General features: G+C 34.5%; 117 protein-coding genes, 6 long non-coding RNA genes and 2 other non-coding genes across 169 annotated transcripts in view; 69 read left to right on the top strand and 56 right to left on the bottom strand.

The window, feature by feature from the left end:
- The first annotated feature begins 3,843 nt into the window (after positions 1-3,843).
- LOC149728730 (atypical kinase COQ8B, mitochondrial-like) lies at positions 3,844-9,743 on the top strand. The gene is made up of 12 exons (XM_089889061.1): positions 3,844-4,086; positions 4,344-4,791; positions 5,150-5,227; positions 5,535-5,654; positions 5,853-5,938; positions 6,214-6,303; positions 6,509-6,641; positions 6,928-7,021; positions 7,461-7,602; positions 8,019-8,126; positions 8,519-8,671; positions 9,098-9,743. Exons 1-12 carry the CDS (start codon positions 3,943-3,945, stop codon positions 9,383-9,385), a joined length of 1,884 nt encoding a protein of 627 aa, XP_089745187.1. The 5' UTR covers positions 3,844-3,942; the 3' UTR covers positions 9,386-9,743.
- A 2,270-nt stretch (positions 9,744-12,013) lies between these two features.
- On the top strand, positions 12,014-14,990 carry LOC149728729 (NXPE family member 4-like). Its single transcript, XM_089889066.1, has 3 exons — positions 12,014-12,784; positions 13,123-13,225; positions 13,272-14,990. Exons 1-3 carry the CDS (start codon positions 12,057-12,059, stop codon positions 14,142-14,144), a joined length of 1,704 nt encoding a protein of 567 aa, XP_089745192.1. The 5' UTR covers positions 12,014-12,056; the 3' UTR covers positions 14,145-14,990.
- A 1,159-nt stretch (positions 14,991-16,149) lies between these two features.
- Positions 16,150-29,684, top strand: LOC149728728 (uncharacterized). Its single transcript, XM_089889057.1, has 7 exons — positions 16,150-18,111; positions 18,695-18,846; positions 18,969-19,121; positions 21,175-21,725; positions 23,362-23,447; positions 23,538-25,903; positions 28,658-29,684. The coding sequence occupies exons 1-7, from the start codon at positions 16,178-16,180 to the stop codon at positions 28,894-28,896; spliced, it is 5,481 nt and encodes a 1,826-aa protein (XP_089745183.1). The 5' UTR covers positions 16,150-16,177; the 3' UTR covers positions 28,897-29,684.
- A 230-nt stretch (positions 29,685-29,914) lies between these two features.
- Positions 29,915-38,936, bottom strand: LOC149728727 (cytochrome P450 2B11-like). Its single transcript, XM_089889062.1, has 10 exons — positions 37,060-38,936; positions 36,557-36,718; positions 34,791-34,907; positions 34,228-34,348; positions 33,570-33,816; positions 33,103-33,270; positions 32,544-32,733; positions 32,094-32,231; positions 31,105-31,197; positions 29,915-30,479 (listed from the first exon to the last, which is right to left on the bottom strand). The coding sequence occupies exons 1-10, from the start codon at positions 37,280-37,282 to the stop codon at positions 30,361-30,363; spliced, it is 1,578 nt and encodes a 525-aa protein (XP_089745188.1). The 5' UTR covers positions 37,283-38,936; the 3' UTR covers positions 29,915-30,360.
- A 4,647-nt stretch (positions 38,937-43,583) lies between these two features.
- On the top strand, positions 43,584-59,105 carry LOC149728726 (striatin-3-like). Of its 2 annotated transcripts, XM_089889059.1 has the most exons (18): positions 43,584-43,742; positions 44,863-44,976; positions 46,222-46,325; positions 46,890-46,957; positions 48,064-48,139; positions 48,262-48,417; positions 49,795-49,963; positions 50,054-50,141; positions 51,185-51,286; positions 52,890-52,988; positions 53,691-53,812; positions 54,381-54,604; positions 55,199-55,320; positions 55,828-55,992; positions 56,422-56,553; positions 56,779-56,871; positions 57,152-57,238; positions 57,820-59,105. In XM_089889059.1, exons 1-18 carry the CDS (start codon positions 43,692-43,694, stop codon positions 57,987-57,989), a joined length of 2,142 nt encoding a protein of 713 aa, XP_089745185.1. In that variant the 5' UTR covers positions 43,584-43,691; the 3' UTR covers positions 57,990-59,105. The 2 variants fall into 2 exon arrangements, with proteins under 2 accessions (XP_089745185.1, XP_089745186.1); XM_089889060.1 differs by lacking the exon at positions 56,422-56,553.
- A 4,338-nt stretch (positions 59,106-63,443) lies between these two features.
- LOC149728725 (uncharacterized) lies at positions 63,444-73,505 on the top strand. Its single transcript, XM_089889065.1, has 9 exons — positions 63,444-63,605; positions 64,146-64,255; positions 67,238-67,325; positions 68,889-69,053; positions 70,043-70,117; positions 70,615-70,761; positions 71,123-71,331; positions 71,806-71,847; positions 72,197-73,505. Exons 1-9 carry the CDS (start codon positions 63,581-63,583, stop codon positions 72,248-72,250), a joined length of 915 nt encoding a protein of 304 aa, XP_089745191.1. The 5' UTR covers positions 63,444-63,580; the 3' UTR covers positions 72,251-73,505.
- On the bottom strand, positions 72,284-78,447 carry LOC149728724 (tetraspanin-18B-like). 2 transcript variants are annotated; one of them, XM_089889063.1, is made up of 9 exons: positions 78,238-78,443; positions 77,762-77,888; positions 77,216-77,286; positions 76,899-76,973; positions 76,424-76,519; positions 75,749-75,991; positions 75,258-75,353; positions 74,642-74,713; positions 72,284-74,244 (listed from the first exon to the last, which is right to left on the bottom strand). In XM_089889063.1, exons 1-9 carry the CDS (start codon positions 78,307-78,309, stop codon positions 74,158-74,160), a joined length of 939 nt encoding a protein of 312 aa, XP_089745189.1. In that variant the 5' UTR covers positions 78,310-78,443; the 3' UTR covers positions 72,284-74,157. The 2 variants fall into 2 exon arrangements, with proteins under 2 accessions (XP_089745189.1, XP_089745190.1); XM_089889064.1 differs by lacking the exon at positions 76,424-76,519 and having other exon boundaries at positions 78,238-78,447.
- A 1,503-nt stretch (positions 78,448-79,950) lies between these two features.
- LOC149728723 (uncharacterized) lies at positions 79,951-88,120 on the top strand. The gene is made up of 7 exons (XM_089888290.1): positions 79,951-80,290; positions 80,754-80,915; positions 81,782-81,927; positions 83,795-84,052; positions 84,674-84,847; positions 85,176-85,394; positions 87,158-88,120. The coding sequence occupies exons 1-7, from the start codon at positions 79,983-79,985 to the stop codon at positions 87,316-87,318; spliced, it is 1,428 nt and encodes a 475-aa protein (XP_089744416.1). The 5' UTR covers positions 79,951-79,982; the 3' UTR covers positions 87,319-88,120.
- A 2,171-nt stretch (positions 88,121-90,291) lies between these two features.
- Positions 90,292-94,912, top strand: LOC149728722 (uncharacterized). The gene is made up of 14 exons (XM_089888286.1): positions 90,292-90,467; positions 90,836-90,889; positions 90,957-91,008; positions 91,060-91,181; positions 91,265-91,397; positions 91,616-91,707; positions 91,776-91,935; positions 92,140-92,306; positions 92,710-92,871; positions 93,136-93,288; positions 93,539-93,663; positions 93,896-93,993; positions 94,206-94,392; positions 94,723-94,912. Exons 1-14 carry the CDS (start codon positions 90,363-90,365, stop codon positions 94,865-94,867), a joined length of 1,755 nt encoding a protein of 584 aa, XP_089744412.1. The 5' UTR covers positions 90,292-90,362; the 3' UTR covers positions 94,868-94,912.
- Positions 94,913-95,720: 808 nt separating this feature from the next.
- LOC149728721 (malectin-B-like) lies at positions 95,721-100,020 on the top strand. The gene is made up of 5 exons (XM_089888306.1): positions 95,721-96,344; positions 96,807-97,011; positions 97,242-97,418; positions 98,026-98,083; positions 99,219-100,020. The coding sequence occupies exons 1-5, from the start codon at positions 96,217-96,219 to the stop codon at positions 99,494-99,496; spliced, it is 846 nt and encodes a 281-aa protein (XP_089744432.1). The 5' UTR covers positions 95,721-96,216; the 3' UTR covers positions 99,497-100,020.
- A 9-nt stretch (positions 100,021-100,029) lies between these two features.
- On the bottom strand, positions 100,030-104,721 carry LOC149728720 (retinaldehyde-binding protein 1-like). Its single transcript, XM_089888303.1, has 9 exons — positions 104,491-104,721; positions 104,028-104,135; positions 103,378-103,454; positions 102,160-102,299; positions 101,884-101,999; positions 101,419-101,640; positions 101,095-101,205; positions 100,583-100,717; positions 100,030-100,201 (listed from the first exon to the last, which is right to left on the bottom strand). Exons 1-9 carry the CDS (start codon positions 104,491-104,493, stop codon positions 100,172-100,174), a joined length of 942 nt encoding a protein of 313 aa, XP_089744429.1. The 5' UTR covers positions 104,494-104,721; the 3' UTR covers positions 100,030-100,171.
- Positions 104,722-105,703: 982 nt separating this feature from the next.
- LOC149728719 (uncharacterized) lies at positions 105,704-126,222 on the top strand. Of its 4 annotated transcripts, none has more exons than XM_089888277.1 (42): positions 105,707-105,982; positions 106,530-106,676; positions 107,031-107,173; positions 107,735-107,832; positions 107,986-108,083; positions 108,550-108,666; positions 108,986-109,101; positions 109,635-109,709; positions 110,130-110,280; positions 110,738-110,832; positions 111,188-111,256; positions 111,553-111,707; positions 111,991-112,154; positions 112,702-112,831; positions 113,187-113,254; positions 113,522-113,664; positions 113,933-114,077; positions 114,422-114,530; positions 114,984-115,085; positions 115,296-115,387; positions 115,934-115,984; positions 116,264-116,413; positions 116,486-116,914; positions 117,327-117,371; positions 117,436-117,648; positions 118,255-118,356; positions 118,799-118,882; positions 119,107-119,238; positions 119,631-119,705; positions 119,992-120,198; positions 120,616-120,738; positions 121,204-121,305; positions 121,496-121,564; positions 121,942-122,206; positions 122,506-122,631; positions 122,866-122,948; positions 123,056-123,137; positions 123,545-123,663; positions 124,024-124,077; positions 124,713-124,860; positions 125,236-125,321; positions 125,781-126,222. In XM_089888277.1, the coding sequence occupies exons 1-42, from the start codon at positions 105,881-105,883 to the stop codon at positions 125,955-125,957; spliced, it is 5,241 nt and encodes a 1,746-aa protein (XP_089744403.1). In that variant the 5' UTR covers positions 105,707-105,880; the 3' UTR covers positions 125,958-126,222. The 4 variants fall into 4 exon arrangements, with proteins under 4 accessions (XP_089744405.1, XP_089744403.1, XP_089744402.1 ...); XM_089888276.1 differs by having other exon boundaries at positions 105,709-105,982; positions 113,184-113,254; XM_089888279.1 differs by lacking the exon at positions 125,236-125,321 and having other exon boundaries at positions 105,704-105,982; positions 113,184-113,254.
- Positions 126,223-127,333: 1,111 nt separating this feature from the next.
- LOC149728718 (putative methyltransferase-like protein 24) lies at positions 127,334-132,219 on the bottom strand. The gene is made up of 7 exons (XM_089888300.1): positions 132,029-132,219; positions 131,710-131,736; positions 130,223-130,293; positions 129,659-129,863; positions 129,333-129,446; positions 128,746-128,840; positions 127,334-128,161 (listed from the first exon to the last, which is right to left on the bottom strand). The coding sequence occupies exons 1-7, from the start codon at positions 132,153-132,155 to the stop codon at positions 127,838-127,840; spliced, it is 963 nt and encodes a 320-aa protein (XP_089744426.1). The 5' UTR covers positions 132,156-132,219; the 3' UTR covers positions 127,334-127,837.
- A 4,577-nt stretch (positions 132,220-136,796) lies between these two features.
- On the top strand, positions 136,797-140,534 carry LOC149728717 (uncharacterized). The gene is made up of 3 exons (XM_089888316.1): positions 136,797-137,170; positions 137,658-137,796; positions 139,132-140,534. Exons 1-2 carry the CDS (start codon positions 136,836-136,838, stop codon positions 137,782-137,784), a joined length of 462 nt encoding a protein of 153 aa, XP_089744442.1. The 5' UTR covers positions 136,797-136,835; the 3' UTR covers positions 137,785-137,796; positions 139,132-140,534.
- A 577-nt stretch (positions 140,535-141,111) lies between these two features.
- LOC149728716 (protein C19orf12 homolog) lies at positions 141,112-142,772 on the bottom strand. The gene is made up of 2 exons (XM_089888319.1): positions 142,447-142,772; positions 141,112-141,966 (listed from the first exon to the last, which is right to left on the bottom strand). The coding sequence occupies exons 1-2, from the start codon at positions 142,604-142,606 to the stop codon at positions 141,713-141,715; spliced, it is 414 nt and encodes a 137-aa protein (XP_089744445.1). The 5' UTR covers positions 142,607-142,772; the 3' UTR covers positions 141,112-141,712.
- An 803-nt stretch (positions 142,773-143,575) lies between these two features.
- Positions 143,576-144,281, top strand: LOC149728715 (activated RNA polymerase II transcriptional coactivator p15-like). Its single transcript, XM_089888321.1, has one exon. The coding sequence runs from the start codon at positions 143,636-143,638 to the stop codon at positions 144,005-144,007; it is 372 nt and encodes a 123-aa protein (XP_089744447.1). The 5' UTR covers positions 143,576-143,635; the 3' UTR covers positions 144,008-144,281.
- LOC149728714 (large ribosomal subunit protein mL66-like) lies at positions 144,280-146,769 on the top strand. The gene is made up of 5 exons (XM_089888313.1): positions 144,280-144,434; positions 144,807-144,838; positions 145,258-145,362; positions 145,818-145,941; positions 146,492-146,769. Exons 1-5 carry the CDS (start codon positions 144,326-144,328, stop codon positions 146,701-146,703), a joined length of 582 nt encoding a protein of 193 aa, XP_089744439.1. The 5' UTR covers positions 144,280-144,325; the 3' UTR covers positions 146,704-146,769.
- Positions 146,770-148,101: 1,332 nt separating this feature from the next.
- Positions 148,102-148,787, top strand: LOC149728713 (U6 snRNA-associated Sm-like protein LSm3). Its single transcript, XM_089888322.1, has one exon. The coding sequence runs from the start codon at positions 148,148-148,150 to the stop codon at positions 148,463-148,465; it is 318 nt and encodes a 105-aa protein (XP_089744448.1). The 5' UTR covers positions 148,102-148,147; the 3' UTR covers positions 148,466-148,787.
- On the top strand, positions 148,785-190,991 carry LOC149728712 (lysosomal-trafficking regulator-like). 3 transcript variants are annotated; one of them, XM_089888268.1, is made up of 65 exons: positions 148,785-148,919; positions 149,407-149,501; positions 150,035-150,109; positions 150,644-150,731; positions 152,109-152,196; positions 154,328-154,468; positions 154,681-154,796; positions 155,114-155,456; positions 155,770-155,933; positions 156,165-156,276; positions 156,591-157,416; positions 157,799-158,068; positions 158,246-158,356; positions 158,727-160,407; positions 160,822-160,970; positions 161,417-161,652; positions 162,201-162,422; positions 162,797-162,982; positions 163,646-163,755; positions 164,147-164,375; positions 164,815-164,922; positions 165,587-165,728; positions 166,086-166,215; positions 166,356-166,552; positions 167,062-167,215; positions 167,496-167,681; positions 168,364-168,593; positions 168,814-169,021; positions 169,324-169,443; positions 169,625-169,721; positions 170,030-170,161; positions 170,488-170,646; positions 170,954-171,097; positions 171,735-171,935; positions 172,222-172,484; positions 172,800-173,014; positions 173,593-173,896; positions 174,203-174,334; positions 174,756-174,836; positions 174,955-175,074; positions 175,736-175,815; positions 176,248-176,358; positions 176,626-176,760; positions 177,516-177,680; positions 177,872-177,949; positions 178,354-178,510; positions 178,970-179,113; positions 179,977-180,165; positions 180,625-180,813; positions 181,073-181,212; positions 181,882-182,100; positions 182,789-182,933; positions 183,279-183,431; positions 183,750-183,994; positions 184,562-184,717; positions 184,998-185,203; positions 185,599-185,702; positions 185,831-185,944; positions 187,146-187,326; positions 187,672-187,784; positions 187,899-188,170; positions 188,372-188,540; positions 188,938-189,175; positions 189,589-189,820; positions 190,026-190,991. In XM_089888268.1, exons 2-65 carry the CDS (start codon positions 149,467-149,469, stop codon positions 190,168-190,170), a joined length of 12,585 nt encoding a protein of 4,194 aa, XP_089744394.1. In that variant the 5' UTR covers positions 148,785-148,919; positions 149,407-149,466; the 3' UTR covers positions 190,171-190,991. The 3 variants fall into 3 exon arrangements, with proteins under 3 accessions (XP_089744394.1, XP_089744391.1, XP_089744393.1); XM_089888265.1 differs by having other exon boundaries at positions 155,755-155,933; XM_089888267.1 differs by having other exon boundaries at positions 149,383-149,501; positions 155,755-155,933.
- Positions 190,992-192,230: 1,239 nt separating this feature from the next.
- LOC149728711 (inactive tyrosine-protein kinase 7-like) lies at positions 192,231-219,745 on the top strand. The gene is made up of 23 exons (XM_089888280.1): positions 192,231-192,429; positions 192,898-193,069; positions 193,529-193,665; positions 197,826-197,928; positions 199,080-199,279; positions 205,699-205,858; positions 209,039-209,187; positions 210,378-210,509; positions 211,023-211,163; positions 212,408-212,553; positions 212,821-212,953; positions 213,437-213,565; positions 213,827-214,068; positions 214,439-214,640; positions 214,904-215,039; positions 215,431-215,495; positions 215,789-215,941; positions 216,219-216,330; positions 216,770-216,917; positions 217,365-217,433; positions 217,718-217,869; positions 218,339-218,517; positions 218,793-219,745. The coding sequence occupies exons 1-23, from the start codon at positions 192,390-192,392 to the stop codon at positions 219,047-219,049; spliced, it is 3,357 nt and encodes a 1,118-aa protein (XP_089744406.1). The 5' UTR covers positions 192,231-192,389; the 3' UTR covers positions 219,050-219,745.
- Positions 219,746-220,653: 908 nt separating this feature from the next.
- On the top strand, positions 220,654-229,174 carry LOC149728710 (uncharacterized). Of its 2 annotated transcripts, none has more exons than XM_089888285.1 (12): positions 220,654-220,869; positions 222,201-222,304; positions 222,659-222,828; positions 223,053-223,158; positions 223,693-223,793; positions 224,881-225,075; positions 225,904-226,025; positions 226,350-226,622; positions 226,925-227,070; positions 227,338-227,462; positions 228,087-228,185; positions 228,589-229,174. In XM_089888285.1, exons 1-12 carry the CDS (start codon positions 220,803-220,805, stop codon positions 228,905-228,907), a joined length of 1,827 nt encoding a protein of 608 aa, XP_089744411.1. In that variant the 5' UTR covers positions 220,654-220,802; the 3' UTR covers positions 228,908-229,174. The 2 variants fall into 2 exon arrangements, with proteins under 2 accessions (XP_089744411.1, XP_089744410.1); XM_089888284.1 differs by lacking the exon at positions 220,654-220,869 and adding an exon at positions 221,598-221,935.
- A 296-nt stretch (positions 229,175-229,470) lies between these two features.
- On the top strand, positions 229,471-271,384 carry LOC149728705 (AP-1 complex subunit beta-1-like). The gene is made up of 23 exons (XM_089888282.1): positions 229,471-230,169; positions 230,514-230,649; positions 231,249-231,362; positions 231,817-231,948; positions 232,198-232,394; positions 233,198-233,264; positions 233,841-233,995; positions 234,156-234,276; positions 234,649-234,744; positions 235,493-235,608; positions 235,982-236,147; positions 236,835-236,933; positions 237,389-237,466; positions 238,100-238,281; positions 238,560-238,617; positions 238,990-239,121; positions 239,793-239,954; positions 241,581-241,726; positions 268,514-268,640; positions 269,163-269,247; positions 270,019-270,117; positions 270,480-270,637; positions 270,831-271,384. The coding sequence occupies exons 1-23, from the start codon at positions 230,027-230,029 to the stop codon at positions 270,903-270,905; spliced, it is 2,844 nt and encodes a 947-aa protein (XP_089744408.1). The 5' UTR covers positions 229,471-230,026; the 3' UTR covers positions 270,906-271,384.
- LOC149728709 (uncharacterized) lies at positions 246,536-252,899 on the bottom strand. Of its 2 annotated transcripts, XM_089888298.1 has the most exons (10): positions 252,667-252,899; positions 252,168-252,319; positions 250,725-250,911; positions 249,920-250,098; positions 249,578-249,743; positions 249,157-249,188; positions 248,786-248,893; positions 248,369-248,522; positions 247,648-247,732; positions 247,045-247,128 (listed from the first exon to the last, which is right to left on the bottom strand). In XM_089888298.1, exons 1-9 carry the CDS (start codon positions 252,725-252,727, stop codon positions 247,650-247,652), a joined length of 1,122 nt encoding a protein of 373 aa, XP_089744424.1. In that variant the 5' UTR covers positions 252,728-252,899; the 3' UTR covers positions 247,045-247,128; positions 247,648-247,649. The 2 variants fall into 2 exon arrangements, with proteins under 2 accessions (XP_089744423.1, XP_089744424.1); XM_089888297.1 differs by lacking the exon at positions 247,648-247,732 and having other exon boundaries at positions 246,536-247,128; positions 252,667-252,898.
- Positions 253,691-258,268, bottom strand: LOC149728708 (uncharacterized; the record flags this gene model as incomplete). The annotated part of the gene is made up of 10 exons (XM_089888305.1): positions 253,691-254,167; positions 254,471-254,609; positions 255,077-255,235; positions 255,294-255,325; positions 255,546-255,731; positions 255,991-256,209; positions 256,760-256,925; positions 257,304-257,443; positions 257,697-257,713; positions 257,946-258,268. Coding segments are annotated over 10 exons (1,458 nt in total), but the record flags the coding sequence as incomplete, so codon positions are not given.
- LOC149728707 (uncharacterized) lies at positions 258,470-260,485 on the bottom strand. The gene is made up of 3 exons (XM_089888318.1): positions 260,186-260,485; positions 259,485-259,639; positions 258,470-258,860 (listed from the first exon to the last, which is right to left on the bottom strand). Exons 1-3 carry the CDS (start codon positions 260,247-260,249, stop codon positions 258,663-258,665), a joined length of 417 nt encoding a protein of 138 aa, XP_089744444.1. The 5' UTR covers positions 260,250-260,485; the 3' UTR covers positions 258,470-258,662.
- Positions 261,849-266,924, bottom strand: LOC149728706 (uncharacterized). Of its 2 annotated transcripts, none has more exons than XM_089888293.1 (9): positions 266,769-266,924; positions 266,162-266,304; positions 265,714-265,882; positions 265,056-265,397; positions 264,569-264,745; positions 264,024-264,055; positions 263,472-263,636; positions 262,956-263,055; positions 261,849-262,681 (listed from the first exon to the last, which is right to left on the bottom strand). In XM_089888293.1, exons 1-9 carry the CDS (start codon positions 266,839-266,841, stop codon positions 262,602-262,604), a joined length of 1,281 nt encoding a protein of 426 aa, XP_089744419.1. In that variant the 5' UTR covers positions 266,842-266,924; the 3' UTR covers positions 261,849-262,601. The 2 variants fall into 2 exon arrangements, with proteins under 2 accessions (XP_089744419.1, XP_089744420.1); XM_089888294.1 differs by having other exon boundaries at positions 261,849-262,535.
- Positions 271,385-271,652: 268 nt separating the features above from the next.
- On the bottom strand, positions 271,653-277,900 carry LOC149728704 (alpha-(1,6)-fucosyltransferase-like). The gene is made up of 9 exons (XM_089888289.1): positions 277,719-277,900; positions 276,781-276,872; positions 276,129-276,321; positions 275,431-275,536; positions 274,920-275,157; positions 274,238-274,496; positions 273,395-273,574; positions 272,374-272,521; positions 271,653-272,109 (listed from the first exon to the last, which is right to left on the bottom strand). The coding sequence occupies exons 1-9, from the start codon at positions 277,808-277,810 to the stop codon at positions 271,786-271,788; spliced, it is 1,632 nt and encodes a 543-aa protein (XP_089744415.1). The 5' UTR covers positions 277,811-277,900; the 3' UTR covers positions 271,653-271,785.
- A 1,091-nt stretch (positions 277,901-278,991) lies between these two features.
- Positions 278,992-296,221, top strand: LOC149728701 (uncharacterized). Of its 5 annotated transcripts, XR_016386024.1 has the most exons (3): positions 279,048-280,175; positions 285,686-285,741; positions 285,913-286,054. XR_016386024.1 is itself a non-coding variant. In XM_089888310.1 (2 exons), exon 2 carries the CDS (start codon positions 295,380-295,382, stop codon positions 296,076-296,078), a length of 699 nt encoding a protein of 232 aa, XP_089744436.1. In that variant the 5' UTR covers positions 279,245-280,175; positions 294,202-295,379; the 3' UTR covers positions 296,079-296,221. The 5 variants fall into 5 exon arrangements, 1 of the variants encoding a protein (XP_089744436.1); XR_016386022.1 differs by lacking the exon at positions 285,913-286,054 and having other exon boundaries at positions 278,992-280,175; positions 285,686-285,890; XR_016386023.1 differs by lacking the exons at positions 285,686-285,741; positions 285,913-286,054 and adding an exon at positions 280,433-280,606 and having other exon boundaries at positions 278,992-280,175.
- On the bottom strand, positions 280,849-286,770 carry LOC149728703 (uncharacterized). Its single transcript, XM_089888281.1, has 8 exons — positions 286,632-286,770; positions 285,674-286,136; positions 284,845-284,964; positions 284,684-284,747; positions 284,027-284,159; positions 283,204-283,567; positions 282,566-282,910; positions 280,849-282,379 (listed from the first exon to the last, which is right to left on the bottom strand). Exons 1-8 carry the CDS (start codon positions 286,693-286,695, stop codon positions 280,849-280,851), a joined length of 3,084 nt encoding a protein of 1,027 aa, XP_089744407.1. The 5' UTR covers positions 286,696-286,770.
- On the bottom strand, positions 289,723-294,202 carry LOC149728702 (cytochrome P450 2U1-like). Of its 2 annotated transcripts, none has more exons than XM_089888296.1 (9): positions 293,246-294,202; positions 292,857-293,002; positions 292,360-292,462; positions 292,001-292,110; positions 291,753-291,874; positions 291,284-291,405; positions 290,840-290,984; positions 290,401-290,561; positions 289,723-290,168 (listed from the first exon to the last, which is right to left on the bottom strand). In XM_089888296.1, the coding sequence occupies exons 1-9, from the start codon at positions 293,531-293,533 to the stop codon at positions 289,833-289,835; spliced, it is 1,533 nt and encodes a 510-aa protein (XP_089744422.1). In that variant the 5' UTR covers positions 293,534-294,202; the 3' UTR covers positions 289,723-289,832. The 2 variants fall into 2 exon arrangements, with proteins under 2 accessions (XP_089744422.1, XP_089744421.1); XM_089888295.1 differs by lacking the exon at positions 293,246-294,202 and having other exon boundaries at positions 289,723-289,751; positions 289,822-290,168; positions 292,857-293,205.
- Positions 296,222-296,362: 141 nt separating the features above from the next.
- On the top strand, positions 296,363-297,782 carry LOC149728700 (arylalkylamine N-acetyltransferase-like 2). Its single transcript, XM_089888312.1, has one exon. It carries the CDS (start codon positions 296,770-296,772, stop codon positions 297,436-297,438), a length of 669 nt encoding a protein of 222 aa, XP_089744438.1. The 5' UTR covers positions 296,363-296,769; the 3' UTR covers positions 297,439-297,782.
- A 141-nt stretch (positions 297,783-297,923) lies between these two features.
- LOC149728699 (uncharacterized) lies at positions 297,924-299,927 on the top strand. Its single transcript, XM_089888308.1, has one exon. It carries the CDS (start codon positions 298,711-298,713, stop codon positions 299,413-299,415), a length of 705 nt encoding a protein of 234 aa, XP_089744434.1. The 5' UTR covers positions 297,924-298,710; the 3' UTR covers positions 299,416-299,927.
- Positions 299,928-300,354: 427 nt separating this feature from the next.
- On the bottom strand, positions 300,355-301,988 carry LOC149728698 (uncharacterized). Its single transcript, XM_089888311.1, has one exon. It carries the CDS (start codon positions 301,231-301,233, stop codon positions 300,541-300,543), a length of 693 nt encoding a protein of 230 aa, XP_089744437.1. The 5' UTR covers positions 301,234-301,988; the 3' UTR covers positions 300,355-300,540.
- Positions 301,989-302,307: 319 nt separating this feature from the next.
- Positions 302,308-303,783, top strand: LOC149728697 (uncharacterized). Its single transcript, XM_089888307.1, has one exon. The coding sequence runs from the start codon at positions 302,456-302,458 to the stop codon at positions 303,188-303,190; it is 735 nt and encodes a 244-aa protein (XP_089744433.1). The 5' UTR covers positions 302,308-302,455; the 3' UTR covers positions 303,191-303,783.
- Positions 303,784-304,826: 1,043 nt separating this feature from the next.
- LOC149728696 (uncharacterized) lies at positions 304,827-306,518 on the top strand. The gene has a single exon (XM_089888309.1). The coding sequence runs from the start codon at positions 305,291-305,293 to the stop codon at positions 305,990-305,992; it is 702 nt and encodes a 233-aa protein (XP_089744435.1). The 5' UTR covers positions 304,827-305,290; the 3' UTR covers positions 305,993-306,518.
- Positions 306,519-307,297: 779 nt separating this feature from the next.
- Positions 307,298-316,495, top strand: LOC149728695 (myosin-6-like). The gene is made up of 38 exons (XM_089888275.1): positions 307,298-307,321; positions 307,694-307,828; positions 307,895-308,001; positions 308,081-308,224; positions 308,287-308,443; positions 308,680-308,707; positions 308,783-308,879; positions 308,960-309,052; positions 309,120-309,183; positions 309,255-309,353; positions 309,605-309,708; positions 309,777-309,915; positions 310,022-310,140; positions 310,220-310,369; positions 310,435-310,605; positions 310,685-310,858; positions 310,916-311,048; positions 311,121-311,226; positions 311,293-311,466; positions 311,550-311,673; positions 311,742-311,878; positions 311,951-312,206; positions 312,272-312,514; positions 312,577-312,753; positions 312,831-313,211; positions 313,278-313,415; positions 313,478-313,712; positions 313,780-313,928; positions 313,990-314,156; positions 314,212-314,395; positions 314,474-314,639; positions 314,713-314,953; positions 315,024-315,216; positions 315,275-315,604; positions 315,684-315,854; positions 315,927-316,127; positions 316,192-316,332; positions 316,405-316,495. Exons 2-37 carry the CDS (start codon positions 307,735-307,737, stop codon positions 316,330-316,332), a joined length of 5,787 nt encoding a protein of 1,928 aa, XP_089744401.1. The 5' UTR covers positions 307,298-307,321; positions 307,694-307,734; the 3' UTR covers positions 316,405-316,495.
- Positions 316,496-317,361: 866 nt separating this feature from the next.
- On the top strand, positions 317,362-323,188 carry LOC149728694 (trichoplein keratin filament-binding protein-like). The gene is made up of 11 exons (XM_089888291.1): positions 317,362-317,617; positions 317,765-317,932; positions 318,167-318,209; positions 318,455-318,580; positions 319,130-319,279; positions 319,485-319,624; positions 320,105-320,279; positions 321,129-321,272; positions 321,459-321,622; positions 321,953-322,118; positions 322,286-323,188. Exons 1-11 carry the CDS (start codon positions 317,427-317,429, stop codon positions 322,319-322,321), a joined length of 1,503 nt encoding a protein of 500 aa, XP_089744417.1. The 5' UTR covers positions 317,362-317,426; the 3' UTR covers positions 322,322-323,188.
- Positions 323,032-329,625, bottom strand: LOC149728693 (CD63 antigen-like). The gene is made up of 8 exons (XM_089888302.1): positions 329,478-329,625; positions 329,048-329,257; positions 327,720-327,794; positions 326,962-327,060; positions 325,157-325,397; positions 324,566-324,708; positions 323,914-323,997; positions 323,032-323,349 (listed from the first exon to the last, which is right to left on the bottom strand). Exons 1-8 carry the CDS (start codon positions 329,529-329,531, stop codon positions 323,302-323,304), a joined length of 954 nt encoding a protein of 317 aa, XP_089744428.1. The 5' UTR covers positions 329,532-329,625; the 3' UTR covers positions 323,032-323,301.
- A 2,817-nt stretch (positions 329,626-332,442) lies between these two features.
- LOC149728692 (peroxisomal reductase activating PPAR-gamma-like) lies at positions 332,443-335,439 on the top strand. Its single transcript, XM_089888304.1, has 3 exons — positions 332,443-333,070; positions 334,017-334,179; positions 334,740-335,439. The coding sequence occupies exons 1-3, from the start codon at positions 332,561-332,563 to the stop codon at positions 334,946-334,948; spliced, it is 882 nt and encodes a 293-aa protein (XP_089744430.1). The 5' UTR covers positions 332,443-332,560; the 3' UTR covers positions 334,949-335,439.
- Positions 335,440-335,454: 15 nt separating this feature from the next.
- Positions 335,455-344,733, top strand: LOC149728691 (tetratricopeptide repeat protein 8-like). The gene is made up of 12 exons (XM_089888292.1): positions 335,455-335,607; positions 335,941-336,061; positions 336,627-336,731; positions 338,903-339,015; positions 339,418-339,507; positions 340,175-340,219; positions 340,949-341,122; positions 341,813-341,924; positions 342,347-342,485; positions 342,774-342,945; positions 343,670-343,876; positions 344,255-344,733. Exons 1-12 carry the CDS (start codon positions 335,506-335,508, stop codon positions 344,369-344,371), a joined length of 1,497 nt encoding a protein of 498 aa, XP_089744418.1. The 5' UTR covers positions 335,455-335,505; the 3' UTR covers positions 344,372-344,733.
- A 486-nt stretch (positions 344,734-345,219) lies between these two features.
- LOC149728690 (uncharacterized) lies at positions 345,220-353,463 on the bottom strand. The gene is made up of 12 exons (XM_089888287.1): positions 352,571-353,463; positions 351,873-351,981; positions 350,672-350,810; positions 350,082-350,214; positions 349,414-349,592; positions 348,805-348,878; positions 348,370-348,502; positions 347,620-347,729; positions 347,060-347,253; positions 346,410-346,559; positions 346,031-346,233; positions 345,220-345,690 (listed from the first exon to the last, which is right to left on the bottom strand). The coding sequence occupies exons 1-12, from the start codon at positions 352,718-352,720 to the stop codon at positions 345,579-345,581; spliced, it is 1,686 nt and encodes a 561-aa protein (XP_089744413.1). The 5' UTR covers positions 352,721-353,463; the 3' UTR covers positions 345,220-345,578.
- Positions 353,464-354,044: 581 nt separating this feature from the next.
- LOC149728687 (unconventional myosin-XVIIIa-like) lies at positions 354,045-400,243 on the top strand. Of its 6 annotated transcripts, XM_089888269.1 has the most exons (48): positions 354,045-354,302; positions 355,321-355,414; positions 356,842-357,079; positions 357,798-357,913; positions 358,425-358,539; positions 360,429-360,615; positions 361,216-361,282; positions 367,909-367,950; positions 368,128-368,793; positions 369,247-369,388; positions 370,116-370,225; positions 370,553-370,732; positions 371,151-371,358; positions 371,771-371,913; positions 372,262-372,362; positions 372,681-372,895; positions 373,267-373,457; positions 373,772-373,872; positions 374,338-374,533; positions 375,061-375,253; positions 375,585-375,744; positions 376,092-376,278; positions 376,703-376,862; positions 377,314-377,498; positions 378,049-378,177; positions 378,515-378,658; positions 379,166-379,255; positions 379,829-379,940; positions 380,243-380,365; positions 380,895-381,022; positions 381,395-381,549; positions 381,935-382,058; positions 382,420-382,518; positions 382,811-383,023; positions 383,676-383,930; positions 384,355-384,468; positions 384,767-384,967; positions 385,304-385,384; positions 385,826-385,882; positions 386,120-386,305; positions 386,724-386,810; positions 387,017-387,165; positions 387,382-388,966; positions 389,156-394,763; positions 394,902-394,994; positions 395,194-395,349; positions 395,729-395,861; positions 396,183-400,243. In XM_089888269.1, exons 1-43 carry the CDS (start codon positions 354,178-354,180, stop codon positions 388,958-388,960), a joined length of 8,148 nt encoding a protein of 2,715 aa, XP_089744395.1. In that variant the 5' UTR covers positions 354,045-354,177; the 3' UTR covers positions 388,961-388,966; positions 389,156-394,763; positions 394,902-394,994; positions 395,194-395,349; positions 395,729-395,861; positions 396,183-400,243. The 6 variants fall into 6 exon arrangements, with proteins under 6 accessions (XP_089744395.1, XP_089744397.1, XP_089744399.1 ...); XM_089888271.1 differs by lacking the exon at positions 368,128-368,793 and having other exon boundaries at positions 354,064-354,302; XM_089888273.1 differs by lacking the exon at positions 387,382-388,966 and having other exon boundaries at positions 354,068-354,302.
- LOC149728689 (voltage-gated delayed rectifier potassium channel KCNH1-like) lies at positions 389,814-398,486 on the bottom strand. The gene is made up of 14 exons (XM_089888283.1): positions 398,358-398,486; positions 396,987-397,152; positions 396,637-396,728; positions 396,154-396,278; positions 395,740-395,853; positions 395,190-395,427; positions 394,649-394,750; positions 394,279-394,428; positions 393,713-393,912; positions 392,765-393,017; positions 392,189-392,385; positions 391,679-391,786; positions 391,375-391,442; positions 389,814-390,966 (listed from the first exon to the last, which is right to left on the bottom strand). Exons 1-14 carry the CDS (start codon positions 398,467-398,469, stop codon positions 390,357-390,359), a joined length of 2,535 nt encoding a protein of 844 aa, XP_089744409.1. The 5' UTR covers positions 398,470-398,486; the 3' UTR covers positions 389,814-390,356.
- On the top strand, positions 399,646-400,243 carry LOC149728688 (uncharacterized). The gene has a single exon (XM_089888320.1). It carries the CDS (start codon positions 399,646-399,648, stop codon positions 400,033-400,035), a length of 390 nt encoding a protein of 129 aa, XP_089744446.1. The 3' UTR covers positions 400,036-400,243.
- Positions 400,244-400,327: 84 nt separating this feature from the next.
- LOC149728686 (nuclear cap-binding protein subunit 3-like) lies at positions 400,328-407,789 on the top strand. Its single transcript, XM_089888288.1, has 11 exons — positions 400,328-400,528; positions 400,994-401,204; positions 401,714-401,792; positions 402,357-402,502; positions 402,976-403,029; positions 403,517-403,563; positions 403,871-404,091; positions 404,460-404,668; positions 405,046-405,151; positions 406,318-406,416; positions 406,985-407,789. The coding sequence occupies exons 1-11, from the start codon at positions 400,328-400,330 to the stop codon at positions 407,271-407,273; spliced, it is 1,662 nt and encodes a 553-aa protein (XP_089744414.1). The 3' UTR covers positions 407,274-407,789.
- Positions 407,790-408,444: 655 nt separating this feature from the next.
- LOC149728685 (synaptojanin-2-binding protein-like) lies at positions 408,445-412,069 on the top strand. The gene is made up of 4 exons (XM_089888317.1): positions 408,445-408,604; positions 409,142-409,278; positions 409,652-409,765; positions 411,481-412,069. Exons 1-4 carry the CDS (start codon positions 408,547-408,549, stop codon positions 411,595-411,597), a joined length of 426 nt encoding a protein of 141 aa, XP_089744443.1. The 5' UTR covers positions 408,445-408,546; the 3' UTR covers positions 411,598-412,069.
- A 196-nt stretch (positions 412,070-412,265) lies between these two features.
- On the top strand, positions 412,266-415,713 carry LOC149728684 (haloacid dehalogenase-like hydrolase domain-containing protein 2). Its single transcript, XM_089888315.1, has 3 exons — positions 412,266-413,794; positions 414,115-414,252; positions 415,171-415,713. Exons 1-3 carry the CDS (start codon positions 413,610-413,612, stop codon positions 415,379-415,381), a joined length of 534 nt encoding a protein of 177 aa, XP_089744441.1. The 5' UTR covers positions 412,266-413,609; the 3' UTR covers positions 415,382-415,713.
- A 13-nt stretch (positions 415,714-415,726) lies between these two features.
- LOC149728683 (methylthioribose-1-phosphate isomerase-like) lies at positions 415,727-422,836 on the top strand. Its single transcript, XM_089888299.1, has 6 exons — positions 415,727-415,861; positions 416,386-416,618; positions 417,200-417,369; positions 418,112-418,288; positions 422,112-422,336; positions 422,583-422,836. Exons 1-6 carry the CDS (start codon positions 415,730-415,732, stop codon positions 422,711-422,713), a joined length of 1,068 nt encoding a protein of 355 aa, XP_089744425.1. The 5' UTR covers positions 415,727-415,729; the 3' UTR covers positions 422,714-422,836.
- A 2,833-nt stretch (positions 422,837-425,669) lies between these two features.
- Positions 425,670-439,322, bottom strand: LOC149728682 (glycogen [starch] synthase, muscle-like). Its single transcript, XM_089889331.1, has 16 exons — positions 439,128-439,322; positions 438,171-438,352; positions 437,506-437,544; positions 436,581-436,733; positions 436,192-436,377; positions 434,422-434,566; positions 433,860-433,977; positions 431,173-431,293; positions 430,234-430,400; positions 429,849-429,985; positions 429,000-429,182; positions 428,532-428,689; positions 427,806-427,907; positions 427,130-427,207; positions 426,682-426,780; positions 425,670-426,259 (listed from the first exon to the last, which is right to left on the bottom strand). Exons 1-16 carry the CDS (start codon positions 439,186-439,188, stop codon positions 426,119-426,121), a joined length of 2,070 nt encoding a protein of 689 aa, XP_089745457.1. The 5' UTR covers positions 439,189-439,322; the 3' UTR covers positions 425,670-426,118.
- A 2,704-nt stretch (positions 439,323-442,026) lies between these two features.
- LOC149728681 (sodium/hydrogen exchanger 9B2-like) lies at positions 442,027-460,275 on the bottom strand. The gene is made up of 13 exons (XM_089889330.1): positions 460,138-460,275; positions 459,479-459,736; positions 458,563-458,754; positions 458,041-458,186; positions 454,205-454,332; positions 452,354-452,490; positions 451,152-451,328; positions 449,703-449,830; positions 448,871-449,011; positions 446,574-446,670; positions 444,222-444,370; positions 443,280-443,357; positions 442,027-443,095 (listed from the first exon to the last, which is right to left on the bottom strand). Exons 2-13 carry the CDS (start codon positions 459,732-459,734, stop codon positions 442,628-442,630), a joined length of 2,097 nt encoding a protein of 698 aa, XP_089745456.1. The 5' UTR covers positions 459,735-459,736; positions 460,138-460,275; the 3' UTR covers positions 442,027-442,627.
- Positions 460,276-460,666: 391 nt separating this feature from the next.
- LOC149728680 (uncharacterized) lies at positions 460,667-462,102 on the top strand. The gene is made up of 2 exons (XR_016386083.1): positions 460,667-461,590; positions 461,729-462,102. It is a non-coding gene; the product is annotated as an uncharacterized LOC149728680 (long non-coding RNA).
- Positions 462,103-462,579: 477 nt separating this feature from the next.
- LOC149728679 (uncharacterized) lies at positions 462,580-469,055 on the top strand. Of its 2 annotated transcripts, XM_089888415.1 has the most exons (9): positions 462,581-462,904; positions 463,896-464,057; positions 464,602-464,793; positions 465,136-465,373; positions 465,785-465,901; positions 466,592-466,730; positions 467,307-467,413; positions 468,281-468,405; positions 468,722-469,055. In XM_089888415.1, exons 1-9 carry the CDS (start codon positions 462,719-462,721, stop codon positions 468,725-468,727), a joined length of 1,272 nt encoding a protein of 423 aa, XP_089744541.1. In that variant the 5' UTR covers positions 462,581-462,718; the 3' UTR covers positions 468,728-469,055. The 2 variants fall into 2 exon arrangements, with proteins under 2 accessions (XP_089744540.1, XP_089744541.1); XM_089888414.1 differs by lacking the exon at positions 468,722-469,055 and having other exon boundaries at positions 462,580-462,904; positions 468,281-468,420.
- Positions 469,056-469,537: 482 nt separating this feature from the next.
- Positions 469,538-474,959, bottom strand: LOC149728678 (peptidyl-prolyl cis-trans isomerase FKBP4-like). The gene is made up of 9 exons (XM_089888409.1): positions 474,788-474,959; positions 474,205-474,349; positions 473,369-473,532; positions 473,091-473,256; positions 472,449-472,708; positions 471,177-471,380; positions 470,749-470,850; positions 469,893-470,027; positions 469,538-469,808 (listed from the first exon to the last, which is right to left on the bottom strand). Exons 1-9 carry the CDS (start codon positions 474,860-474,862, stop codon positions 469,647-469,649), a joined length of 1,413 nt encoding a protein of 470 aa, XP_089744535.1. The 5' UTR covers positions 474,863-474,959; the 3' UTR covers positions 469,538-469,646.
- An 884-nt stretch (positions 474,960-475,843) lies between these two features.
- LOC149728677 (uncharacterized) lies at positions 475,844-477,961 on the bottom strand. Its single transcript, XM_089888419.1, has one exon. The coding sequence runs from the start codon at positions 477,494-477,496 to the stop codon at positions 476,393-476,395; it is 1,104 nt and encodes a 367-aa protein (XP_089744545.1). The 5' UTR covers positions 477,497-477,961; the 3' UTR covers positions 475,844-476,392.
- A 491-nt stretch (positions 477,962-478,452) lies between these two features.
- LOC149728676 (proton-coupled folate transporter-like) lies at positions 478,453-487,087 on the bottom strand. The gene is made up of 12 exons (XM_089888406.1): positions 486,882-487,087; positions 486,332-486,432; positions 484,576-484,737; positions 483,493-483,618; positions 483,107-483,312; positions 482,413-482,550; positions 481,906-482,052; positions 481,302-481,474; positions 480,314-480,482; positions 479,695-479,778; positions 479,185-479,341; positions 478,453-479,100 (listed from the first exon to the last, which is right to left on the bottom strand). Exons 1-12 carry the CDS (start codon positions 487,008-487,010, stop codon positions 479,025-479,027), a joined length of 1,668 nt encoding a protein of 555 aa, XP_089744532.1. The 5' UTR covers positions 487,011-487,087; the 3' UTR covers positions 478,453-479,024.
- A 5,247-nt stretch (positions 487,088-492,334) lies between these two features.
- Positions 492,335-502,967, bottom strand: LOC149728675 (synaptosomal-associated protein 25-like). Its single transcript, XM_089888421.1, has 7 exons — positions 502,775-502,967; positions 502,469-502,510; positions 501,544-501,592; positions 498,729-498,846; positions 498,283-498,420; positions 495,497-495,641; positions 492,335-493,401 (listed from the first exon to the last, which is right to left on the bottom strand). Exons 1-7 carry the CDS (start codon positions 502,841-502,843, stop codon positions 493,336-493,338), a joined length of 627 nt encoding a protein of 208 aa, XP_089744547.1. The 5' UTR covers positions 502,844-502,967; the 3' UTR covers positions 492,335-493,335.
- Positions 502,968-504,226: 1,259 nt separating this feature from the next.
- LOC149728674 (uncharacterized) lies at positions 504,227-529,113 on the bottom strand. 2 transcript variants are annotated; one of them, XM_089888397.1, is made up of 40 exons: positions 528,962-529,113; positions 528,360-528,434; positions 527,718-527,878; positions 526,690-526,789; positions 526,007-526,142; positions 525,163-525,477; positions 524,554-524,600; positions 524,022-524,078; positions 523,746-523,808; positions 522,538-522,700; positions 521,646-521,782; positions 521,164-521,286; positions 520,667-520,827; positions 520,165-520,305; positions 518,990-519,098; positions 517,920-518,135; positions 517,236-517,299; positions 516,846-516,977; positions 515,843-515,955; positions 515,269-515,507; positions 514,509-514,730; positions 513,737-514,199; positions 513,348-513,453; positions 512,702-512,883; positions 511,993-512,451; positions 511,693-511,818; positions 511,205-511,330; positions 510,433-510,473; positions 509,925-510,115; positions 509,418-509,612; positions 508,919-509,086; positions 508,791-508,859; positions 508,278-508,429; positions 507,675-507,821; positions 507,341-507,493; positions 506,969-507,163; positions 506,504-506,634; positions 505,943-506,076; positions 505,142-505,261; positions 504,227-504,492 (listed from the first exon to the last, which is right to left on the bottom strand). In XM_089888397.1, exons 1-40 carry the CDS (start codon positions 529,031-529,033, stop codon positions 504,326-504,328), a joined length of 6,171 nt encoding a protein of 2,056 aa, XP_089744523.1. In that variant the 5' UTR covers positions 529,034-529,113; the 3' UTR covers positions 504,227-504,325. The 2 variants fall into 2 exon arrangements, with proteins under 2 accessions (XP_089744523.1, XP_089744524.1); XM_089888398.1 differs by having other exon boundaries at positions 508,919-509,083.
- A 497-nt stretch (positions 529,114-529,610) lies between these two features.
- Positions 529,611-535,180, bottom strand: LOC149728673 (bifunctional peptidase and (3S)-lysyl hydroxylase JMJD7-like). Its single transcript, XM_089888416.1, has 7 exons — positions 534,901-535,180; positions 532,387-532,544; positions 531,640-531,809; positions 531,169-531,317; positions 530,668-530,838; positions 530,270-530,402; positions 529,611-529,935 (listed from the first exon to the last, which is right to left on the bottom strand). Exons 1-7 carry the CDS (start codon positions 535,143-535,145, stop codon positions 529,750-529,752), a joined length of 1,212 nt encoding a protein of 403 aa, XP_089744542.1. The 5' UTR covers positions 535,146-535,180; the 3' UTR covers positions 529,611-529,749.
- Positions 535,181-536,037: 857 nt separating this feature from the next.
- Positions 536,038-567,994, bottom strand: LOC149728670 (uncharacterized). Of its 5 annotated transcripts, none has more exons than XM_089888402.1 (16): positions 567,853-567,994; positions 564,531-565,078; positions 555,565-555,643; positions 550,732-553,460; positions 550,222-550,489; positions 548,413-548,931; positions 547,692-547,774; positions 542,863-542,946; positions 542,518-542,593; positions 542,113-542,218; positions 541,764-541,855; positions 540,781-540,848; positions 540,288-540,439; positions 539,583-539,694; positions 538,940-539,091; positions 536,038-536,742 (listed from the first exon to the last, which is right to left on the bottom strand). In XM_089888402.1, exons 2-16 carry the CDS (start codon positions 564,654-564,656, stop codon positions 536,517-536,519), a joined length of 4,872 nt encoding a protein of 1,623 aa, XP_089744528.1. In that variant the 5' UTR covers positions 564,657-565,078; positions 567,853-567,994; the 3' UTR covers positions 536,038-536,516. The 5 variants fall into 5 exon arrangements, with proteins under 5 accessions (XP_089744528.1, XP_089744525.1, XP_089744529.1 ...); XM_089888399.1 differs by lacking the exon at positions 567,853-567,994 and adding an exon at positions 565,207-565,353; XM_089888401.1 differs by lacking the exons at positions 536,038-536,742; positions 567,853-567,994 and adding exons at positions 536,918-537,228; positions 565,207-565,354.
- Positions 540,192-540,263, top strand: Trnat-cgu (transfer RNA threonine (anticodon CGU)). Its single transcript has one exon. It is a non-coding gene; the product is annotated as a tRNA-Thr (tRNA).
- On the top strand, positions 557,585-559,331 carry LOC149728671 (uncharacterized). 2 transcript variants are annotated; one of them, XM_089888418.1, is made up of 3 exons: positions 557,585-557,838; positions 558,183-558,455; positions 558,541-558,703. In XM_089888418.1, the coding sequence occupies exons 1-3, from the start codon at positions 557,722-557,724 to the stop codon at positions 558,568-558,570; spliced, it is 420 nt and encodes a 139-aa protein (XP_089744544.1). In that variant the 5' UTR covers positions 557,585-557,721; the 3' UTR covers positions 558,571-558,703. The 2 variants fall into 2 exon arrangements, with proteins under 2 accessions (XP_089744544.1, XP_089744543.1); XM_089888417.1 differs by having other exon boundaries at positions 558,183-559,331.
- Positions 567,995-575,243: 7,249 nt separating the features above from the next.
- On the bottom strand, positions 575,244-579,049 carry LOC149728669 (serine/threonine-protein phosphatase 4 catalytic subunit). Its single transcript, XM_089888420.1, has 7 exons — positions 578,885-579,049; positions 578,374-578,526; positions 577,803-577,865; positions 577,522-577,683; positions 577,041-577,116; positions 576,349-576,538; positions 575,244-576,112 (listed from the first exon to the last, which is right to left on the bottom strand). The coding sequence occupies exons 1-7, from the start codon at positions 579,032-579,034 to the stop codon at positions 575,983-575,985; spliced, it is 924 nt and encodes a 307-aa protein (XP_089744546.1). The 5' UTR covers positions 579,035-579,049; the 3' UTR covers positions 575,244-575,982.
- Positions 579,050-579,055: 6 nt separating this feature from the next.
- LOC149728668 (T-complex protein 1 subunit gamma-like) lies at positions 579,056-581,060 on the bottom strand. Its single transcript, XM_089888407.1, has one exon. The coding sequence runs from the start codon at positions 580,970-580,972 to the stop codon at positions 579,341-579,343; it is 1,632 nt and encodes a 543-aa protein (XP_089744533.1). The 5' UTR covers positions 580,973-581,060; the 3' UTR covers positions 579,056-579,340.
- A 1,388-nt stretch (positions 581,061-582,448) lies between these two features.
- Positions 582,449-587,657, bottom strand: LOC149728667 (monocarboxylate transporter 2-like). The gene is made up of 8 exons (XM_089888413.1): positions 587,358-587,657; positions 586,746-586,889; positions 586,173-586,336; positions 585,543-585,753; positions 584,905-585,031; positions 584,181-584,319; positions 583,512-583,725; positions 582,449-582,908 (listed from the first exon to the last, which is right to left on the bottom strand). Exons 1-8 carry the CDS (start codon positions 587,545-587,547, stop codon positions 582,763-582,765), a joined length of 1,335 nt encoding a protein of 444 aa, XP_089744539.1. The 5' UTR covers positions 587,548-587,657; the 3' UTR covers positions 582,449-582,762.
- Positions 587,658-588,857: 1,200 nt separating this feature from the next.
- LOC149728666 (ankyrin repeat and SAM domain-containing protein 3-like) lies at positions 588,858-600,464 on the top strand. Its single transcript, XM_089888408.1, has 14 exons — positions 588,858-589,152; positions 589,382-589,487; positions 590,207-590,405; positions 590,815-590,936; positions 591,550-591,631; positions 591,862-591,997; positions 595,984-596,133; positions 596,526-596,590; positions 597,078-597,202; positions 597,807-597,948; positions 598,716-598,888; positions 599,133-599,193; positions 599,640-599,707; positions 600,213-600,464. The coding sequence occupies exons 1-14, from the start codon at positions 589,080-589,082 to the stop codon at positions 600,301-600,303; spliced, it is 1,593 nt and encodes a 530-aa protein (XP_089744534.1). The 5' UTR covers positions 588,858-589,079; the 3' UTR covers positions 600,304-600,464.
- Positions 600,465-602,659: 2,195 nt separating this feature from the next.
- LOC149728665 (uncharacterized) lies at positions 602,660-623,950 on the bottom strand. Its single transcript, XM_089888405.1, has 14 exons — positions 623,689-623,950; positions 623,032-623,268; positions 622,610-622,764; positions 621,923-622,089; positions 621,103-621,276; positions 620,622-620,798; positions 607,232-607,465; positions 606,771-606,937; positions 606,446-606,543; positions 606,158-606,272; positions 605,103-605,214; positions 604,349-604,642; positions 604,020-604,082; positions 602,660-603,901 (listed from the first exon to the last, which is right to left on the bottom strand). Exons 1-14 carry the CDS (start codon positions 623,827-623,829, stop codon positions 603,777-603,779), a joined length of 2,259 nt encoding a protein of 752 aa, XP_089744531.1. The 5' UTR covers positions 623,830-623,950; the 3' UTR covers positions 602,660-603,776.
- Positions 623,951-631,520: 7,570 nt separating this feature from the next.
- On the bottom strand, positions 631,521-638,976 carry LOC149728664 (large ribosomal subunit protein mL39-like). Of its 2 annotated transcripts, none has more exons than XM_089888410.1 (11): positions 638,758-638,976; positions 638,132-638,200; positions 637,025-637,149; positions 636,417-636,501; positions 635,365-635,474; positions 634,809-634,946; positions 634,307-634,406; positions 633,588-633,768; positions 632,721-632,868; positions 632,037-632,153; positions 631,521-631,724 (listed from the first exon to the last, which is right to left on the bottom strand). In XM_089888410.1, the coding sequence occupies exons 1-11, from the start codon at positions 638,873-638,875 to the stop codon at positions 631,545-631,547; spliced, it is 1,371 nt and encodes a 456-aa protein (XP_089744536.1). In that variant the 5' UTR covers positions 638,876-638,976; the 3' UTR covers positions 631,521-631,544. The 2 variants fall into 2 exon arrangements, with proteins under 2 accessions (XP_089744536.1, XP_089744537.1); XM_089888411.1 differs by having other exon boundaries at positions 634,809-634,919; positions 638,758-638,951.
- Positions 638,977-640,535: 1,559 nt separating this feature from the next.
- Positions 640,536-643,476, top strand: LOC149728663 (uncharacterized). Its single transcript, XM_089888809.1, has 9 exons — positions 640,536-640,680; positions 641,227-641,303; positions 641,739-641,798; positions 642,102-642,167; positions 642,288-642,353; positions 642,483-642,548; positions 642,805-642,861; positions 642,921-642,992; positions 643,322-643,476. The coding sequence occupies exons 2-9, from the start codon at positions 641,235-641,237 to the stop codon at positions 643,322-643,324; spliced, it is 459 nt and encodes a 152-aa protein (XP_089744935.1). The 5' UTR covers positions 640,536-640,680; positions 641,227-641,234; the 3' UTR covers positions 643,325-643,476.
- LOC149728662 (uncharacterized) lies at positions 643,373-646,747 on the top strand. Its single transcript, XM_089888801.1, has 9 exons — positions 643,373-643,577; positions 643,955-644,011; positions 644,267-644,317; positions 644,385-644,438; positions 644,607-644,672; positions 644,940-645,023; positions 645,248-645,313; positions 645,399-645,518; positions 645,840-646,747. Exons 1-9 carry the CDS (start codon positions 643,500-643,502, stop codon positions 646,473-646,475), a joined length of 1,212 nt encoding a protein of 403 aa, XP_089744927.1. The 5' UTR covers positions 643,373-643,499; the 3' UTR covers positions 646,476-646,747.
- A 796-nt stretch (positions 646,748-647,543) lies between these two features.
- Positions 647,544-661,796, top strand: LOC149728659 (uncharacterized). The gene is made up of 11 exons (XM_089888798.1): positions 647,544-647,741; positions 655,157-655,268; positions 655,579-655,685; positions 656,971-657,087; positions 657,495-657,714; positions 658,373-658,468; positions 658,887-659,484; positions 659,861-659,961; positions 660,398-660,577; positions 661,059-661,200; positions 661,378-661,796. Exons 1-11 carry the CDS (start codon positions 647,679-647,681, stop codon positions 661,466-661,468), a joined length of 1,827 nt encoding a protein of 608 aa, XP_089744924.1. The 5' UTR covers positions 647,544-647,678; the 3' UTR covers positions 661,469-661,796.
- LOC149728661 (uncharacterized) lies at positions 648,662-649,699 on the bottom strand. Its single transcript, XR_016386056.1, has 2 exons — positions 649,081-649,699; positions 648,662-648,794 (listed from the first exon to the last, which is right to left on the bottom strand). It is a non-coding gene; the product is annotated as an uncharacterized LOC149728661 (long non-coding RNA).
- On the bottom strand, positions 651,300-652,837 carry LOC149728660 (uncharacterized). The gene is made up of 4 exons (XM_089888808.1): positions 652,693-652,837; positions 652,471-652,630; positions 652,203-652,413; positions 651,300-652,143 (listed from the first exon to the last, which is right to left on the bottom strand). Exons 1-4 carry the CDS (start codon positions 652,835-652,837, stop codon positions 651,937-651,939), a joined length of 723 nt encoding a protein of 240 aa, XP_089744934.1. The 3' UTR covers positions 651,300-651,936.
- Positions 661,797-662,616: 820 nt separating the features above from the next.
- Positions 662,617-697,171, top strand: LOC149728658 (low-density lipoprotein receptor-related protein 6-like). 3 transcript variants are annotated; one of them, XM_089888792.1, is made up of 31 exons: positions 662,617-662,817; positions 663,912-664,081; positions 664,481-664,710; positions 665,578-665,775; positions 666,119-666,441; positions 675,977-676,108; positions 676,926-677,126; positions 678,606-678,774; positions 679,966-680,099; positions 680,173-680,308; positions 681,036-681,246; positions 684,419-684,652; positions 685,216-685,442; positions 685,830-686,020; positions 686,449-686,593; positions 687,245-687,441; positions 687,845-688,017; positions 688,237-688,446; positions 688,948-689,078; positions 689,517-689,666; positions 690,146-690,290; positions 690,510-690,633; positions 690,979-691,098; positions 691,577-691,747; positions 692,274-692,399; positions 692,869-692,952; positions 693,433-693,537; positions 694,087-694,190; positions 694,525-694,872; positions 695,176-695,294; positions 695,518-697,171. In XM_089888792.1, exons 1-31 carry the CDS (start codon positions 662,757-662,759, stop codon positions 696,194-696,196), a joined length of 5,748 nt encoding a protein of 1,915 aa, XP_089744918.1. In that variant the 5' UTR covers positions 662,617-662,756; the 3' UTR covers positions 696,197-697,171. The 3 variants fall into 3 exon arrangements, with proteins under 3 accessions (XP_089744918.1, XP_089744917.1, XP_089744919.1); XM_089888791.1 differs by having other exon boundaries at positions 695,515-697,171; XM_089888793.1 differs by lacking the exon at positions 693,433-693,537 and having other exon boundaries at positions 695,515-697,171.
- A 331-nt stretch (positions 697,172-697,502) lies between these two features.
- On the top strand, positions 697,503-710,375 carry LOC149728657 (TBC1 domain family member 5-like). Its single transcript, XM_089888796.1, has 15 exons — positions 697,503-698,027; positions 699,033-699,197; positions 699,762-699,829; positions 700,495-700,686; positions 700,862-700,912; positions 701,829-701,958; positions 702,235-702,368; positions 703,104-703,246; positions 703,929-704,035; positions 705,272-705,408; positions 706,310-706,365; positions 707,102-707,169; positions 707,679-707,888; positions 708,262-708,435; positions 708,635-710,375. Exons 1-14 carry the CDS (start codon positions 697,809-697,811, stop codon positions 708,433-708,435), a joined length of 1,854 nt encoding a protein of 617 aa, XP_089744922.1. The 5' UTR covers positions 697,503-697,808; the 3' UTR covers positions 708,635-710,375.
- A 1,034-nt stretch (positions 710,376-711,409) lies between these two features.
- On the bottom strand, positions 711,410-717,761 carry LOC149728656 (b(0,+)-type amino acid transporter 1-like). The gene is made up of 7 exons (XM_089888800.1): positions 715,782-717,761; positions 714,978-715,336; positions 714,752-714,919; positions 714,194-714,341; positions 713,396-713,583; positions 712,784-712,990; positions 711,410-712,489 (listed from the first exon to the last, which is right to left on the bottom strand). The coding sequence occupies exons 1-7, from the start codon at positions 715,915-715,917 to the stop codon at positions 712,253-712,255; spliced, it is 1,443 nt and encodes a 480-aa protein (XP_089744926.1). The 5' UTR covers positions 715,918-717,761; the 3' UTR covers positions 711,410-712,252.
- A 94-nt stretch (positions 717,762-717,855) lies between these two features.
- Positions 717,856-720,173, top strand: LOC149728655 (3-oxo-5-alpha-steroid 4-dehydrogenase 1-like). Its single transcript, XM_089888804.1, has 3 exons — positions 717,856-718,146; positions 718,589-718,801; positions 719,435-720,173. Exons 1-3 carry the CDS (start codon positions 717,940-717,942, stop codon positions 719,819-719,821), a joined length of 807 nt encoding a protein of 268 aa, XP_089744930.1. The 5' UTR covers positions 717,856-717,939; the 3' UTR covers positions 719,822-720,173.
- Positions 720,174-724,101: 3,928 nt separating this feature from the next.
- LOC149728654 (copine-3-like) lies at positions 724,102-732,219 on the top strand. The gene is made up of 12 exons (XM_089888799.1): positions 724,102-724,300; positions 726,258-726,437; positions 726,959-727,027; positions 727,252-727,407; positions 727,775-727,864; positions 728,317-728,496; positions 728,783-728,842; positions 728,913-729,046; positions 729,370-729,476; positions 729,958-730,091; positions 730,786-731,025; positions 731,342-732,219. The coding sequence occupies exons 1-12, from the start codon at positions 724,172-724,174 to the stop codon at positions 731,498-731,500; spliced, it is 1,638 nt and encodes a 545-aa protein (XP_089744925.1). The 5' UTR covers positions 724,102-724,171; the 3' UTR covers positions 731,501-732,219.
- Positions 732,220-733,272: 1,053 nt separating this feature from the next.
- On the top strand, positions 733,273-752,871 carry LOC149728653 (SEC14-like protein 5). Of its 2 annotated transcripts, XM_089888794.1 has the most exons (20): positions 733,273-733,432; positions 734,221-734,370; positions 735,521-735,652; positions 737,239-737,367; positions 738,362-738,517; positions 739,218-739,290; positions 740,671-740,786; positions 743,013-743,120; positions 743,545-743,626; positions 744,175-744,263; positions 744,925-744,995; positions 745,195-745,221; positions 746,237-746,424; positions 748,167-748,285; positions 748,842-748,973; positions 749,445-749,547; positions 750,321-750,406; positions 751,089-751,172; positions 751,949-752,112; positions 752,398-752,871. In XM_089888794.1, the coding sequence occupies exons 1-20, from the start codon at positions 733,370-733,372 to the stop codon at positions 752,474-752,476; spliced, it is 2,151 nt and encodes a 716-aa protein (XP_089744920.1). In that variant the 5' UTR covers positions 733,273-733,369; the 3' UTR covers positions 752,477-752,871. The 2 variants fall into 2 exon arrangements, with proteins under 2 accessions (XP_089744920.1, XP_089744921.1); XM_089888795.1 differs by lacking the exon at positions 745,195-745,221.
- A 2,003-nt stretch (positions 752,872-754,874) lies between these two features.
- LOC149728652 (alpha-tocopherol transfer protein-like) lies at positions 754,875-756,796 on the bottom strand. Its single transcript, XM_089888803.1, has 2 exons — positions 755,998-756,796; positions 754,875-755,170 (listed from the first exon to the last, which is right to left on the bottom strand). The coding sequence occupies exons 1-2, from the start codon at positions 756,666-756,668 to the stop codon at positions 754,999-755,001; spliced, it is 843 nt and encodes a 280-aa protein (XP_089744929.1). The 5' UTR covers positions 756,669-756,796; the 3' UTR covers positions 754,875-754,998.
- Positions 756,797-758,901: 2,105 nt separating this feature from the next.
- LOC149728651 (protein kish-A-like) lies at positions 758,902-760,356 on the top strand. Its single transcript, XM_089888810.1, has 3 exons — positions 758,902-759,056; positions 759,210-759,354; positions 760,153-760,356. Exons 1-3 carry the CDS (start codon positions 759,054-759,056, stop codon positions 760,221-760,223), a joined length of 219 nt encoding a protein of 72 aa, XP_089744936.1. The 5' UTR covers positions 758,902-759,053; the 3' UTR covers positions 760,224-760,356.
- A 329-nt stretch (positions 760,357-760,685) lies between these two features.
- On the bottom strand, positions 760,686-763,670 carry LOC149728650 (proteasome subunit alpha type-7-like). The gene is made up of 6 exons (XM_089888805.1): positions 763,532-763,670; positions 763,074-763,200; positions 762,825-762,949; positions 762,226-762,348; positions 761,537-761,719; positions 760,686-760,924 (listed from the first exon to the last, which is right to left on the bottom strand). Exons 1-6 carry the CDS (start codon positions 763,628-763,630, stop codon positions 760,823-760,825), a joined length of 759 nt encoding a protein of 252 aa, XP_089744931.1. The 5' UTR covers positions 763,631-763,670; the 3' UTR covers positions 760,686-760,822.
- LOC149728649 (cytochrome c oxidase assembly protein COX18, mitochondrial-like) lies at positions 763,653-765,853 on the bottom strand. Its single transcript, XM_089888802.1, has one exon. The coding sequence runs from the start codon at positions 764,764-764,766 to the stop codon at positions 763,708-763,710; it is 1,059 nt and encodes a 352-aa protein (XP_089744928.1). The 5' UTR covers positions 764,767-765,853; the 3' UTR covers positions 763,653-763,707.
- A 2,859-nt stretch (positions 765,854-768,712) lies between these two features.
- On the bottom strand, positions 768,713-777,866 carry LOC149728648 (mediator of RNA polymerase II transcription subunit 6-like). The gene is made up of 8 exons (XM_089888768.1): positions 777,728-777,866; positions 777,070-777,162; positions 775,653-775,815; positions 772,289-772,380; positions 770,364-770,446; positions 770,104-770,143; positions 769,676-769,851; positions 768,713-769,177 (listed from the first exon to the last, which is right to left on the bottom strand). The coding sequence occupies exons 2-8, from the start codon at positions 777,092-777,094 to the stop codon at positions 769,004-769,006; spliced, it is 753 nt and encodes a 250-aa protein (XP_089744894.1). The 5' UTR covers positions 777,095-777,162; positions 777,728-777,866; the 3' UTR covers positions 768,713-769,003.
- A 130-nt stretch (positions 777,867-777,996) lies between these two features.
- LOC149728647 (uncharacterized) lies at positions 777,997-781,028 on the top strand. The gene is made up of 8 exons (XM_089888753.1): positions 777,997-778,177; positions 778,760-778,912; positions 778,980-779,147; positions 779,226-779,447; positions 779,520-779,716; positions 779,797-780,044; positions 780,260-780,366; positions 780,444-781,028. Exons 1-8 carry the CDS (start codon positions 778,138-778,140, stop codon positions 780,848-780,850), a joined length of 1,542 nt encoding a protein of 513 aa, XP_089744879.1. The 5' UTR covers positions 777,997-778,137; the 3' UTR covers positions 780,851-781,028.
- A 2,906-nt stretch (positions 781,029-783,934) lies between these two features.
- LOC149728646 (uncharacterized) lies at positions 783,935-786,305 on the top strand. The gene is made up of 6 exons (XM_089888763.1): positions 783,935-784,186; positions 784,280-784,438; positions 784,723-784,833; positions 784,918-785,078; positions 785,162-785,309; positions 785,679-786,305. Exons 1-6 carry the CDS (start codon positions 784,123-784,125, stop codon positions 786,044-786,046), a joined length of 1,011 nt encoding a protein of 336 aa, XP_089744889.1. The 5' UTR covers positions 783,935-784,122; the 3' UTR covers positions 786,047-786,305.
- Positions 786,300-812,971, bottom strand: LOC149728645 (WD repeat-containing protein 64-like). 2 transcript variants are annotated; one of them, XM_089888744.1, is made up of 29 exons: positions 809,754-812,971; positions 808,856-808,986; positions 808,462-808,564; positions 807,889-807,995; positions 807,285-807,314; positions 806,966-807,019; positions 805,908-806,070; positions 804,821-804,929; positions 804,323-804,463; positions 803,982-804,058; positions 803,394-803,578; positions 802,615-802,699; positions 801,762-801,916; positions 801,087-801,210; positions 800,210-800,328; positions 799,242-799,388; positions 798,604-798,693; positions 798,464-798,508; positions 797,567-797,700; positions 796,468-796,666; positions 795,698-795,760; positions 795,008-795,156; positions 794,532-794,650; positions 793,908-794,097; positions 793,044-793,250; positions 792,328-792,463; positions 791,713-791,784; positions 790,351-790,506; positions 786,300-787,046 (listed from the first exon to the last, which is right to left on the bottom strand). In XM_089888744.1, the coding sequence occupies exons 1-29, from the start codon at positions 809,905-809,907 to the stop codon at positions 786,987-786,989; spliced, it is 3,504 nt and encodes a 1,167-aa protein (XP_089744870.1). In that variant the 5' UTR covers positions 809,908-812,971; the 3' UTR covers positions 786,300-786,986. The 2 variants fall into 2 exon arrangements, with proteins under 2 accessions (XP_089744870.1, XP_089744871.1); XM_089888745.1 differs by having other exon boundaries at positions 800,216-800,328.
- A 495-nt stretch (positions 812,972-813,466) lies between these two features.
- LOC149728644 (RNA-binding protein 4B-like) lies at positions 813,467-818,097 on the bottom strand. Of its 2 annotated transcripts, none has more exons than XM_089888761.1 (5): positions 817,861-818,096; positions 816,423-816,543; positions 815,677-815,866; positions 814,769-814,925; positions 813,467-814,168 (listed from the first exon to the last, which is right to left on the bottom strand). In XM_089888761.1, the coding sequence occupies exons 1-5, from the start codon at positions 818,016-818,018 to the stop codon at positions 813,784-813,786; spliced, it is 1,011 nt and encodes a 336-aa protein (XP_089744887.1). In that variant the 5' UTR covers positions 818,019-818,096; the 3' UTR covers positions 813,467-813,783. The 2 variants fall into 2 exon arrangements, with proteins under 2 accessions (XP_089744887.1, XP_089744888.1); XM_089888762.1 differs by lacking the exon at positions 813,467-814,168 and adding an exon at positions 814,185-814,670 and having other exon boundaries at positions 817,861-818,097.
- A 570-nt stretch (positions 818,098-818,667) lies between these two features.
- Positions 818,668-823,426, bottom strand: LOC149728643 (complement component C6-like). The gene is made up of 11 exons (XM_089888752.1): positions 823,268-823,426; positions 822,782-823,006; positions 822,581-822,725; positions 822,144-822,297; positions 821,772-821,910; positions 821,310-821,421; positions 820,053-820,188; positions 819,591-819,781; positions 819,404-819,526; positions 819,147-819,310; positions 818,668-819,017 (listed from the first exon to the last, which is right to left on the bottom strand). The coding sequence occupies exons 1-11, from the start codon at positions 823,370-823,372 to the stop codon at positions 818,802-818,804; spliced, it is 1,710 nt and encodes a 569-aa protein (XP_089744878.1). The 5' UTR covers positions 823,373-823,426; the 3' UTR covers positions 818,668-818,801.
- A 2,286-nt stretch (positions 823,427-825,712) lies between these two features.
- Positions 825,713-829,098, bottom strand: LOC149728642 (complement component C6-like). Of its 2 annotated transcripts, XM_089888754.1 has the most exons (10): positions 828,830-829,073; positions 828,684-828,751; positions 828,239-828,392; positions 827,788-827,926; positions 827,476-827,587; positions 826,968-827,103; positions 826,535-826,725; positions 826,348-826,470; positions 826,091-826,254; positions 825,713-826,004 (listed from the first exon to the last, which is right to left on the bottom strand). In XM_089888754.1, the coding sequence occupies exons 1-10, from the start codon at positions 828,883-828,885 to the stop codon at positions 825,789-825,791; spliced, it is 1,359 nt and encodes a 452-aa protein (XP_089744880.1). In that variant the 5' UTR covers positions 828,886-829,073; the 3' UTR covers positions 825,713-825,788. The 2 variants fall into 2 exon arrangements, with proteins under 2 accessions (XP_089744880.1, XP_089744882.1); XM_089888756.1 differs by lacking the exon at positions 826,091-826,254 and having other exon boundaries at positions 828,830-829,098.
- A 592-nt stretch (positions 829,099-829,690) lies between these two features.
- On the top strand, positions 829,691-833,109 carry LOC149728641 (uncharacterized). Its single transcript, XR_016386054.1, has 3 exons — positions 829,691-829,837; positions 830,689-831,609; positions 831,850-833,109. It is a non-coding gene; the product is annotated as an uncharacterized LOC149728641 (long non-coding RNA).
- On the bottom strand, positions 830,657-840,420 carry LOC149728640 (thrombospondin type-1 domain-containing protein 7A-like). The gene is made up of 22 exons (XM_089888746.1): positions 840,266-840,420; positions 839,652-839,816; positions 839,408-839,572; positions 838,879-839,043; positions 838,377-838,541; positions 837,845-838,009; positions 837,134-837,298; positions 836,913-837,077; positions 836,669-836,833; positions 836,441-836,605; positions 836,194-836,358; positions 835,661-835,825; positions 835,178-835,402; positions 834,336-834,480; positions 833,957-834,104; positions 833,635-833,755; positions 833,115-833,226; positions 832,798-832,921; positions 832,245-832,435; positions 831,671-831,787; positions 831,378-831,541; positions 830,657-830,969 (listed from the first exon to the last, which is right to left on the bottom strand). The coding sequence occupies exons 1-22, from the start codon at positions 840,377-840,379 to the stop codon at positions 830,754-830,756; spliced, it is 3,492 nt and encodes a 1,163-aa protein (XP_089744872.1). The 5' UTR covers positions 840,380-840,420; the 3' UTR covers positions 830,657-830,753.
- Positions 840,421-841,213: 793 nt separating this feature from the next.
- LOC149728639 (complement component C6-like) lies at positions 841,214-845,720 on the bottom strand. Its single transcript, XM_089888751.1, has 11 exons — positions 845,533-845,720; positions 845,247-845,471; positions 844,938-845,082; positions 844,616-844,763; positions 843,927-844,065; positions 843,449-843,560; positions 843,240-843,375; positions 842,699-842,889; positions 842,041-842,172; positions 841,699-841,862; positions 841,214-841,522 (listed from the first exon to the last, which is right to left on the bottom strand). The coding sequence occupies exons 1-11, from the start codon at positions 845,647-845,649 to the stop codon at positions 841,307-841,309; spliced, it is 1,725 nt and encodes a 574-aa protein (XP_089744877.1). The 5' UTR covers positions 845,650-845,720; the 3' UTR covers positions 841,214-841,306.
- Positions 845,721-847,519: 1,799 nt separating this feature from the next.
- LOC149728638 (lipoyl amidotransferase LIPT1, mitochondrial-like) lies at positions 847,520-849,753 on the top strand. The gene is made up of 3 exons (XM_089888765.1): positions 847,520-848,167; positions 848,432-848,645; positions 849,063-849,753. Exons 1-3 carry the CDS (start codon positions 847,927-847,929, stop codon positions 849,571-849,573), a joined length of 966 nt encoding a protein of 321 aa, XP_089744891.1. The 5' UTR covers positions 847,520-847,926; the 3' UTR covers positions 849,574-849,753.
- A 263-nt stretch (positions 849,754-850,016) lies between these two features.
- Positions 850,017-861,749, bottom strand: LOC149728637 (protein Smaug homolog 2-like). Its single transcript, XM_089888750.1, has 15 exons — positions 861,544-861,749; positions 861,036-861,213; positions 860,465-860,634; positions 859,881-860,040; positions 859,405-859,506; positions 858,635-858,793; positions 857,986-858,095; positions 854,946-855,032; positions 853,883-854,066; positions 853,202-853,287; positions 852,498-852,601; positions 851,732-851,882; positions 851,229-851,320; positions 850,960-851,054; positions 850,017-850,741 (listed from the first exon to the last, which is right to left on the bottom strand). The coding sequence occupies exons 1-15, from the start codon at positions 861,559-861,561 to the stop codon at positions 850,713-850,715; spliced, it is 1,725 nt and encodes a 574-aa protein (XP_089744876.1). The 5' UTR covers positions 861,562-861,749; the 3' UTR covers positions 850,017-850,712.
- A 1,857-nt stretch (positions 861,750-863,606) lies between these two features.
- Positions 863,607-866,565, top strand: LOC149728636 (uncharacterized). Its single transcript, XM_089888766.1, has 6 exons — positions 863,607-863,881; positions 864,145-864,344; positions 864,559-864,712; positions 865,358-865,587; positions 865,866-866,103; positions 866,299-866,565. The coding sequence occupies exons 1-6, from the start codon at positions 863,833-863,835 to the stop codon at positions 866,379-866,381; spliced, it is 954 nt and encodes a 317-aa protein (XP_089744892.1). The 5' UTR covers positions 863,607-863,832; the 3' UTR covers positions 866,382-866,565.
- Positions 866,566-866,921: 356 nt separating this feature from the next.
- On the bottom strand, positions 866,922-872,008 carry LOC149728634 (phospholipase B1, membrane-associated-like). The gene is made up of 13 exons (XM_089888757.1): positions 871,767-872,008; positions 871,347-871,408; positions 871,213-871,291; positions 870,546-870,604; positions 870,372-870,483; positions 870,190-870,304; positions 869,868-869,919; positions 869,659-869,805; positions 869,090-869,269; positions 868,767-868,871; positions 868,598-868,693; positions 867,953-868,015; positions 866,922-867,782 (listed from the first exon to the last, which is right to left on the bottom strand). Exons 1-13 carry the CDS (start codon positions 871,822-871,824, stop codon positions 867,573-867,575), a joined length of 1,338 nt encoding a protein of 445 aa, XP_089744883.1. The 5' UTR covers positions 871,825-872,008; the 3' UTR covers positions 866,922-867,572.
- Positions 869,356-869,428, bottom strand: Trnaf-gaa (transfer RNA phenylalanine (anticodon GAA)). Its single transcript has one exon. It is a non-coding gene; the product is annotated as a tRNA-Phe (tRNA).
- A 42-nt stretch (positions 872,009-872,050) lies between the features above and the next one.
- LOC149728633 (uncharacterized) lies at positions 872,051-878,470 on the top strand. 2 transcript variants are annotated; one of them, XR_016386052.1, is made up of 3 exons: positions 872,051-873,480; positions 874,381-874,421; positions 874,475-874,568. XR_016386052.1 is itself a non-coding variant. In XM_089888743.1 (2 exons), exons 1-2 carry the CDS (start codon positions 874,334-874,336, stop codon positions 877,894-877,896), a joined length of 3,510 nt encoding a protein of 1,169 aa, XP_089744869.1. In that variant the 5' UTR covers positions 873,501-874,333; the 3' UTR covers positions 877,897-878,470. The 2 variants fall into 2 exon arrangements, 1 of the variants encoding a protein (XP_089744869.1); XM_089888743.1 differs by lacking the exon at positions 872,051-873,480 and having other exon boundaries at positions 873,501-874,421; positions 874,475-878,470.
- A 109-nt stretch (positions 878,471-878,579) lies between these two features.
- On the top strand, positions 878,580-887,029 carry LOC149728631 (uncharacterized). The gene has a single exon (XM_089888748.1). The coding sequence runs from the start codon at positions 878,997-878,999 to the stop codon at positions 882,486-882,488; it is 3,492 nt and encodes a 1,163-aa protein (XP_089744874.1). The 5' UTR covers positions 878,580-878,996; the 3' UTR covers positions 882,489-887,029.
- Positions 882,377-886,255, bottom strand: LOC149728632 (uncharacterized). The gene is made up of 9 exons (XM_089888764.1): positions 886,138-886,255; positions 885,795-885,879; positions 885,347-885,525; positions 884,329-884,482; positions 883,949-884,099; positions 883,656-883,740; positions 883,433-883,504; positions 883,027-883,168; positions 882,377-882,821 (listed from the first exon to the last, which is right to left on the bottom strand). The coding sequence occupies exons 1-9, from the start codon at positions 886,189-886,191 to the stop codon at positions 882,739-882,741; spliced, it is 1,005 nt and encodes a 334-aa protein (XP_089744890.1). The 5' UTR covers positions 886,192-886,255; the 3' UTR covers positions 882,377-882,738.
- Positions 886,918-896,356, top strand: LOC149728630 (beta-1,4-glucuronyltransferase 1-like). Of its 3 annotated transcripts, none has more exons than XM_089888759.1 (14): positions 886,918-887,080; positions 887,671-887,734; positions 887,927-888,034; positions 888,541-888,657; positions 888,936-889,092; positions 889,284-889,453; positions 889,823-889,915; positions 890,481-890,609; positions 891,485-891,634; positions 892,188-892,261; positions 893,047-894,509; positions 894,845-895,019; positions 895,129-895,204; positions 895,409-896,356. In XM_089888759.1, the coding sequence occupies exons 1-11, from the start codon at positions 886,926-886,928 to the stop codon at positions 893,111-893,113; spliced, it is 1,284 nt and encodes a 427-aa protein (XP_089744885.1). In that variant the 5' UTR covers positions 886,918-886,925; the 3' UTR covers positions 893,114-894,509; positions 894,845-895,019; positions 895,129-895,204; positions 895,409-896,356. The 3 variants fall into 3 exon arrangements, with proteins under 3 accessions (XP_089744885.1, XP_089744884.1, XP_089744886.1); XM_089888758.1 differs by having other exon boundaries at positions 893,047-894,789; XM_089888760.1 differs by lacking the exons at positions 893,047-894,509; positions 894,845-895,019; positions 895,129-895,204; positions 895,409-896,356 and adding an exon at positions 892,506-892,861.
- Positions 896,357-896,945: 589 nt separating this feature from the next.
- Positions 896,946-899,735, top strand: LOC149728629 (uncharacterized). Its single transcript, XR_016386053.1, has 4 exons — positions 896,946-897,706; positions 897,771-897,828; positions 897,881-897,917; positions 898,248-899,735. It is a non-coding gene; the product is annotated as an uncharacterized LOC149728629 (long non-coding RNA).
- A 134-nt stretch (positions 899,736-899,869) lies between these two features.
- LOC149728628 (uncharacterized) lies at positions 899,870-905,559 on the bottom strand. The gene is made up of 14 exons (XM_089888749.1): positions 904,848-905,559; positions 904,044-904,231; positions 903,875-903,976; positions 903,352-903,483; positions 903,007-903,203; positions 902,522-902,671; positions 902,178-902,382; positions 901,672-901,922; positions 901,506-901,602; positions 901,324-901,438; positions 901,115-901,266; positions 900,882-900,987; positions 900,697-900,784; positions 899,870-900,520 (listed from the first exon to the last, which is right to left on the bottom strand). The coding sequence occupies exons 1-14, from the start codon at positions 904,954-904,956 to the stop codon at positions 900,469-900,471; spliced, it is 1,944 nt and encodes a 647-aa protein (XP_089744875.1). The 5' UTR covers positions 904,957-905,559; the 3' UTR covers positions 899,870-900,468.
- Positions 905,560-906,831: 1,272 nt separating this feature from the next.
- On the top strand, positions 906,832-907,570 carry LOC149728627 (putative histone H1.6). The gene has a single exon (XM_089888769.1). The coding sequence runs from the start codon at positions 906,841-906,843 to the stop codon at positions 907,396-907,398; it is 558 nt and encodes a 185-aa protein (XP_089744895.1). The 5' UTR covers positions 906,832-906,840; the 3' UTR covers positions 907,399-907,570.
- A 1,212-nt stretch (positions 907,571-908,782) lies between these two features.
- Positions 908,783-910,432, top strand: LOC149728626 (late histone H2B.L4-like). Its single transcript, XM_089889003.1, has one exon. It carries the CDS (start codon positions 908,960-908,962, stop codon positions 909,326-909,328), a length of 369 nt encoding a protein of 122 aa, XP_089745129.1. The 5' UTR covers positions 908,783-908,959; the 3' UTR covers positions 909,329-910,432.
- A 101-nt stretch (positions 910,433-910,533) lies between these two features.
- Positions 910,534-912,911, top strand: LOC149728625 (zinc transporter 7-like). The gene has a single exon (XM_089888983.1). It carries the CDS (start codon positions 910,603-910,605, stop codon positions 911,740-911,742), a length of 1,140 nt encoding a protein of 379 aa, XP_089745109.1. The 5' UTR covers positions 910,534-910,602; the 3' UTR covers positions 911,743-912,911.
- On the top strand, positions 912,878-919,996 carry LOC149728624 (Golgi resident protein GCP60-like). Its single transcript, XM_089888982.1, has 9 exons — positions 912,878-913,043; positions 913,230-913,377; positions 914,082-914,222; positions 914,418-914,555; positions 914,772-914,859; positions 917,031-917,202; positions 917,842-917,988; positions 918,510-918,644; positions 919,022-919,996. Exons 1-9 carry the CDS (start codon positions 912,878-912,880, stop codon positions 919,228-919,230), a joined length of 1,344 nt encoding a protein of 447 aa, XP_089745108.1. The 3' UTR covers positions 919,231-919,996.
- Positions 919,997-920,133: 137 nt separating this feature from the next.
- LOC149728623 (uncharacterized) lies at positions 920,134-924,139 on the top strand. 2 transcript variants are annotated; one of them, XM_089888991.1, is made up of 9 exons: positions 920,134-920,406; positions 920,478-920,588; positions 920,707-920,767; positions 920,945-921,518; positions 922,012-922,393; positions 922,451-922,566; positions 922,639-922,845; positions 923,085-923,247; positions 923,315-924,139. In XM_089888991.1, exons 4-9 carry the CDS (start codon positions 921,473-921,475, stop codon positions 923,406-923,408), a joined length of 1,008 nt encoding a protein of 335 aa, XP_089745117.1. In that variant the 5' UTR covers positions 920,134-920,406; positions 920,478-920,588; positions 920,707-920,767; positions 920,945-921,472; the 3' UTR covers positions 923,409-924,139. The 2 variants fall into 2 exon arrangements, with proteins under 2 accessions (XP_089745117.1, XP_089745118.1); XM_089888992.1 differs by lacking the exon at positions 920,134-920,406 and having other exon boundaries at positions 920,450-920,588; positions 920,698-920,767.
- Positions 923,881-927,890, top strand: LOC149728622 (HAUS augmin-like complex subunit 1). Of its 4 annotated transcripts, none has more exons than XM_089888998.1 (7): positions 923,881-924,043; positions 924,533-924,707; positions 924,989-925,256; positions 925,874-925,990; positions 926,606-926,750; positions 927,301-927,407; positions 927,487-927,890. In XM_089888998.1, exons 1-6 carry the CDS (start codon positions 923,978-923,980, stop codon positions 927,397-927,399), a joined length of 870 nt encoding a protein of 289 aa, XP_089745124.1. In that variant the 5' UTR covers positions 923,881-923,977; the 3' UTR covers positions 927,400-927,407; positions 927,487-927,890. The 4 variants fall into 4 exon arrangements, with proteins under 4 accessions (XP_089745124.1, XP_089745123.1, XP_089745122.1 ...); XM_089888997.1 differs by having other exon boundaries at positions 927,474-927,890; XM_089888996.1 differs by having other exon boundaries at positions 923,898-924,043; positions 924,530-924,707.
- A 26-nt stretch (positions 927,891-927,916) lies between these two features.
- LOC149728621 (ultra-long-chain fatty acid omega-hydroxylase-like) lies at positions 927,917-932,462 on the bottom strand. The gene is made up of 11 exons (XM_089888980.1): positions 932,158-932,462; positions 931,729-931,873; positions 931,259-931,391; positions 931,032-931,193; positions 930,570-930,729; positions 929,772-929,921; positions 929,081-929,271; positions 928,862-929,015; positions 928,505-928,606; positions 928,145-928,227; positions 927,917-928,085 (listed from the first exon to the last, which is right to left on the bottom strand). Exons 1-11 carry the CDS (start codon positions 932,344-932,346, stop codon positions 927,917-927,919), a joined length of 1,638 nt encoding a protein of 545 aa, XP_089745106.1. The 5' UTR covers positions 932,347-932,462.
- Positions 932,463-933,042: 580 nt separating this feature from the next.
- LOC149728620 (actin-1-like) lies at positions 933,043-935,916 on the top strand. Its single transcript, XM_089888989.1, has 6 exons — positions 933,043-933,434; positions 934,056-934,274; positions 934,336-934,606; positions 934,673-934,794; positions 934,850-935,033; positions 935,362-935,916. The coding sequence occupies exons 1-6, from the start codon at positions 933,312-933,314 to the stop codon at positions 935,565-935,567; spliced, it is 1,125 nt and encodes a 374-aa protein (XP_089745115.1). The 5' UTR covers positions 933,043-933,311; the 3' UTR covers positions 935,568-935,916.
- Positions 935,917-936,277: 361 nt separating this feature from the next.
- LOC149728619 (actin, non-muscle 6.2) lies at positions 936,278-938,073 on the bottom strand. The gene is made up of 6 exons (XM_089888986.1): positions 937,871-938,073; positions 937,599-937,814; positions 937,245-937,515; positions 937,042-937,169; positions 936,774-936,957; positions 936,278-936,710 (listed from the first exon to the last, which is right to left on the bottom strand). Exons 1-6 carry the CDS (start codon positions 937,991-937,993, stop codon positions 936,505-936,507), a joined length of 1,128 nt encoding a protein of 375 aa, XP_089745112.1. The 5' UTR covers positions 937,994-938,073; the 3' UTR covers positions 936,278-936,504.
- Positions 938,074-939,812: 1,739 nt separating this feature from the next.
- Positions 939,813-941,420, bottom strand: LOC149728618 (actin, cytoplasmic-like). Its single transcript, XM_089888985.1, has 6 exons — positions 941,212-941,420; positions 940,916-941,131; positions 940,579-940,849; positions 940,380-940,507; positions 940,121-940,304; positions 939,813-940,051 (listed from the first exon to the last, which is right to left on the bottom strand). Exons 1-6 carry the CDS (start codon positions 941,332-941,334, stop codon positions 939,846-939,848), a joined length of 1,128 nt encoding a protein of 375 aa, XP_089745111.1. The 5' UTR covers positions 941,335-941,420; the 3' UTR covers positions 939,813-939,845.
- Positions 941,421-942,091: 671 nt separating this feature from the next.
- Positions 942,092-944,007, bottom strand: LOC149728617 (actin-3-like). The gene is made up of 6 exons (XM_089888990.1): positions 943,755-944,007; positions 943,471-943,680; positions 943,138-943,411; positions 942,965-943,080; positions 942,532-942,718; positions 942,092-942,436 (listed from the first exon to the last, which is right to left on the bottom strand). Exons 1-6 carry the CDS (start codon positions 943,878-943,880, stop codon positions 942,228-942,230), a joined length of 1,122 nt encoding a protein of 373 aa, XP_089745116.1. The 5' UTR covers positions 943,881-944,007; the 3' UTR covers positions 942,092-942,227.
- Positions 944,008-944,356: 349 nt separating this feature from the next.
- LOC149728616 (actin, cytoplasmic-like) lies at positions 944,357-946,735 on the bottom strand. The gene is made up of 6 exons (XM_089888987.1): positions 946,441-946,735; positions 946,105-946,320; positions 945,764-946,034; positions 945,564-945,691; positions 945,132-945,315; positions 944,357-945,075 (listed from the first exon to the last, which is right to left on the bottom strand). Exons 1-6 carry the CDS (start codon positions 946,561-946,563, stop codon positions 944,870-944,872), a joined length of 1,128 nt encoding a protein of 375 aa, XP_089745113.1. The 5' UTR covers positions 946,564-946,735; the 3' UTR covers positions 944,357-944,869.
- Positions 946,736-948,051: 1,316 nt separating this feature from the next.
- LOC149728615 (actin, alpha skeletal muscle-like) lies at positions 948,052-949,055 on the bottom strand. The gene is made up of 2 exons (XM_089889004.1): positions 948,924-949,055; positions 948,052-948,865 (listed from the first exon to the last, which is right to left on the bottom strand). The coding sequence occupies exons 1-2, from the start codon at positions 949,033-949,035 to the stop codon at positions 948,645-948,647; spliced, it is 333 nt and encodes a 110-aa protein (XP_089745130.1). The 5' UTR covers positions 949,036-949,055; the 3' UTR covers positions 948,052-948,644.
- On the bottom strand, positions 949,055-950,176 carry LOC149728614 (histone H3). Its single transcript, XM_089888999.1, has one exon. It carries the CDS (start codon positions 950,090-950,092, stop codon positions 949,682-949,684), a length of 411 nt encoding a protein of 136 aa, XP_089745125.1. The 5' UTR covers positions 950,093-950,176; the 3' UTR covers positions 949,055-949,681.
- A 6,632-nt stretch (positions 950,177-956,808) lies between these two features.
- Positions 956,809-959,134, top strand: LOC149728613 (actin, cytoplasmic). Its single transcript, XM_089888984.1, has 6 exons — positions 956,809-957,262; positions 957,338-957,553; positions 957,673-957,943; positions 958,019-958,146; positions 958,228-958,411; positions 958,482-959,134. The coding sequence occupies exons 1-6, from the start codon at positions 957,140-957,142 to the stop codon at positions 958,685-958,687; spliced, it is 1,128 nt and encodes a 375-aa protein (XP_089745110.1). The 5' UTR covers positions 956,809-957,139; the 3' UTR covers positions 958,688-959,134.
- A 1,488-nt stretch (positions 959,135-960,622) lies between these two features.
- On the top strand, positions 960,623-961,396 carry LOC149728612 (histone H3). The gene has a single exon (XM_089889002.1). The coding sequence runs from the start codon at positions 960,715-960,717 to the stop codon at positions 961,123-961,125; it is 411 nt and encodes a 136-aa protein (XP_089745128.1). The 5' UTR covers positions 960,623-960,714; the 3' UTR covers positions 961,126-961,396.
- Positions 961,397-961,539: 143 nt separating this feature from the next.
- LOC149728611 (polyphosphatidylinositol phosphatase SYNJ1-like) lies at positions 961,540-980,685 on the top strand. 2 transcript variants are annotated; one of them, XM_089888978.1, is made up of 27 exons: positions 961,540-961,902; positions 962,299-962,385; positions 962,451-962,584; positions 964,397-964,521; positions 965,008-965,122; positions 966,077-966,187; positions 967,258-967,403; positions 967,737-967,833; positions 968,306-968,411; positions 969,095-969,237; positions 969,750-969,902; positions 970,470-970,638; positions 971,143-971,276; positions 971,910-972,033; positions 972,400-972,560; positions 973,108-973,209; positions 973,699-973,784; positions 974,104-974,244; positions 974,764-974,956; positions 975,309-975,476; positions 975,994-976,140; positions 976,211-976,302; positions 976,852-977,049; positions 977,750-977,868; positions 978,960-979,287; positions 979,366-979,405; positions 979,516-980,685. In XM_089888978.1, exons 1-27 carry the CDS (start codon positions 961,782-961,784, stop codon positions 980,014-980,016), a joined length of 4,041 nt encoding a protein of 1,346 aa, XP_089745104.1. In that variant the 5' UTR covers positions 961,540-961,781; the 3' UTR covers positions 980,017-980,685. The 2 variants fall into 2 exon arrangements, with proteins under 2 accessions (XP_089745104.1, XP_089745103.1); XM_089888977.1 differs by having other exon boundaries at positions 978,960-979,405.
- A 618-nt stretch (positions 980,686-981,303) lies between these two features.
- On the top strand, positions 981,304-1,003,358 carry LOC149728610 (uncharacterized). 2 transcript variants are annotated; one of them, XM_089888976.1, is made up of 28 exons: positions 981,304-981,444; positions 981,576-981,620; positions 983,917-984,094; positions 984,726-984,981; positions 986,528-986,704; positions 987,128-987,321; positions 987,722-987,849; positions 988,403-988,539; positions 989,363-989,527; positions 989,780-989,908; positions 990,225-990,426; positions 991,181-991,236; positions 991,349-991,624; positions 992,347-992,539; positions 993,526-993,643; positions 994,249-994,461; positions 994,711-994,845; positions 995,660-995,840; positions 996,379-996,587; positions 997,270-997,390; positions 997,889-998,088; positions 998,350-998,489; positions 999,198-999,291; positions 999,964-1,000,138; positions 1,000,720-1,000,893; positions 1,001,144-1,001,319; positions 1,001,895-1,002,158; positions 1,002,558-1,003,358. In XM_089888976.1, exons 1-28 carry the CDS (start codon positions 981,417-981,419, stop codon positions 1,002,769-1,002,771), a joined length of 4,578 nt encoding a protein of 1,525 aa, XP_089745102.1. In that variant the 5' UTR covers positions 981,304-981,416; the 3' UTR covers positions 1,002,772-1,003,358. The 2 variants fall into 2 exon arrangements, with proteins under 2 accessions (XP_089745102.1, XP_089745101.1); XM_089888975.1 differs by having other exon boundaries at positions 1,001,144-1,001,328.
- A 334-nt stretch (positions 1,003,359-1,003,692) lies between these two features.
- LOC149728609 (prostaglandin reductase 1-like) lies at positions 1,003,693-1,008,802 on the top strand. 2 transcript variants are annotated; one of them, XM_089888993.1, is made up of 9 exons: positions 1,003,693-1,003,915; positions 1,005,199-1,005,244; positions 1,005,304-1,005,354; positions 1,005,844-1,006,002; positions 1,006,476-1,006,593; positions 1,006,883-1,007,038; positions 1,007,275-1,007,380; positions 1,007,458-1,007,576; positions 1,008,154-1,008,802. In XM_089888993.1, the coding sequence occupies exons 1-9, from the start codon at positions 1,003,807-1,003,809 to the stop codon at positions 1,008,262-1,008,264; spliced, it is 975 nt and encodes a 324-aa protein (XP_089745119.1). In that variant the 5' UTR covers positions 1,003,693-1,003,806; the 3' UTR covers positions 1,008,265-1,008,802. The 2 variants fall into 2 exon arrangements, with proteins under 2 accessions (XP_089745119.1, XP_089745120.1); XM_089888994.1 differs by lacking the exon at positions 1,003,693-1,003,915 and adding an exon at positions 1,004,434-1,004,867.
- A 590-nt stretch (positions 1,008,803-1,009,392) lies between these two features.
- LOC149728608 (guanine nucleotide-binding protein G(q) subunit alpha-like) lies at positions 1,009,393-1,020,877 on the bottom strand. Its single transcript, XM_089888981.1, has 6 exons — positions 1,020,617-1,020,877; positions 1,015,749-1,015,866; positions 1,015,363-1,015,507; positions 1,014,636-1,014,729; positions 1,012,880-1,013,049; positions 1,009,393-1,010,528 (listed from the first exon to the last, which is right to left on the bottom strand). Exons 1-6 carry the CDS (start codon positions 1,020,806-1,020,808, stop codon positions 1,009,871-1,009,873), a joined length of 1,377 nt encoding a protein of 458 aa, XP_089745107.1. The 5' UTR covers positions 1,020,809-1,020,877; the 3' UTR covers positions 1,009,393-1,009,870.
- LOC149728607 (uncharacterized) lies at positions 1,010,885-1,025,697 on the top strand. Its single transcript, XR_016386064.1, has 4 exons — positions 1,010,885-1,011,072; positions 1,012,888-1,013,060; positions 1,024,788-1,024,915; positions 1,025,593-1,025,697. It is a non-coding gene; the product is annotated as an uncharacterized LOC149728607 (long non-coding RNA).
- A 49-nt stretch (positions 1,025,698-1,025,746) lies between these two features.
- Positions 1,025,747-1,036,548, top strand: part of LOC149728605 (uncharacterized) — a 24,948-nt gene continuing 14,146 nt past the window's right edge. Inside the window, exon 1 of the long non-coding RNA XR_016386063.1 lies at positions 1,025,747-1,027,836. This is a non-coding gene — a long non-coding RNA (uncharacterized LOC149728605). The remainder of the gene's footprint in view (positions 1,027,837-1,036,548) is intronic.

Here is a 1,036,548-nt window from a genome sequence, read left to right as displayed (position 1 = left end):
ATAACTGTACCCACACAACCCTACGAGAGCGCTGTGCAATGATGAAAACACGATCAGTAAACATGGGATATTATGTGCAAACGTTATCCATCTTACCCTGCGCAAAATCGGAAACGCGGTCTTAGTGATAGTATAAATGCTAGGTTAATTTGATCATCATTTGCTGCAGGTGCATAATTGTTTACAAGGCTGTCGTTAAAACTGGACATGACACTGATACGTTGTAGCTTGCTTGTCCGTGTATTTCTACTCTGTCCGGTGACATCATCACTGCATGATCACGTGGGCACTCGCATGACGTCACAATGCTTCTGACTTCGTCATCGCGCAGAACTCGCGGCCAAATTAGAAAGTTGGTTATCTGGCCACTTAACAGTTTACGTTAAACAAGTTAGTAAGTATAAAAATAAAGTTTATCACAACCTTGCAGAAGTAGCTTGTTTGTTGAAAAATGGGTGATAGAATGACAGACTTGGCCAAAAACATGATCGTTAACCCAAACATACATGAATTTAAAAGAAAGTGATTCATAAAGAATGGCTGAACTTTCCAGAACTTTTTACCTGAAAGCCTGTCTTGGATCCAATCTCCCAGCATTGATTTCGTCTTGTTCTTGGCCCAACAACAAATCCCCTCCCCCTAATGCATAAGAGCCATTGTACCTGGTATCCACTTCTTTTACTCCGTTAATGTAAACGAGTATTTTTCCCAACTGAGAAGAGAAGGCGGTACAAATGTGAACCTATTGAACATACACCGATTGTAATATTCGTAGATTAATTATGGAGTTATGAATTATTGTAAGACATAAACTTAAAGGTTACATGATTATCGTCATATTGATTTGTGGAGCATTTACGCTCACAAAACGCTGCGGTTTACTGCTGGTGTAAATCTAATAAAGCAAAGATACTGTTTTTATGCTCGTTTGACCCAAACCTTTCTTGTTTGATTTAATTGTGACACAGGGAAATCACCCACTTTAACACCACCCAATTTGAAACGAATCCTTGTGGTGCTAAGAAGTCGGATTGTCAGTTCGTTGTTATGGTGTAGGTTTGCGTAGCTTGCCAGCACGGCCGTGTGGTAGTTTTCTGTCTGTAGCCACATGCATACAGTCGCAGACGTAAGCATTGGAAAGTATGCCCGATAGCGAACATAGTCCGTAATTTGCATATCACGTGGGAAATTGAAGTGAGTTACTGAACAAGCTGTAATGAACAAGGGTCATAAAACACGGGCAAGAATGTAGCACGTTGACATTACCTTTAGGAATAGTGTTTCTAGTTTCCTCTTTGGGTGATATCGTATTTTTTTCCAGCCAGTCGCTCAACACCGCCGTATTGTTTAGGCGATCTATAAAAAAAGATCAAACGTCGGAAATGGGTTCGTTAACTTCCCCAATACCTACTTTGCAAGGACTGCACAAGTTGTGTGAGATTTTCGAGTTGTTCTTGGAAGAGTAAACGCTTCGTCTCGACCATTACCAGCTGATCTGTATATTTAGTCATTCAAGTTAGGCGTTACAGCATGGAGTTTTAGTTAAACATCTTACTCTTTATTTGATTCAACTCCGATCTGAAGATTTGTGAAGCAGGAGTTCTTCTTCCCACTGTAGTTGTCTCGGGCGTGGCTGCAATATTAAGGTGGGTATGCGTTTGGGATTTACTTAATCTTTTGGCGATTTTTGCGACTTTGAGAATTACAATTGAGTTTATGGAAACCTGGCTTAAAAGTGTCTCGCAACTTCAACAATGCGTTCAAGTAGAATTAATATATTCATTAAATTTAAAAGACTGCGTTTCGTTAGGTTCCAGCATAACTCGTACCATAATGGTATTTCATTTTCTTCGCGAGTCTTGTGTCAAGTTACCGCTATTTAATTTTTTTAATTTGCAAGCCAAACTTCATCAAGCGGTTACAATGAGTAAAATAATCTTTGCTTGTCGTCTATGACTCTTAAATTACCTGGCTCTTGATAAAAGACATATTTGTTCTTTTTCTGTGCGCCTACTAGCGCCACAAACTGTTCATTGATAAGTTGCTGCTGATCTGAAACGAAGACGTTATTATAAACATAAATGAATATTGAACGCTCTACTTACTTGTTCTTTCGGTGCCCTTTTCTCGAATCGCTTTACAAATCTAATAAAATTTAAATGGCGTCATATAAGAAGGGAAATTTTATTTTTCAAACCTCAGTTAGTTGAAGAACAGACATCGCTCCTATGGCAGCCATTACAGAAAGAAATACCAACTTCCATAAACTGTCGCTGTTTGATGCAATTGCTTTAGAAATAGATGGTGACGCTGGAGCTGCTAAAAAAATATAGTTGTTAGATTACATATAGTAAAAGCCCTTAGAATTACCAGCAGCAGGATCAAGTGATTTCGCTGCATTTTGCGGGGGTTTTGTTTTTGAATCCCCGCCTTCACCCTCCTTGGTCTCCCCTCCAATTCCAGTAATAGTTTCGATGTTTCCCTTTATAGCGACAATTGAATCCGTTGTCTCCTGAATCCGTCCAGCTGCCTTTCCCAACTTTTTAACTCCTTTCTTTGCACGGAGGAAGACAGATTTCTTTCGTTCTGAGGAACAGCCATTTTCAAGATCCTGGATTCCATTCTCGCAGTCTAAAATCGGCAACGACCGCCAAGCTTGTCTGCTGATCCTCTGTTTACTGTTATAAAAATACGATTCGTACGAGCGTATTGAGGTATTGTCTGTCATGCCCAATGCAGATCACAAATGTTCAGTATTCCGAGAAATCGTACAGGTATTGCCCAATCACTAGGCCTGCAATTTTTTGAACTGGTTTCTGTAAAAAATGCGAACCGAACTCAAAACGGGAACAGTCAAAGAACCACACGCCCAATGTAACCGTGTTTGTGCCAACCAAGCAGCAAATAAAGCAGGTACATTAAATTTTAAAACTAACCGCAAAAAGTCGCCCTGTGACCAAGGCCAATTCCCGCGCAAAATGAAAACGCCGCAATGTTTTCTTCTGGTGTCAAGTCATCGACTCGCTGATTAATAATTAAGTTGCAACTTAGACCCAATCAAGCAAAATGCGGCTGCTTGGGCTCGTTACACTATTTAGGTCTGTATATATAGAATTGGCCGCAAATGCAGGAAAAGTAATATCACATGTTGCTTAATAATTAATACAACTCTGAAACATTTATACCGCATGAACAAAAACTCAAGTTTTGTGGTCAATCATGCACCCTTTTAAACTAAAGGAAGCTACCTAATAACCCGCATTTGTGTCGTATATTGGCTACTTGGCGTTTATCTACGTACAAATCAAAATATGTGACAGCAAGTAATAACTGGGAACTGCAAAATGAGCAATTATACATCGCTGTGCTATTTGTTAACATTTTATTGGAGGCATTTTATTCATCAACTAATAGCCTAATTGCTTCCCTATATATGGTAGGGTGGGGGAGATGGGTCACTTTTTCATTCTAATTTCTCGTCTTATTTAGTAGTAAATAAAGAACATTCTAAGATTTATAAAACCGTATCCTTATGACTCACATAGACCGTTGTTAATTGTTTAAACCACGAACAGGATACCCGTCTTCCCCCACCCTACTATATGTCTATTCTATTTCACATTGCTGTTTGTGCGGATAGGCAACTTATTGGCTTTTAAGAAGATCGGGTACACGGGTTTCAATACTAAAACTAAAATGTTTGGACGTGCACCAAAGACTCTGACATGTTCTATGGTCCCAAATGTTAATAGCGATTCCAGTAAAAGTCCCGTTAGTGGCCGCTAAAAGTATCGCTATGTATACTTTATACTAGGATCATCTTGGGGACTGTGTTTATATTCGTACACTTACTTACTTTAACTGCAGTCGTATGATACGAATGCTATATAGTATTCACAGGTTGTATTTTTAGGTAGTCATAATTATAACTTGAACTAAACAATGCAACGTGTTTCTGATCTAATTTGGATGAGCCGAGGAGTGATCAAAATTGGTCAAACATGCGCTCAAAACACATGTAATGAAATCGGTTTTGCATTACGGGCCAGTAGTGTTACTGGACCCTTAATGGAACAATGTGAAAAGGTGAGAGGGTTCTTGTATTATTCTCCAGAGCATTATTAACATTTTTTGTTATTCTCTTTTAAATTTTAATACAATGCCTAATTAAAAGTGAAAGAGACCTCACACATCTGAATGCTATATAGGCGTTATATATACAATATACATATGTCATATATAAATAATGGTTTTTGTTTTGTTTAAAATCATGCAATTCGATTAAAAATAATTTTAATCACTTTGCTTTTATTATACTTCTTCACAATTGTGTTATTTCTCAGGCAACTGGAGTGTGTAATGTATCTGAATTTGACGAAACATTTGACAAAAACATTTTTGATGAAGAAGAAGTCTTCTCAGAACTTGTCGGAGCAACAGAAGTCAATGTAACACCAACAACAACTGAGCCACTTAACGGCAAAAGTCCAACTCGACAGTACCACACAAGCGCTCACCCTTTCTTAAGACACAACTTCATGGTTCATAAAACCAACCCACGAACTTTAAGCAGGAGTTGCTTGTTGTCTCCACATAACAGGCATCTTCATACATCTAACAGTTTACGTGCGTTTACTGCTGATGAATTAGCAGCCATCGCAAAAGTACATCGAGTTAGGAATGTAGAGAAAAAAACAAAGAAACCGGATTCAAAGATGGACAATATAACTTCGGAGTCGAAAGAGCGAAGGGTTCCGACATCAAGGCTTGGCCGGTTGGCTTCTTTTGGGGGTAATATTTTGGTTGTCTTGTGGCATTATTTTGGCATGCTTAGTGCATGTCTTGAAGCTACGCAATTATAAATGTTGTTATTGGGAAAAACTTGGGCTGTCTGATTGCATTTATGAAAATGTTTTTTTGGGGTGACATTCTTAAAATGTAGTTATAACCATCATTGTCAAACATTAGGAACCTTGTTTACTTTGCTTTGCATATTTTTTAGACACCTAACAGCAGAGTAATGAGTATTTTTACTTAGGCATAAAACTGTGATACTAAAGCCTATGATATCTTGCTTGTTTTTGACTGCTTTGTACCAGTCTGTTATTGAATGTTAATAACTTTTTAAAGTCAAACATATTTATCTCAGGTCTAGCAGCGAGCATGGCGATTGGCTCCTTATCTGATGCTGCAAAGAAATCAATTGGAGTATCAGAACAGCAATCAAGTAGGTGTTTCTATATGTTTTTTTATATATATTTTCTAAATTTCTATATCAGTGAAGTTCATTTTTCTAAATGAGGCTTATTTTCGTTCAATTTAATGTAAATATGTTTTTACTGGAAATGTCTTTTACAACTGTTGTTTTGTTGCTATATCTTGTTTTTTCTTTTCAAATATTTGTAAATTTTCGCTACCGTAATCGTAGAGACAAATAAAATTATTATTATTATTAGGTTTACACCTTAACTGTTTGTTACCCCATGCTGTAAGTGAGTGTTTATAAATCCTCAGTTATTTTCATATCATTACAGACAAAAGCTCCCTGGCTGCTTCAGTAGTGTTGACTGAAGCAAACATGGAGAAAATCGTGGCAACACTGTGTAAAGTACGAGGTGCTGCACTTAAGCTTGGCCAGATGTTAAGCATACAAGGTAAAGCAACAACAAAAATCAGGCACCGTGGTTCAGTGGTTAGGCACTTGCATCGCTACTAAAGGATTCCGGGTTCAAATCCTACATAGAATAGAAGCTGCTCAGTCTAGCACTGTTTGCATACATTAGTATTCAGTTATTTTGTTGAAAAAAAAATTTTGTTTTAGATGAGCAATTTTAAAGAAAACTTTGTTTTAGATGTTTCTGTTGTTGACCCAAAACTAATTGAAGTTTTTGATCGAGTGCGTCAAAGTGCAGACTATATGCCAGCCTCCCAAATGAAGGTAATTTAGATTGCTGTGTACTGCATATCATGATTTGTTTTGATATGATGACACACGTTATAACTCATAACAGGATGGAAAATGTGTGCGATAATACACAAAAATACGAAAAAATGACCAAAGCGAAATGTAAATCTGCAATCTTAAATTGTGACTTTATTAGATTCTACTTTTATTATAACATGTTTTTATCACAATCACCAATTTACATTGTAGTTTTTTTACTTGGTTTGTGCTTACCAATAAATTTATTATATTTTCCTATTTTTTTATAGAAAGTTTTAGTTGAAGAATTTGGTTCTGATTGGAGAAGCCTTGTGAAGGAGTTTGACGAGAAACCTTTTGCTGCTGCATCAATTGGACAGGTGGCTTTGATGTGTATGTATATTGTTAATAAGGACTTATAGTACCATGGGGTAAGATGAGACCTGATCATTTTTTAAACAATTAACAATGGGAGTCGTAAGGATATAGTTTTATAATTCTTTAAATGTTCTTTGTTTACTACCAAATAGGGCGAGAAAATAGAATTAAAAGGTGTTCTATCTTCCTCCACTCTGTATCATATAGGTTCATCGGGCGGTGCTGCACAATGGGAAAGAAGTTGCAATGAAAATTCAATATCCAGGTGTTGCTGATAGCATTAACAGTGACATTGACAATCTGGTTTCACTTCTTAAACTCTGGAATATATTCCCAGAACGTGAGTAAGCTGTACTGTGTTTTTTCTAGGGATGTTCTGAGCCCGAACTCAAAAGCTCATGCTTTTTTTCTCTATTTTGACGCTCGCTGCTTGTCCGAAAAATTGAGCCGAGTGTCAAGCCTTATGCTATAATTTGCTATTGATATAATGTTGCACGCGAAATCGAAAAATAATAAAAGTGAAAAATAAGCAACTAAAAAGGGTAAACACTGTTGAAAATTTTCAAAATTTTGGGCTGTTTTGGAGTTAATTTTTAGATTTACATAATACTTGATGTTTAACACAGAGCTATACATTGATAAATTTATTGATGTTTCTCGTCGTGAGTTGGCATGGGAGTGTGATTACCAACGTGAAGCAGAATTCATGAAAATGTTCAGGTATAAGTTCATATATTATTGCATTAACTAAATATACATAAAGTTTATTTACTAGTGTCACACCATATACTGTCAACGCCTGTTATAAATGTTGCTATAATAAAGCAAATGTTAACAGCTGAGTGATGGCAATTGCATATGTGTTAATTTGTTGATGTCAAGTTAGTTCATACCTGATAACTGTTATTATTTTTTTTTATTGTAGTGATACACTCATACTGACACCACTTTATAGCCAAATACATAAATTTGAATTATTTTCTACTTTCAACGTAATAGTTTTGTGGTGCCTCACAGCTAGGGGTACTTGGTTCAAAGCTTGATGCTGCTACAAATTTTATCATACTTGTCTTTTGTAAATTACAATCATAAATTTTGTTATAAAATAAAAATCTAGCCATACAATTTTTGTCAAAACGTTTTCTCTTTTTTTTCCCAGAGAAGTACTTGCTGATGAAGAAATGTATGGAGTTCCTGAAATTACACCTCAACTCAGTGGAAAACGTGTGTTAACAACAGAGCTTATTACAGGGATTCCTATCGACCAAGTTGGCAACCTCAGCCAGGATGAACGTAACTATGTAAGAATGGAAATATTTCATTTTTATAAATTTGTGAGAAAGTTTAAAATGCCTGAACAAAAGTTTATAGTGGGAAATTCCCACTGGGAATTTAGGCCTTAGTCTTTTTTTAAACATAATAAGTTAAGTCTTTTGTAGTGTTTTTTCTTTATTTAAGCTTTAGGCACTTTAAGCTCTAATTAAATAGTTAGTGGCAGCGGTGCACACATACGGTAATAAACGGGAACAGAACCAAGTTACACCTGTGTAACAAGCAAGGAAAAATATAAAAGGGTTACTTGCAATCTTAATACCCCCTGGATGCGCCACTGGTTGCGTAATTACATTCCTATATGGCTCATTGTATTTAAAAGCAATTTTTTTTTAAATTAAACAATTTTTTTTTTGAAAATATAAAAAACAGTGTTGCCCACCAGGTTGCTGCAGCAGTGTTGCGATTGGTTTTACGTGAAATATTTGAACTACGTTGCATGCAAACTGATCCTAACTGGGCCAACTTCTTCTACAATGAAGAGCAGCAAAAGGTGAATGGTCATGGGTATAAAATGTCTGTAGTGTGATATGTACATGTAGGTAGACGTACTATGTATGCATGAATGTAACTTGCTTTATCCCCTCATGGTTTGAAAATGACAGTCGTTATAACACGAGTGTTCTGTTTCATACACCGCGTTCCTGCCTACCAGTTAACACATATATAACTTTGTCAGTCATTAGTTGTTTTTTTGTATTGTTGTATAACAGTTTAGACAACCCATTAGTGACCACTGGGTCAAAGCAATTGGCGCTAAGTGTCTTGTCGTTGCCCTGTGACGATGAAAAGTTATATTTAATAGTTTACATATCATAACTTAAAATTTCCATGTATGTATAGTATAACATAACATGTGTCTAAGATTTTCGTATATTCCTGTAGTTATGGTTGCTTGACTTTGGAGCAAGTAGATCCTACTCGAAACAATTCGTGGATGAATATATTGATGTAGTTAAAGGAGCAGCAGATGGCGACAGAGAGCTCGTTTTAGAGAAATCTAAAAAGCTAGGATTTTTAACAGGATATGAACCACAAGTATGTTTTACTCTTAGCTGTTACCATTTGGAATATCTTGGGATTTTACTTTTTTTAAAATGGCACTTCTTCTACAGGCATAACATAATAATTTTTCAGCTGCTGATTTGGATTGAAAAATCGCCATGTATTTCCAAGGTTTTGTCTGCTATTTGGCAAGACTTTATCAGGGAACGTAATGCACACATGTAATGTTTCATTACATTCTCTGATGAAATCTTACCGGATAACAGGCTACACAACAGAAATATACCACGTTTTTCACACCAAGTAAGCCGTTAAAAGATTATTTACATACATTATGCCTGGTAGCAGAAGTAACACAATAATTTAAAATAAGAAAAGTTTATACTCCCAATTCAAACTTGAAATTTTTCATACCAGATGACCAGTTGAAGTTTTTTAAAACATCTGTCTACCCTCCAGGTGATGAACGATGCTCATGTGGATGCTATTATGATCCTCGGGGAGCCGTTCGCATCGGATGATGTATTCGACTTCAGCACTCAAAACACCTCCAGTCGAATCATGAATATCATCCCAGTTTTTATGAAACATCGTCTCTCCCCGCCTCCGGAAGAAACTTATTCTTTACATCGAAAGCTTTCAGGAGCATTTCTTATTGCGACCAAGCTCAAAGCTAAATTTGCCTGCCAGAAAATGTTTTTTGACATTTATGAAAAATACTGGCAAGAAAATGTAAAAACATCATAGCATATGTTAGGATAGCATTTTCTAAACAGATATAAAAAAAGATCATTTTTGTTTCTGACTTTGCATATCATTACCACTCAAAAAATATACAATATCCAAAATTATACAAAAAGTTCTAATAATATACATTTTTAATCTTATATAAAGTACCATGTTATAGAAATCTGAAACACAATTTCTTTAATTTCGTTTAATACTACATGTAAGGGGCAATATCAGATTTAATAAAATAAATTGGTAATCCATTTTTCCTTAAAATCAATGCAAATATGTTTAATGTGCTGACTTCATTTTTCTTATTTGTTGTTTTCTTTCTTCCTCTCTACCATGCAAAAATAAAATCAATATAAAAGATAAATTTTGCAAATATATTAGAAAGGCTAACGATTAGGGACTAGTATTGTTTTGCTGTTTTTGCGTTTGTATTATAGAGTAGAGTGGGGAAAGATGGGACAACTTTTAGTTCTATTTTCTCGTTCCATTTTGTAGTAAACAAAGAACTTTGATGAATTATAAAACCGTATCCTCACCCATAAAAAAGTAAAATTCGTAAATGTACAAGAGGTCACACGGGTCATAACACTGTGGTAACACAGTCACGGGCGAGGATAAAACAATCAATTCCGTGCAAACTTATAACTCCGAAACGTGTGTTTAAATACTGTGTTATTTATATGTATTGACACTACTGATAACACGTTCAAGGCTCGATGCTGCTATCATTGTGGGCGTATGTGTCCTTGAGCAAGACACTTCACGGCAATTGCTCCAAACCAGTGGTTACTAATGGGTTGTCTAATTTATCAGAAATACATAAAAAAAGAGAAAAAATCCAAAAAAAATAATTACCTACAAAGTAACATACATGGTAACTCGTAAGCTGGCACGAGGTGTTAAACCCGTGTGATAACGACTGTCGTTTTCCGGCCACGCGAGGATAAAGTAAGTTACATTCATTCATTCATTCATTCATTCACATTCCTTACCTGCTTGTAATATAACATTCTAACACAATGAGCAAGGACAAATTCCCTATTTTTTCTCACTATACGTAGTTTAAAATAATATTTATAAAAAGCTATTCGTTTTATTTCTTTTGCCAATGATGTATAGTTAAGGTAGCGTTTATAAAAGAAGGGGGTGTAGCATTAACTCGTGTTTTATATTTTATTACACGAAGGCGTATAGCGTATTATATACACTGTATTAACCAAAACCTATATGGCACTAATCCATGTTACACTTTCGTGTACCAGTTACACAACGTTTCGTTCCGTGTCTTTTTGGAGTAATAAAACAAAATATAGTAGGGTGGGGAAAGACGGGACACCTTTTCATTCTATTTTCTTGTCCAATTTGGTGGGAAGCATATAAAATTTAAAGAATCACGAAACCTTGTCCCTCCGACTCCCATTTACCGATGTTAAGTATATAAAACACGATCAGGATGTTTAGATATCATGTGCTAAAGGTGTCCCATCTTTCCCCACCCTACTGTATAAAATTTAAATTCGCTTTCTGTTCTACTAAAAGGAAATAATCTGCAAAGTGGAAATCTTTCTTTAAATGCTTTCGATTTTAACCTTCGATTTTATTTTACGAAATACATTTGCGCGTTATTTTGAGTGAAAAAGTTCCACAATAATATTAAAACTTACAAATGCAGGTGAAGAAATGAACAAATTCATAGTTTAGAAATGGACAAACCGATAAGTTCTGACACATTCTTGATGTTAAGCATACAAACTTGCGGAAACTCCCCTTCAGTAACGCATTCCCTCAAGAAAACTGTAAAACGTGATGGGGACTAGGAAGTGTCGTAATGTTGGGACTAGAGAGGCGATAGTTCTTTATTCAACTAGTTTAATACAATTTGCGACTTTTTGATTAATGTAGTATAGATGCTAAATATTAATGCAACATATAACACCAGTTTTGCAGAGTAAATATAAAAAAAACAGACAGCGGATAAACAGTATAGGGCCTTCATGTTCACAAAATTTTAAATTATATATATCAACAGCAATGTTGGATATAAAGTAGGGTGGGGTAAGACGGGACATCTTTAACTCATAACATTCAAATATTCTAATCGTGTTTTAAACAATTAACAACAGTCTATGGGAGTCGCGAGAACACGGTTATATAATTCTTTGTTTACTACCAAATGGGACGAGGAAATAGAATAAAAAGTGTCGTATCTTTCACACCCTGTTATAATAGATTTTCAGGGCTAAATACCTCTTAAGCAGGTCCAGAGCCGACATTTTTAAACTAAAACCATGGGCACGCCATTTAATGGACGTTAATTACTTCAATCCAGTGTCACTAATAAATTGTTACATTCGTTTTACTTGTACGCTGATACAATTAAGGTGTGATGTGGAATATGGGATTTTTGTAAACCTATATCTTTATTCAAATAAATATGAGCCTGGCGATGTCATTAAGCGAAATATATACCTTATATTTTACAATTGGTTGGACTTGTTTTTTGTCCGTTACATTTTTACAACAGCGGATTCTTACTGTATTTTTTCACACAAAAACCGTTCGAGAGCAGCAGAACTGAGACAGATTCGCGAACTTTGGTTTATTATACATTTACATAAGTAATAAGTAGTATATTGAATAACGTTTAATTTAGTTTTTGCAGTCGGTCAAGAAAAGCATGTCATATAGGCCTTCAAAATATTGTTTATTTTTGATCGTACTGTTATGCACGGCGTGTACTTTTCTATTACAAAAGCAATGGCAAAAACCAACAACAGAACGACTGTTTTATCCCAAACCTAGAAAATACTTGGCCAGATTTAAAACTGTATTCCCAAACGATTCGGCTTGGTTTGGGCTTGCTTATACAAACCAGTATGGCCTACCGTACAGTGACTTTCATAACTTGACATTCCAACAAAACCTTCAAGACTGGAGAGTTTGTTTTCCTGAACTGACGTCTTCTTTATCGGACATACAAAAGCGAAACACGACCTTCACTTTGAATACTTTAAAAAACTCTAGAGTTGTCATCGTAGATAAAAGAACGGAATACAAAATCGGGGATATACTGAATGCTCGAATTGATGCCTATGAATGGAACGAAAACAAAAGTTCGATTGGAGGCGATTTGTTTCTTGCTAGATTAATTTATGGAAATGACACCTTATACCCTGATGGAGTATCTGGTATAGTTACCGATCATCGAAATGGAACGTACAGTATTAGAGCCCCACTGTTGATTTCGGGCAAAGCACGACTTGAAGTAAAACTCATGATACCGCTTGAAGGAATAGCCGAACTTGTTAGATGTACAAGCCTACGAAAGTATCTTGACACCCAATACATTGCCAAGTTCGAAACGGAAGAACAGACGGAGTGTAACGTAGACTTGAGGTTTACAAGGTAAGTGTAGATTCTATACGCCATAAGACACACATAACCTAAGCGTTTTAGCATATACCACCGTATTTCTATTCACCTATATAATATGACCTAATAGTAGGGTAGGGTAAGATGGTACAAGTATTTATTCTCTTTCTAATCCCATTCGGTATATACAAAGAATATTTAAAGAATTATATAACCGCAGCCCAGAAGCGACTGCCATGTGACCTTTATCTTATTTAATTCCTCCTCCGTTTTTTTGCATTCTTGCGTTCTTATTCATTCAAAACAGACTAACTATCGTTTACGCCTACGGTATAGAAGTGTACCTCGTATTTACGTCGGCCATTTTTTAGCTTGATCGCCGACGAGATTTGCGACTACAGCAATCCACGTAACCAGGAACCTTGGTTTTGCGTTAAACCACCGTCGGGAAAATGTCATAAGATCGTTAATGAAGTGTTCAAAAAATTCCACCGGAGTTTGACATGTCAATTGTTCGGAGTTTGACATGTCAATTGAAAAATGCAATGAACCTTTGCTTAGAAAACTTGGATGCAACCAGACTATTCAATCACCAGGTTTGAACATTACAGTAAGCCCAGGTATTGAAGAACCAAAGCCACCTTTACCGCTGTGCAAAACTAGTTTAAATGGAATGACGCAATCAAGACCCAGTGGGTATTTTGTTAGTGGTACATGGAAGTCGACATTTTGTAAAAATGTTGTCAAGTCATTTGAAGAGGCAAGACCTTGTCTTGAGCACAAAGAGATCTATTTTCTCGGCGACTCAACAACTCGGCAGTACTATTACCTGTTTACTACCAAGATGGGGTCGACTGTAACAGAGCCACCGTATAACCAGGGGTATTGGCACGAACCAAAAACGTTTTTGAAAGACAAAATTCGGATATATTATCGACCACATGGACCACCATTGCAAAATAATGGACCACCGCACACCAAACCTTACGTGACTGATGTAGTGGATGAAATTGCGCCCGGAGAGCATGAAGTAGTTATAGTTTTTAACCTAGGACTACATATTATATACTACGAGCCATCTTTATTCATTCATCGTATGCGGGGAATCCGAGACGCTATGCTAGGGCTTAACAAACGACGGACCAATGTTCGATTTATTTATCGAAGTCAACGAGCCTTGAATCCAAGCTATGGCCAAACCAACGGCTGGCTTGCTTACCGATACGATGTCCTTACTCGAGAGATATTCAAAGAGGTAAAAAATTTCTTTTATTTTGATGTTTGGGACATGTCGGTAGTTTGGCCGCTCAACGAATTCCATCCTGAACAACCTTATTTAAAACAAGAAGGACTTTACTTGTGCAATTTTATATGTAACGATTTAACTCTATAGCCTGTATGCCAATTCATTAATGTCGGTTTATATGTAGGCCTATATGTGTATGACCTTGGATTTATATAGAACAGCGTAATGGAAATACCTTTGTATATGAACATTTTTATCTTATACTGTAAGTATATTGTTCATTAAAAGGGACAAAAAACATTTTTTATATAATTGGTGTACGAATAGTCTTTGATGTGCTGAATCTAACGGTATTTATTCTTTCGTTAAAAACATTTTCGCAACCCGCGTGATGTCGCTAAAGAACTGAGAATTTTTCTATGGACATATAATATGACTTTATTTCCCAATTAATGTAGTTTAGCAAACCAATATTTGCTAAATTTGGAAAAGGACCAAGCAAAGCATAGCCTACAGCCTTACAACAGTATGCGTATATTGACAACTTCATTTACAATGTTAATTATTATTATATATTCATTACACTCTATCCGTAAGCCGAGAACAATAGCTCGATTCTTGTTCAAAAGTTAAGAATCTTTAGCACCTACTGTTTACATGTTTAACATTTGTGTTCTTCTAACGGTGCCAGCCACAAAATATACAGAGAAACCGCTTATAGGAATTTGCTAATTACAAAAGTATGTACGGTCAAACAAGGTTAAACTAAAACACGAACAGATTTCTGAAGCTATGTTGCGTTATGTTACTAAAGTTGTAGTTTTAAACCCTTGACCTATGCGCCATTATCGTTATTATGACGTTGTACAGTATCTTTTTTTAGTTTCTATTAGCATTTAATACTTGCATGCTAAATTAGTAACTATATATGTAGTGTTAAATCGATCAAACAATTTAGTATATGCTTTAAAAATACACAGTTTTTATGCAGTAGCAATGTCGCTTTAAAATCCACATGGGAAAAGTGTGATTACAAAGTGCGCAGTATATATAGTTAATTGCTATATAATGTAACCTTAGTCTGTAAAGCCACAATTCCTATCACATGTTTATGCGACATACATTAGCTGTGAGTCTGGCGGCTAATGGGTTACAGTCTGTCACACAAATCAGATTAGGAAAACTGGAAAGGCTCATGAGAGAGTTATAAATGGGACTACTTTATACAGTAAATACCAGTCGAATAAAGCAGGGAAATTTAAACAGTAACCAAAGCATAATTTTTTTAGTTAACCATAACTGCGTGTGTAATGGTTTATCATAGTTACTTACAGAAGTAATATTTGACAATTCAATGCTAGAAAATGCATTTCCAGACGTCCAATTAGGAATTACCGATTTTTATAGTTTGTGTATGTTTTTTGTATTAAAATGTGGGTTATTAGAATGAGACGACGTGTTGCTGTAGAATATTTTAAGTGGAAAGCTACAGCGTATTGTTTAGAGACTTGCCGTTTTTATAATGGGGAGTAAATAACTTCTTATACTATATGCGCAAAAGTTTTATTTTTTCGTTTATGTTTTCATAAGTTGCATGCGTAGAAAAGTACACTTTACATGCCTATGTTTACAGTTGTGAACCCTAAATTTCGTGTTAATGATCATAGAAAATCGTACAATTATTAGCGAACCGGACATTTACACCCCTGCAGTCAATTTTCGGTATGAAGTATTAGTTTATAAAAACCCGAAACCACAATGTTAATAACAGGATGTCTCTGGCAGTTACGCGGTTTAAAATCCCCTAATTATCGCCGGAGAATTTACAACCGAATTATTATGTCAAGGAGCATACACTATGTTTTGCGGATTTTGTAAACGACTGTCTACAAACAATCGTTAGAGACACAGGTGTTGCGTGACGCATCTTTGGAGTAGGTACGGTTATAATTTATCGACAAAAATAAACAAAAATGTATTTTAACATATTTTCAAAATCCATGTTTAGATTTTAACCACGCTGTTAGTTGCTTAAAATACGATCAGGATATTTGGTATTATGTGCTAAAATGGTGTCTCCCTTCCCCCCTACTACTATTCTGCATTTAACAGCGGCAATAACTGTTTCTACATTTTGTATTGGCAATAGGCATACTCATGTTTGTAAATAGGAAACTCACATGTCGAATTTAAATTTGTCTGGCGCCTTATTAAAGACAAAGTTTTGGGAGAAGCTTCCAGAAAATCTCAACACGCTGCCGTTGCTGCAGGTTTTGCTTGACTTTGGTCTAATTGACTTGCGAACTTTGTGGGAGGTAAATCTAAAACCAACGGCGTCGCAAAAATTAGAAAATCTGTTCAAAAGGTTGGATCTTTTGACGAATGATCAGTTTTATGTGAGTTATAAGAAAGGAGCTTCGTTTCGCCGCATTGTAGATGAGAAAGAGGTGGCTGCGAGCGTGGAATCGATTAATTGGGCGCATTTACACGCCGTGGCGCTGATTATAACCACCCTCGAACGCGAGCATGGTGATTTCAATTCTGTTATTTGTGAGTTACTTGTTGAACTAAGGCAAGCGAAGTCGTTTATGGTAGGGCGAGAATCCACACAATTACTGCGGCAGTCGGGCGTCTCTCTGCAAGACACGTGTTCTTTCTCCGAGAAGCTGAAGGCGAAATATACGCCCCTCTGCAGGCCAGGTCGCTGTGCATCGAAAGTAGAAGCGAGCGGAATGAGATCGACAAGGGCAGAACGAGCCGTGAATAGCTGTAATTTTTACGCTCATTACGGATTGAGATCGAGCCGTGATATCAGTGCCAGAAGTTGCAATGTTCAGGGTCGTTGTGTTGTGACAGTTGATAAGGACTTTGAAGATTTATCTGGATATCAGTTGGCACCCTGCGGCGACCAGGCGAAGATACAAAGAGATAACGTCAGTTTGAAAGAATTTACAGTCTGCAAACAAACTGAAGCCGACCTCGGCTCGCTGCTACGTGCAAATGGCACAAAGACAAAACAGAGCTTAGGCAAGATTACAACGTTCTGGAAAAGCTCAAGCACTGACAACAAACTTAGTATGTTAGAGCCTCAGAAGAGAAACGCAGGCGCACTGGGCGGACGCGGGCTTAAAGCAGGGAGAACTCGGGTTACGGTAACCGAAGGCGAATTCGCGGACGTTTTAGCTTCGAATTGTACAGGACTGACAGAGCTGGAGAAATTGCGGAATTTTTCGGCTTCAAATGAAGACCTGGATTTTTCGTGCGACGACGATGATGAATTGTCCTCATTAACGTCATCGTCCTCCCTTTCATCGGAGGTCTTGGAGGCGTGGCTGTGTGAAGAGGACTCGCTCTCTCTCAAAGTGGTAGAAGACGAGACTTGTGGAGTAAACTCAATTAGTGTTGTCCGAAAAAGTGACAAAAAATTAAGAGCTCCAGAAACTAAAATTAAAAGAGTTTCGGAAACTAAAATCAAAATGGAGATGGATTGCGACAGAGATATTTCTAACGAGAATATAGCTCGGGAAAAGCAGGAGCATCACGGTAACGGCGACAGTAAAGCAATAGAAGAAACCGATCTTACATGGGCAGCTCAGAAATCAGTTTTCTGGACCCTGAAACATGAAATTTTAAATTCGACTGCAAAGTTTTTAAAAATTATGACACCTTTGCGGAAGTTCCAGTTTTTCACGAACCAGCAACTCGAAGAACTTGGGAAAACTGGCAACAATAACCCGGAAATGTTGTTCAGCGCCATTGGGGAGCGTATTGACTCAGACCGAAATGCGATGGCCGTTTTTCTTCTCGGGCTTCGAAACCTTAACCCCCAACTTGTGGAGCAAATTCACCAGCGCGTATTTTCCAGTGTTGCCAACGCAAAGGTGAAGCCTCTCAGTGTTTCCGGATTAAAAAGTCCAAATTCTTTAAACACTGAACTTGAAGCTCCCAGCACCTATAATAACCACAACCCCCAAAAGTTCCAGCCTTCCAGTGTTTCCAGCTCGAAAGCAGATTCACTACCTGGCAACACGAAAAATCACTTCAATGCGAACGTAACTGTATCTGAATCCAATGACACGGGACACGAAACGAAAACTACAAGCCAGAACCAAAGGTAATGTTATACTATAGTTTAACAATTTTACTGTTTGAGATAAAAATGCTCATACACAAACCGTATCATTTTTTTGATATAAAACAAAATGTCTGCGTATGAGCTTTATAACCTCATGCAGTCCGTGACAGTTTAAAGTATTCAGTGTTTTATCCATTACCGAATCTATGCTTCGTTTTAAAGTTGGCTTTTTATTCATTTATTTTTAACGTGTTTTGAGAAGCGTGTGACGTTTCGTAAACAATCTTGATACAAATTTGGCAATCGTATTATATACTTATTTAGAAGCGGGGTTTATAATAGAATTATCATGGCAATACTATGGGGTAAATCGTAGATGGATGGTTACGGTTAGAACATAATATCTCATATTTTCGAATCGTTTTTCAACAATTACCAACGTTCTTTTAGAGTGGCGAGGCTTCGGTTGTACAATTCTGTAAATATTCTTTGTTCGACACCAAATGGGCCGATAAAAGAGAATAAAACCGTTAAAAGCCGATAAAAGAGAATAAAACCATCTTACTCCAACCTACTATATCTGTATTTTTGTAAGTATAATCTCCAAAAAATATTTTTATAGACCACGTGATTTCTCTCGTTTTGGCAACATACCTACGTCATCACCGTACTCTCGTCGCCCATTCACAATAAACTCCGCCCTTAACCATGATCACGTGATGGACATCAAACGAAACTACATTGTCCCGCGGTCGAGCCCCTACTTTTCAAAAGGTGAGAAAATCAAGTTATTTTTTATTTTTTTAATATTTAAGACGGTTGGCTAACATATATGTCGATCGAATAGTGCGTCGAATAAATTTAATTTGTTTATTCTGTAAAAATCTACTCTATAGCTTCAAGGCAGACCCAAAATTACAACCAATTCCGCGTGGCCGACCCATTTTCGTCCACCAAGTACAACCGCAGTGTGGCGCCGAAGAGCACAGATTGGAAAAGTTTTCCAAAAAAAAGTATTGAAAAGGAAAAGGTCAAACCTCCGAAAAAAGGTGAGAAAATAGAAATTACATTTATACGCAAAACCAAATGTATACAAAACCAATTTCCGTCCATTTTTTTTTAATCACATTTATTCAGTTTCTCTCGCTTCTTAAATGCGTTTAAAGTTTCCAGAAAATGCGAAACTGAATCTGTTTAGAAAGCCACATTTCGTATCATAAAAACCTGGTTATTTGACGCAAGGCGAAACGCTGTCGGTTAATCTGAAACACAATCCATTTAATTGTTTTGGAAGTAGTATAGCTAGCACGCAGCGTGAAAACCTATTTAAAAATATGATATTCAAATAGCCTGATCGTGTTTTAAACAATTAACAACGATTCATAGAAGTAGTGAGGATACGGTTTTATAACTTTTAAATGTTCTTTGTTTACTACCAAATGGGACGAAAAAAATTAAAGGTGACCCGCCTTCTCCACCCTACTATATCATAGTATACTGAAGTATACTATGACTATATCGTAATTTAAAATGGCGCCCTTTAAAACATAAGTGTGATATAACATATGTTTTGAGCATATTCTCTGATTTGCTCGCTTATTCAGCAAATGGCATCTAATACCTTTAATCGCCTTTAAATAATCAATATACGGTCTAAAACACCCCACCGATTCGATTGCGTAAAGTAGGAGTACGTATTTGTTATAGGCAGACTGCAGTAGTCGACACGACAGAAAAAAAACACATTTTATACTGTTTTATAAACTAAATGTTTAAAGTTGTTTAATTCTTGGCTATATTATTCTATTACCTGGCATCAGTATATCTATATGTATTAGCAGAATAGATAGCACAGTGGGTAAAATAAGATATGTTTTTCATTCCGTCTTCTTTTTCTTTTTGGTTTAGCAACCAAAGAATATATACATAATTATTAAACTGTATTTTTACAACTCTAAAAGAGCGATTTGTTTTTTGTTTAAAACACCTTCAGAAACTACGCAATTTAGGTGCTAACAGTATTACCCCACAGTATTATGTAGTAGCATAGTATACTGAAGTGACTCACTTCAGCAGTATACTATATGGTAGTAGGGTGGACGGTGGAAGGAGACGGAACACCTTTATCACATAATATATAAATATCATGTAGATGGTTTAAACAATTAACAACGGTCTATGGAAGCCGTGAGGATACGGTTTTATAAATCTTTGAATGTTCTTTTTTACTGACAAACAGGAAGAGAAAATAGAACGAAAAGGTGTCCTATCTTCTTCCACCCTACTATATATATACATTATAACTACCTTCCATTAGCGCACTAAGATTTAACGTCAGTTTCTCTTCAGTTTTACAACATCTGCCAACCAAACAATAAATAATATAGACAATCATATAACTAAAAATAACTCTCAGTTTATCTAAAATCATAGCTCTGTCATTAGGCGATCAGATGTCTAGGCCATCGTTTATTCGTAAGATCATATCGCAACAAGGCAAACTGATGCTCCGTTTCGCGTGCCCAATAATTGCGTATGTTCCGACCTTCTTATCTAAATTGAATCATTTTATTAAAAAACTTGTCCGTGTTTGTTTGCGGTCAGCGCATACGCTACCCGCTTTGATTGCTAGGTGTATAATATTTTTTCGCGGTGTAAACTGCAAAGTAGTGGAGGTCGTTTGTGAACCAACTACCGCATACGGGAAGTTGATAAGCCAACGACGTGTTCAGTTTATGTTGTTGCCGTAAAACGACACCGGCTCGTTAAGTCGTTATAACACCGGGGAAATTGCGAAGTCTATATATCGACGTCTCTTATTTAAATCCAGACACGTTATACGTAATTTAAAGATAAATCTAAATTCAAAAATGAATGTGTTATTTATTGTCGTATGGTAGGGCAACGACAGTCGGTTTATAATATGGGTGATTTTTTATACAACTTGTGCCCGTTTACCAGTTACCACGTATATGTATCTTTGTAAGTGATCATTTTAGAGGAGGGAATTTTCTCGGTGTTTAGCTGACTATTTAGATAATCCACAAGGAACCTTTTATTTAAAAAAATGCAGCTTTAATGTTTTCTTAACTTTCTTCTTAGTCGGAAAATCGAAGGATGACACGATAGAACGCCCTAAGTCGAATATTTCGTCGCTTCGTCGTACCGCCTCTTGCCGTACAGTGCATGATGACGTAACGAATAACGACGCCGATGACGTCACAGTTCCTGAACCCGAAAGAGATGACGTCATGAAAATGAATGAAAACACTTCGTGCGCTCTCTCGCCCTCTTCCGACGATAAAGACGTTGTACATACACTTGCTCAGAAGTTTCAAGACCACTTTACCGATGCTGACGCATCATGTGACGTTACGGGCTGTGATGACGTCACTGAGTCATTTAAAGACACAAATGTGAATCCTTTCGTTAACGAACTGATTTGTGCTTGCATTATAAGCACTAGGTCAGCGTGGCTAATCCGAAAATGTCCGAACATTCCGGAACGGCTGGTGATGTTTTCGGATTCTCTGGTCGGTTTAAACAGTAGCGATTGTAATGACGTCATAAACAATTGCCCATTGACGTCACAATGGTTGAAGACAATTTGCAAGAAAAAAATGCCAGATGAAAATGAACTGCAACTAAATAAGGTAAGGTTTCTGGTGTATAGATTAACGAGGTAAATAGTTCTTTAGGGTAATATGAGATCCTGTAGATATACCCCATATTTTCTGATCATTTCTGATGATTTAGGCCTTTTAGGGTATCGGGGCCACGGTTACATAATTCTGAAAATATCATCTGTTTACTACAAATGGCACGAAAAACATGTCCCATCTTACCCCAACCCTACTATATATAAATAATAGGTTAATTCATATTTGTCGAAGTAAACTGGACTTTTGTTTTTATTATAGTCATGAGAATAAGGTTGTATAATTTTGTAAATATTTTTTGCTTACTACCAAATCGGAAGATAAAAGAGAATGAAACATTTGACCATCTTACCCCACCAACTATGTACGTTACGGCTGGATTTATACGACCAGAACTTGAAGACACATAAAATAACGCAGATAACAGAGCAAAAAATCAAACATAATTTTAGAAAGCGGTTATACCAATTATGGCTAAGAGCGAATCTAAAAAGTTATGCACGGTTATATAACTTTAACTATTGTACATTTTTGTTTATGCAACAAACACACGTTTTTAACAACGATTGCGAACAGATTAAACCTTTCATGTTATCCCCGTGACAGGAATGTTAAAACACAAAAATAAACAGCAATTTGGGAAAATGTTACGCCATTTTATGCACGACGAGATTTTCCTATGATGTTATGCTAACGTTTAAGATTTAAAAACGTAATAATAATATTTGTATATAGGCAAGTTTATGTTTGTTCCGCTATTTAAAACTGATTTTGGACAATGTACAACAAAATATTTTTACCATAAAATGTAAAATCACCATATGAATCCAATGACTAAAAATTCTAAATTATTATCTGTTTAATAAAACTAATAAAATACATCGGATAACTCGGACACACAATTAGTAAACATGAGACTTATGTGCTAATGGTATGCTTCTATTATATTACCCCCACAGTACTATAAAGAGGCATGCGCATACCCATATGTAATGATTGAAAGGCATGCGTAAGGGCATGACATGGCCAATCCGATTAGCGATGTTTTGTTTATTGCTTTCTTAAACAAGCTATTTCGAATATCCAATTGAACTAGTTTAACCCATTGAATTGGCAATGCCCCGTCGTTTTTGCTTCTTTTTTAATTAGCAGAATAAAGAATAAATTCGGAATTTTAAAGTGTTTTGGATTTTAAAACGTTTAGCTTTTGAGTTGAGTGTTTAAAATTATTCCTTTTGCACTGAAGTTCTTAACATTTCTGCTTATTTTTTTTAGTTCGATCCGTATACCGACTGTTAAAATTACATGGTATTAATTTAAATGACTTATATAAAAACGAAAGCTACCTTTTAAAGATTATCTACTACTGGTGTCACCTCCGGCGGCATTAAAGTTTAGAAAATTAAATCGACTTTACATTTTTCTTTTACGGTTTATCTTTACTTTACATTTTCTTTATTAGGTAAAGAGAAATCAAGTGTAGAAAGTAAATTTCTCCACTACATAATTATTGTTTTTTAAATTTGATAAGTTACAATTTCGAATAGCTTATAAAGTAGTCGACATATGCAATCTTTTAATCGGGTCGTTAAGCGGACAAAGTATTTATAATTTTTTTTATCTTTCCAAGAAATCAGAGGACATTTCAAACAGTAAGAAGACAGATCTGAATAACAATGCTGGAACTGCGGCAACGAAAGCTTCTTTATCTGACAGGTGATATTTAAAAAGTGGCTGTCGAGTTCGTTTGTTTACATACTAATTTACTTGGTTTTTGGTGATAGTTTAATTTTAAATCAATTTTAGTGCTATGGAAATGGAGGCAACTTCGCTAAATTATGACACCATAAACTGTGTGAAAAAAACAAACACGGAAGAACGTTTGAATACTTCAGTGACGGCTTTGACAGACCGGACAAGCCACATAACACACCAAGACAGTAAATGTATTCAAACCGCTGGTAATTATGACGTGCCCGGCCCATCAAATGGCCATATTGACGTGGTGCAATGCGCACTTGAAGGTAACGACGCCGCTTCTGTACATGACAGTCTCTCAAGTTATGACGCCATTTTGGTTGCCCCAGGCGACGAGCAAAAGAAAAAAGAATTCGAAAACGAGAACGCTGAAGAAATCTCTGCAAGATTCAATGCAGATATTCAAAACAACGCAGCAGATACTGTACTAGAGGCCAAAGCAGACGACCCGATGGTAAAGAGATCGCTGTCTCAGTTACTGATCAAGAAGACAGATAACAACAGATCAAAATTGGAAGATATTAAATTAAATACTTATAAATCGAAGTCCCCGTCAAATAAACCAACAAGGAAGGGCTCTTTTGTCAGTCACGTTTTGTTCCCGATTTCTACAAGAAAAAACTCAAAGCTTAGAAATTCTAAAGCCGAAAAGAGCACCGAGTGTAAAGCAGAGTCTAAAACAGACACGAAAGTAGTCAAAACTACTCCAAAGCCAGAGGAAAATGTTTCAGAGAACTTGACAGCTTTGGGAGTAGAAGATTCGGCGAAAGCTGAAGAGGAAGAATTGGTTAAAAATGTAGTTCCAAAAGAAGATCAACTTGAAGCTGCAACAGAAGAAGAGGACGAATGCTTTGAAAATCCTAGCTCAAGTGAAAGTGAGACCGTGAGCGATGAAATTAAAGATAATTCTAAAGATTCTGATCAACTGCATAAAGGTATTGCAGAGATTAGGTACTGTACAAACAGACAACCGAGCTTGGTTAAAGCGCCATTAGTCGCAATACTGTCGAACGGCGGCGGTGCTGTGAACTCAAGCAACAAAAAGAAAAGAGCACGAGTATCTTTTAGCGAATTGCCGCCGTTAGAGATAGAGGTAGGCCGGGCAAATTTAGAAACCGAGCCGTTATCAACTTCTTTAAAAGTTCAACCTTTACCAGCTGGTAGTACCGACACATCTGAAGCAGCAGATTCGTGTCAAAAACGACCTGTTACCCCGCTTCCCGCGTCACTTAATGACAGCCCGTGGTTTGTGCCCTCTGCTGGTCAAAATCAGGTGAAGAGTAAAAGATGCATAACTCCATCTCCGTCCAATGAGATCGATCAGATTAATGAGCTTTTAATGGATATACTGGAAGAGATAGAAGCGGAGAATATTTCCCTAAACCGCTGCCTGGCAGACCTTGTAACGGAAAAGCTACTAACTTCGGAAATGGCGAAATCCGTCACCCCAACATACAGAGAAAATAGCGACTGTGTGGAGAATGATCTTTCGGAGGCAGACCGCGAAAGAGCAGTGGAGAAACTGCTGGACGTTTTAACGAACTTAGGGCTTATTACTTTAACGAAATGTCGGAATTTAATATTAGGCCGACTCTGCCAGCTCTCCACCTACGAAGCGTTTGAAAACGCCCAGAAAGCCGCCGCGGCGCTTAAAGTGGACAATGACGTCACCAATGACGTAAGCAACTCAATTTTCGTTGAAGCACCGTCAGCGGAAAAACTGAAACCAACCGCAAGCGGTAGAAACCCATCAAGTGAAGATTCCGAACTTTCCGCCACCGAATCCGACGAAGACTTTCACGGGTTACGTCACAAGTTAGGACGTCATCCTAATGACGTCACTGCTGATGCGATAAAAGAAGTAGACGAAGAGGGGCAAGATGGCTCAGACCCGGTGGCACCTAGCTTGGAGAAAAAAGACGTAAAGTCTGTACTCCCCCTTCTTATAGACAATTCGGCGATCGAACCGAAAAACGTGTGGTCAATTTTAAGCTCGCAATCGGAAACTGAACAAAAACAGAAACTTAAGTTTTACTTGCACAAGTTGAATGATGAGAAGCTGAAATCCCTTTTCCTCATCCCGGACCTTGTCTGGTTGGAAGAGCTAATGGCGTCTGATGACGTCCAGTCATCCGCGCATCTCCGGAGGCAGCAGGTGAAGATTTCTCGCGCATCTTCTGTGAGAATACCTGTCGCCAAACCCGGAAGTACAGCTTCCGTTTCCCACGCTGTTAGTTTAATTAACGAACGGTACGCCCCGGTGACGTCACAAACAGAGCGTTGTCAAGACAACAAATTGAAACGAACTGCATCGGCAAGAGTGCCGAACAAGAAGTACAATGACGTCAGGTTGCCATGGGAGACGACCGAAGAAGAGACGAGTGCGATCCGGGAGCAAGGGATGCCTAATGCAAGTATGTATAGTTTTTAAAGTATTTTCCGTGATATCAGAAGTTAAAATGAAATCGGTAAAAGAAAAATGATAACTAAAGGCATGAAGTAAACGATTCACATCGTTTTAAAGCGTTTATTTCAACTCCTGACACCACAAAAAATGGTGAAACGTTTAAAATACAATTGTGTCATTTATACTTTAATGTTTGTAATGAAAACTGACCAAGGTTTGTAATGAACCTGACCAGAAATCGTGTTTTATACACGGTTGTTAAAAGTAGTTATTGCTTTTTGTAAAGCGATGAAAAGAGCTGGCTCAAGTTTTTGTTCATTTCTCCCGTGTATTATATTATATGGCCGGTTGGGGAAGACGGATCATGCTTTCATTCTCTTTTATCGTCTTATTTGGTAGCAGACAAGGCATATTAATTTACAGAAGCACATAAATTCAAGACTAAAAATATCGTCATAAATTGTTAAAAACCTGATTAGGAAACATCCTATAGATATTATGTGTTAATGGTATATCCAGCATCTTAACCCACAATACTATACTGCCTATAACGTTATATTTCCAGCTAATTACGCAGAGGAATTTCAAGGTTGTTTATCTTTAAGAAGCGTAAATGATGTCGGTGTAGGTCGCGACCTACTTTAGTCAGTTTATATTTCGTTCAATTTAAGTAGCCCAAAGCGCTTTAACTTTTCTATGAACTGACTGAACCAATTACATTAAAAATTTATTTTTTTACGAAAATCCACATTAGTTCACAATCAACTTTTTTGACCCGTCATTTTCTGATTGATTGAAATATTATTATGGAGTGTTGGCTGCAGCCGCAGTTTGCAGCTTTGCAATTCTCATTATGCTTCAGATTAAGCTAAATCTCTTAAAAATAGATAAGTGTCACTCAAAACTTGTATATCAAACTAATGATGGATTTAATGCATTTTTCATTTTTTATTTCATCTGTTAACTTAAGTATAATAAATGAAATGAAATCACATTCGCGAAACAGAAAAATAACAGCCAGAATTTTGTTTTTGGATTCGTAATGCGTATAAGGTTTTTTGAAACACCCTAAAGTTTACCCTTTAACTAAAAATTAGGTGTTTTAAGATTATTTTTACATGTCTGGTAAGATAGATAAACAGTTAGCGTAAAATATGCTGGTTTTACTTTTAAACTAAAAATTAGGAGTTTTAAGATTATTTTTACAATTGTCTGGTAAGATAGATAAACAGTTAGCGTAAAATATGCTGGTTTTCCTTTTAAATGTTTTTTAACAACGCTCTTTTAGAATAAACCTTTTTGTTAACACCCTATAGCGACAAATCGTTTAGCGTGTAAGTGTTCATTCATAAAAATGTCAAATATATTGTTGTTGCCCAACGGGACACGTTTAGCACATAATATCCAAATATCCAAATATCCAAATATCCAAATCATGTTTAAAACAGTTAACAACGGTCTATGGCAGTCGTGAAGATACGGTTTTTTAATTCTTTGAATGTTCTTTGTTTGCTTCCATATCGGACGAGAAAACAGAATAAAAATGTGTCCCATATTTCCCCACCCCACTATACTTGAACCTGTTTTTCAATTATAACGCCAAGTTTGAATTGGTATTATTTTTTACATTATACAAGTTTAACAATTTGCCGCGCCATAGTGGTATTTATCTTAAATTAACAAATTGGACGATTTGGTTCAATATGGTCAGGTCATACGGTAAAGCCCATTTTTATCGCCTGTAAGTGACGATTAAACATATTTAAACAACGGTTAATCGGAACATGTTGGTATATTATAATACAATACAAGATACAGTTCGCATATTTCCTGTGTTGGGATTTTTAACATAAAAGTTGCGACGTAATAATATAATATTCACCACAACATACAAGTTGTTGTTTGTACAATTAAACGTCCCACTACAAGACCCAACCTTCGTAATTACTGTGACACCTGTACCATTAAATATCACCGTATGCCACCACATTACACGTGCAAGCTCATATCGCTGTTAATTAAATTCACCGCTAACCGTAAAGTTTACGGCCGAAAGAACTGTAGTAGAATAAAAAGAAATGTCCAGTAGTAGGCCCTAGCAATAATTATACACCACGAGCTTATAAATTTTCTTTATTAAAATTCAAACGCAATTTAATGCTACGTACTCGCTCAATTTAGAAACTTACGTTTCAGAAGTGGTATAAGTTCATCTGCGCATGCGCTTACGTCATTCTAATGACGTCATCAAGTAGTTAATTATTGTTGTCGCTTGTAGCTTAAATGTTCATACTAGATTTGGTACTGCTTCGATACGCCCGGGGTGGTACTTGACATACAAACCTATGGGCCTTTGATTTTGGTATCAATTACACAAAATGTGCGCGTTATAGGAAACACAATATAATTATGTACTCAAGTTGCAAAATAACATTCCGAAGTTTGTTTGATATATAGGAACACCTTCGTAATTTGCTTGTAATTTAGGCGTAATATATGCTGGCCGCAAAACCGTCGCTAAGTTTTTAGCCATATATGCTCCGCTGAAAACTCATTAAAAGTTTTTTAACTGTTAAAATGGGTGCGTTTAATGAAAACATTGTGTACAAATAAATTATAAAACATAAATTTACGTAAAATAGTTTGTATACACATTTCCTTTCTCATTTATAATTTTAGTTTAAATATTAAAAGTAATTTAAAATAAATTGATATTCTTTTTTTTTAATTAAAATACCTAAAAAAAAGTTTGTGTTTTTAGGCACATCATTGGATGAATGGTGCAGAGCTAACCATCTTTGCGACCAATCAGCAACGTCGTTGCGCTTGAACGGTTTCAAAGACCTTGAAGAGGTGTCACGCATCAGTGAAGACGGCATCGAAGACCTAAAAGGGTTGTCCTGGATACAAAAAGCCAAACTCTGGGTCGCAGTTGAAAATTTACGCCATGTTGGATTGCGCACGAGTTTAAATTGTAACGAGACAATATACATAATGTAGATTGTGGGTATAGTGGGTTGGGGTAAGATGGTTTATTGTCCCATTTGGTGGTGGATAAAAAATACTTACAGAATAAAATATTTTTTACAGAGTATAGACTCTCGTTTTTTTTCGGCCACGCGAGGATAAGGTTACATTCAGAAGTATATAACTGTATCCTCGCGAGTTGTAAAAGGGTATTGTTATAAGTGTTAAAAACACGAATAAGAAATACGGGATAATATGTGCTAATGATATCCATCTTACTTCACACTAAGTTCTGTTCCAAAACCTTTAATTTGTTTGCAACATTTACAAATTTTATTCTTGAGCTTATACGAGTTTTAAGAGACATTTTATTTTAAACAATCTATCTTCGTACTTCTTTGAAACTGCAGCCTAACGTTTAAGCTGAATAAAAACCCCACAAACATTAGGTTATAAATGCACCTAAAAGTTTTATATTGTATATTCTACAATAATTTTTATTCCGAGTTGCTTTGTAAATCTATTATCTCTTTGTACATTAGTAAGAATAATATTTTTGTTTTTCCATTTTTTTCGGCCATTTTGAATTTTTTAGGCTAGAATGATGTATAATGTTTTTTTTAAGCTCTTGAAGTATATTACAGAGCATTTTTGGAAGTGAATTTTACGAATGTTCCAATTAATGGAGGAATTTTGAATTAGCACTTGTTGGGTTTTAACATAAATACCGTGTTGTAACTTTGGGTTACGGTACCTCTACACACTATATATAAATTGTTATTGTTTTATTTAAATAAATGTTATTGTAACTCTCGCCTAAATTTGACTCCAGTGTATACTCTTGCCCCGTGTTTTACATCCATAAATTTCTTTCTTAAGTTTCCTATCTCAAATTTTCTACCGTTAAAACTCTACAATATATTTTATATGGGTTGGGCCCTACAGCAAGGCAGGGCAACATGGGATTTATAGGTCCAAGTTGTCCCATATTACCCCACATGCCATACACTACGTATTTCTCTTTCGAACAGCTATTGAGTAACTATGTCCATTCAACTAGTTCAAGGTATATTGTAATCTATTAAGGTAATCGACACGTAACGAATAGTTGTAGTAAATTACACATTTACAGTTGATATACACTTTAAAACAGTATTTATAAAAAAAATGTAACCGGCTACAACAATAACTATTTGAATAAAACATAAAACAAAGCACCAAAGTCTAAAACAAACGTTAAAAAAAGCTTACTTATATGGGATTAGAATCTTGAAAAACGTTTTTTTTGTAATAAATTAATTACATTTTTCAGTGTTGCCGGTTAAAATAGCGGTTTTGTTTGGAACTATGCACGTGTGGTTAAAATGCAGTGGACAACACTGCGGAAAAATTACAATAATATGAACTACCGCTACCCGTCACCGAAATAAAAATACGATCACTTTGAGTTCGGGTGCTAAGTACAGGGCGCTGAAGTGGGACGTGTCACGTGGGAAATCACTGAGATGGAACGAAAGTTGGACGACACCGCACCCGCATAAGAAATGGCTTACATTCTGCAAGTAAACCGAACTGGTGTTTCACTTCAGGAAGCATTTCTGGTGAAGCTGTTTCATCTAAACAATTTGAATGTAAATTAATCAGATTTGTATAGTATGATGGGGTAAGATGGATACCGTTAGCACTTGATGTCCCATATTTGTCAAACATGTTTTTAACAATTTTTTTTAGACCCGTGAGAGTATGGTTATAAAGTTCTGTAAATATTCTACTAAATGGGAAGATGCAAGAAAATGAAAATACGGACCATCTTCCCCCAATACCATATGAGCAAGTACAGCTATATATTTTGTCAGGTAAGTTTAAGTCTATAAATCGGACAGATATCATAATAAAAAAAGCTGCACTGTCAATTTATTACAATACCGACGTTTTGACGACCTATATAAACGTCGTTTTCATCAGGATAAATGGCACTAAAAGCTCAAAAAGTAGACAGTGTAATATATAGTAGGATAGGGAAGACAGGTCACTTTTAGAACAAGAAAAGCAATATTCGGATCATGTTTTAAACAAATAACAATTAACAGTCCATGAGGTCATCGTAAGGATAAGGTATTATAATTCTATAATTGTTCTTATCAAATGGGACGGGAAATTAGAATGAAAAGGTTTCCCAGCATGTTCCCCTATCCTACTATATACATTATATTTTGGTTATGTAAATATAGGAAACATTACCTGGAGGTAGTAGCTCTACGCGTTGTAGTAACGTAGCAACTACGATGAATAGATTAGCTCTTGCTAACGATTCTCCAGCACACGATCTCTTACCTAAATATAGTGTTTTGATTAAACTCAGAAAAATTGAATTATAGTATGTGGGGGAGGATGGAACACATTTTTATTCTTATTTATCGTCCCATTTAGTAGTAAACAAAGAACATTCAAGAAAAATTAAAGTACGTTCTATAATGCAGTTTACTCATGGGTTGTTAAAGTAATAATTATTTCCGAAGTGTAAAATTTGCGAAGGCAAGTGTGATAATTGCGAATGCGTGTAAATTTCCTCTTCGTGCTCAATTACGTTTGCGTGTTTAACTGGTTTAGAAAACGAAACATACAATGTAAGCGGGTTTTGTTGCAGTTTTTACCGCGAGCGTCTTTTAACGACCATCGTTTTGCTGCTTATTTCCTTCTTTAAATTGTTTTAATTAGTTTAATCTTCGCTGCTGTATTTGAAGAGATAAATGCAATTTGTGTTTTGTGCTTATATGTTATACGCTGGATTTAAAATTTGTCAAAGTAAAGAAAAGGTCTGATTATTGGGTAAGTAGTAATTACGCAGTACATACGTATGGCTATTTTATAACGTATAGTATGCCTTTAAAGTTCACGAGATTTGCCCAGACATGTACACTGTGGTAAAATAAGTGCTATAGAATAAATGGTTTCAAAATATTAGAGTGGGGAAAGACGTGAAACCTTTTCATTTTATTTCTCGTCCCATTTGGTAGTAAACAATAAAGAACATTCAAAAAGTTATTTAACCGTGTTCTCACGACTCCCCATAGATTGTTGTTAATTGTTTAAAACACGACCAGGATATTTGGATGTTATGTACTAAAGATCTCTCATCTCCCTCAACAGTTTAATTTATTGTATAACTGTTTTTTACACGAAATGCGGAAATATGACTCCTTTAAAATGGAGTGTGTATTAGAACTTACCGATTCCGAAGGGAAAAAAGTGTTGCAGGAGTTCTTTCCGAAAACTGCCGTCTTTTTTAATCCAACGATCGGGGTTAAATTTCTCTGCATCCGGAAACACTTTTTCGTTCCGGTTTATAAACCAATTGTTGTAAATGACTGAAACAAAACATGAAAAAATGAATTAAACAGTAATTCGAAAATAGTTTTTTAAAGTTTAAAAGAGATCTTTTAGCAACTGCTTGTTTTGTAACCTTTAAAGTCCGACGTTTGGTTTGCTATACGATGAGACACCATCTTTAAGATTACAAATAACTTTTTGAAAATCTTTAGACCTGTAACATTCCTTGCGCAACATGATATATAAATATATGGAATTTTCTTATCGCATTTTATTTTAGTTGTATCTAGTCGAAAATTTGCGCAAACTAACATTTAGTGCAAAACATTAGTCTCTGTATTTTTACCCACCTTCTGTCCCAGCTTTTATGTTGTAGCCGTGAATCGTAGTGTCCCTTGCTGTAGCGTGCGCCACCAACGGCAGTACAGTGCCTATACGCATGCACTCATGCATAACAGCATCAACACGCCGAAGCTTGGATCGATCAGACATGCTTATTTCACGTGTAGGTCCAACATTATCCATAATTTCTCGATAGCACTGAAAATAAGAACAATATATACAATATAGTGTAGAGTGACCGCTATAGCACCTAAATACCCTATTTAGTGAATGCGTTTTAAACAATTAAAAACGTGTCGTGGGGCTACGGTTATATATAGTACGGTGAGGAAAGATGGGACACATTTTCTTTATATTTACTCGTTCTATTTGGTAATAAAAAAAGAACACTCTAATAATTATGAACCCGAGTCCTATATTTTTTAAAACACGTTGCGGATTTTTGGATATTTTCTGTTAAAGAATCCGTCTTCCCTAAAAAAAAGGGAATTCATTTGCCCATTCGAAAACAAAGAACTCAAAACTATACTCCCAACTGCCACCTCGCGACAGGGTAAATTCGCTTACCAAATCTTGTTCCTTTTTGTTTAGAACAAGTAGCAGGACCGCCCAGTTAAAAACGATTCCTGTCGAATGTGCTCCCGCAACGATAAGATCCTGGATGACATCTGGAAGACTACTGATGTCATTTGAATCTTCCGAATCCTGGATTTTCAACTTGTCTTCTTTTTTCGCCTTTAAACGTAAGAATTTTAAAATGATTTATTTAAAACGGTTTGGAACGAAAATTGAAAAACATATATAAGTCAATATATTTTCACAGTTTTTTTGGACATAATTGAAAGTTTTTTAAATGTTTGATTCTATTTTATTCTAACTAGACGGCAGTCGTGTAGGAAACAGAACACCCGCGTTATAACGACTGTCGTTTTTCAGCCACGCGAGGATAAAGTAAGTTACATTTATTCGTCCATTGACTATATGATACAAGCGCCTAAACACTATAAGTCCGAGATATATTATATCATTCGTACCTTTATCCACGCGTCAACAAAGTCCCTTGTGACGTCACTTTCGTATGACTTTGCATGGTCATCTACACGCTCTGTCATAAAGGCGTGCAACGTCTCCAGCTTGTTGTGGAAAGTTTCCAAACTAAATCCCGCAAGGTGTCGCAAGCTGCTTGGTAGAACGTCAAACACGCTTGCCTTGGCTAAGAAATCAACTAGCCACACCACAGTATTCATAACGTACAGTAGGTACGGGTTGCTATAATCATACCTAAATAATTGTGAATTAAATTAAAATTTAATCGATTTCTTTTTTTATATAGTACTGTGAGGGAAGATGGGACACCTTTAGCGCATAATATCCAAATATCCCGAATACGGTTTATAGACGAGAATATAAAACGATAAGGTGTCCCATCTTCCACCATTGTACTATATATAAAATAGTAATTTGGGGTAAGATTGTCCACGTTTTTATTCCTTTTCTTTCCCTATTTGATAGACTATGGGAAATAAGGAATATTATGTGCTAACGGTATTTATTTATACCCCACAGTAATATGTATAACGAAGGTTATACCCATTACAATACTTATCTTATAAAATGCCACCTGGCTGGTGTTTTAAAAAATAATTTCAATTTCAAATTTGCAAAAAAATAAAGTACTAAAAACATTCCCACCTTTTGCCAAACAAAATGGACCAAATGGTGTTCATTGGAGCGCGACGAAGCATGTCACGTGGTTCAAAATTAACTTTTCCGTCCTGGCTGGAATCCAACATACACTTCAATAAACATTGTGCTGTGAAAATTAACAATCATTTTAAACGATATTAAATGAACGTATTAAAAATAAAAATACGACTACTGGTATATAGAAGGTTGGGGTAAGATGGTTCATATTTTCTTTATCTTTTTTCCTCCCATTTGATAAATGGGACAACTTTTTTTTGATAAAATGGGACACTTTTCGTACACAATGTCTAAATATCCTCAGCGTGTTTTAAACAATTAACAACACTATTTTATAGTCTTGATTATACGGCTATAGATTTTTTTAAATGTTCTTTGTTTACTATCAAATGAAACAAGAAAAAGCGTGAAAATGTGTCCTATCTTCCCCTCTCTATTATATAACATTTATATACTATATGCTACACACAATTTGTATTACCTGTTACATATATAGCAATTAAAAGCGATTTTTGACATGCTTTTTTCTAACAGTTTAAACTTTAACTTACTTTCCTCGTGTATTTTTCCTTCCATAAGCGACCTTCCCATACCGATATTACGCAATATAGTAAGCGTTCGTCTCCTGGTGTTAACCCACTTGAACGAATACGGCAGCACCGATAAACCTAAAACAAAAAAGTAATTCTGGGCTTAAAAACTTTCGAAAAAAATATGTATATTGCATTCTATATGAACGAGATCCTATAATACGCACGTCAAGGGGCCAGGGATATACGACAGAGTTGACAATTATCCCAAAACCTGTGTATAGACGTTCGTGCCGAACAGAAAATCGTTTGCAGTTGCAAAAATACAGTTGCTGGCGTGTGTAGTGCGTGACGTCAAATCACGAAATGTGTGGTTTTAAAAAATAAACTCAGTTAAATACACATGTTTATAATGGTGTTTCTTTTTCTTAAAAAATAGTATTACATGTATAGTAGGGCAGGGAGAGGTGGAATCCCATATAGACCGTTGTGAATTATTTAAAATTCGATCACGATATTTGAATATTGAGTACCTAAGATGTCCCATCTTACCCCGCAGTACTATATATCATCGCAATCGCAATATTTTCTAGCTTTTACAGTCAGAAGAGTCGTAACGTAACCAAAAAGGTTTGACGTGGTAATAGCAATTACAGTAAAACCGCACTTAAATAGAACATTAAAGCCATGGTGTACAGGAAATCTCGTTTTAAGACAATCCTTTAAAATTTCGGTTCAGTGTTTTTAATTAATGCTGTGGTTTATTAGATCAATGCTGTTCTTGTGTATTAACCGTATCGTGCCGGATAAGCTGGAATAATGAATTAGAATCTATGCTACAGGGCTTTTTAATAAGTCGTTCGTTTTAAATTTATGTAGGACTATCAAGCACTAAATCAAAGCTTTTTTTACACCGGTGTTGTGATATAAAAAGTATCTAAAATTAAACGAGCTTTACCATTGTAGAATGTACTAAGTTTTCCGCGTAATTAAGCTACACATGTACAAGTACAACGAAATAGTGATCCTTATTAGAAGCTGATTTAAACGAAATTACACTACCACTTCTGATGTACATATCCTGAGAAAATGTACAACAATAAAGATTCGTGATGACGTCACACTAAACCGTTATTTGCGAACAGTACGTCATTGCTGCAACCACCAAGTAGCTTATGGCTTTTTCGACGTATTGCAACTACGGCAATTTTAGGCAATATTTTATGCATAGAACTATATGAACACGTTTGCAGCAATCGTAAACGTATACACACTTTAAAAACTTAAATTTACCATACTTTTTAGTTAAAACTGTTAAAATTAAGCCAAAACTCTTTATTTGGCAATAATGTATAATAGGACGAGAGAAGGTGGGACACCTTTCATGCTATTTCCTCGTCCCATTTGGTAGTAAACAAAAAACATTCACAGAATTTTTAAATCGTATCCTTACGACTCCCATAGACCGTTGGTTATTTTTTAAAACACGATTAGGATATTTGGACAATATGTGCTAAAAGGTTTCAATACAGAGTGTGTACATTATGATTCGTTGCAGATTTGTTTAAAATGGGATAACATTGTTTACATTGAAAGTGTAGGCGTAGTGTTAACCGCAGGTCGAGCAACCCCGGAAAATTTTTCAACAAAGGTTAGCAAAAAGTCAATTTACCCCCCACGTATATGATTTAATCAATATAAACAACGGATATTGCTACAACACGCGTACCACCAGCAGGACATATGTCATTCGTATTGTTCATTAAACATTTTTTTACTGTATTTACCTCTGAACATTTTATTGAAGCAATATCTCCACTGGCATCGGCTGTCAAAATCCGGTGATTTTCCCAGCATAGCGAGTCTCACTGTTGCTGTGTCTCCCAAAACAACGGAAGTCCCAGCTCCGAGTGTAAACTGGTACACATTCCCGTATTTTTTACTCCATTCTGAAACAGCGGTAATTTATAATAAGTGCATTCTATTCAATTCTACATAGGTGAGGTACTACGGGGAGACACGTCATGATACATGTGACCAAAGCTAAATTTGGTTCACATAAGTATATAGAACCGTGGGGTAAGATGGGAAACCGTCAGCACACAATATCCCATATTTCTTGTTTAAGCTTTTAACAATTAACAACGATATTTTAAAATCGCGAGAACGCAGTTATTTAATTTTGAAAATATTCTTCGTTTGCTAACAACGACAAAAGAGACTAAAAACATGGGTCACCTTACCCCAAACTATACAGTAGGTATAAAAATATATTCTTAAACCAACTTACCCCCAAACACAATATGGGCGGGCTTTCTTATCAGACTTGGAAAAGTTCCTAAAATCGGGTAACCTTTTGGCCCAGGAGGAGAGCGAAAATTTTGACTTCTTTTTTTCCTCTTGGAGTTATCGTCCACCATCTTGACCGCTAGGAGCGCCAGAGCGGATATGACGATCCACCAGGTAATTGTGACGTCATTCATAGCACTGATTATCATATTTCCGTAATACATTTCTAAACCTTCAGAATTTGAATGTTTTAGAGAAAATCCGGGGGTTGTAAAACATCAAAATGATTACACAATCTTTGTCAGCGCTGATATAAGAACAAGTTAATCGACTACACGCACGCAGGGTTTATTTTTGTCCATAATTTTTAATTAAAAGGGTCCCAGTCATGTCAGAAGCGACCAAATCGGGCAATAGATCATTTTCATTTCAGCTGCGATGGGCTTGCTAATTAGCATTTAGAAGCAGTAGCAGCATGACATGCATGTATCTTATGTTCTGATGGCACGGCACATGACGGCACTTAAAAGTTTGTGCAGTTACTTGCCACTGTACATTAAAATATACTCAAGCTACTTATTTCGGGCGAGCTGTTTTTGCAAACCGTATATGACTAATTATAAATCGTGACTGCTAAATTTAATCGCTCTAAATATGGTATTTTATACAATATATCGTGCAGTACCTCGAATACAAATTCCTTAAATACAAAATTGCCTGTAAAATATTTTCTTATTCGACATTTTTCTACATTTTCCGTTTTCGCTTCCGCAAAACTTCCAACTGAAGGCGACGAGCCCACCTTTTATGTAGGTCTCCGTATTTTGAGTTAGCAAACAATAGATTAGTGATGACGCAATTGCTTACGTCATTGATAAAAAGTGCCCCTTTGATATCAAGATATGGGTACACAACAAACAGCGACAATCGAAAAAAAACAAAAACGCGGAAGCCGAAAGTATAGCTGCTTGATATGTGCCAGAAAAGAAAGAGTTTGGTTCATAATGGCATATCACGGGCTATGGTCACGACCCCAGACGATGCAAATTTGTTGCTTATATAAGACAGCGAAATATAATGCACATGTCAATTAATGCAGCCACTTGGTAAATAATATAATGACTAATCACTCTTCACTGGGTTCGCATTTTACTCTCTTTCTTTCTCTTAAGCGCTTCTTGCCAACGCATTATGACGTAGCTTTGCATGGAAATGCAAGAGCTCTCGGTTATGACGTCGATCTAACCTAGAGCAACAGTTCGCCGAAAACGCGAGTTAACATGTTTAATTACAAAACAACGTTATTCCGAGTAACATAATATACCATAACAAAAAAATACTGAGCAGCACGACACCTGTAATACGCTATCGGTAACCAACACAAAAAAAAACAGAAAGCGACAAAATTGACCACTACTGTTAGAATTCTGGCTATAGTTTATAACTGTATAGCAAAACCCTTTCTTAAGGGTATTGCATATAACGTTGTGTGTTAATGGTACTCACCTTTTAAAATCTATACTAATTCTTCAATATCTAAAAATCTGTGCTTATCCCTATAAATCGACTATATTCGACCTGCAGAAACGTTCACCTAATTCTAACACTTCGCATTCGCGCTGACGTGTTTTAACCCAATTCCTTACCGGAACGTACATCCGATGACGTCAGAGCTTTCGAAAACCAGGGGTCTGGGGGTGTACAGTGATAACAAACATAGCGGAGGCGTATCCTCTACGGCAATATTTACACTAATTAAAACGATAACAAACTTTCAGTTATCGCTAAGTGTATACCGACAGCTGAGTCTAAAAAAACCGTTCCCAAACTAAAAAAAACGATATTTTTCGATACTTATCAGAAAAAAACCCATAGAAAGTATAATTTCACTTAAGTAAACATTACATTTTTTACATGCGTTTTTTTGTCTGTAAAAAAAACAGCTGGATCAATGTGTAAAAAAATACAAAATTGCCCGATGCACTAAGTCCTGCCTCTGTAACTTTTCCGCTACTGTGTGTCTTCCCACGTGGCTGCCGCTGTATGCCTACCAACGAATTGCATCATATGTTAAAGCCTTTGTGCATTTACATCCGTGAAGTGATGTTGCACAGCATAAAAAACGTAGGACGCCGCTTGATTGGTGCGCGACTATATACCTATTCGTACAGAGCATAATAAAATAGTCACAACACATAACCCACGCTTATTTTCGACTGGATACCGGCACTTCTGTAAATTACCGCTACGCAACTTTTGCCCCTGACGCTGCTGACCAACTGCACAGTTTGATACGTTTATTTACGCACGTGTATCCACGTTCAACGTATGACGTATTAAATTGTATATATACTGCAAGCTATGACGTACATGGAAACCACAACTATACTATTAGCGGAAACGATTATGCAACGATGGTCGTGGCTATTCATTAGAATTGTTTATATCGAACAGTATAAACAGCACCTGCTGTTCGCAGTCGAGGGTATCTACAGCCTTCTTTATCTAATCAAGTAGTCGTAGCTTATGAAGGCCGACACATGCAGAGCCACACCATCACGTTCTCTCAGTAATATTGTGTCACTGTAGCACACATAGTGACGTTGCAAATATGCTCAGGAAATAAAGTGAACGCAGCCAAGAGCCGCGTGATTTTATACATAAGATACATGGTCTATGCATGAATATAGATTTGGTTTGTCACGATTAGAAATTAGGCCATGTTTCTGCTCTATGCGTAAGCAATGCGTCGGCTGACATCGTTTTGTTTCCTTTAACTTATTTTAAAACTTATTCTAAAAACGCCTAAAATCTTAGACTGTATGCAGGTAAAAAAAAAACAACAACCAAAAACATAAACCTCACGCAAAAAAATATATTCTTACAGATTGAACATATATACAAGATTCTCTGCTTTTCCTGTCAAGCCTACTTAGAGTATAAGAGGCGCAATATACACTCTGCAAGCAATTGCCCTTGCATATCGCAATCTCGCCATATACGTAACAAACTTTTATATTTAGCTGTGAAATGTTATGCAGTCGTTTTAAAGGACGTGACAACGTTTAATACTTTGGTCTGTCATGTCTAAATTTGTACTGCCAAGTGCCAACAATCCTTTATTTTTATTGGTTCGTCTTAATGCCAGTAATTAACACATTTTATTTGTTTGACAATGTAAAAACGTATATGTGCACTTAGTTTTATATGTTTCGATAAATTTTAATATCGCCCATTTAAATGGGTGTAGGGTTTAAAAACAAACAGATAATTAGTTTAGGTTGCAAACTTCTAAACACTATATAGACTATTTTCTTTCCATTCTCTCGTCCCATTTGGCAATAAAATAAAGTTTTTACAGAATCATAGATCCTTGTGTTTTAGGTGCTAACGGTATCCCATCTTACCCCACTGTACTATATCTACATTTAGTGTCTCGTTTAATGGTAAAACCACAAACGTACTTTATTCGTTGTGTTTCACAGCTGTCATTTTGCGCCACCAGCTACCTGTCTTGTGTTTCATGCTAAAAAAACATAATAAATAAAAGGATATTGTGTTTTTCTTTTGTGTGCCTTTGTTATATATTTTGCACTAGACTCAAGCTATGCTTAAAGTATAACCAATGTCATAGGTTTATTTAATCTTTTAAATTTACACTTTATCAGAGGTAAAATAGGTAACAATAATTTGAATTTTGTACGCGCCTAAAATTGGCTCCCCAAACTGTAACCGCTTGTGATGGACAATTAATTTTTATCGCTGGCGGCAGCAATAAGCAAAGGGTGTCAGTCAAAATTTTGTTTAACGAAGATTTTGTATTTTTGTTTTACTGTTTTTGAGTTTTCTTTTATTTAAAGTACCAGATAAAGTTCAGAAGACCGTCAAAACTGCTAAACGGTATGCTATAATACTTAGCACATGTAATAAAAATAAGCTGTAAAATTAACGACGTTTTAGAGTTGTATAATCGGAGCGGTGTACCTCGTCCTCAGTCAACCTGACGTTTTACCGGTATTTTGATATCTTTCTTTAGGTGACGCAGCACGATTTCGCGCATTTTCAAAGTTAATTTTCGACACGAACGCCCAAGTTTAAAAAAAAATAGACAGCGGGTATCAGTGAGACCAAAGGAAGATTTTGAAACCAAATTTTAGGTGGCCACCAGCTAAAGGATTACCTTGAAACTATACTAAAGTGCAGTAAAGCGCTCGTAGTAGTCGGCTGCGTTTACCGGTGCAATTTAAAACAGACAGGGGACTATTATTCTAATAAACTACTACTGTTTAAAAAGGTGGAGGAGTAAAATCAGTACAATGGTTTTGTAATCTTTTAAGGCTCATTTTCAACTCCTGCTAAGTAATTTAAAGTTGAAAAGTATAAGTTATGCCTGTATTTACAGTAAATTCATAGCCATTAAAACACTTTATTAATTTTCGATTTATAAATCCTGGAAAGATTAGTAGCTGTATCGTTGTATCCTATCTATAGGTTAACTGTCACCAGTATATATATATATGTATGTTTTTGTAGTTATTTTTGATGAACTTGTTTGATGGCGCTTTCTTTATTGGTGTTTTGCATAAGGAGATAGAAAAAAATAGCCTGCAAACAAAGTATTGAAGTTTCCGCCAAAATGCTTAAGTTTAAAAAAAAACTTCTCGCTAAGGTCACGTATAACCAATATTGTTAATTAAAGCCCTAATGAATTGTAATTTGTTTTTAAAAGTTGCCAACAATTTGGAGACTAAATTCGTTTAATTATTGTGTGTACTATTTAAGTTATGTCACATAATTACTCAATTATAATTCAAAACAGAACTTTGTCTATATTCTAACCATATAAAAGGTATTAGTTTCATTTTACCAGCTAAGGACAAACCCAATTATTGGTAAAATGAATTTAGGTCGCTATCTTAAATTTGTAAAAACTTACGTTTCAAAAAAATATAAAAGGGGGTGACTCAGTCTCACATTTTTGACCCTAGACAGTCTGTAAAATATACATGGGACTATACAAAGAAGACGGAAATTTTTTTCCGATAGAGGCGGTAATTATTTAAATTAAAAAATACGAAAAAACGAACAAAACAGCACTACAAAGTGTTAATAAGTGTAAAACAAATTAATTAAATAATAAAAATACCTTTCTAAATACATAAAACACTAGTAAGAACATATTTCCCACATTAGGTCGGTTATATACGCTCTTTCGTTTGTGTTTACTGTCGTCGAGTCTGTGGTGTAGCGGTTTGCGTGCGGTCGTAATCTCTCTTTGTTTCATTTTTACCGGGTTCGAGTCCCGCACAGTGGAATACTTTTTTTATATTTTTTTTCAAGTTTTTTTTTGTTTGACAAGTTTGGGGTTAGGAGTTGGGGGTTAGGGGTTAGGGGTTAGTGTTAGGGGTTAGTGTTAGGGGTTAGTGTTAGGGGTTAGTGTTAGGGGTTAGTGTTAGGGGTTAGGTGTTAGAGGTTAGGGGTTAGTGTTAGGGGTTAGGTGTTTATATTAGGGGTTAGGGGTTTATATCTTATGTGTATAAACCGTGAAACTAACTGCTCCCCATAAAATAGAGAAACGAATTTGTCATCGCCTCCTAGCGGAAAATTTTTTCCGTCTTCTCTGTATAGCTCCATGTGTAAAATATGGTAGTTCCTGATAAGAAATCATGTGGAGAAGACAGATATTTTTCACTTGCTTAAATAATTGTTAAATCTTGGCGTAAAAATTATGTACATTTCAATATCCAAGCCACATTAAGAAATCTTACTCAGTTTAATAAAGATTTATTTCGTGGGTTGACATATATTAATATCCAAGTTTCCGGATCGTGTTTTAAACAACTAACAACGATCTATGGGAGTTGTGAGTATACGTTTTATAATTCTTTAAATGTTTATTTGTTTACTAGCAAATAGGATGAGAAAATAGAATGAAAAGGTGTCCCATCTTCTCCCACCCTACTATATTAATCAGAGTGCGTGTGACATACTGATAGTTTGTAAACAAAATATTGTGAACCTGTCATACTTTGCAGACCTGCAGTGTGCCTATAGTATAACCTATGAGACATTTTACTAAGCTCACAATTTTATGATTCATAGAATCATAACAGTACAACACTATTCATGTTTGCTTATGCATCTTCAGCATATACATCTGTCTGCATTTAATATATAAAACAGATGAAGTATTATTTTGAATATATCAACTATGTTTGCCATTATTAATGTAAACAAAAAAAAACGTATATATATATATATATTTCAAAATATTTTATTCTCATATTACAATTAAAATGTTTTATCGGTATAAAGATAACTTATACATATATATGGTATTAAAACATTTTTGTGAAAATAAGTTAGAAGAAACAGCTGTACTATATGCCTATCTTTTTATAAATGTTATTAAAAGTACAAGAAGTTAGTAATGTTTTTTATAACCTAGACAGTTTTTTTGCTGCTGTTACCTTAACATTTCATCTACCATACAGTGAGAATTCATATTTCTGAATTCCATAAACATATTTCCCCCTTTTTTACCAGAAAACAACTAGAAAAATTGTAGCATAAATATTGATATTGAATTCTTAGTGAATTTGTTTCCACTGTACTTGATACAACTGCTTTACAATGATGGAAATGGACAATGGAGATTCTGGTGGAAATCAGCAAAATAAACCAGTAAGATTATTGTTTTATTTATTGCTTAAGGTTCTAGTTATTATGTATGCAATCTTGAATAAGGAAAAAAATTGTTTTTTTTTCACAAGAAAATAAGGTCTGCCTATTAAAACATAGATTGTATATGGAGCTGTGGCTCAGTGGTTAGGCACATGCATCTTAATTGAAGGAAAAATAGATAGTTACACCATTGATGGTGTATTTGTCCTTGGGCAAGACACTTAATGAACATTGCTTCAACCTGGTGGTCACTAATGAAGTATAGCAACCTGCCTGTTGGGGTAATAGTTGTCTAACTTTAGCCTAAAAGTCCCATGGCATACCATGCTGTTGGACCTCAACCATGTAGAACAGAATAGAATTAAAGCTTTATAGTATTTATGGGTATATCTTGTTTGTAGTAGAGAAAAATGATGTTTTATCACAAAAAATGAAGCCCCTAAACTGATGTTTTATCACAAAAAAAAGTTTTGAAAAAGTTAAAGTTTACACCGCTTCATAGTATTTGTGGTTATGGTTATATCTTGTTTTCAGTAGAGAAATTGCTGTTTTATCACAAAAAAGGAAGTCCCCAAACTGATATTTAATCACAAAATAAGTTTTAAAAGTAAAAGTTACTTAATATTGAAAGTGTAGCGCAGTAACTCCACACCATTCGTTGAAAATGTACTCAAGCCTATGTTCAAGAGCATATATAACCTTTAGCTGGCGTGGTAGTGTGTTTGAATGGGCACTTGTCAAAACATTCTCTTTTGTGTGGAAAGCAGGCTTTTGTAACGGTTACTTCAAGTTCAGTTTCTGTTGTTTAAAAATGCCTACATTGAACAGATAACATAGGATATTTAGGATGTGGAATATGATTTCACTATCCTATTTCTGTGTGTTAAATGACCCTTTAAATCATTTGCAAAGTGGAAATACAATGCATTTGTTTCATTTATTGCCATATAATGAATTATGGCCTTTTAATTGAATATTTAGAAATGTTTTAAATTTTGGCAACAAGTTTACATCAGACTTTGATCTCACACATTTTTGTTGTTTGTTTTTTTCTAAATATTATCAAATTTGGTAAAAGGTTTGTTTCTTATACACGGTATCCCGTTTGTTACCTTTCTAGGCCGAGACGAAGTCTCCATACTCGATGCCAGGCATTCTACACTTTATACAGCATGAATGGTCAAGGTTTGAAATGGAACGCGCACAATGGGACGTGGAGAGAGCTGAATTGCAGGTGGGTTGTTTAATGTTAGTAAAACTAAAAGTTTAAATATTCAAATCGAAATTCTGTCTCAATAATTCAAACAAAACCTTCATTTAATTAAATGGACAAAGATACAAAAATGGTGTTGAATCTAAAAGCCTAAAGCACTCAAATGAAAACTGCAGTTTAGATCAAACAATTTAAAATACTGGTAAAACTGATAGCTCAAAGATACAAATATGGGCGTTATAACTGATAGTCCAAACTTCTAAAGCATTCAAATCAAAACCTTTAAGTAAATCGTACAATTAAAAAATATTGGTGAAACTGGTAATATATATATATATGTATTGGTGAACCTGTGTATTTTAGTTCTTGTACAGCTGGGTAAAATTTAATATTGTTATTTAAGTAATTTAATCTTGTTTTACACAACACTTTTATCCAGGTATATATATAGCTATGCTTATTTATACATGAAGTTTGTAAAAACAGGCTAGAACTACTGTAGAACCAATCAGCTGTACTGTTGTATAGTATTAATAGTTAATACATCAAATGTTGGATTATTGTAAAGTTTTCTGATATTCTGAACACAAAGTAGCACCCAGAACATTGGTCCCCTATATTTGGAGAAAGTGACTGATTTATAGGCTATTAACAGTTCAGCGGGGCTTAAGTTTGTTCAAAACATCTCCAACCTTCTTGCTGTACTACCGCAAACAAATCCACGTGTTCTTACTCATTTCCCTTCATGGTTTGGGAATTGCCGCAGCTTTTTCACATTTCCCTTTTAAAGCTGTTGTCGATTAAGTTAATAAAATAAATCTGTATTTCCTATCCCACACTCTACACACGGGATCTGGGGTTCCAGGTGCATAGGGATAATGAAATGGATAAGCTTAAGCTAATATAAATGTATCTGGTATAAAATGTATAAAAAAAAAATTTGTATACGTATTTTTATACAAGTATTTTATGTGTCACACAAAGCCAGGGTATGCTATTTGGTAATTACTTGTATGTTATGCGTTTTATATTTACTTTCATATTATCCATATGAGAATAAGATTTTGGCTGATTGATACCAACCTTAGCAGCATAAATGATATAAGTTCAAAACATACCATATATGTATCCTATTACTTTCCAACTTAAAAGCATTATTATTCTGTTTTAAATACTTTATTGCAAAAGTTATACAATATCCCTACATTGGTATTGGTTTTTACATTATTGGCTCTTATCATTAAAGTTTGTTTACGTTTTCTTTAGGCACGCATTGCGTTTCTGCAAGGTGAAAGAAAAGGGCAGGAGAATTTAAAAAGAGATTTAATTCGAAGAATCAAAATGTTAGAATTTGCTCTAAAGCAAGAAAGGTAAGACACAAACATAAATATTGTAAAGTTCTTTTAAAAGTCCATTTTGTGTTATGCAATTAAAACTGGATTTAAATTAAAACCTATTAAAATCGACAATCAGGATTTGAAATTCAGATAAAATGATGGCAGCTCATAAAAACTGGCCTAACCAAAATGAAACGGCAGTAAATTTTATCATAAACCATCGCAAATTGAAATACCCAAATATGTGTCTGTGTAGGGCAACATAAAAAGTGGGAATTTGTTATATTGTGGAAGCTGGCAGCAGTTTTAGCTTCAAGCTTCCTTGAAAATTGAAGCATGAACTATACCAAACACATCAGAAATATTCTGAAATCTTGGCTAAGTTTTGCAACTCAATTAATCAAAATAGTTGGATGCTTTTACTTTAGTGAAGAATTTTGAAAACTTAGTTTTAAGTTGCCTGATTTTCAAGACCTATAAAAGCATCTATGTAAATTTTTCTTTTGGTTGAGAATTTGTTTAAAGACAAATTTAAATACACATAAACATACACAGCGTTTTTTTAGTTTTACTTTATATTATTTTTGTCATTGACAGAGCCAAAGTGCACAAGCTCAAATTTGGAACAGACATTAGCATGGAACAAAAGCATAATGAGACTAACGGTAAGTGGGAATTAACAGTTGTCCTTTTATCTTGACCCACTTTACCAAAGTAACTGCTTATCCTTTTCCCCATTAGTGCACTGTCTATTGGAATGCATGCATAAACATATTGAAGCATCTAGTGGAGGTTTTATAAAACTTAGATTTGTGTGTATTAAAAAATATTTCTTAATTATATATATATATATATTTCCTAATGCAGCTAATTAAAGTTATTCTTTTAAATTAAAAATCTAGGTTTTTATAGAGTTCTAGTTTTCTTCAACATAAATTTTCCATAAAATGGATTCCATAAAAACATGTTGGCTTATTAAGATTTTCTGGTATCCTGCTACTGTAATTAAAATACCTGTTTGTAACAATTACCAGTACATTTTTATAGTCACAAGGATATAATTTTATATTTCTGTAAATATTCTTTGTTCACTACCAAACTTGACAATAAAAATAAAAAATGGACCATCTTACCCCAGCCCACTTTTTGTATATATGTATTTTAAAATCACATTTATAAATATATATATACATTTTATTTTACCAGTCAATTGGTCCGACATGATTATAAATGTTATAATAAACAGACCTAACCCTTAAAGCTAATGAATAATTAAAGAAATACTGTGGCTAGCAATCAATAACCAAATTCTAAATTACCTGCACCTACCTAAAGTGTAGACTATTAATAAAGATTCATATGCACCCAATGCATTACTAAGGATTTTAAAGTTAAATTATATGTATTAAATGGGAATAAAGTCATATTCTGTGCTCTAATTGATGTCCAGATAGTACTTACTAAGCTAAGTATATAAATCCAATTGCGAGTTATCAAAAAAAAAAAATTGTTTGCTGTTTTTATGTTTTGTTTGCTGTAATAAATGAATGCTTGCTTAAGTGACAAATATTAGTTACGATGCATCAAAAAAATACTATTTGAATTGAAAAATAAACCACAATGTAGTAGGTAACCTATTCCAATCGAATGGCGACCCACTTGTTGGGTTGCTAACCAGTATCCACAGAAAAAAAACAGCATAATACCAGTTTAATGATATTATATATCTTTATAATATGATATTATATATCTTTTTACTTTTATTTTTCAGAGGAATCAAAAACGAATGAAATGCAAACAACAAACGCTCATATGTCGTGGCGTCATGGCAGGCAACTTCTGCGACAGTAAGTTATTTATTTTCGTACATTTCGACCCTTTGAACTGCTGTGCAGACTCTATCTCGTTCGCGGACCCCAGTTCGGGAGCCACTGTTGTATTCTATGTGTTAAACAATCTTTTAAACCAGATACTTGCAAGAGGTTGGCTACAGCGAGACAATCCTGGATGTTCGGTCTCAAAGAGTCCGTGCTCTGCTCGGCAATAACTATGAGGTGCCGAAACCAACTGAAAATGACAATCAAGTAGTAAATGGAGATCTATCAGATGAAGAAGTACAGCAAAAGTAAGAAAAAATAAGTTTTTATTGTAGTTTATTAATTTTTATAATTTCTATAAAAGGCAAGATACAAATTGGCAGGCTATTTTTGTACATCGCTTTATTTTATTCTATTAAAATTTTATAATGTCAAAATAAAAGTCTGTAGAATAAGTTATTTTATTATTATGACCAAAATTATTTTTCAACCGATTTTATTTTTTTGAATAATAGCAAATATAAAAATAGTTTTTAAATGTTAAAAAAAGATTAAAATATCAAATTACCATTATGTATAATAGAGGTTCTTTTATTATTTGACTGAAATTATTTTTGTACTGAATTTATTAACAATTCTTTATTCAACCCGAGTAGTTGGAATTGTTGCTTCTTATTTCTGTTAACTCTTTCATGAAAGCAAACAGAATCTCCCTTAAGCTCACATTTGTTAACCATTAACTGAGATGTCTAGAAATTTCTAATATGGTTGAGTGATCCAAATCATTTGGACTTTTTATAGAGTTTTATAATTTACAATATTTTTTTCGAAATTTGGGGCTAAAAAAATTATAATACAAATCATCAGACATAAAACAGAATCAACACTTAAAATATTTTGTAAATCCATCTACCTTTTTTTCTACAAAATTAGAATATATTCTTTCACACCACTGTAGTTTTTCATCTCTCGAGAAAAACCTATGCCCTATCTTACGCTCATTGCAAAATAAATTATTAAACATAACAGTTTACTCGTAGTTAAAAAGAAGATTATATACCCAAACAGCTTACCAACCATATTTTCACACAATAATTAAAAGTCTTTTACATTCTGTTAGTGAGGCCAATCCCATAGTTAAAAAAACATATGTGAAAATTTTAGCATACAGGGGCAAAGTGGGTCTGGTCACCCCATTATTATTAATCCTCTTTAATGGCAGTAAAAAATTAGGGTGTAGTTTCTATTCTATGTTGGTATGGTCCTACAGTCTGGCTTGCCACCGGCACCAGAGGTTTAGGCCAAAGTTAGCACATTACCACGACACCTATGGTGTTAACCCATTTAGTGACCACTGGTTTGAGGCATTTTTCGTCAAGTGTCTTGCCCAAGGAGACATACTCCTATCAATATTGAACCTCGTATCCTTCAGTTACAATGAAAAAACACCTAACCAGCTACTAAAACTTGAAAATAATGGTTTAACCTAAATTCCCACCAAAATAATAACAAATATTCAGGAGGTCCAAAACCCCCCTACCCTTTTTTTATTAAAAAATAAGGCATGAAATAACCCTGTATCGCCACACATTTAGTTTTTGCACGCTACAAAAAATGTTTTAAAATTCGGTTATAGTAAATTTTGAAATTGTCTATAATTTCAAACATTTCTTTTTTCTACCCAGGTCAGCAGGTTTTGTTTTAGCCAGTCACGGTTCGGGAAAATCAACTGAAAACATCTTTAAGGATTTTAACTTCCTAAACGCAGCAGATAACGATGAAGATGAAGATGTTAGCATGCAGGAAGAGGACACAACAGATGGAGGGGATCAACAGCGAAAATCAAGAGCTAAAGTAAAACAACATTGAATAAATAAAAAAAATTCAAAAAGATAAAAAAATATTTTGCCCAAAAATTAAAAAACAATTCTTTGGTTTTTTTAGGATGATTTTGATGAGGTGGATGGTTTCGGTGACGCAGAGATGGCTCTTGCTGAGTTTGACTTTCTAAATCCACCTGACAGTGAACCAGGTATGTTTACCATATTCGTCGGGTTTAAAACTTTAGACAAAACCTAAAAAGTTCAAAACATTCCGGACAAAATAGTAATATTTTTAAATAAAGTTACACTCGCAGTTTTTAAATATAGGGAGTCCCATTACCCTTTTTGGGGGGGAAATACAGTATAATTGGCCCTGCTTGTTTGGTAGACAATACTAATAGCAGGGTAAAAGCTGTTTTAGATGTTAGACTGGTATGGTAAAGCATTGTGTTTATAATTTAAAAATGAACTGTATTCTAACTTAAGTCTGTAATACTTTACTGTTGAGTCATAAAGTTGAGTCATAATTTTATAGCATTTACCAAAAACTAGCATGTTGCATTTCGTTTCTTGCATCGAAGCCAAACCCTACAGTTGGCAATTTTCTGAGAACCGCAAATGTGGTACTGAAATGTCACGTCTCAAAAGAGCTATTAATGATTGAATATCATATGCGTTTGGCTATATCCCCATCTTCTTATATGGGGATACTATATCCTTTGCACCAAAAAGCCCTTTGAAATGTCCAATTCAAAACAAGACGAATGGTACTCCCCTAATTAAGTCACCAAAATAACTTCTTAAATCCAATTTCATTTTGAGTGAATGACAGTCAGTAATGAAGCTTGTTTTGGTAGCAGAGCTAATATATTTTCTCTAGAAATTCCTGTATAGTGCGAGAAATTGGTTTAACTACTTATATATTCTAATGCTAGGGTAATACAATTACAATTGGCAATATATACGCTTTTCGGTATTTAATTCTTTATACATTTTATAAAAGCAACAGCTTTAAAAATTTGCGTTAAAATTGGCAAATATTGTTTCAAAATTGATTATTTTTGAGCAGGTGTCTTTTTATGTGATTAGGATATAACGTCAATATGAAAAATGATATAAAACAAAATGTATATAGGACAGAAAAAATTATATATAACAGTTAACAATATTTTTTTCATTTTATTTCTATTTAATTCAAAATAATAATAAAAAAAGTTTAAATTTGTATTTTAAATTTCATATTTCTGAGCAGATGATATGAAATTGGATTGGTCAGTTGATCAGAACAAACTAAACGCGATGAAGGAACAGTTTCGACAGGAGAAGAGACAGACAAAGAAAAAGGAACTAAAACGTAAGTGGACACTTAAGTATATCACCTTAAGGGCATGAATTCTATTCAGAATCTTAACTACAATGGGTTTTAAATACTACATTACTATGTGTAATGTGTATAATTTTTTATGTGCGTAAATCCAATTAAAGAGTTTGCTTATATTAGTATGGAGTACTTTAGGACAAGGTAGATGCCGTTAGCACATACTTTCCCAAATTTCCTTATCTTCTTTTTAGCACATAATATTCCAACTTTCCCTAACAATTAACAATTTTATTTTGGAGTTGTGAGGATACAATTAGATAATTCTGTGAATACTCTTTAGTTACTATACTAAATTAAACAAAAAATAGACATGACATACTACACAAGCCCCACAGAAACATGACATCATTGCCCCCAATCAAAAAACATTCAAAGAAATATAAAACTGCATCCCAAGGACTCCCACAGACCGTTGTTAATTGTTTAAAACACCATCAGGATATTTGGATATTATGTGCAAAAGGTGTCCCATCTTCCCCCACCCTACTATATTTATTTTCCATTTACAAAATGTGAGGAATTTTCAATCTCTTATTTTGATTATAAGGTTTTGCCCTTTATGTGTGTAGTGTATAAAAACGATACTGTAAAGTTATTATGCCTACAAACACTATACAAATGTATGCAATATAACACCAGACCTGTGTATTGAAAACAATGTAACTTGAACTTGCTGATGTCCCAAAATTGTAGTCCGTGTCTACGTCTGTTTACTTGTCTGGTCTGCAAATCAATTATTTATGGGGCCTAAACATTGTCTTAGCAATTTCCTTTGAAAAATTGCATCGCTTTATAAAGCATTTCATGCACTCAATTCCAGCTGTAAAAATGGATTAAAAAAGCATCTTCCTCCATTCATTGACAAAATCATTATTTTACTTATGTTACAATATTTGGTTATTGAAATAGGTAACCAATATATCACGTTTCACGTAGCAGCTAATCTCCAATGTTACAAGAATATATACATCAATGCTGTTTTCTTAAGTCAGCGGTAATTTTTATCCTTAAATTGTAACCCGAAAGGGTTTTCCATATTATTTGGTTAGGTTGTTCCCTACAGTGGTTCTTCAAGTCTTTCATATATTACTGTAAACTATCGGTTGAAATTCTCTTCTTTTTACATTGTTTTATGCCTAATATTTGGGTGGCACCAAAAAAAATGGGAAAAGTTTTCTAAGTGAACAAAACCCTGCATAAAACAAGTGAACAATAAGAATAATGTGAATACAAGTGTTCTGTTGGTGTTTCAGAGCATTTTAACCAGAGTGTTTGTATATATGTAGTAGGGTGGTGGGAGATTGGAAGACCTTTTCATTCTATTTTCTCATCCCATTTGGTAGTAAACAAAGAACGTTCAAAGGATTTCAAACTGTATCCTCACGACTTCCATCGACCGTTGTTAATTGTTTAAAACACGATCAGGATAATTGGATATCATGCGCTAAAGGTGCCCCATCTTCCCCCACCCTACTATATATATATACTGTAATGGGTGAAAATAAAAATGTTTTTATTCTTAGTGTAAGCTTTTTTGGTAGGGTGTGTGTTTTACAATACTTGTTTCACTTTACAGGCCCTATAAAGAAAGATCTTCAAAATATGCTTGACACTCTACGTGGGTCTGAACTCAACCGTGCAACTGAGGATGTAGACATTCATATTCCAGATGAAGGTATGCAATAATTACTTTTCCTAAATATAATTCAATTGTAATAAATTTCGAAAATCTGACCCTTATCTGGTGCTCATAGAGTTGGAAGTTTCTTGTGTAAAGAAATACAGTAAGGATCTGGTGCTACGAAAACTTAACAGACAAAAATTAAGTCCAACCAATTGTATAATTAAAGATATAGTAGGATGGGGGAAGATGGGACACCTTGAGCACGTAGTATCCAAATATCCTGTCCGCGTTTTAAACAATTATTAATGGTCTATGAAAGTTGTAAGGACATAGTTTTATAATTTTTAGAATGTTTTTTGTTTACTAATAAATGGGATAAGAAAATGAAATGAAAAGGTGTCCCATCTTCCCCCACCCTACTATATATATATGCTTGTTCTCAATCACAGCAGAACATTTGAAAAACATTTAAAATTAACCAGAGACTGATTACCTAACATAAATATAAACTTTAACTGTGAGATTTTGTTAGAATTGTTAAGGGTATTTATAGGATATACTAATTTTTCATGTCAGAACATCATTTTTTACATGTTATGCCTGTCAGCAATAGCAGCTTTTGGGGTAATAGGCTAACCCTGGCCAAAATCTCTGATCCCATGGCATGCCACGGTGTATGACCTCACCCATACAAACAACAACAATAGCAAAATGTTAAGTATAAATTTCAATAACACCAATGTTTTTGTTCAGAAAACCTCCCCTTTACAGTAGGAGGGACACATATTGGAGATGAATCTATTGAAAACGCTCTCGGTCTTGGGGCCCTCGCTGGATTGACAGTCGCTAATGAAGCTGACCCTCTGTCTTACGATGTACGTGTTTAGTTATTTCTGGGATTTGGAATAACGGTCCAAATGTGGACTAAATCCTAGGTCCTTGACAATGACCTCACCCACAAAGAATTAAAATAATAAAATAAAATAAAAATCTCTAGTTATTTAAATACTGCTGGTAATGCATTGAAAATGAGACAGTTGGGTTAAGATGGGTACTGTTAGAATATAATTTCCATATATCCCGAACTTGTTTTGAATAATTAGCATCGCTTTTTTAAGGGTTGTGAGGATATGGTTACATAAATCTGTAAATATTCTTTGTTTAATACCAAACGGGAGGATAAAAAAGTAAAACCATGGACCATGATTGGTTCCTAACCCAAGATAGTACACGTGTGTAGAAAATATTGAAAAAGTGTAAAACTGGCAGCCGAAAGTATGACGTAATCCTAGTAAAAAAAATAAATAGTATATGAAAATATTGAATAGTTTAAAACAGGGGTGCTAAAAGTACGGCATCACCCTTGTTTAAAAGCAGACACCCTAAACGTTAACTATTATTCTATCTAATCATGAATAAAAGCTATTATTATTTATTTTCCAGATCTCAGCCACCAAAGAATCGTACCGGAAGACATGGAATCCAAAATACACGCTCCGGAGTCACTTTGATGGCATCCGAGCGATCAGGTTCCTCCCTAACGAGTCCTCTGTGATCACAGCATCTGAGGATCACACCATGAAGCTCTGGAACCTCAATAAACCTCTTCCGAGCAAGAAGACACAAGCGTTGGATGTTGAACCTATCTATAGCTTCAGAGGACACTCGTACGTAAAACTTTAAAAAAAATAAGTGTTATTGTTTTTTTTTGTATTAAAATATATATTGTTATTTTTGTCAAAAAAGTTTGTTACAAAGGCATCCTCTGGGGTGGCAGGGTGGGTAAACCTTACTTGGAATTTTCTGCTCTGATCTATAATCAGTAAACATTAAAACGAATGAGCTAGATTCGTCCACTTTTTTAAAAGAAAACAAACTTACATTTGTCAACTTTTTTAAAAAATATTTCATTTTTTTTTTGACATAAGTGACTAACCTGGGGTGGCAGGGTCGGTAGACCTACTCTGGATTTTTTGCACTTTTTTATAAATTGTAAACATTAAAATAGAAATACTAGTTAACCGTGTTTGACACATCTAAATATGTCATTTCATCTTACCCCACTATATATTATTTTTAGGTGTTTTTTTTCATTTTTTTCCCATTTTCATTATTTAAATAATAATTATAACATTTTCCTATTTTTGTTAAAACATTTTACAACATTATAAAAATGAAATATCAAGTATTTTATATCATTGTGTTCTGCTTATACTATATCCCAGGGGCTATCAATTTAATTAAACCTGTTATCATTACAGTGGTGCTGTTCTCAGCCTGGAAATTGATACTGAGGGGAGTTCATGTTTTAGTGGAGGTTTAGATTCCACTGTTAGAGTATGGAGTATACCAAGTGTGGAAATAGATGCTTATGATACTTATGGTAATTATTTCTTCTTGTTGCTGATTCTGTTGTATGGTTTTAGTTGTTGGATTTTTTTTGTAGGTCTCTATTCTTGTTTTTACCACTGTTGTATGGTTTTATTTGTAGAATGAATTATTTTTTAAAACTTTGTATTAGCATTTTGAGTTTGGCGCTGTGACTCAGTGGTTAAGCGCTTGCATCTGAACAAAAGACATACTGATAGGTGTATGTGTCCTTGGGCAAAAAAATTTATATACATTTCTCCAACCCATAAGTAACTAATTGGCTGTAGCACCCTGGGAGTTTTTTGGGGGGAGGGGGCAATAGGCAACTTTGGCATAAATCTCTGGACCTGTTATTAAACTAAATAAAAAAATGGGAAAAAAGGATTGAATCCTAAATTGTACACTCAGTCTGGAGCGTTTTAACTAAATTATGAAATGTAATGCCACACTGTATAAAAACTTCCAAAATATTTGTAAACTTTCCTAATTTAATGAATAATCTCTCATTTTTCCATCTCAGATCCATCCGTCTCCCAAAAGATCCTCGTCGGACACACGGATGCGGTTTGGTCTCTCTCCTACTCCGGCACTCGTCAGCAATTATTGTCTGCATCATCTGATTGTTCAGTGAGGTTGTGGAACCCAACATCAGCTGATCCTCTCGTGCAAACATACACTACTGATGGTAAGTCTTGTTTAAACTGGTTTCTTTTTCTTGCGGTTTTGACTGGTTTAAACTGGTTTAAACTGATTTTCTACTGGTTTAAACTGGTTTTCTACTGAATTAAACTTGTTTCTACTCGATTAAATTGTTTTTTTTTACTAGGTTTCACTGGTTTTTACTGTTTTTTTTATTGTTTTTCACTGGTTTAAACTGTTATTTCTCATATCTTCTTATTATAATTAATTTTGTCTGTACTTTTATATACAAAGACATTGATAAATTCATTATGAGTTAAATACCCACTTCCAACCACACCCTCACACCCAGAGCAATGTTTTTTATCAATGACTGCTAATTCAGACATGCCATTAGTCACCACCATGTTAATTACTGTCAATGCCTTACCTAACTGCGCAAGCTCACCACAAAAAAACACCCCTTCAACCCCAGGCACACCGACATCTGTCTGTTTCGTTCATTGCGACTCCAACCATGTAGTAGTATCCCACACTGATGGGAAAGTGAATTTGTACGATCTTGAAACTGGACAAATATCTCTCGTCCTTACAGAGGGAGATGGAAGTATGTGGAAATTTATATTAATATATTTTTCATGTTACTTATTCTTTTTTCTCCCCTATTCTGCCTTCTTGGGGGGAAAAAGTACTTTTCAGCTGATTCGGTATATAAAACCTTAATTTTATTTTAAAATTTATTTCTCTGCCATTGGGAAGACTGTTATGACTGTCAATAAAACATTAGTGTAAAAATATTATTTGATTATATTTTTTTTATTTATTTCTTCAGGTAGCATCAACTGTGTTGTGAGCCATCCAACAATGCCTGTTACCATGACGGCACACGATGATAAACACATTAAATTCTATGACAACACATCAGGTATTTAAATATTATTTTAATCAAATACTAAATTATTATGTTTGGGTTTACGAAAAAAATATTTGAAAAATATGAACTATTAAAATATAATAATAAAACTTATATCTAGGTCTTGGATATGGTAATCTAATTTAAAAAGAGCTGTTTAATCAAAAAAATACATACAAATCACTGTTGTTGAGATGTTTTTTATGTGCTTGGATGTGTTTATTTTCCTCGATATTTCATTTTTAGTTTTTCCATGATATTTTATTAACCATATTTTTTCTTATAAACACAGGCAAACTAATTCACTCTATGGTGGCCCATCTGGATTCAGTGACCAGTTTATCTGTTGATCCTAATGGTCTATACTTGTTGTCTGGAAGTAAGTTAGTGTTTTACTTGGTTACTGTACATGGGCGTCATGTTTTTTTAAGTTTAGAAAAATCTTGCGACATTTCTAAAATGCAGTTATACCTATAGCATAGAAAACTTCATTGATCAATGTAGTGAACGCAATATACTTATACTCTGCTTGTAGTAAAGACATGTAGCAGTAGAATAAATCCTATTTTAAAGTGTACAACTGGGTACTAAAACACAATAACACCCCTGTTTAAAAATTAAGGGGACATGTCACTCCAAGCACCCCTACTGTTACGCCTATGCTACTGTGTTACTATAGCTTTTTCTTATATGCAAACTATTAACGGCAGTCAAAGCATGAAATGTGTTTTTAATAAAAGTAGGAATTTAAGGCCTAATTTTAGGGATTAATATTAATATTGAAATATTGTGTGCACATTCACTGTGCACTGTTAGTACATTGTGATTGTGCTACTGTAAGCTATTTTCTGAGTGTTGGGGCAATGGGCTAAAAATCCCATTTTTTCAAACAAGGACCTCACCTACATGGAATAGAATAGCAGCTACATAATGCATTTACTAATTTTTTTTTTACCCCAGGTCATGACAGTTCAATTCGTTTATGGAACCTGGATAGCAAGACCTGTATTCAGGAGCTTACTTCTCATAGGAAAAAGTTTGACGAATCAATTTACTCTGTGGCATTCCATCCTAGTGCCACGTATATTGCGAGTGCAGGAGCGGATGCCTTGGCCAAGGTTTTCGTTTAATATTCACGTGATTACTGCTCGTGAAGTAATTTTCGTGAAACAATGCTCATGAAATCTTTTTCGTGAGACACTGCTCATGAAGTCACTTTCGTGAAACACTGCTCATGAAGTCACTTTCGTGAAACACAGCTCATGAAGTATCTTTTGTGAGACCTTACGAAAAGACTCTGTTTTCAGCGAGTGGTACTTTTTCACATAATTTCTGGCTCACGAACTTACATGATAAAGCATTTGATTGCAAGAATCACATGATCATATTATTAGTTTGAGCTTTTGGGTAACCACCCCAAAAATCATGTAAGACTAGATTTGATATTTAACAGCTATGCTGTGTATTTTTAAGCGCATATGGCAGCCTGCACCATTAATGCAGAGATTTAATTATCAACTCAAAACGTACACTGTTGTACCCACATGCTAATAATGCAGTCTATAATTGTGCGCCCACATCGGTTTCCAACACCTGGTGACATGTACTCAAAAATCCATGCGATTGTGAAATAATTCTCCTAAATTTGTACTTTTTGCACCGATCGTTTTTTGGTGCGTTTTCAGTTTGACGGTGTAACAAACCTGTTGTTCGCGTTACACTACAGTGTTGTTTTCTCTTAGTTGGTTCAAAGAATTTTTTTGAAGCAGTTTCATAAAAGTTCTGGTTTTACATGTACAATTCAAGTGGCAACAAAACTCGTTTTTTTTTCTCTGAAAGTGATTTTTCAAAAACGCTCCCCAATAATCAGTTAAATTAGCCTGGCTTTTTGTAGCCTCAGCATATATAAGGTTCTCAAATATATCCTTGCTTACATAGTTGGGAATTGTTTAAATTTGATTTGGCTGTATATCTGTTTTTAAATCTCACAAAAATTCATGGTTTTTCAACGTTTTCTACGTTTTACAAAAAAAATCAGTTTCTGTCTGCAGTTATTTCAGGCCGAAAAGCATTTACTTTATTGAAACCTCTATATGTGCTTGCGTAATGTCATACTACTGCCGTTTTGCTGCATTGGTGTCTAATGTAACAAGAAGAAATTTTATTTGGTCGTCAAAACCTTGCTGCACGGTTTTGAAGTATTAGTATTGTGGCTTTTGAGATAATAAATGGTATATGTCACTTTAGTTGTGTTAATATGTTACGTCTTGTTTGTTGGGGCAATAGCCGGAAATAATATATTTAGTACTGTTGTAAGAGTAGATGGGATACCGTTAGCACGTAAATCCCATATTTCCTGATCGCGATTTGAACAATCTTACCCCACCATATAATATAGTCCGATTTAAAAAAAATGTTGTAGAAATAAACATTCAACGTATTACGATGCCGAAGTATAGCGCTTGAGTCATTGCCGAAGAATTAGAAACATTCTACTTCATCTTTCTTTTCACTGTTAAAATATGGTAAACACTGTTTCAGTGAGCATTTTGTCAAAATGCGACGTGATGTCAGAAGTCTTGTTTGCCTGGAGTTGGTGTGTTGTTATTTTGCTGATCTCGCGCTTTTCTTCGGAATTCTGAATGTTTCAGTTTTAACTCTAAATTAGATACCTAGATCGGTTGTTTCTTTTGCTGGGCGACAGTTAATTGATATTATGTTGTGTTTTCTTAGTTTTGATTAAGATTTATAAATTTTATACTTTGCCCCACTATATGGGTTAAAATGTTTCTTTTAGGGCAGATGTGAGATGTGCTCACGTGCATATTTATAATTACGGTAAACTTACAGTAACGGCAGATGTAGTTTTACGTTTTAATAAGTATTAAAAGCTAGAAAGTATTAAAAATGCTGTTTGTTTTATATAAATAAATACCTAAATAACATTAGTGCTCTTATTTTAGCCGGAATTTCAATATTTATTCAGGTTACAATAAATATATGGTATTGCTTTCTGGTGTGTTATATTTAAATTATTATTAATTTTTAAAAGTTTTTTTTGAAAAGAATAAAACTGTATTAAAAATGTCACATGATCAAATATATATACCACATATTCTATTCTATATGGGTGAGGTCCTACAGCCTGCCGAGGCTGGGACACCATTTAACCTAGGATTTAGGTCAGAGTTGCCCCATTACCCTGATGGCCTGATTTCAGTCAGAGTTCACTAATTACCTAATATTACTCTGTTATGTTTGTACATTATTTTTATGGTATTGATATGACTATATCTCACTTGCAAGTAAATTGTAAGAAGAAATTTATTTAGGTTTAATCTTGAATTTAGTTAAAACGTTTTGTACTTAGGGCAGTTATTTGTAAACTGAAGTAATTTTGTTTGTTGAATTAGGCTTCTGTGCTATTTGTTACCTGCTTGGTAATGTAAAACATTTTAATTGTTTAACTGAAATTATGTAATTGTGTTATGCAAATTGTGTATAAAGTATAATATGTTTGTCAAGTTTGTGAAGCAATTCATATGTGTACTGTGTGTATATATATATATATTCACTCTTCATTTCCATATTATTTTATAGAGTCCAAATATTTAGTAGTAACAGTATTACCTCTACACAGAATTGATCTGTCTTGTTTCTCCCCTGATATTGGCAGATTTATACAAAGTAAACTAGTTTAACCTTTTTACTTGGCTGTAAACCCCAAATAAATGTGATATTTAGGGTTTCTAATATTGGAAAAGAATGATATAATCTGTGTTAAACTTTGGCTTTCTTTAAAAACTTTGGCATTATGGGGGTTTAACCAAAACAATTTTGCACACTTTTTTTATAATTTTATATTGCTATAATTTATAGTAAGACTGCCACAATAATACACCAAGAGTTACTGTGTCGTTAAACCAACAGTCCAACGTTATAATTGCAAATGCAAATTTTTGCTTTTTAACCATACAAGGTAGTCAAATATTTGCTTCAAATTAGCAATAAATGAAACATTCTCTGTGTAAAACAATGGGTTTAAATATTTTCGCATTCTTATCAGTAAAAGTTTCTAAGTTTAAGTTTTCCTCTACCCAGCTGTCTACAGCTTACCTTATATGCCCTTGGATTAGTTTGAGATTTGTTTCACATTTTTCATATTGTCCAAACCAATTCCTCGTTATTTGCTAAGCCTTACACTCGTAACGGGTGGCAACTCTGAGAGATTAGTATTGGGTTAGGTTGCTTTGCAGGTTTCTTAAATTACGGTTGGCCTTTACTTACAAAACATCAATTTTAAGCTGTTTGCTTTGATTGAGGAAAAAGAACTATTTTTAATAACCAAAAAAACTTCCTAAAAACTTCCAACTTAGTTCAATAAAATTATTCTATGTTTTGAGATACACAATAAAAATTTCCAAAAATATTTTTTTTGTGCTATATAATTTTGTTTGCAATTTTTTAAGCACCTATAGCAAATTCTCACTTTATAAGTCATGCGTAAATCATTCTAATTCTTGTGTGTAAGCCACCATGTTATAATTACCATGTTCTATGGTTACTGTTCAGTGAGCATGAGTTACGACCTGGTCTCACCTCAACAGCTTTGTTATACGTTCTTATGTTACACAGTAAACATACGAACATGTCTGTTTATGCCATTTGGCTGCTATCAACATATTATGTATATATTACAATAAAAAATAATTTTTTAAAATTCACTTTATTTATCAATCAAGTTATACTTTGCACTGTTGCAAAATAAAAACATTTTTTTCACTAGATTTTTTAATATTTTTTGGTAATTTTGACATTTTGCGCATGTATGATATATGAATATACCTTTTGTTGCACAGACCAGGTTATACTTTAATTAAATTGCGAGGATAATCCTGGCTTAGTGCAACGTCATAGCGTGTTACTTACCTCAAGTTCGTAAACAATTTACGCGAGCGAGGCGTCAGGCCACCTGTCAATCAAATCAGAATGCTAAATATTTTATAAAGCGTTTTTTTGGGGGGAAAAAAGAAATATAAAACAGTGTAATCAGTTTAAAAACACTGTAACAAGGTGAATTAGGTTGATTTTTTCTTTGTCTTTGTTTTTTTTTTTTGTCGATTTTTTTAGGGTATTTCGGTTTATTTATTTTAATGTAATTATCGAGTAAAATAGCATGTTATAGTAAAATTAGTAACTTTTTAGATAAAATTTTAGAATTCCTAGCATGCTAAATGCCACAGGGGCATCACTGCATGCAAGGGTTGTTCTATTTCTTAACCAATTGCCCCCAACAATGCAGTTATATCCTTTTGAGCGTTCTATTTTTGTACCAGTCCTATTCAGGGATTAAGTTTTAAGTGTCCGCTCAGGTCATGTGACTCCCTTAGCGTGTACTCTCAAGTACACCCTACGTTAAAGGGGTTGCCTCTAAAACTTCAGAGTTCTTGAGTTAGTTTCGCATGATAAACTGCAAATATTTCGACCGTTTGATCTTTCCGCACCTCATTTAGTCCCGATTGCCAAACCTGATTAGTTGTTTTAAAACAAACTATCACTTCTCATATGTTGGGGTCAGGCCCTGTACAAGCTTAAAACACAATACATTTGTAAGTGATATTTCCCTGTATGTTTGTTCAACAACAAGCCAACGATCGCTCCACGAAACAATGCTTGTATTGTCACATTCTTGCGTCCCCTTTCAAACCACGAGGCGTGACATTTCTCATTCCGTGTTCAAACCTATTGTCCACTGCTCCTTTCAAAGATGCATTTACCCTTTTCATACCCACAACCATGTATCTCATCATTATAATATTGAGAAAGGTGTTTATTATTACTCGGCATTCAAATAGTCCAAAAATGACTCTATTTCACACATCGTACGTTTGAAAGCGCTATGTCTTTCCAAGACTTGTAATAACCCTGTATGTCAGAGCATGATTAGTTTGTGTATTATTAGTCTTATGCTCGAGGCAAAGGCAGTATCTACAATGTTTATATGTACAGATATCTATAGCAAGTTTAACATTGTCAAACTGGTTCATACGTCAGGCTGCGATTCTTTTCTCCTTACCACCCACCCACTATATTCTTATAGAGAGCAGGAATGAATTAATCAGTGACTTACGTTACACAAACAGTGTTCTGTTACCCCTTCTACCAGGCCGAATGTAAATGATTTTTAAACTGCTTATTTGGTATAAAAAACCGGAATATTTCCGACGTTTCGTTCTGTTACTTCTGCTACCAAGCATAATGTAAATAATCTTTCAATGGCTCATTTGGAATAAAAAACAAAGCGTATTTTTAATGTTTTGTAACATTCTGTTACTTCTGCTATCAGGCATAATGTATTTCCAACAATTCCTCGGAAATAAGCTACGTTTTTTTATATCAAATGAGCCATTGAAAGATTATTTACACAAACATTGTCCAACATGATTGTGGTATTTACTTTGCCGGAGCAATGACTTTACCCAAGAACTTGCGGTCGCTTAATATTAACTCAAGAGTTCAATTACAAGGCTTAGGCAAACTTAATCTTTCAGCAGAAATTTTCATATATAAATATGTCAATCTTTTTTTATCCTTTTTTCTTTAGGCTTATGTGTGTAGCACGCAGGAGACTTTTAGTTGCTGCTAACTGAAAATTTTTATTTTGCAGATTAATTACTAAGAAATGTGTTTGTAATATGGGTTAAGAAAACTCTGCTTTAAGATGGTGTATTTTTATCTTGTAGTAGGTGAGGATTTTTTAGAATTTGTAATTTATTATAGCCTATCCCAGTAGCCTATATAGTTTTTATTTAAATATATGATTTTTAATTAAAACATGCAAAAAACTTTTGGGTAAGATGGATACTGTTAGCACTTTTCCACTTCTATATTTCCTAATTGTGTATAACCTTTAGCAGATAGTTTTTCAAAATTTTTCGAGTCGTGAAGATACAGTAATATATATTTTTAACTATTCTTTGTTTACTACCAAATCGGACGATAAAAGACCATCTTGCCCCAAACCTACTACATATATATATTTTATTTTACACTTATAGTTCACATAATTATTAATATATATGATTGTAAAATAAAAATTGCTACTGTAATATAAAATAAATTACTGTAAAAATTTTTTTTTAAATAATAAAAAAAGTAGGCTATTTTATTTTACAATTATATTGTGTTACAAAATTAATATAGCCTATACAACTTAAAAACAAATTCCCTTCTACGAACACCTTTTTGTGTTTAGCTAATTAAATTTTTTTGTAAAATTTCTTTAGCTGGAGTTTTGCTCCTCACATCCAGTATACATGGTTGTCCCAACTGTTCCAATGAATGTGAAGCCGGTTTTATAAACTGTGTATCGTGTACGTGTGCCCCGTCATGCGAGGTGAGCAAAAATTTGGCCAATTTTTGGATTACAATTATTAATAGGCCCATAAGTTTTTAATGGGCGTATAGGTTTTTTAATTTAACATTATATAAGTTTTTACTAATGTTTTATACATGTTTGTCCATAATTTGTTGCAATTGCAGTTGGTTTGCTCTTAATTCTGGGCTTTTTTAAAAAAAATTAATATAATCATTGTAAAATTAATGAATTTACTGTTATACGCAATGTTTTATCTTTAAAACTTAAATTTAGAGGAGTCAATATGTAAGGCCTGTGAATATAATTTATTGTTTTATAGCTAGTACTCATAAAACGTTGGCATGGGCAAATATTTATACAAAACTTTATGGTTGTATAATCATTAATCGCTTGTCTTTTGGCAAATAACCTTTCATCTCATAAGATTAGGCCGAACAAATGGGCAAGTCTTAGTAGGATAATAGTATAATATACAAATCTCTTTAGCTGGCAAAGGCTCAAGGGGAGTATGAGGTGTTTATTGAGACCTACATGCAGAACTCTGATTATTACATTGTTTTTTGGGGCAATTGCTGCAAATTGGTGAATAAAGTAAAAGGCGTAAATCATAGGGTACACATTTTTAATTAATTTCTAACAAAATTTGGAGTGATATTTTTCGTAACAAATAAGAAAATTAATTGATTAATGTGGCAAATGCAATATACTTTGACTCTGCTTGTTTGTATAGACACCTAACAGCAGGGTAAAAGAGACATTGTAAAAATGCAGTAACACTTATAGTCTTCAAACATGGGAACATATTTCACAAACATATTTTGATCTGCCAATAATTTTGGATTGATACACAACTAGCACTCATGGAACATTTTTCACATATCTTAGTTATGAGACCCAGTTATTATCCAGATATATCTCCCATACCTACACTCAGTTGCCTGCATAGTAATTTTCTATGTGATAACCGAATAATTATGAAAATTGGCATGCAGCCTGAAATGTGACACCTTGTTTTAGTTGTTATCATGTTCAATGCGAAAGGGTTTAAAATAAGTTGGTAAAAAATGTTTTGCTTAAAATTTAAAAAATTATAGAAAAAATGAAATTAAGTTGAAAAAGTTTAAATATAAAATAAAATTAAAATTATTGGAATTTTAAATTTTTGCAGGCTAGTGAACTACTACAATTTTTTCCAATTTTGTATTTCTTTCTTCCTTAACAGCTATCATTTAATCAATACATCATTATAAGTTTAACATGTACTACAACATAAATGTTAGAATTTACAGTATATTCCTTTGAAAATCCACGCACATAATGTAATGGAAATTCACCGCTTCCCTTCTTACTTAAATTGCACGTATTTCTCCTGGTACCAAGATGTCTAGGGAATTTGTAAATATATATATTTAGGTCCATTTCCAACCCTCCCAAGGGTGCCTACTTTGCAGAATAATCCCACTTTGCAAAGTCAATGCCTTTCGTGGAAAAGTTCAAGGTCTTTCCACGCTTGAACCGCGAATTAAAATGTCCGATATTTCCCAAGTGATCGCACTAAAAGGTCGGGCAATATCAAATTCCCGTACAAGTCTTGTCGACATTGATTTCTTCACCGGACTTTGTGACTTGAAAGTTGAACAAACAACTCGAGTTATCTCCAAGTGGGGTCAGATCACTTAAACATAATTGTAAGATGGTAGTTAAAGGTATCATATGTCACCGGACGTTATCTCAACCTTCTGTCCAACTCTGTGCCCGATCGAGCGATCTATAGAAAGCGTATCTAATCCCTTCTCCACAACTGCATTAAGTGGTAAACAGTGTACAATTACTTTAGATAACACAGCTGTGGATCTTGCCCATATTATACTTAATTGCCAAAAGCAATATTCTGCAGGGTATTGAATTCGTTTACCCTGAATTTGGGATTTTGCAACAAAATGCAACAAAAAAAATTATCAGAAAACAAATTTCACTTTTTTTAGAATTTTTTCTAATTTTTTGTAAATACTTCAGGTTTTCAATTTTTCAAAAATATACAACTTTAAAATTTTAAAGTTTGTTTAACCCCTTATCATTAGGACCATGGTTTGTTGAAAACCACACTTCCTATGCTTATCAGTTTATTCTCGTGCCATGCTAAATATAGCATTGCCAGAGCATTCAGCCCAAGGCTTAAAAGTTAACAAACACTGGTGTTGCTAACTAAGGCTTACAAAACCTCTAAATACCAACTCCTTTTAATCTTGCCAAGAATTTCTTAAACCAGTACAAAACATGCTCTGTACTGCTTAAACTTGTAATTGTTTAAACTAAAAAATGGTGTCTTTGTTTCATATTTTAAAGCAAACTCATAATTCAGTTATTGCCTGCAATTAATTAAACTTGAAAAATCTGTGTCTTCTTTTTCTAATTTAAACTCGGAATTTAGTTATTATGAATAGGCTAAACATCTCTTCTGTTAAAAATAATTATTATACCAACATTTCGTCTGCTAAAAAAATTTTTTATGGCATTGTAATAAGAGACTGTATCTGTCAGTCGTCAAGTGTAATTCTGCTGTTGGTAAAGATTTATGTTGGTTTAATATTAATAAGCATAGTTTATTGAACTTTTAGTTGGGTTTTCCAAAATTTTTATTTAGGTTTTACATGACTTTTTATGTAGGATTTTCATATTTTATTCTCATATTTTATTACTACAGCATAGCGAATGTCTTTTTACTCATTTTTGCTTTTTTTTTATAAACCATTAGCTTTTTATTTTATGAAGGTTTTCTAAATTATGAGCAAGTGTTGAAATTTGTTGAACATTTCCCCACTTAATAAAATCTCTCTGTGTAAACCTATCATCAAAGCACAAACGAAAATCTCCCAAGAGACTTTACTTCCCAACAGAAAACAATCTAAGTCCATTTCCAAAGCCATAGTCTGTAGTGTAGATATACATTTGGCAAACCGTGTGCATTTCCAATTTAAAAATTAACATTCTTCTTTCCAGCTCCTGCAATGTACACCCCCAAGAGAATGCGTCTTAAAAGCAACTGAATGCCATTCTCTCCCCTGCCCAAAGATGCCATCTTGCATAGGTAATTACTATCAATACCCATATGGTTCAACTCAGTGTCTCATTACCCTGTAATCTTCCATATCAAAGAAAGTATGCTGCTGGGATATTTTTACCAGATAATGGCTTTGAAAGTTGATTAGGACAAGTTTAAATGTCGTCTCTTTCAAGGTTATGTTTAACTCATGATGGTAAAGGCTTGTTTCGGAACATGACAACTAATTCTGATTAATTCAGCTGTTATATGGCCTATATATCTGGCAGGGTTTCAATTCCCAATTACACAAGTACAGCAGACACGCCTGGCTCACTTAGGGTTCGTCATATAAACAAATTACTTTGGTAGCTGTCTCTTGGCCCACGTTTTGTAAACAAACAAGCGGGAGGTATTTCTCTCTTTGATCCTCAAATTTAATGGCGCGTAACTATTGCTATTATTGGTTAATTGACCGTTACGTTGTCCTTGTGTGAGTGTGGAACATACTGTTGTTTATGCACAGTTTATACAGCAAACAAATTACTGCAAACTCAATTTACTTAAAACACTTTAAAAATTCATTATCATCGCATAGACTTTGCACTAAGTTTCGGACCAATTTTGAAAATTTGAAAATTTTACCAATTTCTGGCGACCAAGTAACTTTATCTGTGCCATTAGCCTATTATGTAGTTTTTAAAATTACAAGCCCAAAAGTAATCTGTACAATTTAACTTAATGCTACATTTCGACATGAGTAGAAGTAATGATGTTCTGTAATGCCTTGTACGTGAAAAAATACCAGTTCAACCCAGTTTTTACCAGTTGGGAAGCTGTAAACTAGCCAAGATGAATTGCCTATTATATAACCTTTGACCTTGCAGTGATAAATTCAAATATAAAAGTCAAAAAGAGGTGTTTTTGTAAAATGACACTTTTTTAGTAAATTTGTTCTTTTACCAGTTTTAACAGTTTTAATTAAAAAAAATGTTTTTGTTTAACTAACACTTTTGCAGTTTAATTTGTTCGTTTAACATTTTTTCCTCATTTTTTTATAAACTGTAATCCATAAAATTCACTTCGACTTAAAAAAAAATTGTCGTAACGTTATCCACTACTGTAGCAGAATAATTACTGGGAACTAAAATATTGAAGTTATTTAAAAAATGCGTATTTAATACTTGTATCCTGAAAAATGGGAGTGTGGCAAATTGCTAGCAGGTTGAGCTTACACAGCAATTATGCCGCGGTGTAAATTTCCTGGTCTGACTATTAAAGTTGAAAATTAAATTGCATGATTTGTATATATGGGACATATGGTTAAGAATTACGATGTAAATATATGAATTGTTTATCGCAAATGTTTAAATTTGTTGTATAAACTAAAATAATCTGATAATATTTGGTAAATGGACAGTTGTTTTTGTGTCAATCTGAATTTATTAAGGTCAAATACATTATCAAAATTTTAGGCGAAAATAAATCTATAGCAAAGGCATTTTCTAAATCTGGTTTATATATATACAAATAAATTTATGTACATTAAAAGAAAAATTTATATATATATATAATATATCATTTAGTATTTTTAACAATAACGATTTTTAGACACGTCAAAAGTGTGCGCTGGTTCTCCATTAAGAAGTGATGAAGACTCTGTGATCCAGTGTGGATCCTCCAATGTCATGTGTCCTCCAAGGTACACGTGTACTCCTGTTTCCGGACACTCAATCTCTGTCTGCTGCATGGATGCTTTCGACGGAAAAGCACAAGGTAATTAAGAAGTTGAGAACTTACTTTAAATGATCTGCTGCATAGTTTCTAAAGTGCAAAAACCAGAACCCCTTTTAATTTCGGATAAATTCTAGGGGGAAATTTCTAAGATACACTTACAAATTTAAAAGCATATTCGTAAATCATAAAGAACCTGATAAATTAAACAGTTTGTTCATTTTGCTCTGTTCATTTAATCATTTGTATAGACAAGTATTCAGGATTAAAACTGGATGCTAAAACATATGATGTCACCCCTGTTTTAAAAGCTGGGTTTGCATGGCAATTGTGCTTTAAAAATTAAAATTATTGTGCTTTTAATGTGTAAAAATTTGTGTCAAACTGTATTCTGGTGTTAACATTTTGCATTTAAAATTTTTTTTTTTTTTTTAAATTTTTTTTAAAGTTTTGCCAATGCCGCCTAATTTAAAAAAAAAAAAAAAAGTTTAGCAATGCATGTTTTTATAAAAAAAGTGCTGTGTTTGGATTTGGTCGTAAAAACAAGTTATTTCTTTTAAACCTGACACTAAGCTTAAGTGCAAATTGCAAGTTACTTCACAGCATGCTTAGTGTCACTTTGAACATCCTCTATTGTTTGCACTGCGTTATACGCGCTCAACGGCTAACCACGTACTTAAACCTGACACTGATCGTAAGTAAAACGTGACACGAGGTTCAGGTTCACAAAATACACGCAGACTTGAGTAATTTTGCCTCGTCAGCGAAAAGATTTTCAAACTGCAAATAACACACAAAAATGTTTTTTTTCTTCTTTTATAATTAAATGTGGAAATAAATGTTTAAAACAAACAAATATAGCCAAAAAATTATTTTTGTTTAGTGTTTGCTGTGTTTTTTTGTTATATATAAAAAAAATTTTGATTTTAAGTTAAAAAAATCATAAACATTTTTTTAAATTAACCTTACCATTTTGTAAAGTTACAATAGTAAAAAAATAATTTTTTTAGCATTTTTTTTTAATTTTTTAGTTCCACCATTTCCAGAGATGAACATTTTCACCCCAATCTTATCAAGTGTCCCACCTGAAGACACAGATGAAGAATGTAAGTGTTTTTATAACAACTTACCACTTAAATAAATCCCCCTCAACCCAAATACTATGCTCTAAATACAGAATAAAACACACAAAAGTGATTTATTACTTTAAATGAAAATAAATTGTTTTTTTTAAATCAATTACTAATAAAGAGTTATAGTTTGGTGGGGTCAGATGGATACCGTTATCATTTAATATCCAATATTTTTCAAACATAATTTTAACAATTAACAACTATTCTTTAGAGTCATCAGGATATGGTTATATAATTTGGTAATAAATTCCTTATACATATATTATACAATTTGTTGGACTTGATTTTTGTCTGTTATGTGCTTCGTAGCTCTGGTTCCTGACTAAAATTCTGTAAATATTCTTTGTTTATAACCAAATAAAACAACAACAAAAAAAACGATTAAAAACCGGTCCCATCTCACCCCATTTTTTTCTCAATTTATTTATTTCATATTTTTAACATCTTTTTACAACATGTGATTCATCTAGCATGGGGCGAATGCATGGAATGTCCCCTTGACCCGTGCCAGGTTGCCTCATGCCCAGATTTCCCCGAAGCGATGTGCGTAACTAACGACTGTGACTGCTCTTCATGGTTTATTGATCACAATCAACAGAAAGTAGATTGCTACAAAAGTGAGTGGAAAAAAAGATGGTTCATTTTTTGGTATAAAAGTTGTGCAGAATTTGTTTCACTTTTTTGTAAGGAAATTTTTACCCATTAGTTGTGTAACTTGTAAAAAAGTTATGTTTTAGCACTCCCGTTTTAAACGTAAACCAGTTTAACCCTGCTTTTAATTGTCTTTATAAACAAGCAGGTCAAAATTATATTGCATTTGCCTCATTAATCAATGAGGTTTCTTATGTTTGACGACTATGAGTGTAACTATGACTAAACAATGTCACTTCAGATTTTCTTTAAAAAAATTGTTAAAAAATAAAAACTCTAGATTTTGTTCAAAAAATTAGAAAATGACTCCATGCATTTTTTACCCAGGTGATCCAGAAATGAATTTACCCCCAAATTTCAACCCCGAAATGTTTTTCACAACGACGACAAAATACCTTGCCCCCACCCCTACCCCACTGAACTCAAATTTCCCTGAAGATGGGGCCAAAGAAGGGGTAATGAGTGACGTGGTGATGTTACTTATCGTGGCATCGTGTGTGGTGTTTTTATGTGGAATCGCCATAATAATATACAGGGTAAAAATATTTATTGAAATAAAAACTGTTTGTTTAGATTTTACAGATTTTTATATTATAAAAATTGAATTTTAATTTTTCAAAATTTAGTTTTTTTTTCAAACTAAATTGATTTTTTTAACTTTTTGGTTAAAGTGTTGTTTAAAATTGCAAAATTCTTGATTTTTTAAAGAACCCAAAATTAAAGACTTATATAGTTTAACCTAAAAATGCATGAAAAATGCATTGTTTTTATGTTACACTGTGTGCAGTAAAGTCTGTAATGGTTCTTGGTTGTGCATTTTTTGGTTTTTAAGTTTAACTTTATATTTTATGCATGTTTAAATTCGCATGTGTCTTGGGCAAGGCTGCAGATTAAAATTTAAATTTTCTGTAATTTAAAAAAAATTACATAATGAGCACAAAGTTATAAAATATATCCAAAAACAGTTTTTTCTTTATAAACAAATATTTAATACAATATATTTGATATAGGTCGTGATAAGAAGATGGAAACAAAAGAGCATGCACAATCAGGTGTGTTAACATTTTACCAAAAAATGCCTCTGCAAATTTTGGTACAATACACTGGTTTTGAAACTTTTTTGATACGACAGTACAAGTGTTTGGAAAGTCACTGCACTGTTCTAATATCATTCATATTTACTGAGGGTGAGGGCCTGTATTGTTGCTAGTGGGAGTCCCTTTCAACATCATTTATAATTGTCATTCATATTTACCTCCTTGATGATTTATACTGAAACATCTCTGTTATAAATATGTAAATGCACAGTGACTTTCCAACACCCTGATAATGTAGTGTGGCACAAAACTCGTTTCTGTTTATTTTTCTACTTCAAAATTTTTATAATATTTCTATGTTCAGGAGAACGAGCAGTTAAAGTCGTTGAAAAATGGCGAGAAACCTCAGATCGCGTGAAAGGTGTTCCCCTTTACCCCAATCAGTCACGCATGACCGCACAACCACTGGAGCATGACATACGCCCCAAAACCCCGCTGCTCACTTTCCAGTGTTTCCAGGTGCCTTTCTCCGGGAACACTGTCTTTTTATTCTTCTTATTTTCGTCCTGTTATAAAAACGAGGTGTTCCACCGGTTTGTTACGTATTTTTATCGTTTTTTTTTATTTTGTTTTTTTATATGTGCGCTTATCAGTTCGGCTTTTTTCAAAATTTTTTTTCAAGAAAAGTTCTCGTGATATAACAAGCACGACAACTCGTACTCAATAGTTCCTTTATGTGCGTTATAGCTTGGTTTTCTAACAATCCCTAACTCTAGATAAATTTGTTCCCTCCTGAAATTCAACCCATGTAGCGAAAACAAAATTTTTTTAGTAATATTGAAAAATTATCCTGAAAAATTAATTTAAAAAAAAATATCCTGAAAATTATTTTTTTCTCCTTAAAAGGTGGTAAATTTTAAATTTTGGTGCTAACTCATGGAAAAAATTTCCTACACAATCATTGTACAATTTTTCACTTTGCGTTATTTTACACAAAAACGTAATTTTTCGATTGTTTTTATTAGGATTTGTAGAATTTTGTCAGCTGTATTACATAAGAAGCATGATTTACGTTACACTAGAGTTAAAAAACAAGCCTTACAGAATTTTTATACCTTTTTACGACAATTTTTCTATAAGTACCAGCATTGCAGTGCTTTATAAATAACTCTTATACTCTTAATGCAACTTAAATTTTGATAATTAATTAAGTTTTTAGCCTTAAATATTATCAACTTTATTGCCTTCCCAAATCAGAGCACCAGAAACTTAAGTTGTAACGTAGCACTTTTAGAGCATGTTAATGGTGTATTTATGTTCTGGTGTACCCTCGCCTTTTTCCAATTCGAGCAAATTTTATATTGTTTCTATGTATCCAACTTTTAGCTGGTGCTTCCGGACAAATCTGGATTTTTTCTGTAATTTCTCGTTTTTTTTCTTACTTTTTTAAACAGCAATTGAAAATTCGTATTATTCTTTTTCCAACTTAAAAAAAGCAATTGATAAATTGATACCTTTTGATTTTCAACAGATTTTTAGTTAATTTTTTATGGCAAAAATATTATCTTAAAACGATGTACAAGCATAGGCCAAGACGTTTTATGTTCATTTAGTTTTGCGTTGTTGTTCCTGTATATCTGCACTGTCAACAATAGAAAACTAACACACAAAGATTTTGTTTGAATTTTAGTATCAAGTTAAAATACATTATAGTTATATACATAGATTAAAAAGGTTAATTGTAACATACTTGGTAACTCGTAAGCTGGCATGAGATGCATGAACATCCGTGTTACAACGACTGTCGTTTTCCGGCCACGCGAGGATAAATTAAGTTACATTCATTCATAATTTATAGGCTTTTTTGCATGATGTAAAGTTTAATTTACAGATATATAAGCTCTTTTAAACAATGTAATAGGCTATATAAGTGGTAAAATATGTTATAAAAACTGCTGAAAAATAACAACTGATTCGGCCATACTTTACCAAGGAAGTTACAAAAATGCAGGTATGTAGTTTGCTGGTATGTTTTTATTTTTGGACTTTTGCTATAATATACAATCGGTTTTCACGAGCAAGTAATAGCGTCGAATATTACAATATTCCCTGTATGTATAATATATATATAGTCGGGTGGGAGAAGACAGGGCACCTTTAGCACGCAATATCCAAATACCGTGTTTTCAACAATTACCAACGGTCTATCAGAGCCGTGGGGATACGATTATATAATTCTCCTAATGTTCTTTGTTTACTAACAAATTGGACGAGAAAATAGAATGAAAAGGTGTCCCATCTCCCCCCTCCCTACTATGTCGCTGTTCAAGTAACTTGTCTCATCTGGCGTCGTAAATGTCTCGCAGTATCAATACCTTTGTACAAACAGCATGTGATGATCAGTCCAAATACCTGGTATAAAAAAGAAGATTTTTCAATACAACTATTATAAGCACGAATATCCTTGCAAAGCAGTCGGGTAAAAGCATAGTATACTGAAGTGATAACTATGGTAAACGTCTGAGTGTTGGAGTAATGGGCCAACTATGGCCTACATCTCAACCAGCACCCATATAGAAAAGTATATAAGATAGAATAGCTTAATTTGCTAGTATTGCGCAACATTAATTGTAAAGCCCATATACGAACAAAAAGAAAAACAAAAATTCAAAAACAATCACCCACAAACTTACATACGTGATAACTCGTAAGCAGGCATGAGGTGTATGAAACAGCACAACCGTGTTATACTGACTGCCGTTGCCCCGCCATGCGAGAACAAAACCAGATTCATTCATTCACAATTTACCTCAATAACCAATATTCCTATTACAAGACATCCAAGAATCCAAAAGTAAACTCCTGACTTCTTGGCACACCCCTATAATACAAATCAATACGTTTTTATTGTATAAGAATGTGGTGTTATATTGCCTACCGATGCCATTTAGGCGAAATATATAGTCTTTTAGTACATCAAATTGGTTGCGGACTTGATTTTTGTCTGTTACGTTTTCGTGGTACCAGATTCTTACTGTATTTTTTTAAATAATCGTTTAACTATGAGCACCAGATCAGGGTCAGCTTTCGTGGGTTTAGTATCCAAATATCCTGATTGTGTTTTAAACAACGGTCTATAGAAGTCGCGAGCATACGGTTTTACAATTCCGTGAATGTTCTTCGTTTAATACTAAAGGGGACGATAAAGTAGAATGAAAAGGTGTCCCATCTTTCCCCAGCCTACTATGACAGTTTCTATTCACTGTGAGTCAGACGAGTGCTCTAAAGTTATACATATAGTAAATATAATTATAACCCGTGTAAAGTATATAGATAGATTACTTATGTTCCCAATATTGGTTAATGCAGAAATAAACTCAGCAGCTAAATACAACATACACCATGATTACAACATGCTCCTATACCTCAGTGTAAAGATATTCAACAAATATGTCTGGCGTATTCGGGTTCCACTGTAAACATTTTTCCAAGTCTAAAGTGGCATCGGCCGCTTCTATTAGCTGTAATGTAAAACGTGTTTGAAGAACTGGTGTACCTTGTTATAGGCTACCTGGTATATATATATAGTTGTATACTAAGATTATTTTTTCGTTTGGAAATTTGTCGTTCAGAATAAACGAATGTGTGTAATTTATTCTTTTTGTGGCAGACAACTACAGTCGTTTTAACATGTATTTTTTCATACACCTCGTGCTCAATTACAAGTTAACACGTATATTAGTCTTTGAGTATTTATTTTTTAAAGACTTTCTATTACCACTATATTGAAACAACTGCTGTTAAAAGTGTTTTACCCAGAAAGCAAACACGTTTACAGCCGTAGCAGCGTCGAGTCTCGAACGCATATACCTTCTGGCCTATAGGCAATAAAACCTAACCCTAAAGTTATACATACCGATGTCTTTAAACAGCATGCACTGGGTATGTATTGCTCTCTCGCAACCAGAAGCCATTCTCGTTCCTCATTCAACGGAGAACTGACGATTCCGTCAAGATATTTTGTTTTTTGTTTGTTTTCGATTGAATCGTTCATGTTCGTTTGTTGTCGGTTAAACGACGTTGAAGTGTTAGGGTCATGCTGTTTCACCCAGTTGCTATTTTGCCAGTCTTCTGGGCCGTTTATTCCGCAGCATTTCCACTAAAGAGTTAAACTATTTAAATTAGTTATAAATGAACATTTTCTTCTTTTTTTTGTGACTGATAATTTGCACAAGCTATTAGTGACCACTGGGTTGAAGCAATTGACATTGAGTATCTTGTCCATATAGGACACACACGCTCATTCATTCAATTAGACAAAGGGTATATAGTAAAAAATATAGGTTGATCGTTACTATATTTCGTCTGTTTCAGTGCATTCATTTAATGTACACCTTTTCGTTCTATTTTCTATTCCCATTAACAATTGACATTGCTTTTATTTTAAAATCGCGAAAATATATACGGTTATATAATTCAGCGAATGGATTTTGTTTACTTCCATTTAAAGTGGGACAATGAAAATGAACACATGGGCCATCTTACCCAACCTAATATGTTGTTATAATTATATGCCTGGTGTATATTATACCACAGTTTGTAGTGTGTCCCAGTTATCAGTAGTAATTCTATGTTCTTTCATATTTCCATATCTTTCTCTCAACGAAACGTCCATGTAGGCAGTTACCTACAATTAAAACGCCAGGGTTAATTTCGTGTTTTTCCATTTCATTTATATATGAGAGAGTGGGGAAGATGGGACACCTACTCGTTCTATTTTCTCGGCCCATTTAGTAGTAAACAAAAATCATTCATAGAATTATAAAACCGCATCCTCACGACTCAGATCGTTGTTAATTGTTCAAAACCCAAGCAGGATATTTAAATCTTCTGGGCAAAAGTTGCCCCATCTTTTCCCACCCTACTATATGATTTTTTATTGCTACATAATTCGTATAGGTATATTTTATATTAATATACCTCTGGGTTATAGGCAGCAGGGCGCTAACCACTTTTCCGTTAAATTTACTTCATATATTAATTTTGGATGGTAAATCATAAATTACCTTTGGATAGTAAATAAACGCCATGATCCCTGCAGTGATCTCTGCAACGAAAACCCCCAGAACGACAAAGAAAAACTGAAACAAAAAAAGTGAAATTTTTAAAACAATTCCTAATAAAAATGGGGCATTTGATTCTGATAGTAGGGCGGGGAAGTGTTTTAAACGATTAACAACGGTCTATGGGAGTCGTGAGGATACAGTTTTTACAATCCCTTGAATTGTCTTTGTTTACTACCAAATGGAACGAGAAAATAGAACGAAAGGGTCTTCTCCCGCCCTACTATATATTTATATATATATATAGTTTTATGTGCTACCATTAAAAGTAGGCATTTGCTTTCAGTCAGTGCACCGCAGCAACCAAGTACTCCAAGAAGAAAAAGCAGACCTGAAAACAATAAAGTAATTAAACAGTTATAATTTAAAATGCATAACATTTTTTTTAACAAATTAATAACCCTATCCAACCCCGTGGCACAGTAATTAGTGAGCATGCCTCTAATCCAGAGACCTCCAATCCAGAGGCTATGCGGTTTCATGGCTCGTCTCTGCTACTATTGTGGGCGTATGTGCGCTTTTGCGAGACACTAACCGAAAACTGCTCCAACCCAGTGGCCACTAACGGGTTGTCTAAATTGTCAGACATACAAGAATAAACAAACACCCACAAAGTTACATACGTGGCAATTGTAAGCGGGCCGGAGGTGTATGAAACAAAACACCCGTGTTATAACGACTGTCGTTTTTCAGCCACGCCAGAATAAAGCAAGCTACATTCACCAACAAGATTGTGCAATACGAACGTTTAGGTATTTATTTGGTATTCATATTTTTTTAAAACCTATTAACAAACAATTCTTTACCTCCGACAAACAAAAGCAACCACACCCCAGAAAATATCGCCGAATTCGAAACTGATAATATTTGCCGAAAGCTTGCTCCGTCCACAACTATCCAAACACCAACGCTGAGTAATGCCCCTCCGCCGATCTATGAAATATGCTGTTTATATGAAACAGAGAAACTGTTTCATTCCATCTTATCATTCCATTTGGTGGTAAAACAAATTCAATAAATTATAAAACCGTATCCTCACGACTCCCATATACCGTTGTTACCTGTTATAAACACGATCAGGATACTTGGTTGATACGTTTTAAAGGTGCACCATATTCCCAACCCTACTCTACATTCATTTATTTATTTATTCAACATATAGGCAACAAGATGTCTCGTATGTAAGAAATAGAACTCAGGACGATCACGTTTAAGAATACGGATCACGTTTAAGAATAATCTTATAAAGTAGCCTACATTCGGTTGAATTCAAATAACTTACCGAAAAAAGTAGATTAAACAGAAACATAATGTATTTGATAATCGGAAAGCAGCTTTTACCAGCAGCAGCCATTGCCTAAATAATATATCTGTGTAACTAATTACATAAAAATCAGCCAAGTTAGGTCTCGCTAAGGAACGGAACAGGCCCATAACATGCTATACAACTACCGCTAAGAGTCTAGTGTCGGCTAATTCTAAACACTATACAACAAAACACCAATTTCCAATCACCTATTCTTTCTGAAAAAGGCACTCGCACGATATTCTCTGACCTGAAATAATTTGCGCACAATTAGTTATCTTGTCTAGATATCGACCAATGTGTGATTAATTAAATAACTTGATTAAGTTACGTTCAACCAATATTCTGAACGTTGTATATACTATTTTTACATTCCAAATCAATTTATTGTCGGTAGCGGATCCATTTCCATCTATCCTTGTAGAATATCGTCTTGTCACGGCATCTTAGTTGTCTTATATAGTGTCCGTATATTAAAATGAAAAAATATGGTCTTGTATAGTAGGGTGGGCGAAGTTGGGACCTTTAGCACATAATATTCAAATATCCTAATCGTGTTTTAAACAATTAACAACCTTTTATGAAAGTTGTGAGGATACGGTTTTATAACTCTTAAAATATCTTTTAAAACTCTATATGATTATAAAAAAAAATGTTTTTTGCATACAATATACATTAAATCTAATCTTTACCGCTTTAAAGCTGATCTCAACCGTAATTTATTGCACATATTTTAGCATTTACAACCCGTTGAAATATTTTTATTCACGTTGCAAAAATTGAGCAAGGATGTACAGGCCAGCCAACAAGTAACTATAGCATCGTCTGGTGCTGAATTTTCATATTTTTCTTTCCGCCAGATGACGTGCTTGAGTATTTGGAAGAGATTTCTTATTTTGCATGAGTGTTGAAAACCTAGTATGCAGTGCGGTTACACAATGTATGTTTACCAGGCTTGCATAAAGTCATAGCTAATATGGTTAATAGGTAAAGTTTGCTAAAACTGCTGAGCTTCGAGTATTATGTGAATGATAATACTGTTTGTGTTGTTTTCTAGAAATTGACAAATTTGTTTTGTACCAACAGTACAGTATATTAGCGTTGAAATTTATAAACATGAATGGCTATTTTTTATTTGGGATTATGCTTTTAATCAAGTTATTGCTCGTGTGAATGACCTATAGTGAAAGTATTCTTAACACTAAATATTAATATATTATCATTCTAAAGTTTTATTTCTGTTTTGTATGCTTTACCCTTTTAACAAAGATGCTTATCAGATTTACCCCAATATGTAATATGGTGCTCATTTATTAAAAAAATCGAAAACAACTAATTACATCAGTTATATTTAATGCGACAGATGCGCTAGCTTTTTGGCAACGAGTTGTTTAATGTCTGTTAAAGTACTAGAATTGGCTCAATTTTTCTTTCTCGTCAATTGATGTGGATTTTGATTGATAACTCATTTACCCTCTAAATAAGTGGAATTTACCCCCAGGGGTAAATTTACCCCAGTTTAAGAAATGCTGCAGTCTAATCCATATACCAAAAAACCTCTAACCCCTATAGCCATTAAGGAACCATTAGCCCCTTCCCTAACTAACAACCCCTTACTACCAACCTCCAACACTTCCCACCAGCGTAATACATTAACATACCCCAGGATTTTTTCATATTGCCCAATTAAACAATTTGTTTTTGTCATAGACTCTTCCGAAATGTTAGCAACACCTTTTAATATATGGCATGTGGCTGGAGTGGTTTTAGTCTTGGCAAAATCCCTGGAAGCAGGACTGTTGCCAGATAGAGGAAGCAATTCGAATAGCTCTGTCGGATTATTCACCCCAAATCAGCATGGCGAATGCAAGATGCTGCAGACCAATCTTTTCCTGCTCGATCTGGCTTGTGTTTTGAAGAAAAAGGCCAGGGCAACCGCTCACGAGTTGACCTCCCCCTCACTGGCTGCTTGTAAAAGAGTCTGCTGTGAATGGTCAGAGGGGCCATGTGACTTGGTGTATTGGAATAGGTAAGTTGTAAGTATCAATGCTCGATACTGATATCATTATGTGTCTTGGGCAAGACACTTATGGCAATTGCTTCAACCCAGTGGCCACTAATCAGCTGTCCAAATTGTCAGCCACACATAAAAAAATAAAAAATTTCCCAAAAAATATTCACCCACAAAGTAACAAACTTCGTAACTCGTAAGCTGGCACGAGGTGTTTGAATAGAACACCCTTGTTTAACGACTGTCGTTTTCCGGCCCCGCGACGATAAAGTAAGTTACATTCATTCAGGTAAAATGGGTTTTTGAAATTGTCAGCCAAACATAAAAAGTACATAACAAAATATCACCCACAAAGTTACCTCATGGAAATTTGTAATGAAACAAAATGTGTTACAGAGACCATTTCTCACTATGCAAGGTTAAAAAAGTTACATTCATTCATTCATTCAGCACACCTTAATTAAAATTTGTATTTTTCCAGGTACCACAAGTGCGTTGTGATGAACTATTACGTGCTAAGCTTGTGTCCGCTCATGTCACCAACTCTAACCTACCCAGGAAGCTACACTTTCACTTTACTGTTGAGCATCACCCAGAGAGTTTCACCTGCACTTAAGCAGCATTTGCTGTTAAAAGGATACAGGTACTTAATGATGGCATACTTTTAATTTTTTCTTTGTAACTTTGGCAGAAACACGACAAGATTTAATTTTTTGTTTCTTTTAAAACTTGTAGTAGCCAAATTGGTTGCACAGCTAAAAAAGTAAAAATATTCATATTAAATATCATTCATATTTCATACTACTGTGAAAATGTTGAATAAGATAATATTAGCTCTGCCTTTAAAGTGCGATGCTAATTTTAGTTGTAAGACACAATGTTTGCATTTTACACAAGACTGTTAATATTTGCAGAAATGATTATTAAGTTTGTTTTCTTATAATTATAATGTAAGTGCAATGCCATTAGCTTCTAAGTAGCTTTATTCCCATGGGGGTAATGGAAAACTATGGCCTGATTTTTATGTCCCATGGTGTGCCACACTGTAGGGCCTTACCTATGTAAAATAGCTTTATACAAATTGGAATATTGTTTTATTTTGTACAATATATAACAAACAACAAAACAAGTGCGCAAAATTACAAACTATTACTCGTTTATGTGCGTTATTAAAATCAAATAAAAGGTATTAAAACCAGTGTGCCAACTTATACTTGCATTTGTATTGTATGCTAATTGGCCAATTCTGGCCTGCATTCCAAGACCTCACTCATACAGAGTGTATAGTAACTTTTGCTGATTTTGCTATATTAAAAATGCAATAACATATGCAAAATAACCCTTTAAAAAGATATATATATAAACCTTTTACCTAAAAAACAACATTTTTTAAGTTTTGAGTTAGGTTTTTACGTTTAATTTTTTTTTTAACTGTTAAATCTGTTTTTTTTTTACTTTAAATCATTTTTTAACATTTAAATCAGTATTTAATTTTGAATCTGTTTTCAGTTCTCGAATTGCTGAATTCCTGGGATGTGGAGCTAATTCCTTTGTATGTAACAACTGGCAATGTATTGAGAAGGGACAAGTATGTGATGGTATTCAGCATTGTGTTGATAATTCTGATGAAAATCAATGTCCCCAAATTATTGTAGGTAAGTGGCTGTGTTAAAGTAGTATTTCACAACCAGCAGTGTGTGTAAATGTTTTTTCTGGATCTAAAGTATTTCTTTCTGCCAAGCTAATTTTATTTTTGTTATGAATCATATGGAATTATTGTAGTACTAATATTGAAATATAGCATAGTGTTCAAAAAGTAGTACCTCTTCTGTAATATATAGTGTTTATTTAACAATGGATAACAAGGGACGTTTTTCCACAAATTTTACAAAGTCTAAAATATCCTCACATTCCGTTTTTTGTGCCAACAAATATTCCTGTTCTGTCATTATTGATCGGTTTTTCTGCTGTTTCTAATCAATAAAAGAATTAACGCAGGTTATTTTTAAGATGTTGCATAACAGAGGCATCTTAAGTACTTTTCAGAGGATTTAAAGCGATTCTGCGTTTTAAATCCTGATTAATTTTAGTGTAGTAATAAAGTAAATTCTTTTTCATTTTTTTTCAGATATATATATATATATATATATATATATGTAGTTTTTAATTTTTTTCAGACATTTTATAAATTATTACATATTTTTATTACTTTAATGTTTAATAATGAAATAAATGGATTTTTAGAAATATTTTTGTCCAGACATTTTATATTCAGTAACAAAAACTGTTTTGTTTTTTACTCTATTAGTTTAAAAGTTAGTTTATTTCAATATTTTAATAGCTTATAGCTTCAATGGTTTTACTTGTTAGTTTTCCGAATTTTTATTCTATATTTTTACGCCAAAACATGGTTTTATGTTTGCCATTTAAATTCGTTATCTTGTGTTTGTATATTAGCTTATTAGTTTTGATTTCCATTCTACTTGGGTGATGTCCTACAACATGAAATGTAATAGGACCTGAGATTTGTACCAGAATTGGCCTGTTAAGCTTGCATGTTTATTCATGAATTGTGTAGGCTACTGTCTAGACTAGTAGAGATATGATCTGCTTTGGTATTGGAGCGTAACCATATTTACAGCTAAATACCTGAAAACTATTTAACCATGACAAAGCATGGCGTGTACCAGACAACGCTTAAGAGTAACCACCCAACTGTATCCGAACATTTTACTTTTAATGCATTTCTTATTGAACTTTTACTGCAAAGTTGAAATTGGACTTTGAACCAAAATCAATAAGAATTTAATCAACGTGTAATTAGCTGAATGAATCAGCAATTGTAGTTTTAATTTTAAATTGTGTTTTGCTCCACTTGGGGTATTATAATTTTAAAAAGAGTTTCCACACTGTTATAGTTAATTAGTTATGTTCTTATGTAACCATCTATTATTTAATTGCAGGCAAAAAACATAGTATTTAAATCATGTGATCAAAATACTATTTCATACATGGTCATACGCCACAGTATGAGACAGTTTTTTTGGTCTTTATAATTCTTTAAATTCTTATTCTCTTTGAGTGAAATAAAATAATAAAAATTTATGTTCAGGCAATATGTAAAACTAATAAGCTGCACTAACGGTTTTGTAAAAGTTCTAAAAATTAACCACAAAAAACCTGTATAAAAAGAACTATTTTTACCTTACACATTTCTTTTACCCGCTTTGCAATGCATCGCCCCGCTTTGGATGCATCGACTTTGATATTTAAAACTAATATGCTACGTCACTGTTTTAAAAAAAAATTCTTTTAATTAATCCAGCAAAAATTATAAAAAGAACTATATATATATATTTTTTTTTATTCACACATTTTTTTACCGCGTCGCAAGGTGACACATGCATTGACTTTAAAATTTAAAACTAATAAGCTGCATTACAATTTTTAAAAAAAATGTTTTAATTAATCTAGCAAAAAATATAAAAAGAAACAATTTTAATTCAGACATTCCTTTAACAGCTTCGCAAGGGGATAAATGCATCGACTTCAAGGGAAACTTTGTTGATAATGGTGCTGAGTACACACCTTTCGGGAAAGCAGACGAATGCCAGATGTGTATTTGCGGCAACAACAGCCAACCCTCCTACTGTTATTCCCCCACATGCAACAGCAGGATGTTGACGGATTGCGAGGGCCCAAACCCAGATATTTGCTGTCGTTGTGACAAATCGGGACGAAATCACCCAGATGAACCAACGGACTCGGAAGAAAATGACAGTATGTTGGTTAAACCAAAAAAAAAATTAAAAAAAAAATATTTTTTTTTTAATTAAACCCCCCCCCCCTTTTTTTTCTGGTTGCGCCACTGGTTGTAGTAGTTAGTATATGGCTTATGTAGTAGATATTGTTCGCTGTATTGGGTATGTTTGTTGTTTAACTGGTATACTGTGTGTTATTTAACTGGTATAGTGTCAGTGTGTGCTGTTTAGCTGGTATATTGTGTCTTGTTCAACTGGTATACTGTGTGTTGTTTATCTGGTATACTGTTTGTTGTTTATCTGGTACACTATGTGTTGTTTATATGGTATACTGTATGTTGTTTAGCTGGTATACTGTGAGTTGTTTAGCTGGTATACTGTTTGTTGTTTAACTGGTATACTGTGTGTTGTTTATCTGATACACTGTCTTTTGTATATCTATTATACTGTGCTGTTTATCTGGTATACTGTGTCTTGTTTATCTGTTACACTGTGTGTTGTTTATCTAGTTTTAAAAGTAACCAGCTACATTTCCAACTACAATCTAACAATTAAAAAGTCTATACATTATTTAATACATTGCAAAAACTGCATCATTTTACTTAAAATACACATAACTCATTACCAATATTTTTAATAGTGTTCGTCAACCTATCTGGAACTCAACGTCTTATAGTGAGTTGTATGTCCGTGCTTGTGGTCGTCACTCTTTTGCTCTTTTTCTCTCGGAATCTGATGCACAGAGCACGAGGTGCAATTATCCCGAGTCGACATAGAAGAGATAGATCCCATAACACATGGATGTCACAACAGTGTAAGTGAATAAATGATTGTAACTTACTTTATCCTTGTGTAGCCGGGAAACGACACTCGTTATAACTCGAGCATTCTGTTTTATACACCTCGTGCCAGCTTATAAGTTACCAAGTATGTTACTTTGTGTTTTTTTTCATTTGTGTGGCTGATAATTTGGACAACCCATTACTGGCCACTGGGTTGAAGCAATTTCCAGTAAGTATCTTTCCCAAGGACGCATACTCCCACAATGGATGCTATTCTATCTTCTTATCCCATCTTAGATGCTATTGTATCTCATCTTACCCCACAGTAATATAATATCCAATAAACTTATTTACACACAGCACTTCCACCTACAAGAGCCTTCATGGGACGTTATTGTAGCAGCAGTGATCGTATGAGTTTTGTTGATCCCAACGATAGCGAAGACATGTCTGAACCCCCACCCTCGTACAGTTCGTTGAAACCAGCCACCCGGAACGAACGTGGATCAAGGTCTTCAAGCGGGGAATCACCCCCCTCGTACAACGCAAGCATCACCTTACCACCAGCGAGTCCAGAAGGTAAGTTGAACGAATTAGAGTATAACCCAAAAAAATAAGTTTAAAAATTTATTTCGCATAACTAATGTTTGTGATAATAGTAGTAGGTTGGGGTAAAATGGTACATACAGATTTATTGATAATGTGAGACATTTGCGACGCCAGATGAGGCGAGTAACTTAAACAGTGATATAGTAGGGTGGGGGAAGATGGATTGTATTTTCATACTATTTTATCGTCCCATTTGGAATCAAACAACGAATATTTAAAGATTTATAAACTGTAGCCTCACAAGTCTAAAAAAAGCGTTGTTGATTGTTTAAAACACGATCAGGAATGAATATAACTTGCTTTATTTTTGCATGGCCAGAAAGTAACAATTAGGTTTAGGATGTTCTGTTTCACTTCGTGCCGGCTCACAAGCTACTATGTATTGTTTAAAACACGAATGTAACTATGTGGGTGATCTATTTATGTATGGCTTACAATTTGGATAACCCATTAGTGACCACTGGGTCGGTGCAATTTCCGTGAAGTGTCTTGCCCAGAACACATACCCATAATGTCAGGAACCAAGAGAATGAATGCCATGTTTATAATAGCATTTTCACACTTATGTCATCATCTCATAATTTATTAATGGGTTTAAACTTCTGTGTAAAATACTCAATAACAATGTATATGCCTTGCTCTGTGTTTTTAGATTTATTGATCAAATTAGATTGACTGACAGTTGTTATAACACAGGTTTACTGTTTCATACACCTCGTGTTAGCATACGAGTTATTATGTATGTTATTCTTTAGGTGTTTTTTTTGGGGAGGATTTTTTTATGTGTGGCTGATAATTTGGACAAGCCATTAGTGACCACTGGGTTGGAGCAATTGCCGTTAAATGTCTTGCCCAAGAACACATATGCCCACAAATGATAGCAGCGACGAGCCTTTAACCCATTACCTCTGGGTTACAGGCAGGAGCGCTAACCACTTTGCCACGGCGCCGGTAATCCTATATTTCCTGATCATGTTTTAACAATTAACAACGCAGCTATGCCTATATATTTCTGTAAATATTCTTCATTCACTACTAAATGGCCCGTTAGGAAAGAGGATGACCTGACCCATCTTAACCAACAATACCAGCATACACTTTCGCATTATTCTGATTAGCCTAAAACATTTATAAGCCTCAGAAAAAGCCTTCCAGTCGGTAGCGAGAATTCAGTTAGAATTTATAATATTTACTTCTGGCAGCTTCTTAAACTTTAATATTTCATGAACTGTCCGGCTCTGTGTGTGCTGGGGTCGTAACTGAAGGTTACTGTTTGATGCTCGATACTGACCGTTATAAACAAACAGAGACAATAACGGCAATTGCTCCAACCAAGTGATCCCTTATGGGTTGTCCAGATTGTCAGCCATACATTGAAAAAAATTAAAACATAATAATTATTAATTGCCCACAATATGAAATACCTGGTAACTCGTAAGCTGGCGCGAGGTGTATGAAACAGAACATACGTGTTATAAATAACGACAGTCGTTTTCCCGCCATACGAGGCTGAACTCATCACCATAACTATGGTAAAGTGAGGGAAGACAGGGCACCTTTACACATAATATCCAAATATTGTGATCGTTTTAACAATTAGTTACGTTCTATTGGGGTCGTGAGGATACGGTTTTATAATTCGTTGAATGTTCTTTGTTTACTACCAATTACAACGAGAAAATAGATTGGATGTCCCATATCCCCTACCCTACTATATAATCAATTTCCCCCAGCTACGTCATCGTCGAGTGCGAACAACCGCGACGACCAGGTCACGCAGTCAACCGTGTCCGAACACGTGATACAATCCGAGCCAATCAGGAACGAGGAACCAATCAGCCCCGTCAGTACAACTTCATGCAGTCCACTACTCGTCGAAGAACACGACCAGTGACGTCATCACGACGTTAGAAACGATTTCGTGACGTCAGAAACAATACGTGACGTCATCCAGGTTTAGTTTGTCTGGTTTCCCCATTTTCGTTGTTAAATTTATTGTTTAAAATTTCGGCAACTGATATACCGGGTTTTTGACCCTGCTGTATTTAAATAGATGCGTTCATTTTATCAGTGTTTTTTATCGCCCGATACTTTGTTTCGCCATTTTTGATCTGTTTTTGATCAAAATATGGTCTTCAAAGATTTATCTAGCAATTGTATCACACGTCGCATAGGTTCTTTAACACGCGTATGTGTCGCTTTAAACTAGTTTAAACCAGTTTAAACCAGTTACAGGCGGCGCGTAATTGTGGTTTAACCTTCAGGAGTTCGTTTGTTGAAGCGTTAAGATTCGCGGTTCTTACTGTAATTTCAGTTGCGATTTCTTGGTTTACGCTGCGTGGTATAAAGACCTGTGTAATAGTATTACTAAGTATGAAACGCGTGTTAAGAAAAAAAAGAGTATATTTATTCTTTTTTTATACTGTGAATTGAGTCGTGCTGTTTTTTTAGCACAAAGCTCTGTTGCGTAAAATATCACTAACGATAAAAAATCACCTAACGAATTTTGTAAGAAGTAATTGACGTTCGTTTACGGTTTACAGTTATTTCCTAATTGCCACCATTTTTATTTCCCACTTGTTTTGTTTTCTCGCACTTTTTGCTTAAAGCGTTCATTGTACATTCCTGTTAATTGTGAAGTTTTAAAGCCGCTGCAGAGAGAAGCTTATTAATAAAACTATAAACTGCAAAATAAAGGTCTTTAACAGTGGAGTTTTACACAAATACACCTATCTCATGACTTATTAATGCGTTTAAGTTCTATGTCAATATGCAAAACACGCAACAACAGTTTATATGCTTCATTTGCACGAAATTCAAGCTGTTTTTTGGATTTTTTTGGCAAAATTAGTTCGATTATGTAAACAAAAACACGCAGTTCCATTAACAACAAAACGAAATAACAGTGTAAGCTATATGCCGCTGTTTTTTTTTTTTATTGTACAAGTTAGTTTGATGATGTAGACAAAAACATGCGAATCACTAAAAAAACAGCAAATTTCTACATTCCAATTTGTTACTGTTACTTTACATCAAAAACCGTCTTGAAACGTCTAACGCTAATTATTGATTTTAATTTTCACGGAACTCGTCTGCAGTGAAATCAATAATGTACACACTGTCGTAACGTCCGACATGCGTTGTACAAAAACAACTCATTGATTAAACCGAAGTCCAATGACCTATAGACCTAACACGATTCCTTAGCCAACGGAAAGACATGGCGTATAGTTTCATTAATGCATTTTTAGATACAGTTAAAATTACTTAGCCTCGCATGGCGGGGTAAAAACAGTCATTATAACACGGATGTTCTGCTTCATATACGACTTACCACGTATGTAACTTTGTGGGCGAATATTTTTTTTTTTTACATTCTTGGCTGACAATTTGTGCGACGCATAAGGAAACATTGGGTTAGAGCAATTACGAGCGTCGAGAGTTAACGACATGTAGTACTATGGTTTAAGATGGAATAAACCGTTAACATAGAGATCACATATTTCCTGATCGTGTTTTTAACAAGTAAAAAACATATTTTAGAGTCGACTATGATTATTTAATTCTGTAACTATTCTTTGTTTACCACCAAATGGGGCGCGAAAAGAGAATGAAAACATGTTTCATCTTATACCCCATTTTACTATATAAACAGAGTCGTGTTTATGAAAAAAGTGTCAAGTGTAGAACAAACTCGTATATACACGTTATGAAATTTTCATGAAGTACTTCACTGTAACTTAGAGCTTAGGTGTAGCGAGAAAAACAACGAAAATCGATCAAGCATTAGATATGCAAGTGTTACAGTGGTGGTTACGCGTTCAGCCGCGGGTCGAATTTCAACATAACGTCATTTGTGGTTCGAGTCGTGGTTTAACAGCATTATACATAACAAATATACTGTTACTGCCAGGCTTATTTGTGCTTTTATTTTGGCTAACCGATGTTTCGACTTCCTACGTCGTCGACATCAGGATGAAATTACAAATGATGGGAAGAGGGGAAACCTTTTTATTCTATCTTTCGTCCCATTTGGTAGTAAACAAAGAATATTCAAAAAATTATAAAACCGTATCCTTAAGACTCCCATAGACCGTTGATAGTTGTTTAAAACACGATCAGGATATTTGGATATTATGTAAAAAAGGTGTCCTATCTCCCCCCACTGCACTATACAATATTATGTTATATGCAAAACATGTTATTGTAGTTTTATATATCTCGATGCGTTGAAATGTATTCCTGTTAAGATTTATCTCGAATTGACCCTTTACTATTACTGGGAAAACGACATACGTTTGTTTAGGCTAAAACTTCAAATCGTTTAACAAGAGAGCATAGCTCTAATAACTGGGCACGCGTAACTTCAGGTCTGGTCTGGGTGTTAAATTGTAAACATTCACTAGTTAATCAATCAAAAAATGTTCGTTAGTTTGGAAACGGAAGTTAGGCGGTTTTTATGCTGTGTTAACACATTTAACTAAATATAATAATACAACTTATAATTATATAATTAATTGTACGATGTTTACCAAAAAATAACGAAGTGTTTTTATAATGCAGCACTTTTTAAACAAGTACTTCTATAAAACTTCTAACATTAATTAACACTTTTTTCTAATTTTTGCGCGAGTATACACAACAAAAGATTATACGGCGTGGGATTTTTGGATTAAGCTGGAATTTTGCGGTATTCCCCAAGGCGCAAACCGAATAGAATAGCGTTAGTGTTTCAGCTAAACGAAACGTTGCAATTTCTTGATTATACAGCATGTATGGCTGTTTTAGAATATACTCCGGACTTGGCTGCGAAAATATTATTGTTATACATCCTTAGGGCGTCTCCTACCAAAAACAATTACCTTATACATCGTACGCAGCAGGAATAAGACGCTTTTAACTTTATTTCGTACTCAGTTTTAGCTAGGCAGAGAAATAATGTTTAGATACGTTATCCTAATGCTTTGCATTTTGCATTATATCAACTGCCATACATTGGACATGGGAACATGTTCGTGTTCTTGCCGCGAAGATGGAAACGGAGTGAGTATGAATGAATCAGTCTAACTTATACCCTCGTGTGCACGGGAACACGGAATTCGTTATAAAGCAGGATAGGGGAAGATGGGACACCTTTTCATTTTATATTTTAATTATAATTGGTAGTATACAAAGAACACAAAAAATTATAAAACCGTATCCTCACGTCTCCCATAGTCCGTTGTTAATTGTTTAAAACACGATCAGAATATTTGGATATTACATGCAAAAGGTGCCCCATCTTTCCCCACATTACTATAACACGAATGTGCTGTTTCTTACACCTCCTCCCGCTTGAAAGTTACTGCGTATGTAAAATCAACTTGGTTTGCTTGTGACGTCATAAGTGGTTTATTTGATTCTGTCTCCAGCGTGTGTCATCGTCACGTGGTGCAGCAGGACCGCCGGGAAAAGCGGGGCCGCGGGTAAGTATTGTGACGTCAAAGAAAGCAATGTGACGTCATAGAAAATTGTATTACTACCTGATTTTAGGGCGAACAAGGGGCCAGAGGACTGCCTGGAGCTGTCGGGCCGCACGGACCAGGTAAGAAAGAACGAAACTTGCAGATAAATTTAAAAAAACACATTTTTTCAGGTTTTGTGCCCAGTTTGGGCAGCCCGACAAACCCGGCTTCAACCTGCACACGAGTAAAACGATCGGGTATTTCTGACGATGGTGTCTACTCTTTAAAATCGCCAGGCGGTACCATATACCAAGTAAATAATAAGATTTATATTAACATAGCTTTCATAACATTTCCCAAGAAAACATAACCGTCATTACATTTTCCAAACTACAGACCTATTGCGATATGACGTCATCAGACGATAAAGCTTGGACGCTAGTGGGCAGTATACACGAGAATAATATTTTGGGAAACTGTACGGTCGGTGATAAGTGGTCAAGTGAAGAAGGGAATGTGAATTATACGGGTCAGTAAAGTCACTTGTTTGTTGCCGTGGTACAGTGGTTAGCGCGCCTGTCAATAACCCAGAGGTTATTGGTTTCGAGGCTCGTGGCTAGCTGCTACCATTGTAAGCGGACACGAGGTGTATGAAACAGAACATCGGTGTTTAACGACCGCCGTTTTCCCACCACGCGAAGATAAAGTATGTTCATTATTCTCATCCTTACTAAAAATGTTATAAAGGTCTTACATCATGGGAGAGCATGACGTCATTCGGAAACGTTGAATCAGTGACGTCACAAGATTTCAAAAATCCTGGTTATTTTAATATTGAGGTATGTTTAAAGTTTCATTAATAATGGTAAAAAAACTTAATAATATTTGACGAACTTTAAATTATCAGTCAAGGAACATCATGATATGGCATGTGCCAAACGAGACGCCTCTTAACCAACTTAAACAGCACTCAAGGTTTCAATATAAGACAACCAACAACTTTTTGGATGCACATACCACTTTACATGGTTTGTTCAAGCATGGATACCCCATGCGGAAAGTACCAGGTGAGGCGTACATGGCGGTTTTTAATTGTTGTTTGTATTTGAAACAATCAACCACAAAGTTACATACTTGGTATCTCGTAAGCGGACACGATGGATGGGTGATGTGTATAACGGAACATCGGTGTTATAAGTTTATAACGACTGTAATTTTAAAGCAAGAAAAAAACATGTCCCATATTACCCCCATCTTAATATAATTTCTAGACAAACATGTGAATGTTGTTGAAAACTTTATGGCGAGCGTCATCAACTCGACAGACCGCATGGTGGCGGCAATTCCACGCTTTTACAGATACAGATATGATTGTAGAGGTACAAGAGGAACGTGTATAACTGACGGAGGACGCGATCTTTTTGACACCGGCAACAGGGTACGATATAGTCGATTATAACATCAATCGTCCGGCACAGTGGTTAACGCCCCTGTCTCTATCCTGGAGGTTACTGGTTCAAGGCTCGTTGCCGTTACCGCTGTGGGCGTATATGCCCTTGGGCAACAGCAATTGCTCCAACCGAGTGGTTGTCTAAATTGTCAGTTATACAAAAAAACAACCACCCACAATTTACATACGCGGTAACTCGTATGCTGTATGGAACAGAACATCCGTGTTATAACCTATAACGACTGTCGTTTTAGATTTAAATCGTTGTTTAAATAATATGATCTTCGTTATCGCTTTCAAAGAGAAAAATAAAATGTATGTGTATATAGCATACTATAGGGTAAATTGTGATTAAGTCGTGAGGATACGGTTTACACTTTTACATCTTCAGATCCAATACTCCATCAATGGCGGAAGGTTATCTCCGTATTTGTCTTACGGAGAAAAATATCTGCCGGACGGAGTGGAGATTTTGTCTTGGAACGAAGGTCATCCCTTTGTAGCTTTGGTGTGGATAAAAGACACTACATTGATCACCTCTTTCAAGTTAAAGGTATGAATGAATGTCTGGTGCTGTGGCACAGTGTTTAGCGCCCCTGCCTCTAGCCCAGAAGTTACGGATTCAAGGCTCGTCAACAATGAGTTGTGTAAATTGTGAGCCGTACAAAAAAAAAACAAGTACGAATAAAGTTACTTATGTGGTAAGTTGGTAACTCGTAAACGGGCACGAGGTGTGTGAAAAATAACATTTATGTTATTACGACTGTCTATTTTCTGAGATAAAGAAGTCACATGCAAGATAATGGTGCCTGTGCAGGTAACAAGCAATATGGGAGCCGATGGCCAAGGAAATGTGACCACTATAAGAGGTTCGCTGCAGACCAACAGGTTGTATTTATCATACATTGCCAACCAAGTCAGTGGAACTAGAGACCCAAGTGGAGCACAAGTGTTTTTTCACGTTTATGACGTAAGGCATGACGTCAGAAATATCCACGTTTATGGCATAATAAGGCATGACGTCGAAACCCACATTTCCTGATCGTGTTTTGAACAATTAACAAGGCTGTTGTAGAGTCGCGGGGCTATACTGTTATATAATTCTGTAAATGTTCCTTGTTTACTACCAAATGGGACAAAAAAATAAAATGAAAAAAACGTCTCATCTTACCCCGCCATACACTTTGTTTTTCTGTTCACTGACGTATGTTACATCATAGAGAACGAACACGTGGCAGTCCAACCCACCGACACGTTTTTCAACAACTCTCTGGCAGACCAGAAATACTCATAACCTGAACAATGAATATCTGTTGAGTGGATCGTTACGGAATATAGTTGTCGGGTAAGGACTCTAATGTATTTTTGCCTTAAAATTTTCAAAATGTTTTTAATTTTGTTCCGAGTAACAAAATTTCCAAAATGGCGCAAATTGTTACCGGAAGGAAATTTTGTTTAGAAAATTTGATTCTCGTAATGAGTTGTAGAAAATGTATGTTCCGATTTTTTTCGAATTGTTATTACGGAAGACAACACTGACGCTATTATCAATCAAGTGAAATAATTCACTGTCACAGATACGTATTGTTGTCAAAAAGTTCTGGTAGAGTGATAACACAACCTGAAATTACAGCAGCACTTCGCGTTCTGGCAAACCGACTCGAAACCGTTGACGGTAATTATTGACTTTATATATGATATGTGGGGGTTAGAGGTTCAAGGCTTCTCGCCACCACCATTGTAAACGTATGTGTTCTTAAGCAAGACACCTAACGTTAACTTAAATCCTCATATGTACTTTTCTAAAACTTTTGTATATGACTATCGCTTTCCCGCCACGCGAGAAAAAAGCAAGTTACATTCATTCGTCCATTTGTTACGTCATAGTGGACGCCGAAAGATCGTGCAGCAATGAAAACGAAACTCTGGCAGTTCCCGTTAGTTTTATAAAGGGGGAATCGTCTTTTAACAATTCGATCCCACTAAGTATACGAAGCTCGTTCATACCTGGTTTCGTCCATTTTCTAGCCTACAGTAACCTGGGCTTTCCAAGCGCATTGTGCCCCGGTGTTAAGTAAGTATGTGTGGACAACTGATGTGCATACGATATATAAAGTACTGTAGGGTAAGATGGAATACCATGCACTTAATGCCATCTTTCCTAATCGTTTTTTACCCATTATCTTTGAGTGGCGGGGCTACTGTTATATAATTCTGTAAATGTTCTTTGTTTACTATCAAATGGCTCAAGAAAATAGATTACAAAACCATCTTACCCCTCCCTACTATTAATTAACGGTTATATAACTCTAGTACCTCTTTTACTGCCAAATGAGACGAGGAAAGAGAATGAAAACATCTCCCATCTTACCCCACCCTACTATACTTTTGATATTTTTGGCAGATCTATTGGATGTCGCCCGTCAGCCATGTGCGTCGGAGGGTTGAACACATTCGCGTATAAGGGGAATCCCCACGAATGTGGGGACTTTGGCTCCAGAGGCCAAAGTGACGTCACAGATACGTTATTGGTTTTCTATGACGGATAAATGCTTTGTATTTCAAGGGTATTGCTAATAAAGTAAATACTTGAATACCGACTATGCTTTAGCAGTGAGTATAACGTTAAATATAGGGTAACAAAGATGAATGGATTAAAGCCAGTGTTGCCAGATGAATAACAAGTGGGCCAGTGTTGCACGATAAAATACAAGTTTGTCCATGGTTACCGGAAGAAAAGCTCTAGCGATGTTTTTAATTTGGCACTTGTTGGCGCCGTAGCACAATGGTTATAGCGCACGCGCTTCAAACCAACAGTTTAAGCGTTCAAGGCTCGTTTCTGCTAATCGGCTACCATTGTGGGTGTATGTGTCCTTGGGTAAGCCAATTGACGACAAATTCATTTATCAACACTGAAAACAAGTTTCAGGCCAACAAAACGTCTTCATTTGTAGCTATATAAGGGACACGGCGATTTCACACCAAACGGACACGTTGAATTGCTATTTGACACCTATGCGAGTGCATTTTAAACTAACATTTCACTTCACAGCACATTTAAAATACTAGAGATGTTAGGACTTCAACTGTGCAATGCCACCTGGAATCTAAAATATCTATCGGTATCAGAGTCTGATGTATATGCATTGGTAAACAGAAATATTGAAGAGATTTGATGATGGTTTACAAGACAGATCTAATGAGTTAATGAAACAAAATTTCAGTTCCCTAATATGTCATTTTATGTACAACATATTACTAAATCATGAGATATTTAATATTTAGGAATACGCCTAGCTGCTAGCACTTGACCAAATGCAAGCGTCCCTGATAGCATCTGTTTTTGCGTTGGTGATTTATATGAATTTGATTGATGGTTCGATTGTTTTGCTTCGACGCGAGACGTATGATGCCACGCGAACACTTGTAACTCAGCATGTGCATTTCTTATAACTGCTGTTTCGCCGGTAACGTATGTAGCATGATAGTTTAAAGCAGTTCTAAAGACAGAATAATAACTTTTTCTGTTTTGTAGAGTAATTGAATGTGTATATCTTGCGGTAATTAAAATTCAAAAGTTAGTTTTTTTCGTATTTTTCAGTCGTTTTTTTAAATATGTTTCCAAAGGGTTGCATTGGCAGTGTAAGACTTTCTTTAAAAGTACCACCACTAATAAAAATCTTGATGAAATTGTAATTTGAATTTCTAGGTGTTTACAGTCTAAATCCAAAAAGAAAGTCTTTTTTTTTGTATAATTGATTTTCGCAGTTATGTCTCAAAACAGCTTATGCTCATTTTAAGTGAATAGAATAAGTTTGCCAACGATTTTGTAGCGCTTATATATGCCAAAAAATTACATGGTACGTTTCTATACAAAAATATATTTCATTTCAGCAGAATGGCGGTAGACATTTTATTGTTGTTGACACTAATTTGCACAATTTCTAGTGTGTCTGCATCAGAAGTTGTGTATGCTGTTAACTGTGGAGGTGACAGCCATGTTGACTCATTTGGAATCAATTATTTGTGAGTTTAAATTGGTAAAACTCATCCTGAAAAAATCCTTGGTGCTAGTGAAGAATCCCCCCACCTTATTTGCTAAAGACTAACCCCTATAACCACTAACCCCCGAACCATCAACCCCTAACCACCAACCTTTTACACTTCTCACCAGCCTATTCTGCTACTGGAGGATTCTTCACAAGTGCCAAATCCTTTTAAATAGTTGTTATTTTAGAAGAAGTTTCACCATTATTATAACAGTTATAGATACTAGTGAGGAATCCTCTCGTACATAAAACCTATTAGGCTAGTGCAAAGTTAGAGTTTGGTGGTTAGGGGTGCTTTTTGGAGGGTCAGGGGCTAGTGGTTATATTATTATGTTCAGCAGTTAAAAGCTAAGTTATACACGTATATAAAATTTTTATATTTTTTTATATATTATATATATTTAGATTTGTCAACATAAAAATGTATTTTATACCACAGAGGTGATCCTTTACAAGTTGGGACAAAAAGCGATTACGGGCGTCGACAAACTGTCACAAGAGCACCACCGAGTGACAATATCTTGTACCAAACGGAGCGTTGGCATGACTCAACATTTTCTTACAACATCCCAGTACAAAAGGACGGAGATTATGTTTTGGTCTTAAAGTTTGCAGAAGTATATTTTTATGGACCCAACCTGAAGGTATTTAAATCAATAAATCTTTTTTTTTAATTTGAAATCAATTTTTTTTTCCAGAAACGTGACTAGTTTTACATAGAACCATAATTAATCAACAATTTTTAAAGAAGTTTTTAAAGTATATATATATATATATATATGTTTTAAACAAAAAAATACCAAAAAATCAATCTGTCACCCCTAACTTTCGCCTATGCATTGTCCCCACTAATTTTAGATCTTTTTTCCCCCAGGTTTTCAACGTTCAACTAAACGACCATTCCATTGTTCAAGACCTTGATATTTTTAACCTCGTGGGCCACAGCACAGCATATGATGAAATTATTCCACTTTCAATTAAGAAAGGAAAACTTAGCGTAACTGGAGAGTTTTCTACATTCAATGGGGTTCTGAAACTTGATTTTATGAAGGTATTTCTATAGCTGTTTTGTAAAGGTGTGCGACCGGTGCCGTAGCACAGTTGCTTAGCCTGGCTCTAATCCAGAGAGGTATTGAGTTCAAGGCTCTTCGCTGCTACCATTGCTGGCCTATGTGTCCTCGGGCAAGACACTGAACCCCAGCGGTCTCCAAATGTGTTGTTCATGGTAATAGGCAAACCCTCACCTAGATGTCAGGACCCATGCCGTGCTACACTGTAAGAACTCACACAAGCAGAATAGATAGATTTTTATAAATATAACCAGCTTGGTTTTGGTCCAGTTTTCACCCATTTGTCTCCTTGTCATCTCCAATGTTTTGTGTTCTAATTGTTCCCATCAACCCTATGTTTTTCAAAAACAGGTAGATAAAACCATGTCCTATTCGAATTAGACATGTTATAGTATTGGTAGCGCCAGAATGTCTAATTTATCTAAACACATACGTTTTTCAGGCAAATTGCAAACTAAATAAAATCTGGATTGATAAAAAAATAGAAATCTAAATCTTTATTGTGAACTAAAATTTGCGAAATTTATACATTTTTATCAGTCTATATTAATTTTATTATTATTAAAAAAATTATTTTTGTCTACCCAGGGCGCTGCAGACAACCCGAAGATATGTGCCTTCTATCTGATGAAGGGTACAGTGGCAGGTATGCTTGTTTTATTGAATAAATATAACTTATTTATCCTTGTGTGGCAGGGCAATGATAGTCGTTATAACACAGGTGTTCTGTTTCATACTTCTCGTGCCAGTTTACAATTACCATGTATGTTACTTTGTGGGTGTTTATTATATATATTTTTTTATTAAAAAAATGAACACATAGGGCAATAATAAAGTCAGAAAAGTATATATTTTATAAAATACCGTATTTGTTACTTTTTGTCACACTATATATATATTTAGCTGCATTAGTTTACAATTAATCAATTATAATAATGCAATGCTTATACCCATAAAGCTCTAGCCTATTGCAGTAAAAGGTTTATTCATACTAGAAGAAGTATTATTTGCTTCACAAAGCTCATTATTTATTCATAAATTATACTTCTCTTTATGCATATGTGATGTATGGCCTATTTTCACAAAAATACAAAGACTCGAATTTTAAATTTTTTCAGCCAAAATATTAATTATTTATTAGTCTAGGAAGCCAAAAATTAGATTAGAATCAGTTTCGGTATATTTAGCGCTAGAATATGCATAACAAGCTGTTATATGTGGTTATTTTGGCTCTTATTTCTTTTAAAGTTCGTATCTAAGTTAATTGAAATTAAGTTTATTTAAGGCACACTAAACAGAAAAATCAGTATCAATTTTGGTAACAAGTAAGTTTTTTCGACGTCCGGTGCCACAGCTCAGTGGTTTAGGCGCTTGCATCTAACCAAAGGGTACCTGGTTCGATGCTCAACTGCGACATTCACACTGATCGGTGTATGTGTTCTTGGGCAAGACACTTAACAGACATTGCTCCAACCCAGCGTTCACTAATGCGTTGTCAAAATTACCAGTCATACAGAGAGAAACAATTACCCACAAAGTTGCACATGACTTGCAGCCCAACGACACATATGTCCACAATGGTGCCAGACTGCCAGTGTTGATCCTCAAACCTGAGTCCTTTTGGCTAAAGCTAAACTAACCATTTACAAACTTACATACGTGGCTAATAAACATGCACGAGGTGTATGAAGGACTGTCATATTCATAACAACAGCAGTTATTTTTATTTATTTGTTTTTTTAAATTTAAATTTTATAAATATTATATTTTATTGTTTGAAGATGTCCCAAAACTCCCGGAGTTAAAACATCGGCCGACATCCCAAGACGAGGAAACAGGGGAAGAGGAAGAGCCAGTTGAAGATGACGAGAGTGAAGACACTGAAGATCAACCGGAGCAGAGAAAGACCTCCAAAACTCAATCGAGCCGGAAGAGCAAATTGAAATCCGGACCTCCAGCTGCTGATCCTTATGCGGAGGATAGTGGAAGCTTAGTGATGCCAATTATGGTCGCTTTTGGCCTTTTCATTCCAACCGTCCTTTGTCTATGCAGGCTCTAAATGAATCTGGGCATCACTGAAAAGTTTTCGAAACGCAGCCGTGTTTTAATTCGATTGGTCACGCTACTTGGTCACTAATACCTTGAATTGCAAATTTTAATCCAGTTCCGTTTTTTGCACAATCCTAAATGTTCAAGAAAATAGTTCGTTGCGCCCACCGTAGTTATTTTTGTTCGTAACTGATACTGAATTTTGCTATCTTCAATTTGATTTTACTTTAAAACAGAGTCCTTTTTCAAAAAAATTACAAATTTCTTATTTTTCGATACCCATAATTTTGGTATAATCAAGGTCCAAAACACGTCCAGCTTATTTTTTTTCAAAAAATCATTTCCATTTATAGCTTCCAGCAAATTAGGACTGGTGTTAAAAATCTATTATGGCTGCTATTCCGAATGTTACTGTGTTTAACGCTGTTTAAAACAGGTCTTGTCCCCTGTTTTTCTACATGGTGTGTTTTTTACAATGTCTTTGTAATCGGAAAATTGTAGAAGCATTGCGTTAAAACTTGTTGAAAACGAAAATTTCGCGTGTTTTGTGGTACATACAGGATAACATTTATTTTCAGGAATGTGTGTATATATCGAGACGACAAATACGAATACTGATGTGTACAGACAACGTGTAGGGTGGAAATAACGCTTGAAACCAGGTATATTAATCAAATCTTTCCAATTACAATGCCGTATCCTCGTCTTCGTCCTCCTATAGGTAAGAAAACCTTCATTAATTTTTCTTCATATAAATTTAAAGTTGTTTTTACGCCTTTTGCTATAACGTTACATATTTGGAATGACTTCGGCTCGCATTGCAGTCGAAGGATATTTGGTTCGATACTGCCACCATCGTGGGTAAGACTACTAATTAAAATTCCTTACTTCAACCCAGTGATTACTCCTAAACTGTCCAAATTGTCAGCCGTACAGAAAAAAAATAATTACGTACAAAGTTGCATACGTGGTAACTCGTAAGCTGGCTCGGGATGTATGAAACAAAACACCCGTGTTATAACAACTATTATTGTCTACCACGCGATAATAAATAAAATTCATAAGATATTTTTATATGAATTTAATTCCTTTTTACCGTTTTCGGTCCTAACACCATTTCTGCAACAGCTTTTCCATCGTAGGCAGAACCGCTACCCCCAAGTTCTTCTGGCAAGATATCTTTACGGAATTCGTTGTAGAACGGTTCAAGATCCTCACCGAGTACGTGGATCTGATTGAAAGATGTAAATGTCTTTAAAGTGTAAGTTTTAATTTCTAATTTATAGCCGGGTGGGGGCGTGATGGGACATAGACCGTTGGTAGTTGTTTAAACCACGATCAGGATATTTGGATTTTATAGTAGGGTGTGGGAAGATGGAATAACTTTTCATTCTAATTTCTCGTTCAATTTGCTACACAAAATTTCTGGAGCCCTTTTTGGCCGTTTTGGTTTACCCTAAGCACAGTCAATGCTTCGGCAACGTTATATACCACATGTAGGCTATTTAAGTGACTCGCGTTCTGCTAACGGTATATAAGCAACCGTTATTCCACGGCCGGTTTTAATACATCAGCCAATTGCTACACAAATATTTCTAAAGCCTTTACCCTTTCAAAGAGTTTTGCTTTCAGAAAAGGTTGAATGATACCGAAAGCCTTGGCAAAAAACCACGGCTGTCGAATGCAGTGAATGCCTTTGAAACGACATGGAAAAGATCCCTGAGGAAAAACAAAGAGGTTAGAATATCAACACAGTTATTTATTAGGAACTTTTAATAACCTAAAAAGTTGTAACTCTTAGCGCCGACAAGGTGTATGAAACACAACACCTGTGTTATATAACCACTGTACTTGCCCCAATACGCGAGGGCCAATAAGTTACATTTATTCATAAATTCATCTGTAGAAATTAAAATCAATTTCTGCACTTACCTGCAACATATCGATCATTTGACGATATTCATTAATTCCAACAGCGGACACATGGTTGAGTGTGTAGCCACTAAAATCTTCAACGAGACAAACCCCATTAATTTGAGTTTCCTCACTTTCCAGCAGTTTCTCGAGTACGTATACGAAACCTTGCATGACTTCAGTGAATGGAAGATCTTCAGGGTCCCAGCCATCCAAACGGAAGAAGAGAATTACTCTACCCTGTTAGAATATTGGGAAGATATTATGAGACCGCACACGTGGGTAGTATGAATGTATAAATAAATTATAAAAAGTCATATTTCCCTGATCTAACTGTTGTTGATGCCATAAATAAAGTATGGGGCGTTTAAGTAAATGAAAATATTGATGTAACTTAATTATTTTCGCGTAGTCGAGCCTCGAGCCTCGATTACGTATCTTTCCGGCCTAGGGACGAACGCTCTATAACCACTGCGCCCTTACCTGGGAGTCCCGGGTAGGTAAAACGCCTGGTCGTCCTTTTTCCATCCATTGGCGAACGTCCTTCGCTTTCACGTCACTCACTACGTCTGGGTGCTTGATGCTGTACTTTACGTAACCTTCGCGTGAAAAATAACAAACTAAACCGTATACCCTATTTATGTAGTATATGTTGGGGTAATATATAGCCTATACCTTAGATTGATATTTTGCTACAGTACCAAAATTAGAGTTTAATTTTGTATTGTTGTGGGTCATGTATTTCAACGTCATAATTACCTTTCATGAGTTGATAAGCCTTCTCGGAGTCGAATTTTCTCGCTCGCAAAAACTTGATAAGTTCGGCATCACCGGTGCTTGCGAACCGGGTTCGAACCCCGGTCGCCTCACTTTTGTTTTCTTCTGTCGCTTCTTGAAATCTGTTTACAAACATAAAGATAAAAGTTATCCTGGTTAAACGAATAATATAACTGCGTTTTCGGCCGGCGATGTGGCACAGTGGTTAGTCCGCCTGACTCAAGACCAAATAAGAGTTTGGGTTCAATGCTCGACGCTGCTTTCATTGTAGGCGTATGTGTCCTTGGGAAAAATACCTTATCACAAGTGTATTAAACACATTACCGATCGGTAAGTGTATAATCTTCTGTGCACGAGTTATTTTAAAATATATACGTACACAACTCATAACCGCAGCAATGGTTACATTCCCCTTTTTTGTCCTATATTTGGAAGTAAACAAAAAAATTGAATTATATGACCGTATCCTCGCGGCGCTATAAAAGCATTGTTAATTGAGAAAAAAACACAATCAGGAAATATGACATATTATGTGATAACGGTATCTATCTTAACCCATATATTATACATTGTTTTTTTGCTAGAATTTATGAAGCGCTTTATCAATCGGATCAATATATCCCAGCTTTTGCTGGTGATTGCTCGTTTGAAAACTAAGCAGATAACGTTGCTATTTCAATTTCGACTTAATCGTTTTTTTCGAAATCAGCATTCCGTTTTATGACGTTACAGAATCCTCTTATGACATCACAAGCACAGCATTAGCGGGACGCTTCACATCACTTAATTAAAATCTGTGATTTGGTGCTAAAACCGTTATAAATAGAGTATAGACCGCCGTGTGAAATAAAACGATCCCAAACCCGGGATTAATAGTCTCGAAGCTTGTTGTTGCCAATGTGACGTATTTATTTAGGCAATATACATCGCAAAACATCATAAGCAGGATGGGGGAAGATGGGACATCTTTAAACTTTATTTTCTCGTCCCTTTTAACAAAGAACATTCAAATAATACGAATTTCAATACGAAATTTCTCTTACAGATATACGATGATTTCATGTACAATATAAAACTCTGAAACTGATTCCTTTTTTTCTAGTTTTGTTAAACCGTCAATGAAGATAAACTATTAATAACCACTGGGCCGCAATAATGACTCTTTTATATTCATATTCTTTCACACAAACCAGCACGAACCTTGTTTCGATGATTTCCCTAAGTTTTGCGACTTCTGCCTGTCTTCGTTCCGGAGTCTCATTCAATTCCCGTTCGGCCTTAAAATTGAATAAAGAATGCGTTTAACTTATTTATCTTCACAACAACCGTCGTTATAACACGAGTGTTTTTGGTTAAAACAGACAACGTGGCTTTTGGTTAAAACAGAAACACGAGTATAATTGGTAAAGTGGGCGCTAAACCTTACTCGGTGGATCGTTTGTATTTCATTTAGGTGACTTTTCTATACAATACTATAAGCCTAGTTGCGAATACATCAAAAATATAGTTTTTTTTTAATTATTTTCCGGCTTAATATAAAACTTGGATAATGCCATGCAATAGTTTGCTGCAAGTTGTTGTGTAGAATATTTTACGAATGCTTATACATGATTCCTGGGCAAGACACTTAATTGCAATTGCTCCAACCCAGTGGGCACTAATTGGTTGTCAAAATTATCCGCCACACATACAAAAATGAAAAAAAAAAACTCAAAACAATTACTTACAAAGTAACATACTTAACTCGCAAGCTGACGAGGTCCTAAAACAGAACACCCGTGTTATAACGACTGTCGTTTTTCGGCCGCGCTAGAATAAAGTAAGTTCCATTCGTATATCATAACGTTTACCTTTTTAACTGTATGGATTGGAATAGGGTGATTGCCACAGATTGGACCATGATCCTTTGGGGTAAAACTGGCTTCTTGCGAGACAGAAATACGGCGAAAAGTTCCAGCCTGTACATACAGAACAGTTGTTTAATATATAACCACTCATACGCTTGCACTTCGTAATTCTCAATATTTATTCTTATGGTTTATTTTTGCAAAACAGTTATTTACAAATCCTCTAGTAGTGATTATTTTTGGTATAGGGTTTTTTAAAGTAAATCATACTTATTACGTAAAAGTTTTACAATTTTAGGGCGCGTTGTTAAAAATCGGTTATAAAACAATGTTAACATTTATTGAATAAAAGACGTGGCTGTTAAACCATAGTATACTAACTTGTTTAGTATACTCTGTTCAAACAAAACCGCTGCTGCTATTGTTATACTTTCACCAAATTATTCCTATTGAAAACAAGCCTTACCATTGCAGATGTCGTCTGTGTAAGTCTTCAGATGGTTGCAGGGAATTGAATGGGAACATATGGAGTTTTAATATCAACAACCAACCAACGTTCTTCTTTATGTGTGCATGCGATCCTCGCGCATGTTCATACAATTAATCCAAATTATTGTTTTCATGGGTCGACGCATTGAACCACAAATGATGCTTGCGCGTTGACGTTAATTCAGGTCACATGTCGATCGAAAGCGGATCGGAGAAATCTTAGATAAAAGAGTCGGATTATGAATTTAACATCTCAGCCCTTTAATTGCGTTTTTAATTTCCGAAATGGCTACTGGATAATTTTCGTTTTGTGTTTGTGTTATCTACATGCATTTCGACGGTGGGGACAATTACTTTCGTGCTTGTTCAAATGTAGGCCTACGGTGGGAGTCCATTGTTGTACAGGCCTCCACACACTACTTAGTACAAGTTGATTAATCTATTGGCATGTCTTTATTACTTCGTACACCACAATATTTCATATAATCGCATTTAGCATTGCTCATTGTATAATATAATGTGGAGGTAGATAGGACGCCTTTTTGTTGTTATTGTTTTTTCTCGTCGAATTTGGTAGAAAACAAAAAAAAAACATTTAAAGAAATATAAAACTGTATCCTCACGACTCTCATAAGACCGCTGTTAATTGTTTAAAATACGATTCGGATATTTATTGGATATTATGCCTATGGGGTAAATGTGTTCCGTCTTCTGAACTATACATTGCCTACATGCGACCACAGATCGTTGTTTTTTAATTTTTTCAACTAACCAACACGGTCGTGAAGATTCAGTAACCGTGGAATTCATGTTTACTATAATTTATCACTACCCTCGTATGTCTTTAATCCCAGCAGCAATCGACCACTAGTATACTTCTGCTCATATATATATAAGCAATGGTTAAACCACAGAATAACAAGTATTTTTAAAATAACTCACAAAATAACAAATAATTTGACGTTTTGCAATTTATATTTGCACTACGCGTCGCTTTCATCTAACTAATATTATTTTTCAAATTAAATTGTAGGCCTGTTAAAAGATTTCTATGTTTCTCTTTGCATCAGTGATTTAAGTGCGGAAAATTTAAAAACCTGATAAAAGCTTTGTGCGGATTTGTTTTGTTGTTGTGAGTGCTTTTGTTTCACGTTTTTGCTGCTCGCACATGTATAAATACTGTATAAATACATTAACGTTTCTTCACAGCTGTTATTACACAGTTTGAGAGATTATTTCTTGCATTCGGGCACGAGGTGCATAAAACAGAACACCCGTGTTATAACGACTGTCGTTGTCCCGTCATGCGAGAATAAACATTCAATCATTCTTTCAGTGTATTAGGTTTTTTAAACTGTAATTCAAATATGACTGCAGTTCCAATACCGCGTACATATTCCACTTTAAGTAACGAAGATGAAGAATGCAGCAGAACAAGTGATTTATTTCCAATGGAAACTATTAAAAAGGTATGTTCTTTTGAACTCACCAAATTTGTTTAATTCCAATTTCGTTTTTTGTTGTCTATATCCAATATTAATTTATGCATTTACAGACTCTGCATTAGTACATCAAGTTTATAAAACAAATCCTAAAAATAAAAGAATTTTCTAAATATGCATCGGTGCTAGTAAAGAAGCCCCCCTACGTTATCTGCTAACCACTAACCAATATAACCACTAATTTATCCCTATAACCCCTAACTACCAATCCATAACACTTTCCACCAACCTAATCTGTATAATGTACTAGGGGATTGTTCTTTCGCAGGTTTCCGTCTTTTTTCTGTCAGACAGGCATTGTCGAATTTTAACCTTCATGTGCGTTGAAGTTAGTCTTCATGGGGCATCGTGTTGTCTTAGTTCAGCCTTTACGAGCGCCTTATTAAACAGGCAGACTGCTTCAGACATTTTCAGACTTTTTGAACAAACTCCATTCTCATCCTTACTCACTAGTGCTAATTTTATTCCATAAATTTCATATGACCTATGTTATATATTAATATATATATAACAGAATTTGGACTTCACCACACCTGCCGATGTTAGAACCCAACTTTCTCGTATAAGCAACCAAGCTTACGTGGAAAGTTCAAATTTTCTGCAAGTATTTCTTCGAGTTCGACCATTTACTAACAAGGAATTAAAACTAAATGAGGACCAGGTATTTTATGCGAATGAATGCAAAAGAAAAAATGTGTGGTTAAAAGAAAATAAATGCAAAAATGATATGATAAAGGGCGTATCCAGGAATTTCTAAAGAGGGTTTCCATTTTATTGTGAAACATTTTTATAAGACATGTGAAAACTAATTGAGTGGCACAATCGCGCTTAGTTATTGCCCTTTTTTTTAAATGCAGTTAGTATACCCATTAGTAACCCATGGTTGTCTTACATTAGGAACTTAATGTTTAGACATAGGCACCTGTAACATATTGCCTATGGTTTAAAATGCAAATTTCCATTTATAAATAATGATAAATTTACAGCTTTTTTTTAATGATCCTGTTTTTTTCAGCAATGCATGTCAATAAGTGAGGATAACCACACACTGACGTTAAACGCTCCTAAACAATCAAGCATGTTTAAATCTTCAACAAGAATTGGCGAAGAGACAACACACAATTTTTCATTCACCAAAATCTTTGGTCCTACTGTACAGTGAGTGAAAAATTAATAGTTCTGTATTATGACACACTCTGTCTGTATCAGAAAGTGAAATACTGAAAGAAAGTGAAAGTGAAATCAGAAATCAGAAAGTGAAAATCAGAAATCAGAAAGTATCAGAAAGTGAAAATGTCTGTATCAGAAAATGAAATACTGACAGTGCAGAAGAACTCTTGAACGCAAAATAATCAGAGTTTAAATAGAAGAATGTAACCTAATCACTTTTTATCATTTAGTTAAAACGCTGTACATTTTAAGATTCAATCACGTTTTGTAGTTTTTTTGTTTTAAAATATTTATTTAGTTATGTAGTACTCTGGTCAACATGCATGATTACAGCTTAATAAGCACTAGTTAACCTACAGGTGCAGTCAAACATAATGACACTGCCATTTTTCTGCACTACATTAATCAGTAATCATTGGCATTACATTTGTTTTTAAAGAAAGCATGTGTAAATATCCCTGCCTTTCCTACTTTCTAAATGTTTGGCAGCTATAGGTGTATTCATACTTCAGAGTCTTCTTACTGGTTTTAAATTGTTTGCTTTTTTAGGCAAAAAGAATTTTTCGACCACACCGCTTTGAAAATTGTGGAGGATTTTATTAATGGACAAGATGCCTTGATTTTTACATATGGAGTTACAAATGCAGGTAATGTAAATAAAGAGACTTGCAACCTTTTTCAACTTTAACTTACCTTTGGAAAAAATGAAATAACACCTTTTCTACACAACAAATCCTTAAAAAATATTTTGCAAAAACGATTAGATTTTTTTATACTAATATCTTGAATTCGTTTTTCAGGAAAATCCTACACGATTCAAGGCACTCCTGGTAATGAAGGTGTCATGCCACGATCTGTAGATGTTATATTTAATAGTGTTGGAGAAAAAATAGAAGAGGTACTTCTAAAGTATTTACTACAAATTAAAAAAAATCCATTGCATGTAGTTTGATGCCGTGGCACAGTGGTAAGCGTCTGCCTAACCAAGAGGTTATAGGTTCAAGGCTTGTCGCTGCTACCGTTGTGGACTGTGGGCCTATGTATCCTTGGGCAAGACAATTAATGGCAATTGCTCTAACTCAGTGGTCACTAATGGGTTGTCTAAATTGTCAGTCATACGTAAAAACATCATCCTGTAAAAATACAGGGTGACTCTTAGGCTGCTACTAGCTGTATGAAACAATACCTGTGTTAAACGACTGCCATTTTCCGGCCACGCACAGATAAATCAAGTCACATTCATTCATTCAAATGCCGCACAGTTTTAATTTGGAAAATATAAAAAAGGATTTTTTTATGTAATGTTTTGCCTGCCAATATTACATTATAAATACCAATAATATAATTTATTTTGTTTCTTTCAGAACTCAATGATTCAGTTACGAAACGCAAACACAGTCACTGTTGTAACTGATGCAGAAAAAAAGAGATTGTTAGAGGAGAAAGAGAAACTGATGCACGTTGCAGAACATCTCAGAGAGGTTTCTGTTTTAAAAAAGAATATTTAAAAAAATTTAAAAAAAAGCAAAAATTTAAAAGAAAAAAAAGATCTAATTTTTGTTACCTGTAGCTGTTTTACTAAATTATTTTTTTTTCGCTGATGCATTTAATTGAGTATTTTTCTGTTTGCTGGTGCGTCCAATGTAAAACTGTTGCAAACTTTCAAATATATTGCTAAAATATCCCAATAAAGTTGAGGTTACTAAGCAGTAAGTACCCAATAAGATTGTATGGGTCATATTAGCAGTTATTTTCACCCTATACTTGCAACTCTGATCCAAGATCTCTGGTTCTACGTAGGTAAAAGATGCCATATCAAAAGACAGCCTTGACAGTGAACAAACCACTAGCTCAGCAAACTCTACAATGATGTGTGGGTCAGCTGATAATACAATGAACAAGGATACTAAATCAAGGTTGGTATTTATATATGGTTTCTGGTTGGTCCTATTCTCCAAGTATAGTAGGGTAGTCCCAGGCGCCATGGGTCAGTGGTTTAGGTGCCTGCATCGTAACCAAAGTGTCCCTGGTTCGGTGCTCGATGAAGAAACTAATACTGATCCGCGTATGTGTCCTTGGGCAAGACACTTAAAAGAACGTTGCTCCAACCCACCGGTCACTAATGGCTTGTTCAAGTTATAAGCCATATCAAATAAAAATCATACACAAAGTTGAAAAGTGTGGTAACTCGTAAGCACACGAGGATAAAAAAATAGTGCGAAAAATACGTCTCTGACTGCGAAGCGGTGTAGTGGCATCGGTCCCATGAAAGACTTAAATAGGCTTCCCGAGTGTTTGGGTAATGGGCCAAATCTGGCCTAAATCCCAGGTCTTTGACAAGGACCTCACCCACAAAGAATAAAAAAAAAAATAGTAGTAGTGCTAAAGCGAATGATGCCAACAGTCTTAGAAATCCAGTCATTTTAATGTTTTATTACATTTCTTGAAGGTTGTCCTTCCTGGACTTCACAGACAACATAGGAGACGATAGCATTGTGGATGTTACACCTCAGGGGCCAGTTAAGTGAGTACTTTTTTACAATTATTTCTCAAATTAATATTTTTTTAAAGTATTTATTTACAATTATTTCTCAATTTATTATTTTTTTTGTAAAAGAGGACAAAAATGTTGTTTAATACCTCATTTTATGCAGATTTTGGCAACATGAAAGTAATACTAAATTTTACAAGTTTTTTTTTGTTTTTTTTTTCGAATTTATTTTCTTTAAACTATATAACCTGTGTTTGACAATGTAAAATATTCTGTATCAAAACATTTAATCAATTCTCGGCAACTCGTTTTAAAGGCCGCTTTATTTTACTTTGGAAAAGTGTTTTGCTTGCTTTAGCGTAAAATTTCCTGAATTTCACGGCCTTTATTTGATCGTATTATAATTCTGGTAGAAATTTCTAGATTTTTTTATTTGTAATTTATATTTTACAGATTTGTCATTTTTGTTTCATTTATTGAAATATACAAGGATTTTATTTACGACTTGCTTCAGCCCCTTGCAAAGGGAAAAGTTACAAAACGTCCAGCTTTGAAACTTGCCGAAGATAAAGTCCCCTTTATAAAAGGTGTACGAGAAGTCCAGGTTAGTGGAAACCTGCACTTTTGTTTGTTGGAAAAACAACAAGTCCTCTGTGGCATGAACCAGGCTTTTGTGGCATAAACCAGTGTTCTCTAAGCAGCGTACCATGGCTCATACCAGTATTTTATGGCACAAACCAGTGTGCTATCGTGTATATCAGTGTTATGTGGCAAAAAACATGGTGTCGTGATTCGTGACTCAAACCAGTGTGCTTGGCAATTTGCCATATACCAGTTTTCTGTGGCTTACAAAACAGTGCCATATCACAAGTCAGTATGCCATGACAAAATGACACCCGCTTGAAGTAACCCTACATAAGAATACAACACCCAATGTTTCTACATAAGAATACAACACCCAATATTTCTACATAAGAATACAACACCCAATATTTCTACATAAGAATACAACACCCAATGTTTCTACATAAGAATACAACACCCAATATTTTAACATCCAGGTTAACTCTAGAGAGGAAGTGTTCAAGTTGATAACAGTGGGCAGGGAACATCTACATATAGCTGAAACAAAATTGAACCACAATTCCAGCAGAAGGTTTAATTTTTGACATAAAACTGGTTAAAATATCTAAATTACAAAATTTTCATTATTATTAGCTTTCCTATACTAAAAGAAATAAATTACCCAAAAAATACGCAAATCTGACCCTATCTGGTGCTCATAGAGTTGAATAGTTCTTGTGTTAAGAAATACAGTAAGGATCTGGTGCTACGAAAAGGTAACAGACAAAAAAAATCAAGTCCAACCAACTGTATAATAAAAAAAAAATACTTAAATGGCATGGTCAGTCTTTTATTCAAATAGAATCTAAGAGAATAAAGTTAAAGCAAATTCTATATTATGGTAATTATTTCTCTTTATAATAAAAATGAATTTGTTCTATTTCTAGCCATTGTATTCTTACAATCAAAACAGTATGTATGGCTGACCATAGCACTGGACGGGCGAGAGTTTCTCAGTAAGTTTGAGTTAAAAAAAAGCAATTTTAATACTTTTATATATAATATATTTTTGTGACATAATTTTAAGTGTAATTTAAATAATTTTGAGTCTTTTTCACTGTATAGTTATTTATATACCCTTATTGTTCAGTATAAAACTTTTATTTTATATTTTATTCAACAAAATCCTCAATTTGACTAAATTTCACCCATTTTCATTCATTCATTTTTAAATTTCTTACTCAAAAACTAAATTCCATTTACCCAAACTCATTCATTCATTTCTTATTTAATTTACTCGAATTCACCCTAGAATCTCGTTTTGCGACCTCGCGGGTTCCGAGCGTCTCGGAAAAACCGACACACTCGGAGAAAGAATAAAGGAAGCAGGAAAGATAAATAACTCTCTTCTTACACTTGGAAAATGCATTGAAACAATCAGGCATAATCAGCAACTAAAATGCCCAGGTACTCTAAACCTAAATCACCGATTTTTGTATTATTTTTGTAAAATCAAGATTAGTTAAAAAAAGAGGTTCCAATTTTTTCCGTAAGTGTTTAATTTTGTGTAAATATGTCTCATTAAAACAAGATTTCAGGTGTAAAAATGGGAAAAGTATTTTTGTAAAACGCTACTTACCACTTTTAAATACTATTGATAGTTTTTTGTTTTTAAACACTTTCGAACCCCTTTTCTTAAAAAAAGAAGAAAAAAAATTATTTTTTTTAATCGTAAATTTTTTTTTTCCAGAAAACCAGCGTCTCGTACCTTACCGCGAATCACGTTTGACGCGATTGTTCCAGAAATTCTTGGTCGGCAGGGGCAGAGCGTGCATGATAGTCAATATCAACCAGGTTGCATCACTTTTTGACGAGACAGCGCAAGTTTTGAAATTTTCAGCCGTAGCTTCCGAGGTATTTAGCGTGTACGGTGCTGGAAAATTCCAAATTATTTTAAAAATTTAAAAATATTTTTTCTAATTATTTATAAATTATATGCTGGAGAAATTCAAAATTTCAAAATATTTTCAAATTTAGAAATCCAAAATATTTTTTCTAACAAAATTCAAAATCAATGTAATACCCTGTTGATGTCTCTCTCGATATAGCAAAAGCTTATGTGTTCCAAAAACTTATACCTTGCTGTTAGGTGCCTATACAAACAAGCAGAGCCAAAATATACTTAATTTTCCACATCAATGAGGTTCCCTATGTTTGACAACTATGAAAATGTAACTGTATTTTAGCAATGTCACCCCAAATTTTGTCCAAAATAAAAAAAAAACGTTCTGCCTTTACATCTTAGGTCAAAATATACCAATTGGCAGAGGCCAGAGCCGAAGTATACTAATTTCATCTTATAAATCGATGAGGTTCCGGTTCCCTATGTTTGACAAAATGTGTTCCCTTTGTTTTCTCAATGTCACCCCAAATTAAGAAACATTACGCCTTTGCACTTTAGGTTAAAATCGTGAAACCTGTACCTGTGCGTCGTTCCGTACGCCACTCAAAGGCCCCAGGCGACCGTGGAACCCCACAGAGAAACCATCGCGTTACGATTGGTTGGGAACCAATACACAATACAATTCAAGGTGATTAATTGTTTTTGTTTGTTTTTTTACTTTTTTTTAATTTAAACAAATAAAATAATTTACCGAATTAATTTATTCGTCAATAATTTTAATTTCTTGTTTTTTTATTTAAACAAATAAATACAGAAAGAATTTTTTTTAAATATTTTTAAATTTTTAATGTAATTTATTGTTTGTTTATTTTAACTTTTTTTTAAATTTTAACAAATATTTTGTCTAATAACTTTTTAGCAGATAATTTTAATTTATTACTCTTATACCTTAAAACTGACGTTCGAACAACATTTTTTTGTAGTTTTTATTGAGAAATATGTTCAATTATTACTGGCAACATGAATTTGTTTTATTTCAGAAGAGGAAGAAGATAGTTCCGATGACGAAGAATTATCCCAAGAAGATGTTGCGTTCTGGGAGGAAAAAGTTGTATGTATTGGGGGGGTGACCTCAGAAAGATAAGGAAACTTTTCTCCAAAAAAAAAAATATAAATCTATTTTGAAATTAAAACATTTTCTTTGTTAAAAAAAGACAAAAAGGGCCTTGGTTACAAATAGGACATTTCTAAGAAACGAGTACAAAATTATTTTCTAAATTTATTTTTGTTTAAATATCAACACACTAAAAAATATGGACAGTACAGTATCCCTGCATATAAAATACAGTAAACGACGATTAAGATGCCATGTCTTTAGGAAAAGCTCGTCAAACTGATCAATGCATTAAAAGAAGCGCTCAAAAAGGCAAATAAAAAGATATACACCATCGAAGCTGAAGTCCGCAGGGAGTTAGCTGAGGAAATGAGATGTCAGTTTGTGGATACTGATGAAAAGTGGGAGTAAGTGTTTAATTTTATATTTTTTTGTTGTGGTTTTAGTTCGGTAATATGGTTATAAATGTAGGAATTTGTGTCATTAAAACAAGACTAGTTAAAAAAGAGCTACCAATTTTTTTGTAAGTGTATAATTTTTTTGTGCTTTTTTAAAAAATGTGTATTTATTCTGTAGGACCTTACACACAAAATTTAATGGAATTAAAAAACTAACTTTTTTTGGTTTTTACCAATCTGGTCCTCGTTTTTTCGATTTTTTGATCTTCATCTCCAGAGAGCGTTTGGAGGAGAGTGTTAAGATGGTGGAAGATGCGGGGGAGCGGAAGTTGGCTCGCTCTGTTGAGATAGCTAACGATATCATCCGGAGGTTGAGGGAGGAGCGAGATGATGCGAGAGATCAGTTGGAAGAATTGGAAGAAGTGAGTGACGAATATGGGCATGGGAGGGTTATAACAAGAATAATTGTTCAAAAAAACAAAACAAAAAACAAGAATAAGTTGTTCAAAAAAACACAAAAAAACAAGAACAATTTGTTAAAACAGCAAAAACACAAAAACAACTTGTTCAACTTCAAACAACAAAAAATAAAAACAATTTGTTCAAACATCAAAAAATAAAAACAATTTGTTTAAACAACAAAAAAAAACAAGCACAATTTGTTCAAACAACAAAAAATAAAACAATTTGTTCAAACATCAAAAAAACAAAAAAAACAATTTTTTCAAACAGCAAAAAATGTATATTTTTATTTTGATAAAAACAGAATGCAGGCGAAGAACGGAAAAAGGTTGTTGAAGATTTGAACGAAAAATTATCCAAAACAGAAGTAGAACTGGGTGTTTTACAAATGAATGTCAAACAAAAGGATGAAGGCATGTAAAAAAAATACTTTTGTTTTTATTTTTTAGAAATAATGTTTATTTTGATTCACAATGACACTTTTTGATAGGTTTTAGAAATTTTAAAGTAAGTTTTAATTTAGTAATTACAATTTTTGAAGGAGTCTACTTCATACACCCATTTGTAACAATTAGTTCCTTCTGTTTTGAGATTTTTTATTCAATATGGGTAAGGTTCTACAGCGTGGCACGCCATGGAACCTAAGATTTAGCCAGAGTTACTTGGGCCCATTACCTGACACCTAGGGTACTATAACCCATCAGTGACCACTGGGTTTGAGTAATGGGTATTGTCAGAAAAAATACGGCTAGCAGTATCGAGCATTGAACCCGGTACCGTTTGGTTACAATGCCAAGGTCTAACCACTGAGCCATGGCGCCAAAACATTTTGTTATTACTTTTTCTAATTATTCTATTTTTCGCAGAAATCCAACAGTTAAAAATGAAAGTGCAAAGAAGCAGAAGGTCTTCTACCGTTGCTGGAAGAGAGGAATTTATTTCAAATTTACAGCAAGAAAATAAAGATGGTGAGAGATAATAAAACGACGACACTGAGGGGCCTTGGTTTTGCTCGGAAGTTGGCCTATCACCCCAACACCCTATATTTTAAGACTTACAAAAGCGAAAAAATTGTGATTACATTTTAGGGCCTACAAAAACAACAATTTTTGTTGTTTAACATTTAAAAAATAACTTTAAGGCCTACATTTTGCTAAATTAACATCATTTTTCTTCAGGTCGTGAAATAATTAAAGAACAAATATCTGAGATGGAAGAAATGAGAACAACCATTGAAAATTATGGAGAAGAACAAGCAAACTTAAAACAGGTTACAATTTTAAATTTTTACAGTGAAAATTTTAGAAACTGTGTTATGTTATGTAGAACAAAATTTCTTATTTTTTTAAAAATAGTATTAAATGTTAAACACCTTTTTTAAGTCTAAAACAGCATTTTCCCTTTTTTGCTAGGTGTTTACAAAGTATTAGATCTAAAGTATATTGCATTCACCACATTAATCAATGAGGTTCCCAATGTTTGACTACTATTTGGGTAATTTAATTTACCAATGTCACCCCAGATTTTGTTAAAAAAGACGTTTTTTTGCCTATGCACAGTTGTATGCAAATATTTTTAAAACGGCGTATCTGATACAAAAAACAAAGTGTATTTTCGACAAAAAGACGCAGTGTATTTCCAACAAAAAAACGTAGTGTATTTCCAACAGAAAAATGTAGTGTATTTCCGCCAAAAAAACCTAGTGTATTTTCAAAGCTTTTTATACCAAATGAGCCATTGATTGATTATTTGCATTATGCCTTGTAGCAGAAGTAACATAACGGTTATATGCAAATTTGAAAATCTAATTTTTCAGGAAAACGAAAGGATTAGTAAAGATTTATTGCTTCAGAAATCGACCAATGAGGTTAGTTTGTTTGTCCGTTGTCCCTCATGCTCACTGTCGAGTTGCCATGAATAATAGCGTTACGCATACCATTGATAGTTTATTGGTTAAGATTTTCAGTTTATCTGTTCTTAATATTCTGCTCATGCTGAAAAAAGTGAAGCATTCTGCTTTTAACTATAAGTGAAAAAGTGAATTGTAAAACTGCATTTTCAAAAAGTAATTTAAAATCTGCATTTCAAAAAAAAAAAATTTTAAAACTATGTTTCAAAAAAAAATAATTAAAAACTGCATTTTTAGAATTTGAAAACAGAAATTAAAAAATTGCAATCAGAAAATGAGTCTCAGCAGTTGCAATTAACCGAGTTTTCTACTTTGAAAGAAGAAAATGAGAAATTGAAAAACTCAGCTGAACTTAATGTGCAAGAATTAAAGAATGAAATTGCAGAGGTTTGTGATCTAAATATAATAGGTGTTTACTAATTTTTATGAATTTACTCCAAATTTTATAATAATTTACAGTTATCGACCAAAAATCGAGATTTGACGACCACCTTGGAAGAAGCTGTAACCTGCGTTGAAATGAAAACTTCCGAAGTTGACAAGCTCACTTTGGATGCCGTGGCACTCACAACTGAAGTCACGGCACTGAAGTTAGAGGTCGCAGAGTCGGTGGCAAGTGCCACGACACTCGAAACTAAGATCACAGCACTTAAAACCAAAGTCACCGAAACTGAAACAAATACCATGGCGCTAACAAATGAGGTCACGGCACTTAAGACCGAGGTCACAGAGTCAGTGGCAAATGCGGTAGAGTTGTCACAAAAGCTTGACACCTCCTCTAAGGATGTTGAAGAAAGGACAAAACTTGTAGAGGACTTGGAGCAAAAAGTTAAAACTCTGGAAAACGAGATGATAATAAAGATCAAAGAGACGGAAGACAAACTTGAGGTGGGTGGGATCTTTAGTGATGCAAGAAATAGGCGCTAAAGTTTTTAAAATGCAGTGGGGGCAAGTAAATTGGATGGGCTTTTCTGTGAAAAAGTGTAACTTGTTAGTCAATTTTTTTGCAGTGCAGAAAATTTAACATTAGGCTTTCCCGTCCTGCTGCTCAAGGTCTGACAGCTATAAAATTAGGGTCAATTTTTTATAATAGTAGAAAGTGTGTAATTCTGATGCAGTTTGGAGATGCCAAACCTTTTAAAATGCAGGGGAGGCAGAGATAGTTAGATTTTCATTTGCGTTCTGATTATTAATTCTAAATTTTAATTTTTTTTACTTTGTCGAAAATTCCAGGGTTGCTAACTTACTTATTCTATTTTCATTTTTTTTTTAACTGTAACTTAATTTTTCGAATTTTTAGGGCGAGAAAAAAGAGGAATTAAAAGAATTGTTGAAGCAACATAAGGTATTTGTTTATTTAACTTAAAAAAAATAGTTAAAAAAAAATGACTTTAATATTTTTGTCACAGGTTGAACTTTCAAGTTTAAATGCGAAAATCGCCGAAGCTGAAAATGAAAAAAAGACAATGTCCGGTGATGCGGAAATGTCGGCAAAACTAGAAAAACAGTTGATCGCTGAGGTGGAACGACTTCAAAAAGAAATGGAGGCACTGAAGCGTGAAAAAGACAATTCGAAAAAAGTTGTTGAAAAAAGGACATCGGATACTTTTCAACTTAATCAGGTTTTATTAAATTGTTTAGTTTTTATTACAAATCTGAAAATCATTATTTTTCGAATAATTGTCTTCAATTGTTTTTGTTTGTGCTTATTTTTGCAGTTTTTATTTTGACATTTTCACAACCCAAAAAGGGCCAATGGTTTGGAGTCTATAAACTTGTATTCTCTGATCGAGAGGTGAGTTTTCAAACCCATACCCTCTGGTTCAGAGGCGAGTTTCGAACCCGTACCCTCTGGTCCAGAGGGGAGTTTTTGAACCCATACCCTCTGGTCCAGAGGGCAGTTTCAAACCCATACCCTCTGGTCTAGTGGCGAGTTTCGAACCCTACCCTCTGGTCTAGAGACGAGTTTCGAACCCATACCCTCTGGTCTAGAAACGAGTTTCGAACCCATACCCTCTGGTCTAGTGGCGAGTTTCGAACCCATACCCTCTGGTCTAGAGACGAGTTTCGAACCCATACCCTTTGGTCTAGAGACGAGTTTCGAACCCATACCCTCTGGTCTAGAGACGAGTTTCGAACCCATACCCTCTGGTCTAGAAACGAGTTTCTCAACTACTTATTCTCTACATTAAAACATGTGTTTTTACACCATGTAAATTCCCACAAAGACGATGCATATTCTTGAGATGGAGCGAGATGACTTAATGAAGACAGTAAATGAATTAAAACAAGAATTAACCAAAGTTAAACATGAGAAAACTCAACTGGAGGTAACGACTGATGTGAAACTAAAATTGTAAAAAAACTAAAAAATTTATATTCATTAAATTAGCTATTTTTCGAAAATTAAGTTTTTAAAAAACTTTTTAATTGCATTTTATTTTGCAATCTTTTTTAGCCTGCCAATTTAAAATTTTAATTCCTTTTTTTATGTGTACCTTACTAAATATTTGATAATAAAATACTGTTTAAGTGATATTTTTCATAACTCTGGCCCTAATCTAGCACTCATATTAATAGACGATTTTCGTAGCATTATAACATAATACACCAAGTGCTGCTAAATTTGTAGCCAACAAAAATCGAGTCCAATTAATGTTATACTAAAGTAAAAAAATGTTGAGGCCCTAAGGCTTTCCACACTGTTAGACCTCACCCGAACAGAATAGCATCAATATTCCTTTTTATGTAATTTTTGAATTTTGTTTAAAGGAAAAACTTCCCAAGTTAAACGTAGCTGAAGCCACGGAACTCGATAAAATGAAAAATGCATTAATTGAGATGGACAAAGTACAGGTGAAATAATAAAACTTGTAAAAATGATTTTGTCATGTCATTTTTTCCAAATTTTTATTATTAAGTTGTGCTAAAAATTTAAAAGTTGTAAAATAAAATAAAAATAATTTAAAAATATGTAATAAATTTCTTTAAAAAAATTACAATTTTTAGTTTAAAAATATTTTTTTAAAAAATTAAAAAGTTAAAATTTTGTGGAAATATTTAATAAATTTCTTTTATAGAGTGAGCAGCAAACGATGCTTGAAAAATACGAAGCAGAAAAAGTTGAAATTGAAAGTTTGACGAAAGAGCTACGGGAGAAACTTGTAATGCTCCAGAATGAGATGGTGGAATTGAATGGGGAAAATAAGCAGGTATTTTATATTCTAATATATCCATATAAATAAACTGTGAAAAATACAGCTTATGCCCACTTTATAAGTTACCACATATGCAATTTTTTGTTTTTTTTTAGTTTATAGTTTTAAAAACAATTTTTTTTTCTAGCAAAAATGGTCGTATATATTACTGTGGGGTAAGATGGGATACCGTTAGCACAAAATATCCCATATTTCCTAATCATATTTTTAACAATTAACAAGTACATTTAGAGTAGTGAGGATACGGTTATATAATTCTGTAAGTATTTATTGTTTACCACCAAGTGAGACGATAAAAGAGAATGAAAACGTGAACCGTCTTACCCCAACCTACTATATAAAATTTTGGGATTTTCACCATAGAGTTAATTTTTTTATTTCTTTAGCTGTCTGACCAAAGAGATGAATTTGAACAAATGAAGACAAAATATGAAAACGAGATTAAAACTCTTAAAAATGAGGTGAATACAACTTTCTATATTTATGTAGTTATTATTTGTGATATATTTTTGATTATATCCAACAAAAACCCCAAACTTAAAGAAAAAATTATATATAATGTTAGCATACTGTCTCATGTAGGTCTAATACTGCTAATAGGGTCCAGCAAATACATTTATTCTTCTGAATTAAAATGAATGACAAATTTTTTTAAAAGTGTAAATTCCTCTTAAAAAAAACACCAAAAAAGTAAAAAAAAAATTAGGTTTAAAAAGAATTTTAGGTCGAAAAAAAAATTTTTTTTAGGTTGAAAAATTAACAAGTTCAACAAACGAGGCAAAACAGGTGAACTCTGACCTCAAGCAAGCGACCTCTGACCTAAAACATAGAAATCAGAAGATTGAAGCTATGGAATATGAGATTTCTATGTTAGAAGAAAAAGTTAAAGTTCTGGAAACTTCCAAAACTAAATTAAAAGATCAGGAAAATGAAATTCAAGCTTTGAAAAATGAGGTATGGTGTTATTGCAGTTATAGTAGGGTGGGAGAAGATGGGACATCTTTCATTCTATTTTCTTGTCACATTTGGTAGTAAACAAAGAATTATAAAACTGTATCCTTACAACTCCCATAGACCGTTGTTAATTGTTTAAAACAATGAAAGTAACTTGCTTTATCTTCAAATGGCAGGGCAATGACAGTCGTTATACACGGGTGTTCTGTTTTATACACTTTGTGTCCGCTTACGAGTTACCATCTATGTATCTTTGTAGGTGATTTAACAGCCTAAACAAGCCAGCTTAAATGTCAGGTCCCATGGCATGCCACGCTGTAGGAGCTCACTTAGAATAGAATTTCATTATTTTTAGTATTTTTATCCATTAAAGGTAATTTACCCATTTATATAATAATTACAAAATTAACACCATAGGTGAAAGAAGCAAATGAAACGAAAGAAAAAGAATTACAAAAGTTCCGCGAAGGAAGAGACAGAATCGCCGCTGCTTTAGAAACACAAATAAATACGCAAAAGTCGTGTAATACTGCTCTAAAGGTTTGTAATATATTACTGTGGGGTGAAATGGGACACCTTTTTATTCTATTTGCTTGTCCTATTTGGTAGTAAACAAAGAAAATTCAAAGAAATATAAAACCGTATCCTCACTGCTCCCATAGACCGTTGATAATTGTTTAAAACACGATCAGGATACTTCGATATTATGTGCTAAAGCTGTCCCGTTTTCTCCAACTCTACTATTTAGTACTGTGGGGTAAAACGGATATCGTCAGCACAAAATATCCGATATTTCCTAATTGTGTTTTTAACCATCAACAAAGCTCTTTTGGAGTTGTGAGGATACGGTTATAAATTTCTGTAAATATTATTTGTTTACTAATTGCTGCCAAATGTTTTTTTTAACTAAATGGTAATTTTAACATTGCAACTTTTTTCTGTTAATTTTTATATTACTAATTTAATTGGTTTAGAATTTCTTTGTTTATTTATTATAATTCACAGACCAAACTGGATGAACAAATCTTACAAAATGTTCAATTGAAAAGCAGCAACTCGAAACTTGAAGCTGAACTCCAAGTTTTACAGAGAAATACAAATACATTGGTAAGCATATGCGTCCAGTGGCGCAGCCAAAAAAATTTAAGGTTGTTTTCAAACGAAATTTAAGGTTGTTTTCAATAAAGGGGCAAAAATGTCTTTTAACAACCCCTTTTCATATCACTTTTTATTTTTAATAATATTTAAAGTTTTTTGAAATTCCATATAATTTTTGTTATGTTTTTTTCTTTACCAGCGAAAAAGTTCTTCTACTTCTGCGTTGCTACGTCCCGTGAAGCAAGAATTAATGTCTCCCCCACGACAGGTGATTTTGCTTATATTATAACGAGTTTAACGCTGCTACCATTGTGGGCGTTTTTCCTTGGGCAAGACATTTTTTATAATTTTTTTCGATAAGTTGTCTAAATTGTCGGCCAGTCGAAAACAGAACAATAAAAGAATGTCATCTACAATATATAAGCAGGCACGAAGTGAATGAAACAGAACATTCGTGTTATAACGACTGTCGTTGCCCCGCCACGCGAGAATAAATAAGGTACAGACAAGGTAACTTGTAAGCTGGCATAAGGTGTGTGAAACAGAACACCCGTGTTATAACGACTGTGGTTTTTTTTAGACAACTGTGGTTTACATTCTGTTTTTTCATTTCAAAATTATTAAATTTTATTTTTTAACTTACAGCTCATCCATTCTAACACTGCATTGGACACTGTACCTGAATCACCTGCGTTTGTTGTGATGCATGAGATGAGCACGAACATGACTCCGGTGAATGCAGCTCGTGATGGTCACGTGAATCAAACTCACGCAGATCACGGGAGCAAGGAATCACAAAATGATGCGGAAACCGTGATATCTCATGATGCAACAACAGCTCATGATGATCACGTGAATAATGTATCACAAGGCGATCACGAGATTACAACTGAAGAAAGCAAGGATGAAAGTAACTCAAAAAAATTTGATTAACGAAAAAATTCAGTAACAAAAAATTTTTAAAAATCCAAAAATTATCAACAGAATAATTGTTACAACAAAAATCTGAACAAAACGAAAAGCAACAACCAAACGCTCAACAAAAATCAACAAAAACAATTGTCAAAAAAAAGTCAACGAAAATATTTATTACCAAAACAATTGTCAAAAAAGTAAAGAAAAGTAACAAAACAATTCTCAAAAAAAATAAAAATTAACAAAAACATTTATCAACAAACAATTTTCAACAAAAAAAAAATGTTTTTCCAGATAACACCGGTCGTAAAACTCGTCAATCGAACAGGAAGACAGTGGTAAAGAAATCTTCATCTCGGAGGAAACGAGGAGCTGCAGCTCCACGCCCATCAACCCCCATCCCATCTGATGTCCTGGAGGGTAAAACTTAATATCATCTCCAAAATAAATTTGAAATTTAAAATATAAATAAAAATATTTAGTTTTTAAACCATAAAAAATATTTAACAGGCAATAAATTTAAAAAATCCATCTTAAAAAATTGTTATAATAAAAGAAAAAAAAAATTTGAAAAGGAAAAATAAAAAGAAGTATATAACACAACTCCTTTTATATAATGACTGCAATTTTTGTCATTATGTATTTCATTACCAGACGCACCAGTTGAAAACCACCCACCAAAAACTCGTCGCAAGCGAACAACGAGAACCAAGTCCTCAGAAATCCCACAAATTAAAGTTTGTTAATTTTTATATTCAATGTGTTTGCTAGCAACATTTTTTATTATAAATTTTAAACAATAACAAAATGGTTAAATTTAAAATTTTTGTAATGTTATCCTCAGTGTGAAGCGAGTGATGGGATTGAAAATGACGACACGCTTACTAACGAAGTTTTAGATGATTCTGGAATGCTTAGAGCTACAGGTCATATAACATTATTATTATTGCTTACTTAAAAAGTTTTCGCTTTAGTTTTGGATTTTTTGGGCTAGACAACGATTATCTGTTTGAAATAAGAATGTGATAACTTATGTTTTTGGGGCCAGGCCACAAGTTAAGCTTTCTTCAAAGGGCTAGGCTAATTAGGCTTTTTGGAGGACTGGGCCATAAATTAAGCTTTTAAAGGGGGCCAAGAGATAATTTATTTTTTTTAACCCAAGACCTACCTTACTAAGCCCTTGGCCCCTACCTGTTTGACTAATTTTTGCAACTGGATTTTTTTTAAATTTTACTTAATTTATTTAAATGAAAAATTGTAAATTTTTGCACAGGAAAAATTTTCTATTTTTTATATTTGCAAGTTATTGTTTTTTTACATTATTACCACACAGGTCAACATAGAGGATTTCCTGAGTCAACAATGGAGATGGATGTGACTCCTAAACTGAAGAAGACCGGAACAAGAGGAAGGAAGAGGACACTAAAGTCGAAAGAAGATGACCCAAAATCTGTGAGTTAAATAAAATATAGTTTTCATTTTTTTGATTTTTTGTTAGTTTTAGTTAATAACATTTTTTTTGTTACTTTTATTTTATGACCTTTTTTGTTTGTTTTATTTTATAAATTTGTTTTTGTAGGTTTTATTTTTTTTAAATTTATTTTTGTTTGTTGTTTTTTTATGGATTTTTTGTTGGTTTTATATGTTAAAATTTTTTGTTCAGCATAAAATTTGTTGTTTTCATTTAAAAAAAAACTTTTGTATAAAAACTAAAACCACATTGAATTAAAAACAAAAGGAAAAAACAATTTTTTTTTTCCTATTTTTTTGTTTATTTATTTAAAAATTTTTAATTTAGTTTCACATTTTAAGTTGCAGTCCAAAATCAGTCGCACACGCAAAGCATTTGACAAAATATTTGATTCCGTAAGAATGCATGTCATGGTGTAGTTAATCATTTAACATAGAAACCACATTAATTGTAGTTTACTCATTTTCATAAAAAAAGTAGAAATAATTTCGTAAATTTTGATATAATTTTTTTTTCTTTTGTACTTTATAATAACTAATTTTTTACCATTTAAAAATAAAATTTCAAAAAACACACATAATGTATGTTGCATGCAGTAGTACATGTAGTATTATTTAATCTTTTGATTATTTTTAAGAATGGTCCTACTGTTAGAGCTAACTTTGGTTTTTATTGAAATTGATGTCATTTTTTTGCCAGAATTTATATTTAAATGCAGCTGCATGAATGCTTGCTAATATGCGATATATAAAATAACTAATATTTTAATTTAATAATATAATTGCCCTACTCCTACTGCCCTAAATTGATTTGTAAAGGTTGAAGTGGTTTTACCATTGCTTATAAAAATTACTTGAAATTTTAACTCCAAGTTTAACTTAAAACCAACTTTTGAATTTTTGATTAAAATTTTTTATTTATTTGTAGATTTTTTTTAATAATTTAGTTTACTTTATTTCAATTTTGTGATAAATTCTTTTCTATTAATTAAAAAAAAAATTGACCCCGAATTTTTGACCTTTAACCCCAGGATGCGACCACTGAAGCGGAACCCGCTCACACAAGAACGCGTCGTCGTGGTAAGGTGGCGCAAGAGAGCATTGATGACGAAACTAATGGGAAACCGACAAACATGTCACGCATGGGTGACCTTTTGAAAAATTCACCCGTTGGGCAAGGTATGGGTTAGGGGGTAATTTTGTTTTTGGAAGAGGTGTATTTTACACTTTTCGGTTGATTAAAATTCTTAAGGTATTAACGGGAACATTTATGTAACTATAATTTTTGGGGTATTTAAAAAACCTAGAACAATTTTGGGTGATTACAAATTTTAGGGGTTTTTAAAAAAAAAAATTTTGGGCTTATTAAAATTTTTTAAACAATGATTGTTTACAGAAATAATTAACAGTAGCCCCACGACTCTCAAATAGCGTTGATTAAATCGTTAAAAACAAGATCAAGAAATATGGGTTTCAGGCGCTAACGGTATCCATCTTACCCCACATTAGTATTTACTGTATATATATTTCTATAAAAAATGTGTTTTTTTGCAGTTTTTAAAAGATTTGAGGCGGCCATTTCCCCATCCAGGGCACCAACCATTAGTAGTCCATGTACTGCACTTAATTATAATGAACCTGTAAGTCAATTTATATTCCGTGAATCTGGCCTTGATTTTGGGCAAGTTATAATCATCCGCCACATCGGTAGTATGCCTTACTCTAGCTAAGAGGTAACAGGTTCAAGGCTTGAGTCTGCTACCCTTGTGGTTGTATGTGTTCTTAGGCAAGAAAATTAACGGCAATTGCTCCAACCCGGTGGTCACTTATGGGTTGTTTAAATTGTCAGCCATACAGTATAAAAAAATAACCCATAAAGTTACATAGGTGGTAACTCGTAAGCAGGCACAAGGTATGAATCAGAACACCGGTTTTATAACGACTGTCTTAGCTCTACACTTGTATTAAGTAATTCATCCATTCATTTTTTTACTAAAAAAGGACTCATTTTATTTTAATAACTTTTTTGGTAACTTTAGTTTTTGAATTATTTTGTTTGTATTATTTGCATTTTTAATATTTTTTTATTTTTACTACAGAATCGCCAATCAACCAGACGCCCAAGAAAAATCCACGCAGAAGATATTTCTCTACCCCTTGAATGCACCCCTACCGATACAGGGGTTATTGGGGCTATAGGAAGAGGGGTAGGGGTCCTCTCGCAAACCCAAAATGTGGAGCGTGGTGGCTCGAGACGGCTAAGAAAACGAAAATAACAATTTTTAAAACAAAAATAAAAAACATTTTGAGTGGGGGAAATCAAAAATTTCAGCTAAAGTATTTTTAGTTTTAAAAATTCCGTTTTTTTTCTAAAAATCAAGTATTTATAAAAAAAAATAATCTTATTCAAAGCATGCATATTGCCAGGTCTTTCATTTTGAGTTGTGCACATTCTACTGCCCTATCTTTCTCTGTGCTTTGCAAGTTACTGCGCATATACATGTATTGCTGTACATATGTTTAACAAAGAACTGTAATCTATCGTGTGGTGTATTTCGTAGAGCGTGTTCCCAGTGGTTAGCGTGTCCGTTTACCTAATAGGGTATAGGTTCGAGACTCGACTCTGCTACCATTATGGACGTATGTGTCTTTGGGCAAGACACATAACAGCAATTGCTTCAACCTAGTAGTCCCTAATGGGTTGTCTAAATTTTAAGCCATAGAAAAAATAAAATACTCACCAAGTTATATACGTGGTAACATAAGCGAGCACAATGTGTATGAAACAAAACACCTAAGTATACAATGGAATAATATATATGGTAACTCACAAGCATTAGTTTAAGTGTAAACTACAGCGTCATATATAATAGGTTGGGAAAAGACGGGACACCTTGAGCACATAATATCCAAATAGCCTGATCGTGTTTTAAACAATTAACATCGGTCTATGGGAGTCCTGAGGATATAGTTTTATAATTCTCTAAATGTTCGTTGTTTACTACTACCAAATGAGACAAGAAATAGCATGAAATGGTGTACCATCTTCCTCTACCCTATTAATTCCCACTCTGTTACGCTCCAGTTAAGTCACTCCTACTGGCAAAGCGCTTCAAGCAACCATTCGTCTCCACGTTGATTGCAATCAACGTCTTAATTGTGTAAGTTTAGTTTCAGTTTTTTTGTAGTTCTCTCAGTTTAGCAGTACAGCTGCCATGCAGTTAGTTACTCAGTAAGTTTTGTATGCTGATGTATTTAGTCAATAACCGCTCTAAATTTTATAAAGAAGTAACCTTTCTGTTAAGTTAACTGTTGTAAGATTTATATGTTGTGTTCATTTATTAAAAACTAAACACTTACGTTTCTATTAGAAGTTTAACTTGATAATAATTAAACATAAATGGCTCGTTTGTCTGCTAGGTGTAGCGACCTCGCTTATTTTCTTTTAATTAAATGTAAACATGTTTTTAATGGAACCTGAGGTGTATGAACACCTGTGTCATAACGACTGTCGTTTTTCGGCCCCGCGAGAACAAAGCAAGTTACATTCATTCATTCACATATGCTGGCGTATAGTTTTGGTAAGACCTAGCCTATACCACTACATATGTAAACGTTTATTGCAAATATTTATTTAGAAAATAATTTCAAATTTCTATATAAAGAAAAGTTTATTGTGAAGATGCACGTGTATTTTGTATTACATAAAACACACATACGGGTGAAATGCACAGTTATTACAAAATATTTTGTATAAGGACATGGAAAATTTATAAAACGTTTTTAGAGACACTTTGTCTAGAATTCAAATTGGGCGAGACCAAAAAACACTGATTGTTTGAAATGATTTTCTTAAATTTCACCACCGCAAATGCAACGTGCAAAAACAAGGCTAAATTAGTAATTTTATGTATAGTAGTGTGGGGAAGATGAGACACTTTTTTTTCTTGTCCTATTTGGTGTAAACAAAAAAAATTCAAAGAATTATAAAACTGAGTCCTCACGACTCCCATAGACTGTTGTTAACTGTTTAAAACACGATTAGAATGGGATATTATGTCCCAAGGGTTTCCCATCTTCCCCCACCCCACTATATATGTATATATATATTTGTTTTAGGTTTCCTTATACTGAGTACATTACATTATTGAGCAATTTAAGACACTGGGCACGAGTTCGCGACTTTAACGTTAACTTGTGAAATCTCATATAGAGCCGCCCTATGACTATAAATCAAATATGGTCTCACGCCGTTCTCTGCTGTTAAACTTGGGTTATGATGTATGTTCTGTAAGTATCTCACGTTATCCGTCATGTTGAACGTTTTATAACCCAGGTTGCTCAAGTGCGACATCTGACGGTAGACTCTGCGACATCTATTCAACCACTTGGGTTCAGCAATGGGACCGGGGATGTGAATTTCCAATACGAATTGGCGCACGCACTGGTGTAAGTCTGTATCCAGCATTTCTTGCATGAGCTGCGGAAAATATTAAGGTGTGTAAAAATTGAATTTTGTGAATCTGGCTTTGATCTAGACGATTCTTGTATCGAAGTAACGTCAAGTGATACGTGACAAGACTAGAACGAATAATATAGTGGAGTGGGGGAGGACGGGACACCTTTTCTATTTTCTCATCCCATTTGGCAGTAAACAAGAAAAATTCAAAGAATTATAAAACCTTATCCTCACGACTCCCATAGACCGTTGTTAATTGTTTAAACCATAATCAGGATATTTGGTTATTATGTGCTAAAGGTGTTCCGTCTTCCCCCACCCTACTATTTCGAAATATAGTATCTTAATGTTGTCTCCGCGGACGCCAGACGAAGCGTTAAAAACAATAAAATGTAAGGAAAAAAAAGCAAGGCAAAAAAATATATAGACGAAAAAAACAACACAAAAAAAACAATAAAATGTACCCCACTATAAGTAATAGGCCAACTCTGGCCTATACGTCTCACGCCAACTAGCAGGTAATACGACCTCTTTATATGAAATAGATTACCAATGCACTTTTACTACTATATTACAATTAAACAGTGTCATCTTAAATATCTCACCATGTCTTCGAACCCGCCACCCATAGGAGCGTCCGTATCTACCTTTAAAATATCGATGATTCTACCAGAGTGGCCTAACTCTTTCAGGAGGGTTTCTGTGGTAAGTGGGCATATATTGTAGATTGGGGATTGACCAGGTTTTTTAATATTTAATAGGGTGGGACACACTTTTATTGTATTTTCTTGTCCTATTTGGAATAAACAAATAATTTTCGAAGAATTATAAAATCGTATCCTTACGACTCTTTCAGACCGTTGTTATTGTTTAAAACACAATCAGGATATTTGTATATTATGTGCTAAATGGTGTCCCGTCTTCTCTCACCCTTCTATAGGCTGGGATATATTTACAGATATATAACCGTATCTTCACGAATCTATAAGAGTGCTGTTAATTGTTAAAAACACGATTAGCAATACATAAAAATATCAAAAAAAGTTCAACCTTTAAAAGTTACATATGGGGTAACTTGTCAGTGGGCTCGAGATGCATGAAACAAAATGACTTTTTTAAATTTACTTACGTTTGCCTCACCATGTGAGAAAAACTAAGTTACATCTATTCGTATTTTACCAAACATACTTACTAAGCGAACGCATTTTCCATCCGTTTTCATCTTTTTCAATATCCCACTGCGAGATTCCGATTTTATGGAAAGTCACTCCGGATGGAAAAACTTTACCGTCTTCCCAATTCATGCCTGTCAATCAAATTTGTAATTAAAATTGCTTTATCCTCGCGTGGCCGTAAAACGACAGTCCTTAAACACGCGTGTTCTGTTTCCATACTCGCGCCAGTTTACGAGTACGAGTTACCAAGTATGTTATACATTGTGATTTGTAAGTGATTATTTTTTTTTGGATTTTATCAAATTTGCCGTACAGTTTCATTCATTTATTCAATAATACTTACTTGGGTCAAATGAATGCACTTCGCAACCCATTTTTGCCAAGGCGTCGTCAAAGCTTAAATCGTCTCCAACACCAAACGAATAGACAAGACATTTGTAGTTGGGGTCAGTGGTTAACGGCCAATGCTTGCTTTCCAAACAAATTTCATACGAACCGTCTCCAACGCCATTGTCGCCTCCAATGCGTTTTGGGTTCTCGCATTTATACTGCAGATAAAATGGAAAAAATACATCATCTATTTTAAATGCATAATAATAACATAAAACCCGATGGTAAAACGACTGTCGTTTTACTGTTGATTCCTTTCTCTTCCTTTCTTAAATAGTATGAACTTCGCTATCGTTTTCGAAGATATAAATAAAATCTATAGTAGGGTGGGGGAATACGGGACACCTTTAGTACATGTGATAATACGGCTTCATAATTCTTTTAAATGTTTCTTCGTTTACTACCAAAAGGGACAAGAAAATAAAATGAAAAAGTGTCCCATCTTCCCCCCACCCTACTATATGTTCTTTGCTATCGTTTTCGAAGAGATAAATGAAAATTGTTATGGGTTACAGACCTGCATCGTATGTGCGAATTCCCATAAACGATCAGATTCTTCAAGTGGGGACGCAAGACCGGGTATTCCGTCTGTTATATAATGAATATCAATGAAATAAAGTGCTCAAGGTATATACAATAAATTTAGTCCTGTATTTGTGCATCACTGTTTATTTTATTCTCTTTAATTGTCTCATTTGGTAGTAATCAAAAAATGTTCACAAATTAAAACTGTATCCCCACGACTCTAAAACGGCATTGTTAAATGTGAAAAACGTGATGGTATGGGATATTATCTGTTAACGGTATCTATCTTAGTATAGTTCTGTTTTAATTATAAGCGTATATATGTAGGCCTATATAGAGAATACTCTATAGCCTTTAACGCTATATTGTTAAGCTAAACCAGCCGTTTCCGTCACAGTTTACATAGATATTTGAACTTTACCGCAGTACAGTTTAAACATATATGTTCTATTAACCCATCGTTGTTGCGTAAAAAGACAATTGAACGGCAATTTGTGTTCAAAATAACACAGTAGGTATAGAAAAAATGTTTTTTGGTAAATTACAGAAAAACTTTGGTCTAAAGACAAACTTAAAAGTTGAAAATGGTAAAAAATGTGTTATTTAATTGTTTTCTGTATTAAAAAAAGTCAATAAATGGGATTAGAAGCTGTTGATTTGTGACATTTTAGTCATTCAATGAGGGTAAGTTTAAATTTTTTAAAAAATGTTTGGTGAGGTAAACAGAAGCTGTTTTACGCCTTTTCACAAAAGGAAACACATAAACAAAACCTAACAAGCTCGTTTAAACGCATTGTCTAAGTCAGCGCTTTTGGTCGATTTTGGACACACAAGGACTACTTGGTGTTTATACTGACTTGGTACCCAGAGTCGTATAACACAGAGTAGTCCAACTGCCGTCTCAGTTTACATAGGGTACAGTTACCCAGAGCCATAGAAATACCGAGTAGTCCAACCCATTGTTACGTAAAAGACAAATTGAATGGCAAGTGGGTTTAAAATAACACAGTAGGTATAGGAAAATGCATGTTTTTCGGTAAATTACAGAAGACCTTGGGCTTAAAAACAAATTTGAAGGTTAAAAAGTGTTAAAAACCTGTGTTGTTTGTTTTCTGTATCAAAAAAAGTTAAAAAATAGAACTAGAAGCGAATGATTTGTGACATTTTAGTCATTTAATAAGGGCAAATTTATATATATTTTCCAAAAAATGTTTGGTAAGGTAAATAGAAGCTGTTTTACGCCTTCCCACAAAAGGAAAACACAAACAAAACCTAACAAGCTCGTTTAAACGCATTGCCAAAGTCACCCAAGACTAATTTGTGTTTATACGGCTCTGGGTACAGTTACCCAAAGTTAGTATAGTTAGTAAGGTCTATACTAACTTTGCAGTTACCTAACCATATACACTTTACTATATTGCAATAATAGCTATTGTTACATCACTGTCTTAATTCGAATACGCAAATGTATACACTTACCTTGATACTTTTCGTGAAACAACGCATCTGAAAAAAGTAAAACGGTTTTAGTTGCAGAAAAGAGCGCTTAAAATAGGTGTTATAGCTGTATACAAGTTTTAAGAAAACTTCATAAAAATAAAAACAATAATTTGAGAATAACGTCATACTATATTAATGTCATTATACAGTACAACATTTTATATTTTGGTCTCTAGCTGCCATGCTATGCTTGCAAAATGCAATTATGTGAGACCTGGTCAAAAGGTCAAAAGTTTGAATAAAGTCCAGCAGTAAAAGAGTTAAACAAAAAAACAATAAAATTCTAAATTTAAATTACGTTTTGTTTGGATGAGAAACATTAGAGTGGCTTCTAAATTAAAGCAAATGAAGACAGCCATAACGAGCAACGCGACTACACCTTTCAGCAATACACTTCGTTGGTTTCGCAACATCCTGAGTAGCATTCACAATTTTTGGTTATCAAATTTAACTACACCTAAGAACTAAAACATAATTTCAAATGCCAATTCCTTCACGTATTATAAATATCTTGCGTTTAAGTAGTTTCAGGCTAAATGGATGCCCGCGTACCAGCCAGCACTATTATTATACCGGACGCTGCTGTTAAGACACATTTCCCTTTAGCTGGCTTAGTGAACACGCACTGCTGGTTTGAACCAAAGTTAGTTTAAACTATACCAACAGTCTTTATCATTTCAAACCAGTCAATCAGAGCTCGTATTCAAACAACAGTTTTTTGTATGCTTCTTGTAGGCTACTCGTATGCTATATATATATATGTACAAAACGCACTGTGGCCGAGCATATGTCACAAAATCTGTATACACAGTCTGCCTTTCCTAACCAGAAGTTTTAAATTACCTAACAGTAAGATACAAGACCCTGTAGCATCGTGCTAGTACAGTAACACTTTTTGACAGTTTATGCTTAGTACTTTGCATCACGTCGGTCGTTTTCATGCTAACATAGGAAATAAACAAAAACGAGCTGTAAATTACTACTTTTCGTGAAAAACGTGTAATTTTAAAAACCGCTAAACACAAGACTAAATAGGTCGCTACCTTTTGCTTTGTAGTGTTAGGAGTAATGAACTTGGATTTTCACCAAACTAAACGCACAAAACAATTTTAACTGAAAACCGTACTAAACAATTTCAGAACGAAATCCAATATCAACGCAAATTTCAAGCAAAATAACTTTATCCACGAATCACAGAAAATACAATCGAACAAAGCTAAGATATCGATTTGATTAAAAGCCAGCCAGCGAACAAATCGATATTAACCGTAGTCATAACCTATATCATGCCTTTCTATAGCCCGAGGAGAATTTAATGAATAGTTAAAATTGTTGAAGTCGAGCAGGCGGGCGATTTTGAATTCTGTAATCCACGTGTTCCGCAGCTGTAAATTATTGGCGCTGAATCATCAAAACTGTCGCCAATGTGAAAACACCATAAATGATGATACAATTACGTGTCACGGCGAAACATTAAATGCTGGCGGGTGCCGGGACACCATTAGCACAGCAGAATATATTTGAGTGGGAAAAGATGGGACACCTTTTTATTCTGGATTGTCTCGCTCCATTTGGTAGAAAACAAAGAATATTCAAAAAATCATAAACTTTATCCCTATAAGACTCCCATGGAATGTTGTTAGTTGTTTAAAACACAATCATGCTGTTTTGATATATGTGCTAAAGGTGTCTCATCTACCCCACCCTACTATATCAAACTATCCTGATCGTATTTTACACAATTAGCAACGGTCTATATACTCTATAGGAGTCGTGAGGATACGGTTTCACAATTCTTTGAATGATTTTTGTTTACTACCAAATGGGACGAGAAAATAGAATAAAAAGGTGTCTTATGTTCCCCACCCTACTGTATATGCCTTCTGGTATATTTTCTTCGAGTAGCTGTAGTCTTATCTCTTATTGTTTACTCTTTAATAGGTCTGACCACTGTAGCCTACATGCATTGCTAGTAAAATCAGTATAGTTCCAAAACTACAACATAAGCCGCGTCCACTCATAAATTATTACCGAGTAGTCAAATATATGCTGCAAACAATAGCTATTTGTGTTGGCTACTAAGCTTTAATAAACTATTACCAATTAGCCGAACGTGTGCTACACACTACTGTTTGCTTTGGCCACTGAGCTATCCAAAGGTAGCTAAAGTACCTTAACTGTTTGCAGTCAGTTTGAAAAAGTCCTAAACATTCAAATCTCACGACGAAACGCTCTTGAAGTTAAGTAGTTCTATATGAGAGCACAGTACCAACCAATGCGCTATACATACTGTGCCCGTAACACTAAGTATGACCAGTTTAGGCATTAGAAATAATATAAAAGTATGATAACCAAAGGTGTCGCAGCGTTTGAAGATGGTTTGTTTATAACTTATAGAAACTATTTGTTTATACCTCGCTATATATACATACATTGCAACTGTCAATTAATGTTGTAAGCTGTAAGCCTGCATTTAAACGTCTACACTCTACAACATAATAGACCAACAGTACATAATATAAGGAAACAACCAAATTTTAACAGTATATACAGTCCACTATTCAGTACATGCAATGTTTGTACACCATAATACTATCAGATTAAATAGCCCCAGGCGGGTCTGAAATTCACCATGCGTGCCTGCAAAAGTGCTTTGCAAAAGTACAATTTTCTGTATTTTACTATACTACTAGTAAGTCTACTCTACGTATAAATTAAGCCAATCTAAGGGAAATTACTTCTTTCCTAAGCCCCACGAAATACCCTATGTGCAATGAGCCTGATCAGCAGGTATGAACAAAATCCTATAGGTAGCATTGGCACAATCCGCTTGGTACGAGACCGCTTACGCGGTCTGTGTTGCACAATAGTATACTGGAGTGGCTTTAGTATACTATGGTCTTACACGCAAAGCAAGAATAAATTATTAGTTTCTTAACACAAATGTTTATTGTTAGGCCATGGGCTATGCATAATTAATAACAAAGTTGCGTATTTTATATTTGACTTTGGGCTACAATGAAATTATGTAACGCTCTATAGCAAATTTGTTTCGCATTAATCAAAAGTACGTAGGCGGTTCTGTGAGTACGAATGGTTGAATATACCTTGTTTATCCTCGTGTGGTGGGGCAATAATAGTCGTAACACAGATGGTACACCTCTACACGTTTACTGAGCTACCACGTATGATAACTTTGCGGGTTATCAATATTTTTTTCATTTTTTGTATCGTAGGAATGAAAATTAGACACCTCATACGCACACAGGGTTGAAGAAATTGCCGTTAAATGTTTCGCGGAAGGATACACACACCGGCCACAATGGTAGCAACATCGAGCCTCGCATCCAAGAATTCTTGAGCTGGAACTAGAGGCGCGAACCACGTTGCTAATTCGATAATGTTGAATGAATGAATGAATGAATGAATGAATGAATGAATGAATGAATGAATGAATGTAACTTACTTTATCCACGTGTGGCCGGAAAATGACAGTCGTTATCACACGGGTTTAACGCTTACGAATTACCATGTATGTTACCTTGTGGATGATTATTATTATTATTTTTTTTTATGTATGACTGATAATTTAGACAACCCATTAGTGACCACTGGGTTGGAGCAATTGCCGTTAAGTGTCTTGCCCAAGGACATATACGCCCACAATGGTAGCAGCGTCGAGCGTCGAGCCTTGAACCCATTCCCTCTGGGTTACAGGTCCGCGCGATAACCACTATACCACGGCGCCAATGTTTACAAAATCCATTATGAAATTAATTAACCGCTTTAAAGGCATTAATTAGATATTGCTTTAACTTAAAGTTTAAGGTGGCTTATTTCTAAAACTACTGGAATGTAACTCTATTTTTCTCCCCAAATAAAAACTAAACTAATTCTTAGCTCGTATCCGTTTTAGTATTCTCACGTGACAGTGATTCCCCGTTTTGAGAATTTGTCGTTCAAGTGACATCATTTTTCACGTCATTCATCGTGATGTGGAATGTCGTATAATGTATATATGACTACAAACATTAATTGCATGTATTTTATTCAATTCAAATCACGCTCAGATATTGGTATCACAGAAATTACATAAATTATTATAAGGGGATTTTTATTACTAGTTTTGATGATTTTTCAAACAGTATACATTATACTGTAAGTATGTAACAATAACAACATGTGCCTAAGTCTTAAGACATAGGTCGCAATAAGTCAGTGCCTCTTTGTCTGATTGTCGCTAAACCACGTAAAATAAACAGACAGCTATTTAAAATAGTTGTGGTTCTGGTACAAACTAATTTATTTTAATTATTTATATTTTTAAGTTGCAATTGTGGAAGCATTTTTTGTGGTATATAAATATTCTAAATGAATATAGTACAGTTTAGCCAGAAGAAAAAAATGTTTTTTAAGTGTTTACATAATACATGGTAGTATTGCATTCTTTGTTTTGAATGGTAATACTGCCGCTGGTGACCAGTGAAAATTTTGGTCTCAAAATGTTCCTTACGTCTCCCTGATACTCGCTGTATAATTTTTTTTAAAAAGAACTTGGGCAATCGTGTCGAAAATTAACTTTGAGAATGCACGAAAACATGCTGCGTCACAGTAATTCGCCTGACTTGCGTAAGGTTAACGATATATATTACGTCACAATAGCGAATGTTACGTCACAGTAGTGACATATTACGAACGTTACAGCACGTTATAATCTTGTTTTTCGCACTGTTTTCTGCTAGGGAAAACCCCAAACCCTAACCCCTACTTTTAACCCGCATTTTCAAAGTTAATTTTCGACACGAACGCCCGAGTTTTAAAAAAAAAAAATTATACAGCGGGTATCAGGAAGACGTAAGGAACATTTTGAGACCAAAATTTTCACTGGTCACCAGCGGCAGTATTACCGTTTTGAATATCTTCCGCAAAATATTTCAGAAACATTAATATTATATATATCTGTAATTGTAATAAGTCTTGTGAATCTGGCCCTGATCTAGTGCTCCTGAATGATTCTTCAATGTATAAATATGCTTTATAAAAACATATTACTTAACGATTAACGCTATATTTTTTAAAAATGCAGGTATATATTAATCGTTAAAATGGTGACTATAAAAGTGAGCTTCCTTTATTTAATAACCATTGTCTTTGCTTCTCTATACTTCTGCACTGCTGCAGACGAAACAAAAGAACAACCAGAACAACCAGAACAGCCAGCAGTTGAAAACACAATCACTGAAGTAAAACCAGAAGAGAACGAACCAAAAAACGCGACAAAAGTTGAAAATGTTATTCCCAGCGTCCATAACCACACCTTAGACAAAGTTCCAGGTTTTTTTAACATGGAGAATAATTATCCGATGCTAAAACGAGGATTTTATGTCATGTTGGTGGCAATGTCACTAATGATGGTGTATATGGTGGTGAAATATTACAGGTGAGACTAGCTTGTTTGCTTTTTCTGCTATCTTGTTTATTTGGTATTTTTTTCCTTTTTTTGTGATAACTTGATTTTTCTGGTACCTTGTTTTTTATGATAGTTTTTTTTTGCATTTTTGTAATATTTCTTTTTTTTAAATAATTTTTTGCCTTTTTGTGAAATTTTGTTGTACGTCAGGGAAGGATTCTGTATTGGTACCAGTAGTGTTTTAATAGACGCAATTTGTTAGTTCAAAAGTACAGTATAAATGTCATTTGTTTATTTTTTCATTCTGTTAGTAAACAAAGAACATTTAAAGAATTAAAAACTATTCCTATAACTCTCATAGACTGCTGTAAATTGTTTAAAACCTAATCAGGATATTTGGATATTATGTTCTAAAGGTGTTCCGTCTTTCCCCACGTACTATATAACCTAAGACAACTATTTGTCAAATATTATCGCTAAATAATTTGATTCATGCTAATTTTTGTAATTTTTTTAGAACCAAAAAACGCAAAACTAAACGCTATGGACTCCTTGGTTCAAAAAACGAAAATATTGAGTTAAATGCTCTTCAAAGTGATTCTGAAGACGACTATACGGTGTTTGAGGCAAAAACCTTTCATTGAAATGATGTTCATGTGAGTTAAAAATTTATATTTTTATAGGCCTATGTATTTTTATTATTTTTTTATTGATCCTTTTTTATTGTGACGTGACATGAGATATAAATTTGATTTAATATTGCGGTGTAGGAGTTTCACTTATTTATTCTCACGCATTGCCGACTAAATGTTACAACATAGGTTGTCCTATTTTCATAGACCTTATGGAGTTGCCATATGTACATATATACAATTTTGCGAGTGAATTTTATGTGGGGCTGTAAATTGAAAATTGACAATAACCTATAAATTATTAACAACTGAAGCAATTAACATTAAAAACCTGTATCTTTTAATTCAAAATCAAGAGCTCTAACTACTGTGTCATGGCACTGAACTAAATAAAATATTTGTAGTTTAGTTTTGCTTTAAAAAAAAACACTAAAAAAAACTAAAATGACAATTGTATATAAGTGCTGCTTTCGCATTAAATGCAGTATGCGTTGAAATATTCAAAAACAAGTAAATTTGTATTTATCATATTCATATAAAGTCGCATGTAATTCTAGGGCAGTAGGATATGTAATTTGTACCAAACTACATAGCATTGTTATGGACATTGCTTAAGATTTTTTCCTGAATAAGTTAAAACGTCTTCAGTAGAGTGATGTTGTCTTTCCCTTTGTTATGTCATATTATGCATTATGAGCTATGAGGTATAACACAATAAGAAATATGAGTCACAAGTTGTTGATTGCCCTGCTCTGAGCATTACGTAATAGTGGTGATATAATTATCAGTAATTATCACTGTATGGTGTAATAGGAAGGGTGTAGTGCAATGACGTGTACACAAGATGTATCTTACATTGCATTAACCTGTCTTGGTCTATTTAATTGTATTATAAGTGGTCATTATGGTTTAATACAACAGTGACATTTTTAAAAGGAATTTTTATTTTTCAGTTTTTGTGAATGGCTTTGTTTTTTTTTGTCAGTCACATTGTGCAGAATATTAGAACAGCATTGAAATTTTACTTGGAAAATATATGAAACAATAAGTGAACTTCTAAATTTCTTAATATAACATTGTAAGGCTTTTAAAAAATAATCACTTCATGTTTAAAACATTAAAAACTACTTTAAGTTTAAAACACCTAAAAAATGTTTTAATTTATAAATATAGTAGGGGGGCGGGGAGAGATTGGGATTATTTTACAACACCCGTCTGTTATTTATTGTTAAAACACTATCAAAATAATTGGATATTATTTACTAAAGTGCCATCGTCCCCCCACCATGCTATATTAAAAACCAGGCTCATTTTTTTTTAAATTCTATTTTAAAGCAGTTTTTATAATTTTTTTTACAGTTTTATGGGTGTACAAAGAAGCAGAAAGTGAGGAAAATCACACTGATAACACACAACATTGTTTTCGTCATTGGAGAAAAACATTTTACTGCAGTCATAAATTGTCTCATTTTATCTATGCCAGAGTCTAGGCTTAGTTTTGGTCTTTTTGTTGTCGTATTTTGTGTAATTTTTAATACAATTTCTTCCTATTATGTAACTTGGGCAATTTAGAACAATATGTATATATATATATATACACTATGCTAAAACCTGTATGGCAAATTGTGGGGTAAAAGATTGAAAAGTACATTTTTGTTTTATTTAATATGAACCAGTGGCGAAAAAGCTTAACCTCAGCTGGGCAAAAGCAGTTCATATCACTTTTTTCATGCTTTAATAATTCATAATTTGTTAACTGATAACATTTTTTGAAAAAAACTTTTTTTATCAGTGTGGCCTATTTTGCCCTGTGGATGTAAAACACTGCTGGTAAAAAGTTTTACAAATGTATTTTTTGTTTATCAAGTATGGTATTCATTGATGTATTCATCATGCATGGCATATGTTTTTAAACCTACATGCATGTTTTAACACACAAGGTTAGTTAACAGTTTGCAATAGTTGTCTCGTAATTTAACCGCACTGTGTAGATGTAATTGTGGAAACTTTTTTACAACAAAAGTTCCCTATTGTGCACCAGTTATTATATTGATTATAAACTTATGTATAATGGATGTTACTGTTTATTTTAATGTGTTTATCATTTTTTTATGGTCAAGTATAGCTTAGCATATACCAATATTGAAACAGTAAGCTTGGTTAAAATTAAAATGTAAAACTCTGTAGAATGAATTTGGTTTTCTTAGATTTACCCAATTTTCTGTTTTTTTTTTATGTTGATTTACCCATTTTTCACAAAAATTAATATAACAGGTATAAGCTTAAAATACAAAAAAACTTTAGACTGTCTAATAAAGGTTGCTTTTTTTATTTCATACTGACGGACTGAACAACTAAAACATTGTTCCGGTATCTCATTAAACACTTCAGAAATAGGCGCCAAACATTTTAAAATGCAGGGGAGGCAGGGATAGTAAGACGCACATTCCTATGCTAAAAATCAAACTTATTGGTTGAAGTGTTTAATGATCATAAAATACATAAAATTCCAGGGTATGCCTGTCTACCCTGCCACCCCAGATTTGACGCCTATTACATTAAATTTCCCTGAAGAAAATTTCAGTTGTCACAGTTTAATCTAAATTCTATTTTTTGTTAAACTCTTATTTCAAGTTCTGGTCAAAATCCTTCCCTTCTGTATATTAATCTGTTGTTTGTTTTAGAAATAAAGTGATAATTATGTTGTTTATTCCTACCCACCCATATATTGTGCAGATGTTTAAATAAATGTTTCATTTAAATCGATGTTGTGTTTCTTACATAGGGTTGAGCTCTTTAAAAGGTGTTTATTAATACATATATATATTTTTTTCATATGTATATATAAATGTTCCTGTTTTCCCATTGATAGCTGAAAAATATTACAATTATGTATATGACAGAGAGTGTTAATTTATTTAATCTTACAAAAATAATACTTTTATCAAATTATTTTATATACTTATGTGCAATTTTATTATTAAAACTAAACCTTTTTTTATTAAAAGGTTTAGTTTTAATAAAAATAATAGCTTTAAACTGGGTATCCTATGCCTGGTTACTAGGCAAGCGTTGTAACTATTATGATGTTGTATATTTTGACTTTTATATACATGTTGTGTAATCATTTAATGTTACTAATAATAGATTGGCAATCAAGACCTATATTATAATAGAGGTTTACAAAGAACTGCTTTCTAAGCATAAAACTAATAAATTGTATTTAATTCAGCCTTATAATATGAGCTATTTTTTTCATCTAAAGTTTATAATAATACAACAAACAACCTGTTAAACTCTTAATCTTCCGCCAAATACAATGTACTTCAAAAACTGATATTTAAATAAAGTATCTATTTTATTTTTTATTAACTCAATACAAGTCACATAAAAAAGGTTTATCCAAACTATAACACCAATAGTTTAACACCAACTGGTCACTCTAACAACAGTGGCCAAGTTCTTATAGAACCTTGTTAATGCAAGATTGAAGCAACATGATTTAAATAAATGTTAGTAAAAAAGAAAGGATATTAGTGCATATAGTAGGGTGGAAGAAGACCGGACACTTTTAGCACATAATATTCAAATATCTTAATCGTGTTTTAAACAAATAACAACGGTCTATGGGAGTCGTGAGGATATGGTTTATAATTCTTGAACTGTTCTTTGTTTACTATCAAATGGGACAAGAAAATAGAATAAAAGGGTGTCCCATCTTCCCCCACCCTACTATATATGTGTGTGTGTGTACATGTATTAATGTGTTCATAGGCTAATATAATAATTATGTTCCAATCTCTGCAAAACACAAGTGAATATAAAAAAAATGATTTTAAACCAGTAGCACAGGTAGGAAGAAAAAATTATCATTCCAATATTTTTCAATTAATTTGACATCCACACAGAAAAGGAGGAATATTTATCATTTCGATAATTTTTAGTTTATTTGATATCCAGCTTTACTAGTAAGGTATTCTTGCATTGAGCTTAAGATTTGCCCTTGTAAAGCAGCACTGCCCTGAACAAATGCAATCAAAGCAATAGCATCTTGCGGTTCAAACCCAGATATGATGCTTGTAACCAAGTTAGCTAAGTCTTGCTTCTGTGTTGCTGGTAGGGCCAGTATAACTTCATGTAATGGTTTGAATGACTTTGCTGTCGCTGCACCTATAGCACCACCAGCAGCGGCTCCTGTGAATTAGATAATAAGAATTAGTCAGGTTATTCTCGCGGGCCGAGGCAACTACAGTCGTCAAAACATGGGTATTGTTTCACACCTTATATATAACTTTGTTGATGGTTGTCCTTTAGGTGCTATTTCTTTCTATTTTACTGACAATTTGTGCAACCCTTATGAGCACTGGGTTGGAGCAAATCCCTTGAAGTGTCTTGCCCAAGGACACATACGCACACACAATGCTGGCAGTGTTAAACCTTGAAAATGCATTATCCAAAACCTCCAGGATATACAACCATATTGTGAGTCTGTTAAATGTATGAATGGTGCATAGTTGCCATATTTATTCTTATTTAGAACTTTAAATAAGCTTAACTGAAAATATATAAGCATTATGGGTCCGATTAAATTAAAAGCTCTTAAAGGTTTAGGCCTGCCACGTTAAACGTATACAATTTAGGTATTCGCATTTTAAGTAATAAAATCACATTTACCAGCTGCAATTCCAACTGGTCCACCAACTATTCCACCAATAAAAGCACCCGCGCCAGCCATAAGGCCTCCACGCGCGGATTGCGTAACCGTAACTCTTAGGTTTTGTTCCCTTGATAAAGAGCTCAGTAGTTGCATAACGTCATCCACACGCAGTGGCATTTTTCTGTATAATAGTCGATAAAACTCTCCAAAACTAGAACGGAATAATGCTCTACAAGACGTAGCTTTATTGCTTGGAATAAGAAACAGCGTCGACTGGTGTGTTATGGAAACTCTGCTTCCCTATTACTTCGAAACTTCCGCATTCTTTAATTTTATTAGGGAATTTACCGACAAAACACCGCGGGGAATGCCCCATAAATGATACCAGAAATTAAAAAAATGTGCAAGGGGTCGGTGGTTTAGTTTTAAAAAATGTGTATTTGCTAAAAAATAAAAAAGGTGATGTTTTTTATATTGAAAATTGTGTGACTGTAAAATTTACGCCTAATTTGTCCAATATTTCGGCTCTAATAAGTTGTAGCTGGCGATGAAAACAAATTTGGTTAAATATGTATTCTTAGGCTAATTACTCTATTCAAGTGGCACCATACAGTTTCCAGTTAGATACACTTTTAGGCCTACAAAGTTAAAAAATATATATCTCAATAAAACCACTATACCGTTAAGGAGAAACGTTCACTGTACATGCTTTGGTCACGTGGTATGCAAGACAGCAACTTTTTTCGTCAGATCAAAAATTATAATTCATTGCGATTTGCTGTCTGTTTAGTCAAGTGCAAAACGTCTTACGAGGTATTTTAGACTTTAAAAATCTACGCAAGAAATAGTTGTACTTTAAGTCGTATTAGAAAATGGAGGCCTGCTATTTCTCAAAGTGTATATATCTGTAGTAAACTCTAGATTAGCATAACAGTGCGTTTTAATTTTATTTCCCTACAACAGGGAATAGAGGCCTATAGAGTCGTTTAGGCCAGTATTTATACACTTTATGCTAACAAAAAATGTAAGACCAAAGTCAATACGTTGGACGGTTGGAGTTAAGAGATTAGAGATACATGCTTAGCATTTTATGTGGTATCTGGATTAATTAAACCAAAGTCTAAAACTAGCACTAATTTTGTGAACTCATTTTCTTGTTTATTTAAAGGTTTAAATTTCGCTACAAAACATAGAATTTTTGTAAAAATGCCTAAGAAAGAGGATCTCACTTCGTCAGATTCTGACTCCGAGAATGAGAAGAAATTGAAAGCGAAACTCCGTAAGGATCAATCACGGAAGCGGAAATCGGAGCCGGAGGTTCAGAACTCTGGAAAGAGGAGCAATGTTCCAACTCCGGAGGTGGGAGGCAATTCAAACGAGAAGATCCACCTCGGGAAGATGAAGTTCATTGATGTGCGGACTTTTAAAGACAAGATCTTGATTGACATCCGGGAGCATTATCAGAAAGATGGAGAAATTAAACCAGGAAAAAAAGGCATCAGTTTATCGACAGAGCAATGGGAGAAACTGAAGATGTCTATGGAAGAAGTGGATTCAAGGATTCAGCAGTTTTGTTGAGATAACTCAAGTTTTTTTTAGTGAAAAGTTCCAATTTTTGTTCTTGACTTTTTGTGTATTGCTTGGTCTTGTAATCTATGTTGAAAATATGGTAAAAATATTTAATTTAAATTTTCATATTTTTTTCTTGACGATTGTGTACTGTTTTGTAATCTGTGTTTAAAATGTGGTGGAATTTTTTGTTCTTATCCTTATCCCACTTCTAAAGTGTTTTTTTTTGTGAAATACTGATAACTGCCATTTCAGAACTTTGTTTTTTTAAACTTTCATTTAGGTTTGAATAACTTTGGTCTGGGCTAGCATGTAAAAGAAACTCAGATGGCTTCTTCATTTGGAAAAATACTGGCTCTGTCCAAACATGTTCTGCTTCCAAAAGTCAACTTGAATAATATGCTGTTTTTCAGCCCGTCACGTAGTTACAGGCAAAGTAAAAACAAAAGATTTTGAAGCATGAAATTTTATTATTTTTTTGTCTTATTATTGATTTTTTTTTTCGGCCCCGAGTCAAACTTGTGAGAGCCTGGCTCTTGCCCAGAGGTTACTGGTTCAAGGCTCATTACTGCTACCTCTGTGAGCGTGTGTGTCCCTGGGCAAGACACTCAAGGGGTTGTCTAGTTGTCAGCAATAAATTACTAAAAAAAAAAATCCCTAAATATGAAATTTGCTACAAAGTTGCATATGTGGAATGTGGTAACTTTTAAACAGACACAAGGTGTGTGAAATAGAACACCTGCGCTATGACCACTGTTGCCCTACCAATTGTGGATGAATAAGTTACATTCACTATTTTGTTTTACAGTCGAAGTGAAAGAAGATGGAAATGTTACAACTGTGAGTTTTAATATTATTGCGTCATGTATATTTTACCTTCTGCTATGATATATTTTTCTTTTATATTCTGCTATGATATATTTTCCTTGCCCAAAAAACCTGTTTGGAACAGATTAAATTTAAACTAATTTTGACAGATACCTGCTATAACACTTACAAAGTAATAACTCTCTTCGATTACGGTAGCGAAGATTTAAAAATATTTTAAATGAAAAGACAGATTACAGCGACAAAACAACAATTGTAAAACACGCTTACAGTTTAAAACATATTTACATTTAGCTGGAAGAAAATAAGCGTGGTCGCTACACCTAGCAGACAAATAGCATAATTATTGTCAATTCCTGAAATTCACAACTTACATCTGAGCCTGTTTATCGTAAAAAGTGTGTTGCTGATTACGCAATATAACTTTACAGATCAGTGGAAAAGTTTTCGAGGAAAAAGTTACAAACTATGCGCAACGCCTTAATCAGAATGATCTTTGTCCGTTAAGAAGCAGGGGAATCCATATAACACCTTATGTAAGTTTGAAAATATTCGTCTATACTTTGGTATGCAAGTTTTGTTTGTTATATCTCTGTTCATTTAGTTTAGGTAAAGTAGCATATTTTTTTTTATGGCATATTAACGTAATGGTTACCCGTAAATATTCACAAAGTTTATCAAATTAGTCTAAACTACTGAGGTTGCCCTGAAACATTACTAATGTGTCATAAGAATATATAACATAGAGATAATTCATTCATTGTGGACATTTAATTTAGTTATATATTTATTTGGAAAAATACTGGCCCTTTCAAGACATTTTCTGCTTTTAAAAGTCAAGCTAAATAATATACTGTTCCACATTCCGACACGTAGGTACAGACATTTTATTAATTTAGATTATAATGTGATACCAAATAAAAGATGTTTTCACACTGTTTCACTAAAAAAACATTAAAACAATTATCACCAACTAACCTGAAATTTTCAGGATGTTTTGATATTGAACCAATTTATAACCAGTGAGGGTGATATTTTAAGCCAAGCTGAAACTGGTTTGTCAAGAAAAGAATATTTTAAAGTAATCGCTTGCGTGAAAATGGCCCAAAGAGCAAGTAAGATTGTATACACTATACACTCTACATGCAATTTTTTAAGGATTGATTTTCCAACATAAAAATTTAAAATATATGATATAGATTGTATTAAAACTAAGTTTGGTAACCATAGCTTATTCTCATGGCAGATGGAATATTGGCTTAAATAAAATCTATGACTATATTTATTCAAGATGATTTTATGATTAGTTCTAAATCTAATTGGTAGATCTGGGTTTACTAAATATACGTTAATTCATTGGGTGTTTCTAAACATTCCTAAAGCTTTTCTGGATACGTTTTCTGTAAAATTGCAAGTAGTTTTAGTTCTCATAGGGTATTGCACTGTCGTCTGTCGGTGTATAGTACTAGAGATAAAATGGCATTAGCACATAAATCCCACATTTCCTGTTGTGTTTTTAACAATTAAACACCACTCTTAAGGAGTCATGGGGCTACTGTATAATTTTGTAAATATTATCTGTTTACTGTGGAATGGGTTATGAAAAGAAAATGAAAACATTGATCATCTTGTTAATACTTACTATATTTTTTTTCTTTCTAATAGACATGCTTCCTGGTTCTGAGCGCCAAGTTGACATGCATGGCACAGAAGTTCCAAAACTGAACAGATATTTGACCAGGTATCAAATTGGAAGTCGGACGCCAATCAAAAGTAGAGGACTGTGGTATCGAAAGCGATATTTTAAAGTTGGTGATGCCAGATCTGTAAGAGATGCACCACGTGTATCACGCAAGCCACTGACAGATAATTTATAATACATTTCGTTTCATACTTTTCATTGTATTCCATTTTCGCTAAAAAAATTAAACCGAGCTAAACTAGTTTTCTTAGTAAAATGTTTATGTAGTGCTTGTATGTGTGTATTAATATCCTTTCGTGGTAAAGCAGTATTGTTTAACCCCTGGCTTACATTTACGAGCATCACAAATTAGTAATTTAGAAACCATTTTGACTGTTTTTTAGTTTTGTTTTGTTACAAGCTTGATCAAAAGTTGTGTAGAATCATAGATACCTAAAATGGTAGAATGTAGCTTCAGAAGTTAGGACAGCATAGTCTAATTTGTTTTGTTTAAAAAGGCTACTGAAAAGGGTTAAGAAACAAAAGGCACTGCAGAGTGTAGATAAAATGGCCTTTGAAACTTGGATGGAATGGGAGGATTAAAAAATAGGGCTGTTGAAATTTTAATATTGTATGGTCAAACAAAGACATATATACATATTTCGTTGGGTCAAGTAAAACTAATCGTTTAAGATCTGGAACATCTCAGATCACGTTTCTCATTAAAAACGCTGACTCATAAAGAACCCGGCAGACGGCGGCATGGCGCTTCTGCATTATGACTCGTCAAGTAAAACAAACAAAAGTCGTGCTTGAGAGCGCTTAGCCATTCGCGGTTTCTTAAAGTGCTGCGAAATTCAAAGAAAATCGTGCAAACCAAGTTTTGGAATGATCGTATTGCGTGTTAGAGCTGGGTAAGTTGGGCAAATGCAATACTTTATTGTGTAAGTTAAGTTACGTAAAGTTAGTCATGGACTTAGGATAGAATTTAGAAACTAACGTTAGAAGCTGTTAACACATTCGTACCAATTTAGCTCTCCCGCTAATCCTGGCTACGTTGCAGGCACAAACATTTCTAGATATCTTAAATATTGCATAATATATGCAGCAAAAAAGATTGTGTAGTTTTATGTTTTGGTAGTGTAATTACGGATTTTAAGTTGCCGTATACTGTTTAGTGTTTATTCCATATATATACATGTGTCTTCAGCACTTTGGTGCTAAAGTAATCAATCCAATAAAAGTTCCTGTGTTAACAATGTAAGTTGTAGCTTGTAATAGTTTTATGATCCTACAAAAGATCATTGCAATAAAATGGACTTTATTTATGTCAGTGTTAAGACCCTCAAATGTGTATTGGTTAATTTATAGATGTTGCAGTTAAGCCTGTGTTTTTTACAATTAATGTACACAGGCACAAACCAACAAGAACAATATCAAGTATAGCTAACTGTGACTTTCTACTATCTTTATGTTTACCAATAGTTATCAAAAAAGCTATATAGGCCTAAGTTGACACATTTCGCAAAACCTCAAACCAAGTACTAATTAGTAATTAAATTTATATAATATTCAAACTTTTTCTGTTTTTAAGCATTGAGTATTATAGTGTGTAGCAGTGTAGGAAATTGTGATAAAAAATGGCGGATGATGAAGACCAACAACAAGCGCCAGCGAGTCAAACTGTTGAAGAGCCTTTGGATTTAATTCGCTTGAGTTTAGACGAGCGTGTGTACGTCAAAATGCGCAACGAGCGCGAGTTGCGCGGACGACTGCACGCGTATGATCAGCATTTGAACATGGTGCTGGGAGAGGTGGAAGAAACGGTCACGGCTGTCGAAATTGACGAGGAAACTTACGAAGAGATCTATAAGCAGACCAAGAGGACTATCCCAATGCTCTTTGTCAGAGGAGACGGTGTCATCTTGGTCTCCCCTCCACTAAGAGCTGGAGCATAGAGAGGCAGAGTGGCCATGAAAAGATTTGGAAAAAAATCGAACTCATCGGGAATTTTGAAATTTTCAAAAATGGTGCTCTGAATCGTTACGGACATTGTAAAATAATGTAAAAAAAAGAAAAAAACCTATTAACAAGGGAACTTATTTCATTGTTGTTGTGTCCTTTTTTGAGTAAATTTAAAAAAATACTAAAACAGTGTACTAATCTTATTTTTATTGTGCATTTTAATTTACATAATCATTGAAATATGTTCCAAAACAGCACAACAATTAAAACAATCATAAATATAAACCATTCTTTTTATTTTCAAACTGTTTTAGATTGAATAGTTTAGTTTTGACCCTTTTGGCATTCAAATGAAATATTGCTGTAAAATTTTATATAAAATGCTAAACTTTAGCAGCTTAAATTTCACCTTTTTTGAATGTGGTTTGCTTTAGATCAGTCTAAAAGGTAAGTGCATCAATGTATTGTGTTTTCTGCCTTTTAATGTATTTTTTTATAAAATTTTGTGGTAACTGGTAAAATGCTACCCTTTTAATTATAAGCTTTTTCTTATTTTTTAACTGCAATTAAAAATTAACTTAAATTTATTTTTGCAAAGGTAGCAATTGTTTTAATTTGCAATGGTTTGTTTTAACGCAAGGGCAATTACTTATCCCCATAAGCCCAAACCTTTTAAAATCCATGAAAAAAAAGCAGACATAGTTAGACACCCATTACTATAAATGTCAACTTATTAGTCCTAGTGTTTACTGAATACTGCAGTTAAAAATCCACAGTTGGCCTATGAAACTGACCACACTTTTTAGTCCTAATGTTTACTAATTAATGCTGTGTGGAAAATCCAGGGTTGGCTTGCCTACCCTGCCACCCCAGGTTTGGCGCCTATGCTTATCATATGCTTTTAAACCAGACTTGCCAAATTGCTCTTTTGCAGCCTTGTGCATCATATACCGTGTTTACTCATCTCTGCAACCACCACAAGTGCCCTAATGTCATGTCTGCCTCACAGCAAAACCTCAGCCACACATGGTATAACTCACATCTTGTTTTTGCATTTTTTAAGCACTACCGTTTTCAAATTTTGAGTCAAATCACAATATCTTGAATTCAAATTTTGCAAAAAAAACTTAAATATTGCTCTTATTTAAATTGCAAGCAATAGTTGTGTTTTGGCTTGTGTTTTATAGACATAAAAATTAAATTGCACTTTTTAATTAATATATTCCAAAAACCATGCTGTAATAGGATTATTGACTTATATATAGTAGTGTGGGGAAAGATGGGACACCCTTTCATTTTTTATTTTTTCATCCTGTTTGCCAGTAAACAAAGAAGACTTAAAGGATTATAAAGGTGTATCTACTCCCATAGACCGTTGGTAATTGTTTAAAGCAAGATCAGGATATTTAGATATTATGCCTAAAAATGTCCCATCTTTCCCCATCCCACTATACATATTTTTGATAATTGCCTTTTATTTGCAATCAATAGTTATAGTTTATCTTAACACCATAGTTGTATTTATTGTTTTTTCTGCATGTTTTACCAAAATCTCTTCACAGTGACGACGAAATTATTTACGCTGGTGATTGGGCTTCAGTACAGCTTCTGAAAAGAGTAGGCAGCCAAAGAAATGAGTAAGTGTCATGGTTATTCTTTGTAACTATTCTGCAGTGCCGTGACAAGCACATGGGACAGTGGTATGATATAAACCAGGGGTTACAGGTTTAAGGCTCGGTTCTGTCACCATTGTGGGCATGTTTGTCTGGCGAAAATTACAGAGGTTTCCTATGGGGTGTGTAAATTAACAGCCATATATTAAAAAATAAGAAAAAATCACGAACATTTTTACCTACAAGTAATTCATAAACGGGTAGGGGTATATGCAATAGAAAAAATCTGTGTTATAATGACTGTCATTACCCAGCCAAACATGGATAAACTAGGCACATATAGTAGGGTGGGGAAAGACGGTACACCTTTAGCACATAATATCCAAATATCCTCATTATGTTTTAAACAATTAACTACGTTCTGTGGAGGTGGTAAGAATACATTTTTTTATTTCTTTAAATTTGTTTTTGTTTACTACCAAATGGGACGAGAAAATTTAAGGAAAAGGTGTCCCATCTTCCCTACCCTACTATGCATTTATTTATTCAATCTTTTAGGAGCCTCAATGAAAATTCTTCTCTTGTTTACCTTCTGCAAGGTGATGGTTCAAATTTTCTAAGAATTTTACTTCAGTTATCAAGGAAGGTTGGTTTGCATATTATTTATTTTCCATTTTATAATCAATTCAATATATATGGTAAGGTGGGGAATGATGGGACACATTTTCCCGTCCCATTTGCCAGTAAACAAAAAACATTCAAAGAATTCTCTCATAGACCATTGTTAATTGTTTAAAACACGATCAGGATATTTGGATATTATGTGCTAAAGATGTCCCAACTTACCCCACCCCTACTATATCGTTTTTCTTGTTCAATAAGGATACAAAAGTAATATAAGAATTTCAATAAAATTTATGGGTTTTTCCCTAATATAATAATGCTGGATTTAAAATTTAACATGTCTATGTAATGCAAAATCATTTTTATCTGTTTTTTGAATGTATATATCATATGTATTTACTATTTAGTATATATAAATACAACTATTTTTTCTTTGTATTAAAAAGCTGTCGTATCAAAAACGTTTAGCTTAAATTTTTAACATAATTGATAAAACAATATATATATATTTATACCTTTTTTAATTCTTTCTAAAATTTTTACTATAGCACATTTAACATTATATCAAGAAATACTTAATTCTTTGAAGTCCTGAATTAATAAACAGCACGATCTAATCCATATCTCATGACTGCCCTGTGTAGTAAGTCTGTTCCCCCCCCGATTTATAATCATTTCCTCTTCAAGATGAGTCATTGCTTCTGTGCTGCATAACCACAACAAGTACTTTATTCACGGCAGAGTATAACTCAATGTAGAATCGCTAGCATACCAGTTCAGCAACTATAAAATCTTTAGATAGTTTTCAGACAGCAAATTTTGGATTTTTAAAAAATAGGTGTTTAGAAATCATGCATTTTATGATTTGTACTCTATTTACCGCGAAGTATAACAAAGTTTTTAGGTAGTTTTTGGATAGCAAATTTGTATATTTTTCCAAAATAAGAAATCATGCTTTATTAAGATACTGTTTATTTCTGTAGTTAAAGGAGCAATAAGCATGTTTTGTTATTTTTTATAAATGTTCAGATATTTTGTGCTAGTCATACGCTTCTATTTGTTTTTTGATGCTTTTTGACAACGATTTGTAATATGTCTCGTCTTTGATAATTTTACACTAATGACCTAGTTTTTTTAAATTATAATCTAAACAGGTTTTTGATATTTAAAAAAATTATTAATTGAAAAATAAGTTTTAATTTAAATCAAATAATATCTTTTACCTGTTTTACAAGTTTTGAGTTACCGCACTTAAAAAAATAAATTTAAATTTTGTCTCAAATGTAATATCTTTTAACACATTTAAGTTCGGAGTTGCCGCGTTCGCCGTACATTTAAATACCATGCAGTATTCAAAGTCCTAAGAATTGAGTTCATTTACGGTTATTTCCTGTTACAGGGTTACGTCTGTTCCGAACAAATCTGTGACTTGTGCTGTTCCATCTTGGTGGCCTTAGTTGCAATCCACCCCAACGACTTCAGTAAACGTGAGTAGTTCATTTTATTCTATGTGGGTGAGGTCCTTTAACGTGGCACGTCATGGGTCTTAGGATTTAGGCCATTACCCCAATGTGAACAGTTTAAATTTAATGTTTTTCGAATAAACCTTGAGAAATTGTTGTATTTATGGTATGTAAGACCTTGTGGTCGTTAAAGTTCGGCTATGTTTACTATATACTAGAATCACTTTGGTATTTAAAGTACAGGAAACTGTTATGAGAAGGTTTATGTTTTTATTATGAATTTTTACAACAGTATTCTGTTACTAATATAAATATACCTACTGCCGTCATGGCACAGTGATTTGAGAAAAAGTGTTTTTTTTTAATATGGGTTCAAGGCCCGATGCTGCCACCATTTTGGGTGTATGTGTCTTTGTAAAAGACGCTTAGCAGTCATTGCCCCAACCAACTAGCCAATAATTTGTTCAGAAATTTTTTTTTTTTTTTAATTTGCAAATGTGGTAACTCGCAAGCAGGCACAAGGTGAATGAAACAGAAAACCTGACAAAAAAATAAGTTGCCATGCAAATAAAAACAAGTTACATTCATTCCTAAAAGTAAAATACACCCAGTTATTAAAAGTAAACAGTGCTGTATCAATAACAATGCACTAACTAACTTTTAAGCCTACTGATTAACTAGCACACTATATTCTGCCATATGTGTTTGATCACATATAATGCGAACAAATTATTGTCCCGTAAATATGTTTGCTATGTGTTTATTTGCATTATGCAGTATTAGTTAGTGAGCAGCTCAGTTTGTTTTTCTGTTTGCATTAAAAAGTGAAATTGAATTGAAATTTAAAAGTTAAAGTATGAGTATACAGTAATGCTGTACAAAAAAATATTTGTAAACGAAAAAATTTGTGGCTTGTGTAAAATCCATATTGAATCATGTTACAAAATCTAAAAAAAAATATGCATTGTTTTTCTTAGAGTAATAAATACTAGGCTATATTTGATGTAAAAGTCAAAAAACAAATTTAATTTTTTTAAATTTCCAAAGATGTTACAAAAACTAATTTAAAATTTAAGCATTGATTTTTTTAGAGCAATACTAGGTTTCATTTGATATAAAAATCAAAAGACAAGTTTGAAATATTACAAAATTTATAATTTATTGCTGAAATATCACATTAAAATTGGGGTTCGCAACACTCTATATGAATGAGGGGTTTGGGGCTTATTAGCACTTCTGCAACCACTGCTTGCAGGCAAACTTTCAAAATGACTGCAAGATTTATTAATTTGCGCACACTGTGGCTTTGCCATGTACTTTACGTGCGTATATAAACAATATAAGTAAATATGAATACACGATGAAGGCAATGATTAAGTGCATTTAAATACACTAATTACACTTGTGCATTTAAATATAGGTTGCAGGTTTTTGAACTTGCAGTATAACATTAGTATAGTACATTGTGCATGTATGGTCCTAAGACTAGTATATCATATGAGACTGTTAACATTTAATGATAAATTCTTTTTTATTATGAGCAAACCACAGTACATGTAGTGTGTGGTATGCGGAAGGGCAACTGTGTATAAAAAACTTGTGCCAGTTTATTATGATATGATAGCAAAACTCAGTATAACTATTGTAAATAAGCTATATAGCAGAAGGCATAGTAAAGCAGAGCAACTTTACTTCTTATAGCCTTTTTTTTTTGAAAAGGAGATAAAATAATTTTTTGAAAAACAGTTAAACAAATATTTTTGTAAAGCTTTTAAAAAAAAGTTTTAAAAGTAGTAAAAAATGTGTATGTTGTTTAATTTATACAAAACTAAATAAATATTTTATAAACCAAACTGCAAAACTTGTTTGAGTCTGAATGTACAGTTCCTTAAACAAATAGTAAAATGTGTTTTATTAATATATCTTATATACAGTAGGGTGGAGGAAGATAGGACACCTTTTAATTCTATTTTCTCTTCAAGTTTGGTAGTAATCATCGAATATTATAAGAAGACTCCCATAGACTGTTCCTAATTGTTTAAAACACGATCAGGATGTTTTGATATTATGTGCTAAAGGTGTCCCACTCTGTATATGTATATATTTAAAATGTGATATATTTAACTGCCTTGTTTAATTTTTGTTTTTTTATTAGACAAAGGAACTTTAACGTTCACGTATATTGATGACATCACAAAGTACTCGGACGTGACCACCCCATCTAGTGACCACGATATCGTAGCTTTTTATAACAATATACGGCGACAAAGTGCTAAGAAAACATCAGAAGGAAAAGGTAAAAAATTTAATTTTCAGAATTTATGATTAAAGAATTATTTTTTTAACTATGTTTATAAAAGCTTTTTTTTTCCTCCAATTAAAAGTTTTTCTTTATGATTATGATATAATTATTTTTTAACTTGCTTTGAAACAATTTTAACTTGTGCGGCCCTAAAAATGTTTAAACAAATTTTAAAATGTTAAAAAAATGAAATCAAATTTTCACAGGTGTAAAAGCAAGTTGGGACAAAAGAAAAAAGAAGTTACGTCACCTTACAGGGCGATGGTATGAAGCTTTATCAACAGATTGTGATTCTTCTGATGGTCAAAGCAACAACAGTAGTGTGAGTTTGACATTTTATATTTTCTGCTAATTTTTGCGAAATTGTTGAATTTATTGTATTTAAAACATTTTGGTCGCAAAATTTTTGTCATATTGGTTGCGAAAGCTCTGTTTACTATATTCCCGTCCCATCTGGTAGTAAACGAAGAGTGTTTAAAGAATTATATAACTGTAGCTTTGTGACCCTAAATGAGCTTTGTTACTCCTTTTAAACCTGATCAGAAAAAATGGGATTTAGGTGCTAACTACCCATCTTCCCCCACAGTACTATATACATTCTATCTCAAACTTAACCCAATAATTCCCTTCACTCTTCAGGTAAAAAAATTGCCCCTTCTCTCCAACATGATGAGCACTGAAAATTCTAACAACTTCTTATTCCACCCCTCCACCACACCTGAACCCCCGAAAAATGACCCCAGCCCCTCAGAAAACAAGGACCCACCCCCTAACCTGGAAAATCAAACGACAGAATCTTCAAATAAGCCATTTCAAGGGCCTTTTGAACTTGCCACAGTTTTATTGGATTTATTGGAAAGCTCATTTTGCTCAATGCATCAACGGTCACTACATGGGAAATCCCCAAGTCAAGATGGGTATTCCCCCATGTCGGTAGCCATGCAGCTTGTATCAGCAATCACCGCACTACAGCAAACTAAAGGTGAATATTTTTCTTTTTATATTTTTTAGTTCAAAAGTTTGAAACTGCATCACATTTGATCATTTACCTTAAACGCAAGTGTACATTTTGAAATTCATGTTTTTTCAATTTTACATAGAGGCACATTTCAACTGATTTCCAGTGTTTTCCAAAATTTTAAGTCATTTGAAACAACCTAATGTTTTTAGTATTTTACATTTGTCTCTAAACTAAAGTGTATACCAAATTTATCAAGTGTTTTCCTAATATTTTTTGTCTTCGCAAAATTTACAGTGTTTCCTGAATATTTTTTAAACAGGTTCATTACCAGCAGATCCTTGCAAATACAGTTCTGCGGAAAATGACAAATTTATGTCGCAAATCTCCTATGAGGACACCAGGTGGACCCCAGAATCGCTGAGTCACCTACAGCGACTCGTTCTCCGCACAGTATTGGTGCTGTGTCATGTTTCACTGTTAGAAGGCCAAAATTTACAGGTTGGAAAAATTATGCGTTAAAATTAATTGTACTTCATTTGACAATGAGCATGAGGTATATGGTTTTCGACAGTGAGCACAAGGTGAGTATGAGGTGTATGAACGCACAACTTTTGTTTGTGTATAAGAAGACATTTATTTTATAACTCGACAGTGAGCATAATGTGTTTAAGTGCACACAGAGCAAGTTACATTCGTTTACATCAGTGATAACATTCCACCTCCACACAGGAAATGATGAAAAACCAAGCAATTGAATCTTTAATGTCAGTTGCACAGGATATTTTAAAGGAAGGGGGAATGGTTCCCCATGGAACACTACCACTTAGAAAGAAATCTTTAGGTAAGTCCTGTATTAAAATTTTTTAAATTGTTTATTTTTTACTTATTCACTCTTTTTTTGTTTTAGGTTGGGGTAAGATGGTTTATGTTTCACTTTTTTATCATCCTATTTGGTGGTAAACAAAGAATATTTATAGAGTTTTATAAAGGTATCTTCACAACTATAAAAGAGCGTTGTTAATTGTTCAAAACAAGATTGTGCTAACAGTATCCATCTTACCCCACATTACTATATAGTTTATCTTTAAGCATAGTACAGAAAAAATTCCAATTACTTTTCAGTGACAGTCAAAAAATTAAAATGTAAAATTTCAGTAACAGTCGCCACAGATGGCAACCTGAGTGACCAAAGCATTCCTTGCCCCGAAACGCAACAACCCCCACCAACTATACCCTCAGTTTCTGTTGATGAAGTCCCTTTATTTCTCAACCAATTCACTACGAAAAACATGAACAAAAACACCGGATACACCTTAAACCCACCGCAAGAGGACTCAGTGATTCCAGTTTCTTTATCATTCGTCGCTGAAATTATGAAAGGGCTATTCAGCCTTCTAACGAGTTGTTTAAAACAATCCATGGGGCCAGTTTCCCCGAAACAGCTCACGGAAGTGATCATGTTATTCCACGAGTTTGATGCTTGTAACGGGTTCTCTGTGTTTTCCAAACTCCTTATGAGGTTAAACTCTATCAGTGAAAGGCTTTTTCCTTCAACTGAACCCATAAGCAGGACTTTAAAAACCTGCACGTTGTCCCCCGTTCACTCTCCAACTAAAACCAGACCTAAACAGTTCGGTCTCTCCCCGAAACTGCCCACAGCAAAACAGTTCTTCGAAAAAGACAATCCAGTTCGTATTCTATTCAACGACTTATTAGGTTCTTTCGAAAAACTAATAACTTCTGTTCAAAAATCGAAAGTCGAGTACGTGCATAGGGTCACATGCTCCCGTCGAACGCACAGGTCATGTGACCTCCATAAACTAGTCCCGTCGCATCATGATATTTTAGGCGAAGAATCAAAACTCAGGATGAAAGTCTCACGCCCCAACACAAATAGTGATCTACAAAGCAAACCACAAGTAATCTACCCACTGAAACCTGATTATTCAACTACCAAACATGCTAGAACGACAAGTGGCAGGTAAGAATATTAACATATTAAACTTTATTTTGTTTTTAAGGCTACAGTAACAAAAAAATGTTTTTGTTTTAATATTTTTTTATTTTTTCAGCCCTTTGTTGTTTTACAGCATTTTTAAAGTTTTTTTTTGTTATTTTGCAGCACAATTTTTTAGGTAGTTTTCTAAATAACTTATAACAGTTTTTATATGCCTAAGTTTGTTTCTTTAGCAGTAAAATAAAGATTTCTAGTGTTAGTTTTCGTATCTAATGTAAAGAATTTTTAGGAAATGTGTCAAATTTTAAGATTTTTTACCATAATCCCGCATATTTTTAATTTGGCACCTCATTGGTGAAAAATGCTGCTTTAAAAATATTGAATAAAACTAAATTCTCTTCCTCAGGCACGAAGAACCGACTTGTATTATCGCAACCTGTGTCCAATTCCTGGTAAACACTCTTGTCAACCTAAGCCCCAATTCCTCATGTGTCCGACATACGCTTCGGACACTGGATAAAGTTGGTGTGTGTCAGTGTCAAGCTGTCACCCTAATAGTTACACCTCTTCTTACACACTTGGAGTGCTGGAGCGATAAAATGCAAAACGCTATGCTGGGATACGTGGGCAAAATTTTGCTCTACCATTTTATGGAGAATAAAACAACACCCAATAGGTGAGTATGAATGTAACTCATTTATTCTCAAAACGACGACATGGTTATCAGCGAGTGCATAGGTGCCTAACTTTTGAAATGTTAAGGTACCCATGGCCTGCCATGCTGCCGAACCTCACCCACATAGAATAGAACATACAATTGTCCATTATCTAATATATTTATTTATTTTCACAGTGAAAATCTCTCGTCTTTTTTCATCAACATACCAACGGCATGGTTGTTGAAACCGATATCGTTATCTACTGATCCGTTAAAACTAGCGAACAAGAAAGGCAAAAACTGGAGGTAATCTCTATTTAAAGTTTGGACTGCAATATTATATGAATGTAACTTGCTTTACCCTCGTGTGCCCGAAAAAGACAGTCGTTATAACACGGGTGTTCTGTTGCATACACTTTGTGCCAGCTTACAAGTTACCATGTATACTACTTTTTGGGTGATTATTTTTTTAGATTTTTTCATTGTTTTTTATGTATGGCCAATAATTTGGGCAACCTATAAAATGACCTCTGGGTTGAAGTAATTGCCATTAAGTGTCGTGCCCAAGGACACATATGCCATTTATTAGATCTTAATTTGCCATTCCTTAGGTCTTTGCACCCCATAGAATGTAATGCATGACAAAGGACACAAATAAAAACTTTTTTTATTTCAGACGCTCGCTTCCCATCGATGTATCTTCCTCATCAGAGTCCTCTGCATCCGAGATCTCAGCAGAAGAATCTTTCTTCTTGTACAATCTCTCGCATCCCTGGTTGTGTCTTGTGATGTACAGGAAGCTCCTCGCATCTTCTGATCCGGATCTATCTCTTAAAGTCGCTCTTCACCTCCAAACCCTCTCCCCGCATCTCCCGGAGGACTCAAAGATGTCCCTCTCTTCCCTAGTCCTCCTACCCATCCTCTGCTCTTCCTCTGGGATCAAATACAGCCTCATGCGCAAGGAGCTCTGCTCTACAGGCGAAATCTTCCGGGAAGAGATCCTCTCCATAATCCTCTGCATCCTCCTCCGGTATCTCGAGTCCTCCGACCCCTGCCGAGCGATCTTCCTACGACACGGAGGACTTAAAGCGGTGAACAAAATCCTTTCTCATCCTAAACACTCTTCCCAAGATGCGGATTTTTCTGACCACATCCGGGATCTGGTCTTTCACCTCGGACGTGCGTATCTGACATCAGTGACTATTCTCTCCCCGGACGTATCTGTTGCAGTATTCTCCTATTACAAGAAGCCACCCCCGTTACTGAAACAACACAGCACGGAACCCACATCCGATAATTCAGTAGCCGGCCCAATGAAGACATTTCTTCGCGGTTTTTCTTGGGGAAGTGAAAAATTCCGCACAGACGCGCAAGAACGCTCCACAAGTCTTGGCTCTTTAAGGCAGAAACAGGAAAACAAATCGCAAATAAATCGTGACAACCAGTTAACCTACACCTCAACGAGCATCGACGAGCTTTCAGTCTACTATACCGAGCTCCGTAAATTCGTGCGCGTCGCTCTAGCGCTTTCAGGTGCCTCCACAAACGACCGTGCAAAAGAAAAGGCCAAAAAATCAAAGAATTTTAACTTTGCTCGCGCTTTAAGCGGCGAATCAACTGACTCTGACCCTGAGTTTCGATCACGCCCTCGTACCCGAAATCTCTCTGAAACGTCAGGGTATAGATCCACCAGCCCTGAGTCCCTCAATCATTCAATCTCCAACGAAATTCGCTCAATTAGCAGTAGAAGTAATAACTCCACGCTCAGTTACATTTCTGATAGCGTCTCACTTCCAAGCGACACCGATACCTTTGCCTGGCAGCAGTTAGTCAACTACTGGCAAGTCCTAGGCCTCTCTGTGCCCATGGATAACCAGATCAGCACTTCATTTGTAGAACTGAACGGTTTCGAGGTGGCCCTCAAACTTCTAACTATGATTTCAACCAGTTTAAACGAGTATTACCTCTCGGAAATGAATTTTACTTTCGCAACGCAAGATAACACGGCTGCAGGCAGCGTTTTGGATAAAAGCATCTCGTCTTCTTCTTTAGAGAGTCCAACATCCAATGATAATCCGCTCACTGCTCCCAAAACTCCTCCGAAAGTCTTCTTCGCAGAGGAGCACTCCCAAGAGGAAGAGATGCCTTTTTCCTCAAGCCCAAAAGATGTTGATCTTCAGGAGCCATCAACTCTCACTCACTCACATCCGACGATCGATGTATCTTCAGTTGATGATCTTCCGGATGTTCCGGACTTTGGAGACGCAGCAACGGACTTGAAACTGGTCGAAATGAAACTGAACCTCTTCTGCTCTTGTTTAAGAGTTTGTCTGTTCTGTTCAAGGAGAACTGACCAGGTAAAAAAATTCACCACATACATACATTTTTTAGTTTTTTGCCATGTTTTTTGCCAGTTTTATAGAATGAATGTAACATGTTTTTTTATGTGGTAGGGCAATGACAGTCATTACAACACAGGTGTTCTGTTTCATACACTTCGTGCCAGCTTATGAGTTACCACATATGTAACTTTGTGCATGCTGACTTTTATGATATATTTTTTGCTGACGATTTAATTTAGACAAACAATAAGGGACTACTGGGTGAGAGCAATTGTGTTAACTGTCTTGCCCCAGAACACACGTGTTAACTGTCTTGCCCCAAGACACTGCAGCGATGAGCCTTAAACCTGTAACCTCTTGGTTAAAAAAAACTTTATTTTAATTTAATTCACTCAAAGTTCAGAAATATTGAAAATACCATTTTTTTAGTTTGAGATTGATGTTGATGACATCATCAGCTCGTTACGACCGACTTTAACCGGAAAACTCTCGTCCACGTATTTCGGAACCCAACTTTTCAGCTCCATGTTTCAAGCTGCTATCAGTCCTGTGTCAGAATCAGCAGATGTTTTGCCAAAGTTGGTCAACTTGTTTGTTTTTTTGTTTTTTTAAATAATTCTGTTGCTTTTTTGAATATTTCTTTTTAAGTTTAAAAAATTGAATAATTTTTTATTGATATGATATAAAATTAGATATAGTAGGTTTGGGGAAGATGGTACACCTTTGGTACATAATATTCAAATATCCTGATTGTGTTTTAAACAATTTACAACTGTCTATCGGTTTTATAATTCTTTGAATTATGCTACCAAATGGTACAAGAAAATAGAATGAAAAGGTATACAATCTTCCCCCACCCTACTATATATATATATATATGAAAACCAGACTCTGATGTTCAGTGTCGCATTTAAAAAAAATTCTTTGAAACAATCAAGTCCAATGCACACGAATATGAATTTTAAAGATACTTTTCACAATAATACCCAAAACTTGTATGAAACTTACATTATTTTATACACAGGTTAACCACTGTCCTACAAGGCCTACAACGTGTAATTACCAGCGGTGGGTCAACCACAAGAAGCCGTACGTCCACTTGTCACAGTCGTAGCAATTCAGCGTCAATTGCCATCAACCTTATGGAGGAAATAAACAACCTCGATGACGACAATGATTACGACTCGGAATCGGACGATTCTACCACCGGAGGGTATGAGGGAGACTCCGAACATGGATTGAATAAAACACCTATTGCTGGTAAGTTTATTGTAGTGTTTTTTGAATTTTTTTTGGTTTTTATCTCATAATATTGAGTTTAAACTAAGTTTGAATTTTAAACCTTTTTTGCTTATAAGTTTATTATAGTGTTTTTATTTTTTGTTTTTCAGAGTTTTTCGTTCTAGATCATTAGGTTTACAATTAATTTTTTTTTTCTTTTTTTAGGTTTTGGAGTGTTTTTATTAACTTTTTTATGTCGCTTCTCAGAGTTTTTTTTTTCTAGAATCTAGATCATTAAGTTTACAATTAAATTTGAGTTTTTTGCTTTTCTAATGTAACAGTATGTGTAGTGTGTACCCTTACTGTCATTTCAAGTTATCAATTTGCATGTAAGTGTGACTAAATGTCACTTATTTATCCTCGCATGGCAGGTCAACAGCAATCTTTAGAACACAGAAGTAACTTTTATTCAATTAAAAATTTGTTTGGTCTTTATTTCACAAGTGTAATTTTAAATTATTATTTTTTAATTTTTTGTTTTTAACTCAAGTATAAAATAAATTTTAACCGATTTTAAATATTTTTAGTTCCTTTCAAAAGATGGCTTGATCTTCCTCAAACGGATGGGTTAAGGGGGTTTCCCAACCCCTCATTTATGCGGAATAACCTTGAGTTCACCCCCGGCCCCCTACTTCACCCTGAACTGCTCTTATTGGCGGTAGAACTGCTCGGCAGCAAGGCAGACCATCAAAACAGAAATCACGCCGATTCAGATTTGGAAATTCTGAAAGAAAAATTTGCTGCTAACGGTATGTTTAGTTTTTTGGTCTTTTGTTTCACTTTAAATTGGCGTAAGGAGCTAACTCTTGTCCTCTGGCTAAGCATAGGTCCTATGCAAGCCTTGCCAAATAGAATAGAATTAATGTATTTTCATATATTGTCAACGTTTTTTTTGGAATGACAGCATTTTTGAATTAGGTGCACGCTTTATTATTAGGCTACAGTGACTCTTAAAGATGCAAACATTCTATTCTGTAAGAATGAGGTCCTACCTTAATGCCTGTTAGAGGATCTAGGATTTAGCAATTTAGACCAAAGTTGTCCCATCACTCCAACACCTGTAGTTCTACACTTTAACGATTGGCAAGATTTTTCCATAAAAATCATATTTTTTAAATTTCAGCTGAACCGTTACGGTCCGTTGATTCTGACGTCCGAGATTGTTTGATTGATTCGGTTGGCCGAGCACTGACGCGCTTGGCTAATTTCTCGAAACAAAATTTAGACAAAATGGCCAAAAGTGATTTTGCATCTGCTTGTATTGAAAATTTAAGTGACGTGCTAAGCAGTGATAAACTGCATTGGAAAGGTAGGGTCGAAAACTTAAATTACTTTTTTAATTATGTACAGTAGGGTGGGGGAAGATGGGACACTTTTTCATTCTATTTTCTCGTCCCATTTAGTGGTAAACAAAGAACATTCAAAGAATTACAAAACCGTATCCTAACGACTCTCATAAACCAGTTTTAATTGTTTAAAACACGATCAGGATATTTGGATATTATGATTTAAAGGTGTTCCATCTTTCCCCGCAGTACTATATAAATAGTCCTTGCCAATTTGAATCTGCAACACTAGTTTGTTTGTTCAAAACCAATCTGTTCTCCAATTATCATAATTTTCAAATCATAAAAAAAAAAATTTAAACTATTTTTTTTATAGTGTATAAAATTTTTTGATCTAAATCTACAATACAAATTTTTCTGTTCATAACCGAACTGTTTTCAATTTATCGTAATTTATAGTTTACTTTGTAAATTAGATATAGTAGGGTGGGGGAAGATGGAACACCTTTTTATTCTATTTTCTCGTCCCATTTGGTAGTAAACAAAGAACATTCAAAAAATTATAAAACCGTATTCTCGCAACTCCCATAGACCGTTGGTAGTTGTTTAAAACAGGATATTTGACATAATGTGCTAAAGGTATCCCATCTTACCCCATATTACCACATAGCATATATACTTTACAGGACACCGAGATATCATATTCTCATTATGTATGACGCTAACCAAGCATTACATGACTTCTAAACATCTGCGGTTGATTCTGTCATTGTTTAACTCATCAAGTCCACCATTGGTAAGTTCTTTGATGTTTCGCTACTTATACCTCATGCTTGTGTCAAGTTTGTGTGTGTATATGCGCCAGACACACGTGTGTATTTATACACCTCATGCTCACTGTCTAGTTACAACATGAGTGTCTTTTTTTACACATCATACTTACTGTCCATTTATAACTAAAATACAAGTCTACCACTAGTGAATTTGTGGTAATAATCATTTTTTATACACTTCATGCTAATGAAGTTCATATTAAATTCTAAACATTCATGATATTTCTAAAGTTAAAAGTTTTAAATTTAATATTTTCTTATACTTTGTCCGAAAATAATATCAAAACTTTTTTTTAAATTATAAATATTTAAAAAAATATCAAAAATATTTTTTTTAAATTATGTTTTTTTCAGCAAGAACTTCTGACTTGCCTCCTGGACCTGGTCGAGCAGCAAGAGTTCGGACCCAATTTCTGCCTCACTTTCTCTTGGAAGAACGTGAGGATCGAGGAGCCAACATCCGGACTCCCATCCGATTCAGAGTCGGACTCTGAGAGTTTAAGTTTGGATGAAATTGTCCACACGATGTCCTCCCAGAGGAGTTTGACAGTTTGGAGGGTGGCACCCTTGCATATGCAACTTGGTGGGTGGAATTTATGAATGAATGTAACTTACTTTATCCTCGTGTGGCCGGAAAACGGCAGTTGTTAAACAGGGGAGTTCTGTTTCATACACCTCGTGCCAACTTACGAGTTACCATGTATGTTACTTTGTGGGTGATTTTTTTTTGTCATTTTTATATTGTATGGCTGAAAATTTAGAAAACCCATTAGTGACCACTGGGTTGGAGCAATTGATGTACAAAATTATAGAAATTATAACACGGCAAATTTTATTCTATGTGGGTAAGGTCCTTATTAAGGACTTAGGATTTAAACCAGATTTGGCCCATTTTCTATAAAAGTTTGGGCTTGGTGGGTGATTTTTAGAGCAGAACCTTTTTTTAGTTCATAAGTAAAATTTTTGAATTTTATAGTTTAAAAAAAAAAAAAAATTGTCGAAAAACTTTTATTTTTGAACAGAGAATCATATTATGTGGCCACCACTTGATTCTGGTGTAACGATATCTCTATGGTTACGAGTTGGGATGCTTAATCCACACAACTGCGGTTGCTATACCAACAGCTGGAGTAAGTTTAGGTTATACATATAGTGGTGGGGGAAGATGGGACACCTTTTTATGCTATTTTTTCGTCCCATTTTGTAGTAAACAAAGAACATTGAAAGAATTATGAAACCGTATCCTCTCGAATTCCATATAGACCACTGTTAATTCTTTAAAACACGATCAGGATATTTGTATATTATGTGCTAAAGGTGTCCCATATTCCCCCACTACAATATATATGTAATAAAATGTTACAAGGCCTATGTGTATTTAAACAAATTTAATTTTTTTGTTATATGCTGATATAGTAGGTAGGGGTAAGATGGTTTATGTTTTCGTTCTCTTTTATTCCCCATTTCGTAGTAAACAAAGAATATTTATAGAGTTATATAACTATATCCTCACTACTATAAAAAATCATTGGAAATTGTTAAAACTAGATTAGGAAATACGAGATAGTATGTGCTAATGGTATCCACCTAACCCCACAGTACTTCAATGAAATAACTGACACAAAAACTGGCTTTCACAAGGTAGTTTGTAACTTTGGCAATTACCACTGTAAAACTGAACTTAATCTTACGGAATTTTAAAAAATTAAGTTTTACTAAATTTCCAAAGAATTTTCTTTTTTTTAAATAAATTATATATATATATATTTTTTAATTGACCATTCGATGTTCCAGCTGAGGGTCATGTGATCATGGTGGAATCGGAAGAGCGTGACCAAGTCTCGTCACAGTCGAGTCCGTACGTCCACTTGGTGTCCATCGGCAGCAAACAAACAATGTTACAAGTATGGATGGAAAACTCAACCCTAATATTCAGGTTTGTACCAGTTTGGGTAAAAGTGGTTTAAACTGGTTAAAAGTGGTTTGAACTGGTTAAAAGTGGTTTAAACTGGTTAAAATTGGTTTAAACTAGGTAAAAGTGGTTGAAACTGTTTAAAAGTGGTTTAAACTGTTTAAAAGTGGTTTAAACTGGTTAAAAATGGTTTAAACTGGTTAAAAGTGGTTTAAGTCAGTTAAAAATGGTTCAGATTTAAGTATCTATCATATTTTAAAAAAACTAAACTGGTTTGAGCAATAAAAGTATTTTTTTTGTTTTTTGAAAAACCCAAAAAATGTTTTAACATTCTGTTTTGTAAGATTTCTATTAGCGCTGTAATGTTATATCTATGTCCAGGGTATGTGTGGATCCAAATGACGAGAAACCAGTAGGTGTCCTCGCTCAAACGGAATGTGCAAATTTTCTACAACCCAACCAATGGCAACATCTAACTATGACGTACACAGAAAGCAGAATGCCTGACAAGGTAGTTATCAGATTTTGAGCAGTGTTTCCTAACCTTTTTAAAAATAGTTGAGCAGTGTTTCCCAACAAATTATTCAAGCAAAATATTTTTGCCGTTATTAAAGTTTCAATAAAGTTAAAAAAAGTGACCTTATTTTTCAGGCAATTCTTGGTAAAGTTCACCTCATTCTTGATTGCTTCATTGAAACGGACGTTATTCTCGAGTTTAATCTCCCGCAAGTCGCAACAAAGTCTGGTTTATCCTCGTGGAGACAAACGAACCCCAACCCTCAACTTGCAATGCAGAAAGCCACATTTTTTCTCGGACATTATGACAAACTTCATGTTAATTATACTAAGTAAGTTATTTATTACTGTGGGGTAAGATGGGAAACCGGTAGCACCTAAAGCCAATTTTTTTTTATCGTGTTTTTAACAATTTGTTTCAGTATTATTGTACTGTATGGTAAGATGGACACCGTTAGCACCTAAAACCCATATTTTCTGATCCCGTTTTTGGGGTAAGATGGATACCGTTAGCACCTAAATCCCATATTTTTTTTATCGCTTTTTCATATCAATTAACAACGCTCTTTTAAAGGACCGGGGTTACGCTATATAATTCTGTAAATATTCTTTGTTTACTGTCAAATGGTTCGAGAAAATAGAATGGAAATGTCCCATCTTACACCCTACTATATCCTAGATAAACCCACAATGGCTCAGTGGTTAAAGGCTTGCATTGTAACCGAAGGATACCGGCTTCAATGCTCGACGCTGCTACCAATAGTAAATTTTACTTTTATTACAATTTTTTTTTAAAAAATTTATAAAACTATATTTTTGCTGACCTAAGCATTTTCTTCAGATCTGATGACATCACAATGACATCATCAACGATATCTGTCGGCAACATAATGATTTTTAACTTAGCGACGTTTTCATGCCAGTCAGCATTCGCTATTGAGCAACTGGGTTCTGACGCTTGCTGTTTTACCGACTGTTTGACTGACAGTTTAAAGGTAGCTATAACAGTGTCGTTTAAATTGTTCTTTTTTGTTTTTTTTTAAATTTTTTTTTTTTTCGGTGAAAACTTAAATTTTTTTAAATTAAAATTTTAGACACAAAATAAAGATTTTTTGACTTGCCAAATTTTACAATAAAAAAACGAACTTTTTAAACACCATATTTGCCTAGGTGTAACATAGTGTACATTTTTAAATTGTATTTTTAAAAAATTAGGTTTGTTTTTACGAAAAAAGTTATGTTTAAAAAAAATTATTTTATTTAATTTTTTTTCAGACCAACCCCAGCATAGATTCTAGGATAAGGTTCGTTAACAGCGATGCCAACCCCAAAATAACCCCAGAAAGAGGGGTAACCCCCTCACCCCGACTATTTAAACTCTTACCCCAAACTTTTAACTCGGACCTTATCAACGATGAAGTTATTACCGGAGAAATCAGACCAGATTTTAAAACATTACAGGTAAGTTGTTTGTATTTATTTGTTGTTGTGACAAAGTGCTTACCACATCTGCCTATAACCAACGATTTTGGGTTCAAAGCTCACCGCTGCCACCATTAAGGGCATAGTTGTCCTTGGGCCAGACAATTAAGGGTACATGCAGTGTTAGGACGACTGGTTTAGATAATTTGTGCTTCTCTTTATAGTTGAAGAATAATTAAAACAATTGCTTTAGATGTTTTATTATATATAGTAGGGTGGGGGAAGATGGGACACCTTTTCAATCTATTTTCTCCTCCAATTTGGTAGTAAACAAACATTTAACGATTTTTTATAAAACTTTATCCTCACGACTCCCATAGACCGTTGTTAATTGTTTAAAACATGATCATGATATTTAGTTATTATGTGTCAAAGGTGTCCCATCTTCCCCCACCCTACAATATAGTACTGTGACTGTGGGGAAAGATGGATAGCCCTTAGCACATATTATCCTACAAACATATTTCCTATTCATGTTTTTAACAAGTAACAACTTTAACTTTTGGCCCTAAGGATATGGTTTATATAATTCTGTTTAATATTCTTTGTTTACTACCAAATGGGATATAAATGAGAATGAAACATAAACCATCTTACCCCAACTCTACTTTAATTTTTTTTAAATTCTTTTTTTTTTTAAATTTTAAATTTTATTTTCTAGGATGCATTAGTGTTAACATACACCCCATGTGAGCCAATGATATTCCATCGTCATTCTGTTGCCGCCCCTGCCACGCCCACAAAGAAGCGGAAATTATTCCGTCGAGCAACCCCAGACTCGTTAAACTTGACCCCTGACCCTTCACCCCTCGTGCACTCTAGCGAGAAAGTAAAAGTGCGCAAGCCGCACAAGGAGCACATCGTGCCCAATGTGTACTCAGGCCTTAACAGGTAAAAATGTGTTTTTTTGTTGGGGTTCTGGAATTTAAGGGAAAGTCGGCCCAATACCCCAAGTATACCCCTAAAACATATTTTTTTAAATAATTTTTTTTTTTAAATATAGATTTTTTTTATTAAATTTAAGAAACTATTGTTTTAGAAAGCTTCAAAAAAATACATATTTTTTAAATTAATAATTTTTTTTAGCCTAAAATGTATTTTTTTCTCACAGAGCATTAAGCCAGGTTGGAGGCATCCATGTTTTTTTACTCTTGTATCCCAAAGTGATTGAAATTACATCTTCACTGAGTCATTTGTCCTCCGATGCACGTGAGGAGCTTCAAGTCCTCGCTCTTCGTTCGTTGCTCCATCTGCGCGCTAGCGACACCAAGAGGAGACGAGAATTTCTTACGAGCGGTGTTTCCTCAATGTTGCAGAAGGTATGCGTTTTTTTAACTAAACTTTTGAATAAAATTTTTAACATTTTCAATTTTTTGCGAAGCGTATTAAAAATTGTTGCATCTTTTTTAAATTAAAAAAAAAAATAAAGTATTACGTTGCATAAAAGTTTTACTATAAGCTTTTTTCTAGATTATTTGCATTTTTTTCTTTAGTACTATACTAAAATGCTGTACAAAATATATTTAAATAAACCACATTTTTTATTTAGATTGTAAATGTTAACAATTTTATAAAAAAACTTTTATAATTTTTTTTATAAAATCAAAATTTTTCCCACCAGGTAATGACAAAGAGTGATTGCGTGGTTGGATACCGGACACTTGAGGAGCTAATGAACTCTGTTTGTTCAGAAACCGTGATTCAAAGTTACGCATCAGTTAACGACAAAGTAGAATTTCAGGTAAAATATTTTTATCATTTTTTTAAATAAACTAATTTTTTTTTATGGTTTTAAGTTTTAATTGTTTTTTTTGTATTTGTTGTAACTATTTATTTCAAAAATGTTTGATTTTGTTTTAAAAAATAACAAAATGTTAAAAAATATTAAAAACTTGTGCTAAAATTGAGTTTTTAAATTCCAGATCAACCTAGAAAATTCCGGTTTAATCCATGACCACGAACTACTAACCACTTTCATCCTGGATTGGAAAATTTGGCACAAAGCAAAAAATCTTGAAGGTAAGTGCAAAGAAACTTCTTAAACTTTTCCGTCAAAAAAGAAGTTTTACATAATCTTTTTGATTTTACAATTTCTTTGCTTTGCATATAGAAGTGAAACATTATAAAACGGTTTTATAACAGCAAAATTCGTTAAAAGTTATCTTATTTTCTAATAAAGTACTCAAAATACAAATCCTTTTTTTGTTAAAAAAATTTAATAAAATCCCAAAATTTCTGTTTATTTTAAAAATATTCCTAAAAATACCAAAAAAATAACTTAAAAATATAACTATACCCATATTTTATGTATCCGTATAACATTGCAGGTGAAGAAGACTTCAGTGTATGGACATTATTGCTTCAATCATTGGAAAGCCTTATAAGAGATGATCATATTTATCAATGGTTTAATATAAAAGCTCTTCTGCGTGCTAAGATGGTCGAAAAATTATTAAACAGTAAGAAAATATGATTTTTTTGTAATAACTTTAAAGTGAATGAATAATCATTAAAATTATTGAAAATATTTTTAAGAAAATTGTATAAAAAATGTGTAGTAATTAAAATACATGTAGTAATTATTAAAAATAAATTTATTAATATTATACATGTATTTTTTTAATGAAAATTATTGAAAAATATATAAATGTATTTAAAAAAAAAAAAAAAGTTAAAAATAATACACATGTAAATTAAAACAAAAATTATTAATTTTTTATACATGTAATTATAAAATAAAATTATCCAAAAAAGTATTTAAATTTTTACCCAAATTTTACCCCAGATATTCAAGAAATGTTAAACGCTGATGTCACCCCGTTTCCACCCCCACAACTTATGATTTCTATGGTTTCGGTGATCCGAGGGGTCATAGGGTCACCACCGGACGTCAGTATTTTATCGGCAATTTGCGATTTTCTTATTGCAGTTCATGCACCTGCAGGTAGGAACGTAACATCAAAGTCAAAAAATGACTTTAAAAATTATTGTCCAATTTTTTTTAGTTTTTGTCCAAATTTTTATAAAACAATATTTTAAAAAAGTTTTTCGTCAAACTTTTTTTTAGTTTTTGTCAAAATTTATTAAAAAGAAAATTTTTTTTCGAATGTTTTTTAAAAATTTACTGTACATGTCATTTTTTTGTATTTAAATAAAGTAAAGTTATTGTGTTGTTTATAGCAAAAAAAATGTTCTCTTCAGTAAAGGACAATTTTAACACCACAACTTAATTTATATTTCTTTTATTCCAGCAACTTTTGTTTGCCATTCCACCACCAGTTTCTACTTCAGTTTAACAAACCGGAAATTTCCCGTTTCACCCAGAAAGCCACAAAATGTAGGATCAAAATTCGGCCGCTCGTTAGAGAATTTAAGAAAGTTTCAAAATAATCAAGGTATTTTGTTTTTACATTTATATATTTTTCTTGTTTTTTAATGTTTTTAATTTTAATTCAGAATTGACTGCTGTGTAAAAAATGTACCATTAATTTTTTTATAATGTAAAAATATGAATCCAAAACCATTAATCCTAATATTTGAACACAATGGGTATAACTGCATTTTAGCAATTTCACCCCAGATTTTACTAAAAATTAAAAAAAAGGGGCTAAAAAATTTTAATTACATGCTACTTTAAAATTTTTAAAAACAGTGTACACTGTGAAAAATAAAAAAATATGAAAAAAACGTTTTTAAGATTTTACTAAAAATTAAAAAAAAATTTTTAAGTGTCATATTTTTAAATTTTTTGAAAAATATGAAAAACCTGGTTCCTAATATACCAATCTCACCCTAAATTTTACTAACTTTCTAACGTAACACCTTTACCCTCAGATGAGAACATTAAATGACATTCCTAATGTTTGACAACTTTTTTATAACAACATTTTAACACTGTCTCCCCAGATTTTACTAAAAATTTAAAAATATGACACTTAAAAATTGTTTTAAAAAATGAAAAACCTGATTCTTAACTTACCAATCTCACCCTAAATTTTACTAAAAATTAAAATCATAACCCCTATACCCCAGATGAGAACATAAGTTTGTCGGTTATCAGTGGGTTTACGAACAAATCAACTTTCGGAAGAATAAACAGTACACCAACTGGGCCCCGAAATTTTTCCCTAAATTTGCCAACAGTATCAAGTCCAGATGAAAACGATGACTCAGCAGCGATTCCGCTGACGTCATCAAACGAGGAGAATAGTTCCGAAGTTTTTGATGACGAAGGTAAGTTTAAAATATCCCGTGAATTTTATTTTAGCAAAATATTTTCTCATTGAAATGATTTTGTTTTTTATATTCTGTATTTTTAAATTCAAGCATTTTTTTACCCTGGGTGTCAGGGTAATAGGCCAATTTTGGCCTAAATCTCAGGTTCCATTACACGCCATGCTGTAGGACCTCATCCACTTAAAATAGAATGTAAAAGTTAATACTTTACACAGGTTATAAAATTATTTCAAAAATTACCCTAATTTTTTCTCATCATATCTAACTCATCTTTTTACCCCAGAACCCCAAGCCCCACGTCACCACCTGACCCCTATCCCTGAACTTGACGGGAAATCCCCTGTCCGCCCCACCACCCTCGAAATTTCCCCCGCCGAATCAGATTCAAGTTTTTTGATCGTCACTAACGATGGTGACATTACAATGACGACCGCCAATGAAACGACGCCGCAACAACCCACCCACCCCCCCTTAGTTGAAATGGATAGCTGGGAAAACTTACCGCGCCCGAACGAGTCAGATTTTCAAAGCTCTCCAAATTTTGAAGTAAGTTGTACCAAAAAATGTAACCAAAAGTTTTACCCCTAAATTTTACCCATAAAATTAGCTTCATAAAAAATTTCACCTCAATTTTTTTATCCCAAATTTTGATCCTTAAATATTACCCAAAAATGTAACCATAAATTTTACCCCAAGTATTACAGTTTTACAAAATTTTACCTAAAATTTAATCCCAAATTCTACCTAAAAAATAAATTTCTCTTTAATTTTACTTAAAAATTTTCCCATACAATCGGCCTTAAAAAACATTAGAACAAATTTAAATTTTATTCCAAAAATTTTTCAAAAACTTCACTTTAGGTGAAAGAGGAGGAGCCAAGTCCGGATGGTCTCTCGTTGCTCGTTCGTGAGGCTCTCAACATCCTCTTCATCTCAACAATGACGATGAGGGACACGGATGTCCCTCTGCTCTTCAAGGAGTCCCTCACATCCGAGATGTTGATTGTGATGCTCCATCATGTTGATCCGGATGTGAGGACTTCCGTGCTCCGGATGCTCGCTGCATACTGCTCCAGGTGAGGGTGCTAGTGGGAAAAAATCTCGCAAAAAAAATGAAAAAAAGTGAATTTCGCTTTTAAAACAAATAAAAAAAACAGTAAAACAATCAATTTCATGTATAATTCGTTTTTCTTTTAAACAAAACAAACTGTGAAAAAAAGAGAATTTCACTTTTAAAACAAATAAAAAAACAGTAAAACAATGAATTTCATGGATAATTCGTTTTTCTTTTAAACAAAACAAACTGTATGTGGTTACCGTCCTGCCTCCAACTCAGAGGTAAAGGGTTTAAGGCTAGTCCCTGCTACCATTGTGGGTGTATGTGTCCTTGGGCAAGACACTTAACGGCAATTGCTCCAACCCAGTGGTCACTAATGGCTTGTCCAAATTATCAGCCCACATAAAAAAATGAAACTCCCCCAAAAATAATCACCCACAAAGTAACATACATGGTAACTCGTAAGCTGGCACGAGGTCTATAAAACAGAACACCCGTGTTATAACAACTGTCGTTTTCCGGCCACGCGAGGATAAACTAAGTTACATTTATTCATTATAATCTGTTCCCACACGCCTAACCAATCTTTTCTACCAGGTGCTCAACTGAGCAACAAAACAGCTTTATGCGAATGAAAGGATTTCATTTGGTTGCAAACCAGCTGCACCAGCACCCTACAACACGCCCAATTTCCGAGGCGTGCTTCTATTTTCTTCTCGGCCACCCAGTGGCCATAGATGAGCCACTTCCTTTGCCCCTAGATGGGGTCAGTGAGCACCACGGCCCTCTGCTGCCCTCTCCTGACCCGTTTTCTAACCACGCTGTAATAATTATTCTCGCCGTGCTCGAAAAAAGCTTCTGCGATGGTCCGGACCTCTGCTACCACCTTGTGGCCAGACTGGTATGTAAAAAAAATAGTTCAAAAAGTTTCAATGGTAAAATTTAAAAAAAATGAATATTTTTGAAAACCTGATTTTTTGATATTTAAATTTATTGAACGTTTATCAAAATCTGATAAAAAAAATGATAAAAAATTGTGAAATCATTTTTTTTTAGTATTTTTAATTTAATCATTTTTTTTCTCAAAATAAAATCCAAAAAAAAACAATTGCCCCTATACTACAATAATCACACAGAATATAATTTATTGGTATTTCAAATCCTTTATAACCTTTTTTTTAAGTAACCATATTTTTCAATTTTTCAGAACGAATTATTTGAATGTATGGGCCCTGTAGCTGATGTGATGTTAGATAATGGTCTTACACTCGCGCTGTGTAACTTGTTGTCTGCTATTGGGCACGACACACAGGGACATTTATCCTACAATGATAAACAGGTATGTAAAATGTGAAATTGACAAAAAGATAATAATATAGTAGGGTGGGGAAAGATAGGGATATTTTCAATCTATTTTCCTTCAATTTGGTAGTAAACAGAGAGCAAGAGAAAGAAAAGGCAACAAAATAAAATTCACGAAACAGTATAAATTATTTAATTTTTAGTTGTATTTAATTAAAACAAATTAAAATGAAATTGAAAGAAAAAGTGCGTAAAACCACCTCCACAGTAATATTTCATACCCATTTTATGACGTTTTTTTTTTATTTTATAATTTTTTTCCATTTTATGACATTTTTTCATTCTATGATATTTTATTTCAATTTATAATATTTTTTCTATTTATGATATTTCATTTTAATTTTATGATATTGTTTTTCAATGTTATGACAATTTTTTCCTTATTTTACTACATTCAGATATTATACGATGTACTTGAAGACTTCATGGGATCAGTTGCTGTTAAATCATGCGTTATATCCGGTTCTGGACATTTTCAGGTAATTTACTCTGTTTCTATTCCAGTAGTGAGTAGTCTATCGGTTTGCTGCTTGCATTGTAACCGAAGGATTCCAGGTTCAATGCTCAATTGAGGTAACAGAATAATTCTTTCATCAGGTTTTTGAAGACTTATTGATACTGTTATACACTGAGGAAAAACAAGCTTCAAAACTATATGGGGAAAACTCCGACCAAGTTATTGCTGTTAAAAATCTCACGCACAACTTGCTAATAAAGGTACGTAGCGTGTTTTTGTCAAAATTTTTAATATTTTTTTTTATTTAAAAGTTTTGCTAAGAATTTATTTTTACTTTGAAAATAACTTTTTTTTTTGATCTGTTTTTATATAGGCATTTTAAACTTTTTTTTACTGTAACCTGTGTTTTTAGTAGACATTATACTACGAGCTAAACATGCAAATTTACTGATTATACAAAAACTTTTAACTATTTAAAAACAATTTTATATTTTTCCTTGATTTTACACAAACTTTTGAAAGAAACTATTATATTTTTTTTTCATTCTGAAAACTTTTTGTCATAACATTCACTTCTTTTTACTTGTTTTAAATGCTTGTTTTATGTGTTTTTACTTGTCTTTTTTTTTTCTTTTTTTTTTAATATAGAAGGGTGGGGGAAGATGGGACACCTTTTCAATCTATTTTCTTTTCCAATTTGGTAGTAAACAAACATTTAACGATTTTTTATAAAACTTTATCCTCACGACTCCCATAGACCGTTGTTAACTGTTTAAAACACGATCAGGATATCTAGTTATTATGTGTCAAAGGTGTCCCATCTTCCCCCACCCTACTATATTTGTTTTATTTCCTTATTTTTTTATTCAATTTATATGCTTGCTTTTTTATTTTTTTTTACTATATTTGTTTTAATTTCAGGTATTGGACTCTATAGTGCACTCTAGTGGTGGCGGGAAATCTCACAGCATCAAAGGCTGGTCGGAGACTACCAGCGTAAAGTAAGCAGTAAATAAATTTCTCACATTTTTTCAGACAGAGTATTTTTTACTTTTATTCCCGGGAATTCTGTTTATTAATATCAACAATATAGTATAGCCTTTCTAGCATAAAATAAGCAGCATATTTCTTTGTATAAAATCTAACCACACAAAAAGCGGGATCTGGTGCTACGAAATACAGAACAGACAAAAATCCAATCCAACCAATTGGTGTAGTCAGTCTCTTATTAAAAAAAAGATTCTGACTGTATTTTATTACACAAGAATCGTCCTACTAATTTATTACAGTCAAATAGAAAGCATATATATATATATATATATTAAATTTCACCAAAGTATATCTTACCTGTTAATAAAAGAATTTATTATTACAATAATTTTACCCAATAATTTTTTTTACAGTTTTTCCCCTAAATACCCCTTAACCCACAGAGACCCATCTGATGACCAGTCACCCGTATCGTCAGGGTTCCACTCACCCATATACAGCCCCTCCTCGGACCACAGCTCAGGGAAACCCCCTTTACCCATGTCACCCAACAGGTAAAAAATATTTATTTTTTTTCGGATTTTTTTGTGGTAGTTTTTTAATACAGTCTTAATATAGCTTTATTTGAACGTAAATGACTCTTAATTTGGTGTGCCTCAAATTAATTTAAAATTGGGCCTCAAAAATTATTTTTTTATTTTTTAACTTTAAAAAAAAAGTTCTTTAAAAAATATTTGTTTAAATTTTTGCATTTTTTTTAACTATGTTCTTTTACCTAACTTTCGAATATTATACATCCCCTAAAAATGTATTTTTTCCAGTTATAAACAGCATCGTAGAGTAGCAAGCCTTGGTCATGATGTTTCAACCTATATTCCATCGCCAAGTTTATCCCGTGCACGGTCTCACCAATTCCCATCACGTGCTAACTTCGTGCCAAGTGATAGAAACACTTCGTGAGTTTTTCGTGAATTTTTTTTTAACAGTATTTTTTTCAAGAAATTTTCTGGCATGAGATGTATAACTTAACAGTGAGCACAAGGTGTATAACTCGACAGTGAGCACGAGGTGTATAACTCGACAGCGAGCACGAGGTGTATAACTCGACAGCGAGTATGAGGTGTATAACTCGACAGTGAGCATGAGTTGTATAACTCGACAGTGAGCATGAGGTGTATAACTCGACAGTGAGCATGAGGTGTATAACTCGACAGTGAGCACGAGGTGTATAACTCGACAGTGAGCACAAGGTGTATAACTCGACAATGAGCATGAGGTGTATAACTCGACAATGAGCACGAGTTGTATAACTCTACAGTGAGCACAAGGTGTATAACTCGACAATGAGCATGATGTGTATAACTCTACAATGAGCACGAGTTGTATAACTCGACAGTGAGCATGAGGTGTATAACTCGACAGTAAGCACGCGGTGTATAACTCTACAATGAGCACGAGGTGTATAACTCGACAGTGAGCACACGGTGTATAACTAGACAGTGAGCACAAGGTGTATAACTCGACAGTGAGCACGAGGTGTATAACTCGACAGTGAACACGAGGTGTTTAACTCGACAGTGAGCATAAGGTGTATTAGTACAGCACTAAAGGCATATAACTCGACAATGCGCATGAGGTGTATATCTCTCCAATAAGCCACTCGACAGCGAGCATGAGACCCTGCATCCTCACATATATCTTCCGGACACAGATCAGGATTCCGACCTCGTTCCGGAGGGTTAAGATCGCGCTCGTTCAAGGGGAACCAACGCCGTCGAATCAATGAAGCGGAAACAGCTCACCGGCTCCAGCGTGTGGTGGTTATCGCCACCGACCGAGTTGTATTTACCGACGGACATTCCACTGGGGGGCAGAAGTAAGTTAAAATTTTATTTTGCCAATATTTTTGTTTTAAAAAACATTTTTTCTAAAAAATTATATAAATATGTTTTTTTCGTAAAATTTGTACCTTTTTGTTTTATTTTTTAGTATAAAAATTTCAATTTGAAAATCCCATTTAACTATTTGTTTTAAAATTTTATGTAAACTATTTAATTTTTTTCTCAGTTCTGGTAAACTAAGAACCTATGGACCTGTACAGTGTTTTGGGAATCAGGAAATTAATGGAGAAGTTAAACAACAAAGGTTAGTGCCAGTGTGGTCTATTTATAATTTCAATAAACAATTTTTTAGTATCAGTTTGTAACTTTGTCCATAAAAAAAAAGATAAAATTAAAAAAAAGGAAAAAAAATTATTCTTATACAATATGTGTTCTTGGGCAAAACACTTGACGGATATTGCTACAACCCAGTGGTTACTAATGGGTTGTAGCACCCTAGGTGTTTGGGTAATGGGCCAACTCTATGGCATGCTTCACAACCCCACCCTCCTAGAATAGGATACAAATTAATATTTCAAAAAAAAGGAAAAAAAATCATAAATTTTTAAACTTAGAAAAATAGTTTTATAAATATTTCTCATAAAACTGAAATTTGATTAAAAAAGAACATAATTTTTTTTTACAATATTTTTTTTCGTGATTCTAAAGGTCCTTTGGTCAGCTGCTGTATGACATCATAATAGATTGGTTGTTAGTTGTGATAGAAGCGTCGGAATCTCACCACAAGAGGCATCGTGCACAATCGCAGCTCTCGTTGGCGTGGGAACGAATTTTAGGAATTGCGCAAAACACGATAACTAAACAGGTTCCAAATTTAAAAAATAAAAAAAATGTAAAACAAAGTTAAACTTGGGTAATTTTATTTTTTACTATTTTCTTTTCTTTTAAACCTATATATAGTAGGTTAGGGTAAGATGGTTCATGTTTTGATTCCCTTTTATCGTCTCATTTGGTACTAAACGAAAAATATTTACAAAAACAGTTTAATGGCAATATTTTTTACTAAAAGAGCGTTGCTAATTGTTTAAAACATGTTTAGGAAATACGAGATATTATGTGCTAAAGGTATCCATCTTACCATACTATATATTTTATTTGCAAACAATTTAAAAAAAATTTTTTTTCTTACGATTTACTAAAAAATAACCTAAAATAAAAAAAAACAACTTCAACAAAAAAAAATATTTTTTTTAAATTTACCTAAAAAATGTTTTAACGAATATGAACCAATCAGAAAACAGTAACCAATTTCTTGTCCAATCAGGGCTCAAGGCTTCTCACCCATTACCTGTCTCCCAACCAATCAAATCTCTCCGATAGAACGTACCCTCTTCATATACAGGACCACGCTAAGATAGAAACAATATTAATGCAGATTTTACCACCTACCACTAAAGAAGGGATGAAAGTGGGTTGAAAATAATGTTTTTGGTATTTATGGTGTTTGTGGTGTTATGATATTTTGTGATCTTTTGTGATATTGTGTGTTATTTTAGGAATGTTATGTGTCGTTTAAGTGTATTTTGGTATTTATTTTTCGGTATTTTTAAATTTTTGTGATATTTTGTGTTATTTTAGGATTGTTTTGTGGTATATAAGTGTTTTTTTAAGGATTTATGAGTTTTTGTGTTACTTTAGTGTTATTTTAGGGATGTGTTCTTTTTTTTTTAAGTGATTTTTTGTGTTTTTATTAATAGAGTGGAATTTACACCCAACACCCCGTACTTTACCACATAATGTGTGAAACATGGGGTGGAATTTACACCCAACACCCCGTACTTTACCACATATTGTGTGAAATAGGGGTGGAATTTACACCCAACACCCCGTACTTTACCACATATTGTGTGAAACATGGGGTGGAATTTACACCCAACACCCCGTACTTTACCACATACTGTGTGAAACATGGGGTGGAATTTACACCCAACACCTCGTACTTTACCACATAATGTGTGAAACATGGGGTGGAATTTACACCCAACACCCCGTACTTTACCACATATTGTGTGAAACATGGGGTGGAATTTACACCCAACACCCCGTACTTTACCACATATTGTGTGAAACATGGGGTGGAATTTACACCCAACACCTCGTACTTTACCACATAATGTGTGAAACATGGGTCGGAATTTACACCCAACACCCCGTACTTTACCACATAATGTGTGAAACATGGGGTGGAATTTACACCCAACAGCCCGTACTTTACCACATAATGCATAAAACATGGAGTAAAATTTACACCCAAAACCCAAATTTTCCTAGGTCACAGTCTACCTCCATCACCTGCTCCTATGCACCAAACAACAGCTTGACAGCTCGCAGCGCCAAGAGGTGAAAAAAATGGTGAAAAACGTGAATAAAATTGGGCACAGAATGTCGTCTGATTTCAGGAGGGCACTTCATGATTCTACATCTGATTTAACGCCTTCTAATTCTCTTGATGACATGCTGGTATGTGGAAAGGTTCTATTCTATCTGTATGATTGAATGAATGAGTGTAACTTGCTTATTCTCGCCTGGAGGGAAAAGGATAGTCGTTATTACAGGGTGTTCTGTAGCTGGGAATTTAGACAACCCCTCAGTGACCACTGGGTTGAAGCAATTGCCGTTAAGTGTCTTGCCCAATGACATATAAGCCCACAATGGTAGCAGCGACGAGCCTGAGAACCCATGAGCTCTGGGTTAGAGGCAGACGTAACATCCACTTAGCTACGGAGCCAGTTTTATTTTGGTGTTCTATGGCAAGACACACTATAAAACCTGGAATTAAGTCAAACCTTGAATTAAAAAAAAATTGGCTAATTTTTTTAAAAAATGATGAAAAATTTAAAACCATTTTTCAAAGCTTACATAATAACCCCTGCCCCCCCAAAAAAACAATTCTAAAAAATTAGTTTTAATATTTTGCAGGAGAAATTTGACCACGACGTGAGTCAGCAAAAAGTTGATTGGCGAAAACATAACGCGACTCAATATGAGATGCTGGTCAGTCGTACGATACGCTTGGGTGAACACGTGTCGCGTCATGCTATGGATGTAACACAGCAAGTTGTTTTGCAACAAAACCATCAACGTAAACAACTCATTGCAAGAATGAAGGTAAGGAAAACATTTTTTAGTGTTTTTTTTTTAATTTAAATGTTTTAAAAGTAATTTTAAATGATTTAGAAAAAAAAAATTTATAATTTAAAAAATTTTTATAATTTTCTTTTTAAATTATACTTAAATAAAATTAATATTTTTGTTTTTTATTTATTTACACAAACATTTTTTTAACTTCTACAATAAGAATGTGTTCATTCAATTTCTACTAAAAAAAAACAATTTTTTATGAAAAGTTTATGGATTTTTTTTCCAGGACATTATCGCAAATGATTTAATCGTTCGGAAAAAATGGACAAATTTATTGGAACAACTTGCCCACGAGAGGGCAGTATGGTACAACCCAAAACAGTTTCCAAAATCTTGGCAGCTTGATCCAACAGAGGGACCATATAGGTGTGTTATAACTCGACAGTGAGCATGAGGTGTGTGGATACACCATGTGTGTCTGGTGTATCAGAAGACACCCGTGTTATAACTCGACAGTGAGCATGAGGTGTATAAATACACCATGTGTGTCTGGTGTATAAGAAGACACACGTGTTATAACTTTACAGTGAGCATAAAGTGTATGAATACACCATGTGTGTCTGGTGTATAAAAAGACACCCGTGTTATAACTCGACAGTGAGCATGAGGTGTATGAATACACCATGTGTGTCTGGTGTATAAAAAGACACCCATGTTATAACTCGACAATGAGCGTGAGGTGTATAAACACCATTTGTGTCTGGTGTATAAAAACACTCATGTTATAACTCGACAGTGAGCATGAGGTTTATGAATACACCATGTGTGTCTGGTGTATAAGAAGACACCCGTGTTATAACTCGACAGTGAGCATGAGGTTTGTGAATATACCATTTGTGTCTGGTGTATAAGAAGACACACATGTTATAACTTGACAGTAAGCATGAAGTGTTTGAATACATCATTTGTGTTTGGTGTAAAAGAAGACACCCATGTTATAACTCAACAATGAGCATAAGGTGCATTAATATACCATCCACATCTAGTGCATATATCCCCACCCAGCACTCTTAACCTACGTTGTATCCAATCTAGAGAGCGTCGTCGTTTACAAAGATGTCACATTAACATCGACAAACGTTTCATGCTAAACCGATCTCGGAGCCCTCTAGCGACACCTAAAGGCAAACCAATCGCCATGGAAACCGTTAACGGCAAACGCAGCAAAGCTATGAACGTGGTGCATAAAAGACCGCTGGCGTTTATTTTCGAAGATGATTCACATTCTTCTGACTCGGTGACAATTAGGACGAGGTATGTTTTATTTTGGGGGGGTTTAGAAATGGAAATTTGGTGATTTGAACTACTTTCTAACTTGACAGTAAGCATGAGGTGTATGGATACATCATGTGTGTCTGGTGTATAAGAAGACACCCATGTTATAACTTGACAGTGAGCATGAGGTTTATGAACACACCATGTGTGTCTGGTGTATAAGAAGACACCCATGTTATAACTTGACAGTGAGCATGAGGTGTATGAACACACCATGTGTGTCTGGTGTATAAGAAAACACCCATGTTATAACTCGACAGTGAGCATGAGGTGTATGAATACATCATGTGTGTCTGGTGTATAAGAAGACACCCGTGTTATGACTCGACAGTGAGCATGAAGTGTATGAATACACCATGTGTGTCTGGTGTATCAGAAGACACCCGTGTTATAACTTGACAGTGAGCATGAGGTGTATAAATACACCATGTGTGTTTGGTGTACAGAAAGAAACCCACGTTATAACTCGACAGTGAGCATGAGGTATATAAACTTCAACTAATATACAACTAATAAATTTTGTTTTCCCCCATTTTCTGTATTATTAAACACATTTAAAGAAAAGTTTCTGGAAAAATTTAGCAAACTTTTTATCATTTTTAAAAAGTGTACACAGAAAAAAGTTTCCACAGAAAAATTAATCTGGTTCTTTCATGTTTTGACTCAGATTACAAACGAATGAGCGTATCAGCATGGTACAATGTTGTACTAATGTTACAAGTGCTTGTGAAACAACGGGTGAAATATTAATTGGTGAAAACAATATTTACTTTGTTGGAGATGCTGCTATCACAGATCCATCTCATACACAGGTAAGGAAACATTTTTTGAAATGGTAAAAAAAAATTTTTTAATTTTTTTATAAGTGTTAAAATGTGTTGTATTTGGTTAAAACTTGTATTTTTTTCATAAAAATATTTGCTAAATTTCACTTTTAAAATCTTCTAAAATTTAATAAACGGGGTAGATGGTAAACAAAGAACATTTAAAGAATTAAATAACCGTATTTTCACAACTACCATAGACCGTTGTTAATTGTTTAAAATACGATCAGGATATTTGGATATTATGTGCTAAAAGTGTCCCGTATTTCCCCACCCTACTAAAACAATTTTTGCCAGTTTTGCGAAAAATGTAAAAAAATGTTTGTGTTTCAGGCAATTTTTGGCGAGAGAGAGGTTCTATCTTTATCGTGGCAACATCGTGACATCGTGGAATACCACAAACGATGGTGGCAACTACGTGACACGGCACTCGAGATGTTTCTAATGAACGGGAAGACGTATTTGCTTGCTTTTAACACTGCATTGGTAAAAGAATGTGTGAAACTTAATTTATCCTCCCGTGGCCTGTGGACATATTTTTTGTTTTATACACCTCGTGCCAGCTTACGAGTTAACATGTATGCTACTTTGTGCCTTTGTGGGTAATTTATTTTTCTGTATGGCTGACAATATCCCAACCCATAAGTGACCACTGGGTTGTTATACTGTAAGACCTCGTCCAAATTGTCAGCTGTACAAAAATAGTCAATTTTTTGTCACAAAATAAAAATAATAAAAATTTTAAAGCATGACTTTCACTCTTGTTAATATTTTTTACACACAAAAATCCAAAAAATATTTTAGGAAAGAGATTTAATTGAAGAAGAATTGAACAAACTAAACCCCCCAAACCTATCTCCCACTGAAGACGTCCCCACGCTTACAAAATCCTGGTGCTGCGGAAAAATAAATAATTTTGAATATTTGACTAAACTGAATAAAGCTGCGGGTCGATCGTTTAACGATTTAATGCAATACCCGGTCATGCCATTCGTTTTATCGGACTACACAAGTCAGATTTTGGATTTAGAAAACCCCGGTGTTTTTAGGTAAGATAATGTTATTTTTGCTACATAAAGGTGGCTGTACACAGTATCCGGCTTGCGAATTCGCTTGCGAAGTCGTATGCAAACCCATTACCGAGTTCCGCATGCAGCAGCGAAATCCGGATAGGACAAACAAAACGGACGAAATCCGGATACTGTGTACAGCCACCTTAAATTGCTTTTTAGTACATTGTTTTGTTTATTTATGTATCTTAAAAAAATTTAAGAGTAAATTAAAAGATTTTTCGAAGAAAAACATAAAATATATATAGTAGGGTAGGGGAAGATGAGACACCGTTAGCACATAATATCCAAATAACCTAATTGTGTTTTAAACAATTGACAATGATCTATGAGAGTCATAAAGATACGATTTTATAATTATTTGAATGTTCTTTGTTTACTACTAAATGGGACAAGAAAATAAAAAAGGTGTCCCATCTTCTCCCTCCCTACTATACAAAAACAAAAAAAAATTCTCTCCCAAAATAAAAAAATGTTTTTACTACATTAAAATAAACTAACCTCACTGTGATATGTTTTTTAAACATTTTTTAACAATTTTTCCAGAAAACTCGAAAAACCGATATCTGTACAAGACTCAAGCAGGGAGCAACACTTTCAGGAAAGGTATAAATTCCTGGAAGATGATTATAAGAATTGTTCGGAGGATGAAAGGGAATTAAAAACTCCTCCTTTTCATTATGGATCACATTACTCAAACAGGTTTCATGAAATTTTTAATTTTTTTTTGTTTTTTTTTAATTTTTTTTGGAAAAATTAAACATATTCTGTAAGCATTTTGTGTATATAGGCAAAGAAACACCAAATAAAACCCAAATAAGTGTTTTTTGTTCATAAAATGATAGTTTATCTCGACAGTTATTAAAAAAAAAACTGAAGTAAACAAAACTAAATTAATAAAAAAGAAAATTAAAAAGTAAAAACACCTGAAAAAAATTACTAAAATATTAAAAAAATATACAAACTCACTATCTCACTCTAGTGGAACCGTTCTCCACTTCCTGGTCCGTCTTCCCCCGTTTACGCAAATGTTCCTGGAATACCAAGATTCCTCGTTCGATATTCCCGACCGCACTTTCCACTCGATGGCGACAACGTACCGTCTTTCCTCGTTCGCTTCAACCACCGATGTTAAAGAACTAATCCCAGAATTTTTCTTTTTTCCCGAGTTTTTGTGCAACTTGGAAGGTAGGTGTAAAAGTTTTTGTACCATTTTTATATTTGTTTACGATTTTTTTTTTATAATTTTTTAATTTTTTTTTTTAATTGTTTGTTTTGGTATCGTACTTTTTATATAGTAGGGTGGGGGAAGATGGGACACTTTTTCATTCTATTTTCTCGTCTCTTTTAGTATTAAACAAAGAACATTCAAATATTTATAAAACCGTATCCTTACTACTCCCATAGACCCTTGTTAACTGTTTAAAACTTGATCAGAATATTTAGATATTATGTGCTAAAGGTGTCCCATGTTCCTCCTATATAAAGTTATATTAAACTTAAAATCTCAATACAAAATTTCTACTTACCATTAAATCGTTGGTACAATGTATTTTTTACATTTTCATAAAAGTTAATTTTAGGTTTTGATTTTGGTCTGCGTCAATGTGGTGTCCGCGTCAATCATGTTACGTTACCTCTATGGTGTAGAGAGGACCCTCGATTGTTTGTGCTTATACATAGACAAGTAAGTACTATATACGAAAAAAACAGAATTTAATTTAGAATTCGAAAAACTAAAATTAAAAAAATAAATATTTTTTTGCACTTACTTTTGTAAAGTAACAGCCTAACAAAATTTGTGTTATATAACAGGCACTTGAAAGTGATTACATAACAGCACATCTCCATTTTTGGATAGACCTTGTTTTTGGATACAAACAAACTGGTCAAGCTGCGTTGGATTCTGTCAATGTTTTTCACCCTGCAGTAAGTAAAAACATTTTTAATTTTTAATTTTTTAGTATTTTTTTAGAAAAATATTTAATAAAAAAAATAGTTTTACATGTGTTTAAAAAAGTTATGTTAAAAAAATGTCTATTTTTAAAATGGGGTTAAAAAAATTGTCCAACATGTTCTAATTCTTCTCTAAAAAAACTTTAAAAAAATGGTCTCTCAAAAAAATGTCTTAACTTTTTTTTAAACATACTTTGAGATGGACATATCTACTCTAAAAAAAACTTTTAAAAAATAGTCTTCAAAAAAATAGTTTTTCAACTTTAATTTAGACTAGAGGTCGACCGATATATCGGTTCACCGATATTATCGGCCGATATTTACGTTCCACCGATAATCGGTATCGGTAAAAAAGCGCCGATATTTCACCGATATATTAATAGTTCGTGCGAAGCGACGTGCGTCCTACTTGACCTTTACGTGTGTTCGTAGTTTAACGTCCACGTGCCTCGTACTTTAGCCTTCACGTGCGTGCTAGTTTAACGTCCACGTGCGTCATAGTTTGACCTTTACGTGCGTCGTATTTATGCGTGGTAGTTTGACCTTTACGTGCGTCGGAGTTTGACCTTTACGTGCGTCGTAGTTTGACCTTTACGTGCGTCGTAGTTTGACCTTTACGTGCGTCGTAGTTTGACCTTTACGTGCGTCGTAGTTTGACCTTTACGTGCGTCGTAGTTTGACCTTTACGTGCGTCGTAGTTTGACCTTTACGTGCGTCGTAGTTTAACGTCCACGTGTGTCATAGTTTAACGTCCACGTGCGTTGTAGTTTAGCGTTCATGTGCGTCCTAGTTTCGTACAAAAGCAACACCTTCCTAAGAACATGCATGTTTCCTAAAAACATGTAGACCAACCAATTTTTCTCTATAACTTGCAATATCTTGAATACAGGCATTACTTTTGATTAAAACTGATCATTTCATATGTTTCGCTATAGTGACAAATATCGGTATCGGTAAAAGCTAAAAATATCGGTATCGGTGGAAAAAAGTGATATCGGTCGGTCTCTAATTTAGACATACTTTGGGATAAACATATCTTACTTAGAAAATCTTTCGTAAAATGGTCCCAAAATGTTTTCAAAACTTTGTTTTAGACATACTTTGGGATGGACATATCTTTCTTAAAATAACTTTTGTAAAATGGTCCCAAAATGTTTTCAAAACTTTGTTTTAGACTTACTTTGGGATGGACATATCTTCCGTAGAAGACCCAGTGAAACGTACAGCGCTTGAAACGATGGTTAAAACTTACGGACAAACCCCGAAAATGTTGTTTACGAGCCCCCACCCCCCTCGCTATGTGTTTGGTGATGTCACAATCAACCCGACAACATTATCTGCGAATACTGGAAATAGTGAGTGTGTTTTAGTAATTTTATTCACTTTTTTTTGTTTACATATTCATACTAATGGAAAATGGGCTAGTATTTTACATTTGTGTATTTTTTGGATAAAAACTTTGTTTGTGTTAATTTTTTGTTTATTGTTTAAACAGAACTTTTTTATTCTTGTGGTTTAAATCAATTAAAGGATATTTTTTAATAAATGCTTTTGTTTGTTGTTTTTAATTAATACGACTTTTTATTCTTGTTTTTTTAGCTAATTTTATCTTCTTTTACCAATAATAAAATTTTTGTATAAAACTAAAAAATGATTGTAAAATATTAAATTTAATTTCGTAAAAATTGTTTGCTCCACAGAGAACCCTAGTGGTGGTTTCAACTTCACGGGCGACATGCTTCAGTCGTCGTTCTTTGATACTTTACGTGGCACACAGGATAACCGAGTAATTAAAAGACCCAAGAATTCAAAGGTACAACTGAAAAAAAAATCGTTTTTTGCCAAAAAAAATTTTCCCCCAAATTTTTTTTTTCTAAAAATTTTTTCCCCAATTTTTTGTTTTGATAAAAACAAATTTTTTTTTCAGCTACCTCGTCCATTGCCCTCGGTCAAAGGGTTAATGTGGGGTGAATATGTTGGGTCACCATCTGCCCCCGAACCCACTGTATTTCTCCACAAATTAGTCACTGGTCCAATCGGTAGCCTCGTGTCTCTACAAACAAATGACGTTTGTGCTCTCGCTCCAAAAATGAGTCTTCTCGTAGTTTACACACGAGATAAAACTGCTCGCGCGGCTTCTGCTACAAAACAAATTGATATTAACTGGTCTGCGCTTGTTACGTACGATAAACCAGACAAGTAAGTTTTTTCCTTTTTTTTTGTTTTTTAAAAAAAAACATTTTTTCTGTTTTTTTTTACTGGGTATTTAAAATACTGGTAAAATTTAATTTTTTGACATGCTTTTTAATAATTAAAATTTTATCGTAATAATATTTTTTTATGTTATGTACTGAGTCTGTTATAGGTTTTTCATTCTAAAACCAGTTTCCACTATTCCAGTATAATCCGGTTGAAACTGAAACACAACACACCAGGTGTTAACATAGCAAGGTTCAACGCTGATTCCGCAGTCACATGTTGTGTTACTGCACCCGATTCGCGAGCCATTATTTTCGGAACAAAATCCGGGGAGATAAAAGCACACAGATGTAACCCAATGCCTGATAAGGTAATATTAACTTATAGTAGGGTGGGGGAAGATGGGACAACTTTAGCATGTGATATTTAAATATCTTGACCGTGTTTTAAACGATTAACAAGGTCTATGGGAGTCGGGATGATACGGTTTTATAATTTTCTGAATGTTTTTTGTTTACTATCAAATGGGGTGAGAAAATTATATGAAAAGTTGTCCGATCTTTTCCCACATTTTCGCCAAATCATCTACCATACATAAAAAAACAAAAAATAAAAACCGAAAAAGCAATCACTTACAAAGTTACAGGTAACTTGTAAATGGGCACGAGGTGTATGAAACAGAACATTCGTGTTATTAAAACTGACGTTGCCCTTCTAGCGCGAGGCTAAATAACTTGCATCCATTTATTCAATATATTTTAACACAGGCGTGCGACCTTGAAATTCTGCCCTCTGTCGCCTTACACTGCCATTCTTCAAAAATCACATGTCTCTCCGTGTGTGGGACGTATCGCATATTCGTGTCTGGGTCGCAGGACGGGACAGCGGTCATATGGGATTTAGACGCTCTCTCCTACGTCAGGTCGCTAACTGGGCACGCTAGTGACGTCACAGCGCTGACGATCAGCCGGACATCAGGAGATATTTGTACAGTTTGCGATTCAGGTAAAATTTGCCAATTTTTAGTACTTGCAATTTAAAAAACTAAATTATATGAAAAATGTTTTTTTATTCTGTAATTTATTTTCTGCCATGTTTTTTTTTCACAAATTGCAATAAAGTTTTATAATAATTAAATGCAAGATGTACATACAGGTTCATTTATTCTAAATCTACAGTTACATGTTATAGTAGGGCGGGGGAAGATGGGACACCCTTTTATTTTATTTTCTCGTCCCATTAGGTAGTAAACAAAGAACACTCAAATAATCATAAAACTATATCCTCACGACTTCCAATAGATTGTTGTCAATTGTTTAAAACAGGATCAGGTTATTTTGATATTATGTGCTAAAGGTGTCCCTTCCCCCACCCTACTATACAAAAGTGCCCAAACAACGACGCGTGTTATATAACAGGTAACGACAACGGCAGCCACATTCGTCTATGGACTATCAACGGTAGCCTGGTCGCCGCGCAAGATTGTAAGCTTCGTGTACGCTGCGTTGCGTTCAGTTCAGCTCCAGAAGGCACTTCAGTAAACGTATTAGCTGGAGGATTGGAAAATGGGACGGTTCGTCTGTGGTCGTCGTGGGATCTTGCGCACGTACGTGATGTTACGACTCAGAGCGTTCATAACCCGATCGTGAGGTGAGAATTTAACTTATTTGTCAACGCGTGGCTGGAAATTTTGTTATAACACGGGTGTTCTGTTTCATACACCTCGTGCCTGCTTGTGAGTTACCACATATGTAATTTATTTATTCTCGCATGGCATGGCATGGCAATGACAATCATCAAGAGATTGTATTTAATAAAATTTAATATATTTAATCCTTTTTTTCTTTTTTTTTAGTATTGCATTCACACATAACAGCATGGTGCTCTATGCTGCCACCGAGCGGGGTTTCTTGGTAGGGTGGTGTAGGAAGGATAAAGAAAGGGAGAAACAACCTCTCCTCATCACTTTTCTCGACTCAAAAGCTCCTCCTCTCACGTGATAAACCCAGTGAAGCACAACGACAAAGAAATCGCAAAAAAATGACGCAAAAAAGACACTTTTTGCGTTTCGCTTAAATAGCATCTCGGGCTTTATCTGTTTTCAGTTATTTACTAGTTCAAGCTTTCTGCCGTTGACCGGCATCTTTTCAATGGACGCTCTGACGCTGATTATTTATCAACTGTCGGTAATTTTAGAATTTCGTTTTTATACCCATCGCGTTTTTTTCCTTTTACTTCTCATATACATATTGCTCGTTTTGCAAATCGATTTTTTGCAAGTTAAGTTCTCACTGCAATTGCCTGGAGAAATACACCGTTTAGTATTCGTTAGAAAAACGATAACTGTAAATTACAAATTTTGTGAAATTTTACCATAAGTGTACTAAGGTGTGGAAGATGGGACACCTTTTCGTTCTATTTTCTCATCTTATTTGATCGCAAACAAAAAACATTCAAAGAATTATAAAACCATATCCTTACGACTTCCATAGACCGTTGTTAGATGTTTAAAACACGGTCAGGATATTTGGATATTATGAACTAAAGATCCCATCTTCCCCAACTCTACTACATTGATAGTTGCCATTTTAAAACGGCACTAAAAACCTGACGAAACATTAGTACAACGTTCATTATTAACTGCAATAACGGTTCAACATTTAACGGTAATTTTTTGCTTTTCTTTTTTGTAGAAAGTTCTCTGCACATATTTCGTTACTACTTTCCCAGTTATTGTCTTGCCTTGGTGATTTTAATGACATTCGCCTTTGATTGTGCAATACCCAAGATAGCATAATACAATGATACAAAATTTACTGTCCGGTTGTCGCTTTTTTTCTGGTCTTCAAGTTTCGTAGATTAAAAACATGTGATTTCGACCCTTCAGAAATTTCTCTGCGATTGGGGGGAAACTATTCACAATAAAAGGATAGGCCTTTAACAGCTTTTAAAGACCGTGGGAGGCTGTAAGAAAATAATGATATAGTAGGATGGGGGGGAGATGGGACACCTTTTCATTCTATTTTCTCGTACATTTTGGTAGCAAACAAAAAACATTCAAGGAATTTTAAAACCTTGTCCTCGCGACTTTCATAGACCATTGTTAATTGTTTAAAATACGATCAGGATATTTAGATATTATGTGCTAAAGGTGTCCCATCTCCCCCCACCCCACTATATGTTTTATTATCAAACCTGTAGTTTGGCTTATTAATTTTGATATTAATATAGTTCTGTTATTCGATATAGTAGCGTGAAGGCAGACGGGACACCTTTGGCTTTAGCACATAATGTCCTGATCATATTTCAAACTACTAACAGCGGGAGTCGTGAGAATGCGTTTTTATAATTCTTTGAATGTTCTTTGTTTGCCACCAAATGGGATAAGAAAATTGAATGAAATTGTGTCCCATTTCCCCCACCCTACTATATAAATGGTTACAAAACCAAACCGAATTGCGCATTGTAACCATTAGGTTTCATTCTGTAACATGTTTACCAATAATATTTAATCAAACACAGCCATAATGAATAGCTATAGCCAAATAAAGTTTTACTTTTTGAACTAAATGCGCAACAAACGAGACCTCATCTTTTCTAAATGCCTTTTTCTCCCGTCCGATTTTGTTTGTTGTTTTTGGATGAATTGTCTCAAATGGACGGAAACCTCCGTCGAGCAAGGAGTTAGGGTATAATACATGTTCTCATTTGGTGTGTTTTCTACGTTCTATACTTAATGTAAATTAAATTACGGTCGAAGTACGTCTACATGTGCGCCAAGTTCTGTGTTATATTTGCGCTATTGTGATTATGTTTTTAATTTTGAGTGTTATTTTGCTACAGTAAAATAAGGCAAAAAAAAATAAAAAATGGTTTTAATCTCTTTGGTTAAAATGGTATGACAACTAGAATGACTATAAACTAATATAGAGTAGTTTGTATAGACAAATTTTTAGAGACTTTTTAGACTTCTACTCTTTACGAAGTGAACGATTTTATAACACTGGTTTGTAGTATATTCTACTAACTTCAGTAACTTGACTAATAATTTCAGCAGCTAAAAAAAAACCTTTTTTTAGATGAAGTCACAGGTTTTATAATTTAAAATTATTTTTTCTCGATTTATTTCAAGTTGGTGTTATAATTCTACCAAGAAGATATTTTATTTTTGCAAAGAAAAAGTTGACTTGTATATGGATAGTTAATACTTACTTCCAAAATGCTGGAAAAGGAAATCATTGCTTTATGTTTTCTACTTGGTAATTTACATTGTTTTTATAGTTTTTTAATACAATATGTTTTCATGCACTTATGCGTTGTTGCTATTTTTACTATGCAAATAATTTGTAGACATAAAGTTTACTCTGTCTGTACAAAAACATTGATGTTTACACTGCGGTAATTTTGCAAAGCTGTAAAAAATGAAAAGTCTTCATTTTTCTTTTATTTAGAACCATTCATGCTTTAACAAAGTACAATACTAAAAATTAAAGCATTTTTTATTATTTTTAGTTTTCATTCTTTCTGGGTGCCACACTGTTTCATTAATAACCATTCTTTAATACATTACACTAGTTATTCTCGAAAAATTTTTAACATATTTTATTCTTTTTATTACATGCAGTTTTTTATACCATTGGGGACACCACTTTTTCATTGATAGCCATTCTTTATTACATTACACTACCCATTCTTTAAAAAATACAGCATCTTTTTATTTCGTGCAGTTTTTATACTTTCTGGGTGCAACACTTTCCAATTCAAGCCTCGTCCGCGGTCACAGGATGCAACTAATGATAGAAATGCAGTCCTAAGGTGTGGAATACTGGGTCCTGAAGCTAGCAATTACAGAATATCATGGATAATGAATGCAGCTGCCATTATCAACAATGACAGAAGGTTACCAATATAAATTTGCTTCTAATCTTTGATTTGGGCTATTTTTTCTGGGTCAATCAAATTGTAAATTAATATGCTATTTTTTTAAATTCAATATTAAACTAAAACAGATTTTAAACATAAACTGCTACATTTCTAATATAGCCTATTATGCTTAATTTCTTTTAACTATATTTCTATTCTATGACTGCACGGTCTGCGGCCGTTACATGCTATGGGCCTGTGATTTATGCAATGGTTAGCCTATTAATTATTTTTAACAACTTAGACTAACATTTTATTCTTTATTAAGTAGCTTGGATTATCAAAATTATTTATGATTGTATTCACCCATCACCCCCCAAAATTAATCACTCATAAGTAACATACATGGTAACTCGTAAGCTGGCACGAGTGTATGAACACCTCATACACCTGTGTTATAACGACTGTCGTTTTTTCATTCATTCTATTACGCAGATACCAAAATGGTAACAACTTATATTTCCGTCCAATAAATAAAGAGGAGGACAGTGGAAAGTTTCAGTGTGTTGCAACAAATAAGAATAACTCACTTCATGAGGAAATATCAGATCCTGCTCAGTTTAACATAAAATGTAAGTAGACTGATCCTTTTTGAAAATTAGAGGTTATAATATATGTGTATATATATATATATATATATATATATATATATATTTAAAAATTTCGTGCTTTTTTAGTTTTTGTTTGAAAAATGCTTAAACATTTAATTGCTGGTATGTGTTGTGTTCTGCAAAACGTGTTTCAATTTTGTTGATTTGATATGGACCAATATAAATATATAATATATAAATGCATTCTGGGTTCAGTGTACATACAGTACTATTTAATGTAAATTTTTCAGTTTTTTTTGTGCCACAGACAAAGCATTCACTAATTTAGTGAGTTATTTTACACTCAAGGTGCTATGAAATTAGTTTGCAAGGTTGACAAAGAGCGTAAGGTAAAAACGAAGACCTTAACCTTATCAAGGATAAAAAGTGATGATAGGCACAACAAATAAGTCAACTTTCACAGTTTTTGATCAGTTGTGTAAGGTTAAGGTATTCATAAACAGTTTAAGTTTTCCTGTGACACTTGATTGTATCTTCTTTATTTGAAATAACAGGAAGTACTTAAGCTGTTTGGGGAAGCAATTAAATATTGGTATCACTGCTCAAGTACTTATCAAATAACAGCTTAATCAGCAGCAAAATTTGTACAAAGTTGAAGGTATTTAGTATTTACAGTTTTTGAATAGTTTACAAAAAGAAAAAGAGTTTTAGCAATTGTATAACTGGAATTTGAAGTAATTGTAAAGCTAGTTTTTGAAAATGAATTTTTAAATTGTCATTTTGCTTTTCAGACTTTACATTCGTTAGTTAGTTATGCAACTTAGGTAAGCACAAAGCAATCAGCAAGACCAGGAGACCAAACTAAGACAGCTAAATCTGTTCCACCCCTCTTATCTTTTGAGTCAGTGCCCTCACAAGTATGGCCCAAAGCGCTGGCGCCATAGAAAAGAGGTCCTCAGAAATAAATCAGATTTAGTTTATTTCCTCAGCGCTAAAAGATTTAGCGTTTTTGTAGAAAAAATTATTGTTGAAATTTAGAATATTTGTAAAAATGTATACTGTCTCTGCGACGCAGACTGACCTATACCTATAACCCGTTTTTAAAGCCATATTTTCGTGTTGACAGATGTTTTTTAACATTGATTTAACTCTGCGTTAAAACTCGTATCCGATCCAATAGTTTGCGGTAAATTCGTTGAAGACAAACGGTCGTCGTGTGTACAGTCGTCAAGCAATACTGTGTTCGTTAGCTTATTGTACTCGCAAAGCTTGTACTTCGTACTGTACAAACGAATAGCTCGAGTAATATTTTACACACGCCAGTAAGGATACATTATACGCAGCAGCAAGGTCATACATTCGTTTCTAAATATACAAGGTCGTATTTTACCGCGACGGTAAGTTATTGTTTTGTATTCCTAAAGAGAATGTATAGTAGGGTGGGGGAAGATGGAAGGCCTTTTCATTCTGTTTTCTCTTCCAGTTTGGTAGTAAACAAAGAACGTTCAAGGAAATATAAAACTGTATCCTCACAACTTCTATAGACAGTTGGTAATTGTTTAAAACGGAACAAGAATGTTTGGAGATTATTTGCTAAATGTGTCCCGTCTTCTCCCACCCTACTATATCTAATTTTAAGTTTGTGTAGAGTGTAAAATAGATGACTACGCTCAAGTCAAAAGAGCAAACATTACAGTTTAGACAGTCTAATTTATGGATAGGTTTCCTCTAATGTGGTTTATGAAAACGCGGTCGGCCATACTGGTATCTAGTTTCAGTTATTTATTTAAAGTTTACACATGAACAACGCTTCTAAATTTTAAATGAAGTGGTTTCACCACAACTGCTTCGTGAAGTTTAAGTTCTAGAACACAAATTGACAACGAAATTGCCTAGATTGCGAAAATACGAAAAGCCGAAAATACATCCTGTCGACGAAGTAACCGGTTTGTGTGTTTTCCAAACCCGCACGCCCGCTTAGACAGATAAGGTCTATGAGCTAAAACTGTTTGGCATTTTCAGCGACAAGTAATTGGTTATTGGGAAAATAGAACCCGCCTTGCAAAATTTAGGACCGTACTTTTCTGCCTCTCGTGCAATGTCAAGTTGAGGTTATCGTGATAGCTTAATCGACTTACAACGAAAAAGCATTCGCTGTATGCTGCTGGGTGTTTGATTACGATCAGTGCACAGGATTACGGTGTGGAAACTAAAGCGGTAAACAACATCTGAGATAGCACTGTTCATGAAGCCCATGCCCTAAAGTCGCATGTGTACCCAAGCACCTTTCGCACTTGAAAAGCTTTCAAACACTTGACTGTACTGTAATAAATAGCCAGGTGTGAAAATTGATTATCATTTTCCGTGCCTTTACATTTAAATAGCTCGTCAGACGTGCTAATTAATGCAATCTGGAAAACGTGATTACAGACTTGTTGTTGTATGCACAACTACAAAGTTCAGTTTTGTCAAACATTACATTTCTGCTGCGGTCCTGCTGTTACGTGCACAGTAACAGACTGTGTAACAGCAGTCTCGACAGCAAACTTACTAGAATACAGACATTCTAAAATCTCTCTGAGAAAAGTTGGCAAAGCGGGGTATATGAAAGTCCTAATTTTAGTAAATCTAACTTGCCCTAATCTTACGCATTCAACTATAAAATTGAGATGCTTTATGTAAGGTTTTAAAATAGTTCGTTTCACGTCAGAGAATTATTTATTTCCAGCAAATGAAAGCTGTTTATAAAAAAGCAACAACCCTTCTAAATACACGTCATTTACGTTACTGTTTACACACCCTAAAATGGTTACACAAATATTTGCGTTTTTCCCTAACCAAAATGTTTTTTCCCTCCCGTTTTCGCAATAGATCGACAGTTCGTGGTCAAAGCTACCGGTGTTAAGTTTTACGTTGATGCGTTTGCTAGCTGTCTATCAGAATGCACATACACTCGCATTGCGTTGATGCGATTATCTAAAGGACCAAGCGTGGCTTTGATGTTGGTACAACGACAGCTTCAGTGCCAAAAACAGACGACCGTGAATTAAATCCAAATCCCGACGCCGAGACCTATGAGCCTTTGCTTTAAAGTGGGCTGCATGATTCTGTACCATGTCCTATATATAAGCACGTCGCGGCGTGGTCGTTTTATGCAATTAGGTTCTTATAAACTGGCGGTATACCTATCCCCGCAGTCACGTGTGTTTGATACTATTCCCAGTACCCCTGAGAGCAGAAACTAACCGAGCTTCATACCTGCGCCTTATACTTTGTTTTTCACCCGCTACCCACAGTAATCGTTCACCCTGTCCAACTATATTTACCCCAAACAACCACGAACCCACACCCCACCCCTAGTTATCTTAAATTATCCATATCCCTTTTGCTTCCAAAATAAGTCAATGGGGCGACAGCCACAGGAATTACGAAGTCATCTCGATGCTCGATCACTCTACTTAATCGTGTGTCCTAATTGTTTTTTTTTTCAATTTAACGTTGTTACTATATAGTCTATATAGTACTGTGGTGTAAGATGGATACCGTATGGACATAATATCCCATGTTTTATTATCGTGTTTTTAACAGCTAACAAAGCCATTTTAGAGTAGTGAGGATACGGTTATATATTTTTTGTTAATACTATTTGTATTTGTTTACTAATTTTCGTTTTTTTTTTGTGGTAACAGAACACTTTAAACTATTTGGATCTGTTTCTGGAAAATAAACGTTTTTTTTTTAATTATGCAGAAATTGGTACAAAAATCGTTTATATGTTATTGTAAATTAGTAAAACTTAAAGAAATTTTGCATACTTGACCTTCTAAAATTGATTTTATCTTTGAATCGGTAATTACGAAAACATCGCTTTTATTATAAACGGAATTTTATCTAAAACTCAATCTTTAACTTCCAATTATACCACCCGTATAGTGAAAATCCGTCATATAGATCACTTATAGGAAATTTCTTAGTAATTCTGCGCTATTTCCCAGCCGTATTTGGATTTGATTCGCGCGGGACGAAAATTCAAAGCTACTTTGGCGCAGCTTTAAAAATTCGCACCTAGCTAATTAACCGCGCTTCAATCGTAGCTTGTCGACCGTGAATGAAGTTTTCAAGACAGCTGTGTTGTTACCACAAACACTTCAAGATTTCGCTAAATTTGCCTTTTTTTTCAGGGATCGAGGCCGGCTCTGTAGAACTGCGTGTGCCACAACTGAAAACCGAAATCCTAAACAACACGAAAGTTATGCTAAAATGCAATATTGACGGCAACCCAAAGTAAAAATTTAAAATATTTTATAAATATATTTATATAATATTTTTTAAGAGATTCCTATATTTTATGATTGTGTTTTGAACAATTAACCACACTCTTATAGAGCCGCGTCGCTACAGTATATAATTCTGTTATTAATCTTGGTTTACTACCAAATCGGACAAGAAAAAAAGAAAAAATGTCTCCCTATATTACTCAACATATATAACTTTATTTTTTGTTTTTTCACGCTGTTACCAGAGTCGGAGTAGTATATATATAAGGAAAGATTACCCAAACAGAAGTACAAACCAATGGATAAAGCGTTACAAATCATATGTAAAACCCTTATTTTGCCTTATAAGTACAAAACTATAAATGCGTTCTAAACGTCGAATGTCGTTTTTGACCAATACCAAACAACGCGATAAATGTCCATATCTTCAGCAGGAATAAACCGTTAACGTGACTGTTTTCCAACGCCGGCGGTTCAATAAAATGCAGTTTAATATGAGCTAACAGCTTAGCTGTTATTTGGCCACGGCATGAAAACTGACACCGAACGCGGCTCGGTATTCTCTGAGCTGATTACGTCTACGATGGTCCCTGGGCCGGAGACCGCATTTTGATTGGCGTTTCTGAGCACTGCGATAGCTTTTAGAATTTAAGGACAATTGCTTCTTTGAAGTGGACTATCTCCGCCGGACGGTTAGATAGGGCTATAGTTTGTGCAGTTGCATTTTTAATTCCCATTTATTTTAGTTCATATAATGCTGCTGATACAGTGGGTTGGGGCAAAATGGGACACGTTTTAATCTATTTTCTCGTTCAAATTGGTAAAGGACAAGGATTATTTCAAGAATTATATAACCGTATCCACACGACTCAAAAATAGCGTTGTTAACACGATCAGGAAATAACTAAATCCCATGTTCCCGGTGCGCCTGTCGTGTAGGACCTCACTCATACGAATAGATTACTAGCTTGATTTCAAAGTTAAACGTCTATATATTAAACGAAAACGGTCGTGAAATTTGTTAACTTGTCCAAAAACTGTCTAAACTGCCTAAAACTTCTTAAAACTGCCTAAAAACTGTGTAAAATTGTTTTAAAAGAGATCTTCTGTCATTTTTATGATCTTAAAGTAACCATTCTCACTTCGGTTCGTTTCTAGGCCTGCCAACTACACATGGTCGGTGAACGGGACCGTGCTCGGTAACAAATTAACCGGTGTGGAAATAAGAAACCGTCGACTCATCATTACGTCAGCAGTTCTAAGAGCCAACGACGGCCTATATACTTGTTGTGCTCTGTCACATCCACAAGGAAAAAGATGCACACCAAAAGGACAGGGTTTTCCTTTGCGTGTAATCGGTAAGTCGAAACAATATTTGAACTGAAACAAAAAAAACTCTTTTCAAAAAAAAAGTGTTTAAAACGATTTTGTTTATATAATTTGCTCGGATTTTTGGCGTGTTTTTTTTCTCTTGTGTGTATTTTTAACGGATTTATTGATACCATTTTCTTGTTGAATACAGTAAGGTGGGGGAAGATGGGACATCTTTTAACTCTATTTTATCGTCTCATGTAGTAGTAAACAAAGAACTTTCGAAGAATTATAAAACTATATCCTTACGAATTCCATAGACCGTTGGTAATTGTTTAAACACGATCAGGATATTTGGATATTATGTGCTAAAAGTGTCCCATCTCCCCCCACCCTACTATATATAAATTCTAGAACCAGAATGTTAGGGTAATGGGCTAACTCTGCCTAAATCCCATGTCCCCTAACGTGCCTCGCCATGGGACCTCACCCATACAGAATAGAAAATCAGAAAATAAATGACCTATTTTGCGATGTATTTTATTATTTTCATTCTCATTCACGCGTACATGTTCTGACTAGTTATTTTAACCTAATTAGTTTGTTCCGTTGACACGCAGTTATACCTCGCGCGGGTTTTGAAATTAAATTCCACAGAGGCGAAACGCGTTTCATCGCTCTGCGTTTCTGAGTCACTATTTCGTTTGTGACGTCATAACGGCTCCCTGTCGCGTCATAATCATGGACTCGCAATGAACTCTATTTACCGACAGTGTTTCCGGACATTTTTACAATTAAAAAAATAATGCTTTCGTCGCTATTTCAGTTTTTTTCAAATTAGTGTTTCCAGATTATTTTTTTAAATTTTAATCTGGCAACACTGGGTAAGATGTTTGATGTTGTAGATTAGCAGTCTTAGTAAACAGCTCGGCGACATCAGTTCAATTAAAGGCAGGCGGAGACCTGAGTGTACCTAGCTTGTTATGCCCTTGTTCCATATCCTGGTAGCAATCACCTATGTTCAAACGCCCAACAGTTCCTTAACCTTAATTTGGTATCTTCTTTCCGCACTGGTACGCCTTATCTTACATGAAAATGAAATTAATACTATTTCTGGGCATTTTGTTTATTTTGTTTAACTACCGAAATCAATGTTTTAACTGTTTTGTTTAGTAGTAGGGTGGGGGAAGATGGGACACCTCAGGACTCTTATAGTAGACCGTTGTTAATCGTTTAAAACCCGATCAGGATATTTAGATTTTAAGTGCTAAAGGTGTCCCGTCTTATCCCACCCTACCCATCATACAATATTGAGTCGTAATGTCACATATTTTATCCGCTAAAGTCAAAAAAACGTTAAGAAAACATTAATTTAGTTTTTTCACAAATATGTCGAAAAACGAATCCTTTTTATTCCCTAAATGAGGACACAATATTGTAATCCAATTTCGTCTGCTCAACGGTTAGCATTCTGTGCTCGACACTGCCACGCGGCCTAATCCCGTCTGTGACGACACAATAAACCGGTAGACAAACACATAGTACAGTACTACACGTAAACCCTCCACAATTTTGCCTCGCCCCTTAGAAGCAAATATCAAATTACAAACTGTACCGGGTGCCTCCATTTAACCTTAGAACGGGAAACGTTTGGCTTGTGTTGTTCTGTATTTGTTTATTAATAAAGTAAACAGTTTTTATTGCATTATATTTTGAACGGTTATAATATACGGCGTGTAAAAATGTTTACTGAATTGTTTTTACACTGTATATAAATATACGAGTATGTAAATAACACAAGTCTTATAGTAGGACGGACGACCTTTATAGCACATTATAACCAAGTATTTTGATCGTTTTTTTTTAAACAAAGAACAACGGTCTATGGGAGTCGTTAGGATATAGTTATTTAATTTTTTGAATGTTTTTTGTTTTTACCAAATGGGGCGAGAAAATATAATAAAAAAGTGCCCTATCTCCCCCCCACCCTAATAGGCTATATGTAAAAATATTTTTTAAGCACTTAAAGCACGGAACAGCTGTTTTTATTGTGATTTCTCTAATTTCCGCATGTTTTTCCAATCACTGAAACCTAACCCAAACACCGTGTTCACTTATCGAGTTAATATGTTGTTTTTATTTGGTCGTGTAACGACGTCCAGTTACCCCTTAAACCGATAAGCACCCAAACCAAACATGATAAATTGTACACGGTCCAATAAATTTTTGATCGTTCCGGATTTACATAAATATCTCTCGAACCGTAAAGCGACAAAAAACAGGTTCCGCTCAGATAGTTTTTGAGATTACTTCGTAATGTGACTAAACCCTTCCAGATTTCATTTTCTAGCTTCCGTGTTATGTTTCAACGCCTGCAGAAAAAGTTAAAGAAACTGTTTAAACAGCTGGGAGTTAGGTTCACACTGTTGAGTTGTACTTTCACTACTGTCAATTGGTTTCCTTTTGGACAAGATCTTTAGAGATTGTATTGTACAAACCAAATGATAGCGCTTTAGATAACATTCCGTTCAAAAGACTCAAGAAAAGGCTGTGACCACACGCATGATTACATTAGCTTGTGTTGTATTGTTTACATAGCACAACCTAAACGGAACCACCGATAGAACACCTGTGTTCTCTGTCTTGTAAACACAACAGAAAACTTTGCTTCGTTGCCTAAAACCGGCTCAGGTTTTTACAAATGTTAATATAGTATGGTGGGGAAGAAGGGACATCTTTTTATTCTTTTTTTTCGTCCCATTTGGTAGTAAACAAATGACATTTAAAGATTTTTAAACCGTATCCCCACTACTCCCATAGACCGTTGTTAATTGTTTAAAACACGATCAGGATCTTTGGAAATTATTTGCTAAAGGTGTCCTGTCTTTCCCCACCCTACTATATAGTAGATTGGGTAAAATAGTTCATTTCATTCTCCTTTATCGTCCGATTTGATTTTAACCAATAATATTCACAGAGTTGTATAGCAGGGTGGGGGAAGATGGGACACCTTTTCGTTTAGTTTTCTCTTTCCATTTGGTTGTAAACAAAGGACATTCAATGAATTATAAAACCGTTTCCTCACGACTTCCACAGACCGTTGTTAATTGTTTAAAACACGACCAAGCTATTTGGATAATGGATATTATGTATTAAAGGTGTCCCATCTTCCCCCACCCTACTATATAAACACTCACGGCATTAAAAAGGCGCTGTTAATTGCTTACGATGTATTATGTGCTAACGGTATCCATCTAACCCCAACTTACTATATAGCCTAATACAAACAAATATCGCTTTAGCTTTTTATATTTGCCTAAAACTTGACTGCTGGTCTGCCACTTATTTTGAATTGGATTACGGTCTAGATTTCTTACCCCATTTATCCACAACAGTAGTACTCGCATAATATTTACGATTTTCAGTTTTCAGACTTTGTACCAAGATAAACGCCACCATATAAAGTTAGATTTACTATTTACTTTGGTTTACATATTCATGCGTTTTTTAATTTTGAAATTTTACTCAGTAAATAGAATCAATATAATATAGGTATAGTAAAAGAGAAAATTAAATATACTTTTGGCAAATGCGGTCGTGGATATCAAAGTTTTGTGTTGTTTTATATAAATTTATTTGTTATTTCGGAATTTCGTTTTGTCGCAAACGAATCCAGATAAAAAATGAATTTTTATTTTAAAACGGTGAGCATTGGTGCAATTTAACCAGTTTTCAGGCCACCCCCTCGGTGCAAACTGTCAAAGGTACAATTTCCTACACAATTTGTCTAGGCTGTGTTTCGAGTGCTGCTCTTTCAGCTAACTTGGTGGTTTGTAATTAAGCTCTACCAAACTTAACCTGTGAGTTAAGTTTCTCTTGCCGGCGGTCCCCAGCGGAGTCGACACCAAAATCGTCCAAGCACGCGAAACCACGCCGGCCAGTAGGTCGCGCAGGCCGTTTTAACTCCCATAGAGTAGAAATAGGATATTGCTTCGGCGTGGGATCCTAGCTGGGCCGCCTGGCGGTAATCTATACAGTTTCCCGTGTGGGAAAGCGATCAATCGACAGTATTCACACCCCGCCATCTGCTGAAGTGGCTATCACTCAAAACAGACGTTTTGTCTGCTGTCGAAACAGATTTCGGTTCGGCGCTTGGATGAGGGATTTAAATTTGTAGCAGATTGTGTGTTTAGCTGGACCAGTTTATCTAGAGCAAGAAAATGATGTATTTTTTAACCCAGGGCAAAAAGATTATTCAGTTTTCCAAACAAAGTCATATTTTATAATTGCAATTCGCATTTACACCCAACTTTTTTCATGGTTTCTTGACCAGCAGACGTTTCCTTCATTTACCTGTTAACAACCACACAACCGGTCGTGCTTTTAAGTATTTTCTGCTGTTCTTGTGTGATTTCAAATTCAGCAAAGCGTGACGGTGCAACCATTATTCAGTAAGTGCTGGTTCCGGCTAATGTACGCTCAATAAGGGCCTTTCATACGACGAATGGTCAATCACTCACAAGCATTGTACTTCATGCAGTCAGCACCCATGTACAAATTCATTGCTCGGCAATGAAGCGTCACGGCCACTTTGTCCTTTCAATCTCCGATTTTTGTGGTTTAAAAATGTTTCTGCATGAAGCGGTAAACTGTTCACTGCCCTAGCCGCCAAAAATCGTTATCTCGGTACCGTATCTGTAACGTGTGTTGCTACTGTCAGTTATAACTACACAGAAGAATGTATTTCGGCAGTTTAATTTCATTACAGCAAAGGCCCTTTTCGCTCAACCCAAAATTGGCACATCATTTCGAGACTAATTTGGGGCGAAACTGTCTTAAACTAAAGTCTAAACTTTAGCGTAAAAGCTCAAGTTACCCACAACGTATTTTCTCGAACCACTGCCATTATTGTACTGTACGCAATTAGCAATCTCGGATTGCGTTAGCACGTTTAGGACGCATACGCCCCATTACCCCTTTCACTACTATGGTAAAAATGTTTCGATTTCAAAGGACTTTGTAGCATTGAGGTTCATGGTTCATTTCGCTCACTTCGAAAAACCAAACGACTACCTAGTTTACAGTTACCTATCACCGTGTATTTGGATACCCATAGAAAACGAAAGTGGCAGCGCGCATGATAGATTAGATGCCCATTCATCTCACTATTTATATTTTACAATAACCTCCACAGTAGTATGCATCTTGCATGCACAGCAAAACAATTTTGACGTCATTTTCGTTTCAAATGTCAAAACCAAACATAAAACACCCTACAAAATTATCTTCTTATGACGTAAAAAACGGACAATCATCCGAACGTTGCAATTTCGGGTAATGTTACCGCGTCTAGACGACTGGACCACCGTAAAACGAGCAGTTTCGTTACAAGTAGGGTAAACATCCTATTCATATCGTCTTTATTTGTCTTTTTGGTGTTTGTTCTGTGTGTCTGGCATTACTGTTTACACAGAAATGTCTTTTTCTAATTTTGTACGTCTGGCATCACTGTTTACACAGATATAAAGCTACCATTTCTCTGTAAACACATAAACGTATTTTTTTTCGAATACACGTTTAAAATCTTTTGGGTGCATACGACTAAACTTGGCCTTGAAATAACTGGTTTTATTGGTTATTATAGTTTAAAGCATGAATTTGTGACAATTATGGGAAGGCCTAACCGTTTCTAAACTAACTAAACGCTTAACAAGCGACAAAAGTACAGCTATACTGTACCACCGATTTCGGATATCGAAGCCAAACCATAATTATTGTACACTATTCGCAGAAATTCACAAAACCGAGCATTTCTCGATCAAATATTTCGCTTGTTTTTGCCTCCATCGTCTTAGCGGGCAAGACGTGCCAATTATAACGGTTAGCAATTTGTAGGCACACTCGAACGACACTTATGTCCAGAGTGCTTCTCCGGCGAAGTCGAAAAATTGTACTGAGATTAGATTTACTGGAAACCAGTAACGTGTAGGATAAAGTGTATATGGACCTGCTGCACGATTTTACGCTTTTTGTTTTTTCGCTTTCCCTGCTGCACGTTTTTACGCGAATGTTGTAATTTTGAAATATCTGTCTGTCTGTAATCGCAAATTAAACTTTGCAATAGTTCATACAACTTGGTAATCGCATTTTGTTAAAGTAATTAGAAGATTTAGTTTTGTAATTGGATCGTGTAAAAAGGTGGGGGAAGACGGGATATCTTTGGCACATAATATCCAAATATCCAGAACGCGTTTTAAACAACAAGAGATCACAGATCTAATGCATGAGCACGGTATAAACTAATTAGCATACGGAATAATGTATAATGAATTCCTCACGACTCGTTGTTAATTGTTGTTAATTGTTAAAAACACGATTATAAAATATGAAATAGTAAGTTTTTGCCATCTTACCCTACATAACTATATATCACATCCAATATTAAAAAAACAAACTTTTTCCACAGATCGCCGTATACCAGTTCTAATCAAGGGACCTGAAAGCCAGACCGTAAAAAAGAACTCGGATGTGACGTTTTCCTGCAACTGGGAGGCTGACCCCTCACCCGTGATCACGTGGTATTATGATGACGTACGCAGTTCACGACCCCTCGCCAACCGAACGAGGTACGTCACACTTAACCTTTGTGTGCGTATCCGTGTATTTTAACGCCATTTGCTAGAAATACTATCTTGAACATCTGGTTTGTGGTTTTACATTTACTTTTCCTATATATGCTGAATCTTCGTTTATACTAATATAGTACTGTGGTCTGTGGGGTAAGATGAGATATTGTTATAGCAACTAAAACCCATATTTCCTGATCGTATTTTCAACAGTTTAAAACGCTATTTTATAGTCGTGAGGATACGGCTAATACTTCTGTAAATAACCTTTGTTTACTCCAAATGGCATATTTTGCATTAATCGTCGCCTTATATTTCGTCGTATACGAACAAAGTGAGTTTTACAAACAGTTTAGAAACCACGTTGTTTCCAACTCGCAATTACTGGTCCCGCAAAACCAGAAACTTGTTGCACCAACAAAACTACTCTGGCAACTTCACCCTTGTTGCTAAGAATTCCTGTGGTTGGGCCCGGAAAAAACGCGTCAGCCGTCAGCAGTTGTTGTTTTGCTTACACCTGAACGACCCTTGTATTGACGCACACGTCTTACCATCAAAGGGTATAGTAGGGTTGGGGAAGACGGGACACCTAGCACATAGTATCTGAACATATCTTTACCGTGTTTTAAACAATTAACAACGGTCTACGGGAATTGTAAGGATATATACGGTTTTACTTTGAATGTTCTTTGTTTACTGTCAAATGGGACGAGAATATAGAATAAAAAGACGTTCCATCTTCATCTATAGTTTTTAATATATAATTATAACAGTTTCCGGCAATGATTGAAAGCTCATGAATTTTCAAAGCGCGTAGTTTTTACACCCTGACAGTTTTCTGTATGTCACTCAACACTTAGCAATTTCCGTAAACCACTTTTATCCGAGCCACATTGGATATTTTTTATTCCTTTTCCAACACTTTCTTTGGAGTTTCAGTGTACCATGTTATATTTATAGGCTATTAAACGAATATTCTTTAAGCTATAAACTTCAGTAGCCCCCCTAAAATTTCTTCATTTACGTATAGTAGCAGACCTGGCGGTCGTTTTTTTTTACTGGGTGGTATTCATTATTTCTTGTCTCAGTTCCAAACATTACGTCACCGGGATGACGTTTATAGTTTAAAATGTTATCATGTTAGTAGTAACTTGTGGGGTAATGCAAACTCCGGCCTAAATCTCATTTCCCATGGCATGCCTCGCCGTATGACCTCGCCCACATAGAATAGCAATACTTTGTACCGTATACGTTGTTTACAATAAGAAACACATCCAGTTTAAACAGAACCACCAACCTAGGTATTAATAGTACATACACACACATTAAAAAAGCACCCAACAAAATCGTGTCCGGGTAACCCAAAAACCTTGACCTGGTCTCGCCCCGGAAGGGTAGTGTACGGTTGGTCTGTAATGTTCGTATTGCCTTACAAAGTGCTTCTGCATTCCAATGTCCCATGAAACGTAGCTAGCTATTGTTTTGTTATCAAGTCCAAAGACCTTAACCAAACAGAGCAAATACTGCTTGAAAATGTCCTCTGTTGCCAGCAGTGCGTACATAATTACCAACGATTTGCTATGTAACACAAGCCATTTTACCGGCAGTTAAAATTAGATACGTTTTAAGTTTTGATATTGACTGTATTCTAGAAGTGTTGATATTTTTACACATATTTGTGCAAATACAACATACATTGGACCTTAAATTACTGACTTTTATAAATCTAAACTAGTTTTATAAAAGTTACACTGGAAATAAAAATGATATGAAAGTATTTTTGAAGACTTCAATCTGCAAATCACTGAGTGAATGTGCATTTTGCAGCACACGCAGTTAATAATAATTTAGTCGTTTAAGTGTAACCCTACCCGGTAATAACCCCTAATCTGGTTAACATTCCATTTTTGGGCTGATTCGATGCTTTGCTTGACATAACTTGGATAAAGCAGCCATCCACACCTTCTTAATATGTGGCATTCGTAATCTATGTTTTGTCTACACTATGCCAGTTATGAATGTAAACAACATTTCAGAAATGCGTCATATGGCATATGTGCCAGTTTTGGCACGTTTGGTAAATTATATGGTTATAGTCCCAGACTGAATAGGTAATTAGCAATTAACATGTGCCTATTTTTACACTTCTGGTAACTATGTAGCAAGCAAAATGACATTAGTTTATTTGTTTTTAATTATAGAAAGTATAGAAAACTGAGAAAATTGCCCCAGACTAAATAGGTACTTCGCAATTATAAATGCCCATAAAAAGTCAACTGGCGTGCAAATACAGCCTTAGTCATAACATTTTTCAGCGTGTAAAACTACCAAACTTGTTGTTAGCATTTTACCCTTTTTTTTTAAAATGGTAAATTGCGAATCCCACAGCAAAAACTAAATGTACAGTATTCGTTAAATCCAAAAAATTCATATTCCAGTCTAGTTCAGTCTATCATTTTTCTTTTACCCGGTTCCAGAGACCTTTGAAGGCAATTCACCATTACCATTGACTGTCAAACAATTTATTATGACACTATTATACGGCCCTTTGGGTTTATTGTGACATCACAGACATATTATTGTCACGTCATGGCATTGCGAAAGGGCTGAAAGGAAGACTCCCCAACAAGAAATAACAAACTTTACGCTCGAAATATTGCTATATTAAGATTTTTTGATTTGCTGGCTTCACCAATGGGCCTTCAAATGCTTGAATAATAATATATTACCCAACGACCGATTTACAGTCGTTTTTTTAACCGAATTTCCCAGAATATAACTGGAAAAAGTGTTTAAAAAAATCTGCCCGATAAAAGGCCTGGCGAGAAGCTATATCTAGAACTCCTTAATTCATGATTTTAAACATTCGTTTTGCTACGAAACTCCTGCCTTCCAAATAGAGATTTTAACTGCTTTAATCTGTACAAAATAATCGACGCGTCAATGGCTTCTATATCGTATGTAATGTACAAGTTATAAAACAATCGCCATTATGACGCAACAGCAAATAATGGGCTGACTCTTGGGATAACGGAGCTTCCTAAAATTAATAGCATTTTTCGAATATTTACTTTATTCAATTAATCAAACACTTCCAAAAATAAAAACTTCTCCTTTGTTTACACCATGCAGAATCAGATACACTTAAATATATGTATTGAAAATACATTGTTTTTTTAGGTCACAATCATCTGAATGTAGAAAGCGTTGCATCTTCTCGAACGGTACCATGCTGCTACGAAACGTACGCGAAAAGCAGGTCGGGACATATTACTGTAAAGCTGGGAATTCCGACGATTCTGTTGCGTCTGCAACCTTGAAATTAGCAGGTAAATTTTCATTTATCTCACAAACCTATACACATGTATCGTAGGCCGTAGGCGTAGGGTATTATACGGAAAGATGCATGCCGTCAGAACATAATATCCCATTTTTCCATAATCCTGTTTTTTACCGATTAACAACACTATTATGGAGTCTATAGCGTGCGGTTGTATATAGTAGGGCGGGGGAAGATGGGACACCTTTTTATTCTATTTTCCCGTCCTATTTTATAGTAAACAAAAAAACATTCAAAGAATTATAAACCGAATTCTCACAACTCCCATATACCGTTGTTAATTGTTTAAAACACAATCAGGATGTTTGGATAATACGTGCTAAAGGTGTTCCATCTTACCCCATCCTACTATATATATGTTTGCAATTATTCCCTGTTTACTACCAAATAGGACGATAAAAAAGAATGTAAATATAAACCATCTTACCCCACCCTACTATATAGCCTCCTTTGTACCTTAATATCAGTTTCACATAATTATGTCGCAAATTCGAACAATTCCTAACCCAAACGCATATCCAACAGTCCTATTCAGCATCCTGCTTAATACAGTAATGATAGATCTATTTTGATTGACAGCTAACAGTTCAAAGAAAATAATTCTCAAAACCTTAACCCCAAAACCTACTACTGTATAGGCTAGTCTCAAAATTACAAACCTGTTATTGTAGATTAGGGTCCATCTATACAAAAGTAATGTAATTCTATAAACCACACAGGCTTACCTATGATTATTCTGCTTTTAAAACATATTAACGTTATCCTTTGTATGTAATTCTATTACCCCACAATGTATAATTTACACCATGGGTGGTTTTTAACATTTTTTAGTCGCGTTTTTGTTGAAGCCCATAAGAGCCATGGCTATTTTTCTAAAGGACTTTGTTTTGTACATATTAAACCACATTTGAGATCCAGTGTTGCATATATAGTTCTGTTGGGTGAGATGGATACCGTTAGCACATATTATCCCATATTTTCTTTTTGTGTCTTAATTAAAAAGCTGTTTGTTACCAAAGGGGACAACAGAAGAGGATCAAACCATGGATCATTTTACCCCAACCTGCTATAATTCTAAATTAATTGTTTTATTAAATGGTGTACCACGCTTACAGACCTCTTCCATATAGAATAGTATTTAGCCATTCATTATCACACTCATACCAACTTTTTCTACAGCTATTCAACAATTTGGTCGCCAGACCATCGAAAAATATTTTACTGAAGGCGAAAATTTTGAGTTCACCTGTCAGCCTCCAGAAGCATCTCCAACTGCTGAACTAGAGTGGTACCACAATGGCAGAAAAATAGGTATGTCTTGTTCACTTCCTATTGTTTTGTAAGTTACTGTCTAATGCCTAAGTTCTTGCACGGCCTACTAGAGATATCTCTAGTAGGCCGTGGTTCTTGTAAATCCAAGCTACAGCAAAATATACAGCAAAAGTGTTGGACAAAAATTGCGAGTTACATATTTCGTAAATTGAGAACTGTATTTAGTCCACTAATTGTACATTTAATACTGTTTATTCAATATTTTACCTGCTATTATTATTGAATTTGTCAAATATTAAAAATGAAATTAAGTTTTTTAAAGTTTAACAGCAATATTGTTTATGAAAAAAATATTGTAATATTAAAACCTAAATAATATGCAGTACAATATTAAAAATGTAAAAAATAAATATGTATTTGGTATTCAGCTTCTACAGAATTGTAATGGACAAAAATCTATCCAAACTTGATTCAAATAAAAAAATAATAATTATATACAAGTTATATAATGAATATTAATAGTTACATTACGTTTATGTTTTTATACTTAAGGTGCTGGTCCTGGCCATGTATTCAGAACAGCGAACATTCTTGTTATTGACGAGCCTCGTGCTTCGGATGAAGGGACATACACGTGCATGGCTAGCAATATGGCTGGCAGCGTCAACATGACACTTGTTCTAACATTAGCTGGTAAGAATTTGTGCTAACAAGATATATGGAATTTTATGTGCTATTAGTGTTCGTTTTGCCCGACCAGTACTATATGTTTTTCCATTTTACATTAATAATGGCCAACTTTGAAAATCCTTTTTTAATGTTTAAATTATGTTGTATTTTACCGCAATAAAATAACATTTTTAAATTTAAAGATTAGTCTTTAAAAAATAGGTTATGCCCGGTAGCAACAGAAGAAGGAATATTTATTATTTAAGTATACGATTTTAACGCATAAATTAAAATCTCTTATATAGATAGATAGCCTATTGGTTGAGTCAAAATTCCTTTCTCTATTCTAATGTACACAAAAATATCCCATATAACCATAACTAATTATTTGGAACAAATACGTCTCCATTTACGTACTAAATCTATGTATTAACATTCTATGTATAACACATTGCAAGTCTCCTTTTTAAAAAATGTCAATCCAAAACAGAATTATGTAATTTTCAATCAATATATCACTAGTTACGTTGACGTGGCTTCATTTTTAACCATCGTTTTCCAGTCTAACAAATGCCAACCGTGCATATTTAGTCTAATTTGATGTTTCTGTATTGCTTTTAAGTATTTTATTAAGTACGGGTTAAGCTACATGATTTATATGTAGATTAATAGTAATGGGTTATGGTATACTTGTGTTGTTTTTGTTGTTGTTTTTGGGTTATTACATCGTATGCGGCTAAGTTTTAATAACTCATGTTGGGCAAACGATAAGATTTGTATATGTAAGATAAAAATGATAATTGTTACACGCAGATGAAGCACAGAGCAGCAATGCACAATGTCTATGTGAGCGTATGACAAACGCAGCGAATTTTGAATTTTACAAAGTCAATGTTTTGTCTTTTACATGACTGAGTCTGTTCCTGATCGTTACTAGGAAACACTTGCTTTGTTTCTTTAAATAATATTTGACCAGGGGTATAGGATCAGGAGATAATTCAATGTTTTGTTTTTTCCACCCTTTTTAACGAGTCTGCTTCTGAGCGTCATTTAGGAAACACTCGGTTTTTCTCTCTTAATAATATATGACCAGGGGATATAGGGTCAAGTTATATAAAATTTGAAGCTTGCTACTGTTATTGTGTGAACACGTGCCCTTAGTAAAAAAACATAACTGTAATTGCTCCAAATCAGTAAACACTAACACGCTGTTGTTAAAAATTTTACTTAAAAAAAAAATTAACATTTAAAATCTTTTTTTTTTACAGTTGATCCCTCAATAGCGCCCCTGCCCGACAAAAACGTTAACGAAGGATATAATCTGTCATGGAATTGTCCAGCGCATGGCGTACCTGACTTGAACATTGCTTGGTATAAAGATGGGATACCAATCGCTGAATCCCCTCCAAAAGTGGTAAGTTCACAAAGTATATAATAGGTTTTGGTAAGATGGTCCAATTTTCATTCTATTTTAGTCCTTATGGATATTATATAGTGTGCTGACTACTAATACTTATGTACTCTGTATATATTTTTTCAATTCATATCTATTTTATTAAACACAGTCAAATGAACATTTTGCATACAATCAAATTAACATTCTGTATTGTTAATGACCAAAAAGTGTATTGTTAGTGACCAAAAAGTAAATTCAGGCAAATTACACATGTTGTATTTACAGATGATACAAGGCCCAGCACTTCTTATACACGACGTACAGTTATCAGATCATGGTAGATACTCTTGCAGTGCTTCCAACACTGTGGGTTCATCGCAAACAGCCCATTCAAACACTGCACTTCTCACTGTAAACGGTAAACACTGAATTAAATAAAAGATTTCCAATTATTATGTACTTTACAAAATTTTTTAAGTTATTTTTAAATTGTAAAAATGTAGGGGTTAGGTGTGCCTTCCTGTAGCCTAGAGGATACAGGTTTGAGGCTCTATGTTGCTACCATTTTGGGCGTATGTGTTTTGGGGCAAGATACTTAACGACAATTACTCCAACCCAGTGGTCCATTATGGGTTGTCCAAATTCTCAGCCAAATCCAACAACAACAAAAATCACCCACAAAGTTACATATGTTTAACTTATAGGCATGGGGTGTATAAAACAAAACACCTGTGTTGTCTCATAGCAAATATCTTCGTGAGTATGTGTTTTCTAAATTGTCAGTAATACATTAAAAAATAAAAACCTCTAAAAAAACTTGTTGCCCACAAAGTTACATATATGTTAAAATTTAATGTAAACAATACTTTACAATTTAAGAATGTCATTTTTATTGTTTCAGAGCGTTTTAAGTTTGTTAATAAGCTAAGCGACACTTGCATAACTACGGGAGTGAAACAACAGTTCAAGTGTGGTGTGACAGGGAGTGTAGCTACCCGGATTCAATGGACAAAATTAAACGGCACAAAACGTGAGTTACATGTTATATTGTATAGGTTTACATAGAGTTAAATAAATTTACATTTTTCTGTTTTAAGTTGTAGATCAATTTGTATGATTTATGGTCATTAAATTACTTTTAAAAAATCAACAATGAATAAACCACCGAAAATAGTAAAAAAAAACCTTTCAAACCAGTCTAAAGAAATAAATGTTCCTATACAAAATTTTTAGAAATTTTTTTAACTTAAAAAAAATCTATTGTCAAGTACTAATCAAGGGTATTCCCCAGCCACCCACGTATCCTCAGCCCCAGGGTATTCCACCCTCGTCCTCGATTCACCCAGCGAAGCAGACACTGGTACCTATGTATGTACAGCGTCTGATACTAGCTCCGGGAATTCCCTAACCCAAGAAATGAGGGTGACTGTTGTGCAGCCCCCGGAAATACTTCACCCACCCAATAACTTGACCCTGTTCGAGGGTGAAAAGGCGGTGTTCGACTGTGGGGTTGGACCAGGGTTGGCAAAAATGGTAAGTGGTTAAAATAAATTTATAAAAAGTTAAAAATGGCCTTAGAATCAATTTTGTCAAAGTTAAATTATGTCAGAATTAAAAACATTGTTGATTTTGGGTTTAACATAATTAAATTCTATTAAAATAAGTCAAAACAGAATGCGGTCTGATTTTTTTTCATTCCAATCGTACTTCACATTAACCAGCAAATGTTGAATGAGGTCATAAATAAATGACCAAATTAATAAACGTTCTAGTTTATACATCTACCAAGAGTGTTGTTAGTTCCCCCCTACAAAAAAAATTATCAAAATTTGTTCCTATGTTAGATCAGTTCTATAAAACTTTTTTTATTTATTCAAGTTTTTTAATTTTTTTTAACCTTTAGTTTGACATGGAATGGCGGTTCCACCACTTGACGATGAGCCGTCATGATATTCCTACCCGGGGAAACCCCATCAGGGTATTTCCCAACGGGTCGCTGGTGATCCCTCGGGCACGCATGGACGATTCTGGGTTATACACTTGCGAATATCGGATTTGCGATTTCTGGGTGAGAAGACAAGCGGAATTGACAGTGGTTAAAGAGGGTAAGTTTTTTGACAGAAATATTTGTAAGACCAAAGATTGGGACCTATAGGTTTATTCAGATAAAAAAATGAGTTAAATTTGTAAAATCTGGTTAATTCAGATAATAAAACAATGAAATTTAGTAAAATTATTTAGTTTTAATATTAAAGCAATAAAACCAAGACAAGATTTTGAATATTCGAATAAATAATATTTTACAGCTTTTTAAACTTTATTTCAAAGTTTTTTGACATTTTTTTTTTAAATCGAATTTTTCGTGTAGGTCCAGGTACTATAGAAGACCCTACAGTTCCAGAAGACAAGACAAACGCAACACAGATGATACAAACTATTGCATTGTCAGTTAGTGGCGGGGTGGCTTATATTCTGGTTACAGTAGCTCTCATTATATACTGCAGGTAATTTTAAAGCTGAAAATAAAAGACTCAAATTCAAATAAAAAAAAAAAACTGAAAATTTAAAGCGTAATTTGTGTTGTTTAATATTTTTTAAGTTTGTGTTAGTGGCTAGTCAAAAAATATATATATTGTGTAAAAAAATATATACCATCTTACCCCAAAGTATTATAATATAGTACTGTGGGGTAAGATGGGACACCTTTAGCACCTGATATCTAAATATTTTTATCGTGTTTTAAACAATTAAGAACAGTATATGTGAATCGTGAGGATATGGTTTATAATTCTTTGAATAATCTTTGTTTACTACTAAATGGGACGAGAAAAGAGAAAAAAAAAGGTGTACCATCTTTCCCCACCCTGTTGTACTAAAAATATTTTTACACAACAGAGGGCGACATAAGAGCAGTGGAAAAAACAGCAGCCATGTTGAAGAAGAAATGAAAATGCTTAACGGTAATTTAAAAATACAATTACATCGTTATTTTGACATTGTTAAATCTTTTGTATTATACCTTAAATTTCTAAGTTAAGCATAAGGTTTTGGCCCGCTATTGGCGAACGATATTCTGTGAAAGTACAAAAGAGAAACGATGTTCCGTAAAATACTAATTATGTGAAAAGACAAGCGAAATAATATTAAATGTAAAGTAACTTACTTTATCCTCGCACCTGTGTTTTACGACTGTCGTTTTCCGGTCACGCGAGGATAAAGAAAGTTACGTTCATAAATCCGACTTTTGTTTCAGGTTCGACGTGCAATGGTGACGGCCGCATGCGTAGTAACCATGACGACGAGTTAGTAGCAAATGGGGTATCTATGAACGAGTTGTCGCGCTTGAGTGACGACGTAGTTTACTTACAATACCCAGCAGAAAACGTGGAACCTCTTACTGTGATTGGTGGGATTTTTTTATGAATGGATTTTATGAATTTTATTTAAATTACTCGATTTATTGTAATATAGTAGGGTGGGGGGAGATGGGACACCTACTTATTCTGTTATCTCGACCCATTTGGTAGTAAACAAAGAACATTCAAAGAATTATAAAAACGTATCCTCACGACTCCCATAGATCGTTGTTAATTGTTTAAAACACGATTAGGATATTTGGATATTATGTGCTAAAGTTGTCCCATCCTATACATATATAATTAATCCTATACTTTACTTTACAGGAAAGGGAAAATTTGGTGAAATATTTCTCTCAAAAGCTCCTGGTATCTTCCCCGACCTTGAAGAGGATATTTTAGTAATGGTGAAGTCATTCGATACTGTCAGCAATTCAAGGTACTTTACCCTAATGTGTGTTATTTTACCAATGATAGTTTTCAGAATCCCGCTATTTAAGGTGTTACAACAATTTTTAGTGTTTTGAGTAGGGTGGAAAATTGAATTAAAAAGCGTTGTCCACCTTGCCTCTCGTTCTATCTTTTCCCTTGTTCCAACTTGCCCCCTGTTTTATCTTGCCCCTCTGTATCTTGTTCATGACATAAATAAATGTCATTTGTTTATTCAACTTTATAAAAACAAGCTTTGAGAAATTAGCAAATAAGAGCTATAGTTAATTAAAAAGGAAGTGCATTTAAAATGCAGTCAATTTTTGTTGGAATTTGGAGAAAAAAATTAGAAAATCGAAAAAAAGCTAATTTTTTCTTAATCATTGGCTTGTTCTCCTAGTCCTAGGCATTGATTTTTATAATAGTTTCCAATAATAATTTTTATCCAGTGTTGTACCAAAACTAAGGGCTGAGTTTAATCGTGAGATAAACACGCTACACCGAGCGAATCACGACCATGTTGTAAAACTCTTGGCAATCAGTTCATCAGGAAATCCTCATATACCAGAACTTCTCATAACGGAATATCTTGAATGGGTGGGTGAATCTTTTGTTTTCACTAAAAATTTCATGTTTTATATATTTTTTCCAGTTTTGCTGGCTAAAATTGGCCAGTTTTAAAAGTTAGAAAAGAACTAAAAATTAAATTTTAAAGAAAAGTATGTCCTCAGAACGATTTACTGGTAGACAAAATCGCTAAAAAGCTATTTAGTTTTGAAAGATAAACAGGATATCCCCCATAGAATAAATTTGTTAAGCTATAGGGCTACCTCCATATAAAACAGAATATTTTTTATTGAGGTCCCTTTTAGACAGTTTTCATTTATTTATTGTAAATTTTATTATGTTAAAATAAATACTTTTTTTTGTCTAAATATTAGAACATTTTTTGGCGTTCTTTTTCTGTGGTTATACCATTTTAACCTATTATAATTTTGCGCACCGTTTTTTTTTAATGTTATTTCATGTTGTTTTGTATTCCAGGGAATACTTAAGCTGTGTCTCCAAGCTTCAAAAGAAGGAAAAATCCCGAAGTTTACAAAAACTCACAAAGTAAGCATAAACATGTCCACAATTTGATATTAAGAAAATAATCAAAAATAGCTGAAATCTACACAAAACGGTTAATTAGTGATATATAGTAGATTGTGGTAAGTTAGTCCATGTTTTCGTTTACAGAATTGTAAAACCGTATCCTCACAATTCTAAAAGAGCGTTTATCATTTCTTAGAAGCATGATCAGAAATATGTGCTTTAACATGCTAACGGTATCCATTTCACCCCAAAGTACAAAACATAAAACATTTAAATATTAACACGTTTGTTTGTATTTTCAGATGAATATGTGTTGCCAGTTAGCCAGTGGGCTGGACCATTTACATAAGCTGGGGTTGCTTCATAATGACGTAGCAACTCGTAATATTGTTGTGAGCTCACATCTGCTGATCAAGATTTCAATGTTGGGTTTGTCGAGTGAAGGTTTTGAGAAGTAAGTGATTTGTGGTGTTTGAAAGTAATGCAGGACGTCAGAAAGTATCGAATAACGTCAGATAAAAATAAATGACGTCAGAGGGTAATATAGGACGTCAGATAAAATGAATAACGTCAGATAAAAATAAATGACGTCAGAGGGTAATATAGGACGTCAGATAAAATGAATAACGTCAGATAAGAATGAATGGCGTTAAAGGTTAATGAATGACGTCAAAGGGTAATAAATGACGTCAAAAAGTATCGAATAACGTCAGAAAGTAACGAATGACGTTAAACGATAATGAATGACGTCAGAGAGTAACGATTGACATCAGAAAGTAACAAATAACGTCAAAAAGTAATGAATGACGCCAGGTCAGTAAATAATGACTTCAGTGGGTAACGTGTGACGACTTAGTTTAACGAATGACGTCACAAAGTAACGAATGACGTCAGTGGGTGTTTAACAACAGTCACTTTCACAGCGAATACGTTGAACTTGATGGGAAAACGGTCCCACTGCGTTGGTCGTCACCTGAGGCGCTGTTGGACGGCACAGCGACGCCAAAGACTGACGTTTTTATGTTCGGTGTCACGTGTTGGGAGATTTTCACGCTAGGGGAATTCCCACACAGCGATCTGTCGAATGACGCACTTTTAAAAGGTGATTTTCGTATTTTTACATTTGTTGGGGAAGATGGGACACCTTTAGCACATATTAATCAAATGTCTTGATCGTGTTTTAAACAAATAACGATAGTCTATGGGAGTCGTGAGGATATGGTTTTATAATTCTTTGAATGTTTTTTGTTTACTTCCAAATTGGACGAGAAAAAAAAAGGTGTTCTATCTTTCCCTACCCTACTATGTTACAGCAAAAAAGAGATTTTTCAAAACGGATAAATTGTAAAATATATAAAATCCTTTTCAAAATTTTAGCTATTCGATCGAATCAAACACCAACGCTACCGGCGCTAGAGAGCACGAAGCGGATTACGTCACTCATAAACAAGTGCTGCCATGCGTCGCCTAGCAACAGACCGGAAATGAAACAAATAAGTAAGAAATTACAATCCATCACAGGTGGCGAAGTAAAACAAAACGGGGCAAATGGAATTATTAAAACAAACGCAATTGTGACGGCAGACGAAGATGACGTCATTAACAATGACGAATTTTCAGCCGACGAGAGATAATGTATCCTCACACGTTTTGGTGCAAATCATAAAAATCGCATTTTTTGGGGGATGCGTTTCAGCGTGTTGAGATTTTTATCTGTAGGGTTGTTTTTTCTCCGTTACGATGTAACAGAGTACACTGTGACGTAATAAACGCTTCGCCGGTCGGGCAAGTCGGTCTACTTTGCATTACGCGAACATTGTTTTGAACTTAGAGTCGATATTTATTTTTTGTGTCGCTGTTTTTAGCAAATATATTGAATAAAGTCGTTTTTTCACGCGTTTTATACAATCGTCCATTTTTGTGCACTAAGCACTTTTTGTGCACAGGTTTTAATAAATTGAAAGTGTATTTTAAATGCATTAAGTACGATTTAAGCGACTGTCATTCACAAAAATTCGCTCTTGTATTAAGGTATTATTTTTTCTGTTGATTAAAATAGCACATCCGAAAAAATGCGTGCTCAACCATATTTTTCTACGTGCTCAACTATTTTTTTTGTTTTTCTTAAATCATATAAAAGATTTTCTCTATTCTCTCGTTTCCCAAGCTTTTATCGATGTCAACCGTACGTTTTTACCTCGCTTGCTTCCCCTGTAAAGTTTTCTACCTGTCCGTGTCAACCGGTGCCATTCCCGCTTTACCTATATGTATGTTTTAACGCGTTGTGAAAATTCAAAATGGCGCCGAAATAAAATTCTAATCAATTCGTATTTTATTGATTTCTGTAAAGGGACCAGGGTTCGAACCCGAACTGGTGTACAAAAACGCGCGCCTGTGTGTACTTGCTTATTCTCGTCACAGAGGATGTCAGCTTATTGAAAACTTTTATCCGGATATTACGTCATGCGTCAAAGGGGCGAATTTCAATCGGATGAATCGAAATGAAATTTGAGACCAGAGTATACACACATAAAGCTGATGTAACAAATTGTAGATATTTGTAGATATATAGTTAGGAATTGCATGCTATGATGTACCGACTCGAAAAAGAAAGGCTGTATTACCGGTTAAAGAGAATATTTATTTGTAAAAACTAGGAAATTAAAAAAAAACTACACAGAGTGCAGATAGTTGATATAGTAGGATGGGGGAAGACGGGACACGTTTAGCGCATAAAATTCAAAAATTCTGATCGTGTTTTAAACTATTAACAACAGCCTATGGGAGTTGTGAAGATACGGTTTTATGATTTATGTGTTTTTAAAAAATATTTCTTGTTTACTACCAATTTTTCCCCAGCCTACTATATATATAACTACTATATATATAGTCAGAAATAATTTGCTCCGATCGACTTTGAATAAAAAGGCTATTTTTAGCGACTAGACAGATTATTTACTTGTAAAAATTAAGTAATAAAAAACATCCTTTTTAGTATAGAGTGCTGTGAGGGTATTTGGCAAACTCTGGCTTGAATGTATGATGTTCCTTGTCGTAGGACCTCACTCATATGAAATAGAATATACTAGGTGGGGTAAGATGGGACACCATTTCACTCCATTTTCATGCCCAAATTGGTGGTAAACAAAAAAATCAAAAAATTATAAAACCGTACTCTCACACCTCCCACAGAGCGTTGTTAATTGTTTAAAACAGGATCAGATTATTTGGATATTATGTGCTAAAGGTGTCCGGTCTTTCCTCACCCCACTATATTTATTTTGGAAAAATTGAATGATAAGTTCGTTGCAAAGAAAGCTACAAGCTATTTAATTAAACACGCCTAAAACAGGTTACGATAAAAAAAGAGTTTTTCATTGTATAAAAATGATAACTTTCTGCAAATGTTTTATTTTCATTTGCGTTGTCTTTGGTCTTGGAGATGTTACTACAGGTAATATATCTATATTTTTTAGTTTGTTTATATTGTGTTGGTGACATAACTAATGTAATGGTATAGCATTATCAATATATATATATATATAACATGATGGGGAAAGATGGGACACCTTTTCATTTTATTATATAAATAAAGAACATTTAAAGAATTATAAAACCGTATCTTGAAGACTCTCACAGAGTGTTGTTAATTGTTTAAAACACGATCAGGGTATTTGGACATTATGTGCTAAAGGTGTCCCATCTACCCCCACCCTACTATATTCATTCTCTTTTGTCGCCCCATATGCAAACAAAGAATATTTACAGAGTTATATAACTATATTCTCACTAAACCGGTGCTGTAAAATAGCATAGGCATGTAGTGACTGACTAAAAATAGCTGGCAACATTAGGTCCAGCATAACAAATTGTTAAAATGTTAAAAACACGATCAGGAAATACGGGATATTGTGCGCTAACGGTATCCATCTTGTCCCACACTAATATAATATAATCTTTCTTGTTTTGCGCATACTTTATTGCAACATTTATAGTTAATTACCAAGAACATAATCGTAGTAGCGGTACCGAGCTTCGAATCTGGAACCTTTTGGTTACAAACAGGAACTGGAATTAGTAATTTCTGCGCGGCGTTGAAAGTTAATCATCTAAAACCCGCTTAAAGCGAACACGGCGAAATTTTGTAGCTGTAATCATTATAGTAAAACGCTAACGTTGATTACTGCTTTATTTAACTGTGTCGCAGGTTATTGGGTGTTCTGTGTACAATTGTGTTTAAATGCGAGGTAAAGATTGAGACTTCGAGAATGGTGATTAGAATGTTATACAGATATTAGTAGGACAGCGCCCACGGTATTCGCGACAGACTTATTTCTATATGCATATTATGAATGTATGCCTCGATGAGTATTTAAGATACAGAGGAAAAAGGAAAGTGCAAAAACAGAGTATACGATATATGATTTTAACTTTTCTCGTTAAATGAATGAATATAACTTGCTTTATCAACGCGTGGCAGGAAAAGACAGCAGTCGTCTGCTTAGTATACGAGTTACCAAGTATGTTACTTTGTGGGTGATTAATTCCTTTTTTATGTATGGCTGATAATTTAGACAACCCATTAAGGGTCGTGTCTTGCACAAGAACACATGCACCCACAATGATAGCAGGGACGAGCCCTCTTTATTACAGAGGCAGCAGGCGCGCTTACCACTTTTCCACAGCTCCGGATTTTGAGTCATTTTTATTAATTGCTGTGTGGCTTACCCGAGAATAAATATAAGTTTAATAATTATTAAATATTATTTTGTTTATTTTTTTAAGGCCGACTTCGACCCAGAATGCAAATGGCTAACGTAAGAGGAAATTCAGTACCTGCCGAAATCAATGCTGGCAGTTTGGGCGAATCGGAGATTGGCGGAAATGAGGTATTCCTAAAAATATATATAGTAGGGTGGGGAAAGATACCTTTAGCACATAATATCCAAATGTCCTGATTGTTTTTTAAACAATTAACAACGGTCTGATCTTAACTATGTATATTAGGGTGGGGGGAGATTGGACACCTTTTAGTTCTACTTTCTCGTTCCATTTGTAGTAAACAAAGAACATTCAAAGAATTATAAAACCGTATCCGCACGACTCCCATAGAGCGTTGCTAATTGTTTAAAACGCGATCAGAATATTTGGACATTTTGTGCTGAAGGTGACCGTCTTCCTCTACCCTATTATAAATTACACATAAAAAGAACAATACTTTTTCACAGCTAAATATTTTATAGGTCGAACTAGAGTCTTGTCCATACACCCCAAGTTTTATGTGCGACGACCGTTTAGCATGCATTGATGAAGTTTATGAATGCGACAATTTCACCGACTGTAGCGATGGCAGCGATGAAAAGGAAACTTGTCAATATTTTGACTGCGGCGATGGAAACTATTTAAGTTACAGGTACGTGAAACTATCTTGCATGCTTTATTCTGCTTTATTCTCGCGTGGCAGGAAAACGGCAGTCGTTAAACACGGGTGTTCTGTTTCATACACCTCGTGCCAGCATACGAGTTACCTGTTACTTTGTGGTGATTATGTCGTTTTGCATTTAATTTCTTTCTAATTTAAATACCTGATCTTCGCTGTCGTTTTTGAAAAAATAAATAAAAAGTTATGTTGCATAGATTTGTGTGCGATGGACAGTTTGATTGCCCCAACAGCTACGACGAAGACGAGTCGCATGGACATTGTAAAATCGCTCGATGTGCCGATGATGGAGTCATGCAAGAGGTAAAGCGACTATTGTATGCATGTAACTCAGCTGGGTAAAATCTTTCTCGTGTGCATTGTGTGTAGGATCTCGACCATTTAGAATAGGCCTCTATCATCAAAATAGCATGTAGTATGGTGTGGGAGATGGAATACCTTTTTATTTTGTTTTCTTGTCCCATTTGGTAGTAACCAAAGAACATTCAAAGAATTATGAAACCTTAACCTTACGACTGCCATAGAACGTTGTTAATTGTTTGAAACACGATCAGGATATTTGGATATTCTGCGCTAAATATGCCGTATCTTCCCCTACCCTACTATAATATCATATAAAACAACATTGGTGAATATATTAGATATTATGTGCGAGTTTTAACAAATAAAAACGTCCATTAAAAGTGGTGAGGATACCGTTATATATCTGTATATAATTAAACTTTATTTATTTACTACCAAATTACACGATAAAAGAGAATGAAAACATGGACCATCTTACCCCAACCTACTATAATTTATTTTTATAACAAAATATAAATTCATAACAAAATACAGGCAAGAGGTCCCCGCGTATGCGATGGTGTACCAGATTGCCAGGACCGATACAACAGCGATGAATGTAATTGCTCGTTCACATTCGTATGTGATAATATGAGGTGATTTTACTATAGTGAATGTTAATTTAAAAAGTTGTTTCTAACGTTTTACGATTTCGGAGCACACGACAGTTACCATTGTGAATGAACGTAACTTACTTGACCTCGCGTGGCTGAAAACGACCGTCGTTATCACACGGGTTTCACACCTCGTGCCAGCTTACGAGTTACCATGTATGTTACTTTGTGGGTGATTATTATTTTTATTATTTTTACATTTTTATGTATGGCTGATAGTTTGGACAATCCATTAGTGACCACTGAGTTGGAGCAATTGCCGTTAAGTGTCTTGCCCATGGATACATAGGCTCACAATGGTAGCCGCGTCGAGCCCATTACCTCTGGGTTACAGGCAGGCGCGCTAACCACTATACCACGGCGCCGGATTGTGGTCGTATGTATTTGTTCTTGGGCAAGACCCTTAAAGGCGATTCTTAAATCTCATTTATTCAGCAAAGCCCGTTCGATATAGCATACAAACAGACAGTGATTTTCCAGAATGCATTGCTGTATGCGTAATTATCCAATTGATATTTTTATTAATGCCAAAGCCATATTAACAGGGTGTATGTGCGGTAATGTAGTTTAAAGTAAGTGAATACAAGACGCTAAACGACAATTTCTTCAGACCAGCGGTCACTAATGGGTTGTTCATTTGTCAGCTATACATAAAAATAAAAAAGTCCAAAAAATATAATGGGACATACGTGGTAACTCGTTTAAGCAAGCACGAGGTGAATGAATGACTGCGGTTGCACCACCACCACGCAAGAACAAGTATAAACTAAAACTGCATTCATACACTGCCATAACTAAATGTATAAAACATGTCCTAATTTTTATATAGTAGGGTGGGGGAAAACGGGACATCTTTTAATTCTATTTTCTCGTTATTTGGTATAGTAAACAAAGAACACTCAAAGAATTATAAAACCGTAACCTTACGACTTCCATAGACCGTTGTTAATTGTTTAAAACACGAAGAGAGTGTTTAGGAATAATGTGCTGAAGGTGTCCCATCTTCCCCCACAGTACTATACGTGTGAATAAAATCGTGTTGCCAGTTTTTATTTGTGTTCCCCCACAGATGTATTCACAACAACCACCGCTGTGATGGAGACGACAACTGTGGCGATAATTCTGATGAGCAACACTGCCCAACTTTTATTTGCGATAACGGCAACACTATTCTTAAGGGTCGTTTATGTGACGGTGTGGACGGATGCGGAGACTCGTCAGACGAATGCAATTGCTCCGACTCCTTTTTCTGCGCCAACAACAGGCAAAAATCGATATTTTTTTGTGGTGCTAGTAAAGAATCTTTCTCTATGTTATTTGCTAACCACTAACCCGTATAACTATACCAATTCATATATAACCCCATTATATACCCACTAAAACTTAACTTCTAACCCCTATAACCATCACTAAACCAGTGGTTCTTAAACTTTGTTGTATGCCTTACCATTTTAACAAAGATGCTTATCAGATTTACCCTCAATATATAACATGGTGCTCATTTATTAAAAAGCGCTAAAAGCTAATTACCTCAGGTATATTTATGCAATGAATGCGCTAGCTTTTTAGCAACGAATTGTTTAATGTCTGTTAAAGTACCAGAATTGGCTTAATTTTTCTGTCCTGATGTGGATTTTGATTGGTAGCTCATTTACCCTCTAAATACGAGGAATTTGCGCCCAGAAGTAAATTTACCCCAGTTTAAGAAACGCTGCTCCAGACACTAACATTCTATGTTATAACCCCCAACTACCAACCTCTAACACTTTACACAGCCTATACAATCAGTAACGTGCCAGATTCGCAAGCGGGCACGAGGTGTATAAAACAGAACACCCGTGTTATAACGACCGTCATTTTCCACGCGATGACAAAGCAAACATATAGTAGGATGGGGGAAGATGGGACACCTTTAGCACAGAATATCTAAATATCCTGATTGTGTTTTAAACAATTAACAATGGTCTATGGGAGTCGTGAAGATACGGTTTCATAATTCTTTGAATTTTCTTTGTTTACTACTAAATAGGACGAGAAAATAGAATGAAAAGGTGTCCCATCCTCCCCCACCCTACTATACATATTCATTCAGGTGTACACTGAATCATTTTAAATGTGACGGCAGCGACAACTGTGGAGACGCAAGCGACGAATGCGAGTGCCCTAACACCTTCGTCTGTGGAAATGGAAGGTGTATACGGGATTACCTTGTTGGTGGGACCATAGTTTTGTTTATTTTTTTTTAATTGTAACTTTGGTTCATTATTTTTAACTGGATATGGTTTTTTTAAAGTGATATAATTTTGTTTGTTTGTCAATTTTGGTTTCCTTTTTTTTAACTTATATGGTTATGGTTTAAATATATAAATTTATGTTTTTTTTGTTGTTTTTTTTTGCGGTATATTTACAAGAATAATACCGTGTGTATAAAACGAGTATTTTTTAAATATTTTTTTTCCTTGTCATTGACTCCAAGTTAATTTTGTCTTTTTTTAATTATTTTTATTATTTGATGTTTTTTATTATTTTTTTTTACAGGAAATGACGTGGACGACTGCTGGGATAACAGTGACGAAATAGTCCCGACGACGACCACACCCTACGTCACTATGACGTCATCGATTCGTGAAACGTCACAAGCAGTCAAAGCTATCAAAACTATGACGTCACAGAAAATGAGGTCGTTTTACAAATGCAAGAATAACAAAACTATTTCGTCCGAACTTTTATGTAACGGAAATGACGATTGTGGTGACGTATCTGCTTCGGACGAATGCGAATGTACCGACACAATTTATTGTTTGACTTCAGGTTTGTACCTATAGAAACATATTCTGTAAATATAACTGGGCGGGGAAAGACGGGACACCTTTAGCACAATATTCAAATATTCTAACTGTGTTTTAAGCACTTATCAACCGTCTATGGGAGACGTAAGGATACGGTTTTGTAATTCTTTGAATATTTTTTGTATACTACCAAATATGAAGAGAAAATAGAATGAAAGCTGTCCCATCTCCCCCCACCTTACTATACTATATGAAACAGAACACCCTTTATATAATTATACTATCTTCCCGCCCGCGAAGCTAGTTATATTCAATTATGTCTAGGAAAATGTACAATCAATGCGTCAACGTGTGAGGAAAACACGAAAAAGTGCGACCTTGACTCCGAGTTCAGATGTTCTAATGGCGATTGTTTACCGAAGAACGTTCTATGCGATAAAGTGGTGAACTGTTCCGACAAATCGGATGAGGTTGGTGAATATTCAGATACAAGGTGTTCGGAAAGTCACCGTTCTAATATTTTTTATATAGTACTGTGGAGGAAGATGGGGCACCTTTAGAACATAATATCCAAATAACCTGATCATGTTTTAAACAATTAACAAAGGTATATTGGAGTCTTTGGGATACGACTTAATAATTCTTTGAATGTTCTTTGTTTACTAACAAATGGGACGAGAAAATAGAATGAAAAGGTGTCCCATCTCCCCCCACCCTGCTTTATGTATTTATTACAGATGGGCTGCGGTTACACGTATTGTAGCAGCAATGGCATAGAAATCAGTGTTGACCAAATCTGCAACGGGGTGATGGATTGCCCGGATAACTCTGACGAATGCGAATGCGATGGAAACACTTTCAAGTTTGTAGTTTTTGTATCTCATTATTTATATATGGAGCATTATCGATGTTGCATCTTCAGCTTAAAATATAATATAGTAGGGTGGGGGGAGTTGGGACACATTTTAACTCTATTTTCTCCTCCAATATGGTAGTAAACAAGGAACTTTCAAAGAATTATAAAACTATATGCTCAAGAGTCCCATAGACCGTTGTTAACTGTTTAAAACACGATTAGGATATTCGGATATTATGCGCCGAAGGTGTCCCATCTTCCCCTATCCTACTATACAAATCCCTTTTACTGATTAGTGCGTGTTTACAGTATAGTGGGGTAATATAGGACATGTCCTCATTATCATTTACGTCCCCTTTGGTAGTAAACAACGAATATTTACAACATTGTATAACCATATAGACATGCGTCTCTAAAAGCGGGTTGTTATTGTTCAAAACACGATTGGAAAATATGGGACTTACTGTAGCTGCTTACGGTATTCCATCTTACCCCACAGTACTACATTGACCTTTTTATTGTGGCGGGTCCGGAAAGGGAAATAGTAGCTACCACCGGATTACAGAAATACCCCTATTTTTCAATTCCTTTCAAGTTATGTAAATTCGCAATTTCGTAAATCTGTCACAGGTGCAACAACGGAAAGTGCATTCAGGCGTCGGAAATTTGCACCGGATATGACGCATGTGGTGACTGCAGTGCTGAACGTAAATGCCAGGTCAACGAAAGGTGAGAACTTTCAAACAATAAACCATGTAGATGCATTAAACTGTCCTGAACCTAAATTTCGATTATGTACTTAACAAATTATATACAGTATAGGGTGGGGAAGACTGGAAAACCTTTTTTTATAATTTTTCATCCCATTTGGTAGTGAACAAAGAATATTTAAAGAATTATAAAACTGTATTCTCACGACTCCTATAGATCGTTGTTATTAATTGTTTAAAACTCGATCAGGATATTTGGATATTATGTTTTCATGCTGTCATTTCTAACACAATACTTTAATCTAAAGGATGGTCCTAAGTTTGAGAAACGTTTTTATAAGTCGTCTTTATAAGACCTTTTTATAAGAAATGTTTAAAAGCTAGATCTCTTATGAACCGCTCACTTACTGTCTTCAACACAGTTCCGAAGCGGTCCACCCTGTTTTTAATTGCGACGATGGCAGTTGCATACGTGAGTCCCTACGTTGCCAAGGAAAGTCCTTCTGCTCGAACGGTGAAGACTTATTTAACTGCCCTTCTACACCACCAACAACAACGAGTAGAAATGCTGTTGCACAGACGCCAGTGAGAGAATCTGTACATGGACTTATGCAAACTACTGATTCATCCACACAAAGAACAGTTGCTGGCGATGGTGGATCTGCTAACACTGTTCGTTCTGTTAATATGGGTATCTTTGTTGTTGCACAGGTCTGCCTTGTATACTTAATGGTGTCATAGCAGCCTTAACGTGTTTGTGCGATGCTTTTTTTACTGTTTAAAGATAGTGTGTTCTGTGTTACTAGTAGCAAATGTTAAAACCCAAGTCCAAAAATAATGTCTTGTACATACATCGTGTCGCTTTAAATCTTTATATATTTGCTTATAATCGTATTGCAAACTATGTAGTTTTCTGTGATATATAAATATACTTTGTCGATTTTTGGAACTTTTTGTCTTTCTGTAAAGTATAGTACAAATAAACGAGAATTTTGTGCAGCGTTTTAAGGTGCTTATTTTGTTTGTATAGCATGTACGTCGTATTGCAGCAGCAATCGGAATTCATATATATATAAAATGCAAGTTTTGCAAAAGCAATCACCCTGCTATCTCTGCTCCCCTTTGCAAAAGAAAAAACTGCGAGCGATACGAAAACAAGGGTCATGGGTCACGAGTTAAATTGTCACACATGACTAATCACTCAGTAAAGAATTTTGTTGAGATTCCGGTTTTGGTTTTTAAGGTTTGGATTGATTTTGAATGAATTAATTAAATGTAACTTTCTTTAACCTTGCGTGGCTGGAAAACGACAGTCGTTATAACACAGGTGTTCATACACCTCGTGCCAGCTTACGAGTTACCATGTATGTTACTTTGTGGGTGATTATTTTGGCCCATTTTGTTTGTAATACACGTTTTGATTGTAATAACCCATTTTGACAACTAATAAAGGCTTAAAAGTATGGTATTGCGTGTAGGTTTGCTTTTTATTTGCGTGTAAAGTAATGGTTTTTGTAAACGCATGTTATATAAGTCTACTATTCTTAACACGGCTTTAACAGTCATGCGTTATCTGACACTTTTTAAAGTAACTTTTAGTTTTACCCTTACGGTGTTTATTTGCTAATTGTCTTTGTTTTTTAGTTAATTTGTTCTTCGTTACTGTATTAGAAAAGGTAAATTAATGCATATTATGTAAAAAATTTAGACCTTGATTTTTTGCATGTTCATTATTTTACAAAAATTGATTTTTAACTTTTTTCCAGAAGTAATTTTTCGAGTTACAATTTTTTGTTTCATTTTTCCAGAAAATTATATATTTCGAATTACAAATTTATTTTTGTCAAGTCGAATTTCAACATGAGTGACTCAAGGTACTTTACAACGACCAAGAAAGGTGAAATCTTCGAACTGAAGGCGGATTTAAACAGCGACAAAAAAGAAAAAAAGAAGGAAGCTGTGAAAAAAGTCATTGCCAGTATGACAGTGGGAAAAGATGTGAGGTAAATGTGAAATGTTCGTTACAAGTTTATTTATTGGCTTTAGGAATGTCTTATTCATAAATTTGAAAATTTGTATCAATTAAAGACAATTATTACCAGTATTTCATATTTTGAAGGTCGCAGGCATTTGTTAAAATTTTGCATTTAAAATACATACATTTCCAAGCGTCAGTAAGAAATTAAATTTTTTGAGAGAATGCAGATTTGGTTCATTGTTTAATTAATTGGTGTTCTTGCAAAACTAGTATAATATGCCTAACCAATATAGTTACCATTTTAACTGGCTGATATTTAAAGTTACAGTTTTAGTTTGTTTGAAAATAAATTCCAATATGTTTTCACAGTGCTCTGTTCCCTGATGTTATCAACTGCATGCAAACGGACAACCTTGAATTGAAGAAGCTTGTGTATTTGTACCTCATGAATTATGCTAAGAGTCAACCAGATATGGCTATCATGGCTGTCAACACATTTGTGAAGGTGAAAAAGAAAATCTAATATTTATATATGTTTTAAATTGCTCTACTCTTACGGAAAATAGCGAAATAATTCTTATAGAAATTTGTGTATTGATTTGCGAAGATTTTTGGTAAACTGCTCTTTAAAAAAGTTCCTAAACTTAAGAAACAGCGAAAAAAAGTCTCTAAACAGCAGAAAATTTGTATTAAAAACATTGTTACACTATAACAACCAGTGAAGTTTGAAAGGATGTAGTTTTCTCTTTACGCACCAAATTTGGTGAAACTTAAATTCATAGAATAAAAGTAGAGTAGCCTACCTTTTATACTGAGGAAGACGGGGAAAGTTGGGCACACAAGCCTATCAGACAAATCTTGTCGGTTATAACTTATATTGTTCACTCATTAATGCAGTACAGAAAATTTTAGGGGGTGGCTGCCACCCTGCCACCCCAGGTTTGATGCCTATGATTAAATGGACAGAAAGACCATTAAAAGAAGTAATATCACAATATTTTAGCTTAGTAAAACTGGAAGTTTCATACAGTTTTTCTTTGTTTGTATAGCAACAGTAATAGCAAAGTGGTTGTTATTTTAATTGTATTGATTTTCAACCCACAGGACTGCGATGACCCTAATCCATTGATCCGAGCACTTGCTGTTAGGACCATGGGATGCATAAGAGTTGATAAAATAACAGAATATTTGTGTGAACCACTTAGAAAATGCCTTAAGGTGAAATATCTAGGCCACAAAAATTAACCATTCTGTTGCTTAATATATTGTAGATATACCTGATAAATCACAAACAAGCTTTTTATTTGACATTTTTGTTTGTTTATGTAAAATTTTCTTTGTTTCTTTTATTATTATCTACATAAATATTTCCATATTTTATGCAAAACTATTTTAAAATATCGAGTAAGTGTTATCCTTCTGGCTTTACTTATTTGTATAGACACCTAACAGGTAAATAAAAGATCTTTTAGATATAAAACGATGGTCTTACGTCTGATATCTATGAAGCAGGGTCAGATAACACAACAATAAAAAATATTTTACCACAAGAAATCTATTTTCAATAGCACAAGTAATCAAACACAAATTTTAAAATAAATTGTTAAAAAAAAATTTTTTTTGTTTATGCTTTCATAATTTTTTTCTAATTTAAAGTTTAAATATTGTATAGGACGAAGACCCTTATGTAAGAAAGACAGCAGCAGTTTGTGTTGCAAAGCTTTATGACATAAACAATCAGATGGTTGAAGAACAAGGTTTCCTTGATGCTTTGAAGGACCTGTTATCGGATTCCAACCCAATGGTACAATTTTTTATTCTTTTTTTTAATAACTAGTTCATTTTTGATTAATTATTTTTATATAGTAGGGTGTGGGAAGACGAGACACATAATATTCAAATATTCTCATCGTGTTTTAAACAATTAACAGCGGTCTATGGGAGTTGTAAGGATGCGGTTTTATAATTTTTTTAAATGTTCTTTGTTAACTGCCAAATGGGATAAGAAAATAGTTTTGTTTATAGATTCCTAACTCTTCCACACAAAACTCAGGTCGTGGCAAACGCTGTTGCTTCACTCTCGGAAATCGGAGAGAGCTCGACACGGGCAGCAGACCTGGTTAACTTCATGAACACACAAACAATCAATAAGCTGTTGACTGCTCTCAATGAATGCACGGAGTGGGGCCAGATATTTATACTTGATGCGCTTGCTAACTACAACCCAGAAGACACAAGAGAAGCACAAAGGTTCGTGGGAATCATAGATGTCACTTTTGTTAGATTTTTTAACAAAATCCGACGTGAAATTATTAAAACCTGGGGTGACATTAATAAAATTTAAAAAATCTGGGGTGGCATTGTTAAAATCTTAGGTAAAATTATTAAAAAAATTCTTGGCTGATATTATTAAAAAAATAAACAATCTGGGCTGACATTGATGATTAAAATCTTGGGTAAAATTATTAAAAAATTCTTGGGTAAAATTATTAAAAAATTCTTGGGTGACATTATTAAATTTTTTAAAAATCTGTGGTGACATTTATGTAAAATGCGTCAAACATATTGAACTTCATTGATTAATGTGTTGAATACTGTTTAACTTTAGGCCTGATTGTTGCTTGTTTGTATAGACAATTAACAGTAGGGTAAACGCTGTATTAAGGTGGCTGTACACAGTATCCGGCATGCGAATTTGCTTGCAAAGTTGTATACCAACCCATTACCGAGTTCCGCATGCGGCAGCGAAATCCGGACAAAACAGACGAATTCCGGATACTGTATAGCCACCTTTATTGTGCAAAACTGCATTACTTGCGGTAACATGCCAGCATTTCTTACTGAATCCCTATGTATAGTTAAGTGGTACACAAATATGGGTTCTATACTGGTAATGTGGCTATAATTGTACCCTACTTAACTGTTACAGGGAGTAGTCAAAACCAATCATATTTTTCATGGTTTTTCAGCCCTTTAATTTACAGCATACATAAAATTGCTATCTGTTTGCATTTTCTTTATTTATTCACTAAATGTATTTTCAACTTTTTTAGCATTTCTGAGAGAGTAACACCACGCCTCCAACATGCAAATTCTGCTGTTGTGCTTTCTGCTGTTAAAGTGAGTGTTTATTTACATTTTCCCAACATTTAGGTTTGTACCATTGATGTGTCTAGTATTTAACAAAGATGTGCTGTAATGTTATTTTTAATATGCCAATTCTGCCCATTGTTGTTGTAGAAATTTTTGGTAATTTTTTTGGCTGCATATTCAGGTGCCAATAAGAATGCTTTGCTGGCACTGGCAGACAATACGAAAAAAAAATTCATCCAAAGTTACATACATGGCAACTTGTAAGTGGGCAAGAATTCTGTAAAACAGGACAAAAAAACTGAACAGAATACCTGTATTATGGACAGAACACCTGTGTTATTATAGAAACCGAACACCTGTATTATAACGACTGTCCTTGCCCAAGCCACACATGATAAACAACAAGTTAAATTAATTAATTTATTTATTTATGAAACAGACCAAAAAAAAACAGAACAGAACATATGTATTATTATAGAAACAGAACACCTGTGTTATAACGACTTTCCTTGCCCAAGCCACACATGCTAAACAACAAGTTAAATTCATTCATTTGTTTATTCACTCAGATTATAATAATAAAAAACGTCATTCCTAACCTAGGTTTGCATGAAGTTGCTCGAACTGATGGATTCGGACAAAGATTATCAAGGCACCTTGTTGAAGAAGTTGGCTCCACCACTGGTGACTCTTCTATCTGCTGAACCAGAGATACAATATGTGGCGTTAAGGAATATAAATCTCATCGTGCAAAAACGGTATTTAAATAAATGAATGAATGTTTTGTAAAAATAAACCAAAAAGTATGACTGAAATATTTTTGTACAGTAAATTTTTTTATTGAACTTATTTTACTTATAAAATTGTATATTATATATATATAATGTTTTTTTATAAAATTTTCCGATTTTATTTTAGCCCAACAGTTTTAAAACACGAGATGAAAGTATTTTTCGTGAAATACAACGATCCAATTTATGTAAAACTTGAAAAACTTGACATCATGATTCGACTCGCTTCGCAATCTAATATTGCTCAGGTACAGTGATGCCATTGCAGTGTTGCGCGTAAAATTTTTACAGATTATTCTAAAAATTTTATACTTTAAATTTTACCAAAACTTTGAAATAAATTTTGTAGGACATTCGTTTTTAAACTAATTATTTTCTATTTCCTTTTTTTACATTAATTACTAATTATTTTCTATTTCAAAACATAAAGTAACAGTAACAGCTCAATATCCCTGTGTTTAAAATTTGGTCTACCCTAATCGATAGTATTTAAACTATTTATTTGAATTTAATATAAAAATTTTCAAAAAAAATATTAAAAACATTTTTATTTTTCAAAAAAAATTGTCAAAAAAAATATTGAAATTTTTTCATAATTTTTATTGCTGTTTTCATTTCAGGTTCTTGCCGAGCTAAAGGAATATGCGCAGGAGGTTGATGTTGATTTTGTTCGAAAATCTGTTCGTGCTATTGGCAGATGTGCAATCAAAGTTGAGGTAAATGAGCATACTTGTTTATATTGTAATGTATTTCCATAGTACTGTGCTCGGGGTTGCACTCTAAACTGTATCCCAGAGGTACAATACCTTAATCGTTATTATATTTCCTTGTCTGCTTGCATTATTTGACAGGGAGCATGAGTTGTAAGATCATATACTGATTCCGTGTGTGTATTAGGAGACACCCATGTTATAACCTAACAGCGAGCATGAGGTGTATGAATACATCATGTGTGTATGGTGTATTAGAATACACCCATGTTATAAATCGACAGTGAGCATGAGGTGTAGCCTGTGTAGGAAAACCCTTTGTGTGTCTGTTTCACTACAGAATCAGGGGTACAACAAATACACCATGTGTAGCGCATCAGGGGTACAAATGCACCATGTGTATCTTCTGTCATGTGTTTAAGAACAGGCCCACATGTGAAAACTCACATTGTTTAACTTAACAGTGAGTATGAGGTCTTTATATGGCATGGGTGTGTGGTTTATAAGAAAAAACGCTAGTATTGCAAGTTATAACCTGACAGTGAGAATGAGGTGTTTAAATTCACTATGTGTCTGGTGTATAAGAAGACCCCCATGGTATAAATAACCAAACAGTGAGCATGGGTTGTACAGATACACCATGAGTCTCTGCACTCTCTGGTGTAGGAAGGCACCCATATTTTAAAGTAGAGTATAAATATAATCAAACACATAATACACCGCATGCACATTCTAATAACCCTACTATACCCAGCAATCATCGGAGCGATGTGTGAGCACCCTACTTGATCTAATTCAAACCAAGGTCAACTATGTGGTACAAGAAGCCATTGTTGTGATCAAGGATATTTTCCGTAAATACCCAAACAAGTAAGTAAACAAAAGCAAAATACACAAGTGTGAATTATTAATTACACCTTTTTTAAGTAGTTTTCCCAACATGTATCGTACAAATTATTATAATTCTGTTTGTAAATTTACACATGCACAAAAAAAGGGCTTTTTTTATAAAGGCAATGACAGTCCGTTACAACATGGTTGTCTCATTTCAGTCACTTTCGCTTACAAGTTTTTTTTAATAACTAACAATCTGGACAACCAATAAGTGACCACTGGGTTGGAAAAAAGTATTAATTTTAACCCAAAACAGTGGTAGCACCGAGTCTTGACCCGGTACCCTTTAATTTAGATGCAATCACTTTACCCCTAAACCTCACACTTACCCATGTCCTACCTTCCCCAGATACGAAAGCATTATCGCCAACCTGTGTGAAAACCTGGACACTCTTGATGAGCCAGAGGCCCGCGCATCTATGATATGGATAGTGGGGGAATATGCAGAGAGAATCGACAATGCTGACGAGTTGCTTGAAAGTTTCCTGGAAGGTTTCCATGATGAAAATACACAGGTAAAATGATTACGAATTAAGGGGTTTCATTTTTGGTTAATATTGAGAATCGTTTTGAAGATTACTTGTTTCATATAGCTGGAAAATGTGTTAAAGTTTTTTAGGGGGGCAGATGTGTAAAAAATCATTTCAATTTTTGGGCTAATGTGTATAAATATTTTTTTGTGTAGATTTTACCACTTCATATTAAAAAAAAAGAATTCTTAAATCCAAATTGTCTTTTATTTATGTGTATGTTATAACTAATAGGTCAACTCCGCCCTGTGTCTCAGGTCTCATAGCATGTAACAGTGTAGCATCTTCCATATGAATAAAATGTTCTATTCTATTTTATGTGGGCGAGGTCCCGTAGCGTGGCACGCCATGGGTCCAGGATTTAGGCCAGGATTTGCCCATTACCCCAAAACCCAGGGTGCTACCACATAGACCTCGCCAGTTAGGATGTGTAGAATATGTTAATATTGGGGTAATTTTTTTCTGGCATAAATTACAGTTACCCATGCATGCCTTGCTGCCGCCCCTCACCCATTCTATCCTATGTGGGTAAGGGCCCGCGGCGTGGCATGCCATGGGTCATAGGCTTTAGACCAGGGTTGGCCCATTACCCCAAACCACCTATATGGAATATATTATTATTATTATTAACATAGCATTAGTACACATAGTATATTGCTTTTTTTCATACAGGTTCAGCTCCAATTATTGACAGCCATTGTGAAACTTTTCTTAAAGAAGCCAACTGAAACCCAAGAACTTGTTCAATCTGTACTTAGTCTGGCTACACAGGTAAAAAATTGCTAATTTCAAATAAATATATATATATATATATATATATATATATATATTAAATTTGTATACGCTTCTGTAGTTTTTTTGATTAAAGTAATTTGGACAAAAACTCTTATTCGATGTAAATACATTAAATTTTCTTTCTTTTTTACAGATTACAGTGTTATCGGTAGCAGCTACCCGTATATAGTTGGGTGGGGGAAGATGGGACACATTTTTATTCTATTTTCTCTACCCATTTGTAGTAAACAAAGAACATTCAAAGAATTATAAAACCATATCCTCAAGACTCCCATAGACCGTTGTTAATTGTTTAAAACACGATCAGGCTATTTGAATTTTATGTGCTCAAAGTGTTCCATTTTCTCCCACCCTACTATATACAGTATTGTGTGCCTACCCCAGCAATATATCTAATATATCAATATTTTTTATATATTTTTTTATCACAGGACAGCGACAACCCTGACTTGCGAGACAGAGGGTATATTTACTGGAGACTTCTCTCTACAGACCCTGCAGCTGCTAAGGTAGAATTAATCCATGGTTACTGAATTACTCTTGTTACTGTCCACTGTCCTGCCCTAATTTTCCCCACAAATTTTAGTATTTTTAGATATATATATATCTGTTTTTAAAAAATATTTTTTTTGGAAAATCTTTTTTTACTAAAATAAGCAAGAGGGTCACAGTGTCAGAAAACGGCAAAATTAAGTTCTGAAATAGAAAATATGTATGAATAGATGGCACTTACTTATTTATTCATTTACATTCATTACAACACTGATCCATGTTTTCATACACCTTGTATGTAACTTTCTTGGTGATTATATTTTTCCCTGTATGGGTAATAATTTGGACAAGCCATTAGTGACAACTGATTGGTGGAAATACAGTTAAGTGTCTTGCCCTAGACACATACACAACAATGGTAGCAGCATTGAGCATTGAACCCGGCACCCTTTACTCACAATTCAATCGCTTAACCACTGAGCCACAGTCCTAAATCACCCAAAGTAACATACATGGTAACTCGTAAGCTGGCACAGGTGTATATAAAAACAGTACACCCGTGGAATAACGACTGTCATTTTCCAGCCACGCGAGGATAAAGCAATCTACATTCATTCATTCAATAACTATAACTGACAAACTATTTTCAGGACGTAGTTCTTGCTGAAAAGCCTCTGATTTCCGAAGAGACCGACCTGATTGAGCCCACCCTTCTAGATGAGTTGATATGTCATATAGCATCACTTGCTTCTGTATATCATAAACCACCAAGCTCATTTATTGAGGGCGAACGTGGCGTAGCAGCCATGCGCAAGTCACTTCATAAAGCAATGTAAGTTTTTAACTTTAAATAAATTTCAAAACTTTGGCTGTAAGTTATAGCCACGAAACACGTAGAATGCTATTTCTTCGTACTTTCCCCAATATTTATTGAATATTTCGGAAAAACTGTGAGTCACGGCCCCTTACCCTAGCTACGCCACTGTTACAGTGTAGGAAATATCAAATATTTTATAAAAGTTGTGGTGTTACACAACTGCCTGATTTTAATAACAATGCTTTTTATTTTTATATTATTTATATTAATTTTTATTGTATTTCTATATTTAGGACCCCAGAAGGTGGCGCTGTGGAGGCAGATGTGGCTTCACCCACCCAAGCACCCCAGGTATTATTTTTAACAGTTGTTGATAAACGATAAAACGTCGTTAAACTGACAATTCGTTACTGTAAACGTAAAATTGTGAAAATTAGTTGCAAAACTTTCATGTTAGAGTTCCTATTTTATAATGGTCACGCCTTTTATCCAAAACATTATTTCTTTCTATTTTATTAAAAAGCGTGTTTTAACAACTGTTTTTTTTACCGTTACTACCCGTCTTTTCGCTTTTATAAACTCTCCTGTTTTTCTATACTGGACAGAAGAGACGAAATAAATTTTATTTCATCTTTTTTTGCAATTTTTTTGTTGTCGATTTTTTTCCTATTTTTGTATTTTATTCCATTTTTTTGTTGCAACAGTTATAATTTGTTTTCAAAGGTTATTCCTGCCCAAGACGCGATGGTCAGTGACCTGCTTGGGTTAGACCTGGGCCCCGCTATCGTACAAACCCCAATGGCTGCCCCGATCGCTTCCAACCCCATGGACCAACTTGGGGGGCTTGACTACCTGGTGGGTGACGTTTATTTATCAATTTATATTATTTAGGGTGTGGTGGGGAAGATGGGACACCATTTCATCCTATATCCTCGTCTTATCTGGTAGTAAACAAAGATCGTTCAAAAATTTATAAAAGCCTATGGTCATGTCTTCCATAAACCGTTGTTAACTGTTTAAAACACGATCAAGATATTTAGATATTATGTACTAAAGGTGTTCCATCTTTCCCAACTCTAATATATATATACGTTATACTTTCGTTATATTGTATCGGTGTAATATTATTTAATTTTGAGTTTTATTCGCCAAACATTAGAAACCTTATTGATTAATTTTAACGGCAGAATATAAAAAAATAGTTTTTTTTTTATTCTTTTTTAATTGTTTAAATCACTTTACAGCATAGATAAGTATCCAAAAAACTGTTTTTATCTATATTTCATTTCTTTAACATACTATCTTTTAGCACAAGAAACACAAAAAACAGATTTTAACACTATATTAACTAATTATAAACAAAAAAAATGTTATTACTTATATTTCAACACACCAATTTTTTAGCAAAATAATTAAAAAGCGGTTTTTAACACTATATTCAACTAACAACTTTTAACACAAAAATAAAACAGCAATATTAGACTGTTTTAATCCAAACTTTCCTAACATACTATTTTTTCTTTTAGATGGGTGGGCCCACCCCAATGATGGGGGGTCCAGCCCCAGGAGCCCCAATGGCGAACCCCATGACCAACCCCATGGGGGCACCACCAGCGCAAGGTATGGACAATTCACTTCTGGGTTTAGATTTTTCGCAGCCCGGAGGGTCCTATGCAGCTCCCAAGCAGGTTAGAAAAAGAAATATGTCCAAAAAACAAAACAATTTTTGTTTTATGTCAATTTTAAGGTAAAAGCAGGTTAGGATTAAAATTATGTTTAAAATATAGAAAAAAAAAGGATTTTTTGATTTATTTTTTTGGGGTAAAATATTCCCCTTTTTAAAAGTTGCTGTTTTTCGATGGAAATATATTAAAAAATGCTTTTGGTGCGAAAAGTGCAAAATTATCTATGTATATATATATATATATATATATATATAGATACAATCATACAAAGACTTTAATGGTTAAATGCAGAGAACGCAGTGTAGTTAACAAACAGTTCTGCCCATTCTGTCACACAAATATCAAAATATAAATATTGAGATAATTTTTTTTTTAAATCAGGTCCCTTAAATTATACCTTGAATTTAAAACAACACATTTTTTAAAAACCCCAATCTTAACTTGAATTTCAAGTATGCGATTTTGACCCCTTATTCTCAAAATAACTCTTGTATCTTCACACTGAATTAGCCGAAAGTTTTTAATTTCCTACAAAAGCCGCATGTTTAGCCACAAGCCACGTGTTTTGCCTCAAGTAACCTTTTTTTACCCTCAAGCTATTTTTTAAAAGTTACGCTCGGTTTTCTCCCACTTCATGTTTCATTACCGGCATTTATTAAATAAACAAAGCTGGGTAAAAGTTATTAATTCATTGCATGATATTTTTAATGGTATGTGTTGAAAAATTAATTTTTTTTACATTTTTTAAACTTTTTGCCAAAGTTAAAAAATTATGTTTGCCCATTGTAGTAAATTTTTTATTCGAAAAAAGCATGATTTTTTCCAAATATATATATAATTTAAATTTCCATATATATATATATAAATGGAAAATATATAAATAATAATTGTTTTTAGTCTTTTTCCAAAAAGCGATAAAATTGTGATACAAAAATGACAAAATTGTGTTACAAATTTTGGTACAATTTTTAAAAATATATAAATATAAAATATTATAATAATAAAGTTTAAAAATCCAAGTGAATTTTTTTCTTCATTTTTGCATCTCAAATATTGTCCATTTTTGCCAAGAGCGTTTTGCATTGTATATTTTGTTTGTTGTGGTCGCATTTATAACGCATTTGTACAAATGTTCTGAGTATCCTTAGGCAATTATTTCTGAATTTCCATTTCTTAACCCCTTACTTCTACCTAGGCTTGTATTACATTGCATTTTAAAGTTGAAAGTTTAATTTGTAGTTAAAATAAAATAATGTACTTAAAATGCATTTTTTCTGTGTAGTAATTAATTGTTTAACTGAAATAAGTACGCTAATATAAAAACTATTTCCACAAAATGTTTTTATGACTAAATTTAACCTGAAAAATGCATTAATATTTAAAATTAACAAAAAAGAAACGCGCGAATAATTCAATGATTTATTTGCACAGTTTATTTCCGCACTTTAACTTTCCCATAGCAATTCATAAATTTGCCCTATGCCACAGTGAATTTCTTGATCTATATATAAAACCTTTTTCTGCTTCCACTAAATGTGCCACGCACTTTACCTTTTCCATTTAAACTACATTAATTTGCCATGTGCCATCGTGAATTTCGTGATCTATATATAAATCCTTTTCCCTCAGATCTGGCTTGCTGCAACTGCTGCCAAAGGTTTGGAACTCAAAGGAACTTTCCAACGAAGACAGAAAGAAATCTTCATGGACCTCACTTTCACCAACAGAGCCATGCAGCCAATGACTGGATTTGCAATTCAATTTAACAAGAACAGGTTAGTGAGTCTGGAAGTTAAAAGTAAAAATTAAAAAAAAATCTGAAAAGATAAAAAAATCTAAAAAGATAAAAAAAATGTGTTTTTTACACAAACTTTTTAAATTACGCGAGCTTTTCTTGCATAAAAATGGTGAAGTTTTTAGTTTAAAAACTCGCTTTTGTTTGCTACTGATATAAGATTAGGTATTTACTCCATTTTTAGTGAATTTTTAATAAATTGCTTTTGAAGATCAGTATTTTTATTAGTAGTAACTCCGCCCAATTTTGTGGTATATAAAATGCAACAAAATACCCATATTTTCTAATCGTGTTTTTAACAAATTAAAACGATTTTTTAAAGTCATGAGGATATGGTTGTTTAATTCTGTAAATATATCTACTTTACCCTACAGTAATACTGCCTTTGATAAAAAACATGTCTGTAGTTTCATTTAAACTTTGTTTGCTATTGTTTACAATGAGTTCCTTAATGAATTCGCATGTACGCCAAATTTGCGAATCTAATTTCTTGAAAGCACGTTGAACGTGTATTGCTTTGTACACGTACTTGTCAATTGTTTAGGCTTATCTAGTCATGGGCAAGGACAGTTTAGAATATCTTAAAATTTTTGGAAAAAAAAATTAAAAAAAAAATTAGCAAAATTGAGAAAAGCATGTTTTAGGTGTATTGGTTTGTGCACGTATGTTTTAATTGTTTAGGCTTATCTGATTATGGGCGTTTGGCACCACCATGCACTACAAAGACATTTAAACTCGCAGTTTGTGGTTTTGAGTTGTAAATATATTTGCAGATAAACGTGTTGGTTAGGTTTTATTGGTTAACCGACATACTTTTAGTTTATAAATATGTTGAAACTAGTTTTAAGCCATAGGATATTTAATTAATTTGAGAACTTTTTTAGATGCACACCCTTTTTGGGTTAAAGGCTATGCAAAATTTGTATTTATTTTTTTGTTCGCCTTTTAAGGATGTACACCATTTAAAATGCTTTTTTTAAAGCTTAAACAATTTTAAGTTTTTTATTTTATTAGAATTGTTTAATTTAACTGTAATTGTTCAGTTTTGTGTTCAGTCTTTTTGGCCATTTTTTAGCTTGTACACTATATTTATTTAAGTTAAATGCTTTTTAGAAAGTTTTAATTTGTAACTTTTTAGAATTGTTTAATTTACTGTAATTGTTCGGTTGTTTTTAATTTTTGACTGCTTTGGTTTTTGTAAATTAGTTCTAAGTCAGTTACCACACACTTACGCTTGCATAGGAACTTAAATACCAAGCCAAAGCACCGGTATATACTTATCTCTTGTAGAACCAATTTCCGACTGTCTGTTGTCCCCACCCTACCATTAAATGTAAACCAGTAATAATATGAACACCTTTACTTTCATGCCACCAAATTTTGGTCGCAATTTTTTCTCGAAAATGATATTTCGCATCAAATTTTGGTCACAATTCTCTCAAAAACAACATTTGCTATCAAATTTTGGTCACAAATTTTCTCAAGAATGATATTTTTGTAAAAGTGTCCTATTATTTAGTAGGAAGTGTCGCATACCGAAACTGTGTTGGAATTCATAAAGCATGGTTTTGTAATTAATTAGTATCTCTAGCTGTTTAATAATGTATGTTATCCAGTTTTAACCTGGTTAAACCAGTTTTTAGGTTGACATTTATAGTAAGGTGGGGAAAGATGTAACGCCTGTTCATTCTGTTGTCTCGTCCCATTTGGAAGTAAAAAAAGAACATTTAAAAAATTAGAAAACCTAATCCCTACGACTCCGATAGACCGTTGTTAATTGTTTAAAACTTGATCAGGATATTTGAATATTATGTGCTAAAGGTGTTTCATCTTCCCCCACCCTACTATAACTATGTGAAAAACAATCTGATATACAGACTATGTTTTAAAAAATCTTGCTTTATAGTAACATGCCTGTGGTTTTTAAGTAACTGTTAAACACAGTAATTTGACCTATGTTTTATGTACCTAATATATATATATATATATATATATATACCTATTTTTTCAAATATTTAAACTTTATAAATTTCTTGCCTATGTTTAGATACATTGCAGAAAAACTTGACATACCACTTATTAAAATGCCGGAGTCTCGATTTTAAAAGGTCATTCATAATAATCACTTTAAATTTTGCCCACTGTAATTATAATAAAGCATCATGAATCATCAGATCTAATTATAAAAGTAAAAATCCTCAGAATTGGGCTATTTTAAGTGGTTTTATAACTCAGCTTTGATTCCTAGTACAGTCAGTGACATTTTAACTACCTCGCCCTTAAATATTATGATTATGAATCACAGAATATATATTTAATTCTTTAACTATTTCATGTCTGACGTCTGAAATTGCATATATTTCGGCTGCAATTTTTGTGTTTAAATAACTGTTTACTTCCTAAAAGTAAAAACTGTATTGGAAATTGGAAATATTTTTTATTTTAATTTTGCCATATAATTATTGGGTGTCTGCGCCTGAAATTGCAAAAATATTTTGACTGCTATTTTTGTGTTTAAATAACTGTTTAATCTCTTTGATTTACCAATTAACATTCAAAAATGTATTAGAAATTGTTAAGATTTATTATTTCAATTTTGCCAACCAATTCACCAAGTGTATGCTTTCTGAAATTTATTTGGCAACTGTTATTTTTGTTTAAAATATTTCAGTTGTTATTTTTGTGCTTAAAAACCTGTTTAATCTCCTAGGCTTACTTATAAAAGTGCAAAACTGTAATAGAAACAAAAATTGTTAAAAACTGTAAAGGCCTATATTGAAAATTGTAAATAAAAAATTTACATATAAATATTGAAAATTTGTAAAGTAAATTAGGACTGTTTTGTTGAGTTGTGATAAAACATAGTTTTAATTAACGAATAGCCTTGGGTTAAAAGAAATGTTAAAAAAATTTCTTTTTGCATTTTTGTTGTGAGCGTTCTGCAATGGTAATCACCTATTCTGTATGTGCGACAAAAAATCCCAAAATTTCCCTATTCGTGACTTTTTGTTCCGAAAGTCATTTAGTTCTGTATTGAATACACAATGTTGGTTTTGGATAAAGTTTATATTTACCCACAGAACATGTTTTAAGCTCTAAGTTTCATCTATGCTACAATATATAGTTTCTCGTAAATAGACCTTGTGGTCAGGTATTTCCAGATTTTAATTTTTGATAATTTATTTGGCATTTAATGTAATCAGGACCAGACATCAGAAACTCTATGCTACCGTATATGTACAAGACAGCACCCTGTCCCAATTTGAACTTAACGAAAATAACTTTTTATAGCTTCTATAAATATTTACAAACTGCCGCAGAAGCGTAACTAAAATATGTGCAGTTATATTTTCTTTTGTTAAATTTTTGGTTACGCATCGCATAATTTAAAGGTTCTTATCCTTTTTGTAAAAAATAGGTCAAAAAATAACTAAAACATGTGCAGTTATCTTTTTTTATCTTTTTATTTTGTTAAATTTTCAATAAAAATTCAAACTTGAAGCTTTTAATTTCCGAATCTAATTAATTTTTTTATATAAGTATTGAAAATATGATCTAACTTTTATAAAAACATTTAAACTCAAAAGGCTTTATAATTCTTTATCAACAACCAAAATTTAAATGAAAATTATTGTATGTAATGCTTATATATGATTAAACTTTTATAAAAACAACCAAAAAGCTTGACCTTTCAGTGTATGTAATGTATTATTTGATTTAACTTTTATAGAAAAAACCCGACCATTTTAAATGAACTAGTGTACAATATAGGCCTTATAAGTGTATGATGTCATTATATACTTTTAACTTCCAGCCCGTTAACCCAGTGATCCCACATCCAGCTTACTGATTCACCTCATACTTTCAGTCTAGTGGTTTTTTCAGACAATCATTTGATTATTCATTTTAAAGGCGTAATCCTTTGGCTTTTTTCATTTATTTGTATTTCCGTACGCGGACTGCGCTGTGTCTGGAATGACGAAATACCAGACCACCCAACCACTAGGTGTGCCAGACACGCCACGTAATTACTAGGTGTCAATCAAATATGCCGCTATTTAATTACAACTCCATTTTGTACAGTTTATACGGGAAATCAAAAGTTTGGAATTTTTTATAAAAAAAATATTTTTTTTGTTTAATACTGTGGGGTAAGATGGATACTGTTAGCATATAGTATCCCGTTTTTCCTAATCAGGTTTTTAACGATTAATAGCGCACTTTTATAACTGTAATGATACAGTTATATATATATATATATTCTTTTTAGTTGCTTTTGCTCAAAAAAAAAAAAATTTGTAGCATAGGAAATTTGTCATTTTTATATATTTAAGCATATAAAACTTGCCCTAAAGCGGTTCTATACAAACGAATGCATATGAAAGCCAATATGCTGCTATTTCATAAAGGTCCAAAAGTAATAAAATAAATAATAATAAAAAAAATTACTTTTTTATGGTGTTAATGTAAGAGATAGGGTTAATTTATTACACCTAGCGTGATAAGAGCTCATATACAAACACGCTTTTATGAAAAAAGACATAAATTAAAAAGAAGTTTTAATATTTCCTAATTTTAAACAGTTTACACTTCATTTAATTGAATTTTCTGCATTTTGTGTTTACAGCACTGAAATAAATTTTCAGTTTTATATCTGAACTTAAATAACCTTAAATCTAATTGCTACTCTAATTGTTGCCTCGTACTTTTCCAAGCAAATAATTAAATTGTCTTGTCATTTTTCGGATACCCTTTGCCTAAGACTTGATTTACGAAAAATATCAAAACATTTTAACTTGTAAAAAGCGTTTATTTTTTAATATGAGCAAAAATAGCAGCAAAACGGTAGCGCACAATTTTTGGTTCAAAAGCAAAAGTATATGATTGTATTTACAATTATTTTAGCAGCATATGTGCAGAGAAAAACATACAAACGCCCAACAAATACCTGCTAAAATTTTAAAAATTACATAAAAAACAAACAGTTTACAACAGACACACATGGTAACAGCTACAAACAAATAAATTATTGGATTTTGTGAAATTGGCAGTGTGTGGTTTTTTTTTAACAGTTTAATTGTTAAAAACGTCTTTAAAATAAATCTAACCACAAAAAAAGCGTTTTAAATCTTTAATCAAAAAGCCTTACTTAAAAAATAAAATTGTCAAAATTTTAAAATGTCAAAAAATCGTGAAAAAATATACAAACTCACAAAAACAAAAAAAATCAAATGCTTTTATTTGTGTTTAGATTCTATTTTTAAGAATAAGCAAAAATTTTTGATTTTTACAGTAAAATTTGGAACCGAAATTGTGGTGGTAATCGCCGCATACTTGCGCACATGATTTTCATTTTCATGCAGTGACGCACACATATTGGCACTGTAGAAAAACAGTTAAATTTAAATTTTATTGTAATAAACTATGCTAATTTTAAGACAGCCTCCTTAAATATTATTCAGCAAATCCAAATAATTGTAAATTTTTTTTTAAATTTTTTTGTAAAATTTTTTATTAAAATATTTTAGCATGAAAAAACGTCAGCCTAAAAACACTCTTATCTTAATATTTACCAAAATACAGATAAGTTTGAAGCAAATGTTAGCCCCCAATATAAAGCAATTATATTTTTTTATTAAAAAATTTTCATAAAAGTGAATTAATTTATGACCAAATAAATAACATGTCCATTTGATTTAATATTTTATTAAATTCCGCTTGTCAGGTGACTTAATTAAATCAAATGTGATATAGTACTGTACAAATTAGTGCTGTGAAATTTTACGCGGCATTAACAAACAGATCAGCCTCAGGGTCTATTAAATCTCGGTGCAGGTCACCGCGGCCAGCCTTGTAGAGCCTCATGCGTGTTAGAAGGAAGCTGCAATGTTAGGTTCTTACCCCTATACTAATTTAATAGCCTCGTTTGTAAATATACTTCTGCACATCTCCTTGGCTGTCCTACATTTGTTGCGACATTGCCTCACTAGATAAAATGGCAGAAGATATGGTTTTGTTTTTTTGAAATGTTTTTTCAAAACATTTTTTTTTTCGTTTAGTTGAAATATTTTTGTTTTCACTTCGCGCATTTTGTTGCATGGGTTTCGAGATTATGTCATTTACCTCCAATGTTGGTCTGTTTTTTTGCATATGTATGCCTGACTCTTGATATACAATAGAATAGAGGAAGATGGGACACTTTTTCATTCTATTTTCTCGTCCCATTTGATAGTAAACAAAGAACATTCAAAAATTATGAAACCGTATCCTCACAACTCCCATAGACCGTTGTTAATTGTTTCAAACATGATCAGGATATTTGGATATTATGTGCTAAAGTTGTCCCACCTTCCCCCACGGTACTATACAGTGTAGAACTGTAGCTATTTTAAGGCCTTCAGAATACTTGTCATTCAACTATGTAGTTGATGTGTTATAAGTGCTGTGTTGTTTTTCTGGTATTTAGTGCATTTCTCATTAAATGTTAGAAACTTAATCAATCATTCCCGTTCTGTGGCAGCCTCTGATTACAGTAACCACCAGCCAGTACCAGTTTAAACCAGTTTAAACCAGTTTTAACCAGTTTTTCGCAGCGATTTTTTCACCCATGCGTTATACTTACATTTTGGGCATTTGATTTTCGGAAGGCAGAATGATAGCAAGTTGACTTTTTTGGGGCAACGGCAGTAGCGTACCCCACCTCTGCACCCTTTGCTTATTCTCATGCCACTGCTATTTGTAGTAACAGCACCAGACCTTGATACTGGTTCATTTGACTATCAAAATAGGAAAATTGCGTTGTAAAAATATTTAATTTGGTAAAAATTTTGTTCCGAAAAAGAGAAATATTATTAATATATTAACAGAATTTATTTCGTAAAAAATTCTGTTAACGTTTAATTTCGTAAAAACTATGTTTCGAAATAAAAAGTAGGATATTTCAGGTAAACTGAATTTATTTAACAATTTTCTGACGTAAAATTGGATTTTTGTATATATTTATATAAATAATATAGAGTTTGTAAATTTATTTATTTACCTCCAAGCCATATTCTTCAGTGAGCATATTATCTAATGCCGGACATTCAAGTTCATTACAGTAACTTTGTGGTAGGGTCCCATTTTCAAATGTACATCTCATTTGATTCTAAAATAAATTAAAATTTATATAAATAACAAAAAAACAATTATTACCAAAAAATGTAACAAAATTTACGCAATTTTTGTTAAAACTTTTATTTTAGAAAAAAAACAAATAAATAAAAAAAAATTAAATTTTTTAAAAATTAAAAAAAATTAAAGAAAAATTACGAAAAGAAATTTAAAATTTGCTAATTTAAAAAATGTAAGAAAAATTGTTGTTGAAATTTTGGACAAAAATATAGGAACACTTATTACACATGTACTCACATGAATGCAGTTTACGTCCGTATGGTTCATTCCTGTAAAAAAACATATTTTTTAAACCCCTATTATATATATATGTGTATGTAATAACACGTCCAAGATATTTTCTACATAAAAAACAGACCATTAAAAAATTCTATATCTTTTATTTTAAAAGTCAGATTTTTTTATTCAAAACGGTAACATTTTTTATTAAAAAAAAACGAAACATTTAAAAACTCCTGAATTTTTTATTCTAAAAAACAAATATATTTTCAGAAAGTCCAATTTTTTATTCTATATAATTATAATCAAACAGTCAAATTTTTTTTTCCAAATAACGAAATATTCACAAATTTCGATTTTTTAATTAAAAATTTTATTAATTTTTTAAAAAAAATATAGAAACAGTAAAGCATAGAAAAGAAGTTGTAAAAATACGTACCGTAGTAGTTGACGGCCATTTGCGTCTTCTGCATGTTGCAATTGGTCGATACGCAAACCAACTCAACCATGACCAATTGTGACGGGTATGACTCTGATGCCATCAAGTGGTGAGAAGTCACACCCGTTAATTCGCCGAGAAAACCAGACGTATGTAAATCCCACATCTGAAAAAAAAATTGATAATTTTTATTAAAAATTTGGTAAAAAGATAAAGTAAAAACTAAAGGGAAATGAACTAATTCTGCATCATGATAATATTTTTTTGTAATACTTCATACTTTTATATATTTTTTTTTTTTTTTTGTATACATGATTTTATGTATATGTATTATATCCTCACCTGCACTTTTTGGCCATGGTCCAAAAGAACATTCCTGAAGCTAAAATAAATTCTTTCCCTTGCTCTTGTATTAAATGGATGTATAATCCAGCATTTTGCTGCTGTGTTTGTAATATTGGCTTCTCTCGTTGGAGGGTAAACGAACTGGTTTTGTGTCGTTGTCAAAATATCACAACCACCTTAAAAAATGGGGTTAAAAAATAGTTTTTGTTATTATTTTAAGAAAATTTTTAAAAATATTTGTGAAAGTCTTATGAACAGTCAAAAAATTAGTCAAAACGAGACACTGGAGTTCTGGTATTATGTTAATGCATTTTCTCAATTTAGGATTCAAAATTTGTTTTTTGGGCTTACAGAAACATTTTTTTGTATACTAGGCTAATACTTTTTTATATTGTGTGTTGCTAGTTTTCATTACTTTAATAATATATTATTTTTTTATAAAAGTTTAAAATTTCTGAACTAAACACTTAACAAAGTTGTATTGTTGATAATTAAATGGCAGTTAAATATGACTTAATAAAAAAAATCCAAAGTGACACCAACCCACATAAAATTAATATAGTAGGTTGGGGGGAAGATGGGACGCCTTTTGCACATAATATCCAAATATCTTGATTGTGTTTTAAACAATGCACAACAGTCTATGAAAGTCATTAGAATACGGTTTTATATTTCTTTGAATGTTCTTTGTTTACTACCAAATGGGGCAAGAAAATTGAATGAAAAGGTGTCCCATATTCCCCCTCCCTACTATACATAAAATTAAACCCAAAAAAATGATTAAAAAAAACTGTTTACTTACTATAGTAATGCATTAGAAACTCAGGTGGATTCCTTGAGCGAATTGGAACATATATTATAATTGTCATAGCATTTTGTTTCACAATTTCAAAGTCACCCAATGGACCATATAGGTATTGCACCGTTTTGCTTGTTCTGTTGTAATATGTAATAAGCATTACAGGTGAGTGTACAGTGGCGTTGAAATTCTGAAATAAAAACATTAGGCTTATAATATTGACTTAACAAGGATATAGTTTTGATACACTATATGTATTTTTTTTATATACACATGTAAAATTTTGAATATATATATATATTAATTTTCAAAAATCGGTGTAAATTTATTTAAAATAAGGAAATTGATTTATATTGTTTTATATTATACTGTATTGTTTTTGGACTTTTTTTAGTTTGGTACTGTTTTTGTAGGCCTAATGGCTTATATACCTAAATCTTATCAAAAAATACCTATTTGTAACAAATGCATTTTTCTATATAGGCTATATACCTTATCTTCAGTACTTTGCAGTAAATTATTTGTAAAATGAGATTTTAAGTTCCCATTTTCCGATTTTATATCTTGTTGTGATATATTAGAAAGAGATTGGCATACAAGTCTGCCTAAAGCGCTCAGTGCCAGCGTGTACTTGTTTTGCTATTTCCGTATCATAAACCACCATAATACTTAAACGCAGGGACATTCTTCTATATTGTGTACAGTCAACAGTGTTTTAGTGTGTAATTAAAACACAGTGTAATAAGCTTTAGAAGTATTTGAACAGCGGTGTTTTCAGCTCCTAAATGTATTTTGTTTTGCTCTTCAAGTTTTTTAGGCTCACTTTGTTTTTAGTTGCTTTTACTGTCATCAAATTCGTTCAAATCATTTTGCAGCATAGGAAAACCGTATAATGTATTTTGTTTTAATCTTGAACAGTCTTGTAGCAGTTTTGTAGGCTCTCTTTGTTTTTAGTTGCTTCTTCTGCTGTCAAATTTGTTCAAACCATTTTGCAGCATAAAAAGCATATTTGTATATGTTTGGGCATATAACAATGCCCTAAAGCAGTTCTATACAAACGAAGTGTTCTATATTCCAATATTGTACAGGTCATGTCTTTATGCACACTTTTGTTATATTAGAAGTTTAACTTTATATTAACAATTTAAACATAAATGTTTTAAATAACTGGCGTGTATTGTATTTCCTGATGTTTGTTAAACTTATTTTTCTGAAAAGTTTTTGCAAAACCAAATACGTAAAAATACGTAAAAACTTTACATATCAAATACGTAAAAAATTTTGCAAAAAAATTTTATTGAAAAACAGTCCGGATTAAAAATTTCCATAATATTCTAGTTTAAAAAAAAGTTGCATAATAATATGTATTTTTCTATAATAACTAAAAATATCTATAATATACATTTTCTTTAACATTTCTGAAAATTTCTATAATACATATATCACCTTAAAAGCCATAATAAAGTTTGATGGGTTAGGGTTAGCTTGTATATACCAAGCCCTGCCCCTGTTGTCGCTTCGTTCACGATTGGTTATCAGTCTGTTTGTCTGGAATATTGTGCCTCGTTGCGTTCGACATACATTATTCGGTGCACAGACTGTAATACAAAAAAATAGTAAAAATTTTTAACAATTTTGTAAAAGGTTTATATTTTATGGTAAATTAAGTGTATTTTTTTGTGAAATATTTTTTGTGTGTAAAGTTTTTTTGTGAAAATTTTTTCATTAAAAAAATTATTTTGCAAAAAAAGTTTTATTTAAAACAATAAATATATTATAGATTTTTTAGTTTAATTTTGTTTAAAAAGTTAGCAAATAAATTTTATATTTTATTTTTAATTTTTTTTGCAAAAAAGTTTCGGTTATGAAGAATATTATATTTCGGAATTTTTAGTTTAATTTTGTTTAAAAAGTAAGCACAAAGGTTATTGCTTGTCAAACTTACTTGATTCAACGTTTTTAAACATGACAACAAACAAAACGCATGCTACCAATTGTATCTTCATTTTGGCAATCCTGTACTACCCTTTAAAAAAAGCACCCTACCAAAATCGCTGTCAAAAATAAGAAATTTGAAATATTGCTTAAAAAATTGACACCGTACCAAAAATCGCTGTCTAAAAAAAGAAATGTGAAAAATTGCTGTAAAAATTTGCACCCTACCAAAAATCACCCTTAAAACAATTTGAATCTACAATCTACACTCTACCAAAAATCGTTGTCAAAATTAACAAATTTGAAATACTGCTACTTAAAAACCTACACCCTACCAAAAATCGCTGTCAAAAAAATTGAAATACTGCTAATTAAAAATGTTCACCCCATCGAAATAGGCTGTTAAAAAAAATTAAAATTTTGCTACTTAAAAATCTAAACCCTACCAAAAATCGCTGTCAAAAAAATGTGAAAAATTGCTACTTTTCACATTCACACGCTTTGTAAAAAAATTGAAATACTGCTAATTAAAAATGTACACCCTATCAAAATATGCTGTTAAAAAAATTTAAAATTTTGCTACTAAAAAATCTAAACCCTACCAAAAATCGCTGTCAAAAAAATGTGAAATAATGCTACTTTTCACATTAACACGCTCTGTCCCACCATGTGTGCCTAGCTAAATATTAATGCAAGTAAATAAGTAAAGGCTTAATCTTATCAAGCACCTAAGGCTACTAATGTGACATCATCACTAAAGAACTTTTTTCTTTACTAAACTACTTGAGTGAAACTTAATCTGCTTATTATTTCGTGCCTTTACTTAAAACAGTAGGCTTATTTATAAGCACATTAAATAATTTTTAAAAATGTTATCAGATTTCCTATTTACAAAATACTAAGATTTTATTACATAATTATAAACACCTGTCACTGGCTGTGTTTTAATGAATAGCTTCAAATTCTGCCAGCTTTGAAGTGTATGAACATAAATATCTGAAAAAGTTTGCAAATCTATCGTAATTGTTCAAATTTTAATTCAATTTAATAAATTTTTACCAATTTTAAATACAACAGCTCAAGTTACTCAAGTTACAGAAATATTAGTTTTTTGATAAATTTTTTTTTATATGTATAATAAATGCAATACCAGATTGGAAAATGCAACACTTTACAAACAATTTAAAACAACGAAATCCTATTGTGTGAATTTAAATATTAAGAATATTGTACAAAAGTCCACTTAAGGGGATAAGGTCACTACCATAAAAATATTTTCGCAAAAAAAACACATTTAATTTGCAAAGCTGCATATTATTAAAACATGAAAATAGTTATATACATTAATATTTTTCAATAAATTATTTTGATTTTTCCTCTTTAAATGCAGAAGTAAACAATATGATTGAGTTTTCTTTTAGCAATTCCTTACTCTCACGCAAAAATTGACCTCTGGCACATTTTTCCAAGCACCACAAACAGATAACATGAGCTACGGCAGCGTCGGCGAACTAAAAATACAAAAAAAAGTTAAAAATTCAAGTTAAAAATTCCCCGCCCTACTATACCAAAATTTAAACTTTTGTAAATTAACATACAGTAGGGTGGGGAAAGATGGGACACTTTTTAGCTCTATTTTCACGTACCATTCAGTAGTAAACGAAGAACATTCAAAGAATTTTAAAACTATATCCCTACGACTTTCATAGACCGTTCTTAATTGTTTTAAACAAGATCAGAATACTTAGATATTATGTGCTAAAGATGTCCCATCTTCCCCCACCCTATTATAAATTACGGAAAATCTGCTTTACCTTTTTTACACCCAACATTGCAAAATCTTCTTGTATTTCTGCAACCTGGTTTTAGTGCTTTTGTTATTGAACTAGGACCTATTCTTGCGTCTAGATCAAGACCAGGAATTTGGAGGCCAGCAACTGCAGGAGGTTGTGACTAAAATAAATGAATAAATGTAACTTACTTTATCCTCGCGTGGCGGGGAAACGACAGTCGTTACAACACGGGTGTTCATACACCTTGTGCTAGCTTATGAGTTACCATGTATGTTACCAAAATATTATTCATTTAAAAATAGTTTTAATTTATTTGTATTTTGTTTATGTTGAGACAATTTCTAGCAATAAGTTAAACTGAATATTTTGGCGCATATTCTATTACCTCTGCTACAAGGCATAATGTTAATATTTATTTAGCCGCTCATCTGGTAAAAAAATCAAAATATATCTTGAATTTTGCATTTGCATGTACAATTCAAAATATCAAAAAAATTTTGATAAAGTTTAAAAATGATTTTAGAAAATATTAAAAAATGTGGTAGTTTACTTTGGGTTTCTAAATTTTGATTTTTTAAAAAATCTAATATTTTTGTTAAAAAAAGTACAATTTTTTGTTAGTATCACCTCAACAATAGTTCTTAAGAAATGTGCATAGCCAGGACAGGATGATGTTAAGTAATCATTTTCTTCTGCTTCCAAAACTGCTATTATTGGAGGTAGAAACTGTCTGTTTTTGCAGTTCGCTTCAGTGTTGTTCAAATTAAACCGGCACGCTCTTTCTGCCTGTGGTTTAATGAATGTCAGTTATAATCTGGCAACACTGGAATGAAAATTGCCTTACCTCAATGCATTGAACCTCACTTTCAGTCATTCCTGAAATTAAGTAACATTTAAATAAAAATTTGTTTGCTTTTAGAAAAATAAAGAATAAAAACTAGGGAAAAAACAAAAATTGATGTCTTACAGTTCAAAAATATTTTCCCGACTTTTTTCTAAAAAACATTTTGTTCAAAAAAATCTTAATATTAGTTGTAACAAATTTATAATAAGTTGTGGCAGTTTTAAGCTATCCAAACAGCACAAAAACACAAACCATTTGCCACAAATTGGAAATTTGAGTTAGTGCATCCAACTTCTGCAGGGCAATCCAAGTCCACTATAACTGTTGTATAAGCTCGATGCCCATCTGGTAGAACCATAGGCCTGTCCCCTTTCACCACAGTTGCAATAGAGTAGTCTGAAGATGTATCTTCAGCAGTCCCAACCAGAATTTCATTTCCTGTAAATTAAATATAACTTTTTTATTAAAATTTAAAAAAAATTAAAAAAAAATTTTAATTTTTTTTAAGCGATTAAAAAAATAATTTATTTTTACATAGTTTAATAGTTAATAAGTTGTATTATGCCAAAAAATGTAGTTTAGCACTTTGTTTACTACTAAATGGGACAGGAAAATAGAAAGAAAAAATCCCTCGTCTTCCCCTACCCTACTATATATATACATATATTTTTATTTTTCGTTCCAAATTAAAACGTACCATTCAATAAATTGGTGACTGTTACAGTATTATTCAATCCAAGCTGTGTATTGGTCAGTGCCATATAGGTTTCCACTACCATGGTTGTTGTTAGTAATGTTGTTGGTATGTGTGGGACTACTATCCAGCATTTCTTGTCAGTTTGTTGCATGTTTCTAGTGGAGGATTGGCTGGGACTTTGTAGGGAAATTTTGTCTCCAATTAGAAGCCCACAACCCACTGAAAAAAGTTGTTTTTTTAAAGAATTTTTTAGGAATTTTTTAAAGTTTAGAAAATCTTTTGGGAATTTTTTCTGTCAAATTTGATTTTAAGACTATTTCATTTAAAATCAAATTTTGTTTTTAGAATCCATCTGCTTTTTTTTGTTAGGTAAAATTTTCTTAGAATTATAAAATTGGTCTTGTGGCCATTTGTTCTGTTCTATATAGGTGAGGTTCTGTGGCAAGGCATGCCAGGGGACCTGGGATTTAGAGTTGGTTCAATACCTAATATTTTTAACGGAAAGCAAGTAGTGCCATGACTTAGTAAAAAAAGTCATAAAAACACACTAAAAATTGCTTTTATACACATATAAAAAAAGATATAAAAACACACTGAAAAGAAGTAATAAAACATGCTAAATTTTTGCTAAAAAGAGGTTAAGAACCACTTTAAAAAAACAAACCTAAAAATATAAAAAAAGTTCTGTAAATTAATTGTTCCAACAGTGCCCAATTTCCTATAAACAAAAGTAAAACTTTTAGTTCAAAAATTCATAACAAAAACTTACTGTAAAACTCAGCATCATAATCCACTAAGACACTCCTGATTGAAAATATAACGACCGAAGTAACGTCATTGAACACAAACATACGATCTTCTAGCCCGCTCACATATATATTCTGCCCTCTGTTTGGGAGGACTAGCAATAAGTTGTTGGTGTAGCCGTCATGAACCTTGAATTTTGGAGTTTTTTTAAGGAATATATGGTAGGGTGGGGAAAGATGGGACACCTTAACACATATTATCCAAATATTTTGATCGTGTTTTAAACAATTAACAACGGTCTATGGGAGTCGTGAGAATACGTTTTTTTAATTCTTTGATTGTTCTTTGTTTACTACCAAATGGGACAAGAAAATAGAATGAAAAGTTGTCCCATCTTCCCCAACCTATTATATAATGTTTTTATTGTGTTAAGCTACAATTGTTGTAAATTTTACATTTCTTATTGCTATTGAAATTATTCTTTATGCTGTTTAAGTTTTTGTTTACAAATCTCTTTTTTTATAATTTTTGATTTTTTAGGATTTTGGTAATTTTTTTTTTCTTACTGTGATATTTTTTAAAAACAGAACAATTGTAGTTGGGCCATCAGGGCTTTGTATCTTCCTTATATTGTATGGTGTTGTTGGGCCTTTATGTAATAGATAACCGCGCTTGGAAATACACACAGCTGTTGTGCATTCAGTACCTACAGGAACATAAATACGTCGCATTTTAATACAGATTTTTTTTAGGCATATATATATATTATTATTTTTAGGTATATTATCAAAAAATAGGTATATATAGGTTAAATATTTAAGTGTAATGCGAAAGTTGTAAAATTTTTTTCTTTTTTTTAACATAAAAATGAAAGATTTTGGTTATATATCGCAATGATTATATTTCTATATAAAATTAGGCTGTCAGAGTTTAAAATTTTTAGGTATAATGTCACTTACCTCTGTAAGCTCTTCGACTGTTGTGAAGAGTTGCATGAAATAAAATGTTTGCAATTTAGTTTTAAGTTAAGGTAGCTAGTTAAATTGTTTTTTTGCTACAGTTTTTTTAAAGTTAAAATGATTTTCTTTTACGATTTTTTTAAATGTTGAAATGTTTTTCTGCTCCCAATTTTTCAGATTTTGTCATAAAATTTTAAAACAATTTATAAGATAATTCATTTAATTTTTATTTTCAATTGAAATGTTTACCTGGGGTTGTCATTTTCTGTGTCACCCAATGCTGGAGGTTCTGTGTTGGGGGGTGGGGGTGGGGATGCCCCGCTATCGGGAAGGATTGGGGGTGGGACTAATGTGGGAGGTGGCGGAACCTCGTTGTCAGGTATAGGGGGTGGGGGTACGAGGGTTGGGGGTTTATGGGTGGGGTTGGGGGTGGGTTGGTTATTATAATTGGGGGGTTCGTAGGGGATGGGGCAGTTAATATAATTGGGGGGTTTGTGGGGGGTGGGGCAGTTAATATAATTGGGGGGTTTGTAGGGGGTGGGGCTGTTAATATAATTGGGGGGTTCGTAGGGGGTGGGTTAGTTAATATAATTGGGGGGTTCGTAGGGGGTGGGGCAGTTAATATTATTGGGGGGTTTGTGGGGGGTGGGGCTGTTAATATAATTGGGGGGTTTGTGGGGGCCGGCTCGGTTTGTGGGTCAGTGGGTAATATAATCGTCGTTGGTTGGGGTGTTGTGGGGGGAGGTAGGGTTGTTGTCGTCGTTGTTGTTGGTTCCATTGTTGTTACGATAAATGTTGTTGGAGGTCTTGTTTGTGGAGGTATATACGGTGTTGTGGGAATGTAGTATCTTCTTGTTGTTGCTGTTGTAGTTGTTGTTGTAGCTTGTCGGGATTCTGTGCCCGGCACCGCGTATGCTGGAACAAAAATTGAGAATTTAAATTTAGCATACTTTGTTTTATTTATTTTTAAACCTTACCGTAATAAAGTAAGTTGAAATCCACTCTCCTGCGTGGAATAAAAGATACAAAAACCACAACTTTAGTAACATCAGATTTAACGAGCGTAAATCTGCGCTGGTTTCTTCGCAAACGTTCTACTGAATTTGGACGATTTTTATGAAAACTCGTGATTGTAACTCCAGCTCCTGGGCTGGCATGATAATTCTAAATAAAAAAGAAATTATTAAAAATTACTTACTGCTGTTGTGCAACGTTTTTATACCAGAGGAGCCTTAAAAGTTTATTACATTATGCCCGGTAGCAGAAGTTAGGGAATAGATAATTTTAAAACAAAAATAAATTTAAAAAAAAGTTTTTTGGACAATTTTATGTATAATATGTTTTAGAAAAAATATTTTTTTAGGAAATTTTAAAGTTTGTTAAATGAAGATCTATTTCAAATGCAATTGTTTGTTTTATTTAGTTGTACAAGTTTTAAAAAGCTTCACATTATAAAAAACAAAATGCTTTATTTCAGCACCGTAAAACATATAGTGTTTTTTGTAATTCCAAATTTGTATCTGTTGTAACATAAAGTAGGGCGGGGGATGGGACACCTTTAACACATAATATCCAAATATCCTGATCGTGTTTTAAACAATTCACAACGGTCTATGGGAGTCGTGAAGATACGGTTTTACAATTCTTTGAATGTTCTTTGTTTACTACCAAATGGGACGAGAAAATAGGATGAAAACGTGTCCCATTTTTCCTCGTCCTACTATATATATTATACACTATTGTACACTGCATATTTTAACATCAGAGAATAAAATTTTTCATACCTACCGAAAATCTTAAGAAAATATGTTTTGGTCTTTTAAGTGCAGGTTGAATATACCATGATCTGCCGTAGTTAAATCTACGCTCATATGGTGTTACTGTTCGGTATGACTGTTGTATCAGATCATGGGTTCGGGTGCATTGAGTATTGTGGCGGCAAACTGTGCGGTAAAATAACTTTGATTAAACTGTGCGGTAAAATAGCTTTGGTTAAACTTTGGGGTAAACGTACTTAGATAAAACTGGGGGGGGGTAAAATAATTTTGGTTAAGCTTTTGGGTAAAATGACTTAATTTAAACTGTGGGACAAAATAACTTTGATCAAACTGTGCAGTAAAACAACTTTGGGTAAACTGTGCATTCAGTTTGATATTTTAAAGTAATGTTAAATTATACAAACTTTTTTATGATAATTCTTATGCCTAAATTTCCCAATTACTATACAGTTACATAGGTATTGCATTTGCTCCACACTTTATTACAGTTAAAATTTCTAGTCCTTTATTATTGTAATTTAACTATACATATATACAGTTTTAATGCTGTGAGTATAATTTAATATACATTTAAATATAAAAGTTTTGGTGCTATACATTACCAATACACACACATATATATATATACAACAATAAAAAGATTAAAAATTATATATTTATATAGATATATATGTATATATAGTTGCAAAAATAAAGCATTCATTTACTTACGAGCATACGCGGTCTGCAGTAAACTTCCAATTAAAACAAATAACACTGTAAACTTAACATACATTTCTGCCCACAGTTGTATAATAACTGGGCCAGCAGATATTTTCACTCTTATATACCACCTGTTGTAAAACTGAACAATTATATTTGCATTTCAGCGAGGTACACCCAGTTTAATTTTAGCCATGTTTTATAAACTGGGTTTTTGTCCGAAATTCGAACCGTTTTTTTTACGTACAATCTCATTCATCGCCCTAAGGCAGCTAAATTATTGCAGCGATTTAAATTTTAGTTTCGGCAACTATTCAACAAGGTTTACCGCATGGCGTTACAGTGGGACTTTTGTGCGGTAATTTTTTACCCAGAGCCTGAAATTTTCTTGTTGTAATTTACTAAATTGGTAACTTATACCTTTTTTCACGGAGTCTGTCTAAAAATTTATAAATTTAAAAAAATTCTGACCCAACGTTATTTTGCTAGTGCGTTAATATAACTGATACTATGACACTCACACACACATATATATATATATATATGTGAACATTTGTAATTAGACCAAGCATGTAATTTGAAAAGGAACTCATTAACTAAAAGTGTAAAATTACAAGGAATTTGAAATAGAATTCTTGGTTAAATTACCTAAAATTAAATTTAATTGTCAGCTTTTTGGATAGCCCTTTTTCTTTGATCAGAAGTTGTAATTTAATTAAAATTAATATAAAACTACATTTTAAAACATTTTACTTAACGTTTGTTTCGCAAAAACTATTTTTGCAAATTAAAAATAAAAAATTCTAATATTTTAAATTATATATATATATATATATTTAATTGATGTATTTAAGACATATATACTGTAAAACAGAGTATTTTTTGAATATCTTTCCATATTTGAGACTTTCAGTTTTGTTTTCTTATTGTGGTTGATTGTTCTTCCCTGGGGCTGATCTATTCGTTCGTGATCGCTTGTCTATGATGTCATAATGAACTATTCTCCTTTCACGATAAAACAATAACTCGTTTCGTGGAAATGTTTCAAAATGTGATTTGTTTTTTTTGTGAAAATTCTGAGGTTTTTTCCTAAACAAAAGTTATTTTGCATGTTAGAGATTTGTGGAAACATTTGGATTGAGTTTCTGTTCTGGTTGTGTATATTATGTAAAACTGGGTTATGTATATGATATATTGAAGTTCTTTATTTTTCTATATAAAGTAGAGTGGTGGGAGACGGGATACATTTAGCCCATAATATCCAAATATCATAACCGTGTTTTATGTCAATTAACAACGGTTTATGAAAGTCGTAAGCATATGGTTTTACAATTTTTTGAATGTAATTTGTTCACTACCAAATAGAACGAAAGGGTGTCCCGTCTTCCCCACCCCACTATATTTAAAATTTGGGTTATATATAATATGTGTGGAAATTCTGCATTGGATTACTGGTTATGTGTATTAATCGGTATTATAAATATATTTTATGTCAAAATTTTGTACTTGGCTGTAAATAATAGTGTTATAGGTAAGAGGTTTAAATTCATCCGTCTTTTTTTGTTGGTAATAATTTAAATAGTGATTTGTTTCTTATTTTGACAAAATAAATAATATATATCAGTTTAGGAGCAAAAATCTTTGTTCTTGTATGTAAAAAAAATGTAAAATATTAGTTAGAAACCTTTATTTAATCATAGAAGATTTGCCAATATTTAAAACGAGTAAACTTGTTTTGTTTAGGGTGGTAAAGGTACTTTTCATATTTTTCTTTTCTCATTTTTTTTATTTGCGTATTTTTGTTTTGTGTGCATACAAGAAAACCAGCGGGAAAGAAGCAAGCAAATTACGAACATAAAAAGCATGAAAAGTAGTTTGAAATTGAGGCGCATAAATACTTTGAACTAAAACATGAAAAAATTAGGTGTTTTTTTGCAGCACTTGTAACCAGTGGCAGTGGACCTTTAAACGTTCCATACCTTGGCACCATGAATAAAAAAAAAGCTGTAACACTGTGTTAGTAAATGCAAAAATTAAAGCCAGAAAAATGTTCATTGTTAAACGTTAGATAGATATTCGCATTGTTATTTATTCTTTTTAAATAACGCATTCAAAATGTTTGTTTTGTCTATGAATTGAAAAAGATTTCAAAAACTAAAGTTTGAAAAATGTCATGATTAGAAAATGGTAAAACCATGTTGAATTAAATAAATTATTAAGGTAAAAAAAAAAATGAACCTTTTTCATATATATATAATTGAAATGAGAAAAGCGGAAAGTTAAGCAAAAAAAGAATGCCGGTTGCATATAGAAAGGATTTTAGTCACCACGTAGCAGAATTTCCTGCACCGCCTTCGAACTGCAATGAATAATGATAAAGCAAAAGAATAATTTTAATGACGTGGTGGTTTGGTTTGTACAGAACTTAGGCAAACACTCTGCTTTGTACAGAACTGCAGTACCGCATCTTTATCACATAACAATAGTAATGGCAGGCGTTGGTAACTGCAAATAGTTAAAATCGAATCAAAACTAGGATTTGGACATTTCAAGCAGATATAGACACAACTGTTATACACATATATATTGTATATTCTTTGTGGGTGAGGTCCTTGTCAAGGACCTAGGACTTGGGCCAGATTTAGTCTATTACCAAAATTATATATATACATATTACAATTATTTTTGAAGTTTTAATACCAAGTTATTACCATTTAGTTTGCAATCGTAGGCCTAAAAATCCTATATTTTAACTTTATGAAACTTGAAAGTAACTTACGTCCATAGCAATTTCTTCTGTTACAGTAGTATTGATATGATTGACACCCTGCGTACCAATTTCTTTCCTCTGTGTCTAATTCTGGTTCAGGAAGGCTGTTCTAATAACAAAAATCGCAAAATTTAACAACACAATTTCACAGGCCCTATTCATCTAATAATTTTTGCATTTTTTTTGTATTCAAATTTTTTGGCAGTTAAACAGCACCTTATGTTAGACTTTTAAAATGAAAAAACAAAAAGTTTATTTTACATCTTTATAAAAATCAAATTTTGTATATAGTACTGTGGGGGAAGATGGGTAACCTTTAACACATAATATCTAAATATCCTGAACCTGTTTTGAACAATTAACAACAGTCTATGGAAGTTGTGAGGATACGGTTTCATAATTCTTTAAATGTTCTTTGTTTACTACCAAATGGGACAAGAAAAACCGAATAAAAAGGTGTCCCATCTTTCCCCACATGACTATATAATTCTTAAATTGTCGCTAATTTTATAAAAAATAACTTACAACAGTGGTTGAGAGTTGGTTTAAAACTTCTTGGTAAGCAGGACATGTAGTTGAACTGAGCTGGTCAACTGTAGCTGTTGCTAGCGCTAGTTCTGGTGGTAGAATGACCTGGTTTTCGCACGTTGTTGTCATGTTTCCTATGTTGTAGTTACAGTATTGTTCTCTCTGTATAAAAAATAGGAATTTGGATAACTATTCTTATAGTGTGACTTACCAGTTAAGATTTTTAGTAAATTTTACCAAAAATTTAATTGGCCAAAAAATGTAAACGCAAAAAAAAAAGATTTTTTTCTAGGTGTATATAAAATAAATTTGAGCATTTGTGTGTAAATTATAATTTTTCATAATCTGTATACACATTAAGAAGTGTGGCAGTTGCATGCAAATTACCGTTTTATTTAAATATGGGAGTAACAATAGGACAAAAACAAAGACATTGTTTTTTGCTAACTAGGATATTTGTGTATACATTATAAAGTTTTATGCAAATTGGAATTTTCCAAATGATGTATATAAAATTTGCATATGGGTTTATATCCAAATTTGACTTACCCGAACACAGTTAACGTCTGCTTCTCCCATTGCTGTAAAAAAGGAATAAAAAAACATTACTATTTGAATACAATCTGGACTACTGTGATTTTTTTTTTAAATAAAAACATTTTTAAATAAAAAAATATTTTTTTAATAAATGTAAGCAGATCACAGAAAATGTATAACAAATAGACAGTTTGTTTTTCAAGATAAAAAAAACAATTTAAATTTACATTTATAAAAAATCTGTTAAATGTCTGTGCCAAATCCCATGCCGCTGACATAGGACCTCAACCATATAGAATATAAAATAAATGTTTTTATTGTTTAATATACATAATTAAGCACGTAACAGAACCACAGTCAGTGGCTGACATCAAAGAGATAGAAAAAATTATAAAAAAAAATAAAAAAAAATTAAAAATGTTAACAAAATTTTAAGTTATTTTAAAAATGTTTGAGGCACAAATTATTAAAAGTTGGAAGTAATTTTCTTTAGAAAAAAAAATTATAAAAATTCACTAATTTATTTTTTGTCACTTCTCATAAAATTCAACCCTTACCAGTTGTAGTCATTGTAAATTGTGCTTGGTCACATCCTGCATCATTGTCACATAAGAGATCAACTAATATCATGCTTGATACTACGGTACCATCATCTAAACCTGCTGGTCTGTTGTGCCTATTCACCCACACAAGAGCCATTGGGGTGTCGTTAGTGGCGCCCATAATTGTGTTATCTAAAAAAAATTTTTTTTTAGATTCAAGATTGTATTAAATTTAGAGAATGTGATTTTTAAGAATTTTAAAGCAGGAATTTTTTAGTAGAAAAAAATTAGTGCATAATATTTCGTTTTAAAATTTGGGAAAAGCAGTTTCAGAATTCAGAATTTTTTTAATGCAGTTTGTAGTTATAGTAAGGTATTCAAAAAACTGTAAGAAGTACACTAGAAAAATATTAATGTCTCAAGACCCAAAAAATATTTTAATCATTTTAAAGCTTAAAAAAATGAGAATTATTTTGAAATTTTTTTTCTTGTCACAATTTACCTGTAAATACACTTGTTACATTAATTGCTGTGTCCGCTCTCAAGTTTATGTTGTTCAAAGTCACAAAAGTCTTATGTACTTCCATAGCTGCAGTCTGTCCAACCCTCGTATTGTAATAAGTAGGGAAGTTGTAATAGCTCTGAAACATCTGGTCCCAAGTTGAAAGTTGTACTGTTTCATTTCGCATTGTGGGTAAAATGATCCAGCACCTTGGAGGGGTCACTACTTGGGGCTGGACACCCCAGTATTGGTCCCATGCCGATTGGTATTGTGTTGAACGAGCTTCGACGGGTTTGGGAACTTGTACAGTGACGCTTTTTCCTTTCGCCACTTCGCAATCCACTGTGAAAAAAATTTTATTAGTTTTAATTTAAAAAAAAATACAGTATATAAAAACGAAGAGAAATTTTTTGGTATAGAATGATCCACTGTAAAATATTTAAAAAAATAAATTTAAAAATAGAAAAAAAATTTAATTAAAAAAAATACAGTATAGATTACTTAAAGAGAAGATTTGCAGTATACAATAAGTTTTGGTTGTTTTCGGTTATTTTTCCATTACATTTTTATAAATTGGGACAAGAATATAGAAAAATGTGTCCCATCTTCCCCCAACCTACTATATATACTGTTCTATAAGGTGGCACATAGCACTTACTAAAATAGTCAATGTCATATTGTATGTTATCCCATAACATAACATGGAAAGAGACTTGTTCAGTGTCTTCCAATGTAATGACTCTGTCTTGTGACGTAATAATCGAATAATAATTGTTGTATTTGCCAATTGTTTGGATTTGAAAGTACGTTATACCAGGGTGAAAATTCTGAAAACAATTTAAATTAAAATTTACAATAATTTTTAAATAAAATTTAAAATAATTATTTTGGATAATTTTTTGCCTGTAAAAATTAATATTGAAATTGTAGGTACATTATTTATAGCTAAATTTACTATTATTTTATTTTTAAACAATTGGACTAAAAATACAATTATATATATACTCAAAACTTGCTATAGCATAAAATTACAAAAAAAATCCCAAAATTAAAAAAAAAATTACTCTTCAAAAAAATTTACTCTTCAAAAAATTACTAAAAATTACCTGAATATTTTTCAAGTAAATTGTGATTGTTGTTCTTCCAGTTAAACTCCTAATAGCTCTAATACTGCTATATAGTGTGTTGTATCCTCTGTAATAGATAGAAGCTCTTCTGTCTGTACACGTGACTGAGTTGCATACAGTACCTAAAAATTTAACATTATAAAATTAATCTATGTGGTGAATATAAATTATATATATAAATATTGATATATTTTTTAAGGTAGTCCAAAAAAAACGTTTTTTTCTCAAAGTTTTTTTTATTTAAAATCATGGTTTAGAAAAAAAAAATTCTATGAAATCTTGTTTTAAAATCATACATAAAGTTTCTACTGTATAAAATTGTTATAGGCTTTTAAAAAAAAATTTTTTAGGTATAGTACTAACTACTAATGGTTAATTAACGTGTATAATAAGGGGGGAAGATGGGGCACATTTTCCATCTATTTTCTCATCCCATTTGGTAGTAAACAAAGAACATTTAAAGAATTATAAAACCGTATCCTCACAGCTCCCATAGACTGCTGTTATTGTTTAAAACACGATCAGGATATTATGTCCTAAAAGTGTCCCATCTTACCCCACACTACTATTCAAAGATTAGACTTACTTGCTTTGACTTGTGCATTGAACTGCAACACAACTAATGCAGAAATAAATGCAAGTTTTACAATAGCACTCATATTTTTGAGTAATTTAAAAATATCCTAAAAAAGTTGAAATACGATCTGTAAAACACAAATTCATGAGTAAGACAAAAACGATTTTTATCAATTTCAAATTGAAACCGCAATTCTGCTTTTATATACACTATTTTAAAACTACTCTGTTTTCGGTTATATATATATATATATAAATATTAAATTATAATCTGTAAAACAAAAATTTAACTAGAAGTTTTTAGCTTTAATAAATCCAAAGTCAGTTCTGTCTTTATATAGCACTCACATGGGTAGTTTTGAAATATCAAAAAATTGAAACAAAATCTTTTAAAACAAGTTCCTGTTTAAAAACGAAACAGCCAATGCTGTCTTTATATAAAGTTTTTATCTTCATAGTGCAATCTGTAATCATTACCTTATACCATAAAATATCTGTGCTCAGTGGTACTTCCAAGTGTCATTCCTAGATGGTACATCCACATTATATAAGGCACCACTTTTCACCAAGTTTCTGATTCATAATTCTATTACCGTACCAGACCGTCCTGCATGTCGTTTTCGGCGGCGGCGACGTCACACTTTTGGAGAATGGTGCTGCTTTTTAGCCCCTGGCTATTCGTTAGTAGAAAGTTGACTGGTTCTATGCGTCAGTTACGATGTACCTCATCATCTTGTATGTCATACGTTACAAAAATAATACATAATCCCGCGAAAGCGTCAATTGGTTTTCAATTTCATCTCTAAATATATACACCTGGTGTACATTTATAGGAGAGGTTTAAATAAGACATATAATACGTAACTTAAGCTGAATTCTTGGAATATATTTTACTACTATTAGAATCAAGCTATTAAACAATTTTTTCTTTTTGTGCTCTTTGTAATATTTATAATTTTTCGGAATTTCGTAAGAATAAATTTTACACAGATTTCGAAACTTATTTTTAAATATAAATTTTATGTATTTTGGTTTCAATTAAATAACTCAATCGGTTTTTTTCAACAATTCTAAGTTCAAAACAGATCATAATATATTTCATTATTTTTATATTTTTCAAGAATTTTAGTTAAAAACGGTTCATAATATATTTCATAATTTTTATATTTTTCAAGAATTTTGGTTCAAAACAGATTGTAATATATTTCATAATTTAAAAAATTTTTTTAAGAAATTTCAGTTCAAAACAGATCGTAATTGAAAATGTGTCATTTTTAACGTCTTATAATTAAGGGGCGTTTCTAAAACGTTTAAAGTTTTTTATCATTCTTGATTTCCGACTACTTTACGCGCTCGAGGCAATCAGGTGCCTGGTATCATGTGTGATGTCATAATACCAACTGTTTACGCTACGCGATCCACGATTTGCCGACAAATTGCTTTGGAAATTTTTACCTGCGACTGACACTGCAAAGACCAAAAACCACAGAAAAATCCCGTATTTTGCATCATAACATTCCACAGGATATAATTGGTCATTTATTCAAATAATTTTTGTTGACACATTCAAACACTTTATTTTAGTTCCCTTGAATATTTTTTGGGGGGGGGATATTTTCTTAAAAATTTTTTTTGAAAATTTTTTAAAAAAAACTTTGGAAAATATTGTCAAATAAATTATTTTTAAAAATTGTTCTAAAAAAAATTTGGAAAATATTTTGAAAAAAAATATTTACTTTTTTTTGTTGTTTACAGTTTCGGTCTTGCCCCCAACATACCCCTCAACGTACCCATGGTTCATCAAAATCAAAGTTTTGATGTTTCTTTGCCACTAAACTCAAACGGAGCTGTTCAAAAGATGGAACCACTCAATAACCTACAGGTGCAACAGCATGTTTTTGTGGATCAATTTTACCGCAGCTTTTGACTGTTGTTTTGTGGATAAAATTTACCGCACACTTTTGCTTTTAATTACCGGGTTTTCCACACTTAAAAGTATTTTTCTATTTTCCAAAGATTAATTATTTTCTGCGCCCACTAATTTCAGAAAATTTTTGCTCAGTTTTTTAAACTTGGAATTTTCACATTACAAAATATGTTTTTTGTATTTTGTAAAGCTACTTATTTTAACCTTTCTATAACACTGTTTCTTAATTTAGTTTTATGGAAAATAACGCTTTTAATTTAGTGGTATGGAAATTAACGCCCTAACGCAATGGTTTTGAACCTTTTTATAGCTACGCATTTATAAAAGTTTGCTGGACTTGTGGGTTGTGACAAACCGGCCATATACAAATATATTATCAATATTTTTTATCAAATTTTTTACCTGATTCAAAAATTAAAAATATTCTAGATTACAAATAAAACTCACTCAAAACCTAAACCATATCCAATATTTCAGGTTGCTGTGAAAAACAACTTTGATGTGTTTTACTTTTCAACATTGGTCCCAACCCATATATTGTTCTTGGAGCAAGGAGAAATGGGTAATTGGTTTGTTCTAAACATAGTAGACTGGGGAAAATGGTACGAGTTTTCATTCTATTGCTTTTCCCATTCTATAGTAAACAAAAAAATTCAAAGAATTCTAAAACCGTATTCCTACGTCTCCCATGGACCGTTGTTAATTGTTTAAAATACGATCAGGATATTTGGATATTATGTGCTAAAGGTGTCCCGTCTTCCCCGCCCTACTATATTTACTGTAATAAACAAAGAAAAAAAACAACACTAATTATAAAAATTGGTTAACTGTGAAATAAAACCCTGACCTGTCCGCAATTTAACTAAACCCATATAGAATAACAACAATAACTAACGTGCCATGCTTTTTACTTATGGTACACTCGTAATTTTATATTGTATGGCTTATTTAGGTTGATTTGTGTGCTATCCTACAAGAGTAGACACGTATGGCAAAAATATTAGAGAATTAATAAATATTGACCACTGTCTATACATTCTATTCTATAAAGAAGAGGCACGCCACCGGGCCCAAGATTTTGGCCACAGTTGGCCCATTATCCTGACACTGAAACATACGTTAACCCAACAAAATTTCATTTATTTTGAACTAGTTATCATATGTTATGAGTTATGACCAGTGTCTGTACATTCTATTCTATGAAGGCCAGGCACGCCAGCGGGCCCAAGATTTTGGCCTAAGTTGGCCCATTACCCCAACACCCACGTATGTTATCCGCTTATCTCAAGAAATTTCTATATTTTCAAGTTCTTTATCATCTTTTTTCAAATAGATCGCAAAGTTTTCCTCACGACATGGAAGGACATCCCACCAACACACGAGAAGTCGTTTTCGCTCGATAACTTGGGTTCCGTGCCCAACATCAACACTTGTAAGAGGAAAAATAAAATAAAATTACTTCAGAACCATAGAAAACTCAAGTAAAACAAAATTTTACAATAAAAGCAAATTTATGACAATTTTTAGCCAGAATAAAACGCAAGTATAGGAATTTTTTTACGTACAAAAAATGGTTGGTAAAAAAACATAAGAAATATTGGTATGATTAGTTGATAATATTTTTTTAAACTGCTTTATATATTGGCGGTAAGGTTTTATCTGCCAAATGATAAAACTACACTATTTTTAGCCAGTTCTTGGAAATAATAGACCAGGAGCAGCAAAACAAATAACAAAATTATTTTCATGGTGAATTTTTTTATAAAAAAACGATTTTTTTTTTCTCGCGTTTAGCCGTCATAATTGATAAGTTGAAATCAAACAATGTCTTCATGATCGCAAAGCGCACGGTTGAAGGCAAAGATATGGTCTACTTATCATTGCAACTACCCCGGGATATATGGGTACTTATGGAGCTTAAAGTCACACCAGGGGTTCCCACAACATACAATGTAAGTTTTTTTTTTTGTTTTTGTTTAATTTTTTAACAATAAACTACGTTTTTTTTATGAAATTTTTATGTTTTTTTACAATTGTTGAAACTTTCAAATTTGAAAAAAAAAAAATAATTTTGAATTTTTTGCAATTTTTCATTTTGTTTAATGTTTCTATGTTTTGTTTAATGCAATATTTTGTTCTCGCTAGATGGCGTACAAGTGCAGACAGGTTCAAGTGTCACCATTGATTCATGCCAGCATTGACGCAATCTGCCGCAACTAATTATATATGATTTCCATGTTCTATCATGTGAGGTTCATTGACCCAATATACAGAGGTTACTCTAGGTCATAATTTACTAATGAACGTAAATAAACAAACACCAAAACTGCTGCTTAGTTTTAAAAAAGTCCAATTTTTAGTTGATGGTAAAATTATAAAAAAATGAAATTATTAATTTTTTTTCCAAAAAAAATGTTGAAAAATTTCCCTAGCATGATCATTTCACAGTTTAACCTGTTCCTATATACTAAGGGTGGCTTCATACATTATTACATTAATCCCCCAAGCAAATATATGGGGTTTCCAAATCATACGACGTCATTTTCTGTGTAGCGCATTTCCTATTATTACGTCACAATTCATTTTTCGAATCGCCAAGTCTCTAGCGCCAAGTACCGACGCATGGTGGACCAATTTAGTCACTTGTCTCGTCAAAGTAATATAGCGCTTATTACGTGTAATAAATATATCCATATATACATACGTGTGTTGCTATTCGTTGCAGGTACATATAGTAGGGCGGGGGAAGATGGGACACCTTTTCATGTTATTTTCTCGTCCCATTTGGTAGTAAACAAAGAACATTCAAAGAATTATAAAACCGTATCCTCACAACTCCCATAGACCGTTGTTAATTGTTTAAAACACGATCAAGGTATTTAGATATGATGTACTAAAGGTGTCCCATATTTCCCCACCATACTTTATATACATACAGTATTTCTGCCCACAAAAGCGCTATAAATGTTGGAAATTATATAAATTTTTTTAATATTGATAAAATAATGCGCGAACGTTATACGCTCTAAGCGGCAAAATTGTTTAAAACAATGAAAAGGGTATTTTACGCAAATCAAACAGTATAGAAAAAGAAACAGTTTTAAAATGGATAGCGCGCTGGAGTTACAATGTCCCTCACTTTATAAGCGGGGTACAAACCAGCCCGTCCGGTTCTCATATTCCGCCCGCCATACATGTAACCTTTATTCACTTTCGGGTTGACTTTTATTCTGTCCCCTACTCTAAGATCAATTTCGCATTCTTTGCGGTCGACAAACTTTTGGCAAATTCCGATGTGATTCATAATAGCTTTTTGGTATCTTGTACTCTGCCCGATGTATAAGTACGTATTGTCCAAACTGACAGCTTCGAATGTAGTGTCTCGGTCTAACGCTTGTCGCAATTCGTACACCATTTGACCAATCTAGGTGGATAGAACAAGAATGTAATTCTAATTAAAGGTATACAGGGTGGGGGAGATGGGACAACTTTTCGTTCTGTTTTCTCGTCCAATTTGGTAGTAAACAAAGAAAGTTCAAGGAGTTATAAAACCGTATCCTTACGACTCCTATACATATAGACCGTTGTTAATTATTCAAAACACGATCAAGATATTTAGATATTATGTGCTCAAGGTCCCCCGTGTTATCCCACAGAACTATACCCAAGCATTTAAAATAGCACGTACGTTCGACGAAAATGTCCCAACAAAATAGTCGCAGTCTCTGAGCAGATAAACATCGTGTAGAAGGTACTTTACTGTTTCTTCCTCCCTTCGTTTCGCTGCGTGAAACGACGCGTTCGGCAAACCGCTGATGAATTGGTATTCAGGATATCTGGATGAATATGCATTAACTTTTCCACGTGTTTGTATATGTAATAAATGAATGTAACTTGTTTATCCTCGCGTGGCCGGAAAACGACAGTCGTTATAACACCGGTGTTCATACATCTCGTGCCAGCTTACAAGTTACCATGTATGTTACTTCGTGAGTGATTATTTTGTGGTGGACATTTTTGTATTTTTTCATGTTTATCTGTTAATTTGGACAACCCATTAGTGACCACCGGGTTGGAGCAACTGCCGTTAAGTATTGCCGCAGCATGCTCCCACAATGATAGCAGCGACGAGCCTTGAACTCGTTATCTCTGTGTTAGAGGAAGCTACAAAGTTAAGTTACATATGTGGTAACTCGTAGCGGGCACGAAGTGTTACCGGCGCCGTGGAAAAGTGGTTAGCGCGCCTGCCTGTAACTCAGGGATAATGGGTTCAAGCCCCGTCGCTGTTACCATTGTGGGCGTATGTGTCCTTGGGCAAGACACTTAACGACAATTGCTCCAACCCAGTGGTTACTGATGGCTTGTCCAAATTACCAGCCATACATAAAAAAGGTGAAAAAATTCAAAAAAAATAATCACCTACAAAGTAACATACATGGTAACTCGTAAGCTGGCACGAGGTGATAAACCCGATAACGACTGTCTTTTTCCGGCCACACGAGGATAAATTAAGTTACATTCATACATTCATTCATTCACACTCGTGTTATAACAACTGATGTTGCCCTGCCACGCAAAGAAAAATGTATCTAAATCATTCATTTTAATAAATCCCCCCTTATTTTAGATCCAGCAGCATTCCTTGATTATTGAAAACAATTAATGTGGATTAAATATCCAAACAACAACAGTAATTTGAACACCCATACTTTTCGTTCGCTTCTAGGGTCACATTTACTTCATCTGTGGCGAGATAAATTCGTTTTTTGAAACTTTTGTTCGGATTTTTTTCGGCGTAACGGTCAAACCAGTTCTTCGCATGCACCATGTATCTTGATAAATCGACGTAGGCAGCTTCACTAATCTTATCCGTACGTCTAATATGAACGCTGAGGAAAATATACAGGAATTACCTAAACGAAATAGTAGGGTGGGAAAGATGGGACATTTTCTCGTCCCATTTGGTGGTAAACAAACAGCATTCAAAGAATTATAAAACCGTATCCTCACGACTCACATGAACCGTTGTTAATTATTTAGAACACGATCAGGATGTTTGGATATTATTTTCTAAAGGTGTCCCGTCTTCCCCACACTACTATTTAACACAGGTGTTTTGTTTCATGCAACCCTGCCCGTTACGAGTTACATATGCAACTTTAATTTTCAAATTGTTTAAAAGTTAATGGGGGGTAAGATGGGATACCGTTAGCACCTAAGTCCCATATTTCCTGATTGTGTTTTAAACACTTAACACTTCTACAGTCGTGAGGATACGGTTATATAGTAGGGTTGGGGTGGGACACCTTAAGCACATATTATCTAAATATCTTAATCGTGTTTTTTCAGTTAAGAACGTTCTATGGGAGTCGTGAGAATATAGCTTTATAATTCTTTGAATGTTCTTTGTTTACCACTAAATGGAACGAGGAAATGGATTTAAAAGGTGTCCCATCTTTCCCCACCCTACTGTATAACTATGTAAATACTCTTTGTTTACTACCAAATGGGACATAAAAAGTATCATTTTACCCCAAACTACTATACCCTACCCGACTATTGGATGATCAAAGCCGATTTCCTTTTTGCAAGTTTTTAAGTCGTTTAGCAGCCATTCTTGAGGGCGCATAAGGTAGCTTTGAACTTGTCCTATCCACCATAACATGGGTTTAGAATGTACTGCTTCAATGCGTGGCAAAAAGTTGGCGGGTACAGTCCATGGTGAAAACGGTGTGTGTCTATCCCTGGGTTTCTGGATAACTAATTTGACAATTTCAGCGTCTTCTGAAGTCGAGTTTTTCTCGCCTTTGCCTGAAAAAGATTTTTATTTAAGTTGTATAGCATTGTTTATTGCGAATTGTATGCGTATACATATCAAAGGGAAAAATGTATGATTTTTCTAAGCGTCAAACATATATAACATATAGTATTGTGGGGTAAGATCGGTATCGTTAGAACAGAATATCCAATTATCCTGATCACAATTTAAACAATTAACAACGGTCTATGGGAGTCATGAGGATACAGTTATAATTCTTTGAATTTTCTTTGTTTACTACCAAATTGGACGAAAAATAGATTGAAAAGCTGTCCCATCTTCTTCCCGCCCTACTATACTACCACACCTTAAAACTGTTCGCAAAAATTTAACTACATTTTAGTACAGCAGCTTTTACAAAAATACACAATAGTACAGTTTAGATATGAACAAAAAAAAATAATCAAAAAACATACTTTTCCATTCTATTGCTTGTTCAAAACCAGTCGCATTTATACAAGTATCGCTTATATTTCGAAAAGTCTTTGGAATTCCTGGGTACGCTCTTATATTCCCCCATTTAACTTGCATAACCCTATTGGTACCGATAGCTACAAACAGACAGATTCCATAATGGTGGAAAAGGCAGCCGAATCCGCACGTTCTTCGCAGGTCACAGTGCAACTTTTTCGCTGTCCTGCAATCTGGCGGGTTCTATAAAAATACAATATCTCTAGGCCGTACACAGCGATTAATTAAGTTAATATCAATTTTAAATTGGTAAAAAAAGTTACCGATAGAAATAGAGTAGGGTGGGGTAATTTGGTAAACTGTCCCAACTTGCCCCGCCATGCTATATGCCTATCGAAATTTTTAAGAGTGAATAAATTAATTCAAACATGTTGCACAGTCAAGAAATTCAGGCATGCTACTAAATGCTTTATCATATACTTGCTGAATTCGGATTTTTTTGATAAAAAATTATACCTGAGTTTTTCGAATGAGTTCTTGCGCTAACTTGTTCAGTTTTTTTATTTCATTGTTGTTTGTGTCTATGTTCTTTTGCATCGTTATCAAATCGTTCACAAGTGAGCTAAAGATATTTTGTTATTATAAAAACAGTATATAATAGGGTGGGGGGAGACGGGACATCTTTAGCACATAATATTCAAATATTCTGATCGTGTTTTAAACAATTAACAACATTCTATAGGAGTAGTGAGGATACGGTTTTATAATTCTTTAAATGTTCTTTGTTTACTACCAAATGGGACGAGGTAATGGAATGAAAAAGTGTTCCATCTTTCCCCCACCCTACTTTATATTTGAAAACGGAATCTTGTCCGGTTCGTCTGTTTCATAACTCGTCAATAGAGAATATTTGTCTGGCGCCGTAACACAGTGGTTAGTGCGCCTGCCTAACTGAGGGGGTAATGGTTCAAGCCTCGTCGCCGCTAGCATTGTGGGCGGATTTGCTCCGTTACACATGTGGTAAGTTGTAGACGGGGACTGGATTTGTGAAACAGATCACCCGTGTTATAACGACCGCCGGTACCCCCACGCGAGGATAAAAAAGTTACATTTATTCACTCCTGTATATCTATAGGCGTATTTCTTCGCTTTAAAATGGTACCGCATAGCATACACTAAGCCAGTACTGTCAAATATAAATTAACATTTCTTACTTTTCCAACGGATTTAAATGTCGCTTTAGCGTTGAAAGAAGATCTCCCAGTTTTTCAGGATTTTGTTTTATTTTTGTCAGATCTTGACTAAGAAGTTCCTGTAATTGCAGTGCTTTCGACAACGAACTGTACAATAAACCAGTCGCCCCTCTCCATAAGAGCCCGCCTTTGCTGTTTTCTGCTGGCGGCTGTCCTTTAAAATGGGACACGTGAATTTAAATTACGTGAGATGAGAAAAATTATATATATTAGGGTGGGAGAAGACGGGACACTTTAAGCACATAATATAAAAGATTCTAGTCGTGTTTTAAACAATTAACAACGGTCTATGGGAGTCTATAATTTTTTAATATTCTTTGTTTACTACCAAATGGGATGAGAAAATAAAATGAAAAGTGTCCCATATTTTCCCACCATATACTATAGTAGGTCGGGGCAGGATTAGAAATGTTTTATTCTTTTTTTGTCCCATTTGATAGTTAACATATTAACAAAATTATATAACCGTACCTACGTGGAAAAGGGGCATTGGTAATTGTTCTATAACTCAAACTGTATTTCTATTTTAAATGTATGCATAAAAAATTAAGCCTATAATTGCCAAACTACGTTTTAATATATAGGGTACAGAAAATTTAAACGTTCAGTTAACCTGATAAATTACTGTTAACGGCCGTTTCGTTTTCTGACGCATATGGAAACACGTGAAATTTGCCCACGACATAAAGGCGTTGTTTTTCGAACCTATAAAACAACATGTAAAAATTAAAATTAAATTGACAGTCAGTTCATTTTTTTGACTTGTAATAACATTAAATTTATTGAAACATTTACAGTCTCAATAAATTTACAGTCTCAATTTTCTCGTCCCATTTATTTTTTAAACAACATGTTTTATAACACTTTATAATAAAAGTATAATAATAAAAATGTTTAAAAACACGAAAAAAAAATTATTATAAAAAATTACTTTTTTTAACAAAATAGCAATTTAAGTAGAAAGAGTAGGGTGGGGGAAGATGGTACATTTTTTATTCTCTTTTCCTAACCCATTTGGTAGTAAACAAAAAACATTCAAATAATTATTAAACCGCATCTTCACGACTCCCATAGACCGTTGTTAATTGTTTGAAATATGATCAGAAAATTTGTATATTTATGTGCTACAGTTATCCCGTCTTCCCCATCCTACTATGTTACTACTATAGCGCCGTGGCATAGTGGTTAGCGCGCCTGCCTGTAACCCAGAGGTAATTGGTTTAAGGCTCGACGCTGCTACCATTGTGGGCGTATGTGTCCTTGGGCAAGACACTTAAGGACAATTGCTCCAACCCAGTGGTCACTAATGGGCTGTTCAAATTATCAGCCACACATAAAAAAATCTAAAAAAAAGTAATCACCCACAAAGTAACATACATGGTAACTCGTAAGCTGGCACGAAGTGTTAAACCCTTGTAATAACGACTGTCGTTTTCGGCCACGCGAGGATAAAGTAAGTTACATTCATTCATTCATTATGGCTTGTTGCAACACCAAAGAAAATGTTTCATTGTCAACACAGTAAATTTACATATAAGCAAAAATACAAACCAAACGTTAACGGTTGTTTGTCGGATGTACAGTAGTGCAAAACTGGCCACCATTAGCACAGAAAAGATATTTTTGAATGTAGTTCCAGCCATAGGACATATAAGATTGATTGGTTCTGAAAACTAACTAAAATAAAGCTTAGAGACCTATATACATTCTGTAAAAAATATCCTAGCTAGTTAATGTATTCTCATAACAGTTAATATATATAGCAGGGTAGGGGAAAATGGTACACTTTTCATTCTATTTTCTTGTTTTATTCGGTAGTCAACAAAGAACATTTAAAAGAATATAAAACCGTATCCCCACGACTCCTATATACACCGTTGTTAACTGTTTATAACACGATCGGGATATTTGGATAAAATGCTAAAGGTGCCCTGTCTTCCCTAACCCAACATACATAAATTCTAAAAATATTTTTCTGTAAAACGTATGCGTATAACTGCAGAGCCATATAACTGCGCATAACTATGTAGGAACCAGCATAATGGCTGGGTTATGTGTATAGATAGCTCATCAGTTTGTAATAGCCAAGCCTACGGCAATATAAGTAGATGGTCAAATCTCAAAGATCTATATAGAGCTTAAACCATACTTTTGTAGTTCGTACGCATTACCACTTCAATGTATTTTAAACAACACTGAAATTGACACGATGCTTAGCAGTGTAATTAGTTTTTTTTAGCGTAAATCAAGTTTGAAAACCCACATGATAATATGCATGACCTGCAATAACCCCGAATACACGCGATGCCTACGTGATCAAGGCGTGCTACTGAACTGATGTCCGATTTACACGCACCGCTGAATTAAATCTGCGTCATGGTACTGGTTTAACCGCTTAATATTCTAGTAAAACTCGATTTTAAAATATATGTTAGAAATAGGAATTGTCAAGTTTTTAAATTAAAATCCCACATTAGAAATTTGAAGGGGCGAATTTGAAATTAGAAAGCGCCCTTTAAATCTACGTATGCGTTCACAAATTTTGCAACACTTACGAATGCACAACAAATTGGTAAAAATAAAAACATAACTTGCTGAAAATATAACATCTAACGTAATTTCGCGTCTATGTAATTAGTGTTTTAGCAGTATTTTTTTGACAAGGCAGCTTGAAATACTCTGTTGGTCATACAGTAGGGTGGGGGAAGATGGGACACCTTTTTCCTGTATTTTCTCGTCCCATTTATTAGTAAACAAAGAACATTCAAAGAATTATAAAACTATACCCTCACGACTCCTATAGACTGTTGTAAGTTGTTTAAAACACGATTAGGATACTTAGATATTATGTACCAAAGGTGTCCCATCTTCCCTCACTCCACTATACATTAGACAAAAAAAACCTCAAAATTAATTACGCAAAAACTTACATCAGTGGTAACTCGTAAGCGGCACAAAGTGTGTATAACAGAACACCCGTGTTATAACGACTGTCATTGCCTACCACGCGAGGATAAATTTCCTATATTATACATTTATTTGTATACGGACTTACTCTATAGTTAAACCTGTGCGACTAGGCGTATCGCACCAATCTACGAAAAGCCCTGCGGATAGAAATTCCTAGGGCAAATAAAGAACCACAATTCCACCGTTAGCACATAAATTCCATAATTCTATGTTTTTAACAATTGACATAGCTCTATTAGAGTAGCGGGGCTACGGTTATATAACTCTGGAAATGTCCTGTGTTTTTACCAAATGTGACGAGAAAAGATATTAAAGATAGGTCGAAGAAAACAGAATTAGTTAAAAAAAATTTGTATATGTCCATTTTTTCGAATTTTCGCCATGTTTCGTACAATTTTTAATTACATGGACATAAAGAAAACATAAACAAAAAAATTAAATAAATTTAAACATGACACACGAATTTTCAAAAAAAATTGACACAACATAGATTAATATAAAGCAAATATTCGCATTTTTAATACAAGCCTGCTAACAAAAGCACGCTGGTGTTCTCAATGTTTTCGTCAGATCGTTTATTCGTCTAATAATAAACCGAATTTTTGATGTACATGTTTGTAGTGAATTCCTTCTTTCTTATTATTGTTACGCGCCGCTCCTAATCAACATCCCTACGTTTCTCTCGTATTTCCTAATTTGCCACGGTACTTAGTTTGCATGTGTTACTTGCCATTTGTACTGCAGTTAAGTTAGAGTGCGCGTTTAAGTTGACTTTAACTCTCTTTTTGTTTGTTTTTTTTTAGGTTGCTATGAATCGTTTTAAGTTTGTTTAAACTTTAAACCGGATTTAATAAACTGCTAATGAATCGTTTCAGTGTTGAGCACATACGTTAGGGAAATCTGATGATGGTCGCCGATGTTGCAGAAATCTGGTTCTCCTAGAAAACTGGTTCCCACAGGCTATTTATAACTTATTTTATGAGGAATCTAGAACTCTGGTTCCAACTAAAATAACACTTGTTGGATGCGACATTTTTCGTAAGTTTATGTTTTAGAATTTATCTTTTTAATAGTAATTTAAGCTGTATTTTAACTTAACTTATACATTATGACGTATAACCAGTGGCCACTACCGTTAACACGTCGTCAACAACAAAAAAGGGGACAAAACCTACATTTTCACATTAAATAGAATAAACTACATAAAAACGTGTATATATATAATTAGTTCCAAGCCAGGTTTAAATATTTTTGATAAAATGTACCGTGTCTACGCATGTGCCGATGAGAACCAGATTTTCGCGACACTGGACCAGTCTGAGTCTACTATGCAGAAATTCTAGGACGGTGCTCGTACTATCTGAACTTTGGTGTAAAATCGACCCCTTTCTTCGTTACCCAACAGCATTCCACGAAATATAAACATTCGGGATTTTTTTAAACTTGTCAAATAAAATGTTCTAATACAAGTTTTCAAGATTTCTCTTCTTTTTTGGGGTAATTTCCCGATTTTATTTGCAATTCAGATTAACATATAAAGTATATACACGTATAAATTAACATAAGTATCACATTATTAGAACTGCGACTAAATTAATTTACATTCGAAACATTAAAAACATTTAAATGCCCCCTTGAAGAGCACTCTTCTAAAGCACGTTTTTGTTTTTTTGGTAAAATAACTTGTTCAGTTTTAATATTTGCGAAAAAATCAAAACTGTTGCTCTTCTGTTTGCTCCGATGCTTTTGCTCCATCTTCCTCATTGGAGGAGCGATCTTGCTCCGACTTCCGGCACTGCACGACGCTGACGACTTTCCCTCTTCTTTTCGGAGATGCGAAAAAGTTTTTGAACTTTTTATAAGTGATGTCAGAATACAGTAAAGGATTCAACGCACTGTTAATAGGCAGGAGTATGACAGCGCTGAATGCATACGCTTGGTTTGGTATCTCTACCCCACCGAGTTGTAGAAAACTCATGATGCAGATTGGTATCCAACAAGCAAAATCTGTCAAAACCAGCCGAGTTACTCTCATTTGCATCTTTTGTAGTTGATTCGAGCGATGTCGTCTAATAGTCGGAGATGAAGTAGCTTTGGAAATGACTAAGTACGCGACGCAGATGTAGACAAACATGAAAAAGTTAAACAGAATGATTATGACTGAATAACCCCAACCAGGCTCGCCCGGGGAGACAAAAAACTTTGGCAAGCAGACACTGTTGTCGCTGAAATAGCCAAAGTATCCCTTTATTTTAACATCTGGGTAGTTTTGGTCAATATAACTTTCCATGGCAAGCCAAGATAAGGAGGCAGGAGGTGCCTGAGTTGTGTTTTGTGCAACGTAAAGTCGCTGTACAAAAGTTTCCATGGTCGTTTTGTTTTGAGTGTCGAACTTTGTCAGTTTCGTGGGCATCCATACAGCAGAACTGAAGTAGTCCGAAAGAGCTGGGTATCGCGGAATTGTGCCAAGAAAAACAGATAACACCCAAGCCACTCCAATGCATATAGTTGGGAATTTTGTCGATGTTCTCTTTGTTTTTAAAGGGTTTAGAATCGAGCATAAGCGTAACGTAGCAAGAAAAGCTAGAATGAAGATTGTTGCTTCACTAGATACTAGCGCGAGGCTCCCTAAACTTGAGCATTGCTGGCTTGTGCGCCAAGATTTGTCAAATCTGCAGTAATTCCCTGAAAACTGGAGGCCTTTTGCTCCCAATATAATTAAATAAATTCCCATAAGACCGTCAGCAACAGATAGGTTGATCAGTAGAATGTAATTTATCTTTGTTATCGGATTGAGGGATTTAAAGTTCCGTAAAATTTTAGCTGCGTAGATAAAAGTAGCGCTGTTGCCAACTATTGCAGCTATTCCAAAAATCCAGGTCGTAGCGCGAAAAATGGCGGAGCCCAGTAGATCTTTTCGGGACGAGAAGACGTTTTCGTCCAGCTCTTTAGGGCATTCGTCGCTCATATCAGTACAGTCGGCTATCCCGTCCATTTTTTTGGACATTGGGACCGAAAATGGGGTACCGTTTTCGCAGAAAAACCGATCAGTGCAGTTTGTTTCATCCGACTTGTCGTCGCATTGAGAAACCCCGTCACAGAGCAAGTTTTTATCGATGCTAATGGAATCTCCGCTCTGGCAATAGTGTCGGGCAGGGCAGCCTAGTTCTTCGGAGTCAATTCGAGGAACACAGTCGCTCCATTTTCCGTCACATATCGCCTTAACATCAAAGTAAAGAATTCTGTAAAAATATAAAAAGTTAAAAACATTATATACTTAAAAAAAATCGCGAAAATAAATAAAAAGTGTTAAAACATACCTTAAAACTGCAAAAACACAACTTTAAAAAAAAAAATTATTATTATAAAAGTTGTTCAAATATAGTAATTTATTATTTTTTTAATAAAAAAATAATTTGTTAACTTACAAAGTATTGCAAAGAAATTCGAACGGTCCGTTTCTAGAATTAAACATCGTCCTTATGTTGCAAAACGGGGCGGTTACATTGCAGCTTCCATCACATTCGTCGGACAAGTCAAAACACTCAGGCCTGCCGTCGCACATCACGGCTTGTATGAGACTGTTATTGTTTACGTCCCCAGGACAAGCAGTCATTTTCATAGTGCTCATATAATGTGTTGCGCAGTCTATTTCATCTATTTGATTTGGGCATTGAGGTGTACCATCGCATACTAGGTTTGTAGTTAAGCAGTTTCCATCTCCACAGTCGAACATGCCGGTTTCGCAAGCACAACTGTCCGAGTTCTGTATGCTGAATGTAAAAATATGTTTGTTACAAAAACTGTTGTGGAGCATGGTAGGAATTTTATTGCAATGATTCGTAACTTAACTTGGATTTAAAAATGATTTTTTACCCGAAAATAGAAAAATAATTGTAATTTTTTTTTGATTTTTACTATTTCTAAGAAAATAGGTTTCAACATTTTTAATTTTTTTTTTTAATTGTTGAAATTATTATGACATATTAAAAACTTTCAATGCACAGTAGGACCTCGTCCATATAGAATTATACACATTTTACTGTTTTTATAATTTATAAACTACCTGTTATTGTTGTTATTATGAAGACACACAGAGTTGCATTTTTTCTCAGCTGCAGTTTCCTCGAAACAAAAACACTCGTCCGACATATCGTAACAGTCGATAATTCCGTCACACTGCTGCTTTGACGATATTATCAACTTTTGGTCTAGGCAGGTGAAACACGTACATGTCCCATTTGTGTGGCACTTGTCAGCGTGGTCGCGGCACCTGACAACGGTGTCGAATGCTTGTTCTTGTGGCAGGACACATGTTTCGAAATGTTTTCCTAAAACGCATTTAAAACCGTGCCAGTCTCGAATTTCATCTGTGCCGTCGTCACAATTTCTTCTCATGTCACATACGTTAGAGTCGTCGATACATTTGCCTGTGTTTAAAAAATATTTAAATTTGAAAACTGAGCTATACTGCCACAGCCAATAATTTAAAGTTAAAACTGAATAAATTTGACAGTTCTATTTTGTATGGGTGAGGTCCTGCTTCAATACACACCAGGAAACCTTGGATTAAGACCAGCTTTGCAATTGTTTTTTAAGTTTCCCATGCTTTTTTTACTTGCTAATGTTAACTTTGAGATAGAATTGATTTTAAAATCTATTCTATCTCAATTAAATTATTGATTTAAAAGTACAAAAATTTTTTTTAAGAAAGTTTAAAAAAAAATATATAAAACCAACAATTTTTCCTCTTGTCATAATTGTTATTAATACAAAATAAAAACTCATTTTATTGCAATCTTTAAAGAAAACTGAAAGTTTGAGGTAATTTGGGCCTTTTTCCCCACTATACTATATAAGCCACATGGCGCATATCCTAGATTACTTACCATTGTCGCAGCCAAAATAACCCGATTTACAAGTAAGATCTGAATTACATGCTGACTCTGGCCAACATGCACCTGAACAGTTCACTTCATCTGAGCCATCAGCGCAGTCTATAAGTGTATCACATACTTGTTCCTGTGAAAAAGTTTGGTAATTTACTATTTTTTTAAAAAAACTTTATTTTTATGTGACGGAGCACGCTGCGGATTTTTGTTTAAAACCTTTTTTTTTACATGGCCGCTTTTTTTTAAAAAATTTATTTTCATGTGGCGAAGCAACAGCAGTCGTTATAACCTAGTTGTTATGTTTCATACACCCTGTGCAAGATACAGAGTAGCCTATACAACTTTGTGTCTAATTATTTATTTATTCCTTTTTTTATAGTGTATGGCTTACAATTTAGACAACCCATAAGAGGGACCATTAGGTTAAATCAAACACTTTTTTTCTAATTTAAAAGGTAGTTTTAACAATCTTTTTTCTTCAATTTTTTCTAAAACACTGAGCCTGTGTTTGCAAATTTTTGGAAAAATATACAAGAAAAACTGTATATTTTTACAAATTTTGCAGCGTTATGCGTAGTATTGTACTGTGCAGTGAAACTATATAAAATCATAATGCCTACCAATGATGCTAACGAATATTACAGCCAGCCTAACCTGTAATATGCATTCCCCATTTGAACACGCTGTATACCCCAGGTTGCAGGTATCATTCTGACACCTGAAAAAAAATGTTAAACTTAAAATATTTTTTAAAATTTTCTTTAAAATTTCACAAATTAAAAAATCAAAAAAAAATTTTTAAAACAAAATTTTACCGGAACGGCGGAAAACAATTCCCACTGCAATATTTTTCATCGCTCCCATCCCCACAATCGTTGCCTCCTCGACAAACTACATGTTCGTGAACACATTCTCCATCATCGCACATCCAATAACTGTACAAAAATAAATGCGTTTAAAATGCAATCTGATTAATTATATATATATGCATAAATCTTGTACCAGATTAAAATGTGAATTAAATCAGAGTTGGTGGAATTAGAAAAAAAAATCATTTTTTGAACCAATACTGCTAAAAATTGTAACTGTACAAGAATACATGCGTTTATATAAAAAAATCTTAAATTTAATTAAAACATTAATTAGGGCTATATAAATCAAAGTTGTAAAAAAGCAGTATATACTGTTAAAAAAAGGAAATTCAAAACACAAATGTAATTTTAAGATATAGAAAAAACATTTAGCATTTTATCGATACAGTTTAAGTTTTATATCCAACAATACTGGAAAAAGTTGCATTGTTACTGTAAAAATGCAATATTATAAAAATAGGTAAATTCAAAATAAAAAAAAATAAATTTAAGATATAAATAAAAAATGTTCCTTTTTAGGTTAATTTTTAGTTTTATATCCATATTTTAAAACTACTAATATTTCTGTATAGGGTACAGCCCAGTATAGAGACAAACTATTCAGTCAATTAAAATAAAACAGAACATGTTCTACTTTAATAATCTGGGACTACGAAAACGTAACCACTCTGGTGCTACGAAAACGTGTTACTGTACTTTACTATACAAGAATCGTTTAACTATATGAACATCAGGGTCAGATTCACGGACATTATTACAAGTCATATCTTACTTTGTTTTGCAGTTGTTTCTAAAGCAGAGCTCGTCTGGGTAACAAGTTATGTTTGGATTATCGTGGATGTAAGTTTGAGTCTCCCAAAACATCATACAGTCCGATAAAAAGCTGACGCACTGCCCGTTCTCGCATTGCTGGTATTGAGATTGACATGTAGTTTGGTTCAAGCATTTATTTTCTGGCCAGCATTCTCGTTCTGCTGCATATCGAGTGATAAGTGCTTTAACTTGTTCCAGGTGGTTTCTGTACATCGATTCGTTCAAGTTCTGTACGTAGTTCGTGTATGTTTCGTTTCCGTTTCTTAACAGGGTAGTCGGACATACATCTTGTTTGTGGTGGCACAGTCTGTCGCAGCACATGCGGAAATTGTTTTTGCATCTGCCCACAGTGTCGCAATTCGAGTCACTGCTTGAATTGCATTTGTATAACGCGCAGTCTAGATGGTGAGTGTCTTGCTGACCTGTTAGGAAAATACATTTAAACTAATTTGCTGCTGCTACTGTTTGCTGCTGCTACGGTTCTAAAACAGACATACAAAGAAACGCATGGCACATTGTTTAGCATGACGTTATTAGCCCAAAGGATGCAGGCTTTATTATTTGACACAGCTGAAATTGTGGACGTGCGTGTCCTTGTCCGAGACACTTAACGACACTAGCTCTTAACCCATGATCCCTTATGGGTTGTGTATATTGTCAGCCATACAATAAAAAGTCCAAAAAAATATTCCCCACAAAACAAAGTTATATATAAAATTATTTTATTTGTAAGTGAGTATGAGGTGTATGAAACATGACACTGGTGTTAACGACTGTTGTTGCCCACCACGCACAAATAAATAAATTTAATTTATTCATTCAACACTAAACCTTTAAATAGAGGCAGAAATACTGCTAACTTTAAAGTATTTTGAACATTATTTTTTAATTAACTTCTATAGGTCTTATTTATTTACCGAAACACGTCGAAATGCATATGATCCACAGCACAAAAATGCATATATAGCTTGATAAAGCCATTGAAGCACTATACTGTTATTTTGACTAAACAACTATCTGGTCTGTTCCCTTCCTGTTGTATGTCTATACTGGTACAGGCCAAAGTTTTTCTTTCATATCATGACCGGATTCTATATGTTAGACCTGACCAACAGGACTGATAATTAATTAAAGATAATTACACCCTGTATGGAAGTGACAAGCTATAGGGGCCTGAAAAGACTTTAATATAATTTATTAATCATTTTAACCACACTTTAGGGCTTAATAAAATTAAATTTGCTGGTGCATATTTTCTTAAGCTTTAATATTTATAAACAATAATAGTAATATAATTCCTAATTACTTTTATGTAGATTACCTTAATTACCTTTTTTCCTATTTTTAAAAGCTGTCATACCAATGTGATGGAACTTTCGGTACTACTCGCGTTTTGAAGACCGTGGCGTTTTCCCTTGAATTTATTAACATTTCCGGTATTTTTCTAAGTCATTCAGGAAACCGTTTCAGTTTATTTTTCCGACTACCTTATCAAGGTAACTACAGCCGACAATTGTAACTAATCATAAGAGTAACGTGTAATTATCCCATATTACAGGCACATGGGCGGTCATTTAAAACCGACATTTCGCCCTATTTAAGCAATATTTGGAACTGGTCCCCATGTTTCTTAATCCGAAACCGATAATTGTATTTAAAGAGTGAACGTTTAGATTAATTTTGTCAACTAATAAGAAACTCTCCGTTGATTTACATGTAAACTGGTTAAATGGCCTAATACCGAGGACATGTTACTGACAGGAAATGTAAAAATGTAGTGAACACGATCAAATGAAGAATGTATTTCTGTTTCTCTTCAAAGCAATAAAGATAAATAGTTTAAAAGTAATCAGATTTTTAAACCTTTTATGGATTTATACACATTAAAAATTTATTTTAACCTAATTGATTGTATATATTTTGTTCATTGAAAGTTATTTTTTTTGCAAGGACCACACTTTTTTCCATTTATTTTAAACATATTTTAACTGTGAAGTGCATTTTAAGAATCGACAGTGTTTTGTTTTATTGCTAAATCTTGCTTTTCTTTGTTATTTTGCATTTCTTCCTATGTTTTGCTACAGTAACAAAGAGAAAATAAAGAGTTAATATTATTATACTAGATTGGTGCGACAACAGTTTTGTTAAAACAGACAGAAACGAATATAATGAGTTCAGTAATCCATATATGTAGACGATTAAATATAATCCGATTAACCAAAATCTTTTGTAATGGGCACCTTGTCTTAAGGCCTGTAAAACATCCCAAGTTTTCTTAGCCACAAAAAAATCATTTTGCAATAAAATTGTAAAACTGATCATTGGGTAAAATGCTCATAATATTCCGTAGAAACAGTTTGGAACAATTTACAATGCTCTTAAGAAGTGAGAATTGTGTTTATAAATATATTCTCATTTCAAATAATATGCTTTGTTTACAACCAATTTGGACGACAAAATAGAATGGAAACATGGACCATCTTGCCCCAACCCACATTATATAAACCAAAACTTATAAACAAAATCGAAAGCAAAACACCTACCCAACTGCTACATCTTTAACTCCAATCTAGGACTTTAAAACTTGGCAGATGTTCTTTAAAAATGACATTTTTTGGATAAAGGCTTTTTTTGTAAGCGACGTCAAAACTCTGGTTGGTTTAATATGAAAATCTGTCGGAAATGAAATATTTATTGTTATAATACGCCTGGCAACAATAATTTATTCATTTTTATTAAAGCACGTCACCAAACCCCTATTATCATATTTAGTTCAGTGTAAAACTTTTCCAGTCTTTCACACTAATATTTGGCCTACCATGAGTTTTCGATTCTTTAAATTGCGTCGTAGAAACATTTGATGCCATGAGACTTCGGGCGATTAAAACACTCACTGGGTGAACGTAGCACGAAAGCTCTAGAGTACTTAAAATCAGAAGTAGAAAAACCTGCGCCAAATATAACATCCAGAGTTAGTTACTGTATCGGTAAAAATAAGGTATTTAACTTATACTAAACATTATACTGATGGTACATGCTACATCATGCAACATAACTAGGACTACTAAATCATTTGCAACAGTGGTGTATAGTGCATCAAACTAATACTGTTGCGGAAAATGCAGTTTTTTAAAAATACAATTTATTCGAATTTTGCCACCGAAGAATAATTCTCTTGCCAAAGAGTTTTTATACGACAAGCGTTTAGCTTAGTAACTGATGTATTTTCTTTATAGTTTGATATAGAAATAAAAGTTTCAAGGTGATCTTTCTGTCACATGCTACTTTAGTTAAAACGTCGCAGAGCCAGTCAAATAGTTTAATCCAGGCCCTAGGGCGTAATTGTACGTCGCCGGCTGCAGACGTATCAGCGTAAATCTTATTTAGATATTTGATTCAGACCATTGTTGAACGTCAAAATGTCTTCAGATTGGTTGCGTGAATCGTTGTCCCTATTGTCACGATCTACATTGTAATTATCAACTTTTTTTATTTATTGTGTTGTGAAAAAAAACAATACTCGTGATTCGACTTCGCCTTTAAGAAGCGCAGAGACTGAAGTAAAATCATTATTCAATAAAACTGAGTTTTCCTGCTTACATCTAAGTTGTGAGATTCGGCGAAGTTAGAGGATATAGAACTTGTCCGTATTAACGCGAAGCTTTCATTATCACCTATTTCACATACTCAGTGTGTACATCCCATCTGTATATATATGTTTATATAGAGACTCTACTGTATAGCAACAACAACAGAATTCCGACTACACTGTGAGTTGTTTATAATCGCTGGAACATTCTAGTCGGACATATATATTTTCAATTCCCCCGTTCTAACATAAATCTTGTACCTTAGACGGAAACTTGATCAGCATTTTGCCGAGGGTTTAGCAACTAATCTTTATATATACATTGTTTATTTGAGATATGGATTTATTTATACAGTGCAATATGTGGAAGGTTACTTAAATAATGCATTAAATAATAAATGAAGATGACACGATAACACTGAACTTTATCTGCTGTTTATGAATCTCCCTGTAAAAGATATAGTAAAACAAGTTAATTAAGGAAAAATGTACTAAATGCTACCATAATTTTTAAACACCTTGGGTATTATTACTGAGTTCCTTTATTTGTACGTGGAAGAACCACAGCTTCGAAGGGAAAGGGCAAAAAACCAAAACCAGTGATTCCATCGTCTATCGGAAGAAGAGGTTCGCTATCGGGATCAGGACGGACCTCGAACCTTTTGATGATGTTGGCAAGGAAGAGGAAAATCTCAATTCTTGCTAACTTCTCACCAAGACAGGATCTGCAGCCGATTCCAAACGGAATCACTTTTCTGGAAGGAATGAACTTTCCCTCTTCGTCGATATGGCGATAAATGTTGAACTCGCTCGGATTTTTCCAGGTATTTGGATCGTGGTGCACAGCGTGGATGTTCGTAAATACCTGATAAAAATTACATCAAAATTGGGATTTTTTATTAGAAATAATCTTCCATTAAATCCCATTAACCTGATAACGCCTTTCCGGATCCCAGACGAAGAGTTAGTGAAAAAAACTACTATTTTTACTGAAAGATTCATTTCTAATATTACGGTATGCAGGGTAGCAGCATACACAGATATCAGTCATGTTACATAAATGTCACTCATGCATAACATATGTATGTTATACTTGCCACTGTATCTTTGGGTATACAGTATCCACAAATATCCACATTCTTCGTAGTTTGGTGTTGAATACCTAGTGGTATAAGGGTCATACAGCGGTAAAGTTCTTGTATAAAGGCTTGGAGTAATGGAAGCTCATCCTTGTGGCCCAACCTTGGAAATTCTTCACCTGAATAATAAGTTTGCCAGTCATACATTACTATGTGCGTAATTATTTTTTTGGAATTTTTCTTTTTTTTTATGTTGGCTAATAATTTGGACAACCCATTAGTGACCACTGGGTTAAAGCAATTGCCGTTAAGTGTCTTACCTAAGGACACATATGCCAACAATGGTAGCAGCGACGAGGCTTGAACTTATTACCTCTGGGTTACAGGCAAGCATGCTAACCACTTTGCCACGACACCGGAAGTTTGTAAATAAAATGTAAGCAGTGAATGAGCTCACCTGTTGCATTGACTATTTCTTGATGAAGTTTCTCTTGTATTTCTGGGTAATTGATAAGTGCAATCACCCCCCACAGTATCGTGCTTGTGCTTGTTTCTGTACCAGCATAAAAAAGATCAGCCACGCACACCCTGAGAGATTCTTCCTAAAATGAAATTTCAAACAGTTTTAAATTTCTGCTGGTTAATTTTTTTGTGGTCATCTTTTATTATTATTAAAAGCTAAAAGAATAAAACAACAGGTACTTCAAGCAATTAGTTGTAAAAAAATAATAATCTGCACAGTTCTCCCAAATCTTTCAAGTATCAACAACAGCATGTCTTTGGGTGTTTCTGGTTTATTCTACACATTACATGTTTGCAAGTCTTAAGACCACATATTCACATGTATGTCTTAACTCCACGTACAGCAGGAATGGGATTTCGAAATATTGTACCAACTTACATGGAACCAAGAGTTTTCAGGAGAGTATTTTTTCATCTCAACAAAAAAAGCATCGATATAATCTTTGGGATTATTTACATCAAGGTTATTCTTGTGTTCTTCAATCTCTTTACGGCAAAAATCTGAAACACCACACGTAACTGTTTAAATTTTAAAGCAGATTAGGGAAAGGGACATATTTAGCACATATTATCCAAATATTCTGATCATGTTTCAAACAATTAACAACGGTCTACGGGAGTCGTGGGGATATGGTTTCATAATTCTTGGAATGTTCTTTGTTTACTACTAAATAGAACAAGAAAATTGATTGTGTTTTAAACAATTAACAACAGTCTATGAGAGTCGTGAGGATACGGTTTTATAATTCTTTGAATGTTTTTTGTTTACTACTAAACGGGGCAAGAAAATAGAATTTAAAGGTGTCCCATCCGACTATATCAAAAGTCAAACAAAGAAAACCTCTCACCATATTGTTCACGGTGATCAGCGATAAACTGCTTGCAAGCGTTTTTGAATGGAGGAATATGACGAAGAAATGAAAAATAAATCAAAACTAGAAAATACTTCTTCGTTTCTTTATCACCAAAACTAAACACAGGAATTAATGATATCTGTTCCCGGACACTTTGGTAGTTAATTTTAACTAAAAACCCACCCGCCACTCGTAAAAAATGTTACAAGTATTCAATACATATACTTTAAGTTATGTTTAACTTTTCAAAGATTAGTTGAATGTAGCGCTGGAATTCTTTATCGTTTGGATGAAACTTTTTCCCGGTGACAATACTCGCGATAACATTTCCCACAGTTGTTCCAACCAACATCTGTGGATAATTGGTTGCAACCTTTATTCTCTAAACTAAATGCCACCACTGTGGATGTATGTGCAGGAAACAATACAGTTTTCCTTCTCCACGTGGATAGTTTATTACATTCTTTCATTTATTATTTTATATTGAATTAATGAACCAATGAAGTAATTTATGTTTAATCGATGTCATTTTGCTGTTGGTTAATTTTAATTAATCCAACCTTTATTATCGACCACTTAAAAAAAGGAACTATATACGCACTCTTAGGTTTGTTGGTTTTCCATCCAATTTTTGAAGAGACAGAACAAGTTCTTGTGCAACTTCTGATACCCGTTCCTCCAAGGCAAGACCTCCAATGCCCAACCTTTAACAAACCAACATTAAAAAAATAAATATTATTATTGATGTTGGGGTATAATGGGCCAATTCTGGCATAAATCCCAGGTCCCATGGCATTCCTTGCTGTGGGACTTCACTTTAGCAATATAGAATAAAATGTACATATACTATGTAGGGCTATAATGGGCTAATTCTGGTCTAATTCACCGGTTCCATGGCATTCCTTGCTGTGGGAATTTACTTTAGCAATATAGAATAAAATGTGCATATACTATGTTGGGCGAATTCTGGCATAAATCCCAGGTCCCATGGCATACCTTTCTGTGGGACTTTACCAATATAAAATAAAATGTGCATATGCTATGTTGGGCTATAATAGGCTAATTCTGGTATAATTCCCAGACCACTTAAACACTCACCCACGTAATGCTTTTCCAGTAAAATGTCGAACCTGCATAAATTTCTTATGTCCCGCTGCAAAACCAAACCCGTAGCCATTGCTGTGGGCTTCGATTACTTTAATCCTTGGTCGTGTCTGAAACGCTGGGCCTTGTTTGACCAAAGCCTATATGGCAAGTTTTTTGTTACATATAGTAGGATGGGGTAATACGGGACACCCTTAGCAAATAATACCCAAATATTCTGAACGTGTGTTAAATAATTAACAACAGTCTATGGGAATCATGAGAATACGGATTTATATTTATTTGAATGTTCTTTGTTTACTACCAAATGGGACAAGAACGAAAACGTGTCCCGTCTTCCCCTACCCGACTATAATCGTAATCCCGTCTTCCCCTAAACCCACCTCGTAAATAGATTCATAATCGTTTAAAACAACCGAATCCCTTCCCCCGAACCTCACAGACATTATAGGTCCATACTTCTCACGTGACCACCGCATGATCACCTTATGCGCAGATTTACCGAGAAAGGGTAAAGCGCCTAGAACGGGTATTCCCCTTACCCCAGGTGGGTACCGTGGGTGGGGCAACTTCCACCAGTAATAATACACAAACAAAACAAGGGTAAAAACCCCGGTTAAACAGAAAGTGACGTAATTAGAGGTCAACGACCCCAAAAATGCGGGAAGCATATTTTTGAATACTGTTGAAAACAAACGCAATATTTTAAACTAGCGACTAAAACCCGCACAGTCACAAAATCTCTCTTATCAGCAGCACACACGGATAAATACTTCTTGAAAAATGGCAGCAAAAAACTCTCAATAACACTGACAACTTCTTTGCTAGACTGGACAGTATATTAATAATTAGACAATCGAGGTTTTTAAGAGTTTTCTTAAACTCTCCAACGCATTTTTGCGGTTCAAAAGGGACTTGGAAATTAAGTGAAAACGTTCATAATTACTCTTGCGCTTCCAAACAAAATCCCGCAACTTACTCTACATAATTAGAAAACATTACAAACTTATCAAAAAATAATTTCCAACTTTTGTTACTGAACGATTTTTAAAACATCTAAAAAATAAGGTCTGTTGTGCCTTGAAAAATCGTGCACGATTTGCGAAAAGACAAAACACTGTGACGTAACAATGCAGCTGTCATGTAGCCTACAATTGTAACAATAGCGTGTTTCCCCTATTCGATGTCACGATTGTAATTTATTTCGTCCCGAAAAAATAGTGAATCACTGACGTCATTTCCGTTTCAAAACACAAAACCTTGTTTCGCTTTAAAGCCCTCGTCTGGTTGAAAGTTTATTGGTTTGTAAATGCACGATGACACACATCTAACAATTTAGGTTTTACTTTGTTACGAAGCGTTGATCTTCTGCATTACGTAGATACCGAAACAGGAACAAAACCTTTTGCAGATGCCGAACCTCCGAATACTGTTTGCTGTGTTTCATATCGTCGACTGTCAAAACCTGAACATAAATAACCATGTGATTTATTTGGCTGCTTGTGCGTTCTATAATTTAACTAAATATAATTGAAATATTTACGAATTATTGAAAGTGAAGGGTGTTTTATTTGCAAGGATGCACAATATAGTAGAGTGGGGCAAAACCAGAACCTTAAATTCTTAGTTACGTATCCATGAACTTGATCACACTATAATTTTGTTTCAAGGTTTATACTATATGCAATAATAAAGCTGGAACACAAAGCTTAGCCAATCCTAGGCAAATGACGACGAAAAAAAAACGTTTTCTTAATTACTTCAGGTCTGTTTAGATCCGGCCAAGTTCACGGTTGTAGTAAGGGGTTAACTAATATTATGCTAATTATTTTGGTACGTGGTTACTCATTAGAGTTTAACTCTCTTGTATATACTAATAAATGCAACTGTCTCGATTTTCGTTGCCGTTTGGGAGAACCGCCGCCATCTTAATACAATATCCATGCAACGCCAATTGTAAAAACATAACTTTTGTGTGTTGTTCTATTTACGAAGTTGTATATTGACTCGGAAACGTTGTTACTGGTTAAAGAGAAGTGAAATTTATTAGGCAGCCTACATGTTATATTGTTTCACGTTTCGAAATACAGTGTAGGTAAGTTGTCATGCATGACGAGGGAGAGAAAACAGGAGCTAAACTACAATGTTAGTGAACTATATGCTTCAATGGAGTAGTGTTATGTCTGCGCGTCAGCTTATTGCGTGTAGTCAGTTTGTGAAAGCAACCGATTTAGTCGACAGTGAATATAGTCTTAAGGGCATCAAATATGGACTTAATAGAATGAGTAATATATCTTGCATTATGGCCATTAAAAAAACAAATCTAGGTTCGTATTACGTTGTTTTTTACCCCCTTGAGCGTAATTAAGGTGTTACGCTATATTCAGAGATACCAACATATAGGCTGTAGTAAGGTTCAACCACCTACAACTCAAATTTGCGTTACACCACTTTACAAATTTGAGGTTGCGTTCTGTACTTGGCTTTGCTTATAAAACAGTTTAGGGATCTGTTACTATGACTTTTAATTCGACTTTGACAAAATTCAGCAATTTCGAATTTCGACGAATTGGAGTCAAATGCTCAGAAGAGGTTCAGGAATTTGTTTCTGCACATTTTGTAGCACGGTCAGTTTTGTTAAAGGCGGCTAAAGCGCCTCTTGCAGAAGCTGTTGCTATAACTGCTGAAAGAACAAGATACTTTCTGAAACAGAACGCTTCGATCGGGGTATATGAAAAAGAACTTGGCAATTTGGTTGCTGTTTCTTTGGGTTCAACCCGAATTAAAGAAAAAGGGGAAAATAAAGTTGAGGACACTCCCTTTGAAACCACTTTCGAATGGACAGCACAAATTTTAAGGATGCTTAAATATTTGGAAGGTGACAACATTTTTGAAGAACTGGGGGCAAAGAAAATATTTACGCCTCATTTGCTTACGGTCCACCCAAATTATGCAAAACAAGGACTAGGAACATTTTTGTCGGAGAAAAAGAATAGTTTGGGTGTAGAACTAGGTTGTGATTATTCAGTAAACAACCCGAGTGGTGAGTATGCTATTGCAATATTTACCAAGTTAGGTTTTACTTTGTTACGAAGCGTTGATCTTCTGCATTACGTAGATACCGAAACAAGAACAAAACCTTTTGCAGATGCCGAACCTCCGAATACTGTTTGCTGTGTTTCATATCGTCGACTGTCAAAACCTGAACATAAATAACCATGTGATTTATTTGGCTGCGCGCATGTCGTATAATTTAAATAAATATAGTAGGGTGGAGAAAGATGGGACACCTTTAGCACATAACATCCCAATATCCTGATCGTGCTTTAAACAATTAACAACGGTCTATGGGAGTCGTGGGGATAGGGTTTAATAATTCTTTGAATATTCTTGGTATACTGCTAAGTGGGAGAAAAAAATACAATGAAAAGGTGTCCCATCTTCCCCCACCCTACTCTATAATTGAAATATTTACGTGTATCGAAATTGAACGCTGTTTTATATTCGCAATATATGCACCAAGAATGTGAATAACCTGGTCGTATATCTCTAGTAGGCGGTGACTAATATGATTTCCAATTTCCTGCGACAGTGAGTTACTTTAAAATGTCTAAATTAACGATGAAAGATATATAACCTAGGAAATGTACTAGTTTTCAGTGAATTAACAACAAGAGTTTATGATTATACACCAGGTCGTCTATGTATATACTATTATCGCATTGAAATGGATTCAAGGCATGAATCACATTTAGTTAACTGTGCAAGTGACAACTGCTCTAAAAGCCTTGTTAGAACTGGGAAAATGATATCATAACCAAGTCGAGTACATTTCATATAATGTAGCAAACAGACAAGTGCAATAACCAACTGTATTCGAGTTGCAACAAGTTACCTGCTTAGTAAAATGGCCTACAATGTCTTATCTCAATCTAGCAACGTGACAATTAATTTCAGGCGATTATCAATGAATGACGTCATGATGGTTCAAGATTTCGTCGCGGCTTATTTTTCGCCCAAAGAGAAATTGACCGGTGCTCTTCGTGTTCCGCTTTCTCAAGTGATCAAAATCGACAGGCACCGTGTACCGAAACTTCTGGAACATGATGCTTCCTTGGGAGCTTTTGACACAGAGAAAAATAAGTTGGTTGCGGTTATACTGAATTCAGTACAAGTTAAATACGAAACCCATCAAACTGCAGATATGATATATCCATGGCAAAGTATCATTGCACGGTTAGTGGATGAGATAACCAGGAATCAATTTCAAGACTTAGGAGTAAACACAGTTCTTACTACTTCCATGCTGGCAGTCGACTCTGCATACGCTATGCAAGGTTTAGGCACTAATTTGTACATTGCTTCGCAAAATCTTGCTTTAAAGTGCGGTTATGATGTCTTAACGGCATTAACTAGTTCGAATCACTCATTTAAAATCGGGAAGAAACTTAACTACACCGTTTTAAGAAGCATTCACCTTCCTGAATACTTAGATAAAGCTAGCGGAGGAAAACCGTTTGTAAATGCGTCCCCGCCGCATAATCGGTTTAGTTTTTGCTATAAACGTATGTTTTGAGCTAATTTCTTCTATTCGTGGCATGAATTTTTAGTTTTACAATATCATGACGATGGAGCCTAATGATTAGGCCAATACTTCATCAAACAGCATTTATTAGCTCTCATCGATGAATGCAGTTTAATTAAGTATTGTGTTCAGCCTTATACGTTGCACAAATGACAATATACTAAAACAACAAAATGGCATATGCAAATATTGCTCACAATCCTATACGTGGTTAAAATACGTTTATTAAACGTATCCGCTTTTGCAAACACAGGGTATATTGTAGAGTGGGGGAAGATGGGACACATTTAGCACATAATATCCAAATATCCTGATATTGTTTTAAATTTAAAACTTTAATAACGGTCTATAGGAGTTGTGAGGATACAGTTTAATAATTCTTTGAATGTTTTTTGTTTCATACCAAATGGGACGAGAAAACAGAATAAAAAGGTGTTCCATCTTCTCCCACCCTTTATATGTTACTTTGTACGTTTAATTAACTGTCACCTGGTACGTTTCATTAATAAGCATTCTCGGTTGCGTGATATTTCTCATGTACTTTGCCGTGTTTTGTGCGACATCATTTAATGCCTACAGAATCTATCTACCGTTATAAAAAGAAATAAACCATCTTACAGTGTTCTGAAAGCTTGTCTGTATCACATATCAAAAAAAAATGCTCTACTCTAAATAATAAGGTCCAGGGCAGAGTTGATGTTTAAATAGACTTTGATATACCATAGTACCAAAGCGTTAGTGTAATATGTTGATACATAGCAGTGACGGTTTTTAAAATCGACTGTTTTGTTTTTGTAAATTTCGTGGCGTCACTGGGTTGCCCGCAGTCGAAAGCGCCAAGCACAACGTCTAGACTAAGTAAATACTGTTTAGACAGTTTTACCAAACAAAGAGAGTATGGTATTGCATTTTTTTACTCGTACAAATCTGCAAAAGTACAGTTTTAAATAGGCGCTTTTTACGGTACGGTTTGCCGACTTATTGCTACTGCTATACAGGCAGATTTTGTATATCGTTTATTTGCACGACTGTACTTGGCACTATTGTTTATACTTTAGTAATATGCTCTAAGACCTATTTCCGGTCTGTGCAGAGTACAAACTCTCTCGCGCTGTTTTGACATGCTAGACTAGTATACTATATTCAGTTTTTGGATCGTGTAGGGCGTAGGCTATAGTTTAAGTTAATCGTTACAATATTTTTGCTAATAGACTAGGCCTTGGGCTGTCAGTGTTTTTAAGTGGAACGCATAACTGTCAAAGTATGATAAATTTGGGAGAGTACCACATAAAAGAGGCAAAGTTTTCCTTTAGAAGTTTAACCATGAATGACTTGGCTGAAGCTCAACAGTTAATTGCATCGCAGTATTCTACAAGAGAGCAACTTAGAATGGCTTTAAAAGTTCCACACGCTGAGCTGATTGCTGTGGACAAGCAAAGAATCAAAAGCAATCTACAGCATAAGAATGCTTCAGTAGGAGCATTTGAATATGCGACTGGTAGATTAGTGGGTGTCCAAATGAACACGTTGCTTATGCAGACAGCTGATGGTACGGAACAAAAAGATGATGAAGAAATGATTAAAGTTGATGCAACGTTTCCTTGGCGTACACCGCTGAAACGGTTAATGAAAAAACTATGCGACGAAAATTTGTTTGAGTTGTACAAGACTGATCGATTGGTCCGGGTTTATATGCTAACTGTACATGAAGATTTTACGAGACTTGGACTGGCAAAACAGTTGATTATAAAAAGCGAAACGTTGGCAAAACACCTCGGATATAATCTTATTGTTACTAAACCCACTTCTGCGTATTCGAAAAAAATATTCATGAATCTTAAATACACTCTCAAGTTTTCATTAGACATCCAAGAATACGTGGATGACGTCACTGGGGAAAACCCCTTTAAAACTATGACGCACCCACACAATGTTCTTACGCTTTGGCATCGGCGACTACTTAATTAGTCTTCAAGCACACAAAACTGCAAAATTATATATTTATGTGTTTTATTTAGCGTTAATTATATTATATACTATATACAATACCCAGGCACTATTTTACAATAAAGATACACCCAATCAAATTGTGATTTTCTATTGATACTGGACCATAAAATGCTCCTATAGTAGGGTGGGTTAAGGCGGGCGAGATGTTTTCAATCTCTTTTCTCATACCATTTGGTAGTAAACAAAAAATATTTGCGGAGTTATATAAACGTGAGTATAACTGCTCTCAAATAGAATTGGTTCAAAATACGATCAGAAAATATGGGATAATATGTGCTAACGGTATCCCATTTTACCCCACAGCACTAATCAATCAGTTAATAAAAAATCCACAATACACAAACCTAGTTAAAATTATATTGCAATAAATACCAGAAAACAAATTCGGCTTTAACGCAATGGTTATAATTTAGGTTTAACAAAACGACGATAATATACACAAATAAAATCATTTAAAGGATTAGCATTTTTTTAAATGTTCTTCTCCAGTAGATGTAGCATGCGTAGTATATAGCTGCGTACCATTTGTACATGATATTGTCATGCTGATATTAAGGTTATCGGAACAAATAGCCTATACTATCTGTTTTATAAAATTGGTCAGGCTTAGCTGGCAGAAATATATAATATAATATTTTTTGAAAAAAAATGTTAAACATGTAACATGTTACACATGATTTTTTTATATGTGATACAGGCAAGCTCTCAGAACACTAGATGGTTTGTTGGAAGTTCATTAACATAACGGTAGATAGATTGTGTAGACTAGTGAAAAAAAGTAAGCGTATTTAGGCCTAATGTGGTACCAAAGTAGTCGCAAAGGAATGAGCTATATTAGTATTTTCGAGATGACACTCTTATATATAGTACTGTGGGGGAAGATGGGACACCTTTAACACATAATATCCAAATATTCTGATCGTGTTTTAAACAATTAACAATGGTTTATGGAAGTCGTGAGGATACGGTTTTATAATTCTTTGAATGTTCTTTGTTTACTACCAAATGTGACGAGAAAATGGAATGAAAAGGTGTCCCATCTTCTCCCATCCTACTATATATATATATTTTGTGTTTTAAACACTAATCCAGAAGTCGCCGATGACATAGAGAGAGAATGTTATGTGGGTACGTCATAGCTTTAAAGGGGTTTTCCCCTGTGACGTCATCCACATACTCTTGGACGTCCAAAGAAAACGTAAAAGAGTAATTGAGATTCTTCACCAGTTTTGTTGAATATGCAGAAGTAGGTTTAGTGACAATGATGCTGTATCCAATGTATTTTGCGAGTTTTTCGCTGTTCATAGTTAACTGCTGTCCTAATCCTAGTCTTGTGAAGTCTTCGTGGACAGTTAACATATGCAACCAAAATAGCCGGTCAGTTCCAAAGAACTGAAACAGATCCACGCAGTACAGTTTTGTCATTAATCTTCTGATTGAAGATCTCCAGGGATATTTAGCATCCAGTTTAACCATTTCCGGATCTGTTTTGTTAATATCTGCTTGCGTGACGAGCTTGTTCATTTGAAGGCCAACCAATCTCCCAGTTTTACTTTCAAATGCTCCGACTGTGGCATTTTGCTTAATGGAACTCTCCACTCTATAACTATCAATAGCATTCAACTCATTACGTGGAACATTTAAAGCAAGTCTAAGCTGCTCCCTTGGTGAATAATGTGTCAAAACCAGCTGTTGAGCTTCAACGAAATCATCCATAGTTAAAATTCTGAAGTAAAAGTTTGCCTTTTTTGTTTGATACTCTTCAAAAGTCACCATATTTTGACAAACCTTTAAAATTTTACAACTTAGAGAAAGAGTATATAGCAGTTATTACCGGTTTATTGATAATTTACCTCAAAAATATAATAGTTACAAAGATAAACTATATAGTCATGCGCAACTGTGAATTCCTATGATCACCTTAATTTACAAAAAGAACATAACGCTTGTAGGTAAATTATGAATGAATTCTAAAACCGTATTGCCTTAACATAATAATCGAACGTCATTAAAAACGTAGCTAGAACGAAAATCGTATAAAATGATGTAATTTAAAACACGTCGGCGTCGCTAGACAAGAGCATGATAAATAACACGCAGGCGAAAATGATGTTTATTCATGAAACGTACCAACTGACAGTTCAATAAACGTATGAAACGATATACCTTGTGTTTAAAAAGCGGATGCACGTTTGATACGAATTTTAAAAACATAACTTCTATGTGTTGTTTTGTTTACGAATTCGCATATTGACTGGAAAACGTTGTTATTTGTTAAAAAAGAGTGAATTTTATTATTAGGTATATATACATGTTATATTGTTTCGAGTTTCAATATAAACTGTAGATACGTTGTCCTGCGTGGCGAGTGAAAGAAAAAGGAAGCTAAACTACGATGTTAGTAAGTGACCTATGCTTTATCAATTTACTACGCGGTAAACTTATTTCAGCTTAGTCGTGTCTCATAAAAATCTTTTAAAATCTTAAAACCCATTGACCCTGAACGAGGTTACGCTTGAAAGTTACATTCAAGCAAAGAGATTCAAGTAAATACACTTCAATGGAGAAGTGTTGTGTCTGCGCGTCAGTTTAGTTTTAGTGCTTTTAGTCAGTTCGTCAAAGTAACCGACTTTAAGCAGACAGTGTATATAATCTTAACCAGAGTCCGTATATGAACATGTGTTTATTCGCATGTTGGACTCTGATCTTAAAGATATTAAATGTAAGCTTGATAGAATGAGTATTATCTCTTGCATTGTTGCCATTGAAAACAATTCTCGGTTTGTATTACATTGTTTTTAATTTTTATGCTGTTTTACTTTTGAGCATTGCCCAATGGAACCGTTCCCCTCGGATTTGAGCGTAATTAAGACGTGACGTTATGTTTAAAGAAACCAACAGGAGGAGTATGGGGTGTGAGTGCACATCACTGCGGTTACACAAAGTGTTAAATCTATTTAACGTTGTATTTGTTAATTGAAATTGTACTTTATACAGCATGAAGTGTATGAAAGCATTAACTGCTCATAAAATGAGAAACCAAGTTTTCTTTTCTACAAAAAATTGGAGTAATTTTCTTGTGCGGCAACTAACAGAAGAAAACATTGTGCAAACGCAAGCGTTGGTTACTAATCACTTTTCCAAACAAGACGAAATGAGAAAAGCATTGGGAATCTCTTTAGATATTGCCACTGAGTTTGATCGAATAAAAACTAAAGAATTAATTCAAAATGGAGCCTCACTTGGTATTTTTGAAAAGAGTTCTAATAGACTGGTCGGTGCTGCTTTAAGCAAAATAGAGGCCAGATCTAACTACAGCCGTGGTTTTTCAGTGATAAATGAACACCATAACAACAGCAAATGGATCAAGCCAATATTAGACGTGCACAAGTCACTTGGTGAAAATGTCTTTGGTGAGCTAAAAGCTGAAAAAATGTTGGTAGGCCGCATTCTAGTAGTTGACTCGGCGTATGCCCAACTTGGTATTGCAACTTTAATAATTCAAGCTCATATAAATTTTGCATCAGAGTTGGACTGTGATCTAGTCCTTGGATACGTAACTTCGAACTTTTCTGCTAAAATAGCAAGAAAGGGTGGATTTAAGGTTATAAGAAGCTTAGATCTTTTGCAATATGTTGACGAAGCAACTGGGCAAAAACCTTTTGTTAATGCTAAACCTCCGCACAACATGGTTCATTTGTGTTATTACCGAGTTCCAAAAGCAGCTTTGTGATTGTATATGTTTAGTAGGGTGGGGGAAGATGGGACACCTTTAGCACATGATATCCAAACATCCTGATCGTCTTTTAAACAATTAACAACGATTTAGGGGAGTCGTGAGGATACGGTTTTATAATTCTTTGCATTTTCTTTGTTTACTACCAAATTGGGTGAGAAAATAAAATGAAAAGGTATCCCAACTTCCCCCAACCTACTATATCTTTTGTTATAAATTTCAAGACGACAATTATTTAATTACGTAGGACATACTATACTGTATATGAAATAGGCGCATATTCTACAAGTCGAATGGTAGTGTTACGTTTGATAACGGTGGTTTGGTCCGGGATGCTGCTTTAACGGGCAATCGCGGGGCCTAACTGCCGTAGTCTGTTATAAGGTACACTGATTACAACTGAACTATAAAGACCAAAACAACTCAACTATAATAAAAACTGCATAAAAAATTAAAAATGAATGAAATTAAAATATACATTAAACTGTTACACCACATAAACAACAACTAGATACGACAACAACAACTCGATAAAGACAACCACCCAATACGGCTTTTCTAAACGATAAACCAGTTCGTTCAAAATCATATAGCCACTTCCCAACGATGCAATAAAACAATAATTACCAACACAATAGACAAGAACTCCCCGGATGCACGCAAAACTAGAAAGAGGAGAAGCGCGACACGTGACACGCAGCAATTAATTAGACCAACGGCAATAAAGGAACACGCGGAAACGTTAAAATAAGTGCAGGAAACAAGTCGTCCGTGAAAAACATGCTCGTCAATTTGCCTATTCTTGGTTAGTGGTATAAGCAGACAGGACGTACATAAAATAACTTTGAAGAAGAACCGTCATAAGAGGATAAAGGTACATGATACTAAGACCTGATTGTTTTGTGTTTCTGTGACAAATATTACAGACCAGTTCGGTTTAGTTCAATATTTGATCTTACAGATTAGTTTGTACCGCGTTGATCCTACAGGTACAGTTATAGCCGCCATGCCTATATACATCAGACCCTGTTTATGCAATCCACGAGAAGAAGCTGAAATCCGTGGATTTAGTGTTAGTGTGTAATTGACACTTATACACATTTTGGAGCCCTATATATGGTTTATATTGCTGTATCTTTAGGATAAATAGTAGGGTGGGAGAAAATGGGACACCTTTAGCGCATATTATCCAAGTATCCTGATCCTGGAGTCGTGAGAATATAGTTCTATGATTCTTTGTTTACTGCCGAGTGGGACGAGAAATGTTTCTACGCTGGATTGACGTTGTTGCGTGTTTGCTGCCGCTGGTCGGTTGTTTACCTTCAGCGCACTAACTGCGCGTTTTTTCTTGCTTGGTTTGGTTAGTTCTCGTTGTACTGTGTTGACGAAAGGTTGTTTTACTGTTTTTGTTGCAGTTGTATTCAGTCGATCAGTGGCGTTTGTGTTGAGCTGTTAGCAGACATAAGATGTTATATAACTTCTTAAGTCTTTCTTTAACGTAAATGAGTTTTTATTTTAAAATTCAGTGTCGCCTTTGGCAGGCATTCAGTGTCGCCTTTGGCAGGTAAGGGTAAACGTAGCATTACTAGTATCGGGACCTCCTAATACAGCATATCTAGTTTTAAAAAGCAGTTTACATGTCAACAACTCGTAGAAAATCGCTGAGACGCATGATGAAAAAAAAACGCACTGGTCAAAACAATTCTATACAGGAAAGTTCATATATACGTCACACTACACGTATACAAAATATGTAGTGATAAAACTCATAACACATACTCGCCATTGGGTTCCAGACCAGAGTCGTAGAAACACCGAGTAGTACAACTGCCGCCATCTTGTTTCCAAAATCTTACAAAGCGGTGACTTTCGCAATGAATTTAAACGATCTTTTTAGGTTTTGTTTACAATTTCCTTTTGTTGAAAGGCGGAAAACAGCTTATATTTACCTTATCAATCATTCTTTGCTCTCTCTGGTCAAATGGAAAATGTTTAAACTACTTTTAACTGTATCATATGCAGGTGTTTGGTCAGATATAAACCAAAGTAAAAATTAAAACAAAACACGGTGCTTAATTTAAGTAAAAAGCTTTAAAAATGAGATACCCGGCAAATATTCTTCAGAAAGGTTGGAGTAATTTTACAATTCAGCGACTAACAAAAGCAAATGTCCTTGAAACGCAAGCATTGGTCGCTAACCACTATTCACCAGGCGATGAAACAAGAAAAGCATTGGGAATTTGTTCAGAGAAGGCTGTTCAGTTGGACCGTTTAAAAGCTAAACAACTTGTGCAGACCGGATTTTCGGTTGGAATTTTTGAAAAGAACTCTTGTAGACTTGTAGGTGCCGCATTAAACAAGCTAGAAGTTCAATCAGATTACAGCCAAGGCGTTTCGATAATAAATGATGATCCTAACAACAAATGGAAAAAGCCAATAGGAGATGTGCTACAGAAACTTATGGGGGGAAATATCTTCAGTGAGCTTGGAGTTCAAAAAATTCTGATGGGTCGCATTCTGGTTGTGGACTCTGCGTATGCTCGGCTCGGCTTGGCAACTTTGCTAATGCAAGTGTACATGGACTTGGCAAAGGAATTAAAATGCGATGTTGCTCTGGGATATGTAACATCAAATGCCTCTGCGAATTTAGCAAAAAAAATTGGCTTTAAGATCATAAGAAGCATAGATCTTTTGCAATATGTTGACGAAGCAACTGGTCAAAAACCTTTTGTTAATGCTAAACCCCCGCACAACATGGTTCATTTGTGTTATTACCGAGTTGCAAAGGCAGCTTTGTGATTGCGTTATCTTTTGGTATAAGTTCGTATAGTAGGATGGGGGGAGACGGGACATCTTTAGCACATAATACCCAAACATACTGATCGTGTTTTAAACAATTACCAACGGTGTATGGGAGTCATAAGTTTACGGTTTTATAAATCTGTGAATGTTTTTTGTTTACTACTAAATGAGACGGAGAAACAGAATAAAAAGGTGTCCCATTTTCTCCCACCCTATTATACGTGAATCGGTTAAAAGTAACATTCAATAATTCGACATATAGTAGGGTGGGGGAAGATGGGACACATTTTCATTCAATTTTGTAATCTCATTTGGTAGTAAACATAAAACATTCAAAGAATAATAAAACCGTATCTCCACGACCCCCACAGACTGTTGTTTATTGTTAAAACATGACCAGGATATTTGAATATTATGTGCTAAAGGTGTCCCATCTTTCCCTACCCTACGATATGTTGGTAAATTGAAAAAAAGATAATAAAAAACGTCAAGATAATTTGTTTTTTATTTGTATGTCTTTCAGGATAGGTGAGTGTGGCTTCGAGTATCGGTTGAAAAACGTTCCGGGGCAAAATATTACGAAATACCTTTTGCACCGATTCAATGTACATTTCTACCATCTGTACTGTTGTCGTCGCTATGTCTGATTACGCCAGACATCCTGTGTTAGTAAGTTAAGTAAAATAAACCTATTAAACTAATCTAAATTAGGTTTGTTAGCAGTACTTGCCTATTCTAGGCTACCAATAACATACTTATAGTTCGGCTGAATTTATATTAAAAACTAAAGTTTCAACTTGTAAACATGGTGTCTGGAACGTTTTCAACCGAGGGTCGTAAGAATTTTGGACCGGGTGGTCATTGTATTTGTTCCGACCTACTTCGCATGCGTAGTAGCGTCTTGGCGCATGCGCAATAGCGCCCGATACAAATATATCAATCCGAACGAATATATCACGACACCGAAAAATAATTTACACATAACAAATGACAGACCACCTAAACCATTTGTCTAACTTAACACTCGTCAGTCTTGTTATAATTTAAAATCACTTACTGCTAAACAAATTTGTAAAATAGCACAAACTCTGTTTTTTAGTTTTATTAGAACGTTTATAACATTTTTTAGATATCAAAAGTATAAAAAAGTATAAGAAAATGTGTCCCATCTTCCCCCACCCTACTGTATATATTTTAATCATTGATATTGTTTTATTCAAAGCTTCGCTGGATACTGGCCGTCGATGGTGTTGATAGTTACAGCTGGCATGGAACTGCAGCTGCGTTTTCACTTCGTAGGTGATAATGAGTTGACTTTATAAACAGGTAAACCGAAGCGTTTGAATCACAATTGTTTTGTGCAGTCTCAGCAGCAGGAACTAGAACTACATCTGCAGAGATCAGTGTTGCTATATATAGTAGGGTAGAGGGGAAGATGGGACACTTTTAGCACATAATATCCAAATATCTTGATCGTGTTTTAAATAAAAAACAACGAACTATATGGGAGTCGTGAGGATACGGTTTTATAAATCTTTGCATTTTCTTTGTTTACGACCAAATGGGAGGAGAAAATAGAATGAAAAGGTGTCCCATCTTCCTCCACCCTACTATACCTCTTAACAATAAGTGCATTTTACATAGGCGTTTAATTAATGACCGTCGTTGTATACAATATTTTAACAACTTTCATCTTAGATTTTCTAACTTGTTAGCAATCCCACAATTACTTTGCCAAGATGTCGTTCGATTACGAAGCATGCCAAGATGCAGCCCAGTACCTCCGATTGAGCCGAGAAAAAATCATTGAAAACCAGACTCAAAAACCGGACGGTAAGTTCGTTAGGTTTTTCTGTATAGTTTGAAAGAGTATTCTGTGTAAACGAAAACTAAATTTAGGCAAGAAGTATGTTTGGTTCCCGGACAAAGCTGAGGCTTATGTGAAAGGAGAACTAATCAAGACCGAGAAAGGAAAATGCACGATCAAGTCAATCGCTGAAGGAAAGGTACAGCACGAAAATGTGACATAGGATAAGAAAGTTACATAAAATCTTGCGGGGTTTTTAAATACTGCCTACTTTCCAGGAAATGACAGTGAAAGAAGACGACCTTCAAGAGATGAACCCGCCTCGATATGAGAAATGCGAAGACATGGCCGGCATGACCTTCCTTAACGAAGCCAGCGTTCTTAACAATCTTCGATCCCGATACGAATCTTTCATGATCTACGTACGTCTACTAATAAATGTGTATCACCTTAACGTATTTCTTACACGATCTTATTTTATTAGACGTATTCTGGTCTCTTCTGCGTGACTGTTAACCCGTACAAGATGTTGCCCGTGTACGCTCCATACGTGATTGCTGCTTACAAGGGAAAGCGACGAACTGAGATGCCTCCCCATCTTTATTCCATCGCTGATAACGCTTACACGGAGATGTTGATGAGTAAGTGTAAACTATACAGAACAGTTTTATCAGAAATGAAATTATAAAATCGATTTAACAAGAACTTATATGACTGTATTTGAAAACCGAAACTGTGTTATTGTTTTTACTTTATTCTTTTTAAAAAAAATAAAATAATTGCGTTATCATATGCTAAAAGGTAATAAGTAAGGGTAGTTCAAATCTTTATTACCAATGTTTTATCTTCAAATAATAAACGCAAATTTATTTTTCAGACCGAGAAAACCAATCCATGCTGATCACGTAAGTATTTTGACGCTGGCTTACGCATGTTATAATTATAGGAATAATTAAACATAACACTAACGTGTATTACAGAGGAGAGTCTGGTGCTGGTAAGACTGTGAACACGAAGAAAGTTATTCAGTATTTCGCTTTGGTTGCCGCATATGGAGCTTCTCAAGATGACGGCAAGGTAAAATTTGCATCAAATATAAGTTCGATAAAGTATACTGGCCTCAGCTTAAAATAAAAACAATTTGAATACATTCATAGGGAACACTTGAAGATCAAATCGTTCAATGTAACCCAGCTATGGAGGCTTTCGGTAATGCTAAGACTGTAAGAAACGACAACTCTTCCCGATTCGTAAGTAGAACCTAAAATGTTGTTGGTTTCACCAAAAGATGTGTTTAATAACATATTAATCTTCCAGGGTAAGTTTATTCGAATTCACTTCGGCAGCACTGGGCTTCTTGCGTCAGGAGATATTGAACATTGTAAGTTATTATCTTAGTTTAATATCTTACCTGAGAATATAAAATTTCTTACGTCTCTTGTTACAATGCAGACCTGCTTGAAAAATCCCGTGTGATCTACCAACAAGAGGGTGAAAGAAACTACCACATCTTTTACCAGATCATTTCCGGATCCAAACCAGAACTTATCGGTAAGTGTTGTCTAATGTTGGGTGGCGGAAGATGGGACACATCTTCGTTCCATTTTCTTGTCCCATTTGGTAGTAAACAAATTACTGTCAAAAAATTGAAACATAAAACCGTGTATCTTCACGACTTCCATAGACCGTTGTTAATTGTTTAAAACACGATTAGGATGTTATATGCTAAAGGTTTCCCTCAACGTACTATATATACACAATCGGTGTTTATATGACTTGTAACATATTCACACGCTCCACAGATCAACTGCTGGTAACCAAGGATCCATACGATTACAAATCCATTTCTCAGGGTGTCGTGTCTGTCGATAACTTGGATGATGGTGCAGAATTGTTGCTTACAGACGTAAGTACAAACATAAGCAAATACATTCATACATTGCAGAGAATCTTATTTATTCACTTATTGTATAGGATGCTTTCCGTGTACTCGGTTTCAACCAAGAAGAGATCACCGGAATTTACCGAATCATGGCTGGTATTATGCACCAACAGAATATGAAGTTCAAGAACAAACAACGAGAGGAACAAGCTGAACCTGACGGCACTGAAGGTTATACTTAAAACCAAATTTTCGTATATATTAAATTATTTCAAGTTGACTTTTTCCGATAAATCATTGAAACGATTCTTTAAACTTATATACATTTTTACTGCAGATGCCGACAAAGTTGCTTATCTCTTCGGTTTGAACTCTGCCGACTTCATCAAATACATTTGTCACCCTCGTGTAAAGGTCGGAAACGAATATGTTACCAAGGGGCAATCTTGTAACCAGGTAAAGTACAAAAACAACATTGAAAAGTGTGTTTTAATACCAATTCAAAGTTTGTTTTAACAAATAAAACTATGTACAGGTGAGCTATGGTATGGGAGCTCTCAGCAAAGGTTTGTTCGGTCGTCACTTTGATTGGTTGGTCAAACTTATCAACCAAACTCTGAGCACCAAACTACCAAGAAGTTTCTTTATCGGTGTGCTGGATATTGCTGGTTTTGAAATTTTCGATGTAAGTAAAATAATCTCAGTTAAAGGAAAGGATTGAAACTTACATCAACCAAACACTATACACAGAGCAACAGCTTCGAGCAACTCTGCATCAACTTCACGAACGAAAAGCTTCAACAATTCTTCAACCATCACATGTTCGTATTGGAACAAGAAGAATACAAGAAAGAAGGAATTGATTGGGTTTTCATCGATTTCGGAATGGACTTGGCCGCTTGCATTGAACTCATCGAAAAGGTTAATTTTAATTTTCAAATAAAAATTAAACCAAGAATATGGATTCGAAATATACTAATATTTGTTTATGTAATTTTAGCCACTTGGAATTATGTCTATTCTTGAGGAAGAATGCATGTTTCCGAAAGCATCTGATGATACATTCAAAGATAAGTTGTACCAAAACCATCTTGGCAAAAGCAAAGCTTTCGGAAAGCCAGTAAAGAAGACAAAATACGAAGCCCACTTCGAACTTTACCATTATGCGGGAACCGTAAGTCCAAATATAAACTTACTAATCTCGGTTTATTTGAAAACAAATTAATTGCAGGTGGCATACAACATTTGCGGGTGGTTAGAAAAAAACAAGGATCCACTTAACAACAGTGTCGTCGATCTTTATAAGAAGGCATCATTGAAACTGATGCAAACTATCTGGGAAGGATATATTAGCCCAGAGGAAGGTTAGTTTATCATCCCATTTACATTGATAACATCACTGGATAGGATTAAACAATGAATAATTGATTTTACAGCTGCAAGTGGTGGCGGCAAAGGAGGAAAGAGAAAGAAGGGCGGCTCCTTCATGACTGTATCATCTCTTCACAGACAGTCGCTTAACAGTCTCATGACCAATCTACGGTTAGTCCTTAATACATAACTCATACCAAAGAAAGTAAGTGCGTAACATTTACATTACAATTTTAGATCGACTGCACCACATTTCGTGCGTTGTCTTATTCCTAATGAACGAAAATGCCCGGGAGAGATGGAATCTCACTTGGTACTTCACCAGCTCCGTTGCAACGGTGTACTGGAAGGTATTCGTATCTGCAGAAAAGGTTTCCCAAACAGAGTTCCGTACGGAGACTTCAAGCAGAGGTACAAAAAACATTTAATCCCTCTGTTATTGTTTGCACTAATCTACTTTAATTTGTTCTATATACCAATGATAATGTTCACAGATACCGAATCTTGAACCCCAATGCCGCTCCAGAAGGTCAATTCATGGATAGTAAGAAAGCATCGGAGAAGTTACTCGGTAGTATTGACATCGACCATGAGTCGTACAAGCTTGGTCATACGAAGGTATGGTTTGTTTAACAATGACTGTGATTTGCAAATACCTGAGCAAAATGACAACATAATTCATCCAGGTTTTCTTCCGAGCTGGTATGATTGGTAGACTGGAAGAGCTGAGAGACAACAAGCTGGCATCTATCTTCAAACTTCTCCAAGCTCGCATGAGAGGAATGCTTATGAGAAAAGAATACCAGAAGATGATTGAAAGAAGGTAAAATATATATGAGTTTCAGATTAGTTTAATTATAAACCAATACGCCCATTAACAAACTCTCGTCTGCAGACAAGCATGTCGAATCATCCAATCCAACTTACGAGCATTCTTCGGAATGGCGAACTGCGAGTGGATGAAGCTTATGTTCAAGATCAAACCCCTTCTGAAGACTGCCGAATCTGCTAAGGAACTTGAAGAAATGGAGAAAGAGTTTGCTGAAACTAAAGTCAACTTGGAAAAAGAAACCAAGCGAAGAAAGGAATTGGAAGAGATGCAAGTCTCCTTTATTCAAGAAAAGAATGATCTTGTTATGCAATTGCAAGCGGTAAGTGTATTTCCATAGCTGCGTAACCTTTAATAAAGCGAATTTTTATCATGTTTATATTGCAGCAACAAGACCAAATCGATGACGGTGAGGATCGATGTGATCAACTCATCAAAACCAAAGTTGAATTGGACGGAAAGATCAAAGAACTGACTGAAAGATTAGAAGATGAAGAAGAGCTCAATAATGAGTTGGTATCAAAGAAGAGAAAACTTGAAGATGAATGTTCAGAGTTGAAAAAGGATATCGATGATCTTGAGATAACTTTGGCTAAAGTTGAAAAGGAGAAGCACGCAACTGAGAACAAGGTAAGGAGTTTTTGTTATTAGTTTTAAAAACAATTTAACAATTTATTTTTATCTTCCTTTAGCTTAAAAATCTTCAAGAAGAGTTAGCAACACAAGATGAACAGATCGCTAAGCTCCAAAAAGAAAAGAAAGCTTTACAGGAGGCCCATCAACAAACCCTTGATGACCTACAATCAGAGGAGGACAAAGTCAACAGCTTGACCAAACAAAAAGCTAAACTTGAACAACAAGTTGACGATGTAAGTAATTTAACCATTCAATTGAAAACAAATCCATTGCTAGAATAAAACAATCTAATCTAAACGTTGTGTTTTAGTTGGAGGCTTCTCTTGAACAAGAAAAGAAACTTCGCATGGAGCTTGAGCGAACTAAGAGAAAGTTGGAGGGTGATCTTCGTCTTACTCAAGAAACCGTTATGGATCTTGAGAATGATAAGCAACGTCTTGAGGAGAAACTTAAGAAACAAGAATTCGAGTACAGTCAGCTCGCCACTAAGCTTGAAGATGAGCAAGCTCTTGTGTCTCAACTTCAAAAGAAGATCAAGGAGCTTCAAGCAAGAATTGAAGAGCTCGAAGAGGAATTGGAAGCAGAAAGAGCAGCTCGTGCTAAGGTTGAGAAGCAAAGAGCTGATCTCTCTAGAGAATTGGAAGAATTGAGCGAACGACTTGAAGAAGCTGGAGGTGCAACTGCTGCTCAGGTTTGTTTTGGCAAAATATTCCTAATTGTTTGCAAAATTTGATTTTAATATTACAAATGTTAACAGATTGAGTTGAACAAACGACGTGAGGCCGAATTCGCTAAATTGCGACGAGAACTTGAAGAATCGAACTTGGGACATGAAGCTACCGTTTCAACTTTGAGAAAGAAAAATGCTGACACCTCATCTGAAATGAGCGAACAGGTATTTTCGTAAAGTTATGTCTTGTTTTGTTGATCTTTACCTATGTATTTTACAATTTTAAGATCGACAACCTGCAACGAGTCAAACAAAAGCTTGAGAAAGAAAAGAGTGAAATGAAGATGGAAATTGATGACCTCGCCTCTAACGTGGAGAGCGTCACTAAAGCTAAGCTTAACTACGAGAAGATGGCTAGGAACCTTGAGGAGCAGTTAAATGAAACAAAGATGAAGAACGACAACTTTACCAAGGAGGTTAACGAGTTGAACGCAGCTAAAGCTCGTCTCTCCTCTGAGAACGGTGGGTTTAATATATGTACTAATATTTATTTTTAACGAATATGTTGCTATAACAAATGAATGTTCAGGTGAATTCGGTCGACAACTAGAGGAACGTGAGCACTTGATGGCGCAACTTACTCGAAGCAAAAACAGCTCGTCTCAGCAAATTGATGAGTTGAAACGAGTTGTTGAAGAAGAGACCAAAGCTAAAGCTGCATTGGCGCACGCTGTTCAGGTATAATAATTGTACCTCTTGGTTTGATATAAATATATAAAATGCTGACATTGCCAATTAGGCTTCTCGGCACGACAACGACCTCTTGCGGGAACAATACGAAGAAGAACAAGAAGCTAAAGCTGAACTTCAAAGAGCGTTATCTAAAGCAAACGCTGAAGTTGCTCAATGGAGAAACAAATATGAAACTGATGCGATCCAACGAACCGAAGAACTGGAAGAAGCAAAGTAAGTTAAGATGAGAATATAACGTGAAGCAAGCCTAATTCAATATAATTACCAGGAAAAAGCTTGCCATTCGTCTTCAAGAGGCCGAAGAACAGGTAGAAGCAATGCAAGCCAAAGCATCCAGTCTCGATAAGACCAAGAACAGACTGCAGAGCGAACTTGAAGATTTGACCATCGATTTGGAAAAATCGAACTCAGCTGCTGCTGCTTTGGATAAAAAGCAACGAAACTTTGACAAGGTGAGTAGTTTGAACACGAAAAGTCGTCAGCCATTATACGACATACATTTAACCGTCCGTGTATATTATCTCTGTTAGATTCTTGCCGAACACAAACAAAAAGCAGAAGAGATTCAAGTTGAGCTCGAACAATCACAAAAGGAAGCCAGAAGTCTTTCAACTGAATTGTTCAAAATGAAGAACGCTTATGAAGAATCTCTTGACGCTCTAGAAACCGTAAAGAGAGAAAACAAGAACTTGCAAGGTTAGCAATACTTAAAAAAAACCTATACTGTTAGGATAAGTTCATTATATGTAAACAATGTTTAATTATACAGAGGAAATTGCTGACCTCACCGATCAACTTGGAGAAGGAGGCAAGAGCATTCATGAACTCGAGAAAGCAAAGCGAACACTCGAACATGAACGAAACGAGATGCAGTCTGCGCTTGAAGAGGCAGAAGGAGCTATTGAAGGTGAAGAATCAAAGGTTCTTCGTCTCCAGGTTGAGTTGGCACAAATTAAACAAGAATTTGAACGACGACTTGCTGAAAAGGAAGAAGAAGTTGACAACCAGCGGTAAGTTAGTCACAATTTAAACTAAAACAGGTAAAGTTTTCTTTTTGTAACAATGTTGTTCTTCTTATAGTCGCAACCAACAGCGATCAATTGAATCAATGCAAACCACTCTTGATTCCGAAAGCAAGGCCAGACAAGAAGCTGTGAGGATCAAGAAGAAGATGGAGGGTGATCTTAATGATCTTGAAATCCAACTTGGTCACGCCAACCGACAAGCATCTGAAGCGCAAAAACAAGCCAAGTCTATTCAGTCCCACGTTAAGGTAAACATACGACATTAACTTTTATGTAATCGATTTTACCAATGCAATTTATTTTCAGGATCTTGAAATGCAAGTGGATGAAGCTCAACGTCATGCTGAAGATCTTCAAGAGCAATCGGCTGTAATTGAACGACGAGGAAACCTTCTTACTGCTGAGATTGAAGAGCTCAGATCTGCTCTTGAACAAGCAGAACGGGGACGAAAGTTGGCCGAGACCGAACTTCTTGAAAGCAGCGAACGTTCTAACCTTCTTCACACACAAAACACCGCTCTTATCAACCAGAAGCGAAAGTTGGAAGGAGAACTTCAAACCATGCAAGGAGAGGTTGAGGAATCAGTTCAAGAACAAAGGAATGCTGAAGACAAAGCCAAAAAGGCGATCGTTGATGTAAGTATACGCATCGTAACTCACTGTGTAGCTTATATATAAGACGAGTAAATGAATTTGAACTTTATTTTTTACATAGGCTGCAACCATGGCGGAAGAATTGAAGAAGGAGCAAGATCTGTCCTCTCATTTGGAGCGAATGAAGAAGAACATGGAACAAACCGTTAAAGATCTTCAACAACGACTTGATGAAGCTGAAAACATCGCACTCAAGGGTGGCAAGAAACAAGTGCAAAAACTTGAGACCAGAGTAAGTTTCACTACATCATAATACGCGGTGTGTCTATAAACGAATATTGTTCATAACGTTTTATTAAATTAGATTCGGGAACTTGAGAATGAACTTGATTCGGAACAACGTCGCAATGGTGACTCAGTGAAAAGCCAACGAAAAATTGAGCGACGATTGAAGGAAGTGTCGTACCAAGGTGAAGAAGACAAGAAGAACTTGACACGCATCCAGGATCTTGTTGATAAACTCCAGATCAAAGTGAAAACATACAAGAGACAAGCTGAAGAAGCGGTAAGTTGAAGACATTAGACATGCGATCTTTTTTAATATCTTAATTCATGATTGTTCGTTATAGGAGGAACAAGCCAACACAAACTTGAGCAAATACCGCAAACTCCAGCACGAATTAGACGATGCAGAAGAGCGAGCGGAAATGGCGGAATCACAACTTAACAAGATGAGATCCAAGGCTCGTGATACAAAGGGATCTAACTAGGTAAATAATTTCGCAACGTTTTAAAATAGTTTCTAACTACTAAACTGTTTCTAACTACTAAACTTTTTTTAGGACGACTCCGCATGATCATAACGGCACAGTTTAACTTATTTTTTGTGTGTGTATGATGTGTGAAGGCAAATAAAATGAAAAACCAATCAAACCTGCGTGAGTTTATGGTAAAACGCATTAGAGATTTGAGACATATGTTTAATAATAGAGAGCAAGCTGGAATAGTCGCACAGGCCCATGAGCTGCCTATTACTAGATAATACACAGATGCAGTCAGAGTATTAAAATACTGGTCGAATGCTATTCAAGAGTAAAACAAGCAACTACAATCCCAAAACTTTAAGCACTGACGCGCGTGTTGTGAAATGTTTTTTGGGGGAAACTTTTTAATCTTAGTATTGGTAAAAAAAACTTTTTTAAGAGTGACTTGCAAATATTTGAGACTCCAAAAATAAACCTTGGGCGGTGTAAACTGTTTATCATGCTTACTGCAGAGTGTGTAGACTTATCGCGTCTTGTGCGCTGTAAGCATTTTTTGTGGCCCGAGGTAGCCTTGTCGCCGCGTGTCCTTCTTTCCATGTGTTACGTGCTGCATTGTTCATTGCATTATAGTAGTAGTCCCCGAAATGTTTAAGATTTCTATGGTGGCAGTTAATACAAATTTTCGCGAATTTATTTGTTTTGATAAATAAAGATAAATCAAAGCATAAACAAGTTTCTGCACATTTAGACGTGTAAAAAGTTATGTAGTAGATAATACATTTTAAATAAAGAAACGAAGTTGTCTATTTTGTTTGTAACTGTTATGTGGGATGGGATACTAGTGGGCACTAGTGAAGAATCCTCCGATACATATCAAAATATGCTGGTGTGAAAAGTGTTAGGGCTTGGTGGTTAGGGGGTTAGTGGTTGTAGAGGTTAGGAGTTAGTGGTGCATAAAACTGAACACTCGTGTTTAACGACTGTCGTTTTCCGGCCACCAAGGTCGACAAGGATAAGGCAAGTTACATTTACGTTTATTCATAATTAACAACTTGTAATTCTCAGAATCTGTATTGTGTCAGACTAATTTTGACAATCAAATGGCGTTGCCTACTTTACCGTCATGCTGGTCACATAAGCACCAACACATAGAGAAACAGATGGCCAGAATGCACGAACAACAGCAGAGGTTCAGAGATCAATGGGAGAGTGCAACCAACTACTACAAGGGGCAAACTGAAACAAATCGAATCAGAAATGCACTAACATCAGATGCAGCTTATAGGAAAAGGTATTTTATGTAAATAGTAGGGTGAGGAAAGATGGGACACCTTTAGCATATAATTCTTTGAATATGACAAATTTACCTTGCCTGCCATTTTAGTCACAAAATAAAACATAAACATAAAAGAAATAATAAATTGATATTACATTACAGCATGAAGACGTATGCATCGCTAGACGAGCGCACACGAAAGATCGCATCTATCCAACGGAGGAGGGAAAAACTAAAAGCATTGTTAGATAAAGAAAGAAATGAGTATGAGGCTGAACTAAGAGGTTTATCTATTGGAAACTATTCAAGACTACAAGATATTAAAAACAAGTAAATTAGATAAAAACTTTATTTTTTCCTGAATGACAAAAATAAATTTTTGTTTTTTTTTAAATGTGTGCAGTTATGATAATTTTAAACACACGTTCACACGTCGTGCACAAGTGAATAAAATTTCCCTAAAAAATTTTAAGTTTACCTCAAATTTAAATAAATTTATATATATATATAGCAGGGCGAGGGAAGACGGGGCACCAATAATGTTTTAAACGTTTTACTTTACAGAACTGAAAATTTAAAATCTGCTAGAGAAGAAAAGAGACAGCAGGTAACAAAACAATTTAGGATCTACTGGTGTAGCCCAACTAATTTCAACTTAATCATATTCAAGCAAATAAATTGATACTCAATTACAGTCTGGTGAATGTAATGTGCTAGAAATTTCTGCAACACTAATGCAATGTATAATTGGTCAGTTAAGTTTAGCCTGCCTGAAGTGTATCGTTGTTAGGCATAGTATAGTGTTCATATTTAAATTATGTGTTTGCTTCTCAAGATAAAATGTTTTTTCAGCTTGCAGAGGAGAAATTGTACGAACACTGGCGTCAAAATAACGAGCATTTACGAAAAGTACAAACTGATCTACATAGAGATCATGTTAAGGAAGCATGGGGCGACCAAACTGAACGAAAAATAAGAGTAAGTCATGTTTATTGGTCTGTGTTCATGTCTAGACTAGAGGTAATGGGTTCAAAGCTCATTGGTGCCACCATTGTGGGTGTATGTGTCTTTGCGCAAAACTCTTAATTAAACACCAACAGATATCCATTTTTCTACCGATACCGATATTTGACGGTATTGCAAAACATATGAAATGATCAGTTTTAATCAAAACTGATACCTGTGTTTAAAATATAGTAAGTTATAATAGAGAAAAAATGGTGGGTCACTGGGTCTGAATGTTCTTGTTAGGTAACATCATACTTGTTGTACCAGGTTGCTTAACTACCGTCTGGTTATCCCCTATTGGTTTAACTGAAATTCTCAGCCATGTATTTAATAATGTAAAAATTCTCATACAAAAATTTAAATATTTAGTAAATCGTAAGCAGTCAGGGGGTGTTTGAAACAGAACACACATGTTATAATGACTGTCATTACCCTACCACGCGAGAATAATTAAGTTCCATTCATTTGTTCAACTGCCTCAAGCAAAAAAACAAATCATTTTGTATTCTGTTAATGCAGGAAAAGAAAAAAGAAGAAGTCAAGGATCAAAAGTTTGCGAATCAATACGAACAAGCGAGGGTCAAAGCTATGGAGAACATACGAAGGAAAGAAGAGCAAAGGATCAAAGAAGAGAAAGATAGAGCAAAAATATTGAAGCAGCAAATGGCTGTGCGTGTTTAAAAAAATGTCAAAGTATTTATAGTATTTATATATTTAATTATTGTTTTTTTTGGTAAAATTTTATAAATTCAGCTGTTGTTTTTTTCGTGAAATATTTATTTATTTTTATTAATAAATATTTTATTCGCAAATGGTTTTATTGTAATAATATTTAAAACTTAAAACAAATCTTTAAAGTTAATATATTGAATAGGATTTAAAGGCACGGGAAAAAGCTGCTGCTTCATTAAAGAGAGAAGAAGAGGAAATAATGAAGGAGGAGTGGGAGCTGGAGAAACTTCAGGAGGAGAGGAGGAAAATGGAAGAGCAGAGAAAAAAGAGTGAATTACAAAGGTGGGAAAACTTATCATCATTTACATTTCTAGACTAAAACGGCATAGTTGTGATAACGACTAACGTTTGTCTTTTATTATTAAATAATTTAAAATGGAAATTAAAGTTAAAAAACAAAATTTTCATAAAGTGTTAATAAAAAAAACTTTTTATAAATTAAAAAAAATAAAACTTTTATGGAATTGTAAAGCGGAAAAATACAAAAAAATGTTTTGTTTTTTTCTTTGATTTCTGCATCACCAGTTCTGCCCTCAACTCGATTTTTTATAAATTACAATTTAAATACTTTTTTAAGTAAAAATATTTAAATAAAACTTTTATGGAATTATCAAGGAAGAAAAAACTAACAAATTCTTTCTTAGATTTCTACATCACCAGTTCTGTGCTAAGTTCAAATTTTTATAAATTTTATTAAAATATTTTTGAAGTAAAATTCAAGTGAAAAATGGAAAAATACCAAAAAATTGTTATTTTTCTTAGATTCCTGCATCACCAGTTCCGTGCTCAGCTCCGGAGGAGAGCTCAGCAGATCCAGGAAGAGCTTCAATTGGATCGAGAGATCCTCAGGAAATTGGAGGTTGAGGAGCAAAGAAATAAAGAGATTCAAACTGCTCGTCAGATGAAAGCAAAAGAAGACGTTAAATGGATGAAAGAAGTAAGTCGTCTTTTTTTATCTTTTTAAATTTATTTTTAGAAAATGGAGGTTTTATATGTGTGATGTTACATTTTTCACCTTAAAGTGTTAGATTGTATTGTATAGGCATCAAGGCATGTACTGGTCTTAAATAGGTCAAAAAACTTTGCATGCCAGGATACTTTTTATTCAGTTGATTTTAGCTTAATTTATTTCATTTAGCCCAATTTGGATTTTATTTTTTTTTTGGTCCAATTTGAGTATTTTTTTATTTGAGTTTAATTTGGCTTATACATTTTTTTTGTTTACTTCACTCTGGCTTTTTTTTTATTTAGTTCAATTTGACTACATTTTTTTCATTTGGGTCAAATTTGGCTTGTAATTAGAAAATATCAGGTATTTTCATATTGTGGGTGTATCATGGTTATTGGTTAATTTTTAAACTTAAAAATATACTTATTTTGTTCAACATTTTACATTTAAGTATCCTTTACTTTTGATTAGATGAATTTCTGTAATTTACAACTTTTATAATATGATATAGACTATAGTAGGGTGGGGGAAGATGGGACACCTTATTATTTTCTCGTCCCATTCAGTAGTAAACAAGGAAAATTCAAAAAATTATAAGACCATATCCTCTCTCGACTCACAAAGACCGTTTTTAATTTTTCAGGGTATTTGGATATTATGTGCTAAAGTTGTCCCATCTTTCCCCACCCTACTATATTATTATTTTTTACAATATTTTAGGTAAAATTTTAATTTGTAAGTTTAATTTGTAAAAATTTTTGTAATTTGTGTTTCTTAATTAAAGGCTGTTTATGGCATTCTATATTATCTGTATTCTCATTATGTTTAATGTTTTAGGTTCTGGAGCAGCAGTTAAAGTTGGAGAAAGAAAGAGAAGCTGAACTTGATCTTATTTATCGGGAGGAGGGGAGAAGAGTGTGGGAGCAGAGGGAGAAAGAGTGGGAGAGGGAGAGAATGGCAAGAGAGAAACTAATGGCAGAGGTGGGATGAGGAGAAAGTTCTTGATTAAAAGTTTTCAAATTGTTTTATTTTTAAGGTTGTTTTTTTTTATTGAATTTTTGTGATTTCTTTACGTTTTTTCGTTTTTTTCCCGTAAAAAATAAAATTTACGTATTTTTTCCAAATTGTTTCATTTTTATTTTTTTTAATTTTTTAAAAACTCTTCAGGTTTTGGGTGAAAGAGCAGGTCAGATCCAGGAGCGTGCGGAGCAGAATCGGCTGCAGCAGCAGGAAGTCCTTCAGGAGCGAGAGGAGCTGATTGAGATGATGGATGAGGTTCATAAAACTGCGAGGTTGGATAAAGAAGAGGAGGAGAGACGGAAGAAAATGATGTGAGTGGATTTTTGTTGAATTTGTGTAAAAAAAAATTATTTATGTAAAAAGTATTAATTTTAATAATAAATATTATTAATTAAAAAATATGTGTTTTTTGTAGTTGTTAATTACTTTGACCCCAATTATTTGTGCTGCTGTACCCATATTATAATGGTACTCGTGCGGCTGACACTCGCCTATGGAAAATGAGTTTGTCCACCCCGTTAAAAAGAGTTTTGTTTTAGCCTTTTTAACAATTTTCTCTATTTTTACGGATTTTTCACAAGTTTTACACTTTTTACTCTTGCAGATTTTTTACAAATATTTTAACTTTTTTACTCATGCAGAACCGAGCAACTACGGGGTCAAATAAGTGAGCGTCAACGGGATATAGACACGAGGAGGGAGCAGGAGGAACAAGAGAAAGAAAGAGTGAAACGATTGGAGCAGGATTATGAGGAAATAATGCGAGAGGAAGAAGAGAGAATGAGGCAGATGGGTTTCACAGAAAGGGTAAGTTGTTTTTTTTTTAAAAAAAAGCATTATATATATATTTAAAAAAATTAAATATAATTTCAAATAAAAAAAGCAGAATTTAAATTAAATGAATCAAAATTAAAAATAAACGGATTTAAAAAAATCACGATTTTTGTATTTTCAACAAAAATTAAAAAATGCAGCGTCGTCCACGGTCGAGCCGCGCAGGGTGGGAATAATTGCTGAGTCATGCTATTTTCCATATATGGAGGTCTGCTGAGCAATGGTTTGCGAGTAGAACTTAAATTATGACGAGGATAAACTGAAGTAGTTTTTGTTGTTCTACTTTCGGTGCTTTTTTCCATGTGTACCTAATGGTCATTCTCTCTACTGTGAAAATGCATTGCAACCGTGTTTTTTACTGTGCTGTCGTTGCTACCAGGCATAGCGTAATGTATAGTAGGGTGGAGGAAGATAGGACACCTTTTTGTTCTATTTTCTCGACCCATTTGGTAGCAAACAAAGAAAATTGAAAGAATTATAGAACCATATCTTCACGACTCCCGTAGACCAGTTTTAATTGTTTAAAACACAATAAAAAGGTGTTATAGTCTAAAGGTGTCCCGTCTCACCCCATCCTACTATATAAATGGCTCTTCTGGTAAAGTTTAGATTTTTCAGTAAATTCGGGTAAATTTACTTTTTTTACTATAACAGCTATTTTTAAAATAATGTAGTTCTTGAATTTTCAATTAAATTCATAAGTTTACTCTAAATTTTGCTATCGAGCTTTGCTCTTTTTGTTTGCCATATCTAATAAAAAGACCTTACATATAAAAACACTGTTATGATAGAAATACCTTTATCTTTCTAGATTAGGAGCTAAAACTACAATAAAATTTATTATACTCCTAAAAATATGCGGCTGTTCACAGCGAATATGCCTAAATTTCGAGGTTACGACAATTTATTTATTCAAATATGATTTTCAAAGCGAGACGATAACGAATCAAAATTATAACCACATAAACAGAAAAACAAAAAATTCTACCATTTTTTTATACGCTGGCAATTCTGCACACGATGCGTCATGTTTGCCAAAGAAAGAATAAAATTTGAATCTAAAAATTATACACCGTTTTTGGGAATACCCCATACCGAGACAGTTTTCACGAAAGTTTGTGATCGTTTTCACATTTGCTTTTCACGGCGTGAGAAATCAGTCAAGTGCTTTCCGTAGTGAACAAGCCGCGACCATTGCAATTATCTGAAAGAGAAAAAAAAACATGTTAATTTTAATGGTTCGTGTATAACACAAAAGTATGGCATTTTAAGTACAACTTATAAAACAAGTATTTTCTTATACACCTAGTGCCCAGGGGCGTATAGCAAGGGGGGTCACAATGGTCCGGACCCCCTCTTTGAATATTATTTTTTTTTTAAATTGTTGTAAAATTAGAATCCCTCTCCTTAAAAAATAGTAAAGCAGTCATATTATTGTAGTTTAAAACCAATCTTACGCGTTTCCTATTATGTGCCCTATTATTTATGTTAGTCAGGGTATGTTTTCAAGCACGTTACGTTTTATACGCGTCCATATTCTAAGCAAAAACTTGCCCCCTCCTTTTTTTAAAAAAAATTCCTGGATACGCCCCTGCTAGTGCACACAGTCAATTTAGCAATTATTCCCTGTGTTAAAGCAATGACTGTCAAGTGTTGTACACACATAAGACACCCGCAACAGTGGCAATATTGAAATGATGATACGAGCGCTCTATAGCCATTATTCGCCTGACTTCAAAAAGCTGTGTTTATACGTGGTAACATTTACCTCAATAAGTGCAATTCCCAAGCCAACTGCTCCAATGATGATCATGTATTGCTTTGTAAATTCATCAATACTTGCAGTACAGCCCTGTAAAGTAACATGATCTCATTACAACACTTTAAATAGTTAAACACATTTTCAACTCAAATCAAAGGCCTAATTAACCGTTCATATTTTATGTAATGAATGAATGAATGAATTTTAGTTATTTATTCTAGCATGGCCGATTAAAGTTGAAAGTTTTAACATATAGGTATCCTATTTCAAACGCACCTCGTGTCCACTTATCCGTTACTATATAGTAGGGTGGGGTAAAATGGGAAACTTTTTCATTCGATATTCTCGTCATTTTTGGTATTAAAAAAGAACATTCAAAAACTTATAAAAACCGTAACCTTACAACTCCCATAGACCGTTGTTAATTGTTCAAAACACGTTCAGGATATTTGTGTGCTACAAGTCTCCCATCTTCCCCACCCTACTATATTTATTCTCGCATGGCGGGAAAAGTGAAACTTTTAACATAAGGAACATATTTCATACGCATTGTTGAAAACTTTAGGGAACATATTTCATACGCCTCGTGTCCACTTATGCGTTATAGTGGCCACAGTGTCTTAGTTAGGACTGGTAAATGCTTACTGTTCACAATTACCTTCATATTGAGATAGTCCTTAAGTTCGGTCTTTGGTAACTTGTTGTTCTTGCATTGTGTAAGGTTTTTGTACACGTCGTTTACTCTCACGCAGCAACTGTCTGGCCACGTCCCGTTTAAAAACATCGGCGGGGCAACGGTACCTAAAAAAAAAATTTAGCTTTAGAAAGTAAAATTTACCCCTTCTGTAAAACGTCACAAAACCGCTGGTATTTTTTGTGGAAAAAAGTATATACAGTAGGGTGGGGAAAGATGGGACACCTTTAGCACATAATATCTAAAATATCCTGATCGTGTTTTAAACAATTAACAACGGTCAATGGGAGTCGTGAGGATACGGTTTTATAATTCTTTGAATGTTCTTTGTGTACTACCAAATGGGATAAGAAACAGAATGAAAAGGTGTCCCATCTTTCCCCATCCTACTATATATTCACACAGTTTTAGGGGCTAAATTAATTACAAGACTACAAAAGTTACTCTAAATTAAAGGTGTCCCATCTTTCCCCAACCTAATTCAAACAGTTCTCGGGGCTGAATTAATTTCAACCCTGCAAAACATACTCTAAATTAAATATTTTCACCGTCTACCTGGCATAGCTGCCGTCGTCGCATTCATATTATTGCTGTTGTTCATTGCTTTTGGGTCAGGCTGTACTGAAGCAAGGCCAGTCATCGGTGCCATGGCGGTCGTTGCAGCTTGAATGGCAGCTGTGGTCGCCATAGTTTGGTTGCTTAAAGGCGCCGCCGTTGTTACAACGGGACTAGTTGTGGGTGTAACTGGGTTGTAATTCTTGTAGTCTTCTGGGCCAGTATATCCGCAACATGAGAACTGGGATATAGTGAATGTATGTAACTTTATCCTTGCATGCTTAGTAAAACTATATTAATAATATATAGTAGGGTGGGGGGAGATGGGACACCGTCCTTAGCACATAATATTTAAATATCCTGATCGTGTTTTAACAATAAACAACGGTCTATGGGAGTGAGGATACAGTTTTATAATTCTTTGAATGTTCTTTGTTCACCACCGAATGCGACGAGAAAAAGTATGAAAATGTGTTTTGGCACGTGCTTAGTTGGTGCCTCTTTTTAGTTGCTTAAAGCAGTTACGCGCTTTCGAGGCTCTCTTTTGATGGTCCTTTATTTGCGGTAACTGCAATTTGGCGTGTATAGTCGCTAACAGTTCTACATAGGAAAATGCATCACGCCTTCATTACGGTTACTTGAAAATGAAATAAAAACGATTCGTGGCTATGACGAAAAGAAGAAGTTCGCTGTAGCGGGAATTAATAGGAGACGTGGCTGTGACGTAGAACTATGATGCAACGGAAGATATTCGCTGTAGCGTTAATCAATAGAACAGAACGGAAGGAAGTATTATTAAACAAAACAGCTACGCCACTGCGGCAGTAACAGTTAAAACACTCATTTACATTTAATTGGAAGAAAATAAGCGCGGTCGCTACACCTAGCAAACAAACGAGCCAGATATCTAACTTTCATAACTCGGTGCCCACTCACGAGTTACCAGACGTACAAAAATACAGATTTTCGTGCAATTTTCTTTATATATATGCCATGGCCTACTTAATACACTGTGTCAATCATTGAGAAGTCCATGCTGCATATGTACCACTATAGCCTAACAAAGGCGTATTAAAATATCTATCCTCCATAAACATATACATCCTCTATTCGCATGTACCCATTGATAAAGTGCATAAGATTAGTACGTGGGCAGTTTAAATACACATCAAATTTCCGTGCAACGCCCCCGCTTAACCGTTTTCGTATTTAAAAAAAACAGACAGATATACACGCAGTCATTCGGGTTTTATGCAATCATTTTTCAGTTACGCTTTTGTGGTAACGTGTGTTTGTAAAAAAACGAATTTAAACTAATCCATAAACAGAACGCAGTGGAGTGGTTTGATTCGTTATAAACGGGAATGGCTGCGTATCAATCCTTTTTCTGTAAATTGGACAGAAGTAAAATGAGAGACACGTTTTCGTTCTCTTTCTCGTCTCATTTAGTCATAAACAATGAATGTTCAAGTATTCCAAAACTGTAGCCCCGAGACTCTAAAAGAGCGTTGTTAATTGTTATAAACACAATCAAGAAGCATGGGATTTATGTGCTAACGGCCCATCTTTACTGCGCCGATATATATAGTACTGTGGGGGAAGATGGGACACCTTTATCACATAATATCCAAATATTCGGATCGTGTTTTAAACAATTAACAACGGTCTATGAGAGTCGTGCGGATACGGTTTTTTAATTCTTTGAATGTTCTTTGTCTACTAGCAAATGGGACAAGAAAATAGATTAAAAAGGTGTCCCATCTTCCCCCACCCTACTAGATATATATATTTATATATTGGCTTACCGTCTGTTGTATTGTGTCGACAATTGCTGCTGAAGTTGGATCAGGGCCATACCCACGGACCAAGATACCCAATTGAGTGTTAATTGCGTTGGTAAATCCCTGCGTACAATATTAATAAAAGAAAATGCTATTTTTTAATGAAATTGAAAGGTTCTAGTTTAGGACTAATTAATTTATAGCGGTGATAAAAAACTTTATAACGTTTACACGTATAAAAACAGCATTTCGACAATTTTCGACAACAAACAGTAAAAGTAAAGTGGCAGTAAATGTTGTTTATTAAACGAATTGTTAATCTATACATTACCGCATAGCGGAAATAAAACGTACTGATATAGTAGGGTGGGGGAAGATGGGACACTTTTTCTTTAGTTTTCTCTGTCCATTTGGTAGTAAACAAAGAACATTCAAGGAAATATAAAACTGTATCCTCACAACTTCTATATAGACTGTTGTTAATTGTTTAAAACACGATCAGGCTATTTGGATATTATGTGTTAAAGGTGTCCCATCTTCCCCCACCCTACTATACATAATAAAACACGAATTTAATTATCATTAAAAATACGATGGGACTCCACTACAATTAAAGGGCATATTATAAGATTTTGGTCACGTTATTGAGCTAGTTAAAGGTTAATTCAAATTTGACTATAAAAGTCACGAATTTTCACACGTTATCATGACCTCTGCTTAAATTGCGGTATATGAGTATTTGTATTGAATGAACATAGTACATCTTATGTGTAATATTTTACCTGGCTTCCGTACACTAACGCAGCAACTGCGATTCCAATTTGAGCCAGAAGAAGTATTAGCAAGCACAAGAAATACTGTAAAATAGAAAACTTGTAATGCTGTAGTAAGGCCCTTGTTGTAGCCATTCCTATTAAAACATTTTATTCTTTTGTTTTTTTAACTTACGTCATTTTTGTTTTTTTTTGAGTTAATGTGCTTTTTTATGTATATAGTAGGGTGGGGAAGATGGGACACCTTTTCATTCTATGTTCTCATCCCATTTGTTAGTAAACAAAAAACATTCAAAGATTTATGAAACCGTATCCTTACGACTTTCATAGACCGTTGTTAATTGTTCAAAACACGATCAGGATATTTGAATATTATGTGCTAAAGGTGTCCCATCTCCCCCCACCCTACTGTATAACTTTTAAACCCAGTTTTTAGCGTATGCAGTGTATATACCCCGTTCTTTTTAATGCTTGAAGAAGGTTCACTTCTATAGTATTGTTTTATTTATTCAAGCAAAATCATGGCCTCACTAAGTAGGACCTGAGTAATGAACTTTGTGTATTACGTAAGTTAGGTCTAGGAAATACCCATCAACTATGACGTCACAAGGAAAGAAGTTTCAGCGGCCTTATATAAGAAGAATTATTTCTTGGACTATATTTAGTTTCAGTGTTCAGTCCAGGCACGGTGCATAAGCCAGGCAAAACCAAATCCCATCTAATCTCTAAAAGCCCGTCAATGCATATCATTCAGCGGTCCTATAGTACCAATGCTAACTGATAATAATGTACAAACGCGGCTATTTGCGGTTTTAAAGAGCATTTTTGGAATGGTTTTACTAAATTTGTCAATTAAAAGCATAAGATAAAAGACCTAAGACCAAAATTTAAGGACAGTTTTTACAATAATTAGTGTATAAACCTTAACGGATATTGACGGTTGCTATTTCTATCGCAAACTTGGGGTTATGAACGTACAGATTTTGTAATTTAATTCTATGTGGTGACGCCCGTAGCGTGGCACGTCGTGGGATCTGTAGTTAAGCTAGAATTGGCCCATCACCCTACAGTACTACATTGTGAATTAATGAATGTAACTTACTTTATCCTCGCGTGGCCGGAAAACGACAGTCGTTATAACACGGGTGTTGATACACCTCGTGCCCGCTTACGAGTTACCATGTATGTTACTTAGTGGGTGATTATTATTTTTTTGGCTTTTTCATTATATATATATATATGGCTGATAACTTGGACAACCCATTAGTGACCACTGGGTTGGAGAATTGCCGTTAAGTGTCTTGCCCAAGGAAACATATTGTAATACTATTACTCACCATTGTAAGCATGCATCGGCTTTCTGACACCGCTCCACAGCAACCAACAAACGCAATGAATGTAACAAAAGCTCCAAGAGCTATAAGTACAACGGCTACTATACCAAGTTGAGTTTGTGAAGCAGTTGTTGCCACGGAAGACAGAATATTCTTTACCGTTGGATTTAGTTGTATAAGCAGTCCACCCACGAACATAGCGATACCGCATATCTGTAAAAATGTGTGTGCAATTTTAATATTGATTAAATAAATAAATAAATGAATGAATGAATGAACGGGTGTAAGTTAAACATAATGAAATCCTTTTTTAGCTAGTGATGTACACTGTACAGTATTTAACAGTGACTATTTAGTATTGTATTTTGTGGACAATCTTTGTACGTCAATAAACGTAAGAGTGAAACTAATTTGTTTTCAAGCCGAGGTTTACCATGCATATAACATTGAAAGTAATTAGACAGATCTTCGTTCCTTTTTCCCCCATAATGAAACACACTTGTTGGTCAGTATAGCTTAATTAAAAAACCTAAAATCACTGTTAAAGTAATTAAATTACTGTTATATAATTCGGTAAATATTCTTTATCTCCTACCGAATTGTAGGAAATAAAGAATAAAATGTCTTATCTTACCCCAACCTACTATATAGTTATACTATCTGTTCTGTAGTAATTACTTTACTCGTGCTTTCCGCTGCCACTAAACATCGACTAAAATTTATCAGCTTCAAAATTCCCCGTGCGTCATTGCAACGCATTCCTGGTAAATGCGTAATTTCCGGTCGGCATTGTCTAACGATTTTGTAAACGTTTTCTATGCCTTTATAATACGGTGTATAAAACCCGCCCTAAAAAGGGATCAGGAGAAACTTTTTTAATAAAAAGGTGTCCCGTTTCGCCCCCCTCTATTATATCCTTATTGTCTATCCAGTTCCATTACAAAAATACCGTATTAATTAACACGGTGAAGAGATCGGATTTACCAGTAAAATGACTGCGTTATAACAGAACTAGGTTAAATATTATTTAAAGCGTGACGTTTAGGACCCATATATGCAAAGAGATTTAATCTAAGCTACTATATTGCATACATTTCCGGCATCGTTCTATTTAACTACGTTTACCAAGTAATGTTTTGTTGCCTGTGCGTGGATAACTAATAGCACAATCATAAACATTAGTGGGAGTATTGTAAAGGTATTTCTTCGAAAATATACAACAACTATAAAACCAAGCCACGTTTTATTGCTATATGTTTTTTTTGTTTTAATATTTGATATATAGTTGGGTGGAAAAGGCGGGAAACCTTTGGCACAAAATATCTAAATATCCTGATCGTGTTTTAAATAATTAAGAACGGTTTGGGGGTCGTGAGGATACGATTTTACAATTCTTTAAATGTTCCTTGTTTAAGTTAAAATGAAAAGTGCCCCATTTCTCCCACCTTATACTATATATTTGCTCCTAGAATCCTATATTCAAATACTACTTTTTTTACCAAAAAATAGACAAATTCTGGTCTAATTCTTCATAACTGCCTGCTTTTTAACGGTATGTACGTCTCCTTTACTGATTCAGCAGTTTTCAAATTTCCTCTGTACCACACACGCACACATACTATCATAAACCAACTGGTAGTAAACGAACAGCTTGGCACGAATAACTGCGTATATACCGGACACAATGGTTGCAACACGGAAGCTAAGCAACTTGTCCACGCCTGGCACGCTTATAAAACATTCTAATTTCGCAGCTTTTAATATAGTAGGGAGGGGGAGATGGGACAACTTTTCATTCTATTTTCTCGTCCAATGTGGTAGTAAACAAAGAACATTCAAGGAATCATAAAACCGAATATCCTCCAGACTTCCATATACCGTTGTTATTGTTTAAAACACGATCAGGATATTGTGAAATTAGGTGCTAAAAGGGTCCCATCTTACCCCGCAGTACTATAATATTAAATAATTCAAATTCGAACTAATTGCGAAAAACTGTTTTTTTATATTTTGATTAATTATGCGTATTATTTCCTAAACCAAGTCATGCAGCCTTTTTTACGACATTCATTTTGCTGATTAATCTGTTTCTGATGCAGACGAGGAAGCTCGATCGCCCACGCGCAAATTGACGTCACGGAAATGACGTCAGAGGGCTACGTGCTTATGTAAATAAACCTGTACCGTCAGCGAGTTTCGCACCTTTGATTTTTATTGTTTGTCTATTTTAACTGAAATTAATTCCCGAAACATTCCGAAATTATCCGAAGATTTTAAACTAAATGTGACGCAGCGCACAAATGACGTTCGGTCTAAAATTAAGTTCGTTTTCGCATAAAATTTGGTCTGGTCGCCCTGCATTTACTATATTCTTTCGACCTAACTGACTTAGATTTTCAAATTTGTGTAAAATTCTACCTCATCAAATCAGCTAATACTATACCATATCAGCAAAATACTCTCGATAGCTTTTCTACACACATGCAGATGGCTGTACAGAGCGCTTACACCAGCGAAAGCAACACTTAGACCCCAAACAATGTTCCGGAATGCAAACCGAACTCTGTTCACCTATTTTGCATAATTCATATACTGTGATCGCCCACTTAGCGCCTGTATTTCGTTTACTTTTTTAATAGCCTAACCCACAAAAGCAATAAAAAATTCATCGTCTAAACTGCGAAAATCACGTCCCTACAAACAGACTATCATGTCTGTCATTTGGGCTGTTTTTGCGCCAGTCACCTATAGATTTACGTGTTGTTGGGATGAGTAACGGTGGATGTAAACACTATATTGTCATTGCTTTTGTTACGCAACAGTCATAACTATGTTTACGTTTCCACTGTCGGCTGAATCATTTTGTACTAACATGACACTTCTCTGTTTCCGTTTTAAGTCTATTTATGGTCGAACCTAAAGAGACTTTAATGGGATTATCAGTAATTTAATAAAACTACGCGGATGATACTTTTATGTAAAAAACACCAGTTTTAATAGATTAGGGTAGGATAGGACATTTTGTGGGGTAAGATAGTACGTCTTTATTTCCTGTTCTCGCTCCCCTTTGCCAGTTAACAAAGAATAATTAAATAATTTTAACCGCATTTACACATCTAAAAAACGTTGTTAATGTTCAAAACACGATCAGATTCAGAAAATACGGGATTCGTGCGCTAACGGTATCCCGTCTTACCCCACTCAACTACAGATTAATTGCGTATTGGTTTCTTAGTTTTGTATATACCTATTGAAATTGCGCAAATGTATGATTTCGCAATAATTTATTAGTAAACCAAATACATACTACAGATAGGACTTTGATAAATAGCATCTATCCAAAGGGGATTTGTTAGAAACGTCATGCGTACTGTATACTGGGATTACCTTGGTTGCGCATAGGAATTCCGACAGAATGATAACTATTTACTAAAATCACAATATTTGGGTAGGTTCTAGAAATCTAGATAAAGTGTAGCTGCATTTGCGTGATATACATAACATGCGTGTTTAAATATGATTTTCGAATTGATTACACTGCTTCTGGCCACAACTGTAGTCTTGTACTGGCTTAAACAAAGTAAAAGAAAATCGTTAAATGGAAAAGTTGTTCTGATAACTGGCGCGAGCTCCGGTATTGGCAAATCCTGTGCTTTTGAGTTTTATGCGCGCGGTGCGAAGGTTCTGTTATGTTCAAGAAACTGTGAAAAGCTTGAAGCTGTTAAAAAAGAACTTTTGAATGTCCGGAGAAACTGCCACAACTCTGAAGTTCATAAACTCGATATTTCGGACTTCGAAACTGTGGATTTACGCGTCCAAAACATCGTCAAAAATTTCGGGGACCGAGTTGACGTTTTAGTTAACAATGCTGGGGTCGGTTACAGAGGAAAGATAGATTCCACATCGGTTCAGGTTTTTCATGAAATCATGAAAACCAATTTCACGGGACAAGTAGCAATCACGAAAGCTGTTCTGCCGTTTATGAAGGAAAACGGGGGAACTGTAGTTGGAATTGGGTCTGTACAGGTAAGTTGAATGAATGAATGTAACTGGCTTTATCCTCGCCTGGCCGGAAAACGACAGTCATTATAACATGGGTGTTCTGTTTCATACACCCCGTTACGAGTTACCATGTGTGTTACTTTGAAGGTGATCGTATTTTTAGATTTTTTTCTATGGCTGATATTCTAGACAACCCATTAGTGACCACTTGGTTGCCAGACATATTGTTTTGACAAAACTGCCTTATTATTACATTTAAAGGTTATTGTGGCTTGTAGCCACACTATATCAGCATTTGAGTGTGCAATATTTACTTGCCCCAGTGCTTATTACCCATTAAATTTGAAAAAAAAATTTCCGGCGTAGTGGTTAGCGCGCCTGCCTGTAACCATTAGGTAATGAGTTCAAGGCTCGTCGCTGCTACCATTGTGGGCGTATGTGTCCTTGGGCAAGACACTTAAGGACAATTGCTTCAACCCAGTGGTCACTAATGGGTTGTCCAAATTATCAGCCATACATAAAAAAAAGAAAAAATCCAAAAAAAAAAAAATAATTACCCACAAAGTAACCACATGGTAACTCGTAAGCTGGCACGAGGTGTTAAACCCGTGTTATAACGACTGTCGTTTTCCGGTCACGCGAGGATAAAGTAAGTTACATTCATTCATTACATTCAAAAAAGCATATATATCTATATATTTACAAAACATGATATGTATTGACAATAAAGCGTTATATATTATTGAAATGACTGAAAAGCGGGTAGACTATAGTCACTATATTTCTAAATTAATTGTATTTATAATCAGGTCTTCTTTACCATGTAATAATGAACTAAAAAGTGTGTATCCCGAAAAATTCAACCCTAAAACATTAATTTGCAAAAAATAGTTGTTGAAAAGCTGCATTTATTTTCTCAAAACCTTAGAACATATTATTCTTAAAGTAACTTCTTTTTCCTAATCACCAGGCTAAAATATCTATCCCATTTCGAGCGCCTTACTCCGCAGCAAAACATGCCGGCCAAGCGTTTTACGATTGTTTACGCTCGGAAATGCATAAAGACAACATTAATGTGTTGGTTGTGAATCCTGGTTACGTTAATACAAACTTATCTCTGAATGCTTTGCAAGGTTAGGATTTATATATATGTATATTTTAATACACTGTATGGTCTGTATCTCAAAAAAAAAAAATCGTAACTTTGTTCTACAAAGGTTTGAATGCATAACTGTGTTGACTGACTAAAACATGACCCATTTCTGTTAAAATTTTCTATTGCCATGAGCCTATTACTCAGTAGTTAGGCCCTCACATCATAATCAAATAATGGCTGGTTCATTTTTGAACATGTATATACAGCATGCAAAAAAAACCATCAACAAAATATATATTAGGGTGGGAGAAGTCGTGACACCTTTAGTAGGGCCTACAGTATATATATACTATTCATTTATCCTGATCGTATTTTAAACGATTAACAACTGTCTATGGAAGTGTTTAGGTATATGGTTTTATTATTTTTGAATGTTCTTTGTTTACTACCAAATGGGTGGAGTAAATAGAATTAAAAGGTGCCCCATCTTTCCCCACCTTACTATAAAAAAAAATTTTGAGTTTTTATGTATATATATATATAATATAATATATTATATATTTATTTTTAGTAAATATTTTAAATTTCATTTTCTAGGTGATGGTAGTGTGTATGGTAAAACAGATGAAACCACTGCCAAGGGTTTAGATCCTGATTACTTGGCACAGCAAATTGTAGATGCTGTCGAACTCGGAAAAACTGAAATTACCCCTGCTCCTTTCCACCACATACTAGCAATATGGATCCGTTTAATTTTTCCAAAACTTTATTTTTGGATCATGAAAAAACGGGCAAAAAAATGTTAATTTGAAAATTTGAAATTGTGCTTTGTTGTTTGTTTATAAAAAATGTTTATTAAAAAGTAATTTTTATTTGTGTTAGCTTAAATTTAATTGTGTTTTGTGTGACTTTTTTTTGTATTCTCATGTACTTTTTTGTATCAGCTTAAATGTCTTGATGTTACTTTATTATACCAATTAAAAACATAAGGCCTATACTATCAAGTATACAGGCGTCAAACCCAGGGTGGCGGGGTGGGTAGGCCAACCCTTAAATTTCTGCAGCGCTAAACAGCAGCTAAAATTATTCTTTGTAATTCAAGACCCTAACTGTGCAATTTTAAAGAATTTTCAATTGCAAAATTATTTTTGATTTATAATTAAAAATTCGAACCATTTTTCAATTTTCTTATTCCCAGTGTTCCTAATATTTTATAAACAGTGATGCAATTATGAAATTTAAATCGGTCAATAAATTAATCTTTATTCTTAAATTAATTTCGACTTTTTCCCCATAGGTTTCTAATAACAGGAAACCACAAATCGTGCTGTAATTTTAACTGCTGACAATAATATTTCAAGCCATGGATTTAATGTTCATGGCGCTCAGTTATTTTAAACGGCGTAAATTTGAGGAGAGTGCAGAGTTATGTACTAAAATCTTGGAGAAAAATCCTTACGACCAGGTAAGGGATTGGTCTGACTTGAACCTTATTTGTGTATCAAGTACTATATAAAAGGAAATTAAGTTAGCTTAATTCAAAGTGTCAATTTACTATATTATATTTATATATATATAAGTGTTTTTAAGAAAATTGCATCGGTATTGAGTGTAAGTGTTTTTAGAACTTTTATGTTATATTCAAATTAATAGAAAACTTCAAAACAATAAAACGGTACTTGGTGTATCTTTTATAAAACAGTTTACTTTATTAGTATGCCCTTATAGGCAGCATGGGCCTTAAAAGCTTGATTCTGGGCCATCTTATTTCAACTCACTATGTACATATCCCTCACAGGCAGCATGGGCATTGAAGGCTCGCTCACTCACCGAGCAAGTTTACATTGACGAGGTTGAAGCAGAGGAACAAGGGATCGCTGAGAGCGTTATGGATGACGTTTCTGTTGCGCAAGTATCTCGTAAGTTATCTAGAAAGTAACTTTGTGGGTGATTCAATGAATAAAACTTGTTTACACTCGCGTGGCAGGGCAACGACAGTCATTTTTATAACACTGGTGTTCTGTTTCATATACCTCGTCTAGAACTACCACGTAGTAACTTTGTGGGTGATTATTTCTTTTCGTATTTTTTTTATGTATGGCTGATAATTTGGACAAGCCATTGGTGACCACTGGCTTGGAGCAATTGTCGTTACGTGTCTTGCCCAAGGACACATACTATATACCCACGATGGTAGCAGCAACGAGCCTTGAACTTGTAACTTCTGGTTAGAGGCAGGCACGCTAACCATTGTGCCAGGGCACCAGACAGTGAATAAGTTTTTTATCCTATATTTGTGATACCTTAAAACATCCGTTAGTATTAACTGGGTTTAAAAAATTATTGTTAAAAAGCTCAAAGAGGCCCACATCGAAATAGTACAAGCATTGGGCCTTGAACTGTGTATCCTTGGCTTTGGTTAACAAAGCACAATACTTGTATTCTTAACACTATGTACCTTTTTACTGATAAATTTCCTTATAGGCCCAGGTACAAGCTTGCGTGCTGTGACCGGTGCTTCAGGTCCCAGTCCAGCAGTAAGACCCGTGTCACAATCTGGTCGTCCTCTCAGTGGATTTGTAAGACCAGGTGAGTGGTGTTTCTAATTTAGTAGAGTGGGGAAGATCTCAAACTTTTTCATTTTATTTTCTTGTCCCATTTGGTAGTAAACAAAAAACATTTAACGAATTATAAAACCATATTCTTATGACTCCCATAGACCATTGTTAAATGTTTAAAACACGGTCAGGTTATTTGTATAATATGTGCTACAGGTGTTCCATCTTACCCCACCCTACTATATTTTATTTTAGTTATTTCAATTTACCATCTTCTAATAATAATCTTAAAAATGCCGTTCCAAAAATCTAAGTGATTTGCCAACCTTTTATAAATTAGTAGCCTAATCTATTTTAAGATTTTGCCTTTTTGATTTTTTCTTACACATATATATTACTTAGGCACGGTACTTTAATTTTACACTCCTATAATAAAAGCTGAAAACATAAAAATCTGACTTTTAAAAATCCGACGCTTATGTTATGTATTACCCAGACACTTTATTACAATTTTACACTCTTGTAATAAAAAAGTAAAAACATATTTTAAAAATCTGACTCTTTTGCCAATCTTTTATACAGGATTGTAAAAGTTGTAAATCCGGACGGTGATTGTTTAATTTTATTGAAAATCCGGACGTAATATCTAATATGTTTTACGTGCGTCTGTCACCCAAGCTACCAAATCTTGTTATAAAGCGTATTACTGACTATCACCACGACACCACAGTATAATGCGGGCGCCTGGGCGATAGAAACCGTTGTTAAAGCTGCGATCTAATGTTTTTTGTTCGTCGCGTGTTCGTAATAATCAGCTAACGAAGTCGCTCGAGGAACAAACATTGCCGTGCTGCAATTTGACATTTTGCGCTTAATTGTTACGTCACATGTCTTATTGCAACATAACTATTAACTATGACGTTTCATTACGTAACAATCGGGAGGAATGCTCACTGCCCAACGAACCACGAGATCGAAACATCACGTATGAGCGTCACATTTTTACGCTCTGCGCGGGCGTAGGAAATAAAGGAAGACCCATGCGGTAGCATACATTCTACACCTAACAAACGAAGCAATCGTTGTGAATTTATTCTCGTGAAAATGGCCGTAATGAAACTCCGGTTCTCGTGCGGTGCCAACGAACGATGTTTTTTGGCTTCTGTCCGAGCTCGGCCGGGAAGATACTTTACTTTGTAATATCATATTACAATTTGCGTTGGTTCCAATTTACTGATAGCGTCGCTCCTCGCTCTAATATTTGCACCAATTAAAATTCACATAAACCCAATTTACCTACATTAATTAAAGTTTAAACTATTCTTGGTTTGTTTTTTAAAATTTTAATAGTTTATCAAAGGTATTATGACGTAATCATCGTTACATTTTTAATCCACGATGAACGTGCGTAAAACTTTTCATTTGTTTCTACCGATTTAGATACGTCGTTTTAATAAATGTAATATCATTTTAAATTCACCACATAATGGTTCCATGTGACATGATTTGTGACAAAATTAGTATAGTAGGTGTTGGGAAAATGCTTTTTTTTTAATGTTTGCACGAACCGTTTCGTCATTTTAGCTATTCGCCGTGTTCTCGCAATGTAACCGATGCGGTTAAAATAGAGCGCACGTTTATGTCGTCAATAATTACGGAACAAAGAAACCAAAGAGTATATTGTCGGCCGAACGTAAGAAAGTTGATTTTAATATAAATAGGATTTATTTCTACTAAAAAAATCCGGACGTTTTTCGACGATCCGGACGGTGACATTATCACTGAAAAAGGGGTATTTTTACAAGCCTGCTTTTATAAATTACAAAATTAGTAGTCTGTTTTAAAATCTTACTCTTTTGAATTTTTCTAACGCATAAGTATTACCCAGACACTTTATTACAATTTTACACTCTTGTAATAAAAAAGTAAAAACATGTTCTAAAATCTGACTCTTTTGCCAATCTTTTATAAATTACAAAATTAGTAGTCTGTTTTAAAATCTTACTCTTTTGAATTTTTCTAACGCATAAGTATTATTCAGACACTTTATTACAATTTTACACTCTTGTAATAAAAAGCTAAAAAATATTCTAAAATTTGACTCTTTTGCCAATCTTTTATAAATTACAAAATTAGTAGTCTGTTTTAAAATCTTACTTTTTTTGAATTTTTCGTACGCTTATCGGCTTATGTATTTCTCAGGCACACAGTCAGGTAGACCAGGTACAATGGAACAAGCTTTAAGGACACCACGAACTGCACACACTGCGCGACCTGTGACCAGTGCCAGCGGACGCTTTGTGCGACTCGGAACAGTAAGTTTTTTTCATACAATTTTTTATTTTAAATTAAAGTTTTTTTTATTCATAATGTACATTAAAAACTATATATTTTAGTGTTTCTGTTTATAACATTAAATGTTTTTAATGTACTTTAAAAGCTATAAATTCTGGTTACATTTAGTTTTTACCCACTAAAAACTCTATTTTATTGTATTTTATTAAGCTTCATTAAAACAAGATGCAGCAAATAGAAAAAGCACTGTATTACAAATTTTTTCATGCATTTTGTTTTACTATTTTTATTGAATACATATATATATATGTTTATTTTTTATAATGTTGTTTAAGTTTCACTCTCCAAAAATGTCTCGATAAAATATATTGTTCGAAACTTTTTTGCCGAATTTTTGGATATTAAAAAAAATCTTTATCCAGGCATCCATGTTATCAAGTCCTGATGGCCCATTTATCAACGTATCAAGGTTGAACTACAGTAAATATGCAGCAAGACCCAACCTTGCAAAGGTTAGATGTCTTACTGAATAAAATAATTCACTTCAACAATGGGGCAACTCTGGTCTAAATCCCAGGTCCCATGGCGTGCCTTGCTGTAGGACATCTAAAAACGTTCATTTAATATAACCGAACTAGGTAGATATGTATATATAGTAATTTTTAAATGGTTTAGTGCAGAGTCCGTATATAAACTTATTTCATGTCGCCCATAGAAATCACATAGCACACAGCAAATGGGGCTAAATTGATCATAGACATAATATAAATATGAACGTATATAGCTAAGTCTAATATATTTTATGTTTTTAATACAAATACAGGATGCAGATTAAAGAAAATCAAATTTTCAAGTAGATGTGTAGATTTATTAAAGCCCAAAAGTGACTTGAAGTTTTTGAGTTTTATAAATAAACTGCGACTTAGCAGAAAAATCTGTTTAAAAATTCCCGTTGCTAGGGTAAACAATTGGCGAAATTAGCCCCATTTGGTTGCCCTGTAAGATTTCTATGGTGATGAAATAACTCATGTTTATATACGGACTCTGGTTTAGTGTTTAGTAATTTTTTTTTGGTTTAATGTATAGTAAAGTTAGGCATACTTTAGCACATTTTGCTTGGAATAAAATTTTCAAACAATCAATGTAGTTTTTGTAAATTTATGTTTAATTTTATTCCAGGTTCTGTTTGAATACATATTTCATCATGAAAATGATGTAAGAAATGTAAGTTTATTGAAGTAATTTGATATAATATGGGTAGCTTAGAAAACAAATATACAAGACCTGGCAGGAACAGGTTTTGTACACAATGTACGACAATATATATCTAATCAGTTTACATGCACAATGTATATAGGATGGGGTAAGATGGGACACTTTTTAACCTTATTTTCTCGTCCTATTTAGTAGTAAACAAAGAACATTCAAAGAAATATGAAACTGTTTCCTCATGTCTCTCATAGACCGTTGTTAATTGTTTAAAACACGATCAGGATATCTGGATAATATGTGCTAGAGGTGTCCCATCTTCCCCCACCCTACTATGTATATATATCAAAACATTATTTATACACGATGTTACAATATATATAGGCCTATATATATAAACAAAGAACAATCAAAAAATCATAAAACTGTATTCTTACGACTCCCATAGACTATTGTTATTTGTTTTAAAACACGATTTGAATATTATGTGCTAAAGGTGTCCCATCTTACCCCACACTACTATATATATTTATACATATTATTCATATATAAATATCCTGATCGTGTTTTAAACAATTAACAACGGTCTATGAGAGTCATGAGGATACAGTTTTATAATTCTTTGATTATTCTGTGTTTACTACCAAATTGGACGAGAAAATAGAATGAAAAGTTGTTCCATCTTCCCCTACCCTACTATATCAAGTTTTACTAAAAACAGCGGTAACTTAACTTATGATACAGGCCTTAGAACTGGCAGCGCTTGCCACTGAACAAGCTCAGTTTAAAGACTGGTGGTGGAAAGTACAGCTGGGGAAATGTTATCATAGATTAGGGATGTTCCGTGACGCAGAACAACAATATAAGTCTGCATTGAAGCAGCAAGTAATGCTGGATACTGTACTACTGCTGGGAAAAGTAAGTTAAATGGTTTTGATTTGGTGTAAATTTAAATGCAATAACTTGTATAATGTACTTTAAATTCTATGTTAATTTTGATAACCGTTTTTTTGGTATTGGTGTAAACGTTTAAATTTCTGCTGGAAAAGAAGTTTTATTGTTTGGATTTGGTGTAATTTTGAAAAGTATTCAAAAAGTGGAGGTTGAACTAATTTGTTAGGATAAGTCAATTTAAAATCTAAGTTAATTTTGATTCTTTGATATATAGTTATCTTTTTATTTACTTTAAAATCTATTTTAATATAGATAACTATTTTTTGGTGGCTATATATATACATGTTTAAATGTAATTAAATTTTTGGGTAAAATGGGTCAACTCTGACTTAAATCTAACGTTTCATGGTGTGCCCACATTGCAGACCTCACCCACATATAATACTAGAACATAATGGAATGAAATAATACATTTTTTTCACTTTACAATAAAATTTATCAAAATCAGACTGTTTCAAAAACAAACAAAAAAGAGATTTTTTGCATATAATAAATGTAACTTTTAAATTACCCATTTTTTTACCAGTTTAGAACAAAAAGTTTAAAAATTGTCGCTAAAAATTATGATCTTCTATTTAACATTAAATGAATTGTAGAAGTTATATTTTAGGTACTAAAACAGAATATAGAAGTTAAAATAAAACGCTATTGTAGGTATACCAACGCATGGACCAACCATTGCAATCTATTGCAACTTACAAACAAGGTTTGGAAAAATTCCCAGACGACAGATCACTGCTTGTTGCCATTGCAAGGGTGCATGATGGTAAATATATGTAAGATTTTATTAATAATACTGTTGTATTTGTACTGTACTGACTTTTAAAATATATATATATATATTTTGTTTTAGTAGGAATATGTCTTGTCTAAATGACAGGTATATGTTAAAGAAAAAGAAACGAGCTTGTACAAATTTGTGGTAACTTTATGAAAATGAAAGTTAGAAAATTTCTTTGTAGTAATATAAATAAATATAAATTGCTAAAATGCATTAGGAACTATGCAAATTTGTTACAACTTTTTTTAGTTTATGTTTTAATTTAGAACAGTTTGAAATTAAAAAAAAAAAATATATATATATATATAACAAAACAATTTTAAAAAATTGATCAAAAGTTATTAATTTTTAAATTAAAATTTATTTTTTTAAATTAAAAAAAATTAAAACGTATTTTTTATGTACAGAAATGGGTCAGCTCGATGACGCCACTAAGTGGTATAAAGATGTGTTGGAAACTGATGGAGTCAACGTGGAAGCAATCGCTTCAATTGCTGCAAATTATTTTTACACAGATCAACCGGAAATTTCAATAAGATTATATCGGTAAGTCGGCACATATTTTTTTCGGGTTTTTGTTTAATCTTTTTTTTTTAAAAAGACGTTTTTTAATACATGACATTTTTTAAACCAGCACAGTCGAATAGAAAAATACAAAATAAAAAAAACATTACATTAAAGATTATTAAAATAAACTCTTTTTTAAAACAACATCCAGAACTTTTGTAAAAAAAATTTAAAAAATGAATTTTTCTAAAATTGTGACTTTTTGCAAATTTTAGTTTTTTTTTAAAACTTATTTCAAAAAGCAATTCAGATATATTTCTTTTTTAGCCGTTTGCTTCAGATGGGCATACACAATGTTGAATTGTTCAATAACCTCGGCTTGTGTTGCTACTTTGCCCAGCAATATGACATGACAATGAATTGTTTTGATCGAGCGTTGTCATTGGCTGAGGATGAACAGCTAGGAGACGTGTGGTACAATATATCGCATGTTGCGCTGGTGAGATAAAATAACATTTTTATGTATATAGTAGTGTGGGGTAAGATGGGACACTGTTTGGTAAGATAAAATAACATGTTTATATATACAGTAGTGTGGGGTAATATGGGACACTGTTTGGTAAGATAAAATAACATTTTTTATGTATACAGTAGTGTGGGGTAAAATGGGACAATGTTTGGTGAGATAAAAACAAACTTAAGTATAGGACTGTGCGATAAGAAAAAAAATTTTTTTTATATATAAAATACGTGGGGTAAGATGGGACTGTTAGTACCCATCCCATATTTCCTGATCGTGTTTTAAACAACACTTTTTAAGAATCGCAAGGAAACGGTTATATAATTCTGGAAAAATTCTTTGTTTATTACTAAATGGGCTGAGGAAAGAGAATAAAACCGTGTCCCATCTTACCCTCCCCCACTAGATATATATATGATTTTTTGTGCTGTGATGTTTTTTTTAAATTTATTAAATTTTTAAATTAAATTTATGAAAATGCAAACTTTAAAATTCAAGCTGCTCTAAACCAATGAATATGGACTTTTAATGCTATGCCAAATACCCTTAAGTTTAATTTTAGATTTTAAAAGATCAAACATTTTTAAATAACAACCTTTTTAAAAGCTGCTGCCCGACTAAAACATTGGTAACCATGTTTTTAGTAAGGCTTATTTTTACAAAAATATAAATAAATTGACAAAAAAAATCAAAATTTCTCCAGGGCATTGGAGACAACAATCTCGCTTACCAGTGTTTGCGTCTCGCTATCGCTGCAGATAATGGCCACACGGAGGCGTACAATAACCTGGCAGTTCTGGAACTCCGCAGAGGTGACGTTGAACGAGCGAAAAGTTTGTTGAGGTCCGCTGCAGAGTTGGCACCACATGCATACGAACATCATTACAATCTGGCAACACTGGCTGAAAATGTAAGTTTTTATTGGTCAACACTGGTAAATTTTCAGCAAGAAAAGGACCATGGGACCTGAGATTTAGACCAGAATTGGCCCATTACCCTAAAAATAGGACATTTTATTATGTCGATCAATAAATAAATTACCAGAATACTCACCATGGGACCTGAGATTTAGGCCAGAGTTGGCATATTACCCCGAAAATTGGTGACATAGTCTCAGCCATACATAAAAAAAGAGAAAAAATTCAAAAATTAATCACCCACAAAGTAACGTACATGGTAACTCATAAGCTGGCGCGAGGTGTATGAACGCCCGTGTTATAACGACTGTCGTTTTCCGGCCACACAAGGATAAAGTAAGTTACATTCATTTATATTAACTTTTTTACAGGCTGGTGATCTCCAGACAAGTTATTCCTCAGTTCTAAAGTCAGTTGCTGCATTTCCTGATCATATGGACTCAAAAAACCTTCTCAAAACATTGAAACAGCATTTTGAGAGTTTGTGAGTCATTGGCCACTCTTCACTGCACTTTATGATGTCATAATGCACTGCGTGATGTCACAGTTCTGTTTCAGCAAGCACCAGTTGAAGAAAATTTAATGCAATTTTATTTTTGTTTATTTTTATATTTAAAACTGAAATCTTCATATAAAAAGTAAATTCACAAATACACTGTGTGCGCGTGTGGTTTGGACACTGTTTAACTTTGTTATATGATTTCAATTTTTTTGGTGCTGCACCTTATTTGACCAAGTTAAATTTATTTTTTTACATTTCAGAAATTTGTATCTGTAAAATTTGGTAGTTTTTTTATATTTTCAATTGCAATACATGTATATTAAATATATTATGTAAGAAATGTGGTAACTAGTCTTATTTTATTCAAGCAAGACACTATAATAGTTTACTTGCTGGGCAAAAAAATAGGTGTAACAGCTTTTGGTGCGTGACTATTTTATTACAAGACTAATACCAATACATTATATTATTTCTAAGGGAAATTGTTGCATTATTTTGTGTTGTTTCTAGCGGTGTGGCAGATTGGTTAGCGAGCCCGCCTTTTACCCTTAACTATGTATCCTTTGGAAAGATATATATATTATATATATATATGGTAACATGTAAGTTGGCATGAGGGGTATGAAACAGAACATCCATGTTATGTCGTTTTCCGGGTAAGCAAGGATAAAGCAAGTTACAGTTATTTTGTTTAACCTTTGCAGGGCACTACAGATAAAACTGATGTTTATTTTTTATAGGCTGTATAGGTTTAACTTACTCAGGGTATATCAACCCTGAACTAACCTAATTTGACTGCAGCCTTTTTCCTTAGTTGAGTAAAATGAATACATATTTATAAATTTAATTTTTTTTCATAAAAAGTTTATTTTATTTATTAAATGACAAACGAATATAAAATCTCCACACAAAACAATTTCCGCATATATGACCTATATCTCACTTGCCTATTAATATGCTACAAAATCAAAGTTTTTCAGTACGTCATGACAAAAAAGCATTTTTTTCTATAATGTAGTATAAAAACGCTAAAAAAAACATGTGTAGCAAAATCGATGCTTTTTAGTGGGTCATGACAAAAAAATTCAACTTTCAATCAATTTTTCTATATTCTAATAAGAAATGGCTAAAAAAAACACATTCTCAGTAAAAAAAAACACAGTAACAAAAAAGTTTAAGCTGTATTTTAGGATCTACAACAGCAATGGTGAATTCACTTTCAAAGATCTGTGTTTTTCGGTTCGAGGGAAGAAAAATTGAACGAGATTTCGGAGCATTGACGACAGGTTTGGTTTCGTTCCATGTCTGTGTAAAAAAACAACTTATTTTATTCCGTTAAGGTACTTCTGCTACCAGGCATTGCTCGGCGCCATGGCACAGTTGTTTAGAGCGTCGGCCTCTAACCCAGAGGTAATGAGTTCAAGGCTCATCGCTGCTACCATTGTAGGTTTATGTTTCCTTGGCCAGGCCCCTAAGGGCAATTGCTCAATGGGTTGTCCAAATTGTCAGTCACACATAAAAAAAAGAAAAAAAAATCACCCACAAAGTAACATACATGGTAACTTATAAGCTGGCGCAAGGTGTATGAAACAGGACACCGGTGTTATAACAACTGTTATTTTAAATATTTAAAAGTGCAAAATACCTTTGATAGTACGTTGTTTGTCCCATAGCTATGTTAACAAGCTGTGACCCAATAAGTTGACATTCCCACAAAAAAGCGAATATGCAAAGAATATTCAGGTCCAGTATCATAGATTCATACGTCAGCATGTCAATTAAAAGCCAGTTCTCGCTGTTGGGATAAGCAGTCCACATGTAGCTCAAAGTAAGATAACAAAATGTGAACTATGGAAAAAATAAATAGATTAATACACAGACATAACATTTTCGTAAAATTTGTAATTTTTTGAACAAAAATAACAAAATACTTTTTTTTTACAATACAGTAATTTTTAATTTACTGTAATTAAGTAGTTTTTAATTTACAGTAATTTTTAGTTTAACTGCAAACAAAATATTACCTGTAGGACCATGACGTTTATAATGAATATTACAAATGCACGATGGTTATTTCTTGCAATGCAATTCATAAGGAACAAACAATGGTGGTCGAGATCTTCAACCAATTTTTCACAAAGACGACAATATTTACTTCGTTTCGTCTTGATAAGCTGAAAGGTGTTTAAATTAAAAATAATTGGAATTAGTTTTATCTTCGAAAAGACTCGTCGCTGCTACCATTGTAGGCATACGTGTGTTTAACGGCAATTTCTCAAACCCAGTGGTCACTAATTGCTTGTCCAAATTTGTTGGCCAAAAAAAAAAAACACCCACAAAGTTACATACGAGGTATGGTGTAAGCTAGCATGAGGTGTGTGAAACAAAACGCGCGTGTTATAACGCTGTCGTTTCCTGGTCAATCGAAAATAAAAATAACAATTTAAATTGTAAAAACTTAACACCCAATAGACGATTTCCGGCCACGCGAGGATAAAGCAAGTTACATTTATTCAGTTTTTTTACATTCATGGTAACTCGTAAGCAGACACGAGGTGTATGAAACAGAACACTGGTGTTATACGACTGTCGTTTTTACATTTATTTATTCCCAGCTTAAACTAAAAAAAAACAATAAACTAAAAAAAACAATAAAAAAACAAAAACACTGTACCTCTGTGTAAGGGCAGAAGTCTCCCTCCTTACAATGACCCAGTGCTATATCTAGAACACTAAGCTCCACATTTCGCTCCCTGGAGTTGCTGGTGACAACACCGGGGTCCCCTCGTGTGAGATGATAAAGGTTGTAGAGGCAAGACATGGCCAACGATGTTATGAAAAAGAACGTGAACACACACGGCCAGAAATGTAAGTTTTGTTAAGAAATTTTTTTTAGTTAAAATAATTTAAATTTTTTTTTATGGTTATATAAGTAATTATGTACTGTAGAGTAAGATTTTTTAGGATTTTTATAGTTTTAATTAATTTAAAAATTATTGTTAATAGTTAATACTAACAATAAAATAAAAATTTATAACAAAAAAAAAAATTGAAAAAATTATAACAAAAATTAAAAATTTTTAAAGAAAAAGAAAAACAGTGGATTACTAACTTTTTCACCCCACCGGTAAACTGTTACACAAAACCAGAGTTGAAAATTAATTAACAAAAACCTAAATTATTTAAAACACACATTACGGTTTAAATGGACAATTGTCAAACAGCAAAGGATATACATAATAAAAATACTACTGGAGATAATGCAATGAAATATTCCTCCAGCAAACGCACCAAGGAAAACTGGGTTCGGCCATTTAGAGGGGTGGTGTATTCTGTGAGATTGCCTGTTAAAAAAATGTGATATTAATATTTAGTCTTTAAAAACATTTTTTTTTAGGGAGTAGAGCTTTTTGGGATGTATTCTATAAAACTGGCTGTTTAGAAAATGGTATATTATTATTTAGTCTAAAAACAATTTTTTTTGGGGGGGAGGGGTACAGACACAGTAGGCCTTTTTTGGGATGTAATATGTAAAACTGCCTGTTTAGAAAGTATGACATTAATATTTAGTAAAAAAAATTTTTATGGAGTAGATACAGTAGTTTTTTGGGAGGTATTCTGTAAAACTGGCTGTTTAGAAAATATGATATTAATATTTAAACTTGAAAAAAATCTTAATTTTTTTTCAGGAATAGGATACAATTAACCTTTTTTTGCAGTGTGTTGAAATTATGAATACGTTAATTAATACATTTTATCTGAAACTTTGGTAAACCAGTTTTTATTTTAACAAAGCAGTCACAAAATGCATTGTGAACCAGTGTAGTAGGGTGACCACTGCTAAAACGTCCCATTTTTTTTACATTTAACTTTACATAAAATCAGAAAAAAAAACTTTAAACAGAATGTTTTTATTTAAATTATAACTTTTTTTTTCTTAATCTTAACAGTAATAATTTTATTTTTAATTAAAAATACATTTACCTTCTTACAAATGTAACAAGTAATATAAACATGAGAAGAGAAAAGTAACCTCCGTTTCCATTCAAACATAAAGATAGAATGAAGGTGATAGCTGCCCATGTGAATGGAAGAAATAGTAGGGTGTACCACGTCACTAAAAAAAAGTATTTTAAATTTTGAACCATGTCACCAAAAAAAAGTATTTTAAAACAAAATTTAATTTGTAATAATGTAAAATTTGACCAAAATTGAATTAATTTTAATTTACAATTTAACCATAAACTGATAGGTTTCAGGTAAAAATTATTTAATTTGTAAAAAATGTAGAATTTAACAAAAATGTTAACATAAAATATAACAAGCCCGATAGGTTTAGATAAATATTTTTTAATTTCTAGCAAAATCTGGGGTGATATTGTTAAAATGGCCAAAGAAAGACCTGGAAAATTGACTTACTGACAGGTCCCTTGGGTGGCAAGCGTGGAGGTTGTTTTGCATAATATTCCAATTCTTTAATAATATGAGCGTGCCTAAATTAAAAAATAAACTTTAAAATTAAATTTTGAAAAAATTAAAGTTTAAATTATAGCTGTTTATAATGCTTTTTTTATAAAACCAAAAAATGTGGCACAAAGATGAAATACTTTTATACAATAAGCACCTGCCTTTATTTAAAAAAAAAAGTTAACTTAAAATTATGACTGTTTTATAATGCTTTTTATTACCAAAAAGATGATATTATAAAACCCAAAAATGTTGGACAAAAAATTAAAATTTTAATTAAGTAATTTAACACTAACAAATCCAAATGATATTTCTATAATTAGGTATTCATGAACCCGCATATGTCAGCTACTTTCTACTTTGCGATAATACTGAAGAGAGGATAAGCAAGTGACATTTATTGAAACAAATACTAATTTATTATTTAAAGAAAAAAAAAACAATTATATATATATATATATATATATATATAATTGTTTTTATCACTTAAAAATATTTTTTTTTATTATTTAAAAAAACATTAATATTAAATATAGTATTTCTATGCTCATATATCCGCACCTGTCCGTTACTTCTTGTTTCGCGATATTTATTGGGGTATTCCCCTCTTTATCCTTGGCATGAACGATCCCACAACCCCCGGCCTTCACCAACTTCCACACGATGTCACTGTTGCCCAACTTGACGACCATGTGAAGAGGGGTTGTACCCTTGTGGTTGGCATGACGCGGGTCACAGCGCTGTCACAAAATATTTATAACCTCTTTCACGAAAATTGATAAAATATAAATTTTGGGGATTTGTACAATATTTTTATTTTTGTTCAACATAATTCAAAATCCATTTTCAAAAAAATTACTTGTTAGAAATAAATTACTTTCTAGAAATTTATAAATTTTCTGATACAACATTATTTTTTAAAAATGATTCTTACAGTAGGGTAACAGGTTAATTTGGGCATAAATTTAGGTCAATGTAATTGTAATTGGCCCACTTTGCCCTGGTATGCTTACCCTTCAAAACTTTTCCTAAATACGAAAACAGAAATGACGAAATAATGAAATTACATAACTCTTTAAAAATGACTCCTAAAAAAAGTTGAAAAAAATCTAATTTTTACAGTTTACTCTACATACTTATTTCCAAACACGAAAACAGAAATGCTTTAAAATTTTAACAGGACTCCTTACAAAAATGTAAATATAAATATTTTTTGCAGATTTACTTACAGATTTCCTCAGCAAGTAATCGATCATGACGTTGTGCCTTTGAAAGCAACATACATGAAGCGGGGAATCTCCGTTATTATCAACCACGTCATAGTTTAGCTGAGTTTGTGTCGCAAGGTAATGCATTGCAGCTCTGGGTGTTTTAACATTGGATATTAGAGATATCGGGTTTAATCCTTTTTGATGTTGAATAATCATATTTAAAAATAATCATATTTTGTACATTAACAGGATTTTCTTTAAAAATACATATGAAACAATTACACAACAAATTCAAATTTGATTCATACAGAATTTAATAGAACAACTGATTTAAGAATTTAAAAACTAATTTTTGCATAGAACATTTAAACTAGAAAATTAAAATTTGATTTATACAGAATTTAATAGAAAAACTAATTTATGCGGAATTTAAAAACTAATTTTTGTATAGAATGTTTAAACTTACATTTTGTATAGTAACTTTACTATAGTCCATATTATATGTATTATAAAATTATAGCATAGTTTATTTTATTTTTTTGATTTTCCCATTTTGTTTAAGTTTTTTTATATTAAGTTTAACGCCTATGATACTTTTAATAACGTACATTGATCCACCCATGGCTGCGAAATGCATGCAACCTCGACCCTGCTTATCCACTGCTGTACAATCGGCACGAGATGAAATCAGCATGTGAATTACGTCGATCGTGCCTCGACGACATGCATAATGTAGTGGAGTTTCCCCTAAAATGAGAAGTTTTAATATTAGCAAATTATAAATATTTTTTTTCATAAGACCAATTGGTAAAAATAATGTTTCTATTCGATTTTGGTTCAGTTCTTTTTAGAGAAACTACAATTTAGGCTAGATTTGACCTATTACCCAAACACACAGATTACTTATAGCCTATATAATATATATATATATATATATATATATATATATAAGTATGAATGGATAAATCTGTTGTAACTTATCTATTTAAATTTGTTATGTTAACAGTACATACAAAATGCTGCAGTTTAAGTGTGTAGATAGTTTCATAGTTAAACTACCCTTCAGTGACCACCGGGTTGAACTGTCAGTTAAGTGTCCTACTTCCTTAAGAGTACTTACGTCAGCCAACCTTATTGTTTGAGAAACAGCTCAACTTTTTCTTAGTAGGACAAATAAAGTATTTAAAAAAAATCGATATACATACTTCAAACTGTTTGAATTTGAGCTGTTATAGGTTCTAAATGGTTATTTAACAATAAAAGTATATTTTATATATTAATTATATATATAACATAAAACATTATTATACTTTTATACGCACTTAAAATTTGTATAATGAGGCTACATTTTTTTTGACAATAAAGGTCTGTATTGTATACATTCGAAACATAAGAACAAAAATGCAATAAGCAAGCATAAAATTACATGAAATTTTTGTTTTTAAACACTAAATATAAATTTCAACTAGAAACTGTTATCCAGCACTGTGGCTCAGTGGTTAGGGACTTGTATCGTAACCCAAAGAAGCCGGGTTCAATGCCCGACACTTAGTTAAGACATTTAATGGACATTGCTTCAACCTAGTTTCACAAATGGGCTGTAAGAATAATGCATGTAACTTGCTTTATCTTTGCGTGTACGGGAAACGACAGTCGTTATAAAACGGGTTTTCATACACCTCGTGCTAAGCACTTTTCCATGGCCCAGTCTAATGGGCTAACTCTGGCCTAAAACTTAGGTTCCATAGCGTGCTATCGATCTAATTTACATATAAAAAAGAAATAAAAACATGGGTTTTTAGTTGTTACCAAATGAGCTCCTTGCATCAACCTCTGCCCCATTATCAAGAAACAATTGAACGATGTTGGTTTTGCCTTTCAAGCAAATGTGATGCAATGGTGTCATGTCATTCCAACCCTTTAAAACAACAAACAAGATTGTATCATTCGAGAACATTTTCATAGATGGTATCATATTTTTGGGATTTGTACAATATTTTTCTGATTTGTATAAAATTTTCGTAATTGGAAAACATTTTCGTAAATTTTATAATATTTGTGTAATTTTTCTAATATTTTCGTGTGACTTTTTAACCACAAACTATCTGTTTGTTAACTTCTAACGTTTCTGTATTGGGTACAACAAAAAATAACAACGTAAAATTGCCAAAATTGTATAAACGCAACACCAACTTAGATTTTAACTAGCCTATAAACTAGTTGAAATTTTAAACTGTTGCACTGAAGAGCACAAATATTTTGCAAAAAAAAACAACTTTTATGCTATCCTATTAAATCTGGAACATGCATAAATGTAACTTCTTTATTCTCGCAACTGCAGGCAATATATGTGTGCCCATTGGCCTATTTAATTTAACTGACTTCATACTCCTTACGAGTTACCAAGTTTAATATAATATATGCAACTTTCTGAGAAATTTTTTTATAATTTTTGCATTTTTTAAACATGACTGACAATTCGTGCAACCCATATAATTCACTCTTACAGTCATTTGTAGAGTCTTTGGATCTTTTGCAACAATATCCATGCACATATTGACATTGCATTGATCAATCGCGTAGAATAATCCATTGTACATTGGATGTGAAGGTCCAACATCTGGAGCAGCAACAAATTCTTGCCGAGGGTAAGACATGAAATTGGCCTAATTTTGCAACCTAAATCCAAAAGCTGGTAAAGTACATGATAATAAAAGAAATATTTAGTTCTTAATAGAACAGTAGAGCGTAGGGGAAGATGGGACACTTTTTCATTCTATTTTCTCAGCCCATTTAGTATGAAAACAAAGAACCGTATCCTCACGATTCACATGACCTTATAATAAAGATTAAAACACAATTGTGGTATTTGGATATTATTTGCCAAAGGTGTCTCGTCTTCCCCACCCTACTCTATATTTATGTGATGCATTACATGCATTACAGCTATAGTAACATCGTAGTTGGTAAACCACTTTGGTTTATATCTTATTTTACACAAAAATCCAAACACATATTTAAAACCTACTAATAATAATACATGCAAGACAAGCAAGGAAATAAACACTTTGTTTGGGTTTAATAGCGAATTAGTGATTACAGGATTAAAACAACTCTTCAAGTGCTTTACCCAAGGGCACTCTCGCCGGCTGCATTTACTTCAGCGTAGCCTGAAGTGTTGTCTGTTTAGTTATATACAGTATCAGTGGCAAGATCGGCAATAACCGTCGGCCTTCGACTGTAGCGTCGTGTATAGTGCATACAGTAAGCTTAAATATAAATATATACTTGGGTAATCAATGTTAAGTTATAAAATAAAGAGCAGCTAAATTATTACATGGACATAGTTTAAATTTTCGTAACCGCAAAATTACGTTATTATGCATTCTTGTCTAGAATTAAAAATAGAATTATGTCAAAAATCTGTCATGCGTAACCTAGTACACAGAGTTTTTTTAATAAAAAACAAAATATAAATTTAGATGTTCTATTATATTTTTTTAAGTAATGTTTGTACAAATATTTATTTTGCTTTTAACAATTTTAAATACGTGGTCATATAAATAACATATAAATAAAAAAAATATTAAGATATTTTCTGTGTAGCACTGCACTAACACGGCTTTCTATAATTTTGCCAGAATGTTATGCATTACAAACATAGCGATTGTCCCGAGTGAACCCAATGAACTTTAATTAGTTGAGTTTTATGGTGTATTGAAGATTCAAGTTCAGTATTGTCCTTGTTGAATGGAGCGTAGATGGCTAATTCAATAAAGCCAGAGATTCTAGTTAGAACAAATTAAGACGTTTTATTAGCAAAAACGCATAAAACGTAAAAAATTAGAACTTCAGTTAAAAATATGTTAAATTTATCATTTTTTACGAGTTTAAAATATTTATTTGGCAGTCACAGTAACTGTTTCCATTCGTTATTAGAGCTTTTGTGCTTTGTTTAGCAGTTGTTTTCATGCTTGGTTTTATTGGCTACCAATTGGACGAGAAAATAGAATGAAAAAGTGTCCCATCTTTTCCCACCATACTATAACAATAACTTTAATAATTAAACAATTTATTTAGCAGATGTGATAGTTCTAAATAGAAAAGTTCAAAAATGTTTGGACGGAAAAAGAACAAAGATGAGCGGCGTGAGAAGAAACGTCACAAACCCGGAATGACACAAGCGGAGATAACTAAACTGGAAGAAGTTGGAATAAGAAGAGGATTTTTCAGCAAAAAGTATGAACATGTGGAATACTGAAATTTAAATATTAGGACATGAATAGGGAACTGCAAGTGTAAAGATTGTGTTTATGATGGAAAAATTATTCGAAAAAAATAGTTCGATATAAACAAGATTAAAAACAATTTTTTTTTAATATGGATTACAGACAGAAATATGACAAAATATGGCTTGTAAGACAAACAAAACTTGTTTGTTAGAAACAGAAATTTTCTGTGACTGACATCAAATATCTAAAACTGACAACAATTGTCCATGGCAGTCAAAAAGTCAAAACTTGGCTTTTTTGACAATACATACGAAAAACCTAAAAATTATCTCCTGTGCAAAAATCAACTTCCCAATCTGGAACTTATATATTGGCAGAAATTTTTGTTCCACTCTATCAGTTCATGAATTATGTATATAGTAGCTTCGGGAAAGATGGGACGCCTTTAGCACACAATATCAAAATATCCTGATCAGGTTTAAAACAATTAACAACAGTCTATAGTAGGCATGAGAATACGGTTTTATAATTCTTTTAATTTTCACTGTTAACTACCAAATGGGACGAGAAAATAGAATAAACAGGTGTCCCGTCTTCCCCCACCCCATTATATACATTATGCATTATTTATATTTGAAGCTTAGCTCAAGAGAATCAACCTGTTAGGGTAAATTTTTCTGCCTTTAGTTATATTATAATTTGATTAGGTTTGATACGTTAAAGAATTAATTTACTTTAACACTGTTTAGTGTGGTACCAATTTAAATGGGAGTACTATAAATTTTTTTACGCAATTCAAAAAATTTTTCACCTAATTAAAAATTTGACTCTTTCAACTTTTTTTTTACGTAACACTGTTTAGTGTGATAGCATTTCAAACAGGTAGCAATACTATAAAAAATTTCATGCAATTTTTTTACCCAATTTAAATTTTTTTCCTAATTTAGTTATATTCAGACATGTTGTGCACTAAGATTTTGGAATACGATATAAAGGTATAATTATTATTTGACACTTGGTTTCAGATCTGGTTCCAAAAAAGATGAACCCATCCAGAAACGAGACATTTCTCGTCCACTCTCCCTTTATGCACCTGGTGAAACCTCATCTGAACAACCAGTAAGAAATCTAAAAAATAATCATATTTTATAATTTAATATTAAAAATATTAATTTAAAAAATTTAATAAAAAAGATAAACTTATTTTTTTTCATTGTATATATATTAATACTTTAAAAATAGACCGCAAAAGAAAAAGCTGATGGTGTTATTCTTATTCACTTTTTTGTGGGTGAGGTCCCTACAGCATAGCACGTTATGGGGGTTGAGATTTAGGCCAGAGTTGGCTCATTACTTTAGCGTGCAACAACCTATTTGAAATTCAAGGGCCACTGGGTTGAAACAAAGTTAGTATAGACCAAGTTAGGAAACGGCGCTCGTGTCCGCCATTACGGAGCCCACAGAGCGTGAATCGCCTATACAAATGCATGGTCGGCATGTGTTCATTTAGTTCTTGTAAGCGATACAAAGCTAAAAAACACGTATAGCGGTTGTTTTAACATATAAAATATAATTTCTAATATAAATCTTGTTATATAATATTAAATCTAGGATTTAATGTGGAGTAAATTAGTATTTTGACTGGTTTTCGGCGTACAGTGTGGTTTAACAGGGTACTTTACGTTGGCGATTAAGACTAGCAGCAATCAGCTTAGTTTACATAATAATATATGATCATACCTACGAACCTACAGAGCCATTCTTTACTACATTTATTATCCAACATTGGTGGACATGCAGCTCCAAACTGCTTAAGTACTAGCAGATAAGGTGTTCGCGTTTTCCGATTTCATAAAGACCCGGAACGCAGAAAAGGTAGCTTACTAATTCAAGCAAAGGAACAAAAATAGTAACTCAGTATTGTTTTCCTCAATGTCACTTCGATATTAGGCAAATTTTACAAAGATACCTTAAGTTTCGTTGCCGGGTATACGCGTTGAGTTTGTGAGCCAAAAAGTAAAATCACGGCAATTTACATGCAAAACTGCAGCTAGATACACCAGTTTATGGTAATGTTATGCGTTTTTATATTTTAAACACGTTCTTTTATGTTTTTGGTTAGTAAACTTGATATTTTCTGTTTTTTTACTCTTGAATCAATTGAGTGTTCAATAAAAGTTTATTATTTTTGTGAGGTTTATTATTGTGATAAGGTATAACATTAGTAGAAAGCCATTTTTACGCGCAGAAGTGCTTGGTTTTTAAAAAATCGCAATATTTAAACGAAAAACAGCACCCAGCAATGATAAAATGCTATGCCGTGGGCTCCGTAATGGTGGCGACTATGACGTCATAGACGCGAGACAATGGATAACAAGACTCGTTGTTTTACAATCCGTTTCCTAACTTGGTCTATACTAACTTTGGGTTGAAATAATGTCTAGGTCAAGCCATTGAACCCACTCTAGACTAACTACTCGCAAGTCACAACACCATACAAACAGTTATTAAAATGTATTTTTAGCCTTTTTTCTTTTTTTTTTCAGGCACCGTCAGTTTTACAGCGCGCCACCATATATGGAGATGTGGTGCAGGCTCAGCCCCCGCGTCGTGCTTCATCGGGCACTCCACCCTCCTCGCCCCCTATTTCACCCCCACCCACGTTACCCCACCCTCTAACGAAACAAAACACAGAGGGTAACATGAAATTCCCTGTCCCCCCTTACAGAAGACGTATATCAGGCCAGCTCAATGCCCAGCCATATGATTCGCCAAGAAATCCAGGTACAATTTTGAAAATTTGCAGTAACCATGTCTGTCTAGTGTCATTGTCAAAATGCTAGATTATTTCAGTCTGCTATATTTCCAATACACATACCACGCATGGTAGATATCTATTCTTCATGTTGTGTTGTCATTAGTGCCAGTAATGCTGCACAGGGCGCTTTGCAGTTGATTTAATACTCAATAGACAGTTTTTACAGTTAGTGCCAGTGTAATTGATAAAAAAATGGAGAAGACTATATTTAACAAAACAAGTAATGCTATTGCTAACACCATTTTATTTCCCCAAAAATTTTGCTTTTGAGATTTTTAACTTTTTGCGCAAAAATGCAAATTTTTATATTATTTTGGTTTCGGTTAATAGCTTTCCAAAGTATAAAAAAGTAAAAAAACATATGTTGTAACTATTGCAACAATTTATTTTTTTACCCAGCTGTTCATTCTTTTTATTTCGATTTTAGTTAGCAGCTGAACAACCTGTTGTAAACATATAGTAGGGCGGGGGAAAATGGGACACCTTTTCATTCTACTTTATCAGCCCATTTGGTAGTAAACATAGAACTCTCAAAGAATTATAAAACAGTATCCTCACTACTCCCATAGACCGTTGTTAATTGTTTAAAACACGATCAGGATATTTGTATGTTAAGTGCTAAAGCTGTTTTATCTTCACTATTATATATTGTAACATATTGGAGCAATTTCTATTTTTATCCAGCTGTACCTGATGGATATTCCGTTCCACGGAAAGCAGAATTGGCAGATTCAACTCGTCCAGTTGTATTTGCCCCTCCTGCTGTTAAACCAAAACCTAAACCTAGAAATCGAAGAATTGTAAGTCAATTTATTCAATATTGCAGCAAAAAAATGTTATTTTTATTTCAAATTTCATAAAAAATGTTATTTTTGAATATTTTTATTTTTAAGTTTTTGTTATGAATTTACTTTTTAAATGTGTTTAAATGTATTTTAGGCTGACAGTAACAATCCAAATAAGACCTGGTCTCTTAACTTTTTATTGTCCCTACCCCATTTCAGAAACAGTCAACAGGCTACAACTCAATAAAATCTAAAATATTTTAATTATTACCATGCGTATTTCATTCACTAGTTTCAGAAATTAGCCTATGGCCCATTAACAATGTGTTAATACATGAATTTTTTTTATTTATCTAATCTATTGAAGTCAATAATAATTTTATATCACTGTTTTGTCTTCAATACCTACATGGGGGGTAATAGACCAATCCTGGCCTTAATCCCATGGCATGCCACGCTGCAAAACCTCACCCACGTAAAATAGAATACCATCATAAATAATCCTGAAATGACCTCTTTTTCCAAGGTTACACTCAAGAAAAGGGAAGCGGGGGATTTTGGCGTTTCTCTTCGTAGATCTGCTGTCATAGAAATGATTGACGGACAAGAAGTCACACGAACTGTGTATTTTGCGGAACCTGGTAGGTGGTATTGAATATTATGTTTGCAATGTACATTTGTTTTTGTACTTGTTAAAATTTGTTAAAATATGCTTTTATTAATAGTTATTTATATTTTTGTAAAACAAATTGTTAAACCGTTTATTGTTTTGTATACTTGTAAATTTAACTTACTGGTAAACCTACTACAATATTTACCTAATGCAAACTACAATATATGCTACAAAGTTTGAACCATTGTTTGCAAATTCAACCCAATACTATGTAAAGAGATGATAGTTTTTTTTTATATTAAACTAAAAAACACTGCAATTTATCAAAACAATAACTTAATTATTTTAAATTTAAGAATATTTTAATTGCTAAAGGTTTGAAACATAAAAATAAAATTTAATTACTGAAAAATTAATTATTGTAATTTAAAAATGGCCCATTTCTTTAACAGTTACATAGTCTATCCATTAGTTATATTGAATGTATTATATTATTGAATATAATATGTGTATTTAATTATATTATTGAGTTGTTGAAATGATTAACTCATGGAAGCAAATAGAGATAAGAGGATATGTTTACTCATCTAAAATAGAGTCATTTGTATGCGTGCTTAATTACAATTGGACTTATAAACGCATTTTGTTGTCTAGCCTATACCATTGGCTGAGTAAATATAAAAGAACAATCTGCTCAGTGGTGCAGCCGGTGCGTTTAAATGGTGACTGTTATGTAGATATTTCTGTCTAGTCAAAGTTACACCATTTTATGTATATAATACATTATATTTGATTCGTAGTTTGTTTTATCGACTGCCATTCCCCTTTTCATACAATTATTATAATATGACCTAATTATATGTATCGTTATAACAATTGTGTTTATATGGGTTTATGTCCTGTTGTATCTACAGGTATTATAATATATTGTGCATGCAATATGATGCATTAACCTTATTATTATCTTTTATGCAAAAAACACTATACTTTAAATTAAAACTATTATATTATTAAAAAGATGTTTCTTAATTGGTCGAAACAAATGAAACACTGGTGCAAGAGTTTATCGTGGATAATGTAACGATTATTTACGTCAGTAGCTGTTGCTGTCTGGCATAATATATGTTTTTTAACGATTTGATCTAGTTCTATTTTTCACACCACCACGCAAACGCATAAAGTTGGCTGTACACAGTATCCGGCATGCGAATTCCTTGCAAAGTCATATGCAAACCCATTACCGAGTTCCGCATGCGGCAGCGAAATTCGCACAAAACAGACAAAACAGACGAATTCCGGATACTGTGTACAGTCACCTTTTACACACAGTATTTGTTGGAAGTTTAGCTGATATTAAGCTGTAAGCCTATAATTCATAGCCAAGAGCTTAATTGAGGGTTTTTCGCTGTTTGGCCACAGAAGTGCTTTTTACTTAGATGGGAATGGAGTTAGGAATTTATATTGTTATTTTAACATTCTTAAGGATTTTTGAAAGCAAACATTACAATGATATGATGCTGTCATATTTGTTCCCGAAAATTTAATTGAATCAATAAAAGTTGTGCTACAGTAGTGTAACATGGGCATAGTTTTTTCAGTAAATTAAATTAGTTAGTCTATAACTGTACGACACACCTTGGGGTATTGGTGTTTTTAAAAATATGTGTAGTCTAATGTAGAGTGTAGACACCAATTTTCTTTACAGTTTTACTTGTTACATGTACAAAGTCACCAGTGTTTTTACTTTTTATACATTGAACAGTTTTTTGCTATCTGTATAACATGGGTTATCACAGTTATCAATATTTTGAAAAAGCAAAATTTAAATAAAAATAAAAAATTTCAATATTTATTTAAAAACCATGTTTAAAAAGTAAAATACAAGTTTTACCTTTTTTTAAATATCTTCCTCTTCAGGAGCATCAATGCAGGCATCTGATGCGGGAGAGGAGTCGTCCACTCGTTTGTTCCCCGGAGATCGTTTGATCGAGATCGATGGCATCAATGTGGAGATCGCTACGAGGGATGAGATCATTTCTCGCATCCGGAACGCAGGGAACAGCGTGAAGCTAGTTGTTCAAGGGGACCTGGATGCGGGGGAAGAGTAAGTCATCTTTTACGAAACACTTTCATATTTTTAATTTTTTCTAATTTTTTTTCTGTGGCGATTTATTTAATATGTTAGAAATATATAGTTTTTCATATTTTCACTTTTTTCTAATTTCTCTTACTTTAGTTCCTGTTTTTATTTATTTAATGTATATTCTTAAAACAGTATTTTTTTCATTTTTGAGTGCAGTACAAATACTTTGTTTAACAATCGTGACTAAGGTCACAAAAAACAAAAGTTGCTGCTGCAATAGATTTTATTTTAGTAATCGCAAAAAATCATATTTTGAACATATTTTGCTGCTGTTTTGCATTCGCAAAGTGGTTATTTAACATAAAAATCCTATTAGGGTAAACTATTATTGTTTTATAAAATAAAATAAAAAATATTTTATAAAATAACACACCTAATGCTATATAGTCAAATGGTGTAATAAAAAACAGAAAACATAAACTTTCAGTTTCTTAATTTTTTTTACCCACAAAAGCTGTTTGCGATAAAATGTTTTAAGCTGGCTAGGGTGTTGTCCTTTTTTACCCTAAGTACCCGTTGTTTTTTATTACCCCACTTTACTATATTTGTTTTTGCCTACAGAAAAGATGGCGCTTACAGTATACCAAGACCAAAGCAAGCAAGCATGAAGAAGGCAAAACATGTTAAGGTAAATATAAAACTACTCTGCATAGTACTTTATTAAAAACAAATATATATATATATATAACTGAAGGGAGTAATAAAAAATAATAAAAAAATAAAATTCACCAAATATTATGTATTGGTCCAAAAACCGCTAAAAAAATTTTTATACAGTTTTTTTTTTTAACTTGTTTTAGAGATTTTTTTAAATGTAAAAACAAAATGCTACATATCTCTGTTAAGCTTGTTATTTGTAAAGAAACCTTTTGTAAAACAATGTGTCACATCATGCCCCGCCTATGTTATTCATGTTACAACACTATAGCATTGTTGGCCTATTTACACTCATTGTTTTGTTGTCATGGAAGAATCTATGTATTTTATTGTATCATAAAATCACATTGATAAAAATGTCTTTGAAAAGGACTGTGTCATATTTTCTGAGATATTTTTGGACGAATTTGAATATTTGCGCTGTTTTCTAGATGGTTAATATATAGTAGGGTCCAGGGTGGGGGGAGATGGGATACATTTCCATTTTATTTTATTTTCTTATTTAGTAGTAAACAAAAAACTTCAAGGAATTATAAAACTGTGTCCTCACGACTCCTATAGACTGTTGTTAATTGTTTAAAACACGATCAGGATATTTGAATAACATGTCCTAAAGCCAAAGGTGTCTCATTTTCCCTCAACCTGCTATTTATTGCATTGTGCATACAAAATGCAAACAGTTTGGTGTGATAATGATTAGAGGAGGATTATTCTACTGCTTTAAAATAGCAATCACTTTCGTTTTCTGTTACTTCTGCTACCAGGCATAATGTGAAATATTCTGAGCGGCTTATCTGGTATAAAAAAGGTTTTTTATTTTTAATGTTTCGACTGTCATTCGGCAAGATTTAATTCCTGTTTAAAAGTCTTGCCAAAAAGCAGACCTGATGATAAAAATAAAATAAAATGTCAATTTTTTTCAAAATATATAAAAAAAAATTAGTAAAATATCCTGTTAAAATGGGGGCGCTTACCCTATGGAAAGGCCTATAGTGCATTAGTGGTCCTGCTATTAACTACAAGCCTAGATTTACTATTTTCAAGTTGTTTTCTGTAAAACAGCCATAAAAATTGCATTTGGACTGTAGAACTTTTTTTGTGCCTTATTTCTACTTCTTGTTGTTAAAAAATCCGTAAACTATTTCTTGTTGTTAAAAAAATCCATAAAACAGCCATAAAAATTGCCTTTGGACTGTAGAACTTTTTTTGTGCCATTTTTGTGCCTTATTTCTACTTCCTGTTGTTAAAAAATGATGATACTTTATGTTTAAGCCATAATGTTGGACCAAGTAACTGAAAATACCAATTATATATATTATACCTTGTTAAACCGGATACTCCTTAAGTTTAGCTTGTATATTCTTAGACCCGTCCACAATAATATCTTCTTGTTTTAAATACATTTATTTATAAGTATATGCCAGTACTAGTTTGTTAAATAATAATATTTTTGTTGAAGTATTTTTAATTTACTTATGAACTGTAGTGTAGCCTAGTGTCTTAAAAATCAAATTTGTAATTACTAAATTGTATCAGGACTCAGTAGTAATTATAGCATAGCTATAGCAGTATAATATACCTTTGCTACTACACTGGTATTTTGTAATACCCTGTTTGGCTGTTTGTATAGTATATTTACCATTATAAAAGTGCATGTTGCTTTGCCACAATTATGTCAAACATAGCCATTCAGTAGTTAACGCAATACAAGGTAGTATAGTGGGGTAAGATGGGACGTTCTTTCTATTACTTTTGGTAGTAAACAAAGAATATTTACCTAATTATATACCCGTAACTATATTTTTTCCTATTCTTAATTGTTAAGAACATGATCACAAAATATTGGATTTATTTTCCAACGATTTCCCATCTTTCCCCAAAGTACTATATATATTTTTAATTGTTAAAAACAAAAAATAACACAATCTGGAAGTTTTGAATTTAGGTACTAACGATTTCCCATCTTACCCCACAGTACTATATTTATTCTTATTCTTAATTGTTAAGAACATGATCACAAAATATTGGATTTAGGTCTTAACGATTTCCCATCTTACCCCACAGTAACATATTTATTCTTAAATGTTAAAAACAAAAAACACGATCAGAAAGTATTGGATTTAGGTGCTAACGATTTCCCATCTTGCTCCACAGTACTATATATACACAATACAGTTCCCATGCACTTGACTGTTATTGAATTATCAAACGACCGTCACACAATGCATTATGACGCATGAATCGTATACACGTGGGAGCGTTTCCGTCCCTATGGCATATTGTCCGGTCCGCGTGTTAGTTGCCGCAGCAACGCCATAGTTCTATTTCTGTAACTCACTTCGCGACGTATCGAGCGCGTCTTGTAATCTGTCATTCCTACAAAAGGGGCTTACCCGCTCGGGAATTTCGATTTCGTGACGTAATTTGGGGATTTTTAAGACAAATGTAAAAGTGGGATTTTTTGTTTTAGTAATTTCAGACCTGTATGAATTTAATTTTTCTTGACGTAATTTAGGGTTTTTAAGACCAGGTTAAAAGTTGAATTTTTTTGAGTGTTTTAGTAATTTTGGACGTTTTTTAATTTCAATTTTATTACACTAATACTTAGCTGTCTGTGTGCTGCGTGACTCACGAAAATATAGGAAATATAGGCTGCGCGACTCACGAAAATATAGGAAGGTTCCTACTAACGTATATAGTACTGTGGGGTAAGATGGGATACCGTTGGCATTTAAATCCCAGATTTAGTCATTGTGTTTTTAACACAAAAAATCTTTACAGTCGTTAGGATACGGTTTTACAATTCTTTAAATGTCCTTTGTTTAAATGTTACTACCAAAACGTTTCTTTAAACGTCACTACCAAAACAAGACCCTACTATATCATAGGACGTTTATGTATGAAACTTACCAATGCAATACACTGTGTTTCGTTTCTCGTGGCTCACAACGCCATGTAGCGGCCGAATAATTCTACTCAAGCCGCCATTTGTTATAGCGATCTAGCTACGAAAAGAACTCATTCAAACTATAGCACCCACATATAGTAGTAATATGAGAAAAATATAGTATAGTGGGGGTAAAATGGCACATATTTTCATTTTTTTTATCCCATTCGCCAGTAAAACAAGAATTTTTATAAAATTAAATAACCGTATCCTCACGACTGTAAAGAAAATTCGTGTTAAAACACCATGACAAAATCTGAGACTTAAATGCCAACGGTATTCCATCTTACCCCACAGTACTATATACGTTAGAGTTGGCTTATTACATTTTCGTAGTATTACGCAGCTGTATTTATAAATATAATTGGTACATTAACACGCAGTATATCAAGGCCTACACATAACAATAAATTGCGCGATCAGACATTAAGTGTCAACAGTTAGATTCTAAGATACCACGAAATCCAGGGCGCAATTTCTTGTTTATTCTTTATTCATATCCTATTGTCAACATATTAAATTGAAATTCTAACATAAATCCAGGCCCATTTTTTTGTTTTTCTTCACAAACATAGCATTCTACACTGGCGTTCTAGCAGGGCTTAAATAGGCGAACTTTTATGCTGTATAAAAAAACTTTTCGTAAACAGAATTTGACACCGTCTGCATATACTTTGTGCCTATCCTTTCTCATTGTTACGCGTGCGCTACGTCACAATGTATTGGCTGCTGCCGGGAAGTGGTTATGACTCAATCACCTAACGATCAAAAAGACCAAACCTGGCCAAGAAACGCCGCGACAATCTTTGTATCTTTTGCCGCGACTAGTATGACGTCATAATCAAAGCCACCCGTCGGACAGAGTGTTATATGACGTCACACATATCTGTGTTTGTAGGACGACAGTTGTCTTCGCCAGTGTTGCCAGGTTCCCAAATCCACTGTCGCGAGCATTCCGCCATAAAATAAACTGGCAACACTGCGATTTTTGCCCGATGCGGCTGCTAGGTAGCGAGATGACGTATGTAGCCAGTCACAATATTTTCCTTCAGTATGTAACAAGGAAGTGACGGTCACAGCACGGCAGAACAGCAACATTGTTATAACTATTGCTAACCCGTACCTTACTGCCTAGAATACATGAAGTTATCTTTATTTGGCGCATACTATTATATGGACACTTTATTGGTCCGTGTTACGAAAATAAAGTTTTTCGCGGACCGTAATGGTTTAAAATTTTAACACTTTAGTCAGAAAAAATGGTAAAAGGTTTTTTGCGTCTTTGTTATTTTAGCCAAAAGTGTGTATGTTAAATTTAAGATAGAAAATGTTGCAGGCAGTTAGTGCTCATGCAACGAGTTTTTCCATCATATTCTCGCCGTGTGATGTGTCTCATTGTGAAACGCAGCTATTTTTGTAATTGCAGCTTAACATGCAGGTATTATGAGTGAATGTACTGTTACAGTTGCAATTAAAAAAGGTCGCCAAAAATATTCGTTTTTCAAATCGAGTACCGGAAATAGTTCAACCGCAACTTTCGCGTCTGTCGCTTTATCTGCCCATTATGACGAAATGCAGCGCACTGTGACGTCATAATAGCCGTTATCTCAAGTGCGAAGATGATAATGACATCAAACGGTAGCCGCGTTTTCCTAATGAAGGACTTTTCCAGTCAGGTCCCTGACTTCCTCATACCGACAACCATTGTGTATACAACTTTTTGTCGGAAGGAAGCAGTAGCAGCAAAGCGTTTGTTTCACGTTTTCACCGCCTAATTATATAAAAAGGTCAGGACGTGTCTGACCAAAATACGGTAGAATTTGGATGTTTACCGTTAGCACTTAAACCCCATGTTTTCTGATTGTCTTTTAAACAATTGACAACGCTGTTTTAGAGTCGCGAGGTTACGGTTATATAATTCTGTAAATATGCTTTGTTTACTACCAAATTAGCTGGGAAAAGATAATAAAAAAGTGTCCTATCTTACCCCGCGCTATTATTTGTATTTGCCATCACCATTCAAACGTTTTACATTAAACAAGTGATTAACATTGCATTATGTACGTCGTGTTTTCCACGTTGGTATTTCCTTATACTTTGATTGACATTTTAAAAATCCCGCCAAAATTCACGTATTTGATTGACGTTTAGTTATTTTTGAACTGCTCCAATGTGTTACTGTGACGTAACGATGCCCTATTCTTGTTCAAAATGGCGCTACTAAGCGGCAGTACACGCTATCCGCCTTGGTGAATGTTATAATACACCTAATTGTTACCTACATCTGTTAGGGATTAAGTAACTTGGCGGGCCGGCGCGTTTGGTAAAGCACTCAACAATGTTTAGGATGCTGATTAACAAGCAGAGCTATTGTTAGTTCTTTTGTTAACTACCCCCAATGGATGTTACAACAGATAGAATGTTTTGCTATTGTGTTTTGTAGGTAATCGGTCAGCGACGTTTTGTACTAGTTAAACACTTTTCTTGGGTGCGTTAGTTTTGTAGGTAATCGGTCAGCAGGCGTTTTTTATCGTTTTCTACTAGTTTAGGCTCTATTTTTAGTGCGTTACAGATTTAGTTTGGTAAAAAAGTGTTAGAGGTTGGAGGTAGTTACGGTCAGTGATTGATGTAGGTACTCGGTCGGCGGGCGTTTTGTAAATATCTTAGGTACTATTTTTCGGTACGTTACAGAATAGGTTGTTAAACAGTGTTAAAGGTTGGTAGTTCGGGGTTATTGTAGAATGTAGATAATCGGTCGCGGACGTTTTTTAACGTTTTGTAATAGTTTAGGCTCCATTTTTTACAGGTTAGGTTGGTAAAAAGTGTTAAGGGGTAAGTACTGGGAGGGGGTTAGTGCTTAGAGGAGTAGTGCCATTATTTTATTTGGTAGGTAATCGGTCGCGGGTTTTTTTTTACCGTTTTCAACTAGCTTAGCACCATTTTTCGGTACGTTACAGATTGGTTTGGTAAAAATGTTAAACATTAGTAGTTACGTTTAGCGGTTAGCAGATATACCGTAGGCCGTAAGGAAAGGATTCTTCAGTTGCGACCGAGTTTATATACCGTGATTACATGTGCCAGTGTGTAGATTAATTGCAGTCTATTTTAGAGCTGAAAATATTTGCAAGGGGCCTTGTTTATTGTTTTACCATGCACTGTATACTTCATATTAATGTGTTGTTTTTAGAATAGAATTACTTATATGTGCTAAGTGCTTACGTTTGGATAAAACTTACTATGTTTGGAAGTCGCTTTTCCTTTTGGGAGCAAAAGGTATAAACTTTTTAGAATATTTTTTAATTTAAACTATATTTTGGAATGTAAATTTTAAATCATTTTGTTGATATTTTTTCTGTATTGGTCACACTGTATGGGCCTACTTGGGAATAAATATTATTTGGACTTTTCAAACATTAATATATAGTAGGGTGGGAAAGATGGGACACCTTTAGCACATATTATCGAAATATCCTGATCGTGTTTTAAACAGTTACCAACGGTCTATGGGAGTCGTGAGGATACGGTTTAATAATTCTTTGTTAACTACCAAATTAGACAAAAAAAAATAGAATAAAAAGATGTCCCATTTTCCCCCACCCTACTATACTACTATTTTGAATTGTTCAATTTATTGTTTTGTTTGGTTTTAGGCAAAAGATGATACTTCGCCAAAGCTCCCAGCTGTTAAGAAGGTTAGTTATGTGTTACAAATTTAAATGTATTTTTAAATTAATGTTTTTTTTATGAGACTTTCAAAGCATGCATGTGAATTTAGTTTTATTACATTAATTTCACAAGTTTAAAATTCCCTTCTTTTTCTTACTTCTCTCACCTCCCTCTTTTTCTTCTATTCTCTCCTATACCTGAAGGAAAAGGCAGAAGAAGAGAAGCCAAAGGAAGAAGGCAAATTAAAGAGAATTAACTCTGCAAGTGAGATGAAGAAACCTCAAAATAAACTGAGGACACAATCGAGTTTAGTTGAAACACAGAATGTTGCAGTTACTCCAAATGAGCTGCATGCAAGTGCTATGTTGAAAGAGTCAAATAATCAACAATCAACAAATCAGTCATCAACTGAAAATCAACAATCAACAAGTCATTCAACACAGAAAAATCAACAATTAACAAATCAGTCATCCACTCAAAAAATCCTACCAGTTGAACTGGCAATTAATTCAAAGCTATCAACGAAATCAACAACATCGAAAAAAACTAAAGTGCAAAATCTATCAACAGCTTCAATAACAACAACAACAACAGTGTTGACCAAAGGTTTGGAAAAAGACGAGAAAAAAGTTTCAACAGAATCAACATTAACTTCACCTGAAAAGTTAAATCCTGTTGAAAATGTTGATAACGAAGTTGAAATTGTTGATTCAGCGGAACAACAAAAAGAATCAACTTCAACAGATGTTGCAACAAGTGAAGTTTTGATGAGTGAAAAATCAACAATTGAAGAAACAACAAATATTGAATCGACAACAACAACAGCAGCAGAACAACAACCTGTGTCTGTTGAAATTGAAAATCTTGAGGTTTTATTTTTTTCCTTTTTATATTCAGTTCTATATGGGTGAGGTCCTTAAATTTTGACCAAAGTTGCTCTATTACCCAGTTTTCTTACTTTAACTTTACTTTACTTATTTTGTCAAAACTTTTAAAAGGTTTCAGTTTTATGAATTTCAAAATCTTTTTTTCCACTTCTAACATTTTCCACCTTTAAATATCATCTCATTTCTTTAGGTTAAAATTTACTTGGCAATGGTTCTAGGGCATATTTTTTTAACTTATTTTGTCGAGGGACAAACCAATTCATTAATCTAATTTTGTACTTTTTTAAATTGCAAACATAAAATTCCCCAAAAAAACTAAAAAAAAATCATAAAATAAAATTTTTAAGAAAAACAACTTTTTTGTACTATTTTTAATTTTTACTTAAATTTTTAACTATTTTTACTTGAAATATTCTATTGCCTTCCTGCCCACAGAGGTCTATTGACCATGCTGAGACAAATGGAGTTGACCAGATGGTGGACGTTGATACCTTACCTGGTGTGATATGGAAAACAAAGGAAAAAGTTTGGCTGAAACACCAGGACGGAATATCCAGTGCTCATCTCATTACTGCAGGTATGGTGTTTTTGGTGTCAAAACTTTTGGTCCATCGCCAGTGGTTAGGTTCTTAGCATTATAATCAAAGTTTGGTTCAGCATTTTGTCTCGGGGGTTAATTGCTTGCGTTGTAATCAAGTTTTTGGTACAGCATTTTGTCTCAGGGGTTAATTCTAATTGCTTGCGTTGTGTAACCAAATTTTTGGTACAGCATTTTGTCTCCGGGGTTAATTGCTTGCATTATAACCAAGTTTTTGGTACAGCATTGTGGTTTAGTAGTTAGGCGCTTGCATTATAAACAAAGTTTTAATATGTTATTGTGTCTCAGGGGTTAATTGCTTTCATTATAACCAAGTTTTTGGTACAACCTTGAGGCTCAGTAGTTAGGTGCTTGCATCATAACCAAAGGATATAGAATTCAATGATTAATACTGACAACAATATTAATAGGTGTATATGGGTCCTTGGACAAGACACTTAACAGACATTGCTCCAACCCAGTGGTCACTAAATAGGTGGTAGCACCCTGGGTGTTGAAGTAATGGGCCGTTCAATATCAAAACTTTTAATGAATAAATGAATGCCATTGCCTATGTTATATAGGCTATATTTTTAAATAATAAAAAAATAAAAAAGCTACTATACAATGCTTTAAAATTGTTAAAACGTTAAGAACATTTTTTTAAAAAGAAAAAGAAATAAAAATATGTTATAAAATTTTTTACTAATTTAAATTTTGTTCCCAGATACATCATCTGGTGAACCAAGCCCTCCAGTGTTGCCAGATGGAAAATGTCGGATCGAGCTCGAGCTTACGAAGAGGATAGTGATGGTTCCGGAAGAAGATGTTGATTTGGTGAGAAAGTTTATTTTTAAAAAGTGTCAGATATTTTACTTTTTAACATAATATATATATATATATATATATTTGAATTTTTGTTTCTTTACAACAGAATTTGCAAAAACTTGGAATTATTGTTAACATTTTCAATAAAAAATACAGCAAAAAAAATAAAATAATGTTTTGTTTTTTTTGTATTTTATTATTTTCATAATACATTCGACTGAATATATTAAATTTGAACTTTTATAAAACATAGTGTGCATTGTATATTCCATTTTTTTTTTGAGACCCTTAATTTTTTGTGTAAAATATTTCAAATTTCGCATTCACCCTTTTCAGGCGAATGAAGCAGAATTTGACCGAGCTGGAGACGTAGCTTCACTTCGTCACCTAAATGAGTCATGTATTCTACACACATTATCATGTAGATATGAAGGGGGGTTGGTCCACACGTTTGCGGGACCACATCTTATCACAATTGCTCAAGATCAAAGTAATCCGTCCAACTATACATCGCAGGTACTGTGGAAAATTTACATCTGAAATATAATATTTACATCTAAAATTTTAATTTTTGCATCCAAATTTTAAAATTTGCAGGCGTGTTTAGCAGTAAAAAAAATAAAATTAATTGGGGAAAATAGGTTTATTACCAATTTTTTAGACCATTTAAATATTATAGAATTGTAAACAAAATTAGCAGCGGAAAATAATAATTAATCGGTAATTATATTTAACTACCAAGGTTTTTTTGTGGAATATTTTCATTTTATAATATAATATTAATACTGTGAGTATGGAGTATTTTAATCTTAAATTGTGAACATAATTAGCAGCGGAAAAAAACAAAATTTAAAACAAAACTTTAAAAAAATTAAAAAAAAAAATATTTTTATTAAATTTAAGAAAAAAACCAATACGGATTTTATGTACACAGGTTAAATCCACATACAAGGGCAGCAGATTTGGTGACACGCCGCCGCACGTGTACGCCATCGTGCAACACGCGCACCAAAACATGATGTCTTCGAATTCTGACCAATGCATTATCAGTATAGGGCACACGAATGCTGGAAAAACTAATAACATTCGACATATGATATCTTACTATGCTAGTATTTCATCTGCAACCAATGCTCCCACTGGTAAGTAATAATTAATTAAAATTTTATAGCCAAAACCATATTTGTTTTTGCGGAAAAAAGTTTTTAGTACAAAATTTGTTTTTTCAGATTTTGTTAATTTTTATATTTACAGTTTGAAGCAAAAAAAAAAATATACATAAAAAATTTTGCTTCTAAAAAATCCTATATATGTTCATGTAATAAAATATTGGGTGTCATTGACATATAGGAAAAACAATTATTAACAACAAAGAATATATCGTTTCAAATATAGGTAAATATTCATTGCAGTATTATAGCAAAAAAAAACATTAAAAAAAAATTAAACAAATGGTATAATTTATTTTAATTTAAAAAAAGATAATTTTTTTTTATTAAAAAAAAAAAAAGATTTTTTATTTTTTTAAATAAACCATTTTCTTATAATTTTTAGTTGAAAAAGTAAACTGTGCTATGGATATACTTGCGTCTTTTACTACGGCCACCACACACCAGTGTAAAGCTGCCACGAGGTGCGTGCATATATATAGTGTGGATTTTGACAGAACTGGACAGATGGCTGCACTCTCTGTACAGGTATAGACATTCTGTATTCTTTTTTAATATAACTTTTAGTCTTTTATTAAAACTGTTTAATAGTATAGTAGGGTGGGTAAGATGGGACACCTTTAGCACATAATATCCAAATATCCTGATCATGTTTAAACAATTAACAACGGTCAGTTGGAGTCGCAAGGATACGGTTTTATATAATTATTTTAATTTTCTTTGTTTACTACCAAATAGGACGAAAAAATATAATGAAAAGGTGTCCTATTTTTCCCCACCCTACTATATAATGTGCAACAATCAAATAAATTTAAAATTTTACACATTTGACTTTTATATGCTTACAACCCAAGAAATAACAAATTACTTCCGCAGGCTTTGCTGTTGGAACGTAGCCGTGTGGTTTACAAAGCAGAGGACGAAACAAATTTCCATGTTTTTTATCAACTCTTGTACGGTGCTGACCCACAATTAAGGTAAATATGACAATTAATATAATTTTACAGATTTTTTAAAAAATTGTATTGAATTTTTTATGTGTTAGTTGCCTACGTGGCATAAATTATATTCCAATAAATAAAAACAAATTATATTCCAATAAAAAGAGTATTTATATTAAAAACTAATGTTTTGTCTGCTTTAAATAAAACATTTTTTATTTAAAAAAATAAAGAAATACAAAGTTATTTTTTTTCAAAAATAAAAAAAAGTACAAAATTAATTTTTTCACAATTTTTTTTTTGAACTGTCTTCTTTCTAATTGGCCGGTTTCATTTTAAACCCTCCAATCACAGGCGAGAATTGTTCCTCCTTGATCTGGAGCAAGCTGAAAATCCTCTGATCATCTTTGATGAGAAATCCGATCCCAACTTCCAGCAGAATGCTCTCAAAGGATTCGCTCACCTCCAGAAAGCTTTTGAGGTCCTCGGACTCTCCACGGATGAGAGGAAGTCCGTCTTCCTCATCTTGGCTGCTCTTCTTCATCTTGGAATGGCTGGAGTACAAAGAGGTGAGGTATCTTTTTAAAAAAAAATTAACTTTTTAATTGAATATTTGCTTATACATACTTTTGTCTGTTTTTCTAATTTTATTCTTGTTTTAAAAATTTTCTATTCAGTTTTTGATTTTTTCCATTGTTTTTTTATCTTGTTTAACTTTTTCTTTATGTTTTAAACTTTTTAATAAGTTTTTTGGGTACTTTGAGTACTATTTGAGTTAAGTTCTTTTTATTTTTTTATTTAAAAAAAAATTTTTTTCTTATTGTTTTTTTTTTTAAAAAGTTAGTCAGAAATTTTCACAGTTTTTAATATTTTGTCTTATTTTAATTCCTACAAAATAAAATTTATTTTATTTATTATAAATTTATTTTGTCATTTTCAGTCAATGGCGGCCGACACCAGTTCGCGAAAGCTGACTCAGCACAAAAAGCTGCGTCATTACTCGGCGTTCCACCTGAGCGACTCGCAAAGGCAATATTCCAACCAACATCCGGGAAGAAACATCGTTCCATGTCATCCGCATCACTTAAAAGATCGTCTTCTTTATCTTCACACTCACTGCAAGCAATACCAGTGAGTGAAAGTTTTTAAACTTTTTTTTACAAAAAAGTTTAGGTGTAAAATGTTAATATAATAAACTTTACATGCATTTATATCAAACAGTGTGATAAAGCATTATACTTGGGCTTAGCAAGTCACACCATTGGACCTAGGACATGAGTTAGAATTGGCGAATAGAATTACCAATAAAAAAAAATTTTAAATACAGAAAAAATAAATAAAAAGACAGAAAAAAAATAAGTAAAGAGAAAATAAAACAAAAAATCAATCAATCAAAAAATTAAAGTAAAAAGTTTGGTAACGTATAACCTACGTTTATTTCACAGCAAATAGAGGATTTAAAGCAAAGTGGTGAACAACAACTCAACTCATTCATCACAACACTTTACATTGAAGTTTTCAGATCTGTGGTCTCTTATATCAACAGGTTATTAACATTTTCTTGCTGTTTGTATTAATTAATTAATTTGAAAATAGCTAAAATATTGTTTTTAAAGTTTTTTTTCATTTTAGTTAAATACATTTATTAAAACTTTTTTTTCCCTTTTTGCATTTTTTTCATAAGATTATTAAAAAAAATCTATATTCAACCAATTTTAAATTTTTTTTAACATTTCTACATTTAAATTTTTTTTAAATAATAAACATGAAGTTCCGTTTTTAATTCTTTTTAAAAATTGTTAATTTGCATAGCAGAAAGTTGAGCCTGTTGATTATATCAAAATCTTTAATTTTTTGTTAGTTTTAGTTTATTTATTTTATTAAAACATTGTTTTTAGTTCCAAATTTTAAAAATTTTCCGAAAAAATAAAAAGCATTTTTTTAAGTTGCGAATATAAAAAATCAAATGAGCTTCATTTAAAACATCACAATCTCCCTTATGACATCACAGATCACTCTCGTCATCTCATCGCTCCCAACACACGATCCTACTAGTGGACACCCCAGGTTATCAGGGGTCATCGGGGGTCAAAGAGGGTCAACGGGGCGCTTCATATTCTGACCTTACATACAACTATGTACAAGACCGTTTACATGCACATTACCACAGTCATGCTTTTACGTCTCATAGAGACCGTTACCTACAGGTATTGTACAAAAGAAATATTTCACCAAAATCTTCTTTTTTTTAAATTTGCATCTCATAGAGGCTGTTACCTACAGCAGCTACAGGTATTGTACAAAAAAAATATTTTACCAAAGATTTTTTTTATTTTAAATTAACTTTTTTATAGAGACCGATATCTACAGGTATTGTACAAAAGGAATATTTTACAAAAGATTTACTATTTTTGTTTTGTTTTTTTTTTAAATTTAATTTTTTTATAAAGACTGGTCGCTACAGGTATTGTACAAAGGATTTTTTTTTATTTAACTTTAAGTTTAATTTTTAAATTTACCTTTAATTTAATTATTTTCGTTTATACTCGCATAGAATGTAACTAAAAAATTTATATATATATAAATTTAATTTTTGGTACTAGTGAAGAATTCTCCGTAAAGTTTTTTTTAGTTTTGTTTTTACCTAAAACTGCAGGCAATGTAATTTTCTTAAGGGAATTTATTAAAAAAAAAAGAAAAAATTAATTAAAAATATAAATTTTTTGATTAACAGGAGGATATAGACTGTGACATCACAGTGCCTGATTGTGACTTCACACACAGCATTGATGTGGTGGGACAGCCACCAAGTGTTGGGGGGAAGGGGTTGTTATGGTTACTTGATGAAGAAGCGGGGTCACAAGGGGCAAGTGATGAAACTTTCGTTGATCGACTTTTGCTGCAAAACCAACAACATCCAAAACAATGTGAGAATTGTCAGTATTATCAATATAGGGGTAACCAGGGAGGCAGCCAAGGGGTTTAGGGGATCGTGACTTTTTTGTAAAAATTAATATTCCAAAAAAATATTTAAAAAAAAAATATATTTTGAATTAAATATTCAGTTTTTAGTTCAAATCAATCACTAGGTCTTTGTTTTAACAGAGTGTGGGTATTTCGTATTATACTAAATTAACTCAATAAAGGTGTAAAAAGTCGGTGTTTTTAGGCGAATACAGGGCGGGATTTTAAAATAGATTTGACAATAATGTTTGTAGAAAAATTTTTTTAATTATTTTTTAAAATCTTTCACACCAGTTCGTGGGATCGTGCAGAGATCAGAGAGGAGTGCTCACATCCACATCCAGCATCAAGGAGGACTCCACAGCGTGGAATACGATACAACTGGATGGTTGAATCACGCTCGTTATAATTCTACAGGTTCTACTGCAACTGCTGCTCTGCAAGAATCTAAAAAGTTAGTTTTCTTTTAATCCGATCTCGAATTTTACGGTGGCATGTGGCAAATACTTTGAATTTGCCACCCACTACTGTATTTCATTGCCTATATATAAAAAAAAAACATTTTTGTGGCAATATATAAAGAAGTATCAATTGTTGGTATAAAAAAATTAAGTTTAAACCTAAATGATTTTATTTATATATTTTTAGCATTTATATAAATTCAAAGTTAAATTTTTTATCCTAATAGAAAATTTTGCAATTTTTTTTGTACACACCACACAAACATATTTTGTTGTGCATAATTTTTTAAAATTTTTATAATTTTAAATTTTTGTATATTTTTATTTATTCACCATTCAGAAAATACGTCTCAGAAATGTTTGGGGGTACAGCGGGTGAAAGGTTACATGGGTCAATATCGGGGTTAAAACTCGACGGGGGGAATTCAAGCATTAAACGAAGCCCCAGTTTCAAGAAATCGTGGAATGTTTCAACCGGGGCAGTTGCCGTGAAAAAATCTCTTTGTTTGCTAACAAAGTTTCAAACCGTAAGTTGTTTTTTTAATTTGATTTTGAAAATTAACATTTTTTTTGAATTTTTCAGAAAATTAACATTTTTTTTGAATTTTTTTGAAAATTGATTTTTTTCTCAGAGATAATTTGTTTCATGGATTTGTGATTCGGGATGATTTTTGAGTAACTTTATTAAGGATAGGAAGGCGGTATTGTTTCCAATAATCTGTGATGATTTTCCTCTAAAAGCAAAATTGTACGGAATTATATTATACACCTTAAACCTACATCCCAATTTCTCTGGCCCACCTCACTTTAAGACATCACATATATAGAGTAAACGATTTATAAAAAACACCTTAACCAACTTTAGTTAAAAAAAATTTCAAAAAAAAGTTCAAAAAATATCTAATCTTTTATCCCATGTGCGTTACATTACTCATAGACATATTTTTACAGGATGGGTTAGTGGACATGCTCCGTCGCACCCAGCCCCACTTTATTCTTGCTGTGGCCCCGTCTGAACCCAACGAGCCCCGGGGAACCCCCAATATACCCCTAATCCGTCGTCAACTTCAGGGATTTCAACTTGTTGATGTTGCAAGGATGCATAAGCAAGGTATGATATTGTTTTTGTTGATTGTTGATTCTGTTCTATATGGACGAGATTTAGCCCAGTTTTGGCCCATTACTAAAACATTGTATATGCACGTTCTATTCTATATGGGTGAGGCCCCGGATTTGACCCATAACCCGAACATTGTATATGCACGTTCTGTTCTATGTGGGTAAGGCCACAGATTTGGCCCATTACATTACCCCAACATTGTATATATATTATGCACGTTCTGTTCTATATGGGTGAGGCCCCAGATTTGAAACCTAAACCCTTGCGTAGCCGAAGCACTTAATTTATATACACAAACCTTTTAAAAGATTCTTTAAATTATTTTAATAATTCCAAAAGAAAAATATAAATTAAAAAAATAAATAAAAACAATTATTTAAATTATTTTCTATTTTGTAAATTTAAATAAAATAAAAACATTTAATTTTTTTTTTGTTACTAGGTTACCCCGAGCACATGGTGTTTTACGAATTTCGTCGTCATTTTGATGTTTTGCTCCGTCAATTATCAGCCAACCTGCCTTCTAATTCAACAACTGTTGCTTTGCTTGACGATAAGGAGGCCACGGAGAATATAATCAAACAAGTTGAACTTGAGTGGTCGCAATATCGTATTGGAAACACTCAGGTAAGAATTTTTTGGCAACACTGGTGGTTTTGAACATTTTTTTGCGCAAACATTTTTTTTCTTCTGAAAAGTAGAGTATTTTATTGCGCCACACTGAAAAGTAGAGTATTTTGTTGAGCAACACTGAAAAGTAGAGTATTTTATTGCGCAACACTGAAAAGTAGAGTATTTTGTTGCGCAACACTGAAAAGTAGAGTATTTTGTTGCGCAACACTGCAATATAGTGAATTTTATTGCGCAACGCTGAAAAGTAGAGTATTTTGTTGCGCAACACTGAAAAGTAGAGTATTTTGTTGCGCAACACTGCAATATAGTAAATTTTTTGTGCAGCGTGATAAATTTAAAAAATGTGCAACACTGTAATATAACTCTGATTATACCCTTTTTTTTATCTGTTCAATTATGCCATATTCCCCTCTATGATGGTGAGGTCCCGCAGAGTGGCACGCCATGGGTCCTAAGATTTAGGCCTGGATTAGCCCATTACCCCATCATTTGTGCCATAAATAATCAAAAAAAAATTTCTTTTTTAACCCAAAATAATTTCTAGGTTTTCTTCCGTTCCGGTTCACTGAACGCGATGCAAGATCGTCGTAACGCGAAAGTTGGTGATGTCATAATAGCCTTTCAAGCTCATTGTCGTGGTTATCTTGCGAGGAAGAGACTTGAAAGGAAAAAGGTTCGTAAAGTGTTGTGGATATTGTATGAAAAGACATTTTATTGTGGTATTTTTATCATGAAAAGACTTAAATTTGTTAACTCGACAGTGAGCATGAGGTGTATGAATACACCATGTGTGTCTGGTGTATGAGAAGACACCTATGTTATTACTCGACAGTAAGCGCGAGGTGTATGAACACGCCTGGTGTATAAGTCACCTATGTTATAACTCGACAGTGAGCATAAGCTGTACAAATACACCACACTCAAAAAGCACCGACGTCACAAATCAGCAGCGGGCATGAGGTCCATAAATCTGATACCACCCTATGACATCACAATACCTACTATCACAGGTCCAAGTGGTCGCGGTCCGTTGCATCCAACGCAATGTCCGACTTTTCATGGCGATTCGGCAGTGGCCATGGTGGCGGCTCCTCACCAAGGTGCTCCCTCTTGTGGAAGTGACAAGGACCGAGGAAGAGCTCCGAGAAAAAGAGGTGACAATAAAAATAATATTTTGGTTCCGTTTTAAAACGTAGGAGTTCAGCAATTTTTTAAGGTAGAGTTTTTTTTGCGTTTGAAAATACAGGATTGTCAGAGCTCTTTTTTGGGGTTGGTGAACCCCTAAAGTTGTTGCGACAAACTCATGAACCCCTGATTGCTTTAACGTAAAAATAATAACATCAAGGGGAAAATGTGTACGAGAATAAGTTTCTGTTTAGTCACAAAGCACCGCTAATCAAAATCATTAGAAACAGGTGGTTTGCGGTTAAAGAGAGGACTAGTTTCGCAATTTCCAGTGATCAAGTTATAGAATGCATGTTAAAAAAATGTAGGAAAGTGGCTAAAAATATTTTGGTGCACCCTAAGACACCAGTTACAGAACACTGGGGTAGGTTATGTATTACGTTTAGGTGCTTGAAAGAAAGAATGTAACTTGCTTTTGACAGTTGTTAAAACACAGGTGTTCTGGTTTCTCATTTTAATATGATTTTTACACATAGGCGGAAATTGAAATATTGAAAGAAAAATATGACAAAGTTTTGGCGGACAGAAATGACCTGCAAGCTGCAAACACTATGTTTGATAAAAAGGTTTGGTTACTTATATAATAGAAATACAATATTGTGGGGTAAGATGGGAAATTTTAGCACATAGTATTTAAGTATATTGATCGAGTTTTTAACAATTAACAACGGTCTATGGAAGTCGTGGGGATACGGTTTTATAATTCTTTAAATGTTCTTTGTATTCCACTAAACTGGACTAGAAAATAGAAGGAAAAAGTGTCCCATCTTACCCCAACTTACTATATAATCTAAAATTGTATTTTTTTTAAGTTTGATGTTTTTTAAAAATAAATCACTTAAATTAAGTTTGTCAATATTTTTATCCAATTTTAAATACACACAATTTTTTGCAAGTTTTGTATATGTTTTGATTTAAAAATCTTTAGATCTGTTATAATATAGCCGAAAAAAGGTAGCTCAAATAAGCTGTCATGTTTTGCTTTAGCTTTGTGACAGCTTTTGTTTAGAACTTGCCCAAATTTCGAAAGCTAAATTGCAGACTATTTATTTTAAAATTACAGTATTTATTTTGTACGTTTTTTTAGAATAATTATTATTTTTTGTATTTATATGATTTTATATTGTTTCTATGTTCAGCTATGCGACGCACTGCTCCACCTAGAGGAAGAGCAAGCAACAGCAGCGCACGCAACTGAGGTTCTCGAAGTTGAAACCAAAGAAAGAATTAAACTTGAAAAAGTCGTTAAAGGTAATTTAGTAGGACAAGGGAAGATGGAACACCTATTCATTCTATTTTTATAATTTTTAAAAGTTGTTTTGTTTTTTTGTAGTTTTTTGGTTTATATATATATATGTTTTATTTTTATATTCATTCTATTTTCTCGTCCTATTTGGTGGTAAATAAAGAACATTCAAAAAATTATAAAACTGTATCCTTAAAGACTCCCATAGACCATTGTTAATTGTTTAAACATAATCAGTATATTTGGATATTATGTGCTAAAGTTGTCCTGTCTTCCCCCACCCTACTATATAACAATTTTTTTACAGAGAGTCAGTCCAGTCACCAACATTTACTGAAAAAAGTTGAAGAAATGGAAGTTGAATTAGCCGAGAAACGACTTCTATACGCTGATCATACCACGCATATTGATTCAGATGAAGAATTAGAAGGTAATTGTGATGTCATATTGAATAAAAACTTACTTTATCCTCGCATGGCTAAAAAACAACAGTCGTTAAACTTGCTTGTTCTGTTTCATACACCTCGTGCCAGCTTACGAGTTACCATGTATGTTACTTTGTGGGTGATTTTTTCTTTTTTTTCTCTTTTTTTTGGGTATGGCAAATAATTTGGACGACCCAAGCAATATAATAGTTATTGTGAATATAATTGTGAAATCATAATATGCTCATTATGATGTCATATCTTCATAATGGGATAATTTAACATTATGACATAACAATAAACAATTTTTCATAAATTTTTTATTTTATGTTTTTTCATTTATATATTCTTTATCATAAATATTTGAAGCTATTTTTGTCATTATTAATAAAAAAAATATATAAATTAAATTATTAAATTAAATCTGATATATGACAATAAAATATAGGAATTTTTTTTTCGTCAATAATTTTTTTTTAAATTTAGAAAACAATGTAAGTTATATTTTTACAATGTTTGGAGAAATGTGTTTAGATGGCGAATACAAGGCAAAATATGAACGAGCGGTCCGAGAATTCCAATTTGAGATGAAAAAAAAGGTTCAGAGTTTTGAAGATAACGTTGAAGAAATGGAAGCTGATAAAAAAGCTTTGGATAGAAAGGTAACTGGTTTGGGGTAGTTTAGACTGGTTTAAACTGGTTTAAACCGGTTTGGGTTGGTTTGGACTGGTTTAAACTGGTTTGGGTTGGTTTGGACTGGTTTTTAATCTGGTTCAGTGAAGCTGAAAGTAGAATACCTACTTAAAACAATGCTTGAAAACCACTGAAGTTATAATTGTTTAGACTTCATGTGTAGAAACCATTTTTTTAAATTTTATACACAACAAATTTGAAAGTTTTTTACACAAAATAAGTTTTCTTAATTATTTATCCATTATAAAAAAAAATTCTAATTTTAAATAAAAAAAAAATAGTGTTTTCGAAATATACTAACTATTTTATGATTTTTATGTTTATATATGATTTCTATCCAGATAATGCAATTAAACGAGGAGGTTGAGGACCGAGATCGCGTCGATCAACAAAACCGAAAGAAATTGCAACGGTTGAACGCACAGCTGAGCGATACTAAGATACATTTGGAGGAAACGCTCGCTAAAAATCATGAACTTGAGAAAAAACAAAGAAAGTTAGTTTTTGAATAAAATATTTTATGATTTTATGCATTTTGTTGGTTTGGTTTGCCTTTTTCATTCAGTTATTGGAAAAAATTTAAAAATTTGGTAAAATAATTTTTTACATTGAACGTTTTTGTGTTTCCACTTTTTAAAAACAATTTTTAGTTTTAGCTTTAATGGCAATCAAATTCAAGTATCTTTATTTAATATTTTTAAAAGTTTCTAAAAAAACACAATAGCATGGTATGAAATTAACAACGTAAAAACAAAATTCAACGCAAATAAACTAATTTTAAATTTTTTTAAAAAAATTAAGAAAAATTGTTAAAATCAATGAACATGGTTTTAGTTCTATACACCACACTAAATAAATCATAAAAATGTTTTTTTTTTCAGGTTTGACAGCGAACTGTATGCGGTACAAGCTGATGTCACCGCACTTAAAACTTCACGGGATCGAATTCAGAGAGAAAAAGATAAAATATTACTTGAGAATAATTCACTAGAGAAGGAGCTAGATGTAAGTTATAATTAAAAGGGCATGAACTTTTTTTTAAAACAGTGTAAAATTTGGTGATGATATCTAAAACTATTGGGAGGGGGCGATATAACAAATTTATTATTTTTTTAACTTTTATAATTTAAATTAATAATTTTGTGGTAGATAAATAATTATTCGCAAAAGTTTTTCTTGCAAAATACATGTGCACGAAAATATATGCTCTCGAAAAGATTCACAGAACTATATATTCACGCGAAAAGATTCACGAAAAAACATGTTCACTCACATGAATATTTACTCACGAAAGTTTCATTCACAAAAATATTTGCTCATGAAAATACATGCTCACGTGATATCTCATGCACGTGATTTATTTCAGGAGAAGAACGATGATGTAGACAATCTTCGTGATAAAATCAAACGACTTGAAAATGATCTTGAAGATAATAATTCACGTGATTCTGATGATAGACAACTTGTGAGTCATTTTTTGTGAAAAATAAATTAAATTATAGAAAAAATTAGGAATAAATTACATTATAAAATGCTAAAATTAACTTTGTTTTATAACATAGTATAAATTTATGATACTACTTAGCTTATTTATTTTAACTTTTTTACAAGATGTTTTCTGGGACCAAACAATTTTACCAAAGTAATAATTTTGGTTCAATTTCAAATTAAAAATAGTAAAAATAATTAACTCTAAAAAATGTTCAACAAAAATTTTTTAATTTATTATTATTTTTATCATGGTGTTTTTCCTTCAGGTGAACGGTCTCCGTAAGAAGATCCGGGAGCTTGAAGGGAAGATGCAGGAGCAGGAAGAGGAGCTTGAGGAGCAAGCAAGCACCATCCACACATTGGAGCAAACCAAGGAGAGGTTGGAGATGTCCTCGGAGCAAGCTCGCAACCAACGACAACGAGAGGTTGAGGGAAAAGATGAAGAGATGGAGGAAATGAGGACTTCCTATCAGAAGAGGGTGAGATCATCTTTTGATCCTAAAAAAATGTTAATATATTTTTCAGTAATTTTGGGGGATTTTAAAAATTTGAAAATAAAAACGAAAGATCACTGTCATGTTTTAACTTTTTGTTACTTTAAGTAAGTAATATTTTAACTTAGAGTAAGTAATATTAATTTCTGACAATTTGTAATAAAATGAAAAAGAAATTAATCTAAACCATTAATGTTATTTTTATTAGGAATGAAGGTGTTTAATTTATAAAATACTTTTTCACTAATCTCTTGTCGCATTGTGTATTAAATGTGGGCCAGTGTTATTACTAATGGGAGTTTTTGTTCAAGGTCATATATTTGTGCTTACTCTTATCTATAACAAAATCTTGTTTCCACATAAGGGACTTGTTTGATTTTTATTTAAAACTGGGGTGCTATAATATAAGAAATAATGTAACCCCTGTTTTAAAAGTTGGGGTGAAATATGGCATGTCACCCTAGGTATCCCTAACATGGCACCTAACAAGCTATGATGTGTAATATTGCGAATTTCCCACTTTCTAACAAATAAATAAACAGTAAAAAAATTTAAAAAGTATAACATAAAATATATAAGAAGTAAAAAAAGTGTTTTTTCTATAAAATCTATGACATTTTTTTTTTCTTTTTTTTAGATCAAAAATGTTGAGATGCAGTTGGAGGAAGCGGAAGAGGAAAGAGCTGCAACATCCAAGCAGCGTCGGGACCTCGAGATGGAGGTTGAGGAGCTTCGGAGGAGCACCAACATCGGACACGATGTGGAACTTGAAAAACGGCTCCGGAAAGATCTTAAAAGGTACAAAGCACTTCTCGCCGATGCGCAGACTATGATTGATCATTTGAAAGTTGACGCTGTCAGTAAACAACAGACCAGGCAACTGAAGGCACAGGTAATTGCTTTGTATGTTTTTAAATTTAAAAATTTTAACTTACTTTTGATAATTATTTTAATATTTAAAAAAAAAAATTTTTTTTAACTAATTTGTTAAAATTTATGCATTTTTTTTTATTTAAACCTAATTTTTATAAAAACAAAATAGGCAATCCTTTTTTTTGGAGAAAGGTATAAACGTTCGTGAAATCAGACATTTGTAATGTAAGCGATAAGTCTATATATAAATTAATTCAGTAGTACCAAAATTTTACGCAAAGTCTTTAAAAAAAAATAGTACAATTTTCATTTATTCTTTTTGTTTGTAAAGAGAATTTTAGGAAAAAATTAAATATTTAAAAAAAAAGAATTTTTATTTTGAATAAATTGTTATTAATATTTTTTTAGAAAAAATTCTAATATGCAATGTTTTTGTATTGTAGTTAGAGGACTCCCAATATGCGTGTGCTGCTGCTGTTAAGTCAAGGAAAGCAATTGAACTTGAACAGGAGGATTTACAAGCTCAACTTGAAGAGATTTCAAAAGGAAAACAAGATGTAAGTTATCAGTATGAAAAATATCAACAGATTGTTTAAAGAAATAAAATCAAAAAACTAAAAAAAAGTAAAAGTCAACTGTTTTCCTAAAGCTAAAATTTTTTTTGTAATAGTTCAAATAATTTAAACAAATTTTACGAAATTTAATTTTTACAAAATTTAACTTTTATAAAGTTAATTTTTACAAAAATATTTTTTTAAAGACTTAATTTAAACAAAATTTAAATTTTACAAAAAAAAAGTTCTAAAATCTTTCATAAATTAAACAACATCATCTTGATCTTCTACTGCTCTTCAGGCCGAGTCCAGGACGAGCATCCTGAAGAGAGAGGTCCACGAACTCCGCTCCAAGATCGAGGAGGATGAAGAAGACAACCAGGAAACTCTCCGGAAATATAAATCCCTCGTCTCCCAGCAAACGGAGGATCGGAGATTGCTCGTGGAGGCGCAAGGAACAATCGAAGAGCTCAAGCAAGATAAAGCAGCAAACGAAGACAAGGTGATAACTTTGTGAAGATTTTTTCTGTGTTAAATATTTTCTGTATTTTTAAAAATATCTTCGGAGAGAAATATGGGCAAATGGAGGGCTAAGATGGTTCATTTTTTCAAGTAATAAATTTTTGCAGATTTTTTCTGTTAAAGAAAATATAGTATTGGGGTAAGATGGATCATGTTTTCTTTTTTTGTTGTCCCATTTGGTAGTAAACAAATGTTTACAGAATTATATAACCGAAGCCTCGAACTTGGGAAAAACAAAGTTTCACTGTTTTTTAAATTCCGTGATTTTCCGCACAACCTACCAAACCAGTGTTTACCAATATTAATCTTTCCCCAGATTGTTGGACTGCAGAGTCAAATTGAATTTATGGAAGGCAGCACTGTTGATAATGCAACTGCTTCTAGGTTGGAAGCCAAGGTACTTTAACATATTAATACAATGCATTCTCATATATTTCAAAAAATGTAACTTATTTACACTCACAAAGCGTGGATAAGACAGTTGGTATAACACTGGTGTCCTGTTTCATACACCTCTTGTCTGCTTAACATTTACGTAACTTTCTGCAGGATTTTTTTTGGATTTTTTTAGTCTATGGCTAATAATTTAGACAACCAAAAATGGGCTAATGGGTTGGAGTAATTGCCGTTAAGTGTCTTGTCCGAGTACATATACGCCCACAATGGTAGCAGCGACGGGCCTTGAACCTATATACTCTTGCCTACAGGCATTTTTATATAAAAGCAATCATAATTTATTAAAATAAAACTGCATATATTTGTATTTCAACACAAAAATGTTAAAATTTGAAAAAAAAATAAAAAAATTTAACAGTAAATTCTAATGTTTTTTTGGCAGGCTAAAGATTTTGAAACGAAATTGGAATTTCAGAAAACAACCTGTAGACGACTGGAGGTAAGTTGTTTGTTTATTGTTTTATCATTAACTTCAGAATCTTAATCAATGAGATGACAGTAAAACTAAAATCGTATTTGGTTTTTGTTTGACGCAAAATTGTTTAAGAATTTAGTTTTTTTCAATTATATTAATTTTTACATTTTGTAAATTTTTTTAAATTTTTTATTGTTTTTTTTTTAACCAAAAGACGTATTCTGCCATCACAGCACTGAAAAACTTTTTATATTTTTTTAGGTCCAACTTTCGAGAGCAAAAGAGAACCTGGACAAAATAACAGCAGAACGAGATGCACATATTGCTTCGGAACATCGGGAAAAAGAGGCAATGAAGCGCGTACAACGACAACTACGAGAATCGAAAACTGAACAAGGAGAATTATTGAAGCGTGAACAAGATGCTTTGCAGAAGAAACATGATTTGGTAAAATTTTGCTTAAATTTTATCGAAAAATCTATTTTTTTATTTTATTAAAAAATAATGATGGTAAAGAAATATCAAAATTTGTATGTAAATATTTGTATAGTAGGGTGGGGGGAGATGGGACACCTTTAGCACATAATATTCAAATATCCTGATCAGGTTTAAAACAATTAACAACGGTCAGTTGGAGTCTACGGTTTTATAATTCTTTGAATGTTCTTTGTTTACTACCAAATGGGACGAGAAAAAAAAAGGTGTCCCATCTTTCCTCACACTACTATATAGAAAAAGATACTTGTTATCTAAAAGTACTGCAAAAGTTATAATATACAAAACAGCTTCTGAAAAAAAAAATGATTTTAATTTTTTGCACGCAATATGACACATGTTAATTTTTTATCCAAAAATGTTGAAACAGGAAATGGAGTTATCTGACCATCAGAACCAAATTGAAAGTCTGCAAGCTGATCTGAAACTCGCGTTTAAAAGAATCAGCAATTTGCAGGTAAATTTAACATTTGCACGTATTTTAACATCCGTTAAATGCAAGGCAAGTATTTTTAAACAAAAAAATGTTTTAATTTTAGGTAAAAATTGTTATTCTTTAATTTTTTTTAAAATTCTTTTTACTACGTTATTAATTATTTTATCGTGATATTTTAGTTAATAAAAAAATCGACTAAAATAACAACATACGATTGATTTTTCCAGATTGCATTTGAGGAGCTTGATGAATCAGATATGGGTGAGGAGAGTATGTCCTCGTCAGATGAAGAGGACCTCAGGACATCCAGAACTAGTTGGAGGAGCAGAACCGCATCCGCAAGACCGAGGACCTCAAGTAGTGTCCTCTCCTCTAGGTAAGTCAAAAATATTTTTTTGAGGGGGGGAATAAATTCATAAATTTAAAAAAATGTTTGTAACAATTTTTTGAAAAAAAAATCATTAATTTCAAATTACAATTCAAACTTCTCTATCTTTCACAACTTTTCTGCTTTTTCCAATTTTTTTCTGCATTTTTTAAAACTTCATCTTTTTCTTTCATTTTTCATTTCATTTTTCTCTTCGCTACCAAGAAATGAGGACGAGAGCAAGTTCTCAGACAGCAGTGTTTCCACCGTGCAAAGTTTCCGAACTTCCTCGGCCGGCAACACTGAGCCAGAAAAGCTGATTGTCACGGAAACACTGGACGACTGCGTGTCCGAGTACGCCCGAAAACTCGCCACCAGTGTTGCCTCGAAACGAAGCCGCCGTAAAAAGCTATCCAGCCGAGCGTCAAGTGCGTCGCAGAGCACAAACATCTCCACGGAAACGCCTAAAGAGGGAATGGACCGGATCAGCAAGAGCTTGGCGGACGAGGACCCTTCTATGATCCTCTACGGGAAGCCGAGCAACATCGCAATGAACCTCGGACTCGGAAAAGCGAAATCCTTCCAGGACCTCAACGAGAGCCTCCGGGCCGTGAAGCTCCGTCAAAATCTTCCAGAGGGAAGACGAGAGCAGCTCCAGGTGGATGACAAGATCAAGAGCGATATTAGGAGGATGAAAACCAAGAGGATGCTCCCAGATCGTTGCTCCAGCGCCATCGACTTCATGGAGGATAGTGAGGAGGAAGAGGAAGACTCTCATCATGATCCTCCGACAAAATGCCGGACTTCTTTCTCAGACGTGGATGAAATTTTCTACGAGCAGAATCATTTTCAGCAGAAGAAGAAACCAATCAGATCCAGGAGCCGAACCTCTTTCCAACATCCAGGAGGACACAAAGAAAAAGTAAACACTCCAATAAAAAATCTACAAAAAACTAACCCACCCGTAAAAACGGCCCAAAAACCGTTTAAATCTCGCTTTTTATCGAAAGTCCGAAACCAATCGATAAATCAGAGGAACCAAGAAGAAGAATATTCTGATGAAGATTTTGATGAGGAAATCTCACAATTTACGTCCAAAAAGCCGCCCTTATTTTCTAACAGAGACCATTATGATGACTATGATTCAGACGAGAGCGTGTCGAGCATAAAACGAGGGCATGGGTTCTCTGAAATGGATGATTACGACGACGCAATTAGCTGCGACGATAGTTATATGGATGATGATGTTAGTTTAGCGAGGTATGGGGTCATTCAAAGCCCCACTAGTATGGTCAGCGGAGGAAGCTATGGAGACGAGATAAAATCGACCAATCAGAAAGCTCGGACAACTCAACAAAGGCCTACGTCGCGTATGAATGCACAAAATTCACGAGCGTTGGAGCGGAAACAGAATTCAGCAAATCAGCGTTCAATGAGCCGTAACGGGAGAACAGCGAACCGTGACCAGAATTCAGCCATGCGTGAAGCACATGCAGTGAACCGGAACCGCTGTGCATCGGAGCGTGAAGATTACTCAAATCCACAAGCAATGAACCGCATCGCTCGTTCGTCCAGCCGGAACAGTCGAGCGGTGGTAAGTCAAGCGAGGTCACTCAGTCGAAACGGAAGAGCGATGAGCCGTAACGAAGCTTCGAGACAAACTCGTTCGATGTCAACAAACAGAATTCAACAACAACAATATGAGGAAGAAGATTTTGATGATGATGAAAATGAAGAAATTTATGAAGATGGTGGAGACATCAACTTAGACAGCATTATCAGCAAGTATTTGTACAGAAAATAGAAAAAGGTAAAATCCCTTCTTCGCTCATACTCTCATATCTCCTATCTCACTTTTTATAAATATCTCTAAAACTTCTTCTTCGCTCATTCTCTCATAGCTCCTTTTTCATTTTTTAAAAATATCTCTATAATCCCTTCTTGGCTCATTCTCTCATATCTCACTTTTCCACAAAATAAAAATATCTTCTCACTGCAGATCGTCATTTTCGGAAGATGACTCAGCATTTAGAGGCTCGATGCTTAGTCATTCTGAAGAATATACATGATTTTTATGATCTTTTAATAATTTTTGCATTGTTTTGGTCAGCCAGCATAATTCAACTTGATTCTAGTGCTGTTTGTACAATCATACGCTATATATTTATCGCTAGAAAACTTTCTATACCTGTTTTATGTATCTCTGCTTGGTGACTTATTTTACGAATACACCGTAATTGCTCGCATATGCTCAGTATTGTCTGTCAAAAATTACCATGCCTTTTTAATTTATACCTAGTACGTACTAATCAATGGGTCAGGAGCTTTTTTGGCTAAGGCAGTCACACATTTTTTAAAGATATATTTTATTAATTAGTTTCAAAAGGGCTGTATAATATAATGGTATTTTCAGATGACTATTATATTATTCCCCATTCCCCTTAATTAGCAATGCTTTAAAAAAACCTAATTCACAAAAATATTTTGGTTAACATGTTCAAGCAACCAAAACAACACTGGGCATTTCTTAGCACGATTGTTTCCTTAAAACTTTCAACTTAAATTTATCTGCGAGCCAAATGGTGCCATCTAAACAGCCACAATTGAATTTTGAGCCATAAGTTGAATGAATGTAACTTTATCCTCGCGTGGCCGGAAAACGACAGTCGTTATCACACGGGTTTAACACCTCGTGCCAGCTTACGAGTTACCATGTATGCTACTTTGTAGGTGATTATTTTTTGGGGGGGATTTTTTTATGTATGGCTGATAATTTGGACAACCTATTAGTGACCACTGGGTTGGAGCAATTGTCGTTAAGTGTCTTGCCCAAGGACACAAACACCCACAATGGTAGCAGCGACGAGCCTTGAATCCATTACCTAATGGTTACAGACAGGCATGCTAACCACAACGCCACGGCGCCGGAAGTTGTGTTTACAAATAAGCAGACTTTTATTTAGGAATATGTTTTTTTTAACGTCAATTGCTGCCAATTGGTGAATATGATCAAACATGCAAATATCGATTAGCGAATCTAAATTAGTTATTGATAAAGCAAAATATTAAAAACTGATCTAGTAAAAACAATTGGCACAAATCTATACTTTGTCACATACATTAATGCATAAGCAAAAAATAGGTAAAAAAAACAAGCTTTATTTCATATGGGAGGCCTTGTCAATGATCTGAAAAAAAGCTCACATTGAGTTTACTTCATCCTCAATCAACATTTCAATATTTTTCATCAAATTTTCGATCACCGTCAACTTTTTATCCGTCCTCTCCAACTCAATACTTATGCTGGTTTTAAAATCAAGGAAGCTTCTTAAAGATTCCTTGACTCCTCTGGGAAGATCAAGCTCTTCCCACTCACTCCCCTCCAGAGAAAATTTGATGGTCCCAACTTTACATAGAACGGGTTTTCCCCCAACCCGATCCTCTAATCTATAACAAGTAGCAGAAATCTGAGCGTCATTTTCAAAATCATCGACCGAAATCTCTTTCATTCTATCCAACTTTTTCAACGGTTTCAACTTTATTTTAAAATTCTTTTTTGCTGGCGAAACTTTCGAATTTTTAATCTTTACCAACTTTTTCGACTTTTGCGCTTTTTTCTTCCCGCACCTTGGACAGCACCCTGGTCTAGTTACTTTATTTATTGATGTATCTTCAATTTTAGGTCCCCTAGTTAAATCTCCATACCCATGAATGAGAGTACAGACTCTTAATGACCATCTAAGGGACTTCATCACGCGCTGTGATTTTTCTTTTAACAACTTCCATGCTGATTTCTCTTCATTCTGTTCCCTGCAATTACACAAAATTAATTTTATTGATCTCTTAGAAAACAGCAACAAAAATTCAATCAATTACAAAGAGAAAGGATTAAACATAAAAACGACAGTTGTTAAAATACAACATGAAATGATCAAACGTTTTTTTTGGTATGAAAGTTGAATCTAGATTTACCAAAACCAATGTGTTATTTTCTGTTATTTAAAAAGTTTAGGTCAGTGTTGGTAGAAAAAACATTACATTTTAAAATAATTATTCGAAAATGCTTTTTTTTATAAATATAAACGTGCATAGTATTTTTACTTTCCCATCTTTTTTTTTATAAATTTTGAACTTCCTTAAAACGTTTGCATTCATAGTCCTGCAGGTCATAATACCAATGTTATACTTGTTAAAAAAAGTTCGTACAAAACGTTTAACCTTGAAGATGAGACAATGCTTTGATGATCTGGTTCTAAAGGTAAATATTCCATTCTTCGTTTCTTAATCTAGAAGTAAAAATTACATTCGTTTTTTTCACATAAAATTTTACATATAATTTACATAAAAAAAACTGTTATCCATGAATAAATCAATGCAAATTCTTTATTCTAGCACGGCAGGAAACAAAAGTCATTATAACGTAGGTGTTCTGTTTTATACACCTTTTTCCTGCCTAGGAGTTACATCTATGCTTTACAAATTTTTATAATTGCATTTATTATTTCAAGATTTTTTTGCTTACCATTATCTTTTGATGCCACTTTTTGAGCCGTTTAACTTTTTTTGCAACTTTCGGATCAGTAGCTGCATCTCTCTCCCACTGGACAGATTCAATTGAGCGGAGATTAAACTGGTAAAAATATTGTTTTTATGAATGAATGTAACTTGCTTTATCCTCACATTACCAGGAACAAGACAGTCATTATAACATAGTGATCTGTTTTATACACCTCATGACCTCTTACTAGCCATAGCTATGCCACTTTGTGGGTGATCGTTTTATAAGTAATGCTGACAATTTAGACAACCCATTAGTGACCACTAGGTTGGAGCAATTGCCGTGAAGTGTTCTGCCCAAGGACACATACTCCCCCAATGGTAGCAGCGACAAGCCTTGAACCGGTGACCTTTGGGTTAGAAACACACCCGCTAACCACTCTGCTACAGCTGCTTATGTAGATTACCATAAGTAAGACAACTAATGCCTACAGAGCCTCTACAACTAACACTTCTGTACTTTAAAATCTCTCACCATTTTTGATACACAGAATGTCATGTTCAATTTTTTCCGAAACAAAGTTTTTATTGAGGGCAAAGTTTTTGCCACTTCAGCCATGTTTTCTCCCGTTATGAAGTTAATATCAACATAGGTGAGCGCTTTGACCATCACTCTACTTGATCTACCTTCCAATTGCTCCCATATGTCAACACCAAAAGAATCTCCATTAGCTGCAAGTATGAATGAATGAATGTAACTTGCTTTATCCCCGCAAAAAAAGCCCGAAAACGACAGTCGTTGTTCTGTTTCATACACCTCGTGCAAGCGTATAGTTACCAAGTATTTTACTTTGTAGATGATTATATTTTTGGGAATTTTTTCATCTTTTTTATGTATGGCTGATATTTTGGACAACCCATTAGTAACCACTGGGTTGGAGCAATTGCAGTTAAGTGTCTTGCCCAAGGACACATACGCCCACAATGGTAGCAGCGACCAGCCTTGAATCCATTACCTCTGGGTTACAGGCAAGCGCGCTAACCAACTATGGAAATTCAAATCAAGCGCAGTTTGACGATGTAACAAAACATTACTCCAATCCTTACTCACTTAGTAATCCAATTAACATTCCTTCCCAAGTTACTTCCACAGTCCCAGTAATAATGAAGAAAACGCAATCCACAAGTTCGCCCTTGTCGCATACAATCTCACCCGGAGCAATCACGAAGCGTTCCAACCTTCTTGCCACGAGGCGAACACTGTTTTCATTAAGGGAAGTGAACATTGGATGCTTCTGCAACAATCTCTTGTGCATGTGGACGCACACTTCCGCTCGTTTATGGTCAGGTAGTTGGCCCAGAACCTGTTTGGTTGGAAATATTTTTGTTAATTGTGTAGTTGTAGTAAGGATGTAGTCTAAGACATCATACACAACATACATATATTATACTTTGGCGCCGTGGCGTAGTGGTTAGCGCGCCTGCCTTTAACCCAGAGGTAATGGGTTCAAGGCTCGTCGCTGCTACCATTGTGGGCGTATGTGTCCTTGAGCAAGACACTTAACGGCAATTGCTCCAACCCAGTGGTCACTAATGGGTTGTCCAAATTATCAGCCATACATAAAAATAAAAAAAAATAAAAAAAAAATAATCACCTACAAAGTAACATACTTGGTAACTCGTAAGCTGGCGCGAGGTGCACACCCGTGTTATAACGACTGTCGTTTTCCGGCCACGCGAGGATAAAGTAAGTTACATTCATTCATTCATTCATACTTAGAAAGATATAACATGATTGTGTTTGAAAATATTATATATCATATACCTCATAGTCACTGTCATGTTATAATACGGGTGTCTTCTTATACACCAGACACACATAGTGTATTCAAACCCTTCATGCTCACAAGTTATAACACAAGTATTTCTTAACACAAGTAACAAGTTTTTTTCACGCCTGAAAACCATGTTTTTTCACTCTAGAAAAAACATGTTTTTTCCACCCTAAATACATGTTTTTTTTCATTTACATACACCACAAATAAAACCAAACACTTACAGCTTCCACGTCAAGCCCATGTGTAACAACCCTAGTATACGACACATAATCACAAATCCTTTCAGCTAGCTTAGGCGGTAGTTCATAAAGCGCTGCAAAGTCCCTCACTGACTTCATTTGATCCAGAAAATCGTGATGTTTGTTACTTATTTGTTGAAGTATGTTTGTCACATTGCCAAGGATAGCAGCATATAGTAGGCCTGGTAGAAATATAGATAAATGAATTTTGTTTTATTCTTGTGTGGCCAGAAAACGACAGTTGTTATAAAATGGGTGTTCTGTTTCATACAACTCGTGCCCGTTTACCAGTTACCACATATGTACTTTTGTGGGTGATTGTTTATTTGTATTTTTACTTCTTTAAGTATGGCAGATAATTTGGACAACCCATTAGTGACCACTGGGTTGGAGCAACTGTCTTTAAGTGTCTTTCTAAAGAAAACATACGCTCATGAGGTTTATCAAGCAAAAAAAAAGCATTTTAAAGTTAAGTATTATAAAATCCATTCTTTTTTCTAAAATATTTGTTTCAATTATTAAATTTAAAGGATCTGGTATAAAGGCACCTCCAATTAGAAGAATGAAAATGCAATAAATCTGCTCAGCAAAAGTGTCGCCTGCTATATTTCCAAAGCCCGCTGAGATGACGCTTGTCATTGTGAAGTAGAGACACAAAATGTAACGCCTTCTTATTACTGGACCCCCTTGTAAAGAGCCTAAAAGGTTAAAAATGTTGCAGGTAACTTCTTGCAACGAGAAAATCAACTTTTTGCAACGAGAAAATAAAAACAACTTTTTGCAACGAGAAAACAAAAATAGTTCTTTTACAAATCTATTGGTTTGTGTTAAAATCCTCTAGGACAAAATTATTTAATTAGACTAATAGCATTTTTTTTAAATAAAGAGACAAATAAAGCTATTATTATTATTAGTTACCTGTTGTTTGGTTTAGTATTAAAGGAGGCACAAAATCTTTTGAAATACGGATCAACCAAGTGGTTGGGGGAAGATGGTTCTTGGGTTGAGATGTTTCAGATTCTGAATACAAAATGTGAGTCATATTTTATTAAGTACAAAAAACTCATAATATTTTTAAAATTCAAGATATTTCGTAAAATATTTGGGAAATGTGCAACTAGCAGACCTTTATTTTGCATAAGAAATTATGCGTATTTATTATCGCTTTCAGTAAAGTGGATCATCTCTTGCCCCATCCTTTCAAGATTCAAAACCTTTAAAATGGACTCATCCTAAATTTAAGCACTTCTGGACAAAATAACAGGTAGCATATATCAATATCATGACACTTTAATGTTGAACTTACAGGTTTAATGTAGTAACTAGTAGGTTTTATGTGGTATTTAATTGTAGTTTTTATGTAGTAACCTGCAATAGGCTTACCTAGTAACTAAATGGAGGTTTTGTGTAGTAATTGTAATACACTTTAAGTAATAAATTCTTGTATTCAACAACACACCTAGGTTTTTTACTAAGATGTCATCTTCAAGTCCCTCATGCTCTAGGTCTAGCCCACCATATTTTCCAATGAGATTTGGAAACTGATTTTCCGCTATCGACATACCACGAGTGGATTCAGTGTTCGACGTTATGTTTAAATGAACTTGTTCTGCTTGCAGGTAAACTGCTGTACTGTATAATGTTACAATATACCATCCACAAGCCATCCAATGACAGATAAGCAAGATCAAACACACCTGCAGAAAAAATGTTTTTATGGGCCACGCTAAAATGAAAGGGGTTTCAATATGGGTTTGGAGATCCAATATTTTCTTAACTTCATTAGAGATTTGTGAAACTATATTTTTTAAATAAAAGCAAGGTGTAAGTTTTTTTTAAAACTGTTATCTAATTAAAACTTAATAACTTTCTCTGGTGTTTATAATATAAGAAATAGTTTGTTTTTGAGAATTTGTGAAATCACCAATTCATATAAATTTAAGAGTACATCATTTCTTTAATTTCAAAATGCAAATAATATTTATTTTATTTTTTTAGAAGTAACTTACCAAAACTACCAAGGTTGCGTAAGCATGCTCAAGGTATCTGTCCATATCTCTAGCAATTCGAATCATTCTCAAAAGGCGAAAAGTTTTTAACACGCTTAGGAAATATGATAACTCCTGCAAAGGTAAAAAAGAATTTAGTTTTTCAATATTTCAAATTTAAAAAATATGAATTTCAAATTAAAATTGTTTATTTTAATACCTTGCTGGCATTTTAGTTTACTTTATTTTAATTAAAACTTTTGTGTAAAAAGCAAACCAGTAAGCTCTATTTTTAGTAACTTTTCTTTTAAACCAGTAGATTACAATATAAGTATACATATTCAAAAAATCTTCCACCAAAAAAATAAAAAAATTTAGCTCAAAACGAAATACGTTTTTTTAGTTGATTAGGAAAATATTTTTTGTTTTATTTACTTGCTGTTTAATTTCACCAATCACAATAGTTAAAGCATCGTATGGAAGACAGGATAAAATATCTATCGGGAACCAAGTTCTTGCATAGTTGATCCGGATTTTCTTTAGGTCAGTTACCATGGCGCCTGATAGGTACAATTTTGGTGTTAAAGACCTTTTGGGCCTTTTAAAATAACCTTTAATCAAAAAAGAATTTGTCAAAAAAAAGTTTTTTCGAGGGTTTTCCAATAGGTGTATGTGCAGTAATGTTTTAAAAACCTTTACTTTAAAGTTTTGAAAACCTTGGCTTTAAAACATGGGTGTTTGGAATAAAACTTTGATTAAACTTTCTGTTGGTGTTTTTGGTGTTGTTGTTTCCAGGCATAATGTAATATATACATAAAGAGCTCTTTTGGTAAAAATGTAAATTTTACTGCCATGGGGCAAGACCTCATCAGGGTATTTTCACAAAAAGAGCTATTTATATATGTTCTACAAACATACCATTTCCGTCAACATAACTTGTGCGAAAATTGACAACGACATCAGCGAAAAAGAAAATATCAACCATTGAGTCAACGGTTAGCCATACCATGCTGTAGAGTTATAAATAAGGTGGTTAACAATTAACATTTTGTTATTTAAAAATGTGATTAAATTTAATAGTGATCATTAATTTAAATGCAAAATATTGTTAGTAAAAACTTCAGATTTAATTTTTTATATATAACCCAAAATTTTTAATTTAAAATTCCCATTTTTTGCTGTACCTACTAAATTTGGTAAAGAAAATCAAATTTTAACATTTTTTAATGACCCAAAATTCTAAATTTTAATTTCATTTTTTGCCTTACCTTCTTGAAGCGATTCGAAATGATGCCACTAATGGTACCACAACTGCTGTGTATGTAGTAAGCATGAGAATAACCCAGTCCCATATTACTTTTGACTTGCTGTAGTGAATAATGATCCCTTTATTTGAGCCAGTTTTATATTTGTCTTGTTCCTCATCGTCAGACACTGAAAGAAAGAATAAATGTAAAACGACAGTTGTTAAACATGGGTGTTCTGTTTCATACACCTCATGTCAGCTTATGAGTTATTAAGTGTCTATTTGTGGATGATTAATTTTTTGGATTTTTTTTGTGTGTGGCTGATAGTTTGGATAACCAATTAGTGATTTTGTGGTTGGAGCAGTTGCCGTTAAGTGTCTTGCCTAAGGACACATACACCCACAATGGTAGCAACGACGAGCCTTGAACTCATTACCTCTGCGTTAGAGGCAGGCGCACTAACTAGCTGGACAGAGCATTAGCGACCATCCGATTGACGCAATGAGTTAGACGGCTACGATGCGAACCCCTATTTCGCTGTAGCTCGTGTATACGTTAGCATTTTAGGCGTTACTAAGTCTCGTCAGTTCATTCACCATATTACGCATTATCTGGTTGAAGGCCTTTAATTGGTACATTATCGTTTTCTATACTTATAGCCTGCGTTATTTTCGTCGCTTTCCTGTTATCTGGTTAAAGGTCACTTTATCGCCATTTCGCCTGTTGCCTGATATATAGTAGGGTGGGGGGAGGTAAGACGGCTTTTCATTCTATTTTCTCGTTTCATTTAATAGTAAACAAAGAAAATCAAAGAATTATAAAACCGTATCCTTACGAACCTAATGTGTTAATTGTCTAAAACACGATCAGCATATTATGTGCTAAGGGTAACCCGTCTCCCCCACCCTACTATATCTTAATTAATACACCCACTGAATTTTGCTCTTAATGTACTCTACACAATCAAATAATGAACCTAAATCACATTGATTTGCCCTTACTGGAATCGTATGAATACCCGTCACAGTTCCCACATACTGAAGTTTAAAACTTAACAATAAAACTATGCTTTCTTGGTTTGGTTATGCAAATATATAATAGGGTGGGGAAGATGGGACACCTTTAGCACATAATATCGAAATATTCTGGTCGTGTTTTAAACAATTAACAACGGTCTCTAGGAGTCGTGAGAATACGTTTTCATAAGTATTTGAATATTCTTTGTTTACTACTAAATAGGACGAAAAAAAAGTAGAATGAAAAAAATGTCCCATCTTCCCCCACCCTACTATAGATTATAGCCACCTAAACCTTAGTATATCAACCGTAGATTGAAATCTACGTTGAGTTTACAGTTTACTCAAAAACAATATAAAACTCGTGCCCTCTTACCGTTATCGGGTTTGGCAACATTAGGTTCCTTATTTACAAACGGCTTCGTCCATCCTACAGCACATTTCGTTTTGTCGTGACATATTTCTTGGTCGTCGTCTTTTTCAGCCATACCCACAAGTTACATATAAAGTCAAATAGATTTTTGAGCATGACTGGGTGTAAGTTGCCTTGTGTGTTAATTTGGCGGATTGTATTACTAATCTTCTGTGGAGTAAATGTAATCAATCGGATCCGAACAACGTGTTTAAGCGTATTATTAAAACAAATACCACTTATTATCCAGATTATCCTCTAGTATTGTTGAATTCAAATGCAGAATGAAACGCGAAAGTGTTTTCTGAAAAAAACTTTGCTGAGTAATTTAAAGTTCCACTAGTGACGTCACAACATGTTATTTAAAAGATATAAAAACCCTTGCATTTGTTCCCACATTGTAAAATGCCTAATTTTATTATATAGTAGGAAGGGGGAAGACAGGACACCTTAAGCACATAATATCCAAATATCCCGATCGTGTTTTAAACAATTAAAAATGGTCTCTGGAAATCGTGGAGATGGGGTTTTATAATTCTTAGAATGTTCTTTGTGCTGTACTATCAATTGGGACGAGAAAATAGAATGAAAAGGTGTCCCATCTTCCCCCACCCCACTGTATATAAGAATTTTTATTGAAAAATGGAACAGTTGCCGCGAAGTTTCTTGCTCAAGGACCATACGCCCATATTATTAGCAGAGACGAGCGTACTCGTAACCTCTGAGTTGAAGGTAGGCGCGCTGCTGCACAATGACAAAGGAAAATGTGTTGGAGATCTTGGCAAGAGTGTTCACTGGGTTCGAATCCCGTTACTACCGCTACAGTCACTGTCGTTGGGTTAGTTAGACTAATTTCATACTATCCGTTGAGTTAGTTACACTCTTAGATTACTGGATTGGAACAATTACCATAACAGTTGTGATAGCAATGAACTTTGAATCCTGTATCTTGTGGTTACAATGTGAGCGCTCTTGCTTCTACAAATAATACATACGTACATAGTTTAATTAGAATTTATCTATATAAAATTTGTTGCGTGTTTGAGTAAGATATTTTTAGTTTAAATTGGTGTTAAAGCAGGGAATTTGGCAGATAATTAATGCGTATTTTATATCTATGGTGCACCCTGCATTCTCGAAATGGAATATTTTGCAAACCTTCGTAAAATTTGGCAGAATGTCAGTTGTTTGTGAGGTGATCTTGAGAAAAGTCCAAGTCAGTTTGTTTTGGTTTTCACACGTGAAATGAAAAATGAAGGTGTACGACTTTGAAACCCAAATCAAAAAGCCATCCAGGAATTTCCTGGACCTTTTTCCAAACTACACGGATAACTTAAACCGCATGCACAGCTGGAAACTACCGTCTCTAGAGCCGCATGCATTTCCAGATAAATCTCTTTTCGAATTGCGTTTGCAAGGCACAGCAATCCACTGCGACAAGCAGACGCTCGCATACTTCATGTGCATCCGCCATATGAGCCGCCGAGCCAGCTTCCATCTTTGCAAAACGGAGATTGCGGACATGCAAGAATGCCGTGTTGGGATGCAGAGAATTGCAAGACACAAAAAACTGATGGCGGCCAGCGACAAAGCAGGAGACATAATTCCCCACCTCAATGGAAATTTGAACTGGACTTATTGAACGTTGTGCTTCACTTTATTTTCCTTTGAATTTGAAATATTAAAGTATATTTAAATAAACATGAAAAAAACGTATATATTCAACTAAAATGTGTCCGTGTGTTATTTGATTGCAAAATTAAAACACTATGTATTTCTCATTTACTTCAAATCACTATAAAAATTACCCTTAATTTAACAAAACTGTAATAAAATGTGTTTATTGTTAGTCCTAGAAACTCAGGACAATAAAAAATTATATACGTTACGTTTCAATATATATATATATTATAAAAATTGAGACCCCACAAAAAATGCCTGGGGAGGTAGAAGTGGTTGAAATTGGCGCGGCCAATTCCTTGCTCCCAAACCTCACCATCTGTGTTGATAAAGACGAGGATGAAGAGGGAGCAAAACCCGAGATCTTGTACGAGGAGGAAGGAAAGAGCATGGAGGAGTTTGAGGAGAAAGTGGAACCGGATGTAAAAATGAAACTCACAAATTTTCCGAGAAAAGTGGGTAAAAATATATATATATATATATATTTTTTTGGAAGTCTATCAAAATAAATAGGATTTCGTAATGAGGCTTGGAAATGTCATGCTTGCACGCTGATTTTTAACAATAGAACGTGTTACGCGGAAAATACTCGTCGTGTGTGCGCGTCTTGTCTGAAACTGCCATATTCTACAGACTGGCAAATGGTGACTGAATGACTTTTCCAGCAATATTTATTAAATCAGATGTATACGCCATGGTGTAAAATTGTATTGGGTAACGGGCCAACTTCAACCTACGACTAAGGACACCTGGTGTGTTTCTTTGTAGCATAAAAAAATTGGTAAATGAAACAATTTTGTTAAATGAAACTTACTCATTTTTAATTTTTTTTATTTAGTTGTCTAAAATCTAAATTTTCTTAAAATAATAATGTTCTAGTAGGAAATGGTTTAAAGTAATTCTCCTGTTAAATTTTGCAGAAAATCTATGAAAACAAGCGTTTGGAAGCAATTTCTTCTCTTGGTCTTTCGTTTGAAGAGGCAAAGAAACGCAGAGGTGAAAGGGCAAAAAGATTTGCATCTCCGCTCAATGAGAAAGAGGAGACTTCTGCTGTAGAAGAAGATGAAGGATTGCCGGAAAGAGTAAAACTTCTTAAAGAGCGAATTGCTGAGCACAATCTTAAATATGACGGTAAGTTAAATTTTGCTTCTTTATTTTGGTGTGGCAAGGCAAAATAAGTTCTAACATGGGTTACAATATGGGCCTTAGGTTACAATATGGGCCTTCTAATTTGTGGGTGGCTTATTCTGTGTGAATGATAATATATAGGTGTTGGAGAAATGCAGCAACTCTAACATAACCCTTTCTGTGTGTTATTGGGGGGTACCTTTTACCTAATTTTCCAAGGTGTGCCTTACTGTTGGACCTCACGCCTATATAAAAATGGCTGACAGATTTTGCAGCCAATTAGTGAGCACTGGGTTGGGAGAATTTGACAATTTTTACCATTAAGTTTTTAAGTTTTACAACATGATTACAATACCGATTTCTTAAAAGAATTGAAAGTAAGAACAAAGGTATTTTTGCAGCCTATGAGTGACCACTGGGTTCGGACACTTTTAACCAATAAGTTTCTTACTCAAGAACGAAAATTTTACATTACAATACGTTTACTTTATGAACAAGTTACCACTATGCAGCTGCTGATGACGAATATATTCGAACCGATGCCCTTCATTTAAGAGGAGTAAACGACATGAGCACAGATGATATATTCAGGTAATCAACCTAAACACATAAAGTAAACATGTATGGCTGAAAAATAAGCCATAGTGTCATTCCCTAATGAGATCTCGCCGTATGGCAGACGAAACGTTGGAAATACACTACCTTTTATACCAGATGAACCACTAATATATTATTTATACTATGCCTGGTATCGGAAGTAACAGAACATAGTAATATACTTAGTAATATAAATTTATTAATTGATTTTAACCTGTTTAATTACTGTATTTACCTCTTTATTTTGATATACCTCATTCAATCATTCGTTCCTAAAATAATGTCAGTTGTTTAAGTGTTACTTGTATAAATATATGAATATATGTATGTTTTATGTCAAGTTTATAACAGTTATTTAATTACACTTGTTTTAATTTGTTGGTAACATTATAATGTTTATGTTAATGTCAAATGATATAATATGTTCTTTGTAAAAGTACATATATTTGTATTTGTGAGTCTCTTGAGAGGATGTATTGATATGATGATTTTTTTTGTTTATAATGTACATCAGTTATTTTAGGTTTGATTTTTATGTTGATTTTGATAAAATTTCAGTTATTTTGGGTCTGCTGATCCGAAACGTATTGAATGGATAGATGACACTTCATGTAACGTGGTGTGGGATAATGGGGACAGAACGGCAGAAACTTATGAAAAAGTTGTTAAAAGACCTGAGCCTGAAACTCCAACTTCTAAGCCAGGTATGCAAAATAACATACATACGTTTAATGTGGTGTACAAGTTATATTGTATAGTATATAGTAGGGGGGAAGATGGGATACCTTTTCTTCATATTTTCATGCCCCGTTGGGTAGTAAACAAAGAAAGATTCAAAAGGAATTATAAAACCGTATCCTAATGACTTCCATGGACCTTTTTTAATTGTTAAAAACCCGATCCGAATATTTGGATATTATGTGCTAAAGGTGTCCGTCTCCCCCCACCCTACTATACATAGGGGTAACTAATTTTGTGTTTTTGGACCTTTGGGTGACAACTTAGACTACTCAGTTGAAGCAAATTTGCTGGGTGTCTTGCCCATGCATACACAAGTGCACGGATACTAGCGGCATTAAGATTTGAACCGGGCACCCTCTGCTTTATACAAAACAGGCATTCTAATCTACTTTAATTAAATTACAGAGCAGATAAAACATATTTTTATATTTTTCAGACCTTAAATCTGAAGCAGATGATACGTTAGATTTAATGACTGAAGATGAACCAGGTATTTTTTTTTACTCCGTTTTTTTTTATATTTTTTTTTACATAAACTAGGGTTCCTAGCATAGTCACCCAACACTGGCATATAATATATAGGATATGCTAATACTTGCTTTCAGTGGCGCGTCCAAGGGGTGTTGCGAGTGTCGCGACCTCTCTCTTTTAAACCAACAAAATAATTTTAAAAAAATTAAAATAAACAAAATTAGAAAATTTTTTAATTGATACTTTTTTACCCTTATTTTTTTCTCTTTGCGCCCTTGCTTGCTGTTAAATCATAAACGAAGCGTTATGACTAATTCAAACATGTTTTTTTATATTTTCTTTATATTATACTTATTACTTGCACACTAACCGTATAAATGAAAACAAAAAATTAAAGTTAAACAAGGATAAAACTTACCAAAAAAATAAAAATTCGTGGACCAAAAAATTTCCAAAATTATGGTCTATCCTATCATATGAATAGAATATATTTGATTAATTTACAGATATCTCAATGGAAGTTGACAATACCACAGACAAAGAAAAGAATGAAGTAAGAAAAAAGCTTTTTGTTGACAAATATTAAAAAAAAAATTAAGCAGCTTAAGTTTAAATAAAAACAATATTGGCAAAATTTTTAAACAAAATTTGTCGGTTATAAAGAATTAAGTTTAAATTAGTTAATAAAAAATATTTTAACAATTTGAAAAAATATTCTGGGGTATATTATAAGAAATATTAAGTTTTAATTGCTTTACATAGAAATATTTCCGCAATTTAAAAAAAATCCTGGATAAAAAAAATTCAAAAATTTTAAAAAATCCTGGGTAAAAAAAATTTAAAATTTTGTAAAACTTCAGAAAGATAATGAAGAGAAAAAGAATCCAGGTCCGAATCCCTTATTACCCTGCAAAGAATCGTTTGAAAAATCCGGTCAAAAAATGACATTGGAAATCAGATATGCTGAACTGAGAGATAGAAAAGTATTAGGAGCTGCAAAGAGAAGCAAATATTACATCAACCATGGAAACCCAAATTATGGAGGAACTAAAGGATTGCTTAGCTCAGCTTTTCGAAAAAGGTGCGTATTTTCATTATTTTTTACCAAAAATAAAATAGCTAGTGTGATAAATGATAAAATAATAATTATAAAAAGTTTTATTTGCCTCTTTGTTTACAGTAGGCATAATTTTTTTTTTTAATTTGAAAAAAAACTTGTGTGCATTTATTTTTTTTATTCACAATTAGATCGTTTAGTTGTTTAATGAAAATGCGAGCTGTTTATCAACCTTTTTTGTAAAAAAAGTAATAAATTATTTACAAAAAAAATGTACAGCCCGAAAGGATTTAACTAAATGGTGAAATGTGATATCAATTTTTAATTTTTAAAGTTCAAACAGATACCTGAAAAAACATATTTTTAAAGTTACATTGAGCGATGTATTTCAGATACCAAATGAGCCACGCACGAAATGAGCTCATGAACATGAATGTTCCAATCACTAACTCACGCCGTGATAATAATGATGATAGTGGTGATTCAAATCACTACCGAGGAAAATGGAGCAGGAGGAATAAGATGAGGAGTGATGATGTAGAAGAGGAGGATGGGAAGAGCAAAGAGGAACTGGAAGATGATCAGTTGATAAAAAGCTCAGGTGTGTACTGTGGGGCAGCCGAGGGGTTTTGGGGGTAAATTCCCTCTTTTTGTAAAAAAATACACTCTCATGACTGGATTTTCGTGAAAAAAAAAATATATAAATATATATTATTTAAATGGAAATTTTAAGTCAACATTATTTTTTTCTGGCTGTGCAAGTGGGTATGTACTTATCGGTTTGTCTATTTTTCAGCATATTTTTCAGCATATATTTCATTCTGAACAAAGAAAACTCAAAGAATTATAAAACCGTATCCTCACGACAACTCCCATAGACCGTTGTTAATTGTGTAAAACACTATTTGGATATTATGTGCTAAAAGTGTCCTGTCTTCCCGCACAGTACAATATTTATATGTACGATGTATTTTACAGCAAAGGATTTAACGGATGCTATCCCAGTAAATGATTCTGGTGACGATTCAGATGGTTTTGGAACTATGGTTGCAGACCAGGTTGCTAAAACTGTTAAAGAAGCAAGGTTGGTGAAATTAAGTCATCAACTTATATGTAAATCTACATGAAAATATTATTTTTTTGTGTTGCTGAAAATTTGAACAAAATTTGTATGCATTTTTTTTAGGGCTGTAGATTTTCCCTATTTTTGTTTAACCGTTAACCGTTCAGTTTTAACCGGTTAACCGATACAAGTGTAATCCTAATAAAAGCGTCTTGTTTATCGCTTTTCTTTCGCGAATTTAAAGGCAACTTTACGACGAACGTATGGACTATGCTTGCAATACACGGGCAAACGTTCTTAACGTCAAAGTAATGCTTACTTATTCATATTCAAACCTGTTTTAAAACACCTGCCGTCTAAATAATCAACGTGTGAATTGCAATTATGACGCAGTTATTAACGTGTGAATTGCTATTATGTCGTAATCAATTGCCAGGTCAAACAATCGCTATTATGATGCAATGAATCTACGTGTGAATGCCTGCTTTTTCGTAATAAACACGCTGCTTGGCCGAGGAAAACATTTAAGTTGTGTATTACACCAATATAATGTTGCAAAACTAGTTAGCCTGCGGTATTAACAATCAAGATTGATGGCGTAATCGCTGTTGTAGGGCACGATCAAAGCAACAGCGTCGCAACAACGTCCCTGCGCACTCTGTCTTATTGCAAAACAACAATCAACGAACACGAACACGTGCCTTTCGTGTAAATAAGACAGATATTGATATACGTTTATGCCCTATGACGTCATAGTTCGGTTAACGACTTGAACTTTTCGTTAGCGGTTAACCGAATAGGTTCGGTTAACCGGTTAACCGTTAACTTTTCCACAGCCCTAATTTTTTTATTCTTCTGTATTGCTAAACAATTTAAACAAAATTGACATGCAAATTTTTTTTTTTGTGTAGCTGACAATTTGGATAACCCATTTGTGACCACTGGGTTGAAGCAATTGCTGTTAACCGCTTGCCTAAGGATATATATGCCCACAGTAGTGGCAGTGTGTAACCCTAAACCAAAATTCTCTTGGTTTTTATCCAGTCTTTTGATTGCCGATTCTCTTTTCTCCGCTGTTTAATTAATCTGATCTACTGTATTCAAAGAGATAAAAATAAAAATTTATGTTTTGGTAGAAAAGGCAGGCGCCGCAACCACGCAGTGCTGTATATCTTATTATTTTCCAGAGAAATGAAAGAGAGGGGAAACTTTCATTTGCAAGTGACTACTTCTAACTCTAACATTCATTCAAGACTTGGTAAAAGATCTCATTCCTCTGTATCAAGGTAGGTTCATAACTTTTAAATAAAAATATATCCAATAATTAACATTATTTCCATTTTTATTCATAGGGTGTTATATCTAGTATAATTTTTTAATTTAAAATGACTTGTTACTATTATCAAGGTATAGGCCTAGCGTTTTTTTTTTAGTTTTTAACAGAATTTGGTGTGACATTTCTAAATTGCAGTTACACTCATAAAGTCAATAAACATAAGGAACACCATTAATTAATGTAGTGAATGCAATATACTTTGCTTGTTTGTATAGACACATAACACCAAGGTTGAAGCTATTTTATGCTTAAACTCACGGTGCTAAAACATATAATGTCACCTTAAAAAAATGATAATTATTAATTAAACATAAATAGCTTGTTTATCTGCTAGGTGTTGCAACCGCTGTTATTTTTTTTCAAATAAATGTAAATAAGTTTTTAAATGTAAGCGTGTTTTAAAAACTGTTATTTTATCGCTATATCCTGTCTTTTCGTTTAAAATATTTTTAAGTCTTCGCTACCGTAATCAAATGGACAAAAAATAAAGTTATTACTATTTTTTATTTGCGTTCTAGGGACAAAAATGTGTTGGACCGATTACCAACTGCTCTGCGCAACCGCCTTGGAAACAAACGTTCAAAAGATTCTTCACAAGACAACAACAGTTTCCGCTCTCGTGATCGCTACCATGATCACCGCAATCACAGCCATAGAGACTCTGAAAAGTTCAAAAGAGTGAAAGAAGAAAAAGACAATTCATCTCCGATAACTAGAACAATTAAAAGTGGGAGAGAATCACGTTCATTAAAACGTTACAGTCCAACGCCCTGGGACAGCAGTGATGAAGATTTAGATATGTTTTGATATCTTTCCTAATTTGATCAAGGCATTATTGCTGTGTGTAGACAGCTCTGGCCTAAATCTCAGGTCTTCTAACGTCTTATCCTGTAGGACCGAGCAAATTTCTATAATTTGATCAGCTTTTAACCATTATTGCTGTATGTGGACCAGCTGTGGCCTAAATCTCAGGTCCTATAACCCCTATGCTGTAGGACCTCACCCATGTAGAATAGAATCAATAATGTTTGATTATCATGCTATGTGTACAGCTATTTTAGTGGGCTATTGAGATTTTAATGTATCTTATATTTTCGCTTTTTTACGATGGAATTCCATACCTTTTGGAATACCGAAGAGTCACATGACCATTAAGACTCGTTTTAAATGTTGAATTGAGTAACTGAAAGCCTTTAAATTTGATTAAACAATCATAATTATGTTTCTTCTGGTGTCACAATTTGTAAATCTGCTTTCAAAATGTTTCTACCTTGTATAGTATTGTTATGTATGACAAATAAAAGACGCAGAACGTCAGATGAAGATCGCGCACGAATTGATACGACAGATGACAGTTTTATTTTCATCGTCCGGCGCCGTGGCTAGCACGTGTGTCTCTAACCCAGAGGTTGTGGATTTAAGGCAGGTCGCTGCTAATGTTATGGTATGTGACTAACATTATGGGTGTATGTGTTCTTGGGCAGACACTTAACGGTAATTACTACAACCCAGTGGTCATTGATTTGTCTAAATTGTTAGCAATGCAGAAAAACAACAATCAACCATCAAGTTACATGCGTGGTAAATCGTAAGATGACACGAGGTTTTTGAAACGGAACATTCGTTTCGAGTGTCGTTTTCCAGCCACACGGGGATAAAGCTAGTTTCACTAACCTAACGGTCTGTCCCCGAATTTAGGTATGGTTGGCGCATAAAATTGTTTACAACATTCATAAAATAGCATAGGATCTGATCTCAGACTTTCCAAAAACGAGTGTCAAGAAAGCTTACAACTCCCATTTATGTTAAATAGCAAAATTTTTGTCAGAATGTAAGTCTTCTCAATGTTATGACGTATTGAATATGTCACCTTGCATGTTGCATGCCCGGTTCCGTTTTGTGTAACAAGGTTTCTGACATGTTACTTACGTAGCAGCAGTAATCAATAAATACTTGCAACGTAAGCGATGTATTGTTTTATTCTGATCTATTCATGTTATTGTAATTTTAAAGGTGTATTACAGCATCTGCTGATTGACAAAAAATATTGCTTTAAGAGAATTAACCTACACGTGACCAAATGGCTAAAGCATGGGAAAAAGAAGCTGCGGTGATTAAATTGGAAAGAGGCGGCAGTGGTATGTGGCTGTTTATGTTTAAAATTTGTTCCAGTTACGTTTTTATTAATACAAACATTCAGATTTGTCATTTGTGTGCAGTTACGTTAGTCTAAAGACCAAAATCCCCAGCCGCTGCCGCAATTGCATTTTATCGTTTTCTATGAAAAAACAAGTTTGTTGCTTTTTGTTACTGACTGTTTTCCTTTGTTTTGTATACTGGTAAACCATAAGTGAGCCAAGCCACATAAATTCATCTCTGTATGTGTATTGACATTCTTGTATATTGCTATTTTAAATGGCCTGCTTTTTTGTTTTTCCCTCACAATCTGTGTAGTTTTGACTAATCATTGCACTATCACCACGGCATAGTGTTTATTTTAAGACATGTTTGTAATATAGGCTATTAAATTGTTTATGCATTTATACTGGGTACTCATGGGTACTCTGATTTATTTTCAGGGTATATACGCCATCTTGCATACCCATGTTAGGTGCCTATGATAACAACTCTACAATAGATACATATTAAACGCTTTAATTGATTTCTGCATACAGGCCTTGGCTTCAATATTAGAGGTGGTGTAGACCAACCCCATTTACCCAACGACACCGGTATCTTTGTTACGAAAATACGAGAAAATTGTGCCGCGGATATAGATGGGAGGTTAAAAGAAGGGGACAAATTAATTGAGGTAAGATGGGGTAATGGAAAAACCTGCACTAAATCTTATTATTTCCTTTTGCATGACTTGTTGTAGAATCTTACCCATATAGAATAGACGATATATTAATTGAACTTATTATAGGCTTAGTAAAAGTTTAGAATTTAGTTTAGACTACCTCACTTCCGCATCGAATCTTAAAAGATAGATTTAATTTAATTTATTAAGTAGGCTTAGTAAAGTCTATGTGGTAGCACACCGGGTGTTGGGGTAATGAGCAAATTCTGACCTAAATTGCAAGTCCTATGACCAGCCACGTTATAGGACCCTCGCCCTTTTTAGAATACCATACTATAGACATAAAGAGTTTTTTAAGTTTATAAAACTCATATTTTACGACCAGATTAACGGAAAATCACTGATTGAAGTGAAACACTCAGAAGCTGTGGATTATTTTCTTACTGCGGGAGAACATGTGACTTTAAAAGTTTGGCACGGTGCTGAAAAAGCTTTAGTGGTATGTGGTATTATACAGTTGTGTTTTAATAATAGGCGCCAAACCTGGGGTGGCAGGGTAGGCAGGCATACCATAAAATTTTCTGCACCGCAATAATCAGTAAACCTTGCAATTTTCATCCAATAAGTTAGATTTTTTTACAGGATTGTGTGTATTTAACTATCCCTGCCTCCTCTGTGTTTTACAAGTTAGGTGCCTATGGTCTTAAAAAAGTTCAAAGTATTAGTTTGGCTTTGAAATATGGGTTATAATTCTTTAGAAATAAGTAAAATTTGTAAGTTATTGCTAGTCTATTAAATTAAATTTAGTTTAATTATCCATAGGGAATTTACTTATATAAAAAAAAATCTTATTTTTTGCTGTATTGGGATTTATATTTCTTACAAGGTGTCATACATTGTAATTAATTAATTTCGTGGTAAATTATATCTCAGCAACTTTAAATTTAACCTTGATTAGCAATTGGTAGGGATGAGCATAGGTTTAAACAGGTTAAACAAATTGTAGTTTTTAAATGTTTTTTAAAAGTTTTTAAATGGTGAAAAGTGTACAACAGAAAAAAGCCAAAAATTAACACTTTTTGTGCATATTTGTTTATATAGGAATCTGAACCTGAAATAATTGCTAAACCAGTCAGCAGTGTTTCTCAGGTTGTTAACTTTCTGCATTTTTAGCGCACGTTTGTCTTTTTAGTGCATGTTTTCTTGACCTAATTCAAGTTCACAGTAATATTACTTAAATAATTGGTTGAATTTGGTAAACCATGAAATGGTTAAAGTCCGCAATTTTTTCTTCAATTAAGTTAATGACATTGGCTGGGGAGAGGGGCCAATCCTGGCCTAAATCCTAGGACCCATGGTGTGCCACACTACGGGACCTCACTCATATAGAATAGAACAGTCGTTTATAATATCAAAAAAAATCTTCCAAAAAAAAACAATATTAAAGCGCAAAAGTATTGCTAATTGCTAACAATAGTTGTCTATTTTTTGTAAAACCAGGTAGCTTTTTATACAATGTGAAATTTAATGCAATAATTTACCTGTTTCTATATATATTGTACACTGACTAGGCCTATTCACAATGGGTATTAAAATTCAAAACCTATTTCAAGGCATGCATACCTATGGTAGGCGCCTATGGTGTTAAAAATTGTTTTTATGTCTTAATAATTTTTAAATTTAAGAAGTAGTTCATTTTAGGAGATATAGTATGGTTGAGAAAGATGGGGCACCTTTTTTTCTGTTTTCTCGTCCCATCTGGTAAACGACTAATTTTTTAAGAACCATAAAACGGTATTCTAAGGACTCCCATAAACCGTTGTTAATTGTTTAATTTAAAACGCGATCAGCCTATTTAAATATTCTGTGCTAAATTCCATCTTACCCCGCAGCATTGTCCAATCTCACCCCACATACTTTCCCACCTTACTCCTTACTTCCTCAGTACTATAGAGGTTCTTAATTCCTCCTAATACAAATCCCATGCATTTTGCAGGAAAAAACTAATTATTTTAAAAATTATAAAACAGTATTCTTACGACTGCCATAGAATGTTGTTAATTGTTTAAAACACAATCAAGATATTTAAATTTTCTCTGCTAAATCCCATCTTACCCCGCAGCATTGTCCCATCTCACCCCACTGTCCCACTTTACCCCTTATTCCTATAAAGGCTCTCAATTTCCGCTAATACAAATTCCATGAATTTTGCAGGAGGAATACACTGAAATGAACAAACCAAAGCCATGGAGTCCATTCACCAAACTTATACTGGTTGTAGGAGTAGCTGCGGCAATCGGACTTACAGTTTATTACTTCAAACGCTCTTAATCAAAATTACCGCAAATCACAATTTTTATCAATAATTTAATAAATCATAGACCTTTCAGTTTCACAACACTCCAAAAGGTAGAAGCTTGAAACTACATTTCAAAACTCACTTTTTCTCAAATAAGTTGCAAAGTCACTTTACTGTTCAATTCGTTTTCCTAAAAAATGCTCTCATTCCCTTTAAGTATTTTACAAGCGAAATAGAATATATATATTTTGCTACCAAGAATTAACGAATTTTTCGTATTACCCCCAAAAAACCTAAAATCTTTGATCTTTTACTAACTATACCAGTCTGGTGCTAAGACGCATTTCTCATGAATCACATGTTTAAATAAAGCTTGCGAAGTGTGCGGGCAAAAGTCTGTGTTTATTTAGGAAAATGCAAATTATTTCTTCTTGAATATATGTATCTGTTTGTTGCTGTTTCGCTAATTGTTGCGATTGTAATAAAATGAAAACGTTATGCAGACTTGTTGGAATGAATGAAACTTATTTATTTCCGTGGCTTGGCAAAGACAGTCGTTATAACACGGATGTTCTGTTTCACACACCTCGTGCCAGCTTACGGATTACCACAAAATTTGTTGGAGATATTTTTTTATTTTGGTACAAGATTGTCGATGCTTAATGAACTTGAATAAAAAAAATATTTGCCTGTGGGGGGCGCAATATTATCCATATTCGTTCTGGTTGACTCGCAAGCCGAATCAATTGTATTATTTTAAACCGGAAGCATATAGCCGCTACAGTTTATCAAATGTTATGTATACACAAAGAGTGGAGCAGTTAACGCCTTTTTGAGATATCGCAGTTTAAGCTATGTTTTATTTAATTAACCGTGTTATTTATATTTCCATTTGAATATATAGTTACTTCTTAGTCATGCTACGGTATTCTGTTTAAAGAAGGCGTGGACTTGCGTGCAAAGTAGCCATGCACACTGTTAATTTATATTTCGTTAAATACGATAAGTAACGATATACTTTAAAGTTTAGATACTTTGAGTCATGTTTAACGCAGACTTAACACTGGTCGAGTCGTCCTTATAATCAAGGCAAGATATTTTAAAAGGGCAATAGGGATTAGACCCTACTAGACTTAGCGCAGCGTTCAAGCCATTGTCCGGCGCCGTGGCGTAGTAGTTAGCGCGCCTGCCCGTAACCATTAGGTAATGGGTTCAAGGCTCGTCGCTGCTACCATTGTGGGTGTATGTGTCCTTGGGCAAGACACTTAACGGCAATTGCTCCAACCCAGTGGTCACTCATGGGTTGTCCAAATTATCAGCCATACATAAAAAAATAAAAAAATCCAAAAAAAAATAATCACCCACAAGTAACATAGCCTACATGGTAACTCGTAAGCCGGCACGAGGTGTTAAACCCGTGTGATAACGACTGTCGTTTTCCGGCCACGCGAGGATAAAGTAAGTTACATTCATTCATTAATATGGACGACGTTGGTTCAAACTGCTAAGTTAAAGACGCCGTAACAAATCGGGCAGAACAACTACTATATTGCTAAATATATAGCCACCGGTGTTAAACAGTGCGCGCATAAGAATATATTAGTCATTTCTTATGTTACGGGGATGCCATTTTTATGCATAAAAACTTGAATTGTATATAAAATAAAATTTTCCCAAACTTTTTTATCTTTATGAGTCACAGGAAAACCCCCTTTGGTGATTTTTTAAATCGATTTTTTGCGGATTTTTTAAGGAATGCAAAATTTACATCGTTGCTTAGTTTAGAATGAGCGGGTGACTTAAGCAAATTAAAGCCGTGTTAATTGATTTAAGCGGGACATTACATGTTGGTAACAACATCATACCAGGCGCACAAAACGCCGTTAATAAACTGCGCAAAAGTCGGTTAAAAATAAAATTCGTTACAAATACAACAAAAGAAAGTCATCAGTCATTACACGATAGATTAAACCGCCTGGGTTTTGAGGTCAAAAAGGATGAAATTTTTACGTCTTTATCGTCCGTGCGAACACTTATTGATAAAATGAAGCTACGTCCGCATCTTATGCTTTCCGAGTCAGCAAAAAGGGATTTTTTTGGAGTTGAGACGGAAAATCCGAACGCAGTTGTAATGGGTCTATCACCTGACCATTTCAATTATGAAGAAATGAATAAAGCAATGAAACTTTTACAAAATGGTGCGAAGTTGATTGCTATAAACAAGGCAAGGTTAGATATGTTTATATTAGCTGCATTTGTTTTTTTTTCAAAAGACACACATGCCTTTATTCACCCACAATGTAACATGAGATATACTGTTGGCATATGTGGGCTTGGGCAAGACACTTAACGACAATTGCTCCATTAATGGGTTGTCCAAATTATCATCCAAACATAAAAAATCCCCCAAAAAATGAACACCCACAAAGTAACATACTTGGTAACTCGTAAGCTGTCATGGGGTGTTTTAAACAGAACACCCATGGTTTGAATTGCACAGCAGTAATGAAAATCTATAGGAAAATCAAAGTCATTTTTGTTCTGCTTAGATATTTTCAACGTGAGAATGACATAGCACTTGGAACTGGAGCATTTGTTGCAGCACTTGAATATGCAACTGATGTTAAGTCTATTGTGGTCGGCAAGCCAGAAAAATCATTTTTTCATGGTGCCATTGAGTCTTTGGGGTGAGTATGAAGAGTTTTCTATATATATGTATTAGGGTTGGGGAAGATGGGACACCTTTAGCACAGCATATCAAAATATCCTGATCGTGTTTTAAACAACGGTCTATGGGAGTCGTGAGGATACCGTTTTATAATTCTTTGAATGTTCTTTGTTAATACCAAATGTGACGAGAAAATAGAATGATAAGGTGTCCCAGCTTACCCTACCCTACTATATGAAAAGTTGGGTACTATATAGGGGTCGAATAATATTTTTGGAGAAAAAAATTATATTCCTCTTAATTGGTTAGATCGATGAATGAGAACTATTTTCTTGGGTCAGTATTTCTATTTCCTGGGTCAACTCTGAAAATTTTTATTATAAACAGTCTTTTATAATTTTTGATTGGTTTCTTCAGCACTGTGACACTGTTTGACACTCCTTCCTTTAGCCCAAAAAATACGGGTTTAAAGCAGATGCTCCTGGAGACATTTCTTGTCTCAAATTTTCAATACTTAACCATAGAGATAATACGCAGTATGATCTATACTCGTTTTGGTTGACTCACATTCCGACCCAATTGTATTGTGTGAAACCGGAAGCATATAATCACTACAGTTTATCAAATGTTATGTATATACAAAGAGTGCAGCTATTAACCCTTTTTTGAGATATTGCAATTTAAACTATACATTCACTTGTACAAATTAACCGTGTTATTTTATATATTGCTATTTGAAAAAGAATAAGGCATACATTATACACAGTGGCGCAGCCAGGGGGGTTTAGAGGGTCACGACCCCCCTCCTTTTAAACCAAACAAAAATAATTTAAAAAAAATATTTTTTGACAATTTTTTGATAAACCTCCCCCTTATTTTGTTTTCTGGCTGCGCCCCTGGTCGTGATAGTTAATTTACATTCATTGATGTATTTGAGATGTCGATCCGAAGAATGCGTTATGATTGGTGATGATGTCAGAGATGATGTAGGTGGCGCTATAGAGTCCGGCATGTCAGGACTTCTGGTAAAAACTGGAAAGTATCGTAGCGGAGACGAAGAAAAAATTAATCTTGCTCCAGAATTTGTTGTTAACGACGTTTTATCAGCTGTTGATTTAATTTTGGCGTCAATTGAACTGAAATCCTAGTTTTGTAACACTACACTAATTTAGTAATTTTTTTTAATTTATGATTTTTTAATTTCCTTTTTCAGTTTCAAAGTTGGTGTATGTATTGTATAGTTATATCATAATTTCGACAATTTTTAATGTCATATTTTGTTTAAAATTGAACTAAAACACAATATTGTTTTTGTTTAAGAATTTTTTTGCCAGTTTTTTATTTTCTAATTTCAGTTTCAAAGTTAGTGTAAGTATGAATTGTACAATTATACCACAATTTGGGCAATTTTTAAAACCCTATATTTTATTCAAAATCATTCTAAAAACAAAACATTGTTTTTTGTTCAAGAATTTAAAAATTTAAGTCTGCTTAAAATGACTCTGTTGTCAATATGTTACGAAAATGGGAAGTTAAAAATATTGAATGCCCTTTTGCTCCCTCATGAATCAATTTATGAAGAAATAAATTCAGTAGAAGACGCATGGAAAGCTATTAAAGAAATGAAGGTAAAATTTTCTGGGTTTGAATAATTTTTCTGCATGTGTAAGTCATATATATCTTATATAACTAATACGGCATAAGTTTATAATACAGTAACAAATAACACCATGTTTTGGTGATCATTTTTTGATGAAACAATTTATGTTATAAGTCTAAACAATGTTAAACATTTTTTTACTGCAATTTAAAAATTTTTTTTACAAAGTTTTACAAATTAAGTTTTTGTTAAATCATATAACAAACTGTCTAGTAATTTCCCACCACAAGTCTTTATATTCTCCACTGGTTAAAATCATTGCATTCCAAAGATACAGAAAGGTGTTTTTGTTAAAGTAAAATTAAAACTCACTAATATCAAACAAAAATATTTTAATTAGGTTTTGTTAACTTAATATTGCTAAAAAACATGATAACAAAATAAAACTTCTTATTGCTGTGTTTTTTACATTTAACAACAAAAACTTTGTTTACTTAATATAGCAACATACATTAACAATAACATAATAAATTTATTTCTGTATTTTCTCAGGTTCGAGGGGCACCCATGATTGCAATTGTAGGTTGCCTCAGTGTCGCTGTCGAGCTACGAAAAGAAAACTTTGATGGCATTGAAAGATTTCGAGAATTTATGAACGAAAAACTAAGTTACCTCACAACTGCTCGTCCTACTGCTGTTAACATGAGCAAGTCCGCAAAAGATTTAGTAAAACTGGTCGATAATTTAATAGAGGAGAAACACCTACTCGAAAAAATGAAATCCAGGTTAAGTCAATAATTTTAAAGTTTTTGGTTGTAATGTTTTGTATTGAACATGTTTTTAATTGGTCTGCTTTTTAGTGGATTTTTGTATACTGAGGTGATTTATAGGTTTTTAAATTAAAATTTTATTATATGTGTTGTTTGCTATGATGAATGAGTGTAACTTTGGAAAACAATAGTTGTTATAACTGGGGTTCTGTTTTATACACCTCGTACCAGCTTACAAGTTATCATGTATGTTACTATAACGACATGGTATTAAAATGAAAACCTGCTGCGTATGATTTTCACGACAAAATACTGCATTCCCATATAGGGGTATATGGGGTTTTAATTTTTCTAGTTTTTTTTTTACGTTTTTTTATGTATGCCTGATAATTTAGACAACCCACTAGTGACTTTTCAATATTTTAGAGTAAAACTATGAAATTTGCTACTGTTGTAATGAAAATAATATATAAATAAAACCACATTTTGGAACAAAAACTAATGTTTTTCTCATTTCATCATTTTTTCTAGTATATATACTATATAGTAATTTTATCACATAATGGTTTCCTAATTTCACCGTTGTTTTAACGCAGGGTTTTGGAAACAATTGAACAAATGCTGCATGACGATATAACTGACAATAAACAACTGTCAGAGTTTGGTGCTAAACATATTTTATCAAACTCACAATCGGATAAAATTACAATCCTCACGCATTGTAACACTGGTTCATTGGCCACTGCTGGTTATGGTACTGCATTAGGTAAATATTTATCTACAGCCCATGTTCATATTAATATACATTACTGTGGGGTAAGATGGGACACTTTAAATACTCTGATGCCATTTCAAACAAATAACAACGCTCTATGAGAGCTGTAAGGATACAGTTTTATGATTTTTTGATTTTTTTTTTGTTTACTACCAAATTGGAGAAGAGAATAGAATGAAAATGTGTCCCATCTTACCCCAACCTCCTTTTTTTAAAACCTATGCAAAATTTTATATCTTACATTTTAATTTCTTATAAAATAATGAATGTAATATTCTGTTATACAACATGGAAGGGTTTGTTTATATACTTGCTGATTTTGTATTTATTTATGTGTGGATATTTATGATTTTTTTGGTGACGGCATAAACTTTTGAGCATTCATATATGTGTGTATAACAAAAAACAAATTAAACAATAAAAGTGAAGGACTTAAAAATGGTATGTGTCCTAGGGCAAGACACTTAACCATAATTCCTCCAATAAAGTGGTTACTAATGGATTGTCCAAATTGTCTGCCATACAAAAAATCATAAAAATTCCCCCAAATATAATCACCCACAAAGTAACATGGTAACTTGTAAGCGAGCACAAGGTGTATGAAACAGAACAACCGTATTATAACGACCGTCAATGCCACATGGGAGTAAACAGATAAATAAGTTACATTCATTCAATGTATACAAAATTTTTAAAAAAACCTCAAAATAACAACACAACTTTAAAAATACAGGTGTAGTTCGAGCTTTGCACGAAACAAGTAATTTGGAAATAGCTTACTGTACTGAAACGAGACCATATAATCAAGGTGCAAGACTTACAGCTTATGAGTTTGTTCATGATAACATACCATCTACTCTTATATGTGATAGTATGGTTGGCCTGCTGATGGATACTAAGGAAGTATCAGGTTAGTTTGGTGTTGTATATTTGGATTATTGTCTGCGGCGCGGCCAGGGGGGAGGTTTTGGGATGCAATTCCCCTATTTTGGAGGGGAACTTCCCTATTTTGGGGTGCAACTCACCTATTTTGGGGTGTAACTCCCCTATTTTTGGGGGGAACTCCCCTGTTTTGGGGTACAACTCACCTATTCTGGGGTACAACTCACCTATTCTGGGGTACAACTCACCTATTTTGGGGTACAACTCACCTATTCTGGGGTACAACTCACCTATTTTGGGGTACAACTCACCTGTTCTGGGGTACAACTCACCTATTTTGGGGTACAACTCACCTATTCTAGGGTACAACTCACCTATTCTGGGGTACAACTCACCTATTCTGGGGTACAACTCACCTATTCTGGGGTATAACTCACCCATTTTGGGGTACAACTCACCTATTCTGGGGTACAACTCACCTATTTTGGGGTACAACTCACCTGTTCTGGGGTACAACTCACCTATTTTGGGGTACAACTCACCTATTCTAGGGTACAACTCACCTATTCTGGGGTACAACTCACCTATTCTGGGGTACAACTCACCTATTCTGGGGTATAACTCACCTATTTTGGGGTACAACTTACCTATTCTGGGGTACAGCTCACCTATTCTGGGGTACAATAGGTGTGTTATACCTATTGTACAACACACCTACAATGTATAGTAGGTGTGTTGAAAAACTCACCTATTCTGGGGTATAACTCACCTATTTTGGGGTACAACTCACCTATTCTAGGGTACAACTCACCTATTCTGGGGTACAACTCACCTATTCTGGGGTACAACTCACCTATTCTGGGGTGTAACTCACCTATTCTGGGGTACAACTCACCTATTCTGGGTTACAACTCACCTATTCTGGGGTACAACTCACCTGTTTTGGGGTGCAATACCCCTATTTTAGGGTGAAAATCCCCTATTTTAGGGTACAACTCACTTATTTTGGGGTGCAACTCACCTATTCTGGGGTACAACTCATCTATTCTGGGGTACAACTCACCTATTCTGGGGTACAACTCATCTATTCTGGGGTACAACTCACCTATTCTGGGGTACAACTCACCTATTCTGGGGTGCAACTCACCTATTTTGGGGTACAACTCACCTATTCTGGGGTACAACTCACCTATTCTGGGGTGCAACTCACCTATTTTGGGGTACAACTCACCTATTCTGGGGTACAACTCACCTATTCTGGGGTGCAACTCACCTATTCTGGGGTACAACTCACCTATTTTGGGGTACAACTCACCTATTCTGGGGTGCAACTCACCTATTTTGGGGTGCAACTCACCTATTCTGGGGTGCAACTCACCTATTTTGGGGTACAACTCACCTATTCTGGGGTACAACTCACCTATTCTGGGGTACAACTCACCTATTCTGAGTTACAACTCACCTATTTTGGGGTACAACTCACCTATTCTGGGGTGCAACTCACCTATTCTGGGGTACAACTCACCTATTTTGGGGTACAACTCACCTATTCTGGGGTACAACTCACCTATTCTGGGGTACAACTCACCTATTTTGGGGTACAACTCACCTATTTTGGGGTACAACTCACCTATTTTGGGGTACAACTCACCTATTCTGGGGTGCAACTCACCTATTCTGGGGTGCAACTCACCTATTCTGAGTTACAACTCACCTATTTTGGGGTACAACTCACCTATTTTGGGGTACAACTCACCTATTCTGAGTTACAACTCACCTATTTTGGGGTACAACTCACCTATTCTGAGTTACAACTCACCTATTTTGTGGTACAACTCACCTATTCTGGGGTGCAACTCACCTATTTTGGGGTACAACTCACCTATTCTGGGGTACAACTCACCTATTCTGGGGTACAACTCACCTATTCTGGGGTACAACTCACCTATTTTGGGGTACAACTCACCTATTTTGGGGTACAACTCACCTATTTTGGGGTACAACTCACCTATTCTGAGTTACAACTCACCTATTTTGGGGTACAACTCACCTATTTTGGGGTACAACTCACCTATTCTGGGGTACAACTCACCTATTCTGAGTTACAACTCACCTATTTTGGGGTACAACTCACCTATTTTGGGGTACAACTCACCTATTCTGGGGTACAACTCACCTATTCTGGGGTACAACTCACCTATTCTGAGTTACAACTCACCTATTTTGGGGTACAACTCACCTATCCTGGGGTACAACTCACCTATTCTGGGGTACCGTACAACTCACCTATTCTGGGGTGTAACTCACCTATTCTGGGGTATAACTCACCTATTTTGGGGTACAACTCACCTATTCTGGGGTACAACTCACCTATTTTGGGGTACAACTCACCTATTCTGGGGTACAACTCACCTATTCTGGGGTACAACTCACCTATTCTGGGGTACAACTCACCTATTTTGGGGTGTAACTCACCTATTCTGGGGTACAACTCACCTATTCTGGGGTACAACTCACCTATTCTGGGGTACAACTCACCTATTCTGGGGTACAACTCACCTATTCTGGGGTACAACTCACCTATTTTGGGGTACAACTCACCTATTTTGGGGTACAACTCACCTATTTTGGGGTACAGCTCCCCTATTTTGGGGTGCAACTCACCTATTTTGGGGTGCAGCTCACCTACTTTGGGGTGCAACTCACCTATTTTGGGTTGTAACTCACCTATTCTGGGGTACAACTCACCTATTTTGGGGTACAACTCCCCTATTTTGGGGTGCAACTCACCTATTTTGGGGTGCAGCTCACCTACTTTGGGGTGCAACTCACCTATTTTGGGTTGTAACTCACCTATTTTGGGGTACAACTCACCTATTTTGGGGTACAACTCACCTATTCTGGGGTACAACTCACCTATTCTGGGGTACAACTCACCTATTCTGGGGTACAACTCACCTATTTTGGGGTACAACTCACCTACTTTGGGGTGCAACTCACCTATTTTGGGTTGTAACTCACCTATTTTGGGGTACAACTCACCTATTTTGGGGTACAACTCACCTATTTTGGGGTACAACTCACCTATTCTGGGGTGCAGCTCCCCTATTTTGGGGTGCAACTCACCTATTTTGGGGTGCAGCTCACCTACTTTGGGGTGCAACTCACCTATTTTGGGTTGTAACTCACCTATTTTGGGGTACAACTCACCTATTTTGGGGTACAACTCACCTATTCTGGGGTGCAGCTCCCCTATTTTGGGGTGCAACTCACCTATTTTGGGGTGCAGCTCACCTACTTTGGGGTGCAACTCACCTATTTTGGGTTGTAACTCACCTATTCTGGGGTACAACTCACCTATTTTGGGGTACAACTCACCTATTCTGGGGTACAACTCACCTATTCTGGGGTACAACTCACCTATTCTGGGGTGCAACTCACCTATTCTGGGGTACAACTCACCTATTTTGGGGTGCAACTCACCTATTTTGGGGTGTAACTTACCTATTTTGGGATACAACTCACCTATTTTGGGGTGTAACTTACCTATTTTGGGGTACAACTCACCTATTTTGGGGTGCAACTCACCTATTCTGGGGTACAACTCACCTATTTTGGGGTGAAACTCACCTATTTTGGGGTGCAATTCTACTATTTTGGGGTCCAACTCCACTATTTTGGGTTACAACTCCCCTTTTTTGGGGTGTAACTCACCTATTCTGGGGTGCAACTTACCTACTTCGGGGTGCAACCCACCTATTTTGAGGTGTAACTCCACTATTTTGGGGTGCAATTCACCTATTTTATGGGAACCAATACAAATAATTCTCAGTGTTGACCATATTTTTCAGCTGTAGTCGTTGGTGCTGACCGAGTTGCTAGAAATGGGGATACTGCAAATAAAATAGGAACCTACCAGATTGCGGTGCTTGCTAAACACCACGGTATCCCATTCTATGTTGCGGCACCTGTCACATGCCATGACACCGATATTCATGAAGGAAATTCAATTGTCATAGAAGAGAGGCCACACCATGAATTGATTAAAATCGCAGATGTTAAAATTGCACCAGAAGGTAAAAATATCATGTATATATATTTTTTTTAGTTAACAAAAATTGTACGAAATATTCCTACGAAATATTCCTACTCCTAAGGCCTAAAAACAACAGTTGTTATAGTTTTTTTGTTTCATACACCTCGTATCCCCTTACGAGTTACCATGTATGTTACTTTATGGGGAAAGCATATGCCAACTATAGTGTTAAAAACAAGCAATAAAAATCCTTTTATAAAATATAATTTAATTATTTCTCCTACAGGAATAAAATGTTGGAACCCAGCTTTTGATATTACGCCACATCATTTAATCACGGGAGGTATCATCACAGAACATGGTGTTTTCACGCCTGAAAAACTTCATGAAATACATCATCGTGAAAACAAAGAATAAAATCGTTTGCAGTTTAATTTGTAATCGTGCTTTTTCAACGCTGTCAATGCTATTTTTACATTCCAGTTTTTACATGTGTGTAACTATTGATCAAATAAATGTTACCTCATTTTAAATAAAAAAGGTGGTTTAATAACATTAGGATATCACGATTATTGTGACATCACAGTTATATTAAGACATTATAATTATTATAAAATAATCATAATTTTTATGATATTACAATTATTGTGACATCACAGTTATATTATGACATCATCATAATTATTATGATTATTATACCATTTTTATAACATCACAATTATTATGATGTTTCAATTATTGTGACATCACAGTTATATTATGACATTATAATTATTATAACATCATCATAATTTTTATGATATTACAATTATTGTGACATCACAATTATATTATGACATCATCATAATTAGTATGATTATTATAACATTTTTATAACATCACAATTATTATAATGTTTCAATTATTGTGACATCACAGTAATATTATGACATCATATTTATTATAACATCATCATAATTATTATGATTATAACATTGTTATGATGTCATAATTATTATGATGTTACAATATTGTGACATCACAGTTGTAATATGACATCATAATTATTATGAATATTATAACATTGTTAAAACATCACAATTATTATAATGTTACAATTATTGTGACATCACAGTAATATTATGACATCATAATTATTATAACACCATCACAATTATTATGATTATTATAGCATTGTTAAATCATCATAATTATTATGATTATAACATTGTTATGATGTCATAATTATTATAATGTTACAATATTGTGACATCACAGTTGTAATATGACATCATAATTATTATGAATATAACATTGTTATGATGTCATAATTATTATAATGTTACAATTATTGTGACATCACAGTAATATTATGACATCATAATTATTACAACATCATCACAATTATTATGATTATTATAACATTGTTATATCATCATAATTATTATGATTATAACATTTTTATAACATCACAAATATAATGACATTATAATTATTAAACACCATCACAATTAATATGATATCACAATTAATGTGACATTACAGTTATATTATGACATCATAATTATTATAACATCATCATAATTATCATGATTATTATAACATTGTTATAACATCATATTTATTATAAAATTATCATAATTATCATGAATATAACAGTTTTATAACATCACAATTATTATGATGTTATAAATATTGTGATATCACAGTTATATTATGACATCATAATTATTATAACATCATCATTATAATTATTATAAAATTGTCATAGTTATTATGATTATTATAACATTGTTAAAACATCATATTTATTATAAAATTATCATAATTATCATGAATATAACAGTTTTATAACATCATAATTATTATGATGTTATAAATATTGTGACATCACAGTTATATTATGACATCATCATAATTAATATGAATATTATAACATCGTTAAAACATCATAATTATTATAATGTTACAATTATTGTGACATCACAGTTATATTATGACATCATAATTATTATGATGTTACAATTATTGTGTTATCACAGTTATAATATGACATCATAATTGTTATATCACAGTTATAATGACTTCATATTTATTATAAAATTACAATAGTGATGACATCACAGTTATATTATGACATCACAATTATTTTATTATCTAAGTGTTATTTTTACATGTCAGTTTTCTCATATGTGTAACTATTATTCAATTAAGTGTTACCTTGATTAATTGAACAGGTATGTACACAGTTTTACAAATATACAAAGTGCTAGCAAAATTGCAGCAAACAAAAATTACCAAATATACAGTATATGATGGTAATTAAATAAGAGAAAATCGATAATGCTAGTTATTGGCAAAATTGATATCTCTTTGGTAGTTTTAATTGGAAATGAGATTTGCACAATGCTTTCTAGTAAGAGCCCGATTTGTGTATTATATCACAATTATACAACCAGCTATAACAATTACAGAAACGATGTATTATATTACAATTATAGAAACAGTTCGTCGCTGCTACCAATATTGTATTTGTTCTTGGGCAAGACACTTAAAGGCAATTGCTCCAATCGAGTGGTCACTAATGGGTTGTCCAAATGATCAGCCATACATAAAAAAATCAAAAAATAATCACCCACAAAGTATCATACATGGTAACTCGTAAGCTGGCACGAGGTGTAGGAACATCCGTGTTATAACGACTGTTGTTTTCTGGCCACTGAGGATAAAGTAAGTTTTATTTATTCATTCAACTTGGAAATTATGAAAATATAGTCTAAGTTTGACCAGTAAAACACCAGACTAACTGCCTTTTTTTATTTATTCACTTTAGCAAAGATGCACAAAATTAATAATAAATGAATTGTAGTACCATAAGTTTAAAAACAGCATTGGTAAAATACAAAATGCTAAATTTTAAACACATTCTTGAGCCAAATGTTTTTTTCTATTAAATTTAATACAAAAAAAAAGATTTTTTTAAGTTTCAGAAAAAAAGATAAAACATGTGAAAAACATGAATGACATTAATTAATGGAAGAATTGTTTGAATATTCCACTTTAAATATGCTGTAAAGTGGTAATTTTATTTGTTAACACAAGTTTTTTTGCATGCAGGCCCTGAATTTTAAACATTTGTTCAATAACAGAAAAATTTTTGAAGATGCATGCAAAAAAAAAATAAAGTTATTTTTTTACATAAATATTCGAATTGCTTAGAGGTATATGTTCAATCTAAGGAAAATTACAATAGATATACATTTAAAAATGTACGTATTTACAAGAAACGATGATAAATTATTCTAATTATATTAATTTGATTACCAAAAAAAGCTTATATTATATTTTGAATATACAAATGCGTCTCGTACAATGAAAAATCACAAAAGTAAAACAGGAAAAAAAATTATCGCAAATCGAGAGCAGGTACACCAAGCAAGCATGAAAAATGCTGGGAAAAAACTTTCACATAGAATTTTAAATTAAAATGTACAATTATAATTGCGAACATGAACAGCACATCTTGCGCATTTTTTTGTGTGTTTTGTAATACAAATCCTTGTATTTATAATACCTTTTGCAACTTTAAAACGAAAAATTTATGGTAATAAATCCGGAGTTTTGAAATATTAAAAAAAAACTTTGCAAAACATTTTTGATGCTAAAATAGAACTGCAGTTTTTTTTTAAACAAACCAAAAAAAACTGTGACATCCTCAATTATGACATCATTGCTGATGACATCATCATTTATGAAATCACCACTTATGACATAATCGCTTAAGCATCATCACTTATGATATCATCGCCTATGACATCATCGCTTATGACATCATCATCTGTATTACAAATCCGAAGCGGTCGAACTCATCACATCATTCCCCGTCCCATTTGGAGTGGTAGCGGTTGAGAGAACACTTTCTGTATCCGTGGAAATAAGGTTTGAGGTGTGGAGTCCGCTGTCTCCGTCATCGTCGTCAAACACCTGGGGTATAGAAATATTATATGATAACTTGGTGAAATAGAAATTTTATAGATGTTTATTATAGAGTAATTCGCATTTACTTTGAAATATATATATATATATCGCATTTATATTGAAATATATATATGTATTGCATTTTAGAAAAAAATAAAAAAATATATAAAAGTATATAAAAAGACATCAGAGATCTTATAGATGTTTAATTTTAGAAGGTTATTCATCACATTTATATTGAAAAAAATAATAATATATATATATGTTGTATTGTAAAAAAAATATATCATATGTTTGTATATGTATATATAATGACATCATAGTTATTCGACATCATAATTATTATGACATCACAGTCATTATGACATCACAGTTTTTATGATACGCAAGTATTATGACATCATAACTATTATGACATCACAGTTCACCTTATTATCCTCTTCATCTGATTGGTAAGGTGAAGCTATGCGTGAACCAAACGGGGAACTTGGAGCGGAGTACGGACGTGGTAGACGGACTGAACCAGTCTGTTGGGTGGGTGGGGAAAAATTATTAACTTTTACATATAGGCTGAAAAAATAAATAACAAATTGTTTTTATATAATAGAGCTGTTGGGTGAATTAAAAAAAAAAGTTAAAAAAACACAATTTCAAAAAGAATAAAATATTTTTTTTTAGTTTTTAATAAAATTAAATACTGTTTAGTTTTGAAAAAGAATGAAACATACTTTTTACTTTAAAAAAACAATGAAATAATTTTTAGTTTTAAAAAAGAACAATTTTTTACTTTAAAAAAACAATAACATATTTTTTAGTTTTAAAAAAACAATTAAATATTTTTAAGTTTTGTGAAATTTATGATATAATGAGACTTACCGGTGAAAAAGATCTTGTTTGTTCGAGAAATTCTGGGTGTGTTCGATCAATCGCCAAACGTCGAGCATTCGTGTAATACTGCGTATTGTATAGGGGTTAGGTGGGGGGGGGAGATAAATGTAACTTATTTATTGTTGAGTGGCAGGGCAACGGCAGTCGTTATTACACGAGCATTTTATTTCATATATACTTTAAAAAAAAAAAAATACAAAATTTTTGGGACATTTTTTTGTAATTTATGACTGATAATTTAGAAAACTATAAGGGCCACTGGGTTGGAGCAATTGCCGTTTAGTGACTTGCTGAAGGACACGTACATTTGGAGCAGTAATAATTTTATTATGGGAAAGACTGACCGCAACTATTTCTGTTTTGTATATTTTAAAAGGTTGCGATTTGGTAACCGTTTTCGATTTGGTAATGTCCGGCGCCGTGGCGTAGTGGTTAGCGCGCAAAATCAAAAAAAAATAATCACCCACAAAGTAACATACTTGGTAACTCGTAAGCTGGCGCGAGTTGCACACCCGTGTGATAACAACTGTCGTTTTCCGGCCACGCGAGGATAAAGTAAGTTACATTCATTCATTCAACCTATTTTACTGTTGCAACCCTTTTAGGTTTAAGGGTTAGGCGTAAACATTTTTGCTGCTGACTAAAAAATAATTTAACACATTACCATGCCGAGTCGTGACCAATCCAGATATTCACTGATTCGCTCCGTTCGATTGCGCTGAATAATTCTCTCTCTACGAGTCATTCGACAGAAATGGTAGAGGTACTGTGATGTAATAATGAAAATTTATTTTAAATTAAATTTTGTAGCGCTATTTTATACACAACCAAAAGCAGGTATAAAATTTTATACACAACCAAAAGCAGTCTAAACTAATCTGGCACAAATTTCATAGCAACACTTTCGTGTTTTAGTAATTTCTGTTTTTTTTTGGGGGAAAAAAATATTTTTCTGCTACCAATTTTCACCCGAAATATAAATATTTATTGGGTGTTTTAACACAGAGTCTATAACCCACACCCTCCAAAATCATTTAACCCTCATTTTAATCTTGGTAAGTCTTATTGACAGGGCAGGGTCTAAGAAAGAGATTGCTCTTTACCCAATGCTATGGTTATAATTCTGTAAATATTCTTTTGTTTACTACAAAATGGGACAAAAAAAAGAATAAAAACATGACCCATTTTACCCCACCCTACTATACCAACTCTAGTTATATAATTCATATAATTCTGAAAATAGTCTTTGTTTACTACCAAATGGGACAAAAAAAGAACAAAACATGACCCGTTTTACCCCAACCTACTATACAATCAATATAAATTTAGGGATTCTGTTGAAATTAACCAAATTCAATGGGGCAAGTACTACACCAGTTAACCAACTTACATCGGTGAGTTGATTGCACGTCTCGTCGACGTTTTTAAACCTTCGATCCACGATGTAGATCCCATACGCCTCCGGATCGCTGAGATGACTCTGCATGAAACATCCGAAACCACTGAGGTTGCTTGTCACGCTCGGGATGCCTTTGATGGCGCACTCAGCTGGAAGAAGAGGATGTTTGGTTTTTACACCTCATGCTCGCTGTCGAGTTATAAAACCCGACACACATTGTGTATTCATACACCACATGCTTGCTGTCGAGTTATAGGATCCCGACAGTATAATGTTTAGACACCTCGTACACACTGTCAAGTTATCATCAGATTTTTTACGTATCAGATTTTTATACAAAATAGGCAGTCCTACACAAATGCACAACATAAAGAAAAAAATCTTATTTTAAAGAAAAAATCTTGAAAAAAATTTCCTTTTTTTTAAGTCCACAATTTTTTTTTTCAACCTCCAGTTTACCTGGCGTGTAGCCCCATGGCTCGTAGTAGGAGGGGAATACCCCGAGGTGACACCCACGGACGAACTCGTCGTAATCCATGGATAACAAGGGGGAGGTTTGCGAAAGAAACTCCGGGTGGAAAATGAGTTTAACACGGTCACTGCGTGCGTTGAATAATTTGCACTCTCGGATTTGTTTGAGGACTGAAGTAAAAATGTGTTAGTGTAATATGGGACTATGGGAGTTAAATAAAAGGAGTTTGAATTTTTTTAGTTTTTAATTTTTTTTTTTAGTTTAATTGATTTTTTATTGTTTTATTATTTTTACTTAATTTTTAGTTTTACTTCATTTATTTTATTATTTTTACTTTCCCTTCTTTACAGTTTAGTTTAAAATTTACACAAAAATTTAAAAAACTATCGCTCTTTTGGTTAAAAAAGTGTGTCTTTAATACGAAAAACAGTTTCGTCATGTAACAGACAAAACATCGGTAGAATAATAATTACCAATTAAGATTTTTCATAGGTATATATATATAGTAAGTTGGGGAAAGACGGGACATCTTTTGCACATATTATAAAAATAACCCGATCGTGTTTTAAACAATTAACAATGGTCAATTGGAGTCGCGAGGATAATGATATAGTTTCATAATTCTTTAAATTTTTTTAGTTTACTACTAAATAGGACGAGAAACTAGAGTTAAAAGGTGTCCCATCTTACCCACACTACTCAATACAAAAATTTTAGTATGATAATTTTTTGTGTGTTTTTTTTTTACCACAACAGCAATTTACTTAGTTTATATTTTACATTCAGCCCGGTAACAACAAAATCAGAATGTTTTCAGATTTTTCCAGAATTCTTACTTGGGTCATTTGCGTCATCAGTCATATTGTGGGTAACGATGGGGGGTAAAGTACTACACTGGTTTGCGTACATGCATCGTTTGAGTTTAATAACGTGGTCGCGGTCGAGTAACTGCTCCTCATTAGGAAGTTTCCCTCTGTGGAGAAGATTTACAAAGAAAAATTTTAAAAAAATTTGCTTATTTTTAATCTAGATAAAAATGATTTTTTGGGGGTATTGTTAAATTCAACTTTGTGTAAACTTTGTGTACATAAAACAATAGTTTTTAATAAAAATGAAAAAAACTTTGGTATAATCTAGTCAAATAACAGACAGAGAAATTGTTTATAAAAAATGAATAAATAAAAAACCTGTTAAATTAACTCAAAAAAGGAAATATTTTACCTCAAACATAGATCGAAAAGTTTGTTTCCGATGTCGTCCTTAATGACGTCAACTGTCTCTTTGAGTTGTTTCACCACTGCTTGGCCTTTTAAACTTTCTACGTTGAAGTTGTTAGTTGATGCAGGGAATATTAGAAAAGCAATCACCGTCACATCACTGTTTATCATCTGGAAGGTATTTATATTTAATTATTAAAAAATTGAACAAATGATATAAATATATATATTATTATCGGACTTAGATTTTTTTTTACACAGATACAAAACAGAAAGATAAAACAAATCTTAACTTAAAAAAAATTTTAAAAAAATTAAATTATAATAATGATGTTTATGTATATTTGCGTAACGAGAGAATGGGTTGTTTTTTATAATTTTTAACGAAAGTTTTTTTTATCTTGGAACAAAATCTGGAGAGGAGGTAATTTTGGTCACATTTCTGTTAATCATTTGGAGGGTTATATTATATTTATTTAATTATTTAGAAATATAATCAATTATGTTTATATATATTTGCGTAATGGGGGCATGGGAAGTTGAATGAGTGTAACTTACTTTATCCTCACAAGGCAGGAAAACAACAAGCCTTGGATGTTCTGTTTCATACACCTCATGTCAGCTTACGAGTAACCAACAAACCAAGTATGTTACTTTGTGGGCGATTATTTTTTGAGGATGTATTTATGTGTGGCTGATAATTTTGACAACCCAACGAAAAGTTTATTTAACTTTGAAGAAAATCTGAGGTGTTAATTTTGAGCGTGGCTTGTCATGGGACCTGAGATTTAAGACCATTACCCCAAATACTGCATGGACCTCACCGGATTTTGAAGCCTGCCGCTTTCCCAATGTAGGCGACAAGGGCTTTAATGGTAATATGTTAAGATATTTCAACACTCAGTTTAATCCTAGTTTCCAGTATAATATGTTTTATTTTCACCTTTAATCTGTGGTTAAGTCGGCTCATAGCTTCAATGTAAAGGTCTGCACCTTTGTTGCTGTATTCATATCTACCAGCAATGAACATGTACAGTGTTTTATCCAAATTGAGGTCAAAATGCCTGGAAATTGTGTTAAAGTGTTTAGTTTTATGTATTGTTTTAAAGTTGTGTTATAGTTATGATGTAATTTGATGTGTGAAACATGGGGTGCAATTTACACCCAACACCCCGTACTTTACCACATAATGTGTGAAACATGGGGTGGAATTTACACCCAACACCCCGTACTTTAGCACATAATGTGTGAAACATGGGGTGGAATTTACACCCACCACCCCGTACTTTACCACATAATGTGTAAAACATGGGGTGGAATTTACACCCAACACCCCGTACTTTACCACATAATGTGTGAAACATGGGGTGGAATTTACACCCACCACCCCGTACTTTACCACATAATGTGTAAAACATGGGGTGGAATTTACACCCAACACCCCGTACTTTACCACATAATGTGTGAAACATGGGGTGAAATTTACACCCAACACCCCGTACTTTACCACATAATGTGTGAAACATGGGGTGGAATTTACACCCAACACCCCGTACTTTACCACATAATGTGTGAAACATGGGGTGGAATTTACACCCAACACCTCGTACTTTACTACATAATGTGTGAAACATGGGGTGAAATTTACACCCAACACCCCGTACTTTATTACATAATGTGTGAAACATGGGTTGGAATTTACACCCAACACCCCGTACTTTACAACATAATGTGTGAAACATGGGGTGGAATTTACACCCAACACCCCGTACTTTACCACATAATGTGTGAAACATGGGGTGGAATTTACACCCAACACCCCGTACTTTACCACATAATGTGTGAAACATGGGGTGGAATTTACACCCAACACCTCGTACTTTACTACATAATGTGTGAAACATGGAGTGAAATTTACACCCAACACCCCGTACTTTATTACATAATGTGTGAAACATGGGTTGGAATTTACACCCAACACCCCGTACTTTACAACATAATGTGTGAAACATGGGGTGGAATTTACACCCAACACCCCGTACTTTACCACATAATGTGTGAAACATGGGGTGAAATTTACACCCAACACCCCGTACTTTACCCATAGGCGCCGAGTTTTAAAATGTAGTGCAGAGGCGGAGCCTATTATGACGTAACACAATCGTGACGTCATAACACTTCGGCGTTTCATTGACTTTATTTAACGCTTGCTCAACGCTGGATGTCAGTGTTACGCGTTGATCCTTTCCCCGTGCGTATTTGCAAGATTGACCGATATATAAATCGTTCGTTCGAGGCGACGTGCTTTCTACTTGACCTTTACGTGCCGGTGCGTCAAAGTTTAACGTCCATGTGCGTCGTAGTTTAACGTCCACGTGCGTCGTAGTTTAACGTCCACGTGCGTCGTAGTTTAACGTCCACGTGCGTCGTAGTTTAGCCTTTTCGCGCGTCGTCGTACAAAGGCAAAGCAACACATTCAATGTTAGCTACTTAGAAAATGAAGAACAACCAACGGGCTAAACAGACGATATTATCCTACTCTAAAGTTTCTAAACAATGTAGGCGGTAATAAACAACCTAAATATGTTCCACAAGTAGCACTGCTGTATATTTACGATGTTTTCCTCAGCCAAGCAGCATAATTATTACGAAATAGTAGGGATTCACACGTGGATTCATTGCATCATAATAGCGATTGTTTGACCTGGTAATTAATTACGAGATAATAGCAATTCACACGTTGATTGTGTGCGTCATAATAGCGATTGTCCCCTTGATTATTTAGCCAGCGGGAGCTTGAAAACAGGTTTGAAGTTGAACGTTTGCGATCAAGTAAAGAATATTGTTTCATCTACAATGAATATTAATCTAACTACCTTTATCATTTAACAACGATAGATCAACAACGTTTGTTTGAACCTGGTTTAAACTAGCGTTACTAACCTGTTCCAAGCATGATTACCGCATGTTCAAAGTGACGATTGTGACGTAAATAAGACAATTACGCATACGTAACAGCTACATAACAGATTCTGCACATGCGGTCAACGCATGACCAAGTACCATGCGGTCAACGCATGCCTAAATATCCGTTCTCTTATTGTCACGTCGTTAATTTTGATTTTCTTTACCGCAATGGTATATTTTTATGAGAACAATGCGAAAACATTAATAAATTTAGCAAAAATACATATTTTTTTGTTAATTCGTGTACGGAGGCCGCCTCCGTGCTATTATTTCGTACGTAGGCGCCGCCTCCGCGCCTACGCGTACTCGGCGCCTATGACTTTACCACATAATGTGTGAAACATGGGGTGGAATTTACACCCAACACCCCGTACTTTACCACATAATGTGTGAAACATGGGGTGGAATTTACACCCAACACCTCGTACTTTACTACATAATGTGTGAAACATGGGGTGAAATTTACACCCAACACCCCGTACTTTATTACATAATGTGTGAAACATGGGTTGGAATTTACACCCAACACCCCGTACTTTACAACATAATGTGTGAAACATGGGGTGGAATTTACACCCAACACCCTGTACTTTACCACATAATGCATAAAAAAAAGGGGTAAAATCCAGAAACGAACACTCGTGCTCTTACAATAACGCTTACCCATAAAAATGACCTCTGACAAAATGGTGAATTTTTTCTTTTGCAATCGCGTGTAGATTTTGAAACTCATGCATACACTGTGCATTCTTTATGCTCAATCCATTTGGAAGAATTAAATCTGTATTCATAAAGATACAGTTTAACAGTTTGCAACATGAATACAAAAACACCCAAAAATCGTCCAAAAAATTGCTTTTCTTTTTTTAGGATTAATTATTTTTTAAACAGTGTTATAATGGCTAAATGCTTTAAAACGGGTGTAAAAACAATTAAAAGTATTTTTTAAATGACTTTATTGTATACCCAACTTAAAAAACTAAAAATTACATAAAAACTTGAACATTTAAAACAAAAAAGAAAACTTTACAAAATATAGAATAATAAAATAATGAAATAACAAAATCTAAAATTTTGCAGCAAACATGATATTTTTTGACACAAAATAACAAAATAAAGAAAATTAACACAAAGTGATGAAAAAGAAAAATATTTATCACAAAAATATTAAAATTTTTAAATTATAAAATCTAAAATTTCGCAAAAAAACATTAGATTTTTGAACCTGGTTTTCGTTTAAGCAGATGTTCAGCTTCTAGTGAAGTTATGTCGGATACTGTGGCGAATACATGGGCAGAATGGGCAGCTGCTCTTTCCATGCAGTATCTGTGGTATATTTGACGGTTCCCTGCCTCTATGTCAACTTGGAACTGAAATTTTAAGGTTGTATGTATGATATAGTAGGGTGGGGAAAAACGGAACACCTTTGGTACTTGCTATCCAATATCCTGATCGTGTTTTAAACAATTAACAACGGTCTATGGGAGTCCTGAGGATACAGTTTTATAATTCTTTGATTGTTCTTTGTTTGCTACAAAATGGAATAAAAAGTTGTCCCATCTTTCCCCACCCTACTATATCAAAAACAAGCCATAAAAAAAATAAAATAAAATAAATATGGTACTGTATTTTATATATATATATATATATATATATATATAGTAGGGTGGGGAGATGGGACACATCTTGTTCTATTTTCTCATTCCTTGTTTTATTTGTCTCATTTGGTAGTAAACAAAGAAAAAATAAAGAATTATAAAACCGTATCCTCATGACCCCATAGACCATTGTTAACTGTTTAAAACATGATCAGGATATTTGGATATTATGTGCGGTGTCACAAAGGTGTCACGTTTCTCCCACCTTACAATATTTATATTTTATATGTTAAATGCAAAAATTGCTGCATTACCATTAAAAAAAACCTTAAAAAATGAGCTGTTTCAAACTCAAATTTTCTTGTAAAATTTTGTTTTTAAAACAAAATATTTCAAATTTGTTATAAAAAATATGTCACATGTGAATGCCAAAGTAGTATGTGGAAAATGCTCTTCATTATTTACATAAGGCAATCAACAAAATACAGCGTGTACATACACTCAAACATTACGAGATCATGTCTTCCTAGTAAATTATTAAATTTTAAGCTCAAAATAAACATTGGCTATCATATAAACACATTATAAACTACATTATTTATACCTATAGCCAATAATTTTACTTTTTTTCTATATTCTGAGTAATTAAACAAAGTACATTAACACTTTAATTTTCCTATGCCTGGTATAAGCTTATTTGCCCATTGAATTTGAATAAATGGAAAAGAATCAGTATGGTTTGTATTGATATATAGTAGGTTGGGGTAAGTTGGTACATGTTTTTATTCTCTTTTATCGTCCCATTTGGTAGAAAGTGGTAACCAAAGAATATTTACAAAATTCTTTAACTGTATCGTCACCAAGAGCGTTGTTAATTGTTAAGAACCTGATTAGGAAATGTGAAATATCATGTGCTAATGGTATTCATACACTGATCTATCTTCATGTTTTTAACCCCAGAGGTAAATTTACCCCTGTTTAAGAAATGCTGCGTCTTTGCAGACTCTGTAAGCATTCGCTAGTGTCTTAATAAATGCACACATGAAAAATTTTCCAATTAATTTAGTTTAGGTTCTATTCTCCACAACAGCATTTCTTAAACTGGGGTAAACTTACACCTTGGGGTAAATTCTCGTAGTTAGCGGGTAAATGAGCTACCAATTAAAACCCGCATCAGCTGATAGGACAGAAAAATTGTAGTACTTTACCAGGCATTAAACAACTCGTTGCCAAAAAGCGAGCGCATCCGTAGCATTAAATATAACTGATGTAATTGGTTTTCGTTTTTTTTTTATAAATGTGCGCCATATTACATATTGGGGGTAAATCTGATAAGCATTTTTGTTGAAACGTTAAAACATAAAAAAAGTTTAGGAAAAAACTAATCTACAACTTACATTGCTTAAATTGTTGTAGAAATCAACATTAGCAGCACACAAGTATCGTCCCAACAATGTAGCATGGGTGGTGAAAATGGTGGAGATATCAATTTGACGCATCCGGCACATAAGGAGGCCAATACCCGACAACCATTCGTGAAATTGCGCCACGATCACTGATTTCTTGCCACATTGAGCACGGAACTGAAAATTAAAGTTGCATAAAAAAAGAAAATTAAGTGAAAAATATTTTTTTTGCTAAAAAATGCCTTGGCTATGAAAATATAAATTATCAAAACTAATTAAAAAAAAAATTGCTAAAAAATGATTTAGACATGAAAAAAACCTTCCTAAATACACCACTGCTTTTAAAAAACAAGTATTCTAACTTTCTAAAGCTGTCATACCTCTCCGAGGAACCATGCGGTCAGAAATCCAAACAAAACGCATCTTTTAGCCTCAGTATCATGTTCTGGGATACCAACACCAGTTTTATCGAACATTTCCCATGACCATGTGTTGTACATATCCCATGCTGTGTCCAAGTTAAACAAAACAACCTATGTATAATTGAAGTATAATTAGCGTGAATTGAATCATTACACAATGTGTGAAACATGGGGTGGAATTTAGACCCAACACCCCGTACTTTACCACATAATGTGTGATACATGGGGTGGAATTTACACCCAACACCCCGTACTTTACCACATAATGTGTGAAACATGGGGTGGAATTTACACCCAACACCCCGTACTTTACCACATAATGTGTGAAACATGGGGAGGAATTTACACCCAACACCCCGTACTTTACCACATAATTTGTGAAACATGGGGTGGAATTTACACCCAACACTCCGTACTTTACCACATAATGTGTGAAACATGGGGTGGAAGTTACACCCAACACCCCGTACTTTACCACATAATGTGTGAAACATGGGGTGGAAGTTACACCCAACACTTCGTACTTTACCACATAATGTGTGAAACATGGGGTGGAATTTACACCCAACACCCCGTACTTTACCACATAATGTGTGAAACATGGGGTGGAATTTACACCCAACACCCCGTACTTTACCACATACTGTGTGAAACATGGGGTGGAATTTACACCCAACACCCCTTACTTTACCACATAATGTGTGAAACATGGGGTGAAATTACAGTAACATACATGGGAACTCGTAAGCTGGCACAAGGTGTATGAAACGAAACACCCATGTTATAACAACTGTCGTTTTCCAGCCACGCGAAGATAAAGTAAATAACATTCATTTATTCAACGTATAAATGAAACAGTATACACAAAATGCTTGTACATTACCTTGGGGTATCCTTCTATAAGCCAACGCCCAGTTACAACCTAAATAAATAAACAAGGATTAAACTGGTGGATTAGATGAGTTTGGAAGTGCAATATACTATATTATTTGTTAGTGACTGTTGCATATTTGATAAGAATGCATATTATGATGCATTTAAAACTAAATATCATAAATCAAATATATTACTAAACCTAAGAGATTACAAATAGACACTGTAAAAAATTGAATTACAATTAGAAACTGCAAAAGAAAGCAATTTATGCTTCTGTTTTAACTATCACAAATAGTAAAGATTACAATTAGACACTGTCAAGAATTGAAAGACAATTAGACACTGTAAAAAAACAATTTATGATCAAAACATTTAAAAAATATATAAACCTAATACTAAAAATGATACAAACTTAAAACAAATTTCATTGTCCGTTGTCACAGCTCCTAGAATAGGGTTCCTAATAAAACTACAGGTTGCAAACGATTGCAGACATTTTGCGTAATGGTTTTTTAACCATAACTCAAAAACCATTCGAGGTATCATACCAAAATTTGGTTTTCTGCTCAAAATAACCAAAATTGCAACCGTTTGGAACTCGCAGTTTTATTAGTGACCCCAAAAATGTTAGGAAATCAATGTTATGAAGTTTACGCCACCAAGCTTATTCACCCCTATGTGTTTTTCCCTCATCAGATCCACAGCCCGTTTCATCTGGGGTAAAGATGGCTCCATTTTTTCGACTTCCATCGCGACAAATCTCTCGTTACAGATTCCGATCATGCAATAATCCTCTCCCAGTTCCTCGACGGTCGACTCTGCTTTGCTCCGAAGGACAGTGTAGATTCCTCCAACTGTGCAGTAAAATTACTTTGGTTGATTTCTACATTATGCAAGGTAGATCGTTCAAAAATGTTTTAAATCGTATTGTGTAGTTTCCTCCAACTATGCGATGAAATCACTTTGGTTGGGTTCTACATTATGCAAGGCAAATTGTTAAAAATGTTTCAAATTATAAATGTAGATCCTTTCAACTGTGCAATGGAATTACTTTGCTTGATTTTACATTTATGCAAAGCAGATCGTTCAAAAATGTTTTAAATCGTAACGTGTAGATCCAACCAACTGTGCGAAGAAATAACTTTGGTAAAAAGCTACATTACACAAGGCAGATTGGTAACAAATGTTTTAAATCATAATAAACTACATTTGATTAAATGTTTCTATTCCTAGAAAACAGAATTTTTCAAGACGTCTTTTTTGGTTGTACATGTACAATTGGTATAAATTGGCTTGCAAAATACATTCCCAAACCACTTTAGTTCATTATTTAATTATTTTTTTTATTATTTATTTAAATTTGGTTTATTATTTGATAAATTTTTTATTATTTATTTAAATTTGGTTCATTATTTGATAAATTTTTTATTATTTATTTAAATTTGGTTTTTTATTTAATTATTTTTTCATTATTTATTTAAATTTAGTCATTTTTAATTAATTACTATGCAGGGACAAACTATATCGTCCATAGCAAAAACTTTGTAAACTAAACCCTAAATCCCGTTTGTCAACAAAATGCAACTGCCATACTCTGCAGACAAGATTTGCTAGCAATATTTTTTTCACCTTTATTTGCGACCTCAAGAGCCACCTCAAAGGTGAACATCGCTGGGGCTTCTTCTGCCATCTTGTTTCGTGAAAACCTCGTACTTTCACTTTAATACACACCAAGCAAGAACAGAGTAACAAAGTTTTCTGTTCAGATCATATTTAAATTTTTCTCAGTTAAACAGATCTATAATTAAACAATAGCATTGGTTAGGTAATTAAGCATTAGTTAAACTGAACAACTAATTACATTAGTTATATTTTATGCAGCGGATGCACTAGCTTTTTGGCAACAAGTTGTTCAATGTTTGGTTACGTACTACAATTGGCACAATTTTTCTGTCCCATCAACTGATATGGATTTTCATTGGTAGCTTATTTACCTTCTAAACACGAGAAATTTACTCCCAGGGGCAAATTTACCCCTGTTTAAGAAATACTGTTGGAGCATTTTAATGCAAGCAAAATCATGACCATTTTGCACTCACACATACAAGTATCATAAGTACATTAATGTAGTACACGCTTATACATTTTTGCAGTATTTTAGGCTTATTCTTCATGCTCATTGTTGGCATGCTCATGCCTGTATAACTTAACAGTACATATAGAAAGATTAAAACTAGCTGTGTGGTTAAATATGCTTTATTTTATTGAATTACAATGAATTAAATGTTAATTTTTGACAATTTAAATTCTAAAAATTTTACATAGCTTTTACATAATAGAAAATTAGTAATTTACTAGATTTAAGCATATCAACCAACCAAAGAGATTAAAACCATTTAAACCAACTAACATATAAAATCTGGTCCAAATAACTAATAATAAACTGTAGTCTGTACTAAAATCTAATCTTCACCGTATTAAAGTTTATTTTTAAATATACTTTGTTTTTATATATATCCATAACAAATCGTCACTCTGCTAAAACATACGCAAAACGTTTTGTGCCTCAGTGTATATATACGTAATACGTTTTGCACGACTGTTGTTTTGTTGTTTACGTACACGAAAAAATCCCAAAAAACTGCTGTGTTTATAAACAACCTACGTGTAATCTAGTAAAGTTGCCACTTCATCACTTCTCGCTACCGAAAGACATAGTATATGGCATATACTAACTATAGGGCAAGATTCCTATCTGTCTGGCGTTGCAAACTTGACCTTGTGACGTCATCGCATTAACGAAAGTGACATGGTGCTACGTACGTGACCTATGTGACTGACTCTGCAGGCTGCAAAACCCACCGGTATTTCATTGATTTTGCTGAGCTAGGCACTTAGGCAGAATCACGACCATGCGATAACACAGAAATATCATATTTCCGAGGTCGTTACCAAGGTGATATTTTCAATTTTCCAGAAATTCAGAATCCATATAAGAATTTCCATTAAAATATACCGTCTATAAAACTGCCTAAGCTTTTCTAACTGAAACATAACACTCTTTCTGAATTACCGCTCGCCACACAGCATTCCACTCGGTTGTGAAGCGTCTACGTATATAGTTACCACGTCCCAATATCCTGCCAAACACATTTTCAAAGGCAAAAAAACAATTTTATATCACAACACGTTTTTATAAAAAGTCATTGAGTGGTCAATACTTACAGATTCGGTTCGTGTTTTAAAGTTTTAACCACGCCAAACTACTACTGCAATAGACTGTTTTGTTCAGAAAAGCACCTCGGGTTTTATACTTAACAGTTCATGATCTTTTTTGTGATGTGTTCAATCACTTGTACCAATGCAACAGGATTACAGTTACAAAATTAAAAAGATTTCACGCCACGTTAAACTAATTGTCTATATACAGTGATCAGCCAAAGGAAATTAAGTTTTTACGACGATAAACTAAAGTTTAACGCAAGTAATTCTAATTGTCTGGAAGTGCCGTGTAATTTTATGAACCAGATTAAATTCAAGTTTTAAATTAGACTAAGAGCTTCTTAAATTAGTTAGGAAACAAAAACTTTGCTAAATGTAAAAAAACACTAAATGTTTCGTGCTGTGGAAAAGATGGGATACATTTAGCACCTTTAAATACTCATTTTTACCACCAAATGAGACAATAAAATGAAATGAAAATATGTCCCATCTTACCCCGCCCTGGTACATATGCAAGTTCATAGTTACTATCCAATTATACCCGAAAAAAGACTGATTGCGTTTTTAGTTTTGAATGTGAGACAGCCGAGAGAAATTTATACCGCAGTGAGACAGCCGAGAGCAACCCAGTCGCCTATACAAATGCAAATAGAATTAAATTCTCTTCAACACAAGTTAAAATAATCGTTCAGAAATCTACCAGCAGCAAAAGGCGCTTTTAAAAGTTACCAAAAGCAATTAAAACGAGCTTTTAAATTTTACCAACAGCAAAGCGGGCTTTCGTTAAATGATTGCGCAATACAGAAGAGGTGGTACAATTAAGAAGCAATTAAAACAGCTGATGAACCAAAGAACACGCAACTGTACTATAAAGAGCTTAGCCATAGAGGTCTATATGTCCCAATAGGCTATACATGCGCCAACGCCTGCTACGAGCATGGCCAGGGGTAAAATTAGTTCAGGGTGTTTGTTTAGCGTCGGCCAGCTTTGGTTAAGACATTTAATTGCTAGCATTGCTATATTGTGAAATCTTTGGGTTAGGCAAACAAATTAGTTGGCTATGACTTTGAAAATTACCGCGTTTCCTAGAATGTACATAACAGTGCAAATATATACATATATAGGGCAAATATGTCCACACGTAATCGAGCTAAATAAACCATATCAAGTTATCTTATATGCAACAAGTCAAGTACAGGCCATTGATCAAATTCTGCCTATGTGTATACAACGGCAGGTTATTAAAATAAAATGAAAACTGCGAAACAGATTTTACGGCTAAATGCTGCACATTCACATGCAGGGGTAAAATGGTACATGTTTTTATTATTATATTTTATTGTCCCAATTTACCGTAAACAAATCATATTTACAGTAACCGTATCCTATACCTCTAAAAACAGCGTTGTTAATCATTAAAAACTCGGTTAGGAAATCTGAGCAATAATGTGCCAACGGTATCCATCTTACTCCACAGTACTATATTATAAATCCTTATTTTTACAACTAAAAGGAGTAATAATTTTAGTGCTGAATAGAACAGTGCGACTTCCAAGCGAAAAAGCATGTATATTACCCTAAAAAACGACGGGAACTTTACGACAGAAATAAAATAAGCAGGTTATACCAATTTCTATGATCATGTTATAAATGAATTAAATTACTAAGGAGGAAGTTAGTGTATGCAGTTCACCGTTAAAACCGAATACAGTGCAGTGAAGCAGTGCATACACGCAAATACACGTACATATGTATTTTAGATCGTGATGTATAGGAGTGACTTCAGATTTCATATTCATGAAGAATTATTCGTGTCCATGCAAAACGCGATTTCGATGCTGTTTGATTTCGCTTTCTAATGTAGAAATGTAGAAGCAGTCTTTGTCGCTGCTTCGCACGGTGCTTTTTCATATACGAGTCGTTTCTTCTTTTTCCGCTTCTTCTTTCGAGATTGCTTCGTCGTCTTCCTCTTTTATATTATCAAGATCATGCTCTGCAACATGGAACTCGAGTCCGCTGTGATTTCGGCTCATGGGAGGATGGTTTTTGTGATGTCCGTGATGATGACTGTTATTGTGATGCTTGTGGCCATGCTGTATGTAGTGATGATCGTGATCATTCTGCACGCTTTCAGTGTCTGTTGTAATGTACCCATCGTCGTGAACATCGTGTGCTGGGTCATGCCCCTTTTGTTTAAAGGCTTTACCTCCGCCATCGTTACTACTGTTTTCATTATCGCCCTCGTAAGCTTCGTTATCGTTAGGATTCGGCTCTTCCCCATCCCCAACAGAAAGAAGTTTTGGACCAGCAATTGCAATGCCGAAAGCACCGATCGGAGCAGTGATAAGCGTAGCTAAGACGGCGATAACCAAAATCTAAATGGAGAAGAGGTTTATTTCGTCCAAGTTTTTTTAAGAAATGCTATATTTTTATTTCATTTTTTTAAAGAAAAACCATGAGGTATAATAACACCCGTGTTATAACGACTGTCATTTTCCGGTCACGCAAAGATAAAGCAAATTATATTCAGAATATAGAACAGGGCAAATAGGCCTATACCTGCTGGCCCCAGTATATCTCTTGTTCAGATTTATTCAGTCTCATGGCTTGGTCGTATGCGGTAGATCCAAGCGCAGCCTATAAGCAAACAAAGATAGTTTTGATGAGTTTTCGGGAATGCAAAGAAATACAATACAAATTAAACAAATATAGTAGGGCGGGGGAAGATGAGACACCTTACACTTAATATCCAAATATCCCGATCGTGTTTTAAACAATTAACAACGGTATATGGGAGTTGTAGGAATATAATTTTATAATTCTTTTAATTTTTTTGTTTACTACCAAATAGGACGAGAAAATAGAATGAAAGAGTGTCCCATCCTACCCCATTTACTATACAACAAAAATACAAACTGTTGCGTTACATTGGTTTGTGTATATATTATTGTTAGGTAAGATGGATACCGTTATACCACATAATATCCTATACTGTTTAATTGTTTTTTTAACAATTAAAAACAATCTTTCGTGTGGATACAGTTATATATATTAGGGTGGGGAATATGAGACTCGGGAAACCTTTCCATCCTATTTTCTCGGCGCATTTGGTATAGTAAACAATGAACATTCACCTACAAAGTAACATACATGGTAACTCGTAAGCTGGCACGAGGTGTTAAACCCTTGTGATAACGACAGTCGTTTTCCGGCCACGCGATAACGACTGTCGTTTTCCGGCCACGCGAGGGTGAAGTATATACAAGTTACATTCATTCATTCAAAGAATTATAAAACCGTATCTTTACGACTCTCATAAAACCGTTGCTATTGTTTAAAACAGGATCAGGGTGTTAATAGATATTGTATGCTAAAGGTGTCCCATCTTCCGCCACCCTACTATATATAATTCAGTAAATATTCTTTATTGACATCCAAATAGGACGAGAAAGATAGTCTGACGGCCATCTTATCAAAACATATTCTGTGTTTTTGTTTTACCTGTACGGTGCCTTTCGGTATCCACGCCACAGAAACAAATAACCTTTCCTTCAGTTTTAGATTCAACCCGAAAGTGACCGATGTGGACATCAATAATCGGCCACACATGGCGCACGCGAGCACTGCAAGTCCGAGGCCACATGTGACAGCTGTAAAAAATGTTATACATAAATCCACACATTGAATATGCAAACTTTGCAAAATGTTAACTTAATAAAATACAATTGGCACGTGTACGTGTCACGTATGAATGTAACGTATTTATTTTTGCGTACCGGGACCACGACAGTCTTTATATAGTACTGTGGGGTAAGATAGGATATACCGTTAGCACATAAGTCCCATATTTTGTGATTCTGATTTGGACGTTTAACAACGCTCTTTTAGAGTCTCGCGAGGCTACGCTTGTATTGTTCTGTACATATGCGTTTCATATATATATATATATATATAAACGAGTGTAACATAGATCCTCGCGTGGTAGGACAACGACAATAGTAGTTCGGTGTAGATTTTTCCTGTTAAATATGTATTACTTACAATTAGAAAACTCATATTGCAAAGCAATTGTCGATTTTCTTAATAACAAAAAACATGCTTACGCTTCAGCAGTCTACAGTGAAGTTATACTAACAAAAAGATTACAGGCATAAGTTGTACACACAAAGATGCATAAAACGGTACGTGATATACTGCAACCGCCGTTAATTGTAGTTGTCACAACGTTTACCATTTTATCAGCTGTTATTATAAATTACGATTTTGCGTGAGAGTATGTTTACCGTGTGATTAATACCAGGGTCGCACGTCATGGAAAATACCAGAAATTAATAAACGAAGTCCAGTAGGCCGCCATGTTAAAATTTAAAGTGCTCTCTCAGCCAGGTGAACGACACGAGAGGCAGTGAAATTTGACGCCCAGTGTGTAAACAAAACTGATTGCCAGCAATATTTTAATCAAAGACATAACAGTGCGTGTTTGACGTGGTTTTTTGTACTTTTAGTTTACTCTTACGCTTTGTTATAATATAGTAGGGTAGGGAAAAATGGGACACCTTTACTGCATAATATCCAAATATCCTGATCGTGATTTAAACAATTAACAACGGTCTATGGGAGCTGTGAGGGTATAGTTTTATAATTCTTTAATTGTTCTTTGTTTACTACTAAATGGAACGAGAAATACAGTTAAACGGTGTCCCATCTTACCCTACCCTACTGTAGAGTAAGAATTGTTTTACCTTAAATTTTGAATTTTTTTAAAGCTTAAAGTTTTCCGTATAAAGTATAACTGAAACTGATATTTCAAATCCAATGCAAACAGGCAGTAACGTGAGTGGGAACTGCGGTATAATAAAAATGCATTTACAGCAACAGCAATTGATCTATTAAGACTTGTATATTTAACAGTTTAACAACTTCGGTAGCTGTTTGCGAACAAACACTATTATGACGTTATATAATATTAACTTAATCTGCATTTAGCTGTACTTGTACAAATAGGTTTACACACGGTTTTTTAACGCATTGTAACATTAAAAAACGTGCAAAAAGTGTATTACAAAGTGGTGTCATTTATATATGTAGATACGTTTGCTAGAACATTCAACTTATAGTACTGTGTAGGCTACCGTTTGCACATAAATTCCTTTTTTTCTGAGTGTGTTTTTAACAATTCACAACGCTGTTTTTAAGTCGCGGGGCTAGGGTTACTTAATTATGTAAATTTTCTTTGTTTACTACCAAATGGGACGTGGAAGAGAGGTAAAAGCCCCATTTTCCCCACCATATAGAAGTATAGGCCCTATACTCTATATATATACGTTTGCAAATAGCATTTGAGCTTACTATAGTTGTATTCATAACTACTAAACAGTAACAAAAAGTGTTTAAAATGGTTTTTCTAAATAAAAAATCAATACCAAACTGTAATAGAAAATACCAAACTGTAATAAAAAAAACTGTAAAAAATACTAAACTGTAAAAAAAGTCCTTTAATGCAGTGCTCTTCAACCGGTGTGCACGGTGCACCCTAGGGTGCATCAAACTATGCCAGGGGTGCACCAGTACAAAAGTGTATACAAGGGTGCATCACAAACTTCAACAATTTTCAGCAATAATACTCAGTTTTGAACATTTTTAACAAATTTAGCCATTTTTCTACAGTTTTTGTTTATATGAATTCTATATCTTGCATCACAGGGAATTGCGAAACGTCATTAGTTTTACGTTAAAGCGATCAGGGGTGCATGAGTTCGACGCAACAACTTTAGGGGTTCACCAACCCAAAAAAGGTTGAAGAGCACTGCTTTAATGTGTTTTTTTTTGTTAAAACGAATCCAAGACACTTACGATCCATCATTTCAACTTCCACTAAAGTTCCAGTCAGTCCGAAAAGAATTGGTTGAAATATTGTCCACATAAAATGCCAGCTCTTTTCCAGTGGGTGCTGAAATTAAAAATTTTTACTACGAATTCTAAGGTATAGTAGAGTGGGGAAGACGCAGTATTTTAGCACATAATATCCAAATATCCAAATATGACGATATTTAAACAATTAACAACGGCCTATGGGAGTCGTAAGCATACGGTTTTATAATTCTTCGAATGTTCCTGTTTACTATCAAATGAAACGAGAAAATATAATGTGAAAGAGTCCAATCTTTCCCCACCTTTATACTCTACAATATTTATAGGTAAAATTGTTGTGTGTTTTTAACATCTGATACTTAATTTTAAGGTATAGAAATAATAGTATTTTACATGCAAAACGATGCAAGCATACGCCTATGTAAAACCACTACGAAATTTAAGGTCCATTTTTCAACAGGCACAGCATAATTACGCTGTTTCTCAAACACTGATAAAATCGTTTAAAATATACAGGCACTTTGTATATATACGTTGTTATCTTTATAACTTGAAAGCAAACAAGCCAGTAAGTCCCAGTTTAATTCCATCCCCATGTTTAATTACTAGGGTGTTATAAGACCTCAGTACATAAAGTTTGCGTGACAGAGTCTTGATAAACATTAGCCTTTTTTGATCCAGTGAGTGGCGCGGTTAAACTGTTACAACAATTATTCGACTATGGCCTTTGCATTGGTCGCAATGTGTTATCGTACCGTACGAGCTACTGCGTTAATATTTAATTTCTTATAAAGCCTAATTGAAATAGGTCCGATGTCTCCAATAGTCACGTCGTTGAAGGCAGGGTTCAAATACCACTTTAGTGAGTGATTTACGTGCAAAATGTGAAACGCAGTTTGTGGAATAAATCTTATGGTCAAGGTCCCATACCGCGAGGCATGCCCTGGGATCTGGAACTTCGACCCATTTGTACCTATGTGTGGTATCTACAGTGTTTACACAGACAGCCAGCAGAAATAACAAATCCCAGTTAACATATAGCTTGCGAGTTGGATTATTACATTCTTAAGCAATTTACCAATGTTATTGTGAGATTATATAACAAACGTAAGCAACTTCCTACGGATGCAACATTATTTTTTTGGAACCCCAAAATCAATATTATGTTTTCAATTTAATTTGTTCGGGTATTCTCACGACTCAATACACTTGTTAACAATTTGTTAAACTTTCCGACAAGGGTTTTAGATTCGAGTTACAGAATTTGCTTTTCAATGCGACATAAACGTTTCTGTTTGTAGATGTCGGTCGAGTGTTTGCCAATTGACGTTGATTTAATATACGTAAACCTTCGTCAAACAAATTGTTGAATAGAAATTGTGCGTATATACGTCCGTTCGGTTTTATACAAAATTTCAATTCAGTTTTGTGCCTGGTATTGAGAAAACCATTGGCTTTAATCTTTTATACAAAAAATACAAAAAGCTTTTTGTTCAATTATTTGGGAAAATGCTTTTATTTGCATGGGCTGTACATATAGAAAACCACAAATTCAGGAGTCATAAACTAACCCAGATATCAAAGCAATTAAATTTATTGCAATCTGGTTTTAAAAGGTGCGTCCTATATAGGGTGGGGGAAGGAGACTTTTTTATTCATATTTTTCTTTCCCTTTGTAGTAAACAAAGAACATTTAAAGAATTATAAAACCGTATCCTCATGACTCCTGCTATTTCCTTGTTTAATTGTTTAAAACACAATCATGATATTGGATATTATGTGCTAAAGGTGTCCCCCACCTTACTATATAGCAGAATGCCGTAAGCTCAAACTATTTATCCGAAAACAGCGTAAAACGTATTTAGCTGAAATAGCGGTTTGGTAATTTCTGGTTTTGGGTAAAAATTGGCCCGGGCATGATATTGGGTCCGGGTGCTATTGTTTAAGCGGGCCACCACTACGCGTGCGCATTAGGTTGGACCAAATATCATGGCCGGAATAAATTTCATACGATACTGGCTGCAATCTAGGTTTTGCTATTATTTACCATTATTCCAATACATATAGAAAGGTTGGGTAAGACGTTTTCTGCTAACACCTAATATCCCATACTTTTATAGTCCTGTTTTTACCAATCATAAGGCTAATAGAGCCATATATAATTCTGTAAACATTCTTAGTATTAACTTCCAAATGGGACAGTAAAAGAGAATGAAAACAAGAGCCATCTTATTACCCCAACCTACTTTATAGTTTATGAAACATTTATGACGTCATACCGTTTCTTCTTTCCAGTGCAGTGACGCAGTGAACGACATCACGAGGGCGCAGAGTGCCCCAGCACCGGGGATTCCCCAAATCTCGGTTCCGAAAACAAAAATAATTCCGATACTCAAAAGAAGAAATCCTCGACAAAAATGCTGGAACGAAATAAAGTCGGAAAAATTGTGTCGCCGTGCTTAAAACAATGCATATAGTAATGTGAAATAGGATGGAACACCTTTGACACATGATGTCCAAATCTTCTGATCGGGTTTTAAACAATTAAGGGAGTCGTGAGGATATGGTTTTATAATTCTTAAAACGGTCTAGCAATGGGAGTCGTGAGGATATGGTTTTATAATTCTTTAAATGTTCTTTGTTTAGTACCAAATGGGACGAGAAAATAGAATGAAAAAGTGTCCCATCTACCCTCACTTTGTTATGCACGTAATTATAAATCACGGTTAAATCAGTAACCCAACGCATTTTTGTATGTCATCCGTCTGTATACATATAAATCGTTTCGCCAGAGCTATACTGAAGAGTGAACAGACACTTGTACTTTGAACACACAGTTACAGGTAGTGTGTACAGTACAACGTTTGCAAAGGTTAATCTGCATTGCGCACAAATACAAAGGTTTGTGTCTTACGCCTAAAAGCTAAGGTTTAATTTCGCCATTAAATTTGATCACCCACAAAGTAACATACATGGTAACTCGTAAGCTGGCACGAGGTGTGGTACAACGACTGTCTTTTTCCGGCCACGCGAGGAAAATATGTGCCAAAAGTGTCCCATCTTACCCCACCCTACTATATTATCATTGTATACGTCATTTAAGAGTCTTACCCTGTATCTCATCTTCCTCGATGGAATGTACGATATCAACATCCCGAGAACGAGTCCGGATATGATACCAATGATCACTTCAATAATTGCTCCGCCAATTTCTTTACCTATGTTTGAGGTACTGCCTCCTGAAACAGTATAATATAATAATAACTTGATCTGCTTCTTTAACTACGGTAGCGAAGATTTAGAAATATTTTAAACGAAAAGACAGAATATATAGAAAAAAAAACAGTTGTTAAAACACGCTTACATTAAAAACATATTTACATTTAGTTGGAAGAAAATAAGTGTGATCGCTACATCTGGCAGACAAACGAGCCATTTATGTTTAATTATTATCAAGTTAAACTTCTAATAAAAAAAACAAACTTTATCCTCGCGTCGCCGGAAAACAAAAGTCGTCATAACACGAGTGTTCTGTTTCATACACCTCGTGCCAGCTTACGAGTTACGACGTATGTTACTTAGTAGGTGATTATATTTTAGGATTTTTTTTTATTTTTCAAGTATGACTGATAATTTGAAAAACCCATTAGTGTTGTAGCAATTGCCATTAAGTGTCTTGTCGAAGGATACATACACCCACAATGGTAGCAGCGACAAGCCGTGAACCCATTACCTCTTAAGTTACAGGCAGGCACGCTGGCCACTCTGACATAGCGTCAGTAATACCCTTTTTGCATGGTCACTTTTATGCGCGTAAGTACTAAACAAAGTTAACACGCATAACGTCATAAGTGTGTCATCTGCTGTAGAAGGTTGGTTGTTACTCGCATTATGCGAGTATAGAAAAGTAAGGTGAAAGTAAAGTTTTATTTTTAAAAGCCTAATTTTTTGGGTATTGTTTTTTACAGTTTTTCGTTGGTAATAACACCATAAAGTATCAAAACTTATTTTATAAACTAGATTTAACAATATTGCGCTAAAATAAGCTAACTCAATGTTGATACGCGCATAAACCAACGACCATGCAAAATAACACGGTAAGCGAGTTATCATATGACGAGTTAATGCGAATCGCTATTCGCATTAACTTTTTACCATGCAAAAAGGGTATAAGAATAATACCTTTGTACTTAATTTGTTTCTAGCTTTTTCGTTTCAACTAAAATGTCTTACAATTTAAACAACCAATAAAAGACACTGGTCAAGCCTCGAAGTTGTACCCTTTGGCCAAGAGACAGGCGCCGTAGCAACTGGATAATGGCGCCGCGCACAAACCAGACAAAGTTATTTACATAACGTCATAATTATTGTTTTTTACAGGTAACGTCATAATCATTGTTTTTTACAAGTAACGTCATAATCATTGTTTTTTCAAGCTTAAATTAACTGTAAAGTCTGAAGTGAATGATAAACAAAACAGCGCAATCGAAATTTAACCACTGTATGACGTCATTTATCACTTTATGACGTCATAGCGTTCTTTGTTCTAGGAAAACTTACCTCCGTGTATTGATGTAGTGTTAGTCACATTGAAGAAAGTAGTAGCTTCATACGAAGCCGTTGTCATACCGTCATAAGTATCTGTACCACCCCCGAAAAATGTTTGTGACATGTACTCGACAATTTCTTCTTCCAGGCCCCCTGGTATAGCGATTCCCAGCAGAACGGTAAAACCAGCTGAATATAAAAGTAAACGAATAAAACCGCAGTTTTTAGTTACTTTGTGGCGCTCGATGGCGAAATAAAGTAAATGAACAGTCGTAAATTGTGTTGTGTAAGAAATAAAGTAAATGAAAATGTGACATACGTTGTGCAAAAAAAAAATATTAAAGAAAACGATTGAAACCGCAGTGTTTAGTTACTTTGTGGAGGTCGATGGCAAAATAAAGTAAATGAATACGTGATGTTTAAGGTTGAGCAAGAAAGTAAATTAACAGTCGTGATTAATGCCGTTGAAGTAATAAAGTAAATGAACAGTCGTGATTAATGTTGTTAAGTAATTGCAAAACCCACTCATAAAACCATTGCTTAATCCTTTACAATAAATTCCATGACGCATATTGGTCCAGGTGTGACATTGTTGATTTTTTAGAAAAACTAAAACCACAAGTTGCTCACGAAAACATAAAGTAATTTTCGAAAACTTTCGTTGCTCATAATTACAAAAAAACAAACAGTTTTTGGAGTATAGTAGGGTGGGGGAAGATGTGAGAAATTTTTACTCCATTTTCTTGTCCCATTCGGTAGTTAACAAGGAACATTCAAAGGAATATGAAACCGTATCCCCACGACCATCACGGCCCATATAGACCTTTGGTAATTGTTTAAAACACGATCAAGATATTTTAATGTTATGTGCTAAAGGTGTCCCATCTTCCCCCACCCTACTATATATTGCAACATACGCACCATCTAAAAAAGTATTTATCTTACCCCACAGTACTACATATGTTTTCGAGTTATCCAATTTTATCTGTTCGAATTCAGCAGATATGCCAAAAAATAACCAAAAAAATCTACACATTACCGAATTATACCATAAATCTGTTTTTATGTGGGAATTTAAAAAAAAAATGGCGAATTCACCGATTGCAAGTACGAAAAAAAGCTAAAATTTAACTAAAAATCCTACGCAATTATAAATCATACAATAGGCCTAAATTTATTTTTTGTGAAAATGGGCAAAAAGTTGGCGAATTTACCGATTGCAAGAACGTCGTCAATCCCCGAGGCGGCCATCACCAAAGAGGGGACGCCTTTCGCCACTCCAAGTCCCTTCCCTTGGAGAATAATAAGGGAAGGAATCACAACAGCAGGTGAAACGGCTGCAATCATGAATCTAAAAATAAACCATAAAAATGTTAATCGTAAGACAGATTCGTACAGTGAATTTTTAAGGCTCGAACAAGATGTAGCAATAAAGAAGAATAGAAAAGTTTTAAATTAATATAGTAGGGTGGGGAATATGGCACACCTTTTCACTCTATTTTCTCGCCCCAATTGGTAGTAAACAAAGAATATCAAAGAATTATAATACCGTATCCTCACAACTTTCATGGACCGTTGTTAGTTGTTTAAAATATAATCAAGGTATTTTAATACTATGTGTATGTGCTAAAGGTGTCCAATCTTACCCCATAGTACTATATATAGAACACGACAAAAGGCACTCAATTTATGAGTTTATATATAGTATTTGATTAGTTACTAGACACACGTATAGTTTTATATGTATTTGGTTCTGACTCCCCGTAAGAAATTTCGCAATGAATTTATATTTACTCATTTTATAGCTACAGTGTTATAAAGGCCCACGAATGTATTGTGAACGCAGTCAATATTTTGTGCGTGTTTATTACGTAATAACTGCAGAGACCCAATCAAAACTCAGCGTTGTTTTTGTTTTTATCTCCCCTCGCCACGATTCGAACCCGTATCATCCGGGTCAAATAAGTAGGGATTTTCAAGTTTAAAGGCCTCCCATTATGTTTAAGTGGGATTTTGGCACGCGTAAGTAGAACCTGTAAGTGTCTTGTCCTATTCTACCAACATAACTTGCCAGATTATTGCGACTAACCCTTATAATCTTAAGTGACTGCTTTCCTTTGATAAGCATACAAGTGCAGTCACTTTGTTACGTCATAATGCCGATTATGACGAACAAAGGAATATGGCAGGCAATGAAAAACACTCTTTAAGTTAATTGCAGCTTGACTTTAAATAAATAAATTTTGAATTCTCAAAACTTTTAACTGTTGGTTAAATAAATGTTGTAACAGCCGGCGCATGTACGTCATTTTAAAGTACAAGCATGCTATTGTTCGAACCTATGTCTACACGGTTTCAGAACTGCGGTGATTATTTTAGGCTATGGTAAATTTAAAGTAAATAAAAAAGCATAGAATGCTTTTGGCGGTCGAATTAAAAGCTTTGTGATTTGGGTGTTTTTGGTTACGTTAACACACCTACGGTGGTTGCACCTTGGTAATATTATACAGTAGTTTACACGTTATTTCCAAGTATACGCTATTGTGTAAAACTGAAGTTTTTTAGTCAGCGGTTATCGGCAAATGAATATAATGTATAAACTGCTGAATAAATAGTGTGTGTGTGCGTCAGTACTTAGCCAAAATGGATTAAAAAGTCTACCTAAAAATGACGGCATAAAAAGGGTAAAAAAGGGTTATAAAAAAAACTACACAGAAATATAGTAGGTATAGGGGTATGATGACCATGTTTCATTCTCTTTTCCCGCATTTTGTTACTAAGCAAAATATGTTTACAAAACCACACGTGTGTATATAGTAGGGTGGGGGAGATGGGACACTTTTCATTCTATTTTCTCGTCCTATTTTGTAGTAAAAACCGAATATTCAAAGAAATATAAAACCGTATCCTCACGACTCCCATAGACCATTATTAACTGTTGAAAACACGATCAAGTTATTTCGATTGTTGAAAACACGATTATAAAATATGTAACTGTCTGTGCCAACGATAGCCATCTTACCCTACAGTACATACTTTATTTTAATTAACTTTTTTGCACTTACCCCATCATGAAACTCCAAATGAACGGAAATCCTAGGATGAGATAAGCTGTAATACCAATGGTAACGGTCTCCGCGATGCAAGGCATGAACGCCAATCTAATGACTGCCCATTTCACCTTAGCCATTGCCTGTAAAAAAATACAAAAAATGAAATTGTAGCTGAAGCTGTATTACTACGTGATTACTCCGACTACGTGATGTAGTGTGGGAAAATATGGGACATCTCTTTATTGTATTTTTCGTCCCATTTGGTAGTAAACAAAAAACATTCTAAAAATTATAGAACTGTATTCTCACGAATCCCATATAGACTGTTGTTAATTTCCTTAAAACACGATCAGGATATTTGGATAATATTTACTAAAGGTGTCCTATCTTTCCCCACACTAGCATATAAGAATGCTTGTTATAACATTTTGATACAACAAGCATTGAGTTCCATGACGGATAAATTCCCATTGAAGCCGGCCGCAGCTATTTTACAGCAAGAAATTGCTTATAATACTGTTGGTTAAGATGGGATAGTGCTGTTAACTAAATCCGGCATTTCTTGGTCGTGTTTTGAACAGTAAACAACGCTATTTTAGAGTCGTAAGGGTGTACCGTTATATAACTCGCTAAATATTCTTTGTTCCCATCAAATGGGACGAAAAAGGAGAATTGCAACATGTCCCATCTTACCCCACTCCACTATATTATACCCCACAGGTGGCTGTACACAGTATCCGGCATGCGAATTTGCTTGCGAAATCGTATGCAAACCCATTACCGAGTTCCGCATGCAGCAGCGAAATCCGGACAAATTCCGGATACTGTGTACAGCCACCTTAAGCGTTATGTGAAAAAAAAATGTTTGCATTTTTCAGAGTTCTTAAGGTAGTGAGAAAATGTTATAGAGTTTGTTTTACCCTAGGTCACATGCCATTTTCATTGTAGTAATAAGTCACCTGTTTTTTTCATTGTCATGTATCTCACCTGACTATTTAAGTGCTTTTGTACTACGTAATGTCATATGATGGCTTACTGTATTGTTTTGATAATGTAAATATAGCGTGATATTAGATGACTCCATGCCATTATTGTACTATGGGGTAAGATGGGATACCGTTAAAATCTAAATCCCGTATTTCCTGATCGTGTTTTGAAAAATTAACAACTGTTAGGGATACAATAGTATACTTCTGTTAATATTCTTTGTTTATTATAAATTGGACAAGAAGCACACATGTCCCATTTTACTCCACCTAAAATAAACGTGTCCCATTTTACCCCAACTAAAATAAACGCGTCCCATTTTACGTCAACTAAAATAAACATGTCCCATTTTACCCCAGCTAAAATAAACGTGTCCCATTTTACGTCAACTAAAATAAACGCGTCCCATTTTACCCCAGCTAAAATAAACGTGTCCCATTTTACCCCACCTAAAATAAACGTGTCCCATTTTACCCCACCTAACAATACCACTAAAACAACGGTAGGCCTATACCGTTTGCTAGTTAAAAGTTGTAACGGCAAGCTAAATACCATACAAGCCAACATTTACCGAATCGAACCACATGGTAATTTCGCTTTATGTTGCGGATATTTTATATGCTAATTTATTCAGTCGTTTACGCTTAACCACTTGAGTGTATATTTTAACGACTTCCGATTTATGGCTAGACCTTTTTATGTTGTGCATATTTTTCTGAGCTTCGATTTCGTGTGTGAAGAGATAAATAACAGTTACGTTATATAGTCTAAAGTTGACAACGACGTATTAAAAATGAGACACCTTTGGCACATAATGTCCAAATATCCTGATCGTGTTTTAAACAATTAACAACGGTCTGAGGGAGTTGTGAGGATACGGTTTTATTAATGCTTTGGATATTCATTCTTACAACCAAAAGGGTCGCGAAAATAGAAGAAAAAGGTGTCCCATCTTTCCCCACCCTACTTTATATATACGGATTTAAAGACAAATGTCTCACCTTTCCCACTCTAATATATATAAACGGATTTAAAGACAAATGAAACTTATGTTATACTGTCTAAGTTACCATTACAACGTATACAGTTCTAATTCGTCTTTTGTTTGAAATGGGATTGTCGTAATTGTTTAGTGCAGAGTTTTCTCTGATGCCACAATGTTTGCGTCTGATAAAGCAATGTTTGTCGGCCTAGCAAGGTAACGATACGGGCAAAGGTGTTTTGAGATAAGCGATCCGCACATTCTAGCCAACCAAATAGTACTGGCAAAAAACATTGCAGAGTCATCAAATTCTTTGAACGAAAAGCACCCGCTCCGTGTTTAAAAGTAAACATGTTTTCGATAGGCAAGATAAAACTCACTCATAAAACAGCGGCGGTGGTTTTCTATTCCACACGAACGGAAGTTTTGCACACGTTCATTTCTAATTTGTTTTTCTATGGGTAGTTAAGACCGATTTCCAATAAAACTTGCTTTTAGACTGGAATGTGTTATAGAGATAACAATACTAGACTGTACCTAAACACACGGTTTAGTCTTAATGAAATAAAATTCTAGTTTATTTAATTTAAAGTGATTATTTTGCACGTCGGTCAAAACCGTGTTAAATACTTTTATCAGAAATCAAAACTATGTTTTAACCGTTGATAGTTAAATAGTTATTCGAGCGAATAGTTTCCACTACAAACGAAATTTACTTGTAATTTTAACTTGTTAACCCAAACCTTAGAAGTTTTTTTGTAAACAAACGAAATTACACATTTTTCGAAACGTGGTAACAGATAAAAGTGCGAATTTTGACGAAAAACCATATTAAATTTTTAAAGTTCTCGCTATTTTAATAATCTGGCTTGGCGCTTTGGCAAACATAGTTGCTCGACACGGATTCGTTGTACGTTAAGTTTCAATATTTATCCTATCGGTAAATCAAAGGTGTAGATGTGGAATCGTATGGAGCGAAATTGCGTATGTCTGCTGCGTTGCAGTGTCCACATTTCGTTTTAAAAACGTTTATTGTATATGTAATATAGCACTGCGGGGTAAGATAGGACATTTTTAGAACCAATATTCAAACATACTGATCGTGTTTTAAACAATTAACAGCGGTCTATGGGAGTTATGAGGATACGGTTTTAAAATTCTTCGAATATTCTTTGTTTACTAAAAATAGAACAAACGAAAATATGTCCCATATTGCCCCACCTTACCATAATGCCCCCCACGCACTAATTTTGTAAGACAAATTAGAACATTTAAAACAAAGTTTAAACTTTTCTTAAAACCTAGAAGCATCTGTATACCACATAGGCAGCCATACAAAAATACCAATTACCCGCAGTTATATAATATGGTAACTCGTATAAAGAGGAGTATGAAAACAGAACTTCCACGTTATAACGTATTTCGCTGTCGCGTTATGTGGAGATTATAAATGTCATAGTGGGGTGGGAAAAGATCGGACATATTTTCATTCTATTTTCTCGTCGCATTTAGTAGTAAACAAAAAAAAATTCCAAGAATTATAAAACTGTATCCTCACGACTGCCATAGACCGTCCTTTATAAATGTTTAAAACACGACCAGGATATTTGTATATTACATGCTAAAGCTGTCTCCCCCACTGTATTATATAGTAGGGTGGGGAAAGATGGAAACCTTTACCACATAATATCCAAATATCCTGATTGTGTTTCAAACAACTAACAACGGCCTTTGGAATCGCCAGAATATGGTTTTATAATTCTTAGAATTTTCTTTGTTTTCAACCAAAAGGGAAGAGAAAGTAGAATAAATATGGATCCCATCTTCCCCCAACGTACTGTATATTTGTTTTTATTCTTTTATACAGAATTAGACTTACTTCAGGGTCGATTTCCAAGCCTGCTCTTGTTAGAATTACAGTCAATGATAGTTCTCGAAGAGATCGACTGACATCAACATTTATATGGTGGGCTATGTTCAAAGGTGCTGGGAGATTCTTCAGAGCCAAACCCATTAGCAGCGAAGCTGTGAAAAGTCAAATCAGATTCGACTTTTACTTGAAAACTGATTTGACGCAACGCGAACTGCTTTGTGAATACAATATTTGGAATTTGTGAAGATTTGTGCAATATTTAAAAAAAAATTGAAAATTTCTGTAATTATAATTTAGGGAGATTTTTGTAAATTTTCCGTAAATATAATATTTAAAAAAATTAAAAATTGCTGTGAATATAATATTAAGAAATTTTTGTAAATTTTCTGTGAACAATATTCTGAAAATTTCGTAAATTTCGTAAATTTTTTTTCGGAAAATTTTTCTTAAATTTTCAATAAATACAATCTTGAAAAAATTTTGCGTAGTTTTTTTGAGACAACAGGCTGTAAAAAAACTAACACCTACCGAGCAGGGGTGGCAGGGGCGGTAACCCTTTCGGAGTTGGGATTTTCACGAAGAGTATTTCGGCCGTAAAGCAAAGCATTATGGTAAGAACAAGTCCGAACGTTTGGCCGGTATGGACGTCTAGTTTAAATGGAGTCATTCTCTCTGGAATCAGCGCCCACACTGCGCCGTAGAATCCGCACATTACGAGAACTGGAAAGAAATTTACAAATATGATCTTAATAAATTTAATTATAGTGGGGCGGGGTAAGATGGGATAAGTTTTCACTCTCTTTTCCATCCCATTTAGTTCAAAACAAAGAATATTTACAGAATTAAATCACTGTAGGTATAGACTCACTACTCAAAAACAACGGTTGATCAAAACACAATCAGGAAATATGGGATTTAGGTGACAACATATCCCATCTTACCCCACAGTTTAAATATGAGACAAAAACGAGCCAAAACACAAAAGTTTAACCATTTATCGGATGGACATTGCTCTGAGTTAAAGAGAACTGTAAAAATCAAGTCATTTGCAGAACATAATATAAATTTATATTTATCTCTTCGAACACACTAGCAAAGATCAAAATACTTACACCACGGCAAGCAATTGGTGCTATAAAAACGTAACGGACAAAAATCAAGCTTAACTAATTATTTAATAAGGAATATATAGCATAGGTGCAGTTAAAATAGGGCACCTTTTTATTCTATTTTTCTGTCCCATTTGCTAGTAAACAGAAGTAGTTATAGAAATAAAAAAAGACGTATCGTTATATACGAATCTTATAGAGCGTTGTTGATTGTTTAAAACACGATCAGAATATTTGAATATTATGTGAAAAAGGTGTCCTATCTCCCCTCACCCTACCATACATATTTCGCGTAAATGGCATACTCAGTCTTTTATTCAATTAGATTTACTTACACCACGTTAGCCATTTTGCCCAACGACCCCTCGGGGGCCACAAACGCTGTTTCCAGGTCGGGGGTCCGCTTGGGACGTCTTCGTCCACGGTAGTCGTAGAAGGGGTCGCTTCAGGTGTCAGCTCGTTTGAGCTGGTAGAAGGTGTACCGAAGCCTTGACCACTGGTTGAGTGGCTCTTACCATGTATACGGTCGTCGCTGAAATCCACGCCAGAATCCGCACGAACAAGAGTCGAGGTCGAGGTGGAAGAAAACATACCTGGGGAAAAAGTATTTAAGTTAGATATAAAGTAGGGTATGGGATGGGACACATTTTCATTCTTTTCTCGTCTCATTTGGTATAAAAACAAATAGTTTTGAAAGAATTATAAAACCGTATCCTCACAACTCCCATAGGCCATTGTTAATTGTTTAAAACACGATCAGGATATTTGAATATTATGTGCTGAAGTTGTATCGTCTTCCTCCACCACACTATAATGTTTTAATATTAATATGTACAAAAAATACAAAGATAAAATTTTTTAAAGGGTTTATTTTTGGGGAGTACTTTCGTAAACTATAATAAGTGCCGGTAAAATCTAGAAAAAAAAGACATTAAAGTTTCTAAAATTAAAAAAAAGGTTTATAAAACTAAACCATTTATTTTATTCAACTTACCGAATTCGAATGGTTGAACGAAATATCGAACGCAGAATGCTTGGGCTCATACGTCCATGCCTATATATATATATAGCCTAAACCACACGTCCTTATCTTGCCTTCTTTGCTCGATTAGTTCTTTCCCTAAGTTTACCTAACGTCTGTTTGCGTATGTGTTAGTTATTGTACTAATTACGCCCAAGCTCACTTATATATTATAACCTTGAACTGAAGATAACGTTTACTTGCATGAACTAGTTAAACACTTCAGCTTCATAAACAAATAAATTTAAATTCTAAAATGTCAAATTTTATAGTAGGGTGGGGTAAGATGGGAGACCTTTTCATTCTATTTTCTAGTCCCATTCGGTAGTAAAAAAAAGCATTTAAAAAAATTATAAAACTGTATCCTCAGGACTCCCAGCATAGACCGATTGTTAGTTTTTAAAAAACCGATCTGATTTGGTTATTATGTTCTGAAGGTGTCCCATCTTCTCCCATTCTACTAAATATGTAAAAATATTTAAAACTTCACGTCTACTACAGCGAGTTTAAGGCTTCACAAAAATCTTGAAATTTTTCTTTCAATGACCTATAAGCTAACAGCAAACTAAAGCAACGTGTAGTTTTATCAGTCGTAAACATTTCGCTTCCAGACGAACTTACCACGACTGTGGTTTTGAACTGACTATATTAAAATTAATTTCGCTTTTCGTTTCCTTCATAACAGAACGAAAAATGGAAATTTTGGGAATTATTTACATCGTTTTTGACGTAGACGTATACCCTAAAACGTGGTTTAGAAATATACTCGTGAGCTTTCGAAACTGAAAATGTTGGAATTTTTCCAGGGACGTTGATATATGAAGTCGAAACCACGCAGAAATTGTATTTATAGTAAAGGAACACCTTTAGCACATAATATCCAAAATATCCTCAGTGTTTTAAACAATTAACAACGGTCTTTAGAGGAGTCGTGAGGATACGGTTTCATAATTCTTAAAATTTTCTTGGTTTACTACCAAAAGGGGCGAGAAAATAGAACAAGAAAGTGCCATATTTTTTCCAGTACCATATATACTACATATTGTTTTTCTTTGCCGGCAATAAAGTTACAGGAAACGGTAATTAGTTAATGTATGTGATTTGTGGAATCTTCTATCTGGTTTATGTAAATACGACTATGGGTAACTCGATGCCGTTGAACTTTTTCTGAACTTTAGGAATTATGTTTGCATTTAAACTTCAGTAGCGCGTCGAGCTGATTAATATGTGTTGAGGGTGACGCGGTGTGTATCCAAAGTTGATAGGGCAGAGGAAAAGAGATATAAAAGGGTGGTGGAAGACCGGACACATTTTCATTATATTTTTTTGCTCCATTTGGTAGTAAACAAAGAACATTTAAAGAATTACTAAACCGCATCATCACGACTTCCATAGACCGTTGTTAATTGTTTAAAACACGATCCAGGTATATTATTTTGTGATAAAGGTGTTTTATCTTACCCTACAGTTCTATACATGTGAAACTTTAGCAAAGCCTGGTTTCTAGCGTTACCATCGAAATTGCTAAATACGCGACTTGTGATCTGTCTTTTGTTATTATCAGAATATTGAAGCTGTAAAAGCATTGGAGGCATCGAAGGAGAAAGGCCCTTGCCACAGCTATTTCGTTACTGAGCCAATACACGACTGGAACTACTGTGTTACACAGGAAGAGAAATGGGCGAAAATTCCCAGAAAGTGTTTAACGAGTAAGCCTATGGCGTGGCGTCAGTCATGTACATTTAGTGCCATGCTCTGCGTTGGTGTTGGTTTGTACTTTTGACTTACGGGAACTGCTGGCGTTGGTCACAGGTCTGGCGCTCGAATTTCTCAAGTGTTTGTTTGGCGCAGTTTGTTTAGATAAGTTAACATAGTGCTTTAGTACCCGTTAATTGTTACCGAAATCGGTTATATAATTACACTTACGAAAGCGCAAAATTCTTCAAATACCATTTCCCATCATTACTCAAAAATTCAGACAACAACCAAGAAATAAGTTTACGTAGTTTACGATAATTGAAAAGGCGAGGCAGACTTGCGCTCATTTTAACTTCTGGAAACCCCGTGTTCCACCCAACAACCTGACCGCAAACGCAAATACATCTCTTTCCATTTCGCCATCTGACTAGCAAGTGTATTATTATAGGGTTGTGTCTTCACAACCCTATAGTATTATGTTAACAAAGTCAACGTAAATGTCGCCAATATCGTCGGAAAGTTAATTTACTTAAACCTTTTTGTTTATATTTCAATAAAGCTTCAAACGCTTGCGAACCTGGCCGCCGTGTTCAAACAATACGGAGAACTTAAAGTTCATAAAGATTTTTTTGATAAGTTGTTATTTTTGCGAGCAATTTGAACATTTCTTTTTGATATACTTTTATCAGAGTATACTAAACTGCTTTCATCCTCGTTAATTACTTAACAGTCCCCGCAGATTAAACTATTTAAGATTTCTCTGTTGTTATGGCGACTCAGCTGGCGTAGGTGGTTCCCCTTCTACGATATTTTGTTTTTTAAAACCTAATTTAATTTTGCGTTTGATTCTTAAAATATGGGAAAGAAAAAGAAAGGCCCGAAGTTACCGAAAAAGATAAAATGGGAGCAAGACGCCGACATTCACCAGCGAAAGTTTGTGAATGTATACGAAGTACAATGTGCCAAAGTTTCGTCAATTCCCTGCCCTTGGCTGATGGCAATTATGAAAAAGGCCATTGAGGAACGATTTTACGTGAGAAAGGTGAGTCGCGTGTTATTTTTAGTGTTGCTATGCTATAGTTATTTTATGTTGCCATGCTATGATGCCTTAATTACGACCACAACTCTGAACGCTGCACCAATTAAGGCTGCGTGGTACAGTGGTTCAAATAATAATAACTCATTATTCTAAAATACAATAGAATAATTCATTATAGAATATTATTCCATGATTATATACTGGTCTCTTAGCCCCCTTTTATTAGTACACGTCTGCTATGTCTACAATAGTCACTATGTGGACAACCCATAAATGACCACTGGTTTGGAGGAATTGCCTTAGATGTTTTGCCCAACAACAAATATGCCCGCGATGGTAGCAACGCTGAGACTTGAGCTCATTACCTCTGGGTTAGAGGAAGGCGCGCTAACCACATTACCACAGCCATGGACAAGTGTGTTTAATCATATAACTTGCCCTCTGAGCTGTAGTCATGTACAACAAACACATTACATCATACATTTTGTGTGCACAGATAATTTATAGCATTGATTTTGGACTCACATTATTAGTTCATTTCTCTTCACCCTTCCAACCATTTCATTTCATTTTCTTCCATTCTGCATCTAATTTATGTCTCCCTTTAAAACCTGTAAAAATAGGACTTATTAAACAAAAAGCAGAAATGCTGTAATAAGAGTTAACAGTATTTCATAACTGGAGCTGGAAACATAAAACTTTTGTTTTCTAATGTCTATGAGTGAAATCCTATAGCACACACTCATGCGCCAGAAATAAAAATTGGCTTAGTTTTTAAGGTCATTTAGTAATAGTAGCATGCATATACATAAGCTTAAATTTATTACATTACTGTTTTGTTGTCTGCATATGATAATATTTTTTTAATATTTTTTTAATTAAAAAAAACAATGCAAAATATTGGACATTCATTCAAAAATGTAAGGATACATTGAACGACAAATCAATTTTTATTTTTTTTAAAACAGACAAATTAATTTTTGAAACTTTTCAGTTTATAATTGAAGCAGAAGATGACAACGACACAGGGGAACCCCCAGCCCCCAAAATTAAGTTGGACCCCGTTATTAACGCCATTCGGAAATCTCACTTTATCTACGTTTATGAATTGGCGGCTTGGAATTTTGAACTTGAGCATCAAACTGTTGCTAATCTGGTGAGCACTAGATTGATTTTAAAACTTTATATCTTGGTCCTTTATTGTGTGTGAGGTCCAAAAGCGTGGCATTGAATGAATGTCCTTTTGTTCTTCGTTATTGTGACCGAAGAGACGAAATAAATGTCATTCATTTATTCATATTGCATGGGACCTAAGATTTAGTTTATCCCAGAGTTGGCACATTAGGTTGACATCCTAATTGCTGCAACCCTTTCTATTCTATATGGGTGAGGTCCCGCAGCGTGGCCACCATGGGTCATGGGATTTAGGTCAGGATTGGCCCATTACCCCAGCAACTCTTTAGCAATCACTGCCCACTGGGTTGGAGCAATGTCCGTTAAGTGTCTCTCCAAAGGACACATGCAGATTTCCGTACTGGTATGTATTTAATGTTGTATTCGATTGATTTTTAATATAAAACAGTTAAAACTAGTATTGATGCTTCAAAGGCTTATTTTTTAACTTAAAAATCATTAATAAAAAACACAATTCAAATTAAATCATGAGACTTACTAAATAGTTTTCAATCTTTTTTTCTTAGGCTTTGTTGATAGAGAAGGGGATTTACCCTATTACGGGAATCGAATTGATGGATTGTTCGCTGTTGTATTATTCGGTTGAGCGATTAGCAAGGTCGTTCCGGTTCAGTAGTCTCACGGAGGTCAATCTTGATTACAATGAGTTTGGGGACGAAGGCTGCGTCAAGTTATGCGGGGGGTGTAAAAATAATAAGGTGAAAGAAATTTTTAGAATGAATGAGTGTAGTAACATCGCATTAAAATTTGTTGGAATATGTCATAGACCTAGTGTCTGCTTACAAGTTACCACATATATAACTTTGCAGGTGAGTGTAAGAATAATAAGGTGAAAAAATCTTCCAGAATGAGTGAGTGAATAAAACCAATGCCGTACATGTTTTGTATTCATGAATGATGCAAGTTATTGCCGCATGTACACATAAGCTTTTGGAATGAATGAGTGAATGTAACTTAGTTAGCTTCGCGTGGCATGGCACCAAAATTCGTTACCACATAAGATAAATAAGTCACTTTAATTCATTATTCCTTGTTTACAGACAATCGTGAGTTTAAGTTTGTGCTACTGTGCTCTGACGTACAGAAGTGGACTTCCTCTCGGTGAGGTTGCGTTCCACTCCACGATCCGAGAGTTTTTTCTCGACGGCAACCGGCTCGAGTGTCAGGGAGTCATAGACATGACGAGAGCCATCGCCGTGGCAGCGGAAGATGATAACGCACGGAGGATAGAAGAGGAAAGATTAAAAGCATTGATGATGGCAGAAGGAGCACTGCAAGGTGGTTGTTTGGGTTTTATATTTGTTAAATTTCCATTGGTTTAGTTCCTATTGTATCTAAGTGGCCCCGCGCTTTTTTTTTTTAAGGTATAGATAATTTTTTTAGTCCAGGAAGTAATAATAATAACTTTATTTGTCTCTTCGATAACAAATATTGTGTTTAAACATGCTTACAGTTAAAAACATATTTACATTTAATTGGACGAAATAAGCGTGGTCGCTACACATAGCAGACAAACAAGCCATTTATGATTTATGTTTAGTTATTATTGCTATCAAGTTAAACTTTCTAATTAGGATTCACTTACTTGGAAATGGTTTTACTTTAAAAAAAAGACAGTATCTTGACATTTATAATTGTCTTGAAAACTAGCTAGCAGGATAAAACAAGTTTTTCGTAAAATTATTTCAGCAACCGACAAGAACATGACGTCACAAATGGGAACTGAAGCAAGTGGCGCCTCCGGTGGTGACGGAGCGGAAAAATCTGATGGTGCTGAGAAACCTAAGAAGAAGAAAAAGAAAAAAGGTTAAGATATTTTGATTTTAATTATAATTTCGGTATGCAACTATTTTATTGTATTCTTTATGGGTGAGGTCCTGGTCAAGGACCCGGAATTTAGGCCAGATTTGGTCAAGGACCCGGAATTTAGGCCAGATTTGGCCCATTACCCCAACATCCGGAAAGCCCATTTGAGTCTTTCTCTCTTTGTGACCTCTCTCTTTGGTACCGCTTCATTTCGGACTCCATCGACAACACAGTCTATCTGTGACATACACGTATGCAACACACAACTAGTTAATGTACAAAATCGTAGTGTATGAATTATAACTAGTTGCCATGTAAAAAAAAACATTTAAACAGCAAAAAACTTCTTTATCTGCGAGTAGCGAGGTAACAACAGTCGCTATGAATGAATGAAATTTATTTCGTCTCTTCGGTCACGATAGCGAAGAACGGGGAGTTTATAAAAGGAAAGAGAGTAGTAACGGTAAAACAACAGTTGTTAAAACACGCTTATTGATAAAAAAGAAAGAAAGAATGTTTTGGATAAAAGCCCGGACCGTTACACCCTACAGACAATACAATATAAAAATTAAGTAAAAAATCTTTAATTAAGCACATTAAAGTTCGAATTGGAAGAGAACTGCGTAAGGACACAAGCTGTACACTTATTACACCTGTGTTTTCTGATACACAACCAGTTTTTTTTTTTAGGTAAGAAAAAGAAGAAAGAGCCAGATCCTCCAGTAGTTGGTCCCTTCATCTACAAACTTCATCTTGCGGATAATGGGATAGATGGATGGTGCGATGGGAGGGATGATTTGCTCTTCGCTTGTGTTGGTGTCATTGCAAGGTAAAGTTCGCCTCCATTTATATTCAATATGATGTAATGCATTTTGTTGGTTATATATTTAGAAAATCATAAATTATCAGTAATGCTTTGTGTTAGTTATATAGTAGGGTAGGAGAAGATGGGACACCTTTAGCACTTAATATCTAAATATTCTGATCGTGTTTTAAACAATTGACAACGTTCTATTGGAGTTGTAAGGATATAGTTTTATAATTCTTTGAATGTTCTTTGTTTACTACAAAATGGGACGGGAAAATAGAGTTAAAAGGTGTCCCGTCTTCCCCCACCTCCTGTATATTTAGAAAATCCTAAAACATAAAAAAAAATTGTTAAAGTTATAAGTTTGGAATTCGGGCATGAGGTGTATAAAATAGGGTACCTGTTTATTTTTCCTGACAATTAAGACAACCCATTAGTGAACACTGGGTTTGGAGTAATGCTAGGGGGTTTCCTTCCTAAGGTCACATGCGCCCACAATGGTAGCAGTGACGAGCCTTGAAAGCAGAAACTCATGGTCTGATTTTGTATTACTGTATTCATATTGTAAAAATGTATGAAAATTTCCTGTTTTTGCAGATTAATCATGTACTCTCACTGCTTATGTGAGCTTGACATTGATGATAATGCAATTGGGAATTTATCGGCTCAAGAATTGTTGGCAGCCCTGGAGAGAAGAAAAGAAGGTTAATGAATGAAACTTGTTTTTTGTTATTTGTTTTTTTCTCACATGGCGGCGTCCTGGCAGTCATTATAATCATGTTTTCTGTTTTATACATGTCATATCTGCTCACTAGTGGCCACATTATAATAATAATAACTTTATTTGGCTCTGCAATAACGGTGGCAAAGATTTAAAAATTTTTTAAAGAGATGACAAGAAATGGGGTCAAAACAAAAGTTTGTAAAATATGATTACAGTTAAAAACGTATTTACATTTAATTGGAAGAAAATGAACGTGGTCGCTACACCTATTTCCTCTCATGTTCTGGGGTACCGACACAAGTTAAATTACCAGTTTTCTGTTTTATACATGTCATGTCTGCTCACGAGTTACTACGTATGTAACTGTATTGGTGATTGGTTTTTGGTGGGTTTGTTTTTTGTTCTGTATGGCTGAAAATGTGGACAACCCATCAGTGATCACAGGGCTGAAGCAATGAACAAAGTTTTACCCAAAGATACATACACAATTGTAGCAGCATCAAACTTGGTATCGTTTTGTTACAATAGGACTGCCTAACCACTGAGCCAAGGCAACAGACATTGCTGTATAACTCAGCCCAAAGGTAATGGGTTCAAGGCTCTTCACTGGTACCATTGTGGGCATATGTGTCCTTGGGCAAGACACTTAACGGCAATTGCTTCAACTCAGTGGTCACTAATGGGTTTTCCAAACTATCAGCCACTCATAGGAGGTGTATGCAGCATAACACTTGTGTTTTTGTCGTTCCCAGCCATGCAAAAGTAAAGTGAGGAGTAACATTTAACTGTTTTTTAAACAACCAATCTATTATTATTGAACTAATGGTGCTGATTTTTTTATTCCTAGGTAACTTGCCAGGGTTAAAAATGAAAACTACAACTGAAATACAAAAAGATACTTTTTCTGCAATTGTTAAACTTGCTTCTGGTTTAAAGAAGAAAAAGAAAAAAGGAAAAAAAAAGAAAAAGAAAGTGGGTACCAACTAGGACAATACTAACTTTTACCAACAAGTTTGGAGCTCTAATGTTATGATTTACCGCAAAATGAATACTTACAGTCTTAATTTTTAATGGAAATCACACTTTTAGTTTTTTTTTTAATATCTAATTAACAGACGTTTACAAAGATCAGAAAAATCTTTTTTTTTTAATTTTTTTTTATTCTTAACCGTTTAAAATATTTAGTTAAAAAGCTACAGAAAAGTTTAGTATTATATATATCTCTAATCTATCTTTTACCAATGTCATTGCCTACTAAATAAAATAATAATACTTACATTTTTTTCAGAAATGAACATCACTGCTCAACACATCCATAAGGCACTTCTTTTGCACTTTGTAACCATTACCTGCCCACTCCCATTTTAGTAAATTGATTGTTTAAAAATTACATTACATTACCTGTTTTATATTTTTGTGCTCAATCTTGAGGTACAGTACAAAAATTCTATGAAATAAACTAAAAATATTAAGTCACAAAATTTAGGTTCATATATGTTTAATAACTGTTTGTTAAGTAAGAAAAAAAAGAAGTTATTTCTACATTCTTTTGCTGCCCATACGATCTCACTGTTATAAACCACCAAATTTTACCTTTTCTGAATAAATATGGTTACTATGAATGTTTCCATGTATCAAAATGAACTGTATATTAGTATACTGAATACAGAATAATCTGCACTTACTAAAAGCAGGTCTGACTTTACACTTTCCACAAATGCACCAACAGATAAACAAATTACTTTTTCTGTAAAACAGTGTTTCTCAACCAATTTAAGTTAGACTAAAATATTAAGCATAAATTAACTGTGAATAACAAAAAATATTTAAAAAAAAGTTTTATAAACTACAGTTGGCCTAACCAAATCAAATACCTCTTTGTGAACTGAGATGTAACTGCAAAGACCAATTCTGGTCTCAAAGTATGTCCGCAAGAAAAACTTGCTTTAATTACATTAATATAGCTACACTTCTGTCTAATCTACTGTTCTATGCAAGCGTAATGTGCAGACATACATAATAAATTAGGATATTCCAAATCGTTAAGTAACTAAGTGTACCAGGACACATTTTTGGGTCATGCCTATCTAAAAAAAATACAAACTTATCACTTAAAAAAAATTGGACGTATATTTCACAGCAACAGTTTTGAACAACGACAAGATGCACAGGTTTTTACAAATTTTACGAGATTTGCAAATTATGATTGAAAATTATGCAGTAGCAGCTTCTGGTTCCGCAACAGGGACATCCCCAGATCCATCATGATTGTCTCCATTAGTTTCAGTTTTTTCGGCCGCGTTTGCCGATTTTTTTGCAGCTTTTGCTCGAGCTTTTTCTTTCTGAAGTTCAACTTTGCGCTGAATTTCAAGTTTCTGAGATAAAATGTTTTAAATTTTTTAAATTTTGTGCTACCGCACTGGTGACATATTAAAATATTTGCTGAATCTATCATATACCTCATCTTCTTGGGCAAACTTATCGAACATCCCACGAAAAGTTTTCATTTCCTTTTGTTTGATTTTTTTAATTTCGATGTCACATCGTTGGATAAATTGCTTTGCTAACTTGTTGTTTGGGTTAATTTCAAGCACCTGAAAGAAACATGATATTGTAAATTTGCAATTTAACAAAATATTTTAAATTTTATATGAGTGAGGTTCTACAGTGTGGCATGTCATGGGACTTTGAATTTAGGCTGGAGTTGGCCCATTACCCCAACACCCAGGTGCTACAACCCACAAGCAAAATCAGGATTGGAGAAATTTCAGTTCAGTTTTTGCCAAAGGACACATACGCCATCAATGGTACCATTATTTATTATCAAGCATTGAATCCAATGTTTTTTTCGCATTTTCCGTTAATATGAAACTAAAAGGGCCATAGGATCATACTTGCAAATCATAGGTTTAAAAATCTTTAAAAAAGGTTTTAAAAATCAGATAAATTAAAATCGCAGAAAAATACTGCCCAACGAAGTAGAAATATATAGTAAAAAAATACGGCCAATTGTACTGTAGTTTTGTATGCATTGTACAAGTCATGTCAAGTTTCCATATTTAAATGAATTTAAAAACTAACATACACACACAGTATAGGCCCCCAACTTATTATAGCACAAGGGAGGCAGGGATAGTTAGACATACAAAATAAAACAAACCTATCTTGTTGGTGGTAATGTTTACTGATTAATGCAATGTAAAATATCCAGGGGTGCCTGTCCACTCTGCCACCCCATGTTAGGCGCCTACATAGCCACAGTACAATAGAAATTAGAAGGCCAGTGAATAGTCTTAACAAAATAACAAAACTTACCTTTGCAAACTTTGCTTTAGCGTCATTATAGTCATGTTGTCCGTACATAGCTTCGCCCATTCGATAATACGCTTTCTCGTTATTGACGTCCAATTTTATTGCCTAAAAGTTAAAACAAAAGTAAATACTTTAACATTAAGATTTTCGTCTAAAATTTGTTGTTTTTTTGGGACCATTAATGTAAGCTTATTAGCTATACTGTATCAATTCACAAGGTATGTAGATGTATAGTACTGACAAGTGACAACCATATAGTACTAACTAAGCAATTTTCAAAATGGTTAAGTTATGCAAAGCATATTTATACCTAAAAATTCACCAGAAAAACAGATTGTACCTTTGTTCTACATTTATTTTACCCACTTCAATATTAAAATAAAATAGGAAAAAAATCGAAATTTTGGAAAACAAAAACGGCACTTTTCCACCTCTTCACAACTATGTATCGCGTCGAGATGTAATTTTTCTTTGTTCTGACACAAAGCGATGTTGAGATACCCAGCCAATTTCATCTTCTTCCATCTTCCAATGAGCTCCTTGTCCTCCTCTGATCCATCTTCCTTTGCATCATGATGCTCGAGGAGCGTAGAAATCTTTTTGTATTGAGTAATCGCTCGTTTGTAGTTTTGTTGCTATAGGAAAAAATTGACATATTATATATATATAGTAGGGTGGGGAAAGATGGGACACCTTTTCATTTTATTTTATCGTTCCATTTGGTAGTAAGCAAGGAACAATCCAAGAAATATAAAACCATATCCTCACGACTTCCGTTGTTTATTGTTTAAAACTTGATCAGGATATTTGAATATCAGGTGCTAAAGGTGTCCCATCTTCCCCCAGAGTACAATATAGTAAGGTGGGGAAAGATCTTAGATGGGACACCTTTTCATTCTATTTTTTTATCCAATTTGGTAGTACACAAACAACATTTAAAGCAGCGGTTCCCAACCTTTTTGGTGCCGTGACCCTTTTATAACATTTGCCAAGTTGCGGTGACCCCAAGGATAAAATCAGTTGGGTCGCTTTTGAAAATTATGTAGGCTAGGCTAGGTATCGTAGGCTACCTATGGTTGATGCCGGGAATGCAATAAAGTCGCGACCTCAAGTCCAACTTTTGCTTAAATTCATTTCAGCAATCAGCAATTAAATTTTTATTTTCATGGTAAAGGCTTTTGTGACGTAATGAATTACCTGAAATCAAACGAGTAAATCCTGTAATTTTTCATGGCCGCTAAACTGCCGTTAAAATCTTGCTTTCCGAGCATATTTGCCATTATTAAACGAAAATCCTGTAATGAGGCCCAGAGTGTTCTGGTTTGTCTAGTACTCTAGTAAAATCGCGATGCGCTCTGTGGTGAGCTGCCCATTGTTAGGATTTAACTTTCTAAATTTCTAAACTAATGAAATTCTAAGCTTCTCAGAAGGCCTAAGGTGACCCCAGGCAAATTGTCAGGCGACCCCAGTTGGGGTTGCGACCCACAGGTTGGGAACCGCTGATTTAAAGAATTATAAAACCATATCCCCACGACTTCCCATAGACCGTTGTTAATTGTTTAAAACACGATCAGGATATTTATATCATAACCAGGTTTCAATTTTTTATGAATTATTTTTCGTATTTAAACTAAAACATTGTGGGATATTTTGGAGTTGTAATTGTATTGGAACTGACCATTTATGCAGAAATGTTAACTCACTTTTACGAAACTTGTTCCTTTTTCTTTCGCTATCTCACTTTGTTCCAATCTCTCATCATCTGTACATTCCCAAGCCTCTTTAGATTTCTCAAAACTGAGCAATGTCAGCTCGTACACGAGGTGCGCGTAGGGGGGCACGGAGAGCGCACTGCACCCCTTGGCCCCAAACCCATACTGCGGGGCAACTGTAATGCGGCAATGCTCGTTTTTCTTCATTTTTTTAACAGCAATGTCAACAGCAGGAGGGGTCAAATCATCACCTAAAAAAAATAAAAATTTAAGCGTTTTTTAATTAAGTGTGTTTTTGATAAAGAACCTTATTAAAAAACATTATTTTAAACTTTATAACAAAACAATGGCTCACAACTAACAAGTTTTATAAAAAATTGGTTTTAAAGTGTAAGACTTAATTTCAGGTTGTACAGAGACGCAAACGATGCCAACTTTTGCAAAGAAATAGGAGTCAGTGAAACATTATCTCTTGAATTGAACTCATTTAAATCAGCTGTCTCTCGTGTAAGAAGTGATTTAAAAAGTTCTCAAATTGTGCTAAAAATTGAAGTCACTTACACTAACAAAAACAAATCCATATCCTAAATACCCGAAAACACTTTTTTTTCTAATTTTTCTAGTTTTTCTTACCCTCCCCAACATTATACTTGGCAGTTCTGTTGTCAAACACTGTATCGTTATATTTTCCTAATATTAAAACCTCCACCAGAGCGCCATCATTAGGGGTCATATAATCCTCGTCACCAGTTTTTAATACTTCACGGATTACTCCTTTATCGCTTGTGAGATCTTCACCCTGGAAAAAAATGATATATATATAAAGTACTTTGTGGGAAGATGGGACACCTTTGAGAGTTAATTTTCAATTTCCAAGATTTTAGTTTTACCAATTTATTGTCAATTCTTACCTCCCAGTCAAAGAGTTCAACTTCAAAAATTAGCGTTGAATTTGGTGGAATTTTTGGTGGGCTCCCACTTGAACCATAAGCATACTCAGGTTTGCATGTCAACTCACAAACTTCTCCACGTTTCATGGAAGCAACTCCACAATCCCATGCCTTAATAACCTCACCTGTGCAAGTGAATGAATCAGAATGTGATATATATATTTTATACTAAATAAAATAGATAGGAAATATTTAATGTTTGCGTCGCCATATCCCCCTGAAACAACCCGTTTAATAACAAAGAAGCTCCAAGATTTAGATACAATTAGTTAAATCTTAATAGTTTGAACACAAATTTTACTTTTGCATATTACCACCTGTTGTGTTCTTGGGTTTGTATTGAGACGCCAAATTGTAAAGTGAAACGCTGGACTAGCGAATGAAATGCTCGAATAGCGAATGAAAACTAAGGCGAGCACACACGTGTATATATAGGGCACTTAATTGCGACATAGCGACACAAATAACTACATAGCTACACAAAATAACTACATAGCTACACAATTAATAATGAATCACGCTGACTGCGGCACATTGCGCAGGGCAAATCACGTGACTAAGGCATGCAAGTGCGAACCACGCTGATTGCGGCACATTGCGCAGATCACGTGGCTACGGCATGCAAGTGCGCCCTTGTCGGGGGTGTGCCCGGAGGCGTGTCCACAACACCACCGATGCTAAAACTCTTCTTGCGCAAAATGGCGAATAAATGTACAAATAAAGCGGGGACGAAAACAGAGAACAAAAACAGCAAAGACCAGTCTATGACACCAACTAACATTTTCAACAAAATTTACCTTTTCCAAGATTGAAAGTAAATTTCTGCCCATGATTATGCGATGAATCGAACACTGTTCCGTCAAGTAACTTCCCTGTGTAGTGAACCGTTACTTTGCTTCCATTGGTTGGCTGATTTTCACCAACGCCCTCTTTCAGTACAATCTAATAATGAGAATAGAATGTAATAAATGAATGTAACTTACTTTATCTTTGCGAGTCACGGAAACAACAGTTGTTATAACACAGGTGTTTTGTTTCATACACTTCGTGTCAGCTTACGAGTTACCATGTATGCTACTTTGTGGGTGATTATGTTTTTTGGAGGGGGGGATTTTTTTCTTTTTTTTGTTTGCAGATAACTTGCACAACTCATTAGTGATCACTGCATCTTTTTTATGCGAATTTCGATTTAATATGGTTTAAATAATCATTTGGCAGAATTTCGTACGGATTTTTCAAAAATTAGAAAAATTGTGTGAATTTATGGAAAAAACATTTTTTTAGGGAAAGGTCTATTATCCAGCCATTCCATCCAATCTATAACAATAACTATATTTCATATACAAGCAGGAAATTTTTTTTAATTAAAATGTGACACACCTTAGTGACACCCCCATCTTGTAGTTTTGAAACATCGACTGGTTGAGCAGAGGTTGGAGAATTTTCATCAGACATTTTATAAAATATATATGTGTTTGTTGGAGATGGTAAAAAATGGATGTGCAGCCTATAGCTATAAGTGCAGACAAAATCTCTAACAAAGCAGTTTTTATAAAAGATGGAATAATATTATTATTATAAAAGATAATAAAGCATATAACTTTGTAAAACATTAAAATTCTGAAGAGTTTATTACTTTGTGAAAAATTACAAATTTCGTAATTGTAATATATTATGTGAAAAAGTTAAACTAGTAAATTACTAGGCTTTAAAAATTAATATTTTAACGCTTATTTGTTTAATGAAAGTTAATCTTATGGACATGCTCCAAAAAGGTTATAAATATATGCAAGAATAGAGTATGGTTAAAAGGAAAATACGTTTTATTTTTTTAGAAAGGTTTAAATTTTAAAATAAGCGAAAAATAAATTTCCAAAAACTACGTTATACCTAGTTTCGTTTATTTAAACCAAAATACCGAATCTCATTTTTTTCTACTTGTTAACAAATTACACAACGTAAAAGGCATTGCTTGTTGCATGTGCATACAAAAGAATTCGCTAACAAATGAATTTGAAATAACAGCGACCGCGCGTTGATCTTCCAAAATTTAGACATGCTGTAAAAAAAGCATTGTTTCTAAATCGGATGAGAGCTAGAACCAGAGCTCTGCTAGAACTTTCTGATAACAGACTCTGTAAGTTAGTATTCTATGCTCTGATAATACATTAGCTAGGGAAATTTTTCCTGGACAAATTTCATTTTTAACCGACTTGTTTTGGTAAGTATTAGCAGACCTGTAGGGGCGCCCGCGTCTCGACGTGCCTTAGTCAGTTCAGTTCGATTATCTAGACGAGGTGCGCCAGTTAAACACCTTGTTGCGAGTCGCGGCTGTCCTACGCGCAGTATCCTACTCTCGGAATGTGCGCTGTATTTGGGAGAAATTTCTTGCTTCCGTCTTCTGGTACTGACGTTGTCTTGTTGAGTATGACTCGGTTATTTGAACATCAACTTGTATTGAGGCGTTCTAAACTTTTCAACAGTAAACAAGTACCAAAAGCAACTCCAACGTTTACAATCACGTAACCCTATCTAGTTAGTCACTGGTCTCTCGAAACGTCTGCGTGTTTCTCCGTCTCATAACATGTACGGTAAGGTTTATAAAGGGGAATTGAAGTAAAAGGACAGATGTAACTTTACGACGTGACAAATGTCAGGAGAGAAACCATATAAATACATCAACACCATAAGCGAACATATGTTGCTATAAAGATTTACAACCACAATAAACCGAACCGCTACATTTACTTCCCTCCTCAGAGGTATGGCTAGAAATTAACGGTTTAAAGTTAATAAAAAGGCATACTTCGTAAAAGAATAATACTAAAAATCGTTTAACTAAATCTCGAACCAGCTTTGCTGCATGTGCAATATGGTAAAGGCATAACTTTTTAAAACGACATAAATTATACAATTAGATACAATGTTGACACGAAATACAAATCAATATCACCTAATATCATATTAACGAGGTAATAAAATAAATTATACTTGACCCACAACGTTTGGATTATTGCGGTACTGTAAGGGTCGTGTACTAGGGTCGTGTATTTTTCTAGGTCTAATCGAATTTTTAACTGGACGTGTTTGTTGGGGAAGGGAAAGGTTTGGGTTAGGTAAGGGGTCGCTACGAGAGGTATTTTGCTTTCTCCAAGCGAACAACTGCTTGATTGATGAAATTGTCAAAACAAGCCCCCAGAACATTGCAATTATTTGTAGTATCGAAACTACGGCGTTTATTAACGGACTGGTGATGGCTGATAAACCAAGAAGAAAGGCATGTTTTGCTATCTTATCGATGGACTTGCCTATGAATTCAGGATCTGCATCTGCTGTCTCATTGACGTCCTCGTTCAGGAGTTGATTAATTTTCTCCGTAGTAACTTGCGATTGGGTGATTGAGCCTAAGATGGCATTGAAATCTTCTAAACCCATTGACGAGAGAGGAAATTGTTTCGCTAGGGAAACAAAATCATATACTCTTACAGGTTCTGCAATCAGAGTTAACGAGGGAAATATGGAACGAACATAAACATCCGAGTGTTCTAATGTATAATTGTCATACAAGTAGAACTGTTCGTTGATACGAAACGTGAATGTTCTGCCCGGAGTATAGTGCTCTAACAGTCGTACTCCTTCATAGACCACGTCGTTTTTCATTACTTGACCAATTCTTAAAGATCCGTTGGAATCGGTAAAGTAAACGAGTGGACGTATCGAAAAATGGGACTTGTATTGAAGACTGTGACGTAATGTGGCATTTATTTGCTCACATACAATTTCAGTTATCACGTCCCCGACGGTAATCGCAGCTCGGGAGCTACCCATTATTGCTGAAAGCACTTCACTAGGAAATTGTCGGCTAGAGATAGAATAGAGCGCAGCGAGAAAGTTTTGCAGTTGACATTCAAGGTATAAAAAGTCTACCGAAGTCTTGATCGCCTGTTCTTGAATGATTGCATTGAGTTCGTTAAGATAACGATCCTCGGGTCTTGATGCATTAAACACCAGTGGGTTGGAGGGGTTAGCAGGTTTTGTTTCAAATTGATCTAAATCTTCTAATCGCTTACACGAATAAGGTACAAACATTAGTCCACTGAAGTCACAGTAAGAGTAGTGTTTGAAGATGAATCCACGTAGATCTTGAAGAGTTAATCCGAATATGTAATCCCAAGTTCGTAAATAAGTTCTTGTAAAATCCCAACGAAGATATAATCCAATTCCCGTAGTTGTTTCTTGATGGAGCACAGAAATCAAATTCAATAAGAATTCGTGGGCTCCTCGAAAACTGGCCTCACAAATCTTATGAGTATATCTATTTCTCCGAAATGTTCTTGAAGTCGAGGTCACCAAATATGTAGGGGCGCCCGCGTCTCGACGTGCCTTAGTCAGTTCAGTTCGATTATCTAGACGAGGTGCGCCAGTTAAACACCTTGTTGCGAGTCGCGGCTGTCCTACGCGCTGTATCCTACTCTCGGAATGTGCGCTGTATTTGGGAGAAGTTTCTTGCTTCTGTCTTCTGGTACTGACGTTGTCTTGTTGAGTATGACTCGGTTATTTGAACATCAACTTGTATTGAGGCGTTATAAACTTTTCAACAGTAAACAAGTACCAAAAGCAACTCCAACGTTTACAATCACGTAACCCTATCTAGTTAGTCACTGGTCTCTCGAAGCGTCTGCGTGTTTCTCCGTCTCATAACATGTACGGTAAGGTTTATAAAGGGGAATTGAAGTAAAAGGACAGATGTAACTTTACGACGTGACAAATGTCAGGAGAGAAACCATATAAATACATCAACACCATAAGCGAACATATGTTGCTATAAAGATTTACAACCACAATAAACCGAACCGCTACAGACCTCAAACCTAAAGAATAATAGCTATTTGATAATTAATTTTGCACTCTAAAATGAAGTATAGTATTTCGCTTTATTTACGTGAGAACGTCTTTTATCGAAAACAAAACAAGATATTTTAAAGCTTTTTTCGTCTTTGTTTTGACATTAAAAATACAAGAAGTTTAATAATTTATCCAACAACAACGATTATATTTCTTTATTAGCTGAGGCCACATGAAACTTATAAACCACCACAATACAAGCACATAAATGAGTAATTCATGGTCAAATAAGGTCAATTAAAAGCAACAAATTAATTAAAAGAATTGCACGAAAGATTGCTTAAATGAAAACTTCATTTCCCATAAATCAGTTATATACAAGTGCTAACAAAAGTAAAAGAAAACAAAAAAGAAACACTGTTTACTACACAATAAATCCTAACAAATCTGTTTATATAAAAAAAAAATAATTTCAGGATTTTTTTATAAAATAAAAATAATTTCGGCAAAATTTATAAAGAATAATAAATCAAAAGTGCAGTATCTAATTTTCCAGATACAATCTGTAAAAGTACGTTATTGAAAAAAACAAATGTTCATAATTCATGGCACTAGTTTAGATTAATCAAGCTCTAATGAATTATTTGCATATAATAATTATCTTGAAGGAAAGGCACCAAAACACATCAACTATAGAATAACTTCCTTAGTGAGGTATTTTGTAAATTTTGAAAAGCAAAGTGCATAATATTAGATGATATGAAGAAACCTATCATGATAATAATGGCTTTGTTTCACCAATTTCAACTGTCAGTCTATCCCGGCGCTTGTCAGCGATAGATACAACTCTGAAATGCACAAAATAATGATAACAGAAAAGAAAAATTTCAAAAATCTAATTTCCAGAATATTACACAAGAATTTAAACTCACAGTATGAGCACACATGGTATAAGAGCCACACCAGCGCCGTACAACCACATGAATCCATGATATATTGAAAGTGTAGCAGGATATAACGTTAAGAAAGATAATGTAGCCACCAGAAACATAAGTATCTCAGTGCAGGAAACTACAGCAAATACAGCACCTGCATGAGAAAGTTGTCGTTTAGTGTCTTGCCCAAAGGCACATATGCCCACAATGTAGCAGTGACAAGCCTTAACCTCGTAACTTCTTAGTTAAAGGCAGGCAGACTAACCACTGTGCCACGGCACTGGAGTTTCATGCAGAATGCTCAGAATGCTAAACTAACTATACACGAAGCTTTGCACAAAAAAAAATATTTCAAAAGTATAAGTTTTTTTGTTTCAAATAGTAAGGACTTAAATAATTTTAACTGGATTATTATTTTTATATTTGTTATAAATATACTTTACAAATGCATTGCATATTGTTAAGTCAAACATAGTGTATATATTATATCTCATCATCAAGTCATACCTTGTTCATACTTTGATGCAAGTGAAGAAATCTTGGCTTGAATGAAAGGTTTGGCAGGATTGCAGAATAAAGTTAATGAAGTTGCTGAATAAGAATTGAATACCGTTATTCGAAAAATTTTCATGAGAAAAATAATTTTTATAAGCAAAAAAAAAAACAAATTTAAAAAAATGAGAAAAACAAATAAATTAATTTTTTAAAACTTACTAAAGTGTTACTTTTTAAATAAAGCTCAGGATTGTTTTTTAAACATATTTTTAAATATTTTAAATCTTAGTACCATAATCTAAGAGACAAATAAAGTTATTAGTAATATTATATATCCTAATAGAAAAATTTACTTCATATTTTGATGAAAAATGACCGTTGTTGCCAAATACACAATATAATGTGCCATAAGACAAAAAAATAATTAAATATACAAATACATACAATGCACTCAATTAGACCATTTTTTTCAAAAACAAAATAAAGAAAACTGTATTAAAGTATTTTTAAAATATATATATACTAAAAATATCATTTATAATTAAAGATTACAATCATTTTAAGTTTACTTTATATTTAAAAACTTTTGTTGCTTTATACAAAATATTGCATAAAAAAAAGAAAAACATACCAATGAAAACCAAAGGGTCATGAAGTACATGAGCGAATGACATCACAAAACAGAAACCTGACAACGCAAGAAGTCCGACGAGAATAATGAAATGCGCCGACATTTTTAAAATTTTTTGCATGACCACTATTAGTACAGGGGAGAGGGCCAGCACAGAAAATTTCACTGCCTGTAAATTTTACATGGTATGGGTAAGATAAAAATAATCACCCACAAAGTAACATACATGGTAGCTTGTAAGCTGGCACAAAGTGTATGAAACAGAACACCCGTGTTATAACGACTGTCGTTTTCTGGCTGCATGAGGATGAAGCAAGTTACATTCTTATGATGTTTTGATAGGAGCTTAGTAGAAAGGTGCTTGTATGTAACCGAAAGAAGTACTGTACAAACTTATAAAATAATTTTATGGAACTAAAATTTAAAAAATAAATAGGAGCACATAGTATCCCATATTTCCAAATCGTGATTTGTGATTTAAACAATTAATAATCCTCTTTTGGAATTTTAGGATATTTTATAAGTCTGTAAATATATATTGTTTACAACCAAATGGGGTGATAAAGGAGAATATAAACCATCCCACCTCACAAACAATCTTACCCGATTTACCATCTTACCCCTTTTACCATCTGAACTATCTTATCCCATTTACCATCTGCACCATCTTACCCCATTTACCATCTTACTCATTGAACCATCTTACCCCATTTACCATTTTTCCCTATAAACCATCTTAACCCATAATATCCCATATTTCCGTGGTTTGAACAATTAACAATGCTGTTTTAAAGTTACAGACCTACAGTTATTTAACTCCTACTATAATTTTGAAAAAATATTTGTTTGTTGTTGCAGAAAATCCAGAATTAAAATTTATTTCTGTAAAAATTCTTTATTTACTACTAAATAGAACAGTAAAATAAAACTTCGCAACTTACCCCAACCTTCCCATCTTGCCCCAACCGTCTATAAATTAATTACTCACCAGTTGAGCCCCCACGAGTACAGGGGTAAAACACAGGGGTTTTGAAAGGAAATATATTGTTTGGAAAACCATGCAACCAACTGTAACGTACATCATAAGATCATACGACAAAATATAAAACCATAACCTCCATATACGACCGACATACCAGCCCCCACCGTGCTCGCATTTGCCTAGAAATAAATAGAGATTTTTAAAAAATGTGATTTTTGAGATTTAAAAAAAAAACTTAAGTTTTATAAAACTAAAAAATGTTATGAAGTTTCTTAAAAAAAATGAATTTTAAGTTTTTATAAATAATATCACAAATTTCAATTTTTTGTGTGTGTTATAAAAAAATAGGTAAACAAAAATATTTTTTAGAAAAAAAAACAATGATTTTTTTTAAAATTGGTAAAAATACATAAAATAAAAAATTATTATATAAAAAAAAATTCAGTTTAAAATAATAACCAAAATTCTAATCATACAAAAACACTAAAACTTTTAAAAACATATTTTAATAAAAAAAATATATTATATACACCATTTTAAATTGCGAATTGAAACTAAACTGAAACGAAACTACAGGCAAAATATTAAAAACTTAGTTTAAATTACTTACTTATTCTGCACATGATGGTAACATCTCCATTAGTAAGGTTACAGACATCACATTCACTGAATTCACTGCTATATACATGCCAAACTCTCCTCAGTAATTCAAACACATTGTACTTCTTACTATTTTGGGGTTTTATTTCTGGATTTTCTGCAACGACAAAAAATTATTCAATAAAATTTAAATGGATTTTTTTCTTTTATTATTTTATTTGATGCCGATAGTAAATAAAGAATATTTAAAGAATTTAATTTTATTTCTGAATTTTCTGCAATGACAAAAAATTATGCATTAAAATTTAGATAAGTTTTTTTCTCTTTTATTATTCCATTTGATAGTAAATAAAGAATATTTACAGAATTAAATTTTATTTCTAGATTTTCTGCAACAACAAACAAATAATTCATTAAAATTATAAAACGATGGGGTAAGATCGGAAAAATTGTGTTTTTTAGCCGTTTAAAAAAAAATAAAATCCAAAAAACTATGTTTTTAAACCATATCACATACCGTTCAAATCCGCATTTTTAACAAAAGATCCGAAATTCTTAGATGCAATTGTGACATCAGAGAAGGCACTGTCGACACTCGCTCTTCGCACATCAGTAATTTCGGGGCCAGACCCTTCACGGTTGATCGGTTCTATGCCTGACATTTATTAAAATAAAATATTTGAGAAAAAATAATTTTTTAGATACAGTATTATGCTATTGATAGTTATGCTATTGCATGTATTGATAGTCAAAATGCAAAATAAAAAAAACTAATAAAATAAAAAAAATTAATCAAAAATTAAAAAAATATTCGAAAAGAAACTTTTTTTAGCTCCAATATGTTGCTATTAAAAGTTAATGTATTGATATTCAAAATACAAAAACATTTTTTTCTGTAAAAAGTTTTGAAAATATGTATGTTTAAATTTTTTTATTTGTTTATTTAATTACCGTAGAGATAATTGAGACAAAAAAAAATGAAAAAAAAATATAACGACAAAAAGATAGTTGTTAACTGTATTAGTTTGTGGGTTTACTAGCCACACTTTTGTTTAACACTTTGTTGTTTTTAATTTAATTAATTTAATTTTCGTTACCGTTTTTAAGGAAATAAATAAAAACTTTGGATCAATTCTAAAATAATCAATAAATTTAAATTTGGATCAATTTTAAAATAAATAAAAAAAATAAATTTTAATTTCTTATATTACCAACACTCTCTTTTTCCTCCTTCAGTTTATTCTCTTTCTTTATCTTCTGTGGATTGAGGAGAAGAGGAACGAGCAGGAGCGAGGAGATATTGATTATCATCGTTGAAAGGACGGGGTTAAAGAATCCTTGGGCTTCGATCCAGTACCCACTACATATACCCGCCACCCCACCCCCTACACCCATCGAGGCTTCCAGAATCGCAAATCTAAATATAGATAAACCAGGGGGTAATATGGGACATTTTCATAGAGTGGGAAATATGGGACACTGTATCATTTTTTTAAAAACAGAGTTTTTGCATTGAACCCCCTATACTTCTCAGTAACAATATAAAATACAAGTGCCAAACTACTAAACCACGGCGTTGGGCAAAATATCCACTTACCGAAAGCCTCGTTTTTCTTCCAATGTTATATCACTTAGATAAGCGGTGCCTTGCATTAGCAGAGCCATGTAGTAACCACCAAGCCCAGCTGCGAAGTTGCTGACCAAAAGCCACGGTATTGGCAAACTAAAAATTAAAACATGTTTATTTATTCATAATAAATGACTTATAATAAATTCTGCGAATCTGACCCTGATCTGATGTTCATATAGTTGAACGATTCTTGTATAGTAAAATACAGTAATGATCTGGTGCTTTGAAAACGTAACAAACAAAAATCAAGTCCAACCACTAGTAGTAAAAGAGAAATATATTTCGCCTAAATGGCATCGTCAGTCTCTTATTCAAATAGAAAATTAGAAAATTTCTATTAGAAAATTTCTATTTGAATAAGAGACCTCAGCCACATAAAATAGAATAAAAAAATCTTAAATACATTACCACAGCAAGCCACATTGAACTAAAAAGCAACACCAGCAAAATAAAGCTTACTGTAGATTTCACCGATTATAAAACTTAACCCAAGCATGCGCCATGCACGTATCTCAAATGCAGTTTTTGGCCCAAATTCTATGACCCATGGCGTGCCACGTAGCGGGACCTCGCCCACATAAAATAGAAAATGAAAAATCCTAAATACATTACCACAGCAAGCCACATTGAACTAAAATGCAGCACCAGCAAAATAAAATTACTGTAGTTTTTCACCAATTATAAAACTTTAACCCAAGCAAGCAGAGATCTCAAATGCATTTTTTGCCTAAATTCTAGGACCCATGGCAAGCCACGTAGCGGGACCTCACTCACATAGAACAAAATAGAAAAATCTTAAATACATTACCACAGCAAGCCACACTGAACTAAAAAGCAATACCAGCGAAATAAAGCTTACTGTAGATTTCACCAATTAAAAAACTTAACTCAGGCATGTACGTATCTCAAATGCATTTTTTGGCCCAAATCCTAAAACCCATGGCGTGCCATGCTGCGGGACCTCACCCACATAGAATAGAATAATTTTAAATACACCACCACAAAAAATCACACTGAACTAAAAAGCAACACCAGCAAAATAAAGCTTACTGTAGTTTTACAATGATAGCAAGTAATATGCTGTGTAGCAGCATGCCCGATAGGGATATGGACATGGTTACTTTACGGCCAACTTTGTCGCTCCAAGATGTGATTAGAATAGATGCCACACAAGCTGGTAGGAACATGGAAAGATTCAAGTACAAGGTCCACCTGTTAAAAGGTGGGATTTAAAATTAGAATTAAATTCTGTAAATTGGTGTTGCACAATTATATATATATATATAAAATTTTATACAGTAGTTTTGGGAAAGACGGGACACTTTTAGCACATAATATCCAAACACCCTGATCATGTTTTTAACAATTAAAAACGACCAATGCGAGCTGTAAAAATACGGTTTTATAATTCTTTGAATATTTATTGTTTACTACCAAATACGATGGAAAAATAGAATAAAAAGTGTCCCATCTTCCCCCACCTTACTATAATAGGGTGGGGTGAAATGCTTATGTATTGTTTCCCGTTTTGTTTTTTTTTATCGTCCCAATTCACAGTAAACAAGGATTATTTATAGAATTAGTAGCCTCAACCCTCACGACACTAAAACAGTTTTGTTATTGGTTACAAACGTGATCAGGAAATATGGTATTTAGCTGCTAACAATATCCCATCTTACCCCACAGTACTACTTCTTCTACATCAATTTTAAACAGAGGTAATGGGTCTACTAGGGCATTTAATCCATTTAAACCCTACTATATAAGCTATGAGTTTTGATATGTTTTTTGAAATGGTTTGTAAAAACACAAAGGCAACGTACATAATGACAGTGCAACACAATGTATGCTAAGAGTAAACTAATACATTACGTTATGTTCATGTGACATTACAATACTTACTTTTATTGTCAAGGTCGTAAAAGTGCAAACAATAAAAGTGAAAACATATTGTCCAGGTAAAACCAAAGTAGCTTATGTCAATTTTTTTTAAAAGTGTCTTTTACAATTTTCCATGCTGTTGGACAAAAGGCACATTTTGGCAATGTTTGAGCAAACCTCAAAAAAATGTGACATAGGCTACTTTGGTTTACCCCGATGATATGTATAAGTAAGTGACAACTTTATATAATGTGAAATAACGAAATATATGAATACCCTGTTTAACTATGTGACCTCACCCATATATAATAGAAAACTCTCTAGAGTCATGGTGAATCATTTTGTTAACCCAAAACCAAATTATAAATTTAATTGAATGAATGAATGAAGGTAACTTACTTTATCCTCGCGTGGCTGGAAAACGACTGTTGTTATAACTTGGGTGTTCTGTTTTATACACCCCATGCCAGCTTACGAGTTACCATGTATGTTACTTTGTGAGTGATTATTTTTTAAATTGTAATTATTATGATATATAAATGTCGGTATGTAGCTTATTTTTCCCCGTGTGGCGTAGAAACAACGTTTAATACACCCCAAGCCTGCCATTTAGTTACCATGTATCTATGTTACTTTTTGTGTGTTTTTTTAGGAGATTTTTAGTGTATGGCTTACAATTTTGACAACCTTTTAAGTTCTGGGTTGGGAAGTAATTACCGTTAGTTGGCTTGCCCAAAGACACATATGACCACAATTGAGCCTTAAACCTATATTCTCCTGGTTAACCACTATTTGACGGCGACATACAAAAATATATAACCAGATTTGTACAATTACTAAGCCACACCTATTGTGCCTTGACCTCTTTTTACACCTTTTAAATTATACCAAAAGCTGCATAAAAATGTAATGATGAATTCCTTACTGTGATACTTCATCAGCAACAATCTGGTCAATGTTCGTTGCGTTATTTTCCGTGCAATCTGACAAAACTTTCTTCGTTGTGTTGTGTAACTCAGCAACACGCTGCAAAAAATATATCTCAGAACATAATAATAGTATATGGTAAGGTGGGGTATAATGGGACATATTTTGATTCACTTTTTTCGCCCCATATAGTAGAAATACTAGTAAACAATTAAAATTTACAGAGTTATATAACATAGCTATTCAACTCTAAAGGCAACATAGGGAAGGAAATTAGCAACAGAACTTCAGAACCAGAAGATACTGGCTTCAAATCTCAAGGCTGCCATCATTGTGTCTGTTTGTTTATGCAAGAAATTTAATTGTTCCAACCCAGTAGTTACACTTACAAAGAAACAAGTAAAAAAAATTTCATGCATAGCGGGCTACAGGCATTAGGTGTCTAAAACAACAGTGTTAAAACTTTTCCCCCGCTACACCAAGATAAAGAAGGGACATTTACATTTATTTTTGCTATAAATATACATTTTTGTATACAAAAATCTTACCATGTACAGATATTCATTCTTCAGAGGGTCAAGCAATAAACAAGAAAATGCTCCGAAACCAACAATCATATCAACATGGATAAGATTGAAGCGTAACTTGTCAAACCCCCTCAGACCAGGATTCGACATTTTATATTTTTTGAGTCAAATTTTAATTAAAAGTAACCCATGGAACTGAAAAATTAAACTGTAAATTGAAATAAAAAAACAGGTGTATTGCAAATGCTTTTATTCTGCTGTTAAGTGTATACAAACAAACAGGGCAAAAGTATATTGCATTTTGCCAATACCTCATTAAGTAATGAGGTTCGCCATGTTTGACGACTATGGATGTAACCTTGTTTTTACCAAGTCACTCCAGATTTTGTTTAAAGGTAAAAAAACAGACACCTATGATATGAACAAGACACCGTTTTTACACAAAAAGTCAATGCTGTTTTAAGCTTAATGGATACAGTATCTATGCAGATAAAGTATTTCTTCTGTTGGGCATGTGAAGCAACATTATATCAAATTCACAATATATATATATACTAAAAAATTTATTTGTCTCTTTGATTACGGTAGCGAAGATTTAGAAATATTTTAAATGAAAAGGCAGGGTATAGCAAAAAAACAACAGTTATTTAAACACTTATTTACATTTAATTGGAAAAAAATAAGCGTGGTTGCTACACCTAGCCGACAAACAAGCTATTCATGTTTAATTTTTTTATCAAATTAAACTTCTAATAAAAACAAAAATGTGCCTAAAGACACGACCTGTATAATAATCTCCAAAATAAAAATCCAATAAACTTAATTCAAGTTAAATCAACAGCAACTAGCTTTTTAAGCTCTTTCTTTTATTAGTAAATTAATATAAAAAACACACATATATATAGTATATATATGCTGAGTTAAGTTTTTTCCATGGTCAGTTGTTACAGTTACCAGCTTATCATAAGTTAACATAGAATCATGCATTTACGTTTTACAATGGTTTATACATATTGTACTTTGACAACTAGAAAAATAAATTATTAACTTTTTGACACTGACTGGCTTGCATATCCACTAACAAAGCTATTGTAATCATTTCAGTTCCTTGTTGAAATTTGCAGACAATGGGAAACGTAGAACTACCAATCACACCATTATAACGCTATCAGTTTAATTCAAAACAAAGAACCACAAGTACAAGATTCTGTTCTTAAAGATACATTTTTTTCCATTGTCTGTTTGCTATTTATATCTTGGAAATAGCAACCACGCAAATTTAAAACATTAGACTTTAACAGGTAGCATGCAATGGTACTGGCCAAATGAAATTTACTAACAATACATTGAATGTATGAATGAATGTAACCTACTTTTTCTTCGCGTGGCGCCAGAAAACAACAGTCGTTAAACACGGGTGTTCTGTTTCATACACCTCGTGTCAGCTTCAAGTTAAAAAGTAAGTTACTTTATCGGTGATTATTTTTTTGCCATTAGGTGACTTGCCCAAGGACACATACGCCCACATTGGTAGCAGCAAAAAGGCTTGAACCCATTACCTCTGAGTTAGAGGCAGGCGCGCTAACCAACTGTGCTACGGCACTAGCATTCTTAATTGAAATAATGATTTGAGTCACTCCTTTTTATTACATGTACTTAAATGCAACACATTAAAAAGTGTACTCTCTAAAATATGCAGTAAAAGTACTATCTAAAATAGTCAGTTACATCAAACATATTTTATTGTAACACATTAAAAAGAATAATAATAATAATATAATAATAATAATAATAATAACTTTATTTGTCTCCTCTATTACGGTAGCGAAGATTCAGAAATATTCTAAACAAAAAGAGAGGATATAGCGACCAAACAAGCTGTTAAAACAGACTTACAGTTAAAACACAAGGCATTCATGTTTAATTATTATCAGGTCAAAAAAAACACCAAGAAAATTTAATTATTACAAATCCAAAAATAGAAACTATATATCACATGCAGCACAGTACTATTCAATACAAAAGACTAGCATGGTATACTGTTATATACTGCAATTATTTATGTCTTATAAACCTTTAAAAGATTAAACTAAACAGATACAATATATTACTAGAATTAAAGTCTTACATGTTCTCTAGATGCCTACCAGTACCGAGCCTTTATTAAACATAAAATAACACCCTATCTTGCAGATTGTAGCAGTAATCCAAAAGACAGAATACGATTACAGAATACACACATAGTTTAGTGTTTAAACATTCTAATAGGAACTCAAATTACACAATAAACATTTTTATATACTCTTTTGGTGAGAACTTATATTAGCAGTACACGTTTTGGACTGTGGTAAATTGTTGTGTAAAAAAATTACCAAAGCCTGCAAATTAACGTTGACAAATTGTATTTGAAAAATATATACACACTGTATAACGTAGGCTACGGTAATATACCGATAGTGATAGGTACAATTTCTTATAGTGTTCAGTTCAAAAATCGAGCTTAGCTTTAACAGTCTGTCTAAATTTATAATTGAAGCTACAGTTTAATACTAATTAGTAATTATTTGTAATTGCGCGTTTATGGGACCTATACATTCTTTTGATCAAGTTCTATTTATCAACAACAACACGCGAGTGGAGTAAAGTTCAAATGCACTCAACCGTAGCAAAAAGTCGGACGTCTTTACTGATATGGGGTGGGGGGAGATGAGACACCTTTTCATTCTATTTTCTTGTCGCATTTGGTAGTAAGCAAATAAAACTTAATGCAATGTAGAACCGTATCTCCACGGCTCCCATAGACCGTTGTTAATTGTTTAAAACACGATCAAAATATATATATTATGTGCTAAAGGGGTCTATGTTCCCCGACCCTACTGTAAGTTAAACTTTACCCTTTTCTTGAAATTGCGTACTAAACAGGAAGTTAAACTTTTTTGCAGCCAAATTTTATTGCATCTTGGAACCAAAAAACGTTAACACATACAATTTTGCGGCCACAATGGTTAAAGCGTTACGTGGCAAAGGGGCTTGCAAAATGCCCCTCCAATACGTTAGCTGACAACAAGTGCTCGTTTTAATAAGGAGGTTAAACATTAGCAGTTTTTAAATTTAATTTAAATGAATGGGTGTAACTTGCTTTATCCTCGCGAGGCCGGAACACGAGTGTCGTTATAACACGGATGTTCTGTTCCATACACCTCCTGCCAGCTTACGAGTTACCAAGTATGTTACTTTGTGTCTGTGAATGCTTATTTTTTGATAGTGGGGGAGGCGTCAGTATAAAGACAAACGCATGCCAAACTAAATATATAGTAGGATAGGGGAAGATGGGACATCTTTTCACTCTATTTTCTCGTACATTTTGGTAGCAAACAAAAAACATTCAGGAATTATAAAGACTTGTCCTCGCGACTTTCATAGACCATTGTTAATTGTTTAAAACACGATCAGGATATTTATATATTTCGTGCTAAAGGTGTCCCATCTTCCCCCACCCCACTATATATTTAGGAATGAAAGGCCTAATTATCGATGGTCACGAACAAAGCAAAACGAATGCTTGTAACGTATTGCACGGTGCGTGCCTTATACAAAAAAACACAATTATTCAACTGCTCGCTGGCCATATGCGTTGTTATAGTTCAATTATTCATATGCTTGAGAATAAGACAGATCCAACTCTGTTCTTATTTCAAGACTTGTAATTTACGCTTGCTACTGAAAACCTTGTTCTAGTTATAGCATCCGGACTTCTTTTTTTACAGCAAAATTAATAAAAATCTTGCAAAATGATTGCTCGTATACTTTTTGAAGCTCAATGGTGCTACAGTTATGTGTGTATGTGTGACACTTAACAGCAATTGTTGCAACCCAGTGGTGGTTAACGCTTTAGGGACGAGGTATATTTTAACAAATTTTCTGTTTTTGATCGACTGTCACATTTTGCTCTCTAGCGACTCAGGTGTTTGTGGTATCCAAAAACGATCAATTAGACATCTAAATTGTCAGGCACACACGCTAAGTCCCCCAAAAATATTACGAACTAAGTTACACATATACTCGTAAGCGGTCATTTTGTGTGTGAAACAAAACAACCATGTTTCAACGATATAGATAAGATACGACCCAATAAGACCGCTTGTTAGCCGTAAGATTAAAGCTAATCCGTGTTTACGAATACGGAAATCGTGATTATGCGGTAGTACGGTACGACCCTACGATCATAAATTTTTCATTCTTTCATGGCATATAGTCTATATACGCTTTATGACCAGTCGCATGCGAATCTGTCGATGCGGGAGAACTATATCGCAAAAAATCAATAGTTTCATTTGATCTAGATGCCTAATGCAAAAGTTTAATTATAGCGGTATAGCGTTCTCCGTGGAGGCTGACAAAATACATTATAGTGTACCGCCCATAACACGCCCCTTTTAGCGGCAAATTACCTTTACGATCCGAAAAGCAGCACTAAAATTTTCCACCGATTATGACGTACAAAAAACTAGGAGTTAAAAAGCCACTTAATTCCAGTTTTACCACACCAGCGCCGTTATACAATAGCCTACACTCAAATCACGACTAATTTTCGCTCTATATTTTTACATTAAAAATCATCGCGTAACTAAGAATAATTATAAACGTAACAATTAACGATGAGAATCGATTCATCGATTTGTGGACCTAGAACGAATCGAAATCTTACGTCACAGGGGAGTTGTGTGACGTCACAAACAATGTCTAACCCTAAATAGCAGTATTGCCTGTCAACACCTATTAGCGTCGTATATAGTAGGGTGGGGAAGGTAGGATCGGGTAGGATACCTTTAGCACATAATATCCAAATATCCTGATCGTGTTTTAAACAATTAACAATAGTCCATAGGAGATGTGATGATACGGTTTTATAATTCCTTGAATGTTCTGTGTCTACTACTAAATCGGACGAGAAAATAGAATAAAAAGGTGGCCCACTGAAACTCATTCTCATATTTTTTATCCACAGCTTGTTATAACGACTGTCGTTTAGTTGCGGTTTCCCTTCTCTTTATTGTTTAAAAATATGGTCTTTTCTGACATTTTCATAGCGTGTTTGGTGGGGTAAGATAGGACAAGTTTTCATTATCCCTTCTCGCCCCATTTGGTGGTAAACAAAGAATATTTATAGAACTATATAGCCGTGTCCCCGCGTATAATTTGTTCATTTTTTCTTGCAGGTCCATTAACATTTTTAAACTTCGGATCATAAAATACGACACCCGTGTTATAACGAATCGTTGCCCCGCCACGCAAGGATAAATAAGTTAAAAAAACTAGATTTATTCATTCATCGCGTATAAGCTGAATTTAACTTGTTGAAGCAATTGTAGTTAAGTGTCTTGCCCAAGGACGCATACGCCTACAATGGTAGCAACGACGAGTCTTGAGGTACATTCATTGCGTACTGAAGCGAGTATTACAAAACAGAACTATTTTGTGAGAGTTATATGTATTTTTAGTTGAAGATCGACAAATCTGCCGTACACGAGTTATATTACAGACTACATGGCCACCTAGAAGTAGCGACGAAAACACAAAAATAAAACAATTGCAAATCGTAAGGGAATATTGCAGTAGGAATGATGGAATATAACATGAACGACGACACGTTGGAGTCGTGACTAAAATTAGTGAAATAGGATCAATAAAATATAGATTAGATAAGGGTGCATGTGCAGTATCATACTCACAAAACGAAACAACAGTAATCAGTTCAGCTTGGCAAAAAGCTAAATATAAAGGGTGGGGGAAGTCGGGACACCTTTAGCACACAATATCCAAATATCTGGTATTTTTTATAATGATGTTTTAATGCCCTATACAGGTCGTTTTAAGCAGGGTAAAACCTTAAGAAAACACCCTGAATAAAATTTTCCAGAAGAGATTTTTGAATTTGTTAATTGTTTAGGGGAAAATAATATTTTATGCACAAATATAAACCATTATTTTCACACAGAAAGCACTGGGACATAATGAGACAGGGTCATGTTAAAATTCGATTCATATTATTTAAATTAAAAGCTATTGACCCGTTTGATCAATAGAAATTGAATCAGAATTTATCTGCCAAGTTTGCAGGACTTTCTACGGGAATGTAAACATCAAATCCAGAGGAAAAATTTGAAAATTTTTAATAAAATTTTTTTTTATGAAAAAATTAAATTTGAGAATCAATATAGTGTATCTTCATGGCTGTTAAGCCGTGCTGCTTAAAAATCTTCTGTGAGGCATGAAATATGCAAATGAGGCATAAATACTTCATGTGTGTTGTTGCGGTGACACGTAAGCGAGCGGAAACACAATTATACACATGAGGGCCACAGCAGTCGTGTGGCCATAATTTTGAAGTGTCATGGTTAGTTTAGACCCCATCATATTTTCACTTTATAGTTTATGGAATAAATAGAATAATATTGATAATACCAACTCAGTTTTAAGCTTTGAGAATCTTGGTGGCTCTTTCATTAGCTTGGTCTATCCTGGCATTGTTGGAGTCGGCCTAAAAATATAACAAGATTTTTTCACTAATGTAAACTATCTAAACATGACGAGGCACTGTTTGAATTGTACTTAATTTCTACCACGCTTGTAACTTTTCAAAAGATAACCCCGAATTTTATTTTTCCAATGCAAAACAGTAAAAAATATTTTTTTAGAATAAAAGAGAACCTAAAAATTAGGAGGTAATATATAAAGGCATCAGGCATGGCTATTGGGCCCAAAGTACAACGTGCTCACTTAGTTTCTATTTTCTATGTAAGTAAGACTTTATAATAGAAACTAGGAAGTATGGGAACTGACCGAAACTAAAGACTCATCATTATATTATTCAATACACAATACATGGAACCAGTGATGTAACCAGTATACAGATAAACAAGACGCACATAATTTATTAATGAGAGTGAGTCAGATAAGCATCTAAACAAGAAGCAAGTCAACAAGGAGATTTTGTATCTCAATAAAATGAACCTCTAAGCTGGTGGTCCTTAAACTGTTTTATGCTTTAAGTTTTTAACAAAAAAGCTTATCAGATTTACCCCTAATATGTAATATGGTGCTCATTTATTAAAAGGGAAAACAACTAATTCAGTTATATTGATTGCGACGGATGTGTTTGCTTTTTGGCATTGAGTTGTTCAAAACCTAAATAGTAAGCTACAATAACTACGATTGGCTCAATTTTTCTATCCCGTCAACTGATGTGGATTTTGATTGGTGGTTCATTCACCTTCTAAATACGTGGAATTTACCTCCAGGGGTAAATTTACCCCAGTTTAAGAAATGCTGCTCTAAGCTTTGGGCTTGGTGTTTTTATCCAAAAATTACATAATTCCAGCTAATTGTATCTTGTAATACAGCTGGGCTTAAAAGTAGTCTTGTAAAACCTTAAGCTGCCCTTAATATACATGTTAATTTAAACATTATGCATATATAATATTATATAGTAGGGTGGGGGAAGACGGGACATCTTTAGCCCCAAATATCCAAATATCCTGATCGTATTTTAAACAATTAACAACGGTTTATAGAAGTTGCAAGGATAAAGTTTTACAATTTTTTTAATGTTATTTGTTTACTGCCAACTGGGACGAGAAAATAGATTAAAAAGATGTCCCATCTTCCCCCAGCCTACTATATATATATAGTATATACATTATGCATGTTGGATATAGTAGGTTGGGGTAAGATGGGACACCTTTTCATTCTAATTTCTCGTTCCATTTAGTAGAAATAAAAAACATTCGAAGAATTATAAAACCATATCATCACAACTCCCATAGACCATTGTTAATTGTTTAAAACACGATCAGGATATTTGGATATTATGTGCCAAAGGTGTCCCGTCTCCCCCCACTCTACTATATACATTATACATGGTATTGCTAGCTATTAATTAATAATAGTCTATCATGTGTCATAAATAAACAAAAAAAAAGAAATTACTTGCTTAAGTAAAAATCAGTAAATAGGTAATTAAAGTTCATTTCAATGTGAATTGGAATTTTGATTTGAAAAGAAAAATATTGATTTTTCCCAGCATAATAATTGGAAATATGTTTCGCTTCATAATTATTCAGATTAAGTTGGATTCAAAATACTGATAACAAATAAAGATGTTGAAACTGCCTCTAGTATTATTAAAAATTTAAAAAAAGGGATTCAATTTTAATTAACTGGTTTTGGAGTCTAACAGGGCCGGTCTACAGCAGTGATTTCAAAAGCTTAATAAACATTTAAAGTTTACCGGAATTTCCTGCACTAAATTAATCAGTAAACATTACAACTATTAAGTAAGATTTGTTTCACAGGATTGAGTGGAACTATTTCTGCCCCCCTGTACTTTGAAAAGTTTGATGTCTATAGTCTATGGTCCTATACAGTTGCGAAGCAAAAAAAATTAAATAATTTTTTTTTAAGAAAAATAAACAAGTTTAAATTTAATGTTTTAGTTAAAAAAAATTTTTTTTTTAATTTAATTTTTTTTTAGAAAAATTTCTTTAAAAGGGGGTTGAGACCTCTGAAACCCTCTGACTGCACCACTGGCCACACATATACCAATATACAAACATCAGTGTAAACAACAGTATTACCTTGGTGTTAATTCGGTCAATTTGTTGGTTCTGTGCACTGATTTCATTTCCCATGTCAATAGCCATGTGTTTGAGGTTTCCAATCACACCAGCTACTTGCGTTAAGTTTTCTTCCATTTCATCTTCACGTGCGTCGTTCGTGACTCTGTGTAGTGCATGGTTTTTGGTTAATACAGGGTAAGAGCAAAAGGCTTTTCGTGAAAAATGATGCATGAAATAATTTTTCGTAAAAAATAATTTTTTAGGCATGAAATAACTTTTCGTGAAAAAAAGGAATTAAATAACTTTTTGTGAAAAATAAGTTTTTAATGCATGAAATAACTTTTTGTGAAAAATTATGCATGAAATAATGGTTTCATCGCAGTTTTATATTTTTAGTTGTAAAAAGTCAGATTCGGCTTACCAATCAAAATTAAGCTCATTTGAAAGAAAGTCTAACAATGTTTAATTTTTAACAAAAACCACACAAACAAAATTTTCATTACTTTATGTTCATAACCATAATCATACAAGAATACAGACAATTTTCCAGTTTTAAATCCGTAAATCAACACAAATCAATTCACTTGAGTTTCATTGAGAGCCATTCAGCAGATAATGAAAAGCACTTTCATATTCGGTGTTTGTATTATTTTGCGGCATTTTAGCGAATTACATCAAAACGACAATTTTTGGGAAACAAGGAATTTTTGCATTACACTAATTGTAAACTAAAAGCATAACATTAGAGATTTTTAGATACAACCCTATGTTTTACCAGCAAAATTTTAAGCATAAAACAGCTTTTACCCTGCTGTTAGGTGTTCATACAAACAAGCGGAGCCAAAGTATATTGCATTCACCACATTAATGAAATATTTATTGTATTGTAATATGAGTGTGGCAGAAATACACGCATTTCAATTTCTACTAGCAATTTGCCAGGTGTATCGTATTACCCATTGCTCAAAATGTAAACTTGGGTCAATGCCATCAAAATGTCAAACGAAAGCTACATGACACTGAAAAATGACATTCCTGTTCTAATACCAACATTCTAATTCCATGTCAAAAAAAAGAATTTTCAATCAGCCAAAAACAGGTAGCAGCATAGCTATAGCTTGTACAGGAAAAATGCATTAGAGAGAATATGTCTTCAATATTTATAAGCTTAATGCAGGAAGCTGGGACAGTTAGAGGAGCTGTATTGATATTGTATTGAATCAATGGATCACAAACTGCCAACTTAAGTGCCTTGAGTGGCTTTACCACAAAAACTAAATAAAATATATTTCCTTTTTTAAGTGAAAAGTGAAAATTTTTTTTAAGTACTTTTTTTTTAGGTGAAAATTTATTTTAAGTAAAATGTTCCGCAATAATGCAAATATTGAATTATAAAGTGTAGGACTGACTCTGTACATATTGTGACAGCTGTTTAAATTTAACACACAAAGCTTAGGTTAAAAAGTAAGTGAAAAATAAATATTTTTTAGTGAAATTTTTTTTTTGAAGTAAAATGTTTTGGAATAATGCAAATATGGAATTTATAAAGTGTAGGCCTGTACATGTGACACTATATGTGACACTGACAGGTGTGACACTATATGTGACAATATGTGACACTGACAGGTGTTTAAATTTAATACACACAGCTTTGGTTTGACAACAGGGTAGGACTGTATTAATAAATCATTTTTTTACAGGCCACAAAAATCAATATGTGAATGTAAAATTATGGCAATTGAGATTCAGTCCAAAGACATAGAGCCAGAGACTGTACTTTTTAATGGTAATTTATGTTCAAGCAGCAAGAAAAATCTTATTATACACAATTTAAATGTCATTATAGACTTGTACTTTTTAATGGTAACTATTTTAAACAACAAGGAATTTTTTTATTGTAATTAATATAGGCATGTAAATTTGTATTTTAGAATGGAAAACATTTTTTAACGGCAAGAAAAATTCCTATTACAATTTATAAGGCATGTAAATTTGTATTTTTCAGCGGGAAATTAGTTTTACACCAAAAAAATCTTATTATAATTTATAAGGCATATAAATTTGTATTTTTAAATGGTAAACAATTTCGAACTGCAAGAAAAAAATCTTATTATAATTTAAATGACATGTATCTTGTATTTTTTAACAGTCAACAATTTTCAACAGCAAAAAATTCCTATTATAACTTATAATGCAGTATATCACACTGTATAGCAATAGCATGTACTTAGACCGATTTCTCTTGGTACACCCTCATTGTTATCACAAATAATAAAAAGTCAATTAGATTTTCTTGTTTGCTGTGCTGACTATAGGAAGCTACATACGTTTGAATAGCCTACACAATAACCAGGATGTACATTACAATATATTATGTGTACATTAATGCTAAAATTAAAAGAAATACGATTCAATGGTTATTTTTTTTAAATATATAATAATAATCCTGAAAAATTTCCGCTAAAACGTAGAAGAAAAAAAGTGGTTTATTTATGTAGATGATAACTTCGAAAAAAAAAAAAAAATTCTACATAAATAAACCACTTTTTTTCTTCTACGTTTTAGCGGAAATTTTTCAGGATTATTATTATATATTTAAAAAAAATAACCATTGAATCGTATTTCTTTTAATTCAAAAAGAAATTAAAGTTGAACAAACTGTATGAATATAAAAAATGCTTAAACCATGCATTTCATTTAATTTTAAAAATTCTATTTTTTTGTCTATCTCTGGCAGTTCATTAAAAAATTTAAATTTTTAAAAATTAATACAAAATTATAAGAGTAAAGAAATTGAGTTTTACCTTGTTACGTAACCACCGCTGACTTGAGCCATTTCTCGCGGGTCTTGAATTCTCGCTGGTTGATTATTCACCACTTTTCCATCTTCATTCGACCCCCATGTTTTCTTGTATTCGCCACCTTTTTCAAAGTTTTTTGCTCTGTTGTTGAAGGTAAATGAATTCCATGTTTTATATTATGTGTTAAAGTACGAACTCATGTTTTATAAATTGTGGGGCAAAGTAGAGGGTGTTGGGTGTAAATTCCACCCCATGTTTCACACATTATGTAGTAAAGTATGGGGTGTTGGGTGTAAATTCCACCACATGTTTCACACAGTATGTGGTAAAGTCTGGGGTGTTGGGTGTAAATTCCACCCCATGTTTCACACATTATGTGGTAAAGTACGGGGTGTTGGGTGTAAATTCCACCCCACGTTTCACACATTATGGGGTAAAGAATAACTCACTTATTCCACGGGCACACACATAATCCACAACATTTTTCAAGTCCTTGTAGATTTTTCTCGGCTTGTTTCATGTCTTTGTTGATTTGGTCCATGCCCTCCTCAACACGATCCAATTGCTCTGTGACATCACAATTAACATTTACGTTATATATAACATTAAAAATTGGTCACAAAGCATAAAATGAGTTGGATTTGAAAACGATTCTATGTAGAAAATTAATTTAAAGTTTAGGAGACAGCATATAGCAATGCATGTTAACTCAATCAGTATTTACGCTATAAAAAAAAACTATAAAAAAATATTTAGTTAGGTAGCCTATATTATAATACATATGAATAAGTTTCTCGTAAAAATGTCATTTTTTTTGTACTGATGAGCTGTGATACAAAATTAGTGTAATAAGCCTGGCAGAAAAGGTTTATATACATATTTAGTATGCAGCTTTACAGGTATGCAAACGGTTAAAAAACAAAATCATTTCAAAAATATCAAATTTTCCTGCATTGCACCCTTTCAAAATAGAGTAACTAATAACAAAACGTAAACAAAATTATTAAGGGTTACGGGTATATATATATATAATATATATAAACTTCAGAATAAAAACTGGAATATATATATTTTTAATAATTTTATTTTCTTTTTTTTTAGTTTTTTAAGACTATAATAACAGTTACAGCTTGATAATTGATTGCTATTGTATCTCAATTGGCAGTGAAGAGCACTTAGATACCTAAACCCCTATTAAAACACAGGTACTCTACATTTAGAGTTTCCACATATAGGCCTATGCATTGCGTGCAAGAATGAGACATTTCTATACAGTAAGGTGGGGGAAGATGAAACACCTAGGAAACATAATATCCAAATATCCTGATCGTGTTTTATACAATTAACAACGGTCTATGGGGGTCGTAAGAATACAGTTTAAAAATGCTTTAAATATTCTTTGTTTACTACCAAATGGGACTGGAATGAAAAAGTGTCTCATCTTTCCCCACCCTGCTATATATTTATATACATATATTGTTTTCAAACTACATTGTATAGTTGAACAGTAATAAATTCCGTAAATCTAACCCCAATCTGGTGCTCATATAGCAGGGCGATTTTTGGGTTAAGAAACACAGTCAGGATCTTGTGCTACGAAATACAAAACACTGAACAGACAGACAAAAGTCCAGCAAATTTTATGATATATATATATATATATATATATATATATATATATATAATAGACATGTATATTTGGCCTAAATGGCATTGTCAGTCTCATATTTAGATAGAATAGGAGTTGACTGCAGTATAGAATTGGATTACACAAAAGATATATTTAATGTAGTGAATCTATTACAAGTAATAATTCATGATCATATGCAATACATTCTACACCATGATACTTCCCCTTTTATCATTTCCGATAAATATTATGAATAATCAAATATATATACAGTAGGATGGGGGAAGATGGGACACTTTTTAACTCTATTTTCTCGTCCCATTTAGTATTAAACAAAAAACATTCAAAGAAATATGAAACTATGTCCTCGTGACTCTCATACCGTTGTTAATTGTTTAAAACACGATCAGAATATCTGGATATTATGTGCTAAAGGTGTCCCATCTTCCCCCACCCTACTATAACTCAAGTAATAAACATTACTGAGGCAATATAACTAGGGATGCACATTACAGAATTTCGAATCCATGAGATTCGAATCCTTTTGTATTCGAATCTAATTACGGGATTCGGTATTCTGTTTAATGACGTCATTACACGTCATCTCATATACTATATTAACAATTTTTGAAAGTTATTAATTTTGAAAAAAAATATTTTTGTGTTTGTGGGACTTTCGAGAGTAAACGTTTCGTAACGTCTTTTCATAGCCTGCTATACGTTTCATGACGCAAAAACTACCCAATAGTACAATTTTTGATCATTTTACAGCTCATGATCCAACAAGGCTACTATGAAAGGGTCAATAAACTGACTTTTGTGGGTAAAATTTTTTTTCCTATAAATATAAAAAGATTCGAAATTCTAGATTCGGAATTCTAGATTCGAATTAAAGTATTCTAGGATATCCTAGAATACCTAATTATTCTGTAATGTGCATCCCTAAATATAACATAACTCAAATACTCAATGGAAAATTGACAGGTATTCAAAAACTTACATGGTATTAACTTAACTTAGCAAGAAAAGTAAAAACAAGTTTAACTGCTTACATAATTTAAATTTAGGAATGGGTGTATATTATGTATAGTAGTGTATTGTATATTACAATTGTTTATTTAATACAAATTTAACTGAGAGTCTGAGACTATTTATTTCTTATTGATTTTTTCAGTTCAAATACAAAAAGCTATTAACTATGAAATAAAAGAATAATTCAACAGTATCTGAATAACTACTACTTTTTAATTAAAAACAGTACATTTACTTGTTTTAGGCAGCTGCAAAATGCAATAAAATATTAATGGATTTTCTTTTAAATTTTCAGTAATTAGCAGCCAGTTGAGCCAGCGAATAATAATATTAATAATATATTTATTTGTCTCCTCGATTACAATAGCGAAGATTTAGAAACATTTTAAACGAAAAGACAATATATATATAGCAACAAAAAAACAGTTGTTAAACAAGCACAGTTAAGTTAAAAACATATTTAAACTTAATTTTACAAAAATAAACGCAGTCGCTCGCTTCACCTAGCAGACAGCCTTTTATGTTTAATTATTATAAAATTAGTCTTCTAATAAAAACACGAGTTAATTAGTGCACGGTTCGTCTTAAATTAATTTTCTCACCTCCTTGCTCATCGAGCATGACCAGTGTACGAATACCTGCATCCTGGGTCTGTAAGGAATTCAATACATCATTAAATATTCCACAATTACATCTTAAAACTCAATACTCAATGAAAATTTAAAATTGTATTGAAAACGCAGCATTCAATAAACTAAAAGTAAACGCAATGGCAGTTGGATTTAAAACGAACAAAATAGTATGAAAAAAGAGTAATGTTAGTCATAAAATACTGTGTTTTGGTTGTGACAATTTGTATAATAAAGTAACAACATCATAAAAGTGATGCATGTATATATTTGAAAATGATTTTAGGTGAAAAACTAAAACTTATTTAAAGATTACTATGCAACATTGCAGCATATAGAAATGCATAGTAAGACTAACAGTTTAAAACCACATTAATAAAATTCAATGATTATAATGCAAATTATGCAGACTTTGTTAAAAAAAGATTTTGTTTATCTGGAATCTAGCTGTCACATATGTATCAATCAAACGGAGCCAAATACTCAAATGGACTACAGACTAGCAAAAGTAGTGGATTGCTTTTAGTGAGCAGTTAACTACCTTATAAATTTTGCATGAAACTGCGGAGTTTTTAATTACACAGCTGATTATTTTCAACTTTCAACGTTAACACACAACCACGGCATAGTGTCATCTTAACTTTGGCAACCTAAGGCAGCAATTTTGTCCGCTTCTATATTGTTAAGTTCAAAACTACCATTTCTAAGGTTATTTATAAGGTGTTGTTTTAATTCTTTTTTAGAATGTGAAAATTACCAGATTCTAATATGGCTGGTCTTATTTACTGTCGCTTTTCAAATAAAAAATTAACAAAATTATGAATGCATTGGAACAATTATAAATTTAATTGTAAGATTGCAGAAATAGTAAAAAAACGTTGACAAATTTTTAACTTACCTCCTCCATCAAACCAACCATTCGCCGTGTACTTTCAAGGGACTGAAAAGAAAATTTGATTTAGCACAAATATATATATATACACAAACTTATATATATATACACCTTTAGCACATAATATCCAAACATCCTGATCAAGTTTTAAGCAATTAACAATAGTCTATGGGAGTCGTGAGGATATAGTTTTATAATTCTTTAAATGTTCTTTGTTTAGTACCAAATGGGACGAGAAAATAGAATGAAATGTGCCCCATTTTCCCCTAAAATATTGTCTATAGTTTAAAGCAATATTATCCCAATAATTACCTCATCTGTGATTTGATTTGCTCTCATCTGCATATCAGCAAGTTCATTTCTCATGTCATCGTCGGCCATTTTGTAAATCCCAACCCGTTAAAATGGGAGAAACCAAAACCAAGATGTTTAGAAAAACTTTTAAACTTTAAACTATATATACAATACAGTATGATATCTGAAATACTGGAAAAAATGGTGAAAATTTATGATTTAGATAGGTTAATTTTTGTCATAAATTTTGGGAACCTGACTTTATCTGCTACTCATAGAGTTGAACGATTCTTACGTAAAGAAATACAGTAAATAAAGATCTGGTGCTACGAAAACGTAACAGACAAAAATCAAGCCAAATCCAATTGTAAAATAAAATATATATATTTCGACTAGATGGCTTCGTCGGTTTCTTATTGAAATCGAATACAATTGAAATAGAATAGCCTGTGTATTTAGTTGACTAAACTGCTTTGTGTGGCTGTAGTCTTTACAGCAGTCGCAAAAAAAACTATCACCGAAAAAGGACAATGTTAAGTAAAAACAAAAACTGTTAAAACACGGTAATGTGTTTTATGCTTGTTTCAAGCCTACACCATTTACAGGAAGGTTACGAGAATGGGTTTTAAGCATATTACAGTTACGGGAAACTGTAATTTGCTTAAAACAAGCATAAAACACATTCACATAACCTCCCCGTAACTAGTAAATACCTAAAACACATTCCAGTAACTGTAATGTGTATAAAACACATTCCCGTAACTGGTGTAGGCTCAAAACAAGCTTAAAACACATTCCCGTAAATTAGTTTGCAGTTTTTCCCTTCTTTTCCGCATTCCCGTAAATTAGATTGCGATTCCCGTCGTTCCGTGGCCGTATTCCCGTAAATTAGTATTACCCAATATGAAACATTATCTACTTCAAGTCATTACAAAAAATGACCATCTTCTATCCCTGCTGCAGTAACTGCAATGTTCATTTCATCTAACCGCCTTTCCATTTCAAAAAAGTTTGACATCAGGTAAAGCTTTCAACATCTGGACAGCGAACTAACTAGTTTCCATTAATGTTCTTCCCTAGGGAACTTTTACGCTCCAGTTAAATTAACATAGTCCATCTAAAAACTAGGTTACCTTGGCCGATATGATTAAGTGCTGAATAAAACATGACGTTATATAGCCAAAAAAAGGACCTAAAAATAAATATTTAATAGACAAATATTGCATATGGGGTGTTGTTTGGTGAAACTATAAGTTTTAGACCATCTATTCTTTATTAGAAAGAAATATTAGAAATTTATTTTATTAGAAATTTATATTATTATTATTTTATTAGAAAGAGCAGCAGTAAGAGACTTTAAGAGGCCTATTCACCTAATTCCTACCTTTAAAAATGCAATAAAAACTTTAAAAAAACACTGTTGCCTTACAGTGTGAGGATAAAAAGGTTTTATTCTCTTATAAACAAAGATACCCCCATTGAACGGTTTATTTAACGGTAAACACACAATATGAAAAAGTAAAATTGTCTAAAATTAAAATGCAAGTATATAAAGGGCAGCTGAAAAAATTACGTTGGTTGCATATTTTTAAAGATATCTGGAGTTTTGGTCATCAATGCTTTAGGAGGGTTAATACACTTTACAGGGAGACCATAGATAACAGTAGCTGATGCATTTAAAAGTGGGTGCTTGCAAACATTACCGCAACTTCTTAAAATTTCTGTCAAATTCTTTCCTGTAAAATTTTAATTAAATGTATTGCTGTAAGTAAAAATAACTCGTAAGCTGGCATAAGATGTATGAACACCTGCGTTAAAACAACTATCAGTTTCTGGCCATGCATGGATAAAGTAAATTACATTCAATTCAATTTAATATGTGTTTTTAAAATATTTAGTGCATTTTTTTTCCTATTTTTCTTTTTAAACCAGTAGACCCTAATACGATATTTAAACTATCAGCTGTACATTACAAGAAAAACAAAAAGTTAAACATGAATTAGTAACTGGACACAAGGTGTGTAAAGGAGAACACCCCTTTTATAATGACTATTATAATCATTGCCTCGTCACACGAAGTTAAACAAGTTACATTCATTTATTATGGCTAAACTTGGGCAGATAAAAACAGTTAATTTGTTTCAACATATATAGTACTGTAGGGGAAGATGAGACACCTTCAGCACTTAATATCTAAATAGTAAATAACCTGATCATGTTTTAAACATTTAACAACGATCTATTGGAGTCGTGAGGATACGGTTTTATAATTCTTCGAATATTCTGTGATTACTACCAAATTGGTCGGGAAAATAAAATGAAAATTTGTCTCATCTTCCCCCCCCTCCTTACTATATATGGGTTTTAATTATTTTTACCACTTACCAGTTTTTGCCCAAGTTAACAAGCAATGAGCAAGAAACTTGTCAATGTCTTTGTCTGTAACTGTCCACAGGCATGACATTACAGATGGGCAACCAGATAAAAGATACGACATAACCATTCCTGTGACATGGAAAAAAGATTTGAACATACAATATTGAATATTACTTTTTAAAGTTAAGGTATATAAATAACAAGAGTTGTAGTGAGATTTAGTTCACGACAAAGTGAAGAACTGTGTTGTGGAAGTCTAGGACACACTGGTCCCATTAATAACATACGTAAGCTGCCTGGGTATTGGGGTAATGGGCCAAATCTGGCCTAAATCCCTGGGTGTTGGAGTAACCTGCCGAATTTGGCCTAAAGCCCTGGGTGTTGGGGTAATAGGCCAAATCTGGCCTAAATCCCTGAGTGTTGGGTTAATAGGCCAAATCTTGACTAAATCCCTGGGTGTTGGGGTAAAGGGCAAAATACGGCCTAAATTACAGGTCCTCAAAAAATACCTCACCCATATAGAATAGAATCTGTATATACAATGTTGGGTAATGGGTCCAATCAGGAACCTCACCCCTTAAGAATGGAAACGCATATACAATGTTGGGGTAATGGGCCAAATCTGGTCTAAATCCCAGGTTCTTGACAAGGACCTCACCCATAAAAACAGAAGGTTTAGAGAAATATTTCAGGTAGTTGCAAATTCTATGTTAGTGTCCAAAATCTCAATAGATTTCTCATAAAAACACTCTTTATTTAATAACATTTCAATTACAAAACAAAAAATTCACTGTTGCCATGCAAATTTACCTTCAGGCTCAGTGATGCCAGGTTCGGAAAGTTTTCCACTGCTGCAGCCAATAAGAAAAGATGCTGCCTGTGCCCACCGTCGAGCTATAGCTTCTTGATGAATGTAAGCGTTACCAGAACCATGGCCACAGAATCTATATTACACAATATACATGATTATGCTTTTTTTTAGTTTAACTTAAAATTATTGTTTTTTTTTTAATGTTTTTTTTAAATTTCTTTTTAGGATAATATTAACATAAACAAAAAATTTACACATGATTATAACTTTAACTTAAAAATTTGTTTTTTAGGATAATAATTAAACATAAAGAAATTTGACATGTTTATTTCCATTTTTTTGCCAATATAACTGTACTTGAAAATTTATTTAGGATAACAATTTAACATAAAAAAAAACTTTAAAGATAATTATGCCGTTTTTTAATTGAAAATTTTTTTGGAGAATAACTAAACATAAAAAAAACTCTGTGTGATAACAACTGTCGTTTTCCGGCCACGCTAGGATAAAGTAAGTTACATTCATTCAAACTATCACATGCAAGTTATAAAACAACTCACATAAAAACTTCATTTTCTGAAAGTAAATTTAGCCAGTCTTGTTTGGTAGGGGGGCGTGACTCAATACCCTTCCATGATTGGATGGAATTGAACCAATCAGAAAACCGGACAGCAGTGTTTAAAAGATCACCCTGGAAAAAATAAAGAAATTTTAATTTCGGAAAAAAAATATTTTTTAAAAATATTTTTGAAAAAAAAGATAATTTTTTTTATATTTCTTCTGAAAAATAAGAACATTTTTCATAAATATTCCCGAGTGTGACAACACATACTTAACCTAGATAAAAAAAAAACAAAAAAAAAAACTAAAAATATTTTTTTAAAATATTTTTGAAAAAAAAGATAATTTTTTTTATATTTCTTCTGAAAAATAAGAACATTTTTCATAAATATTCCCGAGTGTGACAACACATACTTAACCTAGATAAAATAAAACAGAAAAAAAAACTAAATCCTTAGCTCCACCTTGGGGTTGATGATGAACGAAGTTTTCCGGAGGTCGCGACCTGTGTGTGTGGGGATTTCCCTAAGCTGCAACTGCCAGAGCAACAGATCTACAGACATTATTCTCGACACAGAGTGATGTTGGAGGAGAGGGATCGATTCCCACGGCAACATCTGAACCCCTTTGTCCAGCACAAGTATCACATGACCTCGTTTCTATGAAGGACAAGAAAAGTGGTGCATTGTGGGTAATTTAAACAAAAATATTTTGATTAATTTTTTTAATTTTTTTTTTATTTTAAGCGTTTTTTTTTTAAATTAAAAAAAATTAACATTTTAAAACTATTTTTTTGATATTTGGTATTTTTGAAATATTGAATGAACTGTTCAAACCTGTTGTATGGTTGACTTCGATAAACAATTTCTTTCAAAAGCAAGCACCAGTGTTTCCACTTGGCAGTTTGAATAATTCTCTTCTTCCAAAAAACTGCAGGCAACACTGACTTTTTCACTCTCAGTAAATAAACACCAACAAGAGAGATAAACCTGAAAGACAAAATAAAGAAGATTTGATGCCTTTTTCTTATGTTCTCTCTCAATTGAAAGTAAGAGAAACTGTAACATTCCCTTCTTCTTAATATTCTCTCACATTTCTGCCATATTTTTTAAAGCTAAAAATTAAAAAATTCCAACAAAAAACAATTTTTCCATCATAAAATATTCCTACCTCAATGAGTTGGCTATTGATTGTTGATTTATGTTGACGGATTGATTTCAAGACGTCAACGACAACAACAACAGATTGATTAAGTTTGTTTTGTTGACTTTGGTCTAACAACTTGCCCAACAGGAAACCACAATACATGGAGAGAACCTGTAAATATAAACAAGTTTTAAGAACAACAATCTTAAACAACAAAAACAACAGTTTTAACAACAATAGCAACAGCATAGTTCAACAAAATAAAATTTTCTTTTAACAAAAATTACAGTTTTCAACAAAAATCACAGTTTTTAACAAAAACAACAAATTCAACAAAAACAACAATTTCAACAAAAACAACAGTTTTATCAAAAACAACAATTTCAACAAAAACAACAGTTTTCAACAAAAACAACAGTTTTCAACAAAAACAACAGTTTTCAACAAAAACAACAGTTTTCAACAAAAACAACAGTTTTCAACAAAAACAACAGTTTCAACAAAAAAATTTGTGAAACACATTGTTGGGTCAAATGTATATTTCTAACATGCAAAAATATTTTACTAATTTGCTGGAAGATAAAAAACAATAAAATAAAACAATGTTTCACATAAAATATGGTTTACCTTTTTCTCCATATTAGTTATAATTGTTTGAAGAGTTTTTTGTGAATTGCGACGTTGTGTCCACCACAAAACACGATCGGTTGTTTTCATTCCATTCACATTTTGCTCGGACCATAAATTATGTTCGTCAATCGCTCTTTTTGCCTCATTACCTGTTAAGTTTTGAATAAATTGTCTAAAACTTCGTCTTTTTTTCTTTACAGTGAAAAAAGCACTTTTATAAATTTGAGAGAAAAAAAAGTATGTTAAAAATTATGTTGAAAAACTATGAACAAAATTTATGATTAAAAATTATGACTAAAAATTATGGTTAAATTTTATGAATAAAAATTACAATTTTTAAAATAAAATGGATTATTTACAAAAATAAATAAAAAAAATTCTTCTTCCAAAAAAATAACTTTTTTAAACAAAATTTTTTTGAAAATTACTCATTTTTTCTCAAGTAAATTACAATTTATGTTTCAAACTACATGCAGAAAATTACATTTTATTAAAAAATTGATTATTTACCATCAGTTTGTATATAAAGTGGGGATTCCCCTTTCCTGATCCTGGTCATCAAAAGTTCAAAATGTTTGTCTGAAAAATAAAAGAATTTCATTGGTTGATTTTTCGACCAACCACATGCCAGCACTCACTTTTCTCCACCAATGAGATTGCACAAATCGACCAATCAGTAGGCAGCTTTTCCGAGATTCGTTTGATGTAGTTTTCTGGCTCGTTCGAGCACGAAATCACATAACGAGGGTGAGTGCGCTCAGCCATATCCACTAAAGCTTCTCGGACTTTTGTTTCAGTTGGTTCTGCTGAAAAAAAAAAGTTTTTATAGAAGAAAAAATTACTATTTAAAAAAATCTCAAAAATGCAGTGCAATTATACATTAGATATATATAAAGTCGCCTTTTTCTGTTTAAAAGTTAATTTTATTATATCATATGAAATTTACCCAAGGCAAAAATTTTGCATATTATACCAGAGGAGATTTCCTTATTATTATTTATTTTAATGTTGCCTAAATCTCAGGCCTGATAGCCAATAAAACCTCACCCATATACAACAGAACATTTTAAGACACACAATATTCTATATACATAAAAACTTATTTTTCAAAAAACACACAAAACAATAAATTCTGACCTTCAGTGTTTCCAGATCTTTTTTTCTTTGCTCGATCCATCATTCTCACCCTGGCGTGCGCAACACTGCAGGCTATCGAACGAAAAGTGACGCCGATCGATAAAAGATGACTCGTTGCTGCCCCCCAGTGGTCCCCGTTACGATAATGATGCCAGGCCAAAATTTTGGAAGAAGTTTTGGCAATTTCAAAATTCCCTAAAATGCAGAAAAAATATTATTCTTAACTTTAATTATACTATTGTGGGGGTAAGATGGACACCTTTAGCACATAAAATCCAAATATCCTGATTGTGTTTTAAACAATAAACAACAGTCTATAGAGTCGTACGGATACGGTTCTTCGAATGTTTTTTGTTTACTACCAAAAGGACGAGAAAACAGAATAAAAAGAGGTGGATCTTCAGGGGTAGCAACATTTGTGCTAAAAAAAACTTTACAGCTAGCTCAATTTTTGCCCCAAAAAAGTTTAGGGCTAGCTAAATTCTTTCAGCTAAATAAGTTTCCAACCTGTATTTGTCGCGAGTTTAAAAGCCATGTTCAAATAATATTCCGATTCTTGTTCAGAACAATTGTCATTATTCGTCATTGTGATGTCATAGATAGGTTGTCGTAATGGTTGGACAGGGGTTTCCCCAACGGTTCTTTCCCTTATTAGTTCGACGTCATCAAGTCTTTCATCTTGTGATTCATCATGAATTCTGAATCATGAGTCATGTATGTGGTAATCATATGATATTGAAAAATATCATGTAAATGGTAATCATATGTGAATGTTAATTGTGATTCATCATGAATTCTGTATCATGAGTCATGAGAGTGGTAATCATATGATGGTGAATATGCATGAAAATATTATGTGAATTTTATTCATATGATGGTGCATAAAAATATCATAAAAAATGTAATTGTTTAAAAACGTTTTCTTTATAACTTATGTTTCATTTAAAAACTTTTCATACATATCATTAAAATCACTCCCGTGACAATTATTCACGTGAAATGTCATATGACCAACCTTATCTTGGTCGTCTTTGTTCTTCTTGTAGGTCTTTCATCCTAAAACAAGATCATTAATTTTATAAATTTAAAATAAAATAGTATGCAGACATGTTTTTTTGCATTATCTTGTTTTTAAACAGTGATTTCCACTGATTAGTAATTATCAATAAAATATAGTTATTTTTTTAATTTTGAAATATTGGAGCAACAATTAACAACACTCTTCTAAGGGAGTCGTGAGAATACGGTTTTATAATTCTTTAAATGTTTTTTGTTTACTTTCAAATTAGACGAGAAAAGAGAATGAAAAAGTTTCCCATTCTCTCCCACCCTACTATATATGCATCATCATTATATTGTTGCATCATGAGATGATACAGATGCATCATGAGATGATATATTTGCATCATGAGATGATACAGATGCATCATGAGATGATATATTTGCATCATGAGATGATACAGATGCATCATGAGATGATACAGTTGGATCATGAGATAATACATTTTTGATTATGAGATGATACAGTTGGATCATGAGATGATATATTTGCATCACATGAGATGATACAGATGCATCATGAGATGATATATTTGCATCATGAGATGATATATTTGCATCATGAGATGATATATTTGCATCATGAGATGATATATTTGCATCATGAGATGATATATTTGCATCATGAGATGATATATTTGCATCATGAGATGATATATTTGCATCATGAGATGATATATTTTGATCATGAGATGATACAGATGTATCATGAGATGATAAGATCTCACCTCTGGATCTTCATCGGTATAAACCTCTCCTTCCTCCTCACGATATTTCATCCTTGCTTCACGGCGTGAGGTCATGATGTTTCGTGATTTAGCTCGACGGCGGGGCTGAACTCGTGATGGAGGGGCCTGTGATTTGACGATATGTGTCTAGTGAGTTTATGATACGTGATTCAACACAAGTATCATAGAAATAAAATCATAATTCATGTGAAACATTTAGTTTAAAATTTGTTTAAAACCAAAACCATGAATAATGTGAAAGATTTTCATGAGTCAGATGAAATGCAATTAGGAATCACAAAAAAAAATCATGAGTCATATGGAGTACAGTTTGTTTCATGATTTTTTTCACAAAAGGAAATTCACATAAATAATAATGTTCATAAACGAAAATATTCACATGAATAAAAATTCATGAGACAATCATATGATATTTCATAAAACAAAAATTCATGAGACAATCACATAATATTTTCATCACAACCAACCTGTTCAGTTATTGTGTCCATGATATGAAAACTTTCATCACTAGATGATTCGAACACGACTCTTCGTGAAGATTTTGATTTCACGTCATGAGTTGGTGGTAGGTCAGGAACTGGCATTTTAGATTTCTGAAATTTCATGATTTTTTTACCGGAACGAAATTGTATAATATGGTGAGTGAGATGGGACACCTTTAGCACATAATATCCTGATCGTGTTTTAAACAATTAACAACGGTCTATGGGAGTCGTGAGGATACGGTTTAAAGTACGTTACATTCATGCATTCATTTATTTATTTACCTTATTTGGTTCTTTCTTTACACTTAACGACACGGTCGGGACATCTTCCTCAAAAATATCGAAACCAGTTTTCGATTTTGTAATTTTTCTAGTGGACTGAGGTTTTCGAATGGATTTTGTGGCTGGGGTCTTCGGTATTTTTACCCGGGGGGTTTTTTTCACGCTAGTTGCTGGGCGGGGCTGCTTTATGGTTCTTGCTGGGGTCACGAACTCTAGCTGCGAGATGGCACGTATTGATTTAGCGGCTTTAATGGGGGTCACGACCTTTTGGGTCACGATTTGACCCCTTGGTTTTGGGGATTTGTCTCTCAGACTGAGGTTCTGGATCTCCGAGAGGATATTTTCTTCTTTCTCTTCTTTTCTTCCAAGAGCATCGATGACAGTGTTTAAAAATAATGAAGTTTTGACGTGAGGTTTTTGGACAGAAGGAAATAACGCGAGACCACGCAATAAATTTGTCTGAAAAGTAAAAAAGACCAAAGTAAATAAAACATAAAAAATTCAACAAAATCATTTTTAAACAGAAGTTACTGTTTTTCTAATATACAGTTTATTAAACATTATTTTTTTCATGAATTATTTTTATTTACATCTTTTTACCTTTATACCACTTCTTTAGCTATAAAAAAACGAGTTTAAATTTATCTTGTAAGTAATAAAGTCTTGCAAAGGCAGTTACTTTAACACAACAATAGGTCACATAACTCACCTTTGCAATTGTATTTCCTGTGTAAACAGTATTTGTGTTTTGTTGCATTGATGTAACTTGGCAAAATTTAAGTGCAGATTTCATGTCATTCAAATTAAAATAGGTTTCACTTTGTATGTTTTGCATCTGAAGGAGCTTGGTTTGGAAAATTGGAAGCAAAGTTCCTGATTTGCCTTTAGGAGCTGAATATAATATTGTTATATTTAAAAAGAAAATAATAATGTTTTTATCGGCACTATTGCAAAGTGGTTAGTACGCAACCCAGAGGTAATGGGTTCAAGGTTTGTCGCTGCTACCATTGTGGGCGTATGTGTTCTTGGGCAAGACACTTAACTGCAGTTGCTCCAACCCAGTGGTCACTAATGGGTTGTCCAAAATTATTAGAAAGACATAAAAAAAAAACAATCACCCCCAAAGTAACATACTTGGTAACTGGTAAGCTTACACAAGGTGTATGAAACAGAACACCCGTGTTTAACAACTGTCATTTTCAAATTTTTTGATGCAACATCATAAAAACTTAAATTTTAACAATCACTTTAAAACTAAGGTTTAAGCAAAAAATAAAATAAAATTTTATTTTTCCGCTGAGGTTATTTAATGAAAAATACTAATTTTTGGGCAGATAGCTAAAAATTCCACACACCTCTTGCACAAATGCTTTTGTATAATGCATCTGATAACTGAACACATCGTTCTGGAAGTAAAGAAGTTTCTAGAAAAGTAAAAACTTCCTGATTTCTTTGGCTATCCTGAAGAAAACAAATATTTGTTTTGAAATTTTTACCATAAAATCCTCTTTTTTTTAATATCTAAATTTAAATTTTGGACCTCAATTAAGTTTTTTAACTTAACAAATATATGACTTTTGGTTAAACACTGATAATGGTTTAAGTATTTTAAACAGAAAAACATGACAATTAAGACAATTTTGCCCAATATCCCGGCTGTTTAAAACTATGTACTTTTACTATATGTTAAGCTGGTTTATTTTAAATTTTATTAAATAAATAATTTAAAAAAAATCATTCTTACCTCCAGAAATTGAGCTGACAACGTCAGAAGTTCCACTTGTTGATTGAAAACTAAAAGATTTGAACAAAAACCACAAGAACAGCCATCATTATGGGTAAAGGGGGATTTTATTGGGGTTGTTTTGGTTTTGTGGCGCCGCTGAAACTTTGGGCTTGCCATTGGGTCGTTGTTTTTTATGACAACTGCCGCGACGTTGATCGGAGCAGATTTAACCCCGAAATTGTCCTCTTCGTCTTCCGAGACCTCTGTGTCCTCCATGATGCTGCTATTGTTCACCGCATCTGCTTCTGTGTCCTCTTCTTTGATGGAGGAAAAGAGTCGTCCTCTTTTTCTCGGAGCCCTCGTTTCCAGTGATGCCAGATACTGGATCGCATCATTGGAAATATGAAGTTCTTCGTTAAGTTTGGCAACATCGCGCTTCATTCGAGCGTGTTTTGTCAGAAGAACTTGAAACTGAAGTTCACTGTGAAAAAAATATTATAAAAAAAAATTTTACCATTTAATATAAAGGTCGAAATGTTAGTTGAATTACCAAAAAAAGTGTCCCCCCTTCCCCACTATACTATATTATAGTACCATGGGGTAAGATAGATACCTTAAGCACCCAAATTCCATATTTCTCGATCGTGATTTAACAACTAACTCTCTTTAAGAGTTTCGGTTGCAGCTGGTTACAGTAATAAAATTTTGCAAATATGTTTTTTTGACAAAATAAGACAATAAACCCCACCATGCTATACAACTAAAATAATAAAATATACTTAAAAATTACCGCTCATGTAAAAGCAAGGTCCTTGAGAGCATAAGGCCGTCTGTGATGTAAGAAATGGATGATCGTAACTCCCCCGCTCGTAACCACAACTCAGCCACTAGGTGGAGCAAGTGGAAGAGGAGGTTTAGGAGGAGCAGCTGTCGAAGGATGTCAACTCCAACATCCGAGGACTTTGATCCGAATCTCGGAGGATCAGAAGATGCAGGAATCACTTCAAAGAATCTGAAAAAGAGAGATTTCAAATTTGAGTTTTTTGTTTTGTTTTTTCAAAATAAAAATGAAAAAATGGTATCTGTTGGTTCCTGGACTAAATTCTAGTTACAAATGATAAAAAATTAGAAAGGCAGGGAAAAAACTATAGATGTATGTATATATATAGGGTAGGGTGGGGAGATGGGACACCTTAACACATAAAACCCAAATATTCTGATCGTGTTTTAAACAATTAACAACGGTCTATGGGAGTCGTAAAGATAGTAAGGTATGGTTTTTAATTTGGTAAAAAGCGGTCCCATCTTTCCCCCACCCTACTAGAAAATTTGGTAAAAAGCTGTCCCATCTTCCCCCACCCTACTATAGGTGGCTGTACACAGTATCCGTCGTGCGAATTCGCATGCGAAGTCGTATGCAAACCCGTGTCCAATTCCGCATGCGTCAGCAAAATCCGGACAAAACAGACAAAACGGACAGATCCGGATACTGTGTACAGCCACCTTAAATCTATTCAGTAGACTATACCACCCTTGATTATATAAAGCACCTTAAATTACAAACACCAGGGCAAGTCTGTTTAAGCATCAAGTAAACTATCTCCAGCGCAGTGGTAGCTTGAACGAGGGCGTGGTGCGCCTCTAGTGACCATCCTGACGAGCCTAGGTCAGCGATAAGGGTGTCAACTTTAGCCCCAACTAGTGATGAAGTATGGGATGTCCGACGGTGTTCTGCATCAATGAACTCATCCTTTGTGATGCCACAAAGCAAATTGCGAGCTTCTGCCGACTATTAAGAGAAAAATTTCATTGAAAAAAATATTTTTTATTCAAACAAAAAAAAATTTATTAAAAAAATATTTTATTCAAAAAAAAACAACAAAAAACTTTTTATCTAAAAAAAATTCAAACCATATTCTAAGTTAAATTCCCTAATTGTTTACCTTCTAATTTTAATACTAATATTTAAGTTGAATTCTTAAAAAAATATCAAAAACTTTTAATGTTTAAAACAAATTCTAATAAACTTTAAAACTTCTTTCTTTTTTAGTCAATAGTTCAAAACTGATTTTTTAGTTTTCCTAAAAAAATCATTATAAATTTTAATTCAACATATCATTTTACCTCATCATTACAGACCAATGCTTGTACCATAGCCGACTTGGACTCAATGTTAATTTGATTAAAAAGTTTTCGCGACTTTTCAGTTCCTTCAGTTTCAATATACTTCGCAAAATCTGTGAAAAAAGTTTTAACATAAAATTTTCCAATTTGAAATAAAAAAAAAGGCTTAAAAAAAGATTTGAGAAAAAACTTAGCAAATTAAAATTTTTTGAACACACACACACATTAGACCTACTTTTTCCCCATTTTTTTGTAAAATCTGGGTAACATTACATTAATACTTCAAAATGCATATCTTTTTTAAACATTACTTCATTAAATGTGTTTAACTGGGATTTCTTAACAATAAGTCACGCTTGTTGTAAAAATTAGTAACCCCTAATATTATGCCTATGCAACGCTATTTTGAACGCCTGCAAAATCATAAATATCCTGCAATTTTGCTCAGGAAAGCATGTTTAGACAGAGCTTATACGCCAGTAGCCTGAAAAAGGCCTTAGTTTTTTATATCCGTGGTAAAATTTGAGGTAACATTGCTTTAATGATGTACACTCATAGTTGTCAAACATAGGGAACCTAGTTGATTGATGTACACTCATAGTTGTGAAACATAGGGAACCTAATTGATTGATGTACACTCATAGTTGTCAAACATAGGGACCTAATTGATTGATGTACACTCATAGTTGTCAAACATAGGGAACCTAATTGATTGATGTACACTCATAGTTGTCAAACATAGGGAACCTAATTGATTGATGTACACTCATAGTTGTCAAACATAGGGAACCTTATTGATTGATGCAGTAAATGCAATATACTTTGGGTCTGTATAGACAGCAGCATCATGGTGAAACCCATTTTAAAATGTACATATCAGGTTATGGCATGTAGAATAAGCGGGTCATGGCATTAGGCATGTGCAGTATATAAGCTTAGGACAAAGCACCCCTAGGCCCTTGCATTACAATATGAATTGAATGTAGAACACAAACAAACTAACCGTTCACTAATTTTTCTGCTTCTTTAGCAAAACGCATTGATTCCTCAATCATACCAATTTTGCTCAAAATTTCCGAAATCTGGCTCTTTACTGCCACCCAGTGAGAAGTGTATTGTGTATTAAACGTTGCGTCTGAAATGTATGAAGTCAAAGTCAAAGTCAAAGTCAATTGCCACATTTTGTAACACATGGAAATAACATTAATAATAAAATAATATCTTTATTTCTCTTCGAATTTGGTAGCGAAGATTTAGAAATATTTTAAACAAAAAGACAGGATATAGCGACAAAACAACAGTTGTTAAAACACGCTTACGGTTAAAACATATTTACATTTAATTGGACGAAAAAAAGCGTGGTCGCTACACTTACATACAGAATGTTACCTACCCTTGTCAGATATACAGTGTAGAATGCGGTCAAGATGGTATAGCAGTTTAAGAGACAGAATGGTCTGAAAATGAAAAAAGTTAGTAAAATTCTGGGTTTTTAATTGTATGGCACCAGCCACCAGTGGTTAGGCGCTGGCATCGTAACCCAAAGATACCGGGTTCAATGCCCAACGCTGCCATACTGGTACAGATCTTTATAGGCTCATATCCTTTTGGCAAGATATTTAACGGACATTGCTTCAATTCAGTGGTCACTAATAGGTTGTAGAACCCTGGGTGTTGTGTAACTGGCCTAACTGGCCAACTTTGGTCTAAAATAAACCCAAGCCCCATGGCATGCTACGCTGTAGGACTTAACGTTTGTTTTTAGTAAAAAAAAATAAGTACCTGTACGAAAATACTATACATGAGCATAGAAATAGTGTAACAACTATAGAGATCTCGTGCTACGAAAAAAAAACAGGTCCAACTAATAGTTTAATATTTGAATAAAAGACTGACGATGCCATTTAGGCGAAATATATATATTTTATTTTACAATTGGTTAGACTTGATTTTTGTCCGTTATGCTTTTACAGCACCAGATCCTTACTGTATTTCTTTACACAAGAATAGTTTAACTTTATGAGCATCAGATCGCGTCAGATTTGCGGAAAATTACAGCCATAGATATCATATTTACCTCTCCCGATATTTGGAGCATGGATACGCTGCATCGAATCGCTATTATGACATCATCAATTAAATCCATTGTGACATCATTGCCTTTCCTATTTTCACAAGCTTCAATAATCGATATAAGATATCTATGTGAGGACGGATATACAGAGGGAAACCAGTCAATTGCTTGGTTGGAATTTTCGCAACCGGACACAAATTTTTCTTTGTCTATCCAAACCTGTGAAAAAAGTTTTAATAAAATTTAATTGGTAAAAAAATTTAATGAATAAAAAAATTAAAAAGTTTTAATAAATAAAAAAAATTAAAAGGTTTTAATAAATAAAAAAAATTAAAAGGTTGTAATAAAATAAATTTTAAACAAATTTTATTGAAATAATATAATTACAAAGTTTTATTAAAAGAAATAACCTTGAAAAGTTTTAAAAATCTAATTTCCTTTAAACAAAGTTTTAAAGAATTAACTTATTTATCCTAGCAATATAAATTAAACAATATAAATTAAAACTTGTGTGTTCTGTTTTATACACCCCATATGTAAACAATATAAATTAAAACTTGTGTGTTCTGTTTTATACACCATATGCCCGCGTACGAGTAACCCCATATGTAACTTTGTGTGTGACAACACATTGGTGACCACTGGGTTAAAACAATTGCTGTAAATGTCTCGACCAAAGACATATACGCCCACAATGGTGGTAGCATGAAGCATTAAACCCAGTCATTTCTGGTTAAAAAGGATAACACTCTAAACTACTGTGTAATGGCAGCGACATTAAAACAAAGCCTATTTTTAAACTTTGTACTTTCATTTATTCTCAGAATAAATCTGTTAAATATTGCAGTATAGTTTAAATAATAGAGTGGGGAAAAACGGGACACCTTTAGTACATAGTATCCAAATATCCTGATCGTGTTTTAAACAATTAACAACGGTCTATGCCATATGGTAGTCGTGAGAATACGGTTTTAAAATTCTTTGATTTTTTTTTGTTTACTGTCAAATTGGACGAGAAAATGGAATGAACAGGTGTCCCATCTTCCCCACCCTACTATATATTAATAACTTACTTTAGCGAGTGAATTTTCCCACGTGGATAAGTAAGTTATAAAGTTACCGATCACTTGTGCTTCCCACTTTGAGCTTGATGCACAATCCAATGCAAGATTTAATATTTCTCTAAATGTATAATGTTTTTGTGTTATATGAATATATGGTAAAGTACGGGGTGTTGGGTGTAAATTCCACCCCATGTTTCACACATTATGTGGTAAAGTACGGGGTGTTGGGTGTAAATTCCACCCCATGTGTTACACATTATGTGGTAAAGTACGGGGTGTTGGGTGTAAATTCCACCCCATGTTTCATACATTATGTGGTAAAGTACGGGGTGTTGGGTGTAAATTCCACCCCATGTTTCACACATTATATGGTAAAGTACGGGGTGTTGGGTTTAAATTCCACCCCATGTTTCACACATTATGGGGTAAAGTATGGGGTGTTGGGTGTAAATTCCACCCCATGTTTCACACATTATGTGGTAAAGTACGGGGTGTTGGGTGTAAATTCCACCCCATGTTTCACACATTATGTGGTAAAGTACGGGGTGTTGGGTGTAAATTCCACCCCATGTTTCACACATTATGTGGTAAAGTACGGGGTGTTGGGTGTAAATTCCACCCCATGTTTCACACATTATGTGGTAAAGTACGGGGTGTTGGGTGTAAATTCCACCCTATGTTTCACACATTATGTGGTAAAGTACGGGGTGTTGGGTGTAAATTTCACCCCATGTTTCACACATTATGTGGTAAAGTACGGGGTGTTGGGTGTAAATTCCACCCCATGTTTCACACATTATGTGGTAAAGTACGGGGTGTTGGGTGTAAATTCCATCCCATGTTTCACACATTATGTGGTAAAGTACGAGGTGTTGGGTGTAAATTTCACCCCATGTTTCACACATTTATGTGGTAAAGTACGGGGTGTTGGGTGTAAATTCCACCCCATGTTTCACACATTATGTGGTAAAGTACGGGGTGTTGGGTGTAAATTCCACCCCATGTTTCACACATTATGTGGTAAAGTACGGGGTGTTGGGTGTAAATTCCACCCCATGTTTCACACATTATGTGGTAAAGTACGGGGTGTTGGGTGTAAATTCCACCCCATGTTTCACACCTTATGTGGTAAAGTACGAGGTGTTGGGTGTAAATGTCAAAAACGAAACTGTACAAATACGGACCTTGGATTTTCAAATTTGCCCGGCCATGCATGTAAAAGTACACAGAGCATAGATTTTTCAAGCCAACAATCATTGCTTGTGACATCACAAACGTCAATTATCTTGTTTAGAACATGGTATTGAAACATTGGTGGATTTTGTCTAAAAAAAATTAAAATAAATGGTAAACAAAATTTACTTATGCGAAATGTTAAATGCGGCCAAAATATCGTTATGACATTTATTGTATTCTAATTACACATATAACCCCAAAAGGCAGCAGTAAATTTTGACACCAAAAAATGATTTCAAAAAGATAGCATTGAATTATGGTATCAAAAGTATGACATCAAAAAGACATCAGCAAATTTCTCATTAAATCACAGTTTCCATACTTTCGTCATAATTTTTTTTGAATTGATTTTTATTTTTAATGGTCCGTCAGTCCGAAAAATTTGTTTTTAAATTGTACTGGTTCGTTATCTAAAAAAGTTGAGACCACTGCTGTAGCTTTCTATCATACCTTAATCCCTTTGTGTGATGTAACTCGTGTCTGAGTAACTTGATTCTTAAATTTGTGTCGTTGTTGGGTATATAATCGTCGATGGTAGACGACTCAATAGAAATCTCATTGCCTTTTTTATCGGCAAATAACGCCATCTTACAACGCACCCATTGTTCCATCTGTGTATAAAAAAAATAAAGGGGGGGAGGTTAATCAAAAATTTGTTCAAAAAAATAATTTTTTTTGGTTTAAAAGGGGGGGTCACGACCCCCGAACCCCCTGGCTGCGTCACTGTACATATATATAGGAATATAGTATTAGTATATATAAAAAGGTTTGGAAAGATAGATCACCTTTTCATTCTATTTTCTGTACTAACAAATAGGAAAAAAGAGAGAATAAAAGCATGTCCCATCTTACCTCCTACTACAGCTTTTAGAAATACAAATATGTCGATTTTTTTAAAAAAACAACTTGTCTATAAATTTACAACTTTTTCGTTATTTTTTACTTACTATTTCTGACGCTGATTCCTCATCTAGGGGATTTCCCGAGACAAACAGGGCCATCTCATTCATGGCTCTCCTGTTTTTCCCAATGCGTTGCAGCATTTTAAACAGAGTACATCTGTTTATTAACTGTAATATATAAAAAAAGTTATTAAATTTAATACAGTAATGGCAGAGTACAGTAACATTTAAAACCTGTGAATTACTGATTTTTTTGGTGCCATATCAAAAAAAAAGATAAAGTTATATATGGGAAAAAGTAAGATATAGTTTTACAGTTAAAGAGGGTATACAAACTGTGATATTATAAAAAAACATGATTAAATCGGCGAAATTAGCAGAGTATGGGTAACAACAATAAAAAGATATTGAAAAAAGAGATAGTTGTATATAGGGCAGCTTTTTAAAAATAATTTTAACAATATGAATTACGTATTCAAAGGAATTAGCTACATTATATTTGTTTTGAATATATAACTAAAACTTACAATTGTTTTGACTTGTATAACTTGTGTACGTTTCATGCATATCTGGTAATGCAATTTATTCAATGGAATGCATAATAAAATGTGACTTTGAACTTTGGAGTTGAATGCAGTGATGCATATGCTCATAATACATTGTACTGTAAAAAGAAAAATACATTGTACTGTAAAAAGAAAAATACATTGTACTGTAAAAAGAAAAATACATTGTACTGTAAAAAGAAAAATACATTGTACTGTAAAAAGATAGGATTTGTTATTATGCGGCAAAAAGTTAATAAGATATGGTATTTAATGTAGCAGAAGTTATGTAGCTAAAGGTTTAAAATATATTTTTCAAAAAGTGATCTGAAAAAATTGATGTAAATTTTATTAAAAAGTAATGTTTAGTCTGCTGTGTAAAAGCCTGATGAAGTCTCAACGCTGGTAGATACAACCAGAATTTAATAAAAAATGATTAAAATCTAAACTTTTTCGACAGAAGAACAGTTCATATTTAGAAAATACAGGTTCACCGGACACTATCATAGGCTCACTGGGTGAATGGGACAATTCTGGCCTAAATCCTAGGACCCATGGTGTGTCACGCTATGGGACCTTACCAACATAGAATAGAATCACAGATTCAATAATTCCTATCTAGAGGATCAATGTTCACTGGACACATACACCGCTACCATTGTTGTGGGCGTATGTGTCCTTGGGCAAAACATTTAACAGTAATTGCTCCAACCCAGTGGTCACCAACGGGTTGCCAAAATTGTCAGCCATACCGAAAAGGAAATATTAAAAAATTTTCCCACAAAGTTACATAGGTGAAACGGCCTGTATAAATGAAATTGAATAGCCAATTATTTGTGATAATCATGAAATAAAATATCCATAAAAAACTTACAGCAATATTCAAGTTTCGATGTCTCCAGCCCTGTGAGTGTTTTACATGCTTGTCTCACTAATTCACTCACGAGGGGTATCATCTCTTCACGGTACCGTGATGATGAGTGAATTACGTGATAAAATAAAAATAATGACGTCATCACTACATTGGGGTCGGGGATCTGGGTGAATAGGGGTTAAAAGGGAAATTACCTACGGGGTGGTTTATATTATAGCTACCCTACTAACACAGAAGTTTTTACTTTTTTAACAATATCTAGGGTAACTTTGGCTAAATACAGTTACAGGGTTAAAAGGGGAAGTACCTACGGGGTGAGGGGTTTATAGCATAACTACCTTATTATCATAGAATTTGGTGCATATGTGTCACAGTTTTAAAATTGTTAACAAAATCTAGGGTAACTTGGCCTAAATACAGTTTTAAGTTACAAGTATAGTCACACAGGAAACATCATTGATTAATGTATCGAATGCAATCTACTTTGGCTCTACTTGTTTGTACATACACCTTACAGCAGAGTAAACTCCATTTTAGAAATAAATTTGCCTAAATACAGTTACACCCTTAGGCCATAAACTTCAAACATAGGGAACTTCATTGGTTAATGTGGCGAATGCAATCTACTTTATTTGTTTGTAAAGACACCTTACAGCAGGGCAAACTCGATTATAAAGTGTGAAAACCCTTGTTTCAAAAGTGGGGTTACATGCCACACAAGGCACCCCTAGGATGTTGTGGGCACGCCTCCCGGCACGCCCACGAAAAAGGCGCACTTGCATGCCGTAGCCACGTGATCTGCGCAATGTGCCGCAATCAGCGAAATTCATTATTAATTGTGTACCTATGTGTAATTTGTGCCGCTATGTCGCAATTAAGTGCCCTATATATACGTGTGTGCTCGCCTTGGTTTTCCTTTGCTATTCCGGCGTTTCATTGGCTATTCACCAGTCTGCAGAGTATGGCAGTTCCTGACGAGATCTCGCGCGTGCAGACAGTTATTTTTCCTGTGCGCGCGTGCTATCATTAAAATTCTGCGTGCGAAGCATGTACATTTTTAAGCCACGTTAGGAAATTTTACCTAATTTAATACGTATTTTTTTCTTTGTTTAGTTAATTGGCGTGCGTGGGACAAACTGTGGCGTGCATCACCAAAGTCTGTAAACCCAAGACCACAACAGATAAGATAGGTTTTACTGCATAGTTACCTCATTAACATAAAAGACATCACAGACAGCAAGTTTCAGGGCAAGCGGCAAAATTGTAGACCACTGAAAAAAAGATTCTTGATTTAAAATAGATTAAGTAAATGTTAACAATTGTGCTGGGAAAAGTGTTTTTTTTACTTTTTTTCAATTTTCATCAATTTAGCGTAACAAAACAGAAAAATTGAATTAAGAATCAATGTAATTGTTATGTGAGAAAAACAAACTTTCATTTCTAACTTTATTAAATAAATTTGTGTGTAGGTTGTAGGTACAAACTTTCATTGTAGAATCAGTTTTCCTCTTTTCAATAAACTTTAAAATCTCGTTTAAAACCTAAAGAGACAAAAAAAATAGTTTCACAGTTTAAAACGTAGTACAAAACATTGCAAAATTTCACATTACTTTTACCTATTTAGTTTTGGCTTTAGCTGACCTACAGCTTTTATCCTATGGTAGATATAATACTGTGGGGTAAGATGGGATATTGTTAGCACCCAAAAACCCGTATTTTCCAATTGCTGTCTAACAATTAACAACACTCGTTTGGAGTCGCTGGGCTACGGTTATAAAACTTTGTTAGTGTTCTTGGTTTACCACCAAGTGGGACAAGAAAACAAGATGAAAACATGTCCCATCTTACCCCACCCTATTATTATACATACACATTATTTAGGTCAGATAAAATTAGCAACGCAGAATGTTATTATGTTATACAACATATGTTATGTTATATGTCCAGTGTTATACATATGTTATATACATATATATATGTTATACATATGTTATATGTTATATGTCCAGTACATACCTTGCTCAACAACTTACTAAGCTGTTCTGTTTCATCTTCTTTTAATTCTGATATTTAAAAAATGAATAAAAATTATAAAATAAAAATTATAAAAAATATATTTTTTAAATTTCACAATATTGCATAAGAATGAATATATATATATATATATAAATATTTAAATAGAAATTATAGAATTTTCAGATTTCTTTTAATATTACAACAGAAATAGTCCTACAACCATATCTCCAGGCAGTTACTATAGTGGGGTGGGAGAAGATGGGGCACCTTTTTATTTTTTTATCACATTTGATAAAAAAACAATCGTATCCTTGCGACTCCCATAGATCGTTGTTAATTGTTTAAAACACGGTCAGAATATTTGAATATTATGTGCTAAGGGTGTTCCATCTTCCCCACCCTACTTATCTTATAGTTACCCTCAATGAAATGAGTTTAGAACGGATTTTTGCTGTTGTTGTTTTAATTGTAAAGCATGACTGATTTAAAAATTTATTTGGTAGTGACATTTTTAGCAATTTTTTTAAATTTATTAAAAAAAATCGATTTCACATAAAACTAATAAATTAATAAACCATTAACAAATTTATTGTATATTTTCTGACTTACCAAACCGGCACTTTCCAATCTCTTTAGCAGTTTTATAAAAATCCTCTAAAACTTGGCTCAAATCGACTTTTTCATGTTTTGTACATTTCTTATTTTCACCACTGTTCATGCCTTGCAGCGCCGTGAACATAGATATCATATTAACTAGTGGTTTAACGACAGTTTTCGCTGGTAAGCACGCTGTGTAGTCCAGCGCCAATAACAAAACCTTGGAAATGTTGAACAAATGGCATCTGCATTTAGTTTTTTCAACACGGCCGGCAACAGCAAGGTTTATCAGATACTGGACCAGCATAGGTGTAGATATTCCATTGCCTAAAAAATAAAAAAATCTTTCAAATTTTTGTGATTAAAAAACAAATGGATGGCCCTTATTTATTCTATGTGGGTGAGGTCCCGCAGTGTGCCATGCCATGGGTCCTAGGATTAAATTCCTTAAAATTTTATGATCAATAAACAAATAGATGGTCATATTCTATTCTATGTGGGTAAGGTCCCATAGCGTGGCTAGCCATGGGTCCTAGGGTTTAGGCCAGGATTGGCTCACTTTCCCAAGTATTTTAAAGAATTATAAAATCGTATCTTTACGAATCCCAAACACAGTTGTTAATTGTTTAAAACACGATCAGGATAATGGATATTATACGCTAAAGGTGTCCCATGTTCTCCCGCCCTACTATATAGTAAACAATTAACAACGGTCTACGGAAGTCGTGAGGATACGGTTTTATAATTCTTTGAATGTTCTTTATTTACTATCAAATGGGGCAAGAAAATAGAATAAAAAGGTGTCCCATCTTTCCCCACCCTACTATATCATAAAATAAAATGAATCTAGACTCACCAGCAGCAGAATAAAGAACGAGAGCAAACAGTTTGCAACGGGCAAATTTTACCGCTGTACATTCCACTTCATGGCAATTACATGTTGATAATTTTACCTCCAAGCTTCTAACTTTGTTGTAGATGTATTTTAACACCTTTAATAATGAAATTTATTAGTTATTTATAATTGTATGAATGAATGAATGCAACTTACTTTTCCCCTGAATGGCCAGAAAACAACAGTCGTTATAACACGTGGTTCTGTTTCATACACCTTGTGCCAGCTTACGAGTTACTATATATTATGTTACTCTGTGAGTAACCATTTTTTTTATATGTATGGCTGATAATTTGGACAACCCATTAGAGACCACTGGGCTGACATTAATTGTCCTGCCCAAGGACACATACGCCCACAAAGAAACAATAGTGGGGGCCATGAGCCTTGAACCCATTACCTAGGGGTTACAGCCTACAGACAGGCGCGCTAACTACTTTGCCATGGCTCTGGACTTACATACATATCTTATGTGCATAGCAGAATTTTTACATAAAATACATATATATATATATGTATTTGCTAACGAGAAAAAAAGGGGAAAGTACAAGTGTGAAAAAAAAAATTAATTATATAAATTTTGAAAAACTACAAAATTAAATAAAAAACCCAACACACATATTCTAAGTTCATTAATCACCCACCTCATTATTATTAGTGGGTTTACTTTGTACAAGCTGAAGCAAAATTGTGAGAATTTGTTCAAGTTTGTTGAGAAGAATGTCTACAGCTTGTGATGTGAATCTGAATTATAATTCATGTTTTAAACTTAAAGTGTGAAAATAAAAAAAGATTTTTAATTATTTTTAAAACTGCAAATATTAATATTTTAAAAAAGGAAAGAGCTTAGGTAAATATTAATAATATAAATATGAAACACAAAGCTTATATATAGTAGGTGGGGGAAGATGAGACAATTTTTCATTTTATATTCTGGTCCCATTTGGTAGTAAATAAAGAACATTCAAAGAATTATAGAACAGTATCCTCGCGACCTCCATAGACCGTTGTTAACTGTTTAAAACACGATTAGAATATTTGGATATTATGTGCTAAAGGTGTCTCGTCTTCCCCTGACAAACAATTATTATAAGGTTTCTATTCCATATGTAAATATATTACATGTGAGGCACTCCGAGGGATATGAAATGTAGGGCAGAGTTGCCTGCTTTTTCAAGACCCTTGAACAGGAAGGGTAACTACAGTCTACAGGTAAAACGTTAAATTATAAAGAATGCATGTAACTTTATATCCTAATGTGATAGGCAGCCTCTGTAACATGGGTGTTTAGTTTCATACACCTTGTTACGCTTATAAGTTATCAGATTTTTAATTTTGTTTGGGATTTTGGGATTTCAGTGTATAGTACTGTAGGGGAAGATGGGACACCTTTAGCACATAATATTTAAACAGCCTGATCGTGTTTTAAACAATTAACAACGGTATATGAGAGTCGTGAGTATACGGTTTTATAATTCTTTGAAAGTTCGTTGCTTACTAACAAAATTGGACGAGAAAATAGAACAAAAAGGTGTCCCATCTTCCCCCACCCTACTATATGACTGACAATTTAGCCAACCCATAGACCACTGGGTTGGAGAAAATGTGGGAACTGCCATGCTTGGGGTGATAATGGTAACAGGGTTTAGCCTCATTCAAAAAATGAACTAACTTTGAATCTGCTTGCTTTATAAGCTGGTAGGAGAGTTTTTCGATTCCACAGTTTGGTATGTCTTGTTTATCATTCCAATTATCAACAACATATTCGAGACATTTCACACAAACATCATATAATGTAAAGAACTTTTTATCATCTTTTTCATTTTCTAAATTCTGTTGCGTAATATGAATAAACAAATTTAAATATATATGGCCTATATATATATTATATATATTTGTTTATTTTCAACACTTAAACAGATAAACAAATGTTTGAAATAATATAGAACTTAGGTAAACCTAGTATAGACTATTTAGTAAAGTATAAAAAAATTAGTCTTTAGACACTATCGTTCTTTTATACTTGTGCTGCGAATTTTTAATTTGGATAGCCTACTCTACCAATTTAGACACCACGAATTGATGTCAAATCCCATTATTAAAATTTCATTAAAATTACATAATTGCAAAAAACGCCAGTTATATTTATATCAGTTTTGACTATGAGGTTTGAATGTGTTATATAAGTAGTTCACTAGTTTATATAAAAAAAAACAATTGATAAGTTTTAACAACCTATCTAACAATAAGAAAATGGACTCAATAGCGTATATACAAAATTAATACATAGTAAATAAAAATTGATTGCACATACCACGGTAATATGATGCAGAACAGTGTAGACATATTTATAAAACTTGAATTCATCGCAGTTGGGAGTCAACTTTGACTGAAAATAAATAATACGAATGAATAAACAAATGAATGTAACTTACTTTATCCCCACGTGGCTGGAAAACGACAGTCGTTATAACACGGGTGTTATGTTTGAAACATCTCGTGCCAGATTAAGAGTTACCAAGTATGTTACTTTGCAGGTGGTTATTTTTTGTGGATTTTTGTATGTGAGACTAATAATTTGGACAATGTTAACCAAAATTTAGATATGACATACTATCTACATGGGTAAAGTCCTACAGCAGGCACTCCATAAGACTTGAGATTTGGGGCAGAGTTGCGGTAGGATAACTACTTTCACGGCGATTTATACAAATTGACACCAGACAATTAGGATCATCCTAAGTTGAACCACACCTTTTTATTTTCTTTGAATTTTGAACTGTTTACTACTTTATTTTTTAATATGACCCTAGCATCAACCGATCAGCATGGACAGATAAAACAAAAAAAATACAGTCATATAATTAAACAAGCTAGTTATATGCAATTTAAAGAAAAAAACAAATTATTACTTACGACGGCAGTTTGTGCTGCTTGCGGCAATCCGGATTCATTTTCTTTTAGGAAATTAAGTATATCGTCTTCCATAAGGTTTTAAAAGACGAATATTTACAAATTGTTACCAAAAAAACTCTAAATAGCAAATAGGCGTTAACGTAAATTAACAATGATATCCGTTTTATCAGTTACATACACTAGTAAATCTAACTAAATTAAACAACATGTAACTTAAACTATGTTCTGCCTTTTATTTTGTTCTAAAAAAACTCTAAAAGTTTGTAAACAAAAGAAGTATTTTTATTTACCAATACACGTCACCAAATTAAAATCAAAATGACAACAAAATATTTTAAGTTGAGGTTTTTAAATGCCCGCGAAAATTGGTCCGACATCGAAATAGTATAACGACACAAAATGTTTGGGGATCGACTTCTATTAACTGGCTCTATCGGTTTTTAAGTCGGTCATTTTAAACAAAGTTCTATGGTCTTTAATTTTAACAAAAACTTAAGTTTGTACGATCAATATTAATGCTGTGTTCACAAAAATAACTAATAAATAAAAAATAATTAAAAAAAAAAAAGATTTACCTTCTCTAAATCCTTAAAATTCTTAAATTAAAGCAATTCTTTCACAGCTAAAATTTAACAAAATCACAAAGACGTGTCATTATCTCAGCATTTATTAATCTCAAATGGCGGTAATCTCACATGGCATCTTTTGCATCAGTTCACAACAAAAATACAAAATACAAATGATTTGGCTCAAGTAGAATCATGAAAAAGAGTTCATATTCTTTTGCATTAAAGTTCTTCTTTCGCATTTTCTTCAGTGGGTCCAACACCACCGTACTGGCCTTCTTCAAAAAATTCTTGACCTTTGTCACCTAGAATCTCTTTCAATTCATCACTACTGACAGCAAATGCTTCAGCAACTGTTAAAACGCCATCTTTATTGGTGTCTGCATTGTCAAAGAAAGCTTCAACTATCTGTAGAGCAAAAAAACAAGAATTTATTTTTAAACTAATCAGAAGTAGGCAACCAGCAAGAAAATACATGTCTAATAGTTTTCAGAAAAACACAGGTTTAAGCTTTAATACCCTTTTTATATTTGCGATAAAATCTATAACACAATATTTTCCAACTACAGTATAAATATATAAAAAACAACTGCAATAAAACTAGTGCAATATTAAAAACACACATGATTCACAAAAAGAAAAACTATATTAATCTCAAGAAGTAATGCATAGCAACACACAGAAAATAAAATATCGCAAAAATTTGCATAATGTAAAAAGAATTAAAAAATAAACGCGTTACAGTTTTGGCTTCTGCTTCTGCCGCTTCATTCATTTCTTCAGAACCATCAAGTACATTCTTAACAAACTGTTTGACAAAGTTTGATTTTGTTGTTGTTTTTGTTTCATCGTCAAACGATTCAAACAGCACGTTCCTAAAAATACAACAGTAAATCTATTTTAGTTGGAAAGTCACATACGTGGTTATTCATAAGCGGACGTAAGGTGTATGATGACTAAAAAAATGTTGTTACTGTTAAAATAACAACAGCGTTTGTTTAAAATTGTGACAAATAAAAAATATGTTTTATAATACCGGTACAAAAAAAATAAAGCTAATAAAATTTAACTCGTACATTTTACCATAATGCGGGAACTGATATTTCCAAAAAACGAAAATAAACACCAAATGTAACCGACCTGCTCATTTCAATACCAGGTGCTATTTTAAATTTAAAGAGTTGTTCAGCGTCAGGCAAAGTGTCCAACTTCTCCATGCATTGCTCACGCTGTGGTAGATCATATAACTGTGACCACCAAATGTTTATCGCCAGATTTCGGGTCGTGCTTGAGTTCACATGGTGGAACCATCTATGACATCATAATGAGCTTTATTGTAAAACTTAAACATAACATTTTTATTTTCATATTTTATAATTTCCTATTGAAATATTTTCATATTGATTTATTTTTATATTTATGTATTTACATATTGATATGTTTTTATATTAACTTATTTTCATATTAATATATTTTCATACTGATTTGTATAACATATTCATCACATACAGCAAATATAATATATTTTCATAATGCCGAAGTTATGTCTTAAGCGGGCACAAGGTGTATAAAACAGAACACCTGTGTTATAAGACTGTCACTGCCCACCGTCATATTCATTTAACTCCACACATGACATACTGATACGGAATGTAGAAGCAATCTCCACTTTCCATCTTTGCGAGGTGCCAAGGAACCTTTCCCAATGTAGGATATTTGTACATATCGACCTTTTCCACATCGGAGCCACTATAACCATTTTTGTCCATTGGTACCATGTCTTTGTATTTCTGAAAATTAAAGATTGAGGATATTTGAAGGCTTTCTGAATTACTACTTTGTGACCATCTTATTAAAAGGTTACTTTTGGGTCAATCAAAACATGAAGATTAATTAAGTAACTCTCTACTAAATTATCAATTGTTACCTATTTTTCAATTTTATGTTTTTTAAATTGTGACTTTTTTGAATTTTTTACATTTTTTTTTCAAATTGTTACCCTTTTAATTTTTTATGCATGGCTGACAATATAAATACCCACTAAATTTCAAACCCATAATTTTGTGGTGAAAACTAGAACCCTATGCCCTGCAACAAATAAATGTACAATACCTTGTCTATCATAACCAGTTCTTTTGATCCATCGTACAAACAGTTGATATTTTCGAACCCATCGTTGTGTAATACAGACTTTGTCCCTCCAGATGAAAACCACATCACCATCGTGTTTAAATAATCAGTAAAGCCACCACATAAAAGACACTTGGGAAGATATACTTCAGCTGTGGGTGAAAAATGTTTAATATTTAAACTGGGTATAAGACTGACATTACTGCTAAAAAAAAAATTAAAAGAATTGAATAAAAATTTTGACAGTCCAAATTCTATCTAAAACTATACACTATAAAACATTGTTTTTTTAAATTACGGTATATTTGCAATTGACGAGCTCGCCCAGCCTCCAGCCCTAAGGTTGGTTCCCCAAAATAATTACCCACAAAGTTACATAGGTGGTAACTCGTAAGCTAACAAGAGGTGCATGAAACAGAACATTCATGTTGGATAAATGAATTACACTTGTTTAACTAATTTAAGAATAAAACAACCAGACTTTTAACATAACTGTGTCCCAACCCAATTTTGTCCGGGGCCGTTAGTGCTTTTAGTAAGGGGTTAGTGCATGCGCCTCTAACCCAGAGGTAATGGGTTCAAGGCTCGTCGCAGCTATCATTGTGGGCTAATTTGTCCTGGGGTAAGACACTAAACGACCACGTGAGGATAAAGCAAGTTACATTTATTTAATTTAGATACTATTACAGCCTGATTTGATACCAAATCATATTGTTTCAATCCATTTACTTGTCATAGGGTTTGGAGGGAGAACGTCCTGTACAAGATAAATGTCTGTTTTTTTGTAAATTTGCAGAAACTTTTTAAATGTCATGTCCATTGTTCCAAGATCTCTATCCTCTTTCTTCCCCTCCTCAGCAACGATCTTCCAGTTCCCATATTTCTTCCTGAAGCGATTTATCAGTAAGTGTAATTTATTGTATTACAAAGAATCATCCAAAAATATGAGTGCTAGATCAGGGCTAGTTTCACAAAATATTTAAAATAAATTTACAGTCAGAAATGTATGAATGTAACTTATTTGCCCACGCTTAGCAGGTCAAGGTCGGTCGTTATAACCCAGGTGTTCTGTTTCACACACCTCATACCTGCTTATGAGTTTTCAGTAAATAACCAACATTGCTGTTTTGTTAAGTGGCATGCCTGCTTATCTACACAACGTGGCATTATGCACGTAGGAATATGAGATAGGATACGAGATCCATTCTAATAAGTTTGTATAACTTCCTGCCAAAAGTGCACCATATGTATTTAACATTAGGAAGCATGGCGTCTGTTGTAAAATAAAGCATGGCTAAAAAGATTAACTAAAATAACCCAGTGGTCACTAATGGGCTATCCAAATTATCAACCACATACAAAAAAGAAGAAACTTCAAAAAAAATAGTCACCCACAAAAGCCACTATCCAAAGTAGCATACATGGTAACTTGTAAGCTGGCACAAGTGTATAAAACAGATTTTTTTACATTTTCACCTTGTCCCATTTGTTATTAAACAAATACTATTTATAGAATTGTATAACCGTACGCCGTAGCCCAAAGTCTCAAAAAGAGTGCTGTTAATAATAGTTAAAAACACAATCAGGAAATATGGGATTTAGGTGCTAAAGGTATTTTATCACACAGTAGTCAAGTCCTATACATAAGCACTCAAAAAAATAACACCACAATTCAGAAAAACTAACACCATATCCATGATATATCCGCTTCTATTTAAAACACAAAAATATATTTTTAATATATATAACGTTTTATCTTAACTTTTCATGTGCCACATTCAAAACAATTTTGCTTTTGTTAAACATTTTAGGTAAAACACAGACTCAAATATTTCAGATACAACAAACTGTTTTCTTTAATTAGGTTGTCTAACTCCTTTACATATATATGCATTTTATATGGAAATTATAAATTTTAAACACTATATATATATATGTGTGTAAAATGTAATAGAAGTAAAGTTGTGTAACAGTCTTTCGTTATTGTTAACATTTAGCAATTAGTCGAAAGTTTACATAACTGATTTATAAATTTGTTCGGAGGTCAAAAATTTTAACTTGCCGCCGCTGTGGCACAGTAGTTACCCTGGCCGCCTCTAACTGAGACGAACCGGGTTAAAGGCTACAGTACAGATTCATTCAATGAGAGGATATAGGTTTATTTATTTAACTGAAGGACCAAAGGGCAATAAACATAATAATTGGTGATATATAATATATACATATTATTAGGCAATTTTACAATTTTTTTGTGAAATTTCAAGCAATAATTAGCCATATTAATTAGTAATATATATATTTATACAAAAATTCTTTCTAACTATTTGGCAATTTTTAAGTAGTTCCACTGTAACCACTGGCGTAAAGTTACGGGGTTGCAGGGTTGCCTGGCAACCCTTTGATTTTCTCCGGTCTAATAATGCGTAAGGAATTACTTTCGACCAAACGAAGACACCATTATTACTGCGAACAAACTTCGTTTACGTTCGTTAAAATATGTCAATACCGATGCCTCATTCACTACACAAGTGTGTTCAACTGGTATTTAAACTCCTGTTTGCTAAATAATTAACGTGTGAATCGCTATTATGACGTAAATAACCAACGTGTGAATTGCTATTATGTCGTAATCAATTGCCAGGTTCAAACAACCGCTATTATGATGCAATGAATCCATATAAATATAAAGCAGTGTTGGAATTGATTTAGGCAGCTTATTTCCGCAATATTTCGTTCTGGAAACCTACTATTTTCGACGGACGGGTCTTCGTTTGTAAGATAACCACACACTCGTGCGGGCTTGACGAAAGGCGCAAACGACATAGCTACTGTGACGTTAATCGCCGGGCAATCAGATTCGACTGTTTCTCATTACACGGACTCGCCGAACCTGCGTAATTTTAAATTGTCTTATCCCTAAGTAATTCTGAATACATTTACGTTTGTATGAGCGTTTACAAAGCACATATTTAAAGGTTGCAAACCGAAAACAAAGGGTTGCAAAGACTTCTTTTATTCTGGTTTTTGCAACCCTAACATTTAGTAAAACTTTACGTCTATGACTGTAACTATTGCATTGTAATTAATTTATTACTTAATCACATATAAGTTAATTATAAAAGAAAACATACAAATAGTCCAAAATAAATTAGAGTTTTAATAACACAACTGTAACAACAAAACATATATATATATGTTTCATAACTAAAAACATCTATTCATTTAATTTATTGGACAGCTTACGAAAGGTAATCGTCGCTCCTCCAACTTTCAAATGAAGGAAATTTAAACGCAGCACCTCGGAACAAAACGGGCTTCGATTTTTGGACGTAGTTATCAAAGAAATCAATGGGGTTTGGCATGGTATCCAGAACTTCAATGGGCAGGGGGTCCATGTGGGACCCAAGGGGCTGTAGATGCCCCACTGGGTCTGCACTGTTTACAGATAAAACAAATAACACACATATGATTGCACTAATACACAACATCTTGCGAACGCTGTAAAAAATGTGCTGAAATATTAGAGACAATAAAACCCAATATCATAGTTAAAAATCTTTACTATATATGCATTTCAGTGTGTATAAAAGTTATGTGTACAAACAACATGTGTTACATATATTGTTGCATGCTATGCACTTTGCAATAAGTATTCACGCATTTTATTTATCAGTTAGCTGTACAATACGTTTACAAAACTGTTCTTTAAACTAAATTAAGACGTTTGCCTATCTGTGACTGTATTACGGTATATTACCATACCGTACTCGCTGTATGAATAATCCTATAGTGGCTTATAATGAAAAACAAACATTTAAAATAATAAAACTTCGCCTGCCACTTATATTACTGCTATAATCCCAGACCAAGACGACGCCTTCCTTCCGTATTTCGTTCTTCTATCCTTTTTAATTTCCTCACGTAGAGGTTTTTATTGTGGGAATTACCCTACGAATGAGCTAACATTTCATGATGAACATTTCATGATGATATTTTTTTTGGGGGGAGCTAACGTATTTTGGCTGAGTAAAGATTGTACTACATTCATTTTGTATGTGAAGAAAATTGTATTGTTGCGTGTCCGGATATAGTGCATTTTGGTCGTGGGCACTTTAATCATAAGATTGTAAAACATAAAAACGAAGTATCCGAGTCCCAAAAATGTTTCATGGTAGGGTGATATTGGACACTTATTCTCTTTTCTCGTTCTATTTGATTGTAAACAATGAATGTTCACAGAATTAAATAACCGCCTGCTCGCGACTCTAAAAAGGCGTAATTGTTCAAAACCAGATCAGGAAATATGAGATTCAGTTGCTAACGGTATCCTCTATTACTCCACAGTACTATACGTGAACATGATTTCTTGACAAATTCATAAACGTTTTAAAATTGTTTAATCAAGATCACAATCATGGTTGCTCTTGTACAGGAGCAATGGCTCAAAACACTGTTTAATTTAAAGCGGAGCAACATAAGTCTACATTTACTATATGCAGGCTAACAAAATGGTGATGGAAAATTACAGAAAAATTACTGTAAAACGAGCAGCTTGAACTGAATTTGCTTCTTGAACTGTATGATTGCAATTACCCAAATTTCTAAGTCATGAAAAAAGAATTTAGGCTTAAACAGCGACGGTTGGATCATAAAACTATATTACATGGAATACCTGCAAAATCGAGGATTAAGTATTACAGCGTATGTATGGATCAGCGCTGCGTAAGATTTTGATTCGATTTGCTTCAGCGGTGAATATAAAATGATACAGAGCAGTAAAGTGTATATATAGAAATATTTAGAGCCAAAAACGGTAGAAGAGTGACGGGTCGTGAATTAACTGTGACGTCACCGTCACGTCATCTTTGGGACTTTTCCGCCTCCTCGCTGGCGAGGAGTTTGGCGGTGGGTGAAAGTCCACCCATTACTTTAAAGGTGGGTGAAAGAGGGGTCAGGGGCTTTTCAAACCGACGTAACTTGTTGTATAAAGACTGGACGTATGTGAAGACACACTTGCTGTCAGGTCGGTTGCCCATAATCATCATGTCTTCAACGTCAAGTAATTGGTCAGCGTCAGCGTATTTCCTGGGGTTAGAGGTGTGTTAAAACGAACGAGCTTCAATCGGCCATTTACACAGCCGCTGGCAAGCCTTTTGCGTTGGGAGCAAAGCTTTGGGGTTGGGAGGGCCATTTGCTGGGTAACTGCATACTGCGTTTTCACGCAGCATGGACACCGCTTAAAAAGCGACTTGTTGCCAAATTAAATGATTCGCACAAAGCATTTTGTATTAATTTCCGAGCAATGGGTATTATTACCAAATATACATTAAAATGTTTTGATGACGTTTCACGTAATCGTCCATTCAGCAATTCAGCTGGGTGACGTTTTATTTTTGCCTATGGCTTTAGTTAACAGGGATTTGAATTTGGAGATCTTTCGGTTTTGGTTATTCTTGTATAGTAGGGTAGGGAAGATGGGACACCTTTTTATTCTATTTTCTCGTCCCATTTGGTAGTAAACAAAGAACATTCGAAGAATTATAATATTGTATCCTCCCGACTCCCATAGACCTGTTAATTGTTTAAAACACGATCAGGATATTTGGATATTATGTGCTAAAGGTGATGTTATATCTTTCCCAACCTACTATATACGTTTAAGTGTTACAGTGACTTCTGGTATGCAGGTTACGGAGTGGGCATGCAATACGTGTTGTAACATGCAAGTGCAAAGTGCAGGGCAGCTGATAGCAAGCACTTCTGGCGCACACTCACCAAAACTGGTGTTGAACATGATATTAGAAAATGCTGGCTTGACATTCTAATAACGGTTGTATAAGTAAAATTGAAAAAAAAAAAATGAGCACAGAAAATAAGAAAATGTACAGGACTATACATCGAAGTGCTGTTTCGTAAAGCAAAACAATACCGCTTAATTTTTTTTTGAAAACGGTAAAATTTCGGAACTACAGTATTATGAAAACTGTGCTAAATTTATAAAAGGTATAGAGAAGTGTATGTTTAACACTGTCAATTGTACAAAAAGATAAGGTAATAAATACTATGTAAGTTTACTACTTTATGTGCTTTTCTAGTTTTATATGACGTCATTAAAATGAGAATGAGGTCATCAAAAGATGACGGAAGCAGCATCGATGTGTGAAAATTGCGCTTTGTACAAATGTGTGGCAGGTTTAATGGCGAAATTTGACGAAATCAGAACGGTTATGTTAGGGAATGTATTCCTGAATGCGAGAATTAGTTAACCGACTGAGCCTCGGCGTGATTGACAGTTGGCGTATCACGTGGTCTATGACGTCAAGGGACAGCTGACGTGCGCGTGGTGACGCTCACGGCACAGCTGTGTACACGGTGGTGGTTGTGGTGGTGGGGTGACGCTTAGGTGAGCTGCAGTTCGCGGATCCTCTTATAGAACTCCATGATGTAGGTGTAGACGCACTTCCAGTCGGGCTCCGCCATCCGGATCATGTCCTCCGGATCAAGTAGAGGTGGAATCTCCCCGAGCCTCCTACGTCACCATGCACATGCACACACAATGCGGTTAGGCGGGTGGTCGGCTTAATAAGGGCAAATCACACAGACATAAAAAGGTCATTTTTTGGCTCAGATCGTCGGCTCAAGCTCACAAACACGCTCCCGTGATCACAATGTACAACGCTTTTCCCACGATATTTCTCGCAGCCGAGACAGGATTAAAAAGTGGTGTGAGACTTATTATGACAGGAACGAAAAGGGTTTTAGACTTGAGGGTGAAAATGAACGAGTTTCAGCCAAAAATTAATGAATTAGTTGAATAAAACTTGGGAGTTAGTTGACCAGTTAGTATGAACACGGGGTAGTAGACGTTGAAATTAGTGTCAGACAGTCTAATCTTTAACTTAACCCGACACCGCTAATTTCTAAGACCTATAATTTGAAACCGTTTCCCAAATTACTAACACAATTCATGCACGTTTTGTCAGCACAGCAATATTTTTGCCTTTTTTTCGATTTGTTGAATTTAACAATTCGGGTAGGAGCATGAATCGTGGTGAAACTACGGAATTACATTCACATCGATACATGCGACCACGAGTGGGCGTGCAAGTGGGACTGTGAGTCTCCTTTGGGGGAGCGCAAAGCGTAGCTGGAAGTCGAATTTATACCGAAAAGCAGCTTTTTACGCGCGCCTGTTTTGGCTGTTCGACTTCGAACTGCACTTTTGCGCATTATTCGCAAAGGCGATTGAGCTAGTGTAACATAATAACGTGCAAAAACTCACTCTGCGGCGTCGAAAGCCAGCGTGAAGTTTTTAGCTCTTGCTTTTGGGTCAAGGGTTGAGTAGTCGTAGGCCTCCGGGAAGAAATTATGAACGAGGGCACAAAATGCCATACCGCTTGCCCAGCTACCACTGAAGTTGTTGATGTCAACATGCTGTAACGAACAGTTATAATCTTATAATGAAGTAATTGTAATGTAAAGTGAATGGTGTTATAAATTTATGATAATGTAATATCATAAAAAATTAAAAGCAAACACTATTTTCATTGATTTTTTTGAATATGAAAGTAATGATCAAATAATTTAAACCGGCGAAGATAACTTTGTGTATGTGTTATGTAACGTATAGTAGGGTGGGAGAAGACGGGACACTTTTAGCACATATTATCCAAATGCCCTGGTCGTGTTTTAAATAATTAACAACGGTCTATAGGAGTCGTGAAGTTGCGGTTTTATATTTCTTTGAAAGTTCTTTGATTACTACCAAATGGTACGAGAAAATAGAATAAAAAGGTGTCCCATCTCCCCCCACCCTACTATAATATAAATAATGACTCTTTAAAATATATGACAAAATCTAAAAAACATTGTAAGTAAAGTTACAAACAAAAATGTTATTTATTGTAAAATTTATTATATCTTACGTCATATCCTCTGGTTTTTGCCTGGCACCATTTGAGTAACATTTGTTTCACGTTGTTCGCGTTTGGGACCACAAATGTCGGGCTACGTCCAACTTTTTTACCTCCAGTAGACCTGCAAATGAAAAACATTGTTTAAAATTACTATAATAATACATCTATTTCGTGCACTGTAAGGTAAGATAAATACTGTTGACACGTAACACCCCATATAACCTAGCCCTGTTAATAGTTAAAAACGTTTGCTTATAGAGTCGTGATGGTACGGGTATCACTTTTGTTGGCATTTTTTGTTTACTATCCAGTGAGATAATAAAAGAAAATAAAAGCAAGGAACATCCTGCCCCAACCTACTATATAACAGATATTATAGTTTAAAAAATGAACACAGATGTTTAAAAGCGAGTTTGGTAATACATAAAATAAAAGACCGAACTTATCCGTTACCAAGTATTGTAGATTTGCGTAATAGATAGATACGTATTGAGTTATACACGATTAATGCTACCAATCGTTAAAATATGTCTAGTTTGAATGAAAACTGATTCGATTTGGCTTTTAAAGGGCTTTTTTAAAGATTAAAATAAAACAAACGAATGACGAATTTCGTTGGCCTCTATAGCTCAGTGGTAGAGCACTGGTCTCGTAAACCAGGGGTCGTGATTTCAAATCCCACTAGAGGCAATACACAGTCTTTTCAGGACTTACTTATTGGATGAATTGTCCATTGCTGTGAACATCTTTCGCGCGTCTTTTGCAGACGGAGCAGGCATTGATCGATTCCGCATCACTTCGCGGCGTTTGTCCGTTTGGGGGCGCTTAGAAGCAGCGGCGTCCTCTCGGTCAAAAATGCTACCGACCTGGAAAATAATCAATATTTGGAAAACACGGAGTACAAGTAATTTAGCTTTTTATTTTATTAATAATTACATTTATTTGTCTCTTCGATTACGGTAGCGAACATTAAAGAATAGTTGAAACGAAAAGATGGGATATAGCGACAAAATGACACTCATTAAAATAAGCTTACGGTTAAAACCGTTCAAATTCGTTCACCAAGAAAACGGATTACCTTTTATCTGATATTTAATTTCGCGATATATTTGTTAAACGTATTACAGGTAAAAATAAAATATCTATTGTAAAAATGCGAAGAGGAAAAATTAAAACTACACGCAAAATTAAGAAACAAATAAATTACCTTTTTCGTCGAAGTTGAAGACATGTCTTTACGTGTGGATGAATAGCTTGACCCGAGCGAGTATTTGTCTAAAGAGATAAATCAAGTTATGAAACCGATTCCCGTCTATCGCTGGTTAAAAAGACAGACTGCAAGCTTATATGCAGCAGTGTTGCCAAACAAAAATCGTAAAAAAATAAAAGTTACTAAATAATTAAACTATTGTTTTTTTCATGTTTAAAAATTTATTTTTTATTATTTTAAAAAATGTTGGGTCACCACTGCTAACAGCAGTGTTTAGCGAGCGATACCAGTGATATGGCCGCTTGGGAGAGGGCCCACTTAAACTTATTTCGGTCGCGCTGATTGCGGTACGGACAGAAGCCAGCAGTTATAACTTGTGCATGTCAGTGTTGCGAGAATGAATAAACTGTGGTCTATTTATTTTACCAATAAAAAGTGATTTTATTTTTCCTTAGTCCAGATTTAGTCGATGTTTAGAAAAATCGCTATAGAATTTCTGCAAAAATTCTCATTTTAAAAGTCGTCTTTTTGTCCAAACTGGAGTTACAGGTAATTAGCGGTAATAATTTCTTACAAAAAATATTTTTATCTGACAATTTTTATCTGGCAACACTGGTTCGTGCACGCTGTCTCTGAAAAGATGAAAGGGATTGTGACGTTTCCTGTCACGTGACGCAACGTAACAAACAAATTAATACCCGGCTCAGTAGGCAGTGACCTTCACGTTGCCTCCGCTAGTTCAAACGAAATAAAAAAAAAGAAATATAGATGTACAGTACTTCAGGGTAAGATAGATACTGTTAGCGCATAATACTCTACATTTCCAAATCATTTTTTTAAACTATCAACGCAAGTCGTGAGGATACGGTTATATTTATGTAAATATTTTTTGTTCATTACCAGATTGTTCGCTAGAAGAGAAAAAAAAACATAAACCATCTTACCCCAACCTATACCTTATTTAAAATATTGCAACTAACCTGCTAAAGATTTTGATGATACATCTTTTTTGCTACCCAGAGGTGACGCAGTTTTTCGTTGATATCCGCTGATGGACGTCGTTTCTTTTGACCTATGAATTGAATTAGAATAAAAAATGAAGTGGCAGCCATACATTTGATTCCTAATAATTCTGTTTAAGGTTCTTATATACTTCATTAATACTGTCACAAAATCGCTTTTTTTCTACTTTGATCCGACCCTGTTTTAACGACTGTTGTCTTGCTGTTGGTACCATTCTCTTCGTTAAAAAAAAAACAATTTGATATTCGCTGGTGCAGTATTCAAAAAATGTAATATTGTTACAAGGGTAGCTTAAGCTATACTTACTCTGTTTTTAGAGATCCGTTAGGTAGCGCTCGTGTGGTGGTGGTTGACGTAGTTTTAGTTGCCGACCAACTCTTGGTTGTATTTTCTTTTGTAACTCCGCCAGTTTCTGCAATATATATTGGAATAAATATCCGACAATTTACAGAGATTATTTAAAAATTCATGTATTATGCTTTAGAATTGCAATACGCAATAATTTGTTTAGATTCACAAATTATTTTTAAACAAAAAGAAAAATATTCAAGTGGTAAGATTAATACCATTAGGACAATACCTCCAAAACTTCGTGTTTTTACTCATTAACAGTGCGCTTTGGGTTATAACTTCTGTAAATTTTCTTGTTTACTCCCAAATGGGACGATAGAAGAAAAAAAAACATGTTCTATCTTGTTCCAACAAACTTACCTGCTTTCTTCTTCCTCAAATCACGAATAGCTCGCCTTATTTTCCTTCTGTCGTCAAACTCTTCAGCCTCGTACAACTGTAAAAGAAAATTCGGTATGACGTCAAACAAATTATGACGTCACAAATAGTCAAAACATAACAAAAAGGTATGACGTCACTTTAAGTTATGACATCACAAAATAATATGACGTGACAGAAAGTAATGACGTGGCAAAATGTTCTGACTTTACATAATTTGAATCTTTTTACGTCAAATAAAGTCATTATGTCACTTAAAACTAAGACGTCACTTAAAACTAAGACGTCACTTAAAAGTATAACGTCACACAACCACAACACACTCACCAATTTCTCTAAGATTGCCTCTTCGGTCACTGAGCTAAGATTGTCAAGCGTGTACCGCATGGTGGCTTCGGGTGCGTCGGATTTCTAAAAGAAAAAGAGCGGTTTGTTCAATATATGGTAGCTTGGGGCGAGGCGGTCCAAACAAGATTAGGAAATACGGAAGTTGTGCAATTTCGCAATGGTTTTAGTAATTATGCCTTTACCTCAGGCCCTGTAATTTACATGTTACTTTAAAGGGTGAATTACTGGCTTTTTGGATGGTATGATATAATAAGTCCGAATAAATAACGTCATATTATGAAGCCCGCAACCCGATGTGACCAAATGACTTGTGAGCGCCAACTAACGAACGAGATTTTGTAAAAATAGTTCGAGAAGAATAGTTGAAGGATGGAAGAAAGGATGAAAAGAAAAAATAGAATAGAAACCTCGTCTGGGATCGGGGGTTTTCCATACCCCACGTGTTTGATGACCTTTCTCATGACCTCTTCAAGAAACCGAACGTCATCACGTAACTGGCGAGTCTCTTCTCTGAGCTCTTGGTTGCTAAGGGCAACCTGACGTAGCGTCTCCGCGCAAACGCATTGTGTGGCGCCGACGTCATCCAGTGACGTACATGTTGAGGACTGTGACGTCATAATAGGCGGAGTGGCGCTTTTAGATGAAAAGTTTTTGGAAGATTTTTCTTCTTCCGAAATATAATTTTTGATTTGAGATTCTTCACAAATTTCTTCGTCCGAAGTAATGACGTCACAGTTACCGCTTACGTCAAAGTCTATGACGTCATGATCGCTGTCCCTATCGAATGGTGTCTCGTCTACTTCTTTAATTGAATCAGTGTTAGAAGATGGAGAGCATTCTCCAGATGCAGGATTTTTAAGAGAGTCCTCCAGGATTCGGAGACCAAGAGAAAGAAGAGAGTCGACACTGGAGCATCTTTGTATGGCGCCTGATCGTGGCGTGGCGTATAAACTCTTAGATTTCAAGACGCCACACTTTGCTTCCGTGGCGCCGGTTTGTGGCACATAACTAGGCGAAGGTTTAAAAGAAAATTCGCCAGCGCCATCAGTTATACTTGGCACCGGACTGTCGTCAGATTTTAGACGTACCAGTAAACTAGATCTTGACCTGATAACGTCATTATGCTTGACGTCATGCTCGGGAATGACGTCATGTTTTGGAGCAATCGAGAGTCTGGGGCGGCGACGTTCAAGGGCGCTCTCTAGCGAGCTATCGTCCAAGCTGGACCGTCGGTTGAACATTTTAACAATTTGTTGAAATTAGACCTTCATACCAAAGACGAATTGAAGATAAAAAAGAAAGACTATAAAGAAATAAATAGGAAGAAAAGAGAAAGTTAAAACTGCGGCGGGAAAAGATAAATTGTCTAAACAGAAGTAATGCTTTCCTGGGCGGATAATAAAACTCGAATCGTAAATTTTATGGCTCACTTAAGGCGGTTTATTTGTTTGAAATATCTACGTAGGTATATACGTACGTATGTACACCATAGTCCAGAAACGCCTTATTCACATATATGACTTGCTATAGTTTAAATTATGGTCAACAGATTAGAAAAATGCAGCCACGTCTCTAAAATAAACTTTTACTGATGGGAATCTGTCCTTTTGTATTTAAAAGGATAATTAAAACAATTTTACCACCGTGTTTGTCAACCTTTTTACAGTACACAATGCGAAATACGTCAACTTTTCTGCAAAACGGTCTAAAAAATGGTCATGACACTAATATACATTGTTCATGTTTACAAAATTTAATAAACCTGTCAGTCAGCTAAGTCTGCAGACATTTTCCCATAAAATTCTCAAACCGAACTATAACGACATTAAATTGGTCCGAAACACACCGTTTACTGTTTACAACTAAAGCAAATTGCATAGTTAAGAGTCTGCGGTGGAATAAGTGTCTATTGGAGTTTTGTATCGGCGATTTTGTTGTGCTGCTGTATTTCGCTGGTAACTAGGTCAACTGACACATATGTCTTCACCTATATACGTCACAACAAGACGTGTTACGTAACAGATGAGCTTGGTGACGTAAAACCTTACTAAGTAGGGAATGGTATTCTGATTTCAAAACACTGTAATGTGTATAGTATGGTGGGGAAAGACGAAACACATTAAGCACATAATATCCAAATATTCTGATCGTGTTTTAAACAATTTACAACGTTCTAAAGAAGTTATGAGTATAGGATTTTAAAATTCTTTAAATATTTTTTGTTTACTACCAAATGAGACGAGAAAATAGGATGAAAATGTGTCCCGCCTCCACCACCCTACTATGACCACTTGAACAGTTAATTTCGCATGATGAAAATTGTACATCTTAATAATGCATTACCAAATGTGTAGGTCGTGGGGAGTGCATTTTAATTTATAATTTTATTAAAAGCGGTGGTCTTATAATAAAAGTTAATTTTATTCTGTTACGAGTTCATTTTTTACGAGATGTGCATCTTTTTAACTGTACATCCGTAAAACTTACCTCTGGTGTACCAGTGCCATGAATTTTCTTCGCCTTTTCTAACGACAAGCTGTCATAATACTGTACTAGCAAACGTAATGGCAATCTCTCGCTTTCAGCATTTTGTAAAACAGGCATGGTAGCTACTAATGACAACACCTCTGCGTGCGGAAAACAAGATTTAAACAACTTTTTCGTGAACATCGATTTTCGCCAGCACCAGACTTGCCGCGAGTGCTGATAAATTAATTGTTACGTCACAAAGGTGCATCTCGCGTTGATTAGCGGCGTTGACTGACAGCCAGTGTTAATTGAACATTTTGTTTATAGATAATCGATAACAGTAACAAGAACGAGAAAGGACAACGCTATTTCTGAAGCAATAATTTAGTTTTTATTTTATAAAGTTGAGGCCCTACGGTACTCGAATGATAAAAGCTAACTTTTCTATTTTTTTTCAAACGGAACAGTAAGATTTTCCAGGTAGCAAGCAGTTTTGGACATAATTAAACGAAAATCCATAGTTTCAAAAGACTATTACATATTCTTTAACGAGTTAGAGAACTGCGAATATACATTGCAATTGCAGCCACGAAAGTATAACACATTACTATTCATACTGGTTGCTACAGACTAACCGACACAAAGACAACTATATGGGCTATCATACATTTGTAAAGTTTTTTCTAAGTAGATTAGACTGGACCTCTTACGCGTTCTCTTAATTGGCGACTTTCCATTTGGAAAACAGGCACGACTGACGTAGGCATCCTATTTCGCTATAGTGACGTATACATCGCATTGCGCATGCGCGTGACAAACTTTCCATTTGCTGCACGTTTACCAAGAACTGTTTGGACAGAGCTTAACTAATTGTACCACTGCTATTGTACAAGCAAACGCATAAAGGCGGTCATAGTACCGAAACTCGTTGGTTTATAGTTATACTAAACGGAAACTGATTAATCTAATTCGTAAATCCGAGTGAGCGAATACCAGTTCCCGCTCATGCTGGTTACTTGCTTAACCAATATACACAGCGTGCGGTATAATCGCATGTACAGTCCATAGTTATACCATGCTGTGTGATTGGATTATTTGATGATTTTGGTTGGCTTGGAAAAATCGTTTGCTTGTGTGTATATGTATATAATGGTATATCTATCGCGTGGGAAATTGGCAGATTGTTTATTTATTTTAAATTAAGTCATACAGAAAATGCATATTGTTGTCAAATGTAAACCGTAAGCAGCAATATACTTGCAGTTCTCTAAGTCTAACACCTTTAGAAAACAACATGAAAGAATGAAACTTATTTATCGTAGCGCGGCGGGGCAACAACAGTCGTTATAACTAGGGTGTTCTGTTTCTTATACCTCGTTCCAGCTTACGAGTTACCAAGTATGTTACTTTGTGGGTGATTTTGTTTTAGGTATTTTTCTGTTTTTTTATAATGTATGGCTGATAATTTGCACAACCCATAAGAGACTACTGGGTTGGAGCAATTGCCGTTAAATGTCTTACCCAAGAACACACACACACTAACAACGATAGCAGCATCGAGCATCGAACCCATTTTTCTGTGCTAGATGCAGGCGCGCTAACCACTGCGCTTTTTATTTCTTTAATCTATGTAGTAAACAAACCTTGATGGCTTTTAATATGCTGGGATCAAGCGGTTGCTTAAATAATAGACGTCTATTTTTGTGGGGGTGGGGTGAAACAAATACTCGGTAATCGAATCTATAAAATCGGTGCTTTTCAAGCGGTGTCTGAACTGTCAATAAACAATGTACGGTTTGTATAATGTGGTAATTCTATATCCTATACGACCCTGTGGCGTGGCGTGGGGTCGTGTGAAAAAGCTGTAATGCGCAATTTTCTTTGCCGCGTGGTTTTGGCTTCTGCAACGATTGTATTGAAAATGAACTTTTGACGCAGGCAGAGGAAATTTTCTCACGCTATTTCAGGCGATACCGAATGTAGATGTCGTGGGATTGGATTGCATTTAAAAAAAGGTGGAAAGTCATTGTAATGTAGATGTTTTGTCGTGGGAGTGGATTGTATTTAAAAAGGGGAAATAAGTAGGTTATGAATATCAAAAACAAAGTGTAAAAAGACCGACAATCAAAGCGTTTTTGCATTTTCCTTAAACATTAAGTGGCGTTTGCATATAACGGTAATAGCTACCAAATAAAAGAAAACCTGTTTTTTTCGCGTGGAACATTTTTTTCGCATTTTTGTTTTCATAATATTTTAACAGCCTTAGATACAAAATCTTGTTAACAATAAACGTTTATATTACTACACTAAAAACAAAAACTTAAATTTTTATCACTTACATTTTCCTCTTGTGTCTCGTTGCTTTTTTCTGATGGTTTATCTTCTGGGGTAGGAATTTTGTCTGCAGTTGCAGTTTTTGTCTCTGTAAAAAAAATCCTTTATTCACATCTCTTCCCATTAGAAGTTTAACTGGAATATATTCAAACATAATTAGCTTGTTTGTTTGTCTGCTAGGTGTAGCAACCACGCTTTCATTTCGATTAATTAATTGTAAATATGTTTTTAACCGAATCGTGTTTAAACTTCTTAATCTTTGTTACCCTAATCATAGTGATAAATTAAAGGTATAATTAATAGTATAACCTATTTAGTTCATGAGTCATAATTCCCTTAATATCTAAACAAAACAATAAAAGTATAAGTCAAATCGTTTTACGCCTACATCTAATAAATATACAGTAGGGTGGGGAAAGATGGGACACCATTAACTCTATTTTCTCGTCTCATTTAGTAGTAAACAAAGAACATTCAAAGAAATATAAAACCGTATCCTCACGACTACCATAGACCGTTTATAATTGTTTAAAACTCGATCAGGATATTTGGATATTATGTGCTAAAAGTGTCCCATCTCCCCGCCCCTGCTATACACATATGCATGTATACAGCAACACACGTCTATGTTAAACCGTACCAAGCCCAGAATCTTTGTTGTACCTTACATATCTGCCCCTGAGCGAGTCCTACGTATAAGGTAATACACAACACATAATACGATACCTTGAAGTGAAGCTTGTGGATGCTCGTTTAAATCGACCTCGGTGACTGTGATCTCTTGTACTGAATGTCCTGGCATGGAACGCACTCGCTTCACTTTTATATCCGATTTGTTTGGCCTCTCGTCTCCGGTTACAGCATCGCTCGTAGCCACCTCGTCGCGCTTTTCTTTCACGGGGGGTACCGCCTCAACCTCGGCTGTTTTTTCTTTCTCCTGCGGGACTTCAGACTCGATTTTCGGGCCGGGAGCCTCTTCCGCCTCTGGGCTCGAGGCAGCGCTGCTGGGCGGCGTCTTTTGCGAGCGAATACGTCGACGGCGTCGCGGCTCGGACTTCCGGTCACTTTCAATTTCTGGTGGCCCAGTCGAGACCTCTGTGACGTCACAGTCGGGCTTCTTGTCGCCTTCGGTGCGTCTGTAGCGTCGAATTCTGCTTCTCAACTCAGCCCCCTTCTCCTTAGTGGACTCTTTGTCTTTCGAATCGTGATTTGATTCGTCGCTAAGTTCCAAGGCTTTGCTCACGACTGTGACAAAACAAACAGCATTGTTACACTTCATTTCCCAATGCGATACTTCAGTCACAAACAAAATTTCCAACCTATTTTAACACGCCGCTATCACACTATATGTCTGGCATGGAAACCACAGGCTAGCCGTACAGTGTCCATGATTAAACCACTAACAACCTAACACCTTTTAATTAGCGACAAATAAAAGCGGTAACCCAATAACATAGGATTGTCTGTGTACCATTCCAAGAATAGTTTCATTATTATTGTGGTAACTTATTTGTGTGGGTCGCCTACCAACTGTAGAACTTTATTTGTTACGCACCTTTTACCTTATGTTGTTTACGGCGGAGTTATACAATATAAAAATTGACTGTACACTTTTCTGCTACCCATGCTATTAGCACAGTAAACTTAAACTCGTTTAGAAACACATATATAGCACTGTGGGGTAAGATGGGGCACCCTTAGCAGATAATATCCAAATATATTGGTCGTGTTTTAAACAATTAACAACGATCTATGGAAGTCGTGAGGATACAGTTTTATAATTCTTTAAATGTTCTTTGTTTATTACCAAATGGGACGAGAAAATAGAATGAAAATGTGTCCCATCTTCCCCTATTCTACCATATATGGTACTGTGAGTTAAGATGGGAACCGTTAGCACATAATATCCCATATTTTCTCATTTTTTTAACGATTAACAAAGCTTTTTTAGAGTCTCGAGGATACGGTTATATAATTCTGTAAATATTCTTAGTTTGGGATGTTAAAAGTGGATAAAAACATATACCATCTTACCCCAATCTACTATATACGATTCCAATTCTAAAATGCATTTTTTGAGTTTACAATTTTGCAATTACTGTGTATGCAACATTATATACGTTTAAAAATTAGCGAAAATCTGGAAGGAGACATATAGTATTAACATACGGCAATCTCGACAATCAATATTTACAACCCAGATTAACCCCTACGTCATATACAACTTATTACGTCATAATCCTTTGATCTTCAGCTGAAATTAAACTTTATATAGATCCGAATTATACGCAGCATCCTCGTTTTAAACCAATCAATTCGCCCTGTTACGCTTCGGTGATAAACTGACAAGTGCCAACGTATTTCTAAAAGACGCACCGCCATTAATACTAACTCCAGACAAACCGTAACATGGCGATTTGAATGGGTATAAACGGGTGTGGTTGCGTACCATGCAGTCTATATGTTCCATATTGGCCATAAGGTGGTACTTTGTTTGAACAAAAATTTAAATAAATAGCTATATCTGAACTTTACCTTTAGTTTCGATTGGTGTAGATAAATCTTCGGAAGTTTGCTCATGTACGTCATTCACTTTGGCCTGTGCAATGACGTCATCAGTACCGTTTTCCATGACGTCATCAGTTTTGGTGGACACGGAGTTAGTCTCACTCGTCGTGACGTCAGCAGAATCAGTAGCAGTGACGTCATGAGACTCGGGAGTAGTGACGTCATTGACCGTGACGTCATCAACGTCGATTGCCTCTTTATCGTCCGAGGATTCGGACTCGACTTTTTCTTCGTCCTGTGTGGTCAAGTAACTTATCAGTTTAAAATATCGGATTGTGCAGTAAAGTTCGGGTGCGCTGAGAGATTTGTAACACGATATGACGAAATGGGACACACAGAGAGAAAAATAAAAGATGCATTGCGTTTAAGGGCCAAATCGGGTATACGTTCTAGAAACTGGATTAGAGAGACCACCCCGGAAAAAGAAAAAAAAGGAAAAACGGATTTTTTAAAAATCGAATAATATCGTTTGCTTACCTTCGCAAGAGCAGTTTCCTGCGTCTGTGACGTCACAGTTGCTTCTGTTTCCTTGTCACGGATCGTTGGGCTATCCTCGTCACGGATCGTTGGGCTATCCTCGTCACGGATCGTTGGGCTATCTTCGCTTTCGTTTGTTTTATTGGATGTGGTGCTTGCGATTGATAAAATATCATCAGTTATCTTTTCCGCGTCAAGCGCGACATCTTTCTGATCGGAAATCAATTTTTCTTCGGCCGCTAGATGTCCGTCTTTTTCTGTTGTCGAAGATTCTGATTTCTCAATTGTTTTATCGGTATCTGTGACCTCACAAGCGCCATTATTGGCAACACTGTGTTTTGTGATGTCAGATTCGTGGGCGTTATCCTTCTGAATCGTCGAATCAGGTTTCGAATCATCCGTTTCTTCAACATTTTGAGATTTTGACAACGATTTCATTTCGTCGATGGCAACGTTGGATGCAGTTTCAATACGGTCCAGTGATTCAGCAGGTGAAGCGGAACCCGACGACTTTTCCGCAGTGAATTCGACACTAAACGTTGTTAATGATTTTTCATCATTTTTATCGGACTTGGCGTCTTTTACTCTGAAAACGGTACTCTCTACAGGAGTTTTACTTTTTGAAGAGCCGTTTAAGATAATCTTGTCTTCCGTTTTCCTCAATTTTCTCTCAGCAGGTTTTGGAGTTTTTTCAGGTTCAGCAACTTTAGGAGTCTCCTCCTTTATCTTCCTGTTCTCTTTCTGCTCCCCATTAGAGGTGTTCCGGATGCGAGGGGATCTGTTTCTCTTCACCTCTTTCTGAGGACTTTTTTCATTGCTCGCACCATTAGATGCGAATTTGTTCATCCTGCTCTTCAAGTCCGGAGCATTGCGGAAGACACGGCTCTCCACTGTAGTCCGGACTTTTTTAGTACTCTCAGCGCTCTTTGCGAAGTCCGGAGACTCCCTAGCCTGTATCCTGGACTTCACGGACCCTGTGTTGGCTCCGAGACGAGTCCGGATGGCGTAACGACCTCCAGAATCCATTTCAAGTTCGTATTCTCCTTCAAACGAATCCTCGGATGACAAAGAATCGCTGTCAGAGGATAATATTTGCTCTTCCGAACTCTCGGATGATAAACTATCAAACCTCTTTCTTTCTTCAACTTCGTTGAACTTTTCGTTGTGTATTTCTGCAGAAGAATCAAAAAGAGTTAAAGAATCTTCTTTTGCTCGTACTTCTTCTGTTTCTTCAACGTTTTCAAATTTTTCGTCTTTGTCTTCGACGAAAACCGGAGAATTTTGCGGTTCTTGTTCAACGGTTATACTTTCCTCGAAAATAACTTCTTTGATGTCTTCCGTGAATTGGGGAGTTTCGATGTGTTGAACTGATACCTTCACTTCGGTAGTTTCTTTAACGATGAGACGATTCTGTTCCGCTGGTTTTACTTCAATTACAGTGATGCCAGTAGCGCAGGATTCGCAGCTTGAGTAGATATTCTCTTGACTGAGATTGCTCTCTTTACGTTTTAGTTCGAAAACTGGGGATTCTGGTAGGAGTAATTCGTTAGTATTTTCACACTCAAGTTCTGTATCGTCTTGAAGTGTGTCTGACTTTGAAACGTCGTCTGTGAAGCTGTTTACAACTATATCTATCAGTTCTTGAATCAAAGAACGAATTTCTTTTGTCGATTCCTCGGTTTGGTTTGTAAACTCTGAATCTTTTTCTTCAATTGGTGAAGAAAATGCACAAGTTACCTCGACTGTTTGAGATGCAACTACAGGTTGTGCAGCTGGTGCTTCTATCTGAAAAGTTTTTGACGATTTTAGTGTTTCAGATTTCTCTACGTGTGATATAGAGTCTTGCTCAGGGGCGTCGACTTCCTCAACTATCGGTACAGTGGCCTCGGTAGTTAAAACTGGGGCAGTCTGGATTACTGGAGGGTGCTGTGTAACGGATGGCGCTGCGAGTTTTTCAGAGCCGATTTTAAAAGTGAGGACCCGTCCAAGGATGCCACGGGATCTCCGTTTGTTTCCACGGACGATGGGAATAAATGGAAGAGCAGGTTCGGATTCCGAAGTCCGATTCTCTTTACTACTTTCGGATCGCTTCAATGGAACCGAAACAGCTGTTGGGGAAGTGTCGGAAGATGGGGTATCAGGGGGTAAGGGGGACTTTTCCTCGGATATAGGGGACTTTTGTTGGGGTGAAGGAGACTTTTCGGCGGGGCAAGGAGATTTTTCGAGAGCGATAGAGGAATTTTCGCGTGGTTCAGGCTCAAAATCACGAGTTCGTGATATTGGGAAAGTTTTTGTCACAACCTTTTCTAAAACAATCGGTTCAGTGGGAACAGTTTTTGAATGCAAGACAGTTCGTTTTTTAGGAGTGGCGGTTAAGAAGTCTTTTGGCCGGTATAACTTTACCGAATCGCCTCGATTGAGATTGTTGGCGTTTTCGGGAGCTTTGTAAGTCGGCCGGACCCGCAGTGAAGCGGAGTACTCGCCCCGCTGAAATCTGGAGACAGGGGAACCCTCAGGCGCCTTAGAATTTGGCGCCTTAAAGCTGAGAGACGACACGGATCGGTAGGCTGGTTTTTTATGCTCCGACAACCACGGTTTTAAAGATTCTTTATTGTTGTTGTTGTTTACGGGTGACTGTGACGTCACCTCAAAGCGACGAATCAGCGGAGAGGTAGAGCCGTTGCCTGGTAACGAGTTTCCAGTGGTTTTGTTGATTTTAGACGAAGATTCTGAAAATCAAAAGGAATTTTAATAACAAAAAACGTGTTATATTTTGGACCTGAATGCGCGGTAATCAGTAGCGTATATTCTACAATCCTATTTAACTACGCACCGTAGTTTATAGAGTAAATTTGCACACCGTATATTCTGAACCAATGTTTAGAAACCCAATAGGGTTGAACTCACTGCGTATTTTTATCTCTCGTATCATAGTAAGTTATAAATAACCTTACTACAGCTAACAACGTAACAAAGGCTATGTTGGTTTTAAAAGTTTGCCCGTAAAACTCAGCCCATCCTTTTTTAAACTGACTCACTCAAACTGAATGAAAACCGCAAAAGTAAATTTCAGACTTATAAAGAATACCGTTATATAAACCGACTGCATTTCGTTTTTAGAATAGAAATTCCTATTCAGTTTGCTAAAGACCTGTAAGCCGCTTGCTGGAAAGCTGCTTTATGGCGTAACAATTAACTGGAATTGGGAGTACGCAGTCTATGCACACACCAAGCTACGCCTTGTACAAACATTGCTGTTTACACTGTACCTGGCCGCATATAACGTTAAGATATAGGCGTAGAATTGTACAGCGCCGCTAATAGAGAACGCGTGGCTGGTTTATTGCGCGTTGTACTTGAGTTGACAGCCTTCTCAGTTTGTTTACCAGAATTAAGAGTTTATAAAGTTTGGACTTTCGCTGTTTGCTGTTTTGGGCACACCCGTGTTTAATTTTAGGAGCCAAAATAGTCATGGTACTTGCTTTTAGGGAAATGCTTTACCGAGAAGGATGGTTAATCTTTGAATTGGGCGCATTTCACAAAAAAAGTTTGCATAAAATAAAATAAGAATATCCCCCACAGACCACAGTACTATATTGTGCATAGTACTGTAAGGTAAGAGGGACACTTTTCGCACACAACACCTAAATATCCCGATCGTGTTTTAAACAACTAATAACGCTGTGTTAGAGTGATGCTGATACAGTTATACAATTTTTGTTCTTTGTTTACAACCAACTGGGACAAGAAAACAGAATGAAAAGGCGTCCCATCTCCCCCACCCTACTATATAAACTATTAGAGATAAATACAAGATCGTATGTTTTCTACCGTATGTAACACCACTGGAGATTACCTCCTGGGTTAAATATTGATAAGCCTTCAAAACATATTATAGTGAGGCGGGGGGAGATGGGACACCTTTTCATTCTATTTGCTCGTCCCATTAGGTAGTAAATAAAACACATTCAAAAAATTATAAAACCGTATGCCCACGACTCACATAGACTGATGTTAATTGTATAAAACACGATCAGGATACTAGGGTATTATGTGTAAAAGGTGTCACATCTCCCCCACCCTAGTGACTCAATGTATTTACTCGGCCCATAAACTTTGTACTTTTTTATTGCTGCAATTAACCAACGTAATTTGGCGGTATAGTTGCAACTAGTCTCGATAACCGGCTTTGGTTGTATGTGCTTGGCACATATACAAATTACTGTGTTTCCCATATGTTGTGTGTCATGCATCATACGTGAGTTCATGTTTTGGATGCCAAATCGTGTTCACATTTATACTTGCGAATGCCAATGAAACGTAATGCCTTCCTGCAACAGGATAACCATTTCCTAACATTTGGTGCTGTGCCCAAGCACTTTCTAGTCTGTGCTCAAGGAATTTCTACCTCCGGTGTGAAACCAAAAAAGTATTAAAACGATTTTCAATACAAATACTTGAAAAACAGATAGGCATCTGTGAATTTAATTTAAAATAATAGCTTTAAAATATGATTTAACATGTTTAAAACGATTTCACATCCGTTTAGAAAATAAATCGTTTGTCACTTAACAGCTTAAAAATGCCCTTTGCGAAATACAAGCACGAAAAGGATGTCTTGGCTGCTAAAACATTACGTAACGAGTTAAAACGTTCAATCGAAGTATAGCTAGATACTGGCTTTAATACGAGCGTAATCCGTTTCATATAGTACTGGTCATATTTAACACCACATAATTTGTGTTACAGGCCAATTACTCAGTATAATTAAATACTTAATTAACGACTAATTGTAATAATATTACTTGAGTGATAAATACGTATTTATCTCACCTGTTTCGCTTGAGTTCTTTTTATTCTTTAAAACTTTCCTAATTTCAACTCTTTTAACGAAGTCGTTTGTCCCGTTTAACTAAACAGAGAAATAGGTTAGTTACAATATACTTGTCAATGGTGTACGTTGTATATGTATGGTATAGCGGGGTAAGATGGGACACCTTTCAATCTACTTTCTCGTTCCATTTGGTACTAAATAGAGAACGTTCAAATAAATATAAAAATCGTATCCTCACGACTCTCATAGACCGTTGGTAATTGTTTAAACACGATCAGGATATCTGGATATTATGTGCTAAAGGTGTCTCATCTCCGCCCACACTACTATGCAGTTTAACAACAAATAGTAAAAATCAACACCTACAACAAACCAATGCTGCACTGTATATGGTTATCCCTGTTTTAGGTTTTACAAACAAACTGTAAACAACCGTCCAACGACATACTATTCAATCTCTATAACAAAACTGTAACTATTTCTAAGAGTGTAACGACTTTTGTTTTGATTTGGCGTTCACAGGCCTCTAAAATGAATTCCCCTGTGGGAGTAGACATAGCTTTATCTCACACTTACACACATATACGTAGGACAATTCTGAGCCTACAGCATTCTTTTAACATGCATGGATGCACCAGTAACTCCTATTCGTTTGAAACGAAACGTAAACCAATGCGAGACTAGACTATCCACAAATAAATGTCATTAAACGGGCTATTTTACTTTCGCAGCGACAGTTTTTAATTCGTACGAATGCGTTAATACTATACAATCCTTTAGAACATCTAAAAAAGAATTCACATTTTAAGTTATATTATCAAAAGACTGGGCTATCTGTCCGGCAAATAATAAAGCCTGAGCTATATAGTAAGACTATGCTGCAAATTAGCAAGTTTTCGTTTTTGCTCTCTTTTGCACCCTTGTTTGTTAAGGTATTTCCGAGTAACTTTACAGCTACCAAAGTTTCTACTAACTCGAAGCTAACTGTTGAGTTATCAAAAAAGTTGACCAGATCTAGTGTGACGCGATTTTCTACGGGAATCGCCAGTGCTGCCGGATTTATAAAAACGGTGATTTTTCAATGATTTTACGTCCGAATCGGAAACACTGCGGCTTGTTAAAGGCGATGAGTAATTCATCATCGCTGCCAGCGAATGTAAATATTTAGAACCGGTTACATCATAAACTGTCTCACTGTGTAAAAACAACACAACTTAAAACTGTAGCGGTTCCAGCAATTCGTTGTGCCAGCTGACTTGGCGACTCGCGAAAGGCAAAACTACAAACAATCTCTCCATTCAGAGCGCGTGTTCAACAGAACATAGCATAGTTTCACACATAAACCCCAGGGGTACACGGTGCTTGGGTGTACAGGGGTGAAAAGTTAAGTATCACATGGCATTCGTGGTAACTGAAGCGCGTTAAGCGAAGAATTCCTGTTACATCGAAATAATGAACATGATGTGTGGGTGTTGTACAAAGCGCTGGAATGTAATATAGTGCTGCGGGGTAAGATGGATACCGTTAGCACACTAGCTGTTACGGACCGACGCCTTTTCTCATAAACAGTGCATATTTTGACCTACACCGTGTTTTAACGAATTTAGTGCTTTTTTTCTAGTTGCTTTTTTCCCATTTTTTGCTATTTATATTATTATGATCGTAAAACATTTGTGACCTTGTGTTCTGACTGTAACCCCCCCCCCAATACAGACACACACACGTACGGTACCCAACCCATAGAAGCACAACAACAACAAGTCTTACTGAATATTTTCAAAAACATTTTAATCGGTTTCTGACTCATCAGGTGATCGATGACGTTTCGCACCATCGCGTTATGAACTCGACTATGACGACATAATACGACTTACATTCTGTTACTTCTGCTACCAGGCATAGTATAAACAATAAATCAATGGCTCATCTGGTATAAAAAACGTATAGTGTATTTCCAACGTTTCGTCTGCCATACGGCGAGACTTCATCAGGGAATAAAACGCAACAGTTACTATCGGCGGATAAGGGAAATCGTACGGTGGTTATGAACCGAACGGATTACACAGCGAAACTTTTGGAACTCCTGAAAGACGCCAGAACCTACAAGAAGCTGGCTCGGAATCCGACTCCTTCCTTAGAACGTAAGGTGAATAATTATGTTCGACGTCTTCACAGGGAACGTGAGGTTCTATCGTACAGTGAATTTCGGCAGCTGCACTGTACGGATGGGAGGACACCCCAACTGTATGGACTCCCGAAGGTCCATAAACCAGGTATCCCGTTACGACCGATTGTTTCTTTTATTGGTTCGCCTAGCTATATGTTGGCTAAGTTTCTCGCCAAAATCGTTGCCCCCTTGATTGGAAATAATAGTCACCACGTCAGGAATTCACATGAGTTCGCGGCCAAGGTAAGAGACATGACAATTGCAGATGGTGAGTGTTTAGTTTCCTTTGATGTGGTTTCCTTATTCACCAACGTCCCGATAACCCTGGCGATGTCGGCGGTCATGACACGATTAAGAACGGATAATTTGGAAGATCGCACCCTCCTGTCTTGTGAAGACATTGAAGAGGGTCTCCGGTTGTGTCTTAACGCTACATGTTTTGCGTTTCAGGGTGCATTCTACCAACAAGTGTTCGGTACAGCGATGGGTTCGCCCATCTCTGTCGTCATTGCAAACGTCGTTATGGAGACTATTGAAGAGGAGGCCCTCGCTACTTTCATGCATCCTCCTCGATACTGGAAGCGCTACGTTGACGACACTTTTGCCATCATTGCGGCGGAACAACTTCACCCTTTTCTGGATCACTTAAACGGAATAGAGGAGTCCATCCAGTTTACCCTAGAAAGAGAGAACGAAGGGAAAATAGCGTTCTTAGATGTTGAGGTGAGTCGGGACAAAGAAGGAGGAATGAAAACCAATGTGTACAGGAAACCTACCCACACTAATCGCTATCTATCTTTTTGGTCAGCTCATCCGATCGAACATAAAAAAGCGGTAGTAAGGTCCCTAAAACACAGAGCAGAGGCTTTGGTGTCCGATCCACTACGTCTACAAGATGAAATGAAATTCATTAAAGACGGGCTTCGGTACAACTCATACCCGCCGTGGATGGTAAAATGGAAGCCAACACAGAAACCCAAAGAAGTAACACCTACTATTGCTACTGTGATCCTCCCGTATGTCCCAGGCCTATCCGACACTTTAAGGAGAATGCTTACCGATCACGGTATTAAGGTTTATTCAAAGCCGCACACAACGCTTCGCAGCCTGTTATCTCACCCCGTTGAGAATCAGGCAACTGAGCCCAAGGGGGTTGTGTATTTGATTCCCTGTGGTGACTGTGAGGGTGTGTACATCGGAGAAACGGGCAGAGCTCTAAAAACGCGCTTGAAAGAACATCGCCGAGATGTCGCAGCAAAGGACGCGAGCAAGACGGCTCTGTCCAAGCACTCAACTGTATGTAGTCACCGAGTGGCGTTTGAGAACGTTCAAATTCTCGAACGGGAGACCGACTTGACCAAACGATTGTTTTTAGAGACTCTACACATTCACAAACACCGAGAATGTGTCAACAACAAAGAACAATGCACCTATTTCCCCACAGTTTACAACAACCTGATATAAAATTTTTTCTGTTTCCGATTTTTCACGTGACTGCCGTTGTGCGTTTGCCCTTCCACCGTCTCTTCCTTACAGTGCCCTTATCACGTTAATATCGCCTTTTTTCTCACCTTTTCTGCTTTTCGCTTGTAGTAACTGTTGCGTTTTATTCCCTGATGAAGTCTCGCCGTATGGCAGACGAAACGTTGGAAATACACTATACGTTTTTTATACCAGATGAGCCATTGATTTATTGTTTATAATACGACTTAATTCATCAAAAAATAACAGATCGGTGAACAAGAACAAATATGACACTTATATAGTACTGTGGGGTAAGATGGGACAACTTTATCATCTAATATCTAAATATCCTGATCGTGTTTTAAACATTTAACAACGGTCTATGGGAGTCGCGAGGATACGGTTTTATAATTCTTTGAATGTTCTTCGTTTACTACCAAATGGGACAAGAAAATGGTATGAAAATCATCTTCCCCCACCCTACTACTATACTTCAAATTGCAGGCACTTAAGAAACGAGAGCAAAACAATAACAAATTATAACTGACATATTACTTCTATATGTCTGTATTTCTGACGCCTATGACTTTCCCGTAAGTATATGCAACACGAAACGTACATAACTTTGCCTATAACAGCTAAAAACGTGGAACATTTTAATAACACGCTTGCAAACGCCGAAGTTGAACTACTGGTGCCTGAAGCAATTTAAGCTGTCAGTTTGTGTATAAACTTTAAATCGCCCCTGCAAGCTTTCAAAGTGAAAAGTAACTGATTCTACTCGAAATGAACTGAAAAGAAATGTAGGGCCTTTTGCTGGCAATGCGCCACTACTCGCCCGTGAATGCAGCCTACCCTTATAAGGTCCCAGCTTCGAGCACAGTTTAGGAAAAAAAGGAAGAACGAAATTTGAACCAAGATTTATAGGCCTGATACTGCTTGAACCTAAGCCCATTACCACTAATTCAAAAGTATTGCTTTACTCTGTACGTGCTCGACCAATACTAGATGTGATGCATTCACGTTACGCCCGCGATATTCGAATATAAGTATTACGGCACATTGCATGATAGTGACATCATCAATCAGCGTTCGATAGAAAACGTGACAGCTTTACGCAAGTTAAATCCGACGCAAATGCCAATTTCTAACTTGCTTAATTAGGCAACTAAATGCCAAAGATGCTGTCCATTTATTTTCGTAAAGGCACAGGCGTCGCTATTGGTATTATAGTAGGATGGGGAAGATGGGACACCTTTGGCACATAATTTCCAAATATCCTGATCCAGTTTTAAACAACTAACAACTGTTTATGGGAGTCGTAAGAACACGGTTTTATACCTCTTTGAATGTTCTTTGTTTAATACCAAATAGAACGAGAAAAAATGAAAATGTGTTCTATCCTCCACCCTACTATATATAAAAGAACAAACATCTAAGCAAATATCATTGTACAACCTAATAATTGTAGCATTTCTGTTTTTTTAAACTATATCTACGCTGCCAAAAAAGTTGTACATGTACCTATGCCTCTGATTGAGCTAAGGCGCTAATAGATTCTTAAGCAGACTGGTCTATAGGTAATCGCATTTATACGCCACTGTCTGCAGTTGATGTAATATCCGTTATAACATCCGTTGCGAATGTATCTGCTGGGTAATACGTACATAGGTCTACAAGAGTTTCTAACTTGGCTGCTGACACCTCACGAATGGTGGACAACTCATAAGTCGTGATTCTAATGGTGAAACAGTAAGTGTTAAATCACATTACCGCTAACTGCCAGCACGATACCGGAAAAGGCATTTTGGACGCTTTGTTGCGTAATTTTTTATTTGAAAAGAATAAAAAAGTATTTTTGAAACTGCTGTATATGGTACTGCTGTGGGGTAAGATGAGTTACTTTTAGGACTCGCGACCTACAGTTATATTATTCTGTAAATATTACTTTTACCAAATGAGATGAGAAAAGAGTATGAACACGTTTCCCATCTTACCCCACCTTACAATATTATCATTAAAGCAACTATATTCCATACCGATAAACCTATTTTTTTTCTAGTTAAAGACAAAATGTTACGGTCGTGCCCATTTCTCTATATATACATGCACACACAAAATACTTATATATATATATATATATATCTGTATTTAAACGCCAGACCTCAAAACACTGCACACAAATTCTATATTCGGCCAGTAAGAACCAACTTAAACTTGATCAAATCTACATGGGAGTCTATATTCAAGTCAACAGCGTAAAACAGTCGTGCGGCAATTTAAGCTATGCGAAGTGGTTTTAGCCTTGGGGCAATTACGTTCTATATACCTTGCTGCAGTCGGTAGCTCTTAAAGCTTAACGTGGCCTGTTATTTGGGCTAAGTATACAGCAGTTTTTAATTGAACTGGCAATTTGCATTAACGTCGTAATATATAGTGGGGTGGGGGAAGATTGGACAAATTTACATTCTATTACCTCGTCCCATTTCGTAGTAAACAAAGAACATTCAAAGAATTATAAAATCGTATCCTTACGACTTCAATAGAACGTTGTTAATTGTTTAAAACACGATCAAGAAAATGGGATATTATGTGCTAAATGTGTCCCGTCTTCCTCCAGCCTACTATACATTCTCATATGGAAGTTGTAGAATTAATACACATGAATTCGTTGCCTGTTCTATCGGTTCACACGCAAGTTACTGCATCAAATTTAAAATATATTAAACCAATACGGTCTCAAAGTCCTTTGCTCTTTCGTATTAGCGGTTTACTGCTAAAAGGAACCTATTTTCCCATGCATGTTACTTTAGGGTCGCCACAAGGAAAAGAGAAATGAATTTTGTAGCCGGACAAAACTATTTAAAGTTGTAATCGTTTTACAATTCAAAAGCAATCAGAAACCACTAGCGCAGCTATATACATGGCAAAGCAGCAGTTGTTCAATGCAATATTGCGCTGGTTCAAATTCGATTCTCAAAGCAATTAAAATACCACAGCTTTTCGCTGTTGCAACTTTAAGTCAACACTGTCACGGTATTGCTGGAAACGGGAGTTTCGAAATTACACCGATGAGGAGTTAATTAAAGCTATTATTGTACATCAGGAATGTGATTTGTGATGTACAATAACAAAACAGTAAACCAGTATCGTGAATAAGTGTGTTTAATGTATATAAAAAATAAAAATAAAACGGTTGAATGGACATTTACATTTTAAATGAATGAATGTAACTTATTATCCTCGCGTGACCGGAAAACGACAGTCGTAATAACACAGGTGTTCTGTTTCATACACCTCGTTTTCAAAGGTATTTGGTACTTGAGAAAAAATAAGCAATTATACCATTGTGGCTTAATTTACAAAAAAAAGAAAAAAATCGTTACATTTTTGTTACTTTAGTGTAATTTGTGTTTAATGGTTTAAATACGTTTTGCGCATTTTCCAAATTTTGCAGTTTAAAATGCCAAATGCGCAGTTAATCGTCTATACAAAGTTCAAATCAACTGTTTAAAAAAATTTCAATTGTGTCTAGCGTGTTTGGGCGCACGATATTTCGTGGTGTTTGGACTGGGTCAAATGAGCCCATTTATAATGCAATTTAAGGTTGCCGATCTCGTGTAATGTTGGCAATTCTCTGGAGAGAAATTCGTGTGGAAATGTGTTTTACTTTGTTTGGTGCGAGCTTGCGGATGTCACAAAATCTTAACACCAAAACTGAGGAAATTTATAGTATTGGAAAAAGTATTTTAACGCCAGTTCTTTATACTATACTGTGGGGTAAAATGGATAGCAGATAATATCCATATTTCGTAATCGTGTTTTAAGATATTACAACGCGCTTTTGAGTCGGGATGATATACGGTTATATAAGTCTGTAAATATTCTTTGTTTACTACCAAAAGGAACAATAAAAGAGAGTGAAAATAGAACCATCTTTCCGCAACCGACATTTTGAAGTCTTAAAAACGGGTAATGCACATAATATGAAAGGTCACATATATGTTAAGTTAAATCATAGTATACTGAAGTGTATACTATGGTTAAATGGACCGATAAACTATTTAAAAATCAAACACAACCGTAATTTTTTTATCAAAAATCGTTAAACATATTTTACAAAACGCGAATGCGCTGGAATATGTTTGTTATTTTCGCAGAACCGGCAACAACAGAGCTGGAAATGTGGTTTTGTAATTGCTGGTTGGTGTAATCTCCCGCGTCAGGTGCGGTGTCGGGTTTAAAACGAAAGAGTTGCAACGTGGAGTCGCTTAATCTTTTGGGGTTACAGCGGTTTTTAGACAAAAACGAGTTCAAATGGCAAATCCTATTGTATAAACAAGGATTTTTGCTGTAAGATTATCTAAGCTGTGATTACACGTTCAAAAAACACGACTTTTGCTTATCTCTCGCTTTTGAGGTATTTGTCCGCTTCAGTGGTACACGTCATGTGTGCTTAATCTTTTCCGAGGTCCATTTGATTTATGGCTGTTTTAGACATGGTTTAAGTTTTGAAAATAGTTTGACAGTTACTTATTGCACAAGCATAGTGGGTGGTCTGCCGCCATGAGTAGGTTTGTTTAAGTTGTAATTAGGGACGAAGAGATGAGGCATGCACTGTTTGAACTGTATGGACGACGTACTTTTGGTGTTTTGTTGTACAAATAGGCTACACATTGAAATACAAATGGGCCCGAAGGTGGCGTTTTTATACAACATTGGCGCAATCAACCAACGCACGTTTCATGGTTGTTTAGCTTGTTGACAATGTATATTTAATTATCAGGACTTTCGATTTCAAATACTTTACACTCGAAATATTATGCTGTAAATCTGATAGGGTATGGTGGGGAAAAATGGGACACTTTTATCACATTGTATCCAAATATCCTGATCGTGTTTTAAACAATTCACAATGGTTTATGGTAGTAGTGAAGATACGCGGTTTAAAAATTCTTTATATGTTTTTTGCTTAGTATCAAGTGGAATGAAAAGGCGTCCCATCTTCCCATAAAGTGCTAACAATGTCCCATATGTGCCTTATAGAGTGCTAACAAATTTTGAAAGTTGGTTTATATATCTGCCGCAGACCGTCTAAACTATAGCATATTATTAGGCGTTTTCCACGATACACTGTAGCACCTAAATCCCATATTTCCCGATCGTGCTGTGACATTAACAACTCTATTATAAAGTCGCTACGGTTATACAATTCCTTAAAAATTCTTTGTTTACTACCAAATGGGACAAAAAAACAATAAAAATGTCTCACTTTACCCCGCCCTACTATATATAATAAGGAAAAGTTTAAATAAAGTAATTTAAAGCACTCACCATCGACTGCAATTCCTCAATGCTGTAGGAGGTGTAATCATCCGCGACGGCTTGCTCTGTGACGTTGAACCGGTCACGCTCCACCGCACGCGCAGATTCCCGAGATCGAGCCAAAACTTCTGCCATTATTTCACTCGAAGTTTTGACAGGGGTTCTCTTTTGTGACGTCACAGAGGGGCTCTGTGACGTGGGAGAGTTTATAGGTGACGTTGACTTCTCGCTTGGGGATTTGGGGGACCCTATAGGCGCTGAAGAATAGGATTGGGATTTCGATTTAAAGAGTTTTTTCCCGATGACTCTCAGAATCACTCGCGCGGAGCTTTTGCTGGATCTTTGGCTACCGCTAGGTGTTGCTACGGGAGAAGCGGCGCCGCTGACGTCAGACCTTGGACTTTCGTTGGACCTAGGCGACAAAGAATCAGAATTTAAAATTTCCTCCGCCGGTTCCGAAGAGTCGAAGCTCTTATTTGAAGATTTCTTCCGGAATCGACGAGAAAATCTCCTCTTTCCGATGCCTGGATCTTTTCTCTCAACAACTGGGTCTGGGCCTGCGAAAAAGAGATACATGTCAACAGAAACTGAATTACGACGACGTCATTTGATCTAGACATCTATAAATAGCATTCCAGGCTTACCTAGTTCAGTAATCAGACACCTATTATGCGAAGTTACTTACCAGCGCTTGGGCAAACAGCAGACGCCATTGTGTTTTTAAATCCAATGTATTCTTAAAGTAACAATTTACCCAAATAAACTGGACAATAAAAAAACAATAGGATTAATGGACACAATCAATCGTATCTATCTAGGAAATTACATAATGACCAAACTACATGACTGCCTCTCTTTTTCTAATTGCTGTATCTAAATTTTAAGTCTAGAAAGCTAAAAAAAGGGGTGGGGGGGTCATAATTTTGAAATGCAGAAGACAATATAGGGTGGAGGAAGATGAGACACCTTTTTAATCCCTTTTTCTCGTCCCATTTGGTAGTAAATAAAGAACATTCAAAGAATTATAAAACCGTATCCTCACGACTCTCTTAGGCCGTTGTTAATTGTTTAAAACACGATCAAAATATTTGAATAAAATGTACTAAAGGTGTCCCATCTTAACCCACAGTATACTATATACATTATATTAAACTAAAATGCTTCCCTACCGCTGAGTATGTAAATGAAAGAACTTTCAATACTCAGTCAATATATTGCTGTATAAACAGAAATGTGTTGATATTATCTGAAAACACGTGAGCTATTCCACATGCTCAATTGACGCTACACGGTAATGGTTTGTGGCTTTTACTTTATTATATACAATCTTACTAAAGTCTAACCATACACACATACGACATTCTGTTCTCATGCTGTTTTAAAACGGTGTAATCGCCCCAAAACGGTGTAGTCGCCCCTAGCACTTAAGACTATATGTCTGTCTATGTTTTGTACACGAGGTATGAGCTATTTGTCATCCGGTGTTTAAACATTAACTAAAAATTACGACACTGAATAAACAAGTCTGTCTGCTAAGCGTCTACCTTAAACTTCAATACCTTGCGTAGGGTGTAGTAGGGTGGGGAAGACGGGACACCTTTAGCACATACTATCCAAATATCCTGATCGTGTTTTAAACAATTAACAACAGTCTATGGGAGTCGTGAGGATACGGTTTTATAATTATTTTTCATTGTTTACCACCAAATAGGACGAGAAAATAGAATGAGAAGCTATCCCATCTTCCCCCACCCTACTATATATAGTTTTTGATAACAGTATGCCGTAATGTCTAACGAGCGCGACTCGTCTTATAATCAATATTTTGGCAGCATAAATTGAACTAAGCTTGACTAGTCTCTTTTGTAAAGTAAAGCTTATCCGACTGCTAATTGGAGTTCAAGCACACTTGCGAGCGGCTGAAGGCCCTTGTTGATTCAGCTAACGTTTTGCAATGCTTTTAACTCGGTATATACACTATCTATGCTAAATATACACATATAACAGTGCACGCTGTTTCGCAACAGAAATACAGTGTAAACACGGCCAGGAGAATCAACCAGAACCCGTATATCAGCAAAAGGATTTTCTAAGGGGGGTAGAACAGTGTTGCCAGATTAAAAACGGAAAATTTTATTAAAATATTTTGAAAATTTTAAAATCTATTGGGATGAAAAATTTTGATTTTATTTTTTGGGAACTGGATTTTATGATTGTGCAACACTGGGCGACGCGCCGTGCGTCGAATTCGCTTGTAATTCCTTTTGTCCGCTACACCATGTCAAGTGATTACATGTAGCGTGAAAAACTGCGACGAATATTTATATACGATCACGTGATCGTTCGCTACACGGGTATGACGTATGATGACGTAGATAAAGATGGCGTCAGAAAATATAAAGTCAAAAAAAATACAAAAACCCTAAACCTAAGTTCGCAAAAAGTTAACAACATTTTGTCTTGGTTTCTTATGGGGCAATGCAAAGCGCATTTACAGCGTTTTAGAAATTAAGGTTTTATTTGTATTTAATATAGTAGGGTGGGGGAAGATGGGACACCTTTTCATTTTAATTTTACTTCCAATTTGGTAGTAAACAAAAACATTCCAAGAATTATAAAACCGTATCCTCACGACTCTCATAGACCGTTGTTAATGTTAAAAACACGATCAGGGTATTTGGATATCATGTGTTAAAGGTGTCCCATCTTACCCCACCCTACTATAATTATGAAATAATTTATAACTTTTTATATTGTTTTAAATAAAATCATCTCTCGCGGTTTTTTCTTACATACAAAAAAGGTACGCCATATAACAACAGCATATGTAATTACATATGTGTTTATTTTGACTTAAATGTAATTCAATACCGCAAGGTGAAAGCGATAAATGTAATTCAATACCGCAAGGTGAAAATGAAGGTTTACATACAAAACATTCATGTATGGAATACCCGATACATTTGACATGTGTAAAATTAGTACAGAGAGAAAAACAAAAAAGTTATTGAAGCGAAAAAGCAATACCTGTTGAAAGTTAAATAAATGCAGGTAATACATTAGAGTGGGGGAAGATGGGACACCTTTAACACATAATATCCAAATATCCTGATCGTGTTTTAAACAATTAACAACGGCCTATGGGAGTCGTGAGGATACGATTTTATAATTCTTGAAATATTATATGTTTGCTATCAAATGGAACGAGAAATTAAAATGAAAAGGTGCCCCATCTTTCCCCACCACAATATTTAAAACCTGTTCACGTTAAACTAATTATATCAATAATAAATAAAACTAGCGCAAACAAGAAATAATAGCGTATATTTACCTTGGTGTTTTTGTTACAAACTTTGAAGAATTTTCTTTAAAGAGAAATTTTCTTTCAAGAAATCTCTTTGTTTACTGTCCAGGTGAAGAAACAGTTTGTTTTCCTATACTGTTACGTCACAATACCACCATCGTTACGTCACAAACGCTTCGTATCTCTGTTTTTAATTAGCAAGAAAATTAAAAATTGGATTATTTTAATAAACGAAGCACATCTGTTGCGTCATAATCAGTTTCTTATCTCCTATATTGTGACGTCACACTTTAAAATCGTATCATAATCTGGATTAAACAGGTGCTGCACTATTTATACTATTTTTAGATTAAATTAAATTTTTAATTAAAAATAGGCGCAAATAAATACAACGAATATAGTAGGTAAAAAAACACCTTTTTATTTTGTTTTCCGTGCAGTTTGGTAGTAAACAAAGAATGTTTACACAGTTATATAACCCTATAACCCGCGACGACTCTAATAGAGGAATGTTATTTATTTAAAACAAGATAGAAAAATACGGGATTTCGGTGCTGACGGTTTCTCATCTTACCCCGTAATTTCCTAAATTTCCTAATCGTAATTTTAACAATATCCAAATATTTTGATCGTATTTTAAACAATTAACAACGATCAATGGGAGTCGTGGGGATACGGTTTTATAATTCTTTGAATGTTCTTTGTTTACTACCAAATGGGACGAGAAAATATAATAAAAAGGTGTCCCATCTTCCCCACCCTACTATATATATATATACTACACTACCACACATGGGTTGCGTAGTTATATATTTGCAGCTAAAAAAACACACAATTTAATTACTTTTTATCAACGGTGTCGAAATAATCTATAGTGACTATGAATTCTGCCTGGAATTTTATTTCAAAGAGAATTAATTAGTTCCGTATCAAAATAAATAAATATTCGATTCCTTTGTGAAGGTTTAGTGTTTTATTTAATAACAACAAACAAAAAACTCAAGAATCCTTTTGTTATTGTACATATAGTTGTATTCCATATTTTGTTCATCTTTTGTGCTTTATTAGTACGCGTGTCCAAATTGCGTGCTATGTATATTACTGTGGGGTAAGATGGGATCCGTTAGCACGGAAAAAACATATTTCCCGATGGCGTTTTAAACAATAAACAACGCTCTTTTAGAGTCGTAAGGATACGGTTATATAATTCAGTACATATTCTTTGTTTACAACCAAATGGGGCAAAACAATAAAAAAAAGGAGGAATAAAACATAGCCCATTTTACCCCAACCTACTACTACAACTATAGTTATTTAATTCTGAAAATATTTTTTTATTTACTACCAAATGGGAGAAAAAATAAATAAAAGTAGGACCCATCTTACCCCACCCTACTACAACAACTATAGTTATAATTCATATAATTTTGTAAATATTCTATGTTTGCTACCAAATTAGAAGATTAAAGAGAATAACATGGACCTTTTTAAAGCTCATCCCAAACTACTATAAATCCAAAAATAGTCAAAAAAACCCTTGCAAGTTAAAAAAAACTCAAAAAACAGTCATTTATATAGTAGGGTGGGGGAAGATGGGACATATTTTTGTTCTATTTTCTCGTTTAATTTAAAATTAAACATAGAACATTCAAAGAATTATAAAACCATATCCTCGCGACTCCCATAGACCGTTGTTAATTGTTTAAAACACGATCAGGATATTGGGATAATATGTGCTAAAGGTGTCCCATCTTACCTCACCCTACTATATAAAAAGAACATTCCCCTACTTATCTGCAAAATCTGGCCTTCACACTGTAAACCTTATAATCTTAACACTAAAGAATACATATGCTGGTTTAGGCACTAACTTTACAAACAGTTCAATACAGTATAGGGTGGGGAAAATGGGACATCTTTTAACTCTATTTTTTCGTCCCGTTTAGTAATAAATAAAGAATATTCAAAGAATTACAAAACCGTATCACCACGGCTTACATAGACCGTTGTTAATTGTTTAAAACACGATCAGGATTTTTACAAATTATGTGCTAAAAGTGTCCCATCTTCTTCCACCCTACTATATAAAAAGGAAAACAAATCACACAATTACAAAGCCTTCTGATCTGGTATACGATTATCTACAGTGTGATACCGCTAGGGAAAAGCAGTAATTAATCCACATTATATAATTATTAAACAATATCGACAATGTAATGACACAATTAATTGAAATCATTCTTAATTATTCTAATTAAAGTAACGACATAGTTAATTTAGGGGTGACTACGGTTTAAACATTATAATGGATTAAACATAAAATATAGTAGGTTGGGGTAAGATGGTGGCTGTTCATTCCCTTTTATATTTGGTAGTATAGTGTGGTGGGGGGAGGTGGGACACCTTTAGCACAAAATATATAGATATCCTGGTCGTGTTTTAAACAATTATCAACGTTCTATGGGAGTCGCGAGGACAAGGTTTTCTAATTCTTTGAATGTTCTTTGTTTACTACTTAAATGTACGAAAAAGGTAAAAAAAGATTAGAAAATAGGGACGTTATGTGCCAACAGTATCCATCTTACCCCACACTCCCATAAAGTATACACCATACACTCACAGTTGCTTAAGATCAAACAAAATTAAACTGTTTATGCGGCTGGAGTTTTTCAATGCGAACACCTTAAAGTCTAAACTCAGTGTCGAGCTGCCGAAAGCGGTTAAGCACAGACATAACTTAGGCTAGAATACGTCAAATGTTGGCAAAATATTCGTTAAAGCCATTTCTAAATATAGCAACGACTTTGTACAGCTTTGAACTGTTTGTTAAATTAAGGCAAGCAAAAATTATTTGAGAAGGTCAAATAGTTGATGTAATGATTACAGTATATAGTAGGGTAGGAGAAGATGGGACACTTTTCTTTCTATTTTCTCGACCCATTTGATAGTAAACAAAGAACATTTAAAGAATTATAAAACCCTATCCTCACGACACCCATATACCGTTGTTAGTTGTTTAAAACACGCTCAAAATTTTTGGATATTGTGTTCTAAAGGTGTCCAATATTCCCCCATCCTACTATACTTAAATACCTCCCCCTTTAGAAACTTAATTTACATATTAATACTAATTTTGCCTGAAACCCCAACCACAAAATTCATTTTGCGTGTGTTCTCTGCTAACTGGTAGTGTTAACGAGAAAATTTTACTGCGATCAATCGGCAGCGAAAAGCCCGGCTGGCGTACTCCTTATACAGATACGTCTCGTCTGAACCTTTAAAAAGAAAACAACAACATTCCTGTATGTAGTAAGGCGCACTAAGCTGTTGTATTAGAAGTCTGTCGGTTTTTCCCAAACTGTACTTGATAAATAATTCAAGGAATTCGGAAAAGTTTTAATTAATTTCGACTGTCATGAGTTAGATGCCTCAACGCGCTCGGCTGCGTTTCTAAGTGACGTCACAATCGCGGTACGCGAATTATCGCGGAAAAATGTAATGACGTAGCCCAGGGCACCGAACTTCTCTTTCGAGGCAGAAAGATTAACGAGAAAAAGGAAATACGTAAATATTTTCAGGATTTTAAACATGTTGACTGCTTTAATTTAACACGTAGAGTAAAAACTATTAAGTCTGTTTAAATTATTTTTTATTATTTTTTTTTTGCGGATAAGTTATTTTATAAAATTGGAAAATAGTATTTTTTAATTTTAAGTATGTTCACGTTTGAAATATCTTAAACACGTAGACTGAAAACTATCCTAAATCAATTAAAATTAACTTCAAAATCATCGGCATACCGTCGCTCCTAAACCAGCCGTATTACCATACCCAATTTCCAGCTGTGTTCGAACCTAATTACTGCTTGCTTATTCCAACATGTTAAAGTACAGTGATAATATTTCAACCGCACGTTATGGCTTATGATCACTTCAACTACATTAAATTGGAGAGGTCTTATTTAGCACTCCGTGTAGCCTGTCCGTTGCTTTATCTAATTGGATCAGTACCGCATGAATTAATCATTACATCATCACGAAATAGTTTCGCGACGAAGACGCAATTATTTCATTCCTGAAGAATTCTTCTGCCTACGAAGCTACATACCGATTAACGTTTTTTGCTGATTTTGCTGGTTCGCGAAAATAAAATATACGCAGCAGCAGTTTTAGCGTTAACATCTTTACAATAGTACATAGCTATATAGTAGGGCGAAGATGGGACACCTTTGCATTTTATTTTTTTCGTACCATTTGGTAGTAAACAAAGAACATTCAAAGAATTATAAAACCGTATTCTCACGACTCCCATAGACCGTTGTTAATTGTTTAGATGTCCCGTCTTCCTTAAGCCTATACTATACTATCTGTCTAACTCTAAAACATGTATACATAACTATTGCTGTCTAAATTACAAACAGACAACACTACGCAATCAAAGGGCAATAAACGCATTCTAGAGAGACAAGAGGCCTGCAAAAGTCTCTTAACGACTTGCAGTGCCAATTTCAACTAGAAAAACCATTCAAGCGCTTAACTCGACTTCTCGCTATGCCAGAACGAGGCACCTGAATCGAACGAAGTTTAGACGCCGCAAATGACCTGTGACGGCTCTAAGTTTGGGCCGTAAACAACGTTAAAGTACTCGGGCGCTATGGAATTATACGTTTTCACGACCGTTTTTGTTATAAGCCGGTTATTTCGGACTTGGCGAATCGACCGGGTAAAGGAAAAAGCGCCGGTGATTTTGAATACATTTCCGACGGCATGACGTGCGGTGTATGAGTGTTAATAGTAGCGACTATAAGATAATGCTATAGTGAAGAACCGATGAGAATGTTATAGTAAAGAAAAAATATAAATATATATATGTATAGTACTGTGGGGTAAGATGGAACACCATGGACATATATTGTTACCACCACATGCGACGGGAAAATTAAAATGAAAAGATGTCGCATAACGCATTTCTGTCTGCATGCCTATTTGTAATACGAATACCTTCAGCGGTACTGCTATAATAAACCACACATAACTGTTCCGTAAGACTATAATCTATAAAATTCAATATTACATATGCGCATGTTATGCCACTCATATACATTTGCTATTATTGATTCTTTGATCCAACTGAATTTGCAGTTTGCTTTTGCAACTGAAATACTTTAAGTGAGGATAAAGAAAATTAAAGCGGTCTATATTGCAGGGGCTGCAATAACCACGGCATACTAAAGATATTGCTAGTATGGGCCGTGCAATAACACATATAGCAGGGTGGGGGTGACGGTACACCTTTAACATAAAGTATCCAAATAACCTGATCGTGTTTTAAACATTAGAACCGGTATGTCAGAGTAGTAAGGATACGGTTGTATAATTCTTTGGTTTTATAATTATTCTTTGTTTACTACCAAATGGGACGAGAAAATAGAATGAAATGGTGTCCCTTCTTCCCCCACCATATTATATAACTTATCTTTAAAGCAAAAATAAAACACGTTTTACTATTTACTAAACGTCTCTTTTTATGTAGCACGTTCTGTATCTACAGTCTAAACTTTCCTAGGCCTACACAACTGCTCCGCAATACTCGTGGTATATACGGAACCTTCTATGGTGACTTCCTAAACGTCTTTCTGGTATTTGGCGTTTAATTCCGCCCCAGCATCGCTTTTATAACGTCATAATCAATGTTTGTTTGACCAGGCCTTCCCAATCGTGCCACAAGATTACTCAAAACCACCAGAGCGTAACGGCCCATCACGTGACGCGAAATACGTCACTCAAAATTACGATTTTTTGAAAAATTGAATTTTATTAAAATCTTGTTTTTCATTTCGTTAGAAAAGTTCGCCAAAAAAAAAAATTGAAAACGCATGTTTTGCTGCGAATAAACCGTTAAATTTAAAACCCTGTTTAAAAACTAGAGGAATGCGCGTGAGATTTATTATGCGGTTCAACGCAAAAGACGAGTTTATTGGTGTGCCCAGCTTCTATTGTACACTGACCAACGCAAAGGACAGCGCAAACAAACAAAGGACGACTTAAACGAGCCGTTTATAAGAACTCAAACATAAATCTTACGTTAATTCCACGGTCGACGCAGAAAAGGTTACGCCCTTATACGTCACAAATACCTTTGTTACGAAACATCTAGGTACACAGATTTGCTGGAACGTGGGCATTTAAAGCAAAACGGTCCAGTGTACTACGATTTAGGTTTGTGAGGTAAATAGTTTGTTTAAAAGGGAAGGGTTTTATTGTGAAGATGCACATTTGCTGCAATGGGAATGTTTGTTTTGTGAAGCGGCATTAATGGCTGAACGTAAGACCATTGGACGTATTCGACATATACCCTTTTTGCATGGTCACTTTTATGCGCGTAAGTACTCGCATATTTACTCGCAAAAACAAAGTTAACACGCATAACGTCATAAGCGTGTCATCTGCTGTAGGAGGTTGGTTGTTACTCGCATTATGCGAGTAATGAAAAGTAAGGTGAAAGTACAGTTTAACTTTTAAGAGCCTAATCTTTTTCGAGTATTAATTTTATAGGTTTTCGTTGGTAAAAGCACCATAAAGTATTAAAACTTATTTTATAAACTAGATTTAATAATATTGCGCTAAAATAAGCTTACTCAATGTTGATACGCGCATAAACCAATGACCATGCAAAATAACACGGTTAGCGAGTTATCATATGACGAGTTAATGCGGATCGTTATTCGCATTAACTTTTTACCATGCAAAAAGGGTAATATTGGCATAAGGACCTAAACTTGCATTTTCTAAAGACCAATCACACACAATTTACATATTAACTCCTCAAATGATAGGAAAGACTCATCGCAATAATGAATAAATGACACTTATTTATATTCGGTGGCGGGGCAAAGAAAGTTTATAACACGGGTGGTCTGTTTCATACACCTCGTGACTGAGTTACCACGTTTGTAACTAAATGTATTTTTTTCTGTATAGCCGACAATTCGGACAACTCATCATTGTCTACTTAACTGCGTTAAAGCAATTACTGTTAAGTGTCTTGCTCAAGGACAATTTTGCCCACAATGGTGGCAGAAATAAGCTTTGAAACCAGTACCGTCTGGTTAAGAAGAAAAAAGGGCGCTTTTACTTGAGAGCCACAGCGTAGGCCTTTGGATACCACAAACCAAGAGAACACAGAAAACCCTACTAACGAAAAAACACGAGGTTTCCTATCATTTTTTGACATGAAATATTGTTTTTAGGATTTAATTTGCGTGACGGGCAACGACATAGAGTCGTTTTAGCATGGGTACTTGCTTACCACGTATGTAACTTTCAGGGTAACATATTTTTGGATGGTTTAGTATTTTGGTTGACAATTTAGAAAACTCCTTAAGGGGGCCGGAACAAGACTAGCATATATATAAAAAGTCGACATCTCATAAAAATTTATTTTCAACAGTTACACAAAAGACAACATTTATTGTGGACTAGACTAGAGGTACAAAGTCTGTTAAAAAATTATCTAAAATCGGGCTATTATTGTCAGAAAAACGCACTTTCGGTGTTAATAAATGAAAGCAGAAACGTTAAATAATCTTACACTTTGAAAGTATTTAGGAAAATAGGTGTAAAAAGCAAAAAATGAAGTTTAGTATGTGTATAGACTACACGGTACTGGTATGAATGAAAATGCCTAAAAATCTGTTTGAAAAATGTGTGTGATTTAGAACTTAATATCTATTAAGGATTGTTTTTAGCAAAAACTGACAAAAATGTTGGAGGTTTTTAATATTGGACACAGTGAAAGAAGTGGCCATTCTAAAACTTGATGGTAAATTTTAACTACTATTTTTTATGGAATGATATTTCTTACAGTGTTCCCGGAAATAGGTATTATTTCTGAGTGGCAGCACTAAGATTTAAACAGGAAAAAATTTAACGAAAGTTTATATAATCTGGTAAACAATTAATACTAGCTGCGTTTGACGTTAGAAAATTGAAAAAAGTGTTGCAAAAGATTTGACATCAATGGACATCGGCCATAGTAAAATCCTTGTGAATATTTAATCTCGCAACACTGCTTAACTGCTGGTGTAGGAAAAGTATTAACCTACGTTTGCAGTGTTGCGCAGTTTTAATAGTTTTTTCAGTAATTAAGTTTCTAATGCTACAAAAAGTAATCTGGCAATGGTTTTTTGACAGGCAAGCCTCTGGTCTCTTGTGGTGCTGCCTCAAAAATAATGAATTCCCGTTTTAAATGTTCGTCTAGGGCGAAAATTGCTGCCACATTTCCACACCTATTGCACAAGTAATTTGTCATTTAAAAAAAATGTAAATGTTGTATAAAAAGTTCTAAATAATTATAACTCCTTTAGCACATGATATCCAAAATCCAAATATTCTAATCGTGTTTTAAAAAAAATTCTTTGAATTTACTTTGTTTACTACCAAATGGGACGAGAAAACAGAATGAAAGGTGTTCCATTTTCCCCCACTCTACTAATATTAATAAATACTAACATTCTGCACCGACCTGTAGCAGTAGTTAGGTGCTGACCACACTGTGAGAACTGTTTCATTGAAATGCCATTTAAATCCTTCCATTACCAGTTGGTGGGCACGACATATCATGTCAATGTCATTAGAATGGTTGAAATTTGAAACAACGTCAGATCCGAATAAATAACCCGCGCCACGGGGACTTACACCCCACCCGTTCGTGTCTGGTGAAAATTACGAATAGCAAAATACAAAAAATTGAAAATGAACAGGTTTTGTACAAAAATTAACTTGATATACAAAACAAATTAGAGTGGTGTCTTGTGTGGCTTTAAGGCTAATAATTCGAATAACTTATTGGTGGCCTGGGTTTCAGAGACTCAATTAGTAATTATGTTAGGTAAAGTGTCTTTTGCCAGGCTCATGATAATGAATGTATTGAGCCTTATTAATAGGAGTATAATGCTCTTTAAGTCAGCATTAAATTACACTCAACAATCAATTGGCCAAAGTCTATTGGTACCTTTAGTATTTATAAACAAAAAGTTAAAAACGACAACAATTTTCATAGATAAAAGGTCCTATGGTGTCACAAAATATTTGAAGCAACCGATATAATACATATCAAACAATGACTCCCTTATTGGAGAAAACGCTGAGCAAGTTTTATGAGTATATGAGTGAAAACCAACATAAAAGGTTATCAAAACAAAAGTGTGTTTTTACCTTCAGGATCTGACCACAGCAGATCGCACATTGGCCCGTCATGGGGAACCTCTTGTTTACGATCTATGGTTCGGATCTGGGTTGAAACACCATTTCAAATTTAAGATAATAGAAATAGTGTAATGTGATTGAATGTAACTTGCTTTATCCTCTGAAAAAAGACAGCCGTTAAACACGGGTGTTCTGTTTCATACACCTCCTTCCAGCTTATGACATACCATGTATGTTACTTGGTGGGTGATAACTTTTTTGGGGATTTTTTCCTTTTTTATGTGTGCCTTATAATTTGGACAACCCATTAGTGACCGTTGGGTTGGAGCAATTGCCGATAAGTGTCTTGCCCAAGGACACGTACGCCCACAATGGTAGCAGCGACGAGCCTTGAACCCATAACCTCTAAAATAGAGGGCTACTTAATTACTTATACACTGAACACCCATTATAGGCAAATGTCCTGCCATGTTGATGTTAGGTTTAATACCTGGTCTAGGGTTTGAATTGATGGGGATAGACCACCATGAACACAGAAGATTTTTCCATCAATTATTGCCGAGAGACTCAAGTAATCAAAGATCTCAGTGCAATAGCGCCACACAGTGATCGAGCCATATTTACGAAGGCACTCATCATAGAAACCATATACCTGGCAAAAAATCGGAAAAAATTATAACATTGAATTTTTTGTGTATTTTCAATGTTAATAGCAGCTGTTGTCGTAAACACTTTTTTAGAAATATTTTTTGAATAAAACGAAATATTAACCTGAGTAATTTGTCGACTTTCATGATTTCCACGAATTAGAACAATCCGATCAGGATATCGCACCTATGGGCAGTAATATCATTAATGTTTGTTTTTTTTGGTAAATATAAATATAGTGAAATTTAACTATTGATAATAACCCATAACTTACTGGTGCAAAACTTAATTTTAAAGCTATTTCCCAATTCTTTCAGATTTTTAACGAAACACAGTAAAAGGGTAGTGGTTCTAAATCTTATATGTACTGCAGAAATCTTTTGTTAATTTTACAGACACCTAATTCCCATCTCTATGTTGTTTTAATTAATTTGATCTTCGCTATTGTATTTGAAGAGATAAATTTATTTTATGTTATAGTAGGGTGGGAGAGGATAGAACTCCTTTGAAAAATAATATCCAAATATCCTGATCAAGGATACGGTTTTATGATCTTTGAATGTTTTTGGTTTACTGCCGAATGGGACGGAAAAATAAAATAAAAAGTTGTCCCATATTCCCCACCCTACTATATGTACTATACTGCTCTATAAACCCAGCTTAAAAAATATTGCAACAGAGCTTTTTAATTTACCTTGAGTGCCAGGAGTAATAGGAAAGTTTCCACACTGTAGAACCCCCTGTCTACAAAGTCACCAAGGAAAAGGTAGTTAGTATCTGGCATGTCACCTCCAACTTTAAATAATTCAGTCAGGTCGTAAAACTGACCATGGATGTCACCACAAACCTGTAGAAAAAGGTTATATACAGTGTTTAAGGCCACCCCAATAATTTGGTGTTTGAGAATTGTCTAAAATCTTAACTCTGAAGACGGTAATTGGTGTTTAAGGTGAACAGTTTTAAAACTTAAAAAAATGAGCAACTTTGTGGTAAAGGAGGCCTTTATTAAAAGTAAAAAGTGTGTCATAGGCAAAAAATTAGGGGGATTTTCAAAAAAAACAGCCCTAATTAAAAAAAAGTAGTTTAAGTAATTTTTTTATAAATTTATTTTATTTAAAAAAAAGAGGGGTCGCGATTCATGACCTACGACACCTTAGTTTACTAGTTTTGCTTTTGAGTCACTTTTGATACGTTACACAACTCACAATGACAGGAGAATCCACCCTTTGAACATTACTTTCCTCCACCAGGATTTCTCTCGCTTTCGCACACAGCGCTTTTACCTCACTTTCTTTTATAATTTCACATCTTTTAAGCTGCTCAATCTGCCGGTCGAGGTCACCAGTTTCAGCCATTTTTTTAGCAATAATTTGTGCCTACAACAAAAGGGATACAAATAGTTTCAGTTTTTCACGAATTTCAAAAAAGATATAAACGGTTTAGGTTTTTTCGACTTTTAAATGGTTTAGGAAATTTCTAGCAGCTTACATAGAGGGAAAAACGCACGGCAAACAATTTGAACTACAAGGTTTATGAATTTTAAGCGAACAACAGCAAAATGAGCGTAGTAGAATCCCACTATGCCCCACAACACTGCATTACAGCATGCACGAATTTCATGCAAAATGGATTTTTTTTTCATGGAAGTTCAAAATTGAATATTACTGTCCAGTTGGTGCAGCACTGCCAGTCCCTTCTCCACCTTCAGCCTTCTTAGTTCCAGACACGATATCATCGATACGCAGCAGCAGCATAGCTGTCTCCATGGCTGTTTTATAAGTTTGAAGTTTCACTGCGACAGGCTCCCAAACATCTAAATCCTTCATATCAGCAATTTGCCCGGTTTCTCCGTTAACACCCCAGGTTTGGTTCCCATCAGCTGCATGCTTTGCTCTTAACGCAGTAATGGTTCTGATAGTGCTCGCCCCACAGTTCTGTATCAACGTACGTGGAATGATCTCCAACGCATCAGCAACAGCTCGATACGGCCACTGCTCCACCCCCGTCATGGATTTCGACTTCTCCTTCATTATTTGAGCGACGGCCATCTCCACAGCGCCACCACCTGGAAGAAGTTGCGGGTTGATCATCACGTTCCTCGTTACCTGCATCGCATCCTGAAGATTCCTCTCCACCTCCATCAAGATGTCCTTACTTGCTCCACGGAGTAAAATAGTGCACGCCTTCGGATCTTTACACTTCGTGATGAAGGTAAAATACTCTTCTCCAAACTTCCGGACTTCGAAGAGCCCGGCTCCGGTTCCAATATCCTCCTCTCTGATCTCCTCAGGCCTGGAGCACACCGTGCCTCCGCAAGCTCGAGCAATTCTATTGTTATCCGACTTCCTCAATCTCCGAATAGCAGTGATATTCGCTTTTGACAAGAAATATTGCGCCAGATCCGAAATCCCTTTTTCAGTGAACACCAAATCTGGTTTATGAGAAATAATCTCACTTGTGACCCGCTTAATGTACTCCTCTTCCATTTGAAGAATTTTCTCGAAATCGGTTTCATTACTTAGCTCCATATCTGTCTGGCTCTCACCCTTTTGGTACTCCAAAGAGCAATCTAGGAGCAAAATCCTTGGATTTTCAATTTTCCTCCTCATGGCTGGATGTGTCACATCTTTATTGACCATCACACCATCCAAAACCTCAGAATCCTCCAGAATCCCCCCCGGCACTTTCTCCACCTTTGCGTACCTTTTTATATCAATTTCCCTCCGGCCAGTGCTTTGATTATCGAGTACAACAGTCGAAACAGACTTGATCGCCATATCGCAAGCCAGATCCGCCCATTTGTTGATAAACTTTGTACCAATCGCACTTTTTACGATCTTCCTCATTTCTGCCTTTTCAGTGGGGTCAATACTCACGCTAAGCTCTGCCAAAATCTCCTGCATGTCGTCTAAAGCTTTCCGATAAGCAGCAATGATCACCGTCGGATGCATCTTCTGCTCCAAGAACTGCTCTGCTGCCGTCATCATCTCTCCTGCCAGGATGATCACTGAAGTCGTCCCGTCTCCCACTTCTTCATCTTGTGTCCTACTGATCTCGATCATCGATTTTGCTGCTGGATGTTGGACTGTGATCTCACGGAGGATAGCGTTCCCGTCATTTGTCATCACGATGCCTCCCATAGGGTCCATGAGCATCTTAAGCATAGATCTTGGGCCCAAACATGTCCGAATCACATCCGCTATAGTTTTAGCTGCCGCAACATTACCAAGCTGAACTTTGCGCCCAGACTCTCTCTTGGAGTTTTGGTTGAGTACTAACACTGGTGCCGACATTTTTCCAACTAGTTTTTAACAAAAATACTAAAGAAGGATTAAATGCTTAAGCTGGAATACGTAGTTGATTCTTATTTTATATTCTTGTGTTAAAGCAAATTAATATGTTAATTATACGTTACTTAAGCAATTATGGGTGCTAGTGAAGAATCCCCCCCCACCTTATTTGCTAACCACTAACCCCTAGGTTAGGGGGTTAGGTGTTGATAGTTAGGGGGTAAGTGGTTAGCACCAGACTGCAGAGTATGGCAGGTGCACGCGCGATTTTTTTACAGACTTTCGGTTATGCACGCCACAATTTGTCCTACGCACGCCAATTAATTAAACAAAGAAAAAAATACGTATTAAATTAAGTAAGATTTCCTATTGTGGCTTGAAAATGTACATGCTTTGCACGCAGATTTTTAATGATAGCACGCGCGAACGCAAAAAATAACCGTCTTGCACGCGCGAGATCTCGACAGGAACTGCCATACTTTGCAGACTGGGGTTAGCAAATAAGGTGGGGGGAAGACTCTTCACTAGCACCCAATTGTGTGCAATTCATTGAGCATCTATTAAGTAACCAACACAATAGTGACTGTTTTGTAAAAATAGTACCTATACTTCTTATTTTCGAAAACAACGCGGAACTACACGGTGTCGGTGTGCAATAGCGTACGCACCAGCGGTCCAGCGCACGGTATAGCCAAATTATTATTACACCGAATAAGCGCTGTAGTTGTTAAACATATAAAGTAAAATTCTAAGAATCGTGCTCTCTGTTTACCCGTAAACTGAAAAGGGACAAAACCACCATTTTTTTAATACGAACAATACTAAAAGTTAATTTATGTCTATGACAACTGAGTCTCAAACCACCTGAATAACATATTTCATGAGACTGACAGTTGCCACGACCTATCTCCAGGTCTATGACAATACACGTCTGGTAATACACAACCGTTTAAATAAGACACATGGTAATACACGTTTAAAGATGTGCTGCAAATTCCAATCAAAAACCAAAATCGCATTCAGTTCCCAACGTTGTCCAGCGACAAAGAGCAAGTGTTGCCGATAAGTAATGTTACCAACAAGGGTTAAATTTACGTTCGAAGGGGGTTAAAAATAGAAACAATCGTACTTTATAATCTTAATTTATGTGCGAGATAAGACGACAAAATTTAGTCACTTTTTCTTTAAAAAGCATTTAAAAATTGACCGCTTAAAATAGTGTCGTTTAGCACGTATCGTATTGTGGGGTAAGATGGGATACCGTTCACACCTAAATCCTGTATTTCCTGATAGTGTTTTAAACAAGTACTAGCGTTTTTTCAGAGTAGCGGAAGTTATTTATTTCTGTACTATTGAGTGTTCTAGGCAAAGAGAAAATACTATTTGCCAAAGTCCGAATATATAAATGTTTACCTTATGCTATTTGCAAGAGGTTCAGGAGTTCAATAAGGAATTATTTGTTTGCTTATGTTTATTGAACATTTCTTCATGCTACAAACATAAAGGAACTATACCAACCAAATGTGCAAGTTTTACAAATATGAATGTAAAGCAACAAAGCGAAAAATGTACCTTTCAAAAAGGCAGTCATAAATATTAACAACAAACATAAATATTTCCTAAGTTTTACAATTTTTAATACCTGAAACGTAAAAAGTGCAATGAAAAAGCATAGGTATGATTTCACAAAGGAACAGATTTTATAAGCAGGTAATGGAACAGTTTTTTGCAATCCTACAGCCTAATCACTATTTACTCTGCAAGTTCTCACCAGCAAGAAATATTCTACAGAATTATGCAACATCTAATTGTAAAGCACGCCTGCTTTCAAATCGACGAACAGCTGGAATGAAAAAGCTAAGAATTCCTGTCAGAATTTGACAAAGGCCAGAGAAACAAAAGCTCCAATCGTATGAGTTTGTTTGGTCATATATAATACCTGTAAATAAAGTCAAATGGTTCAACATATATAGTATGTTGGGGAAGATGGGACACCTTTTCATTCTAATTTTTCTTCCATTTGGTGGTAAACAAAGGGCATTCAAAGAATTTTAAAACTGTGTCCACACAACTCCCATAGACCATTGTTAATTGTTTAAAACAAACACCATCAGGATATTTGGATATTATTTGTAAAGGTGTCCCGTCTCCTCCCCACTATATACAGATAAACCGAATATTATATAATTTAATATATCCTTAAATAAAACTTCAAAGAATGGGTTAAACTTGACTTAAAGCTACATACTGTTGTTCACTGGAGGCAAATAACTCTCAAGTGCTGATTTATTAATGTTAGTTACAGAAGAAATGGAAAAAGTTATAAGAATAAATTCCGCACCATTTAAATCCCCACTCCTCCAAAAACAGGAGGAATATTATAATAATAACAATAACTTTTCTTTGTCTCTTTGATTACAGTAGCGAAGATTTAGAAATGTTTTAAAAGAAAGGACAGGATATAGCGACAAAACAACAGTTGTTAAAACATATTTACATTTAATTGAATAAAAAATTATTTTGTGTACAATCTATAACTTACCACTCACAGTGGGTCCTAGAACCACACCTATAGCTTCCAGTACCAGCATTAGGCTCAGAGCATCCACATAATAGGCTGAACCCAGCATTCTAGGCACACCAGACTTAAACAGACCATACCCACTTGAAAAAAATCCATAGAAACTTGCGTACACAAAGAGACCACACGTAGATGGCCAGAACGGACTGATTAGACTTGAGATACCACTGACAAACTGTAAAATATATGTTAATATGTTATTACAAACTTATAAATAAGGTGACATCTGGGCTACTTGAGACAGGTGAAGCATATTAAATTAGTAGTTTAACTTAAAAATATTTAAACATAAATGGCTTGTTTAGGTGAAGCGACCACTTTATTTTTTGGTTTGCCAAGCGAAAAAATAAGTTACATTCACTTATTAAAATTACAGTAGGAACTTATAGTATAGAGTAGAGGAAAGATAGGACAATTTTAGCACATAATATCCAATTATCCTGATCGTGTTTTAAACAATTAACAACGGTCTATGGAAGTCGTAAGGATACGTTTTTATAATTTTTTGAATGTTCTTTTCTTACTACCAAATGGGACGAGAAAATAGAATGAAAAGGAGTCCCATCTTCCCCACCCTACTGTATCTGTATATAACATGGATAGTAACTTCAGCATACCAAGTAATCTCACCTGTACAAAACAGAATGCCTTGAACGGGTGAATTTTAAAATAATCGCACACAAACCCTGTGAGGGGACGACCGATAAAACCACCTGCGCCAAATGCTGAAGCCAGCCACGCTGATGATTCAAAGCCAATACCTTGTATCCTTCAAAGTTAAAATAAAATGTATTGATTATACAGCATAAAAGAAATATCAGACTATAGATCTATCTTACTCTGTTGATTGTTTTACTTATTATATTGTGTGGGATAAAAGAGTTCAGTTATGGGGCCACTGTTTGTTTACATATTAATATGTCAAGAAATAACAATGTACTTTTTGTAATGTTCTTATGAAACAGTATTTAACTCTACAGTAATAAATAAATGGTGATAATATGGGTTATTATGGATAAATAGACTTTTTAAAATGGAGAAATATTGTGAAATGTATGAATAAGGACACTGGTTAAATAATGAACTTTAGGTGGTGTTAAATCTAAGCAACCACAAGCTTTTCTACATGGGTCCCAAATGGAATAGGATATAAAAATACCACTCTATTCTATATTCATAATAATGCTGGTTAAACAATGAATTTCAGGTGTTAAGTATATATGTCCACAAGCTTTTTAAATGGGTCCCAAATGAAGATGGGTATAACTCTATTGTTCTATTCTACATTTGTGAGGTATATGGCAAAAAGAAATGGAGACATATGCTAGAACTGACCGATTACTCTTTTTTTTACCTGCCACGTTCTACAAGGTGAACATAAGGTATAAAATGTCCGAACCAATTTAGAAAGTCAATTGTGGCCAAAAGTAGAAAAGTTGGACTGCTTATAATTTTGAGGTAACTTCTTTGTTTCTGAAGATCTAAAGAAAATAGTAAATGTCTTGTAGTTTTTATATACCTTTTAATATAGTTTAAAATTAACAGTTCTTGGTATTTTAACACTTGTAATCTACTTGAGGGCATTTTGAAAACTCAGTAATAGAAAAAAAATCAGACAATAGTTGACTTTTTTAAAATATTAGTTTTTTTTTTTTTTAGGGAATAACTAACTAATATCAAAATAGAAGTAAAGGTCCAGTTTGTCCTACATTCTAAGACCATTAGTATGCCGTACCCATTGGTACCTTACAGTTATGTCTGCTTATGAGTATATACATAGCTTAGTGGACCCCAAGCCATACATTCCTAAACTGCAAGCTATACATTAAAAATCTCTTCATCCACAAAGTTACATATACTCATAGCATGCATGAGATGTATGAAACAGAACACCTGTGTTATAATGAGTGTCCTACCCTGCCACTCACAAACAAAACAAATTAGCAAGCATCATTCATTTAGTAACATTTCATAAAAAGGCATTTTTCTAACCTGATTTGACTTGATCTTGTTCAGCAGCTTTACTGGACGTTTCCAATGGTTCATCTGAACATTTATCATTTTCACTTTTGCTCACAATGTGTTGGGCATCTGTTTCTCTCCAGAAATTAAGTGGGTGTTGAGCCACCACATTTGGTGATATAAAAAATAAGCTGACAATGCATTGTTGGAGGGAAAGTGCACTGGTTAGCAGAATCGCCCCCTGTAAAAAGAAATTTTACAAGTTATAACATGTCTATAAAACTTGACGTTATTTGCTTCTGCAGTTATTATTAAAATGTGTTATTTTATGCTGTGTCATTTAAAAGGGCAATTTTCTGACATTGGGCAAGAAACTTCAGCATTTCCTCTAATCCAGTGGTCCCTTATTGGTTGTCTAAACAGTCAGCAATACATTAAAAAATACCCCAAAAAGTAATCACGCACAAAGTTACATATGTAGTAACTCATCAGTGGGCTCGGGGTGAATGAAACAAAACACCTGTGTTATAACTACTGTCGTTGCCTACCAGGCAATAATAAAACAAGTCACTTGTATGTATACTACATAAGATCAGTTTACACACCATGCCACTTAGTGCACTGGTCCTATAGTTTGAAAATATACTTTAGCTATCATACCCTCCAAGTATATGAAGTTATCCAGTACTGCTGTGCCACTGAAATACAAAAAGAAAACAAACAGAACACACCACCAGCAACGCCTTCTGCAAATGCTCTTTCCTTGTAGAAATATTCATTCAGAGCACCACAGCCACAGAAATTTGAAAGACCACTACCCAGCCCTGCGTTTGAATTGAAACAAATTCTTGGTATTTGTTGGTTAAAATTAAAAAAAAAACTGTAAGGGCATATTTTCAACTTAGCTTACAAGCAAGTGAAACATTTACTAAATATCCTAGTGGCTGCACTACGGGTCAGTGGTTTAGGCATCTGCATCACAACCAAAGTGTCACTGGTTGGATGCTTAACTGCGATACTAATACTGATTAGTTTATGTGTCCATGGGCAAAACACTTAACGAATATTGCCGCAACCCAGTTCTTGACAAGGACCTTATTCACAAAGAATAAAAAAACTATCCCAGCGTACCATTCGACCTTTAAGAACCGAACTATTCTAAGCTTATTAAACATAAATTACAGATGTCTTTATAAATTTTATTAAACAAATTGTAAACATGTCTCTATTAACCTGTTACCACTCCAAATGTGAAGCAAATGGCAAGCACTGACTGTGCAAAATACCCTGCAGCAAGTCCCACTGCCATGATCAACCCTCCACAAAAGGAACTCCATCTCAGTCCTAGTTTCTTTACCACATTACGGAAGATGGGGCCTTAATATAGTATGTATATGTGAGAGCCAATTTACTGTTTGCAGTCATATGTTTTATCAAACAGATATGTTAGGATTTTAAAATGTAAAAAAGCTAGATGATTGTGTATAAAAATTGGACACAATGCTTGTGTGGCAATGTCATTGTTATATTATGGGAAAGGAAACTATTAAGTCTTGTCCGAGCTGCATTAGCTGGTAACTTTACACAACATGCAATCTTTATGGATTTAGTGAAATTTAGAAAAATGTATATTTATTAAATATAGGTGCTCCAAGTGTACTCAACTGCAACAGAACATTTTAGGGGTAACACTTTTCACTGGCACCAAACATTACTAAGTGGTAATCGTGATTTTTAAACAGTCAGACGGAATGTCTGCTAGTAGCTGCGGAGCGTCAATGCAACGGCGCTTTGGAAAAATGTGTTTGTGACTTATGGTTAGCGAATATATGTTGGGCCCGATACCTGCACCACACCCCACTGTAAGTGTAAGGCTTCCAGCCATGGAAACGTAGCTAGCTGGGGCATCAAAATACGACATCCAACTGGAGTAAAAGTGACCCACAGTCATCGCAATCCCCCACGTTAATCCACTCGTAACTGACGCCATCACTAGCACCACCCAGCGGTACCTGTATCTTTCCCCGATCAGCATGCTGTCGGTGGACTAAGACAAGTCACTAAAAGCTTAAGAAGACAATTTACTTATCCCTGCAGTAGTGTCAACACAACAAATTAAGTTAAAGAGTAAAGAAAGATATTTTATTCGCACCTATCCAACTCTTTATCGACCAAATCATTGCAAGCTTTGTATTAAACTACCGCGAATAGTCAACTGTGCATTTTACTGACTTTAACTCTCTTGCTAAACTTGAATATCTATATTGTGAATTTAGCTAATGTCATTCTTTGACCACATTATTGTGCAATACGCGTAGTAGTAGTAGCGGGTCACCGTAGTTAAATTTCTCCAAAAAGATTTAACCCCGTTACCTGATACAGCAATAATAAAAACAAAGCACTACACATAGGAATGTGGGCGCAACACCATACAAAAAATAAAGTAACAACCTATTTCTTATAAGACATGCTGTGTAAGACAAAACAGTAGCTGTATTTGTGCATTGATGATATTAACGGCGATACATAAACAAAAGATCGGCACTGACGTCATTGCCAATCTCTTGCCTATGTATCTCTGGTATCAACAAACGAAAAGTCGTTTAAAAGACCCGTGATGATACACTGCACCAAGATAAACCGGTATACCGGAAGCAGATCTTTCTCTCTTTTTTATCTCTATTACAACTGCTAATTGCAATCGTCCGACTATCCTTCGTAGGTTACTCTTGTGCATGTCACTGCAACACTGACTCTCATTTTATAAGCACAAATGTTCCTATTTTCTACCTGATAAAAGGTTTTGAGAGCGGTGTTTAAAAAGTGTGGTGGTTATCTAGAGCCACTCGTAAACTACGATTACGAGTGGCTCTCTTATCTGTGATTCTGTGGCATATTGGCATAATACCCTACCTAATCTAAAAGTATAACATACATATTAGCTTCAAAAGACAATAGGTTTTGTAATGTGGCTTGTTATCATATTTTTTGTAGTGGTTAATAAACTATCGTTTAATAAATTCTCTTTGGGTAATATACTTTTAAATTTAGCGGTAAACATTTAATAACAACGATTGTTTGCAAGTGCAACTATAACGTTTGGAGCAAACGTGGCATTTCCATTCTATTGCTGTTTCACTTCTAACTAGCAAGTAGCAACTATACAGTTTACACACCATCAAAATCAAGTGTGGTCAAGAATCCGTGGCCGTAGGCGCAAAGCGTACCCATTCGCAAAGTGGAAATTACTTCTCCCGCTTTTGGCGCTTTGTCTGTTGATAGTTAGACAAGGCACAATACTTCATTACTGTACACAGCAGTGCGCAGTGTAGTCTTGTTGTAATGCTCTGTAGCCTTATGCAGTATTGGAATGATACTTATACATTTGAGTAAATTAAATCACACCAACAGGTCAAACCAATTAGCTTGTTTAACATTATAAAACAAAACTAGATTTACCTGTAGAGCAGCTCTATAGGTTAAAAATATATAAAACTACACAAAAATAGCCTACTGATTTAGTGCAGTATAAGCAAGCCTTAAATTTCTTGGCTGTTTTTTAAAATAATGGGCGATTTGGATGAATCGGGCATTTTTGATGCCAGTTTGTCTATGTGGAAAGGACTAAAGCAAAATAAAGGTAGGTGCAAAATATATCATTATGCAACAACAATGTAAAGTTACGACAAATTTAAAAACCTACAATATATCGCTAAATTGTTAATAGTTTTATGCCGAACTGTAAAAAGTCGTATTTTACCTTTGTTAATAAAAGTTTTGTTCAAATTCACATTTTTATAAATTCAAAAAAATGCAGACTGAACTATTACCAGATTTTAATTAAATTGCATCCATTCTTGCATTTACAGATGGCACCTTCAGCTACGAAGACGAAGAATTTGATCCGATACCTCTCGATATATTTACTGCAGCTTCACTTGGAGAGAGCGAGATTGTACAAGAAATATTGGACAGGTAGAAAAACTGCTATATTTTAATATCTGCCCTCTTGGTCAGTCTGCAGAGTATGGCAGTTCCTGACGAGATCTCGCGCCTGTAAGATGTTTTTTTCGTGTGGGCGTGTGCTATCTTTAAAAATCGGCGTGCAAAGCATGTACATTTCCAAGCCACATTAGGAAATCCTACTTAGTTTAATGTGTATTTTTTCATGGTTTAACTATATGGCGAGCAAAACCAAAAGTTTGTAAACAAAATGCTTGGGCACCTGCAATACTGTGCAGACTGCCCCTTGGAAAATGGTTTGTGTACTCATAGAATACACTGTGACTGTTTAGGGCTTGATGCTACAAATACTGTGGCCATGTTGTCCTTCCATGAGACACTGAACAATACTTGCTTCCAAGCCAGTAGTCACTATGGTTGCCCACAAAGTTACATAACTTATTAAATAGTAAACAGGCATACGCATAGGGTGTAAGAAACAGGACACTTGTTGTATAACTTAAAATTGCTCTGTTATGTGAGAACATAGCGTAACATTCGTTCATGCAATTTATAGTACAAACAATTTTCCATCTATTTAAGGGCATACAAACCAAAAATCAAAACTTGAATATAGATAGAGATTCTCAAATGTGATATAAAGGTACCATAAATATAAAAAAATATAACAGATTCAGAATAGTATTAAGCCATTATAATATAAAATACCTTACAAAAACCTTTTCTTTCAGAAAAGCCGCACGTCTCAATTCTGTGAATAGGCTTGGTTGGTCTGCGTTGATGTATGCGTCATATATGGGACATGAAAACACAGTGCATTGCTTACTTGATAACTCTGCTGATCCAAACCAACGTACACCGCAAGGGTATTCTTCCATTATCCTGGCATCTATGTGCGGAAATGAACATTGTATTCATGTTTTAATACAGGTTAGCATATTATAGCATATATATATTTTTTTTCCATAAAGTTTCTGTGTTTTTTTTCCTCTAAAATTTTTTTCATTTATGTTAATGGTTATTTGTCTGATTATAGGACGATTTTCTTGATGTGGACATAAAATTATAGTGTCCTCAAATAAAGGAACCAATTAATAAATAAAAAAAGTCAATTAACATATTTTTTAAAACGTTAAATAAAGAAAATACATCTTATAAAAATATTTTATCCCAATTTGCGAACAGGCAACAAAAATCACATAAATGAGATTTTTATCAACTTTAATGTAAAATAAACCCCCGGAAATATCTATTTTATCTGTTGTTAGTTGATTACAGTAATAATTACAATTAATTAATGTTTTTTTTCTATTTTTTTTCTATATTATTGACATTACAGCAAGGTGGAGATATAAATGCAGTCGACAAACGTGGTTGGTCTGCTTTGTTACATTCAGCAAGTGCGGGCCATCAACAAACCACTGAATTTCTCATCAAATGTGGCGCCAACTGTGAGATTATGTAAGTTTGCTTTTTTACTTTTTTATGTAAGTTTGCTTTTTTCCTTTTTTTATATATGTTTTTATATTTTCTTGAGTTGAAAAAAAAAATGTATATATTGTGTTTGTCACACTGATACTGTTTTTTACTTTTAAAACTCTTTTGATAAATAAATATATACAACTTTTAGTATAAATATTATATATATTTATAATTGAGATATAAACAAAATTTTCAAATTTTTAGACAAAACACTTAATTCAAAAAAATTGCCATTTATTTTTTACATCCAGTTTTGAAATTATATTATACAGGTAGCAACAACAGTCGGGTCAAATTTTTATCACTGGTATTTTAGTAGTGTTAAATATGCTGTACATAACTTGTCCACAAGAGCAAGTTACACATGTTGTGTGTACATAAACTCAAACCTAGGTTAAGTAAAGGATACATCCATGCGCATGTGGGTAATAGGAAAGTGTTTAAGGTTACAAATAGACAATTTTGCGACAAAAAAACTTTTAAAAAATAAGGTTTTACCCTTTACCTTTTTTTCGTTATTTTTAGGGAGCCAAAACATAGCAACTCTGTGACAGAAAAATTTTAAAAACTTGTTTTTTTGTAATTTTTTTAGGGAGCCAAAACATGGCTTGACGCCATTAATGGAAGCCGCGGCATCAGGTCACGAAATTATTGTACAGCAATTATTACAAAAAGTAAGTACCTGTCAATATCAATAATGTTTACCTATCGCTATGACTAAGATTTTGCAACGTGTTATAAACCATTGCTTTACAAAAAAAGCTATTTTATTTGGTGTCCTGCTAAACAAATAGTGAAAAAGTGTGTCAATAAAGCGCCATTGTCCATTTAAAACCCCCTCCTGGCAAAGCGTAACTCACAGGGTTGCTTAGATGTTGTTACGCTGTGTTTGCCTTTACTTTAGGGGGTAGATGTGTCCCGTGTAAATCACCAAGGAGAAAATGCCTGGACGCTCGCGCTTGCCTACGACCACCGAAAAATCGCCAGCATGATTGAACAACATAAGATACATAGGAGACCAAAGAATAACAATTTACCAGGTATTTAAATTGTGTCTTTTACCAGCTACAAGCAATGTGATATTGAACTTTTGGCTGCTATGTGTTATTTAACATCTCTTTACACCATACATTTTTTATATGTGTAATGTTATTTTTTATATGTGTAATGTAACAAAAATCTTTTTCTTCGTTGCTACTTGTTACATAACATCTTCTGGGCCATTTTTGTGGGGAGTGGTTAGAATTCAGCTAAACAATTTTGTACACCACACATTTTTTATATGTGTAATGTTTGTAACAAAAATCTTTTGCTTCGTTGCTACTTGTTATATAACATCTTCTTGGCTAAGAACTAAGAAAAATCCCAGACTTATATTTTCACACATTTAAATTTAATTTAAAATAACTATGCCCAATTTAATTTTAGTTATTAACACCACATTTTAAAACCACATATATTATATATACGTAAACCTAACTTTTATAAATAGTTAAATTAGGTTTTAAATAACTATGCCCAATTTAAATTTAGTTATTAACACCACATTTTAAAACCACATATATTATGTATACACAAACTTAACTTTATAAATAGTTTCAAAATGTCATTAGTCATCTTAGTTTATTTAACATTTATGTGGACGTAAAGTTTTTTTTATTAGATTAATTACCTTAAATTGGCAAACAAAATGACAATGTTAAGATAAAATTTTATGTTTTATTTCTTGGAAGTTTCAAGGCTAAAATGAAAACGGTTTTAATTCACTGTGGTTACAGGGCACTAACTAGAAATGTTTGCACAAAATAAGTTAAAAGTTTTTTAACTGATTTTTGTAAATCTATATAATGTATTGGGCCTTGGAGTAATACCAATGCTAGCGAAAAAAATGTTTGAATATTTTGTATTTCGTTTTTTTCATTAATGATTTTTAAAAGCTTAATTAAAAATATAATTTTAGGTATTTGAGAAAATTACGTAATGTTTAAAAAATTGATTTAGTGGTCATTTTGTTTTCTGTTTTTTAAAAGTTTATATTACAATTTTTGTTTTTTGAGAAAATGACAAAATGTTTTTAAAAATTGATTTAGTGGTCATTATATTTTCTGCTCAAACATGAGTAATACATTGTAATATTTTTCAAGGTCACATTATATAAGGTTCAAGGTCATGGGTGTGGTTTTCTGTTATATGTTTAAGCTGCCATGGGTCCTAAGGTTACTAACATCTGGTTTTAATGGTTTAATACTTACGTAATAAAACTAAAAAGGTCAAATACCCAGAATTGTACTCAGACCTGAAATAATTACATTTGTACTTTGAACATTAGCTTTCTGTAAACGAAAGAATCTTTTCTTTTTATGTTATTAGTACAGAATTGTTTTTAACAAAAGTATAAATTTAAAAAATGTAATATATATATATATATATAATGTATATATAAAGATACATTTATATATAAAAAATAAAATAATTGGTCTAATGGATACTCAGTAGTAGCTGGAGAAAAAAATGTAAATGTATATATATATATTAAAAAATATGTGAAAAGAAATTAAAACCTAAAACAAAATTTGACTACCCAGTAGTACATAAAAAAATGTAAATATATACATTAAAAAAATATGTGAAAAACAATAAAAATTAAAAAAAAATTATTCGACTATTGGGTACAGTGATACACCTATGGTCATTCATAGGTCCTTTATTTAGTAAGCCACACGGGGGTTTCCAAACCAACCTTATTATTAACGCCTCAACGAAATCAATTGATTCGATTACTCGGTTAGTAACTTGAAAAGAAATTGTTACCGGTTACTGAGCGTCAAGTTACATGTTTGATTGTGCTAAAAGTAAAATCTTTTGCCTAATTTAAATTTTTGATGTGTTAGTTTGTGTGAATGCTTTAATTTGAATTTTTGCTGATTTGAAATGATAAATTTTATCAAAAAATTGTGTAAACTTACATCCATTTAAATTTTTGACCTTTTTATATGGGTAAGGTCCATGTGAATGTTATAATTTTAAGTTTTTTAATGATTTAAAATGATAAATTTCATCAAGACATTGTGTAAACTTACGTACATTTAAAGATTTGACCATTTTTTGGTGGGTGAGGTTCTTGTATGTTATAATTTTAAATGTTTGCTAATTTTAAGTGATAAATTTTATCAAAAAATTGTGTAAACTTACATCCATTTAAATATTTGACCATTTTTAATTATGGGTGAGGTTCTTGTGAATGTTATAATTTTAAATTTTTGCTAATTTTAAATGATAAATTTATTGAAAAATTGTGTAAACTTACGTACTTTTAAACATATAACTGTTTTTATATGGGTAAGGTCCTTGGAAATGTTATAATTTTGAAGTTTTGCTAATTTAAATTGATAAATTTTATTAAAAAATTGTATAAACTTACATACATTTAAATATTTGACAGCTTTTATATGAGTGAGGTTCTTGTGAATGTTATAATTTTGAATTTTTTAATGATATGAAATGATAAATTTTATCAAAACATTGTGTAAACTTACATCCATTTAAATATTTGACTGTTTTTATATGGGTGAGGTCCCAATACAAGGCATGCTAGGGGACCTGGGATAGAGCTTGCCCGTTTACCCAAAAGATTGACTATACACAGTTTATAAAACATTAAGATCCACTATTTGTTACACTACATATGTAACCTAGGTTTACACAACAGTGCCCCACCCCCCAAATTTATTTATTTTCCCAACTGACCCGACAAAAATCTCAGTTTATTTGACCTGTGTAAATAATGAAGACACTGCTGTATTGATTTTTTGAATTATTGTAAATTAATCACTAAGCAACAGTAAACGGTGTTCACTCAAGGTCTGTAAGTCTATATTAGATAATGTATTTCTTAGTTCAAGGCCACTGGTTAATCCTTAACTTTTAAAAAAAATAAAATGACATAAAAAAAATGGCATAAAAAATGACATTGTTAAACAAAACTTTAAACTGTAGTACCCAACCAAAACCTAATTCACAAATATTACTATTAACTAATTAAATATTTTAAATTGTTCAGTATTTTTTGTTCACTAACAGTGGCGCAGCCAGGGGGGTTTAGGGGGTCGCGACCTTCCCCTTTTAAACCAAAAAAAATAATAATTAAGAAAATAATTTGAAAAAAAAATTGAAAAAAAAATTATTTTTTTTTACAAATTTTTTGATTAAAACCCTGCTTTATTTTTTTCTGTCTGCACCACTGTTCACTTACATTACTAATTAAATTAATTTGAATATTATACCCTGAACAATTTTTTAATGTGTTTAGTTCTCCAATATTACTTATTAAATATTATAAATAAGACCACAGTTTTTAATGTACAGTAGGGTGGGGGAAGATGGGACACCTTTAGCACATAATATCCAAACATCCTGATCGTGTTTTAAACAATTAACAACAGTCTATGAAAGTCGTAATGATACGGTTTCATAAATCTTTGAATGTTTTTTGTTTACTAACAAATGGGATGAGAAAATAGAATGAAAAGGTGTCCCATCCTCCTCCACCCTACTATATATTTAGTTCACAAATAGTACTAATTAAATATTCTAATACTAATTTAAATATTACTAATATATTTTGTTATAAAATATTTTGTTCCTGGTAGAACGGTGTTTAGGACATTTTATATTATATTTTACTCAAAATATTTTAGTAATGCTAAAACTTTGTTTAAGATATTTTTATTTTATAAATTATCCAAAAATGTTTTTTTCTAAAACAAAATTTTATTGGGAAAAGTTTGAAAACTTTGTTTAGAATATTTTATATATATATTATAAATTACTCAAAAAAATATTTTTTTTTTAAAACAAAATATTAATAGTAAAATTTTGTTCAGGATATGTAAACCACAAAATTGGAAAATCAACAAAATTTTAATGGAAAAGTTTAAAAACTTTGTTGAGAATATTTTATAAATATTATAAATTACTCAAAAACATTTTTTTTAAAACAAAATATTAATAGTAAAAATTTGTTCAGGATACGTTAACCACAAAAATGGAAAATCGTCAAAACACAACAACTGTGGACAATCTGGTCCAAGTATCCACGCTGGGCCGAAAGCTTTTGCGCAAATGACGGGGTTAGGGGCAGATGGAAAGCCTCACCCCCACTCCACAGTACCCCACTGTAAGTTACCCTTTTGTTTTACCATTCACCCCTACAAATTTATATTTTATTTTTGTTTGACATATTTTATTGTTCAAGCATTCATCTGACTAAGTTATTGGTTAGAATTTTGTTAATTTATATAAATTTATTCCAATTTTTATCTGAAGTTTACGGTCTTGTTGTTTTTGTTTGTTCACATATTTATATTTGTTTTTATGCATGTTACTATATACACAACAGTTGTATTGCAAGTTTACAACCAAATTATTCTTTCTTGGACAGTTTTTTTTGTTGTTGATATTTTAAGTTGTTTTTGTTCGTTTATGTTGTTGCCATTTTTGTTGTTGTTGTTAATATTTTATATTTTTTTGTTTTGGTTTGTTCATGTTTCTGCCTTTTGCATGTTTCAGTTTTACAAGACAATCCTCCACACTTAAATGAGGATACGCGGCAACCACCATGGGAGGGCCCTAAGGTAATATATATCTTCCTTCTCATGATCACATCGCATCGCATGGCTGTGTTGTTAATGCAATGTACTGCATGGAAACTGTGTTTGTGCTTTTTTATTTATGCATAACTTCGTTTTATAAAAATATTAAGCTGTTTACATTAAAAATTGAATTTGAAATTACTATTCATTTTTTGTGTGTATGTTTTTTTCATTTTTTTTCCATTATAAACAGCTCATTATGTATTATTTTGTTTTATAAAAATTTTTAGTTGTTTACACTTAAAAACGTTTTTGAAATAACTATTCATTTTTTCTGTGTGTCTGTTTTTTTTCATAAGTTTTCTGTAAGAATTACCCTTTTTTTTTCAAAATTGAAAATAAAATCGCCTTTTTTTCAAAATTGAAATAAAAAACAATCTTTACTTTTTTCCTAAAAATTTGAAAAGTTCGAATTTTCACTTTTCCCCCCGAAATATAAAAAATGAAAGTTTTTACTTTTTATCTACAGGATCTTGAGTCCTTGTTGCACGACATTGGATGCAGCAAACATCTTCCTATCTTCCAGAAACAGGACATCGATCTTCGGATCTTCCTCTCTCTTACTGAGGAAGATTTAAAAGAAATCGGAATCACGTAAGTTGTAAAAAAAAACGAAAATAGTAATTACCCACAAAGTTACATATGTGGTAACTCTAACTTGTAAGAGGGCACGAGGTCTGTAAAAAACACTTGCATATATCTACAACGGGCACACTTAGCTTATTCAAGTACCAATTACGCATCTGACTGCAATGCGGTGTCGCGGCACCGGTCGCATGAAAGACTTAAATGGGCTTTCCGGGTGTTGGGGTAATGTGCCAAATCTGGCTTAAATCCCGGGGTGTTGGAGACTTGGAGTAACCTGCCGAATCTGGCCTAAATCCCTGGGTGTTGGGGTAATGGGCCAAATCTGGCCTAAATCCCTGAGTGTTGGGGTAATGGGCCAAATCTGGCCTAAATCCCGGGGTGTTGGAGTAACCTGCCGAATCTGGCCTAAATCCCTGGCCTTGGGTATTGGGGTAATGAGCCAAATCTGGCCTAAATCCCAGGTCATTGACCAAAAATAATTAAATACCGAATATTCACTGTTAAGTTTCAACAGTCTATCTTTTTATATGCAATACATACATTAGTATGCACTGTTAAATGTAATAAAATGCATGCTCCATAAACCTAACACCCTATTTTACCTTGAAAGGTTATTTGGTCCACGTCGGCGAATGGTTTCTTGCATCGCACGATTAACGAGTGGTATACAAGTCCATTTAGACAGAATAGAGTCCGCTTATGCTGATGCGTTAAATGCTAAACAACAAAGGCTGCAAGTTAAGTTGAAAGAGGTGGGATGTAAATGCATGCAGCATAAATTACAACAATAAAAATTAGCATACTAAACATACAGTAGGGTGGGGAAAAATGGGACACCTTTTTCTTCTATTTTCTCGTCCCATTTAGTGGTTAGCAAAGAAAATTTAAAGAATTATAAAACTATATCCTCACTACTCCCATAGACCATTGTTAATCGTTTAAAACACAATCAGGATATTTGGATATTATGTGCTAAAGGTGTCCCATCTTCCCCACCCCACTATATAATATATACTATTTTTTTAAATTTTTATGTTGAGAATTCTTTTATGAAAAACCTGAATACTAATAATGCTGTAATAGTGGGCCAACTGTGCCCTATATACTAGGCCCAAGCTCCCCTGGCGTGTTGCATATTGGGATGTCTACTCTATTCTAAACAAGGGAATAACGGGACCTTGTGCTGGTACCATTATGAGGTGTGTCCTTGGGCAAGACACCTATCTGAAAATTATAACCCAGTCACATACAAAGTAACTCGTATGCGTATTAGACAGAACACTGGTGTTATAATAACAGTCAATGACCTGCCGCATGAGGGAAAACAATTTCTTCTGAAATAAAATTATACAATATGAGGCCACCTGTTAAATTCTTATCACTAATTCCAAAACAGTTTTTCATTTTTGTTTCCAGATTTTGTTTCCAATTTTCAAATTTTTGTTCCATATTTCCAACTTTTGTTTCTACTTTCCAATTTTTGTTTCGTATTTTCAATTTTTTGTGCTTTGTGCCATAGAACCAAGAAGAGAAAGAAGAATTGAAATCACAAGTTGCACAGGAACGCGAGTTGCGTAAAGTCACTGAGAGTGTTTTGATGGAACATAAAGAAATGTGGTCGTCGTTGTTGAGGCTCGCTGAAAAATCTTCAAATTCCTATCTGAGGATTGCGCAAGCGTTAGATCATGCAAGGTGAGTTATTTTATTTATTTTTATTTTTTTGCGTCATGTTATTTTTTGCCTTTTTTTGCATCATGTTTACACATTATGTGGTAAAGTACGGGGTGTTGGGTGTAAATTCCACCCCATGTTTCACACATTATGTGGTAAAGTACGGGGTGTTGGGTGTAAATTCCACCCCATGTTTCACACATTATGTGGTAAAGCATTTGGGAAATACATGTAATTCAACCATAACATGCACAATATTTCATAGAATGCAGTTTCATCACTCAGAAAAATCTCACCAAAATCGAAAACCAAACAGCCAAAGACAGGTAACATTATAATACCAACATTTCAACACAATACCATGGCACAGTGGTTGTCAGTTCAAGGCTCAATGCTGCTACCATTGTGTATGTGTCCTTGGGCAAGACAATTAATGTAAATTGCTCCAACCCAGTAGTCACTAATGGGTTGTCTAAAATTGTCAGCAAAACATTAAAAAAATAGGGAAAATAAGTGCCCACAAAGTGACATACATGTTAACTCGTAAGCTGGCACGAGGTCTATGAAACAGAACACCAGTGTTTTAGCAACTGTCGTTGCCACATTAAAATATGGTAAAATTTACAAAAAAACCCACAAAGTTACATACGTGTTAACTCATAAGCTGGCACGAGGTGTATGAAACAGAACACCCGTGTTATAGCAACTGTCTATACCCGGCCACACGTACATAATTAATTTAATTCATTTACTTACCTAATGCATTCCATAGATCCAAGATAATAAAGCTGATGTATCAAAGTCCTTACATGAGGTGGAGACTTCATTTCACCATGCAAGGTAACATTATCTCCGTGTTGCCTATAAAAAAATCAGTGTTGCCTAAAAAATAATTTTTATCTCCGTGTTGCCTATAAAAAAATCAGTGTTGCCTAAAAAATAATTTTTTAAAACAAAAATTATTTTTTGCCTTTTAGTAGAAGAATAGTGTTGCCTAAAAAACAAATTTTCAAAACAAAAATTATTTTGTGCTTGGTAGTAAAAAAGTAGTGTTACCTAAAAAAATAAAATTTAAAAACAAAAAGTATAATGTGGCTGGTAGTAAAAAATGCTGCTAGTTGGCGTTTTACAGTGCTGCGCAATATTTTTTGGTAATTTAAACTTTGATCTAAGGTAACTTAAAATCGCAGTGTTGCCTATAAAAATAATTAGTGTTGCCCCCAAAAAAATTTTCAAAACAAAAATTAAATTGTACCGGATAGTAAAAAAATGCTCTCAGATGATATTTTCCAGTGCTGCGCAATGTTTTTCGGCTAGTTTAAATTTTGATCCTCCATGATCACAGGGAGTACATGATGAAGATGCAGAGCATCCTCCAAAGATCATCTTCCAATCGGCCCCAGAACTTCAACGCAGAGAGAAAAGACCGGGGATGAAATAAAGAAAAAAAATTAAAAATTTGTAACCTCTTTGCGGAAAAAAATTTTCCATTCAATTTTTTAAATGAAGCTACCATTTTTGCTTTGGCCACGGTTGTAGCTTTTAACATAGATTTCTCGAAAAAAAAAGTCAAAATCATCAAAATCTTGGTGTTCAAGGTGTCTCATGCTTGTATAATACTGGTTCTACTGTGCCAAGTTACTACGCTGCCCCCTTTGGTACCCCTAGGCAATTAACCCCTTTGGGTAACCTGTTGAACCCATTTTAATGGGTTCGGGGTGCTCCAACCCCCACACAAAAAGCCTGAAAGTTAAGATTTTACCTGTTTCTCTGCGTATTGCTCTTAAGTTACCGTCGTTGTGGACATTACACACAGTTATCACTCGTCTGAAAGATATATTCTGTACTTTCACTCAATTCAGACGTTTTTATATAAAAACAGCGGTTAAAACCCAATCATATTAACCCTTCTCCAGATTTTTTCACAACTCCCAGAATTTTTTCATTTATTTTTCAATTTCGCTAAAAAAAATTTTGTGCCAAAAATTAAGTACAATAACCGCAAAAAAACGGTTTTATTTTTTTGCCGCTAAGTTTCCAAAACGTTACTGACCTTTTAATCCAAGACTTCAATATAAAGAAATGACGTTTTCTGTTCCGATTATGATTTTCGTTCGTTTATTGCCACTGTCTTACCTAACATGCGACCAAATACAACGATCGTTTTTACTCGTTGCCTGAATACAAAATCAGATTCAAAGTTTTGTTTTGACAACTTTTTACGTCTTCTGGCATATAGTATAGCATTGTGGGGTAAGATGAATGCCGTTAGCTCTTATTATTATTTTCTGATTCAAATTCTGGTTTTGACAACTTCATATATATATAGCAGGGTGGGGAAGATAGGACACCTTTAATATCCTAATCGTGTTTCAAACAATTAAAAACGGTCCATGGTAGTTGTGAGAATACGGTTTTATAATTCTTTAAACGTTCTTTGTTTACTACCCAATGGAACGAGAAAATAGAGCAAAAAAATGTCCTATCTTTCCCCACCCCACTATATAGTAGGACGGGGAAGATGGGACACTTTTTTATTTTCTCGTGCCATTTGGTAGTAAACAAAGAACGTTCAAAGAATTATAAAACCGTATCTTTACGACTCCCATATACCATTGTTAATTGTTTAAAACACAATCAAAATATTTAGATATTATGTACTAAATGTGTCCCGTCTTCCCCCACCCTACTCTATATATATAAATCTTCCACAAAGTCATATATATGTTAACTGGTACGCACGCCTGATATGTGTTAAACATAACACCCGTATCAACATTGCCCGGCCACGCGAGAACATTTATTTTAATACACGCAAGCCAAGTTTTATGAAGAGTATTATCAATATTTCATAACTGTGAGTCTAGATGTGAACAGTTTCAATACAAATACGACATAAAACCAGCTTTATGTTTTCCGGCAACTTAAAAGTCCCGGTTCATTTAAAACATATAGTAGAATGGGGGAAGATGGGACCCGTTTTTTTTTTCTTGTCGCATTTGGTAGTATAAAAATAGAAAATTCAAATAATTGTAAAACCGTATCCTCACAACTCCCATAGACTGTTGTTATTGGTTTAAAACACGATTAAGATATTTGGATATTACGTGCCAAAGGTGTCCCATTTTCCCCTACCTTACCACATGTTCCTCGTGTTTAAAACAATTTTTCAAACAATATAATCAAATCATAAAACTAACACCACAATATACTACTATATATACTGATGTAAATATACTGTCTACTTAAATTTACTTCACGTAGAAAACCTTAAATAAAACTAGTTTCTAACGTACATATTACTCTTAATCTAAACTAACCGATTCGCATGTCTACTGTAACATTCCGCACAACTGTTACGTAACAACTGTAGGAAAGGAAAAAAAGGCAAGAAAACAAATAAACCCGCTCGGCGCTGAGTGCTGATTACTTGATTACTGCAGTACTAGCGACTGTAGAAATGTTATTTACAAAGCATAAATGGGGGCATAATGTAGCATAAAATAAATTAAAGTTTTGGGTTTATTAGTCTAAATGAGATTTAAGATATTTTAAAAGTTGGTACAGTAGGGTGGGGAAAATGGGACACATTTTTGTTCTATTTTTTCGTCCCATTTTGTAGTAAACAAAGAAACACTTAGATCGTATCCTCACAGCTCCCAACGTTCAGGGTATTTTACAAAACATAACTAGTGTGTATCTTAACACAATTCGATGAACTTTTTTCGGTAATCATTTCGTAGCGCTGGATAGGAAACTGACACTAATCCTTCTACAAGGTACAACACATGGTTACGACAAACTCTATGTATTTGGGCACAGGAATGTACTCTAAAAATTATGGAACATATAACTAGACGTTTGATTTACAAGGAAAATAAAGCAAGGCACAAACTACGGAATTAGGAATGTTTGCGATTGCTTTTAAGGCACTTTTGTTTGTTAGTTAGTTGTGAGGTCGTGTGCAAAGGGGGACAAACTGTTACAAAAATGGAACAGCTCTTAAGGGTGGCTAGGGGGATTGGTACATTGTTTCGTGAGGCACTTTTTTGAACGTGATTGTGTACGATTTAAAAATCTTTTTTTAGCGGAGTTTTTACGGAGTATTGATGAAAAAATCACGAGAAAGTTCGACTAAGCAGCACAAAGAAATCTACTTGCTACGAAAAGGAGTGAAACTCTGTACAGCATGCAAAACGGCAAGGGAAGAGAGGAAAACAAAACGGGTGGCGAAGTAGCACCGATTTTATAAAAAGCATCGCATTATTGGAATGGTTAAATCAGAATTAGGCACTCGGGTAGGAAGGTATATAGACTGGAAAGGCACCGGGGTGTAGAAAATGTGATTTTGATATTGTGCATTGGTTAGGACCATTAGAAAAGTGCAAAACATGAACGGCAGTTTAAATGTATATAATAGTACCTTTTGTTAAGTATCGGTTTGTGTGTTTTTTTTTGTATAAATTACTTGAAACTATTCGGGCAAAAAAATGTAGCGTATTACGAATTGAAGTGAACAATAAATACACGCTGTGTAATAAGAATAAAAATATACATAAATATAAGAGTACACGTGACAAAACAACAATATGCGACGCTCACTTTTTGTGTGAACGGCAAAAACGGGATGCCAGATCCCATGACAGCAGAAAAAGCACAGATTATAGGTCACAGTTAAAACTACAGTGAGCTTGACGGCAAAGCATAGGGCCATCTGAAGTGTTTCGGCATAGTACGGTTCACTTATAAGCACTATATTTTTACACCGTCATTGTTTTAAACTGGGTTATTGTATTTTGTATTTCTGGCCGAATTTTCTTCGATTCGGAAAATTTTTTTTCGGAAGTTTGGGAAATTTTGATTTTCATGTAATCTGGACGATTGTGAAGGAAAGTTTCACGGGTGTGAGTCAATCCCGTGAAGTGTCGATCACGAGCGACATTGGCTCATCTTCGTCGTTTTCTGTTTGTGAGGATTCCTGGTAAAGGGGAATCCCGGAAAGTTTGCGACGTTTTGGAGAATCGAGATTGGATTCTAAAAAAATGTTAAATTTTTCGTTAAATTTTCATAATTAAGAAAAAAATCTTGAAAATAAATTAAAATTAGACATTTTTAACAGGTGTTAGTTACAAGCTTATTCATACAAACACACCTTGTGTTGTGGAATCATGGTCAGAATATTCAGCGATTGTTTCAACTGATTCATGATGTTTGTCTGTGAAAAAAATAATATATTAAGAAACCCGAAAAATCAAAAATACGTTTTTATGCTATTGGTATTTGTTAAAAGTAATGTAAAAATTGGTAATGATGTTATACTTTACCGATAAAATATTATTGAGAAATCCAAAATATGAAACATAAGTTTCTGTTTTTAGTACTTAAAAATATTGCCCAAAACTGGTAAGAATTTTATATTTTACTGATAAAAAATATGTTAATTTTAAAATTTATATAATTTATAAAAAAAATAAAATTTACCTTCAATATCAGACAGAGGTCTCTTGGTAGATAAATCCTCAGGCGAGCCGCTTAAAGAGCGATCACTCCTTTCTGGGGATTCCCCTGTCCCAGGAATCATAGCGCCATGCCCCAGAGGCGAGATGGTTCCAGTTGACCCCTCGCCTGCAGCCCCGCCCCCACTACTGCCAGGGGACCCAACCCCGTAACGAAGCAGAGCAGCGTCAAAATGGTTGAACTTGCTAACCCCTTGTGGTGCTGGGGCCGAACTCAGATCTTCGGGTTCCATTAAGCTGGGTGAATTCCCATTTAACCCTAAAAAAAATATATTTTTGTTAAAAAAAAATTCGGTCAATTTGATTGTGGATTGGTGAAAAAGTGACCTAAAAATGGGACCCATAAAAAAGTAATCAAAAAATTGGGACCCATAAAAAGTAATTTTAAAATTTGCGATCCATAAAAAGTGACCACAATTATAAAATCCATAAAATAGGTGACTTACAAATGGAACCCATAAAAAAGATTCTCCTTATGGAACCTATACTGTTATATAGAAAGGTGGGGAAAGATGGGAAACATTTTCATTCTATTTTCCTGTTCCATTTGGTAGTAAACAAAAAACATTTAAAGAATTACAAAAACATATATTCATGACTGCCATAGACTGTTGTTATTATCTAAAACGCGATCAGAATATTTGGATATTATGTGCCAAAGGTGTTCCATCTTACCCCACAGTACTATATATGAGACCAAAGCTTATATAATGCCTTACCATTGATAGGCATATGGGAATGCATGGTGATACGCAAGTGAGCTCTGAATTCACCAAGGCTTGTGAAGCTGGCATCGCATGTACCGCATCTGAAGTTACGGATTCCAACATGCTGAATATAAAAGTTGGTATGTTACATGCATGTTTAAATCATATGAATGAATGTAACTATTTAGTCTTGTTAAATAATTAAATCACTGATTACCTAAAAAATGAATTTTTACATTGTACTTAGTGGTGGTAACCGATTATTTATCTTTGCGTGGCAGGGTAACGACAGTCAATATAACACTAGTGTTCTGTTTCATACACCTTGTGCTGGCTTACGAGTTATAACATACGTTACTTAGTAGGTGAATATGTGCGCATGCAGAAAAAGGAAACTTACACTTAGTGAAGTAAGAAGAAGAAGAAAGAAGAAATATAGAAGTTGGAGGTTAAGTTCTGTTGAAGCAAAGTAGTAAAATTTGAATATCATTATTGATAAAGTAGAGACAGAAGTCTATTTTTTAAATTTAAGAAAGTGTGAAAATTTATAGAGAATTATTTTAACATAATTTTATCTTTTTGGTTATTGTAAAGAAAATATGATTACTGTGTAAAGAACAAAAAGTAGAAGTAAATTTAAAACGACAGTTGTTTAAATTATTTACACAATTATATGTTGAATATTAGATATAATAGGGTGGGGAAAGATGGGACAGTTTTTCATTCTATTTTCTCGTTCCATTTGGTAGAAAACAAAGAATATTCAAAGAATTATAAAACCGTATCCCCAGACTACCATAGACCGTTGTTAATTGTTTAAAACATGATCAGGATATTTAGATAATATGTGCTAAAGGTCCCTCTTCCCCCACCCTACTATAGATACATTGTGTGACCGTTATACTTAGCACATATTAATCTGTACCAGACTTGAACACTACTAGCGATACACCTTATTTGACTTAGGATTAATAAGGAGTAAAGTTATCTATGTAAACATTTCTTACACGTAAATGAGTCACAGTCGGCACACCCAAAATTACATCATCGTTTAGGGTTTTATTTACCTTCATTTTGTGCAACCTTAATGTGTAGTTCCTTGTAAATCGTTTTCCACACTCGTCGCATTCGTATGGTTTGATACCAGAGTGAAGCTTAATATGCTGCTTTAAGTTGTGGAATCTGTATAAAAATGGGTTGGAATTTAAAGGCTGTTATATTAAAAATGTTTTTTTTTTTTACTTTTAAAAGTGTTTTTTTAATGGTATTAATGGTGTATAAGTATAAATAGCACCTAAATCTCAGGTCCTATGGCATGCCCACATATATAACAACTGTGGATCATATTCACTTACCTTGTAAATCTTGACCCGCAAATTTGGCACTGGTGTGGCTTTGGTACGTTTGACTGTAAAGTTCTTCGTCGTACACTCATATACTGGCCACTTGGGGGCTAAAAAATATTGTTGGTAAATTGCTTTGTTCATTAATGCAAATAAACATACTAAAAGCGTTTTTAGGCTGTTTTTTAATGAGTAGTACTTCAGATATGTAAAGAATTTGTGTTGAAGGTATTTTTTCTGGTAAAAACTAGTCTGTTCCGATAAAAACTGGTAGTCAAAACAGGAAAAATTTACACTGCTAAACAGGTTTGAGGCAGCTGGAACCTGTTTAACTTACCACAACTGGAAGTTCCGCTACCAGTTTTTCTCCTTCCCTTTGCTGTTGTTGTTGTTCCATAATTTGCTTCTGTCTTTGTAAGATCGCATTTTGAACTGTGAGACCGGTCAGACGAGGGACCATAGAAACAGCATTATCAAGTCTTGGGATTGAATCCAATGCTGATTCTAAAACGAAAAAAAAAAACGATAAAAAATTGGCAAATTTAAAATGAAATTGTTTGATATATTTTAAGTTACAAATACAATTTTTTTAAATTTTTAGTCCAAAAATATTTTTTCCATATTTTATTCCTTAAAAGGATTTTTTAAATCAATAACACAATTTTGAGTCTAAAAAAATTGTTTTCACATTTAATTATTAAAAAGAGAAATTTTAGCTAAAAACACAATTTTGTAAACTTTGGTTTCAAAAATATTTTTTTCACATTTTATTCAATAAAAATAAATGAAAAGTCTTACTTATTGATGCTGCACTTGATATGCTACTAATCACTGATGGACTTAGAGAACTGCTTCTTAGTTCTCCAAGAGCTTTGTTTCTTATCTCATTAATTGCATTTTTCCTCGTTTCATTTGAATCGCCGTCTGACTCCACTTTGCTGTCGGGTTTACAGTGGAAACTGTAAAGACGTTGAAGGCTTTGCCAAGAATCTTCTGCGTCGGGTGGGGGCGTCGTAACGCTACTCGTGCCGTCTGGAATTAAAAAAGGAATTGTATTTTTTGCAACAACTTTTAATAGTAAGTCTACTGAATACGATTACATTTTTTATAGTACTGTGGGGTGAGATGGATGCTGTTAGCACATTAAATTAAATATTTTCTAATCGTATTTTAACAGTTAACGACGCCTTTTAAAAGTCGTGGGGATATGGTTATTTAAATCTGTAAATAATCTTTGTTTACTACCAAATGGGACGATAAAAGAGCATGAAAACATGGATCATTTTACCCCTGCCTACTATGCATAACATGACTTTTATTTGTCTCTTGGAATACGACAACGAATATGCTAGAACGTGTATGCCAGAAGCACTAACATCGGTCGTTTTTTGCTCGGCGCGTTGGTTAGACTACTGAAAGTTAGTTTGTAGTTGTTACGCATTTTTGAAAAGCAATAGGATTTGCATGTTATTTTAATACCGTGGTGTAAACAAGTTTTAAATTTAGATGGAATGCAGTGGGACCACCTGCAACACGGGAACTTTAAATCAACTTTAACCAACAAAAATGCAAGCTCATAACGCGGTGGGGAGTGTTTCGTTTATCGCAATGTTGATCTATGTAGGTGCTTTGTTTTTGTCAGCCGCTGTCAACCACAGTCATAACAAAGTGACTTTCAGGGCTAACTTAAAACAAGGAAATTAATCATAATTGCACTAATTCGCCATGCACGGGCCTACCCCTTGCTTTTTAAGGTGTGGCAGCAATTACATGTTCTAATTCCGCTGGTAGCGTCCGAATTAGGCAAGGCAAGTGCACGTTACGGCATCGCCAATTGGCCGCGTGCAGCCGAGTCGTTCGTAATTACTCAGATATGGCGCGATTAACAGGATGTATAGCGCTAATTAGCCTTGTTAGGAGCAGGGCCTTTGAACTTTGGGATGCACGATTTTCCTGCCACGACCGACCATTACACTGAAATATTACGTCTTGGACGTCTGTCCCGGTGACGGCACGTATCTGCGATTAAATCGCTACGTGGAAATTAATACCGCAATAATACGGACACTGCAGATTGGCCGTCATCCAAATTAACATCAGCTACTTGTGCGAAGAGATTAGCGGGCTGACATTTCTTGGTGTTCTTTAACTTAGACGCATGATAATCGTATTACCATTTCTTATCGGTGTCAGAATCACGAAATCCGACCTTTCGAAATAGCAAAATCAGTGGCCCTGCTTCACAATCGCGTCGTATGCTGTCTCGCCTGCCGAAAGACGGAATCCACATACTCGAAGCTTGGTTGCACGTACGCAGCATCAGGTAATGAGCGTTTTGAAACCATCAACTTTGGTAATGGGGCACATCCAATAATTCTTCCGCCGCGGTGCGAACGCTGTTGCACGCCGCCGCTCTTACGTCATTTTCGCCGAGAGGAAACCAATTGAAATGCAATTGTGACGTAACTATGACAAAAGAAATCGCGACCCGCGGCTTCTGAGTCGTCGCCGTCGCATGAATCACTATGAGCTTCAAAATCTCGACAGCGGCCGCCGAACACTCAATCACTACTTCTCATATGAAGAGTATAACGTGTGAAAATCATAGACACAAAAACAGTGAAATAGAATGTACCCTAATGCTGTTTCCGATGAAGGTCAACTAGAAAATATAAATTACAGGGATTTGAATGCGGAACTGACACAGAGGGCGCTAGAGTTCTATTTGAGGAAATAAAATTGTTTTACAACGCGTTCAACGATTGAATAAATATAGTACAAATGATACAAACAAATAGGCTTTTGCAATATATCAGTACTGGGTCCGAGTCCGAAATAGGTAACTCAACATTAAAAGCTACCAAGACGTTTTTAATTTTACCCAAACTTGTTCACTTCGTAATGCTTAACTTCATGCATATGGTTTTATTACCGGGAAAAGTGCGTTGTAATGAACGAGTCTGTGTTACCAGGAAAAGTACAGCAGCGAAACTGACAGTCTAGCCTGTCAGACTGTTGCCAGGTTGGCATCCTGCTATTTCTAGCGGATTGCTTTCGCCACGGAGGAATGTTTTCATCGCATCTCGTGCATTTTGAAGTGGCACGAACAAAAGGGTCGAACGAGGCCCGGCAGTAATAACAAGTGCTTCGACAAAGCGGGTGAAAGTAAGGCGAGACCGACCGTTGGCTCGTACAATGGACTGCGCATCTATTGAAACCATTCAAGCGACCGATACATTATTCCGTCACAAACGCATTGAAATGCGTCAGCATTAAGCCAACTCCGGTTACGACTCCGCTGCCGCCAGCGTTACCAGGAAACAGTTGCTGGGCAACGAGGGATTAATACTCTTCAGTGACGTCATAAATATGGGGAGTTTGTGCAAACTGGTGTTGTTTAATTTAACATGCAGATATGATTTAAACAGAAAGACCAGCCAAGCACACGGGTTTATGTGTACTTTGGTCAGCCAGTTGACCGTACACACGAAATCCTTTGTCGGGCGTTTGCAGCTGGGCTACTGGGGGTGCTGAGTAAACCGCAGCGCTAGGAATAACAAGGGATCTAATGTTTGGCGTGGCATAGCCAGCACACAACTTATGGCATTGTAGTTTGTCCGCAGTTTGTGCAGGGATATTTACTCGTTAGTTTGGATCACGCCCACTATTATGAAACGTGCATAGTGCTTCTTCGGAGGCAGTGATGGATTGGAAGTGTTTTGCGCAATCTTTACTGGAAACTACTTTTACTAGGAATCCACATTCTCACAGAATACTACATGTCATCCTATTTAAGTGTTTACAATAAACGCTAGCCTTTCAAATGACGCAGAATATACATGATCAACCATATTACTTTCCACATGAAAGCGACATAATTATTCCTAATACGGCTGTTAAACAGCAAATAACACAACGCATGCGTCACATTTAACTAAACGTTTGGATTCGACTGCGAATAAACTGTAATAAATTTCGTTTCATCATATAGCGCCTGTTTATGCGTTTAAAAAGACAGTTAAACAATTTTGCATATTACATTCAAATCGACGTACACATCGGCGTTTTTTTATTTAATAGAAAACACTTAAAATGCTGGCCAGTTTAAAACGCCCTAAATTATATTTTCTGACAGCTCTAATAAGTTGCAGACTTGTGTTTAGGTCGTGTGGAGTCGAAATACATTGCGGGTGGCTTCAGTTCCCCAGTAGTCTGCCACACCACATCAAAGCTTGTAAGTAAATGCTTTGTTCTTTAAACGGGTTAGAGCGACGCAATGGCGACGGAGACTGAAAAGGAAACGGGCAGTGGGAAAATGCACGCAATAAAGAAGGATTTCATTTCCCAGTTCACATGGGTTTTAATTGACCCTTGGGAACTTATAATGCATGTAATTATTGCGTGACTTGACGAAGGCAATTTTTACTTAAACGGAGAGTTACGGTTTCCGTAGGCAGTATCTCCGTATACGGAGTCGTACTTTACGTTGTATAGATCGTATCTTTGTTTGTCATACTTCAGATAAGATTAAAATGTCGTAGAAGTCGCGTGCGCTTTGTGGGACTGTCTACCACATTTAAAAACAATATTCTCAACCAAGCTATATACAGTATGGTGGGGGAAGATGGGACACCTTTTCATTCTATTTTTCCGTCCCATTTGGTACTAAACAATGAGCATTCAAAGATTTATAAAACCGTATCTTTACAACTCCCATAGACAGTTGTTGATTGTTTACAACACATTCAGGATTTTGGGATATTAGGAGCTAAAGGTGTCCCATCTTCCCCCAACCGACTATATGATTCAAATCTTACATCGGTAAACGAAAAGAGAATCTTTGCAAGGGTGATTTTACAACAACAAAACGGATTCCTATAGCTCAAATAACTGCTGTCATTTTTTCAGCGACGCGGAGATAAAACACTCGATTTGTCAACAATGAAAGACGCCATGCAAATGCCATGGTTTGTAATGTATACTCTGCTCAATATACAGGAAATTAAAAGCTTTTTTTTCATATAGCGAGCGAATTTGAAAACCAGTTTCTGATAAAAGTGACCCAACAACTTCAAAACGATTCGTCAAATCGATTTTCAATAGCGGTTGATTTTTGGTTAACACTTCCTCTTCTAATATGAGGCGATTAGATTTGAGTGATATTTGATAAGCAGCGGGTCATTAACGCGCTGGCTGGGGTCACGCAGCATTGGGATTCCTGTGTTAAGCGTTGTCTCGTAATTCGAGCTACAGACATCACTTTAAATGGCGTTGGTTACATTGTACAGTTTCCTATATGCAACACAATACTTGTGAGTGAGAGCGCAGTATCTTTTTGTGTCTCCTTTCGATAGTCGATGCGGAAGGCTTGCGATGCACAATAGCCAGTACAACGACAGCAACACTCAAATCCTGTCTTTGTTTGGCCGCTTCACGCGTTGCTGTGGCGATAGGCAGCATCTGTTGTTTGCGTCTTCGCTTTTGTCGAAGGCACTATTACCGGCCCCGCCAGGCAGTTCCAGGTGTGCGTGTTGTGAGTGTACGGTGACGTATTAAAAATGTATCTTCCTTAATTGATTTCGTCCCGTGGCAGTGCGCAATTAAGCGAGGTTACAATGGCCGCTGCGGCGGTGCGAGACAACGCGGAGGGATTTACAAATTGTCGCTCTTTTGTGCAGCTCTGCTGAATTATTGATTTGCGCCAAAGCCCCGCACGCAATATATGAGCGCATGGATTCGCGCAACAATAACCATGCGGGAGTGTTACTTGGCGACCAACTGTACGCTCGGAATCCCTGCCTTTGTATAGCAGCAACAAAGAACACAAACTCGCCGTAACTGGGACCCCACGGTGGTTCTATTTTGGGACGCATGCAATAACGGCTGTCATTCAAAAACTTTCACTGAAGGTCCAGGTGCCGGGGCAACGGAGCATGATGATAGTTTTTGCTGCTAAAGAACACAATCATGCGGCAACATCCTGTGTTTACGCTGCTAATGCATGGGAATCGAAACCCGAATTACTTCGCGAACTGGAGCGAGGCGACGTGGCGAAACCACCCAGATGCCGAAATCACTGCTCGTGCATTAGGAAAGGCGTGGTAAGTAAACAGAGGATCGGAGCGGTTAATTGAATGGCAGGCACGACAAGAGCATGACATGTGTGCCCGTTCACCTATCCCGATCACGCGCAACCGCACATGTCGAGCAGAATTGCGACACCACAACGCGTATTTGTACAATGTGCGCTCCGACTCGTGTTATGTCCCTCCGAAAATAGAAATAGCGACACTAAAACTGAAATTGTAACTTTCCTGTCAATCTTGATTTCCTTATCTCATTGGGGGGATTTTAAACCTACGTCGTCACGCCTATTTAAGTGGCCACGGAAGCGGTATGCATTTGCAGGGCAGCGTGTCACCGTGACACATTACTCTTACAGTAAAGATCACATGTCGACACCTTTACCTGTTATCGCCGTACTTCGAGTTGCTGACGGACGTCGTCTCGCCGCCTCTCACTTGCAACCACGTGTTAAAAGCGTGCGGCAAGTCTGCTTTCAGACTACGACTGTCGCGTTTTTTTTAACAAAGGGGACAATTGGCATGTCGGTTTTGAGTTTTCTAAGATTTTTGTAAAGGTGTCTTAAGGAAACAGTTTTACCGGTTCTACGTAATACTGTCGAAGGATTTTTAATACACGTTTAAACTTAACTGTCTTACTTCTAAACTTTCGCCCATGATCTGTTGTATTAATGTATTACCCTTTGGAAAATTATACACTTTATGTTTTATCGAGCGAATAGCAATGTCCATATACCCGCGTGTTTACCGCCGATAGTCATTATGCGGAGTGGCCTACAGTGGAAATCGTTCGCATCGCCGTCCACACAAGACAATTGAAGCGTCGTGCCCCACCCGCCAACGACCCTGCATTTCTACACGCATCGACTGCAATAAAAAGTTCACTGATATTCACATATTGAAGTAACGGGCGCGGCGTGCAATCGCGTGCGAAGCAACTGCGCCAGGAAACGGGCCGCGACTCCCAAGCCTTTAAACGGCACCCCCATTTCCGTAGTGCATGCCATGTATCTAACTCAGTTCCACACCCTAGCTGTCAAGCTTCTCAATTTAGCTTCCCAATCGTAAGTCAAATCGTTTGACCCGCGGTCTTCAGCATAAAAGGCGATACCGTGTCCCTAATTCACAACAAACCACGCGCACGAGTTTTTGTAACAAAGTTAAAGCGCTATTTCTGTCACCCACCCACTGTGCTATTATAATACAGCCCTATACCGATGGTGCACGCGTTACGCATGACTTACACGCCAAAGTTGTCAAACGCGTCGCAATCGACCGGAAGAAGCACCTGTTGCAATTGCAGGAGGCGAGAGAACAATTTTCAATGACCTGAAAAATAATCGAACCACAAAACAGCAATAATTTTGCGATCGGAAATTCCAATCGGTTCTTATGCGTTTTTTTACGAATGCACTCCGGCTGTTTCAAAATTTTGTCCTGGGGAAACAGTCTTGGTAAAACGAAGGTGTTGCGCCTATTAAGGTACAATGTATTTGATCTAACATCCTTACAAGAAAAAAGAAGTACTTTATCATATTAGAACGAAGCGGAAATCCGCTCAAAAACGAGATAACCTGTAAAATCTCGTCATTATATATTTAGCTGTACAATTGTGCGTGTGAGATTTTAGCGTTACATCCTGATAAAGGCGTTCGCTGCCAATTACAGTCACTTCAAAAATGAACACAAAACAAAGGAAAGGAAACCACGAGGCGGGTGAGAAGCACTGCAATGACGATAGTGGCTTCCAGTCCGGATATTTACAATATCTCTAGCCTTCCGTGACCAAATTAAATGCATGAGACGGAGTTTCCTTAAACACGCGGACACTGCGGAAACCGAAGCGCCCGAGGTGGGAGGATTTCGACGACCGCTTGCAAATTGGTTGAAGGGTCAACCGCCAATTACAAGAGCGCCGACCGTTAGCTTTATTACAGTCGCCCGTTTAGAAAACTGTACCATATGACTAAACAGTAGTACATGCGAAGAAACTACATCTTATAAGCGGGCAATGGTGTCACATTATTATTAACAAACTATTTTTTAAAAGGAAGAAATAAATTTAAAGTAAAACTCGTGTTTTTTACTTCTACATCATTAGTTAAAATGTAAATGCTTTGAAAATTAGGGCCAGCGGTGGCATCACCTGACGAAAGTCAAAAAAACTACGTTAAGGCGAAACATTTAGTATTTTTCGGAGAAAATGGGTTTGCATAAAACGAGTTTCCGGTATCGGGTTTTTAAGCTTGTGGCGGAACTTCCAAATATAGAAAATCGCGATTGCACGACGACGACAACAACACAGCAAAAGTCGAGTTTCCGTCGAGCGAAAAACAAGTGCACAAATACAGCCTGACGTAATAGCAGCATGCTTTTATCGTCGCTGCGTCTCCCATGCCTAAGTTGGCGACAAAGAACGAAATAAATCTTGCTTCCCGCCGAACCCTTTATTAACTACTTGTTACGTCACAACCGCGTTTCCTGAGAGCACTGCGGAACAGTGTTTCCAAACATTTTTTACCCCCAATTTAAAATTAATAGGAAACAATTTTGAGAAAAAATTACACTTCGACTTCGCTGGAAAATATATCTGGCAACACTGGTAAGTGATTTTAACTACACGAAGCTACATCCGCATCGGAGACGCCGCAAAACATATCCTGGACTTATTTGCAAAAGGTTTGTTCCTTTAACAGCCGCACCCATCTGTAACATGAACCACCTGCGTACCGGGCCGCTTTTTCACTCGCACCGGTGCGTAATTGAACGCCGGGACGCATTATTCACCGCTAATCGGTGTGCAAATCGCGTCAAAACAAAAACGATTTGTTTTTATGCGAGTTCAGCAAAATGTAAAGATTATGGAATGAGATAAATCTTGTTATGAAGCGATGTTTAAAAACTGCTATGTCGGATCTATCTTATCGCGAAATATCGAACTGTGTACAGCAAAATACTAATGACCTTTTATAATTGAACTTCGAACTATAGGCGCGGTTACGTGCATCTTTAAGCGTTGTTGCCGTTTTTGCATTAAGGATGGTACATGAACGTGACCATTCGCCCGAAAAGGCGAGGCCGCAACGTGAGCATATGACGACAATTGTAACTTTTTCTAAAAACAATAACCCGCATGTAGAGGCCTTTCAATACAACGATGACGCAGCTACGCCTTTTTAGTCAAGAGATTAGCCGTGAAAAAAAGTGTCACATTTACTGAGAAAACCTGGGATTGTCCGTCAGGTGGCATGAACTGACTCAAAATCGAGTGAGTTTGAGTGTCTGTAAAAAGGCGTCATGCGTGAGGTTAACGGGCCTAAAAATAAACGAAGATTTAATTTTGTGGTTTTACACGGGAGACCGCCCGACACGTTCGTAAGGGTCGTGAGCGGGACCCGGAAAAATCACCGTCAATCAACATGTTAAGGAGAAAGTCACAGTGCAGACAAAAGCAATGACGTAACTGCAATGCGGATGTACTATATGACTGGACTGGGAATTATCGCCAGTGTTTCCAGGTAGAAATTTAATCCTCAGTGATTCCCTTAAATTAATTATTTTTTCACGCTGTGGTTTCGGATCGGTTCAAAAGTATTTAACTTAAAAAAAAGTTTTTTTTGATTTTTTATTTAAATTAGTTTTAAATTGTTCGACTGTTATTGCGAGTTTTCTAAACATAGACGTTAACGTCCGCAGGGAAATCGGGATTACTCGTTCAATTTAAGCGTACGTTGGTCTGCCATTACACGGAAACCTTTTTTGATTCACCTGCAGACATAATACTTTGCCTTATAAGGGGCCTGGGCATCTTGGGAGAAAATGTTAGCAGATGACAGGTTTAGTCTTGTTGACGAAATAATGCTATGAGATCACGTTACATTATGTCGTAACAATGCGTCTGCCACCGCAGTCACCAATACAACAAGCGCCCGGGGCACGAAAGAATGGGAAATCGAAATCCAAAGTCTTATGAGAAGCTGGTGTGCATAAATGTTAATACCTCCGCATCGAGTGTCCCTTGTCGTTAGAGAATCGAAAGCCCGTACCACTAAGTGTGAAATGAATTTAAAACAGTCTAGCCGGTACTTCCTTAACTGTATAAGCCGTGCACTTGCCAAAGGAGGGGAATTTAAATTCGTCATTACAAACGCGGTGTTTTTACCAGCAATGCCAAGTTTCACTCAGTTGCGCGCGTCTATAGCGCTACCGTCCAAGCAACTTAAATATACTTGATGACTCGTAATGCTAAAAGCCGCAAATGATCGTTTTCGCCCAAACATAGACCGCCAAAAACCCAAAACCGTAAAACCAAGCCCTTATTTTCCGCCAGACTGCGTTTGTGACGTAACAATAACAATAAATGGTGTATATTGTTTATATAGACAAGTAGAACAGCGCCTGGTTCAAGTTTCTGTAAACAAAAGCAAAAATCGCACGGCCTATTAAGCGTACGCTGCCAATCAGCCGACAGACAAAGGAAATCGCGAAAACAAGTCACGTACTGTGACGTCATAGTCGCACCGTTTGCAGGTAAACATGGCTTAGTCTTGAAATTCGACGGGTCAATCGTGCATTTAGTCGGAGCCGTTTCGCATTTAGAAACATGTACTGTATGGAATTTGGGATAGGCGGTTCTGGTGGGGTATTTTGGCATACAGTTCCCTTCACTAACGAGTAAACTATTGAGAAAAAAAAGTTTCTTTTGGGGAGAGGTGATTAACAAAAACGATGTGTGCGTCAGCGAAAACACTTAAACGGTTGGAGTTCGTGATATTCAAGTGCTCCAGGCAACGAAAACCCGCACGCGGATGCATTTCGAACTATATTTGACCATGTCACAGTGACTTGCCTATTTTAGAAGGAGAAGTAACTTTACTAAGAAATCGCATGCATTACGAAATTGTATAACTTAGTCCAAGCCCTTTTCGCCGAATGAAAACCACAAGTTCCGTGTACTTCAGTGACGTAACAATGATTTTTGCGTTGGATTGGTTAAATTCTACATCTGACTGCGGTTGTAATCTAAAAACCAAGGTGCCAGAATACGTGCAGATTCACACGCGTGATAAATTTTGACCGAAATAGATAAACTTTTCAGGCGCGTTTTATCGGTCGCCGCACCAAACTTGGTGTCATAGAAAAAAAACCCGACGGCACAGAGGGAAAGTTTCGTAACTAAACTAAAACTGAAAATAAGTTTCGAGGAAAACAAGTCCGCAATGCGAAACCGGTCAAGGCGAATATCGCAACTGTATAATAACTAAAACTGAAAAAATCAAGTTTCGAAAAAATAACTCCAAAATGCGAAACCGGTCAAGGCGAATGTCGTAACTTTAATGCGGTCGAAACAGCTACTGCGAAATCCTGTTTATTTATCATTGGCGAAACCAGGTTACGATCATGTGCGGAAACTGCAAAATTTCCCATGATTCACCTACCGGTAATGCGCTAGGTGCGTTCGGCTTGCGACATATGGCCGCAAGGTCCTCTCTTCTGAGATGTGTACACAAGGCATCTGCTGCTGAAACAGGAAACAGGAGTTGCGCAAATAACCGGGCAATAAAATCATGTCGTTATGCTCTAAGCAAGGGACCTAAAGGCAACGTGGCAGGAAGGGGGATCGTAAAAGTGGGGACAGCATGTTCTGGACAGCTGAGGATATAAAAAGCTTAAAATAACGGCGCAGCCTAACGATTTTCGCGTACGAGCATTAACGGTCTAAGCAAACACAAGACACCTGTACACCGATGCAATGAAATGCAAACATCACTATGCACGTCATTCGTGTACGAAATTTCCCTTTCCAATATAAATGAATGACTGAAGCACTTTACAATGCGCGTATATACTTGACAGACAGATCTGACAAATTTCCTAGAAGTTATAAAAAGTTCCATACCTCGTAACCAGTACCCACGCAACGGGATACATTTGCCAAACCATAAGGAAATTACAACTTGACTAAGTCGGTGTGTTTTAGGAGCAAATACAACTGGTTGCGTCATTTACAAGAACAGTGGTTACGCATTGGCCCTACAATAGACCTATTGTAACAAACGTAAAGACACATTATATGCCAGTCTCTTATTACCACGTATTTATTGGAAAAATACGATCCAAGTTACGGCATGTCAAACAAACAACGCCCGATGCCTGGACTTGCAAGTTTTGGCGGCGCTTGTTACATTTCGTGCCGAAAGTGTCCAAACATTCGCCGAAGTGGAGTGGCAAATAGGACGGCAGAGACGGAATGTTTACCGGGCTAAACCGTATTTGCCGAGGCCCGCCCCACACGCGGCATTATACTAACATTGCATGGTGCTACAGATGGCATCTAGAACTCTCTTATCTCGAAAGCAAGATGTCGGCACACACAGATACATAACCTGTGATGAAACCATGGAAGGGCTGGCGCCGCAGTTCTAACGACTTCGAAGACCGCACGGACGAAAGGACGCGATGCATTTACAGAGTACACAAAATTCTGACAGGGATACATTTCAAACACTACGCAACAGACAGTACAATTATACGTGATAAAGCGCAGAAAAATCCTAAGCATAATTTCAATACTTCGCTGGAGAATAGCATTTCCATTTTAAAAAGACAACAGTCATGCCGCCTTCCCAACGCCAAAATCGACCAGCGGTTTTATGTTTCATAGCAACGGTAAACGGCTATCATCGCATATTTAGCGGCTACGAATTGCTAATTAAATACGACAGGCTAAGGATCGATATAGGCTCTGCATTGTAGGGGATAAATAATTAGAGCTGTGTCACCCTATTATCGATCGTTCGCAAAAATCGATAGACAAGGGCGACAGACTGCTGGTTGCTGGGCAACGTACAGCAAATCACCTGCAGAAGCTCTTATTGTTTGCGAAACAATAATTTATCAGAATTTTCAAATCTCCTTGTACGTCTACTGCTTAGTATGTGGGCCCAATGTACAGCTTTTGGTAATAATTTCACGAAGGGCAAATAGTTTGGTAAGAATGTACAAGAACTGGAGTAGAATTTGGTATATTGAAAATACACTACTGTGTTATTTTAAATCACTTAAAACATGTAAAACTGTCTGTGAAATATTATAAATGCTATTTTCCGCCGTTTAGTTTAGGCGAAAATCTCAATTTCGGGGTAACACACAGACGCAGGCGAGTAAAATGTTTTCGGCAACTAGAGAATTGGCAGTTGTTAGCAATTAGTAGTCTGGTTGAATGGAATGAGAGATTGGTAAAACCACACAATCCATTCTCTATTACGTCACAAATGGCGGTTGGCGACAGGGTGAAAGAACGATGATGCAAAGCTAGAGAATTTGATGGAACGGTGCGGTGGATCGGTTGCTTGGGATGAGACAGTGGCGAAGAGCGGCCAGGAGAATAAAGAGAAAGGGGGAGGAGTTTTCGCTGCAGGGAGTGGGATATTGTACATCAAAGTACCGTCCGCATTAAGCACTCGAAAAGTTTTATCCCGGGCGCAAAACTGCGATAAGAAGGCACTTCAGGACCCATTCCAAACGACCGTTCCAATTAAACCAAAAGAAACGCGAATAGCAAGCAGTGGTTCCGTGTATTATTATTGAAAAAACTACTCGGAAACACTGCCTTTCCCGTCAAACAAATGGATGTGAGGTTTTCTGGTTTCCTATCTGGCAGCACTGGACTGTTTTCGGCAAACTGGGCTCGGCACTTAACAGGCGTGCATTCCATTTTGACCTCTTCAAGCATTAAGGGGGCTTCTTGCGAGAGCCGACTTTAAGCAGTCGTTCCGTCAAGTATCTGCGCCTTTTTAGCCACGGAACGCTAGATAATGCAATTCTCACGCCGATCGGTCATAACTTAGGCGCTGCGGGCAGTCTCCAGTCTAGAGGACTATGACGAAAGACTTAATTTTTAGGATAAACACTGCGCGCCCGACCGCCCTGCCATTTCCATAGGTGTATATTGCAACCGTATCCGGGTAGGGCGACAGCTTACTGATAAAGCTGCTTATTTAAGCAAGGAATATTCACATTCACTATTAACGCGTTCATCTCTAAACCGCGCAATTTTAGACGCCCATGACGTCATAGTCACGTGTTTAATGACGTCATCTTACCTTCGGTACCGTTGTTGGCGGAATCGTCGAGGTTGGCTTCCAATTTAACAGCGATCGATTTGCGGTTGTTGCCAGTTGATGGTTTGTCAGGAAGCAAACCTTCGTTGTTGTTGTTGTTATTGTTGTTATTGTTGTTGTAAGTCGACTCCGAATTCGGCTCCTCGGCTTTTTCTGCGGCTAAAAATTAACATGGCGGTCATTCGCAATTTCCAATACACGGAAACTGAATTAAAAAAAAAAACAAAATACAGAAAGTCAGAGTAAGATGTGACATGTGACATCCATTCTCTTCTATAGTCACAATTTAGTAAAATCTGTACAGAATTATATGATCATGTCCTCGCGACTCCAAAAGAGCGTTGTTAATTGTTTAAGACACGATTAAAAAATATGGGATACTATAAACTAATTTTACCCATCTTACCCCATAGTTTTACATATCTGTTTCTAAAACAAAGTATATAAAATTTGTAGTTAATACCTTCTGCTGACGGCGTGGTCCCTTCTTCAGTGCCTCGTGGTCCCGCTGATGACGTAACTACGTCATATCCGGCAGCAGGTGAATTGTGGGAGGAAGGTGAAATTGATGACGGGGGCGACCGGGTCGTTGTAACGGGTTGGTTGTTTACGAAACGAGACAGCAAATTATGGGTACCTGTTTCGGTAGAATCCATCAACAAACGGCTTTTTACAATATTCTTTGGGTTTTTGAAATTCTAAACTTTTGCTATAGCAGGGTGGGGGGAGATGGGACACCTTTTTAATCTATTCTCTTGTACAATTTGGTAGTAAGCAAAGAACATCCAAAGAATTATAAAATCGTAACCTCACAACTCCCATAGACCATTGTTAATTGTTTAAAACACGATCAGGATATTTGTATATTATGCGCTAAAGGTGTCCCGTCTTCCCCCACCCTACTTTATCTGTTTGTAGAAACGCAAAACGGGAAATTTTGAATCTATTCTTAGACCTTACTGGTGGCACACCGGATTTAACTAAGGGTGCATCATATCAGTTATGAGGTTTTGGGTGTACGTGAGCTTGTTATTACACAGCGCACGAGTAACCGCAGTTTTAAATACACATTAAGTAGGGTGGGGAAGACGGGACACCCTTAATTAGCACAAAATATACAAATATCCTGATCGTGTTTTAAACAATTAACAACGGTCTATGAGGGTCGTGAGGGTACGGTTTTATAATTCTTTGAATGTTATTTGTTTACTATAAAATGGGACGAGACAATAGAATGAAATGGTGTCCCATTTTCCCCATCTTACTATCAGTATTTTACTAACCTGCCATGGTGTCTGCCCAGTGTAGTCCAACCTCATACGGTGTCATTGAAGATATAGGTATTAACATAGGAGGCTGGGAAAGGCCATTACGGCCGTTTATCGCAGCACCTGACATCGCAGAACTTGCCAGTAAACTGCTCATTGCTTCGGGGAGGCCATTCGGTCGGCTGAAAGGGCAATGGATAATTAGAAACGCAAAATCGTGAAGCGTTCCATACTTAAAAAAAAAGATTTGTAATATGTAGTTTTGCTGATCCTAGCAGGGGTGACATGTCTGCTTATGGTCGTGTAGTGTAGTATTAATCACACGAGGAACTGGCCTCATTATTAGGGAACTATGTATGTATGTTTTTTTTCTTGGTCAGAACTTTTGAAAGTTGAAATTACTGACCATAACAACACGAATGTTTTGTTTTTAACTGTTTGTTCAGTCGCATATAAAGTAAAATACACACGGTGCTACCATGGGCGATTAATGCCTCGCTGTATTGAGTATGACATGGCGCTACTAATATACGCTATGAACTGCAATACCAACGACTGTACGTTTTAATCGGATTTTATCTCGTAGGCTTCTGTATCACAGTTTGGATTGCGTAATTTGCAAAGAACACACGCAGTAATAACATGCATTAGTGATCGTCTGTCATATAGCAAAACCGCAAATGGAATACAATAGACACTCACCTAACTGGGTTGGGTGCAGTAGCTGGATGCTCACCGTGAATTTGCCCGTTCAGCAACATGTTACGACCTGCCAGCATAGGCAAGGCTGCGAGTCGGGACTGTCCTTGCGTCCACAAGAGATTCGAGCGCATGAATTCGGAACATGCATTTGCAACCTATGCGAGAAAATGGCTGCGTGAATACGACGGCTAAGGACTGTATGCTTATATATGTATATGCTTATATAAACAATACAAAGGCAGAGTCATGAACCACAAGCGAACAAGGTTTATACTTGTTATAATAAGCTAGATATGGATATGAATTACACGGTGACTATACCAACCACGTCCCAGGGCTAACAGTAAGCATGAGTAATTAACACGCCATTTGAAATTGGCCCAAAACATTCGTATAGCAACTCAACAAAGAAAAAATCTTACATTAAACATTTGCATGTAACTCGCTGCGGACAATACATCTATGACGTCACTGGCGTTCGCGCGGAGCTCAGAGGAGTAGGCGTATTCTAGAAGAGGAGCAAATCCTCTCATTGTGACGTATTGCATCTCGATTGTCATGTGACCGGCAGGTGAAACGGTGACGGACGCTGTTGATTTCCCCCCACAAACAGCGTTTAAGAAGTAGTCGCTACAAGCCGCCATTACTGTTTTGTGTGCCTGTATAAGTTTCAACCGTGTATTATAACCAGTGACGCAGCCAGAAAAAAATAAGGGAGGGGGTTAATCAAAAAATGTTCAAATACATATTTAAATTTTTTTTTTTTTTGGGTTTATCAGGGGGGGTCGCGACCCCCTAAACCCCCCTGGCTGCGCCACTGATTATAACACTACCTTTAACTCGAATAATTTTCGAAATTCACCATAGTTTTGTTGCATTTTTCACGTTAAAACAAGGAAATAATTGTAAGGTGATTGCATCCGCCAAGAAAAATAAATATGACCGACTATTTCGGTGTCTATTTCGGACTACTTGAGTTATTTAAGGCAGCAAAAACTCCCAGTCATGCAGGTACAGATTAAATTGTGATTACTTCATGACCGTGGGCAGAGTCGCCAAAATAGTGAGTCAGTTTTCACCTTAAATTTGTGGCCCTGTACTAGGATGGTCAGGTCGCACAGTATGCCCTCTCGACGTAGTTTGTTTAGCCTTGCGAATGAATCCTGGGCGTGGCTTGCCTCTCTGTGATTCAGCATTTGAGACATCCCGGACATTTTCATTTTCCCTAAAACTTCTTTCTCCTGCTATAATAGTCCGTCCCAGGAGCGTCGTTATAGGTTAGTTCAGTTATGTACAGATACTCGTTTTTCTAACTCCTGTCGAGAACAAGTAAAGTACATTAGTCCGTTGCTGTTTACAAGAGACATCTCCGTTGCCGGGCAGGCAGAGGGCAAACATCGGAACGATACAAGAACTATGCATTCGATAAAACTTTCGGAGAGCGCCTATGTCAATAAAAGGCGGACCCATGCAGTCCTCGCTGGAGAAGTAAAATCAATATGCAGGTGTAAGCTTAAGGCGTGCCCTACCGTGTGCTTTACTCACGTAATGCACTGTTTGTCATGCTCTCCTAATATATTCAACGCTGATGTTAGCCGTATCCTTATCTACCGCTTGATTAATTAAAGAAAACTTCGACTGGTTCAATATTAGCACGCAATGCAGGACCGTTTCTCAACGATGGTCGTCGGACCCTGTTTAGTTTTAAGGGAATAACATTCCGTTCTAAATAAAGCATGCTAAAATTCCAACTTATAGCTGCCAGCGATTTCTCTAACATTACACCGTATTATTTACTCAATATTCAAATTAGACAAATACTAAATGGCGGACCGCTTGAAACACGGAAAATAAGCTAACATTGTAAATTCTGAATCATTCGAGTTCTGCCTCCAAACGGAGACTAAAACAACATTCGATGATTCCTAAGACCCCGGCGCCAATGTAGAGCCATTGAGTTGCTGAGACGTAGGTTACGATACGCAGAGATATGGCAAGCAAACAATGCATTTATTGACCCCGGCTGTTCTCGATATCTTGCGCAGATAAAACGGGATTGAAGCCAGACGCCAAGCTCTGTTCAAGCCCAATGCATGTATTAATTTACCACGAGAGCGCATAGCAGCACGATAAACGCGGCGCCAAAAGAGCTCCTTCGGGAGTTAGTAAGACAGACGATGCACAGCGATCGACGCCCTGCATTTGCTTTGTGGCTGAGAAAAACAAGCTTTCTTATCAAAATGGGCTGCATGAATATTTTCAATAACAATTTGAAGGTTTAAATAAAATCGTATAGCTCTTTTTCATATAGCTCTCCTAGGTTACATCTGGACTTTTTCAGACAGCAATTTAGTTAACTGGCGTTTTTCAAATTCGGAAAAAGATTCATGCTATCTATAACTACCTTCAATGAGACTGGTTGCAGCAGACGAGGCTGCGTGTGCATCTCCATTCCTGCTAAGACTGCGTATGTTTTCTAGGTAAACTGCAGCACATTCGTTACCACAGGAAACAATTACACCAGTGGTTTATCTAGCACACCATGCTTTATAAAATAGGCTCGTGCAAATAGTTTTAAGCGCACGCATTCCCCGAAAAGGAGTCTTTTTTCTTCGTACCGCCCTGTACGCTTCGCAGCGAATGCACCACAGGGCGGAAGTCAAAACGCATTCGACACCAACGTCCGACTGAAATCTCCCTTGCACTAGTGTTAGCTTGCACACGTAGAGTAAAACCGCTGTTGAACTAGCAAACGAAGCTAGCTGCAGACACTCGAGACAAACAATGTAAAACGTGATAGCAATTTATAACTGTTGCAAGAAGACGGCGTGTCCGGACAAGAAAATTTATGCATTTTCTGAAGTGGTCTTTAAATGCGTATTCTCTCCCTTTGGTAAACATTATCTACAATTTCATGACATTGTATTAATATTACGAGTTGTGCGCGTTAGCTAGCTAATACACAGCTTCCTATGAATAACAGGTTGGGGTAAAATAGTTATTGTATTAATTTTTTTATTGTTTCATTTGATGGTAAACAAAAATTTAAAGTATTATATACCGTATCCTCACGACTGTCAAACAGCTTTTGTTAATTGTTAAAAACAAAGAAATACTATATCCATCTTACCCCACAGTAAAATAGTACTGTGGGGTAAGACGAGACACCTTAGCACATAATATCCAAATATCCGGATCGTGTTTTAAACGATTAACAACGGTCTAAGGAAGTCGTGAGAACATGGTTTTATAATTCTTTGAATGTTTTTTTTGTTTACTATACCAAATGGTTCGAAAAACTGGAATTAAAATGTGGCCCATCCTCCCCCACCCTACTATATATCTAAACATATACTCTGACTGCAACGGTTTATGTCAACTAATTAGACCTACACGTAATGAAAAGCTTAAGCACAGTCTAAAACTCTGGCAGCGGAATCCATATTCAAGAGCGAATTTAGATTTAAAATACCGCTTTTATAGTTTGGTAAACGAACGCACTGATCAAGCTGACGAAAATGACAACAATCATGCAAGATTATATTTCTGTGACGCACAACAAGTGTCTATTACTGAGTTGAGACGAGTGCGGCCTAATCTTCTTTTTGCCGCACCACTTTTTTAAATAGGAACCATTCGTAGTTACATCATAAGCATATGACTTAACATGCTAATTTTTCGAGATAACTGAAACTTTGGCAGAGGCGTTCTTGGGGAAGATAGAAGTAAAGTTTTCGCAACGGAATCGCGCCTTATGTCAAAGGCGTTTTATCATCGGAATATTTATAGCTGTCCGAATACATGATATTAGGTAATGCCAAATCGCACGCAGCGGCGGGGCAAACGTCATATGATGGCCTGGAGCCATGCTTTTTATCAAGGCCGCCATCATTGTGACGTAACACGGACTCTTGCGGTGAGATAAAGAAAACTCCAATTCTGAACATGTCTTATTTCGAACGCAACTTCGGTGGGCCGGTTCAGGGAAAAAATGTGATAGACGCGTTTCGTAGTAAATGGCTTCTCCAAATAAAATTACTTGCCTTGCCACCACTGGTAATGCAGTCGGTAAACGACTTGGGATTTTTTCCGTTTAACCAGCCGTAAAGTGACTGTGCCTTCGCAAATAACCGTTAACTTAACGATTTCCTGCGACCCGCAATATCGTTCCGCAGTTCTGCAAGAGTATGGGGTACAATGGCACTTACCCGGCTACGGGACTTGGCAAATTTCCGCTACGTTGCTTAACTAAAGCATCGATCCTGCACAAATATCTGGGCTCTTGGCGGAGCTGGTTAAGTCAATTATATTCAGCCCGCAATAAATTCGCGGCAGACACTTTATAGCGGAAGAGATTGGTAATAAATAGTCGCATTATTGCAGGACGGGGGCCGCAGCAAGAATTATTGTTTCCGCAATATTTTATATCGGAAGCGAGACAACATGCGCAAATATTGAAACAGGTACATTAGCGGTTGCGGGAACACTGAACTAGTCGCTACGGAAACACTGAACATACACTGCTTGCAGTTTTCTAAAATTCTAATTTAGTAAAAAAAAAAAAAAATTTAAAAAAAAATTATACACAAGATTTTTTTACAAACTGACTTATTTTTACACCTGTAAACTAATTTTAACTCCTTGGCAAAAGATACACTTTCGCCCCAGCTTACATTTCACGCAACGCTAGCTGTTGACATGCGACCTGCGAAGACCATTAGACAGGTGTTCGAAGATCACTTTTACGCTCGACGCGCTGATAAAACGACTGGTACTTTTTTCTGCCTGTACCTCGTGCTTAAGAGCGAAAGGCCGAAGCACGAAAAGCATGGGTGCATCGTACTCGGAAAGCTAAACAGGAATTCTCCTAACCGAATCTGTTTCTACTCTTCAGAATTGGACTTGGCGGAAGAAACATTTAACTGACGCACGGAATTACCAGTGTGGCAACATCATTTCGCCTTAAAAGCACAGTCATGCTAGAGGCTTCACTCTTAAATAACAACTACCATAAATGTGCACATATTATGTTTAAAGTTAAATTCACTTAAATAACAAACAAAACTGTAAATAAACGTTACGCCTAACAGCTAAAGTACAATAGCCAAACATTTATTTCGTAATAAACAGTTTATTTTAACAAATAAGCCAGAGTCTGCAACTAAACGGCAAAATTTCGCTTATTTTTACTCCTGTACGGAAACCGTTACTCAGGAAAAAGGTAAACAAAATGTAATTCCGACGGCGCTTAAAATATATACGAAAAGGCAGACATAGCGGAATACAAAACAAACCGATTAGTTGTGAATGTACTTCATAACTGTACACGCAACATACATGTTATATATAGTGGATACCTTATGTATAATATTTGTTTATAAAGTCTAAAACTGGTCGTTAGTATTATATATACTTAAAAAAATACTTCTGTTTCGAAACTGTCTAACTTCCTATACCTTGCCTGGCGCATGTGACGCCACTGAGTGCATTATGAAGTCAGAACGCGCCTCTGGTAAGCACGGCTTCGCTTCACTTCCTCTTAATACTACAAAACCTTGCGTTGCTCCGTCAGGGAAAAACTGGAATCAAAGAAAAAGTTTCACAATATCACGTCATTGCTGCGCACGCAGTGCTCGTTGGCATCATCTAGCGACAGTTAGTATTCACACCTATCCTAAAAAGCGTTCTAAATTGCCTTTTCTGAAAAGCATGCCAAATTTATGTATTTATACCCTCCGAAAATACTGAAATGCAAAACCTTTTGGTTATAAAAAGCTATGAATAGAAATATCTCGTGATATGCAAAAAGACTGTTAATAAAATATCTAATTTCATGCTTAAATCCGGTACAGGATTAGCGGTATCTATTCGAATCACCAAAAACATGACAGAAATAACACAAAAACCCGTATATAGAATAAACTTCCATAAATAAGTCCCGCAACGCACCCGGAACATATATGGAGAAAAGTACTTTCTTAGACGGAAGTCTTAAACACAATTTCTCAACAACGACGGTGCTAAAACCAAAGGTCAATGTACTACGTGTGCAAATTTCTTAGAATGCCTGCAAAACTGAATAACATTTACAGATAAAAATTAGTAACGTTACTTCAACGAACAGTATCTCAGATGTCAGGTTTATGTAACATTTTTACCACAAACGCGAAATAATATAAAACAGGGCCATAGGCTATACTGAAGAAACAGGTTGCTTTTGTTTACTGCCAAGTTTATGTCGAAAATACTACACATGATTTTATAATTTAAACTGACTGCAGCATACACCGTTTCCACTGTTTAATTATCACTTAGATTTTTCTACGAAATCAAAAAACGAATTCGCCACAAAATTAGAAGACAGATAGAGAAACCTAGTATAAAATAAGCACTTGCTGCACCTTGCCAAAGTGTAACCTAAGCCGTTGGCTGTCTATTGCCTTGGTATAACGTGATGGGTTCCTCCGCCGTCTATTTGCGGACAGAACAAAATTAGACTGAAATTATGTCATCGTGCTATCGAATGAGCCCTCGACGCCACAGGCCGCTCAGATCTGTATCCTATTATACCAGTATTTCTAATTGATCCTTTTCCAACCGCTTTGCGACAGAAAGACAGCCAAGTTTGGGATTAACGGATTTCTAAAATTAAGACACCTTGCTATTTAAAGTTTGTATATTCGTAAAGAAAAACTTATATATCACATATGATGTTCAATTTTATTTATAGTAGGGTGGGGGAAGATGGGACACCTTTTCATTTTATTTTGTCGTCCCATTTGGTAGTAAACAAAGAATATTTAAAAGAGTAATGAAACCGTATTCTCACGACTGCCATTGACTGTTGGTAATTGTTTAAAACACGATCGGAATATTTGGATATTATGTGCTAAAGGTATCTTATCTTACCCCACAGTACTTTTTGTTTGTCAACCTACATTTTAAACCTGACTTTAAAGGGATTTTCTCAAAACTAAACTAAATTACAGAGTTATATAACCGTAGCACCACGACTCTAAAACGGCGGAGTTAATTGTTGAAAACACGACCGAGAAATATAAAAATTTGAAGCTAACGGTATCCCATCTTACCTAACAAAACTATATACTGGTGCCATTCGACGCGTTCGTTGCTTTAGTTTCCGTAAAAATATTGCCTCCTAAACCAAACTAGATAATATCTTTAAATGTTTTTTTTTTGCCCTGAAAGAAGGAACAGTATCGGGTACGGGAACTTTCCCAGATTTATACGAATTTCTTGCATTAGAAAAAATTCACCGAAATTTTGGTTGTTTTTTTTTGTTGCAAAGCCGGTTGGTGCACAAGAATTTTTGTTTGCCCCGAAACTATCACGACACAGTGCATCGTGTTACTTGGAAACATTTTGCGGCTGAATTTCTAAAACGTTCATGATCGGTCAAACAATAATTCCAAAACCCGCAGGAATTAAAGAAACTTAAATTCCAGAAAAACAGGTCTGCTTACACGCTATAACGTGCAAAGCTGTATACATCGTATATACCAACAAACATATCGTACTATAGGGTAAGATGGGATATACTTAGCAGATATTATCCCATTTTTCCGACCTTATTTTAACATTTAACAACGCTATATTTTAAAGTCGTAAAGAGAATATGATCGCACAATTCTTTAAATGTTTACTACAAAATGGGACAATGAAATGGAAAGAATGGCTCATCTTAATTACACCCATATACATGGACAATCAATTTTGGAAAACATACTTTAGAGGGGGCGCTTAATTAATTTTTAAAAAGAAAATTTAAAATGGGATTGTGGCATATGCAGATACAATGCGTTTAAACTTTAATAGACAAAGGTCGCATGCAAAATGGTCTTACCTAACCTTACATAAATGTTTTTAAGTTTAGTCACTATTCTAAGAACGTATTAATAACTTTACCATTACCACTTAAAATACACCAGTATCATATAAAGTCTGCCGGGGGCTCAAAAACATAGACAGAAATTTTTTGATAGACTGTCAGGTTTTAAAACTAGAACGCAGTGTTATTTTAACAGTAAAGGTCACACGGTTTGAGGTTTACCTTACAGTGTACTTGACTACCGATACAACTGGTATCTTCGGGCAATCTAATGTATTCGGCAGACATTATTTTACCAGCAACGATAAGTACAGCGGCTCCGTAGCGCCGTCTAGAGGGGAGTATAATTCAAAATGTGGTACAAGATACGAAAGTATGAATGAGTGATGAAAGTAACTTACTTTATCCTTGCGTGGCCGAAAAACGACAGTCGTTAAACACGGGCGTTTTGTTTGATACACCTCGAACCCACTTACGGGGAAACACACATGTAACTTTGTAAGTAATTTTTTGAAATTTGTTTAATTTTATTGTAAATTTAGACAACCCGTCAGTTACCACTGGTTTGAAGCAAATGCGGTCAAGTTTATTGCTGCACACACGCCCACAATGGAGCAGCGCCAATGCATAACACTCTGGGCTAGAGCCTAGCGTGCTAATCGCTATCCCGTCGCCGTTTCATCGTAACCCATTAATGGGGTTGTCCAAATTATCTGCTATGCACAAAAAAACGCAATAAATAATCACCCACAAAGTAACATATATACATGATAACTCATAAGCTGACACGAGGTGTATGAACACCTGTGTTATAACGACTGTCGTTTTCTGGCAGCGCAAGGATAAAGTAAGTTACATTTATTCTTTCATTTAAACCAAGAATCACTGGTTCGATAATGATACCATTGCCAACGTACTTGCCCAACTCTAGTCCCGACTGTCCCAGGGCGTAACACGCTGTATAAGACCTCACCCACGCAGAAAAGAGAGAAATATACAGTCGTACAGGCATTATAAAAAACACAGATTTCTTTAAAACACACAAAACACCAGACTGCCAACCAACGCTTGTTACATTTATTATTATCAATTTGAAACGGTGGGATCAATTTTTTCTGTTGACGTCATCCAGTCTTTATGTAACCACTGTCCAGTCGCTTTGCTACGAATTTTTGTTTTGTTTTCAATGGATTCGTAACGGTGCATATTGAACTTTTTGGAATTGTCTACGCCAAGATTACAGTTTTCTGGCAGATCTTCTCTTACCTAATTAAGCGTTGTTAACAAATATTAGTAACCATCATAGGCAGCACGTTTAAAAGTAAAATGTTCAAAAACAGCATAAATTGTTTTCAAGTAGTAAAAATATCAGTACAGTATACCTTGAAATACCCACGGTGAATGCCGCAGCCAAGGGGGCTGCAAACCCCACCTTTTAAAAAATAACTCTTTTTTGAACCCCTTTTCCTATCTTTTCTGGTTGTGTTACTGCCCACAGTATTTTTAAGGTTGGGTTTTTGTTTTCAAATACATACAATATATATTCGGGTGCTGTTACCGAAAAATGCAGCTACTTACCAGTTTGCGAGCTCTGTTCTCTAGCACAGACCACACGCTATGGTGAAGCTTTAGTTCTTCAGGTAGCGATAAACCTTGAATTCGCCATGTGTTGGTTTCCTTGCTTACTTGATGCAGCTATAATATAACAAGTGTTAGACCAGGGCTCTTCAACTGGTATTTTATAGAGCCGTGGCATAGTGATTTAGATGCGTGCTTCTAACCCAGAGGTAATAGGTTCCCGTCACTGCCACCTTGTGGGTGTATATGTGGGTGTATGCAAGTGGTAATTAATGGGTTGTCCAAAATGTCAGCCATACAAAAATTAAAAATAATCATCCAGAAAGTAACATACATGGTAACTTGTAAGCTGGCACGAGGTGCACGAAACAAAACACGGTGTTTTAACAACTTTCGTGTATTTTAATTTCTTGCAATTACTAAAATGAGCTTTTTAGAAGTTTGAAATACTACTAATACTAGAGAACATACACTTTTTTAGACGACACTACGACTGGCTCCAAAAACTGTTCCACACCCCCTGGGTGTTGGGTGAATGGGCCAATCCTGACCTAAATCCTAGGACCCATGGCGTGCCGCCGCGGGACCTCACCCACATAGAATAGAAAGAACAAACACTCTTTATGTTGTGTTCCGACAGAGAGCATGAGGTGTCAAAATAAAACATGAGAAAATTTTACTCACTGCAGTTACGATGTAATGAAATATATGTGATGTATTTGATATAAGAGGGCCTTCTATTACATCCATGTATTCTCCAAATCTATATACAGGTATGGAGCTGTCTTGTCCATTCTTCTCCAACAGCTCAGCTATGGTGTTCAGTTTTTGTCTAGGGAAATTAACATGGTATTTGACTCTTGCAGAAGAATATATAGTGCATGAATTGATGTGATTTTTCCTTGGTGGGGCGTCGAAAGTTGTTATAACGTGGGTGTTCTGTTTTCGACATCAATTTTTTTATTTGTTTTGTAATGATTGGCTGACTTGGACAAGCCATAAGAGACCACTGGGTCAAAGCAATTGCTGATAAGACTCTTCCCCAAGGACACATACGCCAACAATGGTAGCAGCAATGAGCCCTGAACCCACAAACTCTAGAATGAATATGCGCTAACCACTTTATTTGGTTCTATTCTATGTGAGAACCCCTTTGTACCTTTTCATATCTGAATAAATGAATGTAACTTAGTTTATCCTCGCGTGGCCGGAAAACGACAGTCCTTATCACACGGGTTTACCACCTCGTGCCAGTATAAGAGTTACCATGTATGTTACTTTGTGGGTGATTATTTTTTGAGGGATTTTTTCATTTTTTTATGTATGGCTGATAGTTTAGACAAGCCATAAGTGACCACTGGGTTGGAGCAATTGCCGTTAGGTGTTTTGCCCAAGGACACATGCGCCCACAATGGTAGCAGCGTCGAGCCTTGAACCCTTTACCTTTGCGTTACAGGCAGGTGTGCTAATCACTATGCCACGGCGCCGGACATCTTTTATATCTCGATCTTTTTTACGAACCATCAGTAAACAAAAAAGAGAAGAACTTACTCCTCTTCTTGGAAGATCTCAGTTGCGATCCCCGCTTCCATTTCCAACTTCTCGAACTTAAGATTTTTTGAAATGATCCTCCTTGCAACTTTGCTCATGAAGACGAGGTCCTCCTCACTTGCCTCCCAGTCCCGCATCCCTGGATCAAGGAGCAGATCGTAGCAGAATGCTCCACTTTTCACTAAAAATAAAGACTTTTTAACAGCTTTTTTCGTATATAAACATTTTAAATGGATTTAATAAAGTTTTTAACAATGATTAAGTCAACAGTTGTTAAAATAAAAATACACTCATGACACATGCATAGTTGTCAAACATAGAAAGAAACCTCAGTGATGAATTTGGCAAATACATTCAATATGCATACGGATACCGGTAAAATGACAGAAAAAAATGGTTCTTAATAATTGTTTATATATGCTACCATAACAGCACTTCACAATTCCATTATTGTGTGATCTTAAACATTAGGGATGCACATCACAGAATAATTAGTTATTTTAGGATATCCTAGAATACTTTATTTCAGATCTAAAATTCCAACTTTTTTTTGCTTTATAGGAGAACATCAATTTTACCCACATATTTTTTCGAATCGATAATTGCGAGTTATAGCATAGGTGTCTTATTATACACCAACACTTTATACACCATTATATTTGTTTGTTTAAACTTCATTATAGGACTATATTAATAGGGCTTAGTTTTAAGCCACCTACCGGAAATTTCTGGTATCTTTAAAAGCCCAATTTTCTGATTTTCTTTAAAAGCCTCTTGCACAACTGCACCAAGAATAACAGAACATGTTCGCCAGTAAGCCTACAGTACCAAGTATATTGGTCACATTAATGAACTTTTTATAGTAAAGAAAGATGCTAGTAAAATTTGACATAGTAAAAATAACAGTGAAATTTATTTTTTTAAAGAAAAAACATAGAAAAATATATAGAAAAAAATACATAAAATATTAATAAAACAACATGTATAAATTAAACAAAAAAATTGTGCCCATAACATAACAGTTTCTGCAAAAAAGTTAAGTTTACACCAAAAGGAGAAAAAGTATATATTATATTTAAAAAAAGCATTGTATAACTATATACATATATATAAATATAAATTAAACAAAAAATTGTGCCTCTGACATAACATACCAGTTTTACGTACAAAAGTTACAAAAAAATACTGAAACCCCAAAAAGACAGCTATCTGAAGTGGTACCTTGTTGACTTGTTCATGTTGCCACTGGAGCGAATTATTCATTGTGAATTTAAGTAACTCCAGTTCGCAGTCAAATGGCAAAGGAGAATGAATGTCCCATAATAATTGTTCCTGTTTAGCAGATTCCGTTGTTATTAACTGTAATGTAGAGTAAAGTAAAATGATAAAATATAACATGAAACCCAAAAAGTTTTATAATTATATCTAAATAATAAATTCTATAATATTTAATAATACGGTTTATGCTGTTTTCAACACATTAGGTCATAATTTAAAGGTGGTGCCACAGTTTTAAACGAATGAATGACACTCATTGTTATTTATCCTTGCGTGGTAGGGTAACAACAGTGGTTATAACACAGTTGCCATGTTTTTTATACCTTAATCCTTTACAAATTACCATATATGCGACTTTGTGGCTAATTATTTTATTTGTTGTGGGTATTTCGAGCACCTTACTAAAGCCGCCATTCCTAGTTTAAGAAATTTTGCCATTCTAAAAAAAAAGTATACTAAAAAGTTTCTAAAAAACTGTAACAATAATTTTTCTTCATACCTCTCCATCATGACTTGTTTGTACTTTGGAAACACTGGTGGAATTCGATTGCGCATCACTGGGAGTCACAACAGCAAGAACAGAAGAATTTGCAACACCAGTTCCAATATCTAAACAGAAAATGTAAAGAAAGTAAGAAACTACTGAAATTTAACTTAAAAATATGTGAACTAAACACAACTATCTTCCAGATTCATAAATTTTAAAAAATGAAGAAGTAAGCGTCTATTTTCCATAGGCTAGTTTTTCCGTGCTTGCAATGAAACCAAAGGATACAAGGCTCAATGCTCAATGGTAATACTAAATGCAAAAGCGTATGTGTCCTTGGTCAAAACCCTTAACAGACATTGCTCTAATCTAAGGAGGGAAAGGGACCTCACCCATAAAGAATAGTATCAGTAGGGTCTATTAAGATATTAAGCAGCTAGCTGGTCTAACTTAGCTCCTTGTAATGTAACTTTGTAGAGAATATGTATGTATGTTCCACAATGGGTTATGATACCTTTTGCAAATAATCTGGCTGGGTAGGCCTAAACATACATAGTTACAAGTAAAATGATAATACTGCATCAGCATCAATAAAAAGTAATAACATGGTGTATGGTATAAAGAGCACCCTGATTTTCCAAAACAAAGATAGTTAGACTTAATCTGTCTTTCCATTGGTACCAGTTTAGGTTATAAATGAATGTAATTTATTTAATTCTCGCATGGCCGCAAAACGACAGTCGTTAAAACACGGGTGTTCATACACCTCAAGCCACCTTACGAGTTACCATGTATGTTACTTTATGGGTGATTAATTTTTTGAATTTTTTTATGTATATATGGCTGATAATTTCGACAACCCATTAGTGACCACTTGGTTAGAGCAATTGCCGTTAAGTGTCTTGCTTAAGGACATAACGGGATAACGCCCACAATAATAGCAACAACAGGCCTTGAACCCATTACCTCTGGGTTACATACAGCGCGTTATGTATTAGCCAGTTACCATTGACACATGAATGAAAATATTACCAAGCATACATTAAACTGCTAAAAAAACTCACGCATAGCGCAGTGGTAAGGTGTGGAAAGATTTTTGTTCATAAACATAATTGCATCATCTGTTAGAACACGACCTTTGTATTTTACCTGGAAGCAAAAATTTCATTTTAAGTTTAATTTACACAAACAGAAGTACAATCCCAAATATTATCTTTTTCATTAAATGTATGTATGTGTTTCTTATTTATCTTATCGAAGTGAGGCAACGACAGGGGTAATAACATGTGTGTTCTGTTTCATACACTTCGTGCACGCTTTTAAATTACCATAAATGTAACTTAGTCGGTAACAATTTTTTGGGATTTTTTTTGTTTGGCTGATTATGATAATTGAGGGAATTTGAGACAACCAACAAGAAGCCACGGGGTTAGAGCAATTGTTGGTAAGTGTTTTGCCCAAAAACACGACGCTCACAATTGAGCCTTGAATCGTATGTTGATATTCCTACCAGAATAATGACTTTAAAGAACTGATTACCTAGCACTAAGCACCTTACTTTTGCCATGTAAAACTTTGGAACACAATTTACATAATGAAAGGTTGGTTTAAACAAAAAAATGATATTAAAATTATGTCAGAAAATAGTTTTTAAAAAAGGTTAAATTTCTACCTCTATTTTTTCTATTCTTGGCACCCTGTCAGCAAGTTGCTGTTTTTTAGCCTCGTCAAAAAGTAAACTTCTTCTTTGCAATTCATTTTTTTCTCTTGATTCAATTAAATTGCTTTCTCTGTGTTCTAAATTTATATTAAAAAATTGGATTATTTTTGAGTCATTTCTAAGTAACTGAATTCAATTTCGGTAGCTAAGATTTAGAAATGTTTTAAACGAATAGACAGGATATAGTAACAAAAATCAGTTGTTAAAAAACATATTTACATTTAATTGGAAGAAAATAAGCCTAATCGCTACACCTAACCGAATAAAAAGACATGGTGTTTAATTTTCTCAGTTGAATAAATGAAATTTATTTTGTCTCTTTGGTCACGATAACAAAGAACATGAGAGTTAACAAACGCAAAAAGACCGGTAGTAACGGTAAAACAACAGTTAGTAAAACACACTTTTTGATAAAAAAGAAAGAATGTTTTGAATAAAGGGCGTGACCGTTACATCCTACAGACAATACAATGTAAAAATTAAGGGTAATTCTTTAGCTGGTGGCCACCTGAAATTTTGGGTTCAAAATGTTTCTTAGGTCTCACTGATACCCACTGTATAAATTTTTTTTTTAAAAACTTGGGCGTTCGGGTCGAAAATTAACTTTAAAAATGCGCGAAAACATGCTTTGTCACAGTAATTTGTCTGATTTGCGTAAGGTTAAAGATTTATTACGTCACAATAGTTGTATATTACATACGTTACAGCCTTGTATTTTCCCCACTGTTTGAACGTAGGAATCAAGCGTAACAATACGCATTCTATGACGTAATAAACCAACCTTGGTTTAATTCATAACTGCTGGTGTGGAAAATACGGTGACGCAGCACGATTTTGCGCACTTTCAAAGTTAATTTTCGACACGAACGCCCGAGTTTTTTTTTTTTAAATTATACAGTAGGTATCAGTGAGACCTAAGAAACATTTTGAAACCAAAATTTTAGGTGGCTACCAGCTAAAGGATTACCAAAATTAAGTAAACAATACCTAATTAAACATATTAAACTTAACATTAAGGTTAGGCTACCTGTAATAGCCTACACAAATTACTTTTCTTACCATTTTGAGAAGCAGTGTAAACTGAAATATTGGAGGAGCATGTCTTGAGTTTGTTCCAGCACAAAAAAGCTAAAACATTTTGTTTTTTGTTACAAATGAATGAATGAAACTTACTTTATCTTCGCCTGGCTAGAAAACGACGGTCGTTATAACACGAGTGTTCTGTTTCATACACCTCATGCCAGCTTACGAGTTACGGTTACTTTGTGGGTTATTATTTTTTGGGGAGGGTGTTTATTAAGGCTAATAATATGGACAACCCAAAAATGACCACTGGCTTGGAACAATTGCTGTTAAGTGTCTTGCCTAAGGACAAATATGCCCACAATGGTAGCAGCGATGAGCCTCGAATCCATTACCTCTGGGTTAGAGGCAGGCGCGCTAACTACAAGGTGCCAGTGACGGTGTACATTAATTTAGTTGCATTTAATGAAATGTTCTGATTATGTTATACAGTTATCAATATAGTCAACTATATTAAACATACGGAAATTAAATCGAAGAATGTTTTGGTATTGCATTTATCCACTTGTACACATTATAATAGCAGTGCCAAAATAAACGAATATATAATTATTAAACTTAAGTTACAGATGCAAAACTAAGCACTAAGCAGTACTAATTACCTCTTTTTCGTGTTGCTGGTTTAACAAAAAATGAAATAAGCCTTGAATTCTTGTTTAAATTCATGATAAGCATACACAATATCACAATAAATGTTTTGTTTACAAAATTGATGACCATAAACCATGTGCGGTTATGTTTCTCTAGCTCCGTCTAGCGGTGTTAATAATTGGTTTGCTTGGCCCCACTACAATAAAACCACACCAGACAATTGCAGCAGCACCGAGCTTCGTAGCCAAAACCTCTTGGCTGGATACAGACGCGGTATAACCACTTTTCTGTGGTGTAAACGCTGGCACAATAAATATAACATGATGCGTAACTGTGATGCACCATTGCTACATCAAGTATATGATCGTGCACGCCGTTCTAACCCTCGACAGACCACCAGTCTCTGCTTGCTATATAGGCATTCCTTATTAATGATTTGCTAACGCGTATACAACGAAAATACATGCGAAATATTGGACTGGGACTGGTATGGAACGTCGTTGGTACGGTAGTACTGTAGGTTAAGACGGACTACCGTTAGCACATGAATCATTTTTTCTGATTATGTTTTAAACAACCAACAACGCTCTTTTAGAGTCATAGGGCAACGGTTATAAAGTTCTGTAAATAGTCTTTGTTTTAGTCTACCAAATAGGCTCAGTTTTACCCCATGGCCCACACTGCTGCATGAGGGAAGTTTTTTGTAGCCTGAGGCTATAACCTAATGACGAGACCTTAAGTGCCTAACTCTTTTTAACGATTTTTGAAGAAAATAATTTAAATGCTCTTTTTTTTCTTGGTTACATCACGGCCTACTAAAGATATATCTCTAGTAGGCCGTGGTTACATTGATTTCCTAGCAAATATGTGGTACATACAACCAACCATGCATAGAAGCATATTACGAGTTCAATGAAGGTTATTAGATCGCTGTGGTTGATTGTCACTTCATCTTTTTAGTGATGCGACACCACTGCGAACATATCCACAAATCTAATGAATGTTACTTGCTTTACTGCCCTTGTCGCTGTGGCAAAGTGGTTAGCGCGGCTGCTTAAAACCGGAGGTTATGGTTCAAGGCTCGGCGCTGCTAACATTGTGGACGCATGTGTGTCATTAGGCAAAACACTTAACGGCAACTGCTGCATCCCGGTGATCCCGAATGGGTTGTCCCAAAGTCAGTATATAAACATAAAGATTTTTATATACGGTATCTGAGTTGTCCTAATTATCAGCCATACATAAAAAGAGGAAAATAGTTACATTACATCACATACATACATACATACATACATACATACATACACCTTTATCCTGATCGTGTTTTATACAGTTAACAATAGTCTATTCTATGGGGTTGTGAGGTGACGGTTTTATATTTTCTTTAATTTTATTTGTTTACTACCAGATTAGACGAATCTTACTATATGTTTAAGTTCTAACGGACTGCTTTAATATCTAATCGGATGACAAATATTTTATAGTTCGAAATATATTTACTTTTTTCTTGTTTTCCGGAGTATTGATCGCATATATATTGGTGTAATCAGCATAGAATAGTATAACTTACAAAATCTATTAGTATTTAATGGTGTATAATGCTGTTTTCTTGTCCAATATTTTTAAAAAAATTTATATTAATTTATAAATATATATTGTTTCAATGTCCAAAAACTGTTTATAATATTTTCGCATTTCGTTACCATAACAATAATTTGTTTTCAAATCTGATTGGCCAAAATTTCCTGTACCGTTTGTGACGTAATAAGCATATGACGTCACGAAACTGATCAGCTGATGTTTCATTAGTGAAATTGATGCGCAAGAATTCGCTGCTCGATTTTTTGCTGCTGATTTTGAACAACTATTGAACAAACGTACACTTTGGTGTGTTTTGTTGAATGCGAAGTGAAAGAAAGTTATATCTACTATAGGTATGTGATTGATTTGTGTTTGTCTGTTCTATTTTGATTGGCAATTACGAATTGGTATATGTATAGGCACTATGTTGTGTGGAAACGATTAAACTTAAATGTTTGGGGCGTTTGTATGTTCATGATATACGTGGTATATTAATGTGTATGTATGTAAGCAATGCCATGAACATATATGTTTAATAAAAAGCTCGTTTCTTTTTACCAAAAATATGAAGCAAAATTTCGACACATACGCAGAGCGCACACCTTACTCTAAACCGTTTTCTTTTGCATAAAATAGATTTAAATTATATACAAAAAAAAACAACGCAGTGCTTCGCAGTAGAACACTGCTTAAAAAGTTAAAAAATATATAAAACAAACAAAAAATAGTGTATAATACAATAAGAACATAGTATTGGAAATTTAAAGCGAAAACAAAATTTTCAAAAATGTCGACTTTTTGGTAAACCATTGCTATGGCGACCGTTTCCACGGCAAAATTAATTTAGCCGTTTTCAAAATCTCTATGACGTAATGTGACGTCACTATTATTATCTACAGTTTGAAATATGGATTCCGATAATAATGATCGAAAGCCAGAATGGGCGAAATGGTCAAATGCTGGTTCGCAAAATCAGGTACGTATTACTCGGTACAAGTTTTATATATTTTTGGTATACGGCACTATATGTTCTATCTATCACACCGAAAAAGCACAAGTCACTCCTATTAATTCTAATGTAAAATCCATGTCACATTTTGTACATGAATAAAGTCCTACGCATATAGACACATCATGGGTACTATAGGCATTAGACCAGAGTTAACCCATTATATCAGTTAAATACCTACACGTAATAAGCTTATGTATAGTCTAAATTCAATTAATATATTCTATATGAAGAACCATTATCCTATATCGGTGTTATAACGACTGTCATTTCCCTGTACACGCAGGCACAAAGCAAGTTACATTCATTAATTCTTATATAAACAGACCACTGAACTGTGCAGTATTTCATATCACAACAAAACATATGCAGCAAATATAATAAATTCAATGTAATTTGCAGGCGGGCGACGAGGAAATGGGCTGGTATTCGCCGTATGAAATGTACGTCGATCTAGACGAGGTAAAAATAAGTTTCAATTATTATGTTATATACGCTTTGGCAATTTATGTTGTTATAACTCATATATAGTAGGGTTTAGGGAGATAGGATACCTTTTTATTCTATTTTTCGTCCCATTTGGTAGTAAACGAAAAGAATTCAAAGAATTATAAAACTATATCATCACGACTCACATGAACCATTGTTAATTGTTTAAAACACGATCAGGATATTTGGATATTACGTGCTACAGGTTCCCCGTCTTCCCCCACCCTACTATACATTTCATTCTTTTCTTTACAAACTCACGTTTTACATTTACAGGAAACTAAAGAAGTTTCGGATAAATTTAAAAAGATGTGGGGTCGCTGGGAGAAGCAAAAAGTCGAGGTAATTAAACCATTATTCCTGTTCAGAACATATTTGATGTACATCTAGAATTCTAGCCTTATATAGCCTATCAAGCTCCGTTTTAGGTAGACAAAGGTTTTATGATTGTTGTTTTTTCAGGGTGATGGCAAAAATAAAAACGTGGTGCCAGAAGGTCCTTACGACATGTATGTCGATCTTGACGAGGTAACTTTTTGTTTTTTTAACATTTACCAAATTTCTTTTTTTTAACACATGCTTCTATTGGGGAAAAAAACATGTTTCTGTAGGGAACGCAATTAACCTTCTATTAGATAACGCATGTTTCTATTATAGGGGACGCAAGAAGTTTCAGAGGAGTTTAAAGCGAGGTGGAGACAATGGAAAAAGGCAGAGGCTGAGGTAACTTCATTAAATATTTCTTTCCAAATGTGTGAATGAATGAATGTAACTTACCTTGTCCTCGCGTGGCCAGAAAACGACAGTCGTTATAACACGGGTGTTCTGTTTCATACACCTCGTGCCAGCTTACGAGTTACAATGTACTTTACCTTGTGAGTGATTTCTTTTTATAAATCAAGCTTAGATCAAGTACTTCTTCACCTTTGCATATCAAACATAGTTTAATCTTTAATGCAATGCGTTTAATCGTACACAGAACAATCAAAACAACGAAAATCTTCCTGGTCCTTCTACTAGCTTTCCTCACACAGAGGTGAGTTCATTTTAGATGAAATTCACTCAGACGTTCGTTAACTTTATTCTTTTATTTAGGAAGGACAGCGAGCACGCAGGCAACATGAGAGGCGACGCAAGGAGCTTTTTACAATGTGGGACGGCCGTGGGGTGAGTTTACAAATTAACACCTTTTGCAATTTTTACACTAAATATAGTACGGGGGAAATGGGACACCTTTTCATTCTATTTTCTCATCCCATTTGGTAGTAAACAAAGAACATTCAAAGAATTATAAAACCATAACCTCACGACTCCCATAGACCATTGTTAAATGTTTAAAACACGATCATGGTATTTGGATATTATATGCTAAAATTATCCAGTCCTCCCCCATTCTATACTATACATTTTTTTATGTATACTAATTCTTGTATCTTAAGTTTAACTACAAGCACGCAAGAGTCTGTAGAAAATTAACTTTTAAAATATCTTTTCAGTAATAACTTGGCGGAACTCAATCAATTTTCACGGTTCCTGTTTGTCCTGTGTATATTTTTGTCTGTTTGGATACAATCTGGATTCCAAACTTCGTTGTCGTCATGTCTTTGTTCGTCCTCTTATATGTGACTTGTCCATTTGAGAGCAAAGTAGTAACAACAGCGACTTTAATTCTAGATGAAAGGCCATGTGAGTAAATCGTTTAAACCGAACGAAGTCAACAGATCGACAACTCCGTCCGGATCCGTTTCTTTTGTGAGTAACGACCTAACTTTTTTACATTTTTTTATAGCTTACAATTAAAACAACCCAATGACCACTGGGTTGAAGCAAAGACAGTAAAGTATCTTGGCACATATAGTAGGGTGGGGTAAGATGGGACACCTTTTCGTTCTATTTTTTCGTCTCTTTTGGTAGTAAAGAAAGAAAATTCAAAGAATTATAAAACTGTATCCCCATAACTACCATAGACCGTTGGTAATTGTTTAAAACACGATCAGGATATTTGTATATTAAGTGCTAAAGGTGTCCCATCTTCCCCCACAGTACTATACACGTTGTAGCAGCATGGAGCATCTTATCCGGATCCTTTATCTACAATGTAAGCGCCCTAACTTTATTCTTCATTTCAGTTCATTCCACAAGAGAGACAAAGATCAGCTGCATACCGTTCAATCATGGAAGCGAAGGTAAGTTGAAACTTATAGCTACAAATAACATTCATATAATATAGTAGGGTCGGGGAAGATAGGGCGCCTTTTTATTCTATTTTCTTGCCCTATTTGGTAGTGAACATTATAAAATATAAAACCGTATCTTCACGACTTCCATAGACCGTTGTTAATTGTTTAAAACACAATGAGGATATTTTGATACTATGTGCCAAAGATGTCCCATATTACCCCACAGTACTGTAGGCCTACAACGTTTATTTTTTTCCACAGAGCGAAGGGGCGCTTAACGAGACCAAAACTAGAGAAGAGATAACGCGAGAGGTAATTATAATAAATTATAAACCGTATATCTAACATAGAAACGATTTTAATATTCAAATTATCACAGAAATTGGCAACTGACAGTTCACCTGATACGTCCGAGTTTGAAACCGCTTCAGAGGTTAGGAAGAAAATTTATTATTTTGTGAAGCTTAAATGCGTTTTTACTCTAATAGGCCACTCTGGTCTACATCCCAGTTTCCTTGCCTATTTTGTAATATAGGAACGCAAGCACAGTATAGAATGGATCATTTTTTATTAATATCTGAACGTTATTTTTGAATTTCAGATTTCTAATCCAGAACCGTGCACATCAGGAGTGCAAAAGCTAAATGACGGAACCTCAATAACTGAGGTGAGTTACTGAATGGTAGCGATATAAATGATCATGAAAAAAATTAACAGCCACACATAAAAAATGAAACTAAAATACTTTAGAAATATAATCACCAACAAAGTAACATACATGGTAACTCGTAAGCTGGCATGAGGTGTATGAAACAGAACATCCGTGTTATAACGACTGTCGTTTTTCGGCCACGCGAGGATAAAGTAAAAAGTTACAAGTTATATTTATACAGGTTAAATTCAAGTAGTTGACTTATAACATTTTCATTCTTAGATAAAAGCCGATGATGTGACGCCTCTTTCTCCAAGTTTAAGCCGAGAATTTCCAACAAACGTTGAAACCGAAGTCAATGTAAAGGTATTAATATTAGGCATTTCATTGATCGATTTGAATTCAAAATCCCTCATTTTTCTTGGCGTGGCAACTTAAAAAGTTACACAACGAGTCTTAATTTGACCTCGTGCCCGTTTATTAGTTACCACGTATGCAATTTTTGCGTGATAGTTTTTTCTGTGTGGCTGATAAGCTAGAGAATTTTTAAGCATTAGGTACATAAATCTAACAAAACTCATATTTTATAGAGTAAAGACCCATCGTCATTAGAAAATCCTCCCTCAAGCCCCATTGAAGACTCAGAACTGCCGAAAGTAAGTCTCAAAATTATTTCCTTGTTTCTGGCGGCCGTTTTTTCCTTGTCTCCGGCGGCAAACATTTAACGTTATTGTTTTACAGTCGTACACTGATTATGAAGACGATTTCGAGAGCTGTAGCGACTCGGACGACGAGGTTCAAGCAAATCCTCGAACACCTGCGTGTTGGGGAGTTCTTAGTCGAAGCAATGTTATGTGCTATGTAAGTATTCCCCGTAAAACCTATTATAGGGACACGTTTTTTTTCAATTGTACTGTAATTTGTTAGAGTAGGGTGGGGGAAGATGGGACGCCTTTTCATTCTACTCTTGAGTGCCGATTGATAGTAAACAAAGAACATTTAAAGAATTATAAAACCGTATCCTGACGACTTCCATATACCGTTGTTAATTTTTTTAAAACACGATCAGTATATTTGGATATTATGGTCTAAAGGTGTCCCATCTTTCCTCACAGTACTATATATTTATGTAGTTTTAAATCGTTAAAAGAGTGATGGTTAAACGGAATTTTTGCTTTACAGGATGAATGGAGACAAAGGTGCGACCACGCAAACCGATATTACGGATGTGGGCCACAGCTTGGGGAATACGAAGTCGATTATTCGCTTCGTATACACAGAATGAAATGCCAATATTTCTCAGCGTTTTATCCACTGTTGGAAAAACGACTGAAATTCGTCGGGGGAGCGTTTTCAAACACTTGCTCTCCCATCCAGGAAGACGATTTTCCCGAAGAGGACGAAGATGAGGACAAGGATTCAACAAAGTCCTCCAGTCCTCTTCCCATCTCTCCCCCACTGCTGCCTCCCAAGCGCAAAAAGCTCCGGAAAATTACCCCACAGCGCAAAGCCACATCAGATCCGGGTCCATACATCGAGTCAGACGAGAGTGACACCGACAGTTACGACTTCTCTCTCGTTGCACAGAAAGCCACCACCCCTCCACCGTCACCATCTCCCCACTTCGTTTTCCTTCCGCGTCGCTGCGGCAAAGTCAGCCCCATGCCACACTGCAGCAAAACTGAAGTCATCGTCGTGGTAACGTCTTCTTATGAAGACGATGATCACGATGACCACGATGACGCACAAAACAATGGATGCGGATGCTGCCATCTTTTACGAAAGATGGGCAAGAGGATCAAAAAACTATTTAAATGACTTTATTTTACCTATATACTGTATACTATATTGCGCTTGTATAAAGGGGCGTTTACATTGCATAGCACGAAGTGCAATATTAATTGTAGAGTAATCTAAGCGCCCCTTTAAATGTCTAACTTATAAAAATTTATAAAAATAAAAACTATCCCTATCTCTAGTCTAACATAAGACAAGTCGTGTTTATTCTGGTGCAAAAAAAACAAACAAAATTTACAAAAAAATATTAGAGTTAAATTTAACTGGCTACTAAAGTGATTGTGTATCATATAAGGCAAATAATTTAATTGCAATTGCAACAACCAAGTGGTCATTAATAGGTCGTCTATATTGTTAGCCATATACAGGGAAATTGATCACTTACAAAGCTATACATACGTAGTAAATCGTAATTAAGCTGGCAAAACTATGATGTGTGAAACAGAACGCCCAATTACGACTGTGGTTTTTCCACCGGGTTGGAGCAATTGTCGTTAATTGTCTTGCCCAAGGACACGTACGCCCACAATGCTAGCGGCGACAAGCCTTGAACCCATTACCCTTGGGTTCGAGGCAGGCGCGCTAACCAACTGTGCTGCGGCGCCGAACGATGGCCGCCACCACCGTTAAGTTAAAGCCCCCCTACTAACCATGTCTTTAGAGCTTACGCTCCTGCGGTGTATGTTTGCAAATAATATAGTAGGGTGGGAGAAGATGGAACACCTATCATTTCTTTGAATATTTTTTGTTTATTACCGGATGGGACGAGAATGGAATGAAATGGTGTCCCGTCTTCACCTACCCCAGTGTAGGCTACATGATAAGTGGTTAGCTGGCATAAGGTGTTTGAAACAGAAGACCCGTGTTTTAACGACTGTAGTTTCCCAACCACGCGAGGATAAAGCAAGTTACATTTATTCATTCATAAATTTACATGCATGTTTTTTTCGTGCTTTTCAAACCGAGTTCAATATATCAAAAGTTAAACCTTTGTTATCTAAGTTTTTAAAGGCGTGGTCCCTCTTAAATCACAACAAATGCGTAGCAAAATGTGGATAGACTGAATCGTTTTTTTTTAGGGAGAAATAAACTACTTAATGACGTCATCATCTACATATGGCGAAAAGGCTTTGAAAAACCCCTTGCAAAAAAATTAATGTAAAAAGAGATTTCTGATTCAGTATAGTCTTGTCTCCAGTGTAAGAAGGATGTATCTGTAGTGCCATGGATTTAAACCAAGTCATTTCTCTGGCGAAGAAAAACAAGAAAGATGCGACGAATCAAAAAGTAAGAGACAATTTTTTCTTTAAGTTAACTTCGTAACTAATCTCGTATTTCAGAAAATTCTTTTAGTTCTATATCAGTATTAATTACCAAGGTGATCCTAGAATACAGATATTCTAGCGGCCATTTTTGATACCTTCTACTGGTGCCACCAACCTAAAATTTGGACACTGTACTAATTAGACCCCAGCGGTACCGATTCTGAAATCAAAAATTTAAAATTCGAAAAAATATTAATTATGAATATTAATATTCGTCATAAAAACATATTTATAGAATTTTCGCACGCACCAGCTTTGAATATGTTGTAGCGCTACTTAATAGCTATAAAATGAAACATTAATTTTTTCGAAAAAATGGGGGCTTGGGTATGAAATATTAAAAAGTATGACCATAACTTGAATCATATAAATATCAAATTTTCAATTTTTTTTGCAAAAATATAACTTACGCACACATCTATGTTGGTCACTAACATACCATTCCCATTAAAAAAATAATTAATTTTAATTTTTTTTTAATTATGAATATTAATATTCGTCATAAAAACATATTTATAGAATTTTCGCACGCACCAGCTTGGAATATGTTATAGCGCTACGTAATAGCTACAAAATGAAACATTAATTTCTTCAAAAAAATGGGGGCTTGGGTTCAGAATACAGACAAGTATGAGTCAAATATCTCAAATCATATGAATATTAAATTTTCTAAAAATATTCGCGAAAATATAGCTCACGCATACATCTATGTTGGTCACTAACATATCATTCCCATTAAAAAAATATTTAATTTCAACTTTTTTTTAATTATGAATATTAATATTCGTCATAAAAACATATTTATAGAATTTTCGCACGCACCAGCTTGGAATATGTTATAGCGCTACGTATTAGCTACAAAATGAAACTTTAATTTCTTAAAAAAAATGGGGGCTTGGGTTCAGAATACAAACAAGTATGGTCATAACTCAAATCATATAAATATCAAATTTTCGATTTTTTTGCGAAAATATAACTTACGCATACATCTATGTAGGTCACTAAGATGTCATTTCTGTCAAAAAATAATTAGTTTGAATTTTTTTTTAAATTATGAACATTAATATTCGTCATAAAAACATATTTATAGAATTTTCGCACGAACCAGCTTTGAATATGTTATAGCGCTACGTATTAGCTACAAAATGAAACTTTCATTTCTTCAAAAAAATGCGGGCTTGGGTTCAGAATACAGACAAGTATGAGTCATAACTATAATTCCTTGTTCATATATTTTATTTGCACGAACGCAAAAATTATACATATAATAAAAAATAATATAATAAACAGTAAATACGTACATTCAAATGTGATGCTTTGAATTTAAATAAAGTCTTCGACTGCCGCACGATTTACTTTATCCTATCCGTATGTAAGTATAGAAACATCGAGAATTTAATTTATTTGTTTCAATTAATACAAAAGGTTTTTTGTTCTTGAAGCCTCTAAGATTAGGGTCTTTAATTGATATGCTCGATCCAATTGTATCAGACGACAATGAATGGACTAAAGGAAGGCTGATAAATTAGTTTGTTTTAGAAGTAGAGGCTCAAGGTCGCTATCGCCTTCACGATAATCTTTGCACCTCCGTTATTTAAATTGGCCAATGTGTTCATCTTTGGCATTTATAGAGTTTTAACGTTGTTGGTAAGTTCCACCAGGAAAGGAGTTTTGTGCAGTTGTAATCCAAACACTTTACTCTTCTATTATTCTACAAACTGATACGGTGCAGAATTAATAGAAGAGTAAAATGTGAGGAATAGTGACCAAAGATTTAGTGATCTCCTCGTTGTCTGTTCGTTGATCATCGTCGGATACCTGTAGAATATAACTGAAAACACATAGTTAGGCAGTAAACAAATTATTCAGAACAATTGATACAAAACCATTTAACGACGTATGTTAATAGCCATATTGAAAAATCTTCAATTTATGCGCATATAATTTTAGCGTTCGTGCAAATAAAATATATGAACAAGGAATTATAGTTATGACTCATACTTGTCTGTATTCTGAACCCAAGCCCGCATTTTTTTGAAGAAATGAAAGTTTCATTTTGTAGCTAATACGTAGCGCTATAACATATTCAAAGCTGGTTCGTGCGAAAATTCTATAAATATGTTTTTATGACGAATATTAATGTTCATAATTTAAAAAAAAATTCAAACTAATTATTTTTTGACAGAAATGACATCTTAGTGACCTACATAGATGTATGCGTAAGTTATATTTTCGCAAAAAAATCGAAAATTTGATATTTATATGATTTGAGTTATGACCATACTTGTTTGTATTCTGAACCCAAGCCCCCATTTTTTTTAAGAAATTAAAGTTTCATTTTGTAGCTAATACGTAGCGCTATAACATATTCCAAGCTGGTGCGTGCGAAAATTCTATAAATATGTTTTTATGACGAATATTAATATTCATAATTAAAAAAAGTTGAAATTAAATATTTTTTTAATGGGAATGATATGTTAGTGACCAACATAGATGTATGCGTGAGCTATATTTTCGCGAATATTTTTAGAAAATTTAATATTCATATGATTTGAGATATTTGACTCATACTTGTCTGTATTCTGAACCCAAGCCCCCATTTTTTTGAAGAAATTAATGTTTCATTTTGTAGCTATTACGTAGTGCTATAACATATTCCAAGCTGGTGCGTGCGAAAATTCTATAAATATGTTTTTATGACGAATATTAATATTCATATTTAAAAAAAAATTAAAATTAATTTTTTTTTTAATGGGAATGGTATGTTAGTGACCTACATAGATGTATGCGTAAGTTATATTTGTGCAAAAAAGTTTGAAAATTTGATATTTATATGATTTAAGTTATGGTCATACTTTTTAATATTTCATACCCAAGCCCCCATTTTTTCGAAAAAATTAATGTTTTATTTTGTAGCTATTAAGTAGCGCTACAACATATTCAAAGCTGGTGCGTGCGAAAATTCTATAAATATGTTTTTATGACGAATATTAATATTCATAATTAATATTTTTTCGAAGTTTAAATTTTTGATTTCAGAATCGGTACCGCTGGGGTCTAGTTAGTACAGTGTCCAAATTTTAGGTTGGTGGCACCAGTAGAAGGTATCGAAAATGGCCGCTAGAATATCTGTATTCTAGGATCACCTTGGTGTATTAATTCTAGACGTGCTCAGAATACAAAGTGTGTTTTTTATGTATTTTTGTCCTTATCCGGGTTAAAACGTTTGGTATTGATGCCCATTAGCCTATGTTGGCAAACTTTAAAGTAAACGGTGCTAGTGAAGAATTCTTTCTTTCACCTTATTTGTAAAGCACTAACCTCTATAACCACTGACCCTCTAACCATCAACCCCTAACCACCAACCTCTAACACTTTCCACCAGCCTATTCTACTATGTACTGTAGGATTCTTTACCAGTGCCAAGTAAACATATAGGAAATAGTCATACACAAGTATACATAGCTCAGGCCTTAATATTTTTATAATAGGGTGAGGGAAGATAGGACACCTTTAGTACATGATATCCAAACATCCTAATCGTGTTTTAAACAGTTAAGCCGGGTGCACACTGCGAAACGATACGATAACGATAGGGAAATCCCCAAACCTTAACCGACTGCTCCCTGATTCGTTGAAACGACGTTTACGATTGTTAACGATGGACATACACATTGCTTCCGACGGCCAGTTTGCGGTTACGTATTGTGTTCAAGACCAATGACATCTAATGATCTAACAACTGTTTTGAACTAACTATTTCATACATGTTCAACCCTAAGTCAAAGCAGACACTACTACTTGCAAATAATCACAACATAACATTTAGTTTTACGTTTTATTTTTGTGTAAAAACACAGAATTGAAGAAGATGTGAAGGTATAAAATAATAGTACTGAAACTGAAAACATGTGTACGTATAAAATAAAAGTACTGCAACTAAAACATGTGTATGTATAAAATAAAAGTAACCATACAAAAAAAACTTAGGTAGAAGTATAAAATAGGTACCAACACTGAAAAATAATGAACTATAAAAGTCAAACAATTGAAAAACTAAATAACAGTGCTAAAGTATATCAGCATACTGGCGGTGAAAAAGCACCAAGTGGTAATGAAAAAGAAGTGAACAATTAAAGTGCATAGAATGTTAACAGTTACAACGACTCAGTTGTAACTGGTGTAATGTCGGAATAGAGTATATTTGTAATTTGCAGTATGTAAACTGCAACAATATTTGGTGGTTTGCTCCTCAACTCTGATGCCACGAATGCTGCAAAGTGGTCAAATTTGTCGAGTGTAGATGGGGTACTTAAATTTTCCAATCTATTGCTTGACTTTTGAAGTACGTTGAGCATTTGACTCTACGATACAAAGAAGGTTTGTTATTAACAGAGTTAAAAATAAGTTCTCATTTAAGTACCTGAATTTCAAAACTACTATCAGTTGATTTTTTTTGTCGTTTCTTAGAAGGCTCTGTTTCAGTGGACATAACTGTTTGTGGGCTATCTGCTGGCTCTGAGTCTAGTAAAAAGGTCATATCATCTTCCAGTTCAACAGCAGGGCTTTCACATTGAGTAATGTTTGTTGCTGAGCTGTGAGCTTCTTCATTAATTAGAAAATTATCTTTGGTTCTGCAAATGGAGTTGCAAATTCAGTTGACAGCCAAATGATAGAAATTCTGAAAATACCTTCTGTGTTTTATGTAGCTGTCTAAAAAGTGTAGTTGCTTAAAATAAGGCCATGTTTCCGGTGCTTGAGAAGCTGATCCACTTGGTACTTCTGTACTTTTCTTATGTTTTCGAGCATATGTACTTCTAATATTATTCCATCTCATTAGGCAAAACTGAACTGCAATTAATTATGGAGACAATTAATACATGCCAAGACTGGTTTAAACAAAACCTTTATACCTGTGCAATTCATTTTTTCAGCAACTTCTTTCCATGCACTTTCAGTTTTGTGTTTGTTCTTTTTGTCTGGATGATATTGGTTGTACAGTAATGGCAAGCCAGAAATTATATCAATTAATTTTCGATTTAAATTTTCATCATCCATATTTTCTAATTACTGTACAGTCTGAAAACAAAGTTGAATTAAAGAAAGAAAAGAACAACTGAAAGCATCCAAAGATTTTAATTAATGATTAAAGACACTTCAATTATGTTGACCAATTGTCCATTGCCATGGCACAGCACCAGATGTATTAAAATATTTACATAATTCATCCCTAATGAATCTTGCATCATTGCCATAATAATTGGAGCCAATATCCCTAATTCTATGAAAATTTATAGAGTTTGGAACGGTTTGCCTCCAAGAACCTTCGACACAATCACCAGAATTTAGACCCACATCTCCATAGTTGTGTTTTGCAACTGTTGAACTTTGCAGAAAGTTATGCAAAACTACACTTGCTTGTACAACGTTTTCTGCAAGATTAGGGCTGCAATTGAGCATGTTATAATAAATTTGCCAGCGAACAGCTAAAATTCCAAAAGCATTTTCAACGACCCTGCGTGCCCGACTCAATCTATAGTTAAACATGTTTTTTGTTGTGGGCAAGAACTTCCCTGGATATGGTTTCATGAGGTACTTCTTGAGAGGAAAGGCATCATCCCCAACAACAACATATGGACAAATAAAAGAAGAATTTTTTAACTTAGTCGGAAAAGGAACACCAAGCATACTCTTGTCAAATCTTTTCCCCATTTCTGAGTTTAGAAATACACCCCCATCGCTGTGACGTCCAGAATCTCCAATATCGACCAGTATAAATCTGTAATGAGCATCACATAATGCCAAAAGGATTATTGAAAAATATCCTTTATAATTGTAGAACTCGGAACCACTGTTTGGTGGGCTCTTTATTCTAATGTGTTTGCCATCCAAAGCACCGAGACAGTTGGGAAAGTTCCATATTTGTTCAAAGTCCTCAGCAATCTTTATCCAATCTTCTGAAGTTGGTGGTTTAACATACTTTGGTCCAAGCACATTCCAAATAGCAGAACATGTTTCCTTTAAAATCAATCCAACAGTTGTATGTCCCACTCGAAATGAATAAGAAAGTTGTTTTTGTGAAGATCCAGTTGCCAAAAATCTTAAAAGTATAATTGCTATGATTGCAATTAATTACATTAAAGTCAACACATTAACTTATACCTCAGGGTTAAGATTAATCTCTGCTTTGGACTAATGGGCTTTCGGAAATTTGTGTGTTGTTTTTGGATCACTGGAGTTAATTGTTGCAATAAATAAAAGAACTGGTCTGGAGTCATTCTGGCATACTGCCGGAATTTTTCCTCATCACTTCTGCTCAGCAATTCATCAACAAGTATGAATTCCGATTTAGTGTCTCTTTCTTTAAACATCTCATCAACCCAAACACTTCTGCCAGTTAATTAATTCAATTTCATATATTGCAATTTGAAATTAACAGTAAAATTTCCATTTACCTTTTGTTTGTTTGTAGCAGCATGAGTGATATCACTGTCATTTCTTGTTGTACTAAAAACAGCTGCTCACGCTCAATTTTACACTTCCACGAATTATAGAATGTCATTTTTGCCTCGCAGTATAAAATAAATAAATCTAGAATAAAATACTACCTCTGATGCACTTCTGATAAACACGTGTGGCATTTAGCTAAATTTATTTTATTACGACGTGCGATACGACACCGATCGAGTAGGATTGAATTCTACTCGATCGGCCCGTCGTGCCAAGCACTTCTCGCGTCGGTAGAGTCTCGAAATTTCACTTCTCCACGTATGCTCTGACGCGGTGTGCATTAGCATACGTAAGGGCGTGTCGGCGTCGGATCGGAAGGCGTTAACGACGCGATAACGACGGCAGTGTGCATTGGGCTTTAGCAACGGTCTATGAGAGTCGTAATGAATAGGTGTCCCATCTTCTCTCACCCTACTATACATTCATCAACCTTATGAGATTAAGAAGCCAAAACTTTGGCGATTGAGTGTGCTTCGGGCACAGATATATAATATATATATTTCATTATCTAAATTTCACTTCATGCATAGTTGTCAGCTGGCATAACGCCGACGAAACTTAATAGTTTCTTTTCTTATAATATAACAATGACATTGGAATACATATACAAGCGTTGATAATGATTTGGAAATTGTGACAGTTTTTTGTTTAATGACGGTACACACCACCAGTGTTATTTCCTGCTGCTATACAATCTTGGTAAATGTGGAATTACAAATGCTTTTACACATCAATCACTACAACACCTCGTTCATTTTTATTTATATTTTTTCTTTAAGAAAATTGGTCACTCTTCAATATATTTATCAATCTTATCAAATTAGGAGGACACCTCATTGATTAAATATTTATATTTTTTCCTTTAAGAAAATTGGTTACTCTACGGAACCTAAAGCCGCCAAGAAACTTCAAAAGAATGTCGACCCAGCGGCTATTCAAGCGTTTCTCCGCAAAAAGAAAGAAGACGAAATAAAACAATGTAACAAAATACTTTTGTATAATACCTAACTTTATCATATAATATTTATGGGTAGTGGGTAGCTTAGTATGGGTAGGTTAGTATTTTTATTTTTGCTACAAAATTGTACTTAGAAAATGGTGAATAAAAAATCCTAAATTTGCCAGCTAATGTAGTTTATAAATTGTTCGAAAAAAAAGAAAATTTATTAAATTTTGATCGAAATATGTATAAATAGGCTTTAGCTGTTTAAAATACTTTAAACTTTGGTACTTTCCTTAAAAATAATTGGATGAAATAACTAATTTTAAAAGTTTTATCGCAATTTTAGTAAAACATGCAAAAAAGAAAAAGGAATCGCTTCAAAAACTTCGTGTTGATGCAAAACATACAAGGAAAGCGAATGCAATGGCCAAAAGAACCAAGGATAATTTACAGGTCAATAACGCATATATATATAATATGAATGAATATATAACTTACTTTATCCTCGCGTGGCTGGAAAACGACAGTCGTTATAACACTGGTTTAACACCTCGTGCCAGCTTACGAGTTACCATGTATGTTACTTTGTGGGTGATTATTTTTTTTGGATTTTTTTCATTTTTTTTATGTATGGCTGATAATTTGGACAACCCATTAGTGACCACTGGGTTGGAGCAATTGCCGTTAAGTGTCTTGCCCAAGGACACATATGCCCACAATGGTAGCAGCGGCGAGCCTTGTAAATACATAGTCTGGGACAAGTAGATAGATACAGTGTTATTCTATATTGAAATAAGAGTGTTCACAAGGTTTTCGAGTTAAGTAACTTTTATATGGATAGTGACATAGTGTTATTGTATTTATATGTATATATATATATATATATAGGCTATGACTTTTCTATGAATTTGTCCAACTTGTATTTTTAGAATATCCAGTGATTTTTATACTCATTTAAACAACCTTTTTTGTAATTAGTGCTACCTTATATTTTAGGTAATCATGGTCGTCAAATTGTTTTTAATTTTTAGTAACTTCAGAGTGACAATGTTAAAGTGTGATAACACTCACTGTGACGAAAAGGTTGTCAAACATTAGAAACGTCATTAATTAATGTGCAATATCATTTGACTCCCCTCCTTAGTAGACAACATCAGGGTGAACCTATTTTAGAGAGCATAACTGTGGTACCAAAACACATGATTTCACCCCTGTTTTAAATATTAAGTTACCCAGTCCTTGCAGAGTGTACATATTTTAACAGGCCTAAAAAGTTGTCAAACATTTTTAATTAATGCGCAATATAATTTTACCATAAACCCGTTTTAATAGTTAAAAACTGGTTAAAAACTATAAATATGAGATATATAGAGGGGGAGGTTACCCTATTGTCACCCCTGTTTAAAAATTAAGTTACCCTATCTTTGTACCTATGTTTATAAGATAACAGGGATAATCTGAATGTTATACATCTATATTTATTTCATACGTTTAAATAAGAAGGTTACCCTGACCCTGTTGTGACCCCTGTTTTAAAAATTAAGTTACCCTATTTTTACACCCATGTTTATAACATAACATATAACAAGGATAATCTAGTCATACAACAGGCCAAATCTGAAAGTGATACATCTATATTTATTTTATATATACATAGGGGAAAGTTACCCTATCTTTACACCTTTGTACATAATATTACAGGCCTAACCTAAAAGTTACACATGTATATTTATACCAGATATACAGAGGAGAGGACTACCTTGGTTTGCATAAAGAGCAAAAGAAAGAAGATTTTCAGTTAAGTCCTGAGGATGATAGAAGACATAAAGCTTTCATGAATAAGATTTATCATAAGGTAAGTTTGTTATTTGGTATGGGTGTGTTATTTTTGTGTTGTAATCAGGGGGGACATACTTGTCAAATTGCATCGCTTGGCATTCTATAATATTCCGCAATACTTTTTTGTTATCTCTGAGAACATTACACACGTTTTTCTCGGTATCTATATGATACCCTAGCTCATTTTACTGTATCTAGGCAAATAAATCCTAAAAAAACAGCTAATGTACTTTATAAATGTTTTTTTTTATTCTAAAAAAAAGAAAAGAAAAAATGTAAATTTTTTTGTCTAGCTCGGAAATTTTTTCTGTATCTAAGCAAATAAATCTTAAAAAACAGCTATTTACTTTATAAACGTTTTTTTTCTAATGTACTTTATAAATCCTAATGTACTTTATAAATGTAATTTTTTTTTGTATGTAGGCTAATGGATTTGAGGGAGGTAGTAGAAGCAAACAGAACAGCCTGCTCCCTCCAAGTGAAGAGGAGAAGAGAAAAATTAAAAAGCAAGAGAAACACAGAGAGCGGGCAAGAATCGCTGGTGCTGGACTCGATTTTAACTCCCTTTTAAATCTCGCTGGGAAGCAAGTTCCTGCTGAGTCGGATGATGACAGCGGTGATGACTCGTCACATTCTGACACAGGTCGGTTAGTAAAATAATACATAGTAGGGTGGAGAAAGATGGCACACCTTAGCCTAATTTTCAAGTATCTTGATCGTGTTTTAAACAATTATCAACAGTCTATGAGAGTTGTGAGGATACGGTTTTATAATTCTTTAAATGTTCTTTGTCTACTACCAAATGTGACGAGAAAATAGAATGAAAGGGTTCCCATCTCCCCCAACCCTACTATATATTATTTGTTGTTTATTGTAGTATACATGGCACTGTGGCAAAGTGGTTAGCACGCCTGCCTCTAACCCAGATTTTATGAGTTCAAGGCTCAATGCTGCTACCATGGTAGCATGTGTGTCTTCTATAATTATTTTGTGCAAGAATTTTTTTTGTAGTTGTTGGTGACTGTTTTGTTTTGAATTTTTTATGTTTTTCCTGTATGGCTGACATTTTAGGCCCATTTAAGAAAACAGCCATACAGGAAAAACATAAAAAAATTCAAAACAAAACAGTCACCAACAATTACAAAAAAAAAATTCTTGCACAAAATAATTATATACTTGAAAACGTGGCATCTCGTTCACATACGTGGTAATTGTAAGGGGCCACGAGGTGTTTAAAACTGAACACCAACAAATGGTTATTAGCATATTTTTGGTTTTTAACATTCATTTTTAAATAAAAGATTCCTCTGACGATGGTGTGGCCAAGGAAAAATATGAACGTGAAAAAAGAAAAAGGAAAGAACTTGAAGCTAAGTTAAAGGAACTTAGTGGGAAAGGTTTGTTATTTCCTCTTTTAGAAGTTTTACAATATTAAAATATAGTTATTATGTAGGAAATTTTATTAAAGTTTATTTGTGACATGGTTACATGTTAAAGCTAAAATTTTCAAACATGTCAAATGTTTTTTGACTATTTCTATTGTATGTATGTGATATATTTATGTAGGTTAGGTTAACCATATAAACTAAAGCATAATAAATTTGCTTTAATGACTCCTGTTTTCCTTTATTACAGTATAGGCTGTGTAAATATTAGTAAAGGCTCTTATCTGTTATCATTGAAAAACGAGCTCATAAAAACCATTGTTTTTTAATTTTAAAATTGTGTAATAACTTTTAAGCCATGTTTATTAACGGTTTTAATTCATTTATAAGTTAAACGGAAAATAATGTATTATTTTTAATATTATTTCAGGCGTAAAAAGGAAATCTGAAGGTACGACATCTGGTTCCCCAAGCTTCAAAATTGGGAAGCTGGACAGAGGTCTCACAGAGGAGAGTAAGCAAGCAAAGATCAAGGCTCTAATGGATAAATTTAAGAAGAAAAGCTCCTCCGGAGGTGAAATGAAAAAGTCCTCTTCCTCTCCAAGTCTCTCCTCCCTCTCAAAATCGCTCCCAAAGGAAAAATTTGACGTAAGATCAAAAAACTTTTCAAGCAGCAGTCATAAGATGTTTCCTTCAAAGCAAAAATTGCCCAGCGTTAAAACGAACTCTTCGAGCAGTAGTTCACTTTCAAAACCTGCTGAAAACAATTTTAAATCCAAATCTGGGCAACTGGATAGAAGAAAAAACGAAAAAGTTCCAGAAATTTCCAAAAACAAAAAAGTTTTCGACAAAAAAGTGCCTTTGAAAAAAGAGCAACCAAAAGTTCCGCAAAAAATGCCGACCAACCCGTATTTACAAGCCATGCAAAAGCAGCAGCAGGCGAAGATGAAACCACCTGAGAATAATTCGAATGGAGTTAAAAAGAAAGCACCCAATCCTTATGCAGAATTGCTTGAACAAGCAAAAAGGTACAAAATCTTGCAATTTTTGTGTTTTTGATATGTTTCCAGCAGATTATTAACATGACTGTTAGAAACAATATTTTGGACTATATTGATGTATACTTGTAAATTGACTCTCTCATAGCGCCATTACCATTTACTCTTTTCTTTTGTGTTTGCCTTTATGCTTAAGCAGAATTTTTAATTAGGTTAAAAATTCTTTCTTTGACAACTTTAAGTGTAACTGCTACTAAACAATGTCATCCCAGATCTTATTAAAATCTTAAAAAATATAACACTTATGGTGATTTCTTTAACCTAGAACCGATTATTAAACATTTGTGAAAATGTTTAACGAAACCTTGTTTACCACATTACTTACAATTATGTCAATCCCACACAGGGCAGCCGAATCCTCGAAATGCACGTTGAGTGTATCGAGTGGTGGAGTTCGAAGTAATTATCCACAAGCTTCGAATAACAACCGACGACCACCTAACCAAGGTTAAATAGAAATCCTTTAAAACCATCCAAATTAAAAAAAAAATTAACATATTTTTTAAGAATTTTTAAAAAAATTACCAAAATATGACTTGGGCATTGTCCGCTTCCATGGGCAGTGGTACGTGTGGCCGCCTCTAGATCAGTGCGTTTCAGGCTCGACACTGTTACAATTTTGGGAGTAAAAAAAGACACTTAGCCGCAATCACTTCTGGCACAGTGGTCCCTTATGGGTTGTCTAAAATAAATTGTCAGTCATACATTATAAAAAAATAATAACAAAAAATTGTTACTTGTGGTAACTTCTAAGTAGCCATATTGTGTATAAAACAAAAAAACTTATGTTATAGTGACTGTCATTGCCCCACCAAATAATAAATAGGTAACTATGTATGATTTATTATACCTTTTTTGATTTATAAAAATTTGACTTTTCCAGGCCCTAAAGGTCCACGTTCAGCAGCAAACGAATACAGACGAAGGCTGGCTGGTGCGCACGGGCATCCTCTTGCTAGAGGGTTTCCAAATGGGTTGCCTGCAGCTCTGCGGCGTCCCCAAATGCTCGATTCTGACGATGATGAGTACGACTCGGACATGGAGGGTTTCATTGATGACAACGGTGGGTGAAAATAAATATTTACCCTTGTTTTAATTATTTACCCTTACGTGACTGGACATTAAGAGTCATTATGCTTCAGGTTATTTTTACACACCCTTTGCCCACTTTCGAGTTAACGCATATGTAACTTTGTATTTAATTTTTTTGGATACTTTTTAATACATAGCTGACAATTAAGACAACTTATAGAACCAATAAGTGACCATGGGGTGCCTCTGAGCTAAAGGCAGGCACACTGACCACTGTGTTATGGTGCAGATCAAGTGCTTGCAATTGGAGGCAAGAATAATTTATTCACAGTTTTTTAAACACAAATTTAGTACATTCATTTTGTTAATAAATTTTATGTAAGTAATTCAAACTTTTTTTAATTTGTCAACAAATTTTATCTGTTGTGTAGCGTATGTAGGTATGTGAATGTTTTCAATTTTCATTATATATCATACTGCAACAAGCATAAAAATGTACAATTTGTTTTTAGATGAAGGAGCTTCTGATGAAATTTCTGCACAAATTGGAGCAATATTTGGTTACGATCGAAGCAAGTACGGCAGAGAGAGTGAATATGAACTTTCCAAGATGGATGTTTCATTCAAAGATATTGAAAGAGAGGAAAAAAGAAGGTAAACCATGTGACGCAGTTTTTGTGCCTGTGAATTTACAAATGTTAAATATTGACCACTTATGTTTGCATTTATAAAGTTGCAATGACATGCTGTTTTAGCCATGTATAGTTTAATTTGCATTCTTTTTGATCTTGGCCCTGATTTAATTAATTTATCAATATTGTTTGGTTTCAGTTTAAAGATCGCACAGCAAGAAGATGCCAGAGAAGCAAAACTGGAAGAAGAGAGAAAACGAAAGGCAATAAAGAAAAAAGGGAAATATTAACCAAATTAGAGTGGTTTCGGTGTCGCACTGTGAAATTAGGCAATAAATTGTGGTTTAGTTCAGATCACAAAAGCATGTGTGTGTAGCAGGTTATGAATATATAGGTTTAGGGTATTGTTTTGATGCATTGCCCTCTGTTGCATGTCAGTGCCATCGTTAGTTTTATTGTTTTTTAAATTGCCTTACTTCGTACTGTTCTACCCAAGTTAAAATGTGAGGACACTCGTATATTTATTATTAAAGGCGATACTTACACTATTTTTATTGTTTTTGCAACAGTTGTGAATGAGTGGTATGTCGGTGCAATAAAGCAAGCTGAATTATGACATATTTGACTGTTTGGTTCGTCGCCACATACTACTACTACGTATATATGTAGTATCTATGTTCACTATATCGACTATTTCAGTCTAATGTATTCTCTGTTTAATGGACAGTATGCAAAATCACAAATCAAAAACCTTTTTTTTTTAAATGTAAGCTTTAAAAACCTTAAAAAATGTGTTTATTCAGGCATACATATGGACATTTTTACAGTGTTTGTTAACTGGTTTAGAATAAATACCGAAAAAAATTAAATGCCTGTAGTTTTCCATGCAAAAAAATGAGTGTTTGTATCCAGCAAAATTACGTAGCCTATATTGTAAATATTTCTACAATATAGCCTACGTTTCGTATACGTACATCATAAATATTCCGCAAGTCCGTATATAAACATGCTTATCTGCCAACTCTGATATTTAGAACACGTATGGAATCAAATGAAATGTGTAAAATGGAATTTAGCGTCGAAATTTCGACCAATTTTACTCTCTAAAATACAACACCCCAATAAATGGCTTCGACGAGCCGACCGACAGTACAGCTCCTTTGTACGCAACCACGCACTGACGCTAAAGAGGCGCCCATTTATTTAAGTGCGTGAAAAAAAGCGAATCTTTGAAAATATTTACTTTGTTCATCTTGCTCGTCAACTTCGTAGTTAGTTACAGCGGTCGCCTGTTGCCGCGTGCACAAGAAGTATAGTACGTGGAATTAATTTTAGAGTCTAGAATTTAGAATCTACTTTACAGCGTAGATTATATAAAGTTATTTTTGTGACTTAAAAACGTCTTTCTATAGCTTCTGAAACTTGTATTATCTGTTTAATTTCTATTTTCTGATACAGGCTCTTAAGTTAAAGCTGTATGATGTGTTAAGGAGGCGCACACTATGACATTGGATTTTATTTTACACGTTAAACGACGGAAAAGGGATTTTAATGAGAGAGAATAACATTTAATATAAAATGAAGCTGCTTTTTATTTCTTTTTTATACTTTTTATCATCAAATGCAAGTAAAGATACTGGTAAGTCTAATTGTCATACATTATTTTATTATCATTACTAACTTTCTTTTTGTAGGAAGTAATTGACATTATTAGCTTCCTGTATTGCAGTATAAGTATATGCATGACTTTTATGATTAAAAAACTTTCTAGGTGTAGCGACCATGCTTATTTTCTTCTCTAAATATATATGCTTTGTAATTGTGTTTTAACGACCGTTGTTTTGTCGCTATATCCTGTCTTTTCATTTAAAATATTTCTAAATCTTCGCTATCGTAATCGAAGACACATTTAAAAGTTATTATTATTGTATTTATATTTGTACATATATAAAAATCTAATTCAGCAAATAAATAGTTTTAAATAAGATTTAATAGATTTCCAATTGTATATAACATAGACCTTTTTGAAATGGGCATGAATTAAAATCTGTAACTTTAAATGTAATTTTATCACAAACTATCTTTTCTATGCCCTATGTTTTGTAATGTATTTGTAAAGTTTTAATATGGTTTAAATAATACAAAAACTGATGGTGTTATTAATAAAGTTGTGTGAATAGAATGATTTATTGTGTTTGTTTATTTTTCCCGAATCAAAACACTGAAATTGAAACTTGGTTTAAATTCAACTGTTTTGATAAACCTTTCTTAAATGGACAAGTGCCATTGTTTCTTAGCTCGATGGGTAGCACTAAATTTGATGGATAGGTGAAAAATGCTTTCAGTTTTAAATACAACTGTAACTTTAATATTATTTTAGTTGTAATAATAAAGTTATATATGCTAAAATATTGGTGATAGAATAAAAATACAAATTATATATATATATATATATATATATTTAAAATACCTTTATATAATAAAGTATTTATGTAAAACTGTCTCAAACTGTCATTTTTAAAATTTGAAATAGGTTTTATTCTTTTTAGCTTTTAACATCCTTTTCTAAGTAAAGTAGGTTATTTGTATAAAACTGTATCGACTGCAATTTTTTAAATTTAAAATATTTTTTTATATTTAGCTTAATAGCTTTTAACACCTTTTTTATTAGAAACTGTTTTTTTAAATTTAAATTATTTTTTTAAATTTTTTAATATTAAAAATTTTTTTTAGCTCTCAACGCCCCTTTTTTATTGCTCGCAAATCATGTTGATATTCGATTAATTCCATCTGGTGAGCCCAACAACACAGTTATCGTGGCTTCAGACTTAAAAGGAGCATTAGCCTGTGATTTCTTCTTTGAGGAACAGCATATCTACTGGATTGACTGTCTTAATGGAAGGGTATCTAGTAGCTGTTTTTACAAATAAATTTTGTTTAATCGAATTATTGCGAATTTTTCTAGAGTATTGTTTAATTTTTTGTTTAAAAAGATAAAATTCTATTTTAAATTGTATATTTTATATTTAGGGTATATTATAGTACAAGTTTTTACAAATAAATTTTGTTTAATTTCAGATAATTCGAAGTTCTCTAGGGATTGTTTGATAATTTTTTTTAGAAAAGATAAATTTTAATTTTAAATTATGTTATTATAGAATACATAGAACTTTACTTTTACCACAAAATAATCTTTCATGATAAAATTAAAATAAATAAAAAAAGGAATATATACAGTAAAAAAATGCCTTTTTTTCCAAAAATTTCATTGACGTTTTTTTTTAAATTCAACTTTTCGACAGATCCAGTATGTTGACATGACGACCCCACAGCGCAAAAAAATGGACGTACTTGTTTCGGGTATGGTTAAACCTGAAGGCCTCGCATGCGACTGGATCGGTCGAAAACTGTACTGGACAGACCGTGGAACAAAAAGAATTGAAGTTAGTGAATTAGATGGAAGTCACAGGAAAGTTTTACTGTGGAACAATCTAGACCTTCCGAGAGCTATAGCAGTGGATCCTCATAACAGGTTTGTTTAAAACAGGTGTCCTAAACTTTTGCTTTAAGGTGGCTGTACACAGTATCCGTCGTACGAATTCGCATGCGAAGTCGTATGCAAACCCGTGTCCAATTCCGCATGCGGCAGCGAAATCGGTACAAAACGGACAAAATGTACGATTTCCGGATATTGTGTACAGCCAGCTTTAGACCTTTTTTAATTTTGTACAATTTTTTGGGACCCTTTATGGTTGTTAGTATAGTGTATACAGTACTTCATGTTTGGTCTAATTTCAGTCACCCATAAAATTCAGTTAGTACTGTTTAAATCACTTGCTCTTATTTTGTGAGGACTGATCTGGTCGTATGGCACACCATGGAACTTTTGTATGGTCTGTCATAGGTGCCAAACATGTAATACTGCAGGGGTCCAGGAGAGGCAGGGATAGTTGAACATAGATAAAAGCTGTTTTAGGTGTCAAAGGGAGGCAGGGATAGTCAGACACAGATAAAAGCTGTTTTAGGTGTAAAGGGAGGCAGGAATAGTTAGACACAGATAAAAGCTGTTTTAGGTGTAAAGGGAGGCAGAAATAGTTAGACACAGATAAAAGCTATTTTTGGTGTAAAGGGGGGAGCAGGGATAGTTAGACACAGATAAAAGCTGTTTTTGGTGTAAAGGGAGGACGGAATAGTTAGACACAGATAAAAGCTGTTTTAGGTGTAAAGGGAGGCAGGAATAGTTAGACACAGATAAAAGCTGTTTTTGGTGTAAAGGGGGGGAGCAGGGATACAAATAATTAGACACAAATAAAAGCTGTTTAGGTGTACAACTAGAATACTAAAACATATGATATTACCCCTGTTTTAAAAGTAGTTACCGTTACACATATGTTCTCAGGTACATGTACTGGACAGACTGGGGCGAAGAGCCGAAGATAGAACGTTCTGGAATGGATGGTTCACAGAGAGAAGTTCTGATCAACCAGAATATTTATTGGCCTAATGGAATCACACTTGATTATGAAGAAGGAAAAGTTTACTGGATCGAAGCTGGCCATCATTTTATTCATCGTATTAACTTAGATGGCTCACAGAGGTAGGTGTAAGTGCAAAAGTGACGTAATGAGTAATGGAACGCTATTGTGTAAATGTTACTTTTTTTAAATATCTCAAAATTTTCTAAATATTGCTTAAATTTTTAAAATACTAAATTTTTTCTGAAGTTTTAAAAAGGTCCAAATTTTTGCTTAAAATCTTTAAAAGTTCATTTTTTTCTCAAAATCCCAATAGAAGAGATGTTCAGCAGCAACCACGACAATAACTTTTTAAAATTTTCGAAATATTTTTTTTGAAAATTTCAAATTTTTCTAAAATTTTAAAACGATTTAAAATTTTTTAATAAAATCTTTAAAAGTATTGTTTTTAAAAAACATCTTTAGAGAAGAGATGTTCAGCAGTAACAACGACAACAACCAGCTTGTCGTTCCTCCAACGTCCCAGGAGTCAAGCGATCAGAGTCGTTCCTCTAACTCTACATCCACGAACATCCCTCTCTCCTCCGAGGAGGGAGGAGAGTGGGTGGGAGCTCTGGAGCATCCCTACGCGATCACTCTCTTCCGGGATCGAGTTTACTGGTCCGATTGGAGGACCTCATCTCTTTATTCCATCTCGAAAAATCAAACCGAGGTTCCTCGTTTAGTGAAAGGGGACATCCTGTCGCCAATGGACCTACAGGCCTATAACTCGCAGAGGCAAAAACCAGGTTAGTAAAATAAGTATGGACATTTGGTTGTGTAATATAATACATAGTACTATAGTAGGGTGATGTAGGATGTGACATATTTTCATTGTTTTTTTAAGTAAAAATAAGTTTTGGTTGTATAGTATGGTACTTGGTAAAGCGGTGTAACATGGTACATTTTTTTTCTTGTTTAATTTGGTAGGGCCTGGTAAAGAAAGAATATTTAAAGATTTATATAACTGTAGCTCTTAAATCTAAAACAGCATTAAGAATGCTGAATGGTTAAAAACACAATCAGAAAATATGGTTTTGGGTGCTAACTGTATCCCATTTTGATCTTACCCAAAAGTACTACACATTTGATAGCAGAATAAGGAATGTTAAAAGTGTCTGTAGGCTATAAATTTTCATTTTTTTGCTGGTTACATTACCCATTTTTCTACAGCGATCAGTTTTTTTGTTTTCTTGTACTTAAGTAAGAAACTATGTAGTGTATACACTTACACAATTAGAGCACTATAGCTTTAAAATATGGGTGGAAACTGTAACATTATTTGTGTGTAATATTGTGGTCTAACTGCTGTGTGTATTACTGTGGTCTAAGTTTCTGGGGCAGTTTTTAGAATATTTAGCTATTTTGTGAGTAATGCAAAATGTTCTTAAGTAACTAAATTCTTCATTTGGGCGTCAAATTTCAGATTGCTCAGAATATACCTTTCACACTGTTCGTATCCCAAAAGTTTTATCATAAAATACACATTTGGTTGAGCAAGTTATTTGATAGAGATATGAGTCCAAGATAATCTTGTTGTTTGTTTAATCTGTTTGTGATTACTGTGCCATCAAAACATTAAATTTAATGGATTGTGTACACTGTACATAGGCCATAAAAATTAACCTATTTCCGAGTACTTTTTTTAATCCTACATTTCACCCATTTTGAAAACCTAAAATGTAAGATAGTAAATAGTAGTAGGTAGATGTGATATGCTATATTTGCTTCTAAATGTGAGGAATTCTAGTGTTATAAAAATCGTCATATTTTTTTCCATTGTGCAGTGCCCACACAGCAAATATTTGTTAACCACTTGATCATTTGGTAGCCTAGCTTTCAGTAGACCCAGGGCCCATATTCTATTTGTGATCACTCTGAAGTTGCTTTATCAAGCCATAATGAAATTGCATTCGTGCCAGTGTTTCCAAACAATTTTTCACAGTGTTGCCAGATTTTAATGATAATTAATTCAAACTTATAAATATAGAAATTTGGTTTTAGGCCAAAATTGAATTTATAAAACCAATATATATATATATATTTGTGTTTTACCTTTCCCAAACATGTTTTTAAAACCGTTTGGAGTAGAAAATCAAGGGAAGTCTTTTGCCTATTGTCTGTTTTGTGGTGAAACTAGTAGCTGAATTTACCCCACCCTACCACACCTTGGATTTTATCCTATTACATCGACTTATGACCAAAGTACAATTCCTTTGGTTTGGGGTTTATTCTTAAGAAAACCTTAATATATGCCCATCTGAGATCTAACACTTGTGTTTGTTCTATTACTATTGGTATCTGTGTTTGTTTTGGTGGTATGTAAATTTAATGTTAGCATGACATTGATTGTGTCATGCTGCCAGTTAACTTTTCTGTTAGTTTTATTCAGGAAATGATATCATAATTTCGTTGCGCATCACTGCTTTCAATGGTCTTTGATGTGTTGCTCCTATTGTGCAGAGTTGGCTGCTCACTTACCTTTACTAGAGTAGTTATCCGGCCCACTATAATCTGAAAATGAGTAGCAGTGTTGCCGTTTCACTTTTCCCAGTGTTTCCAGATTTAAACTGAAAAATTTCTGACTTAATGTTTACTTTAAAAAAAAAGGGAATTTAAATTTTTTTACAAAAATAAATTGTTTAGGTAATTTATAATGGCAAATATAATTCAGTTGCTTAAACATTTAAAATGCCGCAAAATTTTGACTGAAATTGTATAAACGCTCTTCATGACCAAAATAACTTCAGAGGCATTTATATCAACACTACTTACCACATAACGTTCATCAATCGAATTCAATCCAAACCATGAATCACTCCATACATGAGTAACCTCATAAGTCTAGTCATTCGATGAATAAAGCTTGCAGTTAAACTGATTTTCTCAGCTTTTATTAGTGATATTTAAACACAATTCAGTGTTTAGTGTATGTTAAAAAATAAAAATAAAATTCAAAAGCCAAGTTTTTGAAGAAAAAAACATTGGGCTGATTTTTTCAGCTTTTATTAGTGATATTTTAACACAACTCAGTGTTTACTGTGTGGTAAAAAATAAAATAAAACTTAAAAGCCAAGTTTTTTAAAAAAAAAACATCAAACTGATTTTCTCAGCTTCTATTACTGATATTTAAACACAACTCAGTTTATTGTGTTTGAAACTAAAAAAAGGAAAAAAAACAAAACAAATTTTTTAAAAACTAAAATTCCCTGCAGGCATATTACTGTTGCCGCATCGTTTTGCAATTTTTTTTGGAAAAAAAAGTTGTTTTTTTTTTAAAAAAAATGTGCCGCGCAACACTGAGCAAATCCCTTGCATAAACAACCCATCTCTTTTATTATAATTACGCTGTGGCCTCCAGCTTTGCGAGCTCAAGTTACAACGATCATTCGTGAGCAATCCAGCAAACTGTCCACCTCGTATCAATCTCTCTTTCAACTTAATGCCTAAAAATTTGTTTTCTATGCAATGTTTCAAAATTGCACCCACCAACGAGATATTTTCTAAACTGGTTTAGATAGGCAAGCGATTTTGGCTGGAAAATGATTCTATGCTAATATAAAACATTATTTCATTAATGGATTTATGTTCACATTGGTATTATAGCCTAATGCTAAAAAAATGCGGTTGAAAATTGCCTTGTAAAAGTTTTAAAAAGAAGGCACACTACTATGTAAAAGTTACCTAAAAGTATTTTCGTTAATACATTAGTGTTATAATGCTAAAAAAATGCGTTTTAAAATTACTCTGTAAAATCTACGTAAAGACTACTAGTATGTAAAAGTTACCTAAAAGTATTTTCACCAATAGTTTTTTGTTCATATCAGTTTTGAAAAAAATAAATAACAATAAAACCATTCAGTCAATTTCTCTTTATAATGTCACTCTTTGCAAACCTGTGTTTTGCGGCCAATTCTCTATCTGGATTTCACCTTTAGCATGACCTATCTATTCCTGCGCTTCATACGAACCACAAACCCCTAGAGAAAACTGCTGCCACCATCGGTTTGGCATTTGCACGCATTATTTCCCTAGGTATATACACTCTTTGGTGCAGTGGTTACTGCTTTTTGTGTGTTCTGCCTTTTGTGGTCGTGGGATGCTATATATAATCATTCTGATCAAGATTCAAGATCATTCTGTCAGTAATTTTATGTCATCAATATTTTGTTGGACTAAAACATCATTTAAAAAAAATCGTCACCTTTTTGTGTGTTCTGCCTTTTGTGGTCGTGGGATTCTATATATAATTATTTTGATTAAGATTCAAGATCATTCTGTCAGTAATTTCATGCCATCAATTTTTTGATTGACTAAAACGTCATTTAAAAAAATGATTTCTGTATAAGTCTGCCAAGTGTATTTGTTTCTAACTGTACTGTTTCTTATAACCTTAAAATCCTATGTATATAATTCACGTTTTAGCGTTATGGTAAGTTTTCTAACGTAATATTAACCAGTTACAAATACCAGGAACACAAAATGTGGATTTCAGGACATAGTGTTTGGAAGACTGCCATGTTTTAAAAAAAATGCAAAAAAACTGCCCCCATTACCAACATGGTCTGACTGTAGATATGGTTACACATGGTTTATCTTCAATGCTATTTTCACCCTTGTTTATATGAACTGCTTTTGTGCGTGCGAAAACAATAACACCATTCGCACGTAGAACATTGATGCCATAAAAACGCTATTTTGCAGAAATGTAAAAGACGTTTTATTAGTGTGTTACTGCCCCTAATTTTTTGTTATTTAAATTTTAATATATTTTTTCAGTAGCGCATTCTTTTGTGGCGACTATGCATTTTAAATGTTCATTGAATTGTTTAACATCTAATTGTAATACTTTCATAGTTTCTCAAGTTCATTGGAATTTTGTACAAAACTTAATATGATTTGTTATTTATTCAATTAAAATTTATATTTCTATATTTAATATGAAAGTATATAGATAGTGGGGTGGGGGAAGATGGGACACCTTTAGCACAAAATATATAAATATCCTGGTCGTGTTTTAAACAATTAACAACAGTCTATAAAAGTTGCGAGCACAAGTTTTATAATTCTTTAACAATTTTCGTTTACTAATAAAATGTACGAGAAAATAGAATGATAAGGTGTCCCATCTTCCCCCATCCTACTATATATACTTGTATTTGTATAAATTTGCAAAATTGGCAAAAAAAATTTTAACCCCCTAACCCTACCACATACCCCCCTATTACCTCTCCCTACCCCACCTGTAAGTTAAGAAGTGACCCTGGGCTTAAACCTTTCACAAAAACCTCCGACCTAAAAATACAGTTTTATATTTCCCCCTGCACACCTTAGATTATATAACAAGTTGCATTTGTAGCTTAAACTTGTCACAGAAATGTTGATTTGGTCCCAACCTTTAGCACTTGCAAACCAAAGGTGTATTCGATTCCACCAATTAAAACTGCACGCTTAGCTAAAGTCTGCAAAATTATGGGTTTCTGGTGCGCTGTATTTTACAGCAGAAAATTTTAATAATTTTAAAAATTGCAATTTTAAAGTTTAAATTTTTTTGGTCTTTTTTATATTAACCTGTGTAAAATTGCCCAAACAACCTGGCTTCGAATTGACCAATTTATAGTTTTGATTGGCTTAATTGAAATCCTATTGTCCAATTGCGTGCTTGTTTTGTCGTTTTGCAACGATTTTCATTGAGCCATGGGTTTCCAAATCAAAGTTTCTGCCAAATTTCAAGCACCTACCAACTGATTTTGTGCGTTTATTTTAAAGGAAGGGGGCAATTGAAACTAGGAATTTTAATCGCAGTGTAAAAGTCAAGTGCCTGACACTTCAGAGCTCAAATTTTTAATGTTTTCTATCCGTGCCCTGCAGTCTGTTGAATGATCTATGCTTAAATGTGCGTTTCATGGCCCTGGCATGTGTGTTTAAGGTAGATTACCTTGTGACGAAAGATACACGACTTTTTTTAGTATTGGACATTCTAATAAATGCATTGTCACGGAAAAACAACTTTAAATTAAATTCACTGTCTCACGTTTTCTACTTTCTCCACTCTTAAAAATCACAGTTGGAATTTCAATTATTAATATTGAATTTTGGGCCAACTGCTTTGTACTGCTCAATAGTCAAACCACAGCGCAATAGCATGCTATTATTGCGTTTTCCGAATACTTATATAAATACCACAAACTTCCGTTAGCACTTCATTTTTTTTCCTTTCATCTTACTTAATTTAAAACACAATATGCCTATTTTAGACCAACCGGCCAGTTTTTGGCCACAAACTGTAAAGTTAACCTTTTTATCTAATTTCAAAATATGTAAAGCAAAGTGGCCACATACGTAGTAAAGGTAAATTTAGCATTAATTGCTTCACAAAATTAGCCTGGTCATTTCACGTTTAATTTAACTTGACATTACCAAGACAATTTCTAAGCTACTGGAATTAATTACCGGTAAAAACCAGCTTAAACAGGATAAATCTGCTCTAAACCGGATGATAACTTAACAGCTAGGATTTGCAGCTTTTCTGTGCGTCATTTTTGACAGACAGTTTGCCTAAGATATAATTTTGAGCCTATAGCGAATAACAAGACCTACTGTTTATGTTTAACAGTAAAAACTACGTATAAAATTCAGGTCTTTTTAATTCATTATGTCTTTGAATACGTGCAATTTTGGGAGAACAATAGCTTTTTCAGAAGTAATTTATAATTTTGAATTGTAAGCAAATAACAAGACCTACTGTTTAGCAGTTATCAATATCATTCTATGTAAAAAAAGGAGATCTTTAACTTAATGTGTGTTTGAATTGTTGCAATTTTGGGAGAACAATAGCTTTTTAATTTTGTGTCGAAAGCAAATAACAACTTTAACAAGATCTACCATTTAGCAGTGATTAAACTACAGAAAAATTCCTTTTTTTTAATTCATTATTTTATTGTGCCGTTGAATTCCGTGCGAGAACAATGGTTTCTTTCAGAAGTAATTTGTTATAATTGCATTCCATTCTCTCAGTTTAAACAGCAAATTCTGTTGTAAAATGATTTCCTATTTGCACAAGTTAGGAATCTCAATTTAATAACCTCCGCCACAAGTTTTACCTCATAGCCAATATTTGTCGTTGGGTTAAATGAGGTATAGGATGTTTGTTGTGTCATAAACCCTACCCGCAAGCCAGCCTAATTACTCGCACTTTATTTGTTGATCTGGATTTACCTAATAAACGTAAAGCTTTTGATATTTTTAATAAAAAAAATGTTTTTTTGGAATATTCCATTTCATATGGGATTTCTTTTCTAATTTTGGTCGAAGAAAAAATTAATATTTTTAAAAATTTTTTTTATTAGTTTATAGGATTTCTTGTCTTTAAACTGGAATTTCCATTTTGATTGAAGAAAATTTGTAATTTTGTGTTGTCTAAATTAAATGTAACGAAACATTTTTTTTATACTAAAATGTTTAATTTTTTTTCATTTTTTTTTCATATATCGCAAATGGACTGCGTGTATAATCTAAAACAACAAGAATAATTGTTATTTAAGACCGAAACATAAATGCCTATTTGTTACCCAGTCACCCATGAGTATAATAGGCACCCTCTAAAAGCCCATGGCTCATTTTTGTATCTGCTTATAAGCATTGCTAATTATTACATTCCAATGGTGTATTGTTACATAACAATGCCCACTGTCATATGAGGTTAGAAACTGGCAAGTAAATAATATGGCCAGGTTCAAATTACCGATCAATAGGGTTGTTGATGTTCAAAATTCTAAATTTTAACTCTAAACTACAATTTAAGAGCTTTAGAAAAACAGCAAGTGTATAAGTTTTCGATAAAATTGTATGTTTTTAATGTGGGTTATTATTATTTAATATTTGAAATTTATTAGAAAAAGTATGTCAAGCCGAAAATATTGAAATTATTCAATAATAAATAAAATTTAATTCAAATCAATAAATTTATCCCCAAAAAATTGTTATAATTTTAAAAAATATCATAAGCCAAAAATAAAAAATTATTTAAAAATCACTCAAATTCAGTACAAATTGATAAATTCCCCTAAAAAACTAGTGTTACTTTCTCCATTCAGAAACATACACCTCTTTTAGTAAGTATAAAAGAAATTTGACCTGCTAGTTTATTTAAAAGAAATCATGATTTTATTTATTTAAAAGAAATCGTGGTGTGTTGACCCCTTTTGAGGCATCCTTGACTGAAACTAAAAAAAATGAAAAAAATTGTCTTTTAAATTTATTGACCACGACCCCCTACTTCCTGCCTCGATTTGCTATCGGTCATCGCCACGTGCGCTTAACCGTGAAAGGGAATGCGCCGCCCCGGTAATCATTAAGGGGGGTCACTAAGGTGACGCTGTATGACGACAGACAAACTGAGAGTTTTCTTAAGCCCTCAACTGTATAGTGTAGATTTTTTCACACAATTGTTTATTTTTGCTTACCCACAATTGTTTAGGTTCCCTGTTATTATGATATTGTTTATTTTTTGTTTGTTTTTCCTGTTATTTCATCTTGTTTCATTTTTATTTATTTTTACTATTTTTGTGATATTGTTTATTTTTTGTTTAGGTTTCACTGTCATTTTATTCTTCTTTATTTTTTACTATTATATGCTCCTGGAGTCCTGCATTTGAAACAATAAACAAGAGTTTGGCATACACCAATGCTTCACCCTTTAACACCCATAACGACCGGATTTCCGAAACTACATTTCACACAAAAACATAAATAGTCATCACACAGAAATAACACAATTTAACATAGATGTTAAACAATGCAGCTGGAAAATCAACCAGATTAAATTGTCAACAACGTTTTTATTCACCAATACTCCAAAAACCCATATAACAATAAATTCTTTATACCATAAACATAAACCATATTTCAACCTAAATAAAACAATTTATCTCTTAAAATTAGTAAACCATTTTCATAGAAATTTGCTGTAAAATATTTACCCCTTAATTAATACTTTGTTTTTATCATCTAATTAACATGTCTCATTTACTTGAGTTATTTATCCAATATAAGTTTTCTTTCTTGTCATTAAACTCTTGTGAGTGATTTGAAAATCAGGATAATTGGCAAATCACGTAAACAAAGCAAAACCACAGCAAACAGTGGAGTTAAGTAACTTTAAAAAACTTTTTACAGAGAAATGATTTAAAAGCATTTTTTTTGTATTTTAAACTAAAGGTCTCAATTTTTTTAGTTACCTGTAAAACACTTGAATATTTATGTTTCTTTTACAAAAACATTGTGTAGTTTGTGTTTTTAACTGTAGGTATCCATTTATAGTTCTGTAAAAAAACAAAGAGCATTTTTTAAAACCGTATTCTCACGACTCCCATTGACTGGTGTTAATTGTTAAAACACATTCAGGATATTTTATTACATGCAAAAGGTGTCCCATCTTCCCCCACCCTACTATATATTTTTGTACAGTTCAAGTTTACATTTAAAACCATATGTAAAACTATAATGCATAGAAAAAGTTGTGCACGTGTCTGTATTTTCATAGAGTGGGTCTCCTATTTTACAGTTACCTCTTTCAAAATCGCACTGTGACCAATGTAATGTATATATGCTAATATGACAGTTGACTACCTGCAGTTGTAGATACACATAACATCCCGTTACCTATATGTTTTCACACCACTTGTATCTGTTGCACTTGTAAACTGTGTTAGTGGAACTTTGACACATAGCCCCACGTTCTTTTTGTTTGTACAGATTTTGCTGCTAGTTTCATAAACTTTGTTCTCGTTACTGTTGTTACAGTGTTTTGTGATCACACAAATTTGACGTTTTGTTTGTCGCACTTTATAGGATTATCCCCACAAGCGCTAATTGCTCTGTGTGCATATTACATACAGTGGTTCATGCTTTTTAATTAAAAACTGTTTAAAGAGATTTTCTCAATTGACCCACAATGCTGTCACTGTAAACAAGTTAAAACCGCTCTAAACAAGAAAAAGCTAGTGTTTAGGTGCACAGCAAGGCAAGCCAATTTTGAGCTGCAAGTATAGCTACTGCAGACCACACACCACTGCCAAGGCACTTCTTCCTTACCTAGTTAGCGTCTGCCAATTATTATTGTTTGACCTAAAAGTGCAAGCAATCTGGGTGGTCCTAGCAAAGTGCAGGGTTACAATCCATGGTCGCCTAATTGTTTACCAAACATCATAAACTGAACTAGTTATAATACTAGCTGCTGTATTAACATTTTTTCTCTCGATTTAATCCTGGTTTGATTGACAGGTCCTAATCCGTGTGGTTCCACGAATGGTGGATGCTCACACTTATGTCTCCTCTCACCCAAGCCCCCATATTACAAGTGTGCGTGCCCGACCGGGGTCCAAATCATGAAGGACCGAAAAACATGTAAACACGGTAAGCCATTGACCCATTTAGACACACCTTAAACATAAATGACAACTTTTAATATAAAAACTCAGATCAATCAGTGTGTCATACATTTTTTGCAATTATATTTAATTATTTTTGTACAAAAATATCCTTTATAAAATATTTTTGAAAATGAATAAAATATATAGTTTAATTATCGAAGCTCATTTGTCCTAAATTTTTGCCAAATATAATAATGTAAATATAATATATGTTTCATACAATTTTGTATAATTTTGTTTTTTCTTAAACATTTTTGAAGACCGATAAAATATATATGTATATATATATATAGTTTAATTATCAAAGCTCAAATTAATTAGTTTGACATAAACTTTTCCCTATATATATATTTCATTAATTTTTGTATAATATTCTTTTAACATTTTTAAAAAACCGATAAAATATATATAGTTTAGTTATCAATGCTTAAATTATTTAGTTTTTTATAAATCTTTTTCTACTCTGTATGTATTTTAATAAATAGTCATTTTTACTTTGTTTTTAAAACCTGAAAAATATATAGGAAAAGCCATCAGAATCAATGCTCATTGTATCCCTCTATAAAAAGTATTTCTATATAATATATATATATATATATATATATATATATATGTGTGTATGTGCAGTGGCGCAGCCAAAAAAAAAATAAGGGGTAGGTTTTAATGAAAAAAATTAAATTTTTTTTAAAATTTTTTTAAGAAACATTATTTGGGGGGTTTAAAAAGGGGTCACGACCCCCGAAACCCCCTGACTGCGCCACTGTTAGTGTGTGTGTGTTTCAATAATTTTTATTTCATAGGTCCAGACCAGATCCTTCTGCTTGCACGAAGAACAGACATTCGAATGATTTCGCTCGACACTGATGACCATACGGATGTACTACTGCCTGTAAAGACAGTGCTGAATGCAGTCACAGTGGATTACGACCCAGTGGATAAGTTTGTGTACTGGACGGATGAAGACAGAAAAGCAATTCTCAGATGTCATCTTAACGGCACAGGTATTTCTATGTAAAGAACGTTTTTCTGTCTAAAGTACAAAAAAAATTTTTTGTCTTAAGGTACTGGTAACAGAAATGCTTTAAATTTAAGTATAAAGGTATAGGTTAATGGGCCAGGTTTGGCCAAATTTCAACTCCCATGCAGTGACCTGACTTAGGACCTCACTCGTATAGTATAGAAACTTAGAAAGTATGTCTTATGGTGTATGTTATGGTGTGTAACCTATAGTGCTAAATACAATCATGATTTGAGCAGTTTGGGTTAGGCATTTGGTGTATTTTCTGTACGGTAATCGTAACTTGTATTTTGAATATTTACATTTTTAAGATTTTTTTGAAAATTTAGATTTTTAATCAGTTGTCACAGCTTTTTAAACAATGTGTTGCCACACCTTTTTGCTTGTTCTGCTGGTGTATCTACCAGGTGTTACGTAATATTAGAAATAGAATTACCCTGCTGATGTTTGGCCAGATGGTAAATGAACCATTGGTACAAAAAAACTTTAAATTTTTTACTTTTTAAGTTTTTTTTTTGAAACTTTAACAAAATTTTCTTTACCAAAAAAAAACTGTAACAATTTTTTTTTTCATAAAAACTTTAACAATTTTTTTTCAAAAAAACTTTAACAATTTTTTTACCAAAAGTAAAAAACAAAAAAAAAACTTCTAAATATTACAACAACATTTTTTTCTAATATACTATCCCATTACTTGTTTTAATGGAACGTTAATTGCACAATACAGACATTTCTCTTTTTCCACTTTTGTATTGAAAATCATGAAATTTAACACTCAACTTGACATGTAATGGTCACGCATATGAACCCCACCCATGTTAAAATAACTTTGTTATTACGCGAATGTTTTGTGTCTGGAAAACATGTTTCGATTTATTTTATAACAAGTTAGCATGAAAAATTTTGGACTCTATAATAGGGCTTAAAAATACCTTTGACTAACTCAAAGTAGGACTGGCATTAGTCATAAAAAGGCCTAAAAATTTGTATGCCTTTAAACTTATAGTGACTAATTGTGTTTTGTAATTAGATTTAAATACAAAACATTACTAGTATAGACAATTCTTCAACTTTAGTAATTATATGGTTTGACATGCATTAATTTTTGCTCTAATAAATGAGGTTCCCTAGTTTTTACAACTATGAGTGTAACTGTATTTCAACAATGTCACCCAAGATTTTGTTAAAATATTTTACAACTATAAGTGTAACTGTATTTTAATAATGTCACTCCAGATTTTGTTAAAAATGTTTTACAACTATGAGTGTAACTGTATTTTAACAATGTCACCCCAGATTTTGTTAAAATATTTTACAACTATGAGTGTAACTGTATTTTAACAATGTCACCCCAAATTTTGTTAAAACTATTTTCCAACTATGAGTGTAACTGTTTTTTTTTAAATATCACCCATATTTTTAATAATTTAAACACCATTTTTAACCTGGGTCTTTTTTTCAGGTTCTGAAGCAATTATCACAGAAAACTTGGAGCAGTCTGATGGCATGGCAATAGATTGGGTTGCAAGGAACTTGTATTGGACAGATACGGGTAGAAACTATGTAGCAGTGGCACGGCTTAATGGGACATCCCGTAGAATTCTTATCGAAACTGAGATTGACGAACCAAGGTGATTTTATTTTTTGTTTTGTTTTTTTCTGTGGTAACTTGTAAGCAGGCAAGAGGTGTATGAAACAAAACATTTAAGTTATAATTTTTTTTTTAAATAAAATTGTGATTTTGAATGATTTTTGCTAGTTATTTTTTGTGGTAAATTCCAAGCGGGCAAAAGGTGTACAAAACAGAACATTCGTGTTATTAAAAAAAAATTGATTTTATATAATTTATGTTAGTTTTTATGTGGTAACTTGTAAGTAGGCAAAAAGTGTATAAAACAAAACATTTGTGTTGTTTTTTTTTGAAATAAAACAAAATTGTGAATTTAAATGTTTTTTTGTTAGATATTTATGTGGTAACTTGTAAGCGGGCAAGAGGTCTATAAAACAAAACATCCTTGTTTTTTTCTTTATATATATAAATATAAGTTGTTTTTTTTATATAGGTTCTTTACAGAAGTTGTCTAAATTGTCAGCTTCTAAATTGTAAACTAAAAATTAAATCATTCCAAAACAATTGCCCATATTTATTTTTGTGTTAACAAAATCGGCACCAGTTGTATAAAACAGAACAGCCGTGTTAGTTTATAAAATATTAACTTTTAAGTACAAAAAAAAAATGAACCACAAGCAGTTCTACTGATCCAAATCCTATGACATCATAACTTCCTTTATGACATCATAGGCTAAAATTTATTGCCAGTTTTTAAATTTATTGCCCTCAATTTTACCCCCATGTTATTATCACAGCTGTGTTGTTAAGCGCTGGCGTACAATTTTGGAATTTTATTTTAACATTGTTTTTGTAAATTTCACTATTTCCTTTTTTATTTTTTTATTATATTTAGCATAACGAATGATAATATACTTAAAAGTAGCATTCTTTGGACGGTACGCGTACCAAACTAGTCAGTACTGTTTAAAAAATTTTTTGTTCAAAGTTCGTAAAAAAAAATTCCAAAAAATATGTTTTTTTACTAAAATACTTTTTGTGAAAAAGTCAAAAACATATAATTTTACCAAATTAATTTTTGTAAGAAAGTTCTGTAAAAACATATATATATATATTTTTTTTTTTACTAAAATACTTTTTGTGAAATGGTCAAAAACATATAATTTTACCAAATTAATTTTTGTAGGAAAGTTCTGTAAAAACATATATATATATATATATTTTTTTTTTCTAAAATATTTTTTTTACATAGAGCAATCGTGGTCGATCCAACTGCTGGCTATTTCTACTGGACCGACTGGGGAGAAAACCCCAAGATAGAACGTGTCGAAATGGACGGCACAAACAGAATTTTGTTTGTAAGAAAACACCTAAAATGGCCAAACGGTAATTTGATTTTATTACCTTTTTTTAGATTAGTGATCATTTTTAAAGTTTTGTTTCTATTTTATTCCACCAGGTTTAGCAATTGACCACACCCATGGCTGGCTGTATTGGGCCGACGCATCGCTCGATAAGATTGAGCGGATCAAGCTTGACGGGACACAGAGGAAGATGTTGGTGTCTGGGAAGATACCACACATATTTGGATTCAGGTATTTATTTATATTTTTTCTTGTTCTGTTTAAGCATGAGGTGTAAAAATTCACCATGTATGTCTGGTTTATAGGAATACACCCATGTTATAACTTGGCAGTGAGCATGAGGTGTATGAATACACCATGTATGTCTGGTTTATAAGAAGACACTTATGTTATAACTTGTGTGTCAGGTGTATAAGAATACACCTATGTTATACCTTGGCAGTGAGCATGAGGTGTTTGAATACACCATGTGTGTCTAGTGTATAAGAAGACACCTATGTTATACCTTGACAGTGAGCATGAGGTGTATAAATACACCATATGTCTGTGGTGTATAAAAATACACGGATGTTATATATTTAATTTGACCACAGGACACTAAAAGATTGTTGTTTTTTGTAAAAATTTTTTTTTTTTTTTGTAAAAAAACAACAATAAAGTTTGGGATTTAGGTGCCTACAGTATCCCATCTTATCCCACATTATTATATATAGTAGGGTGAGGGAAGATGAGACACCTTTAGCACATAATATCCAAATATCCTGATCGTGTTTTAAACAAATAACAACGATCTATAAAAGTTGTAAGGATACGGTTTTATATTTCTTTGAATGTTCCTTGTTTATTACCAAATGTGACAAAAAATAGAATAAAAAGGGTCTCCTCCCCCCACCCTACTATAATGTATATATTGCTTTCCATTTTAGACTACTAAACCCAGCCTTAAACTTTAAAACAGCATTCTTGGCAACTATCTCTACTGGGCTGACTGGCAAAGGAGAAGAATTGAACGAATGCGAATTGGTGATCCGAGATCCAGGGAAATACTCATAGATCAACTTCCAAACCTAATGGGGGTGAAGGCCACTGGTATGACACCTTTACCAGGAACTAATCCTTGTGCAAGAAATAACGGGGGTTGCTCACATTTGTGTCTATATACACCAGAGGTAAGTATTTGTGTGATTTTTTTGGTGGGGTGGGGGTTTTAATCCTTTTCGGCGATCTTTCAGGGGTTATTTTTGTGGGTTTTAACTTATTTGAAGGCACTTTCTTTATGTTTATTTAGTAAATTGTGTTTTAGTGGGTTTATTTTAGTATTTTTTTATAGATAGTTTTTATCTTTTTAAGTTTGGGTTAAATTCAAAAGCTTTGCATAATCTGTTTTAACTTTTTTTTATTTTTTTTATAATAAAGAAAATAGAACTATTTAGTAAAGTAACTATTTAAGCCACTCTTCGTATCTTGTACTATAAAACCAAGTTTAGTTTTTTCGATAGATCGTTTAGCTTAATAATATGCTCTGGATTTGAAAATACTGTATTTGAGTTAGCACGAAAGTGAAAAAGAAAATTTGGATTTTTGTAAAACCACAAAACTTGCCCGTATAATGAGCATATACATCATAATTCGTGCAAATTATTATTTATGGTCCATATACAGCTATCTGTCTTAATTATATGGAAAACATAATCAATCACACTTTATGTATTCACTGTTCATTAAAATAACAGTAAAAAAAGAACGTATTAAAAAAAATAAAAATTGTATATTAAAACAAAATTGAAAAATTATTAAAAAGATAAAATTATTAAAAAATATTTATACAATGAAATTTGAAAATTATTAAAAAGTATATAAAAAAGAAGAAAATACAACAAAAATATGAAATAATAAATTCAAAATTTTACATGTTTAAATACTAATCCACAGAGAATAGTTACATCATAATAGCTTTTGTGATGCAAAAACAGTTGAAGGGTGAAATACTTGTGTGTCCACACATTTTTTTCCGATCAAATAAGCTTAATTTTTTCCGTTTTAATGAAAATAAGAATTTTTTGTTGCGGTTTTAAGCTAAAAATTGAACTAGTTATAATTTTTTATTCATAAACACAAAAGTGATTTTTTTTATAATAGCACAAAATTATTATTTTTCATTACCCATTCTATTTTTTGAGCATTATATTTTGTAGTTTATGAAAATTGGTGACCGTCTATAATCATATTTATAAATTTCTCGTTTTTACATTTTTTAGTGAATTATAGGTGACATTGTTAAAATGCAGTTACACATATTGTCCCATAGTTGTCAAACATTAGAAACCATATTAATTAATGTGGCAAATGGTGTATAATTTGACTACTTCTTTGAATAAACGACTAACATAAGGGTAAAACTGCTTATAGAGTGCAAAACATATGTGAAACTGTGATGTCACCCATGTTTTAAAAATTAGGTAAAAATGGGCTGTTAGGGTATAGCTTTTCTAAATAAGTCAGGAAATTTCCCGTTTTCTTATCTAGTTTGTTATCAATGTATATTTGTAAACCATGAGTTAGTTTACAAATACAGTTGATAACGTTTAACCGGCGCGCAATTGTAGTGATTTATTTTATGTGGGGGGTTTTTTCGCTTATATTGCATTAATTTATATTAAGATTGGCCTAGTACCCTCTGAATATGGTATTAAAGTGTATAAATTTTAAATTTTTCCATGTATAATATGTTAGTTATTTACTGTTTTTATTCATTATGGGTGAGGTCCTTGTCAAAGACCTGGGATTTAGGCCAGATTTGGCCCATTACCCCCAGAAAGCCCATTTTAGTCTTTTATGAGAGTATCCAACCAGTGTCAGAACACCGCAGTCAGACACCTTATGTTAAATACCTTGCTGGATTGATTAAAATTGAAGGTATTTCTCAATTAAAAATACTGCTATATTAGAATAGCTTTACAGAAAAATGCCCCCAAATTTTTTTTTACCAATTACTTAAAAAAAACAATATTAAAATTACAAAATTAACTGACTTAAAACACTACACAAAAAACATATTAAAATTTTTAAAATTGACAATTAATTTTTTTTCCTTTTTAATGTCCATATGTCACAACAACATCCAGATTTTAGTCAAAATTGTGACCTATCTTGCGTAGGGGTTATGTTTTGATTTGCTGTTGCTTTCAGCCGCCAACTGTGGCTTAATGCGGCCTATTTTTGTGTGTTGTTATTACACGTGGAGTGGCTTGTGACCAAACAGGAACAAACCTATTACCAACACCCTGTTAGACCGCAGGGCGGGAAATATATAATTTATGCTAAATTTGGATTTTTTTTGTGGTGGGATTTTTATTCTTTTCTGGCGGAAATATATGTAAGAAAAATGGTTGTATTTATTTTGATATTATTTTTTAGTAACTGTAAAATTTCAATTTTATGTTGAAAATACGTAATAGATTAAATAAAATGAAAATAAATTGGTTTTACTATTTTCAAAAACACTGATAAAATGTTTACATTAGCATCTGGCAACACTGTAAAAGTATTCTGGCAACAAGGTAAAAAATAATCTTGCATCACTGTAAAACATATTTGAGCAACACTGTAAAAAATAACCTGGCAATACTGTAAAACCAATCTGGCAACACTGTAAAAACAATCTGGCAACACTGTAAAAACAATCTGGCAACACTGTAAAAACAATCTGGTAACACTGTAAAAAATAATTTAGCAACACTTGAAAAATAATCTGACAACACTGTAAAAAATAATTAGTAACACTGTAAAACTAATTGACAGCACTGCAAAAAATAGTCTGGCAACACTGTAAATAATAACCTGGCAACACTGGCATTGTGGGTGACTTGTTATTTGCTTTGTTTTGAAGAAGAGGTGTAAATAATTGCTCTTAATCAGATTACTTCATATTCGCACACCCAGCATTGTCATGCATCACTGGTTTTGTTGTTTCAGGTTATCCCTCCGAGAAAAGATTAAATTTTTTTAAAGTTTATGTTTTATATTATGTTTCCTGTGCTAAAAATCCTATTTTGTGCATTTAAAAAAAGTTTTTTTAATCTTGTTTCAAATTTTATTTCCAGTTTGCAAAAAAAGCGATTTTTTTTTTTTTAGAAAAAAATATTAATATTGTGTTTTTTTCCCCACTCAAAAAACTTTACTAGCTTTTTTTACAACATTAATTAACAGTTTGTAAAAAATAGCGACAATAAAAATAAAATTACTAGCATTTTTAATGGCATTTTATTAGCAGTTTGTAAAAATTTTTTTTTTTTTTATTAATTTAAAAAATAAAAACTAATACTGTTTTTTCTACCCCAGGGTCCGAGGTGCAGTTGCCCAACTGGTCTCGAATTAGCGATCAACAGTCACCAGTGCGTGGTACCTGAAGCTTACCTTCTCTATTCACTACCAAAAGTTGGCGGAATTAAAGAGATTTCTCTCGACACTGCACAAAACGACAAGTCCCTTCCATTCAACAAACCCGTTGAAGCTTACTTACTTGATTTCTCAGTAGATGATAGTATGGTGTATTGGACAAATACAAGAGACATGGTACGTTTTATATGTATTAAAAAGACAAATGTCATGACTTTTTTGTACACTTTTCTCTATAACAATGAGGTAATGGGCAAACTTTTGCCTAAATTTCATGTCCCATGGCGTGTCACGCTGTAGGACCTCACCCATGTAGAATAGAATTTTATTACATGCATTGGGTATACCCTACACATAGTACATGTAATATTATGGGCAATTTCAGAGCCATATAAAGAAATCACTTGCCCCTGTATCATAGAGTTGGAAACCCCGATTCGAAATTATGAATACTTTAAACTCAACAGAATGTAATTTCTATCAAACCTAATATTCACTAAAAATTTAACCTTTACAATTGTAAACCGTAAAAAACACACAAAAACACTCTTTTTCTATCCCAGAAGTAGCAAACCTGCTCTGCACACCTGTAGCAATCTATAGACCTAACTCTAAGAAACAATATTATTTTTGTTATCCACAGAAAAATGATTTTTTTCCTTTTTTATTTTTCCAATTTTTTTTCCGATAAGAAAAAAATTATTTATTTAATTTTTCATTTTTTTCTAACTTTTTTTCAGACAATCTCGCGTGCTTTTATGAACGGGTCCAACGTTGAGAGATTCATAGATATCGGCATAGAGATCTTACAAGGGGTCGCGGTTGACTGGATCGGACGCAATGTGTTCTGGGCTGACGCTCAAGCCAATCGGATCGAAGTTGCTCGTATGGACGGGACAAGCAGGCGACCAATCATATGGCAGGGATTGGATTCACCTGCGTGTATCGCCATGGATCCAGCCAATGGGTGAAGAGAATTTCTATTTAAAAAAAAATATTTTTTTTTGTATTGATTGATAATTTGTTGTTAAGAAATTTTTTTTCTTTTTTTTTTCTTTCTGTTTTGTTAAAAAGTATGTTTGGGTTCGAAAATTTCTATTTAAAAATGTGTTTTCAGTTCTTTTGTATTCATTTTTTCATTTATATATTTTTTTTTCAAATTATTTTCTAGTTTATAAAAAAATACATTTAAAAATACATTAAAACTGTTTTTATTTTGTAATAAAACAATACTTGTATAAAAGTATTTTTAAAAGCTGCTTCTAAAGCTAGTTTGTTAAAAAAATTATTTCAATTTTTTCTGATAAAACATTTTTAAACTTTTTTAACGAAATTCCAAACATGTTTTAAACAGGTACATATACTGGTCAGAGTGGGGCACAGACACGTGCATAAAACGCGCAAATCTGGATGGTTCCAACGTGGTACGATTGACACAAATCGGGGACGTTGGACGCGCTAGTTCCCTTACTATAGATTACGAGGATAGAAGAATTTATTGGGTGGATTATGACAGTAATATGATCATGTCTTCCGATATGGAAGGTAGGTATTGTGGTTATACAGGTTAAGTTATGGTCTTTATGAGGGAATTTATCATTTTTATGGAAAATTAGGTTAAATTTTTTTAAACAATTTTCTGGAGGGAATGTTTTAAGACTAGGAAAAAACTTTAAAAACTGTAAAAATTGGTAATTTAAAAATTTAAAAAATTAATTTATAAATCTGAGAGAATGAAAAAGATTTGATTGCATATTTACTACTTGCATTTTTTACTATTGTTTAAACATTTGACATTTTTTGAACTTCATAATTCTTGATGTACAGATTGTAACTGGAAAGGATTTTTTTGCAATTTTAATATATTTGCGCATTTTATTATTTTTTAATTATATATTTGTTTTTTTCTTAAACTTCATAATTTTCTATGTACATTTTTTGCAATTTTAATATATTGCGCATTTTATGAACAGGCAGAAACTTGATTGAAGTAATCAATGTAGCTGACGAACCAGGAAATGTTATTTCAAGTTTAACATTATATGGAGAACATGTGTATTGGGCAGATAGCAAACAGAAGACCATACAAAGAGCAAATAAATTGCACGGAGCGAGCAGGTCAGAAATTATTATAATTTCGGTATTTTTTGGTGGATTTTATATATTTTTATCCTGGAGGTCTTATCTAATAAATTGCACAGATTAAGCAGGTCAGAAATTATAATTTTGGTATTTTTTGGTGGAATTTTTGAATTTTTATTCTGTATGAGTGAGGTTCTGTCAAATAAATTGCACGGAGCGGGCAGGTCAGAAATTATAATTTTGGTATTTTTTGGTGGATTTTATATATTTTTATCCTGGAGGTCTTATCTAATAAATTGCATAGATTAAGTAGGTCAGAAATGTAGGGATTTTTAGGATTTTTTAGAATTTTCTTTTTTTTTTTAAATAGGATTTTTTGTATTTTTGGTGGATTTTTATGAATTTCATTCTGTATGGTTAAGATCCTACAGCATGACACGCCATGAGATATTTTGGCCACGGTTGGCAAATTTTAGGTCACGGTTACCGAGACTTTTAGTATATTTGTTTGTTGTAATATAAAATTGGGCATATCCTAGCATATTTAAACGTCTAAATCTTGAAAAATCATATATTTTATTTTGAAATACAAAAACTTTTATTAATTTTCCAAAAATTATTTAATTCCACGAAAATTCTGCATTTAATATTTTTCCCGTAAATTTTCTGTAAATTTCCGTTTCACAGGAGAATAATAGAGACTGGTCTCGGTTCCATTGATGATATGTTGGTGTTTCACGCATCACGTCAAATCGGTGTCACATCATGTTCACGTGATAACGGGGGGTGCCAATACCTATGTTTAAGTCTTCCAGGGGGAAACTACACTTGCGAGTGCCCTGCCCATTACACGTTAAATCTATTGGATAATTCTTCATGTGTTGGTAAGAACTAATTCAAAATTCATTCATATTAAACATCTAAAAAATAGATTTACATACTTTTCCTTTCTTTTTAAAAAAGTTTTTTTTAATTTTTGTTAATTGTTTTACATACTAATATTTTACCTTTAAAACTGCTTTCTAATTTTTCTAACAAAAAAAAACAAAAATTAACATTTTACTTTCAGAATTACTTTCTAATTTTTCGGATAAAATTCAGAAAAAAAGCAAACATTCATAAATTGGTTTCTCTCATTTGACTAATAAAAATATGACGTTTTTTTACCCAAAAAAGTTCTACAAAAAATTGTTATCAGATAAAAAATACCTTCAATACCAGTAAAAACAATATTTATTTTTAACTAATATACAAAACAGTCATAAATTTCATTCATTTACTTCCCAGCCCCATTAAATTTCCTATTGGTGAGCCAGACTTCATATATTTCTCGTATTGTGTTCGAATCCTCCGAAGGGGTCCTAGGGGTAATTCCCGGGGCTGAGATTGACCAGCGAGCAGTTTACGACGAGAATGCAAAACCAACGCCTGATGCCGTGTTACCCATTAAAGGGCTGAAGGTAATTTAAAATCAATCGATCAATCAACCAACCAACCGAATGAATGAATGAATGAATAACAATTTTCTTGAATAATTTTTTTTTTAAAGTTTAAATTCAAAACTAAAATTTAAAAAAGTAAAAATAAATTTAAAATTTAATATAAAAAAATTGTTTAAATTAAAAAAAAAGGTAAATTTCATTTATGTAAGTTAAAAATGGTAAATTTTACCTCTTCAGGATGCCTGCTCAATTGACTACGACCCAATAGAACGCACAATATACTGGATCGACTGCGCCACCGGTGAAATAAAGAGTTGCCGAGACAATGGCACAGATGCGAGAGTTCTCGTCGCAAATAGGGGTTCAAACGGGTCAAATCGACCCCATGATTTAGCTGTGGAACCTTACACAAGGCATTTGTACTGGACAGACTCTTTGTCAAACTCCGTAAGTTTTTGTTTTAATTTTTTTATTCTTTATGGGTGGGGTCCTTCTCAAGAACCTGGGATTTAGGCCAGATTTGGCCCATTAAGTCCTTTGTGCGACTGGTGCCGCAACTTGCCCAAGGACACATACGCCGATCGTGTTAGTATCGTCGCCAAGCATAAAACCAGTGACACTTTGGTTTTCGTCGTTTACGATGCAGGCGCCTAAACCACTGAGCCACGGTGCCGTTTTCTTTTATAATGTCTTTGCTACCATTGTAGGCGTATTTGGGCAAGGCACTTAACGGCAATTGCTCCAACCCAGTGGTTACTAATGGGTTGTCCAAATTATCAGCCACACATCAAAAAAACTAAAAAAAGTCTAAAATATAATCACCCACAAAGTAACAAACTTGGTAATTCGTAAGCTGGCACGAGGTGTAGATTTTCACAATTTTTTGCCAGAGAACTATGGAATAACTACCATATTCCTGTACACATATCTAATGCAAACATATTTTAGATCCAAATGATGAATTTAAATGGGACCATGATTGGGACTGTATTATCTGGTAAACTCAATGCACAAGGGGTGGGAAATGGAAAATACATTGATATTATGCCAAGGAAAATTACAATAGACTCCATGAAAGGGTAAGCTGATTCGTATTGCTTGGTTTTTGGTCATAGAAATTTACGGTGGCAAAATGCATTTGCCACATAATGTAAAATCTGTTAAACAAATATTTGCTACAGAAATTAACAATTTGAGTTCGGTGGCATTTGCCACCCTACTTTTCGATAGAATTTAATTAAATTAATAAATTTAACGATTGATTGTTTTCATAAATTCATTCTAAAATTATATATTATACCTTGTTTACAAAAACTTGTAAAAACCCAAGCGTTTGCCCCAATTCAGAAATTCTTAAACAAGTAATATGAATAAATTATGAAAAAATAAACAAAAATTTAAATAAATTAGTTATATATATAATTTAAGTGACCAATTTTTGCGACATTTTTTTTTAAATTCTGTTACAAAGTTTTTTTGTTAAAAAATATCAGGAATAAAAATTATTTTTTTCACAGGCGCATATACTTCAGTAACACATGCCATGACACAAAGTCATGCAGATTTAAGATTCTACAATCTGCTTTAGACGGATCTGATTGCATTGAATTATTCAGTCATAATTTACACAACGTTTCAGCTATGGTGGTAGACTCACAGTCTAAAAGGTGACAATTTTTATAAGTTTTTTTTAGCAAAAAGTTGTAAAAAAATTTAAATTTGAATTTGTTTTTTTATAGATTTCTTGTTTTTTTTCAGTTATTTTTTTTATCGATCGGATTTTATATTTTTGTTTAGTACATTAATGTTTTTCATTAAAAATAGTCAATATTAAAAGTAATGCATTTTTTGTAATTTATAATCAGAAAATTCAAACGTATTTGGTAATACAATTTTATTAAAAAAAATTCTCATGGACCACATATACTGGTTTGATTCTTAACTTTCTGTAATTTTTATTAAAATCTTTTTTTTTTTTCCATTAAACCCATTTTCACCCAAACCAGGTTAAACTGCTCTGATCCAAAATTTTTCGTAATTTTTAAAAAATTAAAAAATCCAAAAAATTTTTCTGTGATTTTTATTTAGAAAAATTGAAAACAATTTTTTTTAAATTTTCTATTTAACTTATTTTCACCCAAACCAGATTATACTGGTCTGATCCGGATCGTGAGGTTATAGAATGGTCAAATACCGATGGAAGCCACCGTACCACGCTTATTGAGAACAGTATAAGTCAACCAGTTGGTTTAGCTGTGTTTGGTGATTCCATCTATTGGGTGGACTCTCAGGTTCATATTTTAAGTTTTTTTAAAATTTATTTTAGCGATTTTTATGTATTTTTGGTCATTTTTTATAAAGTAGAGTATAAGCCTATTCTTTTTTTTAAAAGCCAGTTTTTTTTTGTATGAGGCAAACTTATTAGTAAAATAAAAATTTAAATAGAAAAAAAAATTTGACTTTTAAATTTAGAAAATTTTTTTTTAATAATGCTAATTATGATGTCATAGATTGATGTTGGTGTGATCAGTGGAGCGAATAAAATCGACGGTTCAAATCGACGAATTATCCAAAGTCGAGTCCGAAACTTAAAAGCGATCGCTGCAGCCAAGCTTATCAATCTTGGTGACCGATGTAAGACATAGAAACATTATATTAATTTTAGGATTTTTATGTTAAGTTTTATATTATTTTTTATTACTTTTTAAACTTTTTTGTGTTATCTTTAGTCAAGCAGAGAAATTAATGAAATTTTTTTCTGAAATGTGTTTAGCCAAGATTAAATTTCACACATGCAAAAAAATAATTTAATTCTTTTTAAACTACCACATATCGTTTAAGCTGTCACCCTGTCATTTCAGATTATCATAAAAGTATTATTTTTCATTATTTTTCGTTTTAGAAGCATTATTTTTATTTATTAAAAACATTTTTTTTTTTTATGAATTTATTTTGTTTGTTAACAATGCCCCTCCACAGTACAACACCCATGTTTCACTGATAATGGGGGTTGTTCACATATCTGCGTGCCACAAGTTACCGGGGTGACACGGTGTTCGTGCCCAACGCATCTTGCTGTGATAGAAGATTCCAAATGTGGTAAGTTTTGTGTTTTTTTGTTTGTTTATTTTTTAGGCCTAATTGTTGTTGTTATTGTTGTCTGTTTATTAATTGTTGTTGTTATTGTTGTCTGTTTATTAATAAATTTTGCTTTAAAAAAAAAAAATATTTAAACAAATTTTTAGTACACCATTTTATGGTAATGGGTAAAATAGCCAAAAAGTTTTTAAGCTTAATAGTATAAACTACGCAGTACTTTGTGTAAAATTGGTGTGCTATCTTTGACCCCTGGAGTCCCCTACAAGCAGGGTCGTGACCCCCGGTTTGAAAAGTACTAAGTTAAACAAATAAAATTATATATAGTAGGGTGGTGGAAGGTGAGAAACCTTGTGTTTTTTGTTTACTACCAAATGGGACGAGAAAGTAGAATGAAAAGGTGTCCCACCTTTCTCCAATCGCTATATATATATATATAAATTTAAGCAAAAAAATTTAAAAAAGTTATTATGTTTTCTAGGCAAGCCAGTGACATGTGGTCCAGGTTATTTTCGATGCAAAACTTTATCGATTTGTATTCCCATGAATTGGAAATGTGACAGTGAGAATGATTGCGAAGATGCCTCCGATGAAATGAATTGTGAGACAAATAGATTGCCGTGTAAGGATTACGAGGTGGAATGCAAAGCAGGTAAGTTTTACGGGACAACGATAGTTTTGCTTAACTCAGTGGGTATTTATGGGTTATCTAAATTAAATTGTCTAATTTAGAAAACAAATTAAAATCTTCAAAAAATTTATTATTTTAGATACAAAATAAAAAAATTCTTGTTTAAACCTAGTGGTCACTTATGGGTTGTCTAAATGGTCTACTTTAAAAGAATTACAATTATTACTTAAGAAAAATTGATTTTAAAAAAAAATTAACAAAATTGTCGCTTAAACCTACTGGTTACTTTTATGGGTTTTCTAAATTGTCAGCCATTCTTTAGAAAAAAGTGTGGGGGAAGATGGGACACCTTTTAGTTCTGTTTCCTCGTTCCATTTGGTAAACAAAAAAATCAATGAATTTTAAAACTGTATCCTCACAACTCCCATAAACCGTTGTTAATTTTTTAAAACACAATCAGGATATTTGGATATTATGTGTCAAAGGTGTTCCAACCTACCCCACCCTACTATACAACATATTATATCATATTTTGTTTTCACCACAGGAGATTTACAACACAGAGGAAACTTTCTCCATAACTTGGTTCAAGTCTTGCCCCAGTGCGTCAACCAGTCAAAAATTTGCGACGGAACGTATGATTGCATCTCGCAAAGTGATGAAATGAATTGCGGTAAGTGGTGTATATGGCTTTGTCTGGCACCCTGGCAAAGTGGTTAGCGCGCCTGTCTCTAACCCAGAGGTAATGGGTTCAAGGCTTGTACGGCTACCCCTGTGGGCGTATGTGTCCTTGGGCAAGACACTTAACGGCAATTACTTCAACCCAGTGGTCAGTAATGAGTTGTCCAGATTTTCAGTCCTACATGAAAAAAAAAATAATAATCACCCACAAAGTAACATACATAGTAACTCGTAAGCTGGCACAAGGTGTATGATACACCCGTGTTAAAACGACTTTCGTTTTCCGGCCACTCGAAATGAAGTAAGTTACATACATGAGTACTTTTTATGGTAGGGATGCCTTTTAGGGTTAACAAATTGGTTGTAACGAGTACTAAGTAGTATTGGTAAACATGCTTGTTTTACTCTATGCTACCAGTAATAAACATACATGTCTTTAATTATTTGAGCGTTTTCTTTAGATTGTGGACCTAACCTAAAGGTGTGTCCATCTGGCCAGTGTGTGGCAGTAGGGAGCTCATGTGACTGCACCAACTGTCAGCCAAGTAAGAAAAAAAAGTATTTTAATAAATTAATATGTAATTAATATTCCGCTATATCCTACACCCTAAAATCAAACGTTTCAATCAGGCAACTTGTTTCGGAATGAAGCGTATGTGAATTTTAAACATATTTAAATCAAAAACAAAAATTTTTTGGGTTTTGTTTTTTTTAAATTAGTTTTATGAATGACCAAAATAGTATATATAATAAGAATTGGTATTTTTTCCATACTGTTTAATGTCTCTTTAAACAATTAACTACGGTCTATGGAAATCAAGGGGATACAGTTTTATAATCTTTAAATGTTCTTTGTTTACTACCTAATGGGATGAGAAAATAGAATAAAAAGGTGTCCCATCTTCCCTTACCCTACTATATATGGTCATATTCTCTTTTTTTTCAATAATATTTTTTCATTTCTAATTTCTCACTATTTTTCTCTCACACTCTTCTCCTCTTTGTTTCTTCCTTTCTCCTGCCAGTTCTCAATGAAGGAAGGCTGGTGGTCACCGACGAGTATCTTCTTCAAAAACTTCTTAAAAGACTTGAGAGTTTCAACAAGAGCAACCAAGCTCATAAACTTCCTGGTACCTCTAACTCTTACCCACTTTTTCTCAATTTTTATGTCTCAACTTAAATATTTTAAAAACCAATTTCTGAAAATAAATTTCCTAAACGAATTTCTGAAACCACATTTTTTTATCAAATTTCCGAAACTTAATTTTTTTAAACAAACTTCTGAAGCTACATTTTTACAAAAAAAGTTTAAAAAAGCTATGTTTTTACGAAAAAAAGCTTTTGAAGCTACCTTTTTACAAAAAAAAGTTAAAAAAACATTTTCTGAAGCTATATTTCAGTCTTTTTTGGAATAATCTTTGGGTTAATTTTGAAATAATTTTGAAGTTTAGGTTAATTTTGAAATAGTTTTGGCGTATTTTTTTGGGGTTAATTTTTGGAGTAATTGGCCAATTCTGGCCCAAGCCCCAAAACACATGTCTCGCCATAGGACCTCACTCATATAAAATACAAACCTGGAAAATCACCAAAACCAAATCAATTTTCACCCGAAAGTTCGATAAGCACTTTTCTAACCACTCCCCACCCACTTTATATTTATAAGATTTCTATTTAAACAGTCATTGGCGGTAATGATCAAGACAACTCAATGGTTATAGTGATTGGCATCGTATGTGGGTGCGTGGTTCTGCTCGGAATTGGTCTTTTTATACGACATTGCATGGTAAGTTCTTATTCTAGTTTTTTCATGTAGTTTTGTTAGTAGTTCAAATATGTTATTTTGACATTTTGGAACTTTTTATATATTCTGGTTTTATTCCCTTTGATAAATTTTGAGTGGTGCAATTTTCTTATTTTTCTGACCTTTTTATACATTCTGATTTTATTCATTTAATCTTTATTTTTAAAAGTTCCATTACGCTTTGTAATATTTTTAGGTATTTTTGTATTGTTATAGATAAATTTGTATTTTGCATATTTTGTATTCACTTTTGTTTCACAAAAATATTTTGCATTCCATTTTAATATTTCCTATAACCCCCCCTCCCCCCCAACAGACCCACAACTCTCGTTACCCGCAAGGGGTTGTCATGTTCGCCCCGCACACGAACGGCAACTGCACCGTCAACGTAGAAATCCAGTCGCGTGCCGACACAACTGAAGTCGTAAACCACCAAAAAACTAACGGCAACCAGAGCCGTAAAAAGGGGTCAACAAAGGGGAAAGCATCGATTAACCTTTCCTTTCACCCCAGCGGGAGTAGATCGGGGTCAAATTCCCGGTTTGGGGTCCCATCAAATTGGCAATTTCCCGTCCATTATACAAAGGATTGCCATTCTATGGATCGTCCCTGTGTTCCAGGGGCATCAAGGTGTTCAAGCATACAAGCCAAGGTTTTCTCACCGGTGAGTATAATTTTATTTAAATAAATGTAGAAAACTCTGCTTTTTTATTCTTTTTGGGTGAGGTCCTTGTCGAGGACCTGGGATTTAGGCCAGATTTAACCCATTGCCCCAACACAGTGGTTGCTAATGGGTTGTCTAAATTGTCAGCCGCACAAAAAAACCTCACTCACAGTTACTCACATGGCACAGAAAAATATTACCTACAAAATCACATTCATTGTAACCCTCCACCTACAAAATAATAATATATTTTTCTAACATAAATTTTAATGTGGCTGATAAATAATGATTGTTACATCACAGACCACCAACCCCCCACCCTCCCCTGCAACAGTGAGATCGGGCTCCAAAAGCGGGGACAGGGTTTATTCAACTGATTCTGGAAGGTCTCACCATAGATGTAAGAATGGATATAAACACAGGTAAGCGTTGAAATTCAGGAAAAAAAATTCAAATTGGTTTAAAAATCTTTTTTTTTTAAATTATTAAAAGCTTTGGGTAATTGTAAAGAAAATCCAAAATTATAAAAATAATTGCACTAAACAAAAAATGGCAGAAACTTTCGAAAATTTATTATAAGTCGTTAATAAAATTAACAAACTTCTAAAAAAACACTGATTTAAATTGTTTTTTTTTACACAGAAGGTCTCAGCACCGCTACCCAATCCATCACCCTCCACCCCCTACCCCATGCAACACAGACACATGCGATGACGTAGACCGGGGTTACAGACACGGGGGTTCGAATCGAAGCCCCCCATCAACGAACTCAAGCGTCCCGCATGAGCCCCCGCCCCCCTACCACCACCATCAGTGTTGTTACCACTGCTACCATCAATACCCCCCACAATGTAGACACCCAGATGGCAGCTCGTCAAGCTCGTACCAATGCGAGGACGACGATTGCTCCTGTGGTGGTGACTCCCTACCATCTTACCCCCCCTCTTATAATCACCGGGGGCGCTCCTGGCGAAGACCTCCACATCGCTCCTACCTCTCATCGGATCTGAATTCGGATTCGGATCCATTCGCGCCCCCGCCAACCCCACGCAGCCAGTACATGTCGGAATGTTGTTACACCCACGGTGAAACGACGGAGGCCGACGATCCATTAGACGAAGAAGATGAGACGGTTGATGATGATGTCACTAATGACGTCACAGAAAACCTCATTGCAGGATCGGGAGTCACGGAAGATGAGGAGGGAGGATCTGAAGATGATGCGGACACAGTTTTACTCAATCCGAGGTCATCCCCATCAGTAACGGAGCGAAGTTTTCGCATCTATAACCCTCCGCCATCCCCAGCCACAGATTCCTCATGAAGCAGTGCTGCCAGTTGAAAAACTTAATACAAAAAATAGTGCTCCCAGTTAAAAACCTCTGCACAAAAGGCAGTGCTGCCAGTTGAAAAACTCGGTACAAAAAACAGTGCTGTCAGTTGAAAAACTTGTCACAAAAAGCAGTGCTACCAGTTGAAAAACTTGTCATAAAAAGCAGTGCTCCCAGTTAAAAAACTCGACACAAACAACAGTACTACCAGTTGAAAAACTTGTCACAAAAGCAGTGCTCCCAGTCAAATAACTCCTCACAAAAAACAGTGCTACCAGTTAAAAGGTCAGAGAATGCCAGGCAAATACCTAAAACATGATCGAACAACACTGCAGAAACATGTATATAAATCCAATTCCCTATTGTGATGGGAATGTTTAATGTTTTTACCATTTTTTTGTTTTATTTCATTTCAAAACCAATAGAACCCTCTGCCAACGCTGTCGTTGCCAACTTTTTTGCATTTTATTCTTTTTTTTGTTTGTTATCAAATTTTCAGCGGTACACGAAACTTTGCATTTGATCTTGTATATACTGCACTTCAATTCTTCCGAACGAATCATGTTTTTTTTATTGTACAGTATAAACATTAAGTTTGTCTGTCGTTCTGGTCAACTATCTTGACAAAATAATCGCATAAACGTTTTAGGATTTTCAGGTACACTTTTACATTTCTTAGAATTTTAAAGTTTGCAGTGGTAGCCTTTGAGTTTTTTTACGACGAAAAAAAACACTTTTTTTCGTTTTTTTTACCGCTGTTTTATGCGTGCCAATTCTATTCTATTTCTATTTTCTGTAGAATAGAATGCGTGCCAATTATTCATATAAGCATGAGCCTTTTTAAATTGATTTTTTTGTAAAGTGTACATCAGTCTTCTTACCTCTCTGGTCATTGTTCTAGTGCCTGGTTATCATGTCTGAACGATTTGCAATTGCCCAACGAATGTAAATAAATTTGGTTTTAACTATTTTTATGGTTTAGTTTAGCATTTGTTTGAACTTTATTTGCAAAAAGGGATTTTTTAAATGTGGGAGTAGTCATATTAAAATATGTTTAGAGAATATGTTGTGAAAATAGAAGGGTTGGTATGTACACCTTGCCGCCCCAGGTTTGGTGCCAGGATTTTGAAATGTAAAGAGAGAAAACTAGGGTTTTAAAACAAGGCTATTAAAAGGTGCCAATTCCTCTTCAACACGAAAACTATAGAGTTTTATTTACCAGACCACGTGATCGAATTTAATGCGTTTTAGGGAATTCCCAAACGAATAGGCTTTTTTACTTTGTTTGTTTATGTACGTGTATAAAATCGAAATACGACTAAGGTTTAGGGTTATTTGTTATTTAGGTTTATAAAATAACCTAACTTTATAGCATTACATGTTCCCAGACAGCCAAAACGATTAATTTTATTTACAAACGTATTTGTTTATGACGTAATTTCGAAATCTTACGTCACACATCTGACGTCTGAAAACAAAACGTCATTTCAACGCGTGGAACAATCTTATCATTGCTATTTTGTCTATTTCTGCAGACTAAGCAAGTTTTATCTTTTACAACACGCTGAAAATGCGCTAGCACTTATTGAATGGTTGGTGCAACGCATGCATGTGATCACAAAAGTTGCAATTAATGCTATGGAATCTAACGGTGCCAGTGCGGTGTCTGATTTGTCCCATGATACGAAACAGGCTGGTGTGAACAGCTACGTTGAACAATGGAACGATTATTTTGAGGGGCATGAAAATTTGATTGAATATTTGAAATACAAAACGTACTCTCACAGTTTGAGACGATGCCATTTTCGAAGTGTGTGTTGGAGGGTAAGAAAATAATGTGGAAAAAGTGACTTTAAAGTTTAAGCAACATGCCATGTATGTACCTTAAGCGCCATGCTCCAGTCTGCAGAGTATGACAGGTGCACGGACAAATTTGTTTACAAAAGGTCATGCACGCCATAATTTGTTCCACGCACGCCAAGTATTTAAACAATGAACCAAATCTGTATCCAATTGATGGATTTCCTAATGTGATTTAAGAATGTACATTAATTTTTAAATATAGCATGTGAAAAATAACCGTCTTGCACTGGGTAAAAAATAACCGTCTTGCACCTTTCATTAATAACTGCCATATTCTGCAGACTGGGCCATGCTGACATGTGTGTTATTAGTGGCAATTGGTTTAACCCAGTAATTATGTGTCTTTATGCACACTTTTGTTTCTAATACAAGTTTAACTTGACAATAATGAAAAATTAATGATTTTTTGTCTGCTAGGTGTAGCGAACTGTTGTTTTGTCTTTATAGCCTATCCTGTCTATTCGTTAAAAATATTTCTAAATCTTTGCTACCGTAATCGAAGAGACAAATAAAGCTTTTTTTTATTATCTAAATTGTCAGAAAAATTACTCATAACTATAAGTGTGCACGAGGTGTATGAAGCAGAACATCCGTGTTATAATGACTGTCATTGCCCTATCACACTGCTTTTCAACCTTTTTTGGGTTGGTAAACCCCTAAAGTTGTTGCGACGAACTCATGAGCCCCTGTTTGTTTTACCAAAAAACTAATGACGTTTCGCAATTCCCAGTGATGCAAGATATAGAAATTATATAAAAAAGTTTATAGAAAAGTGGCTAAATTAGTTAAAAATGTTTAAAACTAAATATTATTGCTGAAAATTGTTGAAGTTTGTGGTGCACTCTAGGATGCACCGTGCACACCGGTTGAAGAGCACTGCCATACCAGTACCACACAAATCAAAACAAATATTTTTCGTGAATTTATTCATAATACAGACTACATATATAAATTTATTATTTTTAGATTTTCTTGCATTGTTTACCTCACAATACAAGTGAATGGCCAGCAGCGTTGGGAAAGTCCCGTGCGGAGTATGATGTCATAAAAGAGAGAAATATTACGATTCCGAATTCCGAGAAACAACCCTCCAATATTGAAGTGGAAAATCCTTTATCACAAAACGATGACGTGAGTGGAATTAATTAAATGCATTGAACCAGTATTATTAAATATATTATCTTAACTTTCAATTCATTTATTTATTTATGCTGATGTACATGACTTTATTTTAATCAGATTGGAAAAAAAGGCAAAAAAAAGTTGTATGTTTTTAAGAGAAATGCCCACAGTTTTTATTTTTTTTGGAAATTCTCCATATTTTTTGAAGAAAAACATATTGGTTTAATGCAGTTTAAATATTCCAGGGTAGGCCATGCCTATCCTGCCACCCTAGGTTTTTTGCCTATATGTATAAGACTGCTCCAACCTAGTGGTCACTAATGGGTTGTCCAAATTGTCAGCCATACTTACATAAAAAAGTAAAAAATTCTAAAAAATTTTGAACACAAAGTAAACTACATGGTAACTCGTAAGCTGGCACAAGATGTATGAACACCTGTGTTATAATGACTGTCGTTTACCGGCCACACGAGGATAAAGCAAGTTACATTCATTCAAACCTAAATATGTGCAAATTAAATTCATAATTAAAAGTTTAGAGATTTTTATCTAAAAATGTTATTTCTATCTTAGAGCACCTGGCTTCAATATTTTCGAGACAAAGAACTTCGAAACGATATTGAACGAGACGTAAGACGAACGTAAGTTTTGACTTCCCCCCTCATACAGTGTGTGTTTAAACAGTACTTTAGTATAACTGTTTTTTGATAAACTCCTACGTTAAGTTAAGTTTAAATGGAATAGTTATAATTTTAATTTTTTTAAAATGTAAATAGAAATAATAATGTTCTTTTAGTTTAATTTTGTTTGAATTTTAATATCAGAAACTTTAAACATATTTTAAGTTTTAAGAGCTACGTTCCGATGGAATTATTAATCCAAGGTCCCGGATTGCAAAAAAATTATTGCTTTGTTATATTGCAATTACATAATGTAATTTACATTATATTCTAAAAGCTCTGGTCTTACCAACTAGTTAAGAACTTGTAAAAATATATTTTACAATTTGTTTTTACAAATATTCAAGGCCTATCGCTGCTACCATTGTGGGCGTATGTGTCCTTGGGCAAGACACTTAACGAAAATTGCTCCAACCCAGTGGTCACTAATGGGTTGTCCAAATTATCAGCCATACATAAAAAAATGAAAAAAATGAAAAAAAAAAATAATCACCCACAAAGTAACATACATGGTAACTCGTAAGCTGGCACGAGGTGTTAAACCCGTGTGATAACGACTGTCGTTTTCCGGCCACGCGAAGATAAAGTAAGTTATATATTCATTCATTCATTCATTCATATTTCAGTTTCCCAGAAATGGATTACTTCAGTAAAGAGGACGTACGCCACGCAATGGAAAATATTTTATTTTGCTACGCACGCGAGCATACTAACTTGTCGTACAGACAAGGAATGCATGAGCTTCTCGCCCCTATTCTGTTTGTTCTTCATTGTGACCTACAAGGTGCTTTCCATACCCAAGAAATGGGGGAACTCCCGTAAGTTGCTACTTTTAGATTTTTTGTGAAGTCCCGCACCCGCTTGCCGTATTTTTAGACCATAAATATATTATTATAAAAAAATATGTATTTTTTTTAAGATTTATAACACTTTGTGCAATAATATTTTTTCTTGTGCAGTACCATGTTTTTTATGATTGCCAACTTTTTTCAGGCCGATTATTCAAACTGTTTTCCAACAAAAGTATTTGGAAAATGATGCTTAGTAAGTATATATATATATATATATATTTATGTTGTATATTTGTGTTTTTACTGTATTCACACCGTGTTTTTAAAACGTTCGAAATCAAATTGTCAGTAACTCGTTCCTGTTTGTTATAAGTTGTAACATATTAGATAATTAGAGATAACGATTTTATTGAGGCAAGCGCAGAGCCTTATGCTATTGCTATAAAGTTGCACGCGAGAATAAAAAAAATGAAAAAGTGAACTACTTAAAGATAACAAAACTAGTCAGCATAGCTGTACATAGTTATATCTTTAGCTTTACTATTGTTTTAAGTTTGTGGGGTTTAAAGGTTTCAAAACATGTGTAAAAGATTTTACAAAATACAGCTCACATGGTTCATTGGTTCGGACTGACCCTTTTTTGGTTCTGGCTACAACGTTTTATGTACAGTATGTATGGCAGAACCTGTGTGTTTATTTGTTAAGTCATCTATTATTGTCAATATTTGCCTGTGTTTTTAAATGCGTGCGAGTCAAAAAGTATTTACTTTACATTTCAATGCACAAATTCTGCATTTATTACATTACTAAGGGTAAAACACAGGTGTTGTATAGTGTATTACTTTTGTAAAGTGCATTCCAATGAATAACTGCAACTGCCAACTCTATAGTTATTATATAATATGGGTTGTTATTTCTACAGTATGATCTAGATCTATAGTAGAATGGGTTAAGATGGGACAGCTTTAGCACATAATATCCAAATATCCTGATCATGTTTTAAACAACTAACAACGGTCAATTGGAGTTGTGAGGATACGGTTTATTTTTCTTTGTATGTTCTTTGTTTACCACCAAATTGGACGAGAAGAAGATGGTGTGTCATCTTACCCCACCTTATCATATGATTAAACATAATATATACAAAATTTAAGAAATAATTTTCAAAGCACAATGTTCTGCCAACTAATGAGATCAACTAATCCGTGGTATTCAATCAACGAAATTGAACCGGAGTTGCCACTAGAGTGTGCTAAGAACAATGACCCCATACCTACAGTACCCTTCCAACCTTCTGAGGTAAAAATAAAATTAAAAATTTTAATGTAAAAAAAAAAAATTCTTAAGGTACAAACTAAATTAAAAAAAAAAATTAAAAAAAAACAGATAATGTAATTATTAACTTATTGTTAAAGCTGACAGCAATAGTTAGGATTTTTCGTAAAATTTTACAATTTTTTTATGCTTTGTTGTAAAAATGTGCCGGTTTTGGTAAAAAAAACTTTAAAAAACAAATTTTGTATGCGGTACTGGCATAGGTAACAGATTAAATACTAAAAAAATTATTTTTTTCAGGAGAATAATGCGGGACCACCTTTAGAAATAACAAACAAATTGAATCGAATCCATAACGATCTGCTTGCTACGTACGATCATGAACTGTATTATCATATCAGCAGATTGGAAATTATACCTCAAGTTTATGGACTGTAAGTTACTGTATTTATACTAGGGATGCACATTACAGAATATCGAATCCTTTTGTGTTTGGATCTAATTACGGTATTGGGTATTCTGTTTAATGACGTCATCATACATCATCTCTTGAAATTAACTATCCCGGCGCCGTGGTATAGTGGTTAGCGCGCCTGCCTGTAACCCAGAGGTAATGGGTTCAAGGCTCAACGCTGCTACCATTGTGGGCGTATGTGTCCTTGGGCAAGACACTTAACGCCAATTGCTCCAACCCAGTGGTCACTAATGGGTTGTCCAAATTATCAGCCATACATAAAAAAAAATTCCTCAAAAAAAATAATTACCTACAAGGTAACATATATGGTAACTCGTAAGCTGGCACAGGTGTTAAACCCGTGTGATAACGACTGTCAATTTCCGGCCACGCCAAGATAAAGTAAGTTACATTCAACTAACAATTTTTTAAAATTTAATAATTTTGAAAAAAAGATTCTTGTGTTTGTGGACTTACGAAAAAAAAAGGTTTCGTAGCGTGTTTGTTTTGTTTTTGTTAAAAACCATTTACAACTATGAGTGTAACTGCATTTTAAAAATGTCACCCAGATTTTGTTAAAATCGTTTACAACTATGAGTGTAACTGCATTTTAACAATGTCACCCTAGATTTTGTTCAATATTCAAACAACACTTAGAAAATACATAGCTCGCTAAAAACACCATAAAATTTCAAAAATTACATCTTATTAACAGGCGTTGGGTACGATTATTATTTGGACGAGAATTTGACCTTCAAGATTTGCTTGTGTTGTGGGACACCATGTTTGCTGATAGTTCTGCTTTAGATCTGGTCGATTATATTTTCGTGGCATTAATGGTTAACATAAGAGAACAGTGTAAGTTTAATTGTGCTTGCTGTATATTCTATTCGTCCTGTGCCGTGGCAAAGTGGTTAGTGCGCCTGCCTCTAACCCAGAGGTAATGGGTTCAAGGCTTGTTACAGTCAATGCTACCATTGTGGGCGTATGTGTCCTTGGGCAAGACACATAAATGCAATTGCTCCAACCCAGTGGTCACTGATGGGTTGTCCAAATTATCAGCCATACATAAAAAAAAATTCCTCAAAAATAGTAATCACCCACGAAGTAACATACATAACTCGTAAGATGCATTACATAAACACGCAAATCCCATTACCCCCTGCTCCATTAATAAAGTAAACCATATATATACAGTATTGTGGGGTAAGATAGGACACCTTTAGGACTCAATATTCAAAATTTCTGGCTGTGTTTTAAACAATTACCAACGGTCTGTTGTCATTGCGAGAATTTGGTTTTATAATTCTTTGCATGTTCTTTATTTACTACCTAATGAAACGAGAAAATATAATGAAAAAGTGTCCCATATTCCCACTACTACATACAGATTGTTTTTTTTTTGTGTATTTAAGACTGTTAATCTTTAGAAAAACAAAGCTATGAGTAGTGGTCTGTCCTAACTTGAGTGTAGATACAATATTCCTAATTTTTACTAAACTTATTTTATTTTTTTGATAAATAGAATGTTATTTTACAGTGTTAGCTGCTGACTACTGCACATGCATGAGAATATTAATGAAATATCCTCCAATTGAAGATATTTTTGACATTGTAAATCTTGCTATTTATTATAGAGACCCTAAGGTAATTTTTTGTGTGTGAAACATGGGGTGGAATTTACACCTAACACCCCGTACTTTACCACATACTGTGTGAAACATGGGGTGGAATTTACACCCAACACCTCGTACTTTACCACATAATGTGTGAAACATGGGGTGGAATTTACACCCAACACCCCGTACTTTACCACATAATGTGTGAAACATGGGGTGGAAATTTACACCCAACACCCCGTACTTTACCACATAATGTGTGAAATATGGGGTGGAATTTACACCCTACACCCCGTACTTTACCACATAATGTGTGAAACATGGGGTGGAATTTACACCCAACACCTCGTACTTTACCACATAATGTGTGAAATATGGGGTGGAATTTAAACCCAACACCCCGTACTTTACCACATAATGTGTGAAATATGGGGTGGAATTTAAACCCAACACCCCGTACTTTACCACATAATGTGTGAAATATGGGGTGGAATTTACACCCAACACCTCGTACTTTACCACATAATGTGTGAAACATGGGGTGGAATTTACACCTAACACCCCGTACTTTACCACATAATGTGTGAAACATGGGGTGGAATTTACACCCAACACCCCGTACTTTACCACATAATGTGTGAAACATGTGGTGAAATTTACACCCAACACCCCGTACTTTACCACATAATGTGTGAAACATGGGGTGGAATTTACACCCAACACCCCAGCCTTTACCGCATGATGTGTGAAACATGGGGTGGAATTTACACCCAACACCCCGTACTTTACCACATAATGTGTGAAACATGGGGTGGAATTTACACCCAACACCCCAGCCTTTACCACATAATGTGTGAAACATGGGGTGGAATTTACACCCAGACCCAACACCCCGTACTTTACCACATAATGTGTGAAACATGGGGTGGAATTAACACCCAACACCCCATACTTTACCACATAATGTGTGAAACATGGGGTGGAATTTACACCCAACACCCCGTACTTTACCACATATTGTGTGAAACATGGGGTGGAATTAACACCCAACACCCCGTACTTTACCACATAATGTGTGAAACATGGGGTGGAATTTACACCCAACACCCTGTACTTTACCCCATAATGTGTGAAACATGGGGTGAAATTTACACCCAACACCCCTTACTTTACCACATAATGTGTGAAACTTTTACGGCCAATTCTTTACCCAACTCATAAATTTAATATTTATATCTTTTTGTTAACTATGACATCATAATAGAACAATCGTCGTCCATCTCACAGTCGATTCAAGTTCGAACCACGTCAAACCGAGAAACAACCAGTAAAAAAGACCAAAAGTTCCAATGGGATTTTTTCGGGGCTCAAAATTGACAATCTCTTTTCCAACTTTGGAAAGTTAGTTCATTTTTTTTAAAGAATTTTTGTCAGCAATAAAATCGAAATATGTAACTTTAAATTGATTTTAAAAACCAAATTGTTTATACAATCGTTATAATGTTAAAAGTTTTTGAATTGGTAATTGGTTTTTAAAATCATTTATAGTAGGGTGAGAGAAGACGGGACACTTTTAGCACATAATATTCAAATATCCTGATCATTTTTTAAACAATTAACAAGATCTATGGGAGTTGTGAGGATGCTATTTTATAATTTTTTGAATGCTTTTTGTTTACTACCAAATGGGACAAAAAATGGAATGAAACGGTGTCCCATCTTCCCCCACCCCACTATATATTGTTTTTTTTCTCTTTAAGATATTCGCATGTGTATTAAAAGCTAGATCCATCTTGCAGGCTCTTTATACTGTTGAGCTCTATGCCATAGCACCCCTTTGTCTGGCGTATGTTTCCTTGGGCAAGACACTTAAAGGCAATTGCTCCAACCCAGTGGTCACTAATGGGTTGTCCAAAATTATCAGCCACACATAAAAAAAATAAAAAAAAAACAAAAAAATAATTACCCACAAAGTAACATACATGATAACTTATAAGCTGACACGAGGTGTATGAACACCCGTGTTATAACGACTGTCGTTTTTCAGCCACACAAGGATAAAGTAAGATTCATTCATTTATTCACCCTGGATGTTGGGGTAATGGGCCAATCCTGACCTAAATTGTAGGACCCATGGCGTGCCAAACTGTGGGACCTCACCCACATAGAATAGAATAGCTTGTAGCTTTACTGTACAATTTTGTAACTTTTTAGCCATTTATGCTATATACAAAGTTGCATGTATTTTGTCACGACTAATCGACTATAGTCTAGCTTGCATATCTAATATTAATCTTTTCAGTGAATTTAAACGAGCTGTATCTACTCCTAAAGCAGCAAAAAAACCAACGTATCAAGGTAAAACTTATTTGTTAAGACATAACATAATTTTATAGATCTCTTCGAAAACGTTAGCGAAGATCATAGTATTTAAAAACAAAGAAATGGGAATCAAGACCAAAACAACAGTCGTTAAAACATGCTACAGATAAAAAAAAGAAAAGAACGTTAGTTAAAAATCTTAGGTGTTTAAATGACATTTCACTTTTAGTCCGGCGCCCACCCCAGTGGTTACTAATGGGTTGTCAAAATTATCAGAAATACATAAAAAAAAAGAAAAAATCCAAAAAAAAATAATCACCCACAAAGTAACATACATGGTAACTCGTAAGCTGGCACGAGGTGTTAAACCCGTGTGATAACGACTGTCGTTTTCCGGCCACGCGAGGATAAAGTAAGTTACATTCATTCATTCATTCACTTTATATAAACATTTTGTCTCCTCTAGTTAGTATAAAACTTTATCAGTTAATCGCTGAATAAGTTTCGCCTTATAGCAGATAATTTGTTGGAATAAAGTTATTGTCTTTCTACTGGAGATGCCATACTAGTCCATATCAGTTATCTGTAGCTGAGGTAACACAGTATTTTTATTACATTCCTTAATAACAAAGTATTACTCAATTTTTTTTGGGGGGGTACCAAAATTTTGCATCAGTTGGTGGAGAAAAATGGTAGTTTTAAATTGTCAAAGCAAGTTAAAATACTGCATCTTTTAAAATATTTAACCTATATTAATGTTTTTGATTTTAAGAATTCAACACACCAGTAGATCGACCAAAATCTCGATCAACGTCGTTTGAAAAACCTCCTTCAACTAATGTAGGAAAAATTCAGTTCTAATTTTTTAATTTTTGTTACGCGTTTTTTTCTAATTATAAATTGATTTTTAAAATTAAATTGAATAAAAATTTTTTTTTTTTTTTAACTTAGTATAAATACTACAAAGCTTGTTTATATTAAAGAAAAAATAATATGTGAAAATGGAGTATTTGAACATTTTTAGGCATGGTTTGGATTGAATTTTTGTTTTATCTTGGCAGTTTATGTCAAAACCCTTAATTTTGTGAATATATAGTCATTTATTGAATTACAAATAGTAAAAATTAAAAAAAAACATTTTGAGTAAAAAGTGAGCATTTAATTTGAATTCAAACACAATTTTAAGGTATTTTAAAAGCTTGTATTTACAAAGTAGTAAAGTTTGGAATTAATAAAATTCTTTTAGTAAAAATTTGAAATCAAGTAAAATTTAGTAAAAATTCTAATACTTTCGAGTCAAAAAAGTTGAAATTTATAAAATTCTTTTAAAATTTGCTGTTTTTTTACAGGACGAGTTAGAAGACATGCGTGAGATACATCAAGATTTGCAACAGAAATGTTTGTTTTGCGCCGATAAGTTAGAAGCGAATATTCGATTGTTACAGCATCACCTAGTGGATAAAAGTTCCAATGAGGGTTCAGTTAAAGAAGAGAATGGACATTGTGGTGTCACGAAGAAAAAAGAAGAAGTTTTTTTAGCGCTGGCGAGTTTAAAACAAGTAGGTCATGAAAATATGATCATGAAATATTTATGAGTCGTGAAACTAAGGTTGTTTCATATTCATAAGTCATGAAAATGTGATTAAAATGTTTATGAGTTGTGAAACAGAAATTTTTTCTATTCATAAGTCATAAAAATATGATCATGAAATATTTATGAGTCGTGAAACTACGATTGTTTCATATTCATGAGTCAAACCCAAACCTTATGTTTCATAATTTTTTCATTCTTATGAATTCTACAGCTTTCATGATCACGTGATCACATCATATGCAAATTATGATCATGCTGTGAAAAAAATATCCATAGGAATTTTTTATGTGAATTTCAATATTTTATATTCATGAAAAAAATCACATGATAAACTCTAGGTTCGTGATATTCTCCGCGGCTCATTAAATCTCAACCAATCAGCAAACAGCAAGGAGATCACAAACATAGAAAACTTAAAATCTCGTCTCGAGGACCTTCCCCCGCCTCCACTTGAAAGTCCGAAAAATCTAAACAACGAGGGTGACTTACCCACCGAAGCAACCATTCAATAAGTAAAATTTTTAAGTTTTAAATTTTTTTACTTATTTTTCTGCTCTGTTTCAATAAAATTTAAAGTTTTGGGGAGAAATTTAAATTTTTCCACAAATTTTAAATTTGCTTAAATTTTTTTAATTAAGTTTTAATTCGTTTTGGATTTTACGATTGTTTATATTTTTTAATGTAATTTAAGTTTGTTTTACTTTAAAACAGGGTTTCAAAAACTTTACCACTGATGATACAAATGGATTAAGTAAGTCGCAAAAATTTCACTTTTTAACAAAAATTATTAAAAAGTTTCGGCACATTGTGTAAAACGTAAAATCTAATTCATGCATTTTTAAAAATAAATTGGTTCGTCTCAAATAGGTCTAAGAATTACCGTATTTTGTGACTAAATTTAAAAGCTTGAGAATTCATAAATTATTTGTATGCTATGTCAACTTTCATAATAGAATCATACCTGCACCACGTTTTTTGTCATGCAAGTTTATATTCAAAATCCTTATAAATCCCTTCAATTTAAATTCAAGCTTAACTTTGTCATAAAACTCACTCCTAGTCAAATGTTTTCTGTTTAAATTTTTTTTTTTTTTTTTTTAAAGTTTTCGGCAATACAACCCAGTTTTTAGAATATTTATAAAACAAGATGCTTATGGCATTGCATTGGGTATAAATGTACTACTTAATAATGGTCAGATATGTTTGCATGTAACTGTTAAAAATAATGTTATATTAATTATTGGCCTAATTACAGCTGTTGTGTAGTTGAAGGGTGGGGAAGATGGGACACCTTTTTATTTTATTTATTGTTCCATTTAGTAGTAAACAAAGAACATTTAAAGAATTTTTAAACCGTATCCAAAAAACCGTATATACAAATTCCATATACCGTTGTTAATTGTTTAAAACATGATCAGGATATTTGGATATTATCTGCTGCTAAAGGTGTCCCGTCTTCCCCCTTCCTACTATAAACTTCCTATTATTCAGAAATGTGTGGACGTTTAGTTTTTGTTAAAAATTATTTCAAATTTATTTTTTGTAAGTTTTAAAAATACTGTAATTTCAATTTTCAGGACAAATTATTTTCTGTTTAGTTTTGCAACCCCAGTAATAACATTGTGCCATATATTTGCCATATATCAGTACTTCATAACCTATAGGGCACAAGCAACAGTTTTTCACCATTTGATTTGGCTGGCTGGTGGTTTATATAGTAGGGTGGGGGAAGATGGGACACCTTTTTCATTCTATTTTCTTGTTCCATTTGGTAGTATACAAAGAAAATTTAAATTATAAAACCGTATTCTTCTGACTTACATATACTGTTGTTAATTGTTTAAAACACGATCAGGATATTTAGAAGTTTTGTGCTAAATGTGTCCCATCTTCCCCCCCCCCTACTATATATCCTTTGACTGTTGTGTTAAAAGTTAAATCAGTGTATACTTATAAAAATGTGGGGAAAATGGAGTTTTTAAATTGTGTTGCCAAAGTTTCGTTATTAATTTTGGCTCAGTATTTGTTCGTTTCCAAGTAAAAAATGTTAAGAAACGCAGTCATAAACGTATCTGTACTAGCAGCAGAAATTTTACTGTTTAAAAATGTCTTAATTTTTGTATTGTAGTGCAATGGTTTTGTAAAGTTAAAATTGTCAGTGTAATAATATGCACTTATACTAGTATTGTGACTTCAAAACTTGGACATTGTTTTAACCATAGAACATCAAAATACTTCTTCATTCAAAATTAAGTTCATTGTAAAAATGTTGTCACTATTAAAACATATTTGATCTTTGCTAGAAGATAAAATCTGTTTTTCCGATTTAAAAAAGAAAGTCCGAAAAATAGACAGTTTTAAAAGAGTTTTTTTTTAACGTGTTTGTGGCATATTATTGTCAAGTGTAATGTAACGCTGTAACATTCAATACAATAAATTTCATTGAACTTTTTATTTTAGCATTACGTTTTTATCATTGCCAAATGAATAATGAAAGTGACAATTTTCATGAATTCCTTGTAATTGAATAAAGGTAACTTACTTTATCCTCGCGTTGCCAGAAAACGGCATTCGTTATAACACGGTTATACACACACCTCGTGTCTGCTTACGAGTTACCATGCATGTTACTTTGTGGGGATTTTTTTGTATGGCTAAGTGCTGTCTTAAAACAGATGTTTCTGTACGTATGGTGGGTGCTCGCACTGCGGTGCCGTAAGTGTTTAATAATCGCGTTACCCTGCTTTGTATTCTACGTGTACTTAATGAATGTAACCATGGCCTACTCAATACATTTGAGTAGGCAATGTATTGAGTAAACATGGCCTACTCGGCCTACTCAATACATTGAGTAGGCAATATATTGAGTAGGCCATGATGTAACTTACTTTATCCTCGCGTGACCGGAAAACGACAGTCGTTATAACACGGGTTTAACACCTCGTACCAGCTTACGGGTTACCATGTATGTTACTTTGTGGGTGATATTTTTTGGGGGGATTTTTATTTTTTTATGTATGGATGATAATTTGGACAACCCATTAGTGACCACTGGGTTGGAGCAATTAGTTAAGTGTCTTGCCCAAGGACACATACGCCCACAATGGTAGCAGCGACGAGCCTTGAATCCATTACCTATGGGTTACAGGTAGGCGCGCTAACCACTATGCCACGGCGCCGGGTATTAATATATGTTTTAGGCTTGTTGTTCTAAGTTGAAGCTTTTGCTTGATATGACTACTTGGCGGTTAGAGTTTGATAAAGTTGTCAATCGATGTGTCATGTGTGCAAAACCATAGAAGTTGGAATTGCTGTTGCAAACAAGACAATACAAGCCTGCTAGTCACATATCTTAAACACACCTCGTTGCTAATTTGGAAAGGAGTTTCTTTCAAAGCTGCGAAAACAATATACAAGACGATAAGTTAAGGCGAGATAATGAAGTATAAGCTGTTGAAATATTTTTAACACAGAAAAGGAGTTAGCCAGGAATGAACTTTATTTGAAAAAGGTGCCGTGTGCACCACAGTAGCAATCACTTTATTTGCTTCTCGATTACGGTAGCGACGATTTTCTGTAGAAATATTTAAACCAAAAGACAGAATAAAGCGAGCAAACGAAAGTTGTCAAAAGACGCTTACGGTTAAAAATATATTTACATTTATTTGAAAGAAAATAAGCATAGCCGCTACATCAGGTAAAGTTTGCGATTTTCATTCAGTCTTAGTTTAGTGGCGTGATAGGCCATGTAAGCACGACGTTGGTTCAGCACAACGGAGAATGTAGTTTAAAATGCATTGTAAGTAACACATTTAATCATATAGTAGGGTGGGGGAGGATGGGACACCTTTTAAATCTATTTTCTCCTCCAATTTGGTAGTAAACAAACATTCAACGATTTTTTATAAAACTTTATCCTCACGGCTCCCATCGACCATTGTTTAAAACACGATCAGAATATTTGGTTATTATGTGTCAAAGGTGTCCCATATTCCCCCACCCTACTATACTGCAATAGTAACTTATACAAAGATAGCTATACTGCAACACTAACTTCTATAGATAATCATGGCTAGCGAGATCTACCTACAGTCGATCATAATTATACAGTAGGGTGGGGAAAGATGGGACACCTTTCCATTCTACTTTCTCGTCTTGTTTAGTAATAAACAAAGAAAATTCAAAGAATTATAAAACCGTATCCTCACGACTCCCATATAGACCGCTGTTAATTGTTTAAAACACGATCAGAATGTTTGGATATTATGTCCTAAAAGTGTCCCATCTTTCCCCACCCTACTAAACCATGCAAGTTTGCAACAAAAACATTCATTTCAATTTCCTCCATTCAGACGGTGCGACAAGCAGAAATTGTTGCAGAAATTTTGTCGCATTTTCCAAACCAGGAACTCGAATACGCTTGTGGACAAAAGTAAAATATAACACAAGACCAAGAGCGCAAAATGCTAATGCATAAAAGTAAAGAAAATGTGGGTCGTTGATAAGAGGGAGAATCACGAAGAAGGCCGAAAGAAGGGTCAGGAATACAGGAATCACTGTAGGGACCTGCGGTGCATAAATTCGGGCCTGAGGTTATTTTAATTGGATTTACAAGAACAGCTTGATACTTAACAGCAATTGCTCAAACCCAGTGGTCCAAAACTATTGGGTTGTCCAAATTATCAGCCATAAATAAAAAATCACCTAAATAATAATACTTGATAACTCGTAAGCTGGCACGAGGTGTTTAAAACAGAACACCCGTGTTAAAACGACTGTCGTTTTCCGGCCACGCGAGGATAAAGTAAGGAGTTACATATAGTTACATATATACATAACTTAGATTCATTATATGCGCACCTTGTAAGGTCGTTGCAGATCGGGCATTCTGTGTCGCAGGATTAAAACAGAGAGAGCGCTGAGGCCTTTGAACGTCCAGTTTACGAAGCCAAATGTGTCGATTAAAGGTCCTAACTGCCCGATACTAACGAGTGCGATGCATCCGATGGCGTTAAGAATGAGAGCAGCGCTTGGGGTGTGTTTATAAATATGCAGCATTCCGAAAAGCTGAAAAGAAAGTTTTTTAAAGAACGACACCGGAAGAATATTAGGATTTATCTGTATCTTAGATTATGGTAGCAAAGAATTAGAAATATTTTTAACGAAAAAAGACAGGATATAGTAGGGTGGGTATTTTACATTTTGTGGGTGATTATTTTTTTGTGGATTTTTTTTTATTGGTGGCTGATAATTTGGACAGCCCATTAGTGACCACTGGGTTGGAGCAATTGACGTTAAGTGTCTTGCCACATACGCCCACAATATGAGCAATGACGAGCCTTGAACACATTATACCTCTGAGTTAGAGGCAGACGCGCTAACCAACTGTACTACGACAATTATTATCATAAGTTTTACAAAAGGATTCATTTAGGCCCAATGGTATAAAGAATTCTAGAACAGTCTTTATACCTGTGGCAAATGTCCTCTTCGAGCTGCCACGTAAGATACTCTACCAGTAGTTAAGACCCCACCATTGTAAGATCCGGCAGTACACAGGCAAACTGTAAGAGGAACTATCCACGCTGCTCCCCCCATCGCTTTCAATGCGAATGGTAATGCAACGATTTTAGACGATCCCATTTCATCCACCGACAACACTGAACAAAACAAGCGCTGAACGTAACGTAAGGGATATAGGAGGGGGGAAGATGGGACGCCGTTTCATTTTATTTCCTTGTCCCATTTGAAGTAAACAAAGAACATTTATAAAATTATAAAAGTGTATTATCACGACTCTATGGACCGTTCGCAATTGTTTAAAACACGATTAGGTTATTTGGATATTATGTGCTATAGGAGTCCCATCTCCCCCACCCTACTATTTAAGTCCGGCGCCGTGGCAAAGCGGCTATAGCGCGCCTCTAACCCAGAGGTATTTGGTTCAAGGCTCGTCGCTGCTACTATTGTGGGTGTAGCCTATATGTGTTCTTGGGCAATACAGTTAACAGCATTTTCTCCAAACCAGTGGTCACTAATGGGTTGTCTGAATTATCAGCCATATATAAAAAAATATATATAAAAGAATTCCAAAAAAGTATTCACTCACAAACTATTATATACATGAAAACTCGTAAGCTGGCACGAGGTGTATGAAGTTTTATGAACACCTGTGTTATAACGACTAACGTTTTCCGGCCACGAGAGGATAAAGCAAGTTCCAGTCATTCATTCATTGGAGGTAGACAATTAGATCGTATATTTCAGTACCTGAGAAGTATGCGCAGTTAATAACCAGATAAGCGAACATTACGAATGCAATTGATAAGATGGAAGCTTTGGGAATCGTTTTCCCGGGGTTTTTGACTTCTTCTGTGACGTGACAAAGAGAATTCCACCCGTCGTACGACCACATTACCTGTATAGTTAAAAATCTTTTAAGGTTTTACATTAGGCTGGTTATGTGTGTGCCCTTAGAACAGTACCAGTGTTATAAAGACTGTATCTTATTTTCTTGTCCCATTTGGTAGTAAACAAAGAACATGCCAAGAAATGTAAAACCGTATTCTCACGACTTCCATAGACCGTTGTTTTAATTGTTTAAAACATGATCAGGATATTTAAGTATTGTGCTAAAGGTGTCCCATCTTCCCCCACAGTACTAAAAGATTAATGCCGTATTTTAACGAGTTCTATCATCGCCAGATAAATAACGGTTCATCATAGTATAGTGATGTTAGAAATGTTGTCATAGACTACTTATTACCAGGCTTCGTGTTTTAATTACTAGGGTATTAGTTTACTTACGGACTCTGCTAATCACAATACCTGGTAAAATGCACCAGACAAACTTAAAACTGAGAATCCCTTCAACGCTTGACTGTTAAATGAACTCGTGAAATTTTGTTTAGCAACCGAGTTGTCACGAATGACGTAAATGATGCCACCCACGACTACAACTCCGATTGCCAAGAACTTCGATGCCGCAAACGCCACCTGTAAACAAATATAGGGAGCTGTAAGCCATGAATTTGTTAATACACAAACTCCCGACCTGCATACGAAGGGCGCATTTTACGCTGAGTATATTTACTGCTGTAAGCAACAGCATTAAGCAGATTGCTACTAGTTTTACGCTTTCTTCTGGTGGTTTTGAGCCGACGAAGAACGGCTCTGTAGCATAGCGAGCAAAAGTGAGTACCAGTGCTGCATCTGAGCTTGGTACACACGTGTACATCCACGGTATTAGAAATGCCAAAGCTGGATGATACGCGTACGTCAGGTAAGTGTAGTCGCCGCCCGACTCCGGTATCGAAGTTGCAAGTTCGCAGTAGCACAATGTTGAAAGCATGGCTACAATTCCGCCCAACACCCAGATAATTAATGTAATCCCGACACTGTAATTGGCAGCAGCTGGAATTGTGAAACAATCTGATGATTTAGCCTTGTTTACTATAGTAGGGTATAGGGGGGGACGGGAGGCCTTTGGCACATAATATGAAAAATATTTTAATCGTACGTACACTATATGGGAGCCGTGGGGGCATGGTTTTCTTTAAATGTTTTTTGTTTTTCTTTGAATATTCTTTGTTTACTACCAAATGGGACGAGGAAATGGAAGGAAAAGGTGTCCCATCTCCCCACCCTACGATATCATGTTAAACTATACAACGACATATGTTCAGTGACTGATTGCCGAAGCACGTTAAAGTTCGAGTGCACAGCGTTAGCATAACTTCCTGTGCATAAGAACGTGCAGTCCATACGTGTTTATAGAGCTAAATACTCATTTCTACTATGTTACTAATTCAATGAACAAAGATTGTCCATAATTGCATGAGCACACCGTATGTCTTACCGAGAACCCCGTGTGGTGAAATAAATATTCCAGATCCAATTATTACACCAGCAGTTACAAATACACCGCTATACAATCCGATAGAACGCTTTGTTGTAAACCGTTTTCCACGTCCTTCAACAGCAGGTCGGCCCATCTTTTGCGGCACAGAACACAATATGAACTATTGCAAAACACTGTAATTGACTATCTTTTGAACTTTGCAAAACACTGTAATTGACTATCTTTAAAATAAAGTCAACAAATTTATAGAAAGACTGAACTAAAAATTGATAATTTCTGTATACAGATGGATTTTTATAAGTTACATGTATTTTAACCATTAAAGTCAATAAAGCCTGCTAATTATTTTGTTTATGATATCTCGAAAACGGCGAAGGATTTTTTAACAAAATACCTTTTAAGAAAAAATTATACATACATTCAGCTTAGGAAGTCTATATTTAGACAAATTTTGTAGACCGAATCTATTTGCTCAAAATGTATACTCCATTCAAAGCATACGTTATTTCGGTGTACTGTTGCGTTAGACACTTCCTGTATAGGCTATACTGCAGTGTTGAGTTAAATGGTAGTAAAACGTACGCTAGAACATACGTTGTTGTTTAAATGCTTTAATATATTATTTATTTATAGATCACATTCAACATTTTCTAAACGTTTTCGACTGATACTCCATGTGATGTGTTTTAATAGCCTACTGTCGATCACCTTCCTAAACTAAAAATTGTGCGACAATAGGCTGGACGAACACGTCGGAGTTCGCTCTTTTTCATCATATATGATGTCTTATCTTTAGTTCTGACCAGGAACGGGCCATGTATATAGGCTACACCCGAGGGTAGACAGTAACAGAGCTTTATAGACCTGAACTGACTTTGGGAATTATACAGGACTTTTAGAGGTGATATGCCCACTTGACGCTTACTATACTTGCCCGATTTACTTGCGGTCTATACATTTCCGAATACTGTTATATATCTAATTTATTATTGATACATCGTCATGTTAACTGCCGAAGTAATACGATAACTAGGCATTATAAGTAAGCAGCAATGCACAAGTTGATTAAATCAAGTATCGTGTCAGGCCGTCCTGCTGTTTCTATAAATAGATCCGTCCTGAAACTGAAAAGCTGCGTTACGTAAAGTGTATAGTCCGGGACGCTGTTCTGACGACCTACCGCTACTGACAAGACTGTAGGCTATAGGTTTTCCTAATTAATAGTTTAATAACAATATAAAAGTTAGTATATGAAAAAAGATAAGAACAATAACGACGCGTTGGTATTCGACGCAATATACCCAAATACACCAACGTTTTAACTATGATAACCAAATACACCAAACTTTTGACAGCGATTTACGGCCAATGAACCATGTTATCAACTGCCAGAGAGAACTGTGGGCCCTTTATATAATACTAAGTTAGGTGTATAGGCAAAACAGGAGAAAAAGGCGCACTTGCGACCACCAAATTTGCTTATAGCTATAAAATACGCAAGACGTTATCACTTCAACACAAAAGTCAAACATAAACCGCAAGTAAAGCTAGAAACAATACAGAAGAACGCAACAGCATACTACACACAAAAAACACACAAATATATACGACTTCAGAAAATGAAAAGACGTCAAAACTGCATTTGTGCTATAGTGTCCATTGACACGTTAAAAGCTAAAAGCTAACTAAACTTTTCAGCCTATTTAAAAACCAAAGTAGACTGCAAGTACACTCTAACTTCTTGAACAAAGATGAATGTGCAATAAAACGAAAAACCCAATGCAAAATACACAAGTGCGTAAATAGATATAGGAAGTAAAAGAAGTATGTAAGAAGTAAAGGGTTGTTCAGAACTGGAAGGATAACAAAAAATGATACCACTGCCATAATGATTGAAATAAGTGTTCGAATCAGTCTAATGAATTTGCAGTTAGTATTAAACTTTAAAAATTGTTTTAACGGAGGATATGGACGCTGTGTTTTAAATCTCATTTCTATGTATGACATTTCTATGTTTCATGACATTAACGCATGACTGCGTTCAAAGATAGGTGATAATTTATTCGCTTTTTATTTATAAAGTCGTTCTGTATGTATTTACTTTCCAGAAATGGTTTTCACTATATAGTAGCAATCATAGTTCTAAATCGTTACCATGTCTGGGTATCTCCGAATATTTTATAATGTTTTAACCGGCGCTGAAGACCTCAAGAAGCAAATAGATTTAATGGCTGGCGTTTTGATCGGCGTTTCACCGATTATACATCTTATAATTGTATCCGGTATTAATGCTCCTTATGGAAGATATACCTCTTCAAGTTGGGGACTTCCTATCAATTCCAAGCTTGCTTGGTTTTTGCAGGTATTTAACAATGTCATTATTAAATATAGTTTTAGTTTTCTATTGATTGCTGTTTCACTGTAAGTAGATTTATACCAGTTTCATTTCTCTTTTTATATCGGTAAGACAATTTGCAGGGGTTATTAAACGGTTAATCTGCAGCACGCTTGCTTTTTCTATATCAGTTTGTGCTAAATCAGTTTTAAAATTTGAAATCTTAAATTTAAATAAAAATAAAAATTTTTACATTTGATAATTTTCTTGCAACTAAATGTAAATATAGAAGTGTATTTAATTGTGATTGTGTTTTAACAACTTCTGTTTTGTTGCTATATCCTGTCCTTTTGTTTAAAATATTTTAAAATCTTCGCTACCGTAATCGAAGAGGCAAATAAAATTATTATTATTGTAAGACTATAAGTTTGTGTTCGATGCTCCCTTTTGATTCTATTTTTCTCAACAGGAACTGCCAGCATTTTTAATTCCAGTGTTTTCTTACTTCACCATGACGTCATCCATCGTTTCCACGCCAGCCTTGATATTGTTGTCTGTATTTCTTCTACATTATTTCAATCGAACTTTTATTTATTCACAAAAAATCCGGGGTGGAAAACCGACCCCCATCCTTATTTTCCTTATGGCGATGTTTTTCTGCGTTTGTAATGGATATATGCAGGTAAGCTTGTAAAACAATATAGGTGAGGTGTTCTCACTTTCGGCGATTGGTAAATTTTCTTGTTTAGTCTGCTTATTAAAATCCTGTTTATTACTTTCTACAAAATTAAAGTCTAACTAGTTTTGTAGTTGAGCGACTAAAAACGCAAAATCTAAGTCTGAAATTTCTTTTTAAATCAGTGGCATACTTAGGGGTTAGGGCCTGATTTTTTTTGGTTATTGAAAATCTTGTCTTAAATATTAAGCTTGTCAAAAGCAATTTTAGCAGCATTATTGTGTAATATAAACATTTTTATCAACTCATTTGGAATAAATGTAACTTGCATTATTCTCACCAATCACCCACAAAGTAACATACATGGTAACTCGTAAGCTGGTACGAGGTGTTAAACCCGTGTGATAACGACTGTCGTTTTGCGGCCACACGAGGATAAAGTAAGTTACATTCATTCAAGTGTCTTTCTCAAGGACACATATGCCCGCTAACAATGGTAGCAACAACGCACCTTGAATCTGTAGTGTAAACTCTTAGTTAGAGGTTAGAGGCTTGCAAACCACTGTTTCACAGTGCAGGATATTTTATAAGTTTTACAGCTAACAAAATAAATAAATCCTGTTTTTTTTTGTTCCACAGTCTGTGTTCTTGCTTCAAATTTCAAATTATCGCGAGGAATATTTATTTGAATGGAACTTTGTTGTTGGACTGATTTTATTTTTCCTCGGGATGTACATTAACTTGGAATGCGACTCAATTTTAAGAAATCTTAGGAAAGAAGGGGAAAAAGGTTATAAAATACCAACGGGAAACATGTTTAATTATGTAACTGGTGGAAATTTGTTCGGAGAATCTTTAGAATGGTGTGGTTGGGGGTTGGCGTGTTGGTCTATCCAGGGTTTCGCGTTCGCCACTTTCGCTGTGATGTATTTATCTGCTAGAAGCTATTCTCATCATGTTTGGTACCTGAAAAAATTTGAGGATTATCCAAAAGATAGAAAAATCTTTATACCATACATTGTATAAATAGATATTTAATATTCAAAAACATTGACGTTTTTATCAAATATCTTAATGGTCCGGAAGCAACTAAAAAACTTTATTTTAAATTATTATTAGCAATATTTTTATTGGAAAATACATTTATACTTCCTTTCTGTTTATCAAATTTTTGAATTTTACAATACATGGCGCTGCTTATATTACTATACAAGGTTCTTGGACTTGCTGCAAATTTTAGACAAATATTTTGCTGCTGCGTGTTGTGATGTTAACAAATGTAATTTGTGTTGTTTAAATCACTGTCGTAATTTCTTTTTCGTGTTGCATTTAATTCTTGTGTATTTTGTTTTGTCATTACACTACTTTACAAAACCAACGATTTCCGTTTATAATATGAACAGTTTGTGTGTGTGTTGATGACGTCATATAACGTCACAGAGATTGCGGAAGTCGAATGACGTCATAATGTTCTTTGTAACGGTAAGTTCATTTGAATTCATTCATTGCCCACTAAACTAGATTTGTTTGCTTACAAATAGTCGGGTAACATTTCTCCATTGTTTTAACAGATAGACATGCTGGCGTTTGTAAAATGAGAACGATTTTTTCGGGGAACGATTTTTTTGCGACACCGGAAAAACGACAGTCGTTAAATACGGGTGTTTTTGTTTCATACCTCGTGACAGCCTAAAAGGTACCAAGTATGTTACTTTCTGGGTGATATTTTGGCTTTTTTTATTTGTGGCTAATAATTTTAGTGACCACTGGACACATTGGTAGTAAACATATTTGAATATTAACAAAACTATATAACCGAATGCCCCGCGCTCTAAAATAGTTAATTGTTCAATACACAAGATATCTGGTATTAAGTACCAGCGGTATCCCATCTTACCCGACAGTACTATACTATGTACATTGTCTGGATATCACTCAGTCGTAAGGAGAATGCTGCAAGAGCTATGTCTATTGATCTTGTAGCATGTTAAACACCCGCCCGCGGTACACCCCCATGTAACGTAACCTACGCCCTGCGTACACACTTGTAAATCATAAGTGAATTTTGCGTCATAATATCTGCCGTGCAGGTAACGCCCGTCTGTACGCCGCAACGCTGTTTGCACTTTTCTATAAATAGAGCAATTTATGCATTCATTATAACAACCAAAAAGTTTGTTTCAGTAAGAGGTATGCGTTGAACTGTACATTGTACTGTATGTATTAACTACATAGCCATAGGCACTGTATAGACTTTTGTGCGGCGTGAGATATGTTTATTGAAGCGCTAATGCTTCGTTTTTTTTTAACTGGATAAAGCCGTTTCGGTTTCTGACGTAACAGTGTAACATGATTATGGTGTTGTTTAAATGGAAATTTTGCTCCATCAGTAGCAGGTACATTTATACTCTGTGCGCTTAATCACAGCACCACACGCATTATAGCTATGTATGATGCAGTCAGCAGTAGTAAGAGTTTTTAGAGCTGGTAGCTTTTAGGGAAGAGATACCAAGACACAAGTATTTGTACTCTAAAACAAAGTTGTCTTCATGCACCTCTTGTTCAATAGGGCTTATCAGTTAGTTGACGATAAGCGAATTCACATTATAGTAGGTGGGGGAAGATGGGCCTCCTTTAGCACATCATATTTAAATATCCCGATCGTGTTTTAAACAAATAACAACGGTCTATGGGAGTCGTGAGGAAACAGTTTTATAATGTTTACTACTAAATTGGACGAGAAATAGTATGAAAAAGTGTCTCATCTACCTCCACCCTACTATAGCTCAAGTCGCTTTTATTCCCTAAAATTGATGTATAGTAGGTTGGGGGAAGATGGGACACCCTTATCACATAATATTTGAACGTCGTGATCGTGTTTTAAACAATTAACAACGATCTATGGAAGCCGTAAAGTTATGGTTTTATAATTCTTTGAATGTTTTTTGTTTACTACCAAATGTGACCAGTGAATAGAATGAAAAGGTCTCCCATTTCCCCCAACCTACTATATAGTCTTTATAAGATATTGTTGAATAAAACAGCCAAGAATTTTTTCCCGACCAAAGGACGTATGATCATACAGGTTTGATGATACAATAGTGAAACTGTTACGTCTGGTCATCGCTTACTACAAGGCGATTCACGCAATTGAAAGTTACATGACAATAGACTTTATTGTTAGTAGGCTTTATTACGTCATTTATGGCGATCTAGATATATCGCTGTTGGTCATACTTAATCGCGTACTTTGTAAAGAACAGCTTTGGATAAGGTGCGTCTTATTTCACTATCTGTTAAAAGCCTATACTTAAGTAATAGTTTAAGATTGTACAACATGAACTTAACAATATTTAGTAGAGTGGGAGAAGATGGGACACCTTTTCATTCTATTTTCTCGTCAAATTTGGTAGTAAACAAAGAACATTTAAAGAATTATTAAACCGTATGCTCATGACTCCGAAAGACCATTGTTAATTGTTTAAACCACGATCCGGATATTTGGATATTATGTGCTAAAGGTGTCCCGTCTTCCCCCACTCTACCAAATATTGTTAAGTTCATGTTGTTTCAGCTTAGTTTTCAGTTGTTTCAGCTTAGTTTTTTTTTTAGGATTCCGACGTTAGACAGACGTTATTCCATTCAAACGCCCACAAAATTTCTCATAAACCCTTTAACCCGTTGTGACCAATATGTTTACACAGCTAATAGACACAAGGTATATACCAGACCGATTATGTTCAATTAGATTGTTAGCAATTGAAAAGTATTGTAGGTCGCTGCGGGTTGGATTTCATTTCTTTTTTTTATTATAAATTATAGTAGGTTGGGGGAAGATGGTACACCATTAGCACACATATTATCCCAATAACCTGATCGTATTTCAAACGTTTCGCAACGGTCTATGGGAGTCGTGAGGATACGGTTTTATATTTCTTAGAATGTTTTTTGTTTACTACCAAATTGAACGAGAAAATGGAATAAAAAGGTGTCCCATATATTTTCCCTCACCCTTATACATGAGCCGGCGCTTCAGAACCTTTATGTAGAATAACCCAGGCATTGACCGTACTTTGATAGCTTTGGATGCTTAAATGTTACATTTCTCACGCCCTTTTTGTAAGCTTTAAAATATTTTTCTAAAGGGTTTTATAAACTATATACGAGACCCAGCCGGCTCAAATGATATCTCATTTTCGCGTCATGACCCAGGGGTTAACAAACATTGTAAAAGGGAGCTGTATTTGTTTAAATAACTGTAACAGTGGAATCCGTAATGCTTCACCACGGCGCTTGCATTCGCGGAATGTTAGAAACCGTTTAAACGACGTCATACCGTTATTTGCATGCATATGATACGACATAGGTTAGTTATAAGGGGTTGATAGTCCATTTCTTATTAAAACTAGGTCGCGCATGCGTGTTTTTAGTACAGATAACATGTTGTAACTTATGTTGAAAGTAGTACAGTCTAATGTATATGATTACCTCGCTGACTAATTCTTGGTAATTTTAGGTAATCCAAGTAAAACATACGCAGTAACGTTTGCACCAGTGTATACTGTATAGCTGGATTTTGTAACTGCTAAACAGTCGTTTATTTTGGGATTTTGATTTAAACTTTTTGTATAACAAAATATATAAGGAACAGCAGAGGTAAAAACACAGCATAGAAATATAAGAAACAGACTCTTAACCAAAGAAGATCAAACCTTACTAAAAAGCTTTACGATTAAAACTTAAAAGCTTAATAAAGGAGTTTATATTACGTCTGTCACGAGTTTACAATGTGTAACAAACTTCAAGGGATTACATACGAAATATATAGTAGGGTGGTTTAGATAGGACCCTTTTTGCACATAATATCCAAACATCCTGATCGTGTTTTAAAGAATCAATAATGGTCTATGTGGGAGTCGTGAGGATACGGTTTTTAATTTCTTTGCGTGTTCTTTGTTTTATTACGAAACGGTAAGATAAAATAGATTGAAACGTGTCCCATCTTCTCCCACCCTACTATACATTTTACGGTTACAGTATTTATTGATTAATATAACTGTTAAACTTATATTGTTATAGTTTAATGAGTCAATGTATCATTAAATAGCTTCACTTACTAGGAAGTTTTTCTGGTATAGTAGGTTGGGGAAGATGGGACGTATTATCATTCTATCTTCTCGTCCAATTTGGTAGTAAACAAAGAACATTTAAAGAATTATTAAACCGTATCCATACGACTCTCATAGACCGTTGTTAATTGTCTAAAACATGATCAGGAATTTTAAATAATATGTGCTAAAGGTGTCCCGTCCTCCCATCCTACTATATATTTATTTAATAGATTTTCTGGTATAAATTTAAAGTGAAACTGCAGTTATGTCTGGTATGGTTACAAAAGTAGAGATACGAGTCTCGTGCGCTGGGTTGGTAAGCCGAGATGCATTATCTGCTTCTGATCCGGTGGTTGTACTTCGTATGAGAGAACCAAATGGAAAATATCACGAGGTAAAACTAATGTTAATATTATGTTTAATAACATTGGGTAAAACGACTATATACGTTTGTTCTGTCACTGCATGTTTGGTTTGAATATTTGACCAAACCATTTCAACCCATTACTGCAAGATCCAAAAATTATTGCACAGAACAAATTTGCTTGAAATCAAATTAAATGCAAACATGCAGCACCATCTTTCTATCTCGCTTGTGTAATTTTTATTCAGCGCAAGTTAACGCGCGTGGCACTAATTTAATTTACCTTTGCCTTCATGTAACAGTGGTATAGTCATTTCTTGAAAACGAATACAGCTTATTGCGTGCACCGTATACAGTACAATAGCTGTAAGCAGCGCACTGAAAAACAAGACGTGTCGTAAATCTTCGTTTTACTCATTGCAGGAAATCCGGTTTATTTATAAATTAAGTCTTACCAAAAAAGGAAGTGTATATGACTTATAAAACTACCCTTTAGTTACTCATGTAAATGCACGTGGTGATATAGACCTGGAGATGCATGTGATTTGCGGATGTATGTGATTCACTATATATGACGAATGTAGCTCAGCGCGTAATGATAATTTCAATTTCGTTTAAATGGTTTTGGATTTAGAACGCTGTTCTACTTCTTGATAAATTTTAGTTTAAACATAACAGGTATAGAGTAATGCGGGGTAAGATGGGACACCTTTAACACATAAGATCCAAATATCCGGATCGCGTTTTAAACATTTAACAACGGTGTGTGGGAGTCGTGAGGATACGGTTTTATAATTCTTTGAATGTCTTTGTTTACTACCAAATGAGGCGAGAAAAAAGAGTGAAAATGTGTTCCATCTTGCCCCATCCCACTATACTTCTTTCACAATGTTCACAACGAAGTATCAATATATCAAGTATTTCTGGAATTAGGTGAAGCTGTTTTACAATGACTTTAATAAGAATGTTAACTTACGTTTATTGCGTCGTAATGCCATTGTACATTTGTTTATTTTTGAAATCCAAATGTCATTCTTCACTTCGTAATAAAACAGATTGGTTTATAAGAGATGTAAGTCTGCGTATTAGACTTCAAGACATGGTTGTTCAAACATTCTACTTACCTAACTACGTCATAGCGTCGACCACAGACTAACGTGTAAGTTATTAAGCAATGAAAAGATTAAACTGCTGTTTGCCGTTTTTATGACCTTTTGCATTCCAGAAGATTGTTTATTTTAGATAGGAAACCAAAATTGATATAAAAGTGCCCTCACGTCATGTGTGCCGTCGATTTGCAGGTTGTAGCATGATGTATTTTTTACACGAAAACGTCATGTATAATAGGGTGGGAAGATGGGACAGCTTTTCATTCTATTATATCGTCCAATTTAGTAGTAAACAAAGAACATATAAAGAATTATAAAACCATATCCCTACGACCCCCATAGACCGTTTTTTATTGTTTAAAACACGATCAGGATATTTGGATATTATGTTCTAAAGGTGTCCCGTCTTCCCCCGGCCTCATATATATATACATGACGTATTCGTACTCATCGTGCTCTCTTAAAATGTTACTAAATTGTCTGATACATCTTGTAACTTTGTAATGGATAAAGTTGTGACTTTTAAATACAACTAATATTATAACGTCCGGCGTCATCGCGAAATGGTTGGCGCGCCTGTCTTTAACCAGGGGGTGATGGGTTGAAGGTTAGACCTAGTCGCTGCTATCATTGTGGGCGTATATGTGTCCTTGGGCAATACACTTATTAATAATTGCTCTAACACCGTGGTCACTTTAATAGGTTGTCCATATTATCAGCCATACATAAACAAAAATGAAAAAAACAAACAAAAACAATTACCCATAAAGTAACATACGTGGCAACTCGTAAGCTGACTCGAGTTGTATAAACACCCGCGTTTTATAAGTATTGTCGTTTTTCGGCCAATAAGCGCGATAACCTTTATTCTGTTTTAGATCGGTCGAACAGAAAAGGTGAAAAACAACAATTCCCCAGTGTTCGCGAACAGTATTGAATTAGACTACAGATTCGAAGAGGTTCAACATCTTAAGTTTAAAGTTGTTGATATTGATAATGATTCGGCAACACTGGACGATGATGATGGCCTCGGGTCAGTGGAACTAACATTGGCTCAGGTGACGATTAATCTATATATGTAGAATCAATACTCTTACTAGATATAGCGGTGCGGGGAAGACGGGGCACGTTTAGCGCATATTATACAAATACCCCTGTTGTGTTTTAAACAATTAACAACGGTCTACATGGGAGTCGTGAGGATACTGTTATATGGGAGTCGTGAGGATATCTTACCCCACTCTACTATACACTTTTTTGTTTATTCTGTTTATTTAGTGCATTTATTCTGTCATTCGAATGTGTCATTCGAATCTCAAATAAAATACGTTATTATTAATAAAGATTTATAATGGCGAAGAATGGTATCACTATCAGCTATAATTGAACTCCATAATATGCCCCAGTTCAATACTCCCCTATCCTTTACGGAATAGAGAGATATTTCTATAGGTAAATATTTGCGCGGGAAACTGTCAGTTGTGTGCTACGTCATAAAAGCAAAGTAATTTCAAATTCTCGCTTTGTTTTATTCATTTTGTCCAAAATTGACGCTTTTATCAGTAACCATGGTTTGTAGATTGTATCCGCAAAGGAATTAACGAAGAAGTTACGAAGGAAATCCTTGGAAACTGAAGCAACAATTACAGTAAGTTTTATTTTTCTTTGTTCTTGCTTAGGTATTAGGTTTAGAGAGTTTTGACCCTTAAAGCGCTATTGTATTCTGCTATCGTGCAAATTGCAGCCTATGGTATTTTGGTCCAGGTATGAATTAATTTTTTAGTAAGATTGATGCACAACAGTCTTCAAAGTATGTCTGCGTACATTCTTTTTTTCACTTTTTTTTTAAACATGTAAAAACTTCTATTTCAGATTAAAGCTACAGAAATAACAAACATTAATGAAGTAGAATTCAACTTAAGAGGCGAAGGACTGGACAAAAAAGATTTCCTTGGTAAATCTGATCCTTTTCTTGAAATTTATAGAGAAGATGGGGAAGATCAGTGGACATTGGTTCACAAAACTGAGGTTGGCGCTATTTTTGTTTTACTGTAAGTTGTAACTGTGGTGCTATAGCAAAATGGTAAGTACATCTGCTTCTAGCCAAGAGGTTATGAGCTTAAGGTTTAATGCTTCTAAAGTTATGGGCGTGTGTGTCTGTAAACAAGACACTTAATGGCAATCTCCAACCCAGTGGTCCCTTATTGGTTGTCTACTCTAAATTGTCACTAATTTGTCTTTCGTGAAGGCTCACGTAAATTGTAGGCCAAAATAAACCATATAAAGTTTAAAAACAACTTGATAGCATTACCCCATGACACCAGGTTACGTTAGTGGCACTCATTCAAAACTAATATTAATACTCTAATTAAAAGTGCTTCTAATATCATTACAGGTTGTTAAAGGAACATTAAATCCAGTGTGGAATAAATTCTCAATTCGAGTCCAAACATTATGTAATGGGAATATGGACGCTTCTATTAAAGTAAGTTAGATATAAAGCGAGTTTTCCTTAACATTTTGTTAAACTAAATTTTAAAACATTGAAATTGTAGCAAATACAACTTGTATTGGTTAACACCTGTTGTTAAGAGTGGTACATGCACCAATCTAAATTTATGTATAAAGTAGATATGCTTACACTGTAAAACCATTTTGCAATAAACCTAGCTGCTTGAATATTTGAATCGCTGCATTGGAAATCAAGTCCTAACCCACAACTCATTAGTATATAAGTTCTTTTTGTATATAATTCTGACCTTTGTTACTGTCATTAACGTGACAAAGTCAAGTCTTCCAATCAGTGGCGCAGCCAGAAAAAAAATAAGGGGGGGGGGTTTAATCAAAAAATTAAAAAAAAAAATTTAACTCGCTAACCCCCTGGCTGCGCCACTGCTTCCAATTATACATTTGATTGACCATCTCATTTACTTACAGTTCAGATGTTTTGACTTCGATAAGAACGGTGAGCATGATTTGATCGGAGAGTTTTGTTGTTCATTGAACGATGTAATCGACGTGAAACCTCAGCCGTGTCTTGCTCTCGTTAATCACAAGAAAAAAGCGAAGAAGAAAGATTACAAGAAATCTGGAAGAGTCACATTTGCTCGGTGTAAAGTAGGTTTATCGTTATTGTTGGGGTCGTTCAAGGGCTTGAGGTCATCATTCTGATTTATATCATTATTAGTTCTTTGAAGCTGTTTTAGGGTAGTGGTAGTGGTGTAGTTTTTGTTCCTACTAATTGGTTATGTAATTTTTAATGGTAGTTTTTACTTTAAAAACGGATGCTTGATCTTTCAAACAGTTTGTTGTAGGCAAAATAAAAACATAAAAATAAAAATGAGGCAAAATAAAACACAAATACCAGGGAATTTGATTCTAGTTAAACCCATTTTTATTTCAGGTTGTGAAAAAATATTCCTTTCTTGATTATGTGTTTGGTGGTTGCCATATTAACTTCACTGTGAGTATTATTAAACAATTCCTATTGTTACATCATCATGTGTGTCCATGCTAACCCACCCATTTTGCAGTGCGGGATCGATTTCACTGGGTCTAATGGGGATCCAAGGAGAAAAGATTCACTTCATTATCTGGAAAGGATTCACCCAAATGAATACGCCCAAGCAATTCTTTCAATTGGTCGTGTTATACAGGATTATGACACGTGAGAATTTCTTTAAACCTTATGTGCAAGATTTTATTAACAATTTGAATTTATGACATCATTTGTTTAAAAAAACTTTTATAAATAGCAGTTTTTGACTGTAAAGTTTTTTGCTTGGTAAAGTATGTATAAATAAAATCACAGCTATTGTGTAGACCCCAATTTACTGGCTGTGCTCAATTCAACAATCTAATCTAAAAGTGTCAATTCCTATGATTTCTAGGCACCAGAGAAACTGGAATATACACAAGGATTGTCTCATTAGTAAAACTACCACAAACTGTAGATAAAAACAATAAACATTACATTTTAACACCATACAGAGACCAATTGTACCCAGCTTTTGGATTTGGGGCAAAGATTCCGCCAAACAATGAAGTTTCTCACGAATTTCCTCTTAACTTCCAACCACAGAACCCTTACTGCCAAGGTTGGTTAAAACTAAAACCAAAATCATGATAGAATTCGAAATCTAAACAAGTCGAAAATGCAATGGTTATGATGCCACATATAGCTAGAAAAATAATACTAATGATTGAAAAATGATTGAAACTTATTATTCCCACGTGGCGTGGCAACGACAGTTATTGCAACAAAAGTATTCTCCTTCATATACCTCTTGCCTGACTACAAGTAACTACATGTGTTAGTAAGATTTGTAATTTTTTTGAATGAAACACCACAATTGAATGGCCGGTGTGCCATTTGCAAGTATGACTTAAGTTTTCGCTTGCACTACATGCGACTTCGTATCACTAGGGATGCACAATAAAGAATAATTAGGTATTCTAGGATATCCTAGAATACTTTATTTCGAATCTAGAATTTGGAATCTTTTTATATTTATAGGAAAAAATAATATTACCCACATAAGAATCACCCTTACTTTTTTCCATTTGAATATTATTCAGGTGTTGAAGGGTTGATGGCAGCTTACCACAACGCGATACGTAACGTGCGTTTGTGGGGACCAACCAATGTCGCTCCAATAATAAACCATGTTGCAAGATTTGCATTCGAAACACAACTGAACCCTAAAGCTAGGGTGGGTCTAAATGATGGGTCTACTATTTAAACAAAGCATAGGTTATGACATAAACAATCATATAGTAAGGTGGGGGAAGATGGGACACCTTTACCACATAATGTCCAAATATCCTGAATCTGATCATGTTTTAAACAATTATCAATGGTCTATGGGAGTCGTGAGGATATGGTTTTATAATTTGGGATGAGAAAATGGTATAAAAGGTGTCCAATCTTTCCCACCCTATCGTAAAATCGAAACCTTACTTGTTTGGGTTATAACAGTTATTGTTACCAATGAACAAATATGTGTTACTTATTTATCCTGGCGAAGTGGCAACTAACGGTTGTAACACATTTCTTTCACCCCTTGGCCGCTTACAATTTATGTCACTTTGTGGGGATTGTTTTTTTTGCTTTCCTTACTTTGAATGAATGTAACTTACTTTATCCTCGCATGGCCCGTAAACGACAGTTGTTATAACACAGGTGTACACCACATGCCAGCTTACGAGTTACCAATTTACCATGTATGTTACTTTGTGAGTGACTATTTTTTTTCATTTTTTTATGTATGGCTGATAATTTGGACAACCCATTAGTGACCACTGGGTTAGAGCAATTGCCTTTAAGTGTCTTGCCCAAGGACACATACGCCCACAATGAAGGTAGCGACACATGCCCACACTAAACACCAAACCCTACATTACCAGCAATACTTCGTCCTCTTGCTTATCACTGATGGTGAGATCACGGACATGGAGCAAACATCACACGCGATCGTTCGAGCCTCCAACCTCCCGCTGTCAATCATCATCATCGGAGTTGGGAACGCTGACTTCACAGCGATGGAATTTCTGGACGGGGATCAAGGGGTGCTCGCATCACTCGTGGATGGGACCAAGGCAGCCAGGGATATCGTGCAGTTTGTTCCGTTCAGGAAATTTAAATTGGTAATTCATATTTCTGCACATGGCATACAAAAGATCACTTACATAGTATTTTGGTTCATTTTTTTTGATATTATGCTAATTAACCACTAAAAAAACAAACAAAAGCTATTAGCAGGTTAAACAATAATCCAGACTGTGAGGTAATGGGTCAATTATGGCCTTCCTAAGATTTTGCCCGTAAAAAATATGTTTTATACAAACTTTATGTAAGTTCAAATAATTTTACCAAACTGTTTTTTACTCTACAACAATACTTAAATAAAAACCACACTCACATTAGGGAATTAATTTTTTTAAATTTTAAAATTTCTCTCAGTCATCCGCTGGTGCCTTGTCGAGTACTGTGTTGGGGGAAATCCCTCGGCAAGTCACAGAATATTTCTCGATTCGAAATATGCCACCCGGTGTTGAAGGTAACAATGAACCGGTTCAACCATCGTCAGATACCCGAGAAGCTGTTGAACCATCGTCATAGTTATGTCATAATACTTGCACTATTCCATTATAGTAATATTGTTATATAAACTTTCAAACCCGCGTGTATGGTAGGGTGGGGGAAGATGGGACACCTATAGCACACAATATCCAAATTTCCTGATTGTGTTTTAAAGAATTAACAACGGTATATGGGAGTTGTGAAGATACGGTTTCATAATTCTTTGAATTTTCTTTGTTTACTACTAAATGAGACGAGAAAATAGAATGAACAAGTGTCCCATATTTCCCGACCCTACTATATTTAATGCTTGTTTCTATGAAAACTCATGTTTCAATAAAAAATCCTATATAAAAAGGATTTTAGATTTAAATATTTTTAAATTGAATTAAATATTGTTTAAAACTGCTGGGATACAGAACAGATCCTGGACACAACTGCAGCTATGTGTTTTATGAAATTTACCAGTCAGTTACTCGTATATTGTAATTTTACCGGCATTGCCTTTGCTTTGTAAATATTGTCACATTAAATTTGCAGTAATCAGTTCCATTTTAGAGATTGCTAAAATTTTTGTTCTGTTTTTTAAACTTTTTTTTATATTTGTATACTCGCTGATTTATGTTTAAAGTTGGCATCATTACTTTGCACTTCTTACTGTTTTAAATTTGTAGTTTCAGTTTGAATATTCAGAATGCATAACACGCAGCTGTAAGCATGTGTTGGGGTGAATGCTAATAAACTGCTTAGACGTGTTTATATTGCGGTTTCATAAATCCGTGAATTTTTGTTTACTGCCAAATTGGACGACAAAATAAAATAAAACCGTGTCCCATCTTACCCCGCCCTACTGTATATGAGTAGAGTGGGGGGGGGGAGATTGGACACATTTTCAATATTTTTGTTCCGTTTGGTAGTAAGCAAAGAAAATTTAAAGAATTATAAAACCATATCCTTAAAACTCCTATAGTACCGTCGTTAATTGTTACAAATACCATCAGGATATTTGGATTTTATTTGCTAAAGGTGTCCCATCCTCCCCCACGATATATATAACAACCCACAAAGTTACATACGTGGTAGCTCGTAAGCTGGCACAAGATTTATAAAACGGAACAAGCGTGTTACAAGTTCAATTCATTCATTATACCCTTTAGTTTGATGCCAGCGCCAGCATACCGAGCTAAGGCCCGAAAAACGATTAATTGTAGCATCAAAACATACGTAGAGGTTTAAGTTAAAGTAAGGCTTTTTGCTATTAATATTTTGAGATTTAAAAAAACGTGCAAATGATGCATCACGTTAAGGAAGTTCTTAATATTTTGATTGAAGGGAAATTTCCACTGACGTCACGATCAGCTGTTCGTCACGGTCCGATACGTTTCGGTCCAATTGAAAAAAGACAAAAGCCCAGAATGTATTCTTATTCGCTTCAGTCGGTAGTGTAGATGTTAGAGAAAGGTGTCACCAAGTTTTACCTCAAAAGTATCAAGTTTCCAATCAGTTAAATGCGACTTAAAACTTAAATACAGTTTAGCTAAATATGGTAAATTTAGGTGAAATATTGCGCAATGTTTGGGTGCGGTTTTTGTAACTTTGTTTAGGCTAGCCGGTTAAATACAACCTACGAATCTACGATATGACACAGATTTTGTCATGTAACAGGTGCCATGTACAATTTATTTGGTGAATACCATAACTTGTCCAATGCTAAGATATGCTGTAACAATATTAGAACTACACTATCTAATCAGTATTTCGTATATTTTAAGATTTTAATTTCAACCCAGACGTTAAAAGTTGGTAGTTTGGTACACAATATTTTTATTTGTAACATACTCAATTTTATACACCCCTTTTCAGTTGTATATACTATAGTAGCTTGGTGAAACACTGTAACTTAGGAAAATGGTCCAACAGTATCAATCACCAGTTCGTGTTTATAAACACCCATTTGAAATGGTTATGGCGGTAAGAAATCTAACTTTTTTAGAAAAAATATTTATTATCAAGCTAGAATTCCGGTTAAAATAAATACCTCTATATTTAAGTCAACAATTGGTTAAAAATTTTTAAACCAGATTATCCATTGCTAATAAATAACCTATGGAAATAATTTTACATTTTCATATTAAGTATGATAACGTTTTTGTTTGATTTTTGGTACTTATATACATGATATATCATATATATATATATATATATATTTATATACATTTTTGTAGCACACAAACAATTCAATGTTTTTATAATAAAAATCGAAAGGTTTTTGTTCGAAATTTTATTCTTTGTATAGCCTATAAATAGAAATACTTTTTCGGAGCTTACAGTTTTAAATATTATAGCAGTAAATATTTTAAAGTGCAAATTAACCTGGTAACCCATACCAACATAAATATTTAAGTAAAGCAAACCCTGGTCTAAGTAAACGATCACCCACAATATTTGAACAAACTTTAATCCAGGCTTAACAGAATATGTTCAACAAATCCATTTTTTAAATCTGACTAAATTTTTTTAAATCAGATTTACAAAATTTTGATTGTGTTGAATTTAACAATCTTTGATTCAGTTCAACAGTTTTTTTCCGCTTGCTTAAAAAATTATTTATAAACAAATTTAACGAAAATCCATCTTTTTATTTAAACCAAGTTTAACTTGCTTGTTCTATTCTGTATGGGTGAGGTCCTGGGATTTAGGCCAGATTTGGCCCATTATCCCAAAATAGCATTATTAAACTGAACCATGTTTGTTCCCAGGCATATGAGAAGCGTTTTCCAACTTGTGATATGATCCCAGTTTTTGTTGGATGCGAAATTTTATCTGACGTTGAGAATCCAGATAAATCAACTCATGTAGTTGAACGAAGATGTAAATTAAATATTGATGCTCCAAGGTTTCTTAAACGGGTAAGGTTTTATAGATATAATATATATATGTTTTTACTAAATGGTAATTAAAGATATATGAATAAATGAATGAATGAATGAATGTAACTTACTTTATCCTCGTGTGGCCGGAAAACGACAGTCGTTATCACACGGGTTTAACACCTCGTGCCAGCTCACGAGTTACCATGTATGTTACTTCGTGGGTAATATATACCGTTATAAAGTAATTCTGTATATATATATATATATATATTTTAACTATTTGGTAATCACAAATACACCTTTATAAAGTAATTATATATATATAACTATATTTTAACTATTTGATAATCAAAAATACATCTTTAAAAAAGGAGTTATGCATATATAGGTTATATAAGTAATTTTGTATATATATATATATATATATTTTTTTAACTATTTGGTAATCAAAAATACACTTTTGAAAAGTAATTATGTATATAACTATATTTTAACTATTTGGTAATCAAAAATACATCTTTATAAAGTAATTATGTATTTATAGGTTATATAATATATATATCAAATGTTTTGTAATGCAAAGATTCACATTTCAAAACACACTAAATATATTAGTTGCTAGAAGTTTTATGTTTTTTTTTGTGAATTTGCTATCTTGGTAAATAAAATTGAAAAATTCGGAATTTGCATATTGTTTTAATTATTTAAATAATTGTGAGAGTTCAATATCTTAAACAGATGTTTTAGTCTATCGTTGTGCTGTATATATTGTCATGCGATCTGTTTTCAAAGTTTTACCTATATTGACAAAAAAATATTGTGTGCAGAATAATAGTTTTATTTTTAACAGGCAAAAACAGCTTGCAAAGGCACATTTTGTCGCCCTTAGTTTAGTGTGAAAAAATATTTCAATTTTAATAAACTAAAAACGGCTTGCAAAGGCTATTTCGTCCTTGGTTTAAAAAGAGCAAAATATTTTAATTTTAATAAACCAAAAGGGTTTCCAAAGGCTATTTTTCCCTTGGTTTAAAAAATGCGTGTTGTGTGCAAAAGGCATTTCAATTTAGAGTAATGATTTGTAAAATGGTCCCAGGTTCCATTAATTGTGATGGTTATTACGTGTTGTATTGATCCATTGGCTGGTAAATTTAGATTTAACCTTGGATTAAGAATTGATTTATTTCAGATGGTGGGGTTTGAATACATCTACTTTGTACAGAAGAACGCGCTGAACAGAAAAGAACGCTCGTTAAAAATATCCGCTTACAACGAGAGCTTTTCAAGCAGAGTGATTGTGAATGAAACTTGTCAATACACAGTAAGAACTTAATTAAATAATTATTTTAAAGCCACTTTATGCATTGCATCATTGTATGTGCATTGTGCTATTTGTAATACATGTACAGTAGGGTGGGAGAGATGGGTCACCTTTTAACTCTATTTTCTCGTCCCATTTAGTAGTAAACAAAAATCTCTCGAAGAATTATAAAACTATATCCTTACGACTCCCATGGACTGTTGATAATTGTTTAAAACACAATCAGGATATTTGGATAATATGTGCTAAAGTGTTTCATCTTTCCCCACCCTACTATATATTTAAAATATTGAATATCTTTAAGTTTAAACTTAAATTTCTTAATTAGATACTCCCGTATGTAGTTAGTTAGTTGATTGTAGGTGCTTAATATAATAATATCAAGTTCCTATTAAAGAACATACAATTAGTCTGCTACTGTACTGTAGTGCTGATAATAGCTTTTCTGTACAGGCCTTAAGTAGGGCAGAGGTGAAACTTTAATTGTTTATATTATATCTGCATGCCAAGTTAAAAAAATTTTAAAATACCAATGCCAAATTACTTTACAGTTTCCATTTTTCAGGCAGCATTTTTAAGTGAAATTAAAAAAAAAAATAATATGGGTCATTGTTGTGTTTTCTCTATTTGTGACATCATACACCAATCATGACATCATTAGTCATGTTTTTCACTTATTTACGAATATCACATTTTGGTACAAACACGTCCCAACAACATCTGTCCCCTTTTTGTTTTCCTGTTTGAATCACTTGCACAGGGAACCACTGCGTTACAGACACGGAAGCTGGGTTGTTGTTGTTCTGTTACTGGGTTCCTTATTTAGATAACACTTGCTTTCAATAACAAAACACAGGAATCTTGTCAGAGCTATAGCTTGTTAAGGCTATGGCAACAATAAACACATTTTCCCATTGTTGGTAACATGCACAGAAAATCTGCGTTTCGAATTTGATCTTTATTGTCCCAAAATTTGATCTGCCTGCAGTGATGCTTACATTTATTTTACTATATGATATAGGGCTATTTAAATTAAACCTAAATTTCTAATAAATTCGTATTTAGAAATTTGTAACGTGCAAATACACTAAAGAACCTACTAGCCGTATAACAATTCATTGAATAAATGTAACTTATTATCCTCATGTTTCATATTTATTCCCGCTTTGGGAGAAGCGACGGTCTTATAACAGGGTTGTTATAACATGTTTTGTTTAATACATTCTTGCCCTTTTATGATTTACCTCATATGTAACTATGTGGACTGTTTTTTTTCTGTATGGAGTATGAGTGACAATTTTAAACAACTATTAGTGACCACTGGGTTGGAGAAATGGGCGTGAAGTGTCTTGTGCAAAGACACATACGCCCACAATTCCTTTGAAACACTCTATTTATCATTTTCCGCAATAATCCCCCCCCTCTTCCTGTTTTTCGCTTGCGTGTACTGTTGCATTATATTCCCTGATGAAGTTTCGTTGTATAGCAAATAAAACATTAGAAATATACTTTGTTTTTGTACTGGATGAGCGACTAAAATATTATTGAGTAATATCTTTTGGTTCAATATTTCATTTCCACACCAGGTGCATCCTGACAATCCAAATTGGACTTGCTTCGAACAATCGGCCACGATGGAAATTAAATCCTTTTTTGGTTTTGAATCCTCAGTTGAAAAACTTGCAATGAAACAATATGCTGCTAATATTAAAAAGGTTAGTTTGCATAGGTTTTTGGTGTACAAAAGTTAATATTAATTTTTATAAGCAAATCAGCTGTATTGTACAGTAAACAACACTGGTAAATACCTGGTATTTGAAATGTCTAAATGTTCTTTCGGTCTGTTATTTGTGTTTTACTTTATTTCTTTTAAACTGGTCTGATAGGTATATATTAGTCTACAGTGGCGCAGCCAGAAATAGCCGCGTAACAAAATTTTGTAATTCTTGAAAAAAAGTTTTTTGATAATTAATTTCCTTTTTTTAAAAAAGTGGGGCAGGGTTGCTACCCCCGATTGAATCACCCCCCTTGTTTTTTTTGGCTGTGCTACTGTCTACATAAGATAAGCCTACAAGAAAATTAAAATTTAAGAATGTAGGTCTAATAATAATAACATTATAATACTGTATTAACTTTGTTTGTCCCTTCGATTATGTCAGCTAAGATTATAAATATTTTAAACGAAAGAATAGAATATAGCGACAAAACAACGGTTTTTAGAACATGCATAGAGTTAAAAATATATTTACATTTAATTTGAATAAAATAAGCGTGGTCGCTACACCTAGCAGGCAATTAAGCCACTTATGTTTAATTATTATAAAATTAAACTTCTAATGGAAACAAAAGTTTGCGTAAAGCCTATGATCTAAAAAGTTCCAATTGTAGCTAATATGCATAATATATTTTTTGAATTTGATTTTTATACTGTCTCCAGAGCCTATAGTGAGAACCTATGGTGAGAATTACACTTATTTTACCATAAAGTAATATAGTAGTTCTAAAATAAACCTAAATTTTTAATAATTTATAAATTTTAAATAATCATAATGCTTTGAGCTTGTTATATTCACAAAAATCACAAGCATGTTGATTAACTTGCGATCGCTTTAGGTTTTTTAATAGTTTTTAGTCTAAAACCCATGAATAATTTATGAGTTCTGTGTTCTTATTATTACCTTGTTTATTTTTTAACTTTTGTTACACCAGGGAAAAGAAATTATCGAATATTATTTGAACGAAATTCAAGCTGAAGGGGTGACCTATATACCAACTTGGGCAGAGGAAAATCCCCATTTGGTTAAATCGCCAACTGTAGGAAATAGTTCGGCTTCATCAAACACTTTACAGGAAGATTTGACTGAGGTAACAAATGTTTGGACAACGTTTACTTTTGGTAGGCAGTGTCTTAGATGTAATGTTGGGGACCGTCACCCAAACTTTTGGATTACATGACATTTTTTTTCATGACATCATATCATATTTTTTTTAAATAACTTTTACGTTTTAACTTTTATCATACGAGTTTTACACTTTAAAATGAGTTTTACATTGCTGGTGTTAATGCAAACAAGTCGAAATGTTTTACATTCATCTTGTTTATCAATAAGGTTTCTATGTTTGACAACTATAAGTTTAAACTCTTTTTGCAATGTTACACCAGTTTTCTTTTAAACCAAAATTAATATCACAGTTTTATGTTACACCAAATTAATATCTCAGTTTATATATAAGTTGCAACCATATTTTAGGAGTCTTTGACTGTAAAATCATCATTTTTCGAATTGTTATATTAATATCACAATTTTAATAAGTTCTGCAACCCTTATAGCTAAAAATTATTAGCAAACATTACATGACATAAAACTTTTTGCAAAAAAATAAATAAAAGGGGCTTATAGAATGCTAGCAAAATTTTCCCATATCAAAACATGAAAACATGGAAAAAAGTTGTTTCATAGGTCAAATTTTAAATTGTTAGATATACTTGTCATTATAGTTGTGTGTATATTACTAAAAAAAAACTAAATGACATCATTATCATAACAATGATTGATTATCACAGTTGAACGATGGAAGTCGTTGTTCCTCGTTTTCCTCTGTGTGCGATGAGCCACCAAGTGACAGGAATAAAAAAGGTTCGTAAAACATAGAAATAATATTTATATAGTAGTCTTGGGTAAGATAGGACACCTTTAGCACATAAAATCTAAATATCCTGATCGTTGGTTTTTAAACATTTAACAACAGTCTATAGGATTCCTGAGGATACAGTTTTATAATTTTTTGAATGTTCTTTTTTTTACTACCAAATGGAACACAAAATTTGGTAGTATGAAAAGTTGTCTCATCTTCCCCCATCCTACTGTATACTTAAACCCTTATTTTGCCTTGTGTATAATATTTATATGTGTTAATTTGAACACTATGGACCAAAAAAATATCGTAATTCTAACTTTGTTTATAAAAATTTTAGCTAGATTTTTAAAAAGGTTTGTTTTTTTCAAATAAATGGCTTAGTTGCCCCATTTTTTCCACTGAGTCAGGGCAATGCTATCTGTGTCATTATTTCCTGGTACAACATGTGTAGTCCTTATGACCAGCTATGACTTGGTTAGCTTGCTGTAACTTAAGAACAATTGATTTCTTGTTAATACACGGGTTAATGGGCCACCTCTGGCATAAATCTTAAGTCACATTGTGTGCCACACTATAGGACCTCACTAATGAAAGTAATATAACATATTTAGGTCAAATACATAAGTAAATATACCATTATGTGGGTGAAATGCTTAATTTCTATGACGTTTAGAATTTTTTTTAAATTTCTAGCTGTGAAATTGTTTTTCGTAAATTTTATTCAGCGCAAATCTGTGTAATTCATTGATTAAATATACTCTATTATTGAAGTTAGCATTTATATAGTACTGTGGGATGAGATGAGACACGTTTAGCACATTATATCTAAATATCCTGATCTTATTTTTAACAATAAACAACGGTGTGGGAGTCGTGAGGATACGGTTTTATAATTCTTTACATGTTTTTTGTTTACTACTAAATAAGATAAGAAAATAAAATAAAAAGGGGTCTCATCTTTTCCCACCCTACTATATATGTGCTACTTCCATTCAAAACATGTTTTGCGTAATTTCTATTGAAAACCAAACTCATGACCCCCATTAACATCTGAGACCTTGAATCCATGACCTTTAGTAACCTTAATTGTATATGTGACCTTCAACAACCTCTGCCTCTTTCTTCACCTGACCTGTATTAACCTTTAACCATGGATATGACCTTTAATAACCTCCAGAAACATTTTTGCAGCTTTTTCTAGTCTAAAGTTTTAACTTTTGCTAAAATATATTTTTTTTAATTTTTTGCAACATTTTATATGCAAAAGTTTCAATTTTACTTAAACATTTTTTCTGCAACATTTTATATGCAGAGGTTTTAATAAAGTTTCCCCTGTCGCTGTCATTATTTCGAGTGATTTATGTTTAAATTGTTGCCAGGCACTGCCAACCTTGAAGAAGAATACATTGAACATAACTTGGGCGTTTTGCAGCCATTGGAAGAAAGCAAACTAATCCAACTTAGAAAATGGTTGGCAGATACACATAACGGCAAGGTGGGTTATATGGTACGGTGGGGGAAGAGGGGACAACTTTTCAATCTATTTTCATCTTCCCATTTGGTAGTAAACAGAAAACATTAGGAATTATAAAAACGTATTCTAACGACTTCCAAAGATTGTTGGTAATTGTAAAAACACAATCAAGATATTTGGATTTAATGTGCTAAAGGTGTGCCGTCTTTTCCACCCTAATATATACGGATATTCATTAAACTTTACTAATTAAATGAGACTCTGTACTACAGTGTGGCATGGGATCTAAGATTTAGGCCACATTTTGGCTGTTACATTGCCACCCAGGGTGCTACAACTCATTAGTGACCACTCGGTCGTAGCAATGTTTGAGATTTAGGCCAAAATTTGGGTGTTATGCAATTACCCAGAGTGCTATAACTCATTAGTAACCACTGGGCTGGAGGAATCTTTGAAAATGTAATATTGATTTCAATATCTAGCATCGAAAACAATTTTTTTGTTTAAGGTGTTTACTTACAAGTGCCTAAGTCACTGATCACGTCGCCAGACTACAGCGTGTCTACCCTAAATAAGCAATTCTATATAATTTCTTAAGCCAAGCAGGGCCATTGGATTTAGGCCAAGATTAGCTCATTACCCAAGCAAAAAGTATATTACGACTATTCTGATTTATTGTTTTACCAATGGCATGCGAAACTTATGTAACCAAATTTGCTATATGGTAGGATAGGGATAAGTGGGACAGCTTTAGCACATAATATCCAAATATCACGATCGTGTTTTAAACATTTAACAGCGGTCTGTAGCAGTCGTAAGGAAACGGTTTTATAATTCTTTGAAAGTTCTTTGTTTACTACCAAATGGGACGAGAAAATAGAATGAAAATTTGTCCCATTTTTTTCCACTATACTATATATATAGCTTTTCCATATGGGCTAACATAATCTGCTACACAATATTGATCAACATGCTATGTTGGTGTGAAATATTTGCTTTCAATCATACACAGCTATTTATTCAACCCACCCGTGTTATTTACCAAATGTTTTAGACCATTGTTGTATCAAGCGTTTTAAGGAACGGCCTATTGTCTGCCTTTAATGTCATTGTGGTTAATTTTTATTGACCAATTTTAATGATATGGTTACCAAAAACATTGTTACCATGTTGCTCTAGTTGCTGTTGGTATAACGTTAAAGTCTTATTTTGTTCAATTTAAATTTCTGTTCAAAATACTTAAAGTACAACTTCATAGGCAGTGTATTTTGGTTGTCTGTTTTAAAAGTTAAAAAACTTTTTCTGGTATGTTGCTGTTATTGTTTCTATCTCTATTCAAATTTTTTTAATTCATGCTTTATTAAATGCCTAATATTTTTTTAAATTTCGCTGTAAACCCATATTTTATCCGGTTTAGTAGCTTACTTTAATTATATATCTGTTTATAAGGTTATTAATACGGTGTAAAAGTAATATATCTGTTTAATTTAATGATAAATATGTTCAGTTCTATACTGTAAGAATCACACCACCCTTTAAAAAGTATTAATACACCAAAAAAGTAACATACTTGGTAACTCGTAAGCTGGCACAAGGTGTATGAAACAGAACACCCGTGTTTAATGAATGTTGTTTCCGGCCACGCGAGGATAAAGTTAGCTACATTCAATACATGGCAAGCAAAAAGTGTATCTATGAATAGATGACCGGTGTCACTTAGAGGTTACACCCTCTGTTTACAAAGCTGTTTTAGCTTATTTTAAAAGCTTAAATTAATAATTTATGAAAGTGATCTATTTTGAAAATTAATTTAAACTCTTAAGTACAAAGTTAAGCTGCACAAAACACTTTTAAGGTAATTTGAAAATTATTGGTTCGTGCCAACTCTGACAAGCAATTCCTTTGGTGTACTGTGCTGTAGAACATCCTCTTTTAGCATAGTCATAAAACACTGGGTAGTCCATGTCCATATGTCGCCATTTTGTGTCCAAAAGCCTTTCTTTTGTGGGGAGACGGAAAATAGCTTATATTTACGTTATTATACATTCTTTGCGAAAAATATATGAATTTACCCATATTAAATAACCCATAAAAATATTACCTATTTTAAAAAAACCTAAAAAATGTATAAAATTAACCATATGAATGAGTTATAATTATAAATATTCAACTTTTATAGAATCAAGAATGACTTACAAATATTAAACATATTAAATAAATATTAAATGACTTATATTGTTTCTATAGATACCAAGAGATGAACACATCCTAAGATTTCTTCGTTCAAGAGATTTTCATTTCGAAAAGTCCAAAGAAATTCTTTGTCAGTCTCTTTCATGGAGAAAACAACATCAGGTGGGCAAAATGCTACACTTTGTTTTTAATGAAAAATATAGTTTAAATAATGTTCATAAAAAAAAGATAAAACATTGTTTAATTTACAGAAAATATGACATAAAACTCTTATAATTTTTTTCTCAAGATGTATTTTATATTTACCATTTATTTGTATATTTATTACTTAAAATATAGTTTAAGTAAAATACAGAAAAAATGCTAAAATACAATTTTGTACATAAAATTTTTAAAAATGCTACAACATAGTTTTGTACAGAAAATGTCAAAAAAATGCTAAATTTGGTTTTGTACAGAAAATATGACAGAAAACACTCATATTTTTTTAATGATGTATATATTTTACATTTTTCATATATTTATTGTTTTGTTACACTTATTACTTACACCTAATTACATAATATTAACCCCATATTTAACAAAGGTGGATAAAATCCTCACGAATTGGAGCCCACCACCATTATTTGAGGAATATTACATTGGAGGATGGCATTACCATGCAATAGGTATATATATATATATATTATTTCTATATTTAATTGCCGCATGTATATGTGATGTCTATAGGATCTGATTTAGCGGTGGGAAATTATTTTAAGACTTATTCGCTTTAAGAAAAAACAGTTTTGCCAAGAAAGTTACTTTGCAAGCTATTTCTAAGTTAAATTAACACCGAAATATGTGTCAGTCATAAAAATTTGCAAAACTTTTCAACTGGGTTAAAAACTGTAAAGATTTTATTGATATTAAAAAACAGAAACATGCTTTAATATATAGTAGAGTGAAAGAAGATGGGACAACTTTTCTTTATATTTTCTTGTCCTATTTGGTAGTAAACAAAAAACCTTGAAAGAATTATAAAACCGTATCCTTACGACTCTCATAGACCGTTGTTAATTGTTTAAAAACTTTCAGAATATTTGAGTAATATGTGCTAAAGGTGTCCCATCTTCTCCCACCCTACTATGCATGTAACTCAGCGAATGCATGTTTCGTCTAATGTGGTAATATTTGTATAATGTCATAATTAATAACTTTATGATGTCATATGCAGATTCTCGGCCAATTTACGTGCTACGTTTGGGGCAAATGGACACTAAAGGTTTGTTAAAAGCTGCAGGGGAAGAACAAATACTAAAACATGTAAGTGTTTGATGCAAATAAAACACAATTTTAATACGACATAGGCAATTAAAACAATTGTGTCATATAATACGCTGTTGTGTTTGTATTCAAACTCATTTAATTACCTGTTATTGTACAGACTCGTGGTTTGTAATGAACGTAATGTATCTGTACGTAATATAACACGGGTGTTCTGTTTCATACAGTCTGTGCCTGATTACGAGTTACCAGTTATTTGTGCCTGATTACGAGTTACCACGTGATTTTTTTCTGTAATTTAAGCATTAGTGACATGAATGGGTTCGTGTAATTTTTAGTTAAATAATAATCTATTAGAATTCAATGTTTTGTTGTTATTGAAAAAAAATTATTTTGTTTTGTGACAAAACTACTTTTTATAATATAGTAGGGTGGGGGAAGATGGGACACCTTTTCATTCTATTTTCTTGTCCCATTTCGTAGTAAACAAAGAACATTCAAAGAATTATGAAACTGTATCCTCACGACTCGCATAGACCGTTGATAATTGCCGAATTAAACACGATCACGGTATTTGGACAATAAGTGCCAAATGTGCCCATCTTCCCCCATAGGACTATATTTTTATATTTATTTATGTTGTAGCAAAACTACTTTTTATAATATATTTATGTTAGGACATATTGTTTCTATGTTAAAGGTCTTATACATAATGGAACAAGGGTTGCTGAAATGTCGAGAAGCGTCTATACAGAAAAACAAGCCTATGAGGTAACAATAAGGATTATCTTGTCATCAATTAATACTCTGTGTCGTAACAATCAAGTCTATGATGTCATAATCGTTGTAAATTAATCTCGTGATCGAAATTGTCATAATATTGTGAAAAATGTCATGAAATTGTGAAAAAAGTGACATAATCGTTGTAAATTAATCTCGTGATCGACATGATTGTTGTTTTATGTTGTAGTAACGGAGTAGTGGATTGCCATATAAGGTAATATGGGGGTTTGCATGACCTGGTTTAAGTTTTAAACAAAAAGCTTGGGAAATTCCTCTTGCTTGCGCTAATTATTCTTCTGTAGAGTATACGCGCACTCTGTTCTGCCCATGTTGCACACATTGCGCACTGCGCACACAAATAGAGCTTTGCAAAAACTTGCTTGCCTATTCTTACTGTACTGTTTACAGTTTACACAAATGCAGAACTTACAGACTAAACTAGAATATACAAGTTTCGGATTAATTTGAATTTTTAACACAATCAATTACCATAAGTTATCAGAATTCAAATTTTTGCATTTCGAATTTCTGTCTTTAAAAAATTGCATGGACCATTTGTGATGTAACAGGCCTTGACAATATGCTATTGTGACATCACACAAGATATTAACATGATTGGCTGTTACGCATGGCTTTTTTATGATGTAACAGTGCCCCATATTATTTAACCATTATCTCTCTATCTTGTTTGGCAGTTATACATTGTGTGCTTACACCACAAATCTTAAGATAAATCTAATCTAAATTCAATCAATATTAAAAAAAATACATATATATATATATAGTAGCGTGGAAAAAGATGAGAACGTTTAACTTTAATTTCTCGTTGAATTAAGTAGTAAACAAACAACATTCAAAGATTTATAAAACCGTATCCTCACAGCTCCCATAGACTGTTTTTTTTTAAACCACGATCACGATATTTGAATATTATAGTAAGGTGGGGGAAGACGGGACACCTTTAGCACATAATATCTAAATATCCCAATCGTTTTTTTAACAATTAACAATGGTCTATTGGAGTCGTAAGGATACGGTTTAATAATTCTTTGAATGTTCTTTGTTTACTACAAAAAGGGATGACAAAATGGAATAAAAATATGTCCCATCTTCCCCCACTCTACTATATGTGTTGAAGGTCCCCCGTCTTCCCCCACCCGACTATATATAAAAAAGAATTATGAAATTTTTAAAACTTCTTTTTATTTTAATTTTTTTATTTTCGCCAGTTCTTGGACATGCATCGTCGATTTAGAAGGTTTAAATATGAGACATCTATGGAGACCTGGTGTGCAGGCCCTGCTTCGTATTATTGAAGTTATCGAAGCTAACTATCCGGAAACAATGTCAAGGTTGTTGATCGTCAGGTCGCCGAGGGTGTTCCCTGTTTTATGGACGCTTATCAGCCCTTTCATTGGTTGGTTTGTTTTATATTATTTCTATATCGTAAAGCAAGACTTGCTAATCTGGGGTCTAATTTTTCACGAAGTACTGCATGTATTTTATTATTTACCGCTAAGAGTCACGAGAAGTTTTTTTAGAAGATTAAAATAAGTTGGTACCAAAACACTTTTGAAAGCCCTACATACCAGCTAAAAAATTTTTTTTTTCGATTTGGTCTCCAGGTACTACCAAAATAAAATAGTCTGTGAAAAAATCCTGTGAAATCAAACTGCTGTAGTTGAGTCCTTGAGTGTCATTTTTTTTAAAGAACACCCCTTGCATTGTTGTAGGGTTTTTTTACTCCAGCGGTCCAATTTCGCATGTTTTTTCAGGGACTGTTTATTTTTTTGGAACTTTGGTGGTACTTTTTAATCAAATTTTTAAGAAAGTTGTTTTTTTGTTTACGTTCATATGCTGGGCTTTCAAAAATGTTTGCTACCAAATTTTAATCTAAAACTTTCGAACCCTTCACGTTAAATAATATAGAGGTTGTTTAGGTTTTTAGAAGCTAATGAGGAATCTTAGATCACATTTGAGCCCTATATATATATAGTAGGGTGGGGATAGATGGTCCATCTTTTCATTTTACTTTCTCTTCCCATTTGGTAGAAAACAAAAAACACTCAAAGAATTATAAAACTAGCTTCACAACCCCCATAGACCGTTGCTAATTGCCTAAAACACGATCAGGGTATTTTAATATTATGTGCTAAAGGTGTCCTGTCTCCCCCACCCTACTATATACATATTTTTCTTGGTGTTCTGTTTTAATATTATTATGACTCATCACATGCCTGCTGTCTGTCCATCTATCATGCATTGTGACATCATAAAGGTCACTCCATGACTAAGGGATTAAAATAACAACACATGCAACAGGTTTGATGAGTTAACACGACAAAGTTATGTAATTTTCCATTAGCCTTGTTTTAAACTTTCTTTTTGTGAAAGTAAAATATTTTTCAACCCAAAAGTAATCAAATATTCCAATAACTTTTTTGTACCGTGACCAAAATATTAAACAAAAATTACCAGCATAAAAACTAAATAAATATTTTGCAAAATAAATGCTAAAAAAGATTGAATCTCAAAATGTACAGTCCAGAACATTTTAATTAAATGATGAAATCAAAATGTGATACAGTTACATTTTTTTATTTTAACTCTGATTAATTTTTTCGTTCACATATTTTAAAGGTAAAACGAAATGAAAAAACAATTAGGCACATATTTTTAAACTGAAACCAGCATAATTTTGATCACTGTTTCCAAGACTATATTTGACACATTTAAAGATAAAATGAAATAAAAAGACAATTTGGCATCCTACTTAAAAAAGTCTGTGACCTAACCAAATCAAAACTACACACACTTTTGAGTAATGACCCTGAAATTGAGAATGACTGTTATAATTGCACAAATCAACCACACATAAAAAAAAAACAAAAAAAAATAATAATCACCCTCAAAGTAACATACATGGTAACTCGTAAGCTGGCACGCAAGGTGTATAAAACAGAACACCCGTGTTATAACGACTTCCGTCTTTCAACCACGCCAGGATAAAGTAAGTTACATTTATTCATTCAATGTAAAAATACAGATAAAAAAGCAACATATCATGTGTCACTGTTTTATATTACCACTATAAAAATTTTAAGACTTTTATAATATAATGACTCCCCACACAAAATAATATAATATGATTTCTATTAGATGAGAAAACCAGTTCAAAATTCATGATGTACACGGGCACGGATTACATGGGTGCTGGGGGGTTGGTCGATTATATACCACAAGAATTTATCCCGGAGTTTCTTGGCGGACCATGCAAGGTTGGTAAAAAAAGCAAAATTTAGGAACGTTTTTTTTATTCTTTATGGGTGAGGTCCTTGCCAAGGACCTGGGATTTAGTCCAGATTTGGACCATTACCCCAACACCCGGAAAGCCTATTCAAGTTCTTTGTGCCACTGGTGACATCGCACTCGGACACATATTTTTTATTCTCGTGGGCTTTCCAAGTACCACACTTTTCAACTTTGTGTTTGATTTTTGTTTTTTGTATGGCTTATAATTTGGACAACCCATTAGTGACCGCTGGGTTGGAGCAATTGACGTTAAGTGTCTTGCCCAAGGACACATACGCGCAACAGTAACACTGCTGTCGAGGACACTTTGGTTTTCGATGCGGGCGCCTAAACAACTGAGCCACAGTGCCGGTTTATAGAAGGTTAACTTAAACTTAACTCATATTTTTAAATTAAATTACTTTTTTTTTAATTTTATCAAAAATTAAAAATAACATGTCTAATTATTTCCAATTGGGGACCATTTTACATATTATACAAATAATGCATCCGAATGATATATTAATGAGATATCTATGTTAGTGTGAAATTCCTGATGGCGGTCCCGTGCCTAAGTCACTTTATAAGACAGAGTGGGAAAAAGGAGACGGTATTGCTTTGTGGGAAGACACCATTTATAAATCGGCTAATGTACTAAAGGGAGCACCTCATGAGGTAATGCATTATCATCATAAGCATAGGCGCCAAACCTGGGGTGGCAGGGTGGCACTGGCAGCCTTCACCGGAATTTTCTGCACTTGTTTAATTAATAAACATGACTGCCAATAAATTGAAATTTGTTTTATTGTGTGTCTGCTTTTATAAAAGTTAGGTGCCAATGTTATTAATGTCAGAGTTTTTTGTTAAATTTTTTTTTTTTTAAAGTTTAATAAATTTGTTGTTTGTGACATCATTTATTTTTATTATGACATCACAACTTTTATTGTCTATCTAACTTAAGTTGTAACGAACATTATTTCTTTTTTTTTATCAATAAGCGTGTTTAACAACTGTTGTTTTACCAATACTACCCGTCTTTTTGCTTTTGTAAATTTTCCCGTGCTACGTTACCGTGACCGAAGAGACGAAATGATTTCATTCATTTATTCATTGTGCCATAACAGCTTTTATTATGACATCACACAGGTAGTAGTGGAGGTGCCAGAAAGAGATGGAGTTATTACTTGGGATTTTGATTCCTTGAAAGGAGATGTTATTTTCACACTGTTTCATTCAAACAGTCAGCTTGGTAATTATAAAACATCTTATAATTAGCACCCTCGCAAAACAGTAAGAGCATCTGCTTCCAACCCGGAGATAATGGGTTCAAGGCTCGTCTCTGCTACTATTGTGGGCGTATGTGTCCTTGTGTAAGACACTTGTCGGCAATTGCTTCAACCCAGTGGTCACTAATGAGTTGTCCAAATTATCAGCCATATTTAAAAAAAAATGAAAAAATCCCCAAAAACGTAATCACCTACAAAATAACATACATGGTAGCTTGTAAGCTGGCGCGAGGTCTATGAAACAGAACACCCCTGTTATAAAGACTGTCATTTCCCCGTAACGCGAGGATAAAGCAAGTTACATTCACACATCATAAAAAGCACAAGGTGTATGAAACAGAACATGTGTTATAACGACTGTTGTTTATCCGCCATGCGAGGATTGAGCGAATTACTTCCATTGACACATCATAAACAACTATTATTTTGTCGATATATACTGTTTTTTCATTTAAAATATTTCTAAATGTTCTATAAATATTCATACAGACATATAAAAGTTATTACATTACGGTGGAGGAAAATGGGCCACCTTTTCATTCTATTTTCTTGCTACATTTGATAGTGAACAAAGACATTTAAAGAATTATAAAACTCAATATTGACGAATTCCATAGACGGTTGTTAATTGTTTAAAACACGATGAGGATGTTTGGATATTATGTTTTATAGGTGTCCCATCTTCCCCCACCCTACTATACTATTTTATTATTAATAATACCTATTGTTATTACAGGTCCCATACAAGAAGACACTGTTCAATGCACCGGTATTTCTAACAGCACATCGGCCAGTAACCCACAAGCCCCGTTTAATACACAGGTAGGGTGATGATGTCATCAGCTGTGACATCATATTTTTCTATGTCGTTGACCCGGGACCGGGGTTGGTTACACATGGCTCCTGCAGCCAAAAGAATACAGGTTCAAGGCTCATCGCTGCTACCATTGTGGGTGTGTGTGCTTAGGAAAAACAATTGCCAGCAGTTGCCCCAATCGAGTGGTTCTTTATGGGTTATCTAAATTGTCAGCCATGCATTAAAAAAAAATCCACACAAATATATTAATTTACAAATTTACATACGTGGTAACTCAAACCATAAGGTTTATGAAGCATAACACCAATATAATGAATGAATGGAACTTTACCCTCACGTGCCCAGAAAATGACAGTTGTTAAACACACAGGTTCTGTTTCATACACCTCGTCCCAGCTTACGAGTTACCATGTATGTTACTTTGTTGGTGATTAGTTTTTTAGGATTTTTTCAGTTTTTTTAATGCGAGGCTTGTAATTTGGACAACCCATTAGTGACCACTGGGTTGGAGCAATTGCCGCGAAGTGTCTTGCCCAAGGACACATACACCCATAATAATTAGCAACGAAAAGCCTTGAACCCACTACCTGTGGGCAGGCACGCTAACAAACTGCGCTACTGCCCTGATGAGGACTTTGTTTCCTTGCCATGCGAAATAAATAAGTTTCTTTCTTTCATTCATTATAGGTGATAGGAAAACACATGACATTGGGCAAAGATTACACACTTGTTGAATCCGGTATTGTATGCAGAGAAGGAGAGAGTGTACAGGTATGCGACGTCATCAATCATGTATTATGATGTGTTGTTTTATTTATAATCATTTTTATTATGTTTTATATACTTATTATCATGTGGTTACAATGTTACATTTATAACTAATTTTTGTTCTGTATTATTTGCTTACAATTAGTCCTGCGATTACTTTACAATTATATAGTAGGGTGGGGAAGATGGGACACCTTTAATACATAATATCCAAGTAGCCTGATCGGGTTTTAAAGAATTAACAACGGTCTGTGGAAGTCGTGAGGATACGGTTTTCATAATTCTTGGAATGTTTTTGTTCACTACCAAATTGGAAGTAAAATTAGAATGAAAAGGTGTCCCATCTTTCCCCACCCTACTATATTGTCAGTTTTTGTACAACATAGTACTGTTGGGTAAGATGAATACTGTTACATAATATCCCATATTTCCTAATCATACTTTAACAATTAACTAATTTTAGAAAACACAGGAATACAGTATAAAATTGTGTATATATTCTTTGTTTAATCACCAATCATTTGTAAATATGTTTTATCATGCCATCTTTGTAAATCTGTTAGGGTGGGGGAAGATGGGACACCTTTTCAATATATTTTCTCATCCCATTCGGTAGTAAACAAAGAACATTTAAAGAATTATAAAACCGTATCCTTATAACTCCCATATACCGTTGTTACCTGTTTAAAACTTGTTCAAAACATTTAAATATCATGTGCTAAAAGTGTCCCATCATGCCCCACCTTACTATATGTTTTATCACGCCATCATTACTGCAGGGATCCCACATAGCAAGGAAAGCTGGTTCCTATGTAATGCAATGGAAGTTTCATGGCAATCCACCTCAATCCACTTCCGTTCAAGATGTCTTGTACCAAGTCACTCACAATCCAAAGTCCAAGGTTATTTACTACCATGAGCTTTTGCCCTCTGAAAACTTCAGGTAAGTTATTATGATTTAACACATAGTACTGTGGAGTGGGATATGAATTTTTTGGATTTATTTAATTCTGTAAATATTGTTAGCAACTGAAATCTATATTTTTTTATCTTGTTTTGAACAATTAAGATTAACAACTCATTTTTGTTACTTAATTCTGTAAAATTTCTGTGTTTACTGTCAAATTGGATCAGAAAAACGGATAAAAACATGTCCCAACTTACCCCACCTTACTATACATATGTCATAATAAAAATCATCATATATATTTATACTTTTCATTCACAGAGGCTCGATGTCAAGTTTGGAATCTTGCCAAAGTGCTTTCTCCGCACTTTCCCACGTCACAGGTTCCAGTCTGACGTGATGATGACGTCATCAAAGTATTTACTGCTTGCAGAGATGTAAAAAATGACATCATTCCATTAGATGCCTCACTCAAAATACAGCCAACCCCGCTAAATCGGACCAGACCGGGACCAAGCCAAACTGCTCCGATTCAGCGGGGTCGGCTTAGTTGTTTTTATGCAATTAATATACCAGTGTTCACGTCTACTGCCAAGTGTTTCGTCACAGGCATTGCTGTTTTAGAAGCTTAAAATCGAAATTACGACGTAACAATTAATCAATTGTGACGTACCCAAGAGTTTTTGCGCCGCACACGTTTGTAAGGTTTCAATTTTATTATCGGTTTGGGAGTTTTCCCAGTTTTAAGGTTGCTTGCTTGGTGTTTAATAAACTTTCAAAGATTAACATTATAAATTACACGCATTATAAAAGTGTGATTTACTATTGCATTACTAGACAAAAATTCCGACATTTTATTAAGGATGCCACGTCATATAGTAGGGTGGGGGGAGATGGTACACCTTTAGCACATAATATCCAAATATCCTGCACGTGTTTTAAGAATTAACAACGGTCTATGGAATTCGTGAGGACACGGTTTTATAATTCTTTGAATGTTCTTTGTTTACTTCCAAATAGGACAAAAAATAGAATAAAAGGGTTACCCATCTTCCCCAACCCTACTGTATCTCAAAAGCAAAAAATATTTTAAAACAAGGAAAAAAACATTGGATAGATTTATTGTAACCGCAAAAAAACGCTGGTTTGATGACACAGAATATTAGTTACGGTAACTAGACAACGGTACGGTTTTAACAGAAAATGGTATCAATGTGAAAATTGACTATAGAGTAACTTGGTGTCCATGTTTATATACAAAATGGTCACTTTATATAATAGGGTGGGTAAGATGGGACACTTTTTCCTCGTCCTATTGGTAGTAAACAAAGAACATTCAAGGAATTATAAAACCATATCCACACGACTCCATGGACCGTTGTTAATTGTTTAAAACACGATCAAGAAATTTGGATATTATGTACTAAAAGTGTCCCATCTTCTCCCACCATACTCTATAGATCTAATAATGAAGATAAGCTCTTATTCAATGTAAACTACTGAGTCATTCTAAATTCCCTAAGTTGGGCGTTAATACCGGCACGCGTGTTACACATTCCCCGCTAATTACAATTTTCATTTCTTCGTTTTTTTGTGTTTCGTCTGGCATTGCGTTCGTTTTTCAGTTCATTTCAGAGTCAGTTGTGTAGCCGTAAACTTAGTCCTCAGCGTGTTAGACGTATTAATTTAATCTAACCGATTCCTTTTTTATTTGAGTAAACTTTTTAGAGTGCCACCTATGTGGCCATTCTGCATTTTTATTTTATGTTTTTCACTAAAGTAATTATTTGTTCGTAATATGGGTGTTAGTGCTGCAACGGTGTCACGACTGTAAACGGTCGCACTACAGCTGTGTTTCAATTGAATAATATTTTGATTGTTGTTCTAATTCGGACTTTGGCTTGCATGTGACGTTTTTCGGTTACATTCCATTATTTTACACACATAGCAGGTACGGTACAGTGGTTTCGTTTAAATATTAATCAGTTTGATTTTGTCTTTACTACGTAGACTTTGTACACACCAAATCAACGCAAGGGCAAAGTTTGCGCAAATGTATTCAGACATATCTATACAGTAAGATAGGGAAAGATGGGACACTTTTAATCGATTTTTCGTCTTATTTCGTAGTAAACTTAATCATTCAAAGAAATATAAAACTGTACGACCCAGATAGACATGTTTTCAGTCGCCTTTGTATCTAATTTGACAGTAAACACAGAATTGTTAATTGTTCAAAACACGATCAAAATATTTGAATCTTATGTGCTATAAAAGGTGTCCTATCTAATCCCAACATACTATATGATTTCCTACATAGCTTAACATCTAAAATACCTAGAATTGTATTGCATACACTAATAGAATAGAATTACATAAACTTTACGTTAGGCGAAGTTATAAGTTGGTTTTTTGAACTTAAATAGTTATTTTCAGGTTGAACGCCCGATTTGCATTTCTGGTAAAAATAGCCAGGCGGTTATCCGCTACCGCTTGTGACCAGTAGTATCATAGTATACTGAAGTCACTTCAATATACCATAGTAGTATAGTAGGGTGGGGTAAGATGGGACAAGCTTTTGTTCGCTTTTCTTTTTTCAATTCAGTAAACAAAAATTATTTACAGATTTATATAACCGAAGGTACGCGGCAACAAAGCGTTGTTGTTATAATTGTTCAAAACACGGTAAGGAAGTATTGGATTTATGTGCTAATGGTATCCTATATCTTACCCCACAGCACTATACTATTCCGTATTATTTTTGATACTTTGTTACAAACTAATGTAACCACAAGCAATTATGAATACTAAAATTTAATTAAACAAAACGTTGCGCGCGTTTATACATCTCTTTATATATACATACATAGTTTAAATTTAGTATTTTTACAACAAAATAATAAAAATAACTAATAAATTCTTTCAGTCGTGATTCAAATGTTTCCAACCGCTCCCCGTTTTTAAAGATTCCACCCAAAGTTTGGCCGCTGCCTCTGGTTCCAGCCCCGTGCCCCCCATCACTGGAGGTAGCAGGTGTAGGTCGTGGTCAGGAACAATCTTGTCAATTGATTTTCCGTGTAACGTGATGTGCTTACTGTAATGTGAAGTAAGTTATTATACGTACAATTGTCATATAGTAGGGTGGCAGAAGATGGACACGTTTTTATTCCATTTTCTTGTCACATTTGGTAGTAAACAAAGGAAATTTAAAGAATTATAAAACCGTAATTCTCACGACTCCTACAGATCGTGTTGTTCTAAAAATTATCTACGGTCTATATGTGAGTCTTGAGGATAGAGTTTATAATTCTCTGAATGTGTTTTGTTTACCACCAAGTGGGACGAGAAAATAGAATAAAAAAGTGTCCCATCTTCCCCACCCTTCTATACAACAAGTTCTCTACATATAGTACTGTTGGGAAAGATGGTAACCGTTAATCGTTTTTAACAACGTTATATTGTAGAACCATACGGTTATATAATTGACCAAATATTTTTTTTGTTTACTACCAAATTGGTTGTTAAAGGAGGATAACAACCATAAACCATTATAACCTATTCCTGTCGTCGCTGCTACCATTGTGGACGTATGTGTCCTTGGGCAAGACACTTAACGGCAATTGCTCCAATCCAGTGATTACTAATGGGTTGTCTAAATTATCCGCCATATATACATACAAAAATGAAAAAATCCAAAAAAAAATAATCACCTACAAAGTAAACCCGTGTGATAACAACTGTCGTTTTCCGGCCTCGCGAGGATAAAGTAAGTTACATTCATTCATTTACATATACATTTAAGGTCACAAAAACATTAACGAAACTTAAAAATATAATTTAACGAGAAGACAGGATAAAGTTACAAAAAAAAACAGTTGCTAAAAAAATATCCATTAACTTATCCACCCACTGTGAACTTACGTTAGTTTTCGCTTCATGAACGGTTTCATCATGGAGTACATAAAGTCGAACTTAGTTCCTTCATTTAAAATGTGAAATGGACCGATTCGGACCGGCGTCGCTTCTTGGAGCAGATCAGTCATCTTTTTATACTTACTTGCTGGTACCTCCTTCATCGCTTCGTGGTCGTAATGCTCAAAATCATCAATTGTGACCCCGCCGCAGATCTGGTATTCTTCGCTGTCCAGTAGTTTGTCCATGGCCAACTGGCCACAGGCTAAAATATCATAGAAACTCATATGCGCCGTTTCCTTCTCGGGACGATAGATGATCACTGACTGGCCGTCTTTCATGGTCCCATTTGCAGCGTACACGATTCCGCATTCCATGACTTCCCGCATGCTTTCAGGGTGATATACTTTATCAAAAACTTCTGGAAACTTCTTCCTCATGCTGTGATATTTGTGTAATACCCTTAACGCCTTTGCGTGTTTGTATTTTCTTGCGCGTAGAAACCTCAGTAAAAACAAATCGTCGTCACGGAGTAAAGGGCCATATTTTTCCGAGTTAAAATCTTTTTTTAAAGCGTCGATCGCTTTTAATCTGACGTCATTGTCACGTGGTTCGTTCAATTCTCTTACAGCTTTTTCCAGGAGTTCAGGGCTTAATGTGCATACATATCTTGACGTCATTTTCCCTAGAGCAACTTAACTTTCAACTATAACATGAATAGAAAATTAAAGTACCAGTCAGCTGAAAGAATAAAATAAAAACCTAAATGGGTAAAATTATTACCACCATAATGTAATAGGGTGGGGGCAAATTGGACACCCTCTATTTCTTTTTTTTCGTCTTTTTTGGTAGTAAAAAATACCATTTAAAGAAATATAAAACCGTATTCTCGCACGCCTTTCATAGACCGTTGTTTATTGTTTAAAACACCAATTGAATATTTGGATAATAGGCCTATGTGCCAAAGGTGTCCCGCCTTCCTCCCCCAACTATAGCCTACTTCTTTTATCTCACATTTACTCGACATCTGCATCTGATATAAATATCTACCATAAAATATCTTTATCGGTATAATAAATGTCAATTAATAATTTGCAATTAAACTTTGTACCGTGAGCAATATGTGTTTTATAAGTTCCGGTGTTCAATGATTTCAGTTAAAAATCTATCACCAAATTTAGAAACGGCTATGACGACTATCTGCTTATATGAATGGAACTTATTTCTCCTCGCGTGGCCTATAATCGACAGTCGTTAATAACACGCACGTTCTGTATTTTCATGACTTAATATTTCTGCAAATCTAAAGCAGGCTATTATTTTCAACACGGATTCCCTTTTTTAACAAAAAACGATTTGTCTTCTTACCCAAATGTTTAAACACTAACTGTTTTATATAACTGTTGTCTTTCTCAATCTTATCTGCACCCTTTACGCCTAAAAGGCAGCAATGAGGTGACAGAAATTGCAACAATTGCCCTTTTGTGACTTTGAAATACCTTTTTTGTTGTTTGTTCTGACACCTTTTGCCACGTGTAACGTCACAATGTAACGCCTTTTCCTGCGACAAACTTAAAATTAGTCTGCATCCCGATAATAAACACTCTATATTGACTAAAGACATTACCTTATTTGATTCACTATAAAGAAGCAGTTTTGTCTGATTTCGACTGCATTTTACAAAATTTTGTAAAACGAACGGTAATTACTTTTGCTTGATATAGATTATGGGGCATTACTATTTTTAAGAAGCTCTCCACTGCATAAGTATAACACATACATTTCTCCTACACTAGGAATGTATTGCACTTAACAAAAGTTTGACCCCTAAAAAACTACACGAGTCAATGCCACTCGGCAGCGTGTTTTAGTGCGATACAGGTTATTCACAAGATCTTGAATTTCCAGCGCACAAAAACATTGTTCTTCTATTGTGAATGGCTTATAGCTATATTGTTTAAAAGTAATAAATCTAGGTGTTTTGAGAAGGCCCAAGTGAACGATAAGTTAAACAAGTTCATTCCAAACAATCACGTATTTAGCGGTGTTTATTTGTAAAGGTGTGTGACTACATTTCAGTAAAAGAAAGTTGATATGCTGACACTGTCGGTGGCTTTTGTGTACCACAACCTTTCTAGCGAACCTTGTTCATCTGGAATTCTTTTCCTCTGCGGCTAAACTCTTTGTAAGACGAGACTGATTATATAATTTATTTCTGTCCAAAGTTAACATTACTATACAGACGTGACTGTATTAGCGGCGCACTGGTGATCGGTTTTACTGAGCTTTTGCACAAATAAGTAACTAATATTTATCCTGTAACCCACAATGTTTGGTTGGTTCGAACCTTTTCGCAGCGTAGATTGGAAACTACGGACTCACAAATTCCGTTACGCCGAAACCATTGAAGTGAAATAAATGTAACTGAATACACAATGATAACTACATTTTTAGCTGCTTACTTTTCTAATATAGTATGTATATGGCAAAGAACCAAAGAAGATATCGCTAGAACATTTAGTGCGATTACAGTCAAGTTTACACCGTTTACAACTTTAACAACAAAGAGGAATACACAGCCAAATATATCAGTGTAACCAAGCTTCGAATCTCGTATTTCTGGAATACCAATGACCACTGGCAACCTCCAGAATGCTTATTCGAAAAATGTCCAAGACCGTTTAAACAAGAAAGTAAAGTTATAATAAATGAGTTCGTAAATACCTTTTACTAACGCGGTCACTAATCTCCTTCATCAATGCTTTGTCTATGTTTTGTCCATGTTTTGTGTGTAATTTATGTTCATGTGTGCCAAAATGTGAACACACACTATCTCAAACCAGGCTGAATCAATTGCTACCTCTGGATTGTGTATACCATTCATATACCATATATGTGGAGATGTATAGTGTATATACACTTCGGTGAACTCTACTCGTACCCATTACACCAGTTCGACAAAACTTAACCGCGCGCCCATACGTTCTAAAGAACAGCCAGCTGGCGTTGCGTCTAGTGACGTCACTGTATTTAATTTTATTTTGAAATCCGCAAATTGCTTCAAAATGGTAAGAAATTAAGGAATGTGTTAAATTTTGTGTGTTTTGTTTAAAATAATTTAATTTAATAAGAAAATTGTGAAGTAATAGACACGCAAAAGATATATAAGTTACTAACTATACATAAAACTGGTAAAAGTAAGTAACTACAATACACTACAGGTAGCCATTTTCAACTTTCAAAGCATGCTCACGGTCGTGCTACTTATGATATGCACATGTGCTTACGTCAGAGCTATGGCGCCAAGTATACTCGACAAAAACAAAACTGGATTTCTTGGAATTTTCTGGAAATTTGCGAGAATTGGTAATTTTTTTGGTTAAATGAAAAATAAAGCTAGGAAATTTTCACACACCTTCACAAATAAATAAAAAATAAAATAGAAACTTACCAAAAATCTATCTTACAGTAATATATATACACAAAGAAACACTTTTAATCCTAAAATGTAAACCTAGTTACCAAAGTGTATGGTGCTACTGCTATAATATAATTAGTTTTTTATAATATGTCTGGTGCTGTGGTACAATGGTTAGAGGTTAGGGGTTAACCTAACAACAGTTGTTTCAACCCGGTGGTCACTTATGGATTGTCCGAATCTTCAGCCAAACATAGAAACAAAATATTTTTTTCTCAAAATATCTCACAAAATTACTTAACGCTGAAGCTAGCAAAATGTGTATGAAACAACTACTCTGCAGAGTATGGCAGTTCCTGACGACATCTTGCGTGTGCAAGACGGTATTTTTTGCGTCATTAAAAATCAGCATGCAAAGCACGTGCATTTCCAAGCCACGTTAGAAAATCCTACATAATTTACGTATTTTTTTTAATTGTTTAATTATTTGGCATGGAGTGGAACAAATTCAAAAGTTCGTAAACAAAATCGCTCGGGCACTTGTCATACTCTGCAGACTGGTGAAACACAACACCAGTATTAAAACCACTGTTCTTGCCTGCCACGTAAACGTAAAAGACTGGTGAAACACAACACCAGTATTAAAACCACTGTTCTTGCCTGCCACGTAAACGTAAATAAGTTACAATCACATTCATGTCTTCTGAATTGTTCCTAATCCCGGCACTAATCTTCTATTTTCACAGGTGAACGATTAAGTCCGTACGTTGCACTAAGTTGCATAGCAATGGGATTAAGCGTTCTTTTTGGGAATTAAAGTTGAAAAAGTTTCTCTCCAATTCAACATAACCCGTGCAATGTGTTGAGATGAGCAGAAGTTGCCACCATATAAATTGTTTATTTTATTTTACCTGCATTGTTGTACGTTGTAGATAAACCCGAAACGGAAATTGTTTTGTGAGTTTTGTTGTTAAATTTAAGTTATTTTTTTAGATAGATAAAGGTGGTAAACATACTAAGTTTTTACCAACTAATCTTCACCTTTTTTTGCTAAAACCGTCTTGCAACATCACAGTTGGTACTAAGTTTTTTGTTATAAATTCAAAACTATTAGTGTGTCAAAAAAGAAAAGGTCCGGTAAAAATTCAGGGTTTCTCCCCTTTTTTCTGGGGGAGGGGTCAAGTCAACTCTAATTTAGGACTTAACCAACACCTAAACTGTTCGTAAAACTAGATTAATTTATTTTAGCTGTAAAACTAAAACTTCATACAAAAATAAATCATGAATATAAAGAATTTTATTAGCACATAGTAGCTAAGTGGTGTCATTTTAGTTCCTTCATTCACTAAACAACAACAAAAGTTTTTTCCATTCAAAGGAACTTTATAGCAGTAATATATTGTTTCTATGTGAATTCTATGATGACTTCTTCATTTTCTTTTGCTTCTTTTCAGCTTCTTCTTCTTTCTGCTTCTCTATCTCAGCAACTACTTTTTCAACTTCAGCGGATTCCAAAATCTTTATTATAGGATAAAAATTAGTTTATAATGGACAATATAGTTTGATCAATTACATTCTCATAGTATGAATAAATGTAACTTACTTTATCCTCGCATGGCTGGAAAACGACAGTAGCTACGAGTTACCATGTATGTTACTTTGTGGGTAATTATTTTGGGGGGATTTTTTATGTATGGCTGATAAATTGGACAACCCAATAGTGACCACTTGGTTGGAGCAATTACCATTAAGTGTTTTGCCCAAGAACACATACACCCACAACGGTAGCAGCGACGAACCGTGAACCCATTACTTCTGGGTAACAGGCAGGCGCGTTAACCACTTTTCCCACGGCACCGATTTTTTAACTTTTTTGGACCGCGAAAAATTTTGACAGGCCACTGAGTTCAAGCAATTTTGGTTAAGAAACATAATAGGTAGAAGTAACTTAAATAAATAGCTACATGTCATTTTTTTAACTTTATAGTATGGCTGACAATTTGACAGCCCATAACAGGCAACAACTGGGTTGGAGAAATTTCAGTTTTTTTTCTAAGGATACATACACTCACAACGGCAGCAGGGTCAAATACTTTTCTCAACAGAAAGAAAGAAAAAAAGTCTTCTCACCTGAAGAGGATGATTTCTTCTCATCACCGCAATCTCCATGCTCTTGCTCCCGGACTGCACAACCTCCAGAAGAGCTTTGATCGTAAGTTTCACCGTTTCCACCTCACTTGCAGCAGTGTCAGCGTTGTAATTTTCCTCCAGGAACTCCCGCACCGTTTTAGCACTTCGTCCAATTGCATTAGCCTGAAAATTCATAACTTTCATTAATGGAAATTTAGAAAAACAAACTTTGTATACTCTTAGGCAGTTAAGGTTGATGGCCAAAATGCAGCTGAAAAGTCATTATTTTATTTAAAATTTGGAAAAAATAAACACTATTAGGCAGGTCGAGTTATTGGCCAAAATCCAACTAAAAAGTTATTATTTTAATGAAAATTCGGAAAAAAATAAATACTCTATGTCAATAATACTCTTAGGCAGTTAAGGTGGATGGCCAAAATTCAGCCAAATTTACAGACAGTGGAGCAATAGGCCAAATAAAAGTAAGATATGTTACCTTGAAAGGTTTTAGAGCCAAAAAAATCGAATGCAACCAAAATACTCCCTACAAAATGCTAATCTTCTAACATTACATACAGTAGAGCAATAGGCCAAATTAGGTATGCTCTGTGTCTGTCACCTTGATATGTTTAACAGCCTCAAAAATTCAAATGCAAACAAAATTCTCCCCACCAAATATTTATGCTCACCTTCCAAGCATGGTAGGTACCAGATGGATCAGTTTGATAAAGATGTGGCGTCCCATCATAATCGAACCCAACTATTAAAGCTGACAATCCGAATGGTCGGCGCCCATTACTTTGTGTGTAACGCTGGTCGACAAACATATTATTCAACCATAAGAAAATAACAATTCTTTTGTTCAAAATGGGTTGGCCATGGGTAAAAAAAATGATGAAAGCTTTTCTTAATATTGTTAATCAAGTTGTGCCCATTACTTTGTGTGTAACGCTGGTCAACAAAACATATTATGCAACCATAGATAAATAAATAAACAAACTTCATAAAATCATGGGTTGACGGTAATTAAAATTTATGCTTTTCTTTATATTGTAAATTGTATCTACTAATTAGTATGGAACTGCTGACTGCTGTTTATGGTATCTAGGTTTTGATGTCCATGTATTTAAGGATTTTTTTAGGCATAAGCCATTTTTGCCAATATTTACAGTGTCTATATTAATTCTGTTAGTTTTACTATAGGCCTTTTACTTGAATCACTGATACACTACCATACACCCTACAAGTTGACAAGTAAATCGCTTTTTTTTGTAAATACATGCATTACCTGTTTAACAGTAGCAATGTATCTTGTAATATATTCCACAGTCACTGGATCTTCCACAGTAAGTCGATGACTTTGACATTCAATTCTTGCTTTGTTCACGATAACTCTTGCATCTGCTGTTAAACCTGCAATATCGAGCATATAAGATTTATATTTAAATTTTTAAAAAACTTAAAAACTTCTTAAATATTTTAATACCTCCATGCAGAGCTGCTTTTTATAGTAAATTGTTAAAATAAACCAACTCACCAGCAAATGCCATACACACATGATCGTCAATCGTACAAATCTTTCGCACAGTTCGTTCTTCCTGAAGTTGAGCAACTGACTTCTTTTCAACTCCAAGAACAACGATGTCTTTGCCACGAACTCCAACCTGGGAAGAAGAAGGGTTTAAAATAACTTAAGAATTTTAGTAAAAATAACTATTTCTGTAATTTTACCCCTTTTTATAGGAAATCTTAGTTGCGATTTTCTTATTTTTACAGGAATGGATAGGTAACTTAAAAACATGAAAACAGCTTTGTTAAGGAAAATGTTGTGTAACAGGCCAGTACATTTTTTAGCTTTCTGGCATTTTCTAAATTACATAATTAAAGAAGTGAACAGGGATCTTCAAAAACATGAAAAATTGAAAACAGTTATGTTTGGAGAATGTAACCGCTTCTTACAGTACATTGAGAATTGAGATATTTTCAATTACTTACAGCCGTAGCTCCCTTCTTTACAGCTTCTTGTGCATATTCAACTTGAAATAGATGTCCGTCAGGAGAAAAGACAGTGATAGCTCTATCATATCTTGACATTTTTCCTATTTATTAACTGAAACTTGAAAAAATAGGAAATTTGAGAAATTTTTATTTATTTAAAAAAAATAAGAAAATTAAGAAATTTTCTTTTGTTTAGTTCTAATAATTCTATTAAAAATATCCATATAAGGAGTTTTGCTGTCATTTGGCGAAATTGGAATTCCGACAAGTTTTTTAAACCTGTAAGATTTTAACACCAGTGCCTGTATTGCTCCGTAAACACTGGAAGACAACCAATACATTACAACGCCCGTTGGCATTTGGCTTGCAACGGGAAGTAAAATAACTGCAATAGTTCTCATGAAGTAAACAAACGCTTTGTTCAGCCCTATTAGTTCGTTTCTACCACCACGGTGTATCTCAATAATTAACAAGTTTACAGCACAAAGTAAGACTGGTAATAAGAAGTATGGATCAACTGAACATAGATCGACGAACCACAAACACCCTTCTGTTGACAATTGTGATGCAACGATCAATAATTGGTCACTGGGTGGGGTAAATTGTAAGTTTAACGTTAAATGTCGCATCGCAACAGACATAGATACCCAAAGTGGAATCTGAACAAATGGAAGCCCATATCGTTTTAAAATTCCTGGGATTTGGTTGTCTTTCATCAATTTTCTTTTATAATGATTCAGATTGACTTTATAATTTAAAACTTTTGTGGCGTCGTCCCATTTTTTCTTCTCCGCAGCTTTTTCCACGTCAAGTTTTAATTTATTTTGAAGTTTTTCCAACACAGGAATAAAAGACTGATATTTTATCATATTTTTCATCTGATAAATTGTCATTGGTGTCATAACAATTCCCCGAAGCAGAAAAGTTGAAAGCGTGATTGACAACCACCAGGGCAAATGCGTAAAGTCATGCATGCTGGTCAAGTATAGCTCTACTGATTGAATTATACCAGAGTCTGTAAACCATCCAATAAAAGTTTCATACGTTCCAGGTTCCGAATACTTTCCATAATCCTCAGAAAAGTTAGAACTAAAGCAACGAATCTGGGCTGGAAAAACTTTTACTTTGACACCATTTTTGCACCCAGTGATAACACTACCGCATGGTAAATGGTGGGACCACTTATTTATCAGACCAAGAGTTTGTTTGCAGGGCAACCTTGAACAAAACATCTAAATGGTTATGCATTCGCTAACAGGAGCACAATAACATTTATATCTTATCACTTCTTACTTGGGCAACAAATTACCTGGTTTAAAAATAGTTGTAATTTTTAAACTAAAAAATGGCACAGAAACTTTAGGAAAAATGGCGAGCTGTTTCAGGTAGTTAAGCTATACTGCTGAACTTAACGTATTAACACACCAATGTTGTGGCCAGTCTGCAGAGTATGGCAGTTCCTGACAAGATCTCATGTGTGTAAAACGGTTATTTTTCGCGTGCGCACTCGCGTGCATCATCAAAAATCGGCGTGCTAAGCAAGTACATTTCCAAGCCACATTAGTGAATTCTATTTAATATAATGCGTATTTTTTTCCTTGTTAAATTATTTAGCGTGCATAACCAAAAGTTTGACAGCATCGCTCATGCACCTGCCATACTTTGCAAACTGGTGTGGTGGCACAGTGGTTGGCGGGCTAGCTTCTAACCCAGGGGTTTTTCAAAGGGTTTCAAAATTAAGAAACGTTATTTTAATCAAGAACCTTGTTTATACATACAGTAACCGGTGGTTAGAATGATAAAATGATATAAATACAACACACAATATTTTACAATAATTAGTTATTACATAAGCAGTTAATGTGAAAGTAAAACGTTATGGTTATGGGTTCAAGGCTCGTCGCTGATGCTACCATAGGATCGTATGTGTCCTTGGGCCAAGACGCTTAACGGCAATCGCTCCAACGCAAGGTTCACTACCAGTCTGTCTACCACTAATGGACTGTCTAAATTGACATTGACAACATATGTGGACATGTGGTAACTCGTAAGCGGGAGTGAGCCGATACGCAGTGTATGAAACAGAACATCTTGTGCTAACACAATTTAAGACTGGCCCTTACCTACGGTTGTGGCAAACACCTGTTTGTACAGTTTTATATTGGTAATTCATTAGCATTGGTCATTCCTGTCTTGAGATTTCACTTGCTTTCAGTTTATGAATTTCGTTTCAATGTGCTGGTCATGGCGTAGTGCTGCCCGTCATAAAGTAAACGTCTTTTAAATAAATACAACGACTGTTAAACACAAATAATTTCTATATCCCACAATTAATATGGTTTAAATATATTGTAATTTTAAATTAATTATATGTATCAACATAGTAAGAGAATACTATGGTGACAATAATAAAAACATTATAATATTTTTGCAGTACAGTATATTTAAAGTGCAACACTGTATAAAGATAACTTAGAAATAACGAAATTGTTACGAGAACATGTAAGCTCAATCTGGGACCAAAAATGACAAATTTAGCTGTAATATGATCATTATGGTGATTAGAGTATTTAAATTATATAAATAAACTGCGTTGACTTGTACAAGCAGCGACGTTACCATTTGTTCAAAACATGGTTTTAAAAAATATAATATGCTCAATTTAAAAAAACGTAATTTTTTTGGGGTTTAAGAGTTTGTTAACTGACACATTTTCCCACACCTTTTATCCATGGCGTGTTTTAACGAATGTCGTTTTGTTGTTGATTTCCATCTCTGCGTTGATTTACTGATGTGACCATGGTGCTAGAAGCGGTTAGGCGTTGGTTAGGGTCTTGAAATGTGATTGTAATGTCCTGGATTCAAGGCTGCACCGCGGCAATCAAATATTGTAGAAACATAGTCCATACACGGACTCTGTTATAGATTGGTGATGAGTTCCATTCTTTTTATTTGTACCCGCACGTAACCAAAATCCAAAGAATACCGATACTGCGTTACGAACCCGTGGCTGATATGTCCAGGTTTATTTGATTTGCGAACGTCCATGTTTCGACTATAGTTGCAGCGACGAGGCTTCAATCCGTTACCTCTAAATAGATTTTACTATTCAGTTCCGCGACCACGCAGTTTGAAAGGGTGATAGCTAATGGGTAACTCAAGACTACCCTATTGAACAAGCATATGAAGCAAATACTATGCTTTCATTATTTACAAAAAATACCTTAGCAGTATATAATACCGGCGCTGTGGCAAAGTAGTTTGCGCGCTTGCCTGTAACCGAGAGGTAAACGGATTGAAGCCTCGTCGCTGCAACCATTGTGGCCGTATGTGTCCTTGAACAAGACACTTCACGGCATTGCTCCAACCTAGTGGCCCATAACAAATTATTAGCCATACATAAAAAAAACCAAAAAAATAATCACCTACAAAGTAACATACATGGTAACTCGTAAGGTGGACGAGGTATAAACACCCGTGTTATAACGACTGTCGTTTACCGGCTACGCGAGGATAAAGTAAGTTATACATGCATTAGCTAAATCACCCTTTTAAACTGCGTGGTCGCGGAACTAAAGAGTTAAATCTATTTCAGCTATTTACCGAACACAGAATTACAGCCGCAAGGTAGAGCTAGTGTACTCCCATGTATTTTCAGTTTTAATTGTTTACGTAACTACAGCTTCGCATGGCTTACTCAATGCAATAAGCTTCGTAATATAACTTTTTTTTTGTATCTTCGGTTCTATATAGTAGCGTAACCGGCTATTTTCCGCCCGGCTAATTCCCCCCAATGACTATTTTCTCCCGGCTATTCCCCACCTCCCCCCACCGGCTATTTCCCCACGATGACTATTCCTTTCCGGCTACCCCCCGCCATTTCACCCCCGTGACTATTCCCCACCGGCTATAGTCACGCGGGATAGCCGGGGGGGGAATAGCCGGGGGGATAGCCGGGGGGGAATAGTTGGGGAGGGAATAGTCATGGCGGGGAAACCGTTAGCATTAAATTCCCATATTTTTTTCTCGTGTTTTTAACAATTATTCACGCTCTTTTAGAGTCGCGGGCTGCGGTTATATAATTCGGTAATTATAGTGGTTTTTTAATACCGAACAGGACGATCTAAAAAAATAAAAACATATACCATCTTACCCCACCCTACTACAATTCTTCAAAAGAACGAAAAAGTGGGATACAGCGCCAAAAACTCAGTAATTAAAACATGCATACACTCTACTACATGTTATATAGTAGGCTGGTGGAAGATTGGACACATTTTCATTCTATTTTTTCGTCCTATTTGGTAGTCAACAAAGTACTTTTAAAGAATTATAAAACCGTATCCTCACGACTCCCAAAGATCGTTGTTAATTGTTTAAAATACGAACAGGATATTTGGATAATATGTGCTAAATGTGTCCCATCTTACACCACAGTATCTATATAGCTATATATTTGATATGGGTGAGGTCCTACCGCGAGGAACATCAGATACCTGGAACTTAGGGTCAAATTATTCCAATACCCCAACACCCAAGGCGATACCGCTTTTTCCTTGCAATTCCGCCAGACGCCCAGTGTAAAAAATACTTTACGTATACTATTTAATCCGGTGTAACTTAAAATATAGCAGCAAATTAATAATAATGCTGAAAACATAAAAACACAATGTACAAGCTGTTTATTGGAAATGTTAATTTTTTCCGAGCTATATAGTAGGATGAGGGGAAATGGGACACCTTTTCCTTCCATTTTCTTGTACAATTTGGTCGTAAACAAAGAACATTCAACAACCTTTAAATCTGTTTCTTCACGACTCCCATAGACGGTTGTACTTCACGACTCCCATAGACGGTTGTTGTTAGTTGTTTAAAAACAAACAGGATATTTAAATATTATGTGCTAAAGGTGTCCCATCTTCCCCACAGTACTATATTACTTGTATTCTAATTTAAATAGGCCACATAATTAATAACGACGTTCACACGCTTTTACTTGTCGTTCTCACACATTTCACTCCCCAACTTGTAAGTTCGCACATCAAATTTCCGATAATGGTCTCATGACCATCATGATGTCATAATGACTTCGATTGACGTAAATACCTCAGTTAACATACGTAAGCACACCATTGCAACACAACATTAAACAGGTACGGGCGTGTTTCAGCGAACCGGTGACTTGAACTTTTTCAGTTTATTCAAATTGTAGAGGAATACGAAATGACACTTACACAAAAAGTGGAAAATAAAAAAGGCACCGATAGTGCAAAATACACGTTGCAACTGAAACAGTTTTCAGCAAAAACGCAACAAGGCAGCATATTTTGAAATTTCCTATTTTGCTAAGCAAAATGTAGAAAAAAAAACGCGGACAAAATCCCAAATTCTGTAAACTAATTTCCGAAAAAAAAACAAAAAACGTTTGGTTTAAATTTTCGGTGCGACATTTAGCACCCAGGAAATAAACTACATAAATTTGAGTCTTTTTTCTGGGGGTGCTTTTAATGCTTGTTTATTTTGAGTTGTCACAGATTTCGAGTTCGCATTTGGTTTGGCTACTTTGGCAAAGTTATTTTTTTCTTGTTTCGGTTCTTTTTTTATTGAAGTTTCAATCGGAAGAGGTTTTTCTCCGTTCTGGTGCTGGAATATAAGTTTTATTGAATAATTGTGAGTTATTACATATGTAACTTTGTTGAGGGTAAGAGCAATTACTCTTAATTTTTTTCCTAAGGACTTATACATCCACGATAATCGCAGCATCAAGCTACTGCCGCAACTGATTGATCGGTAATGGGTTGTCCAACTTAAAAGTAAATCACCCACAAAGTTACATATAGTACTGTGAGGCAAGATGAGACACCTTTAAGATAGGACACCGGATCGTGTTTTAAACAATAAACAACGGTCTATGGGAGTCGCGAGGATACGGTTTTATAATTCTTTAAATGTTTTTTGTTTACTTTAAAATGGGACGACAAAATAAAATGAAAAGGTGGCCCATCTTCCCCACCGGCACAAACCATTATCTGTGTAATCCTAAGTAAGTCAGTATGTATGAAACGGGACCGTCTGAATTCGTCCCAAAACATGTTAATAAATGAGTTCCATTACCAGAAAAAATAAAAAAGCCTGAAATACCTGTACGTATTTGTGTGGAAACTTAGCAGTTAGTGAAGCAAGTAAAGTATCCACACGACTTATCTGAAACACAGATCCTGTTTCAGGTTTCTTTTTCTTTGAGCTTTTCTGTTCGTCTTGATTATTAAACTGCCAAGTGTAGCCCTTTGCTGGGTGGTAACGTGAAAAAGACAGAGCTGGGAATGTATAACATTAAGTTATTTTAGTAAAACTATTTTTGGGTTGAACACAATTTTAAAAAGAGTGCTTTTTAAGGAGAGAATAAAAATGAATTAATTTTACAACAAAAAAATAAAAAATGCTTTGTAAATCACATATGCAATTATGCAACCAAACCAAAATAAATGTTGACCAATTTTGGAAAGTAACCCTGAAATTGAGAAGCATTGCATAAGTGAAAATTAGAGGAAAAAAGGAAGTTAACCTACCTTGTGAGAATGCAGAATCCAGATGGTGAAAAGTAGTCATCTAAAATTGTTTCAAAATTTAAGAGAATACAAAAATTTTAACTTTTAACAGAAAATAAGTAAAAAAAACTTGTAGTATACAGAATATTTTTACAAAGAAAAATTAATGGATTTTTTTATAGAAAAAAAATTTAATAGATTTTTGTTAACCTAAAATAGGTCGAAAATGGTTTTCAGTACTTTAATATAAATGTAGAGTTTTTCGAAAACAATGAACTTACCAGTCTTGAGTTACATACAGAAGCAAGGTCTGGGGCTTGGTACACAGTGCCAGCTATGACATAGTAATCGGCTATAATTGTCACTGTGACAAAACATTACGTTAAACCCCCAACTTTGTAATTTAAATATAGAATTTTAATGAGAAATATATTATGTGACGTAAAAACCCACGCATATTCCCCTACGTGCAGGTACTGCGTAGGTTATAAAAAATCCCCGCCGTAACGTCCGGGTTTCTAGTTCGTGTTTGTACAATGAGATAAACGTTTGCTTTATGGCCACTTGTACATCATACGCACATACTTTATGAGATACACAAACACGGTGCCGAGAATTAATACCTAATATGTTCACTAGCTTCAAAGCAGAAGTGTGTATTTGTATGTACGTAAATACAGCTAAAAGGGGAAGTGTGTATAAGAATATATTGTATTCAGTTTCTTTTAATTTCAGATATGAATATACTATGTGGTAATACCCTACTGCTAATAGGCAACTTTTATTGATTAGTCTGATATTTGACTATATTTGTACCCATTTTCATTTTACTGGCATTGTGGCATTTATGAAAAAATGACCCCTTAACCATAAATCTTAAGCAAATTACCTGAATATATAATAAACTGTATCTATAGTAGAGTGGGGGAGGGCACCTTTAAGACATAATATTCAAATATCCTGATTGTGTTTTAAACAATTAACAATGGTCTATGGGAGTCTTGAGAACACAATTTTTTAATTCTTTGAATTTTTTTGGTTTCTTACTAAATAGGACAAGAAAATAGAATAAAAAGGTGTCCCATCTCCCCCACCCTACTATATTGTTTAAATTGGTGATTTTTGATTATTATAATTAGATCAATAAGTCTATTTCGGTTACTATTCACATATCAAAAGATAAACACAGAAACCAAAATTGAATTTGGGTATTAGGATTTTCCCATAAAGTAGCCTACTTACAATAGTGATACTAACTAAACAATAAAAGGTCATAGTTATAGATAGCCATTTTAATAGCCCTTTAAAATCTATTTCCAATAGTAGTAGACAGTATTGACGTCATAAGATCTGCTAATTGCTATAGAAATTGATACGATCACTCTTGCTTTGAAACAAGTGTCACCGCAAGAGTTCCCTGGCACCAATGCATACCGCTGTTGCCACGACAAGGCATATAAGGGCCACTTGTTGTGGAAGTGGTTGCCTTTTTAACACGCTGGTAGTCATCACTGTTTTGGTCAAGTTAGTGACATAATGCCAAGTGCATTTTTGCACTTTTACATAATAATTTTTTTTGTAGCATTTTTTAATAAAAAAAAATAATTGTAAAAAAAAATAAAAAAATAAAAAATTGAAAATTTTTTGATTAAAACCCCCCCTTATCTTTTTTTGGCTGCGCCACTGATTATAATATAGTAGGTTGGGGAAAGATGGTACACCCTTAGCACATAATATCCAAATATATTGACTGTGTTTTAAACAATTCATACTGGTGTTATATGGGAGTCTTGAGAATAAGGTTTTAGAATTCTTTAAATGTTTACTACCAGTACCAAATGGGACAAGAAAATACAATGAAAAATGTTCCATTTTCCCCCACCCTACTCTATATAAGGTAAAATATTAAAACTTTGCCGATTCAAAATTAAACTTCAAGCTCCGTGATTTTTTGCTTGAAAACTTTACCATTTTTTTTCCAGACATTACTGTTTTAATAAAAAAATGACAATAACATGGTACATTAGCATTGGTACAAAGAAAAAGTTGTAAAATGCCTATATAAATAGAAAAAAAGTGTTAAAAAAACTACAGAAATTGTAGTGCAACAATAATTTAACTAATTTTTTTCATTCTTTTATATTTGAACTGTTATTTTTTAATAATTTAAATAAAATTGGTAATTTTTAATAAATTAAATAGGAACCTTGGCTAGGTGAATGCCGTCGTTGTTTTCTGATAACATAAAGAATAGGTTCTTGCTCATGTAGTAATATGTATTCCACACCAACCATATTTCTGCAAAAAAAACAATAAAAATGTAAAATACCATTGGCGTTGTGATTCAGTAGTTGGAGGGTCTGCACCAATAGACAAGAGGGTATAGGTTCAAGGCTCAATGCTGCTACCATTGTGAATGTATGTGTCTTTCTGCTGGACACATAATGGAAATTGTTTTCGCCAAGTGGTCACTTTTGGGTTGTCTAAATTGTCAGTCAACGTCGTGGCATAGTAGTTAGTGCGTCTGCCTCCAACCCAGAAGATACGGGTTCAAAGCCTAAAGCCGCTACTATTTTGGATGTATGTGTCCTTGTGCAAAGCACGATACTGCAGTTATTTTAACCCAGTGGTCATTTTTGAGTTGTCTAAAATATTGGTCATTCACTAATTGGACACAAAGTGTATAAAATAAGATACCAACATGTTATATTGACTGTGTGGTCCCCCACGTGAAGATAAATAAGTTACTTTTCATTTATTCATTTAAATAATTTTCGCCTATTCTTGGCTATTTCATTAACGAACTAATAATATTAATTGTTAGCGAAAATCTCTGTGCCACTCTTTAAGTTAAAATTTATTTTTCTTTACTGCATATAAAGTAGCATTTTCTGTATTCAGGTAAAATGCAATAAAAATTTCCCGCAAAATGAGCTAACTCAGGGCTAGTTTCACGTAACTAAATAAAAAAAGGTTTTATTTTAATAAAATGACATCACAAGTCATATATGCGATGACCAGTGTCTAGGTGATGTACTAATTTTAGTGGTAGCCAATGGTAACGTATACACAGTACTTTAAGATTGTTGCTTTAACATTTCAAGTGGGAATATGATTCAGATTTGTAATTTCCGTTTCTAAGATATTTCGGATGTTATGAGCTTATTCATCAGTATGTACAAACTATATAAACACATCAGCTAAAGTTTGGCCAGGATATAATATTATAACTGTAACTTATCTAAACTAAAAGCAAATTACGTCAGAATTTTTAACTAAATATTTTGGCTGGTGAGTCAAAATTTTTCCCGTGATTTGTAACTATTGTATAGGTAATAGACACAAATGACAACATTGGAAATTTGTGAACATCTTATCTTAGCGCAGATGACTGTTTTCCCATAATGAGTGGCATGTCCAGACTTGTCCCAAAAACTGCGTCATTAAAACTTGTTAAAAATGGTGAAATACCCTTACCACCCAAGGGGGAAGTGACCTGATTTAGTAGCTATCTTAGAAAAAAAGGATAAAAGGTAAACTACAGCATTAAAGACCATTATTTAATACTACAGTATGATGTGACATGCAACATTGAGGTATTATATAGTAGGGTGGAGGAAGATGGGACACCTTTAACACATAATATCCAAATATTCTGATCGTGTTTTAAACAATTAACAATGGTCTATGGGAGTCGTGAGGATACGATTTTATAAATATTAGAATTTTCTTTGTTTACTACCAAATGTGACAAGAAAATAGAATGATAAGGTGCCCCATCTTTACCCGCCCTACTATATACAGATTAATTAACAATGGCACAACCAGCTTGTAAAAAAATACCCATACCAAATTGAAGATAAGACATTAGGAACATGAACCTATTTCTTAGAATTAACAACCTTACAGGGCCATGAAATTAGTTCCTGGCTTGCCACTGGTGAAATTTTTACACACCCTTTCATAATCATACTTAAAAATAATGGCCATGAAGATAAATTTAAATTGACTTCAGTGGTTTTCTAATTCTAAGAAATTATATCATTCGGCCTACTTAGACTTATGACTCAGATACTACTGCAGTTTTATCTACAAATATATCAACCTAAACTTGATGGGGAACCATGTGATGTTTACGAAAGTAACTTTGAATTTCTTTCGTTGCTACATTTCCACAAGGCATAAGAAATGATGATACACCATGTGATTGAAATAGTTTGTGTTTTTATACAAACTTTTGGCTTAACTGTCTTAGATAACCCCCCACACAAAAATGCCCTTCTCATGGCAGCCCACTCAGGTCTGAATGTTGTTGTAATATAAGGAGAAACTCCTTTTGTTAGTGGGATTAAAATTTCGTCTTTATTGTAATTTAAAGCTGTTATAACGTATGATATCCCTGTAAGCTTATACTATACACACAAAAAGGTATGAATTGAAAATAACCAGTTTGGTTGGGCGTTGTTATACTTGTAAAAATTCAGCAATGTACGGTCTGCAGAGTACAACTACTGAAATTTTACAGGTAAAAAAAAATTATGCATATTTATACATAGAAAATGCAACTTGTTTATTTTGTTGGGTATTATAATTGTAAAAGTTAAACAACATACTAGTGCAACTTCAATTATACATATATATATATATATATAAATTCTTTTAATATGTCATTTTACTATTACAAAATTAAGATATAATTATTCAAAGAAAGTATGTATAAAGGTAACAATATAACCAGTCTATTTTGTCAGGCGTTATAATTGTAAAATCAAGGCCACACATTGTGCAAGGTGCTACTAAAATTATATACCATTTTACACAATATAACTATTTACCATTACAAAACTACAGAGACATTTGTGTAAAAATTACTATATGAGTCACCATGTTAAAATTTGTATCAAAAGTGTGTAAAATTATGTCACCCACGCAAATATATAATAAATGAAAGTAGAAATATTTTTTTGAATGAATTATTTAACACAAGCAGATGCTACATCAAATATTGGTCAAATAAAAACTGCTATTTATTTACAATGATGATTGATGACTAACCAAGCTAAAATATTTCATCATTGTACTTTACCATGGGGAATCCCGGGAAAATTATATTTCTACAAAGCTACAATTTTCTGGCTGTTATGTTGAAATATATATATGGAAATTATAATACCTAAAACTAGAGTTAAAAAAAGCCTGTTAAAAAATATACGCTGTATTTTCAAATGTTACAGCTACTACAAATTTGAGGCTACAGAAACCATTCACTTTAAAATAGCCTGGTGGTCATTTTTCTTGTGGGTTTTTGAGCGCAAATGGTTAAAGAGCAGTTAAAAATAATACAAACCTGAATTATAACAAGGAATTTTACCAATACCATGCACTACTGATCTAAAGTATACACTTGCACAATCCATCTAATGTCGCTGCACCGGTTGCATGAAGGACTTAAATGGACTTTCTGGGTGTTGGGGTAATGGGTGGCCTACGGGCCAAATCTGACCTAAATCCTAGGTCCTTGACAAGGTCCTCAACCATTAAGAATAAAAAGAAAATTAAAAAATACTCACTCAAGATGTGTCAGGCTAAGACGCTGCATCTTTATGGTTTCATTGTTACATGTTCGGTCATAAAATGGGTTGCTTCTTCCGGAAAAGTAGTCGAGAATCTGCTCTTTGTTGGGCAGGGGGTTTAAAAGCGCGGGATCGTTCCAGGAAATATCAAGATGGTTTACTGCAGAATAAAATGTTAAGAAAATGTCAAGAATTCCCAAGCAAATATTTGGGATGCAACATGAAAATTAAAAGTTATTTTTTACATATATTTTGGGAGTTTTTTTTTTTTATTTATATGTTATTATTTAGGAGATATATTTTGAGAGGTTTTTTACAAGCAAAATATATTTTATAACTTAGCTTGCCTATTGGTTAATATTGTTGTACTTGTGACAGATATCTTTTAGTTGTAAATTAGCATCACCATTTATTTATTCTTGTGTGGCAACATAACTAATTAAATATGAATATAACAGCTTATATATTATTTTAAATAAGAATATATAGGACACCTTTTTATTTTTATAGTATTTTTTCGGTTTAAATTTCATACCCAATATATATATATTTTTTTTTGTTTTTTTTTACTTTTTTTACACCTAATTAGCTAGGTTTCCTATTGCGTTTCATAAAGGATAGTAATATTTGTATTGTTGGGATACCAAACTTTGTGAGGTGTCTGGTATTAACATTGTGCTATAGTGGTTATTTCACTAAAATAAAGTTGAACAATATATAGACAACAATAGCATTCTATTCGATCAGCAGAATAAAAGCCAAGTAAACATTACACACATATTTCAACATATTGTGAATTGAAGCTATTACAAATTCTACCCAAAATAGCAGCCAGAAAGAATACACAAACAGAAAACCTTATATTTTGGTCACAAACATTGAAACATACGATTTTTGGGTCACAATGTGTGGTATGAAATGTAATTTAATGGTCACAATCTATATATATTTTATTACCGTTAACTGTTTGTACTTTTGTTATATGTATACATTCTTTTATATCAAAGTGGACATTTTGTATAGCAGGGTGGGAGAAGATGGGACACCTTTAGCACTAATAACCAAAAAATCCTGATCGTGATTTAAACGATTAACAACGGTCTATGAAAGTTGTGAGGATACGGTTTTATGTATATTTACTACCAAATCGGCCGAGAAAATAGAATGAAAGCTGTCCATTCTTTCCCCATATATACCTACCAAGATAACACATTTACGTCACAAAATTTGGAATGCTACATCCCAAACATGATGTAACTTTTCACATTATGATAGCATGTGACTGTTACAGCTGAGACTAAAATACATAGTTGACAGGATTTCCATTTGTGGGGGCTTAAAAACATTTCACAACTGTTGTGTATTCCAGCTTTAGACTCCATTGTATGGTATTTCACATATGTAACATTCTCACCTTTTTCATTGACGACAGAAGACATAATTGTAATATGATACAGCTCGCCCAAGCCGGTAGATTTTCACCATGTATGGGCTATGTATATGAAACCTAAACATTGCAAAAGAATGTGAAAGTTTACGTGGGCGAAACTTATTGTATATATATATATATATATCTCGCAAATTTTTTAAAATTTTGCGATATATATTTAATTTAAAATATGTTTGTAATTGTAATCCAAATTGCGCATTTGGTTTGTGCAGATTTGTTAACATCAATTTTGTAACTATCTACATTTCTACAATACTCATATCTATTTTTATAACACTGATCCAGGTATAAAAAATATACTCATAATAACTTGCCAAACAATCGCACAAACCTATGGGCTATGGATTAGTTACCTTATTTTTATTTTCATGGTGATATAGAAACACAAAGCTATAATACCCACTAAAAATTGGGCATTTTACCTAATAATAAACAGAAAAAAAATTCGAATAATTTTTGGGGCCTTTTCCATGCAGATTATGTTTTTTGGAAAATCCTATAAACTCTTACGCGTATACCGCATTTTATATTTGGTATTTATGTTAAGAATTATAAACCGTGTAAATTAACCGTCTGAATGGTTGTTAATTTAGTTTAAATCAGCAATAAAAACGAGTCTTACCTTTGTTTTTGTTATAAAGATGACCGCCGGCTGAACAGCAAAACGAACTGACACACATGGCTGATTTTGGACTGTGGGCACGCGTTCTTCTTCAAGTGCCTCTCTCGGTCTTGCAACAGAAACACGAAACTATGCGCGATAGATCTTAGGAAAAAAATCAGGATTCGATCGTTCGCTTGCCCCTCGCTAATTTGTGTGGGTGGCAAAAAATAAATAGAAACCGGCCAACATTGCGTCACCAATGGAAATCACCAAGAAGAAGAAGTTATGAAGGTTTATATAGCAGACTCGGATTTTTTTAAGATACACATTAAAGACGCTTCTAGCAACAGCAGCAATAAGAATACAAGTGAATTTAATACGAATATTATAATATTCAAGAAAAGAATAGCATTTATCACGAAAGCAAAATGTGCAAGTTAATTGCCATTGCCGTTATATTAATCGTCGGTAAGTTATTTTAACTTATATTCTGTTCTATATAATGTAATACACTCTATGCTACCGAACTTGGCATTGATATTAAATACGTGTGTGCACAGTTTGCCTACGTAATTAAACAGCGGTAAGCCGGTTACGATAAAAATGGAGACTGCATTTTTTAAGTTAAGTAAATATTATTATTCCAGATAAGCGCATATGCTTTATTTATTGGTAAATGTAAATTTTATTTTTAGAGTATCATTTAAAAATATTATTTTGTTATAATTTTATTTTATTTAAATGTTGGTATATAATATGATGTTCTTTATGTATACATGCATCTTTATTAAGTAGGCAATAAACATAGTTACTGGTTGCAAATGCGGATTCTCAAATGCGCCGAAGAAAACATACGTTTGTTTACGGTGTTGCTATGAGCGCATATGGGATCCCCCTAAACATGTGCTCTGTCGGTATGCCACAACATAACGACTCTGCTCTCATTGGTCGACGGGGCCTTTTGTTTTATTGAGTATTTTATTTCAGTGCGGAGATATAACAACAAATGACAGCTTTAAATATTTTAAACTGAACATTTTTTTATTGCAGGGTTATCATGGACCTGTTATGGCGGAAGAATTCGAAAGATATGCAATAGTCATGGAAGGTCTCGCATGCATAGAAACTACACCTGTTGTCAAAACTCTGGAACAGGCGGCTGGACCCCACAGCCTATTTTACCGGACCACCGGTGTTGTCCAGGTACTGTATTATGTTTATTTGTATTTTAATTTAATGTTCGCAACATAAAATTAATGTTTTACTGTAGGATCCGGGCGGACATTCAGTGAAAGTGAGAACCAAGTTTGCGATAACGGTAGAATTCGCGAAAAAACGAACCCAGATGAAACGATGTGTGGTGTGCTGTTGCCATACAATGTAAATAGCCAAGTTTGTTGCAAGACCAACATAACAACGGCTAGAGTTTACGACAAAGGTAAGTTTTAACATAAACAGGATCTACGCTGCTTAAGATGGTATAATTTTATCAAGTTTAAAACTTGCCTTTTTACAGTTCCCAACGGACAGTGTTGCAACCATGACTACTTAACCGACGACTCTATCCGCTGTTGCGGGGGTCAGACGTACGACATTTTAAATCAAACATGTTGCAATTCTTCGGAGACCGACACCGGTGTGCGTCTTTACAATATCAGCAATGGAAAATGTTGCAACGATCGGCCCTACGACCAAACACGTCAAGAGTGTAATTCCGACTTGGAAGTCGTCAGTAGACGTAAGTCATTTTTCGCATAGTTTATTTAAATTAAAAAAAAACTCTTTTGTTTAATGCAAATTACATATACAGGCACCATCAAATATTGCCAAGACCAGCCTTACAATTCTCTGCTGAACGGATGCTGCGTTATAGACTTATACGTGAAGGGCGCTCAGCTCTGCCACCACGAGACCGGAACAATTATTACAAACCCAGATCCGAGCTTCGATTCGCTGTGCAGGGACAGAACCGAAGCGTTGATCCCATACACATCAGGAAACAACATGGTAAATATATTTTAAATGCATTTAGGTCTTATACTGCAATCATGACATAGTATCTAACTTTTACCGTCTTATACTTACAGCATTGTATTGACCTGTGGGGGCTACAGCATTTAAGTAGTTGGCAAGCGGTCTGTGGTAAGGGGGACGACCATGTCGTTTACAATACTCGCACCGATCTATGTTGTGGATCCCACGTTTTCCACAGTGGTGCACTGAGCGAAAACAAGAAGTGTTGTCAGTACGGTACCAACGTCTATGATCCAGAAACTCAAGTATGTTGCAGAAATGATGTCCCGTCCGATGCAGCAAGCGAAAACCACGGTGGCAGGTATACACATGGCAGAATTTGTAAACTAGTTGACATATAGTTATCTATATGTTTATATATATATCTATTCTAAATCGGTATAAAGGTTGCCTGTCAGGTAGGCCTAACTTGGGATGTAGGCCGGAGTTGGCCCATTGCCAGCATTACCTCATATAAATGCTATTTAACAATAACATATACATTCATATAGAAACGCTAACCATTTTTCCCCACAGTTGCTGTGACAGCCAACCGTACAACAACCGAACGCACGAATGCATCAACGGGATAGAAATTACTGAGCTGGAATGCCCGGATGCAACTAAACAACGGATTGAATTACGTAAGTTTAAGAGCACTGTGTTTACGAAATACGGTTTCTAATTTGGATTAAATGGTTAAACGAGTTCTTTTGTTTAGGTTGTCTCATTACTGAGGATGTTGTTCTTGAAGCAGCGGGGAAATTTAAGAAAACGGGAATGTCCGTTACTGTAGCTACAGTTACTGGTGTGAAAAAATCAAAGAAAAGAACAACATGGACACTCGGTAACGTCACCCAGGTGTTGGGCAAAAAAAAGAAAATTCAAATATCAAAGAATTCAAAGACAAATTCTGCGAAGGCTGAAGCCAAGCCATGCACTTGCCCACATAACTTGATAATTGGATCACGTTATTTATTTATAAGTAAGAAACCAATGAAGAAAAACGGCAAACTTGTGCTGCGGGGGAAAGAGCAGGTGAATGGTCGATCAAAGGGAACGGACATAGTCGTTAATTTAAGCGACAGTGAAACGCTAGCAATGGTTATGAGGATATTGTTGGATTAGTTTTTTTTACAAAATCATTTTTTTCACTGTAACTGTGCCACCAAATTTGTTTACCATGTCCAGTTCGTGTCCAGCATTCGTTTCTTTGCCACTTACAAAATTTCGGGCCTCTAATGTTCGTTTTCAGCGTTGACCGCTAACTTATTTATACTGCCCTTTGTTTAAAATCCGCAAACACTGTTTCTTTTAATTTATTTTGTAGATTTACAATTTGGTGTGTGTATTGAAATGTTTCCCTCGTATTTTGTACAAGGCCGACTAATTATTGGCATTTTTGTGTTTACACCTGTGCTGCTTAGAGTGCCATTTTTTCACAAACTTTTTTTACATGTTTTCTCCGGGAACCGAAACTTATACCAAAGAATCAATATATACCTATAGTATTAAAAGACCGTCTTCAATTTTATCTTTGTTGTAACTATAAATGTTTTTTGTTGCTCTATTGCCCTTTTCTTGTAGCAGCCTATTTATTATTGCTTGCTTTCAGTGTTTTGTCAAATGCAACAAAATAAAATAAAAACGCCCTCAAAATTTAAATTTTTGGTATGCTTATTTGTCAGCCAATAATATAGAAAGTAGATTCTATGATGGTGTGTTGAAACTAAATACACAAATTTGAAATTCCCTTAAGATATAGTGAAATATCAGTATTATCGTTTACACATATAGTAGGGTGGGGTAAGACGGGACACCATTAGCACATAATATCCAAATATCCTGATCGCGTTTTAAACAATTACTGGTCCAAGGGAGTGGTGATAATACCATTCTATAATTCTTTGAATGTTCTTTGTTTAGTACCAAATGGGACAAAAAATAGACTAAAAGGTGTCCCACATTTCTCCACTTTAATATACAAAGGCAAAACTATACGCTAGAAATGTAAATAGAAAACAGTTTGAACAGTTACGTCACAGCCTTTTACAAGGAGCAAAATCGCTGGGTAATAATTACACGTATTTTCCGAATTTATTTTCGAATTGTTTTGTTCACTTTGTCGCAATACATTTTAGTTCCGCATAAAAAATGCCCATAGAGTCATACCAGGTTGTTTTCCATGACGAATTAGGGTGTCAAAATTTCCCGCAATTTAGAAGCTATAAAAATACCCAAACGCAGGTAACTAAGGGATTTATGTTTATTCCCTTCATATATTGATTACCAAACATTAAACAAATAACTTTTACATATACAGTGGAGTGGGGGGAGATGGGACGCCTTTAGCACGTAATATCCCAATATCGTGGTCGTGTTTTAAACAATTAACGGTCTATGAGAGTTGTGAAGGTATAGTTTTATAATTCTTTGAATGTTCTTTGTTTACTTTACTAAATAGGGTGAGAAAATAGAGTTAAAAGGTGTTCAATCTTCCCCCACCTTACTGTACGTGAATTTCCTGATCAGAAAGTACCTTTTATTTAGATTAAATACCCTACCGTTACAACACCGATAGTAAAACAGCTGAGAATAGTTTGTTTAATGACACGCCGCGAATCGCTTCGCTTTTCCATTGACGCGGTTTTGGGCCACCGCAATACACACATACTATATGCGCCCTTGAACCGTAACGTCAAAATACCGGCGCGCTGATGTGATGTTTCGATAATATACGTATACGTAATAACGTTTACTGCTTTTTTTGCTTTGAACTTGTAAATGGGTTTTACAAAAGGGGGTAAATGGGTTTTACAAAATGATTACTGTATTCAAATTTAGTTGTTTTACTATATATACTACCAGCCGAGAGAGCTGACACGAAAAAGGAGACAGCGAAACCAGCGTGTTCTATTTTTAGCTCAGCCAATGTTGTTAGCCACGTGGAAAGTACATACCCATATATAACTATCATAACAAAAACACTCAAACGATATCCTTAAAAGCTGCAAAATGTTTTGAAATATTTTTGGAAAAAAACAGACCTCAAATAGTTGGTGCCGTTACGGTTGGGTGAGTTGGGTAAAAAAACCCGCTTTGGTATTTATTTATAGCCCCGAGCTGCTAAATGGGGAGCTCAGCTAGTACTGAAATAACATTTGTCCTATGTTTAGGACACGAAAATCTATTCATACATCGGGACTGACGTTTTCACCCTAAATTTAATCATAACTTTGCAACCTAAGACAAAAAGATTAACACGACTTTAAATAAACTTATTTTTCGTTTGCATATTAGTTTTTTTTTTTATATGATGAAAATGCGACTTTTTGAACCAACCGGAGAGTTTAAATAAAAACAAACATAAAGGGACAAAATAACAACACAAGATCCTATTGTTCGTGTGGCCTTCGATATAACTGACCTGTTTTCCCACCGGTAAGTGCAAACATTATTTGTTTAGCATGAAATAAATAAACAATTGATGGAGTCATTTCCCATTTCTACTTGTTTCTACCGACCGGCAGACATTGCATCATCGTGTCATTGTGACGTAATAGTCTTTGTTGTGTCTCAAGTTTTGAGTGTTAACTGGACAATATCGCCGGCGAAATGATTTCAAAGTAACAAGCGTTGAAACAGCAAACAAGGCTATTGCGTATGTTTGCACACGGAGCGGTTAAGGAAAATACTTCAAACGGAGATATAACCGAGTTATATTCTGCCTGTGACTGCCTTTACGAGAAAACGGTGGCAATAAGTGAACTACCTTATAAGTACATCTTCGGTATAGGAACTCGACATTACTGAACGGTTACCAATGTTCCTTATGTATTTCTCAACATTAACGTCACACGTGCGACAAACAGAACAACAGCTTCGGGTTTTACGCGGAATTATACGATGCTATGACGTAAAGATATTGCACAACAATTACTACATCTCACGTGAAACGTACGTACAGGTTAAAAAATAGGGGAGTCCCCTGGGCCGCTACACATTCCGAAGTAATGCCATAATGTCGCCGCAAATAAAATTGATTGTGTTGTTCATTGTACTTCTGCTAGCGAGCCAGGCAGGTTAAATATCAATTATAAATAAAAAGAATTCAATAGACTAGATCCGCTTTCCGAGTATACGCGTAGATTTGTAAACTTACAAAAGTTTTACAGAATATTTCCGATACCAGTTCCTTTACCTGAAAGCCGGAACTTAACAAGCAAGTAAAATTTCCGAACTGACGTAGTCGGGGAATTCCCTAGAAAGCAGTGTCGGGGGAGGAAACTGCCAAGGGGAACCCCCCCAGACTATATAAGCCTCCGACTGTCGAAAATCCGTATACAAGTTTCTGGAAGGCTGCACTAAGAGTTCTCAAGCAATTCGATATACTAGAAACCATGGCTGTTTTTCAACTTAGGCTTACCGTGATGTTAGCTTTGTTCTTGGTTGGTGTTAGTGAAGGTAAGGTTATGGTTAATGATAAATATTGATTGTGACAGTTATAGTGTGTGAGTCTGATAAACAGTAATTTTGACAGTCAAACTTATTGTACAGGTCGGAAAATCGCTGAAAGTTGCAGAATGAGGAATTCCGCATGTTATGATGAAAATCGGAACCCGTTTTTATGTGGGTCGCAAGGTTATGCTTGCTGTTTTGGAACAAATGGTGCAACTCATGTCGCTGATATGAATGAAGGCGAAGAGTGTTGTAACGGTAATTGTTGCTTTTTTTGTATTTAGTTCTGTGGGGTTACATGTGACACCTTTAGCACACAATATATATACTTAATATACTGACCGTGTTTTAAGCAATTAGCAAGTCGTGAGGATACGGTTTTATAATTCCTTGAATGTTCTTTTAGTAAATAATTCCTTGAATGTGTTTGCTACCAAATTGGACGGAAAAATGGTATGAAAAGGTGTCCCATCTCCCCTCAACCCACTATATTACGTTAATTAGTTTGTGTAAAAAGTATCATAATAGTATGTATTTCGCAGGAGCAACAACTCCAATCTATTCCGAGAAGAGTCAATTTTGTTTGGGTAATAAAGTTTATAACAAGGCCGACAGTTTACGAAAGTACAATGAACGCGTGGGCTCGTCACAAGGTAAACATAATATTTTGTTTGAACTATGTCATTACCAACTTTGGTTTGAACTAGAGTGGTTTCTAAACCTTCTGATTACTGTAGGTGTTAAAGAATGTAACGACCTGGGCGACACCAACTGCTGCTTTGGTATTGTTTTGAGCCAGTTACAGCTGTGTGATACTGTTTCACAACGGCCCTTGGAAAAGCGAAGCCCATCTCACGACGGTGTATGTAACGGAACGACTTTTACGACTTCTGAATTCGTAAGTCAAGTTTCTAACACTGTAGTGGCGTTTTATATAAAATTTTAAAGATATTGTTTGCCAATCAGACCTTTTTTGTACAGGAGTGTAGGAACAAAAGACTAATCCCTAAAAGAACCGCATGTAGACGAGATACACAGGTACAATACTGCTGCAGCGGAATACTTGTGAATAGAAACGGTCAAAGCAAACGGGAAGCATGTTGTATAAATGGTCAATGCGGCAATTCAGGTACAAATTTACACAAAAAAATAACAAAATATAAATGTTGTACTTAAAAAAATGTGTTAAATTTAATTTTAAATTACTATTGCGGCAACTTGGTTATTAACTTATAGTAGGGTGAGGGGAGAGGGGACACCTTTTCATTCGATTTTATCGTCCCATTTAGTAGTAAACAAAAAAAACATCCAAAGAATTATAAAACTGTATCTTCACGACTCTTAAAGATCGTTGTTAATTGTTTAAAATACGACCAGAAAAGATAATATGTGCTAAAGGTGTCCCGTCTTCCCCCACCCTACTATACAAAAAATACTAAAATAAAACTATTGTTTTAAAAATTACTGTATTGAATTTAATTTTAAATTACTTTTACAGTATCACGTCGTCGCTCTGCAAGAGTCACACCCATGTTATACGTTTTCAAAGTCAAAAATTCAGTGAAACGTCGCAACCGTTGCCAGCATTCGGGAATTATAAAACTGCTTTACCCAGCGCCGTCGTCGAGCGAGGTACAGCAGTTCACATTTTCAGCCAAGGTGATAGAACAGGAGAGACGATGCAGCGAATTAGACAACGGTGTCTACATTATAACATCGGAACAAAAACTGATCGCCGAAAGGAATACGCACTTGGTGAAACTAAGAAAAATGAAAACCTATTCGATCAAAAAAGTATCACAAGGTCTTGAAAGATACTACAATAGACAAATTCGACTTGCCCGTTCTGAAATAAACACTTTATAACCCTGCCGCGTATGCTTGCTTATATTTATTCAGCTGCTTTATTTTTTTACCACTCGCCACAGACTGTGCTGTATTCATATTCAATCGTATTGTACCATTAAAGGTTTTGCTTCGTTTTTTTGCTAATGTGTTTTGTACCTGACTATAATTTGTAATAGTGTATTTTTGCTAACACTGTCTATTCGTGCTCACTACCATGCACTGTTTTGTACGGGCTTTTTTATACCTCTTTTCCAAATAAAACGATGCCATTTCATAAGCAATGTATATTATAACAGTTATTCGTAAGGGCTTTAGCAAAATATATTATCCCACAGCTAAAACAGTAGCTAACAGAGGTTTTAAAAACTTATCTGTATTATAGCTATGTTACAATTACTTTAAGCATATATTGTACAGTTTTAGGTATTAAGTACACCACATTTAAAAATAAGGCCAAATAAAAGTAATTCTCTGGTTACCACACATTAAAATGTGCGTTATGTCATATTGGGTTTACAACTGCCAATAGAGGGCAACTGACCGTGTAAAACAGTGCCTTATAAGAATACAAATACCTAATATAATGTATAGTACAATGAGGGAAGATGGGAAACCTTTAGCACATACTATCCAAATATCCTGATGTGTTTTATACAATTAACAACGGTCTATTGGAGTCTTGATGATACGGTTTTATAATTCTTCGAATGTTCTTTTTACTACCAAATTGGACAAGGAAATAGAATAAAAAGGTGTCCCATCTTACCCCACCTTACTATATGTAACTGTTAACTAAAAAGGGCGTAGTAAAAGGTGTAATAGAAAAAATGCTATAAGCGATAATTGTTTAAGTGCAATCGAAACTGGGCATTTGAGAAAAGACACAAGTGAAACTGATTAGTTGAATTACAGCAACGTATGACCACATAAGGTAAATAAAGTTGAAACACTTTTCTCTTTACCGCTTCCGGGGATTGGAAAGTCCCTGTATTTTGTTCGGTTTGCTGGCTTTGTGAGACTGCGCAAACAATACAGTGTTTGGTATTGAACCGCTGAAGCGTATACCGTAGTGAAGTATTGCCGTTAAAATTGTCCGTTTGTTACGTAATGTTAAAGGGCCGGAGAATGTGTTGCAACGAAAGAGGTTTAAACCCTGGGCCGCACTGCACAGCGAATGCTTCTATTTTGAGCTGCACGCAGTTATAAAGAATCGAACCGAGAGCGAAAAAAAAGCGTTCTTCGTAGTAGCGGGGCTTAAAATATACGACGCAAAATTCTGGCTTGTGTCAAAGTTTACCGCAAGCAATACGTAATCGGATAACGTTTTCACGTTCCAGGCTGCATACGTCGTTCTGTGCCGACGGGTTTTATTTATATTACGTAACCGGCTTTATAAGTGCGAGGTGATGTATAGGTAAAAACTGTTGCAACACTCGTTAAAATTCTGACATCATTTGTAGCGTATTTAGGGCGTGAGAACGGCGTGGATTTAAACCGATGTCGCTATTTATACCGTGTTTAAATCACATGGTGTTGCTGTGTACGGGTCGGAGTAACTTGGAACATGCTTTTGTTTCTACCGTCCTATTCGATAGTAAATAAAGAATATTTACAGATATTTATAAACATATTCTCACAACTGTAAAGGGCTTTTTTAAAAACTCGATTAGAAAACCATGAGATATGGTTTGCTAACCGTATTCATCTTACCCTACAGTATGATATGTTTGAAAAGCAGTTGTAAAACTTCCTTTTCTTTATGTCAATAAATAACTATTTTATGTATGGCCTACTTAATGTATAGTACGGGGGTAGACGGGACATATTTAGCACACATTATCCAAAAAGCAGAATCGTGTTTTAAACTATTAACAACGGTCTATGGGAGTCGTTAGGATACAGTTTTATAATTCTTTAAATGTTCTTTGTTTACTACCAAATGGCACGAGAAAATAGAATGAAAAGGTGTCCCATCTCCCCCACCCTACTATATTATACAGATTGAATGGGCAATGGTCCCACAACGGCCGCCCGAGTTAAAGTTGGGAGAACGGACTTGTAACTATACTGTTTGAAAAAGAGCCACGCTACAGCTGGGACGCGCGAATTATGACGTCATAAAGGGAACAATTACTTCACAATACGTTCGATTATAAAATAACAGTGTTGTATACATATGTTTAGGCGTTTGCTACCATATATGGTACCGGGAACACCATAGAACTGTTGCAGCGACTATTCAGCAAAGGCTAATACATTTGAAAACCAAATTTCCGGAACTACATTTCACATAACTTTATGTTAGCACAGAATAAAACAATTTTAGTAGTGTGGTTTTAGATGGATACCGTTAACAGCACATAATTTCTAATATTTCGTAATCATCTTTTTAACATTTAATTTTTTTTTTCGTTACAGTCGTAAGGATAAGATATACTTTTGTAAATATTTTTCTTTTACTCCCAAAATTCCGATAAATACACTAAAAGAATTAACCTTGTTACCCACACATGGTATAACTTAAAAAAGAGTCAAAACGCTACCGTAATTAATAGTGGCATTTTGAGACCAAATTAAATCATATGGGGAATTACTGTACGGTAGCGAAGAATCGCAGCTTTGTAATAAGGGATTTTAAATTCGTTTTTTTTGTAGTATGGTGGGGGAAGATGGGACACCTTTTTATTTTGTTTTCTTGTACCATTTGGTAGGAAACAAAGAACATCCAAGGAATTATAAAACTGTAACCTCACGACTGTCATAGACTGTTGTTAATTGTTTGAAATACGATTCGAATATTTGGATATTATGTGCTAAAGGTGTCCTATCTTACAAAACAGTATTATATTACGGTTATTTCCATCAAATTCCATGATTGAAAATTATCGCGCAGACCACACATTAAGGTATGACATTGTGCGGAAGAAGAACTAACTATCGTCGAGAGGATACTCACGTCTTTAAATGATCTTTGTTTACTACTAAATGGGACGAGAAATAGAATAAAAATGTGTCCCATCTTCCCCCACCCTACTATATATGGGAAATTACTTTGAGGCAGCGAAGAATTTAAATTCGTTAATATATTACGGTTATTTCCATGATTGCTTAAATTGTCGCACAGATCACACAATGCGGTAATATAGTAGGGTGGGGGAAGATGGGACACCTTTTCAATCTATTTTCTCCTCCAATTTGGTAGTAAACAAACATTCAACGATTTTTTATAAAACTTTACCTTCACGGCTCCCACAGATCGTTGTTAAATGTTTAAAACACGATCAGGATATTTGGTTATTATGTGTGAAAGGTGTCCCATCTTCCCCCACCCTACTATATAGCGCGGAACAAGAAGTAACTATCAGAAAATAGGAACGTGGAAATAAGCTATACAGGAATTTTAACCGCAACAGGTAGTTTACTACTGTTGTCGCTTATTACACCTTAATTAAAATTTTGATTCAAACAATAATTCTGTGTAGTTGTGGTTAGCGGTTACGTCATACCTATGACATCATGTGAGGAACTTTTCGGAAGTTAGTTGTGAAAATTTACATTTTTTTTTATTTGAAACTAAAATTAGACGGCCGAGATAATCGTTAATCGAAGTTGGTTATAAAAATTTACAAGTGTTTTTTTATTTAAAACTAAAATTAGACGGCTGAGATAATCGTTATTGACATGTGTATCTCACACAGAAGCAGATTGTTCGCGTGTTTGCTTTGGACAGATTTGGCTTCGCGATATCTATAATCATATTTGCGGAGTTATTTACGATGAGTTGGTCAACGAAAGTGCAACTTTTACCACCTTGATAAGGGTTGCGGTTTTTTTATTATATAGTAGGGTGGGGGAAGATGGGACACTTTTAGCACATAATACCCATATATCCTGATCGTGTTTTAAACAATTAACAACGGTCTATGGGAGTCGTGAGGGTATAGATTTATAAATGTTTGATTGTTCATTGTTTACTGCTAAATGGGACGAGAAAATAGAGTTAAAATGTGTCCCATCTTACCCCACCCTACTGTAAAACGCGATTTTCCGTGTCCTTTAGGTCGCGGGTTTATTTGGGTAAAATACTGTAGAAAGCCACTGGGGACTTTTTTTTCGGAAATGTACTGCCCGAGTTGGAATTGTACCAGGGAAAATTCAGAAACTTTTACAGCGCGTGGGCGGGGCGGGTTAAGCGCTGACATAACGTCATACGCCACACTGTACGTAACCGAACCGGCGAAAAGCGGAACACGCGCATAAGTGGCAACAAACAAAAAACTCGTGACCGGGATATAAATAAATACAAAGAGCAAATAACATACCGCCGGTTCAAGTACCGCAGGAAAATTTCCCTTTTTCGAATTCGCTTGTTGGCCACGTTTCGCCTTTCTGCTGCCACCGTCGTCTTCTTTCCAAGCAGCTTCGTACCCAAGATTAGTTGGCCGCATTTGCACAGGTGGTGTTCTTATTCTGTACACCTAAGTGAAAAATTCAGTGATGTACATTGTATTCATGTGTTGTATAGTACTGCGGGGTAAAATGGCATGTTTTAACAAATGTCCCATATTTCCTGATCGTGTTTTAAACAATTAACAACGAGTAGTGAGGCTACGGTTATAAACGCAAGTTACATTCATTTATTTATTTATTCATTTAGTGCATTTTATCAGGTATGCATCATACATGTAAAAAATCGTGTTGAAAAAAATACATGTCCACAATCGTAGCTACTGGTAGAAATGAATCCATATAATGTACTTATCCTCACGTGGCAGGGCAACGACAGTCGCTATAACACGGATGTTCTGTTTCAAATAAACCCCGTGCCGCTTACGAATTACCGCATATATTACTTTGTGAAATTTAATTTTGGAGGGAAGACGTTTTTGTTAAAGCATAACCGAGCTTTTATTGTTGAGTGCTTTGCCCCAAGGAAACACACGACCAAAATGGTGGCGTCGATCCTTATGCCCCTGAGGTCTACTCTAGGCAATGGGCAGGCGCGGTAACCACGCGGCGCCGGACCGAATATGGTAGAGTGAGGGAAGATGGGACACCTTTTTAATCTATTTTCTCCTCCAATTTGGTAGTAAACAAACATTCAACGATTTTTTATAAAACTTTATCCTGACGGCTCCCATAGATCGTTGTTAATTGTTTAAAACACGATCAGGATATTTGGTTATTATGTGTGAAAGGTGTCTCATCTTCCCCCACCCTACTATATATAGTTGTTACAGGACAAGCGTTTTAAACACTCAGCTAAGACCGCGTACCGGTAACTGCTTTTTTTATCTTTTTTACTCAATGAGAATTCAAACTATGTTTTGACATATTTACACAAAAAAAGATCAATAAAAAATCATGAAATTTATAAAGTAGAAGACATGTAATTTAAATCCCAGTCTTCTTGCGTGCCTTGCCATGGGACTTTACCTGTATAGAATAGCGCGAACTGTTTTGCAGAGATATTTTCTATAACGCCAATATAAAGTACTTAACATAAAAATTGTTTAAATATAGACATCAATTGGTAAAGACCTATCAAAACATTATATAGTACTGCGGGTATACTTTGTTTACGACCAAATGGGACGAGAAAATAAAATAAAACATGTCCCATCTTACCCCACCCTACTACATAAAATTAATTTTCATTTATCAAAGCAGAAGATTTAACTTACAGGTAAATGGTGGAAGATTGCTCCAGTATCTGAATCAATTGGCTTGTCAGATTCTAATCCACTTTTATCAGCCTGAAAAAAAAGAATAATAAAATATAAAAAATTGTTAAAACTTGAATAAGGTGTAGGATAATCACGTAGTAGTGTTTAATTATATTTACAGTCATATACATTATACTAGCATTGTCTTATTTGTTAAATTGTGAGCATAGAAATTGAAAAATACTGGGTTCAAAGCTTATTTCTGCTACCATTATTGAAGCGTGTCTCGTATGCATGAGGTGTATGAAGCAACTACATAATGTAGAAAAATCTGTGTTATAACTCTAAGTTACCCCAGCAAGTGTATAAATAAGTGAACACTGTTCGGGTCGTGTCTTTATGCAAGCTTTTGTTTCTATTAGAACTTTAACTTAATTAAAATACATGGCTTGTATGTCCGCTAGGTGTAGCGACCACGCTTATTTTCTTCCAACTAAATGTAAATATGTTTTTAACTGCAAGCGTATTTTAACAGCTGTTGTTTTGTCGCTATATCTTGTCTTTTTGTTTAAAATATTTCCAAAACTTTGCTACCGTAGTGCTCTAAACGAGGATAAACGGAAGTTGACTTACTCTTGGTTTTACCAAAGCGCTGAAAAATTTCTTATTTCGAATTTCAATCACATTCAAATTGCTTTGCACGGGAAGCTGGTTTGTTTCTGTTTGGGTGGGCTCACGTTTATAAGCTGATCTACGAAAAGGTTGCCATCTGTAGAAGAAATTATATTAAAAACTAAAAAAATTGAACAAATAATGTGACTTGTATTGAAGAAACATTATATTGTATTCTAGATGGGTGAGGATCCAGACAACATAGGGATTAGCACAGAAATGGGCTATTATGAATTTTGAATTTATTTCTTAATATAACATAGCTAAAAAGCTGAATTTGTCTCTTCAATAAGAGAGAAATTATTAAATAAGAAAGCAAGAAAATGAAAAGAAAAAACAACAGTCATAAAAACTAATATATGAAGCTTATGTACAACTAATTGGATAAAAAGTGTGTAACTGCACATAGCAGACAAGCAATTTGTATTTAAGAAATCGTAGTTAAGAAAAAACAAGCAATTCGTAGAAATTTTATTAGTTAAGAAATCATAGAATATACGTAACTTTACAAGGGAAATGTAAAATGTGAAAAACTTTCTAATTTTTTAAAAACCATTTATAATTTAAAAAAAGGATTTTTTTTATAAAAAATGGGATTATATTTTTAACAATTTGTAAAAAAATTAACTTTTCTGTCCTTATTTATAAAAAAAGGAATTAGTTTATAAAAAATGTACTTTTCTGCTTCGAACACAAGCGGGTAGTCATATTTCTTGTTCTGAGGTTTACGTCTCGTAGCTTTCACATTCACGGTGCTCAAAGGTGTCTCTGTGATGTCATAAGGAAGTACAGGACTGGATGGAACAGATGGGTTTGGGGAAATGTGCCAGATCCTATGTTGACCAAAGTAACCAACGTATTGTCCGCGGAGAGGATACCACACTCTGTAATTCAATGAATGTATGAATGTCATTTATTCACACTCTACAAATGAATGAATGAATGAATGAATGTCACTTATTCACACTCTACAAATGAATGTCACTTATTCACACTCTACAAATGAATGAATGAATAAATGAATGAATGTCACTTATTCACACTCTACAAATGAATGAATGAATAAATGAATGAAAGTCATTTATTCACACTCTACAAATGAATGAATGAAAAATGAATGTCACTTATTCGCACTCTACAAATGAATGAATGAATGAATGTCATTTATTCCCACTCTACAAATGAATGAATGAATGTCACTTATTCACACTCTACAAATGAATGAATGAATGTCACTTATTTATTCACATATGGTGGGGCAACTTTAGAAGGTATAACATCAGTGTTCTGCTTTATATACCTCATGTCTGCTTATAAATTACCAAATATGTAATTTGTTAACGAATTTTTTTCTGTGTGGTGGCAAACTAATGTAGCGTAAATGTAAATGATAAATTTATTTTCGGTTTAATGTTTCATTTTGGCGCTTTATTCTAAATTTTAGTATTTTAAATGTTCTTAAGATTTAATTTTATAGCAAACCTTAACAAATCTGTGCAAAAAAATTAGTTTTCTTTAAAAAAGGACAAATTTTGACCTACCTTACAGAGCCATCCGATGAAGCAGAAATCAAGACTTTGCTTTTATTATCAAAACATAAACTGACAACTTTTGTAAGGTGGGCTCTCCAACATACAACTTGCTTCACTAGTTCCTGCCTAGCAGGCTGAGAGAGAACTGTTGTGGTTTTTTGTAGAAACTCAGTGACTTCCCACACAATGACATAACCCTCTGTAAAAAATAATTTTTACCGTTTAAAAATCCCCCGCCCCAATTTTATTTTAAAAAAGCAAAAAAAAACGCTAAATATTTATTTAAAAAAAAAAGTTTCAGAAAGCCAAAAAATTATGCATAAATCATATATGCCTATATATATATATATATATATAGGGTCACCCCAAAAATATATACACTTTTTTAAATGACCGTAACAGGGACATTTATTTTAATAAAGAAGTTTGTAAAACATTAATATTTATAAAAACATTTTGACATCTGTTGATTAAAATGATAATACAAGAGTTTTTTTGAGTTAAAAAAAAACCATACTAAGGCTACACACAACAATATAAAAAAAAACTTAGTTGTAGTATAACTGTTACTAAATGATTACGAAAAACTTTTTTATTTTTAAATTGTTTGAATTTTTTTGTTTTCATATTTACTTGCATCTCCGGCAATAATAAGATTTGCGAACTCATCACAGCACAAGCAAGTAAGCGGAGACAAGATTCGCATCATTGGAGTTACAGAGCACAGAAGGTCGCCACTTTGCGACCAAAATCTAAAAATAAACATTTTTTACTTTCATTCTATTCTACATGGGTGAGGTCCTACAGCACGAATGTAGGATTTATGCAAAAGTTGGCCATTATCCTGACCCACGGGGTGCTACAACCTGTTTTTGGTGCAATGTACGTTAAGTGTCTTGCCAAAGGACACATACGCCTATTAATGTTGAATATTAAACTTAATATTATTAAGTTACAAACAATGCAAGCGCCTCACCACTCAGCCAGATACCTTGTGTTTAACTTGTGCTATAATATGATAACTTGTGCTATTTAAATTATAACTTGTGCAGTTTAACCTGTGCTACACAATTTACGACGTTCTAAGTTTCCATCAACAAATTATTTACCTAATGTGTGAATCTTGATGGCAAGATGCGATCACTTTTGGAAATTTTATTTCCACCATTTTTATCGGCTCATCTTTCATGAAAAGTTCATGATCCAACTCATGATCGTGATCATCATCTTCATGATCTTTTGAATCACTACCATCCTCCTAGCAGAAAGAACAATCGGGGATAATTAACTAAGATTGCCATAGCACAGTTGGTTAGCGCACCTGATTTCAACCCAGAAGTAATGGGTTCAAGGCTCGTCGCTGCTACCATTGTAGGCGTATGTGTCCTTGGGCAAGACACTTAACAACAATTGCTCCAACCCAGTGGTCACTAATGGGTTGTCCAAATTATCAGTCACACATAAAAAAATGAAAAAATCCCCCCCAAAATAATCACCTACAAAGTAACATACATGGTAACTCCTAAGCTGGTACGAGGTGTATAAAACAAAACAGAAATGTTTAACGAATGTTGTTTTAAGAAGTTTTAACAAGAGCTGGAATACCTTAATTTAATTTATTTTAACTAAATACAATCCAATACAAGTTTATTTTTACTATTTTGTGTTTAGAAGGTTTAGCAGCCAATTTTTTTTGGCAATTTTACCAAAGTATTTTTACCCCCTGGCGTTTAAACTATGAGTCTTCCCTATTTGCAAAAAAAACATTTTTTTTTCCGTAACTTTTTTTTAAAAATTACCTGAATGTCTAATTCTTCTTCTTCTTCTGCTTGATCATTATTGTCATCCTCATCTAAGGATTTCTAAAAAAAAAAGATTTGTAAAAATTAAACTCACACCATAAACTATGTATGGGACATGTTATACAAACTATAGCATATGCTAAAGGCAAAAATACTGTAAGCAAATATCTAAAATAGGACTGTTATACAGACATTTCAGTTTAGAATTAATCAAATTGCTCGATTTTGCTTTGGTTATGGGTTATTTTTTTTGCGACTTAATGGGTATAGTGCTTGGATATGTGTTTTATAGAAATAAGCGTAACCGAGCGATTTGATTGGTTAAAATGGGGATGGCTGCATACAAGTCTGTAGTTTAAAGCACTCTGTGACATTATTGAGTTTTTATGCAAGGTTTTAACTTAATAAACCTATAATTTTTAAACCAATTTGTATATAGTGTATTAAAATATGACTAGCATGACTTGCATTTAAAATAAAATTGCCATATATATATATGTATATATATATATATATATATATAAGCCAGAAACTTCCGCTACCATTTAAACATTACCAGAGATTTAAACTAAATAAATATTTAAAAAAATAAATGCAAAATTATATGATTGAATCTCAAAATGTACAGTCTGGAGCGTTTTAACTAAATGATGAAATTGATATAAACTCTAATTAATTTTTCTTTCAAGAATTCTTCTAAATTGTCAGTATTCTACTTTATGATACTGAGTGGACTTAAAGTTGTTCTATTTTTTTTAAAAACCCACATTTTCATCTTCAGCCATTTCTTTTTCCATCTTCTGCTGCTTCAACAGTTTCCTTCTTTTCTTGAGCTCCTCCGGATCAGGACGGAAGATCACGTGGAGCAAGATAAGCATCCCGTTAACACAATGAGGGAAGAGCTCTTTGTTTCGATGACGATGACTTTCATAGCTACTCGCAAGTTCTGCTTTACTAAACTCGATTCTATAAAAAAAACAGTTTCTTATTTATGATATATTTATGAAACAAAAATCGAAAAACCCAACCTAATTTTCTTTTATTTAAAAAAATCTTAGTAATAATAGAATACATGAAATTAAAACTTTAAAAGAAAGGTTATTCGTTTGTCATAAATTTAACTGAATAAAATAAAAAACTGAATTATGTTATTGTATACTTATACAAAAGTTGTTATATAGTAGGGTGGGGAAAGATGGGACACTTTAATACATAATATCCAAGTAGCCTGATCGGGTTTTAAGGAATTAACAGCGGTCTGTGGAAGTCGTGAGGATATGGTTTTATAATTCATTGAATGTTCTTTGTTTACTACCAAATGGAAAGAGAAAACTAAACGAAAAGTGTCCCATCTTCCCCCACCCTACTATATATTTATACAAAAGTTACATACTTGGTAACTCGTAAGGAAGTCACAAAGTAAAATGTATGTATTGCTGACTCACCAAGGAGTGATAAATAAGTGATATTAATATTCCATTAATGAATACTAATTGTAACTAACTTTACTTTCGCGTGGCTGGAAAACAACAGTCGTTATAACACAGATGTTCTTTTTCCTACACCTCGTGCCAGCTCACGAGTTACCATGTATTTTAATTTGTAGGTGATTATTTTTTGGATTTTTTTTGTATGTGGCTGATAATTTAGACAACCGATTAGTGACCACTGGGTTGGAGCAATTGCCGTTAAGTGTCTTGCCCAAGAACACATACACAAAAGGGTAGCAGAGACGACTTGGTAACTCGTAAGTGGGCAGAAGTCAAATGTATGTGTTAATGACTCAATATGTTGTGATAAAAAGATAATATTTATATTTCAATTATAATTGATGTTTCCGCTGTATTAAAATAGGTTAAGACTTACATGTTTGTAACCGATCCATTCTCAATATCCCACATAACAATATTTCCATTGCAGCATCCAGTTATAAGAAGTTTTGAATCAACATCACACATGAGCATGCACTGAGTGAGTTCGTTGGATAACAAAACGTCAATCTGCCAAAAAATTAGTTTAAAAACTTTTTTTTTTAATTTCAAAACTTAATTAATAGCTGATATAGAAGTTATAAATTATAGTACAGTTTATGAAAATAGTATGTGAGAAGAAGGGACATCTTTTCATTTTGTTTTCTTATCCAATTTGGTGGTAAACAAAGAACATACAAAGAATTATAAAACCGTATCCTAACGACTCCCATAGACTGTTGATAATTGTTTAAAACACGATCAGAATATTTGGATATTATGTGCAAAAGGTGTCTCACCTTACCCCAGCCACAGTACTATACAAATTTTAAAAAACCATGCTGTAGTTTTTAAACATATACTAATTGGCTGTAGCAAAATTATATGTTTGAGATGCTTCTGCAGAAACGAATAACTAAAAAAACAACATCTATAGGTTTTCGATAAAAATGGAAATAAAAATGTCCCAAACATAAAACATATAGTAGAGTGGGGAAAGACGAGACACCTTTAGCACATAATATTTAAACATCCTGATTGTATACGATTTTATTTAATTTTTTAATGTTTTTTGTTTACTTCTAAAAAAGACGAGAAAATAGAATGAAAAAGTGTCCCATCTTCCCCCACCTTACTATAACATAATTTTTATTTATTTTAATATATTAAAATAACAACCAATTAACCATTACCCGTACGGACTGTAACATAGACACATTATAGCAATATAGATAACCAAGCAATTGGAAAAAAATATTACAAAAAATACATTATGAACAAATAAAGTTTTTACCTTTCTTTGCACAATTTCTTCTTCTTCATTACTTGCTTCTTGTTCCTAAAAAAAAAACATGGAACAAATGATTTTTTCCAAAAAAAAAAGATTTTTTTTAGCAATTTAAAAAAATGTCATTACAATTTTCATTTACTTACTGAGGGTGTGGGGGATTCAGATAACAAAGGCCATTCATAAATTCCATTAAATTGCAAAACGAGAATCAAGTCATCTTCTTCTGTATCGTCCTGTATGGTATAAGTTTACTTTGGGGTATTTTAAATATAGGTAAGTTTAGGCCATTAAAAAAAATATATATATAGTAAAGTTGAAAAGATGGGACACCTTTTATTCTATTTTCTTATCCCATTTCGTAATAAACAAAAAATACTTAAAGAATTACAAAACTGTGTTCTCATGACTCCCATAGACCGCTGTTAACTGCATGAAACACGATAATGATATTTTGATATTATGTTCTAAAGGGGTCTTGTCCTTCTTCCACCCTACTATATTATAAGATTTTACATATATCAGTAAACCACACTTTTTACAAGACTTCATACTATTTTTCCACTTTAATCAGTCCGAGTTTAGACTTTTCGAAACTTTTTTTTACTAAAGGTAATTAAGGTATAATTGCTAAAAAATTAGAAAAAATAACTTTTTAAAAATATTTTGGGAAGAAAAAAAAATTTAAGAAAGATAAAATTTACTATAATTAGAAAATTAAAATCATGAAAAAAAGTAATTTTTGAAAACTTAGTTTTAGTTTTAGAATGTATATGCCAAATACCTTGAATATTCTTAACTTGTTGTTCCATCCAAATGCAATAATACGAGTTGGTGAATCTGATGCTTTATCAGCTAACTGGATATTTAAATCATTATCTGCTGATTCTGTTTCTTCAGATTCTTGTTCATAAGTTTCCGTTGGTGCCACCTTAAATTTGAGTATAATTATTATAATTTGCCAAAAAACAATCACCCCCAAAGTAACATACTTGGTAACTTGTAAGCTGGCACGAGGTGTATGAAACAGAACACCGGGTTTAACAACTGTAACATTCCGACCTTGCGAGGATAAAGCAAGTTACGTCCGGCGCCGTGGCGTAGTGGTTAGCGCGCCTGCCTGTAACCATTAGGTAATGGGTTTAAGGCTCGTCGCTGCTACCATTGTGGGCGTATGTGTCCTTGGGCAAGACACTTAACGACAATTGCTCCAACCCAGTGGCCACTAATGGGTTGTCCAATTATCAGCCATACATAAAATAATGAAAAAATCCAAAAAAATAATCACCCACAAAGTAACATACATGGTAACTCGTAAGCTGGCACGAGGTGTTAAACCCGTGTTATACCGATTGTCGGTTTCCGGCCACGCGAGGATAAAGTAAGTTACATTCATTCATTCATTCATTCATTCATTCATTCATTCATTCATTCATTTATTGAACAGTAGTTTTTACATCTTTTTTTCTATAAGGTGTATATAAAAACACAACAGGTTAAAACTTTTAAAGTTGCTCTGCTATGTAGAGATAAAGGTTACGTTGATTATTTGCTCTACTTTTTGTAAAAATTTATTTTTCGTTTTTTTTGTATAGCATTTTTAAATTTCTTTGCTTTTCTTTGTATATCACTTTCAATTTTTTTTGTAAAGGATTTTTTAAGACCCTGTTTCAGAACACCTATGCTTAGCAGTAACAGTCTATTTGTTAAATTAAATAATAAATTTGAATAATAAAAAGCGACGAAATTTACTTGAGCTTTTTCACCAACATAAGCAACCCAAAACACAGATTGGTCTTCTTCTTTCACATCTTCCAAAGTGAAACCTTTCAATTCTTGCCCATTCCCAAATTCCCACACTTTCAGTGAACCTGAGAAAATATGCATTATGTTTATATGTAGAATGAGAATAATTATGAAGAGTTAATTGGCCCAACCTAGTGGTCACTAATGGGTTGTCCAAATCATCTGCAATACATAAAAAAAAGAAAAAAATCCCTCAAAAATAATCACCACAAAGTTATATACATGGTAACTCGTAAGCTGTGTTTCAGTTTGTTCCACCTTAACTTTGTGTATAAATATTATAATTATTATAAACCCCCCAAAAGCGTATATTTTCTTGAGCAAGACACTTAACGGCAATTGCTCCAACCCAGTGGTCACTAATGAGTAGTAACAAAGTAACATACATAGTAACTTGTAAACCGGCTAGAGGTGTATGAAACAGATCACTCGTGTTAAAACGACTTTCGTTTTCCCGCCAGGCGAGGAAAAATTAATTTAAGTAACATTCATATGCGATTGCAGCAACAACACAGTTGTCACAGCTCATGACTTGTACTGTTAAATTTCAAGCATAATAATACCAAGGTAGATGCCTGTGTCCTTAGACAATACGCTTTATGCTCATTACTCCAATCCAGTAGTCACAACTGTATATTTTTTCACCAATACAAGAAAAAAATCACAAACAAAATTTCATGCTTTGAAATTTGAAAGCGGGAACGAAGTGTTTGAAATATAATATCACTGTTATAACTGCGTTGCCTTGCCACGCGAGGATAAAAAAAAAAAAATTTCATGCATTTTTATAAAAAAAGTGCTTTTTTACAATGAATATGCATACCATCAAATGCCCCAGTAACCATTCTCGTTCCATCAGAATTAATGGCAGCGGAAGTTATTTCAATATTTGGGCCATGGGCTTCCATTATTTGATACATTTGCCGGCCAGTCTCGATTTCCCACACCTGGGTATTTAAACAGTTAGGTAAAAGTCAGAAACACAACATTTTTTTTAGGGGTTCCTCACTCAACTTTGCGAAAATTAGGTTCAAAAATTTATACTAAAGTTTATTAAGGTACGTATATATATTTTTTATTTTTTTTGAACATATTTTATAAAAAAAATTAAAGAAATTTTGTACAAAAATAGAGTAGTATTTAAACAAGATAATTAAAGAAAAAAATGGTATAAATTCAAAGAAAAAAAAATACAACTTTGAGTGAATTTAAACCAGTAATTAAAATGCGCCAAATTTAGGTATTTTTTGGGGCTTTAATTTGCTGTTAAGGCCCCTGCTGCTGGTTATCAAAATAACAAACAAAAACCAAAAATTAAATGATTTAATTTTAAAGCAAGCACCAAGACTGATGTCTCCAAAAGTGGCACGCCATGGGTCCTAAGATTTAGGCCAGGATTGGCCCATTACCCCAACACCCAACCCTACCAACAAAATTAATCTTGTGGTATATAAAATATCTGTCTTTTCAAGCATGAATATCCTTATTTAGAAAATACCTTTAAAACTGACTCTGAGCAAACTGTTAACACATGAGAATGCGAGACAGAAGTATGGAGAACCACAGTAGTTAGTGGGTGATCATGTGTGTGGGGGACCGACATGGAATCTTGTACAGTGCGTGTCATTGGCCACAAATCAAGTGAACTTGAACCTAATGTGAGATACACTTGTGTTACAACTACTGTCATTGCCCGCCATGTGAGGATATACAGTTACATTCACTTATATATTCATAAATAGAAACTTCGTTTTATTTGCTTTATTTTAAGTTAGATGCAGTGGCACAAAAAACAACTTAAACAAATCTTGGATGAGACTGTAATTAGAAAGAAAAGAAACTAAAATTACATTAAATTATGTTCTAAATTCTACACTAAGATTTTAATATTATGTTGAATCATGTTACTTAAAAACATATTTGAAAATGACTAAAGTCCAAATCTGGTGTTTTTAATTTAAATATATATAAAAAATATATTATATATAATAAAGAGCTCTATGAGACTATATATACATATTTCATATTTCTAATAGCAATACTTGACGGCATGCATGAAGGCTATATATTAAGCTCTGTTATTATAGTCTTTGTAAGGTTTTAATACACTTAAATTTACGATCATTATACGTTCAAATTGGACGTAAAGTTATAGATTCACATTGCATTTCCGAAAAAAAGTATAAAAGTAAAAATTCAACTGAAGGTGGCTGTACATAGTATCCGGCGTGCAAATTCGCATGCAAAGTCGTATGCAAACCCATGTCCAATTCCTCATGCTGCAGCGAAATCCGGACAAAACGGACGAATTCCGGATACTGTGTACAGCCACCTTAAACCAGCTTAAAAACCTGTAAATAGTCTATCTCTCCTCCCATCAAACAACATGGCTGATATTCTTCTTTCACCAGATCTTCCATCACTATCGGTGAACACCTGTGTGGATAAAAAAGGTTTTTAACTTTGCTTAAATTGAATTGTTTTTTTTACTTTTCTCTGTCCAATATATTAATATGGGGGGTCCGTTAGGCCACAGAATTTAGGAAAAATTTGGTCCCATACCTCAACACCCAGACTGATTTTTGAATGTATGGAAGAATCCTAATCCACCCACCAGTTTTTACCTTCAGAAGTTTGACTAAACCATAAGAGTAAGGTTTAAGCTGTCCAGCCGACACCAACTTTTTTCTTTTTTTTTCCTTTTTTTAACGGTAAAACTTCCAACTTTTTCACTTTTTTTAACAGAAAATCCACTTTTTTTTAAACAGAAAAAAATTGCAGCCTTTTTTACTTTTTCTTTTAACATAAGTGACATCATACGTATTTTCACCTTTCTTGTACACTTAAAACAACTTTTCAATGGCTGGTTTGCATAGACACATAACAGCATGAAAAGTTGCTTTAGGTGTAAAATCAGTAATTATTATTTATTATGATATCATAGGGTAACGAAATTACTGCATTCCTCAATGCGATTCTCTATAAAAAATTTCCACTATATTTTTATTTAATTTTTAGTTGCAAATTTTTTTTTTTTTTTCCCTGTAAATTTGTTATAAGAGAAATCTCGATAAAAAATTGTTATAAAAATTTTAAAAACTTAAGTATTCTTATTAGCTAACAAAATTACCTGTAAACAGGCAAGGGTATGCACATCCCAAACACGAAACACACGGGCAGTTGATAAGCTGATAATGTGCTGATCTTTTTCATTCATTACAATGTCAACAATTGTGAATAAATGACCCAACATTTTGCCTGTTGGTCGAGAAAGAATATTTGGATGCCAGATTCGAATGGTTTTATCCACTCCACCTAAAATGAAAGTAAAAAATAAACTTGAGTTGTAGTAGGGTGGGGGAGATGGGACACCTTTAGCACATAATATCAAAATATCCTGATCACATTTTAAACAATGAACAACAGTCTATGGGAGTTGTGAGGGTACGGTTTTACAATTCTTTAAATGTTCTTAAAAAAAATAAAATGAAAAGGTGTCCCATCTTTCCCCACTCTACTATATGTATGTAACTTTTTAAACTGTAAGTGATTATTTTTTCGGGGATGTTTTATGTATGGCTTACAAATTTGGCTACCTGTAACAAAAATCGACCAATGGGTTAGAGTAATTGCCGTTAAGTGTCTTACCCAAGGACACACGCATTTTTTGTCTAGTTTCAAAGAGATGCTTTTACAATTTTATGAGAGCAAAATTTACCAGTAGCAAAAATGTTCGATTTTTCAGAGTAGCAGAATGCATTCACTCCTCGTGGGATGGACAATTCACTTACAGAACTGTCAAAAATAAATTACAATTGTTAGTATTAAAGAGTCTTGGAAAAATCTCAAAAGGGGAAATAAAACAAAATTGAATAAAACAGTCGTTATAACACGAGTGTTCATAGCCTAAAAATTTGGACAGTCCTTTAGTGACCACTGGGTTAAAGCAATTTCCGTTAAGTGTGTACAGAATACGATAGCAGTTTAAAACTGAAAACAAAGTCAGTAAGACTTGAAAACCTAAAGACTAATATGACAATGAAGTATAGAGTATAAAACCTGGTATCATGCATTCGTTTCATGGATGCGATCACAAATGACGTTCGATCTCCAGGCGAACATGACGCAAAACTTTTTAAATCCGGTAAATATTTCACTTGTAACACCCAATCTTGGTGGAACTTACGACGAACTATTGGACTGTAAAAAAAGATTTGTATTTAATGCCTATGCACTGAAAAAAAAAATGTATCTTGTTTATTCTTATGTTGCTGGGAAAATGACAGCTGTTATAAGGTTTTCTGTTTTATACACCCCGCTTTCGAGTTACAGGGTATGTGACTTTTGTGGATGATTTGTTTTTTGGATTTTTTTTTCATTTTTTTGTGTCTTTAATAATTTGGACAATTTATAAGGTACTGCAGGGTTAAAATACCGTTTTTACCGGTAACTAACTTGCCCAGGAACATTCATGCGCACAGTGGTGGTAGTGGAAGGCCTTGAACCCATAACCTTTAACAGGCACTTTGTGCAACAACGCAACTATATAAAACTTACATAGTTAAAGTTGTAGGATCAATAAGGTTGTATTTGACCACACGAGGTTGATCGTTGCTTGTTTTAATGACAAAGTCATTGTGTGTAAGATGTATCAGGTTGATGTATCCTGAAATGCAATTATGTCACCATTATTATTCTTTATGGGTGAGGTCCTTGTCAAGGATCTGTGATTTAAGCCAGATTGGCCCATTACCCCAACACCCAGAAAGCCCAATGAGTCCTTTGTGCGGCCGGTGCTGCGAGATCGCATCGCTCTTAGACGCGCACTTTTTGCACCATTATTTATCCTTGTGTGCTTACAAGTTACCACACTTTTCAAGTTTTCAACTTTGTGTATGGTTTTTGTTTTTGACATGGCTTATAATTTGGACAACACATTGTAGCAGCATTTAAACCATTAATAATGCTAACTTAATTATAAAAAAACTGAATATTTGTTTGTATTATATTCTATTCTATATGGGTGAGGTCCTTTGACATAGAACTTACTAATTATCCAGATTTTGGGCTACTACCACAACACTACATTTTTGACGTAGAAAAAGAACATGCTTTGTTTTTATTATAAATTAATTAATGTAAGAATGTAAGTCTGATATTCGCAATCACTTGCAAATTCAATCACAATATGGAAACAACTATTTTAATAGATTAGAATATGAACAAAATTAAAGAAAACACAATGTGCAGTTTCGCCGTTTTAGTTTTTAGTACATCACATGACACCCTATGTAAAATGTCTATATAGTACCACGTTTTTATTCTTAGTGGGTAAGGTCCAATAGCCTGCCCCGAGATGGGACCTGAGATTTAGGCCGGGGTTGGCCCATTACCGCAACACCCAGAGTGCTACAACCCATACTATCTCAATTGCTGTTGTACTTTAGCTCAGGTCATACATGTCTTGAGCCCACAGTCCAATCTCTAAACAAAGACATGCGCGAACAAAAAAAAACAGTGAACTAAGCAAGACATTTTTAAGGACGAAAGACGTAATGGCGAGAGCGTAATAATTGTGTTTAGTGTTTCCAACAGAATTTATTCATTACCATAAACACAATATTAATATAATCACACTTATTACCTGCATCATCTCCAATAAGCAGAGCATCAGAATGCTCATCAGCGCATTCCACCAGACACATACATTGTGGCGAATGCTCTAATGGTTTAATGACATGGATGTTAGACTGATTTTGTCCTTTAGCTCTGTGGTCCCAAATAATTATACTACGTTCTGTAGTAGCCTGGAAAGGTAAAAGAAAAACATGGTAATAATCGGATGATATTTTTTTTAAAAGGTGAAATGTAATAATTAGATATTATTTTTTTTTAAAGTACAAGGTTATAATTAGATTTTTTTTTAAATGTAACAGGTAATAATTAGATAATATTTTTTTAAATTAAAAAAAACTATTTATTTGTTAAAACAATACAAATAGCGATTAACAAATACAAACATATTTAAACCCTAATCAGTGAAAAAAGGTAAAAATGCTAAATCAACAAAAAAAAAAAATTTTTAAATTGAAACTATTAAAATGTGAATGAAATGTAACTTATTTTATCTTCGCGTGTAGATATGAAGTATGTTACTTTGTAGGCATTTTTTTTTTGATTGTTTTTTTTATGATTTTTTTATGTCTGGCTGATAATTTTGACAACTTTTTAGAGACCACTGGGTTGGAGCAATGAATGAATTTAACTTACTTTATCCTCGTGTGGCCGAAAAACGACAGTCGTTATAACACGGGTTTAACACCTCGTGCCAGCTTACGAGTTATCATGTATGTTACTTTGTGGGTGATTATTTTTTGGCACAGTTTTTTATTTTTTTATGTATGGCTGATAATTATGACAACTTATTAGTGACCACTGGGTTGGAGCAATTGCCGTTAAGTGTCTTGCTTAAGGACACATACGCCCACAATGGTAGCAGAAACGAGACTTGAACCCATTACCTCTGGGTTACAGGCAGGCGTGCTAACCACTGTGCCACGGCGCTGGTAAATGCCGTTAAGTGTCTTGCTTAAGGACACATACGCTTACAAATGGTAGAGGCATATATTTAAATAGACATGGTTGAAAAATGTTGTTTTTTTTCGCAGCCTAATAATAGTTTGTAATTGATTTTGAACTTACAATGACTTTCCGCAACTTTGGTAAATACTGACAGCTTGTCATCCATGCAGATTCCTGGAACAAAAAATTACAACACAATTACATAACATACATTTTTATACATCTGTTTCAATGCGGTAACGAAGATCAGAATAAATAAAACCAAGAAAAACCAAATTGGCCAAAACCAAAATTAAACCAAATGGGCCTTAAAACGACAGTCGTTAAAATTGAAATACAAAAAAAAAACTTTTTTTAAATTTTTAATAATAGGGTAATAAACAAAACCAAGCCATAAAATTTAATATTAAAGTAAAATAAACAGAATTATTTGACTCACATTAATGTCAATACAGTTTTGAAGACGAAGCTGTAAAAATATAAGATTAGTCATTAAAATTTATTGCATAACAATGCATTTTAGGACTTCATAATACAGGTGTTCTGTTCCATACACCTTGTGCTTGCTTATAAGTTACCGCATGTTTAACTTTGTAGGTGAATAAGACAAATGCTCTCGCAGCTAATATATAGGATGTATGAATGAATGTGACTTACTTTATTCTCGCAGGGTGGGAAACAGCGGTTGTTATAACACGGGTGCTCTATTTCATACACCTCGTGCCAGCTTACGAGTTGCCATGCATGTTTCTTTGTGGGTGAATACTTTTTTGTATTTTTTTAATTTGTTTTTTTGGATGGCTGTTGTTTTTATTTTCTTCTTTGTTTCTTGGTACTTATTTTTGATTAAAAAATGTGCTTATTTTTTTAGATTAAAAATGGTTTGAAGTAATTTCCGTTAAATGTCTTGCCCAATTACACACATGCCCACAATGGTAGCAGCGACGAGTCTTGAACCCATAACCTCAATGTTCAAGTCGGGCATGCTAATCACTCTGCCACGGCTTAGGTAACTTAAACAAATATTTTGTTTATAAACCTACCTTGCCATTATACAATGAGAGAGCTCCTTTTTGTGACGCAGTGACATAAATGTCAAATTCTGGCGAATATATGACACACTGAATGGTATCTCTTCGCTTTTTGTCACCTATATTAGGGATTTTATGGGAAAAAGTATCATTTACAGTCAATACAGTATCTGTTATATCATCAAGTTAGAAGTTACCACACCAGGCCCTTAAGATAAACAAGTGTGGATGAATAGTTATAACTTACTTTATCCTCTCATGGCCGGCAAACGACAGCCGTTAAACACGGGTGTTCTGTTAGATACAACCTGTGCCAGCTTACAAGTCACCAAGTGTGTTATTTTGTGGGTGATCACTTATTATTTTTTGGGGAATTTTTTTCCATTTGTTTTTATATTTAGTGACCACTGGATTGAAGCAATTGGCATTAGGTGTCTTGCCCAAGGACAGATACGACCACAATGGTAGCAGCGAAGAGCCTTGAACCCATTACCTCTGGGTTAGAGGCAGGCGCGCTAACCAACTGTGTCACGGCACATACAATAATAGTATATTATTGTTGTAGTATACATGCAACATGCTTACCAGCTGCTTCACCGATAGTCTTTCTTTTTGAAACAGTGAAAACACTAATTTCATCACTACCCGACTCTTGAATGTCATTTTCAGCTTGAAAATAACCAAAAACCTGTCAATCATGTTTAATACAGCGTTATGAACTTATGATTATGGCATTATACAAATTTGCTGTAAACTTAAGCATTAAATAGGATTTGTTACACGAAATTCATTATTTAATATTCAGAACATGCAAAACACTGCCAGGAGTTTAGTAAAATCGAATTTGTCCCATTTATATTAAAATTTCCTACATTAATTTTGAATAATATTGGAAAGTCCCGTCGTCATAGCTTCTCGAAACCCCCCTAAGTCGAGATAATTATAATAGATAGGAATTGTGATGTCACAGGTAACGCACCTCGCTCCAATCAATCCGCGCATCCGGGTTCGTACTTATTTTGCGATGAATTGCTTTTAGGTCTTGTGATTTTATGTCTTCCCCAAACAAAGATCGAACTCTCTCGCAAAAATATTCGTAACGAAGGTTATCTGATTGCAAATGAAAGGTGCCAGTTATTAACAGGGGCTGTGCCCATACCTACTTGGGCTAATTAGTAACACGGAGAAGTTAGTAACACGGGCTATGCAAGTGAAAAAATGAACAAACTAATTGTGACCAAATTGTAAGTGCTAGTGGCGTTAAATGTCATGCCCAAAGACACGTATAGGCCAAAAATGGTAGCAGCTTAAAGCTTTAAAACTTGTGCCATTCAGTTATAAAGGTCTTAATAAGAGCAACAATGTCCATTGTTGCCCCATCATGGGTAAATGAGTTCCGTATAATCAAAAATACAAAGTAGGGTGGGGGAAGATGGGACATGTTTTCATTCTACTTTTCGTCCCATTCGGTAGTAAACATGGAACATTATAAAATATAAAACCGTATCCTCACGACTTTCATAGGCAGTTGTTAATTGTTTAAAACAGGATCAATACAGTTGGATATTTTGTGCTAATCGCGTCCAGTCTTCCCCCACCCTTCTATAGTAGGGTGGGAGCAGATGGGACAGCTTTAACACATAATATCCAAATATTCTGATCGTGTTTTGAACAATTAACAACGGTCTATCGGAGTCGTAAGGATACGGTTTTATAATTTTTTGAATGTTCTTTGTTTACTACCAAATGAGACAAAAAATAGAATGAAAACATGTCCCATCTTCCCCCACCCTACTTTGTATTTAGTTGCAACGACAGCGACTTTACCAGACATGCTGTAAACTGCATTAATTAGCAATAGGAATGGCTCGTCTTACCGTTAACATACTGACGTTTTTCATCCGTCGTTGCAGTAGAGTCTTGAAGAGTTTCTTTAGCGATAAACTGTTGAAACTTATCCAACTTTGACTGAAAGCTTGTCAGCGAATATGGCCGCCCTGAATTCGTTGGACGAGGTTGTGCTTCTATCATTTTATTGCTCCCAGTTTGTATAGCTTTTAACTTTAATTACTATAAACAAGCAGAATTGAGTCTTTGTGTAAGTTGTGTTTAAAAAAACATTAGTAAATGTTTAGTAGGGTAAGACGGGAAACCTTTAGTCCATAATATCCAAATATTCTGATCGTGTTTTATACAACTAACAACGGTCTATGCAAGTCGTAAACACCGGTTTATAGTTCTTTGAATGTTCTTTGTTTACCATTAAATGACACAAAAAATAGAACGAAAAGGTGTCCTACCTTCCTCCACCCTATTATATGAAATTCTAATCACTATATTATAGCCTTCACATAAAGTTAGCAGCAGTCGCAAAAAATCCGCTTAAATGATACGCAAGTATACGACCTACATTCCAGGAATGTGGCGAAAATACAAATTGAGTGGAAACGCGTAAAAAACTAAACATTTCCATCAAACGGTTTTTAAATGGAAAGGCAAGTAAAACTTAGTTGTAATGGATTTAACGTTACAATATCTCGAGTACCTGGCCCTACAGCAGCAAGTAAACAAATGTATTCTCAAAGCCTTACTTTTCTGTTCAGTTATTCTTGAATGGATAAAGGCACTTATCCGATTGTTGCCTGAATAAACACGGCTTTGGGTTTACTACAACAACTTACAGCTCGTCTTCAGCTCAGTGCAAATAAACACAAGCTACATAGGCCCTACTTATCTATAGCAGTCCGAAGTCACTATTGCGCTTTCAAAATACGGAATTAACTGATTCGATTACAATTGTAAACCTTTCCAATTTCTTTGTCCTTGAAAGCGTGATCCGCTTTAGACATGCGATATTTTCCTTTTGTTTTCAAAACACGACGCATTGACACCTCCTTAAAGGCGTATACGAAGCAACACTTCAACTAACTAATTACCTTTAAAGATAAGAAAACTGTACGATCCGTCCTTTTGCTGTAAAATCCAGTTCATTTTAGCTAAATCCGCATTAATTTTAATTAAAGCGATTATCTCAGCTAATGTAACCGAAGAGTTTTAGTTAATTAATGTAAAACGAAGCTGAGGTAAATTAATATAACAGTACTGATACCTTGTACAAAAGTTATAATTTTTGTAATTAAAGGACCGAAGTGATTTTGTGTGTTTCGTGTCGACATTTGCTGTGAGCAGCAGCTTCGAAAATTATATTCGCAAACGTCTACAAAAGCCCGGGAAATTTGACTTTTTGTCGGTTAAGATTGGGTTTAGCCGATCTTTATACTTGTAGTACTCAATTGCTGACAGACCACATACATAAAAACAGCTCTCTCCAGCTATACATTTCCGTAGCCTATATACCATCATCAGGTAATTGAAATACCCGTGCTGGTGCCACATTGTCCACGAGAAGATAATTGAGTAAAATGTTGTGGGGATATAAGAAGGGAAATGTTTATATTCTCTTTTCTCGTATCTTAGGGTAGTGAACAAAGAAGATTTACAGACTTGTATAACCGCAGCCCCGCGACTCCAAAAGAGCATTGTTAAGAATACGATCATAAAATATTAGGTGGCTTCTCATCTTATTCCAGTAGTATTCAGTCTTGTAGTTGGGTGGGAAAATACGGAACACCTATAAGGCACATAATATCCAAACATCTTGATCGTGTTTTAAACAAATAACAACGGACAATGAGAGTCGTGAGGATACGGTTTTATAATTCTTTTAGGGATTTTTTTGTTTACTGGCAAATGGGACGAAAAAAATAGAATGAAAAGGTGTCCTATCTTCCTCCACCTTACTATATAGCTTATCGTATGTGACGTCTTCAGATTGCCATCATTAAGGCAAACTTTACTCCGTTTAGCTATATTCTTACATCGACCTTTGGTTAATTTAAAAATTCACACTAACACGTCAATACGCACCATTTTTGTTATAGCTTCGTATCCGACATTTTCCCAGGATGAATCATAACGCCGATTGGGGAGTTGGTCGGAGGAAAAGAGCCCGCCGAAAAATGCCTGTATAGGTGTCTCGAAATCCACATATAGCCTATACTACACTAGATATTTCGACATATATATACGGTTTAACAAAGCTGGGTCTGGTTTAAAGGGACTCACGAGACCATTCAATATTATCTTGTATTTATTTCCAATCACTTGCGCCTTACAAATAGGATTTTACTACGAAGACAACATTGTACATTTTGGTCTTACAATAGAATATATGATCGTTAAAACTTACCTGTTGGTGGAACAAACGAGATTTTTCAACCCGGCGTATAGCAGGTTGGGGTAAGATGGTACAGGCTTTGGTAATCTTTTTTACGTTTCGTTCAAGAGGAGACAAAGACTTAAAAAATACACGATCACGAAATATGGGATAATATGTATAGTAGGGAGGGGGAAGATGGGACACATTTAGCAACTAATATCCAAATATCCTGATCGTGTTTTAAACAATTAACAATGGTGCATGGGAGTTGTGAACATACAGTTTCATAATTCTTTAAATGTTTTTTTGCTTACTACCAAATTGGAAGAGAAAATAAAATAAACAGGTGTCCCATCTTCCCCCACCCTACTATATATATATATAATAACGGTATTCATCTTGAATGAATGTAATCAATTCAACCTCGCGTGGCGCCGTGGTGATGTAACGACGGTAGGTATACAAGACGGGTGTTTTGTTGTGTACTCCGTGCCTGCTTACGAGTTACCACGTAGGTAACTTAACGTTTTTTTATTCTTTATTTTCATGTATGGCTAAGAGTTTTTACAACCAATTAGTGACTTCTGGGTTGAAGCAATTATTGTAAATGGTCTTGCCCAAGACATTCACTCACAATGGTAGCAGCGACGGCTCTTGAACCCATTACCTCTGGGTAAAAGTTAGGCCTTGCCACGGTGCTGGTAAAATGACCACCTCTGGTGGAACTATAGTACTAGAACTAGACAGACAGTACAATCATTGTGCATATTTGTCCCTTGGGCAATATACATAGCTGCACTTGAATAAAGCCACTGGCTTTCCTTGGGTTGTTTACAGTCATGCATAAGAAAAAAACTCCAAAATAATAGGCTGTATAGTTATGTTTGTTGATAATCACGAAGAGGCAATAGGTGTATAAAATAACACTCGTGTTATAAGGACTCTTATTGGAAACAATGAGAGAAAAAATAAGTTACATTAAACTTGCTGAAACCAGTAGATAAATTTACAGCTAAACTTACCGTATGCAGTATATTGTAAGAAATTGTAACCATATATTTTGTGTTAATTTGGGCATTAATTACCTATAAGATATTCATTGTACTTTTAAAATGGAACAGTCCAACACAACCATAGAAAATACATAAGCCAACCGCAGTAGCAGTGTACTATACTTTGAACTCAAGCAGAACAATAGAATAACTCTTCCAGTGCTATAACCTGGAGCTGAAATGAAATTTGTAGTTAGGTGATCCACGCTAGTATTTGTTTCACTTCGTTCAGCAATTACGAAAAACTTGTTAAAGCGCTGTAAAACGGCAAATTTGAGACGGACTGAGAAGTCTTATATACACTGATAACGATGTAGGACACTGGTTCTAAAAAGTTTATTCATATTTTCGTGTAGGCAGATTTTATACTGTTCCGAAATACAAATTGCGAGGCGAAAGAAGTCACACGAAAAGAAGAGCACAAAAGAACGCGACGTTTGTAATGTACACATTATACATCGGTCCAAACATATTGGCCGTAGAGACGACCCGATTCGTAGTTTTAATTACTCACAATATTTCGTCGGTCGCATGGCCGAGAAAGTTTGGCAGATTTTAAATTACTGTACCCAGTCTGAAAATAAAGCCATTTTCAATCGACTGTCTCGGCGGCAATTCTTGTGTTTGGCGCTGCTACTAAAATGCGCCGTACCTGTCCAGTGCAGCGGCGGAATAACGGGCAGTTTCTGCATCGGCGAGGCGACTTTGGGACATATAACTAGAGGATCCGTATCGTCCGAGTGACAACTCAGGCTCGGCTAAATCAACCAATTGATCGCTCGTAAAATCGTACTGAGATCCTGCGCCGCTCAAACCAGCGTACGACTCAGCTAGAGCCTCGGACTCGAGTCGGCGTGCCAGCGCTTCTCGTTCTCTCAACAATAACGAGCCTCCTGCACTGAGAAGCGGGTCGCGGCGGAGTGCAGCACGCGAAAGCAAATCTTGACCGTACATTGACCCTAAACCGACGCTTCGTTCATGTAGGCTTGACCCGCCCAGCATGCGATGACGTAATCCACCCCTAAAGTTTGATTGCGGAGAAAAGTGTGAATAAAAAGTCGAACTAATTTAAATGCGAGTCGTATCATCCACTTAGGTAATCGTTAAGCTTTGGTTATACGATAAAGGTAAATAATTGCATACAGAAACAACATGCTATTTTACCGAGTGCATTATTTCTATTTAGTTTTATAAAACCGATCACATAGGTATTTTTTGCCTGCAAAGCTTAAGTAAAACAAAGTCATATTTTTTCTAAATCTTTAGCAATTTTTTTGCTAACTGTTTTTAGGTATAAAAATAAACTTAAGAAATATTAAACCATTGTTTCATCTCCAGGTTTGCTAGACTTTATCTGGTAATGTTTTAGATTTGATCCTATTACAATGCATCATAGAAATCATGGCTACAACCTACAATGTATCTAAATCTTACATCATTTTAAAAGCAAAAAAGCAGTATCAAAATTATGTTATGCCTGATAGCAAAAGCAGCAAAGAGCTTCCAGTAAATCCTGTAAAACGCTGAAAAGGCAAATATCTCATTGTAAAATAAAGTAAATATAAACTTAAAATTAGATAATTTTTTACACAAAATCTGAAAGAATTTATTTAAAACAAACCTCCCGATGCGAGAAAATGGCGGATCCAAGTAGGGGTCATCTAAGTATGGTTTACGGAACCGTGGATGTTGAAGCCCCATGCGTGGAGGAGGGCCCATGTAGACACCGCGACCACCTCTGCCTCGGCCCCGCATATCACCCCGGTGCATTGGTGGCCCTGGAGTTTATAATTTAATAATATTAGGTTATACAGTGACGTAATTAGAAAGTATCGGAGCAATGGCAGTGGTAAGCAGGCTCACCTTTCAACCAGACAATAGGAATAATTGGCCAAATCTGAAAAATCCCAGGTCCTTGACAAGGACCCCACCCACAAAAAATAGAATCATACAATGGATTGAAAACATAACAATTAACCATGATGTACTAAGAATACTTGGTTCGAACTTTAAACAAGTCAGTGAAGTTATCCATTAAATTGGAAGCATTGTAACTTCTGTAAATGAGGTAAAGTGAAGCCGTGCAATATGTGTGTATTCTAACTTTCATAATATATAGTACAGGCAAAAATGGTGAATTAATAGACATAACTTAAACCTGTCCTATCAAACGTGCCATAATATTTTGTTTAAAGTTTAACTAAGCAGCAATAACAGATAAAAAAGAACTTATACTCTTCTAGCTACCTTTAAACAAGACATAACAGCAGTCTTGTATTGCTGTATTTGTAAACCCAGTTTTATGTCCTAAACTATTCTTGTTAAGACAGTCCAAAACATAACAAAATCAAAACATGGTAATCATTTTTATTCTTAACCAACCCCAACTTAACATCATTCTTTACCAAACAGAAACAGATTGTACATTTATAAATATTAAATAACATATAAAAAATCAAAATTAGCCGGCAGTGATACAGTTTTATTCTAATTAAACACAAGTCTATGAACATAACATGTAGCACTAACCCCCATGCATATCAAGATTTCTTTGAGAGCGTGCCATTTGAACACCAATCTTGTTTCCATTAAACTCTGTGTTGTTAAGACCATTTATTGCATCTCTGGCCATATTTTCCCTTCCCATATGAACAAATGCATAGTTTTTAACAACATCACACTCTATTACAGTTCCGTATTTCTTGAAAAGTTTATGAATCTAAAAGTAAAGAATTTTAATGAAAAGAAAATCTGGTTAACCAGGCAAAACTAAAATGTAGGTAGTAGTACAAGCAAAAACTTTATAGATGCAAATTTTAACAAAAATCCAATATATATATATACTAATACAGTTAACAATATAAAGCATTGGCTATTAACTTACTAAGATATGGATGTTCTATTAATATGGCTAGATTATGGCTTTACTAAAATGGATTTGTCCTAAAGATGTAATTTTGCCAAAACTTAGGCTTACGTGGCGGCATTGAGAATTAACAAAACTTTCAACAGTCTACAAAAGCTTGAAAGCACCAGTATAATTTTTTTTAAAACTTAAAAAATAAAATTGTCAAAATATAATCAAGTTAGGCTATATTATACTTATAGCTAAGTGTAAACAACTCCAAAAAACTAGATTAAAAACTTCATTACATTTTAACCAGTTAAAGTCATTGACAAAAATAGGTGTCAAAATGTTGAGCATTTTGAAGAAAATCTAAGTCAACAGTATGACAAACATTGCTAAATTAACTAAAATGATACTGAAAACTAACGTCAGCAGATTTGGTTTCTGGTGGTAGATTGCCAACAAATATCTTGCTCGCTTTTTGCACTTTTGTTGTTGAAAGTTCTACGTTGATTGAGTTTCCTTTTAAATCTGTTTTATCAAGTCCTCTGTAAATATGAAAATGTTTGAATTCTGTTAAATGGTCAGTTTATATGATTTACCTTGGGTAGGCCTAGGGATGCACATTACAGAATGATTAGGTATTCTAGGATCATAGGCGCCTAACGCGGTCAGGCAGGTCAGGCAAATGCCTAACCTGGAATTTGGCACATTGCCTAATAGGCAAAAGCAAACGATTTACATATTTTATAAACCATTACGTGTGGACGATTGAAGCTTGAGTGGTTACGCTTTAACTTCTGGCTAGATTTACGTTACTGCTACTTAAACGTACGCCCACCAACGTAACTGTTACATCACATGCTGTATTGTGATGTCATCCATTACCGTAAGGTAAAAATACCAACTTACGGCGATACATTATGTCACAATCGGCATTGTGATGCAATCCATTATCGTGACTTTCGTATTGCGTAATCCAAACCTATGATGTTACATTACTTTACAATCGTTATTGTGATAGAAACAAAGATCGTAGGATATTATTGGGCAAGCCTGCACCTGCAAGTTTGACGATCTTTCAATACGTCACAAGCGCTACTGTGACGTAAACGATTAACGTGCTGCGTAACGTGTAATACGAAAGTTAAACCGTAACCAGTGCGAGTGCGGTAATTACCTTATTAGCTTAAGTATGCATATAATAAGTAGTTGATATTTGTAGCTATAAGTTTGCCTAACCTGGACAATCAAAACTTAGGCGCCTATGTCTAGGATATCCTAGAATAATCTAGAATTTTGAATCGTTTTAAATTCATGGGAAAAAATAATTTTAGCCACATAAGTCAGTTTATTGACTCTTTCATAGTAGCCTTGTTGAATCATAAACTGTAAAATGATTAAAAATTGTACTATTGGAAAGTTTTTGCGTCATGAAACGTATAACAGGCTATGAAAAGACGCTGGGAAACGTTTACTCTTGAAAGTCCCACAAACACAAAAATATATTTTTTTCAAAATTAATAAGTTTCAAAAATGGTTAATAAAGTTTATGAGATGATGTGTGATGATGTCATTAAACAGAATACCTAATTCCGTAATTAGATTCGAATACAAAAGGATTCGAAATTCTGTAATGGCATCCCTAGGCAGGCCTAATTTAAATTTGAAAGTAATATATATATATTTTGTCTTTTTCTACACTAGCCTACCCATTCAAAATTTTGAAGTTTTAACGCATAAACGTTGTTTTAAATTTTTCACAGCTTTTGGTAAAAAGTCCCAAATTGAGGCGGAGTTAAGTATAAAAACTGAGCATATATATACATCTAAAAAATAACTTTTAGAATTTTAAATTAACTTACGCAATTGCTTTTTTAGCATCATTCAGATCGGCCATGTGAACAAAGCCATAGTTTTTTAATATTGAACAGTCTGTTATTTCTCCATATGCTTTAAACAATTCTTCCAATTCACTCTTTTTTACGTCTTCGGGGAGACGTCCAACAAATATTTTTACCATAATATTGTGCAATGGTAAGTTGTACGTGTATAAGTAACTTAAAACGACACTGTAAAAATACTAAGTTAAATGCGACAAAAAAAGGAAAAAACAAATAAAAGCAACACATATTTAAAATTTAAAGAACCTTAAGTGCCAATCATTAGTGTTTTAAGAACTTTAATGCAACGTACACAGTCAGAACGTAAATTTAACGTATTTACTTACAACAAAACAAAAGCAGTAACAAGTAGCTTCAAACATTTTTTTTATTAAAAAGTTCTTTTGGTCACGTGAAATAGACTCCACGCAGAAGTGGTCAATTTCAAGAGAGCGGAGCATTAATGAATGTGCACAAGATTTTAAAACGTTTCGTCCAAAATATTTTACAAAAATATGCAGCTTATAAAATATTGGATTTGTATGCAAGTAAAATCCAGTTTAAATGACTTATTAATGTGAACTGGATACTATACATATGTAACTACAGAGCCCAGTTTTAATGAAACAGCACGAAAACCCTATTGTTATTTAAAATCCAAAGGCGCGGTGGCACCATAGTTTATTGGAACACCACCATGAAAAATTTGGCTTGCTGCACTGTGTCCCGATTACTAGTTGAATAGCTAAACATTTGTCTACTTTTGTTCTCATTGCTTATAAAAGTATATTATTTTGTTGGTATATTTATTTCTTGTTAATGTTATAATCCCGAAGCAAATGATTGCAATAAATACTTTCTGATTAATGCATTTTTTTCTTTCACCACTTAATGAACAAAAATATAACAATAAAAACATTGCTTTATGCACGAACATGGCAATCAATGCCACCATAGTTGGCAGGGCAAAGACACTGGCAGAGCTTTCCTTTATCCTTCACGACCACTGTTGCACCATGGGCACATTTACCCTTACACTTTGAGTAGTCATACTCCTTCAAATAGAGAACCAAAGCACGTTCTAAGTTTTTTCTAATCGCCAACATTGAAAGTGGTACAGCTGATGATATTGGAGAGAGCTGTTAAAATTCAAAATATGTTATAGTCATAGTGCAGTCTAAAGATTCCAAATTTAACTTGACTATCGAATGTACGAAAAATAGTTTCTTAATTTATAAGAATAAGTATCACAGCTAGTCCCAATTTACCTTATAATCAATTATTGCAGGATGGTGTTTAACTGTCTTAACCCATTCATTATAATTTGACTTGTTCGGTGTTTTTCCAGAAAAAAAACTTAGAGAAGCCGCTTTGTCGGATTTACCACCAATCACATTAGAAATAGCATTGGTAGCAGATCGAGTGAAACTTCCTGTGTAAATGCTTATATTAATGGTCTGCATTGTGAAATATGTGCTATTGGTGCTTTAAAAAACAGAATGCTACTAATGAGAGTGTAATGTACCTCCATGTTTTTTTGACAGCCCATTTGTTTTACAGTTGGATGAACCAATACTGGCGCCAGAGCCGAGAAAAGATATGCCAGCTTCAGTTGACAAACAAGATTTTTGCTGATAGTCTGTGAGTCCTGCAGGAGAAAGAGGTGGTAAAGTATTTTATATTTTTAGGCAATCTTTTAACATGATACTCACTTGACCTACGTAGATCTCTCTTGGAATACCGGTACACATACTCATACCTACCACCCAGAACACCCCATGAGTAGAAATGGGTGCCAAAGTCAGAAATTATTTGAGCATATTTCGTGTAATCAAAATCATCTGGCAGTTGCTTCAAACGTCGTCGGAACTCGTATGAAAGGAGAAGATTATGACGAACCAATCTGTTTTAGAGAAACTAAATTTTATATTTTTCTTCGTCTATATTTTTGTAACATTATTAACAGTATGAAAGAAGAGCATATTGATTTATAAGGAAAATCAGAACAAATATATATGTCAAAATGTAAACTGTTTCTCCCTTAAATGCTTTATTCTTTTCATTTGAATCCTTCTGTTTGGTGCATTATTCAGAAATATCTAATGGTACTAATTAGTGCTTCAGACACATTGTTTGAGTATGGGACAAATATAGTGAAAATAAAAATAGATTACCTAAATTGTGCAACTTGTACAGTGCTATATACTGTAAAAAACTTGGAATCAAAGTTTGTTCCAAAAGTAACCGCTAATCTTGACTTGCGACTGTTGGAGTTACCAACCTTCATGGATACACTAACTAGAGATGGATCTAAAGGATAGAAAACAAATTGAAAATACCCCATATATAATAATTTTTTTGGATCATAATTTGTTTCTATAGGCATATAAAAATTGTACTACATGTTAGGTGCATCCACAAATTTTGACAACAAACGATAGAATGTTTTCTAAACTTTTTATGTCATTTTAAGCCACTTATGGCACCTTTAACACTTGTGATTGCCCCTACTTCATTATTAAAGTAACCTAGAATGGACAATTGAGGTATTGGGGAAACTTATATTATTCTCACATGGCACGCAACAATAGTTGTAATAACACAGGTGTTCCATGTTATACCCTCGTGCCTACTTCCGATTTAACAAATTTTAGGTGATGCGTGGCACAGCGCAGGCAAAGTGGTACAGTAGGTTAACATGCCCACCTCTAAAGCAGAGGGTATGGAAGGCTTGCGCTGCTACCACTGTGGGCATATGTGTCCTAGGGCAAGACACTTAACAACAATTGCTCCAACCCAGTGGTCATTAATGGGCAGTCTAAATTGTTGGCTATACATAAAAAAATTTGCCCCCCCCCAAAAAATACAACCCCCCCACAAAGTTACATACGTGGTAACTATTAAGCTGGCATGAGCTGTATGAAACAGAATACCCATGTTATGAGGTCTGTCGTTTTCCGGCCACGCTAGGGCTGGGCAAGTATCATGTTTGTTTGTATATTTATTCACCGAATGGCAGCAAATAGCTTTTAAATCAGATACGCCCATTTCGAAAAACTAGGATCCCCGTTATTGAGGTGATGTTATACACCATTTGAAAAACAGTGGTAAAGCATAATGAATCAATTATTTTACTTTTAAAATGTATGTTATTTGTTGTCAAAAAGGTGTGTTTTGTTTTAAATGAAAGTGTGTGATCAATTGTTTGTATGATCTGCGTTAACACGATATCTTGCAGCTTCATAATGTAATAGTAAGGATTTTCAAGGCAGAATTGTCACAAACTGTGTTACAATAAAAACTGTGCGCAACAATAGGCTGTGAAACTCTTTATATCAATAAAAATAAAATAAGACCCACTAATTTAGTACTTGCTAATGAGTATTTTACTACTGTACAAAGTTTAAAAATAAAGTCTGGGGTAGTCTAACCTGTGTATGAGACACCAGCGCTGAGTTTACGTGCAGTGGATGTTCGTAAATCTTTCATGTAGGCTTTTGCTGATTGATAGGACTTTACGTAAAAGGATGAATGTGTTCGTGCCTAGAAATGTTGAGGTTACATACACAAGCCTACTGGTACAACAATTAAAACATTATGCCTCTTGCAGTTTAATTGTAAATATTTTTCAGTTGCGAAATCATTTTTCTATAAAAAGTTAGATTAAAAGTGTCATGTCAAGACTTGTAAATTCCGCGAAAATCAAGTCCAACCAACTAGTAGTAATAGAGAAATATATTTCGCCTAAATGGCATCTTTAGTCTCTTATTTAAATAGAAGCTTCTAAAAGCTTTCTATGAATTTTGTTGGTTACGTTTTCGTAGCACCAGGTCATTGATGTCCCGTCAAGAAGTTTAATTACACTAATTATAACAACTTATATTAATACGAACCTGAAACCGATAAAATTGAACATTTGCTGGTTTTCTAAAGCGTTCTCCTATGTCACCACTTTTCACGGTTGAGCATCGTCCATCATATTTTTGATTATCCAAGATTTTGCCTTCTGCTACCCCTTTTATGAGGTCGAACCTAAAATATCAAAACCGTCCAGTGAAACTGTTGTTGGGTAAGAAACAAATATCCATTTCCCTTTTAACTTTAGACCTATGATTATACCTTCATTTATATAGCATTTGTTGTAACCTAATAATACACACACAACACAGACTGCCTTCTTGATTACTACTATTGTGCAGCAAGAAGAGTTAGAGGCAGGTGTAGGGGATGCTTACTTAAAAGACTTATACACCACATAGGCTTACCCAGCTCCAGCGATATCAATGTTTGGAATGCCTTTGTATTTTTTGTTTCCACAAGGTAAATGAATGGTGCCCTTAGAACAGCTTTTTTCATCGGAGCGGTCAGCGCAGTCATTGTCACCATTGCAGCGAAGTTTTTTAGAAATACAACCAAGACCTATTAGGCACAAGAAGAGTTATGTAAATTATAGTGTAGGCTTATTTTGTGGCAAATTAACAGCCATTGTTTCAACTCATTAGACACTAGGCTATATGGTAGTCCGAATAATCAGTCACACAGAAAAAAAAGATAAATGAATCACCACAAAGTATCATACAGGCAGTAACTTAGGCTATACAAGTTTGGCAACCATGTTATAACGATTGTCATTACCCTGCCACATAAGAACAAATAAGTTTATACTAATTAATATGTTTTAAAATATTTTTGCATGAATTACCATCAAGGCAAGAAAACTTGGTAGCTGGACAAGTTTTTGTTATGCAAGCCTTTTTTATTGTACAGGAAAAATCTGTAAGAGCTCTAGATCCAGTACACTCTGCCCCATTGAACATTGCTGGTGTTGTAATAGTTCGGAATTTGCTCTAAAAGTTTTAATAATTATAGAAGAAAATGAAAAAAGTTATAATCATCTACTTACCCTTGCTCCTGGAAAACAAGGATCACAGCTTGACCATGCAGTCCATGCACTCCATTTACATGTAATGGGCCATGGACACCTTTGAGTATAGCAAGGTCTTGTTTGATGTAGAGTAGGACACCTAGTGCCACCATGAGCTGAGTTTCGTTTAATGTACCTTGATCTAATTGCTTTCCCCCCACCACATGTCTTGGAACATTTAGCCCAAGGACCCCAACTAGATACCTAGAATAGTTTAAAACAGTATTCACATCAGCATGAATACTTTCCTATATTTATCTTCAAACAAATTTACCATAACTGTTAATGATAAAAAAGAGTGTTTATTTTAAAAAATACGGTTTTGTCAAACATCTATACAAGTGGATAAGGTCTTATCTTTATCTATATATCTTTATTATAACTGTCTTTGCATCGAAATAAAACATCTTTGACAAATAAATCAAACTAAGAATTTTTCTATTAACAATAAATATTAGAACTTACTTTGCAAGATACAGCCCTTCTTCTACTCCACCACCATGCTTCTCCACTCTCACAGAACAGCAATACTGATGCTAAAACAGCAATCACTGCAAACAACAATCGCATGCCTACTGAACAGTGCAATCACTATCAATATATGACACTATCATGGGTAATCAAACATTATTAAAAAACTTGCAGTATTAATTTACATTTTTTATATTTCCAACAAAGGGTTTTGTTATATGTCTTGTTAAAGTTAAAGAGTTTTGCATTTCGCAACATTAATTTATAATACTCATCTATATAATTTTTAACTTATAAAAACCTGCGACTAATCCAATTGCAGTAAAACTTTTTTTTATAGAATGCCTTTGCTTTTTTTCTTAAATATGCTTTTGCTTCCTGCTCTAAACAATGGTTTGCTAAAACAAAGAGGCTTTAGCTTCCGTCTCTAAATAAACTTTTGCTTCCTGCTTTAAACAATAGCTCATTTAAACAAATAGGCTTAATCAGCTTCCTTCTCTAAATAAACCTTATTACCTTTTCTAAACATACTTTGGGTTTTTTTCTCTGAATATACTTTTGCTTTAAACAATGGTTCATTAAAACGAAGAGGCTTAATCAGCTTCCTTCTCTAAATAAACCTGTGTTACCTTTTCTAAATATAATTTGGGTTTTTTCTCTGAATATACTTTTGCTTTAAACAATGGTTCATTAAAACGAAGAGGCTTAATTAGCTTCCTTCTCTAAATAAACTTTGTTACCCTTTCTAAATATACTTTGGCTTCCTTTTCCTAATAAACTTTTGCAACCTTTTCTAAATATGATTTTGCTTTCTGCTCTAAACAATGGTTTTACTAACTATTTGTTACACTTGCAAACCAGTACTTCAAAACAAGTTCATATACTATGTATAAATTGTTTTAAAAATATTATTTGACTGAAACACTTAAAACAAATTTAATTAAATAAGGGGGAAATAAGACTGTAAACTAATGTGTTATACACAAAGTTATGTTGCCTACAATGATAATTGAAGAACAGACATGAAGAATGACCACCACTTCTACTAATAAGCTATGTATCTAGATGGTATTAAATTACACAATGTTTGATGGACTACCCCCTTGGCACAGTGGCTAGATTACTTGCCCATAACCAAGGGCTATCAGATTTACAGCTTGATGCTGCCACCATTGTAAGAAATTATTCCTTACCTGATAGCAAGTAATGGCACAAATTGACAGACATACATAACAGTAATCATCTAATAATTATTGAACTTCCAAAAGCAAATGTTTTACTCATATTAAGGTGTACGCACCTGACTTCAGAAGATCTTTTTTAGAGTAGCAGTAGAAAAACTCATATTCTCCACCCAGCGCACCACTGAAGTTGAAATATGTGCCAAAGTCAAAAATCACTTGAATATGTTTTGCATATTCGAATTCCTCTGGAAGTTGCTTTAAATGGTGCTGGAAATTATACGAGAGATTTTGACGAATAATCCTGTTTTGTACAAAACCCCATTTAAACTTTAACATTCTGAAGATGATTTTATCATATATTTTGTAAAACAGCCGGAGGAAAATATTTAAAAAAATTAATTTACCCGGAATTGTGTAACTTGTACAACATCTTGAAGAATTTAGAATCGGAATTTGTAAAGCAAATAATCCTCATTTTTGTTTTGTGGCTGCTGCATGTAGAGGAATTCGAAAACAAGCTAGATAAATGAGCATCTACAAATATTCACCACAATATTATACTTCAGCATTAAACACTAAAGTCTTTTTGTGAAACAATTTGATAGAGGGAATATAGGCCCTGCAAAAATATCGAAACATATATTTTGGTGAAAAACTACAAACTCCAGACAAAAATAGTACATCGAATGCACATAAAGAATGTGCCCAACAACATATAATGCATGTGACGAAAGGCATTGATAGTAATAAAATGTGCTCATACAAACAGGTGTGCCAAAACATGCCCTAAACACAACAGTTAAATTATGGTTCAAATCCTAAAGAGTATATGCTGTGTAGACATTACTGGATACCTATACACATAGAGTGTAACCCTACAACAGCTATGTCCCTAGTCACTATCAGATTCATATGGCTCTGGTCACTACTAGTCACCAATCACTTGTGGGGTCGATGAACAATTGACTTCTTTTGTTCTCATTGCGTAAAAAAAACTAGTAATTTTGTTGTTTTATTGGGGTGGGGGAAGATGGGACACCTTTAGCACGAAATATATAAATATCCTGATCGTATTTTAAACAATTAACAATGGTCTATGAAAGTTGCGAGGACAAGGTTTTATAATTCCTTGAATGTTTTTTGTTTGCTACCAAAATGTACGAGAAAATAGAATGAAAAGGTGTCCCATCTTCCCCCATCCTATTATATATATTTATTTCTTGTTAATGTGTAGCAAATTATAGAAACAAGTAGCTTCTGTTTAATATAATCTTTTTTATTTCACCACTTAATAATCATCCTATGGACAAACACAACAATAAAATCTTGGTTCAGGCGTGAATATTGCAATCAATGCCACCATAATTGGCAGCACAAAGACACTTGCAAAGCTTTCCTTTATTCATCACGACCACTGTTGCACCATGTGCACATTTACCCTTACACTTGGAGTAGTCATACTCCTTCAAATAGAGAACCAAAGCACGTTCTAAGTTTTTTCTAATCGCCAACATTGAAAGTGGTACAGCTGATGATACTGGAGAGAGCTGTTAAAAATCACAATATGTTAATGACTTGGTGCATTCTCATAGATACCTTAAATTTAACTTGAAAGATTCTAGTACCAATTTACCATATAATCAATTATTGCAGGATTGTGTTTGACTGTCTTAACCCATTCATCGTAACTTGACTTGTTTGGTTTACGTTTTTTAAAAAAACTGAGGGCTGCAGCTTTGTCAGATTTACCACCAATCACATTAGAATCAGCATTGGTAGCAGATCGAGTGAAACTTCCTGTGTAAATGCTTATATTTATGGTCTGCATTGTGAAATATGTGATATTGATGCTTTAAAAAACAGAATGCTACTAATGAGAGTGTATTGTACCTCGATGTTTTCTTGACAGCGCATTTGTTTTACAGTTGGATGAACCAATACTGGCGCCAGAGCCGAGAAAAGATATGCTAGCTTCAGTTGACAAACAAGACTTTTGCTGATAGTCTGTGAGCTCTGTAAGAGAAAGAGGTTATAAAGTATTTTATATTTTTAGGCAATCTTTTAACATGATACTCACTTGACATCCGTAGATCTCTCTTGGAGTACCGGTACACATACTCATACCTACCACCCAGAACGCCCCTGGAGTAGTAATGGGTGCCAAAGTCAGAAATTACTTGAGCGTATTTTGCGTAATCGAAATTATCGGGAAGTTCCTTCAATCGCCGTCGGAACTCGTATGAGAGGAGAAGATTTCGACGAACCATTCTGTTTTATTTAAATAAATTTTATCTGTTTGTACCTTCTTACACAATACGAATGAAATGCACATTAATTCATTAAGAAAGTCATAAATAATTATTTCAAAGTGTAAAAATGTTCCCCATTAAATGCTTCATTCATTTCAGTTCTAACCCCTTTTTCTTCGGGATTATCTAATAATACTTATTAGTGCTTTTGACACATTGTTCGAGAATTGGACAAAAACAGTCAGAAATAAAATGGATTACCTGAATTGTGCAACTTGTACAGTGCTATATACTTTAAAAAACTTAGAATCAAAGTTAGTTCCAAATGCGATAACCAATCTTGTCTGGTGGCTGTTGGAGCTAGTTGACTTTAGAGATACACTAACTAGTGATGGATCTAAAGGGTGGCAAACACAAATTGAAAAGAGGTTTTATGTGGTAAATTTGCTCTTACTCAAATAAAAAGCTAAGATAGATTTGATGTTAATAATATTGTATGATACTTTTTTAAAATTTGCATAGCAGGGCAACTACAGTTATAACACCTGTAATTTGTTTCCCACACCTCGTGTTTACTTTTGAGTTACCCCATATGTAACTTTGCAGGGGTGATTATTATTTTTGTAGTTTGCCTAGCAAGATAGACACCCCGTTAGTAAACATAGGGTTTCGGTTCTTGCAGATAGGTTTTGGTCAGGCTGTGCAGAAGTTAAAAAACAGGTATTTTAAGACTGTAGAAAAATAAGACTAAAATCTGATAAAGTCATACCTGTGTATGAAATACCAGTACTAAATTTGCGCTCGGTTGACGCTCGTAATTCTTTCATGTAGTCCTTTGATGACGCATATGACTTTACATGGAATGATGTTTCTATGCGCACCTGAGTTATGTTTTTTCAATGGGTTATTAAAAATACACTAGAGGCACAGGTTATTTACTAGGATAGTGGTAGCCTAGAATTATTAAAGTTTTTTGCTGTTGACTTTATTACGCTTTTACAAAAAGTTAGTTTAAATGTGTCCTGTCAAGAAGTTTAACTAAATTAATTAAAACAACTTCAAAGAGGCTACTAATACAGACTTGAAACCGATAAAATTGCACATTTGCTGGTTTTCTAAAGCGTTCTCCTATGTCACCACTTTTCACGGTTGAGCATCGCCCATCATATTTTCGATTGTCCATGATCATGCCTTCTTCTTGCGCTTTTATGAGGTTAAACCTAAAATGGTATAGAATAAATATATATATATATAAAATGTCTTAACAACCAAGATTTGGAACCTTTACAACAGCGAAAACAAACAAACAACCTTTTACCATTCACATTAAGACTAATGATTATACCTTACTTTTTATACAGATTTGAAATAATTGAAATATTAAAAGCCTAAGAATGGAAATTAGAAAGTGGGAAAACATGACGGTATTAATTCAAACTAAGCGTAAAACGTACAACAAATATGTTCCAAGAACTAGTATAGGCATCATTTTAAATACTTTCTAAAGAGTGTTATATGCAACATAGGCTTACCCAGCTCCAGCGATATCAATGTTTGGAATGTCTGTGTATTTTTCCTTCCCACAAGGTGGGTGAATGGTGACATTAGAACAATGTTTTTCATCTGAGCGGTCAGCGCAGTCATTGTCACCATTGCAGAGAAGTGTTTTAGAAATACAACCAAGACCTATTAGGCATAGGAAGAGTTGTTTAAAGTACAGTGTAAGGATGTCTTGAGCAAATTAACAGTCGTTGCTCCAAACCAGTGCACACAAATGAGTAGTTCAAATTGTCACACAGAAAATAAAAGAACGATCACCACAAAGTAACATATAAGCCAAGAGGCAGTAACTTATACATGGCTATAAGGTGTATGAAGTTTGGTAACAACTGCCATCGCCCTACCACATGAGGAAATATAGGTTATCATTTTATTTAACATAAATTGGAAAGAATAAGTTACCATCAATGCATGTACCTTGTCCTAATTGCTTTCCCCCCACCACATGTCTTGGAACATGCACCCCAATTACTCCATGCAGAAACCTATTATGAATTATTTACTTTTAATATTGTCTTTGTATGTTGTGATGTTTTAAATTAGAAAAATCATTGTAAACTTACACGGCAATGGACAGGAGATGGTCTTCTTCTTCTTCTAACCCAAAGCCACCATGCATTACCACCCTCACAAAATAGCAATACCAATGCTAGAACAGCAATCCCTACAAACAACAATCGCATGTTTACTGAAGAGTGCAGTCTATAGTGATAACAACATGGGGAATTTCATGTTCTTTATAGCCATCGTTTAATACTTTACTTTGAAAGCTAGCATCATACATTTGCATGTAATATTAGTAGATACTTCTCACAGCCAGTGGCTTGGCGAAGACTAAGAATAGTTTTTTAGTTAAAATTTTATGTTTGTATTTGTTTTAATGCGCTTCCAAATGTCAAAACATGCAGAATAAGTAAAAAAAAACCAAGAATTTTTTTATATTTTGTGTAAAAAAAATACTGCATAAATAAAAAGTTGATGTGCAGTTTAAATGATCAACTAAATTATTTTATTTGGTACTTCAACTTTTTTAATTTTAAACCAAATAAACTTGATTTTTCATCATTAAAACCAATAATTAATAAGTACTAATATAAATAAAGACCCCAATTTGTAAATACCGAACCTGCTAAAACAATAAACAAAATTGAATCTCACATGAAAAAGTTGTTAGCATGCAAGACTAGCATTTTATACAATATAGCTCCTCCAGGACATTATAAATGACATTTCTGTACATTAATATATAAATGTTTTATAGTTGCAGTCTTTTAATTAAGAATTCTTAATTTTATTATTTAAAAATTACTTGGGAGAAAGATAAAAAATCAACAGTATGGAAAAAAGCCTTTGTGCACCTAATTAAGTGTCACATTAAACTATAATTGCTTGAAGACATATTTTGCATTCCAGTATTACTAACTTCATGTGAGTCATACCAGGCTATATGTTAATTTGGAGCAGGTTTCAAATGTTTAAATTGATACTTGGAAAACTCTTGAGGTATAAATTTGCATCCCATATTAAATTGCCGACACTATTTAGCTGTAGCTTCAGAATACATTGCTGAAGTAAGTATTATTTTACGTATTCGCTTTACTAGCAGTACTTGGAAACCTTTTGTGTAAGTTAGGATTCTATTTAATGGTCTAGTCATGTGGCCCCGTAGGCCTACATATAGTTGGTATTATTTTGCATTTTAGCTTTATTAGACTGTGTATTAATCATTGGCAGGTTTACACAAACAAATATAGAATAGCTAAAGCACCAGCTAAGCAATGTTTTATTTATACTGTAGTGTTTTATAATTTTAGGTTAACTACCATGTTTTGAAACAAGACTGTTAAATATATAGTATTGCATGCCTAGTAACTTCTAAACAGTCAGCTTGTTTTCTCTCATCACAAATAAATATTCAGAACAATATATATGTGTATTTCTTCATAACCTTTTTCTATTAAATGTTCAATGTTTACTTGCTTACTAATTTTCAGTAATTTTCTCTCATAACACATTTCTTTCTTTTTTATTTTTTTGTATCTTCCATTTTTTAAGTCTTCATCTATACAATATAGTTTCCAGAATTACTGTGGTACTTCTCAGGTACCACAATAAACTCCCTAAAACTTTCGTTAGCTAACAACTTATCTGTCTTTTTAATTATCTGTGATATCAATAGGACATAAAAATATTGTTTCATATATAGTGCTATTTTCATTACACGATAACTCTTGCATTGCATATTGTAACCAGAGCAATTTGCTGTTAATTTCCATCACCTATTCTTACACTAGGTGTGACATAAATATAAAATTAAAAGAAATAATTAAAAATTAAAGTGTTTATTATATAGTATAATAAACGGGTTAAATAAACCAATAGAACAAAACTCTTCAAATTTAGTTTTATTTCTTTTTTACAGCACAACATCATGGGAAACTCCAGTTCCTATACAACTCTTTAAAATATGTTCCCAAAAGATTTGCTTCATGCACGAACACTACAATCAATGCCACCATAGTTGGCAGCACAAAGACACTTGCAGAGCTTTCCGCCATTCACCACGACCACTGCTGCACCATGGGCACATTTACCCTTACACTTGGAGTAGTCATACTCCTTCAAATAGAGTACCAAAGCACGTTCCAAATTGATTCTTTTGTTATAGCTTGACAGTGGCACAGCCGACGATATGGGTGTAAGCTGTAATGTTTGTTAAACATGAAAAATTACAAACCTATAGAGAGTGCAAGCTGTAAACAATTGCCAGATAACAATGTTAACAAAATATACATACACTTTGAAATAAACCCTACGCTGATTAAATATTAAGCATTACCATCACAATATTTTGAAGCTATAAGTAATTTCTGATAACAAAGCAATTTAGTGTATAGCAATCTGCGACTTCTGGTAAACTTAAAATATTAATTGATCTTCCCAAATAGTGCTTTGAGAGTTCTAGCTAAAACAATTATAACAGATATTCGTTGGTGTTGGCTGTCAAAGCATTGTTAAAGTAAAATTCCAACCCCTAAAAACTGACAGTTAAAACACTCTTTAACCTAACAAGTCTCCAGGTTAGTAACATTAAAAACTTAAAAGATTTACTTTATAATCGATCATTGCTGGATTGTGTTTGACCGTCTTCACCCATTCATCGTAATCTGACTTCTTTGGTGTCTTTCCAGAAAAGAAACTCAGAGCAGCAGCCTTTTCAGATGTACCACCGACCACATTAGAAACAAAGTTGGTAGCAGCACGAGTAAAACTTCCTATTCGAGATAGTTACGGGTATTTTTGTAACTTTAAAACTGAGTCTACAAAGTTATTTGTGTTCAAGGTATAAACCAAAAAACTTCATTTTAGGTTGATTTGTTTCTATTTACTTAAAGAATAAGTACCTTTATGTTTCTGTGACAATGTGTTTGATAAACACTTTGAATTTCCAAACCCACTGCCTTGGAAAGAAGCCTTTGCTTCTTGCTCTAGACAGGATTTTTGTTCAAAATCTGTGAGACCTGTAACAAGTTTTGTAAGTCATGTTAAACATTTGAATATTATAATTGTTTCTTTGTCGCAGGCAAGAATTTCGCGTCTCTCAATTGGGAACATATACAGAACGCCCTGCAGTGCTTTCACAAGTTTTTTATTATAATAATAGGTTTTACACCAACGTCAATAATACGTTTTACACCAAAGCCAATATTACTAATCTTCCCCAAAAAACAACTTCCACGTTTCTGGCATTGCGACACAATGACACACGTCATAAAGAAGGATGTTACATCACACCTGCTGTGACTTAATGGCTTACGGCCAATAACAACAAAAGCGAACACAATTTGTGACATTCCTCCTTTTTTAAACATTTTTGTATATTAGCCTAATTAAACAATTTATCGTTTTTGTGTTTACACTTCATAACACACATCAAAATATTACCAAGTCTTCCTAACTGTATCATGTAATACACACCTGATTGATTAAGAGCTTTCTTAGAGTACCGGTACACATACTCATATTTTCCACCCAAAACACCTCTGGAGTAGAAATGGGTGCCAAAGTCAGAAATTACTTGAGCATATTTTGAATAATCAAAGTTATTTGGAAGTTGCTCAAGTCGTTGCTGGAACTCAAATGACAGAAGAAGCTTTTGACCAAACATGCTGTATTGTTGAAAAAAATTATTTACAATTGTAATCCTGCAACTAGTCCTATATGAATGTAACAAATGCTTACAAGTTATAAAGTATTTTACTTTGTGGGTGATTATTCTTTTAGATTTCTCTTTGTTTTATGTGTGGCTGAAAATTTTGATAACCCATTAGTGACCACTAGGTTGGAGCAATTGCCGTTAAGTGTCTTGCCCAAGGACACATACACCCACCAAGGATAGCAGCAACGAGCCTTGAGCCCATTACCTATGTGTTGGAGGAAGGCGCGTTAACTACTTTGCCATGGAGCTAGTTCTTACATTCATTAAAAATTCTAGCACCTACTAGGAAATAGAAATTTTAGTTTAACTGACCCAAATCTTGCAACCTCTACTGTGTTAGAAATCTTGAAGAATTTGGAATCAGAGTCTGTGCCAAAGTCAATCACCATTCTGGTTTTGATGCTGTTGGAGCCAAAAGATTTTGCAGACAATATTTCTGTACCAATACAGTTGACATAAATAATTTTCTTTACTTTTAATTGACAGAGTTTATTATATAAAACAACTATCTAGAAAAGTTCTATGGGATTTCAATTAGGTCAATTTTGTATCAAGTCTATTTAAATGTCTTGTAAATCCTTTACTAAAATCCATAAAACATTAAAAAGTGAAAATCAAATTAAACTTACTTGTGTGTGATGAACTAGAACCCAATTTCTGCCTAAAAGATGATCTTTCATCTTGAAAGTAGTTCATAGATGATTCGTACGACTTTATGATAAATGATGGATTAACAAGAACCTTTGGAAAGAATAACAGTCCATTATAAAGTTGAAGGAGGTTTCAAATGCTTCAATTGAATGGAATTAATGAATGAATGCAACTTGCTTTTTCCTTGTGTGGCCGATAAAAAAAAAACAGTTGTTAAATCACTGGTGTTCTGTTTCATACATCTCGTGCCAGCTTACCAGTTACCAAGTATGTTACTTTGTGAGTGATTGTTATATTTTATGTATGGCTGACAGCTTAAACAACCCACTAGTGACCACTGGCAGCAGGAACGAGCCTTGAACCCATTACCTATGGGTTAGAGGCATGTATGCTAACCAACTGTGCCACGCTGCCAGTAAACAATAGCCATGTATTTACTGGGATAAAGTTTAAGATGTAAAACAAAATAAAGTTTGTAAATGTAACTTTGTAACATACATGAAACCAGTAAAACAGCATATTGGCAGGTATTCTAAAGCCCCCCACAGTTAAGCATCGACCATTGTATCTTTCATTGTCCATAATTATACCTTCTTCCCGCAGTTTTGTGATATCGAAACTAAATCATAAGAAAAAAAATTTATATTAAGGTGGTGGTGCATAGTGAATAGGTTGCTGGTTTTCTCCAGAAAATTGGAAATATGATTCTGTGGTTTGGAATATTGTATACTGTCTATGTGCTTACCAAACCAAAGCTGTAACATCAAAGTTTCAAATTTTTTTTATTTATAACAATATATGCTAAAATTGCTTTGCCTACCCACTGCCAGTGATGTTAATGCCTAGAATCTTTTTGAACAAACGGCTACCACAGGGTAAACGAATGTTTGAACAACCTTGTTCGTCTGAGTTGTCGGGGCAATCAGCGTCGCCATTGCACTGAAGATGTTTAAAAATACAGCCTAGACCTGAAAGATAATTTAATTATTGTAATATTAAGAAATTAATTTTTTTTATGCTCCAATTTTTACCAACTGTGAGTAAATTAAAAACTAGATACTTTACACTAAAATTGTAAATTTTGAGTGCCGAAAAGCAGATTTAAAATGATAAATTAACCTAACTATAGAAAACAAATAATTAATATTAATAAAAACAAATCAGAGAAAATTAAGTTAATAAAATGCAAAATAACATACCGTTTTTACATGAAAATTTTCTACTTGGGCATTTTTCCTTGATGCAAACTCGTCCACTAGTACATGAATAATCTGAGTTATCTCTTGAGCCAAGACATTGCATTCCATTAAACATTGCTGGGACTGTTACATTCCTAAATTGGCTCTAAGAAAAATATGTAGTCATCATATTTTTCCAGAAGCAGTTTAGAAGACTTACTTTATTTTACTTGTATTAAAGGATAATAATAATAACTTTATTTGTCTCTGCGATTACGGTAGCGAGGATTAAAAAATATTTTAAATAAAAAGACAGGAAATATCGACAAACAACAGTTTTCAAAACACACTTATAGATGTAAATGAATGTAACTTACTTTATCCTCGCGTGGCCGGAAAACGACAGTCGTTATAACACGGGTTTAACACCTCGTGCCAGCTTACGAGTTACCATGTATGTTACTTTGTGGGTGATTATTTTTTGGGGATTTTTTTATTTTTTTATGTATGGCTGATAATTTGGACAACCCATTAGTGACCCATGGGTTGGAGCAATTGCCGTTAAGTGTCTTGCCCAAGGACACATACTCCCACAATGGTAGCAGCGACGAGCCTTGAACCCATTACCTCTGGGTTACAGGCAGGCGCGCTAACCACTATGCCACGGCGCCGGTCAACTTACAGTTAAAAACATATTTCTATTAATTTGGAAGAAAATAAGCGTGGTCGCTACAGCTGGAAGATAAGAGATATGTAATAATGAACACTAAAATGCCCACAAAACCCTTTTTTCCAACTATTTTAAACAAAATCTTACATAAAACAAATTTTAAAAAATGTACTTAACAATAATATGTTCTTACCCTTCCTCCTGGAAAGCAAGGATCACAGCTCGACCATGCACTCCATGGGCTCCATTGACATGTCACCGGCACTGGGCATGCTTGGGAATTACAATTTTGTGTTTGTCGTAAAGCAGGGCAAGAAGCTACCCCATGACCTGGGTGTACAGTGATGTTCCTTGTCCTAATCAACTGACCCCCAACACAAGTCTTGGAGCACCTGCTCCAATGAGCCCATTCAGAAACCTTTACGGAAAAATGGATAATAAATGCACAGCTCAATACGACATAAAAGATAAAATATAACAATAAATTGAATAGGAGTAAAGTACTTAAACAATGTGATAATCTCACAGCTTAACACGACATAAAAGATAAAATACAACAATAAATTGAATAGGAGTAAAGTACTTAAACAATGTGATAATCTTACAGCCTATTACAACATAAAAGATAACAGAAAATTTGAATAAGAGTAAAGTATTAATACAATGTGAAACTTACAGAACATGTCATGGGACATGCTTGAGTATTGCAAGTTTTTATCTGACTTAAAGCTGGACAACCAGGTCCACCATAAAGAGGGTATCTTATAATATTTCTTGTCCTAATTGAATGACCACCCCCACAGTGCTTAGAACATGTAGACCAGCTTTCCCAATCAGAAACCTTTAATGAGAAATGATTTTGAATAAATGAATGTAACTTTAATTCTGGTGTGGCCCGAAAACGACTGTCCTTATAACACGGCGAGTATTCTGTTTCATACACCATCACGAGTTGCCATGTATTTTACTTTGTGGGTAATTACTTTTTGAGGAATTTTTTTTAGTTTTTTTATGTATGGCTGATATTTTGGACAACCCATTAGTGACCACAGGGTTGGAGCAACTGCTGTTAAGTGTCTTGCCCAAGAACACATACGCCTACAATGGTAGCAGCGACGAGCCTTGAACCCATTACTTCTGGGTTAGGCGCTAGCCACTTTGGTGCCGGTTTTAAAGAAATTCAATACTAAAATTGGCAACATAACTTACTAGACAAGGCACAGGACACTTTCGGATGTGACAAGGTTTACTTTGTTGCAAATTGGGGCAAGGTCTCCCTCCATGAGCAGGGTGAATTGTGATGTTTCTCGTTCTATTTGACACACCCTCGTCGCAAGTTTTGGAACATGCATCCCAAGCAGTCCACCCAGAAACCTGTATAGTGAATGTGTGAAAGGTTTTATTATACACTGATGGTAAAAAAATAGAAACAGTTTTTTTACAAAGCTTAACTTACTGCACAAGCAACAGGACATGGCCGAATATGGCAAGGGTTTGATTCGCGCAAAACAGGGCAGCTAGGTGCTCCATGTGCTGGGGGTCTGGTAATATTCCTTATCCTGATCGACTCACCGTCACCACAGCTTTTTGAACATGCAGACCAATCATTCCAATCAGAAACCTATAATAAGAAATTATTTTAAAAGGAAATATCAGGAAAACTAAATAAAAATCGACAACTTACAATGCAAGGCACCGGACACTTCCGTATATTGCAAACTTTTGTTTGTTGCAGAGCAGGACAGCATGGAGCTCCATGAGCAGCATTTTGGGTAATGTTCCTTGTCCTAATAGATTCACCCGCACCACATGTCTTTGAACACATTCCCCAACCAGTCCAATCAGAAATCTATAATAAGAGAAATTATAAAATACATTTTACACTTCAATAAATTAAATCCAAACAAACTATACCATGATCAACTTACGAGACATGGCACAGGACATGTTCGAAGATTGCAGGTTTTGTTTTGTTGCAAAGCAGGGCAGCTAGGCGCTCCATGTGCGGGGTGTCTTGTTATGTTCCTTGATCTAATTGCTACACCAACACCACAGGATTTGGAACATGCAGACCAATGTTGCCAATCAGAAACCTATAATGAGAAAAAATGTCAGTTGTACAAGAAATAAATAAGGATGGGTAACCCACCAGACATGGTATAGGGCATTTTCTGACATCGCAAACTTTTGCTTGGCGCAAAGCAGGACAGGACGCTCCTCCATGAGCAGAGGGTCTTGTAATGTTCCTTGTTCTGATTGTCTCACCCTCACCGCATGTCTTGGAACATGTGTCCCAACCAGTCCAAATAGAAACCTATGAACAGGTATTTACAGCACAAAAAATAATTAAAAATAGTAACTGTACAATGTATGTTGTGAGTGTCTAACCACTGAGCAGCAGCGCTGGATATGTATACCCTTGTCAACAATATTATAAGAATAAACAAATAATTAACTTTAGAAACAAATTGAGCTACTTACAAGACAAGGAACAGGACATGTTCGAATATTGCAAGCTTTTGATTCACGTAAAGTTGGACAAGCACTACCTCCATGGGCAGGGTGTCTTGTTATTTCTATTTTTTTTTTTTCTATTTCCCCATTTTTGGTGATTTTGTTTCATGTATGGTTGACAACTTGCAACACCAATCATTGACTACTGGGTTGAAGCAATATCTGCTATCTATCTTGCCCAAAGACATATACACCCACAATTTTAACAGTATTAGGAATTGAACAGAATGTTCTTTTGCTATGTTGCGAGCACCCAAACACTGAGCGACAACGCTATATATATATGTTTGTATTAACAATAATTATAGAAAAAAAACAAACAAATACGCGTACACAAATTACTTACAAGACAAGGAACAGGACATGTTCGAATATTGCAAGCTTTTGATTCACGTAAAGTGGGACAAGCACTACCTCCATGGGCAGGGTGTCTTGTTATGGTCCTTGTCCTAATAGTTTGACCTGCACCACATGTTTTGGAACATGTACCCCAACTAGCCCATCCAGAAACCTATTACAAAAAAACATACTCAAATAGCATTTTGCATTGAAACATGAGATAATAAATAAAAGATGCATATTTATTTTCCCAATTTTGGCGATTGTTTTTTATTTCCCCATTTTTGGTGATTTTGTTTCATGTATGGTTGACAACTTGCAACACCAATCATTGACTACTGGGTTGAAGCAATATCTGCTATCTGTCTTGCCCAAAGACATATACACCCACAATTTTAACAGTATTAGGAATTAAACAGAATGTTCTTTTGCTATGTTGCGAGCACCCAAACACTGAGCGACAACGCTATATATATATGTTTGTATTAACAATAATTATAGAAAAAAAACAAACAAATACGCGTACACAAATTACTTACAAGACAAGGAACAGGACATGTTCGAATATTGCAAGCTTTTGATTCACGTAAAGTGGGACAAGCACTACCTCCATGGGCAGGGTGTCTTGTTATGGTCCTTGTCCTAATAGTTTGACCTGCACCGCATGTTTTGGAACATGTACCCCAACTAGCCCATCCAGAAACCTATTACAAAAAAACATACTCAAATAGCATTTTGCATTGAAACATGAGATAATAAATAAAAGATGCATATTTATTTCCCCATCTTTAATAATTTTGTTTCATGTACGGTTGACAACTTGCAACGCCAATCATTGACTACTGGCTTGAAGCAATATCTGCTATCTGTCTTGCCCAAGGACATATACACCCACAACTTTAACAGTATCGGGCATTGAACCAAATATTCTTCTGCTATGTTGCGAGTGCCCAAACACTGAGAAGCAGCACTGGATATGTATATCCTTATTAACATTAATTATAGAAAAACAAACAAATACGCGCACAACGAATTACTTACAAGACAAGGAACAGGACAGGTTCGAATATTGCAAGCTTTTGATTCACGTAAAGTGGGACAGGCACTACCTCCATGGGCAGGGTGTCTTGTTATGGTCCTTGTCCTAATAGTTTGACCTACACTGCATGTCTTGGAACATGTACCCCAACTAGCCCATCCAGAAACCTATTACAAAAAAAACTTACTCAAATAGCATTTTGCATTGAAATATGAGACAATAAATAAAAGATGCATATTTATTTCCCCAATTTTGGCGATTGTTTTTTATTTGTTTTTTTTGTGATTTTGTTTCATGTATGGTTGACAACTTGCAACACCAATCATTGACTACTGGGTTGAAGCAATATCTGCTATCTGTCTTTCCCAAGGACATATATACCCATAATGGTAGCAGTATCAGGCATTGAACCAAATATTCTTCTGCTATGTTGCGAGTGCCCAAACACTGAGAAGCAGCACTGGATATGTATATCCTTATTAACATTAATTATAGAAAAACAAACAAATGCAGGTACAACGAAATACTTACAAGACAAGGAACAGGACATGCCCGAATATTGCAAGCTTTTGATTCACGTAAAGTGGGACAGGCACTACCTCCATGGGCAGGGTGTCTTGTTATGGTCCTTGTCCTAATAGTTTGACCTGCACCGCATGTTTTTGAACATGTACCCCAACTAGCCCATCCAGAAAACTGAAACAAAAAGTATTTTAAATGACATTTTGCAATACAACGAATAGTTAAAAACACAACTATTCCATGATCAACTTACAAGACATGGTACAGGACATTTATGTGTGTTGCAAGATTTAGTTTGGCGCAGAGCAGGACAAGCATGTCCCCCATGCGCTCTGTTTCTTGTGATTGTTCTTGTTCTAACTGATTGCCCTCCACCACATGACTTGGAGCATCCATTCCAAGAAGTCCATGCTGACACCTGAGTAGTTACAGAAACATTAAAAGTGATGAATGCGCAGTTAAAGGTAAAATTATATGGCTAAAATTTATTAGGGTGGATTTCAACAACAATCTATTAAAACACTATTTCACAGGCTTTGGGTACTTCATCTTAACAGGATCAGAATTATGGTAGTTTTAAGTAAGACTCTTTAAATTCAGATTGCAATAAATTGGTTTATTATCGCTATAAATTTATATTTCTTGTGGCTCTAGTCTTAGATATCATGTTGTCATTTGTACATATCTTTCTTTATATGTATTTATTTTTTTTGTATTTTTTTATATTTAATTTCTTGTGTATTACAGTAATGCACTTCTTCTACAATTTACAAGTGTGCCACTGTATTTCTAAATCTTTGTTACAGTAATCGAAGAAGCAAATAAAATGTATTATATTAATATTATTATATTGTACATACAACTTACACTACAATGGACAGGAGATGGGGACCTTCTTCTATTCCACCACCATGCTTCTCCACCCTCACAGAATAACAATACCAATGCTAGAACAGCAATAACTGCAAACAACAATCGCATGGTTACTGAACTAAAAGTAAACTATATTAACATTATCGTGACTGCTTGCTTGTTCTTTATAGCCACCATTCAAAACTTTACTTTGGAATCTGGCGACATTTATTTGCATGTTATATTAGGATTCACTGTTTCGAGTAAGTAGCTTGGTTATTACTGAGAAATTATTCACATGAAACTTAATTTGCACCATGAAGAAGTGAAATATACAAGAGTAGGCTATCAATCTTTTTTGAAAAGCTCTTGTTTTTTTCAAAAACAAAAATGTTTGCAGAAAGCGTGGTGGTTTAAAACGCCACTTTGTGATAATTCAGTGTTAGTAAAACAATCTGAAAATATTAGATTAGCATACACATAAGGAATGTACATAGGTCAAATGATTTATTTTAACATGAGCTATTTTTATATATGCCAGTTCATTACATCTCCATTTTCTAGTATGTTTTCCAGAAATGTTCATTTTTGTTTAAATTTATGCACAAGAAAAAAAAAACATTTTCACAGCTGTACATGCCTCTGTCTTCATACACACATTCTAAATTATATTCTCAATGCTCCAAAACATTACTTGGAAACCGAATTAAATTGGAGTAAGACCTGTTTTGCATGCTAGTATACCTAACTTCATGTTAGGTTTGTCAAAACTATTATGTTAGAATCACTACAGCTGGGTATTGGTAGCATACTTTTTAAGACAAAAACTCACAAACTTTGTCACACATATATAAACATACCAAGACTATGTTGCATTCTGTTGATTTAAGAAGTAACAACCTAAACTGCATGTAGTTCAATTTACACACTTAAGATGACAGTTTTAGGAAATAATGATAAAAATGTATTTATTTGACTTTTATTTCTTTTTCACATCACAACACTTTGATAAAACTCTTGTTCTTGATTAACTGGTTAAAATACTTTGCTTAAACTCTATGTGTGAACATTGCAATCAATGCCACCATAGTTGGCAGGGCAAAGACATTTGCAGAGCTTTCCGCCATTCACCACGACCACTGCTCCTCCATGCGCACATTTACCCGTACACTTGGAGAAGTCATACTCCTTCAAATAGAGAACTAAAGCACGTTCCATGTTTTTCCTTTTGTTGTAGGTGGACAATGGCACAGCAGACGATATTGGCGAAAGCTGTAATGGTTTCGTTAAATACAGAAAAACTACAATCCTATTCAAAAGGAAGCCAATGCATCATTTTAACATAAACCAGATATACCTAAATACGTTTTAAATTTTTGAACTACCTAAAATAGACAATAATATAAAAAAAAAACAATTTTTCAGTAACCAAAGAATAAAATCGTTACCTGATAATCTATTACTGCAGGATTGTGTTTGACTGTCTTTACCCATTCATCGTAATCTGATTTGTTTGGAGTTTTTCCAGAAAAGAAACTCAGAGCAGCAGCTTTGACAGATGTCCCACCGACCACATTAGAAACAACGTTTGTAGCAGCACGGGTGAAACTTCCTGTGTGAGTAAGTTACGATTTGTTTTGTATTTTAAAAACAAAGTTGAATAAAAAATTTTTTTAAAATATGAATTGAAATAACATAAGAAAAAATATGAATTTTAAAGTCCAAAATATAAATTTAAATGACATATGTTTTATTATTGTGGTTACTATTTGCTAGTGCTTGCAATATACCTCCATGTTTTAGCGACAATTGGTTTGTTGAACATTTGGATTTTCCAACACTGGCATCAACACTGACTTTGCCCATAAGAGAAGCTTTTGCTTCCTGTACTAAACAACCTTGTTGCTCTACATCCGTGAGATCTGCAAATGGGCATGCTAATCACTGGGATGTGTGTATAAGATTTCTTAAGACAATAATCATTAGAGACACTACATTTAAATCCTTGCAAGCAGTATGGGAATTTTAGGATCGGTGTTTCCAAAAGTATATTTTCTTTATATTATAAAGTGATTCAATTTATTACAATCGGGATTCTAAGTACATAGCAAAACTTAGAAAACTGAAAACCGTTGAGCACCCAGAAAGGCGTTCTGGTGCTTTCTGGCATTGAATGAATGAAACTTACTTTATTGTCGCGTGGCCAGAAAAATGACAGTCGTTATCACACGGGTTTAACACCTCCTGCCAGCTTACGAGTTACCATGTATGTTACTTTGTGGGTTTAAATATTTTTTGAAGGGATTTTTTTATGTACGGCTGATAATTTGGACAACCTGCTAGTGACCACTGGGTTGGAGCAATTGCCGTTAAGTGTCTTGCCCAAGGACACATACGCCTACTATGGTAGCATTATAAATGCTCTGTGAATACTAACATTTTACACACCTGATTGACGAAGTGCTTTCTTGGAGTACCGGTACACATACTCATATTTTCCACCCAAAACACCTCTGGAGTAGAAATGGGTGCCAAAGTCTGAGATTACTTCAGCATATTTCGCGTAATCGAAATTATCTGGAAGTTCCTTTAGACGTAGCATGAACTCGTATGAAAGAAGAAGATTTCGACGAACCATTCTGTTTAAAAAAATAAATTATTTACAATATTTAGTTTGCAATGAATGAATAAATCTGCTTATTTATGCTTGCATGGTGAGGCAATGACAGTCATCATTATAACACGGGTGCCTTATTTTATACACCATGCCTGCTTGGAAATTGTGTGCATTGGGAATTGTTGGCGTTTAATTCTGTATTTCTGACAATTTGGATATCTTATAATGAACCACTTCAAGATTACATACACCCCTAATAGTGGCAGCAATAAACCACCAATCTATAGCCTTAAGGCAGGATTTTAACCACTGTGTCACAACATGAAACAGTAATAGAAATTTAAAAATAATCAAGAAGAATTTGGGACGCACCTGAAATGTGCAACCTGCACAGTGCTTGATATCTTGAAGAATTTTGAGTCGGAATTCGTACCGTAATCAATCACCATTTTTGTTTTCCCGCTGTTAGAACCAGAAGATTTTGCTGACAAACTGAATATTTTTGCATCTATAATTGAAAGTGTTGTAATGAAATTGCATCACAAATACATTGGCCAAGAATGAATTTCAACTTTACTTACAAGAAACTGATGCACTGGCATCTAGTTTACGCTCATAAGATGATCTTTCATCTTGAAAGTAGTTCATAGATGATTCAAAGGACTTTGTGGTGAATGAGGAATCAACACGAACCTTAAAAGAGGAGAAAAAAGATCACAATTTATGATTTGGTCTTTAAACTACTAAAGTACTTAGTTTTATCAGGCCTTATTATAAAAATCAGCTGCGAAATGTTCTGCTTTTAAAGAAATGTTGACCTGTAGGAGTATGTTATGAACCATTAGACCAAAGAATAGAAATTCAAAAAATATGTTGGGTATTTTTTGGTTTTACGTCTTGTTCTTATGGTGAATGTAAACATTTTTACAAGTTTTGCTTTTTATTTTAACAAAATTGCGTGTGCAAGAAGTCTTACTTGCAAATCTAAGTACAAGTGTTGTGTGTATGTGTTAATTTCTATACTACAAGTAATGTATCATTTTTTCAGAGAAAAGATACCTGAAACCGATATATTTGAACATTTGCTGGTTTTCTAAAGCGTTCGCCAAGGTCACCACTTCTCACAGTTGAGCATCTACCATTGTATCTTTCATTGTCCATGATTCTACCTTCCTCTCGCAGTTTTGTGATATCGAAACTAAGTTGTGAAAAAAACAATGTTTTGTTACTTTGTTCCGGATAGTATTTTGGTAATTTAGAGTACTGAAAAAAAAAAATTTTTCATGAATGTTTTAAATACACTTATGTTATTTAGCAAAAGATGTATTTGCTCAGACAGATTGCTAATATAAGCTTATTCTCTTGCTGAGCAAATGATGCAGCACAAAATCCAGAAATATATTTGCATAGAGTGGTGTACTGTAAGAAAAGAGCTGAAGCTTTTCTAGGAATTGTGAATATACAAAATGATTTCTCTGGCATATAAATATTAACTTATTACTCTGAAGAAATATTAACCTATTACTCTAATCTATTGTCTGCAAAGTTCAGTTGTCTCATATGTGTTTAACACATTTTTCCAGAACTTATGCTCAAAAGAAAAGGCTGATTTTTTAATAAGATTTGTGTTGCTGTTTAGCAGACAAAACGCTGGTGAAACAAAATTAGTGTTTATACCAGATGAGCTAATTTATGTTATTACATTATGCCTGGCAATACAATCAGCATTCATGCGAAATTCAGCTTACCCAGATCCCGCGATATCAATGTTTGGAATGCCTTGATACTTTCGACTTCCACAAGGTGAGCGAAAGTTTGAACAATCTTCTTCATCTGAGAAATCTGTACAATCATTGTCACCGTTGCAACGGAATCTTTCAGAAATGCAACCAAGACCTAGTGCAGAATTATGTCCAAATAAGAAACAGAACTGTGTTTCTCATAGTAAAGTTTGAAAATTAGAAAGAATTTGTTCCAATTACAATATTTTCAATAACAAAAATAGAAATGACATACAAAAAATTATTTGTTAATGGCTATAGAATTGTGCATACAAATAGAAAAAGTTACCATCAGCACAAGTAAACTTGTTGGCGGGACAAGTTTTCTCTACGCAAGCTTGTCCAGTGGTACATGAATAATCTGTGAGAGCTCTTGATCCAGAACATTGCGCTCCATAGAACATTGCTGGGACAGTTACATTTCGAGATCGGCTCTTTTTATAGAAAACACAAGCACTTATAACTTTACTATGTTAAAAACAATCTTTTTTTATCATCACAATCTTATGAAATAGCACACATTTTACATATGTAAAATGTATACTGTGAAAATAAAGAACTTAGTTTTGAATCTTTTTTTAGTTTTAAAAGAACTTACCCTTCCTCCTGGAAAGCAAGGATCACAGCTCGACCATGCACCCCATGAGCTCCATTGACATGTAGTAGGCACAGGACACGCTTGAGCGTAGCAAGCTCTGGTTTCACGCAAACCTGGACAACCACGACCCCCATGGGCTGGGCCTCTTACGATGTGCCTTGTCCTAATTGACTGTCCTCCACCACATGTTTTAGAGCAGCCAGTCCAAAAAGTCCACCCAGAAACCTAGATCGATTATGGCCATTTATAAAGATACGACCCCAATACAATAAACAAGCCAACTTACGACACAATGTACAGGTGCAGGAGCCCTTCGTCTTCTTCTTCTTCTCCATGCTTCACCTCCCTCACAGAAAAGCAATACCAATACTAGAACCCAGATCACAGCAAACAAAGACTTCATGTTAACTAAACTGCAAAGTCTATACTGATACTGACATGTGTGCTAACACATTCTTTAATAGCAAAATTTCCAAACATTACTTTGAAAGTTTCTGATATTAATTTGCATCTAACATGCAACACTCAATTAGAAATGATGGCATATCAATAAAACTGGGAATGCTGTGATATATTAGCATACACAGCTCCCTAATACTGATAAGTCATATGAAATCAATTTGCATTTATTGAAGGATGTACTCCTAGAAATCAGCGACTCAGAATGGAGTAAGAATTAATCTGTGCGCTAATATCTACTTACACAGGCAGCACTACAAACTATAGGACACACACATTTTAGCAAATAGCCAAATATAAATTTACATTTATTAACACTAACTGTTACATGGAAATTTAAATTTCGCAAGAAATATAGAATTATGTTAAGTGTTAACACTAGATATCTGTGTTTTTATGTCATTTTAATACAATCTTTTCATCAAAACAACAGGTGATGTTTTATAGATATTTTTCTTTATTTTAAAGCAAATTTGCAGTGAACTTATTTATTTTGCATATTAAATCTAATAAATATCTCATTACAAGCATCCCGATGATGCCATATTTGGAACTAAGACATTGCATTCAATGCCACCATAGTTGGCAGAGCAAAGTCACTTGCAAAGCTTTCCAACATTCATCAAGACCACTGCTCCTCCATGCGCACATTTACTCTTACACTCTGAATAGTCGTATTTCCCCAAATAAAGAATCAGCAAATGTGTTGTCTTTTGTTAGCCATTGAAACTGGAATTGCTGATCAGATTGGATCGAGCTGTAAATAAATCCTAAAATGAAAAGTCCATTTACCAACTTAAAAATTTCATAAAGATTGCGTTTTGCACAAAAAAGTAATTCCTATTAATTTATTCTACCTTATAGTCAATTACTGCTGGATTTTGTTTGACAGTCTTTATCCATTCCAAGTAGTCAGCCTTGTTTGGTTTCTTTTCAGAAAAAAAAAGCTTAGACCAGCAGCTTTGTTGGCCCCACCGATTATGTTAAACACACATATGTAACAGAATGAGTAAAATGATCTGCATAGATTATTTAGTGTTTATTTTGTGAGTACCATATTTATAGATATCACCCGTTTTGGCAAAATGCTTGAAGTGCTAGTCTCGTATTGCAATATATGTGTTATTCGAGGACACTTATAAATAATAATTGCTTCAATTCACTGGTTACTAATAGGTTGTTGAAATTGTCAGCCATGGAGAAAACAAACAATGATCACCAACAAAGTTACATGGGTGTATAGAATAAGACGACATAATATACCTACTGAAGTTGCCCTTCCATAAAAGGATACATTAATAAAATTTATAGAGCCTATATGTGTAACCTTTTTAATAATTTTTCATTTTTGTATTTTAGGTGTGAAACAAAGATATATTTGACTTTCATGCTGTGTTCCATTACTTAAGCATATTTTGTAATTGAGATTTCCGCGAACCTTTTCAATTCAAAAAAATGCAATAACATAATAAGGTAAACCAAAACTCGTCATTTCATTATAAGTAAGACATTTAACTTGAGCAAAAATTGTTTAACCTAACTCACATGAATTCTGCCACTTAGAGTGCTGGATATCTGAAAACATTTTGAATCCACATCCAATACATAGTTAATCGCCATGTTTGTCTTAGCTGTTTGACCTAGATGACTTCATAATCTGCAAAAGATGAAGAATCACTGGTATAGGTAAAATAATAATAAAGAATTCAATATGGAAAACTCACATGAGACAAATACGTACCAAGATCATTTTTTTGTCATTTAAAGTTCGTTCATCCTCATATAATCCATGGATCAATCGTATGAATTTATGTCAAATGAACTGTCCGCGACTTGTGTGCATTAATCGAAATATAAAAATGCATGAACACAAAATGTTCAAGGGAAATTGTATATGAGGCAAATAACAGTCAGGCAAAGAAAAAAACTACTTCACCGTCGTTTATAGATTTGCATTGCGTTCATATAGTAAAGGGACAACAACAAAATTCCTATGACTGTCTCCCCTATCCCACATTTAATTTCCCAAAATTATGTTGTGTTAGCGTTTCGCAGCTGTTTAGTACTGTATATTAGTTTAATGCGAAGACGTAAATATCGCGACTTGCGCAAAATGCCAAAATGCTGCAGTCATGCGGAACAAACACGTGCCTGGTTTTTAAACTCAAAACACAGCTGATGGGCTGGTGTTTCGTTATATTTTATTTATAAATAGTCCGCCATGCTGCTTCGTTGCATGTCCAATTATTATGTTTTATTGAATGGTATACGCTGTTTTTCGAGCAAACAGTGCATCGTATATACTACCAGCGTAACCGACCCGTTTTACAATCTTGCCTTTGAAGAATGGATGTTTAGAAAAGTCGATTTTACGAAAACAAATTGTTTATTTATTTGGAGAAGCCAACCTAGTGTTGTTATTGGAAGGCATCAAAACCCATGGAAAGAATGTAGAGTAAATGGTCAGTGACTTTTTCTACTTCTTAAGCTTTAATTCACCAAAATTGAGTTACTTGCCTATATGTACAAATGTACCCTATTGTTCAATGTGTTTGTTGCACTTTCTGTTAAATTTATGTGTTTCGTTAAATGGTTACTTTTACGTTTCCAAAGTTAACATGCAAATACAAAAGCTGAATTAAAGATAAATATTGCTATGTCTAAACGTCTTATAACGACCATCTTCTGACTTGGCATACTGCTTTTAAATTTTCAACCATATTTAGACACAATTTCGGATGAAATTAATCTATGTAGACGAAGTAGTGGGGGTGGAGCTGTTTACCATGATCTAGGAAATCTGAATTTCACATTTTTTAACAAGAAAAGTGAATACAATACGAAACGCAATCTCAAACTTATTACAAGAGGTCTCAGAGAAACATGGCCGTTTTTGGACGTTGATGTAAATAGAAGAGATGATATAATTTTAAATAAAAGGTATAGTCACACAACATTACCCAGATATTATCTTTATAAGAAATGACTATGTGTCTTGCTATATGCACCCACAATGATAGCAGCAAGTGTCAAATACGTTATTCTCCAGGTATAAGATGAGCAAAACTTTAATGCAAAAAAGTTCAACTGAACTCAAACTTTACATTGCTATTACACTCTTCTTTTAAATAGGCTTTGAAGGTGTAGCGACCACACTTATTTTCTTCCAACTAATTGAAAATATGTTTTCAACTGTAAGCGTATTTTAACAACTGTTATTTTGTCACTACTGTTTTTTCGTTGAAAATATATTTAAATCTTCTTTACCGTAATCGAGAAAATGACTAAAGTTTTTGTTATATTATTATTTCAAAATTTGTTGGATTTCTAAAAAAAAAATGTGTTAACATTTTTTAGGTACAAAATTTCAGGAACAGCTGCAAGACTTGGGCGTCGAAGTTGTTACCACCATTGTACCTTGCTCGTTTCGACCAACAAGTCAAATCTTACAAAATATCTTCACCCAAATAAACTGAATTTAACGAGCATTGCAACTGATAGTGTGCGGTCTACTGTTCGGAACTTATCAGACGAGGATAATACAATAAACTGTAAAAACGTTTCAAATGCCGTAACACAAGTCTATGTCCGTCAATTTTCCGGTGCTAAGTATTATGAAATTGACACAAAAAGTGAACAACTCTTAACTGGGGTAACAGAAATTGCGAAAGAATTATTACAATGGGAATGGGTGTATGGGAAAACTCCTAAGTTTACATATGAGTTTGATTATTATCATGAAAAAAGCGAACAAACTTTTCCGATAACACTAGAAGTGAAAGAAGGAATTGTTTCAAACATTACAGTTCAAGGAGATGAAATTCCATTTTCCATGGAATCGTTTATTGGAAAAAAATTTTCGCCATAAACGTTTTTTTTGCAGAATATGTGCAATTTGCAAAATGTTTTTTTCCTGTTATTTTATAGCCAAGTCCAAGAATATCATAAAATAAATAAATTAAACAAATTGATTGTGTTAACACAGAAACTATTGTAAGCTGAGAATTATAATAAAAAACATTGTTTGAAATAAACTTATTTGCCAGTGCTTTACTACTAATTAATAGTATTACTTTGAGTTGCTTAAAAGATTAAAAATCAACTTGGTAAAATTGCAATTAGGTTCTGTCATTCTCACTAACCCAAAACTGAACCATAGCCTATCTAACTATTGAACAGACAAGAATGTGAAACATTTGAGTTGCTTAAAAGATTAAAAATCAGCGTAGTAGAAAACTACAATTATGTTCTGCCATTCTTACCAACCCAAAACTCAACCATGGCATGTCCTAATAACTGTGGACAGACAAGAATAAGATGAAAGTTTATTGTTAGTAGCAACAGTTCCTGCCGGAGGATGTTAGTTGCAAAACAAAGTACACAATAATGACATCAAGGCAGTGCTTCAGAGAAACACCATGACAAACTAAACACGATGGGGCACTTGATCAAATACTTGAACTGACTTTGGGTTTGCAGAGCATCTAACGCAATGCTATGGTAATGTGTTTATGAACGTTTCACTCAGCTGCAAACATTAAAATTGGAGAAGAAAATCAAAAATAGAATTTTAAGCCTCTGGGACTTGCAGCGATAAATACAACAGGAAAAAACTGAAAATTGCAAGCGCCCTCTGATGGGCAAAGCGATTTTTTTCTTTTACCACTGGATGGTGCATCAGCTCCAGGCGTTTGCACAGCTGGCAAGAACTAAGTTAAGCACCAAGGGACACAATAAAACTATATAACTTAATATTTGTTTTATGTACAGGAGTAAAATATAAAAGAAGTTGACATTTGCCAACGCCAGTATTTCCAGCACTTTTTACAAATTGTTACGGCAACACTGCAGTGCTTGCATTGTTTAGTCGATAGTTAGAAAATTGCCAAAAAAATGAGAAAAAAATCCGGACGTAAATTGTGGCAGTTACATAGCAACCAATATCATCGACTTTTATTGAAGTTCAGACCAAGATATGAAATGTAGATTAGACCAAGTGAAACTCTGCTAGAGTGTTGATATTCCATCCATGCCATCTGGTAAAACAACATAAATTTAAAACAAATCAGACTCCAGAACACTGTAGTTTACATTGACAATAATTCAATTTTCACACATGCCAAGATAAATGTTCACGTAATTGCCAAAATTTTGACATTTTAGAAAAAAAAACATATAAATTTTGTTGTGTAGCTTAATAGGTTTCAGTTTCGAATGAAAATAGTTTACAATAATCTAAATTTAATATATTTACCTGCTAATGCATGTTCTGCTACACTTAAACACAAAGAATCGAGTCGCGTGTTGATTTCATTCGGACTTTCATCTCCTTCTCCACCACCGAACATTCTGTGCAAACAATTACTATTGTTACCAAATAAAGAAATCTTTATAAAGTGGCAAAAAATAAATGTTTTTCAGAAATTTAAATATTTTTCAAAAAAACAAATATCTTTTAAAAAAATGAATATTTTTCAAAAAAAAATTAATATTTTCCCAAAAAATTATATTTTTGAAACCAACCTTTGCCCTAGTCTTGGGTCAAGCGAAGCAGCCTTTCTTGAGGAGTCAATTTGAGGTGTGGCTGCACTGAGACTACCAGAAAGCCAATTAACCTGGGTAGGGGGTAAAATCATTTAAAAATTAAATATATTTAAAACTTGTTTTACAAATAAGTTGTGGTTTAATTAAAATCAAAGAATTGCCTATTTAGACATAACTACCTGCTGTTTGTTTATACATAAACAAAGTTTGGTTTTATGTTAAAAACTGTTTTGAACATAAGGGGTCCTAAAGTTAGATTATACATATTTTTTTCTATGTGGGTGAGGTCTACAGTGAGACATGCCATGGGACAGGAGGTTTAAGAAGCTTCGTGCACACTCAAGGGAAAAAAAAAATCCAAAATAATCAATATTTTTCCAAAAATAAATATCTTCAAAAAAAAAAAAAATATTTCCAAAACAATTAATACAGAGCCTACGCCTATTCATATAAATACACGAATGTACAAACAAATTGCTTACATTTTGAGGCTGGAAGTTAATCCCAATCCCCCGCATGGGAGGAGAGGAGAGCTGGTTAAGAGCACGAGGTGCGGAGGCGGACATATGAGGAGCAAATTGAGATCGACTGATTGGACGTCGGAGACCTGGGTATCCCACACCTTGCTGTGACCTAAGAAAAGTTTTCATATAGGTTTCAAATTAGTTTGCAAAATTTGCTTTTTGTGTTCGACAAAACACCTTAAGAGGTAAAGAGTATATTTTTCGTCAGTAAAAAAAAAAGAAGTTTGTGAATTAAAGTTGATAAACATAATTATAGTACTGTGGGGTAAGATGAATGTAGCACCCAGTATCTCATATTTCCTGATGGTGTTGTGAACAATAAACAACACCCCCTTTTTTTCTTTTTTTTAAAGTCGTGACATTCATGAGGTCGAGGATACAGGTATTTAATTCTGTAAACATTCTTGGACGATTGGACAATCACAATCGAAGAGAATGAAAACCTGGACATATTATGACACTAAACTCCTATAAATTCAAAATTTCTAATTTTTTTAATCATTTATAAAATAATACTGAATATAAATAGAATATTTTTAATTACACCAAACTACTATATATTGATAATTTCTGTTTTTTTTAAATCAAATTAAAAAAAAAACGCTTTCCATATAAAGAATATTTTTTAATTACACCAAACTACTATATATTCATAATTTTTGCTTTTTTAATCAAATATAAAATAGCGCTTAACAAAAATTTATTATTTTTTTAAAACACAAACCTCTGGGGTCCAGGAGGTCGAATATTTCTTGGCAGCGAGCGATAAATTTTCAGGACTTGTTGACGCCACGTTTGTAATCTTCGTTTTTGTGTTTCAGTAAAAGCCTGTGTGTAGATATGGAGTAATTTTATGATTAAATTTTGGGGACGTGCGGAAGTTGTAAAAACTCGAACTACTTTCTAGAGAGCAAAAAATAAATGAAAAAGCTATAGTGACTATTATCCTAATCTTTTAGTTGCTTTACTTTTTAAATTCTAATATTTTTTCCTCTCGCATGCAACATTATAGCAATAGCATAAGACTTGGCCCAATTTTCAGCCAAGTGCAGAGCAGCCAAGTGTAGATTCATTTTTTGATGGTAAATCATTGAAGATATTTTTTATTTAAGTTGCTACTTAAACATTTCATACAAAAAATTTATATTATAAAATGACTTTTTAGAAACACATGTATTAGCCAAAGATAGAGGATACAATATGTTTAAATAAACCATTCTATTTCATCACTTTTAGAAAAGAATTTTCTGTATGGAAGACATCATTAATAAAATCAATGTAGTTTTGAGGCCAAAACATTTTAAATTCCTAAAAAAAAAAATATTATTGCGGGTACATTTCTGGCAGACGATTGTCTTTAAATAGAAAAACTATATTTAACATCAATGACAGAAAAATAGCATTTTTCAATAAAAATGAGATACTTACAGGGTGTTGTATACATCTTTCGAGCAGCTTCATGTATAAAGTTATATTTTCCTCATCCGGCTTTGAAACAAGAAGTTGGGTACACGCTGTAAATTAAGTAAAATCAAAATAAATTATTTCTAAAAAAATAAATTCGGTGAACTTAAAAAAAAAAAAAATTTTATTTAATAAGCAGTAGCATCTTATCTTTCTTCAACACGGTTCTTAAACTTATGGACACGCTCTCGTTTATAAATAAACATGAAGCGAAATAAAAATGTATAATTAACTTTCATACTAGAATGTAGTATGTCTTTCCTAAATATAAATATTTATATATAGCAAAACTAACAAAAGAAAGTTAAAACAATATGCTTCCCCAAAGACAGTTGTACAACAACATAAATGCGAAACATGCTTTAATACACTTCACGCCTTTATGCTAATATACGATACAACTTACAATGACCTGATGGCGATAAGACAATTTATTTTTGTAATTTTTTGCGCTTATATATAAATTTTTTGTTCAAGAACTCGAGTTTTTTTAGTTTAAAAAATAATATTTTTTTTTTAGTTTAAAAAATAAAATTTTTTAGTTTAAAAAATAATATTTTAGTTTTAAAAAAGGTATTTTTAGTTTAAAAAAAAATATTTTTTTAGTTTTTCTTCTTAATTTAAATTTTTGCTGTTAGATGCTACCTTTCCCCATGACTCTCGTGTATTGAGCCGGGATATCCCCTTCTTCGATAACTTCCTTCTTGCCCCCTCCGGTGGCGACATCGTCGCTCTCGACTTTCGAAGATTGAAAACTCTTGATTGGAGTTTGGATGATCGATTTTAACTCAAGTAGAGCAGAACGAAGAGATCCACCACCAAGAATTTCCTGATCAAATTTAAACTTAACAATTCTATGTATAGGCAACAATGCTGGGGTAACAACCGACATTTTAAAACATTTGGCGCCAATGGTTCTATGCTAAAAATGAAAGTAATGAAAGTATTTTTTTCATTTTTTACATAAATCTGCAGTTTTAATCTAAGATCTGAGAAAAATGACATTTATTATGGTGATTCAAACTTGAAAGGTTTATTTGCAATTTTGTGCCCAGTTTTTTTTTAACATAGATCAGTAGTTGTTAGGTCAAGAATTAAAAGTAAATTAATATTTTTTAATTGTTTAAAATTTGACTCAGATTCGGTATTATATTATAATAAAAAAAATATATTTTTCTATTTTTATAAATTAAAATATGGTCTAGTTTAAAACTTTCCGCATGATTTGCAGTAGCCTACTATATACTTTAGCTTAAAATTAGGGAAAAAAAAGATTTTTCTTTGACTTGTCAAAGGCTTGCTTTGGTTTTGTATCCAAACAAACATAATTTAATTTTCGGTTCCGTAGTAAACGGTAAGCGGGATAATTTGTGGGGGTTTGTGCTGCTGCCTTTCAAGGTTTAAGTAATTAGCAAGTAATATACATGATTAGCCATGTGCAGGTTAAAAGTAAGTTCAAAAAAAATGACAGACACATCAAAAATTGAAAAAAAAATGACAGACACTTTAAAAATTAAAAAATGACAGACTTAAAAAAAACGATGCAAAAATGAGAAATCAGATAAAATAATAAAAACACACTAAAGAGAAAATTTCCTATCCAACTAGGCAATAGTTTGTTTACAACCATTAAATATACAACAAACTGAAGTGTTGGTGTACTTTAAAAGTTGGGTTATGTTGTAAGTATAAACACAGCTGCACTTACATTTTCTAAACTGTGTAGTTGCTTAAATCGTTCATGCAGTTTCTTAATACTTAAAATAATTTTGTTTCTTGCTCCTTTTGTGACATTCTGGTAAAAGAAAACCTTTGTTAGGGAATGAAAAAACTTGGTAGGCAATAGCCAAAATAAATACATTTATTCCATTTTTTAATATTTACAATTTAAATACCCCCTAAAAAATTACATTATTTTTGCCCTTGAAATTTTTTTACTTAACTGGTGTTTTATCTGGTAAATGGTACAATATATCCTTATAAAGTCATGCCATATGGCATTTAAAACATGGTATTATAAATTTAAAGTTTTTTTTTACAGGAAAAGCAAATTTATAAAAAGTCCGTTTTTAAGAAAATAATAAACCTGAATAAAAAAAATGTTTTAATTCAAGTCAAAATGTATGAATAACAAGAATAAAATGTAAATAACCTGATACTAATATTCATCAATTTAAAAACTTGTCAATGATTGGATTAAACTAAATATATATCTTAACACTATGCAAAAAAATTTGGAGGGTCCATTAAAAAAAAAAACAGCAACAGCTCATATTTAGTCAAATGCAATACAAATTAGTCATGTTATAGTAATGGGTTAAACAATAAAATATAAAAATTTATTTTCTAAGTAAACAATTTATATATATTTGAAAAAAATTGTGCAAACACTATAAAAGCAATAGACTTTAGACAGCTGCTAAAAATAACAAGAATACTGGAACAATATTTAGGACGAATAGTTTGTTCATACACTGTGTAGATTTTAATTTATGTAAATATTATCTATGTTTCAACTTTTCAAGTATGTGTGCAGAAATATATAATTCTGAAAAGTGTATTAGTTTCGCAACAGATAACATATTTTTTAACATTATTGCTGACAAATATTGGTAAGAATTGAAATTTGCGGAATGTCGTGAATGGTAAACGGATGTTTCATAAGAACAAGGAAGTTTTTCCGTCAAGCGAGTGAAATTTTTCACTTGAATCGCGCTGAATTGAAATACCGGAAAGTTTTTCGTCGGCAGGAGTGGCCCCGGTTTAAATGACAATGCAGGCTCAATGCTATCCAGGAATGCAGGCATTGTGACACGAGAATTAGCAGTGTTGCCATACAACATGACAGTGTTGCCATTTTTTTATTTTTACAAAATATCATACATATATATAACAAAGGTGATTTTTGCATCATTTTTAAAAAAATGTTTTTTACAAAAAGAATTCATAGACACTTTACTAAAAACCGCTGTGTATACTTAAACAGACTGAAATTGGTGGCAGAGACGACGTGTTTTAAGTTTTTTTTGGCCGGACAGTGTATGGATGTTTGCGCAACAAGCTGGTTCTGCATCATTAAACATCAATGGACGGATCACAATAAGAGATGTGACGCTCCAGCGCACGCAGTCTGATGTCACAATGAACAGAAGAACCACACAACATGACAACTAGATACGAAATCAAGTTCAAAACAAGCCACGAACAAAACAGAACCAAAGCTCCTGAATTATAACTTGATAATAGGCCAACCGATTTTTTTGTAAAATTTTTTGTCCAATTGAGAAACTTACAAAAAAGATTGTTTTAATAATATGAAATATATATATATATATATATTATATATAATAGTTTATTTTTTAGAAGGTTTCTTAATAGTTGACCACAAGTCATAACTGTATTGGTCTATTTTAAGCAAAAAATCTAAAGTTTAAATACCTTTTTTGTTAAATTCAACAATAAATAATGATATAAACTTTTTTGGTTAAATATGGCTGTGTTATAAATTTAATATTCGAAAAAAATAATTCTATAAGTAGAAATCATCTACCTAATTCGAACAGTGAAAGAATATTTGATTAGGTTTGGTGATTTCATTAATGTTGACTATACAAATACAAAACACGTAAAATTTACGCAAAATTACATCCTTTTGTGTAATTTGATCTGTGTGAGAAGAATTAGCAGCTAAACATTTGTAAATCACAGATTGTAGCATTCTCAATAGAATGATGTCATCCATAATGATGTCATCACTGTCTAACAATCGTCTGGTATTGGGTTTCTATTTTAGTGCGTTGAGTTTCCATTGAGAAATAATAGGGCTGGGTAATCCCACGAAATTCTATGGATTTTTTACACATTGTGAAAGTGAAATGATAGCGGGGTATCTTTTGATCTTCACAAAAGGTTAACTCAAGAATACAAGATCTAATTGTAAACATTAAGAGTGATTTTAGAAGGTGTAAAATTTAAAAAAACTTAAGGGCCCAAAATTAATGTTGAAAGTAGGGATGCACGTTACAAAATAAACGAAAATATTAAATTTTAAAAATTATTAGTTTAACGTATGATGACATCATTAAACAGAATACCGAATCCGTAATTAGATTCGAATACAAAAGGATTCGAATCTCACGGTTTCGAAATTCTGTAATGTGCATCCCCAGTTGAAAGGTGTTTTGCCTGATAAATAAATTAAAACCTAATAATATAAATAATTCTGTCTCAACTTTGATCACATCCGAGGTCACCTGGCAAACTGTGCCAAAAGATGTCGAAAATATAGAATAGAACAAACGTCCTGAATAACTTAACGTTTTCTAATAAAAACAACAACAAACACAGAAACACAGACAAATTATTACAACATAATATACAACAGTCTCTAATCTGGACACAGTAATCTAAATACAAGCGTTTTAATGCGACATGAATTACAATATTTTACAACCACAAACTTATATATATATATATCATATGCTTAAAACATTTTAAATACAAGACAATATATACGCAACAAAAAAATTTAAAAAAATTAAAATTTTACAACTACAAAATTCCATGTATGCTAAACAAAACTTTTACCTGTAAGACTATATAATATATATCTACATATATATACGAAAAAACTCAAAAAATGTTACAATCAAAAAACTATATAAGAAATTATAACTTTTCTTAATTGACTGATATATACAAACGTGAACATTCAACCAGCTATAATTATCACACAATATCCTACATACCTGTTCATCAAGTTTATCCTGTGTTAGCATCATCATATCTGTGTAACTCATTTTACTAAACAAATCCGCATATTTATGTAGTCGTAATGTTTTAAGCCAGCTTCTAACATCTGAAATTAATTAAATTATTAAATACTTTTAACCAACTAAAACAAAAAGTTGTCAAAATGGCAATAGACAAAATAAAACTTATGATATAGCTGTATTAAATTTAGGTTCGGCAATACTAGTTTATTTATTTTTTAAGCAAGTATTTTACTCACTATTATAAGAATAGTACCTCTTAAGTCTATAAATTCAACTGTATTTTTGGTAAATAAGTCTTTTTTATCAAAACATCCCCACTCATTACAGTAATACTAATATAAATTATTGGTACTTTTCTAGACTCCCAAACACTTTATTCAATTCAAGTGTCTGTTGAAAATCAAAATACATTGCAAAATGATAGCTGTAAAGTAAATGCGTTTCGCTTAATGAGGTAATACTTTTTCAAAACCCTAGGAAAACTCTGTTGAATTTAATTAAAGCCAGTGTAAGTGCTAGTACTCACAATTTTTTCAGTTTTGTCAAAATTTAGATCATAATGAAAAATATAAATATACAGATTCATGGAGTGGAAAAGTAACAATTACATGACAACCCTCACCTGCCATGCCATCTGCCACGGCATCATTACTCCCCATGCCAACTTGTGAATTATCAAGAGAGTTGGAAGCAGAAACTCCTCCTCCTCCTCCCACTCCTCCTGGGGTGGGAGTAGATTCTTGCTGCCACGATGGGGGAGAAATGGAATTGTTGTGGTACCCTGATAAGAACTTTTTTTTTTAAACGATGACAAAAATAATTTATATATATTCCAAAAAATGAATATATATATTCTACTAAGAGTACTCTGGTGTGAATATTTATTTAACATGAACAAAAATAATTTCTTTTCCAAAATTAAATGAAACAATATATACTAACGAGACTGAAATAGTATGAGTACATCTTTTCGTCTCTTTTTTGATAAGTTATAAATAAGTGGGGAGAAATCAAGAGAGGTGTTGACAATTACATAAGATATGTTAGTAGGAGTATTAAAGGATAAATTGCTATGACCTTACTATTTATTATAATTTATTTGCTTTATTGCCATCATATTTATCAGATTTTTGGAATATTACATCTTATGAAATATTACATCGGTTGCATACAGACTTAGTGTTCCCTTTTTTTACCCAAGAACCAAGCTTTATAAAAAGTGATACTTAGTCACATGCATTTCAGCTTCTGTTTAGCTCAGCACATCCATAGTAATAACATATATGATAACTCATAAGCAGACACGAGTGTGTGAAACAGCACCTCCGTGTTATTGCCCTATGCGAAGATAAATAGGCGTGATTTATCAGTTCAAACGCTACATTATCCTACCTTCTAAGGAATGGGTTGGAGACCTTGAATCTTCCCACACACTGTTGTGGTTCCAGTCACTGAGACCATTCGAATGATGCCCCATTTCAAGAGAGTTTGTTGCTGTGTGGAAACAGGTTGAAATGTTAATACTTTTCAGCCTTTGTATGCCTTATATTTGTTTAAGGTGTTTAATAGATAAAATAAAACTTTTAAAATCATAGGTCTTTGCTAGAATGCTAGTGAAATGCCAATGTATGAATTGATACACGGTATAAAAGAGAATTGCATAATTTTAGTTCTGTTTACACAGTGCCATTTCTTGAATGTGTACTAACTTCCTTAAACATTTTTTTACTAAAATTGCTGGGTAATACATAAATACTTTTACCTAAATTCCCCCAAAAATGGTACCACTATATAATTTTTACCTCAATTTAGGAATTAAAGTAAAAGTGGTAGGAAACAAATTTAGAAATATTTTTAGCAACACTAACTTGAAGAGACTTCTGATGGAACTTCCCCTGGTTTTGGAGGAAGTTTTTCCTCCTCAGGTCTCGGAGCTCGGTTGAGTCCAGACATCCATGATGTCAGCAAATTCCTTTCTTTGTTGTCGAAAGCGGGATGAATCAGCGAATATGAAAGTAACTGACGAGACTGTAAGAAAGGTTGAAATAAATAATTCATTTTTTAAATACTTTTTACTGCTGCTTTGCGACCAACTGCATTAGCCTTCGCATTACACACACGGTATACAGTTTTATTTAAATGTGTATGTAAAGAAAAATCAAACACTGTGCTTGGTTTTCTTCTCACTCCGTAGCCTTGTTTAAAAGTATTTTTGGCCAATGCAATAAAAAAATCAAACATATTATTTTTACAGTTTTAAGGTAGTAATAGCACCATAATGCATCTAAAATTATATTATAAACATGATTTAACAATATTGCGCTAAATGAAGCTAACTTAATGTTGATACACACATAAAACCGATGACCATGCAAAATAACGCCGTTAAACAGTTGTGAATCGCTATTCACATAAACATTTTCTCATGCAAAAAGGGTAATAAAGTATATACCTCTTCAAGATACTCCGATCTCTCCACAGAATGTGCGAGAACAACTGGTAATATCTCCAAATATTTATTTTTCGCAATTTCATTCCCAGGTCTCAGTAAAGGCAGGTGGTTTAATAAGTTGTTGATAATGTCCGATTGTCGTGGCTCGTTAAATAAACGGGAAAGATATTCTAAAAATAAGGTTTGTACATTTAGATTTTAATATTTATTATTATTAGTCAGTGCTTCTTAATTCCTGGGTTAAAACCCAACACACTTTCAGTATTTGCTTGGTATGTTTTACTAAAAGTTCAGAAAAGTTTCAGACTGGTATGGTAAGACTTACAAATTGTTACTGTATGTTTACATAAAGTTCCGTAAAATAGGTCACTCACGCTATTAAGTTTTCCAAATATTTATTTACTATAAGTTTTCACTATAAGCAAACATTAACACAGAATTTTTATCCCAATATTCCAAATCTGTACGAATATTATTCAATAGACTACCCCAAGTTTTTTTAGGATATTAATTTGTTTTTTAGAGATTGTTTTTATAATTTTCAACACAAAAGTTTGAGATCTTTTCTTACCATGATCATTTGCCTCTTCTTCAATACGAATAAGCTCCCCACACTCAGTAAGAAAATGTTCCAAACATCTGGCAAGAAACTTTGCCTGGCATTTCTTTACTCGTTTTAGCAACGAGTAGAGGGCAACTGTTTGTTCGCATTCGTTCCAATTCTTAAACCAAGTGGCAAGGACTTCAACCTAAAATAAAAAAGTTTAATAATTTTTTTGGTTTTTCTACCAAAATCCGCTATTTTTTTAGATTTGGAAGAAAATACATCTACAGAGTTTTTATAATTAATGTTTCTATGACAAACCTGAACAATGGACTAAAAATAGTACAAGTTTCTGCTCCAAAAAAATTGTTACAAAATATTGACTTCACATATAATCAGCTTTACATTTTACAAATGAAATGACACATAAAGTTAATTACACTTCTTTTGACTATGTGTGGAAAATGGGAAAAGATTTATTCCAAGAGCATTTTTATTTAGTCTTTCTTCTCAATCAAGTAACCGAATAACTTACTTGATCACTAAAAAGCATTTTATTTATTTGTCTTGTTAAAAAAGTTGGTTGAATTCTCTAATCCAAATGTGTGCAGTATTAAGAGGTTGTGACGACCAGTATTGCTTTGTTAAATTATACAAATGACCTGAAGTTTCATGCTGTTCCATACGCTTAAGATGCTAACATTCTGTAAACTAAAATAGATTTATTTATACTTTGTTCAGCGTTTTTAAAAATTTTACATATTTTACCACAGAGTTATAAAGGAAGCTATAAGAAATTGCGACAAGCGACAGTCGCTAAATACGCGATATAGTGTACAAAAGCTATTTAATTTTATTCTTAATGATAAAATCTGTGAAACATTTCATATTATAAAAAAATTTTTTTTTACAGAATACTAGATGTTAAAGTGTATAAGATCTGAGATTTGATTTGTAGTTTGTTGTCATACGGGTACAGCGATTGGGGAGCGATAATTTATTTGTGGTTTTTTCATATGTGTTATTTTTTACTTGTAAAAAAAGTTTAAAACTGTCGAAACAAGTAAATCTATTTTGTCTTTTATAAAGCGGATCTATTTACAAATAAAATTGCACTCCTGGAATAGAATGTTCGATGATCTGATAAAGCCATGGAAAATCCTATGCCATGACTGAGGATGAACAAAGATGGCAGATGTTGATGCCCTTCTAGGTTTAAACCAATGTTATTATATTACCATATATAAACATTGGTTCAAATACACAAAGAACGATTTCATGATTTAAAAACATTCTGTCACTACGCGTCGTAATTAAAAAATATCCGGCGCCTTGGCACAGTGGTTAGCGCACCTGCCTGTAACCCAGAGGTAATGGGTTCAAGGCTTGACGCTGCTACCATTGCGGGCGTATGTGACCTTTGGTAAGACACTTAACGACAATTGCTCCAACCCAGTGGGCACTAATGGGTTGTCCATATTATCAGCCTTTCATAAAAAAAATGAAGAAAAAATTAACAAAAAAATAATCACCCACAAAGAAACATAGCCTACATGGTAACTCGTAAGCTGGCACGAGGTGTTAAACCCGTGTGATAACGACTGTCGTTTTCCAGCCACGCGAGGATAAAGTAATTTACATTCATTTATTCATTCATTCATTCAAAAATGTAATGTTTCGTACAAAGAGTATTCAAACATATATGTAATTTCTGCAATATGAAATATTCTCCTAACCAAGAACTTTGCTGGACAAAAATATCTGCGCCCCGGGGTGTTTAGATGCTGGCTTACAAAACTGCTGAATCGGTATACATATTCTGAAATGGGCCGAAAATTATATAGCCGACGCCATATATATATAGTACAATGGGGGAAGATGGGACATCTTTAGCACGTAATATTTAAATATCCTGATCTTATTTTAAACATTTAACTACGGTCTATCAGGGGTTCGTGGAGATACGTTTTTAATATTCTTTGCTTATTACCAAATGGGACGAGATAATAGAACGGAAAGTGTCCTATTTTTCCCAGGCCTACTATATATATAAGTATAAGCGTTGCTACTTTAAATATTTGCAAGCAAGCGGGATATGATGAGAGTTTAAAATTCTTGCTAGTTTTTATTGGGTCTAAACCATTTTTGTTTTGCCCTACTGCTATGTTACCTATACAGTATATGTTATTGTAAAGAATTAACTTTGTTTGAACTCTCTTGGTATTGTTAGAATTTAATTGGTAAATTTTGTACCCTACAAATGCAATTAAACTTAAATAACCTAGCAAAAAGTTAAATACTGGTGCCACAAATTTGGCATTGGTACCACTGTATTTCGCATAAGTCATTTTTTTCCATGAACTTTCTCTTAAAAGCGCGAAAGTCCCAATACATCGAAAAACGAAAAGTTTATCGATATAGCCTCGCGGGTATAACGTCACAATTGCCGCATGTGTACTAACACGAAACCGAAACTTTCGTAACGTATGGTTTAGTTTAATGTTAAACTTCGAAAGCGAAACTTTACGATCAGAGGAATCGGAAACGACATCTTCTTGATGTGTTGTTACGTAATTTCGATACTGCTTTGTATGGTCTTGACGAGAAAGTTTATTATAATTTCTATATAACCGTGACAGATTTTTCTATTAATGTTTCGGTTCGTGATATGAAATAGGTTACTGCATCATGCGATGGCAAGCGCCCAGTCGGGCATGTGAGAGAAAAAGTAAACATTACGTCATCATCTTGAACCGCTGCGTTCTTCGAAATGTAGAATAAATAGCGCCCGAGGAGAACCACTTGCATTAGTTCAGCGAAAACAATGAATCAGATTGGATCAATTTTGCTTTTGGTATTCTTTGCCTGCGAAGGTAAGAATTTTATTTTTGTATTTTGTTGTATTGTTTAATGCTAGTGCTATTCTATCATTATAACGATTGCGTTTAGCATTTTGTATTTTAACTGCCACATTTTTTTAATTCAAATAGTTTGCAATAAAAAGCCACAAAACAACATTTTGGCTGTCGTTTTTTTCTGTCAGTATTCGCCTTTTCGTAGTTTCAATTATTAGCCTGCGATATGTGTCTCATTCAATAAGATCTATAAATTCAATCTATTTTATTTTACATGACAGGATATTCCGTATGCACAAATATAAGAAACAGCGACGGAACGGGTGGCTTTGTGAGTAGTCCTTTCTATCCTTGGGCTTACACAAGCAACACCATATGCTCGTATTACATCATGGCGCCAAAAAAACACGTTGTTGCAGTACAGTTCACCTATTTCGAATTGCAGGATGTTGTGTTGGGAAACATGACAGATTACCTAAAGGTTAATGACCAAAATAGTATTAACTAAACTTAAAGGTTTCAGCCAATAGAGCTTTAAATCTCAACCTTATTTTACAATCCTTCGCTTACAGATTATTTTGCAATTCAGCATGTTTTGCGTATGCGTAAGCAAGAGTTAGGTAGTTCCTATTAAATTGTAATGGCGGATTAAAACCTTAACATTATTCTATAATATTGTTCTAAACCAATGCCAGGTCATGTACGGAAGAAAAAACAGCGAAATACCTCCACAATATTTTTACGGGTCACATTCACCTTTCAATTTTACATCGACTACCCAAAGACTTCGTTTGAAATTCGTTTCTGATTATCGGATCAATCTATATGGTTTCCACGCAACTTACAAATGTAAGTAAAATAGTTTGCACTAAATATGTTACTTAAAACGAGAAGCTGGTTTTAGAACTCAGTGGAAAGCTGTTATGTAAGGTCGATAAGTTGCGAATCAAATTAAAAAGTCGTTCCGATGATACGCAAATAAATGAACATCATTTTAAATGCTTTGTCATGCTTAACACAATAAAAATCGTCTTCCTATGGACAAGAAAAGTTATTTTGTTTATTTCTAACCCGCTGGGACAGATTCATGACAGTTTTGTCACGTCGACCGAAATACAAAGCAGCGCAACAGGGAATCGAGTTGCGTTATTGATGCCGTCTTGTATATACTATACAGCATAATATAGAATGAATAAATTGAAATGTTATTATTAAACTGAGATACAAATGCTGCAAGTAGTTCGGCCTTTTCAGCAGTTTTCTAATATTTAGACGAATACAATTTATTAATACACGACCGATGTCTTTTAAATGCGTCACGTTCCTATGCTTAAGAGGTACTGCCAGCCGCAAGCATTTCGCCAGAGGGTTGTTTTGCCAAAACTGGGCCATGCGGTCTCGCTTTCAAATTTAAAATGACTGAAACGTTCTGATTTCCAATGCAATTATTTTGTATGTAAATTCCAACTGCTTTAAATCTGTTCATTTCAACAGTTGTCAATATCCAAACGCATTGTGATACCACAAAGTTGCCGGGCAACGTGACGTCATGCTCTGACGTAGTCAACGAATATGCTACCGAGTGTCTTGCATCCTGTCCCACTAACTATTCAACTATCAGTGGCGCAGACACGACATGGACTTGTTCAAATAGGAATTTCACAGACAACACAACGTGCTTGCCGAAAGCGGAATTGGTACAAAGATGCGAGGACACAGATATGGTAAGACCGTGAATACTTGATATTTTGGCAGCTAGTTGGTAAAGCTGCTTTTTAAAACAAGGCTGATGCCTAAAGCGGTTGTCATTAAGTTTGACGTTTGTGGCAAGGAGTGTATGCCAAAGGAATTTCCTTGCAGTGCTGCTTCAGTTCAATTAGGAAATCGTACTTGCTAATTAAGTTTCGATGTGCGCAATTATTTTAAGTTGACCTTTTGACAAGCAATACGTCCGCCAGAGTATGTTCTTCGTATTGTTCAATAAATATGTTTTTTTTTATAGTTGGACTGTCCCTTTACTATGAATGAAATCATTGATTTCTATCGTACAAACCGACTTCCGAATGATGCAAATGCCTCTGCGGAGCATAGAGCGAAAGAGGAAGTGGAGTTAGATGGAGTCCCTTCGCCTGTCAATCTTGGTCGTTCGGGAGGTGATTTGTATGTTTGCAGGAGGAAATACTGCAGACAAGTTTTCCGACCATGGCGACATTACCCGTTTAAGTGTGGCCGCTGTAGAGGTATGCGTGTAAATTAATTGAAAACTAAAAAAGATAGATAGGCATCTTTGGTTAGGGAAAATTCTTTAACTCAAATTGTGGAAATTCTTCTTTACTATATAGCAGCAGATCATCTAACTCGACAAAATATACTTTTTTGTGATATTTTCGTGGATCTGGCTCGATGTACACATTTAATTATATTATATATTACAGATTCCAAGCGAAGAATTGCTTGCATGGTATGCAGGTTTCAAACACGTTGCAACCGAAACCCATCCCCAGGGTTCTTTATTTGAAATATCCGTTGACGTCCGTCTTTCGGGACCTGCCTTTACTGCTTATTGTTCTATTTTACTGCATTCCTGTATTGAGCGTACCATTACATTTGCCTATTTTATGTACAACTAAAACCCCTTTTGACTTTCGTACTGATGTTTTGTTGTAGAATACAGCTTTAAAAATAAAGTTAACATTACTCTATATGCATTGTGTGTGACACTTATAGCAGAAAATTAGTTTTTAAAATAAATGACAGACAAAAAATGTTACATTGTTATTCGACCAACCTAGTGGTCACTAATGGGTTGTCCAAATTATCAGCCATACAAAAAAAAAATTACCTACAAAGTAACATACATGGTAACTCGTAAGCTGGTACAGGGTGTTAAACCCGTGTGATAATGACTGCCGTTTTCCAGTCACGCGAGGATTAAGTAAGTTACATTCATTCATTCTTTCATTCATTTAGTTAGACTTGAGGTTTGCGGTTTATGCTGATGTCATCGTGTGATTTCCTGTATTTGTTTGCAGGGAAGCTGTTGAACTAATATAGAAAGAATCGAAACTTTGATTGTACGTAAAGTACTGTTAATATACTTGAATAATTTGTTAATACAAATGCAGCGGGAATGTTGAAATGCGTCATTGTAATCTGTGCAGCAATTAAGCCTAATGCGACAGTCGATTGCCCTTATTCTTTTCTAATTCTTTGAAAGTTATTTGTTTACTACCAAATGGGACGAGAAAAAAGAATGAAAAGATGTCCCATCTTCCCCCACCCTATACGATACTCGTTTTATAACATCTGTGGTTACTTTACCACCGTGACAATCTACACTTTACAAACTGTTTTAATATTGCTACAATGCGTATAAATTGTACCGTTTATTTATAAATTGTACTGTACATTTAAATAATCAAATTTGCGGTGTAATTAATATGCAAGTATCATTTTCAAAACATTGTACACGATAACAAAAATTGCATATAGATAAGATAGACAAAGAAAAACATATAATAGATTTGTCGACACCTTTTTTTTATATTGTTTTCATTTATAGTAGGGTGGGGGGAAGATAAGATACCTTTAGCATATCTTGATCGTGTTTTGAACATTTAATAACGTTCTACAGTAGTCGTGAAGATACGATTTTATAATTCTTTGAATGTTCTTTGTTTACTACCAAATTGGACGATTACACAGCTTCTTATTGGGACTGAGTCGTCAAAATTAGCAACAGAACAAGCAGTCCAGCAATGGCAGCCACGAAAACCCCCACTACGCTAATAACCCAAATAGGCAACGAGAGACAATTCAGTTTTGGGCAAACGGAATCATCGCTCGACTCCGTAGTTGTTATTTCTGGAGGAATTTCGCCTGAAGGACTATTGAGTCGTGTGTAGATATAAGGTTTTTCCTGGAAATATTAGTGCTAAATAAAGGCCGCCCGCTGTATATTTAGGCGATAACCAACGATACATTGTCTCTGTTTAAGTTAAAGCATAATTATACCCAAAACAATACTGGCTTACTGAATGTGCCTTTCTTCATCATTAGCGCCCCAAACCGTTGTGTTTATTTAGTTACCTTAGTCGGACACTTGAGGTCGCTCACGCTCCATTCCGTGGTTTTGGCGCCTTCTGCCTCAAACTGTAGTGATAGTTATTTATTTGTCTCGGGATGGAAACAAATACTCATGTAAATCAATAGACTAAACGCAATAGTGGACTACAATGACAACTATATACATATCGTCTGCGAGGTAACTATATCCAACAGTACTATGGGTTATGTTATAGTATACGTGACTATTAGGCTATGTCTCACGTGACTATTAGGCTATATCTCGTCCGGCGCCATGGTATAGTGGTTAGCGCGCCTGCCTGTAACCCAGAGGTTATGGGTTCAAGGCTCGACGTTGCTACCATTGTGGGCGCATGTGTTCTTGGGCAAGACACTTCACGGCAATTGCTCCAACCCAGTGGTCACTAATGGGTTGTCCAAATTATCAGCCATAAATAAAAAACATGAAAAACTCCAAAAAAAATAATCACCCACAAAGCAACATACATAGTAACTCGTAAGCTGGCACGAGGTGTTAAACCCGTGTGATAACGACTGTCGTTTTCCGGCCACGCGAGGATAAAGTAAGTTACATTCATTCATTCATTCATTCATTCATTCATATGTTTAAGAATAAATAACACCGTTTTGCCAACTGCAAGTTCTTACCATATTGTTCCATAGATTAAGAGCACCCATTGCATGTCCTTTAGAACTAAAATGGAAACAGTCTGGCGCAAAAAACGTGGCGTCCACTTCCCCGGTCTAAAATAAAGCACATTTGAGTATTTTACACGTAACGAATACACCTTGTTTAATGCCGAAATGAAATGTTTACCTCTGTGACAGGAAGCACAGTGTCTTTAAAGAAAGGCTGCAACACGACTGTGAAATCGGGCCTATCGTCATACCGACCGCTTGACACAAGTTCTGCCACCAAATCCTATATAACACGAAGTTGTACTTAAAGATTAGTTTTTTGTAGATGCGGTTACTTTAATCTATAATTTAATGGCTGTTTAATGTTTGAATACTAGTTTGAAATTATAGGTCTTTTATGGAAAGATATGAATGTATGATTCTTTATAAGACACGCCACACCACGGCCCATACTAGAGCATCACAGGCCGCAAATGCATCTGGACAAAATTAAAAATGTACCTGGTATTTCCAATTAATTTCTCGCAGTTCTTGTTGCTGTGTGCTGTTTGCTAACACCACGTTATCACAAGCGAGTCGTTGCGCTAATTTACAAACTCGAGAAGCGCCGTAACCATCCGCTATTTGCGGTAGAAGGTATACTTCGAGGATTTGCACAATTTGAATTATTGCGCGGGGAAGCTGCAAAAAATAACATTGCTCAAACTATGTTGTTATAACTTGAGTTATAAAACTGTATACCTAGTAAGTTTCGGTGAAAAAAAGTTTGCCCCGACCCGGGATTGAACCAGGGACCTTTAGATCTTCAGTCTAACGCTCTCCCAACTGAGCTATCGAGGCAGACATAAGCGGTCGCTCAATAAAGAATGAGTATTTAAGAGAATTTTCACAGTCAGACGTTCAGGTGTAATTGCAGTTATACATTTGGCACTGGAGCTTAATTATTATAGTATCTCTTATTTTTATATACTACCAACGCAATCATGAAACTAAAAAGGTGCATAAAACTATATTTTATCAAAACCAAGCGCATTTTGTTATTTTTTAAATATTGTTTTAAATTTTAACACCTCTTTATGCAATATGTCAAGCCCTTCCATTATTTTGTCTCGGTATGTTTCTGGCGAGGCTCCTATCGGGTCTCTATCAAGTGCACATAGGTCGTTTCCACCAATAAACATCGACACGAGCTTCCAATCGTTTTCGTAGTTCGTTCTCTGAGCATAAAATGGATTTCGTAAAGTCAAAAAAGAAATCAATACAAGAAATGATACTGTACCGAGTCGTTTTTCATTCTACTCAGAAGATCGCGCGCCTGGTCAGGCATGTCCCTACATGGAAGAATTGGTTATTGCGCCTGTTAACACATGTACGTAAAAAAATTAATCATATATAGTAGGATGGGAAAAGATGGAACACACCTTTAGCACGTATTATCCAAATATCCTGATCGTGTTTTAAACAATTAACACCAGTTTATGGAAGTCGTGAGGATATAGTTTTATTATTCTTTGAATGTTCTAGGTTAACTACTACATGGAACGGGAAAACATGGTTAAAAGATGTTCCATCTCCCCCGAACTTTATCTCTAGGCGCATACTTAGCCCTTGCTCCTGGCACACCAACGTTGAACCAATCTTCTTCGCGACTTTGGTACAAAAAACCGTTACCGACACCGTAACCTTTTACTTGGGGGTTAAACTTTCTCAGTATATCTAAGAAAACAAAAAAATAGACTTATTAACAAGAGTTTCTGCTTTTTATACATACTATTCAATTTACTCGTAATGGTCAGCGAAGTTTCTAATGACTCGTCGCCTCCCGAAGTCCAAGATATACCACGATATTGTATTGCCACTCCTGCTATTGTATTAGCACCGGCGCCGTTCGCCGCCTTTTGGGGAAATTAAATTTAGGTTATGTAGCAACTTGTACACGCGTTCTATTTGTTCTTACCGTAATCGAATCTCCCATTGCTCCAACAACATCAATATCTTGTGGTCGAAGTAAGTGTACTACAAAAAAAAACAAATTATAAAAAGCATTGTCGTGCACCACACATAATATTCGCGTAAACTTTATATCCCCGTTAGGTGCGTCATCATAGGGTATGCCCCTTTGACGAAAAGGTACTGGAAAATTAATTTTTGTTTTGCGCGAGGTCGCGCTTGAATAATCCTTTAGCTAGTGAACCTTACTGATAGTGTACTACTGTATATTTCTGTAATAGCACCCTGTTCGAATTGAACAATCGAACAAATAACAAATATATCACGACAGCAGCTCTTATATTAAAAATGGTGATATGGCACTTTTTTCGCCCATTTTCAAGTTTAATTTTAAACACTACAATACCCTTTTACCAAATAAATAATTATACATTTTAAGACCAACATTTTTACTAGTGACCAGCAAATGGTTTAGAGAACGCATGTTATTGTGTTGTTACAATTGTCAAATCGCTATAGACGTAGTAATGGAAAATTAAAATAATTATTTCTGTGTTTTTAAACTCTTTTACTTAGGAATTAAAAACTAATGTACTTAATATGTGGTATAAACACTTTCACTCAATGTTAGGCAAGTAATAGTTTAATTTTAATTTATTACAGTGTAGTTTTACCTGTTTTTTCTTCAGGTTGTGATTCAAATGTTATGTTGAAAAAATCAGTACCAGTTTTGTAAACAGTAATTTCAGGTCCCTGCTTTTATAATTGATTATTAAACACAAAATTATGTTCATTTATTGAAACTCACTGGAACTTTTTTTCCTATTTTTTCTAATACTTTCATTTGTTTTTTCCACTCCAAATTTGAATCTGAATATTGAAAAATTTTAAATTAGGTAAATTAAACTTCTTTTAACACAGGTATTTTTCCAGCCTTTTTTTTATAAATATTTATATATTCAGGCTTATTCTTATAAATATTAAATTTTCCAGTGTTTTTCATGAACATTTGTATATCCAGCCAGGCATATTCTTATAAATTCTAATTACCCACGAAGGGCTTATTCTAGTTACCCACAAAGTAGCATACTTGGTAACTCGTCAGCTGGCACGAGGTGTTTGAAAAATAACACCCGTGTTATAACAAACGTTGTTTTCTGGCCACACGAGGATAAAGTAAGTTGCATTCTATCATTTATTCATAAATATGAACTTTTCCAGTTTTTACCTTCATCTCCAAGTCCATATGGTAGTAGTACAAGAGAAAAGAGCAGAACCCTAAACATTGCCGTTATTATAATGTAAAGTCTAAAGCTAAACAATCTTCACAATCTTACTTAAGTTTATCTAAAATTCCCAACATAAAAGTCTAAACTAATCAATTTTAATATTGGCAAAAAGTACCAAATATATATAAGTGAAAATATTTCTGTGGTACAGGTTTCTATAAAACAATTATAGAAAAATCACATCAGCTTCTAATAACTTTACCTATGCCTTGAACTATGTTGTGTTATGCAGTTAAAAGCTATTGTTCCCATTGTGTCATTAGATCATTTCCAGCAAGGATTTGATTTAAGTTTCTGACATTTACTGCATTAGTTAATGCCTAACTATAGTTTACTTTACACTTAAAACAAAGTATGTTGTAAAATCCTACATTGTTTAGCAAAAAATCCCTTGAAGTTTGTTGATCATGCTTGTTTGCTTAGGATTAAGGCAAATATTTTCCAAGCGTTGTATCATATGTGTTAACATGAATTTTTATTTATTTTGGGTGATAATGCTATTGAGTGACTTTTGATATTAATCATGTGAATACAATTTTGGTATTTTGATTTGTCAGGTGCAAAATCCAATACAAAATGGTACAAAATGTAGTATGATACAAATATCCACATTATAAATATACAGAATACATATCATGCAAATGCATAACATACAAAGAATTTCATTTAGTTTAGAAATTTCTTTGTTAAAATTATTCAGTTTATTTATATAATATATGTTTCCTAAAATTGCTTATTAAACAAGGATTTTTTGTATGTTACTCATTATTGCTGCTTGTTTTTAGTGCAAATATGCATCCACAAAGTTACATAGGTGGTAACTAGTATGTGGGCACAAGGTGGTGAAATAAAACACCTGTGTTATGTGTCCATTTTCGCATCGTACTGTATCCCATACTTCAGTTTCAATAATGCTGTAACTAGACCTGCACCAAATCTCAGTGTTTTGACCATACATAATCGTAAAAGTATTTACTTCTTAGCAAATATTTGTTTCCTTCCCCTTTTACTGTTTAAAGCTCAATTAGGCGTTTCTGTAAATCTTCTGATTCGCAATAAAACATTTTACCTGCATACTTGTACGGGAGAATTGGTTCGTTTTTTTTTTGCCAGCCTCATCAGATCCATCTTCATAGTTTATGATACCATTTAGTATTTGATACTTATTAATGCATCCAAAATTAGACATGCAGTCCTTAGTTTCTGTTATACATCCACATCTGACATGGTTTGCAGTGCATGTGCAGTTATGCTCATCGCTCCAATTAGTACTCACTCTCGTGCATTTTATACATACTTTTAACATAAAAATATAAAAAAACAAATAAACTTACTTGCAAAAGCTGATAAAAAACTTATAAATATTAAAAAAGATAGCATGCTTGCTGTGAACATACTTTCATTTCTATTATTAAATTACAATCGTATTTGGAATAATTTTAGAAAACACCTTATATTGAGCTTACATAATATTTATAGCTTGAATCTAGTAAAGAGATTTATCATAAAATTAGTTATTTCTTAATATTTGCTTTTCAGATATCTCATAGTAAATTATAATTTTAAAGGTATATGGTTAAATCTGGGGTATTGATTTTGAAAGATTTGTAATAATGAATGACTGATAAGGGTGGAACATCATTGATTAACCAGGTATGTTTAGTTTGTAAATACATTAATAGCATTTATATATATATGTGTTCTTTACACGTTTTATCTAGCATTATATATTCTGTTTTTTTTATTGTGGTCAATTTTGAGATGAGAATGCAACAAACATAATTTGCTTTAAATATATTAATACTTGAATATAACATTTATGGTTGTTATATTTCTTATTGGTGAACTGTGTGCAGAATATAGTTTGTGTTTTGGTATACAGCATAATTTGTCATTAAGTTAGTAAACAAACTTAACATGCTGTAATGAGTAAAAAAATCCTATATAATTTTAAAATTCATGCCGATGCATGCAATGTATCACTGTCTGCAATTCAAAACAATTTGTCTCTGCAGAGAAATTTTTCGACAGTGCTGTGACTCATAAGTGTGTAGTTGATGCAGTTCATGAAATTTCATGGAAACTGCTTTGCATGCAATTTATAGTTGACGTTTTAAATACTACTAAAAAACGAAGTTTATTTCATTTTTCGAAAGTATAGTTATCCTGCAGCATTAATTAATTGCTAAGCTTTAGACTACTGTATATTTACCTTAATTTAAATTAATTTCAACTTAATCACTGACAGGTAAAGGTGATAGTTTAAAGCATAAGTGTTTGGCTTGGTGTAAATAACAGATGCGTAAAAGTTCTAATGACAGATATTTTGATTAATATAGTAATTAACTAATTATGAATGAGCTAATATTTAATACCTCTTTTCAAATAAATTACATGTAAAACCATCTGTTCTGCACCCTTATATAAGAGCTATTAAACATTTAAACGAGTTTATTACAGCCCTATGTTTTAATGTAGACTATGCTTTATTGTATATACAAACATTATGTGTGTTTATTCTAACATGCTGATGAAATTCTTCATTATTACAAGCTTCGGAGCTTTGTTTCTGTTTTTCACCAATGAAGCTACAGGTAACATTGATATTTCTAATATTGAAACTTTATTATTAAAAAAATTGCCTTAGGTGCAACAAACAACATAAATCTCTGCACCAATATCTATTCATTCATTGAGGGCTCCAACTGTTCTTGTCAGAGCTTCCCTTATGCATGTGAGTGCCACAATTTACCTGGTGGTTGCAGACGCATATCTGGAGTTGTTCCGCAATGCTACACTGATGAGGAACGATGTGACAGTTACAACTATTGTGGTGATTGGAGCGATGAAAAAAACTGTTCATGTACAGATGAACAGTTTGAATGTGCCTGTCATAAAAGTGTTAGTGGTTGCCAACATGATGGCAGTTTCATTCCACGCTGTTTAAAAAAAACATCCCTGTGCGATTTAATTAACGACTGCGGCGATTGGAGTGACGAATTTAATTGCTCATGTCCTCTTGGGGAGGCTCCATGTGACTGTTTTTATAATGACAGAGGTTGTCAAGACCAAGATAATTTTCCACTTTGTTATTTGGATTCTACTCGCTGCGATGGTAAAAATTACTGTGGTGATTGGAGTGATGAAAAGAACTGCACCTACGATTATGAATGTGATTGTCATCAAAATGATAAACCCTGTGCAGTAGAAAGTAATGGCTTTTATCAAAGAGAGGCTAAATGCGATGGCTATAATGATTGTGGGGATTGGAGTGACGAACTCAACTGTAGTTGCAACACATTTCAGTGTGCGTGTAACAACAGTGGTCCTGGTACAGTTGATGGTTGCCTATACCAAGACCGTACAATCTATCGATGTTATTATTCTGAGTGGAAATGTGACAACTACAACCATTGCGGAGATTGGAGTGACGAAATGAACTGCTCGAAATGTCCTCAGAATAAGTTTGAATGCGACGGTCCATGTCAGGGTAAAAATTGCCCTCCTGTAGACTTGGAAATACCAAACTGTTATTATCCATATGATCAATGTGATGGATTTAACCGTTGTACCGATTGGAGTGACGAAAAAAACTGTACCTGTTTGGATAATCAGGTAAAGTGTGGATGTCTTGGCCAGAACATCAACTGTACTTCTAACCTGGGTTGCCTTTCAAGTTATGAAATACTGGATGGGGCAATCAATTGTGCTGATGTCTCTGATGAGTCTTGTGAATTCAGGAAAATATTCTTGTATGGTTTTGTATGGCTCTGTAGAAACTTCTCTGCTTATGAAAAATTTGTAACTTTGAGACAACTAAGCCTTCTTACTCAACCTATATGCCACAACGTTACAACCTATTCATTGACTGGTGGTCAAAATCATGAATGGTGGTGTCACCGCATAGATACTAAGCCAGGTGTTGAATTATGGGACACTGCTCAGTGTGATAATGGACAATTTATAGAAGGTATTGCATTTTGTAGTGGAGTTACAAAATGTACTGATGGAAGTGATCAAAGAAGCAATGTTCCAGGTTTTAAATGTAAAGCCAAAGTAAACTACAAACAAAAAACAGAATCTTGTGTTTTACCTCAAATCAATCTTTATAATTCGTTGACCTATTGTGCAGATGATTCAGATAACTGTTTCATAGATGGAAAACTGAAATGTTTCAAGTGTTTAGATGGAAAGTTGTTGATATCCCCAAACCAAGTTTGCGATGGAATAGTAGATTGCTATGATTTATCTGATGAATGTTTATGTTCTGACCAAGAAGTTTGTAGCAATCTTTTGGGTAATTCAAGACAAGTGTGTCAATCCAATGAAATGTTATGTGTTGGTGAATGCATGAATATTACTCACGTTTTGTGCAACAACACTGCAAAGTGTGGCAATATCAACACAAAATACTGTATTCCTAATCCAGACAGTGAGGAAATTTATACCACCATTACTTGTAAAGTCGGTAGCACAAACATAACAGCAAATAAATGTGATGGAATACCGGAATGCTGGAATCGTGAAGATGAATGTGTGGATTGTAAAGTTAAATCACATTTCTGTGATGTTGACATTGCTTGCCACCAGGATATGTTGCAAAATAGTTTTTTATATTGTGATGGAAATGAAAAGTCTCAAGGGTTTGGAAAGTACAGTTGGAAATGTAGCCATGGTTTTGATGAAGTTAATTGCTCTAAGCGATTTTATTGCAAAAACGGAAATGACATCAGCATTACTGCAAGCAAACTCTGTGATGGTTTAATCAACTGTGATGATGGCTCTGATGAACTCAAGTCAATTTGTAATAATTCTCGTTTTTATTGCAACAACGGTGTTCCGTTATCAGTTGGTATAAAGAAAGTAGAAGATGGTATTAAAGACTGCACTGATGGAAGTGATGAATGTCCACCAAACATCAACAGAGTTTCATTGTTCTCTTCATCTCTTGAAATGATTTCAAATTCTTTGCTAAGAGCAATTTTTTGGATAATGGGATTAGTTGCTTTGATTGGAAATGGAATGGTGATTGCTAGCTCTGTTAAAGATTTAAGAAAAAGCAAAGGATCAATCGGAACTGCAAGTCATTGGTTTGTTTTAAATCTTTCATTTTCGGACTTTCTCATGAGTGTCTATCTCATATCAATATCAATTAAAGGCGTAATGTTTTCTGGTAGGTATTGTTACAATGATTTAGAATGGAGGAGCAGCACTCTCTGCTCATTCTTGGGAGCTTTAATGATTTTATCAACTGAAGCATCTGCTTTGATTATGACAGCAATGACTACCTTTCGTTTGTTATCCGTGATAGATCCAATTCGAATGCAGAATGTTAGTTGGAAAATTTATTGCCTTCCAGCTTTTCTATCTTGGATTATTGCATTTCTTCTTGCTACTATCCCTCTTATATCAAAATCATCTGGATACTTTGTTTCCTTTTTGTGGTTTCCAAATTATTTCTATTCAAAGCAGGCAATGAGGAAACCTGATATCAATGAGTTGGTTGGAAGAATGGGTGAAATTACAAACACAAGTTATGCAAAGTTAAATTGGTATCAACTAAAACAAGCTCTTGCTGTTAACTTTGAAAGTTTGAGCGTTAATGGAGAGTTTGGTTATTACAGTGAGACCAGCGTTTGTATGCCACGTTTATTTGTTAAAGTTGGTGATGATGCATGGGAATATTCAACAATGCTCATCTCCCTCAACTTCCTCATGTTTCTCTACATGGTTGCAAGTTATGTTGTTATTTATAAGAAAGGCACGAAAATGAAAAACTCAAATGCAGAAGAAAGGAACAAACACCTTCAAAGAAGAATAGGTCGATTGATTGTCACTGATTTTTTGTGCTGGATGCCTATCTGTATACTCGCCTATATTAATCTTGCTGGAGTTACTCTTCAAAATGTTGTTTATGTAATCAGTGCTGGTGTATTATTACCAATTAATAGCACACTGAATCCGTTGTTGTATTCTCAAACAATTGAAAACCAAGTCAAAGGGCTCATTTTAAAGTTGAAAGAATGTAAAGTGTATATCGAATCCCAAATTTTTAATAAAAATACCTAATAATAAAATGTACTAATGTTTGTAAGTATTTTTCCTTTCATGCATTTTTTTTCTATCTTGTAAAGATTTTTCTTATCATGGTATGTATTTTTACATTAAGCTTGATTGATCTACTCTGTGCCCTAGTAAACATAAGCACTGTATCACACTATAATATTCTTTTGAAGTTTTTGCTAAATAGCCCACAGGTTTGATTCCCAGACAGACAACAAAGTTCCATGCTGATCCTAAAACAATTAAATTCCTTATACCAAAATGTACATATTATTCTGTATTAAAATTTAATGTAAACCTTGGACTTTTTTTAAAGTTTTAGGAATATTAAACCCCATTTAGAAATGCAGTGTTGTTAATATTCTTCTATTATCAGAATTGTTGCATTATAAAATGTAAAATTTATAACTAATTATGTGTATCTAAATAAAATATTTAGAAGAATTTACTATAAATATTTATATTTTATTTAAATCATGACTCTTACGTTTAATTTGCTGTTCAACGAAATAGACTGAATTAGTTAAGTATTATATGCTCTGACTTTAGTTTTACAAATAAATATCTGACATCGTCAAAACAGTAAATATAGTTTGTTATGACTCATGAGTCATGATTACACAGTTCTTAGAATTCTTGTGCATTTGATTCTTGTTAATTTTACATCTTAATTTAGTGTTTTATTCAGATGCAGTTAGGTAACAACTTTGTGCTGTTGTGCACTGTTTTAAAAAGCATGCAGTGAATTTATTCTTAGTCAAAAGTATTTGAATGGAGATATTAAAAAAAAACATTGTAATTACAAAGGTTATCTTTAGGTGTGTCATAATGCATGAAAGCCCATCTGTTTTAGTTCAAGAGTAATTATAGACATTACAGAAATTTCCTTATTGTTTGTTTATTAAATAGAATAAACAGTTGTCGTAAATGTATTTACTTTACAGTTAAAACCATTAGTTTATTATATTGTCCAGTAGCAAACAGATGCTCTCTAATAAGCCAATATTAAAATAATGTAGATTCATTACTATTATATGCTGGTGTGACAATGAAGTTTCTTGTTAATGTAAGCCTTGCGCTTTTATTATTGTTAGTGGATTTCACCAATGAAACAACTACAGGTAACTTATGTTCGTATGATTAATACTTTATATAAAGAAAGTCCTATTATAGGCAATACAGACAGTCTGAATCTTTGCACCGATATCTATTCATTCATTGAGGGTTCCAACTGTTCTTGCCAGAACTTTCCTTATACATGTGAGTGCCACAATTTACCTGGTGGTTGCAGACGCATACCTGGAGTTGTTCCACAATGCTACACTGATGAGGAACGATGTGACAGATACAACTATTGCGGTGATTGGACCGATGAAAAGAACTGTTCATGTACAGATGAACAGTTTGAATGTGCCTGTCATAGAAGTGTTAGTGGTTGCCAACATGATGGCAGTTTCATTACACCCTGTATAGAAAAAACGCGTCTGTGCGATTTATTCAACGACTGCGGCGATTGGAGTGACGAAGTTAATTGCTCATGTTCCCTTGAAGAGGCTCCATGTGACTGTTTTTTCAGTGACAACGGTTGTCAAAATCTCGATATATTTCCACCATGTTATTTGGTTTCAACTTATTGCGATGGTAAAAATGATTGTGGTGATTGGAGTGATGAAAAGAACTGCACCTACGATTATGAATGTGATTGTCATCAAAATAACAAACCCTGTGCTATAGAAAGTAATGGATTTTATATGAGAGAGGCTAAATGCGATGGCTATAATGATTGTGGGGATTGGAGTGACGAACTCAACTGTAGTTGCAACGCATTTCAGTGTGCGTGTAACTACAGTGGTCCTGGTACAGTCGATGGTTGCTTATACCAAGACCGTACAATCTATCGATGTTATTATTCTGAGTGGAAATGTGACAACTACAACCATTGCGGTGATTGGAGTGATGAAATAAACTGCTTGAAATGTCCACACAATATGTTTGAATGTGACAATCCATGTCAGGGTGAAAATTGCCCTCCTGTAGACTTGGAAATACCAAACTGTTATTATCCATATGATCAATGTGATGGATTTAACCGTTGTACCGATTGGAGTGACGAAAAATACTGTACCTGTTTGGATAATCAGGTAAAATGTGGTTGCCTTGGCCAGAACATCAACTGTACTTCTAACCTGGGTTGCCTTTCAAATTATGAAATACTGGATGGGGCAATCAATTGTGCTGATACCTCTGATGAGTCTTGTGAATTCAGGAAAATATTCTTGTATGGTTTTGTATGGCTCTGTAGAAACTTCTCTGCTTATGAAAAATTTGTAACTTTGAGACAACTAAGCCCTCTTACTCAACCTATATGCCACAACGTTACAACCTATTCATTGACTAGTGGTCAAAATCATGAATGGTGGTGTCACCGCATAGATACTAAGCCAGGTGTAAAATTATGGGACACTGCTCAGTGTGATAATGGACAATTTATAGAAGGTATTGCATTTTGTAGTGGAGTTACAAAATGTACTGATGGAAGTGATCAAAAAAGAAATGTTCCAGGTTTTAAATGTAAAGCCAAAGTAATCTACAAACAAAAAACAGAATCTTGTGTTTTACCTCAAATCAATCTTTATAATTCGTTGACCTATTGTGCAGATGATTCAGACAACTGTTTCATAGATGGAAAACTCAAATGTTTTAAGTGTTTAGATGGAAAGTTGTTGATATCCCCAAACCAAGTTTGCGATGGGATAGTAGATTGCTATGATTTATCTGATGAATGTTTATGTTCTGACCAAGAAGTTTGTAGCAACATTGTGGGTAATTCAAGAGAAGTGTGTCAATCGAATGAAATGTTGTGTTTTGGTGAATGCATGAATATTACACAAGTTTTGTGCAACAACACTGTAAAGTGTGGCAATATCAACACAAAATATTGTATTCCTACTCTAGACAGCCAGAGAAGTGTTACTACCATAACATGTAAAGTTGGCAGCATCAATGTAACAGCAAATAAATGTGATGGAATACCTGAATGCTGGAATCGTGAAGATGAATGTGTGGATTGTGCAGTTAAGTCACATTTCTGTGATGTTGACATTGCTTGCCACCAGGATATGTTGCTAAATGAGTTTTTATATTGTGATGGAAAAGAAAAGCCTCAGGGATTGGGTAAATATGGTTGGAAATGTGAACATGGTTTTGATGAAGTTAATTGCTCCAAGCGATTTTATTGCAAAAACGGAAATGACATCAGTATTAGTGCAAGCAAACTCTGCGATGGTTTAATCAACTGTAATGATGGCTCTGATGAACTTGAGTCATTATGTTATGATTCTCGATTTTATTGCAACAACGGTGTTCCGTTATCAGTTGGTATAAAGAAAGTAGAAGATGGTATTAAAGACTGCACTGATGGAAGTGATGAATGTCCACCAAAGAGCAATGTAAATGCAATGTTCTCATCATCTCTTGAAATGGTTTCCAATTCCTTGCTAAAGGCAACATTTTGGATCATGGGAATAGTTGCTTTGATTGGAAATACAATGGTTTTTATAAGCTCTGTTATATGCCTAATAAAAAGTAAAACTCCAATTGGAACTGCAAGTCATTGGTTTGTTTTAAATCTGTCATTTTCGGATTTTCTCATGAGTGTCTATCTCATTTCAATATCAATCAAAGGCGTAATGTTTTCTGGTAGGTATTGTTACAATGATTTAGAATGGAGGAGCAGCACTCTCTGCTCATTCTTAGGAGCTTTAATGATTTTATCAACTGAAGCATCTGCTTTGATTATGACAGCAATGACTACCTTTCGTTTGTTATCTGTGATAGATCCAATACGAATTCAGAATGTTAGTTGGAAAAGCTACTGCCTGCCAGCTTTTCTATCTTGGTTTATTGCAGTTCTTCTTGCTATAATCCCTCTTATAGCAGAGTCATCTGGGTACTTTGTTTCTTCTTTGTGGTTTCCAAATTATTTCTATTCAAAGCAGACAATGAGGAAACCCGATATCAATGAGTTGGTTGGAAGAATAGGTGAAATTACAAACACAAGTTATGCAAAGGTAAATTGGCATCAACTAAAACAAACTCTTGCTGTTAACTTTGAAAGTTTGAGCGTTAATGGAGAGTTTGGTTATTACAGTGAGACCAGCGTTTGTATGCCACGTTTATTTGTTAAAGTTGGTGATGATGCATGGGAATATTCAACAATGCTCATCTCCCTCAACTTCCTCATGTTTCTATACATGGTTGCAAGTTATGTTGTTATTTATAAGAAAGGCACAGAAATGAAAAACTCAAATGCAGAAGTAAGAAACAAACACCTTCAAAGAAGAATAAGTCGCTTGATTGTAACTGATTTTTTGTGCTGGATGCCTATCTGTGTACTCGCCTATGTTAAACTAACTGGAGTTTCTTTACATAATGTTGTTTATGTAATCAGTGCTGGTGTATTGTTACCAATTAATAGCACACTTAATCCATTGTTGTATTCTCAAACAGTTGAAAACCAAGTTAAGAGGCTTATTTCAAAGTTAAAAGAATGTACATTGCATTTTAAATCTAACTTATTTAATAATAATACTTCATAACAAAATCTATCGAATGTAATTGTGTACCTAGATATTAAACTTGTATTTTACTTTTTGTGATTTACTTCAGTATACACCATAAATATCCATAAACATTAATATCAAGGTAAAATAATATTGCAGTTATCCAGTATTTGTAAACTAGCCAACACCTTTGGCACCTATACATAAAAAAACACAATTTAAACAAAGCCTCCAAGTTGCAGTTTAACCTTGGAGCTGAATTTTTCTTCTTAATGAGCTTAATAATTTACACCAAAATTTCTGAAGCGTATCTGTCACAAATTCGAAGCACATATCTGCACGTCATGCACTGTTCTCTGTATCCCTTGGCTGTAAAATTTTGCAGTGTTTAATAGGGTGTAATGCAGCACTATCAATGGTGTACTATGAGTTTAAACTAGAAGACAATTAGTATATTGTTTATTGATGTTGGCATATGTTCAAAATATATATGATTTTTGCAACAAATTGCTCTTGGGTTTGATGTGCATTCTTTGGTAGTTTGTGTTTAACTTTGGCCATGGTAACCACTTACTTGGGTGTGTAGAGCAATCATGAATAAATGTTGAAGTGCCTGCGTGCCGTGCACATGCTTCACTGCATTTGCTGCTCATGCTAGTCGGATCCTGTACAGATTCCCTCTCTATCATTATGTGACTGTGCTCTGCATGCTCCTCCTTTAAAGTAAGCAAACATCATAGTTACACTTAACTATGCAAGTATGTTTATCTATTACAGTTCTCAAACCAGTTACATTCATTGTCAGTTAAAAAAATTAAGCCTTATATTTTTAGTATCTTTAACTAAGGTTAGTTCCCACTATGTTTCTTTAAAATGCGTTGACATCTTTAGGTCACACATCGACACATAATTTTATTTATCTGTTCTAAAGTTTAAGTGTTTTGTATATGCAAATGATTAATATGCTCCTCCGCAGTTACCTCTGAAATTGTATAGTTCAAATTCTGTGGTGAAAAGAGAATGTTCAGTTGATCATGGTTAAAAGGGCAACTCTGAAATGTTAAAACTGTTTTGACACTTGCCATAATGTTTGTTATATCTCGACCAAGTATATTTAAAATCTACATTGAATTAGTATGACAAATTATAAAATAAATCTATTACAAATATTTAAACATTTATTAATATAATTACTTTTATTACCTGTCGTCTTTTAAAACACATATCTTCAAATTGTTGTAACGTAACACATTTGTTTGTCAAGTCTGTTGACCACCTTTGGTTTCCCCTTTTTAGAAAACAAATATTATCTAAGTATACAAGGAATTTTGTGTTTTTTTTTAAAGATTAAATTGTCATTGTTTCTGAAGTATTTCGTGCAGTGTGTGTACTAAATAACAGGCTTTGTAATGAAAAGGCTGTGTTTTAGAAAGATATCAATGTAAATTGGTGTAAATAAAAAAGGCTTAAACAATTTTTAACTAATCACCTTTTACCTGCATTTTGCTACTATGTTTAAGCAATCAGGGTGGATTGGGTAATAATCAGGCGCTCTGCAGTGGAAATGACAGACTGAGTATTTTCGGTAACCAGAATTTGTACATATGCCTTTTGTAAGCATTTTGGTTGGCAAGGGGCAATAAAAGGCTGTAAACAAAAATAAATTGTTTTTATAAAAAAGTTATATAAAATCTGTTTTACTCTTCTGTCTATCTTTTTATCTCTATCGAATGTATTATCGTTTTACTTAGATTAAACATCGCAATATGTACAAAACTTTAATAAACAATAAATATTAGAATTTAATAATTGTTTCAATTGTTTTGACTGGCAGGAAGTTTAGCAACATGTTTTAAATACGTTGTTTTATTTATACCTTCATAGTCAATATGAAAAGAACCATCAACCCCATCTCTAATAATTTGGATGAATTTGTACGGTGGTTTTACTGGAACCGTTATGTCGTGGTTACTGGCGTTCACTGTTTGGATAGTTCGGTATTTTTCTCGCGCAAATCTCTTAACGTTAATCTGGAGATTTTAAACAGAAGTGGATTAGTATGTTTATGTTTTAATGCAGGGGTTCCCAAACCGCGGCCCGTGGGCCATCTGCGGCCTGCAGGAACCAAATAAATGACCCTCAGAAGACTTCAAAATTACAGATTGCATACGTTCACAAATAAACATATTACTTTAAAAAATCGTCTAAAAATGTTTTATTGATTTCTGCAATATTTTACATTGTCTTTGTTACGTCACAAAAATAATTATGACTGTCACAGCATCAGCCAACCTTATACGCTTGTTACTCTGGTATAGGGGTTATACCGCGACATGATTCAACAAAAATACTGTGAAACTTTGTCTTTTACTCCGCAAGTACGTAGTTTAATCTGTTCTAGAAGCCATGTTTATTATCAGCATATGTGTCGAACTTCCTGACCTAACTAACAGTATTTGTTAAAACCAAATTTTGGCCAATACAAGCCGCGTCGCCAATATAGCAAGGAAAACCTTGCCCGACGCATAATTATAATTTCACATATTGGCCCGCGAAAGTTTGGGAACCCTTGTTTTAATGTAACATAATTTTATGTGTCTCATTAAATATGGTAGTTGATATTGCATAAAATTTAAACGGAAACTTACGGCAAAAATGATCATGGCAAGTTGTGTATTAAATTAAATTTGTCCAATTAAAGACACATGAAGCACTGAAGGCACCTTGCGCATTGTTTTTGTCTTAATGCTTTTAATAGCAAATGTAGAAAAGTGAAACTATACTCTACCAGTTTATACACCAATTAGGTAAAAGGTTTACTTCACAAACGTCAGATTTATTTGGTTTCATTTTTCTAAGAATTTAAACAACACACGCATTACATAGGTACATACTTGAACACTGCTGTGCCTTAGTTGAACATGCGAGAAACTTAATTTGATTGATTGCTTCTTAGACAACCTGAACCACCATTTATAAGATTCATCACAAACTGATTCCTCTTCCTCTGTTTCTGGAAACTCAATTTCACCCTTGGGTGGAAAACGACGTTCTGCACACCGATTTATTCTTGCTGTAAACATAAAACAATTGAGTAAAATAATAATATAATATAAAAACACTGTTTTAAACATGTTTAAAATACTTCTTTTTTGACTTCATAATTCTATTTTGGGGATATAATTATACTAAAACTAGTTTATTAAAAAAATTATAAAAAATTATTTCAGAAATAAACAACTAGTTTTAAGTATCTTAAACTGATTGATATAAGTTAAGCCAAATCTTTTAATTATCGGTCACATAAATTAGTAATATCCAAATTGAAACTTCCATTCTCACCCGCTAAAGTTATGGCAAATGCCAAGAAAAGAAATGTTGCTTGTATAACTGTTTGCATTTTTAAAGGTTTGCAAAGGCACTTAAACTGAAATATCCAAATACACAACTTATTTAATGTAAATGACTAAATAGTAAATACAACGTTAACTCGATAAACTGTAAAATATAAAGAGGACAATATAAATAAACGTGGAGCGTATTTTTACTAAACTTCAAATTGAATATACATGTTCAAACATACACATTTAAAATAAGGTCTAATATATGGTTTATCATTAAAGACAAAATATAAGAAATCTAAAATGCAACAGAAATGTTCGCAACGCCATATAATAAACCTCACATCCTTCGACAAAAAATTGCAGCTGTGTGTTAGCACCCACCACTTTAAATACATGTCTGGTTTCAATGTGGTTTAACTTAACCCATCCTTTTTCTTTTTTCTCCAATCAACGTTTGACACATTTCCTGGAAAAGATTATAAGTTAGCGGTCTCTCACATTCGAATTCTAAATCCAGTTTCAGCAGAACTGTTTTAACTCTTTCAAAACAATGTTTTTTTACCAGTTATTTATACATAAGATTTAGCATGTGAATTTAATAATTCCTTAAAGATTCCTTAAAAACTTTATTTTATTCCTTAGTTCATGTGCGAAATGTAAATTTTAGAACCAATTTTTAAATTGTACAGATTTTACCCATAATTGAAATATCCCTAATCCCAAAATTGTAACTTTCAAGATAACCTCTAATTATGTCTGGATGGTTAAACGCTGCTATTATGCCTTAGGGCGCTGTGATATAAAATGGACTCTGTGTTGTTTGTCTCTGCACTGTGAGGTCACAGAGTGCTGTTAGGATTAGAAAACTTAGGTTTTAACATTTATGTGGTTAAAAAGCGACATTAATATCAAGATGGTAATTGGAAGCTGATAAGAAGGATTATAATTATAGTTTGGTTCTCAAATCAATACATTATAGTTTAGTTCTCCAATTAAATATGGAACACTCTCTGTAATGTCTTGTATTGCATCATTTTATTATTTTGAATTAAGCAGTGGGATTTAAATGCTAAACTTTAAATTGCACCGACAAAAATAAACACTATAAATGTCTAAATAATGCTGGGAGATGCAGTTTCAATTGAACAGTGTAAAGTTCAAGAATTTACTGTTGGTTATCATAGTAATTCAAGCAATTGCATTCCTGTCTTATTATAGACTTGCACCTAAAAATGTTACTTCTAAACCAGTGGTATATATGGCAGGAGAAACTTTAGATTACAGGCAAGAAAAAAATCTATATTAATTTTATAAATAAAATTTGTATTTTGCTTAACAAGTTTTAAAGTGATTTACAATTACTATTAACTTTGCCCAAATGTTGATTTTACAACTTTTAAAGTTCATAAATGGTTACTACTGCAATTTCTATTTTTTGTTGCATAAATAAACAAAGTATTTTGTAATGACATTCAATACGCTAAGCAATGTCATTACATTTATGCCAAAACAACAATTTTATTTATTTTGGTCATTCTGCATTGTGACTTTGCATTTTTCCCAAGCTTTCTATCTTGTAAAGCTTGTCAATAAAGCGATTATTTTATAATTGATAGGTTACATATACTTAAGGTGTTTTTATAGAAGTTGTATTTGAGTGGCAATTAAACCATTGTTTAGTCATATAGGTTAGTGAATCATGCAATACCCAACTTTTTTATCTTGTAATGCTTGTCAATAAAGCGATTATTTTATAATTGGTAGGTTACATATACTTGAGGTGTTTTTATAAAAGTTGTATTTGAGTGGCAATTAAACCATTGTTTAGTCATATAGTTGGTGAATCATGTAATAACTAACTATTACTTTTTCAGTGGTGAATACAGAATTGTGCAATTTTACAAGTATCAAGGTGTAAGCCTTGAATATCGGTTTTATGTAAGTATGTTTGTTTTTACCACTCTTGTGTTGTTATACATAATTTAGTTGTAAAATTGGACTTCTTAAAAATAAACTAAACTTATTGCCTTTAGACTTATTAAATATATATAATAATGTTATTTGTGATGCCAAAAAAAAATATTTTCTTTAAATATTTTTTTCGAAAGGAAATGTTAATATTATTTGCAGGATGTTTCTCTCGCAACACAATGTTCCGTAAACCATCTTCACCACTTGGTAGAGCTGTTGGACAGATGGGACGGGCCGGTTTCATGTTCAGTGTTCGTTCCTAATCAGGTAGTATCTGAAGTTTATGACAAGTTTATTCTCGAACCAAAAGTTATACCAAGGCTGTCCGATTCTGTAGGCCTACAAGATGAATGTATGTATGAATGTAACTTACTTTACCACTGGGTTGGAGCAACTGCCGTTAAGTGTCTTGCTCAAGGACACATACGCCCACAGTGGTAGCAGCGACGAGCCTTGAACCCATTACCTAATGGTTACAGGCAGGCGCGCTAACCACTACGCCACGGCGCTCAACAAATGCATTAGCCCAATCCACTCCAGGTTTAATTGTAATTCCCAAACATGCAATTTTATGAGTTGTGTTTTTATCTGCATTACTGTACAATTTGAAATAAACATTGGTAACTGGGGTTTAGCCATACCTGTTAAATTTATTGTTAAAATGCACATGTTAGAAACATCAAGCCTTACATCTGTGATTCTCCTGTTATTGGGAAATTGCTTCAACAATAACTATGGCTCTAGATTTTTGTAATTTAACTTTTGTTTCACAGGATGCTAGTTTTGCAGATGATGCAATTAAAAGATTACGTCAATGTTTTCCTAAAATTAATCGACACGTTTCATTTCATCTTGTTTATCCTTCAACACATATTGCAGATCTCAGTTTGGTATGTTTGCAACTTAAATGTAGTTATATTTATTATATATGTGAAAATGTTTGTATACAGTTGACACTTGTGTGTACTGAATATTAATTTATTACAAGTTGTAATTAAATTTACAAATTGTAGTTTAATTTGCAAATTGTTAAAATTGAAAAGATTTTTTAAACTTATGTCTCATAATTTTTGTTTTTAAGTTTATACCTGTATGTGCTTCTGGAAGTTTCTAGATTTTATCCTTAGATGAAATATTTATTTGTAAATTAATCACCAAACTGTAACAGGTGGGAACTTGGTTGGAGCTGTCTTGTTCAGAACTTCTTGTCAGACTTGAAAATTTTGGTTACCAGAATTATGATGTGGCTGGAATCTCTTTCCCCCACAATGCATTGCGAAACGCAGCTCGTAGTGGAGTTCTGACACAGTATGTTCTTTTGGTTGGTAAGTTAATAATTTATTATATTAGTAGTTGTTAATTATTTTTAGTCATGATATGCTTTAAATGTGCTTGCACCAAGAAGATCGTGTTGTTTTTATAAAATGAAAAGTAAATTTATATTACAGATTTTTCGCCCAATGGGAATGTATTTAAATGACCAATTTCTCCTTTAAATGTATTTAATGATTTCCAGATATTGATGTGATGCCAAATGTTGGTTTGAGAAATCAGTTTATTGAATTTGCTAACCGTAACTCACTCTTCAATACTTCTGTGATGGATCTAACAGCTTATGTTGTTCCTGTATTTGAAGTTCTCGCTGGCTTGGAATTTCCAAAAGACAAAAAACAACTCTTAAATGGGGTACGAAAGTAGTTTAACCAACTTCTGATAGGGCACTGCAGGGCTCTGTCATGTAATGAACAAAACACAACATACTCATAGTCTGGTGCCATTAATTAGTAATTTGACGTTTCCATAGTTACAGAAGGGCACCACCTTAAATGCTCAACTCTTATATTATTGATAGCTTATAATGCCTCTCTGGCCTAAATCTTTCATAGCATGTCGCACTGTAGGATCTCTCACCCCCATAGACTAGCATAGAGACACAGCAATCTTCTAAGGCCTATTCCATTGCCAGTCATAAAGTGAATTAGCATACAAATTATTAACTTGTAAATGACTTTAATACTTGTCCATCTGTTTTTGCAACTAATTTTTACTGGTCAGGTTGAAAATGGTTCCGTTCGGCCTTTTCATAACGAAACTTGCTGGTGGTGTCATAAAACTGAAGACTTTGACAGGTGGAAGTCATTTCCACAGGTAACAAACTTTTGGTGTCTAATTTATATTTTATCAAGGTAAGGTCCTGTGGTAAGGCATAGGGACCTGCAATCTTGCTAGTAATAGCAGTACAAATTTTCTCTTGATTTTCTGTTTTTGATATTCTGTTCTGGTTTCTGCTTCTTCCTATTTTTATGATAAGTTTATTGGTTTAATTCACTCACAAAGTCCCATAAAAAGCTTTAAGGTTTTGGTAATTTGTAACATATGCACTTTATAATCTCGTGTAACTGAGCTGACAATGTTAGCCTTGTGCTTGGTTTTTACATTCAAGCTGTTGAAAGTGGTAGTTAGCATCTGCTGTGGTAATTTCCCACCTGTGCTATGACCTGTTAACCACATTCTGTGTGCCAGTGACATCATTGAGATTTTTTGATAATTATATTCCATTGGTAGATGGAAAACCTCGTTTTTAAATGTGCAGTTACTGCAACTGCAAGGCAATGTATTCTCTATCTGTGTTTTACCAGTTAAAAAATAAATGTCTTAACAATTGAAAATATTTACACTAACGTTATTGAATATTTTGTAACTTTTTTCTCAGGGTGAAAATCTCAATGTAGCATTCATAGCAGAATGGGACAAAAGCTGGGAGCCATTCTACATAGCTCGACGTGATGTGCCTATGTTTGACGAACGATTTAAACAATATGGCTTTGACAGAATTCAACAGGTAGTGTAAATTTTAGAGTAGAATAAATCAGAAATTTAGGAAAACTCTTGAATCTTCTGACCTGCTTTATTCTGTAAATGTTGCAACCAGTGAGACCAGTTTCAAAGACTATGCACCCAGCAGTCACTGTTTGCTTTGAATTTGCAAAAATGCGGCACATTTAGGTGTGTATTGTTTAAAAACGAGGTATGATGCAATTTTAGGTAAAATTGCCTCAAAATCCTTTCAGATTATAATTTATTTTCTACATTGTTTTTTGTTTTATTTTTTCCACTGATGAAATTGCAGTCTCAAATTACATATATTATCATGAGTTTATCAATTGTATTAGTTTGTGGTAGTTCAAGCTACTTCAAGGTTTAAAACGTGATTCTTAATCCTATTACCAAGTCATGATACACTTAGAAAAGAATGTGGTTTGTTTTGGGTCTTGCACATAAGAAGATTAAGTTTGGTTTTATTTAAGGTCAAGCTGTCTCTTGTTTTTTGTATTTATTACATTTGGTGAAGCACAAGTTTTCACTGACTTATCCCTAGCCTAATTGCTCTGACATTTCATCTTATGTTTTTTGCCTGTATTTGGCTAAACTAACACTTTGTAGTTCTACTGCAGAAGTGGTGCCAAAATATATTTTGAATCTCAATAATAAACATCATATTTAAAATTATCAAAGAGAAAGGAAATAACGACAAACACAGTTAACAATATAATAGGGTAAAATATATATAAAGTAGAGGCTTAAAGATTTGGACATTAAAACCAACAAAAACTTTTGACAAAGTTGCTAAAATTTGGACAAGCTTTTGGCAAAAAAAACAGCAATACAGTTATTTTATCTTGTTGCTTAATTAGCATTGATTCGATATTTTTTTAGATTTGTGAAATGTATGTGGCTGGTTACAGCTTCTCTGTGTTGGACAATGCATTTCTTACCCATCATGGTTGGAAAACTGCTGGTGGATTCTACGCAAAGAAAGATTCTGACAACGCACAAAACTGGATTTTATTTAACTACCACTTCAAGGCAAGTAATTTAAATATTTTTTCTTTTAGATTGTTAGGCTTCTGTGACAAATTTCTCATCAGAAAGTTCATTCACATGAATTTCATGAAACAATGGGCTGCTTATGTTGCTTGGCAAAAACCTTCAAAACTAGTTAAAACCAGTTTAAACTGGAATTCACTAAGAACTTAATCCTTGCCAAAAACTTAATCCTAAAGCATCTATCCTGCGGCAATGTTTTTTTAAACTTCATTTGTCATTGAGCACGTAAGGCCCTGGTTTAGTGCACGTATATATTAATGTGTTGTCTCATATTTCAAGATGACTTAGTTTGTTATTCGTTTTGCTCACAACCAACGAAGATCATACTAATTGTTCTGCTGTTGATATAGCATTAAAACCTGTTGTCAAAACACAATAATAACTCAGTTAAAAAGCCTAACAGTTAAACCCAACGAACAGTAACTTATGGGGGCCCAACCTGGTCAAAATACAACACAATTTGCAATTTCATTTTATTGTTAATTATTGCAATTTCATTTTATTGTTAATTTAAATTACTTATTTTCTGCAGGACAATCTTTTAACAAAGTATTCAACGAATAGAACCTGTTCACCCATTAAACCATGGATTCCAAAAAATAAAAGGTTGGTTTATTATTAATTTGACTTGACGGACAGACTGGCACCCAGTAAGAGCAAATGAGCATACATTGGTTAACGTTACGATTACATTATGTCATACCATTACATGATCCGTTTCTATTTCGTCGCAAAAGGTGGTTACGCAAAATGACGCACAGTTTTGGTACGACGCACGAAACACACGTAATTTAGTTCTGGCTACAGTGCATGCGTAAGATCGGGATAGATAAATTTACCGATGTTTTAGGAAATTCTCCCAAGCCTTAGCGTAGCGTTCGACGAAAACAGGTTTTGCTTGTGATGTGTTTGCCAGCGTGTTGTTGAATGAACAACGTTGCTATGACGGTGGGTTAACGTCCACATATAACTGGTTTCTTGGAACCAACGCTTTGGATGACGAAATGATTGTAGCAGCTACTGCTATGATGTATGCGGCCTGTTGTCAACTGTTCTTCTTAAATCTGTTGACAACTCATTAGTATTGACACATCTTTGTTTGGGGTATACCCAAATATAATACTATGATAGCTGTTTTACCAAAGGCAGGCATCCCTAGAATTACGCGGATTTGTATTTGCTTTCCTCTGAATGGTCCGTACACGCGCATAAGTTCGTGGCTATTTCATTAGAGAAAGACTTTATTTTATTTTGTGTATATACATTATTAGGTAGAAACTACTGTAATTGCACAAACCACTTGTGATATGTCATATGTGCATCAAATGTTTCTTCATTTAATAGTTGGTCAGTTGTTATATATACTTTTTATGCTTAACTTTCTTTCGCAGAGGTGCGCTTGTGGGTGGCCAAGGTTTTGTTAAAAGTCGATTCAATCCGAGGCGTCAGTTGGAATAGGAAAACTGCTAAAGTTTCAACTTACTAATATGTATACTATATATCTACTGCTTAAGCTAATACCATTTTCAGTTTAAATGAAGTAAATTACAATCATATCAAAATCACTGTAACGAATTTTCTTCAAGGGTTGCAGCATATTGAGAAATATTTTTTGAAACGTTTTGTTTTAAGTTTTTAGTTGTGGCCGTGCAGCATTCAATAAAATTACTGCGAATCGCATGAATGTATATTTTTAATTGATTTAAATTAAGAGATTAAAGAATAAATGTGCGGGGGTTGGCTAATTTTTAAGTATATATCGCGAGTTCACGTTCCGCAGCCTCGAGACGCCGTTCCTGGTCCAATACACACGCTATCCGACTCCATAAAGCAATTACTCATCGATGTAAGACATTGTACGGCACATCTCAGTTTATTGTACGAGGTTAATGAGCGACATCGACTTTAAAAGACAAAGTGATACAGCAGGGTATTACTAGCCCCGTACTGCCTAGCAGTACAGAAAAGTGCAAGGTTTATATAACGAAAAACACGTGTCACAAAACATAAAACGCGTCGTTTGGCATGTGGCAGTTGACCGCCTGGCATACACAAATTCGGGTAATTGTTAGAATAACAAGATTAGAATAACGGGAGAATAGGTTTTACGTAGGCAGAGCAACTGCATTCAAATCCCATCATATATACTTTTGTTTTCGCTTTACGGCGTTGCATTAAATTCAATCTTTATGCATTGGTTGTAAATTTAGCTATCTTTATGTCATTAAATCTGTGCCCAGAGCACAGTCAACCGCAACAAATGCGAGAATTGAGGCACGTGGAAAATATCAATGAACAGGAACAACTGTTCGACGGAAAAGGATTTATATGACCGCTTACGCGCTTAGTTATACAGTACCAAAGCTAAAACACACACAGGGCAACCGAGAAACGTGGGAATTTAAATCCACCACGTCAAACATTTTGATTAACCGGCGTATCCCGCTTATCGTTGATTCCCCGGGCATGTAAAACGTCGTCCTTACAACACGTTGCAACCATAGTATACTGAAGTGATAGTACGCTAACGAGACCACGTGACCACTTTTCACGCATGAGTGCACAGTTGCACTTCGCCCGACAGTTCAGCCAGACAGTGCAGTATAACAGTGCAAGGCAGAGTCCGTATATAAGCATTTTTATATGTTTATATACGGAAAAGGATCGCGAAAATTGTTGTATAATGTACAGTGACACATTTTTAATAGTTTAGCGAATTTGACTGATCGTTTGCGTAAAGAAATTACATTTGTAGCCAGATTGGAAATAATCATCATAGAGTAGCATATATACAATGGCCTCTGCTTAAACGAAAGTTTTCTGGACGACCTATTTGCTGATTCACTAACCACAGGTAGCACCAGATATAAGAACTTTACAAGTAAAAATCTCAGAACTTATGCATTGAGTTCTGATCTGGCAGATATTCAACCCACTGTAATTATTGAAGATTTCGGAAACAATTCTAATGCAATTCACTGCGTTGTAGCAGATGGATTAAACATCAATAGAGTATTTTTTAAACTTGTAAGTTCAACTGGGGGCATGGATTACGATTCTGTTCTGGTTGCCCCAAATCCCTTTTCAGAAGAACGGCCTATATTTCTTTGTTCGATCCACCACACTTGCTTAAGGTGAACTACTTTTTTTCTTATTTCTAATTTTTAATATTCAAATATTTTTTTGCAGACTGTCAGAAATTCACTCTGTTCATCGGGTTTTACTGGTACTCGGTTGATGAATTATAAAGGCATGGATATTTTATGGCAACATTGACCAGCTATACGAACAAGAACAATCAACCATGTTGTTATTTCGAACCCGTTTAACAAAGGCACATATTCATCTAAATCCTTTCTCCAAGGTAGATATTTAATAACGTGCAATTTCCATTTGTGTGACTAATGGTGTTTTAAACTTGCACCTTCTATATTGTACTTGGAGTTTTAAAAACAAGTTTATTATCTTTTAAGGTGAATCTTAAGCTGGCGAAAGATATCTTCAGTTTACAGGTGGCAAAAAACTTGGATTCTGTCCAGGGAGCTGAAGGTACAGCAATGTTTGTGGCTCATGTTACTGAGTAAGTTACAGTAAATTTACAAATTTCCTGTAACTTACTCAGTTTACAAATTTTACAGTAATTTTCCCAAATTCTTAAAATAAACATCAATTATGAATGTGAAACAAAACGATATATCAAAGTACCCTTTTTCTGTCAAATATTTTTATATTAATTAGAATGTTTTTATTTAGCGCGAAATGGGCAGACGAATGCAAGACCCAGATATACATCAGTTTGGATATTCTGTTGCACACTCTACCCAAAGAAAAGTTATCAAAAAAATTAAAGGTGGGAACACCACATTCGGAACCAAAAATATGTGGACCACTGTATGTGATGCTCCGATGCCCAGAAGAAAAAAGTTGTAACTTTTTTCTTTTACCGTTTTTTTTATTCTATAATCCTAATATTGATCTCAAGGAAGGGCCTCTGTCCTGCTTTATCAAAAAAAACCTTGAGAAATGATGTATTGGGTAGGATAGCAGGGCAGATCGACACAGTCGAGGCAAAAGGCTATTTAAATTTATGGATAACTTTTCGCTTCTTAAACTGTATACACATGATAAGCATAAGCTGAATAATAAATAAAACATTTATACAGCACTAACTGATCGCACCCAGAGCAAAACTCTTTTTTAAAGGTCGGTATTATAATAAAATTTTCGAAATACAGTTCAAACAAGAATAATAAAAGGGCAGGAAAAGAACAAAGAAAAAATAAAGCAATGTGTTAAAATAAAATATAAGCGTTCATATATTTACAAATGTGTGCCGGGAAAACGACAGTCGTTATAACACAGGTGTTCTGTTTCATACACCTCGTGACCATTCTCGATAATTGTGTTATTTATAATTTTATATGCTCCTGTTTAGTTAAAAATACTACATTAACTGCTGTCCTCTTCATCCCTATCACCATGTTATAACACAGGTGTTCTGTTTCATACACCTCGTGACCATTCTCGATAATTGTGTTATTTATAATTTTATATGCTCCTGTTTAGTTAAAAATACTACATTAACTGCTGTCCTCTTCATCCCTATCACCATGTATATCCAGCAAATGATCGATAAATATTTTCATAAATGTTGTTTCCCATATTTTATGAAACACTGCATTAAAATCAATTTCCCTTGGATTTTTGTGTGTTTTCTTCACAGCAAGAATGTAGATTTGCTGGAGCACATACAGGTAGTCTGCATATGGGCATTTCAGCAGTCCAGGCACTTTCTCCATCATGTCAATAATTGCATTAGAATTGTTTCCGAAATCTTCAATAATTACAGTGGGTTGAATATCTGCCAGATCAGAACTCAATGCATAAGTTCTGAGATTTTTACTTGTAAAGTTCTTATATCTGGTGCTACCTGTGGTTAGTGAATCAGCAAATAGGTCGTCCAGAAAACTTTCGTTTAAGCAGAGGCCATTGTATATATGCTACTCTATGATGATTATTTCCAATCTGGCTACAAATGTAATTTCTTTACGCAAACGATCAGTCAAATTCGCTAAACTATTAAAAATGTGTCACTGTACATTATACAACAATTTTCGCGATCCTTTTCCGTATATAAACATATAAAAATGCTTATATACGGACTCTGCCTTGCACTGTTATACTGCACTGTCTGGCTGAACTGTCGGGCGAAGTGCAACTGTGCACTCATGCGTGAAAAGTGGTCACGTGGTCTCGTTAGCGTACTATCACTTCAGTATACTATGTTGCAACCGTACAAGGCAGTTTGTATGAAGCAGCGACAAAGGAACAAGCAATGTTTGCATGCAGTTAGTGGATTATATTTGTTTCTTCACAAGAGTTCAAGTTAAGTACTATTACTACTCTTTAGTATTACTTATAATAAACTATGTTTTATTTTAATGTACTTACACTAGTAAGTAGACTATAGCTATTTACGAGTATATATACATAAGTATGTGTAAACCTATTTTAACAATTTTAATATTGTGCCTTGCGACTGGTATTCTTATTTTATATTTAATCTATTTTAATATTTAACAAATATATTTCAGGGATTTCGCCACGTTTCTTAATTTTGTCACAATACACGTCACTCGCGACGTGACATCGGTTTAGGGTTTGGACAACGCTGCGTTACGTCACAACACGCCTGTATGACATCGCGTCATAACCGCCATCGCTCGCGATTATTGCGTCATAGTCGGCTTCACTCGCAAAAGCACACGTTTGCGACGTCACATAGCGGTTACTTTTATACGCTTGCCTTTTGCGACATTTTTCATGGGGCCCCATGCGCGCTTTGCGTCGTCGCAAGGCACATTACTTATACTTTGCATTAATTTTAATCAAGTATATTCGTGTTGCTGTTAGCCAAACATGAAGCATGAAGATCAAAGATTTGGTAAAGTATACATTACAATAGGCATTGTTACGTACACCAGCTCTTTTCTAGATAGCACCGGATGTGACGTCACGAAGTGGTGATGACGCAACAGAAGAACCCACTTCGTAAGTTGTTTGGTTTTGTCACAATCTTTATTTTAAAACCGCAATTGCTTGGGTGATTTTTCAGAATCTGGTATGTGACGTCACAGAGGATGAAGAGGACAAAGCGCGAATTCTGAATATAGGTAATTGTGACGTCATAATATAAACCGACATTTAATTACTTTATTGTTACAGAAAAGCCAACGTATATACTGCAGAAGAAAAGCGCAAGGTATAATGCTGTATAATATTTTCTATTACAATTACTACAAGTGTTATTTTTCCAAAGTTAGTTTGTTAGAAAGTTAAAACAAATTGTACATCACTGTATAAAAATAAACCGTTCGCGAATAAGATGTGTCGTTTCTAATAATATTACTGTAGGGCTTGGTGAACTCCTTTTAGCGCACAATCTCCCTTTTGCCCAATTGTACTTTTAACACCTTAACAACACTCTTTTACAGTCGCTTAATTTTGTAAATATTCTTCGTTTACTTTACCAAATGGGACGATAAAATACATGTACCATCTTTCCCAAGCCCAATTTACATTTGTTTTGCAGGCGAATAGCAAAGCAGAAGAAGACGACGAATGAGGATGCCGGTTTGAGGTTTTGCCTAGGCTTAAGAGTTGTGTGTTGTTGAGGTGTGGATGCTGGAGCACTCTTATAGTGTTGCCGGATTTGTGTTTGTCTCTCATTTTTGCTGGACCTAATGTGGCCAGTATTTTTGTCAGTCACTACTTTAGTGCATTTTGCATGTCTCTGAAATAGATGCAATGAAACTATGGCAAACATCTTGCTGGATCGGATTTTGTTGTTGTACACGTTATTGAGTGTTTCTTCTGCAAAGGTCAAATCTTTCAGCGATTCTGTATTGTATCAATCACTTGGTAAGAACGGCATGTTGGTACACAAATACTTGAGTAATATCCACGCGCATTATAATATACACGCGGTCAAACTTTCAAATTTGATATTTCTGATTTTTCTTTAGTTAATTGTCCTGGTTTACAAGTTGCTATTTTTATAAACGCCTAATTGTGACGCTGGCCACGTTACAATTACGCGATACGTTGATGGGTCTTTAACGCCCAGAGTTCGGTGCGGTTATGTCACGGTTCTAGACTGAGTTATGCTACGGTTGGGTTGTTGCGTAGACGTCCCCGCAAGTGGTGCTACGCTAGTTTTAGGTCACTTCCGGTACTGTGATGCTACGCCCACCACATTTAGGTCACTACTGGTACAGTGATGCTACGGTCGGTTATTTAGGCCACTGTTACTGCGGTTCGTAACAACCTGACGCAGTTTCATGGCGGTCGAAGCGGTGCTTAACATCCGGATGATATTATATTGCGCGAAGATACGACGAGAGTATCGCGGTACCAACATGGCGACTTACCTTGTGATGGGGCATACGGAGCTGTTGTTAGCTTCGACTCCTTGTTGCCGGACAGTTAATAATTTGTACACTGCAGATGATTATCCTTCAGGATTTGAACCAAATTTCGTTCCATCATGTTTCATTGATTATGTTCACGTTAATTAACTTTTTGTAGTCCCATTTTTGGATGTGAATGAGCTGTTGTGTGTATTGCATGTTTTTTGCACTTTTTGTATTTGCACCTCGATGTATTATTTTTGTATTTTTGTCGCTGTTGTCCTGCACATGTGTATGTACATTTGTTGTATCATTTTTGTCTATAGGGGGTTCTTTAACCTGCGTGGACAGTAACATCCCGCAAGGGTTTCTCACCTCAGTAGAAACCCACTACCATTGGCTGGGGGCTTGTCGTGCCGTAGTGGCTTTCCACCAACGCCAGCCACATAAATTATGAAGGTATTTTAATTCTGTTTTTATTGTTTCAGAAGGTAACAACTTCCCGAAGACGTTGGTATCAGCTGTATTAATTTGCACTGCTATTTTAATGGTATTCTTGCTTCTTTAATGCTTGCAATTTTGCAACACATTGAAATATATATTGAAACGGTTTTAACATTTGTTAATTGTAACTGTTTAGTGTTCAATGAAATACAAACGTATTATTCATATAAATGTAAAATTTGCTTGTAAACCTAAAAAATCGCTGATTTAGGAGCTAGGGGCTTAACTCGAACGCGGCTGCAGTTTTGGCGGTATAAAGGAATAAGCGACTGATGTATATAACTTAATTAATGCTCTCCACTTGACGAATATGTACAGATGTATTGACCATAACTGAGCAAATCATTCCCGATTTCAACAATCGCCGAAGCAGAGCAAAATTAGCCAGATTACCAAAAGCCAGATAGAAAGCCAAACACGAAAAAAGAGCCACAAAGAGAGAGGTTAAAAAAACAGTTATGTTCAGTTGCCAACAAATAGAACAATATGTTAATAGCCTAACCTAACACATAATAACTAAATCTTAAACAGTTACGCTAAAATGGCGATAGTAACAGAACCATGCAAAAGACCCTAACCTATACTGATAGTGATAACGTAGTCTAGAAAGACGGCGTTCGCATAGCAAAAACAGGAGAAAGGCAATATATAAACCAGTCAGACGGTGGCGCTGGACAGTCAGCAAAAATTGTTGGAGTTAACAGCCACGTACAAAACGAAGTACAAGAAAACTTATTTCTCTTTGCGTGGCGAGGCACTGATAGTCGGTATCACATGAAAGTCTTTTTAACCGCGTGGCCGATAAGAGAGCTATACAATACATACAGGAATACTTATAAGAAAACTATAGAATATGTACAGGAATACTTATTGAACCATTTGAAGTTGAATGTTAAGTTATCAATAGTAAGAACTGAAACTGGTTGCCAACATAGAACACAGAATGAGAATCCTACAAAAACATGGAGTAGAAGTAATCGGTTATTTGCCACCTTTAACAGGTAAATCAGAAATAATAAATTAACCTTCGGTTCGAAAATTGTCGAAAAATATGATTTTTACAAAAATTTTTAAAACCTAGTTTTGCACCCCTAACTAGGCTTATAATATATAATACATATACCGTACCGGTTTAAAGTGGCAATGGTTGCAAAATTTCCTAAGCACGACGATGGATTCGCGTTACCAGAAGTGATATTCGCATCTGTATTCTCTCCTACAGTAAAAGGTTTAATATCTGGTGTGGTGATAGTTCGCCAGGATACAAACAAACATAAACAAGTGTACAGTTACATGCTCCGATAACTTCCTACCTCTATTTACAATCTGAACAAACATGGCCATGCCGTGGTCTGCATCACCTTGTAAATGACAATGAATTATGACATCGCCGGTGTACTCATGCGTATTGAAACGAACCTGCACAATTCAATACACTGATGTATAAAATGCAGTTAAAATTTAAGATTTCTCTCTGAAGAACTCTTTTATTTAAAGCTGTTTCCAATTCGATTTTAAATGGTAAGCTATATTTAAGTACCATTACCGTAATATTTCCAAGTGGCGGAACGAGGATAGTATCCCTCCAATCGCCGAGCGGGACGTAACCTATGGTATTGTTTGTACCACGTCTTTTTTGCCGTATGTCATGTCCTAGATACTTCAATGCATTTGCAGGGGGATATATAATCGCACTTGCTGCATAAAAGTACAATATCAACATAAATGGAAATACTTTGATGAGTTGTTCTTTACCATCATATCCCTTGAACTGATAAGTGCATGTTTCGCCAGTCTGACTAAAGAGTTTCCATTTTGATGGGCCATCGTCAACACCGTACGGCCCGGTGTACGGGTTGTAACTGATGACCTATAAAGGCAAATTTCAAATTGGCCTGCATGGCGCACTAAATATGTTTAATAAGTCATATACATACCTGAGCGTGATTTATATGCATATGTATAGGATGGGATGTGAACATTTCCGTGTTAGTCAAATGCCACTCCTGAATCGTGTTTGCTTCCATTTTGTATCTTGAAAGTAGAAGTGTGGATTAAAATTATCAGACAATCTAATGCCTAAGATTGAATGACACAGTTTACCGGTAATAAACGCCGGAATAATCCTCCCTGTTTAGAGTGTCCGTTGGCGTGACCTCTACCACGAAACGACCCTTAATGTTCTCTTGCGTAACTTGGCGGAGATCTGAAACGAAATCCTGTCGCTGTGGTAGTGTAGTTGGAAGCCTGGAACTCCGTCGAACCCCAGTAACCCTGATGGTCATAAACGTTCCTATTGAAGTGGGGTGCTCTCCCATAGATTCTTCGTCGCTATCGAAAAATGACGAACGAAGCTGTTTGGAAACCAAATTTTGATCTACTAGTATATAATAGTATAGTAGGGTGGGAGAGATGGGACACCTTTAGCACATAATATTCAAATATTCTGATAGTATTTTAAACAATTAACAACGGTCTATGGGAGTTGTGAGGATGCGGTTTTAATATTTCCTTGAATGTTCTTTGTTTACTACCAAATGGGACAAGAAAATAGAATGAAAAGGTGTCCCATCTCTCCCCACCCTACTATATAGAATAACAGAACATACTTCATAAGTTCCGATTTCAGGACATAAAACCATCCAATCGACTCTCCCTGCCGCTACAAGAAAGGTGCGACCAAGCCAAGGGCTTCTGGGTCGGTCGAGGTATACTCCGTCCATTGCAATTTCTTTCACTGTGCATCGTGGTCCGTTTGGATCAACGTTTTCAATGTGCAGAGCAACCGCGTACAAGCCACCTGTATCTAATATTCTAACAGAATGACAAACATGAGAGAAAAGAAAAAAAATACATAAACGGTTTTCGTTTATACATTGGCATTTGTGTTTTTTAGGTGAAGCATCTCCGGCTTGCATTTGAGCGGCTTTTTTAACTTGTTTTGGGACTTTACCTGAATCGTTTCATTTGACCGGGTTCCATGTCCATGACAGGATTCAGCAGACCATTTACCAATGTATACTTAATGGCATTGGCTGCATCTTCCAGCCATTGTTCCAAGTTTGTGAAGTTGGATGAATCCGTTAAGATGACAGAGTTTAGTCTGGAAACAATGTATGTCGTATGAGGTCTGCAGAGTTTAGTCTGGAAACAATGTATGTCGTATGAGGTCTGCCATATTGTTTGTTACAACCAGATAAATTAAGGAAACTAAATTTCTCACCAACAAAGTTATATAGTAGGATGGAGAAAGATGGGACACCTTTAGCACATATTATGCAAATATTCTGATCGTGTTTTAAAAAATTTACACCAACGGTCTGTATGGGGAGTTGTGAGGATATGCCGGTTTATAATTCTTTGAATGTTCGTTGTTTTTACCAAATGGGACGAGGAATGGAATTAAAGGGTATCACATCTTCCCTTACCCTACTATACCTGAATGATTTGTCGTCATGCATTTCTCGTTGTAAGAAAGAGTGCCCACTTCTTTCTTCGGGTGAATATTGAAACGTTTGTAGTAGAATCTGCACATCGTGCTCGCAATTGCCAGGGCAGGACACGGACGCGAGTTCGGTGGACATTGTTGCGGGGTCGTCTTCAACTATAATTAAACCGGCCATACCACCCATGCTCTGTTAACATCGAATACATGTGTATAATGTCCATCTTTATACTATAACATCCTTAACGTGCCCCTCGATTACGTTCCACCAACAGTATTATTTCCATAAAAAAGCGACTTTCGAAATTTATTTATATTATATGTAGCCTACAAAATACCTGAAAATGAACGCTCCCGTGAAAATGAGGGTGGTACCAATATGTGCCTACTGGTTGGCGTGAATTTATTTCATACTCATATTGGAATGATTCACCCGGGCCAATTTCGATCAAAACATCGTCCTGGGGGCTCTAAATATAAATATTTTGGGTAAAAACGGAATATATACGCGCTTTACAAATTTAATTAAATATAGGCCCATTCCGTATTTGGTCTATAGCACAAACGCAAACTATATTGTACGAAGTATTATATATAGTTCTGAGGGGAGAGATGGGACGTCTTTAGCACATAATATCCAAACATCGTGTTTTTTTCAAATTAGTAACAGTGTATATGGGAGTCGTGAGGATACAGTTTTTAAATTCTTTCAACGTGATTTATTTGCTGTCAAAAGTGCGAGAAAATTGTACGAAAAGGTGTTCCGCTTTCCCTCATCCTACCATATGTTAAATATTATCACAATATAAAGTTGCATGATAATTATTATATTTGTAAAGCAATTGTTCGTATATAGCCTACCTTACTGCTTATATGGAGGCCATGGGTATGAATATTAGTAGTATTAGGGTAACGGAATGTGTTTTCGGGACCTGTAATATCTGGTCGAAGTAGACTGTTGATCTGAAAATACATACGCCATCTTAAAACTGTTTGAAAGATTTAACTTAAACATAAAATAATTCCCGACCAAATTCAAGTTAAATTTGTCTCCGGGTTTAAGTGTGAATGTCGGTCCTGGGAATTCCCCGTCATAAAGACGTCTTTTCACCGTCAACCAGTCTACAGTGAAGTCAGCAATGCCGACAGTCATGGTATAGATGAGAGGTGCACTAGTTGTTGCTTTCACCTGTCGGGGTTCCCGGAAGGCCTGACCGCCTGTATATATATATATATATATATATACATAGTAGGGTGGGGGGAGATGGGACATCCTTTTATTACCTTATCTCGTCCCATTTAGTAGTATAATCAAAGAACATTCAAAGAAATATAAAATCGTATTCTCACGACTTACATGGACCGTTGTAATTTTCTTAAAACACGATCAGGATATTCGAATACTACGTGCTAAAGGTGAATATTACGTGCTAAAAGCAAACACGATTCAAGGATGGCATTTGACTAACACGGTAAAAAACTGTTAATATAGTTCTGGATTCGACAAGGAATTGAATAACATGTAGAGCGTAGGGTGGTTGAAGAATGGACCCTTGAGTACATGGCCTAATATTCCTAAACTTATACGACGGTTTAGGTTGATACCGCAACTTAGTACTATCAAACCTTTTTTAATTGACAACACTTCAAAGAAATATATTGAAACACCCGAGAAATTATTTATCGATTCGCACCAGGTGTTGAATTAAAATTATACCTGTTGTTAGAAAACGGAGATTTTAAAAAAGTGACGTCTTTGCCTGAGTCCCGTACGTCCTCCCTAACCAAGTATCTTTATTTTTTTGTCTACAAGGTTTTTTATGATGGTTGTCACCTTTAAGTGGAGTGCAGGGTGAAGTTGGCGAGCATGTTTGCATAGTTACACTTCCCATTGAAAGGAAGACTACATAAGACACCATCAGAAATGCGGCGTAGCTTTTCATGTTCCTCAAATAGAATGACCACGTTGATTACAACTATGTATTATATTTAATAAGTAAATGAAGAGTATATCGTAATAGAGTTAGAACAGTATAGAGTATAGACCAAAGAGATTGGTTTTAATCTCTTTGGTATAGACTATTACATCGTTCTCCAGTTCTCATAAGCGCTTGCAATCATCTGGTAGATGCTACATGTCATAGTAATATTAACTTTATCATATGTTGTAAGACGCTGCTTCGAAATATGTGTGGCCTATTAGTTCTAAAGCGTTGCTACTGTTCCCACATACGCGATTGCCGATACCTAACATTTTGCTAAGCTGTACAGCCAGACATATACAATGTAGATACATAAGTATGCTAGTTTCAGGCCTGCAACGAACGACCATTACACTGTGGAGTAAGATAGGATGGTTAGAACTTAAATCTCATATTTCCTGGTCGTATTAAACATTACCAATGCCCGTTTACAGTCACAGAGGCTATTGCACGGTTACATATTTCTCTAAATGCTCTTTGTTGGCTACAAAATGGTACGAGAAAAAATTATAAAAACATTTTTCATCTTACTACGTGTATCTGGTTTCAAACAAACGGCTCACTTTACAAGGTTACAGAGTAATCGAAAACTTGGAAAACAAGTACCACTTGTAAAACAATGTATTGTAATACCGTATATATTGTTTAGTCTTTAGTACAATAGGTATCCTAATATATTTCATATGTATTGTGTTCGCCACACGGATAAGAATAATGCTATTCTGCGTAAATCAAATTAGAAATTACTTTATAATGCCTAAACCAGGCGTACAAACTCCAGGCGGCAATTTTTAAGCTTTGACTTTCAGCTATATTACTCTTTAAAGGAAACAATATTTTCCAGTGTTATTTTTTTAACGCGTATATAGTGTACGGAGAAGAAAATCACATGAAGTTCAGAACGAAATTAGGATTTCTCGCTTTTTCTTGAATATAAGTGGCTACCTTGCCCAAAACACCCATCTTCCAACACGTCGTATAGTTTCACCACGAGGCAAGTCAGCTGACGCCTGTTATACAAAAGAACGGGATTAGATAGGAAGGGTTATGATTATATAATTTTGTAAATATTCTTTATTTACTATCAAATAGAGCGAAAAAATCAAAACGCCACACATTACATAGTTGAACAAAAATTGACACTTATTCAATACTTCTTAGTTACGCGCATGCGCCATGCTTTTACCCTGGCAGCTTAGGAAAATACACCATTTTAAAAAATATGGAATTAAACTTAAAATATATCTAGAAGTTCAGCTTTAAACCATTAAACCTAAATTCTGTGAGTAACACTCTTAAATATTAACATTATAGCCGCACTAACTGTACCTAAAGCGTAAAGTACAATGCGAGATCATTCAGAACTTAGCACAAAGCTTTAAACTTTATGCTAATATTTAACTTAAATAAACACAAAACGAATCAGAATTTTTTACAGTAAGAAACATTTATATAACCTTCATTTTAAATGAAATTGTATGATAAATAATCTAAAAATATTCAAGTTAGACTCGGTTGAACATCTGTTGTACAGGACAAAATATTGTAATTTTAGGGAAATGAAATCCTTGCACACTTTGAGATTCTTAGCTGGTGCGTAAAAACTAATGGTCGTAATTTTAATTAAAAAAGTTCTTTTAAAATTAGACACTATAGAGAACATTTTAAGCTAAAATTTAATTAAAACTCCAGTCAGTAAAGTTTATTAGTTTGGTTTCAAAGACAGACAAATAAAACAAAAGTTGCAAAAACAAAGACTTTATTCGGATTGTTACGTTTCGTCGAGGTCCGTCACTTATAATAAAGAAAGATGCGTTGAAAAAATCGAGCACCATTTTCAAATATATGAAAGAGAAGATAGTGATGAGTGATTCTACGCTTCCAACCGTTCCAGTTCCTTCGTCCGCCGTCGCGAAAAAAAAGAAATCGGCTACCAAGACGACGACTTCTGCTACGAAAGTCCATCCCAAGTACAGCGACATGATCGTCTCTGCTGTGAAGACGCTTCGTCGTCCGAAGGGCTCGTCTCGGCAAGCGATTACGAAGTATGTCCAAAGCAACTACGACGTTGGTACCGGAGCAGCAAAACACATTTCTCGAAACCTTAAAAGTATGGTTGACAAAGATGAATTGGTGCTTGCAAGTGGTGTCGGCGCAGCTGGTCGCTTTAGGATCAACAAATCCGCTCTTGCTGGCAAGGCTCGAACAACTAAACAGCGAAAGTCTCCTAAGAAGAAAAAGAAGCCAATTACAAAAAAGAACAAGAGAAAGACCACGGCCAAAAAGCCAAGGAGTCCTGTTAAAAAGCGAAGTGCGAAAAAGTCACCCAAGAAGAAGCTTGTCAAAAAGAACAAGAAAACCGTAAAGAAAGCAGTGAAAAAGCCACTGAAGAAAAGAAAGTGAATAACCAATTTGGTCACATTAAAACGGCTCTTTTCAGAGCCACCCGATATTAAAATGAGATCATTTTCTGTCATCGCCCATAACTGAAAACACCAGTTTAATATGTCAGTTAGACGATAGTTCAATGTGCGTTAGACTTGGTTTTAAATAAAATAGGATACCATATATAAAAGCGTTTTATTGAGAACATGTTGAGATCTATAAAAACGTTATATAGTAAATTTCATTGCAAAAGCTGTAGTAACAAGAACGAAGATTCGAAACGATCTTAAAATGTCCGTAGTAAATTTTATCTAATTTGCATAATTTAACAATGGGTTTCGAACCTACACGAAACACCAATGGGTTTCGGACCTACACGAAACACAAATGAGTTACGGACCTACACGAAACACAAATAATTTTCGAACCTACACGAAACACAAATGGGTTTCGGACCTACACGAAACACAATGAGTTACGGATCTACACGGATCACAAATGGGTAACAAACCTACATCAATGGGTTACGAACCTACACGAATCACAAACGGGTTACGAACCTCCACCAATGGGGTTTTCGGACCTACACGAAACACAAATGGGTTACGAACTTACACGAAACACAAATGGGTTACGAACTTACACGAAATACAATTGGGTTTCGGACCTACACGAAACACATATGAGTTACGTATCTACACGAATCTCAAATGAATTACGGACTTACACAAAGCACAAATGTGACATCCAATAAATCTCGTTTTGTGGTTTGTTAGTTGAATCATAGTATACTCATATGAGTGTACTATGGTTGAATGTTACTTCGCTTTGTGGCAGGCAGCAATAGTTTTTTACAAACGCAGAGGGCGTATTGATTTGTTCATGCAGTGAACACTTTTTAATTACAAAGTTACTTACCTTTATCAGTTTCCTTTCGGATTTGTTTACAAAAAAATAGTCACTCCCAAACTTAATCAAGTTAAAGGCCTATCAGCCAGAGAGGTACTACTAATTCTTCATAATCCATGACACGGTAACTGGAGCAAATGAGCGTATATATTTACCCAGGTTGTAACCACTAAAAGCATACATATTATTGGGAATTTTCCAAACATCTGTTTAACACCATTTTGTTTGGTGCTGCAGCAATACTCCGTTAATACAAATGCCGAAGTAAAAAAGCAATGAGTGTTACAACATTGTAAAAGTGTTTTTTTTTTTGTAAAATTTTTTTTTAAATAAATAAACATTGTAAATTTTTTTTTTTAAATAATATATTCTACTATAAACATATATTACATCAACGAAAACATAATTCCAATTGGCTGCTTTTTGTTAAATTTATACGAAGTCACTTCAAGAGCTTTATAATTAAAGTTAAAAAATCAAACCAGACTTTTAGAAATGCCTCATTTACATAATAAGACAATGGGAAGCGGACTTAAACGAAACGTATAAAACACAACCAATCAGCGCGCTTGATTTTCTAGATGATTTGCATAACAGAGAGTATAAATAACAAGTCGAGTCGCTCTAAATTCACATTCAGTTCTTGAAGAAGACGACATCGAAATTCATCATGGTTGCATCCAAAGGTCCCAAGAAAGCTATGAAGAGCACACCTCCAGTAGAGAAGAAGGAACGCAAGAATAAGCGCCATCGACGACGAAAGGAAAGCTTCGGCATCTACATTTACAAAGTGCTGAAGCAAGTCCACCCTGACACTGGTATCTCCAGCAAGGCAATGAACATCATGAATTCATTTGTTCACGACCTATTCGAAAGAGTTGCCGGAGAATCTTCTCGTCTCTGTAGCTACAACAAGCGCTCCACTATCAGCAGTCGGGAAGTGCAAACCGCAGTTCGCCTTTTGCTTCCAGGGGAGCTTGCAAAACATGCTGTATCGGAGGGTACAAAGGCTGTTACAAAGTACACCAGCTCAAAGTAAACACGATAATTTTGTATCACATAAACGGCTCTTTTCAGAGCCACCCAAAATAACAAGAGATTCTGACAAAATCAATAGCAATAAATATTTATCGATTCCCTAAAAAACTCTTACAGTTGTTGGCTGAAGTTATTTTGAACTGAAGGCGCTATGTGGCTACGTTCAATCATAGCCTATGAAACACACGTGTATGTATAGGCTATGATTCAGTACGAACAAGTTTACCGACTTTTAATTATCTTTTTTAATTATGTTAAAAAAGCGTTACGCGTTATAAAGTTAAAGAATATCCAACCGAAACTGTAAACCTGGCATGATAATATGTACAATTGTCACCAGCGCAGACGTTACATGTAAAACTGGCCAGAAAGTTAATACGATAGTGACTTCGTCCCGTTCAATAGGAATTCTCACTTCGAAGAGGTTCGAAAAAGATTTTACGTAATCAATTATTTACGACTTACGTCATACGCGTGAGTTGCAAGTTGGCGAACCCAGCATCTGAACGCGAGTTCTTTGTTGCTACCTAGCGGATAGATATATAATATAAAGAGCATACTTGTGCAGAATGAAAAACCAAAATGGATTTCAATTAAATTACCATTTTACAAAATTGAAGATGCGTGCTTGGGTACACATGTTTACATAAATACCCGCACATCTGTAAACAATGTTTATCATAAAATTATGTATTCCCCTGTTATACCAATTTGAAACCCTGCGCTGACCATTTGGAACCAACAGAATGATTAAATATAAACAAAAACAATCAATTTAGATGCAAAAAGCATAAACAATTCCGGGTATTTACAATTTTGTATTTTGTTAGTTTATTTCGCTGTAGCGAATCTCAACGTGTCGATACTACAACAGGCAAACAAACGAATTTACGAAGCGAATCCATCACGTGAAGTTCCTTGTAGTACAGAGGACGCAATGGCCTATTTTCTTGAGAAAGTGGCGTTAGTTATGGCAGATTTGTGTTAGAATGGACTACATTACACTGTATTGTCTATGTTAAAAGTATTGACCGCTATTGTGCTGAAAACTGCAGTTTGAAGCTGAGGTAGATTTTTTCGTTTCAACTGATTTTATTCATACAAGCCGGTAGTTTGTTGACATATTTACGTTATCTTACTGTAACATTAAGAAACAAATTACAGCATCTGAAAGACTGAAACTACCTCATTTGTGAATTGAGTTATTTACCTATTCTATTCTTACATTTTAGGTTGATTTATTTAGAATCATTTGTTTAAAGACAGATTTGGACAATGTTACCGCTGAGTCACAAAGACAGTGAGTATAAACCGGGCATTAAATTAGTCAACAAGATCAAAACATGGATGACAACGATAATATACGACGAAAGCTCTCGGAATATATTCATGTTCTTGATGCTGAACTTGTCTTTTGCATTTGTAGAACTGATCTGGGGAATTTGGAGCAACAGTCTTGGACTCATTTCTGATTCCTTCCATATGTTTTTCGATTGCACTGCGCTATTAGCTGGTCTTGCTGCTTCAGTTGTTGCAAAATGGAAAGCAAATGACAGGTTTTCTTATGGCTATGTTAGAGCAGAGGTGTTAGCAGGCTTCATAAATGCTTTGTTTCTACTGTTCATTGCATTTTTTATTCTTTCTGAAGCCGTAGAACGTCTTGTAGAACCACCAGCTGTAAAGCACGAAAGAATCTTAGTAGTTTCAGTTCTTGGTTTCATAGTTAATTTAGTCGGCATTTTTGTATTTCATGGTCATGGGCATCATGGCCATTCGCATGGTCATGATCACGGTCACGGTCATTCACATGGACACTCGCATGGTCATGATCATGGTCACTCACACAGTCATTCACATGGCCATGATCATTCACATGACCACGATCATTCTCATGATCACGACCACTCACATAAACATGGAGATTCACATGATCATGGGCACACACACCATGATCATCCTCCAGAGGCATCTCAAAGTCAGATCCTTCACAGTGTCTTCCTTCACATCTTAGCTGACACTCTGGGGAGCGCCGGAGTTATCGTTTCAACTCTTCTGATGCAATTCTTCGGATGGATGATTGCGGATCCTATTTGCTCCCTCATGATCGGCATTCTAATTGCGATCAGTGTTATTCCTCTCCTCCAGGACTCTGTCGGCATCTTGATGCAGAGGACTCCTCGTTCTCTAGATAACAAGCTGCACGGGTGTCACCAACGGGTGATGCAAATCGAAGGAGTCTACCGAATACACGAACCGCACTTCTGGACCCTCTGCTCGGACGTTATGATCGGGACGATAAAAGTACAGATCGCACCAGGAGCAAATCCCAGCTACATCCAGAGTCAAGTGCATGGAATATACTCTCAAGTTGGAATTCGTCAGCTTTATGTTCAAATCGATTATCCCGCTGTTTAACAATCGTTATCGCAAAAAGGAGCAATATAGGCGCTTAGTATCAATTACACTGCTTAATATAAAAATCCAGTGAATAATACTGTAGTGTTGACAAAATTTTATTAGCTTGATATAAACACAGCTTTTTAGATTTGTAAAGGCCTATTTCAAGTTAAACCCAATATATATATTTAATGAACTTAATACTTGACCCAGCTACATTGCTTAGTTAATTCACTAATAGTACATTGACTAAAACATTGTGCTTTATATTAAATAAACATAATATATACATAGGCTATAACATTAGATAGCCAATAATAAGTTATTTTTGAATTTTGTATACTGTGACTTATTACATAGTGAATTAATTTGTTAAAACCACTTGGAGGCCATTAAAAAAATATTAGATGCCATTATATATAATATCTATTTGTATAATACTTGAAATGTTACCCATATTAACTTCTAAATGTGCTATAAATTAGTATATTACTTTGCAGTAGTATGCTTTAATCTTGTGTCATTGCTTTGTGCACACAAAATACAGTGCAATATAGATTATAGAAATTCAGTAAAAATGTCAGTTTGTGCCTTTTCCCAATAATGAAGCACATTTGAAATATAATTCAATATAAGAGTGTTTTCTGGTCATTGTTGGTTGATGTATTATTTCATTGGATTTTTAATTTCGTTTTCAAGTGTTAAAATAACCCATTTTTTCTAGACATTTTTTTTAACTTGTTTTAGTTTTCGTACCCAAAATCGGTTACTGTTTTGGTATGAATACATATTTGGGAAGAATTTTTTCTTTTAATGCAGTGAATGTAAGATGAAAGCTGTTAAAAATCTTTAAAAGTTCTGAGATTTTTGGTGTTTGAAGCATTTATCTTGCCGTTGCCAAGGGTATAATTTTTGTTAAATTCTTTATTTTACGGGTTATTTTGGAGAACGTTCTTTATTCTGTTATTAATTAAATAGTAAAGCATTTCCTATCCCGTACTATATCTACATCACTACACGTAACCTCTCTGCATTACATTGCATTGTGGTGGAATTAAATTATGCTGCTCAGCTGTTGTATATGCGTGTTGGGGGTTTCTGTTTGTGACCGTATGACATTTTTGCTTGTTTGCGTTCTGTTGCGCAAGTGATAATGTCAATTATTATAACTCTGCGGTGTTTTTTAGTCATTAGAATGGCAGAGGTAGAAAGTGTGACTGAAAAACTGAACCAGGTCGCTGTGGTTACCAATGGAAAGGATGATTTCTGGGGCTTTCCGCTGTTTGAGGCCTACAAAATGGCAATAAAGTTTTACAAAGGTAACAAATAACAGTAACCAGTATTTTATTTATAACATTTGTTTTATATTTACCAAGCATGAAACTGCAATAAATAAATAGGCTGCAATAAATATCATTTAAACCAATTTGAAAGGCTTAAAAAATCTTATAAAATCCATTTTTTCTCCATTTCTTGAAAATAAGTAATAGCAATACCATTTCTAGATAATGAAGGAAAACGAACGTTTGAGATTGAATATGATAACAAAGTGCTGCTGATGGCTCTCACCAAGCAGGTCTCACATGGACCAATGAACCAACAAAGTTCTCTTCCCGATATTGGATATCTAGATATGTTTGGTCATGACAGAAGGTAAATCTATTTGTTTTGGTAAATATGCAGATTGTAGAAAATGCACATTTTAAAATGTATTTTGGGATTTATTTTGCATTTCACTAAAATGACTTGTGTTTACTATCTAATAGTATCTATGTTTGTGTTTTATGTCAGATTTTTTCAACCACGTCTTAAAAAACACAAAAGCAGCATGTACCTTATTGCAGCTCAGCAAAAAAACTAATGTTTACTACTTTTATTCATTTTTTTAGTGGTATTCATTTAGTTAATCTAATTATGCATTTTGTTAAATGCCATAATACATATGCTATAAATTTTAGCTAGTGTCGCGTGCAAGAATTTCGCGCCTCCTAATTCGTACCTATACAGAACACCCTGCAGTGCTTTCACAAGCTTTTATTATAATATAAAATTTTACACCAACGTCAATAATACGTTTTACAACCCCAACAAAATATTACTAAGTTCCTCCAAAAACAACTGCCACGTTTCTGGCATTGCGACACAATGACACAGGTAATAAAGAACGATGTTACGTCACACCTGCTGTGACTTAATGGCTTACGGCCAATAACAACAGAAATAAAACACAATTTGTGACAACTAGTTACCAAAATATGGTATTACATAACCTACTGGTTTAATACTATTACTTTTAACCCTACCACATACACAGACAATAATTTTTTACTCAAATTCCCCTTGTGTTTGTACTTTAGGAAGGTGTGGGAATCTTTGGGTGATATTTCTTCAAATGATGCTCGAAGAGCATTTATAGAAAAATTAGAAAGCTGTGTACCCGTTTTTGGTCCTTTCATGGTAGCTCATCAAAAAGAAAAAGAAGAACAAGAGTTAAAACGGTAAGAATACTTATATTTTTGACAGTGGCAAAATTTTACGTTAGGTTAAAATTTTACAATGTGCTATATTTCTACATTAGTAAAAGGTAACGGAAAACATTTTTTTGTGTTTAAAATATGCTTTTCATTTTTAATTTTTTCAAGATTAATTTAAACTGCCAAATATATTTTTATCTCTGTTTGTTGTTGTTGCAGAAAACAGAAAGAAGATGAAGAGAGAAAAAAGCTGGAGGAAGAGGAAAAAGTGAAGCAGGAAGAGCAAAGAAAAGAAAAAGAATTAGCTGAAAAAGCTGCGGAAGAGAACAAATTAAAACAAGATCAAATCTTGCAAAAGTCAGTAGTTTCTAAAACTAAACAATGTTTAAAGTTTGAAAACTGTAATGTTACCTAATTTCTTGTATTTTTTACTATTTTGAAGTATTTTTAATATAAACTATAAAAGTATTTTTTGATATTCACCAACAATTCCGTATACTTAACTTAACAACATCACTATAAAATGGTACGATATATAAATATATATTTTTTAAATCTCTGGTATTATTGCAGACAGCAGATAATGCAAGCATTAAACGCACAGACACATGCACAGTTCCAGCAATACGCTGCTCAACAATACCCAGGAAACCCAGAACAGGTAATACTCTTAAAATACATTAGTAATAACAAAGTGGTTGACAAATCCATAATTAATTAGGGCAGAAATCAGTTCATATTATACAGTAGGGTGGGGGAAGATGGGACACATTTTCAATCTATTTTCTCGTCCTATTTGGTTGTAAACAAAGAACATTTAAAGAATAATAAAACCTCATCCCCGCAACTTTCTAGACCGTTGTTAGTTGTTGAAAACACGATCAGGATATTTGGATATTATGTGCTAAAGGTGTCCCATCTTCCCCCACCCTACTATACATTTTAAAATTTAATAATAAGTTTTAATAATAAAAAAAAGAATATTTTATTATGGTGGCTATTTGGTTTAAATGTTTACCAATATTTACTATAACTTTTAAATTTGAAACAACAGCAACAAAAAGTAAAAGCAAAAATGGGGAAAAGACAGAATTAATTTTAGTTATTTAATTATGTCAGAATGTGTTTCAAATTATTCAAGCAGATTTTATTTCTTAATAACATGTTTAAAATACAATTTCCTGTTTGTATTATGGAACAAAAAGCAAGATTAATTTTGTTTGGGGCTAATTATGCTAGAAAGTGTTTTAAATTATTTGGACAGGGTTTATTCTTGATTAGAAGTTAAAATACAATTTCCTGTTAGTATTATGTTAAGCAGTTATTAGCTCACATGTGAGTAAAAGGGATATTGATTCAAACATTCAATTTCCTGATGAATCATTTCGTTGTTGGACTGTTTGAACAATGAACACATAAGATAATACAGCATTCTAGTGTATACCAATACTACTGTACAATAGAAAATAAACTAAGGGTGGTATGCAGAAAGTATAATCAACTTTGATCTTAGATCAAATTTCATTGTTGACATAACAACGATTTAAACGGTATGCAGAAAGTATAATCAAAGTTAATTACCGATTTTTGATTGTCGATTATCGTCAAAAAGTTAAACAGCGAAATTGGCTGTTTAAGTGTCTGGTGGCGATGCAAATTGGTAGTTTTAAGGGTTGGTAACGCGACATAAGATTAATTTCCGTAAATTCATGTCAAATAGATTGTATTGGATCGTTTTTATAGGTTTTAACGGAGTCTGGGCCTTTTTAGAAAAAAGCGCTTCGGATCTCAAAAGTTCGGTAACCGCTTACTGACCTTACTCCGACTTGCTGCTACTCTTTCCATACTATTTATACTGTTTATATTGATTACTATTCTGTTAAAGGTATAAAAACAATAACAAATTCGATTTTGACTTTTATTAAACATTTTTGTCGCCATTTTTACCGAGAATTGCCTTCTTCGTGGAGTAATTTTCGAGAGAAATTCTCTCGTCCATTGTTACGTCACAAACACGAAAAAGATAAACATAGATCAGCTAAGAATCACTGATTATACTTTCTGCATACCACTTAAGTTTTTTGCATGATCTCCGTTTAGCTAAACTAAGATCAAGCTAAAAGTTAAGTATACTTTCTGCATACCACCCTAAGTGTACATTTTTCTTTCTGTATTGGCTCAAAATCAGTTGTTTTCAATAAGGGGCATTGCAAATTTTTTGTCGAGCGTGGTCAGTGGTCACAATTTATAATTTAAATATAGTTTGTGGGTTTATAATTTATTTTACAAAACAAGTGTTGCATATTCCATATTTTTCTGTGATGAATGTGGGCTACCTATTTATTGGGAAACACTGTTTTAAATAGTGTATCACTTATTTTAAGTAGTGTGACAGAGGAAACCATATTTTTTTGCGGAAATGTGGGCTACCTATTAATTAGGAAACACTGTTTTGAATAGTGTATCACCTATTGTGGCATAGGAATTTTATGACTATAAGTAAGTGATCATGAATAACAACAGGAGTGATAAATGCCCTGTGTTGGCATTTGTCACATAATCCTTATAAGGTATAATGTCTCCATACAACTTTATGCTGATAAGTCTGGTGACCTAATGGTGACCTCTGCGTTTAAACTAGGCTGTTCATTTTTAATTTTTTGTAAGAAAACTAAAAAAATACCAAATATGTTTTTTATCCAAGTTTTTTTTTATCCAAATTTATTAAATTATAATCTTACATTTTAGGCTTTTTCGCTTTTGAAATAAGACAGTGATACTTTGCCTGTTGTTTATTTATTTTTTTAAACATATTTTTGTATTTGTTTCCAGCAAGCAGTTCTGATCAGCCATTTACAAGAACAACATTACCAGCAGTACATGAAGCTATATCAACAGCAACAACAACAACAACAACAAACACAAACTGATTCAACAAAAGGGCAACAAGAGCAAAGACAAGAAGAATTAGAATCAACTGAAAGTGAAGCAGCTGGATCAGAAGGTATGAAAACAGATATGCCACAATTCCACATTTCATGCATGTTGGATCTCTGTATAGGCCTACTCTATACCCCTCACACTATCTGCCAAGCTATAATATCAAATGCCATTGATTTATATAGTACATGGTATAGTTTGATCATTTTAGGGATTGCAGCAATCCCTGAATTTTCAAATTGTAAAGTAATTTCAATTTGTCCAGTCATGCTTATTTATCAAGTTGTGTCCTGTCTTATGCCTTAAACACATATAGTAGTAAAATAAATTATTAATACATCTTTTTTAATGTCCACTGTCTATTTTTTGTATTTAATTGTCACGCACTAGGTCTACCTAATACATATTATTGTTTTTTTGTATATAGTTTATGTTGATTAAGGCACAGAATAGACTTCAGGTTTTATTTTATTCTTATTCTTCTCATTGTGCAACATAATTAACAATAACATCTAAATACGAATTTGAATCAAAAATTGCAATTACTTAAGTTGCAAAGTTTTTTTTTTCTTTTGGGTATCATAAGTACATTAAAAAACCTTTTAATTTCTGATCAAAAAATATTTTTTTTCACATTTTCTCTTTATTTGCACAAAACAACCTATTACTGGTTATTCTCAATTTAGCATTCATTGCATGTCAGGTTCTGCTACTCCAGTGGAAGATGCTTCAATGTGGACGAGACCTCAGATCACAGAGTTCAAGGAACAAATTAAACGAGATCCAGAGTCTGTACTCACTGTTGGCAGAGGAGAAGTTGTAACTGTGCGCGTGCCAACTCATGAGGAAGGTGAGCGTCAATTGGCGTCATTAATTTAAGATTTTTCTAATTTTGCATGCGTAACCCAGCGCGTAACACAGTTGGTCAGGACGCCTCTATCCTAGAGGTAACGGGCTCAAGGCTCTTTGCTACCATTGTAGGCATATGTGTCCTTGGGCAAGACATTTAACGACAATCGCTCCAACCCATTTGTCACTAATGGGTTGTCCAAATTATTGGTCATACATAAAAAATGAAAAAATTCCCAAAAAATAATCACCTACTCGTAAGGTGGCATGAGGTGTATGATGCAGAACCCCCGTGTTTGACTGTCGTTTTCCGGCCACGCGAGGATAAAGTAGGTTACATTCAATCATCTTTTGAGAGTGTTAAGTTTAACTGCATGTCTATTAGGAAAACTAGTCAGCTAAACTTGCATTCTGACATTCCGTCTGTATGAGTGAGGTCTTACTGCAAAGCAGTTCATGGGACCTGTTATTTAGCTCTAGATGTATCCATTATCCTAGCTAAACTTTACAACCCCTTTACAGGAGCGTATGTGTTCTGGGAGTTTGCTACAGACTCATATGACCTTGGATTTGGCGTTTACTTCGAATGGACGGATTCTGAAGATCAACAAGTTTCTGTGCAAATCGGGGAAAGCTCAGATGAAGAAACAGACGAAGGTAAAATTTAAAATACTTCAGTAATAAATACTAGCGCATGTTTAAGGCTTAAGCCTAGGTTGCATACTTGATGCTTATCATTTTTGAAATTGTTTAACAAACATGGATTTCTCCAAGTATAATCCAATAACAATTTATCAAAAAAGTCAATTTATTGCAATTTCAAATTGAAGTGTTTAAAAATACTGGCGAAATCTAGTCCTGATATTACCAATTTAGTCCTGATATTACCAATAATGTTTCTACACAACTTTTTCTTTTTTTTATTGTACATAGAATAAATAAGCGAGAGTAAAACAACAACAACAAGAACAAATAAAAATCTAAGATACGAGACGGTTCCACTTCATTTGTACAAACGTTTTGTTTTTTCACAGAACTTTCGGACCCAGAAAAAGGCTCGAACAGCCCACACCGCCCACCCACGGACGAAGTGGTGCCGATCTACCGCCGTGATGCACACCTTGAAGTTCACGCTGGTTCACACCGTTACCCAGGTCGTGGGGTCTACCTGCTAAAATTTGACAACAGTTACTCGCTTTGGCGCTCGAAGACTTTATACTATCGTGTCTATTATACAAGATGATTAACAGTAAAGAGATAATGAGTTGCGCCTGCAGCCGAAAACGCGTGTAACTTTTCTTTGGCGTTGACATTTTCTTGTTTTTCGATATTATTCATTAGCAACGTGCTAACACACGCAGCTACTAAAATATTGCTTATTGTTGGTTAGGTTTTATTTTATTCTGCTTTCACATCGTATATGAAGAAGGTATGAGGTCTTGTGAGACACTGTATAAAGTGTAGTGTATGAGTGTATAAGTTGGGCTTCCCGTTTAAAAACCCCGAGAATGTGTACCTATGTCTTACATGAAGCACATTTTAACCTAAATGCAACTCTTGCAAAGTGGCGAAATACCACGAATTTTTCGCTGTAATTACACACTCTAGACAAGACAATCAACAGCGCAAAATGTCACTGTTGGTGGTTATGTGGTCGTGTGGTATTCTGCAGTTTAGTCGTTGCTTCACTTCTCGTAGATGCTTGGTCGGCAGTACTCTCAAAAGCTGTGATGATTGGGGCTATCAGTTGTGTGCAAATTTTCATTTGTAAATTACCAGTCATATTTATTTTATTGCAACTTCCTACTGTATCCTGTACCGCAACTTTACTGGTGCGGTAAAACAGCTTGTTTTTAGCCAATTCTAGTCGCATTTATCGCATGTTATTATTAATGTATATTATTCGATATATTTCTAACATTATCTTTTACTTTTTGTTGTCGCTTTCCGTGATTTCAAGACTTGAACCTGCATATAATTAGGACATATACCTTTAAATTTATCACAAATGTTAAGTTCAAATTTGCTGTTTTTTAAAAGACTTAAGCTCAGGTTACTTTTATCATAGATCTACGGTTATCTTTGAGCTATAGTAGTGTTGAGGTTAAAATGCTGAAAATAGATCTTTACAGAAAAGGCGGTTTACAAACATTGTAAACTATAGTAAACAAAGAATATTTAAAGTATAATAGAACTGCATCAACACCCAATTCTTAAAGCAGCATGTAACACGAGTCTGCTAAATATAAATAGAGTTGTATCGGCTGTCTTTGACAGCCTATTCCAATAGTGTACGACAAGTCGATAACCGACAATGCATCCTACTCTGAATAAAGCCAATCGGCTCCGTAACGATTTAGGGATGATAAAAGTCAAGGTTGCCAATCTCTGAAAAGATCTAAATGTCATCAGTCCTACTGTAAGGTTGTTTTATTTGAAAGAACTCTTTGCTGTCGTTTCTCGACCTTCTAACGTTCATGAAATATTTAGAACCATTGCGCGAGATGTCATCAGCAGCAGTGCGCCGCCATTGTCTGTAAACAATCGCCGCCATGAGCAAGCAATCGACGAACAAAATTAAGTTGCAACCTTTGCCAGCAGGTAAGCGTATTTTACTTTTTATAACCGCTGTGTAAAGTTAGAAGAATAAGTAGGGTGTGTTACTTGTATTGACTTCATCAAACATAAAATATTGTGTGAATCTTCACAGTCCACGCAGGTATCAAGAAATCGGCGATTAAAGTTTCCAGAATGGAATCTCATCAAAACAGTCCAACAAGGTAGGTGAAGTACCGAAAGTTCGACAATGTTTTGAATTTACCTGTAACTGTACATTAGCCCGCTTTGCTGTTTGATAACTGTATACCAGTTCTACTATCCGTTTTACGACTTGAATACATACGGATAGTTACTTCTTGTTTTAGTATAAAAGTAAACGTCGAATGCTTTGTTTTCAGACTTCCGCCGCTCACGAACATCGCGGTTAATGTGACGTCATCTGTTACGTCATTAACGCTTGCGCCATCAGGGCGACAGCCCCTGAAACCAATGACGTCACTGCAAACAAATCTTGGCAGCAGAATTTCTGATAAAACAGTAAAGTCTACGTCATCTGTGACGTATTCTTTTCCACCGATGACGTCACAATCGGATCAACACGTACGAAGACCAAAGAAACTGAGACGAATTAAGAAACACTACAGCGATTTGTACAAAGCCGGAGATCTGTCTTTGCTGCCGAAAAATTTCGACATAAATGGATGAATAAAAAAAAACTGCTTGCATATATTTTACCGCGTACCAATTTCTTATCTGTAGGACTTCAAGGATTAATTACAAACAGCCTTACACCTTACAGTGCTTGAGCCCAGCGACGTTCCTCGAGCAGTAGCAGATAATCGAACCTTATTACTTTTTATCTCTTGCTTTTAAAAAGCTGGCTCATATTTTGGCCACTATTTTTTGATGTGCATTTTAGAGTAAACATGGAATTAAATTTAAGCGACAATGAAGAACACTCGCCGTTTAAACGTAAGCTGAATAGAAATGTTAAGTTGAAGACCAGCGTTACCAATTCAATATAGCTGCACAAATCATTAGTTAGGTTGTGAAGGTTGTGTTAAGTTAACTCAAATGTATACAGTGTATATGTATGCTACTAATGAGGAAAACTAAGGCTTAAGTGAAGATGTATATGGTAGGGTGGGAAAGTGGTTAGAAAAAGATAGGACACCTTGTTTTTCATTTTCTAGTCCTATTACGCAGTAAACAAAGAACATTCAATGAATCATAAGACAGTTTCCTCACGACTTTCAAGTTTCATACCCCGTTGTTAGTTGTTTAAAACACGATTAGGGTGTTTGGATATTATGTGCCAAAGGTGTCCCGTCTTCCATCACCCTACTATATGTGTATAAATATAGGCCCAACCTACGGGAGATGTCAACCTAAATAAGTCGCAACATTTGTTAAATTAACTTGACAATATGCACCTAAAACACTTTTCCGTACCTGCTTTCTGCAGTTCGAAGATTCCTGACCCCACTTGGACAGTTTCGGCCTCGTAGATTTTCTTCGCCCCTACCAAAAAAGCTGCATTTATTTGATGACGTCGCCGATGCTAAGCCACGTGATGAAAGCTGTTCCACGCTTTTCGATTCCGGAATTGGATCCACATTTGCAGATTATGATGCACCAGACAAGCCGCGGCAGTGTCCGCCGTCGATAACTTGGAGTACAAATGACGAAAATATTCTGACGTCATCCGCTGGAAACGATGATGAAATTGCACGAAATCTAACCAAGCTTGCGCTGCAGTTTCAGAAATACACGCCCAGTGGAAAGCAATGGCACCAACCAGCACTGAAGCAACGCAAGCAAACAACACCGCACCATTTCGAAACTGAGTAAGGGAAAATACCATTTCTCAATAACCTCCGGCATACAAGTGTTTTTTCATGCAGAAGTGGTAAATATGATGACAAAACCGAATACTTTACGCCGGGGATTAAATCGACAGATTTCGTCACCGGCGATGACAACAGTTTTGACGCAGATTTCAGTGCGGTCGTCGGATCAGGTAAATCAATTCAATATAAAAGGAAATTGCTAACAGTAGAAACTACAATTTTATTTTGATTTATCACCGCAGCTTCAAAGCGGAAGAATGCTTCGTCAAAGTTCAAGACAAAGCCTTGTACTACATACTACACGATTGGCACTTGCCCCTATGGCGATAAATGCAACTTTTATCACACGGAAGACGAAAAAAATTCAACAAGAGTTAAAACCCGCCTCTGCAAGTCATGGAACTCTAGTGGGGCGTGCGAGTACGGCGAAAGATGCGACTTTGCACATGGTAAGAAATTGTAAAAGTTAGTTTTTTGGGTATTATAGTTCTCACGTCATTTGTCTGATATAGACATGTCTCATACATTAATGTGTCAGTGCTTACTAACTGGCTACATATTTAAAAATGTAACTTCAGCAGTTCATTAGCATCAGCAGCACTAAAATGTTTATATTATAAATGCCGTTTACGATACTTGTACCCCACGTAATAACATACCAAGTCGTAATAATCTTCTTGTTCTGTAGGAAGCGAAGAGCTTGTTGTTAAATATAAGACACGGATGTGCAAAATCTTTCAAGCGACTGGTCGATGTCCGTACGGCACCCAATGCACTTTTGCACATTATGAACGAGAAAAACGTAAGGACATCTCAACAGTGTACAAGTTTAAGACTGAGATGTGTCAACTGTAAGTAATATTTATTCCAAAAGTGTAACTGCACTATTTTGCTTTCTTATAAATTAAACACCTTTAGATGGCTGAACAACAAATGCGTATTTGGGGCTGCATGCCATTTTGCTCACGGGGCTGAAGAAATGAAAATTCCTCTCGAGTCGAACGAAAACTGATCAAGATTTATGCACTTTATCACTTCACCTATTGAATCACCTGCGTGCCTTCACTGTGTTGTGTTTTTCCTCTTTGAGTGTTGTTTGTTTTTCTTGTTACATTGTTTTCACAATGCTTTGGCGTGTGTTTTAGTTAAGTTTCTTCAAACTTAAACCGAAGAGGTTTTAATCTCTTTGCTTAAACAGTTGTCCTTTTGGTACAAAAAGTGTACGTAAGTTTTTCTACCTAATTATTTCTCTAATGAATAAGAGCGCTTTTTATTTTCCAATTATAATATTTGCCGTGCATATTAAACCATAGTTTAATAAAGAAGTGTATTATTAAACTATGATTAAACTAAGATTGCTTGTCGTAAGCATCAGAAATATAGCGATTAACGATTTCGGGGACGAAATCATATTTAATTTGTGACGTCATGTATATATTGATTTCTATTGCACCCGCCAAATTTTCATTTTTGTTTTGTTTCTTAAATATTTGTAAAGTTCAAGCTTTTTCGCTTTTGCGTTTCATTTTTTTGTATGAGTGGATTTCTAAAAAAACATTAAATTACACAACTGCCTAAATTATGAAGTCGGAAATATCAGTTGATAAAGGAGCAGTTGGGGATGGGTTGGATAGTCAAGTAAATTCGGTACGTCATTCAATTGTATTTAAAGCAGCTATCTTTTTGTTTTCTGGCTAATATATGTGTTTGGAATAATATGGCAATAAACCGTGAAATAATGTGTATGGAGTGTTTATGTGAATCAGTTTACTGGCATATAATCAATAATAGTCCCCTACATTAAACCATATTATTATTAATGCACCGGAAAATGTGTGCGAATTGCAGAAAGTACTTTTCAGATAATAATAATAAAAAACGTTAAACAATTTTATTTCTGCTAAAATTTTATATTCTAATCTAAAGATAAAAAGTAAATAAGACTGGGTTACTGTTGTAATTTTTCATGTGTGGTCTGTTACCTCGTACCAGTAGAGTAGGCAGTAATCCTTCAGCTGGAAAAAAATTAGACGGCGGGTGCTGGGTATCACTATCAGTGAGACCTAAGAAACATTTTTAGACCAAAAATTTTACTGGTCACCAGCTAAAGGATTTCCTATGGTCCTGTATCAGCAGGTGTATGCATGGCTGAGTAAAGTGGCCCCTGATTGCATGACTGATGATTTTGAGCTCAATCAAGAAGCAATATCATATCTGCATGAATGGATTGAATTGGAAAAGCATGAAAAAATGACTTCTGACAAGTTGGAGCAAACAATAGCAAGGGAAATTGTTGAACACCGTGCAGAAAGTAAGTGGTTATAGTTATTAGGATATGAATTATGGTTAGTGTTATTCAAGGTAACCAAACTTATTGTTAATGGTGGGGCAAAACCAAATTTTTATCACTGCTTTAGAGTTTTAATCATTTTGATATTTTTGTACATAAATGTTTTTAGGTGCCTCGTATTGATCCTTGGGTGTTCTGCAACTGATTGATATAATTTTGTCTTATTTATTCGACCATAAGTGTGTTTACCTATAAATTTTTACGAATTCTAATATGATTTTGACATGTTTTTGTTTCCATAGGTCAAAGACTAGGAAAAATTTTAAGTTTTGTTGGTCTACAACCTTGTGATTTGTCACCAAAAGCTACAGTTTCCTTAAAAACACTAACAGAATGTGCCACGCATCTTGATGTGTTGGTACCAAATGAAGTTTTCTTAACAAGCGCTCTAAGTGAATTCTCACTATCACTTGATAAGAAAGAAATGCAAATTGCTGAGCGAGAAAATCTGCAGGAAGATTTGCAAGAAGGGATTGCTGAAATTAAAGTTTTGAATAATACATTACAAAGGTAGCTACAATTGCTAGGATATTTTGTGTTACAGTTTTTTGGTGAAAATATATGATAGTATAGTAGGGTGGGGTATCCAGGACATATTTAGCACATAATATCCAAAAGTTTTGATCGTATTTTAAACAATTAACAAGGGTCTATGGGAGTTGTGAGGATATGTTTAAAATCGTGAGAATATGTTTAAAATAAAATTCTTTAAAAGTTTTTTGTTTACTACCAAATTAGACGAGAAAATAGAATGAACAGGTGTCCCATGTTTTCCCACCCCACTATATTTAATATATTTATAATATATACATATTTATATACATATATGTTGAAAACAAATTAATATAAAATCTATTATAAATCTATGAGTTAGTCAACCTACTCAACTGAAAGCAGGTTCAAACTGTTAAAATCATTTCAGTGTTTTGAACTTTTATTCCATGTGAATAGTAGTGTAAGTCTAATGTGATTCTGTTTAATTTAGGAGACCTGCTTTAAAAGTTTGTAGGCTATTAGTTAAATATACCAACTACTATTGTGTAAACTATAACCTATGCTCGGTATTAGTAAACAAAATTAAAATTTATAATGTTCATAATATATGAGTTTTTACTTTTTATGATCAGCGAACTTGTTGAGCTAAACGAAAAGCTAAACGATGAAATGAAAAATGCAGAATTTCTTGCAAAAAGAACGAAAGTTTATCAAGCAAAAAACATGGAATACCAAAAAACTATACAGAGGTAAGTAAACTAGGCTTATTATTTATTCATCTCAAATGCTTTTTTAAGTATTGACACATGAATACATGGTAGTCTTCTGATTTATATATATGCGTATATTGACCCATTATTGGTTAAGCTGTATTAAAATCAGCTTTAAGTTGTGTAGTTAATTTTCTATTAAAAACCTGCATGGTCAATCTGACTTATGTTATGAACATCAATAAAAATTACAGCAAGAAATTTTAGTGACCATTGTTAACTGGCTGTATGCTGTTTAGCAATATGTTAACATTGACTGGTAATATATGGCGCCGTGGCGTAGTAGTTAGCGCGCCTGGGTTCAAGGCTCGTCGCTGCTACCATTGTGGGCGTATGTGTCCTTGGGCAAGACACTTAACGGCAATTGCTCCAACCCAGTGGTCACTAATGGGTTGTCCAAATTAACAGCAATTTATAAAAAAATAAAAAAAATCTCAAAAAAATTATTACCCACAAAGTAAAATACATGGTAACTCGTAAGCTGGCACGAGGTGTATCAACACCTGTGTTATAACGACTGTCGTTTTCCGGCCAAGCGAGGATAAAGTAAGTTACATTCATTCATTCATTCATTCATATACCAATTTTACTTAGATTGAGTCAGGAGTTTAAGTCCCTTGGTTTTCGGAGCGAAATTTCTCATGAGGAGTTGGTGAAGAGAGGAGACGAAATTAAGGATCTGCAAGAAAAGTTAAAACCTCTCCGTCTTTATCTCGACTCCTTCCAAAATCTTCCCGCCGTGAGGATTTATTAAATTTTAAATTTTTTCATTAGTGCTTATAGACGAAAAGTTTTCTGTATGTTTTTGATATTTTCTTTTTCTGTATGTTTCTGATAAGAAAACAAAAAAAACACATGAGTGTTCTGTGTTTTTCGAAAAAAAAATCAAAAAACAAGAGTTTTCTGTATGTTTTTTAAAGGAAAACAAAACAAAAAGTTACATCAATTTTTAGTATGTTTTTGAAATGAAAACAAACAAAAAATCACAAGAGTTTTTAGTATGTTTTTGATATAAAAGAACCGAAGGGCCAAGGATTGTTCTATATGTTTTTATTGTGAAATATCAGTTTGCTTTCTTGTGTAGATATGTTAGCTTTTGCTTTTTGAATTCGCATGGCTATTGCTGTACATGTCCCACTGAATTAGAACATTAGGTGTATAAAACTCTATTGACCATTTATCATATTTGCAGCTGTGTTTGCCGTGACAATCCAAGCATTTTTCTTAAGTGTACATTTTTTCTCTATATTTTCATTAAGTGCACATTTAAAAATAACCTTTTTTCGCAGGATTTAACCAAAGCCCGTTTAAAATTGCATGAAGAAACTCAAAATCTATCCGAACTTGAGGATACGTTAAACAACACCATTATTAACCTAAACGGATAACAAACTTGGTATGTCAGTATGTCAGTATAATTGTTTTTTACCCTCAATAGGTATTTTTCAACTTATTTCTTTAGTTTTATTCTGCAGAGCTGAATCAGTGGATTTCGAGTGGAGTTGCTGAAATATCCATGCTTTGTGTTACATTGTACTGCTTGGGAAATAGGAATGTAAACACTCCATAATGCGGTAACTGCTGTTCGGTTGGACTGACAGAATGTTTCTGCATCTTCTTTCTCAGTGAAAAAAACGCAAGTCGATTTTGGATGGCATTTCGGGGTTACCATTAAAGTCCTATTTAGCTCTACATATTTATCTGGGACATCATTGTTGATCTGTATGATGACTCTCTACTGGCGGTAGTTGCTATTATAAAAACACATTATAAATGGATGCTTACTTTCAAGTTAAGAAATTGATGTTGAAACATTCAGTATTTTTTGCGAAACATTTGATTACTTAACAGCACAGCATAAAATAGAGAAAAAATGTTTTTTCTTTGACTTTTGGTGTAAAAACTTCAGATCTTCTTTAACTTGATGTGGATTCCATTAAGTGATTTAAGGACAATCATCGGCGACATTTTCGGATCAGGACATTGGTTGTCCACGTACAATTTGTACCTCAACAGCGTGCGTACCAGTACAGTCTTTAGCTCAGCCATGGCGAAATTTTGTCCGATACAGTTCCTGTAGAAAACTTATAATGAGTGAACCTTTTTTAAGTGGAAAAATATCTTTAGAAATACCTCGGGCCTGCAGAGAAAGGTAGGTAAGCGTACGGAGATCGCTTGGCGCAGTTTTCGGTCGAAAATCTGTACGGGTCAAAAACCTGAAAAGACAAAAGTATGTATAGAATATGATCGGGTAAGATGGAACACGTTTTCACTCTATTTTTATGTACAATTTGGTAGTAAACAAGAGTTATTTTCACTACTCCGAAAAAGCGTTGTTAAATGTTAAAAATTCGTTTAGGAAAAGCGATTTAGGTGCCAACGGCATCCCACCTTACTCCACAGTACTATCTCTTTATAATGTTAAACAAAAGCTGATATCTGCTATAAACATTAGCTAGGAACAAGTCTGAAGATTTTAGATCTGGCACATACCTTCGCGTCTTCCCAAACTTGTTCGTTACGATGAAGCGTCATGATCGGAATTCCGATGTTTAAAGGTGCGTCCACCACTCTGCTGCAGTCGGATTTAGGAAGCTGTAAATGTTTGTTTAGAAACATATCTGCTAATATTGATGGGGTAAAGTACAGTGGGGTAAGATGGAACACCTTTAGCACATCATATCCCAATATCCCGATCGTGTTTTAAACAATCAACAACGGCCTATAAGGAGTCTTGAGGATACGACTTTATATATTTTTAAATGTGCTTTGTTTACTACCAAATGGGGCGGAAAAATGGAATGAAAAGGAGTTCCATCTCCCCCCACCCTATTATACATTGTCTATTACCTGTTCATCGCCGACGTTGAATTGATCACGACCAAATCCTCGCGGAAATTTAACCGGTTGTTCAGTTCTTCTCGCAACTGCAAACACCGGTGGATAAAGTCGAAGTACTTCTTTTATAAACATCGTAACGAACGGCAGCTTTGATAGATCTTGCCTACATACAAATTTTACATGCTTTATTTCCGATTTTCAATAACGAACTGTCAATACTGATCTCACCATTCCAAGGCATCTTTTGATCCCACAACTTGTTCAATTTCTTCCCTACATTTTTCTTGATATTCCTCATTAGCTGCAAGACAATATAATGACCAAGCAATGCCGCTAGCCGTAGTGTCGTGACCTTCAAACAGAAAAGTGTCTACTTCGTCCCGTATTTCGCGCTCAGTTAAACCTTTCCCATCATCATCCTACAAACACAAAGCTTTAAGTTAAATGTTAAGTAAGTTCCTGCTTTCGCAGTTAAAGTTACCACCCACAGCTAAAGATGGCTATTCTGCAAAAGTGTATATAATAGGTTGGGGGAAGATGGGACACCTTTTCATTCTATTTTCTCGTCCCATTTGGTGGTAAACGAAGAACATTTAAATAATTATAAAACCGTATCCTTACGACTTTCGTTGACCGTTGTTAATTCTTTAAAACACGATCAGGATATTTGTATATTAAGTGCTAAAGGTGTCCCATCTTCCCCCACCCTATTATATAATAGGGCGGGGGAAGGGATGGAAAACTTAAGCACGCTTTGTCAATTAATAAAAAAATATGTCCCCCCCCCCGCCAAAAACGGTGTCCCATAGTAAGGTGGGGAAAGATGGTAAACTCAAGCATCCTTTGTCAAATATCTAAAAAAATAAACACTTTCCCATCTTGCCCCGTGTCCTAACTTACCCCACCCTACTATACCCACCCTTGTCAAAATCAACATATCCAGAAAGTCCAAGTATCTTCCATCTGATTTTCGCCAAGAAGTAATCTTTTCCAAATCTTCTTGCGTGAGATCTTCGTCGTCACTTCTACCTAAAATCTTTTTGTTTTCCTGACGGCGTTCCCGAATTACCTATAGTATCGATTGTGGGTTGAGTAGATATAATGGCTGTACCTGATGCAAAACAATACTGTGGTATAGGATATAGGATACAATTAGCACCTATACACCCCACTATTCCCGATCGTGTTTTTAACAAATAACAACGTTCTTTTATGAAGTCAGCTGTAAAGAATTTCTGTTTACTAACAAATTGAACGAGAAAAGAGAATGAAAACATGTCCCATTCCACCCCATCCTACTTAGATAATGAAAACTCACCCCGCCCTACTAACAGAATGAAAACATGTCCTATTCCACCCCATCCTACTTAGATAATGAAAACTCACCCCGCCCTACTAACAAAATGAAAACATGTCCCATTCCACCCTACCCTTTACTGTAGGTATTTAAAAAAAGCATAAAGAAGGTGCTATCTGCATGGGACAGCTAATGTGGCAACGTGTGGTATTTTTAAGCACGTATAAATGGCAAGTAGATTTACGTGACATTTACGCACAAATGTTTAACCCAATGATTGCTCATTTGCAAGGTTTACATAGCAGGTTTATTACCAACAAGTTACGAGTTGTGTATCACTCATGCTGTATAATACCAGTCGCGATCAGGCAAGATACATTTGAATTCTGTCAAGTACTTATACCGTCAATAATCATATACCTTTTCATCAAATTCGTGAATAAGTTTGGCCGCCGCTTTGAACTGCCGCCCACTTTTTGTCATCGCAAAAATCCAGTCAACGTGACAAAATGGATTGAAAATTCGTTTCATAGCAGTTGTGGTTAGGGTGAATACCGCGTCTGTATAAGTGTTGCTGTTCCTGTTTTAGAATTATATTTTACTAAGGTGTTTACCATATATGTGTACAGAATAGTGCTATGGGGTAAAATGGGACACTGTTAGCACATATTATCCAAATATCCTAATCTTGTTTTAAACAATTAACAACGGTCTGTGGGAGTTGTGACGATATACGGCTTAAATTCGTTGAATGTTATTTGTTTACTACCAAATGGAATGAGAAAATAGAATAAAAATGTGTCCCATCTTTCCCCACCCTACTATGTTTCACTTACGTGTTTACCGTACGTGTATAGTATATCGTAAAGGTTAATTATTTACCCTTCTTGTTGGCATTCCGTTTCACACGATATTGCACACTGCAGCATACTGTCCAGGGTCATCAGACTAACTGGCCTAAACACTTCTACCGTAGAACCGTCACATTTCCGCGACCACTTTTCTAACATTGTTTTGCAGCATGCATCGAAAACTTTAGTGTACCTGTGTATACGTTATTAACTATACTGCGCATTGCATGCAGCTAATAGTGTTGGGAAATACTGAACTGTTTTAATATGTCGAAATGAAAAGCTTTAGTAAGTAGATGGCGGTTTCTTCGCCACTTACTGCCGTGGCTAACCAGCAATCCGTCGCCAATCCATGGTTTGATGAATCTGTACGCCAAGTTGTCCTTCGGGTCTAAAATGGATAATAATTGTCTCATTAAATGATGAATGTAACTTACTTTATCCCCGCGCGGCGGGAAAACAACAGTCGTTATAACATTAGAGTTGTTTTGATTTTAAAATATTTACTTTAGAAAAAGGTAGGCACATAGGGCGATGCTTTGTTCTCCTTTATTAGGACACTAGTTTTCTTCCAATTCATATTCCATTGCTTACTGCCCTACTCAATATAAAATACATTGAGTATAGACTATATGCGTATTTACACGACTTCCATTCTACTTGTTTGTTATGGTCCTATTATATTATACTAGGGAATAGTGTTAGATTACAGTTACGCGCAAACATACGTTCAACGTTCAGTACAGGTCGCACTACATGCGGATGAAATACCATCAAGTACGCTAATGCTGGTCCAAACCACACCATTCCAAGTTTCGGGTATTTTTGTGTCTGTTCGCATGTTTTGAGGATAGTTTCTTCATTTGGTTGAAGCTGCGACAAATATCACAAAGTTTTTAGTTTATTCCTCCTGCTACAACAACAACTTAAGTCATTTGAGTCAATATTATTAGGAAATGCGAATTCGTCGCATACCACTGCAAACAGAATTAAACGACAGAGCATTGGGTAAAACGCGACCAAGTATAGGCATACAAATGTAGTAATACAATTGACGATTTTATTTTACAAATGTAAAATTGTTTATGCTAACATTGTGTAGGTATATAGCCTACACAGCACAGCCTCATACATCAGTGTTCTTATATAGCAGTTACCAGATTTAGGTGACCAAACAACCAATGTGGCTGCGGGCCATCAATTTCCTTCGTGAGCTCTTTGCGTATGCGCCTTTCTTTCAAAAATCTACCAATTAACTTTCGAGACTTGTACAAAAACACTACCACACAAACCGCTCCAATACTGTACAAACTTAAGCTGAATTCTAAATAATCCGGTAACAGCATAGCAGCGTATCTACAACGGCGGTATCACGAATCGAATAGCAAAAGGCGCACCGTGTTTTCGCTGGTTGACCCATATTGGTAAACAAACTTACTCAGCGTCATTAGGTTCACATTATTGCCGAGTAGGCCCACGCTAGGTCGCTTTAAACTTTCCCTGCTGACTGCACCATTTCTAAGCTGGCCTAATAAGCAGTTTAGAAACGTTAAAATATCCAGCCACATTTGCTTGGTGGTTTATACCTACAGATACTTGCAAGTCGAATTCGTGATTTAATTATTAAATTAAAGTTGCCATTTGTTTTATGAGACGTGCTATTTTTTGTTGTCGCACCTTGAAACTATAGTATACCAGAGTGACACTTTAGTACTACGTTAAAACTGATGCAGTGTTTTTTTTTCAGAGCAGTGCTTTACCATACAGCATATTAATTTATATTTCATGTGAAACATTAAAATAAGAGGTCATATCCTGCATCCTGAATGTCAATACGCATTCAAGAATGATTATAGGCGTGAGTCATTCTTATACAACGCAACTGTTTCGATAAACCGTAGATCAAACTAATTGGACAACACAGCAATATTCCAAAAATATATTAACCTGCTGTGGTTTCGCTTGACTGAATAACAGTATACGGTCTCGACCGTGTCAGAAGACACCTTAAACAAACCGATTGAAGCGTATGGTTACTGATACTTTGCGTCGCACCGCTATGGTACTATTGACATATTACACTCAGAGTAGTGCAGACGTATAATAGTAGCTGTTTGGAATGTAAATATGACTAAATTGTTTACCAATTTTAGGAAAAGTATGTTTAACTAGCAGCTAAGAGCAGAATTCTTTAAGGTAGCAATGTTATAAAATTAATATCAGAGGTTAATATCTGACTTAATGCGTTAAGAGTATATTGTGATTTCCTATTTCCCGAGTACAGCAATTCACTTGATTGTACAGTACAGTTATGGAGGAATTCGAATCACCGATAGTTATAGACAATGGTTCGATTACTTGCAAAGCTGGTTTTGCGGGCGATGATAAATTGCGGTGTGAAGTTCCGTGTTTAGTAGGCCAACCAGGACATACAGTAAGTCACGACCATTTCGCTAAATAGTATATATAGTAGGGTGGGGAAAGACGGGACACCTTTAGCACTTAATACCCAAATACCCTAATCGTTGTTTCGTGGTTTAAACAATTAACAGCGGTCTATGGGAGTCGGTTTTCATAATTCTTTTTCTTTAAATGCTTTTTTGTTTACTACTAAATGGAACCAGAAAATGGAATAAATAGGTGTCCCATCTCCACCACCTTGCTATATAACTGTTTAATTGCGCATATGTGAAGTATTACTACTGTCAATGTTGTTTTAACGAATCTGCTACGAATCATATATTGTACTACCATTACTAATGTGGTAGCCTAATAGGCCAACTGTTGCCTAACTTCCATATTCTGTAAAATGCCTCGCTTTATTACCTTCCCTTATATAATAGTGCGGGGGGGAATGGGGCACCTTTAGCATATGCAAATATTCTAATCGGGTTTAAACAATTAACAACGGTCTATGGGGGTCGTAAGCATACGGTTTTATAATTCTTTGTAAGATCTTTGTTTATTATTAAATGGGACGAAAAATAGAATGAAAAGGTTTTCCATCATTTCCACCCTATTATACAATGATTAACACGGTACATGACTTATACAGGGGGTAATGGTTGGCATGGGTCATCCACATGCTTACGTGGGGCAAGAAGCAATTGGCAAGCAGGGTACATCTTATCATTTTAACTGTCCAATTCAACGGGGTATTGTCACAAATTGGACTGAAATGGAAAAAGTTTGGCATCACGTGTTTTACAATGAGCTAAGAGTAGAGCCAGAGCATCACCACGTGCTGATTACAGATGCACCGTCGAATCCTATGGTATAAAAATTGTTTTTTAGCTTTTTTAGTAAATACTGTCAAGACTAATATATGTCGACAGGTGAACAGGGAAAAGATGACTGAGATTATGTTCGAAAGTTTTAACGTCCCTGGAATACACATTGCATTGGAGGCAATGTTGTCTCTTTACGCAGTAGATATTACGACCGGAATCGCGCTGTACAGTGGAGACGGCCTCACTTACACTATACCAGTTTATGAAGGTTTTGTTCTTAAAAAAGGCATTCAAAGGCTGGAAATGGCGGGCAGTGATATCACTGATAATTTAATGAAAAGCCTGAACCAGCGTGGGTATACTTTTCTCAATGCAGGTAAGTTGTGTTTCTGCATGTTAAAATACCAGCTTGTTAATGATAAAAAGCTTTATTGAAGAGTAGCAGAGCGATTGACCATCCGAAACATGAAAGAAAGTGTGTGTTATGTAAGCCAGGACCTCGAGCATGAATCTGCCACCTTTAACGACCAAACAAAGAAAGGTTACATTCTCCCAGATGGACGAGTACGGAATGCTCAATTTACCCTATACCTGAATGAATTAAAAATGTTTTGTTCAGGAGATATTTGCACAAAACGAGAGGTATCTCAGCCCAGAGGGCTTGTTCCAACCTAGTATGTTCGGACTGGATTGCCCCGGGATACAGAAATTATTACACAATTCAATCTTGAAATGCCCTGTTGATACCCGTCGTGATTTTTATTCAAATCTTGTTTTCTCGGGAGGATCAACTTTGTTTCCGGGTAAATTTATATAATAGGGTGGGGGAGACGGGACACCTTTGGCACATATTATCCAAATATCCTGGTCGTGTTTTAAACAACTAAGAACGGTCTATTGAAGTTAAGAAGATACGGTTTTATAATTCTATGAATGTTCTTTGATTATTTCAAATAGAACAAAAAATTAAATTAAAAGGCGCCCTATATTTCCAAACCCTAGTATATATACTACTAAAAATTCTTTTTACAGGAGTTTTTACTTTAACATTGAGAATAACTATCCATAAAAATATTACTGTAAATAGACAAACAATAACCCGAATCCCTTTATAATTCTCTACCATTTCAGGATTACCAGAAAGGCTGGAGAAAGAAATGACTGCACTTGCACCCGCTGGTATACATGTAAAAATAGTAGCTCCACCGGATAGAAAATACTGTGTTTGGGTTGGAGGTTCAATTATGGCGTCACTGAGCTCTTTCCCAAAAACCTGTGTTCAAAAACAAGAATATGAAGAAACAGGCCCTTCGATTGTTCATCGCAAATTTATGTGATAATTAAACTGTTAATGTGGATTGGAAATGATGAAGAAAAACAATATTGGATCAAATGGGAACAGCAGTCAGATTGCAAATATATTTTTATTAGAGCAAACTTTTGAAGGATTGCTATATAGTAGGATGGGGAAAGATTGCACATTTTTTATTCTATATTCTCGTATCATTCGTCAGACTCCCATAGATCGTTGTTAATTGTTTAAAACACTATAAGAAGATTTGGATATTATGTGCTAAATAGGTCCCACCTTCCCCCACCCTACTAAGTAGGATCAGGAAAGGTGGGGACAGCTTTTTATTATAATTTCTCGTCCAATTCGATAATAAACAAAGCACATTCAAAGAATTATGAAACCGTATTTTCACAACTTCCATAGACCGTTGTTGATTGTTAAAAACACAGGATATGTGGATATTATCAACTAAAGGTGTCCCGTCTTCTCCCACCCCACTATATGTTTGTAAATGCTGCACAAGTCGATATGTATTTTCTGATTCAATTTTGGATAAGTGTGAACTGCCCAATTGCCACTGTATTTTGCCGTATTTTAAACTAACAATGCGAATTCCGAGAATGCCTATATACAGACATTGTGAAAATGCACTACTTGACTCTAGGCTTTTTCAAATTATTATAAATTGGTCATATATTTCTACACTATGACAAATACGACTGTAATTAAAATGGTTTTAAATACACACAACACTTTTCAAAACAGGATGTTTCATTTCCTGCTCCAGTTTACTTTGTATTACAACACTTCATTATTTATAATACGTCTATTGTATATACTGTGACGGCAAAGTGAAACGTATACTGATCTGTGTATATTTATGGGAGTTTGTAATAACCAGGTATAAATTATATATATATATAAGTATAATATATTCAAATGCAATTAAAACGGCTAACAGAAAAGTATAAAGGGGGTGTTTAAAAACACTTTCGGTGGACAATGGATGGGCCGGACTCGTCGTATTCTTGTTTGCTGATCCACATCTGTTGGAAGGTGGAGAGTGAAGCAAGGATGGATCCTCCAATCCAGACGGAGTATTTCCTCTCTGGTGGGGCAATGATCTTAATCTTCATGGTTGGTGGTGCAAGAGCAGAAATTTCCTTTTGCATTCTGTCGGCGATTCCTAAAATAAAGGGAAACGTTCTAATAAATCCATTTCACATTTGTCGCTTTTAAATAAGCATACCAGGGAACATGGTGGAACCTCCAGAGAGAACGGTGTTGGCGTACAAGTCCTTACGGATGTCAACATCGCACTTCATGATGGAGTTGTAGGTGGTCTCGTGGATACCAGCAGATTCCATACCAATAAAGGCGGGTTGGAAAAGCGTTTCCGGGCAACGGAATCGTTCGTTTCCGATTGTAATTACCTTTATACGAAAAACATCAATTAAACAATAACTTATTAGCCGATAGAAAAAAAATTAATGTAAATATTTGTAACCAGCAGGCACCTGTCCGTCAGGAAGTTCGTAACTCTTTTCAAGTGAGCTGCTGCTGGCAGCGGTTTGCATTTCTTGCTCGAAGTCAAGAGCAACATAAGTAAGTTTTTCCTTCATGTCACGAACGATTTCTCGCTCGGCTGTTGAGTAAAAATAATCGTGATAGTTCCGCTCATAGGTTTTAGTATTCAAAACTTAAAATTAATCTGACATACCAGTGGTGGTGAAGGAATAACCTCTCTCGGTCAAGATCTTCATCAAGTAATCGGTAAGATCTCGTCCGGCCAAGTCAAGACGAATAATTGCATGGGGAAGGGCGTAACCCTCATAGATTGGGACGGTGTGGGAAACACCGTCTCCGCTGTCCAAAACGATACCGGTGGTACGACCAGAAGCGTACAATGAAAGCACGGCCTGGATGCCGACGTACATAGCGGGGGTGTTGAAGCTTTCAAACATGATTTGGGTCATCTTTTCACGGTTAGCCTGTTAACAAAATGTAATATCGTTGGTTTACAAAAAATTAAAAACCAGTGCGGATTATCTTCGTATGCTAAATTATTACTTACTTTTGGGTTAAGTGGGGCCTCAGTAAGGAGAACTGGGTGCTCTTCTGGTGCGACACGGAGTTCGTTGTAGAAAGTGTGATGCCAGATTTTTTCCATTTGGTCCCAATTGGTAACGATTCCGTGCTCAATTGGGTATTTCAGAGTAAGGATACCTCTCTTGCTCTGGGCTTCGTCTCCAACATAGGTATCTTTTTGTCCCATACCGACCATGACACCCTACAAATGTGTTCTAACTTAACCGTATGTTCCATCAGATTTTTTTAAATGCCTACCTGGTGACGGGGTTGTCCTACGATGGATGGGAAGACGGCACGTGGTGCGTCGTCTCCGGCGAAACCGGCCTTGCACATACCGGATCCATTGTCAACTACGAGTGCGGCAACATCTTCGTCCATGCTAAGTTTTCAATAGCTATTCGACTCAAAATAAATTATCCAAATAATTCACTATAGGTAAAAAAAAAACGGTTATATAACTCGCTTTAAAGCTTATTCTGATAAATACTTTTGTTTTTTGGCGCGCGTTCTGTTTTAAAGTACAACGCTTTACGGAATACAATGTTTTGAATTTTATTTTTTGTTACACTCAAAGTTACAGATTGAATTAAAACCACCAGATTTTTTACCAGTCTCAATGGCTTCGCACACAAACTGTATAACAATATTCTTCTGATGTTTTAGCATACGAGATTAGCATAAATACGACATATATATATACGCCGGCAAATTTCTAGCTATGAATGCGGGTGTTGCTTCTACGACTGCTCTAATAAGCCGTTTGTTTCGCAACATCCTTTAATTAATTACTGTGCAGCGAATCTTGTCAACAAATATAACGTTTCCTGTTAACACTCATTTTACATACCGATGTTTTACTGTTTGTTATTACCAACGTTTTATTTGGTTTTTGGCCTGTTTGGTGGATTTCCGCTTTAAATACGCTGTTACTGCGGTTCTGCAGAAAAATATATTAGGGTGGGAAAAGATGGGCCCCTTTTCATCCTATTTACTGGGCATATTTGGTGGCAAATAAAAAACATTTGGGGAATTCTAAAACCACATCCTCAAGAACCCCATAGACCGTTGTTAATTATTTAAAATACGATCGGGATATTTGATATAATATGCTAAAGGTGTCCCATCTTTCTCCCCCTTTCCTAAATATTTCAAGTTTAGTATTCTGTTTATGTGGCTATAATACTCATTAATTGCTTAATTATTCACATATCATATATAAAATAATAAGATTTGGATGATATTGTTATTAAGTCTGAAAGAGTTTTTGTTTGGCCAATTTTAACACATGCTGCAACAGAGGTGTATAGCAAGGTGGGATAAGATGGGACACCCCAGCACCTATTGTACCATATTTTATAAATTCAAATAAGATTACGATTTATGGATGATATCATGAATTTGTACTATCATAACTTTATTGAATGACAAACTTCGAAAAAAAAATATTAAAACACAAAAAAGTTTTCTAACAATTCGCAAAACAGGTGTAATTTTACCAATTTTAAAACACACAGGGTAAAATGAGACAATAATATTGTATGCCTCGTAAATTAAGTTTAAGCATTCTTTGTTTGCCCCACTTCTATAGTTTTTTTAGAAGTTACCTACAATATTTTATTGCATAAAGAACATATAGATATTGTTCAAACTTTATTGGGAATTGTTCACATTTAGTTCACGTAAAACAATAATGGAAGGAGAACGTTAATTGATAAATATTGTAGCCCACAATAAATGCTTCTTAACCTTTAAAATCCAAATATTTATCATAATTTATATTATATATAGTTTATTCTTTTCTCAATTTGTATTGCTCCACTGTATTTTGCTAAGCCAATTTCCTTAAATTCTCCCCGAGTGCCTGAGACTGAATTTCAAATATATTTTCCATATAGTATTATGGTATTATATCGGTATATTATGTTTGAATAACCCCGGAGGTATAAATTATTAATTTGAAAACAAAACTTTTAAAGTTTAGTAATAAATAGGTTACCTGAAAAATTACAAAGTGGGGCAAGATATGAAGATTGAAGGAGTTTTATTAATAGAAATAATGGCTTCGAAAGATATAGAATATTTTTCTACTATTTGCCCGTGAGTAAGTTAGTAGTAAAAGCTGATAATGTTTTATTTCTGTCTTTGTATCTGAGTATAAATTCATTTGAATATATTAAACTAAAATGCACAAAGGAAATAATGGTATGACATAAATGTTTATTGGAGCACTTTAAAAACACTTTCGGTGGACAATGGATGGGCCGGACTCGTCGTATTCTTGTTTGCTGATCCACATCTGTTGGAAGGTGGAGAGTGAAGCAAGGATGGATCCTCCAATCCAGACGGAGTATTTCCTCTCTGGTGGGGCAATGATCTTAACCTTCATGGTTGGTGGTGCAAGAGCAGTGATTTCCTTTTGCATTCTGTCGGCGATTCCTGAAGAAAAACATACAGTCAGACCAAATTCACAAACGATTTACGTCGCCAAAAACTCGCGATGCTTACCAGGGAACATAGTGGAACCTCCAGAGAGAACGGTGTTGGCGTACAAGTCCTTACGGATGTCAACATCGCACTTCATGATGGAGTTGTAGGTGGTCTCGTGGATACCAACAGATTCCATACCAAGGAAGGATGGTTGGAAGAGGGCCTCTGGGCAACGGAATCGTTCGTTTCCAATGGTAATGACCTTTATATAAAGCTTTTTGACTAAATATTTGCTCCTATTAAACAGTAAAATCTAGAAAGTGTTAGTTTAGCCCACCTGTCCGTCAGGAAGTTCGTAGCTCTTCTCAAGTGAGCTGCTGCTGGCGGCGGTTTGCATTTCTTGCTCGAAGTCAAGAGCAACATAGCAAAGTTTTTCCTTGATGTCACGAACGATTTCACGCTCGGCTGTTGAGTAAAGATAATCGTTTAGTTGTGGTCAGCAGATTTGAAGCTATATGTAGCCTACTCTGGCTTACCAGTGGTGGTGAAGGCATAACCTCTCTCGGTCAAGATCTTCATTAAGAAATCGGTAAGATCTCGTCCGGCCAAATCGAGACGAAGGATGGCATGGGGAAGGGCGTAACCCTCGTAGATTGGGACGGTGTGGGAAACACCATCACCACTGTCGAACACGATACCGGTGGTACGACCAGAAGCGTACAATGAAAGCACAGCCTGGATGGCGACGTACATGGCAGGGGTGTTGAAAGTTTCGAACATGATCTGGGTCATCTTTTCACGGTTAGCCTGTGCGCAAAATTGGTAAATCGTCAGGTAACAATTTAATACCCAGCACTTAAAATTGAAACTTACTTTTGGGTTAAGTGGGGCTTCAGTGAGAAGAATAGGGTGCTCTTCTGGTGCGACACGGAGTTCGTTGTAGAAAGTGTGATGCCAGATCTTTTCCATGTCGTCCCAATTGGTAACGATGCCGTGCTCAATTGGGTATCTAAGAGAAAGGATACCTCTCTTGCTCTGAGCTTCGTCTCCGACGTAGCTGTCTTTTTGTCCCATACCGACCATGACGCCCTGTTAACCAATAACATTAACCGTATTTGGTAAAAGTTCCTAACCGTGCACCATTTTTTTCGAAATGAAAGGATTCTTACCTGGTGACGGGGTCGTCCTACAATGGATGGGAAGACGGCACGTGGTGCGTCGTCTCCGGCGAAACCGGCCTTGCACATACCGGATCCATTGTCGACTACGAGTGCGGCAACATCCTCGTCCATATTGATTTATTTATGATTTTTTTAAAGTTTTTGTTTAAATTAAGTATCTGAAAATACGAAAATTAAGCCTATTTCGCGTTCCACACGAAACTGCTTACCGAGACCGAAAAACGTTTAGAAAATTGTTACTTTTAATACACCAAAAAAAAACTTTTTTTTACTATTTAACTTTTAGTTATTCTGAACAGTATATTTTATATAAAGTTCATATAGGTATCGTTAACAAGACTAGATACGCAAACAATAAGCCCCGCTATTTGCACCAGAAATTGCTTCTCACCAACACTGGTGTTTCATATAAGACTGCGCTAACAAACTGTTCGTTTAACAATATTTCTTAATTAACCGCTCTACGCCGGTTCTCGTTATAAGAAATTATATATTTCCCGTCAATTCTCGTTTTACACACATACGTTTTACTGGTTATCATTAGTCGTTGGTAGTTGCGGTTTTAAGTAATCTGAACGCAAGACACTCAAAAATATTGTTGATCCCAAACAGTTGTTGAAGTAACGTTATTCTTAAGTATAGGGTGGAGGAAGATGGGACATGCTTCATTAACTTTACTCTAAAATGTGTTTTTTAGTCACCAAACAGTTATATACATCATATAGAGCATTTGCCAAAGTGTTTCTGTTTCCAAAGTGCTTCTATTTTTGCATAATGGCATTTTTGGGCTAGACTTCCTCTTTATAGTTCATATGCTTACAGCGATGAAAAGCGATTTTACCAGGCCCGTTTCCACAACAGTTACATCTTTGCAGTGTATATAATGATGTATTGATATACATTCTCAAGTATGAGTTATCCGAGTATTAATTATAAGACGAATGACGAAACAGTATACACTGAGTAAAAGCATGCAGCATCAAGCTAATAATGTTATTGCCTTTTTAAACAAGGCATTTTCGTTGGACAATGGAGGTACCGAACTCTTCGTACTCTTGTTTGATGATACATGTATCTCTAAAGGTGGAGAGTGAAGCAAGGATGGATCCTCCAATCCACGCGGAGTATTTCCTCTCTGGTGGGGCAATGATCTTCACCTTACAGGTTGATGGTGCAAGAGCACTAATTTCCTTGTACATTCTCTCAGCAAAACCTGGCAAAAAAATCAAATCAAAATTTGGTTTTGGGTTTACATATTATAAACCTATTGAATTATAAAAGGCACATTTTTTAAAGTTTAGAATATACCGGTAAACATGGAAGATCCTCCAGCAAGAACGATATTGCCGTACATATACTTTTGCTGTGTTTCAGCATCGCACTTCAAGATTGAGTTATTTGTCATTTGGTGAATTCCATCAGATTGCATACCAATCATGGATGGTTGAAAGAGTAACTCTGTGCTCCTGAAACTCTCCTTTCCTACATTGATGATCTGCATCCATAGTGGCGTTAACAAACACATATAGTAGGGTGGGAGAGAAGGGGCACATTTTATTCATTTTCTTATCCCATTAGGCAGTGAACAAAGAAAATTTAAAGAATTATAAAATTGTATTCTCACGGCTTCCATGGACCGTTGTTAATTGTTTAAAACACGATCAGGATATTTAGATATTATGTGCTAAAGGTGTCCCATCTTACCCCAACCTATATACTATATTATAAGTTAGAAATTTACCTCTCCGTCAGGAAGCTCGTAACTTTGCTCAACCGTGTTGGCATCCAATTCTTGGTCGAAGTCAAGAGCAACATTACACAATTTTTCCTTGATGTCACGGAGGGTTACACGCGGTGCTGTTTTAAAGATAAATGTTTAGTTACGCTGTAATTTTTTGGCTAACCTATATTTACCCTCGATGTTATTAAAGGAATAACCTTTTTCCAGCAAGAGTTTTCTTAAGTAACTGGTAATATTTCTTCCCGCCACGTCCAACGAAAGAACAGCTGATTTAACGACACGGCCTTCGTAGATTGGAACTGCAAGTGAAGTACCGTGTCCACTTTCCACGATGGTACCAGTGCTACGACCTGATGCAGTCAATGAAAGCATGGACTGGACGGCGACGTACATAGCGGGGGTGTTGAATTTTTCGAACATGTACGAAACCATTGTTTCTCGGTTACTCTGTTATAATAATGTGTTGCATTACTGTTTGGGTTACCACAGTTTGTTGTAGGATTTACTTCAGGGTTAAGTGCTGATTCAGTGAGAAGAACTGGGTGCTTTTCTGGGTCTACGCTAAGCTCGTTGTAGAAAGTGTGATGCCAGATCTTTTCCATGTCGTCCCAGTGGGTGATGATACCACGTTCAATTGGATGCTTAATGTTAAGGACCCGTCTATGATTCTGAGCTTCATCTCCAACAAACAGCTCTTTATTTTCCGCAAAAATACCCTGCAGATTATAACGACAACCTGTAACTGCGGGCATTTTCGCAACATTAGTTACACAATATTTAAAGTACTTACACGTTGTCGAGGACGGCCTACGATGGTTGGGAAGACGGTACGGGGTGCCTCGTCGGATGCGAAACCAGCTTTTAACGTATCGGATCCATTGTCGAATACGAGAGCCGCACCTTCAGTATCAACCATGTTGAAATCGTATTAGCAGAAAATCAAACTAAAGATTTAGGAATATACTAGATTACCAGACTAGCGTTTAACTATTTATTTCTTAGCGAAAGCTATATAGGTTGTTTACAAAGCTGTACTATATAGATTTTTTCTGGGAACAAAGACAGCAATTAAATGACGTATAATACTATACCCGGATATTACGTTTTTTTATTCTTATTTTACAATCGATGTTTTTTCTGGTTAGTATAGCAACGTCTATATGCGTCTCGGAACACGTAACTGTACTAGAAAAACATGATCAATTAGGTTGTAATTAGTTGGTTCTTGTTATACCTTCTGTGTCAAATTTTAATTTAATTACTGCAACAAGTTATTTATGTGATTTATCGAAAGCAAGTGTCTTAACGCGATTCTTATACAACAAATACGATTTACAGAATTTAACCCTAAAATTGCGCCACCAGGGCAATGCCTAAAGTAACAATACAAAGTAATGCTCAATTCTTTTAATAATAAACTTGTAACAGGTAGCCATAAAAAAACATAAACCAATTAACAGTTTTTGTAACGCAATACCAATCTTGTAAATATTGTTAACGAATAGTTTTATGTTTCCAAAAATGTTTTTATTTGTTTTAAATTTCTGTGCTTTAACAACGAAAAAAACTCGGTTATTTCATGATTTAAAATCACTACAACAGCATGAGTTATTAGCAGTTTTTTTTAGGGTTTTAATTTTTTTGTATTGTTTCAGAATCTGACCAAATTAACGTGGTGGAAAAAGCTGTTTCCGGAAAACTTTGAAATGGGAAATGGGTGACACTTAGTTTCTTAGAAGCTGTTTCACAATGTCTTATTCAAACCAAGTGTCTAAACTAAAGATTCAAGTAAGAACGACACATAGTTTATTGTGACCTCTGTTTAATAAAGTTTAATTTTATTTAAACGTATAATGCTTTTAGACAGTCTTGATTAATATGTTAAACTTATAACTATATAAAAGCTTAAAAAAATTTTCGGTGTACAATGGATGGGCCGTACTCGTCGTATTCTTGTTTGCTGATCCACATCTGTTGGAAGGTGGAGAGTGAAGCAAGGATGGATCCTCCAGTCCAAGAAGAGTACTTTCTTCCTGGTGGGGCAATGATCTGGACTTCCGTATTGGGTGGCGCAAGAGCCGTGACTTCCTTTTTCATTCTGTCGGCGATTCCTGGAAGAAAAGTGATGTTTTACATTCGGCTGTGTTTATAATTGCATCTATATTACCAGGAAACAAGGTGGAACCTCCAGAAAGAACAGTATTAGCGTACATAGTGTTACGGAAGTAAACATCGCACTTCATGATGGAGTTGTAGGTAGTCTCGTGGATACCAGGAGATTCCATACCAATAAAGGATGGTTGGAAATATGTTTCCGGGCAACGAAATCGCTCATTGCCAATTGTAATAACCTATCAAGACATTTCATATATTAAGCTCTGAACTATACAGTAGGGTTGAAAAAGATGGGACTCTTTTTAACTATATTTTTTCGTCCCATTTAGTAGTAAAAAAACGAACAATCATAGAGTTATAAAACTATATCCCCGCGACTTTTATGGACCGTTGTTAACTTATTAAAACATGGTCAGGATATTTGGATATTATGTGCTAAACGAGTCCCATCTTTTCCCACCCTACTATATATTTTTTGGAAAACCTGTCCGTCAGGAAGTTTGTAGCTCTTGTCGAGTGAGCTGCCGCTGGCAACAGTTTGCAATTCTTGATCGTAGTCCAGAGCAACATAGCAAAGTTTTTCCTTGATGTCACGAACGATTTCACGCTCGGCTGTTGTAAATGAAAGCTGGTTAAATGGTTATATAGGATCCCGCGATTTAGTAGGTAGTGAATCTAACTAACCAGTGGTGGAAAAGGAATAACCTCTCTCGGTCAAGATCTTCATCAAGTAATCGGTAAGATCTCGACCGGCCAAGTCAAGACGAATAATTGCGTGGGGAAGGGCGTAACCCTCATAGATTGGGACGGTGTGGGAAACACCATCACCACTGTCGAAAACGATACCGGTGGTACGACCAGAAGCGTACATTGAAAGCACAGCCTGGATAGCGGAGTACATGGCGGGGGTGTTGAAGCTTTCGAACATGATTTTGGCCATTCTTTCTTGGTTAGCCTGTAAAAAAACATATTTAGGTGAAGTTTGATTCGCTTCGAAACAAATGAGCAGTATTGTGACACTTTACCTTTGGGTTAAGTGGGGCCTCAGTAAGGAGAACAGGGTGCTCATGTGGTGCGACACGGAGTTCGTTGTGGAAAGTGTGATGCCAGATCTTTTCCATGTTTTCCCAGTTGGTAACAATACCGTGCTCAATTGGACGATAGAGAGTGAGGATTCCTCTTTTGCTCTGGGCTTCGTCTCCAACATAGGAATCTTTTTGTCCCATACCGACTAGAACGCCCTTTAAATACATTGTAAAGCGTATACCCAGATTATGCATATCGAATATGGCGCTTATCGGGTGATGTGTTTTATAACTCAATCGTATCTTTTTCATTGGGACTTTTTAAAAAGCGCTTACCTGGTGACGGGGTCGTCCTACGACGGATGGGAAGACGGCACGCGGTGCGTTGTCTCCGGCGAAACCGGCTTTGCACATACCAGATCCATTGTCGATTACGAGTGTCTGGGGATACCCGCTCATTTTTAAGTAGGTTTATTTATATTAACACGTCTTAATCAAAAATCAGTTTTAATACTGAAATACGACCTCTGTTTGCGATGTTAAAATAACAAACATATAAACATCGATGCAAAATCAAACAATAAACACTTTAAAAATATGTGTTAAAAAACTAAACTCTCTTGTCTTAAATAACACCCAAATAAATTGCAGCTTAACTGCATTACATCGTTGTTCTTTTTAGCTGTATTATAAGCTATACGCAACCTTTAAACCAGCAGGCACAGTTTGCTGAACCACCAATGCGACCTTTATAGCTCCGGAAGTTTGTGTATAGATTTCAATGAGTGTACAGTTGTCCTATTTTTGAAACAATGTTTAAATTTATGTTTAGTTTTATGGTGACCGAAACACGGGTCTTGTTGTTGTTCATGTCCTGGTTCACTTTACAGTTGTAACTCCGATTGTGTATATACGAACTTTATATTTTTACTATAAGTATGTGTCTCTATATTTAAGTATAAGTTCTAGTTTTGACATGTTCGAATAACATGCATAAACCTTGACGTAACAGCAAACCAAATGCACGTCAGTTGTTTAACTCAGTTGTATAACTCACCAGCGTGCTATATAATCTTTATAGAGCAATGCTTTATTTGATAGAGCAATATAGTAGGGTGGGGAAGAACGGAACACATTTAGCACGTAATATTCAAATATCATAATGATCATGTTTTAAACAGTTAACAACGATCCATGGGAGTCGTGAGGATATACGGTTGTATAATTCTTTGAATGTTCTTTGTTTACCACCAAATGGGATGAGAATATAAAATAAAAAGGTGTCACATCTTCTCCCACCCTACTATGTATTCGTAATTCATATTTCTGCCAAAGTTCGTGAACATATACTGCCATTCCGTTCTGCAAAAACTCGGTGCCTATGCATATCATATGAAGCTCAATATAATTTGATTGTAGAAACATATTCCACACATAAGAGTGTGGACCAGCAGTGTAGACACAAAGCTTAATCAACAAAGTATGATTATGGAGTTTGGTTAACATAGCCGCTTGGTGGTAGCACGGAGTAATTCTAAATCCAAAAGAAAGATTTGCGGAAACTTGTAACTTAAATTATCCTCGCGTGGCCGAAAACAACAGTCGTTATAACACGGATGTTTTGTTTCATAGATAACGAGTTACCACGCATATAGCTTTGTGAATGATGAACTTGTGCCAGATAACGAGTTACCACGCATATAGCTTTGTGAATGATTTTTTCCGTATGGCTGACGATTTAGACAAGCCATTAGTGACTACCGGGTTGGAGCAATTGCTGTTAAGTGTCTTGCCCAAGGACACATACACCCACAACGGCAGCAACGAGCCTTAAAGTTGCGTTATGTGGTAGATCAGTTCTATATTTGCAATAAATTTGTATCTTTTAAAACTATATTAAACTTTAGAGAGCCCATGGAAGCTTTTTAATATTGCACCCTGCTATAGACATTACATGCGTTTACTTCAGCATTAAAAAGTAATATTTGCGTATCGCGTTTTAAGGGTATACTATTTAAGGGTATAATCAACTTACATCGAACGTGTGATAGTGCGTACTTTAGTTTTTATTCCCCATTGCGTTAAACTAAATATTCTGGCTTTCGGCAGCACTATTAATTATTGTGCGACGCTTATACACTTAAACCATGAATTAAACGCCTCTCAAACATTTCTGTGTTTTCTTGCATAATCCTTCCTACTCGTGTAAGTCCTATTGTTGTATTAGTTTTACTATTGTGTTTTATTGAGACGTTCGTTTTAAGTTGAATAAAGCCTATGATCCGTTTAGTTCGTCAAATAAGTTTTCGACAAAACGCATTCATTTCACAGCTTAAAATAATATAAAGGTCTACAGGGTGTAAGTATTCACATAATATCAGTTGTATCAAACACACCATGTTTACGGTGGCATTGCTGTGTCAGGGTAATTCACACGAAGAATTGAATACTGGAGCAAGATTATGAATTTTGAAGACCAAGTCCAAATATTAGATAACGTTTTTATACAACAGCTAATCGATATAATATAGTTTTGAAGGTTACGAATATTGCATTGAGAAGCATTTGCGGTAGACAATAGAAGAGCCAGACTCGTCGTATTCTTGTTTGCTGACCCACATCTGTTGGAAGGTGGAGAGTGAAGCAAGGATGGATCCTCCAATCCAGACAGAGTATTCCCTCTCTGGTGGGGCAATGATCTTAATCTTCATGGTTGGTGGTGCAAGACCAGTAATCTCCTTTTGCATTCTGTCGACGATTGCTGAAAAGAACAGGTTATTTTAAATAAAAATAACGTGTTTTTGTTTCGCGATGGTTACCAGGGAACATAGTGGAACCTCCAGACAGAACGGTGTTGGCGTCCTTACGGATGTCAACATCGCACTTCATAATGGAGTTGTAGGTGGTCTCGTGGATACCAGCATATTCCATACCAAGGAGGGCTGGTTGGAAGAGGGTTCATTTAAAGGAGACTTTAATTTTAATTCAAACAAAATCAACTGCGACAAGTAGTCTGTAAAAACGCAACGTGTTTGCCACATTTTTTATTTTGTTGTTGTTAATATTAGAATTGTTGGTGTTATTATTAGAATAATTCTGAGGTGAAAGTAAAAGGTCTTCATCGTTCACGTACCCTGAACCGTTTTGGTGTGCTTTGCTGTGGAGATTCACAACGTGGAAACACTAGCCCAAGTGGAAATTGGCTGTACCAGTTAGATAGCGTGTGCATAAGAGTGGTCGTTTCGTACCAAAGTAACATTTTCATGCTGAGACAGTTGTATCTCTTAGTGTGATCCCTCCCATTGGCGATAACTTACCAAATGCTGCATAAATGTCAGTAGTGCAATTATTTCTAAACTTATGGTCCCAAATTTGGTCTCAGTTGAAAGAATAAAATCGCATTTTTGGGATAGCGTGTCAGAGTTGACAATGCAGTTTTTTAAAAGTTTCCATGTTAACACTCATTTTTGTTTTATTTTGTTATACTTTTTTGTAAAAATATTTTTAAATCATCTCTTTGTATACAAAATGGGTGGCTCTGAAAAGAGCCGTTTGTGGTTGCTGGTCGAAGGTCAGTTTAAGCTCGCTCTCCACGAATGCGCCGTGCAAGTTGAATATCCTTGGGCATGATGGTGACTCGCTTTGCGTGGATGGCGCAAAGATTCGTGTCTTCAAAAAGACCGACCAAGTAAGCTTCGCTCGCTTCTTGCAGCGCCATCACTGCACTGCTCTGGAATCGAAGATCGGTCTTGAAATCTTGGGCGATTTCACGAACAAGACGCTGGAAAGGCAACTTGCGGATCAGCAGCTCAGTCGACTTCTGATATCGACGGATTTCTCGCAGAGCTACTGTACCTGGTCGGTAACGATGAGGCTTCTTCACGCCTCCTGTAGCAGGGGCGCTCTTTCTTGCAGCTTTGGTGGCAAGTTGTTTACGTGGAGCTTTTCCTCCAGTAGACTTTCGAGCAGTTTGCTTGGTACGAGCCATTTCTCAAGGTTGAAGATGAAGATTCAATTCAATGCTAAAAGCACAAGTGATGACTGTTGCAAAACTAACGCAGTTTTTATACCAGCGCTGAGCAAGCTGGTTGCAGACGTTCTTTGTTAATTGCAGACGTTCTTTGTTAATCGCCCGTTCGCAGGATTTCCTTTGTTAGCGGCTGACGACTTATTCCAAGCTTTTGTGATAATCGCTCTAGTTCGGCGGATTAGACAAAAACAAAGAACGGATTTAGATCTCCCGAGGTCACAACTCGAGCCTTGATAATCGGTCGGCCAGCCACCATTACACACGACCTACTTTTTTTATTATCTTTACATGTCCTAACTTGAAACGAGAAAGTCACCCCGAATTACTGTAAACAACGTTAAAACTAATATAATTATATATTTTATTGCGATATAGACATGGAATTTAAACGTTATTTTAAAAAAAGTATTTTATACAACTTCTATATTTGACACAACATTTACCTTTAAAAACTGTAGGTTTCGAACACATTAAACTCAGCAGCGTCACCTATGTGTTGGTTCTCGCAAAACCAATATCAGCTAGGTGGCGCCTAAATAACGCTAATTTATACTGCTTGGTTGTTTGACGCTCTAGAAATAATACTCATGCAAAAACAAGTGCTTCTTTGACCCCCCTGGCTATACTATTTTATATATAGTAGGGTAGGAGAGGACGGGACACCGTTAGCACATAATATCCAAATAACTTAATCGTGTTTTTAACAATTAACAACGGTCTATGGGAGTCGTGAGGATACGGTTTTATAATTATTTGAATGTCTTTTGTTGGACTACCAAATGGGACGAGAAAATATAATGAAAAGCTGTCCCCTCTTCCCCTACCCTACTATTTTTGTTGGTTTTGCAAATTATTTGGTAATCATGAATTACCAAATAATTTATTTACCCAGTCTTGTGTGACCATTAGCAGCTGGATAATGCGTATATTGTCTAACATGGTGCGACTCTAAAACAACAAAGTCGAAGTATACCTTCATTAACCAGCTGGAATTTTTTAGCATAAAACCTCCTCTTAGTCATAAAGTAATTTACGAACAGAATGATTTTAAAACCATAGTCAAATCTTATGGGAATTTTAAATCGCCTTTAAAGGCTGTGTCACTTCCATTAGATCCACGTTTAACAGGATTAGCAATACGCTGATTTACAAAGCCGTATCCTTTAGTCGAGTGACGATAAGGCGAATTCAAGCGATATTTCTGTATGGATTTTCCTTTTTTCCCTGCTGCGTAATGATTTGCATTCTTAAACCATAATATGGTCACCATATCTAAAGCTATGCGACTAAGTTTTGGTCTCGAAACTTATATAGATTTCTCTTATGATTTAAGTTATACTTAATCTATGTTATTAAACATATGGTCGAAAATAACTATACCGAACAGTCATCTGCAAAGTTGTATACGTGTAGGTGATAAGCTGACATGAGGTGTAAAATCATTATACGCTTTTTCTCGCCTAAAAATGATATAGTACTGCTGGGTAAGATGGGACACTTTTAGCACATAATATCTAAATATCCTGATCGTGTTTTAACAATTAACAACGGTCTGTGGAATTCGTGAGGATACGATTTTATAAATCTTTGAATGTTCTTTGTTTATTACTAATAATGGACGAGAAAATAGAATGAAAATGTGTCCTATTATCCCCCGCCCTATACTGCAAATATTAATACACGTACATAAAGCACAACAAGAACAACTGCAATGGCATATTTAAGCCCCAGTAATAACAAGTGTTGACGATGAGAAAGATATCGTAAAACGTATCTGCTTTGAGAAAATCACTTTTTTTGCTATATGTGTTTATGCGTGTAGGAGAAAGTTACTTTGCAAGCTATTTCGAAGTAAAACTGAACGCGGATATTGGGTTTCAAGCATCGAGATTTAAAAATCTTTGTGGGGTTTAGGGTATACAAGATTTAAAATTTGTGGGAATTTTCTCAATAGCGGATACGTTTTATGATATAGTAGGGTGGGGGGAGATGAGACATATTTCCTTTTGCCTTGTCCTAAATTAGTAAAAAAAACTTTAAAGAATTAAAAAAACGTATTCTCGCGACTCCGATTGACGGCTGCTAATTGTTTAAAACACAATCAGAATATTTGGATATTCTATGCTCAGATGTCCCGTATTTCCACACCCTAGTATATATAAACAATCCTGTTTGACGAGCAAAAGGACTGCCAAAATGCAGTTGTATAAGTTCAATATTATTGTGATAACTCTGGGCAACCGAATACGTCCTTTTCTGCTGCTCAATGCTAGCATCGATCTGCCATAACATGCTCTGCATTTATGACATGACACGCAAAATATCGATAAGTTAGTAGGTCGTAATTTAGTCGTACATGCGCGAAATTGCCCTCACTTTGCACCCGAGCCGTAATTACAAAATCGTCCTCAATTGCAACAGTCGTCGCACTTAATTGACTTTCTTTAAATTACTGATTCTCGGTCAAACCCGATCGCCGATGAGACAGCATTAACAAAGCATATGTTATAAGGCAAGCTTACCGCCCGGGGCCAGTGTATGGTTTACTCAATCTGGTTTAATGCCAAGATTATACTATGAGGAAATCATCAAAAATAAAAGCATTTCGACTTATCTGCTTTCAAAACACAAAACACTGATCGAGGAAAACAAGAGCCGCTTTTGTGACTGATTTACATTAATAGTGTAGTGATAATGATATTACATAACGCTTTGTTTGTGAGTTAGGTCTTAACAACACATTACCAAACGAGATGTTTATTTCTCGCGTTCTTGATATTTTGACGCTGTTTTAGTGCTGTATAATTAGGATGTAGTACATTTGAGTGTGCGTGCTATTAGAATGCATCCTGCATGTCACTTCGGGCGTAAACTTTTCGGCGAATTGGAACAGGGAACAAACAAAGCACTGTGCGGCTGTGGGGAGTCTTTTCTGTTGCCGACAATAGGCCATTCAATTATTCATTCTGCCACCACCGCTAAACAGCCTGCTCCGCTTACAACTTTCATGCGGTGATTGGGCTCATTAGTTAAGTGGTGCCACGTAGGGATTACCCCAGATTACGTACCGGTGCAAAATGACGCCGCCCATTGTAATCACTGCACGTAGCTGTCAGCTGGCGGCTAGCTACACACCAGAGGTAAACAATGTATTTACGCTGCTTTTGTTTATTCGACCGGACTCGACCAGGAAGTAAAACCGCAGCTCTATGTCCAAATATGGTAGCGTTATAGCGCTTGTATAAATTATTGAACTGTCCGAACCAGCCATGTGGTGAATTTTAAAACTCAAAATTTTATTTACAGCAGCTATCGTTTGGTTACTGTTTAAAAACAGTTTTAAAATAAATTAACAAAAACAAGCTCGAATTTATGATTACCCGCACTGCAGTGTGGCATGTACATTGTCATGAGGAAACGCCCTTTGACAGAAAACGCTACTAAGCGCTCGGTTTCTGATATTAAGCACGGATGCGGTTTTTATATATATACATCAAACATGTCTCAGTCGAATATTGTACACATTCTACTATAAATAGATATCGTGATCAAATACGCTTGCACAACAAATTAGTAAAACTATTTTTAGTCTAATTTGAATTTAGATTTCTATATGTGACATTACTCTATTTTCTATTATCTATTACTTCCGCTTTCGAATGTATTAGAAACATTCACTATGCTGCAGGGTTTACAATTTCTATGCAAAGCTTTTTACAGTTTCTTGCTTAGTTACAACATTAAGCAAAGTTTTAATATGAAAGTAATAACTTCAAATTCCAGTTACCAAAACGTAAATATATGTAGATATATCATGTTACTTTGTTTGCTTGGTTATAATTGTAAGCAGCGCTTTAATATGAAAGTAATAACTTCAAGTTCCAATGACCAAAACGTATTTCTATGCATATCATGTTGCATTTGTTTGCTTGGTTATAATTGTAAGCAACGCTTCAATATGAAAGTAGTTACACTAAGTTTCAACGAACAAAATGTTAACACCCATCTGAAACGAAAGCCTCGTGCTGGCAATAAAACGGTGTTGCCTTTTAAGGCATACGTGCAGGAATCGTTAATCTGTCCGTGTAATTTATAGGAGTCAATATATCATGAGGATTCAGCATGTAGAATCTATCACGAGCCCGTATACTGCAGCAATGCCTAATACGCCGGCCATCGTATTGTGTTTACCATCAGCCAGCCGGTTCGAATAGTAAGACCTGGAACGCCTAAAAAGGAAAAACGGCCTTAAAACGTTCAGAAAATCGACCTGCAACTTTGCACCGTACTGTTACACACGCAGGGCAAGGGTCAGCATCTATTCCGTCGCTTTTGTGTCATAACTGGACACAGAGTGCGCGTAATTTAAACCGGGGTCTGAATCAACAATCATGATTCGGCCCGCGTGAAATTCTCATTCTAAAATGATCTCACGTCTAATCCAAATATGGTCAGCCCGCGGACATTTGTCGAAGGCGGCTCTCTCGTCGCCCATTGTCTCGGTTAAAGATTAACAGAATACCGCGCATGGTTTCTCTTTATTGGCGTTCCATTGCGCGATTCAATTGTGATCGTCGCTTATCAAACAATGAGTCGATTACGATTCCGTATTAGGGCATGATTAAACTTTGTCATACCCCTCTTGTTTACAAGAGGTCATCACCCAGTGGGGTTCAGAAAGAAACATGTTAACTTTATTGATTTAGTGAAACGAAACACTGCTAACTCTTTTAGCCCTACGCAAATCGATGTGTTGGGCAATGCCCGTGACGCAGTGCCGGCGAGGCAGCGAAGCGACCTACGTTTATGACGTCATAATCTTCCAATGAGAAGCCTGCTTTTGGGCGAGGCGATTGGTGGACTGTTTAAATTGTAAGATGACGCCGACTCCTTCCTTTTATGGATGAAGCCCTGTAAACCTAATGTTTCTATTTCGCTTTATGGCCTTACGGAATCGCTTAAATAGCGTGGCAGTCGTCGTCGGATAAGCACATTCTACCTAATGCGAGCTTACTGATTGTGACCAGGACAGTAGGTCTTACGTGGAGAAGTCAGATTAAATATAGGCCAAGTACACGTGGTTTGGTGGCAAGCAAGTATTTAGAAATAAGGGAAGGGATTAACATTTAAGTTTTGCGCTGTGTTCCAAATTCGCCACGTCTGGATAAAATGTCGCGCAGAGCAGAAGTCCGCGTCTAAAAATTCAAATCCGTTTCGACTCTGTTGTGTACACCGAAAGGTACTTCCGCTCCTACGCGTTTATTTCTTGTGCGAGTTTCCGGCAAACCAGGACGGGCTGAGAAGCCTTGTCATAGCCATTGGTGTAATAAGAGGACCATAGCATCACCAGCGTACTTATTGACAAGGAAGGAAATTGCGTCGTGACTAAGCTGCATGGCGCTGTCGCGTATTGTTGATTAAATCTTTGGTGACGTAGCACTTTGTCGATACGCGTCGTGGTGCAGTGTTTCCAAATAAAAAATAAAATAACGCGTTTTATGGTCTATATTTTAAAGAATCAACCAAAAACGAAATTGTTTAACTTTTTTGATTTGGCAGCACCTATAAAAATTTAACCGGCAACACTGCTGATTCCACATATTTCTGAGGCAAGTGACGTAACTTAACGGATGCAGTAAGCAGTTACCGCTGTGTTGTTTGTTTGCTGCTACGCTTCGTGTAACTTACCTATTACGTCATTCGTGGCATCCATTTGCCCACTAAAATGTTTTTGAATCATGGTTTTGTTGTTTTGTTGCGATACCATTATTAATCGATAGCAAAAGCAAACAGTAACATGTCGTTATGACTGACTGCCGTTACGTGTAGTGTTTTGCGACCTTTCCCATTCCAAACACGTACTATTAAAAACACATGCTACGATTTCAGCACGAAACCTAGCAACAATACTTGCAAAGTTTAACCGAAATAGATCTTAGATAGGTGCGATGCTATTGTATTTGCCCAAAAGCAACAATAGTCTAAACGGAAATCCTAAAAAGCGTTTTAAATCGTCAACGACACCGTCCAGACGACCAAGTGGGAATTAAACAGTGTTTGACGCACCGCTTTAAGTGCCAAGAAAACGTTTCACACGCTGGTGCCTAGAGAACTTAAGTTGCCTCCCATGATTAAGGTATTGATTGATACGGCGTTTAATGCTTCCCTAATTGTAAATCGTTGTGGCACAAAATCGGTGCACCTTTATTTCGTTTTACCGTATAATTACATATGTCTGTCGGACTCATTACCCCGGGGATGGCTTTAAAACAATTTAAACTAAATGAAACAGGGTGTCGCAATAACAGCTTGAAGCGCTTGCCTCGTGTTTAAAATTTAATGCTGATCGCGTTTTGAACACACCCGGTTCTGTGTGACTGAAACGCCGTTGTGAGTTCGACCAATCACAGCCTCCCAAACCGACGCTACAAACCGGCCTCGCAAAAGCGAACCATATATGGTCATGACGCGGCATCGCGGGACTACGTCACAGCCCGGGAGCCGCCGTCTGTCCTTATTTGGTGACTCGCAGCGATTGAATAGGTGGGGAATAAAGGCGGAAGCGAGACAGGCGAGGAAATAGAGCAAACAGAGAGCCAGTAAGTTCGTGGTACCTGCCTATATGTTCAGCAGTTGAGTTGAGCACAGTCCACAGACGGACGTGCATCAAGCAAGCAGTTCAGCTTATCTTGTTTTACAATCTATGGGCGAAATTAGTAAAGAATTACCAGCAAAGTATTAAATGTTCAGCTGTTTTCAATTAAGTAATGTAAACATTACTATGCGGTTAAAGAGAGACGCAAAACTTAGGCATTTTTAATGCAAGCGGTCTTTTAGAAAAGTCGACACGGAAACTAGGCGTTGTCTGGAGTGGTAGTGCATATGCCCTTACGTATCTGACAGCAAAGCTAAATGCTAAACATTCTCTCGTTTTTAAAGGTACAATAAAAGCATTCAGCTTCATTTAAATTTTTGAATTTTAATCTACACAAACAATAAATCAACATGGACGATGATGTTGCCGCACTCGTAGTCGACAATGGATCCGGTATGTGCAAGGCCGGTTTCGCCGGAGACGACGCACCACGTGCCGTCTTCCCATCCATCGTAGGACGACCCCGTCACCAGGTAAGAATCGTTGGGTTTTACCGATAGTCGATACGCGCTCTCGCAGTATGTCAACGTTAATTTTCTGTTTAACAGGGCGTCATGGTCGGTATGGGACAAAAAGACAGCTACGTCGGAGACGAAGCCCAGAGCAAGAGAGGTATCCTTACTCTGAAATACCCAATTGAGCACGGTATCGTCACCAACTGGGACGACATGGAAAAGATCTGGCATCACACTTTCTACAACGAACTCCGTGTCGCACCAGAAGAGCACCCAGTTCTCCTTACTGAGGCCCCACTTAACCCAAAAGTAAGTACCTATTTAGCATACGAAGAGAATACGCATTGGTTGTTGAAGTTCGGTAAACTAATATTTTGTTACTAATAAAGTTATAATTTGTTACTAATGAAGTTATATTTTGTTAACAGGCTAACCGTGAAAAGATGACCCAAATCATGTTCGAAACCTTCAACACCCCCGCCATGTACGTCGCCATCCAGGCTGTGCTTTCATTGTACGCTTCTGGTCGTACCACCGGTATCGTGTTCGACAGTGGTGATGGTGTTTCCCACACCGTCCCAATCTACGAGGGTTACGCCCTTCCCCACGCCATCCTTCGTCTCGATTTGGCTGGACGAGATCTTACCGATTACTTGATGAAGATCTTGACCGAGAGAGGTTATTCCTTCACCACCACTGGTAAGTCAGATTAGCTTTAACTTTTTAATACTAAAACATATGAGCAGAATTTAAACGATTATCTTCACTCAACAGCCGAGCGTGAAATCGTTCGTGACATCAAGGAAAAACTTTGCTATGTTGCTCTTGACTTCGAGCAAGAAATGCAAACCGCCGCCAGCAGCAGCTCACTCGAGAAGAGCTACGAACTTCCTGACGGACAGGTGCGTTGCATATTCTAATGACTTGTACAGTAATGCAAAATTATGAAGCTTCCATTTTTAACATGCAAATTAATCGTTCAGGTTATCACCGTCGGAAACGAGCGATTCCGTTGCCCAGAGGCCCTCTTCCAACCATCCTTCCTTGGTATGGAATCTGCTGGTATCCACGAGACCACCTACAACTCCATCATGAAGTGCGATGTTGACATCCGTAAGGACTTGTACGCCAACACCGTTCTCTCTGGAGGTTCCACTATGTTCCCTGGTAAGCATCGGGAGTTTTTTGCCTGCGTAAATCGTTCGTGAATTTGGTCTAACGTTATGTTTTTCTTCAGGAATCGCCGACAGAATGCAAAAGGAAATCACTGCTCTTGCACCACCAACCATGAAGATTAAGATCATTGCCCCACCAGAGAGGAAATACTCCGTCTGGATTGGAGGATCCATCCTTGCTTCACTCTCCACCTTCCAACAGATGTGGATCAGCAAACAAGAATACGACGAGTCCGGCCCATCCATTGTCCACCGCAAATGCTTCTAAATGCAATAATCATAACCTTAGCCGAACTTTTAAAACTATTATATCGATTTGTTGTTGTGTAAAAACGTTTACATATATTTGGGTTTATTTTTGTTCGAAGTACGTTGCGCCGGGCCAATCGAGGCTGCGTGTTACTTAACATCATACATTCCTAAACCGGCTTCAGCTGCTAAGTAACTGCACTGTGCACAATGCAGTGCTTATCATTCCAATTCAATAAAGGACCAATACATCGGACATATTGTTTATAACCGCGTACCTTGTTCTTTTGTTGTAATCAACACTGTTCGAATAATTTACGAAGTAACAATAAAAATACTCGGAATACCCACACCAAAATTTGCATGGTCTGTCTCCATACAGTACTTATTGTAACATATATCGACTACATGGTGACTTAACAATGTTAAAGCGCAGTGTTGGAAAAATACAATTCCATTTCCGATATTTACGAATCTATGTAAAGACTATTTATAGGCTTCAGAAAAAATAGAGAATTTAAGTCATTTGTGGTGTAGACACCCAAAGCAAGGTTAACACGGTACAAATGAATTAACAGACAGAAAAAGTAAACCGCGGAATTTGAGGTATTTTCGTGGTATATATGATTCATTCGGTAAACTCGGTGGAAAAGTAAACGCCGAAATTGTCTTTTAAAGAGCTCTTTACCTCTACCAAGCGGTAAGGCGCATGAATTATTACGTGTGCGTTTAAAGCTCTACGCTAAAAAAAACACACAGTATACTCTCGAGTTTAGAACGAAATTTATCTAATGTTAGTACGCAAACCATTAGCTATTGATGTTACTGACAAGAATCAACGTGAAATAATTTGACGTCCGGTTTCTATTAAACTATAGTAGAGTGGGGGAAGATGGAAAACCTTTTCAATCCATTTTTCCGTCCGTTTGGTGGTAAACAAATAACATTTAAAGAATTATGAAACCGTATCCGCACGACTGTCATAGACCGCTGTTAATTGTTTAAAACACGATCAGGATATTTGGACATTATATGCTAAAGGTGTCCCATCTTTCCCCACCCTTTTAAAACGAACCGAGTCAAGAAAAAAAACCCGTTTTTTAATTACATTCATTTATTCATCATCGTTACATTTTTCAAGGTTTCGCATTCGGCGTTTACTAATTTTCATATGCTCATTATCAGCCATTTGTTATATAGTAGAGTGGGGTAAGATGGGATGCTTGAATCTTCTCTTTTTTCTTCCCGTGTTACAGCCAAAAGTTGTGGCATCAATACAAAATTTATTAATAGTTGTTAAATATAATATAGTAGGTCGGGGAAAGATGAAACACATTTTCATTCTGTTTTCTCGTACCAATTGGTAGTAAACAAAGAACATTCAAAGAATTATAAAACCACATCTTTACAACTTCTATATACTGTTGTAAATTGTTTAAAACACTATCAGGGTATTTGGATAATAAGTTCTAAAGATGTTCCATCTTCACCTACAGTACTATATACTAAAAAATATTTGTTCGATTTAATTTATCTCCTTGAAGTAGTTGTGTCAATTTACAAAGGCATGATGGTCTGAATGTTAAAATATTCTGGAATAGGTGCTTAAATATGTAATACTCTTGTCCCATACTATAACTCAACTTCTAAATATCATATCATCAGTAGGCCTTTGATTTAAACGGTTATAATTTAGAACTTTAAATCGTATTTTTTAGACTGAATCAGAGATTAAAATAAAATTGGGTCAACAAATTGTGACTGGTAGACCGATTATCAAGGCTCGAGTTGTATCCTCGGGAGATCTAATCCGTTCTTTGTTTTTGTCTAATCCGCCAATTTGGTGCGAATACCACAGAAGCTTGCAATAAGGCGCTAGCCGCGGGTAAAGGAAGTACTGCGAACGGATAATCAACAAAAGGCGTCTGTAATTAATGTGCGCACAGCACCGGTATAAAAACTTCGACAGCCTTTCACAATCATCATTCGTGACTTTAGCATTGAATTGAAACATCCGTATCTTTATTTCACCTTCAACCTTGAGAAATGGCTCGTACCAAGCAAACTGCTCGAAAGTCTACTGGAGGAAAAGCTCCACGCAAACAGCTTGCCACCAAAGCTGCAAGAAAGAGCGCTCCTGCTACAGGAGGCGTTAAGAAGCCTCATCGTTACCGACCTGGTACAGTAGCTCTGCGAGAAATCCGTCGATACCAGAAGTCGACTGAACTGCTGATCCGCAAGTTGCCTTTCCAACGTCTTGTTCGTGAAATCGCCCAAGATTTCAAGACCGATCTTCGATTCCAGAGCAGTGCAGTGATGGCGCTGCAAGAAGCGAGCGAAGCTTACTTGGTCGGTCTTTTTGAAGACACGAATCTTTGCGCCATCCACGCAAAGCGAGTCACCATCATGCCCAAGGATATTCAACTTGCACGGCGCATTCGTGGAGAGCGAGCTTAAACTGACCTTCGACCAGCAACCCAAAACGGCTCTTTTTAGAGCCACCTATTTATACAAAGAGATGAAGTACCTACTAAAAAATAAACCAAAAATACGCGTCGCTACTTAATATTTTTTTTTACTATAGTTAATATAAACATGTAAGTAAACCGACTCCTATTTTTACCACATACATCAACATAGTTTTTCTATATCAAAGAAATTATCCACATATACCACACATGCATAAAGTTAGGTTTTATAAAATAAACCATGTTCTGGCTTGCTTTTACGATGTTGAAATTACGATTTTTCGTAGTAGTGCTCTCTTGTAGAATTTAGGTAAAATCGGAAAATTGCGGAAAACAGAATTCCGATTTTGAAAATTCTTTTTCTATTGATTTTGTTATTGTTTACTTTACTTAGTCCGTTATTATTATACGGTGTGTGGTTGTTTGCTTATGTTGGTTGGATTTGGCCAAAAAACATAGATTAGATATCAGTTGTATATCCATTTACTTTGGATTTGCCTGCATATTGCAATTCCCTGAACTAGCCCCGTCTCTGATTCTAATTGCCTTCGCAGCGAATTGAATCAATTTTTAGGGTGTGTGGTAAAGTTACTGACGACTTTCTATACTATACCTAAAAGTTCATATACAACTTTTGATAACAAAATGTCTACAAGTCGTCAATTAAAAGTATACCAAGACAAATCGCGACCAGATAGTTTGCTTTTAGAGCACAGGACGCAAGAGCATTTGTTGTTATTGCAAGACAACTGTGCATGTGCATTATGTAAGTTAATTTTTAATTCTGAATAATCTTATATATATCCTTATAAATCTGTAGCCCATGGGGGTAATCCCTTAGCTGGTGACCAGTAAAATTTTGGCCAAAAATTGTTTTCAGGTCTCATCGGTACCTGCTGTATAATTTTTGAAAAATCTCTTGCTTTTGAGTTGAAAATGATTTCTATGTTACAGAATGCATGGTGCTAGTGAAGAATCTCCCCCACCTTATTTGCTAACCCCTATAACCACTAACTACTAACCCCTATAACCACTAACCCCCTAACCACCAACCACTAACACTTTTCACCAGCCTATTCTGCTATGTACCGAAAGATTCTTCACTAGTGCCCAGATCACATAATTTTTATACGTAACAAATCAATTACTTTAATGTTTACAGCAACAAGTGATGGCAATGAACTGAAATCATCCTGCACTAAAATTGCTGATACATACGGGTGCCTAGGAGTCATTATCTTAAATAAAGGTAAACAGTTTACTTTTCTTAAAGTATCCTGTAAAAGTTAAATATCATCCTGATCACTTTTATAGATGCGGAAGCCCTGGTTCTTATCACTGGCTGCCGAGTTGTTGGAAAATTACTTGATTGCGAAATTTATCGTATATCAGATGTTTCATTTATTTCACTAAAAGATGCTTCGGATGTTACAAGCTCCTTGTCGGATGTGAGTGCTTGTTTTATTGTTTAAACATAGAGTTGAAGCTGTAATTCATTGGGTAGCTCAGGGTGTGCACCCTTTATTACAGGAAAGCCAGGTATACAGCCTCCTGCAGGCCTTAACCTTTATTTATCACATGCCTACATGGACCTTTAACTCCTTAGGGACGAGTAGTGCAAATATGCATTTTGAAACAGGTGTTCACATAAAAGTTCATAATTTTGTTTATAGTAGGTAAAATTTCTTACAGTTGGTTTTATTCGAAAGAGGAAGGAATTATCCACCAATATAACGTTTGAAAAAGGCATCATAGCATTTAAAAGTTTTTACCAAACTTGATTTGAAAACCGTAATGTATTTTTTAAGAAGATGGTCTATATTCTGCCCAAAAATCAAGGTTTTAACGTCATTCTGTCCAATAAAAGCGATTTTATTTGATCTCTATGTTGCTCTGGGGCTTCCCCGTCTAAGTTACCGGTTAAAAATGTGGTTTTGCGTAAAAAACGGCTATGTCAGCTGTTTTTGCAAGTTTTTTAGGTATTCTGAAGTAATTTTTACCTAAATTATGTTTTTGTGTGTATAATCTAACTTCATTTTGCTTCTGCATGTTGTTTCTACCTTTACATTCATAATAAATCGGTTTTGGCAAGTTTTGTTACGATTTTAGCGAAAATGAACTTTCAAAAAATGACGTCATCAGGTTATAAGTGACGTAATTGACCCCTTTGACGTCACCAATTCAAACAATCATTTTAGTTAGGTAGTAAACAAACCAGGAATCAACTTTGCACTAGATTCCTTATGTATTTTTTACCTAAAAACCCAAATTACCCATAAATACAAGATTTCTGATGACGTCATTCAAAATTTGATGACGTCATCAAAAAAATCAAAATACAATCTTGTAGCAATTTTTCCAAAGAACAAAAGTCTAATTGATCTTATTTCGCCAGCACAAACACCTGTGTCGCTAGAGAGCAATATGTGACAGTCGGTCAAAAATGAAAATTTGTTAAAATATATCTCGTCCCCAAAGGGTTAATAGCTTTTTGTCTTTGATCTTATGACATTAAAAGGAGGTTCTCCTTGCCGAAAAGTTCGGACGCATAAATTTTTAAATATTACTGCGATATAAATTTAGTGTCACATCAAATATGCGACTGGAACAACTTTTTTATGCGGGCCGCAGATTGCAGATTACACAAACTAATGAAACTATAATAGTAAAGTAAACTTGAATTTTGTTTATAAAATGTAATGTCAACCATAAATTGTTATTGATGTGATGTCATCTTGCATCCTCAATAATATTGGTTCACTCTTAAGAGTCATTTCCTTATAAGAGTCACTTAATAAGTGCACCTCATGCATTCTTTGTTGGTATGCCTTATGTAAAAACAGTAAAACACACACACAAATTTGTGTGTATTTACCTATTTCAAATTTTACATTAAAATGACTTATATATTACTGTACAAAACAGTAAAAATGTTTAAAAGAAATGTTGTATACAGTTATCTGAGTCTACTAAACTGTTTCTTTTAGGGCCACTTACTTTACAATTACACTAAACACCAGTGACACAATGACACTGACCCCCTGCTCTATTATTTGTACTTTTTTTTAATGTTTTTATTTCTATTTTTTATTTTTATTGCAATTAGTCAATAAAATTACTAAATAAGGCCTGCATACAACTTCTATAAGGGACATTTGGCTCAGATTGGAAACCCTTAAATAATAGTCGTGTAAGTTTAACATCTGATTATTTTTCACCTATTAGGCTATTACATTTGGTTAACTTTTGTTTATTTTTAGCTGAAGCGACTTCTTTGTTCTGGTTCTTTTTATTTCTCCACTTGTGGCAGCGATGATCAGAAAAATCTTAATTTAACTCGAACACTGCAAAAGCAGGATAACACAGAAGATAAAAGTTATTTATGGTAAATCTTTACTTTATAAATAGTTGATTTATATATATATATACATTTGTTATTGGCAAAGTTTGACTTTTCATTTAAACATTGTTTTGAATTTTATTTTTTAGTTTTCACATCTATAAATGTTATTGGTTCTTAAGCTATTGTCTTGTAAGTAAGAGTGGAATGATTAGAAATCTGTTTTAGTTTGCTCTCTTTTTAAGTAAAGTTCTCTTAGTTTAGATTTTTGGTTTAGCAAACAAAGTTTGGTGCAGGTTAAGGTAATATTGTTAAGAAGTGCATTTCAATTTGTTAGATTTTAACCGACTGAATTCTGTTATAAGTAATGCAAAGAAATTTAATTGTTCAACTGAACGGGAAAAAACTGACTCAATTTTAGTTGGCTGACTAAAAAGACACGGTAACTAAATACCTGAATACCTATTTAATTTGACCATCCCGGAATACTCTGACTATCAAGAATACTTGTTTTTGAACTCTTTTTTTAAGGAATCGGCAGCTGCTAAGTTACTTCATAACCAGAGGAGTGAATACAAAATCCTGGTGCGTGGAAATCATATGCGGAGGTATTGATATCAGGACTGTATACGTCGGGGCCCAACAGGTGAAATAAATGTATAAACTTATTAGGTAAACATGTCGTTTGCTAGATTTTGTGATTTGTAGACCATTGTCAAAAGGCGAACCATTTAGAAGTTATGTCTTTGATTTGTGCCATAGCACAGTTGGTTAGCGCGCCTGCCTCTCACCCAGAGGTAATGGGTTCAAGGCTCGTCGCTGCTACTATTCACTAATGGGTTTTCCAAGACTTCAAATTATCAGCCACACATAAAATACTTACCACAAAGTAACATACTTGGTAACTTGTAAGCTGGCAGGAGGTGTATGAAACAACCTTATTTAACTACTGTCGTTTCCGGCCACGATAGGATAAAGTAAGAAGTTAAATACATACATTCATACATGTCCATGTTCCTTATGAATATGCATAATTACACTTATTCCAACGTTCATCCCAAAAATTAACAAGTTTTTTCATTTTTTGAAATATGGTCCAAATTAAACATAGAAGAAAAGTTTAAACCATTCTACTTTCATGCATTTAGCTTTTTTTTTGAAATTAATTCACAACTTTAGTTCTAAACCTAACTTGTTCTTCCCTTTAAGTATCCCCGATGGTTTGCATAAAATCAATAATAAACCACCCGTTGTATAAATCAATTTCTGTATGACCCTATAGAGTCCAACCCATGCTCTAATCAATGATTAAAATTTTCCAAAGAAAATAGTTCAACTTAGTTCAACTATATAATTGTTTTTGTTTAGAAAGAGAAAATCTTATATATATATATATATTTATGTTTTAAAATAATCTTGTTTTAAGATCTTTTAAAAAATAATAATTTTGGTTTGCCACCTAAAAAATAGAATATTGATTTTTATTTATATTTTTGTCAAAACTTTTTGGTTAAAAAAAGTTCTTAAAATTTTTTTTAAATTAAAAAAAAAATATATATATATGTTTTTAATTTAAAAAAAAATGTTCTAATGTACCCAGGGAAGAGCTGCTGTTATATCTCGGTTGAGTTGTGATCGAGTTGGGACGAGATATAACGTACGTGGGGTGGATGATTATGGTTCTGTTGCCAACTTTGTGGAAAGTGAACAGGTATGTGGTAGTTAGGTGGCAGAACCAAGGGGTAATGAGGGCTCACAACAATGCATATTAAATTTTATGTGACCAAACTATATTATAGTAGGGTGGGGGAAGATGGGACACTTTTCATTCTATTTTTTCATCCCATTTGGTAGTAAACAAAAAAACATTTAAAGAATTATAAAACTGTAACCTCATGACTATTATTTGCCGTTGTTAATTGTTTAAAACACAATCAGGATATTTGGATATTATGTGCTAAAGGTGTCCGGTCTTCCAACACCCTACTATACTATATATTTTATAAATACATAACTGCTGTCCAGAGAGATTAAATATACAAATTTCAATGAAATATTCAATTTCCTTTTTTTAAAAACCTCCTAAAAATAATCAATAACAAAATTTGTAATATAAAGGGGTTATATTGCTGACTTGCTGACTAGTAGCCCATTGAATTATTGTTAAAAATCAGAATATTCCAAAATATCCTATTAAAATACCGCTAAAATGTACCTTAAAAACATTGCCAAAATATTTCTTAAACAATATTGCCAAAGTATCTCATTAAAATATTGCAAAAACATCTTTAAAAATATTGCCAAGATTATCTATAAAAGTATTGCCAAAAAATGACAAAATGTTCTTTAAAAATACTGCCAAAATATACTAATAAATTATAGCTAAAATATCCACATTTAAAACACCATATAAGATTGCCTGTGCCCCCCATAATTGAAAGTCATGATTTCCACCTAGGAATGCACATAACAGAATTTCAAATCCGTGATATTCGCTAATTCATGATTCAGTGTTCTGTTAATAACATTATCATATATCATCTCTTCAACTAAACCAACAATTTTAGATTCTTGTGTTTGTGGGATTTTCGAGAGAAAACATTTTGCAGCGTTTTTTCAACGGTTGCTATACGTTTCGGCTTGGCCGTTTTGGCTTCATACGTTTTTTCTTATAAACACAAAAAGATTCGAAATTCTAGATTCGAAATAAAGTATTCTAGGATATCCTAGAATACCTAATTATTCTGTAATGTGCATCCCTACTTCCATCCATTTTTAAAGATAATCTCCATCGGTGATCATCATTCCTCCTTCCTCCAAATCCGAGGATCGGTTCCTCTTTATTGGGAGCAGCCTGGACTTAATGTGGGATCTCATAAAGTGAAAATCCCAGCTGAGTTTTCAGTATCTATGCAAGCCTATGAAAGGTATAAACACTGTGTAGTTTTGTTTAAATGCAAACATATAGTAGGTTGGGGTAAGAAGGGACACCTTTTCGGAGTTTTCGTTTGTTTCGTTTGGTAGAAAATAAAAAAACATTCAAAGCATTATAAAACCATATCCTCACAACTTCCGTAGACGGTTGTTTATAATTTGAGATATTTAGATATTACATGCTGAAGGTGTCCCATATTACCTAACAGTACTGTATACAGCAATAGTTTTAGCCAGCACAAAACCTTCAAGGTCATCAAATAAATGAAAGATTGGAGATAGCCTATTATTTTTTTCTTGTATTATCTATACATTGTATGTTACAGCCATCTCCAAATACTACATTCACTTTACACCGATTGTGCGTTTGTTAATTTACTCGGATCGAAAGAAGGAGAAGCAAGTTTAAGTCGCGCTTTTCAGGTGATTGTGATGTTGTTATTACCTCATGCTCACTGTCGAGTTGAAAACGACTGAACTGTTGTGTTATTTCCTCATGCTCACTGTCGAGTTTTCCAGTTGTTACACTCATGCTCACAGTACAGTTAAAAACAACTATACAGTTGTGTTGTTACGCTTATGCTCACCGTCGAGTTAAAAACTGCCATACAGTTGTATTTTTATGTAACAGACATCTTTTGCATCCTCATGCTTTTTTCGAGTTAACTTATAACACAGAGGTATTCCCTTTCCATATACCAGTTGTACATGGTGTATTAACACTGTTAGTGGTGTATTTATAGACCAGAAGTTCATTGTTGAGTATTCAGACTGTTCTCATATACTTTATATTCGAACTGCATATTATTCCAATTTTCCAAATCTTTTTCCTAAAAAAAAGTTTGTTTTTTTTGAAGTGGTTTTGTTTGTCATAAATTTGAAATAAAACCCACAGAACCATCATAATGCAAGCAGCTACAAAGATCTGTGGGATTTTTATAGTTTTGATTACCATGTTGAATGCAGAGTGGGAAAGTTTGCTAATATTTCAAAACTAATGGGTGAGTTACACTGTTTCTAATTCTAAAGTTGTTTAAATTAGAGGAAGAAATTTTATTTTCCTCCTTTTAAAAATGTAGTTTGTACTGTTTTTTTTTAACCTTTTTTTTAAAAGGGTCTTTGCAAAAATGTAGTTTTGTACATTTACTGTTTATTATAATGCTTTTCAACTTTTTTTATCTATATCCTAAAACAAGTATAAATTATTTGCAAAATTGTATTGACCCATTTTCCATAACTACATTTAATCCATTATTTTGTAAGCATAAAGTTAAGCATACTTCATATAAAGCAATTTAACATGAAAATATCAAATCAATTGTAGTTGACATAGGCATGGCAACCCAAAAACTGGGACTGTGAACCACTGATGTAATGCCTAATTATATCAGTGGGTAAATGGGAAAGGCATTTAACTTTTAATTGCTTGAATTCTTCTAATCGGTTCAATATAACCCGGAAAAGGTGTAAAAAGATGGTCACTAATGGGTTGTCCAAAGTGGTGCTTACACTGCTTATACATAAAGTCACCCAAAAGATTATATTCTTTTTTTGGACAAGCAGGCAGGGGTTTAGGACACATGGCACCTGACACACCTGTGTTAGAACTTCTAGGTTTTCTCTACCGCTTAAATTTATTAATTGATATACGTACATAAAGACATTATGAATTATATTTTTACAGACAAACTGATCCCTATATTAGACAAGCATGGTGTTTTAAATGTCAATGAAACTGGTAAAACAGAACAGAAAGGTGTTTTGCGCGTCAACTGTCTGGACTGTTTAGATAGAACAAACAGTTTGCAATCCTACGTTGGGTTATATGTAAGTCAATACTAACCTGATTTTATTATTGAATTTAAATTGTTTTATATTTTTATATTCCAGGGTTGTTTTTAAAGTTTTCTAAATGATCTTTAAACATTTTTTTATAATTTTACACGCTGCTACTTTTACAAAAACTTTTTGCTGAAAGTTTTTTAATTATTGGTTAGGCATGTCGCTGATACCATTGGGGGCGTATGTGTCTTTTGGCAAACGCTTAAGGCCAACCTGGTGGTCACTAATGGGTTGTCCAATTTATCAGCCATGCATACAAAAAAATTATAACAACTCCTAAAAAGTAATCACCCACAAAGTAACATACATGGTAACTCGTAAGCTGACACAAGGTATATAAACAGTGTTATTAAACACCCGTGTTATAACAACTGTCGTTTTCCAGCCACGCGAGGATAGAACAAGTTACATTAATTATTGTAAATTAAGGAGGGTTTCATTGCAAACTTGACTGTGTGGTGTTTAACAATAAATTAATATTTTAATGTTCTTTTTAGATGATAACGAAACAGTTGGAGGTGTTAGGTTACACTGACAACAACCAAATTGCCACAAAATGTAACGAAGCATTGAAGGTTGCCTGGCAACAGACTGGTGACCTCATAAGTCGTATGTATGCGGGTACCGGGGCCCTGGAGGGCAAAGACAGGGTAAGAATTTAAAATCCATTTTTTATGTAACTTTCAATATAAAGGGGTAAATTTTCTGTAATTGTTAGAATAGATATTCATTTTTTTAGTATGTGGCATAAGTTTCGTTTTAAAAATAACTATTCACAAATTATTTCTCTCAAACCATTGCATGCACTATGACTTTGTTTTTGCTTAAATTAAATTAGTTGTAAATTTGCAAACTGAATTGGTTATGAATAGTATCATTTAGTTCACTTTATCTCAAAAACAAGTGACATTATTTGAAAAATTTAAAACACCTAAAAAATTTAAAATAAATTAAAAAAAATATATGAATTTTCTGTTTTTTTTTAAGTACAGTAGGGTGGGGAAAGTTGGGGCAACTTTTAACTGTATTTTTTTTGTCCCATTTATCAGTAAACAAAGAACATTCAAATATTTATAAAACTATATTCCCACGACTCCCATAGACCGTTGTTAATTGTTTAAAACACGTTCAGGATATTTGGATATTATTTGCTAAAGGTGTCCCATCTTCCCCCACCCCACTATATAAAAAATGGTTTTAAACTTCAATTTTTTTAGGTTGGAAAATTAAGAGACGGGGCGAGGTCCGTTTCCAGAGCGATCCAGAACAATTTCCTGGATCAGGGAAAGCAGGATGCTATGGATCGACTCCTCCAGATCTCCATCCAGGATCCTGATCTTTCTCATCTTTCAAGAACTCTTCTGCATCCTTATCAGTTTATGTACAGTAAGGATACTACTTTTTTGAAATTTTTTTTTGTTTTATTTATATTTTTCGGAAAATTAGTGGCGAGATATAAAAATCTGGTAGACTATGATTACCCTGAGTCCTGAGAAAAACAGCTGGGTTCAAGTTTTATGTTTTTATACTGGTTTATTTTCATTCGTCTAAGCATCCTTAAATAAATATTACACCACTTCGTACAACCAGTTTTGAACTTCATCCTGGACTAAGTCTTGCCATATTGTGCAACTTTGTGGGTGATTTTTTTTCAGTATGACTTACAATTTGGACAACCCAACAGACATATTTAAACTTGGAAAATTGTTAAATACGTTTTCTGCAAAATTTTGTTGTTTTTTCAATTTTTTTTTTATTTTTAAACAAAATTTTTTAAAATGTTTTTTTTTAAATAAAAATTATGTTTTATCTCTGAGAGTTAGTCTTTTCCAGTACTATCAAAGTGTTTTTACAGCAAACTTTTTCTCAAAATCCCCGTCTTGTTACCAGGTTCACAAAACTTGCTGCGCGACATGTACCGGCGACGTGAGGAGTTTTCAACCAAGTTTCCGATCAGGGTCACTGTCGGAACATGGAATGTAAACGGAGGAAAACTATTTCGTAGCATTGCTTACAAGGACAAGGTGGTTTACTGTAGTTTATTATAAAATGGAATTGTGGTATCCTTGCATGGCCTTAAGTCGTTATAACACAATGTCTTATTTTAACACATATGTGGCCTTTAATGTTTTTTTAAATTTTTTTCTTAAAAACAACCTGTTAAGGACCACTGGCTTAGAACAATTTTCGTTAAGCGTTTTTTCTAAAGACCCATGCCAACAGCTTTAGCAACAATCCTCTAATTTATTCTGTGGTTTAAAGCAGTCTCACCCTTTTTAGCTTGAGTACCGGTAAAATTTCAAACTAAATTTTGCGGCCTAATGGACCTTCAAAATCAACCCAAATTTTAATTAGGTCAAAGTAGACCATCAACCCTATGTTACGTCACAGTGCTGCAAATTATGGAACTAACAAAGTTCTAAACCCGTTTAAAATTTGATGTTTTATTTTTTAATTAATGGACAGGACTTCAACATCATGCATTTTGCGATTCAGAAATAAAATTGTAATATATTTGGCGGACAGGCAAAAATGTTGACATGGGCCGACACCGGTTGAGAATGACTAGTGTATAGACAAGCGACATGTCGTGTGACCAAAAAAAATTTGGTTATGAAAAAGATCTTAGTCTAAATTTTAAACAAATTTTTTTACAGGGTTTAAAAGATTGGTTATTGGACGAAAATCCGACGGAAGAAAAGAAATATTACCAAGCGTTGTATGATTATAATACAGATGAAGAAGGAGATCTTAAGTTTATGGAAAAAGATATTTTGCTGGGTATGTTGTGTCGTATGCTTATTTTATATTCCAGTTTTTTTGTAACTTCTTACTTTGTCTTCGCATGGCCTGAAACGACAGTCGTTGAACACAGGTGTTCTGTTTTATACACCTTGTGCCAGCTTAGGAGTTACCATACCAAGTATATGTTACTTTGTGGGTGATTATTTTTCGGCAGAATTTTTTCCCTTGTTTTGTGTGGCTGTTAATTTGGACAGCCCATTAGTGACCACTGGGTTGGAGCAATTGTTGTCAAGTGTCTTGCCCAAAGACGCCCAAAGACGCAGAATAACTACCATGATTTCTAATTTAAATAAAACAAAAAATGTTATAAAAAATCTAAGATAAGTTTTCTTTTTTTTACAGTTTCGGAAGAACTTGATGGGGGTGAGTGGTTACGAGGGGTCAAGGGTGACGAGGAGGGTATTTTCCCTGCTGCATACGCTCACCCACTAACTAACCCCCACTTGGTCAGTCACGACTTCCCCGCCCAGCAGGACGGAGATCTGGAGTTATACACAGATGAAGTGGGTTACAGTTATATATATTTTTGTTATTAATTATGTAGTAGGGTGGGGGAAGATGAGACACCTTTTTATTCAATTTAGTAGGGCGAGGGAAGATGAGACACCTTTTTATTCAATTTAGTAGGGTGAGGGAAGATGAGACACCTTTTTATTCAATTTAGTATTTAATTAGGACACCTTTTTATTCTATTTAAAAGTTTTGGGAAAATGGGACACTTTTTTGTTCAGTTTTGTAAGGTGGGGGAAGATAGGACACCTTTTTATTTAACTTAGTAGGGTGGGAGAAGATGGGACACCTTTTTATTCTACTTAGTATGGTGGGGGAAGATGGGACACCTTTTTATTCAATTTACTAGGGTGGGGGAAGATAGGACACTTGTTTATTCTAATTCCTTGCCCCATTTGGTAAGTAAAAAAAATCAAAGAGTTATAAAACCGTATCCTCATGACTCCCATAGATTGTTGTTATTTAACTTTAAAACACCTGGTGTAAATTGTTTTCTAATTTTTGTGAAAAAAAAACTATTTTTTTTTTGTTTTCTATCAGGTAGTGGATGTTTCTGAGGTTAACGGAGATTGGATGACGGGATCACTGATGCGTGAAGGAGAAAAGAAAGAAGGAACTTTCCCAGCTAACTTTGTCACAAAGGTGAAAAAACATAAATTTTTTGAAACAAACTAAAAAATGTTAGGTTTTTGTAGTAGATTTATTTATTTTTGTGAAATAAAAAATGGGATATTATTTGGTGGAATAATTTGAAATTTAGTTTTATAAAGTTAAACGTTTAAATTTTTATTTTTTATAATATTTTAAAAACAAATGTTTTTATGCGTTTTTTAAACACCAGACACACATGCTGTATTTAAAAATCCCATAGACATTCAGTTGTTCAGTTGTTACATGGGTGTCTTTCTATATACAAGACACATATAGAACTTTCATTAATCTCATTCATACTGTCAAGTTGTAGCACATGCGTCTTACACACCAGACCAGACATATGGTGTATTTATCCTGATAGTTAAGTTATAATAACACAGGTGTATTTTTACCCCAGACACACATATTATAATGTTGCATTCATACACAACATTAGAATCAGTTAACAATAAAATCTTACTAGTCATATTTTCACAGATGGACGTTGATATTCCAGTTGATATTTTTGCGATCGGATTTGAAGAAATGGTTGAACTTAATGCTGGTAATATTGTTAGTACAAGGTAAGTTATATTCGATGGAGTAGGAAACGAAAGGCTAACATAACTTAGTTGTATACAAATCGAATCAAAGTATATGATGAAGGACAAACTTTTGGTTTTAAGAATAAAACAATCACCCACAAAGTAACATACTTGGTAATTCCTAAGCTGGCACGGGTTGTATGAAACAGAACACCCATTTTATAACGACTGCCGTTTTTTTTTTGGCCACGCAAAAATGAAGAAAGTTACATTCATTCATTCATTCATTCATTTAACAAGTCTTAGTTAAGTAATTATTTTTGAAAATTTCCGATTCACCCCTATTTTTTGTGTTTAGTCAAGCAAATCAACAAGCTTGGGGTCAGGAACTTCAGAAAACAATCTCAACGAAGCAAGAATACGTTCTCTTAGGATCAGAACAGCTTGTCGGGGTCTGTCTTTTTGTTTTTGTCCGACAACCCCTTTCCCTGCATGTCAGGTCAGTTGACATTATTATTTTTGAAAATTTTTAATCTCTTTCAAACCAAGGGTTCACTTATGTTATTTTCAAAAGTTGTGTTTTTTTTAAAAAAAAGTTCTATAATAATATTGTTTATATAGTAATGGACTGTTTTGGTCAATATTTGGAATCCAAAACACCAAAAAAAAATCCTTTGGTATAACATAGATATAAGTACTTTATATTTTATAATCTTATGGTGCAACAACAGAAAATATCCCTTATTCAAATGTGCCAGGCTGCCAGCAAATTTTAGCCAGTTTGACACATGTTGCACATGTGACACATCCAGCCCAGTGACATTTATATAAAGCTGTTTTACTTTTTTAGATTTAAGGTTGTACACAATTTAATAATAAAAGCATTTTACCTCAGTAAATATGTGTGCATTTGTCCCAAGTTTTTAAAATGCAGTAGTAGTGATTTAAAATACTTTCACTTTCAAGTAATTTTACACTTGTCTGCCTCTAACTCAAGCTAAATTTATTAATATTCCAGGGACCTTACTATTTGTACTGCCAAGACAGGGATGGGTGGGGCTACAGGAAACAAGGGGGCAGTGGGTATTTCCCTAACCCTCTTTAACAGCTCCCTATGTTTCGTGTGTTCGCATTTTGCGGCCGGTCAAACACAGGTGCAAGAACGAAACAATGATTTTGCAGAGATTTCAAATCGACTCGTTTTTTCAAAGGTAATTGAACATTTATGATTTAAATGTTTTTCTATTCTATGTTTGGGTAATGGGCTAATTCTGATCTAAATCCATGACCCATGGCGTGCCACGCTGTGGGTCCTCACCCACATAAAATAGAAATTCTTCGAGGGTAAATGGGTAATATATATTTTACAAAAAAAGTATAAAAAAAACATGATTTTTTAGTTAATTAAAACCTTTGACTAAAAAAGGCAACAACAGCAAAATTGATTTTTTTTGTAAAAAACTAATTTTTGAAACAATTTTTAAACTAAAACTTTAGAAAATTTTATCCCTTTTTTTAATAGCACTTTAACTAGGTAATTATAAAGCCAAAACTTTATTTCAGGGTCGTAGTTTACTGTCTCATGACTTTGTGTTCTGGTGTGGGGATTTTAACTACAGGATTGACTTGGGAAGAGATGAAGTAAAACAAGCAGTAAAGGAGGAAAAATGGGAAAAACTAAAAGAATTTGACCAACTATTGGTGCAGAAAAAGATGGGAAACTGCTTTAAAGTAAGGGGTTTAAAGGTGTTTTATACTGGCGTTGCGATTCGTTACTTCCATGAGAGCAAATTTACAACGAAACAAAATTAATTAAAGAGAAGGCGAGCTTTTGAGTTCGGGCGTGGCTTAGCAGATCTCTATACTGTATATGGTTTCCGGCTTTCGGCTGTCTAGTGCTACAGACAAAACACTGTTTTTTGTATTGGTGTTTCACTGTTTCTCTTCCATAATGACTTTGAATGCTTAGCGTGGTTACTTCATGAGCACTAGCTCAGGTCTAAATTTACTGTAGAATGTAGTGTTTCTGAATTTATTTTAAGCAGTATATATTTATAAAATCTAGTCACGTGGTGCAAACATAGAATTTGTATACTGCATAATATGAATTCAAAAGCACTGCACTCCACAGCGAATTTTGCCCTAATCTAGTCCTAATGAAGTTAAACAAAATAAAAGTACATTAAAAATGCTTATCAAAATTCCATTTAAAAGAAATTATATTTTAAATTCCTATTTTTACTAACAGGGCTTTAATGAGGGCGAGACAAATTTTGCGCCCACTTATAAATATGATTTGTTTTCTGATGATTATGACACAAGCGAGAAATGCAGAGTACCTGCGTGGACCGACCGCATATTGTGGAAAAGAAAGAATTGGCTCAGTGATGACCAGGCAAGTTTTTGCAGTGTTACCAATTTTTTTTCGAAAAAAAAATGTTTGAAATAATAAATAAAACTCACAGGAAAGTGTACTCGTTAAAACTAACTCTCCCATGCCACCAAGTGGTAAACTACTTTATTATCGACGAGAGGAATTAAAAACATCAGATCACAGGTTAGCGTCACCAAACATTTTAAAAATTTAGTTCAAATTTTTTTATTTAAATTTAGTTAAAAAAAAAAACTTTTTTTATTTAATTTAAATTTTAGGTTGTACTGTTTAATTTTTTTACTTCAGGAAACATTAAAGTAATAACCTAATAAAAATGGAGTTGGTTAATTTTTTAACTCCCACTTAATTTTGATTTTTAGTTTTAGTTTAAACAAGAAAAAAATTTTTACTTAGCTACATAAAACATTCAAATGCTTGTGTAACAAACCATTTTTCTTCATTTTTGTGGGTGAGGTCTTTGACAAGGACCTGGGATTTAGACCAGATTTGGCCCATTACCCCAACACCCATGGAGCAATGTTCGTTAAGTGTTTGCCCAAACCAATACTAATAAAATACCACAGTCTAAATACCAATGGTCCAGCTACTAATATTTCTATAATAAATTTTCTAAATTGTTCTGTATACCTAAGCTGGGATATAAAGTCACCCAATTCAATTTTGTTTCTTAACCAATTATATACATTTTTTAATTTTTTTGTTGATTTTTAGACCTGTTGTTGCTGCTGTTGATATCGAATTAATTCAAGTTGATGAGGATCAAAGAGCTTCCGTTTTCAACGAAGCATTTCAACAAATTGAACCCGTCAATCAATCTGTTGTTGTTTATGTTGACGGAAAATCAACAGACGAACAACTCTGTCAAGATTTCATCTCAACTTTTGAAGTTGGAAATCCGGTTTTAACCAGGTAGATCCGGATTGATAATTTTGCCTGTCATTTTTTTACTGTGATTTTGTGGTGCAAAAAATAAAAATAACTAGATTTTGTGTCGAAAAATGTACAGATTGTAATAAACTTGTTCAGCATATCGTAGCAGACATATTTTGTATTATATGACTGTTTGAATGTTTGATTCATGACCAAATGTTATTGGTAAATTTTTTTTTCAAAAAATTTCTGTTAATTTTTGAATATTTTATGCTATATCCCACATTAAGGTTAATGAATATAGGTAGAAAAATTATAACCGTGTCATATGGGGTGTAAATGGCCAAATTTATCAGAAATAAAATATTTGCCTTTACTTAACTTAACTACTTAAATTTTGCTGTCCCTCACTTTAGGAATGCAGCTTCTAATTTTAAATCATTGCACGCAGTAAAACGCCGTTAATTATTCCCAGCAAAATTGTATAAAAAGAGAAATACATTATATATATATTAAACAAAGGTGAAAAGTCATTTTTTTTAATTATTTCTGTTTTACATTCATAATTTTATATTTCTCCTGCTCACTCATATTTAAACATAAAATCTGGTCTGTAAGCTAAAATTGCCTACCTATTACATACAAAGATAAACATAAATAAGCAAATAAAGAAATGTGAAAATTAATGAGTAATTGACGAATTTAAATTTAAACCAACGCCTAATATTTCAATTCCCAGGTGTTTCCAATCATGTTTTCTTGTCGTATTCCCTGAAGCATGGATGGCTGCTAAATCACTTGAATTTGACAGCTCTGTTTTCAATGGAAGCTTAATGAGAGTGGAGGAAATGAATCATAGTAAGCATGAAATTTCCACTCTTATATCATCAGGGACTTTTTAATGTGTCACGTTTAAAACAAGCTTATTTAAATGTGAATAAACGTGACTTGCTTTATCCTTGCGTGGCCGGAAAACGACAGTGGTTATAACATGAGTGTTCTGTTTTTAAATACTTTGTGCTACCTTACCAGTTACCTTGTGGGTATTTTTTTGGGGGGGGCGGGGGCTTTTTATGTGTGACTGATAATTTGGATGTCTCTATGTTAACCACTGGGTTAGAGCAATTTTCGTTAAGTGTATTGCCCAAGGACAGATATGCTCACAATAATAGCAGCGATGAGCCTTGAGTTCATTACCTCTGGGTTAGAGGCAAGCACACTAACCACTTTTCAACAGCGCCAGTTCATTTAACACTGCATGGCAAACGGTCATATTTCATGGATTTCTTAACTAATGTGCCATAAACACGAAACACCAGACCATGTTGATTGCCGTCACGTTTGTGACTTCCTTTGTATCCACGATTCCTGTTATTGTTGTTGTTTATTCTCTGAGTTTCAAAGTCACAATATTTACCCTGCTTGAAGGTTTTGTTTTTGGTTAACCAGGATTTGACCCAGAAACGTTTATATTATGTGCAAAAATGTGAACATATTATTGTTACAGGTTTAAAATTTACCTATTATAAGTCAGCATAGATTTTTACCGGTCTAAATGTATAGTAGGGTGAGGAAAGATGGGACACCATTTCATTCTATTTTCTCATCCCATTTGGTAGTAAACAAAGAACATTTAAAGAATTATAAAACCGTATCCTCATGACTACCATGAACCGTTGTTAATTGTTTAAAACAGGATCAGGATATTTGGATATTATGTGCTTAAGGTGTCCCATCTTACCCCACCCCACTGTATATTACTTTCAGTCAAGCTTATATTATCAAATCCTAAGCAGTGCAAACTTGTTATTCCCTGTAAATATAACTGTAACAAGCATTTTTTTCGAATGCTTACCGGTACAGTGCAAAAAGACTCAGTGTCAAATATGGTTTCTTATAAATTTCTCATCTTTTGTAAAATCTTTAACTAAAAAAATATTTTTATTTAGATGAACTGATCAATTTTAACGAACATGACAATGAAATATCAACAATCTCAGCCAATCAGGAATCGACAGCAATATCCCCAACCAATCATAATGCTTTCCCTACAAGCTACTCAAGTGACAACTTAACGCTCCCCACACGCCCCTTAACACGCCCCCAATCCACTCCAATCCTAAAATCAAGCCCCACTAAAGAACCCCTTCCACCCACTAGGCCGCAGAAAAAAGTCCCCCCACCCCGGCCCCCTGCCATAACGAAGGCCACACCCCCTCCAAAACGGGAAGCCCCAAATGTTGTTTCTGCCCCACCGCAAAACCCCCCAATCACCCATTCACCCCCATCAAGCTTCACCACCCCTTTACAGCCTGAAATTCTTACCCCAACAGAGGTGGTTCCCCTTTCATCCCACCCTATCACAAAGGAAAGTCTGGACTTAACATTTATGGAGGTAAAAATATTATAATGTTATGCCATGCCATACTTGTAACTATTCTGTTATGCTATGTTATACCATACTTTTTTCCTTAACAAAAATTAAACGATATTCTACGTTTTCAGCCTCCAAAAATCAAGCCGAGAAAAACAGTTCCAAAACGTCGTGCTCCAGTAGCTCCGGGAAAGCCCCAGCCCCAGCCTCGGCAAAGTTCGTCAACCCCCGCTACCCCAATACGCAGTGCCCCCAAACCTCCAACCCCTATTTTGCAAAATGGTTCATCTAAAGGAAATCAAAATAACGGGTTCTTATTGGATGATGATCCTTTCTCATGTGACCAAACCAGCCAATCAGTGATGCCGCCACCCCTGATACCCTTCAACCAGTCACGCTCTGTTGACCAAACCCCTTCTATTTTCGGGAATTCCCATTTCGACCCCTTTTCTTCAACTGCTACAAATTCCAACCCCCTCACAACCCCAGATAACCAGGACCCTTTCTCAGTTTTCGGGAACCCCCCAGCCCCAGCATCTGACCCATGGGCCACGTCAACGAGTGTCGTTCCCCCGCAACAAATTTCTTCTTCATTCAGCACAAATTTCAACGATTTTGACCTAAAAAATTAAAATGATCCAAATTTTCAGTTTCTGGATCACTTTTATCATATTTTATTATTTTAATCCTTTAACATTCCTGCATATCAATATATATCTCTTGATGTTGCTAGAAAACTTTTGTGCAATCAGTATTAATAACATTGTATTCCTTACATGACGCCATAGTTGTAATAATTGTTCAAAAAATTGTGTTTTTTCTTTATTTTGCGCTAATTTATCACATCCCAATGTTAGACTGTAGCTTAAACGACGCCAAAAGTAAAAAAGTCCTATACCAAAGCGCTGGTTGTGCAATTTATAAACCATTGTAATGTTAAGTTCCAATCACAGAAAAAGTATTTCTGTTACAAAAAAACGCTCTACTATTGTATTGTATCAACAGTGTTACAGTTTTCTGTTGTTTGTTTCTCTTGCGTTCGTCATTGTATCATCCTGTTTATTTCCTATGTTCATTAGTTACATGCAACCAGGCAAGCACCAGTGATGCACAACGCGTATCTCAACGAGCAACCCTGTTTACCAAGTAAGTTTATCGCCTACTGTTGAACAACACTACAAGTCTATCAGTAAAAGCGTGCTTTGAATTGACACGCTAATACATCAAAACAAAATACTACTATAAACAGTGCGAGTGCATAATATATAGTTGTATGGAATAAAATTTAAATACATAGTGAATATGTACGCTGTTACGTGGAAAATGCAAATAGCAAAGCACAGTTAAATTTGAAATTTAGTTAGAAATGAAGATTAGAAATTGATAATTTGCATTATTTTTAAAATAAACTCGAACGGAAAAAAATTTAGATCGGAAAGTATTTGCGCACGGACTATTGGTATTCCCCACTTTGTTTATAGGCCTATAAAGTATTCTGATAGCTCCAACATAAAATGTTATTTCAGACAACCGCGCGTCACAGACAGAGGTATATATAATAAATAGCGCGTCGCAAGAATTACAATTAAAGACTGTATTGTCGTATTTCCTCGAAATTAAAAGATCCGGTAAAACGACAACATTTTTTGTTGCTGAATACAACTGTCTAGGCTTTGCAGCAAATGAAAGAAGCAGCAAGTACTCGTTAGTTGTCGTAGGTAAAGAAATAGCTAATTTTTTACTCACTTGTTGATTACATTAGACCAGGACGTGATAGGTCTTTGTATCCTTCGTGGCGATTACTCATTTCCGTGTTGTTTGAAATGAGATCTACAGTTTATACCAGCCACGTGACGTTATTATAACATAGGCGGCAAAACTTTAAGAGTCAGTTATTGTATCTAATGCTTATCAATGCAATATAACAAAACTAACCGCTGTTTTCCATAAACAGATAGAATTGCAAGCTAGATTCTGTAACTGTAATACTGCATAGCTTATACGACGAAGGGTATTAGCAATACCGGTAAACATGAAGCGGTCTTCAGTTGAACAGACAGGTATTAATGAATAATGTTTTAAAACAAATTAATATTATTGTTTTTTTTACTAAATCAAAAAAATGTAGCTATTTTAAACTGAAATATTTATTTGTTTAAACCTAACAGAAATATTATGTTTTCATGTAAAGCCTCGCACGGAGACGTGATTATACCGGAAAAGAAGAAACCGTTACGTAAGTTTACTAATATACCTACTATAAGAACGTTTGAGTGCAGTGTTTTGAAATGTTGAAATTAATGCGAGCCCTCGATATTAAATATGATATTATATAGTAGTAGCACTGTGGGGTAAAATGGGACACTGTTAGTTTACATATTATACATAATCATGGTTTGAATGCATGGGAGTTGCCAGGGGGGGGGGGGGCCTGAGGGGCCATGCCCCCCAATTCCTATTATGACGCAAATAACAAGGGCGTAGCCAGTCTAAAATTTTGGTGGGGGCCAAATGTTTTACGGTTGTATTTTGGGTTTGAAAAACCTCTTAATTACAACACAAAACACGGGAAGGCGTATTGTAAATGGCATTTATTTTTCACAATTACGCCGCATGAAAACACAACGATCTACAACTACATTTAAAACTCCATTCGTTGCCTACCACCAGCCATTTTTGTCACAACATTTGAGATTTGTTTTTCTTAGCTAGCAGATAGACTGTTTATTACGAAATAGTATGGATTCACACGCGTGAGTTCATCCGATGGTTTGACCTGGTAACTAATTACGACATAATAGCATTTCACACTAATTACGACATAATAGCATTTCACACGGCGATTATTTGCCATGGGCGTCGCCAAGGGGGGGGGGGGGCTGAGGGGCCATGCCCCCCCCCCAAAATATGCGCAACATCGTACGTATTGGTGTGATAAAAAACCCTAAGGCTATTTGCAAGCTAAGAACAACCTGCATTTAAATTTTTCCAAGTGTGTATTGGCATTATAGTTTGCGGTCATTTAAAGATATGTTAAACAATTTTGGTGTTGCGCATTTCATGAACTAAAATAAAAACGTAAACGTTGACCTTTATTCTAAGAATATACACAAAGTTCGGCTTCGGGTGAATGTGTCAAATTTTAACGCTTTCTGAAACTGTGTGAAATTTATGTAAACGAAGAACATAATGAACTATAAAACCGTATCCTCGCGACTCCCATGGGGCATAGACCGTTGTTAATTGTATGAAACCCGATCAGGATAGTTCAATATTGTGTTCTAAAGGTGTCCCGTCTCTCTCCCCCCCCTGACCATTGTTTGTCTCTAATTTTTGGTGGTTATTCTTCTTTTTATACAATTTTTATTTAATAGCAAACGCACTAAAATAGACTCAGAAATAAAAATTTTCAGATAATGAAGTTGAGAGCTAGCCCATCATGCTTTGTATATAATATTGAGATGTACACTGGTAGTGGTAATGCCATCATTTGTAAAGATTTCGGTCTTATGTGTATTTTGTGTAAAACCAACGAACTTCTTTTAAATACGCGTTGGCCGACACGGGATAACATTTAAACCTCTAAAAAGCAAAACACAAAGTCAGTAAATTCTATCTTTCATTGTCTGAGTCGCCGACGTGTCTGAGCGCATATGTAAAATTCAAATATACATTAGTTATTTGAAAAGCTTTTAGAACTGTGTATATTGTGTGTAAAACGATTTTCCTTTAAACCGCAAACTGTATTTAAAACTTTAATGCTGGAACGATATGTTATAGACCCATACAAACAAGTAACGCTATTTTGTGTTCGGTCTGAAAAATAAACAATTTTACTCTCTTCAAATACGGAGGCGTCCATCAAAATATTTGAAATTACAAAGAGAATAAGCAATAAAACAGCAGTCGTTTAAACAAGCTAAACACAAAAACTGCTGAGGAAAAACATGAAATAAACAATGTGGCAGCTAAACCCACATATTATATATATGGTAGGGTGGAAGGCGGGGCACCTTTAGCACGTAATATACAAATATCCTGATCGTGTCTTAAACAATTAATAACGGAGTATATGGTTTTGTGATTCCTTGAATGTTTTTTGTTTACCAGGACGAGAAAATTAAATAAAAGGTGTCCCATCTTCCCTTCACCCTACTATGGTGGGGGAAGATTGGACACCTTTTCATTTTGTTTTCTCTTTTAATTTGGTAGTAAACAAAGAACAAAGAATTGTGAAACCGTATTCATACGACTTCCACAGACCGTTATTAATTCTTTAAAACACGATCAGGCTTTTTAGAAATATGTGTTAAAGGTATCCCATCTTCCCCCACCCTACTATATATATGTACTTAATAATATGTTGTAAGCGTAAGGCGTACGTAACACACAACGATTTTATTATTAAGTTTACCATATTTAGAATGAAAAAGTGTCCCATCTCCCCCCCCCCCACCCTTCTATTCAACAATAATAAAATAACACGTAACTTCGTTTCTTTTGACAATATTATAAAGTCAAATCCGTTTCAGACGTTTCGGAGAGAGACCCATCATTCAGCGGTTTGTACAAAGGCGAGTACTCGGCTGGTCGCGATGCAAAGGCAGAGCTTGAACTTAAAATCGACCTGGATGAACTGAGAAAGTATTCAGAGGTTCTTAATATGATCAGCGGTTCGATCACGAAAACAAGCGATCGGAGATTGAACTGGTAAGAATATGAATGCATGTAACTTGCCTTATCCTCGCGTGGCCGGAAAACGATAGTTGTTGTAATACAGGCGTATATACATACACTGCGAATGATAACGAATGAATCTTATTTATCCTCGCGTAGTAGTTATAACACGGGTGGTCTGTTATATACACATCTTGCGCGCTAACGGGTTACCACATGCGTAACTTTAAACTTTAAAGGAATCGCTGGGTCGGAGCCGTTAAGTTTCTTGTCCCCAAGAAAACAATGCATCCAAGAAAACAATGCCTTGCATATGCAATGACCAAATACATAACAACTATAGAATGGGTGTTTTACGATAGAATGATTGCTGATTGCACATTACTACCGAGTGGTTTACACTATTAAATGCACTAACGAAGCAAAACAAATAAATCTATGGTAGAGTGGGAGAGGATGGGACGCCTTTTTATATTTTATTTTCTCTTCCAATTTAGTAGTAAACGAAAATCATTCAAAAAATTATAAAACCGAATCCTCACGAACTCCATAGAGTCATAGACCGTTGGTAATTGTTTAAAACACGATCAGGATATTTGGATATTATGTTCTAAAGGTGTCTTGTCTCCCTCACCCTACTATATAAACCTTTGTTGCATTTTAGGTTTAAGTCAAACAAAGCCATGTATTTTTGTTCCATTCCCGGCGAAGCAAGACTTGAAATCCCACCCAACTCGATGAACTACGAGCGAAATATTACAACTAAAGTTTTAGCACGTCGGAGCGATGGTGCTAAGTTCTTCGGCAAGGTTTTCATCAAGCTGATGTTGCCTCAAGACGACGGTGTCTGGAATGGAAGTTTTGAACTGCAAGTGGACGACGAATCCATTAAGTTTGACGAAGTCGAACGAACGAGTTTGGTAACTATGCAAACTTTTGGAGATTATGCATGAACATAAACAAATTAGACCAAACGTTCATAAAACGTTTTAAGGTGCAGTTAAACGTTGAAATATAGTAGGGTAGGGGAAGACGAGACAACTTTAGGCTTCAGCACATTATATTCCAATATCTTAATCGTGTTTTAAACAATAACAACGGTGTATAGCAGTCATGAGGATACGGTTTTATAATGTTTTGAAGGTTCTTTGTTTACTACCAAATGGGACGAGAAAATAGAATGAAAGGTGTCCCGTTTTGCCCCACCCCACTATACGTTGAATACGTATAGAAACGGATTTAAAAGATTTTAGCAACGGATTTAAAAAACAACATTTCGAGAATTCCCCACAGCAAAAAGTAAACTTAGGAAGGAAATATTTTTCTTTTTAATTTTTCCCGACGTATGGCTCTGGTTTTATTAAGGTACCAATAGTTGTATTGGTTCCAGCCTTTTTCTCCTGCTTGTTTGAACGTGCGTTTTGGATGTAAAAAGGAAATGCTTAGTTTATTAGTTACAAGTGGACTGTATATTTACAATCTTTACACAAAGTTACATATACATGAACTTACCCAGATTAGAAAGTTTAATTTATTCACAAATATATGCACATACATTAGCAACCGCCTCTGCTGGAATGTTTTATTGAATCAACAAAATTTAAAGATATTTCAGAATAAAACAAAACTTTCAAGACATTTATTTAATTAAGCAAAACACATTACAGTTTACTATTACTGTCATTATTTTGAGACATTAGATCACAAATGGTTTATTTTAAAAATAACTCTCCGAGAAGTCTGCAAAACAGTATTTGTAATTGTTGTTCAAGACATTGTACTTGAATAACAAATTAGCAATGCTTATAATAAGCTGCAAAGCATGTAAATCGGTTATCAATAGTTTGATCTTATACATAAATATATATATATAAAAAAAACCATACGTAAGAAAATATTTATTCACATTGTAACATACATAATAATAACTATAATAATAATATAATAATAACTTTTATTGGTCTCTTCGATTACGGTAGCAAAGATTTAAAAATATTTTAAACGGAAAGACAGGATTTAGCGACATGGTAACTTGTAAGCTGGAACGAGGTGTGACCCGTGTTATAACGACTGCCGTTTTCTGGCCCTGCAAGGGTAAAGCAAGTTACATTCATATTTCATCAGTGAAATACGCTAATTTTTTTAGAAAAAGCTAAACCGGTTGTTTGTTTACAAATCTAGCATTTTTTAAACTGGATGACTGGCTCCTAACAACCTGGGACCTAGGTACTACATCACAGTTCAATCTTGGATGTAAAACATATTTTAATGGTGCAAATCGTCCCAAAAAAAGCGTTGAAAAATTACCAAAATTTTTACCCTAATGGGTGGTTATAGTATTCAGAAGTTGTTATTATCAAAGATGCAAGAAACTGTTAAAGACATAACTAAGTAATAACAAATTCGCTTACATAGTGACATTAAAAATTAAGTTTCTGTTAATTAACATTTTTTTAACCTTTTCAGTTTTTCCGCGATCTTCAAATTGACATCGATTATGTGGATCGCGTTGTTTGGCCAGCGATTAAACTCTCAGACTTCCATGATGCTCCTGAAGGCATGAAAGATCGAAAACTTGATCCCTTTGCTGTCTTTGAAGATGCGGGGATCAAACTCCATTATGAGTCCTCTGATAGTGATGAGGTAGGAATGTAATATAACTTGCTTTAGCCTCGTGTTGTCGGAAAACAGCAGTCGTTAACTTGTAATCACACGGGTGTTAATACACCTTGTGTTAGCCTTTGCGTTACCATGTATGTAACTTTGTTGGTGATTATTTTTTTAGATTTTTTTATTTTTATGCATGGCTGATAATTTATGATAACACATTCGCCCTGGCAGGGTGTGATAAATAACATGCGGGTATGAGATATGACAGAATCCCTTGGCCCTGTAGCTAATTGGTTAGGTGCTTATAACTAAAGGATACGGATTCAATTCTCGTTACAGCTACCATAGTGACAGTGTGTGTTTTTTTGTAATACACTCAATAATACAAATAATGGGTTGTCCAAACTTAGTCAATAATAAAAGCAATTCCACTTATTCTTTTATTTTCCGCCTAAGATCAGCGATCCAACTCCAGACAACCCATGGACCAAAGATGACATGTATGAGGTGATGATGGAACATTTTGACTCTTCGTCCAACGAAGATGCCACCAGTGTGTGGTGCATGATGGCCAACGTACCACCGGATCCAAGATACATGGGTTTCTCATTCAACAAAGATAACAAAAAAGGATTTGGGATGTTTAAAGGGTAAATCTATGTTATTTGGTATACTTAATATTTTGTGTGGGTGGCCGTTACAAATAATTGGTGGGTATGCAGTAGGCTTTTTAAATACAAAACTAAAACACCCAACCATAGCATAGACGTGGTTATATACATGTGATCAATCATTAAGGTAGACTGTTGGGTTTTTCAAATTGGGATATTATGGGTTAGGTGTAGGCACTGGCAATTGCTCCAAGTGGTCACTAATTGGTTCTCCCAATTATCAGCCATACATAAAAAAAATTAATAAAAAATCTCAAAAAATAAATCACCCACAATAAATACATGATAACTCTTACGCTGGCACATTGTGTGACCAGCGTTATAACAACTGTCGTTTTCATGTGAGGATAAAGCAAGTTACATTCATTCATTTATCCAGACACAAATCCTTTGAGGGCTTGATGGATCCTTCATCTGAAGACCATCCTTATGCAACACGAAGATTCCTGCATTACTTCATTCATGAGTGTGGTCATACTATGGGACTCATGCACCCATTTGAATTGAGTAAGATGGTTTTACTTCTGTTTTGATTGTTTTTGTAGCGCTAACTCATACTTGTGTGTTGGCAGTTGACGCTATTAGGTCCATGGTTGGATTAAAGAATATTACCAAATTTAAAATAACCTTAAAAAATATTTGTTACTTGTGTTTTTCGATTACTTTAACCAAGGTTACTTTTAAATTAACAGTAAATTGAATTGTTACAACATGCTAACAATAAAATAAACGAAAGAGTAAAATTTGGAAGAAATATACTTTACACAATCTTTATGCACACTTTTGTTTTCATTAGAAGACTAACTTGATAATAATTAAACATAAATGGCTTATTTGTCTGCTAGGTGTAGTGACCATGTATATTTTCCTCCAACTAAATGTAAATATGTTTTATAACTGTGACCGATTTTAACAACTGTTGTTTTGTAGCTATATCCTGTCTTTTCTTTAAAAATATTTTTAAATCTTCGCTACCGTAATCGAAGAGACAAATAAAGTTAATATTATTAATATTAACACAGGTTAACACACTAAACAGTCAACACCAATTTTTTTTTAGACAACCCATCTTCGTTGACTTGGATGAACTATTCATGGAAATATAACGCCAAATATGGCCCTGGGGAGTTCTATGATAATTTCAACTACTCATTCTCGAATATTGAGCTCCAAGTTTTAAGGCACATCCCCAGCAAGGTATTATAACAGCGGGTACTTAAGTTTTTATAGTAACAACGCACTTTAATCATCTAAATCTGTTTTTTTAATGTAAACTTTTAATAATTAGTAACTATATTTTAATGGGTCAATTCCCGGTAAAAATACCTTTTTTTCTTTGTAGCAACCAGACAGCTAAACATAAAAATCTGAATCTATTTGCTGCACACCAAATGTTCATAAGTTTATATTGTTGTATTTTAACCAAAACATTCTAAAGTTTTTACAAAATTATTGTTAAATGTTGTGAGTTTTGTGACACATCTAAACATTAATTAAGAATGTATATTTGTATTTTCTTTGTTTTACATTGAATTGTTATTTTGTTTTGTGAATTTCTGAAGTTTCATGGGCAGAATTTTTGGCTTCAGCAATACACTTAACACCTATTGCTCCAACCCAGTGTTTTTTATAGGTTATATAAATAGTTAGCCTTACATCTTAAAAAATTAAAAAAGGAAAAAAACTGTCTTTGCTCTGCCCTGTGGGGATAAGTACGTTATATGACTATCTGTTCTATCTCTGTTTCGAAAATAACACACACTGTTTCTATTAGAAGACTAACTAGATAATAATTAAACATAAATGGCTTGTTTGTCTGCTAGGTGTAGCGACTACGCTTATTTTTTTTTTTAAATGTCAATATTTTTTTAACTGTAACATGTTTTAACAACCATTGTTTTGTCTCTATATCCTGTCTTTTCGTTTAAAATATTTTTAAATTTTTACTACCACAATCGCAGAGACAAATAAAAGGTATTAAAGCTAAATTAAATAACATTTGCAATTCTTACTAATGTAGGGTTTCAAAGCTGTTGCACCCAATGTGAGAGTGACAAACTATGGAAAAGTTTCTGCTGCCCCAGCGGAACAAAAATTGGGGGAGCAAGATGAATATGAAGAAGAAAATAAAGTAAAATACAAGCTCTCGCTTCGGGCTGTTGTTGAAGATCAGGAGTACGCAGTGGTAAGAAATTAACATAACAACTTCTATATAACATTGTGTACTAGTTTTATTAAAATAATTTAGAAATTTATTTTATGATTATTTAATTACTTTCTTATTTTTAAGCTCTTAGTATACAAAACACATGTTTACAACATTTTAAAGTTAGTTAACAGATATGTAGATAAATCCACTCTCCAAGTGTAAGAGAAGTGTTTGAATTTATTAATTCCTAGCTTTTATGAACACTTTATATTTGCCTTTAATTTTTAGGATGATTCTATTAGTTTGGAACTGCGATTGAAAAACACAGGGGAATTCCCTGTTCTGATAGAGTCAGACTTTGACCCAATGAGTGGAAACATGAAGGTTTTTATCATTAAACCAAATGGAGAGATTGAGGTATATATACAGTTATAGTGATAATATAATCGAAATTGGGTATTCAAATAATAATTTTAAAGGAAAATTAAGAAAGCTTGTAACTCTGTAGTTATGATGTTTCTACTGTTTGTTTCTCTTTTCTATTGTTTAACTAAAAAAAACAAAAATAAATGGCAACTTTTAAGCTGGCACAAGGTGTGACTCCTGTTACAAGAATTTCTGGCTACACGAAGATAAACCATGTTGCATTCATACATTCAAAAATACCATTTTAAATATGTTACATTCATTCATTCAAATATACCATTCATTCGAATATACCTCTTTTTCACAGTTATATTGGTCCTTCGTTACGCACCTTCAATCTTCTACTTACCAAGACCCCATCATTCTGCAACCCAGTGGAACAGATGGGTCAGATAGGTACAGTGATGTTGTTCAGATTGGGGAGGGAACTAATGGCCCTGTGTTTTCTGAAGAAGGCACCTATAAGCTCTATGCTGTGTATATTGGATTAGAGCACAATATTGTATCAGGTCAGTTATGTTGTTTTGTTTAAACACAAGAAAGTAAATATGGAACGGATTTTATAGATTTTAATTATTCATTTGTTCATTTTTTATTTAAACTTTCGTGGCAAGGCAACTTCAAAAGCATTGTTAGTGAGGTTTTATAAATAGTACTGTGGGGTAAAATGGGGAACCTTTATCCTATAAATACAAATATCCTGAACAGTTTTTAAACAATTAACAACGGTCTATGGGAGTCGTGAGGACACTGTTTTATAGTTCTATAAATGAATGAATGTAACTTACTTTATCCTCGCGTGGCCGGAAAACGACAGTCGTTATAACACGGGTGTGCACCTCGCGCCAGCTTACGAGTTACCAAGTATGTTACTTTGTGGGTGATTATTTTTTTTGGATATTTTTTTCATTTTTATGTATGGCTGATAATTTGGACAACCCATTAGTGACCACTGGGTTGGAGCAATTGCCGTTAAGTGTCTTGCTCAAGGACACATACACCCACAATGGTAGCAGCGACGAGCCTTGAACCTATTACCTCTGGGTTAGAGGCAGGCGCGCTAACCACTATGCCACGGCGCCGGTGTTCTTTGTTTACCGAACCGGATAATAAATAAAATAAAAAGATGTCCCATCTTCCCCCGACCTACTACATGTTTGAAACAGTCCTAAAGCTAGGGAATTTTAGGTGCAGACCAAAATTCACATCTGCACATATTATACAGAACAAGCATATTTACATAATAACTTATGTTATTTACAGAAAAAGTGGATGTGGTTATTCGTAAAGCAGATGTTCAAGACAAACTTGCTAAAGCGGTAAGTATCGCTCAATTTTTCATATCTCGCTCAGTAAAACCCCAAATAACGAAAAAAGTAATATGCAAACTTCAAAATTGGAAATGTATGACTAAAAATATTTACCATTTAGCTGAATGTTGGTTCTTTCCTTGGGGGAGCAAAACAAATTGGAAATTTCTGGGGTGACTTTGTCTCCAAGGCAGCTGCATTCAAGAAAAATCATATCAACAAAGTGACAGCTTTCCTTGGAGATTTGGTCAGTGGTGAAGGCAGATCCGTGGTTAAGACACGCAAACGAGGGCGAAAAGGAAAAGCAAAGAAGGAAATTTCGAGGCGCGATGCTCTAAAGACTACAAAAGATGTGTTTGCCGATACCGCAGACATGGTGCAGTATTACCATGGCAATGTAAGTCTCTAAAATCATTTCTAGGCTAAACAGATAGTGTAGTAATCAGAATTGTATGTTATCATAGATTTTGAAATTACTGTAACCACTAATACTATGCAATTCTTGCTTCAGGGTAGAAATTCCAATAACAATTTTTTTGTGGCAGGTTCTACTTTATTGTAGTTTTTCACTGTTGCCTCTTAGCTGATAAATAGTTAATAATTACATTGTATCAGACTACTTGTAGCTAAGCTTAAAGTCCGTATGATTATATAATTAGGTCTGGCGCCGTGGCATAGTGGTTAGTGCGCCTGCCTGTAACCAATAGGTAATGGGTTCAAGGCTCGACACTGCTACCATTGTGGGCGTATGTGTCCTTGGGCAAGACACTTAACGACAATTGCTCCAACCCAGTGGTCACTAATGGGTTGTCCAAATTATCAGCCATACATAAAAAAAATGAAAAATCCAAAAAAATCACCTACAAAGTAACATACATGGTAACTCGTAAGCTGGCACTAGGTGTTAAACCCGTGTAATAACGACTGTCGTTTTCCAGCCACGCGAGGATAAAATAAGTTACATTCATTCATTCAGATCTCCATAGGTTAGACAATTCATGTTAGTTGCTCTGTGACTGAACTCTAAATAAACACACATATTCCTTTCTTGCCAAGTCTGAAAATAAATCTCCAAATTACCCCTTTAATTAACAAACCAATAACCATAATCCTCAACAGGGTGCAAAAGGAGACAACATAAAATACAAAAAGTTGGTCTTGACACGGGCGAAAATTGCCGCAAAGGTTGGATTTTCCATGGACAAAATGGAAGTGGAATTTAACCAGATGTTGGCTGACTTGGTGAAACGTGGGGTGAAGTATGCTGCAATACAAGATGCTTCAAAACAGTGGGAACAGATTAAGAATCCAAGTAGGTCTAAAATTCTCTATTCTACTGTATATGGATGAGGTATTATGTTGAAATGCGCCAAGGGTTTTATGCGAGAGTTGGCTTATTACCTAACATGTAATGTGATAACCTTATCAGATGTTTAAGAATCACACTTTACTGAAATTAAGTGAAAAATATTTTAACGCTAATAAATGAGAGATCTTTTCTCGACAACTTAGCAAAGTTAGATGCTCTGATCAAATTTTACATATGCTGTATATATAGTCCTGTACGGAAAGACCTGACACTTAGAATTATATATAATATCCAAATATCCTGATCAAGTTTTAAACAATTAACAACGGTCTATGGAAGTTGTAAGGATACGATTTAAAAATTCATTGAGTGCTCCGAGTTTACTACCAAATGGGACGAGAAAATAGAATGAAAAGCTGTCCTATCTTCCCCCACCTTACTGTATGTGTGTTGCTGGTGTAATGAATAACATATATGTGTTTTCTCTAACATGTTGTCTATGTACCGAACGAATGTTTTGCATTTATAATTTCCATGCTCGCTTAAAGATTATGACATATTATACGGCAAACCATGCAGCCGATATGCACTGTCGAACATCGTTCCTATCTTATCATCATGACCTATTTATCCTCATAGGGCGGGCAGCGCAGAGTTATCATAACTTTTTATTTGTCTCTTCAAATACGGTATTGAAGATTTATAAACATTTCAAATTAAAAGACAAGATACAGCGACAAAACAACAGTAAAATACCAAGCAACAATTAAAACACGCTTACAGTTATAAACCCTTTTTAAATTTAATTACGAGCCATTCATGTTTAATTATTTTCAAGTTAAACTTCTAATAGAAACAAAAGTGTGCATAATGAGACAACCTGCACAGTGGATAGAGTTAGATATAAAACACAAGTGTAAACCCAACCATTCAATAAATGGTATCACAGTTATTTACCAGTCTTTAAACAAATATCTTTTCACCTATAGCACCTCCAGTGGACCAAAATTCCAAGGAAAATCTCCAGAACAAGTTTGAACAAATATTAGATTGGTATCCTGACAATGAGCCTGAGGGGGAGGACATGAGCGGAATTGGACTCGGAAAGTATGTGCAATTTTTATCATGTGGAATTTTAATCTAATTTTCCGAATTATTTTTTATGAATTTTGAATGAATGAATGTAACTTACTTTATCCTCGCGTGGCCAGAAAACGACAGTCGTTATCACACGGGTTTAACACCTCGTGCCAGCTTACGAGTTGCCATGTATGTGACTTTGTGGGTGATTATTTTTTTGGGATTTTTTTATTTTTTTATGTTGGGCTGATAATTTGGACAACCCATTAGTCACCACTGGGTTGAAGCAATTGACGTTAAGTGTCTTGTCCAAGGACACATACGCCCACAATGGTAGCAGCGACGAGCCTTGAACCCATTACCTAATGGTTACAGGCAGGCGCGCTAACCACTACGCCATGGCGCCGGACAAAAATTTTTTTTTCGTCATGAATTTTGTAAAAGTAATGCATATTAGTTTTTACTATTTACCTTTTTGTGGCTTCACATATCATGGTTCTTAGTTTTTTTCTCGCAATATATGCTAAGTTTCATAGGTTTGTATTTGTGCTTTTCAGTATCAAGTAAGAACACAATATTGTAAAAATTTGAAAAAAACACAAAAAACTATTTATTAAAAAATTCCTGTTCAGGCCTTTCAGTAACTTCAGTATTAATCATCTGATCGCTGGTGCTTCCATTGCTCGTTTGCTCTTTGATAAACTGGACGAGACACACGATGTCGCTGCCGTGCTAGAGTATGCCGATATATTACAGAAGTCTTACAAAGTTAACCATCATGTATTGCACTGGGCAGTTGAGGTGTTTGTGGTGCATTCAAAAAGAGCAAAAAGCAAAGGCCTTCAGTAAGTGTGGTAATAGTTCTAAACCATTCTATTCTGTGTAGAGGAGGTCTTAAGACTTAGGGGACTTGGGATTTAGGCCAGATTTGGCCCATTACCCCAACACCCATGTACGTCCGAAGGTGACGTGGGATAGTGAATTTCCTTATTGTTTTTACGACACCAGCGTCCCAACCAAGTTCTCTTGTCCCAAAAGACTCCATTTGCAAGCTCATTCTCACACTTCACATCATTACCGATTTTTTTCGCAAGGTACCCAGTTCCCAAACCAATGGATAAGTCTCTGATAAGCAATGCTGCAATGACTGTAACACAAAGAACTGGACAACCAGCAGAGACCTGGATGAATTACTGGAGAAATGATGCTGATTTGAACTACCATCACAGGTTGACATTTGATTCATTTTTTTGTTGAATTAGTTAAAGGACAACCGTTAGCATGTGATTAAGTAGTTGTTCGCCTCTTTATCAGAGGATACCGTGTTTACCGCTTGATGCAGGCATCATTGTGGACATATATTTGCCTGGACACTTAAAGTTTTAACTTATGAATTGTCCCAAATCGTTAGTCAAACTAATACATAATTGACTGAAAATTAGGGCAATTCAATAGGCCGGAAAGCGACAGTCGTTATCACACGGGTTCAACACCTCGTGCCAGCTTACGAGTTACCAAGTTTGTTACTTTGTGGGTAATTATTATTTTATTTTTTTATTTTTTTTATGTATGACTGGTAATTTGTACAACCCATTAGTGACCATTGGGTTGGAGCAATTGCCGTTAAGTGTCTTGCCCAAGGACACATACGCCCACAATGGTAGCAGCGACGAGCCTTGAACCCATTACCTATGGGTTACAGGCAGGCGCGATAACCACTATGCCACGGCGCCGGTAAACTATCTTATAACTGCTGCTATCAATGTGGAAGTATACGTCTTTGGGAAAGATCTTTTACCGTGATTGCTCCAATCCAGTGGTCCTTTTTGGGTTGTTTAAATTGTTAGTCATACATGAAATAAATGAAATGATCCCTTCAAAGTAATCTCTTGCCTACGTGGTAATTAATAAGCAGGCAAGAGGTGTGTGAAACAGAACACCTGTGTTACAACAACTGTTGTTGCCCAACCACTTAAGAATAAACAATTCACATTACTTAACCCTGTGTTGCACAATGAATAATTATCTTTTTGTTTCACACAGGCACTGGCATGTAGTATATGTGGTAGGTCAGCTAATTGGCCAGAACTTGAACTGGTTTGGTCGCTGGAGAACAGAACGCCCAGAGTTGTTTAGACAAGGGGAATTGTTTGGATACATGCACGCTCAAATGCTTGCGCGCTACAATGCAGAACGACAATCTTGGAGACTTCCATCAGTGCAGGTAAAAACAGGTTTTAGTTTGTGGGTTATAGTAGTCGATTAGGATATATTTTTTCTATATTATTAAACTAAAGTTAGATTTTACTAAAATGTAATTTGAAAGTTATATGTTGCCTATTGTCCTACAGCTGGATATAAATGTTTTACATGATATAAAGTATATATTTTTACCTGCACCAGAGCTGTGGCAAAGTGGTTAGCGCATCTGCCTTTAACCCAGAAGTAATGGGTTCAAGGCCTGTTGATGCTACCATTGTGGGCGTATGTGTTCTTGGGTAAAACACTTCACAGCAATTGCTTCAACCCAGTCACTAATACGTTGTCTAAATGATCAACCAAGCATAAAAAATTATCCCCCACAAAACAGCATACATAGTAAACACCTAAAGTGGCATGAGGTGTATGAACACCTGTGTTATAACGATTATCATTTTCCAGCCACGCGAGGATAAATCAACATTTGTATTTAATAAGTGTTTTAAATGCCAAGGTATGGGTACATTTCTAAATCTATTTTAAAATCATATTTTGTTTTGTAGGCATGGCAGTATAATGAGCGTGATCCAGTTGGTTACAACACAGGCTTTGAGTTCCATAATGATAGACGGAACCGTGGTTTCTCTCCAAGACTACCTGGCAGTTTTCCTGATAGAGAACAAACACGTTTCCAAAGATTTGAGCGTGCGATCATGAGAGCAATCAATGCAGATGTTCTACCACCAGTGGTAATAGGAGAAACAACTCGAAAGTATGTACTTGTTGAATAAATGAATGTAACTTACTTTTTTGTCGCATGGCCAAAAAATGGCAATCGCTAAACACCGGTGTTTATACACCTCATGCCAGACTATGTGTTGTGGGTACTTTGTGGGTGAATTTTTGGAGGAATTTTATTGTTTTTTTAAGGTATGGCTGATAATTTGGACAACCCATTAGTGACTACTAGGTTGAAGCAATTGGCGATAAGCGTCTTGCCTGGGGCCACATTCACCCACAATAATAGCAGCGTTGAGCCTTGAACCCATTACCTCTGGGTTTGAGGCAAGTGCGTCGACTACTTTGCCATTCCACCGGCCAAATGGTTGTTCGTATTAAAAACACTATTAGATTTTACCAAATAGTCAAAATTATTTTACAAAGTCTGCCTAGGTGTATTAAAAAACATTTCAAAGCCACACACTTTTAACTAAAATCAATTTGCTAGATGACTAGTGACTACTAAATTGAAACTCAGTACAAGATTTTTTGTTCTGGATACAAATTTATTTTTATTAAATTTTTTTTATTACTGCCAAATCGTTATTTACCCATATTTTTTACTTCGTCTTTTGTACTGTACAAAAAGTTTAAACCACACCCAAAAATTAAAACAAATATTTCTAGCATAACTTACGTTTTGTAAAAAAATATATTTTGATATGTCTTTTAAGTGTTGCCATGGATGCAAACTGGGCAGGTCATGTTATTGAAGCTTCCTCCAGCACTTGGCAAACACAACTTGGTTCAATACATAACAATGGGCATGGAGTTATTGGTTCAATGTCTCGCTCTGTAAGTAGAATTGGCAATTTTCTGCATCAGACTAATAATAACAAGAATATATATAAAGTATTGAAAAAGGCTGTTAATAGTTTCCAGTGTTTTATATTTTATAAATTTATTCATTTATCAGAAAGGCTTTGGTGCTCTGGTGTCAATTTATCAGAAATGCTTTGGTGTCAATTCCAAAACTGCATTTCATTTATTAATTACCAGAAATAAAGTATTTCTTATTTGAAATTATCTCTTTGAAAGTGATAATAAAGAGCAAAATATTAAAACTACCAAGATAAGTGTAAACACAGCAAAACCACAGTTGTTAAAAACACATATACTTTATCCTTAAAATAAAATAGTAATCTTATAGTTAATGCTGTAGTAGATGACCTATTCCAATCAAATAGTAACTTTCACTTAGTTGCAGCCCAGAAATTCAGGCAAAATTTGGCAACAGAACCAGAGTGTTGTCCTAATTAGGGTAATTATTGATCAATATTTTTTACACCTTAGGGTTCAAGTTACATGAGTGCCACCGTAACAGCTATGAGAGATCCAATATTTTATCGCTGGCACAAAAGGATTGACAATTTGTGGCAAGAGTGGAGCAGTAGAAGAGTAACAGATCTTCAGTCAGATGCACCAGCTGTCATAATACGGCCCAGTGACATCATAATTAGCAACAATGCAAACCCACCAAGAGGTTTTAACTCGTAAGTGTATGTAAAAAATCCGAGTAACTGTTTTATAACAAATAATTGAATATCAAGTTTAGTTTGTTTTTTTTTAACTAATTGCACCACTTTTCTAATTTTTACATACCGCAAAACGACAGTCGCCTAAACACGGGTGTTCTGTTTTATACACCTCGTGCCAACTTATGAATTATCATGTATGTTACTCTGTGAGCAATTATTTTGGGGGAAAATTTTTCATTTTTTTATGTATTATAAAAAACTTTTAATTTTTGCCAGATTTTCCAACACCAACTTTCAGTCGGATGATTTACAAACATACCTTGGTCCACCACAGAAGAGATACGAGTGGGACAATAAGATATCTCACCAACCATTTACATACCATATAAGGTTCCAGAGAGCATCTCAAGCCCAAGGTACATACATGCAGTATAATTTTGTAGATAATGGTAATGTTTTGTGTGTGTATGATATGCAATTTGAACAACCCATTAGTAACCACTGGGTTTTACATAATTGTTTCATACACCTCGTGCTAGTTTACGAGTTACCAAGTGTGTTTTTTTTGTGGGTTGGAGCAATTACTGTTAAGTGTCTTGCCAAAAGACATATAGCCTACAGTGGGCATTTATGCTGAGCCTGAAACCAATGCAAATAAATGAATGTGATCGCAAATAAATGAATGTGATATCTTTTCCGGCGCCGTGGCAAAGTGGTTAACGTGCTGTCTGTAACCCAGAGGTAATTGGTTCAAGGATCGTTGCTGAGGCAATTTGGAGCGTATGTGACCCTGGGCAACTTAAAAGCAATTGCTCCAGCCCCCCAAAAAGAAACACACTTGGCAACTCGTAAAGTGGCACAAGGTGTATGAAACAGAACATCTGTGTTTTAACAACTGTAATTTTTTTTGACCACACAAGGATAAAGTTACATACATACAACTTTGTAACGGGGCAACTTACAAACTAAACACTGTAGCTATTCTAGTGACCACTGGGTTGAAGCAATACAATATCTTGCCCAAGGACGTGCATGCCAACAATGGTGATAGTATCAATCCTTTGTTAATAGACAAAACCTACAAATACTATACTAATGGCAAGTTTTTAAACAACGATCTCCAGGTGAATTGAACTTAACTGTTCGAATATTTATTTGTCCCGCATCTGAATCTAACAACAGATTGAGCTGGATTGAAATGGACAAGTTTGTTTACAGGTAAGTGATTCACACTCACTACTATATATGTGTTTTTTTTATAACTCATAATTTCACATTCTTTTTGCAGTAGCTGTCATAGTTTCCCTAGTTATTTAATAATATATAAACTGTATCACCAACCCGGCGGTCACTAATGGTCTGTCTAAATTATCAGCCACACATAAAAAGTACCCCCAAAAAGTTATTTACTGACAAAGTAACATACTTGGTAACTCGTAAGTTGGCACAAGGTGTATGAAGCAAAACACCTGTGGTATAACGATTGGCGTTTTTCGGCTATGCGAGGATAAAGTAAGTTGCATTCATTTGTTACGTATTAAGATTTATTTGATAATGCCTAATGAGTGATGACTTGCAACTAGGCAGTTGGCATGGGGTTCCCCATCAATTTAAAGTGAGCAATTTAAAACCCCAACCCCTCCTAACCCCCATACCCTCCAACTTCGAGCCACAGTTCTGCATGGGTAAAGTCCTACAGTGAAGCACATTTTGGGATATTTCGGCATGAGTCCACTATGCCCTACTATTACTTCTTCTTTAAATTTCTCACCCTTTAAATTGTAAAAAACTTTTAAAAAACTTTTTTAAACATTTTAAAAGTTTTTCAAATAGGATTCTATGTAAAAAATGTTTACACAAGATTTTATGTAAAAAAAAATTTTTTCACAGACTTGGCGCAGATGCAACATCAGCTGTGATATCTCGTCCTGATCGTCATTCCTCGGTCATTAAGCGTGAAAGAAGTTACATGGAGGGAGATGTGGAAGAAAACTTCACAACAACTGCCACAGGATTTTGTGAATGTGGTTGGCCATACAGCATGCTGCTACCACGTGGTACAGAGGTATGTTTAATTACCAGCTTAAAATAAGTCACTTTTTGACCTATTTTATTTTGCAATAGTGAGGTTCTATGATGTGGCACACTACTTTTTATATATTACTTAAAATAAGTTGTGTTTTGACCTGGTAAATTATAAAAGAGCTGTTATGCTTGGAAGTAATGAGCCAACTTTAACCTAAACCTGCATAGGATACACTTTCAAGTATGGTCACTACGTTTTAAGCACGGTCACTATATATATATTATTTAATGAGAATAATAGCCTTTACAATATAATTGAAACACTGCAATTTTTAGATTTTTTTTTATTTTATTTTCATGTCTCATTTGGTAATAAACAAAGAACATTCGAAGAGTTATAAAACCATATCCTCATGACTTCTATAGACTAATGTTAATTATTTAAGACAGGATCAGGATATTTAGATAATATGTTCTAAAGGTGTTCCATCTTACCCCACAGTACTATATACTAAATACCTATTTGTTGGGTTTATTTTATTTCTTTGAAGGGTTTTGTCAGGATTAATGTGCTAAAGTCAACTGTTTTTTCCCACTCTACTAATACATATTTTATAACAGCAAGGCGAGCAATGGCGACTGTGTGTCTTCCTGAGCGACAATAATGTGGATAGTATTAGTGTCCGCAGCTCTTGTGGAAGTATGAGCTTCTGTGGGTCCTCCGGACAAGCTTATCCAGATCGAAGAATGATGGGGTATCCATTTGCGACTCGTGTGTCACTTGGGAATAATGAGGTATTAATTCACAAAGGTGTCAAAGTTAGGGGTAGCCAGGCTGACCCCAGAATTCCTTGGGTTTGTTGGTTAGTAAAGACATACTTGGTGATTCTAGGAACGAGGTGTATGAAACAGAACACCCATGTTTAAGAACTGCCTTTTTTCGGCCAGTTACATAAACTTATTAAAAAAAACAAGTATAACAATTCTATATAAAATACGAGTAAAAAACTTAAAAAAATATTTTTAAATTAAAAAAAAACTTTAGATGGCAATAGAAAATGCGATGTCTGCACTTCAAAATGCTTCCATTTCATCTTTTATCATCAAAAACAACGTCACCATTTCCCCGCCTGTTCCAGCAGTTGACGCATGGTCACCATGGGTACAGATGGGTGTAGATGACGGAATGAATGAAACTAGCACCACTGTTGCTTCTTTCAGGTTAGATAGGTTGGTAGGCTCTCTCCTTTCCTTTTTTTCTTTTGCTTCTCTCATGCCTACTTGATTCTTCATAAATGGTTTGTTTCAAATAATGATAACAGATTGCAATACTGGACAACTGTTTTAAAATCCCTAATTTGTGTTTATTTATAAGAAGATCTAAAATACATGAGGTTTGGAAATACAATATGTAATCATTCACCAAGCCCGTACTGTACAATATCTGTATAAAAAAACTCAAAATTTTAAACTACAATGTACATGCTGACATAACTTTTTTTTTATGTCAAATTTATAATGTAACATTTTACAAAGCAAACGTGTAAATATAAAAAAACTATTGTAAATATGACCGTGTTTACCACATATTTACAATGTTCCATTATTTCCATTTATTCTTTTCATTTAACCTATTCATCGTATTTTTAAAATTTATTCAATTTCTTCATACCTTCTTACTCAATCACACTTTTCAGTTTGCACTATCTATATTTTTTACAGATAATTATCACGATTTTTTTTTTGTTTGGTAACAAATTTTATTAAAATGTTTTTAAAAAAAATTTTTATTCCAGTCCAAGCGGAGCAGGCGGTGTCTTTAGAATCCTAATCGATGACGCAGCGATGACACTCACCAACTTTAACACTATCCGAGTTCGATTCCAGGGCAGGGGTGAAGGTTTTGGGGCTTACGGCATCTTATCTGCATATGTTGGGGTCCAGCGGGGGAATTCCCTCAATTTGAGACAGGGTTCTAATCGCCCCCCTATTACAGTAAATGGCCAGAGTAGCTTCACTGTACCAGAAACTGGAATAATATCGGATGAAATGAATTTGGGGTATGAAACTATTATGTTGCTGTATGCTTAGAAAACATTTTTTCTTTAATATAATGCGGATTTCTTTAATTAACTATTTTTTGACTGTCAAGTGATGCTTTTGCCTTGCCGTATTTTTAGGATTTTTAAGTATTATTTTTAAATGTTTGTAAGATCACACAGTATATACACTACAGTTTATTATTCTAATGGGAGATCTAGAATGTAGAGAACAGAGTTGACCCATTACCTCAGTGTTAATTTGTACTAAAATTTACTGTTTATATATATACATATCTACATATACGTATTTTAAACTTATTATTTTACACAAAACCTTTCTATTATCCTAACTCAGTGCAAACACTTGATTTTCGTAAATTGTACATTCTCCAACCACAACCCTTTTTTTCACCACAGTGAATCTGCACCAGTGGATCTCTTTGTTACTTTCACACTCCAGAGCCCTGGTTGTTTCTTGCGACCTGCTGATGACATTACAAGTACCAGCACATACGCCATTCTTCAGCCAACAGGAGATGTACCGGAGAATTGGCAAAATCTTGAAGATGTGCGAACTTCAACTGCACTGTACTGTATTGGAGGAATAATGACACCATTGTCCAGCACATAAGTTAACAGAAAACCAGATTAAAGAAGTTAAAGTAAAACTATTTCCTTAAAAAGTTCTTAAGTGTATTTAGCCATGAAACACATTTAACCAGATCATGTAACAAAGTATCTATGATTAATATATGCTATTTCTTTCAAATTGACATCTTTAGTTGACAAACATTTTGTGGCTATTAACTACATTAGGGTTTACTTTTAAACTTGTATAGATAATGGTCTTTCACAAGCGGCACATAAAATGGGGGGGTATAACACAAAAAAAGGCGGGGGGTATAACACAAACACAAAAAAGTTGTATACAGTGTAACTCGTAATCTGGCATGAGGTCTATGAAACAAAACACCTGTGTTATAAGATATACTATGTACTCTGGCAAAAATGTTAGTAACCTAGTTAACCTATTATGTTACCTGCAGTAGGCTATATCACTGTAGATCGGTTTGCATTCTTTAGGTTTGTATATATATATGTGGTATGTAGAAAGAATGTATGCTAAGCACCTGTAGTACTTATTATTCAAATACATTGCACATTAATATCATTGTAAACAGATTACGAAATAAATTGAAATGTTGATTGCTCTAAGCACACATGTGTAACTGGATTCGCGTTTTGAGGCATGCCTTAGGGTGTTTTAAGACAGTTCGTATTAAGGTTGTTAAAAAAATTATCAGCTCTACATGAAAAAAAAGAAAAAAATGCAACTGAGACTATGCGTAAAGTTTAACAAGAAATGACTGTTGTTTTCGTGATGTCCGCGTTACAGCGAACATACCACAAGGGGTTACGTAGGTTCACGCGTGTTTGTTTTGCGATGTATAGAAATGTACATTTAGTCGATTGCCGACCTGTTGTTGTTGTTGTAAGGCTTTTATTGGTGTACATAGTCGCCCTATACTTTGTTTCAGTATTTCTAAACGTTTAAGTCGTTTTGATGAAATAGTAACAACCGTAAAATGTTCTCAGAAATAGTTCAACAATCAGCATAGATTTCTGCAATTTAAGTAAAGACCGCACCTTAAATTGAAATTGCAAGATGGTTCACTCAAAATATTTGGCAAAAACTCGGGAGTTTGATGGGATGCCAAAACTGAATGATTTCGAAATAATTGAAGAAGAAATTGATGAAACTTTAAAAGATGGAGGTGACTTGTGCATATCTTAATGAGTTGGTAGTAGAAACAATATAAGATGACAGCCTTTGATATATATAATTGTAATGTTTTACCCTATAATTAGTATATATAGCAAAATAGCAGACTGGTGTTGGATGGGACATTTTTTCCCGTATCCATTTGGTATAAAACACAGATTATTTACTCAATTTTATTACTGTGTTTTATATTTTATAACTGACTCTATAATATAGTGTTGTTAATTGTCTAAACCGCGATCAGAAGATATGGGATTGCGTTGCTAACGGCAGTTTATATATTATCAATGAAATAAATGGGTATTATAGCTTAAAAAGGTTGCCGGTTTAAACGAAACAGAGGTTAGACATTGTTTACTTTTTCATTAAAAATTCATGTATATGGATGTATTGTTAGACAAATATAACTAAGTTGGGAGAGGGGCTTAAACCAGTTGATCCGAAAATTGTGAGTTTTTTATGTGGTCGACTGGTCACTGGTTTAAAATGTTTGTTCTGAATGAATAAGTTGCCTGGGGCACTGCTATCTGTTCCATTTAATGATTTGGTTGATTGATTATAACTTGTAGTGGAAGAAGATTTCAAATAATCACATTCGTTATAGGCCATGTGAGGCATTATGGCAAAATGTAAAGCCACAAGGCACATGTATATAGCATGATATAAAAGCTACATTTTAAAAATGTAACCTTGTATACCATCAAGATCAAACTACAGTTATTATGTACTTTTAATTTTTTGCTTGTTAAAAAGGGCATACCAACGAAAACTCAAAAATTGTATATAGATAGGTAGAGACGCTTAAATGTGGTCTTAAGATACCTACCATCAAAGTTAAAAAAGAGGAAACGGTTTCTGAAATAATCGCGGCACATCAAATCGCTGTAGCAAAAAAAACATGGGATTTAGCAAAGAAAAAGTGTCACTCAACTTTAACCAGTATGGCAAGTCAAACCCAAAGACTGCAAACAGTATAAAATGAAAACGGATACACAGCATACATTGTTATTGGCGTTTAAATGCGTGGCACAAAAATATTCTTTTACAGGAAACGCTGGTTCTGTTCCAGTAAAAGGTTTTTCATTTGGTGAATTGCTATCTATGCAGTTAGACACATGGCCTATTGTAATATACATTATGGTAAGCAATAAACACATTTAGGGCGAAGACTGAAATTTAAAACTTGCCTCTCAAAAAAAAAACACAAACAAAATTCCCTCTAAAAAGTTCCCAAAAAAGCAAAATTCTGTAATATTAATATTATTATTTTTACAGAGGTGATTGGCGAAGCGATTTGCACGAGCGTTGACCCGTTTATTAGGTAAGTCAGGTTTTCAATGTTGCTTGTGGTTTCCTACAACATATTTCTATTTTTTTCAGGGCATACCCGATTCCACCCGGCGTTGCAGTGCCTGGTTTACAAGTTTTAAGGTTTGGAAATTTTAAATATTTTATTTAACTTTTTTGGTTTCTTTAAGAAATAAAAAGTAGTTAAACAACAAGACATTATATAGACGCAAAATGACAGTCGTTAAAACATGCTGACAATAAAAATGTATAGGCACAAGGTGTTTGAAACTTAACAGCTGTGTTATAAAGACTGTCACTTTTCCGCAACAAGTTAATGTTACATTTCACAATCAACCTAAAATTATAGAAATAAAAGTGTGCACAAAGATTTTACAAAAATCATGTTTTTTTGTTTTGTTTTGTTGATTTTTATTATGTATGGCTGATAATTTGGACAACCCATAAATGACCACTGGGTTGGAGCAATTGTCGTTCAGTGTCTTGCCTAAAGACGCATAAACGTCCAAAATCGTAGCAGCGGCGAACTTGAACCCATTACCTCTGGGTTACAGGCAGGCGCTAACCACTTTGCCACGGCACCAAATTAATAACTCATGATTGTGTTTATAGAGTTACCAAGAGCGCAAACAGCAAGTACCCTGTCGGCTGTAAAGTCATGGGCAACTGCGGATGGCGCACAACATGCAAAATTTCGGATGATATTATATGGTATAAAGTCGAAGGTGATCTCAGTGATACTGTATGGCTGGGTGCTCTCGGAATGCCAGGGTAAGTTATATTATATACAGTACTGTCGGATAAGATAATATTGTTAACACCTAAATTCTATATGCTTGGTCTTGTTTTAAACAATTAACAACGCTCTTTTAGAGTCGCTGGGCTATGGTTACATAATTCTATAAATATTCTTTGTTTATTAACAAATTAAATGGAAAAAAGTATGAAAACGTGTCCAATCTTATCCCACTTTGCTATATGTAAAACTGTTAAATTGTAAAAAGTAATATAGTAAGGTGGGGAAAGATGGGACACCTTTTCAATCTTTATTCTAGTCATATTTGGTAGTAAACAAAGAACATTCAAAGAACTATAAATCCGTGTCCTCACGACTTCCACAGACCGTTGTTAATTGTTTAAAACTTGATCAGGATATTTGGATATTATGTGCTAGTGGAGTACCATCCTAATTCACCCGACTATATGTGTTAAATTATCAATAGTAATCATGAAAATATTTGTAGAATTTCAGCGTATTGTGGATTCCTTGACATTTGTTCGCCCAAACCAGGCGAGACTGTAATGGTGAACGCCTGTTCTGGAGCTGTTGGTAGCATAGTGGGACAAATTGCTAAGATTAAGGTACATAGGCGCCCACTCGATTATATTTACGGCAATAATAATTAAAAAGGTCATTATAAGGCCAAAAGGGTTACGTGAACGATTTGCGTGAGACTGTAATATATTTCACGAGCGTCTGTCACCTAAGCTACCAAATCCTGTTATAAGCCTTAATAAGGTATAAATATAAATTGTAAATTTCTTCATCCCTGCATGACGGGAAAATCACGGTTGGCGACGTATGGTTTAATGCAAATCAAGGATCTTTATCTGAGTATAACATTAACTGTGTTGTTTTTTCACAAACCAGGGCTGCAAAGTAATTGGTTGCTGCGGTAGCGATGCAAAAATCGAATTTTCAAAGTCGATTGGGTTTGACGAAGTATTCAATTATAAGACATGTGGGTCTTACACTGAGGTTCTAAAGAAGCTTGCTCCAAATGGAATTGATTGTTTCTTTGATAATGTGGGTTTTCTCGTTATAATAATTATAGAGTAGGGTGGGGAAGATGAGACACCTTTTTATTCTATTTTCTCGTCCCATTTAGTAGTAAACAACGAAAATTCAAAGAGTTAAAACCGTATCCTCACAACTCCTATATAGCGCTTTTAATTTTTAAAAACCTAATTAGGAATTTTGGGTATTACGCACTAAAGGTCTTTTTACTATACAACCCATGTTAAATAACTATCGGTTAATAGGTTGGTGGTCAGTTATCGTCGGATATCATGAGTTGTATGAACATGGGCGGAAGAATAGCTGTATGCGGTGCAATTACTGCATACAACTCCAAAGAACCAGTTACAGGTAAAAAAAAGGATAAATTTCTTAATAATTTTCCATTTGTTTCATTTTTTTTTTAATTTTTGATTTGTTAAATTCAGCAACTGTGGTTCAACCTGACGTGGTCCTTAAACAACTAAGCATAAAAGGATTCCTTATCTATCATTTGAAACATAGGTTTTCAGACGCTTTGAAGGAAATGGTTCCGTGGGTTTCAGAGGTATATGTGCTTTTAAAATTAAAAATATCCCCAGAAGGCTATCCCCCTAATTAAATTGTATGATATGATTAGTTTAACTACGTGCTCATTCATTAAAGCCCTGCACTCTTCTCTTGGTTAATAACCTGATTTTATACCAAACAACCACGTAATCAGTTTTTGTATAACTCTCGGAAATTAAATATAAAGTTTTATAAATATAAAGGTAGGGAAAGATGGGACACCTTTATCACATAATATCCAAATGTCCTGATCGTGTTTTAAACAATTTAAACAATCAAATTTCTTTGAATGTTTTTTGTTTACCACCAAATGGAACGAAAAAATAAAATTAAAAAGCTGTCCCACCTTCTCCCACCTACTACAATAAACTACATAATATAAAAAATCCTAATTTTAGTAATCGCCTTTGGCGCGCGCTTTGTTGGACCGTGAGAACACTGTCAAATATTACTGTATAGCAGTTTTTTTTATTAAACTGGAACAAGTAAAATCAGATTTCAAAAAGTGTGTTGTCTTGCCTCACTTTAATATATTAACTTACTCGGCATACCTACAACTGAACTTTGTGTTTCAGGGCAAAATTAAAACCCGTGAAACGGTCACTACTGGTTTTGAAAATATTCCCCGTTCGTTCATTGATATGCTGGGAGGGAAAAACATCGGCAAAGCTGTCGTCGTACTTTGAATAATGATGTGCGTTGTGTAGGAAAAGCATAATGTTAATTTTTTTGCACTAATCTTCCGGTATTCACTTTTGACAACAGAAACCATTAACTTGTATGTATATATAGTAGGGTGGGGTAAGATGGGACACCTTTTTATTCAATTTTCGCGTTCCGTTTAGTAGTAAACAAAAAAAAACATTCAATGAATTATAAAAACCGTTTCTTTACGACTTTTATAGATCGTTGTTATTTGTTTAAAACGGGATCGGATGTTTTGATATTATGTACTAAAGGTGTCCGGTCTTACCACCCTATTTTACTATTATGCGGAAATTCATCGTTAGCACATAAACGTTCCCTAACAAACTTACACGGTGACATTAATCATTATATCCAGCATGCATTTTGTAAAGTAGGCTATGTAATTTAAAACCTTTAACGTAATCATTTAGTAGCATCATGTTTGTACCTAACCTATTTAGTGAACCATTTCACTTGACTTGTTTTAAAATGACGGTTACTTGAAAATGAAATACACTACTAAATAACTTTTGTTTACATTACTGGACAAAAAAATGTCATCGAAATATAGTTAGCGCGTCTGCCATTAACGCAGAGGTTATAGATTTAAGACTCGTCGCTGCTACCATTGTGGGTACGTGTTTTGGGGCAAAACACTTCCAATTGCTCCAACCCAGTGGTAACTAATGGATTGTCTAATCTAATGTGTCAGCCATGCAAAAAACACAAATTACATACGTGGTAACTCGTAATCGAGCACGACGTTTATGATGCAGAACATCCATGTTATAAAGCGTGTCGTTTTCCGTTCACGCGAGGATAAATAAGTTACATTCGTTCATTAGTTGCAACTAAAGACATAATAACAAGTTTAAACCATCACTTGAGTAGATGCTAATGTATAGTAGGATGGGGGGAGATGGGACACCTTTTTCCTTCTATTTTCTCGTCCCATTTGGTAGTAAACAAATAACACTTAAAGAATTATAAAACCGTATTGCCACAACTAACATAGACCGTTGTTAATTGTTTAAAACTTGATCAGGATATTTAGATATTATGTGCTAAAGGGGTCCCATCTTCCCCCATAGTACTATATAATCAGTTCTTATACATAAACTACCAAGTCAAATAATTCTTAAGTTTATTTCCATATGAATGTAGCAAACGCGAAAAGGGAACAGTATATATAACTACAAAGATAAACAACTACTAAAGTCGTCGCGTAAAATAAGCGACCCGCATTTGAATATAAAGTACGCCACGCTTGTAGGTTGGCACGTATATTTACATAGAAACAAGTTTGTGTAATGTCACAAGGGCAGCACAAGACGACTGAAACAACGGTCTTTCACTTTTGAGGTAAAATAGGTCACGTGGTTACCACCGTCACGTGATAAAGAGCTCGGATACATTCGACTGCCAGCAGCTGGAATGAAAACGAATAGCAATGTTATCATTAGAAATTCAAGAAATGTTTTCCGGATGCAATATTTCTCTTATGAAAGCCTCAATACGCGTGACTTGAAGCGGGTAAACAAATCTTAAACCGCTTTGCGCTGCGGTTGCCATTATAAGACCCGAAAGCTGTGTGTTGCACCTGCGCTAAATAAGGCTGTATGTTTCCAAATATGTCTGTAAGATTATGTCCTTAATAGCTTTGAAAACGAACTTAATATTCTCAGTGTCAGTGGCGCATGTGAAGTGGGAATACAACGTTCTTTTAGATTTCTTTGTCTCGCCGAAGTTTTGTTGATACTGAGATAAAATAAAGAATTTCGCCGCTGTAGCGTCGTGCCGCGGCCCATCGTATTCTGGGAAGTAATCATTCATGTGGGAATGTTGGATCTTTTCTTCCAGCACGTCGGTCTTGTTAAGGAATAGAATAACCGACGTCCGCTTGAACCATTGGCAGTTGACGATAGCTCGAAAAAGCGCGCAACTTTCTTTCTGTCGGTTTATTAGTTCCAGTTTTCCGTTACTACCCTTTTCGCCAGCCAAATTCTCGTCCGAGCCGCGTCGAATGACTGGAAAAGGCGGTAATTCTTTCGCTACTTTAGGACTACGGCCGTGGTGAAGGGAAGAAAAGTGTCGCTGAAGTTTTTTCTTGCCAGGAGCTGTGTTCTGACTCGACTGGGTTCGAACCATAGGTCTCTGTTTTTGTTGGTTGTTATTTCTCCCGTTCAGACTTGGCTGTTTCAGTTGCGTCATGTTATTTCTTGCATCTTGGTTAATTTCTTCCTCTGGTATTGATTGGTCATACCTAAACAAAAAAATGTCGTTATTTATAAGTATTTAAACCAAGATTCGAATATTTGATTCTATCGATAGAACTTACATATAAGCCTGGGCCGGATTAGTAACAGTAAATATTGACTTTTGCATTACGTTTACGTTAATACGCGTTAATTTTTTAAAAATAAATTTAAGGTTTATTTTCTAGCATGTTTATGACAATTCAAGGTTTAATTAATGTCGGAGTTATTTTTTCCAACAAAAATTGGAAAAAGATCGGCAAAGCAAGTTTTAAAAATATAACACCGCATGGTGGCGCTGCTGCCGCGCGCACTTCATTTTGTATCCCTCGAGCAAAAAACTCTGATTGCCGTTCACAGCGCCCGCAGCTTGCCAATTGCGCAACACGCTGATTATCACCCTGCAAACTCGCGATTTAACTCAACAGTTTGTTGTTCACGTACTGGCTGTGTGGGTGATATCAGTAAACCGTATAGCACAGTTAAACTATCGAAAACGCTTTACAATGCAACACACTGTATATGGCAAGCGAACGTTATTGCAAGAAAAACGTAAGTAGTTATTATGTTTGCTTATGATGTACATACAATTTGCACAGTACAACATTTAGAGTAATATGGGGGAAGACAGGGCACCTTTAGCACATAATTTTCAAATATTGTGATTCCTGATTGTGTTTTAAAAATTAACAACAGTCTATATAAGAGGAAGAGTCGTTAGGATGTGGTTTTATAATTCTTTGAACGTTCTTTGTTTACTACCAAATTGTGCAAGAAAATAGAATAAAAAGGTGTCTCATCTTCCCCTACCCTACTATACAATTTGCACGGTACAACATTTACAAAAACTGCAAAGCGTCTTGCAAGAATTCGTTTTGCAAGTTTAGTATTCTGACGTTTATAACCAGAGACAAAACATATTGCAATCACCATTTCCTACACGCTCTTATAGTACGTGATATTAGGTGGGTAGCAAATTTGACTAAACCGAACAAGGCAGGCTATTATGTTCAACAGGAAGTCTTAAGTACAATGGCGTTGCGGTTAGGGGAACACTGACTCGACTTTCCTGTAGTCCAAGTAGAATAGTTCGTATTGACCTAGCAAGTGGTGTTTAATGCTCATACGTTGATTAATATTGTCAGGTGTTCGGAGGGCTGTACACGCCGCAAGCCGCAATAAAGGGTCATGAACCAATGCAAATCGAATATACCAAATTTACCGTTTTATATCATGGTGTTTACCGGAGGTATAAATATGTAATGTAATTTTCCGTTATTAATTGCTGTAAGGCCGAGTGCTGCCTTGGGAATCGTATTTTTTCGTTTTTTTCGAATAGAACATAAGCAATATATATAGCTGGGGTGGAAAAAAATGGGAAACATTAGCACATAATATCTAAATATACTGATCGTGGTATAACCATTTAACGACAGTCTATGGGAGTCGTGAGGATATGGTTTTATAAATCTTTGAATGCTCTATGTTTTTTTTATATTCTATTTTTCTCGTTCCAAACGGGAACTTTTTATTCCGTTTGAGACGAGAAAATAAAATAAAAAGGTGTCCCATCTCCCCCCACCCATACCATAACTGCAGAAACAATTGCCGTTTGCAGCAGTACAAACGACAATAGCCCCAATACTATGAAAGCCGTATCGCTTTGGTTGAGCTTGCAAATTACTGTTGTTGGGGCCTAGTGCTAATTAAGTGTGCGTACGTGACTTCTGTATAACGATCCAGCACATATAAGGCTTTATTGGGTAGAATATACGCTACAGTGCTACTTGCTGCGTGTTTAATTGAGTGAAAGTTTAATTTAATTTTGCAGTTTTTGCAACTTGTATTTAAATTTCGCAGACATAGGAATAAGACGCAGCCCGCTTATACGGCGTAAATATAGTATAAAGTGGGGTACGACGGGACACGCCTTCATTCTCTTTCTCGTCTCATTTTGTATTAAGCAAAGAACAATCAAAAAATTAATAAACCGCATCCTAACAATTTCCATGAACCAGTGTTAATTGTTTAAAACACGATCAGTAAACACCTTTTTTAAGACACATATATAGCTCATACAAATAGTATCCATGTTTTAGAAAATATGATATAATATTTGCCGACGGTTTCCATCTGACCCCGCATATCTATATACAGTACGGTAGGGGAAGATGGGACATCGTTTGCACCTAAATCCTGTATTTCCTGATCGTGTTTTTAACCATTAACAACGAGTTGTTATTAAGGGTACAGTTACATAATAAAAGTATTCTTTGTTTACTACAAGTGGAACGATAAAGAGAATGAAAATGGACCATCTTAACCCGCCCTACTATATATACCATTAATAACAACTTACTCGCTCAGAGCTGCAAGGAAAATAATTGAGGTGATGTTCTCAAAGCAATGAATCCATTTCCGTCTCTCGGACTTCTGTCCTCCGACATCAACGATCCCAAACATGAATTTATCAATCTTGAAAAGATACTCCGTGATGCCGAGCGTTGGTCGACGGGAACGAAGGACATCCTATATATAAGGTTTCATGGTTAGATTGGTATTTTTTGCAGAAAGTGATTTTTTACAATACTTTAACATTTACACTATAGACTATAGCGTGGTGAAAAATGGGCCACGTTTTTTTGTAAAAGGGATTTTTACGAAATTTTAAGATTTATACTTTAGAGTGCATAGTGCGTCGGGGTAGGGTAGATACCGTTAGCGCATAATATACTTTATTTTCGTGATTTAAACAATTAACAAAGATCTTTTTGACTCCGTGAGGGTAAACGATTTATATAATTCTGTAAATATATTTTTTATTTGTATATATTACAAAATAGGACGATTAATTAAGGAGAATGAAAACATGGGCTATTTTACCTCAGCCTACTAAATATTCAAAAAATATAGAAAAATAAAGTAGTTTCATTTTTTTCTTTTTTTTTGAGTTTTCAAATAATTTTTTTATCATAAAACTTTAATTGTTGCACAAAACTATATTTTAAACTGATATTAATTGTTGCACAAAACTATATTTTAAACTGATATTAATTGTTGCACAAAACTACATACTATATTTTAAACTGATATAAATTGTTGTACAAAACTATATGTTAAACTGATATATCAAAACCTGTTAAAGTGCTTTGTTAATCATGATAGGAGACGAGTATAAGCTGTAAATAGCTTACGGATTTTCCATTTAGTTATTACTTATTACGCGGATTTTAAAAGCAAGGCATTTAATGCCTTTTGGTTGCTGTTTAATTCGAGCTGTCTAATCTGAATCGATATACGATACGTTGGGACTTGACACCTCAGTAGGCAGATGGTGACAGATAGAACGGAAGGTTCAAAATTTAGTAGAGTATGAAACTAAAATTACCCTTGTGGTATATGCGGTTACAGCAGTCAGCTAAAAGGGGAAATTTTCAGTTTTGAAATAATTTTTTACATAAAGACCAAAAATAAATTATGTAGTGGGGCGTGAAAAGATGATACACCTTTAGCACATACTATCCGAATACCCTGATCGTGTTTTAAACAGATAACAACGGCCTATGAAAGTCGTGAGGATACGGTTTTAAAATTCGTTACATGATCTTTGTTTACCACCAGATGAAACGTGAAATAGAATAAAAAAGTGTCTATCTTCCCCCACCCTACTATACTAAATCACAAACAATTACACAAAGATATAGTGTATCATTATAGCAATTGGAAAATTACATTTACAGTAACTGTGTTGCGCAACGTAAACCGATGAAATTTTTCTTTGTCATTTAATTAAAACCAAATAGAAAAGAAAATTTTAAATATAATTTCAGTTCTGTAAGAGCAAGGTCGTACCCGCACACCAGGGGGCCTTGAATTTATGCCAGGGTTGGTCCATTATAATATAGTAAAATGGGGGGATGGGACAATTTTTCATTCTATTTCCTCGCCCCATTTGGTAAGCAAAAAATTAAAGAGTTATAAAACCGTATCCTCACGACTCCCATAGACCGTTGTTATTTGTTTAAAACACGATCAGGCTATTTGGATATAATGTATCATTAAAGGTGTCTCGTCTACCCCCACCCTACTATATAGTAAAAGTAATACACATATACCTGTAGTGTTGGGAGATAGGAAGCGCTGGAAATCCGCGTAAGATTGTTGAGATAATAGGCAGCTGAATCCAGCAAATGAAACTCGTTTCTTCGCCTGAAATACATTATTTTTAAACAACTTTTCCAAAAGAAAATGTCTTTGTCTCTTTAAACAAGGTAACGAATGTAACAAAAATACATAAGAACAAATACTAAATAAAACGACAAGACGACAGTCGTTAAAACAAGCTTATCGTTTAAAACATAGACTAAGTAAATAATTTGCTAAAAAAACGTGGTTGCTACACCAAGCAGACATGGTTCAAAATAAGTGTTCAACACGTTTACGCTGCGTTAGTCACATTAGGTATTTAGTATATCAAGTTGGTATGTGAGTCATTCTGTCTCAACAGTCAATTTATATAATCTATGATATCTTGTCTGCGATCATCTGTTTTTGACAGTTCGTAACGACAGAGTTAAATCTAAAGTGTTTTGGATTCGTATAGCAATTAATGGGCGCGGTACAGTTAAGCTGAGTCTATTCCTGTAAAAAAGGATTGGGTAAATAAAGATAAAGTCTGGCATACCCCAAAATATAGCTCTTTATAGCCGCAAAGAACAGTTAACTGTGCCACACGCAATGTACAGAAAATATTCTCACGCTGCTGCAATTAACCACAATGCCACAAAGGGGAAGCACTTGTATATTCCGCCGACCAACGTAGCGCATTACGCACGTACTTACAAGTAGCATTGCTGTACGCCTTCGTCCTTCCAAAACAGCATTATTCCAAGGACCCGGGTCGTGTCCAGACTAGATTCGCACTCCCTCGGCAACTCTATGCTTACTTCACCGAAATCTTTGTTAGCTTCCAGCTCATAAGGAATTCCTAACACAAAATCATACAGTTATGAACCAGAGTTTTTTGTTTGATGTACAGACTGCACAGCAGGTGTCACTACATTGTCTTGTCACAATGCGTTATCTTAAATTGCCCTTTCTGTATGAAACATGTTTTAGTTTAGATTTAACACAAAGATACCGAAAACTGCAAGCATATTGTACCTACAGGGCGATGCAGGACCTGTAATTTGAGTTTTATTTTTATAAGTACTTTAGCACATTCTTACCCAATTCTAGCATAGCGGTGGCTAGCGTCTTGATAGAAAAGTTAATGTTCTGGTAAATCAGGGGGATATGCCCTGCCAGTTCTTCGTGGGAGTATCCAGTCCCATGTATAATCCGCATCTACCAACAAACAACAACAACATTACCGTGAGAAACTGTACGGTGTTACGTATTTTTCCACGTTGTTCTTTTTTAAATTGCGTCTACATGAAAGTAAAAATGACTTTCAAAGCTTATAGTTCCGGGAAATGTTATTTTTGTTCATTCGCGTGGATTTTTGTTGCGTAATTTGTTTTTCACAATCACATCAGGTAATTTTAAAACGTCACATGTTAGTTAACTATAAATTTCTTTCATCGTTTCAAAAAAAAATGTATTAAATTTTTTAATTCTATAAATTGGCAATCATAAAACTCCTTAAAAAGGACTTAACTTGGTGTTTACAGCTGTACATCCCCCCCTGCATCAGCAGTATTCAATATAAACCGGATTTAACGGCAAAAGCTTTTGGAAATATTTTTAGTGTTGGATTACAAAAAATCATGTTTTGGTGGCACAGACTCGCCCCAAAACATGACCATTTTAAAACGACCTGATGTCCGTACAGGTTCTTGAAAAAATCGCTATTCGGGCCAACATAGTGTTATAAGCTGTTGCAATTACTTTAGCATCAGTTGAGTTAAATAGCTATAATAAAAAACTTATTCGCATCGGGATTTCCCGCAAAGGTTAAAATTGCAAGTAAAATCTGTCGAACGTTTTTTGAGTCATAAAAAATATTCAACTGCACATATTGCCATGCAGCTGGTACCAACTTTTCTGTTATTTTTTCACTTTCTCGTTTTCTACGCAAAGCGCGTTATTTCCTAAGTCCAAAAATACAACTCCGCCAGTGATATTTTACAACCAGGTCAACGAGAATTTAAACATAGAAGCAAAAATGTCAAAACAGTATCGAATTACTATTACCGGGTACGCCAACAAAGGCAATGGCCGCTACATAAGGTCATGTTATTATTATTTATTACATACACTCGCCGTGGATTGCTTGCAGACAAATCTGACCAAATCGGTGAACGTAATATAGTAGGGTGGGGTAAGATGGGACACCTTTACCACATAGTATCCAAATACCCTGAACGTATTTTAAACAATTAACAGCGGCCTATGGTAGTCTTTTGGCATATACGTACAGTATAGGGTAGTAAACATGAAACATTTAAAAAAATTTAAAAAATGTATCCAAACATTTAAAAAATTTAAAAAACGTATTCATTTTAAAGTCTTCAGGATACGATAATATAGTTCTGTCAATATTCTTCATTTGTTACTTTATAGGACTTTACTTCACACATTGAAGTTTGAAATTTATTTTACGAATTCTTTTGTCCTTCGTTTATTGTAAGTAAAGTTTCAAGAATCGAAACTCGTTCGTGGAAAAGATGACTAATGCTCATGTGTTGCAGGACTTGGTTGGAACTCAGAATACAGTCATATTAGCCCTACACATGCGCTTTTGCTAACATAAGCTTAAAGTTGTATATTTTAGTGGGGTTGAGGAAGATAGGACACATTTCCACTCTATTTTCTCGTCATATTTGGTAGAAAACAGAGAATAAACAAAGTATTATAAAGCCGTATCGTCACGACTTCAATACACCGTTGTTAATTGAATAATTGCACGCGATCGTAGCATAAAATAAATAATTTTACCCGAAACAAAAACTTTATCATTCGGCAATTCACTTTGAATTATCCTGTAAAAGCCGGTGTATTCAAACGTTGAAACGTACAACAACGCAATTTATGTGTGTGGTAATGTATTACAACTATAACATGGCATATAATGTTTCTCCGTCTTATGCATTATACAAATGCACGATTCTTAATACAATTATTTTTCCGTGTTTTAACGGGGCAGTGCTCTCTTCCCTATTTTTTGCTCCTATATTGGAATATTTTTTAAAATGCTCTAGTTGCAATCGCCGTAAAACACTCTTAGCGTTTTAGGCAGTTTGGAAGACTTTTAACAAAGTCACGCTTGGTATATATTTAGCGAAAACACAAATTCTACAAATGCGAAAAGAGTGTAAATACTTAATTGCTGTGTGTGGTGAATTACACTCGTGTGCTCTTATAAACACACAAAAGGGATTTCGCGTGAAAAGTTGTTTTGCAGGTCTATAACACGGACGGTATATTGATGTGGTCGAGCTAACGCCTAAATACTCACTTCCGTAATGCTGTATGTAGTCACCGCTCGATTTAAACAACGTTTAATGGCTATGCCTGGGTTCATTGGGCAATTTAATGCATCATGTAGTAAACTGCAACCACAGATAAAAACGGATGTGAAAATCGAAACTAAAGTTTTGAAACTGTACTAGTGTTTTCGATCTGTTCAGAACATGAATTTTCAACGTTACTATATTTTAAAAACCGAAATCGTAAATTTAAAGACCGAAATTTCCAATTTTATCTTTGAACTGCTGCTCATTCGTTGTAAAAAAAAACAACCTATACGAAAACGCTAAAATAGTATTAAAAGCAAGGTGGTCATATTCTAAATTTAAATTTTAACTAAAAACATTCAAGTGCATACATTAAAACGAAATTGATATTTGTGAATCTTTGTTATTAAGCAGGGCGGGGAAAGATGGAACACCTTTTGCACATAAAATCCAAATATTATGATCGTGTTTTAAACTATTACCAACGGTCTATGGGAATCGTGAGAATACAGTTTTATAATTGATTGAATTTTTTTATTACTAAATTGGACGAGAAAATAAAACGAAAAGGAGTCATATCTTTCCCCACTCCACTATGCATTCATTTCCTTTTGATTGCATATGGTCTTGTGACCTAATTAATGAGCATTATTGCGTAATAACCACAAGTACGTCACTTCACGTACAAGGCAACTAAATTCATTAGAATTTCCCGGGTATTAGATCGCAACAAGACGATGACATTATAACTAGAAAGGGAAATGGATGTTAACGAATTGCGTAATACGAATTCTAAAATTACAAATACGTAGCGTACGCATATATTGTCGTAAACGCATATGACCACGAGATTTGCGTACTTAAAAATAGATCTATCATTAAAACGTCACATTATCGCGTTACGTTGTAATTTACTGGACGTTAATCTAAAATAGAGTTAGCGCGTTACGTTGTAATTTACTGGACGTTAATCTAAAATAAAGTTAGTGACGTTGTGCCGTTCGAGGGTATAATTTTTGTTCTAATTTTAATTTACGTTCCACTTCAATCCCTTAAATGTACGTTTCTGATGCAGATAAACAAGTCCGCACAATAAGGCTCAGGTGTGCCATAAAGCCCTTTCTTTCATGGACTACAATTACAAAGCAGACAGGGCTTTGACGGAGTATAACCCACAAACAAATTATCGGTAACTATAATATAGCATACAGTTTTCGGAAATATAGTATAGGGTGGGAAGGTGGGAGACCTTCAGCACAGAATATCCACATATCCTGATCGCGTTTTAAACAAATAACAACGGTCTATGGGAGTCGTAGTGATACGGTTTTATAACTATTTGAATTTTCTTTGTTTACTACCAAATGTGACGAGAAAATTTTCTCTCACGTCTCACCCTACTATATATATATATATATATATATATATATATATATCCCGAATAAAACCTACAATTCCAACAAGAGTTACTTTTTAGCTCCTGTTTCACTGCATGTGTTTAAAAGACACAGGGTAACCTAATACACCAACAGTTAGTGCAGAAAATCACGTTTGCAATTTTAAACCTTAAACAACGGGTTAAATCGTGTTGAGGTGTGAGTAACAATTCACAATCGGTAATGTAGTAGGATATGGGAAGATGCGAGACCTTTTCATACTGTTTTCTCGTTCTATTTGGTAGTAAACAAAGAAAATTCAAAAAAATATAAAACCGTATTCGCACGACTTTCATAGACCGTTGTTAAAGGTTTAATTTACAATCAGGATATTCGAATATTATGTCTAAAGGTGTACCATTTTCCCTACCCTACTATATATATATAAGTTAAACACAATTGAACCCCCAAAAGTGTCGCTTTAATCTGGACACATTGTGCATATGTTTTGCTGCTGGCAATGACGTTAATAATTTAAGTGTCAGGTTCCTATGTAACGTAATACAAAATGCAAAACGACATGTTGCTCTTAAGGGTAAATTTAAATTTATGACTACAGTCTAAAATAAACCGCACCACTACTTCGAATAAACTATAAAATGCCAGGTCGTTTTTAACAAGGTGCTTTATAAGCAGTGTTACGCACGTAAATGACAGTACACGTTTATAAGTTTGGAACCCCAAATTTAATATGGAGTGTTATGGGGTAAGATGGGACACCTTCAGCACACAATATCTAAGTATTCTGAATCCCGATCGTGTTTTAAATAATTAATCATAGTCTAGTTGAATCATGACGATACGGTTTTATTATTCTTTGAATGTTCATTGTTTACTATGGACGAGAAAACAGTATGAAAAGTGTCCCATCTTCCCCACCTTACTATATTTTTGCTAATTGGTAATTTAGTCTTTGGATATATATACCTGATATGATGTTTTTGCATATATATACCGCAATGGGGCTTTAAATAGTTTATACATATACTTTGTTTAAAAAACTCTGCAATGTAATAACGTAAAAAATATTGCAAATAATGCTAACATGCCAAAAATATGTCACGTATGCTATATACGAAGCCCACACCGAAATTGTAAGCCGATTAGGGCATAGTTTTCTTGGCTCTTTGAACTTTAACCCGCAATGACACGGCTGGCTATAAAGTTTGAATAAAAATAAGCGATTAAGTTCAAAATATTTACCTGTTTTATAAAAGTGGACTTTCCGCTCTCAGCAGCCCCGAGCACCAATAGTTTTACTTGAGTTTTTGCTTCACGTTTCGCCTCTTTAAGTCGCTGCTCTATTTCTCTGCTTATTGACTTGGACTCGGAAGACTCGGAACCGGAAAAGCAAGCCGATAAACTCGACATTAGGCTCGGCTTCGAATTCCGCATCTATAATTTCAGTAAATGCTAACTTTCTTTATCTAAAACATGAAATGCGTTAAGCGATTTTAAAATCGTAGTGCCAACTCATTGCGATCTTTATCGCTCGAAATATTTTCACAGACAATAAAAAAATCATTTCCTCACTGCAAATGTGCATTAAGCTACACTTTAATGGAATTAAGTTCCAGCAAAGCTGTATAATAAAACGTATAGGCGATAACAACAGCGTCGTGCCCGTGGCTAAATTATAATGTGGATTGCTGGTGATTGCCACGCTGAGTTGTGGTCACCGCCAATTTTGGGATCAATCCACAGAATTTTATTTCAGGCATTCGTTATCAAAATATACAACTGTCAAATTCTCGCGTTCACTTATTTCTGTTTTTTTACTTTATTGAGTTCATTCACTTCGAAAAGTCCCTGGTTTCCTTATCGCCAATTTAAACAAAATCCACTGCGATTTTTACAACAGTAATTACTAGAAACCCGTATAAGCCCTACATTTATAACATACAATTTTAAGACAAACCACTTGTTAATAAATTAACACAAATCCTCACAAATCTGCGTAACTTATTTTACTATAAACTTACTGTCAGTCTAGTGTCGTATCTACTGCGCTTAAGCTTATCAACTAACAGACCATTACTCATTTCTGTCACAGCAGATGTAGACTTAGTAACATCACGGGCCTTTTTTCAAGCGTCGCCAATCTGAGTGACATTCGTCATCGCTTGAATATTTCATAACCTCTTGTAGTGACTCACTAATTTATCGAAACTGCTCAAATGCCCCTCTCTTAATCTCGCTTCCACTTCCTTGCTGGCACATTCCAAACTGAATTGAAACGTTGTGTACAATTTCATGCGGTTGCTGTCCCAAGAGAAAAACGACAATCACTGGATATTCACCTGTAGTGCTGAGCTGTGAGCAAACCTACTGGTGCGTTACAAAAAATCGAACTATGGGCAATCAATCCAGCAGTGGCAGGCTTTATCGAATGCCAAATCGACCGTTTTGTATTCACAGCCTAATAACCAACGGGGCGCTTAATTAGTTTGCAAAATTACCCGGTCGTTTGCAACAGAGTTTTTCTCCCGTATTTTTTACCAGCTGCTTGGCCGGTCTTTCAACTCGAAAAAAAAGGGTGACCTATTCACGAGACACTTTCACAGCTTTGCGGCCTTGCTGCTAATGGTCGCGTGGCAGTTTATATAAGATAATATCACGGCAGTACAGAACAGCCATCAAAGGGAAGGAAAAGTAATTCATATTTGATTTCCCTATCCCCTTACCCGGCTGCTGAGCCGCGTACTGTACACAACAACAGAACCTACTTGTTTTTGTTACTGCTTCAGACTAAACCGCGTTGTACCACTTACAATGTGGTCACGCCGCTTTTTATTTTGCAAGCTATTTGGTGGGTGCGTACAGGCTACTTTTGAGACGAAATAGCTACCGGTCGCAAGTTTCTGAAGTTTAGTTTTGTTTGCTTTATTACTGATAAAGAAAGTATTTTAATACCACCGTTAACTATTGTTAAACCAGGATCTTTTCCACGCTGCAGCAATACCTGACTAACTAAATATAGATATCTATAAGAACCGAAACTAAGCATTCAATCGAAACCTAAGTATCTGATACGTTGTTTTGCGCTTTAAATTGTAACTCTACCCTTGCTGCACTAAACCCAAAGCAATATACATCCGCTACAGCCGTAAACAGTAAAATAAATACACTGGTACACTTATTTATGCCATCACAAACGTGTACTTGTTTTGCACTTTGTAGCATATATACGTCATTTAAAATTTTGCAGAGTTGTCAAGTAGGCAGTTGGGTTTAAATATCCAATGTACGTGTAGCAAAACACATAGGTAATGTGTGGGAAGTCTACCACGTCATTAGATGTTTTAAACCTGCTCTACTACAAGCATAGGCGAATAAGTAAACGTTTGCCTAAAAGGCTGCATATACTTTTGTACACAACACAGCTAATTTGTCTGGTCACACAACAGTTGGTCTACTATCAAGATTCTGCTTCTTCCATTAACAATACCAGTCATGCGTAAATCTTAACAGCTCGTAATACCTGGCTACTGTAATCGGGTTTCGCAGTATTTTCTTATCTTCCAAGTAACACTAACTTATATTGTATTATCAAACGATTGTAATTCAACCGAAACGACACCATATCGTAAGCTGTACTGCCGATACTGTTGAGCACATTACAGCGAAGCGCTGGCTCCTGACGTAATGCAAATAACTTCCTGAATCTAGCGTAGAGCATCCAGGCGCCGCGTAGTCCTGTTTCAACCTGACGTTCTGAATGCCGTTCCAGTTTTGCTGCTTTTGGTACAGTACAATTGCATTGTCATCGCCCAAAACTTTGCGTCAGCCACTGTGGAAATGAGTAAGAAATGCGACATCCACATAGTCACAACCAGTTACCTCATGCTGAGTTTTTTTAAAACCACACGTTCAGCAGCAAATCGACGAACAACTTCACTTAACTCGCAAATGTCATTTGCGCACACTTTCTTTTTTCAAGAAATTAACAGGTAGTGTTTCTAAGAAGAATTGGTACAAGTTTGTTAATCTTTGTTTTCAGAGATTCTTACTGATTAAAACACATAAGGAAGGTAGCCAGTTTATGTCAAATAGTCAATTGTATTTACGGACAGCGTTGCAAAAATAATTAGTGTAAGGTTTTACGCCGCTAGACGACGCTTTTAAGCTCTTCCTTAAGAGGGACCATAGCTTAAATTTTAGGATTTTTTAGAAAGACGACGATGACTTAAATTGAATTAAGGGTTAAATTAACAAACTCAACCTGAGTAAAAGCTTATAGCAGATGATATAATTCAAAAAAAGATTGTTAAAAAACACATTTGACCTTAATGAAAAGGTTTACAATAATCCGTTTACATTTAAATGTTAATCCAAATTAATAACATGGACAGCGTTGTATAAAAGTACATAGTATTGGCAGGGCCCTTGGGGTTCATATCTCCACCTATACATAAAATGACTTTGGCTTGCGAAACTAACGAATGGTTAACAGCCAGGAGTATGATTGTATATCATGTTTCGTCACTCAATACAACCGGCGTCCAAAGTTCCATCCGTATGTCTGGGATCCGCCATAACAGTTTGCGTAGCGGTCAAGTCGGCCACCGAACAAACCCACTGTAAGATAAAATAGAAAGCAAACTTAATCGTGATAAATTGTATACGTGACGGACTGCACATAGTACCTTTGCTCAGTTTCGACTTGACAGCACTCAGCACAATAGACCTTGCTAGTGTGTTAATTGCGCAATAAACATTTCACATTACTTCTAGTACGATTTCATTTGTATACCTTTTACAAGTTAAAAACCCTTTTGTATATAAAATTCATTACCAAGGGGAAACCGCAGCAAAATTAAGCAAATATAAATCGAACATCAAAATAGTATTGATTGATTCGAATTCACAAGAATACATCACGCAATAAATGAATAAATCAGACATATAATCCCAGTATATTATTGAGTTTGTGACTTGATCGTGTATTGGAAAGCACGGGATGTGTTTTCGTTGAAGGATTAGCAGCGCCGTAGTACAAAGTGCATGTTAATTAAACACACGCAGTAGCTTTAACATACTTTGCTTCACCCACAAGCACACGACAAACTACGTAATATTGACCACAATTGTAATGTCAGAAACTACAAAGTAGCAAGTCAGCTTACTGTGTATTACAACTTTTCTGCTGGAGTCTCACCTTTTAAATAGACTTTCACGGTTGAACGAAAATAACTTATAATTGGTAATTGTACAAGCATAATTGTGTGTTACCGAGCAATCACTCTTTCTTACGACCGTGATTCAGCATTTAAATCTATGAAGTCGTAAATTGTTACAGCAGGCTGCTGGTTAAGCCACTGCGTACGTGAGTTCCTAAAACCAACATAACTCTAAATGCTTTGATTGTTCGCAGAAGCAATGCCTTCCAATTTTGACCTTTGAGTACATGCCTGACTGATGGTCCAAGTACGCCGAATGTTTACTGCTTTGGGACCACTGTCGCGTAAATGGTCTATTTCTATTCTGGTGGTTATTAGACAGGTATATTTAGATTTTTATATACTTGCTTTAAAAGATTGTAGAAAATGCGTCATCTAAACCGTTTCTTACAAGTATGCCTCAGCATAACGTTATTTTTTATTACTACAATAATAGTATATACAAAAAACTTAAGTATAGGATGTAGCATTTAAACAACAGTCGTTACAACACGCCTGTGAATACATATATATAATAGGGTGGGGGGAGATGAAACACTTGTTTATTCTATTTTTTCGTCCAATTTGGTGGTAACAAAGAACATTCACAGAATTATAAAACCGTATCCTCACGACTCCCATAAACCATTGTTAATTGTTTCAAACACGTTCAGGGTATTGGGATATTATGTGATAAAAATGCTCAATCTTAGAACATGGCTTCTACACTTAATGTCCCATGCAACCGTCGCCAAATATACAATATATAGTAAGATGGGGGGAGATAGAACACTTTTTTTTCTATTTTCTTGTCTCATTAAGAAGTAAACAAAGAACATCTAACGAATTATATTGTTTAAAAACGGTCAGGATATTTGTATTTTATGTGCTAAAAGGTGTTCCATCTTTCCCCACCCTATACTATATAACTATATAGTTGTTATTATCCTTTACCTAACAAACAGTTAGGTAACAATTTATAAAATCTCATTTGTTATTTGTATTTTTTAATTAATGTAGATTCTACGAAAACCTAATATTGGATGAAATTCATGTGTTGTTAGTTGGACAGATAAGTTGATAAAGTACCAACCAAAATATACAAGCAAATCCTGTAAGTGAGTGTTTTTTTAGAAAATTTCATATATATAGTAGGGTGGGCAAAGATTGAATATCTTTTCATTCTATTTACTCGCTCCATTTGGCAGTAAACAAAAAACATTTAAAAAATCATAAATTCGTATCCTTACGGCCACAATAAACCTATATTTTCCGTTAAAAGTGTCTTTCTTTTCCCACACTATACTATATAGCATTTACATTTTGCGCAAATATTGTCAGTATTAAGTAATCCTGGCAAAATACGCTCGCATTTGCGTTTCCCCACTTTTTATCCCCCCCATAGAATTGTATTCGTTTCCCACGCAAAGCCTAAAATACTGGGGTCGTTTTCGGTCGTAGTGTGTAGCGGTTTTTTGGTTTTGAGCGCTTTTGCCTAATTTCTTCCGCCGAAAGAGAGAGGGTCGAATTTGGTTTACTATTTCGGAACGCAGCCTTAATGCTGGCGGGTTACGGGTTATTGGCGGGCGAAGGAAAAAAGCCATGCTCTCAAATCAGGCGAGATTCTTTGCAGTCATTGTGCGAGGATACGCGCGGCGTTTTATGACAATGAGGCTCATTGATAGATAGAGCTAGCTGTGGAACGCGAGATGGGCCGGGTGACAGAACTCGGTGTTCTGGAATTATGATTGATAAACGCCTGCTTGTTTTGGCTATCTAGGAATAAAGAGATACAGTCAGGGTAGTCGTACAGAAGAAGCATTGAATGATTTCGTTCCTGCTGTGTGAAACTCACATCAATAGAGAGCCTGTTAGATGCCAAGATATGTAAACCTATAGTCGCTATTGCATTGCCCATCTGTGCTTTGTAGTCCAGTGTATAAATGTAAGGATTATCAGCTACTGATGCAAGTCAATAAGCCATTGTTTCAGCTTGTTTTCGTCGATCCGGTATGGGGATAAGCAGCTGTTGTTGGAAGCTATTTTGTAATTCATTCAATATTTGAACAACGCCGACGGTTCTTTGTCGTGGGCCAAGGTCCGTGTTGGCTTTGACGATGTGGTATCAGTCATGGTACCAAGGCAAACATTAATTGTCTCGAGTCTCTCACGCGAGCGCGATTGCTTTTTGCGTCGCTTTCTCGCGCACAATGGCGGCTTTGATATGGACTTTCCCAGTGTTTCCCAGATTTCAGTTTGGAAGCCTGGAAATTGCGGAACTGTTGTCCACTTTAGACAGGATACTCAGAAAAACGGAAAATACTTGGGAAACACTGGCCGATCAAGGAATAGTTATTGTCCAAAGCGACGTGAAAATGCCTGTGTGCTTTGTTGCGCATGTTTTGCTGCGTAACTGACTTGTTTGTGCCTCCCATGTAGGCCGCATTTGTCAAAACAGAATAATTGATACGATAACTCTAAAACACTGATACATTCACCATTGATTGGAAACAATGGACAACAGCAGGTCATTTGCGTGGGCCTTTCATCCACTTACAGTGAAGTTCCTATTCATTCTGAAAGCACTTTTTCGCGACGGATTTGGATCAGCCAACAGTCGCGCTCATTGGACTCACTCGTTAGACTAGTCGATTGAAAGTGCGTCGTCATCTAACAGTTATGAGTTTGATTATTAGAAAACCGCCTACTCTCTCGCCGGGCCCATTGCGGCGCTTAGGCAAACAGTGGTCTCGCACGCAAGGCTGACATCGACCCTTGATCCTTAGGCCTATAAACATGTTTTCCGCTTTAGTACCGAAGCTCACTGTGCTCATATCATACTTTCGTGTTCCTTAATCGAGTGGCTGAAGTTCAGGAGAGCCTAAAGTCCTAGTCACAGTCAACAGCTTGCGCTTGGCAGCAGTTTAGATCAGAAAGCTCATTTTTCATAAATATTTACATTTTTAAGCACTTTTATTTTGTGACAGTTTTTAAAAAATAGGTGCAGACGGATTGCTTTTTTTCTGGAGTTTTACCAAATGTTTGGACATTCAAAAAAGGATTACAGGGGCATCGAAGTGAGGAATCGAATTTAATCTTCTGGTGTAAACTACCGTGCGGATATTATCGCTAAGAACGGATACAAGCTAAACGGATATCCTGTATCAATGATGTCCTTATTGTGGGATTACCGGAGCTGCAACATGGCCAGCGACCGAAGGGATTTTTCGAATTCTTGAGACGCCGCAGACCGCCCATGAATCGGTAAGCTAAACATTGATGCTCTGAGTTCATATTTTTCCATATTTGATCTGATCCTCAGATAATAAAGATTGACATTTAAAATGTGGTATCAGAAAAAGCCGCTGTTCGCATTAAAGTTGATTTATTTTTAAGCGTTGCGGTTATAAAATAATGTAATTTGTTTAGATATGAAAATAATCCGAATAACATTTTTTTTGCACAAAACGTATCATTTTCCGTTTATTACCGCTTTCCAAATTCTTAACTCGTGAGTCAACAACAGTACCTCTGTTGTATTAGATCAGAAACGCGAAACTCCCAGCTCACTCCCGGCCCGGTAATGACTGGCAGGTTACAATCGATGTTCGAAGCACCAAACAATAACCGATACAAGCTATAACCTTCTCACCCACACGGCACCACGTGCATTCTCGTAAGCTCGAGCGAGCTTCGAATTCTTAGCGCTACGTTGCCTTATAAGGCGTTCAAAACTCGCTCGCTTTTCTGGCAGATATCTCGGACTTTCCACGTGCTTTTGAGTCGTTTATAATCGCCCTGAGGTTAACGTATTCTTAACCTTCCGACGGTGCCGGGTTGATTTTAAATGTAAGCGTTCGTTTAGATCACATTACGCGTAATATCGCTGCCGTTGGTACCACTGCGTATTGTAATACACAGGTTTATATCAACTACTACCGAATAGTGTTCGATACTGTTTTTATTCACTTTTACAGTTTTATACTCGCTCAGCGAAAACATTCCATTACCTGCTCGCTTTGTAAAATCTAAGTCAATTTTCTGCATGCGCAAACTGTACGATGAAATTATTTCCAATTTTTTATGTGTGTTTTTTTATGGCGGTACTTAATTTGTATAAAAATTCCATTTTATGAGTTCATGGTCAAAACTGATCCGCGTCTGGTAGAAAGTTCGGTCGAATTAGTTCTGCGGTTTACAGCGAGGCGCGTATTTTAAGCAGAAAGCATTTTGACTGATGCGTTCAGGAATCTATTTTTATATCTCTGGTTCAAATAATGCACCATATAAACCCAATGGCAAATATTTTTAATAGTCGTGCTGTTTACCGAAGAATATTATCTTATTAAAGTTTATAACCCCGAAAAGTAATTCGGTATTAATTTATATTTATGAGTATAGTAGGATGGCGGAAGATGGGACATCTTCGGCGCATAATATCCGAATATCCTGATCGTGTTTTAAACAGTTAACAATGGTCTATGAGAGTCTTGAGCATATATTATTATAATTCTTTGAAAGTTCCTTGTTTACTACCACTTTGGACGAGAAAATAGAGTTAAAATGTGTCTCAACTTCCCCCACCCCACTATATCTAAATCGTTTCTACAGCCTAAAATAGCGACGCAAACAAAAATAACAATTTTTTTATTTTCAGGTAAAGCTAAAAGTAACCGTTAAGATATATTGTATCTAAACTCAAAGACAATAATTATTAATGTGATTTATAATTAAACTAAATGATCGTGTAAGTCGACTTTTTTTTAAATATTACGTTTATTCGAAAGCTTTATTTATTCGATAACATATCACCTACAAGATCCTACATAATGTGAAGAATTTTCAAATCTTTTATAAGTGATAATGCGTTGCTTAGGCTTTAAAATACATTTAAACAAAGACCTCACAAAATAAAATTGGATTTTCTATGTAAAATCATGTAACCGAAATCATTAATCCAACCAAACCGACGTAAATTCCCACAAGTAGTACCACCAGAATTAAAACTCTCTATCACCACCAAGTGAGTGAAACCTACTGTAATTTTTATCCGCTGTAAGCGACAAAGAGTTTTGACTAGCCGCCCGACTTTGTTTGTTTTTTCTGATAACGAGTTGTTAAAGGGGCATTTGGCGTCTAAGCCCAGATTTTGCATTTTAAGGTGGGTTAAGTTGGGACATGGTGGAGTAACTTCTTTTAGTCTGTTTGTCGTCCCATTTAGTAGTAAACATATATTTACAGAATTATATAACCGTAGCCTCGTAGTTCTAAAAAGGCGTTGTTAATTGTTTAAAACACGAACAGGAAATATGAAAATTAGTTGTTAACTGTATACAATCTTACCCCAGATTACTACATTTGAAAAAAAAACAGATTATTGATTTACGTTATACGCAAAAAATGGTGTGAGATTTTTGTTAATTTACTTTCCCAGAACCAGGTCTGCGTCAATATAAAGTGAATACTTATTATTCCATAACAACAGTATTGCGTTAATTAATCAGCCATAAACTTAATTTTTATTTTCGTAGAAATTATTTTAATAAAATCTTAAAGTAGCTCGGCTGTTTTAAGTAGCGGATTGATCGAAATTTTATCAAATTTAACACAACTGAAACTGCAGTTATATCAAATCTGCGTGTACACAAACCGTTGGTAAATGTAGGTCTCGACGAAATGAACGTTTCGTGACAAACTTCCAAAATGCTGAATATGTCATTTTTAAATCGAACAATTGTATTTATTCATTTATTTTTTGGTTTAAGTACGAACGATCACGGCAAAATGGATTTAGCAATATATGTCTGTCGCATACTCAAGCTAGATTTGTTTATCCGCCAGACGTCGCATGCGAGCAACTTGCGCTCGTCAGTGGTTTCGTTTCCATCTTAAACATTTTCCGTCAATTGGCGCTAAGGATCTGTTACGAACTTTCTAAAACATTAAGCAGACACGTATCAAATAAAAGTTACAGGAATACATTAAAATAAAGTAAGCACTAGTTTTACCTTTCTGTTTATTTCTTACCGCTAGACGGCGCACACGGTCTATCTGTTACTCATTCATTGTAGCGGATGTTGTATAATAATTCTTTGCTAGTCCATTTCCTTAAACAGCGAGTCGACATTCACATTGTTTCCTATGCCCGAAGTCATTATTTTATGAAATCCAATATTTTTCCATTACGTTGTAATTGTGTATTATCATGGCCAATGAGACAGACAACCTCTTTTCGTTCGTATTCATTTTTTTTCTTTTTGGCTTTTAATAAACTGTAGCCACCGGCAAACGAAGTGCGGTCGATTTTTACTGGAAATATGGTTTATAAATAGCTTCACCAAGTGCAGAGCATATTTGAACCTCGTAAAACCCTTGATTTGAAATAAGAGGCAAACTTCCGTAATTAATATCTTTCCCCAAAACCAACAAACACTCGTGACTGTATATGTGTGTATTTGCTGCTGCTACCATGTGACTATCGCAAGAATAAAGCACGATCGTGACGTGGAATGACCTCACAAAACATACAGAATTCTAGCTTGCAAATTGCGGAGTGTATTCGTATGTACGACAGGCAAACACTCATGGTCGGCCCAACTTTGTGGACATGACTACAATACGCCTGTTTGTTGTGCCTTTGTATAAGTCTGGCACTTCGTTGCGCTGCTGATAAGGGGTTAATGTTTAACCTGTGTTAACGAATTCTCATTTTACCAGCAGATCATTGCTTCGTTCTGAACCTGTGATTGGCTGGCTTGCGCAAATACTACCAGACCACGTGATGCGAAAGCTAGACAATCGGAAAACACGCGAGTCCCAATATTGTTTGCGTAACGATGGCAGTTATTAATTATGCCACCGCTGAACAATTGCTATTTTTAATGAGCGAAAGCGTCTCGGTTGTCAGCATTACTTTTCGGATGTGTATGTGGTGTCATAATGAGCTTTTGAGCAAACTTTTGCGTTGGTTCAATGGTCGTTACTATGTGAGTGTATTTCCCCTCTTACGTCACCGCTTCGCAGTGGTCTTGTTTGCATGGTGTTAAACTATAAAAAGTACAGAAAGAACCCTGTTTCATTATAGCCGGTGTTATGCCAAAAGTATTCAATTTATCAATGAATTTCGGTCGTCATGCGACAATATATCTCGCGCTGCACAGCCGAGACAATGAATTGTGTCAGAGTAACGGCTCAATCACGCCTTTAGCGGTGGAATCTACGATTTCGATGTTTGCTTTCGCGCGCATCGTCGGGGGGGTATATCGTAACTTTGACATTCTTTAATCGTTAACGAGAATATTTTGCAAAGGCGACCAATTCTCTTCGATAATAATTAACGGAATTATCGCATCTTGGAACGAGCCGAAATTTTTCCACAGCAATGACGTACATTGCAGTTATTTGTTTGTGGTTTCGCACGTGACCCTGTACACTTATAAGAAGCAGATACAAATATAGTAAACATATTGAAGAAATGACTCAACAGAAACACAGCACCAACGCAATGTTGCGATCTATATGTGGAATAACTGTGGACTACTCCGTATAGTCTATCGTAGATCTACTTTCCAGTGAAATCTAAATGGCGCAAAACAATTTCCTAGATATTTTAACCATGTTTTCATTTGAAATGTTTTGATCGAAGCTTTCTTCAAAATGTTCCTAAACTGTAATTATGTGACATAAAAAAACTAAAATGATTTGTGTGTGCGATAAAATGAGAAATTATATTGATTTCATTATAAACAGCCTTGATGCTTAATCTGATTGTTGCCGTCATGCAAATTTAAATCGAAAATACTATTTCGCTATGCACTCACAAAGACGACCTGAAAAGAACGTAAAGACGTGGTTATTGAAATAAGTTTAGGAACCTTGATATATTTGGCTTATGCTACGGTTTTGATTTGTATATAGTTTGTTGGGGTAAGATAGGCCATGTTTTCACTTTCATTTATCCTTTCATTTTATAGTAAACAAAAGGTATTTATATAAGTCGTAAAAACATATTTACCGGCGTAAAGATAGAAAAGATATGGTTATATAGTAGGGTGGAGGAAGATGGGACACCTTTTCATTCTATTTTCTCGCCCCATTTGGAAGTAAACAAAGAACATTCAAAAAATTATAAACCCGTAACCTCACGACTCCCATAAACCGTTGATATTTTTTTAAAAACACGATCAGGATATTTGGATATTGTGTGTTAAAGGTGTACCGTCTTCCCCCATCCTGCTATATATAACCATATCCGTACGGCAGTTAAAGACAATTGTTAGAATAAAAACACAAATCGGAAATATGGGGTATTATGTGATGGTATCTATCTTAATCCACATTATTATGTACCAAATAAACGCCATTTAGCTGTTTAGTATAAATCACTTAAATTTGCTGACTCTGTCAACACGTATACGTAAAGACATTTGAAACCATTTCAGGCAACCTTCTAAACTAAATCTTTACAAATTGCTTGTAATATCAATAACCTCAAAGTAAGGTCATTATTACATTTGGCTCTCAGTTCTTCATTGTTAAAGATAGCGTAGTTTTATTATAGGAGTTTTTGTATGTACATACTTGTATGTATTTTGTATTGCATTCTATCGTGTGTTTTATTAGTTAGCGGTTAGGAATAGGAAAAACGACACATAACTAAAACATTATACGAAACTGTTCATAAAAAAGTAAATACACTATTCGAATTTCACAAATATTATATAAGATTTCAAGGCCCTATTATATATAGGCCCTTGGGTTGTATATTGCGTATTTAATCAATATAAGCCATTTCGTGCGGCTTATTTAGGAGTGTACTGACTTGTAGTACAAAAAACGTAATTTCCCTCCGTTAAAGTAAGGGTCTTATGTGTTTAGATGGTTATGCAACCAATTTTGGATGATATTTCATTGATTAGAGTCTAATCATTAGACAAATGTACCTAAGTCACGCTTAGACCCCTGTTATAATGATTGACGTTTTATAAAGGTACTTTGCTTACAGAATCTTTTGTAAACCAGTGAATTACATGAGGGGTATTAGTTATGTTTGAGTACCGGGCAGCGTCACGAGTTTTGGAATGCGTCGAACATTATTTACTTCTACGTTTTACATGGTTTCAAGACAGGGTTTCGAGTCTTGGTTATCGGCTTTTTCTTGTACACTTTCTGTCAGTTTGGTGAATTGTATTTGTTTAGTTGAGGGCATAATCGGAACTTCGTATCAGGTTTATGCGGCGCAAGCCACCGCCTCAGGCAACTAGCCTGCAGTTCGTGGCCTCAGTGGTGCACAGTCACTTATCGCTGTAAATAAAACAGTGCTGCCAGTTAGTTTCTTCAATATTCAACTTCAACACCTTACTTATTGTAGAGAAAGACAATGATCGCAAAACCGTATCGGAAACACAGACCGGACTTGGTCATGTTTAGACCCAACAGCTTACACCCACTCTAATGCTTCGTGTGATAATGACAAAAAAAAACGAGATCTCCATAATCCTATTGTACTGCGCGAATGGAGAACGCTAATTTCAAATGATGACTCCCCGACGGCCCACAGATCAGCTTACAGGTTAATTTCGTAGTAACGCCTAGTTGGGATACGTTGGCAGCAGTCCACTGATGTTCCGTTCTAATCATACCAGGTGTTCTCATACTTGCAAAAATAACTCTTGTAACTAGTTCCACGCTCCGTATCTGTATTTGTTTACTGCTGTACAGTTTACTACACATCAGCGTTCCGTATGCCACGCGCCTGTATGACGTCATAGGCAGATTCATTGATGATGTCATCAAGCGGCTCGGATTTCCACGATGCTGCGTGACCAAATCCTCGCACCTTTATGTTGTTGTGTTTACGGAACAATTTGTTCAAAAAATGATGATTCGGGTTATGACATAATAGGAAATATTGTTTTCTATGAACCGTTACATATTGGCTACTTGAGACTACACAAACCGATTCAAAAATGCTCATTTTGTGTGATAGGTCAAATGTGTTATTGTTACAAAATGTAATGTAACTGCATTTGTGGCTGGTAAATTCTTTTTCGCAGTAAGATGCGTTGTATGTTTATTGTATTGCTTTTCGCACGTGTAGGCTTGTTTGGAAATAAATGGAATGTGATGTGTTATTTAATCCAATTGTTTATGTGTATAAGCTGGCCTAATGCATTTGTGTAATAACTTAGGCCTATGCGCTGTACATATATGCTTCAGTTTGATGGGGTACATGTAACCTAAGCAACAAATAGTGAATGTAGTGTTAAGGCTCGCCTGGCAGCAATCGGCTGTGTAAAACCACGCTTGTTTGTTTTTACCCGTAGCTTAATGCGGTAATGCTGAGGTTGAAGGCCTGTGTCTCCAACACTCGCATCTGCAGTTTGCGAGAAATATGCCTTCATCGTATAACATTGATCGATGTGGTATAGCTTGTACAGTGCACCTTCCCAAACTTGAATGAGGTTATTGGTAATGAATTAGATCAAGTAAGGAGACGGGGTTGTACGCTCCGTAACGTAAACACGGTTGCAGAGTGTATTTTCCGATGAGTATTATAATGTTGCGCTTTGCGTTTGTTTGATTTTTATAAAATATAATTAAAAACTTAACCTAGACACGTGAGAAAAGATTTGGTCGAATTAGTTGCTGTGACAGATATCTGTTCCCAGTATCCGGTAGATGCCTGCCATCACCACAGCGCCGATCAAGCGGAGCGATCGCGATTCGATCGCGCCTTCGAAATAGATATGACATCATCGCCGGGCGCTGCTATTGGCCGAGAGGTTTCGAACGAAACATGTGTTTTCAGGGAAAAAACGCTCTGATTTTTCAGCCGTAGCCGCTGTATTATCACTCTTTTGAGTATGACGTAGCACAGAAAAGCGAGAGGCGCGAATGGTAAATGACACCGGTGTTTGTCATACGTCATTTTGCGGTTGGCTTCGCCTCCAATACGCCGGAATATGCACGCGCGGATTATGGAGCCGACTACTTCCCATTGATACCCCGATCTCCGTGACATTCGCCCTAAAATCGCTGGCTGATGCTCGCTTTATGATCTCTTATGCACCGCAGTCACTTCATTCGGATGTGCCGGAATTAAGGGCAGACAAGAAACGTGTAATTTGCCCGGAAACGGCGGAATATTCTTCAATTGCTGCTCTGGTTACACGCAAAGTAAAGAGAGTATTTTTATACCCAGCGGTAACTTTGGTTTCAGGCAAAACGTTCGGTAGAAAAACAATGAGTCAATGGCTTATCGTCTGACTCAGCTCTATAATCTTGTAATTAGGACACTGTATAAATCACCGCAACCCGAAAAGACAATGCAGGAACATGGTGTAATCCTAAAACGTTTAAACCTCCTAAAACACCAAACGAAAAGTTGGTCGCTCATAAGATCAGATTAGGCCCTTCACTAAATTATTACCCTTTTACCGACCGCTATAGTCTTAATTGTATTCCCAGTTTTTATATTTAATTTTCCCATTGTTTTTAGCAGCAATTATTATGTGTGACCCTTCGTTAGCGCTTATTTTCAACCAATGTTTCCGCTCATTATTTCGCTTGGTTTTAATATCTATCGACCGCACTTCATGCTCCAGCAATTACTTTACCGCCTATACTCAGCTTCGGAGCAATAATAGTAGTTTGCAAGTCAGTGATTACAAATTTTTAGCGTTTAATTTTCCGAGTAATTGAAAAAACTCGCGCGCGGCCGCGGTCGGCTTAACCAGTAGGCTCAGATGTGGCGATTACTCGACGTTGTAGTTGGCTTATCCAGGACGATGGACAACTGGAACAATAGACCAATGCCATGATTATCTCAGACTGCTAATTAATACAAGGTTCCGTACCTTTCACGGGACGGTAATGCGGTTGTACAGTATGCACATCTCGGTTGTCAGCAGCGCACAAGCTGCCGAGGATTCGGTTGTGGCACCAAGTCCAAACCGGTGATGAAAATTTGCGCAT

This window comes from Ciona robusta, chromosome 11 (assembly GCF_009617815.1).
Source record: "Ciona robusta chromosome 11, ASM961781v2".
In the NCBI taxonomy this organism is placed as follows: domain Eukaryota; kingdom Metazoa; phylum Chordata; class Ascidiacea; order Phlebobranchia; family Cionidae; genus Ciona; species Ciona robusta.
The sequence above is the reverse complement of the archived record's forward strand: the minus strand, read 5'-3'. Positions and strand labels throughout refer to the sequence as shown.

Coding starts and splice junctions, on each gene's coding strand:
- LOC149728730 (XM_089889061.1), top strand. CDS start 3,943: ATGCAACGTGTTTCTGATCTAATTTGGATGAGCCGAGGAGTGATCAAA. Junction 4,087..4,343: donor TAATGGAACAATGTGAAAAG/GTGAGAGGGTTC, acceptor GTTATTTCTCAG/GCAACTGGAGTGTGTAATGT. Junction 5,655..5,852: donor CCAGATGTTAAGCATACAAG/GTAAAGCAACAA, acceptor ACTTTGTTTTAG/ATGTTTCTGTTGTTGACCCA.
- LOC149728729 (XM_089889066.1), top strand. CDS start 12,057: ATGTCATATAGGCCTTCAAAATATTGTTTATTTTTGATCGTACTGTTA. Junction 12,785..13,122: donor GTAGACTTGAGGTTTACAAG/GTAAGTGTAGAT, acceptor GCCATTTTTTAG/CTTGATCGCCGACGAGATTT. Junction 13,226..13,271: donor GTCATAAGATCGTTAATGAA/GTGTTCAAAAAA, acceptor AATTGTTCGGAG/TTTGACATGTCAATTGAAAA.
- LOC149728728 (XM_089889057.1), top strand. CDS start 16,178: ATGTCGAATTTAAATTTGTCTGGCGCCTTATTAAAGACAAAGTTTTGG. Junction 18,112..18,694: donor ACTACAAGCCAGAACCAAAG/GTAATGTTATAC, acceptor ATATTTTTATAG/ACCACGTGATTTCTCTCGTT. Junction 23,448..23,537: donor AAAGCTTCTTTATCTGACAG/GTGATATTTAAA, acceptor AATCAATTTTAG/TGCTATGGAAATGGAGGCAA.
- LOC149728727 (XM_089889062.1), bottom strand. CDS start 37,282: ATGTATTACGGAAATATGATAATCAGTGCTATGAATGACGTCACAATT. Junction 34,908..36,556: donor CTTCAATAAAATGTTCAGAG/GTAAATACAGTA, acceptor TTTTTGTTTTAG/GTTTATCGGTGCTGCCGTAT. Junction 33,817..34,227: donor TCCATTTTGTTTGGCAAAAG/GTGGGAATGTTT, acceptor ACAATTATTTAG/GTATGATTATAGCAACCCGT.
- LOC149728726 (XM_089889059.1), top strand. CDS start 43,692: ATGATGGAAATGGACAATGGAGATTCTGGTGGAAATCAGCAAAATAAA. Junction 56,872..57,151: donor ATTCTATGACAACACATCAG/GTATTTAAATAT, acceptor TTATAAACACAG/GCAAACTAATTCACTCTATG. Junction 57,239..57,819: donor TCTATACTTGTTGTCTGGAA/GTAAGTTAGTGT, acceptor TTTTTACCCCAG/GTCATGACAGTTCAATTCGT.
- LOC149728725 (XM_089889065.1), top strand. CDS start 63,581: ATGGTGTATTTTTATCTTGTAGTAG. Junction 63,606..64,145: donor GTATTTTTATCTTGTAGTAG/GTGAGGATTTTT, acceptor AAATTTCTTTAG/CTGGAGTTTTGCTCCTCACA. Junction 70,118..70,614: donor TGAAGACACAGATGAAGAAT/GTAAGTGTTTTT, acceptor TGATTCATCTAG/CATGGGGCGAATGCATGGAA.
- LOC149728724 (XM_089889063.1), bottom strand. CDS start 78,309: ATGGCTGCTGCTGGTAAAAGCTGCTTTCCGATTATCAAATACATTATG. Junction 77,287..77,761: donor GTTGCTTTTGTTTGTCGGAG/GTAAAGAATTGT, acceptor TATTGTTTTCAG/GTCTGCTTTTTCTTCTTGGA. Junction 75,354..75,748: donor CATGCTGTTTAAAGACATCG/GTATGTATAACT, acceptor TTTACATTACAG/CTAATAGAAGCGGCCGATGC.
- LOC149728723 (XM_089888290.1), top strand. CDS start 79,983: ATGTTAGCAACACCTTTTAATATATGGCATGTGGCTGGAGTGGTTTTA. Junction 81,928..83,794: donor ATGTCCCCAAATTATTGTAG/GTAAGTGGCTGT, acceptor TTCCTTTAACAG/CTTCGCAAGGGGATAAATGC. Junction 85,395..87,157: donor ACCACCAGCGAGTCCAGAAG/GTAAGTTGAACG, acceptor AATTTCCCCCAG/CTACGTCATCGTCGAGTGCG.
- LOC149728722 (XM_089888286.1), top strand. CDS start 90,363: ATGTTTAGATACGTTATCCTAATGCTTTGCATTTTGCATTATATCAAC. Junction 90,890..90,956: donor CGGGAAAAGCGGGGCCGCGG/GTAAGTATTGTG, acceptor ACCTGATTTTAG/GGCGAACAAGGGGCCAGAGG. Junction 91,708..91,775: donor CTGGTTATTTTAATATTGAG/GTATGTTTAAAG, acceptor TTAAATTATCAG/TCAAGGAACATCATGATATG.
- LOC149728721 (XM_089888306.1), top strand. CDS start 96,217: ATGGCGGTAGACATTTTATTGTTGTTGACACTAATTTGCACAATTTCT. Junction 96,345..96,806: donor TCATTTGGAATCAATTATTT/GTGAGTTTAAAT, acceptor TTTATACCACAG/AGGTGATCCTTTACAAGTTG. Junction 97,419..98,025: donor TGAAACTTGATTTTATGAAG/GTATTTCTATAG, acceptor TTGTCTACCCAG/GGCGCTGCAGACAACCCGAA.
- LOC149728720 (XM_089888303.1), bottom strand. Junction 102,000..102,159: donor GGCTTATCAACTCATGAAAG/GTAATTATGACG, acceptor TTTCACGCGAAG/GTTACGTAAAGTACAGCATC. Junction 101,641..101,883: donor TACCTACCCGGGACTCCCAG/GTAAGGGCGCAG, acceptor ATATTCTAACAG/GGTAGAGTAATTCTCTTCTT.
- LOC149728719 (XM_089888276.1), top strand. CDS start 105,881: ATGACTGCAGTTCCAATACCGCGTACATATTCCACTTTAAGTAACGAA. Junction 112,832..113,183: donor AATACACAATACAATTCAAG/GTGATTAATTGT, acceptor GTTTTATTTCAG/AAGAGGAAGAAGATAGTTCC. Junction 118,357..118,798: donor ATGAGAAAACTCAACTGGAG/GTAACGACTGAT, acceptor TTTTGTTTAAAG/GAAAAACTTCCCAAGTTAAA.
- LOC149728718 (XM_089888300.1), bottom strand. CDS start 132,155: ATGCTACTCAGGATGTTGCGAAACCAACGAAGTGTATTGCTGAAAGGT. Junction 129,447..129,658: donor AGTGCATTCATTTGACCCAA/GTAAGTATTATT, acceptor TTTGATTGACAG/GCATGAATTGGGAAGACGGT. Junction 128,841..129,332: donor ATGGAAAATGCGTTCGCTTA/GTAAGTATGTTT, acceptor CACTTACCACAG/AAACCCTCCTGAAAGAGTTA.
- LOC149728717 (XM_089888316.1), top strand. CDS start 136,836: ATGGTGACTATAAAAGTGAGCTTCCTTTATTTAATAACCATTGTCTTT. Junction 137,171..137,657: donor ATGGTGGTGAAATATTACAG/GTGAGACTAGCT, acceptor TAATTTTTTTAG/AACCAAAAAACGCAAAACTA.
- LOC149728716 (XM_089888319.1), bottom strand. CDS start 142,606: ATGCCACTGCGTGTGGATGACGTTATGCAACTACTGAGCTCTTTATCA. Junction 141,967..142,446: donor ACCAGTTGGAATTGCAGCTG/GTAAATGTGATT, acceptor TCTAATTCACAG/GAGCCGCTGCTGGTGGTGCT.
- LOC149728715 (XM_089888321.1), top strand. CDS start 143,636: ATGCCTAAGAAAGAGGATCTCACTTCGTCAGATTCTGACTCCGAGAAT.
- LOC149728714 (XM_089888313.1), top strand. CDS start 144,326: ATGGCTTCTTCATTTGGAAAAATACTGGCTCTGTCCAAACATGTTCTG. Junction 144,839..145,257: donor AAGATGGAAATGTTACAACT/GTGAGTTTTAAT, acceptor ATAACTTTACAG/ATCAGTGGAAAAGTTTTCGA. Junction 145,363..145,817: donor GAATCCATATAACACCTTAT/GTAAGTTTGAAA, acceptor TGAAATTTTCAG/GATGTTTTGATATTGAACCA.
- LOC149728713 (XM_089888322.1), top strand. CDS start 148,148: ATGGCGGATGATGAAGACCAACAACAAGCGCCAGCGAGTCAAACTGTT.
- LOC149728712 (XM_089888265.1), top strand. CDS start 149,467: ATGTCTGCCTCACAGCAAAACCTCAGCCACACATG. Junction 167,682..168,363: donor CAGATTTTAAAACATTACAG/GTAAGTTGTTTG, acceptor TTTATTTTCTAG/GATGCATTAGTGTTAACATA. Junction 189,176..189,588: donor TTGTACAGTTTGCGATTCAG/GTAAAATTTGCC, acceptor GTTATATAACAG/GTAACGACAACGGCAGCCAC.
- LOC149728711 (XM_089888280.1), top strand. CDS start 192,390: ATGCTGGAAAAGGAAATCATTGCTTTATGTTTTCTACTTG. Junction 210,510..211,022: donor CCACAATGGCAGAAAAATAG/GTATGTCTTGTT, acceptor TTTATACTTAAG/GTGCTGGTCCTGGCCATGTA. Junction 214,069..214,438: donor GACCAGGGTTGGCAAAAATG/GTAAGTGGTTAA, acceptor TTTAACCTTTAG/TTTGACATGGAATGGCGGTT.
- LOC149728710 (XM_089888284.1), top strand. CDS start 221,863: ATGAATATAACTTGCTTTATCAACGCGTGGCAGGAAAAGACAGCAGTC. Junction 223,794..224,880: donor TTCGTATGTGATAATATGAG/GTGATTTTACTA, acceptor GTTCCCCCACAG/ATGTATTCACAACAACCACC. Junction 226,026..226,349: donor TATACGGGATTACCTTGTTG/GTGGGACCATAG, acceptor TTTTTTTTACAG/GAAATGACGTGGACGACTGC.
- LOC149728705 (XM_089888282.1), top strand. CDS start 230,027: ATGAGTGACTCAAGGTACTTTACAACGACCAAGAAAGGTGAAATCTTC. Junction 231,949..232,197: donor TATCGGATTCCAACCCAATG/GTACAATTTTTT, acceptor CACAAAACTCAG/GTCGTGGCAAACGCTGTTGC. Junction 269,248..270,018: donor CTTGGAGCAAGGAGAAATGG/GTAATTGGTTTG, acceptor TTTTTCAAATAG/ATCGCAAAGTTTTCCTCACG.
- LOC149728709 (XM_089888297.1), bottom strand. CDS start 252,727: ATGAAGATACAATTGGTAGCATGCGTTTTGTTTGTTGTCATGTTTAAA. Junction 250,099..250,724: donor GTTTCTAATGCATTACTATA/GTAAGTAAACAG, acceptor CCATTTTTTAAG/GTGGTTGTGATATTTTGACA. Junction 249,744..249,919: donor ACCATGGCCAAAAAGTGCAG/GTGAGGATATAA, acceptor TTTTTTTTTCAG/ATGTGGGATTTACATACGTC.
- LOC149728707 (XM_089888318.1), bottom strand. CDS start 260,249: ATGTATGTTAAGTTTACAGTGTTATTTGTTTTAATTGGAAGTTTACTG. Junction 259,640..260,185: donor ACTGCAGACCGCGTATGCTC/GTAAGTAAATGA, acceptor TTTACCGCACAG/TTTGCCGCCACAATACTCAA. Junction 258,861..259,484: donor ATATTTTCTTAAGATTTTCG/GTAGGTATGAAA, acceptor TTTTTTATTTAG/AATTATCATGCCAGCCCAGG.
- LOC149728706 (XM_089888293.1), bottom strand. CDS start 266,841: ATGAGTGCTATTGTAAAACTTGCATTTATTTCTGCATTAGTTGTGTTG. Junction 264,056..264,568: donor ATTTACAATGACTACAACTG/GTAAGGGTTGAA, acceptor CCTTTTTTACAG/CAATGGGAGAAGCAGACGTT. Junction 263,637..264,023: donor CAGACGTTAACTGTGTTCGG/GTAAGTCAAATT, acceptor TTTTTTATACAG/AGAGAACAATACTGTAACTA.
- LOC149728704 (XM_089888289.1), bottom strand. CDS start 277,810: ATGGCTGGAACTACATTCAAAAATATCTTTTCTGTGCTAATGGTGGCC. Junction 275,537..276,128: donor CATTTAAATCCGTTGGAAAA/GTAAGAAATGTT, acceptor AAATATCTTTAG/CTCACTTGTGAACGATTTGA. Junction 272,110..272,373: donor TTGGGACATTTTCGTCGAAC/GTACGTGCTATT, acceptor CTATCCACCTAG/ATTGGTCAAATGGTGTACGA.
- LOC149728703 (XM_089888281.1), bottom strand. CDS start 286,695: ATGGCTTTATCAAGCTATATATGCATTTTTGTGCTGTGGATCATATGC. Junction 284,748..284,844: donor AATTGTTTTCCGCCGTTCCG/GTAAAATTTTGT, acceptor ATTTTTTTTCAG/GTGTCAGAATGATACCTGCA. Junction 284,160..284,683: donor ATGGGGAATGCATATTACAG/GTTAGGCTGGCT, acceptor ACTTTTTCACAG/GAACAAGTATGTGATACACT.
- LOC149728702 (XM_089888296.1), bottom strand. CDS start 293,533: ATGCTTCCCGCATTTTTGGGGTCGTTGACCTCTAATTACGTCACTTTC. Junction 292,111..292,359: donor GAAAACCAACAAACCTAAGA/GTGCGTATATAG, acceptor AATTATCCACAG/ATGTTGGTTGGAACAACTGT. Junction 290,169..290,400: donor GTATACCCAAAGATACAGTG/GCAAGTATAACA, acceptor AATTTTTATCAG/GTATTTACGAACATCCACGC.
- LOC149728701 (XM_089888310.1), top strand. CDS start 295,380: ATGACTTTTAATTCGACTTTGACAAAATTCAGCAATTTCGAATTTCGA.
- LOC149728700 (XM_089888312.1), top strand. CDS start 296,770: ATGGCCTACAATGTCTTATCTCAATCTAGCAACGTGACAATTAATTTC.
- LOC149728699 (XM_089888308.1), top strand. CDS start 298,711: ATGATAAATTTGGGAGAGTACCACATAAAAGAGGCAAAGTTTTCCTTT.
- LOC149728698 (XM_089888311.1), bottom strand. CDS start 301,233: ATGGTGACTTTTGAAGAGTATCAAACAAAAAAGGCAAACTTTTACTTC.
- LOC149728697 (XM_089888307.1), top strand. CDS start 302,456: ATGAAGTGTATGAAAGCATTAACTGCTCATAAAATGAGAAACCAAGTT.
- LOC149728696 (XM_089888309.1), top strand. CDS start 305,291: ATGAGATACCCGGCAAATATTCTTCAGAAAGGTTGGAGTAATTTTACA.
- LOC149728695 (XM_089888275.1), top strand. CDS start 307,735: ATGTCGTTCGATTACGAAGCATGCCAAGATGCAGCCCAGTACCTCCGA. Junction 310,370..310,434: donor CTGGTTTTGAAATTTTCGAT/GTAAGTAAAATA, acceptor CACTATACACAG/AGCAACAGCTTCGAGCAACT. Junction 315,605..315,683: donor CCAAAAAGGCGATCGTTGAT/GTAAGTATACGC, acceptor TTTTTTACATAG/GCTGCAACCATGGCGGAAGA.
- LOC149728694 (XM_089888291.1), top strand. CDS start 317,427: ATGGCGTTGCCTACTTTACCGTCATGCTGGTCACATAAGCACCAACAC. Junction 317,618..317,764: donor GATGCAGCTTATAGGAAAAG/GTATTTTATGTA, acceptor ATTACATTACAG/CATGAAGACGTATGCATCGC. Junction 317,933..318,166: donor CTACAAGATATTAAAAACAA/GTAAATTAGATA, acceptor TTTACTTTACAG/AACTGAAAATTTAAAATCTG.
- LOC149728693 (XM_089888302.1), bottom strand. CDS start 329,531: ATGGGGGAAAAAGGAACGAAGATCTGTCTAATTACTTTCAATGTTATA. Junction 324,709..325,156: donor GACGACGGCAGCTATGCCAG/GTAGACGGTGAA, acceptor TTTTTTTTTTAG/GTACCGTTGCCCCGCCGATG. Junction 323,998..324,565: donor AGGACTATCTCAATATGAAG/GTAATTGTGAAC, acceptor GTTACTTTACAG/GGCTGTACTGCAAGTATTGA.
- LOC149728692 (XM_089888304.1), top strand. CDS start 332,561: ATGATTTTCGAATTGATTACACTGCTTCTGGCCACAACTGTAGTCTTG. Junction 333,071..334,016: donor TTGGAATTGGGTCTGTACAG/GTAAGTTGAATG, acceptor CCTAATCACCAG/GCTAAAATATCTATCCCATT. Junction 334,180..334,739: donor ATCTCTGAATGCTTTGCAAG/GTTAGGATTTAT, acceptor TTCATTTTCTAG/GTGATGGTAGTGTGTATGGT.
- LOC149728691 (XM_089888292.1), top strand. CDS start 335,506: ATGGATTTAATGTTCATGGCGCTCAGTTATTTTAAACGGCGTAAATTT. Junction 339,508..340,174: donor CAAGACCCAACCTTGCAAAG/GTTAGATGTCTT, acceptor ATTTTATTCCAG/GTTCTGTTTGAATACATATT. Junction 341,123..341,812: donor CTGTACTACTGCTGGGAAAA/GTAAGTTAAATG, acceptor ACGCTATTGTAG/GTATACCAACGCATGGACCA.
- LOC149728690 (XM_089888287.1), bottom strand. CDS start 352,720: ATGTCTTACCCTCGGCAAGAATTTGTTGCTGCTCCAGATGTTGGACCT. Junction 347,730..348,369: donor CTTGTTACATTTGTAAGAAG/GTAAATGTATTT, acceptor TTTTTTTAACAG/GCAATCTCACAGAATACACC. Junction 346,234..346,409: donor TAAACGTCATGGTCCTACAG/GTAATATTTTGT, acceptor TTTTTTCCATAG/TTCACATTTTGTTATCTTAC.
- LOC149728687 (XM_089888269.1), top strand. CDS start 354,178: ATGTTTGGACGGAAAAAGAACAAAGATGAGCGGCGTGAGAAGAAACGT. Junction 376,863..377,313: donor TGCAAGGATGCATAAGCAAG/GTATGATATTGT, acceptor TTTTGTTACTAG/GTTACCCCGAGCACATGGTG. Junction 381,550..381,934: donor CTTGAGAAAAAACAAAGAAA/GTTAGTTTTTGA, acceptor TTTTTTTTTCAG/GTTTGACAGCGAACTGTATG.
- LOC149728689 (XM_089888283.1), bottom strand. CDS start 398,469: ATGGCTGAAAAAGACGACGACCAAGAAATATGTCACGACAAAACGAAA. Junction 395,854..396,153: donor TTGGTGAAATTAAACAGCAA/GTAAATAAAACA, acceptor TTACCTTTGCAG/GAGTTATCATATTTCCTAAG. Junction 393,913..394,278: donor TTTCATTCTTCTAATTGGAG/GTGCCTTTATAC, acceptor TATTTCTACCAG/GCCTACTATATGCTGCTATC.
- LOC149728688 (XM_089888320.1), top strand. CDS start 399,646: ATGAAGGTGTACGACTTTGAAACCCAAATCAAAAAGCCATCCAGGAAT.
- LOC149728686 (XM_089888288.1), top strand. CDS start 400,328: ATGCCTGGGGAGGTAGAAGTGGTTGAAATTGGCGCGGCCAATTCCTTG. Junction 401,205..401,713: donor GCACAATCTTAAATATGACG/GTAAGTTAAATT, acceptor ACCACTATGCAG/CTGCTGATGACGAATATATT. Junction 405,152..406,317: donor AAAACTGTTAAAGAAGCAAG/GTTGGTGAAATT, acceptor ATTATTTTCCAG/AGAAATGAAAGAGAGGGGAA.
- LOC149728685 (XM_089888317.1), top strand. CDS start 408,547: ATGGCTAAAGCATGGGAAAAAGAAGCTGCGGTGATTAAATTGGAAAGA. Junction 409,279..409,651: donor AAGGGGACAAATTAATTGAG/GTAAGATGGGGT, acceptor TTTTACGACCAG/ATTAACGGAAAATCACTGAT. Junction 409,766..411,480: donor GTGCTGAAAAAGCTTTAGTG/GTATGTGGTATT, acceptor TGAATTTTGCAG/GAGGAATACACTGAAATGAA.
- LOC149728684 (XM_089888315.1), top strand. CDS start 413,610: ATGAAGCTACGTCCGCATCTTATGCTTTCCGAGTCAGCAAAAAGGGAT. Junction 413,795..414,114: donor ATTGCTATAAACAAGGCAAG/GTTAGATATGTT, acceptor TGTTCTGCTTAG/ATATTTTCAACGTGAGAATG. Junction 414,253..415,170: donor GGTGCCATTGAGTCTTTGGG/GTGAGTATGAAG, acceptor GATGTATTTGAG/ATGTCGATCCGAAGAATGCG.
- LOC149728683 (XM_089888299.1), top strand. CDS start 415,730: ATGACTCTGTTGTCAATATGTTACGAAAATGGGAAGTTAAAAATATTG. Junction 415,862..416,385: donor AAGCTATTAAAGAAATGAAG/GTAAAATTTTCT, acceptor GTATTTTCTCAG/GTTCGAGGGGCACCCATGAT. Junction 416,619..417,199: donor CTCGAAAAAATGAAATCCAG/GTTAAGTCAATA, acceptor GTTTTAACGCAG/GGTTTTGGAAACAATTGAAC.
- LOC149728682 (XM_089889331.1), bottom strand. CDS start 439,188: ATGGCAGAAGAAGCCCCAGCGATGTTCACCTTTGAGGTGGCTCTTGAG. Junction 430,401..431,172: donor GACTTAACCACAGATTAAAG/GTGAAAATAAAA, acceptor AATACCTTCCAG/ATGATAAACAGTGATGTGAC. Junction 429,183..429,848: donor TGATGACGCAAATGACCCAA/GTAAGAATTCTG, acceptor TTTTTACTTCAG/TCCTCAAACAAATCCGAGAG.
- LOC149728681 (XM_089889330.1), bottom strand. CDS start 459,734: ATGTTTTCTTCCACCTCGACCTCGACTCTTGTTCGTGCGGATTCTGGC. Junction 454,333..458,040: donor GCTTGGAAATCGACCCTGAA/GTAAGTCTAATT, acceptor ATTTTTTTACAG/GCAATGGCTAAGGTGAAATG. Junction 452,491..454,204: donor ATTTGGAGTTTCATGATGGG/GTAAGTGCAAAA, acceptor GTTTATTTTTAG/ATTCATGATTGCAGCCGTTT.
- LOC149728679 (XM_089888414.1), top strand. CDS start 462,719: ATGGGAAAGAAAAAGAAAGGCCCGAAGTTACCGAAAAAGATAAAATGG. Junction 462,905..463,895: donor AACGATTTTACGTGAGAAAG/GTGAGTCGCGTG, acceptor GAAACTTTTCAG/TTTATAATTGAAGCAGAAGA. Junction 467,414..468,280: donor CCTGGAGAGAAGAAAAGAAG/GTTAATGAATGA, acceptor TTTTATTCCTAG/GTAACTTGCCAGGGTTAAAA.
- LOC149728678 (XM_089888409.1), bottom strand. CDS start 474,862: ATGTCTGATGAAAATTCTCCAACCTCTGCTCAACCAGTCGATGTTTCA. Junction 473,533..474,204: donor TACTTTCAATCTTGGAAAAG/GTAAATTTTGTT, acceptor TCACTTGCACAG/GTGAGGTTATTAAGGCATGG. Junction 470,851..471,176: donor CGATACATAGTTGTGAAGAG/GTGGAAAAGTGC, acceptor TTTAACTTTTAG/GCAATAAAATTGGACGTCAA.
- LOC149728677 (XM_089888419.1), bottom strand. CDS start 477,496: ATGTTTGTACCTTATTCGTGTAAGCGATTAGAAGATTTAGATCAATTT.
- LOC149728676 (XM_089888406.1), bottom strand. CDS start 487,010: ATGTCGAATCCTGGTCTGAGGGGGTTTGACAAGTTACGCTTCAATCTT. Junction 483,313..483,492: donor GAAGAAAAACGAGGCTTTCG/GTAAGTGGATAT, acceptor ATCTATATTTAG/ATTTGCGATTCTGGAAGCCT. Junction 481,475..481,905: donor TACCATCATGTGCAGAATAA/GTAAGTAATTTA, acceptor ATTTATTTCTAG/GCAAATGCGAGCACGGTGGG.
- LOC149728675 (XM_089888421.1), bottom strand. CDS start 502,843: ATGGCCGACGATGACATGAGAAATGAACTTGCTGATATGCAGATGAGA. Junction 498,421..498,728: donor TGTGTGTGCCCGTGGAATAA/GTGAGTTATTCT, acceptor CTTCAACAACAG/AGCAAAAAACTTTGAAAAAG. Junction 495,642..498,282: donor AGCGGTGGTTACGTAACAAG/GTAAAACTCAAT, acceptor TGCACTACACAG/AGTCACGAACGACGCACGTG.
- LOC149728674 (XM_089888397.1), bottom strand. CDS start 529,033: ATGGAAGACGATATACTTAATTTCCTAAAAGAAAATGAATCCGGATTG. Junction 524,079..524,553: donor TTAGTAAGTTGTTGAGCAAG/GTATGTACTGGA, acceptor TTGTCTCTTTAG/GTTTTAAACGAGATTTTAAA. Junction 508,430..508,790: donor ACTTTATATACAAACTGATG/GTAAATAATCAA, acceptor AAAACTTAACAG/GTAATGAGGCAAAAAGAGCG.
- LOC149728673 (XM_089888416.1), bottom strand. CDS start 535,145: ATGTTGTGTATTAGTGCAATCATATGTGTGTTATTTGTTTTATCTGTA. Junction 532,545..534,900: donor AGGAGCGACGATTACCTTTC/GTAAGCTGTCCA, acceptor AAATCGCTTCAG/GAAGAAATATGGGAACTGGA. Junction 530,839..531,168: donor TGCTTCTACATTCCGTATCA/GTATGTCATGTG, acceptor ATGATGTCATAG/ATGGTTCCACCATGTGAACT.
- LOC149728671 (XM_089888417.1), top strand. CDS start 557,722: ATGTTCGACGTCTTCACAGGGAACGTGAGGTTCTATCGTACAGTGAAT. Junction 557,839..558,182: donor CCCGAAGGTCCATAAACCAG/GTATCCCGTTAC, acceptor TTTGCGTTTCAG/GGTGCATTCTACCAACAAGT.
- LOC149728670 (XM_089888399.1), bottom strand. CDS start 565,234: ATGGCGTCTGCTGTTTGCCCAAGCGCTG. Junction 542,947..547,691: donor ACGAGACACAAGAGGAAAAT/GTAAGTGATAAA, acceptor TTTTTCTTTTAG/AAATCCGACGCACCCGAAGC. Junction 540,440..540,780: donor CTTCAACTTCGACGAAAAAG/GTAATTTATTTG, acceptor ATTATTTTCCAG/GTCGGTAGCATTTTTGACCG.
- LOC149728669 (XM_089888420.1), bottom strand. CDS start 579,034: ATGGCTGAAACTGGTGACCTCGACCGGCAGATTGAGCAGCTTAAAAGA. Junction 576,539..577,040: donor GCTGTGGTCAGATCCTGAAG/GTAAAAACACAC, acceptor AATTTTCACCAG/ACACGAACGGGTGGGGTGTA. Junction 576,113..576,348: donor GCACCTAACTACTGCTACAG/GTCGGTGCAGAA, acceptor CTTGTGCAATAG/GTGTGGAAATGTGGCAGCAA.
- LOC149728668 (XM_089888407.1), bottom strand. CDS start 580,972: ATGTCGGCACCAGTGTTAGTACTCAACCAAAACTCCAAGAGAGAGTCT.
- LOC149728667 (XM_089888413.1), bottom strand. CDS start 587,547: ATGCTGATCGGGGAAAGATACAGGTACCGCTGGGTGGTGCTAGTGATG. Junction 585,754..586,172: donor TAACTTCATATACTTGGAGG/GTATGATAGCTA, acceptor TTCTTTTTACAG/GGGGCGATTCTGCTAACCAG. Junction 584,320..584,904: donor CACCTTGTAGAACGTGGCAG/GTAAAAAAAAGA, acceptor TTAACTTTGAAG/GATACAAGGTATTGGCTTTG.
- LOC149728666 (XM_089888408.1), top strand. CDS start 589,080: ATGGGCGATTTGGATGAATCGGGCATTTTTGATGCCAGTTTGTCTATG. Junction 590,406..590,814: donor GTATTCATGTTTTAATACAG/GTTAGCATATTA, acceptor TTGACATTACAG/CAAGGTGGAGATATAAATGC. Junction 596,134..596,525: donor CCACTCCACAGTACCCCACT/GTAAGTTACCCT, acceptor TGCATGTTTCAG/TTTTACAAGACAATCCTCCA.
- LOC149728665 (XM_089888405.1), bottom strand. CDS start 623,829: ATGAAAATGTCCGGGATGTCTCAAATGCTGAATCACAGAGAGGCAAGC. Junction 604,643..605,102: donor TTCCCATATGCCTATCAATG/GTAAGGCATTAT, acceptor TATTTTTTTTAG/GGTTAAATGGGAATTCACCC. Junction 603,902..604,019: donor CCATGATTCCACAACACAAG/GTGTGTTTGTAT, acceptor ACATTTTTTTAG/AATCCAATCTCGATTCTCCA.
- LOC149728664 (XM_089888410.1), bottom strand. CDS start 638,875: ATGGTCATCAATTTTGTAAACAAAACATTTATTGTGATATTGTGTATG. Junction 632,154..632,720: donor TTCATTACATCGTAACTGCA/GTGAGTAAAATT, acceptor GTTATATTATAG/CTGCATCAAGTAAGCAAGGA. Junction 631,725..632,036: donor AGAACAGAGCTCGCAAACTG/GTAAGTAGCTGC, acceptor ACGCTTAATTAG/GTAAGAGAAGATCTGCCAGA.
- LOC149728663 (XM_089888809.1), top strand. CDS start 641,235: ATGGATTCCGATAATAATGATCGAAAGCCAGAATGGGCGAAATGGTCA. Junction 641,304..641,738: donor ATGCTGGTTCGCAAAATCAG/GTACGTATTACT, acceptor TGTAATTTGCAG/GCGGGCGACGAGGAAATGGG. Junction 642,862..642,920: donor CTAGCTTTCCTCACACAGAG/GTGAGTTCATTT, acceptor TCTTTTATTTAG/GAAGGACAGCGAGCACGCAG.
- LOC149728662 (XM_089888801.1), top strand. CDS start 643,500: ATGAAAGGCCATGTGAGTAAATCGTTTAAACCGAACGAAGTCAACAGA. Junction 644,318..644,384: donor GAGAAGAGATAACGCGAGAG/GTAATTATAATA, acceptor AAATTATCACAG/AAATTGGCAACTGACAGTTC. Junction 645,024..645,247: donor AAACCGAAGTCAATGTAAAG/GTATTAATATTA, acceptor CATATTTTATAG/AGTAAAGACCCATCGTCATT.
- LOC149728659 (XM_089888798.1), top strand. CDS start 647,679: ATGGATTTAAACCAAGTCATTTCTCTGGCGAAGAAAAACAAGAAAGAT. Junction 655,686..656,970: donor GAACCAAGGATAATTTACAG/GTCAATAACGCA, acceptor TATTTATACCAG/ATATACAGAGGAGAGGACTA. Junction 659,962..660,397: donor CCGACGACCACCTAACCAAG/GTTAAATAGAAA, acceptor TGACTTTTCCAG/GCCCTAAAGGTCCACGTTCA.
- LOC149728660 (XM_089888808.1), bottom strand. CDS start 652,837: ATGGATGATGAAAATTTAAATCGAAAATTAATTGATATAATTTCTGGC. Junction 652,414..652,470: donor AGCTACATAAAACACAGAAG/GTATTTTCAGAA, acceptor CTCCATTTGCAG/AACCAAAGATAATTTTCTAA. Junction 652,144..652,202: donor ATAGTAGTTTTGAAATTCAG/GTACTTAAATGA, acceptor TTTGTATCGTAG/AGTCAAATGCTCAACGTACT.
- LOC149728658 (XM_089888791.1), top strand. CDS start 662,757: ATGAAGCTGCTTTTTATTTCTTTTTTATACTTTTTATCATCAAATGCA. Junction 681,247..684,418: donor TGTGTCTATATACACCAGAG/GTAAGTATTTGT, acceptor TTTCTACCCCAG/GGTCCGAGGTGCAGTTGCCC. Junction 693,538..694,086: donor CCAAGCTCATAAACTTCCTG/GTACCTCTAACT, acceptor CTATTTAAACAG/TCATTGGCGGTAATGATCAA.
- LOC149728657 (XM_089888796.1), top strand. CDS start 697,809: ATGCATGTGATCACAAAAGTTGCAATTAATGCTATGGAATCTAACGGT. Junction 699,830..700,494: donor GAACGAGACGTAAGACGAAC/GTAAGTTTTGAC, acceptor TTCATATTTCAG/TTTCCCAGAAATGGATTACT. Junction 706,366..707,101: donor AAAAAAACCAACGTATCAAG/GTAAAACTTATT, acceptor TTTGATTTTAAG/AATTCAACACACCAGTAGAT.
- LOC149728656 (XM_089888800.1), bottom strand. CDS start 715,917: ATGGGCCGACCTGCTGTTGAAGGACGTGGAAAACGGTTTACAACAAAG. Junction 714,920..714,977: donor AATGCGCCCTTCGTATGCAG/GTCGGGAGTTTG, acceptor ATTTGTTTACAG/GTGGCGTTTGCGGCATCGAA. Junction 714,342..714,751: donor TGTCTGGTGCATTTTACCAG/GTATTGTGATTA, acceptor TTAACTATACAG/GTAATGTGGTCGTACGACGG.
- LOC149728655 (XM_089888804.1), top strand. CDS start 717,940: ATGTCTGGGTATCTCCGAATATTTTATAATGTTTTAACCGGCGCTGAA. Junction 718,147..718,588: donor AGCTTGCTTGGTTTTTGCAG/GTATTTAACAAT, acceptor TTTTCTCAACAG/GAACTGCCAGCATTTTTAAT. Junction 718,802..719,434: donor TTTGTAATGGATATATGCAG/GTAAGCTTGTAA, acceptor TTTGTTCCACAG/TCTGTGTTCTTGCTTCAAAT.
- LOC149728654 (XM_089888799.1), top strand. CDS start 724,172: ATGTCTGGTATGGTTACAAAAGTAGAGATACGAGTCTCGTGCGCTGGG. Junction 728,843..728,912: donor GTTGCCATATTAACTTCACT/GTGAGTATTATT, acceptor CCCATTTTGCAG/TGCGGGATCGATTTCACTGG. Junction 729,477..729,957: donor ACAGAACCCTTACTGCCAAG/GTTGGTTAAAAC, acceptor AATATTATTCAG/GTGTTGAAGGGTTGATGGCA.
- LOC149728653 (XM_089888794.1), top strand. CDS start 733,370: ATGGTCCAACAGTATCAATCACCAGTTCGTGTTTATAAACACCCATTT. Junction 744,264..744,924: donor AAGAACAAATACTAAAACAT/GTAAGTGTTTGA, acceptor TCTATGTTAAAG/GTCTTATACATAATGGAACA. Junction 746,425..748,166: donor GCTTATCAGCCCTTTCATTG/GTTGGTTTGTTT, acceptor GATTTCTATTAG/ATGAGAAAACCAGTTCAAAA.
- LOC149728652 (XM_089888803.1), bottom strand. CDS start 756,668: ATGACGTCAAGATATGTATGCACATTAAGCCCTGAACTCCTGGAAAAA. Junction 755,171..755,997: donor TTCATGAAGCGAAAACTAAC/GTAAGTTCACAG, acceptor TTCACATTACAG/TAAGCACATCACGTTACACG.
- LOC149728651 (XM_089888810.1), top strand. Junction 759,355..760,152: donor CTGGAAATTTGCGAGAATTG/GTAATTTTTTTG, acceptor CTATTTTCACAG/GTGAACGATTAAGTCCGTAC.
- LOC149728650 (XM_089888805.1), bottom strand. CDS start 763,630: ATGTCAAGATATGATAGAGCTATCACTGTCTTTTCTCCTGACGGACAT. Junction 763,201..763,531: donor TAAAGAAGGGAGCTACGGCT/GTAAGTAATTGA, acceptor TCTTCTTCCCAG/GTTGGAGTTCGTGGCAAAGA. Junction 760,925..761,536: donor GAAGAAATCATCCTCTTCAG/GTGAGAAGACTT, acceptor CCTATAATAAAG/ATTTTGGAATCCGCTGAAGT.
- LOC149728649 (XM_089888802.1), bottom strand. CDS start 764,766: ATGTTTTGTTCAAGGTTGCCCTGCAAACAAACTCTTGGTCTGATAAAT.
- LOC149728648 (XM_089888768.1), bottom strand. CDS start 777,094: ATGTCTTCTGTCGTCAATGAAAAAG. Junction 770,447..772,288: donor ACGGCATTCACCTAGCCAAG/GTTCCTATTTAA, acceptor GTTTTGTCACAG/TGACAATTATAGCCGATTAC. Junction 769,178..769,675: donor TTCCACACAAATACGTACAG/GTATTTCAGGCT, acceptor CTTATATTCCAG/CACCAGAACGGAGAAAAACC.
- LOC149728647 (XM_089888753.1), top strand. CDS start 778,138: ATGTGCAAGTTAATTGCCATTGCCGTTATATTAATCGTCG. Junction 779,148..779,225: donor GGCTAGAGTTTACGACAAAG/GTAAGTTTTAAC, acceptor GCCTTTTTACAG/TTCCCAACGGACAGTGTTGC. Junction 779,448..779,519: donor CTTGGAAGTCGTCAGTAGAC/GTAAGTCATTTT, acceptor TTACATATACAG/GCACCATCAAATATTGCCAA.
- LOC149728646 (XM_089888763.1), top strand. CDS start 784,123: ATGGCTGTTTTTCAACTTAGGCTTACCGTGATGTTAGCTTTGTTCTTG. Junction 785,079..785,161: donor CTTTTACGACTTCTGAATTC/GTAAGTCAAGTT, acceptor TTTTTTGTACAG/GAGTGTAGGAACAAAAGACT. Junction 785,310..785,678: donor TGGTCAATGCGGCAATTCAG/GTACAAATTTAC, acceptor TTACTTTTACAG/TATCACGTCGTCGCTCTGCA.
- LOC149728645 (XM_089888744.1), bottom strand. CDS start 809,907: ATGATAGAAGCACAACCTCGTCCAACGAATTCAGGGCGGCCATATTCG. Junction 808,565..808,855: donor CGCGGATTGATTGGAGCGAG/GTGCGTTACCTG, acceptor CATGATTGACAG/GTTTTTGGTTATTTTCAAGC. Junction 802,700..803,393: donor ATACCCTTGCCTGTTTACAG/GTAATTTTGTTA, acceptor TTATCCACACAG/GTGTTCACCGATAGTGATGG.
- LOC149728644 (XM_089888761.1), bottom strand. CDS start 818,018: ATGGTAAAAATATTTGTTGGACGTCTCCCCGAAGACGTAAAAAAGAGT. Junction 814,926..815,676: donor AAATCTTGATATGCATGGGG/GTTAGTGCTACA, acceptor TATAAACTCCAG/GGCCACCAATGCACCGGGGT. Junction 814,169..814,768: donor CCATTTTCTCGCATCGGGAG/GTTTGTTTTAAA, acceptor ATCAAACTTTAG/GGGTGGATTACGTCATCGCA.
- LOC149728643 (XM_089888752.1), bottom strand. CDS start 823,372: ATGCGATTGTTGTTTGCAGTGATTGCTGTTTTAGCATCAGTATTGCTG. Junction 821,911..822,143: donor ATTGATATCGCTGGAGCTGG/GTAAGCCTATGT, acceptor TTGATATTTTAG/GTTCGACCTCATAAAAGGGG. Junction 819,311..819,403: donor GCTGTCAAAAAAACATGGAG/GTACATTACACT, acceptor GCATTTACACAG/GAAGTTTCACTCGATCTGCT.
- LOC149728642 (XM_089888754.1), bottom strand. CDS start 828,885: ATGCATGGTGGCTTTGGGTTAGAAGAAGAAGAAGACCATCTCCTGTCC. Junction 828,752..828,829: donor CATCTCCTGTCCATTGCCGT/GTAAGTTTACAA, acceptor AATTCATAATAG/GTTTCTGCATGGAGTAATTG. Junction 827,104..827,475: donor TACTGGTATTTCATACACAG/GTATGACTTTAT, acceptor GCCACCCTTTAG/ATCCATCACTAGTTAGTGTA.
- LOC149728640 (XM_089888746.1), bottom strand. CDS start 840,379: ATGCGATTGTTGTTTGCAGTTATTGCTGTTCTAGCATTGGTATTGTTA. Junction 839,044..839,407: donor CATGTCCTGTTCCTTGTCTT/GTAAGTATTTCG, acceptor TTTTTGTAATAG/GTTTCTGGATGGGCTAGTTG. Junction 837,299..837,844: donor CATGTCCTGTTCCTTGTCTT/GTAAGTAATTTG, acceptor ACCTGTTCATAG/GTTTCTATTTGGACTGGTTG.
- LOC149728639 (XM_089888751.1), bottom strand. CDS start 845,649: ATGAAGTCTTTGTTTGCTGTGATCTGGGTTCTAGTATTGGTATTGCTT. Junction 845,083..845,246: donor CTTGCTTTCCAGGAGGAAGG/GTAAGTTCTTTT, acceptor TTCTATAAAAAG/AGCCGATCTCGAAATGTAAC. Junction 844,764..844,937: donor CAAGTTTACTTGTGCTGATG/GTAACTTTTTCT, acceptor ATTCTGCACTAG/GTCTTGGTTGCATTTCTGAA.
- LOC149728638 (XM_089888765.1), top strand. CDS start 847,927: ATGCTGCTTCGTTGCATGTCCAATTATTATGTTTTATTGAATGGTATA. Junction 848,168..848,431: donor GAAAGAATGTAGAGTAAATG/GTCAGTGACTTT, acceptor AACCATATTTAG/ACACAATTTCGGATGAAATT. Junction 848,646..849,062: donor GATATAATTTTAAATAAAAG/GTATAGTCACAC, acceptor AACATTTTTTAG/GTACAAAATTTCAGGAACAG.
- LOC149728637 (XM_089888750.1), bottom strand. Junction 858,794..859,404: donor TCCAACCCATTCCTTAGAAG/GTAGGATAATGT, acceptor AGTTCTTATCAG/GGTACCACAACAATTCCATT. Junction 851,883..852,497: donor CGACCTCCTGGACCCCAGAG/GTTTGTGTTTTA, acceptor AACTTTTCTTAG/GTCACAGCAAGGTGTGGGAT.
- LOC149728636 (XM_089888766.1), top strand. CDS start 863,833: ATGAATCAGATTGGATCAATTTTGCTTTTGGTATTCTTTGCCTGCGAA. Junction 864,345..864,558: donor ACATGACAGATTACCTAAAG/GTTAATGACCAA, acceptor AACCAATGCCAG/GTCATGTACGGAAGAAAAAA. Junction 866,104..866,298: donor TAAGTGTGGCCGCTGTAGAG/GTATGCGTGTAA, acceptor TATATATTACAG/ATTCCAAGCGAAGAATTGCT.
- LOC149728634 (XM_089888757.1), bottom strand. CDS start 871,824: ATGTTTAGGGTTCTGCTCTTTTCTCTTGTACTACTACCATATGGACTT. Junction 868,872..869,089: donor AAATTAATTGGAAATACCAG/GTACATTTTTAA, acceptor CGTGTTATATAG/GATTTGGTGGCAGAACTTGT. Junction 868,016..868,597: donor TTAATCTATGGAACAATATG/GTAAGAACTTGC, acceptor CTATCACTACAG/TTTGAGGCAGAAGGCGCCAA.
- LOC149728633 (XM_089888743.1), top strand. CDS start 874,334: ATGTGTGTTTATTCTAACATGCTGATGAAATTCTTCATTATTACAAGC. Junction 874,422..874,474: donor TTTCACCAATGAAGCTACAG/GTAACATTGATA, acceptor AAATTGCCTTAG/GTGCAACAAACAACATAAAT.
- LOC149728631 (XM_089888748.1), top strand. CDS start 878,997: ATGAAACAACTACAGGTAACTTATGTTCGTATGATTAATACTTTATAT.
- LOC149728632 (XM_089888764.1), bottom strand. CDS start 886,191: ATGTATTTAAAGTGGTGGGTGCTAACACACAGCTGCAATTTTTTGTCG. Junction 885,526..885,794: donor ATTTGCCATAACTTTAGCGG/GTGAGAATGGAA, acceptor TTATGTTTACAG/CAAGAATAAATCGGTGTGCA. Junction 882,822..883,026: donor TGATTGCTCTACACACCCAA/GTAAGTGGTTAC, acceptor AAAATTTTACAG/CCAAGGGATACAGAGAACAG.
- LOC149728630 (XM_089888759.1), top strand. CDS start 886,926: ATGCAGTTTCAATTGAACAGTGTAAAGTTCAAGAATTTACTGTTGGTT. Junction 888,035..888,540: donor CAGTGTTCGTTCCTAATCAG/GTAGTATCTGAA, acceptor TTTGTTTCACAG/GATGCTAGTTTTGCAGATGA. Junction 892,262..893,046: donor TGGATTCCAAAAAATAAAAG/GTTGGTTTATTA, acceptor TTTCTTTCGCAG/AGGTGCGCTTGTGGGTGGCC.
- LOC149728628 (XM_089888749.1), bottom strand. CDS start 904,956: ATGAAAAGCTACGCCGCATTTCTGATGGTGTCTTATGTAGTCTTCCTT. Junction 904,232..904,847: donor ACCCTGCACTCCACTTAAAG/GTGACAACCATC, acceptor ATATATATACAG/GCGGTCAGGCCTTCCGGGAA. Junction 903,484..903,874: donor GCCTCCATATAAGCAGTAAG/GTAGGCTATATA, acceptor ATTTATATTTAG/AGCCCCCAGGACGATGTTTT.
- LOC149728627 (XM_089888769.1), top strand. CDS start 906,841: ATGAAAGAGAAGATAGTGATGAGTGATTCTACGCTTCCAACCGTTCCA.
- LOC149728626 (XM_089889003.1), top strand. CDS start 908,960: ATGGTTGCATCCAAAGGTCCCAAGAAAGCTATGAAGAGCACACCTCCA.
- LOC149728625 (XM_089888983.1), top strand. CDS start 910,603: ATGTTACCGCTGAGTCACAAAGACAGTGAGTATAAACCGGGCATTAAA.
- LOC149728624 (XM_089888982.1), top strand. CDS start 912,878: ATGTCAATTATTATAACTCTGCGGTGTTTTTTAGTCATTAGAATGGCA. Junction 913,044..913,229: donor GGCAATAAAGTTTTACAAAG/GTAACAAATAAC, acceptor TACCATTTCTAG/ATAATGAAGGAAAACGAACG. Junction 917,203..917,841: donor TGAAGCAGCTGGATCAGAAG/GTATGAAAACAG, acceptor ATTGCATGTCAG/GTTCTGCTACTCCAGTGGAA.
- LOC149728623 (XM_089888991.1), top strand. CDS start 921,473: ATGGAATTAAATTTAAGCGACAATGAAGAACACTCGCCGTTTAAAC. Junction 922,567..922,638: donor CAGTGCGGTCGTCGGATCAG/GTAAATCAATTC, acceptor TTATCACCGCAG/CTTCAAAGCGGAAGAATGCT. Junction 923,248..923,314: donor AAGACTGAGATGTGTCAACT/GTAAGTAATATT, acceptor AAACACCTTTAG/ATGGCTGAACAACAAATGCG.
- LOC149728622 (XM_089888996.1), top strand. CDS start 923,978: ATGAAGTCGGAAATATCAGTTGATAAAGGAGCAGTTGGGGATGGGTTG. Junction 925,257..925,873: donor TTGAATAATACATTACAAAG/GTAGCTACAATT, acceptor TTTTATGATCAG/CGAACTTGTTGAGCTAAACG. Junction 926,751..927,300: donor CCTTCCAAAATCTTCCCGCC/GTGAGGATTTAT, acceptor CTTTTTTCGCAG/GATTTAACCAAAGCCCGTTT.
- LOC149728621 (XM_089888980.1), bottom strand. CDS start 932,346: ATGCTGTTACCGGATTATTTAGAATTCAGCTTAAGTTTGTACAGTATT. Junction 930,730..931,031: donor ACGGAATGCCAACAAGAAGG/GTAAATAATTAA, acceptor ATTCTAAAACAG/GAACAGCAACACTTATACAG. Junction 928,086..928,144: donor CCTTTCTCTGCAGGCCCGAG/GTATTTCTAAAG, acceptor AGTTTTCTACAG/GAACTGTATCGGACAAAATT.
- LOC149728620 (XM_089888989.1), top strand. CDS start 933,312: ATGGAGGAATTCGAATCACCGATAGTTATAGACAATGGTTCGATTACT. Junction 934,795..934,849: donor ACATTCTCCCAGATGGACGA/GTACGGAATGCT, acceptor TGTTTTGTTCAG/GAGATATTTGCACAAAACGA. Junction 935,034..935,361: donor AGGATCAACTTTGTTTCCGG/GTAAATTTATAT, acceptor CTACCATTTCAG/GATTACCAGAAAGGCTGGAG.
- LOC149728619 (XM_089888986.1), bottom strand. CDS start 937,993: ATGGACGAAGATGTTGCCGCACTCGTAGTTGACAATGGATCCGGTATG. Junction 937,815..937,870: donor TAGGACAACCCCGTCACCAG/GTAGGCATTTAA, acceptor ACACATTTGTAG/GGTGTCATGGTCGGTATGGG. Junction 936,711..936,773: donor AGGTTCCACCATGTTCCCTG/GTATGCTTATTT, acceptor CCTTTATTTTAG/GAATCGCCGACAGAATGCAA.
- LOC149728618 (XM_089888985.1), bottom strand. CDS start 941,334: ATGGACGAGGATGTTGCCGCACTCGTAGTCGACAATGGATCCGGTATG. Junction 941,132..941,211: donor TAGGACGACCCCGTCACCAG/GTAAGAATCCTT, acceptor ATTGGTTAACAG/GGCGTCATGGTCGGTATGGG. Junction 940,052..940,120: donor AGGTTCCACTATGTTCCCTG/GTAAGCATCGCG, acceptor GTTTTTCTTCAG/GAATCGCCGACAGAATGCAA.
- LOC149728617 (XM_089888990.1), bottom strand. CDS start 943,880: ATGGTTGATACTGAAGGTGCGGCTCTCGTATTCGACAATGGATCCGAT. Junction 943,412..943,470: donor AATCAGCACTTAACCCTGAA/GTAAATCCTACA, acceptor TTATTATAACAG/AGTAACCGAGAAACAATGGT. Junction 942,437..942,531: donor AGGATCTTCCATGTTTACCG/GTATATTCTAAA, acceptor TTTTTTTGCCAG/GTTTTGCTGAGAGAATGTAC.
- LOC149728616 (XM_089888987.1), bottom strand. CDS start 946,563: ATGAGCGGGTATCCCCAGACACTCGTAATCGACAATGGATCTGGTATG. Junction 946,321..946,440: donor TAGGACGACCCCGTCACCAG/GTAAGCGCTTTT, acceptor ATGTATTTAAAG/GGCGTTCTAGTCGGTATGGG. Junction 946,035..946,104: donor AGGCCCCACTTAACCCAAAG/GTAAAGTGTCAC, acceptor GTTTTTTTACAG/GCTAACCAAGAAAGAATGGC.
- LOC149728615 (XM_089889004.1), bottom strand. CDS start 949,035: ATGGAATATGCTGGTATCCACGAGACCACCTACAACTCCATTATGAAG. Junction 948,866..948,923: donor AGGTTCCACTATGTTCCCTG/GTAACCATCGCG, acceptor TGTTCTTTTCAG/CAATCGTCGACAGAATGCAA.
- LOC149728614 (XM_089888999.1), bottom strand. CDS start 950,092: ATGGCTCGTACCAAGCAAACTGCTCGAAAGTCTACTGGAGGAAAAGCT.
- LOC149728613 (XM_089888984.1), top strand. CDS start 957,140: ATGGACGATGATGTTGCCGCACTCGTAGTCGACAATGGATCCGGTATG. Junction 958,147..958,227: donor ACGAACTTCCTGACGGACAG/GTGCGTTGCATA, acceptor TTAATCGTTCAG/GTTATCACCGTCGGAAACGA. Junction 958,412..958,481: donor AGGTTCCACTATGTTCCCTG/GTAAGCATCGGG, acceptor GTTTTTCTTCAG/GAATCGCCGACAGAATGCAA.
- LOC149728612 (XM_089889002.1), top strand. CDS start 960,715: ATGGCTCGTACCAAGCAAACTGCTCGAAAGTCTACTGGAGGAAAAGCT.
- LOC149728611 (XM_089888977.1), top strand. CDS start 961,782: ATGTCTACAAGTCGTCAATTAAAAGTATACCAAGACAAATCGCGACCA. Junction 967,404..967,736: donor TCTATGCAAGCCTATGAAAG/GTATAAACACTG, acceptor TGTATGTTACAG/CCATCTCCAAATACTACATT. Junction 968,412..969,094: donor TAATATTTCAAAACTAATGG/GTGAGTTACACT, acceptor ATATTTTTACAG/ACAAACTGATCCCTATATTA.
- LOC149728610 (XM_089888975.1), top strand. CDS start 981,417: ATGAAGCGGTCTTCAGTTGAACAGACAG. Junction 989,528..989,779: donor AAGATCAGGAGTACGCAGTG/GTAAGAAATTAA, acceptor TTTAATTTTTAG/GATGATTCTATTAGTTTGGA. Junction 991,237..991,348: donor AAGACAAACTTGCTAAAGCG/GTAAGTATCGCT, acceptor TTTACCATTTAG/CTGAATGTTGGTTCTTTCCT.
- LOC149728609 (XM_089888993.1), top strand. CDS start 1,003,807: ATGGTTCACTCAAAATATTTGGCAAAAACTCGGGAGTTTGATGGGATG. Junction 1,006,594..1,006,882: donor GACAAATTGCTAAGATTAAG/GTACATAGGCGC, acceptor TTCACAAACCAG/GGCTGCAAAGTAATTGGTTG. Junction 1,007,039..1,007,274: donor TTGATTGTTTCTTTGATAAT/GTGGGTTTTCTC, acceptor ATCGGTTAATAG/GTTGGTGGTCAGTTATCGTC.
- LOC149728608 (XM_089888981.1), bottom strand. CDS start 1,020,808: ATGCGGAATTCGAAGCCGAGCCTAATGTCGAGTTTATCGGCTTGCTTT. Junction 1,015,508..1,015,748: donor CACCGCTATGCTAGAATTGG/GTAAGAATGTGC, acceptor ATTTTGTGTTAG/GAATTCCTTATGAGCTGGAA. Junction 1,013,050..1,014,635: donor CCTATCTCCCAACACTACAG/GTATATGTGTAT, acceptor CCTTATATATAG/GATGTCCTTCGTTCCCGTCG.